The following is a 1070244-nucleotide window of genomic DNA, read 5'->3' on the forward strand; positions in this document are numbered from 1 at the left end:
AGGAATTTGAGAGGCAGGGCCGGGGGTTGTGGGGTGTGGGGTGTAGAAAGGGAAAAAAATGAAACCAGATGGGACTAGAGAGGGAGACAAACCCTAAGAGACTCTTAATCTCAGAAAACAAACTGAGGGTTGCTGAGGGGGTTGGTGGGGAGGGATCAGTTGGCTGGGTTATGGACATTGGGAAGGGTATGTCCTATAGTGAGTGCTGTGAATCATGTAAGACTGATGATTCACAGACCTATACCCCTGGGGCAAATAATACATTATATGTTAATTTTAAAAGAAAATTTGAGCTCCTTATTACCTTGGAATGATCTGTATGTTGACAGTACTAACTGGGACACCCAAAGTATACCAAAAGATATTTTTCATTTCACATTCCAAGAAGGACATGGTAGTGGTAGGAAAAGAGTGCCAACATCATAAGGGCAGCCTTCCACAGGAATGGAAAGTTCTGTAAGGGCACAAGCTACCTCTTTACAATCTGTCCTCCACTACATGTTTTATATTGAGAGAGTTCATCTAGAACTGCTCTATTTGCCCCATTGATGCTAGTTTCTTAACCAACTATTTGGGTCCCATCAGGTTTTTTGGGTTTTCTTGTTTGTTTGTTTGTTTTTTGCTTTGTTTTGGGGTTTTTTGGTTTGTTCTTGGGTTTTGGGTTTTGGTTTACCTCTACATCAGGGAATAGACATGGACATTCACTTCAACCTCAACTATAATATATCTCATTCTTTGTGTGTTTCAGCCTCTAAGCTAATTCTGCCAGTAATTTGTATTAGAGTAAATCTAAGTGAGAATTTCATGAGTTATGCTTCCCAGATAGTACATTCATCTTAACTCAGATTTGGGCCTTTAAAAAACATGAGAAATGGACTTTTCCATACGCACATAGTTTTGTGACTCCCTGCACTATGCCAAAATGGTTGGTCCCACCTTCTTATATCAGTTCTGGAAATGAGTTCTGACTTTTTCTTTGCTGATGAAAGCAGTGCTCAAGAAAGCCTTGTGACCTTAGGATTACAGACTTATAAGAAATGAACTGTAAACCTATGCACCGAAGAGGCCAACATCTTGTAAGCATACAGGAAAGATTTTGGTTGCAATTTTTACTACAGCACACTTTGTCGAATAAAACTAGCTCAACATTCCATATCAAATACTCATGCAGATTTCAGCTCTTTTAAAAATTGGTAACCAAGAAACATAACTTAAGAAATAAACCTCATATACAAAAATAACCTGGGAGGAAAAGAAAAATAGTCACATGTGGTAGATACACTTTGGTAGTCAGTACTGTAAATTGTGAAACAGATTAGCTAAATATCCAGAAGCATACAAAATTGTCTTCTAAATTGTTCTTCTAATGTACCAGCTCCGCCATTGACTCATTCCTAAGTTATTTGCTGGTAAATGAATTTTCTTTTCGTCAAATGCTTTTGGAGCTAGAGGGGCCGGCCCTGATGAAATGCTTTCTGAAAGGAGAAAGGTTATATCCACATGACCCTGAATTGACTGGCTATAAAGCCAAAAAATTCTGTTGAACCATAATGAAGTTTTCTTTTTGTGAAAACCAGTGGTTATCAGCCATTTATTTTGCAACATGCTCTTGACTATTTTGAAAAAGAATTCACAGATAATATAATGCACCAACATATCACTAAAAATAAATAAATAAATAACTTTGCCCTAACTATACTATAAAGGGGAAAAGTCACTTGTCATAATATATTATGTATTTCAATATCTGCATGTTTGGGTACTAAACTACAGCTCATGATAAAGGAGTCAGATGATTTCATCTGTGCAAAGGAGCACAGAAGCTACAGATACTTCTCAACCCCTAGGACAACGAAAATTGCACATATGTGTTTCTCACACAAACCTAGTGGAAGGTACTTTTACTTAGAACCCCTGTTATTCCAACATTAAATGGCTGGTTTGATAGTCCCTTTTTGATATTATTGCTTTCTGATTTGATTCACCATTGGATGAACCATTGATGAGATTTTAGAACCAAGAACATTTAAGTTTTTTTAATCTATGTTACTTTTTTCAATTTTATTTTATTTATTATATTCATTTATTTTTGTTATAATTTTTATTTTAATCTTTATTTTTATTTAGTTATTATTTTATAATTTTGATTAATTTTTATTTTAATTTTAGTAAATAATATTTATTTTATTTGTTATTTAATCTTGTTATTTTTATTATACTAAGTATAATGGTCTAAAAGCACAATTCAAATGAACAGAGCTTAAAAACCTGCCCAGTGTCCATGGCTTGCCACATGAACATTCCTATAGCAGAAAACAACAAAAACCTAAGGATAAAAGATGAATAGAACAGTCCCTATTGCCCTTCAGTTGGATCTCTGAAACTCCAAAAGATAGCTTTCTTGTGCTGAGTTTAGAGAACAGCTTGCTAGTATCCAGAAACGGACAGTATCATTCTTGAGTTTCCATAATGAATTCCATTTCTCACTAGGAACTAAAATATTTCAACTCTTCTGTATTTCATCTGTAAAGTGGGGATACAGGGGTATAAATGCTCTCACTCTAAAAGGGAAAAAGGTTTTGAATAATTTGCTCTTTTTCACTACTCATTTACAAGAAGATAACCTCCTGTCTCTTGGACAATTTGCCTCCTGAAGAGAACAAATAATTTCCAGGTTTCTATGATTGGCCCTCAAGCAGTTAGTAGCTCTCCTCATAATCACAAGATAGATGCCACACATTTCCAAGTTTCATATGTCGACAAAATAAGATAGAGAAAAAAAAAAAAAAAGAAGAAGGAAAGAAAGAAAGAAAGAAAGACTGCCTCTTTATTAAAAAGTGAAATAGAATCTTCTGGAAAACTTCTGAGAAGTACTCTAGTCAACCTATCCTCATTTTTAATTGACCAGTTCTAGATTTCAAGCCTATTCTGAAAATAATTTCTTGGAAAGAGGAATTCTTAATGGGATCAAACAAATGAGGATCCACCCTTTGTCTGGAGAAAAGTTTCTTTTTCCTGAAGGAATATTAGTGAAGAGGGATAAAAGGAATAAGAAAGAATGAGAGAATTTTTATCTTTTGTTTTCTTATCTTTCTTTTTTGTCTGTTGTTGTGTGGTAAGGCTGGGAAAGAAGGCAAACAATACTGTTATATGAGGCTTTCAGAAGCTATCAGGAATTCTCCATTTTCTACGTTTTCTTGTTTTGAGGATTTCCCAACCACTTCATACTCCACACCTTTCGAATAGAACCATTTTTGCTTCTAGCCCACACCACGCCTGTCATAGCTTTGTTACTCATACAGAACTCTCGCTAATTTTCTCTTCACTGAGCCATCCACGTCAAGTTATTCAGGGTATTTAAAAGTGTCACTCAGTTGTTAATTATTATTATTTATTAATAATGTAAATGAATTTACAAACTGCTTTTTACTATTTACCAGGTACCAGGAATTATGCTAAATATTCCCTATGGGTGGATGTACTTAATCATCACTATATCTTAGAGGAAGGTGCTCTTTTATCATTCATCTTTAGTAGATAAAGAAACTGAGCCTTAAAGAGGTTACAAAGCTTGCTCAAGCTCAGGCGGTTAAAAGTGCCAGGACAGGTCTTTGGACTTGTGCTTATCAGATTCCACAGCTCAGGATTAACCATTGTTTGATATCTCCTTTTAGATTAGAAGCTATAGTAAAAAATTTATATAATCATTGTTCCACCCTCATATTCATAATTATTCATAGTTCTATCCTTTTTCTCTGTTCCAGCTCTGTGAGTATAGACATTATGATAGCCTATCCTCTGGCGTCATTACCAGCATGACTAAAGGTCCCTGGATGAGTGGATCAGGAAAAGAGCTTAAAACCAAAACAATAGTCTCCCAGGCCAGAGCTCTCCCTATAGATAAACAAATTCCTTATGCAGGACACTAACCATTCTTCTATGAAGTTCATCCAAGTGATCTCCTCATGGCTCCCTAGTAAATAATAGGTGATGATATTAACCTTGATAAAAAGAAGCAAATCTGATAAAGGATAAGTGTGGTGTGGTTTTTCCATGACAATGAGACAAGTCAGAAGTTATGGACAGAAACCACAGTCAAATAAGGGGGCTTTTAGATTCCAAGTCCTAGTTACAGAAGTTCTTATAATCCCTGCTGTCTTAGAGAAGAAAGGAGTAAAGTGTTCCCTTATACTTTGTCCATGGGACAAGATTCCTTATGCCCCATCCATTGCCTAGTCAATCAAAAAAACATCTTAGTCTGTTAATTTCATGGGATAAGAGAGAGGGATGCTGTCATGCTGGGAAAAGGAGAAAAACAAGTTAGGAAAAGTGAATCCTACCTATCAACGGCTCTAAGTGTGGCCTGTAGTCCAATAACAAAAGTCTTAATTTCAGAGTGTTGAGATAAGAGTATCCTTGCTGGCAGATAAAGTACAATTCTCTATGTAAAGGGGGGGCCCACAAATCATTGTTTTCTCTTCCCAAGTATCTATTTGACCCTTTCCAAAAGGTTAATCCGCTCCAACATGGAGTAATGTCACTGTGTGAGTCTAAAATCTATGATTTGCAGATGGAGATTGGCAGGGTGAACTGAACCACAAGGTCTGTCATTAAACAAAACACAAATGCATTTACCTCTAGCCACCAGTTCAGATTCAGGACACCCTGCTCCTGTGGCTGGAAGGTTAAGGAAACAGTTTAATAACTTAAATGATGAGCTGATGACCCTCTGGACGTTCATTTGAGGTATTTGTATGTTACATTATTTGCACTATTCAAAGATGGAACTTGTATATTAGATGTTTTGTGCCGTTACATCAAAGTATGCAGGGACTGAGCTTAGAAAATCATTGGAAGTCAGATCTTTACCTTCTATCCTTTTTCTCTGTTCAAACAGAGGGAGAATACCTCCCTCTTATAACCCCTTTGCAATACTTCTGCAAGCAATCTTTCACAAAGTCTGCCATACTGCAGCTTAGCTGTCACATCTCCAAAGTGATCTTCTTGAACCATTCATCTAACATAGCCATCCAACACTTTTTTCCAAAGTGCTTGTCTCCAAATGACTTTCCTTTCCATTTATGTCCTATTTCTCCACAACAGAGTATAAACTCTGTGAGAGCACAGATCTAGTTAGGATGAGCTTCCTGTGCTGGTCGTAGAAAACCCAAACTAACAATAGTTTAAACTAGATAAAAATGCATTTCTCTCTCACATATAGAAAGTCCAGAAGTAAGCAGTCCAGGCTGGTCAAATGGCAACAAGATCTTCAAGGTGCTCGGACCCTTTCCATCTTTTAAATCTACCTTTAAAGGTTTTTGCTTCAGTTTCATTCATGTCTTCTGTGCTTCAACCAGCAGCAAGGATGACAAGGTGAGGAGAGGCAATGCCATCCTTCCTTTAAATATACATTGGCTTACATCTCATTGGCCTATACTGAATTACATAGACATACCTTCTGCAAGGGAGGCTGGGAAATGTAGTCTTTATTTCTGAACAGGCCCAGTGAGAAACCAGGAATTTTATTATTAAAGAAGGAGCGGGAAATTAATACCAGAGTGCAATTAGCAGTCTCAAACATAGCTGTCTTATTTGTTGCTCTTTACCTAGGATTTCACTAGTGCATGACTATTAAAAACGTTCAAAAAGTCATATGTTCAATGAAAATGAATGAATGAATGGCATTCCTTGGCTTTTAGACCTTGGCAAAGACCTCCCATTGCTTGTAGGATGAAGACCCCAAACCTTAAGATGGTCTGCATAGACGTGTATGATCAGAAATCCTACACAACACTCCAAACTTCCATTCTTCCATTGTTTCTGTTTCTTTTAGCTCCAGCCATACTGACTTTTCTCACTTTGTGGACCATTCCAGGTCTCTCCAGGTCACTATACATTCCATTTCCTTTGGCTAGTATGTTCCTCCCCACTCTACTCATCTAAGTATTTCCTACTCTTATCTTGCTCTTTTCCACCCCAACTCCTAGAAATGTACTCAGGATATAGGGTACTCACCATTTCCTGGATGACCTAACTTAAACATGCAATTCCTCAATTCCTTGGGGAAAGCTCTCTAATTCTCTAGACTGAGTTGGAGTCCTTAATATATATCCCATGGCAATCTGAACGTTTCCTTTATGATACTATGTACTCTTAAAATTAGGTACCTCTAGAGGTACAGCCTAATCTCACCAAGATAATAACAACTAAAGATGAAATTCCTGCATCATCTAAATTACCTCTAGATCACCCAGAATGGACCATAATAGTCCATGTTTCTCATGGCCTTTAAACAATTCAATTTAATTCCTCTAGAGTGCAAGGAAATATTAATTACCTCTTAAACAGGTTGTTAGATGTCACTGTCCACATTGACAAAACCCCTGAAATAATTTACCCATCTTCATCTATATTTTGCCTTTACACATGGACTAATTTCATCCACTGCCTGCTTATGAGCAAAGCAGTTAGGGCCTTACCTGTTTTGTGTGCTTAAAGTCATGTACGTCAGGTGGGCATAGACTGGTCATCCATGGAGGTGGCTTCAAGAACTTAGTGCTGAGCTCTGTCTATCAAGTGGTGCATAGAATGCTTTAGAGAAGAGCTTTACAGGAGTCCACACAAAAGGAAAAAATGAATCTGTTCATACCTATAATAAGATATGAGATTCAGGATATTTAGTTTGTTGAATTTGTGAGGCTCCTCTGATTCTACCTTGTATGACTTTATATATCCCATCACTCATGGGTTTCTCTCCAGAAGTTTTGATACATCTCAGCAATCATCATCATGAGTGCACCTGCACTGACTGGGTCCTTGTATTTATGACATATGTAACACACCGTGACACAGGCTTTGTCAAAGCAGTAGACAGAAAATATTTCATGTCGTCTACAATAAGCTACTTACAAGAAGAACCTGTAAACCCCTGATTTATTAGGCAATTCAGCTTTATTTCAAACTCATTCCTATAATAATAATCTTTTTAAACCTTCATGGAAATCAAAATATAATTTATATGGCTATGGGGCAATGAGCTATCTGGAAAAGCTTAGCATGCACGAGCCTCTGAAGGAAACAAAATGTCACCTAGATGGTATTTGTTTTAATTTTTTTTCCTTTAGCATATCCAGTTGTCTTATAATGAAGGTTTACTGCCAGTAAATTCATGTTCTGTCGGCGCTGATGTGCATTTTCTCTCAAAACAGAATCTCACAATCTATATCATGTTATACTTTTCTCCTGATGATTCATGAAGTTGTGGTCAGGATAATATGAAATACCTACCTCGACAACCCAAAGATCTCCCTGTGGTAGATTATCTGCAAAATAGTTTACTACAACTCCACCAGCTCTGACACATGTGCCATTCCTACCACCAGGGTTGGGGGAATGGGAGTCTATCCCCCTTTTCTTGAAACTGGACTGGCCTCATGACACTCTCTGACTGAAACAATGCAGCCAAAATGACATTATGTGATTTCTGGGCCTGCACCTAAAGAGATTCAGTTGATTTTCCTTTTGCCTTCTTGGGAGCCAGCTGCCACGTGAAGAAGCTACATCACTGAATGATGCCAGACCATGAAGAGACAGAGACAGTCAACCAGCCCCCTGCTGTTCCATCCACCCCACCTGAAGTGGGAATGAGGCCATCTTGGCTCTTCTATCTCCAGTTAAGAGGACCACAGGCAACAGTGACTAGTCAAGCTTGTAGAGCTGTGAACAACTAAGTGGTTGTGCTTACGTTAAGCCACTGACTTGTGGGCTGGTTTGTTATATAGCCATGACAATAAAACAGATGGAGGAACTGAAGCATAAAAGTCTACCACAGCCAGTCAAGCAACAAAGCTGGGGATTGGAACCCAAGCAACCCAGCATCAGAAGCCACACCTTTAATCACCATTCTGTGATGACTGCTTGGCTATAAAGGAAAAGCAAAGCAGAATGAGACGGTAGATCAAAACCACAGTCTAAGAGGCAGGTATGGATAAAGGAAGGGAAAACAAAACAAAACAAAACAAGATCATGCCAGGGATCTGAGGTGGAGTCATGAAAAATACATAGGAAACAGCATGGTTTTCAACATGTATTTCTTAACCCCTGGGTGAGACAGGATATGTTTACCTTAATCTTCAAACATGTATGCTACTTCTTAGGAATCCCATAAAACCGGCAGCCTTAAGAGCTTGAGCTCTGAGTTCCATATCTCCAATCTCAAGCCCCTTCATCTGAGTTGTGTACTCTCGTCACACCACTTAAATCTCTGAGACTTCCTCGAGCCATCAGTAAAAGAGTCACAAAGATTTGGTCTAACTCCAAACTTGTCAAAAGGATTCAGTCAAATAACACAGCTTTGGTTAAATCTCAGCAAATTCAGAGTTATTATTTGATGAGCATCCACTTCACACTGTGGCCCGGAGACATCCCACTGTACACCTTTGGCAGTGTACCTTGTTCGGTTTGGTCTCAGATCTTCCACATTCTATTTTCAAATCCATGTGCAGTGTCAGCCACCAGATGTCTGTCCTCCCACACGGCCGTAGGCTAATCTCTCCTCATGCACACACAGCTAAATTGCTACACCTGCTTGGCCTACAGGTCCAGAAAACTCCACTATACGCCCCCCCAACTAACTGCCAAATCTGAAATTCCCCTATCCGACCCAGGAATCCTATTTTGCATCTCTTGCCATGTTAAACAGTAAATAAATTACCCTGGGATCAAGGCAAAAGCTCTTTCAAAAGGGCCTTTCCTTTACTTTCTTCTTTTATCATCAATCTTTGTTGCTAGTCAGGTCATTTTTTTATAATGACATCTAAGCTCTCTACTCTCATGGGCTTCTCAAACAGTCTGCTCTCTCTTAGCTGTAATGTCCCAGTCCTCCCTTTCTTTTCCCATTATCTCAAATTCCCCAACCACTAGAGTGATACCAACAAGCCGACAACTCACTTGGCTGCCAGACCTCTTCTAAGTGCTCATTAATTTGGCAGGTTCCAGAACAACATGCCTCATCACCAGATGCAATTCTTTTTCTCTGCTTTTCGTTTTCCAAGCAAGGTGGCTGCGCCTCGAGTGGGTGTGATGGATTGATTTTTATTTTAATTTATTCCAGCATGTACGAAGAAAACATAAAAATCCCAGTTCCCTTGATTGATATACCAATCTACCCCGAGAGCCTTCATCTTTGTTCCTAATCACATTTAGAAGGATTTGCCCATCACGTGCAATATTGGTGATCACCACATTCTGCTTGGGGTGAACTTCTTTCCCTGAGTTTCCTCAGACTCAGAGTGGAGCTTCATCTTCTGAGCTTGGCTGTCTTGAAAATCATCTCCTCACTTTACATTTCACCATGGGTTTTCCATGTTCTCCTTCTTGGGGTATCATAAGAAACTTAACTTTTAAAAGAACTATTCTCTCTAAGAATGTTTAGAAGAAATGTTTTCTCTGAAAAAGTTTAGAAGAAACATTCTCTCTAAGAGAATCTAGCCCAATCAAATAATAATGCCTCACATTTCCAGGAGGAAGAAATAATTCCTACAGCACAAAACATCAGTCACTTCCAGCAACAATACTGGTAGCACTTCCAGAGGGTTTCCATAGAGACAGAAAGGACATGTTACTCAGGAAAGGAAAGGGGAATGAAGTCCAGTGACATCTGCCCACTCTATGAAACTTGAGAAACAGCAGATGAAAAGACAAATCAAATATCTCTTACAAACCTATTTTCCTCAAAGAGATGAGAGAGATGGAGGCCCAGAGAGAGATAACCAACCCTGCCAACTATGAGGTAATAACAGGGAGATTCAATGAAAGTATCAGAAAAACAACAGGAAGATATTTTTGTTTCAATGCCATTTTCCATATTTTTATTACAAAGTGTACAGAAATTACAGGATAGGTTGTGGGGGGGATAAAGTTAAAAGACTTTCTTTGTTCACATAATATCAGATGAACAGATCACAAAAATGTGAGGGTCCTCCTTTCTCTGGGATCTGGTGTATGGAAAGCTGGAGCAGAGAAGGGAAGCCAGGTAGAGATTAGGAATCTGGTGACAGAAATGCTGCAGCCTCTTCCTAGTTGAAGATGACTAGCAGCAACTCAACACTCCAGAATGCCCTTCATGGGGATTCTCATGTCCACCTCACTCCTTGTCTACTGGCCATGGCCAAGTGCAATGCCCCTCCAGCACAGGTCGCATTGTGATGCCTCAGAAGCATTGTTCCTATTAGTCCTTTCTTTTGAATCCCCGACATTCTCCCTTCTGACAACTCCCTCTACTCTTTGAAATCCTGTTTGACCTATGTAGCTAGTTCAAATGTATTCAGGATCTCTGTGGAGGCTTCTCTGTATATCTAGCTGCAATTTCTTGCTCCTTCATTAGAATCCCATCATCAAGAATACAGCTATCACTGGGACTCTTTTTTTGTGTGTTTCTTATTAAGCAAATGTATTATTTAGAGTATTTATGGCGCTAATTACTCCCTGCTTGAAAGAGGCGGGGAGTGTGAGAGATAAAGGGATATGAAACTTGACTTTCAAGGAAACGTCTATCAGAATGTTATTGTCATTGTCATCATCACCATCATCAGCAGTTATTAATTGGTGCAGTTGCCCCATGGCTGATACATTCACTGCCCATTGAAATTCATGTCCCTGTCCTCTGCGAAAGTGTGGGCTGCATGACTAGCTCTGACAAGTGGGCTATGAACAGATGTGGCACATGTCCCTTCCAACCTGAAGCATTTAAGAGCTGAGGAATGATGCTCCCCTTCTTCCAGGTCTCTTTCCTTTTCCTGGAAGGTGTGCATTGAAGTGGCAATGTCATAAGATTGAGGTGACTTGGATCACTGCTGAGCCAGTGAATGGAGAGCAGTTGCCCTGGGGAGCCCCCTAAGTCACAGCAGATTTTGTGTGGATGACAAATCAGCCCTTGTTGGACTGAGTACCTGAGTTTTAGGAGTATCTGTTAGTGTGGCACCCCCTGTCCAAATCAACACATACCTAAGAGATAGGTGCTCTTATCATCCCCATTTCTAAATGAGAAAGCTGGCATACAGAGAATAAAGCTATATGTACAAGGTAGGAAGAAAACCACATTCCCTCATTTGCATCATCAGACCAAAAAAGACCAACACAGCCAGATGGAAAAATGTAAAGCTTATGACAGAATGATTACTAAGAGAAAGCCACTTCAGTAATGTAAAGACAAGATTTACGATTACACTCAATCACAGTAGAAGGGAAAAAGGAACCTTTCATAGAGATACACTGATTCACTAGATTGTTTCACTCGCAATTTTTTTTCTTTAATGATTTTAGTCATTTGCATGTATTTCCTACATATACCAAGTAAACTCTGTATATTGTGTCACTCTAGTGAAACTAAATTTTTTGTATCAGAGCATTTATTGATACATTCATTCATTCAACGTGTATTTATTTAACGTCCATCATATCCTGACCACTCTGATAGCCAGACGGTTTGGCAATGAAAACTAGAGGCATAATCTCTACTCTCAAGGAGTACTTACAGTCTAGTAGAGATGAGAGGTCATAGGTCATCAGACAGACATGAATGGGTGCATAACGGAAGAGAATGATCAATGCTCTAAGGAAAAGGAACACAGTTCTTGATGGATGGAACCATAGTAGTATTACTTGAAAATACGTAACTTGAACAAAGATCTGGATGACGAGTCAGAGTATACAGAGTATGACAGTCCAGATGAGAAAAGAAGAGAGCATTGTCGACCCAAGAAACAGTACAACCCAATAAAGGTTGACTGCCAGTAAAGGGCTGTCCAAAGAACAGAGAGGTCAATGTATAGGGCATTAGAACATTCATGAAAAATTACTGAAAGATAATACTTAAAAGGTAAGCATAGGTCAGACAGTGGAGAAATTGTAGGCCAGGCTGCGGTCATCCTCTGCTTATTTACCACCCATGTGGCTTGAGGCACAGTGCTTGAGGAGAGGCAACAAACTGTGTTCTCTTAAGATCCTTACTACTCTTCTCTCAGTAAAAGAGCACTTGTTTCTTCCGTTGTGCACAAGGCAATCTGAAATAAAATCCACATTTGCTCGCATTCTTTTACAACTTCTTACAAACTTGGCCTTAAGTGGATAATGGGATATAAGCAGAAATGGTATAGCAACTTTTGGGAAGTTTCCTTAAAAGGGAGAGTGCCCTTTGCAACTTCTCTCTCTTTACTGTTGGCTGAAATACTGATGTAATGGCTGAAAAGTAAACAGCCATTTTGGACCATGAGATGTAGGTGGAAAAAGAAAATACATGTCATAGGACAATAGTATAGAGGAAACCTTGTTCTATGATGCTTATATACCATCCCTGGATGGACTTCCTCTAGTTTCATAAATACGAGAAAGAAATTTACTTCAACCTTCTTTAAGCCACGACATCTGGGGATTTTTTTTCTGTTATTTCCACCTAATGCAACCTAATCCTCTTGCAAGAGCAAATGCTCTTGCACTATTTAGGAAATTGACATAATCATAATTAGAAGATAAATTTTCCCTCAAGAATTCTAAGTGAAGAGGAGCAAGGTTAGTATACATTTTGAGCAAAATCTTTGAAAGGAAAAGTCATATTTTTAGAAGAAATGTTGCATACCAAATTAAGAGATGTCAATTAAGAGAGAATCATTAAAAAAATTCTTCAAAGCACTGGATACTACTCAGCAAGTTAGCTTCTTTACTAGATCATAGATATATAATATATAGATATTAGATATATATTAGATATCTATATCTATATATACAGAGATATATATTTTTTAGATATTAGATATATAGATATTACTATATATGGCTAGATTATAGAGGATAAAAAACAGAAATATCTTAACAATCTGAGCAGGTCTGCTCAGACTGTGACAGCTGATGACTGGAGCAATGGACACCTTTTGTTGCTATTTTTCCAATACCATAGAAATATTGTGAAAATCAAGGTTTTGTATCCGTTTATAATTTGGGGCATGGCTAATCCTGAGACAAGAATGGGTACAGTCCCCAACTCTTCTTTGTTTGTCTGCTGATGTCCTGTGTTTTCCTAGCTGATAAGCCATACATGGGAAAGAAACAAAACAAAACAACAACAACAACAATAAACAGTATAGGACTTTAGTCACTGAACTCTGGAATCCCACCAGAAGATTGAGACATGGAAGGCAGAAAGCAGAGCACAACACCACTTACTGCAAAAACGCTGAGTAAGAGGTCTATGGAAGAATCACCACCAGAATTTGTGGACAGCAGCAGCGCAGGGCATTTGAGGTTTTAGCTTCTAGACATGAGGAAGAGAAGCAGCATGCATACAACAAACATGGCATTCCTTTACTTCTGAGGAGGTACCAACAGTAAGTTGCTGACTTAGGTCAACAAAGGTCAAACTTATCTCCATTCTTCCAAGGAAATACCAAGGCTGAAAAAGGTGAGAATTACTGTGGGCTAGAAAACAAACTTTTCTGAAAGCCTCACTGGTCTTTGACTTAACTCCACACCAACCAATAAAAGGAAGGGCAGAAGAGGGCTCCATGAATGTGGACTCTACCTGTGTCCCGAAAGAGAGATGACTCGCTCACAGAGAGAGGGAGTCCATCTCCTGTCATCACACAGCTGGACCCTGCAGTTAGATACACCGCAGGGCTTTCTGTGGCTTAGCCTTCTCGTCACAGCATCGTGCCCCATCATGTTGCCTCCAACCCCCATTGCTTCCTTCTCTTCCACCAGGGACCACTTATTGAACAACACCGCAGCATCGTTTGGGAGTCCTGAAAACCTACCTGGGTGCCAAGTCATGCTGCCTTCTGCCACCACCTTTCCCTGCCCTCCCCCAACCTCCCGGGAAGGGCTGTGTCCTCCCATTTGCATGGGGATGACAGCTGTGAGAGAAAGAGCCATTACCGCTAGCTGCAATGTGCAGCCTGTAGAAGGAATGGCTGTGTGCTGATTGCAGCCTCTATGCTTCCTTCACTTGGCAAGATCTGTCAGGAAAAAATGGAGAGGAATGGGGAACCAGACTGCTGCTTTTATAATCCCTGTCTTATAGATGAAAAAAAAACAAGAAATGGTGAGACTAAAGCTCTCCCAGGATTCAAATCCAGGTCTTCTGATTCCCAATATAGTGTTCTTCCCATTGCAATACTGTGCTTCTAGAAAAATGCAGCAAAAAATTACATAAGACTGGGTGCCTGGGTGGTTCAGTGGGTTAAGCCTCTGCCTTCGGCTCAGATCATGATCGAGGGGTTCTGGGATCAAGCCCCACATCAGACTCTCCACTGGGTCGGAAGACTGTTTATCCCCTTTTCTCTGCCTGCCTCTCTGCCTACTTGTGATCTCTCTCTGTCAAATAAATAAATAAAATCTTTTTTAAAAAATTACATAAGAATGCATAAAAATTACATAAGAATGCATAAAAGAGGTTCCTATTTTGTGTTGAATTTGTCCGCCTCCAAAAAGATATGTTAAGGTCCTAACCCCTAATCCCTCAGAATATGAACTTATTTATAGTAATGTTATTGCAGATATAATTAGTTAAGATGAGGTCATACGGGAGGAAGATGGGCTCCTAATCCCATGTGACTGCTGTCCTCATCAGGAGGAAGCCTGATGAACAGAGACATACCAGGAGGACGCCATGTCATGACAAGGATTGGAGTGATGCATCTCTAAGCTGAGGATGCCAAAGATGCAAACCACCAGAAGTTAGGAAGAGGGCAGAAGGAGCTCTTACCCACAGGTTTCAGAGGGAGAAGGGCCCTGTGGCCACTAGCCTCCAAAACTGTGAGAAAAACTATCTGCCATTCTAACCATCCAATTGTGGTAGTTTATTATGGCCACCCTAGGGAATTAATATAGCTCCCATTTAGACAAATCATAAACAAGGAAGGAGGATAAACAGGTTAGTGTCTGGTAGAAACAGAAAAGCACCCATGTGGAATTATCTGGCCTCAAGCTGTAACACCAATTCCCTGTGTGACCATGGGCAAGTTAATTCTCCTCTGTTTGTCTCCATTTTAGCAACAAAAAACTGGAGACCGAAATCGTAGCTCCCTTACAGTTTCACATAAAGGTTAAATGACATAATGCAAGTTAAAACACACAGCACAAACAGCATGTAGAGCATAAGAAGGATTCAAAAATGTTATTATCACCATTATTATGAATTTTTCAAGGCAGACTTAAATACAAGATGAGAAAGAACAGGAAAATAATTCTTAAACTTAATAGAAGTCTCAAGAATCAACCTAGTGATCATGAATATTATGACTGGCCCATTAAGGTAGCTTTTAGACTAAATGTTACTATTTAAATTTAGGTTAATAAAAGGAAACCAAAACTTCAGTTTCTAAGGCCCACTAGCCACATTTCAAATGTTTTACAGTCTCATATGGCTAGTTGGGCACCATATTGGCCAGAACAGGATAAAACATTTCTAGTATTGCAAGAAGTTCTGTTGGACCATAATGTCATCACTCTTGCTGCATTAAGGCCTAAGGTAGAGACTTTGAAGAGACAGAGGCCAAGATGTCAAGACGTCAGCTTATAATTTCCAATGCTGTATCAGGAAAGGGGCATTTCAGAAAATCCCTTCATTAGTACAAACATAAAATTCAGTTCTTATCACAACTTCAAATAGAATTCATAGCCACCTAAAATTTTTCATCTACAGTTGGATATGTTAGATGCCATGAAGTGGAGTATGTATTAATCATATGATTACCAGGATATGAATAACTTCCTTAACAGTATCCATAAAAATGGAAAGGCCTTTGAATTTTAGAAACAAGAATTGGTACAAACACATGTAAAATGAGCCCCAAACTCACTCCAGATTAAGAGAGGCCATTCTGGTATAACATGTTGACCACACAAATACATTTAAAAGTTCAGCACCTGGGATGGATTAAAAACCACATGGAGGACTGTAGCCAAAGCAAAGAAAATACAATAGTAAGTGATAGAACAGAAATCAAAGTGACAATATAGCTTACAAGTCTCTGGTGAGAGGTCCCCTAAAATGCTTTGTTCATTGTAATTGATCTATCAAGAAGACATTATACAATGAATGCCCAAGAGACAACCCACAATGTCTCTAATCTTGATAACATTTCCGGAAGGGGAAAGAATATAATAAGCAAAACATTCCTGTTTTAATCAAGAGGGAAATCACATTTCAAGAAAAAGCAAATCAAACTAGAAAAATAAAGTTTGGTATCCTACAAATCAGGGAAGACATTGAAAAGAAAAATCAAACTCTTGGACAAAAGCCCAAAACTTTTAAAGAAATCACTTAATCCCAAGAATAATATGGTTATGGTGCAGCTGAGAAGAGGTGTAGATCATATGAACTTGGGTCCCATTGAGCCTTTTCTAGTGAGAGAAGGGCCTGACCAACGGAAGTGATAAAGCATAGACATGTGTTGGAAATAAACCCAAAGAGGTCATTGTGGAAGCTCAGTGGCCTCTTATTTTCCAGCCATGCCTTATCCCATAGACACAGCCCACCAACAAGTGAGTTCCTAGGGCAGACTGAGGAGACCAGGGGTGCCTGCCACAGTTGCTTTATCAAGATGCCCCCTGCATCAGGAAAAGATCCCATCCTTCAGTCTTCTACAGGCTTCTACATCAAGTTTTATGGATTCTCCAAGTTCTCTTTTTCTGTCTCATAACTGTGAGTTTGGGAGGAGCACATAAAGCCCTCTCTCTGAAAAGAGGAAAAGAGAGAGAAAAAAAGAAAAAAAGGTTAATGAAAGAGAAGATGATCCATACACAGGAAAGGGTCAGGGAAATAACAACTAAAGAAAGAGGCTTTCTTAAAAAGAAGAACCCATCGCAATATAAAAATCACCATTGCCTCTCTGAAAACTCAAAGAGAAACTGCAGCAATTTCAACATCATGACAACAACCCACCTATGCTCCACATTCCTTTCCTATTACGCTAACCTCCCATCTGGATAGATGTGCTCATCTTCTTTCCTGTGAAGGTGTGTTTCTGCACATATCAAGGTAACCTCAAGTTGAAAACATACTATAGGTAGAGAGAGACACCCAGTCCAACTCTTGAGGATATCTGAGGTCAGATCCTGAACCTGTCCTACCACCGTTCAATACACAGCAGCTAGCACACCTCTGATATGTACACTGTTAAGAAACACAAGCAATATATTACATGATTTGTTTCCAGACACTCCCTTGTGACATAAAATGCATTTGCTCCACTATCTGAATAGGAGGTTCTAAGCTGTTCAACCAGTTAGAAAGTACATGCTTTAAGATGGTGTATTCATGTTGCAAGATAGTGACTAAATTCATGACAAAGGATGAGGTTAGTAAAAGATAGTAGTATCACCACAGGGGAAGGGAGAGAAAACTGCATGGGAAGAAATCAGAGAGGGAGACAAACCATTAGAGACTCTGGACTCTGAGAAACAAACTGAGGGTTACAGAAGGTAGGTAGGGTGAGGGATGGGGTACAGGTAAGAAGAACACATGTTACAATGAGCACTGGGTGTTATAAGCAATGATGAATCATTGAACACTACATCAAAAACTAATGATGTACTATATGTTGATTAACTGAACATAATAGGAATTTTAAAAAGATAATAGTATCAGAAAATGACTTCAAAGACTAAAACTCCTTAGCAGAAATTCTAAGAACAATGAATAGCTCTGCAACCCATCAGAGCAACAAAGGTTGCTCTTTTTAGTGGTATATTGGTGATAACATCAGAAGAAGTGACAGTCTAGTATAAAAGATATCTCAGTTTTAAATCACCTGGACCCTATCTCAGAACTTCAGAAGCTATCTCTGGAAGGTCTCAACTCCCAGTTCTATCCCTTCTTTTTTTGCCAATGTCTACCTGTCCTGAGGGCTTCCTGATCCCCACAATAGGACATCCAAATAAGAACACCTGGGGATTTCATTTTGCTACACTAGGCTCTTATCTGCCAATATGTTATGAAGAGCAATCTATAGAACCAAACTTCGTTCAGCTGTGATCCACCTGAGAGACAAAATCAATAGGTAGATCAAAGGATAAACACAATTCAATAACAATACTAACAAGATAATCCTAAAAATAGCAAAATAACTGTGTCCTTTAGACGTACCTGGCTCTATTCTGAAAAATGTACATATAACTCCATTAATCTGTACAACTCTATGAAGTATGGAGTACTTTTATCTTCGCTTATATATATATATATATATATGTATATATATATGTATATATACATATATATATTCAAATATATATATATATTAATATATATATTAAGCATGGCAAGATTAAGCAACTTGCCCAAGGTCACATATCCAGGCACAAACTTTCCAGAGACAGTGCTTTTGACCACTAACAATCTTATTTGCAACACAGGAGAGTGAAAGGTAGCATTAGAATGAGAACTTTGAAATCACATGAAGATATTTTTAGAAACAAAGTCATCTTCAGATATAAGCACAGAGAGGCACAGATTGATACCAAATGACCTGAAGCCTCTGTACAGCAAAGGAAACAATCAACAAAACTAAAAGGTGACTTAAAGAATGGGAGAAGATATTTCCAAATGACATATCTGATAAATGATTAGTATCCAAAATACATAAAGAATTACAAAGTTCACACCCAAATAATGAATAATCTAATTAAAAATAGACAGAAGACATACATAGACATTTTCCCAAAGAAGACATCCAGATGGCCAACAGACACATGAAAAGGTGCTCAACATCACTCTGGAATCAGGGAAATACAATTAAAACTACAAAAGAGATCACCTCACAACTGTCTGAATGGCCAAAATTAACAACACAAGAAACAACAATTTTTGGTAAAGATATGGAGAAAGGGGAAGCTTCCGCTCTGTGGTAGAAATGCAAACTGGTGTAGACACTCTGGAAGACAGTGTGGAGAACCACCCTGTAATGCAGCAACTGCACTACTAGATATTTGCCCAAAGAATACAAAAATATTAACTCAAGGGGATACATGCCCTGCAATATTTATGGTGGCACTACCTACAACAGCCACATTGCGGAAACATCTCAAGGGTCCAACAACGGTTGAATGAATAAAGAGGTGATATCTTGCCATTTGCAATAACATGGATGGAACTAGAGAGTATTATGCCAAGCAAAATAAGTCAGAGAAAGAAAAATACTATATGATTTCACTCATATGTGGAATTTGAGAAATAAAACAAACAAGAAAAGGGGGGGCAGAGGAGAGAGAGAGAGAGAGGCAAACCAAGAAATAGTATTAACTACCGAGAACAAATGGATGGTTACCAGAAGGGAGGTGGGTGAGGGGATGGGTGAAGTAAGTGATGGGGATTAATCACTTCTTGTGATGAGCACCAAGGAACGTATGGAAGTGTTGAACCACTCTAATGTACAACTGAAACTAATATAACACTGTATGCTAACTGGAATTTAAATAAAAACTTTTTAAAATATCAATGACTGGAGATACCACTGATACATGTGTATCCCATGTTTGCAGTCAAGTTCAGTGGAAGGAATAAAGCAGAATTTTTCCAGTGAAAGACTGTAGGCAGTCCTTGAATACAGGCGCTATTTAGTTCACATAATATTTTCAAGTTTTTCAAAGAGTTGCTGCCAAAAATGCAAAACCTGAACATTTTTACATTTTCATAGGCTTAGGAGACACATCTGTTCTACACTGAGTCCCAAATTTCAGGCTTTTCTAAGGGACGCGGGTTTGTCAACACCCCCTCATGCAACACTTAGAGCTAAACTACAGGTTGTGCTTTGGATGAAGCATGAGCTTGAGTTTACCATTCTTGCTACCACTCCCTGTTGTCTAATACCCAGCATCTTCTCTCATTTTCATTTCCCACTACAACTTCATAAACCATCTGAGCATCTGAGTCCTGATGTAAAGGAGAAGTAAAGGAGAAAAAGATTCTGAACTGAAAGGCGAAATCAAAGTGTTCTGCCCCTAGCTGTGGGAATGCTAACACTACCTCATTGCCCATATACCCACTCGCTAAATGTGAGGCCAGTCTAGATACCAAAGTTGCATAGGCTATAAAACTTAGATAGGAGATAGAGGCAATCCATATGATGTCCCTTCAGTGAGAAATTAATTTGTCACTGTGACAAAGGCTGCTTGGTACAGTCCCTTGCTGTGCACAGCAGGACAGAGAGATCTAGCCTGGTCTGGTTAGATGGGGCGTTCCCATGAAGGGCAGTTGCCAATGCTGCCAATGTTGCTTATCATTGATGTATTTAGTGTACTCTTCAAATAATACAAAATAACTTTTCCTTTCCCTGTACAAATTTCCAAACTTTCCAATTTCACTTTGATATTCATAGATGCATGGTTTTTGGCTTTTTATTTACTCATGTACAGACACAGAAATTCATTAATTCGTTCAGTAAATGAGGATAGCATGATGCCAGGCACTATGATGTAAATCTACAAGGTGAAACTGTGGGTAAATGGGAACTAAAGCAAGCTTTCACAGATGGCCGCCATGGCAAGGAAGGTTACTTGCAGTATCTGAAGGTCACAGTAATTAGCTGTGGATTAACTGATACAACATTTCCCTGGTATACATCCCAGTTCTTCAGGGAAATTACTGGTGCTTCACAAAATGCTGAGGATGATGGGCTTTTTATGGGAAAACAGAGTCAGAGCTTCATGTTAAGATCAAACCTAAGACAAAATCTGGAAGGGTGAGTAGATTGAGGAAGCAGAAAGATAAAAGCAAAAATAACTAATGACCTCATCAGAAGGTACAAGTGGGCTTAAGAGACAAGTCTGCTCCATGCTCAGTCCCATTTCACAAACAGGAGGGCACTCCTCTCAGTTCTGCTTCAAGAGGTCCCCTTGAATCTATAGTAGCTCTGGAGGAAGTAAGGGAAGGTGCACTCGTGAATTCTTAGATGGAGGCAGAGAAAGACCTTGTGGCTTGGATCAGGTGTGGTTCCTGCCAGATAGTCCCTGCTAAGAGTACTTCAAATACTCTTTTATGAAGATTAGACTGTCAGTCAGTTGGAGCTCTTGGTGTGTGCCATGTGAAGTTGGTAATTTTGTGGGAGTGGGCAGTGTGTTAATAAATGTTCTGACCCAGTGCTTCTTGAGAGGGCCAATTCACCAAGCACCTCTTCAACAGCTCCTAGATCTTGCCAAATCCCTTCTTCCCAGAGCCACGGGTTTTAGTGTCCTGTGATTTTTCTTCCTATAAACTATCACTCGACTACCCACCACCCTCAAATCCTAATTTCTTTGGTTTTGGCCTACCAGGAAACCATTGAAACCATATCTCTATCTCTATCTATCTATCTATCTATCTATGTATTTTTTAATATGTATATTTTATATATATAGCAGGATCTAAATTAAGCATGCCAAAATTTGGTTGCCATTCCCTTCAGGATAGGGAGGGCTTGATTTTTAAAATAACGTTATCTTTCTGTCCTCCTTCAGGAAGACATCTCATTCTCAGATCAGGTAAATAACCTCTTCCAAAGTAACAGCAATAAAGACAACAAAAGACTTTTCATATTACAACAAGATGAACATTTCCCTACAACTGACGTGTACTGTGTATGCAACCTCACCCTATAGATAAGCTAATGGAATTAGGAGACACTTTTACCATTTTTTTAAATGGTAAAATTTAATTTTACCATAAAACTTGAATGCGAACCAACAAAGACTTCTCTACAGCCTGGCCTGTTCCATGGCTGGGAATAATCATAGGAGTAAAAGCAATACATTGAATTCATACAACTGAATCCCAGTTCAAACCTCAATTTAGATACTTAACTACTGTGTGTCCTTGGGCAAATAACTTAATTTCTAGAAGCTTTCATTTTCTAATCTAGAGAATGAGAGTGATAAAGCCTCACTATACTACACAGTCCTAGGCAATACACAAGATACGATGTCTGGACAAGCACCCAGCACAATGCCTGGCACAGAGCAGAGGCAGGGTGCATAAATAACAGTAATGCCCTAGCATAGAAGAGACAGCAATTAGATCCAGGAGAGATGCTTCTTACTCACTGCAACAATGTTTAACAGTATTCCTAAAGAAAGACAGAAGCTTTAACTGTTGGCACAAACTATACTTAAAAAATAATTTGGTGGGGTGGGGGGAGAATAAAACCAAAGACATAAATCAAAAAGTTCACAAAAGGGGTGCCTGGGTGGCTCAGTGGGTTAAAACCTCTGCCTTCGGCCCAGGTCATGGTCACAGCGTCCTGGGATCCAGCCCTGCATTGGGCTCTCTGCTCAGAGGGGAGCCTGCTTCCCTTTCTCTCTCTCTGCCTGCCTCTCTGCCTACTTGTGATCTCTGTCTGTCAAATAAATAAATAAAATCTTTTCAAAAAAAGTTTACAAAAACTAAATAAATGGAGAGATAGTCCATGTTGATGGATAGAAAGGCTCATTACTGTCATGTCAGTTCTTCCCAACTTGATCTACAGGTTCAGTGCAATCCCAATCAAAATCCTAGCAAGCTGTTTTATGGATATTAACAAAGAGATTCTAAAGTTTATATAGAGAGGCAAAAGATGAAAAATGATGAAAACAATATTGAAGGAGAACAAAGTTGAAGGACTGACCCTACCTGACTTTAAGACTTACTATAAAGCTACAATAATCAAAACAGTGTGGTATTGGCAAAAGAGTAAATAAATAGGTCAATGAGACAGAACAGAAAGCTCTGAAGTAGACCCACATAAATATAGTCAACTGACCTTGGACAAAAAAGTGACGACAAATATAATCGAGTAAAGGTAGCCTTTTAAACAAATGGTCCTGGAATAACTGGATGCCCATATGCAAAGAAATAAATCTAGACAGAACTTACACCCTTCACAAAAGTTAACTCAAAAATGGATCACAAACCTAAATGTAAAATGCAAATTATGAAAGTCCTAGAAGACAACATAGGAGAAAATCTAGCTGATTGGGCACAGTGGTAACGTTTTAGATCCAACACCAAAGGCACAATCCATGAAAGAATTAAAAGTTAAAAAAAAAAAATCTGCTCTGCAAAAGAAAAGGCCAAGGGAATTAGAAGACAAGCCACAGATAGGGAGAAAGTATTTGCAAAAAACACATCTGATGAGGAACTGCTATCCAAAATATACAAAGTACTTTTAAAACCTAAGAATAAAAAAACAAACAACCCAATTAAAGAATGGGCCAAAGATTTTAACAAACACCTTACCAAAGAAATATGCAGATTGTAAATAAGCAAACGAAAAGATGCTCCATATCATATGTCATCACGCAAACATAAACTAAAACAACAATGAAATACTACTCTACACCCGTTAGAATGGCCCAAATCCAGAACAATGATAACATTGAATGCTGGGGAGAATATAGAGCAGTAAGAAATCTCATTACTGCTGGTGGAAAAGCAAAGTAATACAAACATTTTGGAAGACAGTTTGGTAGTTTCTTACAAAGCTAAACATAGTCTTAGCATACAATCCAGCAATCACATTTCTTGGTATTTAGCCAAAAGAGTTAAAAACTTCTGTGTGCACAAAAACCTGCATGTTGAGCTTCACAGCAGCTTTACTCCTGGTTGCTGAAACTTGGAAGCAACCAAGATGTCCTTCAGTTCATGCATGGATAACCTGGTACAACCAGATGATAGAGTATTATTCACTAAAAGGAAATGAGCTATGAAGCCATGAAAACACATGGGGGAAACTTCAATGCATATTACTAAGTGAAAGAAACCAACCAACCTGGAAGGTTATAGCCTGTATGATTCCAGCTATAGGATGTTCTGGAAAAAGTAAAACTATTGAGACAGTAAAAAGACCAGTGATTTCCTGGAAGGAGGAAAGAAGGCTGGATAGGCAGAGTACGGAGGATTTTTAGAGCAGCGGAAATATTCTGTATGATACCATAGTGACGGATACATATCATTATACATTTGTCCAAATACCAAGAAGGAACTATAATATTAATTATGGACTTGGGAATTATGATGCACCCATGTAGATTCACCACTTGTAACAAATGCACCACTGTACATTTGTTAGGTTGTGCAAATATGAAGGCAGGGTACATGAAATATTTTGTATCTTCCTTTTAACTTTACTTGGAACCTAAAAGCTTTTCTTAAAAAAAGTATTAATTTAAAACTAATTCAATTCAGCCAGTCTATACTAAGCAATAACTTTGTACCAAATGATAACTAAGCACTGGAGGTATAATGGTGAAAAAGATTTGGTTAGTTTCTGTTAGCATGGAGCTATGGGGAAATAAAGGTAAGTAAACAAGTAGCAATATTAAATCGGGGTAGCACTCAGGAAAGTAGAGGATGTTCTGGAAGTGTATGCCTAACAAAAACCCCTTTGGGAAAAGCAACATTCCCAGAGGCCATCTAAAGGAGAGACTAACGAAATGAAGAAGGTGGGTAACAACAGGTACAAAGGTTTGGAAGTGAAAGCAAATATGCCTTTTCAAAGAACGTAGAGAAGTCAAGGAAGTCATAGAATGCAAGGGACACAGCAGGAGTGCTCAGGGGCACAGGGGGAGGTGGTGGACCAGGCTCAGCAGAGGGGATTTGATTCCAAATGCAATAGAAAGCTTTCTATTCAGTTACATTGTTCTATGTGTCTGTTTTTGTACCAGTACCATAGTATCTTGATGACTACAACTTTGTAATAAAGCTTGAAATCCAGAATCATGGTGTCTCCAGTTTTGTTTTCCTTTTTCACAATTGCTTTGGCTTTTTCAGATCTTTTGTGGTTCCATACAAATTTTAGGATTGTTTGTTAGAGCTCTGTGAAAAATTCTGATAGGGCTTACATTAAATATGTACATTGCTTAGGGTTGTATAGACATTTTAACAGTGTATGTTCTTCCCATCCATGAGCATGGAATGCTTTTCCATTTCTTTGTGTCCTCTTCAATTTCTTTCATCAGTATTCTATAGTTTTCAGAGAACAGATCTTTTATTTCTTTAGTTCTGCTTATTCTAGGTATCTTACTGATTTGGGTGCAATTGCAAATGGGATCAATTCTTTGATTTCTTTTTCTGCTGCTTTGTTATTGGTGTATAGAAATGAAACAAATTTCTGCACATTGATGTTATTTCCTGCAACTTTGCTGAATTCATGTATGAGTTCTAGGAGCTCTTTGTTGGAGTCTTCCAGGTTTTCTAGACAGAATATCATGTCATCTGCGAATAGTCAAAGTTTGGCTTTTTCCTTGCCAATCTGGATGCTTTTAAATTTTTTTTTGTTGTTGTCTGACTGATGAGGCTAAGACTTCCAGTACTAAGTTAAAAAGTAATGATGAGAGTGGACTTTCTTGTCTTATTCCAGAAATGGACCCACAACTATATGGTCAACTAATCTTAGACAAAGCGGGAAAGAATTTCCAATGGAAAAAAAGACAGTCTCTTCAATAAATGGTGTTGGGGAAAATGGTCAAAAGTACACAGAAGAATTAAACTGGACCACTTTCTTACACCACACACAAAAATAAATTCAAAATGAATGAAAGACCTAAATGTGGGACAGGAGCCATCAATCCAGAGTAGAACACAGGCAGAAACCTCTTTGACCTTGGCTGTAGCAACTTCTTATTAGACACATCACCAGAGGCAAGGGAAACAAAAGCAAAAATGAACTATTGGGGCTTCAAGATAAAAAGCTTTCACACAGTGAATGAAACAATCAACAAAACTGAAAGGCAGCCTACAGAATGGGGGAAGATATCTGTAAACAACGTGTCTGACAAAGGGTTAGTATCCAAAATCTACAAAGAACTCAATAAAGAAAAAAAAAAAAAAAAACAGTCCAGTTAAGAAATGGGCAGAAGTCAGGGTGCCTGGGTGGCTCAGTCAGTTAAGCATCTGACTCTTGATTTTGGCTCAGATCATGATCCCAGGGTTCTGGAATCCAGCCCTGTGTAGGAATCTGCATTCAGCAGAGAGTCTGCTTGAGGATTCTCTCCCTCTGCCTCTCCCTGCACTCACTCTCTTTTTTTTTTTTTTCTCTCTCTCTGAAATAAATTAATCTTGAAAAAAAAAAAAGAGAGAGAAAGAAATGGGCAGAAGACGTGAATAGGTACTTGTGCAAAGAAGGCATCCAGATGGCTAACAGACACATGAAAAGATGCTCAACATCACTCAGCATCAGGGAAATACAAATCAAAACCCCTATGAGATACCACCTCACACCTGTCAGAATGGCTAAAATTAACAACACAATAAACAACACGTGTTGGAAAGGATGTGGAGAAAGGAGAACCCTCTGGTAATGTCAGCGGGAATGCAAACTAATACTGCCACTCTGAAGAACAGTTTGGAGGTTCCTCAAAAAATTAAAAATAGAACTACTCCGTGATCCAGCAATAGTACTACTAGGTATTTACCCAAAGGATACAAAAATACAGATTCGGAAGGGTACATGCACCCCAACATTTATAGCAGCATTATCAGCAATTGCCAAACTATGGAAAGAGAACAAATCTCCATCGACTGATGAATGGACAAAGATGTGGTACATATATACAATGGAATATTATTCAACCATAAAAAGAATGGAATCTTGCCATTTTTCAACAAGGTCGAGGGAGATAGAGTGTATTATGCTAGGTGAAATAAGTCAGACAGAGAAAGACACCACCATATAATCTCACTCATGTGTGATTTAAGAAAGAACACAGATGAACATATGGGAAGGGGGAAAAGTAAAGAAGAAGAGAGGAAAACGAGCCATAAGTGCCATTTATCAATAGGGAACAAACTGAAGGCTGATGGAAGGAGGTGGGTGGGAGATGGGCTAGATGGGTGATGGGATTAAAAGTGGGCGCTTGTTGCAAAGAGCCCGGGTTACTGTAAGTGATGAATCACTGAATTCTACTCCAAACACCAGTATCGCCTGTATGTTAACTAAAATTTACATTTAAAAAAAAATGCAATAAAAAGCTATTGGGGAGATTTCAGGAGAAAATTTGCTTATTTTAGGGTAGTGGGACTATGGAAGATAGTCTCCCTCTTGGTATTTTGATTCTTTAAAAATCTCTAATAATGAGCAAGTATTACTTATGTGAATAAAAAATTAACAGTTTCCTTTAAAAAGAAAGACATATACTAAGCCATATATCAAACAGGTCCTTTACAGAGAGGAGGTCAGTGATCCAAACATCACTAACATCACCCAGAAGGCGAACCAACAATGTAGAAATGGGAGAGGGTTAAGCACAGCATCTTTGGCTCAACACACCAGTCATGCGATTTAGCTCAACTGACATGCAGACTAGGCTCTAGACACTTCAACATGAAGTTCTTAGGGATTCATATCTTAAAGATGTCAGAGACACAAGCAGGAAGGAAACATAGACACCTAAGTGGTTTTTAACCACTGTGAAGAAAAACGCTTTTTTCCCTTCCTCATCTACAATATGAACATAAAATAATTGAAAGATGACTTGCAGTTTGAACAGAATGGGAAACAGGAGGGAAACCCCAACTGTGATGCCTTAATCTCCTAATTTCCTAAGGTTAATTTCTCGCCAGGGCTCCTAGGAACAGCTCAAAACGTACCCACCTCGATTCAACAGAAACTGCAGCCCACAGGGGGGAAGCTGAGGTTTAGCTTTTAGTGCTAGAAAAAAAAAAAAATACTTAGCATCTGCTTTTATTTGCATGAGGTTGTGGGTTAGTATAGAGCACGAGTGAGACCCAGGCACAAGTTCTGCATTCATTTTGGCTTCCTTTACCCCAAAAAATGGATTAAAAATGTAATTGAGGTGCTCAAGGCAAAGAACCTGAGTGATAAGCAGAGTAAGGTGTCTCTTTATGGACCAGTTTACCTCACTTCCCAGGAGCCAGTCAAGTCTGCAGGAAGTCTCACTCAACCCTCCAAAGAATATTCCATTTCTTACCATCTCTTGGCTGTTTTCCTCTGACCTACTACCCAGAGAGGACAGATTCTCTCTACCACCATGGCTACTGACATTTAAGTTTCTTGACAGCCAAGATCCTGAAGACAAATATAACTCGTACCTGATATTTCCAGCAAAAGTTCTCAGGGAGGCTTTATTTAGGACAGGTGCCCATACATCCCTGAAATGATCGTAATCTGGAGAAACTGAGTCTTTGGATTGACCTAGCCTGAGTCTTGAACCCAGGAGGCACTCCAGGAGCCTCTAAGTAGAATCATCCCCATTTAGCGGATAGGAGTTAGAGGTTGGGATTGGAAATTAGAGGTTGGTCATTCCTACATGGATGCTTGGGCTGCTTTTCTCTAAGAAAAGGAGCAGAAATGCTTGGCCAGCAAATACAAGATATAACTTTGACATTTTGTGTCTCTACCAAGTCTTTTCTTACTTGCTGAAAGTGAGGCTATTTATGTCAAAGGGTGCTCTCAGGGATACACAGATACGACTTTTCTGTTCACGGTTGTAAAAAGTTAAATATCGCATGCAGTCCTAATGGAATCAGGCACCAACAAAACTTGGTTTTGTTGACCACAACTGAAGTGAAATGAAATCACCTGAATTAAGAGATTTCTGTGTTTTAGTTGCACTCAGACTGGTCCCAAACCATTTATGGAAATGCAAATTATAAAGTTATACTGACATTTATTCCTTGTCTCTATGACAGGTAACTATAGAAAGAAAGAGTATTCAAACGTATATTATTAGATTTATGATATCCACCTTTAAGATAAATAAAACCACTCAAAGCTTCTAAGCATGACATGAATTTTTAACACCAAATTTTAAGAATTTTTTTTACAAGGATGACAGTGGAAAATTGTGTGCATATATGTAATTATAATAAAATTTATGGTTAATTTTTTAAAGAAAGATCATCTTTCAGAGCACAGGAAAATACTTAGCATCTGTCTTTGCCTTCCCAGGACCATTGGCACAAGGAATAAGGTCAAATGCATATTTCAGAGCTTAGACATTTCAAGTGTTCTACTCCTTGGGTTTCCAAAATAGCTCTCAGATTTCTTCAAAGGTTTATTCACAAAACAGAACTAAAATGTAATGAGAAAAGGCTGAAAGAAAAGCTCTAACCCAGAGACATCAGGTGGCTTTTGAGAAGCACTTTAATGAATAAGCTGAAATTGACATCTGTTAGCACCTTTCATAATGCCCCCTGGAAAATGCACTGAATCCATTTAACTCTTGGCATCCAACAAGAAGGGATCCCCCAGGTCCAGCAGCTATAAGATGCTCTCAGCATAAGCCATGGAGTGGCTGTGATGAGAGAAAAACAAAACAAAATGAGGTAAAATGAAACTCACTTCTCTCCTCTTTGCTCGTCCTGCCCTGGAGGGAAAGATGACAAAATCCACACGGGCTAAATCGCTGCACAAGCGAACCATGGCAAAGGGCCTTAGGTCAATCCAGGACAGGAGAATGACATCTGTTAATGTTTGGGGATGGTAACATTCCCCCGGGGGACCTTTAAAAACAATGCCAGCTTTGAAATAGTGCTGGACACTTCCCTTCCCCTTCTTCTCCATATAAACAATATCCTTTAAATTTTAATAATAGAAACCAAACCTCATGCCACACTTAACATGGCAATATAGCCATTCAATGACTTTGTTGAGGAGAGACCATTTTTTTTAAAGTAAAAAAGTTTCTCTACCAAGCCAGGGGAATACAATTTAAGAAAATATATATGGTAAGTAAATTCAAGTATTGGTTGGCTTGAGGATTAAAATTTTATCTTCCTAAACCTAGTTTAGCAGAATCTTTATTCTCACTTCGATTATTCCAATAGAGAGCAATCCAAGCACATCCAAAAAGTGTGTAAATACTGTTTTTTTTTTTTTTAATCCATAGTAAAACACATGTCTGTGAGCACCTCTGTGGGAGATAAGCTCTGCGGGAATATTGAGGAACACCGAGGTTGGAGCCTTCACCTCAGGCCTCTAGACTTGCTCTTTTAGCTCATATTTTTTTTGAGGTCCTAATATATGCCAGACACTGGGAGCATAAAGATGAGCAAAAGTTTACCAGCAGGGAAGTCCAAGATAGACACATAAGAGAAGTGATTATCATCCATGTGACGATTTAAAGCAATGACCAGCAAAGAAAGGGAGGCTAACTTAGCCAGGCAAACAAGGCATTATTAGGGAAGTTTCACTGGGTAGCTAACCTTTGATCTTGGAGTGTTAAGTAAGAACTCACTAGGTGGAAAGTGGTGTTGAGGGGAAGGGGCAGAACTAAGAGCAGGGAGTACATTCTAGACTAGAGGAATATAGAAGACCAGTGGGATCTCATCTCAAATCCTAACTCGCGTTGATTGGGCGTGGCTGCTCCTCCATGCGTGGCAGGGAAGAAGACTAAAGCTGTATGGCAGGCATTATTAAAGTCCCCCTTCACAATCCACTCAATCTGCCTCTACCTTAAGTTCACCTGTGGCCATGGTGGATGGTTCTTTTACAAGCTGACAGGCTCCCACTTCAACCACCAGTAGCTTTCTACTTCTCTGAGGATGTTCTGATTCTCTCTCTCTCTCTCTCTCTCTTTTTTTAAATTTATTATTTTTTTAAAGATTTTATTTATTTATTTGACAGAGATCACAAGTAGGCAGAGAGGCTGGCAGAGAGAGAGGAAGGGAAGCAGACTCCCTGCTGAGCAGAAAGTCCAATGCGGGGCTCAATCCCAGGACCCTGGGATAATGACCTGAGCTGAAGGCAGAGGCTTTAACCCACTGAGTCACCCAGGTGCTCCAAGGATGTTCTGATTCTTCAGAATGCCAGAGTCAAGGCAGCCAGGAAGTACTGAGGATTTATTGTCCACCTGGGCAATCCTCGTCCAATGAGGAATGGAAATTGGTATAAAGACATGCATGCTTCCACCATCCCTGGATGACACAATTCTCAGGTATAAACTAAACCACCTGCAAAGTCTCTCTGATGGGACTGAGCACAGTTGGCCACATGTACATACCCTTTAAGTACTGACCTATCTTCCTTCACTCATTTCCCTCATTCCCTCATTGAAGCTTGCTAGGATCACCAATCAAACATAATGCATTAGTTATCTATCGCTTTGTAACAAATTATCCCCAAATTCAGCAGCCCAAAACAACAGTGAACACTGATCATCTCTTGTAGCTCCTATAGGTCAGGAAATCTGAAGCTTAGCTGTGTCGTTAGAGCTCCAGGCCTCTCATGAGGTCTCAGTCAACTAAAGACATGACTAGAGCTAGAGGATCTACTTCTAAGAGGGTTTCCTCAGATGGCTCCCAAGTTGGTGCTAAGTGCTTGGAGGAGGCCTCACCATATAGAACTGTCCATAGGGTTGCTTGAAGCTTCTTATGACATGGCAGCTGGCTGCCCCCAGAGGAAGGAATCCAAGAAAGAGCAAGGCAGTCATTACAATGTCTTTTATGACTTAGCCTTGGAAGTCACACACTTTTTCTATGCTTCATTTCTGCAGTATTCTACTGGTCAAACAGGCCAGTCTTACGTAATATGGGATGGAACAACAGAAGGGCATTTTGATACACAAGAGAAGCTAGGATTATTGGGGGACATCTTGGAGGCTGACTCTCATACTTTCTTTATGTTGGGGTTTAACAGTAAAGTTTATCCTGACCCATTCGTGATGTCTGCATCAATTGGGACATGGAAATGTTTTCATGCAGTCATGCATGCATGGGCATATGTCACCCTAGAATTCCTGGATTTAATCCCCAAAACTTTCAGAGATTTATTTGATTAATTCGATTAATTCAGAGATCTGTTCAATTCTGACCAAGGTCTGAAAAAAGCACTCCCATTTTGGATGTATTTGTTCCAAAATTAGGCCAACCCCAATTTCCTACCAATCTAATTCTTCCTTCCGGGATTCATGATGCTGAGCAGATCTGGGACAATATCATTCTACCTCATTGAGAAATATTTTCAAATCTTTCCATTGTTTATGACAATGCTGGACTACTTTCGTCACCAACACAGGTTCAAAATTCTAAAGACATTGTTCCTTCTAATTTGTAATTTATATGCATTCCTTAGCAAAAACCAGTCACTAGAAAAAAGCAACAGCAAATCTAAATTACCTTCAATATTACCATATTCATATCCACATGGGAATTCCACAGTATAAATCAGATATAAGCAACTTTTGCCCTTAGATTCCTTAAAATGTAAAAAATGATATAGATTATTCAGTTTACAGATGACAGTTCAAAGCCTTCCTCTTTTTTTTTTTTTTTTTTTTTTTTTTTTTTTTAAAGATTTTATTTATTTATTTGACAGAGAGAGATCACAAGTAGGTAGAAAGGCAGGCAGAGAGAGAGAGGAGGAGGAAACAGGCTCCCTGCCGAGCAGAGAGCCCGATGTGGGACTCGATCCCAGGACCCTGAGATCATGACCTGAGCCGAAGGCAGCGGCTTAACCCACTGAGCCACCCAGGCGCCCCAAAGCCTTCCTCTTTGTCCTCTTGTGACAAACCTAATATAAATACGTCCAAAGTAGAATAATTGTCAAACAGCAAAAGAGGTTCACTGGGAAGAAGAGTTATACTTGATTTATGTTTCAACCTCTCCTGAAATAACTTCTCAACCCACAGCATAAACAATATCTTTAGTATGCTCCCATGGAATATTTAAATAGCAATCCTATTTCACAATTACATTTCCTCAGGTGTATATCCTTGGTTATAACAAGATCATATAAGCATGTAAGACTTAAGTTAGCAGAGGGCAAAATATAAATATTTATGCATACGAACACCTAAAAAATAAAGTCGCAAAACTCAAACTGTTAAAATTTCTACATGCAACCTCTTTTTCACGATGCAGCTGGTTATTTCTAACAGCCTTTAAAAGCATCCCAGCAGGATATTATCTATTTGTAACATATTCCTGTGCAACACAGGGGTTGGGAACAAAATGTTAACTTTGGAATGTTAGAATAAAATATGAACACTTTATTCATATTTAATAAACAAAGATATTTACCTGGAGAGAAATGAACCAACCCAATGAAAAATACGAAGGAATGGTTCAGGTCTAAAGTCATCCTCATTGCCAAAAGCTCAACTGCTTTGTTGATTATCATTTTTTATTATGATATGACGTAGAGGAGTCTGGGTTTTTCTTTTTCAAGGAGACGCCAATCTCTTTTTAATCATTCTCTAATTTAAGGGGGGAAAAAACCTACTTAAACTCTGAGAGGTACAGGCTTTATTTAGGATGCCAGGAAGACAGATTTTAATTAATTTAATCACAGTGAAATCTCAACATCTAAAATAATTACCAGTATCTGGCCAAGAAACTATTATCTGTTGAAGATAATCAGTAAAAAGGAGCCAGGCTAGTCAGTTAAGAATCTAACAAAAGCCTTTTTATTGTTGCTGATCGACAACAAAATCATCAGGCATGGATTATTCTGCCTCAACTTCCCTTTCTCTTTCTCTCTGCCAACCCAAGCTCATTGTAAAATAACCAAAGAAACTTGGATGTATTTATGGGTGAATCCCATCTCCATATGGTGACTTATGAAGAAGTCTGTTTATCTAGTTTATAACAGTGAAATGTGATGATTACATTTTGTTTAATATATGTTTGCTATGTTGCAAAATAGTTTGGCTCTCTTAAAAATATAAGTTAGAAACAACTGAGTTCTGCTGAGTCATCCATACACATAAGCCCTCAGAGCATGAATTGAAAACAGCTGGGGAGTGACGTTTTTGAATAACAGCTTTACTGAGATATAATTCACATACCATAAAATTTGTCCTTTTAAAATGTTACAACTCAATGTCTTTTGTATATTCACTAAGTTGTGCAACCATCACTGCTATCTACTTCCAAAACATTTTCATCACCCCCGAAAGAATCCCCACATATTAAACACTAACAGTCACTCCCATCTCCTCCTCTACCTTGCCCCTACAATAATCTACACTTTATCTCTATAAATCCGTCTGCGGACAATTCATATAAATGGAATGCTACAACATGGGGTCTTTTGGATGGACTTCTTTCACTTAATATAATGTTTTGAGGCTCATCCATGTTGTAACATATAGCTGTATGCATTCTTTTTCATAGCTGAATAATATTCCATAGTATACATATACCAAAAAGCTACTAGAATAAATGAATTCAATAAAGCCACAAGATACAAAAGTAACATAAAGAAACAATTTGTGTTCCTATATACTAATAGTGAGCTATCAGAAAGAGAAATTTTTTAAAAATCTTATTTACAATTGCATCAAAAGGAATAAAATTCACAGTAATAAATTTAACTAGAGAAGTGAAATACTTATAATCTGAAATATAAGACACTGATGAAAGAAATTAAAAACAATACAAATTAATAGAAAGATAATACCAAGCTCAAAGTCTAGAAGAACTATTATTATTATTAAAATGTCCAGACTACTCAAAGAAATCTGCAGATTTAATGCTATCCCCATCAAAACACCTATGGTATGGGCACCTTCATGGCTCAGATGGGTAAGCATCTGACTCTTGATTTCAGCTCAGGTTATGATCTCAGGATTGTGAGATCAAGCCCTGCATTGGGCTGTGCACTTAGTGGGAAGCCTGCTTTTCTCTCTGTTTCTCCTCTGTCCCTCCCCCTACTTGTGCCCTTTCTAAATAAATAAATACATACATAAAATCTTAACAACAACAGCAACAACAACAACAAAATGACATTTTTTGTATAACAAACAATCCTAAAATTTGTATGGAATCACAAAAAAAAAACACAAGTAGCCAAAGTAATCTTGAGAAAGAAGAAGAAAGGGGTAGGTATTGTGCTCCCTGGTTTCAAACTATTCTACAAACCTATAATAACCAAAACAGTATGATTCTGACACACAAAAAAATAGACACAAAGATCCATAGAACAAAGAACCCAGAGATAAATCCAGGCTTATGTAGTCAATTAATCCACAACAAAGGGGGCAAGAATATACTATGGGGAAAAGAGAGTCTCTTCAATAAACAGTATTAGAAAAACTGGACCACTGCATGCAAAAGAATGCAAATGTACCACTATTTTACATCATACATGCAAACAAATTCAAAGTAGATTAAAGACTTGAATGTAAGACCTGAAACCACAAAACTCTTAGAAAAAAACATAGTAAGCTCTTTAACATTGATCTTAGCAATATATTTTGGACCACTCTCCCCTAGCAAGGGCAACAAACGTTAAAGTAAACAAATGAGATTACCACAAACTGAAAAGCTTCTGCACAGTGAAGAGACCCATCAACAAAATGAAAAGACAACCTATTGAATGGAAGAAGATATTTGCTAATAATATATTTAATAAGAGGTTAATATCCAAAATCTATAAAGAACTTACACAATTTAATATCAAAAATACCAACCAGACTAAAGAATGGGCAGAGGATTTGAAGAGACATTTTTCCAAAGAAGATACACACATGGACAACAAGCACATGAAAAGGTGCTCAATATCACTAATCACTGGGGGAAATGCAAATCAAACTACAATGAGATCTTATTTCACACCTGTCAGAATGGCCATGACCAGAAAGTGGAGAAATAACAAGTATTAGTGAGAATGTGGAGAAAAGAAAACCCTCATATACAATTGGCAGGTGCAACCACTGTGGAAAACAGTAATGGAGGTTCCTCAAAAAAATAAAAATAGAACTATCAGATGATCTAGCAATTCTACTTGTATTTTTTTTTAATCCAAAGAAAATATAAACATCAATTCGAAGAGATATATATACCCCCTATGTTCATTACAGCATTATTTATAACCAAGATATGGAAACAACCCAAGTGTACACTGATAAATGAATGAACAAAGAAGTGGTATCTATAGATAATAGAATATTACTCAGCAGTAAAAAGAGTGAAATCTTGCTGTTTGCAACATAGATCGACCTAGAGGATATTATACAAAGAGAAATAAGTCAGAAAAAGACAAATACTGTATGATTTCACTTATATGTGGAATCCAAAAAATAAAACCAATGAACAAGTGAAACAAAACAGTAACAGATTCATAGACACAGGAAACAAACTCTTGGTTACCACAGGGAAGAGGGTTTCACGAGGGGACATGGGAGGGGGTGAAATAGGTGATAAGAGGTACAAACTCCTAGACTCCTAGAGATGGAATGTACAGCTTAGAGAATATAGTAAAAAAAATAATGTCAATAATTTTGTATGGTGACAAATGGTAATTAGATTTATTGAAGGGATCATTTCCTAACATATAAAAATATCAAATCACCATGATATATACCTGAAAATAATAGGATATTATATGTTAATTACACTTCAATTTTTTTAAAAAAATGAATCAGGGACAATCCTGGCTGTTGGTTTCCTTCTGACCCAAAGTCTTCCCAGATTAGAAGAAAGAAAGGAAGAGAGAAAGACAGGAAGGAAGGGAGGAAGGAAGAAAGAAAGAATGAATGAACAAACAAACAAATCTTTTGTTTTCAGGCTTTACTGCGCCAAACTCCTAGAGATAAGTCATAGTTTTTCTGACTAAATCATAATTCTTATCCCCTTTGCCAAATATTCTCTTTTCCAACCTCCCTTGCAGCTAGGAGTAGCTATATGGCCCAGTTCTGTTAAATAAGACATAAGAGAACATTACTTGAGCTTCTGAAATTTTCTCCACTAAGGAAAAGAGACTGTTCTCCCACAGACTCCTCTCCTTCCTTCGTAGGATGCCGGAGGGGCACCTGGGTGGCTCAGTGTGTAAAGCCTCTGCCTTCAGCTCGTTTCATGATGCCAGGGTCTTTCGTAGGATGCTAGAGACTCTGTGCCTGAAACTGTGGCAGCCATCTTGGGACCATAAGGTTACCAACACAAGGAAGATGAATCAGTTTCACTCAGAATGATGAAATTATCTTGGGTCTTATATACATCACTGAGCCACAGAATATGCTTTCAGAACTTTTTACTATATAAATAATATACATTGTTATGATTTAAAACAAACAAACAAGCCAACTTACAGACAGACCAAATAGCGGAAATTCTCTAGCGATTAAGCTTTAGGGGAGCTCCACAGCTATTTCCCCCCGCTAATGACCAGCAAGGCTGGTCACAACCATCATAGTGCAAGCCTGTTGCTTTTCAAGGCTACTGAGTTCAGGCAGAGGGTAGAATTATGACAAGTTATAAATGCCATAAATCTTGCCGTTCTTGCCAAGATTCAGCCATTATTTAAAATAAACTCTTCCTAGATTGTTGCAAGTTTTCCATTAATTTTCAGAGATCCCCAAAAGTTGATTTTGACCGGGCTTTTTTTTTTTTTGGCCAGAGTTCTATTTTCTTTTATGCAACAGTGAATTTTCAGAGGTCTTTATTCCGCCATTCCAGAAGCTGGACCAGTCTTTTGGGGGTTGGGAAGGATTCCTTATTCAGAATTTTGAAAAGAATGATCAAAAGTAAGATTTGAGCCAGTTTCTTTGGGGGAAAAAATATATTTAATAGGAAGTAAGCAAGTGGAGTAGTTGTCAAGAAAAAATAAGAAAAATTAATGTGTCCATTAATCTAATTATGAAAATTTTTTCAAGTGGCACAGCAGACTCTTTGTACTGAGCTTCTTTTTCCTCCACTTATTATTAATTCAGAACTAAAAAGAATTGGAAATAATATTTTCATTATACTAAGCATGCAAGTCCTTATTTATATTTCTTCATGGCACTCACTGCTAAGAGTGAAGAGGGGAGATTCCAGATTTTTGTTACTTGTTCCATGCCCAAAGGATGTGTCAACTGTATGCTACCAAAATGAGGCATGTTGTGGCAGCTACCAGAGATGAGGCAATGTGCTAAGAAAATTAAACACTTTCAGACTTGTCCTAGAATACTTAACCCTTTATATGACAGCAACATCTCAGAGAATGTGTCCAAACTGGAGGAGGGAAAAAAAAATCCCACTGCTCATTGTGATATATGTATTATTGCAGTCTGGATGTTATGGGGGTAAAGTATCTCTCTCTCTCTCTCCCTCTCTTCTCTTTCTTTCTTTCTTTTAGGATAATATTTGATATCCAACTTTCAAGGTTATGTGAAAACTAAACACTTGAAGACTATTTGAATATAGTTATTATATTTAATAATATATTACATAACAGCTGATGGCCTTAGGGAACCGATTGCTATCACTTCCAAAATTAGTTGGTGATTTTTAGTAGAGAGAGGGTAGCAGAAGCTACTCCCTTTCAGATATGTCCAAAGAGCAACACTTGCTCCTTATAAATTTAGAGCCCAGGCACCCAACCAACAGTTGCTTCCATGCGCTGGAAGCAAAGTGAGATTCTCAACTTAGATTTCTATAAGCTTCGAGGCAGAATAAAGGTGTACTATGTTCCTTTCTTGATTCAGCTAATTGCTGAATGACATTTTAATAAGCACCTGAGATAGGACAAACCCGCTATTTATATTAAAATCAGCCCCAAGCTGCAGACAAGAATTTTGACTACAGAATTCAACAGGAATGCCCCGATACCAAAGCTGGGCAAAATGAAAATGCTCTAATCACTGATTATCTTTGAAGTCCATAAGCAAGAAATAAGAACATTTTTGCCACTTCCTATGAGAAGAATCCATTCCAAAGGCTGCGGCAAGGATAATTTCCTTCCATGCTGTTAAAATCCTAATTAGGAATTTCAACTTGAAGATTCTAGTAGTCCTTTGCTTTCGTTTTATCTGCACTAACATTTTAGACAGTTGGTTTGTGATCTTCCAGAAAACCTTGTTTCAAGATAAGCCCTTTCATCTTTCAAATGGCTTTGGGGCATCCTTCTCAGTGCCAGGAACACAGCCATCCATTTCACAAATGAGGCCAAATGATGACATTACTTGGCCTTCTTTCACAAACATCCTTCATATCCACAGCAAAGCAGTGAATGTTGCAATGGCATCTGAGGCCTACAAATTGTCCCTGTAAATCTCTACACACAAGGAAATCAATAGATGTTTTTAGAAACTCAGGGGTCCCTTATATACTAATAAGCACACTGGGGAAAAGAATGTATTGGAGGAATCCACTTCTTTGATGAGTCTTATTATGGTCCCTTGGTCTTTTTTAATTCAAAGACTGAATCCTGAGAGAAGACAATTTTCCTCCAAAACGGACAAGGTAGTCCTTAGCCAGTATGACCTTGAACAAATCACCTAAGCCTTATTTGCTTCCGTTCCTTATACACAAATGGAATAATAATAGTACCCAACCCAAAGGATTGTACTGAGGCATAGGTTATATAAAGTGCCTACTCCTGTGCCTGGCTCCCCACTGACACCCAATACTTGGTAGTTCTGATGACAACAAGAATTGGATTGTTGACTGATAACAAAAAGGATACTGATGTGGCTGACGTTGAAATTTAGCTCAGAAACTGCCTCATCTCCTTTCACTCTCCCTTATCATGTTTCCTTCCTCAGCACTCCAAGAGTTCAGATACCCCAGAAAGAAAGAGAATCCACAGCTTAATAAGTCTAAAAGTCAGTAATTGAAAGAAGTCTGGAAGAAAACAATGAATAAATTACTCAACAGGGAGAATCCAGATGCTGAAGCATCTACATGGAGCCATTTTTTTTAGGGTAACCAGAGAGGAAGGAATGAAGGAGACCAAGTTAAAAGCAGAAGAAACAGCCCAATGGGAAGCCCACCTGGCTAGTTAGTCTTTGTGAAGTTGATTCATAGGTTATCACTACCATGAGCACGTCTGCCAGAAGACCAACCATAGAGACTTTCCCTAGTGTTATGTGATTACACTATGACACAAAGCAACATAAATGCAGTCTTCTTTTCTAAGCTGTCAGCCCTCCTCCTCTTAATTTTGCAGACTGAATGCTCAGTTTTAGTTTTCAGTTGATTAAGACATTTCTTCCCTATGCTAGGGTTAACCTATCTATTAGATGATAATACAACTCATCTGAAAAACTACAGACAGGCATTTAATTCTAACTCATAGAAGAAAGGGCATTTATGGATACTGTGAGGAAAAGTAAGGTCTAAGCTTCTAAAATTTAAATTCCAAGGTTTTTCTGGTGGGGGTGAAGGGTTTTTGTTTCTGTTTGATTTGAAAGATATGCATATCGATGATTAAAACTATTTTTTTCTGATTAATGTAAGGAAGAGGAATAATATACAGGAGTAAGTTGCAGCCCAAAAACTTGGCATCCAAGTCCATCTCTGCCTCAAATGAGCTGTGCTATGGTAAGAAAGTCATTTAATTTCTCCATGCTCAGTTTTCTCACTTGCAAAATTAGAGTGCCTAATACCTTATTTTATTTTCCATATTCATTTTAAAATATTTATACACATTTATCATTAAAAAAACATAGGGGTATGTTAAGGTAACAGCCAAAGCCCTTGCCAACTCATTACTGACAAATCTTACTACTCAGAGGTAACTACAATGGACAGTTCACATGCATTCATAGATACAAGATAAAGACATATCTTTCATCAAAAAAATGATTCTACTATATGGACTGATATGCAATTGCTTTTTTGTTCCTAGTAATATTTAATGAGTTCCATTTCAAGTGAGTCCAGGTAAATGTACTTTATCTTTTTTAAATCAAATATAACATTACATTGTGCCATGGCTTATTTAACTTTTCATTTATTCAGAAACTTAGGTTGTTTCTTTTTTTTTAGCAGATATAATTATGGCAGCAATGAACATTCTTAGACAAATATTTGTGTGCGTTCAGGCTCACATGCCTGTTGATGATGGATATTTTAAAATGTTTCCACAAAAATGATTTTTTTCTTCCCTCCTAAACCATTTTTTTTGGTCTAAAAACATGTTGTAGAGAGCTTTAACAAGTGGATCTGAATGACCTCCCTTTTCTCTCTCTCTCTCTCTCTCTCTCATAAAGAAATAAAGATGCAAATATAATGACATTTTACTGAAAATCTGACAGAAAGCCTAAAGACAAGTTTTTAGACTGTGTTCTTTAATATTATCAATAATGGAATACAGTTTAACCTGTCAAGCCCCTCAGAATTTTAAAGAAATATTTGGGACTTGATGAATGAGAATAATAACAAAGTAATGGCATAGTGGGGAGGGGAGTGGATATTAATTACCTAAAGAAAACCATGCAGAGCTCAGCTGAGAAGACAAATCTCTTTTCTGACTGACATACTAAGTGAAGAGAATAATTCAACTTCAAAGCCAGAACAAAAAATTCACTACTCGCCATAATTTAGGAGTAAAGATTGACAGTTTGCCACAATAGTTAACCTCCTGGTTCGTGTTCAAGACGTTGACTCAATAGAATGCCATCACTTATAGTATTGCCTGAAACTAATGAAATTTGCTATTGGAGATTTACAACTTCCTCTGCTGAAGAATAAAGGTCCTTAAAAAAAAACCTGAGATGTCGCTTTAGCTGTTCATGCCTCTTTCCACTCAAATCCTGTGTATTACATCAAGTCAACACAATACCGTGATTTAAACCAGTAAAATTTGCTACCAAGGAAATATGTAACATGATGGACGGCATGTTTACCTGTTTCTGAAGGTGGAGTATTAAGCTGAAGAAGGGAAAGTTGGATAAGAATGGCATGACCACCATCTTGTTTTCTTCTAACACTGCATTTATCGAACGTCTACTCACCTTTCACATGCTTTATTTTTGCTAGGAACATCCATCTTCTTAGCGTGAAAAGCACTTCCTACATGTGAAGGAAGATTTTGAAATAAATAAGTTATTGATGCATCAGAATTTTTGGAGAGTCATAAAAAAGTACAAAGAGAAAATTACCAAACCCAGATCTTTGAATAGACACAATATAGACTTCTTGTTTTCTATGGAACCTTCTTGAAAGGTGGTGAAGTGAGTTCAAGAACCATTCTCATTGAGCCAATTAGTCACCCAAACTAGCATTTTCTTCTCTGTAGCTGCATCACTGAGAAAGTTCTTAATATGATCTATTCAAAGAGCCTAGGGTTGATAGGTTCACAAATTTACAATCTTATGGCTCCAAAATTGTTTGTATTAATGCACTTGGAAGAAAAGCCTGGGTCAATAATAAGGCCATATGACAAGTATTTGAAATGGAAGTCTTTTAATTTCATAGTATTGAACTCATGCTTTCTTAGTAGTATTATACTTGTGCAACAAATGTATTTAACAAGTTTCTAACATCTTAATTGTTTCAAAATTACTCCTGTTAGTCTGAAATTTCCAACACAGAGAAACAGATTTGTTTCCTATAAGTCTCACAGAAATGCTTATCTTTGACACTAATGTTCCACTTAGAAATATATCTTTGGGGTGTCTAGTTGGCTCAATTGGTTACACGTCCAACTCTTGGTTTCACTCAGGTCATGATCTCAGGGTCATGAGATTGAACCCCAAGTAGGGCTCTATGCTCAGCATACAGTCTGCTTGAGATTCTCTCCAGCTCCCCTGCCCTCCACTTGTACATGCTCTCTCTCTCTAAAATAAATAAATTGGGGTGCATGGGTGGTCAGTTAAGCATCTGACTCTTGCTTTCAGCTCAGGCCGTCATCTCAGTGTCATGGGATGGTGCCTTGCATTGGACCACAGGGATTTGTCTCTCCCTTTCCTTCCTCCTCAGCACCCTCATGCTCGCTCATGCTTACATGCTTGCTCTCTCTCTCTCTCTCCAAAATAAATAAATAAATATAAATAAATAAATAAATAAATAAAATCTTTTAAAAATATGTCTTTAAAGGATCTTGGATTCTATACAGTGCCCGCTTTCCAGACAATTCTCATTTGATGTTTTCTGTTATCTTCCTGACTTCCATTCACTCATCTTTTGCATCCTGACTTTTCCTGTACCATTTTTTCCATAATCTCAGCAGGATGGCAGCCATCATCTCCATAGCTCTAGGAGTGGACAGGTGACTTAAGTCTGACCAACCACGGCATCATTTCCCTGGAACCACAGTGCTTCATTCAAGGATGAACAAAGGAGTTCAATCCAATAGGTAATAACCAGGAGAATCAATGCTAAGACTCCATTTTGGAAGGAAGACTTTCTGTTTCCAGGGGGGTTGCTTGTAATTGATGCATACCTTTCCAAGCAAGCCTTTCCATATTGTGCTTTTGGCTGCCTTCTCAATTTGCCAGGAGCTTTTAGAAAATCAAAGTATCTTCAAACTAGTCTATTTCACTCTTTTTTTTTTTGTTTTTCTTTGCTTTAATCTTTCTACTCCTTGCAGGTTCTTCTTTTTTTTTTTTTTTCCCCCCCAGTTTTATTCTGGCCAGACCACTTCATGTCTTTGTCTTTAGAACTACAGTATCCAGAGGAGAGGAGTCAAGATGGCGGAGAAGTAGCAGGCCGAGACTACTTCAGCTAGCCGGAGATCAGCTAGATAGCTTATCTAAAGATTGCAAACACCTGAAAATCCATCGGCAGATCGAAGAGAAGAAGAACAGCAATTCTGGAAACAGAAAAACAACCACTTTCTGAAAGGTAGGACCAGCGGAGAAGTGAATCCACAGCGACGGGAAGATAGACCCCGGGGGGAGGGGCCGGCTCCCGGCAAGCGGCGGAGCAACCCCGCACAAAATCAGGACTTTTAAAAGTCTGTTCTGCTGAGGGACATCGCTCCAGAGGCTACCCGGGGCAAAGCCCACACGGGGTCAGCGTGGCCTCAGGTCCCGCAGGGTCAGAGAAGGATCGGGGGTGTCTGAGTGTCGCAGAGCTTGCGGGTATTGGAACGGGAAAGCCGGCTACAGAGACAGAGCCAACAGTAAGCTCGCAGCTCGGGGTGACCTTGAACCGTTCGCAGGCTCGGTGAGCTCGGAGCGCAGCCGGAGGTCAGGCAGACGGGAGTAACTGGGCACGGTTCTCTGAGCGCGCACTGAGGAGTGCGGCCCTGGGCTCTCGGCTCCTCCGGGCTGGAGACCAGGAGGCCGCCATTTGTATTCCCGTCCTCCGGAACTCTACGGAAAGCGCTCAGGGAACAAAAGCTCCTGAAAGCAAACCCAAGCGGATTACTCACCTCGGCCCCGGGTAAGGGCGGTGCAATTCTGCCTGGGGCAAAGACACTTGAGAATCACTACACCAGGCCCCTCCCCCAGAAGATCAACAAGAAATCCAGCCGAGACCAAGTTCACCTACCAAAGAGTGCGGTTTCAATACCAAGGAGAGCAGCAGAATTCTAGAGGAGGAGAAAGCAAAGCACGGAACTCATGGCTTTTTCCCTGTGATTTTTTTTAGTCTTGCGGTTAATTTAATTTTTTTCTTTTTCATTTTTTGTTTTTTTTTCTCGCCTTCGGGTAAAATTTTTTTTTAATTGTTACCTTTTTCTTTTTTAACGATTTTTTACTAGTTTATCTAATACATATATTTTTTCTTTTTTATATTTTTCTTAGGTGATTTCTTTTTTTTTTTTAATTCTTTTCTGTTTTCTTTTTTTTTTTCTTCCTTTTTGAACCTCTTTTTATCCACTTTCTCCCCCCTCACGATTTGGGATCTCTACTAACTTGGATAAAGCATATTTTCCTGGGGTTGTTGCCACCCTTTTAGTATTTTACTTGCCCCTTCATATACTCTTCTCTGGACAAAATGACAAGACGGAAAAATTCAACACAAAAAAAAAGAACAAGAGGCAGTACCGAAGGCTAGGGACCTAATCAATATAGACATTGGTAATATGTCAGATCTAGAGTTCAGAATGACAATTCTCAAGGTTCTAGCCAGGCTCGAAAAAGGCATGGAAGATATTAGAGAAACCCTCTCGAGAGATATAAAAGCCCTTTCTGGAGAAATAAAAGAACTAAAATCTAACCAAGTTGAAATAAAAAAAGCTATTAATGAGGTGCAATCAAAAATGGAGGCTCTCACTGCTAGGATAAATGAGGCAGAAGAAAGAATTAGTGATATAGAAGACCAAATGACAGAGAATAAAGAAGCTGAGCAAAAGAGGGACAAACAGATACGGGACCACGAGGGGAGAATTCGAGAGATAAGTGACACCATAAGACGAAACAACATTAGAATAATTGGGATCCCAGAAGAAGAAGAAAGAGAGAGGGGAGCAGAAGGTATACTAGAGATAATTATTGGGGAGAATTTCCCCAATATGGCAAAGGGAACGAGCATCAAAATTCAGGAGGTTCAGAGAACGCCCCTCAAAATCAATAAGAATAGGCCCACATCCCGTCACCTAATAGTAAAATTTACAAGTCTCAGTGACAAAGAGAAAATCCTGAAAGCAGCCCGGGAAAAGAAGTCTGTAACATACAATGGTAAAAATATTAGATTGGCAGCTGACTTATCCACAGAGACCTGGCAGGCCAGAAAGAGCTGGCATGATATTTTCAGAGCAATAAATGAGAAAAACATGCAGCCCAGAATACTATATCCAGCTAGGCTATCATTTAAAATAGAAGGAGAGATTAAAAGCTTTCAGGACAAACAACAACTGAAAGAATTTGCAAACACCAAACCAGCTCTACAGGAAATCTTGAAAGGGGTCCTCTAAGCAAAGAGAGAGCCTACAAGTGGTAGATCAGAAAGGAACAGAGACCATATACAGTAACAGTCACCTTACAGGCAATACAATGGCACTAAATTCATATCTCTCAATAGTTACCCTGAATGTTAATGGGTAAATGCCCCTGTCAAAAGACACAGGGTATCAGAATGGATAAAAAAACAAAACCCATCTATATGTTGCCTCCAAGAAACTCATTTTAAGCCCGAAGACACCTCCAGATTTAAAGTGAGGGGGTGGAAAAGAATTTACCATGCTAATGGACATCAGAAGAAAGCAGGAGTGGCAATCCTTATATCAGATCAATTAGATTTTAAGCCAAAGACTATAATAAGAGATGAGGAAGGACACTATATCATACTCAAAGGGTCTGTCCAAAAAGAAGATTTAACAATTTTAAATATCTATGCCCCCAACGTGGGAGCAGCCAACTATATAAACCAATTAATAACAAAATCAAAGAAACACATCAACAATAATACAATAATAGTAGGGGACTTTAACACTCCCCTCACTGAAATGGACAGGTCATCCAAGCAAAAGATCAGCAAGGAAATAAAGGCCTTAAACGACACACTGGACCAGATGGACATCACAGATATATTCAGAACATTTCATCCCAAAGCAACAGAATACACATTCTTCTCTAGTGCACATGGAACATTCTCCAGAATAGATCACATAGTCGGTCCTAAATCAGGACTCAACCAGTATCAAAAGATTGGGATCATTCCCTGCATATTTTCAGACCACAATGCTCTAAAGCTAGAACTCAACCACAAAAGGAAGTTTGAAAAGAACCAAAATACATGGAGACTAAACAGCATCCTTCTAAAGAATGAATGGGTCAACCGGGAAATTAAAGAAGAATTGAAAAAAATCATGGAAACAAATGATAATGAAAATACAACGGTTCAAAATCTGTGGGACACAACAAAGGCAGTCCTGAGAGGAAAATATATAGCGGTACAAGCCTTTCTCAAGAAACAAGAAAGGTCTCAGGTATACAATCTAACCCTACACCTAAAGGAGCTGGAGAAAGAACAAGAAAGAAACCCTAAGCCTAGCAGGAGAAGAGAAATCATAAAGATCAGAGCAGAAATCAATGAAATAGAAACTAAAAAAACAATAGAACAAATCAACGAAAGTAGGAGCTGGTTCTTTGAAAGAATTAATAAAATTGATAAACCCCTGGCCAGACTTATCAAAAAGAAAAGAGAAAGAACCCAAATAAATAAAATCATGAATGAAAGAGGAGAGATCACAACTAACACCAAAGAAATACAAACTATTATAAGAACATACTATGAGCAACTCTACGGCAATAAATTTGACAATCTGGAAGAAATGGATGCATTCCTAGAAACAAATAAACTACCACAACTGAACCAGGAAGAAATAGAAAGCCTGAACAGACCCATAACCAGTAAGGAGATTGAAACAGTCATTAAAAATCTCCAAACAAACAAAAGCCCAGGGCCAGACGGCTTCCCGGGGGAATTCTACCAAACATTTAAAGAAGAACTAATTCCTATTCTCCTAAAACTGTTCCAAAAAATAGAAATGGAAGGAAAACTTCCAAACTCATTTTATGAGGCCAGCATCACCTTGATCCCAAAACCAGACAAGGATCCCACCAAAAAAGAGAGCTATAGACCGATATCCTTGATGAACACAGATGCGAAAATACTCAACAAAATACTAGCCAATAGGATTCAACAGTACATTAAAAAGATTATTCACCACGACCAAGTGGGATTTATTCCAGGGCTGCAAGGTTGGTTCAACATCCGCAAATCAGTCAATGTGATACAACACATCAATAAAAGTAAGAACAAGAACCATATGATACTCTCAATAGATGCTGAAAAAGCATTTGACAAAGTACAGCATCCCTTCCTGATCAAAACTCTTCAAAGTGTAGGGATAGAGGGCACATACCTCAATATCATCAAAGCCATCTATGAAAAACAGACCACAAATATCATTCTCAATGGAGAAAAACTGAAAGCTTTTCTGCTAAGGTCAGGAACACGGCAGGGATGTCCATTATCACCACTGCTATTCAACATAGTACTAGGGGTCCTAGCCTCAGCAATCAGATAACAAAAGGAAATTAAAGGCATCCAAATCGGCAAAGAAGAAGTCAAATTATCACTCTTTGCAGATGATATGATACTATATGTGGAAAACCCAAAAGACTCCACTCCAAAACTGCTAGAACTTATACAGGAATTCAGTAAAGTGTCAGGATATAAAATCAATGCACAGAAATCAGTTGCATTTCTCTACACCAACAGCAAGACAGAAGAAAGGGAAATTAAGGAGTCAATCCCATTTACAATTGCACCCAAAACCATAAGATACCTAGGAATAAACCTAACCAAAGAGACACAGAATCTATACTCAGAAAACTATAAAGTACTCATGAAAGAAATTGAGGAAGACACAAAGAAATGGAAAAATGTTCCATGCTCCTGGATTGGAAGAATAAATATTGTGAAAATGTCTATGCTACCTAAAGCAATCTACACATTTAATGCAATTCCTATCAAAGTACCATCCATCTTTTTCAAAGAAATGGAACAAATAATGCTAAAATTTATATGGAACCAGAAAAGATCTCGAATAGCTAAAGGGATATTGAAAAAGAAAGCCAACGTTGGTGGCATCACAATTCCGGACTTCAAGCTCTATTACAAAGCTGTCATCATCAAGACAGCATGGTACTGGCACAAAAACAGACCCATAGATCAATGGAACAGAATAGAGAGCCCAGAAATAGACTCTCAACTCTATGGTCAACTAATCTTCGACAAAGCAGGAAAGAATGTCCAATGGAAAAAAGACAGCCTCTTCAATAAATGGTGCTGGGAAAATTGGACAGCCACATGCAGAAAAATGAAATTGGACCATTTCCTTACACCACACACAAAAATAGACTCAAAATGGATGAAGGACCTCAATGTGCGAAAGGAATCCATTAAAATCCTTGAGGAGAACACAGGCAGCAACCTCTTTGACCTCAGCCGCAGCAACATCTTCCTAGGAACAACGCAAAAGGCAAGGGAAGCAAGGGCAAAAATGAACTATTGGGATTTCATCAAGATCAAAAGCTTTTGCACAGCAAAGGAAACAGTTAACAAAATCAAAAGACAACTGACAGAATGGGAGAAGATATTTGCAAACGACATATCAGATAAAGGACTAGTGTCCAGAATCTATAAAGAACTTAGCAAACTCAACACCCAAAGAACAAATAATCCAATCAAGAAATGGGCAGAGGACATGAACAGACATTTCTGCAAAGAAGACATCCAGATGGCCAACAGACACATGAAAAAGTGCTCCATATCACTCGGCATCAGGGAAATACAAATCAAAACCACAATGCGATATCACCTCACACCAGTCAGAATGGCTAAAATCAACAAGTCAGGAAATGACAGATGCTGGCGAGGATGTGGAGAAAGGGGAACCCTCCTACACTGCTGGTGGGAATGCAAGCTGGTGCAACCTCTCTGGAAAACAGCATGGAGATTCCTCAAAATGTTGAAAATAGAACTGCCCTATGACCCAGCAATTGCACTATTGGGCATTTACCCTAAAGATACAAACGTAGTGATCCAAAGGGGCACATGTATTCGAATGTTTATAGCAGCAATGTCCACAATAGCCAAACTATGGAAAGAACCTAGATGTCCATCAACAGATGAATGGATCAAGAAGATGTGGTATATATACACAATGGAATACTATGCACCCATCAAAAGAAATGAAATCTTGCCATTTGCGACAACATGGATGGAACTAGAGCGTATCATGCTTAGCGAAATAAGTCAAGCGGAGAAAGACAACTATCATATGATCTCCCTGATATGAGGAAGTGGTGATGTAACATGGGGGCTTAAGTGGGTACGAGAAGAATAAATGAAAGAAGATGGGATTGGGAGGGAGACAAACCATAATGTGACTTTTAATCTCACAAAACAAACTGAGGGTTGCTGGGGGGAGGGAGTTTGGGAGAAAGGGGTGGTATTATGGACATTGGGGAGGGTATGTGTTTTGGTGAGTGCTGTGAAGTGTGTAAACCTGGTGATTCACAGACCTGTACCCCTGGGGATAAAAATATATGTTTATAAAAAATAAAAAATTATATTAAAAAAAAAAGAACTACAGTATCCAGGAACCATCCAGAGAACAGAACCATTTTTTTGCTTCAGAGGATCAGGATCTAGGCACCAGGTGGCATTCCGTTGGAGAGTTTCTTACATGTTCTTTACCAAAACAACAAATAAATAAAACAACTATAATCAAAAAGCAGCCAACCCAGCACTTCTTTTCTTTCTTCTTGAAGCTTGACTTCACATTCTGCACACAAAAGCAATTTACTGGCAAAGTGAAGCTCCTTTGTCAGTTACAACTCTTTTTCTTGCGTGGGGATTAGAACTCAACTTTAACTGACATAAATTTAAACAAAGAAAAAGAGAGAGAGAGACTATTAGCCTCTTTTTTTTAGAAAAACCCAGGATAGAGGTTGGCTTCGGGCACAACTAGATTCTAGGCCCAAATAATGTTCTTAAGACCCACTGTCATTTACACCATGTTTGGTATATGGTCAGAATACTCATGGTGACACTGAAAAATCAGGGTTCAAGTCCCCCTTGTAGATAGAAGAGAAAGCATATGCCATCCACTCTACCCCTCTTTCTCTCCATACAGTTGTTCCCCGGTCACAAACACATGTCAGATCATGACATTGCCGTGATGAAAGCTTCAGATCACAAGTCTATGTAACTTTCCAACTCATCTCTCCAAAGTTAACTAATTCAATTGCTCTGCCTAATTGCAAAAACCCTAAAAAGAGACTCTCAAAGGGGCCTTTTGTATCTACCCCTCATTCACTCAAAGGAACTATGACAGCCACCTTTTCTAGGCTGTAAGGCAGAGGGTCTCAGAAAGCTGAAGGGCAAAAGAGAAACCCATAGACCTCAGAAGCGTAACACAGCCGCCATCACAATACATACACACACCTCACAGCCGCTGAGGATCTTGCTCTTATGCCAAGTTATTCTCCTATGTGGTTAGGGGTGGAAATGAAGTTGGACGAATTTCTCCTTTCTGGCTAGTCAGAATTCCCACTTCCAGCCTCTCCCATGTGTTCTCAAAGTGCAAGCTTCCTCACAGCCCACTGAAGCAGGATCAGCAAATCTCTCAGAATACTCTAAACAGAGATGAGACCAGTAAAACCCCTGCTGAACTCCAGCTGATACTCTTAGTAGTACCAGATATGCCAGACACAGTGAGTTCACATCTGGGCTCCAACATTATTAGCTGCGTTGTCCTGGGAAAGGCACTCAACTTTTCTTTGACACATTTTCTTTGACTGTACAATGTAACCTTCATGGTCTTTGCAGTCCCTCCTCTATAATATCCTGCAACGATTTCCACAGTGGGCCTGTTTGGTGGCATTCTCTTACCTGCAAACTCCTGCTAATGCTCTAAATTTTCTACTACCAAGAACAACCCAAATGATTACATGCCCAAAAAAGCCAAAAGATCATCAGCTGGAAATACAAATCAGAGTTCTCAACCCAGCCCTGACCCTAGTCATTGTGTCACCTCGAGAAGGCACTAGACTTGGGCCCCTGAGTTGTCCCTATAAAATGAGGGAATTAGAGTAATTGTCTCCATGTTTCCTTCCAGCATTATTCTAATAATACTCCTTAAGTGTAACAACTATTTTAAGACTGGATGTGAAGCAACTTAAATGTTACCATCATGGAAAAATTAAGATGTCTTTGTTAAATAAAGGAAGTACCAGGATGCTGTCAAATATGGAATTCTCTTGTGTGCATGTGGCTGGAGAAAAAAAATGTAAGACAGTGACTTTTTAGCAGAGCTTCCGATAAGCTCTCTGAGGTACTATCCTGAGAGAACATTGTTCCTCATTAAGATGTCCAGGCCCAGCATAATGGAAGAGAATAAGCAAAACATTTTCTTTTGTAACATGTTGATATCTTTTGTGGGTTGTTGTTTTTTTTTTCTTCTTCTTGATTCCGCTTACTGGTTAACTACTAATTGTTTCTTTGGCCTAGCAGGAAACCCCATTGGTGATTTATAAGATGGATTTCAAAGTAATCTTTGTTTTGTTGGAGGCAGAGAAATTGGCTTGCTGTATCTTACAGCCTTTTAGGTTCTGGAGGAGGCTTAACCTGAGCAGAATATTATGTCTGAGTAAGAAACTGGGCAGTCCCTGAGCTGCCACAGCCATATATTTGTGGTATACCAGGAAATATGCTTTTGTTCAAGAATCATTTTCAAGTCACTGCCCAGGCCTTTCCAGAGAAGCAAATGCCATTCTGTCATTATTTTCTCTCTGACCTGTGCTGGAGCACAAATACATTTCCCCACAGCATCAAACACTCCTCTGCGGAGACACCATCCTCAAACCATCCCCAAACCATCCCATCAAAATAATGAACAGAAGATATCTAACTTCAAAGCAGAACTAATTTTGAGTATGTGCTTTGTTTTGTGAGCCTAGTCACATCTTCCATATAAAAGGCAAAAAAAACCCAACAATTAGAAACGCAAAATTCCTAGATAGGTATGAATGAGCATCATATCTGACACTCTAGAGAAATAAGGAGGGTAGGACAACCATTTGTTAAGCACAGAATACTGGTTGAGCTTTACACGCATCCTCATATTAAATCTAAATAAGAACTTTGGGATGGGTGAGCTTATTGTTAGGTATTAAGCAGGGCACAAGGAGCACTGGGTGTTATAGGTAAACAATGAATCTTGGAAAACTACATCAAAAACTAATGATGTACTGTATGGTGACTAACATAACATAATTTTAAAAAGAACTTTGGGCTGGGCGGTCACGCAGGCATCTCTTTCCTTTTTACCTTTTTACAGGGCTACAAAGCGACTTGCCCATGGCTGCTTAGAAAGTAAGAAGCTGAGTTGTGATCTGAATCCAGGTCCGTCTGACTTCACAGCCTGTGCTTTTTTCCTTAGCCCCCAACATGCCCAATAACCATTTGATACAATTGGGAGAACATGAGCCATGTTTCCTGATTTAGATTCCCACTGATACAGATCACATATAGGATGACCCGTGCTTCTTTCTACAGCATTTCCAGAATGCCCCAGAAAGGGAAATTGTTCTGCAAAAGAAAACTCAGAGAGGCAATTTTAATATCTTGCTTACTTGAAAAGGCAGATTACACCCCGCATTCAAAACAAAATAGCTCCCCCTACAGTTTTCGCTCCATCGCCATCCGCTGCTTCAGCAGAGGAGGAGGGAAACCATACGTGGGATACCAGGCTGAGCGCAGCGTTTGCTGCTTATTGGTGGGAATAATCATCACTCCATCTGCTTACAGAGGATCAGCGGGTATTACTCAGGATGAGAAGACGTTCCTTTCGCATTTTTCCCCGTTTCAGCAAAATAAATCCATTACTGCTAAGAATCTTGTGCTGATTCTGCCTGGCTCCAGGCTGGAGTGAAAGTATGCTTTCTGGAGGCCCAGTTCCCTCCCAACTTGCAGTGCGGAACTGGCAGAGGCATTCTGTCAGCCTTCCAAGTCCTGAGATTCCCCTGTGACATCACGAGTCCCAGCTTTGCCTGGAGGCGCCCGCTGCCTCCCTGGAACTGTTTGGACCAGCGCACAGCTGTGCGTCAGCATCACCCCTGGACGCAGGGCCCGCGTGTGTTCCCAGGGGGCTGCGACGCCGGGAACACCGCTGATGATGCAAGCCTGATGGGAACTTCTCCGGAGTGTCCTGGGTGCTCAGGGGGCCTGGGAATGCCACAAATGTGGAGGGGCCTAATGTCGCTTGTTCTCATCATTATGCCTTCCAACAACAGCTGGCTCCACGTCTCTCCCATCTGAGTCCCTTCCCTAGAACATCTCCTAGGAATATGGATGGGAAAGTTGGGGATGGGGGGACCCTTCTTGTGTCCACGCAGAATCTACCTGAATGGATAAATGGGATATGATGGGCAATAGACCCCCGCCCCATTGATAATATTAACGGTAATTAAATGAGAAAATACAGCTAAAATGTACCCTGTAAAATTTTTTAAACATAGAAATACTACATAATGAGTTCTTTTCACAGACTAACCACTGGGTTAAGAACTTTACATGTAACATTTCATCTAATCTACCAACGAGGCTAATGAGGTCAGTTCTACTAGACCCCTTCTGCAGACGAGGAAACTTAGATTCAGAGAAATTAAATAATATCACCAAGGTCATGCAGGTATCAAAGAGCAGAGCACAGAACTGAACCTATATCTGTCTTGCTCCAAAGTTCATGCTCTTAGAACTCGGCAGTCCTGCTTCCCCAAAACGGAAATCCTAGTTTTTGAGCACTTACAATAGAAGTACAATCAGATCCTAGAAATGACCATTCAATACTCAGATGCTTAAAAGAACTGAAATTTTGAAACAAGCGTGCTTTCCTCAAAAGGTTGTCCTTTTCGTTCGAAAATTGTCTTTCACGTCCATGAGTGGACATGACAGTTCATGTGTACATGTGTACAAAATGACTTGTGACTTTTCAAGCATTTCCAGGCATGCCATTGGATTGGATACTGCCAAAAAACTGTGAGAAACAGAGGGTTGGCATTCTTATTATTCCCACTACCTAGAAAAAGCAAGAGGTTTACAGCAATTAAGTGACATGGCCAAGGTCCCAGAGTTTAAAACAATGCCTCCCAATTCAGTTCACAGCTTTTTCTAGTCCCTGGAGATGCCTGACTCGGGAACAGAGGGTAACTTCAATCCATCCACCTCACACGTAGCACAAACCCGGTCCCTCAGACCTGTTTTCCTCCATCTCAGTTAAAGATGTAGCTGTCTTTTCACCCAGACACCTCCATCCAGAGCCAAGATTAAGTCACTTATTTGTACTAGTCCCCCCTGCCTACCCACATCTGACAAGTGGCTTCTTCAGAAAATTCCCCAAGTGTTCGGACCAGCTGAAAGTGATGGGCAATGGAGAAAATCACAAGGCAGGAGGGGCGGATGGGAGTGTGGCAGACTAAACGTCTGGGGAAGATACTGCCTAAATTGGTGAATTTATTTTAAGCAAGGAACTCAGTTCAAGCCATGATTACCTCTCCCACGTCAATGGTATCAAAGGAACAACCTCCTAAAATCTCCTGCGGTACCCAGTCTGGCCACTCAGGTCCATTTTTCACAATGAAGCAGCATAATCTTGCAAAAATGCAAGTCCCTCTCCAGCTTTAAGCTCTCCAAATGCTTCCTCCAACTTTCAGGCTTGAGACACCAAATCCTTATAATAATATCCGACCTAATATCTTAGGTCGCTCCCCCTCATGATACCTTTCCCCTCTAGTCTCCATGCTATTCTCTTTGCCCGGTATCTGAAAATTCTCTTTGCAACTCCTCTGACAGTAGCCCCTAACCAAGGCTTGAGCACAAGCCTCCAGGAACAGCTGGGAGAGATAGCCATTCCCTAAATAAGCCCACTGAAGGCACTTGTGCCATTCCTTCCCGGAAGCAGGAAGGATTCACTAGTTGAATCTTGGTCAGCTCCTGGAGTTTCAGAAATCTGGGTCCATATCCCATTCTACAGCACACTTAGCTATGTGAGCTCTGTCCCAGAGCCTCAGTTTACTTATCTGAGATGTGGGCAACCTCATAAAGTCACTGTAGCAGGTAAATAAGAACACATGTAGAGTGATTCAAAGTGCCTTCTTCTACAGAGTAAGAATAAGCGTTGAACCAATATTAGTGGTCATTAGCACTGTCATCGTCATCACTTTCCGCACATTTCTCCCATTCACCTGGCTACACACTCCGAGTGTCTGTAACCAACGTCCTCCTGCCAAGTTTGTGAGGAGCTCACTGACCAGGACAACCAGCCATGCCCAACCTCCTTCCGCTAAGCCATGCCCACTCCTCATACCCATGCCCACAGACCAAAGAGTAAGTTAATTTCCCGGTTCAGTGGCTTTTAGAAATGGATTTCTAACTCAACTTGAGTTCCTACAACATCAACCCTATAAATGTATAAGGAATGGAAGACACAGAGATGACAGACTAAGACCAGGAGCAGCTACGTAAGAGCTCTCTTTTTAACAGGAGGTTGGAGAGATAAAATAAATAACAAAAAACCTGATGTGGTGCTCTCATTTGTGTCTTAGATTCATAGCAAAAAATCAATATGGTCTCTTGTCTTTTCTTTCAAGATCTCAGAGCTTCCTGCTTCAAAGCGTATCATCTGCTCCGTTACCGCCTTTCACAAAGACTCAAAGCGAGACAATAATTTGTGCAGCACAAACTGAATTTCCAAAAAGAATATATGGGGAGTGAACACGAGGAGAATCTGCCGCTGCCAGTGCAGTAATGCATACCGCCCTGCCTGGGCGATGTGAGTAATCACGATCAGCGGATGCAGGTAGATTGTGGCACCATTTCATCACACTCGAGTCGACAGCACAAATACCAGGCCGGATGCATCATGAAGGACCACCATATTTGCTCTGCCCCTACAGCTGCTTCTAACCATAACAAAGTGGTTTAAGAAAATAATAATACCTGATAAAAACTGTGGACCTCTCTATTTTTTTACCCAAATACAGCATAGCAACCACAGTGATGGAACAGAGAAGAGAGGGGGAGAAAATCACTCTGTAGGGCATAAATTTAGGTAACCCCAAATCAAGTCACCATCCAAAGAGCCCAGTTCTCTTGCCTTACCACCTCAGGAGGGCAGCCAACTCAGAGCAAGGAGAAGAAATTCATTTCTCAGTTCCTACTCACTCTACCGTTGCCTCTCCTTCCTCATCCCATCCGGCTCCTCATCAGGTTCTGCTCTAAGCAAATGACGCTCAGGGAACACTCTTGATGTCCATTTTCCTGGCCTTTCAACACAACCATTTACACCTCTCTGTCCTCAAGCACTCAGCACAGTGCTGGATAAATTGCTCGTGCTCCTTGACAACAAACGACAGAAACTGAACTGAAATTGGTTAAGCTACGGTGGAATGTTTGGTTCCGATAATGGGAAAGTCCAGGGCTAAGCCTGCCTCAGGGAGACCAGCAACTTAGATAATGTCATTACATTTTACCATCCCCTTCCACCTCCCAGCTCTGAGTCTACTTGAAGTCCTCCTTTTCTCTAGGATTGGCTGCTTCCTAGTGGGAAATCCAGGACTATTCACACACTCTGACCCTCCTGCACCTTAAGGGATGACCTTTGCTTCCCATTAAGGATTCCCAGTTATGACCATTAAAAAGACACACCTTTTGGAGCTCATCTTAAAGACCCGCTTTATCGCATTTTCATATTTAAAGAAGTCACCCTAGCAACCACGAGTAAATAAAAAGCAAATTAAATGTTTACTACATTTCAATCAGGAAAAATGCCAACTTGAGCATTTCTCTTCTACGTCCCAGAAAAACATTCTGCTTCTGAGCATTTCCTCTTGCTCACATTCCAAGACTAATGAAGGTAGAGCTCAAGGTCGGTCACCTGCCCCGCTCTAACACCGACAATTGCTCTTCAAACCTCTCCCATTTTCATTTCCCCCTTAACATATCTATTATTTTCCTCCTACCATTTACTCTTTGGCCTTTCTAGAGTAATTAGCTAATACCCCCAAACCTCACCATTGGCAGTGATGTATATGAAAGAACAAGAAGCCAGTGATCAAGACAGAAATCTCTTTGGTGAAGTGTGGACTTTGGACTGCATCATCTGTCTCTCTGCCTATCACATTCCATTCAGTGTTCTGTCTCAGAGGTCTAGCTCCAACTCTGAAACTACCCTCTCAACCTAAAACTATAGGTCAACCTCACCCTCTTAAACTCAGATTCCAGAACCCCAGCTCAAGGATGACCTTCTAACCTACCACCTGTCTGCAATGGAAATATAAAAGTTCTTCTTTAAAACAGCCTATACATTTTACCTCGTTCGTCTGTCAGACTTAGTGCTCTATATAAACATATATATATATATATATATATATATATATATATATATATATACACATACATATACACTAAATCTCTATGCCACCGCCTCTGAGATCTTAAGTTTTTTAAGGACAAACTTCTCTTTATTTTTTCACATTTTTCATGATGCCTAGGTAAAAATGACTGCGAATAGTAATGAATGATCTTTTATATAACATGGAATTTTGCTTTTGAGGACCAAGAGAAAAGATAACGGATTTATAAATGCAATGGATAAAAGTAAGATAACTACATCTTGTTAATTTAGGATTCCCTAATTCAAAAGATGTGTTCATTCCCATAGGGTGGTGAATTTGCTTGCCTCTCTGCACCCCCAGATCCATCTGGCAATGTCTGGAAATAGACCTTATTGTCACAGCTGGGGTGAGGGGAACAGAATTATTGGCATCTAGTGAGTAGAAGCCCAGAATGCTGCTAAATGTCTTACAATGCACAGGACAGCTCCGCTACCAAGAATCCTGTGACCCAAAATATTAAGTACCAGTACTAAGAAATCCTGCCCTAGAGATCAGACAAAAAGCCCTCCTTTTCACTGCCTAAAAGCAAAGGCTTTCTAAAGAAATTAATAGTCTAAAAAGATTTGCAGATAGAATTTAAGCTTTTTCAAGTGCAACAAAGAGTGATCTTTGTTATTTTTATTTTTGTTATTATCATTCCACTCTGTAATCACCCAGAATGCTTTGCTCATGCTATGTGTTTGACCAACTGATGAATTGGATTGCTTAAATGCTTTCTCTTCTTAGTGTTGCTTTTGTCTATATTACAGGGTAGGAACCAAATTTAATTCCCCAGTCACAGGACAAATATTTACCACAAACAATAGCATTCCAACGATTTGAATCTCTACTGCCAGAATGGCTTCTATAAAGGAAAGCGTAAGCACAAATGCTCGGTTAGTATTTAAAGACCCAACTGCTCATAAGCCAGACAGCACATGCACAAATTACTGCTTTCTTCACTTGACAACTGCTGTTTTTATCTTGACACATCCACTTAAAAATTATTTCTGACAAGAATCTTAACAGCTTTAAATCAGTCTAATTAAAAGTAATACATTTTTGCTAGGAAAGTGCTTGAAATTACACAGTATTGCCCAGCTGACTTTTCAAATCAAGTTACTGAGTGTATTAGTAAATGGCAAAAACATGTCCACTGACATATGGCCCCCAGCAAAGGAAAACATTTCTAATACGCTTATGGAAGTTCCTAAGTGTGAAGTTATAGGTGCTAAAAAGTGCTTAGGGATTTTCTGTGGTGTGTCAGCACCATGTCCTCAAACATGACTTGATATAGAGGTGGTAGGCAGCTTCTGACAATGATCACGGCAGTTACCGATGATCTCCACCTCCTGGTACTCACACCTCTGTGTAACACCTTTCATGTCAATGTATATGGGCCCTAGTGACTCACTCCTAAGAAAAAATATATATATAACACAGGTGATGGGATGTCATTTCCATGATGAAGTTATAAGAGAATCTAACTTGCATCTTACTAGCTTTCTCTCTGCTGGTGACATTCTCTCTTATCCTCTCATGTCCTGGCTACTATGTTGTCAGTCATCCATGGAGAAGCCCACATGGCAAGGAACCGAGGGTGGTCCATAGCACAGAAGAAGCCAAAATTCAGTCCAACAACCCACAAGGAACTGAATCCTCCCAAAAAACATGTGAATGAGCTTGGAAGTGAATCCTTCCTAGACAAGCCCTGAGATGACCCAAAGACAAAGCGCCTCACTGAGTTGTCCCTGGATTCGGTCCCACAGAAACTGTGAAATAAATATATTGTCCGAGGCATCTGAGTGGCTCAGTGGGTAAAACCTCTGCTCAGGTCATGATCTCAGGGTCCTGGGATCGAGCCCCACATCAGGCTCCCTGCTCAACGGGGAGCCTGCTTCCCCCTGCCCTCTGCCTGCCTTTCTGCCTACTTGTAATCTGTCAAATAAATAAATAAAATCTTAGGGGCGCCTGAGTGGCTCAGTGGGTTGAAGCCTCTGCCTTCTGCTCGGGTCATGATCTCAGGGTCCTGGGATCAAGCCTCGCATCGGGCTCTCTGCTCGGCGAGGAGCCTGCTTCCTCTTCTCTGTCTGCCTGCCTCTCTGACTACTTGTGATCTCCGTCTGTCAAATAAATGAATAAAATCTTTAAAAAAAAAAAAAAAACCCTTTAAAAAATAAACAAATAAATAAAATCGTAAAAAATAAATAAATAAATTGTCATGGTCAGCTGCTAAGTTTCTGGCAATTTGTTGTAGAGCAACAGGTAATTAACATATAACAGACCTCCAAATCTTTCTCATATTTTTAAAATCTTTTCATACATGAAAGGCCCGCATCTCCTGTTCCTTGACAGGTATTTTTTATGGTTCCATCATGAAAAAAAAAAACTCTTTATGCTCTTGAACTAAACTTTGCTCATCCCTACCCCCACACTATGTCTATGTTTTTCAAAACCATGCTCTTTCACACTCTGTTTTCTCTACTCCAAAGCCCAAATGAATGGAACAAGAAAGGCAATCTTGACCATCTGGGTTGAGAGCACTGGTGTCATCATTAACTTCTCCATTTTCTTCAGCGACAACCCTACACACAGCCGTGACGCCCTCAAACTGAGTCTCCTTTCCCCATCAAGGCTCTTACATCCCACCTTCCTTTATTATTTCCTTACATGAGAACTACTATAATTGTCCAAAATTTACCTCTTTTACAATTCACTTTATACATACAAAACAAGATTACACCCTCTAAAACACAACTTTTCTCATTTTACTGAAGCTTTTGCCGAAAAATCTTAAGAAGACACATTCATGGGGCACCTGGGTGGCTCAGTGGGCTAAAGCCTCTGCCTTCGGTTCAGGTCATGATCCTGGCGTCCTGGGATCGAGCCCCACATCGGGCTCTCTGCTCAGCAGGGAGCCTGCTTCCCCCTCTCTCTCTGCCTGCCTTTCTGCCTACTGTGATCTCTGTCAAATAAATAAATAAAATCTTTAAAAAAAAAAAGGAAGACACATTCATGTTTGGAAAATTACCTTCGACCATGACATTCAATCTCAAAGTGCACCTGGCATGCCAGTTTCTCTCTCCCTTTTGTGACCAGGACCTCATGAAAACTGGACTTTCTTTTTTTTTTTTTTTCTTTTTTTTTTTTAAGATTTTATTTATTTATTCGACAGAGAGAGAACACAAGTCGGCAGAGAGGCAGGCAGAGAGAGAGAGGAGGAAGCAGGCTCCCTGCTGAGCAGAGAGCCCGATGCAGGACTCGATCCCAGGACCCTGAGATCATGACCTGAGCCGAAGGCAGCGGCTTAACCCACTGAGCAACCCAGGCACCCGAAAACTGGACTTTCAAGGTTCAGTTTTATCCAAGTCTTAGAGCCAAATAAAACAGCACAGCCATTTTGATATAACATATCCATCAAGACTGCTGTTATAGGTCAGAAGTGGACTGAAATGTGGAGGTAATTAACAGGAGAGAAGATTATTAGCAAGTTCTTCAAGATTGATGACAGTAGGGAGGGTGGGGAGCAGGACTGTGCAGAGGGAGATGCTGGGTGACAGTAGAATGGAATCACTGCAAAAGCCTCAGCCTTATTCAGATCATCATCTCTATTTACAGAAGTGTAAAGGCTGGGAACAATCCAAAATTTTTCCTCAATAAAACCAATTGTTGTGTATTCAGATGAAGAATGCTATGCAGCTAAATAATAAGTAAATAAACTACTGTTTATCCAACCACATGGATCATTTTCACAGACACGACATTTATCAAAAGAAATCAGACATCAAAGGGTAATTACTATATGATTCCAATTATATGAAGTTCAAGAAGTTACGAAACTAACCTACAGTGATAGAGATCAGAATAGTGGTTTCCTCTTAAAGGCGAGGGGGTTATAGACTGAGAAGAGCCAAGAGTAAATTTTGGAGGTTGGGGGGTGCTAAAAACATTGTCTCAATCTTTGTAGTTGTTATAGATATATAGATAGATAGATATAGGTATATATATATGTGTGTGTGTGTGCATGTATGTAAAAATTTATCAAACTATACACTAAGTATTTGTATACTAAAGTGTATTCAAGTTTTGGTGGGGTTTTTTAATTTTTTATTTATTTATTTGAGAAATATAAATTGAGAGGGAGGGGCAGAGAGACAAGCAAATTCCCCGCTGAGCACAAAGTCTGACAGAGGACTTGATCCCAGGACTCTGAGATCATGACCTGAGCCAAAAGCAGATACTTAATGGACTGAGCCACCCAGGTGCCCCGTACTCATGTTTTAAAGGAGAAAAATAAATATCAGGCAAAACAAAATAACAATTATCTCAAGCGAATATGTCCAGCTTCCTTGGCCATCTAGCTACAGTTGCAGTCAACTTTTAAAATAAAATTTCAGAACTGTATGCCTAGATGTATACCGCTACCCATAAAGTATAGGCTACATGTGTCAATAGAAAGGGGAGACACTTGTATAATGACAACAGTAATCTCTGGCCCCCTCAATTGCATATAATTTTCATTTCCTCTTTTTTTTTTAACCTCTTCTACTTTAAAAAAAAAGAATATCAATTGTTTTTTATGTTAAGGGAATGAGTGATGATTCTTTTAAGTTACATTATAATTCATTGAAGGATGAGCTAAAAGAGAAAAGCAAAGCTGAAAGTGAGGTTATAAACACCGTAAGCACTTAGAGTGGGTGTTAAACAGCAAAGTGAAAGAGAGTGAGTTTCTTTTTCAGCACAGGGGAGTGGAGGTCGGTATAGAATGCCAATGGGGAAAAGGTGCCGTGTTAAAAACCAGCTGAAAATGACCCAAGCCAAAATGACCATGCATTCAACAGGAATACCCAGTTTGAAGGACCACAGCCTAAGTGCTGACAAGCAGTTAGGGATTTCTGGCAAGCGGCAGGCAGAGACAGAGGGGCTGTCCCCACAACAGGGCTCTGATCTCCCAGAAGCCCAAGAGAGAGGCCAGTCCTCTGACAGTGACAGGCTCTTTCCAGGCCAGTGGCCTCCAATGCTGCCCAGAGGACAGGCTAGACAGATGCAAACAAGAAACCCTTTCAGTCATTTTCAGATGCTAGAGTAATGGGGACATCAGCACTGTTGTCTGGGAACACCGCAAGTCACCCACAGTGACAGGTAAGTAAAAATGGGTGTGAATTTGTCCGATTCCAGTCACTCTCACTCAGTGCCTACTGAAATCATTTCACAAGGATCGGACTACTCCCAGATCCCCAGACGTGGAAGCCTCACGTTCTCTGCCAGCACAACTCAGGATCACACATCCCCAGGGGCGGCCAAAGGAACACAAATACTTCAGCCCAGAGTTCTTACAACAGGAGGGAAAGGATTCTTTCTCGAACAAACACTGAAGTTCACAAAAAGAAGACCTGACTTTCTTTATCACCTTTATCTTTAGTAGAACTAAAATACTAATAAAAATAATCACTTGTGGATTGATATTTGAAAAAGGAACAGGAGGATAGGGTAGAGACTGTGGAAAAAAACTTTTGCCTTTGTGGAGACAAAAACAGCCTTGTAGTTAAAAGGACTAGCACTGGCTGCATGGCCTTGGACAGTTTGCTCTCCGTGTACTAGCTTCTTCCTGCATAAGGTGGGGAGAATGAGAGCACCCATCTCATAGCGTACTGTGAAGAATGATGGAATAACCTACGGTATGGACCCTTAGTACAATGCCCTGCACTTAGCCCTTGTCAACAACATATGTTAGGCGGCACACACTATTGTCACGGATATGGGCAGTTCTCACTATGGTCTCTCTCAACGTTTCATTCTTGCTTCATTCCTACTATAAAGTCTTCTCCAGTGCTTCTTATTGTGTGCTCTTCTTTCTAAAATAAGACTCCAGCCTTATGAAAAGAAGACATGACAAGAGCCAGCCCAAGCCAGCTGGCACAAGGTGACTATAAATACAAGTGATGTATCAGACAGAAGCTTGGTTAGGACGATACTAAGTCAGTTTACCTGTTTTTTCCCATTGGAAAATCATCAGAGTCCTGTCTCATAAAGTCTATTATGATCTATTTGTCCAAGTAGCTACATATTCGAGAATACACGTGTGTTTTTTAGTCTCAAATCACAGAAGCTTGTAGACAATGACAGACTCCTTATTCTATAAGGAAATCGGCATTCTATAACATTGGTAATAAAAGAAAGTCTCTAGCCACTCCTCACTAAGGAATTAGTGATAACCTCTAAAAATGAAGTTGAAGAAACAGTTTCCATTTTGCGTCCAACAGAGAAACTTTCTACTCCGTTTAGGTATTTGCTAGGACCATAGTGTCACAGTTAAAAGGGAGGACTTGGGGGTGCCTGGGTGGCTCAATTGGTTGAGCCACTGCCTTTGGCTCAGGTCATGATCCCGGAGTCCTGGGATCAAGTCCCACACTAGGGTCCCAGCTCTGTAAGGAGTCTGCTTCTCCCTCTGACCTTCTCCGCTTTCATCCTCTCTCTCTCTCTCTCTCTCTCTCTCTCAAATAAATACATAAAATTTTATAAATAAATAAAAGGGAGGACTTGGCATTGCACTGCCTGGGATCCTAAGCCCAGGGCCATACTTGTCAGCAGTGTGACTTGGGCATGTCGTTAACAGTGTCTGTGCCTCAGTTTTGTCAGGAGCAAATGAAGTCAAGAATAGCTCCAGTCTCAGAAGAGGATTTTAAGCAACAAATAAACTTATTTACAAAAAGGGAAAGTGATTAGTGCCTGTCACATAGCAGGTAATCTTCAGCTATTTTTTATTACTTCATTTCAATGGATTTCTCCTACTACTTTTTATTTACATCCAGTTTAGAACTATCAGATAATAAACTTAAAGAGAGAAAATTAATAATCATCTGTTATCCAGCCTCTCCAAGAACACCATTGTTTACCATTTTGGAAAGGTTTCCTTCCAATTTGCTTTTTAAACAGACAATTTTGAACGAAGGCTAAAGTGTACAGGGTATTTTGTGACCTAATTTGTTTTCACTTAAGTACTGATTATTGGGAGGAAATGTCATGTTTTTCAATTAACTATACTTTATGGAAAAAATTCTCATCATTAAATATTCTTCTACAACATTATTGTGCCTAATACAAAATATTACATTGCCTCAGAGTATTTATTTAACCATGCTGCTATTACTGGATATTTAGAAGGTTTCCAAATTTTTGCTATTTAAAAAAAAAAAATGTTTGAACATCCTTGGAGCTAACTAATTGTGCAGATCTATGATGTTTTCCTTAAGGTAAATTCTTAGGAATGGAATTTTCAGTATCCAGGGGGAATAACTGCTATTGAAGCTTTTGATATATTCAATGGATATCTATTGGAATATATTATATTTTCCAAAATACTCCTCAAAATTCAGTCTGGAAATTGTGCTGGGAAACAAAGTTCTTTGTTTCCCTAAGCATCAGCATCTTTTTTCAGTTCCATTGTAAGATCCACATTCTCTTCTGTGTGACAATAGAAAGGATTTTTTTTTTTTTTAAGGCCATCTTGGTTTACATTTTTAATAGGAAGCCTTTTTAAAACTCTAATAAAAAAGAATTCTTTCCTGCAGCACCTGGGTGCCTCAGTCGTTAAGCCTCTGATCCCAGGGTCCTGGGAACAAGCCTATTTGGCTCCCTACTCAGCGGGAAGCCTGCTTCTCCTTCTCCTACTCCCCCTGATTGTGTTCCCTCTCTCGCTGTCTCTCTTTCTCTGTCAAATAAATAAATAAAAATCTTTAAAAAACAAAAAATCCTTTCCGGTTGCCCTTAAGCTGGAAATGAATTACACAGAAATGCAGCACCCACGATACCTACCGGGCAGCCTCTGGCAGGAACATTGCTAGGCCTACTTTTTTCACCACTTGAAGCTCAGGATTTTGTACAGTTCTCTGGTTTCCAATTTGATGCTTGGCTATAGTGAAGAGCTTCAACTCCTCTTGATATCTGTCCACTTTCTTTTTTCACTTTCTGAACTAGAATGTTACTTTTTTATAAGCCAAAAAACATTTTAAATGTAAAATCCCAAATTTCAACATATTTCCATCCTTGCCTGATTTCCTCTAGTGGTTTCTCTTTAGAATTAGAATAAATCTCAACCCCTCACATGGACATACAAAACCCACAGAAGATCTAACCTCTTATTTCTCCAACTGACCTGCTGCCAGTCTCTCACCTACCGAACTTGGGTCACACCAAGCCTTCATCGAGTCCTTTAACATTCCAAGGACCATTGGGGGCACCTGGTTGGCTCAGTCTGTGAAGTGTCTGCCTTCGGCTGTGGTCATGATCCCAGAGTCCCAGGATCCAGCCCCATGTTGGGCTCCCTGCTCCGTGGAGAGCCAGCTTCCCCCTCTGCCCCTCTCCCTGCTCACCATTCTCTCTCTCTCTCTCTCTCAAATAAATAAATAAAATTTTTAAAAAGAAAACAAAACCCTCCAATTGCCTTCTGGCACTACAGCCAGTGTAAGAGTCGTTCCCTCTGCTTGGAATGCTTTTTTGTTCCTTCTTCTCATTCAGATAGCTCAAATGACATCTCTCCACAGACCTTCCCTGGTCGTTCAACATTAAGATGCCTCTCATTCACTCTTTCTCACATCACCCTGTTTAAATCTCTGCAGTCCTCTGCAGTCATTTTCTGATCTTAAATAATAGCAAGGACCCTAACTGTTCCAAGTACTGCTCTATCACTAGGAACTAGTGCCTGGCACATAGTAGCTGCTCAACAAGTATTTGTTGTAAAGTTTTGTTGAATGGATCAAGAAAAATTTTGCTTCTCATATCCTTTTTGAAACTTCCAGCAAAAGTTGAGGAGAATGTTGTAATGAGTGTAAGGTGAATGTCTGTAAGGAGAGCATCTATTAGGGGCTCCTGGGTGGCTCAGTGGGTTAAGCCGCTGCCTTCGGATCAGGTCATGATCTCAGGGTCCTGGGATCGAGTCCCGCATCGGGCTCTCTGCTCAGCCGGGAGCCTGCTTCCCTCTCTCTCTCTCTCTCTGTCTGCCTCTCCATCTACTTGTGATCTCTGTCTGTCAAATAAATAAATAAAATTTTAAAAAAAAGAAGAAGAAGAAGAAGAAGAGCATCTATGATACAACTAGCCTTGGGAAACCAATCACAAGCCGATCTGTAGACACTGGATAGTTTAAGAGCTTTAAAGGCCAGAGAAAACTCCTCCTGATTGTCAAAAAAGGGATGGAAGGCGAGAGAGGACAGGAGCTGGAGCAGAAGAGAGGAAGGAAGGAAAGAGAAGAGAAGGGGAACGAGAAAGGAGGAGGGAGGAAAAAGAAAAAGGGAACTCAAAGTGGCTCTCTGGAATAAACATAGGGATGCATCTATCTTTTTGAATCCGTGTTTTCGTATTCTTTGGATAAATACCGGAGAGTAGAATGGCTGCATCACACGGTAATTCTATTTTTAATTTTTTGAGGAACCTCCATCCTGGTTTCCACAGTAGCTGTACCAGTTCGCATTCCCCCCACCCGTGCACGAGGGTTCCCTTTTCTCCACATCCTGGCCAACACGTACTGTCTCTTGTGTTGTTGATTTTACCCATTCAGACAGATGTAAGGGGATATCTCATTGTGGTTTTGATCTGTATTTCCCTGATAATTAGTGATATTGAACATCTTTCCATAGATCTATATATGTCATCTGTAGGTCTTCGGAAAACGTCTATGGACTCAGTCAGCCATAAAAAAAGAAGAAGATCTTGTCATTTGTGAAACACGGATGGACCTAGAGGATATAACACTACGTGAAATAAATCAGTCAGATAAAGACAAATGCTGTATGACTTCACTCATAAGTGGAATTTAAGAACCAAAACAAATGAACAAGGGAAAAAAGAGATAAAAAGAAAAAACACAAAAAAACCAAACTCTCAAATACAGAGAACAAACTGGCGGCTGTCAGGGGGGAGGTGAGTGGGAGGGTAGGTGAAATAAAGAGCAGTAAGAGTACACTTATGATGAGCACTGAGAAATATACAGAGTGGCGGAATCATTACACTATATATCTGAAATTAATACAACATTGTATGTTAACTGTACTTGAAAAAAAAAAAAGAAAAAATAAATAAATAAATAAAACAAGTAGGTCTTTGAAATGCTCTGGGGTTGAGCTCTTCCAGAGGCACGAACCACATGTAATAGGCCCCGAGAAAACAAGAATGATGTATTATAGGGCCAGGCAACCAAGAAGAGTCTCAAAGAGGAATTTGAACTGAGCTTGTAGAGTTAGTACATTTTTTTTTTTTCCTAATAGAGAAAGAAAATGAAGGAAAAGAAAAGCATAGCAGACTGAGCAAAGGCAAGTCAAAATAAAAGTGCATGCCGGGTCCTAAGAAACAGAGGTCATTTGGGGAAGCTGGTGTATGACATACAAGGGAACCCTGCCTCCTGGTTCGTATGGAGTAGACACCTTCATTTCCCAAGAGCATTTGCAAGGCCTGGCCAGTTCTGACATGTAGCAAGAAGAGAGGCCGGTCATGGAGTCTGTGTTCTTACTGGCTTCCTATCTCATTTTTTTTTTCTTTTTCTTGACATCTTTTTTGAGATAAAATGCACATACCATCCAACTCATCCATTGTATAAGTCAGTGGCTTTTAGTATATTCACTGAGTTATACAACCTCACCTTGTCTAATTCCAGAACATTTTCATCGTCCCAGAAATAAATCCCATAGCCATCAGAGGCAATCCTCACCCCCACCTTCCACTCCTGGGCAAACATGAATCCCTCTCTATCTCTATGGATTTGCCTATGCTGAGCACTTCAAAATAAAAGGAATCCTATGAGGGATGCCTGAGTGGCTCAGTCGGTTAGGCAGTCAGTTAAGCAGCTGCCTTCAGCTCCAGTCCCGCATCTGGCTCCCTGCTCAGTGGGGAACCTGCTTCTCCCTCTGTCTGATGCTCCCCCTGCTTGTTCTCTTTTTCTCTCTTTCTGACATAAATACATAATACATAAAATACATAAAATCTTTTATAAAAAGGAATCTTAGGATATATAGTCTTTTCTGACTAGGTTATTGAACTTAGCATAACGTTTTCAAGATTCATCCCTATTAATTTGTACTTCATTCTTTTTCATGGCTGAATAATACTGTATTGTATGGATATACCACATTTTCTAAATCCATTCATCAGTTGATGGTCATTTGGTTATTTCTACTTTTTGGTTATTATGAGTAACGCTGTTATTAACATTTATGTAAAAGTATTTCTGTGAACCTATATTCTCATTTGCCTTGTATATACCTCAGAGCAGAATTGCTGGGTCACTTGGTTAATTCCACATTTGACATCCTGAAGAACTCCTTGTTTTCCAAAATGGCCACTCTACATTCTCACCGGCAGTATATGAAGTACCAATTCCTTTACCTCCTTGCCAACATTTAATACATCTTTCATTTTGACGACAGTCTTCCTAATGAATGTAAAGTCCTATCTCCTTGTGGTATCTCATTATAGTTTGGATTTGCATTTCCCTAAAGACCATGCTACTGAGTATCTTTTATTGTGGTTACTGGCTGTTTTATTCTCCACAAAGAATCAAAATGATAGCTTTCACCTATACTAGGTCTCAACATTCCTTTGCCTAAAACTTCAAAAAGCTACCTCATGACCCTTAAACTAAAATTCAGATCCCTCCCACAATATACAAGGTCCTGTATGACATGACAGCTTGAAATATTTTCTTAATTTGCATGTTCCTTTTTGGGGTATGTGCCAGTCTTTCCCATTCAGAAGGGCAGAAATAATGTCTGTCTGTCCTCCATGAATCCCCACGTGTAGAACAAGGACTAGCATATGGTAGAACAAATGCTCACCAAATGCATGAATAATTAGGAAATTTTAAAAAAATAAATGACTCCCAAAAAATATAGCTAGATAATGTACAATACTATGCGAATGAAAAGTGACATCAATGCGTGTCCTTCATTTATTTAGGTGGAATAATAATGGTATATTAACATCTCTCATTAAAAAAAAAAAGTACTAGCCCATCCAGAAGTAGAGAATATAATGAAAGTAGACATACATTTTGTAGTTAATCCAATTCCATCACAGTCCCTAAAGAGTGCTGTCTGCTGTTGTGATATTTTCAAACACCGTAACTCATATCCACGTGCTGTACATTTATCACTCAGCGATATTAAAAAAAGAGAGAGAGAGAATAAATTAGTCAGGCAACAGGCCTATTACCATTATGCAGATTTGTAATGCGGGCTTTATCGCAGTTTGGTACGGATGTATTTATTCTGATTCTGTTAACAATGAATGTGTAACAGCCAAATGAAAGTGTCAGCAGCTCCATTGTGAGTATGTGTCTTAACATACTCCATGGGTGTTGTGATTCTCCCAAAAGTCGGCCTTTGTTCAATAAAACATAAAAGTCATTTTGAACTACACTACAAGGTTCAGGTTACTTTGGGGTTTTGAGGTTGCTATTGCCACACCCTGAGACATTAGTTTTAAGGTAATCAGAAGTTAATAGAGAAAGAAAGTATTCATGCCATATGTTACATCAAATGAAAAACCATCAGCTCACACCAGTCAGAATGGCTAAAATCAACAAGTCAGGAAATGACAGATGCTGGCGAGGATGCGGAGAAAGGGGAACCCTCCTACACTGTTGGTGGGAATGCAAGCTGGTGCAACCTCTCTGGAAAACAGCATGGAGGTTCCTCAAAAATGTTGAAAATAGAACTGCCCTATGACCCAGCAATTGCACTATTGGGCATTTACCCTAAAGATACAAACGTAGTGATCCAAAGGGGCACGTGTACTCGAATGTTTATAGCAGCAATGTCCACAATAGCCAAACTATGGAAAGAACCTAGATGTCCATCAACAGATGAATGGATCAAGAAGATGTGGTATATATACACAATGGAATACTATGCAGCCATCAAAAGAAATGAAATCTTGCCATTTGCGACAACATGGATGGAACTAGAGCGTATCATGCTTAGCGAAATAAGTCAAGCGGAGAAAGACAATTATCATATGATCTCCCTCATATGAGGAAATGGTGATGCAACATGGGGGCTTAAGTGGGTACGAGAAGAATAAATGAAAGAAGATGGGATTGGGAGGGAGACAAACCACAAGTGACTCTTAATCTCACAAAACAAACTGAGGGTTGTTGGGGGGAGGGGGTTTGGGAGAAGGGGGTGGTATTATGGACATTGGGGAGGGTATGTGTTTTGGTGAGTGCTGTGAAGTGTGTAAACCTGGTCACAGACCTGTACCCCTGGGGATAAAAATATATGTTTATAAAAAATAAAAAATTATATTAAAAAAAAAAAGAAAAACCATCAGTTTGATGGCTTGTGAACTTTTATGTGGAAAGCAGCTTTTTATCCTTTGCCTTTTTAAATATATGATTTTCAGGATGAAAAAAGACAAAAAAGTAGTTCCCATGTAAGCCTCACTTACCTATTCCTCCTCGGAGCGTACCTTTCTACAATTTGTCCCCAAGAACTCATCTTGCTCTTTAGCTCTATCTCCCCCATAAAGATTCTGATCAGTCCGTGCATCTCATCCTGAATCCTCCATTTCCTGCTACCTTCTCAGTCACCATCTGGCTCTAAGCTACTCTCACTTCTTTCCTGGTCTGGTCTGTCTCCTCCACTCACGATCCCTCCAAGTCACCCTCCAGCCACCAAGTCAGGCCACATCATTCCCCAACGTTACTGCATGAATGAACCAATGAATGAATGATCAGCCCATAGGGGGAGAAGGAACAGTTCTGTAATAATCTTCTCATGTGCATAAAGCATTTGTCCCTACCCTCAAATCATCATATTGATGAGGATGGGTAGGAATTATGATCCTCTTTTCACAGATGAAGAAACTGAGATCAGGGCAGCAGGATGACGTGCTCAGGATTACACACCTAGTTTGGGGTCAGACAGAGCCAAGACTCAACGAGGAATTCTGAATTCCCTGTTCTGTAATTTTTCTAAGGCCCTGTGTTTGCTGTGCCTTTGTCAACTCCTCCCCACCCCACACATCATTTCAAGTGAGATCTAGGGTGCCTAATCTGTTTCAAAACAAATCTGAAAGCTGTTTATGTTTTTCTGTCTTCAGACAGAGAAAAGCTATTGCTGGAACATCTGTGATAACAGAAATATACAAACGGGAGATTATTTCATTTCCCAGATAGAACTGATCATGTTGTCCCCAGAAGTGCCTAAGAAGAAACTCCCAATCTCACAACATGCACACAACTGAAATTATCAGGAAAGCCACTGAGATAAGATAGCCATGATCTCCTTTCTAAAGAGGAGCCTCAAATTAATGTTCGGCTGAGTGTATCTAGAAAAAGGAAAAGATTAAAATGCTCCTTGACACTTTTCTTCCTTTCAAGCAAGTTATTAAAGGAGACAGAGCTCTTTAGGAGGGCTATTTTTCTTGTAGTTCGCAGAAGAGACTTACGAGGAAAGGATTCTGATTATGCAGGGCAAAGGACACTCAAGCTGAGAAAGGAGAATGTGGAAATTTTAACAAAAAAACTGAGAAGGAGAGAATCACAGGGTATCTCCTACCAAAATACATGTCAGAACAGAAAACAGGCAGGGTACACAGTGCCACAAGACTATGCCACTGTGGCATCTTCTTTTTCATAAACTTCTTAACCTCCTCTCTCATCCAGGCCAGCATGGCACCCACATCTCCAGGATAAGGTGGTGCAGTAAGTGCAAGGGAGAAAACTTGTACGGCTGGCTTGAAGCAGCTGGTTACCGGATGGTACCTCTTCTACAACCCTAGTCCAAAAGTAACCTCAAGAACTGGTGGAAACTAAAGGAGGAGCAAATAAAATGAACCCAGTCCAAGGAGTCAAGTGCCAAAAACAAAAGGGATGAATCAGAGCTTGAGTCAGAAATACAGATGAAATCCAAATTTCTTCCTCTGGACCACACTCCTTGCTTCCACTGTTGTGTAGTTACAATTTCTGCCTTGTAAACACCATGCCCCTCCCATTCAGTTCTTCATTTCGCTCTTGGGTTCTAAGATTGGGAAGCTGTAAAAAGCAACTTTCAGAGACCTAGGTAAATGACAGCAGTGAAGCCCCTGACTGCCAGAACCATGTCTCTACCCCATTTCTGTCAAACCTCACTGTCCCACCACACCCCTCTGCTTTCACCAGGTGGAAGGACAACTCTCTCTCGGTTCTTTAAAGACTTCATATATTTGATGCCTTCCCCTCCCGCCACCAAAAAAATTTTTAATTCCTCCTCCTGGAATGTTTCTTAAAATTCTTATCCCTCAGGGTGTGTGCTACGGTGAGTGCTGTGAAGTGTGTAAACCTGGCGATTCACATACCTGTACCCCGGGGGATAAAAATATATGTTTATAAAAAATAAAAAATTTTATTAATAAAATAAAAATTTTTTTAAAAATTCGTATCCCTCTTTGGGTGCCTGCTTTGACCCTTCCCCCTTCTCCCTCCCCACCAGACCTGGTTAGTCTACTTTGTCTCATCCTCACAGTATTTATCACAGAAACAAAAATAATGAGTGAAGCAATTTTAATTATTTATTGTTTGCCTCCTCTTTTAGACCAGGCATTCTAAAGGAGCAGGAACATGATCCAATTTTCCTTCCTACCTAAACTCCAGTGCCTAACTCATTGCTTGGCACATTGTAAGTGCTCAATAAAACATGTGTTAATATCTTTTGCTGCCTATCACCTTTCAAAATCCCATCTTTTTCAAGTTGTAGCTAGTGTACACTGACTGGGAGATGAAACACAGAAGACCAGACTCTGGTCTTAGAAGCTAATGACCAAGAGGCAGCAGGGTGGCTCCCCTTCCAAAATCATCTGTCTTACTAATATCTACCATTACCTCTCCTGGGGCATAGCCAGAAATCTAGGAATCATTCCTGATACCTCTCTCTCCCTCACCTTTCCTTCGAACCCGTTACCTTGGACTGTCATTTTCACCTCCTTTCTACTGTTCTACCAACCACTCTCCAAGCCCCCTGCAGCCCACAAGTCCAAGCCACCAATTTCTCCCAGTGGCAGCTTTCTCCTAGCTGGTCTCACTGCTTCACTTCTGCTCCTCTACCTCAGCGTAGCAGCCAAAGTGTCCCTTAGGAACCATCTACCATGCTACAGCCCTGTCTTCAGTGACAGCCGGTGTTCTTAGGATAAAGAACAAAAGCCTTAATTGGCCTATGCCTTTGTAGAGACGGCTGCTGTGCACTGCACCCAGCCCACCTAGAGCTACCTTCCCATGTGCTCAGCCAACACAAGATCACCTTCCTGTCCTATGGCCATGCCAACCCCTTTTGTCACAGAGCCTTGCACAGATGCTCCCTCAGGCCACAGTGGTCTCTCAACCCCTTCCTCCCCATTAACTCCAGCTCATTCTTCAGATTCTAGCTCAACTGTTCTGCTAGAGACAGCCTTTTCTGACCACATCCCCTTCCTGTATCTAGAGGCAGCTTCTTTCCTCTACAGGGTTTAAACACGTTTCTCAATGTTTCTAATTACGCACTGACTCAATAGGGTTGCTTGAGTGATGCCCGTCTTTTGTACAGACTCAAGTTCCTGGACAGCAGAGACTTGACATTGTAACGTTCCCCATTACATCCTTAACACAAACCACAGTGCCTAGCAAACAGAAGGCACTAGTAATGTTTTGTGGATGGATGGAGAGAGGAGTGGCTGGATGTATATATGAATAAATGGTAGGAGGTGCCGTTTGTCTATTGTCTAAGCCAAGCATTATAAAATCCCCACAGAGGCCAAGCAGGTAGCATAAATGTGTGAATTAAGCTAGGGGTTTTTAAAATAGAGTGGTGGAGGGTGCACCAAAATTTGAAATTTTCTTGAAACCCGAGGTTGGCCAAAAACAACATTTGCCCACTTTGGGGCAACTTTTAATTAAGGCCTTTTAGGAGACCATTCCAGGAAACTCCTCCTTCAAGTCCCACCTACTTAGCCATCAGTGAGGGAAAAGGCTTTGTTGCTGACAGGTTACAAGCATAGTCTCTCCCCGCCAGGACTTCTGCTTTCGGAAGGCAATTTCTATTCACAGGGAGCAAAGGCACTCCAAACAAGTCCAACTCCAGTAAAGAAGGCTCTCTCTCTCCCATACTCTAAGAGCCAGACACTGGGGTTTCCACGTCCACTTTTTTTTTTATTCATTTCATGAAGTTTAAATGACTAAAAGAGGTTTAATACTTAAACATGTGGTATAAACCCAGCAATTCACTTTAAAAAGAAAAAAGAAAGAAAGAAAGAAAGAAAGAAAGCTAAACTTTATAACAATAGCATGAACACAAAAACATTTCCTGGGAGCAAAAGAACTGTGGCTTTGAAATTCTGCCTTTTATCTTCATGGGAAAAGCAAGTGCTTACAAACTGGAAAAAGTAAGTTTCCTTTTGGTGAACTCATAGGGCTTTGGCTCTCGCTTCCTCACAACCTCAACTATTTACCAGTCTATGTCTTGACCACGTAGAAATGTTCAACTGAAAAATCAAGGTCATTTTCCCTTATCTTTTTTATTCTCTTCTGTGAAGAAGATCCAATCTATTCTATGTTTACATATGATTTTGCAAAATTTTTGCCATTACAAGTCTGTTTCCCTTTAACTGCAAACCACCTGATTCTGATTTGCCCTTGCCATAAATCTGAATTTTACTACATTTTATCTGAGATTCACAACAGATGGGCTATGAACCAAGAAAAATACAATGGGAGGAAAGAAAAAATACAATGTTGGGGCAAAAGTTGCACAGAAGATTGAACAACTCTCAGGTAGGAGATAATGGGGATGGAAAAGATCATCCCAACACAACAACAACAACAAAAATGATTTGACAAGTAACTCTAAATGATGAAATACATTTTCTTAATAAAGCTATAGGAACTTCTGCATTACCTTTAGTGTTATTGTAACCCAGAAAGAGAGAAGAGAGATACCTCCGCATTATTTCAACCATATTTTGTGGATACTGTTGTCCTCAATTAATCGCTTTTGTGTCAATAGCTCATTTTGGTCATAAGTAGCAATAATTCTTCAAATGTTGCTATGGGTTGAGGGGACAAGAATATATTGTGGAACTCAAAGGCAGGAAATAGTTAAAGGAGAAGGGGACCCAAGAACTAGCCAGCCGTTTGCTGGATCTCCTCCTCTTGCAGCGTGATGTCCCGTATCTCTGTATAGTCAGCTTTGGTCTGCCTCTCTAAAAGAGCTTTCTCTACCACTCGAAGCATGGTGCTAGAAACTGGCCATTCCCACATCTCACAAGATTGCAGGTTCCAATCCAAGTAATGAAAAAGACTACTTTCCTGACTCGCTTTTCAAATGGAATCCAACCATCAATCAACTTTCAGCAGAGGGGCAAATTTTCATTGTAGAGCAATCTGGAAGTACTCAGCTAAATTACATATATGCATTTCCTGTGACCCAGAAATTCTATTCCAAGGAAAATTTCACCCAGGTTCATAACAAGACATGAATAAGAAAGTTCTTTGTACACTGTTTGTGGTGGGAGGTGTTGGGTGTCCACTACTGGGAGAGGAGATTAGGTCACATTAAATGGAAGCACGTCGCCGAGTACTGTGCAGCGGTTACTGCACACAGGCGTTGGGAAATCTTTGTTGAGTGCAGGCATTATCACATACTCTGGAACCCTCACACAGACACAGTAGAACTCCCACGGGGAAGGGCTGCAGCAGGTTATTGAACACACAGTTTCCCTTTCTCACAGCATCCCGTATAGGAATGTTCTTGGGCCAGAATACAGCCAGATATATCATAGGTTGTGCTCCAGGAGGGAGATTGCCTCCATTTTTACAGGGCTTTGAGAGCCACCTTGCATGCAGGCAAAAGAAGGGCCAAACAGACCAGGCATAGGTGCTGGCTTTTCAGGGCAGTCGCTTGCCAGTATGGATAGCACATGGTGAACATTTTGGGAAAATGAGTGTGGCTGCTGTTCATCCCATTAGGGACAGGGGAGGAGCCCCCAATCCCAGCCAGCTCTTTTCCAGTTAACAGGAAGAAAACACTGGATCCCAAAGTTGACCCCAAATCTTAAATGCATAATGCTTAGTGATAAAGGTACAGAATTTTTTAAAAAATGATTTATAAAATCACAAAAAGTACGATTTGCACAAATGGGAGGGGGCATATATAAATGAAATGGAGTGAATGATGAACAAAAAGAACCAAAGCAGATCTTTCACAGAACAACGATGATAATGGGGCACCCACTGCTGAGTCCAGTTAACTGGAGCCTTTCTTCCAGAGGTCCAAAAACAACAAATTTTTAAAAATATATAAATAAATAAAAGACTTACGCAGGTACAGTTTTAGAAGGGCTGTGGGTCTTAGGCTGAGAAGAAAACCTCGAAGCTGTATATGAAGACCTGTCACTATCATTTGCAGAGACATTAGATACCGATTCTGAACCAGAAATGAAGGTTGTTCCACAGTGGAGCCAGAATGACCTTTCAAAAACAGCCTATCTTGGCCACCAGGGTATTTTTCACTTACCAGTGGACTGCTAGGAAATAAAATTGACTTTACTTTTCTTTGAAGGTGATAGTGATGGTGAGATCAAATATCCTCTTGACCTCAAAAATCATATAAATAACAGCTCAGCCATGCAATGCTTCATTGTTGTCAAGGAAAATCTTGTCCGTGAGCCGTTAAGCATTTGTAGAGAAAGAGAAACAAGAAAATATCTGGCAAATGTTTAATAAATCACTATAGCTTGGAAATGTGTCTGAAGGCACATGGCATAAATTGATTTTTTAGATTTCTGATCATAAACTCTTGAGCATGCCAGAACATATCTCTTTCAATGCTCATCATTTTTCCCAATCAACTTGAAATGAGTCAAAGGTAGACTAATGTCAAAGAGCGTCCTTGATTAATATGGGACAAGTCAAACTTCTCATGTCAGAGGACAATTATACACTGGACTTTTAAGTCTGAATTTGAAATTAGACAACAACTTGCATTTCCAACTTTTGCCTTAGAGCAACAGACCAGGATTGCCAGAGAGTAGGGGGTAGGGGAAAATGCTGATTAGAGCCATCCTAGGGTTAGAGGAGCACTTGAAAACAGGACTGCTTTTTTCCCTGGAACCTCTGAGGTTCACAGAGAAAACAGATGACTGGATCTTCAAGAGCAAGGCCCCAAGCCACCAGCAGGCAAGCAGAAGGTCACTAGTTTAAAGATGTACACAATGTCATGGTGACCCTTCTCTTGGGTCTCAGGCTCTACAATTTATAGTTTGCTTGTTATGTGACCTGTAGGAGTTTATTGAGAGCCATTAGATCTCATTAAAAGACTTTTTTTTTTTTTGGCTCCAAGTTTTTAATAGTTCATCTCTAGAATTTTTATAAAGGGCACTATATTTATAAAACATCTCAACAACCAGGAACTTGGCTGAACCGAAGCAACTCTGGGAGTGGGTAACATCTGTTTTTTCTATCCCAAATCTATCAATCTAGTGCTGCTCTATTATTAAACCCTTCCCTCCCCGTGTAGATAGCCAGTTCCACACCCTGCATCCTTGGTCCCCAAATACTCTTAACTGCCTCTTCCTATTCCCTGACTTTGGTTTTTGCTAGGAGACCACTGATAATAGGATGACTTCAGTGTGAAAGAGTCAACAGGTGCCAGTTTCCTAATACCCAGATTCTCAAAGGTAGGGGTTTGCCAATGAGTGGACCTGGTATTAAGTAGCATCTGCTCTGACAGTTCAGTGCCCATGCCATAATGTCTGTTGAATGCTTTACTATCACCCTTTATGGGGAGCACATCAAAGCTACATGTGCCATTTCTTCTCCAGTGTCTCCATTCAGTGACCCCAACCCAAGATTCTACCTCATGAATCAATTCCCAAGTGAGTCTCTGTGACGGATGAAAATGGGTGTCAATCTGCAGGTGTTTTGATTCAGAAAAGAATATCCAAGGACCAAAGCCTAAGTTGGTACTGCAATGGTTCTCAAGCCTGGTGGCAGATTAGAAAATTGTGTGGAAGAGATTTTCACAAATACTGATGCCCAGTTCTACCGTATGGCAATTAAGTTACATTTCTTATAGATAGTGAATGGCATAAATACTTTTTAAAGACTCTCCAAGTGATTCTACTATGGAGCCAACGTTGACAGATGATAACACTGGGTTGTTGTTTCCAAATAGAACAGCATCTCTGTGCTTTAGAGTCTACAATGGTTCAGCTCAAAGGAAATTTTTACAGAGGAATTGAGGGACTCTAGCTGAGTGGAAGAAATATCTTGGATGGGTTGGGTATCACATGATGGAATCAGTTTCTTCTTTTATCTAGGCATGAGACGCTAGCATTGTCTCTTAAATTTCTTAAATTTAACCAACAGGGAAATCAGACTGGCCGAAGGTGCTGGTGTGAGGTAGTCTAGTACTTGCTGGGGTGTGTCTGATGAAAGCCTTCTCCAGGCAGGCAGCTGTGTTCATGCATGGAAAAGCAAACTCTATGGTACTGTGGTATTGAGCATTGAAATTTAAAAAAAAAAAAAAAGACAAAATCTATACCCTTAAGACACTACTTCTTCATGCTTGATTTACTCTACTTAAGTTTAGTCCATGCTGGCATTTCTATATTAAATTGTTTTTCCTGCTGTCTTACATTTTAAAGCCCTTTGAAAAGTCCGACATTAAATTGGCCACACAATAGTAAAATTGGGAAAGGCAGACTCCCTCCCACCCTCTTTTGTTAGCATGATTGTTTTTGATTTAAGTCAAGTCCAAAATGAAAACCACAGGGGCCTTCCATCACAGACATCTATCATAAGCCATATTGAAGGCATTCTCAGATTCCTATTAGAAGCCCTACTCCTGGATGCAGAGAAACCTGCTTGGAAATTCTGATACCTCCGAAAAATTTCTAGGGAGTCAGGTTGGGGATGGGGATACAGGCCAGAATCATTAAGCTAAATGGTTCAAGATAAAAGAAATGCTTCCTTAAAATAGCATTTCTTTTTCAATTAGAGTTTTTCCAAAATATCACCACAGAATCCATGTGATTGTTTAATTTTTTATGGGTTCACTGTTTGTTCTCTCAGTTGCTTTTATTTATAATTGTATTTCTATCTCAATTTCAATGCCTCCATGCCAAAGATCATACACCATACATAAAGCAAAGTTTTCCCAGCCCCAGAGGGCAGAGTGGTCAGGGGATCTTTATTTGACACAGAAACTGCCATATATTTTTCTAATCACCAACAATAAAAATAATGATTGCAGCAATCACTGGTTCTGCTCAGCACAGATGCTTACAGTCCGCCTGTTACCAGACTCAGCTTATGAGGTCGAGTTCAAGTTTCTTTATAGAAACACCACTCATGGGGGCGCCTGGGTGGCTCAGTGGGTTAAGCCTCTGCCTTCAGCTCAGGTCATGATTTCAGGGTCCTGGGATCGAGCCCCACATAAGGTTCTCTGCTCAGCAGGGAGCCGCTTCCTCCTCTCTCTCTGCCTGCCTCTCTGCCTACTTGTGATCTCTGTCTGTCAAATAAATAAATAAAATCTTTAAAAAAAAAAAAAAAAAAGAAAGAAAGAAAGAGAAAAAAATCCCACTCATGGAGTCTTACTAGGTGGTAGGCATGGTTCTGTGTTTTCTGTTTTCTTTTTTAATCATCATCAGAGATATCATTCTCTTCATTTTACAAATGAAGAAACTGAGTTCCTGGTAGTTAAGTGGACTTGCTCAAGGCCACATAGAGAGTATGCTGCCAGCTCCACTCCAAAGCCTATTCACTTTCAGGATCAACTCAGTATTCCCTGCAGGGTAGATATTAAAGCAAATCTATTCAATAGAATCTTAAAACAAAACATCTTTGGTCCTAAACCCTCCCAGGGCCACCCTGGAAGATGCTAGGGTGAAGGAGGCTGGAGTGGGTGGAGATTCGATCACCCTGTCAAGTAGGGTTTCTCCACATCTTACTATATAGATGTTTGGGGCTAGATAATTCTTTGTTGTGGGGGATAGCCATGTGCTTTGAGGGTGTTAGCTTCCCTGTCCTTTACACACTAGATACCAGGAGCACTTGCCACCCAGTTGTGACCATCTAAAAGGACTCCAGACGTTGTAAAAATGTCTTCTGGGACAAAATCAGCCCTGGCTGAGAACCACTGACATGGACTAAATTGAGAATGAGGGGCTTTGGAGTTACACCAGGACAGCAGCCCTGCTCCATCCCAACTACTAACGAGAGACTCCAAATGAGAGGTGGCACCAGATAGACTGGAGTCAGATCAAAAGTGAGAAGCTCCTGGGAACTGAGAGGTTTGAGACTCCTCTGAACCATTTATGTGTCCAGCAGACCAACCGGTTAAGAGTTTGCATGGCTCCCCAAGTCAGTGAATCATCACTTTACAGATAGCCCCCGTTCGCGTTCTTCTAGGAGCTGTCTGGTGGATGTCACCTTGCTGTGTCTGGTTTATGTTGCTCCCTGATAGATCGGTTGTCTTCTCTCTACTGTGGTCTACAGTTCCCATCTCTCAAAAGGAGAACAGAAGAGAGAGACAGTAAAAGACTCCACAAAGGTAAAGTCTTGAGGTCATTGTATAAAATCTTCCTACTAGTCTGGTTTCCCTCCCAGCATAGATTAGTCTTGTTCTACAAAATGCCCATGTATCATAGATTCCTAGGATTTTAATCCAGCATGATGTAAATCGCTGAGCACCCCACACAAGGAAAGCTAGGCAAAAGAAGCCACAAAAGGCAGTTCTTTAAATCTTGGGATATTAAGACTTACGTTAGAATAAAGACCCTGAGAGGCTCCATGTGATGAATTTTAACCTGAGCACCAGGCCGAGTTAGCAAAACAGAGTAACCATGACATGCATTTAATTTATTTGTTGGTCTTGGCACCCTGATCGTCTTTATCTCCCCAAGCATTCGTCCTGGTGGAACTGCAGATACTTTTCAACTCCAGTTCAATGCAATATCCAGGATGAATGCAAGTCATTGCATGAACAGCTGATAACAAGTAAAGGAGGGTGGATAGGAATGTTCTAAGATTCCAAAGGCATTTTCTCCAGAGCGGCTCGCTCAAATCCGTCTGCAATTTATTTTCTGTTTCAAATAGGCTCAAAGACATCAGGCTGTACAGCATTACACACATTGGACAGCTTTACAGCTTGGTCCTTAAAGATTCCTTTTTCCTCTTGCCATCCCTGGATGTCACAGGAGGTGTGGTCGCTCCATTGTCATGCAACAGGATGCTACTAGGTTGGCTGCCAGCCACTGGGGCCTGGAAATGATATTCACGCCACATGGACACTTCTCCCTTGGCACTCTGGGGTCCCAAACTGAACCAACGAAATTGTGTGCCTGCTAGAAAGAACTCCGGAGGTTTCTCTCAAGTGAACTGAAGCCCAGACCCGAGCTTGGACTCGAAAACTCTTCCCGGCGTTGAACTGAGTGAGTTATTTCAGGCAGAAGAACCTCCTTTGAGCTCAGGACCTCTCTGCCCTTGCCAGATGATTCAAAGGATGAATCTGATTTTTCCTCCTTTCTGCTAATCTTCCTTCTGGTGATCAGGCCGTATGCGTGTCCTCCAAACATTTTTACAAGTTGGAGAGCAGGGAAAGAAGCAAAGCATCTTATTTTCCCACCCCACCCCCCTGAGACATCTTCTGTGAAATAAGCCTCAGGGAGCTAAGAAATCATTGGCTGGAAGAGCCACATCTGAAGACTTGCGACTTTTCCCCATCCTTTGGTTTTATCAATAATTGTGGGTCACCAAGTTCTTACCCCACTGCCTAGTACAGAGGCTGATGTATTGGGAGTGCTTGAGGCACATGTAAACCAGGAAGTCCTGTCATTTGCTGTGACCCACCAGAGTTTAGAGAATGGCAGACAACGAAACACAGCCCAGAAATCAGAAGGGCATTCAAGTACATGAATCTTTTACCCAGTCACCCAAAGAAATGGCAAGTAGGAGCCCCCTAACTCCCTAACTGGTCTGTCTGCTTCCTCCTTTACTCTCCTGCAGTCTAATCTCCATAAAGCAACCAGAATCAACAAATGGAAATCAGGCCATGTTACCCTTCAGCTGAACCACACAATCCAAAATTTTATCCTGGCCACCTCCCACATCTTACCTCCTCCCTTCACACTCTCGCTGACTCTAATCCAGGATTCTGGCAGTCTTTCTTTTCTTTTTCTTTTTTTTTTTTTTTTTTTTTTTTTTTTTTTTTTTTTTGTAATTGGGGAGTGTGGTTTTCTTTTTAATTATGTTCAGTTAGCCAGCATGTAGTACATCATAAGTTTTTGATGTACTCAAAACTTATTCAATGATTCATTAGTTGCGTATAACACCCAGTGCTCATCACAACACAGACCCTCCTTTCTCTTCTTTAAATGCAAAGAGCAAGCTCCCATCCTTACCTGGTTCAAATATCCACTGATTAGGGAGGCCTTTGCTGACTGACCAGTAAGGTCCTCTTCTAGCCTCTCATCCAGATTTTTCTGTCTTCTTTATCCTTGCTTTGTTTCTTGTTATATTAAACATTACATGTCCATTGGTTATTTGTCGTCCTCCGTCCTCCCGAAACGGTCAGCTCTAGGAAAGCAAAGACTCTGTCAATAGGGTCGTCAAGGAAGTCTTTTCTGAGGAGCTGACATTTGAACTGAGACCTCAGTGACCCCCAAATGACACAAGGGATCGAGCTAGCAGGAAAGAGCTTCCCATCAGGACATAAACAAAAGATTCTGAGATAGGACTGGGTTTGGCAATTCTGAGAAAAAACGGGCAAAAAAATTTTCCATAATTTTATAATAATTTCTTAATGTTGGCTTCTTCATTTTCTTGAAACAAACAGACCTCTCTTTCTAATGATGTTCATTATATTTGACATAATTAGATGAATTTGTGTTCTTACAGATTTACAAATTGACTCTTTTATTTATTTATTTATTTATTTATTTATTGACAGACAAGAGAGATCACAAGTAGGCAGAGAGGCAGGCAGAGGGAGAGGGGGAAGCAGGCTCCCTGCTGAGCAGAGAGCCCAATGTGAGGCTCAATCCCAGGACCCCGAGATTATGACCTGAGCTGAAGGCAGAGGCTTAATCCACTGAGCCACCCAGGCGCCCCTACAAATTGGCTCTTATGAGCACAAACATTCGCTGTAGTAGGAAATGTGGGGCCAATTGGTATTTTATGAAATACAGTGTGTCTGGGGAAAGGAACACCCCGCTGCTAATCCATCCCTCTTCTAGCCCCCAGGAAGATTTTTATCTGGACCTTTTAAATGTTTTCTCCCAGTCTAAATTCATCTCTAACTCTTTGAGAAAATAGGGATTAAGCAAATGAAGTGTCATATTGACCAACACAGAAAAGCCTGCTTTACAGAGGAAAGAGGTGAAGGCCTAATTCTCTAGAAGAATTTAAAAAAAACAGTCCAGAGGCCTTTCCTCAGATACTAAATGCTAATTCATGGTTACTCTAAGTCTCAGGATTACTGGATGCATTTCCTTTTATTTGGAAGAGATGGTATTTAAAAAGTGTCCAGAATCCTTTAAATGTATATGAGATACACATACCAAAGCTTACTTTAGAGCAAGGAATTACCTGCCAGGTATTATACCTTTGGGATGGGTAGAAGAATTTAAGGCATACATTTGTAATTCGATTATGCCAAAAGATCCTAAGGTGATCTGACCTCTTTATGTACCTCTGAATAAGGATCCATAGGGGGAAACCAGGCCCATCTATCACCTAGCATACAGAAATGATCTTATAAACTATTTCACCCCAAAATGGTAGCAACTTTTCTACTACCTCTCCCACACATATTTGCATTACAATTTCATTTTGCTAAAAATATTAAGAATCTGCTATGAACAAGGCTTATCAATCAATCACTGATTAAAATCAACTTATTTCAGTGATTCTTAATAGCATGAAGCTACTAGAAGCAGGTTGGATGGGGCAGGAAGCATAAATAGTTGGAAAATAATATGGGTAAGCACTCTGTTATTTCCATGATAGCTCCACCAAAATCTTCTTGTTTAGTGGCATTTTGGCAACTGACCCTAAACTGAAGCTCAGTAATTCTCTCTCCTCTCTTTGTCCCTCACCCCTGGAGGAGGTATAAGCTTCCTATAGCTGCAGTCTGGTTGCCACCTCCTATGGGCTTCTCAGTCTCTCACTCATATAACAAATTCTCTACCTTATAGCCCCTTGATTTTAAATTCATAGAGTGTTCTGTTTTCCTGATTGGATCCCAATTGATACAGAGACCATATATAACACATCCATGGTCATAATTAAAAGAGGTAAGACTGGGAATGAAATTCAAGTTGGTGCACCTCCAATAATCACACTCTTTCCATTACTTATTTCTGCCTAGATAAATTAATTCATTTGGTGAATATTTATTGAGTTCTTACTCTCTGCTGGGCACTGTACTAGGAAGTAGATAAATAAGATTCTGAAAGCAAAGGCTTATGGCTGGCAAAGACTTCAGAGGTTGGACTCTTGAGTTTAGAGACTAAAGGCATTAAGAAGATTCCCTTTCCAAGGGTCAGCCTGGTTCATTGCTCTCCCTGCACTGAAGGCCACATACTCCAAAGGAAAACTCCAAGACTAAGGGGACAGTTCACAGACTTCAATATCTAAGAACAAATCACAATAATATTCTAACTTTAGGAAATTACAGTGTTTATTTACTAGAACTTCAGGAGAGACTCCTGTCCTTAGAGATAATTGGAGAGTATCTGAACCCAACTGTCACCACCCTGATTCACAGATACATCCTGCCCAAGCCCACTGGTGTGTTCTCCTGTTTGGTTGGGTCCCCATCCCACCTACCCTATGGAGATATATGGGCAGCCTAGCCTCAGCATTGCAATATTGTTCATGTTTTGACTGTTCTCATAGAAGGCAACCCCCAAATGATATCATGAAATCCAGCTTGCTTTATTTTCTCTCCCTATAGCTTACCAGTAGATGAATGGGATGGTCATAAAATCCATCAGACATGCTCCATCTCCTTCTGTATCTTATCAGCAGGGGAAGGGAGGGAGCATAGGGCAGCGACACAGAGGCAGTGGGGAATTACTGAGAAGTTGAGCATGTCCATTTTAATATTTATGGGGTTCAGGCACATCTAGAAGGAATTTGGTAAGATACATATATAGGAGGGCTTGTGTTTTATATATGTGAAGCTGAGTGACTGATATTAAGTTTTATGGATTTTAGAGATGAGCTCCTGAACGTATTACACTCCATGGCCAATGTAGCCCAAAAGTAGCTGAGGCAAAGAAAGATGATGTAACTTGCCCAAAGTCACAATCTAAACTATTGCAAAAAGAATTGGTAAGACCAGCCATCAAAGTTTTTTTCAGACAGAAGGATATCTGCTTCATATGGTTTTCTGAATAAAACATTTTAAGCCATTTATTTACACATAAACACACATACATAAGTTTAGAAACCCTCTGGAAATATACTATAAATAATGACATGAAAGAAAATTAGGCAAACTTAGAGAGCAAAAGCAGTTACACAATTCAGAAGATCTTCCCTCAATAAAAATGCTGATTTACACACACACACACAAACAAACAAGCCCTTAAAGATATCTAGGAGCCTCTGTATGCACAAGAAATATAATGGTCTATAACTTACCAAGTACACTGCCCTCCCTTCAGCAGGGTCACTGAAGTCAATAAATTAAAAAAAAACAAAAAGAAAGAAAGAAAAACACCTACCCAGGTGTTTATGAATTTTCAATATTAAATCATATTCTCTGTTGGGATTTGCAGTACTGATTCAAAAAATAAATGTATATTTTTCTACTCTAGAAATTAAAAACCCCAGTCCTTGGATTGAGTGCCTTTATCACCTTCTTCTGTCAAACACACTTAGGTCTCAGCCAACTCTTGACCTCAACTGGCAATAAGTCACAATAAGTATTGATTCAGACAAACAAAAATGATGTTTTAAAATGTGCAGGTGATGGTAAAAACGTGTCCATAAGTTCCTTGATGCACCTCTCAGTAAGAGGGCAAATTCATTCCACTCCCCTTGAACATGGCTCCCTTCTAAGGAAGAGAAGGCAGTGGACTTCTGTATGGGTTCTGGAGCTGGATTCATAAAATACACTTGGTTCTCTCGCCTCTTGCAGAGACATGGACTCCTCTCTCTTCTTTTGGACACAGACCTCTACAACTCTGAGCCACCATGTAAGAGCCTGGCCACCTTATAACCGCCATACTGGAGACACCACAGGGAGAGAGATGAGCAAGAAATTCCAACTGTTTGAGTCTCCCAAGCCCAGACACCAAACAGGAGTGACGATTCCTTTAAGATAACCCCAGGTTAGCTTCCATCTGATTTTAACTGCTCTAATGACCCCAACTGGAAAACATCAGTTCAGCCCTACCAGCCTTCAGGACTGTGAGAGAGATAATATAAATAACTACTATTATTCTATAATATAATATATTATAATAATAATATAGAAACAAATAATTATAATATAATATAATATAATATAATAATAATATAATGTTATTGTTTCATCCCATCAAATTGGAATGGGATGAATAACCACAACAATGAATAACCACAACATCCCAAGAAATAAATCATTATTTTTCTACTTGGTGGATCTGTAGTACTTTTTAGCTGCCCAATATTTTATTCCCCTTTGAGGAACTCTTCCCCTCCCCAATTCCACATGATTTTTCTGGAGTTGTCTTATCAGGTAACATGGACTTTTCTGTCTCAGGGACAGATAACAGCCCAACATGACGAATCAGAGTAGCCCATCCTACAGATAGCAATTGATATCAGCTGGGGGTATGTGAGCCTGCTGAACCAATCAGAGATCTTTGGAGGAATCACTGAAGACTCTAGAAAAAAAGACATGTTTCCCTTTTCTCTGGATTCTCTAACTGAGGGATGACATTTTTGCAGACAGGAAGAAGAGAGTTGACCTAGAAATAAAGATAGGGAGAACAATGAGTACAGATATATAGGTGTGGAAAGCAGAGACTTTGAGGTAATGGAGAGACAAAGAGAGCAACTGAGTCATAATGCCTGAAACCCTTGCATCTTGTTATAATGAAGCCAGGATCCACTTCCTTAGACTTTTCACACATGTGAATTAATAAAGCCTAATTTATGCTTAAGCTAGTTTGAGTTTGGTTTCTGACACTTGGAAAAAGAGTTCTGTTTAATTAAGTATGGTTTTAGAAAAAAGGGGTCAGGGAAGAGCAAAAGAGACAGATACTATTTTAGCAGGAATGAATTACAATTATAATTATTCATACAAATGCTACATGCCAATGTTGGAAAACAAAATATGCAATCAATTTTTAATACACATTAACATACTAAATCCAACTGAAAACAAAGGAATAAAAGTACAAAACTGAGGAGTTGGGATAAAGATTGGAATTTGACTTAATAATTATTTTACTTTAGGATGCAAATTTTACTTTAAGACCCAAAACTTTGTGGTTTAAAACATTTGTTATCTCACAGTTTCTATGAGTCAGGCATCCAGGAGCAGTTCGGCTGGGTCTTTTTTCTGAGAATCTCTTAGACTATAGTCAAAGTGTCAGCCAGAGTTGGAGTCTCATGTGAAGGTTCAAGTGTAGAAAGATTCACTTTCAACTTCACCTATCTAATCACTAGCAGAACTTATATCTTCACGGGCTATGGCCTGAGAACCTCAGTTCCTCACTGGATATTGGCAAGAAGATACCCTCAGTTCTTTGCCACATGAACTTCTCTGAAAGGCAGCTTACAACATGGCAGCAGGCTACAATCAGGATAAGCAAATAAGAGAGTAAAAGCAAGACAGAAGTTACAGTCTTTTAAAAGCTAATGGGGGGGGCGCCTGGGTGGCTCAGTGGGTTAGGCCGCTGCCTTCGGCTCAGGTCATGATCTCAGGGTCCTGGGGTCGAGTCCCGCGTCGGGCTCTCTGCTCAGCAGGGAGCCTGCTTCCCCTCTCTCTCTCTGTCTGCCTCTCCGTCTACTTGTGATTTCTCTCTATCAAATAAATAAAAAAAAATCTAAAAAAAAAAAAAAAAAAAAAAATAAAAGCTAATGGGGGGGAGGAAGGGGAGAATCAAGATGGCGGAGAAGTAGCAGGCTGAGACGACATCAGGAAGCAGGAGATCAGCTAGATAGTTTATCTAACCATTGGGAACACCTACAAATCCAATGGGAAATCGAAGAAAAGAAGAGCAACAATTCTAGAAACAGAAAATCAATCACTTTCTGAAAGGTAGGACCTGTGGAGAAGTGAATCCAAAGTGACAGGAAGATAGAACTGTGGAGGGAGGGGACGGTTCCCGGCAAGCAGCGGAGCAATGGAGCACAAAATCAGGACTTTTAAAAGTCTGCTCCATGGAGGGACACTGCTCCAGAGGCTAACTGGGGGGAAGCCCACGCGGGGTCAGGATAACCCCACATCCCACGAGGTCACAGAAGGACCACGGGTATCTGAGTGTCACAGAGCTTGCAGATATTAGAGCGGGGAACCCGGCTACAGCAACAAAGCTGAGGAATGAGCTCTCAGCTCAGGGTTACCTTGAACCGGTTGCAGGCTGGATGAGGTTGGAGCATGGCCTGAGGCAATGGAGATGGAAGCGACCAGGCGCTTTTCTCCAAAGACAACCAATTGAGTGCTTTCTACCAGCATGACCAGAGGCCAGGGTGTGGTTGGGTGCTTTTCTCTGAGGGCGCACTGAGGAGTGGGACTCCAGCTCTCAACTCCTCCGGGCTGGAGATTAGGAGGCCGCCATCTTCATTCCCATCCTCTGGAACTCTACTGAAAGCACTCAGGGAACAAAAGCTCCCAAAAGCAAACCCGAGCGGATTACTTGGCCCAGCCCCTGGTAAGGGCAGTGCAATTCCGCCTGGGGCAAAGACAATTGAGAATCACTACAACAGGTCCCTCCCCCAGAAGATCAACAAGAAACCCAGCTAAGACCAACTTCACTCACCAAGGAGAACAGTGGAATTCCAGAGGAGGAGAAAGCAAATCTTATCTGGAGAAAATGACAAGGCAGAAAACCTCACCACAGAAAAAAGAACAAGAGCCAGTATGGAAGGCTGGGGATCTAATCAATACAGACATTGCTAATATGACAGATCTAGAGTTCAGAATGACAATTCCCAAGGTTCTAGCCGGGCTTAAAAAAGGCAAAGAAGATATTAGAGAAACCCTCTCCGGAGAAATAAAAGCCCTTTCTGGAGAAATAAAAGAATTTAAATCTAACCAAATTGAAATAATAAAAAGCTATTAATGAGGTGCAATCAAAATGGAGGCTCTTACTGGTAGGATAAATGAGGCAGAAGAAAAAGTTAGTGACATAAAAAGACCAAATGACAGAGAATAAAGAAGCTGAGCAAAAGAGAGACAAACAAATACTGGACCACAAAGAGAGAATTCGAGAGACAAGTGACACCATAAGACGACACATTAGAATAACTGGGATTCCAGAAGAAGAAGAAAGAGAGACGGGAGCAGAAGGTATATTGGAGAGAATTATTGTAGAGAATTTCCCTAATACGGCAAAAGGAACAAATATCAAAATCCAGGAGATGCTAAGAACGTCCCTCAAAATCAATTAAAATAGGTCCACACCTCGTCACCTGATAGTAAAATTTACAAGTCTTAGCGACAAAGAGAAAAGCAGCCCAGGAAAAGAAGTCTGTAACATACAAGGGTAAAAACATTAGATTGGCAGTGGACCTATCCATAGAGACCTGGCAGGCCAGAAAGAAATGGCATGATATATTCAGAGCACTAAATGAGAAAAACATGCAGCCAAGAATACTATATCCAGCTAGGCTATCATTGAAAATAGAAGCAGAGATAAAAAGCTTCCAGGACAAACAAAAACTGAAAGAATTTGCAAATACCAAACCAGCTCTACAGGAAATATTGAAAGGGGTCCTCTAAGCAAAGAGATAGCCTAAGAGTATTCGATCAGAAAGAAACAGAGACAATATACAGTAACAGCCACCTTATAGGCAATACAATGGCACTAAATTCATATCTCTCAATAGTTATCCTGAATGTTAATGGGCTAAATGCCCCAATCAAAAGACACAGGGTATCAAAATGGATAAAAAAACAAAACCCATCAATATGCTGCCTACAAGAAACTCATTTTAGACCCAAAGACACCTCTAGATTTAAAGTGAGGGGGTGGAAAAACAATGTACCATGCTAATGGACATCAGAAGAAAGCTGAGGTAGCAATCCTTATATCAGATCAATTAGATTTTAAGCCAAAGACTATAATAAGAGATGAGGAAGGATACTATATCATACTCAAAGGGTCTGTCCAACAAGAAGACCTAACAATTTTAAATATCTATGCCCCTAATGGGGGAGCAGCCAACTATATAAACCAATTAATAACAAAATCAAAGAACTACATCGACAATAATACAATAATAGTAAGGGACTTTAATACTCCCCTCACTGAAATGGACAAATCATCTAAGCAAAATATCAACAAGGAAATAAAGGCCTTAAAAGACACACTGGACCAGATGGACATCACAGATATATTCAGAACATTCCATCCCAAAGCAACCGAATATACATTCTTCTCTAGTGCACATGGAACATTCTCCAGAATAGATCACATCCTGGGACATAAATCAGGTCTCAACTGGTATCAAAAGATTGGGATCATTCCCTGCATACTTTTAGACCACAATGCTCTGAAGCTAGCACTCGATCACAAGAGGAAATTTAGAAAGAACCCAAATACATGGAGACTAAACAGCATCCTTCTAAAAAATGAATGGGTCAACCAGGAAATTAAAGAAGAATTGAAAAAAATTCATGGAAACAAATGATAATGAAAACACAATGGTTCAAAATCTGTGGGAGACAGCAAAGGCAGTCCTGAGAGGAAAATTTATAGTGGTACAAGCCTTTCCCAAGAAACAAGAAAGGTCTCAAATACACAACCTAACCCTACACTTAAAGAATGTGGAGAATGAACAACAAAGAAAGCCTAAACCCAGCAGAAGAGAAATCATAAAGATCAGAGCAGAAATCAATGAAATAGAAACTAAAAAAACAATAGAACAAATCAACGAAACTAGGAGCTGGTTCTTTGAAAGAATTAATAATATTGATAAACCCCTGGCCAGACTTATCAAAAAGAAAAGAGAAAGGACCCAAATAAATAAAATCATGAATGAAAGAGGAGAAATCACAACCAACACCAAAGAAATACAAACAATTATAAAAACATACTATGAGCAACTCTATGCCAACAAATTTGACAATCTGGAAGACATTGATACATTTCTAGAGATATATAAAACTACCACAACTGAACCAGGAAGAAACAGAAAACCTGAACAGACCCATAACCAGTAAGGAGATTGAAACAGTCATCAAAAAATCTCCAAACAAACAAAAGTCCAGGGCCAGACAGCTTCCCAGGGGAATTCTACCAAACATTTAAAGAAGAACTAATTCCTATTCTCCTGAAACTGTTCCAAAAAATAGAAATGGAAGGAAAACTTCCAAACTCATTTTATGTGGCCAGAATCACCTTGATCCCCAAACCAGACAAGGATCCCGTTCAAAAAAGAGAATTACACACCAATATCCTTGACGAGCACAGATGCAAAAATTCTCACCAAAATACTGGCCAATAGGATCCAACAGTACATTAAAAGGCTTATTCACCACGACCAAGTAGGATTTATTCCAGGGCTGCAAGGTTGGTTCACCATCCACAAACCAATCAATGTGATACAACACATTAATAAAAGAAAGAATAAGAACCGTATGATACTCTCAATAGATGCTGAAAAAGCATTAGACAAAGTGCAGCATCCCTTCCTGATTAAAACTCTTTAAAGTGTAGGGATAGAGTGCACATACCTCAATATTATCAAAGCCATCTATGAAAAAACCACTGCAAATATCATTTTCAATGGAGAAAAACTGAAAGCTTTTCCGCTAAGGTCAGGAACACGTCAAGGATGTCCGTTATCACCACTGCTGTTCAACATGGTACTAGAAGTCCTAGCCTCAGCAATCAGACAACAAAAGGAAATTAAAGACATCCAAATTGGCAAAGAAGAAGTCAAATTATCACTCTTTGCAGATGATATGATACTATATGTGGAAAACCCAAAAGGCTCCATTCCCAAACTGCTAGAACTTGTACAGGAATTCAGTAAAGTGTCAGGATATAAAGTCAATGGACAGAAATCAGTTGCATTTCTTTACACTAACAACAAGACAGAAGAAAGAGAAATTAAGGAGTCAGTCCCATTTACAATTGCACCCAAAACCATAAGATACCTAGGAATAAACCTAACCAAAGAGGCAAAGAATCTACACTCCGAAAACTATCAAGTACTCATGAAAGAAATTGAGGAAGGCACAAAGAAATGGAAAAATGTTCCATGCTCATGGATTGGAAGAACAAATATTGTGAAAGTGTCTATTCTACCTAAAGCAATCTACACATTTAATGCAATCCCTATCAAAATCCCATCCATTTTTTTTCAAAGAAATAGAACAAACAATCCTGAAATTTATATGGAACCAGAAAAGACCTCAAATAGCCAAAGGAATATTGAAAAAGAAAGCCAAAGTTGGTGGCATCACAATTCCAGACTTCAAGCTCTATTACAAAGCTGTCATCATCAAGACAGCATGGTACTGGCACAAAAACAGACACACAGATCAATGGAACAGAATAGAGAGCCCAGAAATAGACCCTCAACTCTATGGTCAACTAATTTTTGACAAAGCAGGAAGGAATGTCCAATGGAAAAAAGAGCCTCTTCAACGAATGGTGCTGGGAAAATTGGACAGCCACATGCAGAAAAATGAAATTGGACTATTTCCTTACACCATACATGAAAATAGACTCAAAATGGATGAAGAACCTCAATGTGAGAAAGGGATCTATCAAAATCCTTGAGGAGAACACAGGCAGCAACCTCTTCGACCTCAACCGCAGCAACTTCTTCCTAGGAACATCACCAAAGAAAACAGAAGCAAGGGCAAAAAATGAACTATTGGGATATCATCAAGCTTTTGATGCAAAAGATCAAAAGCTTTTGCACAGCAAAGGAAACAGTTAACAAAAGCAGAAGACAACTGACAGAATGGGAGAAGATATTTGCAAACGACATATCAAAGGGCTAGTATCCAAAATCTATAAAGAGCTTAGCAAACTCAACACCCAGAGAACAAATAATCCAATCAAGAAATGGGCAGAGGACATGAACAGACATTTCTGCAAAGAAGATATCCAGATGGCCAACAGACACATGAAAAAATGCTCCATATCACTCGGCATCAAGAAAATACAAATCAAAACCACAATGAGATACCACCTCACACCAGTCAGAATGGCTAAAATTAACAAGTCAAGAAATGACAAATGCTGGCAAGGATGTGGAGAGAGGGGAACCCTCCTACACTATTGGTGGGAATGCAAGCTGGTGGTTGCACCACCAACAGTGTAGGAGGGAAAAACATGTGGAGGTTCCTCAAAAAACTGAAAATAGAGCTACCCTATGACCCAGCAATTGCACTACTGGGTATATATCCTAAAGATACAAACGTGGTGCTCCGAAGGGGCACATGCACCCGAATGTTTATAGCAGCAATGTCCACAATAGCCAAATTATGAAAAGAACCTAAATGTCCATCAACAGATGAATGGATAAAGATGTGGTATATATACACAATGGAATACTATGCAGCCATTAAAAGAAATAAAATCTTGCTATTTGTGACAATGTGGATGGAACTAGAGGGTATTATGCTAAGCAAAATAAGCCAATCAGAGAAAGACAACTATCATATGATCTCCCTGATATGAAGAAGTGGAGATGCAATGTGGGGGGTTTGGGGGGTAGGAAAAGAAAAAAAATGAAAGAAGGTGGGATTGGGAGGGAGACAAACCATAAAAGACTCAATCTCAAAAAACAGACTGAGGGTTGCTGGGCAGCGGGGGGGGCAGGAGAGGGTGGTGGGGATATGGATATTGGGGAGGGTATGTGCTATGATGAGTGCTGTGAAATGTGTAAACCTGGTGATTCAGAGACCTGTACCCCTGGGGATAAAAACACATTATATGTTTATTTTAAAAAATAAATAAATTTAATTTTTAAAAAAAAAAGCTAATCCCAGAAGTGACACCCCATCACTCTGCCCTACTATACTCTAAAAAGCATGTCACTAGGTTCAGCATAGTCTTAAACAAGGGCATGAATACCAGGAGCCTGGGAACACTGAGAGCCATTTTAGGAGCTAAGTATCCCAGAAGGGATTTTCTCACTTCATGATGAAAAGCCAAACCCAAAGCCAGAAGTGTCTTATGTTAGAGTTCTTGGTACTGAAATTGATCCTTTTAGGAAATGGGAGGGGATTTCTAAAACCAAGACTATTCCAGAATATCTGTATATTATAGGATTATGATCAATAGTAGCTTTAGAAAGTGAAAATGAGATTGGTCTCATTTCCTTATAGCTTGTTAGTAAATGGTTGAAGAGTAGGAATGGTGGATGGTATTTATGATGGTACTAGACATTCCCCAAGCCTCGGTATGACAGTATCAAAACTTTCTTGGTCTAAAGGAGGACTGGATTTGGACCAATACCTTCCCGTCCAAGACAAAAAAGTCACTCTTATCTGGCCCCACTACTTAGGAACACAAGTATGCTTTGTATCTGAAGGAATAGTAGCTATATAGTTCAGAGTAGATGAATCTGATGAAATTAGAAGAACATGACAAGCTATCTGCTTATCAGAAGCAATTCATTCCCCCATCAAAAAAAAAAAAAAAAAAAAAAAAAAGTTTGTTCCTCCTTCTTTCTAGCCACTAATTACTCCATAAAATCCTGTTTGGCTATTATAAATATGTTCTTCCAGCTACATGAATCTGTAAAACCAAAATGATATCATTAGAACAGTTCTTTGCTAAGCTGTTAAAAAGGACTATCATTATTCGTATTTGGCAAAAAAAAACAATGAAAAAATGTACATAAAAATTATTGAATATAGAATTTTAAAAGAAGTTTTAAACACCAGGGTACTTTATTCTAAAAAATGGTTACACTTTTCTTAGGGGAGCATCTATAAAAGGAATTATTATTCATCATTTAGTTACTTTTTTCCCCTACATAGAGAGGTACATTCTAGATTTTGCATGTTTGCTACTTATTCTTGAATAAGTGCCTCCATTTTCCCTCCTATGTAAAGACAATATTAGATTGTCACTAAACAACTACAGGCACTAGCTGGTAGCCTGAAGATCTCTCTTGCAAGCATGTCCTTTGCGGAAGGCCAAAGTTGAGGTAAAGAGTAAACCAACAACAGAGAATTTTCTCAGCTTGATTCAAGTTGTGTACCTGTCAAATTCACTCAAGAACACACACATACACACACACAAACTTGCCATCTACCTATTAAACCAAGATATGTGATCTACAGAAATACTGTATGTCAGCAGAAAGCTCTGCTACAAAAGTGCTTCCCATCACCAAAATACCAATATAAAAGTTGATACTTTATAGTTGGTTCTGACCTTCAAAATGATAATCAGCCTTCCTGATGCTCCTTCCCAAGCTGGGTATGAACAATCTAAGCCTTGGAGTTTTTTTTTATGAGAGGTAGCTTGGATATTCCTCTCTTTTCCTACAACCTTCAACCCAAATAACATAAGCAAGGTCAGAAAGGACAATTGTCTCCATTCTGTGGTCTCACTCAGTGTTGTCCATGAAAGGCATTTCACATAGGCAGGAAGCTACACTGGTTAGAATAGCTGTCTCGTCTTATGGGTAGATGAATAACACCATGGGCACACATCTGCAGGAACTCCAAGGTGGAAATGGTCCTTGAAGCCATTTTGAAGTGAACTATTTAAATATACAGTTGCACTGGATACAACTATAGCAGGGAACATGATAAACAAACAATTGGCTTATTGGTCTTCATTCTTAGATCTTCCAACTTGGAGAGCAGAGTCCTATTCTTTCCGCCTACCCATTAGAACGCCACAGTTGACATTTCTGTATTCTAGCTCCCTACTTTGAAAGGTAGTTCTTAGTTATGAACTACTGAGAACTTCTCATCTGGTCTTAAATTATTTTTAGCAATTTGATCCAAAGACCAGTTTGCACATTATAGTTATCTCCAAATACCCATTCTATTCCTCTCCCACTGGGAAGCAGACATACAGTATGTTTGGGAAGATTTACCACATTCTCAGAACCCCCATTCAGGTTAGTTGTGCTCAGGTTTTTCACTTCCCATAGGAGACAGGCTTGTGGTGAAAATATAGAGCCTGAGTTCTAATCCTAGTTCTGCCTCTTTCTCTCTCTTTGGTCTTCATTTTCTTCATCTTACCACATTGGGAATAATCATGGTATCTACTTTACAGGCATGTTGCAATGGTTAATGAGATAATCTGTGTAAAGTGCTTTTAACAGTTCCAATAGGAAGTATTGAAAACTGAAGACTGGAATATAGTAAGGCTCAATACAAGGCAGCAAGTACCATCATTATATTGTCAGTACCAAGGTTGTAGGAAGTGAGTCTCTACATTCAGTAGCCAAAAAACCTCAGAAGGTAACAAGGCATGAGATTTCAAATGAAACGATACAAGTTGAGTGGGAAAGACCTGAATGGATCAGTAGCTGGGCAACTGCCTTTTGTGTCCTGTGGCAAGGACAAAAGGGACAATGAAAATACCAGCTTCTGGGCCTTTGAAGTTATTCTTCTTCCAATTTCTAGGAGTTTATGAGGCAATAGCAAAGTCCTAGTCCAAAGGCCAAAGAAACTTAGGAGTAACAAATACAGTACCCTAATTTTACAGATGTAGAAATAGAAGTCCAGCAAGGCAAAATAACTTGCTCATAGTCAGGCACCTTGTTTGCAGTAAATGTAGTGATACAATAAGATCTCCTAATAGCCAGCCAGTATTTTTTACCCACCAGCCAGGAATCTAATTAGCTTTGATTACAATAGTCTCATGAAAGCACTCAAGGTGTCACAACCTGCAAGTCAACTTGATGCATCAACAAACCCCGGTCTAACTTTTTATTATTGAGAAGTAAAAAGAGAAATGTGGACCACAAGTTTATTCCCATCAGTGAGAAGGACAGAAAACATTGCATTAAAATTTCCAAACAACTGAATCGTTAAATAGAATGCACACTTAAACTAGGGCATCAGTCTATAGATAAAATAGGGTAAAGCACAGAACACAGACTGGGCACTGGCAGAATGGGGAAGGATGGGAGGTTAACAAAATTGTCCAAGCTAGAGACACCAATCAGTTAGTGGCTCAGTCGGTTAAGCATCTAATTGTTGATTTCAACTCAGGTCATGATCTCAGGGTTGTGAGACTAAGCCCATGTCATTTCCATGCTGGGCAAGGAGCCTGCTTGGGATTTTCTCTCTCCCTCTAGCCCACCCCATTCTCATGCACACTCTCTAAAGAAAGAAAGAGAGAGAGAGAGAGAGAAAGAGAGAGAGAGAAAGACAGGCATCCAAGCTAAAGCACAAGATCTAAAATGTGCTCTCACCCCTCCCCCAGATTTACCACTTTGACCCTTGTAACTGCCATGTGACTTGGGATACAAAGGCCTGAATTTCAACTCTCTTCCACGTACCAGCTATGTGACTGGAGTTAGTTACTTAAACTCTCAGAGCTCCAGATTCTGCTTCTATAAACAGGAGATAGTAACATCTGACTCACAAAATTGTTTGCATGAAGTATTAGAGAGTAACTGTTGATAATGACAAGCACGGTGCCTAGCCCATGGTGTCTGGCACTGCTTCTCCCAAACCAGGTATATCCACAGACACTCATGGAAGAGACTCTGGAAGAGAAGTAATTATCTGTTATGGAGCAGGTCTTTCCTAACTGGGATCTTGTTTTGTTTTGTTTTAATGATTTTTCCAAATTAAATAGAGAGCAAGGAACTGGTTTAGATTACAGGGTCACCACAAAATAACTGTAACTGTAGATATGACCTACTTTCAAGATGCCACGGCATAACTGAGAATATATTCTTTGTTTTGGAAAGAAGCCAGAGCTAGAAACCTCCTCTCCTTTGTTTTGCGGGTCATACCAACCAAGGCAGCCACTTTTGACCACTATGATCTTTTGACCACTTTGATCCCAAGCCCCAGCCCATGCTTGGGATCCCTCACCAGACATCTTGTTTAGCACACTGGCCAGCATTACTGAAGCTTCCTCTAGCTACAATTAAAGTTCCCACAAATGTGATCACAAATGCATTTGTGATGCTATTGATGCAAACTCTAATGCCATCTGTTGGTGATAGGTAGAGTTGATATGCTTCTGGTCCAGTACATGGCTCTGTTGAATTCTACAATAATTTGTGGTAGATCATTTCCAAAAATGGTCGCTAATTCACCCTATCAGAAATACTAAAGAAAATTCGTCAGGCTGAAAGAAAGTATTCCCAGATGGTTATTGGAATCCTTGCAGAAAAAAGCAGAATATGTACCAGCAAAGGTAATTACATAGTTATAAAGACATGAATGATAATTTCTTTTACTTTCTTCTTTTAGCTAATTATAAAAGCATCTGTACAAAAAGTGTGCATATACTTGTACAGTTAGGTCTTTAACACACAGAAGTGTAGAATATTGGACAATAATATCACACAGGTGGAGGGTCAGAATAAAGCTGTACAGGAATAAGGAAATCACACCAGATGGTAACTTGAATTCACAGAAATGAAAAGAACTACAAAATGGCAAATAGGAAGGATAATAGAACAAATTCTATAAATATATATTTGTCTCTTTTTTTCTCTCAAGTTTGTTTACAGACATAAAATCATATAATGATTATAACAATGTATTATTGGGCTTATAACATGCATAGATGTTATATGTATAATGACAACAGCACAAACAGGGGAAGAGGGAATAGAGATACATAGGAACAATGTCTAGATCTCACTAGAATTACAGTTGCACAAAATATAAAATAGATTCTAGTTTCAGATGTATGTGGTAAGTCCTAAAGCAACCACCAAGAAAGATACCCAAAAATACATAGCGAAAAGATCACTAAAGGAATTAAAATGTTTCACTACAAAATATTCACTTAATGTGAAAGAAAGAAGTAAAGGAAGAAGAGAGGAACAAAGAAAACATGCATTATGCAGAAACAAAGAAAAATGACACACATGAATTCTGTTATACAGTAATAACATTAAATATGAATGGATTATGCAATCCAGTTAAAAGGTAGAGATTGTCAAACTCATACAAGACCAAGAACCAACTATATATTGCCTATAGAAGACACCTTAAATTAAAAGACATAAAAATACAGAAAGTAAAAAGATGGGAAAAAGATATGCCATGTAAATAGCAACCATAAAAAAGCTGAAGTAGTTATACTAATATTAGACAAAATATATTTTAAAGCTAGTCAAAATATATTTTAAAGCAAAAAATAATGTTGCTAGAGATAAATAAGGACACTTAATAGTGACAAAGGGTCAATCAGGACGATACAACAGTTATAAACATCTACGCATCGAACAAACAAGCCCTGAAAAATGGGAAGCAAAACTGACAGAATTGCAGGAGAACTAAACAATTCAACAATAATAGCTGGGGACTTCAATACTTTACCTTCAATAATGGATATTACTATGATGTCAACAAGGAAAGAGCAGACTTGAACAATATGATAAACCAGGTAGACCAACAAAGAACAGAAAAGACATATTGTTCTCAAGCACACAGAACATTCTCCAGAATAGACCACATGCTAGCCCACATAACAAGCCTCAATAAATTCAAAAGAATTGAAATAATACACCACATGCTATCTAACTACAATTGAATAAAATTATAAATTCAATCAATGAAAGAAATTTTAGAAATTCACAAATATGAAGGAATTAAACAACCCACTCCTTAATAACCAATGTATCAAAGAAGTCATAAGTGAAAGAAAATACCTTGTGTTGAGTGAAACTGAAGACATACCATGCCAATACTCACGGTATACAGCTAAAGCAGTGCTTAAAGAGAAATTTGTGGCTGTGAATGACTCTATTTAGAAATAAGAAAGATCTTAAATTGATAGCATAACCTCCTATCTTAAGACACAGGATGGGATGCGGGGGGAGAGTAAACTAATCCAAAAACAAGCAGAAAATCAGTAATGATAAAGATTAGACCAAAATTAATGATATAGAGAATAGAAAACCATTAAAAATTCAATGAAACCAGTAAAACAAGCCAATGATTTCTCCCTCCCTGAATGTACACATAGCTCCTCCCATCAAGGGGTATAAGTCTACTTCTCTTCCCTTTAAGCCTGGACTACCATTCCAACTTGTACTGACAAATCAAATATGGCATAAATGACAGAGGCGACCATGCTACATAAGTCCAGGCTAGCCTGCTGTGAGAGAGGTGCCATGTAGAAGCCATGGAGGATGAGAAGATACAAGGTAAAGAATCAAGGCTTCCTAACCTGCCAGCACTAAGACAAGAAACATGTGAGACAGGACTTCTGAAGCTTTACAGCTTATCCCAGTTCATTATTTGAGTGAAACTTCATGAGAGCCAATACCTTGTGGAACAAAAGGACTACTTGGGCAACCAAAAAAAATTGCAAGAAATAATATATGGTTGTGTTAAGCTACTAAGCAATGTATAATTGAAAATAATTTTTTAGGTTTAAAGCTCATAAGTAGAACGACTAGTATACTAAATGTTGACTAAATCTCAGTTCCATTCCTCTGTAATATTGAAGATAGAAGATACTGATATTCTGTTCCAGTGCCATTCATATTCCCACAGATGAAACCAGTTGGAAGCTGAGATTCTCTGGTTGACATAAAGATGGCGATGAGAAGCCACCCAGAAACCACCCATTTGCCCTCCCTAATGACCCCTCAGAATTTCTCACTACTAAAACCTTGGAATAGCTAAACATCATTAACATGATTTCAAGACTCGTGATTTAAGCTCACTATCATTTTACAGATGAGTCAAAGAAGGATAAAGGGAACTACTTGATTCATATAAAAAGTTACTGGCTGACTTGCAATCCAAGTCAGGTCTTGGGAGTTTAATTTAGCACTTCATCCTCAACACCAGGGTTTTTCTGAAAACTATTTTATTTGTGTTCACTTTGGGGACATTTCTCATTGCTACAGGCCAGAGAGAAAGTAGCAGTTAAGACAAAGACTTTGGAGCTGCATTCCCGTATTAGCTGTGTGACCTTAACCTCTCGTAACCTCTCCCAGCAGCAGAGACCAACACTGAGAAGTCCATTTCCCCGGGTGACCAGCCAGTTACCTGGTGGCAGATTGATTACATTGGACCGCTTCCATCATAAAAGGGGCAACATTTTGTTTTCACTGGAATAGACATTTACTCTGGATATGGATTTGTCTTCCTTGCCCTCAATACTTGTGCCAAAACTACCATCCATGGGCTTACAGAATACCTTAACCACATTCATACTATTCCACACAGCAGCTCTTCTGATCAAGGAACTCACTTGACAGCAAATGAAGTGTAGTAAAGAGATTATGCTTAAGGAATTTACTGGTCTTACCACGTTCCCCACTTCTCTGAAGTGGTAAGTTTGTCAGACTATTAGAATGACATTTCAAAAACTCAGTAATAGTGCCAACTAGGTGGGAAAGCCTTGCAAAGCTGGAACAAGGTTCACCAGGAAGCTATATATGCTCTGAATTAGCAACTAATATGTGTTAATTTCTTCCACAGCCAAGACAGATGGGCCCAGGAATCCAGGGGAGATCTACTGGCACATATCCTTAGTGATTCCTAGGAAATTTTGGGCTTCCTGTCCCTGCAACCTTATCCTCCGTGGCACTAGAGGTCTTAGCTTCAGAGGGAGGGATACTTACACCAGAAAACACTCTAATAATTCCATTAATTGGAAATTAAGACTGTTCCCCAGCCACTTTAGGTTCCTCATGACTCCAAATTAACAAGGAAAGAATGGAGTTAGAACGGTGGCTGGGGTGACTAATCCTGATCACCAAAAACTGAACCTCGACTCTACATGGAGGTAAGGGAGGGTATGTCTGAATATAGGAGATCCCCTAGGGTGTCCCATAGTACTCGCTTGTTTTGTGACAAAGGTCAATGAAAACTATATCAAGTAAAGTCAAGCAAGACTACTAGTGGCCCAGTCCATTCAAGAATGAAGGCTTGGTTCACCATACCAGGTAAAGAACCACAACCAGCTGAGATGCTTGTTGAGGACCCAAGGGAATATAGAATGGGTAGTGGTGGAAGATGGTTATAAATACCAGTTATGACCATGAGACCAGGTAAATAAATAGAAAACATAATTGTCATCAGTATTTCCTCACTCTGTTACAAACTTATGTGTACATAGTAAACAAATACATTTTTATTCCTTCTCTCATTCACTTATACTAAGCCATTTTAACTTTACATCATAGTACTTAAGTATTGTTAATTTGAGATCATAGTATTTAAGTTACATCTTAAGGAGAAGAATGAACATCACCCGAGGGTTAGTGCCTTTTTGGGTATAAGAAAGTAAGTTATACCACATTAGACAGGAGTATGTCCTTGTTATTTCCTTTATTTGAAAATTAACTATGGTTTAAGGAAATGTGTATAGGTACCAAGTTGACAAGGGGTGGATTGTAATGGTTTGTTTTTTTGTCAAATTAGCTATATTATGGTGCCCAGTTCTTGGTCAAACACTAGTCTAGATGTTGTTGTGAAGGGATTTTTATTTTTAACATGTGATTATCATTTAAATGAGTAGACTCTGAGTAAAGCAGATTACTGCCCATAATATGGGCCTCATCCAATCAGCTGAAGTCCTTAGGAGAATAAGACTGGAGTCCTCAGAGGAAGAAGAAATTCTGCCATCAGACTGCCTTTGGACTTGAGCTTCAACATCAACTCTTCCCTGAGTCTCTAACCTGCCGGCCTGCCCTGCAGATTTAGGGCTTGCCAGCCTCTAAAATCTTGTGAGCCATTTCCTTAAAATAAATCTATATTTCTCTTTCTCTATTTCCCTTTTTCTTTCTTTCTTTCTCTTTCTCTTTCCCTCCCCTGCTCATTCCATCTCTCTTCTAATAGAAGATGATAGATAGATAGTCATATATTGGTTTTGCTCCTCTGAAAAAACCTGACTAACTGATATAAACACTACATAAGTATGTACCATTATATTATTTTTATGTACTTCATTATCTTAGTATCTTTATATGCCATCTTGAATTTCCTTTAAACTATAATATCAATTCTTGTTCATGGAACTCTTCAAATCACACTATAGGTATCAATTTCTCTCTGCTAAAATGTTAAGACCTTGGGGACATAAACTGTAGTATTCATCTTTGTATTCCTATAGCAAACTGTAGATGATCGATAAATATTTTTGAATGAATAAATGAAAGAATGGGTGAAGAAACTCTGTCTTATAACAGACACAGAACACACACTTATTCTTAGCTCATGTCACATAGGTTCAATCAATTCTGTCAATGTAACTGATGGCTACATGTTGGTTATGCTGAAGGACAAAAAGATTGAAAGCAGCTATTTCAGTGATGAATCACTTACTATAGGATCCATAACTGTCTTGACATTCTTTAGCTAACATCTATTAGCTAAAATTTCCCAAAAGATCTTAATCATAACACCAGAGAAATATATTCAAGTTTCCAAAGTCAGTTACTACAGTATAAGCTGTCTTCGGGCTGAGGGTGCTTAAGAACTCTGAGGGCATGCTCTGAAGAAATGTGAGCAGCTCTCAAGACTTCATGACTTCTCAAAACCAAAGAACCAGAGCCTGATAATCCTCAGTCTATCATCCCTCTTTGACTTAATGCTGTGGAATCAACATTACAAGTGCTTAACTTACTGCAACCGGACTACCTTTCTTAGTCGCTTGCTCATCTTCCAATTTTAGCATTTGCTGAATTAGTGCAAACCAGAAGACAACCAGTATATCCAGAACAATGAGCATATACTTCCATGGGTTACTGAGAGTCAACTGCTGGAATTTCAACAAAAACAGTCTCATACTTATCACTATAAAAATTGATGATGATGATGATAACAACAACAACAACAGCAAGTAATTTTCTAACCAGCAAGGGTAAAATCACTCAACACTCAAAATTGACACATATTCTCAGACAGGATTAGAGGCTCAACTTTTTAGCTATTTGGGAATCTAACAGTTCTCCTACCACTTTGAAGAAATGAGCTTGAGGACTGACAAAATTTGGCTCATAATGAGTCATAGAATCCCAGACTCTCAGAAGGTCAGAGCTACGAAAATGATCTACATTTCAATCTCTGTAGAAAAGGTTGATATGAATAGATGTAGAAATATGCTCAAGATATACTGTCAAGCTGAAAACAATAAGTTGTAAGACAGTACATAGAGTATCCATTTTTCATAAGCGACCACAAAAATAAAAACAAATAAAAAAATTTTTTTTCTGGAAAAACCTGTATTCTCCAAAGTAAAAATAAATAGGAGATATGTGTTTCTGAGTAAATCTAGAAGAAAGTACATCAAAACATTATCAGTAATTATTTCTGAGAGACTACAGTTACATAGTGATTATGAAAGCAGCACCTATTATTCCTCATTCCTATATGTATGCTGCTTGCAATGTGATCTTGCAACTCCTCCTACCAAAATGTGGTATCATTTTCTCCTCCCCTTGAATCCTGCTGGTCTTGTGACTTGCTTTGACCTACAGAAGCAACTGGAGTAAAGTTGAGACAGTTACAGACCTCAGCCTCAAAAGGCCTCCACTGGGTATTATATAAGATTGAGGAATCACATACCTGCACCCCTGAAACAAATAATACATTATATGTCTAAAAATATATATAAACATAAATAAATAAAGGCTTCCACTTGGCCTCTTAAGGGCCTGCTCAACCAATAGGAGGATAAGCCTCAAACCAGCCTACTTTGTGATAAAAGAGATAAAGCCCAAACATCCCACTTCTCTACCTGACAGCCAGCCCTCCAGATTTGCAGATGAAGCTACCCCATACCCATCAGTTCCCAGATGATATAGACCATAGACATTAGAGAGGTAAGCAGCCTCTAGTGTGATCACCTAAGCTTGGACCAGATCAGCAAAATTAATAGAACATTTAGAGTCATGAACAATAAAAACACTTATTATTTCAAGCCACTGGATTTGAATGCAATTAGTTACATAGCAATAGTTAATGGATAAATGTGGACACAACCGAAAAACTCTCTTCTGTAATGTAAAAATTTTCAAAGACCATATATTGCTTTTTTCATATATTTTTTCATATATTGTTTTCATATATTTTTTAAACCAAATGACAAAATAAAGTTTGTGTTTTCTTTTACATTTCTAGCCCTTTCAAGAGAAGAAAACTGAAGTCCTAAAGGGGAATTGACCAGTAAGTTAGGAACTCTGGCTGCAAGGGAGAAAAACCTAATTCAGACCTGAAGCAAATTAACTAATATACTGATTCACAGGACCCTGAGGCCCTGAGTTGAGTATTTCTGGTTTCAGGAATGATTGAGTCTAGGTGATCAAATCCTGTTTGTCCCTTGTCTTTAGGGATGGTTCTTGAGAGAAGTTGCTGTGGCCAATGTCAAAGAGGTTATTCCCTATATTCTCCTCTAGGATTTTGATGGGTTCCTGACTTACATTGAGGAAACAAAATCAAAAATGAATCTTGGGGGGACTTCGCCAAGTTAAAAAGCCTTTGCACAGCAAAGGAAACAGTCAACAAAACTAAGAGGCAATCCACAGAATTGGAAAAGATATTTGCAAATGACACTTTGGGTAAAGGGCTGATAACCAAGATCTATAAAGAAATTAACCAAACTCAACACCCCAAAACAAATAATCCAGTCAAGAAATGGGCAGAAAACATGAACAGACACTTCTCCAAAGAAGACCCAAAAATAGCTAAGAGACACATGAAAAAATGTTCAACATCACTAGCCATCAGGGAAATACAAATCAAAACCACAATGAGATACTACGTTATACCAGTTAGAATGGCCAAAATTAACAAGACAGGAAACGACAAGTGTTGTCAAGGTTGTGGAGAAAGGGGAACCCTCTTACACTGTTAGTAGGCATGCAAACTGGGCAACCACTTTGGAAAACAGTATGGAGGTTCCTCAAGATGTTAAAAATAGAGCTACCCTATGATCCAGAAATTGTACTACTAGGTATTTACCCCAAAGATACAGATGTACTAAAAAAAAAAAAAAAAAAATTGTTCATAGCAGCAATGTCCACAATACCCAAACTGTGAAAGGAACTGAGATGCCTTCAACTGATGAATGGATAAAGAAGATGTGGTCCATATATACAATGGAATATTATTCCACCATCAGAAAGGAGGAATACCCACCGTTTACATTTACATTGATATGGATGGAACCGGAGGGGATTATGCTATGTGAAATAAGCCAAGCAGAGAAAGACAATTATCATATGGTTTCACACATATGTGGAACATAAGGAATAGAGCAGAGGACCACAGGGGAAGGGAGGGAAAATTGAATGGTAAGAAATCAGAGAGGGAGATGAACCATGAGACCCTGGAGTCCAGGAAACAAACTAAGGGTTACAGAAGGGAGGGAGCTGGAGGAATGGGATAACTCAGTAATGGGTATTAAGGGAGTTATGTGTTGGGGTGAACACTGAGTGTTATATGCAACTAATGAATCATTGAACACTACAACAAAAACTTATGATGTACTACTATCTGCCTAGGTCCTATGTCTCTTATCAGCATATAAATGAAAAGCAATACAGACACCCTAATGGGGGGTTAAATTTAATTATTATCCCACAACCTATCTGTTTGGCAACCTTCCCAAGCAGAGTGCCTTATCACAGCAGACCCATGGTGGAAGGGGCAGTATTATTTGAAATGTGGGATAAACCGAGTTCCTGAAAATAAAAGTTACTGAAAATAAGAGTTCTAAAACCTCTACTTATTTATAAATAAAATAAGATACAGTAACTCTCATGCCTTTCTCCTACAGTTTCAAAATATTTACATGTCATCACATTTGCCACACCCTATCAGAGCAAGGCTTTGCTCACTTTAAAGTAAAAGAAAACTAAGACCCAGAGAAAGAAACCAACATATTCAGGGTCACTGCTTAAGGAGAGGTATGTCAGCTCTGACCATCCAGGATTAGAAAGGAATCTGACCTACAAAGGAGGAGGTAGAGACATTTTTCTTCTACATATTTTGACATCACATAGACAAAGTTGGTACATACTGGAAAATATTTGATGTTCTTCCCATCCCAAAATAAAATGCCCTCCTCCTCTGATTCATCTGATAATTAATCACGGACTGACTTCTGGCATTTCTTCTTTGGTTATTTTGAACTGGGAATTAATCTTTATACTTTGCTTTTCTCGTGTTTGCCGTGTCTCCCAATTAGATACAGTGCCTTAGGGGTAAGGACTCTATATTAAGCCAGCAAAGATGAGTAGATTCCTCCCTGTCTGCCATCTCCAATCAACTGCTCATAACTAGTGGGATGTTGGGACGTTTGATGCCAGAGTTCTGTGAGAAAGAGGCCTGAAGTTGTTGGTAATGTCCGCAACAGGTTTCATGTGGTGGCATGGGGGTGACTCTAAGGTGGCCAGATAGTTGCTACCTTGCAACCCCAGACCCAGCTCCCTTCTCATTGGACCCCAAAGCTGCATATCTTTCATGAAACATTGATCTGTATTCTTTATCTATGATTTAAGCCTTTGTATGGGTATAGATAAATAAATGTTAGGTGTATATCCCATGTAAACACAGGTAGTTTTCAAAAAATCTGTTTTCTTATCAAAAAGTTATTATGAAGTTTGTGCTGTACATTTAGAAAATAAAGAGTAAATTACAACAAATATAATAAGATCAACAAAAATGACTGTCATTATGCCATCCAGAGATAACCACTGCTAATAACTTGGAGTGTTCTTTGCCAGCTAATTTATTTTTCAATTTGGATTCTTCCCTGTGATATTGTGATTTATAATAAAGAAATACAGTAGTCCCCCTTACATGCAGGAAACATATTACAAGACTCCCAGTGGATGCCTGAAACTGTAGATGGTTACTAAAACCTATATATACCATGTTTTTTCCTTTACACACATAACTATGATAAAGTTCAATTTCTAAATTAGGCACAATAAGAGATTCACAGCAAGGACTAAAAATAGGGGTACCTTTGTGGCTCTGTCGTTTGAGCATCTGCCTTCAGCTCAAGTCATGATTCTGGGGTCCTAGACTCAAGCCCGGTGGGGGGCTCCCTGCTCAGCAGGGAGTCTGCTTCTCCCTGCTCGTGCTCGCTCACTCTCTGAAATAAATAAATAAATAAAATCTATTTCTAAAAAGGACTAAAAGTAGAACAATTATAACAATACACTGTCATAAAAATTATGTGGTATCTCTCTCTCAAAATATCCTATTGCACTATACTCACCCTTCTTCTCCTGACCACATGAGAAGAAAAATCCCCTATCATGAGATGAAGTGAAGTGAATGCCATAGACATGGCAACATGCATAGGTAACAGTAGGCTTTTACTGACCTGATGATTCGTCGAAGGAGAATCACATTAGGTTTCTATTGACCTTCGGACATGACAATTCATCAGAAAGAGAACTGTCTGCTTCCAGACCGCTGTTGCCCACAGGCAACTAAAACTGTGGAAAGCAAAACCAAAGATAAGGTTTGGGGAGGACTGCTCATGTATAGCTGGTCTCTGTTCTATTTCTGGCACCACACCTGAAACCGTTGAAATCTCCTATGATAAGTGCCATAGATGTGTTTTTGTTATGTTAATGAAGTAACCATGGGAAAGGCCCTAGGTAAAACCAGGCCAGGGTTGGTTGCCAATCAACCTTGTGAGTAGAGGGTTGGAACTTTTCTATCTCACCCCCTGACCTTTGGGGAGGAGAGACCAACCAGAGATTTGATCAATAACCAATAGCCAACAATTCAATCAATCATGCCTATGTAATGAAGCCTCCATAAAAGGCCCAAAAGATAGGGTTTGGAGAGCTTCCAGACTGCCAAACACATAGAGGTAGTGGGAGAGTGGTATGCCTGGAAAGGGCACCGAAGTTTCCCATTTTCCCCCATTTTTCCCCTATGCCTTTGCCCTATGCATCTCTTTGATCTGGCCATTCCTGAGTTACATCTTTGTATAAGAAACTGGTGATCTAGTAAATAAAATTTCTCTTTGAGTTCTGTGATCCCTTCTAGAAAATTAATCAAACCTGTGGAGGATTATGGACGGCACGTATTGCATGGAGCACTGGGTGTGGTGCATAAACAATGAATGCTGGAACACGGAAAAAAATTAAATTAAATTAAATTTTAAAAAAAAACACCCTGTGGAGGAGATCATGGGAACCTCTAATTTGTAGCAGCTCTGTCAGAAGCACAGGTGATAACCTAGGCTTGCAACTGGCATCTGAAGGGAGAGGGGGAGGTCTTGTAGGACTGAACTCTTAAACTGTGGAATCTGATGCTATCTCTAGGTAGACAGTGTCAAAATGGAATTGAATTATAAGACGCCCTCTTAATGTCAATAGCAGTGTGTGCTGTTGGTTTAAGGAAGGCCCCTGCATCCAGCCCCAACACACACACACACACACACACACACACACACACACATACACAGGAATTGGATTTAGGAACCCAAAAGACCCCCAAATGTGGTTTAGGCCAGTATATATTTTTAAGTTGATTTCATCACTCAGCATTGAATTTTGAACATTTTATTCATTTTTTTTAAGAGACTCTTTTTTTGACAGACAGAGATCACAAGTAGGCAGAGAGGCAGGCAGAGAGAAGAAGGGAAGCAGGCTCCCCGCTGGATAGAGAGCCCGATCTGGGGCTCGATCCCAGGACCCTGATATCAAGACACAAGCCGAAGGCAGAGGCCCAACCCACTGAGCCACACAGGCGCCCCTGAATCTTGAACATTTTAAATGTAATCATTCTTCCAAAAGAATTATGTTTACTCCAAATACTCCATCACGTGGATTTCCATGTGTTTATCGCCAATTTATTTGAGGCTCTATTTCTATTAAAGTATATTGGTTTTGATGGTTTAGGTAACTATTTGTAACTTTCTCCAGAGCATTAGGACTTCCCCCAGCACTATTACAATTAAATGAAACATTTCAGGGGTTCATTTTCCAAACTGGAAAACATCCTGAATTCAAATTCAGCAAAGATAAAAGTCTTGCTTGCCTATATTGTTGGAAAAACAAATGATCTTATAAGGAAAGGAGAATGATAGCAAGGTTAATGTGTATCTGTTCACATAAAGTCTGGAAGCACATTATATTTTTTAACTGAATTATGAATGTACACTAAAGCCATCTGGCTAATCTTTCTCCCCCCACTCTTAAATGTCTTTAGAATCTTCACATCCTTTTTTAAAAAAAATGTTTTCAATTCAAGTATACTTGACATATATTCATTTCAGACGAATAATTTACTGATTCAATATTTTAGAGAAGAAAATATTTATACATATTATGAAATGCTCACCACAATAATTGTAGTGACCATCTCTCACTACACAAAGTTATGGCAGTATTATTGACTATGTTCCCTATGCTGTACTTTTCATCCCCTTGACCTATTTATTTTATTTTTTATATATTTTTTTAAGATTTTATTTATTTATTTATTTGACAGACAGAGATCACAAGTAGGCAGAGAGGCAGGAAGGGGGGTGGGGAAGCAGGCTCCCTGCTGAGCAGAGAGCCCGATGCGGGGTTTGATCCCAGGACCCTGAGATCATGACCTGAGCCGAAGGCAGAGGCTTAATCCACTTAGCCACCAGGTGCCCCTGACCTATTTATTTTAAAACTGGAAGTTTGTACCTTTTAATCTCCTTTACCTATTTCATTTATTCCCCCAATCCTCTCCCTTCTCACAACCATCAGTTTGTTCTCTGTATTTATGAGTATTTTTCTTTTTACTTATTATTGCTGTGTGTTTGTGCGCTGGTTTTGTTTTTTCAGATTCCACATGTAAGTGAAATCATATGCTGTTTGTCTTTCTCTGATACTTACTTCACTTAGCACAGTGCCCTTTATATTCATTCATGCTTTCACAAATGGCAAGAAATTTATGGAGATATATATGTGTATATATATATATATTCCATTGTGTGTGTGTGTGTGTATATATACACACACACACGTTGTGTGATATATTTATCTATCTCTCTATATATACATATATATCCCATCTTCTTTATCCATTCAATTATCAATAGGTACTAAAGTGGTTTCCATATCTTAGCTATTATAAATAACATTGCAATAAATATAAGAGAATCCTTACATCTTTCTGAATTAATGTTTTTGATTTTTTTTTTTTCAGGTAAACACCCAGAAGTGGAATTACTGGATCGTATGCTATTTCTATTTTTAGTTTTTTGAGGAACTTCATACTGTTTTCCAGAGTGGCTACACCCATTCACATTCCTACTGACAGCGCACCGGGCTTCCCTTGTCTCCACATCTTCTCTAACCCTTGTTGTCTCTTGTCACTTTGATACTAGCCATTTTTTAGACACTCCACGTCCTTGAAGCCAGGAGGAAAAGAGTCATGTTGTCAGTAGAGAACGTCATTAATCTCATGGCAGGTAATACAGTTTTCACATTTCATTTAGGGAGCATTCCACAGAAGTTGCCTTTGAGGCAAAGATAAGGGAGAAAGAAGAGCCACCACGGGCTGGAATATCCTAGCAATTATCCAAGGTAGCTCCCTTATAGGGATCTTAATTCTTTTGTAGACCTGAATATAAACTTTAGACCTAACTACTCTTTGTAAGTTACTCCATTTTGATCTACATTAGCAGTTCCTAAATTTAGCTGTGCATAATAATGACCTGCAGGCTTATTAAAATTCACATTCCCAGGCTTTACCCCAGATCTTCTAAATCAGAATCTTGGGGTAAAGAAGAGGAAAGCTGAAGAACCTGTAATACAGAAGTTCCCCTAGGTGATTCTGACACAACTCATAGGAAACCACGGTCTCAAAACAAACAAGTGGAATTGAAAATCTCTGCCAAAAACTTGCTATTCCGTCTGCTTGATTGAGTGTCAAACAAAGTGATTACCTTATCTTGATGAAATAGGCTTCCCCAACCCCCAAGCCAAATAATATATATTAAACATTAACATTGTGTTCATCTATGTCCTTGGCCAGTGGCTTGCAATTCTTTCACTATCAAACTACAGGGCTCTGATAATTGGTCCTTCACACACATCTCAGAAATTTCTATAATGTCCTCAGCAGCCAACTGGCACACCTAGGAAACAGGAAATAACCAAGATTACCATTCAGTTTATGTAGTTCCAGGCAAGGGCAAAGAACACTGACATTTTAGTGGTCCTCACTGGTTCTGGGAAGGGAAAATATACCATGTCTGGTTGATATTTTGAAACACTAAAAAGAGGTCAAGGATCCTCATCTACTACTCTCTACTTATGAATCCCTCCTGGGGTTTTGTTTGTTTGTTTGTTTGTTTGTTGTTTTTTTGGCTAGGAAAGAAACATGTAAGGCTTATCCTTACTTGAGAACTTTACAACATGATGAGGAAAAGTGAATGGATTCCAAACAACAAGAAGGGAAGAATATAAGACATCCCATAATCAAAGCCTAGAGCGTCAGTACCAGAGGAATTTGGTGAAGAGAGAAACTATGTGAGATTTGGCCTATATAATTACATTAGCCTTGCAGATGGCACCTTGCCTACGATTGTAGTTTCCTACGATCTCTATTTTTAAATGTCTCCTTATTATTCCATCTCTGGAACCTGGATCCGTTAACCATTTTTATCTGTGGATATATTGGGGGAACTTTTTTGAAAGCCTGATTTTAACTGTAAATCAATCAGTGAGAACTCTCAACATAACATCCATTTAAAGAAGTAATTATAATCCACCCTCTCCTTCTGGCCATCCTAAGATAATTTTTCACCCCAGTGATCCAATTCTGAATTGTCCAAAAGATATCATTTTCAGAAGAGCTGGGCACAAATGATAGAGAGCAGACTTTGATCAGTTGTAGCCAATTCACTGTCATTTCAGAAGAGAATTTTTGTCTTACTGTAATGGAAATGTGAGCATTTAGAAAACAGACCCTACTGAATAGTGCTATAGATACAAATATATTTTAATATTAAATATAACCTCAGAATATTTTTATTACAGAAAGATTTTATGACTATAGTCCCACCCACCAGAGAGAAGCACTGTTAATACCTTGATACATCCAAATCTTTTCCTAATATATCTCATACACACACACACACACACAGCTGTATATATAACAAATATGAAAAAAATTTAAAATATCATAAAATTACATATATTTTTGTAAACTTTTATAATTTTATAAAATTACATATATTTTGTAAATATTTATATGTATATTTTTGTAAATAAATATATTTTTGTGAATTTTGTAAAATTACATATATTTTTGTAAATATATTTTGTAATTACAGATATTTTTGTTAAAATATAAAATTACATAAACTTTTATAAATTATACATACATTTTATAATTTGCTTTTCTTACTCTACATACAAACATATTTTTCCTATATAAAAAATGTTCATCATGGGGCGCCTGGGTGGCTTAGTGGGTTAAGCCGCTGCCTTCGGCTCAGGTCATGATCTCAGGGTCCTGGGATCGAGCCCCACATCGGGCTCTCTGCTCAGCAAGGAGCCTGCTTCCTCCTCTCTCTCTGCCTGCCTCTCTGCGTGCTTGTCATCTCTCTCTGTCAAATAAATAAATAAAAATTTTAAAAAAAAAATGTTTATCTAACAATATTTTTAAAGGATAAACTGAACTCTATTATATAGATCTGTGATCATTTATTCAACCAATTCTTCACTGTGATGCATTTGGATGTTTTTCATAAATTGTTTGCTGGTATAAAAAACACAATAATGAACATCAAAAAGGAAATATTTTCACCAGCATTGATTACATTCTCAGGATAAATTTCTTGTGTGGAACTTGAGGGCCAGTTGTGTGCTTGTGATACATAAAATGCCAAGTGTTCCCTAATCCCAGCCCAGGTCAGACCCACCTGTCTGAGTTCCATACAGGAGAAGGGAGTAATTATACCACAAGCCAATCTTTTCTAAATAATATAGATGTCCTATCCTAGCATATATTACACTGTAAACAGGTGAAAGAACTCTTCTCTATCACAAGTGAGGTTGAAAAGGTCAGTGAGGTGGAAAGGGGCGGGGGGGATCCCCACCAGTCACATTCCATTCATTCATTCCATAAGTATGTATTAATCATCTACTTTGTGCCAGGCATGGTATATAGTTCCGGGAATTTAAAGTTTACTAACCAGTGTTTTGAACAGAGATAATCACAGACTCTCACAGATAATCCCGGAACAATGTGATCTGTGTGCACCCAGGAAACAAAAAGGGCAAGGTGACAGACTCTACCTGAGAGGTCAGAGTCACAGGTTATAAGGAAGTTCACTTGTTCTGACCCTAAGGAAATAAAAGGAGTTTTTCCCAGGAGAGGAACATTACGGTCAGTGGGAACAGGAACTCAAAGGCTCAGAGGCGTGTGAGAATGACATGTTCTAGGAAATGGCAAGAAATGATGGCTACTTAAAAAAAGAAAGAAAGAAATGATGGCTAGTGTAAGAGAACACAGATCATAGCTATAAATAGAACATGAGGATGGAAATGTAGCTGGGGTCAGACCTCAAAGTTTCCTAAATGTTATACTGGGGACCCAAGGCACCAAAAGACTTTTGAGAAATCTTTTCCTGAGAAAAATGTTTTTGAGAAAGAGAATTTTTATCTGTACAGACATGATCCCCTTTGATCAGACCATGAGTGGCTAAACAAAAGGCTTTGGAGCCACATTTAGCTGGAGATAGTATCTATCTCACAGAATTGTTGAGATGATTAAATATGTTGGCATTTGTAAAAGACTTCAGCACAATGCCTAAGCTATACCCTGCACTCAGTAGATAGTAGATTCTGAAATAACAGACAAAATACGTTGTTATTAATCCCTGCCAGCAACCATCTAAAGGACGCATGAGGGGAAAGGGAGTTCAAAAGGACTAAGTGACTTGCCTAAATTCCAACAGGTAGTTGGTGGAGAAACCCGAGCTCCACATCAAATTCTCTGACTCTGAAACCAGTGCTCCTTTTTAAACATCATCGTAGATATCCTCCACAATGTCTGAACTGACCAGTACATTTTCCCCTGACATTCAGCCCAGATGGAGCAGGGGGTAAGTGAGCTGGGGGGGGAAGGGGGGTGAACCCACATCTCTTTCACTCCAACTTCTCCAGGATAGCCAAGCTAAAAGAAAAATCAAAGTTGGGCTAACCGTTAGCCTCATATAATGTCAATCATAAGATTAGCACAGCCATAACAGCAGCAGCATTAACAACCACTACCTTTTCTTGAGCATTTACTAGGTGTCGGGTCCCACATGTTGCATACATTATACCATGTAACAACCCCCCCAAATTAAGTTCTATTCTACGATGAACAAACTGTAGACCAGACAGGTTAACTAACTTGCCCAAAGCTACAAAAACAGAAAGCAATAGAGTCAAACGTGAGCCCCATCATTCCTAGGCCAGTATTTTTATCCCATGTAAATATTTTGCCCGAACAAGGCAGAGAGGCCACACCTTTAACAAAAAAGAATATTCTACATTTTGACAGGAACTATCAACAGCTTTGAGACGGGCTCTTTTCCAGAGCTGATGCTTATGGACTGGGTTAAGGGATCGCTAAGCTCTTAGGCCACAGAGGGAGCCTGGCGCACAGCACGACCCTTGCAGAAGGACAAACTTCCCTTAGAAAGGCCGCTTCAGAAAAAGGCTCTTTGCTACTGTAGTGGGCTGACAGGAACATCTGCAACTGAGTTTCACCGCCTGGCAGTGTGTCTAAGGCTGGTGATGAATGGAAGGCAAGAGTGACATTTACTAAATCAGGTTGTATCCTCCATGCAGAGGAGTAAAGAACTCCAGTAAGCAGGAGTGATTCACTGAACCTGCTTTGGCAATCTGTGAAGACTTTATTCCAGACTCACAGCAGGGAAAAGCATACTTAAATCTTGCCCATGGAGCTCTCCCAGAATGAAATCTATCATATCACCGGAGGGGGGGAGAGAGAGAGAGAGAGAGAGAGGGAGAATTGGCTCTGCAATTGTGTGCTGTACCCAGCGACCAGTCCCTGCTGTCGGTATTCAAAGCTCCCCCAGATGCGTGATGAGATCTTACGCACAAGGTCTGGGCATGCAACACAGGACTGGCTATCAGGCAGGCAAGCCTCCACTGGGCAGTGAACAGCTTTGAGGCAGTGGGAAATGGTCTCAGTGCCCAGAGGATGAGAGAAGGGCTTGGTTTAAAGGCTATAAACTGTCAGGACAAATAAAAGCAGGATTCTACAGGAGAGAACTCACTGCCTCCATTTTACCGCATGCTTGGCCACAGCCTCCCGAAATGGAGTGTGTGCTTGACACGAGGTCAAGGCTCCTGTGAAGGAGAACCAGGCCCAATGCATAAAGGTACTCATGGGGAGGAGGAGGCAGGAGAGCTTTAACAACTCCTTAGCACCCCCCATCCCCTTCTCTATCTTTATTCCTACATAATAGTGAGTCCTAGTGGTTGCTAAGCCCTCACTAGGCACCAGACACCATCCAATTCTGTAAGTCTGTTAACTAATTTGTAAGACAACCCTCTCAAGTGGGAGTATTATTATCCCTATCGGGGCAGGTGAGCTCTTCAGTAACCCACCTGGTGTCACCCAAGTCATGAGTGCCTTCACCAGGGTTTAAACAGACCCTTATAATCTAACCATGAGGCTTTCTCACTTCAAGTGCCTATCCTTGGTTCTGTTTTCAAAGGTCATTTCTAAATTACTCTTTGTCCAGAAGGAGTGATTCTGAACCATTTCTGATCTCCCGGTCCATTTCCTTCATGATATTTATCCCAATGTCAACATATGTTATTCCCTTTTTGTCAACTGATTATTATCCTGTTATGTCCAATAAACTGTAAGTTCCAGGAAAGCAGAGATCTTATGTGTCATATTTGCCAACCACTCACCAGCACTTAAGACCATAACCTAACAGGTGCAAGGCTTTGACTACACATTTGTTGAGGGAATGGTGTGCCATCAATACTCTTGGTTTAAGAAGGTATCTATGTCCCATGAGCTTCTCAGAGGCAGGGTCCTTAGAATTCATTCACCTTTGAGCTTTCCAGTCTATTTCAGGGTTCACTGTAAGTGTACAATTAATGCTCACTGCCATATGGGATATTCTTAAAAGCAGACGTTTGATTTTTTTCTTTTTAGCATCTAGACCTGAGCTCAATTACTCGTTAATTCTGTGACTTTGAGAAAGTCACGTAAACAATCTTCTACCACCACTGCAACATGTATAAAATGACAGGATTATGGAGAGACTTAAATGATTAAAATCCTGGCACCCAGTCAGGTTCAGTCATGTCATGTCTGAACATGACTTATTTAGTTCTCTCTCTTCTGTGTCTTGGCTAACATCAAGCATATAGTAGACACTCCAAAATGGAGAATGACTGGAGGGGAAAAAAAAATCAGTGTTCCAGGAGATGGGGCCCCAGGGGAGCTTCCAGTTCACGTGGCCAAGAGAATTCAATGCAGGGCTGGGGTCAACTCGGACTGCTATGGTTGGTTGAATGATGGGTCTCCTCTCTCCCAAATTCATTTCCACCCAAAACTTCAGAATATGACCTATCTGGAGATAGGATCTTTGCAGATGTAATTAGTTAAGGCCTCCAAGAAATTTGGAATTTAGGGTAAAACGATTTAGGGTAGGCCTCCCTCCTTTTTAGAAAAGGAAAGAACACAGAGTGACAGAGGGCAGAACACGAAGCGAAGAAGAGGTAAAGAATGCAATTTTACTGCCATGAGCCGTGGGATACCAGGAGCCACTGGAAGCTGGAAGAGGCAACGATTCTCCTCTAGAGCCTTTGTAGGGAGTATAGCCCTGCTGACACCTTGACTTTAGGGGGCTGGCCTCCCAGAACTGTGATAGAATACATCCTAACCTAGCTACTTCATAGTGATTTGTTAGAGCAGCCCCAGAAAACCAATACAGTGGTGTACACAGATGCTATGTGAGACTATAGCTTCATTCAAAATAAGTAAATAGGAAGATAGATAAATAAATAACAACAGGGCAACAGCAAATGACCCATATTTGAAGCCATTCAGGTGCTCTTCCCTGGGAGCAAGCTTAATGGATGAAAGTCTTAATTCATAGACAAGATAAATTAGAGAGCAAGGACCTTCTCAAATTGATTCATCACAGAGTCTCCTTAAAAAACAAGATTCAATTTAGCAAAATGTGTTTACCCACAAATTTTCATCTCATGTTTAGTGAGCAAAATAAGATATAATTATAAAACCCACTGTCCTGGAATCAATCACAGTCTTTTCCTCACCTAATAAAGTAAGATGACCTGTGTATTTATCAGGCATCTCTCTTTGTGACCTTTTTTGTATCAGCAAATAATTTCAGTGAAGTGTAACATACATGCAGAAAGGTGCCCCACATATATGTATATGGCTCAATGGATTTTTAAAAATTACTCATATTCATGTAATTGGGCAAGAAGTAGGATGTAAGCAGCATTCTAGAAGCTTCTTTCCTGCTCTCTCCCAGTCACTATGTCTCCCCCATGAGAGATAGCCACTACCTTGATAACTAATACTTTTGATCAGTGTGGGATGTTTCCACGGTATATAACGGAATTAGGCAATATTTACTCCATGTCTGCTTACTTGCCCCACATGGTGTCTCTGAGACTCATCCGTGTTGTATGCCTAATGGTTTGGATTTTTGGATTTCCATGTAAATGTAATGCAACATTTTCATCCATTTTAGTGTTGAACAAATTTGTGTTGATTCTAATTTTGCAGCTATTGAAAAGAGTGCTTCTATGAACATACTTATATCTGCCTTTCAAAGTACATGTAAACACATTTCTTTGGAATATTCAACACATTTAGTGTGTAGAATTAATGGGCCATCAGACATCCATACATGTGTTCAGCTTCCTGACATGTAGCCACTTTTAGCCATTTTGGTGGATTTGTAGCAGTATTTCTTTTGCATTTCTATGGTAATTAGCGATATTGGGCACCTTTCAAGTACTTTCAAAAAGCAATCCTCCATTTGGTCATGCTGTTTTATGAAGTGCGTCACACGTCTGTCTATCTAACAAAAAAAAATTAGGTTGCCATCTCTAACACATTTTTAATTTGAGGTTTTCTACATAAGTCTTCTACATAAGACTCTATAAGCAAGAGTCTGACAACAGGGATTTTCTTCTGCTATGTGATTGGATGACTTGTCTTTGCTGCTGGACAAAACAGAGCCTTAAAGAAAACACAAGTCAGCTGAGTGTTGAGGCTAGAGGTCTGCTTTGGGCCACAAAACTGGAAACACTACTACAAAAACATTACAGAATTCCCCACCCCCTCCCCGCCGCCAAGGATCATTGGAGAAGATTTTAAATTCTTAATTATCAAGTCAGCAGACAAGTCTCTCTCCTTTCTCATAAGTAATTCGAATGCAGCACAAATGACTTGAGGTCCTTATAACCATATCTGTTGAGGGCTTCCACAATCCTCATCTTTTTCCTCAACTTGTGGGGAACTCATCCATCAGCCATCATGTTATCTTAGTAGACAGAGGTGAGGTTTTTCCAATGGTAAGCCCCACAATGTTCTTCTATGTCCTTTCTTTTCTGAATAAAGAGAATTGATTTCCTCTCTCATTTTCACTTTGCTTTTAGAGAAAATAATTTGTTGCAAGTGTGATTGGTTGGCTTAGATCTGGCTTCTATCCATACTGATGCTCTATTAATGACTGGAATGACCAATTTGAACTAGTTTGTCTTTGTTGTTGGCAAAATAATACTATTTTCCAAAATTCAGACTGTGTAAAATGTACCTAAAATAGTAGTCTGAGTTCTCTTGAAAGGTGAAGAAAGTTTTATACTCAACAAAGAGATCATGGTTCCTATTGGCATTTCAGACCTTGAACCTAAAGGCAGTTATGCAGAAAACCCTGGGGGAAAAAATCTGCAGAACTGAAAACACAGTCCTTGGGTATTTTTATTAGGTAAGCTTCCCAAATACCATTTTGAAATGTTACCTCTGAGACACCCCAGAACAGAATGAGTCTCAGGGAAAACTACCTATAAATCAGAAAGGGCACATTCTCACCACTTAGCAAGTCATTTCCTGCAATGACAGAAGTGAGTTTCTACCTGGGGTTTCTACACTGAATCTAGTGCGAGAAGTCACAACCAAAAAGGGTGACAAATGGCTTTGTTAATTCTGCTTGCAAAATATATCCTAGTGAAGTAATAAAAGATATGCACAAGGATTTGCAGATGAGGATGGTCATATCAGCACTATTTAGCATCATAACATTGCCCATTACCTAAATACTAAACAATCAAAGATTGGAGCTATAAGTTTTCATTATATTTGTTTGTACATGTGTTTCTATTCTTCCACAAAAGTGTGTATTTCTTGTTTAATTAAAATATATGTTTAAAATCAGTAATATTACAAATTCAGTGAGATAAAGAAAAGAATAGAGGAGAGCAATGGCAAAGAAGTATTTCATAATCTTTGATATAAAGTTTTGGTTGGTACTGGTTGGGGCTGAGTTTCCGGTTTGAAGTGATGATCTTTAGAAAAGGAGGATATGGGCGGGGGGGGGGTACCGGGGTGGCTCAGTCAGTTGGGCATCCAACTCTTGATTTCATCTCAGGCCATGATATCTTGAGTGGTGAGATATCCCTCTCCCTCTGTTCCTCCCCACCCCAGCTCGTGCACTCTTTCTCCCTCTCTCAAACATATATAAATGTATGTATATACATACATATCTATACACACATATATACATATATATACATACATATATGTTTTTTTAAAAAGAACAAGAAAAAGTGGGGCACCTGGTTGGCTCAGTCGGTTAAGCAACTGCCTTCAGCTCAGGTCTTGATCCCAGAGTCCGAGGATCCAACCCCCCCCATCAGGCTCCCTGCTCAGCGGGCAGTCTGCTTCTTCCTCTCCCCTTCCCCCTGCTCATGCTCTCTCTCTCCCTCTCAAATAAATAAATTAAAGTCTTAAAAATAAATAAATAAAAGGAGGATAATGGGATAGCAACAGATAAGACAACTGGTTTCTACAGAGGCTCTTATTTGATCGAAAACAGTAACAATGTCCTTCTGTTCTTTGATAGAAGGACAAAAACTTGTCCTTAGGTCTAGTGATGGTTACCATTCAAGTGCTATTAGATGTCAGTCTGTGTGCCAGACATGGTAGTTACATGCATTGCTTAGGCAAAGATGAAAAGCAGGCATGTTTTGTGATCAATACCGCCATCTTTCTTGTAACTTCATCCGTCCTACCTACACTATTTCCCGCCACTCCCAGCCTTTTAGTTGGGGGTTGAATGCCAGCCACCATGCTGCCATCTAGTTACAAAAACTATTACTTCATCTCTTCTAGTCAGCTGGAGTGTTATGGACCTTTTTCCTGTCTCATGGTCATGTTATATACAAGTCTTCCTTCCTTCCTTTTCTTCTACCCCTCCCTTCCTCCCTCCTTCCTGCCTGCCTGCCTTTCAATGTTGAGTCAAGACACAACCCAGGCAGCCTAACTCCGAAATCATGCTCTTCATTTATCTGCTTTATTAGCCTTGGCACACATAAAAGCTTTGATCTACACAGACATGGGTTCAAATCCCCAGGCTGCCAATCTCTAGCTGGATGGGACCTTGGGCAAATCACTGACCTCCCTTTTCCATGCTTCCCTTCTATGTAAAAATGAATTTGCTGATGGTAACTCTTCCATAGGCTTCACGCAGGGATTAAATAAGATAGCATAGTAAGGTCTCTTGCACAAACCTAGCTTTCAGACAATTTAGTTGGATTGGCTATAATCAAACTAAAATATTGGCCCATCAAATCAGGTTTCTGAAAGAAAAATGTATTAAGTGTTAATTGCAGTGTTTGGAAAGTATCTGAAAATGAACCACATAAATGGAGCCATTTTGGTAAGTATAGAAACACAGACTTTCTGTTAAGGTCCATTTGTCCCAATTGTCCCAAATTATCATTTTATAAAGGCCTAATTGAGGGCCTTCTGTTCTGGGAAGTAAGCAATTCCTCCAGCAATTTTGTCTCTGAACTCCCTCTCTCTCTGAGGTATAATCTTCTGGTCTCCTTGATTCCTCCCAATAAGATTTAAAACAGCATATTATCACATCATACTAAAAATATTGGCACAGAATTTGATAGAAAGACCCTCTGAGACCATCCCTTCTGGTGCTTCTCAATCTTTAATGTACACACAAATCACCTGGGGTTTTTGTTAAAAAATGAAGTTTTTCATTCAGCAGATCTGGGCCTAAGAGGCTGCATTTCTAAGAAACTCCCACCTACTATGCTGCTGGTTTAGGGATCAGACCTTGAGTAGCACAGCAACAGAGTTCTCACATGTCCCCACATGGCTGAGTCACCTTGGAGCTTTTCAAAAACTGACACCTGTTTCTCACTCCCAGAAACTCTGATCACCCTAATATATAGCATGCAGCCTGGGCAGTGGGTGTTTTTATTGTTAGTGTCTGGACATACAAGATTCTTTTTTTTTTTTTTTAAAGATTTTATTTATTTATTTGACTGACAGAAATCACAAGTAGGCAGAGAGGCAGGCAGAGAGAGATGGAGAAGCAGGCTCCCTGCTGAGCAGAGAGCCTGATGCAGGGCTTGATCCCAGGACCCTGGGATCATGACCTGAGCTGAGCCGAAGGCAAATGCTTTAACCCACTGAGCCACCCAGGCACCCTGGACATACAAGATTCTGAAGGGGAATGGCAGCACATTGATATGGAAGCATTCACATAGCACGGAATGTACTATGATTCCCAGAAACAAGGAGTAGATGTTTACATAAATGATGCAGGCTGCCTTCTGCCACGTAAAATCCCCACTCCAGGACAATTGCCCCTTACTGGCTATTTACACATACCAACTACTCTGCTAAAAGTCCCATATATTTCATTTGACTGTCAGATAGCCTTCTGGGGTAGGTATCATATCCATTTCACATTGGACACTCAAAAAATTAAGCAATTTCCCAGGTTAACATTAACAGTGAGAGGCAAAGCTGAGATTAAAAACCAAGTTGCCTGGTGGCAAGTTTTGTCACTGTGCGTGATTTTTAATATTTTTTAACAGCTTTATTGAACAATAATAGGCATATAATAAACTGTGCTTATTTAAAGGCTATGACTTGATGAATTTTGAGATATGCTCACAGCTGTGAAATCATAGCTATGATCAAGAATATGATTTTATCTTCTCCTTAAAACCTTTCCTATGCTTTTTGTCATTCCTCTCTCTCTGAGCCCAGCCCACCCATGGGCAACCACTGATCTTTCTGTTCCTACACCCTAATTTGCATTTTCTAGAGTTTTATATAAATGCAATCATAAACTGTGTACCTTTCTTGGTGGCTTTCTTTTCCTCAGCAAATTGCTGGTGAGCTTCTTTCATGTCGTTGGGTTTATCAATGGTTCACTCCTTTTTACTGCTGAGTAATCATCCATCGTATGGTTATACCACAATATTTTTATCCGTTCACCTGTTGATGAACATAGGAGTTATTTCCAGTTTGAGATGATTACCAATAATACTGCTATGAGCATTTGTGTAGCATCCCTGTGTGAATATATGCTTCCACTTCTTGGGATAAATATCTGGGAGCAGACCGGCTGGGTGGTGCATTCGCTGTATTGAACTTTTTGAAGACCTGCCAGATTGCTTATCCAGAGTGGCTACGCCATTTTCCAGTCTCACCAACAGGGCATGAGAGTTCCAGTTGCTCCACATTCTCACCAACACTTGGTACTGGTTAGCCTTTTTAATTTTAACAGTTCTAATGGACATGTTAGATACCCTGTTGTAGTTTTAATTTGCCTTTTCCCAATAATTAATGATACTAAGCCTCTTTCCATATGGTTACTTGAAGTGCAAACTTTTACATTCAACATCACTGTTTCTCAAACAAATACAATATGGGTCATTTTAAATGAAAAAATACAATCATACCAATCCCCAAACTTTACTTAAATAACTTTCATGGTAGTAATTATTTTATTAGAATATTAACAAAATACCAATATAAAACCTGGCAAACATTTCTTTTACTTATAAATTTCACATGACTATAAAAATTAAATCCAAAAAAACTAAAAATTCTCACTAGTATAAATAATAATATGAGAGAGGAAGATTTTGTTGACCCTAAATCCCCACTTGTAAATCTACTTGAGTTGTCCATACAGTATTCCATCATAGTCTTAGCCTTTTCTTGGCAGGAATTTATAACTTATGGGTAAAGTCTGCCTTCATTCTTTAGCCTGGGACAATCAAAGTAGTTCTTCTTGGCTCCAACATGGTCATAAACACCAATGCAAATGTGGGCACTGGCAGTGCATGGCAATACTTGTTTATAAGGAGAACCAGATGACTTAGAACATGCTTATATTGTTCTGTTAGATTTTCATCAAAATGAAAAACACAATATTGAAATACCCTCATAGGAAACAAGCCATCCCCTCAAGACAGGGCTATGTATTGCAGGCTTTGGTACACACCCTGTGGTTAGAAAAGCCCCACACTGTGATATGGTGTCCTGTGTTATCTTGACTTCACCACACGGTCCTTTACCCTGTGCCCAGTCCTCCTTGCATTGTCCCGCAGTGCTAATGACTCTTCCAACAATGTATATTCCATTGGGTCACTTGGTTTCCACACTCCCACCACTGAGACCCTGCAAAGAAGGCAGAGTATCTCCCAGATTGCCCGTGAAGAAACTGAGGCAGACAACTCTAGGCGAGTCCTCCCATACCCACAAAGCAGAACCTGGTGGAGTCATGACTAAAGCCAGTTCTTCCAAGTCCGAATTGCATCTTTTTTCCTACATCACATGACTTCTCTGGCACTATTACTAGGAAGAAACATTCTGGAGAACATACAAACCTGGGACTTTTTAAATAGCTCTTCTTATGATCAAACAACCAAATGTTTTCCACCCATTTCATCCCCACTAATCTAAAACAGACTCAGTGCCCTTTTCCCTGTAATTCATGTATTTTACTTCAGTTGTCTCTTTGTCCTCTCCAATAGGAAACACAAAGTCTCGGGCACACAACTGGGTATGACACAATCCAGCTGCCACCCACCATGCAGCTACTGCCCATCATGTAAAAACAGGGACCCCTTCACTCCCCCTTTCCTTCTCTTGGTGTTTGTATAATCATGCCAGATTTCAGTATCATCAGGACATTCACAAATGTCATTAAGGATGCCACATTTCTTGTCCAGGTACAACTCTTCCAATAAAATTCTCAAAACAATTGCAACAAAACCATGATATCTGCCATTCATTGTTTCATGCCAGGTGTTATGCTAAAAGCTCACATATGCCTCTTCTCCTCACCAGGTCCCTATGAGGCAGAGACTGTCTTATTCCCATTTTAGAGATAGTGAAATGAGTTTAAAGAGTGCCAACGCTGCACAGCTAGTAACAAGTGGAGCCAAAATCAAACCCTGGTTTTTAAGTGCCAGTAACACATGCATTTCATCATTATGTTAAGAGTATCTCCAAGAAGTCATACCCATGTTCCTAGCTGCATGGAATAGTTCCTTTAGCCGAACATTCCATAGGCTTTCAACTATCTTTCTTACCCCACTTACCACTTCTGACCTTGCACTATCTTGATTTGTGAGTTGTGCCTCACTGTCCCTGGGAGTCTCAGACATGACTAAGCACACTGCCATAGCTATAATACACTTTCAGTAAATGTCTGTCCACTTGTTTGGCTAGCTGGGTAGATGGAGGGGACCCAGGTGCTTCCATCTGCCTAGTACCCTTATTTCTGGAAGTGACACTCACCACCATCACCACTTATTTCACATGTGATCAGTCATGTTGTCCACTCCTTCCCTGTTCACAAGAACAAAATTATTCCAGAATTTCTCTTCAGTGAACCCAGAAGGGGCAAGTGACCCAAGCAGATGACTTCCCTGTGCTCATATGTGGACACAGGTAGAGAGAGGTACCTCTTTCTTCTGGGATAGCTTAACTGAGACAGTGTGACAACGACATGGTCAAAGTTCATTTTTTTCCTTGCCTTGAGGGGAGAGCCTACTTGTGGGATGAGGGAAACATCATTTGAACCCCTGGGTTTAACTAGTCATGCCTGAAACACGAACCTCCACCACACTTTACAATTAAGTGAGCAAAATCTGACTTGTACTCATTTTAAGTATTAGCCACTTCCAATTACAAGTATCCTAAAAAATACAAAAAAATCAAAGGCCTAGATAAAGACAGTTTTATTTATGGAAATTATAACTGTATTATGAAATTGGTGATGATAGATGAGAAAGAGAGACATGACACATGAGTATTATGTAGTCTGTCATCATCCACAAGTCAAATATCATTTAACGCACCTTAGGTATCATGGTACTCACAAGGGTTTTCTCCTCTAGTCTCTTATTTATATTCCTATACATTTAAAAAAGCTATTTATTTTCTCATCTACATGAAAAGTCCAGAGGTAAAGCTGATTTCAGAGTAGACCCCAACAATACCATCAAAGACCTGGTTCTTCCCTGTCTCTTCAGGCTGATTCCTCCCTTTACACTCAGGCTTTACCCTGAGGCCTCACCTGGTGAGTTCCCAGGTCTTGGTGGTTCCCAGCTCTGTCTTCATGGATGCAAAATGGCTGCAGCAGTTCCAGCATCACCTCCTCATTCTGTACAATCCAGAGAAGAAAGAAGAGACTCTTCCTGCAGCTCTTACAAGGGAGCTTGAGAGAAGTCATGTTGTCAGCCTCCTATAATCACATAATCAAAAATCGGAAATTAGGGGGACTTGGGTGACTCAGCTGGTTAAGCAACTGCCTTCAGCTCCAGTCATGATCCCAGGGTCCTGGGATCGAGCCCTACATCAGGCTTCCTGCTCAGTGGGGAGCCTACTTCTCCTTCTCCCTCTGCTGCACTACCTGCTTGTGCTCTTTCGCTCTCTGTCAAATAAATAATTTTTTTAAAATCATATTTAAAAATGAGAAATTAATTTTTCCCAAAACAAAACTCATGTATTTTACTATGATGAGCAGAGAGGATGTACACATACACACACACACACGCGCGCGCGCGCGCAAAGACAGACAGACCAACAGACAAAGACACAAAGAGAAAAACACAAGTATGTCAAAAATTAACCATTGTTGAATCTAGGAGTAGGAGGGAAACAGATGTCCACTCCAGGATATAATTTTTCAACAATTCCATGCATCTGCAATTTTCATGGTAAAAAGTTGGTGGAAAAAAAAGAGGATGGAGGCCATTCGTGCTGTGCACCAAGTATTTTAGCTCTCTGCCTTCAAAGCACCTGGTGAGGTTATACTTCCTGGTTTCTTTGAATTTAGATATGGACAAGTGACTTGCTTTGGCCGATGAAAAGTGAGCTAGTGTCACTTCTGGAAGAAGCTTTGTAGGGTGACTTCTGATTCTCCTTGTTTCATTTCCACCCCTGCAGGGACCAAGGAAGCATGTAGTATTGAGATGAAATCTCCACTAACCTGGGTCTCTAAGAGAAGGTCTGGGGGAAAACCCCAGACAAACCACAGGAGACATGCATCTAGGCAAGAAATAAGCCTTTTTTTGTTTTGCATTCCTAAAATAGTGAGTTGTGTGCCACAGCAGCCATACTTAGATATTCCTGAAGGATGCAGAAGAGAGGCTGTGCAAGAAAAAATACTCCATCCTCTAAATAACAGGGAGCTCTAACCATAACATTTTAACTCCTAGACCATTCTTAAATAGGAGCTCTCAAGCACACAATCAGAGCCCCTAAAAATATTGATTTTGTTATTTCAAATGATCAATTAAATTGGTGGCCCAACACCAAACACAATGTGCTCACCCTTTTAAGATATCTGTGCTGTCAAATAATATTGGGAAAACAATTCCAACTGCCGCATTTCCTTCTTTCCTATCCCCCAGGAACATATCCTGGTGTCGAAACAGCTGGCACGAACCTTTGTGAAATGCTAGAATGTGTCCTATTAGCAGATTAGTTGTGACTCAGCAGGCGGGATGCAAGCAGCCAGCACATTGTAAGGCAGATCACTGCCTGTTAATCTAACTGTGAGACACAGGAAAGGGACAAAAGTACCCGGCTTTCAGGAAGTTTCCAAGGAGAAGTTCTAATTGGCAAGTAGAATTAGAGTGAATTCACCAGAAATAACAACCAGGGAAGTAAATGACTTCCCTTCACTACTTAGAGGAAATCTTTCTTAACTACTCAAAACTCTTTGCGCCAGCCCCGCAAGCATTACCTGCTGTGGCAAGTGGCACTTGGTAAGTCAGTATTGGATTTTATTTTAAGAAGCTCAAGTGATCTCTCCAAAGAGAAATCATTTAAAAGTGGAGAAGTCACCTAGAGTCCAAACTATGTGGAAAAAAAGATTCTCTGAGAACAGAGGAAGAATAAGTAAATAGCTTGATGGATAGGTCTGTATTTTTTAGAAGGAAATGATTAAGGAATTTTTGGTTAATGACAGCTCCAGGTTAGCTACAGTAAAGGAGTGACCCTCACCAACCTTTGAGAGCCCATACCTTGTGTTATCTCTCGGCAACTCCTTCAGCAGCTGTGTCTGAAATCTTCACATTGTCTAATTCTTCTGACAGCCATATGATTTGGGGCAAGTTGTCCAAAATCTCTGAGATTCCATCTCCTTGTCTATAAAACAGCAATAAGACTGTTGTAAAGATAAATGAAATCACAAGGTAAAGTGCTTACCAAAGCCTGGCACACAGTAAGAGCTCAATACATGTTAAGTTGTTATAATTTTTATGTCTTTCTTGAAAGGATCTTATGTGTCCTTTATGTGTGTTGGCTAGCTTTTCCTTTCTAACTCTTTAAGGATTCACATCATTATTTTCTTTCCTCTTTAAGTCAAGGACACTAAACTCTGTAGCAGGCGGTATCCTCATAAGTTGGTGACAATGATGAATGAGACAGATTTCCTTTTCCCCAATTGTCAATACACAGAATGTAATGTGACTGGAATCTAATGCAAAACGTGGCACCCTGGATGTGGGGCACTGAGTTGGCCTAAATTCCCATAGTCCTACCCTGGTAGTCATATGTGAGCAGTATCCTCTCCCTAAGCCCAGGTCCATCCCCAACAGGACCTGCAAACACCATTCAACCGATGCTAGGAAACAAGGAAAACTCCCCATCCAGTTTTCAGGGCTATGAAAGCCAGCATGAAGTAAAGAAGGAGAAGAAGCACAGACCCTAGACTCTAAGAAGCACTGGGACTTGATACTTGAGGTAGGCATGGTTTTCCTGTTTGTACTGGACATAGTCCATACCAAACATCAAAGTGATGGAGCTTCTATTCCAATGACATTGGGAAAAGGATTCCAGTTGCTGTGTTTCCTTCTCTCTGCAATTTCTATATTAGACTTTCTCATGGTATGTTCAAGTTTCAAGCTTCATTGGACAGTTTTCCCGCATTTTGAATCTGAATGTATTGCTTCAGCAAAATTTGTACTTTACATCAACATGACCATACATCTTGATTTGGCTAGGATAGTCCTGCTTTATGCCTGTTATTCTAGTGTGATTATTAATAGTATTACCTCCCCCTTTCAAAGGTGTCCCAGCTTAAATAATAAATTAGCAATTACACAATCAGCCTAACTTTAGTAAATCTCTAATTAAGGGTGTTTTAGGGAGTAGGAGACCTAAATTTCATCTGGTTCCAAGAATTCAGCTAGGTAGTTACCAAACCATTCTGAGCACCTACAAACCAACAGGAGATCGAAGAAAAGAATGGAACACAAAAGAAAAAGAATTCTAGGAACACAAAAGCAACCACTTTCTGGAATGTAGGATGTGCAGAGAAGTGAAACCAAGGCGATATATAGGAAGAAAGATCACAGATCGAGGGGCCGGCATTTGGCAAGCGGTAGAGCAGCAGACCACAAAATTGGAACTTTTAGAAGTCTGTTCCACTGAGGGACATCACACCAGAGGCTAAGCGAGGGGTGGAGCTTTCATGGGGATGGTGTGGTCTCAGGACCCGCGGGCACACAAAAAGACCAGGGGTGTCTGAGTGTGGCAGAACTCCCAGGTATCAGAGTGGGGAAGCCGGCTACAGAAACAGAGCCAAGCAGTGGACTCTCAGCTTAGGGTTGCCTAAAACCATGATCCTAGGCACAGTCGGACCATTGCTCTTTGGGCAGGGACCCCACAAAGAGCAGATCCAGGGAGAAACCCTCTCCCCCCACCAACCACCGGCTATACCAGGAGGAATGGTGCAGGAGCACACTATAGGAATCTGCTGGGTTTGGAGACTCCAAATGGGGCCATGCACCAAAGATGGCCCCATTGGTCACAGGCCAGGTAAGCATGGAGTGCAACCAGAGACCAGGGAGACAGGAAGGACTGACTGGTTTTTTTTCCTATTTTAACCTATTTTAACTATTTTATCTTATCGTCACCTTTTTTTTTATTTTTTTAAGAATTTATTTACTTGGCAGAGAGAGAGAGATCACAAGTAGGTGGAGAGGCAGGCAGAAAGAGAGAGGAGGAAGCAGGCTCCCCGCTGAGCAGAGAACCTGATCCAGGGCTTGATCCCAGGATCCTGGGATCATGACCTGAAGCTGAAGGCAGAGGCTTTAACCCACTGAGCCACCCAGGTGTCCCTTATCAATAACCTTCTTTAAAAACTTTTTTTAATTTTCACTCTTACAGTCATATTCTGTCCCTTCATTGTATTTAACCTTATTTTTTGTATACATAAAAGTTTTTCATTCTTTAAAATTTTGGGATACAGTTTCTTCCAACAGCCCGAAATATGCCCTAAATCTAGTGTATGGCTTTGTTCTAGACTCCAGCCTGATCACATTCTTTTTTTCTTTTTCTTTTTTCAACCAACTTATCAATTCCTTTTTTTAAGGATTTTATTTATTTATTTGACAGACAGAGAATACAAGTGGGCAAAGAGAGAGAGGAAGAAGCAGGCTCCCCACTGATAAGAGAGCCTGATGCAGGGCTTGAACCCAGGACCCTGGAATCAGCCAAAGACAGATGCTTTAACCCACTGAACCACCCAGGCACCCCTTGTCAATTCCTTTTTAAAAATCTTTTTAAATTTTCCTCTTTACAGTCATATTCCATTCCTTCATCGTGTTTACCCATAGTTTTTTTTCTTTCTTTAAAATTTTGGGAGGCAGTTTCTTCTAACAAAGCAAAATATACCCCAAATCAAGTGTGTGGCTCTGTTCTATTCATTCATCATCCTAATCATATTTTTTTTCTTTCTTCTTCCCTTGGTTTTGGGTCTCTTTTGATTTGGTTAGTGTAGATTTTTCTGGGGTCGTTGCTACCCTTTTGCCATTTTGTTCTCTCATTCATCTTATCTTCTCTGAACAAAATGACAAGGGAGAAATACTCACCACAAAAAAAGAAAGAAAGAAAGAAAAAAAGAACAAGAGGCAGTACTAACTGACTGACCTAATCAATATGAACATTAGATAGATGTCAGAACTAGAGTTCAGAATGACAAATACCAAGATGCTAGCTGGGCTTGAAAAAAGCATAGCAGATATAGAGAATCTCTTCCTGGAAAAATAAAATCCCTTTCTGGAGAAATAAAAGAACTAAAATCTAACCAAGTTAAAATCATAAAAAGCTATTAATGAGGTGCAATGAAAAATGGAGGCTCTCACTGCTAGGATAAATGAGGCAGAAGAGAGAATTAGTGATATAAAAGACCAAATAAGGGAGAATAAAGAAGCTGAGAAAAAGAGAGATAAACAACTACTAGACCATGAGGGAAGAACTCAAGGGTAAGTGATACCATTAGATGATACAATATTAGAATAATTGGGATCTGAGAAGAAGAAAAAAGAGAGAAGAAAAAAGAGAGAGGAGGGCAGAAGTTATATTGAAACAAATTATACAGAGAATTCTCCTAATTTGGTGAAGGGAAAGAGCATCAAAATCCAGGAGTCACAGGGAACTCCCATCAAAATAAATAAAAATAGGTCAACACCTCATCATCTAATAGTAAAACTTACAAGTCTCAGTGACAAAGAAACAATCCTGAAAGCAGCTTGGGACAAGAGGTCTGTAACATACAATGGTAGATATATTAGATTGCAGGCAGACCTATCCACAGAGACCTGACAGGACAGAAAGGACTGGCATGATATATTCAGAGAACTAAAAGAGAAAAATATGCAGCCAAAAATACTATATCCGGCTAGGCTGTCACTGAAAACAGAAGAGAGAGAAAAAGCTTCCAGGACAAACAAAAACTAAAAGAATTTGCAAACACCAAACCAGCCCTCCAGGAAATATTGAAAGGGGTCCTTTAAGCAAAGAGAAAGCCTAAAAATAGTGGACCAGAAAGGAACAGAGAAAATACACAGTAATAGTCACCTTACATGCAATACGATGGCACTAAATTTCTATCTTTCAATAGTCATGTTGAATGTAAATGGGCTAAATGCCCAAAAGACACAGGGCAAAAATGTATTAAAAAAACAACACCAATCGATACACTATCTGCAAGAAACTGATTTTAGACCCGAAGATGCCTCCAGATTTAAAGTGAGGGGGTAGAAAACAATTTACCATGCTAATGAACATCAAAAAAAAGCTGGGGTGGCAATCTTTATATCAGACAAATTTGATTTTAAGCCAAAGACTATACGAAGAGATCAGGAAGGACACTGTGTCATACTTAAAGGGTCTGTCCAATAAGAAGATCTAACAATTTTAAATATCTATGCCCCTAACATGGGAGCAGCCAACTATATAAACCAATTAATAACAGAATCAAAGAAATATATTGACAATAATACAATAATAGTAGGGGACTTTAACATCCCCCCTCACTGAAATGGACAGATCATCTAAGCAAAAGATCGACAAGGAAATAAATGCTTTAAATGACACATTGGACATCACAGATACATTCAGAACATTCCATCCCAAAGCAACAGAATACAATTCTTCTCTGTGCACGTGAAACATTCTCCAGAATAGATCATATTTTGGGTCACAAATCAGGTCTCAACCAGTCCTAAAAGATTGGGATCGTTCCCTGCATACTTTCAGACTACAATGCTTTGAAACTAGAACTCAACCACAAGAGAAAAGTTGGAAAGAACTCAAATACATGGAGGCTAAAGAGCATCCTACTAAAGAATGAATAGGTCAACCAGGAAATTAAAGAAGAGCTTTAAAAATTCAAGGAAACAAATGAAAATGAAAACATAACCGTTCAAAACAAAATCTTTGGGATGCAGCAAAGGCGGTCCCTAGAGGAAAGTACGAAGCAATACGACCTTTTCTTAAGAACCAAGAAAGTTCTGGGGCACCTGGGTGGCTCGGTGGGTTAAAGCCTCTGCCTTCGGGCTCAGGTCATGATCCTAGGGTCCTGGGATCGAGCCCCGCATCGGGCTCTCTGCTCAGCAGGAAGCCTGCTTCCCTTTCTCTCTCTGCCTGCCTCTCTGCCTACCTATGATCTCTGTCTGTCAAATAAATAAATAAAATCTTAAAAAAAAAAAAAAAAGAACCAAGAAAGTTCTGAAATACACAATCTAACCCTATACTTACAGGATCTGGAGAAAGAACAGCAAAGAAAGCCTAAAGCCAGCAGAAGAAGATAAATAATAAGGATCAGAGCAGAAATCAATGAAATAGAAACAAAAAGAACAGTAGAACAGATTGGCAAAACTAGAAGCTGGTTCTTTGAAAGAATTAATAAGATGAATAAAACCCTGGCCAGACTTATTTTTAAAAAAAGAAAAAGGACCCAAGTTAATAAAATCATGAATGAAAGAGGAAAGATCTCAACCAGACAAGAACTAGAAACAATTATAAGAACATATTATACATAACTATACACCAGCAAATTTGACAATCTGGAAGAAATGGATGCATTCCTAGAAACATATTAACTACCAAGAAGTAGTTGAACCAAGAAGAAATAGAATAAGACGTAGTTTGAATCAAGAAGAAATAGAGACATATAAACTACCAAGAAGTAGTTTAAACCAACTGAACCAACAAGAAATAGAAAACCTGAACAGACCCATAACCAGTAAGGAGAATGAAGCCATTATCAGAAATCTCCCAAGAAACAAGAACTCAGGGCCAGATGGCTTTCAGAGGAATTATAACAAATATTTAAAGAAGAGCTAATATCTAGTCTCCTGAAACTGTTCCAAAAACAGAAATGGAAGGAAAACTTCCAAACTCATTTTTTGAGGCCAGCATTATTTTGATCCCAAAACCAGCCAAAGACCTCATCAAAAAGGAGAATTCTGATGAACACAGATGCAAAAATTTTTAACAAAATACTAGTCCGTAGATTCTGACAGTACATGAAAAGGTGTATTCACTACAACCAAGTGGAATTTATTCCAGGGCAGCAAGGTTGGTTTGACACCTGCAAATCAATCAATGTGATATGATACATTAATAAAAGAAAGAACAAGAACCATATGATACTCTAATAGATGCTTAAAAAGCATTTGACAAAATACAGCATACTTTCTTGATCAAAACTCTTCACAGTGTAGGAATAGAGGTTAATACCTTAATATCATCAAAGCCATCAATGGAAAACTTGCAGTAAATAACATTCTCAATGGGGAAAAACTGAAAGCTTCTCCCCTAAAGTCAGGAACATGGCAGGGCTGTCCATTATCACCACTGCTATTCAACATAGTACTAGAAGTTCTAGCCTCAGTATTCAGACAACAAAAAGAAATAAAAGACATCTGAATCCACAAAGAAGTCAAACTTGCACTTTCTGCAGATGATGTGATATTTTATGTAGGAAAACCCAAAAGACTCCATTCCAGAACTGCTAGAACTCATACAGGAATTCAGTAAAGTGTCAGAGTATAAAATCAATGCACAGAAATCAGTTGCATTTCTATATACCAAAAGCAAGACAGAAGAAGGAGAAATTAAGTAGTTGATCCCATTTACAATTGCACCCAAAACCGTAAGATATCTAGGAATAAATCTAATCAAAGAGGCAAAGAATCTGCACTCAGAAAACTATAAAGTACTCATGAAAGAAATTGAGGAAGACACAAAGAAATGGAAAAACATTCCATGCTCATGAATTGGAAGAACAAATATTGTGCAAATGTCGGCTACATAAAGCAATCTACACATTAATGCAAAATACCATCAATTTTTTTCAAAGAAATGGAACAAATAATCCTAATATTTATATAGAACCAGTAAAGACCCTGAATAGACAGAAGAATGTTGAAAAACAAAACCAAAGTTGGTAACATCACAATTCCAGACTTCAAGCTCTATTACAAAGCTATAATCATCAAGATAGTATGGTAGTGGCACAAAGACACAGAGATCAATGGAACAGAATAGGGAACCCAGAAATGAACCCTCAACCAATCTTCGACAAAGCAAGAAAGAATGTCCAGTGAAAAAAAGAAAATGTCTTCAACAAATGATGTTGTGAAAATTGGACAGCCACAGGCAGAAGAGTGACACTGGACCATTTCACTACATCACACACAAAAATAGACTAAAATGTATGAAAGACCTCAATGTGAGACAGGAATCTAACAAAATCCTTTAGGAGAACACAAGCAGCAACCTCTTTGACCTCAGCCGCAGCAACTTTTTCCTAGAACCATCACCAAAGGCAAAGGAAATAGGTCAAAATGAACTATTAGGACTTCAACAAGATAAAAAGCTTTTGCACAGCTAAGGAAACAGTCAACAAAACCAAAAGGCAACCAACAGAATGGGAAAAGATATTTGCAAATGACATATCAGATAAAGGTCTAGTATTCAAAATCTATGAAGAACTTATCAAACTCAACACCAAAAGAACAAAGAATCCAATCAAGAAATGGGCAGAAGACATGAACAGACATTTCTGCAAAGAAGACATTCAAGTGACCAACAGGCACATGAAAAAGTGCTCAACATGACTCGGCATCAGGGAAATACAAATCAAAACACAATGAGATACCACCTCACACCAGTCAGAATGGCTAAAATTAACCAGGCAGGATACGACAGATGTTGGCAAGGATGCGGACAAAGGGGAACCCTCCTACACTATTGGTGGGCATGTAAGCTACTGCAGCCACTCTGGAAAACAGTATGGAAGTTCCTCAGAAAGTTAAAAATAGAACTACCCTATGACCCAGCAAACGCACTACTGGGTATTTACCCTAAAGATACAAATGTAAGGATCTGAAGGGGCAAGTACACCTGAATGTTTATAGTAGCAACGTCCACAATAGACAAACTATGGAAAGAGTCTAGATGTCCACTGACAGACAAATGGATAAAGAAGATGTGGTATATACATATAATGGAATACTATGCAGCCATCAAAAAACCCTCAACATCTTGCCATTTGCAATGACATGTATGGAACTAGAGGGTATTATGGTAAGTGAAATAAGTCAATCAGAAAAAGAGAATTATCATATTATGGGAATTTGAGAAACAAGGCAGAGAATCATAGGGGAAGGGAGGGAAAAATAGAACAAGATGAAAGCAGAGAGGTAGATAAACCATGAGAGGCTCTTAATCTTAGGAAACAAACTGAGGGTTGCTGGAGGGGAGGGATATGGGACAGATGGGATGGCTGGGAGAGGGACATTGGAGAGGGTACGTGCTATGGTGAGAAAAAATAAATTTTTTTTAAAAGGATATTTTAATGCTGAAAATACCTTAAAATTATGAAAGAAGTCATTTTTAATATCATACCTATCACAGATTGAAAGAATCACAGTTATAATAAAATTATTTACCCTTTGTTAAAAAGTAAATGTGCTAGTCGTTATGCTAAGTCACTTTATTTCATATGTCAGCCTTATAGTTTCATTATGACCAGTTTCTACAGGTGTGGAAATGAAGCACAAAACAAGAAAAAGACCTTCTGAGGAATCATCAAGGGGTAGGTGGAAATATCCTGTGGAGGAAGGCAAAGTCAAGGTAACCAGAGGGAAGAGGGAAGATGCTAGAAGATGAGGCAGGCAAATAGGGACGAAGCCCAGACAATCAAGACAGTTGGCTCAAGGCCAATCATAGCCCTTGGCAAGCACCCTGCAGAATTTGAAACACTGAGGCAGGTTGGCTTTGGAGCCTGAGTCAGCTGTTCAGCTGCCCAGATGCATAAGGAAAGCCCTGGAGTCCACTCACCCTTAAACACTGAGATACAAACCTTTGCAATCATGGTGTTTCTTCTTAACTATTTCCCCTGCCTCACCCTCAACTTTTTCTTGGCCTGGCACCATCTCTCTAGAGCTCTCTAGAGCGTGATCAAATTAGAAGTATAAGCATGACTTTTAAAATCCAAAGACCCTTAAGTATGGATTCAGGAATGTCATGGCCTGCCAAGTACCTGATAGGGTTCGGTTGCTGAGGACTAATTTCCCACCTCTTCTCAAATTTGTCTATTGGCTAATGGGAAGCACGGTCCATGGATCTGAGTCCTAGAAGGTGGGTTCTGATCTTCCCTCTTGCATTATTCATGTTCTTACGGACACTAGCTCAGGATTCCCTTTCCAACATCGTAATGAATCTAATCCCTCCAGACTCCCACAACGAATCACATCTTCATAAAGTTTAATTTAATGTAATTTAACGTAACACTGCCCCCTTGTGCCTCACTCTATGAGGGGCCTTTTTGGGGGAAAGATTTATATTTACTTAAAAATAAAATGTGTAATTTCAGCATCTTATTGAACGTTATGCTGAGGAGGACAGGGTGTATTACTTGTTTATCTCCCTTCATCATTTATCCAAGGCTCTTGTTACATTGGTTTCCATCATTGCCAACTGCTGGCCAAGGAAATCAGCTCTAAGGGGCAGACTTCAACATAAATCCACATGTGATTATTTTTAAAGTAGCATATGGACGGAAATAGCAAACAATAATCCAGCCTGCCCAGGAATGAGGAGTGCAGGAGAAACTGAGAAAGAAATCAGGAAATGAAAAGAAAGTTATTAAATAGACTTGCCACAGCTGGCTTAGTGATTTCAATAGACTTGGTTAATGGGAAAAACAATCAGAGAGAGCTCTTTAATTGCTTTTCTGCTGAATTCCTTTCCACATCTCCATGTTTGCAGAGATTAATTAGGAGTTCCAATCACAATCTAAAACTAAACTCAATAAGACAGATCAGAGAATTTAAAAAAAAAAAAAAATGGTGGCATGCTCTGCTCTGGAGATTTCTGAGCAGTGTGTCTCATAAAATTGATGGCCAGTTCTCCTGATTTGCAAAAGATTACTTGAGAAGAATAAGTAATGTAAGGATAGAACTTAATATAAAATAATGCACACATCACCACTTTGTATTATTCCTAGTCCAAAGACTGGGACTTGGTATTTTTTCTTGATTAGCCACTACTCAGCTCTCTGGGCAAGATAGTGATCCAGAAAACTTTGGATGTTCCATAAAAGAAACTTAAAGCAGAGAGGAGGCTGCCAGGCTGACCTCTGAGCTAAGGTGATACGGTTGGAGACTGCATAAAGTGGCCTCTGGGGGTGCCTGGGTGGCTCAGTGGGTTAAAGCCTCTGCCTTTGGTTCAGGTCATGATCCCAGGGTCCTGGGATCGAGCCCCATATCGGGTTCTCTGCTCAGCAGGGAGCCTGCTTCCTCCTTCCTCTCTCTTCCTGCCTCTCTGCTTACTTGGGATCTCTGTCAAATAAATAAATAAATTCTTTAAAAAACTAAATAAATAAAAATAAAAATAAATAAATAAAGTGGCCTCTGAAGGCACACTCTTCACCCTTCAAGGGACATGGCTTCTGATATTTGTTCCATCTCCATTTGGTTTTCAAACTCTAGCACCATGTCTGTGATTATCTCAGAAGTTGGACACATGGCTAGTGATAGATGTCTGCGGATGGAGTACATAAAAGGGATGCCTAAAAAACTAGTCCATGTGTTCCTCTTCCCCACCCTTAACTCATCCCCTCTGAGGCCAGACTTTGCTTTCTGAAAGCTCTTTTCACCAAGTCCAGAAGTTTCTGCATTGCCAAAGGTTGTGGACTTTCCCCATGTCTTGAACTCCAGGAGCCCCCTTTCCATTTATCTTTGATTCCTGGGTTTTGTTTTTGTTTTCAGTATTTGTTTTTGCTTTAAGTGTGCCCCCTGCTGGTCCACTGTTTCACACAGAACCCCATCAGAGTTCCATGACAGGCAAGGGAAAGGGCTCTGAGAGATTGAGATAGGTTCATCTTCTCTAGCTGAGCAGGTAGGGACAGGTTTCCCTGATGAAATTTCACTCCCTGAGGAAGGGGACTTTGATGGCGGTAGGGGAGGAGAAACTGGGAAGGAGAAGAGAACTGTTTCCAATGGGAGGCACAGCAAAGGTAAAAATCAGAATAAAAGGAGTTCAATGTGTTGGGCAGATTTTAAAACATAGTTAAAGTCAAATAAGCAGGGAGCAGACTGTCACAAGAGGAGCCTGGAAAGATCCATTTTGTGATCTTTTTCAAGAGAGACTAAGAACTTTTCCCACGTATCTATTATCATGCTCCCCTTTCTTGATCCTTGGCATCTCCTTTCCGGAGGCACACAGAGTGTGGCACCCAGCCACGCCCTCCACCCATCAAATTATATCACACCCATGCAGCTGATAAAACGTGGTCACACGGAGAAATTACTATGCTAATGAGTCGCTTCAGCTGATGAGTTGTGGAAGTCTTCGCAGACTACAGAGCCCATAAACTCTATAGACAGACTGAGTTCAAATTTGATGTTTCTCCCTGATTTGTAAAGCTTTCCTCACCAGGCTTTTGGGAAAACTTAGCAAGACCATGAAAGTGCCTGATCAGAGGGCCTAGAGTGTCAGAGCAGGATAGCCTTAGCTAGCGTTTGCATTTTGATGAGGGCACAAAGCTCTAGGAAGAAGGAAGAGATCCTGGTGGCATTTTGGGTGAAAGTTAGCTGGAAAAGGGATTATGTATTTTGTTCATCTTGGATTCCCGTGCAGATCTCCAGCTTGGCACACTGAAAGGCCAGGTTTACTATCTCATGAAGTGAACCAAGACACCATCATAAATCAAGTTGCCTGCCTTGGACAGAAATGACAGTATTTATCCCTTGGAGGGGGCATTAAATGTGTGGCGTTCTTCTGTCTTTCTTAAGTGGCTTACGTTTACTTTTGTTAATGAACATGAAAGGCTTTTGCAATTTTTTTTAAAGCATTTTTTAAATTTAAACTTAAAAATTCACTGAAGGATTTTTCAATGAATTTTTCAAGGCTTGGATATTTGAAATGCTTTCCTTTACTTGCAAATTTTGGATGTTAAAGTTATTTCACTCCCTTTATTACATACTATGGACATTTTTCTTTTGCAGCAGCATGTATTACTATTAAACAAAGGATAACAATCACAGTCAAAATAAATTGTGACCTGTTGCATATATAGTTCTGATAGAGACTATATGCCTGTGTTGGGGAAAGGGAGCCCAAAATAATGAGAGGAGATCCACAGTTTTAAATCCAGAAGGAGAGAAGAGTCACATCCACTATTAACAGCTTCACAAAGGGGGGGTGCCTGGGTGGCTCAGTGGGTTAAAGCCTCTGCTTTCAGCTCAGGTCATGATCCGGGTCCTGGGATCGAGCCCCGCATCGCATCGGGCTCTCTGCTCAGCAGGGAGCCTGCTTCCTCTTCTCTTCCTGCCTGTCTCTCTGCCTACTTGTGATCTCTGTCTGTCAAATAAATAAATAAAATCTTTAAAAAAAAAAGCTTCACAAAGGAAGAAAGAAGAAGTACCATTTAAAAGGTAGGGACCAGTGGCTCTCAGCCATCAATGTGCCTCAGAATCACTTGGAGACCATCTAAAAACATGCAGACACCCCTGTTCTCTGCTAGAGATCCTGAGTCCATGTGCTGGGGGCAAATACCTGCATATTTGTGATTTTGTAAAGGACCCCCAGGTGATTCTGATGTGTAGTCAAGGTTAAGAATGACTACTATAGCTAGATAGGTATGGAGATTTGGGATATAGGAGGTTATTCGCTCTTGGGGAGACTCATGGAAGAGATGACACTTTACATGTATATAATTGTAAGATGAAAGTGGGCATAATCTAAGTGATGTCACCCTTATAGCCAGCCCCAGATAAGCACATAAGTATTGGTCACCCTTAACTGAAGAACCAGACATGATAACCACCCCATATAAGATATTAGAGATGCTCAAAGACAATAACCAAACACAAAAGTGCAAGGAGGCACCAGACAGTCTACCAAATGAGAGTAAGGCACTGTTTGATGGAAAACAGAAAGGGAAAGGGCTTAAGACTATTGCAAGTTTAGCAGGTGTAGGATCCTGTAGCTCTAGAACTAAAAAATGGCAAAATGGAAAAGCACATCCCATTGTTACTGGAAATGCTAATTTCAGTTGAGAAAAGGGGGTGGGTGGATGACGTGAATATGGCAGCGGTACTGATGATACCATGCATTGTCTGCCTTGAGTATCCCAAAGTGAAAGAGGGAGGGAGCTCTGATTGCTGCTCTAGGCTTCTGCTTAGCTGAGAAGGTGAAGCAACCCTCCAAACTCGACCATTCAACACTCTGCGTTTCCGTCTCTTTCCATTTGGCTTCTGTCACACATCTGCTTTCATCGGAAGTACCGGAGTGGCAATGAGCATCTTTGGAATGGCACTAAAGTTGGAGATATATTTAATGTTGATTTACTGAATTGTATTTATGTGGTTCATAGTCATTTCCATGAAGTGATGTGAAGGTACTGAGTCAGAAGTCCTATCTCAATAAATACCTGTCCTGTAGTAACGTAAGGGTCTTAATAAATTGTGTATTTCAATTCAGAAGGTCTAGAGCATTTTTATTCTAGAGCATTTCCTCTAAGCATCCTGAACATAAGACTTGCCCACCACATCACATGATGCCATTGTTTCTTAGTGGATTATAATAAACTACCTGCCTTAGAATTACCTGGGGCCTTTTCTTTAAAGTGCTGGCTTCCTGGCTCTCACCCCAGATTTATTCATTCAGAATCTCTCTGATAGGTTCTATTAAGTGCATTTTAACAAGCCCTTTGTCATGCTTCATAGCATCCAGCAGCCATTGCTCTGACTTCACTCATGATAAACCACTCAAAGTATTGTTATGGTACCTTTCTCTTCCCTGCCCCCAGGCCTTTGCCTACACTGGAGCCACCAACGTCTTTATCCAGTATCATTCTTCACCTGCAGTGTGTACATTCCATCTGCATTATTTCTACTAAGCCTTTAGAAGCCCTCTGGGTCCCCTGCCAATAGACAATGAATACACTTCTGTGCTGCCTTCAAGCCTTCTGTGAATACTTTGATCCCAATATTATGGCTACTTGCATGTCTCCCTCACAGCCTGTGAGCTACTTGAGGCCAGGTAGTCTCAAGTAGCTCACAGGCTGTGAGGGAGACATGCAAATAGCCATAATATTGGCTACATAATATTATCATTTATATATCATGGACATTACACAGTACCAGGGATGGATAAATGGATGAATGGATAGGATGAAGAGAGAGACAGAGAGAAACAGAGAATGAATAATCACAGGTAGATCAGTCTTACACCAATGATTATGATGCCTTCTCAATGAATGCTTTCTGCCATTTTCCCTATTTCTTCTTGATCCCAGCTCCCACATATTTTCTGTTTCCTTCTTTGTCAAGTCAGATGAAAAAGTTAGCCCTATTTCTTTTTCTACCTAAGTATCCTGAAAGCAAGTTAGAATTTTCTGGAAGACAAGGAACCAGGAAAGCAGCCACATCAGAACGCGTGCCTCATCATCAATCCACCTCCTTACTACCCTCTATAGTCACTGCCCAGAGAGGCCAACTTAGTTCCTCCCAAGTATGCAGAACAAGTACACCAAATACTGAGACATGGGTAATCAACAACATTTCCCTCTATTGCATCCTAATCGAACCCTCAACATTTTAGGGATTTACCCATCCAAGCAACTGTGTGCTTCAGAGGACCTCCTCTACCCCAACTCTGGGGACAAGCTTGACTTATCAAAGGGCAAGTGATTGACACATAGCACCAAGTGACCCAATGCAGGCCAATAAAGTGGTAAGAGAAGGTTTCATGAGGGACTTCTAAGAAAAGTGTCCTCATTCACAGGAAATAACCCAAAGAACGATTGTTTCTTTTCTTCCCTCAGCCATGGTGGTTTGATAGGACACGTAGAAGTGACAAAAAATTGAGTCCTGACCAATGGATTATAAAAGAAATGATGTTGATGGCTTCTAGGCGTGGCCTCTAAAATGTCCTGCTTGATCCTTCATATTCCTTCTCTTTCTCCATCTGCAGGCAGGATCAAGCTAGGGTGCTTTCAAAACCATGTTCAAGATGGCAAAACTACAGCATAGAGGAAGCCAAGGTCCTGGATGTAACAAACATCCATTTCCATAGAATGTTTACATGAATGAATAGTAATATTGCACTGTGTTAACCCGCCAAGGTCTCAAGACTAGTTTGTTATGACATATTATAGACGGACTGTGGCTTCCCCAAGTCATACGTTGAAAACTAATACTCAAAGTGATGGTATTTGCAGGTGTGCTTTTGGGAGGTGATTAGATCATGCGGATGAAGCCCTCATGAATGGGATTAGTGCCCTATTAGAAGAGACCAGAGAGCTAGCCCTCTCTCTCTCTTTCCACCACATAAGTATACAAGTTCAATAGTCTGCAACCCAGAAGAGAGTCCTCAACAGAACTATATTGGCATCCTGATCTAGCACTTCCAATATCCAGAGCTATAAAAAGTAAATTTCTGTGGTTTTCAAGCCACCTGGGCTATGGTATTTTGTTAGAGCAGTGCGTGCAGACTAAGACCTAGGACATGGCTTCACTTCAACAGACAGTACAACTAAATTCCTTGAGTGTTGAATCAACCAAACCTGAAGTCCATCTTTCTCTAGGCTTCCTTTCATGAGCAAACTTTTTTCATCTTTAAGTTCATTTGGGGCAGGTTCATTTCTTACCTTTAACCCAAGACACTGGAAAAGAGACGTTTGTATCTCTATAGCTCCTACTTTTATATTTGTGCAAACAAACTCATCAAGATATTTACAGAACCAAGGCCAGGACCTACTCTGTTAAAGAAGTGTAGGAGTATAGGAGAAATCATTTTTTTCACTCCCCAGAAATGGTCTGCTTTCTAAACCTCACTTGTGATCTTCTGCCCGCTATTAGCAAAACTTACTTCTGTGCTTATTTTTGCTTGATGAGTTCAGTAAATTCTCCTAACCAGCATCCTGTTCTAGTTAGCCAATGACCTAAAGCAATGTGGGATTTAACAGTAGGCATTCTGGAATACCTCTCCAGATAAATTGATTGATCAGAACTCCTTGAGCAGTCCCCTCAAATCAAACAAAAAAATAGATTTTCTCCTGAGTCTTTTCTTCTATGTTCTTTGTTCAGTGGCCTCCCTTAGGAGAAAAGCCTTTGTGATACTACCCCCACTCTTTTGTGGCACATTTTTATCTGCCCCAGACAAAGGACCACAAACTTGGCCTTTCTCCCACTACAAGGGTTCCATCCTTCTCAGCCTGGTGGTTCCCATGTCCCAGTGAGGACATGGTGCTTGGTGTCCAAGCACCACTCCAAGGTCTACCAGACTACCTCAGTCAGTCTTTCTGCAGATACAGCGCATGTAGAGAGGAAACAAAATATTCTAAACAAGCAGGATGCTTGGATTTGCTTGTATTTATTACAATGCTGTGGATATGCTTAGCATTCATCTATATATTCTCCCTTCTTGTGGTATTTTCCTTTATGAAATTAAATGATTTTTTGGAGCTCCAATGCATTTTCTAAAACATTGCCTCCCTACTCCCTTCCCACATTAGAGCTCATTGCTTCCTCCTGTATGAATCCTATTATGGTATCTACTGTCCTTTGACATGTTCATCAGTGCAGCAGGGTCTGGGGTTAGGAGCTTGGACCTTAGAGCCAGAAGACTTTGGCTTGTTTCTGGTTCTATCCCTCACCATCTTTGTAACATTGGACAAAGTAACCTCTTGGGGCCTCAGTCTCCTTTCCTGTAGAAAAGGATAATAAAACTGACTTCATCAGGTAGTGGTGAACATTAACTGCAGAAAAAAGAGTGTCCAGAACAGGGGCACCTGAGTATCTCAGTTGGTTAAGCATCCAACTCATGATTTTAGCTCCGGTCATGATCTCATGATTGTAAAATCAAGCCCTGTGTCTGGCTCTGCAGTAGGCATAAAACCTGCTTAAGATTCTCTCTCTTTCCTTCTCCCCATTCCTCCCCCTGCCCCAGGTCTGTCTCTCCCTCTCCAAAAAGAGAGTGCCCAGAAGAGTGTAGCAATGTAAGTGCTCAATAAATACCCATGTAGCTATTTATATATATCTCTCAACCCTTTTAGGATAGTAAGGCCCTTGAGGTGAAGAACAAAATCTTAGCCATCTTGTATTCCCAGTGGGAGGCCCTACATAATGCTTTGTGTGTGTTGGTTGAATGAATGAATGTCCTGAATGAATGGAAAATAAGTAACTGAATGAGTCTCTGGGAAGGTCTATGGCCAAGAAGCAATTACTTAGAGATTTTCCCACTAAAAATCATAGCTTTATAGCCAGAGAATCGCCTTTGTGTCATCTGTTATAACCCAAGACAAACTTGGTTTAGTTTTCTCTGCACCCGTGAGCTTTCTGAAGCCTTTTCTGCTTCCACCGTCACCTCCAACCCCTGTACACTGCTCCTTGGCAGGGGTGAAAACATTTCCCCTCACCCCCATCCAACCACAAGAAAATGGTTTAGTTGGGCACCTGGGTGGCTCAGTGGGTTAAGCCGCTGCCTTCGGCTCAGGTCATGATCTCGGGGTCCTGGGATCGAGTCCCGCATCAGGTTCTCTGCTCAGCGGGGAGCCTGCTTCCCTCTCTCTCTCTCTCTGCCTGCCTCTCTGCCTACTTGTGATCTCTACCTGTCAAACAAACAAATAAATAAATAAATAAAATCTTAAAAAAAGAAAATGTTTAAGTGAGTCAACTCATACTATGAGGTCACTAAAAAGATGGGTTAGATATCTTATCCTTCTATGGAAAGATGTTTGTAATTGACTATTCAACGATAAAATCAAGTTATCAAACTGCATTATGGAGTCCCATTTAGGTAAAATACACATCTTATATACTACATGACCAGACCCATGGTTTTCAACTACACCCCAGAACTTTAAAAATGATCCCTGCCCATGCCTACTCTAGAACCCTCGAATCAGAATCTCCAGGGATGATTCTAGAATCTCCAGGGGTGAGGTACAGCCATTAGTATTCTTTAAAAGCTCCCCAAGTGATTTTACTGATATATACTGATATGTTATCAGTGGTTGTCTCTGCCTGGCAGGATTGTTGGTGTTTTTACTTTCTTCCCTTATCTCTTTTTTTTTTTTTCCACCTATAAACATGTATTGCTTCTCTGATAAGGGGGGAAAAAAACATACACAATCAAAGCGAAGCGGGGAGGAGGACGGAGAGGCCATTTTTAATACAGGCTAACCCCTGACTGGCAGGGAGGGAGCTGTAACACTTGTATGCTGCGCTGTTTAAATTGCCATTCCACAGAAACTCATAGGAGGGGCCCGGGGCAAAAACACACCAACGTACTGCAAATCAATGCCAACCGGTGGAGAGAGAATTAAACGATAAGCTGGCAGGTCTAAAACACTGGACTCATTTTTGAAGTTTATTAACCTTCTTGTTGGGTAAAGCCCAGCTTTCACTGTCAGACGCCATCAGATCTTGACCCAAAGAAGACACTTGGGGTGCACAGGAGTCCCCTGACAGTCCCTAAGACTGTCTGACAATAGAGCGGATGCCAATGGCTACCATATGGACAGACAAATCCGATCCTTCCTGATGCCCGGAATTCAAAATTAATCTCTGAGTTTCTCTAGGTGGTCATAAATTCTAGTAGTGGGATGGGTAGGGAGATCTGAGAAAGCCCATCAAAAATATTGGCAGGGCCTGTGGCAAGAGCAAACTGTAGGTCTATTTTATATGGCAATCTAACAAACCATCAAATAAAAGGAGACTGAAGAGACGTGGCAATCAAAGGTAATAGGTGGCCCAGGACTAGATACTCTGGCTATAAAGGACATTAATGGAACAACGGACAAAATTTGGCCTGGGCCTATTGATTAAATGTAGTCATTTATTAATGTTAATTTCCTGGTGTTGAAGGTTGTATTGTAGCTATGTAGTGAGAACCCCCTTGTTGAGGTCAAATATACTCCGGTTATTGGGGGATGATTGGACACTATGTTTACAACTGAATGTGAAGTGCTTCAGGGTGGGGGGAAGTTCATTGTATTGTGTCTTCAACTTCCTAATAAGATAGACATTTAAATATTGTTTTAAAATCACTCCTAACCCTGAAATTCCCCTGTTATTGACATGACTAGTTCATTCCACTAGAAGAAAGCATTATCTTCTCTTGACTCCTCTTTTTAAACTTCTAAGATTCCTGATGGGGATTAACACATTCTATTACCTATGATTCATTCATTCATTCGTTCATTCATTCAACAAAATTTCACCCATCTATTCAAGCAGTATTTTTAGCACCCATTATGCGTCAAGGACTCTGCTAAGCAACACGGATATATTGGTGAACAAAATTTGTCTTGATCCCTGCCTTTTTAGGCTGTTGATCTAGTAAATAAAAGACACACAAGTCAATCCAAGAGCCACAAAAATAACTATAGAATTCCAATCATAATCAGTATGGCAAAGCAACAAGGGTGCCTGGGTGGCTCAGTTGGTTAAGCATCTTACACTAGCTCTGGTCCATGATTCCAGGGTCCTGGGATGGAGCCCCACGGTGGGCTCCCTGCTCAGTGGGGGGTCAGCTTCTCCCTCGACCTCTGCCCCTCTCTCCACTCACGTTGGCTCACTCTCTCTTTCTTTCTCTCTCTCACTCTTTCTCTACCTTTCATATAAATAAATAATATTGCAAAAAAAAGTACAATTTCATGACAGAATATAATAGAGGAACTGACTTTAACTGCGGGCAGTGCAGATAAAAGGGTGAATGGAATATACACTTAGAGCGTGAAAAAGGAAAGACATATAAAATAGCTTCATTATGATGTGCTAAGTCTAATAAGAGTAATGTGAAAAAAAATACATTGAGAGATCACAGGAGGACTTGATCTTAATATAAAGATCAGGATATAGAGTAAGTGCCACCTGATCCAAATTTTTTTAAATGGGTAAAAAAAAATTTTTTTTAATGAGTAGATAAGGAAGTGCATGCAAGAGACTCATATAAGCAAAGGCAGTGGAGGTATTAGGGTTAGGTGGGAGACAAGGTCTTGTTAAGAAAGAGGTAAATGTCACAGTGTACCTGCTATACAGGCTCTTTGAGAAAGGATGGCAGGAGCTATGGCTTCAGGGACAGATTAGGAGTGGATTGAGAGGGACCAAAACTGTGGAGCCATTGAAAGCCTGTGAACAGTGGAATTAAAAAGCTACTTCTTTGTTTGAAAGTAACCACAGTCATCCAGAGAACCGAGATTCCAAAATGTTGAGTGAATAAATGACTAAAGAATCAAGTCCTACACCTATGAGAGTGACTGTTAGATTCCTGAGAAAAGTGCAAGAGAGAATGAAACGTTTATTGCTGATGTGGTCACCACAATATTAGATGACACAACCTCATTTACCAATACTCACCCCACTATCAGAAAGGGCAGAATTGTCCCAACTCCCACCCACAAGGAGCTCCAATTAATGCCTGAAGTGAACCTCTCAGAATCCCTCCCACAGACCTGTTCCAATGAACTATATATAGATTGCTGTGAGATGCTGCGGTCTCTAGGGTCATTTTTATACAGATGGTTTCTACCTATAAATACAGGAGGGGGCACATCAAAATATGTTAATTCACATGATCAAGAGTCAGAACTCTATATCACAAATGACAGAAATTCAACCATAACTCTTCTAAGCAAAAGGGAATTTATAGGGTCATAGAAACGAGGAATCTAAAGGTTCAGAGACTCAGGCATAGTTTGATCCAGGGGTTCAAGCAAAATCAAAGAAATCTCTATCACCTTCCCATTCTTAGATCATCCTGAATCTGTTTGGCTTCATTTTCAGATACGTTCTATTCTCTCTTTGTGGAAGTACTAGTGGCTTCACACTCCTACCTGCATGTTTAGAATTTTCAGTAGTGATGGATCAAGTACACATCTATAAACCGATCATAGTGTCTAGAGAGATGGGTTTGTCTAATTGGCAGATTTGAGTCAGTGGCTACCATGGAGTAAATGGCTCCTCACAGGAAAAAATAAAGTCAGAAAGTTCTGCTTCCAGAGGAAACAGGATGATGAGGTCCCAAGCAAACCAAAACAACAAATATGAGAGATTTGGCAAAGTGGCTCCTGCTTTTCTGCTCCACGCTCCTTATAATATGCCCTACTGGATGCCAGAGGCAGGCAAGCTAGAAACCACCCACCCCAGATTCCCTTATAGCTCAGATGTGCACATGGCAGCATCTGCCAGCAGACACACTCATGCAAAATTTAGCAGCTTATGCTGTTTATCCCGCAAGTGCATTCATGGAGGCATTTTGGTGAGATAATTATAGACAGTTCCCAGCTTCATAGGTAGCAAGGAGAGGAGTTCAGGGCGAATAATTTGCTAGTAAGGGTCACAGCCAACAGCTGTGGTACGGTTGTCTAATCATGGCCAAGGTTGCAGCTCCCTCGGTAAACCACTTCCGCAATATAGTTCTGGAGACCTGCCATGAAAGGCCAGCCCACGGCCCGATCCTTCAGTCTGTCCAAGCATTTTGCAAGCCACTACTCTTAGTTTATTTAATCCTTTTCTACTCAATTTGGTTATCTTCTGTCATCTGCAGCTGGACCCTGACCAATACATACAGTAATGCACTATAATTTCTGAACAGTGTTCTACAAAAACATTCTTCTGAATTCTTCACATGAATGATGGAATCATGGAATCCAATTCAGTAGTTATTCTGTACCTCTCGTCAGCTCTTTCCATTACTGATGGACCCCAACAGTTTGAGATCTACATTTTTATTCCGACAATTTACAGCTCACTAATGCTCTCTTGAACCATACCTAATTTTTTGTTAAACTCATCTCTTACGATGTTAATATTAGGGATGCTGGGGTGGTTTAGTCAGATGAGGATCCCAGGTTCTGGGATCAAAACCCACATCAGCCTCCCTGCTCAGCAGGGAGTCTGCTTCTCCCTCTGTATGCTGCTCCCCCAGCTTGTGCTCTCTCTCTCTCTGTCAAACAAATAAATATTTTTTTAAAAGATGTTGATTTCAATTACCATGGTTTTCAATTCCCGTATTTGTGTTTGGTTCTTTGTAAAATCCATTGTGTCGTTTTTCCAGTTTCCTGACAAGATGTTTAACTTTTCAAGCATAGCTATTTTAAAATGTGTAGGATCTTCCCGACATTTGGTAGGGCCTATCTCCATTATCTGTTGTTCTGTCTGTAATTAGTCATTGTAGCCTCCTTATAGGCGTGATTATCTGTGGATATAAATATAACTGCCTATAAGTTTAAAAGGTGTCCACAGAAATAATTTGAGAACTCAAATCATGTTCCCTTCTTGCAAAGAGGATCTTTCATTTTCTTTTGTCAGGCAACTAGAGGCAGTAGGAATCTAGAATCACCTCCATCCAATCTAAAGAACCACCCAGGTAAAGCAAAAATGAGCTGTAGACTCTCTCTTTTTTTTTTCTAATTAACATATAATGTATTATTTGTTTCAGAGGTACAGGCCGTGATGCATCAGTCTGACACAATTCACAGGACTCATCATAGACCCTTAAAAGGCCAGATTTACTCCTGGTTCACATGTTTCTGAAGAGGAGCTCTTTATGTTTCCAAACTAGTTCTCTACTCTCAGAGGGTCCTGCACTCTTACTTTCATCCTCGGGGCCCCCTGAGACTACCAGAGTGCAAGCCCTTGGGTAAGCCTTTTAGGACCAGTGAGGGCACCTAGAGTTAAAGCAACCAAAAACGTGAGTTTCACCTCTCTAGAGTGGTACTATTTCCTACATGTTGGCCCCAAAATTTCTCATAACCTAGTTAGCTCTCCTAAACCTTCAAACAGAGTCATATATATACATTCAAACATATAAATATATATATTTTTTTCTCCAGATATCTGGCTCTCATTAGCAGAAGGACTGTTCCAAACTACAAAATCTGCCATAATCCAGGGGCCTATGACTTTTCTGGAATCTAGAGGTAGCTTCTCAATCTCAGTATAACTCAGATTATACAGAAACTCAACAGAGAACGAGAAACTTGTATAGAATGTTCCAACTCTTTTACTGTAAGTGGTAGAAATCAGCCCAGGTGCATGTGAGGAATGAACCAACCATTCTGAGGAAGTTAATAGCTAAGAAATTTTGCCTTTCCTCAGACAAACTCTCCTGTCAGGGAGCATTCTTTTTATGGTACAACAGGCAGCTTTCACACGTGAGGCAGCTGCTAGAAATGACTTCATTACAACAACTGCTCTGCTTTCTCCTCACTCCTAACAAGCTAAGAGGTTCTGGAATGGTGCTCCCAGGAAGCTTGTTTTTTGTTTTTGTTTTTTCTCTTGTCATATTTCATTTTTAGTCAAGACAGAAAAGATGTGTTTGGGGTGAAAACAATTTTCTCCCAATGAATAAAAAAAGGAAGGAAGGGGCTCAACTCAAACATGTTTTATGGAGAAATTAAATTTTAAAGACAAAAGAAACTTGATCATCTTTTGTATGTCTTGCTTGGCATTTTGCAAAGAAACAAACAATCAAAAACATTCCTCCAGAGGGGGTTTACGCCTACTTTTAGTACCAAAATTCTGACCTGGTCCAACCCCTGGTCTCTTCACAATCACTTGAGAAATTACTTGCTTCTGTCATAACACTGAGGGGTGACAATCACAGAGCTTAAAGCCATTTGAGCAGTGGAAAATCATGAAATAGCAACAAGGGAAGCCCCAGATTTTCTGGTTTGGTGTTAAGAGAAAAAAAAATTTTTATTCCGTTCTACAAGAAATAGGGTCCCTCCAGGCTTTTCCTCTGGCCAACAGATTCATCACGGCTGAAAAGTCAAAGAGGGGCTCCCACAAAAACCCTCAGTGCTGTGGTGTTGATTATATTTGTTAACAACCAAGGATAAAATACTGGTTGCCATGTTGCAGAGATCACACAAAATGATCCATGGAAGGTAATAATTTTTAACAGGCTTGTGGGGAGGGCAAGAGACACTGGTCATCAGAGTTGCCCAGAAAAAAGAGAGTTATTATTTGTTGTTAACGAGAGGCCCTACAAATTCCTGACATAAAAGTGATATACAGAGCAATGTAACAGTCCAAGGATTAAGAAATTAAAAGTCAAATAAAATGAAAATACATAAATGTCTAGGACTTTGAAAGTTAGCTTTTCCATACGAGTGTATGTAATTTAAAAAAAATTTTTTTTTCCTCCTACAAAGGTGGAATAAAAGTGAGCTCGATACCCAGCTTTGTCACTCACTAGTGGTATGAGTTTCACAGCCGTTCTGCACCTCAGTTTGCTCATCTCTAAAGTGGGGCTAATGGTGGTTGCCATCCTCCCAGGCACGTAATGAGCTTCCAACAGTCTTTGGCATGGACTAAGCCACCAGTATCATTATTGTTGATACCACCGCGTTATTATTAAGTCAGCTTGCCATAAAATCCAAAGTACAAATGACAAAATGAAGTGGCCCCCATCAGACTGCTATTAGCCAAGGAGGAAGAAAAGTACAGCATTCTCAAGCATTCTGATAAAACTTTTTTTTTTTTAAGATTTTATTTATTCATTTGACAGAGACGGAGATCATAAGCAGACAGAGAAGCTGGCAAAGAGAGTGGGAGAAACAGGCCCCCCGCTGAGCAGAGAGCCCAATGTGGGGCTCGATCCCAGGACCCTGAGATCATGACCTGAGCCAAAAGCGGGGGCTTAATCCACTGAGCCACCCAGGCACCCCTGATCAAACATTTTTAAGTCAAGATCCACTACTTCAGATCCAATAGTGTTAAGGAAAAATGTCTCGCTAACATTTTCTACTGAAAAGCTTAATTTAAAAAAAAAGTGCTTTTAAACAGATAAAACAATGGAAAGCAGATTATATAGGCTGAATATGACTAATTCCCAGAGAAACTTAAGTCTGTGTGCCCAGTTCAGTTATGCAAAGGTGACTCTGCACTCCAACTATTAAGAGAATAAAGAATATGTTGCCTTGGCAGAGAGTTCTTTGCAAAAACAACTGTGTGGGTTCTCCACCCATTTCTCTGACATTTCCATCTTCACATTCTTGGCAAAGTCAACATCCACATGCCCTTTCATCTGTATTGTTCCCAAGGATCTTAGTGGCTTACTCTGCTGGATAAGATGCAGAGTTTGGGGGTGCCTGGGTGGCTCAGTGGGTTAAAGCCTCTGCCTTTGGCTCAGGTCATGATCCCGGGGTCTTGGGATTGAGCCCCGCATCCAGCTGTGTGCTCAGCAGGGAGCCTGCTTCCTCCCCTCTCTTTGCCTGCCTCTCTGCCTTCTTCTGATCTCTGTCAGATAAATAAATAAAATCTTTTTTTTTTTTTTTTAATAAATAAAATCTTTAAAAAAAAAAAAAAAGATAGATGCAGAGTTTGGGTCTTTTCACATGTACATGGCAAGACCTCTCCTTGATTGGAATGAAACTGGAAAGGGATATTATTGTCTGTGTAACTCAAAAAGCCAAGGGGTCTATGGGCATCAGCACTGTGGAATTCAGGTGCTCAAATGACATCCATTAAGAATCAGTTTTTGTCATGTTTAAATTCTTTTTTTCCAAGATTGTGGCTGGCTCCACTCACATTAGCAACCTGACCACCAGATGCTGATCTACTTGGCAAAAGCAGCCAAAAAAGAGAAAACTCATTTTGCTAATACGCCCATTATACATCTTGGAGCTAACTCTTACTGGATTGACTTGGGTCTCAAGCCCATGACTGAACCAGTCACTGTGCCAAGGGAAAAAAAATACTTAGCCACACCTCAATTACATGCCCATTCCAGATAACGGGAAGTGAGTGTCAATTATCTTCAGACTACCCATCTAACTGTGGGTACAGCAACCCAAAAGGAAGAGATGTGTTCCACTGGCAGAAGGGATACTGTGCAACAGAATAATAATTGTTGCATGTACCATGTTTCCCTGATTCGGACCCATTCTCTTCTCTGACTCCTCCAGACACTCCCTGCCAATGAAGCCCAGTGGATACCCTTTCTCATCTCCATCCTTCATAAAGGCAATCTTCACTCATCCTGTAAGACTGCTCAGTGATTACTTCCTTTAAGAAGTCTTCCCTGACTATTCACATCACCATAATTCCAGGCTGGAGTAGGAGCTCCCAGTGATCATGTAATTCCCTTTGCTTCCATCATGGTACTTACACACTTACTTGCCAATCTCTACTCCTTAACTTCTTTAGCACAGAGACTATCTAACTTATTTTCCTATGCCCCAAACTTAGCACAGTATTTCACATACAGTGGGCACTCAGCCTATGCTGAGCAAATAAATCAATGATAAAAATTTCAACATAAGTTCAGATGCTGAAAAATTTTACACACATAAACACGAATGCAAAACACACAGATGGTACTCAAAATAGCTAACGACATACAAATTTACAAACCAATTAGAAAGGATGCTGGCTATGGGGCTGGGGCAGAGGAAAGGATGCACTCTCCAGGAGGCAAGTATTAACACTTCAGTTGCTGGATCGTGGGAAGACCAAAGGGTTCCAGGGGTGGCAAGAGGAGCACTGAAAGGCATCAGCCATGTACTGTTTTACAGAAATATTTCAATATTTCATCAGCTGGTAGAGTTGTGTATATTGGTAATTACCACCTGTCTAGGTATTCGTGTGTATCTGTATGTACAATAGCTAATATACATGTGTGCATGAAATATAAGATCTCCCTCAGTTTGCATTTCATACATTCTCATATCCTAAAACTTCCAGAGGTATTAAGGCACGTATCCAGATTTCTGAGAACTGCATCTTCACCTGGAAAGACACTAGAACTCTCTTTCCCATGATCCTTTCCACCAAAGAAGCACCAGTTCTGACTTCGGCTCCCAAAGCAACAGGCCCCAAAAGTTCCCTTGGAGATGGCTCAGGGATGATGCCAGTCTTCGCGGCACCGGCTCCTCTCATAAGCAATCCAGTCATACTCCTAGCCTTCCTCCAAACTTACATTCATTTCCCAAGAGTTTAAAACCCTCCTCTAAAAAGATGGAACAAACATTAGGAGTCAAGTGATCCAAAGGTGACCGGGTATGGGAAAACCTTCAGGAAAGCTAATTTTGCATTCACAAAGGAGGCAGCAGTGGTCAGGTTCTGCCGGTGGGTGAATTTACAACATATAATTCTTTCAGAATGAGATATGCAAATTAAATCAATTAAATCCTGGCTGTGCTTGGCCATTCTAATGCGCACACTCATCGCCACATTAATTGAAACGGCGCTGAAGGAGCCTTAAATTCAGGGTAATAAGTTGTGTCTGAGATAATCAACAGGCAATGCATTCATATTAGGGCTGAGTAGGAAGAGCGGATTCTAAATCATTCAGGAATCCAGCATCGCATGTGAGAGAGGCTAGTCATGGGGTGCTGATAACCAAAAAGGAGCTCCGTTTTTCAATTCTATTAGCAAGAGGCACAATTCGCTCGAGAGAGAAGCTATTTTTCTCTCCTCTGGACACTGAGCAGTCATGAGGGTGAGGAAGAACAGTGACTGAGACCTTAACTAAGCAAGAACTCAAGGGAATGAAATTTCAGAATAAAACCAGACCAGTAGCTAGAAGTCAAGCCAGAAAATGACTCTATACTCTATACAGGCACATACACTACCCATAGCTCAAGACACAAAGCTGGGTGTTACTCTGGACTCCTCCCATTCTAACTATTCCTTCCCAAGAGCCAATACATCACTAGGTTCTCTTTTTCCTGCCTTCTCATTATACCCTTTAACCATCAGCCTCTCCTGACCTGCATCAGCCCTACCACCCCAGACCAAGCCATTACCATGCCTCCCCTAGACTTTCATTATTGCTCTCTCATTGGTTTGCCTGACTCTTGTAGTAGAAGCCATATAGGCTTTTATAAATAGAAATCTAATTCTGTTACCCTCTTGCTTTAAAACCCTTCAATGGTTTCCTGTTCTACATTGAGTAAAATCCAAATTCTGCATCATGATCAAGTTGGCCAAGCACAACAGGCCTCTTCCCGCCTCTAACTGGGACTGGAGGCACACTGGCCACCTTCCATTGCTCAAACCTACCAAATTCTTTCCTCTCAATGCTGTTTCCTCTGCCTGGAACATGGTCTCCTACTCCCATCAAGATTCATCCCCGACCTCTTTGTATGGCTGGCTCCTCTGATCTTACTGGTCTCACCCTGAACATGACCTCCTCTGTGAGCCCTTCTCTGACCACCTTACCCAAAGAACATTCCTTTTCTACTTGAAGCCCGATGCCATGCATTATCACCCTCCCAAAAAGAAAGTTTGACATCTTCTTCTAGGGATTGCACATTATCCCCTTAGCTTGTTTCAAGAGACTGAGAAACAGAAACCCCAAATTTTTACCCTGTCTGTCTTAAGGCTGTGGATGCTCCTGCAGTAGCAGTGAGAGATTAAATACTTGGAGATCTGCTCCTGCTGGGATCCATTTCCTCTATCAACAGGCACACTCCAAAAGGAATAACATTTGGATGGTGGGGGACCCACTTGAGCTGATTTGCCTTCAATCCAGTCAACAAGACAAGGCAATTTAGTCTCACATTTAATACCACTTACTTTGCTAAGTACATTCTAACAGTTTTAATGACCTAACCCAGGGAGCACTCTGTCTACATATAAGTTGATTGGTTGAGAACTTCGATTTCCCCACCAGAGGCTTCACTATTAATCCATGATTTATTAAGCCATTAGTCAAAGATTTCAACACCCCAAACATGCTGTTATTAATACTCAAGCTACCTTCCAATGTCTTGCCCTTCTGTTCCATGTCTTGGAATGACTACTGGGAGCTGTTGCCTCTGGATATCTGCCCCAAGAGCCAGGGCATCCCCATCTCACCTCATGTTCTGAACATACTCTTCAGCCTTGAACTATGAATCATCTATCTTCAGAACACTTGGCAGAAGTACCAACACAGCCTTAACCAACTTCTAGGCTTCTTCATTTGACACTACCCATCCTGGCCCTGAAAAGACTTTTAATATGCCCATTTTTCTCAACTAATTATGAGACTTGATCAAATTCATTTTCTGCAAACTCACTCATTTTTGCAAAAATGCCTGAGCATGTGATACAGGAGGTGTGCATACAATGGATACCAACTCTTTGCCAAATGTGACCCATTGGATTGTTCATTTCTATAGTTGCTTCTAAGTATATTTTTTTAAACAGGATTTTACCTCTTTTTTTTTTTTAATCTTTCTCTGGAGTTAAAAAAGTGAACTGTTGGGGGGAATTAAAACCAATTCATTGCCACTGCCATATCCTGTTAAAAAGATATTTTTTCATACCAAGACTAGTATAGGTAATAAGCAGTATTCTATAATTCAGCTTTCCTTCTTTCCTCTTTCTCTTTCAGCATTTATCCCCAAGTCAATCAGAATTCCTAGTTCCAAGAAATCAAAACCAACTTGCGATGTCTATAGGTAAAATGGAATTTAATGGACAGAAATTGAAAACTGACAGAATCAACCAGAGATGTGAAGAGCAAGGACTGGTAAATGTTAAGGAGGCATGAGAAACTGGGAACTTGGGTTTGGGAAATATCTGAGCAGTTACTACCACCACAAACCTCAAAAGACAGCCGTGCTTACTGCTGAGGCTGCTACCTAAGTGAATGCTAAGGGAGCCTTCTTCTTTATATCCTCTGCTCAAGATATAAAGTCCTTGGTGAGAGAATATGATGGGTTGAGCTGTGCACATTCCTGGAATGGAAAACTGGCCCCAAGAATGAATGCTATGGTGCATTGCAAGCTCCTCCTTTCAAGACCCAGGCCCTCAACCCCCAGCTGTTGGGGATGTCGCCTACAGATGGCTCCCTCCTAAATAGCCATCCTCCACTGGGAGGAGCTACCTCACCCAAGATACCTCCTCAAAAGGAGGCATCCTGTATTCAATGCCTGGTGGATACAGGAACACAAGGGTGTTCCTGGCCCCTATGCCTCAATTTGGGATATTTCTGAAAGGCCATCCCAGACCCAGAGCTCTGCATAGAGCTGGCTGCCATTTCAATGCAAACTATATCATTGCTCAACTTCATCCTCTCCCGGCCCTGTTTTCTTCATTCCCTTACAGGTGTTGTTCCTAAGAATGCTCCTATGGGCAAGTAACTGTCTCAGGGTCTGTCTTCAACCTATGACAGCCCCCCTCAGTTTCCCAAAAAGAACTATACTTAATAGGAAAGTCTGTCATAAATATGGCAGAACGTGAATACTGGGTGACCAAAGTTAATGACATATGTTCACTACATGTCCAAGTACTTTTCTGTGTCCAGAGCAGACACTGCCATGAGCAGGTAATTTGCCTCTATGGCCCCACTTTTAAAATCCTAGAAAATTCCTATGAAATCAGGTAAGTTTCCTTATTCTCACTCATCCTTCCCCCCCCCCATGCTCTCTTGTACATCTCACTCTTTCCTGTATCTCTAGCTGTAAATTTTTAAATCTCTCAGGGAAGTAGGGGTGAGGGAGGGAGGGGAGAGGAGAGGAGAGATCTAAGATGTGATCTTACTTCTGCTTATCTTCATGTCCTTCTCCCTCCCTGGAATTCCTGCTCCCTTCCTATCTCTATCTGTATAAAGTCTATCGATTCTTGTTAATAAAACCATTCCCTTATATATGAAAAGCACTTCAATAGTTCAAAATGCTTTAACTGATATGATCTCACAAAACTACTACAAAGAAAGCAAAAAACATATTGTTACTCCCATTTTCCCAATGGAGGGACCTGCCTTGGAGATGAGCATTAATCCAGATTTATTCCTCCATCATGTCCTTTGAGAATCTTCCAAACCAACATTGACCCTTCTCTAAACTATGGCAGTGATTAGTCTGTTCAACTTGATTCACAGGATCAAGTATCCTTCTCCTGGTACTCCTTGCATGAACATGTTTGGTTCCTGCCTAGCATTCTCATTCTCCAACCCACCCTACTCTGTCCCAGGCTCGAGATCAGCTTCCAGAGGCTCAGGGCTCCATCTTGAGTCCTATCAGTACCCAGCATAAGGGTTAGAGACCCAGGACCCAGTCCTGGCTTTGGCACTTCCTTGATGGTTGACCTTGAACAAGTTGTTTAATTCTTATGAACCTTAGATTCTCCATCTATGAAAGGATGAGTGCCTACTTTGTAACATTATTGTGCGACTAAATGAAGCATTTGAAAAAATTCCTATCATCGGTCACACAATAGCCACGTTTTCAATAAGGGATCATTTTTCCTTCATTTTCACTTGCACAGTGCTAGACACACCAGGGTCATTTTTGTGGATACTTATTAATATAGTATTAAAAGAAATGATGAGGGGCACCTGGCTGGTGCAGTTGGTAGAGCATGCAACTCTTTATTTCAGGGTTGTGAGCTCAAGCCCCATGTTGGGACACAGAGGTCACTTAAAAAAAAAAAATATATATATATATATATATATAAAACAAAAGAAAATATGGACATAAGGTATGTAAGGAAATTTTTGGTGGTCATAAAAACATTGAAAAAAATGTTGTTAGTATTTACCACATGCAAGCCCAAGTATGTATTTCAGTTCCATCAACTATTATGAAGTACCAACTAATGTCTTTGCCTTCCCACCAACAATGTAACCAAAAAATGACAGTCTGTATGTCTGTTACTGTACAGACCATCACAGCCCGTTAATACATACTGAAAAGTACATTTTACTGAAACACGAGGTTTTATAAACCAGGAGCAAGTCTCATCGTGAGGCTGTTAACTTCAGCCCAGAGAATAAATGATTGTTCAAAGTCACACAGTCAAAAAGTAGCAGAATGGGAGCTTAAATTCAGATTTGCCGAGTCCAGGTTCACTATCCTTTCCTCTAGCCCACAAATGGACAGTGTTATTTCATATTGAGCTTACCTTTCCCTCAGACCCATGGTGAGCACTCTGGGTTATGCACCAAAAACATATGAGATAGATTGCTCCTTTAACTTGAGCAAACATTCAATGTCATTTGGTTGCCAAATATGGGAACCTACTCAGCCTACTGTAAATAAAAAGAATTGGGTTTTTTTAATGTTTTGTCTGCTTGTTTGTTTAAGAACCAAGAGTATCTTATGGAATCTCAAGGCTGCTGAGAAACTGAGGGTTAGAAAAGCTAGCTCAAATCTAGGAAGCTATGTTCTCTGTTTGCTCCATTCTTCCCCACCACATTGTCTCCTGGGCTCTCACATTTGCTTCTCTACCTAGTGTGCACATTCCCCTGAAAGCCACTGTTCTCTCCTTCATCATAACTGCAGACTGAAACATGAGTACCTAGACTTCTTGATTGCTGCCCACTTCCAAAGCTACCAACTAGCTCACTATCATCCCTGTGTCCCAATTCCAAATTCCCAGGTGAGAATATCTGGTTGGCTGAGCCCAGCCAAGGGGAGGACTCACTTTACCCAGATGACTATCCTCATCCAATCTGCTAGAGCCATGGAGTATAGTTGTGTAACATAATCAGGAACTGCAAGATGTCATTTCTTTGTGTTTGGAGAGGGACAATTTACCAGGGAAGAAGTAGCCCAGACATAGCTACTAGAATAACCTTTGATTTAAATGACTGCCTTATATTAATCATCTGGCTTCTCCTAAACATCTCAATGATGGACATCTCCATGTAAGCAATATGACCATCATCCAAAGAGACATGTGAACTCAAGCAGTGCTGCAGTTATGGGGCTGCCCCATTCATATCTCCTTTCAAGAGAGACATCTCCAAGAGAATTGCACACTTGTGTTCATCACAACATTATTCACAATAATCAACAGGTGGAATCAACCTAAATATCCATCAACAGACGAATGAATAAAAAATGTGGTATATACATAAAATGAAATATTTTTCAGCCTGAAAAAAAATCATGAAATTCTCATACAGGCTAAGCTGGATGAACCCTGAGGACATTATGCTAAATAAAATAAGTCAGTCATAACAAGACAAATATTGTATGATTCCACTTATATGAGACATCTCTAGCAGTCAAACTCTTAGAAACAAAACAAACAAACAAACAAAAAACAGAACAGAGGTTGCCAAGGGGGTATGGAGAAGGGAGAAAAGGGAATTTGTTCAATGGATATCGAGTTCCTGTTTTGCAAGATGAAAAAAGTGCTATGCTGTACAACGATGTGCACATAGACAACATTACTGTACACTTAAAAATGGTGAAGGTATTGGCGCACCTGTGGCCCAGTCAGTTCAGCATCCAATCTTGATTTCAGCTCAGGTCATTATCTCAGAATTGTGAGATCGAGCCCTTCGACAGACTGCATGGTGCCTGCTTAAGATTTTCTCTCTCCCTCTGCCCCTCCCCACTAACTCATGCTCATGCTCGCTCTTTCTCTCTCTTACTCTCTCTCACAAAAAGTAAGGTGAAGATGGTAATTTTATGTTATGTGTTTCTAACCATGAGAGAGAGAGAGAGGCACAGGGAGTGTGGTTAACTATGAGGCTCCACCTGTGGGTGTCTTCAGAATCTGCTCAGTTTTCAGCTTCCCAGACAGACCCCAGTCAATGACAGGGCACAAGAAGGGCCCAGGACTCACCAACACTGGGCGCCTCTACAGAGAAGCCTTGTCCCAGTGCTCCCTTTGGGCTGGCCACGATTCTCTGAGCTGTCCTACATTCTGATGCCCCTCCGCGTTCCTTCTCTCTCACCTTTCATAGATGTCAGCCCTCCTTCATGGTCTGAAAGCTTTCCCTGACTATGCTTCCTTCCTTTTTCTCATCTTTCATTGGTATTCTATCCAATAGATCTCTCATTTCTACCTCTCCCTTAGCATCTACCTCCCAAGGAAGCTGCCTGTGCTAGATGACTACAATGTCACACCAAGCTCTGTCACACACCCACGAGAGCAAAGGCTGTGCGTGTGCAGGCGTACCCACTGTTAAGGGCTCTACATGAGAAAGGCCCTCTGAAAGCTAACCTGACACCCCAGACAGCTTTAGCTCATCTCTATTTCCACTGTGTCTTTCATACTCCCATCACAATTACCCTCACAGTCCTTCACAAGTCCAGGCTATCCTTCCCAACATATCCCCTCAGGATATGCTCCTCATATCCTTCATATCCCCATTCATTTCAGTATACCCAGCCTCTGTCAGGGTGCCTTGCAGATAGGACATGTTCAAGAAGTATTTGAGGAAGGAAAGGAGAAAAAACAGGAGGGTCAGACGTTACCAGAGGAAGAGTTAAAGGACAGGAACCATTCTTGATGTACCTCAGCCCAGAGCTGATGCTCAAAAATGCTCATCCACAGGCTGAACACGGTAGCCGGCCACTTCCTGTCATTCACCAATGATTACTAGATACATATTGAGTGCTTCCTGTGTGCTAGAAAGAGAGAGAATGTCTCCACATGATTTAAGCATGTAATCTCTGTCCTGAGCATCATTTGATTCTCCTGTTGCCAGCTGGTATCCATGTTTTCCCCAACTCTGTTTGGTCAGCCAGACATCCTGGGCACACTGGATTCTGGCAGATGTGAGGATGGGTGAGGTCACCTCTCAGGAATATGGACATCGATGTCATGGAAAGTTCTCCCAGGTGATAAAGAGTGACCCATTATTTATTTTCACATGCTGCCTGAGCTTTCTCATTGCTAGTTATGTTGACCTTTCTTGAAAGAAGATTTACACTGTGAATGTATTACCTGTTTCAAAAAATCATCTGTTTGTAAATGAAATGGTACCTTGGTGTGTGGGGAGGTTTGCAGACATGGTGTCCCAAGTTTATCTTCCATTTGAGGATTTTACCACATTTAAGGCTTTTAAAACCATCACCTCAAACATTACAAAATCTTAGGACTTTCTTCAAGAACAAATAATATTTGTGCAACTACAAATACTCTTAAATAGCTAATAAGTATTGAGATTTCAGCTCAATCTTTAAAAAGGTGTTTTGCTGGGCGCCTGGGTGGCTCAGTGGGTTAAGCCGCTGCCTTCGGCTCAGGTCATGATCTCAGGGTCCTGGGATTGAGGCCCGCATCGGGCTCTCTGCTCAGCAGGGAGCCTGCTTCCCTCTCTCTCTCTCTCTGCCTGCCTCTCCATCTACTTGTGATTTCTCTCTGTCAAGTAAATAAATAAAATCTTTAAAAAAAAAAAAAAAAAAAAAAAAAAAAAGGTGTTTTGCTGACTCATCCTTGCTCTGGGTGAATTTCTGAGCTCCGGAGTGGAGTGACCAGTAAGTGATGGAGATTGCTTCAGTTCAGTGTCCCTTAGCAACCATAATTTCACTTTCCTGTTGCCATAACAACTATAGCATGAACATCAAGGTCATCGAGCCCACTGAGCCTCTCTCAGGAAGCTGACTTTCTCACACTCTCCAGGCTTCTCTTCTCTGTTCTCACAGGAGGTGTTTTATGGAAGGTGACATTTGCTTGTCCCTTCCTCCACTCCACATTACTTTAAAAAGTAATCTATTTAAATAAGCCAGATACTTCATAATAAAGGAGATATAAAGACTGTGCCTCAAAGATTGATAGAGCCACTGTAACCTGGTATGGAAACTGCTCTATCTCCAAAGGGTTCTGTTAGTTTTTGTTTTTTTTTTTGTTTTGTTTTGTTTTTTGTTTTTAATGGAGAGACAATATAACCAAGGACGGGGGAAGGATTTTAAATTCTGAAAGTCTTGAGGTCCAACATGACACTTGTCATGATCTCTGTACTCGGGTCCCCTAGCTTGTAGTTTCTGAGGGAAAAAAAAAAAAAAGGTGGAGAATGGACTGAACTTGTTGATTTCCAAGGTCGCTTTCAGTTCTTAAATTTGTGAATTCAAATTTTAGTGCATCATGTTTTGCAAAATCTTGCTTTTAAGTGGTAAACTGAAACTAGTCGAGCGGAGGGAGCCTTGTCCACCTCTCACAGAACAATCAGCTTTTGGAACAAAGGCAAAAGGCCCCTCTTGATATGAGCTTTTGTCTTCATTCCTGTGCGCACATGGAAGAGTTGGCACTCCAGAAGTGTTGAATCACCATGAATAATTATGCGGCAAGGAAACTTTCCCTTTTTTGTGTTCTCTTAAGAATTATAAATAGTTGACATTAAAAATGGCTCTTCGCCTCAGCTCTCACCCCAAAATCAGAGGAATTAGCTGGATATCAGCACTTGGAGATAGCACAATTTCATAGCTCTATTGAGGCAGACAAATACATTTCCCAGCAGAATTGATTTTACTTCGGGGGAAAGAAAGGTCTACTCGGGCTCCTACAAGAGTCAGTGATTCTTAGCACATTCCAGATAAACCCTACTTGCCAAGCTTTCCTAGTCATTGCTGTTAATTGCAATCATCTTTTGAAATTCTGCACTGCTCATGACACAATGTTTTAATGTTCAAAATAAATTTGATTTCAGGACATATGCATTGTGTTCATTTACTGAACCGAAGACCTCACCTTTTTGCCTTACTTTTTGTTGATGGTAAAAAAATATTTCTTTAGTTGAGGATAGTTCTTATCGTATTGTACCTTTTCCTATCTGCCAAAATATTTACAGTACCATTATGTTTTTTTCTTTTTTTCTTTTCTTTTCCCGAAAAGCAGTGCTAGCAGGGGCTGATGTTTGAAATGATCATCTGCCCCGTTGCTGGTTCTGCCAGTTCTTACTGATAAGTCATAATGCTTGCTAATCATGGCTTTCCCCTTCCCCACCAGTGCCAACAACTTGAGAAACTGCTGGGGATAATACAGCACTAAGAAAGCCACTTACATCGTTGAAATTTCCTCCCTGGGGAAAAGGAAGGGCACTGAAAGAGAGAGGGCTGCTTCCTTTTGCCATTGTTTCATCAGTTCTTTCTCTCAGGAGAAAAGAAAAATGATTCTTGGCAAAGGAGGCAAGACACCTGGAAACTAGTCAATGATTTCCTCCTGAAGGCACAGAAATCTGAGTAGAGTGTTCAGTAGAATTGGAAGAAGATGATAGACACACCACAAATGATAAATTTCTTATAGATACTGATTAGAGCCTGCATGGCTCAGATGGTTAAGCATCTGCCTTTGGCTCAGGTCATGATCCTGGGGTCCTGGGATCAAGTCCTACATTGGGCTCCCTTCTCCTTGGGGGGCCCGCCTCTCCCTCTGCCTGTCTTTGCCTGCCTCTCTCTCTCTCTCTCCCTCTCTCTCTTTCTCTCATGAATAAATAAATAAAATCTTTTTTAAAAAATACTGATTAGAAACTAGTGCCTGCAACCTCTTCAACATCAGCCATAGCAAATTCTTTCAAGGAATGTCTCCAAAGGCAAAGGAAACAAAAGCAAAAATGAACTTTTGGGACTTCATCAAGATCAAAGGCTTCAGCACAGCAAAGGAAACAGTCAACAAAACAAAGAGGCAACCCACAGAATGGGAGAAGATATCCACAAATGACAGTACAGACAAAGGGCTGATATCCAAGATCTATAAAGAACTCCTCAAACTCAAAACACACAAAAGAGATAATCACATCAAAAAATGGGCAGAAGACATGAACAGGCACTTCTCCAAAGAAGACATACAAATGGCTAACAGGCACATGAAAAAAAATGTTCATCATCAGTAGCCACCAAGGAGATTCAAATCAAAACCACATTGAGATACCACCTTATACCAGTTAGAATGGCCAAAATTACCATGACAAGAAACAAGTATTGGAGAGGATGTGGAGAAAGGGAAACCCTCTTATGCTGTTGGTGGGAATGCAAGTTGGTGCAGCCACTTTGGAAAACAGTGTGGAAATTCCTTAAGAAATTAAAAGTAGAGTTACCCTATGACCCTGAAATTGCACAACTGGGTATTTACCCCAAAGATACAGATGTAGTGAAAAGAAGGACCACCTGTACCCCAATGTTCATAACAGCCATGGCCACAGTCACCAAACTGTGGAAAGAACCAAGATGCCCTTCAATGGACAAATGGGTAAAGAAGATATGGTCCATATATACAATGTACTATGTCTCCATCAGAAAGGATGAATACTTAGCCTTTGTATCAAATTGGCCCGGACTGGAAGAGATTATGCTGAGTGAAATAAGTCAAGCAGAGAGAGTCAATTATTATATGGTTTCGCTTATTTGTGGAGCATAAGGAGCAACACAGAGGACATGGGGAGATGGAGAGAAGTAAGTTGGGGGAAATCGGAAGGGGAGACAAGACATGAGAGACTGTGGACTCTGAGAAACAAACTGAGGGTTTTGGAGGGGAAGGGGGTGAGGGGTTGGGTGAGCCTGGTGGTGGGTATTAAGGAGGTCATGCATTGCAGGGAGGACTGAGTGTGGTGCATAAACAATGAATTCTGGAACACTAAAAAGAAATAAAAAAAAAAAAAAGTGACCTTTAAAAAAAAAAAGAAAGAAAGTAAGAAAGTAAGAAAACAGTGCCTGGCATACAGGGGACACTTAACAAATATCTCCAGAATGCACACATGAATCCCAGTGTCAGGAATGTGCATGTGCTAAGGGGAGGCAGAATAAAGGTACAGCACTGAGGAATTCAATCCAAGTCATCCACTCACGGACAAACCACATAACTATACTGCAAGTGTATCATCTAGGTGGCAGTTTTGCATTTCGGAGCTCCACCACGCACTCCCACTGGCCCTTAAGACATCCCAACGAGCAGAAGATTTTCCCCTTCCCATTTTACAGGGGAAGAAACTGAAATGGAAATCAAACAACTTGGTGGAAATCTCACAGCTCAATGGCTATGGAACTGAGGTTTCAGTTTTGTTCTTCTGATTCCCAGCCCTGTGGCTTTACCAAAGGGTGGAAGCTCTTCCACAAAGTGGATGAATTTGGAATTAGAATTCCTCACCTGTAAAATACAGTCAAAGCAAAAATAATAATAATTTTTTAAAAATAAATAAATAAAATAAACAAAAGCATCCTTTAGAATTTCTGCCTGCAGGCAAGATAAACCAACTGTGACTACCTTCAATGAGAAGGGTTCATTGGAAGGATGTAAATGACTCAGGGCCAATGGGTGGCTGGAAGGGGAGGTTTGGGAATGGTAAGGGTTCTGAGAGCAGATGTGCTGGAAACATGAAGCACAACAACCCTCTTCAGAAAGAGTCTGGTCAGAGAATTGCCAGTGACTCCACTCTCAATGCTGGCCCTGACAGCAACAGCCATGAAAATCCTTTCAAACCCTTTCTTTATGCTATAACAGTACTTGAAGAATAACATCCCAGGAGAGAGTGTCTGATTGGCTGATCTCAAGCCAATGGCTCCAACCCCTGGCTCTTCTGGAAAGCAGATAGAGGTAGGGGATTCTTTCCTTCCCAAAACCCATCCAGCCCCAATTTCTATAGTGGGACAGTGGTACATGGAAGCCCCAGCCATCAAAGGAGGGGTAATTCTCCAGGAAAACAACAACAACAACAACAACAAAAAGCTGCTGTTATTAGGAACATGAATGAATACTGCACCAGAATGAAAGCCAAGTGCTTGCAATTCCGTGTTATAGATACAATCCAGAAGAATTTGACTAAGAAGTTAAATCCTAAATGTATAAGGCTGGGCCACCTCCCATCACTTGAACCCTTCTTGGAGTTCCTGGGATAACATAGCAAAAACACAGCCATTAGGACACATGGAGTCCTGCTGTGAAATGTGCTGGCATCGGGGAAGGAGCCTAATTAACTCATCCTTAAGGAAGCAAGCTGCTACGAAGTCTTGCATTGGTCAAGCCCTGCTCCCTGCTGTCTTTCCTAATACCCTCCCAATTCAGGGTACTCTCTTTCACTATTATAAACCACAGTTCAACACTATCAGACTTAGAGGTCTGTTGGCAGCCCAGTGAAAAAAATATTACTTTTGCCTGGCCAGCACCCTTTCATCTTCTTTCCAGAAGCATCTGCATTCTGGCAGGAGACACAACACCTCCTCCACTCTTAGATCACGTGGTGCCCGTGGGGCTGCCCACTGCCTCCCCTGATCCTGGAATGGGCATGACCAAAGTCTGGACAGCTCCAACAATCCTCCCTCCTGGCGGCAGTGATTGGTTCAGGACGTGGGCATTTTAACCAAGTTGGACCAATAATACTCAAGTCGGGGGCTTCTGATGGAAGAATCAAGAAAAAGTAGCTTTCCTACATGGAGAGGACTTGATGGTGAGGATTCCCCCCACAACCAGTGGCAGTCTGTTCCCATAATGTAACAGATGGCCTATAGGTGAAGAGGACAGAAGCAGAGCTGAGAGAGGGAGGAAAGGGGATGTTGATCCACACTGCTCAAGAGGTGGATACGGTCCTTCTTGCCTCCATTCCCAAAGATCCACCTGGATTTTCAATTTCATGAGTCACTGATTCCCTCTTCGGGACTGAGTCCATTTGAGTGGCCTTTCTCCCCAGGCTTGTCCCTCACTAATATTAGAACAATAAATCCACCCCTTCCTTTGGCAAATATGAACTGAGTGCCAGGCACTCTGCTAGGTATGGGGTTACTGTGATGTGCAAAACAGACGTGGGCGCCCCCGTCTGGGGGTGGAGAGGCACGGTAGTCCAGTAAACACACGGAGAGATAGGCTTTGGAAACCTGTGATGAGTGCTAAGAAGGAAAACATAGAGCCCTCTGAATCTGTAAGGAAGGCCGATCTGCCTGCTTCCTGGACACAAAAGGGATGAGAAATGTCGACCTGTAAGAAAGAAGGGTGATGTCAGGGCAAGAGAGGGTCCTCTTTGGGAGAGGCTAAGGGAAGTGAGAGGAAGATCAAACAAGTCAGGTTAAGTAGTTTTCACCCAATTGTATTTGAGCATCCCTCCTCCTTTTTTTTAAATTGTGGTAAGAGCACTTAATATGAGCTCTACTCTCTTAAATTTGTAAGTGCACAACACAATATGATTAACTGCACACACACAGTGCTGCACGGCATCTCTCTAGAGCTTACTCATTTGCCTGACTGAATGCTTGTACCTACCGGCCAGCAATCCCCGCTCTACTCTGCTTCTACGGGTTTGACTACTTTTGACTCCTCCCTGAAGAGGAATGACACGGTGTTTGTCCTTCTGTGACTGATGTATTTAACCTAGTAAAATGTCCTCCAATTCACCTGTCATAAATGGCAGGATTTCCTTTTTTTAAAAGCTGAGTAACGTTCTATTGTATGAATATACCACAGTTTCTTTATCCCTTCATCCATGATGAGCCCTCAGCTTATTTCCACTTTTGACTACTGTGAATAATGTAGTAAATTCGAGAGTGCAAATATCTCTTCAAGATCTTGATTTCAACTCTTTTGGGTCTTTTTTAAAGGCTTTCCAACATAGGGGCTCCTGGGTGACTCAGTGGGTTAAAGCCTCTGCCTTCGGCTCAGGTCATGATCCCAGGGTCCTGGGATCAAGCCCCACATCGGGCTCTCTGCTCAGCAGGGAGCCTGCTTCCTCCTCTCTCTCTGCCTGCCTCTCTGCCTACTTGTGATCTCTGTCTGTCAAATTAAAAAAAAAAAAATTTTTTAAGTTCAAGAAATTCTTCTAAAGGAGAGATTCAGGGCAGGTACAGAAGCGATAGAAGGTTGTACTTGTTAGCTATGAAAGCTAGCAGGTCAGATAATCCAGGGTTCAAATTTCACCACTGCCTCTTGCCAGCTGTAAGAAATGGGATTTTGGCCATAGAACTTCACTTTTCTGGTAATTAGACACCTCTTTTAAACAAGAGAGAGAAAAGTCCTGCCACTTTAGGGAGTAGTTGTAACCACGAGATAGGGTAATTATTGGAAAGAACTTCTGTGTTTTTTGGTATAGACTAAATATTCAATGACTTTGAGCTATTATCATAACTATCGTTGTTCTGGGCTTTGATGGATGGGGAAGGCGTGAAAAGATTTGGTTCTTAAAGACCAACATTACACTAATTGATAATAAGAATAATAGTTAATTTATATAGAGTCTTAATTGCATGCCAGATATGCTGAGCCCTTTCCAAGTTAATCCTCACTCACAGCACCATGGGGAGGCATTATTACTACCACCATCTAACACAGGACAGCACTGAAGTACTACAGAAGTTACTAGTCTAGGCTCATACAACTGAGAAGCAGCAAAGCAGGGTTTAAACGTCTACAGGCTGACTCAAAGTCCCAGGCTTTACCACTATGCAGTACGGCTCAAGGTAGGTTCTTAAGCCTGTCTTATCCTCAAAACATCCTGCAGGGACTTCTTTCAAAAACTTTATCTCAGAAGTCTCAACCAAGTCTCCCATTCAGCAACTTGTGATGGGCCTACAAATCACTATACTGGAGGCTCTCGGGTTGCGTGGGGGTGGGGGGTGGGGGGACTGAAGATCAAAGGAATGTAGAAACCCTAGATTTAGAGGACCATGACCCTGATGACCCTACCCTGGCAGAGGGAGCTGTGCCCCACCACCACCAGCAAAGTCTTCAGAACAGACAGTGCGGTGTCTTCCACCAGTTTCAGAGAATTTTTTCCTGCTGTACTAACTCATCTGGGAGATATAATTCAGCAAGCAGTGACTATCCTAGGTGCCAATTCCCTGCATCAAAGTCAAGACCTTCTTTTGCCCAGACTGAAGGGCCACTCAAATATTAATTTCAGTTCCATTATAAATCACAGGCGGTAGCTCATGCCCACCGTCTTTTAAAATATTATTTTAAAATATTTAAAAATATTTTAAAATATTTTGAGCTTACTAGACTGATGAAGTCTGTGACCCAGCTCTCCCTCAGTCTGCCCCACTCCCTACTGAAATGTTAGGCTATCCACTAAGGACCACCCCTAGTCCACCAGCTTCTCAATCATTGCCAGGGAGATAGCGAACACTCTTCATGTGATTCAGAGCCAAGAATTGCCACCGTGGTGCTCTGGGCAGGCTCAGAGCAGAGGAGTTAACTGCTTAAGTGGTCTTGTTATGTGCTTGGCACAGACTCACTCCAACAAGGAAAAGCTCTATTGGATTCTCTGGGAACTTGGAGAGTGAACTCTGTTCCCAGTGGGCCATCTAACCAAAACTAGAAGTTGTTCCCTCTATCCTGTAAAAAAAAACCACCGGAGCTGAAGGTTATATACACGTAGCTGTCAGCTCAGTCCAAAGAAAGCTATCACTTTCACCATGTGACATCAACAAGCCATCACAGATGGGTGGAACCCACACTCACAAATTAATAACTCAGGCAAATATACCCGACAGCACTCCACACCCATGCAAACCCAGCAAATGTCATATCCAGGCCAGGCATTTATATGCAGTGGGACCATTCGGCAGCTAAACTCTTTCCCTTGTGCTGGTAGGATATCCCGGCAGTCATCACTGCTGCCCACAGCAGAAATAAACCTTGTTTAGACAAGTGTTTGAAGCACATTGTTCACACAACAATGGAAAGAGAGACACTGAGCAAAAGCTCCAAGCTTTGACTGACGTGTGTTACAGCCTAAGGTGACATATTATAAAATATTTAGTTGAAACAATGCACATAGCTGAAGCTCTTATGCAAATATAAACAGAGCACCTTCCTAGCGATTTCCTCATTATCCGCTGGTGGTTTTTCTGTGATACTGCTTTTGCTGCATCCTTCTTGATAGCGAGCTTTTGGGGACCTTCTCCACTGTCATTCAATGTATTTTTAGTACAGATTTTGAACTCTCTTAAAGACCGACCTTAAACTGTAAGACTCTAGAAGCAATGTCCTTTGAAATATAAGAACACCTCATTTTCTGCCCAAGGGAATGCAGAAGGGTAAGCAATGTTATTTGGTGGCAACTGACTTTACTCTGTGAAATGGGTCTCTTCGGGATGTAGGTGGACAAGCAGAAAAGGGAGTTGCCTTCTAGCTCACCATACTCAGACACTCTGCCCTGGAATATGTGTTTTGTTTTGTTTTTTAAGATTTTATTTATTTATTTGACAGAGAGAGATCACAAGTAGGTAGAGAGGCAGGCAGAGAGAGAAGGGGAAGCAGGCTCCCTGCCGAGCAGAAAGCCCGTACGGGGCTTGATCCCAGGACCCTGAGATCATGACCTGAGCTGAAGGCAGAGGCTTAACCCACTGAGCCACCCAGGTGCCCTTATGTGTTTATTTTTTGTTGAAGATTTTACTTACTCTATTATTTAAAGATTTTATGAATTTATTTCAGAGAGTGAGAGCATGAGCACAAGCAGGGGCAGGGGAAGAAGGTGGGAACAGAGGCAGACTCCCCGCTGAGCAGGGAGCACTGACAAGGGGTTAATCCCAGGATCCTGACCTGGACGAAAGAAGATGCCTAACCGACTAAGACACCCAGGCACCCCAAGATTTTTTATATTTCTTAAATAATCTCTACACCCAACGTGGGGCTCAAACTCACAACCCCAAGATCAAGTCACACACTCTACCAGCTGAACCAGCCAGGTGCCCCTGAAATATGTATTTAAAACAAATTCTCAGCATATTAAATACCCCCTCCCTGAACTAGAGATGAAGAGGCAAACCATGAAAGTGAATGGAAGCGGAGGTAAAGTTGGAGAATATCTCCGATTGCTCTATCCTTATTTCTGATCTCTCTCCGTAATTGTGTTAAATACAACCACATATTGTTATTCCTGTGTCCTGAAACTTACACTTTTGTGTCCCTGGGGAAATGTGCTCTCTTCCAGTAAGAGTTATTTCCCTATTTTTACAACCCATGCCTTGTCCCTATGTTTTGGTATGTTTTTTTGTTTTTGTGTTCTGTTGTTGTTTATGGCACCTGCAGGATTCACTGCAGAGTCTGTTTAATTCTCAGTACTGCCGTGATTAAACACATTCACTGACAAACATGTGTTGAGCGTATCCTCCGTGATGAGGACACAGCCTCTGCTGACAAAAAACGAACGTCGAAAAATGGCATGCAGCCCGCCTCGCTCTCATCCTTCCACAGAGGCAGCTCGCCCCTCACGGAGCTCTCCAAATCATTATCTGAGGACCACTACTTTCTAAGAGGTTGTGGCAACCTCCTAGTTGTTTCTTATCTCTCTGGGCTACCTAAAACCAACAACAATCCTTGAGTTGGAGGCAAGGTGGGCATAGGATCGAAAACCAGAATAAGCAAGACAGAAAAAGGAAAACAAAGCTTAAAAAACCATGGATGGAAGCTTCCCCTGCTTCCTCCCTCTTGTTTCTCAGCAGCCGTCCACTTGCATTCAGAGACCCACATGGTGCTGAGAAGCTGAGTGCACCCCACATCCTAGCACGGGAGCCTGTGACCTCGGCGGGGCCAGCCCACACATTCCATCCTCCAAGTCAGTGATTGGTTCAAGAGTAAGTAGGTATTGATTTTTTTTTTTTAATTCATTTAATCGAGAGAGCAAAGCGCAGCAGAGGGAGAGGGAGAAGCAGACTCCCCGCTGAGCAAGGAGCCTGAGGCGAGGCTCATTCCCAGGGTCCTGGGATCATGACCTGAGCGGAAGGCAGATGATTAACTGACTGAGCTACCCAGGAGCCCCCTGGAGTAAGTGAGTGTTTAAAAAAGCACGTGACTATGTATGAGACCGAGACCCAACATTAACAGTGACTTAAATAAGATCAAAGGTTATTTCTCTCTCACATAAACTTCAAGCTGATGTAAGGACTCTGCTCTGTGAAGCCTTCAGGGACCCGAGTTCCTTCTGTCTTGTTGTTCTTCCATTTCTAGAGTTCTGCTCTTGTCTACATGGTCCCAAGACTGCTTACAACAAGAAAAACACCCATGTTACCTCTATTTTTACTTTAAAACAAAATGCCAAAATTGCACACAATGCTTTCACTTACATTTCATTGGCTAGAACACTAGCAGCACAGGGAGATGGAAAGTATGGTGGTATTTTTAGGCATATGGCCTCGCTAAAATTCCATTACTAGGAAAGAAGGGGAGAATGGACAATAGTGGTCAACCAGTAGTATGTGACCTAAACTATTCCTCGTGTTTTGGCTCAGAATCCAGGAAAACAGGTGCATATCCTCCCTCTGGATGCATGAATGACAGTAGCAATTTTTGCAACCGTAAGGAAACCAATATTAGAACAAAGCTGACACACAGAAGGGAGTAGAATCAAATGAATCCCAGGGAAGAATATCTAGGTAGCTGGTAACATCAGAAAATTCTGGATCAAACCACATCTGAAGCTCTATTTTCAGATTTCCACTTATGTCAGCAAGTAAATTCTTCATATTTTCTGAAAAAGCTTGAACTGAGATGTTTTGTTTGCAATCAAAATATCCTAAGGTTCAGAGTGAGAAGGAGACACAGAAAGAGAATGGGGAGACAGACTGTGAGGTAAATGGTGAAAGATGCCAGATGGCCCTGAACATCATCTGGACAAAAGTTACTTTCAGAGACATGACGGGTATAACTATAAAACAGAAGCCCTGAGTATTAGCAAAAGCAGGGAATGAGCCAAATGTTATGGAAACTCGTTAGAATGAAGAATGGATGACAAAGCATAGCTAGTATTGAGAAACCAAGAAGTATGTTTTAAATAATTCTCTCTCCAATATTTAAGAGAATGCAGTTCATCTCTTGTGGCTGGAACGCCACCATCACACCACAATCTACTGCACTCCCTTGCCCAGAAAAGACTGCTGGTCTTGAACATAAATTCCTCACTAGGTTAGCAGTTATTCCAGGTCAAAGCCTTGGGTAGATGCTCCTGGCCCTGATTCTTCCACAGATTCTATTGTAGTGGCTAATGTGAGGCTTTGGAGATGAACTTGGTCAACTTCCAAGTACCTACTTTCAGGCTCCTTTAACTCATGGCCCTGGCAACAGGAGCAAGCGATTATGACCTTTCTGGCCTCTATTTTCCTCTAAGATCATCATTACTATTAAGCAAAACTTAACAACATAAATGAAGATGAAATAAACATAATTAGCAGAAACTCTGCACAGAGTTTGTTTTTTCTAGACGTAACTCCAAGTGGAATAAGACAACATGTTTTAAATAAAAAGGAAATTTAAATTTTGAGAAAAAATAAAAAGGGAGAGATTCTGTTCTTCACAGTCAGCAGTAAACAGAGGCAGAGCTGGAACTGGAGTTCTGATCTACATTCCACTCAAGATGCTTTCCATTGTATTGATTTCTAGACCGAGAGGGCTTATATACTAAGGGTAAGCACTGACAGAAATATGCCTTAACATTGGTATTCTCCTCCTGCAAAAGGTCATTTGGATTCAAAAACAAAAGCCAGACACGCCAGTAAATATTTTTGTATAGTGTTTTGCATGTGAGACAGGGGGGATGAGGCAAGACTGTTAAGAGTGGAGATTCTGGAGTGGGACACTCCCTTCATTCACTGATTTCTCCTACTACATGTCATGACCTTCTCCGGGTGCTGAGGATGTAGCATTAAATCAAACGGATGACAAAGCCCTGTCCTCTAAGCCCTTAACTGAAGATGACGGCTAAGAAGAAAGCCGTATCAGGGGCCTGGGGAGTTCTACGATGGCAGGGGAAGAGAGTCTGGTTTAAGTAGGGTCATCAGGAAAAGACTTTCTGAGAAGGTGACTGTTTAGGTTGTCTCTTGCTCCATCAAAAAGTACTCCCACACTTTGCATCTTAAAAAATCTTATTTTCTGTGCCTTAGGCATCCGAGAGCAGCTTAGTTGGGTGGTTTTGACTCAGGGTCTGTGGTGAGGTTGCCATTGAGCTGTTCACTGGGGCGTCAGGCCTGCGAGCCTCACCCTGACCGGAGAACCCACCACCTCCACCCTTATTGGCTGGACTCAGTTCCTTGCTACAGTGACTTCTCTGTGTGCTCCTGAGAGCCCTTCACAACATGGCAGTTAGTGTCCCCCAGAGCAAAGGATGAAAGAGAGAGAAAGAGCCCAAAATGAAAGCCAAAGTTTTTAGATCTAATCAAGGAGTCACATACCCCTCCTTCTCCTACATGCTCCTAGTCTCATGGATTCAACCTGAAACATTGTGGGAAATAAATATGAGAAACAAAGGAGTGACAATCCAGAGGCCAGCTCACGGGAGACCTCTTTGGAGGCTGGCAAACCTTGACTTTGAGTAAATATCTGAAAGAGGGGATTCCAAAACCACATAACTGGAGGCAAGTCACTTAACTTTTATACATTCAGCTTTCTTATCTATACACTAGAAATTTTTAAAATATCTGTATTGTAGTCGTGTTGACAAAACTAAGATGACGCAAGTAGATTTCTTTAACTCAGTGCCTGGCATTCCGTAAATGGGCAATACCTGTTAGCTATCATTACCATTATCGTGATTATTAATAATTGTCATTATCACCCTCATCTTAGAGATAAATCGAGCCTTTAAGATTTAAATACTCACTGAGGCTCATGCCCTGGAAACAGATGATAATCACATTCAAGCTTCCCAAATCCAGTAGCTTCTTTTCTTCAAGGAGATGCTTCAGCAATACCCTGGAAGGAAGCATAAGAGCTTTGAAGATGACTCTGAAGCAGGAATTAGAAAATTAGAACGATGCGAGGAAAGAAACACAAAAGAGGACTCAAAACACACTCCCTGGGCAAAAACCGAATGAGACCTCAAGAGTGCTTTTACCTTGAACAGGAAACCCAATTCTCTATGGCTTAAACAAGAAGTCTGACAGTAGAGAACTGCTAGCTTTGCTTATGACAGTTTGCCTTTTGGCTTTTTGTCTTTATGGCCCCATCGTTACAAGACGAGTGTTGTAGCTTCCGGCCTCACGGCCATAGCTCAGGAAGGGAGAAGGAGGCACCACCAGCTCGGCTTCCCAACATGCCCCTGCTGACTTGCATTTATACCTACTTGTCTCCAGCTGTGTCAGCGGCTATGAATGCAAGGGTATGTGGCAAAGGCATAGCGCAAACCAGTTGGGATTCACACCCAGCTCTAGGCACATTACTGCCCAGATAAAATCTGGGAGAAGGGAAAAGAAATGTCTAATGTCTTTCTTAGGCAAACTGAAGGTTCTGCCACAGTTCATGGATTCCCCCAAGGAGAAGTACCCATAACACATGTTTGTTTGTTCCTCACTAATCAGGTTAAATCCTTCCAGAGCAAAATCCTTCCATGATAACTGAGAAGAGTTAATACAGTTTTCCTGCGTCTTTGTCAGAGACCTGAAAATTGCAGATGAGCCCCTGGGTGAAAGCTCACCTGAACACTGGAAGCACTTAACCTTGTTTATGTGATTCCCTCAGGGGCAGAGAAAAGAAACCTGACTTCATCTTAATGAAAGGGCACCAGGCAATGAAACACCCTTGTAACTCAACGGAGTATCCTCTTCCTGCCCTGTACACTCTGACCTGACTTCCCTCCCCGCACGACTGCACTGCCCGCTGTGTCCGTCCCAGCGAATTCACGATGGCACTTACCACCGTCAGCAGGTGGCAACAAACGTTCTCACAATTCCAAACCATACGCATCAACGTTTAGCATCAAATGGATCATTTCTTAAATTACTTTTCAAGTTTGATTTTTTTGGTGACTGTTTTCCATTTTTTTGTGGGGCCAGAAAGACCCCAGACTGGGTCTAGGGTGGAAAAGTTCTCAAAAAGTAACAGAAGTACAGACTTTACAAAAAGTAGAACCTTCTTAGATGGTGAAATGAAAGCACAATCAGAAGGCTTTTTAAATTAATTAGGAGAAAGCAAACAATTTAAAAAAAACAAAACAAACAAAAAAAAAAACCCTCCTTATGGTTGAAATCATGAAATGATGTGGCGTGGTAGAAAGAAAAAAAAAAATCAGAATTCCTGAACATTAAGCCATGCTTCTCTAGCTACAAGCCCGGGGCATGAAGAAATGCATTTCTGCTAAAGCTGAGATATATTCTACCAATACCATAAATTTGGGTGGTGGGGCCTGGGGCTGATTGAAAAAATAGGGTTATTTCGTGTGGAAGTTCTTTCTAAATAGCTACATTGTATTGTGTGGCAAGTTTGTGAAAGATGCTCCAGTGTGCTCTTTACCCTCATCTCTCTTAAATGCAATCTACTTAGTAGATTTCACAGTTGGGGAATTTGGGGATTAGAAGAGCTCAAATCACCTAGTGTTGATTATACACATAGAAAACCATCAAGCTAAGACTGAGGTTTGGGTCTGTATGGCTCTTTCCACCATAAGACTATTGTTTTCGGTCCAGAATCACTCACTCACACACACACACACACACACACACACACACACACACACACAATTGCAGTGTCTGTATTTATATTCTCTAGCTTGTCCACTTTTCAAAATACCTCATTGTCTATCAGATTTGCCCAGAGTAATATTTTAGCATCTTTATTTTAAGATTTTACTTTTTATGTAATCTCTACACCCAATGTGGGACTTGAACTTAAACCCCTGAGATAAGGAGTCACATGCTGTACCCACTGAGCCAGCCAGGTGTCCCAGTATTTTAGTATCCTGAAACAAAACTCAACAACTTACTCCAGTATCTCTGTTTCCTCCAACAAATTCATTATTTTAGAAAGACACATTCAAGTATCATATGATTTCACCTATTTGTGGAGCATAAGAAATAACACGGAAGACATTGGGAGATGGAGAGGAGAAGTGAGTGGGGGGAAATCGGAGGGGGAGACAAACTATGGGAGACTGTGGACTCTGAGAAACAAACTGAGGGTTTTGGAGGGGCGGAGTGGGGTTGGGAGGGCCTGGTGGTGGGTATTATGGAGGGAACGTATTGCATGGAGCCCTGGGTGTGGTGCAGAAACAATGAATGCTGGAACACTGAAAAGAAATAAAATTAAATAAAATGGAAAAAAAAGACACACATGCACACGCATATACACAAACAGTCCATTTTGGATCTTATTGTTTGGGATGAACTATCAAAAGATGAATAAAGTGGCTCAAACAGAATACACTGAAAAAAAGTGTAAAGAGCAAAGTTGCTAAAGCTACAAAACTTTTAGAAGCAAATAGTCTTGAGACAGAGAAGCTTCCTGACATTTTTGGGTAGATATGGAAAATCAAAGAGGTAGGAATTATGATGAGAAAGTGATTCTGCCTTTTAAAAATGAGAAGAAGGCAGGAAAAGAGCAGCATAAGTGAGGGAAGTAATTATACTAGGATACATCTAGTCACAGGAAAAGTTCTTTGATAACCAGAAAACACCACATTATAAAGTGAGAGATTTAATACCCCAAGTCCATTTCAGATAGACTCTTTCCCATGCTGGAAATAATTGAAAAACAGAGTCATGCCATTGACCACTTTATAGTTTCTTTGATTTCTCCAGGCTGTTTGAAGAGCTGAATTCTGCAAAGGATTTGAAAACTGTGCATACCAACCCTGACCAGCTAATTGCCAATGAAGAAGAATGAATAACTCTGCAATTATATTAAAGGTGAAAGAGGTTCCAGGGAACAATTCTAACCAAAAAAATAAAAATGGACTGACATAGGATAAAAGCTTGATTGGTGACAGCCATGACTATTAAGATGTTGAGCCTGAGTTCAAAGAGCGGCCAAGAGCAACTTTATGTCTGACAGTCGTTAGACAAGGTCATCACCTTCCACCAAGTATATACCGACTTATTCAGAGACGATATTCCATTTCATATATCCTTCCTTCAACCACCAGTTTTATAAATGCTATCAGATTTGTTTACCATGATAGGTACCTGGATTTGTCCTTACACTTTTACACCCAAGTCATTAGCTGAGCCATCGACAAGGCACACATAGATTTATGACAGAGCAGCACAGACAGACTTATCCTTCTGGAGGGAGATGTAGGTGGTTAGTCACCTTATGGAACTCATTAATCCCCAAGGCTGATAGAGCTTGAAAAAAGAGATAGATTGCAAGCAGGTTTTGATAATTCTTTGATGACAGATCATAATGGGTTATTAAAAAAAGAAAGAGGTCTAACAGTTATCTACCGAGCCTCTATTAGATTTGCCACATGAAATATGGAACACACAACTAAATGTCAGTTTCAGATAAAGAATGAACAACATTTTGATATAAGTATGTCCCATGAAGTATTTGAGACATAGAGAAAAAAAAAAAAGGTATTATCTGAAATTTAAATGTAACTGGTTATCCAAATTTGTTTGTTTGTTGCTTGCTTGCTTGTTGTTGCTAAATTTAGTAGCCCTAGTCTCTACTGCTGTGTCAAATCCTGTCCTATGTGGGATTACTTTCTTAACTGTTAGTAACAGTAAGAAAAAAAAAAAATGCATGTCCTAAAAATCATTATGGAGAATCTCTTAAGTCACCCAAAATCAAAAATACTGGATTTTTTATCATGGTACTCGCTCTCAGTGATTCCAAAACGTTTTGGAATCACTCAGTGATTCCAAAAAAATTTCCCCCAGTGTTGAAAAGCTCTCTAAGTATAAGCTGTTAATATTTCCCAAAGGCTTCAACATCCCTGCTACATTCCAATGAATAATGTTTTCCATTTACTCAAGTGCATCAGTTTCAATTTTTTTCTCCCCGCAACAACTCTCTCCTAGAACTTTCCACCCATTCTGCTCCATTCTGGACCTCCTGCTCTTCGGCAGATAGGCTGGGTCTTTTCCTTTGTATTTCTGCTGTTTGGGTGTGCCTACTCCCGAGTTCCATATTCGTATTTGTTGTTGTTGTTTACTCAATTGTTTCTAAGAGCACACCCTCCAGAATCTTCCTGGAGAGGTTTGCCCTAGAAGTAAATATTTTGAGTGCTTGCAAATATGAGAATGTCACCTGTCTTTCTTCTTTGAGGAACTGAGTAGTTTTAGGTAGAAAATCATTTTCAGGGGCACCTGGGTGGTGCAGTCAGTTAAGCACCCTCCTCTTGGTTTCGGCTCAGGTCATGATCTTGGGGTTGTGGGATTGAGCCCTGCATCGGGCTCTGTACTCAGTGCAGAGTCTGCTTGAGATTTTCTCTCCTTCTTCCTGCCCCTCCCACTTGTGTTTTCTCTCGCTCCAATAATTAAATAATCTTTTAAAAAAGAAAAAGGAAATCATTTTCACTCAGAATTGTGTTGCTCCATTGCCTCTAGTTTCCAATGTTACTAAACGATGAGAAATCTGAAGCCTGACTCCTGATTACACTACACATGACTTTTTTTTTTCCCCTCTTGAACCTTTCTGTACTCACTCCTCAATTTTTGGGTTCTGAAACATAGAGATAATGTGCTTTTATCAGGTCCCATCTCAGCCCCAGGGCTGAGGACTTGTATTAGTTTCCCAGGGCTGCCATGATGAAATACTGCAAGTGGGTGGCTTAAAGCAACAGAAATTTCACTCTCCTTGTTCTGGACATTAGAAGTTTGAAATGAATGTGTCAACAAGCTTGGTCCCTTCTGGAGACTCTGAGGGAGAATCTGTTCCATGCCCCTCTTCTAGCTTCTAGTGACTTCTAGAAATCTTTGTTATCCCTTGCTTATGACTTGGCTTACCACTCCAGTTTATGTCTGTAGTCACATGGCCTTCTCCTCTGTGTCTCCTCTGTGTCTCCGTGTGGCCTTCCTAGACATAGGACCCACTGTAAACCAGTTTGACTGCATTTTAGCTTAACTAATTACATCTTTTTATTTTTTTTAAGATTTATTCATTTATTGGAGGAGGGGGGCAGAGGGAGGAGAAGAGAGGATCTCAAGCAGACTCCCACCGAGCCAGGAGTATGATGCAGGGCTCAATCTCACAGCACTGAGATCACAACCTGAGCCAAAATCAAGAGTTGGATGTTCAACCAGCTGTGCCACCCAGGAGCTCCTTAATTAGTTACATCTTTAATGACTATATTTCCAAATGAGGGCACATCCTTGGGTTCCAGATGAATGTAAATTTGGGCCATACATCATTCAACCCAAACAGGGGTTCTTGGGTCCCTTTTACTCTGGAACACACCTCCTTCACTTCCGGATCTTTCTTAAATTAATTGATGTTTCCCTTGCCTCTCTTTTCTCTAGTTTTGCCGTCTGAAACTTTTGTGAGTCGTACCCTGGGCCTCCTGCAATCATGCTCAGCTGTGCTCATCTTTTCTCTGCTGGCCCTTTCCTTTCTTTTTTGTTATATCTTTCTATGAAATTTCAATTTCAGCTTCTGTTTCCATCTCATTTCAGCATTGAATCTCTGAACATCCTATCTCTTCCTGAGATTTTCCTTTTTTTTTTTTTTAAAGATTTTATTAATTTATTTGAGAGAGAGAGACAGTGAGAGAGAGCATGAGCGAGGAGAAGGTCAGAGGGAGAAGCAGACTCCCCATGGAGCTGGGAGCTCGATGCGGGGCTCAATCTCGGGACTCCGGGATCATGACCTGAGCCGAAGGCAGTCATCCAACCAACTGAGCCACCCAGGCATCCCAAGATTTTCCTTTTTTTAACAGACTCTTGTTCTCATGCCGAGGATGCAATGTCTTATAAAATCTCTGAGGATATTAACTAGGGCTGTTGTTGCTGCTGCTGATGTTATGGTTTTTAAACTCTCCTTGGTTCTTGCTTTGTCTCTTTGTCTTCCAGGAAGATGAAAACATCTCGGGGCACCTGGGTGGCTCAGTGGTTTAAAGCCTTTGCCTTCGGCTCAGGTCATGATCCCAGGGTCCTGGGATCGAGCCCCACATCGGGCTCTCTGCTCAGCGGGAACCTGCTTCCCCCCAGCTCTGCCTGCCTCTCTGCCTACTTGTGATCTCTGTCAAATAAATAAATAAATAAAATCTTTAAAAAAAAAATCTCTTTGGCAAGTTGAAGACTTTCTGCAAAGATGTAGCAATTCTCTGGTGTCCTTCCTAAAAAGTGAGATATTACAAAAGCAGATTGGAATCTCTACGTATAGGCACAGGGCGGTTTGAGGGGAGCTGCCCTGCAGGGTGATGACACAGTAAACCACCTCTCACACTCAGTCTCTGCAGAAAATAAGCACCCAGGCTCTCGTCAGTGGTGGGTAGCCAGCAGAGCAGGTGGAACAGGGAATCTGACCTCTCGTAACACCATATAATTTTTTTTCAACCAATCTCTCCTTTTATTCACCCCTGCCCTTGGTAATAGTTTGTTGGATGAATACAGAGTGAAAAAGTAGTTACTATTTTTTAGGCCTTAGTGTGGATCCAGCACGTTAGCCAACATAACCTCCATTTCTACCATTTGAGGCTACCACCAACCAAATGTTCCCCACAAATACTGCTTTTGGAATGATGATAAGGATGCCTCAAGGGGCACCTGGGTGGCTCAGTCAGTTAGGCGTCTGCCTTCGGCTCAGGTCATGATCCCAGAATCCTGGGATGGAGCCCCGCATTCCACTCCCTGCTCAGCAGGGAGCCTGCTTCTCCCACTCCCTTTGCCCTTCCCCCAACTTCCCTCTTTTTCTCAAATAAATAAATATATATTTTTTAATTACTCAAAATGTCTTACCTTATATGATGTGACAAGGAAGAAACAGCAATTGCCAATAGTCTGTCAAAGCTGCTATGAAGAATTCTAGAACAGGTATGGGGTGGAGATGCAGTAATAAATGGAATTGAGAAATCCCTAAGTGGCCAGCGATGGAATTCTGGCTGCGAAATAATACTGGTGCCAGACTAGATGTGGAAGGTAGAGTAGGGCAGCAGGATGATGCGCGGGAAGGAGAGAGGCTGCCATGCTCAGGACTCCAGCAGTTAAAATGGAGATTTGAGTTTGAGTCCCAGCTCAGATGTCTTCCCATCAATTCTGGCTCCATTTCTGTCTCACATGGCTGCCCTGAATCTTTCCCTTGCTTGTGACTTTCTGGAGAATGTCATGTCACATTAGATACAACCCCAGTGCCTTTCCACCACAAAGTGCCTCAGACCAAAGACCTATGAGCTCCTCTCCAGGTGGTTTAGAAAAGAGTGAGGAGGCTAGGGTAGGGAAGTGGGTTCTCACAGCTACTTCAGAGATTGGACCCGGGCCATCACAGTTTGGGGAGGAGGAGGTTGTTTGTTTGTTTGTTTGTTTTAAACCCTCTGTCATTGCCCATGGTCTTTAGTTTGTCTGCAAGTAATTCGCTGGCTAGATTTCTCTCCTCCAGGGCCCTCTCTGCCTCTTTCCACGGTTGCTCCTGAAAGCTCTCAGATTCATCCTGTGTCATAAGTAGAATTTAGTTCTCTTTGATCCAGTTTCCTACCTATGGAAGACCACCATTTTATTGATAAATGGTCAATTCATGTGTTCTGGGGCACATGGGTGGCTCAGTCAGTTGAGTGGCTAATTCTTTTTTTTTTTTTTTTTAAAGATTTTATTTATTTATTTGACAGACAGAGATCACAAGTAGGCAGAGAGGCAGGCAGAGAGAGAGAGGAGGAAGCAGGCTCTCCACAGAGCAGACAGCCTGATGCAGGGCTCGATCCCAGGACCATGGGATCATGACCTGAGCCGAAGGCAGAGGCTTTAACCTACTGAGCCACCCAGGCGCCCCGAGTGGCTGATTCTTGATTTCAGCTCAGGTCATGATCTCAAGGTCGTGTGATCAAGCCCCTCACTCTGGGATTCTCCCTCCTCTCACTCTGCCCCTCCTTACCCTCTTGCTCTAAAAAAAAAAAAAAAAAAAAAAAGTTTTATTTTTCTCATACCTTTATAGAGTCATATAGTGTGGTTTATGGAGATGTGTGTGTGCATACATATAAACACATTTCGCATGTATATGCATGTGTATGTTATAAATACATACATGACATACACTAACTATACGCACATGCATAGAGAGAGTCAGGGAAGTTTGGAATGGTATCTATCCAAACTCCTAATGTGGGAGAGTAGACATTCTCTCTGAAAAGTGTCATTAAAGAAGGGCTTTGGTTTTCCACATTTCTATAGGGATGTATTCCTCAAATAATGAGAAAATAAAAGCAAAAATATCTCCATTTAGGGGAAAAAAAAGTAAAATGAGTATGTGTCAGATGAGTAATAAACATAAAAAGTCTAAGTGGGGCCACAGAGAATTTTTTAAAAAGAACAAAAAAGACATGTATAATAGAAAGTCATAGTTTTAAAAACTTACTACAGAGAGGCTAACACTTCTAATGTAAAATTCCAATACTAACAAAACAGGGTTCCTAAGTACATTTTATGCAGCATGAAAAAAATACAGCTGAAGGTTAACAAAAAGCCAGGCTGAAGGAAGTCAGTTGTAAGACCTGCAGAATCGATACAATCTGGAATTGCATTCATCTTAAGGAAGTGGGTGGTTCGTACTTCCCCTCCTCATTTACTACTTCATGATATCTTGTTTCTCCACTAGACTACTCCAGCTCAGATCAGTTTCTTTATGGAAACATGTTAAATAAGTTAAGTAAATTAGCAATTTGGTCGATTTTATGGAGACACGGTGATTACGTATGAAGTCCCACATCTGGCATAGACAAAAGTCCAAATTTCACCGCAAGTAGTTGCCATATGCTCCCCTCATTTCCCCTTAGCACTCCCAGGTTGAGTGCTAACTCCCGTTAGAAAAAAATGCAAACCCCAAGAAGTTAGAAATAATCTTAAATTTTTTTAAAAAGAAAGAAAAATTACAAGGCATAAGTCAAAAAAGAGAAACTCCTGAATGTCTTTGTTTTTTAATTTCTGATTATAAAAGAAAAAAGTAAAGATGATGGTTTCAAATGGTGATGAGGTCACAGTGGCAGCCCCAAGTTATCTGGACGAGTTCTCCCACTGAAAACAGCTAAAATGGCAGCATTAAACATTTTAAATTATTTTAACAGCATCCAGGAACTAACAATAGAAAAGAAACACCAAATAAGCGCTAGTAAGAAAAGTAAATGGAAGAGTTCAGAGTTGTGTTTGCTCTAAAGGCACTTGCCAGTCTGTGTTTCTGATGGCCTTGTGGGATAAGGGAAACGAGAGATAAAATAGGGGGCCCATTCCAAGTTGTGTGTCTGGTGAACTGCCTTGAATGCACATTAAGCTGAGGGCTTCATTAAGCTCAAAGGGCCAGGCTTCAGGGAAGGTTAACCCAGCAGTCTATCCCCCCACGCCTCCCACCCCAGCAGTTTCCAGGGAGAGATGTGTTGGCATTGAGCAGAGCAGGAGAAAAGAAATGAAGGAGAAAACAGAAATAACTGTCCGTGAGAGCATGTAAATCATGTCTAGGCATTCTCACGGATTTATAGCTACAATTTTGTAGCATCTAGTATCCAACAATATATAAACGATGATTTTTTTTAAAGATTTTATTTATTTATTTGACAGACAGAGATCACAAGTAGGCAGAGAGGCAGGCAGAGAGAGAGGAGGAAGCAGGGTCCCTGCGGAGCAGAGAGCCCGATGCAGGACTCGATCCCAGGACTCTGAGATCATGACCTGAGCTGAAGGCAGTGGCTTAACCCACTGAGCCACCCAGGTGCCCCTATAAATGATGATTTTAACTTAAAATAGCTTTTCAGGGACCCTTGATTTTGGCTCAGGTTATGATTTCCAGGCTGTGAGATCCAGCTCTGGGTCAGGCTCCACGCTCAGTGTGGGGTCTGTTTGAAATTCTCTCACCTTCCTCCTCTGACCCTCCCGCTGCTCACACTCCCTCTCTAAAATAATGAATAAATAAATAAATAAATAAAATCTTTAAAAAAATAGTTTTTCAGTCATCAAGACACCCTCCATGTGTGTGCACGCACGCACGCGCACACACACACACACACAGAATTGTTTAAGGATACACAAGGTGATGATAAGCACATAAAATATAAGACACTATGAGTGAAAATCAACAGAAATAACAAGGACCTACATCTTTCAGCAATTATCAGGCACAAATTATAAAAACTGTTCTTTGTCTAGTGAAATAAGAGATAAATCTGAAAATAAATGAAGAGCACAGGAAAATATAAAAAGTGTTATCATAGATTGGAAAAAGGGCCAAATTGAACGTGCATAAGTAAAAAATACAATAACCAACATTTAAAACTTAACATACAGAGTGGGCAGTGGATCACATAAAAAGAGAGTATCGGGACACCTGGGTGGCTCAGTTGGTTAAGCAGCTGCCTTCGGCTCAGGTCATGATCCCAGCGTCCTGGGATCGAGTCCCATATCGGGCTCCTTGCTCCGCAGGGAGCCTGCTTCTCCCTCTGACTCTGCCTTCCACTCTGTCTGCCTGTGCTCGCTCTCACTCTCTCTCTCTCACAAATAAATAAATAAAATCTTTAAAAAAAAAAAAAAAGAGAGAGAGAGTATGAACTGGAAGACAAAGTAGGAGACATTCGTCCAGAAAGCAGCACACAGAACAAATAATGGACAAGAAAGAGAGGCTTAGTGGGGAAGCCAATTTTGGAATAGGTGTTCAACAAATATTTGTTGGATATCTTTAAAACTGAAGGCACACCGATTTTACTTGTATGAGTATTTTCTGGCTTCAGCTTGTGAGCTGGCTCTTCTAGGTCGGGACTTGAAGAGGATCCTGTAAAAAGAGTATCAATTTCTATAGCTGCAACTGGAACATTTGATACCCTCAACCAACGCTGACAGAGAGCTAACTGCAAAACACTGTGAGCACCGATTTAAGAATGCAAATGTGATCACACAGAAATCACATGGTCTTTTTTTTTTCTTGCCTTTTTTTTTAATATAAAGATTTATTTATTTATTTTGGAGAGAGAGAGAAAATGAGTGAGAGTGGGGGGGGGTGATGGGAGAGGTGGGGAGAAGGGTAGCAGCAGAGAGAGAGAAAATCTCCAGCAAACTCCCCACTGAGTGAGGAGCTAGACATGGGGCTTGATTTATCGATTTGCAAGAGAGTGTGTGCATATGGTATGAGGAGGGGTGGAGGCAGAGGGAGAAAGAAAATCCTCAATCAGACTCCCTGCTGAGTGCAGAGCCTAATGCAGGGCTCCATCCCAGGACCCTAAGATATTGACCAGAGCCAAAATCAAGAGTCAGATGCTTAACCGACTGAGCCACCCAGGTGCACCCTACACGTACTTTCTTACCTTATAAGAACAAGTTTCCTAAGGGTTTTGTTGGGGCAAGAGGGACCTGAGCTCTAATCCGATTCTTCTGCAGCACACTGTGCCATTTTAAACACCTTACGCATAGTATCTCTGAGGCCCATTTTCTCTATTTGCAAAATGGAGACAACACAGTCAAAAAAAAAGGTAACATGCAGAAAGCAGTGATGGTGTGCCAGACATAGACTAGAAGCTCAGTAAATCTGACTATGCTTGCCTCATTCACTGAAATCATTTTAGATCCACTGGCTTTGGAGAAACTTATATCAAATATTTAACAATATTGATTGTGAATCCACATAATCTCCAAAGCCAGTGAAGTATGGACATCTACCTTTGGTTTTGACATGGTTACCTAATAATTTGTAGATAATACAGCTAGTGTCCTGCTCAATATCCATCCCCTCTTCTTCATCACAGAACCCAAAATTTATTTGTGGCGGTGATATGCTAAGATAATGTTATATCTCCAGGAATCTCAGAAGCCACTGGCATAAATCTGGCCAGTGAGGTATTAGCTGTGCTGTCACATGAAGTTCCCCACAAGCCCCTTCGGCCTTTCGCCTCTCCCTCTCCCTCCTGCCTGGAATGCAGATCAACTCCTAGACACACAACAGCCCCCTTCTGAGCATGAAAACAAAGCCACACAAAAAGGCAGAGAAGGAGCATAGAGGGAGCCTGTGTCTTGGTTCAATGGGCTGCTATGTTAACCTAGTACTACCTACTCTTCGAACAGTTCCCCTGTGAGATAGACAGACCTCTCGCTAATTTAAGTTCTATAGGTTTTTTTTTTTTTTATTACAAGCTATATTAGTCAGGGTTCTCCAGAGAAAAAGAACCAAGAGGATATACAAAGAGAGACAGAGAGAAATGTATTCTAATGAATTGGCTTGCGTGATTATGGAGGCTGAGAAGGTGCAAGACCAGCAGGTGGCCAGCTGGAAACTGAGAGGGAACGTCTAGTCCAACTCCAAATGCATGAGAGCCAGCAGAGCTGATGGTCTACACCCCCGTGCAAAAGCCGGCAGTCTTGAGACCCAAGAAGAGCCAATATTTTAATTCAAACTTTGAAGCAGGAAGAGACCTGTTCCAGCTTAACCAGACAGGCAGGAGGAGCCCCCACCTTAATCATGGGAAGGTCAACCCTTTTTGTTCTTTTCAGATCTTCAGTTGATTAGTTGAGGGTCACCCACATCAGGAAAGGCCATCTGTTTTACTTATTTTACTGATTCAGATAATCATTCTTCCCAAAACACACTCAAAGACACACCCACAATAATGTTTGACCAAGTATCTGGGCACCCTGTAGCCCAGTGCAGTTGACTCATAAAATTAACCATTACATTAAGCCATCAGAGACAATCCTAATACCCTGGTCAGTGCCACCTCATGGGCACCCATAAATAACATCCAAGGTTTCACTTAAGATTAAGCTTTTTTGTGGGGTGTCCCTACAACTTAGCATTTTACATTGCAAAAAGTGAATAGTGAGGAAAATTGGCTACTGTGGCTTAAAATGTTGGCCAACCCTCAAAGAATAGCTATAGTAAAGCTCTTGGAATAGGTAGAGAAAACACTGCCAGTCCATTCCCAAAGAATTTCACATAATTGTTCCCCAAAGAACTTTGAAATCTCTGGTGTTTGACCTGGAAAATGAGACGTGAGCCACAGAGCCCAACACTGGCCCCAAAAGAGGGAGCCAAAACGTGTCCCTTATCGGCACTACAAAGCTTTTATGATGTGAAATTAAGTTCTTTTTGATCATTTTCTCTGATAACTTTTGATTTTGTGTATAATGAGCATGTAAAACACAAGCTTATTTGTATATTAAAAATGGTTTCATGTGCCCAAAAGAAAGGTCCTAATTTACATATGGTACTTGCTCACTCATTTATTTTCTTGTTGGATAAATTGAGTGCCTTCTAAGCATTAGGCTTTGGGGACAGAGAATCAGACACTTTGTGAAGATGTTTAAAGAGCGAGGTCTGTCCTCTAAGAGTTAATAGTCCCATATGAATGAGGATATACATGCGAATACCTCATGGCATAGGATAAAAGAATTAATCCAGGACATTCTCTGACAGTATTTATGTCACAGACGAATTAGCCTAGCATTGAAGTTAACACTTGCAAATAAGAGTAATTGGAAATGTAATGAAATGAATTTCTACATAAACTTCCAAGCCTGCTATAGCTAAGTGACCCTGGGCAAGTTGCAGAGCCTCTGTGAACCTTTGTCCTGAAGAAAAACAAAGACAATATCTAACACGGAAAATTCTTTAATGATTAAATAAAGCTCTTAAAATCTATAGCACAGTGCCCAGCCTGGAGTCAGTGGAAAATGCTGTTTGCAGCTGCTTCTACAATTATGACAATTGCCTGAACAATATAAATCTCAATAGAAAATTCAAGAGTATGCATTCTACATGTGTATTTGAATTTCAGAGACTTGTCTTTTTCCTAACAGAGTCAGGGTCCCTAAATTGTCCCTAATGACTCAGTTCTCATCAAGGCAAAATGTTTTATTTAAAAATGCAAATAGGGGACGCCTGGGTGGCTCAGTTGGTTAAGCAGCTGCCTTCGGCTCAGGTCATGATCCTGGCGTCCTGGGATCGAGTCCCACATCGGGCTCCTTGCTCGGCAGGGAGCCTGCCTCTCCCTCTGTCTCTGCCTGCCATTCTGTCTGCCTGTGCTTGCTCTCTCTCCCTCTCTCTCTGACAAATAAATAAATAAAATCTTTAAAAAAATAAAAAAAATAAAAAATAATAAAAATGCAAATAGTATGGGGACTGAAAGTATTTTTAAAAAATTAAGCAATTTTTCAAATGCCTTTGCCAGTCACTAAATAAGTTATATCTGTTTTCTATTTTGAACTGCTGGTCTTGTAAAATACCTTATTCCCTTCACCTTCTCTTTAAAATAAACAATTCTAGAGAAAAAGTTACTAAGAAAACCAGAAGGAAGAGAAAATACATTTATAGTACCATATGATATTTATAAAAAAAAAAAACACATAAATGGATCTACAGTTCATACCCTTATTCAAGAGTCCGTGGTATCTGCATGTACTTCCTCAAATATGAATACAAACAACACCCCACTCCCTAACTTTTCCGTACCAAAAGCTGACAGTGATCTTTTGAAATAGGATTGTCACTCCTCTATTTAGAGTCCTTCAAAAAAATGATAAAATTCTTTTTTTTTTTTTTAAGATTTTATTTATTTATTTATTTGAGAGAGAGAGAGCAAGCATGAGAGGAGAGAGATTAGCGGGAGAAGCAGACTCCCTGCTAAGCAGGGAGTCCAATGTGGGACTTGATCCCAGGACTCCAGGATCATGACCTGAGCAGAAGGCAGTCGCTTAACCAACTGAGCCACCCAAATGATAAAATTCTTTAGCACAAATGAAAATTCCCTTTAAGTCTTAATGCTAAAAAGTAAATAAAATAAAATAATAAAATAAAAAACAATCCCAGTCAGTAGAGTTGATGGTATTGCAAGAGCATTGTATGGTGACAGATGGTAGCCACACTTGTGGGGAGCATAGTGTAAATATAGACTTGTCTATTCACTACATAGCATTGTGTACTAACTATACTTCAATTTTTAAAAACATAAAAAATACTTCTATAGTGCTAAGCATTATTTTCTAGGTCCTTCTTTTAAGGCATTCATATTTCTATTTAACATACAACTGATCTTGCCCATTTGTCTACTCACTCAAAAATATACGGTTTGAGCCCCTACTAAGAGCCAGGCAGTGGTCTGAATTAAGCACATTTAATAATATCACCAACATACACATGGTTCCTAAGCCACAGGGCTTTGGTCAAGGCTGTTACTGCACCCAAGTTCCACAATGTCTTCCAGACCCTCTCATGTCATGCACTTTCCTGACCAATGCTGAAGTTTCATCCCTTAAAAACAGACCATAAGGTGAGTATCCAGTAACCCCCCATCCTTATTTGTAGGTGATAACTCATCAAGATTTTTTTGTTTTCCACTTCCATTCTTTAACCCATAGTCTCTCGAGTTAGTGGGTCCCAGGAGAGATAGAAGTACTGATGTTCAATTTTGGTGGCTGGAAAACTGTTCTTGTCAAAGTGTGACTGGGCGATAAGTCATTCCTCTGACACAAATGAGGTCCTAATGCAATGTGCTGATGACACATGAAAAGGAGGCTTCCCAGTAAATTCTTCACAATTTTCATCAACTCAGCAGGTAGGAGAGCTTAGAATATCTGCTCAATGCATATGTTTATCAGGGACATATGCGCTAAGATGTGAGCTATCATTTTTCCAAGCAAGATTTTAAACTCCAAGTACTTTCATGTTACAAGACATTAAAGGCTCTGAGCATTCACTGTGTGAATTACAGCCGTCCGCCGCATGGGGAACCAGTGGGTAATTCTCTGTACATCAAAGATGTTACCACCAAGTTTTCCATCTCTTTCTTGACATTAATACCAGCCCTGGCTGATCCCCCATGAAAGACTAGTATAACGTCTTTTTAAGTGACTTGTTTTTTTCCTTGCCTTCAGGAACACTCACAGACCAGGTATTCAGAAAAACCTTCGCAAATTTCTGGGAAGAGTTGAAAGCATGTTTTGTTTTAGACGTTCATCCTCTCGTTCACGGAGAGAGGAGATAAACACACTTCCAAAAACTGAGCTAAACTCATTCAGAAGCTGCACAAAACTCTCGGAATCCTGAGAAGTATTGATTTCTCGCGGGCCGGCAGCAGCGTCCCAGACAACTGTTTAACGAATAGTGGCACAAGGTCTATATTGATGTCCTCTCTGGATCGTCTAATTTATACCCAGGAAGTAACTCACCCAACGGGGACGTGCCTCTTTGTTTAATCATCCACCAGCCCCTTCACAGCCCAGGTGTGATGATAAACCTCATCGTTGGGGCCCCAGTGCTGGTCAGCAGGTAGGGGTGTCCCCTGGGTCTCCCAGACTTGGGGCTTCTCTGCTTCTCACTCTGCCTATCTCCTGCTCATCCATCCATCTCCACGACAACCTGCCTGACTCTGTCTCTGTGTCTCTGTGTCTGTCTATCTCTCACTCTTCCTTCTTCCAACTCTCTCTCTTTATCACTATGTGTCTCTGTCTCTTCCTGTTTGCACATCTCTTTCTCTCTCTCTCTCTACATTTATCTTTCCGTCTCTCTGTCTTTCTCTGTCCCTCTCTCTTTCTCTGTCTGTCTCCTTCTCGCTCATCTGTGTGCATGCATACATCAACAGCCAATGGCATCATCGTCCTACCTTCATTATTAACCTCAGTAGAGTGTTACATGTCTCCCACACTATTACAATGAAAAACAAGTTTCTGTGCAGAGAACTGTCACACATTAGAAAACAAAACTCCAATATAAGCCAAGGGACAGTACTTCCTTAGCCTCTGTATCCTGGGTTTGACATGAGGACCCAAAGATGTAACAAAGCCTCCTTCTTGTCATTTAATAATCCAAAATATCCCTAGAGAGACCCTCAAATCCACAGAATGTCTATCAATGGGTATGACAACTTATATCATCTGTAAGTTATATAATTTATGACTGAATTTATTATTTTTTAAATATATGTAATACTCAAATATATGTCATGAACCTCATGAAACTGTAGGTAATTTACTGCCTATAAGCATTTTTCAGTATACAAGTCCATTGATTTCCAAAAGAGTCCTCATCACAAGCAGAAGGGGAAAAATTTAATCACCAGTGTGTTTGTTTGTCATTTTCAAAAAAAATTATAAATTTTTTGTAAAGATTTTGCTTTGGTCAAATACACCTTATTAACCAAGAGGTGTTAATAGGCACACGCCCACCATCTTATGGAAGTTCAGAAACATTTTCACAATTAAAACAGGGCAAATAGCTGTTTTAGAGGTTCATAAATTCCACCTACAAGGAACTCTCACTTAGTACTTATCTGTAATCCTCAAGAACTATTTATGACATAGTCCAAAGGAGCTCCATCTCTACAAATTTTTACCTTCCTGAATATTTCCATAAGCCTCTTTTCTTTTCTAGCATAGCTTAAAGGAGCGGTTAAAGACATGATGCATTTAGCAAGTAGTACATTCTATTCTCTACAATTAGTCCCACCGAGGAGTTGTATTAGAGAAAAGGTTGAAAAGGTTATCTATTGTCTTGCTTTTCAATGCAGGATGAGTTTGTGTGCTTGGTTTCAACTCCCAATATAACGAAACCATAGAAAAATGGTCAAGGTTAATCCAATGTAGATATTTCACTTTAAATGCAATTGTCATTTCATTTCTAAACACTTCTATAAAGAAAGCCTTGCTTGGGAAATCAGTATCTGAGCAAAGAATTGAAACCAAAAATAGGATTCTTAGCAAGGATGCTGGCTTCAGAAAGCAACAGGAGACCATGGAAAGAAATAAGTTTGAGTAAGTTTTGCAGTGCCCAAAGGGCAAATCTCTCATACTGGCCTGCAAGGCTCCCTAGAATGTGGTGCTAAACTTCAGATCCATCCTTATCTCCAACATTCTTAAACAGCCAGTTTAAGCTCTTCCTCTCTCTTGAACCATGAGAGTTTTAATAACTCTCCATGTCTTTGCTACTGTGACAAAGAGACAACAAGTCCCAAGTCCCAACAAGTCCCCTCCCGATCCCAGTATGCTTGGTATTCACATCTTTGTATCATTCTATCCCTTTGAGTGTGTGCTTCCAACCAACAGAAAATGACAAAGGGATGAGATGTTACTCTCATGACTTGTTACGTAAGACTCCATATTGCTAGCAGATTCATTCAGGAATACTTCTTTCTCTGTCTCTCTCTCTCTCTCTCTGTTCATTGTTGACTAAAAAGAAGCAAGCTGCCATGAATCCTACAATGCCAAGGAAGTTAATTCTGCCAACCTCTTAATAAAACCTGGAAGCGGATTGTTCCCCAGTTGATCCTCTGATGGGAACCCTGCTCCGGTCAAACCCTGACTGCAGCCTTATGTGATCCTGAGCAGAGAACTGGCCAAGCTATGCTCAAATTCCTGACCCGCAGAAACTGTGAGATAGTAAATGTGTCTTGTTTAAAGCTGCTGAGTTTTTTACACAGCAGAGAAAACTAGTGCAGGTAGTCTGTACTCTTTTTCTGGAATGTTCTCCCTCCTTCTTTGAATCCTGTCCCTTTGTCAAGAATCAGATTTAAAATATCTCCTTCTGGGGCACCTGGGTGGCTCAGTTGGTTAAGCAACTGCCTTCGGCTCAGGTCATGATCCTGGAGTCATAGGATCCAGTCCCACATCAGCCTCCCTGCTTGGCAGGGAGTCTGCTTCTCCCGCTGACCTCTCTCCTGTCATGCTCTCTCTCTCTCAAATAAATAAATAAAATCTTTAAAAAAAAAATAGTCTATTTCTTTTAAAAATTTTTTTTATTTTTTTTTATTTTTTTTATTTTTTTTTAAAGATTTTATTTATTTATTTGACAGAGAGAGATCACAAGTAGGCAGAGAGGCAGGCAGAGAGAGAGGAGGAAGCAGGCTCCCCGCTGAGCAGAGAGCCTGATGTGGGACTTGGTCCCAGGATCCCTGAGATCACGACCTGAGCCGAAGGCAGCGGCTTAACCCACTGAGCCACCCAGGTGCCCAAAAATAGTCTATTTCTTAAAAAAAAAAAAAAAAGTCCCCTTCCATTTCTCACATAAAGCTGATGGTTCATCCCAGGGTCTCCTTAGAAGTTTGATTTTTAGCTTCTTCCTAATATCCCTTTCCTACATGGATGACTCTGGCCTCATTGTCTTGCAGGCACTTCTCTGTAGGTTTCTGTGTATATCACCATGACTTCACATGAGTATCTATATAACCCACTCCCTCTACCTAATAAGATCTTTATGGCTTTTGTGGTCCCACTTCCCTTTACCCATTACTCCTCCTACCACTCAACTCCCTTCCTCTTTCCACAAGAAAGGCAATTTCTAGCATCTCTCTGAACTTAAATGAGATGCCAGCTTTAGACTTGTGGCTTGGTTTCTCCTCAGCTCTGAACCCAAGCTGATTTCCCCAGCTAACCAAACACTCCCTCACAAGATTGGGAGGAAGTAGTGCAGACTTGATTATGGATCTTCCCATCAGCAGGTGCAGCTCTGTAATCAACTCAACAAGGCCCTCACCACTGGTACAATGGAGCAAACAGCTCTTAGGCCCACCTCTCATCAGGAACCTGTCCCACCTTTTTGCACACACGATACTCAAATGCAGGAAAAGATGAGCCATGTTTGAGTCCACATCTAGGTCACAATAAACCTACCTCACTTTACTCTACCTGCACTTGCTAAACGTAAGTTGAGTGTATAGCTGGCCTCCAATGGCCAGAAGGTATTATCCAGGGCATATTAGGATGGATGGGAATATAAACTGGGACAGCCTTTTTTTTTTTTTTCAGGGTAATTTGGAATACCTATCAAAATATAAGAGTTTATACCCTTTGACCAAGCAATTCTACTCTAAGTAATATCATAGAAAAAATACCCTCATAGGTACAAAGATAGATAGATAGATAGATAGACAGATAGACAGATAAAGACCGCTCAATGGAGCATGGCCTTTAGAGCAAAAATTTGGGAAAATGTTGAAGATGGATGAAATACAGCATGATTATTCCACACATTCACGCCATGGGGTTAAAAGGAGAGCTGGGACTTCTCTATTCATCCTGTTAAGTAAAACAAAGAATCCTGGACATTACATATAAAACAAACATAAGCAAACACTCAAAGGAATGAAGAGGGCAAACCAGCTAGAAATCTGTAATCAAAGGAATGACATGGTGGTCATTGCCCTGAGTTTGCCTCTTACCTTATATATCCCCAAATCGGAGCTGAAGAAGTCAACTCCCAACTTGCACATGAATGTTTATAACATTCCTAGTGGCCAAAAACTGGGGACAATGAGGACACCCTTAGATGGGTGAAAAAGCTAAACTATGATACATCCATACCGTGGAGCATTACTCAGCAATGAAAGGGAACTATCACTACACACAACTGAACAAACATCCAGAGACTTCCACTGAGGAAAATAAGTCAATCCAGAAAGGTTACATACTGTAATATCCCATTTATGTAACATTCTTAAAGTCATAAAATTACAGAAATAGAGAGCAGATAAGTAGTGCAGGTTTTAAGGAGAAGGTGGGATCAAGTAGGAAGTAGGTACGGCTACAAAAGGGTCCTTGTGGGAATGGATAGGCCTGTATCTTAACTGCCTCCGCAACAGCATTTCTGTTTTTATCACACTTCCTTGTTACAAGACGTCACCATCAAAGGACACTGATGAAGGGCACTCAAGATCTCTACATGTGAATTTTTCTGCAGGTGAATCTATAACATCTTGAAATTAGAAGTTTCATTTTTAAAAAGGGAAATAGTGTCTCTAAGCTCTCCAAAATGTTTTGTTCAAAAATATAAGTTGTAGAGCATTCCTTCCAATATGACCCCATTTTTTTTTTTTTAAAGATTTCATTTATTTGACAGAGACACACAGCAAGAGAGGGAACATAAGCAGGAGGAGTGAGAGAGAGAGAACCAGGCTTCCTGCTAAGCAGGGAGCCTGATGTGGGGCTCGATCCCAGGACCCTGGGATCATGCCCTGAACCAAAGGCAGACTCAATGACTGAGCCACCCAGGTGCCCCAATATGACCCCATTTATACGAACAATATTAACTAACCTGAATAGAGATAGCCTGGGTGGCAGACACTGTTCCAGGTGCTTCACCGAGGTTTCCTCACTCACACCTCACACTAAGTTCATGGGGTAGGCACATTCTACACAGAAAGAAGCAGAGACTCGAAGAAGTTAGATAGCCAACCCATAGCCATTTAAGGTAGGATAGTCAAGACTGGAACTCAAGCTACCTGACTGCAGGGTTCATGATCTATGCCACTTACTGCATATTTCTAGCTCTCAGCCTGAAATGGATTTCTACATGTAAATAAAAAGAAAAGGGTCTTAACAGATACACCTGACCTGTGGTGTCCTTCTCAGCAAGCTTTCTGGGGCAGGGTGGATTGGAAGAGGAGAGGTGCTGGCTCTGATTTGTAGCCTTTGCCAATATCCATAGCACAAATATGCCCCATTTAGTGTATTTTTTTAAAGATTTTTATTTATTTGACAAACAGAGATCACAAATAGGCAGAGAGGCAGGCAGAGAGAGAAGGAGGGGAAGCAGGCTCCCTGCCGAGCAGAGATCCCAATGCGGGACTCGATCCCAGGACCCTGGGATCATGACCTGAGCCGAAGGCAGAGGCCTTAACCCACTGAGCCACCCAGGTGCCCCAAATATGCCCCATTTAAAGCAACTAATGTGATATCTCTAAAGACAAGGTTTTTAGGAGCCACCTGAGCACAATCACTGTTGGGTCCCTATGTGTGATAGAGCAAATCAAAATCATCATGCCCTTAGGAAGCAGGAAATGAGGGTTAAAAATTTTTAAAAAGTGATTTTTTCTTCATATTAATTGTTTACAATGAGAATATACACACTGCTCATGCATTTTAAAAACACAAAATATAAATAATGTAAGGATATATCCTATTGTTTCAGAACTTAAAATCCGTTATGGATTCCAAAAGAAGTCCAAAGCCTGGTCAGATGAAAACCAAGCTGAGCCATCGGAGTACCTGTGTAAGCAAACACTCCCCCACCATCAGACACACACAGGGAGCCCTCGTGGTTTCAGGAGGCTTTGTGTCATATATGCCTTTCTCAAGCTTGCTTCTTGCTTCATCCTTTTCTTCGGACTTGGGGTAAGAAGAGCAGCAAGTCTGTTGATCTACAGTGTACATGTAAGCGGGGGTTTCTCAGCTGTGGCTCTGTCTGCATTTTGGCCTAGACAAGTCTTTGCTGTAAGGGCTGACATGTGACCTGATGTTTAATAGCATCACCGGCCTCTACTCATCAGCTGCCAGTAGCATCTCCCAGTGTGACTGCCAAAAATGTCTCTAGACATTGCCAAACGTTCCTTGAAGGGTAAAATGGTCCCGGGGGTGAACGCTTTCTACCAAGGCTCAGGTATGTGCCATGGGGGGAGCTCTTAAGACTCTCTGACCCTCAGCCATTTACCTGGAAAGCGGGGCATCAGCCTGCATGCCTCAGGAGAGAAGTCAGACGATAAGATTCTCGGAGATCTCTGCCCAAGGTTCATGCTTATGGGAATCTGTGATGCTTCATGAAGCCATTAGATTAGATTGAGAGCATCTCTGTGAAACCCTGAGCTACTTGAGGACCAGAATGGAATCTTACACAACTCTTTGTACCCACATCTAGCCTAGTATGTGACCGGAGTGGGTTCTCAAGAAATATTGGCTTAGTGATGATTGCATATTACCCATATTGTTCTTCCCATGTTTGACATTACTAGACCTCTTGTATTCAGCTCACAGTGGGTACTTCATAAATGCTTAATGGTGTTAGGAATATGGTGAGTTCACTTTAAAATTAGGTCATTTGTTAACTCAAAAATTTTCAAATTAACCAAATTTACTGACCACTTACAACGATCCAAGCACTAGACAGGTGGATATGCATGAAACAGGAGTCCTGCCCTTAAATGAATCAAGTTACAGTGTCCCCATATCATACGAGATTCCACTCTATGATGAAATACACTACAGTCACAAGCAGAGGGTTCCCAGGATAATTCTGCATGGTTCTGCCAATCTTTTCCTCGCATGAGTTCCCCAAGGAAGGAATTGCAGAGAAGTGAAGTTTATTAGTATATTAAGACTAATTTATAAAAATTAGTCATTTCTTCATGAGATGGGTCATACATTTTCCTACCTTCCTAACTGAATCACATGAGTAACTGAATCGGTGATGGTTTCATCTTGATTGCCAAGTTGGGCATGTGGAGGCTTCCAGGAGAATATATTAGGAATGATTCTAAGGCCACATTCAAGCCCATGCTCAGTGTCTTACCTGGACCCAGCCTGAAGAAATGGTGGCTATGTCTGATTCAACCTCTTCTTGTAGGTCAAGATTACGTTATAAATATGATCAACCATCTCAGTAAACAATAACTCCACCATTTCATTTGCTTGGGCCAAATCCTTGGAAGCATCCTGCACTTCTTTTTGGCTCTCACAGGTCACCTCCAAATTGTGAACAAATGCTAAAGGCCCTTCTAGTGATACACATCCACCTTCATGGCTTATACCCTCATGTAAGTCATCACCTGTTTCCATCTCTTAGAATGGATACTCATCCAACTGCTGTTCTTCAACCCTGCCAGAAACCCTTGAAACTCAGGACTTTTGAGCCTAGTGCCCCTAGCTGGCATACTCTTTTACCAGGTGATCTTGGCTTTACCCCATTACCTCTTTCACCTTCTCAATGAGACCTCCCTCTGCCTTCCTATTTACAATTGCAGCTCTCAAGTCTTTTCCTTCTTCTGATCCCTTTTCTCTGATTTGTACATACTGTTCATCATCAATTAACACCCTATATAAAATGTTTTACTTATTTATTGAGTGGCTACATCCCCCCTCTGAATATACTTCATGAAGACAAAGATTTCTCTGCATTCTGTTCATGGTTATACCCCAGCACTGAGAACAGTGCCAGCACATAGTAACTGCTTATAAATATTTATCAGACGAAGAGTAGATAATCAAATGGATGATCAGGGCTATAATTCAATGATATCCTGCGATTGTTGGTACTTTAAATGCTACTTTGTCTCTACACGAAATAACCCTATACTATAATGTTGTGGTTTACTTCACTGTAAGCAATTAGTCTGTTCCAAGCTGCACTGCTAATATGGTAGCTTCTCAGCCACACATAGCTTTTTATGTTCAAATTTACACTAATGAAAGTTAAATGAAAAATTTAGTTCCTCGGTCACATTAGCCATATTTCATGGTTCAATAGTGATATGTGGCTGGCAGCTGCCATATTGAATAGCACAGATACAGAACGTTCCCATCATTGCAGAAAGTTCTGTTGACAGGCACTAGTCTAGAACATCCACTCTGACTACCCAAAAGTAGCTAGTGTAATTAATCTGCTGATTTGAGAGCCCAAAGAAATCAGCTTGCTAAAACTATACACAACAAGAGCTATGTCAGTCAAGGTCTGAAGAATTCTCCTAGGAGATGGAGTATTTGGGCTTTCTGACCCCCAAGGATCTTTTCTTCCTTCATCTTGGCTTTTCATTGTTATTTCAAAGCAATGAGTTTGCCAGGTAAATGGACTATAGGTAAGTGAGTCGCCACAGTACACTTCTACCACACAAAAATTGCTTTTTTAACTCAGAATTCTATTTTGCCAGTCTATGAAGATAAGCGATTCAGGACACAACTATCAGAAATAAAGATATGAGTGGGATAAGAGTCTCTTTGAGGCTAAGATTTGAAGAGAGTAAGTGAATAGAAAGAAAGGAAGTAGATCAATTAGGAAGGTAGGTCGACAGTACCTTACAACATCAGTGGTAGATGACATCCATAGTGTGGGATAGACAGGTTAAGAGAAATCTGGTACACACTTATTATATACAGTCTGAGATTCTTGGAAACTCAGGGAGAAGAGGCATGTGAGTGTGAATGTCTGTCATCAGCTGTTATCTCACTGGGTCATGAAACCCATGAACAGTTTCATCATTGCTGCCTCTTATGTTCTTGAAATAATCCAGCAAAGCCACCTGCAGATACCAGAGTGGGTAAACCTCCCTGGAAAGGAAGTATTGTCCCCCTGCCTGCCTTCAGCTGTCTCCTTTCCAGAGGACAAATGGATCTGTCACTGCTGAGGGAAGCCTGTACTCCAACACTTATAATGTCTCCTTAAGCAACAACCTCAGTCTCTCTCCCTCTTCTTGCTTAATTACAAATGGCTTTCAGATCCCTCTTAGGAACTGTATCTATTCCTGATTGACAATAAGCCTTGAGATCCCTCAAGGCTAAGATCAGAGGTTGAGTTCAGATGAACCACCAGTGCAACCTGACCTATTTTTAACCTTGCTAAATAACCATAGGGAAAAAAATCAAGCCAACTCATAAAAAAAATACTCAAGATGTCTTTTAATTTGCAATTAAAAGTTATATATTTTGAAAACATGCCATGTTTATTCCTCTTCTTTTTCTAAAGAATAACTTTGTTATTTCACAGCCAAAATGTTCCTCTTGTTGTCTGAAGACCAAATGTTGAACATGATGACTTTTCACCACTTAATATTTGTTTCATGAATAATACAACTGTGTCTTAATCTTATTTGTGATTAATTGGTTCTTCCCTTATCTATGCCTCAGTTCCATATCTTAGGAAGCTGGCCAGTGGATCTTTGTGGATTCTGCATAAGTCTTGTTTTCCTTTTTTTTAAGATTTATTTATTTATTTATTTGACAGAGAAATCACAAGTAGGCAGAGAGGCAGGCAGAGAGAGATGGGGAAGCAGGCTCCCTGCTGAGCAGAGAGCTTGATGTGGGCCTCAATTCCAGGACCCTGAGACCATGACCTGAGCCAAAGGCAGAGGCTTAACCCACTGAGTCACCTAGGCTCCCTTGTTCTTCTTCTTTAAAAAAAAAAATTTAAAAAAAAAGATTTTCTTTATTTATTTGAAAGAGAGAGATTGAGAGAAGCAGTGGTTGGAGGAACAGAGGGAGAAACAGGCTCCCCACTGAGCAGGGATCCCATGAGGGCTCTGTCTCAGGACACTGGGATCATGACCTGAGCCGAAGGCAGATGTTTAACTGAATGAGTCCCCCAGGAGCCCCTCTTATTCACTTTGTGTATTCCCCATGGTGTCTCTTAAAGAATCCTGTTGTGAGTCAGCATGCAATTTTTTAACATATGTATGAATGGGAATAAATGAATGATGACACAGTACCTAAGTGAAGGGTCATCACAGATGTCTGTGGAATGGCCAGTCTTGGCCTGTGTGTCTTCTCTTCGAGAATGCTCTCCAGTCCTGCAGCTGGAAACACATTTACCAGTGGGACTTGCTCAGTGTGTAGGGTAATGTGGCTTGCCCCAGCTCAGGGGTAACTGGGAGCAGATGAAGGAAAGATACTCTGAGAACACCAGAGGGACAACACAGCTTACAGACAATGATAAGGACCCAGAAAAATGCCATTCTTAAAGTGCCATTCTAAAAAAGAATCCTAACATTAAAAAAGTGTGGACTTTTGGACTTTACCCACTTTTTTCAGGCAAAAAGCATTTGCAATTACTCAAATGTACCAGGAAACAAAGACAACCTGGGATCGCACCCTTTTAAACCCCATGTTAGCATCCAGATAACCTTGACTCAAATGGCTCTCATTTCTCTTGGGATTTCTCAGTAACACAGAGAAATGCAGTCTGAGCTCTAACTTAACAGGCCACCAAGCCAGTACAAATGCCGAAGTGGCTAAGTCCTGGGGACTCTGCAATGGTAGAGCAGTGGCACAGGAACAAGGATGGTTTCTGAAGCCAGACTCCTTGCTCTGCCATGTACCAGGCCAGATATGGCCACAAAACCCAGCCAAGACACCCAACACATTCTGTGCTTCCATTTTCTCATCTGCAAATGGGAATAATAATGGGACATATCCCATGGGGTTGCTGTTCAGATGGAACAAGTTGACCAATGGAAAGCACCAAGAATTGTGCCAGGCACATAGTAAGTCATCAAAAAGGGACTGATAGCACGATGAGATGACAACGATGGTGATGTTACTGGACTTATACATTCCCACCCTGGGACAGAGCTGGTAATATGGATGGATCTAGATTGTGTTCTTAGGTCCTACTGCACACCACAGATCAAGGGGTTCCACCGTATTCCCACACAGGCCTCCACATGGGAGATGATTCCACAGCACAGATGTTCTGGGCTTTCGCTGCAAAGGTGGGAGGCAGCAGAATATAGTGCTTGTGAGTCAGACTGGCATGAGCTCTATCAGTTATTATCCTAGTCAACTTCACACTGTTTCCTCTTCTACAAAACAGAAATAAAAACAGTGCCTGTTTTCCTGTACTGTGGAGAAGATGAAATAAAATACCACATGTCCACATTTGAGTCTTTGGCACAGAAAAAGTGTTCAGTAGAAGGTAGCGCGCGTAATTCACCCTTCTGGTAAGATGCTGGTGGGGACCATCATTCTGATACTGTGACTCTACCACAGGACTTTGAGTCAAAGAATCATGCACTCTCTGCGCTGGAAGAGGCCTCCGGGACCGTTTACCCATGTGCTTTCCTCTGTAGATGAGAAAATTTGAAGCCCAGAGAGAGCAAGTCGCTTGCCCAAGTTTACCCATCTAGTAGAGGCAGAACGGAATTACAAAGTGGTTCTCCTGGCGTGCCTGGGTGGCTCTGACAGTTGAGGGGCTGACTCCTGGTTGTTTTGGCTCACGTCATGATCTCCTATTTTGGGATGGACCACCCCTCCCCTCTGTGGGCTCCCTGCTCAGCAGGGAGTCTGCTTCCCTTCCTCTCTTTCTGCCCCTCCCCCCACAAACTCACTCTCTCACGTGCTTTTTCATGTGCCCACTGTGCCTCGAAAATTTAAAAAAAAAATCTTCTTAAAAAAAAAATGAGGGGGAAAATGAAGAAATTAAACAACAAGAAAAAAGTGCAAAATAAACACGTTGCTTGGAGTGTATACAGATACAATGCACCCATCACAAAGACCAGAATCAGAAAGTACAAACTGGTCACAGGAGCTACAGAGACTAGAGAAACTCAAGTTCAAGTTCAAGTGCTCTGGCCCGTTTGTGGGCCAGTGCTTCAGTCCATGTCAAAGCGCTGTATCCCGCGCATGGACAGGTCCGCAGCAACAACACAGCACCCCTCTCCTTCAACGAGTACTTCCAGCTCTGCCAGCTCAAAATATCCTGTTTTCCTTCTCCCCAAACATTTCCCCTCCTCCCTCTGTGTATTCTTCTAATACAAATCCTTTTTTTTTTTTTAAGACTTTATTTATTTATTTATTAAAGAGAGAGAGCATGAGAGGAGAGAGTGTCAAAGGGTGAAGCAGTCTTCCCGCCAAGCAGGGAGCCCGATGTGGGACTCCATCCTGAGACGCCAGGATCATGACCTGAGCCGAAGGCAGTCGCTCAACCAACTGAGCCACCCAGGTGCCTCAAATACAAATTCCCAATGTCAGGAAACACAGTTCCCTATTTTGCCTTTCCAAGCACGGGTGGAAAGGGAGATCATTCAGACCATTTCTGAGCTGAAGCTTTTGAGCCAGGGTTCAGTACTGCCATGAGACAAGATAAGCTACTTCACCATCCTGACCTTAGGTTTTCTCACCTGTAAAATGGGGGAGGGAGGTTAATACTAGCCTCAGAGAAAGTCGTGGTGAGCAAACAATACAGTGTCTGTAGAAGACACATTCTGGCCCACAGAAAACGCTCCACAAGCAGCAGCCACAAGAAGGAAGCTATGCTGCTCCTGTTGTTGTTGTTGTTGTTGTTGTTGTTGTTGTGGGGGGCAGGGTGATGCTGGGGGCAGTGGTCCTGTGCTGTAACGGGTGGGGGAAGGGGTGCTGTTTGTGTCACTGCTGTTGCTGTTATGTAATGATCTCCCTCATTCCCGGGCCGTGCCCTTCCAAGACTCTTGGCTGAGTGGCAGACTCTTCAGCAAAGCATTACCGAAGCGAGACTTCCTCCCCTTTCATCATGAAAGACTCATTTAGGGTCTTTCTTTGAGCAACTGAGGGAGGAGGGAAACAGAGAGTCCTCTAAAAATAGGAACAGCATGCTAACAACCTGAAGGGAGGAGGCCTTGGAAACAAAGCCCAGGGCCATGGAAAATCCGAGACAAAAAAAAAAACAAAAAAAAAAACAAAAAAAAACAAAAAAAAAAAAACAAAACAAGCTATTGTGACAAAGTTTGAAGCTTCCTGCAAAAATGATGCATGGTTCTCTGCTTCTAATTTAAGTTTGAGCAAGCCTTGCTGAAGATCTTGAAGAAATGATGTCATTTCTCCTTAGGGGTCTTTGTAGTCAGGACAAGTCAAACTCACACAGGAAATTCAACAGCATGATACCTGCTTCAAAATACAACTACCATGGGGTCAGAATTTCTCTGTTGTGCTCTGAGAGAAAGAAGCATTATTTGTAACCCTGCAAAAGCCCATCACATAGAATGAGCATGACAGAGCGAAACTAACAAATAAGTAACTTCTGGTTGGGGATAAGCTAATGCTGGAACAAACGGACCTAAAATGTATAGTAGCACAACACGAGAGGCTTCATTCAGGGTTGCATAACAGTTCTGGGTAGGGAAATAGAGTGGCAGAAGGTTCTTCCCATTCAGTCATTTGGGGCCCCGGCTTGTAGAGGCTCTACAGCCTTCAATACATGATTTCCATGGAAAGCTGGGAATTGTCTCCAACTGCTCCAGCTGGCAGGAAAAAGTGCCTTGAGGAGTAGTTTATGGGCCAGGGCTGAAGTAACAGCATGGCTTCTACCTACAGCCCATTGACTAGAACTAGATTTCATGGTCTCATGGTACTTGAAAGAAGAAGATATGAACCTTTTTCAAGAGTTTTTCCCGGGGTGCCTGGGTGGTTCACGGGGTTAAGCCTCTGCCATTGAGTCTTCAAATGCCTCAGAGGAAAAATCTCATTGGCCTTACTTGGGTATAAACAAGCATTTCTCACCTCAACAATACTGAAATTTCATCTGGATATTTCTTTGCTGCATGGACCCGTCCTACACATTGTAGGATGTATAGAAGCATCTCGGTCTCTACCCACTAAATGCCAGTTGCTTCCCCAATATCCCCCTGTACAGGGTCCTGGGATCGAGCCCCGCATCAGGCTCTCTGCTCAGCGGGGAGCCTGCTTCCCCCTTTCTCTCTGACTGCCTCTCTACCTACTCGTGATCTCTCTCTCTCTCTCTGTCAAATAAATAAATAAATATATTTTAAAAAACTAAATTAAATTAAGTTTAAGAAAGAGTTTTTTCCCATAGAACTCCAGATATTGATTCAAAGGCCATGACTTCAAACCCTAGCAACTAGAGGTGAAAAAGTAATCCAATCTTCTGAGTCAAAATGAGAGACTTGGGCTGTTTTTACAACATGAATAGAGAGTTTCTGAAAGTCTCTTGAGTGAATATCTTAAGCTACACAGCGAGAATCCAGTATGGCTTCTCTGGCCCTCCCCCACCAAGTGAGATTCCAACACGGCTACACGGGAGTGAGTCCCTGGTTGAGAATCACTGGATTTGGACTCTGGGCACTGATGGCAGTGTGTGACCTCTGAGGCTACTGAGAGCAGGTCCCTAGGGTTGTTTCAGCTCTTCCAACAATTAATATTCAATGCATATAAAAACAATGTGACAGTTATGTTCACTAACAATATATTAGTTGCTAAGGAAGAGAGTAGAAACTATAGTCTATGCTTGCCCAGCCCATTCTTCTCTCTCTCTCATGTTCACAGAAAACAGATCTCTGAAAACAATACTGAACACAAACAGAACCCAGGAAAGGAGAAAGGGGAGAGATGTCTGATGACATACTTGAAATCCTGGATTCATATAATCCTGGGAGCAGCAAATATCCAGATTTCCCAGGATCATAAGCCATTAAGGTTGTTATTTTGTTTAACTTGTACTATCTAGAATTGGATTTCTGTCTTCAGCAACCAAGAGCACCAATGAATACAAGTTCTTCAATTATAAATAAACTAGGCCTAACAAAAGCTTAGCTTGAACATAAAATAAATTTTTTTGAAAGGTTCTTAGGGTAAAACACAAAAGCAAAGGAAAAACAAAACAACTGGAGACGCTTCAAGACAGCATTACCAGGTGCTTATTCACCATCTCTCTGGGCTAATGCCAAAATATGGTTGGGTCCAGCTGCCCTCCATCTCTAAGTACTACCATTGAGTCTTCAAATGCCTCAGAGGAAAAAATCTCATTGGCCTTACTTGGGTATAAACAAGCATTTCTCACCTCAGCAATACTGATATTTCATCTGGATATTTCTTTGCTGCATGGGCCCGTCCTACACATTGTAGGATGTATAGCAGCATCTCAGTCTCTACCCACTAAATGCCAGTTGCTTCCCCAATGTCCCCCTGTACAGCAAAATCATTTCTGCCTGAGAATTACTGCCTTAGGATGATTAGCTAGGACCGGGAACAGGTAACCAACAGGGTCACCGGGAAATCTGAGGTAAACTCTACAGCCATCCTGATTTGTATCTATTAACAAGACTTATCCCTTGAACTTCAAATTCTTACTCTCAGGGGCACCTGTCTGGCTCAGTCTGTAGAGCATGTGACTCTTGATCTTGGGGTTATGAGTTCAAGTGCCATGTCTGGCACAGAGCTTACTTAAAAACAAAAACAAAGTCTTCCTCTCTGAGGCCCTCTGGACCTCCCCATCTAGATATCATAAAACCAAAACCAAATGCAGTATTTCCCTTAGAGCCTGCTTCTTCTCTTGTTTTGGCTATCTGGATGAAGAGTAAAACCATCTCCCTATTCTCCCCAAGCCAGAGTATGTGTCTCACCTCAGCTTCTTCATCTCCCCTACCTAATTTCCATATCAACAAACTCTGTCCAGTGTGTCTCAATGTTTTCTTCTGTTTGCATGCTAGTTCCCAGAGTCTTAGATCTGGCCCACGTCATTGCTGGACTTTGATAATCACTTGCTTACTGGACTCTCTCCCATTGTTCCTCTTTGCTGCCTTTGAGCCCACAGAATGTTCTCCCAAAATTGGGTCTCATCCTGGCACTTCTCCACTCAAAACATTGTGTGCATTCTGTTTTTAAGTAGTCAGTCCAACTTTCTAGATTGGTATATAATCTGTCTCCCTTCAGATTCTTTTTCTCTATTTTATCTTCCTTCTTTTCTCTTCCCTATTCTTTGTGTTTCAACCATAGAAAAAATGATATTTAAAAAGATATGCTATGCTTTTCACTCTCTCTCTTAAAAAAAAAAAAAGAAGGAAAAGAAAAGAAAAGAAAGGCTATGCTCTCGCCAGGCCTTTGTAACTACTATTTTTCTTCCTTGAAACATACTTCAATTCTCCTCCAAATAAATTTCTCTTCCTCCAATGTTTCTGGAACAGTCCCTGATACTCTCAGAAAGTTTCTTGTTCCCTTCTCTGCATTCTTGCATGCCCTGTGATCCATCACTATAATGCCTCATTTGCAGAGTTGGACTGAACCTGATTGTCCGTCTGTTTTCCCCACAGATTCATGGCTCCTCCAGGCAGAGGTGACATCTGCCCAACATCTAATAGAATACTGGGCACCTAGCACACACAGAAAAGTGAATGGGTTTGTGCATTGAAAGTCTAGGCCATTATTGAAAGGGCAGCATAGAATCGGCAATCATACGGGGCTCTGGAATCAAAAAGGGCTGAGTTCTTTAGCCAAAACTCTTCCACACACCTGCTGTGTGATGCTGGACAAATGCCCTGTCTGTCTTTGTCAGTTTCTTCATTTGTTACATGGGGTTAGACACACCAAGTTCTGCACCGTGCTGTTGTAAAGCTCATGAGATGAGGATTCAGTTGGGTCACCTCTGTTAAGCACTTACCCCAGTGCCTTTGCAAGCTCTGAATAAATATTAGGTGCTATTATTCTCACCATTGTCATCGTTATTATGCATTCATACTCTGCCAAAAGGCATTAAGGCCTTCTGTTGAAAAGCCATTACTAACTATAATTGGATGAGAGCCAGAAAAAAATGACACCAATTTGAAGGGATGTGGCCTGGTGACATTATCCAATATAAGCTGGGCAGGCAGGGGTTTAATGAGGCTGACAGTCAAGGGAACGTCAGGAGGCTCTGAGGCTCTGGATGATAGAGCACCCAGCATACCGTAGGGGGGCAGCCCACGGGGGGATGGGAAATCTGGTTTTAATCCTCTACCCAGCCACTCTCAGATGAACTGCCTCTAGGCCTCGGTTTCCTTGGGTATAATTTGGGCTCAAAATTATCATATACACCTCTCAAGGCCATGGGGAATTATAAATGAGACATATTATTGTGGTATTACTTCACGAATCTTTAAACTCCTCCCAAAGGTGGGGACTGTTGTTTTTCAAAGTCCATTGTAATTGCCCGGCACCAGCACCGGGTTTCTACAGAACGGGATGGCCTGAGGCAGTTAGTCATGTGAGGACCGAAGGCCTCCATGAGTTAGGTTAGAGACTTAGACTACCATGCAAGTAATTGAGGCCACACAAGGCCACAAGACGGCGGGGATCTAAATTAGTGCACACACTAAACAGGCACCCTTGGATTCCTCAAAGAGTGGCATTTCAGAGCCCAGGGAGGGGACACTGAGGACCCAAGGTCACAAGGTAGGTATTGGAAGAAACCTAATAGAACCAATCATGGACTGTCTCTACATGCAAACAGACACTGGAGTTTTCACAGAAAGCAAATACTCCAAAATTGAGATTTTAAGTAAAAATACAAAGCCCTACTAGGTGTCAGTTGCCTTATTAGGCATCACAAACACGTTATTCTTAATCTTTTCCCAAACTTTAAAATGGCAGACATTATAAATCCTATTCTGTGGGGGACATTAAAGCCCAGAGAGGTTCCATGATTTATTCTGAGTCCCGTTAGCTCGTACGTAGTAGAATAAAATCTGAACCAATGCCTTCCTCCAAAGCTTGAATCCTTTCCACTCCATGACATCCTGCCTCATGTTCAATATACACTACCTCCTTGAAACATTAATTGCCTTAGTCACTTTCTCCTGGGCTTGGCTAATTTAAATTTTGCAGCCACACAACAGCTGCTGGAATGTGATTCAAAGAGCTTCAGGGCTTCTCTCAAGTTGAAGACCTCAGAAGGATTATGGAAGGGGAACAAATGCAGCTTGTCTCCCAAGACAGAGGTAATTCAGACTAAGCAAGGAATCAGGCTAGTCTGCAGGCTACTCCCCCAGCCAGAGCCACGGGAGGTCAAGGTTGACAGGAAATCCCCAAAGAGAAACTGAGGTGTTCAGCTATACACTAGGAAGGTTGCCAGGAAATTAATTTTTTAAGGAACAGGCTTAAGTGCCATGAGAAGCACAGGGCTCTTGATAAGGGCAGAAAGGCAAGCCCACTGCCCAAAGTCTGGCATCCTCCTTCCAGAAAGGAAGTGGCACCTTCCATTTCACAAGCTTGGTAGTGTCCAGCTGGGGGCTCCCTTTCATAACCAGCATTCTCCAGTCAAGATCCTTTCCATGGTAACAACGGCCATTTACTCGGCATCAGAAATGAGTAGGCTTTGCATGTTCACACACGTGTGCATATGCATGCATGTGCGTACACACATGCCCCCATGTGGACTCAGAAGCTGAGATGGAATCAAGAAAAATCCAGAGAAATGGGCAAAGGCCACATGAAAATGTCCAATGCTAAAATACAGAAATGCCAAGTCTTTTTTTTTTTTTTAAGGTTTTATTTATTTATCTGACAGAGAGAGATCACAAGTAGGCAGAGAGGCAGGCAGAGAGAGGGGGAAGCAGGCTCCCCACTGAGCAGAGAGCCCGTTGCAGGGCTCGATTCCAGGACCCTGAGATCATGACCCGAGCCGAAGGCAGCGGCTTAACCCACTGAGCCACCCAGGCGCCCCAAGAAATGCCAAGTCTTCAAAAAATAAAATTTGAAGTTATTTTAAGGTACAGAAAAGCCCAGAAGGTAAAACAAATGTCTTTTTTTTTTTTTTTAAAGCTCAATTGCTTTTATATTCATAAAAAAGAGCCAGGAATTCATGCTGTCTTTAAATTAGGATAATCATTTCAAGTCTTTCTCTGTTATTGCCAAGTTGGTGTCAAAGGAGACTGGTAATTTTGTCTGGGACGGAAAAGCTATGGAGCGTTGGAGGTTAAGCAAGCAATTAATCCAATATTGACAATGGGGTTTGCTGATAGACTGACAGGCCATGTGTGATCTGGCTCCTAACTACCTTGCACTTCTACCTTGTATTAGCCATTTTCACATTAGAAAGCCAAGTCGGAAAGATTTGTCAAGGGGTCAGAGGATCTGGGTTTTAAGGGCTCTAGAATTTCTATATATGAGGGGATTACAATAGAGCATGGAGAGAGTGTGGAAATTGGAAGAGGAAAGCTGAGAAAATTGTCGTAAAGTATAAAAATCATGAAGCTATCCTTGGATTGTATGCATGTGTGCCATGGCTTTAAGGGGCTGATAGGCCCATGGGCACACTTGCTCCTTACTCGCCCAATGTGACATTGGACAAGTTAGCTAACCTCTCCAAACCTCAGAGATCTATCAACATTTATCGAAGACCTACTCTGCATTGGGCGTTATCTTAGACAGTGAAGAACCAACCAGTGGTGAACCAGAAAAAGCTCCCACTCTCGGAGACCTTACATACAGGTGGGGATGGAAGACAAAAACATAAATACATACTATAATTCTTCATAGTGTTAAGCTGGATAAGGAGTGACGGGGGGAGAAGGAAAAGGCTATGTTCGAAAGCGTTCATCAAAAAGGTTTTCTGTGGGAATACGGGTGGCTCATTTGGTTAAGCAGCTGACTCTTGATTTCAGCTCAGGTCATGATCTCAAGGTTGTGGGATTGAGCCCTGAGTCAGACACTGCACTGAGGTTGACACCTGCTTACTATTCTCTCCCTCCCTCTCTCTCTTCCCCTCCACCCCCTCACATTTGCTCTCTCTCTCTCCCTAAAAAAAGAAAAAAAGGAAAAAAATAGTTTTCACTAAGGAGGAAACAATTGAGCAAAGAATTGAGTGAGGCAGGGGTTCTAATCTTTCGTACTTCTGACACTGGGGGCCAGGTAACCACGTGTCCTAGGGCTGTCCTGTGTATGTAGGATGTTTAGCAGCACACGTGGCTTCTACCCACTGGATGCCAGTAGCAATCTCCTCCATTGCAACAATCAGATATGGCTCTGGACATCTGCCAAATGTCCTTGTGAGGCAAAACTGCCCCCATGTGAGAACTACCAGAGCAGAGTAAGGGAGAGAGCAATGGAGTTGTTCGTGGGCAAGTCCTCCAGGCCAAAGGAAGAGCAAGTGCAAAGGCACTGAGGAGGTGGGATAAGCTGGTGGTGTGAAAGAACGGGAAGAAGTCCAGATGGCTAGATGGCTGAGGGTTGAAGGTAGAGTCGAAGAAATGATGAGGGACTCCATCATGCAGGCTCTTAGAGACAGCACTGAAAGGTTTGGAATTTGAGGAGCAAGAGAAGCCATTGGTTAGAGCAGGGAAAGGATCTGAACTGACTGAAATCTTGAAAAGATCACTCTGGCCCTTGTGAGGAAGACGGATCCTAGAGGGTAGAATGGAAGCAATGGAACCACTCATAGATGCTCAGGCAACTAGGGGAGATGCCGGGGCCAGAGACTGTGGTGATGGTGATGGCAACAGGGATGCACAGAGGTCGCCAGATAGAGGTTAGAGTTCAACGGAAGAACACCAGAATTCAAGGATGTATTGGATGGGAGAAGTAAGGGGAACAGAAACCAAAGTAGTGAGGGGCAGACTTAGTGGGGATGCTGCCATTATACTGCACTGGGGAGGACTGGGCAGAACAGGTTTGGGTAGAGGAATCAATAGTGTCAACTTGGATATGTTGACCTTGACACGCTTCTTCAGCATTCAAGTCTGGGGAGTGGGCATTGCACAGTGCTTGACACATAGCAGGAGTTGAACACATGGGGCGAGAAGAAGTTGGTGGGGGGCAGACACACCTGGGTAATCACAGTATAGAATTATTCACCTTACAAAGTCTTATAAAGTGTTCCTTTAGATTATGCCCTTCCCTTACACATTTCAATGAAGACAAATTTGGAAAGAAAATTTTGTCCATGTCATTCACCCACATCTTTTTGTTCCCAGCATTTTTGTGATAAAATGGGATCGTTGAGAGAAGGAATTACTTGTGTATCTGGGATCTATCACCTGTGAGAAGCTGGCTTAATCTTCGTAATTGTCCCTGTATTTATCTGTTAGACAGTAAATCAGTAGCCGAGTTAATTGGAGTCAATCTCTTGATGATATTTTTCTCTATCGTTTTCTTATATTCCAAAAAAAGTTGCACCCCAGAGAGAAGGATCACAGACTCTGAGATGTTGAGTATAGAGAAGAGTGGTTTTTCAAGGAGTTTAAGGATGATGCTTATATTTAGAACAAGCTGGGCTCCCTGTTGTTGAAAAGAGAAATTGCTATTGGTCATTAATTAAATACACCCCTGCTGCTTCCCTCCATGGCACAGGCTGCGTGCAAGGGTCCATGTGCAAAACACCTCCACTCAAGGGGGTGGCTGCTATTTGGGGCACATACCTCTGCAACTGCAGGGTTTTGCCTCTCATTTGCAATTTTTTTTTCTCTGCCCTTGTCCATACAGCACATCTCTTTCCCATTACTAGCACATGGAACTTTAGTTTTAGATTCTATGGACCAGGGGTTGGCAAACTTTCTATGAAGGGCCACGTGGTATATATTTTATACTTTATATATATATACCATAGAGACTTTTCAGGCTCTACGGTCTCTATTGAAATGATAGGACCCCACAACTGTGGCACAAAAGCAACCATAGATAACATGCAAACAAATGAGTGGGATACATTCCCCCCAAAATTTTACGTACAAAAACTGCCCATGGGTGGGATTTGGACCCATAGGCTGCAGTCGGTCAAGCTCAGCTCTGCAGAATTAATCTTTTTCAGGTGACACCGAGTCATCTGTAGAGTGACTTTCATGTATACATGAGAGCTCATATTAAGGCATTCATTAGAATACAGCCTCCAGATCTGTTGAAAATTTATAGTAACATGTAGTTTGAACTACAGTATTTTTTCCTTTTGGGTTTAATGTTAGAGACTTAAGCATTGGTAATTCCAGTAGCACACTGGAAATACACCAGCTCTATCTATTACTACAGTGAGACAATATAACAAATCTCCCCCCAAACTTAGTAGCTTCAAACAACAACAACAGTGTATCAGCTCTCCAAAATCTATGGATCACCTGGATGGTTCTGCAAAGTGGGCCTGGTTTGCTGATCTTGACAGGGATGCTCACCTGTCTGCAGTCAGCTGGTAGGTTGTCTGGGGCTGGCTGGTCTCCCCTAGCCTCCATGAGGATGACTTGGTTCTTCCCCATGTCGATTCTCATTCTTCAGAACATGAGCTGGGGCTGGTTCTCTTGGCATGGCTGAAGTCTGAAAGTAAGCAAGACCAGTTATTTCAGAAAACAAGTGATGAATGCAAAACCTCTTAAAACTGAGACTTGAAACTCTTGGGCCATCTTGTCCACTATATTCTTTTGACTGAGGCAAACCACAGGTCCAGAATCATATTGAAATGGGACTATAGGGTTTCAGAGCAGAAGGGATGAATATAAAGAGACCAGGGCAGCCTGTCTACCATGATGGCCACTCCAATACCATGTTTCTAGTAGCATACCTTCTCAGGACTGGAGCCCTTCATGGTATCATGCAAGCAGGGGAAGAGTAGGAAAAATCAATTGGTTGATTCAGATTCTTTGAAAACCAGTATGCTGTTATATCAATTTTTCATTTTTTTTTAAAGATTTAAAAATTTTTTGAAGTAATCTCAACACCCAACATGGAGCTCGAACTCACAACCCCAAAATCAAAAGTCACGGCCTCCACCAACTGAGCTAACCAAGCATTCCCCAATGTTTCAAGTATTTGGAACAGCTGAAAGATGACATTGCTTCTGTCCTCTGTTTAACCAGGCATGGGAAAAGTAATTTCTAATTACAAGGGTAATCACCACAGGATACACTTTTTTCCCCAAATTTAGTACTTACCAGAGACAGGATGCCTTAAGAAATAAAATGCCATTAAAAATACTCTATGGGGGTAGGCAAATAAAGGAGGAAATTTTCAAAAAACAAAAAGGTTATCATCAGGAAACAAAAACACAAAGCATTGTGTTCCTTGCTGTCATCTAGACAGTCCTCCTGTGGGCACAAAGGGTTTTGTGTTTGGCCACCTGGGTGATCTGGACAAAAAAAAAAACTTCCACCTGGAAAGTAAATCAAAGCCGTTTAACTTCTTTTGTAGCAAGCTCCATGGAAACTGTTTTCATTCTAACCCTTTGGTTGCAAATACCAGACACAACCATGAGCTGTATAAGGCGTTAAAAACAACACGGTATTATAAGGATGCAGGGTGCATCTCAGAACCCAGGGACAGAGATGCCGTCAGGCTTCTGGAGGAGGCTGGAGAAGAACCAGGAAGCAAGATCGTCTTCTCTCTTTTTCATCTCTGCCTACTTGTGAGTCTCTCTCCTCAGACGAGGGATTTCTGTTACCTACCTCACGTGGTTAGGAAAGACGGAGTGGAAAATGGCTGTCCCATTACAGCAATGTTTTTTGTTTTCCTTAATTCAGACTGAACTAGAATGTCTGAGTCCTAAGTCCACATTCCTGACAGAGTGGATTTTATTGGTCCAGCTTGAGTCAGAGCCCCTCCCCCCAATCATCTGTGACCAGGGTTAGAAACAATAAACATGGAGCCCGAAGGCACCAATTCTGTGACTAAAAGGGGACTTAAGAGGTAGCAGGGAGTTACACAGGCAGGGAGTTAGCTCCAATATGCTTAGAATAGAAATTCTTCCCAGCAGTGCCTGGCTGGCTCAATCAGTAGAACATGTAACTCTTGATCTCGGGGTGGTGAGTTCAAACCCCACATTGGACATAGAGATTACTTAAAAAAATAAAAAAGAAAAAAGGAGTTCTCCCCAGGTTTCAATGAGTTTCAGTGAGAACGAGGAAATAGGTTGATCTGGAGGTATCATAAAAAGGCATTCTGAAAAACCCTCTTGATTCTGCACAGTCCCTCGATTTTTATGTTCTCTTACTCATCATGCACTAACAGCTGTTAATGACCTAACACACTGAGAAAAGATTATTAAGAGTTCACTGCTCTCTTTGGCAATCCCCAGCAGCAGACCCTGAGTCAAGAATTCCAAGGCAAATAGTTCTTTTGGGAGGTGATCCCAGGCAGAGCAATGCATGAGTAGGAAAATGAGACAGACACCAGAAAGAACCAAAGAATGGTGGCTTAAGCAAATGACCAATATCATCCACTGATGCTTAATCCTGCTGGGAACACTAAGAAACAGTGTTGGTCATATACCAAAAGCCTGAGAAGTATTGGTTGAAGATCACTAGGTTTGGGACATTTAATTCCCTGGCACTGCCAGCCTGTTGCTCACCATAAGAACTGGCTCCACTGGCCAAAGAAAGTTCACAGGCACCGAAGGTCAGGCTCTGGCCATGGGAAGTCCAGCTACTGTGCACGGCCATAAGCAGCGAGGGGACTGGGTATGATGAAGTACGGAGGGGCCACCAGGTAGATGAGGCACAAGATCTGACCTACTTCTAATAAAGGCCCACACAAGAAGCGAGGGTAGAAACAGTGAGGCTAATCAGAAATCTATTACATTAGTCCGGGCTCAAGATGCTGGTATGTGGAAAGAACATTAGTGGTAAGGATGAAGAGAAGAGGTTAACAGGTGGTGAGGGTTATAAGAAAGCCTACAGGAATTACTAATGGCTTAGAAAGTGACAAGGAGGGTGCCTGGGTGGCTCAGTGGGTTAAGCCGCTGCCTTCGGCTCAGGTCATGATCTCGGGGTCCTGGGATCGAGTCCCGCTTCAGGCTCTCTGCTCGGCAGGGAGCCTGCTTCCTCCTCTCTCTCTCTCTCTGCCTGCCTCTCTGCCTACTTGTGATCTCTCTCTCTGTCAAATAAATAAATAAATAAGTCTTTAAAAAAAAAAAAAGAAAGTGACAAGGATGGCTCTGTTGGTTTTTGTTGTTAGGAAGGGGAAGATATTGTAGGCCAAGCATCAGCCAAGACATCGGCAAGTGCCAGGACATGATGTCCTTTGGTCTGGGTGCATGGGAGCTCTGGGGGTTTGGGGGTAGCTGCTGGAAAGTGAGGTGGAGGTCTGGCTCTGAGAGGTGCACCCCACCCTGCCTTTGGCCCTGAGTGGCCACTGGATGCTTGCACAGGGCAGAGTGACAAGAGCAGATCTGTGTTTGACAAGGTCATTTTGGACATTATGGAAAGGAGATGATCAGAGGAAAGAGTAAAGGGGCCAGGTTACAAAGAGAACATGATCTCAAAGGCAAGAGAGGATGAGGGCAGAAGCATCGACAGAGAAGTGACAAGGAAAGATCTGAGAAGCATTTCAGGACAGCAGAGCAAGAGTCAAAGGAGCCACGATGTGGGGCTGTGGGGCGGGGCGGAAAGAGAAAGAACCGGTCAAAGGCTCTGGGGCCACAGCCAGAGAGGCAGTTCAAAGACAGGTCATTTGCTCTTCCATAGAGTTGCCAGATAAAATGCAGGAGATCCAGTTATGTTGGCATTTCAGATAAACAAAAAATGATTTAGGGGCATGAGTGTGTACCATGCAATGCTTAGAACCTGTTTCTGCTAGAAAGTTATCCATTGTTTGATGAGGGAGCATGAGGCTGGCTGAAGACAAAGCAAAAGCTGGCGCCTTGCACCCCCCTCTCCATCCACTCCCCCTCAGTCATATGTGTAGCATCCCTCAGGCAGCCCTGACTACCATGAACAATAAGCAAATAGTTAACTTGCAGAGCTCACAATCCTGCGAGACAGGAGTCTCCCTTGGCTTACAAATGTCCTAAATCTCACTAACAAAGATGATTGATAGCAGGATTGTGACAGCCCACCAAAAAGTCTCCCAACTATCTTAATGTTAATGGCTGGTCTAAAGATAACATTGATGAAGCCACAAGGGCAAGGTCTCCGGCAGGCCTGGGACATCCTGGCACCTTGTAGGCCCTCTTTAGCATATGAAACTCCACTGACACCTCCCTTCCCCTCACCTTCCCCCAACAGCAGGGTACAGAACCTGCCATCCCTCACAACCCGGGGCAGCAGCTCTTCCTGCCCACGGGTCCCATCCCTCACAACCCGGGGCAGCAGCTCTTCCTGCCCACGGGTCCTGTCCCCGTGCTTTAATAAACCACCGTTTTGCACCAAAGATGTCTCAAGAATTCTTTCTTGGTCATCAGCTCCGGACCTCAGCCCACCGAACCTCACCTAGGTTCTAGAACTTCATCAGTTTATCTGAAATACAAATGTGATGCAGTCTCCTGTATTTTTACTTGCTACATTTGACGACCGTACTCTATTAGACGTCCTGAGATGGAGGTGTCCATGGGACAGAGGGCCCAGGTGGACACAGACATCCCATCTTGAGGGGAGAGGTGGTGGCTAGAAGTGCATGCCTGAGAATCACATCGAGAGGATGGTTCATACCTTTGGTTCTCACACTTGGCTGCATTTTGAAATCACCTAGGGAGCTTTAAAAAACAAAACAAAACAAAAGAAAACCCAAAACACTGATGATCCGAGTTTCCTATCTAATCAGTCTATGGTACAATCTGGGTGCCAGGAGGTTTTCAAGCCCTCCCCCCTCCCAGGTGATTCTGATACGCAGCAAAGTTTAGGAACCACTGATCTAAGCCATGAAAATGAATGAAATCACCAAAGTGGAAAAGAATGTGCAAGACGGTCCCCCAGGGAGCCCTCGGTGTCTGAAAGGCCCATGGGGACAAAGAGACAACAAGGGCCGGTGAGGCACAGGTCAGAGGGGAGGTAGCAAACACCAAAGAGAAAGGTGGAGAACAAAGAGGGAGTGGTCAGCTGTGCTCAGTGCCCCAGAAAGGGAGGAGGCGTCCAGCAGCATATTGGCACTCGACTCATCTATTAGGACAGATGGCTTTGTGGGCTCAGGGTCACAGGGGGTCCATGGGAAAGCCAAATTGAAGGGGCTGAGGAGGGAGTGTGTGAGAGATCAGCAAGGTGAATTCACCCACAGACTGGTTTGTATGCTGAGGCAAATCCATTACCTCTTATCTCTTTATCTGAAGAACAGATGATGGCGCCTTTCCTGCTAGACTCCGAGGACAAAAGCCAATAAAAAGAGAGTGCGGGGAAATTTCTTTAAGCTTGAGGTTCTAGAAAGAATACAACAAGGCGCCTGGGTGGCTTAGTGGGTTAAGCCGCTGCCTTAGGCTCAGGTCATGATCTCAGGGTCCTGGGATAGAGTCCCGCATCGGGCTCTCTGCTCAGCAGGGAGCCTGCTTCCCTCTCTCTCTGCCTGCCTCTCTGCCTACTTGTGATCTCTCTCTGTCAAATAAATAAATAAAATCTTTAAAAAAAAAAAAAAAAAAAAGAATACAACAATGACTTTGAAACAATTAGTCCTGGCATCATTGCTTCCCAGCTCTGGGTCCATGGTGGAGTGGGCAGCCTGTGTGAGCCTCAGTTACTGCATCTGTAAATTGGGGCTAATCATACCTATCTCAAGGGCTGTTGTGAGGTATCCATGGGGCATGAAGCCCCTAGGAGAGTGCCTGGCCTGTTTGGGCTTCAACTTTTTCCAAAGGACAAAGGTGATGCAAATACAGGAGGAAGGTGACAGTGACAGTTGTTACAAGGGAAGAAGGAAGCCAACTCCAAAGGGGTTAAAAGATAGCGTCTACACAGAACACAAAGATTTCCTAACACAGGTTGTGGTTTACTTGGGAGATTTGTAGCAGAGTCTGACAAGCATGCTTTTCTTCTTGGGGTGGGGGGTGGGGGCGTCAGGGGGAGGGGAGAAGTGCGGGTGGCTTAGAAAGGAACACAGAATGGATGAATATAAATGAGGAAACACAGCATCTCCCTAATTTACTTATTGGTGTTTCAGAGGTAATACCCTAAAGTCTTCCATCACTCCTAAAGAAATTTTAATTACCCTTGGGGATGTTTTCTCCTCCTCTTACCACTGAAAGAGAATCTGAGAACAGCCATCACAAATGAGCTTTGCATCTTTCCACCGTGGACCACCAGTGCTTGTTCCAATTTTCTTCCAGTGAACTAACTGCTTGGGCAAGTGAGAAGGCAGGCAGGATCAAAGCCACCAGTAATGGCTAAAAAGTGCCTAATTTGCCTACTTGTAGTAGTTAGCACTCCAAGTGGGTTTTTTTTTTTTTTAATCTCTAAACCACCTTACACAAATTAACTAATTAGTCCTCATAATGCCTTTCAAAGCACGTATTATTATTTAACTCAAGGTTGAGGCTTCAGTGTCGGTGGACGGGGTGGGGTGGGGACTGAAATTTAAATCAAGGCCACCTGATAATGAGAAGTAATCCAGCTGAATATGTAACAAACTCAGGTTGGCTATAGGAGTCATGAACCATTCTCCAAGAATCCTGGGTGTTACGCCTCTGAAATTGAGCAAACTGCTTTGGTAGTCATCTGAAAACAATAAAACGAAATTGTTTACGAATACATCCACCATTTCAAAGAAACGTTCAAATCGGCAATTTGGGAGACAAGCAGGCTTACCCATGAATTATATCATAGGCAAAACAAAGATGGCAATATTCTTTGAAATTATTTTCACAGTGGCAAGACCCCAGCAAATTTTATCATTTGGCTTAGAGCAGCTTTTCTCAAGGTTGGCACTACTAATGCTTTGGGCCGAATACTTTTTTTTTTTTTTTTAATTAGTTAATTTTTTTAAAAGGTAAACTGTTGGGTCGCCTGGGTGACTTAGTCAGTTGCGCGGCTGGCTTTGGCTCCGGTCATGATCCAAGGGTCCTGGGATGGAGCCCTGCCTCAGGCTCCCTGCTCAGCAGAGAGCCTGCTTCTCCCTCTCCCTCTGCCTGTAGTTCTGCCTACCTGTGGTCTCTCTCCATCTCTCTAATAAATAAATAAAATCTTAAAAAAAAAAAAAAAAAGAAAGAAAAGGTAAACTGTCTACCCCACACAAGGCTTAAACTCCCAACCCCAAGATCAAGTGTCAAATGCTCTACCAGATGAGCTAGCCAGGAGGCCCTGGGCTAGATACTTCTTTGTTGTAGGCTCTGTCTTGTGCCAGGTAAAATGTTTAGTGGCATCCCTGGCCACCACTCACCAGGTGCAGGTAGCACTCTACCTCTTCCGCCTCCCCTAGCTGTGACCATCAGAATGTCTCCGGACATTGCCAGCTATGCCCTGGGGTGCAGAACTCCTGCTGGGTGAGAACCAGTGGCTTAGAAAAGAGGGTGAAGTATATCTTTCCAGTACAGCACACATCCAGAGGGCCCTTGTAGATTTACCAGGAAAAATAAATTGCCCTCGATGGACATGGACAAAGAACTCCAGATTTTCACATAACGTAAGGGGCCTCGGGTCTACCTGCACCCTCAGGGCTCCTAAATGGTGTGCAAACGGTGAATGTTGCATTTTGACAACTGGAGGCCACAATCGCCAACATCACTCCCTCCCACCCTGAGAGCTCTGTTTGGTAGTGGCTGGAGCCTGAGCTGGGGGTGTCTGCCTGTGGCCTAGAGCATTTTTAGTTTCCCAGGCCTCTACTGGCAATGCTAATTTCCAGGGAAGACTTGCAGCCCACACAGGACATTTCTGGCCTTGGCTGCCTCCTCCAACTTTGCACCCTCAAATGCCAGATTCTCCCACTTTCTTAGCGGGCAGAGAAGCAGCTGAAAACTCTGTGGGCTAGTGAGAATGAGTAATTGGATATCAGCCGTTTAGAAATCAATTTCTCACTCTCCTATCCTTCCCCCATCCTTGCTCTCTCCCCAGCCTTCCCACACACCCCAGAGGCGAAGGAAATCTTGGTCTGTTTTACATCAAGAGGACAAAATCATGCACTTAAAAGGAAATGTAAAGGAATTTACCCGATGGCCGATAAAGTCATTGAATAAAGTATAGCACATCCCTATTATTCGTTATGGAGTGAACTGTGTACCTCCACAGTTCCATATGTTGAAGCCCAACCCCATATGACTATATTTGAAAATAGGGCCACTGGAGAGGTAAAGTTGAGTGAGGTCATAAAAATGGAGCCCTAATCCAATAGGACTGCCGTCCTCCTAAGAAGAGGGAGACACACCAGGAGTGCACCTGCACAAGGGGAAGACCGTGTGAGGACACCATGAGAAGGCAGTCCTCTGCAAGGCCGGAGGAGACCTCTCACCAGACACCCATCCTGGCACCTTGATCCTGGACATCTAGCCTCCACAACAATGAAAAAATAGATTGCTGCTGGTTAAGCCACCAAGTCTGTGCTATTCCGAGCAGACTAAGACACTCTAGAATAATTTTCGTTAATTTAAGAAAAAAAGAAAGTCAGGGGAATTCTCACTAACCTGGTGAGATCTACAAAATGTATGATGTATTGAGTGGGAGAAAACAACACTGCCACACAATATGTACCTTATTGTGCACTTGTTACATAGACAAAAACAATCTATGTCTACATGCTTCCAGGAGTTTGCACACATACAGGGGAGATGAACCATGAGAGACTGTGGACTCTGAAAAACAACCTGAGGGTTTTGAAGGGGCTGGGGGGTGGGTGGTTGGGGGAGCCAGGAGGTGGGTATTATGGAGGACACGTATTGATTGCATGGAGCAATGGGTGTGATGCATAAACAATGAATTCTGTTACACTGAAAAAAAATTAAAAAAAAAAAAAAAAAAAAAAGCCCCTAACAGTGCCTAGCTCCAAGAGAACACTATGATTGGAGATGGGTGTGGTCAACAGGAACTTTCATCTGATACTGTTTGGATCTTTTAAACAAAGCTAATGTAGTGTGTATTACTTGTATCATGAAACAAATTTTTAAAAAGGGTTTTTGTCTCTTCTACTTTTCCAGTCTTTTCAAAGTCTGAGTCATGTCCTTAGTGATGCCCACTTCCAGCCCCTCCTAAAAGTAGCATAAAATGGTAGAACATATGGAATTGTTTTGGGTCTAACTTCTATAAATGGACCAGACCACTTCCCAACATTTGAGTATAACCTTCCATGTGTTGTGGGGGAGGAGCACAAAGGAATACCATCTTCCTCAAAATTCAAAATAAAGTTCATTAATAAGAAGGACAATAAAGACATTTTCATTCTCTAGGCATGTGCCTGTGGGATTTCTCATTCAATTCACTTCAGTGGCGTTCAGAAAGAGAAAGCAAATCCTTAATAAAAATGAAGAATGAAACAGAAACAATCCAGATGAAACACACCAAAGAAATAAAAAATAACCCCCCATGAAATAGATTGCTAAAATAAAACTGAAATAGGTTGAGGGAAAGACATTAGAAGCCAGACTGGTGATTTCATGGAGTGCGTGACACTGCTCACTAATTTTGTTCATCTGTCTACAGGAAATGTTTCCCTGGGTTACAAGTTTCCAATAACACCTGCCTGTTAACAGAAAGTGACTGGCAAAAGAAGTATTCCCAGCCCAATCCTACTTTCTAAAACCCAAATGCTGGCTTTTGAAGGAAGAATAAATAAAATATCTGCTCCTTGGCGAAAAGGAGACCAGTATGTGATTTCCCCGCCTCCTTCCCATACTTGCAGTTATCCTAGTGGGTTTTAGGATTGTAGAAATGTTGAATGTGGGCCTTTTTCACTGTTTTTCATTGTGGGAAATAATTTTGCAATGGAGGAGATGTGACTTGGTCCCCCGTAAATTATTCCTTCGGTCTCTCTTTTCTCTCCCATTGGGAATAGGCAGTGGGTCTTTGCTTTGTCCTCAGCCAGCTTCCTGCTCCTTCAGGTCTCTGTCTCTAAGGCTCATAGGCACTGACCAGGTCTGGCTTCCAGCTCTTCCTCCCTTGCTTTCCTAGATCGTTAGTCCCATAGGTCTCATCCCCACTCCTGGAATAAACTACACCCCTTTGCCCAGTCTGGGAGAGCCTTTCACCCCCTTCCTTTCTTTGCACCATTCAGACCAAGTTCCCTTCTTCACAGACCTTCATGGGCACCACATACACCTCCACAGCTTTTACAACAATTTAATGCAATGATTTAATGTCTGTCTGGCTAGATGCTAGACTTCAGGAAGTCTGGGCTTTTGTGACATTTGCTTGATACTGAGTGCCCAGTACCATGTCTAGAAAAATAGTCCTCGGTACATATTTGCTAACAGACTGCTTTGAACTAACCTATATTCTCAGGAAATAATGGAAGGAATTAAAGTCAACTAAGACATAATCTCCAAGGATAAGTTGAGCATCTGCCTCATAAAATTCTTTCTAGAAGAAATGGTTATAGGGAGGGCTGTCAAATTGATGGGTTGGAGAGACGATATTTCTACTGGTCTTGCCGTATTCCACAGCCAATGAAGAAGGATATTACCTAGTTCTATGTTTTGGGACTATTTTGCATACGTCTTTGAGTTTACCCCTGGTCCTGAGTTGGGGATTGGCGTGTCAGTGCTGGGTCCTGCAGCCTCTTACGCTGATACCAGAGCTTCTGGGTAAGTTGCAATAAGGCCTAGCAATACTGTCCCAAGAAGGTTGTTCCCCTTAAATTTTAAGGCATGTATGTTGTTTTGGTCATAGAAATGTCCCATTCCACTTATTCAGTCCTGACATAATTACTTTTCAGCCCCAAAGTTGCCTGCTAAATGTAGTTACGTGTGTGTTGGGGGGTGGGAGGGTGCATCAAAAATACTTTAAAAGAAAGGCACCTGGGTGGCTCAGTGGGTTAAAGCCTCTGTCTTCGGCTCAGGTCATGATCCCAGGGTCCTGAGATCGAGCCCCACATCGAGCTCTCTGCTCTGCGGGGAGCCTGCTTCCTCCTCTCTGCCTGCCTCTCTGCCTACTTGTGATCTCTCTCTCTGTCAAATAAATAAATAAAATCTTTTTAAAAAATACCTTAAAAGAATTTGTGAGAAAACAATCTTTCTGGGAACCTGGGTGTCTCAGTTGGTTGGGCTACTGCCTTCAGCTCAAGTCACAACCCTGGGGTCCTGGGATTGGTCCTGCTTTGGGGGGGGGGGTCCCCTGCTCAGTGGGGAGTCTGCTTCCCCCTCTGCTCCTCCCCCTTCTTGTGCTGTCTCTCTCTCTCTCTCTCAAATGAATAAATAAAAAATCTTTTAAGAAAGAAAACAATCTTCATCCTTATGAAAGCTAATCCCTAATTATTCATTATTATCTGCCTTTCTGGTTAGATTTTCACATACCACATGCCCCACTTAATAAAAGCATTAAACTATTTCTCAGACAAATTTACATGAAAGTGCTCTGGCTAATAACTTTTGCAATTTGAAAAGCTTCTTTGTTTACTTTGGGAAAACATTCTCTAGCCAGCCTTCCTTTGAGCTGCTGTTATATTACACCGCAGACTAAAGAAGGCAACCTGTGGACACTGTGAAGAAGAGGACCAAAGCAGACCCCTTCTATCCCACACTGTCTGTAGGGTAAAAGCAGATGGAGGTCATGACTGCCTTTTGGGAACACCTGGGAAGTTTAAAAACGCCAGGCCAGTTATGTGAACGTCTCTGGGGGTGGGCCTGGACATCCGCATCTCTAAAGCTCCCAGGTGATTCTGCTGTATAGTCAAGGCTATCCACTCTTGGCTTGGTGGCTACGTTGGGCATAGTCACTCTCATCTGATGAGACAGAGGTCTGTAGCCTGCAAGCACTTTGCTAAAAACAACTGTTCCCAATGAAAGCATGCAGAGTCTCAATAATATAATGTCACCAGAAATAAAACAAGCACTACCAGTCTCAGTGGATTCTTTCAAAAGTATTTAAGCCAAACGACTCGAGGTAACCAAGTTTTATATATAAGGTTGCTCACTGCCACATGCTTTTTAATACACAGGGACTAGGAAGATAGATGGAGGTTAACTTCAGAATGTGAAACTACTAAGAAAGAGCAGAATACTTCTATTTCCTGAGCACCTACTATGTGCACCTACAATAAATAGGATCCTGTACCAGGTGGTTGGACTTCATCAGACTTCAGGACAAACATCCTTGTCCTCGACACTTACATTCAAGACAAAGTCCAGCTATATAATTTTTGAGACCCAGTGCAAATTGAAAATGTGGCTCTTCCTTGTCCAAAAATTACTAAAGGTTAAGATGGTGATGGTGGGACATTAAACCAAGGACTGGGCCCTCCTGAGTGCATGGGTCCCATGTGATCTAAGCACGGGTTCTACATCCACAAAGCCAGTCGGATTCTAGAGGAGGGAAACAGGTGATAAACCATAAAGATAATAAGTAAGTATATAAATTAACCAATCTGTTAGAAGTAGAAGTGCTATAGAGGGGAAAAGAGTAGAAGTGAAATCCAGCTGCAGTTTTAAATAGGGTGGTCAGCAATTCATCCTTGGAGAAAGAGCTTTCCAGGCACAGGCAGGGGGATTAGCTAGAACAAAGGTCCTAAGAAGGCTAGAAGTGTCCCTGCAGTGTGGCTAGAAGGAAGAAGGGCCACCCAGAAAGGACAGGCTGGACCACACAGCCCTTGTATGTAGCCCGGTGTCAGACTTTGACCTTTCGCCTGATGTTTTAAAGGAATCACCCTAGCTGCTGTACGGATGTGTGTAGGTGGACAAGGGTAAAGGGAGGGAGAAAAGTCAGAATGCTATGGCAATAATTCAGGAGGGAAAGGAAAGAGGATTGATAGGGAAATAGAATAAATGAGATATTTGAGATATATATATATATATATATATATATACTATATTCTACATGTATATACATATCCATATATATATTCTAACGTGGAAAACTGTCCACAATATATAAGATAAAGGCATAGTGCCTTAAAGCCTAAAATTGTATGTACTTATTGGTCCATTTTTTAAATTAATATATATTATTTGCCCCAGGGGTACAGGCCTGTGAATCACATCTTACACAATTCACAGCACTCACCATAGCACATACCCTCCCTAATGTCCATAACCCAGACACCCTATCCCTCCCCACCGACTCCCCCAGCAACCCTCAGTTTGTTTTGTGAGATTAAGAGTCTCTTATGGTTTGTCTCCCTCCCGATCTCATCTTGTTTCATTTTTTTCCCTACCACCTATGACCTCTGGCTCTGCCTCTCAAATTCCTCATATCAGAGAGATATGATACTTGTCTTTCTCTGATTCACTTATTTTGCTCAGCATAATACCCTCTAGTTCCATCCACATCATTGCAAATGGCAAGATTTCATGTTTTTCTGATGGCTGCACAAAATTCCATTGTATGTATGTATACAGATAGATAATATACATGGATAAAGAAGATGTGGGATATATACCTTCATCCATTCATCTGTTGATGGACATCTAGGTTATTTCCATAGTTTGGCTATTGTGGACATTGGTGCTATAAACATTTGGGTGCATGAGCCCCTTCGGATCACTACATTTGCATCTTTAGTGTGAATACCCAGTAGTGCGATTGCTGGGTCATAAGGTAGTCTATTTTCAACTTTTTGAGGAACCTCCATACTTTCTTCCAGAGTGATTGCACCAGCTTGCATTCCCACCAACAGTGTAGAAGGGTTCCCTTTTCTCTATATCCTTGCCAACACCTGTCGTTTCCCGACTTGTTAATTTTAGCCATTCTGACTGGTGTGAGGTGGTATCTAATTGTGGTTTTGATTTGTATTCTCTGATGGTGAGTGCTGTTGAGCACTTTTTCTTGTGTCTGTTGGCCATTTGGATGCCTTCTTTGCAGAAATGTTTGTTCATGTCTTCTGCCCATTTCTTGATTGGATTATTTATTCTTTAGGTGTTGAGTTTGAGAAGTTCTTTATAGATTTTGGATATTAGCCTTTTATCTGATATGTCATTTGCAAATATCTTCTCCCATTCTGTTGGTTGTCTTTTGGTTTTGTTGACTGTTTCCTTTGCTTTGCAAAAGCTTTTTATCTTGATGAATTCCCAATAGTTTACTTATGCTCTTGCTTCCTTTGTTTTTGGTAATGTTTCTAGGAAGAAGTTGCTGCCTGTGTTCTCCTCAAGGGTTTTGATGGATTCCTGTCTTGTATCAAGGTCTTTCACTCTATTTTTGTGTGAGGTGTAAGGAAATTGTCCAGTTTCACTCTTCTCCATGAAGCTTTCCAATTTACCCAACACCATTTGTTGAAGAGACTTTTTTCTGCTGGAGAGTCTTTCCTGCTTTGTCAAAGATCAGTTGACTATAGAGTTGAGGGTCCATTTCTGGGATCTCTATTCTGTTCCATTGATCCGTGTGTCTGTTTTTGTGCCAGTACCATACTGTCTTGATGATTACAGCTTTGTAATAAAGTTTGAAATCTGGAATTGTCATGCCGTCAACTTTTTCTTTTTCAACTTTCTCTGATTATTTGGGGTCTTTTCTTGTTCCATATAAATGTTAGGATTATTTGTTCAATTTCTTTGAAAAAAAAATTGATGGTATTTTGATAGGAACTGCATTAAAAGTGTAGATTGCTTTAGGTAGCATAGACATTTTCACAGTTATTTGTTCTTCCTAATCCATGAGCATGGAATTTTGTTTTTTGTTTTTTAAGATTTTATTTATTTATCTGAGAGGCAGAGATCACAAGTAGGCAGAGAGGCAGGCAGAGAGAGAGAGAGAGGGAAACAGGCTCCCTGCTGAGCAGAGAGCCCAATGCGGGGCTTGAACCCAGGACCCCAAGATCATGACCTGAGCCATAGGCAGAGGCTTTAACCCACTGAGACACCCAGGCACCCCGAGCATGGAATGTTTTTTCATTTCTTTGTGTCTGCCTGAATTTCTTTCGTGAGTACTCTATAGTTTTCTGAGTACAGATTCTTTGCCTCTTTGGGTAGGTCTCTTCCTAGGTAACTTAAAGTTTTCAGTGCAATTGTAAATGGGATCAACTCCTTAATTTCTCCTTCTTCTGTCTTGCTATTGATGTATAGAAATGAAACTGATTTTCGTCATTGATTTTATATCCTACACTTAACTGAATTCCTGCATGAGTTCTAACAGTTTCTGAGTCTTTTGGGTTTTCCACATAAAATATCATATCACTTGCAAAGAATGAGAATTTGACTTCTTCTTTTTGGATTTGGATGCCTTTTATTTCTTTTTGTTGTATGATCGCTGAGGATAGAACTTCTAGTACTATGTTGAATAACAGTGGTTATAGTGGACAGCCCTGCCATGTTCCTGACCTTTGGGGAAAAGCTCTCAGTGTGTTTTTCACAGATGGCTTTTATGACAATGAAGTATGTACCCTTTATCCCTACACTGTGAAGAGTTTTGATCAAGAAAGGATGCCATTACTTTGTCAAATACTTTTTCAGCATCTATTGAGAGTATCATATGGTTCTTGTTCTTTCTTTTATTAATGTATTGTATCACATTGATTGATTTGCGGATGTCAAACCAACCTTGCAGCCCAAGGATAAATCCCACTTGGTTGTGATGAATACACCTTTTAATGTACTGTTGGATCCTACTGACTAGTATTTTGTTGAGAATTTTTGCATCTGTGTTCATTAGGGATATTGGTCTATAATTCTCCTTTTTGATGGGGTCTTTGTCTGGTTTTGGGATCAAGGTGATGCTGGCCTCATAAAATGAGTTTGGAAGTTTTCCTTCCATTTCTATTTTTTGGACAAGTTTCATAAGAATAGATATTAATTCTTTAAATGTTTGGTAGGATCCCCTTGGGAAGACATCTGGCCCTGGGGTCTTTTTTTTTGGGAGATTTTTGATGACTGCTTCAATATCCTTATTGGTTATGGGTCTGTTCAGGTTTTCTATACCTTCCAGGCTCAGTTTTAGTAGTTTATTTGTCTCTAGGATTGCATCCATTTCTTCTAGATTGTCAAATTTGCTGGTGTATAGTTGCATATATGTTCTTATTATTGTTTGTATTTCTTTGGTGTTAGTTGTGAACTCTCCTCTTTCATTTATGATTAATTTAGGTCCTTTCTCTCTTTTTTTAAAATTAAGTCTGGCCAGGGGTTTATCAATCTTATTAATTTTTTCAAGGAACCAGCTCCTGTTTTGTTGATTTTTCCTACTGTTCTTTTGGTTTCTATTTCACTGATTTCTGCTCTGATATTTATTATTTCTCTTCTCCTCCTGGGTTTAGGCTTTCTTTGTTGTTCTTTCTCCAGCTCCTTTAGGGGTAGGGTTAGGTTGTATATTTGAGACCTTTCTTGTTTCTTGAGAAAGGCTTGTATTGCTATATAATTTCCTCTCAGGATCACCTTTGCTGTATCCCAAAGATTTTGAACAGTTGTGTTTTCATTTTCATTTGTTTCCATGAATTTTTAAATTTTTTCTTTAATTTCCTGGTTGACCCATTCATTCTTTAGTAGGATGCTCTTTGAGTTCTTTCCAACTTTATTCTTGTGGTTGAATTCTAGTTTCAAAGTATTGTGGTCTGAAAATATGCAGGGAATGATCTCAATCTTTTGGTACCAGTTGAGACCTGATTTTTTACCTAGGATGTGATGTATTCTGGAGAATGTTCCATGTGCACTAGAGAAGAATGTGTATTCTGTTGCTTTGGGATGGAATGTTCTGAATATATGTGTGATGTCCATCTGGTCCAGTGTATCTTTTAAAGCCTTTATTTCCTTGTTGATCTTTTGCTTGGATGATCTGTCCACTTCTGTGAGGGGGGTGTTAAAGTCACCTACTATTACTGTATTATTGTCAATGTATTTCTTTGATTTTGTTATTAATTGGTTTATATAATTGGCTGCTCCTATGTTAGGGGCATAGATATTTCAAATTATTAGATCTTCTTGTGGGACACACTCTTTAAGTATGATGTAGTGTCCTTCCTCATCTCTTAGTATAGTCTGGCTTAAAAATAGAATTTGTCTGATAGAAGGATTGCCAGCCCAGTTTTCTTTTGATGTCCATTAGCATGGTAAATTGTTTTCCACCCCCACTTTAAATCTGGAGGTGTCTTTGGGTCTAAAATGAGTTTCTTGCAGACAGCATATGGATGGGTCTTTTTTTTTTTTTTTTTTTTAATCCATTCTGATACCTGTGTCTTTTGATTGGGGAATTTAGCCCATTTACATTCAGGTTAACTATTGAAAGATATGATATTAATGCCATTGTATTGCCTGTAAGGTAACTATTATTGTGTATTGTCTCTGTTCCTTTCTGGTCTGTTACTTTTAGGCTCTCTCTTTGCTTTGAGGACCCCTTTCAATATATCTTGGAAGGCTGATTTGGTGTTTGCAAATTCTTTTAATTTTTGTTTGTTCTGGAAGCTTTTTATTTCTCCTTCTATTTTCAATGACTGCCTAGATGGATATAATATTTTTGGCTGCATATTTTTCTTGTTTGGTGCTCTGAATAGATCATGCCAGGCCTTTCTGGCCTGCCAGGTCTTTGTGGATAGGTCTGCCTGCAATCTCATTTCTACCATTGTATGTTACAGACCACATGTCCCAAGCTGCTTTCAGGACTGTCTCTTTGTCACTGAGACTTGTAAGTTTTACTATTAGATGATGGGATGTTGACTTATTTTTATTGATTTTGAAGGGGGTTCCCTGTGACTCCTGGATCATGTTGCTTGTTCCCTTCTCTGTATTAGGTAAATTCTCTTTTATATTTTGCTCCAATATATCTTCTTCCCGTTCTCTCTGTCTTCTTCTTTTGGGATCCCAGTTATTCTAATATTGTTTCATCTTATGGTATCACTTACACCTCCAATTCTCCCCTCATGGTCCGTAGTTGTTTATCTCTCTTTTTCTCAGCTTATTTATTCCCCATTATTTGGTCTTCTATATCACTATTTCTCTCTTCTGCCTCATTTATACTAGCAGTAAGAGCCTCCATTTTTTTTTAAAGATTTTTATTTATTTATTTGACAGAGATCACAAGTAGGCAGAGAGGCAGGCGCAGAGAGAGGAGGAAGCAGGCTCCCTGCTGAGCAGAGAGCCCGATGCGGGGCTAGATCCCAGGACCCTGGGATCATGACCCGAGCCGAAGGCAGAGGCTTAACCCACTGAGCCACCCAGGCGCCCCTACCTCCATTTTTTTTAAACCGCACCTCATTAATAGCCTTTTAAATTTCAACTTGGTTAGATTTTGGTTCTTTTATTTCTTCAAAAAGGGATTTTATTTCTCCAGAATGGTATTCTCTAGTATCCTCCATGCATTTTTTGAGCCCAGCTAGCACCTTGATAATCATCATTGTGAACTCTAGTTCTAACATCTTACTAATATCCATATTAATTAGGTCCCTAGCTGCCTCTTTTTCTTTTCTTTTCTTTTCTTTTTTTTTTTTTTTTTGAGGTGAGTCTTTTTGTCTTGTCATTTTATCCAGATAAGAATAAATGAATGAGACAACAAAATACTAAAAGAGTAGCAACAACCCCAGGAAAATATACACTAACTAAATCAGAAGAGACACAATACTGGGGGAGAGAAAGGAGAAATACACAGACACACACACACACACACACACACACATATACAAATTAGACTGGTGAATAGAACAGAGCCATGCACTTGATCTTGTGTGTATTTTGGTCTGTTAGAAGAAACTGCCTCCCAAAATTTTAAAGAAAGAAAAAGACATATATACAAAAATAAGCGTAAACATGATGAAGGAATGGAAGGAATAGGATTGTAAAGATGAAAATTAGAAAAGATTCTTAAAAAGGAATTGATAAGAAGTTGGTTGAAAAAGAAGAAAAAAAAACAGGAGGAAAGAATGTGATCAGGCTGGAGACTAGAACAAAGCCATGCACTAGATTTAGGGTATATTTTGATCTGTAAGAAAAACCTATATGTATACAAAAAATAAGGTTAAATACAATGAAGGGATAGAATATGACTATAACAACAAAAATTTAAAAAGATTTTTTTAAAAAGGTATTATGAGATACCTTTTAAAAGGTTAAAATAGGAAAGAGGAATCATTTTTTAAAAATACAGTAAGAAAAAAAGTAAAATTTAAAAAGTTTAAAAGACTAGAAAATCATGGGGGAAAATCCATTAATTTTATGTGTTGCATTCCCTTAACTCTGAATTCTTCAGTTCTCATTGATCAATGAAAAATCTTTTTAAAGATTTTATTTATTTATTTGAGAGAGAGAGAGACAGTGAGAAAGAGTATGAGAGAGCAGAAGGTTAGCGGAAGGAAGCTCCCCGTGGAGCTGGGAGCCCGATGAGGGACTTGATCCCAGGACTCTGGGATCATGACCTTAAGCCAAAGGCAACTGCTTAACCAACTGAGCCACCCAGGTGGTGTTCCAAGCCACCCAGCCGGTGAACTTGGTCTTGGCTGGATGTTCTTGCTAATCTCAGGGAGGGGCCTTGTTGCCATGGTCCTCAAATGTCTTTGCCCTAGGTGGAACTGCACCGCCCTTGCCAGGGGCCATGCTAAGTAATTTGCTTGGGTTCCCTTTTGGGAGCTTTTGTTCCCTGAAAGCTTTTCTGTAGAGCTCTGGAGGAGGGGAATGAAAATGGCGGCCTCCCAGTCTCTGGACCAGAAGAGCCTAGAGCTCGGGGCCCCATTCCTCAGTGCAGCCTCAGAGAAAAACGGTCAATTCCTCCCATCTCCCTGGGAGAGCTCACCTGGCCTGTGACCGAGCATTTCTATCTCTGACACACAGCTCCGTTTGGAGTCTCCAAACCCAGCAGATTTATGCAGCATGTTCCTGGGCTGTTCTTCCCACAGGAAGGTGAGTCTCCTTGGATGTGCCACTTGTGGGGTCCCTGTTTCAAAAGCAATAGCCCAACTGTGCCTTGGATCATGATTTAAGGTAACTCTGAGCCGAGAGCCCCCTCCTCCGTTCCATCTCTGTAGTCGGCTTCCCCGCTCTGATACCTGGGGGCCCTACCACACTCAGGCACTCCTGGTCTGTGTGCCCTACAGGTCCTGAGACCACACTGACCCTGAGAGGACCCCACCCCACACTTAGCCTCTGGAGTGACATCCCTCAGTGGAGCAGACTTCTAAAAGTTCTGGTTTTGTGCTCTGCTGCTCCGCCACTTGCCTGGGAGCCAGCCTCTCCCCAACGGTCTCTTTTCCCATCACCCCAAGACGTCCTACCTTCCAGAAAGTGGTTGCTTTTCTTTTCCTAGAATTGCTGCTTTTCTTCTCTTCAATCTCCTGTTGAGTTTGTAAGTGTTCAGAATGGTTTCATAACTATCTAGCTGAACTTCTGGAACCTGATGAAATTTAGGTCTCCACTCTTCCGTCATCTTGGCCATCTTGCTCCTTCTCCCTCCCTATTGGTTCATTTTTTGTTTGTTTGTTTGTTTGTTTGTTTTTTGCATAAAAACAAAACCCCAGGTGCGCCTGGGTGGCTCAGTTGATTGGGCATCTGCTTTCAGCTCTTCAGTTTCTTATGATCTTGGGATCAAGCACTAGTCGGAGTCCAGTAAGGCTCCCTGCTCAGTGGGGAGTCTGCTTCTCCCTCTCTCCCTGCTCCTCCCCCTGCTCATGCTCTCTCTCTAGCAAATAAATGAGTAAAACCTTTTAAAAAATTCAAACTACATAAACATATACATAATTACATATAAATAGAAAAAGATCATAAATGTCATGAACCAAGCTGTTAGTAATAGTTACTTTTCTGGACCGGGATTGACAGAGGCTAAGAAAGGAAGTTGCCTCTTATTTTATACTCTCCTGACATGCTTGAATATTTTATTAAGTATGAATTAGTTTTGTAAATTTTAAAAAGGCAAAAAACCCTGCTTTTCCAAGTAGGCTATTATAGGAATGGTTCCTTTCTCAACACTCAAACACAAGGGATGTATCATACTTAATAGGGCTCTGTAGCTTGAGAAAAATGTGGTTTGTCTAAAAAGAAAAAGAAAAAAGTAAAAATAAGATAAAGTTTGAAACTAGGGTCTGAAAAGAAAAAAATAAATGTTAGGGAGGTGGGAATTTGTAAACTCAGAGGGAACCAGGTGAACTAGTAACCAACTAACTCTAATAGAAGAAACTGGATACTGACTGTTCTGCAGGTATTTACAAAGGTATAGGGAAGAGAGGATATAGAAGGATTTGGGTTGGAAAGAAAAGGAATTCTTTTTTTTTTTTTTTTTTTAAAGATTTTATTTATTGGGGCGCCTGGGTGGCTCAGTGAGTTGAGCCTCTGCCTTCGGCCCGGGTCATGATCTCGAGGTCCTGGGATTGAGCCCTGCATCGGGCTCTCTGCTCAGTGGGGAGTCTGCTTCTCCCTCTCTCTCTCTCTCTCTGCCTGCCTCTCTGCTGGCTTGTGATCTCTGTCTGTCCAATAAATAAATAAAATCTCTAAAAAAAAAAAAACAAACAAAAACCAAAAAAACAAACCATTAAAAAAAAGATTTCATTTATTTATTGGACAGACAGAGATCACAAGTAGGCAGAGAGGCAGGCAGAGAGAGAGGAGGAAGTAGGCTCCCTGCTGAGCAGAGAGCCCGATGCGGGACTCGATCCCAGGACCCAGGGATCATGACCTGAGCCGAAGGCAGGGGCTTAACCCACTGAGCCACCCAGGTGCCCCAAGAAAATGAATTCTTGTAGTAGGATGATAAACATGGGCCTGGGGACTTTTCAGCAGAAAAATCCTACCATATCTAGAATGATTGCTGCCTGGCCCATGCTAGAGCCTCAGACTTTCCCCCACCCTCCTCAGACAACTGTCCCTCCTGCTCAACAAACCTACCTCACATCACCTGCCCTCCACCCTGGCCTGCAGCACTCATAGCTCACCAGGAGCTGTTACTCCTCAAAGGACCCTTGTTACTCTCTAGGCTAAAATTCTGAACAAAGCTGCCTGGCCCTTCCTCTTCCGGGTTGGACCACACTCCCTCTCTTGCCTCGGGCTATACTTCTCCCTCTTTCACCAGTTAACTCCTCTTCCTTCTAGAATCATAACCTTTCTCAATTTGGCTAATCCCCTATTAATTACTCTCATAGACCCTGAACTTCTGCTTGTGTAGGTAGTTTATTTGGTTTTGTTTGTTTGCCTTTCCCACCCAGCTATAAACTCTGGAGACAAGGAAGCAGGTAGTTCTAGCCCCACCATGCACTGAGCATAGAGATGACCCTCACTCTCAGAGGAATAAGTGAGTAAAAACCCTTGCCTATTATAGCTAAGAATTAGCAGCCTTTCTGAGCTACTTTCTCAGCAACCTTATGATCCTTTGAGATCAGACTTCATTTCCTAAGGGATGAATATACTTAAATAAGTGTTTATTGGTGTGTAGCCTTCCAGGCTGGAAAGAGCAACTTGTTATTTCTCCAAAGGATGTGACAATGAAGACTTTCCAGTTGGGAAGAACAGTGCTATACTAGAAGGTTAACAGTCACATGTAGCACCTGAGTATTCACTGTTGATGCCGCCTTGCTTCAAGGCGTGTGCGTCCAAAATTAGATCTTGTATTTTGGATCCAGCATTCCTCTAATACCTACATTAGAGAAGAAAAAAAAAACACACACACACACACGACCGGCTCCCGATGAAGAGCCCAATATGGAAACACACCGATGCATGGAACTAGTCAAAAACTTCTCACAGAAGGCCTGCTCTTGCCAAAAAGACACCCGCAATAATTGTGTTGGAAAGGGCCCAGTTTTGTCATTTCCTCTCTTAGAAGCGTGGAATGATGCATATTTCAAAAACACTGGAATCTTATCGTGCTGAACACCCACAATGCTGATGATGTGGCCTGATTATAAGAAAAATCCCCTTGAGGAACTTGAAAGGGCTCTTCCTTTCAAGATTCATGCAGACCATCAAAGGTGCTCTTGGGTTGCCCATCAGCAGGAAGAGTCCAGCTATATTATTCAATATAATTGAGTCACAGCATATTCTTTTTAGTGTGGCTATTTAGGGCAGGCAAAGAACGAAGGGGACATACGGGCTTTACAAATAGTTTCAATTATCGGGTAAGCCAGGGACCATTTTTGGTGCCATCTTTAACAAAAGAGATACTGGGGAAGTGAGCAGTGTCTGTAATTACCATGCTGGTGACAAAATAAAGGAAAATAACAGCAAAAGGGATGGACTGTAGGAAGGCCTATTATTAAACACAATACCTTTTTGAATGCCAAGGAACTCAGGTTGTATACGTAAGCCGTAACTACTAAATCATACTGCAGGAACAATCCAAAAACCGTGAAGGGAATTGGAAAGTCATTAGAAATGACATGATCAACCAGGACCTGTGTTAAGCCACTCACTAATTGGTTAACCTTTCTATCTACCAGGACTGGATAGATGTACTAAGTCCACATACATCTCTAAAAGTTCTGCTCTGAGACCATTTTCATCTTAACTTTCACAGCACAGCATCTTGGTTTTATATTTCACAACACTGGTAAGTTTAATTAGACTAAGTAGCAGGAGCCACACTGTTCATTAACTTTATAATTAAAACAGGAGGCCCTTTTCCCCATTTTAAAAGAGTGGGAATATATTTCTTCATTTTCATTGGAAAATATATTGGGCCAATTGTCAGGCAGAGTATCCTCCTCCTCCTCCTCCTCAAAAAAAAAAAAAAAAAAAGTTTAGAATCATCGACTAAGGATTGCTCTGATTGCCAGAGGTATGCTAAGTAAGCACTTTGCACTTTTTTCTTACCAACTCTGAGATATGTCTGTTTAAAAACAAGGAAAGTGAGGCTTACGCAGAGAGGTTAAGGAACTTGCTCAAAATCATATGGGAATTGATGAGGCACTTGGCTTAGCCATTCTTGCTTTTTACCAGGGTTCCCTGCTATCCTGGGCTGTTCAAACTTCAGATGCCTTTGAATTAGCTAGGAACCTTGTTAGAGGCACATTCTGACACAGTAGGTCTAGGGTGGGCCTGAGAGTCTGCATTTCTAATACCCTCTCTGGTGATGATGAAGCAGGGACCACACTCTGAGTAGCAGGGCACTGTACTATGGCTGCACAGGCATAATTCCTTCTCTTTCGACAGAATGGGATGCTGATGAATTGGGCTGGAGCCAGACACTCTCACTTGATTACGTGACCCTGATAGATGTGAGACAACGCAGAGACAAGAAAGATATCCATCGAGAAGCAATAGTGGTTATGGAATGCATACATTTCCATGTATTTTTACAGTAAAAATGCATTAAAAAATCTTTCACAAAAGAAACTTAAAAAATACAAGTAGGGTGTTGAGTTCTCCCCCCCACCCCCAACATTCTTTCAGGCATCAACTGTGTAATGGTTGGGAGGGGAATTCTTCAATGGTTTGATTTAATCATACAAAATACTCATCCATCATCTCTCATCAAGACATTTACATGAAGTGGGGGATTAGGGAAAGTAGGCTCACAAGAATCAGTCTGCAATTTAAGGTTACAGTAGTTGAGAGAAAACTAGATCTTTCTGCCTGGTGCATAGTCCCTGTAGCGTACAACATTTCCAAAGCCAAGCTGATGTGTGGAACTCAGAGGAAACTGCCACACCAAGTCTTCGCGGACTGAGCCAAGCCCCGGTGGGTACTACAAAGATTTTAAAATGTCAGATATCACCTCTGACAACAGGAAAGGCATTAAGAGGTTAACCTCACGACGTACTCCCCAAATCCACCTTGATTTCATTTATTTAAAACTCTGGACCACAGGTGAGAGCATTGATCATTTAACATCACCGATTCTGCTAGAAAGAGTGAGAACATTCCTAGCAGTGGAGCCTGAGGAATAAAATCCCCAAGTGGGCTTCTAAGGAAACTGATGAAGACCAATGTCCTTATTCTGTTGTGTTCTCCCTCAGCCTTACTACCACAGCTCAATGGAGGCTTTGTGTGGAAAACTCTAATAGAAGTATGAGTCACACACCCTCCTCCTCCTTTTCAGCTACAGAATGTACATTGTCTCTGTCCCAGGAAGGGAACGTGTTTTGTGCCTGTCCACACACCTGTAGAAACGTGTTTTGTGCCTGTCCACACACCTGTAGGAACTCAGTCTACATTATGTATCAATCCAGAAATCAAATAAAGCTATGAACAATGTAATATTTATATATGCATAGTGTTTTATAAAAAGATTGGCCCACATACTGCTTTTCATCAATACAGAAAGAGCATTAAGTCCATAGCACACGGCAAGAAATGAGTGAGGAACAGAGAATGCGAACAAGTGCTTAATAATTCACAAAGCAGGCTCACCATGGAGGAAATGATGATATTTAAACCAACTAAAGCTTTAGAGAATTACTTATAGAGTCTCCCATTTTAAAACAGCTTTACATACCTGATTTAGTTTACATTAAAATATATCCCAATGAATCAATTTGTTCCATATTCAGAAATATAAACACATATCACATTCCTCACAGCTAAATTTTTGTCATAAATTCTCTTTTATACAAGAAAAAAAGGCAACAGTTGTTTTTTTTTTTAATTTTTTTAAACAGGCTCTATTAATTACAATTTTTAACTCTGTACACACAATGATTGGCTGGTTTTCTCCATTTTTTTTTCCTTTTTCCTTTTTTTTTTTTTTTTTTTTTTTAACAGTACCATGAGAATAACAGTGATTGACTTGCAAAGTTGTGTGTCTGTATGGAAAATGCAAAACAGTACTACAGAAATACACAATGCATTGTAAGCAGCGGTTTGCTGTAGTGGTCCAACAGGTACAAGCAAACGTTTGGCTCAGCTAGGCAGTAATCCATTCCAACCACATCCTGGGGCTACAAGCCGACCCAACCACACCTCCTGCGGGACTGCAAAAGAATGGGTCGTTTATCAAAAGAAAAATGGTTATGCTTTGTTCTGCTGTCCAGACTCAAAGGACACTGTCATGAGGGCAGAGGTTTGCCAACTTGATCACTGGGATTGTGTCTTTATCCCTTCCAACCATCCTGGAGATTTTTACTATGGTTTCAAAGGGAAATCGGCATCTCTAGGAATTAAGCACCCCCAGACCTCACTTCTTGAAATATCAACAAAGAGGTAACTTCCACCAACACTCACTCCCTGGTCCCCAATTTGGCACAGGGCAACCTTGGGCTTATGCTACAAAGGGGGAACACATCTTCTGCATGGAGGAGTCTCACAGCTCCCTTGCATTGGGCACACTGTTCCCCATTCCAGCCACTATTCTGCCTGCGATCAGACAAGACAACACAGAAGGTGCTCACTGTCCGTCTGTTCCTTTTAGTAGCTGAGCAAAGCTGTGATGGCACTGCCTTAATGAGATCTTATTAGATGTGGGTGATGCTAATGAACTTGACCATCTGTGCTGGGGCTACTTTTGGGTAATGGCTGCCAACCTTCTCCTGTCCATGCCTTTCTATGGCCAGGGAGAGTACGGAACTGTCTTCTGGACCAACTACGACTTGAGAAGGGAACATTTCTTTGTGCTGTGTAGTTTAGCTATAAATATCCTTCATTTGCAATAGTAGTCTCTTCATACAGTTTAATTTTAGGATCATCGGCAATCCTAATCCATCCCAAAGAGTCCTCAGCTTTTACAAATATAACTTTTGCCTTTTTGCTTTTTTTTTTTTAAGAAAAACTCCTAACTACAGTATAGCACTACATCACTATGTAACAATCTACATCAAATTAATTAAACTTAATAATTTCCCTTAGAGAAAATGATCAACAGCCCTATTTAACCAGGAGAGAAAAAGATTGCCCCCCAAAAGGGAACAATTCTTGACAATTTTACAGTTTATGTAGAAACAAAATGTATATCCCTTCGGGGCAGCATTTGGCAAATAATTTCCAAAAAAGTATGCATTTAAAAATACTTTCTTTAATATTATACATCAGGCACAACACTTTTCATATATATATATTTTTTCTTATAAGATTTCAAATGCATAAAATGTTTGTTGCTCTTCATAGGATCATCGGGTATCAGACGCTTCACCAGGTAAGAAACTAAATTATTTCAGGTTTGTGACCTTCCTCTTAGAACCTTTGACACGGTAAAGGTTGGAATGTGCCTCAGCGTCTCAGATACTGAGGTCGGTGCTACATTCTTTGTAAGGTCGCCTTCTCTGCTCTGGGGCATGTCTGGAGCTTCGGCCGGCATCCTGTTTCACACTGGGCTCTTCCCTTTCTCGGTGGCTGACTCTGTCCTCCTTGTTCCTCTTCTCCAAGGACCGCTCGCGCCTGCGCTCAGGGGACCGCGCCCGACGGCGGTCGGTGGACTTGGCCCTCCGCTCTGGCGAGCTCCCCCTCCTGCGCTCTGGGGACCGTTTCTGATCCAAGAGTCTCTCCAGGGACCTCCTGCGATGGTTGGGCGAGCTGTCCCTTCTGCGGGTGGGCGAGCGCTCGCGTCTCCGCTCCGGAGAAAGCTCTCGTCTCTTTTCGTGCTTCTCCCTCCTCTCCAAAGTGGTGTCTGCGCTGCGGGTGCCTTCCCTGCGCTTTTCCGGGGGCCTCCTCTTGGGGCCGTTGGTCACCATCCGCTCTGGGGGCGCCTCTCTCCGTCCCTCTGGTGCCCGGTCCTTGGGTCGGCAAGCCCCACTGTCGGGTTTTCTAGAAGTTCCATTCCATGTGTGATGCTCATTGGGTTGTCTGCTATACTCTCTGCTGCCTTTTGGGTCTTTCCCGTGTGCCCGCTTTTCCCCATGCTGTGATGATTTGTGAAGATCGGGTGGGTAACTGGACTCCAATGATGGATGCTGTCGGCGGTCGGGGGGTGCGGCCCTCACTTCCGAAACACCTTGTGCACGGGCGGCGGCGGGGCAGTGCCGGTCGCTGCTGGGGTCTGCCAGGAAAAGAAAGGAGAGCCACGGTTTGGTATCGAGGGTCTTCGGCTCCTGTCCCCACTCCCACACCTGAGGTTTCATTAGTCACAAGCAAACAACTATTAAAGCAGTCAGAACCGAAGCCGACTGAATCTTGGTTAAGTTTAACTGCAACTAGCGAAGATTAAAAACTTAGTACTTGTGGCTTTCCGCATCTAGCTACTGATGGAACTTACATTAAGGAACTTACAGCGTAAGTCACGATTTTAGTCTTTAAAGGCATAACCCAAACAGTGCATCTAGAAGTATGGTGAAGTCCCCATCCTAACTCCCTCCTGCTCTTCTCTCCCACCCACCAAGCCCTCCCCCATCCACCCTTCCTCCCGCCCAGCACCCCCACCCAAGAAAACATTCTTTTCTTTAAAGAATACTTGTTTTAATTCTCTTAAAAAAGTAATCTAGGTTATTGACCTGGAGGGGGGTGCGGGAACTTTCTGGGGGATATAAAGAGGCTTTATTTTGATCTGGGTGATTAAAATGGGTGTTTACAGAGGTTTAAAAAAACAAAACAAAACAAAACAAAACCTGAGCTGTATGCTCAGGCTTTAAGCATTTTATGCTAAGTACGCTCCTTTTTAAAAACACTTTTCTTAAAAAAACAAAAATACTCCCTGGTGGTAGGCCAAGGGTGTTCTAGAGGCAACATGGCCAGATGTGCATGACTGCCAAATGTGACATGTATGTTAGGGTCCATTAAACATCCTCTCTACCGTTGTGGATTTTATTCAACAACTTTCTCTAATTTGGGGTGAGCTTAAGAAACTATTTGCAAAACATGGAGTTTACTGACAAAAGGGAGTGGAAGAGAGGTTGTCAGGGGCGTGTCTGTCGTTAGATGGGGTTCAGATAAAGTCTTTCCAAGATAGCTTTCCTTGTGCTACACAAGGTAGCTCCAGTTGCATCCAGGAGCCAAGGACTCCCTGCACTTCTTACAACATCAAGATATCTATAGACTTCAAAGCAGAGAAGCCCAAGGGGTGGGGGAGAGAGGGGTCCTACTTATTATTCAACTATTTGAAATGACACGGCCAATGTTTTAGATGGCATCCTGACATTATGAGAGGGCTTTTCAAGGCAGGGATGCTCTGTCACAGCTAAACCCGGTCAGCCAGACACATTATACGATTCCCGGCAAGACATCTGAAATGATGGGCTACTGACTGAAGGGCAAACCAGGGTGATGGTCATGGAGATGAAGGAATCACAGGAACTCTTTAAGGATCTTTCATGAGGCAACAAGGTCAACATTAAACAATCTGTTTCATGAATGATCTCCCAAAACCTAAGGTGGGTTTTAATAAAAACAGGAAGATAGCCTAGAGCAGGGTTTGTAAACTTTCTGCAAAGGGCCAAAGAGTAAATATTTCTGGCTTTGCCAGCTGTGTAGTTTGTGAGAACTACTTAACTGGACCAGAGCGTAAAAGCAGATGTAGACAATTCAGAAAAGAAATGGGTGTGGCCATGTGCCAATAAAACTTTACTTAAAAAAAAAAAACAGGCTGTGGACAAGATTTGGCCCTTTGGGCTGTAGTGTCCTGAGAGATAGCTGACTGAGCAGGACACGTTACCTTTCTGTCTATCTTACCCACCTGGGGGAGGACTCTCTGGGATAGGAGGTTTGCTCTTTCTGAATGGTGGGTCCTAGAATTAACACAAACCGGAGCTTGCGAAGTCGCTTTCAGCTTTGGGTAAGGATAGGTGCTTAGATCACTCTCACAAATCTAACCTTGGGGTTTCTTATGCCTACTTTTTAAGATAAGGGACAGTAAGACTTCAGTAGGGTTGGTGGTGTACTTACAATTCAAAGAATGCAGTGTGCTCAGAATGAATTGCCAAACATATCAAAATAGAGCTAAGCAGAAGCAATGAGGAAATTAGGCCACAGCACAGAAACACCTAGTATTGATTGAGCTACAAACCGTAGTTTGATTATGGCCCATAAGGTAGAAGCAAGCCTCCCCGAGCTTTTCATTTCTCATACATGCAGCGAGATTAGGAGGTATCATCGCTGTAGAAGGGAAGGGCCCAGCACCAAGAACAGTCAGAGAGAAAGAGAAAGAGAGAAAGAGAAAAAGTTGAACATTTAGATTCCCTATAACAAAGGGGAAAGAAAAAAAAATCTGCATTTGTTAACATAGGGCAAAGAGAGTTTATTTGTCCCGTTAGACAGTCTAAGGCAACACTCAAATAAGGCTGCAGAGACCGCAATCAGAACAGTGACATTTTCTTAGACAGCCATATAAGGTGACTCGAGAACCCAGACAATGGATGCATCCTTTTTTCTTTTTTTCTTTTTTTTCAAACAACTGCAACAATGACAAGCTGGCATAGGAGAGCATTAACAATAAACAACAAAAGACCAAAGGTCCCTCCCTCCCCCACCCCTGAAGACCGCGGCAGTTAAATTAAGTACAAAAAACTCATTACAAAAATAGCCTCACAGAGAAGCAGGTTCCAATCAAGTCAGAAAAATATTGGAACTTAACATATTATAACCCATTTGTGACTCTAATCGATAGAATTAGAGAGATTTAGTCCAAATGACACATGGAGACATTACAGCAGCACAACTCTGGCATGTTCAACCCTTCTTGGAAAAAATGAGTACTTTAAAGGATCTTTATTTTTAGCCCAAAGAACATTTGTTAGTGTTGGATTTTCATCCTCAGTGCAACAGACATAGGTTTTGAGAAGGTACACAGGTTACTGACGATGACTCTCAAATGAAATAGCACATCCAACAGAAGCATAGGGGAGACAGAAAAGGGAGACAATGTTACACAGTTTCAGTGGCATTGATACACCTATGGTCAGAGGTTTAGTACAGTGCACAGCTGTGGCATCTCAAAGTCAAAACACCTCCCCTGTGGTTGGCCATATCTACAGGGGCCTCATCTGATGACCTCCCCTTCCCCCACTTTGGGCCCCTCGTATTTTACACCTGTATATGAGGGTCCAACACCTGGGAAGGCTGTCCTTTAAAAGAGTTATCCTTCTCTTTGAGCTGCATCTGAATTAAGGACCTCACCAAGTCCAAAATGCAACCGGGAATTGTGCAGAATGACTTTCGGAAAAGAGGGTGATAACAGATCAATCCCTAATAAAGGGGACCAACGTATATGGGGACCATTCAATCACAGTTTCTATAGAAACTTCTGTAGACCTTTGGTTGGGAAGAAAAGCCCTACATCTAGGGCATAGCTTTTTTTTTCTTTTTTAATTTTAAATAAGACCTCAAATAAATAGGACATAATCATTATAATATACAATATTTTGCCATCAGAAGACTACACTATGTAAAGATCATTGCTGTTTACTCAAATCATGTCTACACATATGACAAAGGAACTCTATGTATAACCTGGCTTTCCCCATAGGAAAGGTATAGTAACATGTTTCCCTCATGATGAGCACTGGGAATCTATTTCATCCTTTTTCATCTAAAAACATATGGCTACTATATCAACAGTTTTGTTTGTCTTCTAGTAGTGGGCTCCGGTGGTCTGACTGGGGATAGGGCCCAGCAACGGGGATATGCAGAAGTGTCATACACAGCGCCCAGAGGAGGCCAGCAAGGCCCCCAAATCATCTCAAAAAATTTCACGCCTCTTAAGCAAAAACATCAAGTAATCAAAAGAGCAAAAAATAAAGGAGAATTGTGCCTCAACATATCACTCAGGAAACCTGCTTTCCTGCTTCTGAAAAGGAGTATAGTCAGTTGTGCTAACAATTGGGTCTGAGAAACAGTTTGGCACAGTTCCAACAAACATTCCTTCGCTCTTGGTTGGACTAGACAAAACGTTCTCTCTGCTTATCAGAAAGGGGGCTACAAAGATCTTGTCTGAGGCCACGCCCCGGTCCACGTAAGCAAGCAAAAGGATGAAATGTGTAGAGATTTCAGAATAAGCGAGGCGAATAATCACATGGTGCGAAAGGCTGGTGAGACACTGGTGAATAGGGGGAAAACAAAAAGACTTTCCTGCTGCAGTTCTGGAGACAAATTCATGGAGTCATGCCAGGGAAGGAAGGAAGGTTTTCATAGTTTGACCCACCATATTCTGGTACCGAGCCGTCTCCCCGCTTCAGAAACAGACGGACCCTGCGGCCGCCATTCTTAATCAGTTCTATAGCCCGAGAATGCTTCATGTTTTTGGTGGTCTCGCCATTGATCTCTAAAATTTCATCACCAATCTGCCAAAGCAAGAGACAACAGAGTGAGGATATCACAAAGGATCTGATCAGCTGTCAAGGTGCTTTATGCTTTAAAATTCTTTCAATGAGTGATTTACTAAATATTTATTGAGTATATTCCAGAAAATCTCCTGTTGCTTAGGATCCAGCAGTAAAAAAACAAAAATGCCTGTCCTCATGGAGATGACATGCTAACAGAAGAAAATTAACAAGAAAGTTAGAGACATATGTGTATGTTAGAAAGCACAAGTGCTACGGGGGAAAAAAAAATGAAGCAGTAAAAGGAATATTAATTGTCGCTAGGATGCCCCCCCCACCAATGTTCTCCTCCTTATATTCATATCCTGTGTCATCTCTTTCCCTTCGAATGTGGGTTGGAAGAAGTGACCTGCTTCTGGCAAATGTGTTGTGATGTCAGCTCAAAGATGAAGTTACAAAATAATCCTGGCTTCTGTTTTATATGCCCCTCTTTTATTTTCTCATTTGTTCACTCTGGCACATGTAGTGAGCTGCCCCGCAGAGGTCATAGTAAGGAGATGAGGGAGAGCTAGGGCCAACAGCCCAAGAGGCCCGGAATCCTGCCAACAACCCTGTGAGTGAGCTTAGAAGCAAACACTTCCCCAGGTAAGCTTTCTGATGAGACCACGACTGTGGTTGATGCATGGATGTGGCATTTACTATGTGTCAGCTACTGTTCTAGGCACTGGAGATAAAGGAGTAAACAAGACAGGCAAGATTGTTACTCTCATGGAGCTTATTTTCCAGAAAGCAGAAGAGGAAAAGTACTGGTTTTGAAGATGAAAGCCTTAAATTTGAGTCCTATCACTTACGAGCGAACTGATCTTGCTCTAATCCTTTAAAATCCTGGAACTCACTTTCTCATCCATAAAAGGGGGTGTTAACAACCCATCCCTGCCAAGGTGTGAGGACCAAATTGGGTAAGTCACATAAATGTATCTTGTGAACTATATAGCATAATACAAAATACCATGATAATGACAGTTCATTCCATCAGAAACTTTTTTCAGTAAGCAAAGACATGGAAAAGCATACCCGATTGTCTTTAAAATTTAAACAAAAGCAATATACAGTGTCTCTACTCATTTGTGCTCAAGTCTTGCATATAATTGCATAAAAAAATATGTAAGAAATTGGTAATCCGGTTTGACTTTGGAAACTATATTTTAAAATATGGATCATTTTCCACTAATTTTTTATAGCCATATTCATGGTCTACTTTCTCAATTAAAAAAAAAAACTCATTAAAAATTCAATCTGGAGGAGCCTGGGTGGCTCCGTCAATGAAGTGTCTGTCTCTCGACTTCAGCTCAGGTCGTGATCTCAGGTTCGAGCCCCGTGTCAAGCGGGGCACTTAGCCGGACGACTGCCTGAGATTCACTCCCTTTCCCTCCGCCCCTCCCCACCTCTTTCTCTCTCAATAAACAGACAGGTAGATAGATAAATACAGTCCTTCAAAAACAATCAATCTGAAAAAATTTAAAAAGCAATATTATGCCTAAGTACAAATATTAAGTTCCCTACCCTTGGTCACTTTTTTCCCTCTTCACTCTGGACTAATTCCATGCACTTTTTTTCCTTTCTGGACCTGGCTGTCTGCTTTCTTTTCATCTGTAGCAAACTGCTCCCTGTGCATATGCCTCAAGCTAAGTGACCCCTCTATAGTGATAACACTGATTTTTTTTTTTAACCACCTAATCCCTCCCCTTCCCCCACCCCCAGAAAGGGACATATGCTTACACAGTAACAGACAGTAGATACCTATACAGAACAGAGTGATATTTTGGCATTTGAAATTTGCTGCTTTGACTACCATAGAGACATTCATGCCATGGAGATGCTGTGCTGAACTGACCTGTTCCTGAGGCTTGGGTAATACCGCTCGTGACTATCTGGAGCCTGAACGGAGGTCACCACCCAGAATCTCAGCACTACAAGCCCTTCCTGCTCTGTAAGCATCCTGGTGTACCTTGGATTTCCTGTGAAGTGATGTCCCTGCCTTATGAGATTAAGTATAAGGACTATGGGACTGGAATTGGGAAAGTATTTACTTCAATTAACTTACAAGTAGTTTCAATCTTTCATTTCAGCTACCACCAACCATGCTTTAGAGCAACCTAGAGCAACCTGAGAACAGTAGAATATGCAGTTCTCAGGAACAAGAAGGTTCTAGCCACGTAAGGTCAAAAAGTCGCTGCAGATGACTTTTTTGTCCAGAATCCTCTTCCTACTTACCCTCATTTTTCCACACCTTTCTGCTGGACCGTCCTCTGCTAAGCGCAGGACATAGAGGTCCATGTTATATTCTCGGCCCCCTCGAAGACTGAAGCCAAATCCCTTGGCTCCTCTTTCCAGTTCCACAGTGTAAAAATCTTGCTCCTATTTAAAAAAAAAAAAAAAAAAAAAAGAAATGCAGTCATTTGAGGTGAACGTCTGTCTATCTGTCCATATTTCTTCCCATCTCTTCCCAAATATTCTCTGTCATGGTGATTTGACAAAAAGGCGTGGTCTCTACCCTTCTCCTGGTGATTCCCCATTGTTTAGTAACGGTTATCCATCTTAGAAGGTTGCAGATGCAAATTTGGAAACATTCATGATCATGCCTGCAGACTGCACACCAACATGCATATATTAAAATTTCATCAAGGAGGCCACAAATCATACTTGTGGCAGGAAAGGTCATTACATGATACCATCCTGCACAGTGCTGGACGTTCAGCCTCCATGCCCCACACCCGCAAAATGGCAGCAGTGTCTATCACTAGGACCCCAACAATGACCTCCTCACACTTGGGGAGGGGCCGCTACCCTGGCTGAGGAGAAACATGAATGGATTGTTGAAGGCTCTGAGAAGGCCACTCAAAATTAACCCGTTTAATCATCCCCCAATATTTCCCAAATTTGCTTCACCTGCATGTTTGTGTGCTCCCTATTACCACCCTGCGGGATGGGCAGTTAGCTCTGAGCGTCTCACCCGAAACTCACAAGGCTGAGAAAAGCCTTAACAGCAACAACAACAACAACAACAAGACATTTTCTAGGCATAAACACAGTTATGAATACCATGAGTAGTTATTCACGATTTTGTCTTTCTCTGCTGGCCAGTCCCTGAGGCAATTATGGGTTTTGATTTTGTTTTTTTCCCCACCTAGAAAAGGATATCTCGGAATATTTTTCAAAGGTAGTAAAATAAAATGTCATTTCCTAGACAATGTTTATTTTAATGGAGAGTATCTTCTAAAAGTTATCTCATAAACATAGCTTCAGAAAGTTGGAAGGAAATGTGCGAAGCAAACAGAGAAAAAAGAAGAATGGCCCTCACCTGTGTTGCCTGGGGTGCTTTGAACTCAAACTGAGATTCCGGCTTTGGTTTGGTGGTATTCCTACCAAAGGGAAAGAAATAAATGTAAAAGCAAACCAAGGGGGAAACAGGAAGGGGAAAAAAAATATATCAAGGATGAGTATCGTCAGGCCAGGAGTTAGTTTTTTCCCTTAAAGCTAACAAAAGCAACTAAAGTTATGTCTGACCTGGTCTCCTGGGCCCCTTGCTGAGAAGGGGTGTGTGTGGTGGTGATGGTGGCAATCTTCTCTGCATTGGTCAGCAAAGTGGCATTCGAAGACTCTGCAGGGAGAGACAGCATAACAGAATGAGGGCCCTGGAGAAGAGATCAAACCAGGAGGGAAGCAGAAGTCCCATATCTGAAAGACAAGTCTGGTTTCTCTGTCACTGTGTGAAGCAGTTCTGACTTGAACTTCTAGACAATGAAGACCTAAAAGAACCGTTCTAAGATCTGTGATCTGAGGCATGTAAATCTCCATTACCCTCCTCGCAAGTGATATCCCCACAGATGAACTGAAGTGTTTGCCCCAGAACAGGCTACTGTAGAACTGTGCCCAGGGGACGTGTCTCTCCCTCTCTCACACTTAAAAATAGCTGCACTACGCCCGCACTGTTTCTCCCCAGAATGGTACCGGTTAACGGTAAAAAAAAAATAGTAAAAATAGTAAATCTCTACTGATGTTTCCCGCAATTTGTTAGCCATGTTTCGTAAGTCGGCTTGGTTTCCTCAGGTGAATATTAAAATCAGAAGTGTGCTAACATCTTGTTAACTACACGCACACACAAAACGTCTACCTTCTTCCTCACTGCTTCTAATGAAGCACAACTGGAAACTGGGGTTCTTCGCAGATCTCATCTAGCATCACTGATGGAAGATGAATTCCAAAATGTGCATTAGTCAGAGCCAGAGTTTGTAAATATAAGTTGTATAAATCATGAAGCCACCCGAATGTAATGAATATGATTACATTCTTATGGAAATGGACTTTCTTCTCCACTAACCACATTCATAAGCAACTTCATTAATCTCTAGAAGTGTGGAGATCCAGAATTTGAAAACACTCACAAGCATGCCCTATAGACTGCACACCAACACGCATATATTAAAATGTAATCACTTACATAGTAATGGTTATATAGCCTTTTACTAATTATTTCTCCATTAAGATCAAGGCAGATAGCACGCAATTATGAGCAAGTTGCACTTTTTAGATAGACTATTTGGAACTTGGCATACATTTTCTTATCAAGAAAAATACTAAAGGGTGCCTGGGTGGCTCAGTGGGTTAAAGCCTCTGCCTTTGGCTCAGGTCATGATCCCCGGGTCCTGGAATCGAGACCTGCGTCGGGCTCTCTGCTCAGCAGGGAACCTGCTTCCTCCTCTCTCTCTGCCTGCCTCTCTGCCTACTTGGGATCTCTGATAAATAAAAAAATAAAAAAATAAATCTTTAAAAAAATAAAAAAAATACTAAATGTGGTCATTAGGTTCTCAGATTAGCCTATGAATGCCTATTTAAAGCACAGTGTGCAATGAATTCTGCAAGTTCCTAGGAGTCCACCAGTTCATAGTAGGCATTCCAATGCTTGCAGATTACATATACTCACCTTAATGCATAACAAAGTTTCTATGGGAAAATGTGTGAAGTAGTCCCACCTGGGATACCTGGACTGCATCTCTTCTCCCTTGTAATCCTGGGTGACAGAGCATCCCTGAAACCCCAATTCCTTATGGTCTATCTTCCATTTTAATTTTTTTAAAAGATTTTATTTATTTATTTGACAGAGAGAGATGACAAGCAGGCAGAGAGGCAGGCAGAGAGAGAGAGGAGGAAGCAGGCTCCCTGCTGAGCAGAGAGCCTGATGCGGGGCTCGATCCCAGGACCCTGAGATCATGACCTGAGCCGAGGCAGCGGCTTAACCCACTGAGCCACCCAGGCGCCCCTCCATTTTAATTTCCTAAGGATATTAACTCAGCTTGGGTCTTGCTTCCTGTTATTTTATTGCATTACACAGTTAAAATCATGGCCTTGAGATCCAATCCACCTTCCCATTCATTAGCTGTATGCCTTATTTTCTTCATCTGATGGAAGGGGATGATAACGTAGCTCTCCTCTTTGATAATAGTATATGGAAAGCTTCATAGAGTATGACATACCATAAGCACTCCATACACCTTTCTTGTACCTATGGCTCTTGTTGCCACTTCTACTTTTGATTTATTATCATGGAAACTTACATGTTCTGCAAAATGAGAGAGCTGAATTATGATTTTAACAGTCTATATTCCACACATAAAGTCCAGGATGCTGGGAGCTAAGGCACAAGTTTAATAAGAAAATGTAACTAGATCAAGTAAACTGTAAAGTGAATCCAATTCATCTTTTAGGACAGGTTTCCCGTGGTCTGTTTAAACCTACAGATTCTGCGGGAAAGGAACCTGTGGTCAATTAAGGATGAGAAATAATGGGTGAAATAGAGGGAAGTGTTTTTGTGTGTCTGTATTTTGTTTTCCCTATGAGCATAATCAGAGCCTATACTATGCCAATGTACCTTGCAACCCCCTCCTGAGCTGGGGAGGTGGTGTTCCTTAGGCTTCATGGGAGGCAGCTGTCCCATTAGGAGGTCAGCTTCCAGACTCAGAATGTCTGGCAGTGTGCACCCCCAGCTCGGTCATTTACAGGCTGGGACTTATGCAAAGTCACGTAAACCTCCTATGCCTCAGTTTTCTCGTCTGTCCCTGTAGGACAACAGAAGTAGCCAAGAAAATTCGTGTAAAGATCATCTGAGAGCAAAGTGTTGGGGATAGTGCCTGGCACTTAAAAACGATGCAGAAGACGATTAGCACATTTTTTATTGGGAGCATGTATTTATTACTGTTATTACAATATTAAAACCGTATTATTAGTACATTTTGATGAGTGCAGTTAACTGGCACAACCAAGTGATAAATCTATGTGATTTTCCATAAAGTACACCCACTGTGTCAGAACAACGGACTCAGAGGCTGCACTGCCTATCAATATGATTCACTAGAAGTTTCATCAACCCCTGTATTGGTCCTTTAAAAAAATTAATATTGCTCATTGTAATTAATTTTATGGAGACTCTCTGGGAAATCACAAGATTGTTCGGGCCGTGGGGAAATCATAATCAGGATACCAAAAAGAACGTTTCCTTGTAATTAAAGTGATTATAATTACTGAATTGTGCAGGAGTTCCCCTTTTGAGTTCTTGTGTGTTTTCGGTAGCTAGGGTTTTTCAAGGCAGATCAGGTCCCATTCTGAAACTTTTTTTTTTTTTTAAAATTTCTGTGCTTTCATGAGTTGATGAGTTATGACAGATAATCACTCAATACACATATAAATAGAATTCTTTTATTAATCTTCCTCCTATCTTTCGCTTGCTATTTTCTGCATATTTATATGCAAATCTGTTTTGAAGATTAACTTTAAGCATTTATAAAATTAACATTTATATGCAAATGATTATTGGAGCACACTGAATTTTCCTCCTATTGCTGTATTTCTTAATCTCTGAGCCACCACCATTTCTGGGTAGTTTACGAAGTGCCAAGCTCTGTGCTAAGTGCATTTCCACATGTCCTATTTCATTTCATTCTTATGACTCAATGAAATTGGGGCAGTTATTCCCCCACTTTACAGATGGAGACACTTAGGCTTAGGAAAGGTAGGTAACACGCCCAAAGTCATCCAGTCTTATTCCCACTGACAAGGGAATTATGTGTCAGTATCAAGGAAATCCTATCTAATTAGTTGGTGTGTTCCCCGTTTCAAATAAGCAGTGCCTTTATCTCACTGCATAAATACCACCAACTATCACAGCTTAATTAAGAAACAAAATACTCTGCTTTGACTCAAGATTTCATGAGCCATCTTCTAAGCACTTAAATAATTTTTAGCATACCCTGGATTTCCAGGATGCTTTTATTTCAATAAAGTTATACTTATTTTTATTAAACTTTCAAGTCTTCATTTAGAATTATACCAAGACTTTATGTGTTGAAATTCTCTCTAGCTTTTTAAAATACAGAGATAAAGGCCATTACCACAGATCTACAGCTCCATCCCCAAATAAAACTTGCCCCATATAACAAGAGCCAGATAAAAGAGCCTCCTCCAGCACAGTTATTATGAATGGATGTCAATGTATTTGACTTTTAAAACTCCAAGATAGATGGACAGATTAGCTATTTTTATGATAAATTCCAGAAAGTGTCCTCTATCATTTATTAAACAGTGTTTACACCTACTTTAGTTCTCTCAGAGGAATGAAAATAGATATTACTACACTTTCTATATCAATCAAGTCTCAAGCAAAGCATATGCTGGCTCTCAAGGCAGTATCACAGTGTTGTGCTAAATCAGGGCACTAACTTTTTTTTTTTTTTTTTTAAAGATTTTATTTATTTGACAGAGATCACAAGAAGGCAGAGAGGCTGGCAGAGGGAGAGAGGAAGGGAAGCAGGCTCCCTGCTAAGCAGAGAGCCCTATGCGGGGCTTAATCCCAGGACCCTGAGATCATGACCTGAGCCGAAGGCAGAGCCTTTAACCCATTGAGCCACCCAGGCGCCCCAGGGCACTAACTTCTGACAGGAGCTTCTACCTTGGGTTTTAGTATCTCCATGACAAGTGATTACAGTTCCAACCTAGACCCCATGTTAATACCTTTAGTGTGCGGTACGGAATCCACACTATAGAGCCAAACAAATCAACAAAGGACACAACCATTTCTTTCATAAATATTTGAATGCATAAATACACATGTAATAAATATCTAAAGGAAGTGTTTGAAAATTTGAATCCCATAAATATTAGAAGCTCTGGGAGACTTCCAACATGTGTTATGGTTGGAACCCTCTTCCTTTTACCCCTATCCCTTTGCAAGCTATTGGAACCAGAGAGCCTTCTATTGAGATATTTATACCATCCTATGCCTTTGCCAAGGAAATAGCCATGTTTGGGTTGCCATGCCCTTACCTTCGATATAACAAATACTTTGAATCAGAGTGGCCTGAATTTAAGACTTAATATAAGTAACTTATTTTATAAATATCTAGAACTTGATTCATATGGACGGTTCTGTGTTAGTTTGAATAAGTCAAGGGTTTGCCCTGTCTGATTAAAGTCTCATTCCCACCCAGATTTCACAGACTATTTCTACAGAAGGTGAGTGGTAGGAAACATGTGGGACTAGACTTGTCAGGTGTCAGATTCAGTATGTTTGGCTATTCCTCTGGGCCTTTCTGTGCTGCCTTTACATATTTATTATCCCCTGCCCACATTTCATAGGACAAAATGTTCTGCCTCTGTTGCACCTCCCACTCTGGTCCCAAAGATAGTTAAAAGCAGACAAAGTGAGGACCCTTGATCTAGCCCTGTCCAAGATGTGGGAAGACAGGCCTTCTAGGAACAGAGTAAGCCAAATAAAGGAAAAGTCATGTTTCCTAATCTTTGTTTGAAGGGGGCACAGAGAAATGGGAGAAGCAGAGTTAGGGGAAATACAGAAATAAGTCGAGAAAGTACAACAATGACAAGAAAAAAAAGAATTAGGTACCAGGAGCTAGGGAAAGAAGTGGATCCCGAGTGGGTTCTGTGCTCTACCCAAAAGACAGCATGTTTTCCCATCTTCTTAAAGTGCCTCCCAGGGTTTCTGATCAAAGTATTTGGGATAACATGGGTTTCTAAGAACTTCAGTCTCCTTGCAAAGACCACAACACAAACAGTCTTTGGGCTACTTGATGAATTAACCATTCATGTGAAAAGGAGGGCAGAGGTCCCTACAGAAACCCCCTTTTATTCTACAGTTCTCCGCTTCTAACACACCTTTGCAGAAAGGAAGTGATCTGCCATGTGTTTCCCTTCATCAGACTTTCATTCATGGTTACTCTGTCTTCTAAGTGTTTGCAAACTTCTCCTGGATTATTCCAACATTTCTCGAGAAATCCGACTCCCCTGCTTCAGTTTTAATTTCCAAAGCAGCCATTTTTGGCTCCATTAAGAAGATGAGCATCAGAAACCCACCCTCTGTCAAACTTGATTTCCTTTACCTGGCTTCTGAAATTTACAGAGTAATTGATGAAGAGTTTTATTATCAAGGCAATGAACTACTGCAGTATTTTGGGATGAAATCACATCCTGGGCAGCATGTGGGTCCTCAACTACATTGTATCAGCTGTCACATTTACTTCTAGCCAAGAGAGTATATGATGTGTCTAGTTGAATTTCATATTAAGTATTGAAGTTTTTAAAAAAAAATGCCTTTTTACTCACAACCGCTACTGGATAATTCACCTTGCACTATATTTTTTTTTGGTGTTCAGATTTTCCAAAACGTTTCCATTGCATTTTATTAAATTAAGTCAATACCTAGTATGTGCACAGTAGTATAAGTTGCTTTTGCATATTTGTATCTTTCCTGATTTCAAACTTCTTTTTCTAAGCCCTTCCCTCAAGGAGTTACTTTCTTTCCTTCCTTTCTTCCTTCTTTGGACATTATCCTTCCCATATTAAGACTGACCAATACAGACACAGCGATTCAATGCCTGTGTTGCATTCCTCTGGATTCGTTTTTTGAAATCTCTGTACGGCATGTAGATAGACGTATCTAAGTTTATATACTACATTTGGCTCTCTCAACCACTTCTCACTTAATTTTTCTGGCTTCCTTCATCCTTTCCATTAAGAACCTATGTTCTATCATCCTGTGATCACATTCCTAAATTGCAATTGCCTTCCAGAGTGGTGAGCTGGTGGAATGGACCCTCAAACCACATGGTAAATTACCATGCATCTGAGGCAGGGTGAAGGAGAACAGCAATCAAGGAGCTATTTTTTCCTCCACATTTGGTATGGGGTATTTTTGGCTCAGAGAAAATTCTCTGGTTTTAGAACTGACAATTTTCAAATATTTATTGTTTGGTTTAGGATTTATTTTTTTTCTGAAAGGCACAGTTTATACCACTTGAATTTGAAACTAATAGAGATTGCTTTCTACCAACTATACAAATATTCATTGGGTGAATTACTTTCAGATAAAATCTCTGATTTTCTTATTTTACAGATCAAGGACAGAATTTTTTTTTTTTTAAAGATCTTTTTTATTTATCTGAAGGAGAGAGAGAGAGCACAAGCAAGGGGGAGGAGCAGAGGGAGAGGGAAAAGCCTACTCCATGCTGAGCAGGGAGCCTGATTTGGGGCTCAATCCCAGGACCCCAGGATCATGACCTGAGCTGAAGGCAGATGTTTAACCGACTGAGCCACTCAGGTGGCTCAAGGACATAGAATTTTCATCACACTATCTCCTCAAACCACATTTCTTCTCAAAGAATACTGACTTTTAGAATATGTACTTTATTTTATAACACATATAGTAATTGCAAACAAAAAAGACATGGAAATATTTGAGACAAGTAGCACTTTCCTCCCAAAGGCAAAGTCTGCTTAGGCTGAAGTCCGTATTCAGGACTTAATTCTCTGAAGAATGTATATTTAGTGACATCAGTGTATCAACTTCATCTTTATTGAATATGAATAACGAGTGGGGCGCCTGGGTGGCTCACTCAGTGAAGCGTCAGCTCTCAGTTTTGGCTCAGGTCATGATCTCAGGATCGTGAGATTGAATCCTGTGTCAGCTCTGTGCCCAGCACAGTCTACTTGATATTCTCTCTCCCCCCCTCCTTCTGACCCCTGCTCCTCCCGTTCACTCTTATATCCTCTCCTCCTAAAATAAGTAAGTCAATCTTAAAAAAGAAATGAATAATGAGCATTGATACTTCCTGCTATATAACTTCACATTGTGTGGGGGCCATCCTATATGCTGTAGGAGGTTAGGAAGCATCTCTGGCCTTTAACCACTAAACCCACATTAGCACCCACTCCAGACAGTGCCAAATGTCCCCTCGGGGTCAGAATCGCCAATGGCATAAAAGAAACAAGATTTCAATTTAACCAAATAATCAAGCGAACTGACAAACAAAAACAGGCCTAGTTTAATGCAGATATAACCTATCAAAAAAGAGGTTTTACTCTTTTTTTCACCCACATGCAAAAATTAGACAAACCAAGTAGGCACAAACCCTAAGGATCTCTTATTCAACAAAAACCTTTCGCATATTCACTTATTCTGGAAAAAAAAAAAAAAAGGGATTTGCTCTGAATTGTCACCATGTAGGTTTTGTGGTGTCACCATATCATACAGTTAAATTTTAGTTTTTATTTAGGGGCACCTGGGTGGCTCAGTGGGTTAAGCCTCTCCCTTTGGCTCAGGTCATGGTCTCGGGATCCTGGGATCTAGCCCTGCATTGGGCTCTCTGCTCAGCGGGAAGCCTGCTCCCCCCCTCCCCCCACCCGCCACTGCCTCTCTGCCTACTTGTGATCTCTCTCTCTGTCAAATAAATAGAAAAGATCTTTAAAAAAATTATTTTATTTAATTTATTAATTTGTCTTTAAATAGGCTGAACTCAACGACTCTGAGATCAAGAGTCGCATCCTCTATTGACTGAGCCAGCCAGGCACCCTTCATACAGTTAAATTTTAGTGATTTAAAACAAACAAAACAAAACAAAACTTTAAATGATTTCCAGATAGACCATCAGAGGATCTTTACCACCTGTATTCAAACTACTCTATCATTGTAAGGACAAGGGTATCAAAACCAAAATAAGATAGGGAAAGTTAAGATTTTCTGCAATGTTTGTATCTGCAGCAACACAGGGTCACAGGCAGAGGATTACGTAAAAGGGGGGGCGGGGTTTAGCAATGGTGGCTTACATCTGTAGGATGGGTAGCTCCTTAGGGAGGGGTGCGCCTGCCTCTCAGTCAACCCTTTTCTATTACATGGATCCTGATGACAGGGAGACAGAGGGAGAGAGAGAAAGAGACCCAGAAAGAGCTCGAGAGGGAATGAGAGACACAAGACGTATACTTTACCATCCCCGGGAATGATGCGGAGGGTAACTGTGTTTCCTGCTTCCTTGATTAGGTTGACAATGTCTGAATGGGACTTGTTGGTGATGGAACATCCATTCACTGCCAGGATCCGGTCTCCCACTTTCAGCTTGCCACATCGGTCTGCAGGACTCCCCTCAATAATCCGACCTATTTTGTGAGGCATAGCCACACATGCATTGCCTGCTTTGGTATGGAGTGTTTATTTTATTTTTTTTAAGTTACGTGGGAATATAGCGAAGGGAGGAGAAAAAGGGTTGAAAAGGGAAAGAGAAGGTTAAGTGTTAATTAATTAAAGCATTAAGCAAATGTTATTAAAGGAGAGCTCTGTGCTGATGGTCAAAACATGGGCAACACTCAGGGCCTGCGTGGGAGGGGCTGCAGCCCTACGGAGGCCCCTCCCCACTGTGCTCCCTGCCCCGCTCCAAATGTGGGGAGAACCCCAGCTTCCCTCCTTCGATCACTGACAAAATCGGTGAGATTTAGGAACTTCAGAGATTCTCAAAAGCCCCAAAATAACTTGCTGTCAGCTTATTCTGGGTCTGCAAATGTGAAGCCCAGCGCTGGGATGGATGTTTTTACACATTCCGTGTTCGCGTCGCTTCATTTTTGCCAGCTGCTGTTTAAGCTTCTGCCAATGTTTGTTCTTTCTCCATTTAGAAAAAAAATAATCACTAGACGTCTGGGAAGGCATGAGCGTCTGCTACCACCAAAATTCCCCCCGAAAACACCTAATGGACAAACACTTAGTCTTGCTGCCTTCTATCCAGAATGATGAAAGCTTTAGGAAAAAGGCACAATTACAAGACATAAGCCAACAAAGCCATCCAAGCGTGACCCCTATTTCTCCTTTTATGACCTTTGTTCAATCAGCCCATCCTGTATGCTTTCAGGGTAGCGCCCCCCCCCCCCCCCCACGATGGCTCATTAGGTCTGAAATCCTCCTCCTTCCTCACAAAAATCCCCTCCCTGGACTCTGAAAACCTGGTATCTACTCAGGCTAAGGACAGTGATCCAAAGCTAGGTTCAAATCCTTCTTCAGCCCTCTCCTTTGATCATTTCCTTTCTCATGATCAGTGATTGCACATCTATGATGTGAAAACCAGGAAAAATACATGTGAAGAGGAAAGCTTTCCTTGCACTCTGAGGCACCCCATGTCACAACCACAAGTACCGCTAACTTCTAGAGAGGGAAGGGAGACTGGCTTTGAGTCCTGACATAGGGTCTGCCATCAAATGCACGTTGACCTATTTTGAGAATTCATCTTTCTGAGGACTGTGAAGCTAGTTATGCAGAGGAGTCACCTTTTGGAAAGGATGATAATATGAATGTGGGAGACACTGAAACTAACCAAGCAGGCACTTCTGTCATAATTTGGACCTTGAGGATAAAATACGGGGGGGGGGGGGGATTATAATTTCTTTGATTTTTCAGCATCTTTGCCTGAGTGTGTATCATTGCATGTAAGGTCAAGGCCACAGAATCTTTAAATAGGAAGCCAACGGTCTTTTGAAATCCAAAAGGCAGGTCTGGAAGGCTTCCATACTCAAATCCAAGGTCCAGATTAAGTGGAACCCCTCTCCATGGACAGACCCAGTGAGAACAGTATCAAACAGTAGGTGTGAGGAAAGCTCTGCGTAGTCTGAAACAGAAGTCTCATGCAAGGTATTAGGGAAAGCGGAATTTGTTTAAGAAGAGCCAGAGGAAAACGATCACAGACCAGATTGTGAGAAAACATTGATATTCATTAAATAACAGAGCCTCCCTCCTGACAGATCTATCTCATTGTAAAACTGAAACCGACCATTCAGAAATCCTGAAGACATAAGGGGTGCACGGGGACAATCAAATCGTAGATCTGAAGATAGCAATAGCAATTCTTCCCTCCTTGCCTTTCTTTAGATTTTTAAATTAAGCAGAAAAGTCCCCCAAATTAATTGACAAACAAAACCCCCCAAACCTCGCCTTGGTGTCCAGTCATCCATTCATGACATGCCGTGATAACTCGTTAATGGAGCTCCCAAAAGCACTGTTAGTAATGGTTTTTGTTACTGTAGCCACACGTGCATAGACTGGACTGACTCAGTCTGCAAGTGAACAGACCTCAGGGGAAATGCTTTAGTAGGAAGCAACATACAAAGACTACATGATGGTAAACGGAGTTCTACCGGATCAGAAAGCTGAAGGGAAGGAGCACTTTGCCTGTTCTTAGTCACCAGTGACCTGGGCCACTGGTTATCAGACTCTTGTGGACAAGTCATTTGGGAAGCAGCGGAGTAAATTTCAAAGCCTGCACAGCCCTTTCCCCATCTCCCACCCTATTCGGTATTAATGAACAAATGTGCTTGGGGGATTAACAGGTGACTTTTTATCTAATGAGGAAGATGGATTATTTTTAGAGTACATTTTTATAATCTGTTAATAGATTCACAGATTACGAGTTTCTTGGACTCATGTGGGTCCTGTTTGCCTTTGCTAGTATACCCATCTGTTAACCTTCTGAGAGGGTGACAACTGCATTTCTCCATATTCTGCTAGAACCCCCAACCTCTGGATAAGATGGGAAAAATCTGCCCTGCTGAGATTCCAGGGCAGTGAAGACAAACAGCTCTTAACTCAGATCTTAACTAGATTCTTAAGCAGATAATGGTAAAAATATTGTTTTTAACAATTAAAAATTTCAGATGTGGACAGAGTATCGAAACGACACAGTAAGGTCGACTGGGAACTTCATGTGATGATGCTGACTCTCTATTGGTACTATTCCCTAGGCATTTTTATAGCCATAGGCTTATTCCCAAAACTTCCACCTACTCAAGACCTCACAAAGGCATTCTTTGCCCATGATTTCTCACTCTACACTAGCAAGGGGTCGCTCTTCAAATTTCAAGCAAATTTCATTTATGAAGGTTGTGTTGCGCGTGAACAGGCATTCTGCATGGAAGTCGAAAGGTTAAAAGGAAAGAAATCCAACCTTCAGGAGGGGAAAAGCTATGGAACAGACTCCATCCCCAATTAAGACTTTAATTACCTGCAGCGAAAAGCATGAAGGCATTTCTGTTAATGAGATTTTGGCCCTCTTTCCTTCGCAACACAACGCCCTTGCGCTCGCCGCGGGCAGCCCGGGAAGCTTCCGGGGAAGCGGACGGGACACTCACCAAAAGTCGTGCCGGCCTCGGGCCTGCTCACCGAGGACACGATGACGAAGCCGAAGCCCTCGTTCTCTCCGCGCCGGATCTCCACGTCGTAGGGCTGCACGGCCGTGCTGACCACGCCGCTGCCGCCGCCGCCGCCGCTGCCGATGCCGCTGGTGCTCCCGCTGCCGGAGCTCACCGTGTTCAGGGAGTTCTGGCTGCCCTGCGGGGTGCGCTTCTCCTCGGTCAGCGAGGCGGGCTGGTTGCTGCTGTGATGGGAGGAGGCCGGCGAGGGCACCTCGTTCTCGGCTTTGGGGGCTGCAGGAGACAGAGAGAGAGGGTGGGGGGCCCGACTCAGCCACCCTCCTTCCTGCTCCGCCTGCCTGCAGTCCGCGCGCCACAGCATTGCAAGGAGGCCTCAGCCCCTTCTCCCTTAAGTAGCTCGTGTCCAGCAGCTGCTGCCGGGAGCCCACGGGAAGGCAGCCCAGGGGACCACAACCTACTGAATGTCAGCATCCGCTCTCAGGTTCCACGTGGCTGCCACTAGCCCCTCTGAACTGCTTCCCAGGGCACGAATCAGAGGAAGGGGAGCAGAAGCGCGGGTGTGGTCCGCACCTGTGAGGACCCCCACTTTTACAGCACAGAACTCAGCGCCCATTCACCTGTCATGACCCTCAAGAGTCACATGGCGGCTCAGCCTGCCACACAGCGCTGCTTTCCATTTTTCCATTGCATGGGACTGGGCTGGTTGACTGGACCATTAAAGTTACCTTACGGTGGGATTCTTGACAACACCCCTCAGAAGTACACTTAGGTTCTCTTCCTACTTTCCAAATGTCATCGCCTACTCTGATCACACTCCTGGGTCCGTCAGCCTTCCTCAGAGTCCCCGTTTTATTGTTCCCTCAGGTGACAGGATAAAGCACACCAAAACAGCCAAAACAATTTGATGCCACACACAAAATGTATGCTCAGGTTTTGTGTTACGACATTTATTCCCGAAGCTTCTTCCTTCATATATTTCTTTTTATTGTGGTAAAACATACAAAACATCAAATTTACCACCTTAACCATTTTTAAGTTTATAGTTCAGTGGCATTAAGTCCAGTCGCAGCAACATGCAACCATCCCCACCATCCATCTCCAGAACCTCATCTTCAAAAAGTGATGCTCTGTACCCATCAAACACTAACAAACCATTCCTCCCTCCCCCAACCCCTGGCAACCACCATTTGGCTTTCTGTCTCTATGAATCTGACTACTCTTGGTCTATCATATAAGGGGCTCACACCAGGTTTGCCCTTTTGTGACCGGCTTATTGCATGCAGTCTAATGTCTCTTGCAGATTTAACATGCCTTTGACTTAGTGCTAAAACCCCCAAATATTTAATATTTAAGAAATAAATCTGAAACAAACAAAAATCACATGGCTCTTTTTATTTGGATCAGTGAAATCGAACATTTTCATCCCATCTCAAAAGCTATTTCTAACTGACTGCTACTGAATGCACGGAATACCATTGTAAGAAATATTCTTAGGCCATCAGTGAGCTCTCTGGGCATAATCCATGACTGATTAACACTGTTTTCCACGGTTTCAGTAAGGTAGGACTCTCACACTGGAATCTGATATCTTAATTCTATAATTAATTACATGCCACGTAAGTGAGTTATACAATTTTTTTTTTCAACACCGGGCCAGTTAATTTCATTTGTAAGCCTGTGTTTCACAAATATTCTGAAGAAATGACAATATTTCCTGTCATATTTCTTCAGTAATTCAAGTAATACAACAGTCTGCTTTTTCTGCATTCTGTCTTGACTATTTTGAGCTGGGGGCTGCCGACAGTGAACATCCCATGTGGCGTGTGTTTTCAAGACGTCGGTGAGTGAATGGGAAGGAGACGGTTACACAACGCGCTGTCTCAAAATGGCAGATTCTGATACAAAAGGAAACCATGATTCACAAAAATGGCAAGGAAGGAATGCCAAAACGGGAAGGCACTTGGAAGGAGGAGGGAACTTCTGAGGGTTCCACAGGGAAGGTTTTATTTGAGTTGAGCTGGAAAGGGTGTGTATGTTTTGAGAACCCAAGTACTTTTAAGCTTGCAGGCAGGGAAAAGGGTCAAAGATGGCCAAGAACCAGCCATCGCTACAGCTTTCCTACAGAGGAAACTCACCCATGACAGGCAACAGCAGAGTAAGGCATCACTAACTTTTTTTAAGCTTATTTGGTGGCACAAAACTAATTTTTGTTCTTGTACCTTGAAGCTATAGCATTCCTGCCTTTTATAATGACCTTTTTGGTTGAGAATTAACATCAAATGGAGAGGTGACTAAGTTCTGGTTGGCAGGGAGAGGAGGACAGGGAGTATGTATTCAACCAGTCCTCTTCTAGAAGGTTTTGCTGAATGTGCATGAATGGCACTTCAAAGTACTTCTGAATGACAGGAGTTTTGCCGGATTTGAGAGAAGCAAACCATCTGGAAAGTCTGAGCTTAATCACATTTGCAAAGATTTGCTAAAATAGATGCTTGAGGAGGCAGACGCGGGAAGGGGACCTCTTCTGTGCATCCAGTGACAAAGCGCTGTCTAACGGGATAAATGAAAACATACCTGCAAACACCACTTTACGCCGCACTGTGAGGTTGACGTGGCCTTGCTTGGCAGCTTGTTGCATAAGCTGGACCACAAGCTGGTGTGATTTTCCAATTACCGGTGTCCCATCCACACAGATTAATTCATCCCCAGACCTCAGGCGGCCGTCTGTATCAGCAGCACCCAGCGGTACGATATGACCGATATAAATCTGTTGAGTAATTGGATGATGGATGAAACGTTGACCTTTTGGTTTACTATTATACTGATGGCCTTCACATTTCTGAGAACAATTCAATTCATTCATTCATGTCTGCTTCTGTGCCATAAATTTATTAAGCACCCATTGGGTCCCAGGCCATTGGAAAAGCAACTATTTCTTTTTTTTTTTTTTTTTTAAGTTTGTTATTATTCTTTTTAGTAATCTCTACACCCCATATGGGGCTCTAACCCACGACCTTGAGATAAAGACTTGCCTGCTCCACTGACTGAGTCACCCAGGCGTCCCGAAAGTAACTGTTTTCTTGGTTGATTCCTTGACTTTATCTGGGGTCTGGGGAGGACTCAATCTTTTTCCCTTTTGTAGAAATACATTGCTTTATTCCTGCATTTGCAAAAATCTCTTCTCCTTCTCTGTTTACCTTAGAACCCTCCTTCTGGAAAACTCTGGAAATTGTAATAGTAATACTTCTTTTCTTTACAGGTCCAGCTCTATGCCTAGCAATAGGGAATGTACCGTAAATACTCTGCTCCATGAGGCAATGAATCATGCAAAGTCTGGTTTGACATCCCATTTCTGTACTTTCAGCAGTGGCATGCAGAGCTGTCTGTATAGTTAGTGTCTTGTTACATTCACCCCTCATTAAACCTTAGTGAATATATTTGTGTTTTCCTTGCCTCCTCACTAGATAATAATGCTATAACCACCTTTAGATGGTATTTACAGTTTACAAAGAACTTTGACAAAGGAGTGGTTAAGAATGTGGACCCTGAAGTGAGACCCTCTCCTGCCCCCCCCCCTTTACTAAGGTTATGATCTTGAGTACATTGATTAACCCTTCTGTGTCTTTTTTTTTTTTTTTTTTTAAGATTTTATTTATTTATTTGACAGAGAGAAATCACAAGTAGATGGAGAGGCAGGCAGAGAGAGGAGGAAGCAGGCTCCCCGCCGAGCAGAGAGCCCGATGCGGGACTCGATCCCAGGACCCCGAGATCATGACCTGAGCCGAAGGCAGCGGCCCAACCCACTGAACCACCCAGGCGCCCCCCTTCTGTGTCTTTATTTGATAATTTGGAACCTGGGGCTACATTCTGGGACTTGATGGAGAAATGAGAAAATGCATGTTAAAAGCCATTAGCGTGGGGTCTGGCACCTAGTTTAAGTGCTCAAAAAAATAACAGCTGTTTTTATGATAAGGAAATTAACAGTGTTTATCTTTAGTTTTCTCCTTAAAAAAAAAAAAAGATTATATTTATTTATTTGACAGACAGAGATCACAAGTAGGCAGAGAGAGAGGAAGGGAAACAGGCTTCTTGCCGAGCAGAGAGCCCGATGCGGGGCTGGGACCAGGACGCTGGAACCAGGACCAGAGCCGAAGGCAGAGGCTTTAACCCACTGAGCCACCCAGGCGCCCCTCTCTTCTCCTTTTACAACATTCCTGGATTGTGACACAGATTTATTCTAAAGGTCAGGGAACTGAGGGTCAGGGAGGTAGGATGTCTCCTGATTCTTGTTCAGAGTTCTTTGTCCACCTTTGTGAAGACAGTGGTCCTATGGCCTCTGATCTTCAGGTCTCCTCAAGCACTCTCTATGTATGAGCTCCTCAATACTGAAAGCCCACTCCCTGCCGGCCAATTTAACAGATCTGGCCCAAGCCTGTTGTTTTATTAGTTGATGCCTATTATTTTGCTTTTTGTTTTCATTTTCTTGGGTGGGGAGCTCCAGGTGCTGGAGCTGCCACTTTTAATATTGCCACGCGTACAAACTTTAAAGAAGGGAACTAGTCTCTTCTTCCTCAAGACAAAAGGAGCTCCACAAAACCCGACAGCTCACTCACACTTCTTGAAACGCAACAACAGTCCGGACTGGACTCAAATCTTAGTGATTTGCCACTGCTGCCAATTTGCTTCGATATCTTAGAAAACAGAGGTATACAAGAGACTCACAGGTTCCCCTGGTTCATTTCCACCCAGAATCCTAAATCCAAATCCAGTCTCCTTTCTCCACAGGAAGATGTCCTGTTCTTGGTAGTCCGGAACTGCAGAGAAGAAAGAAGAAGAGGGAGGTGATTTCTCTGATGGCAGGAAGCATACCCTTAAGGTGAACACAGTTATAGAACAATCCTGATGATGCTTGAGCAGATGACAGCTTTCCAACAGAGAAGGAAGCAAAATAATCTGGGTGGATAAAATTACAAGAGGACACTAGGCGGAAACAAACAGTGGGAGCGGTCACCGAGCCCTACGTTTTTTCAAAGGACTAATCACTGTTTGATAATTCCTAATCAAGCCCAAGCCATTATCCCGGACTAAGCCAGAAGTCAGTGTTGTCCACTGTCCTTGGTATTGTTGCCAGAGAATTTAAGTAAATTAAAATCGCCCTGTGCTGATCCACAAAGTGGGTGCTCACATCTGAGTCACAGTGACCATGGAAACAGAAGCTTGCTCTGGGGACTCAGAAGCCCTGATAAGTCATCTGATGTTATACCGAGCAGCGGGTGAAAGAAAACAGCCAGAGCGAAAAAGAGTTTTCAGCCTTTGAAAGATGTCACTTTTTCTTGCTTTAGAATAATCAAGATAGGCAACCCAATAATTTGATTTTGTTAGATCATTTTTGCCAAAAGTTACTCTTGGGCATCCTAATATTTCCAGTTTTCAAAGTTTATTATGATTTCAGTCGTATTACCAAAAAGGAGCCAGGCTTCCATAGTCTCAACAAGAATGGTGACTACAAAAATGTTCAATCTCAAATTTCCGTATTTTCTCATTTTATCTCTGGAATGAGGGCTTTGCTCCAGAATTTGCCTGTGAGATTTTAAAATTGTAAGTTTCAACTTAATATCCAGTAGCTGGGTGTTTTACTCTGAAAACTCAGTAAGGACCTGAGCTATAAAATAAAAACCTAATTTATTAGAAGAATAATCATTTCTATAAGACGATGCTCACTCTACCTGAAATTTACCTGAATCTGTTCTATGTACCACGACTCTGTCACTTCACTAAGGTAATACAAAAGTTATTTCTCGTTAATTCTTCTTTCATATTTTAATGTACACAAGAGTGTGTTTTATGGTCTTTTAAATGATACATCTTTTACTTAAAGAAAAAATTGGTTCAGTGGCAGTGAACCCTAAAGGAGAATTTCAAATACTGTTCTACCTACTTTCTGGTTTACTTAATTAATGGGGTTCGGGATTGAAGGAGTGTGTAGGCCTGAAAGCTTAGTTCTCGTCTTCTTCAATTTTGTGCAGTGAGGTAGGGAAGAAGGGATTTCAAGTTGGCAAGAGTGACTCACCCACTGCCTTCAAATGTACGGTATATGAACACACAGAGAGAGAAGAAACTAAATGAACAGGTAAGTACAAGTCAGAGAAGTTGAATCCAGTATTTTTGCCTGAGCTATCTTAATGCCGCGGGCTTTACAGGGTGCTTTATGCCCATTTTTTTTTTTTATTGTAATTGCAGAGGCTAAGCTGTAAGACCCCACGGAACATGCAGTTAACTATGTCATAGGACTCCCCTCAACACAATTAGAGAAAGATATTTTCTTGAGCACGCTAAGATAATGATATTTTCTTTCTGTTCGATAGCTGGCTACAGGGTATTTGCTCTAATAGCCTTACTGAAACAACAAATTAAATCAGGTTGGGACTCTGTATTGGGTTCACTCAGGCAGGAGGATTATTTCCAAAATAGACCACGGGTGCTTTCCGGCCAGCACTAGGTTCCTGGCAGAGTCTGCCTTAAGTCTGCTGAGCCCTTTGCAAATAAGGGAAGGATCTCTGCAGAGACTTCTAGCCTCTATCCATTTTTCTCAGCATCATTTAACACAAGAACACTTGCTCATGCTACAGGGACACCAAAGGTAGTGAGTTTCTGCCTTCATTTGCTCGTTTAGGTGTCAGATGTCATGGTATGTAGGGGTGGTTGTGGCCAAAAGATGTAGGCTTATCATACAGTTTAGTCCATCGGAAAATAGCGCTGGCATCTGGGAATCAATGAGGGAAATGGTAAATTTATCTGAAGAGCTTCCTGTTGAAAAGGAAGATGTCCAAGGACACCAAAGATGTTGCAGATACCAATGATGAGCTAGGAAAACACAGACACAGACACAATACACCAACGCAGACATCTTACAAAGAAAGTCTTTTGGCACGTGGACTTTGGCATTTTAACCATTATATTCTTCCACCAAACAAATTCCATTTCCATGTACCCAAATCTATAAAGCAGTGGGGAACCGTGTTACAGAATTACAGGATTTCTCTCTTTTGTGTTCTCTGCTGCCACGTCTTCTCAGGGGCACTGAAGATTCCAGACCACCCCATCCCCAACAAATGTTTTAATCTTTTCTTTTTTTCGGGCAGATTTTACAAGAATGGAGTTTTCAGGAGGCAGCAGGGAAGAATTATCTTTCTGATATTAATATCACCCTTTTCTTTCCTTTTTTTTTTTGTGAGACTGAATCAAAAAGAACTAAGAAAACTTTGTCCAGTTTTCTTCCTTTGTAAGCCCCTGCAGAGGGGACAATGTCTGCAGTTACCTCCTTTAGTAATGCCAGGGACAACTCAACAAAGCAGTCAAAAGACTTCCTTTGATAATTACAAAGAATGGAATCACCAGGTTTGCAGAGAAACCTCCTGGTGTCTCCATTACTACAGACACAAAGTTCCAGACTTAGATCCCACGTGCCCATCACGTTTTATTTCATCCTGTCTTTGGTCCGTGCGTGGTCAACAAGAGTGCCCTAACACTTCTGTTGGGAGCAGTTCTCTTTCTTCCCTCCCGTTTCTCAGTTGTCCCCCAGCAACCCCACACCCAGTCCAGCCATGGTAACATCAGACAGTATGAATAATAATGGAGAAAGAAAAGTTTTCAGCGGATCCTTACTCTGACATTCTCCAAAACTCGTGGGATTGCTCTCTCTCTCTCTTTCCCCCTTGCTCACTCCCGATGCAGGCGAAGGTGACATAGCTGCAATATTAATTTCACAGTTTTGCAAAGCTTAATGTATGGGCTTTCTCTTAGTTCATTTTAATGTAGGTTGGATTGATAAGGAACGTGCACTTAAGCTTTCACAGTAAAGGTCACGGCTGCTGTGGATTTTAAAAGACTATAGCTTGATTCTGGCTCCCCCCCACTCCCTTTTTTTATAGCGCTTTTCTTGTCAAAAGCTGGTATTTAGCGTTGTTCCACTGAGAATTTCATACAACGACCGTTACCATCTCAGACTCTTCATATTTAATTATACCCTCAAGTATGCATTTTCGTCTGACCTTGTTTTAATCAAGTCATGAACTTCAAGTTTGTCTAAGACCTGATTTTCTTTTGGAAAAAAAAAAAAAAAGTACTTCTGTTACTGCCACAGCAAAGCATTTATTTAAAGATTCCGAATGGAATTCATTTTTGCACTAATACCTGTTCAGATGAATTCTTGGCAATTCAACCAAAGTAGTCTTTAAAAAAAAAAAAAAAAAATTTTAAGGTGGGGGGAAGGGGCAGAGGGAGAGGAAGAGAGAGAATCTCAGGCAGGCTGCGCACTCCCAAGCGCAGAGCCCAGCATAGATCGATCTCATGACCCAGTCTGAAATCAAGAGTCAGATGCTTAACCAGACGGAGCCACCCAGGCGCCCCCAGAGTCGCCTTTTATTTAGAGACACAAATCATCAGATCTGGCCAAGAACTGAACAAAACACAAGTAAGAACTGTCATCACAGCTCTTAAAATCTAGAAGTACGACTAACATCCTTAAACTCACTACAATAAAGCATCTCATTGACCCATTCCAAATGTGTAAGCATGTTTCTCCTGAATAGGACAGGTCTACAACGTTGGCACAATCGTGTCTGACTTTTTTCTTTCTAAACGATTTTGTGAACAGGTGCTGTTTCAATGGCAAGCTTTAGACTTTCTGTTGTAGTACACACTGGTGTATGCTAGCTGGTCTTCCTGAACAGGTACTAATAAGATTGCATCAGTGTCATTTTTCAAGACATGTGAGCAATTGATATGTTCCTAGAGAAAAGACAAAGCAGGCAACATGGCTTTAAAGGACTTCCACGCTTGCCTTTGTTTTTAATTAAACATGGAAGCCCTTCAAAGGGACTCATTAACACATCTGCAATTCAGACGGATTCATTTTGACACTGGTGTTGTGACAGATGGCCCTTCAAGAATATGGTGTTTTTGCACAGCCTTGAGACCACGGGAAGGAATCTCATCAAGGATGATGTTAATCTTCACACTGCCCTTCACCATAAAATGAAAGAGAAGACAAATATATTTTCAAAAAGAGGATAACCTAGGTCCAACTGAAGTGTTATTCCTAACTTCCACTTCCCTGTTTTTTTCCTGGAGTAGGATGTTGAGTATGTCTTGGGGGAGGGGCAGGGAATCCTATCTAACAAGGCTACATATTCTATTCCACAACCCCTCCCCCCCCTACCCCAAAGGACAAGATAAAAAACAATCTAAGGGGAATAGGAGAAACAGATCTGGGATAAAACAAAATACAAATAAAAAGACAAGACTGAGGTACATTCATCTGCAGGTACGGTGAAAAGAAGAAAATCTGTGCTAGAGACCAAACTACCATTGGGGGGGAGAAGTCTCATCATTACCCTCATTGAGTGGTGAGGGAGAAATCCATGTGACTCTTAACATCAATTAGGTTGCTACGATCACTCAATTATGGAACCTCTAATCACCAAAAAGAAATTGATTCTCATTTGGGTTGCTGGATCCTATTCCATAGATGATATAGAAAGTGAAGACAAAACTGGCCCCATTCCAAATATTTCCATCTGACAGCCACCTGAATAATTTCAATGCTTAAATAAGCATGTGGCTGTGGGGTAAGAGTACATATTTTACTATTTATTTAAAAAAAAATACTCTTTGGAAAATTTGATTAAACACCAAATTTTTGTTAAATACCCAATTTCTTAAGGAATTTTGCTTCCATCAAGGTGAAAATGGCATTTGAGCCAGAGTCTCCTAGTAAATGGATGCGTTAGGGGGATCTGTCAATCCTCGATGCCGACCAGGATTTCAGAACACGATTTATTTTATCCCAGAATTCACACATGAGAAAGTCATAAACATGTCCTGTATTGAGAAAAGCGAAAGCCTGGTCAATAAAGCAATATGTCAACATCAACTGAAGTTAGGCCACTGATTGGAGGAGCCCCATGGTTAGACAGAAATGCGAAAAGAATGTGAAAATATTCCTCTTTGGGAAACATTCGTTCAATGAAATCACTACAATTAGTGAGAAGACACGGTGAGAACAGACCCCAAGTTCATACTTCGCAACCATGCTTACGAGGGATGTTCCACATGGAACTTTATTTCCTCTGGACTGGCCTCAGGGAGACTCTGGGGGGTCTTTCTAGACTGAGGACTAAATAAATTCCTACTCAAATTATCTGGCTTTTGTCAGCATAGTGAACCCTTAGCCAAAACAGCTCATTTAATTCCCCACACTGTTATACTAAGAAGGCAATGCTATTTCTCCCTTGAGGAGGAAAAGGATGGAGGGACTCCTGAGTGACTTCCAAAATTTGGTAATCATCGTGACTCCACACTTGCCTTGGTGCCCCCTAACTGCTCAATTTCACCCCGCAATGTGGCCAACTTTCCTTCTCAGACGGGGATGCTGGCCTCACTCCCCTGTTTTGTTTGAGTCACAGAGGAACTGCTCCAGCCAGCAAAGGAAAGGCTTCAGAGCCAAGTCTGAGTGGGTGGCAAGAGGCTGGGGCCACGGGGGCTTTGCCTGAGAAACCACCGCAGCTATGGCTATAAAGAAAACTTGTTCCGGGACTGGGGAATGGGGGCGGGGGGGGGGGCGGTTAACAAAGAGGATGGGCAGAGTGATTCTCTTCTCTTCCACTTTTACTCAGACCCTTCGCCAGGCCTCATTAAACATTCTCTCCAATTCCCCGCCCCAAAGAGAAAATGAAGTGCCCGTCCTTCCTCCAGAGCTGCTTCATCCTGGCCAACCACGCCCACGAGAAACCGTCAGTAAAGCAACCGCCGAAATGGGTTAGTCTGCATCCCCTAAGATGAAAGCACCTTGGGAGCTTTTCATTGACGATGGTAGGATAAATGGTGATTAATTTATTGGGAATGGTCTTTGGGATCATTTCATAATAAAAAGTAAGAAATGAAACAAGAAGGCAATGTTAGGCTTATCAGGGCCAAAAAGTTAGGACGTATGCTCTCCCTAGTTCATATTTATTGAAAAGGTGAAGCCAAAGGAACACACTTAACCACAGTATGAATAATTAAAGTGCAAACCACTCGCTGCTTTCTTTTTTCCTTTCTAAGGGGAATGTTTACAAAGACTGATAATGATATAAAAAAAAAATTACCAGTATTCTTAAAAACTAGGAGACCACTAAGAAAGCATTTAATCTCCTTCTCATGATTCCTGCCATCCAAACCAACCATATTTGTGTTCTCTTGTACATCAGAGCTGTTTCACGAGATCATGCCATGATCTCTACACAGGGAAGAGTTAATGAGATAGCAGCTCTTATCTGCCACTTCTTTTAATGGAAGGGAAAAATAAATCCATTTTTATCCAGGCCCTTTATCTGACCACCACCCACATCTTGTCCACCCCAAACATAACACATAACGGACCTCCATGAACATCCCGCAGATTCTGTCACTGTTCTGAGAAGCTTTCACCTCTCACTGTGATTTACCTCTATCCTGTTTACACACTGAAAAATCAGTTTTCAAGAGGCACCAAGAGACCGCTGGAGCCCTGGGCAGGGGTCTTGGGAAGACAGGAGCCAGGGTGCTACTCACGTCGGTTTTCATACATGCTCCTGGACTGGGCCCAGATTTTAAAAGGATCTGGTTTCTTCTGCCCAGAGCTGTCGGTTTGATCTGGAGTGGGGGCCTCTGCAGGCGGGTACTCGGGGAGCACCTGTGTGCTGTGGCCTGGGGAGGCCGTGTGCAGACTCCGGTGGCAGGAGACGCTGTGCTGAGAACTGTTCTGGCTGTCTTTTCTTTCCAGTGGTTGCTGAAAGCAAGCGAGCGAGAGAAGCAAGAAGAGGAGACTGTTATTGGTTCTCTGAGTGGGTGTTTCCATCAGCTTGTTTTTGTTCAGCACGTCTATGCACACATACATAAATATATCAACAACATTTTGGCTTCCATCTTTCTCCAGCTAATGCTGCATGCAGATAAATCCCCAGGTGATTGGCAGACAGAGAGAGGGGTGGGCCAGATGGAAAGACATAATCACAAACCATATTGCTCTCTGGGCTGTGGCAGAAAACGAATCCAATTTTCATCATAGGTTCCCAGCGAAGACACTGGGCGCGTGCCTTACAAGATGTAACAATTTAGTATCCTTATTTTGTGGTCACCCGTGTTGTTTTAAAAGGTCCTAGAGCAAGGCTAGAGTTGGGGAGACCTTGGGAGACTGCTGTAATTCTTTAGGTGAGAGAAGATGATGGCTTGGCCCAGGGTAATGGGGCAGAGATGGAGACAAGCGGTCAGATCCCCGTTATATCCTGAAGGTTGAGCCAAGGGACTGGCTAATAGGTTGCATGGAAGGTGTGAGAGAAAGGAATCAAGAATGGCTTCAAAATGGAGGTGGGGGGTGGTTGTGCTGTTTTAACTTCTTGGAAGACTGCAGTAGCCTTTCATGGATACAGCGGAGATGAGGGGATGATCACTTGGGTCTCTGAAGTTGGAAGAGTTCATTTCTGGACTTACACATTTGAGCTATTAGACATCCATCTGGAGATGGCCTAGCAACTGGGTACATGAGTTTGAAGTTCAGGGGAGAGATAAAAACATGTATCAATTACTTCCACATCCTCGTGTTTTTGACAAAATATGTTAAGACAAAATACCAGGGGTGATTTATCTGTACCACAATAACATCCAGAAGAAATACAATCAGGGCTAAAAATGTTCCTGGGGACTTCTCATTTTGCATCTTTCAATAATAAAATGCCCAGTTTTTACCTGAAGCTTTGCCAGAAGTTCTTCTACTATAAGGGAAAGGGATGAAACCTTTCAAAAAATCATGCCTAGCATTCTGTATGCACTGGTACTGATAAGTATATAAGTAATTTTCATGTGAAGAGCTTCCATAATTCTTAGCTAATCAATTTTGCAGGCATCGCATTTCACCTCTTGATCTCCTGACTCTGTTGTTGCTTAAAAACCAAGACCAAACTTTATATACGAGTTGACCTCAGGAGGTAGCCTTGCCAGATTTGCAACCTGTCCGAAGTCCAAGAAGTTTTCAAAGGGAAAGAGTTTCATTAAACTTCAATAGAATAAGCAGGTTCCTATTCCTTAAAACCTGCTCAGCAAAAGACCCTTCTCATTTTATGAAATGCTCTTTCTTTGAATGTTGATTGAATGCGGAGCAAAACCTAGTGGGAGGAAAAATACCTGGTAGGATACGAATAACTTCAGTTCTTATTTTCTTGAATAAAAGAGGGTGGTAAGACCAGGTGTTTAGTTTCTCCCATTCAAAATAAAAACTCTGGAACCCTGCCTCTCACTCACTGGATGCTACATCCCTATACTTACCTGCTTAAGAGCATCGTCAAGGGATAAGGAGGGGTATCTCCATCCTCTCTTACAGAACCTGCATAGCATATGCTTTTTAAGTGGTTTAGAAGATCTTTGATCCAGAGCATTTCAGGTCTTTCAAGTTCAAGTATAGCATCAAAATCTTCCCCTTGGTCTTACAATCAATCCTATCAAAACCGTTCCTTGCTCTCTCCCCAGGTATCCTCCACTTTTCACTCCCCATCTCCTAGGAAATTTTCAAGGTCCCCTTGGTTTAAATCTCAACCCCTTGACTCCCTCCCGTTCCAGTCTTTGCTTTGAAATTAAGTATCTGAAGTAAAGCCCAAGGAGGACAAAAACTCCATTTACCCCTGACTATGATGATTACAGATTTGAATATAGATTTTGGTAAGGCTTCAAAGCTGAGGAAAACTAGGCACAGAGTTAATGAAGCAAGATAGACCACATACAATTGTATTTGGTGTGTCTGAAGGAGAAATTGGAGGCCCATATTCTAAACTAGCGAAGAAGTCTTGGAAGAACTAGAAGAGGCTTAATTCACTCAGCTCCAGTGGTACTGGGAAAACACACTGAGGTTTGGACGGGGACAACCACCACCAGCCCACATGTCACCACTGCTCCCTTTTGAGGACAAAATGCTCAGGTTGGACCTGGTTGGATCAGAACGTCAAAAACTTGGAGTAGAGCCTTGATTCCGCCAATAGCCAGCAGTCGTCCCCACCCCCCCCCCCCACTGCCCCCAGACAGCAAACTTGGCTCTTGGGGCCAGTTCTCTGATTTCTGCCCCCAAGAAGCTCTCTAGCTGCCTTCTTGCTTCCCCTGGAGGCAGGCTGAAGACTTTTGGAGCCAGGAAATTTTCATGACAGATACATCCCTGCACTCTCTTTCCCATGTGGGTGGAAATCTGTGTTTCTCTTCACTGCGGTTTTTACGAGGGTCTCGATTATAAAGAAGCACATGCAGCACCAGCCCATTTTTGGTGTGAATATACTAGCACAGAAGGAAAAAAATGGGATTCGGGATGTCTTTCTCCCCCCTTATACCTTCCTGTATTGTCTACTTTTTATAATGCATCATTAATGCTTGTCATAATCAAGACAAAATTTAATGCTATTTCTATTTTGAAAAAAACCTTGGTAAGGAGAATTAATGGAAACTGTTACGTTCTCTTTTTTTAATCTATATTTTCTTAAGATTTTATTTTTAAGTCGTCTCTACCCCCCAACGTGGGGCTTGAACTCACAACCCTGAGACCAAGAGTTGCACACTCCACCAACTGAGCCAGCCAGGCGTCCTTCCTTTATTCATTTTGGTCACGTTTTGGTTTTGTTCACCTCTCAGGAAAGGAGGAAAAGATAGTCTAAATACAGAAGCAAATAACTGAACAGATGAAGGAGCTCTGAGTTTACCTAGAGAACTGTATCCCTCCGTTCAAGTGCTCACCCTGGTTCCTCAAATGAGTAGCAAATACCAGATTGTGGGGATTGGCCCATTGACACTAAATTCATTTCCAGTTAGCCAGTCGCCATCCCTGCAGCTTCAAGCTCCCCCTTGTTAAGAACCCCCTCTTCCCAAAGCCTCCTCGGGACCCAGAAGGAGCCACACTGCAGGGTTATCTGAGAGAACATCATATTCTTCTTTCCCGAGGTCACTCTGTTGCCCCTGCAAACCTAACTATAATCTCGGCCACTCACTCCCTCCTCCTAAACTGGAGAAAAAATTTCTTGCCCCACTGCCAGAATCCGATGAAGGGCTGGACTCTACCCCCACCCCAGCCCCCGTAGAGAACGCACCTGTGCTTTTACCCACACGCCCACAAGATGCATGTGCTCGGATTCTGCCTGTCACCTCACAGCTTCCCAAGACCGTTTGACAACTGTCCCACTGTAACACATCTCTGACATGGAGGACAGGGAAATCTCAGGTTTAACCAAGAACCCGGCTTTGCCATTACCCGGATATGCAAATGAAGTCTGCCAGAAATGGCTTGGGCCACTTTTCAAATTTGAACACCCTTTCTCACCTCCCAATAAATGACTCACTTCGGTCCAATTTAACACAAAAATGACAGAATGTGGAATGAGTTTGTAGAACTGTCTCTGAAATTGCATTTCTGCATCCCCTTTAAATGCCATCTAAACTTTGTTCCAAATTTGGAGAAGAAAAGTCAAGCAGCATCCTGAGAATATGCTCGAAAAACGATGCCACCACTAAAAGCTGTCACTAAACGATACATTCAAACCCACACTAATGGGCTAATGCACAACAATCTGGGAGCTGTTTGGATTTTTCCCCTGATAAGATTTAACCTCACTCTGTGCTTCTTCCTAAGTTCAATTATGGAAATGACTTAATTTGAAGATGCATTTTATATTTAATATCTTGGTACTCTAAAATTTTTTGAAGCTATGCTCTGTTTGCATGAGAGTTCAAAATATGCCTTTTGACTTTCCGAGAGCATGCTAATTAGCTATGACGTTGTCTTCTATCCGATGAGAGCCTAGAACTTTCCAGGAGAAGTCAAGTTTATGTATCTTTCAAATTAAAGACAACTGGTCCCCTTTACAGCAGCCTGGATTATCTCCCAGGGAAGACCTGGAGCACGAAAACAAACTCACTTCTCAGCTAGTTACAGCCCAGGGTCGGAGCTGCTTCTGATGGGACTGTCTTTCTCTTCATTTCTCTAAGTGAGAAACAGGCCCAAAGAGAAATATCTGCAGTTAGAGATACATTTTCAAGTCTGTTATTCTACACATTACTAGCGCCGTGTAAGCATCTGGCACCCAAATGACAGAACATCCAGACAAGTCCTCCTTATTAGGAACTACCAACATTACATTATTCACTCATCCAATAAATACATACTCATCACTTCCTATGAGCCAGATTCTTGCGGATACAATGGATAAGAAAGAAAAAGATGGTACCTAAACTCTGAGAATTTATACTTGCGTATTTAGATGTGTGTATGTGTGTGTGTATGTATGTGATAGACAGTAATCAAATAATCTTAACAGTCTGAAGACAACATATTGCATTGTCCTTTAGACAGGTGGTAGGGAGAAGCTTCTGGAAGAACAGCCCATTAAGGGAAGCAGCATGTGCTCAGTCTTCAAAGCAAAAATGAGTTTGGACGGTCTGAAGAACAGAGAGAAGGCAGAGCGACACAGCAAGGGAGGAGGGTGACGTGAGATGAGCTGAGACCAGATACTGCAAGGGTTTGTGAGCTACTTTCGAGTTTGGGATTCATTCTTAGCTCAGGGGAGATGAAATTCACGAATGGACTTCAAACAGAGATTGCCAGGAGCCAAGAGACTTCTAGAAAGTTCGGTCTGATTACGGAGGGGTGACTAGGCTTGTGTGGACAGAAGTAAAAGCAGGGAGCCGGTCAGGAGGCTACTGTGTGGTCCATGGGAGGGGCCCGAGGTGATTTACACTAGGGAACAGCAGTGATGACAGGGAGGGACAAGTGACATCAAAGACTTTTTGGTGCAGATTCAATAGGCATTCCTGAATGACTGAGGGGAGGGTAAGCAAGAGGAAAAGTTGGGGGAGGACCTCTTAGAAACATGGATTTCTACCTCCCAGCTCTCCAGCTTGAACAACTAGTTGGAAAGATGTGCCACATACTGAGATGGATATTTCCAATGTTAGCTCTTGTCACTATTCAGATCTCTGTGAAGGGCAATTTTTACTTTTAAAGATCAGATCAGTTGACTAGGATGAAAGAAATGGGCTGAGTTTTCAAAACTCCATAAAAGTCCGTGGTCACATACTAGCCATAAACTTGGGTCATAAGACCTTTTAAAATGAAACTGTACCAATCTCCCAGCACGAATGATTTCTTAACTATTGACAGGCCAAGGAAATCGGGAAGATGCAGTGGTTTTTGTAAATGGAAATGGGGGGGAAATCAACTCATCAGTATTTCACAGAGTGATTTCAAAATGAAGGTACTTATAAAGTGAGCTGAAAATATTTGCTTGGAAGAGCAAATGAATACAGACAGCACTTAGGAGCTTAAATGATGAAAAGAATTCATGTGGCTTAAAAATGACAAATCGATCCATTTTAAAGCAAAATTATTTACAGTTCACTTATCTGCCAAGACTGAAGGCCACTGCAGTGATTTACATGGACAACAGGAAAAACTCCAAGTGCTGATAATATATCAGGCCAATGTCATTAAAGGTTGTGCAAAAATCAGGGACTCGATTCCAAGCCAAAGCAGAGGACGGTCCTTGTCTCTTCCTTTCCTCATTTACGGGTCTAAGTCAAATAATCTCTTCTAGAAGGGCGGAGAAGAGGAATTAATGGGAAGGAAAGAAGGTATCGATGGATACGAAAACAAATTGTGGTTCTCAGGGATGTTTTAAAGAAATCTGATAAAAAGGCAAAATGTATTTTCTAGACTCCAAGGGGTTGAGGGTATGAGTCGCTCTAAGAAGTTGAGGGGCAAGGAGACTACAGAAACGATCCTAATTCTTCTTCCCTCTACCACTCCCTGCTTCTCTTGGGAGCCTGCAGGAGCTTTAATGACTTGTACTCTTGCTCCTTTGTCGGACAAGTGGCTCTGAGGTGTTCATGACAACCAGGAGAGTCTGAGAAACAGGCAGGGTCCATAAAGTTGGGTGATCTGGCTGGGGTCACTTGCAAGGCGTATTCCCTAAAGATCTCTCCCTACACCTCTTAACAACTGGCTGTCAGCAGTGTTCTTAGGATCCCTTACAGGGGAAAGGAATGGAGGACAATAGAAAAGAAACCTGACACTACTGATCCCTTTCAGCTTGCTGCATTTGTTGCAGACAGTTCAGTGAAGAGGACAGGCTTCCTTGGTCTTTCTCATCTTTGGTGTCCCCTGTGTGAAAACTTTTGCGTGAGAAGTCTTTTAGTTAACTGGGAAAATTTTGTGTCTTTTATGGATATGGTATGCTTTCTTGGATCTGACAGTAACAGCTAAGTAGATATGGTTTCCTACATGGCTCAGGCTGCTGGGGACCTTGGAAAAATTCCACAGTTCAATCACAGTATCTCAACCTTGGGTCCTTTCTCTGGCTCTGTAGGACTGTTTAACTTATGCTGTTGTAATTAAGAGCTGAGTGATTTTCATTATGTTTGTCCCTGGTTCTACATGATCTTTCTGCTTTTTATTTTTATTATTTATCATTTTTATTTTAAGTAGGGGCCACACCCAGCATGGAGCCCAATGCGGGGCTTGAACTCAGAACCCTGAGATCAAGACCTGAGCTGAGATCAACAGTCGGATGTTTAACAGACTGAGGCACCCAGGCACCATGCTCTGCGTTTTGAACTTTTGAAAGTTTCAGACTTTATGCCCCATGAAGCAGATCTGTATAGATCTGGCTATTTATGTGGGTACTGCTTCTCTCTCCCCAGCTGCATGAGGGCAGGAATGTTTTCTGTCTTCGATCCTGTTGTATACGGACAAGAGGTCTGGCATATAGAAGATAATAAATACATGTTGCTGAAACAAGCGCATAAAAATTATGGTGATTTGAGACGATGAGTCCTTTTTTTGAAAGAAGCAATCAAAACATCTTTTGTTTGTAAGCTGCCAAAGAAAGGCACCTGACCAACTTACTTATCAGAGTATTCCCAGTGCCTCCCACCAAATCTGACACTTACTAGATTCCTGATACTAACTGCTAACTAAATGGATGGACAGATAGATAGATGGGACAGATGAAAGAAGGCAGAAAAGGAAGGAATACTTCAAAAATGACGTAGTGAGAAAACAAAAGTGAAAACTGCCTTAAAATTCAGGGCTTACTGCCTATTTAGAGTTTGAACACCCCCCCCCCCCCAGTTTCTTCTTCTTAATTTTTAGTAATCCCTTACACCCAACATGGGGCTCGAACTCACAACCCTGGGATCAGGAGTTGCATGCTCTACCGACTGAGACGGCCAGGCGCCCCTAGAGTTTTAAATTCTTACAAAACTCTCCTGTGTGATTTAGAACGAGAGTCTCAGGTAGGTAAGTTTCCAGTCAGGATGATTAAATTGGGCCTCAGGATCCGTTTCCTAGTGAGGTCTAAAAAACCTGACAGCAACTATTATTTTTACTTTTGTCTCATTTTTGTCTCTTCCATTTGGCGGGAAAATTCCTAATGTTATGGCTGTCCAGGTATTACATTAATAACATTTTATTAAGACACGGCCATTGTTCCCAGGGAGTATAGAATCCATAAACTCAACATGTAAGCTAAATCTAATAGAAGAAACTGCTTATGAAAAGTACGCTGTAGAGCTTGCCCAGAACGGGAAACAAGATCAAAAAGTCCCTTTGTTCTAATAAAAGCCCAACTACTTAATTATTGAAAACATTAAAAAAAAAAAAAGTATGAGGACAAGAAGGAGCTGTCAGTCACATGAGCAAGCCAACAATGTCAGGAAGAGGAGAGAAGAAACATGGTCCCGGGTCAAGACGGTATATTCACAGACTAACGGTAAATCTCAGCATATCACAACCTCAGGCACTGTCCACGTGCATTCATTACGGAGCCTGCACAACTAACCCTATGTGCCATTGTACGACTGGCTGTCTGGGACCACGACATCCAGCTTTCTCAGGGACTCCTCCCAAGCCCACCAGAGAAATCCCACCATCATCCGTCTCTCTGGCAGGACATCATCAAAATTCAAACTGGGGAAGGGAACCAGCTTTCAACCCACCTGTCCAGAGCTCCCACGGATCACAGATGTTAGCAACGCTTGACCGCCAACAGCGGACCTTGGCTCAGAGTTCCGAATTCTGTACGGCAGCTGCCCGGGTGTGCCAGCAATGCTGTGAAAACCATCATCCCCGTCCTGGCACAGAAATCAGGTAAGGACAAGCCCCAGGCTGGGGGCTTGTTCTTCTCGAACCCAGCAACACACCAGTCTCTTAGCTTGTGGTAATTAAGAGCCAGCAGACTGTGGGCAAAGCCGTTAAGAACGCTTTTTTTCCTAGGAATGCAGCCGGAGTAATTGGCTTGCTGCTTGCTAATGACACGGCTTCTACAAAAATAAACCGTCACAGGGAATTCTCTTAACTGACTTGGTGAATATAGGCTCTATACCTGTTTGATATTCCTTTGAGTTCAGCAGTGAATCCCCAAACACTTTGGGGAAGAAACGATGCAGAAGAAATCCTTCGGCCAAGGAAGTTTAAACAGGATGCAAACCCGAAAAGAACCCCTTGGTACCTGATGTGGTGCTCCCTGTGCAAAACTCGTACCCCCCCCCCAATGCTCCTTGTTAAGACTCCATTCCCATTGGGTGTGTAAAAGAAGTCCGTGCATCACACGGCATGCTTGAGGGTGTGGGAGAAAAAAGACTGGCTAACAGAAGCTTCTGTGACAGATCTTCCAGATCTGCTTCTTTTCTGAAGGCTGAATAGGCTTCTGACTATGACCGAGGCACAAGGACACACATATGCCATGTGTGTGCCTGTACACACACACACACACACACACCCCACACACAAGCACACATTGGCATCTCTGTGGTTCCGATGTCGACACCTACCAGCACTTTTCAGCTGAAACATTAACGCGAACTGACAAGGAAAGCAGCCCTAGAGTCACATGTTCCGGTCGCCACAGCCCTGTGCCACTGGAATCCCATCAATTATTGCAGGTTTTTCTCTTTGGACAACTTAGGAACGGAGTTTAAGAATGCAGGAAGCTCCCTCTCTCATCTCCCTAATAAACTTCTGCCTCTCGCCACCAGGCTTGCAGACAGGTGGAAAGAATCCCGCTGTAGCCCCAGTGAGCTGCAAAGTTTTAAAGGTTCTCCTTCCCCAGATGGCAGAAAGCTGCACATTTTCCCTCTCCCCAATAGCCCAAGCCCTGTGAAAGTACCCCCTCTCTGTCCTAATGTTAATGAATGGGGAAGCTTCTTTCTCCCGGATCAATTTCACAGGCATTGTAGTTCCAGATTTTGAGTTTTGAAGTAGCATTTTAATTTGTTGTCAGTGCCCTGGGAGCAGAAGCTCACACCACCAAGCAAAACACCACAGCCTCTAAGCTATTAGCTAACATGTCAACTAGGTAATGCATCTTCAGGGAAACCAGATTAGAAAGGACAGCAAAACATTGATTTTTTTTTTTAATCCTATACCTGCAGCATAATGCTGCTAAAGCTAGCAAAACAACAAAGGACATTTCGACAGCAAGGAAATGTCTTATTCTCAGTGCTGGGGCAGTGAACGTTGTTGCATGTGAGCATGGATATATATATATATATATACATATATATATATATATATATATATATACAGGGCAGGGCAATTCTTCTTTAAACCTGCAGCCTTTTTAATTTTGTAAATAATTCATCGTTCAAAGCATAAGAAAGCTCAGGGAGAGATCTGCCCATGTGAAGGGATGGAAACACCAGTTAAGAGCAACCCTACTCAGGAAGCAGGTGGAGCTTTCCCCCACCCCCCTCCCAGAGGAAACAACAGCATTTGTATCAAGTTAAAACTCATCCGTTTGCAAGAGAGTTGTAATGCATTTATACAGAGAGGATTCCAAACATGCATTCTTTAACCTGGCTTCTGCAGCATGCCCACAAATCACTAGACAGTTAAAAGATAAACCCAATACCGTCTCTATCAAAAGGACCCCCAGAACTTAATAAAATGAGTCCGGGCTACTGTCTCCCCCACCTATTCTAAAACACATTTCGTGAAGTCAAGCCAGACAGCGTCCCTTCCCAACACCAGCCCCACCGTCCCCCCCCCCCCCACCCCCCAACAAGAACCAAGTAACTGATAAGTCCTTACCGACTTTGGGCTCTTCTTGGCAACTGGCAACCCTGGAAAAAATGCAACAAGGAGGGAAGAGGGGAAGAAATCATTAGCATATAAATGTTACCTTTTCCTTAAAGAACAATCCCCAGGTGTTTCATGGCAACCTAGCCATCTGCAGAGTTATGTCAGATTTCTCCCCAGCATCGGAGTTACCGGGCTGTTCATATCGAATCAAAGCAGAGGGAGGAGGAGAGCGAGAGGCAGGAGATCTATCTGCATTAGCTATGCTGGCTTGTACTGCAGCAGCCTGGAGGCTGGGAAAAGAAATTCACAGACCTCAGCGGCCTGGGAAATTGAACACTTGGACAGAATCTCAAATGCTTTTCTGGATTAAGAGAGACTTAACTTACAATTAAGTCCAGGATATTTCCTTTCCACACGATCCACTTGTCAATCGAAGCGGACCAATCAGGACAGAGGAAGGGGTGTATATTTAGTTGCAGAGGAGTACATGGTTAAAATTAAATTTTTCTTTCCTTTTTTTTTTTTTTTGGATCGGTTCTTTCCCTCTCCCCCACCCCTGCTTTTCAGGAGAGGAAATGCCTTCTTTATTTGGATGAGCTGAACACCAAAAACAAAGAAGGATGCTCTTTTGCCAGCAGAGAACACAAATTCAACTTGGTGTAGGACCCCCTCCAGATCATGGGCACACCTCTCTGTGCATGTCAATCACCCAAGCACACTCCTATTTAGCTAGGAAAGGACGCTAGCTGGTGTCAGACCCTTAAGGGGAAAGGAGATTGCTGGGGAGTGAATGAGAAATTTCACGGAGCTGCGAGAAGATGAGAAAGGCAGAGGAGAATAAGGTATTCACTGATCTTTGCTGGCTCTTCCGGAACCCTATCCTTCGTGGGAGGGGGAGAGCTGGAAGGGGCTGGTGAATGCCTCACACTTCTAGAAAAGTCAGCAGCGATTAGGAGCAGACATATGGGAAATCTGCCAACTGGGGAGTACAGCAAAAGAGGGCTAGAAAGGAAAATAAAAGCATATAATGGTGTTTCAAAGGTAATCATTTCTGCAAGCTGCCCTCTCATTTTTTATTTATTTTTTATTTTGGGTTTGAGCGAGGGTTAGAATGCAAAATACGGATTCCATCTGGACTGGGCACCAAAGATATACTTGGGATCTGAGGATTTTGCACTGGCAACTTCAACCTTTTTTAGAAAACGATCCCTCTGTAGTGTGATGATTTCAATGCTTTGGGAAGTGACTTGTCAAACCGTGAGCTGTGCTAAGTTCAGCACAAGTAACACGAGGCAAGGGAAGTGGGTGAGTAGGAGGAAGCCATCAGGGGAGCACTGCTAATGTGCCCACTGCAAGTGAGGCATGACTGGCCATGGATTACTCGTCCCCAAAGGCACTGCGGACACTCTTCTGGCAAGGCTTCTCATATCACCAAAACGAGGTCACCATGGTCTGGCCAAGTGGTTCTCAGACTTCTGAAGACATACAGAGAACTTGAAGAATTGTTATAAATGCAGAATCCCGGACCCCACCCTGAGGAGGGCCCAGGAGTCTGCAGTATACACGTATCTTCTAGGACATTCTGACAGGTCTGAGGACCACATCTAAGGAGACTGTATTACATTTTCAAGTTGGGCGAACTCAGACAGGCAGCCTGCAGTGGGTTCCCTCAGTGCCTCAGTTTATGACATGAGTCAGGCTCACGTCACAGGATTAGGACAATCTGGACAAGGAGGACAACACATGTGAAAGCCTCATACCTGGCACAGAGTAGGCCCCTCAAATGTCAACCATGACACCTTACCTTGCAAATTTACACTGTTTAGAAAGGAAGGGGTTACAGTCACCTTCCTCTAACTAGAGAAAGTCATTTGCCTAACATGCTAACATACGGAAACCACAGGAGGGGGAAATGCTTTACCTATGGAGGAGAAGAAGTGTTGAGCAATTTGGTTGTGTCATTATTCTTCAAAAATTATTAGGTGCTTTTATGTGTTCATTAATGTGATTCCCTTAGGAATTATTATTATTTTTTATTATTTTATTATTTAGTGTTGGTCACTGGACAGACTTCAAAATTGTATACTATTACGTCTTTGAATGCAGATGTTTTTCTAATTCAGACTGACCTCCTAGCTGACTGGAAGAAGCATCATTTCACTGTGGTTAGCTTTTACCAGACTTGCCTTCACCCAGGATCCCAGGGACCCTCTATAAAAATATGTCCAGAATATCCAACTAGGTAGGAGTCGGGGAAAATGGCTTTGATCTATATTCTGCTTATCATGAATAAAACTGACCATCTTAGGGGTGCCTAGATGGCATAGTCAGTTAAGGGTCGGACTCTTGGCTTCAGCTCAGGGAGTGATTTCAGGGTCGTGAGATCGAGCCCCGCATCAGGCTCCTGTTCAGGTGTCCTTGGGACTCTCTTCCTCGCCCTCTGTCCTTCCCCCCTTCTCTTTCTCTTGCTCAATGAATAAATAAATCTTTGTCCCTGTCTCTTAAGATTTCATTTATAAAATAAAGGTCCTTGTCTTTGTCCATCAGAGAGAAGCACTCGCCCGCTGAAAGGTGCAGACACAAGGATGCTCACTGCACACTTTTGGTATAAAGGAAAGCAGGAAAGCACTAGAGGCTCCAAACAAACTGGGCAACATGGAACCTGTAAGGCAGTCTGCAGAGGTTAAAAGGCATAGGTTATCTCTACAGGTAACACGGACAGTCTCCAAAACACAATGCTGAGCGCAGGCAGCATGCTGCAAGTGGAGACAGGTGTTAAATACACGCAAACACCTGCACAGGCTCCACTCCCCATGACCGTCCACACCAAACTGATGAGCCGCCAAGGAGGGGCAGCGATGGGAGGGGCCGGTTTAAGCAGATGTAGCCTTTATCTAGAATACCATATTTGTGGGTGCCTGGGTAGCTCAGTGTGTTAAAGCCTCTACTTTCGGCTCAGGTCATGATCTCAGGGTCCTGGGATCGAGCCCCACAACGGGCTCTCTGCTTAGCGGGGAGCCTGCTTCCCTTCCTCTCTCTCTGCCTGCCTCTCTGCCTACTTGTGATCTCTCTCTGTCAAATAGATAAATAATATCTTAAAAAAAAAAAAAAGAATACCAGATTTTATCTTGCTGAGGCAAGAAAAAAACAGCTAGCTAAAAGTAAACATTAACTCAAGAATGGCTCCTCCATTAACAACACAAAACCAAACAGTCCATAGCACGCTGGATGACAGCTACAGTGGGCTTCCTCGGAGGAAGCAGTTCATACAACATTCCAAAAGATCCCGAATCAACAGACACCACAAGCTGTATTTTAGAACAAACAAGAAAAACTTCTTTTAATTTAAAGAGCAATTTGTTCCACTTTGCTACCTTCTTTTTAAAAAGCCAGCCTTTTATGGGAGCCAAAACTGGCCACAAATTAGTATTCAGAATGTCAAAACTCGAGAGCCTCTACTTGAGTGCTTTTTAAAAGAGAAATCAAGGATCTGCTTTAAGTCCACACAGTCATTAAATCTTAAAATCTAATGAATATGAATGCTGGAACAAAGCCCCTGATTACGTATTTTAGCCAAACCACTCAGATGGTTTGAAAACAGCTGGGAGACCTAATGGAAAATATTCAGAAAAGGTCACCATGCAGCAGAATTTTCCAAGATCCGGCATTGGATGGGTGACACAAAGCAGCAAGATCCCACACTTGCCAGCAAGACAGTGCTTTTCCCAGGACAAATTGCACTTCGTGCCTCCAGGGGGGGCAGGAAGCTTGTATTATATACATTGTGTTACATACTACAGACAAGGCTCAGATGAAGAGAGGGCGCCTGTCTTCATGGACTCTCCTGTTTCCTTCAGAGAAAGGAAGGGCAATTTCGAGAAGAGACAGAAGAAAAAGTCTAGGGATGGTACCGTCTGCTCTTTGAGTCTAGAAGGTAGCAAATGCTATTTCAAAGGGGTCCCAGAAAGCTTTACAGTTCAAAGGTGAGTCTAAGTGTGATTTATAGAAGCGAGAAATGTTGGTACCTGAATTTCCCAAGATCCTGTGAAGAAGATGTCCTTTTGGAGAAAACAAATGGCAAAGACTGTGCTAGGGACTAGAATCTGACCAAGTAACAGGAAGAGAACTCTTTCCTTCTAAATATCAAAACCATAAACTATGCTACTGAACATGTTCTCCTAGAACTAAATGGTGAATGTTATTCTTGGTGAAATTTTATAATGGTTGTCTGCAATAATTTAAGTGAAAAAAGTAAAAATAGAATATATATGCATTCAGAAACAAAGACTGGAAGGTTACATGTCAAAACAGTGCGTTCTTTGGTTCATGGGATCATGGATGGTTTTATTACCTATTTTAGTAACTTCTACAACAAGAAAAGCTTTATTTATTTATGAACACACACACAGACACCGATAGATACCACAATAAAGAAAAGCATATACTGCCTTTTTATGTAGGATGGATATAGTAAAATGCAGAACATTTTACCGTACTTTAAAATCTCAAGAGCCATCACTTACCTCTACATCCTCCGAGAAGTGATAACCTCCCCCCCCCAAATGAATGTATACGGATGGCTTCTTTAAGTACCACTGTTGAGATTAAAACTTGTGTTTATAGGCTGACTCAAGGGACACAGGGAAGACATCGACAGCTCAGCTGTGTTACCAGGAGAAGCCAAACAAAAGGCAGGCACTACCCTTCCACAACTGACATGAACAAGCCTGAGTTGTAGGAAAGAGATCAGGCTTCTTTGGACCTAACTTCCTCCAGGTTAAAGCAAGTGAAAATGTCAATCAACCAGCCTTACCAACTGAAGGAATGAAGAGAAATCACGCAAAAGGCTTTCCAGGGGTGAAGTCTAATGTCACCGCCATAAGCAAAGTGGAACTACAAGTTATAAAGATGTACTATGCCATCAATTCACATTTTTTCTTTGTGATATTCATTCCGCTTTGTACTTGATCTCTAGATTTAAGCATTTGAATAGAATCATGTTAGCTTCTTCTTTAGCATTCCAACACACACTATGTCACTAATCCACATGTCATTGAACACATGAAGTTCTTTAGAAGTTTGCATTGCAAAATGTTTGATTGAAAGCAACACTGGTGTTGAATTAGGTAATGCAACGATCAAGGAGCTGGGAACTGTTACCTATATTGAGAGAGAGAGACTGACAGATTCACGGATTTAAGCAATCAGGTAGTTAATTCATGGAGACCACTGAAAGCCATGGAAAGAAGACTAAGAACTTGGTCTGGGGCTACTCATAGATTCCAAACAGAATAAAACTACTCCTGAGCACATTTGCATCTCAGACCCCACTAACTTTCTTTCTTATTCTAAAACACATCAATACATAATCCTAAATGCTGGACTTGAAAACTACAGCTGATTTTAACCCAATAAACTCATCATCAAGAGTTTGTATTCAGGAAATAGAGAGAAAAAGATTTATCTAAAAAGATGTTCAACACAGTATTCTTTAAAGAAGATAAAAATTGGAAACAATTTTTTGGAACAGTTTTGGAAACAAAAATCTGAACTAAGAACAGAGGACCAAGCAAACATATTGCTATAGCAACAAGATGAAAAATTCTGAATCCATTAAAACAGGCAGTGATGGACATAAGATGTGCAAAGCAGGATAGAACTTTATATATAGGATATAAGGTCATGGGGTGCCTGGGTGGCTCAGTCCTTGGACATCTGCCTTCAGTTCGGGTCATGATCCCAGGGGTCCTGGGATCAAGTCCTGTATCAGGCTCCCTGCTTGGTGGGGAGGACTGCTTCTCCCTCTCCCATTCCCCCTGCTTGTGTTCCCTCTCTCAAAGTCTCTCTCTGTTGAATAGATAAAATGAAATCTTTAAAAAAAATAGAAAAAAAAAGAATATACGCTCATTGTTTAAAAATAGGTATATGTGGAACACCTGGGTCCCTCAGTGGGTTAAGCCACTGCCTTTGGCCCTTTGGCTCAGGTCATGATTCCAGGGTCTTGGGATTGAGTCCTGCTTGGGGCTCCTTGCTCAGCAGGGAGCCTGCTTCTCTCTCTGCCTCTGCCTACCTCTCTTGCCTGCTTGTGTGCTCTCTCTCTTTCTCTCTGACAACTAACTAACTAACTAACTAAAATCTTAAAAAAAAAAAAAAAGGTATACGTATATATTGCACACATACATCACACACCCAAAGACTTAAAGAACATGTATTAAAATAGTCTTTCTGAATGCTAGGATTAATATGTGATTCATATTCTTATTCTCAGTCTTTGCCAAGTTTTTCAGATTTTACATACAAGTACAATTATAAACAGAGAAGCATTACACAGTGTGCTTGGACAATGGTAAGTATTTATTAGTTTTAGTGCAGTGCTAGATTAAAAAATAACAGGAATTTGTTCTAGCTCCCTTTTGGCTCAATGACTACCATTTCTACTAGAGTGTCTGTGCTATAAATCCTGGGCCATGGCCTTGATTGAAAATAGAATAAGAAAAAGCTGTTAGAGCCTCTCTCAAGCAAAGAGGAACAGAAGTAAACAATTTCAAGCAGTCTCTGAAACCTTAACCAGTAACCCTACAAAGCCAATTCTACTGAGTTCTATGACCATCAGATTAAATCAGCTTGTCTAAGCATATGGGTATGGTGTTAGATGTAACTCCTGGGGTGAGGCTGACTTCCACTGTTTGGGTCTCTAATAAGGACAGAGAGTATAAAATACCTTATCAGCAAACAGAGAGGGTAATGAGAAAGATCAAGAAGAAAAAGTTTCATTGCTTGCTTCTCCTTCCTTCTTGGGAAGATTTAAAGGGCACGTCTAAAAATTTTTTGAAGTGGGACACTGCATTAATATCTACCGACAAAATGTTGCCACATAAAGGAATCACATACCCAGCAGGGTAATGCTTTTATGGGTGGGGAGAGGGAAGGGGACAGTACGAGGATGGATCACAATACTAAGGGATACATGAGGTACAGATGGAGGGGTACAGGAAGGTGTAAGGTTCCCTTGGCCATGCAGAAGTGATTATTACTTCACCGCAAACTAGTGATCAACGCAACTAACATTAATGGCGAGTATCCCTTCTTTTTTTTTTTTTTAAAGATTTTACTTATTTATTTGACAGAGAGAGATCACAAGCAGGCAGAGAGGCAGGCAGAGAGAGAGGAGGAAGCAGGCTCCCTGCTGAGCAGAGAGCCCGACGTGGGACTCGATCCCAGCACCCTGAGATCATGACCTGAGCCGAAGGCAGCGGCTTAACCCACTGAGCCACCCAGGCGCCCGCGAGTATCCCTTCTTACAAAAGCCACCCACGGGGTGCCTGGGTGGCTCAGTCTGTTAAGCATCTGCCTGTGGCTCAGGTCATGATTCCGGGGTCCTGGGATTGAGCCCCGCATAGGGCTCCCTGCTAAGTGAGGAGCCTGCTTCTCCCTCTCTCTCTTCCCCTCCCACTTGTGCATATAGGCGTTCTCTCTCTCTCAAATAAATAAAATCTTAAAAAAAAAAAAAAAGCCACCCACATCATCTCTACCAATTTTTTGTTTGTTTGGTTTGTTTAATACAAAACATGTAAACCGTGATTAAATTTAAACTGCACTTCCCGACTGATAAAATGCTAAAGACGGACCAGAAAACTGAAAAGGGGTAGAAGACTCAGCCCTAACTTTTTCCATTGGGGACTGGAAGGAAATTAGGGAAAATTCACTCCCTCATTTCACCATACTGCACTAAAGTCCTGCTATGTGCCAAGAGCTGGCATGAATTAAAGCAATGAGTAAGATCTACAAGGTCCTATTTTCACAGGGCTCACATTCTGTGGGAAAACAGAGCATATACAACTTAGCAAATACTTTCAGAGGAATAGCTTCAGTGAAGAAAACCGAAGCAGGAATGTGGAATAGGCTGTGCCTGGGATGCACGGCTAGTTTACCCTTGGGCGGGATGGGGGGTGTGGGGGATGTCAAGCTCCTCTTTCTTGAAGAGCCAGTATCTGAGCTAAGACCTGAATCATGAGAAGGAACCATCTGTGTGACTACTCACCCATACAAGATTTATTGAGCTCTGCCATACGCTTCCCGAAGCACGGCTGAAGAGATAAAGGTAAATCAGACTTGGCCCTGACCTGGACGAGTTCATAGACGGTCTTACCAAAAAAAAAAAAAAAAAAAAAAAATGCTCAACAGTGATAATTGAGCGTGGTCAGTGCTAAGCGCCGTGCCGGAAAGAAGTATGATGGCTCTGGGGAGCACGAGCAAAGAAAGCTAATCCGATGTGAAGAAGTAGGTGGTGGGGATGAGCCCTGAAGGAGAGCTGGCATTTAATCACAGGGTCAGGAGGGTGGCAGTGATATGTGATGATGGATGCTTGATTGAAAAATGATGATGAGCTTTTTCAAAGTTCTTTTTTTTTTTTTTTTAAACCTAAATCAGTGCGCCAGTTTCACCCCAAGGCCAAGTTTCAACTAGAGTACCTTCTTACTGAAGGACCTTGCAAATGCCGTGTATCATAAAATTGAATCCATGAAGCAAAAATTTTAAAAATGGTTCTAGTTTAGAGATGCTTGCTTTGTATCTTCTTCTTCCTCGGGTCCAATCCCATGCTCGACCCTGCGGTATCATATCTCAAGGCAAATGTGATAGCTGCTGCCAAGAACAAGAGCATCAGACCCAACGTCTCCAAGAAGATGAAGACGTTCTCTCCTTTGGTGACCTAAGAATGGCCATCATGAAATATTGGCCATCATATTTTTAAAAAATATTTTATTTATTTATTTAATGGAGAGAGAGAAAGATCACAAGTAGGCAGAGAGGCAGGCAGAGAGAGAGAGAGGAAAGCAGGCTCCCTGCTGAGCAGAGAGCCCAATGTGGGGCTCAATCCCAGGACCCTGAGCCGAAGGCAGAGGTTTAACCCATTGAACCACCCAGGCTCCCCCGGCCATCATAATTTAGAGAGATGGTTGGACCCCAGATGCATGGAGTAAGTAGCTCTGAGGTGTGTCACGTGTAGCATCTGTTGAGAAGAACAGAGTTCCACAGCTTTATGGGGACAGAGAGGTCGGCTTCAATTACACAGTACGTACAGCCTGATAAATATGTCCCAAAGAGAAAATAAATGGTTTGCAAGTCTGCTGGCTGCTAATAGTTTACAGGGCCTTTCGCCTCAAAGTCGTAAGCCTTGAACTGGCACAGGTGAGGAGAGACCCAAAGTCATTAATACTTTGGAGCCACTCACAAGTACAATTGTGAGAGATAAATGGTCACGTCACAAACGGTGTCCACGAAACGGCACAGATAGAGCTGTTGTTGTTTCTCCCCCAAAACATCACAAAGGGCCAAAAACTTGGTTTCTCTTCTCATTTGTGTATTTTTAAAAAGGGTGGGGGGGGCAGAGTCTGCAGAAGCTAGAGCTGAGAGTAGAGTGAACTAACAAGAACGGAGAGCTTGCCTTGGCTGACGTACACTCATTCTTCTCAACTGCTGTCTGCGTTAAGTACTAAGATCATCCCTGGTTTAGAGATGAGAAAACTGGAGCACTGACAATTCAGTAACATGGCCAAGGTCACACAGGGGAGCCGCGGAGAGCAGACCTGGTGTAATGCCAAGACTGGGCTTTTTAACGTTGAACTACATAGCCTCATTCAGAGGTGCTTAATCCATTTGGGATTGCGTCCCGTTAGGAAAGGGTATATACACATAAAAGTACATTCATAAAAATTTTGCCTACAGCTTCAGGGATATATGGATAACATCCTGCAGGTCAACAGGTCAAAGTATCTTGAGCCTGTAACTGTGATGTGGGTTTAGGAACAGAATTCCCTTTCTAGAGATAGCATCGGAGTCTAGGCATAGCCAATCAGATTCTTAACATGGTCGCTGACTTTTTTTTAAAGGTTTTATTTATTCATTTGACAGAGAGGGAACACAGGCAGGGGGAGTGGTAGAGGGAGAAGCAGCTTGCCGCCGAGCAGGGAGTCTAATGTAGGGCTCAATCCCAGGACCCTGGGATCATGACCGGAGCTGAAGGTAGACACTTAATGACTGACCCACCCCAGCGCCCCTGGTTTCTGATATTTTACCCCAAGTCATAGTACTTGAATCATTAATCATTCAGGGCTATGCATACTAAAAATATAACAAGATGGGTCTCCGAATTGGGGGCAATGAAGCAAGTCTTCAGAGCTACACAACTAGCAGGCTGGCTGATCGCCAAGCTCGATGAAGTACGGTTTTCAAAGCAGGCAGGAGCTTTTTCTACCTTGCATATGTATTCCAACACTACGTAATAACACGACGTTTTTTAAAAAATGGGGTGCGGGAAAAAGATGGAGTGAGTAGAGTGAGTTATGGCGTCTTCTTTCCAGAAGGGGAAAGAAAAAGAACTTGTCAACTGAAAAAGACCATTAATTTGTTATGATGTACCATGAGGCCAATCTTTCTTCTCCAGAGAATATTCCTATCCAGGTCTACTTTGTTAGGGGTGGAATTAAGTCAGTTTCTCAGGTGGCTCCAGGGAAGCTCTCTCACTCCATGTAGGTTGGAAATATTTGTCCTTTGAGTGTTTAGGTGTATGGTCTTATCTTAGTTTAGAAATGCCTCTACTTCTGAGGCAGACTCTCTGCCTGCCAGACTGAGAGCTTGACTTTCCTACCACCTGGATTTCAAATCTGAATGGCTCTTTGCGTTCGTGCTTAAGGGTTGGCCTTGTTACCCATCCCCCTTATGCCCCTTGATCACTGAGGTCTCCCTGGGATAGGAGACGCTACTTGTAACTCTGAAGTTCCAAGGCAGTTCCTGTAAGGCTCCAAGTTTCACTTTTAGCTGCTTAGGATGTGTAGGGAGGATTATGAAAGAATAGTTCAAAATAGCTCATTGAAAGAAAAAACCAATAAGGATTCCTTTTCTAGGTTGGACAAACAGAATGCTGGGTAGGCCCTTATTTTAAGGCCACTGGCCCCAAAGGGAAACCTATCACTGTAATTGGTGCTGAGAAGTTTCTAGGTTTAAAAAAAAAAAAAAAAAAAAAAAAAGCCAGGATCCTTTTCTACAGGGTTACTGACTTTTAGGATGGTTTTTATCCTGGATGCTTTATTTTTAGCCATGTAAGTTAGGCACAGGACCAACAAAGAGATCCAGGAGAGTTTCCTGAATTGTTTTAACCTAATAGGACAGTAAACCCCTGAAATTTAAGGCTCTTTTGGAGGTTTCTCTTTCCTACCATATAGGTTTCCAAAATGCATCCTGAACCCATTCATGTCTGTCCATCTCCGCTGCAACCCCTTTTCTTGCTAGATGACCATTAAGAACCTAAGAATTGGGGCGCCTGGGTGGCTCAGTGGGTTAAGCTGCTGCCTTCGGCTCAGGTCATGATCTCAGGGTCCTGGGATAGAGTCCCGCATCGGGCTCTCTGCTCAGCAGGGAGCCTGCTTCCTCCTCTCTCTCTCTGCCTGCCTCTCTGCCTACTTGTGATCTCTCTCTGTCAAATAAATAAATAAAATCTTAAACAAAAAAAACCCTAAGAATTGGTATCTGCTTTATTCTTCATCCCCTTTAATCTATTATCCACACAGAGGCCAGAAACATCTTTCCGAAGCATAAATCAGACTATATGGACTGCAGGATACACGTTTCTGTGGCTTCCCAACACAGTTTCAATGAAGTATAAGCTCTTTTCCGTGTCCCACGAGGCGTTCCTCGCTCCCCACCTGCCTGCCCCTGTGATTTCATTCCCTACTACTCTTCCCCTTGCCCACCCTCCAGCCTGGCACTCTCCACTTCTGGACTAATTCCTTCCATTCCTCTGAACGTCTTCACTGGCTGTGCCCTCTGCCTGGAACACTGTCCCTGCAGACCTCCACGGGTGGCTTCTTGTCACTTAGGGCTCTCGTCGAATGGCACTATTCCTGAGAAGACATTCAGGGAACCATGCCATCAGCAGATCCAAAGTGAGCCTTCTTCTTCTTTTTTTTAAGAGTTTATTTTTAAGCAATCTCTACACCTGCCCCGGGGGCTCAAACTCACAACCCTGAGATCAAGGGTTGCATGCTCTATGGATAGAGCCAGCCAGGCACCCCTTGAGGTGAGCCTTCTTCTTCTCTTTTCTTTCCTTCTTTTTTTTTTTTTTTATTTTTTAAGACTTTATTTATTTATTTGACAGAGAGATCACAAGTAGGCAGAGCAGAAAGGCCTTCAACTCAGGTCATGATCTCAGAGAGGGGGAAGCAGGCTCCCCGCTGAGCAGAGAACCTGATGTGGGGCTCGATCTCAGGACCCTGAGATCATGACCTGAGCTGATGGCAGAGGCTTAACCCATGGAGCTACTCAGGCGCCCTCGAGGTGAGTCCTCTTATCATACTTTATTCACACAGACCAGTTTCTTGGTTTTCACAGACCCTGAGGTTCTCTCAGATTATTCTGTTTACTTGTCTATTGTCCATATTGCTCATCATTGTAATTTACTTACTTATTGTCTCCATTTCATGGACCAGGTCTATCTGACTGTAGGACTGGAGTCCAGCCCTAAAACAGTACCTGGTCCCCAGGTGGGCAAATACCTCCTGGATGAACATGTGACTGTGCACAGCTCACGAAATGCATTTGTATATTGCAGGCAGCAGGAAGGGCTGATGAGGCAAAGGGAGGGACAGCTCGGTCTTCCCTTGGATCGTGTCATTGCTGCTGTGACTGCTTAACAGCTCTTGCTCCTTGGGCAGCTCCTTGATTGACTGCTGAGCTGCCAGGCTCTGCTCAACGCACGGCTGCCTCCCTGCACGGGGGAGAGCGAGGTCCCGCTTGTGCCACCTTGTGTTCTAAATTCCCATCACAACGGATGGCTCTGGTCTCAGAATTAACTGCAGACTCGCAAAGAAACCTCAGACCCCACAGCTCTCAGCTCCAGCAAATGATCTGTTCTCAGGGACTCTTCCAATCTCAGTAATTTTTCAGTTAAGGGTACCTTTACATCCTTCCTTAGAAAAGCAACTTCTATGCCAACACTGGGTTAAAAGATGCCAGATGCCTTCCCCTTCCCCACAAAAAGGAATATTTCAGGTCCTTTCCTTCAGCTAAATGCATGAATCTTTTGAGCAGTTTTAACAGACTTAGTGATGTGATAATCATTCTTCTGTCACCACGTACTTTCTGCAAAATGGGAGGGAGATTTTCCCATTTGCTCTGGAAGGGTATCTATAATTTGGTCATCTCAATTAACTTTATTACCACACTGCTTAATTGTGACTGAAGGCAGCCGGCACCATATCAAAGTTTACCTCAATCTCTTAAATTTAGGAAACTGTATTAGCTTCGGAAAACACAGGTCACAGTTAATAACAGCAAGGCGATCCGACTTGGGAGTCCTGCAGCACTACATTATTCAAACTGTCTGGAAGTCAGACCTACAGAGCCATTTACTGAAGGGTCAGGTTTTTCCAAAGAGCAAAGGACATGTGATGAACAGCTCCATTCATCTCCCATGGCGATATTAGATGTCTTTAAAATCTTCTTGCTGAAACAATATCTGAACCCGTCTAAGCGATTATGTGAATTACGAAGAAAAAAAGCTGTTTGCTTGACTTTGTCAATTTCTAATGAATTGCTGCCCCATATAGCTTTGGGAAGTAGCGGAAATTTAGGCCTTGTTCAACTATTAGATTTCAGGTTTCCGTGACTCAATACTCATTTTGCCGATTGCATTTCCTTAAAGGCAGAATATGGGAATCTGTTTCACCTCCCCACCTCCCCCAAAACACACACCCCAACATACACACATACTGTCCCACTCAGGATGAATCTCAATTAGAAATAATTTACAGGTCAAGTACATTTAAGACGTAGGGAAAAATTCAAGAATTGCAAGGTTATTTAATGAAATATTTTATCTGGGAACAGGATATATCACAGGGTCCTACCTTGAAGGAATACTTTGCATTTATGGCAAGGAAGGGTAAGTAACAGAAATTCACACTGGAAATGAAATAGTTCCTCACCCAGGAAGTATTTTCAGGGAGGAAGATACTCAAAAAATTTCTCACAGTGGGGACTGACTACCAGGATCCTTTGCTTCCTCTTGTATCTGACTCTGGCTGGTTCCTACTGCTCTAATCAGGCTTAGAGTCAACTCAGATAGAGAACTTCAGGCAAGAAGACACATTGGAAAAGAATTTTTTAAAGCTATCGTGAAGTTTCTGAGACTGCTTTTCACATACAAGAAATCCGCCATGGGTATTTTGGGGTGCCCCATGCTGGCTCACCCAACTTTTCCCTTGCTAGTGGAGTTAACATTCTCAAGACCAAAGAATTCATGGAAGAATCTGACTGATAGGGGCGTCTGGGTGGCTCATAGGAAGGAACATATCCCCAGCTACTTTTTCCCTTGGCATTCCTCCTTTTCGCCTTCCTTTATCTTTTCTCTATCGCAGAAAATTATGCCAGAAGTATTGAGACGCAGAACCAGCTGAGTAAGTCCTCCACCTCCTTTCTCTAAAATTCTATCTAATGTGCAGGACCAAGAGCAGCGTCCATCAGGACAGAGCAGCACTGCAGCTACCACAAGCCCTCCTCTTGCTCCGTCCTCCTGACAATGCTGGGGAAGGTACAGTTGGATGGCAATGCAGAGGCCCACAGCTGGACGGGGATGCACTAGCTAGTGATAGAGAAGAGGACAGAAGCACGATTCTGACAACGGACCATACCGCTACTTCCGTTCCTGAGCAGAAGCAATGACTGAGAAGAAATGGGGACTTCTCATAGGAAATTTCTTCCAACCAAGTTCAACCAAAAGTAATCTACAAACTGATTTCATTAGCACTCCAAAAAAGGACGAAAGCAGTGCTTCCCAAACAAAGTTGATGTTGCTCTTCAGGGGACACTGGCCAGGTCTGAAGACACTGTTGGAGACTCCCATGAAAGAGGAGAGGCTGCTACGGTCATTGAGTGGGTACAGATCAGGGAAGCTGCCAGGAAGCCTGTGATGCCCAGGAAAATAATTACCCAGTCCATGACCTCAACACTGCATAGTTTGAGAAATTCTGAGATTAAAAAAAAACAATCATTTCTGGAGCACCCTGGATGGCTCTGTCGGTTAAGCTTCTGACTCTTGGTTTCAGCTCAGGCCATGATCTCAGAGTCATGAGATCAAGTCCCCCGAGTTGGGCTCTGTGCTCAGTATGAGTGTGCTGGAGATTCTCCCTCTCCTCCTCCCCACCAGCTTGTGTGTGCTCTCTGTAAAAACAACTGTTTCTTCCTTCTTCAATAGCCACGTCTAAGTGAAAGTTGCTCTGCAGGGGGGCAGACTACAAAGAATCCTGTTAATCAATGGACAATTTTGTGATTTTTTAATGCAATCATTTTCCACTTTGGCACATGGTATCTATGGCACAAGCAATCACAGAGAACATTTTTAAAATTAGAACCAACATACATCTCTTATCTAAGGGAGCACTGACCTAATTCCAGCTATCTTCAAATGATTTTAAAGAACTGATTAGTGTTTATGCAACTATACAAAAGCTTTTTAAAACACAGCTTTTTAGATAATACAGCGTGCCAGAGCCCTCGAACCTACCAACTGCCGAAATACAAGTCTAACACAAGTGCAGGTTGCTGCATTAGGCGAGTTGATAGCCTACACAAGGGACAGAAAGGGAGTCCCTCTATTTCAGAGTCTTATAACCAGTCCATGTTGCAGCTCTCTGACGATCATCACTGCTGCTCTATGATACGGGCAAAAGATCTTTCAAACAATTTTGCCGCAAATATGAAAATCACGATAAAAAGATACATTAGCATTTTTCACGGCAAAGGTAATTTATCCAATGAGATTACTAGAAAAAGAATTAACCATGAGAAAATGGGGAGGGTGTGATTAACCACAGTGTATCTTAAATATTCACTTGCCTGTCATTTATTGATAATGAGAGATTAGCACAGGGCTGAGATTCACCGGATGAAAGAAAGAATGAACTGCATTGATTGCATAAGGCGAGAAACAAAAAACATTGAGAATATTCGAAACACAGTAAGAACAGGAGTATGAAATAAACCCAGGTAACAAGGTGGCACGAAAAGAGGCATGTTCCAGGTTGCCAGTGGAAACTCAAGACTCCTAAGGGCCCAGGGCTATTCTCAAAGACATTAAGATTCTACCAAGATTTCTGAACCCAACTGGGTTATGTTCACATACAGGGGACGTGACTAATATCTGAGCAGGAACATAAACCGGAGAAATACCAGGTAAGGGTATTTAAAACTTCAGGTACAGGCTCAGTTAGAACCGTGTCAACGACTCCAGTCCAGATGGTCGTAAAGAAAGTGTGATTTAATTTGAGGGAAATGAAGGAAGGTGAAAAAAGTATTACCTAGAGTAAATACTCGGCCCTACATAGCAATTTGGGAAGACGCTAGGAAGATGCCTCTTGCGGTAAAGAGAAACTCATTGCAGTAAGGTCCCAGAACTATTATCAGAGAAGGGAGAAGCTACCACGATCACGTCCGTCACACGGGAGGCAGTAACTAATACATTAATTTTCACATGGAACCCAAGTAAGATAGTAAGAAAATTAACTCCAAAGTTAAGAAAAAGTGGTCTGAAGATACTTTGTTTCTTTGGTTGGGGAAAAAAAGAAAAGGATAAATTCAACCTAAAAGAAAGGAAAGCTAACCAGTTTCTAGAATTTTTGAGACGATGACGGCAAAAGGCGATTCCTAGAAAATGCGTCCACGGCAAGTCTGTGCACCCTGTGGGCGTCTTCGCGCTCACTGCGTTTGGGTCTCAAACTCGGCGGCCGGTGGGCTGTGCGCAGGCGCGGGCCCGAGTGTGCCAGGCCGGATGGAAGACCAAGGGAAACGGAGGACTGTGCAAGCTGGAGTTGTTGGTGCCGAGTAAGTGCACTCACATTTTTAAGAAATTTAAAGCGAGACTACTGAAAAACACATGAGTGGGTCAGATGGAATACTGCCCACAGACCGCCGGTTTGCAATCCCAAACGCTTTTTATATTTCTGAGCTCTAATCCAATCATATTGGTACAGGGCAAATTTGCCCCCAAAGGGTCATTTGCAGTATCTAGAGGCATTTTTTTGTTGTCACAATTTGGAGTGTGGTGGGGTGTGGTGGGTATAATATTGGCATCTACTAGGTAGAGACCAGAGAAGTTGTTACACATTCTACAATGCACCCAGTGGATCCTGGCAACGAAGAATGATCTGGCCCCAAAAGCCAGTCTTGCTGAGGTTGAGACACTGCTCTAGCCTCATGTCAGACAAAAAAGGCTCTGCTGTCACCCTCCCTGCCGAGTCACCTGTTACCCACATCTGTGCCACAAATTCCGACTGTGGTGTGTTACTGCTGGTAAAATTCATGTGTTAATCTTGTCTCCCTAATTACAGTGCGAGTACCCTTGTTTTCTCTCTCCTTATCTTAGAGCTTGCACAAAGGATGTGCTCCATTCTTGACTGAGAAGACCAGGAATGATTCAGCTGAGAAGCACCTTGTCACAAATACTATTTGAACTACGAAATTCAACAGAGAAGAAAAACAGCTATGCACAGTTCACACTCTGAAATGCACTCACTGATGGAACAAACAGCTCCCAAGTGGTGCTCTCCTGCCCTAATCTCGCCATGACAGAACCTCAGACCCCAGATAACTGCCCATATTTCTGTTCGCTTGGATGTCCCATGAGTATCCCACAATTCACGTGCATGAGAAGAACCCTGGATTCCTGAACTCAAGGTCTGCCCACTCTTGCTTCAGTAGCCAAATCCTAGCAAATGGCCCTTGTGTTCATCCAAGTGTCCAGGCTAAAACCTGGCCGTCATTTTGGGCTCCTCCCCTTTCCTTTCCTTCCTCAGGAGAGGTCAGCAAATTACAGCCTGTGGACCAAACATTAGTTTTCCTGGGACACAAGCAATCCATTTGCTTATGTGTCATCCTCTACAAGGACAGAGTAGAGTGGCGGGGACAGACCATCAAGCCCATGAAGCTATAGTATTTACCATCTGGCCCTTTACAGAAGTCTGTGGCTCTCTCTTTGGCAGCCCCCTAAGTCCTGTTGACTCTCCTAAAGCCATCCTAAATCCCTCACTCCCTCTGTCACCACTGCTGTCACTCTGGTCCAAGTTGCCAACACCCTTCTCAGACCACTGCCGTGGCCCTGAGAGGCCTCCCTCCTCCACACATGTTCTACAAAATACACTCCATTCATATATGCAGAGGGACTGTCAAAAACTGTCAACAAGAGCTTGTCCCTTCCCTGCTTCACTGACACTGGTCCTCACAATAAAAATGGAATTTGAACTCCTGGTCCTGGGCTACAGTCTCTGAGGACCACCCCGATGCCCTTTGTTCCTCTTCCATCAGCCACCCTGGCCCTCCGTTCTATTTCTTCCTTAGGGCACCTGCACTCACTGTCCCTTCTTCCTGGAACAGCGGCTCCCTTTGTACTGTGGCTTCCTTCACTGGGGTCCCTCAGATTTTCTCGCCCAATCACAAGGAGCCCTCTCACTCTGACCCCACCACTTCCTCTCACTTTACCTGATTTTGTTTTCTTTATTATCTCTGGCTGATCGCTTCCTGTTCTTCTGCTCATTTCTGCCCTATCTCTCCTTCCTCTAGAATAAAAGCTTCATGAAATCAGGAGCTTGTTTGTGTTACTCTATTCCCAGGGCCTATACCCGGGTCCCCTCAGAAGAGAAAACAAAGCAACCGTTCCACATTCAAATTCACCCATCAGTAGAAGTACAGAATGATAATTCTACATTCTGCTTACCATGCCAAGAATTCTAACCTGAACTTCTTAGACTCTTCCAGAAAGGGGAGAGGATGTCACCACTCCTTAATGAGAATTAGAAATCATACACACATTGGTGATAAATAATGCACAAAAGCAAGTAACTCAGGGCACTGACTTTACCTTCAAGGAGGCTGAGACACTCCTTTATCAAAAAAAAAAGGGGGGGGCATTATGCATCACGACTATAACAGGAATAAAACTGAAACCATCCAATCAAGTCTAATACTGTGTAAGTGTGAGAACAAGTAAGCGAAGCCTGCTTAGGTTTAAAAATTCTAAGACCAAAAGTCAGGTTCAAAAGTGTTAAGAGTGGGGCACCTGGGTGGCTCAGGGGGTTAAGCCTCTGCTTTCGGCTCAGGTCATGATCTCAGGGTCCTGGGATCGAGCCCCTCGGGCTCTCTGCTCAGCAGGGAGCCTGCTTCCTCCTCTCTCTCTGCCTGCCTCTTTGCCTACTTGTGATTTCTGTCAAATAAACAAATAAAATCTTTAAAAAAAAAAACTGTTAAGACCAAAACCCTGAGTTCCTGAAGACGCTGAAAGTGGGGGGTCATTTTTAGGAGTTGTATAATGAAAGACCGAACCAAAACAGAGATACTTTTATATTTATCTGATCTCTTGCTATGTCACTGTGAATATAAATGTGACCTAACATTCTATAAAGAATTCTCAAATAAAATTCTTGATGATTTTAAACCATGGTAATAAACCAAAATAGCTACTTAAAACTGTAAAAAAGTAATAAAGACCAGAAGGCTCCTTACTAGCGAATGCAAATATTCCCCGTTCAGCTCTGTGGAAGGGCTAGGGAGTTTGCTAATTTTAACATGAACAACTTTTTTTTTTTTTTTAAAGATTTTATTTATTTATTTGATAGATCACAAGTAGGCAGAGAAGCAGGCAGAGAGAGAAGGGGGGAAGCAGGCTTCCTGCTGAGCAAAAAGCCCGATGAGGGGCTTGATCCCAGGACCCTGGGATCACGACCTGAGCCAAAGGCAGAGGCTTAACCCACTGAGCCACCCAGGCGCCCCTTAAGAGCTAGGAAGGTATGAGGTGGGATGCTGGATCCGTCAAGATGACTCGACTTCCAAAACTGTGAGGGACGCTAAGCATCAGAGAGGTAAGCAGGGAGGTCTATTACTTTGAGATACCAAACCCGATACACCAAGGAGACGTCAACATCTTCCCTTTGAAACAGTTTTGCCAAACTGTAAGTTGCTGATAGCTACTGGCACATTATACATTTATACAAATAAAAATAGACATAAATTTATATACATAAGAGTTTAAGGCAAATATTCTCATGTTTAAAGTGTCTTTCCCTTTTTGGATTAAGGATACTTTACATTATTAAACAATTGAAATTAAGCTCCGTAGACAATGTCAGTCCAGCATTCAAAGATGAGATACTTCTGTGCTAGCTGGAGGCCCTGTAATTCCCCTCAGAACCTGATGAGGCTGTCTCGATGGGGCAGAGCAGACAGCCCCGAGTGCTAATGCTTGCAAGCCTTCTCGGAGTCTCAGTTCCCGCTGACCACCTGCCATCTAATTAACACATACAAAGAGCTTAGACCGGTGCCTACACATGGAAGGACTTAATAAATTAGACTCATTATTATTATCTATATAAAACATATCCATTTCCATGGTGCCTGGGTGGCTCAGTCGGTGGAGTTTGGTTGAGGCTGGCTCTAGGTTTTCTGCTCAGGTTGTGATCTCAGGGACATGAGATCAAGCCCAGCGTCAGGCTCTGTGCTCAGCATGGAGTCTGCTTGGGACTCTCTCTCCCTCTTTATCTGCCCCTCCCCCTGTTCTCTCTCTCTCTCTCACACACACACTCATTCTCTCTGTCTCTCCCCCTCCCTAAAATAAACAAAATCTTTTTTTTTTAAAAGATAACTATTCCCGAGGGAGGAGTCAAGATGGCGGAGAAGTAGCAAGCTGAGACTGCTTCAGCTAGCCGGAGATCAGCTAGATAGCTTATCTAAAGATTGCAAACACCTGAAAATCCATCGGCAGATCAAAGAGAAGAAGAACAGCAATTCTGGAAACAGAAAAACAACCACTTTCTGAAAGGTAGGACCGGCGGAGAAGTGAATCCAAAGCGACGGGAAGATAGACCCCGGGGGGAGGGGCCGGCTCCCGGCAAGCAGCGGAGCAACCGTGCACAAAATCAGGACTTTTAAAAGTCTGTTCCGCTGAGGGACATCGCTCCAGAGGCTAAACCGGGGCGAAACCCACGCGGGGTCAGCGTGGCCTCAGGTCCCGCAGGGTCACAGAAGGATCGGGGGTGTCTGAGTGTCGCAGAGCTTGCGGGTATTGGAACGGGAAAGCCGGCTACAGAGACAGAGCCGACAGTAAGCTCGCAGCTCGGTGTTACCTTGAACCGGTCGCAGGCTCGGTGAGCTCGGAGCGCGGCCGGAGGTCAGGCAGACGGGAGTAACTGGGCGCTGTTCTCTGGGGGCGCACTGAGGAGTGGGGCCCTGGGCTCTCGGCTCCTCCAGGCCGGAGACCAGGAGGCCGCCATTTGTATTCCCGTCCTCCGGAACTCTACGGAAAGCGCTCAGGTAACAAAAGCTCCTGAAAGCAAACCCGAGCGGATTACTCACCCCGGCCCCGGGTAAGGGCGGTGTAATTCCGCCTGGGGCAAAGACACTTGAGAATCACTACACCAGGCCCCTCCCCCAGAAGATCAACAAGAAATCCAGCCGAGACCAAGTTCACCTACCAAGGAGTGCGGTTTCAATACCAAGGAGAGCAGCAGAATTCCAGAGGAGGAGAAAGCCAAACACGGAACTCATGCCTTTTTTCCTGTGATTTTTTTTAGTCTTGCAGTTAATTTAATTTTTTCTTTTTCATTTTTTTTTTCTCGCCTTCGGGTAAAATTTTTTTTTTTAACTGTTACCTTTTTCTTTTTTAACGATTTTTTACTAGTTTATCTAATATATATATTTTTTCTTTTTTACATTTTTCTTAGGTGTTTTCTTTTTTAAAAAATTCTTTTCTTTTCTTTTCTTTTTTTTTTCTTTTCTTTTTGTTTTTTTTTTTTTCTTTCTTCCTTTTTGAACCTCTTTTTATCCCCTTTCTCCCCACTCACGATTTTGGATATCTTCTAATTTGGTTAAAGCATATTTTCCTGGGGTTGTTGCCACCCTTTTAGTATTTTACTTGCCCCTTCATTTACTCTTATCTGGACAAAATGACAAGACATAAAAATTCAACACAAAAAAAAGAACAAGAGGCAGTACCGAAGGCTAGGGACCTAATCAATACAGACATCGGTAATATGTCAGATCTAGAGTTCAGAATGACAATTCTCAAGGTTCTAGCCGGGCTCGAAAAAGGCATGGAAGATATTAGAGAAACCCTCTCGAGAGATATAAAAGCCCTTTCTGGAGAAATAAAAGAACTAAAATCTAACCAAGGTGAAATCAAAAAAGCTATTAATGAGGTGCAATCAAAAATGGAGGCTCTCACTGCTAGGATAAATGAGGCAGAAGAAAGAATTAGTGATATAGAAGACCAAATGACAGAGAATAAAGAAGCTGAGCAAAAGAGGGACAAACAGCTACTGGACCACGAGGGGAGAATTCGAGAGATAAGTGACACCATAAGACGAAACAACATTAGAATAATTGGGATTCCAGAAGAAGAAGAAAGTGAGAGGGGAGCAGAAGGTATACTGGAGAGAATTATTGGGGAGAATTTCCCCAATATGGCAAAGGGAACGAGCATCAAAATTCAGGAGGTTCAGAGAACGCCCCTCAAAATCAATAAGAATAGGCCCACACCCCGTCACCTAATAGTAAAATTTACAAGTCTCAATGACAAAGAGAAAATCCTGAAAGCAGCCCGGGAAAAGAAGTCTGTAACATACAATGGTAAAAATATTAGATTGGCAGCTGACTTATCCACAGAGACCTGGCAGGCCAGAAAGAGCTGGCATGATATTTTCAGAGCACTAAACGAGAAAAACATGCAGCCAAGAATACTATATCCAGCTAGGCTATCATTGAAAATAGAAGGAGAGATTAAAAGCTTCCAGGACAAACAACAACTGAAAGAATTTGCAAATACCAAACCAGCTCTACAGGAAATCTTGAAAGGGGTCCTCTAAGCAAAGAGAGAGCCTACAAGTGGTAGATCAGAAAGGAACAGAGACCATATACAGTAACAGTCACCTTACAGGCAATACAATGGCACTAAATTCATATCTCTCAGTAGTTACCCTGAATGTGAATGGGCTAAATGCCCCTGTCAAAAGACACAGGGTATCAGAATGGATAAAAAAACAAAACCCATCTATATGTTGCCTCCAAGAAACACATTTTAAGCCCGAAGACACCTCCAGATTTAAAGTGAGGGGGTGGAAAAGAATTTACCATGCTAATGGACATCAGAAGAAAGCAGGAGTGGCAATCCTTATATCAGATCAATTAGATTTTAAGCCAAAGACTATAATAAGAGATGAGGAAGGACACTATATCATACTCAAAGGGTCTGTCCAACAAGAAGATTTAACAATTTTAAATATCTATGCCCCCAATGTGGGAGCAGCCAACTATATAAACCAATTAATAACAAAATCAAAGAAACACATCAACAATAATACAATAATAGTAGGGGACTTTAACACTCCCTTGACTGAAATGGACAGGTCATCCAAGCAAAAGATCAGCAAGGAAATAAAGGCCTTAAACGACACACTGGACCAGATGGACATCACAGATATATTCAGAACATTTCATCCCAAAGCAACAGAATACACATTCTTCTCTAGTGCACATGGAACATTCTCCAGAATAGATCACATCCTCGGTCCTAAATCAGGACTCAACCGGTATCAAAAGATTGGGATCATTCCCTGCATATTTTCAGACCACAATGCTCTAAAGCTAGAACTCAACCACAAAAGGAAGTTTGGAAAGAACCCAAATACATGGAGACTAAACAGTATCCTTCTAAAGAATGAATGGGTCAACCGGGAAATTAAAGAAGAATTGAAAAAAATCATGGAAACAAATGATAATGAAAATACAACGGTTCAAAATCTCTGGGACACAACAAAGGCAGTCCTGAGAGGAAAATATATAGCGGTACAAGCCTTTCTCAAGAAACAAGAAAGGTCTCAGGTACACAACCTAACCCTACACCTAAAGGAGCTGGAGAAAGAACAAGAAAGAAACCCTAAGCCCAGCAGGAGAAGAGAAATCATAAAGATCAGAGCAGAAATCAATGAAATAGAAACCAAAAAAACAATAGAACAAATCAACGAAACTAGGAGCTGGTTCTTTGAAAGAATTAATAAAATTGATAAACCCCTGGCCCGACTTATCAAAAAGAAAAGAGAAAGGACCCAAATAAATAAAATCATGAATGAAAGAGGAGAGATCACAACTAACACCAAAGAAATACAAACTATTATAAGAACATACTATGAGCAACTCTACGGCAATAAATTTGACAATCTGGAAGAAATGGATGCATTCCTAGAAACATATAAACTACCACAACTGAACCAGGAAGAAATAGAAAGCCTGAACAGACCCATAACCAGTAAAGAGATTGAAACAGTCATTAAAAATCTCCAAACAAACAAAAGCCCAGGGCCAGACGGCTTCCCGGGGGAATTCTACCAAACATTTAAAGAAGAACTAATTCCTATTCTCCTGAAACTGTTCCAAAAAATAGAAATGGAAGGAAAACTTCCAAACTCATTTTATGAAGCCAGCATCACCTTGATCCCAAAACCAGACAAGGATCCCACCAAAAAAGAGAGCTATAGACCGATATCCTTGATGAACACAGATGCGAAAATACTCAACAAAATACTAGCCAATAGGATTCAACAGTACATTAAAAAGATTATTCACCACGACCAAGTGGGATTTATTTCAGGGCTGCAAGGTTGGTTCAACATCCGCAAATCAGTCAATGTGATACAACACATCAATAAAAGAAAGAACAAGAACCATATGATACTCTCAATAGATGCTGAAAAAGCATTTGACAAAGTACAACATCCCTTCCTGATCAAAACTCTTCAAAGTGTAGGGATAGAGGGCACATACCTCAATATCATCAAAGCCATCTATGAAAAACCCACCGCAAATATCATTCTCAATGGAGAAAAACTGAAAGCTTTTCCTCTAAGGTCAGGAACACGGCAGGGATGTCCATTATCACCACTGCTATTCAACATCGTACTAGAGGTCCTAGCCTCAGCAATCAGACAACAAAAGGAAATTAAAGGCATCCAAATCGGCAAAGAAGAAGTCAAATTATCACTCTTCGCAGATGATATGATACTATATGTGCAAAACCCAAAAGACTCCACTCCAAAACTGCTAGAACTTATACAGGAATTCAGTAAAGTGTCAGGATATAAAATCAATGCACAGAAATCAGTTGCATTTCTCTACACCAACAGCAAGACAGAAGAAAGAGATATTAAGGAGTCAATCCCATTTACAATTGCATCCAAAACCATAAGATACCTAGGAATAAACCTAACCAAAGAGACACAGAATCTATACTCAGAAAACTATAAAGTACTCATGAAAGAAATTGAGGAAGACACAAAGAAATGGAAAAATGTTCCATGCTCCTGGATTGGAAAAATAAATATTGTGAAAATGTCTATGCTACCTAAAGCAATCTACACATTTAATGCAATTCCTATCAAAGTACCATCCATCTTTTTCAAAGAAACGGAACAAATAATGCTAAAATTTATATGGAACCAGAAAAGACCTCGAATAGCCAAAGGGATATTGAAAAAGAAAGCCAACGTTGGTGGCATCACAATTCCGGACTTCAAGCTCTATTACAAAGCTGTCATCATCAAGACAGCATGGTACTGGCACAAAAACAGACACATAGATCAATGGAACAGAATAGAGAGCCCAGAAACAGACCCTCAAATCTATGGTCAACTAATCTTCGACAAAGCAGGAAAGAATGTCCAATGGAAAAAAGACAGCCTTTTCAATAAATGGTGCTGGGAAAATTGGACAGCCACATGCAGAAAAATGAAATTGGACCATTTCCTTACACCACACACAAAAATAGACTCAAAATGGATGAAGGACCTCAATGTACGAAAGAAATCCATCAAAATCCTTGAGGAGAACACGGGCAGCAACCTCTTCGACCTCTGCCGCAGCAACATCTTCCTAGGAACAACGCAAAAGGCAAGGGAAGCAAGGGAAAAAATGAACTACTGGGATTTCATCAAGATCAAAAGCTTTTGCACAGCAAAGGAAACAGTTAACAAAATCAAAAGACAACTGACAGAATGGGAGAAGATATTTGCAAACGACATATCAGATAAAGGACTAGTGTCCAGAATCTATAAAGAACTTAGCAAACTCAACACCCAAAGAACAAATAATCCAATCAAGAAATGGGCAGAGGACATGAACAGACATTTCTGCAAAGAAGACATCCAGATGGCGAACAGACACATGAAAAAGTGCTCCATATCACTCGGCATCAGGGAAATACAAATCAAAACCACAATGAGATATCACCTCACACCAGTTAGAATGGCTAAAATCAACAAGTCAGGAAATGACAGATGCTGGCGAGGATGCGGAGAAAGGGGAACCCTCCTACACTGTTGGTGGGAATGCAAGCTGGTGCAGCCACTCTGGAAAACAGCATGGAGGTTCCTCAAAATGTTGAAAATAGAACTGCCCTATGACCCAGCAATTGCACTATTGGGTATTTACCCTAAAGATACAAATGTAGTGATCCAAAGGGGCACATGCACCCGAATGTTTATAGCAGCAATGTCCACAATAGCCAAACTATGGAAAGAACCTAAATGTCCATCAACAGATGAATGGATCAAGAAGATGTGGTATATATACACAATGGAATACTATGCAGCCATCAAAAGAAATGAAATCTTGCCATTTGCAACAACATGGATGGAACTAGAGCGTATCATGCTTAGCGAAGTAAGTCAAGCAGAGAAAGACAACTATCATATGATCTCCCTGATATGAGGAAGTGGTGATGCAACATGGAGGCTTAAGTGGGTAGAAGAAGAATAAATGAAACAAGATGGGATTGGGAGGGAGACAAACCATAAGTGACTCTTAATCTCACAAAACAAACTGAGGGTTGCCGAGGGGAGGGGGTTTGGGAGAAGGGGTTGGGATTATGGACATTGGGGAGGGCATGTGATTTGGTGAGTGCTGTGAAGTGTGTAAACCTGGTGATTCACAGACCTGTACCCCTGGGGATAAAAATATATGTTTATTAAAAAAAAAAAAAATGAAAAAAAAAAAAATGAAAAAGAAAAAAAAAAAAAAAAAAGATAACTATTCCCCATGAACTTGCCTTCAATTCTATATTTTTCTTCCATTCAAAGGTATAAGAGTAAGAGAAAGGGTAAAATAAAGCATATTGAACAAACCCTTTGGAGGGTAACATAATCAAAGCCCCTAGACCAGAGCTGACGAACAGCACCTTCTATGAGGATAGAAATGTTCCATAGCAGCATGTGTAGCTACAGTGCTCTTGAAATGTGGCCAACTGGACTGAAGAACTGAATTGGACTTTGTATTTAATTTTAATTAAATAGTAACGACTAGTAACGACTGAGCTAGATGCTGAGGAACAGGTTTACCTGGACCAATACAACTCACTGAATTGATTTTCCAGTATCCTGGCCTACAGGCAGGCCAATCAATACATTTCCTTGTCATTTAGAGCCGCCTATGACAGACAGCTTTGTAGGCAAACAGACCTGGATGGGATTCAGGCTCTGTCATCTTTTTGCTCTGTGTTTTTGAAGTGGTCAAACTTGCACTGCCTGTGTCCTTAGCTATCATAATACAGAGGCACCCGGGTGGCTTAGTCATTTAAGCGTCTGCTTTCAGCTCAGGTCATGATCCCAGATCCTGGGATGGAGTCCCGCACTAGAATCCCTGCTCAGCGCGGGGCCTGCTTCTCCCTCTCTGCTCCCCCTGCATGTGCTCAAGCACTCTCTCTCTCAAATAAATAAAATATTTATAAATAAATAAACAAATAGATATAATAATATGATATTCAAGACAATAACAACAAAAAAGGCATCCGAATTGGTAAGGAAGAAGTAAACCTTTCACTATTTGCAGATGATACCATACTATATACAGAAAATCCAAGACTCCACCAAAAAATGGCAGGAACTGATAAAGTAATTCCGTGAAGGCACAGGATACAAAATCAATCAACAGAAATCTGTTTCATTTGTCTACACTAATAATGAAGTGGCAGAAAGAAATTAAGAAAACGATTCCATTTAGAATTGTACCAAAAACAATTAGATACCTAGGGATAAGCCTAACCAAAGAGATAACAGATCTATATTCTGAAAACTATAAAACACTGATGAAAGACACTGAAGACAACATAAAATAATGAAAAGAGATATTCCTTTCTCATGGATTGGAAAGACAAATATTATTAAAATGTCTATATTACCCAAAGCAATCTACACATTTATTATAATCCCTATGAAAATACCAGCAGCATTTTTCACAGAAATAGAACAAAAATTCTAAAACTTACATGGAACCACAGAAGACCCTGAATAGCCCAAGCAATCTTGAAAAAGAAAAGGGAAGCTGGAGACATCACAATTCAGTACTTCAAGCTACATTACCAAACCTATAATGAACAAGACAGTATGGTATTGGTACAACAACAGACACATAGATCAACGGAACAGAAGAGAAAACCCAGAAATGGACCCAAAACTACATGGTCAGCTCATCTTTGATAAAGCAGGGAAGAATATTTAATGGAAAAAAGACAGTCTCTCCAACAAACGGTATTGGGAAAACTGGACAGCCATATGCAAAAGAATGAAACTGGACCACTTTCTTACACCGCACACAAAAATAAATTCAAAATGGATGAAAGACCTAAATGTGAGAACCATAAAAATCCTAGAAGACAGCACAGGCAGTAACCTCTGTGACACTGGCTGCCACAAGTTTTTTCTAGTTTGTCTCCTGAGGCAAGGGAAACAAAAGCAAAAATAAACTATTGGGACTTCATCAAAATAAAAAGCTCTTGCCTAGCAAGGGAAACAGTCAATAAAACTAAAAGGCAAGCTACAAAATGGGAGAAGATATTTGCAAATGGCATATCTAACAAAGGGTTAGTATCCAAAATATATAAAGAACTTACAAACCTCAACACCCAAACAATAGATAATCCAATTAAAAAATGGGCAGAAAATATCAATGGACGTTTCACCAAAGATGACATACAAATGGCTAACAGACCCATGAAATGATGCTCAACATCACTCATCATCAGGGAAATGCAAATCAAAATTACAATGAGATATCACCTCACACCCGTCAGAATGGCTAAAATCAACACCACAAGAAACAACACGTGCTGGTGAAGATATAGAGAAAAAAGAACCCCTTTACACCATTGGTGGGAATGCTAACTGGTGAAGCCACAGTGGAAAGCAATATGGCGGGTCCTCAAAAAGTTAAAAAATAGACCTACCCTATGACCCAGCCATCACACTGCTGGGTATTTAACCAAAGAATACAAAAACACTAATTCAATGCGATCCAATCACCCTTATGTTTATAGCAGCATTATCGACAATAGCCAAGATAGGAAATAGCCCAAGCATGCATTAGCTGATGAACAGATAAAGAAAATGTGGTTTCTGTATACAATGGAATATTATTCAGCCATAAGAAATGATGAAATCTTGTCATCCACTGATTTGGATGGCGCTAGAATGAATAGTGCGAAGTGAAATAAGTTAAGAGAAAGACAAATGCCATATGCCTTCACTCACAGGTGGAATCTAAGATGAGCAAAGGGAAAAAGAGAGAAAGACAAATTAAGAAATAGACTCTTAACTGTAGAGAACAAACTGATGGTTACCCCGGGGGAGGTGGGTGGGGGATGGGGATTAAGGGGTGCATCTATGATGAGTACCAGGTGCTGTATGGAAGTACCGAAGCCCTATATCGTACACCTGAAACTAATATAACACTGCATGTTAACTAGAATTAAAATAAAAAATTGAAAAAAATTATTATAAGATTGAAAAACCACAGGGCTCACCTTAGTAGGGTTCCCTTAAGGATCAGCGCTTATAAAAACAAAGGGCCTGATGTTAATTCACATTTTCATTGAACATATATGGCCTTCTGAAGAGCCACCATGTTCCAGGCATGATCTCAGGTGGCGGGGATGAAGGAGGGACTGAGACCAAGCCCCTGCTCTCAGGGAGGTCACAAGTACGTCTGAGTGCCACGAGGGAGAAGCACGGAGCGGAACAGGATGCTGGGGTTCTCTGGTATTTTCTATGGACAGGTCAGAGCAACTTCTTGGGGGAAAGAACCCGTGAGCCGAAGCCTGAAGAACGTGAGTGAGAGAGCCCTGTGGCTCCCGGAAGAAGAAACACTCCAAGGGAGAGCAGGGCAGGTGCCAGGGCCTTGGCACAGACCTCGGAGCTGACCCTGGATGATGAGAAGTCATTTTGACATGAGGACCGACGTGATGCAATTGACTTTCAATCACTCTCGTCGGAGAGCAGACCATGGGAAGCTCTCAGATGGGCCGCAAGGCCACTGTGAGGCCAGGTGCCGTATGATGGATGGCAGAGGCCAGGGAAGAAGTGGGAGGTAGGGGCCGGGGCATACAGAGAGGGAGAGCCGGCAGAATTTGCTGATGTGAAGGCGCAGAACTCTATCACAATTCAGACATCCCTCCGCAACTAACCTGAATTCCCCTTTTGGAGGCCGTGCACCTCAATCTGAGAGGTTCTGCCAGTCATATGCTTAAGCGGGGCAATTTGCAATTCATTCTCCAGCCCAAGACCAGAGGGCAGAGAGAAGAGGGGCATCCGATCACCCGGGTTTAACTCGAGCACAGAGCTCACTGCAGTTCTAAGTACGATGGTTTTGCATCACTTCAGATGGAAAAACACACACACAAGGATTTAATGCTAATGATGTGCTTAGATGAGGAGATCAGATACTGCTTTTCCTATAGGGATCAATGAGGAGTTAATGAACTAAATATAAATATCATCAGTACATTTTGATGAAAAATTAAGTGGCATCAATTTGCCCACAGACTTCGGACCTTATTCATGACTTTACACGTAAGATATACTCTGTGATAGTTACAGTATTGAAGTCTCTCATCTATAAGCCAAGATGCTGTTTAGCATAGTGGTTAAGAGCCCAGTCTCTATGAACCAGAACTTCTGAGTTCAAATCCAGGCTATGCCATTAACCAGTGGTGTGATTCTGGGAAAATCACTGTCTTCTCTGGGCCTCTGCATCCTTGGTTCCTAAATGGAGCTAAGATTTTATTTACCTCATGCTCTTTCAAATCATGATCTATAAGACGTTCAGAGCCAACTATGTATGGTGGAAGTATTTACTGTTTTATTTTAAGTGGTTTAAGCAAGTAAGAGTCCTTTTTTTTTTTTTTTTTTTTTTAAGATTTCGTTTATTTATTAGAGGGAGAGAAAGCACAAGCAGGGTGAAAGGCAGAGGGAGAAGCAGGCACCTCGCTGAGCAGGGAGCCTAACATGGGGCTCGATTCAACACCCTGCACATATGACCTGAGCCAAAGGCAGATGCTTAACGACTGAGCCACCCAGGCATCCCGTAAGGAAGAGTCTTATACATAACTTCTGCAACCAAACCAGAAATTTCCCCTTTGCTTTCTATGAAGCCAATTTAGCTGTGGCATTGCAACACTGAAAGCAAAAATAATTTCTTCATTTGTTTTCCTAGTGTAGGTAGGGGGTAGCAATCACTGTCTTCATTTCCCAGAGGACGCTACTCAGAATCACAATGCAAACCAATGGCTGTGCAAGGCAGTCACAATGACGGGGTGCAGTGAGGTCTTATTGAAGTGTGTGTCTACACCATGGTAACACGGACAGCTGGCGCAGGCACGTGCTCGATCAGTGAGAGCAGGAATGCGATCCTTACCGTCACCGCCGTCGCTTCCATACCCAATTTTTGGCTTTTAACGTCTCTTTATCATGTTTCTAAAGGTATGAGGTGTGACTATGAAGCTGAGTGAGAGGGACCTTAGGAAAGATGGAGCAACCCACAGCTTCTAAAGTAAACTTTCAAAGAAGAGGATTATTCAGAAGTGAAAGTAGCTGTTTAACTTTATAACCCGATTATCCTCCAAGGTGGACGTTATAGTATCTAAATGGGAAAGGGCCATGAGGGCAGGAGCCTAAGAATGGTTGCAACACTTGTACATCAGAATCACCCTGTAGCGTCTACAAAAATACAAGATGTCTGGAGGTCACGCATCATCATTAATACACTGTACATCTGGGTAGAGCTCTTTTTTAAAAGATTTTATTTTATTTATTTGAGAGCGAGAGGTAAAGAGAGAGGGAGCATGAGCCGGGGGAGGGCCAGAGGGCGAGGGAGAGAGAGAGATGGCAAGTAGACTCCCCACTGAGCATAGAGCCTGATGTGGGGCTCAGTCTCACAACCCTGAGATCCTGACCTGAGCTGAAATGAAGAGCAGAATGCTTACCTGACTGAGCCACTCACCTGGCCACACCCGACCTCACCCCTTTTTTTTTTTTAAATAAAAAGCCAGCCCTACCCAGTTGCTTCTGATACTAGGTAGTACCAGTAAAACTCGACTGATTTATTGTGATTACTTCTAGGCCCACAGTTAGCACAAATGCGTTCTTATTTTACCACGGTCATGCACATGCAATTAAGTAGTATTATTCCCTTTTTTTGGGGGGGGGTGTCAGATGACTTGCCTAAGGTCACAAAGCAAATAAAAGTAGGACCTGGGATTTAAACTTGCATCATCTGGCTCTAGAATCTCGTGCTCTTTTCTCTATAGATCTGTTAAAAACAGTTAAAAGGGAGGAAACAGGAACCACTACTTAGACACTCAAGATTGAAGATCAGCTTCCTTTGGAAGATCACTGCTCCTGACCAGAAGGAAATGCCCTGAGGCTAGGATCATGACCCTTTCCTTAACTCTTTTTTTTTTTTTTAAAGATTTTATTTATTTATTGGACAGACAGAGATCACAAGTAGGCAGAGAGGCAGGCAGAGTGAGAGGGGGTAAGCAGGCTGGCCACTGAGCAGAGAGCCTGATGCGGGGCTTGATCCCAGGACCCTGGGATCATGACCTGAGCTGAAGGCAGAGGCTTTAATCCACTGAGCCACTCAGGCACCCCAACCCTCTCCTTAACTCTTGACAGTCTTACAGAACCCACTGCTAAAGCAACAGCTGCCCAACCAAAATTCCTAGACTCTCTAGCCAGAGCTGTGCTTGGTAATAGAATAGCCCTTGACGAGCATTTAGCCGAGCAAGGAGGTGTCTGTCCTATGGCCAATACTACTTGCTGCACTTGGATTCACACTTCTGGGTTATCGCCAAATAAGCCAGTTGGCCTGGAAAAGCAACCCCTCTTCTTCAATGGGATCTTTGACTTACTTGATTCTGACTGGTCTGGGTCTTGGGTTCCATGACTCCGAAGTACATTCCAGACATGGCTGATTATCCTCTTTATAATAATCCTAATAGACTCCCCGGTGCATTATGTTCTCTCAAACGCTTTATATGCACATTTGCAGCTGCTAACCAGAAAGCAAATGATCTTCCAAGATCAGAATGTCAGAAAAGGAATGAAGAGAATGACTGACTTAAAAAAAGTGCACCTCAAGGTGTGACCTGTGAATACCACAGAGAGATTTAGCAAAAACTATGAGAACCCCAGAGCAGTCGCTGGGAGTGGGGCTAATGCCTTAAAATTTTGGTTCCATCTCTCAGGCTGAGAGTCTGATTAAAAGGGGGGGATTGTTAAAAATGAGACAACAGGCCCAACATGGAGTCACATATGCTACGCACCATATCACCAAACTGAGACCTAATACTCAGCTACCATTTGGGCCTCTCCCAGGAATGAAATCTTCAACCATTCCATATGGAATTACCTGGTCACCTGAGGTCACCTGCCTGACACATACCTGCCTTCCCCTAAAGGAAGGTGACCTTACCACAACCAACCTGTTTTTTGCCTGTATAACTACTTTTCTACATGCAAAAGTACAGCTCCTCAGAGCTCCTTTCTCTCTGCTAGGTGGGATGCTGCGTGATTCATGAATCACTAGAAAGAGCCAGTACAATCTTTAAAATTTACTCAGTTGAATTTTTAAAATTTTATTTATTTATTTATTTACTTATTTGACACAGAGAGAAAGAGATCACAGGTAGGCAGACAGACAGGCGGGGGGATGCGGGGAGAAACAGGCTCCCCACTGAGCAGAGAGTTCGATGCGGGGCTCAATCCCAGGACCCTGAGACCATAACCTGAACTGCAAAGGCAGAGGCTTTACCCACTGAGTCACCCAGGTGCCCCCTTTTAAAATTTTTATTTATTTATTTATTTATTTGACAGACAGAGATCATATATATATATATATAGTTTTTTAAAAATAGTAATCACCTTCTACCATTAATTTCCAACATCTCAAAAAAAGTCTCTAGATTCACACTGGTGTCAGACGACAGGCTCTCTGTATGCAAATACTATGTAAAGATAAAATAAATAAAAAGCATTCTCCTGGTTGCATGGCAGAGGGAGCAGGAGGAAAGGGAAGTGCCATGGAAAGATGGGGAGCCAGGCTTCGGAAGAAGGCACTGTCCCACAAATGATCTCACTGACAGACCAGTAGACAAGGGGATGTTTACAGAGAAGAGACTTGTAAATAAATCAGTAATGGTCCCAGCTGCTGGGTCGTGTGGATGGACACTTCCCACCAACTCCATGCCTGGTCCAGGAAAACTTTCCAGAAATTGACAAATGATATTCCAACTTCTGCTTGATTTCCAGCTTGGCGAAAAAAAAACCACCAAAGTTCAAAATGTCCCCAATATTAACAAGAAGAGATCTCAAAAATGAGGGGACTGAGAATGAATATAAAATATAAATGTAGCTCATTCTGTCCCAAAGTAGATAAGGCCAGTTCTTTAAAGCACGGAAAGCCTCATCCTCAAGATCTGAATTCCCAAGACTCACAAGAATCACGAGTTTATCAACCTGTTTACTAGGAGCTTTGACAGAAATGAGATTCATTAGAAAGAATTGGCAAAGGGGCCAATTCTCATTCAACCTAGACGCTGTCTTTGTTGCTTCACCGAACCTCCTCATTTACAGCCCCACCATACAGGGGTGATGATTAAAATGTCAGCCCGAGTTCCAATAACTAATATATGGCAGAAACAAATATCTTTATATGCTTCCTAGAAAGATTAATAGTCGCTGGTGCTAGCCTGCCACATGTAGATGTGCAAACTTTCTATCCAACACATAAATCAAACACAAGGCATATGGTGTATTTTAAAGACTGCTGATGTTATAGTGATTTTAAATTACTCAGGTTCTGGAATAAACTATGTAGATGTTGACTAATGTGGCAATATATTCTGGTTCTTTCCATGTTAATTTCAGCTTATAAAATGTAATGGCATTAACAAAAACGTCTTAGAAATTAAGAGGAGAGAATGAAAACACATTTGAAACCAAGGGGTATGTTTCTATAATCAGTTGTTTGGTAGTCTGGACATGTTTATTACGAAATGGTTCCACTAACTGTGGTAAGTTAGTAGGCTGTAAAGAAACTATTTTATTTTATTTTTTTGGTCTCCTTACAGTGACTCTAATAAAAAAGAATGAAATGACAGATGAAATGAAGGAGCAAATAAATCAGGTAGGAGAGCAGTATGGTTTGTGACCATTAGATGAGCAGTGGCTAAATCAGATTTGGCCCTGATGGACCAAGAACCATTTACGTTTTCAAGTTGCTGGCCACAGAAATCAGCAATAATGCAAAAACTAACGTGATGCAGAGTTAAGTCGGACAGAGCACAGAACTGAAAACCACAGATTTCAGCTGAACTTCTCAGTCATGTAATGGGCTGGCAGCTTCCTACCTTTCAAGGACATGATAAGAGTGAGAAGAAAGGCGTATGCTGGTATGAAAAGTACTTTGTAAATTGCCGGATTATCCTTAAGTATCAGGTATTGTCATTGTCATCATCATTATCATCATCATCATCACCATCATCACCCACCACCATCATTACCATCACCACCACCACCACAATTACCATCAACCACTACAATCATTACCATCACAACCAGCACCACCACCACCATCATCATCATCATCACCATTACTTCATCATTCTGAAGCTCAAGTCACTTTCTACTACATTTCAATCAATGCTGAAAAAACAAGGATCTGTGCAGTCATGTGATCTAGGTACAAGCAGAGAGTTAAGAATGGCGTTGCTAAAGAGAACAGGTTAAAAAATTAAATCTGCTCAGTGGCTTTTGTAACTGTTGAAGAAGGGTTGGATGAGCATCTCAGTTCACAGAGACAGTTGCTCTGAATTTTGGATTTTCTTCCAACAACCCCAGTCATTCTGACCACAGAACTTCATGAGAGCATGAGAACACAGCTGCCGTGACACATGTGAGCTCCTCTGTTGTAATGGAACCAAGAAGAAATAAAAGTCTAGTTCCTGATCTCTTCTCAGGAAGGCCAGAGTATGCTGTGCATGAAGCAAATCGTGTTGGCAAAGACTGAGGGAACAACCAATCTCAGGCCCATGGTGTGAGGTGATCAATCAGCACGAGTCACAAGTACATATCCAGGAGTAAGACATTTCAATAGTAAAACTATTCCTCAGTGCGAGGTCCTGGGAGTTCTTGGTGGGGCAGAGGTAAGGGATATAGGCAGCAGAAAGAAGAAAGTCTAATGTCTCAAGATTTAGAACAGATTTCTCTGAGATCCTTCACTACTTCATTAAAATGTGGGTATGCTGAGATATGTTTTTCAAATGATTGGTGGAGAGCTGTCATTCCTACCAAGTATAATTGCACACCCATTCACTTATTCATTCATTCACTCAATCTCTTTTCATTCATGAATGTCTAGCACGAGTCAAGTATTGTGTTAAATGCTGGGATACAACTGTCAACATGTAGACATGAGCCTATGATATAAGCCCTGCTTTATGGATCTTATATTCTAGTTAAAAAGAGCAACAACGAAAAATAACTAAATACACAAAACAATGAATTGTGATGATAATAAAAATGAGGTGATAAAGGCTAGGAAAACACGGAGTGCTGCAGTAAAGATTACAAGGAGCTGGGGGACTACTTTTTATTTATTTATTTATTTATGACTTTTATTTGTTATATTATTTATTATATATTTTATTTATTATTACTATTTATTTTAAAAAATTTATAAAAATAATAAAGGTTTTATTTATTTCTCTGAGAGACAGAGAGAGCACTAGCAGGGAGTGGGGCAGAGCAAGAGGAAGAGAAACAAGCAGATTCCCTGCCAAGAAGGGAGCCTGATGTGGGGCTCAATCCCAGAACTCTGAGATCATGACCTGAGCTAAAGTCAGAAGCTTAACCAACTGAGCCATCTAGGCACCCTGGGGGACTACTTTATTCTTCTTTTTCTTTAAGATTTTATGTATTTATTTGACAGAGGGGGGAAGGGGACTACTTTAAATAAGTAATCAAAGAAGCCCTCTTGCAAGAGGAGACTTGAGTGAGATTGAGCCAGCCAAGTGAATAGCTGGGGAAAGAGCATACCAAGGAGAGGGAACAGGACGTGCAAAGGCCCTGAGACACCCAGGGCTTGGAACTCTAAAGACACTCTGGAAAAGAAGCCAGGTGGCTAGAGCACAGTGACGAGGGGAGAGGACTGTGAGATGAGGTTGGAAGAGTTACCAAGAGCTACATTTTGCATGCACACTGTGCAGGCCAGGTTCAGAAGAATAAGTACTGAGATAAAAATATTAATGATTTTTTAAAAGCACAATGTGATTTACATTTAAAAGTTTCACTCTAACTGCATGCATATAGCATAATATACAAACACAACCTTTATTCTATAGAGGTTATTATTTGGCAGAATTAGGAGGTATTTTGAATACATTTCCAATACTTAAATAAAAATGATCTGAAAGAGTAGACATTTATAAAGCCCCCCAAAGTCACCTGAGGATTGGTAAATTAAACAACCGATCCTGGGTTAAAAAAAACAGACAAATCATAGAACAAAAGAAACATACATACCTCCTCGTTGCACCAACAACGTGACCTCACTTCCCTTTGGACATTCGATCAGCATATCCACGACTTGGTTGTGGGTTAGAGCCTGCACATTCTTCTTATTAACTTCCACTATAAGATCCCCTTCTTTCAGGCCACGGCACCGTGGACTGTCCACAATCTGTTTCACTCTTTGGCCCCCGCCACCAGGGCTGTCTGCGATAGTAAAGCCAAAGCCCATTGGCCCTTTGACTATATGAACAGTTATGAGTTCCGGCTGAGTGGCTATGGAGGAAGCCAAAGAGACAGTGTCATTGGGGTAACCATGGGAACCGTTTGAAGCCACGTCAGCAGGGCTGCTGGGCCTGGCGTCCTTCATGCCATTGACTTTGCCTGTTTTACTGCTGTGACTGGCTGGCGAATCATAGGTCTCCTGCCCATTCACAATAATTGGTTCTTTATCCAAAATGGCCACCGAGGTCACTAAACTCGTATTGGGGTCATCTGGGTCAAAAGGCAACGGGTAACCTCGGCAGAGTTCAAGGTCCACGCTGGCACCGATGGGAATGGACTGGAAGATTTTCACAACTTGTGCATGTGTGTGTCCCAAAACACAGGTGTCATTCACGCTGACAATGACATCTCCTGCAAAAGAGAAGAGTTTCCGGGTTAAAAAAAAAAAAAAAAAAAAAAAGATAGCCAAAAAAAGTTCTATCAACATTATAACATAAGATCCTACCAATAGGAAGCTGAACTAAAAGGAATTTGGGGGTGGCATCACAGGGCACAAAGAGACTGCTTCTATTATTTCTTTTGACTGCTAATAAGACATTCTTGTAGCATCTAGTGTCTTCCGTGCTAATGAGAATATAATGATCATTGAAACAACACTGTGATTTCTTCTTTAAAAAAATTCTTGCTGCAGAAATCCAAGATTAGAATTCTTCTATTCAGACAGATCTAATTTTTTAGTAAATAACCGTTTTACTATATTCAATAGCACCCTAACAGTGCCCCAAATTTCAAATGGCTTCAAAGTTCTGCATCTCTACCAGGGACCGCATTTCTCTAGTGGAGAGATCTTGCGGACTCACAGTGTCTTAAAAAAGCATTTATAAAGCCATGCAATCGTGATGCTGTTTTCTCTCGTTCGGGGGCTGGGTGGCAATCTCATCGCACAGGAAATGCGAGGGCCACGTGGTTTCTCTACCTGTTTCCATCTTGCCGTCCAGTGCGGCAGGACCATCCAGGACCAAGCTCTTGATCTGCAGAAACTCATCAGGTTCATCCCCTCCCACGACCGTGAAGCCAAACCCACGACTGCTTTTCCGCAGCTTCGTGTGAATGAACTTGCCTTTCAACTCAGAAGGGTTTCGTGTAAAAAAGGGTTTGCCTGGATGAAAACAAGAAGAGTATAAGGAATGTCACTACGAGTGAAAAGATGACTTCGGTAAGCATTGACACAACTTAAGGATCACGGTCTGAGCTCCTGTGCTTCAGGTGTCTTAGGAAAGTCCTCTCTTGATTGCAGTAATAAGGGGGGTCCCAGACCCCTTTGTTTAAGAAGGGGGATATGGTCCCTATAGGGTTTCAGCATAGAGACCCAAAGGAAAACAGAAAAGAATGGAACTGATGTCCATCCTCTGAAACACTTCTTGGTTTCAGTTCATGTAGTTTGACAGCAATCGCACTGCCACAAGTTATTAACACAAGATGAAATAGATCTTTGCATCTTCTGTTCTGCTATAGTTTCTATTTTGAAGTACAACCTCCAATGTATTGCCTTGGGCTTGGCTTCTACTTGTCAAACCAATACAGCAAAAACTCTTGTTATCTAATCAAACAGAAAACACATTCTGAAAATACATAGAAAATACTAAGAAACATATGGTCACAAAGAATGATTGATAAAAACATAGAATCACTGCTTTCAAATGAGAAGAGTCATTACTTTGAATTGAATTCTAAGTTTAAGTCATTTTTCCTATTAATTTTCATCTTTTAACAATTCATAAATGAGCCCAGATGTGTCCACTACTAAAATTTATTGTTTGAAGAAGTTTAGGACGCGTGGCTTAAAATATTTCTTTAAAAATCCAAAACATCTAAACTGAATAAATTAGTTACTAACAGCAGCTATACATGTCCGAATTCAGTTGTCTCATCTAAAATAAATTAATAGCTATACAGCTAAATAACTTCCAAACACACTACATATGGTTTTAGTGAGTTTCCCTGATGATACGCACAGTAACATTTTGTACACAAAACAAATTTTATTTTTGGTTTTGTTAGGCATTTCTCATTGAGGAACTTACTGGAATTTCTCTGGATATCCCAAACAGTGGACATAATTTCATGTTTAGACTTTTTAAACTCTCCTAATTAGACTTCCCATCTCCTGCCCTCTGCCTGCCGTAGCCTCCCCATCTGTCCTATTTCTTTTCTATCCAAAAGTGTTATCCAAACAAAAACAAAACACCCAGGAGAAAAAGTCTCCATATACTCCTGCACCAGAGCCTGGCACCCAGGAAAGAAAGTTATTTTTGGTTAGCTATAGCGAAAAGGCCTTTTTCAAAAGGTCTCTGGGCACACATACAAGTTTTAATTGCATATTTCAAAAGTTTCCGGCTTTTAAAAAGGCTCTTTTAAATTGCCCAGAGTCACAGCTCTCCTCACGAACCTCCCCGTCACTACAGCAGTCCCAAGGCTGATTGGGAGGTGACAAAGCACAGCCCTGTCCCTGTGGCTAACGAAAGGCAAGGCTGAAGCCTTCTCCATGCAAGGTTGTCCGCGGAGGCACCAGAAAGGTGGTATCAAGTGCACTGGAGGCTTGTGGGGAGGCCGCTGCTGCTGCTACGGCGATTGTCATGGAAAATTGAGGACTGGGTGTGTGGGAACAGCTACATCCTTAGGGAGTTTGGAGAGCATGAAGGGAAACGCATTTCAGTTACGCAGAGACACCTTCTCAGTGAGGCTTACGTCCTCTGACCACCTTATTAAAAACTGCGATACCGGGGCGCCTGGGTGGCTCAGTGGGTTAAGCCGCTGCCTTCGGCTCAGGTCATGATCTCAGGGTCCTGGGATCGAGTCCCGCATCGGGCTCTCTGCTCCGCAGGGAGCCTGCTTCCCTCTCTCTCTGCCTGCCTCTCCATCTACTTGTGATTTCTCTCTGTCAAATAAATAAATAAAATCTTTAAAAAACAAAAACAAAAACAAAAAACTGCGATACCTCCTCCGACATTCCCCACCCCCCTTTCCTGCTTTATCTCTGTTTATCTCTGTCCTTCCCTTTTACCACCATCCCACACGGTAGACATTGTATCTATCGGTTTGGTGATCTCATTCTCGCCCATCCCCCATGCACAAAGGGCCCTGCAGGTGAGTACACACACACCCCAGCCCTGTAAGCTCCAGAGGATTTCTGCTTGCACACCCCGCAGGTAGAATACTGCCCGATTCACTTCCCGTGCTCCAAACATCTGCGCTGAATCAATGAATGAATGCACAACAGCACAAGGAAAGCCGATGGAACATGTCTTTGAGAAGGCGGGAAGAGGTGGTGGGGTGTTTAAGCTTCTCACCCTTATTATAGGCAAAGTTAGCAAATGTGAAGAAAATGTGCCTGGCAGTTTAACTGAATGAATTTTTTTTTTAAAGCCATTAGCATATTTTGAACTTAGAAGGTTTCCAGCTTAATAGAGACACGAGCAGCGCTTGGAGATGACACCGCTGACTTCCTTTCTCAATGCTTCCCTAGGGAGGGACGATCACAGGGTTTCACATTCACACACGGTTTATTACGTCTCACATGTGGGTGGGTCATCCAATAACGGAGCTTCGGGAGAGAAGCAGTCTTCTCCCACCAGCAGTGGCATTTGGAGCTCTCTGCTGCAGCCCTGTGGTACATGTCATTTTCTCAGACTTGTCTGCGGACAAGTCACCGGTTGTACCATCTTGTTATGTACGAAAATCACCTGAACAGCAGCTCATGTTTTAAAAGTACTCGTGTGGGGGCACCTGGGTGGTTCAGTGGGTTAAAGCCTCTGCTTTCAGCTCAGGTCATGATCCCAGGGTCCTGGGATCGAGCCCCGCATCGAGCTCTCTGCTCAGCAGGGAGCCTGCTTCCTCCTCTCTCTCTGCCTGCCTCTCTGCCTACTTGTGATCTCTGTCTGTCAAATAAATAAATAAAATCTTAAACAAAAAAACTCTAAAAAAAATAAATAAATAAGAATAAAAGTACTCGTGTGTAGGGACTATTCTAGACTCGATCAGGATCTTTGGGATCTTGACCTAATATTCTGCTCTTGGACGACCCCAAGGAGCTTGCTTCCTTGCCAGGTTGGTACTGTTCTGGGCACCCATGTTTGTACACCCTGGGCGTGTGACGTCCGGCAGCACGTTCTGTGACACGGACAACACTCCATAGCTGCCCTGTCCGAAACAGCAGTCGCTAGTCACACAGAGATCTTGAGCCCTCGAAATGTGGCTAGTGGAACTGAGGAACTGAATCTGTCATTTTTATTTTTCTAACATTTGATTTTTAAAATTTATTTATTTGACACAGAGAGTGAGTACATAAGCAGGGGGAGCAGGAAACAGAGAGGGAGAAGCAGGCTCCCCACTGAGCAGGAACCCCCCCCCCCATGTGGGGCTCGATCCTAGGACCCTGGAGTCATGACCTGAGCGGAAGGCAGTCGCTTAACCAACAGACCTACCCAGGTACCCCTGACTTTGTCACTTTTTTATTGTAATGGATTTAAATGGCAACATGTAGCCAGTGACATCTGTACCTGGATGGCACAGATTTCGAGTGTGTAGGGAGGTGTCCCCCCCATACACAAAAGGACAAAAATGTAACAAACAAACAAAAAAGGTTTTAGCCAGCAGTTTAACTGCTCCTACCTAATAGCAATGAGGATTCAGATCAGGTGCTCTACCATTCACTGTCTGTGTGGCCTTGGGCAAGTCGCTAGAGCTCTCTCTGCATGTGGAGATAATGGTGGTACCAACCTCACTTTTTAGGAGAGTTATAAGGAATACCTGTGGCAGATAACACAGGTGAGGTGTTTGGAGGGGAGGGTGCCCGGTAAATAAGGATAGCCGGATGGATAAATGGGTGTTGTTATTTTGGAAGATGGTGTTGGTGGAATGCATGCTGTAGAAATCTCCAGAAATCTCTAAGCACCAGCCAGAATTCGAGAGGTTTCTGCAGAGCAACTCTCTTGAACATGATCACTTGCGAGAATGGCAGGTGCACTGCCGACCCAAGGAAAAGTTCCGCTAAGTGGTGAACTTAGCAAAATTCATTATCAAGCAGTCTAGCCAAGTTCACCACATAGCTTCTTCCCGAGAGTACCACAGGCTGTGAGATGAGGACACCGAGGCAAGGAAGGGAGACAGCGGGAGGTGGCAGAAGAAGTTTTATATTTAAGAAGTACCAAGGAGGCCAGAACCTTGCTGTCATGAATGTTATTAGCTGCTGTGTTCTATCTTTATTAAAACCATTAGCACCGTAAAAATGTGTACCCAAGCCAGGAGACGTTATCTTACATAAACTGGTATTATTACCCATCTCTTCACAGGACCAGTGAGCAAGGAAACAACTCCTTTCTCATGAAAATTATAATGGAGGGATGGAAATTAGAGAAGAGTTTTTCTACGTATCTTTTCAAATCTAACACAAAGATACCTCCTTAACAATGCACGGGGAATGAACATTAGTCTTTTTAGGTCTGTACCACAAACATTCCCCAAGTCTATTGAATATAATGGTCGTTCTGTTTTTCTTATTTAAAAGAGAAAAAATAAACAACAACAACAACAACAAAAACCTTCTTGAATCTTCTCTATCATGTAAAAGTAATGAGGCCAAAAGCGGCAAGATTTTGGAGCTATCAGTTTTCAAAAATGAACCGGGGCGGCTGGGTGGCTCAGTTTTTCGTTAAGCATCTGCCTTCGGCTCAGGTCATGATCCCCGGGTCCTGGGATAGAGCCCCGCATCAGGCTCCCTGCTCGGTGGGAAGCCTGTTCTTCCCTCTCCCACTCCCCCTGCTGTGTTCCCTCTCTCGCTGTGTCTCTGTCAAATAAATAAATAAAAACTTAAAAAAAAAAATGAACCTCTCTAGGGGCTCCTACGATTTGTGAATGTAAATGAGTGGGACCCAATGAAACATTATACAAGACGCATAAATACCAAATTACACCAAGAATAGGGGATGAGCATTTAGAACCAGAATGACACCAACTCATTTCAACCGTGCCGAAGCTCAGAAACCCTAATGGCAATTTGTCATCATTTTCAGAGCATTATAATTAGCTGCAAAAATTTACACGAAAAAAGTTCCTCATCTTCTCGACAAGTCTGATTAACAATACATGCAGAATTTCTAACCTTACGGTTTTCACTATCAAAGAAATGATGTGGGAGTTACAAGTTCCTTTATTTTATTTTATTTTTTCAATTTTTAAGCTCAACATCTAGCCGTTATAAAAACAACTTTACCCTGAAGTGGAGCTTCTCTGGCAGGCTCCGGATTGCTTGGAGGGTGGTTTGGAATGACAGGAGGCACAAGCGATGAATGATCTTCTGTCCATTCTATAAGAAAAAGAAACAATGTTCTGTTTTTCCTTCAAGCTGCTAATCAACTCACTCGGGACTCACCTTCTGAATTATACAACTACCCAAACCGATAAAACCAGGCACAGAGAGCTCCAATTCAAAAGAAATGCACATCTGTCCCCACTTTTTGTTAAGGACATCAAGATTCTCTGTGTGTGTATCTCTGTGTGTGTAACTGTCTGTCTCTCTCTCTTAAGGCCGTTGATTGTCTGTCTCTCTGGTAAGAACTTTGTCTCTCTCTCCTAAGACCTTTGAGAAAAGAGGTATTGTGATATGAACAATAAAACTTCAGTTCTCTCTGGCTGGAGAGTCCAAAGTGAGACCAAATAAAAAGTATCGGGAAAGATACACAGTCAACTGACGCCAGCCCAATAATGGAAAAACTTCTCTAATGGTATTGAGACACCAGCTGAGCGTCTGCTCATCTGAGGTGGTAAAGGTGATTTCAGCAGCTGCCCGAGGTGCTGTCCTCCATCGTCTCTCAAACCCTAGTGGGACCCCTCGCCAACACTCCTGTGTCTTAACTGTGCTCCTAGTCCCCTTGGAGGCCCAGAGATACCTCACTGTGAGTGACTCCTGAGAGGTACACAGTCACTTTCCAGCCAAGCTAATACATTCAACGGTACGCTCCCATTCTCTAAGCAGCACTTTCTAACACCACAAAGTTTTACCAGCTCGGAAAAATATATATATATTTTAAGACTTTTTTTCTTAATAGAAAAGAAATGCAGGTAGAAAGGAGAACTTTTCCATAGGTGCATACACACACACACTCACACACAGATACACATACACACTCTATCCAAACGCACTCTAGAGGGGGCCTGGCTGGCTCAGTTGGCATATCATGGAACTCCTGATCTCAGAATCATGAGTCCTATGTTGGATGGAGAACTTACTTAAAAAAACAAAAAGAACAAAAAACAGAACAATAACATACAACCTATGGCAGTGGTTGCCCACCTAGGGCTCAGAGGCCGAACTGGCCTTAACGTCTATTTGTATACAAATTTCGAGCCAAGGATGGTTTTTCCTATTTTTAAATGGTTGAAAAAAATTAAAATGGGAAATACTTTGTAACCCATGAAAATTACATGAAATGCAGATTTCAGTGTTCATATATAACGTTTCACTGGAACACAGCTGCAACAATTCATTTGCATATTGGGTATAGAAACTCTTTCACACCGTAAGGGCAGAGATGAACAGCTATAATAAAGACTGCATGAACAGCATATCCACTAAAATAACCACTAGCTGGCCACTGAAAGAAAAGGTTTACCAACTTCTACTCTATGGTCTATATTTATTATATTCAATATTATAATAAGAAAAGTACTATATTTGATTTTCATGTGTTTGCTATTTACACATTATATGTTGAGGGGTTATTAAGCCTATCATTTTAAAAGGTTGCAATGAAAAACTAAAAAACCCTATTAATAAACAGATGACTGTTAATCAGATCTATTAATAAAAGATGGTTAAATGAAGTGGAGAGATTCATAAAATGGAAAATTATCCAACCCCTAAAAATTAGAGGGTAAGTCTATATTAACCAGCTTTGAAATATGTATAAGAAATAAGTTTAAATGAGAGCATGAGGTCACAAAGCTAATATATATGTGTGTATATATACATATATGCATGCGCACCCGTACATATAAGTTATGATCTGATCTTTGCTAAAATATGCATCTATGTACAATCCTAGAAAGATTCTGCACTATGTTTATCACTGAGAGTGGGATGCGAGCCAGCAGGGGAGAGCTCAATATTCTCCGTTCTTGAACTGTTCAGACTTTTGTAAAGAACATGAACTCACTTACAGTTTTCAAAAAGCATTTCAAATTACCAGCTTTTTCTGACTCCTACATGTCACGTTCCTATGATTAGAAGCTTGTTTCAGACACAGGAACTCCTTCTAAAGTGCTCAGAGCAGTCTGGCTTTACAGACCAGTTGGTATTATAAACATGCTGGGGTAACAGGAAGTTCTCCAGTTTGCCGACAGCCTATTTCTAAATTAAAGTGGAGAGCTGGGGCGGGGGAGGGGCTTGGGATTGCACAACCCCCCCACTCCCCTCACCCCACCCCCAGCTGGTCTGGGTTCTGGGCCAGCAGAGTTCCAGCAGAAGCTCTATTGTTCCACCCCTGCAGGACAGCAGGTCTGCCGCCAGGCAGGAGGATGTGAACACAGAAGCCGGTTCTGACCACACGGGGGTGTCAGCGTCCAGGCTTTGCCCCAAGCTCCTCTGCCCACACAATCAGGGGAAAGCCAACCTTCTGGCTGCGGCTGCGGTGGCTGCTGGGTCTGCTGGGGCTGCTGGGGCTGCTGGGGCGGCTGCGGTGGTTGCTGCTGCTCCAGCTGCTTCTTCCGTTTGGCTTCTAGAACCGGGTTCTCATACTGTGTCTTCCTGTTAATGTGGCTGCAGCGGGAGGCAGACAGTATTCGGTTAGGAAACATTTCGTCCCCCAAGCAAAATGCCTGTCTGGCCAAGGCCCTTGATTAGAACCGAGCAAAGCAGGTGGTCTGAGATGCTGAGCATCCCGTGTCCAGGTGTAGTTAGGACGAGAAAGAAGACATGAATACTTACCACATCCTGACTGCTTTGATGTTACCTGTTTTTCATGCAAAAATTTTAAAATCTTCAGTAAAGTCCAGAAGATAGGTCCCATTGTTACTCCCTTTTTCCGGTAAGGAAAGTAAATTCCCGAGCAGTTAATAACTCACCGAACGTAACATAGCTAGTAAACATGGATGAGGCATGTACGCTCAGGTCTGCCTGCTTTCAAATCCCAAGATTTTAACCACTGACTCTTCCAAACAGCCAAGAAAGCACCTTACTGAGAGAGGTGCTTTAATTCAACAGAGAGTAAGTAGATTGTTAGAACGGTTTTAAAAAATGAGATTAAAGGGAGATACGATGTTGTGTGTAACATGCAAAGCCAGAGGACTGCGTGACTTCCTACCGCAGTTCACAGGAGCAGAAGCACTCATCCCAAGTTCAAAGAAGGGCTCTACCAACATCTGTCAACTATTTTGATCAACAGACATAGAGTCAGGATTAAAAGTCTAAGCCCTAGGCAAAAAAACTCCAAATGCCGCAAACCTGAGCAAATGTGATGTGCTCAAAGTGACAAAGACCCAGATATGACAGAAGGCTCCAAAACTCATAAGGCCACGGCAAAACAAAAAGGCACACACACACACGTGTGCATACATACATATACATGTATATACATGGTTTTCTTGATATGGCCTTAATGTATATACTCATATAATTACACAAACATATACACACAAGCATACATACATTCTTTATTTTTTCCACCAAAATCATACTTCATTAGAGGTTCGGGAACATACCTATTATGTGATTACAGTATTCAGAAATCAAAATATTTCTTAAAGGCAGGCTTGTCAAATAGGGTAATTACCTTTCACTTCTAGGACTAGTTACTTCCTTGCTAACTCTTGTAGGCAGTTTCATGCTAAGAAATGGCTTAACATAGCAGGCAGGTAGAGCTGCTAAGACACAGGGCACAGGGACAAGGACCAGATGGGAAAGTACTAACATTCCCCTCAAATCAGGTCTATTGGGGCACCTGCGTGGCTCAACGGGTTAAGCCTCTGCCTTCAGCTCAGGTCAGGATCTCAGGGTCCTGGGATCAAGCCCTGCATCGGGCTCTCAGCTCAGCTGGGAGCCTGCTTCCCCCTCTCTCTGCCTGCTGCTATGCCTACTTGTGATTTCTCTCTCTGTCAAATAAATAAATAAAATATTTTTCTAAAATAAATAATAAATAAATAAAATCTTTTTTTTTTTTTTTTTTTTTACGATTTTACTTATTTATTTGACAGACAGAGATCATAAGTAAGCAGAGAGAGAGGGGATGAAACAGATTCCCCGCAGAGCAGAGAGCCCGATGTGGGGCTCAATCCCAGGATCCTGGGATCATGACCTGAGCTGAAGGCAGAGGCTTTAACCCACTGAGCCACCCAGGTGCCCCATAAATAAATAAAATCTTAAAAAAATACATATCAGGTCTCTTTTTCCTATAAAGTTGTTACCGCCTCTTCCCCTTCTCTCTTAATGCACAAATAAGTTGAGGGATAACTCCAAATGAACCCCAGATAGACAGAAAGCCCACTAAACATCTGAAAGAAAGATGATCTGCAGGGTACACGATGGAACTTTATTTTCTGAGTATCAAAGAAGAAATGGAACTTGCTTTTCTAATGTCCCAAATCACCAAATCCTTTCTGTTAGGTACAGAGGTACCAATGTGAGTACTGGCCAATGACACTTGCTATATTGAGCTCATAATTTTTTATAATAATAAGATACTGAGCATTTTACAATTTCCATCATATGCTCTTATTGCCAGGGCATAATCAGATGACTTTTCATTGCAAACAGAATAAGGGCTAGAAAGCTGGCTAGTTATCTTCATTGCACCAGGTAGGATTATGATGGTAGAATATTTATATAGCATTTGTTTCTTTCAAAGGATCTTTTATTAGTTATTTCTCATCTCTCTCAGAGCAAGTGACATAGAGTTTATCTGCTTCAATGTCCAATCTCTTGGGTTTCCCTTCTTTTAGTACCTCCTAATAAGAGATGGTTCTAATGAATGGACAAAGTGTGTGGACAGTGCTAGAATAAGGTACATACTATGGAGGTCTTGAGGGTTTAAGAGACTAAAAATGGAAAAATGGAGCTATATGGATGGTCCTCTGGCAAGGGAGAGGCAAAGAAGCATACAAGGGGAGGCGCCTGGGTGGCCCAGTGGGTTAAGCCTCTGCCTTTGGCTCAGGTCATGATCTCAGGGTCCTGGGATGGAGCCTCACATTGGGATCTCTGCTCAGCAGGGAGTCTGCACCCCCTTGCCCCTCTCTGCCTGCCTCTCTGCCTACCTGTGATCTCTCTGTCAAATAAAAAAATTTAAAAAAAAAAAAAAAAAAGAAGAAGCATATAAAGTCTTGCAACTTGGGCCAGTTCTGAATTACCTTCTTCATTCTGGTGACATTTCGTATATTAGTAAGATGTGTCTGGCCCTTTTAGAAAGTCTGAATGAGGGGGGGAGGAGTCAAGATGGCGGAGAAGTAGCAAGCTGAGACTGCTTCAGCTAGCCGGAGATCAACTAGATAGCTTATCTAAAGATTGCAAACACCTGAAAATCCATCGGCAGATCGAAGAGAAGAAGAACAGCAATTCTGGAAACAGAAAAACAACCACTTTCTGAAAGGTAGGACCGGCGGAGAAGTGAATCCAAAGCGACGGGAAGATAGACCCCGGGGGGAGGGGCCGGCTCCCGGCAAGCGGCGGAGCAACCGCGCACAAAATCAGGACTTTTAAAAGTCTGTTCCGCGGAGGGACATCGCTCCAGAGGCTAAACCGGAGCGAAGCCCACGCGGGGTCAGCGTGGCCTCAGGTCCCGCAGGGTCACAGAAGGATCGGGGGTGTCTGAGTGTCGCAGAGCTTGCGGGTATTGGAACGGGAAAGCCGGCTACAGAGACAGAGCCGACAGTAAGCTCGCAGCTCCGTGTTACCTTGAACCGGTCGCAGGCTCGGTGAGCTCGGAGCGCGGCCGGAGGTCAGGCAGACGGGAGTAACTGGGCGCTGTTCTCTGAGGGCGCACTGAGGAGTGGGGCCCTGGGCTCTCGGCTCCTCCGGGCCGGAGACCAGGAGGCCGCCATTTGTATTCCCGTCCTCTGGAACTCTACGGAAAGCGCTCAGGGAACAAAAGCTCCTGAAAGCAAACCCGAGCGGATTACTCACCCCGGCCCCGGGTAAGGGCGGTGTAATTCCGCCTGGGGCAAAGACACTTGAAAATCACTACAACAGGCCCCTCCCCCAGAAGATCAACAAGAAATCCAGCCGAGACCAAGCTCACCTACCAAGGAGTGCGGTTTCAATACCAAGGAGAGCAGCAGAATTCCAGAGGAGGAGAAAGCCAAGCACGGAACTCATGGCTTTTTTCCTGTGATTTTTTTTAGTCTTGCAGTTAATTTAATTTTTTCTTTTTCATTTTTTTTTTTTTTTTCTCGCCTTCGGGTAAAATTTTTTTTTTTTTTTTTTTAACTGTTACCTTTTTCTTTTTTAACGATTTTTTACTAGTTTATCTAATATATATATATATTTTTTTACATTTTTCTTAGGTGTTTTCTTTTTTAAAAAAAAAAATTCTTTTCTTTTTTTTTTTTTTTTTTTTTTTTTTTTTTTTTTTTCTTTTTTCTTTTTTCTTTCTTCCTTTTTGAACCTCTTTTTATCCCCTTTCTCCCCACTCACGATTTTGGATCTCTTCTAATTTGGCTAAAGCATATTTTCCTGGGGTTGTTGCCACCCTTTTAGTATTTTACTTGCCCCTTCATTTACTCTTATCTGGACAAAATGACAAGACGTAAAAATTCACCACAAAAAAAAGAACAAGAGGCAGTACCGAAGGCTAGGGACCTAATCAATACAGACATCGGTAATATGTCAGATCTAGAGTTCAGAATGACAATTCTCAAGGTTCTAGCCGGGCTCGAAAAAGGCATGGAAGATATTAGAGAAACCCTCTCGAGAGATATAAAAGCCCTTTCTGGAGAAATAAAAGAACTAAAATCTAACCAAGTTGAAATCAAAAAAGCTATTAATGAGGTGCAATCAAAAATGGAGGCTCTCACTGCTAGGATAAATGAGGCAGAAGAAAGAATTAGTGATATAGAAGACCAAATGACAGAGAATAAAGAAGCTGATCAAAAGAGGGACAAACAGCTACTGGACCACGAGGGGAGAATTCGAGAAATAAGTGACACCATAAGACGAAACAACATTAGAATAATTGGGATTCCAGAAGAAGAAGAAAGTGAGAGGGGAGCAGAAGGTATACTGGAGAGAATTATTGGGGAGAATTTCCCCAATATGGCAAAGGGAACAAGAATCAAAATTCAGGAGGTTCAGAGAATGCCCCTCAAAATAAATAAGAATAGGCCCACACCCCGTCACCTAATAGTAAAATTTACAAGTCTCAATGACAAAGAGAAAATCCTGAAAGCAGCCCGGGAAAAGAAGTCTGTAACATACAATGGTAAAAATATTAGATTGGCAGCTGACTTATCCACAGAGACCTGGCAGGCCAGAAAGAGCTGGCATGATATTTTCAGAGCACTAAACGAGAAAAACATGCAGCCAAGAATACTATATCCAGCTAGGCTATCATTGAAAATAGAAGGAGAGATTAAAAGCTTCCAGGACAAACAACAACTGAAAGAATTTGCAAATACCAAACCAGCTCTACAGGAAATATTGAAAGGGGTCCTCTAAGCAAAGAGAGAGCCTACAAGTGGTAGATCAGAAAGGAACAGAGACCATATACAGTAACAGTCACCTTACAGGCAATACAATGGCACTAAATTCATATCTCTCAATAGTTACCCTGAATGTGAATGGGCTAAATGCCCCTGTCAAAAGACACAGGGTATCAGAATGGATAAAAAAACAAAACCCATCTATATGTTGCCTCCAAGAAACACATTTTAAGCCCGAAGATACCTCCAGATTTAAAGTGAGGGGGTGGAAAAGAATTTACCATGCTAATGGACATCAGAAGAAAGCAGGAGTGGCAATCCTTATATCAGATCAATTAGATTTTAAGCCAAAGACTGTAATAAGAGATGAGGAAGGACACTATATCATACTCAAAGGGTCTGTCCAACAAGAAGATTTAACAATTTTAAATATCTATGCCCCCAACGTGGGAGCAGCCAACTATATAAACCAATTAATAACAAAATCAAAGAAACACATAAACAACAATACAATAATAGTAGGGGACTTTAATATTCCCCTCACTGAAATGGACAGGTCATCCAAGCAAAAGATCAGCAAGGAAATAAAGGCCTTAAATGACACACTGGACCAGATGGACATCACAGATATATTCAGAATATTTCATCCCAAAGCAACAGAATACACATTCTTCTCTAGTGCACATGGTACATTCTCCAGAATAGATCACATCCTCGGTCCTAAATCAGGACTCAACCGGTATCAAAAGATTGGGATCATTCCCTGCATATTTTCAGACCACAATGCTCTAAAGCTAGAACTCAACCACAAAAGGAAGTTTGGAAAGAACCCAAATACATGGAGACTAAAGAGTATCCTTCTAAAGAATGAATGGGTCAACCGGGAAATTAAAGAAGAATTGAAAAAAATCATGGAAACAAATGATAATGAAAATACAACGGTTCAAAATCTGTGGGACACAACAAAGGCAGTCCTGAGAGGAAAATATATAGCGGTACAAGCCTTTCTCAAGAAACAAGAAAGGTCTCAGGTACACAACCTAACCCTACACCTAAAGGAGCTGGAGAAGGAACAAGAAAGAAACCCTAAGCCCAGCAGGAGAAGAGAAATCATAAAGATCAGAGCAGAAATCAATGAAATAGAAACCAAAAAAACAATAGAACAAATCAACGAAACTAGGAGCTGGTTCTTTGAAAGAATTAATAAAATTGATAAACCCCTGGCCCGACTTATCAAAAAGAAAAGAGAAAGGACCCAAATAAATAAAATCATGAATGAAAGAGGAGAGATCACAACTAACACCAAGGAAATACAAACTATTATAAGAACATACTATGAGCAACTCTACGGCAATAAATTTGACAATCTGGAAGAAATGGATGCATTCCTAGAAACATATAAACTACCACAACTGAACCATGAAGAAATAGAAAGCCTGAACAGACCCATAACCAGTAAGGAGATTGAAACAGTCATTAAAAATCTCCAAACAAACAAAAGCCCAGGGCCAGACGGCTTCCCGGGGGAATTCTACCAAACATTTAAAGAAGAACTAATTCCTATTCTCCTGAAACTGTTCCAAAAAATAGAAATGGAAGGAAAACTTCCAAACTCATTTTATGAGGCCAGCATCACCTTGATCCCAAAACCAGACAAGGATCCCACCAAAAAAGAGAGCTATAGACCGATATCCTTGATGAACACAGATGCGAAAATACTCCACAAAATACTAGCCAATCGGATTCAACAGTACATTAAAAAGATTATTCACCACGACCAAGTGGGATTTATTCCAGGGCTGCAAGGTTGGTTCAACATCCGCAAATCAGTCAATGTGATACAACACATCAATAAAAGTAAGAACAAGAACCATATGATACTCTCAATAGATGCTGAAAAAGCATTTGACAAAGTACAACATCCCTTCCTGATCAAAACTCTTCAAAGTGTAGGGATAGAGGGCACATACCTCAATATCATCAAAGCCATCTATGAAAAACCCACCGCAAATATCATTCTCAATGGAGAAAAACTGAAAGCTTTTCCGCTAAGGTCAGGAACACGGCAGGGATGTCCATTATCACCACTGCTATTCAACATCGTACTAGAGGTCCTAGCCTCAGCAATCAGACAACAAAAGGAAATTAAAGGCATCCAAATCGGCAAAGAAGAAGTCAAATTATCACTCTTCGCAGATGATATGATACTATATGTGGAAAACCCAAAAGACTCCACTCCAAAACTGCTAGAACTTATACAGGAATTCAGTAAAGTGTCAGGATATAAAATCAATGCACAGAAATCAGTTGCATTTCTCTACACCAACAGCAAGACAGAAGAAAGAGATATTAAGGAGTCAATCCCATTTACAATTGCATCCAAAACCATAAGATACCTAGGAATAAACCTAACCAAAGAGACACAGAATCTATACTCAGAAAACTATAAAGTACTCATGAAAGAAATTGAGGAAGACACAAAGAAATGGAAAAATGTTCCATGCTCCTGGATTGGAAGAATAAATATTGTGAAAATGTCTATGCTACCTAAAGCAATCTACACATTTAATGCAATTCCTATCAAAGTACCATCCATCTTTTTCAAAGAAATGGAACAAATAATTCTAAAATTTATATGGAACCAGAAAAGACCTCGAATAGCCAAAGGGATATTGAAAAAGAAAGCCAACGTTGGTGGCATCACAATTCCGGACTTCAAGCTCTATTACAAAGCTGTCATCATCAAGACAGCATGGTACTGGCACAAAAACAGACACATAGATCAATGGAACAGAATAGAGAGCCCAGAAATAGACCCTCAACTCTATGGTCAACTAATCTTCGACAAAGCAGGAAAGAATGTCCAATGGAAAAAAGACAGCCTTTTCAATAAATGGTGCTGGGAAAATTGGACAGCCACATGCAGAAAAATGAAATTGGACCATTTCCTTACACCACACACAAAAATAGACTCAAAATGGATGAAGGACCTCAATGTACGAAAGGAATCCATCAAAATCCTTGAGGAGAACACGGGCAACAACCTCTTCGACCTCTGCCGCAGCAACATCTTCCTAGGAACAACGCAAAAGGCAAGGGAAGCAAGGGAAAAAATGAACTACTGGGATTTCATCAAGATCAAAAGCTTTTGCACAGCAAAGGAAACAGTTAACAAAATCAAAAGACAACTGACAGAATGGGAGAAGATATTTGCAAACGACATATCAGATAAAGGACTAGTGTCCAGAATCTATAAAGAACTTAGCAAACTCAACACCCAAAGAACAAATAATCCAATCAAGAAATGGGCAGAAGACATGAACAGACATTTCTGCAAAGAAGACATCCAGATGGCCAACAGACACATGAAAAAGTGCTCCATATCACTTGGCATCAGGGAAATACAAATCAAAACCACAATGAGATATCACCTCACACCAGTCAGAATGGCTAAAATCAACAAGTCAGGAAATGACAGATGCTGGCGAGGATGCGGAGAAAGGGGAACCCTCCTACACTGTTGGTGGGAATGCAAGCTGGTGCAGCCACTCTGGAAAACAGCATGGAGGTTCCTCAAAATGTTGAAAATAGAACTGCCCTATGACCCAGCAATTGCACTATTGGGTATTTACCCTAAAGATTCAAATGTAGTGATCCAAAGGGACACATGCACCCGAATGTTTATAGCAGCAATGTCCACAATAGCCAAACTATGGAAAGAACCTAGATGTCCATCAACAGATGAATGGATCAAGAAGATGTGGTATATATACACAATGGAATACTATGCAGCCATCAAAAGAAATGAAATCTTGCCATTTGCAACAACATGGATGGAACTAGAGCGTATCATGCTTAGCGAAATAAGTCAAGCAGAGAAAGACAACTATCATATGATCTCCCTGATATGAGGAAGTGGTGATGCAACATGGAGGCTTAAGTGGGTAGAAGAATAAATGAAACAAGATGGGATTGGGAGGGAGACAAACCATAAGTGACTCTTAATCTCACAAAACAAACTGAGGGTTGCCGGGGGGAGGGGGTTGGGGAGAAGGGGGTGGGATTATGGACATTGGGGAGGGTATGTGATTTGGTGAGTGCTGTGAAGTGTGTAAACCTGGTGATTCACAGACCTGGGGATAAAAATATATGTATATAAAAAATATATGTTTATAAAAAATAAAAAATAAAAAATAAAAAAAAAAAATAATGAATACTGTTATGTTGAAAATAAATAAACAATAAATTTTTAAAAAATGAAAAAAAAAAAAAAAAAAAAAAAAAAAAAAAAAAAAAAGAAAGTCTGAATGAATAAATAAGTAGTTACTAAAAAGTTCAGACCTCGGTAGGGCAAAAGGTAGGCAAATAGGTACTTCAGAAGAGAACACCTATCCATTTGGTTTGCTTTTCTTATTCATTCATTCATTCATTCATTCATTCAACTAATACTTAGTGAGTCACTGCCAGGACAAGTGCTGGGCCCTGGTAAGATAGTGGTAAACAAAAGACACAGCTATCTTGCCCTCATCAATTTTAGAATATAATTTACTCTCTTCAGATTTGTGGAATATTTTCTCATTCACTATAATGTGCATGTATATTTTCATTATAAAACTGTTATGTTGTTGTTATTAGTATCAGTTTGTACCTTATAAAGATGACAGACTCTGTTCAGCATAAATATACATAATTATAGAGGAGTACAAACTAAAATATAGATTAATAGCCACTTACTCTACATAGTAGATACCATAGACAGGGTCTTCAATCTTTTCCCAACCAGCAGGCAGTTCTGAAAAATAAAGGAACATTTAGAGCAGGAAGGGCATATTCTTCAAGAGCCTAAGGATTTTTAACAACTGAGTGAGGCAACAAGAGAAAGACTCAAAAAAAAAAAAAAAAAATGCCTTAAATCCAATGAAAACCGTGTATCCTAACAACAACAATCTAGAAGGCAGTCTTATATTTATTTAACAGTGTATTTGTCTACATGAGGAACAATTCCTTACTGGTATTTTGAACGAGCTAATAAAACTTAATCAAATGTAGTCTCAGATGCCTTTGTGCTGAATCAGCTACTAAAGAGATTTTAATAGAAATATAGTTAAAATTTGCCTTCAGTGGCTGACTTATACCTTAAATATTTACAATTTTCTCATTGTATTTCTAGACTGCCCTACCATATAAACAAAAATGGCTGAAAAATTAATGTTTCTTTTCATTTTCAATACAACAGTGCTGCTTTTGCTCTCTCTGGAATAAAATGAAATTTGCATCTTATTAACTCCTTGTTTCTAATTAAAATACTGCCAATTAAGTAAAAGATGGAGTTGAGCTTTCATATAGCAGGCATCCGTCACTCAAGTGCTGTATTCAAACAGGCCCACCTTCAGGAGCACTATGCTTGGGAAAGCTGAAACACAGGTCCCGCCCTCTAGTTGAGGTGGAAGCTTGACATTCCTTTCTCCTGCTTCTGTAAAACGCCACTGTGGGATGTGTGTGCCTTTCGGAAAACTCGCCCATGCTCTACCGGACTTAATTCCATAAGGTTTCCTACAAAGGCTGGAACTTTATTAACTAGCTAATAGTGAGTTTTGCCATAACAAAAACCTACTATGAAAAAGCCCATTGCCCCAGATAATCTGACTTGCTGAAAGAAGCCACCAGGTTGTGTTTTGTGTCACTAAGCAATTCTTTCAAGCAGAGCAGCAATTACTTAAGTTGATTTCAAAGCCACTCGGATATATACACGGTTTCGGCAAGCCTGTGTAATGCCAAACTCCGAAGTGAATCATTATTCCTAGTAGTCAGCTATGAAGACCAACATGAACGGAATGGTACAGACACCTAAAATATCACTTATTTTGAAATACTAGATTCTTTTTTTTTAAACTCAAAAAATCCAGTGGTCACTGTTTCCAAAGAATGACTCTGTCCTCAAGGCACGGGGCTTATATGAGCCACAAACAGTCCCATACTGAAAACAGAGTCACGCGCATGCACCCAAACACACACACGCTAATTACTCAAAGTTTATGTTTTGCTCAGATTTGGCTGCATATCAAGAGACATTAATTTCATGGTTTTTGCTCCACATGTTATCTATTTGCAAACAAAGAGACAGGTTTTCCCCCTTCTCTTCTATTTTTTTTTTTTCTTCTTCTTAAACACTTAGCAGGTTTTAAAGAAGTCTTTGAGTTCCAGGAGACATAGCTACTAAAATGCAAGACAGGTCCAACGTGCAGATGTTGATGCTACTTGGCATTTTTATCCACCGAGCCTTCCGAACTGATGCAAATCAAAAGCCTGGGAAATGGTTTCCCCTTACAAAGCTGGAAATTACCATTTAAATGAAAATGAACCAGGAAAATCTTTCCAAGGAGTTGAGAAATCGAAGATTAAAAAAATGCAAATTGGGGCTCGTCCACATGTTTGTTCAAGCATGGGGCAGAAGAGTGCGCAAGTGTGAGGGGACCACTCTGTGTTTCACTGGACCAACTCTTCCAAAATTTGCAACCTTGAATGTTTGGCCTATCTTTAGATAAGATGGGTAATATTAAGAATTTAATTCATTTGTACCCTTACAGTGAGCACTAATATACAGAATTGCTGAATCACTATATTGTACACCTGAAACTCATTCAGTACTGTACATTAACTCACTCAATTATTAATTTGTCAACATTTAGAGAGTATCTACTGCCTCCTTGAGGGTGTGGTGGGCGCTGGAACACAAAGATAATGATTAAGTGCGCAACTAAGCAGACAATTCAAATACCATATGGTTAGTGCTTTGACAGAGGACTGAAGAGGGTGCAAAAAAATAGAAGCCACCTCTGACCTTCGTCCTGCTGTCTAGTCAACAACTTTATACTCTAGAGGTAAAAAATGTGGCAGATCAACTGATATTCCTGGACGCTTGTGAATTTAAACACATCTTCTGGAACAGATTAGCAAACTCCAGAAATTTTCCAGTTTTCCAAGCTAAAACTCATTTTCTGTTGAAAAGATAGACTTCTCACTTCCACTGTGGTGATTAACTTAATAATAGGAATTAGTCTTCTAATGCTTAAAATAGAAATGGGTCATTGATTTAAAAAAGGAAGATGTTTTTTGTCTCGAAATTTGTCTTTTGGTTCTAAGAAACTGAGAATGACAGAAAATGCCAAAGCCTAGAAAATTATGACATTATAATTTATTATTATTATTATTATTATTTATTTATTTTTTAACTAAACACTTGGATGTCACCTGAAGGGTCAGCCCTTATGTCTAACAACTGCTGGACATCAGATCAGAACATAACTACCTGTCACAGCTGTTTTAGGCAGCTAAGACCTTTACGGGGTTGCCCAGACTAGGGACTGAACCTTTGCTCTACCACTTCATCGGGTCTAGTATTAGACGTGACTGAGTATCTTGCAACGACATCTTTCACCTGGATTTACTTAAAGGGTCAACTATGGATTAAATGAGGATGCCTCTAAGACATTTTGCACAGCACCTGGAATGTAGCTCAACAAATAGCAATGTTCTAAGAAAACAGGAAAGGAACAGAACAGATGTATATAGCCTGCTTGCAAGCTAGCCCTGCCCTTAAGAATCCCATTCTGTACAAATTGTCCCCATAGAAGCAAATATGAAGCAGCCCCATGTTCTACGTTTTCAGAAGAGATACATCAGCACATAGACTGAAAGTCATGTTCATGATCACAGATAGATTTCAAAACTGTGACTTAGCCTTGGTGGGGAGGGAACCTCATTTTCCTTGTCTCTACCTCTCTCAGTTGGTGCCAGCACCTAAATACCCTATAATTTCAAAAGGGAGCACACTTTTCAATTCTGGGGAAATGTCTGCAGAGCATGTGATAAATTCTGCAAACCAGAAGTGCATAATGCAGCAACAGACCCAGCTCCAACCACCGAGTTCAGAAATGACAACTCTATAATCAAATGATCTGTGTCCAACACCTACACCAACCGCCCCCACCTCTCAGAGGCAGATAACAGACAGGGTTTTCTTGTCACATCTGGAATCTCATTGTTCTCTGAACACCTGACAGGTGCTATTGTTTGAAATTAGGACCCTCTTATTAAGAAAATGGGCAGTGAGCTTGTCAACAGAATCTGGAATGAATACAAAAGAAAACTCTGTGTGTGTGTGTGTGTGTGTGTGTGTGTGTACACACTACTCTTTACACAGTGTGTATGGCACACAAAAGTTGAGAGTCCTATCTCTACCCACAAGGACACATCTGGGTCATTTCTGCATACACAGTCTTCTCCTGACCCCTATTAAGGGCAGAGAGTACCATAAGGAGTATTAAAAAGTCCAACAAGATGGAATTAGTCAATAAATATTAAAACAGGGGCACCTAGGTGGCTCCGTGGGTTAAGCCTCTGCCTTCGGCTCAGGTCATAGTCTCGGTGTCCTGGGATCGAGCCCCGCATCGGGCTCTCTGCTCAGGAGGGAGCCTGCTTCCTCCTTTCTCTCTGCCTGCCTCTCTGACTACTCATGCTCTCTCTCTGTGTGTCAAATAAATAAATAAAATCTTTAAAAAATAAAAAAATAAATAATAAAACTACTAGGAAAAAACACTATGCGCTGATCACAGGGACAAATTTTAAGACACACTTTCATGAAGTTTCCTCACAAATACAGGAAGAGGTGCTCTTTCAGCCTTTCTTGACAGATCAGGAAAGGGAAGCTAAGAGAAGGGGAGTGACTTGCCCAGGTCAACAGGGGAGCCCAGATAAGGAGGCAGGCAGCCTGATTTGCCCCCGGAGACAGTTCTGCCATGTCACCAAACCATCTCCCAGGATTCCCATTATGACCATAAGAAACAATATACGTAGTCAGTAATGTTTATTTTTCCAAACTTCAACTACAGGAAAGTTCCCACAATATTACAGTTATAAGGGAAAAAAAATTGAGAAACTACTTTCCTAAAAATGTCAACATTCAAACTTCCATAGAAGCACATAAGCCTCTATGCACAGCTATATTATCTCTACCAGCCATCCTCTGAAAGCACTGGTCAGACACATCAATGACCTAGGAAGAGTGATTTAAATCAGTTCAGCAAAGGGTTAAGGCGCTCATCCTGCATCTCAATGGTCTTTTTCGATTACTTTCATATTACTGGTAATTCGTAAACTTGATGCAACAAGTTTCAAATTGTTCTCCACCAAAGGACAGATCTCAAGTCCTTCTTACCACAATGACAAGGACAACTTATTAAATACTTTTACAAAAATAAGCTCCATTCAATTGTTATCGACCGATGCCGGCATATCTATCACTTACAACGGGATATGTTTGCAACATTAAGAAAAACAGAGCTAAATTCCATTATATCATAACTCCAGTCAACCACGATTATTATATTATGAACACAAACAAAACCACATGAAAACAGTAATCTGTATTATTAAGTATTTATGTTTTCAGTTCTTAAGGCAATCGCAAAAATGTTAGGCTGATTCAATCATCTCAGGACAGTTCTTTTCATATTGATGTTAAACAATCTTCTATCTCAAAAACACACGATGGTCAATGGTCAATAAGTTAAGGCTTTTACGTGCAATTTAGCTTGAAAACCTTGGGCTTTCCAATCTATCCTTCAGTAAATGCATCAGACGGAATGCAAACTAATTTTAATATTGTTCAAAGCTGAACATAAAACTTAGCATAGAACATAATTCAACATATTCCAACAGCAAAGATAAAAGTATTTGGCATTATCTGCAAATATAAATTATTTCTAACTGCAGTGGCTAGACTAGTCAAGACTTGATTTACATGGATATACACACTCTAAGACAATGTCACACAGAAGCTCAGTATTTAGTGTTCAAGCCATTCACCTACATCTACAAAGTCATCACATGGCTGGTGACTTTCTGTCCAAGACTAAGACTTATTAATTATTCAGTTGATCAGGAGAATTCCTATATTGCTACCACTCCTACAAAGATCCCTAATGAGTTTGGTGGGTCTTTAGTTTTGTTTTGCTCTGCTTTTCTGTATGGCCCCTAGACATAACCACTCACACCCAATAAAGAAATGACGTGGAGGTAGGTCATACTGGAGATGAAGGCACACAGCAAGTGTCGACCCTCTCCTGGCTCCTTTTCATCCACAGTTCACAAGACTACCTAGCACCAACTTGCTAACTCTCGTTCTAGTCTCGATGCACTCAGGCATTTTCTTTGTAGACACAATTTATGACAATTTATTACAACTCTGAATGATGCCTGCAAGTCAAACACTAGGGTTGTAAGATGGACCTTTCATGGATAAACCCAAGTGAAAGTCATCATTGAAGAAGTGCAAACTAAAGAAACAGAAAGATTAAGCAATTTGCTGGAGACAAAAAGCATTCAGGGCAAGTTAGGCAGTGGCAGCGGGCTGGGAGGGTTTACCTAGTTCACTGTCCAGCTCCTCGGTGTGGACCCCTTCTTCTCCAAAGGAATAGCAGGAATGAGACAGAAAAGAGAGAAAGAAAAATTGAGACACCAACACCAAGAAAGAAAACTCCCCTCAGAAAAACAGCAGCAAACACATCATTCTGTTTTGTCCTTACCTGCATTGTGGCCTATCTCAGTGGCTTGGCTAGTAAACCGGAGACCTCAGTGTAAATTACCAAATGGTAAGAGCTGATATTGGCAACATAATTATATGGCTCATTTCCTCGTGTGTCAGAATAGGGTTTGATTGGTGGTAGAAGATAACAAATACCTTTGAGGTTTCAATTTCAATGTTCTTAAGTGGGAAGTCACTTATTACAGACCTTATTTCGGGCAAACAAAGCTGTCACACCTTTCAATATTAGACCTTTTAATCCCACAATAATCCTCTAATCAGTGAGGCAATTATACTCACAATTAAAGCATTACTTAACTTAGAAGGAATACTGCTGCGTGAAAAATGGAAGGTGAGGTCAAATTGAGAATGCGGATTGTAAAATGAGCTACACTTAACAGCGTCTTACAGCGGGAGTTAGAAATCATGTCAGGATGTTGTATGTTACAGAAGCAGACGCGAAGGCTGTGCTGAAATGACTATGGGGAGGCATCATGTAGTTTGTAGGGGATTTCTAAGTCAAACAGCTCAGAAATGTTAGAAAGAAAATGTTCTCAATAAGTCAGGGGTCAAAACCAGTCAAGATCCTTTCCATGCTTGACCTCCTCCTGCTGTAAGTAAAACGCCGTGTGATAACTGAGAACGCAGAAGGGCACACAACAGATCATCTTCATGTATAAAGTCGCCCCAGCTACAGAGCAAGTGGCCATTCCCTCTAATGTATGCTCCACTAACACATGGAATAAAAACTGTTCTCACCATTGCAAAATGCTCAGTGCCCAGGAGGTTTTGGTACATGGTAACTAACTAAATATTTCAAAATGAATGCATGGATGGATGGATGGATGTCTCCATTACTGACTTAAGTAATCAACATGGCGCTATCCGCCTTGTAAAGTCTTGATGTAAAAGTGATTCAGTTGCCAAAAATAAGTTTTGGTGCTGGCATTGTCTCTGAAAAATGGAATCTTATTTACATAAAGTCATTCGAGAAAATGTCCACTTAATTATTATCTAAAAATGTCTTTGGGGGTGCATTCATTTATTTCTCCATTAAGCATTTAATGATTGAGACCTACTATGGGCCAGTCACTATGAAAAGTGACAGTTCAAATATCCATTCCAAGGAGGAGACAAATCCCAGACTCCCATAAATCAAAGTAAAGTTAAAACTGTGATTTGTTCTCTAAAGTAACACACATCACAGAGTGACTTAATCATATCTGGGGAAAGGTCACAGAAAAAGTCCCTGAGCTATAACCTAAAGGATATGAACAATTTAACAAAAAGACTTCAAGTGATGAATGACTGAAACTTGAGCTTTCTGACAACAGGGCATTCTGACTGTTGCGTTCATTGGTACATCTGAAGTTCTCAGGACACAGTTGCTATATAGAAGGCAACCAATAACTATTTGTGAAATATAAGAATATTCTAAGAGAGAACTAGTAGGGATGAAGGGCAGAGTATAGAGGAACAAGAGTGAAAAAAGCCAGAGGTCAAACCACTTAGGGCTTGGGGACCCGTGATGGGGAGGGCTGGGTATTTACGGTACAGAGAACCAGTGAATAGGGGATGAGGGGGTGGTCCGTGATAACACAATCACACAGTCATTTTAAAAAATTTCTCTGGGTACAGCATAAGGAGAATGGGAAAAAGTCTGGGTGAGAGATGAGTGGTGTGGCCTGCATGAGGATGCTACAGGTGGTGACGAAAACAGTGAATGGGTTGCAGAGATATCTGGGAAGCAAAGTAAATTCAGAGGGTAGATGGGTTGAAATGAAAAGTCAAGAGAAGGTAAGTCAAGGGGGACTCTTAGGTACGCATGAATTTTACCCTCGACTGAGAGAGGGAACACTTACAGAGGACCAGGTTTTGAGTGGAGAGATCATTAGTTGGGTTTTAAGCAGACTAAGTCTGAAGTCTCAAATCTTTCAGACAAAGAGCATTATCGATCAGGCATATACAAATATTGGCCTGGAGCTCAAAGGCAAGGTGAAAGGCCTCTAATTCAACTAGATACACAGAAACAACAAAAGGATCCAAATCCCAAAAGATCAAAGATCAAAATCCCAAACAGGCTCATCACTTTTTTGAGTTAGGAGACAATATATAAAATTTTTACAATAAGTATGATGCTCTATTGTTACATTCCATGTGTGTATGACTTCCACAAAACAAAGAAATAGAGGAGGAATACTGTGACCAAAAGTGTTATTCTTCTTTGTGTTACAACATAAACAACAACACAAGGCAGATTTGTGTTAACAGGTAACAGAAAATGCAGGTGTGGGGACTGATAAATGAAGAGTGGTAACATCTGATTATATATTTATACTGTTTGTGTATACAGGCACACAGACATGTATGTCATTTCTTCTAGAAAAGGGTTATGTGAATCCTAGTGTTGAAGGGATAATTCATCAACTAATGGTATTTGGTATGAATACATACTTGTTCCAGAGATAATATCATTAACACCAATGTTAAGAATTTTAAGGATTAAATATGAGTTGACCTTTAAAGAACACAGGGTTTTTTGTTTTGTTTTGTTTTTTTAAAGATTTTATTTATTTATATTATTTATTTGACAGACAGAGTTCAAAAGTAAGCAGAGAAGTGGGGCGGGGCAGTGGGGGGAGCAGGCTCCCTGCTGAGCAGAGAGCTAGATGCAGGGCTCGATCCCAGGACCCCAAATCATGACCTGAGCTGAAGGCAGAGGCTTTAACACACTGAGCCACCCAGGTGCCCCAACACAGGGGTTTAAAAAAAAGAAAAAAAAACACAGGGGTTGAGGGTATTGAATGTCTGCAGTCAAAAATCTGTGTGTAACTTGACTTCACCAAAACTTAAGTACAAATAATCTAGTGTTGAAAACCTTAGCAATAATATAGTGGAGTAACACTTCTTTTGTACATTATAAGTACTATATATTATATACTTTCAATAATGCTTAATCTTTTCTTAATGGTTTTGGTACTTTAAAGCTGTAAGATTCATTTGCAGGTTTTTCAAATTATCAGAAGTCTCCAAAAAATTTTTCCAATATATTTATGGAAAAAAATCTACATAAAAGTGGACCAGTACTGTTCAAATCTGTGTTGTTCAAGGGTCAACTGTACTAGATGTGGTCACAAAATAATTTAGCAATTCTACTCAACACTTCATTAAGTTTCTCTTGGTAAAAGCTACTGGAGTCGTCTATCATCTATAAAATATATTAACAGGCATTTTTGTATGTTCCCAGTGTAATTATAATGGAGACCGACAGTGAAGCTCTCTTATGGTAATAAGAAGTCGAAAATGCATTTGCAATCATCAAGCATTAAATAAAGATTAAATTTCATTCTCTGAAATTTTAAGGTTGAATGTATTTTATATTCTGATCTTTGAAAATTGGTCACTTTTATATTATATATGAAATCTAATATTTGAATAATCAGACAGTTCCTTATCCCTGAAGCATGCAAATAATGAAGCTGACCGCACATGTTCCATTTCTTCTTCAGGAATGGGACTAAGCAACCAAAATGAAATGAGCATCTCAGGCATGCCTCCTTAGTCAGAAGGATTTGTAGTTCCATTTGGAGTCACTCAGATAATATGAACACGCAATTTTATGCTCATTTCATGGTATCTGCAATCCATGTAGAGCAGAAGGATCTGGGAGTACAAGGTTTTGGCAGTATTGTGCTTTACTGGCTTACATTTTCAGACAAACCTCAAGTTTATATATACAACAATTCTGTGCCAAAGGATAAATTAATAAAGCTTCATTATCTTAAAGTAAAATATGTACTCCATAATTATACCACCAATTCAAATGCCAGAGATGAATAATGAGTAGCAAAACAAACCATTTCCCTTTTAATTCATCCATGTCAAAAAAGTAGCTCTGGTAGAACTTGAGATAGACTCCAGTGTACAGTAAAGGCACACATTTGCTCTAATTTTTTTTTTTTTTTTCAGTTTGGAAGAGTAATTAGAAATCCCAAAACCTTGAAATAAACTTTAGTCAATAAACAAGTCAGTTGTTAGGGTTTTTTTTGTTTGTTTGTTTGGTTGGTTGGTTGTTTTTTTTGAGATTAATAGGCAAAGTCATGCTAAGGGAAACACCTCAGGCTCTTTCTTAGAATGTACTTTTCAGATAACAAGGGTATATCCCAAGTTACACAGAAATTCCCAAAGAAGAAATTTCCCTATGTCAAATAATGAAACATGCAGAATTGAAGAAAAGCTCTTGATTTTTTCCTTTAAGACTTCTGCCATAAAGGATTAGGACCCAATGGGTAAGGAACTAGAGCATCTCTAGTTTCTATTTCAAGAGATTTTCTTGAGTTTTCTCCAAGGTCCTGAAGGCAGAGGTTGTATCTTCATTGAAACAATCTGACGGCCTTAAAGTTCTGTTTCTAACAGATACTAGCACTCATCTGCCTTTATGTGTAAACACACTGTTCTTTTAAAACAATTCTGATTCTACTGCTGCTCTTGGAAACTATGGGTTACTTATTTGAAATTGGGTGACCTTTTAAAAACTCACTTGTTAAAGCCCGGTTGACCTTGCTACAGAACTTAAACCTTGCCCATGTGAATAAGTTCCAGGCTCACTGGAACCAAGACCTTCCCAGCCCTTACCATCATCTTCACACTCTTCCAGAGGCTTCTGCTGCTTGTTGAGGCACCGAGGGTCTAACCAGGATGTTGTCTTTGTGTTATGGCTGAAATCAAGACACAATAACGAGAAATACATTTGAAAAGGAAAAGAAAAAAGACACAAAGCTCAGCGGCAAAGCTACTTTGTCAAGAGCAAACCCAAACCAGAAGAGAGACCAAGGTTGGAATCTGAAAAGGCGTGGGAAGGGCCTTAGGTAGACTTTTTACTTATCGAAGGTATAATCGTTCCATTATGGAATGCTTAACACATGATGCCAGTTTGGTTTGTGAAAAATGAGTTCCAAACGATACTCCTTGTCCCCATGTCTAGGCTTCTTTCAGTCTTCACTTTCACAGAAGAGCAAACCAGTTTGCTTTAAATTTGCCTCTGACTTAAACCTTGAATGCTGGAATTCACAAAGAAGGCTGCTATTTCACTCATTATATTACATAAGATTTCTCCTGACGCTGAAACTACCTCGGTTCACGCAACTGGCTCCCAGAGCCTAATACCTATCATTAATCACATCCTGAATTATGTTGCATGCAAAGTGATGGCAACCTGGAATTACCTATCCTAAACAGAATGTAGGCCAAAAAAACCCCACAAAGCTTGAAGAAACTAAACATGTCTGCCTTCTAGGGCCCAGCCCGACTCCAGGTGAAGTGTTTCAACAGACACTGAGTTAGACCTTAAAGGTCTGAGAGGGCACCGGACTCTTTCTGATTAGCGCCCTGAAGCCATGCAGCAAGACGAGAATGTCTGGAGGAACTACCTGTAGCAGCTCGAGACCGTGGGGACAAAGTTCTGCCTGAGCTCCCAGGCCACTTATGCAAGCTCAATCAAGGGGGCAACAAACTATAACGTCACTAAGTTCAAGCTGCAAATCAGAAATGAAAAAAAAAATTTTTTTTTGAAACTGAGGTAGTAATTGTAATCATTTTTGGAAGTCTGCCATTTAGGTTATAAATGCTGAAAAACATGGTCACAGTTATTTTGAGTTTCAAGTCTTATGAATTGTTGAAAAACGTTAAGGCTTAAGTGAAAAACAGAATGTGCAAATATATATACAAATCACCTCAACTGTATGTAAAGGAAAAAAAAAAAGAAAGGTAAGATAGTAACAACTGTCATCAAATTACTACTTCTGTGTCCACTTAGAATTACCAAAATCTGTTCTTTTTCACGTATAATTTACTAATCCTTACGATAAACTTATGAGGGAAGTATTAATACATTTTACAGATGAGAAAGATGAGGACAGAGGCGAGAAAATTTGTAGAAGGCTATGTTGTTGATACCTAGCAACACTGGCAAAAAACCCAGGGAGTCCAACACTAGAACCCACGGTCTGTGCTATTTCTACATGAGCAAGAGAGTAAAAATGGCCGTTGCTGGGCAGGAAGATTATTTATGATTTTTTAAGATTTTTTTTTAAAGATCTTATCTATTTGACAGGCAGAGATCATAGGCAGGCAGAGGTAGGCAGAGAGAGAGGAAGGGAAGCAGGCTCCCTACTGAGCAGAGAGCCTGCCGCGGGGCTCGATCCCAGGACCCTAGGATCATGACAAGCTGGAGGCAGAGGCTTTAACCCACTGAGCCACCCAGGCGCCCCATTTATGATTTTTTAAAAAACACTTTTGTATTTTGAGATAATTGTTGATTCAAGTGTAGTTATAAGAAAGAATAGCGAACCATCCCACATGCCCTATACCTAGAGTCCCCCAATGGTAACATCTTACAAAACTGAAGTACAATGTCACAACTGGGATATTGCTCTCCATACAGCCAAGATAGAAAACATTTCAGTCATAACAAGGATTCCTCCTTATGTTACCCTTTTATAGCCACACCTGGTTTTCTTCGAGTCCCTGCCCCCTCAAACGCCTTTTAAATCCTTAGCAACCACTGATCTCTCCATTTCCATGGTTTTGTCATTGTAAAAATATTCTATGGAATCATACATATGTAATCTTTGGGGACTGCTATTTTTTCGTCCAGCATAATCCTCATCAAGGTAGTCACATGTCTTGATACTTAATTCTTTTCATTGCTGAGTTGCATTTCATGGCATGAATGTACCAGAGTTTAACCACTGAAGGACATGTTGGTTGTTTTCAATTTTTGGCTCTTTGGAATTAATCTACTATAAACATTCATGTCCAGGTTTTTGTGTGAATGTTAAGTGTTCACCTCTCTGGCCAAATGTGCAATTGCTGGGTCATATGATAGTTGCATGTTTAGTTTTATAGGAAACTCCCCAACTGTTTTCTAGAATGTCATACAATTTTACATACCCACCAGCCTTGTATGAGCAATCTAGTTTCTCTGTATCTCTGCCATCATTTACTGTTATTAACTATATTTTTATTTGAGCCATCCTAATAGGCATGTAATGGTATCTTTGTGATTTTAATTTGCATTTCCCTAATGGCTAATGACGATTAACATTTTTTTTTCATGTGCTTATTTGCCATCTGTATATCCTCTTCAGTGAAATGTCTGTGGCTCACTTTTTAATTGAATTTTTTTAATGCTACTGTTGAGTTTTGAGAGCTCTTTATATACTCTTGGTATCAATCCATTTTCAGATATGGGGTTTGCAAATACATTCTATCTGTCCATAGTTTGCCTTTTCATCCTCTTGTTAGGGTCTTTTCTGAAGCAAATGTTTTTCATTTTGATGACATCGTATTTATCAAAGATTCTTTTTTTAGGGTTCATGTTTTTGATGTCAAGTCTAAGAACTCCTCATCTAGTCCTAGAGCACCCCTCCAATTTTTTCCCCAAAAAGTTTAATTGCCTTGTGCTTTACACTTAAGTCTGTGATGGTCTACTGTGAGTTAATATTTTTACTAAGATGTGAGGTGGAGATGGAGGTTAATTTATTTACTTCTGGCTAAACACTTAATCTAATGCCATGTTCATGAAAAGGCATTCCCTGCATTGAACTGCTTTGGCATCTTTGTTGAAAATCACTTGGATATATTTGTGCATCTGTTTCTGGGTTTCAGTGATACGCACCAATACAATACAGCCTATGTTACTGTAGCTCTATAATAAGTCTTGTTACCTGGTAGACTGATTAAATTTATTCTTCTCTTTCAAAACTGTTCTGGGGCAGCTAGGTGGCCCAGTTGGTTAAGTGTCTGACTCTTGATCTCAGCTCAGGTCTTGATCTCAGAGTTGTGAGTTAAAAAACAAAAACAAACAAACAAAAAGCCCAAGAACAAAAAAACCAAACTTTTCTGGCTATTCTAGTTCCATCGCCTTTCTATATAAATTTTTAAATGAACTTGTCTATATTAACAAAAAACCTCACTGAGATTTTGACAGGATTTGCCCTGTATATCCATTTTGGAATATTTTATTATATGATTGTGTCTTTCAATCTACATCTTTCAGTGCATGAATAGGAGACATCTCTCCATTTGTTTAGACTTTCTTTGATTTCTTTCATCAATATTTTGTAGTTTATAGCATTTAATATCTTGTATACGTTAATTTACATGTAAGTGGTATTTTTCTGGAAGTAAATATGAATTATATTGTATTTGGAATTTTGCTGTATGCATGTTCATAGAGATATACATATACGCTTATCTTTACCTTGTGATCTTGCTGAACTCACTAATTCTAGAAAATTTTTTTTAGATTTTATGTGATTTTGTACATTTCTTGTATACACTCATGTAATCTGCATTGAGGGATAGTTTTATTCTTTCTTTTTCAATCTGTAGGTCTTTTATTCTCTTTCTTGATTTATTATCCTGGCTAGAAATTTCAGAATCCTGTTAATAAGAGTGGTGGGAACTGAGGTGCCTAGTGGGCTCAGTTCATTAAGTGACCGACTCTAGTTTCAGCGCAGGTCATGATCTTAGGGTTGTGAGATCAAGCCCTGTGCCGGGTTCCAAGCTCATTTCTAGAAATGAGCCTGCTTGTCTCTCTCCCTCTGGGGAGGCCCACACACACTCTCTAATAAATAAATAAAATCTTAAAAGAAAAAAAAGACTGGTGAGAGCTAATATCTTTAACTTGTCCCTAATCTTTCAGGGGAAAGTTTTGTTTTGGGTTTTTTGGTCTTTTATCACTTAGTATAATGTTTGCTGTATATTTTTGGTAGATATCATCAAGTCAAGAAAATTCCCCTCTCTTCTTATTTTTCTGAGAATTTTTACCCTCAATGAATGCTGAATTGTGTCAAATACTGCATTGATGATTATGATCATGTGTTTTTTTTTTCTTTAGAATCTTAACATGTTAGATTATATTTAGGAATTTTTCACATACTAAACCAATCTTGCATCCCTAGGATAATTCCCACTTGGTTATGGTGTATACTTCTTCCCCCCCCCCCAAGATTTTTATTTATTTATTTATGTTAAGAGAGAGAGAGAGAGAGAGGAAGAGAGCGTGCGTGCCAGCAGGGGAAGGCAGAGGGAAAGAATCTCCAGCTGTCCAGCAGGCTCTGAGGGGAGCATGAAGTCCAATGCACGGCTCAATCCTAGGACCCCGAGATCATGACCTGAGCCAAAACCAACAGTCAGACGCTCAACTTTTTGAGCCAGCCAGGTGCTCCAAGTCTGCAGTTTTCTAAAATAGACTGGACTATCCTAGTCCTTGTTTGCTTTTGGTAACAAGGTAACAACAGCTTCATAAACATAATTTGCTAAGTGTTCCTCTACTTCTGAAGGAGACTGCTTAGAAAGGTAATTCTTTGAGCCTTTCTCCAGTGAAAACATCTGGTCCTGGAGATCTCTTTTTCATGAGTTTTTAAATGACAAATTCATTTTCCTTAATAGTTATAGAGCTTAGTTAAGTTATCTATTCCATATTGGATGAGTTGTGGTCGTTCGTACTTCTCACGAAATTGTTCCATTTTATCTAAGTTGTCAAATTTATGTGTGTAGATTTGTCGGCAACACTCTCTGATTACCTTTTAATGTCTTCAGGGTCTGCAGTAATTCCCTGTTTAATTCCTAATGCTGGTAATTTGTGTCTTCTCTAATTTTTTTTCTTTGTCAGTTTCGCCTTGTTTTTATTCACTGAACAGCAGACCTTCAACTTCTATCTAGTTGCATATAATAGATTTACTTATATTTTTATCTATAGTTTAATTGGCCATTTCTTTTTCTTTTGTAGTAGTACATAAAACTGAGGTAAATCTTGAGAGGATCCTGATAATAGAGCCAAAGTGCAGTATTTTAAAAATTAACTATTACTCGTTAAAAAATTATATTATCTTAGATTTTTTAGAACGGTTACGACTATTTTTCCATTTTTAGTAAAGGTTCTTTTTAAATGTTTAACTTTAATAATATGTATTATATATGTATATGTATATATGTGTGTGTATATACATATACACACATGAGTATGTATAAGTTTTATAATTTTGAGAGACTTTTCATATCCATATACAGCAATCCCCCCGCTTATCCACAGGGGCTAAGTTTCAAGACCTCCAGGAGATGCCCAAAACTGTAGATAGTACCGAATCCTACAAATACCATATCTTTTCCTACTTATACATACCTATGATGAAGTTTAATTTATAAATTAGGTACAATAAGAGATTAACAATAATAGTAAAAGAGAACAATTATAATAAATGATTAAAAATTATATGAATGTGGCCTCTCTCTCTCAAAATATATCTACTCACCCTTCTTGAAATGACGTGAGATGACAAAATGTCTACGTGGTGAGATGAAGCATTGTGAATGACATAAGCATTGTGATGTAGCATTAGGCTACTACTGATCTTACAGTATGTCAGGAGGATCATCTGTTTCCAAAACACAGTGACCATAAGTAACTAAAACCATGGAAAGAGAGACTGTAGATAAGGGTGGGGGTGAGGGGGGTTTCCATATTCTCAAATTTTAATCCATGTACTTGTCCCATGTTTAAGAACAAAACCAACTTAAAATGGATCAGAGACCTAAAAGTAAAAAGTAAACTATAAAATTTTAAAACAAAGAGAGCAGAAAATGACAGCTGTATCACTTTGATTTAAGCAAAAATTTCTCAGCCAGCACACTAAAAAAACAAAGCCCACAGAGGAAAAACACTGATAAATCAGACTTCCTCAAAATTAAGAACTTTGGGCTCTTCAAAAGACACAGTCAAGACAATGAAAAGAAAACTTAGGCATGGGGAGAATGTTCACAAACCACCAAGATGATACAGGAATTGTATCCAGAATGTATGAAGAACTCCTAAAACATAACCAAAAGGAAAACAAAACAAAACGAAACAAGACAACCCTAGAACCCAAACAAGAAAAAATAAGCAGAGGATTTACCTCTTCTTCATGGCTCAATATATTCCTTTTTTTTTTTTTTTCTCTTTTAAGGTTTTATATGCTATGCCATTATATATATATATATACCAAATGTGGCATCCCACTCTTTAGGGAAATTATGAACCTTATTCTGCTTCAAGGTCCTCAGACTCAAGGATTAGGATGCTCTGCTAATTGTTTTTCTCGACAAAGCTGGCTAAATTGTGTAAAAGCCTACCATGAGCCTGTGACCAGTCTTTTTAGATGTCATTGACCAGCACAGCCACTAGAGATGGGAAGGAAGGGGAATGAGAGAAAGGAAGAGAACTTCAGGGGGGAGGAACGGTATACTTTACTCTATAAAATAGACTTCTCCATTTTCGGTGTAGGCCATCTCCCAGTTCTCAGGTAGAGGACCTAAATTATCCTCTGCACAAAGAGGTAGGTATTGAGGGAACTTCTGAGAAGCGTCCGTGATGGGAGCAGCAACGATGCCACTATTCACAGGCGGTAGTGCTGTTTCTTGGAGAGTGTGCTCTTCTTGGTCACCAGAATCGGCTGTGAAATCACAGAGAGATGGAGAGAAGGAAAAAAAAAATTCATCAATCATATCCCAAACCGGGGAGTTCACTACTGTCCACATCTATATCCTTAAAAGCCCTCACTCTTTCCTAATTGCTGGCCATCAACTCTACTCCATTTTATGTAGTTGGAAGTTCTTTCCAGAGAAAATATCAAAATGACATACCACATTTATTATACCTGAAGAGAAAGATATGCTCAAATAATGCATTGCTCAAAATCTTAGACATGCCAAAAAAGAAACAAATTCATGACTCAAAACCTTGAGTCTCTTATACTAATAAGGCCATTGAAACACAGACGGAGCCATACTCCTGCTCTTAGGTTCCATGTGGTTTCATGACCCAGCGGGCGTTGGAGGGCAAGAACAAAGTCCATGCTGAAAACACAGCGTCGATGGCATCCTAACCATTTTTGTATCGATTATTTATTTATTTATTTATTTTTTAAAAGATTTTATTTATTTATTTGACAGAGAGAAATTACAAGTACATTGAGAGGCAGGCAGAGAGAGAGAGAAGGAAGCAGGCTCCCTGCTGAGCAGAGAGCCCGATGCGGGACTCGATCCCAGGACCCTGAGATCATGACCTGAGCCGAAGGCAGCGGCTTAACCCACTGAGCCACCCAGGCGCCCCTGTATCGATTATTTAAAATATTCCTGGTAGACAGTGGCAAAGATCAAAGACTGACACATCAAACTGGAAAGTATATAAAACTTTAGACTACAGACACAGCTATACCAGTGAGTCAGATTTGAGCCTCTTTTGGAAAAGTGACGGGAATGTTCCTGTGAAAACCACGACAGTTCCCCCCAGAACAGGATCATGTGGGTGGACTAATCTGACTTGGGTCTTAAAAGAAGACTCTAAGTACATGAATCTCCTTGCCTTCTTATTAACTGGAAACATCACGAGGCGATGTCATCCAAGTATCCACAAACGGCACTGTTGACATTCTGGCTGAATTTTTATAGAGGCCAAGAATATTAAACATCATTCTCCATGGGGCTTTAAAACATAATAATCAGGGGTTGTAGTTATTTTCTATCTCCCACAGTAATTCTCCAGTAGACATTTCTGAATCCTGAAAGCAGACCGAGGAATAATAAAAGGCTGCTTTCCAATCTTTCTCTGATGAGTAGCGCCCAATGATGCACATGAGAATGAAGGTAATTCAGCATTTGGATGGAGAACATGTCGAGCTTCTTAAACAAGCATCTCCACCAAAGATACACACCATCGAAGAGGCTGCCCTGCATCTCTCCCATCTCTTCTTAGAAACCCTTCTCAGACCTCCCTTTGGAAATCTGTCCATTCAAGGTCATGGTGGTCTAGGTGTGGACTGACTTAAACCAACTCCTAGGTCATGTGCTGGTTCTAAGTCACATTATCACTCTTGCCTTTGTGACAGTATTGGGCACATGATCCAAAGCAAACCTGTGAATGCCAGGCGTAGAAGTGTTTGCTGGGATTATTCTTAAGGTGATTCTCACGCTGTAGGTGCTGGTGGCTATCTGGACACAGCTTGGCAAGACCTGACTTAGAATTAAGCCTACATAGAGGAAAGGCAGAAAGGAAAGATAGAGAAAGTCACCAAATGGCCCTAACTGAGCCACCGATTCCATGTACTCCTGGCCTCTTCAACTGCTTGATCCCCTAAATTCTTGCTTAAACCAATGTGTTTGCTTGCTTAAAACAATTTGTAGCCATGACTGCAGATTAAGAAAGCAATTAGAATTCTGAAGCAGAAAAAGGAAATTAGGCCAACATGGAAGAAATATTTTGAAATTTCTGATCAATTAAAAAAAAATAAATTCCAAACTTGGCAAGATCCAGAAGAGTCACCTGTAGTTCTCTAGGAGCCAACGTATATTCATTTCTGATGTTTTTAGAATGTACACTCCTCACCAGTCAGTGGCTGTAACGATCACCTGGAGAGATGCTAACATGCAGATTCAGACTCCCTACGACAGAGAACAGGTTTGGGAGAAGGTTCCAAAACGTGCATGTTGAAAGCACCCAGGTATGAGAATATACTTGGAGGATGGAGGTAACGAATTCTCAAAAGAATCACTAGAACCTTCAGCTTCTAGGAGGGATTTTGTCCTCCTGCCAGAGTATGGAGCAAATGCCTGCATCCACAGTGCCAGGACAGAGGCACAAATGGTAGGTCTGGAGGAAGCACTAGAGAGAGTGCAACCTGTCTGAGCAGAGCAGGGAACTCAGTGCCAGGTAATCAGCATCCTGAGGAAAAGTGGATTCAGTGTCTCTGGATCTCTGATTTTTTCTTTTTCTTTTTTAAGATTTTTATTTATTTATTTGACAGAGAGAGAGAGAGAGATAGAGAACACAAGCAAAGGGACCATCAGGCAGAGGGAGAGGGGAAGCAGGCTCGCCACTGGGCAGGGAGCCTGATGCAGGACTCAAACCCAGGACCCTGGGATCATGACCTGAGCTGAAGGCAGCTGCTTAATTGACTGAGCCACCCAGCTCCCCAGATCTCTAATTGTTCAGGAGAAAGTAGGAATGTCTATTTTTATGCAAAAACTCCTAATATTTCTATCACAATTCCTTAAAAACAAACAAACAAAAGGCAATATGGCATGTCCAAAAAAATAAAATAAAATAAAAAAGAGAGAGAGGGAGAGAGAGAGAGAGAGAGAAATTAGTTATAAGCATTAACTTAAGAGCCAGACTATCTGACTTTGAATCCTGGCCTCACCTGTTATTAATGTGGGCAACACACTTAATTAACCTCTATATGCCTTGGTTTCCTCATCTATAAAATGGGGATAACCACAGCAAGTCCACAGGATTGTGGGGAGACTGCATGAGTAAAGCACTCAGGACATCTCGTACACAGTTAACAGGATTTGTTAGCTGTCCCCATCATCAGTTTCTTCATCAACATTATTAATCCTAATAATCCTAATCCTAATCCTAACCTTTGTCTCCAGGTCAGATCTGGCCCTCAGGAAACTGGCAGGAAAAAAACAGATGTGACATCAGACAATAGACCAAATCAGAGATCTGCCTGTTTTAGCTGTGTGACCTCGGAACAAATTACCTTTCTGAGCATCTGTTTCCTCATCTGTAAAATGGAAATGACGCATAAGCCATGAGAACTAAAGGACTGAGGACACACAAAATGCTTGCCAATGTGCCTGGCACTCGGTGTGGGCATCTTGGGTGCTCGGGACTGGGACCTGCTTCCGGAAATGCAAATGTACCAGAGCCAGTGATCATCTTTTCACCCAATCTTTAAGAGCTAGAGAAGTACCAGGACAATGAATGACATTCAATAATTTTACCTAAGAATTTTAATTAACCCATTTTATTTTTAAGAAAGATTTTATTTATTTATTTGACACAGAGAGAGAACAAAAGTAGGGGGAGCAGCAGAGGAAGAAAGAGAGATAAGTAGGCTCTCCACTGTACAGGGAGCCTGATGTGGGGCTTGATCCCAGAGATCAAGACCCGAGCCGAAGGCAGAGGCTTAGCCGACTGAGCCACCCAGAGGCCCCAATTAACCCATTTTAATAGAAACTGGATATAAGAGGGAAAGAGTTGTGGCAATAGGTGGGACCTAAATAGGAGATGGTTCAGCTTAACAATAAGTATATATAATTTATGTTAAAAAGAAAGAAAGAAAGAAAGAAACCCCTGCTAGTGTTCCAAAACCTCAACTATGGGAAAGGAATATTAGCATAATGGTAAAATATCTAAGTAACTGTAATTTCCTAAGGAAAAATGAAAATTATCCAATTTTTTTTTATTTTATATATTTTTCATGTCTTAAAAAATGCTTGAGGTATGATTGATGTAAATATATTTTAAAAGATTTTATTTATTTATTTGACAATGAGAGAGAGAGAGATCACAAGTAGGTGGAGAGGCAGGCACAGAGAGAGGGAAACAGGCTCCCTTCTGAGTAGAGAGCCTGATGCAGGGTTCGATCCCAGGACTGTGAGATCATGACCTGAACCGTGAACTGAAGGCAGAGGTTTAACCCACTGAGCCACCCAGATGCCCCTTAAATATAGATTTTTTTATTGAAAGATTTTTTTTTTTTAGCTTCACTGAGGTACAACTGACAGAACTGTACGATATTTAAAGGATACATTGTAACGATTTGCTATGTGTATACACTGCCCAAGGATTCTTCCTATCTAACTGATTAACCAAAATAAAGCTATAGATATTTAATGTAAACAGTTTGACATGTTTGGCTTTCTGTGCCTTCTTTCCAGTTCAACAGAGCCTTAAACAACCTCATTCTCTCAAAGAAAATGAAAAGTCCAACAATGGGAGAACCGGCGACAAAGTGCAGACTTACGAATTCATCGTCCTACTCATGGCTTGGACTTTGACATGTGCTTTGATTTTAAGAAAATCTTTCATTTGATCTACCAAACATGGAGGAGTGCTGCTATCACTCTCTGACAAAAGGTTGCCAGTGGATCCAAACAGGATAGGGAAAAGGGACGACTGGAACACAGGCTGGATGGGGAATCAGGAAGCCTGGTTCTCCTGCTGTCTAGTGGGGGGCGTGCCCTGTTCCTCAGTGTTCCCGTCTACAAAATGTGGAAGGTAATGCCTAGGTTGCTAAGCTCTCAACATTTCCAGGTGGTTTGGGGGAATACGTGTGAAAATGACTTATAAACCATAGAAGAACATAAATAACTTTTTCATGTATAATAAGTAAGAAGTTTCCAAATATTAAATACACATATGCATACTTGGGGCCTTGTGAAGGTGACTCATGTCAGACATACATTTCTGGAGCGTGTATCACATGTCCCCAACTTTTAGCAGTAGGTGCCATCTCTGACGGTGTACAGAGCTAATAAACTTGATTTAAAACACACAGAGCACACCGGATGAGCATGCGGGCTCTTAAGTCAGATTTTGGGGTTGAAATGACAGCTTTGACAGTCACTGGCTTTGTGATCTTGGACAAGCTATTAGACCTCCCTCATATATGTGTAAAAAGCTTATTAGCAAAGTGCCTGCCACATAGCCCTGAGAAACATTAGCTCCTAAAATAATATCATCTCTTGACTTTCCAAAGGAATGTTTTATCATCGCCTACTAATGGAAGAGAAGCGTCAGCAACCTCATGTTCAATAATAGGGGGGCTGCTGGGAGGAAAATAAAGCCTCGGAACACAATTAAATAACCTTTGATGTCTCCTGGAGGGGGTTAATGGACGAACCATCTACTTTTTAGCTGTGGTGGTTTGGTACAGATTTTCTAAGCTGTCTAAACAAGGTCCTTATACAAATGCTTTTATTTAGCATTAAGCAACTGTGTGCTTTGGTCAGCAATATAACTCTACCTTCAGGAAGCACACATAAAGAGTGTTCATTCTCAAGGACTCATGTAGGTCCATAATTGAGGCACACTGTGTAGAAGACTGGCCTATTGCTTCATGCTCAACAGTCAGTTCTGGAAGTATCTGGGGGTAGTATCTGGAATGGGTTCCTCGTTGTTCAGCTCTTGCCTCAGTCACTGACAAGAGGAAGGGATTGCGGCCATCTCCCCAGGAGGCTTTTGGCCACAAGTCTCCTCCTCTTTTGCCTACAGACATGCCCCATATTATTTAGACATTTCATGCCTCCTTCCAAAGACCCAAAGCAGAAGTCAGTTAAGAGAGCAGCAATAGCATGTTAATTAAAAATATCCCAGTAAATATTTTTAATACCTCCACTGTGTTTCTCTATTTGTATATGAAACTCATTTCTTTATCATAACTCTCCCAACCAGGAGCCAAGACCTCATTATATTACTGTCACTCTATGCTCCAAGAGGCTCGTGAATTGCTACTTCAAGCGGTTCAGAGAGCAAAAATGCTTTGACACAGCTAGTTTGATACACATATCATAGACTGGGTAGTGTCAATTATCTGAAAGAATTTATATGAGTTAGGGTATGACAGGTTGTCAGCTGTCAGAGTTGTAGCATGGTAAATGAGAAGGCATTTACTCAACATACTGAGGATGCCCATCACACGTATATCTGAAGATCATTTCTCTCTGCATCCTACTGACTTTCTTGGTGTTAAGGACAGGAGGCTGAGGAAGACAATAAGGTGCCACCTGGCTTTTGTGTGGGGGTGTGCGGAAGGAATGATCAGACTGGCTTCGGCAATTGACAAATTGAGCCCCAAAGTTTTTCTTCGATGCCAGAATTTCTAGGGAGTATTCAGTGGGGTCAGAATACCTGAGGTGTAGCCTTTAGAAACCAAGATTTATAGTAGCTAGTACCAAGAAGAGCATTAAAACCTATAGTCAACAACTCCTACTTAATTCCTGCTTCATAGCCAGAAACCTACCTAATAAATAGAGAAGAAATAAGGGCACACACATTTCCTGGGGACCATCCAGTCCACATGGCAGAACGATTCCCGTGCACATCACTCTGAAAATCTTATTTCTGTGCCCACAACTATGTTTTGGGTTATATTATGATTTGCTATCCTTATTTGGTGAAAGATCAAGACATTATAATGTTAGCTACTTTTTTAAAGAAATATTAACTTTTTTTTCATAATCTGTTTTCCTATCAGCAAGGACTATTATACACGAATCAAGTATTTCTAAGTAATTGAAATGAGCTGATTTCAATAAATGCATATGCAAAAGATTGTAAATTTCTCCTAGCTATTACAACTATAGGTTAGCCCCTGGCCTAACCATTCTAGTTGGAAAATGGAAATTTTTTTTGAATCCAGTTCTTGGGAGCTGTAAGGGGGAAGTTAGTTATGATTTAACCTTAACCATTTCACATGTGATAGAAGTCAGATAGTACATTTATAATAAGAGAACTACCAAGAACCAACAAGCTAGAATAACAAAGTAGGTCTCCGCTTCTTTATTCAATGCCTCTTGCAGAAGGAGTGGTTACTGTTAGGACAACAAAACCATCAGAAATTATCTTAATTGTCATCTTGAAAAATTTTAGGCTTCTGACTTAATGACTTAGAAAACTTCAGAAGAGGTCTATACAGGCTCTAGAAACCATTTGGCTAATACAAGCATTTTCCTAAATATCCTATTAGCTTTGCTAACGCAATACAGACTTTAATTAATTTCCCCTTTATTGGAATTGAGTCTAATCAAGTAATTACTGAAGTGTGGTGATGTCAGGAAAGGTTACTAGGAGAGGGTTAGATCTCATATGCTGCAAATAGATAACTTCTCCATAGCGATACTCTAAAATATTGAAGAAATTAGTTAAGCAGAAGAAAAACAGGAGAAACAAGCTTTCGTCAAAGTCACCATATTACAAACTGGATTGACAAATGTCTGGTACAGTTGCGACACCTTTAGTTACGACCTAAGGTCAGACCCCCATAAAGCGAAAAATATTTTTGAACAGTTCTGGGTCACTACACTAACTCAGGAAATACACATCGTAACCTCTGTGAACGGTGCCCCTAAGAACTGTGCAAGACACAGTCTGCAACTGTCTTACCCAGAGGCATTGTCCTTGAAGATCCCCTCATAAAACACAGCATACCTAAGCTTGGGGGCAGATGGTCCTGAATGTATATTTAAATGTATAATGCAATGAGCAATATATGCTCTGTAACATAGAATACATATGTCAGATATAATCAAGTATTTATTATTTTTCCATCTTTCTCCATTTGGAGGCAAAAAACTGCACCAGGTAACTGAACACAGTATATCGTTCAATTACAATCTCTATTTACAAAGGTAGGAGACAAAAGGATGCTGCTAGCCTTCCATATGACATCAACGGATACTGAACTGTTAAACAAATTCTCATATTTCCCTTTATAGGTCATCAGGCATAATTATGGAGCAGTGTCAAGGCCAAGAAATAAATGAACAAAATACAAATATCCTTAAAATATCGTTTTGAAGAGAAGGAAACAATGCTGATAATTCTTGATTCCCTTCTACAGACATTTCCCTCTAGCCCCTTTAAGATATGTGGGTGAAGTTAAAATAATCCTGCAAAGAAGCATGAAAAATAGATCAGGGAAAATAGCACCTCTTCCCCAAGCCTTGCATGGTCAGTTCGAATTTCGTCAACCCTTCCAAGTGGTTCTTGAGAACAGACCCCTTCTCTTCGCTCTCCACCAAAGCCTCGCACCACCCCTTCCCCCAAATCCATTGAAGGGGAAGGTAGTCTGGTCTTTACCTGTAAAGCTACTGTTCATTTCAGGAACATCATCCTCCTCCTCGTTCTCCGCATGGACTATGCCAGCATTTTGCATATCATTGTAGGACTTGGTTCGCTTTGGGGTTGACTGCTTGGAGCCAGACTGAAGGCTTTGCAAGGCATCCGTCGTGATCACTTTCCCACTGACTGGCTGGCTAGGAGGTTTGGGTGTCCCATAATAGTTTCCTAGGTGATGGAGAGACACATTTGCATGTTTTAGAAAGAATACTTTGTGTTTTTTTTTTAAGACTTCACATCTGAATCTCTCAGTACATTAAAAAAAATTTTTTTTTTAAACTAGAAAACCAGAACACACTGTATTTCATTTCTGGAATAGGTCACAAGAGATGTTGTTCCTACCCTGCTAGACATGATGATTTCCAAAGTCAGGAGGAAAACTGCATTATTTCATTGCAAAGAACCTACTACTAGGGCTAAAAACAAAGCCAGCTGTACTGAATACCAAAACTTCATCCTCATTACATTTGAAATTCAATTGGTCACCTTTTAATATATATGCACCAGCATAATGCTGAATCCAATTTAGAGTTCGCTTCAGAGAAAATAAAAAATTCATTATGGCCAGCACCCTTACACGCCTACAAAGTCAAGGTCACTTTCCCTTAATAAGGGGACTCCTTAAGAGGGAACCAGAGCACTATATAAAAAGGAGGATGGTGAACACCACGTGGCACATCTTTAGCTGAATGGCAGGCTTGACTCTCAGGGTCATGTGGGGTGGGAGTAAACCCTTGCCAAGTTTTAACAGAAAACTGTCAATGGTGGCATGGTGGCCACTGTTTTAGGAAATGTCCATTTCACTTTTAGGCACTTTTCCCAACATTTGACTCAGTGCGTTAAGTGATTCTGAGCAGTACCTGGAGGGATTTTTACATTTTATTATTTTAATAAGTGTTTATATTTTTAATGTGGACCAAAAGAAAAAATCTAGCTCTACTAAGTTATAGTAGTTACAATAAAGTTTACTTTTAAAATTAAAGAGAAAAAGCAATATTTTTAAAGTGATTTTTTTATTTTAAAAGGCAACTATATATAAGAAAAGGTAATTAATTGAATAAGAATAGTAATGGCAGTGATTAGAGTTTCTTTTTGAAAACTTAAGATAAAAATGTTATTTTAAAGAATATTTCAAGTAAGTAATAGATAGTATGTTCAGATATGGACAAAGCCATAAAGGTGATTCATGAACAGCCAAAGTTTGAAAAATAAGCTTATAATCAATAATATGAAGTGACTATATGACAAAAAAATCAGCACTAGAATGCCACTAATCCACTCACCAGCACACATCTTCTAAAGGAAGGTCAGAAAGATAAATGACACAGAGTCCTTCAATAAATCCTAAGCAATGTTTGTAATTCTTTGCTTACTAAAGTAGAATTTATACATAATATCAAATCTTGCACACTGCTTCTTCCCAAGGACTCCCCCCACTGTCTAACCTCAGTACATGATTACATAAAATACACTATATAACACAAGCACAAAAGCAAAAGGAGACAGTAACATGTTGCTCTGAATGAAACACACGGGTATTCAAGAGCTGGCTTCTACTGAGCCTTTGTTTTATAATTAAAATTTATTTTTATTACTATTATTTCTTTAAAATATTGTGAACCATCACTTATGAATATGCACACCCACTTTATTTGACAGTGGTGTGACCGTGTGTGTCAGCAGGAAAAACTAACCACACCTGTTAAAACATGCAGTAGACTAATGGGTACCATGTTTGATTTGAAGGACACCAGAATGAAACCTATAAAACACAATGTGGAGGCTTATGCTCAACTCAATTATCAGTTCTTTTCACAAAAGATGATGGTATCAATTTCTTCAAAACATCTGTCAGGTTTCTAACTTAAAGGTACAGGTGATGAATACAACCAACTTGGAGAAAGGCATCCCATGTATGTTTTTAGAGGCTAACATGTGTTGCAAGGAAGAATTAAGGAGCACACATATGAACCAAGACTCTTCTTGCATTTCTTTCTTTCTTTTTTTTTTTTTTTTTAAAGATTTTATTTATTTATTTGACAGAGATCACAAGTAGGCAGAGAGACAGGGGGAGGCAGGCTCTCCGCTGAGCAGAGAGCTCGATGCAGGGCTCAATTCCAGGATCCTGGGATCACGACCTGAGCCTAAGGCAGAGACCCAACCCACTGAGCCACCCAGGCGCCCCAACTTCTTTCTTTCTTTCTTTTTTAACTTCTTGCATTTCTATAGAGTTTACATCTAAGGACATCCCATATCTTTGCTGAAGTTGAAAGGAGGCCACAGTGCTGACCTTTTCGTGAACTGAAGACTATTAATGTGGTTAAGTAAGTAAAACAGCTAACTATTTAAAAAATATCTTTACATGGGAGGGAAAAAAAGGAAAGACAAACTCCAATGAATTTAATTCTAACTCCTTCTGATCACTAATCTACCAAAGTATCATGTGTATTTTTGAGTTGGAAGTAAACAAGTCCCAGTGTCTATGTGAAGACTCCTCCACTGAAATATGGGACCAAAGGATGGGCCCCTTTATTCATAATTTTATAATTACAATTTTACAAACATAGTCACTCACTTTCAGTGCCATGAAACCAAAGCAACAATCAGGAAACTATTCTCACTTGAAAAATCAATGAAAACTTAGATACCCTCAGTTTTTGACAAAAATAAATGTTTGGAAAACAAAAGTTCTACCCAAATTTGACAAATATGTATGGATTTTCCTCAGTTTTCAAGTTCAGAATCTTTCTTAATAAATGATTAGCAGATTTCTCAATGAAGTTATAAACTCCTCCAAGCAGCCCACTTATTCATAGTTATTTCCTATTCCTGAAAATTAGTTTAAGATGGCAGACCCCCCAAAAAAGTACCTATTCTTTGGCTGACCATTCGCAATGGCTATTGTCAAAGACAAACTATTGCGTGAGGAATGTCATTCAGGTTAACCTAAGGTGTGGACATGAGCGGTATCTAGCACACCAAAGCGGAAAAGACACAGTTTAGGCTTCCGAATCCTAACTGGCTCCGTGATTCTAGGCATTTAACCATTAAAGAGACAAACAAAAAGCCCTCTTTGTTCTCTTCTGTAAAACTGGCATTCTAAGAATAATTCATTTTTTTAAAATTCAGCATTTTTTTTATTATGTTACATTAGTCACCATACAGCACTTCATTAGTTTTTGATGTAGTGTTCCATGCTTCATTGCTTGCGTACAACACCCCGTGCTCCATGCAATACGTGCCCTCTCTAATACCCGTCACCAAGCTAACCCATTCCCCCCACCCCATGTTCTCTGAAACCCTCGGTTTCCCAGAGTCCAGAGTTTCTCATGGTTTGTCTCCCGCTTTTATTCCCCACCTGTCCTTCATTTTCCCCCTCCTTCTCCTGAATACCTCCTTTCTATCTAGAGCACCTGTTTGGAGGATAAAAGGAGATGGTCCACTGAAAGCCTCTAACCTACACCAAAGTCTGCTACTACACCGAGCCTTGAGGACTGCTCCTTAATGTTCACAGCTTGTTTCAAATCTCTCAAAGGAGCTCATTCCACCGTGTTGGAAGGATTAACAAGGCATTGTGTCTCAGGTGCCTGCCACAAGATAACTCAATACTCTTCCTTTACTCTTGTAAAGGAACAAGCAAAAGAACCTGCCAATGATGAAAGAGCCTTGGGCAAGGTTTTAACCCTCAGTCTAATACACCCTCTGTGAGACAGAAATGACAGCCTAAGTGACCCCAGGATTATTACGAATATCAAATTATTTAACTTTCTCAAAGGTACCGTGTAAACTATAAGGGGTTATAAATGAGAAACGGTGCAATTACTTAAATCCCTCCAGCATTTCTTATTACCCATATTGCCTACAAATGTTACAGAAAAGCTTATTTCCAGGAGTTCTCTAACTACAGGGAGTTCAACTTTCCTTCACAGATACATTTTTCCCCCATGTATTCTAAAAAATCATTTGAATTACTCCCTAACATAAAAATGGAGGTTTTTTTTTTTTTTTTTTAATTTAAAAGACTTTATTTATTTGACAGAGAGAGCACAAGCAGGTAGAGCAAGAGGCAGAGGGAGAGGGAGAAGCAGACTCCCCGCTGAGCAGAGAGCCCAATATAGGGCTGGATCCCAGGACCCTGGGATCATGACCTGAGCCGAAGGCAGATGCTTAACCCACTAAGCCACCAAGGCACCCCCAAAATGGATTGTTTCTGATTAAAATCTGGATATACTGAGAAGTGCTACACAACAAAGCATAAGCTCTGGTTCCTTGGATTCTGTCCATTCCAGGCAATGTTGATGACAAGTGTGTGATCACGGCCAATTCACCTGGAACACACTTGTTGCATTAAGGATTTCTGCAGAGAAGCTGTTCTCTTACCCTGGGTGCGTCCCTGTCCTTGCCAGGCCAACATCTTGGCCCCAGTCAAGAACAGCCTCCTGAAGGCTGATGCAATGTGAAACCATGGGCGTACAAAGGGACTGGGGCACAGCAGGGAGGGGAGAAAACCTAAAACTTCAAAACAGCTTTGGTAAGTTACGGATTGGTCTTAGTGATGTGATTCTGGGTGAATGTGGTTTTGGTCTCCGGACTTGTGGTGGGTGGGGTTATGCCGAAATCCCATGTTGCCTTCACCATGGGATGGGCAAGATGGGTGGTACACTTGCCATCGGCCAGTCACCACGGGTTCCACGGCCTCGACCCGCCTTCTTCATTTTCCAAGTCTAGCTGCCTGGCCCTGGGCAGGTCCCACACGACTCATCAAGTCTCCACGCTGGTCAGCACTGGGCCACACCTAGTCACGGTAGACCGCAAACTTACAGATGGTACAGGCAAGAGACTCCCTGTGAGGAATACGCGCGGCACGTAATGCTATTAAAGAAAAATCATATGAAGAATTATAAGTGATTAAAAAATTAATTTGGGTTACCACCTAGCAGGCTTCACAGCTTCTGGGAGACATGAGCCCGACTGTCCTAGAGTCTCCACGTTAGCCAACACACACTTCCTGAGGTGGCCGGGCTCGCTCCCAAGTGGGAATGCATGTGTCTCTACAGCTATTTTCAAAACCAGCTCTACAATAAAACTTAACACGGATGGTGTCTGGGGAGGGAGGAGAGGGCAAGGGAAGACAGAGGAGGAAGCTGCTGCTGGCCTTAATTAACAGGCACAATCTTTGGCCATGACCAAGCCTAAGAAAATATTTTCTGACATGCATTTAAAAGTTAATGGGGACAGCAAATCAATTTTTAGAGCTTGATAAAATATTTAAGGAGGACCGTAACCCTGAGTTTTAAGCCAGAATGAATCAAATCTATATGACCTCTCACTTTGTACAAGTTTAGTGTTCATTCATTTCCCTAAAGAGAACTTTTTTTTTTTGGGGGGGGGGGGCAAGCACCATGCTAGACAGTAGAAATAAGATGTAAAGAGGGGACTAAAACGTGATCTTCACAAATGCTCTGTGTGGCCTACGTCAGTTTTCTTAAATGTCATGCAAACCATAAAGTTTAATTGCAATGGAGACTCTGGTTGAGTGGGTCGCAAAAGGGCCCACGATTCTGAATTTCTAGCTAGGACTCACCAGCGAGGAGCACTGGACCACCCCTTGCATAGACAGCAGAGGGAACCAGGTCACAGAAAACCATTCCTCTTTAGTAGATGAGGAACGCGGAGGCCAACAGCGGCAGAAATGCCTGCCTGAAGAGTCAGGTCTGGACCTGGCTGGTCCAGGGTAAACAGGGCTCGGGTTCTTTGGACGCCGGTCTGTAATTCCACATGGGAGGTGGGTGGAGCAAGAGACACTTGTCTGTCTTCTTCCTACGGAACATGGTTTTGAAAATAAGCAGAACAGCACGGTAGTGAGTGCTGACATGCTGGAATCCATAGTATGCGTCTTCTATGGGGCAATATCGCCTCCAAGGACGCAAAAATGGGTTTGATTCTTCGGGGTGTGGAAGGATAAAAAACGCCTTCCTCTTTCTATGTGTAAAACGCAGAGGTACACAGAGTCCAGAAGGCCATAGACATCCCGCTTACCTGTTTTTGCCTAGCCTCAGGGTCATGGCACCAACCACCTGCTTGTCCTCAGAGACTGTACCTCTGACCCCCCCAACTAGATCAAAGCTGCCCTGAAGTGTCCTCGGGAAACCATGTGCCTCTCCTTCCCGATGCCCTTTGCTGTAATTATCACACAGCTGAGTTTGCCAATATCTGTCTTTACCTCCAGACCACAAGCACCAGGAGAGCAGCGACCACATCTGCTTGTGGACCACATTTCCAGGCCTGAGGCAGTGCCGGCACAGGCTGGCATGAGGAATTCTTTGGGAATGAGTCAATACACAGGTAGGGACAGCACACAGGAACGCCAGCCCGGATGCGCCTCCACACCTCTCTTGCGGATCTGGTTTTTTTTTTTTAAGAGCATGACTCACCGCAGCCTCTTCCCAGTCCATCAAAATCACATCTCGCTGACTTCGGATCCGCGCTATTTCACTTTCCGCTTGCTTGCTCAGCACATGATGGTATCATTCCTACAAACGCCCATCACTTTCTTTTTACTCTTCCCTGGCTTACCTGCTCCACCCCACGGAACCATGATTTGCACACAAAGGAGGACAGTAAGCCACTGTCCTCTAATGAGAAGTTTGTTCTTAACACTGCCGTCTGGCTTTACACAGAAGACTGAAGAGGGTAATATAATTCAATAGCTTTGTGACCCTAATCTCTTCACAGTCTCAGTTCTTATGGTATAAAGACAAGAACAGCACTCATCTAGCAGGGTTTTTTTGAGTGATGGACTCAGATACTACATACAAAGTACTTCACCATTGTGCTGGGAACAATGTTCGCATGTAATGAACCCTAGCAGTCTTAAGTGCCACCTACTGTTGGAGGCCAGTATAAGCTCTAAAAGCACGACCCATACCTTTACTTACTCTCATCTTTATTAATAATCCTATGGGGAAAAAAAAAAGACATTAGTAGTCCCATTTTCAGATGAAGAGGAGATTCACACAACATGTAAACGATGACTGGCACTTGCACACCCACTTGTCTGTCCCCAACATCGATGATGTCAACTCAGAGGAATCTCTAAGGATCTCAAAGCAGGGACTGGAGCAAAACTACCCTGATCGCAGCCTCTCCAGCTTCATATGCCGAGGAACAGCCAATCGCAGCACAGATTCCCTTTGGTTACTTTCATTATCAATAGAGAACATTCCACAGTGGAGTTTGCCAACAGAGCTTATCACCACAGACGGCTTCCAAGGCCTGCCAAAGAACAGGACCAAGACCGTCTCATTTTCCTCAATGACAAACAAGAACTCTCTTCACCCCTGCTTTATCTCTGTGTCCCCAAAAAGTATACTCTTGGCAGCTGCTTTTTGGTAGACCTTCTAGGAAGCAAAACAATAACATTATTGAAGGCTGACATCCCTCTCCCTCATTGACATGCAGAAATATGCAACCCATAACTCCAATTTGAAATGTCACACTGGCGCCTTACTTCCATGCTGGGGGAAAACCTTTGCGATGCCTAAAGTGTATACTCAGCCTCTTCTACCCAGAGGCATTTGTAAAACAGGCATGTTTGGAACCACGCCCACTGAATAGTTCATCCCTTGTAAACCCTCTCCTAGAGAAGTCCCAAGGGCTGGCTGAAGCAGCAACCTGTCTCTTTGAGTGAAAATGTCAACAAGAAGGGAAAAAAGAAAGAAAAAGAAAGCAAAGCAAAAGCAAAGCAAGGCAAAGAGAGATGGTGCAGCTGATTTATTTTAAGCACCATATCCAATAAATTTGTTCATTGCCACAATTAGGAAGTCGGGCCAAGGAGGAAAGACACATTTATTTCTCTTTTCTTGGCCTTGATGTCAAATCTATCTAATGACAGAATGAGGCGTTGGTTCAAATTACAAAGCCGAGATCAGTTATGAGCTCCACTAATAACTTCTGTGCTTTGTGAGGGACAATAGTTAGACTGCTTATAGAGACAGGTGGGACCTCGATTCTGTTGGAGTAAATCCAACTCTTGGTATTAGAACTGGCGGTGCGTGGAAAGTTCCATCATGCTTTCCCAAGCCCCACCACCGAACCTGCCCTTTTCCAGTTTCTTATCTCAGCAAATGGTACCAGCATCTATCCAGTTATGTAAGACAGAAACTAGGAGTCATCCTAGGATGACTACCGTCATGTGCATCTTCTACTCCTTCTTATGATAACTGATCCATTGCCAAGTCCAGCTTTTTAATCACATAAATATCTTAAGATTCAGTCCACTCATCATTACCACCGCCATCACCATCACAGCCAAAAGCTAACTCCATCTAGGGTTGCCAGAGAAAATGCAGAACTAGATGTTCTATTGTTTTATGTGTTAAATCTAGCTATCGAACTCCAGCTCAACCATTAGAGCTCACTCCAATTATTACTTCTACAGGAAAAGCTTTTCCCCACTCCACAGAGATCAAATCTTCCCAACCTATAGTCTCTGCTACAGACCCTAGCGCACTCACAACTGTACACATATGTCTGTGATTATTTGAATATTGAGTCTTGTGCTCTACAAGACCTAGGAGGGCAATGATCATATCCAGTTTTGTTCAGCATTTTTAATGAATAAACAACTGGTGAAACAAACCAGGCATAGAGTCTACAAAAGAGGTGTCCATTTCCAAGAGGCAGAATGGGAAATACTGGCATCCCAGTCCTGCCTGGGACATGTCTTGGGTGATGGGCTTTTGGCCAGGCTTTGTCCCAATTCCCTTTAGTGCTTTAGACCAGTCTCTCCCAGGACCTCAGTTCTGTCTTCACAGGAAATGACCCCACCTCACTCCCACCTTTAAAATCCTAGAACCCTGCAACTCTAAACCCTGAACACATATGGACAGTTACCCAGCCCTGAGGTTTTGTTGCCTTATTCTACTTGTCTGCCATTTTACACGTCACTGAATGCATCCACAAAAGAAGATCCACCACTGCTCTGCAGTAACATGCTCTTTGGGAGGATTTGAAATTATCCTTTTTAAAGGAGCTTAACTCTTAAACATGCACTTAGCTCCCTAAAGTCAGCTGAGTGAGAGGGGAGGCTCCTTTTCGAGTAGGTGCTCACCCTTCGCTGCAGAAGCTTTTGTTCTAGAGCAGTGCTGTAAAACGCAGCACCCACCAGACACCTGTAACTATTTAAAGTTAAATTAGTTTAAATTAAACTAAATCTAAAATTCAGTTTCTCAGTCACAATAGCCACCTGCGGCTAGCGACCGCCATATCAGGTGGCTCAGAACCCCGAACATTTCCATTACTGAAGAAAGTTCTGTTGCATTGTCCTGGTTCTAAAGAAAGCAGGGCATGGCTCTTTGTCCCTCCTTCTCTAGGACCAACGTTCTGACCTTCTCTCGGGTTCATCCCACTTGCTCTCTCTGGATTCAAGCCTCGAGGCCAGGGCAGACTTTCAAACTCAAACAATGTCCCTGAGTCTCTCACTTGAAACCATGAGGTCCTCTGACAAGCTTCAGTAACTGTCCCTTCCACAAGGGGGTCTCCTCTGATGGGAGATGAGAAGTTGTGCCCTTGCCGTATGTTTCTGAAGCACCCTATTTCCCTTCTCAGAACACACATTGCTTCTCTTGAAATTGTTCCATTTGCTTCATAACACTGAGGGGCTGCAGAGGACAGATCCTGGGGCTAGGCAGCCCGGGTTTGGACCCGGCTCCCCATGTGAACTTAGAAAAGATAATTGGCCTCTCTGGGCCTCAGGCTCTTCTTCTGTAAAATGAGGAATCAACTGTACCTACCTCCCAGGACTGCTGGGTAATTAAGTGAGCTGGGGCATATCACACACTTTGAAGAGCACCCAACACATAGTTTATGCCAGACAAGTGCTGGCAAAAATAAATAACTAAAAAGCACAGCATCTTCAAAGGCAGGGCTGCTTTGGTCTTCTGTCCCATATATCACACCTCAGGCCACGAAATGACACCTGAGGCAAAGCGAATGCTCCATTGCTACTTGTTGAATTGAACAGTGTACGCATAGACGGGCTTGCTTGAACCCCGTACTGCCAGGAACGTACTGTCTAGTCCTATTCAGAGCAGTGCTAGTGAGCTATCTGTGCAGGGACGCTCACTGCCGCCATGTTCACAAAGTACCCAAAATGGCGGGGCGGGGGTAACATCCTACACGTCCACCTGCAGGGGGCGGGTCGGCATACACTGGGCTACCCCACAGCATTTTGAAAGAGCAAGATAGAACTGCATGGGGCGACGTGGAAAGATTTCCAAGACACGTGAAGTAGGAAGGACAAGAATAGAGGGAAATGATCGGGAGTCCATAGGTGCATGCCCAGTGTGTGTATGGTTTCTGAACCCCTGCACTAGACCCCTTCACCGTGGCCCCCAATGGGGAGGAAGGGAAGCAACTTGGACTTAAGTATGTTGACATTCTTTACTATAGTGAGGATTCCATCACGTACATTTATTACTTTTACTTGCATTAAAGCGTGTTGTGGGGGTGCCTGGCTGGCTCAGTCAGCTCAGTTGGAGCCATCCAGGCAGCCCCAGTGGCATGAATAGCACACAACTCTTCACCTCAGGGTCATAAGTTTGAAACCCACATTGGGTGGAGGGACCACTAAAATAAATAAATAAGAAAAAAGTCTTTTCCTCTCTGGAACCAGGACAGGGCAAGAGAGAAAAATCCAAACAGGAAAAAAAGACAGTGAATACCTGGGAAGTAAATAAAGATGTTTTACTGGCAAATGCCCTAGTTTACTGTCGAGTGGGAGGGGGAGGAGATGCATCACGGTGGCACTTTCGGACCATGGTGTTTGTAAATCTAAGAGCTGACGCTGATGGAGAGCTTACATGGGTCAGACACTGTGCTCAGCTCTTTACAATTATTGTCTCATTTAATCCTACCTGTGAGGAAGCGCTATTATTATCCTCATTTCCGCAAAGGGAAAAGGGAGACACAGAGCATTAAGCGACTTGCTGGAGGGCACACAGCTCCACCGCAAAGGGGCTGAAATTCCATCTCAGGCAGGGCGTCAGGCCAGCTTGCACGTTTGTTAGTGTCCGACAGACAGAGCCGTCGGGGCCCGTCCAAGGGAGGCAAGGGCAGAGGAAGTTCTCTAAAGGTCTAGCCAGCCCTATTCCTTGAACGGTATCTGGCATTTCATAAAAATTCCATTTTGCTTCAAACTTATAAAAGTCAACATAATACACTTCAGTGGGTTCCAAAAATGTATGAGCTCTTTCATATGGTGGGGAAATTATACAGCTAAAAGGTCAAAGGCTGACAAACACAGAACAATCAAATGGCTGAAAAACGGACTGGGTTATTAATGCTGGGCATGAGAAGATCTCAACTCCAAAACAACGCAGCAACGCTCACAGGAAGACGGTTCTATACGAGACGACTGGACACTCTCTGAAAAACGTTTCCCTGTTGCTATCTACCATGAAGTTAGGTCAAAGTACAGATGAGTAATTTCTACAACTTTGTAGGTACATTCGGGATATTCTCCTTGGGGTTTGCCGGTAAGAGTATGAGGATGTGAAAGTCAGACTGAGCTGGGTTTGGTTCCAGGCTCCAGCATTCCAGAAGCAGTGGTACAACCTTGAACATGTCCCTCAATGCTACTTGGTCTCAGCTAATCCATCTGAAAACTCTGTGATAACAGTTACCTCTGCCCAAGTGATACAATTAATTGGGAAACAAAGTAACTCCGCCTCCATGTCATTTGTAATAGAAACAACTGGAGAGAATGACTTTCTCTTCCTTGTTTCCCAGACAAGTTGTCCACACCATGTGCTTCACTTTTCCAATTCAACACATACTCTTTGGCATTGCACAACCACTCTCACCCTCAACCTTTCCAAAAACGCAATTTTTTTTTTTTTTTAAACATTAAGGGATTCAAGCTCCCCAGATGGGCATAATAACAGATTCCAAATAAGAACAATTCACTTTCTGCTAATGAAAGAGGATTCACATTTGCCCTATTCTGGGCCACGTGAATTTTTAACTAGATTTGCATTTGCAAGACAACCTTGAAGAAGCTCCTGGAGAGTCCACTTAGCCTCCTTCCCTCCCCTCACTGTAGGCTTTAGTGAATTTTCCTTGCGCTGGGTTTTCTCAGACCCCCTCCCAGTTTCCCAGCCACCAGTCAAATCGCAACACTTTAAGGAAACAGACAATTGATAATTAGCAATGCACTCAAGGGATATACTCCTGAATTCACAATCAGAAATTTGATTAACATCTAAACACAGCCCAGAGTATATTCACAATTTGGAAATGAGCAGTAGGTACAAAGATAATGCTCTTCCTCCCGCCCCCTTCCAAAAAATATCAAACCATAATCAGTATAACTAAAATCCATGACCATTACTTAACCTTTAGCCACTGCCTGGAGAAAGGACTATTATCATATCAAAGCTATAATATCCCTAATAAAATAATAGTCCACTTTTTATGGACATTGGGGAGGGTATGGGCTTTGGTGAGTGCTGTGAAGTGTGTAAACCTGGTGATTCACAGACCTGTACCCCTGGGGATAAAAATATATATTTATAAAAAATAAAAAATTTAAAAAAATAATAGTCCACTTTGTATGTACATTTTGTTTTTAACAAAAAGAAAACAAATTACTACTTGAAAATGTCCTTATGATCACCAAGTAAATCTAAATCACCTCTTGAAAATGTCCCTGTGATCACCAAATAAATCCAAATGTTAAAAGACTGTAAAGAAGTACACACAATAATTTGACCAAGTTAATAATCTGACCTACTAAATTGTATATTATGCTCTTCTGTCTCAAATTATAACACTCAAAAGAGCAATCAAGCTACAATATTGTTTTCAGAAAACGTACGTTGACTTTCTTCCCTACATTTGGCTTTGACCCTGCTATCCCATCTGGGGGATCTCATCCTATAGACTTATTTGCACTTGTGTGAAATGATTTATGCCTGTGATTCAACACAGTAGTGTTGTGAAATATTAAAAATCTTTATCCAATGGGATAAATAGTTAAATAAATCATGGCCATGCTGATACAAAGAGATTACACAGCCATTTAAAAAACAGAACAATTCAAGTGCTCTATTACTGAAACTGTAAAGAACTATAGGACACTGTTAAAAGACCAAGGTGCCAAACATCATATATTGTATACTACCTTTTTTACAAAATAGGGAAGAAATAAGAGCACATGCAGAGAACACACGTTTATGTACACACATGGCACAGGTGTCCTTGTATTTACATAAAGAAATTTCAGAAGGGTGAGCAAAAACTCATGGCACTGGATGTAATATGGAGAGAAAGGAGAATCTGAAATTAGGCAGATAAAGATAGATATACAAAAGAGATTACTTATTTCATACTTTTGAGATATTGTGCTTCAAGAACCATATATATATGTATTATCTATTCAAAAAATACATTAAAAATCAATTAGTGCTTTAAAAAAATGACATTCTATTCCTTCAAGATTAAAAGTGATACAATTAATTGGGAAACAAAGTAACTCCACCTCTATGTCATTTGTAATAGAAACAACTGGAAAGAATGACTTTCTCTTCCTTGTTTCCCAGACAAGTTGTTGTCAAAAAAAAAAAAAAAAGAAAAAGAAAAACAACTACCTGTAAGGTCGTATTTTGAAATTGACCATTATTTTTTTCCCACTTTTTTTTCTTTTTTCTTTTTTTTAAAGATTTTATTTATTTATTTGACAGACCGAGATCACAAGCAGGCAGAGAGACAGGCACAGAGAGAGAAAAGGAAGCAAGCTCCCCGCTCAGCAGAGAGCCCAATGCGGGGCTTGATCCCAGGACCCTGGGATCATGACCTGAGCCATAAGCAGAGGCTTTAACCCACTGAGCCACCCAGGCACCCCTCTCTTTTTTCTAATACCATGCAAGCCCATACCTCACAACAACAACAACAACAACACACACACACACACACACACGTTCAGTCTTCAATTAATAAAGAAGAAACCTCTTGGAGAAAAAAAAGAACCTCCAAACTATTTTTAAACTATTTTTAAAGAGTGCCACAAAGCCTTACACCACATATTTTTTCCATCTTAGTAAGGTGAACTGCAGTCTCCTACCGTTGATCAGACTCCGCTAGTTCACAAAACATTCCTGCCTGCAGAGCTCTGGTGCCTCACCAGTGCCCAGGACAGAGGCAGCCTCACGGCCCTCACACAGATACACTCACCTTCATAGGTGCCGACTTCCAGAAGGGTCCCGCTCTGCTCGAGGTCCAAGAACTCCTTCACAGTCAGAAAGTTATAGTCCACGCCAGGCACTTCTCCTTCTCTGGGAGATCGGGTTGTGCCTGCAGCCGACAAGACAGATACACAAGACACCATCAGTCCATGAAAACAGGAAGCTCCCCATTCGGTTGTAATTGGAATAACCTGTTCTGTAAGCTGGACAGCCTAAGCCTACCCACCCATCTGCCCAGACAGGGACCTGGTAAGGACAACTTTTTTTCTAACAGCACAGCAGCCTCACTTCCACCCTCTCATGCTTGTGACCTTTGGATGGAAGCAAGAGCCATCCAATCACCGCTGGGTAGCCTGGGGTGAGTTTTTATCATTTCTTAAAATGCACTGAATGAAAAAGGCAAGTGGGATTTTAGACAGACAACATTCACCATCAGCAGCTTTTACGACTCCAGTAGATACTAAAAAGTTATCCACCTTAAGCTCACAGCCTAAGGGGTTTATATTTTTAACAAAGGCCTCAAAATTCCTGTGTTTTGAAGGATATCCGGCAAGTTCCACTGTAATAAGCCCTTTGAAGAAAATGACACCCACTGCATAAACACATCACCAGAGAAATGCAATTGCCCAAGATCAGTGGTTGGCTATCTCCCAGGGATTAAAATGCTGCTGCTCTCGGTGTAATTAATAGGTTTGATGAAAAGAGGCCACCCGTAAGTTCTGATGGGAGAGAGGGGGCACTGAATTTGCTAGAAAATTCTCCCCTTGAGCATGATCATTCTCTCAATGACTAATAAATACAACAATTCTTCTTATGAATAATGTAGGGTCTCTAGAGGATTTGAGTCACCCAGCTCAGGTGCTAGGCTCTGTGCCTCTCTTTTAGCCTAATCTCAACCAAAAGTGTAGAAGTAGTGTGGAAGGAATATGATTTACACACAAACCGAGAACAGAAAACAAATCAAGAAGCAATTATGTGGTGTATGCAAGGAACCTCTGTTAAATACTATAAAGCCTCAAAAAAGAGCAAAACACATGATTTCTGCTCTCACATTCAAGTTAGGTAATATGATCCACATAACTTGCTTTGCAAAGCACCATACCTATGCTGCTCTAAGATCGATGTTTTCCTACATAATAAGCAGGGATTTTTCAATATTCCTAAGGACTTAATAACCAAGGATTTCCCCCTAAAACTTTAAAGCAATTCAGTAACCAGCTATATGTGCCTTGTGGCTCTAATGTTCTCTCAATACTTGTCTATGAGAATGATCATGTCTGCACACCTAACGGTACCATCCAGCATTTCTCTTAAGTCAAAAAAACAAAACAAAACCAACCACCAAAAAAACAAAAAAATCCCCCAAACCAAAAACAAGCCCCTCAACACTTGTTGCACACTTAACTCAAGATAAATACATTTTAAATGAGCCTGGTTTTTCTAATATCTGAAAGCAGAGCTTTATAAATAGCCTCAAACTCCCCATGGTATGGTTGTATTGCATACGTTTGCTTTTCTGGAGCTTTCCGCTAAAGAAGCTGCTTGTATCTGAAGTCCACTCTGGTACGATTTCCTGATTTGTTCCTATTTCGGGCTCCCCCGACAGTTGATGACAAGCCCTTTCAGGTAGCTTACAATTTTTAAATTGACATCTTCGATGTCAGACACATAACAGGTACTGCATTAACACAGAGAATACCAGAAACTGTAGCTGAGCAGGTGTCTGAAGTGGGAATGGTAAGTTCAAGGCTTGCCACTCCTCCCCACTTGTGGTCTTAGCAACTTAGGTCCTTGGCTTCTGTTATTACTCGGTTTCCTCATCTGTGACACAGGGATGATAATGGTACATGCACTGTAGATTTGCTGTGTGTACTGAATGAAATCAATCTATTAGAAGACATAGCGCAATAATCATCAGCACATACGATAGTTTATGTCATAGTTAAAATGAAATGAGTTGACAGGATGCTACAGTTCAAAGGCTATATATATATATATTTATATATGTATTATATATATATATATATATATATATATATATATACACACACACATATATAGGAAAGGGGCAAGGCAGGGGCAATATATATATAATATATATTATATATATATTTATATCTCATTACATCTCTCACTAGGTTTTGTTTTTTTTTTTTTTTTCCAGTAACTATTTATTGAGATCCCAATTCATGCTGGACACCAGTGCAGGCACTGGGGAAACACTGAAAAACAAGACCAAGCCCCTACCCTAGTGAAATTTACATTTTACTATGAAAGACAGAAAACACATGTGTGTGAGTATAACAAAATTTCAGGTGGAAATCACCATAGGAAACATAGGTTAAAGTGTCTCAGAGCAATATAGGTTAAAGGGCTTAAAAATATCTTAGAAGAAGGAAGTCTGCAGGGGAGGAGGGAAGGTCTTTCAGGATGGGGATTAGGGAAAGCCTGGCTAAGGAGGTACCGCCCAAATGGAGAGCCCTGCCAAGGTGTGGGGAAAGCATTCCGGGCAGGCGGAAGGGCCAAGAACTCTAATGCAGGAAGAGGCAAAAAGGCCAGAGGAATAGTGACAGAGTAATGGAAAAGGGTTAAGGAAAGCCATAGCAAACACTTCATATTTTATCCCAAGGAAGATGAGAAGCCACTGGAGGGTTTTCAGCCGAGGGGTGGGGGGAGGTGTTTGTGCTAGGATTCATTTTAAAAAGATCATTGAGGGGCGCCTGGGTGGCTCCGTGGGTTAAAGCCTCTGCCTTCAGCTCGGGTCATGATCCCAGGGTCCTGGGATGAGCCCTGCATCAGGTTCTCTGCTCAGCAGGGAGCCTGCTTCCCCCTCTCTCTGCCTGCCTCTCTGCCTACTTGTGATCTCTGGTCTGTCAAATAAATAAATAAAATTTAAAAAAAAAAATCATTGAGCTTGACAGAGAACAGGCTTTGGGCAGAGCAGGGGGAGGTGGGCACAAGCAGAAGCAATGAGATCAGCGAGGTGGTGATTACAGGGTCCATGGGAGAGAAAATCAGGTCGTGGTCAAGAAGAATAGGGCAGAGCTAGTAAGAAACCATCAGATTTCTATCATACATTGTGACTATTTCAAACAGCTGTGACACAGTCCACAAGATGGACGTATTACACCAATCTAGCCACAAGGGGTCTATATTCTGAAGACAGAGCTTGTTGATGGGAGTGGATGGAGTGTGTAAGAAAAACACAGTGATAAAGACTGACATCCTGTTCTTTGACCTGGGCAAACGGCCTTGTGCCCTTCATAGAAATCAAGGAGACAAGGGAGGAAGTGGTTCTTAGGGGAAAAAACATTCATTTAAACATTCATTAAAGTTTCTCAGAGCAATACAGGTTGAAGGGTTTAAAAGAATCTTGGAGGAACGAAGTGTTCGCTTCGAGACATGTGAAGTCTGAGATGCCTATTAGACACCTAGATGCAGAGGGTTGTGTACAGCTGACCAGGTAAGTCTGAAGGTCGGCGTGCAGGTTGGGACATAAAATTGAGAGTGATCAGTAAACCACTGGCATCTGAAGGTAAAGAGAACAGAAATAATCTTAGAGGGAGAGATAGTATACAAAATGAAAGCAAAAAGTTGGGATTGAACACTTAAAACCCTGTAATTTTCAGAAACAAGGAACGGAAGCACCCCAAAGGAGACTAGGAGGTAGCAGTCAGCAAGGCAGGGGCAAAAGAAAAGGGTGTGATGTCCTGGAGTCAAGTGAAAAAAGCCATTTAGCCTGCTACTGGGAAAGTGCAGTCTATAGCATATTGGGAAATCCCAGTGTGGGGCAAGAAGAGAAACTCTTTGAAACTTGCTTTGAGGGGATCTGTCCTAAATGTATTCTACCCGGCAACTCAGCCCCCACACCAAAATTCCATTACCTTCCTCTATCTCCTATCCCCAGCCCCACCCCCTAAAAGATAAAGATAAATAAAACCAACAAAAGATTTGTTAGGTTTTTAAAGTCTTCTGAAACCAGACAATGGTTTTTTGGTGGTTTCCCCCCACCCCCTCCTTGTTGAGCCAACTTCTCTTTCCTGTGTCTTTCAACCATGTTTTTAGAACCCATCTGTCATACCTACTTTAAAGACAAGAGTCACCCCTGGGTCTTAATTTCCTGAAAGGATTCAAAATTATGAAGACCTTCAAAAATGCTACATTTTAGAAGAAAACATGAAACTCGCAGATACCATTTTCCCATGTAAATAAATATGCTTAGTGGCCTGTGAGCTGCAGGGGAAGGAGATGGGGGCGGGTGAGTCTCCACCCACTAAACCTTCAGGGTTTATTACCCAGACAAAACCTTTCTACTCCACAGGCTAGCAGGAGGTTTACTCCCAGTCATCCTCTGAGCAACCCGCCCTGGGTCTGGGCCAACAGGACCAGGCTCCATTCAGTGACGCGAGGGAGAAAAGGGCAGGGGAGGGGGCCCCGCCTCCTCTTTTCTTCTAGCAGAATGACAGGCTGCCGGCTGGACACACGCCTGGCAGATGGCATTTCAAAGGGTTTTCAGGAGCCATCTGGGGTGGGTACAATTATTACAAACCACCCTTCTAACAAAGCCAGAAGGGTTACTTCCTGGCAGAAGAGAAGTAAAACAAATTCTATCATGTTCCTCAGAGACAGCATATTAAAAAAAAATAATAATCACCAGGCTGACAAACTGGGGTTTTCTACAGCCCACAACACTGCCTTCTGCTTGTCTAGCCAGAAATCGGGCCAACAAGATCTTACAGTTATTAGCTTTAAGCAAATATGTGCAGTGCTCACCTCCTAGCCTCCAAAAAAAACCAACAAACACACAAACAAAAACAGGAGTGAGAGATAAACAGTAGGAAAGGACGAACAGCATCCATTTATTGGATCCTTACTTATGTCCCAGGCGAGGTGTTAAATACTAAATCCATGTTACTATATTTAATTGTTACAAGAAATATAAAAGTAAGGACTATCACTACACTCATTTTATTGATGAGGAAGCTAAGAGTCAGAGAAGGAAAATAACTTCCGAAGGTCATGCGCACAATTAAGGAAATTAACTGCCCAAGGTCATGTAACAAGTAAGCTGAGCAGAGCTATGGTCTCTTAGGGAGGAAAAAAAAATCTCTTTAGATATTTGTAGCAGCAGGGTTTGTAGCAAAAACAAAAGAAAAAGACCAAAACAAAAGCAGTCCTCCAATATGAAAAACTAAGCACCCATACATAGGGGAATGATTGAATGAAATATGGTAGATTCACCCTCAGGAAATTTTTAACTATGTGTAGAACAGGGAGATGTACACGTAATTACCAGAAAGAATGTCCATGATGTTCAGTTGAGTGATACAAACAAGTTACTGTGTAAACTTGAATAATATGTAAAATATTGCTGCATATTATTGGAAAATAGAGAAGGAAGCCCTATGGGTGCTGTATGTTTTTTAAACTAATAAACAGTTACGTCGGTGGAATAATACTAACTCTTTAGCTGAGGTAACCTCAGGAGTGTGGGTTCAGAAATGGGAAGAGACAAAATGATTGTTTCTTTAAAGAACTCTCCTACTCTGAATTGTACCAATGGGTATATAGTTGTTCTGGTGTTTTATAAACTGAATAAAATGATTATTTCTGGGGAATCTTTATGTATTTATTTATTTATTTTGACAGACAGAGATCACAAGCAGGCAGAGAGACAGGCAGAGAGAGAGGGGGAAGAAGGTTCCCCGCCAAGCAGAGAGCCTGATACGGGACTCGATCCCAGGACCCTGAGATCATGACGCGGGGCTCAATCCCAGAACCCCGAGATCATGACCTGAGCCAAAGACAGAGACTTTAACCCACTGAACCACCCAGGCGCCCCTATTTCTGGGGAATCTTGAACAATCTGATTCCTGGGTATCCTATTCCAGTATCTTCCATATTAACGTAGTCCTTGCAAAAACATGCAAAAGAATTCAGGCTCCATGTGAATCAAGCAAACAACACGTTCCTGACATTGACACTAGCCTTTATATAGTGGATGGAAATATACTACATATAGGGGCATGTGGGTGGCAGATAGTTAAGCATCTGACTCCTGATTTTAGCTCAGGTCATGCTCTCAGGGTCCTGGTATTAAGACCTTAATACTAGGTTCCAAGCTGAGAAGACAGCCTGAGGATTCTCTCTCTCTCTCCCTCCCCCTCTGCCCCATCCCCCAGGCTGGCTTGCATACTCTCTTTCTCAATCTCTCAAAAAAATTAATTTTTACTTAAAAAAAAAAAAAAACAGACCTCAGTCTGTTCAAGATTTACACAGAGTCCTTTTTCAGTGTTAAAATGCCTACCAGATTTCACCAAGGTGGTCAACACTATCAACCCTTACCACCACCAGATCATAACTTAACACATTAATTTGAGCTACGCCCTAGTGAATGTCTCAGTATGAATTAGCAGTGCCTCCAAAAGTTTGCCTTTTAAAGCTTGAGAGGCTGCTTGCTTCTTATGCACCTTTTATGGCTCATAAACTTTTAGTGTACCTGGCTTGAGAGACCCTTGCTGAGGAAATCAGAAAGTGACCTTCCTTATCAACGCTACAAATCATGGCTCTATACAGAAAGGGAATTAGATTTGGAGCTCATCAGCTCTCTCTTCTTTTTTTTTTTTTTTTTTTTTTAAAGATTTTATTTATTATTTATTTGACAGAGAGAGAGAAATCACAAGTAGGCAGAGAGCTCTCTCTTCTTAATCTGAAAATTCCCTTGAAATATCCAATTGAGGCAGCAAACAAAATCTTAGAGATGGGACACAACACGCTGGTTCCTCCTGCTATGTATTCCCAGCACCATCAGGCTTTTGGGCACCTGTCCAAAAGGTCTCAAGGCCAGATTGCTAATAGAAGAATCATTACCCTACTAAGATTAAATTGTTAATAGTCAATGGTTTCACCTGCTGTGAAATTAGTCTGGGTCCTGCTTATCAAAATCTAATAATGAGACTTCAAAAAATTAGAGTTCCTTCAGCTACCTCCAATGTTAAGGAAGGATCATTCTATATAATAAGGCCATTATGTGCATTGCTTGAAATTCATTAGATATTTGGGACAGGCGGATGCTGTTCATTTTTCCAGCTGATGGAGAGGGAGCACCGTTGAATGTATTGTTCCCACAAATTCACTCAGTCACTACTCACACAAGCTTGGCCATATCTCAGGACGCGCAATCCTGTTTACTAAACATTTGACCTTCAAATCAAACTTTAAAAAACAAATGTTAACTACATTCATGTAAAAAAGAAATGCTTAACTGCCACCCAATGACTAGAATAGTTTTTAAAAATCATACAATACCAGAAGCTGCCATTAGTACAGAGTTGCTAGAACTCTCACACACTGCTGGTAAGGTTGCAACATGGTACCCCCACTGGGAAGAGAGTTTTGGCATTTTGCTACAAAACGAGACATAAATTCACAGTATGACCCAACAATCATGAAGGGAGAAAGACCAATCCCAAGGATGTAAATCTCTTCATGCCCCAAACAGATTTAGAAACAACAGATCCATGAACATATACATAGTCTTACGTGTTTGATAGACTTGAAAAACAAGCAATTTTTCTATCACACCTTGTATGCGGAAACAGGCCTCCAAACGTGTCACTAGAATGTGGACTCCATGTGATCTTCCTGGATGTTTAAATAGAAACCAGTCACTTTTACCAAAACTTTTGTATCACCACACGAAGTATCCAAAAAGATTTGGGGACGGAAATCAAACGGACCTTTTCTCATGACAGAACAGGCATTTGTTTAAAACAATTCCACTCTGATTCTTCCTCGTGTCCTTTCAAATCTACATTCCTTGGGAAAGAGACTGAGGAAGCATAGCAAGTCTAGGCCATAGTACAGGACTCCTGAAAGTGTCTCTGGACTAAGGGAAAAAGAACAAAAATATCAACGGCTGCTATTTATTGAGCATTTACTATGTGCCAGGGAATGGCCAAGTATGTACATCACAGAGGACAGTATCCTGATGCTGGGGTGAGAGCAAAGCTTGTTAGAATTGCCTCTCCCCACCCTCCCTCTTCCCCCTCCCCTGACCCAGGCCAGCTCGCTCGCTCTTTCTTTCTTTCTTTTTTTTTTTTAATGGAAGAGAGAGAGCCAAAGGAGCAGTACTGAGACAGGAAATAGGGAATCAAGGGAGAATTTTTTTAAAGATTTGATTTATTTACTTGAGAGAGAGAAAGAGAGAGCATGAGGCGGGAGAGGGTTTGAGGGAGAAGCATACTTACTCCCTGCTGAGCAGGGAGCCCAATCTGGGACTCCAGGATCATGACCTGAGCTGAAGGCAGACGCTTAACCAACTGAGCCACCCAGGCGCCCAGGCCAGCATTTTCTAATGCATGCCTGCACGCCTTTCATTCTTTTGACAATTATTTCTAAGGTGCTGGCTGGGGTCAGGGGATGGGGGTGAGCAAGATCCTTAGAAAGCTTAAAATTTGTGGGGGAAGAACAATAAACAATATGAAGGGGAAACTAGAGGACGCTCTGGGTGCTCCTATCAAAGGGAACTATTAAAAAGAAGACAACAAAGACGACAAAGAAGACCTAAAAGTGAGAAAACCCAGGAACGAGAGATGGAGGAATATGTTAAAGAGTAGGAAAAAATTCCAATGTGACAGGAGGAGACCCTTGAATGAGGCAGTCACAGCGCCCCGGGAAGGGCTGCAAGTATCTGGTCAGACTCTTACTTGGTGTGCGAGTGTGGAGGGCAGGGGGAGATGAGAAAATAGACAGTGGAAGGAGGAGATAAAGACCAAAAAGGCTGGTGGTCTCAGATGCGACAGCTCAGGGGACTCAGAAATGGCATGGTCACAGGAATGGAACTGTCAGTGAGTGTCAGTGAGCAGCACATGTGCGCGCGTGCGCGCACACACACACACACACACACACACACAAAAGCTGTGCTGTGTCTTCAACAGAAAAAGGTTGTCTTCAAAGAGCCCAGTGTCTGATTGGGTTTGTGTCCAATCCAACTCAATGCCTCCTTACAAACAACGGAAACCATCCCTGTAGGGCATTGTAAAATAAAATAAAGAAGGGCAACCCAGGGGTGCCTGGGTGGCTCAGTGGGTTAAAGCCTCTGCCTTTAATTCAGGTCATGATCCCGGGGTCCCAGGATCGAGCCCCACCTCAGGCTTCCTGCTCAGCAGGGAGTCCCCTTCTCCCTCTCTCTGCCTGCTGCTCCGCCTGCTTGTGCTCTGATGGATAAAAAAATAAAATATTTTAAAAAAGAAAATAAATTTAAAAGGGCAACCTAATAATCCTAGGGGGACAGGAACCCAAATGTTGATGCTGTTGACACATTATTGAATGCTCTACAAATTGCTGCTCCTTCCTTGAAGGACTTCCTTGATGTCCTGAAGACTTCAAAGGATGTCTTCCTTCGTGAGCAAGGAAAGTCACCCATGGTGTGATGGTTGTTCATATGTCTCAACCTGACTGGGTTAAAAAATGCTTGGGTTACCTGGTAAAGCATGATTTCTGGCTGTGTCTGTGAGAGTGATTCCTGAAGAGATTAGCATGAAGACCACCCTCACCAGGTGCAGGTGGGCACCACCAATCTCCTGGGGGTCCAAATAGAACAAGGCAGAGGATGAACAAATTCACTCTGCTGGAGATGAGACACCATCTTCTCCTGCCTTCAGACACTGGCGGGTAGGGGTTCTGGTTTCTGGGCTCTCAGAGTCAGACCTGGACTTACAGCTTTGGCTCGATCTCAGGACTTGGCATTTGATCCACTGTGCTGATGATTTGAAAAAGTGGCCTAGATACCAGAGAGACGGAAAGCATCTGATCTGGTTTTCATGACCTTACTTCTAGCTTTACTCTCTACAACTGTGATTTAGGATGAAGAGAAACCGGTTCTGAGTGTCCGATCCAGGTGAATCACCAAGATGAAGACAGTTCAGTAGCAACTGTCCAAATTATCGGTGCATGCTTCTCCTGGAGGCCAGGTGTCCTCTGTCATCAGAAGTCTGAACAGGTCACCTTTCAAGGAGATCCACGCAATGCCAAGGATGAATGGGGAGGCTGCAGAGTGCTGAGTACACCACATGATGATACAGAAAAAAGATATGTATTTGCCTAAGGAAGCCTCTGGCAAGCAACTGACTCCTGATAATAAACAAAGGCAGCAATTTTTCAAGAGAAAGGAGCTCCATATAAGCAGAATCAGGTTCTAGTTCCAGTTTAGTGTCACTAAATTAAATTTTGTCACTGACCTTAGAAAAATCCCTTTAAGTGCAGTCCATGTCCTTGCCTGTAAAACAGGGAGGGTAACTACTGTACGACTATGGGTTTGAAACATTTTGTCCCTTGAGTGCCTGGGGTTCTTGGTCATGCCGCTTTGAAGAATGAAGAGGTAGATCAGAAGAAGGGTGGAGGGCAGCAGAGCAAACTTGATGGAGCAAGAGTACAAAGCTCCAGGAGAGGGTAAGGGCCTGAGTGGGTTGCCCTCAGAGTTTCTGAGTTTGGGGGGTTTTATGAACTCTTTTGCAGAACTATCTTAAGCAATCAAGGCTTAAGATATTTGAAAGTCCCATATTTGAAGTGATTATCTCTGTGCTTATGGTCTTTCATTTGCTGACATCTGGGGGCTTATGTCATAACTGCCCCTTGCCCATGATAATCGACAAATGCTTTGTGGTTAACGGTCTTATTTTAGGACGTTTTGCAGAAGTCATTTCTGCAAGGGCTGCAAAGCAGTATGTCAGTGCGGTTCCAGCCAAGCCGCGAAATGGGATGTTAGTGCTGTTTATTGGAGCTGTCCTGACTCCATATTTTCTTGTTGGGGACCCTGGCCCAGACTACCTAACTGTCCAACCAACTCCTAACATATGTATCACAGAATCCTTATGAGATAACAAATCAATTGTATTCATAGTAGTGCCTGGGTGGCTCAGTGGGTTAAGCGTCCACTTCTTGGATTTCAGCTCTTGTCATGACCTCAGGGCCCCAGGATAAAGCCCCACATAGTGCACCACGCTCAGCAGTGAGTCTGCTTAAGACTCTCTCTCTCGGGACGCCTGGGTGGCTCAGTTGGTTAAGCAGCTGCCTTCGGCTCAGGTCATGATCCCAGCGTCCTGGGATCGAGTCCCGCATCAGGCTCCTTGCTCGGCAGGGAGCCTGCTTCTCCCTCTGCCTCTGCCTGCCATTCTGTCTGCCTGTGCTCGCTCTCTCCGCCCCCCTCTGATAAATAAATAAAATCTTTAAAAAAAAAAAAAAAAGACTCTCTCTCTCCTCTGCCCCTTTCCCTGCTCAAACTCACTTTCTCCAATAAATAAATCTTTAAAAATATTTTTGTTCATTACAAAAGTCTGAACTTAGGCTAATATTTATACTTTATATGCATTGACTCACTTAATCCTTCTACCATCCTTATCTACTAAGTACCATTATCATCCCCACCACACAGATAAGAAAACGTACACAGAGAAATTTGGTGACTTGCCAAAAATTACACAGCTGGTAAATGGTAGAGGCAAGATTTGAACCCGGGATCTTGTGGCCACCGAGCAATGAAATCTCCTGTGTGCAAGAAAGACACTGGGGTGGGGAAACAAACTGGTAGGGGGAGGGAACAGGTGACTCTCCAGAGTTCTCCACCTGGGGGGGGAATGAATCATTACATGACCTCGTCAAAGAAAGCTAAGGGGGCTGATGAAATTGGGTGTGGGGGTGAAAACGCTTCTCCCTCATGACTTCTTTGATCCCAAACCCAACACTCAGGAGCCATGTCTTACTACTCTTTTTTTTTTTTTTTTTTAAAGATTTTATTTATTTATTTGATAGATCACAAGTAGGCAGAAAGGCAGGCAGAGAGGGGGAAGCAGGCTCCCCGCTGAGCAGAGAGCCCGACATGGGGCTGGATCCCAGGACCCTGGGATCATGATCTGAGCCGAAGGCAAAGGCTTTAACCCACCGAGCCACTCAGGTGCCGTCCATGTCTTGCTACTCTAACAGAGAATGAGGTAAACTGAACCAGAATCCAGTGAAGAGGGAGGTTAGGCAATAACTTGAAACTGCTCTTTTTCTTTTACGCGGGGGAGGGATCCCTGGCACTATAAATTCACGGAAATCCTGCGCTCATTAAAAACAGGAATGTGAAAATTCTCAAGTTGTCATTGATTCATTTTAAACATCCAGCATTCAGGAAACAAAGGATAAGAGTCTCCAACACTAGATGCATGCTTATCAAAAATCAACTTTTGAGAATTATCTTGAGGCATTTTTGTTCAGAAAGGAATTCCGGCCATCAGTAATGCTATATCTTAGTACTCAAGGCTGTCTATGATAAAGGGGATTACGTCGGATAGGCTTCCTCCATTATGACAGGTAATACTTTTTACTTTCTCCCAATTAATGACAGCAACTGTCTGTATAAGATGGAATGAATGAATTCCAACAATCTATACCAGATAATTTCAAAAGCAAATGTGAAAGAAAATGATTATTTTGGTGAAAAGCTTTAATTAATTAAGAATATCAAGTTTCCAGAAATTAGGCAACTTTGTAAGTCCAATGCTGAATGTTTCTAATATGTGGCAGCTTCCTTTCTTTAGCTAAAATAAAATAAAATAAAATAAAAGAGTGACTCCTAACAGGCATGTAGTTTCTTCTGGAGGTAAATGAGAATGTTCTAAAGTCAGCTACAATGGTAGCATGGTTTTAGGAATACAATAGAAATGCTGAATTGTGCACTTTCAAGGGATGAATTTTATAGAAACAGTACTGTGTATCAATAAAGCTGTGAATATTATCCCACAGAGATACAGAGGTAAATACACAGTAGTCTCTGTCCTCAAGGATATTACAATTTAGTACAGGAGTTGTTATATTTCCATGAACACAATATGTACATTATGTAACAATTTAACAGCTGCTTCCCTGAGTCCTCCCAATACACAAACCAAGTGCAAGTGTGAGCTCAGGAATTACTGACCACGTTATGTCACTTCCCTAAAAACTGCAGGCGCCTAGAGTTCTCCCAGAATGACAAGATAAATTGTTATAAAAACTAAAATCAGACTTGGTGAATTCAAATTCCAGCTCTTAACATTGACAAACTGTGCAACCATAGCAAAGTGAAATATCTTGGGCCTTGCTGTCCTCATCTCTAAAATGGGAGGAATAATAGCATCTCCCTCCGAAGGACACATATAAAATGTGGAGCCTGCTCGGAATATGAATTCAACAAACACTGGCCATCAGGAGAGAAGCGTCAACACTACAGCCCACTCTGCTTCTAAGGGAAACAGCTGTGAAAGAAAGAAAAGAAATAAGATATTGATCATTCATTACACTGCAAACAGGGAACTCAGGTTTCCTACACATAATGCCCAATTCAGTTCTCCCTAGTGGGCATTCTCCCCCGATCTACACAAAATCTTCTGTCTTTAATCACCACCTTTGAAAACCTCTCACATGAATGTCTAGAACTTCTAATCACAAGTCGTTGCACTGTCTTTTGATAGGAATCACAAAGTCGGGGTGCATGGGTGGCTCAGTCGGTTAAGCAGCTGCCTTCAGCTCAGGTCATGATCCCGGGGTTCTGGGATTGAGTCCTGCGCTAGCTCCCTTTGTGGCAGGAAGTCTGCTTTCCTCTCTTCCCCTGCCCCTCCCCCCTGTTCATGGGCACCGTTTCTTTTTCAAATAAATAAAATATTTTTTAAAAATAAAGAAATCAAAGTTAACAAAACTAAACATCATAATTTTTTTTAAAAGATTTTATTTATTTGACAGAGAGAGATCACAAGTAGATGGAGAGGCAGGCAGAGAGAGAGAGAGGGAAGCAGGCTCCCTGCTGAGCAGAGAGCCCGATGCGGGACTCGATCCCAGGACCCTGAGATCATGACCTGAGCCGAAGGCAGCGGCTTAAGCCACTGAGCCACCCAGGCACCCCTAAACATCATAATTTTTGTTAATCATTTATCATGAAGCACCAGCATCCACCTATAAGAAAATGCCTATTGCTGAAAGACAGTGTTGGAATTGGAGGACCTCAAGTCCCCTAATTCCGAGGTATCACGTTATTATTCAGATGCTTAACTCTTTCTAATTGAAAGGATGAAACAGCTGGATGGGACAAATACTTTATGGCTGAATATGAAGAGAGAAATCAATTTATGCTTAGTATCAAAACAGAGCAATACTAAGAGCAATTCAAGATGGATTTTTTTTTAAAAAAGGGGGGTGTTGCATTGATTTCATAAATACATTGGTTCTCAGTTGACATAGGCATGATAGTTCTTGAAGCCTTCGCGAATTGACAGCCAATCAGTCCTCACCATGTACCTTTTACTTTGGCTCCCATCAAGTATACATTCTCCTATGTCAAAGCAAACCAGGGCAATATTGTGTACCATGGGCTATGACATGCTACAAGAAGAAACAGAAGTTAGCTATCCCAAGAAGCCTGTACAAAAGAGAATCTACAGCCCTACTTACGTTTCTCCTTACCATAAACACACAGAAGTATAGCCTTTACAGTATAAAGGACAACAAAGTGGGAACAGTAACATTTCTAGGATATCTCAACATCGTATGGAAGGGTCAATTTCTTTCTCAACAGGGGCTTCCCACCCACTCCCTTTTTTCAAACCAGCATTCATCTTGCAAAGGCTTTACTGACACCCAAAACTCTTTTCATATTCAAAGATTGTCTTCAGAAAGACAAAGAACTGTGAGTAATGTGAACATCACTGAAGGGTAGGTTCCCAGGGAATTGACTTCACTCAGGACTCTGCTACTGTTCCTCGGCCACTTATGCTGTTCCCTCATTAACCATGACATCAGCAGATTCCCAGAAAGCTGAATTACTCCTCTGACTTCTTCCCACCCTGGGACTCTCCATTACTTTATCTAATGCTTGCCAATTATCTCCATAACTGTAAGTCATGAGCAAAAAAAAAAAAAAAAAAAAAAAAAAATGAAGTTGGTACAACTACAAAATGATCTAGAGCCAGCTGATTAACTATTATTGCCCTCATTTCGATTAGTTCACTTCTCAATGAGCAATTACAGTCACATTTATGTAGGACCTCTCTCACCACAACTCTTGTTCATTTAATGTTACAGACTACAATTCCTAGACAGCTGAGTCATAGAAATTATTTTTCATTCTTAAGCTAAATTAGGTAGCTTTTGGAGGTGAAATTAAAACCAATTATTAATGCTTCTAAACATTTGCTTGGAAAATGGAGACGGTGATGTACGTACACCTGTGCTGATAGGATAAATTGAAAATCCTGTGTGGGGGCACCTGGGCAGCTCAGTGGGTTGAGCCTCTGCCTCCGGCTCAGGTCATGATCTCAGGGTCCTGCGATCGAGCCCCACATTGGGCTCTCTGCTCAGCAGGGAGTCTGCTTTCCCTCTATCTCTCTGTCTGCCTCTCTGCCTACTTGTGATCTCTGTCTGTCAAATAAATAAATAAAATCTTTAAAAAAAAAAAAAAAAGAAAAAGAAAATCCTGTGTGTATTCAGATGGACTTTTACAAGAATTATTTCATTACACCACTTTGGGAGGTCTCAAAGGCCTTAGAAAATGGCCAGTTTTTAAAAAGGAAAATCAGGTAGAAATGTTCATTCTTACAAGTTACTTAAAATAATTATTACATTAAACAATATATTATGCTATGCTTCCTAACAGAAACTGGCTCTTCTCAAGCATCCTTATCTCAGAGACGTCAGGTGGGTGAGTGGGCTGCCTTCTAAGATGGCTACAGCATGTTAAGCCTACAGGATTCTCCTTAACCCAAGAATGCAAATTATGCCCTTGTCAGCTATACAACTGATTCCACTATGAGTCCAGATCAAATCAAATCAAGGGTGAAATCAATGACTGTTATGGGAGACAGAAATGTTAAAAATCAACTCATGAAACGTGAATGGCATCTTAGTTGAGACAGAGCAACAATCTCTTAGAAAACATGGCATCGTTTTATCTGTTTGTGTTTTATTTTACACATATTAATTCAATGCCGAATCACACGAATATTATTGGTCCTCACCTTTGGGTTTCATCTAATTCGTCATCCCTGTCAAGACAGCCTGCTGATCAAGGGCAAAGGGAGGGTAGAGCCAATCTTTATTTCCTTCATTTGGCAGGAGGCTAGGACTGCCATTAGCTTCCTGTCAGCAGGTGAAGACCTGCTGATGTGATATATGATTCTGGAGTTCTTACAAGCAGTTTTCACCACATACCTGCCTCTTAACCTATTTACCCAGAAGTTACACTCTCATCTTGTGGGAAAACCACATTTTTTCCCAGAGGGAACAAAGAGTCGAAGTCTTTAATAAATCCAGAATCTACTGCCATAGCCTTCCACATTCGTGGCTTCTTGAAACAAAACAAAACAAAACCAAAAACAAAAAAAAATTTTTTTTAAGGGTATTTAATTGAGCCACCTGGGAAATCCAGAAAGCGGTTTCTACCCTCAACATGTAATACATGTTCTATCTGAGAAGAGTAATAAGAGATTAAAGCTATTCATTTTAAAAGAGACATTACAACATTTTGTACAAGAAAAGTGTTATTTTATGTAGGTAAAACAGGAAATGAGGCACTTAAGAGGAAAGAGTGGTTCTCTAAACCATTCAATGAATACCAACTAATGTCAATTAATGGCATTTACACCAAAATACATGGAAATGGAAAAGAGAAGATTCACAGAATAGGGCTTGATCAAATTTTGAGGAGAAGTGGCTAACTTTAAAATTAATAACATCAATGCCTTCATCATCTCTTCAGATATAAAAAGTACCTGCTGCAAAAAAATTCTAGAATGCATCAAGGAGCACAAAAAAGACAAACATCCCCACCATCCAGATAGGAACACACTCCTCAGGAGGGAAGTACCTGAAGTCCAGAGTCACCACAGCAGGCTCAGGGACGTAGGCCTGGAATCCTGAGGGAAATTCTCAGCCATCAGAGCTGGACTGAGCCACTGCAGGCATCCCTGTCAATCTACAATCTACACTCAACAACCGTGGGCCCGTAGTTCACAAGGAGAATACAATGCTAGTTTTCCACAATAGTGTTCACACACCTGCCACATGATTCTGGTCACACAAATTCTGAAAACGAGGGTGATGACACATCATCAAAGTTAATTGGAGAAGGGAGTACTGATGGATCCCAAATTCAGAAATCTTTACATGGGGTCAAGGAATTGGGACAATAAAAATTCCAAAACTCATCAAAAGCAGGAGAAGGAAAAGAAGGAAAAGCAGCAGCAACAGGAATGGGGGTTGAATTACTAATATAAGTCTACTATTATCACAACCAAAACCATTTATTCAGCACTTACTATAAATCTCAATAGAATTGCGAACATTGTATTAATATCCCAACTTCTCAAATGCACAAACAGGATCAGAAAGGGGTATATTACTTGCCTCAAACCATCACCCAGTTAAAGAGGGGGCCTTAACCCTTTAATTCTGGAAATAACCCCCCAGATTTCGTGACTCTGGGGCCTAATCTCTAAAATTCAATACCACATGCTTCATGTCACACTCTGTATCTGCTTGTTCTTAGAAAACTCCAGGCAGGATCCTGCCTCAGGGCCTTTGCACTTGCTGTAACTCATCTCCATCCCTACCACACTTTTGCCCCAAGTGGCCACTCTTTCACCAGACTGCCTCATGACTGCTCCCAAATCTCTTTCAAGCATTTGCTCAAATGTCACTGCTATGGACTGAACTGTAACCCCCCAAAATTCATACTTTGAGGCTCTCATTCCCAATGTGAAGCTATCTGCAGGTAGGGACTCTAGGAGGTAATTAAGTTCAGTCGAGGTCATGAGTATGGGGCCCTCAAAACAGTATATTGCCACTATTTACAGTATATTTCTCCCTCTCCCTCTCTTTGATTCTCCCTCCCACGCCCTGCCTCAGATTTTCGCAGTCTCTCACATCCCCCTGCCACAGATTTCAGCCTAAAAGCCACTTTGCAACTGAACCCTTCCCTGTCTCTAATTCTCCTTCCTAGACCACTGCATATTTCCTTCATGGCACTCTCCACACTCTGTATCAGCTTATGTAATCTGCACACCGATTTGCTTTCTCTTTGACCAGAATATTAACACCCTCAGGACTAGGGTTATGTCTGTGCCACCCCATCCGCAGTGCCCAGGACGGCCTGGGTGTGCAGAGGTTGGCACTAATTTGCTGAAAGAAAGGTACACGGGGTCTTAATTGAACATCCTAAGACAGTAAGTCCTTTGAATGTTTCCGAAAAAGGAAAAGGAGAGGAGATGGGAATTTGTGATCTCAGGGAAATCCTGCACCCTGGAATCCCAAACAGATTTAATCCCACAGCATTATGAAATAGTAAGCTATAGTAAAAAATTAAGATACTTCAAAATCATCAACACCATGAGAATTTAAACCTGGGTTGAAATCAAGTTCCTCCTTGTATTCAACAAATCCTTACTAGACATCTGCTAATGTGCCAGGTATTGTTCCAGGTACTGGGACACGGCAAAAACAAATAAATAAAATAAAATAAAATAATAAAAAATAAATAAATAAACCAGTCTCTGTCCTCATGGGGTTTATACTCTAATGAGTGGAGATACACAATAAATGAGCTGATATGTATGAAGTGTGCCACTCAGCGTAAGGGAGAAAAAGAATAAGAATGGTAGGAAATCATGGGTAGTGGAAGTGGAGTTTCAACGTCCTAGGTTTGGAAATGCCTCACTGAGAAGGTCTAAAGGAAAGGAGGGTAGGGGAACAGAAAACCAGGAACAGAACACTAAATGCAAATGCCCTGAGGCAGAAACGTACTTGGTTCCTGAATTACGGTAGGAAGAGAGACCGTAAAACCTTAGATCAGAGAGATGATGAAGACTCAGCAGCACAAGCAGATGGAGGCCACCATAAGGACTTCTGCTGTTACTCTGAGTGAGATGAGTTACCCCTCAAGGTTCTTCACCAGAGGAGTATCATAAGACTTTACAGACTTCCGGGGCGCCTGGGTGGCTCAGTGGGTTAAAGCCTCTGCCTTCAGGGTACTGGAATCAAGCCCTACATCGGGCTCTCTGCTCAGCAGGAAGCCTACTTCTCCCTCTCTCTCTCTGCCTGCCCCTCTGTCTACTTGTGATCTCTGTCAAATAAATAGATAAAATCTTAAAAAAAAAAAAAAAAAAGACTTTACAGACTTCCATTATAAAGAGATCACTCTGTCTACAGAGTGTCTATGGACCAGGAGGGAAAGAGGAACAATAGTTAAGAGGCTGTAATAGTAAGTGAAGTAATAGACTGCAATAGGCTCAAAGAACCTGATCCTTCCCATTCAAACATGGAATCCAATTCTCCCCTGGAATGTGAATCAGCTCAATGACGTGCTTGACCAAGAGAATATGGAAGATGTGATGCTGTGTTATGCCCAAAGCTCCCCAGAAGAATTCCTGTAGCTTCTGATTTGGTTTCTTCGACTATGTGCTCTAGAAATCCTACAGCCATGCTAACAGGAAGCTGCAGAGACCCATGTGGAGAGGAACTGGAGTCCCCAGCCAACCACCCCAGCTGCTCAAAATCACTTTCTAGCATTCCAAGACTTTGACAACCCCTGAGAACAGTTAACAAGTAGGATTCTACCAAGTCCTCGTGACAAGACCAAACATTCCCACAAGACACAACTCCTGACAGATCTCTTCTATTAAAACATTTTTTGTGCCTTGGAATACAGATGGACCCACTTGGTTATGATGGTGCCTTGATCGACTCTAAGGGGAACATACACAAGTTCCCCCAGTGAATGGGAGCCTAACTGCAGATTCATGATCAAAATAACTGCTTTTCACTGTTTTTTAAGTCACTAGGTTTTGGCAATGTTTGTGACATAGCAAACAGGTAACCAGAACAGAATCCGTGACAGCTTGGGCTAGTCGTAAGGCCATAAAGAAGTTCCTAAGCATGTACTTGGGAGACATTACATTAATAGAGTTAAGAACCTGAGCTTTGGGGCACCTGGGTGACTCAGTGGGTGAAAGCCTCTGCCTACAGCTCAGGTCATGATCCCAGGGTCCTGGGATCGAGCCCCGCATTGGGCTTTCTGCTCAGCAGGGAGCCTGCTCCCTACCCCTGCCTGCCTCTCTGCCTACTTGTGATCTCTGTCAAATAAATAAATAAAATCTTAAAAAAAAAAAAATACCCTGAGCTTTGGAGTCAGATTTGTATCTGAACTCAGCTATGCCACTTCCCAGGTAACCCTGGGCAAATAATTTGATTTTTCTGAATCCCACTTCTCTCATCTGTAAACGGAATTAATGACAGGGCCTAGTTCCTGAAGCTATTGCCAGGTTATGCTGAGACAATGTACATAAGATACTCAGCCGGTGCTTGTCACATAATGAGCACTCCTAAAAAAAGGAAAAAAAAAGGTAGCAAAAGGACTGATCTGTCACTCTTGTTAAAGCGGCAATGTAGCACAGAACATTCTGGAAACAGAAACTTTTGTGGGATGACTCCCTGATTTCCATTACATCACAAAAAAGAATTCATCCCAGGGGAATAATCAACCACAGTCGACTACCCGTCTTGTAAGAATGAAGAGTGTTTATGAAGACGTCCTAGGATTATCTGCCAGTTTGCTTCTCAAGAGCCTCTCGTGACCAGTGAAACACGGCAGTAATGGAACGACCTTACTAAATAATGCCAACTCTCAGCCTAAGACCTTCCCCCAATTTTAAGACCATCACATCTATTTGGGCAAAGAGTTCCACCAACTCAGTGGATGGCTATTACCACGCCCATTTACGAGACTCTGTCAATTTATAAAAGAAAAGATCATGATTTTATCATTGTGTCCCAACTCGTGCTGCTGCACATGGGGGCAAACTCTTGATAAAACCCTGGGCACGAGACGTAAGCTCCATCACAGAGCAGAAGGGACTCCAAACCCACGGATCGCTTTACCACTTTATTAACCTGGGCTTGATAACAGATCGCTGCTTGAGATACTCTCCTCCTATTTCCATTTTATTACAGAGATTACGCTGAATAGAGAGCTGATTCCAACAGGAAACCTCTCTCTGTGGCATTGAGCCAGAAGCAGTAAAATTCTGACCCAACAGCTATAACAAAACAGAGAAGCCTGCTGCCCTATATCTCTGCATTAAACAAGCAGCCTGTAAGATACATGGCTGGACAGACACTGGAAGGAATGTTGCTTAGAAAAATATCAATAGCCCACGATTCAGGAGCAAGTACAACCGATGTTTAGAATTGGTTTAATAAATATTTAAATATGTGAACCGACATGCCATTAGTTTGTGAAATATAGGTTTCAGAAAATATTGACTTGAGGCCTGTATTACTTACTGAGTAAATACAAAGTATAATGAATATTCATGAACAAAGAACATTCACTGTTTTAATGTAAATAGGCATACCTGAGTTCCTGAGTGGTTAGCTTCCTATCTGCCGGTTCCTAGATTATGATAAATGTTATACCCCTTACCATATGTTAATGAGTAATTTAAGGCACAAGAGCTTTTATGAAGAGTCAAGTTCTCATTTCAAACTGCAAAATGTTGAAATGCATTAGAAAGTCATTATAGCTTAAGAGTCATAAACATCATTTTTACCAAGAAGCCACCATTTATCTGTAGAAGCATAAACCAAAGTTTTTTAAAAATTTTTATTTCTAAAAACTGGTAATGGCTATTGATCTTATTGCTTATTTCAATAGGACCGAATGTCTCTGGGATGTTACTCTATCATTTCCACTGTTCTTCTTTACAGTGACATAAGCTTAAGGTAGCAATGGGTACAGATAGGTAGCAATTAGGAGACACAGGATGCAAAGACCCAGAGCCTGACCCTCCTTTCACTGTCAAATGGTCTTCTTCAAAAACCATGATTTCTTCCCCAGTGTAGCCTCCAAATGTCAACATAGAAGTTACGTCAAATAAGTTTGGAAGGCACTAGGTGTAAACCAAGAATTCTTTCTGCAAGACTCCTTTAAAGTCCTTCATGTGCTCATACTCATTGCTGAGTTTCTAGAAAGGACAAAGTAGGCTGTGTTTACCCAACTCTCTCCTCATTGGGCATTCCACAGGACTCGTGCTGCTTGGTGCACACTTTGAGAAACATCAACACAGGCTGGTGAAATTTGAGTGCCATTTCCTTTAATCTCATAGGCAGCTGACTCATGGTTTTGAGGAACTCAGTATCAAGAAGATTTATCTTCTGTGTTTTGGAGTTGTTGGTTTTTAGGTTTTTGGTTTTTTTTCCATTCCCACAATGAAGCCTAGTTTAGGATGAAATCTCACAATGACTTATAAGACAGGACACAGCTTCTGGACCCAGGAAACAACAGCAGCACATCTGAAATCTAATCATGTCAGCCAACTGTTTGTAGCCTTCCAATGGGCTCAGAAAATCTACAAGTTAAAATTCCATTTTTGAAGAGTTCCTGGTAGTTTTTCCATGATCTACTCCTGCTGTCCGCCCTGGTCATACCTGCACCACTCAGGACCTCATTTTGGTATTCCTGGTTTCCCACAACTCCCTAAGTAAATGCATGAGAGGCAGAGAGATCTTAGCTAATTCAGCTGAATGCAGCGCCTACCACGATTGTCTACACTTGGAAACCTTACACCTGTTATTCCTCCATCAGAAAACGCATATGCCACCAGCTCCTGCTAGACTCCCTTATGTTCTCTTGGCTTTAGGCTCATGTTAGACACCATTTCTTCTGGGAAACCTTGCCTGATACACAAAGGCCCGGCTGGGAATCAAGACTATGGGCTCTCATAGTGTCCACTCCATCCCCACAACACAGGACTTACTATTCTCTTTTGAAATGACCTATTGAGGGGCACCTGGGTGGCTCAGTGGGTTAAGCCTCTGCCTTCTGCTTGGGTCATGATCCCAGGATCCTGGGATTGAGCCCCGAATCAGGCTCTCTGCACAGCAGGGAGCCTGCTTCCTCCTCTCTCTCTGCCTGCCTCTCTGCCTACTTGTGATCTCTGTCAAATAAATAAATAAAATCTTAAAAAAAAAAAGAAATGACCTGTTGACTTCTTCCCTCAACCAGCCCATCTATTCCCTGGGGATTGACGAGAGGGTCTGGGCATGCATATTATGTCTAGTAATGAATCTTTTAGAATATAATCAATCAATAAAGTATATGTAGTCACTCAGAACGTAGTCACCCACAACAGTCACAAGCAAATTGATGAACCAATGCACACCAACTGCTTAAGAGTGAGGAGTTCTACTTCTGCTCGGGATGTCTAATAAGACAAAGCTCTAGTTCACACCACTGTGAATGTCCAAGAGAGAATTACAATATAATCCCGATAAACACCACTGAATAGGCGCAAACACAATGAGTTTTTAAAAAAAAAGTGAAGGAGGGAAAACTAATGAAAGAACACAGAAGAGCAAAAAAAAAAAATAAATAAATAAAAAGAGTGCTGCTGTTTCTCCATTTAAATGAACTTCTGTCCTGAGATACCAGGAGATGGGGAGCTGCTTCCCAACTGGTCTCAGCTACATGTGGACCCCAAAGTGAGCAACCTACCCCAAGGGAAACCTTGGCCTGAAACAATTTTGTTTTTCCTGATGGGCTTGAAAAGTTAGGACTCAACTGCAGGAGGATGCTGAGAAAGAATTCTTTCCATGCTGGCAAGAACTGGAAAGAGCGGCTAACACTAACATGCAAACACAAATTAGCCACGGGGGCTAAAATGTCCCTTTGTAACGATACATCACTCAGGATAACAAGCGTATGTATTTCCAGGATGTGTGTCTGAGGACAGCCCGCCACCCAAGAGATGATGATAGAAGATTCTTACTCCCAATACCAACAGAAGTTCAAATTGAAAGATCCCATAAAACACAGCCCTCAGGGGCACCTGGGTGGCTTAGTCAGTTAAGCACTGCCTTCAGCTCAGGTTATGATCCCGGGGTTATGGGATTAAGCCCCACATCAGGCTCCCTGTTTGTGGCAGAGAACCTGCTTCTCCCCGTTCCACTGCTGCTCCCCCTGCTTGTGCACACAAACTCTCTCAGTCAAATAAATAAATAAAACCTTAAACAAACAAACAAACAAACAAAACAAACCCTTGGGGGAGCACCTGGGTGGCTCAGTGGGTTAAAGCTTTTGCCTTCAGCTCAGGTCATGATCCCAGGGTCGTGGGATGGAGCCCCGCATCAGGCTCTCTGCTCAGTAGGGAGCCTGCTTCCTCCTCTCTCTGCCTGCTTCTCTGCCTACTTGTGATCTCTGTCTGTCCAATGAATAAATAAAATATATATATATATAAAAAAAAAAACAAACCCTTGGGGCGTCTGGGTGGCTCAATCGTTAAGTGTCTGCCTTCAGCTCAGGTCATGATCCTGGGGTCCTGGGATCGAGCCCCCCATCAGGCTCCCTGCTCAGTGGGAAGCCTGCTGCTCCCTCTCCCACACTTCTGCTGTGTTCCCTCTCTTGCTGTATCTCTCTCTGTCAAATCAATAAAATCTAAAACAAACAAACAAACAAAAAACAACCCTCACGTTCTTACAGTGGCCGTGAAAAAGCAAAGAGTCAGTGAAACTCTGAGAAAGGAAGGAAGGAAAGGAATGCCAAGGAGGGAGAAAAACGGGGAAAAGGGAAGAAAGAGGAAATAAGAAGAAAGCCAGTTGACTTTGTTCTTTGGGATAGTTCTATTATTCCACAGCAACCTTTGCAACTAAAATTGTCACCTATACTCTCAAACCACAAAGCCTGGGATATGATGGAAACCAGTAAAATTGCCCTGTGGAAATATCTGACATAGCTTATGTGGAGACAATGGGGTACAGACCCCATAAGAAGGAAAACGAGGTGCCCCACGTCAGGCAGATGGGCTCAGTTTCTAATCGGCGCCGTACAGAATTGTTCTGAGACTTCGAAGAGCTAAGAAATAGCCAAGTTTCTTGTGCAAAGGGCCTGGCACCTCATAGGATTTCATGCGCGTGATCCTTTGGTCCTACTGCTTTGTTTTTGCTTAGAGAAAAGTGACAGGCCCATAACTGGATTTGCTCGAATTTCCAGAGCAGACGCGGAGGCATTTCTGAGCATCATTCCTTCCGTAGCTGGCCCTGCTGGAATGGAATGGGGTCAGGTAAAACAGGGTCACTGAACAAGTGAGCCAAAGCAGTGTGCTCCACAAAGCGTCAACACATTCTGCTCTCCAGGCCTGCCGTGTGAGTGTGAGAGCGTGGGAGTGGGGCCAAAGTGTGGAGTCCTTCCTGGAGAGCCGATGCGAGCCCAGCAACAGATCAAGGCAAGTGGCTATTTCGCAAGTCAGACCATGCAGAATTCCTTGTGGTCACCCACATTCTAACTCTTCCAGCAACGTGGGGCTCTCTCTGGAGGTCGGAGCTCATCGATAAGGTTTTGGCTGTGATCCAGAAAAATGTAATAGGAAAACGGGCAAAGTGCCCAGCCCAGCCCATTAATAATCTGCAAACAGTGCCCTTCAGATCAAGAACGCAAGACCACAGGTCAGAGAGGTACAGCCTCACACATGTCTTCCAGAAACCATTACTTTAAAATAGAGGTTAATTTGTGCTGTTCACAAGAAGTGGTCCTCCTTTCCCCCGGCCCCATCTCTCTCAGACATAATTATAAACATCTATTTGGAGCTGCATCTCAAGACTGAAATTCTCATCTCCATCCAAGGAGTTTGTGGTCCCCTTTCCAGCTCACGCCCATCAATCAAAGCTGCCTCATTTGTGAGTACCTTCCTGGGAAAATTCCAACACAGGCTGAACAGAATACCTTCCTTACATTGGCAGCTCCCATTACTAACCTCACAAACTTCATCAATTCTTAGCAGGGTTCCCTGCAACCCGTTCCCTTACAGTATTTAGGACCAAGCATAGTATCTGCTGTAGCTAAACTTCAGAAAGCTTTTATAATCTGTAGAACTAAGCTAAATTCATGAGATCCAGAGATTTCATTTCTACTAAAGGATCAACAGTAATCTGATAAACATAAACTCTGAGTTTAGAATCCCGAGTTTTCAAGTCCGTAAAAGTAGCTAGTATGGAGATAAATAAAACATCTTACACCCTTCACTACTGTCTAAGATAAGCCTACTTGTTCCACTATATTACCTTTTGAGATTAGTATCATGGAGTACTCCAATCACAGATACAAAGAACCTCTGATGTGTAAAATGTATGAAAACACATAGGAGAAAAAAACAATGATCTTGTTACTAATAGAGCAGAATGTTGTTACTCTGTAACATCCTCAAGGTTCAATGATGTGAATCCAATTAGTCATTATACAAACATTCACTGAGCAGCACCTACTATGGTCAATTTCCACACCCCATGTAAGGGATGCAAACATAGTCTCCTATCCTCCCCATGTTCACTTTCCTGGGGACCTCAGTGACTTTATTGAATCACAGTGCAGGGGTTGCTGGGGGGCGGGGGGTACAGGAGGGGAGGAGAGGACAGTTTTTTTTTTTTTTTTTTTTTTAATGTTCACAGAAAAAAGGCTTCCTGATCTCTGCAAAAGCAACAAAGACTCTTTTGTTACATATAATTAGTTTTCCAAAAAACTAATCTTACATTCTCCATTTTCATCATAATTTATATTATCCTAATTAATTATACTTGCAAGTTAGTGATATCTATTGTGCTTTTCCACTCCAATGACAGAATGAGAGATTTGACTGTGTTTCTTCCGCCCCCTCTCTGACCCCCCCCCCCTTCTTGATGTTCAGTTCACTGTGAAGGTGTTGTTGACATCGTCGCCGTATTTTGCCAAAATAGCTTCCCAAATTAAGGTAACTTGGGAAGTTATTGCCTGTAAAACAAATGGGGCATCGCTGAAATGGCTACTTCTTGCTTATCTATCATTTGTAACTTAACAGAGCCAGGGAGATGGGTCCCCTGGGGAAAACCTCCAGTGAAAGCCCCAGCTCTCACCAGCGACGGACGTCAGGCAGTAATTACGCTACCAAGCTGTCCAGAATTCCTTATCTGCATGCAAATTAGTTCATATGTGGTACAGCTGTTATGATGACAGTATTAAAACAAGAATCTGATAATGAAACTATCCTCTTCATGGAAACACGGTTCAATTGCTCTAATAACACACTTCATATACTTACAATCGCTCACCAACCGAAGAGCCTAATTGAGACCTAATCCGGCACCCTGCACTGACCCAATCCACATGGCTTTAGGTAAACACAAGAGTAGCCAAGAGGGGACTTTCAGGCTACCTTTTACAGACCCGACACTTTGAGTGCAGAGACTGGAGTGCTCACTCGAGGGACAATATGGGTAATTGGGTGATTAAATATTCACACAATCCTCTAAAGGTTAAAAAATTAAACGGCCAGCAAACCCACAGCTCTTGGCTCCTGGCTTTGCCATCAATCATGAACAAAGTCCTGGGACTTTCAAAGGCTACCGGCAGGCAGGAGTGTGAAAGGAAAGAAGAATAGCAAGCCCTTAATTCCAGGCCTAAAACACACGCAGAAAGCCAAGAATGTAGGCTTTAAAACATTTAGGATGGTCCTTAACCTTCAGGGAGGCTAATATTCATGCATATTCTCTTCTTCTTCGGGTGAATTTCTAGATTTCGTGTACAGTCATCCTAAATCACCACTCTGGGGTTGAAGCTGCAGAGGAAAAGTCACCACTCCCTGGTCACCCCAGCAGCTCCCTTCCAGGGAAACCTCGAGGCCGGCCAGAGGTCCTCATACCTGCGCAGCTGGCTGAGCTCTGGCTGCTACCATGAAGGCACTGAGTTGTATCTCACTGATATTATTTTCAAAGTGAATTATATTTTGAAGAGATTATAAATGCCAACTGGAAATTTTATAAACAGTGGCGATGAATGTTTACACATAAAATAAACTGATTGGGTGGCTCGGCCAGTTAAGCCTCTGACTCTTGATTTTGGGTCAGGTCATGGTCTCAGGGTATGAGATCCAGCCTGGCATCATGCTCCGCACTTAGTACAGAGTCTGCTTAAGATTTTCTCTCTCTTCCTTTCCCTCTGCCCCTCTCCTTGCTTGTACGCTCGTGCTCTCTCTCCCATCAGATAGATAGATAAAAATCTTTAAAAAAAATTTTTTTAGGGGGCACCTGGGTGGCTCAGTGGGTTAGGCCTCTGCCTTCGGCTCAGGTCATGATCTCAGGGTCCTGGGATCAAGCCCCGCATCGGGCTCCCTGCTCAGTGGAGAGCCTGCTTTCCCCCCTCTCTCGCCTGCCTCTCTGCCTACTTGTGATCTCTCTCTCTGTCAAATAAATAAATAAATAAATAAATAAATAATTTTTTTTAGGGGGCACCTGGGTGGCTCAGTGGATTGAAGCCTCTGCCTTTGGCTCAGGTCCTGACCCAGGGTCCTGGGATTGAGCCCCAAATAGGACTCCTTGCTCTACAGGGAGCCTTCTTCCTCCTCTCTCTCTGCCTATATGTCATCTCTCTCTCTCTCTCTCTGTCAAATAAATAAAATCATAAAAAAAATATTTTTTAAAGAAAAAAGTAACCCTTTTTATAGGCTGCCTTTTCTAGTTGGCTAAAAGGATACAAAGACTTTAAGAGGACTATAAGATAACACAAAGCCACTTATTCATTTCTCTTTGCCCCTCTCCTACCATTTCCATCAATGAAAAACCCCAAAATACCTTGAGAATGGGAATTTTCCAAGACTTAGATTGTTTTAAACTAACAATGCCATAATTTCCCCTCACGTTCACTCCATGTCAACAGAGACAGACTCACCAAATAGCACAAAATTTACCTGTTTCTTTACAACTGATGTATGTCTTCCAAGTAGTGCCCTCGCTTTTACACACTGTTGACTTTACCCAGCGCAAGCCATTCATCCATGCATCAACCAGGTGCAAGACACACATCATGGCAGGGCCAGGGCCTCGAGGTCAGAGAAGGGGTGCTGGGCACTCTCTGTGCACCTTCCTGTGAGGCACTGGACAGGTGACACAGCCGCCTCCCCTCAATTTCTGAGTCTCCAACATGGAGAAGACGCTCCTCATGACAGAGGGCTGTTGTCATTATTTAGACCCGGTAAGGAGTTAAGGACTTCACACGGGGCCAAGAAGAGAGCAAATGCTCAGCAAATAATCAGCTCCCATTTCCTTTCCCACTTCCCAAGGTAAAAATGGTCCACTGTGCTGACATATTACTTTTGGCTATTCAAAAACTGCCATTACTTACTGTCTAGTTAGAATGCATTATGTTCAAAAAAAAAAAAAAATCCTGGAATTTCTGTTCCTATTTTAAAAATAAAAGGTTTTATTTTGGGTTGTTTTTATTTTAGATTATTTATTTATTTATTTGACAGAGATCACAAACAGGCAGCGAGGCAGGCAGAGAGAGAGAGAGGGAAGAGGAAGCAGGCTTCCCGCAGAGCAGAGAGCCCAATGTGGGGCTCGATCCCAGGACCCTGAGATCATGACCCGAGCCGAAGGCAGAGGCTTTAACCCACTGAGCCACGCAGGCGTTTTAAGTATGTGTGTTTGTGTGTGCGTGTACACATATTTTATAGTGGCAAAACAGATGTAACCCAGAATTGACCATTTGAGCCATTTTAAACTGTACAAGTCAGCGTTATTTAGTCCATTTACAATGGTATAACCATCACTACCATGTAGTTCTAAAACATTTCCATCACCCCAAACAAACTCCATACCCTTTAAGCATTCACTCCCCTGCTCCTGGTAACCCATGGATTTGCCTGTTCTTGGTATTTCATATAATTGGAACCATTTGATATGGGGCCCCTGTGTTTGGGTTCTTCCACTTAGGGTAGTGTTTCCAAGGCTCATTTGTGTAACATGTATCAATCCTTTACTTCTTTTCATAGTAAGTAATACTTCAATTATATGGATCTACTACTTTGCTTATCCATTCTTCAGCTGATGGACATCTATGGGTTGTTTCCACCTTTGGGCTATTATCAATAGTGGGCTGCCATAAACATTCATGTATGAATTTTTGTTTGAACATCTGTTTTTAATTATTTTGACTATATCTTCTTTTTTAGAAGATTTTATTTATTTGAGAGAGAGTGCACAAGCACAGGAAACTGCAGGCAGAGGTAGAGAGAGAAGCAGGCTCCCCACTGAGCAGGAAGCCCAATGAGGGGCTCAGTCCTAGGACCCTGGGATCATGACCTGAACAGAGGGCAGATTCTTAATTAACTGAGCCACCCAGGTGCCCCTTGACTATATCTAAGAGTGGAATAGATTGAGTATTTTGAAAACACACACACACGTATTACAGATACATAAAACACATACACACATACAATATACACCGAGATAATACATATGGAGTACCTAGATATAATCAACAGGCAACAGCACTAAACACACAAACACACATCAGGTAACTTCTACAGTAAGCCTTTGCTATACAGTTTTGGGTGAGGCCTTTCCCGTTTCTTTCTCTGTCATTAGCTGATCTTGACTCCTCCTACCTTCACATTTGTAATCTCTTCAACAACTTTACATCCTCTCCAGACCCTACCCCCTTATATACTACCTATATATCCATGAGAGTGACAAGCCTTAGGTGTTGACTCAACGAGGGAATGAAGCCACACTTGGCAGACAGCACAGATACAGGGAGCACCTGAGGGCATATGTGCTCCAGGATCCCTTCCAAGGCTAGAACAAAGAAGGGCAAGCTTCATGCTCAGAGAGCAACCTTAAAGGTTCAGGGTGCTATCTGTTCAGATGAATGCCGGATACCAATGTCATTCACCTTGTCGAATCATCTCTTCATCATCAAACTCCTCCACAATGGTACAGCACAGTAGTTAAAGACAGAGGTTTAGAGACAGACCAGAGTTGGAATCTCCACTGCCGTGTTCCTGTTTGCTGTGCCCACCAGCTGCTAGTTGCCCCTCTGATAAAAGGAGGAAAAAATCCCCACGGCTTCAAGTTGCTAAGAGAATTGAATGACATAATCCATGTAAAGTACTTAACGGTGCCTGGCACTTCAAAGGGATTGCAACTTAAGACAGTACTATCCAGGGGACCTCTTACCATTAATTAAGTAGGTTCCCAACAGGAACTAAATCTCTCCTTACACTAAACTCTCTTAGGGCATACCAAAATTCCCCAGAAAACCAGTTCCAGGTGCTCTAATCCAGACCTCTGGCTTTACATGTACATACTGATGAATCTCCAATTTATAGCTAGAGGGACAGTGTGAACTATAGCCTTGCCTATGACCCAACTGCCTGTGTGAAATCTCTCCTTAGATCTCTCAGAGACAGCTTAGAATGAACAGAGCACGTGCTTAAGTTATTATTATGGGACAAGTGTCTAAACAGGAATACTCCATACTATGTTTGCTACTTTATATGAGCTTAAACTGCGGTACAGATTCGTCCTCCAGCCCTGATCTCCCTCATCATCTCTATAAATGAACCACTGCAAACCCAAGGGCTCAGGTGAAGCACGCAGACACCACCCTCCAGTGAAGAGAGCAGAATTAGGAGCTAGAGTGCCAATTTTGGATCATGGCTCCTCCAGTTTCCACCCCAGTGACCTTGAGCAAGGTACTTGACCTTGCCGTATTTCAGTTTCCTGATCCCCAAAGTGAGAATAAGTAGCACCCGTGGCATAGAGTTACCACGAAGGTCAAACGAGTAAGTCAGGACCCAGAAGGGCATCCAATGCTGCACTGCACAAGTTCCCAGTAAGTCATTAGCGATTATTGATACTACGCTCCCTTTACCTTACACCCGCACCCAACAGGGACTCTAAACCTGACCTCCCCTTACTCTCTCCTCTGCCTACAACTCTGGTAAAACCACCACCATCAATCCCCATAAATCTGCACATTCCCCCGTAACTTGTGTGTTTACACCCTTGCTCTCAGTTCATTTTCCATAGTGGTCATAGTAAAACCCTCTAAAACCTACATCATCAGATCGCCTTCTCTTCTACTGCAGTGGTGTCCATTCACAGCTGCAGTGACGTCCCACAGAGAGCAAAACACCAAAAAAAGAAAAGAAAGAAAGAAAGAAAGAAAAATTCCTAGCAATGACCTAAAACGTACTATGTGATCTCACTCTAGCTTTCCTCCCTGCCCTCATCTGCCTCCACTCTCTATTAGCTGCCAGCCACGGCAGCTTTGAACACATTAGAGCTCTTGCACTTGCTGACTGTGTCAGGGATTGCTACGTGACCCCCAGTATCCGTTCTCCGCATCTTCCTTAGCGACAGAACTCCCAATTTCTCACGGCTACATTTCCAGCCTGCCTTGGGGTGGGGAGGGGGTAGATGTAGTGAGGGGACTACATTCTAGCCAAGAAAATCAAAGCAGAAATATTACGTACAAAATTCAGGAAACTGGCTGCCAAGCAAATATGGCGGCTCAGGCTTGGCTAGTCATTCTGAAGCCTGAGGCTAGAGAAGTGACAAGGTAGAGGGTGGCAAAAGCTATAGAACGCAAAGGGGAAAAAAAAAAAAAAGAAGCAGCAGCAGCAATCTGGGTCCAGGTGATCATCAAGCTGCATTGGTAATGTGAGAGAGAAATGATAATATACTCCTACTTGGTTAAAGCTACTTTTGAATGAGTTCGCTCCCCATGTCTTTGCAGACTGATTTTCCCCATAGATCCCTACATGGCTGTCATTTGCTCATCAGCCCACTGTCCCCTCAAATGGCACCACCTTAGGACGCCTTCCCTAACCACCCTGGTTCAGCAGGACCCTTCCCTCTCTCCTAGTGTCTCCCACCATAAAGCTCTGTGCTTTGTTCCTTGCAGCACCTGATAGCACAAGGATTTATTTACTTCTTTATTGTCTATCACCTTCCACCACTGTTAAGCTTTTGGGAGCTCCTCTCTACCCCGCCCCCAGCATTTAGAACAGCTCCTGGCTCCAAAAGGAACGAAATACATATTTTTTGAGTGACTGATTTAGGAACGTGTGAATGACCTGGTTGTGTGATTCTTCCAAATACTGTGGCTTTCTTTCTCATCTCAAATTAGTGAATTCAGTTGCACACTGACTGAGCACCTACTGGATGGAGACACAACGGTAGACACGGGAGAGACAAAAATAAATGAGGGAGTGTCCCTGCCCCCAGGGGCTCCACAGTGTGACAATAATGCATTCTACATTTCTGAGCATACCATTAAATATTCAAGGAATAAATAGGAAGTTGGTGGCAACTTCTGCTCTGTGTATATTTAGAAGCTTAGAATTTACCCATTATTTTCATTTTTGGAACGAGTTTTGAAACACACTGCAATCATTACTTTAGTGTTGAGACTCTCACAAAATATGGACATTTTCCAAAAGAGCTTCAAAATGTCACTAAAGACCCAGTTATTGACAATTCTGTCACTGTACCATCCTTCCTTCAAAACCACTTTCTAGCATTCAGAGACTTTGATGACCCCCTGAAGAACAGTCACAAGTAGGATTCTACCAAGTCCTTTGTAGCAAGACCAAACACTCCCATGAGGGGCAACTCCTGACAGGTCTCCTTCATCAAAATGTTCTCTGGGCCCTTGAGTACGGACTTTCCCATGTGGTTATGATGGTTTCTCAGTCTAATTCTATTTAAGGCGGAGGCCTTGAAAATGAAACCTGCGCGGTGCTGTGAAGCCACCCCAAATCTTACATCCCTCCAATCCAAAATTCTCCATTACTATCCAAGACCTCATTTGAAAGTATGTTACCATTTGAGTGAATTCCAGATGTGGAACATTCCCATAAAAGCAGGATCACCTATTTCCAGATTACATGACGATATGGAATACAGTTTAAAAGCACGATTTAATATCAGATAATATTTTAGAGTACAAAGGCATTACTGTCAGGAGCATGGGATTGGGAAAGAGAAAGTCCGGAGTAGGAGACTGGCCAGAGGCATGTGACTTGGGCAGGTGTCTTCATAACCGACCGTCCTCAAGCCGCCATTCCCCGAGAGCCAATGTGACAAATAAATGACATCAGAGAAAAGATCACAGCGCCTGGCAGAAATGCTCACCGTGATGCCAGCAAGAACAACGGCGAAGATGGCACAAGTGTGTCGGGATTTGAACCCAGGTCTGATCGCCTCCCAAACTCAGTCTCATTTCACTACTTCTTGTTCCATTTTCTCCTTCCTGGTCACCAACTGAGAGCATCTACAGGAAGTTTCAGCTGTGATTTTTAAGGCACAGAAGCTGCACAGCCTCAAGGGGCGGGGGTGAGTTTGTTCAACCCCAACACCATGGCGAATAATTTGTACAGCAGAAAGAACAGAGACTGAATGGCGGGAAAGTGCCAACTCTCCATGTGGGGGACAAGGCACCATATGGCCCAGCAATTAGGGAGGAAGAAGACTGCCAAGGGCAAAAATAACCCTGGCAACCCCCAGTGCGGCTGGTAGGAAATGTCAGCCCAGGTCAGTTCCTTCTCGGTGTTCTTCTGGTCGCCCAAGAGATTTCACTGCCATTCCTTACTATGAATTTGAAAAGGATGTCAAAGATGAGAAGGAAGTCTGAGGATAGTGGACATTGCTAAGACCAGGTCATTACAACAAGTTCCCCTTCCCTAAAAGCCTGGCGTGAGAGCAACTCTTCAAAGGGAAGATCTGCTTCTAGAGATCGTTGTTGACTTTGCGGAAGCTTAACAACCCCGTCTCCCCTCCTGCAGAAGAAGGCAGGTGAATTCAATGAGTTGTGTTGTCTCCTTGCAGCTCCAAGAGAAGACTCTGAGTGCAGCCCTTGTGCCACAGACAGCAACAGGGAGGCGCCGAAGGAAGCTATATGGTCTCCTCTGACCCGTACCTATGCTGAAGTGAACGTTCAAAGGTAAAAGGCAGACAACAATGACACAGCATGAGGGTGTATTAATACCCCAGCTGTATTTCCATCTGACACGGGTCTGTTTCACACCAAGACAACAATGAACCCGGTCCTCTTTTCCATCCAGAAAGTAATCCAAATGTTCCGTTTCTTTCTCCTTTCACGGAGTGAAACAATCGGTGACGTTCAAGTACCATCATTCATTCAAATGAAAGCTATTTTATACACTTGCCTGCGAGAGAGGATTCAAAGAAAAACGGCTGAGGCCTGTATTTGGCAAAGTGAAAATTAATATTTCTTAAAATAGAGATTCAGTTAGGTAATCTCGATCTTCATTATGACACCTCAGTATTTTTTTCCTGACAGCTTGTAGTCAAAATCACCCTTGATTGCGGCTTCTCTGGTTAAACAGCAGCTGAGAAAGCTGGCTTGGATTCAAGGACCATGTGGAATTTTTAAAAAATACATAACAAGCACTAGAATCACACCCACGTGGTGAGATGCTCACAGCAAGAGGGGCACATGGAAACTGGCAACAGATGAAAAAGGCCCATGCATGTTTCAGCTTCTCCTCACTCGGATCTCACTCACACTGCGATGATCAGCATGGACTGTATTCTTTAGAGGATTCTCATATATTTCACATATATATATATGTGAAGATATACGAAATATATTTTCATATATATGTGTGTCTACGTATACACATACATACATATGTATATATACATATTTACACCCACCTATTTAGTTTTCCTATTAGACATTATTTTATGTTTGAAATATATTCATTTGTGTTTGATACATACTCATTTCTTTGCTATATATCATTATTTTTGTTCTCATCTTATCTCCCCTACCAAGCTCTAAGTCCTGTGAAGCCAGGATTCATCATCTTTGTATAGTAACTGTGGGCACGCTGTAGGTTTTTAGCTTCTGGTACTTTCTACACAGAAAATTCTCAGGAATCTTGTGCTGGAGAACATAAGTGGGGGGGGGGGGGGTTATATGCTACTGAAATATTTTCTTAACTAACAACCCTGAAAATATTGCTAGAACTTACCCTTCCTAGGAAGATCTATAAAAAGGAGGATGAGTTTTCTGGCTGGCCCTTATGAAGGCAAAACGAATCAAAAAGGAATCTAGGGTCTTCTCAAAGGAGTTATTTATTTTAACAGCCTAGAGTGAAATTTACGCTGGAACATGTCCTGTTTCGGTTGATCTCGTGTTCATGTCTCATTTTGCAGCAACCAGCTCCCAGCTCCAGGGGTCAGCATGTCTGGTTCTTCTCTAGCCAAAGTGTTCAGGGATGGTCATGTGATCCAAGTTCATCCAAACAGGACTCAATCTCAGGACTCTGGTTGTTACTACTAAGAAAAAGAAGATCCCTTTTCATGGAGGTTGCTAAACTGCAAAGACAGGGGTGTATTGCTGCTAGGACTAGTCCCATGCCCACAACAGTTGAGCCTGTTAAAATACCAACAAAGCAGGGTGCCTGGGAGTCTCAGTTGATGAAGCAACTGTCTTTGGCTCCGATCATGATCCTAGAGTCCTGGGATCGAGTCCCGTATCAGGCTCCCTGCTTGGTAGGGAGTCTGCTTCTCCCTCTGACCCTCCCCCTTCTCATGCTCTCTCTCTCTCTCTCTCTCTCTCTCGCTCACTCTCAAATAAATAAATAAAATCTTAACTAAAAGGAAAAAAAAAAAGACCAACAAAGCAGAGGGCAGAACTGACATCCAAGGACAGCTTCACAACAACCTTTGGGTACCTGGGTCCATCCATGCCAGTCTATCTTTGGGCTTTTTCATATGATAAAAACTGCCCTGTGAGGCAGTTTGGAGTTCAGATTCTCACTACAGTAATGGGAAAGAGTTCTAAGGGAAATAGAGTGTTACAGAGGATCAGCACAGTTTGTCACACCAACCAGAGCCTCCACAGTGTATCCGTGAAACTTTCTCTAGCCTCATCTGCTATCGTCTCCCCTTCATTCTATGAAATTCTAGATGCACTCCACTATATACTGTCTATGAAGAGACCATGCACATTTATGCCAATACGCCTTTGCTCACTGAACCCCTCCCTAGCAGATCCTTCTTCCTTGTCTGCCTGGCAAACTCCTATTGGTACTACAAGACCCATTCCCCTATGGTAGTCACTCCTAAGCAGAAACAACCTCAACCTTCACTGTGTTCCCCTCACATTTCCCCCATGATTTATGGCATTTGCCACACTGGATTACTGTTACTGCTTCATTTGTTTCCCCTAGTCAAGAACTAGAACTTATCTGCTTTTTTCTCCCCATAGATGAACATTCAGTAAACAATGATAGGAAGAAAGTTAGGATTAAAAGGGGTACAGAGAAGACGGGTGTTTTCTGAAAGTTTTCCAGGACCTGATTATATCTCGTAACAAAAACAAAAATCAAGAGGACACTATTGGATTTAAGTATTTCTGAAATAACTTTCCAGCCTCTCCCCTTACATTGAAACATCACTGTTATTATTACGTGAATGTCAAAGAAACAATCCCTATGACACTCATAGCTCAATTAGGATTCCATGTTCTCCCTGAATCCCTTGAAAAGCAAACACTGAAAGACAGAATGAAGTTACAAATTTTTCAAATGTGATCACAACTGTTCTCTCCCTCTGCCATGTCCCCTAATCTACTGGTTGGAAAATAAGGCTGAAATCAGAAGTCAGAATTACGGGAATCAAGAAATCAATGGCCTCAGACCTCCACATTCTCAATCTAGTTAACAAAAAAATGCCTCAGCTGAGAATACAGCTTTAACTGGGACAGACTCAATGGGTAACCTCTTGGCCAGACTCAAAGTACACACCACACTTTTAGTGGAGCAGTAAAACACCTGTATCACTCCCTCTCTCTCTCATCCAAAAATATTCATCCTGTGTGTTATACTTTCTGAAAGAAATACCCATATCCAGAAATCTACAGGCAGATTCATACCAAGTTAGGCTGAGCTTGACGGCAGGATTACCAGAGCTCAATGAAGTATTAGGGCTATCAAAAGACACATGTAATTGAGCTGAAAAGTTAATTACAGCCTCAATGTCATTCCCTTCCATTGGTAAGATCTGCTAGATGCTGCACTGTCATCTACCGCTTGGAAAGCCAGATTCACGTCAGAACCACAGGGATGTATGAAAGGCAGCAGCTTGGCCCAGAGCAGCCACTTTGTCCCCACTTGGTCCTCAATATTTTTTATTTTATGAAACAAGACACACATAGTAACCATCCAAGAGAAAACTTTCTTCCCCATAATACTGCCGGGGGGACCGCTGAAATGGATATCTCCATTTTTCTAGGGAACAAGAATAACCACCAAAAAAGATGCCTGTGTCCTTTTAACCTGTGTTCACACTTGTGATCGTGGGCCAAACGTATGCGCTCAATAACGGGGGTGTAAGGGAACATATGTTAAATAACTCACTACAGCACCACTCGGGATCAAAAGCAGAGCAAGTCTTTCCAGGCTATTCCTAGACACAAAGGGAGCTGGCTTCCTTTGCACATTCGCAGACTGTGTACAACTAGTTAGCATATGAAGAGAGGCCCGTGCCTGTACCCACTTTCTGGAAACAAAAGCCGCCCGTCATCCATATGAATAGTTTACATACCAATGGTTTCTAATTAACCTTTCTGCCAGGAGTTTTGACCACAAGTGCCTTTTCCTTCTTAACCTCAGGAACCTAAGGAAGGACTAACTCTAGACTTCTCAGTCTTGGCCAATGGCGGGTGACAAGGGGCTTTCAACAAAGTTTGGACGTGGGGATCGGCTCTGCTATGGAAGAGCCCTGTGAACTTAGCACAGGAACTGACTTCACCTCTCTGGCTCCTCACACACTGACTTCCACAGCAAAGGCGTAACAGCTCTCCCGTAGGAGCAGTGGGAATATTCGATGAAATAACATATGGAGAGTGCTTGTCACTGAGATGGCCTCAAAGGGAGCATCACAAACCACATACAGTGACAACCCGTAGTTAGACGTTCAGTAACATCTCAACTGTGAAGAATATTCTGGATCAACAATCACAGCCCACAAATAGGAGAGAAACTACTCCTTAATTTATATTTGCCTCCCTGGGCCATTCTATCCAAAGTAACTACAAATCCCTTTACTTTCTGTCTCTTCACACTGCTTTATTATTTTACATCAAAGTATGGGTTACTCCCTGGCATGTTTCCCCCCTCTCTGTATCCACACTGCACAATGCAAGCTTGGTTGAGCTCATTGCTAGCTTGCTGCTAGACCCCCAGGGCCCATAATAGAGCCTGGCAAAAAGAGGCCCTGGGTAAACATTTGTAGGATGAGAGGAGAAAAATTGGGGGGGGGGGAGGGTTCTACATTTTTATATTTGTTTTGGGGAGAAAACTGTATTTGATTTAAAGGATTTTTAAAACTGCAAGCTGCTTTACGTCTGAAACAGGATTATCGTCGACTTGGGCAACACATATTTACTGGACAGCATGTTTTACAAAGCTGCCTGTTAGGTGCTGAGGAGGTGAGGATTCTGCCCAGAGAGAGGTTTTAGGAGAATGGGGTGCAGCAATGCACAATAACTCCTGCTTCCCTAGGAACAGCCCCCTCCCTGTTCCCACATGGTGACCGCACACGCAGCCATGTTAGTAAAATGTGACAACCAGGCTGCCACGAAAGAGAAGGAGAAAACAGATGTGCAGGGCACCGCACAGCTGAGCAGACTTCAGGGCTCCCCACAGTGCAGCAAGCGCTGGTTCCCAACTGCTACCAAGTCTCTGGATGGTTAGTAATGCCAACAATGTTTTTCTGAGACATAATTAGGCAACACATAGAAAGAACTTTTTCGAAGTATATACTCTAGGGAAAACTAAAACAGAAATCTGAATTTATATTAAAGCATATTTATCACAGCCCCTGAAAATGGAAAAACTGATCATTTCACATAGGATAATTAATGAGCAACTTTCTACTCCCCTATGGCAAGATATTATTTAAAAATAAAAATATGTATTTGAGGAAAATCAGATGAATGTAATTATGGACATAATAATGATAGGGTAAATGAGAAAAAAGCAGGAAACAAAACTACATAAACAAGATAATCCTGGGGTGCTTGGGTGGTTCAGTTGGTTAAAAGTCCAACTCTGGATTTCAGCTCAGGTCATTATCTCAGGGTCAGGAGATCAAGCCCCATGTCAGGCATGTGCTAGGCATGGAGCCTGCTTAAGATTCTCTCTCTCCCTCTCCCTCTGCACCCATGCCCCCCCTTCTCTCTTAAAAAAAAAAAAAAAAGGCGGGGGGGTGGGGAAGGTAATCCCAATTACCTATGGGGTGTGTGTGTGTCTATAGGAGAGAATGTATATACACACAGAGAAAGAAGACAACAGAAGAAGAAGTATATATAGATATATAGAGAAAATACAGCAGAATGTTACAATGATTCTTTCTGGGTTATGGAATTAGTAAGAATTTTCCTTTTATTCTTAATACCTTTTTGTGCTTTTCAGATTGACTATAATGAGTAATCAGCAATTTAAAGTAACATGCTGTATGTTATTTTAAAATATTACTCAAAGATGGGACACGCCTCGGCGCCTCAGTGGGTTAAAGCCTCTGCCTTCGGCTCAGGTCATGATCTCAAGGTCCTGGGATTGAGCCCCGCGCATCAGGCTCTCTGCTTGTCAGGGAGCCTGCTTGCCTCTCTCTCTCTCTGTCTGCCTCTCTGACTACTTGTGATCTCTGTCAAATAAATAAATAAAATCTTAGAAAAAATATATTACTCAAAGACTGATGAAAATTTCTTCTGTTTATAAGCAACCAAATGAAAATGCTTCAAAAACCACCAGGAACATACTTGTCTTTGAATGAGTGGTGTATTAATCATTCCAACAGGAGAATCACACCCCGGGGAACTTGGGAGTGGCTCAGTAAGACGGTATAGCAAGGGGCTCCTTATAGGAGTTGGGCCTGTGTCAGGTAACTTCAGGAGACTTGAGGGAGGGTCTGAGAAAGCAGAGCTTCCTTCTGGACTGGATGCTATTAGCAAAGGGTGGTAGTTCTATGCTTACAAAGAACTAATAAATCTTACCTTGAATGCAGGAGGAACAAAACAACACTCCACTGTAATGGGAGAAATAACACAGCACCAGTCAGTCACATTAGGAGGGGAGAATATTGGGCCATTTTTGTGGCCTGGACAATGTTTATGTTTTTGTCTGTGCTGAGCCATGATTACAAGTGGTCTCGTCCAGATCCATCACCAAGGCCAGACTGAGAGTAGCAGGCCAGCTCCAGAACGTCAAGGAATATGAAGGGACAAAACAAAAATGTGTGATTAGTGTTATCTCTGATAACAACCATAACACAAACCTGCTACGGTTATTCTGTGAGTTAAGTAATACACGTTAAGTGTTATGTCTAAGTTACAAACGTCCACAGGACGTAGAGTTGGTATCTTGGGCCACTTGGCTGGCTCAGTTGGAAATGCATGCGATGTTTGATCTGAGGGTTGTGAGTTCAAGCCCCCTGTCGGGTGTGGAGATTTCTTAAATAAATAAAACTTAAAAAAAAAAAAAAAAAAAGAGTTGGTATCTTTTTGGAAGGCTGCAATAGAAACTAGTGTGTTAAGTTTTAATTTTCCAAGATGGTCAAGGATGACCAAGTGACACCAAATTCTTAGAGATGGACACATACGAAAAATTCTAGACACAAATTTTAATTACATAGTTCTTACAAACTCTAACTTTGTCACTCTTTAAAAATCCGTTTAAAAAAGTGTGACATCTATCGCAGCATATAGGAACTTCAAAAGAAACTTAGAAACTGAAGGAAAAAGACAAAGGGGAAGCGGCGTTAAGATGGGCAACTAACTGTCAGTGGTGTGGCCAGTACAAAACAAAAGGCGATGCAAATTCCAGGTCCTATTAACATCTGGGATATACAGGATATTAAAAAGATAACATTTTCAAAATGCATCAACAGAGAATTCCTAATAGCATCTTCCTGTACTTTCATGAACCATCTTGCACTTTGAGACCACTTGCCTCAGGAACCTCTCTACAAGAGGTCAGAATTCTGGAAGGGCATGGAATCTGCTTCTCAAAGACCAGGAAGTACCCATCACAAAGCAAGAACTGCTTACTTTGAGACATGCCCTTATTGCTACAGAATTATAAATTCTTAGATGAGTCATACTCTACCCATCCATTCATCTAAAAATAGCCAGGAGCTCCTGAGAGGGACCATACTCTGTTGATGGTGTGGGAGGTCCACGAAGACTGCTCCAAGGGATGACAATAGGGTCTTCCTAAGGAACAATCTCACAGGCAGGACAACGCACCACTTACCAGACAGGAATTCCATCTAACCGACACTCTCCTCTCCAGAACAAATGTATGCTCCTCATTCTATCAGAGGGTTGCAGGTATGTAGTAAAGGGTAGTGGGGAGGCTGAATTACATATAATAAAAAGTAAATCCAAATTCAGGGAAATAGGATCCTCTAAATTTTTTGGTTTTTAATTAGCACATGCACATAGTGGGGGCATGGTACAAAATAATCAATCAACCAACCAACCCACCCCAAACCCCCTTACCCTAGTCCTCCAATTTCTCTCCAGAGACAATCATTGCTTTCTATACACATACACACATTCACTCATTTAAAAACTTAGAAGGCGCCGAACTAGAGGTACTATTCAATGCTTTTGTCTCACTCAACAGTACTCAGTCATTCATGTAATTATTTATTGAGCAACTATTAAGTAGCAAGCACTGTTCTAGGAGGTGCTGAAAAGACGATTAAAACAAAATTCTGCATATCAGGATAAACATCACCTCATTATTTCAAGAACTATACTTTCACCCTAATGTAAATATATGCTGTAATTTCTTTTACTTTTATTGATGGACATTTAGGTAGTTGTCCAGTTAACACATCTTTTTTTTTTTTTTAATAAACATTGGGCTTACAGCATCCTTTTCATTTATAAACAAATATTTTGGCCAAACTCTAAGCAGCTGTCTATAACATGTTAATCCATGTCAACACTGTATTTTGAAAATGTTTCATTCAATGACTTCTTTCCACTTACTTACATCTATAAACCACACTGGAGAACTTACTCATTTTATAATTGTTTAACTAAATTAAGATTCCAGTCAATTGTTCATAACAGTTTAACAAAAGATGTTACAGTTTTTTAGAGCCTATGAAGAAAGTAAACGTCATAGTCAATCCATTTTATTCCTGTTGCAGCTGTTAGGTGCAGTGCTAATTCTTCCAGCTGGTTTTCAGACAGTTTTAAAATTAAATGTGAAGTTTCCCTAACCCTTAAAAGAGTGATTGCTTTGCAAAGAGAAACAGGACTCTTATTAAAATAAATAAGAATTCACTAAGTTCCTATCATTGCAAATGTACATGGTATGAGCTGTGTATGCATGGGTGGGTACACACAGGTAAGCCTAAGCACCCATGAACCTGAGTGTGGATACGTAAGTATACAAGCAAATTCTTTAAGCTGAGATTAGCAGAAGATTTATGATGCACTGCAGCCCAAGGAACAATGCTGAACCATACTAATTCAGATATTACAAAATAAAATCAGGAGCCTATACTGATTTACAAAAAATTAAGCCCAGCAGCAAAATTTCCTGAATACCATGTGTACCAGCCCATGTGCTATTTTAAATACATTTCTCTTTTGGCTGCAGAACAACCCACTTCACAGATGTGAAAACTGAGGCTTATAGAGGTTCAGGCATTTTGTCAACTTCATTCAGACCCTAAGGACTAGTTGACCATGAATGCAGACAGCCTCTGTTTTAAAATCTGTAAGGGAGGACACCTGGGTGGCTCAGTCGTTAAGTGTCTGCCTTCAGCTGAGGTCATGATCTCAGGGTCCTGGGATGGAGCCCCACTCAGGCTCCCTGCTTCTCCCTCTACCACTCCCCCTGCTTGTGTTCCCTCTTTAAGAAAAAAATAAAATACAATCTGTAACTGGTTGGGACACTGCTCTTGCAACTCCAAAATACATCTACTAAGAGCTATTTACAAATTATATGCTAGGCATTTTAGATGCATTACTAGATAGGTAGCATACCATATAGGATTTACACAGGTTAACTCAAAAATTCTGTAAAAGCTGGTTCCAAGAACCCAAACCTGTCCAACTCCACAGTCAGTGTTCTTCTAGGGACCTCATGGTGCCCCAGAATGATGTCATGGAGAAGTTTTACAGCCCACCTTCCACCAAAGGGCAGGGGTAAGAGCAGCTCTGAAGGGATACTGCCTAAGTCACATCCCACCACAGCCTTGTGGTTGCTGTGGACACAGCAATTAACCTCTCCATGCTTCTCTTCATGTTACATGGGGATTCTTGGTGGCTGTGTGTCCTGAAGAGCACAATGTATGAAAAGAGCTGAGAATAGGCATCTGGTCGGCGCTTGGGCGCTCCTTACAGCTCACTGCTATAGGTATGCTGCCCATTACTCATTTGGTAACAGAGCCACCTTCACATATGTTCTATTCCATCCATAAACCACGAGACCAACTCAGGGCACAGCCTCAGGTGGAAACACACCACATAGTGTAGAAAAGGCCAACTATGAAGCTTCGTTATTAGGAGAAAATTAAGGACAACGCTCCGCTACAGAGGAAGTGAAATAAATGAAGAACTCCCGAACTCTTACTCAAGAGCATCTCAAGCAAAGTCTCAAATAAACCCCCAACCCAGACTACCATCCCTACAGCCCACGGATGCCTAGCCGCTATGGTCTGTTGTAAGAAGCTGCCCAAAGCAGACAGGCATGATTGCCAAGAGTTGCATTTCCTGTGAGCGGGCCGGGAAGCCATGGAAACTACAGGCATGGGGTATTTGGGGACATCCCAGGTGAAATGGAGCCCTCCCCCCTTCAGAACAACCTTTTGGTCACAGATGAGGAATCCCAGTAAGGGAGGGGAGGAAGCAAGCCCAGGAGATCTGGGATGCTCTACCCTCCCTCTTTGGGTGCCGGGGACCTCCATAGGCTAGGGGGTGGGGGGAGAAAGATGGCTCTACAATGGGGCGCTACACAAAAGGGCCTCCTCCTTTTCAGCCCTCCACGCTCTCCAGTTGAGCCTAGTTTCATGCAAACAACACTCCTAAAGAAGCTCGAAATCCAGGCTACCAGAGAGATGGTGGGGGTGGGGGTGGGTGGGCAACAGTTCATTAAGTGGCAGCAGGCCAGTGAAGTGGGGACGACGGTAATGGAAGCAGAGAAGGGGGAAGGGACCTTGGCTCTGAAGCCAGTGGAGGCCAAGTACAGCATCCTCCCGCGGACCCCAGCCCCCCAGCAGGCGAGCCAGGTGGAGCCTGGCCGCCGGGTCTCCCTCCACCTGCCCCCGCGCGCCGGCCTCGAAGCTCAGCGGTGCAGCCCGAGATGCTGGCCCGGAAAACATGGCTGGCTGGAGCATCCGCGGGCGCGCGGCGCGGGAGCCTTTCCGGGGGGGTTTGCGGCCGGCGCCCGCTGCGAGAGAGGTCGGAGGTGGGGAACTTGAACGCCAGGGCTGGAAGCAAATGCGGCGCGTTCCAGCCGTTCCCCGGCGCGGCTCCCTCCTTCCGCCCTCCCTGGCCTTTCCCCCTCTTCGCCGTCTTCCCCGCTTCCCCCATCCCCCTCGCCGCCCAACCTCCTTCCAGCCTCCCTGACCCCCGCCCCTCCCCTGCTGCCGCGGCTGCTGTCACTTCCAAGCCCAAGGACAAAACCCGCCCGCCGGCCGGCGCGCGGTTACCTGCGGGCCCCGAGCGGCCCCCGAGGTCCGCCTCGGTCACTGGCGGCGCCCAAGCGCGCGCTCGGCCGCCGCCCGCCTCATCCCCGCGCGTCTGAGCCGCCCGGCGGCAGCTGCTCCTTTTATGGGGCCGGCAGCGGAGGCGCTGCTCCGCGTCCCCAGCCGCCCGCTCGCTCGGGCAGCGGCCGCGTCAATGCTCTCTATTCACTCTCGGGGGCCGCGGCTGGGTCCTCCGGGAGTGCGCGGCCTCCCGCGCGCCCGCCCAGGTCCACCGGGCCTTGGCTGGGGACAGGGCGCGGGGAGGGGGGCTGCTAAACTCGGCTTTCAGGGCACCCCGCGGGGGAGGGGTCACGTGGTCCCGACCCAGGGTAGCCAGGGCAATATGGGTCGACCAGGAGTTGTGGGGATGCGGGTTCAACAGGAGAGTCGGGTTTACTTTAAAAAACAGCAAGGAGTAAAGCTGAGCTTTCCATCACCATTACCGTCACCATCATCACTATTTTACTTATAATAACAATTATTAAAGAGCTCCTGCCATTTTACTAAGTGATTCGTAGGAGCCAAAATACGCTCTACTGGTGTACACCATTTGGAAAGCACTGTGCTGGTATTTCAGTTAACTCTGGGTACCACAAACCCGATTATATCTTTAGTCCCTTGGAAATCGATATTGGTGCTAATCCATAGAATACAAGCTAACCACCTTCACTTAAACTTCAAGATGCCTTAAAAATCTCTCCTGGCCCTACCCTCCAGTCTGAAGCTGACTGTCACCCTCCTGCAATCCTAGAAAAGGGGAATTCTGTGTATTCCCTTTGAAAGATAAGAAGGACCTGGCTCAGAGAAGTTAAGCAACTGCCAAAGTTCTCTCAGCTTAAGATGTGCTTGGGGCAACGTCCCAAGTTAGTCCAAGTTCAAAGTCCTGGATCTTGGTCTCCTCATGTTATTGCCTTTTGTAAACTTTTAAGGCCAAGAGGGCATGCTTTTTTAACTTTGGAAGATATTTCACCTCTTCCTTGGCAAGGATAAAATCTGAAAAACAAACAAACAAACAAAACTGGACCCCCTCCCCCCCAAAAAAAAGAAAAGAAAAAATCCTTTAGAGCCCCCCTTTGAATCTGTCACCTCAGGCCAGCTCTTCCTTTTCATAGAATTTTAGTTCTAATTTCAGGTGGACCATGCAACAGTGAGTGGGGCATTCATGAAAAATAATCAATTTGACTACCTTGGGATTGGCCCCCACCATGCTTGCATCACTGCCTGGGACAGCAAACTATCCCCCTCAGAAGAAGTCAAAATGCAATTATATGCTGTACTTTACATAATACCAAAGTGATTTTTCCATATGAATTATAGAAGCAGAAGACAATAAAATCCACAATGTAGGTCTGAAGCAGACCTCAAGGGTGTGGAAATGCATTAGGCAAATGAGCAAGTAACATTTGCTACATTTGCTAGTGTCTTCTTCTTCTTTTTTTTTTTTTCTTTTTCTTTTTAAAGCAGCCAAGGGGTGGTGGGTGGAATTTGACATGGGGGGTTCTCCAAAGCTAAGCTGGTGCAGAGCTCATCAGAGCACTACTAGATAAGCCTGATTCTGATAAGATGCTACAAAGAAAGGTCTAAGTTAGTAACTACAAGAAGGTGGGAGTGGCGGGGTGGTTGAAATACTCCTGTTGAAGTGAAAGTGATTTTCAATTCTGAATAATTATATTAGGTCATTCAGTGTGTGGAATGGAGTGTCTGTAGTACACGGTGTTCCTGCTGAGAGGGTTCTCAAAGGCTCAGTGTTAAGAGGCAGAAAGCCTGTAATTAGAAGCCATGAAGCACCCACCTCTCCATGAAGAGGGCTGGAGGACGCTTGCCCAGGTAAGAGGGGTCTGAGTGTGCGCACAGCAGCGAGCCTGCCTGTGTGTGTGTCCCTGCTTCCCAACGCTGCCATTTAACTATACCAAGTTTTATAAGCTTCAAAGGGGATGGGGAAGAGCAGAATTAAAAGCAAAGGAAAACAAAAAAAGCCACTTTATAGGACTCTAAAAAATGTGATTTACAGAAAGAAATATTTGAACCTACATCCAAAGGAAGCTTTTGTCTAACATGGGGGTGGAAAATGGCTTATCCTTTGAAGCAAAATTCCTAACCATGCTCAGATTCTGAGCTACACAACTTTTCATTTCCTTTGCACTCATGGTAGATTTTCTTAGAAGCCCTCTCAAGGCTGCTGGTAAATGCCACTGGGAACTAGAAAATGAGGGCACGGTGGTGACGTCACCATCCTTTTGTGTATCTCCACTTGTATATATGAAAATGGGCTTCTTCGGAGGCAATCGAGGCTTTCCTGAATTCTGATCCTCTGAATCGCTTACTCTGGGAAGGATCTGAGAAGACTGAAATTTGAATTTGCCCATAGAGGTAGTCTGGCAAATCAAAATCAATCCTGCGGCCATGCTTAAATCTCAACCAGATGCACAGGTTAGGCCTTGGTAAGGATTATGAGATGAATTAACAGATTTTTCTGTAATATGATGTGCAATTGAGGATTCCTGTTTACAGGGGTGCCTGGACGGCTCAGTCAGTTAAGCATCTGCCTTTGACTCAGGTCAAGATCCCAGGGTCCTGGGATTGAGCCCTGCCTCAGGTTCCCTGCTCTAGCTGGGAATCTGCTTCTCCTTCTGCCTCTGCCCCTCCCTCCCCTCCTATGTACACACTCTTGCTCTCTATCTCTGTCAAATAAACAAAATCTTTTTTAAAAAAAGATAACTGTTGAGGTTGGGTTAAAGCCTCTGCCTTCGGCTCAGGTCATGATCCCAGGGTCCTGGGATCAAACCCACATCGGGCTCTCTGCTCAGCAGGGAGCCTGCTTCCTCCTCTCTCTCTGCCTGCCTCTTTGCCTACTTGTGATCTCTCTCTGTCAAATAAATAAATAAAATCTTTAAAAAAGAAAAAAATAAAATAAAAAAGATACCTGTCGTTCCTCTTTACAGATAGTAAATGCAAAATTTCTTAGGGACAGGAAAGTACATCCTCATACATCTTGGGGTTTTTCATCAACAATCCAGTGCAACAATACCTCTCAGGTAGATTTAGTCCCTACCTCAGACATAAACAGCTGTTCTTGAAACTCAGTCGGAAGAGAAAAGAAAAGAGAAAAGAGACACCTTCATTATATATCACCATTCTATCTCAAACAATAATACTTGGTGGTATGTTTTTCCTTTCCTGAGCCCCTCAAAATGGATGGAAAAATTAAGTCTGATTTAATCTCTCTATCCGCTATGCCTGCTATAACTATATGAAGTCATACATTTAAGCTCTGAGTAGCGAGAAGCTGTTTCTACATTAAAGTCAACTGGCCACCCAGAACTCATTTTCTCTGTGATAGGGATGAGGCTTCTCCTACATTTTGTGTGGTTGGTGTTTATTTTTTTAAGGGCAAACATCATGGCTCTAACATCAAACAAAATTAAATCATTTTGGCTTTGAAATCTTTTTTTTTTCTTGAAATACAACATCCTTTCCCTTTTACTCGTTCAACACATATTTTTAGAGCACTTCCTAGGTGTTGCGTTCATTATTCTGGGCATTGGAAATGTAAGAGTGAATAGACAAAAGACCCCGTCTTCATGTGGTTATAGGCCTGCCCCTGACTAGAATCCTAACATTCTGTATTACAAATGTTTTCAGAGCTGACTCACAATTATTAATAAGCCGAATAATAAGATACTGTATCAGGAAATTCCACTGAATGAATGAACCTAGAAGAGTTTTCCCTGGCTTTAGAATAGGCTATGTGTTTGTCTCTGTTGACTCTCTAAGTGGTTTTTAATACGCGGCTACACACAGATAGGGACATTCACTGTTTAGATCTTGGACTTTGGAGTTTATGCATCCTCGGTGGATACCCCCAGTCCTCAGGGTGACTATGGGCAACTCAATCCCAGTAATTCTTAGTTAACTCATTTTCCTTTTTCAGTGGGGACAAGAAAATAGGGATAATAAAATTAAATGAGCTAATATAGGGAAATCATTTGGTCTAGATCAATGTTTCTCAAATATTTTTCCATGACTATTCCCACCAATGAGTGATTTTAAGATTCTTCTCCCCCAATCAATTCTCCTTCCTTGAAATTTAAATACCACAGGTATCTTGTATGTCTGAACAGATATAAAGTACCGATAGGCCTATGATACCTAAAAAGAGTAAGACCCATCCCCTGCCAAGAGCCAGTGTTCGCCCTTTAGGGATGATGTTGCTCCTCATTGAGAAAGCAAGGTCTAGAGTCTGACACATAGTGCTCGTTAAACATTAGACAATATAAAAGCCACAGTAAGAAAAATAAAATAAATATAAGACCCTATGTCTCCAAACTAGAGAAGGACATAAAGTCCAGTAAAATGATGGCCTGGGGCATATCAACTCTGACACCCAGGACACTAAAGCCTGAGCCTCTGGAGCTTGGGGCTGGATCCGAATCCTGAAGACCATCTTGCTATTGGGAGAAAGGAAAGACCCAGAGCAGCAGGACAGCTGGACAGAGAGTGATGACAACTCCTAACTGTCGGCTAAGGGTACCCATCACTTGCACATGCAAAGAAGAACCAAGATAACACCCAAATGCTCCAGGATTGACATGTTTGTAACACAGGTATCCTAGACAGAAAAATCCTCTCCTTCCAAGTCCCACTGCTCCACCAAACCCACCAAAAGGTGCTATTCCTTCTCAAAGTCTTTTTTATTTTATTTTTTAAGGCTGTATTTACTTATTTGTCAAAGAGAGAGAGAGAGAGAGAAAGCCTAAGCAGGGCAAGTGGCGAGCAGAGAGAGAAGCAGGCTCCCGGCTGCTCAGGGAGCCAGATGTAGGACTGGATCCCAGGATCCTGGGATCATGACCTGAGCAGAAGGCAGACGCTTAACCCACTGAGCCACCCAGGTATCCTCCTTCCTGAAGTCTTTAGCAGCTTTCAGTCACCAGACAGACCTAAAGTGAAGGGCATTCTACGCAATAATTGTCCACAGTTCTTCAAAAGTGTCTCGTTCACAAAAGACAAGGAAAGACAGAGGAACCATTCTAAATTGGAGGAGACACGACAATTAAATATGAGAATCCTAGATTGGATCCTGAAACAAAAAAACACATTAGTGGGGGAAATATGGTGCAATTCAAATAGTCCTGAGTTCATTAATACTTTTGTTAATACATGTTAATTTCATGCCTTTGATCATTGTACCATGGATATGGAAGATGTTAACATTAGTGGAAACCAGATGGATGATAAACGGGAATACTCCCCATACTATATTTTGCAACTTTTCTCCAAGTCTAAATTATTTCAAAACAAACAGTTAAAAAAACAAGTGGTGACTGACCCATTCATTTTTGCAATAAGTGTGTCCTAAAGGCCTACCCCATGTTAGTTCCTTCCAATGGCTTAGATACTCACAATGAACCAAATGAGACAAAATCCCTAACATCATTATTTTCTCATTATTTCTCTCCTCCTCAGAATACCTATGGGCTTTATCTTATCTACTACTGCCTTGCCACATTGTGGCAGTGCAAATACACATGTCCCATGGTGGGAGTGTAAATTATTCACGGGTGGGGTATAGCTCCTGCCCTCTACCTTTCCCCCAGGGGAATGGATGGGAGAAGAGAGCTCCTAAGTCTGTTGTCTGGCTTGTAACACATGCCTGTAGGGCTGGGTACCAGATCTTTGACAGGTGAAAGTAGGTGCCATTTTTAAAAAATATGGAAGCCATGATACAGAGCCTAGAACAAATTCGGTGTTCAATCAACATATTTATTGTCTACAATACAAAAGTGATCAGCTGTTGGTCTCTCTAGACACTTAAATCCTTTAACTTTATAAAACGTCATACTTAATTCTTTGGCAAATACAAGTATATGTGTTTGTGTGTACGTTGAAGAAAGAGATGGTGTGTTTGTTAATGAATTAGTTTTGGAGGTAGTGGGAAGGAGGAATAGAGACGTGAACCAGTACATCCTCATACTTCAAAAACTAACTAAGTTGGGATTTAAAAGATTTCAACAACTTGCTCTAGAAGACAAGAATGATAATCAAAAGAGAAACACCAAGAATTCCCTGTCATACTTTGCCAGACTTTAGCTATTCACACATAAATTAAAACAAAAAACAAAACCTGTCATCTGGTTCTAAAAATGCAGCATGCTTTTGGGAATCAGAGTGGAACTACATTTTTCTTGGCAAAGACCTCCCTGCTCCTCCCCACACTTGAACCACCTGACCTGCTTCCTCACTGCATGCCATATCATCTCTGAGTTCAAGGTCATTTCTGTCATGTATTCCTTGTACCTGATCCTCTTTCAGGGATCACGGTCAGTGAATGTCACCTCCATGTGTCCCATTCTAGAAGTCAGAACCTCAGCACTCATCTTGAATCACCACTTCACCGCATCTTGAAGTTCTGATAAATATCCTGCCTAAATACCTTGCATGGCCATCCACGATTACCCCTGCTGGCAGCGTTCGCATCCACCATGACCTTTAGCCTGGACATCTATAATAGCTTCCAAACTGGTTTCCCTACCTGTAATCCATTCTGCTCACAGCAGGCAGAGAGACCTTCAAAGGAGGGCCGGGGGGGGGGGGGGGGTGCAGGAAGGAAATCTGATTATGCCTTTCATCAGCTTATGTCTCTGAAGAACAAAATCCTTAATTTGACCTAAAAGGACATGTACGGTCTGGTCCCTGCCAACCTCTGCAGCACCATCTTCTAGCATATGATTTCCAGCTCTTTCTGCTCTATCCACACTGGCCATCATTCACGGTTATAAAACATACCATGCTCTGACTGCCTGAGAAAAGCTTACTACCAAATCACCTTCACTCCACCCACCTACCCTTTGTATCTTTGAGCAGCACCTTTGCAGAAAACCCTGCCAACCATTCTTCAAACCCAGTGAGTTGGGTGACCTCCAAGATAGCCCTTAATGGTGCCTATTTCGGGTATTCAGACTCTTGTGTATTCACCCACAGTGCACAGGGTTGATCTGTGTGGCCATCAGAAAGTAGCAGAAGTGATGGAATGTGTCACCTCCAAGGTTGGGTTATAAGGCACTACCACTTCCATCTTGGTTGTCTTCCTCTTGCACTATTTGCTCCGGGGGAAGCCAGCTCTTCCATTGCGAAGAGCTCAGAACTGAGGACTCCTGCCCAGAGCCATGTAAGGGATCTTCAAAGTACATCCTTCAGCCCCAGTCAAGTTTTCAGATGGCCGTAGCCCCACCCAATAGCTTGGCTGCATCCTCATGAGAATCCTTGAGCCAGGACCCTTCAGTTACACCACTCCTGGATTCCTGACTCTTGAAAACTGTGTGAGATTCCATGTTTGTTGTTTTAAATTGCTAAATTTGGGGGAAGTGATTTTGAGGGTAATTTTTCACATAGTAGGTAATGAAAACACCTGGTTAGATGTCACTGTCATACCCTCTCACAGAGCCATAATGCTCACCTTCCTCATGCATATCCTATTTGGTAAGTATATATTTAATGAAATAAATTGACTAATGTTGGTCTCTTCCTAGGTTTTGTCTCTCCATCTCACCACAGTATTTCCAGAACTCTACACCAGGCACAAAATGGACCCTGAAAAACACTAGGTAACTGCGTTGTCATAGTCTGACACATAGAAGACTTTCCTTCAATAACTTAATCACATTGCTAAGTTACCTTTGGTAGGGAGTCACCATACAAAATCAGTCAATGATTAACGTGAGCTATCCATATAGATAAGTCCCCCAACCACAACCTCATCTGCCATTAATGTCACCAGGCAGCATATCTTCACTTGGCACCAAACTGCCTTCTACCCGAGAGACTGTTGAACAATAAAATAGCATCTGAGCCAGGTCTGGCTGCATAGCAGTCTCTCTCCTCTCACTGTCTTGCAGACCTATGGAAGTCCAGGGCACTAAGAGGCTTTTTCAACCTTAAAGGATAATTATCAAGCATTTTCCACATTAAATACGAAGTCTTCCTAAAAACTAGAGGTAGATGCTATCAATGCCCAACCAGGGGACTAAGGGCTCCTGTGTCTGAAAGTTTTTATTTTTACTTGGTTGATTTTCATTCCACACAAATGAAAACCATTTTGCTGGCTTCCCCTCTGCAACACTCAGACTGCTGGTCGCAAACGGAATTGTTTTCTCAGTAAAATACAGCCAGTAGCACCACAAAGATATATGACAGACCAGTAACATGCAATGTTTAACCAAAGTTGGTGATAGATTTTACTTTTCCCTTTCCCTATTCCCTCTCAGATGGTTGTCCAAATTCAGGTCTTGCAGTTAAAGAAAGCCCACATTTCACTTCAAGGAACACAAGGGTTTAGCCATCACTTCCAGTGGGCTGACTGTAAAGGCTACAATTGTACAGACTTGCTACAATACGCATTTTCAACTGGGGCACTTGCTTTAAAAAAAAAAAAAAATCAAATTTAGAATCCGATCCTGATATGCTCAGTCAGGATTTCCAGGCGAGGAGCTAGGAGTATGCATTTTAACCAGTAACTCCTGAAGTGGACCATATTACCAGGCTCACATGTGACCTAAAATCACTTCCACTGTAATGAACTAGGATCTTCCAAATGCACACACTTGCTCTAATACAAGTGACAGAAAAAGTGGAGAACAATGAACCTTCTCAAGCAAAAAACAGTGGGAACTTCATTTTCCAGTACTACCGGATTATGCTCCTCAAAGAACCAAAAGGAACAAATTGTACACATATTCCACACTAGATAGCTCAAATCCTTTTCATAATCAATGAGGGTTTAAAAAAAAAAGTGATGTAACAATAAAAATAACAATACTCTTCCCTAGTGAACTCACAAATAAGGAACTGGCTTTAAAATCACCTCAAAAATATCTCCTTCAGGGGTGCCTGGGTGGCTCAGATAGTTAGGTGTCTGCTCTCAGCTCAGGTCATGATCCCAAGGTCCTGGCATGGAGCTCCACGTCTGGCTCCCTGCTCAGTGGGGAGCCTGCTTCTCCCTCTCCCTCTACTATTCCCCCTGCTTGTGTTGTCTCCCTCTGTCAAATAAATAAATAAAATCTTAAAATAAATAAATAAATAAATATATATATATAAATATATATAAATAAATATATATATATATATATATATATATATCTTCTTCAGGAGGTAAGCATTGAGGAAATGGCCAGGAAGGTGGTTTTTTTTTTTTTTAATTATTTTTTTAAATGTTACTTAGATTTATAAAACAGTGTTCCAAAGTAGAGGACTCATCTTCTTTTTATATTTTTACATTTCTTTGCCCCAATGTCTTGTGTTATCAGGGGTCATGATGAAGCAGCTATTTTTGACCCCTTACTTCCAGCCTATTTTAAATAAACCTACCTGAAATTTTGAGGGATGTTTCTATGTGAGTGGCTGATTCTGTATTATTTTCTGTTTTCAAAATATGAATGATCTACATGAATATATTTACATACACACAACCTTAAACTGACTTTAATTTCTTCTCCCTTTTGTCTCTGTTGAAATGTATTTATCTCTACAATTCCTACAGTGCTTGCTTGGTGTCTGTCGGGTGCTGTGATTTCATCCAGTACTTCTTTTAATCTGCCCCAAAGCCCCACAAAAGAGGGATTTTTTTTTTCCTTTTTATAGATCAGAAAAGGCTCAGAGAGTTTACACCACTTGTCTAAGTTCACATGGCTCATGGGCAATGAACCAAGATTTAAATCAACTCTGAATGTTCCAGCAATCCCATTCCTGGGTATATATCCAAAGGAAATGAAATCAGTATCTCAAAAAAGATATCTGCACACCCATGTTCACTGTAGCATTATTCCCAATAGCCAAGATATGCAAAAAACTTAAGTACCCACTGCAGATGAATCGATAAAGAAAATGTGGCCTGTGTGTATGTAGTTACATAGCAGGGTTTCCTTCTTTTTCAATGGCTGAATAATATTCCCTAATAAGATATTCCAGTACTCTATATATTACAACATGGACGAACCTGGATATTTCACATTATGCTATGTGAAATACGCCAGAGAGCAAAAGACAAATATTATATGATCTCCTCTGTATGTAGAATCGAAAACAGTCATACACATAGAACCAGCGAGCAGAACAGGGTTGCGGGGAGAGGTAAAGAACAAGAGGAGAGAGAAAACCTTAAGGAAGTCCCATGCCCAACACAGAGCCCAGCATGGGGCTCCATCTCACAACCCTGAGATCATGACCTGAGCTGAAATCAAAAGTTGACCCTTACCTGCCTGAGCCACCCAGGTGCTCCAACTGCTAGACCAAGTTCTAAAGACAGTTTTGGATTCTGAAGGAGCCAGCCACCTGAAATTAATTTAATGAGATCAAAGGAAATGTGAACTGTGTCCTGTCCCTACATTACCAGACACAGAAAGATGGACCCCTGCAAGAAAGAGTACTACGAAGGCAAAATTAAATCCGCCAAATGAAACCTATCTCATACAAAGCCAGAATGATGGGGTTTGCCTATGTGGGACAGTTTATGGTACCCCCCTAAAGACCAAAAGAGACATGTAGTAAATCTCCAAACACTCAAGAAGTCTGAGATGAAGACTGCTTGGTAATTAATCCAGATATAAACTATTTAAGTCACTGATTTGAACATCAAATTAGGTGGCCCATAGAGATAAATTTTTGCATCAGGACAAATGAGGCCCATGTTTTAAAAATATTCAAGCCCGCACATCCTTTTTTTTTTTTTTTTAAAGAATTTATTTATTTGATAGAGAGTGACAGAAGGAGAGAGAGCACAAGCAGGGGGAGCAGCAGAGGGTGAGAGGGGAAGCAGGCTCCCAGGGAGCCTGATGCGGGACTCAATCGCAGGACCCTGAGATCATGACCTGAGCTGAAGGCGGAGGCTCAACCCACTGAGCCACCCAGGCACCCCAAGCTTGTACATCTCTCCTATAGTAATGCTTATGGATACCAGAGAAGTATGGCAGATATGTAGAGAAAAGATAAATACAGGCTGTTCAGGGCACTTCAGTGTTAAACTTGGTACTTTCCCTATTTCTTGAATGGACTCTATATCTGAGGGTTTTATCAAGACTTTAAACCTCCAGGTAGAAAAAGCTTTTCTAAATCTTCAAACACTACTAAGAAAACTGGGAAAGTATAACAATGACTTTTTTTCTATCAACGACTCTCCCCTATTTGGCAGAGCTCTGAGTTATAGAGAAGAGATCATTTCATTAAGTATTTTGAGAGTTTTTTCCACTCCTTATTTGTATTTGATTCTCTTATCTTCAGTACCAGGGCACACAGATTTTCTATGGCTGGGACAAGTAAAAAGAAGGGACTCCAGACAGACTAAGGTGGAGGGTACCAGCAAAGGTTTGAGCCTTAAGGAAAAATCTATAAACTCAGAAAAATCCAAAAAGTTCTACTTTACATATTTTTACAAAGGAAAAAACCACCATGCAGAAAAATCCAAACTCGAAAAGCAAAATTCAAGGATGTGCTTAGCATAGCTTGAGGCCTTAGGACTGTCAAGTGTTTAGGAACTGGTTTTAGAGAATCGATTAACCCCATAAAATCATAGGCAAACTTTGGAATTATGGCCTCCTGGGTACTCTTTGTTGGAAAGGGCATCTGACATCCCCCAATCAAAAAAGAATTAAGTTCTGGTTTCCTCTAGAAAAGACTCAGACTCTGGATGCTCAGGGCACCTGGATGGTTTAGTTGGTTGAGCATCAACTCTTGATTTCGGTTTAGGTCCTGATCTCAGGGTTGTGACATGGAATTCTGTGTTGGGCTCAGTGCCGATTCTGCTGGAAATTCTTTCCTCTCCCACTCCTTCCCACCGTTCTCTCTCTCAAATAAAAAATAAAATAAATCTTAAAAAAAAAAAAAGAATCAGGGGCACCTGGGTGGCTTGGTGGGTTAAAGCCTCTGCCTTCGGCCAGGGTCATAGTCTCAGGGTCCTGGTATCGAGGCCCGCATCAGGCTCTCTGCTCAGCAGGGAGCCTGCTTCCCCCTCCCTCTCTGCCTGCCTCTCTGCCTACTTGTGATCTCTCTCTCTGTGTCAAATAAATAAATAAAATCTTAAAAAAAGAAAAAAAAAGAATCTTGGGGTATTCAAACTGACAGGGCCTTTAGACATAGCGTATGTCAAGCTTCTCATTTTACACACGTGAACACTGAGACACACAGATGTGATGTTTACTACCTTCACGTAGAGAAGCTAACATGAGTTTTTCACTTTCTAAATCAAGCCACTGCTTTATCAAATGCGATTAATACATTTAGACAGACTCCAGTGGCCAGACCACAGCTGAACAGATCCACCCACCTCGGCTCTAACAAGTGATCGTGTGGATCGAACATATTTCTTAGAAAATAAAATCATAAAACATACCATGTTTAATCAAATTTAAGGTAACAATTACAACTGATGAAGCAAGAAGGCAGAAAAAAACCTGCCAATTAAATCACAATAGGCCAGTGATGGTAGAATGCATTTCAATTTCTGAAATGTGAAAATGTGAAAAACTATGCACTTTAGAACTGATGAAAAACAATACTGCCAAAAAGTAACGCATTGATTTATAGGGCTCTTAAAAGAACAGAATGTAGTAAACTTCCTTTTGTCATAATTAACAGGTAAGAAAGAGCCCGTGGAAAGATTTCTACATGAAAAGTCTTCTTTCTGACACGTTTGAAACCAGAATATGAGGAGTTAATCAGGAATTTCACAAAAGAAAAATCATGCAAAATTATTCATACATACTTAAAGTATCTTATTTTAACATACACAGTGTTCATTTTTTCATCTATCTTTTAAAGTACATTGAAAAAAAAATTTTTAAACCTATGTTCCTGGTGTAGGATCCTATAGGATCTTCCTTGCTATAAACTATACTTAAAATTTAACAACTATGATTTTCAATTTAGGTTCATTTGAAATGGAGTGATAATGTAAAGATACCTGCAAAGCAATTTGAATGCTTTAGGTTTTTTTTTTTATGATTTCTCTTTAAATTTTATAGTCCTTATCTACACCTAATTTAACAGCAGTTTTTAAGCAACCAAACTTCATCGCATCTTTCTAAAGGATTCACCCAAGTTCTCAAGGAAAATGTTCTTTGGAACACTTCTATGTCATTGGTTCAAGTAATATTTAGTTAAATTATATTATCAAGAGTAACAATAGAACAGGCATAGGCAAGTTTGGGAATAAACAACAGACAGCTGACACATCATACGTGGCACGTGATGTGTGCAAATACACACCAACTTCCAAGATGGCACCCACTGATGCCTTCCTCCAGGTATTTAAGCTTCTGTGTAGTTCCCTCCCACGTCGAATAATGCTGACATCATATACTATAGCAACGGAGGGTGATTTCTGAGATTAGGTGGTAAAAGACATTCTAACTTCCCACTTGTTTTTCCCTTGATTTCTTATTCATAAGAAGCTGGCCACCATGTCATGAGGTCTCAAGCAACCCAATGGAGAAGTCCACATGGCCTAGGGCCAATAACCAGCATGAAATAACCAGCATGTGAGTGAGACACGGGGGAAGTGGATCATCCAGTCCCACGCAAGCCTTCAGAAGGCTACAGCAACCTAGGCTGATTTCCCTACTACAATGACGCAAGGGACCCCAGCCCACCACCACCCAGCTAAGCCCCTCCCAAATTCCTGATCTACAGACACTGTAGGACAACCTCCTAGCCAATGTGGGCAGTGAGCCGGCTGAGGGTACCATTCAGAATGAACAAGTTAGTTAAGTAGAGGTTCCACCATAGGTTATCTGGATTTCTATACTACTGGAGGCTACCAAATACCCCTTTGTCTGTGAGGCTATGTCGCCATTCTTAATTCCCCAGTTAGGTATTACACCAAAGATGAGTAATGAATTAAGAGAGGGAGCTAATGGCACCAACAAAGCAACGGGGTTGGGTTAAAGATGAGTAAGTTTCATCCACAAACGGAAGTTGGGAAGAAAAAGGGACATAGTAAGACCCAACACACTTTGGTATGTGCAGCCTTCCTGAGAGCAAACCTCCAGCCAGATATCCCACTTCAACACCTGCTGTGGATTCCAGCCAGAAACCTCAGTCCCACCTGCTTTCCCATCTTCTACTGCATGGGGCCTTCAAAGGTCTACATCAAGGAGTGGTCAGCCTTTGGAATTGTCAGGCTCCAAGCAGTGGGTCTCAGAAACCCACATGAAATCTGTTTCTGCACCAAACCAAATGCGGGGCAGAAGAAGCATGGAAAAAAGGATCCAGAAAACACTGCACTGCAAAATATTTAATCCAATCTATCTTTGTATGTTAAAAAAAAAAAATCAATTAGCAGAAACTATTAACATTCTATTTAAATCCCATGATCAAGACTTAGCTAAATAAATCCATTCTGTGAAATATAACAGCATGCTAATGTATTTTATGAGCATGTATTAGGTGAAGCAGGCTTTTAAGACCTCAAAATTCACAGAAGGGCAAGGCTGGGTATTTGATGGACAATACCAAAAACAGAAGCCATGGTTCTTTTTTTTCTTTTTTTTTTTTAAAGATTTTATTTATTATTTATTTGACAGAGAGAGAGAAATCACAAGTAGGCGGAGAGTCAGGCAGAGAGAGAGAGAGAAGCAGGTTCCCGCTGAGCAAAGAGCCCGATGCGGGGCTCAATCCCAGGACACTGAGATCATGACCTGAGCCGAAGGCAGCGGCTTAATCCACTGAGCCACCCAGGCACCCCAGAAGCCATGGTTCTCATGTGTGGTGAATATACTGTATTTCTTAGCTAAATAAGCAACGTCTTACTCTATGAAGGCAATATTTCATCCCAATTTCACAAATCAGGAAATAGGTCATGAAGATTAAGACTTCAAGCAAAATTTCATAGCCACCCTACCTTTGGAGCACCCATTTTTTTCTCTAATACACTAAGAAGGGGCAGCTGATGCATGGATGCTTCTCTCTTTATCCTTTCTCTCTGTCCTTTTCTCTCTATCCTTTCTCTCTGCACTGGTCAGAGCAGGGGATTTCGAGCAATTCACTCTCTGGGATGGTTAGAATCCCTCTGTCTGCCAACTTCCCCGGGTATAAGGAAGATACAGAGGTTGCAGGGAGAAGGGAATGGGGAAATCAGAGCTAAAAAACTCGAGCTCAAAATTAGAAGCCCAGTTTTCGTAAAAACACAGTTAATTCACTCTTCAGCCTCTCACCCTCCAGGACTGAAATCATGAGGACAGCAGAGAAGATAGTATCAGGAGCTCAAAACTCAACCCCACTTCTTATAAGCTACATGATCTGGGGTAAGTCAGATAATACCAACATCACCAGGTTGTCACAAAGATTAAATGAGATGACCTATAAACTAGTTGCAAATAGCAAGCAACTATTACACAAACGGTTACTGACCACTAAAATTATCAGTGTTTATGTGCAAAAGTTTCACAATCTTCACAACTTGGCGTTGAACCCAGAGTCAGTCACTTACTAGCCTGGTGACCTGGGGTGAGGTATGCCACACTTCCCTAGGACTCAATGGTTTCATCAGTAAAATGGGGTTGACAATTGTGCCAACTTACTGAGCTATCATGAGGAGATGTTATGAATGCAATACAAGTATTGCTAACTGAAGATACAGAATTCTTAATTGTATTGGACCACCATGCCGAGCCTTTATATTCATATTATCATAGTGATAAGCCTTCATAGCTCTTATCTTCTCAACTACTAAGGTAGGTACTCCTGCACGGTACTCAGAAAGTACTTAAGAAATGCCCTTTCTAAGAAGAGCACATATAAAAAAGCGCCCCTACAATGACAGCCTGTGCTCCTGGGGAACAGGAGCCTGGCCCCACTGGCCAAGGGGACCACCCAACAACCTGCATTTACCCTTTGCCATTCACTCCCTCCAATCAAAGCCACTCTCCTGACTAGATCATTAAAAACCAACTGAAATGGAATGCAGGGCTGGCAAGTGACCTCAAGAATCCTGGGCCAGCTCCCTCGCCTATAGGCAAGGCTACAAAAATAGATAACAAATCTTTTAAGGGAACCAAAAAAAAAAAAAAGGCAGAACAAATCTATTTTAAAGATTCTTTCCTTCCTTTTACAATCACAATGTGCTTCGTAAGTGCCCTGATTTTGATATTTCCACTGCCACAGTCTGCCCCTGCATCTGGCTGCCTTCCATATCTAATTCTGATTTTTCTTATTCGCTGAATAGATCTAGCCAAGGCGAAGAGACAATTAGATGGCATAAGAATGAATGAGATTTAAAAAAAAATAAAAAGAAGAAGAAGATTCCTTATAAATAACTCCCTGCAAAATCTTGAAATAACCAGAGAATTGTCATCCTATCTATAAAAGCAACAACATGAAGACCACCCCCACTCGGGAAAAAAAAAAAATGGGTCATGTAATGTCTAAGCTGGAATCCCCTAAGAAATTCAAAAACAGGCACAATCTCAGTCTCATGTTCAACAATAACCTAAAGATTTGTTTCATATTTTGATGACTTAACAGTATTCTAACCTGCAGGAAGGGTCTCTAACAGAGGAACAACCCGCCAAAAATGCTCTTAATGTGTGCCTGGGTGGCTCAGTCGGTTAAGCAGCTGCCTTTGGCTCAGGTCAGGACCCCAGGTTCCTGGGATTGAGCCCCAAGTGTGAGGCTCCCTGCTCAGTGGGGAGCTTGCTTCTCCCTCTCCCTCTGCCTCTCCCTCTATTTGTGCTCACTCTCTCTCCCTCTCCCAAATAAACAAAGAAAATCTTTTTAAAAATTCTCTTAAGTGCCTCACTAATGTTTTATTGTTATTAAATGCCTACGAGGGAATAAGTTTACCAGTCCCTCACTGCCATCCACCTCATCAATGGCAGAAGCAACACGTGTTTCCAAAGTTTCCAGACCAAGCAAGACCACACCTCAAAGATAGAGATGAGCAGTGTAGGCTACATACCACAGTACTGGTTCCCTAGAGAACATAAAAACAATAGACTGTCAGTTAAGGCCAGCTCAACTGCCAAAATATTTGTGGAGATTATCTCTTCCTCCCAAACCTGGATACTTACCAACAGGCACCAACACAAACCCACATGCACATGTACAAATACGGATGTACATACACACACCTGTGTGCACAAGCAATTCACTAAAGACTCAAGCAAATCTCCAGTGACAGATGAGCAAAAAAAAAAAAGGTGCATTATTTAAGACACTTTCCCCTTTTTTCTCCTTAACAGATGCTGTGCCCTATATTAGATGCAACCTAACTCTAACAGAAAATAAATATTTTTATCAGTAGCCTATCATATTCCTTGCTGTTAATCCATAATATGTAGTCTAATGTCACAAGCAATACCAATTAGAAATTATGTAGGAATATTTTACAATAGGAGTAATAGGAATATTTCATAAGGCTTGAGGAATAGTTTAAAACAGAAAATCATGCACTGGTCATTTGTATTCACGGTTTAGGTCAAGATGTTTGGGTTGATTTAACATCCTGGATCCTCACCTTGTTCATCTTGACAATGTGGTTCAGTCTGGGCAAAAGTATTCTCATTAAGAAACATTTATGGAACATTCTACATGCCCCTAAGTGGGGCATGCAGAAGTTAAGTGAAAACCTATCACAAAACAGACTCAGAGGGAGCCCTGAGCAATTATGTGGCCATTACAGGAACTGGGAGAGAAAAATGTCACGACATTTTAAGTAGAATAAAAGGATAAAAAGCAATTGTGGTTAATGTAGGTATGCATGTTACACATCTACATGGATCCTCTACATACTCACAGAAAAAAGACAGGAAGGATATCAACATCAGATCATTACCAGTGACTAAGGAGTGGGTTTCAAGGTGATTTCCCCCCTCTATTTTGCCTATCTGTATTTCCCCCGACAATGAACACGAATGATCTCTGTGATACTTAAATTAACTCCAAATGGTAACAAAGGCAGAAAGTATACACTTTATATACTAATAACCTGGGGAAAGTGGTTTTCAAAGTTACTGAAGGCTTTGGCTCACCTGGCATGTTAACTCACAGTTCAGTTTTCCCAAGTCAGTTGCTGGGTATATCTCTGCTTGTTTATTAGGGTTGCGGATCATGGGTTATGCTCAGGAGTTTAGGTATTTGTCAAATAGCAACCCAAAGGGGCACCTGGGTGGCTCAGTGGGTTAAGCCGCTGCCTTCGGCTCAGGTCATGATCTCAGGGTCCTGGGATCGAGTCCCGCATCGGGCTCTCTGCTCAGCAGGGAGCCTGCTTCCCTCTCTCTCTCTCTGCCTGCCTGTCCATCTACTTGTGATTTCTCTCTGTCAAATAAATACATAAAATCTTAAAAAAAAAAAAAAAGGCAACCCAAAGTATGGTACAGAGAGTTTTAATGAGCAGTGCTTCTCTACAAGTATGCAAAACTGACAGGGCTTCTGAGATGTCAAAAGAAGCCCAGGACGCTTATGATTTTTGAGGCTTCTAGTATAAAATGTCCAGGGATGGTTATAAAACATTGTGGCTTGTCTTCAGATATAGTAATTAAAATCTTAGGAAGATACCTATACGGTTCTATGTCATCCTTCATTTGTAGATAATGTCAGAGGCCTAACTTTGAGGTCATTTTTTGGTTCCATAACCACCCTGATGCAATGGAAACGTGTAATAGATTGCCTGGCCCCTCTTGAGAAGAAAATGCCTCTCTACAGGACAGTGATTAAAATTAAAAAAAAAAAAATTAAATTAAACTTTTGAAATGTTCGACTTCAAAAAGCATTTGGTGGAAATCTCCATAGTTGTGTCCTTTACCATTTCATCAAATCTGATAATTCAAGAAGAAAAGAAGGACGAAAAGGAGGGGATTGGTAAGTACTCTTCACAGACTGCTGTGATACATCCCACTGGCGTGGGATATTTACCTGTAATTTACACTGAATAGGACTCTAGCAAATCTTTTAGGAACTGAATGTTTCCTTCGAAGGGATGCCAGGATAAAAACCCAGACATCAACACCCGTGTCAATACCAATGGAGAGACATTTCAAAGCACTGTCCTGGGGGAACCTATTTACCAGGGAAAGGAGACACTTGAGGGGCAGTTAACGTGAATGAGAGTGGAAGGACCCAACACCCACCATAAGACCAACTTGAGAACTTCTTCACACATCTGAGTAAAGCAGGCAGGACGCTTGGGGGAAGGGAAGCCAGAACAGTTCCCCCACCTACGGCCCGTCTCTCCCCCTACTCACATCCTAAGCTTTGTGGCAATAAAAATAATTAAATTTTGACTGGGAAAACATGCATTCCTCCCCTTTGTGGCTGTTCACAGGAGCTTCAAGAGCTCTTGTTATATCCATTCGAGCAATCCGAGTGATGCCCTGTTATGATTTGTCAGGGAAGCCCTTTATGGTAATCAAATCAGGGCACAGGATGGAGTCATCTGTGCCCAGCAGCAGGGAGCTCCGACTCGATTACAACCATGCTCCGCTCACGTGGACTGGCTTGCCATTCCATCTAATGTCTACAGCAGCGAACTGGAGAAAAAGGAACGCACGACTCAGCACCGAAATATATGCGTTCATTCTACACCTGTTTGGCTCCTTCTCTGGGCAAAGCTCTGGGCTCTACGTTGGATCCCAAGCGAGGAGGACCGCTGCCAACTTTGCTTTAAGAACTGAACCGTGCTGAGTATGAAATATAAGTGCAGGGTGTCTTGAAAAGTCTCTGATAATGCTCCATAAATTTCACTTATGGAATTAGCCAAGCCTTTAAGGAGAAAGAGGCCTGTCTCATTAGTGTGATTTCCAGGATTGCTTTATCCTCTGCATGTCAAGGTTTCTATGACCTGGAGCAATGAGTTAATAATAACGTCATGTGCAATGTTATTATCCATAGAGTGCCACTGACACAATATGGCAGCCCATGTGCTAAATACAGCCAGCGGAGGTTTTTTATCTGCTCGCACACTACTCCCAATGCTTTTAAAAAATTAGTTGCCAAGCAACATGAGCATCCTTCAGTGGATGAATAGATAAACAAAATGCTGAACGCACATATAATGGAATATTATTGAGCCTTAAAGAAGAGGGAAATTCTGACATGTGCTACAGCATATTCAAACCCTGAGGACTTTGTGCCGGGTAAAAGAAACCAGTTATAAAAAAATCAATATTGCAGAATTCCATTTATCTGAGGGAACTAGAGGACTCCAATTCACAGAGACACAAAGTAGAATTGTGGTTTCCAGTGGCTGGGGTGGGGGCAGGGAATGGGGAGAGAGTTTAATGTTTGATAGAGGGTTTCAGGTTTCCAAGACGAAGAGTTCTGGAGATGGGCTGCACAACTGTATAAATGTACTTTCCAATATCTTACATTTGGCATCAATGGGATGTCACTGAATTGGACGCTTCAAAACGATTAAGATGACAAATGTTAAGTCCTATGTGCTTAAGCACACCTAAAAACAAGTAATTACCATGATGTATAAATTGGGACAATTCACAGAAAACAAACTCCGATTTCCAGTTTTTCTTTAACAAGGGAGAAGACCTGGGAACACAGGGCCTGCCCCCATTGCCAGGCATGGGCAGCAAGAATAGAGCAACAATGTTTCCTCTGTGTGCTCCAGCTCTCCCAAGTCCCCACCACCCCTGTCGGCAATCTGCACGGCCCATTTCATGTATTCACATCCAGACTTCCCAACATGGGTATGAAGAATGCTTGGGGTATGAATTTTGGCTCTTAGTCCCATTCCTAGCCAGAGTACCTTATCAGTAGCCAATAGAGCTGGGTGTGGCATGAGAAGGACACCACATCTTATCCCAACCAGTCTATTTTATTTTTTAAGATTTTATTTATTTATTTGACAGAGAGAGATCACAGGTAGATAGAGAGGCAGGCAGAGAGAGAGAGGGAAGCAGGCTCCCTGCTGAGCACAGAGCCTGATGTGGGACTCGATCCCAAGACCCCGAGATCATGACCTGAGCCGAAGGCAGCGGCTTAACCCACTGAGCCACCCAGGCGCCCCCCAACGAGTCTATTAAGGTTGCCTGATTTCACTAAAAGTAGATGGATGGGAGTAAGGCAGGTACTACCTACAAGAGCTGGAACTAAGACCAATATGCTGGGACTCACTAGTGATGAGAAGCCATCAGCTTGCCCAGCTCGATGACATTCAGTCTCACTGCAGGGGTGAATGCAACTCTTCACTCTCTCAACACGGGAGTGGCCAGTCTCTGAATAGAGGTTCCAGGCCTTGCACTGTCCAGAGTCCTTATATCAGAGTCAGCTCACAGAGATGGTCTTGGTAGCCACAGGCAATATGAAGATCCTTCTGCTTCTCCATTGTGACAAATAGAGCACTCCAGACAAAGATCGAGAGAGAACGTCCTGTGCCTGCTATCCCTCCCACAGGAAGATTTGGTGTAGAAAGAGCCATTGCATGCTCTAGCATCTTTTGCTGTACTGAATAATTCTATAATACCAGAAGTATATGAAAAGGTTGCTTCTGGAAGTTTCCATATTATGTCTAATCATGGAGCGTGAACCTAGCGCTTTGCAGATCTTGGACATTACAGTTTGACAGAAGGGTAATTCCTGCCTCCACCCCAACCAGGAAGCTCGGGCAAAATGGGTGGGTATGATTTTAGCTGTCACATGATGAAAGCTGGGTGTTATCAGCATTTAATGAGCAAAAGCAAGAATGTCAAACGGTCTCTGATACTTGAGATGATGTCCGTAATGGAACCATCCTACTCGAATGGTCAATAAGGTCCTCAGTTTAAAGAAAAAACACACTAGGGGGCGCCTGGGTGGTTCAGTTGGTTAAGCATCTGACTTCATCTCTGGTCATGAGCTCAGGGTCCTGGGATGGAACCCCGTGTTGATTTCCCTGCTCAGCAGGGAGCCTGCTTCTCCGGCTCCCTCTACCTCTCACCCAGCTCATGGGCTTGCACACTCCCTATCTCTCTCTCTTAAATAAATTAACAAAACAAAACATACTGATTTATATTAGCTACCTGGCACCTTCAGGCCATCAGCATGTGACTGAGGATACAGAACGTGTGCACCAATGTCACAATACCAGAGTTGGAGCCCCAAGGGCTGGCTGCAAATATGAGCACTTTATGTTCACGTCCAAGCCTATAACTTCTCTGAATCTGTTTCCACATCTGTTAGGTGAGGTCAGTGACCCTTGTCCACTATTAAAGTTTTCTGCAGATTCACATAAAACATGGCTGTCAGAGTTTTTCTTAACTGGAAAGCAAGGCACACATGTAAAGGGTTAATTTTAAAAGAACCTGTGAAAATAACCCAAATGCTCATCAACAGATGAATGGATTAAGAAAATATGAGATTTTATATAGAATGAGGATATTATTCAGCCTTTATAAAGAAGAAAATTCTGACACATGTACAAAAAATGAAACTTGAAGGCATTTTGCAAAGTGAAATAAACCAAATAGAAAAGACAAATATACAATTCCACTTCCATGAGGTACCCTGCAGAGTCAAAACCACAGAGACAGAGAGAAGATATGTGGTGACCTGAACCTGAGGGTGAAGGACACGGGGAATCATTGTTGAATGAACTTAACGGTTTCAGTTTGGGAAGATGAGAAAGTTCTGGAGACAGTGGTTACACCAAGTGTGTGAATGCATTTAAGGAAAATAAATCGTATATTTAAAAACGGTTAAAATGGAAATTTTGTCATGTATTATTTTACCAAAATAAAAAAAGTTTTAAAAAAGCCTTCCTCATTTATAAAAATGAATATATGTGTTTTGTGGAAATCGGAAAATGCAGATAAGTAAAGAAAAATATAAATCCGTGCATACCAGAAATAACCACACTCGTTATTATGGTGTACATCCCCCGGGTTATTTTTTTTCAAGGATCCTTTAAGGTTAAACAAGTTCCAGAAAACATTACCTGGTGAATGTTGACTCCTACATTATTTTTTTTTAAAGATTTATTTATTTCTTTATTTATTTGACAGACAGAGATCACAAGTAGGTGGAGAGGCAGGCAGAGAGAGAGGGGGAAGCAGGCTCCCCACTGAGCAGAAAGCCTGATACGGGGCTCGATCCCAGGACCTGGGGATCATGACCTGATCCAAAGGCAGAGGCTTTAACCCACGGAGCCACCCAGGTGCCCCAACTCCTACATTATTTTTATAAAATACTCAAGTTGCGGCGGCCTAGGGGGTTCACTCAGTTAACTGTCAGATTCTGGTTCCAGCTCCAGTCATGATCTCAGTGTCATAGGCTCAATCCTGCATCAATCCTGCAATCCTACTGTCGTAGGCTCTGCGCTCAGTGGCAAGTTGCTTGAGATTTTCTCCTCCTTCTCCCTCTGCCCTTCCCCATCACTCGCACTCACCCTCTCACAGGCTCTCTCTCTAAAAATAAATAAAAAGAGACGCCTGGGTGGCTCAGCTGGTTGGGTGGCTGCCTTTGGTTTCTGATCCTAGGATCCTGGGATTGAGTTCCACATTGGGCTCCTTGCTCACACCAGAGCCTGCTTCTCCCTCTGCCTGCCACTCTCCCTGCTTGTGCTCACTCTCTCATTCTCTCTGGTTTAATAAATAAATAAATAACATTGAATAAATAAATTTTTTAAAGAAATATTCAGTTGGGATAAGACGAAGAGGAACTGACAATAGCAGAAGGAAGGTGAGAAGCAGTACGCCCTCTCAACACGTCAGGGAGCACTTTTCATTTCTAGGGTTCTTAAGGAATACCTGTTTTATCAATCAGATTAAAAATATAATAAAGAAAACTATAAATTCATTAACATTTTAAATTGTACTGAAAATAAAGACTACCAAACATTCAGGCAATGTACTTTATCCGTAAGGCCCATAAACCAATCAAACACAGTGGAATGTTTATAATCAAATTATCTGATGCCTGGGACTGGCTTCAAAACAATCCAGTGGGAAGAAGTAAACTGGAATGGATGTACAGATGAGAGAAGACTGGTTAACAGGGGACACTGTTAAAACTAGGTGATGGTTATGTCAAGATTTATTACACCATTCTTTCTACTTCTATAGGGGGAACAAACAGATCAACTTAAAAACAGAAAACACAGGGGTGCCTGGCTGGTTCTGTTGGTAAAACAGGCAACTCTTGATACTGGGGGTTTGTTTGTAAGTTTGTAGTTTGGGCCTCACATTGGGTAGAGAGGTTACTTAAAAGTAAAACGTTTGCGGGAAAGAAAAAAAAAACAAACAGAAAACGCAATAAGCAATGAAAAGGGGCTAAACAATGATTTCTCCCATTCCCCACTCTATTTCTAGCTGTCTAGTTGTTTTAAATTTCTTTTAAACTCCATGGTTCAAAAGAACTACTTAAAAAAAGGAAGCAAACCAAACTGCCAGCTACTGGATAACAAGTTCGATTTTGCTAACGATGTCCATAGAAAAGAGGATTTCAGTGTTTTTAAAACTTGGGTGCATTTACTACTTTTGTTACCTCAAAGAGAACAGAAAGAAAGGTCATCTCTTTTTCCAGAAACCTATGAACCAGTTTGCTTTTTATCGTTTTTCATTAAAATTTTAAACATGAAATATGTTCTGGCAAATGAAAAACCCAAATGCACCTGCCCACATTAGGGATTAATTGCTTGGAACATTCCATTTTAAAATTTGCTGTGGTTGAAACTAAGGAGCATTCTCCCCTCTTTACTCAAGTGTATGCAAATTACTTCATATAACTTTCTACCAAGGCAATACAAATATGCAGTAGGAATTTTCCCTCAAATTTTTATTTAAGGAAATATAGAAGAAAAAAAGAGCTCTTTAATGGCTTTGAAAACCATGAATGCATATACACAGGTCTATCACTCAAAGAAAGGTACATGAACCTCTAGCTAAAACTTCAGAACACATGGCTGGCTCAGTCAGTGGAATCATGTGACTCCTGTTCACAGGTTTGTAAGTTCAAGTCCCATGTGGGATACAGAGATTACTTAAAAATAAAATATATTTTTTAAAATTTCAGGAAACTTGATTAAACAGGCCTTTCTACTCGACAAATTTATTAAATGTACCCTTCAAAAGCACCTAATATTACTAGGATATACCATGGGTTTATAAAAAAAAACAACAAACAAACAAACAAACAAAAACATAGCCAACCAACTTCTATTTACATTATTCTTGGGGCTCTTTTATTTCACATCATAAGTCAAAAACTATAGCAGAGGATACCTGGATTTCAAAAGGCATTTGGTAGGATTTTCCCAAAATGTCCTTGCAAAAAAGAGGACCCATGGGTGACTGGACAACCATACCCAAAAGGTAACGACTGATGAATCAATTGTAAGAAATGTCACCAATCTCTGTATTTGACTGTTCCATCACTGTTCCATTCAGTGATGTCTGCATGTCTTAAATGAAAATACAAACGGCACACTGATCAAAAACAGCCCTAAGACAGTGCTGACAATTTGACACATGAAAGAAAGTTTTAAAATCATTTTGTCTGGGGGCGCCTGGGTGGCTCAGTCCATTAAGCATCTGTTTTCGGCTCAGGTCCTGATCCGAAGTTCCTGGGATTAAGCCCCGCATTGGGCTCTCTGCTCAGCAGGGAATCTGCTTCTCCCTCTGCCCCTCCCACTCACTCTCTCTCTCTCAAATAAATTAGAAAGAAAGAAAGAAAGAGAGAAAGAAAGAAAGAAATAAAATCATTTTGTCTGCCTGCCTCTCTGCCTACTTGTAATCTCTCTCTCTGTGTCAAATAAATAAATAAAATCTTTAAAATAAAAAAAAATTTAAAAAATCATTTTTTTAAATGATTGAGGTATACCCAACCTCACAAGAAAAGATTAAAAAACACAAGTCCTATTATTTGGGTAGGTAAAAAGAAAAAACCCACAGTACATATGAACAAATGGAGGAAAACATTTAGAAGAGACAGGAAGGAATTATTTTTTAACAGAGAAATGATGTGAGAAACATGGAACAAATGAGTCTTATTTAGTTTTGATTAATAAGACTGAGGCAGATCCCACAGGTTTAGAGTACTGAGCAGTATTATATGCCAGGCACCATTCTTAATACTTCACAAGTAATAGCTTATCAGTGTCCACCTATGAGGGCACCATTATTAAATTATCCATTTTTACGAATAAGTAAATTAAGACTCAACGCGGTTAAAGAATGGTCCAGGTCACATGACTTTGAGTGAGGAGAGCTAGATTTGCATCCCAGGCTAAGAGAACAGGTCAAACAAACATAACAAGCTAAGAACAAGCTAACAGGTTAGAGGGACAGTTGCACAGCCAATGTTGCTAGTGCGTGGTGTGTGGCATAAAACAAAGGGAAACTAGACAAGGAGCTGGGGAGTGTTTCCTGACCATTCCAGCAGAAGAGTAGAAGACTACAAGGTCATGAACACCTGTCCTTCAATGTGGCTGAGCAGAAGCAAGAAATGACCTGCCAAAGACGAAGACAGGACCTAGCATTGAATATAAAAGTAAACTAGATACCTCAAGTTTCTTTGATCCTGTGAACGGTACCAGCAGAAGTAGTGGTAGGAGAGATGACTATTTATTGAAAATGCTCTATATGCTATAAACAAAAAAAACTTAAAAAAAAAAAAGTTCTGTGTGCTAGTTTTCTTACATTAGCCTTTATTCTTATAACAATATGGTGCAGTAGGTCTTATCACATCCATTTTAGTATATGCGCCGCCGAAGCGAGCACTTATGTCCATTTTAAACACAGAAAACGTAAAGACCCACAGTAAGTCACCAACAGGACCAGGATTCAAAGTCAGATGTGTCTGGTTACAAAACTCATGCCCACTACCTTATTTTCCTTTCTAAGCTTCAGCAACCTGACCATTTTTATCTGTTCAACAGGCTTCAGTAAAGATTAAACTCTTGCCAGAAAACCAGACAGTTTCTCTCCAACTTACACAGTTCCCAGAAGTATAGCCTACCCATGAAATTAAATGTAGGATTACATGGGTTTTTTCCACAGTTAAAAAAATTACAAAAGTAAATGTTGCAGATACATGAAGACAAAGTTAATTGTCCTGGCCCTAGCCCCCCAGCCATGTCTAAAATAACCAATGTAAATACCCCAGTATTTATATTCACTCCTTTCATACAAAACTATATAAACATATGTAAGTACTCATATATTAAAGTTATGTTTCTTTTCATCAATATATCATCAAACTGTATATATGGTAGAGTAGCTCACATGAATATTATATAAAAATTCTAAATAAAATATTAATAAATCAAATCCAACAATAAAAAGGATAATAAATCATGACTAAGTGGGGTTTATTCTAGGAATGCAAGATTAGTCTAACAAAAAATCAAAATAATTTGCCATAGTTAATAAACTTAAAAAGAAAAACTATATGATCATCTCCATAGACACAGAGAAAGCATTTGACAAACTCCAACATCAAGTCCTGATAGAAACCCTTGGCTAACTATAAATAAGAAGGAGCTTCTTTAACCTGGTAAAGGGAATCTGTAAGAAATCTACAATCTACATCATATTTAATGGTGAACAATTTTGATGAGAACAAGTTCTCTATCCGTTTCTATCCAATATTTTAACTAGACATCCTAGCCAATGCAATAAGCAAGGAAAGGAAATAAAAGCCATCCAGATTGGAAAAGGACAATGTAAAACTATTTTTTTTTTCAGATTGATTATTCAAATCAGAGAATGGCAAACTACAACTGTTTTTGTAAATTAAATTTTATTGGAAAACAGTCACAACCATTCACTTATGTATTGTCTATGGCTGCTTTCACCTACAATGAGGAAAAGCTGAGAAACTGCCAAACCATATGACTCAGAGGCCTATAATATATACTATATGGCTTTTTAAGAAAAAGTCTTCTGATACCTGATCTATGTAGGAAGTCTCATAAAATCTATGATAAAATTATGAGACCTTGAGGCATTGCAGAATACAAAAATAATATGCAAAATCAATTATATCAATTATATTTCTATATACTTGCAATTTATAACCGAAGTAAAATTCTAAAATACCATTTTTAATAGCACCAAACACAATAAGAAATACTTGGGGATGCATCTAACTAGAAGATCTGAAGGACCTATATGAAAACTATAAAAATTTATAGTGAGAAATTTAAAAAGATTCATGGTCAATACCTGTTCATGGTCAATTCATTTTAAATATCAATTCTTCCCAAATGGATCTCTCTCTATATATATTCAACGCAATCACAATCAAAATCCTATCATACATTTTGTGGAAATGAACAACCCCCCCATCAAAAAAATGTAACAATTACTAAGAACCCATTAAACACAACTTTTTAAGCATCCAAATACTTAAGCATCAATTTATCTGGAACTTGAGCTCCTGGGCACTAGGATAATCAACACATCAATACCAATACCATGATTGATGTGACACACTACAAAGAAATCACTGAGGATCTATGGAATTTCCATATAGACATTGTTAATCAATCATTGTATCCTTCCCTTCTGAGTCTGGAGAAAGGACTTCCAGTTCCAGCAGCTTTGGCTAGTAAAAAAGTCAACACTGTTTGCCATTCTGGAAGTCTATTTGGTGCTGCTAACTGAGACAAATAAATACTTTTCTATCTTCATCTTTCTGCTCAGCTTTCTCTGTGTCATTTTACTGCTTTGCCAAAATCGTGGAAAATGTGTTTTGTATTGTTCCCTACCCTTAGTCTGGCCCTTAAATATGTTCATCTGATGTTCTCCTTTAAGAACCAGTATGGTGGGTGGCTCAGTCGGTTAAGTACGTGTCTTCAACTCAGGGTCCGGGGATAGAACCCATCAGGTTCCCTGCTCAGCGGGGAGCCTGCTTCTCCCTATCCCGTGGCCCTCCCCCCCACCCCAGCTCCTGCTCTCTCTCTCTCAAATACATAAAATCTTGGCGGGGGGTGGGGTGCAAGAAAACCGGTTTAGGGCCAATGTATTCCGGGAAGCTTCCTAATGACTAAGCTCATGTCATGATCAGTTTGACTTTCTCCGAGTCCTTTCGACACCAAATTCTGTGCTGGACAATGTTGTATTTAGTTATCTGCTGGTAGGGTTATTCTCTGAGCCCCACTTTGCTGACTGGCAAAATGGTAAAACAGAGCTATATTGCAGAGCTGTTGTGAGAGCTAGAAATGATACACGGTCACCACTGGGAAGGAAGCTCTGCAAACACGGGGATTTTTTTTTTTTAAGATTTCTTATTTATTTATTGGACAGAGATCACTAGTAGGCAGAGAGGCAGGCAGAGAGAGAGGGGGAAGCAGGCTCCCTGCTGAGCGAGCCTGATGCGGGGCTCCATCCCAGGACCCTGAGATCATGACCTGAGCCCCCCAGGTGCCCCAAATACAGGGATTTTGTCTAATTTGTGCATCACCATAACCCTGGCACTTAGAATCCTGCCAAGCGCATAGTAGGTGTTCCATAAGTAGCTATTAAGTAAATACATACGCAGTCTTTCATATAACATGGTGCATAGAAGGGGTTCCGTTCGTTCACACAGTTAACAATCTCTGAGAATTGAGCCTCTTGAAGACAGTGCCCGGAGTGCTCTTTAGTCTCCTGGAATCCTATTTCACTCGGGACTTCTGAAGTTAGAAATTAAAGGAACTATCAGAACCAGAGCTGAACTATGGATGAAGAAAATGAGGCACTATTCTGAGGTGTGAATTTTAAGAAGTGCCAAAAAACCTCAGTAATTAAGCAAAATAATATTTTCACACAATATTTTCAAAAGTCAAATTAATGCAAAAAAAAAAAAAGATGAACAAAACATCAGTATTATTTTAGTTTTTTTGAAGTTTCAAGTTTTTATTTAAATTTCAGTGAGTTTATATCCAGTGCGATATTAGCTTCGGGAATAGAATTTAGGAATTCATCACTTACATATGACACCCAGTGCTCACCCAAAGTGCCCTCTTTAATCCCTATTCCCCATTTAACCCATCGCTGCACCCACTTCTCTCCAGCAACCCTCAGTCTGTTCTATATAGTTAAGAGTCTCTTTTCCGGTGTGCCTCCGATTTTTTCCCTCCTCTTCCCCTAGGCTCATCTGTTTTGATTCTTAAATTCTACGGTGAGTGAAATCATATGGTATTTGTCTTTCTCTGACTAACTTCTTTCACTTAGCATTACACTCTCTAGTTCCATCCATGTCAATGCAAATGGCAGGACATCATTCTTTTTTATGGCTGAGTAATATTCCAGTGTGTTTGTGTGCGCACGCGTGTGTGTCATGCATGCTTAATCTCACAACTTCTTTATCCAAAAACATCAGTTTTAAATAAAGACAAGATCAGTTAACAGTGCCTACTAAACAATATTAAAGCTTGAGGCATAAATAAATAAATAAATATATGAATGAATGAATGAATTCGATTTTCTTTTCTTTTTTTTTTTTTAATGAGTTTGATTTTTAAAAGATATGGCAGGGATGCCTGGGTGGCTCAGATGTTAAGCCTCTGCCTTCAGCTCAGGTCGTGATCCCAGGGTCCTGGGATCAAGTCCCACATCGTGCTCCCTGTTCAGGGAAGGAGACTGCTTCTCTCTCTGCCTGACGCTCCCCTGCTTGTGTGTGCCTGTACTCTCTCTCTTGCTCTTAAAAATAAATAAAATATTTTAAAAAATTTTTTTTTAAAAGATACGGCTAAAATATTATTTCTCCTGATTATTAAATTTTTTAGTACCCCCTTGAACTTTGTTCCCCAGGTGAGTGCCTCCCTCGCTTCACCTAATCCCAGCCCTGCAGAACAATTAAAATTGCCCTTGAAAAGTCCCAAAGACTGTCTACAAAATATAATATTCTCCTCTCAAAAAATTCAACTCTATCCGTTTGTCTTCCATGTTGGAACAGCTGCCTGTTTCTCCATCTGATGAGCCCTGGACGAAGAAGTCATGGGACCCATTCTATACACAATACATGCCTGTGCGTAGCAGACTCCCACTCAGCTCAGGGAGGTGCTGAGGCTGTAGGACGCTCCGAGGGACTGAGAATCGCAGAATCACATGTCCCATGTCACCCTGACTCCAGGCACAGCCAGTGGACCTAACCACTCTATACTGTATGTGCTGGTTCTTATCTGTGTTCTTTCTCTCCCTCTCCCTGTCTCTCTTATACACACATTTGACTTGTATAATTGGTACGCATAAATAATGGGATTCTTCTGGAAATACACTACTGCCTGCCCCGGTAGCTCTAGCCAGTGGGCCTGCCTACTGACCAGCTGACTATCCTCAGGAGCTTGTGCTCCCACAAGTCACTAGTGATTTCCTCCAGCCGCCAAGACAAAGGCGACTCTGGCAGCCGGGCTCTGTATTCCTTTTGCTTTCCCTAAGTACCCATACCATGTTGCTTTCCACAAATTCACAGTTTTATCCTGAGATGAAATCGCACAACTTCTGCCAGGAATCGCACGCAGAAACATGGTTCTGTTTTGTTTCTGGACATACTGTATTTGATAAAATTAGAAGGAAGTCACCATATCAACATTTTCACACAAGAAGAAAGGGAAAAAAAAGAGAGAGAGAGAGAGAGGCAGAAAAGTAAAACTCAACCAGCTACAAGATCCAGTACCAGAGATGATACAAAAGGATGTTTCCGGAAGGTTCCAAACCTTGAGGTGTGAAATCGTCTCTCTGATTCTGCTTTGTTCCCACTTGTGGCATCTAGCCAGTCACCAACTAATATGAGAGCTGGATGCCAATTCCATTAAACGTATTTAAGCCTAAATGGAGAAACAGTCATGGGGGAAAACGAAATCTCCCCGGGCCAAGTCTCTCAGTGAGAACAGACATTTCCTGCAAGCTCTCTGAAATCAGCTCTATTTTTTGGGTCACTGATACAAACTATGAATTTGGCACTAGGCCTCTTCTGGCAGAAGGGAGGCTAGATCATTATGTTCATGTAACTACCCATGAGATGAACATTCCTAAAATCCAAAGCAGGCATTGCTGACCACCACCTAAACCTGTGAAAATTCTGGAGTCATAAGTTTTAGGTTCCACTGGTTCATCCCAGGTATTTTCCAGATGAAGTAACAGAGGCTTAGCAAAACCTGGTGACTTGTCTTAGATCATACTGATAGCAGGTGTGACCTTCCACCAAAGTTTCTGCCAAGGAACCATGACGACCACGATGTTTTCTGCAGCCCTGTGGGAGGACCGTTTAAGCCCAAGGCTGACACATGTTCCAGCCTTACATAGTCCCTCCCCATGGTGAGGCTATATGACAAGATACAGCATATTACCCAAGTGGCTTCGGAAATACAGCAAGAAGTCACAAGGTCACAAATACCCATCCCTCTGAGCCTATAATAGGGAGAAACGTGGACAGAAAGGGATTCATAAAAACTCACTTAGTACCAGTGTATGAAATAAAGCCAACGAGGCTAGACAAGCCCGCTTGCATTCTTTCTTCTTTAATTAATGTATCTTTTTTCTAATTATAACTTGATAATGATCTCATAAGGCTATTAGCTCAAAGCTGCAAAGCCTTTTTCTGTCTTGTTCATTAGTCTATCCCCTGCCCAGGTCTCAATCTAACATTGAATAAACATCTCCTGAATAAATGAAAAAAAAAAAAAAAGAAGAAGAAGAAGAAGAAGAAAACTGTATTTGATCATTGCAAAAAATCCCCAAAACATGGTAAAAGGATGTAAATAAACCAAACCTGTCCCATCATCTCACAACACAGAGAAAGTGGCTGTTACGTTTTGCGATATTCTGTTCAGAATGTATTCCATACGTGTACATACAAGTTTTCAATCTAATTTGAGATTAGACCATATATGGAATTTTGTATCCTAGCCTTTGCCAACTAACATCATATCTCGTTAATTTTAGCCTTCCCTTCCGTTCTCTCTTCTCCAACTCAAGTGCGCTGGCAGCTAAAGACTCCAGAAATGAGTAAAATGATACACAGGGACCCAAAGTCAAACATCCAAATGTTCTTCCTGGAATTTAAAAATGTGGGGGGAATAAAAAGAATCCGTTCATCCTTACTCTTAACATAAGTCATTTTTTTAGATTAACAAATCAAGCAGACACCAGGACCATGATAGTAGGATTAAACATTGCGGTGTTCCCTGCACAGAACGGAACACTTCTCTTTCTACAAAAGAACGGATGAAGAAAAGAGCTGAAGGGCAAGAAGAAAGGTGTGACAGGCAACAATCATCAGGCACCCCTGAATTCTAAAGACTGACAAGAGGTTTCCTTTAAGAATCATAGATTTTTTTTTCCCCCAACTGTTTTGAGATGTGCTCACTGATTTTTCTTTGCTTTTAAGATTTTATTTATTTATTTGACATTGAGAAAGAGATGATGAGAGAGGAAACACAAGCCTGGAGAGTGGGATAGGGAGAAGCAGACTCCCCACTGAGCAGGACGCCCTATGTGGGACTGGATCCCAGGACCCCAGGATCATGACCTGAGCCAAAGGCAGACGCTTAATGACTGAGCCACGCAGGCGCCCCATGCATATTGGTTTCTAAACATTCATTGTGCATCCCAATTCAGCAGACTTCCCCATCTATATCTCTGCTTGGAGAGCTAGCTAGTAGACAGTGAGACCCAAAATGTCTGAAGCTGAATTATAATCTTCCCTTTCAAACCTGCAACCTGCCTCATCTCAGTAAATGATGACTCCTGCTTTCTTTGTGGCTCAGGGCAAAAATCATGATGTCATCTTTCTCTCTTCTGTTTCTCGCATACCTCCTATCAAACCTCCTTCAGAATACACCCAGAATCCAACCATTTCCTGCACACCCCGGGCAAGCTTCCATCACTGCTCACCTCGATAGCTGCATGAGCCTGCCAACTAGTCTTCCTGCATCCAAGCCTGCCTCCCTGGAGTCTAATATCCGCAGAGCATCCAGAATTGTCCTTCGAAAAGTTAAGTCAACATAAGGGCAGGAAGGGGGTTGGTTTTTGGAATGACTGACTCTGTACCTAGACTGTGATGGGTACGAGACCTTGTGGCTTTGTTAAAAGCTCAGAGAACTGTCTGCCATTAAGGGAGATTTTTACTGTGTGTTAAGAAAGTTCAGTGAAAGATATTAGACCACAGAAGTTCACCGCTCCAAACCCTGTATTATGAAAGTGAGGTGTCCCTGGGGCGCCTTGGTGGCTCAGTCCATTAAGCATCTGACTCTTGATTTCAGCTCAGGTCATGCCCATACCAGGCTTCTCACTCAGTGGGGAGTCTGCTTGAGGATTCCTTTCCTCTCCCTCTGCCCCTCCCCCGCTCACATGTGCACGCAAGCTCACTCTCGCTCTCTCTCAAAATAAATCTTAGAAAATAAATAAATAAAATAAAAGGGAAGTTCCCACACAATCTGACTCCCTATTACCTCTCTGACTTAATCTTCTGATAGTTTTTCTTTTCCTTCGTACAGTTTGGTCCAACCACTCTGGACCCCCCCAAGCTGCTGTTGACACAAGTTGGGCATGTTCTTGCCTTAGTGAATTTGCATTGGCTGTTCCCTTTACCTGGAGTGTGTTCCCCCGACCCCATCCCAGGACAGATACTTGCCATATTTCCAACACCTCTAACCTGGCTTTAATTTTTCCGTTCTTAGTTCTTATCAATTTCAGATATACCATATCACCACCTTATATTTCACGGCCGTTGTCGGACTCCCCCTCATTCACCCCCAGATGGAATCTAAGCTCCTTGAGAATAGCAATCTTCCTTCTGTTCAACAATATATCCCCAACCCTTAAAAAAGTGCCTAAAACACAGTAGGTAGTTAACAAATATCTACTGAAGAAATGATACACAATTGATGCCTACCATATATATATATAAGGCATTGCACTAAGCCCCTACGATAGACTCAACATGTAATAGGACAGTTATTCCGTTAAATAAATAGGTTAAGCCACAAAAATCTCAAGTCTCCCTGTGGCTCACAGATTCATTCCAGATAAGTGCTTTAAATTATATTATAGGTTCTAAGAGAACATAAATTCCTTAAAGGCAGGGATTTTAGACTGCTTTCTTTCTTGCTGCCACATCCTTGGCCATTAAACGGTATGCGGTAGATAGTAAGCACTCACTGTCTGGTGAATGAGTAAGCTCTCTGTGGATAAGAGATACAGGTCTTGTCTACTCTGAATTTCTGACTGTACCCAGCACATTGAAGGAACACCAGGCAGAAGAGAGGTATAGCCTGCTCTCCTAATGGTCAGATTAAAAAAAAAAAAAAAAAAAAGGTAGTTGGCAGCATTATACAGAAACCTAACCTCAATATTCTTGGGAATCTTAGCAAAAGGGATGATTTTAAACATGCCACAGAAGCACTTAACTTCAGGAGGCAGCCTTTTGGAATTCCTATTAGATGCCTCACATCAGAGAGAGGCTCAGCCAATGTTGACATACATGAGGATTCTGAACATGAAAATGAGGTCAAATGAAACTCCTGTGGAAAGCAAGCTTCTCCAGAAAAATTGCTGGGATTTTCCCTCTCTTGCTTTCTGACCTCATTACCTCATTTCTCTATCCTGAACTTCCCACCAAGGCCACCAGGAGCCCAATTATCCAGACAAGAAACCTTAACCATCATTTATCCTGAGCCCCTCTGATCTGCCATACTCTCCCCCAGGCTTCGCTACACAAATGAGAATTTTCCAAGCATGGATAAGCCTCTTTAGCGAGTATCCACTGCCATGAGATAGGATTTCAGCTTCCAGAACCTTTGGAATCATGGGTTCCCTTGTCACACTCTGTCTTTTGTCACTGTCTAATAAGAACATAATGTGAACCACATATGTAATTTTAAATCACATATGTTGACATTGAAACAAGTAGAGAGAAACGAGAAACCAACTGAATAAAGTATTTACTCTAACCAAACATATCAAAATACTATAATTTCAATATGTAATAAAAAGTTACTGGGGCACCTGGGTGGCTCAGTGGGTTAAAGCCTCTGCCTTCGACTCAGGTCATGATCTCAGGGTCCTGGGATCGAGCCCCGCGTCCGGCTCTCTGCTCACCAGGGAGCCTGCTTCTCCCTCTCTCTCTCTGCCTGCCTCTCTGCCTGCCTCTCTGCCTGCTTGTGATCTCTGTCTGTCAAGTAAATAAATAAAATCTTTAAAAAAAAAAGTTACTAATAAGACACCTTAACTTCTTTTTTTTTCATACTAAGCCTTCAAAATGCACTGCATACTTTACATGGATAGCAATATCCCCAGTCAGACTGGCCATATTAGAAATGCTCTAGTAGGACACCTGGGTCGCTCAGTCACTTAAGCAAACATCTGCCTTCAGCTCAGGTCATGATTTCAGGGTCCTGGGATCAAGTTCCATGTCAGGCTCCCTGCTCAGCAGAGAGCCTGCTTTTCCCTCTCCCTCTGCCTGCTGCTCCCCTGCCTGTGCTCTCTTTCACTCTCTCTCTCAAAATGAATAAACAAAATCTTAAAAAAAAAAAAAAAAAAAAAAAAGAAAGAAAGAAAAGAAAGAAAGAAATGCTCTAGTAAGCATAGTAAGCAAACATGTCTAGGGGCGCCTGGGTGGCTCAGTGGGTTAAAGCCTCTGCTTTCAGCTCAGGTCATGATCTCAGGGTTCTGGGATCAAGGGATCAAGCTCCGCATCGGGCTCTCTGCTGCCAGGGAGACTGCTTCCTCCCCCCTCTTTCTCTGCCTGCCTCTCTGCCTACTTGTAATCTCTCTCTCTCTCTGTCAAATAAATAAATAAAATCTTAAAAAAAAAAAAAAAAAAAGTCTGGTGGCTACCATCCTGAAGAGCACAAATCTCCATTTTCTGTCACCTCTCCTTCAGGATGCTATTTTTGTTCTCTGACCAATATCATTTGAAGACTTTGTAACTGACTTTAAAATGTCTTCTCACCTATTGCGATAACATTTTCTCTATTCTCAGTTTCAAAACATGATTCTTGCAAAGCAGTTCAATGAGGCAGGCAGCGTCACAGGGCAGAGGAGCTGCTGAGTACGACAGAACTAGCCTGGCTCTGTTACTCTGAAATAACAGGTGCCTGTCTCTGATGGCTCGCTAGAGCTCATTTTGTTGACTTCCTCAGGTTTGTTACAGTGGTGTTTCTTATTGATGACAAGGCAAGTGTGTGCTGACTGCCATTTTTTTTTTTTTTTTTTGAAACAGCTATGCCAACTACAACTCTTTTTTTTTTTTTTAAGATTTTATTTATTTATTTGACAGGCAGAGATCACAAGTAGGCAGAGAGGCAGGCAGAGAGAGAAGAGGAAACAGGCTCCCTGCTGAGCAGAGAGCCCGATTCGGGGCTCGATCCCAGGACCCTGGGATCATGACCTGAACTGAAGGCAGAGGCTTAACCCACTGAGCCGCCCAGGTGCCCCTGCCAACAACAACTTTTATTAAAAAAGAACAAACCAAACAGCAACAGAAAGGAGGCTGGAAGTAGGAGAAAATTCAAGTGCATTTACCTTCTCATTACAAGTGTGCCCTATAGGCCAGCTCTTATAACCAAGATGAGGGTTAAGAAGAAGACTCTGTAAGGACTCAAAGGAATGTTCGAACTGAGTTTCTAATGAAGAGGAACTAAGAACACATTCAGGCTAGGAAGTAGTTCACTGGCTGAAAGAGTTGCCTTGAAAGTTTATACCAAGAAGAGCTTTGTCATTTTCTCCCTGAAGATGAAATTATCGCTTCTACTAACCTCTCAAAGGTGAAATGGATTACCAGAATATGAGAAAGGCAGTTCAATTTGGAGAACTTTCCACAGTGACCAGGGTGTAAAGTTCCCAGCTAGATGGAACCTGACATAATCAACACATCATAGGACCCAGACTGTGGCATCCTCAACTCCTACTTCTGCTTCACATGGCCTCAAAAAGCCACTTTTGAAAAAGCAAGCAAACTGGTCAAAAAAGTTAACTTTCTCCCTTTCCGGGGAAGGGTGGTTTCTAGTATAGCTCAGCCTACAGAAAGAGATGTTCTGACCCAGTTCTGAGAGCTGACTCAGCAGAGAGCCGCTGGAGCAGTGCTTCCAGGAGACCGATCCTGGAACTTCTGAGGTTCTGAAAGCACCCTGCCAAAGTCAGCGATTTCTGCAAATTGGGGTCAGGTCACGGGAACCCAGATGCTGCATCTACAGGCTCTCCTTTTTGCAGAAAGGCAAGACCAGCCTGTAACACACCCACCGTCCTATGAACAGCCAAGAAAGAATTGGCAGCAAACTCCCCCAAAAGGGGTTTGTTTGGCAGAGCTAAGACGTCAATGATTTACTCTGCAGTTACTTACAGATATCACATTCAAGGGGAAGAGAAACCTAAAAATGAATCATGGTTCACAGCCCTTTGGACCTTTAAAAAAGAATATATAAATGGAGGGGGAAAAAAAATAAAAAAGGAAAAGAGACGTTTTTCCAAATCCTTATGCCCTCAGGCCTCCCTAAAAATAATTTTGAAGTGTGTAGATAAAAAACTATCAGTAACTACAGTACTAAAATAAATGGGAACTATAAGAAAGGTGTAACGCAACAAATACTCCTAGATTCAGGACAGTACATCACAAAACTCTGTGTGTAATACTCTTGGCAGGTCAACCGTAAATGCTATGTGTGCTTTCCTTCATTCATGTATCCATCCAACCAGTTCATTCAAGCCTTTCGTGCCCTGGGTACTACACTAGACACTAGGGCTAAAACAGTAAATTAATGTGACAAGGACCTGCCTACATAAATTTACCCAAATCAGTAATACTGACAATATTTGTAGTAAGGATTATCATTTAGCAAATGCTCACCGTGTGTTAGATTCTCTGCACGGTGCTCATTTAATCCTAACAACCATCAACAATTAGGCATGATGCCCATTTTACGGATAAAGTGACTGAGTCTTACAGAGGTCAAAACCGTCCACACAGTCAATGACAAGAGCCAAGTTGTCCTGCATATATCTGCCTCCTGACATAAGCTTGATGTTTCAAACAAGATGTTTATAAATAATGTTGGAAAATATCATCTTGGGGTGTTTTCTTTTTTATCTTGATTTTTTTTTTTTTTTTCAATCAGGCAAACCAAGGGTGAGCAGCACTGAGTGACAGTTTGTACATCTCATTAAGATTCGTGATCGGAGGGCACCTGGGTGGCTCAGATGGTTAGGCAACAGCTTTTGGCTAACTCAGGTCATGATCCTAGAGTCCCAGGATCAAGTCCCACATTGGGCTCCCTGTTCAGTGGGGAGTCTGTTTCTCCTTCTGACCTGTCCCCTCTCATGCTCTCTCTTTCTCTCTCTCTCTCTTTTATCCTTTCTTTCTCTCTTTCAAATAAATAAATAAAAATAATCTTTACAAAAATTAAAAAAAATAAATTTGTGATTAGAAAAAATCCCCCATTTGAAAAACACATGGAGGACAGTTCACCAGAGAGGACACACGAATGTCAAAAAAGCACATGAAAATGTGGTTCAGGGGCACCTGCATGACTCAGTCGGTACAGCGTCTGCCTTTGGCTCAGGTCAGGATCCCCAGGTCCTGGGATCCAGCCCCACACTGGGCTCTCTGCTCAGTGGGGAGCCTGCTTCCTCCTCTCCCTCTGCCTGCCACATCCCCTGCTTGTGTTATCTTTCTCCCTCTGTCAAATCAAATATTTAAAAGAAAGAAAGAAAGAAAGAAAAAGTGCCTCACCATCTTAATCATTTGGAAAGTCCAAGCTAAAATCGTAATGATAGACCCCACCCTGTAAGAATGCCTAAAGTCTAAAACATTCTTTTTTCAATTGACAATACTAAGAACTGGTAAAGATGCAGAGGAAGCAGAAGGCATCCATACTGCCAAGGGAGAACACGACATGGCATAGCTTTCTGGGAAGGAGTCTGACAGTTTCTTAAAGAGTCAAACATACTCCCCACATAACCCAGAAATCTCATTCTTACCTACTCAAGCAAAATGAGAATCTATGTTTACTCAAAACCTCTCTGCTACACATTCAATTCTTTCTCTGGGATGCTGAGCCTTTTGTCTTCCTCTCTTTGAAAGTTCCTTTAGTGACTTTATTCATAATCCACGCCTCCCCCACCACCAAACTGTAAACAGTCCTGCTGCCCTACAATGAATGAATGAATGGACTAAGGTGCATTTATACAATGGAATACTATGCAGCCATACAAAGGAACAAACTGACGATAAAAGCTAGATCAATGGGAACGAACTAGATCAATGGGAACTCCACTTTGATAAGTGAAAGGAGCTAAATCCAAAAAGTTCACTACAAGACTCCATTTAGATGACATTCGGAAAACACTAAAATTATTAGGAACAGAAGATATCTGTGATTGCCTGAGGGGTAGGGAAAACAAAACAGCTATCAGAAAGAATGTAGAGGGAGTATGTGACAAAACTATTCTGTATTTTGAATAAAGTGGAGGGTTGCATGATGGTATATATTTGTTAAAACTCTGAGAAAGGCATAGCAAAAAGAGTGAATTTTATTTAAGTTCAAAATGTGAATAAAATTCACTTCAAAAAAATGGTGATTTGAACATGCGAAATCAGACACCTCTCATAGACACACTAAAATACATGAAATTCATCTAGATTAAAGCCACCTCAATCTACAGAAAGTTTTCTTAATGACAAAATGTTAGAACATACATATTTTCAAACTGGCAAGTAACAGACTTTCTTTTTTTTTTTTTTTTTTAACACCTTCTCTCTGGTTGGCAAGCAGAACATTTCACTCCAACACCTTCACTCCACGCGCTGGAAAATGCAAACATGGTGCAGGGGAGCTCTGGGGAAGGGAGATGCAGGTTTCTCCTCAGCCTGCAACAAGTCACAAAATCTGCTGTAGCTAATGTGTCTTTACAAAGGAGAGACTGCTGAGAAGGTGTAATTTTCCAAAAGTTTGCTGGTTTCCCATTAAGGAAGACACCGTAAGAATAACGTGGTCAGGGGCTCCTGGGTGGCTCAGTCGGGTAAGCGTCTGCCTTCAGCTCAGGGCATGATCTCAGGGTCCTGGGGTCGAGCCCTGCACCATGCTCTTTGCTCAGCAGGAAGTCTGTTTCTCCCTCTCCCTCTGCTGCTCCCCCTGCTTGTGCTCTCATACTGCCAAACAAATTTTAAAAAATAAAATAAAATAAAGAATAACCTGGTTGATTGCCCTCGGAGTTTCCAGCCTCATCTACAGCTGGGTAAGTGCTTTGCTATCAAAATCATGGTTTACGTCCTCTGACATACGTTGTCATTTCCCAATGACATATCCTAGAGCCCAAAATCTCTCTTTACCTTGCTTCCTTTTACTATCAATGGAATATTAACCATGCTCTCGATTCCACCACCTTGCATGACATTTATAACACAAAGAAACCAAACAGAAGCACTCCGTCAATGAGTAATTTTACAAAGTGTGTGGCAAGCCAGAGGGAGAGCTCCCCTTGGCAGCATTGGGGGAGCAAATCTTCTGGATCCTAATTCTCCCGCACACAGTCGATTCTCTCCCTAGGGCTCAATCTCTTGCTTGCCTTAGACCCTCCTCTCGTGAACAGCCCCCAGACACTCGCTCATCTGCCTACCAAAGACTAGCTAAAAACCCCTATTACAAGCAATTCAATGCATGAAATGAAAATTGATGCTTTCAACTCCTCTAACGTGGAAAACGGAGAGCTGCCAAAGACTCTGTGGCCCTTCATTTTCCCTGTCAGTTTTCACGAATACAGATAGCAGTTATGAGAAAAGAACGTGGATGGTGGCAAAGCATTCCTCCCTAAATCTGACCCCATTAAAGCATAGCTTCTGCAGTAAAAGCCAAGTCTGGTAAGGTCACAATAAGAGCAAAAAGAAAAATTTCAGAATCAACGTTCACCAAAGTAAAGATGACAAGCTACACCCTGCATTTAGAAGTGCGTTAGAACAATGAATTACTGTGCTCTTGAATAGAAATCAGATCACATTGTTAGACCTGGACAACACAGAGGAAAGCCTCCCCCCTCCACTGGAGAGAGGGGCAGTCCAAGTTCTAGCTCCATGCGGTTTAGGCATCTATAAAACAAGACAACGGAGGACTACAGCCTCAGAGTTCTCTTGCCATATTATGTTCCCCAGTTGCAGGAATTAAAAAGGCACAAGGCCAGCATATTGTCTCTGCTCCTCTATTAAAATGGAAGTTCCATGAGGGCCGTCATTGCACCTTTGGTACCTAGCCGAGTGTCTGGCACATACAAAGAGCTCAATAAACGTTAGTTGAATGACTGAATGAGTGACATTAGGGGCAGGCTAAGTTTGCTTTGCTCTATCATTCAACTTTCAGGTTCCATAACTAAGGAAAAAAAAAATTGTGCACACCTAAATTTGTGATTTCACAGTAGACCCAGCAGATAGACCAAAAATGTATGAGACACTGGACTTATCTGTGGACTTAGGTCCTACATAAAGAGACAAATGTTTACTTGAGCAAAGAACCACGTAGGCAGTACCGGGCTAGGTGCGAGCACACAGCTTGTCGTCGGCAGGAAAGGCTTCCTGACATGCTTGCACATGAAGTCCAGCCTTGTCCGGTGAAGAAAGATGAGAAAATGTGCTGATGGGCACTCGTTTCCAGAACAGGATAGTAGATGGGGCAGAGGGACGAGGGGCTTCCGGACTTTTATGGATTAACAAGATACGATGAAAACCAGTCTGAACTTACCACGTTGAACACACATTTATGCCCCTCCCAGGGGCATTTAACCTGTCCTGGACATCTCCACACAGATATTCCTTGTGACCTTCCAGTCTACCTGGTCACTCTGCGCAGGACCCCACGGGCCACCTCAGACCACACCTCTCCCTCCCGTCTCCCCTAATCCATCACTCATTAAATATTCTGTCCTGAATACCCCTCGGGTCTCTCCCCTCCTCTTTGGATTTAACTTAGTCTTTTCCTTTGACCATAAGCTTCCCTCTTGGCCCTTCTGTATTAACTTCATCTCCTCAATCAGGGGCCGACAAACTTTTTCAGTAAAGGGACAAGGAATAAATAGTTTAGGCTTTGGAGACCGTAGAGTCTAGGTCTCAAAGACTCAATACCACCACTGTGGCAGAGAAGCAGCCACAAACAATACATAAACAAATGTCTGTGTTCCAATAAAACTTTTTTTTTTTTTAAGATTTTATTCATTTATTTGACAGAGAGAGATCACAGTAGACAGAGAGGCAGGCAGAGAGAGAGAGAGGGAAGCAGGCTCCCTGCTGAGCAGAGAGCCCGATGTGGGACTCAATCCCAGGACCCTGAGATCATGACCCGAGCCGAAGGCAGCGGCCCAACCCACTGAGCCACCCAGGTGCCCACCAATAAAACTTTTAAAACAGAAATAGGCAGTGGCCTGGGGACCACAGCTGTAACGACCCTTGCCTTTGATGGTTGCCAGAGTGGTTTTCAAAAAAATACAAAAAGAGCCATGTTATTATCCTGCCTAAACTCTTCCAAGATTCCCACTGCCCTCAGGAGAAATTGCAGCCTCACTGGCAGGATGGGCAAGGGCCTCTGTGTGTCTCTCACTGCCTATCCCTCCCAATTCTTCCCTGACCTAAATCGTGGACAAAGTAGGCCTATGTCTCTGCCGGTCCCCAACCTTTACCTATTTCTCTAGTTCCTGTGACAATGGACAGTCCCTGGCCATCTGCATGTCTCCCACCACCACCAACAGCAATGGACCCTCTGTGAGGGTTAAGGCTGTGTGTTTGTCCATCCTGGCATCCTCTGGACCTGGCGGGATACAGAGCACACAGCTGGGTCATGGCAATGATTTGTTTGATGTTCAGTAAAAAAAGAAAAAGGCAAACCAAAAATCCCAACGTGGTGCTCATTTGACTTTGTATAACTTTAAAGACACTGCAGGGACGCCTGGGCGGCTCAGTTGGTTAAGCAGCTGCCTTCGGCTCAGGTCATGATCCCAGCGTCCTGGGATCGAGTCCCACATTGGGCTCCTTGCTCCGCAGCGAGCCTGCTTCTCCCTCTGCCTCTGCCTGCCATTCTGTCTGCCTGTGCTCTCTCTCTCTCTCTCTGACAAATAAATAAAATCTTAAAAAAAAATAAATAAAGACACTGCAAATCACTGTGTTCGAACCACCTTGGTTATGCCAATGACTTGAAGTCAACACATGCTATTAAAAGTTGTCCGAATGTCAGAAGGAAGTGTTCTTTCTCCAGATGATAGAATTCAAAATTTCCCCTTTTAAGGAGGTATACGTTAAAACTGCTACTTAGCTATCTCCCTATTAGTCTTGAATTAGCTGCATGAACAATGCTGAATATGTTACCTCCTCCTGCAGGGACCTAAGTCCTCGAGCGATTAGTTTGTCTTACCAAATATGACCGGCAGCACCATTATACCCACAATGGGCAAGACTTCACAGAATAGAAAACTCCTTACGTCTTCTAGAAGCTAGATGGACTCCGAGGCCAGAGGACATAGGAGCTTGAAGGAAGAGTGGTGAAAAAGACTATCATCTATGAAACAGGCAACACTTGGAAAGACCATTTTCAGGTTTGGGAAAGATGAGGGGAAACGGATACTCTTGTACACACTGGTGGGAATGTAAATGATACGATTTTCGGGGGGGTAGAGTAATGCGTAAGTATTTTTGAATGCTAAAATGTACACATTTGTAAACGTGGTGATGCCACCATCAGGAGTTTAACTCATGGACAGATTCACAACTGGACACTCGGTGATGTGCATTGATGCGGCTGTTAGCATTGTCCCCGGCATTGCCAAACTGGGGAAGAATGACTGAATTCATGGTATGGCCATGTTTTCCATGAACTCCACCATCTATGCCCATGGCCTTCCTGACAGCCCACTTCCGTGTGTAAGAGACAACTCAAACTAAACCAAGAGTGAAATACTCAATCTTAAACCAGAAGAGGTCATAGCCCCCACTTTCCCCATCCAGCAAATACAGCTTCATCCTTTCACCTGTTTGGGTTTTAAAAAACCCGGGAGTCATTCTCAACATGTCTCTTTCTTTTGCATAAACTTCCAGAATATATACAGCCACACCCGATCTAGCCACCATCAACTTGCACCAGGATTTCCAGTAACGGCTTCCTCACTGTGCTCTCTGCTTCCACCCCTCTATTTGTCTAAACACATTACCTAAAGTGAGATTTTTCAAATGTTGAAGCAATGTCATTATTCCAATCAAGACCCTGCAGTGACTCCCATTTCACTGAGTCAAGTAGTTAAAATGGCCTAAAATGTTTGGCATGATCTATCTGCATTCCTTTATACTCTTACACTTTTCCTTACTCTCTTTACAGAATTCTAGCCATTGTTCTCTTGATTCCTCCCAGCCACTCTGGACTCCTTGCTATTCCTTAGACAAAGCAGGTACCACTTCTGCCACAGGGCCTTTGAACAGGTCCTTTAAAACTCGGCCACAGGGCCCTTCTACTTAACTCAGATATACACTCATTCAAGTTTCTGCTTAAATACTACCTTCCCAGTGAAACCTACTCTGACAAGCTTATTTAAAATTGCAACGTCTCTCCTACTCCATTTCTCAGATCACATTTCTCTGCTTGGCTCCCCTCCATTATCGCTTACTATCTTTCAATACACAAAATAATACACTTACTTAGTACATCTACTATTTACTGTCTCCCTGACTAGAACATAAACCCCACAAGGGATCTATACCTGTTTTGGTCAGTAATATCCCAAGCATCTGGAACAGCTCCTAGCACATAAAGTTTGCTAAATAAATATTTGCTGAATGAATAAATAGGCCTTGGAGTTTGGGGAGAAAAAAATGAGCGAGACTTAGCAAATAGCCACCTAATCAATAGGTTCTGGTTATTACAAAAAATGAAGTAGGGATACATATACCGATGTGGAAAGTTGCCAATTGGGATACCAGTAAGAGCCAAGCTAGACTACTTCCTATATAAAGAGAGCTGGGCTGTGTGCGGATATATTAATGTAGGAAAGTTTGGAGGAAATCAAATGGAATCTACTACAATACTTTTTTTTTTTTTTTAAAGATTTTATTTATTTATTTGACAGAGAGAAATCACAAGTAGATGGAGAGGCAGGCAGAGAGAGAGGGAAGCAGGCTCCCTGCTGAGCAGAGAGCCCGATGCGGGACTCGATCCCAGGACCCTGAGATCATAACCTGAGCCGAAGGCAGCGGCTTAACCCACTGAGCCACCCAGGTGCCCCGGAATCTACTACAATACTTGAGAGGTGGGATTGAGGGCTGAACGAAGGCTGGTGTGTAATTCTCCATGGTTTTGTTCTACTGTGCTGGACTTCGATGCAAGCAATCAAGCAGACTCCAATTTTGCCAACCACAGTGGTTTTCAGGAACAAACTTCTCGCAGAGGAAAGGATTTATTTTAACTAATCATTTCAACCTTATTCCTTAATTGCTGATCTTATTAGGACCCTATTGAGATGGATTTGAATACAAGCTCCAGGAGGGTAACGTGCGTTCGCTCTGCTCACTGAGCTGTCCCTGATACACAGAAAGTGCCTGGCACACAGCAGGCACTCAAATATTTATAAAGTAAATAATACTAATACGAGATCACCTCCAGGAAAAAATATAAGTGGTCAATCAGAGCATCCCAAAAGCTACAAAAAGAAATAGCAAAGGCCTCCATGAGCTGGAGTATTAAGCCTCATTAAAAGGAGTTAAACATTGTAGACTTTCTTGCTTCCGCTTTCAGTCTCTGTTTATGATCATTATGTATTTCTAAAGCAACTGCCTTTGGCGCTGCTCCACAATTAATTAGAAAATTATGGCACTTACTGTCTTATAGGCAAGTTATTTCATATCGCTGTTGTCAAATTTGTAGATTCCCACTGATCTAATCTTCACTGCAGCAAAAAAAATAAAATATATGTGTGTGTGTGTGTGTATACACATTTATATATATAAATATACCCAGTACAATAATTCACACCCACGGCCCACCAGAGGTGGAGAGAGAGCACAAATAGAGTGGCAGGCAGAGGCAGAGGGGGAAGCAGGCTCCCCACTGAGTAAGGAGCCCGATGTGGGATTTGATCCCAGGACCCTGGGATCATGACCCGAGCTGAAGGCAGCCCTTTAATGACTGAGCCACCCAGGCATCCCATCATCAACTTTTAAGAGCAATTGAACTGTGAGAAAAGGGGTGCCTGGGTGGCCCAGTAGGTTAAGCAAGGAATTCTTGATTTCAGCTCAGGTCCTGATCTCAGAGTCCTGAGATCAAGCCCCACATTGGGCTTTTACACTGGGCATGGAGTCTAAACTTAAGATTCTCTCTCTTCCTCCCTCCGCCCCTCACTGCCCCCTCTCTAAAACAAACCAACCAACCACCAAAACCCAAAAAACACAGTGAGTAAAAATCTAAATGCTTTTTTATGTCCATGAGAATTACAGGATCCACTAACTGGTTTATGGAAAAGAATATGCATTATTAAATACAAGGGAAAACTGTGTTTCCTTTTTCCATTTTTAAAAATGATTTGTCTAAGGGGTGCCTGGGTGGCTCAATCATTTAAGCATCTAATTCTTGATTTTTGTCTCAGGTCATCATCTCAGGATCCTGAGGTCCAGCCCAGTGCTGGGCTCCAAGCTTGAAGGGGAATCTACTTCTCTCCCTCCCGCTCCACCACTCCCACCCTCCTGCACGCATTCTCTCTCTCTCTCTCTCAATAAATAAATACATCTTTTAAAAGCAAAAAAAAAAAAAAAAAAAAAAAAAGATTATTCATGGAGCTATACTTTTTTCTCTATTTGGTAATGGCAACTTCACCATAGCGAAAGAGCTCCAATTTTTTAATGGTATCAATCCAAATTCTTTTTTTTTTTTTTAAGATTTTATTTATTTATTTGACAGACAGAGATCACAAGTAGGCAGAGAGGCGGGCAGAGAGAGAAGGGGAAGCAGGGTCCCTGCCGAGCAGAGAGAGCCCAATGCGGGGCTCAATCCCAGGACCCTGACATCATGACCCGAGCCAAACACAGAGGCTTTAACTCACTGAGCCACCCAGGCACCCCAACAGTCCACATTCTTGATGCATCCACACATTCAGGTATCTACTGAGCATGTATCATGGGCTCATAAGCACTGTACTTAGAACTGGCATATAGGACAAATAGCAAAACCTCCACAAACAAGTGTGAGGCTTCACAACACAGAGTTAAATGCACTATACTTTTTAGGCTGACCTTTTAGGTCAGGAAACATCAAATGTTAAAACTTTAAAAACCTTTTATTTAAGCGCTTTCAGCCTAGTGATTCATTTTCAACTCCAAGACCTCCCCTTTGCTCTAATGCTATTAAGATGTTCTTAAACATCTTAGTAAAAGTTAGATAGTCTTTTCCCTAATTCTCTTTTTTCACTTGAATCAGACCACCTGTTGAAACTTTAAGAGATGTCATCTCATTGGAAGAAGGAGTAAAAATTGGCAAAGACAGGCGCTCCTGGGTGGCTCAGGTCAGTTGAGTATAGGACTCTTGATTTTGGCTCAGGTCATATCTCTGGGTCCTGGGATCATGAAGCCTGGGTTGGGTTTTGGGCTCACTGGGGGTATGGGGCTCAGTGGGGAGTCTGCTGGTATCCCTCTCCCTCTGCTTCTCCTCCCACTCGCTCTCTTTCTCAAATAAATAAATAAATCTTAAAAAAAAAATCAGCAAAGATAGCTCAAGGATTATATCAGGAAAAAAAAATCAACACCTATCTAGATAACATTCATTCATCAACTCCCTATACTACTCGGCAGTGAGTGGATTTAAAGCCGTTGTTTTTGTTGTTATTATTGTTTTTTGTTTTTTTAAGTAAGATCTGTGTCCAGGGCAGGACTTGAACTCAGGACCCTGAGATCAAGAGCCCAGGCACCACGGACTGAGCCTGCCAGGCATCCCAAACTAGTGCCATCGTTATCAACACGGAACCGTATGTCAGATAGGTTTACCCATGCAAGAGGCACATCACACTATTCGAAGGCACTATTTGAACATAATTTTCCTAGCTGCAGGCACCCTAAATTAATCACGGAGATGTGCCAGAGGCCAACAAGGGCAGAAACTTGTCAAGACCTGGTAAGCCAGGAGAGGCCAGAAAGATTTTTGTACTTAGTGCCTGCAAGACTTGAAAAGCCCAAGAGTCATCCAGATCAGGCCTGCTGACAGACCCAACCATGAACAGAGTTACGAATTAGTGGCTGGCATTGCTGCCTTTTCTTCCCACTAGATTTCTCAAAAATTGCTGTGACAGTTTTCCTGGTGCCAGAGGGTGTCAGTGTGACTGCAAGGGATGTGCTTACATTCAAATATTCGGGGTCTGATTATCAACATAAGACTTCTTCTTAAAAAAAAAAAGAAGAAGAAGAAGAAGAATGAAAGAAAAGAAAAAACAAACATGATGAGAAAATGGTGCTTATCGAACTATCTGGATTGTACGTGAGAATACAGTGGCAAAAACAAAAACAAAAACCCACCACCAACAACAAACCAACCTGGAGAGGAGCCCCTGGCCGGTCCTAGAGTCTGGAACTCTTTGGATCTTGGGGTCCTGAGCTCAAGTCCCACATCAGGTATACAGGTTCCTTAAACACTTTTTAAAATATCTTTGGAGTGTTTCACCTGGGGGAGTGGGGGAATCTTTTCAGTTCACTTTTTCTAGTACTATTGTTCTTATTTTTACTTTTAACTTTAGAGATCCTTTTCCCTTTAGTTACAGGTATGTTCCAAATCCTTTGTCCTGCAGCAACTTTATTAAGTCAACATCAGCAAAACACATGGGTCTGCTTACTTACTGGGATCATTAAATCAGCAGTCTCAGCTGGTGTCACAGTACCTGCTTTATATGCAGGGCATAGGGTCAAACAGAAATTACAAGGCAGTTTTCAATAATTGGTGTCAGTCCTGTGGTTGGGTCCTTCGTGAACATGCAAATCTCTCCTCTACCCACATCCATATGCCGAGAGTAAACGGAAAACAAGGGGGAGAGAAGGAGTGTACCAGAAGCCTCCGATAGATGTGTCTTCTATCAGCTGGTGACAATACCAGCTATTGTCATTGCTTCTGTGGTACCTTTAGAGCATGAGTAGTTTCTGTTCTTATCCTAACATCAAACACCTGTAGCTGTTTGTCTCAAAACGCCCCTGGTACCAGGAAAAAAGAGTGGTTCCAAGAGGTCCTTTCTGTTAATGAAACTGTTACCTGCAAGTTTTTCAAGAACCCGGGTTTGATGGATGGAGAGTTCCAACAGACACACTATGGGCCACATTACATACTGCCTCCTCTGGCCAGTTAAGAGGTAGTGAGGCTCTGGTCACCCCTGGGGTAAGTCCTCTAAGAAACACAAATGGCCATGCTTTTGCTCATGGAGGACCAGCGGGTAAGCCTCAAGTCTAAAATGTCATAGCAGACCCATTCAAGAGCCATAATTAAGTAAAAAGAACAACAGCTTGAGCCCACAGCTCTTTATTACAAACACAGCAAAATGCAAATAGCAAAATCCAAACATTGTTTCAAATGCTGCCACCCAAGTACAAATGGAAATAGGCAGCCTTAAAAAGAAACTACATAGGAATGCCAATGAGTAACCTAGTGTCCTCAGCAGGGACCTTTCTTCTCCGCCCAGCCCCTTTTCCTAAAACCAGATGAGGAAAGGCATTGGGAGCCAGGAGCAGGCGGCTTCTGTTTGCTCAATTGAGAAATGGAAGAATCAAGTCCCTGTTGATACCATTAATCTGCTAAAGCTTTCAACACCACTAACATTCATTGGCAAGAGATGAGCCCCGTCTTGTTGATGAGATACAGCGCAAGTTAAATCACAAGAAGAACCTAAGAGTATATCCAATCAATACTTGAGGGCTTCCAAAGTTATCATAAAACACGAATTTCAGAAGGAAATAGCCTTAGAGACGACAAAAGACAAGCTCTTCTCAACTAACAGATGCATTTATTTTCCCAGAACCAGAAAGACAATATGTTATTCTGTGGCTTACCCACTGTATACACATGCGTTTATATACATTGTCTATATACACACACTTAAATACTCGTCATATAAAAAAGTCATAATGACCTCATGCAACAGCTTCCAGTTTTATCCGAACCCCGCAGCAAATACGCCGGAACCTTCTGAAAGCACTTAATACTTCTTCAAGAGAAGTAGTAAAACAAGCAAACAGACAACAACAAAACCCAGCAAGGGTTATAGTAGTCTCCTGAATGATTCTCAGTGGACAGAGCCCTGAGCAGGATAAACTCTAGGAAAGAGAAAAGGACACTGCACGCCTGATCTTTATAAAGATGTTACAAATACCCTGGAATAATTTGGCTCAGGCACAGGTCCACTCCCTTTGTGTGTGAGACAAAGTCTATGTACCAACACCATGGACAGGCAGCTTCCTTGCGTCTAGGTACCCAGGTCAGTTAGAGTCAGCACTTGGGGAGGTGGGGGGTGGGGGTGGGATAGGCTTCATGCCTCTTTAAAAATACCCCAGCCTTCTTGGCTTGGCCCATTCACTGATAAGAACCTGAGAGTGAGACGAGCACTTCCACTCCCCAGAACTCCACATGCCAGACTCTAGAATCTGCTATTTTCTGGATACCCACAGAAATGCATATCTTACCTAGATATGGTAGTGCTCTGATACACACATGTTAATTTCCAGGAAGCAAACTTAAAAAGCCTTTTGCAGGTACATTCGTTCTTTAAAAAAAAAAAAAAAAAAAATGGGGGAAGGAGTTAGGGAGAGGGGACGCAGCTCCTTCGTTCTTTATTTTCCCGGGAGCTTGCAAAACCCTCCAAAGTGCAAAGGCATTTGCCCACCGCGCTGGGAGAAGCAGCTCGCTCTCTCCCCCGCCTTCCTCCGCCAGGGCGCCGGAACAATGCAGCAACATACATTTACCAACACCTGCTGGATCCTATTAATATGCACGGGGACGTATTGATTTTCCCCCTCCCTCCCTTCCCCAGCCCTGCACACTGAGCAGGCTTTCATCTCCTCCTTTACCATCCATCAGGAACTCATTTCGCCGGCCCCCTCCCCCTTCCACCCCCTGTCCCCATTCAGCCAAGCCCCTCGCTCTGGAAGCCCAGGCTGACGAGCACACTTTGGAATGCACTTCATTAAAATTTAGCTGCCCGATTCCAACCTGCAATGCGGAGGAGGCAATACAAAGCGCGCGCCACACTTCCTCCAGCATCCCCTTCAAAAGCCCCATTGTTCGCCAGGCATCTGCTCCAGAGCCCTGCCTCTCCCAATCCACTGACCCCTGATTTTTTTTTTTTTCCCTCTCCCCTCCCCCTCCCCCTCCCACCCGGCCCGGCCAAACCGGCCTGCCGGGTGAATTAAAACGCAGCCGCAGCCATCTGGCCCTCCCAAGCTGTCCCGGTTTCTCCCCGCCCCTCCTCCCTGGTCCACACACCACACAGGGCATCTTCACCTCCATGGACGTTCCCACAACCCAAGCGCAAACCTCGGGCGGCGTGGCGCCTCTGCCGCCGCCTGCCTGTGCCCAGGCTTCCTCCAGCGACCGGGCGTTCGAATCCAGAGTTGGGCAGGGGGCGGCGTGGGGGGGGAGGAGGCGGCGAGGGGGCGATCATGGACCACTTGTACTTGCCTGCAAACCCCAGCCCAATCGTCAAGATTAATCCTTCCCTTTGTGAGCCTGAAAGAGCCTCCCACCACGCTGGTCCTCAGCTCTGCAGCGGCTGTAAAGAGAGGCGGGGGTGGGGGGTGTGGGATCCGAACCCCTTCCTAGGCGAGCTGGGGGCGCCTCGGCCACCTGACCACAGAGCGATTTTGCGAAGGAAGAAGGCGCTGGCGGCAGGAGCAGCTGACGGTGCGAGAAGCGAGAGAAGATGCCCAAGCTTGCGCCTTTTATATTACTGGCGACATTTCTAACACATGACAACAATTTCCATCTGTATTTAAGCCGGGAGTGTGAAAAAAGAGCATTACATCACAGAGCCCTGGTTCCTAGAGGCTGCCGGATAACTAGGCCAGGAGGATTAGGGCCGCACCTGCGGAGCGGGCGGGAGCCAAGCGAGGAGGGCACTGCCTCTCCCACCGGCACGTCAGGTCCCCATCGCCCATGCGGTCCTGGGGGGAGCCCCTGGCCAAGAGAAGGCGGGAAATGGGGCTGACCGACTTGTAAGTCACGGGAGGCTGAGTGGATGGGTGGGTGAAGGCGGGGAAGGTGGTGACTCTGTTTCTTGGGTAGGGATGCAACCCTGAGTTTCCAAGAGCAAAGGGCAAAAGGCTTCCAAGCACCTTGGGGAGGGGGGGCGGCTTTCTGTCCTTCTGCCTCTTCCCCAACTGTGGAGGGCATTTCAAAGTAATAACTCATGTTTAAAACAATAGTTTTCCTTGGATGGAGAGGCTTAGAATATTAATTTGAAGAATCCACTTTCAAGGAACAGACACTTGAAGAATTAAGGGTAGAATCTAGTTCAGAGTCAAGCTGTTTCCTTACTGCTTATCTCTGTGTCATTCAAACTCACTCTTTAAAAGAATCTGTAAGAGCCCAGTGGTATCATCTCCACTCTGTTTCCGATAAGGCATCCCTCCCCTGCTCCCCCACCCTCCTTGTGAGAAAACTTTTGAGGGACCATCAGCTTTGCAGTGATGAGCTCCGTTCATTGTGGAATGGTCAGTCCTTAGCAACTGCTGAACCCACTCCTTGTCCTACACCATTCTGCCCACAGACCATCAAGGGAGAGAGACAGTCCCCTGCCTGCCTGTCCCTAACCCAGGTGTTACTTAGCCACATGCAATCATCCTCCAAGAAACCATTGCCACTATTTGGGCAGCAGGAAACAGAGGGGCTGGAGAATGCACTGAGGTGAAGAATGACAAGGAAATGGGAAAGTGGGGTGCAGAACCGAGACTGAAGACGGGTGGGGAACAGGATCTCAAGCGATGGCAAGGCGGTGCTAAGGAGAGAGAGGAAAAGGTGAAAAGGCAGCAGAGCTATCCAAAGAACAAGGCAAAAGAGATCTTTCTCTCAAATGCATTACACAGCAGATGAGAAAACAAAATTCGTTCCTTCACATTTGCTCCTTAGTAAACGGTCATTGTGTGTAAGCATGCCTGCCTGTCGGTTCTCTGAACAATCCATGGTAGAGAAGGACTGAATTTCTAATGCTCCTTGTCCTTCTTTCTGGTCACTCACCGCAGTCCAAAGACTCAACTCTCAGGTCAGATTCATGGAGTTCTAACGCTATCTTTCTACCTTCCTGCTGTGTGACTATGGGTAAGATACTTGTCTACTCTGTGCCTGTTTCTCCATGTACAAAAACTGCCCACTTGTGGCAACACTAATACATGCTAAGTGCCAGGCAAGAAAAGGTGCTCATCAAAATTAAAGCCCCCATCCTCTACCGCAGCGAGGACCCACACACTGGCACAGCTCCCAGGGCTTCAATTAGCCGAACCCAGACACCGGTGCCCCAGGATCTCACTTGACCTGTCAGAAAAAGCAAATGAGATGCCTTGGAAGAAAAACAGATTTGTTTGCTTCATTCTTGTCTCATATCTACTTTAAGGAATGTTTAAAACAAAACAACCCCCCCCACCAAAAAAAAAAAAAAAAAAAAGCCTTGAGAAGGGACTGTGAAATATTAGCTTCCATTTTTGGTTTGAGAGAAACAATGAACTTGAGGGAATAGCTTCTTTATCAACCATGTCCATAATACTTGTGAACATTACTTCATTTCCCCTCTCAATCATCTTCAAAAAAAGAAATGGGCAAAGGAAAGCAGATTCTACATAAAACTTTCAAAAGCCTTGAGCCACAACCTAATGTGAAAAAATGGAATTTGTATTTTATTAGTTTTCCACAAGAAAATGATGGTGCAGTACAAATTCAACTGCTCTTTCACAAGGAAGCTGCCCAGAGACTGCATCGAAGGGAACAAAAATATAAAAGGCATTCTCTTTATGAAAGAAAGAAGAGAACTTTTATTCACTAAGTATTCAAGGATATAGCTTTCCAATCTTCAATAGGGGAGAAAAATAGCCCTCATTTGGTTTGGAAATATCCTTTAACAATAACAAATTATTTTCAATTGGAGTTCCAAAGAGCAGGTTTCTCTCCATATAGATGAAGCACAAGGAGATTCCATGAAAATCTACTTGGTTTTTATCTGAGTACATACTTGATCTAAAAAAACGGAAGCCCTCTGAGCTTGTGTGGTCTCTAACAAAAGCCAGGAAAAGATGTTAAGATGTTTCATTGCATTTCTTCTGAATTCTCTTTTGACACCCACGAAAAAATTAAAACCAATAGGTCCTGGGGCACGTGGGTGGCTCAGTGGGTTAAAGCCTCTGCCTTTGGCTCAGATCATGATCTCAGGGTCTTGGGATCAAGCCTTGTATAGGGCTCTCTGCTCATCAGGGAGCCTGCTTCCTCCTCCTCTCTCTCTCTCTCTCTCTGCCTCTCTGCCTACTTGTGATCTCTATCTGTCAAATAAATAAATAAAATCTTGAAAAAACAAAACAAAACTAAACAATAGGTCCTGGCTAGCTAGTCTTCCTCCATGGGCATGTGACTTCTAAAGTTTCAGGTAGCGCTATTCAATGTCTTGGGAGTATGGAGGCACAAACACATCAATACTTGCTACTTTTAACAAACAACTGAGAAAAGGGCCAAGAATTTCCTTCACGGAACATGTTCAAAGCAATCAGAGAAATGATTAGGAGCGGGATCAATGAAATGTCATGGAAAAGTGACTATGGGGAAGACCGGAGAAGGCTGTTTAAGAGAGCAGGATCTGGGGGCACCTGGGTGGCTCAGTGGGTCAAAGCCTCTGCCTTTGGCTCAGGTCCAGATCCCAGGGTCCTGGGATCAAGTCCCGCATCAGGCTCTCTGCTCAGCAGGGAGCCTGCTTCCCTCTGCCCCTCTGCCTGCTTGTGATCTCTGTCAAATAAATAAATAAAATCTTTTTTTTTTTTTTTTTTAATAAATAAAATCTTTTAAAAAAAAGAGAGAGAGAGAGAGAGAGGGATCTGGGGCTAGACAAAATGGGTTCAAAAACCAGCTCTGGCTTTTTCTTGGTGTGAATCATTGGGTAACAGACTTTAGCTTGCAACACTGTAACATGGGAATGGAGAGTTCCTGCCTTATAGGACTGTTATGAAGACTATAAGTCAGTACACACTGGGCTAGGCAAAGAGGAAAGTGCTCAGGAAATGTTGGCTGTTACTGCCACATGAACCACTGCTAACACTTAGGTGTGGATTTCTTCTAAAAGCCTGCTCTGCCTCGGTCTCTCTACAAGTATCTATTGAGCACACACCAAGTACAGAGCACTGCTGGATGTCATAAAGAGGTATAATAATATATCTACAGGGTTGGGGAAAAAAAGGCTTTATAATCATTTTTTTAATAGAAATGTCCTTTGGATAAAATTTTTTTGAACTGACATCACACAGGCCACATTCATTGAGCAAAATGCAATAAAAATTGAAATTAATAGAGAAAAGAAGGCAAAAATTGGCAATAATAATAATAAAATAAAATCTGTGGGATGTACCCAAATTCCTATACAGAAGAAAATTATAGTCTTCAATGCATTTGTTAGGGAATAAGAGAAACAGAAAATAAGTGAATTATGCTTCCTATTCATAAAGCTGTAGAAGAAAAAATGAAATAAGCTAAAACTAGGAGAAAGGTAAAAAAATTCAACCAATGGTACTGGGACAACTATCCATATAAAAAAGAACTAGGTTGGAAACCTCCCTAATATCACACACAAAAAATTAACTCAAAATCAATCATAGACCTAAATTTAAAATCTAAAACTATAAAACTCATAGAAACATAGAAATAAAACCTTGGGTTAGAAAATGACTCTGAAAGCACAAGCAACAGAAAAATAGGTAAGTTACACTATATCAAAGTCAAAAAAAGTTTTGTGCTAAAAATACTAACCAATAAAGTGAAACAATCCACAAAAATGGGGGAGAATATTTGTGAATCACATAACTGATCATAAGGCTTATATCTAGTATATAAAAAGAACCCCTACAACTCACAATAAAAAACACAAGTAACCTAATTAAAAATGGCCAAAAGACTTGAAGAGACATTTCACCAAAGACAAGTGGACAATAAGCCTTTGAGGAGACTCACACCATCATTACGCATTTGTGAAATCCCAATCAAAACCAAAATAATATTCATTAGGACAGTTATCATTAAAAGCCAAGGACTAGTGAGGACTTGGCAACTCTACTCCTAGGTGTATAGCCAAGAGAATTGAAAAGGTACATCTACACAAAAACTTGTACCTGAACGTTCCTCAAAGCATAATTCATAATAGGCAAAAGGTTAGAAATAACCCAAATGTCCATCAACTAAAAAATGAATCAACATGTGGTATATTCATACAGTGGAATACTATTTGGCAATAAAAAGGAATGAAGGATTGAAACCCCTACAACATGAATGCACCTTGAAAGCATTATGCTAAGTTGAAGAAGCCAGACACAAAATGCTACTGACGTGAAATGACAAAAAAAAAGCAAATTTATAGACAGAGAATATACTACTACACACCTAGAGCTATGGAAGTTTACACAAAATGATGCATGACTGTTCAAGGGCACAGGATTCCTTTTGGAGAGATATAAAGACAGTCTAAAATTAGGTTGTGGTGACAGTTGTACAACCTTGTGAATATATTAAAAAACAGTGAACTGTTAAAAAGTGTGAATTATATAGCAGTAATGTCCATAATAGCCAAACTATAGAAAGAACCTAGACGTCCATCAACAGATGAATGGATAAAGAAGATGTGGTATATATACACAATGGAATACTATGCAGCCATCAAAAGAAATGAAATCTTGCCATTTGCAATGACGTGGATGGAACTAGAGCGTATTATTCTGAGTGAAATAAGTCAATCAGAGAAAGAAAATTATCATATGCCCTCCCTGATATGAAAAATTTGAGAGGCAATGTGGGATGTTTGGGGTGTAGGGAAGGAAAAAAAAATGAAACAAGATGGGATCAGGAGGAAGACAAACAGTGAGAGACTCTTAATCTCACAAAACAAACTGAGAGCTGTTGGGGGGAAGGGGGTAGGGAGAGGGTGGTTGGGTTATGGACATTGGGCAAGGTATGTTCTAGGGTGAGTGCTGTGAAGTGTATAAAACTGGCGATTCACAGACCTGTACCCCTGGGGTTAATAATACATTTTATGTTAAAAAAAATTTTTAAATTTTAAAAAGTGTGAATTATATTATCATAAAGCTGTTTTAAAAATGCAGAAAAGGGGAATAATGAAACTAAGGTAAAAATATAGATCGTTTCCTGCAGGCAATAAAGAAAAAAAAATAGGGGTGCCTGGGCGGCTCAGTGGGTTAAAGCCTCTGCCTTCAGCTTGGGTCATGATCCCAGGGTCCTGGGATTGAGCCCCGTGTCAGGCTCTCTGCTCAGCAGAGAGCCTACTTCCTCCTCTCTCTGTGCCTGCTTCTCTGCCTACTTGTGATCTCTTTCTCTGTCAAATAAATAAATAAAATCTTTAAAAATAAATAAATAAATAATCTTTTAAATGAAAAAAAAATCAAGAGAAGAGACTGTTTCAGTGAAAGGACTAATAAAATAGGAGAACTTAGGGGCACCTGGGCAGCTCAGTTGGTTAAATGTCTAACTCTTGGACACCTGGGTGCCTCAGTCATTAAGCATCTGTCTTTGGCTGTGGCCATGATCCCAGGGTCCTGGGATTGAGCCCTGCATCAGGCTCCCTGCTCAGCAGAAAGCCTGCTTCTTCCTCCCCGACTCCCCTTCTTTGTGTTCCCTCTCTTGCTGTGTCTCTGTCATAAAAAATAAATAAATAAGTAAAATTAACATAAAAAAATAAATGTCCAACTCTTGGTTTTCGCTCAGCACATGATTTCAGGGTGGTGAGATCAATCCCCAAGTCGGACTCCAAGTTGCGCATGAAACCTGCTTAGGATTTCTCTCTCCCTCTCTCTCTCTCTCTGCACCCCTGTCCCCTGCTCGTGCTCTCTCTTAAAAGGAAGGAAGGAAGAAAGGAAGGAAAGAGAGAGAAAAATGAAAAACCCCTGGCAATTATGACCCATGTAGAGAAGAAATCACAGATATTCAACTGTAGAACAAAAAAGGAGGCATTACAAATATACAAGAGATTTATTTTCATGCACAAGAGGAATACCATGTACAGCTTTATACCAGTTAATTTAAAAATCTAGAAAGGAAGGGTCATTTTCTAGCGTAATAAATTAACGAAACCACCTATGAAACTACCTGAAGAAGTAGTAGGAATCTTGAATAGAGCAATGATTGTAATTAAAGGAATTGTAACTAAAATGAATCTCCTCCTGCCTTTTCCTAGCTCCTAGAAAAAAATAGGTCCCAGCCCAGAACATCTTAGGCGCAGATTTTACCAAGTCCTCATGAAGAGTGTGGCACCCTTTCTTCTCTCTCTACTACATACTATGGATTTTCTATGGGTACATACATATTCATGAATGATTAGCAAAAGAGCTCAGTGCGATACTTTAAAATAGCGATCTATGCTTGCCTTTGGACAAGACAAAAGCGAAGAGCACGAGGGTGGGGTGGTCCAAGAGGACAGTGAAATTCATTGTAATGCTTTACTTATATAAGAGAAGAACTATTTGACGATTATTTGACATGAAAAAATTCAGGTATTCCCTGGAGACTTGTATGAAATCTTCTGTCTGGTTCACTGAAGCATGGAGTGTGGGTAAGAGGGAGGCAGACTACCACCTGATAGCACCTGATCCTAACTGAAGGCTAAACCCTTAAGAATCTATAGTCCTGGGATGCCTGGGTGGCTCAGCTAGCTGAGCATCTGCCTTCAGTTCAGGTCATGATCAAGTCCCGCATGGGGCTCCCTGTCAGCAGGGAGCCTGCTTCTCCCTCTTGCCTGCTGCGCTCCACCTACTTACGCTCTCTCCTTTTCACACAAATAAATAAAATCTTGAAATATAATAAAAATTAAAAACCAAATAAAATTTATTTTAAAAGAGAAACCATAGTTCCCCCCCCCTTTTTTTTCCTTTTTAAGAGCGAAAGAGTGGTGGGGGAGAAAGGGCAGACGGAGAGGGAAACAGAGAATCTCAAGCGGGCTCTGCATCCAGACACAGGGCTGGGTCTTAGGACCCTGAGATCATGACCTGAGCTGAATCAAGATTTGGGACACTTAACTCTTAACTGAATGAGCCACCTAGGCACCCTGCAGCTAGAGTCTCCTAAATGCTGGACTTAAAGGACTAAATATAAAATTAAAGCAGAAGGAACAAATAGAAATAGCCTTATAATTCTTATAATGCCAACATGTTCTTAGTTCTACGTTATCATCAATTATAAGGTATATCTTTGAATTAACAACTTGTCAGGAAAAGAAAACCTATCATATTAAACATGTACCTCTATGTTCAACAACACTCAAATGTGGACACATATTTAGATTCATGTTTATACTTTTCTAAGAATCAAGAAATAATAGTGTTATATGACTATGGGAGATAATGATAAAAATGCAAAACACTCTTCAAATGATAACATTTTAAGGGGCATTGTTTAGATTCTACAGCAAATCTGCCCAGAAAATGATGTTTAGTGACACTGACATTAGTTTATAAAGATTATTTAAGGGATGCCTGGGTGGCTCAGTGGGTTAAAGCCTCTGCTTTTGGCTCAGGTCATGATCCCAGGGTCTTAGGATCAAGCCCCACATTGGGTTCTCTGCTCAGCAGGGAGCCTGCTTCCTCCTCTCTCTCTCTCTCTCTTTGCCTGCCTCTCTGGGATCTCTGTCTGTCAAATAAATAAATAAAATCTTTAAAAAATTATTTAAGAAATAACAAAAGGTTTTTGGTTATTACAGAAAATATTGGTGAGGAAGGAAAACAAAAGTGCCTCCATGTAGTTGATGCTTTTGAAATTAACCAAGGGTCGTGAATATAAGAACAACATATACCAGGAGAGTGATACTGTAGTTCCTACTATTGATGTTTCTTTGTGGCTTATGGAATATGATGTCTTCCATATGTCACAGACAAATGTCAAATCATTTCTCTTCAGGTATATAAATCTCTTTGGGTAGTTCCCTTATAATAACCTTTGACCTTCTACCAGTAAAAAAACAAAGAACCAAGAAACAGACTAGCATGAGATAGATGCTAATTCCCAACTGAATTTCAATTTGACTTGCCTGTGACAGTGTGAGGAAGTCTCTCCTTTATGAAGAAACGATTCCACTGACAATTTTCTGGCTTTTCTTAGTCAATTGGGGAACCAAAAAGGAAATGGGGAAGAAACAATTTGTTTGACTGTAAATTTCCACAAGAAATGGAAATACAGCACACATGGAACATTCTTACAGGGTCACTATTCTAGCACTACTTCTCTTCAAGGTGTGAAAGATGACCATCTTCTTGGCTAGGACCCAAATGAGCTTTTTTACAGGTTTTCTGAGAAAATGGGAAAAAAAAAAAGCAAGTTTCCAGTAGTTATGCCTGAAAAATGGCTCATGCAATGCAAATATGCAATTTAGGAGTGCTAACGAGAGAAAAATGGTCTGCCTTGGTACCACCAAAGATGAAAGTTCCAGGAACTTCAAACTTTTATTGCACAAGGGGTGTTGTCAAAATTGACTCTTATTGTATGATTCAATCTCTCTACAAATGGTCTGCTTCTCAAGATCACAGCTCTCTGTCCTGAAAACTCTGCAGCCTACACTGAACCTCCCGGATCATCTTCTTGTCTATGACTTTCACTGGCTGCGGGACATGAATGAGGACCCCCGACAGTGCATTCACCAATATACCGTATGCATGATAGAACTTTCCACTCTGCCCCAAATAGGCTACTGAGTAAATCCGACACAATGAATAAACAAAAGAGGCATAAAATACAGATTTGAGGGGCGCCTGGGTGGCTCTGTGGGTTAAAGCCTCTGCCTTCAGCTCAGGTCATGGTCCCAGGGACCTGGGATCGAGCCCCACATCGGGCTCTCTGCTCAGAAGGGAGCCTGCTTCCTCCTCTCTCTCTCTCTGCCTGCCTCTCTGCCTACTTGGGATCTGTCTGTCAAATAAATAAATAAATCTTAAAAAAAAAAAAATACAGATTTGATACTTGCCAGGGAATGTGATGTGAAAGGCATTGCTGCTTTCTGGGGGCCAAGTACTACCATACGGAGTGCTTACCTTCGTACAGGTACTCAGATACAGTGATGCACAGCCCCAAAACTCGCAATAAAGAAAAACTTGAGGGCCAACTAAACCCTTTCCCACTAGAGCATGCTGCCTGTCGTCCTACCTTTAGAGGAAGGCTTTCAGAAGATCCCAGTTTAAGAGGAGGAAAGAATAAATAAGTCTACTCTATGCACTTACCATTTGAATGTGACCATCCCATGCCTTGTTAGTAAATTATAAATTGTCCAACTTGGCCTAGATGGTGGGTTAGTTATACGGCAGACGTAGCTGAATTGTAATGGCTGTAATAAATAGCAAGTATTTTGGTGGCAGAATTAGAGACCAAACTGCAGCAAAGCCCATTTTTGCCCACAATGCAGAGATGAGGGCTAGCAAGCCCTATTGTGTAGCAGGGTGCTTACGTGGAACAGAACCCTTTTTCCTCCTCTGCATCACACATTCTGCTCCCTAAATAGTTGTCCTGGGAAAGGACACAGTGTGCAGCTCTACTCATCAGACACACGGGTCTACTTCTGCAGCTGGAGCACCTACTAGGTGCACGGCTTCCCTCGGTGCTGTTTACGTATCGCGTCACTTACCTCGTACAGCAAATCTATGGGGATGATATTAATGTTCCAATTTTACAAATCAGGAAACCTCAGGAAACTGACTCATCCAGGATCACAAAGCCACAGAATGCAGGGGCGAGGAGTCAAACCCAGGGCTGTTCATACCCCAAGCCTGTGTTTACACATGGTGCCTCCTCTGAAGGAGTCTGCCTCTCTGGGCAGTTCCCTGGAAACCTAGGCTCTGGACAAGGCCATTAGAGCAAGTTTCAGGAACTGCTTGTGACACTATGATTTACTCTCCATCCCCATTTCCATGTATTTCAGAGATATATTCAATCACGGTAATAGGAAACACTGTAATATGGCTTGGGATGTCCGGTTCTCCCCCACCGTACAGGAGTCCAGGGTACAAATGGACATTCTACACTGGTTGTCCCAGAGCAGAACATTCTTTGCTCCTTTCTGACTTCCCCTTTCCTGCTGCAGGCCACACTACTCCCTGAAACTGCTCCCACCTCTGTCCCCAAAGCAAGCTTTTCAGGGAGACGGGCAACATATCTGTAAACAGAAGGGCTATGTTCAGCGTCTTCAAGGTTCTCACCAGCATTGCCATCACCACCAGCACTAACACTATAAGGAAGATCCATGCTAGCACCCTCCATATGTGGGATGCTTCCACAAGACTGAGACTGTGCTAGGCTTCACAGCAACCTTGGGAGGGAGGTTTGAGTCCCCTACTTTGCCAATGGAGAAACTTGGTCTCCAAGAAGCTAACTGACAAGAGAGGAAGAAGAAAAATGAAAGACACGGCCTCACCCCTACCCAGGGCAGGTAGATTTCTTTCACTGGGTCCCATGTCTATCTACATTTTATCGTACTCTCACCTTTTCAGAAACTCTCTTTTGGTTCTCATTGTCTTAGATGCAAGGATGGACCAAATTCTCAGGAGAGTAGATATGACCTCTAGTGTTCCGTTGTAAGAGATGAGTCACTTTGGCCTACAGTGTATTACACACATGGCCACTGTTTTTCCTTTGGTACCACAAGGGTAAAAACAAGAAAAGGATATTGGGAAAGTAAAGGAAGAAAAAATATTAGAATTTTATAACATCTTAACATAGACTATCTTAATGGGCCATTCATATGATAATGAGACTCGATGCCCCTCCCTCCCCCCATTTTAGGTACTAGTTACTCAAGCCTTCTTTGTGCTTGGAACTTGGCTTAGTAATTAACATACACTTCCTCTTGTCATGCTCACCACAACCTTATATAAAGAGGTATTACTGGCTCCATCCCGTAGACAAAGCTCAGAAAGGTCAGGCTACCCATCCAAGCACAGCTAATAAGCAGCAGAGTCGGCTTTTAAAACTCAGCTCTTACTACGAATCAGCAAGAAAAAGACAAACAGCCCTATTAAAAAGAAAAATGGGAAAAGACTTGAGTAGGGACTTCACAACAGCGGATATCCAAATAGAAAAGGTGCATTTGAGAAGGTGCTGGGTGTCATTCTACATCAGGAAATTGCAACGAGATACTGATGCACATCCACCAGGACGACGGAAACATCAAGAAGACTAACAACAGCAAATGTTGGCAAGGATGAGGAGCGATTGGAACCCTCACACATGTGGAACGCAAATGGATACAAACACTTTGGAAACTATTTGGCAATATCTGTTGCAGCTCAACATATGCCTACCTCCTGATCCAGCAATCCTGTTCCTAGGTGGGAATTGAGTACATATGTCCACTTGTATGAGAACGTTCCCAGCAGTAGCTAAAAACTGGAGACAATTCAGATCGGCAGAAGAATGGATAAATAGATCATGGTATATTCACACAATGCAAGACTACATAGCGAGAAAAAGAAAAAAAGTCTGCTACATGCAAACAATATGGATGAATCTCACAAAAAGAATAAGAACAGAAGAATTCATATTGTATGATTCCATTTACATGATGTTTAAGAACAGGTAAATTAATCTAGGATGATAAGTCTGAATCACAGTTACCTCTGGGAGGGAGAACAAGTATTCAATGGGAGGCATCAGGAGGGAACCTGGTAGAATGTTTAATGTGTTCAATGTATTGTTCTGGGTAATGATTACATGGATGTGCATGCGTGTGTGTGTGTGTGTGTGTGTGTGTGTACACATATGGATGCACATGTGTTTCTGTAAAAAATCATTGTTATGCACTTAAAATTTACATCACATTTTATGTATTTTTTTAAAGATTTTATTTATTTATTTATTTATTTGACAGAGAGAGAGAGAGAGAGAGATCACAAGTAGGCAGAGAGGCAGGCAGAGAGAGAGGGGGAAGCAGGCTCCGCACTGAGCAGAGAGCCTGATGCGGAGGCTTGATCCCAGGGCCCTGAGATCATGACCTGAGCCAAAGGCAGAGGCTTAACCACTGAGCCACCCAAGAGCCCCACATTTTATGTATTTTATTTTATGTTATTTTATTTTTTAGAGTGGGGGGAGGAGCAGAAGGAGAGGGAGAGAGAAAACCCCAAGCAGACGCCATGCCCAGCACGGACCTGGCGCAGGGCTTAATCTCATGACCCTGAGATCATGACCTGAGATGAAATCAAGAGTTGGACCCTTAACTTTCTGAGCCAGCCAGGTGCCCCTAATGTTTTTCTAACAGGTCTCTCATAACTCAATATGCCTGTCAAAATTGTCATCCCGAACTACCAGAGTCTGGAACAAGGGGAAGAAATGAATCTGTTTGTGGTAGAAGAAAAGAAAGGAGTGGGGGAGGAAATGGAAGGAAGGAAGGAAAGAACAGAGAGAGGGAGAGAGGTTTATGTGCTCTGCCAGATCAGGCCCTTACAGCACGTCATACGAATTTAGAACAAAACAGCGAGCATGAAATCAACAAGTAATTTTTTTTTCAAATACACAATGTTCCTTGGAGACACTGTACTTTTTAGTTATATCGGACAGTTTGTTTCTCAATGTGTAAATGATCCACATCTCCAGTGACCTGAGAAAGTACAAAATCCCTCCAAAGGGCGCCAAACTGCAGTGCGTTTGCATGGAGTGTCTAACTCCCGCATGACGAAGGAGGCTGATGTCCACCTTTCCACAGGTGGCCTACAGGGTGGGGGAGTGGGGCTAGACTGGGCAGCAAACACGAAACTCAAACACAGACTTCTCTCCATGGGGAGGAAAACATATAAGATTCCCAGTACTTGCAACATTTCCCCAGGCAATACTCCCATACCTTAGGCTTGAATTTCCAGTGGATTTATATGATGTCTCATTTTCAAGTCATAGTACACATTTAAAGAATATTTCATCTAAAGCTTAGGCAACATTTTTTTCAAAATTCCACTGACAAAGATGCGGCGTTCCCCACTCCCAAATCACTAATTAAGTGAAGTTCAGACTACAAAACCATTCAGCAATGGAAAGAAGAAACACCAGCATCCCTCAAATCAATTAATGGAGTAAACAAACTTCTAACAATCCCATAAGATCTGCTTGTAATGATCTTATCTTATGAGATGGGAAATGAGCAAAATGTCAAACTCATTTAAGTATAACTACACTTGCTTTATTTCTAGTATAACCAAATGTTGTCTCACTTTCCAATGCAAAACACATAAGGCGGTAATAAGCCTCCAGTTCTAATAGGCAGGTCATGAGGGGAGAAAAGCCCCAACCAGAAATAGGGTAACCTCAGAAGAAATGGTCCAAAGACCGAAGAGTTTTCCTTCGAATGACTGAAATTGAAGACAAATACAATGAGAAGGCTGTGCCCTGGTACACTGGGGTTCCGGTAGGACCCATCTTGCTTGCTTGGGATAATCTTGCTTGCCCCCTTCCCTTGTGACAAGCAATGGAAGCTGAGTCCAAAATAGGCAAGCCCTCATCTGAAGGTGTCATCCCATAGCATTCCATACTATCAAAGTTGCCAAGGAATGGAAGAGGCTAAATCATTTGACCTAAGTCAAAATCCTGATTTCTGTTCTCTTCAGATAAAGTTATGTCTATAGCTAAAAAGATACACTAAAAGGAATGAGAGACCTTTCAACTTGGGGTCTACTGCCAGACTATACTGTTCTTACTGTACCTTGAGTTAATGTTGTATACCTCTTGAAATTAGTGAGCAGCACAATTATACCACATTGTTATGTGGATGTTAAAAGCATTGATTAAACACAAACATTAAAACCACGTCCTAACTTTTCCTGGAGTGCTGGTTTGTGTCGTTGCTGTTCTTACATATTTCAAGAAACTCAACAATAGAAGTGGTCTCTCAATCCTTAAGAGGTTCTAAGGAGCAAGCACTGTCAAAAAACTGCATTACCCTGAGACTGGGCCTGCGAGATTAGATTAGCTGATGTATCTCTTCTGTCCCTAATAAACAGATTCCTTTTTTTATTTTTAATTTTTTTATTAAATTTATTTATTTTCAGCATAACAGTATTCATTATTTTTTCACCACACCCAGTGCTCCATGCAATCCATGCCCTCTATAATACCCACAGATTCCTTTTTTAAATGAGGATTAAGCTGAGAGATGTTAAGTAGAGGTCACTTGCCCACAGTGACAAAGGTAGATGTTTCCCGACTCTCCCTGGGAAACAGGATGCTCTGTTTTCTCTTCTTCTTCTTTGGTATTTATTTCACTTCCTCTTCACACCGATTCATTGGTCTTGAGTCTGAACCTGGTGCCCATTCTTGTATGTCAGATCATCCTAGGCTTACCCCAGATCAAGGGACTTAACTTAGTCTATTACCAATGCCTCTTGTTTGTCTTCCTCACTACCCCTATAAACCTGGAAATACACCCAGTGTGCCCCTCCATGCTGACCACACTGTCGTGACCTGCTCATCATGGCATTCGATATGTGTCGGTTGAATGGACCGAGAAGTGGAATAAGTGGAGGTTGGTTGGTTGAGGAGATGGATCAACTCATGGATGGAAGAGAAAATAAATGGAATAATCGCAACTACCCAATAAGATGCAATTCTAATACTGTCTCCATCCTTTAATCAGCTGAATTAAGAATGAAGAGATAGTGTAACTGGATTAGATTAGGCTTCTGGCATCAAAGTATCCAAAGGATATCTTCCTCCCTGGAGTAAGGCACTGCTTCATTGTATTTGGAAAGCATGCTTGAGACGTGTACCTCCCAGACGAATGGCAACTTCATCTATCTTTTGGGCTCTATGTCTAGCTGAGTATCTGCTATGGGCACGCAGTCAGTGCATAAGACATGCAGTCAGGGTACTGTCCTCCATTAAGGGCCCCACTGACATAGATTTGAAACCGAATAGTGCCCCCGGAGTTGTATAATATGGCAGCTTTGATGGGATCTAAAACTAAGTAATAATCTTACAAGGAATAACGAAAGACATTCCTTCCCACCCCACCAAGAAAAGGGAATATGCTTAATTACCGATTCTTTTTCCTCTTATTTTTTTAAACGTTCTGTAGTGCTATAAATAATAGGCAATATAAGCCACTGGTTAAGAGAGAAACTTTGAGAAAAAGACAGCACAGCTTTACCACGTATTAGCTGTGACATCTTGAGCAAGTTATTTCACTTTGAAGAAAGAGTAACCCCTAGCACATGGCAAGAGCTCAATATATGTTCATAATCATCACAATTTTATTATACTTTTGTATTGCTCTACAATCCTATTAGTAGATATTTAGAATCTATTTAAAATAATTTTGCTAGCTTATTTTCTAAATATGCTTGGTATGTGTATATGGATCTATACACGTAGATGTACCCACACATAGTCTGAACAAAGAAAATGTAGTGGCTACTGGTGGGAGCTCTAGTACACATCTTCACAGCCGGGATTCCAATCTCTTTTCAGAAATGGAAGGCAAGACACCTAACCTTACTAAGCCCAGCTCTCTTATCTGTAAAGGAGAATTGGGTTGCCTGGGTGGTTCACTTGGGTAAATATCAGCCTCTAGATTTTGGCTCAGCTCATGATCTCAGGGCTGTAGGATCGAGCCCCATGAAGGGCTCCGTGCTGGAGCTCTCCGTAGGCATGGAGCCTACTTCAGATTCTCTCTCTCCCTCTGCACACCAGACCCCCAACATCCCCATGAATACGTACACACACTAGCTCGCTCTCTCTTAAAAAAAAAAAAAAACTATAAAGGAGAATAATAATAGTACTTCTTTTATAGGATTTCCATAAAGATTAAATGAGAAAGTATAATGAAAGCACATCACATGTACTTGGTATTCCAGAAGTGTTAAATTTTTGTTTTAATATATGCACAATGTCTTCCAGGTTAGTCTCTGTATACTTTAATACACGAGGTCCAACAAAGTAGTAACAGAATCTCAATTCAAAGCTAAAAACACTGACATTTACAAGGGGGGAAAAAACAAGAACATAACACTCATACATAATCAGTCCCATTTTCCCAAAACTATATTGGTTGGTTTTTAACTTTTTTTTTTTTTTTTTGGCATGAGTCTATTTTTAAGATGCTTTATTTGGAAATTATTTCAATTGTTTTTTAATTGCAAGAATAAGAATAGAACAAAGAACACTGTATATCCTTCACCCAGACTCATCTATTATTAATATTTTAACCTACTGTCTTGTCCTCTGTTCTCTCTCCCTCTCTCCCCACACACAATATATATATATATATTTTGAAGATTTTATTTATTTATTTGACAGAGAGAGATCACAAGTAGGCAGAGAGGCAGGCAGAGAGAGAGGAGGAAGCAGGCTCCCTGCTGAGCAGAGAGCCCGATGTGGAACTCGATCCCAGGACCCTGAGATCATGACCTGAGCCGAAGGCAGTGGCTTAACCCATTGAGCCACCCAGGCGCCCCACACACAATATGTTTTTAACAGTTCTAAATACTTTGTAGCCATTCAAGATTACGGTGCACTCACCATGGTCCTTTACCCCTAAATACATCAGAGTGTACCACCTAAAAATAGGGATGTGTAATTAATTAATTTTAAATGCAAGAGGAAAATAACATCATTGAGCAGTTAGTAAGTCTAGTTTATTCATATTATGATTAAAATAATACAAGTGATGTTTTCTTGTTTAAATCCAAGGTCATCATTTTGGGTAGCTCATTTCATATGGGACTCTAGGTAAGCCCAACAGAACATAAGTGGTTAAGTATCCCTACTCGGACTTTGGCATAAATGCATATAACCCATTACAGAAGCTGGAAAATTTATTTGCATATATTTCTATGAACACATTTGATATAAGGAGGTTTCTTTAAAAATATATTGTACTTCATTCTCTTGACTCGGGATTCTTGGGAAGCTAAAATTTGACAAAACCTTCTCTTAAAATAATAAATGGTAAAAATAATGTGAAAACTTCTGTGTCCCTACATAAATGGCTGTGGAAATTGCTTTATAATTGCAACTCATCTTGATGAAAAATCTCAGCCAGAATTATAAAGCAATTAAATAAATTAACATGTCTGCCAAATAGATATATTAGTATCCTACACCCAGCCAAGGACTAATCCATATGGTATTAAGAGAAGACTCTTTTTCAAATTCAATAGGTTAATTGAAAACATAGTTTTTAAGGTGATGCATCCAGAGAAATAAACCAAGAGCTTGGACTCTTGGGAGCTGTTGGAGCTGGGATGAATCTGGGTTCCATCACGGTCAAACAGTGCGTCCTCCAACACTCAAGTCACTAAGCTCGCCACACCTCAACGGCCACACTCATAATACAAAGATGAAACTCATCAGGGTTTAGAGAGGGTTAATAGAGACAATACTTGAAAATCATGGAGCATAGTGGCTGGAACGTATAGTAAGGCTGGATTAATGACAGAGGTTATTATTAAGCAGTGAGGCTGGGCTAACACATTTTCATAAGAAGATTATCAGTTATACCCACTCAGATTAAACTTAAATCTAAACTCTTGTCTTTAGAGTACAATCTTCTCTTGTAAGAACCTCACAGTAGAGAACACTGATCAAGCCATGTTTATATGAGGCTAATAACCAACACATGTAAATCAAGTCTAGTATGAGGAGTTTTTCCGTGTGTAGCTTCTCTTTTCTTTTCTTCCTCCAATATGACTCCATCCACTCAGCAAATACACAATGGCAATTAGGGTTAGCAACATATAATAAGACATACAAAGGAAAAGAACACGGGGGAATTAGCTGATGCTGGGATTATGCAGAGAATGTGCTGTTTCAAGCCTGCCCGTTACTGGCTAAATCAACCAATTATTAATCTTCACTAGGTTTCGCCTAGCATCCAGTGCTGGGATGTTACTCAACAAATGTTGGAAAAATCTTCTTTTTCTTTTAAGATTTTATTTTTAGGTAATCTCTGTGCCCAACATGGAGCTCGAATTTACAACGCCAAGATCAAGAGTTGCACGCTCTACTGACTGAGCCAGCCAGGTGCCCCCGGAATATCATTTTTGAAAACTCAGCTTGTTTCCCACAGAAAAGAACTGCATAAATTATCACAATTGTTTAAAATGATCATCAAAGAAGTAAGGCTCAAAGCCTAATGAGGGGGGACGCCTGGGTGGCTCAGTTGGTTGGACGACTGCCTTCGGCTCAGGTCATGATCCTGGAGTCCCGGGATCGAGTCCCGCATCGGGCTCCCAGCTCCATGGGGAGTCTGCTTCTCTCTCTGACCTTCTCCTCGTTCATGCTCTCTCTCACTGTCTCTCTCTCAAGTAAATAAATAAAAAAAAAAAAAAAAAAAAAAAAAAAAAAAAAAAAAAAAAAGCCTAATGAGGGCCTGTGGAGGAAAAAAGGGAGACTCCCAGACCGGACAAGTCCTGTTAGAAACGAGAAGGAAAGGGGTATGGAGGGAGGAAGATCGTGTGGGACAGAGGACCACTGTACGGCCTATGAAGTACCATACTTACTGTGGGGTGCTTAGGTACTTGTCATAAACAGCAAGAAAGGTAGTGAGGAAATGGAGCTCCAGAAAGCCTGGGTAACCTGCCCAAGTTACCAGAAGTGGTTAGTGATAGAGCCTGCCAGCTTCTCCAGGGCACCATTTCTGAAAGCCCATCCCCACTGAACGTTCTAGCCCCGAGGAGAAGAGAACTAATTGTCTGCATCCGGAATGACCAGGTCCTTCTCATGAACTTGCTTTTGGAAGGGCTCCTTCCTCGTGTGGCAAGGAGAAGTGTGTCAGATGCTACACTAGTGACTTCAGTGCTCCTTGTGGGGTCCTTCTCCAGGAAGGAGAAGTGGTGTTTTGTTTTGGGTCCTCCCAGACCTGTGCTGTACACCTGGCTTTTATCAGGCAGGTGTTCTCAGAGTAGCAAAGAACTCATCCACCTCCTTCACAACCCTTCAACACCCCACCAGAGATGTTCGTGTCAGTGAAAATTTGCTTATAGTTATCTGAGCCCAGATTCTAACTCAAAATTACATCTAAACAAAAGTATCTTTTCTCATCCCATTTTTTTTTTAATTTGGCACAGCACTCTGTCTAGACTGTAGCATTGCTTTATGAAACACAAATCCTACCCCAGCTTATCCTTGGTGGGATAGGACTGTATATGAGCAGTGACACAGCAAGCAGAGGGGAACTTTCCCTTGATACAATCTTGTGTTTAAAGTGTTTTCTGCTCATGGAACACTGTGTTAACCACTATAAAAAGCACAAAAACACATCAAAAGCATAAGAATCCATCCTTACCCATGAACCTGCTTTGTTGCCAGACATCCCATTACACAGGCTATTTCTAGCAACACCTCTGTAAAAGTCGCCTGTTAAAAGATACACGTAATGGAGGATGGAGAGCCCTGTGCCACAACATGAACCATTTACTTCTTCTTGGCTTCTTCAAGGACAGCCCAATAGTTATTCAATGTAGCACAAATAAGTCTTTTTTATTTTAAGTTTTATTACACACGGTTGATTTCTTTCTTTCTTTCTTTCTTTCTTTTTTAAGTAAGCTCTATACCTGGTACGGGGCTTGAACTCTTGATACCTCATGAGCTCTCATGACTCATGAGATCAAGAGTCACACACTCCACTGACTGAACCAGCCAGGTACAAATAAGTTGTCTTTTGTTTTTGTTTTTTTAATATTTATTTTTTATTTAAGAAAGGGAGACTGCATGTGAGCAGAGGAGAGAGGCAGAGAGAAAGAGAGAGAGAGAGACTCTCAAGCGGACTCCAGAATGAGTGCAGACCAAGGCGTGGGGCTCAGTCTCAGGACCCCGAGATCATGAGGCGAAACCAAGAGCCAGTCGCTCAACTGACTTAGCCAACCAGACACCCCCAGAACAAATAAGCTTTGATGGAGAAGAAAGGAAAGGTCAGGGGTAGGCAGTAAGGGGGTAGTCAGTGAGTGGGAGGAGTCCCCAGACTGCAGACCAGCTGGGGACACACGGGAAAATATGGTACCAACGAGTAGAGGGCACTGGCAGGGAAAGAGTTGACAACTGATGGAGAAGGGATGAAGGCAGATACTGATTGTAGTTTAGACAGCAAAGGTTTGCAAATGAATAGAAAAGAGGCAGGGTTCACCAGCCCAATGGGTTCAAGGTCAAGTCCAGAACATTCTGTCTGTCCTCCATGAGGCCAGCATGAGAGACGACACACTGGCAAGCATCATGCAAGGAACCTCGTACACATCAGGAGTACACACACACACACACACACACACACACAAGCTACTATGGGTGTTACTAGCCATGTTCCTGCAAGAGACCAGGCTTTGTAAAGGACGAAACAATCCTTTTTTCTTTCTTTCTTTCTTTCTTTTTTTTAAAATTTGAGACAGCACTTACTTGAGTGATAGGACAAGGGCAATAACCACAGTGAGAGAGTTTCCTGTGATTCTTATCTGATCAGTCCTGGGGAGGCTTCCAGAACTGTCCACTTCATGAATTATGATCTGAAGCGTGCCACTTGTGTCAAACACAACATGAACAAGAGATGCACATCCCAGGAGAGAAGGAATTTTCCAATATTCAGATCTTTGTTCTGGCCCCTTGCTGATAATCTGGTCTAGTTTCTATCATCAGCTTCAATTGCAGAATGGTTCGATTTCAGGCATGCAGTCCTGGAGACACCTGTGCTTAAAGCGACACTCACAGGTTCAAACAATTCCAAAGTTAATTTGTGTCCATGATGTCGCAGTCACATTCAAGATAACAATAGTGCCAACGGTTAGCAGATGCTAAGGTGCCTGTTGGAATATGGCACTTCTACAAAGGAAGACCAGGGTCACCAAGGTATGTCACATCACATTAAAGTGTCTTATACATCAAACAGTTTTAATCCCTTTGTAAACTCCTTTAAGTCACTGATCAATGCCTCTTACACAAGATACAGTGGTCTCAGTATCAAGGAGAGCCTTGATCAAGAAAGCCTTAAGGTACAGGCGTGCCTTCGTGGTTTAGTTGGTCAAGCATTCAGCTCTTGGTTCTGGCTCAGGTTATCACCTCAGAGTCCTAGGATTGAGCCCGGCTTTAGGCTCTGTGCTCGGCAGGGGATCTGCTTGAGATTCTTTCTCCCTGTCCCTTTTCCCCTCCCCCTGAAATCACTCACTCTATCTGCAAAAAATAAATAAATAAATAAAAATAAAAAAATAAAATCTTTAAAACATACACAAACACACAAATTATTAAGCTACAGAACAAAAATGACTTATCCTTTCCTCTTTCAGATGACCTTTGCTTGAAAAGAAAGACAAGCTCCTTACTGTTGCCCCCAGAAAAGGGAGCCAGACTGGGAGGGGTGGTGTTCAGCTTTCCAGAGGACCAGCACTACTGGAGGAGGAGTATCTGGTTCTCACAGCGGCAGTACAGTCAACGACAAGCCCCGTCAGGCAACACATTTCTCTTCATAGGAAAAGCAGTCATTTCAAAGCAAGAATCTCAGATGTTGTCACATCAGCCAGGACAAGAAGTCATAAAGCAGAAGGCTATCAATGCAGGAGGTACCCTGTTATCTAGACTAATTGAGAGGCGCTGAGAACGGGCACTCCAGCTCAGAGCACACAAGAACCTTGACTCTTTCCTCTGGGTCCGGATTACCAGCCAAGTAATCAGTGCAGTCCTTACCAGCCATCTCGGGGCTCAAGCCTCTGAGCTGCCTTTTATTCTGAAAGCTTTATGGCAAAGGCAGCTCTGCTGTTTCTCCAAACCATTAAGGAACAGAGAGAAAAAAATAAAACAAGAAAAACAAAGGAGCAACTTCATCCATTTCTTCATTTGTTCATTCAGTCAACAAATATTCATTCTACAGCCCAGGCACGCAGCTAAGTGTGGGCTGGTTACTGAGGAAGACTGGGTCCCTGACATCAGAGCAGTTAGATTCTAATAGGACAGACAGACACCCAGCAGGCACCGCAAGCAAGAATGGGTGTTGGAAAGGGGTCAATGTTGGAAGCTCCGGCCGCAGTGAAAAGGGTAATGGGCCCAATCTGTGAAAGAAGTGGCATCCAAGTTTAAAAGAAGGCTGTGTGGGGCGCCTGGGTTGTTCAGTCTGTTAAGTGCCTGCTTTCAGCTCAAGTCATGATCCCAGGATCCTGGGATTGAGCCCTGTGTTGGGTTCTCTGCTCCGCAGGGAGCCTGCTTCTCTCTCTCTCTCTCTCTCTGTGTGTGTCAAATAAGTAAAATCTTGTTTTTATATATTTTATTTATTTATTTGACAGACAGAGATCACAAGTAGGCAGAGAAGCAGGCAGAGAGAGAGGAAGGGAAGCAGGATCCCCACTGAGCAGAGAGCCAGATGTGGGACTCGATCCCAGGACCCTGAGATCATGACCTGAGCCGAAGGCAGCGGTTTAACCCACTAAGCCACCCAGGCACACAAATAAATAAAATCTTTAAAAAAAATAAATAAATAAAAGAAGGCTGCATGCTGGTCAGATGGCAAGGTGGGGAAAAAGAAGGAGACAGTAGGCACCCACTCACTAGAAGGCACCAGGTGTGTGCGGTGTGACGGATAACATTTGCAGGACTGAAATGTCAAGGTCAGGGGGCTGTCCGTGGAGGAAAATTTGAGGTGTGGGAGACAAGACTATCTTCCAGAAGGCTCTAAGGAATGAGAGAACTGAGCAACGCAGATGACATTTACCTGAATTTCAAATCCATTTATTTTAAAAAGGTGTATTAAGAAGAGATTCAGTGAACAATAAGATAAACCGAGCCATCCCCAGAGAATCCTACAGTGATGTATTAAAGGCTGAATCACCACTTAAAGAACTATGAAAATTCTATTGCACCTATCAGTGAATTACTCGAACCTCAGAGAGAAGATACTTATGTTTAAGGTAAGGTGCCATAAGACCCAATGATTTTACATAGTTAAAACTATAAAATTCAGCAATGAGAAACTTTTTTCCTGCGTCTTCCCCTCTCAATGGTCCATGTTATATGGCCCTACTTGCACTACTTTCACTGACGCCGGCCTGGGAGTCAGAACTGTTGAAACCCTGACCAAGCTACTTGTTAACCTAAGTGACCCACGGCACGTTATTAACCTCTCTGGGCCTCTGTTTCCTCTGATAGACCCATCTCTTAGGGATGCTGTTGACATCTGGTGAGACAATGCTTGAAGTGGATGTTTCCATTTCCATTTTATTAAAGAGTAAATGAGACTCAGAGAGGTCACAGGACGTGTGGCAGACCACACAGCAAGAGAAAAGCCCTCAGACTTCACCCCAGGGCCTCTGACTCACCCCGCAATTCAGTTCTCTTTTCTGTTATAATTCTGGTTTGGGTTTTTTAATTTTGGGGCAAGGGGTGGTGGTGGTGGTGGTGATTTTCAATGGTAAATATAATTAAATTTCAACTATGATGACCTTTTCCTGACTGTGGAAAATAATAAAAGTTTTTGAATAAAGACAAAATAAAGGGGGTGTGCAGCAAAATAAGAACCAGAGCAAAAATAGCACTGGATGAATGCTTTAAATGGGTGGGTTGTATGGTGTGTGAATCGTATCTCAATAAAGCTGTTAAAAATAAGGAAAATTAAAATAGCCCTGGGTGAGACATGAGTAATGTGGCATTTAGGAATGGAAGGATTTTGAGGAAGTCACATTTGCGGCTCCATTTCCTTACCTGTAAAATAGGGACGCTATTACCTCTACTGTCTTTACACCAAGGAATTAGGATAAAATGGGATCTTAAATGGTAAAAAATCCATTGTGGTGCTATGATGACATTACAAAGAACTTGAGAACAAAGGGGCTTTATTTATTAATTTCTATTGACAAGTGAATCTCCTAAAATGTATAAGAAAAGAAGTCTACCCAGGGGCATCTGAGTGGCTCAGCCGAATAAGGGTCTGCCTTAGACTCGGGTCATGATCCCAGGGTTCTGGGATGGAGCCATGAGTCTGGCTCCTGGCTCAGCAGGGAGCCCGCTTCTCCCTCTGCCTCTGCCTGCCTCTCTCTCTCTCCCTCTCTGTCAAATAAATAAATAAAATATTTAAAAGAAAAGAAAAGATGTCTACCCCAACTTCGCAAGCACCTGTTCATGAGGTCATCCCTTCTCAAAATACCGAAAGTCACTAAAATATCAGCAGCAGGAAGTTCTGGAAAACGGAGATCACAGGAGTTTGTTTCCCTGGAGCACCGTTACAATGTAATCAGGAGGTATATATTCTCCCAGTGAACGGCTTCCAAATACGTTGGCACAACAGGTTGGCAGAGAGCTCTGCAGTTACCAATCACGTGGACCAAAGAATCAAAAAACACACAAATGTGGCTTGAGTTCTCCAGGCCTATAACAGAATCCCAAGTCACCCCTGATCTACTCATGTTCAAAGGTACCCAGGCTGCGCCAGACCCAGAAACAGCCCTCTTTTGAATTTCCTTCCCATTTTATGAAGGAAATGTATAATGAAATGTTACTTGTTTTCTCCTTCAGCAGAAAGATCATTTTTACCTTCCCAATTCCTAACGTGTGGGTTTCACAGAAATGAAACATTAATACCAGGGGCTTTATACACGCAAAGACGAAACACGATTTTCCACTGTGTTTAAAAGGCTGAGGTCATTTTTGCCCCAATTCCCATATAGCGGTAAGCTTAAAATCAAGCCATTTAGCTCACAGTCAGGTCCTATAAATCGGTGGAAAAAAATAAATGGGAAAGCATGCCAAAACGTAACCATAGTAACACCACAGATGCGTCAAGAAATGGTGTGCTCATTTGCTTCATTCCCCATTTCTTAAATTGGAATCTAAGTGGGGGAAAAATTACACAGAGAACACTCATGATTCTGCAAGTACCAAATTCTGCAAAACTATATTCAACCTGTCGTCCCAGAACAACAGAGCAGCTCTGGTACAGCCACAGAAGCAGCCCTAGGTGGTAAGAATCCAGAAGACCTAAATCCGACACTTCTCAGTGATTTGATCTCCCCATGACTTTGTTTCCTCATCTGTACACTGGGTGTTAAAAATCCCAACCTCAAAGAGTCATTCCAAGGGTAAAACTGATCAGTAGATCAGAGTCAGGACAATGGTGGACTCGGGAGACCACCAGTCTTAGTCACCTTCAGCCTTGTTTTGTATTGGCTTACCTTGGTGCCTTGGTTTCTTGACCCATAAAAAGAATCGTAATCCCTTTACAACCCATGCAATTAACATTAGGAATTACTATTAATCCAAATGTAAAGGATTATGAGTAGGATGTAAGTTTACAGCACTCAATTCCCATGCTGAAAGACCAAAAGAAAACAGAGGCCCAGAGATTCACATTAATGTTTATCGCCACATTTTCTCTTTCAAAGGTAGTTCTGCCACTCAGCAGAAAGAGACAACCCTGGGGCACAGACCCAAGTTCCTTACACTCAACCTCTTTTCCTACTGGAGCCTTGGTTTTATTAATAAGTAAAATGAAGAGCAGGGGGCTGTTCTAGGACCAGATCTTTAAAGGCCTAAGTCCCGGCAGATCTATGACAGCTTACATTAAGTTCTGATTATCGTTTTGCAGTAGGATCTGTAAACATTAGGACTCCAGCATACCCTTGCAAATACTATTTTAAAAAAAGAAGAAGAAAGAAAGAAAACCACTATAGCAAACAAATCACAGCAATAAGCTGGATACTTTCAACTTCAAACGATTCCTACTGCTTTTGCTAAAAAACATTGTTAAAAAAATGTTATTGTTAAAAAAATTAAATTTCAAGCTTTGAAGGACTGGGTAATAAAGAAAAGAAAAATTCTAAGTACTAAAATCAAAATCATTCCTTCTTCTTAATTTTAAATAAAATGAAATCATTTTAAGTCTCCCCGGGACTCCTACCTTTTAATTAGGTATGTATGGTAATACTTTACTACAACTTCTGCCCCCTAGACTGACTTCCCTTCTGTCCTTTCTTTCCTTCCTTCCCTCAACACAAAAACCTTGCTTTCATAGTCCCTATGTTCCAAGTCCTGCCTTCTCAGATTTAGCCAGATCTAACGGGTTCATGGGATTTTAATTGGTGGAAACCATTTCTTCAAAAAAGATTGTGCATGAAATCCAGGTCTATGAATCAGGTCATGTTGGAGAAGAAGAAAGAGTCTGCTGAGGCCATGAGGAAGTAACTCACTGATCTCTGCAGAGGTCAGTGTGAAAGCCTCTGGCCTGGTCCACCCCCGTGAGTAACAGTGACGGTTAACATTTATGGAGGCTCACGCCACACCCGTACTGTGCAAAATGTGCTTACATGCCTCATCCCGTGGGCGCCTCCAAAGAGTCCTATTGAATAAGTCGGATGTCCTTTCCACCGATGTAAAAACTGGCCCTGGCAAAGGACAACTAATTTATCTGCCATCATAAGCAAGTACGTGGCAGAGCCAGAAACTGAAAGCCAAGTAATTTCACCTTGCGCTATGCAACATGTCCCACAGTCACTTACAATTCCCTGGACTTAGGAAGTTGCTACGTGAACAAACCGACCAACCAGTGCTCCAGAACCAGCTGGAGAGTTCTTCTGGCTCCAATAACTTTCCACACACCCATCCAGCAGTCAGTTGCCTTAAACCGGCTACTTACAAGGCACAGCATGGCGGTAAAGGTTATCCCTTATGGTCTGCTGGAGCTCATGATCAGGAGACCCTTTCTGGAACCGCTGATTGAGGAAATGTCGCAGGTCCTTGTTCAGCTTTCCTCCTGTAGGCAATATATAAAATAGACAGAACACATCAACAATTGGGCTTCCTAGGGACTGAGCAGCTGGAGAGCTTTGTGTGGGAATGCCACCCTCAAGACATTCTAGCCCGCCAACCTCAGTCATTAGGAAGACTGACTTCAGATTTTCTTCTGCAGGCGAAAAAGCACGCAGAAATGTAATAAAGATAAAACAGCATTGAAATAGCATTAATTTGGGGGTCCCACTTCACATCATACTAGAAGGCTCCAATAACAAAGAATTTAAACAAGGCGATTACATTTAAAATATGTGCCATAGACGCTTGCAAATGTTACTGAAGAGAGCGTAAATGGCTGAAACCTTAAAGAAAACAATGCAGTAAGAAATGACAAATTATACCGTGTTCTTTGACCAGGGATCCAATCGGTAGAAATGTACCCTATGAATATACTTGTAAAAGTCTGCAATATCTCCAGAATTGTTTGTTGCAGCATTTTTAAAACAGCAAATAAATAAAGAGAAAAACAAAAAACCTGGAAAAATTCACGAGGGAGCAACTAAGTAAAGCATAGTTCATTCATACAGTAACTACTCGAAGAGAGTTAGATCTGCATGAGTTGGTGTCAAAGGAAAATATGCAGAGTAGTGCATACGGGCTGATTTCTTTTTTTGTAAAAGGGAATAAAGAAAAGGAGAGGTCCTGTTTGCTATAAGAAATCATCACTAAGTTTTAGCAACAGTTTCCTTTGGTCAGAAGGACATGAACTTGGAAATAAGGGAGAAGATGTCACTCTTCATCCTATAGACAGATACAGATATACCTTATAGAGTTTACAATCCTGTGTTGATTTCCAGACACTAGATACATACTGCCTCTTTATTACTATTGTATAAGTAATAGTTACTAGGTGGGTCTGTGCATTTCTTTGTAATTCTCTACATTAACAAAACAAAACAATAGCTAAAAATACTATGGTTACCATACTGCCTCTTTATTACTGTTATAAAGTAATGGTTACCTAGGTGGGTCTGTACATTTCTTTGTAATTCTCTACATTAATAACACAAAACAATAGCTAAAAATATTATTGTTACAAAAATATGTCATAGAAAGGAGACGGTAACCAAAGGTTCTTTTTAAATTACAGACACAAATTATAGTCTATAGGATCAACACAGAGCTTATAAATCAACTTAGCTAACATTTATTCTTAATGGAGAAAGAAGGTTCAGTGACAGCTAAAAATAACAAGGCTAAAACGGTCCTTCCACTTTTGGACAAGATAAAAATTAGGTAAGAGCATTTCTAGCCTTAGAGAAACAATGTAGCAATGCAGTATTTATGTGAGCCACAAAATCCATGTCTTCAGATGAAAACTTCCCCACGGTCAGAAAGAGTAAATCATGAGGATGGCAGTGATGGTTAAGATGGTGATATGTCCCATGCAGGGCAGGAAACTACTGATATTTATCTTAGTATCATGTTTAAAACAAGATTCCCTATTACAGATGATCATTTTAGAATAGACTAACAAAACCCAATTTGAACTATTTTATTTCAGATGTATTATGCCTAAGGTTTCAAGTGGTCAAAAGGAAAACAGATATATTTGAGTCAATCTTAGTTCATTTAATAAAGGTTCATTATAAACCAAATAATTGTTGAATAAAAAAGACAAACATTCACCTATCCACTCACCACCCCCCCACAAAGGGGCACAGGATGTGAATAATTTACAAAAGAATATTTATGATTGACCTTTAACTACATGAAAAGATAATCAATATCATTAATTATCAGAGAAAGGCAAATGAAAGCCACAGTGAGATCCCACTCCATATCTACTAGAATGGCAAAAATTTCAAAGACTGACAGTATCAAGTGTTAGCAAGATCGTAGAACAAAATGAACTCGTACACAATGTCATTGGGCTATTAAATGGTTCATTCTCTGGGGAAATAATTGGGCAGTATCTTATAAAGCTAAGTCTTCGCTAACCAAATGACCCAGCATTTCCACTTATTTATGCAAGAGAAATGAAAATATGCACACATGCACACACAACCTGTAGATGAATCTTCACATCAACTTTACTCACTATATAATAGTTCGAAGTTGGGAATAACCCAAACGTCTATCGACAGATAAATGGGTAAGCAAACTACTATATTCAAATAGGATGCTACCTAACAATTAACGGAACAAACTGCTAACACATACAGTATTATTCGTGCATCTAAAACGCATAATGCTAAGCGAAAGAAGCTAGACACAAAAGGCAACATTCTGTATGATTCCGTTTATTAAAGTTTTTTTTTTTTTTTTAAAGATTTTATTTATTTATTTGACAGGCAGAGATCACAAGTAGGCAGAGAGGCAGGCAGAGAGAGAGGAGGAAGCAGGCTCCCCGCTGAGCAGAGAGCCCGATGCGGGGCTCGATCCCAGGACTCTGGGACCATGACCTGAGCCGAAGGCAGAGGCTTTAACCCACTGAGCCACCCAGGCGCCCCCCGTTTATTAAAGTTTTATAATAATCTAAACTATAGTGACAAAAAGCAGTTCCGCAGTTACCTGGGGCAGAAGATAAGCAGAGACTGACGGCAAAGGTGCAGAAAGGAGTAAGACCTATGGAGCGACCAATGTCAATGTTCTGGCTTTGCAATTGTACTATACTCATGTAATGGGTTATCCCTGAGGGGAAAGTGGAGGAAGGATACAGCGGATCTCTGTACTACTTTTTACACCTTCCTGAGAGTCTAGAATGATTTCAAGATAAAATGTTTCTTAAAAAGGGGAACACAAGGGAAGTTTTTAAAGGGGATGCCATTATAGAAAAACTTAATTGTGACAGGATAATAGGGGTTTATACATTTATCAAAACGTATGCAACTGTGTGTGTATGCAATATATAGTGTGTATGTTACACTTATAAAAATTATTTCAAAGGTTTAAGAATAGATACATAATTACTGAATGACTGTGTGTAGGCGCTGTTCTAAATGCTTAATTCTCAATTTCCCATTGGAGAGATGAACAGAAAGAAAAACAGAGTAAATCTTGGGAGTTAAGACTAAGGCTTGGGTGTAAAGCCTGGATCCACTATTTGTTAGCTGGTGAACCCAAGCACATTGCTTAATCCCTGAACCTTATCTGCAAAAATAGAGCACTGTAAAACCTGTAGCTGTGCTACAAAATTGTCAAGAGGATTAAATGAGGTTCCAACCATGCCTGGCAAAGAGAAAGCACTCAGTGAAAGATGAAAATTGTCATGACAATGTAGAGGGGACAACTGTTGAGGTGAGGGGGAAAAGAGCTGAGGTTAGTTCAAAGATGGGCTGTTTCTCTTTTTTGAAATGCACATAAACGTAAAACCCATTCTATTACTGAGAAATAGCTATAAATAAAATACGGGCATAGGGAAATTTGGATTAAAGGATATTTCTAGAATTTCTAGAAGGGAGTAAAATTCTACTTGTGGGGGACCTGGCTGGCACAATCTGTTAAGTGTCTGCCTTCGGCTCAGGACATGACCCTGGGGTAACTGGGATGGAGCCCCGACTCTGGCTCCCTGCTGAGAGGGAGCCTGCTTCTCCCTCTCCCTCTACTTCTCCCCCTGCTTGTGCTCTCTTGCTCACTCACTCTCCCAAATAAATAAATAAATAAATAAATAAATAGATGAAATCTTAAAAAAAAACCACAAACCCTCTATGTGTACTAAAATTGTCTGGACATATATAAATTGGTTAGCATTTAGTGCATACTTAATATATTTTTGGCACTGTGCTGGAGTTGAAATGAAACCGACTGGTAAATCACTAACATTTAATAGTCACACCTGTCAACTCTATCTCTAGGTATAAGGCACCCTAGAATTCAACCAAAAGGATAACAATGTTTACCAGCAAAATCTTCATTGTTTAGGACCTAGAATGTGTACTCCCCTTAGGAGACCACAGTTGTAGACATTAGAAAGACACTGAGTCACGAGTAGAAAAGATGGTAGAGAATCCAAATGTACTGTTTGAGTCAGAAGAAAATGCCAAATAAGATTCAGGATACAGTATCTCTTTTTTCTGTATAGAACTAGGTTTATATATTCTTTTATTTTTTTTTTTAGATTTTATTTATTCATTTGACAGAGAGAGACAGCACGTGAGCAAACACAAGCAGGGGGAGCAGCAGGCAGAGGGAGAGGGAGAAGCAGGCTTCCTGCTGAGCAAGGAGCCAGACTCAGAGCTCAATCCCAGGACCCTGGCATCATGACCTGAGCCGAATGCAGATTGCTTAACCACCCGAGCCACCCAGGCATCCCAGGTTTACACATTCTTGTGGATCACAAGCAGGTACCCAACAACAGAAACCAAGGGCTTAATGATTGGAAGGCATTCTTAAGATACAGACACTCTTCGTTTACACTGGAGCTTTACGGTGAAACTAGCCAAGCTAGCTAAAGTTTATGATCACCAAACTAAAACTCCTTTCTATTGCAGACGTGCAAAAGGGCAGGGTTAACGATGCTAGTGGTTAACATTTACTCTGTGTTCCGTGACATTTGTAAGTAAAAAGCCTCAACCTTCCTATTACATTAAGAATACTGTACTTTTTGGCATCTAATCTCAAATTAATTGCCAATTATTTAAGGGATATGTCTATAAATCTTCTCCTAATTGTCAAGGCAGTGAGCCAATGAAATAATAAATTGCTAGAGAGAGAGAGTGTTTGTCATAGCGTCTTCGCTTTCTTTGCAATTCAAGATTTGTTTTGCAAATGGAAAAGAAAACATAGGTCAGAAATACACGGAACTTTTTCTAAGAAAAGGATTCAGAGCTTATTTTAAGATAATTTTATAATTTCAGTGACAAATATGGGGCTGACTCTCTACCCTGGACTTGGTATTCTATTTTCATATCAATATATCTAAAATTCTGTATCTTTTAAATTTACAATATATCATCAGTTTATAGAAATTTAACCATGTCAACCGATACAAACTTTCTTTTAATTCTTAAAGATTTTTTAAAATATTATTTGACAGAGAGCGACACACTGAGAGAGGGAACACAAGCTGATGGAGTGGGAGATGGAGCAGACTCCCCGTGGAGCAGGGAGCCCAATAAGGGGCTCCAGCCCAGGACCCCGGGATGATGACCTGAGCCAAAGGCAGACACTTAACAACTGAGTCACCCAGGAGCCCTCTGATGTAACCTTTATTAATTATTTTAAATGTTGTATAATATTCCATTTTAAAAAAACATAAAGCTTAGGTAACCCTTGGAGAAAATTAGGCTATTTCCAGAGTTGTTGTCAATATAATAATGCTATCATAAATGGCATTGTAGTTTTTTTTCTTTTTTAATGTGAATATATACAGGAAAAAATACAGTATATATATATATATGGCTCAGTACTACCCATAGTTCCAGACATCATTCCAGGTATTACTAGAGCTAGTCTTGGACTGTATCCCCCACAGATAAGGGGGGATTACAGTACTAGTGACAGTGAGCATTCTATCATATATATATATTTCTATGATATATATAATACACACACCTCTCATATATATATTTCACATATGTCTCATATACATATTTTTTTCTTTAACATTTCTTCTCCTGTAACTTGCCTGTTCATACTCACACATTCATTGTGCATTTCCCTGATGGGCCACCTTGCTATTTTTGATAAAATAGTCTTTATGTATTCTGGATAGGATTCCTTGATCAGTTACTTAAATTGCAAATTTTGTTTGTTATTACTGAAATATGAAATGATCCCTTAGCCACAATTGTGTTGTTTTTCCAAACTTTCCCACTCACATGCTAGATAGTTTTTGCTAAATCAACTAGAGACATCTTTTTCAAAGTGATGGGTTATGAGGGACTCTGCTTGGTCCGAACTCTACCTCCTAGCATACAGATCCTAAGGGAGAACACTAGTCAACAGAAATCATCTTCATGGTCAAGAAACTAGGTTTCCAGAGACACTACTTTTGAAACTCTTGATTCATCCACTTCTAAACAAGGAGGCATAATGGAACTTTCTCCATGTCGCATAAGCTCCAGAACCTCTACCTCTAGAAGGTCAGAGAACAGGGTTTCTTTACAATGAGAATTTACACTTTAATGGGTTTCAAATGTTCGATGCTGAGGAAAACCTGCATTAGGATATTACACTAATCATACTTCCAGGTGATAATGCTTTCACACACAATTTCTTCCCGGAATGATTAAAGTTGTAGGAAAGATATATTTGTTAAGGTAACACAAGCGGTTTGTACTGCAGTGAGCTATTATACCAGAAAGATCTGTGTCTGCGCAGCAGTTTGCATTTATAAAGGATAGGGCTTTCTATTTAAAAAAAAAAAACAAAAAACAAAACACACACACACACACACACAAAAAAAAAAAACCTCTACAAAACTATCCATTGGAATACAGATTAGCTAGTTTTATTGTTACTTAAAGTAACAATCTGGAATACATTTAATGAGTTTTGTCTGTAAAAGATTTGCTATTTGTTTTCTAATACATTTTTTTTTCTAGCGTTGTTCTTACTGTACAAGTAATCTAAATTATGGGGGAGATAGTATTTAATGGGTCCAGAATTTACTCTGGAGGCAATGAAAAGGTTCTGGAGGTGGATGGTGGTGATGTTTGCACAGCAGTGTGAATGTACTTAACGCCACTGAACCACACGCTTAACATGCTTAAAATGATAAATTCTTTGTTATATATATTTTACCATAATAACATGTCATCTAGATTAATGACGAGATTTGAAAAAAAAGTACGACAAAGTACGACAAAGAAAATTACAAATCAACTGAAACTTCATTAAGTTAAAAATGAACTGGAACTTTCATTCACGTGCTGATGCTATATGCCTTATGTAAACACACACATGTATACACACAGATACACTATGACACACTCACACATTTGAGGAGATGCCTTCACTCATCCAATAAATATTTATTAAGCACCTACAGCCAGAAAGTCGGTGGGCCCTGGAGATACAGCCCAGTAACACAGAGTGCCTGAGCAGGAACTGACACGTGTGTTTTAGGAAAAATGAACAGGGCTGGCCTCTAGGCAGAGGTCACTGTTAAGATGAGCAGTGAAGAAAGACAAGACGCAGGTTGGCTCTGCAAAGTGTAGGGTAACTAGCATTCTGGGCAGAGGACCCGCAGGTGTCAATGTCCAGAAATAGAAAAGAGGCTGGTGTGTTAGAGAAAGAGCACGGTGCATGGACAGGGGAGGCACACAGTGAGGTTAGAAAGAGAAGCTGGGGCAGATCATGCCTCGCTGACCCTAGTAAGGAGCTGGCCTTCTCTTCTAAGCTCAGTAGGCAAGCACTGAAGGGATGTCAGCTGGAGAGGTAAGGAAGGCCTGCTGTCCATTCTGAGATTCCTCCTGCCCCTGTCGTCGTGGGTCAGGCACAGAGGGTGGTGACTGGGGGCAGCCAACATTGCTGATCACACAAGACCAGAAGTGGCCTGGACCAAGGAAATGGATGAGAAGACGAAGGGCAGAGGAGCAGAGAGGAGAGGTCATTTTTTTTTTTTTTAAGATTTTATTTATTTATTTGACAGACAGAGATCACAAGTAGGCAGAGAGGCAGGCAGAGAGAGGGGTGGGGGGAAGCAGGCTCTTGGCTCAGCAGAGAGCCCAATGCGGGACTCGATCCCAGGACCCTGGGATCATGACCCGAGCCGAAGGCAGAGGCCCAACCCACTGAGCCACCAGGCGCCCCTCAAAAAACAGTTTTAATAATACATGGTACTTCAATGTCTCATTCCATCACAACCTATTAACTATTACCAATTAGTAAGCATATCAATTGTTTCTACTATGATTACCCTCCTTGGATAAGATCTATCTGTATTTGATTATTTTCTCACAATCCTTGCAGTGGAAATGCTAGGACATACACTATAGAAAAGATAGAAATTCTCCCCCCAAAGACTCTATCAGCTTCCCTTTGTCCAGCTTGATTTTAAATGGCTCCAAAGTAGCAATGTAGATTCATCAGTATATTATCAGTTTCAAGTTATCAGACATTTTAATGTCTTTCTTTAAAAAAAAAAATGATTATAGGGGCGCATGGGTGGCTCAGTCATTAAGCAGCTGCCATTGGCTCAGGTTGTGATCCCGGGGTCCTGGGATCAGGCCCTGCATTGGGCTCCTTGCGCGGCAGGAAGCCTGCTTCTCCCTCTCCCACTCCCCCTGCTTATGTTCCCTCTCTCGCTGTGTCTCTGTCAAATAAATAAATAAAATCTTTTAAATAATGATTATAAACAATGCTGTAATAGAAAACCTTGAATATGTATGTTTGCTGAAATCTACTAGAATAATGAGCATAAACATTATTTTAAAGACTCTTCATACATATTGACAAACCACTTTCCATAAAGGCTTTTACTTAAGTCTAGAAGAAGCACCATATCACTCATCTGACAATTACAGTGTCAAAATGAAGATTATTTTTCCCATTTTAAGAATGCATTTTTTTTTAATGATCTCCATGCCCTCCATGGGGCTCGAACTCAAAACCCTGAGATTGAGAGTAGCATCCAGACATCCTTAAGTATGCATTTTTAAAAATTTTCCACCAATAATTCAAACAGATGCCAACACTATATGATACAAGCAACATGGATGGCAAAAATATGTTTCTTTTCATTTTAAGAAACCAATGGTCACAGTGAGAAAATTTATGTGGAGAATGGCCTGTGGCCAAATAATGGATGAATTTCATTATCATATGCATTTAAGTAAAATAAAGAAAGAAACAAAAGCCTTTGCTTCTAAACACACACAGATTGAGAACACCCCATGTGCCAGGTCCTACAGAATTACTTCCCAGCCTGCTTCTGCCAAATGACATACAAGCCTTGGTCACCACCGAGGATCAGCCAAATTTTTCTACGGCATGTCAAGGGTCAGAGAGTACATATTTTCCACCTTGGGACCATCTCTGGCCTCTGCCCAACTACTGAAGTTTGCCCTTATAGTATAAAAGCAGCCGCAGATTATATGTAAAGAAGGTTTTTTCCAGTAAAACTTTATTTACAAAAAAAGCGCAGCAGATGTGGCCACTGACCGGTGTCTGCTAACTTCTCCCCCAGCTGCTGGCCCCAAGTGTCCAGGTGACCAATTCTCCTCATATAATTCTTAGAGTCCAGGGTACTCATTGTGTCTGAACAGCCTTACCCAGAAACCTGTGCTTCCGGGCTCTACCCAAAGCTTACCGAATTAGAAACTCTAAGGGTCCATTTCAGCAATCTACGTTTCTAAGACACGCTGACACTTGTGACCAACGGTCACTAAACCAAAGAAATGCTCCCCCTAACAAAGCGTGGGGAACTGGGCTCTGAAAATGAGCCTATTTCCCTATTGGTCACCAGTGGTCCCCATCTCTCTGCCAACCACCAAGTGCTGCTGACCCTCCTGACTAATAACAGTAACACTTAAAATAACAAGTGCAGCACAAAGGACTCCAGGAAGGTGGGACATCATCAGACGAGCAGAGATGGAATCTACTCCCCTCATGGCACAAAGACAGGTGTTCTTTCACTCGTGTTGCTGTAGAACATAAAGAAAAAAAAAAAAAAAAGAAAGGAAAGAAAAAAGAGGCTGCCAGGTAGATTCATGTATGCTGATGAAGCCTTATAAATCACTATTTACATTGAACTCCCCACATGGAGGAGCACAAAACATTTTGCGCCCACTTCTGGGCATCTACTTTATTATTCTTTCCTGCCTGTCTTCTCTCTTCTTTTTCTCCTGGTGAATCTTTTTATAACAAATTTCATCCCACAGAGAGAAGAGACTTGAATTAAGCATGGGAAGAAAAGCACGGTTTAAATTCCATCATCTCTATTTTTTCTTTATTTCCAGCCTTTTGTGCCTCTTGTATTTTTTTCAGTTCAACTCGTGTCATAGAATAACATCTGTTCAGGAAAAAATAAAAGGTTGACACGGGGAAAGGCAAAAAGACAAGCCGACAGGGGCTTATGGCCAGCTCTCCTCAACAAGGCTAACGTCAGATGTCTCGACACTCAGAACCTTGCATGCAATCTGAAGACATGTGCGTGTCCTTCAAAAAGACACTGAATTCTTTTTTTTTTTTTTTTTAAGATTTTATTTATAAGTAATCTCTACACCCAACGTGGGGCTCAAACTCATGACCCCGGGTCAAGAGTCGCATACTTTTCCAACTGAGCCAGCCAAGTGCACCCAAGAAGACACTTAATTCTTAAAAAGACATCCCACTGAGATCTAACAACTCTGCTCCAGTGGCCGCCTGGACTCCAGCAATGCCAGCGAGCATTTACTGATCACTTTCAACAGGCCAGATACAGTGCTAAGTCATAACTTTACAGTCATTGCCCTAACCCAGTGAGGTTGGTTCTTTTCCCAATCCCATTTTACAGAAGAATAAACTGAGGTGTACAGGCTGCCCCATCACTCAGGTAATTAGGGATAAAGGAAATATATTTAAATATAGAAAGATGAAATGGGAAAGAAAGATGTTAACAGCTGGTCAGGTATAATCAATCATGGCATCCATTATGCTCTTTTTTTTCTTTTTTTAAGATTTTATTTATTTATTTGACAGAGATCACAAGTAGGCAGAGAGTCAGGCAGAGAGAGAGGAGGAAGCAGGCTTGCCACTGAGCAGAGAGCCCAAAACAGGGCTTGGTTCCAGGACCCTGAGATCATGACCTGAGACAAAGGCAGAGGCTTAACCCACTGAGCCACCCAGGTGCCCCTATGCTCTTTTTTCAATGGCAGTATGGGTTTGATATTCTCCAAAACAAAAGAGTACAATAAAATGACTAGGTTTCTAAAGCAGTTAAGAACCACCATGCCACTAGAAGACATTCATGTGAATCTCGGTATTAAAACCAAAGACTGACTTCCCATAAGTACAGTCACATAGTGCAGTTGTCCTGACACCCTCTCGAGGTTCAACGTGTGTAGAAACCCAAGAAACTGACTTCCAAAGAACATTCGGCCAGGGGGTCTGAGCAAAGTTCCTTCCCAGGAACCAGCACCTGTCCTCTGGGCTCTTAGGGCACTGTTGACAAGTAAGGTATTTTAAATGCTTTTATGCAAATGCAGACTGAGAGCCCACCGGCATCCCGCAGTCCAGGACATCCATAGTAATTAACACAGCTGTGCCCCTTCCCTGCAAGACTTAGCCCAATTTAGTCTCAGACAGAAGTGGATAATCTGGGTCACAAACTATATTCTAATACAGTCTGACCTCATTCATGCAATAGTAGGCTGGGGCCAGAGTTCCAGGGGCTCTGCCCTAGATACCAAGAAATCTCATACAAACGGGGTGACAGTTGAGCACGCCACTCGGTTTTCTCTTGGATCCTGAGAACAGACACCAGCAACATCCCATCATTTGATGTGTCTGAAAAAGGTGAGACCATTTCCCATAACCAAAGCATCCCTAGGACTACACTTTGCACAGCTCCTCTCTTCAAAGCTGGAGACAAAAGAGGGAATCACAAGGTCCGAGACAGGGGAGAATGGACAGGAAAACATGTCAGGCTTCAGCAGGATTCTAGCCTAGAGGCAGGCAAAATTTTTCTATAAGGTCAGATGGTGAATACTTTAGGCTTTGCAGGTTGTAAGGCCTATGCTCCAACTTCTCTGCCTTTTTAGCAGGAAATCAGGGCTAGATAATAAGCAAATGATTGCATAGCTATGTTCCAATAAAGCTTTGTTACAAAAACAAGCAGGAGGCTAGATTTGTCCCATAAGCCGTAGTTCGCTGGTCTCTCTTCTATGTCTCTCATAAAACATGTTACACCTTCTAAGATTTCCAGAGGTGTACAGGTAGCTCTGGGTGTGTGAACCGTTCCCAAGGAAAAGGAGCAGGAAACTAAGCCACGGGTCTGCGCTGATGGGGCTTTCACAAAAATACTCAACAGGTGAAAAATATCCATCCCCACATCCTCTATAAAGTGGATTCATTTCACATGTTTAAAGACCTGGATAGCCTTCAGAGAAATTTATCAAATGACTCGTGGGATAAAATCTGTTACTGGCATTAATCTCCAGTTTATACAAATATACAGGATAGAAAAATGCATGTATTATAAACACAGATTTCCCTTTGATGGTTGTAAATTTCATGCGTTATCATAAATTACTTTTCTGAACATTATCCCATTCAATCCTTACACAACCCAGTGGGAAAGGTGGCATCATTCCCACTTTAAAACACACAAGGAAAGACTTTCCCTGTGCAAGATTAGAACCAGATGTTCTCACGCCAAAGTTCTACACTTTCTTTCCCCTCTCTATCTGTGTGACTCCAAACAAGGTGCTCATCCAGCAGTAAAGAAGGAAACTTTGTTTGATTACAACTGTATACTGAGAGGCGCCTGGGGGCCTCGATAGATTAAGCATGCCTCCAATCTGGCTCTCCGGCTCAGCAGGGAGCCTGCTTCCCTCCCACCCGCCCCCACCCTGCCTGCCCCTCTGCCTACTTGTGATGTCTCTCTGTCAAATAAGTAAATAAATAAAATCTAAAAAAACAGAACAAAACAAACAAAAAAAAAAAACCATGCGACTCTTTTTTTTTTTTTTTTTAAGATTTTATTTATTTATTTGACAGAGAGAGATCACAAGCAGGCAGAGAGGCAGGCAGAGAGGAGGAAGCAGGCTCCCTGCTAGGCAGGGAGCCCGATGCGGGACTCGATCCCAGGTCTCTGAGATCATGACCTGAGCTGAAGGCAGCAGCTCAACCCACTGAGCCACCTAGGCGCCCCAAACCATGCGACTCTTAATTTTGGCTCAGATCACGATCCCAGGGTCCTGAGAGGGAGCCCCATGTTGGGGGCTCTGTGCTCACCAGGGAGTCTGCTCATTCTTCTCCCTCTGCTCCTCCCTCACCCCCTGACAAAGAAATAAAATATTAAAAAAAAAAAAAAGAACTGTATACTGGTATTCTTCACAACTGTCAAGGTCATGGAAAACCAAGGGAAGATGAAGAAATTGGTACAGACTAGAAGAGTCTAAGATATGGCAACTAAAGGTAACAGAGTGTCCTGCATGGGACTCAGGGACATAAAGGTCACTAGTCGGGGCGTGGGTGACTGGTGAAATCTGAGTCAAGACTGGAGTTAATGGTAATGTACCAGTGTTAACCTATTTTTGACAAATGGACCATGGTCATACAAGGTACAGCATGAGGGAAAATTTCCATGAGATTCAGGAACTCTCTGCACTGTCTTTGCAAAATTTTTACATCGCAAATATTCTAAAATAGGGTTTATTTATTAAAAATATATACAATAGGGGCACCTGGGTGGCTCAGTGGGTTAAGCCTCTGCCTTCAGCTCGGGTCATGATCCCGGGGTCCTGGGATCGAGCCCCCCATCGGGCTCTCTGCTCAGCGGGGAGCCTGCTTCCTCCTCTCTCTCTGCCTGCCTCTCTGCCTACTTGGGATCTCTGTCTGTCAAATAAATAAGTAATAAATATTTTAAAAAATATACCTATATACAATAGCTATTATGAATGTGGCTGTATGGTTGGCTCTGAACTACTGCATGTTGCAATCCCACCAAGGTCAGAATTCTTACAGAGACTGTTGTCTCTGGGTTGACCACAGCTCCCGTTTTCAGAACATGGTACATAGCAGATCTGGTTCAAAAGTATTTGGAAACGTTCTTACTTCACGGGTGGGTCATGGGAGATTTTTAATCTCCATAATTCCGTAAACAATGAGTACTTTCACACTCGACTATTTCACTCCATCTCACTGTAGTCTTCCAGCTGTTATTCAAAAGTGATTATAAATAATGGGGCTATAAGAGCCATTCACTAATTAGGACACTCACTGGCCATATGCCCCCCTCAACAATGGAAGGTGATTTATGTAAGGCAAGCCCCTCACATCTGCCGGCCTCTCTGGTCCCCTATCAGCGTTGCTCTTAATGGCCATCTTTTTCTTGACTAGGAAACAGACTGACGAGCCGATGTTTTCAAGCTTTTTAGGTTTTATATACAAGGAAAGAAAAACAAACTCAATAAACCACTTCCTGCCTTGCCATTTCACATATCCAGAGAAAAGGGGGGAAAGCACAGAACACAAACTAGATCGGGTCAAAGTCCCAGCCATTGGCATAGAATAAGAAAGACCTAATGAAATCCAGGGACAAAAGACAGAGCCAACCAAATCTCATTCACTCAACTCATAAGACACAACTCATACAATATACACACTGCAGCCTATTTAGCATTCATCAAATGTTTCCGATCAGGAAGGAGTACCACTAGCATCATGGGCAAAATAATTTTATGTTGCTGGGATTTACCCTCTGGACCTCAGCATTCCTGTTCTTGGCAGTTCAAAGATAAATACTAGAAGTTTTCCCCAGTCACTGTACCAACCCAGGGAGGACAGGCCCACCCCAGGGGGAATGGGTAAATGAATAGCAATCAGGGACAGCTCATGCTTAAGTCTTGAATTTTTTTCTATTTCAATCCAAGAGCAGATTCGAAAAGAATATTGCAAAAGGACCCATGTTGGGGATGGTAGCAAACCACTAAAATTATACGTGTTACATACACCTGCTTCCAAAAACATACATGTCTTCTAGGATAGGGCCGCTCACCAAGTGGCCACTGAGCTCAGTGTGGAAATCAGAGATTTGAGCTCATCTTCACAGGGACTCAGCAGAGGTCCCCTCTGACAACTGTCACTCTAGGAGGCCCTCCATCAGTGTCCCTCCCATTGTTTTGCTTGATTGCATTCATATACATATCATCCTTTGAAATGATTTATTTTCCTTTCTCTTTATTATCTGTTGCCTCTCCCACCACGAGTTTCCTCGGAGAACTAAGCCTATCTCAGCTTACAGGAAGAGTTGTCATAGACTTAGCACCTTTGGAGACGTAGTGACAAACTAAATTAAGAGATGAAGGATGATATTCATTAAAATGACACAAGTGGTAGCTAAACCAGACCCAGGCAGACAGGCGCTCCCATTTTGACTTTGACATTAGTTACGTCTGTGGTCTTGGGCAATTTCCTAAATCACTCAGTCTCAGTTTCCTCATCATCAAGAAAGTGGGGATAATGACAGCACCTACCCAAACAGGGCTGTCCTGAGGAATACATGAGAACACGCAACATAATGGTCACAAAATATTAGCTACCCTTCCTGTCATCAACTGACTTGAAAGAAACGTATTTCAAAAACACCTTTCATGTAATTCTGTTTGTTCTCAGAGAGGGAAATGTTTTTTTTAAAGATTCATGACTACAACAAAATGCATAAAACACACTAGTCAAACAAGCCAGCCTTCCCATCTTGCTAGACTGCAATTCAAACCTATGTGTTCAAACCTATGTGTTACCTCCAGATTGCTTGCACACTCCCCCTTCTGCACGTAGCACACTGTGCAGGTGAAGGTGTGTGATTTCCAGGTTGGTATGAATGAAAACAGTGCAGATTATCAAACAACTACCCTCCGCCACACGTCGAGGCTTCTGGAGTTCATTTTTCATCTAGCCATTTATTTATATGCTTTTCATATGTACAGCATACTGCTTATTCGTTATTTTAATGTGGATCACCCTGATGGCTACTGACGTTCATCACCATACGTTAATGGCACGTCTCTTCATTTCAAAATTTCTCTTCACGTTGTTTGCCACTTTATTTTTTATTAGATTTGTCTTCTTGACATTGACATAGATAAGACTTCCCAAAACATCCTGCATGTTTGGAATGCACACTGCGAATATCTTCTCCCAGTCTATGGTGCATCTATTCACTTTCTCGATAATGTCTTCTGACGAATGGAAGTTCTGATGGTTGATAAAGTCAAATGTATCCATTTTTACGTGTTTTTTTTTTCTCTATTATTTATTTGTCACAAATGATTCAGAAATAACTTGATGAAGTAGAGAGAACTCTGGGCAAGGGTCAGGAGACCCAGATTTAAGATAAATCTGTGTTTTGTTTGTGTTTGGCAAAGTCATTTGTGAGAGTTCATTTTATCTGTCAACTCAACTGGGCCCCAGGGTGCCCAAATATTTGGTCAAAAAGTATTCTGCAGGGGCACCTGGGTAGCTCAGTCATTAAGTGTCTGCCTTTGACTCAGGTCATGATCCCAGGGTCCTGGGATAGAGTTCTGTATCAGGCTCTCTACTCTGCGGAAAGCCTGCTTCTCCCTCTCCCACTCTCTCTGCTTGTGTTTCTTCTCTTGCTGTCTTTCTCTGTGTGTAAGAGAAATAAATAATTTTTTTTTTAAAGAGTGTTTTGCATGCTTCTTTGGGGATGCTTTTGGATGAGTTTAACATTTAAATCGATATACTGAGTAAAACAGATTGCTCTCCCCTGTGTGGGTGGGCCTCACCCAATCAGGAGAAGGCATGGGTGTTTTGTTGTTGTTGTTGTTTTGATTTTTTTTTTTTTTTTTTAACAAGCTGATCCTTCATCGAGTAAGAGGGAATTCCTTCCACCTGAGCCCTGGAGCTCAACATCAGTTTTTTCTTGCCTTTGGACTTTAATGGAAACATTGACACTTCCTGGGTCTGAAGTCAGCTCACCTCTGGAATGGAACTAACACCATCAATTCTCCTGGTTGTCAAGCCTTTGGATTCTGACTAGAATTCTATCATCAACCCTCTTGCATCTCCAGCTTGCTAAATGCAGGTCTTGGAACTTGTTAGCCACCATAACTGCACAGGCCAATGTCTTAACCATAAATCAATCTCTCTCTTTCTCTCTCTTCACATATATACACCCTATTGGCTCTGTTGCTTTGAAGGACCCTGACTACACACCATCTCTAGCTCTTCTAGCTCCAAAAAGTACTAGCATTTTGGTAGATTTTTAACAAGTGTTGCTAAAGTTTCTAACAAATTGGCATTGTTCACAAATCTGTAAATGCAGAGGCTAGATTCAACAATCCCGGAGATCTCTTCCCATTCTAAAAATCTGATGCTTCTCTTAGTCCCATCTTTGTAATCCAGCAGCACCTTCTCTCTTGAGTGCCCTCCTCCAAAATTAGTTTGGCTGAGCCTCTCAGAAACAGTGACCAAATATCCTCCTCAATAATCAACTCAGCAGTCCTTCTAACAGGCCCCCAGATACAGACAAACCTGTTCTGGCTTGTTTGCCTCCACTGCACAGAACCAAGGCCAACAGAGCTGAAACAGTTCAAAGCCGACTATTTACTCACAACAGGACTTTCAGCAGCTGAATTCTCTCGGTTTCTCCTATAAACACATTACTTATGGACACGCTCATCCCACTTTGAAGACAAACATTCTAAAAACTGCAACGGAGATGCCAAATGAGCCAATAAACCCAATTACCGACTGCCACCATCGGTCAAGCAAATTCCTGACACGCCACAGTTACCAAAACATTGACAAGGATCCAACATTTGTCAGATGAACAAACGGAACCGTCCCAACACCTCGGCCTTTGGGAACCTGTGACACCCTCTTTCTCATTGCTTGATTTCAGAGCCATCCTCAGGAGAGGGAAATTTATCTTTAGAAATTAAAGTGACTTTAAGTAAATTTTGCCGTGCCTTTTGAATCGAACCTACACCCTAGAGAGATGCCAAACCACCTCTGAGAATTCTTGCTTTACAGTAAGCCTTTATTAAAATTAAGTAATGGGGATCGGGAGTTACAGTGAAAACCTGAAGGTATTTAGTTTGAGGGGGTTCCCTCGCCAGGCTCTAAAAGCAAAAGCAGAGAGCTACACTCTCCTTGGGTCGCCGAATGTTCCTTACCAACAGGCAACCAGCTAGGCTTATTCAGAATTTAAGTGGTCGCTGGATATTCCCTCAAAAGGAGAAACCTGGACCTTGTTGAATGTCAGAATCATTTGGGGACATATCTAAAAATAATACCAGGGCTCGGCCCCCATATCAGACAAATTAAGGAAGCGTCTATCAGGAGGGACTAGGTGTTGCTGCTTACTTTTCATTCCCCTTAGTGATCCCAGTGTGTAGCCAGGGTTCGAAGCCTAACCCCCTTCACTGATCCTGAGTTCTCAGGGGACTCAGTGATTGTGAGAGTTCTCTATGCAGAACCTTCTGTTTATAGAGCATGCTCTCAGATCTCTTAAGACGAAGCGCCTTGAGCTTCAAAGTAGAAATGTAAGAGTCTGAGCCAGTAGCAGGGCGGGAAGGAAGGAAGAACATCAAGGGAAAGGGAGGTTAAAAAAAAAAAAATACAACCCTCTAACACCCTCTTAAAGTCACAGCCCTGGGAATTTAAATTGGGTTTCTACCTGGCCTGACTGGGGAAGCAAACTCAAATTAGCTGGGTAGAAAATTCATCTCAAAGGATCGGGGGCTCCTGGTGACCTAACTTTGATGTCCCTCACTGCAGCTCAGCACACTTTTCGTTTTCACACCGATTGTTGAGAGAAATCATGAGTTACTTACACTGAGTTTGAAGAACACACAGCAAATGGAAAGGGGGGGACAGGGCTAGAGGCACCGGTTTCCGGTGGCTGTAATGAGTGACAAAGGGCAAGGTGAGAAAGGGAGTGCTCACAGCACAAAGGCAGGACTTTCCCACACCAAAATAAAAACACCAACGTCTTCAAAGTGCCACAGGCTGACTCCTGACGTGGAATAAAGCACCAGCACATTTAGAAAAAGCTAGAGAAGATCCAAGAACAACTGGAAGGCTCCCCCAAATTAAACACAACTCAAATGTGACGGCTGTGAATGGAGGAATTATTGTGTTGATGGATTCCACACTCCTACTAACATGGAACCATGTGCTCCCTTAAAAGGCTTCTTGAAGAACCAGCACCAGCTGATAACTTTGAGCCACTCCCCTATCCTGATCAAGCCCTTCAGTGCTCATAGGAACAGTCGATTTCATTTAATGAGATATTATTCCACCACTGGTCAGAAATATAGGAGCTACAACGATCATGTCCTCTCTCCAAAAGACTCCCAGGGGATGAGTGAAAAGGCTTCAGAAATGTTCCGTCACCAAACTGAAAATAATTAAGGCCAGCAGAAAACCCCATCTTCATGAAGAAGCCAGAATATTCCATAAGGTGTTTCTCAAGTGGCTTATACTGGACATCTACCCTATTTATAACCTTGATATGCAGGCTTTATTTATATATACTGAAATCACACTGTAATCTTAAAAGTTCAAGCAAAGTCAAATTACAAAAGTAAAGCAATAACACTTTCCTTCCTTTTTCTTGTTAGAAGATGACCAGCTTAACATTTGCTTTTCTCCCCGTAATTAGAAAGATTCTGGAAAGAGGAAGTGTAGTCAAACAGGTTTGAGCATAAAGGAGCTTAAAAAGACGACCTATATATAAAAGAATAACAATGAATAAAAGCTCCATTTCTCACTTGATAGGCATTACCTGCTTGAAAATTAAAACGCACTTTGTGGTATCTCTAGAGAAGGGCTCCTGTTCCAAAATGAGGGTCTAATGTTTGAATTGTGCAAGCCAAATCAGCCTGAGAAAACAGAAGGCTCTGCTAAGCTTTAGCAGAACCAGCCCTAACATAATATGCCAAGGAATACGTTTGACAAAACAGAAGTAGAAAAATATTTTCAAAATCAGTTCTTGGCTTAAATATAGCTTTTGGCACCTCAAGTAAACACAAAGCAGCACTAACTTGGTAGTGCCGTGTGACACTGAACTACAGCAGGACAGATGGTGGGGGGGGGGCGGGTAATTCATTTCTCAGCCCCTCACCCTCTTTGCCCGTCCATTAGTGACTTCACAATTGAGGGTCCCTCAGAAGGGCCGGAATGAGAAGAAGTGGCTAAATGTGTATAATCCCTTTTGTTAGTAATTATTATCTTCTTTAAAACCATGCTGGTGGCAAATACCTTCTGCCAACTCAACAGCGCTCATTATTAAATGTTCTGGATCATAGAGCCAAGTTAATGTCTCACCTGCTGTCTATAAAACGTAAAGGGGTAACACTTCTTCTTCTGGGAAGATGTGGCAGATGTACATTTCCCTATTCCTCCCACTCAGTACAACAACAGACCTTGCATGTTATCTACAAAACGAACAAGAAGACTCTGAAATGTAAACAGAGGAAGGCAGACCAGTTAGGAACTTCAGGACAGACCTCAGCATGGAAATGAGTTCCACAGGTTTTCTTTACATATCATATAGCCCAGAAGCCAGTAAGTGATAATAGGTACAAACTAAAAAAGTCTAACAAAAGCCTGCTCCTTCTAGCTGAAGAACCAGGAAAGAGGTAGACAAGCAAGACAGAAAACTTTTAGACAATAACTGCTCTACTCATACAGCCAAACATCATAGGAAAACAAAACAAAACAAAAAAACTATTGGTCAACATCCAATCCAGAAATGACTAAGGTAAAAGCCTAGACTTCTACCTTCTCTACTCTGTGATGGTAGACCCCAGTCTACCCAGTCTATGCCAGGATGATGACAGAGAACACTGAGAACAGAGCTGGAACTTTCAACTCTTTACTCCTGCTAACTCCCTCCCTCCCCCATATGTGGAGACCCCATGGGAAGCCACAACTGCCACACCACACAGCAGTAATAAAAAGCCACTCCCCAAACCAAGTGTTAGTGGAAGAAGAATGAAGACCTTTGACTTCTACTCAGCCCCAGCCATAACAAGGTGTTACCCCCACTTCCCCTGCCAAGACAGTATCAAACCAAACTAAGTGAAATAGAAAGTTTAAATAAAGATACTGAGTCTGATAATGAAATATTCAAAATGTCTCCAGATTTTAACGGAAAATCCCTCATCATAACAAGCATGCAAAAAAATCTCAAGAAGAATGAAAAAGATAATAGAGGCCCCTGGGTGGCTCAGTCCGTGAAGCATCTGTCTTCCGCTCAGGTCATGGTCCCAGGGTCTCAGGATCAAGATCCCTGCTGGGCAAGGAGCCTGCTTCTCCCTCTCCCTCTACCATTCTCCTTCCTTGTGCTCTCTTTCTTTGTCAAATAAATATATAAAAACTTAAAAAAAAAAAAGAATGAAAGCAATAATATAGAGACACCAACACTGAGATGACAGAGATGTCAGAATCATTCATTATAAATTCATTCAAGAGCCAATTACAAACACATTTTAGTCAAATGAAAAACTATAAAGTCTCAATAAAATGGTAAAAGATAGAAAGGTAAGACAAATAAAAATTTTAATCAATTAACAGGCTCAACAGCATAATGGAGGAGGGGTATAGGAAAGAATCAATCAACTTGAAGGTGAAACGTTAGAAACTATCTAATCTGAAAAAGAGACAAAATGACTGGGAAAAAAAATAAACAGGGCCTCGGGAACCTGTGGGACTCTAACAAGAAATCTGACACTTGCCTCTCTGGAGTCCTGACAGAAAGGGGAAGGCGGGCAGGGATAAAAACTTACTTATGAAATAACGACTGAAAATCTCACCAAGTTAGCAAAACACATAAATATACAGGTTCAAGAAGGTGAGCAAACCCAAAAACAGAATAAAGTTTGAAAAATCCACACCAAAACACATCATTATTAAATTTCTGAATACTAAAGAAAAAACAAAATAGTAAAACAGGTTAATGAAATAATACCTTACCTAAAGGAGAAAAATAATTAGAATGATGTGGATTTTTCATTAGAAACTATGGAAACCAGAAAGAGCTACAACATTCTTCAAGAACCCAAAGTTCTGGGGCACCTGGGTAGCTCAGTGGTTAAAGCCTCTGCCTTCGGCTCAGGTCATGGTCCCAGGGTCCTGGGATCGAGCCTCACATCAGGCTCTCTGCTCAGCAGGGAGCCTCCTCCTCCTCTCTCTCTGCCTGCCTCTCTGCCTACTTCTGATCTGTCTGTCAAATAAATAAAAATCTTGAAAAAAAAAAAAAAAAAAAAAAAAGAACCCAAAGTTCTTTATCAGGTAAACTATGCTTCAGAAATGAAGTAGAAATGAAGACACTCTCAGATAAAGAGAAAGTAATGACTGTTGACAGCAGACCCATCCTAAAAGAATGGCTAGACAAGTTTTCTAAACAGAAAAGAAGTTATAAAGGGACACATGTTAGAATGAGAGTAAAGAAGAAAAGACAATGGAAAGAGCAAAAATACAGGTAAATATAATATATTTTCCTAGTCCCCTTGAATTTTCTAAAAAAAAGTATGACACCATCTGATGTGGGTCTAAGTGTACACACAGGAAATGTTTAAGTGATTTTATTGCAAACACTGTAAATGGAGGCAAAGTTTCAACAATTCACTCACTTGAATGGTGATGACCAAAATGACAACAGTAGACTGAGATGAGGTATTTGATTTTTACATATATATAACACATATGAAAATACATATATATATGTATATGTTTGTGTGTGTGTGTGTGTGTGTGTGTGTGTGTGTGATATAACCAAAGCCTATAAAGTGAGCCTAGCTCACATTGTTTTGCTGGAGAATCATACCAAATGTTCAAAGAATTCTACATAGTCTCAATTCTACATAGTCTCTTCCAGGAAACTGAAAAGAGACAGAGTTCGCAATTTATTTTATGAAGCTAGTATTACTCTCATATTGAAACAAAACAAAGGCAACGCACCAACAACGAAAGATTCTCTCTCACAGACAAGGCAAAACAGTGGTTCAGAGGATCTCATCTGAAGAGGACCCAAAACAGCTCAGCTGCTCCGTGGAAGTAAGGTCAAGGAGCCAAGGTCAAGGAGCCCCTCGAGTTTGTCTCCTTTCATGTCCTGACCTGTGGGTCCTCATTTGCTCCAGGATACAGATCTGGCGGTTCAGGCCCAGTGTCCACTGGAAATGCCCAGGGCTCTGCTTGTGATAGTGGCTAGCTGTGTTCCCCAGACACTGGAGCCTAGGTACTCGCACAGTAAGCCCACTTTTTTAGCCACAAAAAATAAGCAATACCCGACAATGAAATCATTCGACTGCTCATCGGTGTCTCAACTTTTAAATTCTTTGCTTCTTTCTTTTTCTCTCTGCAGGCAGACATCCCAGGCATACCATCTTTGTAAATGGCACCAAGAAAACACTACCAGATTTTCAATGAATCAAAGAGACAATCTTTTTCACATATTTGAAAGCAACAATATGCTTCACTCAACCCCAAAGTTAATTTTCCAAATGAATCGTGCTAAAAGCCAACTTCCCCTCCCCCCATCTTAAAATGACGACATTTTAGGTTAAGCTTTCAGCTTATCTTTAGAGAATGTAGTGTTCCAGTTCAAATGTGTTCTGGGAATATTCATATGTAAACATCTAAAAACCTATGTTCTTTAACTATTACAGTGATGGTGAGGGAAAACAAACACTTTAATTAAAGAGATAATGCCAAGTTGACGGAACAATATCTACTTCCAAACTCCAACAACTATTTATACACATGCCATCCAAAGCGAAAACTAAATGAGTCTTACTACTGCTTCTATACCAGTCAGACTCACGCTATGCGGTCATCATTTAAATATTCTTAAAAATTCGAATTATCAAAGGGTAGGTATATATTTAAACTCTTCTAAGAAAACTTGTTTTTACTTCTAATATGAACCCACCTGCCATTATTTAAAAGTTTCAAGAGGAAAGTCATTCAAAGATTGAATGCAGAGGAAAGATTCAGTCATTCAAAGGGATTAACCGAGGAGAGACATAACACCATAACAACTGGAAAAAGGAAAATATTACTTTAATTCAGGGCTCTCAGCCTGATCACGATTGACGTGTGGAGCCAGATTTTTTTCGTTGCTGGGAGCACAGTCTGTGCTGTGTATTATAGGATGGGTAGCGGCATCCCTGGTCTCTATCCACTAGAAGCCAGATGCCAATACTCATTTCCCACCAGTTGTGAAAACAAAAACCATCTCCAGACATTGCCAAACGTCACCTGGGGAACAAAGTGTCCTCAGTTGAGAACCATGGCTTTCACTAAAACAATCTGCAGCCTCTCTGAATCCCCAGACTAGCTGAACTCTCTCTTCACGTCTGTGGGTTTAGCGGCTCGCCAACCCATCGGAATGACGGTCACCATGCCACTTCTTGTGACCCCATTTTAGGAATCATCTAAGTTTTACTATATCCCATACACTACAAGGGTATGCATGAAGAGCCCTCAGCTTTAGAGGGACTGAAATAGTAGTGGCAACTGGTTACCGGTTTTCTAGAGACTGAAGGTATACTTTTGAAGCCTGAAGCCAATGACCAGAATTACTATGAAGCGTAACTAAGAAAGTCACTATGCCTACAAATGTGGCGAGGAGCTTGTAGTCCCGGCCTGTTAACATAAGAAAATATGAGCCCCTGTTAATCTAATTTGCTGGAATCCAGCAAATGTGAGTAGAAATCTAGCAGGCGAGCTCATGTACCCAACAAAGCATCCCAAAGTCCCCAGTGTTTTCAAAATAATCTCAATGGGGGTAAATAACCTGGACATCATTATTTCATTTCATGTCATTTTAATTTTTTATTTCATTCCCAGTGGAAATTTGCACAGAACTCACAAGCTACGGAGGGAGACAGTGCAATCTTGTACCTCCAAGCCATCTTGGTCTCCCTTCTTCTTTATAACCCCACCCCACCCAATCAATTCCACCTCCTGTGTGTCTCTGGAATAGGCCCGCGACTTCCCACCACACCTCTCCTTGCTGGACTAGTACAGATGCTTCTAGCAGGTCACCTACCTTCCAGTTCTGTCCTCTTCCATAGGACATGGAGCAATCTTTCTTTCTTTCTTTCTTTTTAAGATTTTATTTATTTATTTGACAGAGAGAGATCACAAGTAGGCAGAGAGGCAGGCAGAGAGAGAGGAAGGGAAGCAGGCTCCCTGCTAAGCAAAGAGTCCAATGCAGGGCTCAATCCTAGGACCCTGGGATCATGACCTGAGCTGAAGGCAGAGGCGTTAACCCACTGAGCCACTCAGGGGCCCCTGAAGCAATCTTTCAAAACCACAGGCCTAACTACCTTTCTCTATCTTGTATTCCTTCCTCGACATCCTTATGTGCTTAGATGAGATCCAAACACGCTCAAGTCTCAGTGTTGTCTGGACAAGGATTTAAGGTTAGATGAGGGGGAGGCAAGGGACCCATAAAACAATGTCATGTGCAATGACATCACACCTTATTCTGTGTTTAGTACTCAAAGAGTTTAAGGAGTCACAACAACTGATACTCCAAATTATATCTAAAAATCCCAGGTGCCTGGTGGCTCAATCGTTAAGCCTCAGCCTTTGGTTCAGGTCATGCTCTCAGGGTCCTAAGAAGCCTGTTTCTCCCTCTCCCACAGCCCCCACCCCCTTGTGTTGCCTCTCTCGCTATCTCTCTGCCTGTCAAATAAAAATATAAAACCTTAAATAGTAAATAAATAAATAAATAAAATCCCCCCAAACTGACAGGGCCTGCATTTTTAGAAGTTCAAGGACCAAGCATCAACCTCTCCAGTTGCTCTTTGAATTTCTACATGCCTTTCCTTTCCCTGAAACAGTGAGAGGGAGTCCCTAGGCCAAGGCTAGAACAAACCCGGCAGGAGTAGAGATTGGAGAAGTTACTTTATTTACATTGGGACTCCCATTATATAAAATATAACTCCAACTGTATTCAAAATATACATACACATGCCCATTATATCTCCATGGGGTGGCAGGAGAGGGAGGGGCTTTTACACACAGAGTCATACACAAGACGAATGAACTAGAAAGAAAGAGTCATAGGGTAACAGGAGTATCTCTGGATGGTGAGATTAGAAATGATTAATTTGGTTCTCAGTACTTCCATGTGGTTTCCACTGTCAATTATGGAATAAAAAAAATAAATCAAAACTCTAAAAGGTTACTTCTTTGAAAAACTCTTTACATATAGATATATGTATATATACAAATATGTGTGTGTATATACATGTATATATATATACATATGTTTGTGTATACACACACATACACACACATATATATATGGCGGCCATACTTCAAAATTATACTTCTCGCTTTGTCGACACTGAGGCTGGGTCAGCAGTCCCCCGAGCTCTCCATACCTTCAACACAGCATATACGCTAACATTCTCCTGCAACAGTGACGTATATGCTAGTAGTGTACGTAGTGTACATTTCTGCGCCCTCAGTTTTGTGTGTATCTTTCCTTGCATGTGTTGAAAACCTTAGAGGTGACTGACTTGGGGGGATAACTTATAAAAGCATCAGATGAAAATAGTTTCCATTCTGTGCCCCATTATCTGGGCACAAAGATCTGTAGCTTTAGAAGAGTTAAGGCAAGCGATGCATCTTCCCATTCTGAAACAATTTGATGCTACCTTTGCCATCTGTTCTCCATAATATTCAGTGCAAAGGTTTCCCCACCACTTTCAAATCAAACATTCCATGAATATTTAAAGTTGCAAATTCACAGGTTCATTCAACACACACTACTGAATTCCTTTCTGTGTGTGAGTAAAACATGAGTAGTGACTGCCTGTTTCAGGCACTGAAGGATATATCTTTTTCCTTAGAGGCACGGTTACATACTAAGCTGGTAATTTTGCCCACTCTTACCTTTCCTTACCCAAAAGCCACAGCTCGAATCTTGTTTAGGGCCTGAGATGAACATCACTGTAGGGACCACAGGTCAGTCTGTATCCTACCCACCGCATTTCTCTTCCTAAATTTCTGAGTGTTGGATCTCAAGTACAAGAGTATAAGCTAGATTGACTTTATGGCCCAATTGTCTTAGAAATGCGAAATCTTGGGGCACCTGGGTGGCTCAGTGGGTTAAAGCCTCTGCCTTCGGCTCAGGTCATGGTCCCAGGGTCCTGGGATGGAGTCCTGCATCGGGCTCTCTGCTCAGCAGGGAGCCTGCTTCCTTCTCTCTCTCTCTGCCTGTCTCTCTGCCTGCTTGTGATCTCTGTCAAACAAATAAATAAAATTAAAAAAAAAAAAAAAAAGAAATGCGAAATCTTAAGATCAGATGGCACACAGAGTGATTACACGCATTTTGCAATTGTCAAATAACTTAAAATTAAACATGAAAATGCCTCTTTCTATCACTCCATTTCTTTCATATCAATTTCAAAAGATGAAAATTGTCTGCCTTGCCATAAAACCCAGTTACAATAGTCACAGCCCCTTTAAAAGGGCCTCCTATTACCCACAATGTGCTTCTGACCAGTATGAAGGCCAGTCAGGGGTGTGTTGGGGGAAGGAGCGGTGTCTCATTCAGCACCCTGGCACTCCGGCAGTGTGCCCGGGAACACAAACACAGGGAGGAAAGAAGGAAAGACAGCATCTCACCGCCTACCGTCCCAGACAGCACTGGAAGACACTTTACTCAGAACCCACAAAGGCTTAAAAAACACAGAAAGCAATGCCCTGGTTAAAAGGAAACAAAATCTACATTCAGCCGCACGAAGTACGGTACAGATTACTCCAAACACAATCAACTGTGACTTCTCAAACAGAACCAGGTCACACTCCAGCAAAACACAGATAAGAAAACAGAGCTTTTCTGAAAGCATAACAGAATTCACGCAGATCTATTAATTCAAAGAGTTTTTCCACTTTGCTCCTTAGGACAAGCGGAGGGGAATTTTGACTTGTCGTCCATTGCACGATGACCACAATTTATTATGAGACTGTGCTAGGTGCTGGCACCTGTTATTTAATCCAAGCCTCACCACTCTTTTTTTTTTTTTTAAGTTTGTTTGTTTGTTTGTTTGTTTATGAGAGAGAGAAACCATGAGCACGGGCAGGAGCAGAGGGAGATGAGACTTCCCGCTGAGCAGGGAGCCCAATGTGGGGCTCGATCTCAGGACCCTGGGACCACTACCTGAGACAAAGGCAGACACTTAACCGGCTGAGCCCCCCAGGCGCCTTCCTCACCACTCTGTGAAATTATATGGTCTAGAAATGAGAAAATGATGCAAGATAAGTTGAGAAATTTGTCCAAGTTCACACAGTGTAGCAAGAGGCAGGAACTGGCCGGGAACGTGGGCTGCTGAATTCCAGTGTCTGACCCTTCCACATTCTCTGAGAAAAGTCCTCTTATTTAACAAAGAAGTAATTTTCCTAGGGGTCCTGGGTGGCTCAGTGGGTTAAGCCTCTGCCTTCGGCTCAGGTCATGATCTCAGGGTCCTGGGATTGAGCCCTGCATTGGGCTCTCTGCTCAGCCAGAAGCCTGCTTGCCTCCTCTCTCTCTGCCTGCCTCTCTGCCTCCTTGTGATCTCTCTCTCTCCATGGAAAGGTCCCCCTTTAATGGGTCCGTGATTAAAGGAGCGAGACTGATACAAAGCGAAGGTCAAGCAAAGCTTTATTCTGTGCCAAGCATCAAGAATCAAACCGACCAGCCCGGGCTGCATCTCTTACAGAGAGCACAACCCCTCTCTGCTTTACAGACTTTGCTTTTAAGGGCAAAGGCCATGTGGTTGGGCCTGGCCATGCACAGGTGACCAATGAGAAAGCTGCACAGTCATGTTAGGTCATACATAAGTGAGCAATTGAATTACAATTTACCCTAGTAGATATCTGAACTAGCCTATCACCTTGGTCAGAATTGGCGCCCCAAAAGCGCCCAAAGAGCGGAGCCCATACTCCTTGGTAGCTAGGGAGACAGTATGCACGCCCCACCAACTGGATGCCTCCACCTGGCCTGACCCACTCTTGTATTCGGCTTTGTTACCTGGGACTGGTTTCCAGGACTTGTTTTTAAGTAAGTCCCCTGGGGGAAGGGGGCACAGGGACAGTTTAAGTTTTAAATGACAAAGTTATTGTTTAACTGGATGGAAGCAGTCTGGCTAAATAGGTCTTTACAATATATGTCAAATAAATAAATAAAATCTTTAAAAAAATTATTTTCCTAGGTATTTTGTGTTTTTGTTTTGTTTTGTTTTTTTGAGTCTCTTCTCGAAGTGCGGTTCTACCTTGAGTTCAACCTGGAAAGCTCAGGGTCAAAGACATTAGAGCTGTCTGGGCGTAAAGGTGTGGGTCTCTTCTCAAACCACTGCATATTGTTCCGTACATTACTTTGTGCTCAAAACAGTAAGTGCCATCCTTTGTTTTCTTTCCAGATTTCAGATCTATAAGAAAAATACAATCCTCTAATGTCATCCAGTCTGCATCAGGGAAAGAGAAATGAAGTTTCAGGAGCACTAAATTAAAAAAAAAAAAAAAAAAATCCCTCAATATCAGCAGGAAAATTCCAGCCCATATATTAACAAAATTCCTTCTTCCTAATCATTAGTTAGAAAAACGTGGCATCCATCTCAAGGCCCGTTTGCCTGGATGCATTTTACGGTCCCATAAGCCTACATATGAGACTGACATGACAAGGGTCCATTCGGCTTGTGTCTTCCAGTTGGCCTCCCAGAAGGCTTCATACTGGAAATTGGGTGATACCTGGGTGTCAGTATTCAAGGTGCATCTCCGATCCAAAGGGAGTTAATCCTATATGCCAAACCACCATTAAATACAGAACACATGTCTCTGCAGAATGCAGCTATGTAGAGATTTTCACAGAAACCAAAGTTCAACCAGGCTGTTGAAGTAGGAAGGGTAGACTTCACTGCACAGTCATTCCCCCATCGCTAGGCGTCCTACTTCACGTTCCCTTGAATAAAGGTGTTCATTCAGAAGTACAGTTTAGTCTAAATATTTAGTTGCATGTGGCTTTCCACACTGCTTGCTCCTGTATATCCAAGACGGTGGGTGCTTTCCCTTACTCTTCTTACTCCAAAGGCATATTTTCTATTTGTTCCATCCAGGAGGCGGAATGAGCCCAGGCTCTCAAGAGTTTGAATCCCAGATACACCTTGGGCCTGCCTTGGTTTCCTTCTCTTTAAATTGGTGATAACAGCAGTATTTACCTCCTAGGAATGTTGTGGGGTTTGACGGTACAGACATATAAAGTTCTTAGTCCAGGACTTGGCAGGGGGTAGGTATGCCAAAAAGACAATCTATTGATATCATCATCATATTTGTTGCTGTGCCTCTTGTTTGGTATGCCCAGCCGTATCCCGTGTTTGGAGTAGAACATAGTAGATATTTTTTTGTGTGTATTCCCATCTTTTGTTAGATAGCCCCTCTTCACTTTTTCCCCCCTGGAACAAAAAAGTTTGTACTAGAAGATTCCAGTGTCCTTTTGCCTTTGGTGGTGACCTTAATTCTATAAGCCTCTTTTACACCTCATAACATTTTACATGCCTAAGATTTGGAATTGAATGTTGCTTAAAAATATTGTCCTGGGGGTGCCTGGGTGGCTCAGTGGGTTAAAGCCTCTGCCTTCGGCTTAGGTCATGATTCCAGGCTCCTGGGATTGAGCCCTGCATCGGGCTCCCTGCTCAGCAGGAAGCCTGCTTCCCTTCCTCTCTCTGTACCTGCCTCTGCCTACTTGTGATCTCAGTCTGTCAAATAAAGAAATCTTCAAAAAAGAAAATTGTCCTGTATTTAATGGTAGTTTGGCCTCAAGCTGAATTTTCAAAGATTTTTGCCTTCTCTGTCCTCTACTACTATCTGGAAGTACCAAGATCCAACTTGCTAGCAACCAAATCAAAGTACAAATTAAACAAATGAATTCTCTGGCACAACTCTTCTCAAAAGCTACTGTATCTCTCAGTTATCCAGGGATTTGGTGACAAGGCTGAGTCTGGTTCCCTAAGGCTGGGGTGAGTCCTGAAATTCTGCATTTCTAACAGGCTCCTGAGTGAGGTCAGTCTGGTCTGTGGACCACACTTTGAGTAGCAACGCTACAGGACACAGCCAACCAACATTCTCTCTCTCTTTTTAAAAATCCAACTTTGATTTTCTTTTTCTTTCTTTCTTTCTTTCTTTTTCTTTTTTTTTTTTTTTTAAGTCAGCTGACAGGCCACACTTTCTGCCTGCCTACTTCAGAGGAAATTTCTTGCCAAAGCCAAAACCAAATAAAATACCTACAAAGCACAAAAACATGCTGGGTCTAAATCTAAGGGCTTTCTTGCCCTGTTCTTGGATATGATTCCACTGGGCTGAAAACACAATAATACTAGAAATCAACCAGAACTTATGACCACACACCTCCTTTCTGTAAGGATTAATGATCATTGCTTCCTTTTTATGTGTTTCCTGCCAGCCCTTTACATTCACCTGATCCCAACCTCCACCAGGTAGGTCCTATTTTTAACCCTAGTTTGTAGAAAAGGACAGTGAGGCTCAGCCCGATTATGTAACTTGCCCAACATCCCCTAGATCGGAATTACAGAGTCTGCCTGACTCCCAAGCCCATGCTTCTAACCACTATGCTGTGATGTACAATTATTCCAGAACCTTCAGTCCTGCTTGTGGAGACAGACGGCACCAAACCACTCCCTGTGTCAGAGATGCCAGCCCCAGGTTCCACATTTCTAAGTCCCGAATCCACAAACGAGTAGATGGTGAAGAAAGCAGGTGCCCAGAGCTCGCTGTAGTCTCTCCACGTGTGAGATCCCGCCTGCGGTGTGCAGCCTGCCCACAACAATGTTGAAAAGACACAAATTATAAGTTGGCCACACTGAAATCACTCAGCACTCCAGTTTAAATGGTACTAATAAAAGGACTCCTCTGTGCTGTGCCGTGGGGTAAACATAGGCAAGAGAAGGCATAGTTTCCACCTCTAGTGGAACTTAGTATTTTTGGTGATGCAAGACTTCATTGATTTTATTCATTCCTTTCGCATATATTCACTCAGTGGCTGCCCCATGTTGCCCATGTAGAACATGAGGGCTATGAAGGGGAAGATGTGGAACCAGGACTTCACCTGCTCCGAGTTCACAGTCAAGCAGTGGAGACAGACATTAAACGTGCGAAGACGCATATACTCACAACAGTAATGAATGCAACAAGGATCAAGTACAAGCTGCTGGGGGAGACTTGGCTTAGTCTAGGAGCATAGGAATACTTCCTGGAAAACTCAGGCAAGGTTAGGACAAATACTCAAATACCCATGTGTATTAACCTTTGGGGGAGGGATGGGCTATACGAAGCGAATGTCCCCTGACAGCTCTGATATCAACAAATTCACTGGGAACAAAGAACATTATTGTCGTCTGAAAAAAGCTTCCAGATCTCATTAGGAGAAAATGGGCCAGACTTGTACTCTTATCATATGATTACTTCAAGCCATGCTTAAAATCACAGAAAGCTGGAGTGTCAGAAAGTTTCCTGACATCTGTCTTCTAACGATTCTTTCCACTTTCAGATTAAACAAATTTTGCTATAATGAAACAAGATGAACAGGGAACATCATCTCCATGGGAGGCCACAATGTCTCGTCTTCCATAATAAGCGACTACAACACGTTGGAATCATCTGTACGATGCCAAAGGACCAATTATTACTAGAATTTAATTCTGGGAATAAGATTGGTAGGGAGAAAAGCATCAAGTTCAAACAAAAATACACTCATCAAACTGGCACCTCGTAGGCCCTTCAAACAGAACACTGAACGACACCCCAGGATTCCAGCATGAATACTCATTTTCTGAAGTAAATTAGGCACCCTTCAGGACACAGAGTCATCTTTCCTGACATTATTTTAGAGCTCTAGAAAGTGAAAAACAAATTGAAAAGCCCAAATGCATACCCTTATGCACATTTGCTCACAGGATGGTTTGCAACTAGATTAATTGTGGGTCTATATCCCCCTAGGGGGTAAAACCAGCCTTTCCCATCCCCAGGATGGAATCTCAAATGAGTGGAAAGCAAAGCAAATGTCAAACAACACCTCCATTATCATATGTAAATTGCAGAATAAATGATTTCCTGTCAACAAAATGAATTCTGTATGTTGTTTTGGAAGTGGCCTCTTATTAAACACACAAGTCATTTTCATATTTAAACAAGGACAAATTCAGTGGAAAACAGCCATGTAAAATAAGATCATGACTTTTCAGGAAAAAAAAAAAAAAGCTTGAAAATTAACATTCGAAAATGTATACAGCAACACAAACCACAACAACACATCAATAACCAGTAGACCCTGTTGTGTGAGGATCAAAACTTGGCTCAGGTCAAAACATTTAAGCTGCAGTCCCCACCCTGCTCCTTCTAAGCTGGGAGATCGTGGGCAGTGGAACAGTGGATGTGACGTGAAGCATGGAAAGTTCATGGACTGGCACTTGGCACCGGTAATTGTTACCTGCTATCATTGTTCTTACAATCATCTCTGTGTATTTCTCTATTGCTGCCATCAAGAAAGCAGGCCACTGACAACCTACAGAAAATAAGAATTACCAAGAACACTACTATCAAATTCAGGCTCAATCAGTACAAACCAAACTGTGAATTCAAGGGAAAAAAAAGTACAAATAATCAGAAGACTGGATACACTCGCTCTCCATCAGTCCATGAAGAAGTCAAATCGTTTACATCTGACATGCAAATGACCAGCCCAGCCTGGATTTACATGAAAAAGTACTCTTCTAAATGAGGGATCAACAAACATTTTCTGTAAAAGGCCAGGCTGTAATTATTTTAGGCTTCACAGACCATTTGGACTGGGTAGCAACTACTCCATTCAGCCGCTCAGCTTGCAAGCAGCCACGGACCACGTGGAGAAGAATGTGCCTGGGTGTGTTTCAATAAAACTTTACTGAAACAGGTACTGTCCCTGTTTCTGATCTACATAATAGTTTCAAAAGACAGTATGGTAGGGTTTCTTGTCTTGTTTTTTGTTTGTTTGTTTTTAAGTAAACTCGACGCCCGACGTGAGTCTCAAACTCGTGACCCCAAGATCAAGAGTCACCCCGAGATCATTCCAATAAATGAGCCAGCCAGGTGCCCAAAAGGTAGGTATGTTTTTGCTTGTTTTTCTAGCAGATGGTTTTCTGTCCAGTCCCTAAAATCCCTGTCAACTGAGGGCAAGGAATGGACGGCAGAGCAGAGAGGTGCGGTAGCTGGACGGAGTACGAAGAACCTGTTCTGAAGGGCATCTACCTGTGCTGAGCATGTAGTGGGAACCACATACATATGCCAGGCTGAGGCGCCTGGGTGGCTCAGTCATTAAGTGTCTGCCTCCAGCTCAGGTCATGATCTCAGGGATGGAGCCCCACATCGGGGTCCCTACTGGGCAGGAAGCCTGGTTTTTCCTCTCCTACTCCCCCTGCTTGTGCTCCCTCTCTGGCTTTGTCTCTCTCTGTCAAATAAATACACAAAATCTTAAAAAAAAAAGGGGGGGGGACCCGGAACCCGGGTGGTAGAGTTGGTTAAGTGTTTTTGGCTCAGATCATGATCTCAGGATTGTGAGATCGAGCCCCACGTAGGGCTCCATACTAGGCATGGAGCCTGCTTAAGATTCTTTCTCTCCCTCTCCCTCTGCTCTCCACTCTTCTCCCCTCTACTGGGTGGGGTGGGGGCGGGGAAGAGCTCAGGCCAGAGAATGAGATTGAAACAGAGGTACAAATATGAATAACTTTAAGATAGCAAAATGTCAACCTCTGCAAAATCTGGGAAGTGGGAGTCGTGAGTTGGTTATCTGTACTTCTCAAAGTACTCGAGCTGAAGGACCAGATCTTCTGTGTCCATATTGCTGCAGACTTTGTTTGCATATATAACAAAGACCACCGCATTGGGCAATTGCCATAAAAATGTCTCAACTCTCATTCCCACTTTCTCTACTGGCCTCCTTCTGGACCAATGACAGTTTGCACACTGGCACCAGTCCTCAGACCATACTTTGAGCACTGCGTATATTATTTTCTGGCTTGTACTTTCCCCCTTATGTTTGAAATACAGCACAAATGAAATTTTTAAGTAATAAAATCAGGAAGGAAGAGACCAACCTAAGACATAATCTGAACACTTGGAGGCCGCAGAGCCAATCTGCGGACATGTCAACCAAAGGGTGGGGAACATCTGAAGATTCTGTCATTCAGGAGGGATCTACTGTGGGCCCAGGAGGTACCCACTCTTGTGTCGGGGGTCAGGAGAGTAAGTCATAGTGCCCCTTGCCCTCAGGGAGCTTTCAGTTTGGTCCAGGATTTTTCACCCTGGCCCAGTGGACATTTTGAGCTGGATAGCTCTTGGCTATGGGCAGCTGTCCCATTCTATATTGTGTAGTATGCTTAGCAGCTTTCCTGGCTTCTATCTACCACATGCTAGTGGTACTTTCCCCAGTTGTGAAAACCAAAAAAGCCCTCCAGACATTGCCCGATGCCCCTAAGGACTTGACTTCCACTGTGAACAAGAACTATAATATACCAAGTAGTGTGGAAGGGTCCTCACACCAAAAATGGTAGAGCCTCATGGAAAAACAAGGTCCATAATAAACCATCAGTTCCAACTGAGCGATGGTGATGGCTGTAGGAAAATGGGAGACTGCCTTCCCTCTGCTCCATGACATTCCCACAGTTCCCCGTTGTGCTGGGCTCTAGCACCGACCAGATCCCATCACCTGTGGCATGTCATGGAAGGTTGACAAGAGCCCTGCCGAGGAATTATTGCATTGTGCACTGCATTGAAGAGAAAAGAGAGATAATATCATTATCACCACCAATAACACAAAAGGCAACATGTATTGAGGATGTATTTACATTAACTATTATTCTAAGACCATTATCGCATTTAATGCCCATTACAGTCCAATTAGGTAACATCTAACGGTGCCACATTTTATAGACGGAGAACTGAGGTTAAGAGATATTAAGTAACTCATCTGAGGTCACAGCACTCTTAAGCAGAAGAGGGATTTAAATTTTACCAGAGCACAGTGGTTCCCTAGTCTAGCTTCACATGTAGAAACACAGCTGGTCTTCATTACCCGTGGAGTGCATTTGTGAACTCACCTCCCCAGAACAATGTATTTGTGACCCCAAAAGCAACCCTTGCCACACTTCTGCCGTCATTTGCACATACACATAGTTTGGTGAGTTATTTTGGTCACCCAACTTGACCAGCAGGGATCAAATAAGGTGATGCTCTCCTCTGCCTCTTGTTTCCCTCTCCAGGTAGAAACAAGTGTCCTTTTGATGGGTCTACTAGTGCCCTGTTTTCACATCTTTGCGTTTTGGGGGGATTTCTATTTTAAATGACCATCGAGTGCTAAAGTGCTACCTAGTGCTTCTAAGTGTGAGAAGGCTGTATCTCCCTTACACAGAAAACACACAAAAGGTAAGCTTCCTTCAGGCATGTGGTCAAGTACCGCTGGCCAAGAGGTCAGTGTGAATAAACCAAGAGGAGGGTCCACCCAGATAAAGGAAGGGAAAGTTCATCCACCTGACACGTGACCAATCCATAAATCACTAAAGGTCACATGTGGGATGCATGATGAAGCTATGGGGAAAAAAAAAGAAAGAAAGAAAAGTGGCTGAATTTGCGGATTTCTGAGATGACTACCAATAAAAAATGGCACACAGTGGTTACTGTTCTTGGGGGACTAAAAGCTAAAGACATTTATAGTCCCATTACCCAGGGTCAGGAAAATGTTAAATCTTTCTCATCTACTGTTTTATTTTAAAGAAATACCATATATGTGATTTGTAAGGAATATATATTAAATAAAGTGTCTGAAAAAGAACCACACATAAAACAAGATGATGTATTGAGTGAGTGATGAAAATGTTGGGACCAGAAGCTCAAGGAACCTCACCGGTATCTCCCCCTTGGAACAGTGGCTCAGAATCTGCTAATTCAGCATGCACAGCAGCTCTATGAATAAAAATTCTGTACCTAGATCACGCTTAGAAATTCCCTATTTGTGGGTGAAACTACTACTTCATAGCTCCCGAATCAGACTTTTTAGCAGTGGAACCCAGAAAACTGAATATTTTAAAGCTGTTCATCCACAGACCTGTGTTTATGAATCGCTGTGATTGACACGGGATGTTCTCTCACAAAACTTAACTGTGCATCCTCACCTCCAGCATTAACTCCAAATGTGATGTGTATGGCATGCAGGGGGACCCACAGTCCTACGGGGCTCATGCTGTGAAATGATTTGGTTTATATTCTTGCTTACAGGCAACAATTTCCCTACATCATTAGGCAAAAAAATAAAAATAAAAATAAAAAAATTAAAAATCCAGTCACCCTTCCTATAGTCATTCAAAAAGTAATCTCACACAAATTCTAGCCAGAAGTCTATCTGTGGAGGCAGAAACCTTTAGATAGTATAGACTTGCAGTGATCAGTACACTAGCAAGAATTTTTCACCGACCCCCTGTCACCGTACGCAAATTTTAACTTCCCACCTCTTTAAAACGTTCCCTTTCTGTGTGTGTTTACCACAAACTAGTACACGGGTAACCAGTGCGATGTGTTAGCATTGAGTAACTGGAACAATGCTTAGCACAGAAAGATAATCAGAGACACTCACATGACTATGAATGGTGAGTTGGAAATGTAATTTCTTAAGAGAACAAGGACTGGTTCCAGGTGGGATTTTAGGGTCATCCCCAAATGTCCAATAATGTGTATCTCTAATACAGAAATCCCAGAGGCTGCTCTGCTAAACATGGGTCACATAAAGTGCTTTATGTGACCTTAAAAAAAAAAAGGAATTCTATGGCTGGTGAGTCTGGAAAATGCTGGATAAAACCTTGTAGACACTCAATCACATATTACTCTAATAAAAGTTCTGAGAAACCCAGAAAGGAAGAGAGGAATGAAACATGTCTAAATTACGTTTCCATGAGCAGTTCCCCGACTAAGTCGACGACAGATTTCTTTTAAACAGCTATAAATTTCAGGGAACAATGTTGAGAAATATTTGAATATCTCAATGGCAGAGACCGCAGAGAAAGACATAACAATGCAGCACTGACGGTCCCTTCAGGGCACTGAGAGATCCTGACTCTCGTTTTCTTCAGTATGAGGGTACATTCCAGATCAAACACCACACAGCTTGTGTCCCCCCAGAAATTCAAAAACTGCCCCATTCGCCACAGAACTACCAATAAGGGCCACCATCAGGAGGAGATGTACACCAGGCTTCACTAGGTGTTTCTGCGAGACAATATCCATCCCAACCGAGACAAGAGTGAAGCCGTCTAAAAACACCTACAATTATGCCATTGAGAGAGACAAGCATGAGAAAAGAATGTTCTCATACAGTAAACGTAGTGGTGTCCTGTGTGTTCCGCGAGTGAAAGGGGCTTCCTTCTCCATACAAGGAGAACAGAGGAGAAACGTCAAACTGTGACATTTTCACGTTCAAAAGGCCTGTATCTCAATTCTTTGGTGACACTGGGAGGGCTTCCAGGAAGAAAAGAGTGTGGGGCATGGCTCTCAGTAACAATTCAAAAATGGACACGCGAGACCAGGGTGTGCACGTACGTGTGCTGGGTGGGCTGACAGGAAGGGCAGCTTTGGATGAAGTTTGACTAGAATGAACACATGTAACCCAGGGAAGAGTTTGATTCATCACAATTCCATAGTGGCCGATTCCTGTGAGAAAAACAGCCAGAAGATAAAACTTAATTATACTTTCTGGGGCCATGGGAGACATTCTTGCGTGAGGAGTCTGATGTGTGCTTGGCGCCGGCCGAGGAAGGAAAGACTGTGTGTGTGGGAGAAGAGAGAGAGCCAGGAGGAAGGAGTGTCCTCTCAGAAGTAATTTTGGACTCTTAGGGAAAACTTAAATTAATAACAGAACTTTTGAAGTAATCATGATAAAGTGTTGAAGGGCGCAACATGAACTCTGAGCCCAGGCTGCCTGGATTCCCCATCCCAACTCTGCCACTTACCCGGCTGTGTGACCTGGGGCTGGTTGCTTAACTTCTCTGTGCCTCAGTTTTCTCACGTGCAAAATGGGGATGTTAATAGTACACCCCCCCTAAAAAGACTGATGTGAAGTTCAAACGAGCATTTAAAGCACTTAGCACAGTACTTGGCATATGCAAGTGCTCTTAAACAGTGTGCTAGAGCTGGTTCATTCGGCCTCACGAGAGCCAAATCTTTCTCAATTCTATATTCATTGATATGAATATATCATGAATATATCATGGCTTGCCAAGCCAGAGTCAGGTGTTAAACATTTATCAACACATCACTCACACACATGTACAGGTATATACATATATATGCATATATGGGCATGCATCTCTATGAATGTGTTTGCCATTATTATTATCATTATTATGATTTTATAAACTGTGACTCAAGCAGAGACTGATTCTTTTTTTTTTTTCTTTTTTTGTAGTAAACTTTACACCCAACCTGGGGCTCAAACTCATGGCCCCCGATCAAGAGTTGGATGTTTTACTCAGTGAGCCAGCCAGGCGCTCCCAAAACAGACTGAATTCCTGGCTCGGATCCAGATTATATGAAAATTCTGAGGTTGATCCAAATTGCAACCCACCGCAAATATTTATGGAGTGCCAGCAACAAGGGTGGCACAGGTGTAGTCATGAGGGGCTACAGAAAAAGCACAGCAAAGGGTCCCCACATCATGAGTGTACAACCTAGCTAGGACTTTTTGCAAAGATGATAGCAGACGTAAGACCCAAACACACCCCATCTCATCTGCCTCCTTACCTCCTCTTCACCTGCCCCAGGGTTAAAGGAAGAGCAAGTAGGAATCTGGAACCTGGCACCAAGTAGCTGGTGAGCTCAGCTTTCCTCAGCATCACTGGGAACACCACTGGAGCCTGTCTGATTTATTCCTTGCCCCCCCAAAACCTCGGCTCTCTCCATAGTTAATGTGCACAAATACAGCCATTGCCAGAAGCTGTGCGTATTTGCTCCTCATCTCTCCTACCAGATAAATACAAAAGCCCCAGCCACACCCACAGGGACATTTTTCATATTAGAAAAAATCAACACGCCTGTATCAGCCCCTAAAATATGTCGAAGTGCTTTTTGTAACTTTCTACCTTTGGAGACTATTCACTCACTCCTTCTAGCCATGTCTTATGATGTAGCAAAACTGAAAGCCAGGAACTGTAATGATAGTTACACCCAATAACACCCAATAACACCTAATGTTTACTGGGAATTAACCATCAGCCATGCACATTCCTCTTGGTACTTTCCATCACTCCTCACAACCCTGTGACATAGCCTGTTAATGTCCCCATTTTATAGATGGGAAGATTAAGCTTTAAGAGATGACATAACCTGCCTGGGGTCCCAGAGCTGGAGAGAACTGAAATGGGATCTAGAGTTTGAAAAACTCTAGAGCTGTCAATCATGTGCTTCATCCCTGCACTCCTGGCATTTGGAGCTAGGTGATTCCTTGCTCTGCAGTGCTGTGCTTTACGTATGTTTAACAACATCTCTGGGCTCTCCCCACTAGATATCAGGAGCAATTCCTTTTTCTTTTCTTTTCTTTTTCTTTTTTTTTTTTTTTTAAATCTATTTATTTGAGAGCAAGAAGCGGGGGTGCACCATTGGGGGTCAGAGAGAATGAGAGAGAATCTCGAGCAGACTGAAGCAGACTGTACTGAGCCAGCAGTCTGATGCCGGGCTCCCTCCCAGGACCCTGAGATCACAACCTGAGCCAAAACCAAGAATCAGATGCTTAACTGACGGAGGCACGCAGGCGCCCCAGCAATTCCCATTTGTAACAATTAAGTGTCTCCAATAAGAAACAAACTCATGTGAGTGAATTTGCTAAATGTCCCCTCTAGACCAAAATCATCCTGGCTGAGGACTACCTCTATAAAAATAAAGAGAAATAGAGTGGAGAAATTCCAAAATCCAGCTATGTATTAGAAATGGGGATACAGGGGCGCCTGGGTGGCTCAGTGGGTTAAGCCGTTGCCTTCAGCTCAGGTCATGATCTCGGGGTCCTGGGATTGAGTCCCGCATCGGGCTCTCTGCTCCGCGGGGAGCCTGCTTCCTCCTCTCTCTCTCTGTCTACTTGTGATCTCTCTCTGTCAAATAAATAAATAAATTCTTAAAAAAAAAAAAGAAATGGGGATACATTTAAAAATAAGATTAGAAATGCAGATGCCAGGCTCTATCACTGATTCAGAAAATCTGAATTTGTGGGGGTCCAGCAAAACAGTCCTGGAAAATCTATTAGGGGAGACATCTGACACCAATTAGTCACGTCATTTTAGGAAATTGGCTGCCATTTCTGTGCCTCAAATTGCTTATCTATAAATTGAATGGACAAGGCTAGACTATATTTAAGACCTCCCCAGAGCTAATAATCCATTCTGTGAAATCACCTGACACCCATCACTTTGTTCCTTGACAGGCTTGCATCCCACACTGCACACAGTGGGTCAAATCCCCAAAGGAAAAGTGTGTACAACTCCAGTCTTTTTATAACTATGAAACACTATGGCCAATGATAGATTCCTTAACACAAATATAATCTATTCAATGTGGACACAAAACCAGCGCAGAATCATTGCTAGAAAAAGGCTGATTTCTACTTCACGTCTGAGGGTAAAAATTTAATTCCAAATGAGAAATGCATCTCCCCATTATGCAAAATGTTTGCTGCATCCATGAGGGAAAAAAGTCCCCCAAACCAGGATCACCATAACACTAGAAATATATGGCTTGAAGTGACACCAGGAAATGTGTTCATGCTTTCCGATTCATGAACTGCATTTATGTTATTTGTATAATAAAATACAAAAGAAAAAAGTGGGAATTTTCTACACCCTTGATGGGAAGGCCTTAGAATGAAAATCCTAGATCCAATTCCCAACAGGACAGAATTCATTCCATGACAAGTAAGTACTTTAGAGAATCAAACCATCATTGCAATTATCTGTATATACTAGTTAAGCACAAAGTGAGAAAATTGCTGATGGCGCAAACCAATAGCTTCAAAGAAGACATATTCCTTTGCTTTGACCGATTTGTGAATAATCTGCAGGTTACCTCAGCTCAGGTCACTTCTACTTTGTATGCCTGTTTGTAAAAATGAAATGAAAATGGTTACATTGGAAAGTGTCTGGAGTTGTTAAAGCAAAAATGAGAATAACTATTTTTTAAGAAGGAAAGGGACAAAAAAAAAAAAATCCCTGCAAGAATGATGAATAGAAGGGTATGGTCAGGGATAGAGAGGAAAGGGAAAATTTTCCTGGATTAGGAGACTATGATACAGCCTTCTGCCCAGAAATTGCAAGCTATTAATTAATTAGGAGAGGATCTGATAACACTAAATAAATGTAGTGAAAACTGGCTGCACAGGAAACAGATCTACAGCTTTAATTTCAAATCCATTCCTTTAAATATGCACTACCAGTAGACTCTAGGATGGGTAGAGCTACTCAACATTAAAGTGTTAAAGAAATTATTTCACCTTTCTGGGTGAATATGGAATTATAGAAGAAGAGAATCTATTGATCTTAAGTGAGATGCCACTAGGCCACGATCAAGAATGAAAAATTGCTTTCTTCTCTTGCAGCTTCTCATTTGATGTGTTAAATCAGTTCTGAGAAGGGTAGTGCTACAGAACACTTGTTCCCCAGCCCAACAGGGTGTCACCTAAATGATGCCTACCGCCATCTGTTGGTCGCAGACAGAATTGCATGTGTACTTAGGCTTGCAGGCTTCTTGGTTTACACTGGATCAAAGTTCCTTAATTGAGTGTCTACCTTTTCGTGTGTCTGTTAGCCATCTGGATGTTTTCTTTGGAAAAGTGTCTATTCATGTCTTCTACCCATTTCTTAACTGGGTTATTTGGTTTGGGCTGTTGAGTTTGGTAAACTCTTTATAGACTTCGGACACTACTACTTTATCAGATAGTCATTTACAGATAACTTCTCCCATTCTTTAAGAGTCTTGTTGACTGCTTCCTTTGCTGTGCAGAAACATTTTACCTTGACAAAGTCCCAGTAGTTCATTTTTGCTATTGTTTCTCTTGCCTTTAGAGATGTGTCTTGTAAGAAGTTGCTACAGCTGAAGTCAAAGAGGTTTCTGCCTTTGTTCTCTTCTAGGATTGTGATGGTTTCCTGTCTCACATTTAGGTCTTTCATCCATCAGGGAAATACAAATCAAAACCACGATGAGATAGCACCTCGCACTTGTCAGAACGGTGAAAGCTAACAACGCAAAAAAACAACAGGTGTTGGCAAGGATGTGGAGAAAGGGGAAGCCTCCTGCCCTGTTGGTGGGAGTGCAAGCTGGGGCAGCCACTTGGAGAACAGTTTGGAGGCTCCTCAAAAAGTTAAAAATAGAATTATTCTATGATGCCCTACTAGGTGTTTAATCCAAAGGATATAAAAATACAGATTTGAAGGGGTGCACGCTCCCCTAATGGTTACAGCAGCATTATCAACAATAGCCAAACTATGGGTTGAGCCCAAATGTCCACTGACTGAAGAACGGATAAAGATGTGTCATGTATACACAATGGAATATCAGTCAGCCATCCAAAAAATGAAATCTTCCTATTTGCAACAACATAGATGGAACTAGAGGGTATTATGCTAAGCTAAATAAGTCAGTCTGAGAAAGACAAATACCATGATTTCACTCATATGTTAAATTTAAGAAACAAAACAGATGAACATATGGGAAGGGGGAAAAGAAAAAAAAAAGGAGAGAGGGAAACAAGCCATAAGAGACTCTTAAGGATAGAGAACAAACTGAGGGTTGATGGAAAGAGGTGGGTGGGGGATGGGCGGGGGGGTGATGGGTACTAATGGGCACTTGTTGGGTGTTGCATGTAAGTGACAAATCACTGAATTCCACTCCAGAAATCAATATTCCACTGTGTGTTAACTAAAATTTAAAGTAAAAACAAAACAAAACAAAACTGAAAACCCCACAAAGTTCCCTAATTGAAGTTTTACAAGTGGAAGAACATCTTTATACTATTTTTTAAAGATTTTATTCATTTATTCATGAGAACTAGAGAGAGAGAGAAGCAGAGGGAGAAGCAGGCTCCCCGCAGAGCAGGGAGCCCAACGCAACACTGGATCCCAGGATCCCGTATCACAACCTGAGCCGAAGGCAGATGCTTAACCAACTGAGTCAGCCAGGTGCCCTCTTTATACTATTCTTAAGGTATACTGCAGAAATTCTGAAATATTTCTCCTCATGTTTTTACCCCTTCTATGGCCAGACAATGAATGAATTCTCTGAAGTGATCTGGAAGTAAAGTTTAAAATAATTGCCTCAAATTTCCTGATTCTTCATATTTTATTTTGAATGAATTTTGCACTGTACACTAGAGTAATCGATGTCTGGTACTCTAAAAATATTTAAGAGTATTTACTGTTTGACTGCTCATGTTTTACCATCAAATATTTGGGTTACATTGATGATTCTTTTGAGGGTACCACATCTTGCCCCTGGTTTCAGGGAAGCCCGGATACTTACAACCTCCAGAAATGCGCTTGCCCCATTCTGAGAAAAACAATCATGAAGTCAACCTCTGCTCTGCTGCAGTGGCTCTGTGCCTACACTAAGCCTCATTATCCTTCTGTGTACTTGCACGAGGCCTCTTAGGCTGCTTCTAGCTCAGGCAGCTTCTGCAACAATGGCTATCACACACACAAGAGGCAAGCTTGACTCTTCTTGCTACTAGCAAGCCGCAGGTGCACACCGTTACAAAATGGTGTGCAGAAAAATGTAATAATTCTACTATTTTATGTAATAGAAAATTAGGCTAATGAAATATTGTAAATAGCCATTCTCTGTTTCCTATATATTCCTTAAAAGCTGTTATATTCAAGCTGGCAACATAAAAGCTCCACCCCCCCCATTCTCCTCATTAGCAAAATGGGGAAATGCCTTACATGTGGGGTAATATTTAAGCATACACTGTAACTTAATAAGGACCAACTTAGAGGGGCATCTGGCTTGCTCAGTCAGAAGAGTGTGCAACTTTTGGTCTCAGGGTCATGAGTTCGAGCCCCATGTGGGGTACAGACGTTACTTAAAAAAATAAAATCTTACGGGGCACTTGGGTGGCTCAGTGGGTTAAAGCCTCTGCCTTCAGCTCAGGTCATGATCTCAGGGTCCTGGGATCGAGCCCCACATGGGGCTCTCAGCTCAGCAGGGAGCCTGCTTCCCCCTCTCTCTCTGCCTACTTATGCTCTCTCTCTCTCTGTCAAATAAATAAACAAACTCTTTAAATAAATAAATAAATAAATAAAATCTTAAAAGACTTTTTTTAAAAGATAGACTTAGAGCTCAAGGGTGGGGCAAAAGTGGATGCTAAAGCCTCAAGCAGGGACCACATCAAAAGAGGTCTCAAAGAAAGAACTCTTAAAAACTCAACAATAAGAAAACAACCCAATTAAAAATGGGCCCAGGATCTTAACAACACAACAGCAAAACAGATATACAGGTGGCAAATAAGCAGAAGAAAAGGTGCTCCAGGGCATCTGCTGTCATGGAAATGCAAATTAAAACAAGGAGACACCACTATACACCTGTTAGAATGGTCACAATCTAGAACGCAGACAACATCAACTGCTGGCAAGGATGTGGAGCCACAGGAACTCTTACTCGTTGCTGATCGGAAGGAAAAGCTGTATGGCCACCTTGGAAGACAGCTTGGAGGTCTCTTGCAAAACTAAACACACTGCTCTTGCAAAACTAAACACATTGTTACTATAGTTTGAAGCAATCAAACTCCTTGGTATTTACCTAAAGGAGCTGAAAAATTATGCCCACCCAAAACTCTGCACACAGACATTTATGGCAGCTTTATTCATAACCAGCATAGCACAGAAGCAACCAGCAGGTAAATGCATAAAGAATCTGCGACACATGCCGACAATGGAATATTATTCAGTGTAGGAAGGAATGAGCTATCAAGCCATGAAAAACCACTGAGGAACCTTAAATGTGCAGGACTAAGTAAAAGAAATCAATCTGAGAAGAAACATCCTGTATGATTCCAACTATATGACATTCTGGAAAAGGCAAAATGACGGAGACAGTGAAAGGATTAGCGGTTGGCAGGGATCAGGGAAGAGGGAAAGACTGCAGAGCCAGAGCACACAGGATTGTTAGGGCAGTGAAAACATCCTAACTACCACTGCTGACTACTCCCTGCTAACTACCGCTGCATGCACGACATTACACATGAGTCCAGACCCAAAGAATGTGTCTATAACGCCAAGAGTGAGCCTTCATGTAAACTATGGCCTCTGGGTCGTAACGACAGCATCAGCGTAGGTTCATCAGTTATAACAACTGACCCACTCTGGGTAAGGGGGTGGTTAAAGGGGGGAGGCGTTGCACACGAGGGGACGAGGAAACAGGAACTCTATATCTTCCTCTTAATTTTGCTGTATACCTAAAACAGGTCAAAAAAAGAAACTCTTCCAAATGCGTGCACGTGTGTGTGTGTGTGTGTGTGTGTGTCTGTGGCTGTGTGTAAAGAAAAAAGATGTTAAGGAGCTTAGATTTCCCCACTTGGTGGCCTGTGGAGTTTTCACACTCTGACAAGTCCAAGGAGGTAATGCACCACGGCGGAGAAGTCAATCAAGGCGTGATAGCATGAGGCCTTCCGTTAACATTCTCGCAAACACTGAAGAGCACAAGCCTTCCAATGTATTTTCAAGAACAAGTGCATCTTCCCTATGATCACAGACACTCCCAGGCCCAAAAGGTGCCAATGAAACCCTACACACAGGAACTCTAGTCTCAGGACAAGGGGCAAAGGGTAAGAGACTGAGCATCCAGACTAATCCCTTCTTTCTCTTTCACAGACACAATTCAGCCTCCCCAGGTTCTAAAGCAGCTTCTTCCAGACAAGCTTTCACAGGACCTTTCCCCTAAAGCGACCCCCTCGCCCACCAAACCCAGAAAACAAAAAAGAGCATTCCAATGCGCCTTTCACCTGTTCCGTATCCCCACTCCGGCCCGGCGCCGGGTGTCCTCCAGTCTGAAGGCTGCCCACCACGCACCCTGCTGTATAATTCAGAATCTGGTACGCTTCCCAGTCTAGATCAGTAGTCTAAATTTGTACTACCACAAAAGCTTCAAGCGATTAATCAGTTGCAAATCAAATATTAAAAATGAGGATTAATCTCATCACTGCCTGACAGATGCATTTAGTGTTAATAAATAAACTTCAAACTTCCTGCAGACACTGCAAAGTGCATTCCCAATTTGCTTTTGCTCCTGGTGCCTACTAAGGAGGAGGGGGAGAGCTCCATTGATATTCTAAGGCTGCACTACAAGTATTCAAGCAGTTGAGGCTCTGCTCTATCTCATAAGAAAAAAGCATCAGAAATTAGAGGGGCCGAAACATTATGACCGATGCTCTCTGATCTCCCTAACGAAACTTCAAATATACTGTCAGACCCAATCCCATCGTGTGGGCAGTGAGATTCATGAGGCCAAATAAAAATACCGTTATGATATTCAGGGACATGTGCAATCGAAGGATAGATGAAAAACTCCATATGTTTGGGGTTTTCAGTATAATTTAAAACAGTAACATACTGGCCTGAAAAATGGAACCCCCATGGCCTCCAAACTTCAAGGATAATGGAAGATGCTTGGTAAGAAGAAACCAGTTCAGAAAAGTAAATTCATCAGTTTTGAAGTAATTTCTGCCAAAGCACAAATGGCAATTTAAAAATGGGCTAAACTGCCAGAAAAATACTACTTGAAAGTTTAGTAATAGCACATTAGAGCACACATATAAAAGTTACATCTTGTACACCTGAAAGGAATCATAGGCTATTATGTACCAATTATACTTCTATTTTTAAAAGTCAGGTATCATGGAGTGTGTAAAACTATGCAGAGGGACAAGAGGAGGCATATAACACTGTAGCACTGTGAATTCAACAGCATATTAAAAACAAAACAAACAAAACTCAAACCAACCATGAGCCAAATAGTACTTAAACCAGAAAACTGAAGGTTAAGTATAATAAAAAGACCCACTGGGGTCTGCAAAACACATATTTTGGCATACTTTTAGTATAGCATGACGACATTTATAGTATTATATTTAATAGTGAATTTTGGAAACAGAGAGGAGTTACACAATGATGACAGACCTATACAAAGAAATTCTACTTAACTGTTAGAAAGGACAAGACTTACTCGCAATGAGAGGAAAATGGACCCTAAAGGAAATGGATGGAAACTACAGTCACATTTTTATAAAAGCCACAACCATGTACACATATACATGTCTATATTTAAAGTAAGAAGCATGGAAAGGCATACAGTGAACAATTACACGTGGTTAGCTCTGGGGAAAGAAATTGGAGCAGAGGCTTGTTTTTACTCCAGAAATTTCTGAAATCTAAGATTTTTTTAATGAACATATTTCTTTCATATTTAATTTGTAATTTGTAATTAAATAAATACATACATAAATAAATGTGTGTGTGTGTGTGTGTGTGTGTGTGTGTGTATACATACATACAAACTCTGGAAGCTAAGGGGGAAAAAAAAACACCCCTGAATTAGAAACACAGAATGAGAACCAGCCAAGACAGGTCATCTAAGGAAGGATGTCCATCACCTCCATCAAAGACAACGCTCCTTTTTATGAAGGCTCTGGGGAACAAGATGGTAGAGTTTCTGGATAACCTAGTCGATTGTTACACAATCTCATTGGGGAACAGGCCTTTTATCTATGCCCTTCTCCTCACTCTCCGCTCAGGGCCAATCCTTTACTACTTTCCTCAGGAGCTATAGAAAACAGATGGCCACACCATCTTTTGAATTTGTCAATGAGTCACACAAAACCAACAGCATTTTTCTGGAGGGACAATATTGCGTCTGACAATACAGAGTGACATATCCCAGTGTGCTCTTCACACGGGAATTTACTAGACTTCATTACTAATGAGCTACTCAAAGGGGTTCTGCCAGATGTATTTAATTTAATAAAAACAAGTATTAATTCAGGGTCTCCCGTGCACTTAGTATTTTATTATGAGCTGTGGAGGGTCCTTTAGAAATGTAAAATATCATGGTTGGGAGGGAGAACATGATAACAGGGGGATAAACAATGCAGATTACTTCAGGATTAATTAGGAGAATGCACTCATTTTTTACTATTATTATTGAAGCATGAACAACATGTTTGGAGTTGAGCCTCAGACAAATAGGGTGAGGAGAGAGATCTTTTTGAAAGACTTTTAAAAATTGTACTATTTTGTTTTGCCTTCCTTTTTAAAAGCTTTTGATATTGACTATTCACCAGCAAGATCTAACAACCTTTGAAAAGGAAAGCCAGAAAGGGGGGCGAGAGCCAACAGCAAGGCAGAGGCAGGAAGACTAAGAAGTGACTGAGACACCCTGTGGGGACAGATAGGTTGGGGGCAGGGGCCCAGCCATATCAGTGAAGACCTGATCCAGTCTTCTGACAGACCAGCAAGGTTTGGGCATCCTCAACAAAAGGGGATGTTTCTGTCCGTTACAGGAACAGTAAAAAAAAAAAATGTGAGATCCAGAACGTTGCTTAAGATAATGGAGAAGAAACCGTGTCAGGACGAGGAGAGAGGAAGGCAGTTTAAAAATGCAAAATGGGGGAACTTTCCAGAACGCTCGGTGAGACGCGGAGGAGCGGCGGCTACCCGAGCTGCGCCCAGCAACGCGCTCCTTCCCGCTCCTCCACATCGGCCTCGGCCCTCTCACCGGCTGTAGAAAATGGTGAAAGAAACCACTTATTATGATGTTTTGGGGGTCAAACCCAATGCCACCCAAGAAGAACTGAAAAAGGCCTACAGGAAACTGGCTTTGAAGTACCACCCTGATAAGAATCCAAATGAAGGAGAGAAGTTTAAACAGATTTCTCAAGCTTATGAAGTACTCTCTGATGCAAAGAAAAGGGAATTATATGACAAAGGAGGTGAACAGGCAATTAAAGAAGGTGGAGCTGGTGGTGGTTTTGGCTCCCCCATGGACATCTTTGATATGTTTTTTGGAGGAGGAGGAAGAATGCAGAGAGAAAGGAGAGGTAAAAATGTTGTGCATCAGCTCTCAGTAACCTTAGAAGATTTATATAACGGTGCAACAAGAAAACTAGCTCTGCAAAAGAATGTGATTTGCGATAAATGTGAAGGCCGAGGTGGTAAGAAAGGAGTTGAGTGTTGTCCCAATTGCCGAGGTACTGGAATGCAAATAAGAATTCATCAGATAGGACCTGGAATGGTTCAGCAAATTCAGTCTGTGTGCATGGAGTGCCAGGGCCATGGGGAACGGATCAGTCCTAAAGATAGATGTAAAAGCTGCAATGGAAGGAAGATAGTTCGAGAGAAGAAGATTCTAGAAGTTCATATTGACAAAGGCATGAAAGATGGCCAGAAGATAACATTCCATGGTGAGGGAGACCAAGAACCAGGACTGGAACCAGGAGATATTATCATTGTTTTAGATCAGAAGGATCATGCTGTTTTTACTCGGCGAGGAGAAGACCTTTTCATGTGTATGGACATACAGCTGGTTGAAGCACTGTGCGGTTTTCAAAAGCCAATATCTACTCTTGACAACCGAACCATTGTCATCACCTCTCATCCAGGTCAAATTGTCAAGCATGGAGATATCAAGTGTGTGCTAAATGAAGGCATGCCAATTTATCGTAGGCCATATGAAAAGGGTCGCCTCATCATCGAATTTAAGGTAAATTTTCCTGAGAATGGCTTTCTGTCTCCTGATAAACTCTCTTTGCTGGAAAAACTCCTCCCTGAGAGGAAGGAAGTTGAAGAGACTGATGAAATGGACCAGGTAGAACTGGTGGACTTTGATCCAAATCAGGAAAGACGGCGCCACTACAATGGGGAAGCATATGAGGATGATGAACATCATCCCAGGGGTGGTGTTCAGTGTCAGACCTCTTAATGGGGCCAGTGAATAACACTGCTGGCATCTTATGTGCAGTAGTGAATGAGTGAAGGACTATAATCATAGCTCACTACTTGCTATTGTTTTTGTTTTAATATTCAACTATAGTAGTGTTTTAAAAGTTAAATGAAGAATAAACTCAAATATAAAAGCTCTGACTTTGCCCCGTATGTATGATGACTTCAGTGTGGAAGATAAGTTTAATATTTGTAAAAACTGCTTTCAAAAAAAATCTCCCCTAGCATTTGTTAGGCCATACCTTGTAATTAATTTCAGTTCTATGTATATGAAACAGCTCAGACTGAAATGCTGGGTGTATGTATATTGACTTCAGTGTATGACCCTTAATTGTTAAGCTATGAAGTTAAAACTTGTATTTAATTGGCAATCAGACAAAGAATTTGTAGAGAATTTGTAGAGAAGTGTTGGTCTATAGTTATGTTAAGTGGGATTCATTGTGATGCCTCTGCATTTATTGCCTCAACTGTTACTTGAAGATGGCATGCTATGTAATTTGGCCTGTGGTATCAGTGATAGAAAGGATACCTCTTTAAAGAAGGGGTTTGTCATATGCTGCTGCTTGAGGGCTTGCACTTGTAGAATTGCATTCCCTTCTGTGCCATCTTTTTCTTCCCCTTTTTTTAAATATATATATACATATATATATATCAGTCCTGGTTATACTTTTTTGCCTTCTTTTTGGACCATGATAAGCTTCAGAGTAGTGGCTTCGGGAGCAGGGTAACTTACAGTGAAGAGACATTTACGTGGAGAAGTTTGCATGTATGCGATAGGAAGGTTTTTTTTTATTTAAGGTATGTTACAGGCTTACTTTAAATAACGCTCCGAAGTAACTGTAATTTAATGTTGGTAGTATAGCAAATTATGATGAATAGCTTTAATTGTATGTTTAAAAAGTCATGTTCACAAGCTTAAATCTGGTTATCAGAATTAAGCAATTGGAATGTATGAATGTCTCCTTAATATACTGATTACAAAGCATTTCCAGTGTGTCACTACAGGCTTTTTTTTCCCCTAGATTGAAAGCATTGTCTTTTCATTAAGTAAGATAGGAGATTATTTAATTAGTTAAATGGGTAATACAAAATGTTACTTAAACCATAGTTAAATGTTAAACAAGAGTGTATGTGGGTGAGGGGTGAGTAATGAGCCAAAAGGGATTTTAAAAACTTAAGCAAACACTAGAGTGAGAATGTCCAGAGTGTTTGCCTGTTTGTTCTGGTTCTGCTGCATCTCCCATAATCAGGAAGCTTAAACATTTCTAACCAAGAAGTGGCCCAGGTCTTAAGTTTCCTTGTAGGAAACTAAAACGTAGCGTATAAGAGTAGTTCCTTAAAAAAAGTATTTGAAATAATGGCTGTGACAAATCTTGAATTTCTAAAGAGAATGTATGTTGACAATACATTTAATATTTTTTAAAAATAAAAAAAAAAATGCAAAATGGGGTTGGGGTACGTGGTTGGCTGAGTCAGTTAAGTGGACAACTCTTGTTTTCGGATCAGGTCACGATCTCAGGGTTGTGGGATCGAGCCCTGAGTGGGGCTCTATGCTCCGCAGGGAGTCTGCTTCAGATTCTCTCTCTCTCCCTCTGCCTGTCCCCCTGCTGGCTCTTTCTCTCTCTCTCTCTCAAATAAATAATCTTAAAAAAAAATTCAACATGGGGGGGGGTGCACCTGGCTCGCTCAGTCAGTAGCGCATATGACTCGATTTCAGCATCATGAGTTCAAGCCCCATGCTGGGTATTAAGCTTATTAAAAAAAAAAAAAAAAAAAAAGTCAAAATGAGACCCAAATTTATCACTTAGTAGAGAGAATCACCAGTGTTACCGCTTCCCCCCTCCTTTTTTTTTTTTTTTTTTTAATTTTATTCGTATGCCCCTTCCCTTTCTACACCTATCAGCTTTCTGCAGTTAGAGTCAAAATATGGGGGTCACTTCTCCTTTTGACCTTATCCTTTTATATCTCTCACTCTTTGTACCCACGTCAAAAGGTACAACCTTTCAAACGCCAAACGACCCAGCTCTGCCCTAATTCAAATCTGTGAAGACACGAACTACAGAACAAAACATCAGAGGACATGTGGTATATAAGGACACTCAAAACTCAACTAATCGTTGGTAGGCTGTGTGTGCTTCTTTCCTATTAAAAACATTAGCTACTCTGGGGCGCCTGGGTGGCTCAGTGGGTTAAGCCGCTGCCTTCGGCTCAGGTCATGATCTCAGGGTCCTGGGATCGAGTCCCGCATCGGGCTCTCTGCTCAGCAGGGAGCCTGCTTCCTCCTCTCTCTCTCTGCCTGCCTCTCTGCCTACTTGTAATCTCTCTCTGTCAAATAAATAAATAAATCTTTAAAAAAAAAAAAAAAAAACATTAGCTACTCATACTGCAAAGTGAGAGGATTTTTGTGTTTTAAGTAGCCACTGTGTGGACCAAGAAATTAAATCAAAGTCTTCTTTGCTAACCAAATAAAAGTGAGTGTTGAGATGCCTGGGTAGTTCCGTGGGTTAAGCACCTGCCTTTGGATCAAGGCCATGATCCCAGGGTCCTGGGATTGAGTCCCACACTGGACTCCGAGCTTGGAGAGGAGCCTGCCTCTCTCTCTGCCTGTCACTCCCCTTGCTTGTGCTCTCTCTGATAAATAAATTAAATCTTTAAAAAAAATAAAAGAAAGTGTGTTAAAACCTCTGCCTTCAGCTCAGGTCATGATCCCAGGGTCCTGGAATTGAGCCCTGCATCAGGCTCTCTGCTCAGCAAGGAGCCTGCTTCCTCCCTCTCTCTCTGCCTACCTCTCTGCCTCTCTCCCTCCTTGTGATCTCTGTCTGTCAAATAAATAAATAAAATCTTTTAAAAAATAATAAAATAAAATAAAAGTAAGTGTTACACAAGATCGAGTAACGACATAGTGGGGTTAAGGGAAACACACAGAAGTCTCTTGGTCCTATAAAGGGAGTATATGGTCCACAGGTCCTCATGTCCACTCTATGATCTCGGCCTTCGTAAAGACTCTGGGAAGCCACAGGCATATTTGGAAACACTGTCGCTGACCCATGGCTTGCCTTGCTGATGGACGAAGCTCGGGACCAGCTCAGTTTTCTTCCTGCTTTCGCTCATCAGCGCTTCTTTGCTTTCCAGATTTTCATTAGCCTCTTGTGCTAACACTGAGCAAGAAAACTGTCAATTGCTCTCGTATCTCTTTCCCACCCAGAAACTCTTAAAAGGCTTCTGAAAAAGCTGCAAAATTCCACACATACTTACCCTGTGAATTTTGAGAACATCTCTTCAACTTGTCCCTTTTACTTCTAAGATAGTTATTTTCTATCCTTCTTGACACCCAAATGAATAACTAGGAGCCCTCCAATCTTCCACAGTGAATAACGGCCTTATGTCCGTGTTTCACTTGCTCAGGATTTCCTCCTCAATCATGTTGTTTAATTTCTCATCAGCTAAGCAGATCTGTGGACAAACAAAATGGTTTTTTTCCCTAGACGGTGGCATTTTAGCACTGAAAGGTTTCCATTCACCTGCCCACATCCTCTAGCTCAAAAACATGAATGCGGTATTCTCAACTGTCTCTATAGTTTACACTTGCACGGAGTTTGACACGTAAATTACACAGAATGAGCCAGGTCTTACAATCTAACTTACAGGGATGACTTCATCGTAGGACCGTCCCTGCACAGGCACCCATGGTGATAAGAACTGCAATTTAGGTTTCCCTAGAGATTCATTGATAAATCTTATTATTTCTTTACGAGTACTCCCACAGCGTCATGAAAGGCTCCTCCGGGTGAATCAGATAACTCATTACAAGGAAAAGAAAACAGGGGCACCTGGGTGGCTCAGTCAGTGAAGCGTCTGACTCTAGATTTCAGCTCAGGTCGTGATGTCAGGGTCGTGGGATCAAGTCCCACATCTGGCCGAGAGCAAAATCAGTTTAAGATTCTCTCCCTCCCTCTCTTTCTCTCTCTCAGCCCCTCCCCTTGCTCACTGTCTCTCACTCTTGCTCTAAAATACGTACATACATACATACACAAAAAGAAAAAGAAAAGAAAAGAGGACAATTCCAAACCACAGGATGAGACAGAGAGAGCTGCCTGCAGATGGCTGTACATTACCTACCCATATAGGTGACTCAAGGCCACAGCTGAGTAATGTCTCTATTTTTGGTCAGCAGTTCTCAAACCCCACTGACTATCCATAAGAGAAGGAAAAATGTCACAGGAAACTTAATAGTCAAGGGTTCAAAAATTATTTTCTATTTTTCCTACAAAGTAGAATGAATTGGAGCATTTTTATTCAAAAGGTATGCTCAGATCTACCTTCTAATAGGTCTTGAGTTAAATGAGAAATGCGTGAATTTATGACTAAAATGTCAAACATTCCACAGAGTGCTTATTTATGCTGGAATGCATAGTAACAAACACACGCTAATGAAATATTTTAAGATCTCAATTTAATTGCCTTCTAAAATGAAATTTTTGGAGATATATAAATTGCTGGTATCATTACTTATGTGATTAAAAACTACTGCTAAAATTTTATAGCTTAAAGTGGTGATGCTACCCTAATCTTTTGCCATGGGACTGTATCATCATGGCACACATTCTCTAGAGGCAGAAGAATGACCCGGCACCAGGACTATTGATCAGGAGTAGGAGATAGGTGTGTACGAAAACCCTCCATTGCTCCCACCTTCCCTCTACCCTCCAGAAAGAAGAGTACCTTCATGGTTGGAGAGAGTAAAGGGCATGTTAGTGGTCTCCAAACCTGGTGGTATTTTATTCCGCTTGTCTTTGTCCACAAGGCTATGGAATCTTTCCTATCTCCCTAGTTGTGACAGGTTCTTGGGACACAGCAGGGTTATGGCTGTTATAGGACAAGGGTAGGCCCAGACAACAGAAACATTCTGCCCTTCTTTCTTCTCCTGATGAAATGGTTGGAAGGCAGACAAAGCCTAGTTCCCATCCTAGTCCCAAAGCTTTCTCACCTCTAAATATGGGTTAGAAAGCTAGAATGACATCCTATAGATAGTGGCCTTACACCTCAATGTTTTTCTTTGTACACTTCTCTTCTTTCATGAAATTAGATAGGATAACACTGGAACATCTCCCTTGGATACTCTAAACTCCCTTTGGCCAAGACAGACCAGTGGACAGCAGCCTACGGTAGCTCTCCATCGACCACTAAGCAAGGCCTTGTGCTGTCACCCATTCCTTCCTTTTGGATTTGTCTCTGAGTGTGCAAAGACTACAGTTACCATATAATTTATCATCCAAACAGGGAAACTTGAGGGTCCAAGAGAGTATTTTAATAATTATACTGAGACAACCAGGGATATATCTAGAATTGTCCCAGGCAAACCAGGAAATTATGGTATGAGTTTTCTCATAATAGAGTGGAAAAATGGGATAGTCAAGTTTGAACTTTGGGAAGGAAAAAGGATTGGTTTTGGCCTGCACTGGTTTCTAAGCAATTTTGGCTCACTGACAGGGCTCGGAAAAGGAGTTCTCCACAAGTCTGTAGGTCCAGCTGTGCTTAATCAAAATCAGTGGTGGGGCTTGGGGACAAAAGCATCTATGTTCTTATACTTTGATTCATCACTCTGCATAAGTGTCCCAGGAACTTTGAGAACACAATTAAGGCACTCCTAACTTATAAGTTAAAATACTATTAGATACACTTAAGAACATCCGTTGCATTATTTATGACACAAGAATAATTCTAAATCACTGACTCTGAATTTATTCCTTCTCTTTTCCAAAGCCTTTGGTCTTACTCCTAGCCCACAATCTAGAAACAGCTGTCCCAAACACGCTATTCCCACAGAATCCCTGAAAAGTAACAAAGGACCTATATGACTTTGAAAGATAAAAATCATTACTCTACCCTGCCCTTATTTTTGAATGTGAGTTATAGAGTTTTCACTGTAAATGAACAACCCAAACATTTTTAAGAAAAAGACTCTTCGTATGTTTATATACCCAACTGGGACAGACATTACAATTTACACTATCATTTTGCTGTCACATTGTTTGGACACATTTTCCAAAGAAGATAACTTCAAAAAACTTTCTGTTTAAATCAACACTGGCAGACCCTCTGAACTTATATTTATGCTGCGGTTCATGGAAACGCCAATGCAAAGCCATCTTGCTCTTGAACAGAACACCGGTAGACAGCCAGTGAGTAATTCCATCCCTTACCCCATTCTCCATCATGCAGATTAACCAGAACAAAATGAAAAGAATTTAAAAATTAGATGACCACATGAGTACATGAGAACAAATCCATGGCAAGGTGTTAAGAGTTTGCAAGGTTAGGTGGGCATAAGTACAATCATTCACATCCACAATTTTAATTTTTAGGGAATTTAGAGAGGGGGGAAAAAAGATAAAATCCCTTGGGAAAGGGAAAATGTCCCCTTAGTAATTGTGAAAAAGAAAACCATACGCCCCATCAGAATGGCGTCCTCTAGGCGAAGTCCACAAATAGGGGCTTGATACTTAATCTAACCACAGTTTCAACTTCCCCCCAAAACGGAGTCTTAATAGCTCAGTCAGGAATTTTCAGATCCAATGAATCTGCCCCAATGCCTTCTCCATCCCAAAAGAAGATGAAGTCATCTCTATGATAAGACCTCTTGCTCTTTCCCCTAAGGGAAAGCCATGAGGTGGAAGGTGGGAAGTGGGGAGTTGGGGGGTAGACAATCCTTTTCTTTTGTTAAAAACTTTCTTGTCCCACTCTCTTTCCTATAAAAACCTTCCATTTTGTACACCTTCTCAGAGCTCCCCTCTACTTGCGAGATGGGATGCTGCCCAATCCGTGAATCCGTTAATAAAGCCAATTAGACCTTCACAGTTTTGTTTTTTTTTTAACAAAATCTTCCAATTTTGTTTTTTCACAGTGACACAAAATATTCTCTTGGAGAGATACTTGAAAAATGAGTCCAGGGTTGAAAATAAGTATCATGGACAGGCGTGCAAAACCAGAAAAGAAGACCCAGACATAGGAAGCAGTCTGGCCCTTGCCTGGCAAAACCAATCCTGACAAAGAAGAACAGAGAGGGAGGAATCACTCTACCCGATATTAGAGTTCATTACATACCTCTAATAATCAAGACAGTGTGGCAGGGGCAGAGAGACAGATAAAAAAAATCAATGGAACAAAATACAGAATGGACCTTTTTGACAAAGGTGCAAAAGCATCCAATAGAGGAAGGACAGGCTTCTCCATAAATGGGACTGCAACAAGTGGGCATCCATAGGCAAGAGAAGAAAAAACTGAATATTCACCTAAACATCATACCTCTTGCAATAACTTATTCAAAATGGACCATGAACTTAAATGTAAAATGTAAAACTATAAAACTTTAAAGAAAAAAAAAAAAACAAGAAAGAATCTCCGGGAGCGAGCTAGGGCTAGTGTTATTAGAGTTATCATGCCTGACATCAAGGGCATGAAATACAGAAGAAAAATTTGATCCTTTGAACCTTGTCAAAATTAAAAACTTCTGCTCAAAGAAAGCCTATGTGGAGAGAATGAGAAAGAAGACGTACAGCCTGGGAGAAAATATTTGCTCATCACGTATGTGACAAAGGACTACTACCCAGAACATATAAAGAATTTTCAAACCTCAAGATTTTAAAAAATGCAATTAGAAAATAGGCAAAGAGGGTGCCTGGGTGGCTCAGTGGATTAAGCCTCTGCCTTCAGCTCAGGTCATGATCTCAAGGTCCTGGGATCGAACCCTACATCTGGCTCTCTGGCTCCCCCCCCCCCCCGCCTGCCTCTCTGCCTACTTATGATCTCTGTCAAATAAATAAATAAAATCTTTTCAAAAACAAATAAATAAATCTTAAAAAAGAAATGGGCAAAAAACCTGAACAGACACCTGACTGAAGAGGATGTACAGATGGCAAGCATCCAAGAAGATACTCCATGTTGTTACTATGTATGCAGGTATTATTAAGTATCAATATTACTGCATGCAGAAAAAGCAAATTTAAATGGCAGTGAGATCACTTCACACCTATCAGAATAGAGAAAATGAAAATAGTGACAATACCATATGCTGGCGAGGATATGACCAAACTGGATTATACTCGCAAATTGCTGATGAGAATAGAAAATGGTACAGCCACTCTGGAAAACAGTTTGTCAGTTTCTTAGAAAACTAAACATTTGAACAGCAATTAAATTCTTGTGAATTTACACCCCCCCCAAAGGGAAAATCTTTATTCAGAAAGTGGCGGCAGGGGATGGGGAGAACCACTAAAAACCCATTTGCAAATGTTCATAGCAGCTTTATCTGTAATAGCCAAAAACTGAATTCAGGCGAGATGCCCTTCAACAGGTGAGTGATTAAGAACACTGGTGTGTGTGTGTGTGTGTGTGTGTGTGTGTGTGTGTGTGTGTGTGTGTATGTGTGATAACATACCCGATACAGCAATGAAAAAAGGACAGGCCTATGATACTGACAACAACTTGGATAAATCTCCAGAGTCAGTCCCAACCCCAAAAGGTTAACAGGTCTTATTACTCTATTAACATAAAAGTTTGAAATGATAAAATTTTAGAAATGGAGAACAGATTGCCAGGGAGGCAAGTGGGAAGTGGGTGTGGCCATAAAAAGGCAGCCATAGGGCGCCTGGGTGGCTCAGTGGGTTAAAGCCTCTGCCTTCGGCTCAGGTCATGATCCCAGAGTCTTGGGATTGAGCCCCGCATCGGGCTCTCTGCTCAGCGGGGAGCCTGCTTCTCCCTCTCTCAGTCTCTGCCTGCCTCTCTGCCTACTTGTGATCTCTGCCAAATAAATTTTTAAAATCTTTAAAAAAAATAAAAGGAGGGGCAGCCACAGGGATACCTTGTGATTCTGGAACTGCTCCGGATCTTGACTGTGGAGGTGGACATGCTGACTTAGACAGGTGATAAAGCTCCACAGAAGTCAATGCAATGAGTTCTGAGTCCAAGCAAATGAGTCCACACAAATGGGTCCAAAAAAAAAACAGAGCAATCTGAGTAGGACCGGTAGGCGGTATCAACGTCAAAATGCGGATGCAATACTTGCTGTAGTTTTGCAAAATGTTACTATGAGTGGAAACCAGGGATCTTCTTATACTATTCTGTGAAACTGCATGTGAATATACAGTTACCTAGAAATTTTCTATTAATAAAAAAGTGTTAAAAAAGGAAACATCATTACAATGTATACGTTATAATATGAAGTAAAAACACTAGGACTAGCATATGAAAGTAGTGGAACTATTCTAGTTTTGTTAAGATGTAAGCATGTGCTTGTGTATTTCTACATTAAATAAAAGATTAGGGGGCGCTTGATTGAGCCTCCTCAATTAGGGGGCTAACCGATTGGTCAGCTGACCCTTGGTTTCTACTCAGGTCATAATCTTTAAAAAGAAAAAGAATTGAAGGAAATACTTGTTAGTGGCTGTCATTTCCAGGTGCTGGTTTTATGCATATTTAGTTTTTTTTTTTCTCAAATTTTTATTTAATTTTTCAAATATTCTATAACAAGTACATTGTTTCTATGCTCCAGTAGTATTAAAAATACTTGATATCAAAAGGGGAAAAATCATCTGTAATATATATATTTCTCACCAAGCACAATATCAAAGAATACAGCTTCTCTGTGGGGTTAAAATATTTTAAGTTAAGAAATCAGGTTAGGTGGGAATGTTGAATTTAGAAAGGATAGTCCCTTGAGCAGAAATGCCTCTTGTGATGCAATGAATGAAACAGTCTACAGATTCATATTTTCACTCAGCCAGTCCCATCTTTTCTGTTTTAGAAAGAAGGCTTACAGTAGAAGTGTGAGACACAAATGCAGAACATCAGAGGATGACACGGTCCTGCGTAACAGCTCTCTTACTTTCTGGTGTCAGGAGAAGGCTAACGGGACTGACACGCGAAATACAGGGCCACTGGGAGAGGTCCAAACAGCTGCAAAAACAATTCAGCCTCTGGTTCCTAGTGTTAAAAGAAGCAAGAGACCCAATGGAGTCACGCTTGCAAAGCCTCGAGTCAGCAAACCCGGACTTCATACCTAACACAACAGCAGTCTCAACCTCTCCCAGGAACGGAACCCTGAACCAGCCAACCTGGACTTTCCTGATCAGCACAGTGAGGTCATCCTTGATGGGATGACCTCTATCCCCCAGAGGGAGGTTACCTAAGCCCAAAACAATCCACTCTTTGCTAATAAACTTCTTCTTCCCCCCATCCCCCTGCCCCCCCCTCCACCTCCTCTCTGTCTTTAAAAATCTTTCCTTTCTGTAGCTCTTGGGAGCTCCTTTCTCTGAGCTAGACGGGATGCTGCCTGATTCATGAATCACTGAATAAAGTCAATTCGATCTTGAAATTTACTCAGCTGAATTTTTGTGGTATTTTTTTTTAACAGTAGGAAGTTAGACTCACTTATATATATTTTTTTCCCCCCAAAATTCTCTCCATTTGCTTCAGATTCTTCCCCGGCCTGCATTTAACACCCTCTTGCAACACAGTACAAAACAAATCTGTCAGCTGCAAATATGGCCCTAGCAACTTTTTCCCCAATTACTAGGGTAACAAAGTGAACAGCAGAGAAAACACCCCCAAAAAGAATGTGCCATGCTGCTGTCACGTGCTCTGCAATCTGCAATGTGACTATTTCCTTTGAGCCCCAAAAGAAACTATAGTCACATCACACCCAAGAACCTCCCTGTGACCTATTCCCATTTGTTGGTCTTTGGGTTCAGAAGTTCTCAACAGATGGTACCTCCTTGCAAGCGGGCGTCTCGGCTATCGGTGGGGGTGTTTTCTGAATACAGAGACAAAAGGAACTGTCACAGCCAACTGAAAGGCAAAACTGGGATAGGGCAGGCAAGGTGTCTCAAAGTTCTGTGTTAGGGCACACGTAACTTAGGACTGCCCAGTGGTCAGTAAATGGAACGCCAAGCATCTGAGCCTAGAACCTTCCTTTGGTTCAAATAAATGCAAAGCATTTTTTTTTTTACAGTTTTAATATAGACCTTATGCAAAATTGTACAGAATGAGAAAAAAATGCTACTTTGCTTTGGAAGGATCGTTTCCCATTTCAGAAAACTGCACCAGCAACAGCAATGACACTTCTAGATTTCAAGAGCCCATTCGTTCCATCTGTAGCCATGGGTTTTAGAGCTGATGCATTCACAGGGATTCTATGTGTAAGGACAAGCACCTAGTACCTCCTTTGCCCTTTGGAGCCCTGCTAGTCAAAGTGGAGTCTAAGATCAGTGCTACTGGCCTCACTGGGGAGTTTGCTAGAAATGTAGAATCTCGGGTCTCTCTCCAGAGCTGTCAATCAGAATCTGCATTTTAACAAGACTCCCAAGAAAAGCACAGCCCTAGGGAACTTGCACCAATGCGTACATTACATGTACTGCAATAAAGCACCATTTATTATAAATTCCTCCCTTTGATTTTTATTTTCTAGAGTTAGGTCACTAGAGGACTTAAAGAATTGGATATATTAAAGGATGTATCATCCATTAACTTCATTTTAGGAAAATAAAGGGAACCCCAAAAATATTTATTATAAAACAGGGAGTCACTGAGTTGAGAAATCCTGAGTACAAAATCAGTTACTCACTGTTTGTAGCTGGGTGTTTCTACATTAACCCTAGCCCTAGAAAAAATAGGGGAATTGAAGCTGACTACAAAGGAAACGAATGTGATTTTCCTTGGCTGATTTCTGTGCCCCAAATTGCCCTTGTTGAGGCAATGTGATATTACGTCACTAAAACGTGACAACAAGTACAATTTGTCACTCACACATGTAAACATCTGGAAACATATTCTCTCGGAAATCCAGACACCAATGCCTTTAAGAGAAGAACAAATAATCCATAAACCCTTCTCTTGAACAGTCTTATTACTTGATAAAGGAGTCCACACTTAAGGCTCTACTGGGGAGGTATGTCCATGCTTTTATCAGAGAAGCTTTTGTTTGAACTGAAGGAAAAACAAGATTGAATGGTCCCAGGATACTGTCAAAGGGACGCAGGTTCCATGTTCCCAACAGCCAAACTGTCCAGCCAGCAGCTCAAATGAGCATTTTACTTTCAAAACCAGACCAAGTGTCTTCTCCTCAACCTGCCTTTTCCCTTTTGCTCTGTTATTTCAGTTAAGGACAAACCCCCCCAACATACACACAAGGAAACCAACCCAATCTCCTAGTTCTACAACAATGAAAAAACTCACTGAGAATCAACTATGTGCTATTTAAAACATCAGCACCTAATTATTTAACAAATGTAATCAGTTGCAGCTTCACAAACTAGAAGCTCAGTTAACTGAAATCTTTTACACTGGCAAAGAGGTTTTCATAAGCCAACAAGCTAAAGGCAGGCGAATGGCATACCCATTATTTCTATATGCCAGGCATATACTTCTTCTTTGGGCCAGAGCACTTCCATTTTCTTCTAGGATGCATATCCCACGTCTCTTCCTTGGGTCGGTTCATGTGGCTTCCATTGGGCTGACCCTACCCCTTGGTATAAGTGAAGCAGGCTATCCAACCTTGCCTACCTCAGGACTAAGAGGGGGTGCGAGGAAGGGAGTCCCAGGACCCAACCCAAGCCAATGAGATTAAAATCTGGAACTTTGTTGGAAGAATGGCAAAGAGAAGTTCAATTTCCACTGCTAATGCTAAGTGAGTAGACCTACTGGAGTCCATTTGCTCACACAGGCAGATCTTCCGCAAGAATCAAATGACTGGTGAGAAAAAGAAAATCCAGCTGACAAAGCAGCAGACTCTTTCACACTTTTTTTTTCCCTTTTTGGTCAAAGGCAGTTAGAGTTGGTTTTCTGACACTTGCAAGAAAGAAAATACAAATGCTCCAAGTTTTATTTTCTTTTGATTGCTGAGTTTAAAAAAACAAAAAAAGCAAAACAACAAGACTTCTAGCCAGATCTATATGCTTCAACCACAATAACAGTCTATGTTAAAAACTGATCTCTGTGAGGATGCCTATGAGACGCCACAATACAATACTAAGAATTCCTGTACGGGAAGGGATGAAATTCGGATAAGTACACCCCCTCACCAAAGCAGCAAAACGTGTGAGCTGACTTTAGACTGTCTGGAGAGACCATTCTCAAAGAGTCTTTCTCAGGGGGCGCCCGGGTGGCTCAGTGGGTTAAGCCTCTGCTTTCAGCTCAGGTCATGACCCCAGGGTCCTGGGGTTGAGCCCCGCATCGGGCTCTCTGCTCAACTGGGAGCCTGCTTCCCCCTCTCTCTCTGCCTGCCTCTCAGCCTACTTGTGATCTCTGTCAAATAAATGAATAAAATCTTACAAAAAAAAAAAAAAAGAGTTTTTCTCAGGACATCAGTCCCTTAAAAAAAAAAAAAAGGGTTTGGGGCAAACATGTGTGGAGGTCTGCGTATTATCTTCCCTACTTGTAAAGTCAGGGTGTCTATTAGCGTATGAAGGGCACTGTGAAGTTATGCATTTCAGAAATCTGCTTCTCAGTGTTCTCTGACCTCCTAACTTTCCTTTATTCTTGGAACTTTTATTTATTTCATTTTAGGAATGGCCAGCAACATTTCACAAGGAAATCGCTGCACTCAAGGACCTACCAGCTCCAGCACTAGTCCTGCTCTTGCCAGTTTGCTGCTGGATGGGCAAAAGGTAAGAACCGTGATTTTCAAGCCCTAACAGAATGTGAAAGCCCCTCTCTCAGCACATCACACAATAATACACTTCCAGAAATTATACTGCCGGCACTGTGGTACAGTTATTAATTTTGTTTTTGGGAGCGTTGTGGCCATTGGTGGCCCTTGGTGCATGTGTGAGCAAAAAGAAAAAGGTGTGTGTAACTGAAATTACCCCAGAAAATAGGTGCTTAAACCAATTCCAACTTAATTACTTTCCAGTAGAAGCTAAAACTCCGCTTTATACGACCAAAGAGTATTTGATTTAATCATCAGAGTCAACGTGCTGCATTTCTGAGCAGAATAAAATTCAAGTTGGAGCTAATGACTCCAGAGTTGAAATGTAAAATTCTGTATTTATGAGTTAATCACATGACCCTAATATTAGTTGAGCTGAATCAAGTAGACAAGTATAAGCAAAGAATTTTTTTTTAATGTGATCCTAGATCAGCTATGCCAACTTAGACACAGCAAAAAAGAGAACTCAAAGAAAAAAAAGCTCAATGTCAGAACAGGTGATACAAATGAATGTTTTAAATGTGTTGATGGGGATGCCTGGGCGGCTCAGTTAAATGGCTGCCCTTGGTTCAGGTCATGAACCCGGAGTCCTGGGATCGAGCCTCGCATCAGGCTCCCTGCTCAGCGAGAAGCCTGCTTCTCCCTCTCCCACTCTCCCTGCTTCTGTTCCCTCTCTCACTGTGTCTCTCTCTGTCAAATAAATAAATAAAATCTTTATAAAAAATAATAAATAAATGTGTTGATGGTCAACAAAGTACAGTATCTTAAATTCATACTTGTATGCACATTCATTTCCTTAATAGATATTTATTGATGGTCTACTCTGGGCTGGGTGCCATGTTAGGTGATGGGGAGAGAGTGGTGAGCAAAATCAGACTCTCTCTTTCTCTCAGGTCATTGATTGAATTTTGCTCCCACCTCTACCCCTGCAAATGCATATGCTTAAGTCCTAACCCGCTGTACCTCAGAATGTGACTGTATTTGGAATTAGGGTCTTCAAAGAAGTAATAAGTTAAAATGAGGTCATCATAGTGAGACCTACTCCAATATGCCTAGTGTCCTTCCTTATGAGAAGAGAAAATCAGAACACTAAGAGGCAAGACCATGCAGAGACACAGACAGAAGATAGCCATCTACAAGTCAAAGAATGAAGCCTCAGAAGAAACAAACCCTACTGATCCTTGATCTTGGATTTCTAGGTTCCAGAATTGTGAGAAAACAAATTTCTGTTGGTTAAGCCACCTGATCTGTGATACTTTGTTATGACAACCCTAACAAACCAATAATACATTTATAAAGCTTAAATTTCAGGGGCATCTGGGTAGCTCAGTAGGTTGGATGTCTGACTCTTGGTTTTGGTTTTGGCTTAGGTCATGATGTCAGGGTCATGGGATTGAGGCCCAAGTGGGATTCTGCACTCAGCAGAGAATCTACCTGGGATTCTCTCTCTCCCTAGTCCTCTGCCCACACCCCCCCGCCCTGCTTCCACACTCCCTGTCCCTCTCTAAAATAAATAAATAAATAAATAAGTCTTTTTAAAAAATGGATAAATAAAGCTTGAACTCTGTTTGGAGGGCCAGACCTTGATCAAGTAATCACACAAAAACAACAAAAGCTGTTCCTGTAACTGACTTGGTGCAGTGCGAGCCTACAAAAGGAGCTGTAACAGAAGAGAGTGACCTGATAGAGAAGACCAAGAAGGTCTTCCTTCCCCTGGAAAGGGTAGGAGAGGAGGTAACAAAGCGAGAGGGGATGGGACATACATTCTAGGCAGAAAAACCAGATGTGCAAAGGCCCTGTGGAGAATATGAAGGACCAATCACAAACCATATGGCTTGTGGACATAGGGGGATGGCAGGTAATAAGAGGCCAAGCCACATTGTTCAAGATAAGGAAGGAATTACTACTACCATCATATTCCCAGGGTCGGAGAACCTGGGTGGAAGAAATTACATTCTGATTTTCATTAACCTTTAACTAAAACTCAGCAGTTCCATCTATTATGAATCTTGGCGAAAAATCTTGATAGTATTATAGTAATATCTGCAACTTTTTCATGAGTAGAAATTTTAAGTATTTTCATAACATGTTGGGTTTTTTCCAGACATCTTGAAATTTGTGTCATTGCTACTTTGACATTATAAAGTTACTGTGCCTTGTTACATAACACATTTAAAGAAGCTCATATATTACTTCTATGATCCAGGTAGCACATATGAAAAGTATTTCGCTAACTGTATTTAAATATAACGCTTTCCTTTGTTGTGTTATTTTATGCAGTTAAAAATAGTATTCTGAGGGGCTCCTGGGTGGTTCAGTCAGTTAAGCCTCTGCCTTCAGCTCAGGTCATGATCCCAGGGTCCTGGGATCAAGCCCCACATCGGGCTCCCTGCTCAGCAGAGTCTGCTTCTCCCTCTTTCTCTGCAGCTCCCCCTACCTATGCTCGTGCTCTCTCTCTCCCTCTCTATCTCTGCCAAATAAATAATATTCTGAGAAGGTTCCATAGGTTTTGCCAAACTGTATGAAGGGTCCAGGCACAAAAGTTTAGGACCTCTTAAGATCCCTGTTTTGTTTTTATTCGAAGATGAATTACTAGTGCCTCACTTGGGTTAAGTTTTTTTACTTCCTTTAAGCCTTGGTTCTCTCATCAGGGAAATGGGGATTAATAATATTCTCTCTATCCAATACAGTGGATCAAAGGAGTTAATACAAGCAAAATGCTTAAATGGTGCTCAGATTTAGTAATGCTTAATAAAGATACTGTTTTATTATTGATGAGAATGCACTGTGGTGTTTTAGTAGAGGGAATGACATGATGTTCAAGCTTACACTTTGAAGATCATTCTGGCTCTAATACAGAATGTCTGAAAGGGGTCAGAGCAGCGACCAAAATAGAGGACAGTCATGGCAGTGTTGCATTTAAAGAATCTCCTAATCTAATATGAAACTTTTTAGTAGAGGAAACTGTTTTTCAAGGCAAATCAGACAGACGGAGAGCCGTTCCAGCCGAAGCTGGGTGTGGGGCCGAGTCACACCAGCACAGCATTTCTCTCTCCTCCCAATCCATTTGGACACCCTTATAAGAAACCCCTACACCTACAGAGACCATAATTTGGAAACTGTTCATGGTTATTTTCTCCTAGGACAATCCTGTGATTCTGTGTTGCCAAAACCACTAAATAACACCAGGTTCTCACAAACTGTAGATCATCCATTTCTCGGTTTGCTTGCAAGTTAAGTCTCAGTTCATTTATTTGAAAGTATGTGTCCAGGCTCCCTGTGTGCCAGGCACTGTTCTAGACACTGGGTACACAGCTGCACTTAGAACAGTAAGCAGGAAAATTGGGGGCTGGAGAGAGGAGACAGAAAACAGATAAAACAAAATAAATGTATTTAGAAAGATCATGATGCAGATTAACATCTGTATGGCCATGATAGTGTAACTAGTGACAAGCATATCTTATTTCTTGGCACCCCAGCCTAAGTTTAGTAATATTCTAAACCAGCTCCCTGAGTTTCTTGTACCTAATGATCTTCATTTTTGTTGTAATATTTACTGCTTTTTATTTCATAAAAGTATACCACTATTTTCCTATCCTACCTTTATTTTAAATTATTTTCTAAAAAGATTTATTTATTTGAGAGAGAGAAAGAGTGCACACATGGTGGGAAGGGGCAGAGAGTCTGAGAGAGAATCCTGAGCAGACTCCCCATTGAGCGCAGAGCTTCGAAAGGGCCATCCCAGGACCCTGAGATCACAACCTGAGCCAAAGTTAAGAGTTGGATGTTTAACCAACTGAGCCACCCAGGCTCCCCTCCTATCTTTACTTTAAATGCCCTCTGTCAATAGGAAAGTTTGTGGTCTCTATTTTTTCTCTCTTCCCTTTTCTCCTAGTATTTTTTTGTGTTTGTTATTCTTTGAACAACATCCCTATCTCTCTTCAACCTGCTAACCAAGCAATCAGCTCGCCCCTGTCAGTTGGAACCATGGCAAATATCTCCATCTTCAATCCAGCTGCTTGGAAAAGCATCAAACAGGCCAGCATCCCCATATTCTGATCCCTGAACCTACAGGATGAAAATTCTATTTAAATTCTCGGTGTAAGGGGCGCCTGGGTGGCTCAGTGGGTTGAGCCGCTGCCTTCGGCTCAGGTCGTGATCCCGGGGTACTGGGATCGAGTCCCGCATCGGGCTCTCTGCTCGGCAGGGAGCCTGCTTCCTCCTCTCTCTCTCTTTCTGCCTGTCTCTCTGCCTACTTGTGATCTCTCTGTCAAATAAATAAATAAATAATCTTAAAAAAAAAAATTCTAGGTGTAAGATGGTCAAGTGGGGGGGGGGGGGGAAGTAAGCTCTATAAAGGCAAAGACTGCATCTGTTTTGTTCACTGTTTTAGGACCAGACTTCCAAAGGGCATTTGGTTAAAGGAAGGGAGGGAGGAAAGGGTGGACGGACAGGTGGAGAGATACGTAGATGGATGGAAGGGAAAACAGGTAGATGGAAAGAAGGATGAGTACATGGATGGCTGGACGGAAGGAAGGGAGGAGGGAGGTACGGGGGAGAAGGAAGGAAGGAAAATTCGGTAGATGCGTGGACGGACGGACTGTTGGAACAGATGGCAGGATGGAAAGAATGGAGACTGAGGCAATGGTAGGAAAACTGTGAAGAAAACTAAATATTGAGGGAAAAGGAGAACACATAGAAAACGAGGTATATTATTGGAGAGAAAAAATAAAAGTCTACAGTGGTCTTGACTTCAGCAACATAGTTTTATATAACCCATATAACCCTGTGAGATGAGTATCATCATTCATCATCATCATCCCCATTTTGTGGATATGGAGGTTAAGAATCGAAAACCATAGTTTTGTATGACCCATATAACCCTGTGAGAGGAGTATCATCATCTTCATCATCATCATCCCCATTTTGTGGATATGGAGGCTAAGAATCGAAAACCTTGAGACTTGCCTAAGATCAGGCAGTCTTTAGACACAGAGCTAAGACATGCACCGTAGGTCCCTGGAACATAAAACATAGCCCACGGATTGGCCATGTTTTCAAGAAAGCCAAGTAAGATTCTGAAGACACTGAAAATTAGAAGGGCGTTGGAATGCCCAGAATCCTAATTTCTAGAGGATTTGTTGAGTTACTTGAAATGCTGACTCCCCATCATCAAAGGCAAATCAAGATGAATCTTCCTGGAGAGCTCAAGGAAGACCGGATCCAAGAAGACCAACAGATACTGTGCTTTCACAGGAGGTCCCTATTCAGAGCATTTACAAGAGGGAAAAATTGGTTAAAAATTTTTAACACACACACACACACACACACACAAAATTAACACAACTTTTTTATCATCAGAAAAACAACAAAGACATAAATCAGTGCTGTGAAATGGAGTCAGATAACTAAGCAAGCAGAAAAACAAGAGATATTAAGAATCTGGTTTCCTTGACAGGAAGAAGAGGCCATCAGTGTCTACATCACCAGCTCTGGTGAGGATTAACTGAAAGAGTGTGTTATACGGCGCTTCCAGAAGATGCCCGGCAGGCAGTAAGTGCTCAAAGTGGGAACAGCTCTCATCACCACTACCCTGGGTTCATCTTCAAAGCGAAAGATGGGTTCGATCAACTCATTTTACAGACACGTAAACCATCCTCAGGGGCTGGAGGGCAGAAAGGACTGATTGTCAAGTCCCTTGATCAGCCCGGATGCTGACGGCATGGACCGTTGATGCCAGCTGAGCCTTCCGCTCTTGCCTACCCCCATCTGGTAACTCTGCTGCGGCAAATACAGCTGCCCTGCCATGGGGCCCTAATGCCAGCTCCTGGGACTAACCCTCAGCTGCGCTTCTCAAAGCAAGGCCCTCTAATGGGCAATAAAACAAGTGTAGGCAAAAGCAGAAATCTATTATTTACAACTGAAGACTTCCATGATAAAATACTGCAATTACGACTCACTCCTGTGGCCGGATAACTCTCTGAACAGATAAAATAATTGGTTTCCTTTATGTTTTATTTTTCCTATTGAGCGATTTTGTGTGTGTGTGTGTGTGTGTGTGTGTTTTCTAGCAACCACGGTATCAGGGTTCCAAAGGAGAAATTTCTGTTGTATAGAAGATTGCCTGTGCTCAAAGAGAAATCCAGCAGATAAGATGGACATTACAAATAATAATAATAATAATAATAATAACACTATAATAATAATGTTATTATTACTATTATTATTATGGAGGGAAAGAGGGAAGGAAGAGTGTCCCCAAAATAGTAGTAGTAGTAATAATAGTAACTATTAATACATAAATGCCATGTAAAATCCATGCTTATATATTCCCCTAGATCATCCTCTTCAAAAAGGTAACAGGTGAAATGGAAATAGGTGGGTAAGAGACAAGTGCCTTAGAGAAAGGAAGACAGGAGGGCATGAGTTCAGGAAGAGAGAGGTATGCAGGGTGGGAGTGTGTTAAGAGAAAGCTCAGAACTAATTCTGGCATCACCGGCATCAAGCAATGCAGAGACTTGCCAGTGGCGTCCCAGAGAGAGCACCACAGAGCTCACACGCCACATGGACTTATAAAGATTGTGCGGACTAAGACAAGCCAGGAAACGGGCCCTGGACACAGTGCCCGCAGTCTGTCTTCCAGCAGGGACCTCATACTGGCCATCCTTCCGCTTAGAATGCCCCGCCCTTATTACTGCGCCGGCCAACCCCTCGTTTCCCAGATCTCAGTCCCGTCATTTTTCTTCGCAGCCCTGATGACCTGAAACTATCAAGATCGTTTACTTATGGACTTTTCACTGTTTGCCTCACAAGGCACAATAGCTATTGGTGATGACGGAATGAATCTGGAGCAGAGACCCAGACCACCTGTAAAGACAGGTAAAGCCCTGGAAAGCCAGGCAACACACGAACGGCTGGATAGAAAAAGATCTCCTTTCCCCCCAGGCGGCGCCCACCAGCTCATTTCTGGCTGCATTCTGGGTTGGGAAGTCATCCCCGCCAACATTCAGACCACAGGGAAGGGACTCTGTAATCCGTTTATGAGGTCTTCTATGAGTAGGGCCACACGTAGGTGCAGGTTTGACTCACCCTCTGCTCATTCTTCATGACCTAGGATGCTTTCCCTGTTTCTACTCTATTTGAGCAACCAGAACATTCCTCCTTCTGAAGGTGAGGCAAGTCCCATCACTGCACCTCTCAAAACCCGACTATGACACCCCTTCTCACCTGGAATAAAATCAAGTAGCCATTCACCACCCACCTCCTCTTTTACCTGGGGGATTCCAACTGTACCAGCCCCCTGGCTGTCCTGCAGACACAGCAGGGACCCTCCTGCCTCCCTGTCGCAGAAGCATTTTCCTCTCCTGTCCCCATTATCCTGGAGCACAGATCCCTTACTTCCTACAGGTTCAAATTGAACTTTCTCTAGGCACCCTCCCCCTCTCGCCCTACGTAGAATAGCCCAACCTCACACATCCTAAAATCTCACCCAGCTTTATTCTTCTTTATAACCTTTCCACTTGACATGTACAATGAACCCTTGAACATTGGGGTTACAAGCACCGACCCAAATGTGCAGTCAAAAATCCATGGATTAAGGACACCTGTGTGACTCAATGAGGTAACATCAGCCTTCAGCTCGGGTCATAATCCCAGGATCCTAGGATCGAGTCCTGAATTGGGCTCCTTGCTCAGGGGGGAGCCTGTTTCTTCCTCTGCCTGTGGCTCCCCCTTCTTGTCTGCACATATGCCCTCCCTCTCTCTCTCTCTCTTTCTCTCAGATAAATGAATAAAATCTTTTTTTAAAATCCACAGATTAATTTTGACTCCCCTAAAACTTTATTAACTACTCACCGTTGACTGAAAGCCTTATGGATAACATAAACAGTTGATTAACATATATTTGGTATGTTATACGTATTATATACTGTATTCTTACAATAAGATGAGCTAGAGAAAATATTATGGAGAAAATCATAAAGAAGAGAAAATATATTTACAATACTGTATCGGATTTACTGAAAACAATCCAGCTATAAGTGGACCCACACAGGTCAAACCTGTATTGTTCAAGGGCCAACGTTCCTCATTTATCGTCCATTTCCTCCCTCCACCCCTTACCATGTCTCAACCTTTACCTAAACCCTGTTGGAGAGGGGAGGAAGGAATATCCTGTCCCTTCAAGGTCCCTCTAGCTGGACTAAGAATCAAATTGAAATTAAACAGATTAACAGGAGAAAAATCAAATTTAATAGTGTACCTTCAAGGAATCCACACAGACAATACAGACATGGAAAATTCCAGACTGTCGGGCAATATGAGGTAGACCTATAATTCTGAACTAAGGACAGGGGCAGTAGGCTCTGGGACATTAGATGAAAGGAATTTATAAGAAGATGTAAAAAAGAATAAATGTTTCATACACAAATGTTTGCTGGGCTACTCAGAAACAATGGCCCAAAGAAAGGACTTTTTTTTTTAAAAAAAAAAAAGATTTTATTTATTCATTTGACAGAGAGAGAGGAAACACAAGCAGGGGGACTGGAAGAGGGAGAAGCAGGCTTCCCGCCCAAGCAGGGATCCTGAAGTTGCGTTCAATCCCAGGATCCCAAGATCATGAACCGAGTCAAAGACAGACACTTAGCGACTGAGTCACCCTGGCACCCCCAAAGATAGGACTTTGATTAATCAGGCCTTGCTAGATGCCTCCCTGTCTACCATAACTAATTGATACCATCATGTCATTATTTCTTCCAAAGCAGCTTCTCTAATCAAAAATTTTTTAGGCACTTGAAGGGGAAGTAAAAAATTTTCTTTAATCTGCTGGGTCAATTGCTTTTTTGTTTTTTTAAGTGTTTTAAGATTTTACTTATTTGAGATAGATAGAGGAAGAGTAGGGGAGCAGAGAGAGAGGGGGAAGCAGGCTCTTTGCTGAGCAGGGAGCCTGATGCCAGGGCTCGATCCCAGGACCCTGGGATCATGATCTGAGTCAAAGGCAAGACGCTTCATCAACTGAGTCACCCAGATGCCCCAGCTGATTGCTTTTTAACTCAAAAATCATCTTCAGGCCAAAGTGGCGCATCTTGGGGCAGCCTGTTTTTGGCCCCTCCATTCCTGTCAGGGAAAGAGTTTTATCCTCTTCATGGAATATCCACTTAGAACAACACTTGGTACATACGGAGTCCCCAGTAAAGTGTGTTGCATGAATGAGTGAATGAATCTCCAGGGATCATGTGAATGACTAAGACACATTTTCGTCTAAGGTACAACTTATCCACCCACTAAAACATGCCTATATGAGCCTCCTGTCTTGCTATCTTCCTGTCCAGTAACATAAACCCAACCTCCCAATTTGAAACAACTGGGGTAACGAGCCAAATGGAAACACACATTTGGATTCTCCGCAGACAGCTGAGATGTATCTCACCATGAAACATGTGTGATAAAGAAACAAGACAGGAGAAAAACTCTCCTGCACAGCCCTTTTCAAGTTTTCCCTAAAGCAGTGGTTCTCATGATGGGATCCATGGACACAGCCCCAGAAACCCATGCACGGGCACTTGCTAGAAATGTACATTCTTGTGTGCTAGACCCCTAGAATCAAAAACTCTGAAGATGGGGACCCACATATCTGAGTGTTCACAAGCCCTTCAAAGGACTGATGCTCTCCTGAGTTTGAGAACTACTACCCTGAATGAAGACATGAAATTATAGAAATTAAACTAGGCATGATTTTACTCTTTTGCCTTGTACATTAAAAACATGATTCTTTTTGGTTCATGAGAAAGCCCTTAAACAATAAGCAGCAAATTTGGGGGTTCCTGGGTGACTCAGTCAGCTGAGCCTCTGACTCTTAATTTCGGCTAAAGTCATGATCTCAGGGTTGTGAAATTGGGCCCCACATCCAGCTCCTGAATAAAATTCTCCCTCTCCCTCTGCTCCTTCCCACTCCTTGTGCTCATTCTTTCTCTTAAAAAAAAAAAAAAGCAAATATTATCCTATCATCCTAATGAAATTATCATTTAGGCTAACAGTTGTAAAGCAATGAATCTAACATCTTAATATTAGGTTAAATTAGATTAGAATCGAATATTTAAGGAGGCTCCATGTCCAGCATGGATGGAACCCCATGTGGGTCTTGAACTCACAATCCTGAGATCCAGATCTGAGCTGAGATTGGGGAGTCAGACACTTAAACGACTGAGCCACACAGGTGCCCCTAAATAACATTTTAAAAAATCAAGCTTTGTATTTCAGGGTTGCCCTGGACTACTTCGACATAAAACTGAACAACCACATCTAAGCTCATCCTCATGTTGTGATGGTTTCAGGGAGCAGTTCTGATAATCAGCAGGAATCTGCAAATTAAAAAACGACAGTAAAATGTCCTATAAGCAACCCTTGAAGGATAGAAAACAGCAATGTGTAACAGCCGTGCCTCTAGAAACTTCACAAAATGTCTTTACCTGAAGCTGTTTCTTTAATGCCTTCTAATGAAGTCGATGCATGTGTTAATTAACTATTAAGTGCAAATGTGAGTACTTAAAAGATGCATCAGAGCTCTTCAGATCACCAAGTCTAGAGAACTTGGAGGGCTGGGCTCCCCAAATCACTAAGTCAACCGTCCCTTCTTAATGCACCCAAACTCTCATTACCAAATTGTGGAGACAAAAACTATGCCCACAGTATGGCTCCAGGACAGTTTATATAAACAAGTTAGAGATATTATTAATTGCTGGTTTGGGGCTAAGTGTTACATACATATTGTTTCACTTTAACAATAGCACTAGGAAGTTTAGATCTATCCCATTACAAGAAACAGGTCCCAACAGACAAAGTAACTTATCTAAAATTGCACAATTCATAAGAATAAAGCCTGAACGGAATCCAAGTAGCTTCCAATGCAAGCCTTACTTTTTTTTCCCCCCCTATCACACATATGGCTCCCTTGAGCTTCCAAGACAGGCCCCCAATAAAGGCACTTTTACTATAAGACTGAGAAAGATATGCCTAGGAAGGCCTCGAACACAAACTTCATTTACCAAGAAATGGTCTCTGGTGGACCCAGATTTTCCCCTTTCTCCTTCCTCGGTGCTCTGAATCACAGCTGTAACTTTCTAACAAAAAGATACGTGAATCATAGACAGTATGAACAAAAGAATTCCAAAAACGGGGAAGAAATATTAAGAAATGTCTGCACTGGTAGCCATGATAGAATTTTAATTTGAACATTTTTCTAAGACCAGATTTCAGCTTATCAAGCACTAGGCAAATCACAGGCAGAGCCCACACAATGCCTGCCTATGTTCCCCAGGCTTGTCACTCCCCCCATCGCCTTCTCCCTAGTATGTGGCCCTGGGGAAATTCGAGCAGAAGCAACAGAGCTCTGATAGCCCTCCTGGCTCAGCTCTGGATGGAACATTTACTGTAGTGGAGATGACAAATCTGAAGGAAGTTTCTTGATCAGTATTCGGTACATATGTTCACCACCGGTCTCTTCCAATGGCAGCATTAAATGCAAACAGCAAGAATTTGTACACAAATACTTTTTAAGTGTCAGTTTAAAAGCCCTCGGCCCAGTTAGAGGCAGACTCTTGCCACCCTACCTCTTTAAAAAATACACACACACACACACACACCCCAAACCATCTCCTGGACGCACTCATTAAGCAGAAAGCGTTCTCACAGTTGAACCCAGTGCCTTTGAAATGAGGATATCCATCTCTTCCAGAATCTCAGTTCCTTCAAAGCAGGGACCTTGTTTGTGCTGGCACAGAGGAGATCTCTAAAGCCTTGGTCTTGAATGCATGCTTGCTGAAGAAATGAATAAATAAGTGGCCTCCTTTTGTACTTCCATTCCTCAAAGCCTGGGCTCTGCACATGGTGGAGAAACCTTCTTCCTCAGATCCCTGAACGGCAAGGGATTCCCCACTTGGAACAATGATGGAAGGCACTTGCCTTCCTAGAATACTTCCCAGCAGAATCTGGAGCAGAGACACTGAGAGGAGGCACCTAGGAGAGGCAGACCAGGCTCCAAGTTCAGGAGCTCCACACCACACCCGCCAACCTGCCTCACGCCTTAAGACAAGATGGGCTTCTCCCTACAGCTGGGGCAGAGTGGGGCTGGCTTTCAGTCTTTGCTGAAGTGCATGCTGTATGACTAGGAAACCAGAAGATGAGTAAATTTGACAGCTGCTATGGTGCTAAGTGACCTTTGCTAGAGCAACAAACACCAAGAGGCCATTCACTGAACCCAGGAGTGGGTGTTAAGTGAGGACCTATGATTGGGGAGTCAATTTTCAATCCAAAGGCTAGCAAGATGGCCCGGGACAACTTCTCTCACTGATGAGAATAAAGGCCCAATAAAAACTTGTCTAAGAAAATTTAAATACACTCCAGGTGCCCTTTCTCATTTCATTAGATGCAATGCCCTCAGGTGATTCTATCCAAACCCAGGTCTTCAATTAGTATGTCGATGTCCAGCTGGGTTTTTCTCCAGAGCACCCCCGCTCCCATATAGCCAACCACCCCCTGGACACTGTTACTTGGGTATCTTGCAGGCATCTCATACTCAAAACATACAAAACTTGCCTAAGGTCATACAGATGGGAAGTGACAGGTTGATTTCAGGTTTCCATGACCCCAAAGAATATAGGCGGTCTTTCCCCTTCATCGATGGGAATGCCTGTAGAAGGGAGGAGGGGAGGGTGCGACTGTACTGATTTTCTTGGGTAAAGGGACCTGAGTTTGAGAGCAGACACGGCAGTGAAGACTGTCAATAAAATGCTTCCCAACCTCCCATTAACCTGGGGATTGTTAATGTCAGTGTTAGCTGTGGATTTCATACACAATGACGGGCTGAGCGTTGTTTCACGACATTCACCTGACTACAATTCGAAGAGATTTGGGGGAAGTCGGTGCCATCTAAACAGTTCTTAATCGCTCACTCTGCTTTGTCAGGGTCTCAGTGAATGAGGGGGTCTTTCAGCACGGAGGATGAGGAAAGGTAGAAAAAAGGAAGGGGGTCACCCATCCACCGTTTTCTTGTAATCGTCCTCAAAGGAAAATACTTTTCGGTTCTCAAGCAACATTGTCCAAGTCCGGCTGGCTCTGTGTTCTGCCTCATTTCTTTTATGTTTTAGTTCACCCACACAAAGAGTCTTAGTTAGCTCCGTCTGTGAGCAGAGAGAGCTGTGCTGTCCTTAGGAGACACAGTTAATCTGCAATTATTTGCAAGCTTCAACTCTTTCCCATTTTCTTAGACACAGTTGTTCCCGAACAAGCACCAGTGCCAGGTATCCACTGAGCCCCACTTGCCCAGGGACACCCATCCATCCTTCTCTGTGGGAGGCTCTCACCAGACAGGCTGGCTGTCCTACATTGCTTCCTTTCCACACGCTTCCTCAGTATGTTTTGGACATCAACACTTTTCAAGTTTCTCCGGTCCTTGATCTTCTCTGGTTCTAATTATCTTTGTCCAGACAGATTATTTTGAATTGGACTTTTCTTTTCCTTATCTAACCTGGCACCAAGAATTTGCATGTTTGACAAAAGAGTCAACGGGGCTTATGTGGTTTTTAAATGTAGGGGTTCTATTCTAGGTCAGTTTCCTTTTTTCAACAGTCACCTTAATCTGTTCCTGGGGATTCTTGTGCACTGCAATGCATTACTATGGAGAGATCCATAGATCCACTTTTTTTTTTTTTTTAAGATTTTATTTATTTGGGGCACCTGGGTGGCTCATTGGGTTAAGCCTCTGCCTTTGGCTCAGGTCATGATCTCAGGGTCCTGGGATTGAGTCCCGCATCAGGCTCTCTTCTCAGCAGGGAGCCTGCTTCTTCACTTCTCTGCCTGCTTCTCTGCCTACTTGTGATCTCTCCGTCAAACAAATAAATAAAATCTTTTTTAAAAAAAATTTTATTTATTTGTTTGATAGATAGAGAGAGAAAGGGAATACAAGCAGGGGTAGTGGGAGAGGGAGACGCAGGCTTCCCGCTGAGCAGGGAATCTGATGCAGAGCTCCATCCCAGGACCCTGGGATCATGATCCAAGGTGAAGGCAGGCGCTTAACGACTGAGCCACCTAGGTGCCCCGAGAGATCCGCTTTTTCATGGTACAAGGATCATCGATCACTGTTAACACTTTGTAGCAAGGTGGCTATATGGTGAGCTGAATAGGTATCCTCCATGGGAGTGGTACACTAGAACCCGTCTCATTCCATCCTGCAATGTGCACTGGGGGCTCTTTCTTATCTTCACCTGCTTTCCCCAATCCTCCCTCTTTCCCTCTTAGACTCAAAACATGGCTTTCTAATGCCGCACAAAATTCCGCTGTGGTTTTCCCAAATCCCCAATCAATTAAAAATGGCTCTGCCTGGCTGAATTTTTGGAGACCTCTGCTGAGGTTAAGGATCAGCTGCAATTCATCTCATATTACTTTCACACAAATACTGGGTAGGACATGGATGCAGAGAATTCCAGGAGATTTTATAAAAGCTCTCATTCTTATGACGTTAAGTCAGGCTGTGCTGTTATCAAGGCCTAGCCAAAGAGATGATTTCTAAGCTCACATTTAGATAATAAAGTGTTATTTTAAGTAATTAAATTCTTTTAGAGTGTTTGAACTGAATATTTTTTTCTGCCCCACAAAATGTCACGCCAAGTGGCACACCAAGCCCAGCGAGGAGGTGTTTCTGGAATTTACGAAAATTCTAACTTAAGGGAGAGGGGTCTTGGTCAACCCCTAAGATGAGCAATACTAATGACACCAAATCCCTCAAGGTGCATTGTGGGTATACACTGAATTGGGCAAAAATGATTAATTTTATGTTATGTGAACTTTAGCTCACTTTTTAAAAAAAATTGCAGTCGTGCAATGTACTAAATCAGTCTACACTGGTGATGATGCTTTTTTATTCATGTGGGGATCAGCCTATGACTATCACAGAGCCTCAATCACAGAGCCTCCAGGGTATGGCTTTGGATCATGCTCCCCAGCTCAATCCTAATAGGTCTGAAACACCTTCACACTCCCTCCATGATTAGATCTTAACTCGACCCATTCCAAGTACTACCTGCACGGGAAAAGGGGATTTCCAAATCAAATGACTATTGAACTTGGAGCTCATTAATGGGGAATGAAGCTTCACGCTTCTTGTTCCGACAGAGCTAACACAGATTTGGGAAATTCTGTCCTCTCAATACAGGATCGACTAGGAGGTTAGCATTGATGTTCTTATTGATTAACAAAGGAAAATTCTTGTCATGGAGAGATGATTTCCTTCCCTGTGCTACATTTCTGTGGATGAATTGTTGTTTTAGCGGAAAACCCTATCCTGAGCCCATGAGTTAACAAATTCATCTCTAAAAATACAACTCTGACTGTGTTTGTAGCAATATGCCTTTCGGTGTTTTCTATTTAACAATTCAAGACATCCAAACAGAGTTCATCCAATAGATGTAACAAAAATATGAGCACTTTTGCTACTTTTTGCCAAGGAAACCATTAGTAGATGGTACAGAGGCAAGATTACAATCCACCTGGCTTTGCAGATGGGATTTAAAACAATATAATCTTTATCAAATTGATGGCTCTGTCTGAAAGGACCAAAATTCATGTTGTTGTTGTTGTTGTTGTTGTTGTTTTAATGCTCCGAAATAGCAACCATGGCAACTGTTGACATGAACGAGCAACATCTAAGCAGCACTTTTTAAAGCCTCACTGGACTATTTAGCGACTGTTCCAGAAAGAATAAGGAGCCATAGCAAAGCCTCTGTCTTCCGTGTAATTATCCAGGCTCCTTTGCTGATTAAAAAATTGTGTCCTGAGCACCTCGTCAGTGCCAAGCACAGTGCTACAAATGGAGACGCTGTCGAATATGAGCCAAAGTCCCCAGTTTCCATGAGCTGGGAAACAAACAGCATTCCAGTAGAACCTGCCAAGTGATGAGGGCCAAGGAAAGCTTGGGGTATTAGAAAGAAAGCTGATATCGCTTTGCGAAAGATGGGGAGGATTAAGGCATGGGGGGAGAAGGGGGAGATTCTAGAAGGAGGAAATGGAAATGCAAAAATCCTAAGACAAAGTAGGCCAGACAGACAGCTCCCCTGTCTTTCTGTTGATTTCGGTTATAATGGATGGGTGGGTGGAGAGAGCAGCTGATGGAATGGAGAGCCAGGAAGGGGCCAAGCATCACAGGGCCCTAGTGACCATGCTAATGAGTTTCTGCATTTTCATTTCAACAGGAAGACACTGAAGGCCCTGCTTCAGGATGTTCAGTTTGCCTTAAGCCCAGCCCTCTAATTCCAGCTTCAGTAGGCAGAAACAAAAATTTCCAAAAGGCTGCATCCCACCCCTGACCAAAAAAAAAAAACAAACAAAAAAAAAACCAAAAAAAAAAACACCACAAAAAACAAACACACAAAACCCTTCCATCCCAAAACCATCTGGGGGTTCCATTCATCATTCCAAGTGAACCACGGTCTCAGCATGGTAGCAGGATAAGCTGAAGCCTTGGCACAGGATTTGAGGAGTTGACAGCTCATGGATTAAACATGAAATGTGTCTGTCGTAGTTACTATAGATGGTGAAGGGACGTCTATCCCGAGAGGACAACCAAACCTTAGATGTAGGCAACTTTTCTTCACTGCTGATTGGCAGGGCTCCTAAGGCACAACTTTTAAATGGAAACTTCTATCTCACACTTCCAAATTACATATTTCATTACTCATATGCTTCGGGGTTGATGCTGTGCTACATGGAAGCGCTTTGTAAATAATCAAAATAAGCAATCAAGATGGCAAAAGCACCCTGGAGAACAGAGTTATTCAAGCCACAAGATAAAAGATATATCACTAGCCATGGATTTCAAATTTCTCTCTCAAGTTCCTTCCTCACGAAAGCCTTGAAAACTACATCAATAACTGAACCAGAGGAAATCAAGGCAGTAAGATATTGACAATCAGAAGGCCTGGAAAAACCCAAAGTTGTGGTTACACCAATCCAACCCAGGGCTTAAAACATTGGAGAAACCAACAGGTACAGAAAAGGAACCACTATTTCACAAAAGCATCAATGGACACACATAAAAAAGTATTTCATCGTCAAAGAGTATGGAATTGGGACACGTTTTGCAGAGGGCCTACTTATCAAAATGTCAACCCTATAAACGTAACCCCCTTTCTGTAAGTTGAACAATAATCTTTAGAAATAGGTTGACAAAACCAGTGCTGCTCCCACAACCAAATTTCTCCAACCCGAGGTTCAAGATCACGCCAACCATTGACCGATGAGACTCATCCTGGTTTTCCCTCGCTTACCAAAAAAAAAAAAAAAAAAAAAAAAAAATCCCATTTAAATATGGAATTTTTTTTAAAAAGCAGATGATGATAGTGAGGTCAGAAGAGGTAAAAAGTGAGCTTCTTCTGGCCACTTGCAAGTCAGAGTGAGGAATCTGGGCAGAGCTCTTCTGTCCCCAGGGAAAAAGAGATGATGCGGTCAGAGGAATAGCCGTGGGTGTTCACAGACAGAGGAACGCGTCGCCTCATGCAGGGAGTGAAAGGAGAGGCTGGCTAAGAGACGCCAGCTTCCATTAATTCCGAAAAACTCTATCTTCTTAAAAATAAATTTATGAAGAAGTGTTCAATCAACTACTTCCTCTACTTAGGGCTTAAGTAAAGAGTGAGGTTGGCAAATGGGCTATTGGTAATGCAGAGAAGAGGAAAAAATGGAAGATCAATTTAAAGAAGAGGAAGAGGAAGGGAGAAGGGTTGAAGAATGGGAGTAGAGAAGAAGGAAAAGAAGAAGTAAGAGAAAGGAGACAAAGAAGAGAACGCAAACAGAAATAGCCAGAAAATAGCATTCCATTCCTTTTGGCACCTTCCAAAAAGACCTTGCCATTCATTTTAATTAGCTCTTCCTTTCCAGTCTCTTCTTCCCCCACCAAACGCTCAGGTGTGGAGTAAGGAAGGAGGGTAAACGCAGCACAAGATGGGAGAGAAATTTCCAACGCACTTGCCCTGTCTGTCAAGACTCCATGGGAGCTGGGGCCTTAGAGAGGAAAATCTTCGGTTTCACAAGAGTTAACAAGTTATTTTGATTTAACTAGACCCCAGAAGATGAAAGACGCACAGACATACCTCACCCCCGGCAAGACAGAAATTAAGTTTAAAGCTAGTCATTCATTTTCAAATAAAGATAGATGGAGATACATACATGGGTTATATACATGATACATAATAGATCTCTGTCCTTTCTGTGCGAGAGAAATGTGCTCTGCATTCACATCACTATCTCTCCATTTTTTTGCCAAGTACGAAAAGGGATGAGTAAAAGACGATGCTGCCTGACACGTTTCTGAAACCAATCTCTGAAGCAGAGGCAGTTACTGACATGCCAAACATGAGAACCTTCTATCTCTTTGTTTCCAGTCCAATGCTTAGCACACTGGATTACAAAGTCCTCAAAAGTTTAAAAAACAAAACAAAACAAAAAAACCTCATCCTTGAAGCTATGTCTTTTGCCAAGTCTCTGTCTTTAAAAGTAAGTTGATTCATCCACCTCTATTCCTACTTCTGAGGTCTCTTTCCATCCTTAAGAGCTACAGGGGGGTAAAAAATGGATTGGAGAACAAAATATTTAACCCTCTTTCAGAAACACCATAGGTGAGTTTGGGGAAAACAGCAGTCTTCCCATATTTCTCTGCCAATATCCGCTATTAACAAGACCGGATGCAGTTAATAGCTTCCTTTCAATGCTGTATCCAACGGCTACGTGTTTGAGTACACTGGTGCCCAATTTTGCTGCTTTAATCAGCAAGGAAGAATGGAGCTCATTTCAGATGTTGCATGTTAACAGGTTAAAAATTCACCATACGCTTTTGACAAGCAAAACGAAAAGAATATGAAAAATTCAATTTACTTATGGCATGATAGTTTCTGTATTAATTGAAACAAAATTGTAAATGGTATAAATCAGGGCATACTTGATATGCTCTTGCCTAGAACTATCTGGTATGCTTTAAGCTATGAGGAATAACTGTGGCCAAAATCAGTGACCTTAGGATCAAAGCTACTCCAAAAAGCCTCCTACTGAGAAAATAGTAAACTGTGGCACAAGAAAGCCTAAGTTTTGCCTTTTCAAAGTTCTCTTTTGTAAATCACTTTGTTATTACAGAAAGTATGCTAAGAAGTCATTCCCCCAAGATTTCATAAGCCTTAGAGGCTTGCTTTAGAAAAGCAAAATGCTTCAGGAAGGAGACATGTAAGGCATAACCCAAAAGATGAAGGCTTACAGCAGGTAAGTTTAGAAGATCCTTTTTCTTTTTCTTTTCTTTTTTTTAAGATTTTTATTTTTAAGTAATCTCTACAGCCAACATGGGGCTTGAACTTACAACCTTGAGATCAAGAATTGCATGTTTTGAGCCCAGCCAGATGCCCCCAGAAGATCCTTTATTTTGAGTATCTTCTCCCCCTTACATTTTTACAGCATCTGGTAGTTTCTAGATTGTTTCAACACTATTATCCTCTTTTGAAGCCTCCACACTCTACGAGGCACACAATGCACATAGATACAATTGCTCTCATTCACTTAAGAAACAACTGAGTTTTAGAGAGACTAAGTTAGCCAAGGTCACATAATAAATCAAGCGTAGCAGCAAAACTTGAACCAATATCTTCTAATTGCCAATCAGACACTTCTTTCAACTACACACGTCCTGACTAATGGCTCCATCATGATTATGTTCTTCCTGGACATCCACAGACACAGACCTTCTTAGAATCCTACTTCCCTGCCATCCCTCTAACTGCTGCTTTTTTTTCTGTGCTCACTCTCTTTGCTCTATCCCCTAAATACAGTGTGATGATTAATTTGATGTGTCAACTTCACTGGGCTAAGGGATGCTCAGATAGCTGGGAAAACATTATTTCTGGGTGTGTCAACAAAGGTGTTTGTACAAAAAATTAGTATTTGATTCAGTAGACCAAGCAAAAAAGATGTACCCTTGCCAATGGGGCTGGGCAGTGTCCAATCCACTGAGAGCCTGAATAGAACAAAAAAAGGCAAAAGAAGGGCAAATGCCTTTTCTCTCCTCCTGGGCTAGGCTGTCCATCTTGTCTTCCCCTTGGACACTCTTCTGGTTCTTGGGCTTTGGGACTCCGGGACTTGGACCAAGGGCTGCCCGAGTTCTCAGATCTTTGGACTCAGGCTGTATTACAACATCCAGTTCTTGGTGCTTCAACTTGCAGACGACAGATCATGCAAGTTCTCAGCCTCTATAACCATCTGAGACAACCGCTGTAAAGCATGTCCATGTTCATGACCTCTACTAGATGATTTTCAAATGACTGATTCCAATCTATACCCTGAACTCCAGCACCACAGTCATTCAACAGATACTCACCGAATGCCAACTATATTCTTGTCACAGTGTTAGGTTTCAGGGATGATGTTAGAAATTGGAGAAGACAAGTCCTTCTCTTCATGGAACCTGCCCTCTTGCAGAGGAGAAGTAATTACTATAAACTCCATCATGTCATGGTCATGGGCCAGAACAGATTCCTCATGTGTGTGTTGCCTAGGATCAATCTGAAAATGACTTCCGGAGGAAATGAAGTTGGGAGCTAGACTTCTTCAAATATACTTGACTTTGGAGGTTTTACTTGGAGACCATGAAAACACCTTCTGTAAATGTTAAAAACTGAATTCAAAGGCAACCCCTAAAAACAGAAACGATCCCAAATAAGCAAAAACTTGGCAATGTGAGTCTATATGCATACCAAGGTATTTCTACAGACAAAAAGCCCTATAAAAGATACTTTAAATATTCATATCCCTAGTAAGAGCTTGTGTCCCTCCAAAATTCCTGTGTGGAAGTCCTAATCTCCAGTACCTCAGAATGTGACTGGATTAGGAGACAGGGTCTTGAAGGAAGCAACCAAGGTAGAATGAAGTCATATGGGGGGCCCATAATCCAATATGACTGGTGTCCTTATAAAAAGAAAGGATTAGAATACTGAAGTGCTTGCAGAGAGAACAGATCCTGCGAAGACATACAGCGAGAAAGCAGTCACCTACCAGCCAAGGAGGGGTCTCTGAAGAAACCGCATCTGATACTTTGATCACCTACCGCTAGCCTCCAAAACTATGAGAAAATACATTTGTGTTTAAACTGCCCCGCCCAGCCTGGCACACTGCAATTCACCTTTAATGACGTGATTTTTAGATCTTCCAGGTCATACACGCCAAGAGGACAGAAAGAGGGCAGAGTTGGAACTTGCCAACTCAGAGTGAAAATTCATTCACACTCCTTCCACTGAAAGGTAGGGTCTATGCCCTCCCCCACTTTATTGGGGGCTTTCGGACAACACGACCTCCACAATATGGCAGAAGTGAGGCTGTGCCAGTTTGCAGGCTGAGGGCCTAGGAGAGTTCTAGTTCCTGTCTCCTGGATACCCAGCCCTGGACCCAGATCACCACGCAGTGAGAAAAGCAGGCCATGTGGAGAGACCATGCGCATGCGTGCTGGCTGAGAGACCCCGCTGGGGACCCTGCTCGCCAGCAGCATCCGGTGCCAGCCACGTGAGTTAAGAATCCTGCGGGTGGATCCAGGGGCAGCCACGTTCTGAAATGCAGCCAAATCACAGACCACTGGCCAGCACAGCCTCCAAATGTGAGAGGTAATAATAAAATTGTCATTTTAAAAACACTACGTTTGGGGCTGGTTTGTTCTGTAGTAATAGATTACCTGAACAGGACTCTAGAAATAGGCGCTCGATGAAATTCTTTCTGACCTCTTTCTACAAATGTCCATAAAATGCTGTGGAATGTCTTGAGGACCCTTAGCAGGGGAGCCCCGTGCACCTAATGGTAAGCTCTCTAACCAAATGTACGTTCAGGAAAGTCAGAATTAGACAAATAGCTCTACTGACGCTTGAGCCCAAACAGAGGCAAATCACTCAAAAATGCAAGAATGAGAGAAGTTTTACAGACAAAAAATAGCTCTTCAGGACCCACCCCTCCGGCTTCTGAGCGAGTTTCTGTCCACGGTCATTGGCTGAGGGCTCTCTTGTATGTGGCCACAAGGATTTCGCTAATGTTGTGATGCAGCATTACCCTGTCTTCTGCTTCCTCTCCCAATCCCCCCGCTGCTATCAAAGCTGCAACCATCACCATGGAAACGAGCCTGGGAAGAAACTCAACATTCTTGGTCAAACCCTCTATGCTGTCACCCACAGGGGATGCTGGAAGGAGAGGCTTGTATTTATGTTAAAAAAAAAAAAATCTGATTCTGAGAGATACTCATCACTTTCTCTTTTTGTTTTCTTCCTATCAGGATGCAAGAGAGATTCAAAAAAAAAAAAGAAAGAAAAGAAAAAAAATGAAATGAAAATTTCATTTCTGACTTCCAAAATAATATTGAGGACCTACCTCATGGGAACTAATGAAACAAGGTATAGAGAATCCTAACCCCCAAGGATTTTTATGCATTGGGTTGATTCCACCACCAATGATGAAGGATAGCCCTGTTAAATATAAGGCTTCAGAGCCAGATAGACCTGGCTGGGTTCAAGTCCTGATGCCATTACTCAGCAGTTAAGCAAATCCATTCACTTATTTATATATTCACTCACAAACAGATTTTGTGTTACCTATTAGCTCTCATGGATGCTTTGCTAGACACTGAGAAAACCTTTGGGTGCAAAACGACCTCATGCCCACCACATACCACCAGGCGCTACTTGAGCTGCCGGGAAAACAAAATCAACGCCTTGTCTTAAAGAGCTTTCATTCTAGTGGTCAAGACATAGGAAAAAAAATTTTAAATAAAGTGACTTTGTTATAAGAGCCCTGAAAGAGACACACGTGGGGCTAAAACAGAAAGAAAATAGAGTCGAGAGAGAGAAGGGGGGCAAACCCAAGAAACTGACTGTTAATGATAGAGAACTGAGGGTTAGCGGAGGGGAGGTGGGCGGGGGAATGGGTGACAGAGGTGATGGGGAGGAAGGAATGCACTTGCCATGAAGAATACCAGATGACGTAAGGAAGTGCTGAACCACTATATCATACCCTGAAACTAATATGACATTGTATGTTAACTAACTGGAATTCAAATAAAAACTAAGAAAATAAAAAAGCAGAAAAAAGTAGTCTTTCTTTAGGGCAGTGGTCAGAGCAAGCAATTTTGTTTAAATTCTTTAAGTCTTCTTAGGTTCCCTATCTGGAAACAAGCGTGCTACTTCACTGGCCTGTTGCAAATTAAGTATCCTGCTTGGTATGCGGGGACGTTCAGTTATTGGCAGCTAGTGTAATTATCAGTATCATCTAGGAAAGTATACTGGGTAATTCTTGGGAGTGCAAGCCACCATGGGCCCTAAGCCCTGCTTGGCCCTAGAAAGTGGGTTAGCCCCTGCCTTCTCTTTTCCCGAGCCGTCATCACTCAGGGTTGAGTTTGCAGTGGAGGGGTCAAATCATGTCTCCCTCCACCGCCAAGAGGTATGCCATAAAACAGGCAGGTTCCCCAAGCTCAGGGTTCCTCAACTTCAATGGAACTCTAGTATGCAGAGTATCCACACGGGCCCCTTGAAATTGATCACTTGGGATTTGGAGACCTTGGAGCACTGACACAAACACAATGCTCATGCTGATTGCTGTGCTGTAAGTGATTAAGTCCTCTACCTCCGACCCAAGAGTCATGTGATTTTTGCCAGCATGAGCAAAATGGTAATAGGCAAATGTATTCACTTGTAAGAAGGGTAAGATCCCAGATCCTGCCAGCGTCCCTCGAGAATCATCCGGAACCTTCGACTTTGTTTAGCACAGGTGAGTCAAGCTGTCAGTCACTTCACCCTTGACACAGTAGTTTCTTTTGTTGACAGTTCTTAGTGAACATCACAAAACACACTCACGTAGACACACAACGCACAACAGAACATACCACCAATCGTGTAGACCACCACCACGGAGCCTAGCAGTTTCCTTTGCTCCTAATCACCAGAGAACTATTACACGTATCTGTTCTCCCAAAAGGTCCAAAAGAGGAGGGATAACAAACCAACCTTTAATATCAGCACACAAGACAAAGGATGGTGACAAGAGTGTAAGATAAAAAAAGAGAGAGAATGAAAGAGATGCCAAACAATCATAAAGACAAAGAAGGTGGCCAGTTTGAAAATATTGTAAGAGTATACAGATTTGGTCTCAAAATGGAGACCTATCTAGGAAGAAAGAGCATCTCATATAAGCAAGTTTTAATCAGAAATGCTTTGCAACAAAAGACATTCTGTCAAGGGCATACCACTTTTATCAGATGGCAAAAATGGTATATAACATTCTTCTATATCTCAAGTAAAAGTAAAAAAATGCACGAGCAGCAATTATAATTTTTGCAGGGTCATAAAGGTTTTCTTCGTCTCCTTAAATCTTTTTCTTCTTCTCTCTAGGCCATTTTTTTTTTTTTTTAAAGAGCCAGGATATAAGTTGAATTTGCTAACTCTTATTATATACAGCAAATGCTCAAATTTGAAATGCATTTTTAATTAAGTACACTGCTGGGAGTTTGGAAATTCTGACTGAATGAGCATTTGTCTATCTCCTATGAAATGCAAAAAAAAAAAAAAAAGGCGACATGGCCTTCCTTCCTCATTATCACATACTCCTAGGAGTCACGTGCACATTCCAGGGTCGGAAACAGCAGGTACAGAGACATGCGTGAGCATACCAACCACAGTTTCAGACACACATCTTGTTTGTTTAAAACAAGAAACCACTTGCGGGGGGAAGGAAGCAGATTTATCAATTCGCCCAGGCACTAGCCATACTGTGGAATTATTTCATGTCAAGGATAATCACATCAATGAAATATTTATGTACAGTCATTATAGGGAAACGCTCTGTTTTATCACCAAGATTTGGTGTGGCTTAAATAAAAAGGCAGGAAGAGTTCAGGTTGTGGAATTCACTGTGGTCTGGGTTTCTAAATTTAGTAAACTAAAGCCAGGACAAGTTCCCATATCGGGGGGAGATGTCCTTTGAGCAAACGTCCTTAGGATGTTCAAAAGTTCTGTGTTACAATTAAAGGTATGTGAGACTGAGCTCTCGCTCTCTCTTCTCTAAGGCCTCTGAAAACAAAAAATAAAAAATGGATTCCAAGAGAGCATTTGCTAAACGAAACCATTCACACTCCCTGGGATTGTTTTAAATGAAAGGCACGCTCTGGTCCTCATCTCTGGGGCTGATGTATCAGGCACCGTCTTCCCAGGGGTGACGCACTCCATCAGATACTGGACCAGCCTGCAACACTGGAAAAGTCTCTTTGGACACAGAAGGCATCAAAGGGACCGCCAGATATGCTATGGGCCAGTGAATTGTAATCCCAAAGAGATTTGTGTAATCTCCCAGTCAGAAAACCCTCGGACTCCAGGATACACAAGGCTAAGAACATAATATATTGTATCTGGAGAAACTGCTCTGAGAGGGAAAATAAAAAATAATAAATTCTTCTCTACCCAGGATTGATTTATCAGTCACTTACCTCAATGTGCAAAGGACAAAAAAACAAAGGGAAAGGAGCGCACAGCAATTAGGCAACACAAAGACAGACTATCTTATTTCACAGAGTGGTAGGAACAGTGGGGAGCTACAACTCCTTCCTGGCTACCTGACTCTGAGATCCCCCGCTCTTCAAAATCACTTAATTGCTTCTCTTTGCAGGGAATGTTTACTTCTTTTCTCCGCATTCTCTTTCCCAGAGCCCTGCTTAACAATTCATGTGGTAGAGTTTCTAATAACTCTTCTTCATGGGACCCAAGAAAAATGAAAAGCATAAACCTACGTACCTTGAGTCCACATGGGGGGCCCCAATGTATCATATCAGGCTTTGTGTTAAGGGATGGGAGTTTAATTTAAAAAAAAAATTAATTTAAATTTTTAAAAAGGATCCTATTCACTCTAGCATGAATTATTTTTTTTTAAATTTTTAAAGATTTTATTTATTTATTTGACACAGAGAGAGAGGGAGCACAAGCAGGGGGAGCGGGAGAGGGAGAAGCAGGGCTCAATCCCAGGACCCTGGGATCATGACCTAAGCAGAAGGCAGATGTTTAACGACTGAGCAACCCAGGCACCCCTATAGCATGGCTTAGAAAGAGGTCTTGCATACCAAGTCTCAAACATTTTACTATAACTTTTGGTTGCCATAACTGGAAATCAAGTCACACTAGTTGGGGCAAGACAGAAATTAATCAGCAAACGTGGTTAAGCAGACGAGTAATGGGCTCCTTAAAGATGTCCATATCCTACACCCCATAATGGCGCCTATGTCGCCTTAGATGGTGAAAAGAATTTTATAGATGTGCTTACGTGAAGGATCTTGAGATGGAGAGTTTATTCCGGATTACTTTGAGGGGCCAATCTAATCACACTGATTTTTTTTTTTAAGTATACAGTTATACTCCAACAACACACAATATTATGTTAGTTTCAGGTGTACAACACAGTGACTCAACTTCTCTAGATCCTCTGCCACACTCACCACAAGTGCAGCTATCCCCCATCCCCATAAACAGTATATATATTTTAAATTAATTTATTTGACAGACAGAGATCACAAGTAGGCAGAGAGACAGGCAGAGAGAGAGGAGGAAGCAGGCTCCCCGCTGAGTAGAGAGCCCGACGTGGGGCTCGATCCCAGGACCCTGGGATCATGACCCGAGCCGAAGGCAGAGGCTTTAACCCACTGAGCCACCCCGGCGCCCCCCATAAACAGTATTATAATATCACTGCCCATCTTCCCTATGCTGTGCCCTTTATTCCCATGACGTATTCATTCCATAACTTGAAGTCTGTATATCCCTGTCCATTTTGCCCAGCCCTCCCCCACCACCTCCCCTCTGGCAACCCTCAGTTTGTACTATTTATAGATCTGATTCAGCTTTCTGTTTCTTCATTTGTTTCAGTTTTTAGATTCTACATAGAAGTGAAGTTATACGAATTTGTCTTTCTCTGTCCGACTTATTTCACTTAACATAATACCTTGTACGTTCTACCCATGTTGTTGCAGATGGCAAGATCTCACCTTTTAGTGGCTGCATAATATTTTATCACACACACACACACACTCTCTCTCTCTCTCTCTCTCTCTCACTATATCTTCCAGATCCATCCAACTACTGATGGACACTTCTATTTGTTGGCTACTGTAAACTAGCTCCAATGAATATAGGGGTGCATATATCATTCTGAACTAGTGTTTTCACTTTGAGTAAATACACTGCAGTGGAATTACTGAATCCTGTGGCATTACTATTTTTAATTTTTTGACAAACCTCCACATCATTTCCCACAATGGCTGTACCAGTTTATTTTCCCATCAACAGTGCACATGGATTCCTTTTTCTTCACCTCCCTGCCAAAACTTGTTACTTCTTTTTTATTTTAACCATTCTGACAGCTGTAAGGTGGAACCTCACTGTGGTTTTGATTTGTAATTCCCCAATGATTAGTGATGTTGAGCATTTTTCATGTGTCTCTGGGTCCTCGTATGTCTTCTTTGAGAAAATGTCTAGATTGGGTCATCTACCCATATTTTAATCGAATTGTTTGGTTTTGGGGCTGTTAAATTATATTAGTTCTTCATGTATTTTGGATATTAGCACCTTATTGGATATATCACTTGCAAATATATTCTTCCATTCAGCAGGTTGCCTTTTTTATTTTGTTGATACTTTCCTTTGCCGTGCAAAAACTTTTCATTTTGACATAGCCCAACACTTTAATTTTGCTTTTATTTTCCTTGACCTGGGATCTATAACTAGAAATACGTTTCTACAATTGAGGTCAGAGTCATTATAGCCTATGTTCCCTTCTAGATGGTTTCAGGTCTCACATTTAGGACGTTAATCCATTTTGGGTTTATTTTTATGTATGCTGTTGAATAGTGGTCCACTTTCATTCTTTTGCATGTAATTCTCTAGTTCTCCCTAAACCATTTGTTGAAGAGACTGTCTTTTCCCCCATTGCATTTCTGGCCTCTTTTGTCATAGACTAATTGACCATAAAAGCATGGGTTTATTTCTGGGCCCTCTATTCCATTCCATTGATCTATGTGTCTATTTTAAAATTTATTTATTTTAAGGAAAGGGAGAAGACCACAGCAGGGGAGGAGCAGAGGGAGAGGGAGACCAGTAGACCCCCTCTGAGCAGAGAGATCAATACTTCCCTTGATCTCAGGACCCTGAGATCATGACTTGCTCTGAAATCATGAGACAGATGCTTAACTGACTAAGCCACACTAGCCCCCCACCTATTTGCCTGTTTTTGTGCCAGTACCAAACTGTTCTGATTACTACAGCTCTGTAGTATACCTGGAAATCTGGAATCATGTTGTGATCCCTGCAGCTTTGTTCTTTTTCAAGACTGCTTCGGTTATTTGGGGTCTTTTGTGGTTCCATAAACATTTTAATACTATTTGTTCTACCTCTGTGAAAAATGCTGCTGTCATATTGATAGGGTTGTACTGAATCTGTAGATTACACTGGGTCCTCTGGACATTTTAACAATGATAATTCTTCCAGTTGATGATCAAGGAGTATCTCTTTTCATTTGTTTGAGTGATCTTCAATTTCTTTCATTAATGTTTTACAGTTTTCAGAGTAAAGGTCTTTCACCTCCTTGGCTAAGTTTATTCCTAGGTATTTTAATCTTTTCAGTGCAATTGTAAATGAAATTGTATTCTTAATTTTTCCTTCTCTTGCTTCATTATTAGTATAGAATGCTATTGATTCTGGGTATTAATTCTGTATCCCACAACTTTACTGAATTTGTTACTTCTAGTAGTTTTTTGATGGAGTCTTCATGGCTTTCTTTATAGAGGATCATGTCATCTGCAAAAAGTGACTATTTAATTTCTTCCTTACCAATCTGGATGCCTCTTATTTTTTTTCCTTGTCTGATTGCTATGGCTAGGAATTTCAACACTATGTTGAATAAAAGTGATGAGAATAGACACCATTGTCTTGTTCCTGATGTTAGAGGAAAAGCTCTCAGTTTTTCATCACTGAGGATGATGTTAGCTGTGGGTTTTTCATATAGAGCCTTTATCAGGTAGAGTTATATTCCCTCTAAACTCACATCATTGGGAGTTTTTATCATTAACGATACTGAATTTTATCATGATAAAATGCTTTTTCTGCATCTATCGAGATGATTATAAGATTATCCTTCATTTTTTGATGTATTACAGCAACTGATTTGCAACTAGTGAACCATCCTTGTGTATAGGGAATAAATCCACTTGATCATGGTGAATGGTCCTTTTCATGTAGTTTTGAATGGGGTACTCCTGTGAATCCTTAAAAGAAGAAAACTTTTCCTTTCATCAAGACATGACAACAGAAGCAGGTTATACAGATAACAGCAATAGAAAACTAATACAGTACAAACATTTAAACAGTCAGAGTTGACCTCAAATCCAGCAAGATCTAGCTGCCTAACCATTCTCCACTGGAAACAATGTTGTCCTTCAGAGGACATTGGTAATACCTAGAAACTTGTCTGGTTATTGCAGCAGGGTGGCTGGGGATGTGGCTGCTGGCATGTAAGCAGAGACTGCTAAACATCCTACAGGACACAAGACAGTCTCCTACAACAAAGAATTATCCATAGAAAAATGTCAATATTTCTCTGTCTTGAACACCTTTTGTCTTTATATATCTTGGCCTGGCTTGGCTTTATTTCCAGATCTCCAAAGGGCAGCAGCATGGCTGCAAAGAGCTTCAAGCCTACAACTTTCAACCTCAGAAATCCCTTCTTGAATAGATCTGGCAAAAGTCCTTTGGATTAATTCCGATGGACTCAGCTAGGATCCCTCCCTGACTCCTAAACTAATCATAGTCCATTGGAGGATAGAGCATCAGCCTGACTGGCTGGGCTTGATCACACTCCCTCCCCTGAGGCCCAAAGGGGCCGAATCAGCTCCAGTTCCATAAGCCAAGCCATAATCTAAATGCAGAAGGTGGTTACCAAAAGGAAACAAAGTAAGAAAGATTTTTTTTTTAAGTGTCTGCTACTGCCGTGGGCTGTCTAACGAAAAGAACAATAAGCTATTATGGAGGGTATTATGAACACTTACAGTAACAACCATCTTCCATACATAGGCTTCCAAGCCTCCGATGCTATGATTCTAACTCTTTATCCAAGGTACTTTTCAAGAGGTCACAATGACATATAACTGATTAGCTTTGCTGTCTGAGGTTAAGATGACATGAGTCTGGTCTACACAGTCTTTCTAAGAATGCTAGGACCAGGCACTTATTTCTCTAACAGTAGAAGCAAGCTCTACAGAATTGCAGGAAGCATTGTGGCTGGATCCAAATGAAAGCTTCCTAAGATTTAAAACGAAATTAAAAAAGGATTACTGGGAGAAGCTGATGCAATTCTCTTCGTGGTACATGTTTCTAGACCAATCTTGGATCAGTCCTATCAATAGACAGAAGAAAGAGAAATGACCTCAGTGCCCCAATCCAAGCCCTGGACCGTTGAGTTTTGTTTGAACTTTTTACATCTAGTTCTTCCATTCCACTTTTTCTGCAAAGGGGAGCCAGTGCACTTTGGTTAAGCACTAGTCATGTGTCATGCCATCAGACTTGTTCACATTTTCAAAACTGTGGTATAAACTGTCAAAGTGACCTGTGATCAAGGATGATGTAAGTTTCTGAGCACATATCAAAGTCGAATTACTCCAGGCTTCACAAACAGACATAATAGATGATCCCAGAAACTGAAATAACACTAAGGAGGACACCATAAAAAGTGAGATGAATAGAACTCTCTTTTTTCATATCCATCTCCCAGAAACAATGTATTTGTCATGTACGTATTCAGTTTCCCAAGTAAGAGATCTCCAGGCATCCTTTACAAATGTGCATCTCTTCTTTCGAACCAGGACACAGTATTTTTCCTTCCTTTGTGTCTCCTTCCTTCCTTCTCCCAAAAACCCCTTTGAGATATTTTAATTCCTTCTCCCTGCCCTCTCTTTGCTCCTCACGCCACCCTACGTGCTGCCTTACAGAATATGCACCAAGTGGCACACAAGCCTACAAAGTCAAGGTCATAGAGCACATCACTAAATTGCTAGAAACTGAAAATGATTTTCTAAAAATCATTTGAAAAATAACTTCAAGCCAGAATATTATATATTCAGAGGAAAAACACCAGAAGACACAGATAAATACAAAGGTTTCCATAAGCGGAAGTCTATTTACATAAAGATAACCAGTATAAACATGTTGCTATAGATTAGTTCTAACTGAATATCCACAGATGTATGCATATATGTAAAATATATTCAATACCTACACACACATATATATGGACTTACTACATGCAATTCCCTTTGCATAAAACAGATGGCGAACTACATTTAATGTTCATATTAAATATTTTAACAATCAATGGAATATTAGATGCTATTTTGTAACTTGCTCCTTACAACTTACACTACCCATCATGAACGCTGTTCTATACCAATTAATATTCATCTGTGACACATTGTTAATACATAGTATTTTACTGGGGCGCCTGTGTGGTTCAGTGCATTGGGCCTCTGCCCTCAACTCCGGTCATGATCTCAGGGTCCTGGGTTCTAGCCCCATATCGGGCCCTCTGCTCAGCAGGGAGCCTGCTTCCTCCTCTCTCTGCCTGCCTCTCTCCTTACTACTTGTCATCTCTCTCTGTGTCAAATAAATAAATAAATAAATAAAGTAAAAATACATAGTATTTTATTAAAGATATACCATAAATTACCTACTCTGTCCCTTATTCTTAAATATACAGGCTTTTGCTAACTTTATAATTGAAGCATCAAATTTTAAAATGCTACCATTCAAACAGACAAAACTAAATGCAGCTTCCTATCTTTCTACGGTTTATTTAGCTGACCTAAAGAGTTCTCCCCACCTGTGGCTGAGTAGTAGGAATGTATCATGAACAGGAGTGGACTGTTTCCAGTCTTGATGCAGTCCTTGGGGAAATCCATCTGAATGTGAGCTCCGTGAAGGCGGGGATTTTTGTATGCAGAGCAGGACCCCCAGGAGGGCACAGGGGGAGGGCACAACAAATACATCTTCAGGGAAAGACTCCATCTCCCTCATGAGAACGCAAACTCCACCCCTCCCTTTTCCTCCCCATGTGGACGGGCAGGTGTACACAAGGCTTACCCAGTCCCGTGGCACTGGGGAGTAGAGACCTGTGCTGGTCCCTGGGTCCTCTGCCCCATGCTGGGAAGCACCTTGTCTACCAGATGACTCAGCATGCCACAGGCACTGGACACTGACTGGAGTTGGCCCTGGGTGACTATCCTCTGTTCTCTAAGCTCAGCCCGCGCCCTGTATCCTCCTTTCTCAAGTCCTCCCTGCCTAAACACTTTCAAATTTTGTGAACCCCATCTGGGGCCTTGGTCCTAGCCTCCAACCAACCCCTGTCTTGGTCTATCTGGCCCGGAACCCCTCCCCCAGCCCAGGATGGCACCTCATGCTCACTAAGGCATCCCCCAGAGCAAGCTGGCTGGTCCTCTACTCAGAACCTTAACATGTCAAACTTTCCTTTCTTCGTAGGTGGGAGCCCAAGAAGCTCAGAATTGATAGGCTCTCTCAGCCTCTCCCAAGGTACGGCTACTCTTGTTACGATACTGCCAACCTATCTTGTATGGGGCAACTCTGTACTGTAGGCTTCCCAGGGCTCCAGGGCTCTTGAGGCCAAAAAGCACTGCTGCTGTTAGCCAAGATGTCCGTTAGCACCCCAAATACACAAACCCTGGAATTCACTGACCGCCCCACACCCCCGCACCCCTGCAGCTCCCCCCCACCCCCATCTTCTTCTCCTTTCCCACTCCACTAGGCCTGAAGGGCTGGGCTCATCTTACTCCACTCCTCTGTGGCAGGAATCGATCTTCCCTGTAATTGATCATCCAAACCAGAAGGCATTTGAGAGAAAAGAATGAGGCCAGGACAACGGACATGAACTGGAACTGTCCCAGGCAAGCTGGTAAGTGTGGTCACCCTAGCCATATTAAACGGGACATTTAGGCCCAACAGACCTAATTCTTGAGATGCTAATGGAGGCTTAAGGGATTTTGAAAATCTTATTTGGTAGACAAAAAGTTGAACACTGATTTTTCCTGCCTTCCTGCTTCAAGAACCTGAATCTCCTGAGACAAATGGTTGCTTCTGGGTGACAGGGAATGTGAGGACACACACACACACACACAAATATGAAAGAGAAAAGCATATTAATGAACCCCAAATGATTCACCGTCTTACTTATGTTATACGAAACAATGTAGCAAGGAACACCCATGTACACTTGCTCAGAGAATTTCTTACTGTTGTTTGTTTGTCGTTGCTCTCTTTAAAGGAAGTGGATTTATAAAAGACATGGAAATGACGGAAGAGGCTTGAAGGAAAATAAAGCTCATACTGAAAGCCTACTGAACAACTTGTAATTTCCTATAGGCTCAACTCTGAGCTTTGGCTCAAGCTGTTTCTTCTTCTTGAAACGCCCTTAGTGAAACCAACTCACTTTGCCCTTAGTAAAAAATAAAAAGGAAATGAAATTTAGCAAGTTGTAGTACATGAATTCTCACCCAGGTGTACTCAGCAGTGTCCAGCCTAGCCTACCTAATCTCTTCTATGGCTCTTGTTTTGTTTATTTTCTAAGGGTTAAATGACCTATTGAATATGAGAGCTCTTGCGAACAATTGTGGAGCTGGATGAACGCAACAAACTTTCCTTGGACCCATCTTCGTTCTACCTGAATGCTAAACTTTTGATGATAAAGACTAGATTCTATCTAAATTCCAAAATGTTAGCATGACATGCAAAGCCTCAAGAAATTCTTACTAAATTTTAGCAGAAGTGTCACAGGAGCAAACATGCTTCACCCCTCCAGATGGTCACATTTCTGGAAAGGAACAGGAACATCACTATGTAAGTTTCCAAGCCACTTCTGTTTCTAGAATTGGATACTTGTTGGGTGGGTGGGTGGGCGAGTGGGGGGGTTGACACTTGAATAGTACCATTGACTTTACAGATGCTAGAAGTAGATACCCACTGTTGTAAAAAGGGGGAAGAGGCGCTTTCAGTAAAAGAGAGTTTAGGAGTTTAGAGGAGGATTTCAGGTGTAAAAGAGTTTAGAACTTGAAAATCTCTGAGCAGGCACAATGACAAGAGGACATCCCTGATGGGATGATGTTGTCTGGAATGTGGTCACTGGTCAGATGGGGAGGTCAGAGAAGACACCAAGGGAAAAACTACCTTAGACTCTAGACTAGTGACCAGTGCTCTGCAATACCTAGATGGACTGAGAGGAGGGAAAATTCAGGACAGAGTCTGGTTAGTAGTGAACTCCCTGATAGCACCACAGATACCACAAAGAGAGAAACTGTGTGAGTGTCGGTGAGTGCGTATGAGGGGAAAAGAAAGCTACATCACCAAAAGGCTCTAATACTGGACCTTTCACACAGAATGCCCAGCACCTGGTTCTCTCCCCCGCCCCAAGGTGGCTTCAAAGGGAAGCTCAGAATCTCCAGATGGCAGAAACAACAGGGGTCATATCTCAGCGTGTCTGACTGTTCTCCAAGTTTCTGGACCCTTTAAATTCTTCTTCTTCTTCTTTTTTTTTTTTTAAAGATTTTTTTATTTATTCATTTAACAGAGAGAAATCACAAGTAGATGGAGAGGCAGGCAGAGAGAGAGAGAGAGAGGGAAGCAGGCTCCCTGCTGAGCAGAGAGCCCGATGCGGGACTCGATCCCAGGACCCTGAGATCATGACCTGAGCCGAAGGCAGCGGCTTAACCCACTGAGCCACCCAGGCGCCCCCTTCTTCTTCTTTTTACTTTGTTTTTTTGTTTATTTATTTGACAGAGAGATCACAAGTAGGCAGAGAGGCAGGCAAAGAGAGAGGAGGAAGCAGACTCCCTGCTGAGCAGAGAGCCCGATGCGGAACTCGATCCCAGGACCCTGAGATCATGACCTGAGCCAAAGGCAGAGGCTTAACCCACTGAGCCACCCAGGCGCCCCTGGACCCTTTTACATTCTTCAGAATTATTCTCCCAAAATTATTGTCCCTTTTCCCTTCTCACAGTGTTTCTCATGAAGGAGACTGAATTCTGTAGATGTCACATTTATTTGTAACATTTCAGCAACTTCAACCATCGTAGGTAACAAATATTGGGATCCCCTAGCTCTGTAACACATACCTCCTCTCCAAGCAGAGCTTTCTCATTAATGTTGGGAAGCTAACAGTAACAACAACAAAAGAATGACAAAATTAGTAATTTTGACATGTGAACTGCACATCATAATCACAGTTTTGGTGAAGAACTTATGCTACAGCAAGAGCAATGAAATCCTAATCACAGAGGAGGGCCTCATTAGAACTGGGAGGATTTCATGTTCACTGAGATGCACTGTGAATGTCAGCGAACTTTGCGTGGAAAATTAGCATATTTTCACATTAGAAAAAGTGAGAATTTGCTAGATGTATCCGTGAACGTATGTATTATAAAAAATCCTATCTTTTGCAGACACACCATCATTTCAAACACAGCAATTTGCTACTCCAAGAGAAGCCTCAACAATTAGAAGCCTGCATGGACAGGTTTAATTAGCCTGAATTTTGTGTATCTTTTAAAAAGACAATACATGTAGTAGAGCTTTCTTTTGCCCCAACCAGGCTTCATAAAAGCACATGTGTTTGTACATAAACTCATTCACATTGTCCTGTCAAAATTATGATGTAGTGCGGAGAGGGATCCTAAGATAAGTGGTTACCATAGCAACAAAAATCGCCACCACACTGGAGATGTCGGAGTGATTCTGTCTCATCTCTCAGGTTCTGGCCAGAATGGCTTGCTCAAGTCATCCATCAGCCATCCAGAACAAAGTCCTTCAGGCACAGGACTCCGGTTGTTCTGACTCACCTGAGAATGGCCGTAACTGCCAAGTCTTGGGTAACAAATTTTGCTGCATACCTAACTCAGAAGATCCATCAGTACTGCCCAGTAGAATGTATGCAAACTGAGAGGAGGATTTTTTCCCCCCTGTCTTCTTCTTTGCTGAATCTCTATTACCTAGGAGATCTAATGCCTGGCATATACTAGGTGCTCAGTAAATATCTGTTAAATAAATGAAGCAATGATCACTATGAAACACACAGCACTTATGAAAAACACAGCTCAAATCTTCATACTTTTTTTTTTAAGGATTCACTCTATTTCATTCTAATTAATACATTTTTTTAGGTAAGCTCCATAACCAATGTGGGGCTTGAACTCAAGAACCCAAGATCAAGAGCCGCATGTTTTACTGACTGAGCCAGCCAGGTGCCCCTCCATACTTTAAGGTTAAAAGACTGAGGACACGGGTTGGGGCACCTGGGTGGCTCAGTGGGTTAAGCGTCTGCCTTCAGCTTAGGTCACGGTCCCAAGGTCCTGGGATTGAGCCCCACATTGGGCTCTCTGCTCAGCAGGGAGCCTGATTCACCCTCTCTCTCTGCCTGCCTTTCTGCCTACTTGTGGGGTGTGTGTGTGTGTGTGTGTGTGTGTGTGAAACAAACAAATAAATAAATAAATAAAATCTTAAAAAAAAAAAAAATGAGGACCTGGGTCAAAAACATTCAACTTTTCAGTTGGTTTTGAAGAACTCCAAATAAGATTCCAATGCAACACGGTTTGATTCTTTATGCCTTTTTGTTATTATTAGATCACTCAACTGAGACAAGATAGTGCAATAATTAAACAAACATCTGAAAACAAAATACCTGGCTTTCAATCCCGATTCTATCCTGGCGTGAATTTAAGGGGACCACTTCATCTCTCCGTCCCCAGCACCTCCATCTGAAAAGTTGAGTAATAGCACCTACCTCCAATGTTAGCTGTTATAACTGAGGGCACCCTATAGTGCATGAGTGTACCATGACTCTTGTTACATCTAGCTCTTCCCAAAAGAAGGTGGAATGACAATCATTAGATGCACTCCCACTGTCAAACTATGCAAAAGCTGGTACACATTTTCCTACACTTAGGAAGTGGGTTTAGAAACTCTACCAAATCTTTGCAGATCGAACCACAATATGTAGATTTACAGTTCCATGAGCTATTCAAAAACCCAGGCTGGAAAGCAAACACGTGGGCTAACTTTCTGATCCTCCCCAGAAAAGAAGAAATACTAGGGACTTCTGTGAGACCAAGCTGAGGGGGCTGAAAACTAAGTTAGTCAATCTCCTTCTTCATGTTCTGCCCAGATCCTGAAATGAGTGGCAGCATACTTCGTTCCCGCCAACTAAAAAAATGGAAGCAGTACAGTCTTAGCCAATGATTACAGACAAAAGATCTGGAGGATTCCGAGATTCTCTAAAATGACACTAGAAAAGGCTGTGCATCACTAGAAAAATGTGGAAACTCAAACTCTCAGAAAACTTGACTCCAGGCAATTTAATTAGCAATAAAAATAAAGGAAAGAAAAGGAAAAGAGAAACTTATTCAAAGGGTTAATAGTCCAGTTGCTTTTCAAATACTTTCCAAAGCCAGTTTTGCAGGGGGAAAATGATTTATATGAATATATTCTTGGCAAAGAGAGCATAGGAGAGGAATATAAAGTTATGCAAAAACTTGTTGAGATTAAATGAATTACTGCTGCATATGAATCAGTCTTTTTTAAAGAAGCTCCACAGTATAAAATAGACATAGTCTCATAGTTGATTAGATTTACAGTTCCATCTTATTTAAACTGTGCCACCTGGAGAATAAAATAATTCAATGCTTTTTATATAAAACACCCTGGCTTAATATTTCACAATGAGAAACCTTACTTTTGAACTAAATTATGCTGAAATGGGAGTCTAGGAGAATAGAAGATTCGGTGTCTGGGATGCTAGCCATTCAATCTGGAAAAAACACTGCGTCTCCAACATTGGTTAACTATTGCAATGGACATTTTCCTATTGTTGGGAAGTGGATTTAGAGACTCTACCAATCTTTGATCATCATGCCACAAAGCAGTCATACACTGCCACGTTTTGTTGTCAGAGCACCAAGTTTCTGCCCCATTCAAAAAGCCCAGAAATCCCTGAATAACGCCATTCTCTGTTCACAGATGATATCTTGAAAAGAGCCAGAGAGAATTATAGTCTTCTGTACACACTGATCTGAAAGAAAGCCGTAATTCTCTAGGCCACCATCCATATATGGGCTATAAAGCACAGCTTCCCAATCAGGGTTCCTAGAGAGATGGGTGCCCTTGGCCCACAGGACCGGGGTGGAAACTTGGGCAGCTGTTACCCAGGATAGTCTCATCCTACGTGCATCTTGTCAGGGCTCTAAATTCCCTTCGAAGGGCCATGCAAATATCACCATTGTCTATTTCAGCCACGACATGGAAAAGATGGGAGGGGAATGAAGAGGACACGATGTTCACAGGAGTTTGGGGGAAAACAGAACATGTGAGGATGAGGAGAGTCCATGGCCTGTAAGTACAGTAATAGTGAGACGAACAAGAGATTTCTCCACCTCAAAAAGTTCTTTAATATGTTCATGGACTATGCTAAAGGATTGTGATACTGCTGTATTTGTACATACTTGACAGAACACTCATTTTCACAGAGTTTCATCAGGATTAAGAATGCATAGAACAGGGGTGCACCTGGGTGGCTCAGTGGATTAAAGCCTCTGCTTTCAGCTTGGGTCATGATCCCGGGGTCCTGGGATCGAGCCCAGCATCGGGCTCTCTGATCAGCGAGGGAGCCTGCTTTCCTTCCTCTCTCTCTGCCTGTCTCTCTGCCTACTTGTGATCTCTGCCTGTCAAATAAATTAAAAAAAAAAAAAAGAAAGAAAAATTTTAAAAAAATTAAAAAAAAAAAAAAGAATGCATAGAACACAGTTAGGAAAGGCTGCCTACGCACTTGACTTCTGTCACCTGATGAAGGGGGCTTCACTAGGCATTTGAGTTGCAACTGAATCATTTTTATTTTTTAATTTTATTTATTTATTTAAAGAAAGAGAGAGAAAGAGTGAGCTTGCAGGCAGGAGGAGGGGCAGAGGAAGAAGAGAGAGAGAATCCCAAATAGACTTTGTGCTGAGCTTGGAGCCCGACACAGGGCTTTATCTCACAACACTGAGATCATGATCTGACCCAAAATCAAGAGTCAGAGGCTTAACCAACTGAGCCACCCAGGTGCCCCATGTCTGAATTAATTAAAAAAAATAAGATTAGAGAAAGAGAGAATTATTGCAGATGGAGCCCCTAAGAAGATAGTGCTTTAGGATAAAAAGGACTGAATGTGACCTAAGAGAAAGGTATAATAATATACTTGATGGCCTAATTTAACTCTGCCATTTGACTCCTAAAATGTTCTAGGTATATTTGTACACTGTGTATTTCCTTTCACTTAGTTTCATTCAAGGAGTACTTATGAGTGCCTACCATGTGCTCTAGGCACAGAGACAGACAAGACAGATGAACAAGGTAGGCAACATCAAACTTCCATCTCCTCAAAGAGAGATAAAAGTAATACTGCTATAAAAAAAAACAAATTCAGGAGTGAAATTATGTTATGCTTTTAAGTGTTGTATGTCAACTGTGTCAATGTCCATGTAACCAAGACTCAATGGGGGGCGCCGAGGGGGGGCAGCTGGTGACCAAGGAGCTGAGTCCGGGACTATGAGAAGAAGTCAGACAAGCAAAGACCTGGGAAAAGAGATTTCCTCACCAGGCAAATGATAGGAGGGACAAATGCTCTGAGACAGCACTGAGTTGGGGAGGTGTGGTGTTGGCACATGATACAGAACCAGCTAGAGGGGCTTTTGAGAGAGAAATAGTACCGGAAGGATGAGACTGCAGTCCCAGGAGGGAATGGATCACGTGGACCATAGAGCCCATGGTAAGGAATGTTGGGTGTTCACTGAAGGGAAACTCCTCTGTGGTTTTAGCAGAAAAATGGCAAGACATGGTTCCTATTGTAAAAAGGGATGCTTCTTTGTGGAAAATGCTGAAGACTAAAGAAAAGACCAAAGAAGCAGAGCAGAGAAGTTTATATCTAAACATGGCAGTTACCTCCTCAAACCTCGGCCCAAAATTCCAAATGCTAAAGGAATGAGTCAGACCTGATGTTCACCAAGCTAAGGAACCAACAGATGTTCTGTCACACAGTAACACTTTTACCTTTCAAACAGAACTGTCAAAAGAATTACAGTCATCCCAAAAAAATGATGCAAAGAAAAAACACATTTGCTTCAATATTATTTAGTGTAGGGCACCATTATTCTTAATGACCTCCTTTGAAACTTAAAGAAAAAAAACTTGAGGATAAAACTTTTTAACTACATAAGCATATTCCTCTGGTAGAACTCAAGTGTGTATTGGAGCCAATTATTTTTTAAAATAGTAAGGCTTTACCTTGATTCTTAATCAATATCCACATGACATCTCCACACAAAATGACAACTTACCATGTTTAATAACTCTTGAGATTACAAAGAAATGACATACAATAAAACCTGATTAATTCTGACCCTATTAAATCAGATTTTGTAAAAATTTGTACCTGCTTTACCTACTTAAAAAAAAAATCGCTTGTACCAGTCATCAATTAACGAACAAGGGGGGAGGGGCAGTATTCAATCTGAAAGGAACAAACTAAATAGAAATATATTTATACAGAACCAGCACACTAATTACAAGTTGCTTATCTACTCATTACAGCAGGCCAGCTAGAGACCTCCACTCTATCTTTGGGCTACTTTGAGGTTAAATGCATGTGTATATTAGTAAATAATTGTAGTCATTGAAAAATACTTCCTAGTTGAAAGTTTTCAGCAATTTCTGCTAATCTTATAATATGATCAGTACAAAAGTTTGAGGTGGACTAGACTCACAAGAAATCAGTGTGCCTTAACATTCTGGGTATAACACTATACACAACAGATAATATTAAATGGACATATTTTATTCAGTCACTTATAGATTTGATTTTATCTGAATTTACAAGTAGATTTACCTCTAGTCATTCAGGTTTAGAGATGATGCTGAATCTAACTCAGAGAGGAGCTATTGCCAATTCTTCTTTATTGGAACAAAGCCACTGTCCAGCAAGGCCAAATTCCTTGAGCAAACCTGTGAGTGTCCTCCCTGGAACTCCTCTTCGAGGCTCCCTGTCACTAATGAAAGTGAACTCTACCTCCTGACCTTTCCATCTGCTCCGGGAATCCAGCCATAACCAGAGGCTCCTGGGAGAGGATCTGAAGCACTCTACTGTAAATACAGCACCGCAGTCTCAGCAGCAGACTGGACTAAATTTGAAAACAAGCGGGTAGCAACAAAAAGACAGCAACACTAAAATCACCATGTAATGCAATCCTGCTAGCTCTGATCTTTGGCCATACAGTAGTACAGGAGGACTTAATTAAATAAGAAATGCTGGATTATTTTCTTTCTGTTGCCAAACACTCTGGGGCCTCGTGTTCAATTAAAAATTAAAACTTGGCCACATATACCAAGAATCTAATTACATTTCTCAACATCTGTCTTTCATTCTAGGCCAAAAGGAAATAATATTTACAGAAGAGCAGATTGAGACAAAATAGACTGCTGCTGCCTTTTCATCTGGTTGAATTGATGAACATCTCCATTACATAATTTGCTTTTTGGGTGGTTTATCAGTTAGGAATGCTTTTGGCTGCAAATAAGAGAATCCTGGAGCAGCAGTGGCTTAAATAATTACTGGTTTGATTTTCTCCCGGAAATCTGGATGGAGGTGGCCCCCGAGGTTCATTCGGCCATTCAACAACGCTGTCAGAGACATAGCTTTCCTCCTTCTGTGCCACCATCCTCAGCGTGTTTTCAAGACTGTCACCTCATTGTTATAAGGTGGCGGCTGTACTTCCAAGCAACATATCCTCACTCAGAGCAGGAAGCAAGATAGAGGCAAAAGGATTTATCTTCAGGGGTGTCTTGTCATTTACTCAGGAAGGGAATCACTCCACTTCTAATAATTCCTCATTGGCCAGAGTTGGCTCACATGCACAACTCTAGACCAATCACTGTGGAGGCAGAATGGGCTGACCAGACGAGCTGAGACCAATCACAATTCATCAGGCATCACTCTGGATAGGCCTGCTTTGTCCAAGGTCAAGTAACTGTATTGATTAAACCCCAAATCAGGGTTCTGTTAATAAGAACGGGGAAGATAGCTGCTGGTAGGAAATGCTTCACAGAATGGAAGTTACTTATGAAGAAACGGAGCCATTTAAAAAAAAAAAAAAAAAAAAAAAAAGCAATTAGCATGTCTTCCATTTCTTCCAAAGCCTGAATGTTGTGGGAAGCTGAAGTGTTGTCAAGTGTTGGAGAACGAAATGGGTGATTGTCCATTCTCCTTGGATTGTTTGGTCTTCGTTTTTAGTAAGAATGGTGGTCATCTCCATACCAAGTTTTAGCATATCCACTAAAAGGAAGCAAGATGAATCAAGTCACCTCTGGAAATATCTTCCAGGCCCCAAATTCAGTGATTGGATAACTCAAAGGGCAAGCAGGGTGTAACCAGGTATTTCACCCAGTTTCCCTGGAAGGTGATTTAAATGTCCATTTTAAATGTATAACACAGGGGCGCCTGGGTGGCTCAGTGGGTTAAAAAGCCTCTGCCTTCGGCTCAGGTCATGATCCCAGGGTTCTGGGATCGAGCCCCGTATCAGGCTCTCTGCTCAGTGGGGAGCCTGCTTCCCTTCCTCTCCCTCTCTGCCTGCCTGTCTGCTTACTTGTGATCTCTGTCTATCAAATAAATTTAAAATAAATAAATAAATGTATAACAGACACCCCAGTGATATAATGAATGGTATATAAAGAAAAGGTAAAACTTACAAATATCCTCATAAAAGAAATTCGTCCTCAGAGTGTGAGTGCTCCGAAGAAAATATGGGGATATTTGTTTGCCACATCAGCACACATACAAGTCACTTCCATGTTATAGCTGCAAACAGCATCACACAGCCAACCTGAACACTTGCCTGCAGTCCGGCTAAAATTGAATTCTAGCAGCATACAAAGAGATTTACATTATCATGCATAAATTAGCAGTTTTTAGTGCTTTAAATAGTAAATGGCACTTCTTAACACTCAGCCAATAAGCAAGCTGTGTATATTTATGCCCAGGAACCAAGGACTGACAAGTTAAATGTTGACAATAGGCAAAATTGTTCCATAAGGTGTAATCTCCACTCTTGCTAAGTTTACAAGCACAGGGCAGAACGAGTCTCCAAATTTTAGAAATCACCAAATGCAATATTGTTGACAGTGATTATCTGGGATTCAAACAGAATGTGAAGGTGATAATAAAATGTCACAGTTAGGGGCAGCTGGGTGGTTCAATCGGTTGAGCATCTAAGCCTTGGTTTCAGCTCAGGTCATGACCTCAGGATGGTGAGATGGGGCTAGGCCTCACACTCTGAGCAGAATCTGTTCATCCCTCTCCCTCTGGTCCTCCCCACCACTACATCCCCACCCTGAATTCCCTGCCAGCTCGCTCTCTCTCCTTCTTCTCTCGCTCATAAGGAAATAAACAAATAAATAAATAATATATTTAATAAAAAAAAGTCACAATTAACCAATTCTATTACAAGTCTTGCGAAAATCTTTCCCCTTTAAATTACATTGCTTCCCAGTAGGAAATAACCATGTAAATCAATGAAACAAATTCGATCTTGCTAACCTGTTGAGGAATTAAATGAATTCCTGGCGAAAAGAAGAAGCCACAAACCTAAGAGAGACAACAGAATCGAAAGAGGAAAAGCTACTACCTCTTTTTTCATTATCTCCAGGTTAGGATTACGGACCAGTGCTTTTGGCAGCCAAATGCGGCACATAAGCAGCCCATATTTGGCTACTCTGTTTTAAAAGACACCAAGTCTTTGGAAATACTTTGTATACGTGCACTTCTAATTTGATGGACTCCTAGGGAGACTAAGAAACAATGCCCAGCAGAGGATACAACTTCCACCCCTAAAGATCCCCCATGTGAAAACTCAGGGTTTTTAAATTTTTCCAAACCAGCATCCTTGTCTCAGACTAGAAGATCAAGCTGCTCTCTGTTGCCCTCTGGAGGATCTCAATCTTAGAGCAGAAAAAGAAAAAAATGAGGAGGCTAAACTTCGACATCATCACACACTTCTTCACATATTTCTGATGACTTAGAAAACAAGGATATGAAATTGGTTTAAAATGAGGATTTCTCACATATAACATTCAAAACTCTTTTTTTGAAAGTTTTTTTATTTATGAGAGAGAGTAAGAGAGAACAAGCAGGGGGAGGGGTATGGGAGAGGGAGAAAAAGACTCCCCACTGAGCAGGGAGCCCAATGTGGGGCTTGATCCCAGGACTCTGGGATCATGACCTGAACTGAAGGCAGATGGTTAACCAACTGAGCCAGCCAACTAACCCCATAACATTTAGAACTCTTTAGGTTTCTACATTTTGACTATCATTAAGAAAAATAAAAAATAAAAGACGATACGAAAATCTTGCCACAGACTACACATGACAATTAAGTATAATTACTCCATCTTCCCAGCTCTGGTCTACTTTCTGGAGCTTCCATGTCCAATAACTGAAGGTGTTAGACGATATGCTCTCTAAAAAAGTGTCTCTTAAGTTTAAAAGACAATGACTTGGTGATTTTCAAATTCATTGATTAGAAACTCAAATGAGAGAAATACACGAGGTTAGCATAATGCATTAGGGAATGGTGAGGACTGTGGCATACTGGAGATCTCATGCCCATTAAAGGGGTGAAAATATACTTAGTTCTTGGTGATTATGTGGGACCAAGTTTGCAAAATCAACTGATTTTTTTTTAAGATTTTATTTATTTATTTGACAGATAAGTAGGCAGAGAGGCATGCAGAGAGAGAGGGAGAAGCAGGTTCCTTGCTGAGCAGAGAGTCCGATGCGGGGCTTGATCCCAGGATCCTGGGATCATGACCTGAGCCGAAGGCAGAGGCTTTAACCCACTGAGCCACCCAGGTGCCCCAACTGATTTTTTTTTTTTTAAAGAAAAGCCCAGATTTATGAAAAATCTCCATATTACTTCAAAACACTTCACTGAGAAAAGGAAATCATGACAATAGATTGGATTTAGCCCACCAGAGCAGACATCTCTGCTATGAGATCATCTGCTGATGGCACATAAAAACCAAGGGAGAAAACAAAACAAAACAAAAAAGAAGGAAAATCCATCCATCTCTCCTACAATGAGATTCATCCTATCGAAAAACCATCTGCTTAATAGGGACAGATGTAGCAGATGTGGTAATTTGAAGACTGCTTAAATGTTCAGCCAGTCCCTTCTTTGGGTGTTTCATCTTAATTTTGAAACAAAGTGGCTTTATATGGCATATTAAAGTATAAATAAATCACTCCAATAGTTTGGGCTAGTTCTTCTCTTGCTGGCTCAGTCCAAAAACTCAGAAGACAGATTATCAGATGGACACTCCTAAGGAGAAAACCGAGATAATGGAACAGCCTTCATTTTTTGCAGAAGACCTATCACTAGGAATCCTCTCCTAGGAAATAGCACAGCTATTCTGGCTGAACACAGAACCTCCAGCCTTAATTCCCACTGTCAGGTTTTCCCCAACTTGGGTCTAATTTAAAATCTTTTACTCTTCCTATCGGCATCGCGGCCCTTCTTCCTTATACCCATTTATCTTTTTCAAACCTAAGAACATACTCAGTCCATTTTCTCCATGGTAGACAGACCAAAAGATGTCGAATAGATCCAGGAAGCAAGGACAAGTTGGCAAGACGCCAACGCATTCTCATTCATAGGCTAAACACATTGTCTTATCTATATAACCTTTGCTATCATTACTCAAATCTCTATTTTAGCAGCATTAAAAACTCCTTAGTGACTATTCCCAACTCAAATATCAGACCTTTGAAAATTCCCGAAGGAAGAAGAGTTCGTAAAATCTAATAAAAGGACTCAATCCTTTTGAATATTTTTATGTATTTACTAGAGATTCCCAGGGACTAAGCTGAATATCATATCTGGATTTACAGCTCCAGAAAAGAGAGAGACCGAGAGAGAAAAAGAGCAAGAGAGCAACAGTGAATGAGCAAAGAGAGAGTCCAAGAGAGCAAGAGAGAGAGAACAAATCCTAAAATTATTCTACTGGTGGCTGCAACCATGAGAGTTCTTCTCTCTATATTAAAGAATGTGTGTCCCTGTGCTTATAATTTACTTGAAATCCTGGCCAAATCTTTATTGATTATTCAATAAATAAATTACCCCTGAAGGAGATACAAAGTTAAATTCAAAGACACATGGATGTCATTTAACCTCCAAAGAGTTCCTCAGATCCCCATGGAATTGTGCTATATTCCTCACATTTAATTTTTACCTTGAAAATGAATGAATGACAGCCATGCAGACTGCTTTGTTTAAAATTTCCTATTAGCTGCCGTCTGCAAGTGTTCTAATAATAGGCAAACGGAAGCAGAATTTATTTATTGTTTTAGCCTCCCACTTTAAAAGTAGATAAAACCCATTAAAAAAATTGTTAAGGACAGGAGGTCCATTGAAAATATAAATATTTGAAGTGATGCCTAAGGTTATATAAGACAGTAAGAAGCAGCGTGGGAGCCAATAAGAAGTATAGGGTCAGTGGGGTTCCATGGGCTAGCTATATTGTGTGGACATTATGAATGACAGTCCTCAGTAATGCTGCCAAAGGGTCAAGGGCAATTTCAAGACTCAACTGAGGCTCAGATAGCACACAATGTGGTTATCCAAGCTCTTGTTAAAGATTATTCCAACCCAGGTAAACCTCTTGAGCCAGTGTGAAAACATAGTCCCCAGTCCCCAGAACAGCAAATCAATGGTAATTATTACCAACAGCCTCCTAAAGTCAAATAAATAAATAAATAAAACTTAAAAGCCAGCACATGGCGAACACAGAAGCTCCCCAATTAAAGATCTCTCCTCTACTAATTCTCACTTTAACAAAAGAAATTAGACATTTTAATATAAACAGTTTAATTCCAAGAACTGCCAACATCGATTCAGTATTTAGAAAGTGCCAAGCACTTTTATGGGCATGATGACCTCAGGATGTCTTTGTGAGGCTGCTGCTCTTACTCGCCCTCCCCCCGCCAGGCAGATTTCATAAAGTCTACAGAGATAAGATGATCCAATCAAGGTCACATCCCTCAAGCTGCAATCAAACACTGTGTCTTTTCCTCAAAAATCATTCCTCTTACCTAAAATTCTCCATCAGTGAAAACTCCCAGATAACGAATTTTCAGGAATTACACTGGTATTTTTTAAAGTGAATTCAAAAAGGAAATGGTTGGCCATCCACCCCGCATTCTCTGTTTCTCGCATTCGACTCTCCTTAAGGATACACATGGGTTTCAGCACAAGAGGACTTCCGTTTCTATTGTTCTATCTCAAACCCAAAAGAAAAGTTCCTAGAAACAGCAGCAGCCTCACTTCTCTGGGATTTGCTGTGGGTGATTTTTAATCAACAGGGCTCCAGGTGAAAAGAACAGAGCTTCAATGTAATAGAATACTGTCAGTTTCAAAGACAACCTGATTCACCAAACACCTGTGTTCCCACCTAACTAGAATAGTTAATACTGTTTACTTCAAGTCGTTTAAGATGGATGGATGGATGGATGGATGGATGGACGGACGGAGAAGTCAGTCCCAAAATAATAATAAAACCAACTTCTTCAGGTAAAAGACAGGTCAGTTCTTGGAACTACTTCATTTACTCACCAAATAGCCTTGAATTAAAACAAAGCAACATGCTAGTCACTGGGGATCCAACAGGCCATAAGACAAGTGTGTAATATTGCTCCAATTGTATTAATGGCTCCAGTAGAGTTAAGCCAAGTGTTGTGGGAGCACAGCAAGGGGGAGCTATAGCCCTGTCCTAAAGACACCAAGGACACCTTCCTTTCCAGGTGGCTAGTGTCTACAGGGCCAGGTAAATAACATCAATGAACCATGGGACTCCAATGCCTGTCTAAGGGCTCAGTCACTTCTCAGAAACAATCAACTGCTCTTACATGTTGTTAGCCCTTCCAACACGTCTGAAAGGCAGCAAAGGAAGATTTTAGATGACTAGGCAACCAGATCACAAAGGTCTGATAGGTCATGTCAAATGAGAACCAATGAAACAAGGAAGTGAGGCCATCAGACCCCACTTTATTAATAGCACCTAGCTCCATGAGACAAGTGGGTTACCAGGGCGTGATAGTGGAAGTCAGAAGTTTCACTTAACCGATAACTGAAAAAAAACACACCCCCAGACCCGTACCATTAGCCCATGAAACCAACCTTGCTGGGCCTCCTAAAATCAGATTCCTCATTCCCTTACTGTGGGGAGCCATCCAGCAGATGCAAGGAGTCACGTAGACGGGAGTGCCTGAAGATTGAGGAACTGAGAATGATTGGTTTAGGAGGATGTGGGTGCGCTCATGGCTGACGCACACAGCACCAGGAGCCAAGAGATAAACGCATGATCACCGCTAGAGAACAATAGAGTCCTGTATGGTTACATAAGGGTCCACAAGGACATTGCGTGCACGGCGTTATGATTGGCCAAATAGGGGGGCGAGAACGGGTGAACTTCGTGGATAAATACTGCTGTAAGTGCTTGGTGCGGCGCGGCCGCCATTAGCATTAGTACATTAGCATTAGTAATAAAAGAAGTTTGCCACTCACCTCGTCTGCGGGTCGTTCTTGCGGGCCGAGAGCGACACCTTACAGTTTTCCAACTCAAAGAGAAAAGCTCGGTGTAAGCAATAATGCTTTCAAAAGCGCTCCAGTCTGCTCTCCTCTTTGTGGCTTTCGGGCCACATCTACTCACTACAGTACTCAAGGTTTACCCCAGAACCAGCACTCACCCTACTGATATCCTCCAGAAGATGTGAAGTGGTTTTGGTGCATCTATCCAAAAGCTCTGATCGGGGAACTTGCACTCAGTACACAGAAGGATACCGATCAGCAAACGCACACAACCACATACACACACACACAACACCAGCAGCCCAAGTTTCTGTTTCTGCTAGGAAACAACACGGATCAGCTTCCACAGGGGTGCCTTTGAAGCTTTCATAGTGATGAACTGATAAGGACTGTAATGACTGATAAGGATGCCAATAATACTTTCTGAGTGCCACTGTGCAAACTATATAACACATACTCAACCCTCATTGAGTATGTGCCTCATACTCAACCTGATCCTTGCATGAATCCTAGGGGGTTAGTGCGATACAATCCGCATTGTGCAGTACAGAGAGTGTGCTTGGAGAGGTTAATGTGCTTGCCAGAGGTCACATGCCCAGTAAATGAAGATGCCGAGATCTGAACTTGGAGAGGCTGGCTCCAACCCCTACGTTTCTAAATGCCACACCCACTACATCAAGTTCAAAGACTTTAACAAAGGCTGTCCTTCTGAAGTGTCTCTAAGTATGTGTCAATAATAAAAACAATAACACAGAAGACATGACCTGGGGACCACTTAACCATGCATTAGATAACCTGCCAAATATTTTACATCATCCCATGTAATCTTGAGATGATTCTCGGAATCCCTGTGCCCATGCTTCATGGGCATTTTTTCCCTTTCATAAAAATCCAGTAGACGCCAGAATACGCTTCTCTTTCAATAAATCCTTTGTTTACATACAGCAAGTAAGGGTTCTGGAGACTGGCACACCAAGGTGCAGTTTATAGCTGCCCTCGAATTTGTCAAACAGATTGTCAAGTCCTATGGTCTCTGTGTGCCCCTCTGTCCTCATCCACGAAATGAACATTCCCGGAACTTCTTTCCCAGAACTCATTAAGAGGATTCCTTAAGAAGCCATGGGTGCGTGAACGTGTGTATGAAGGCTCAGGACCCCCTAGGCTTGCACAGGTACAACAATTAACCACAGTCCTACGCAAGCTGAGCCCCCCACAAAACCGTATCATGCGTTCTCACCCTTTTCATGACTCCATTCTATACGGACCGTCCTAAGATTCATTACCTGATGTCCCCGGGGTTCCGCGGAGCTGATCAACAACTCTCTCTCTGCATCTACAAAAACCTAGAGCACAGGCCCTCCAATCAGAGTGCAGAAAACAGAGTGCAGAAGCTTCTGTTAATTGAAGAAACGTGCTGATTGACACGATGTGTGGATAATGCTTGCAAACAAACTCTGGAATATATCTGCCTACATAAAATCTGAAAACAGACATGAAAATTAGCTTTTAAAGAAAAGGTGTAATATGGGAGCTAGGGCAAAATAGGCCCTATTTTATCCATCACTGGAAAAAAATATATATATCCTATATCCTTTCTAGAGACAAAGGCATCCACACAAATTCCTGGCTGCTCCCTCCACACATACAGGCATACGAGCGTGAGGCACACCATCCCATTCTTAATGCTCCAATGTTCTTCAGAAGATGCGTTAGAACAAAAACTACATCTTTATTCCTGTGGCAAAAATATTCAGATCCCAGCATCAAAGTTCTATACTTTCAAAGCCATTCATTTATTCACCTGCATGTCAGGATTCTACTATGTGGATGGATACAAGGAAGAGACAGTCCGGAAGATTCCTAGACTTTGTCCATGCATGGCTTCATTTTCCATCATCCCCTTTTTAAGCCGAACAAGAAAAATGTTTCTGAAGCAATCACCGTCTCTGCCAGTCTTTATGAAGTCTGAAACACACATCCACTCGTCTCATTTGTTAAAATGAGGGGTTTTTTTTTGTAACTAGGCTATGCTTAGTATATGTTCATTTTCTTGTGTTTTGTTCTCAAATCTTGAGTGGGATACATTTTAATACAAGAAAAGGAAGTCTGGGGAGAATTAATTTACACATAAAAAAGACACACACTCACTAAGACACCGTTACTGTACGTGGGCTTTGTCCTTCTACTTCTTAAAAAAGGAGACTTCACACTCCTTCATCAGAATGCTGGTAAGTGGATGCACTTGGATATTTTTTTTTAACAACTCTTTCAAATTGTTCATTATAGAGTTGATCTTTGAAACAACACAAGTCTGAGCTGAGCAAGTTCACTTACACACTTTTTTTTCCCCCTAGAGTATAATACTGGAAATGTAGTTCTCTTCCTTAGGATTTTCTAATAACATTTTCTTTTCTCTGACTTATATTAAGAATATAGCATATAATACATGTCATTTACCAAAAAAGTGTTACTCAACCATTTATGGCATCTGTAAGTGTCCAGTCAACAGCAGGCTATTAGTAGTAAGTTTTGGAGAAGTCAAACGTTAGACACACCATTTGGACAGGAGGGGGATGGGTGGGTGTACACCCCTAACCCCCATTGTTCAAGAGTCACCTAGAATACAAATCACTTTTAAGGAGAGGTCAAAAACGTCTTGAGTACCCACTGACTGAGAAATGAGAGAGGAGTTGACCTTGGAAAAAGCTCTTGTTGATGGCCAGGTTATGTTCAGCTTGCTTTCAGGTATCAGACTTGTATGTCCTATATCAGAGAATGCCAAGACTCAACGAGTCCTATAGAATCATAGAACATGCAGCTCAGTGTTTCCCTAAATACACCCTCCAGACCAAGCTTGCACAGGTCAGGTGACATGACTTCACTGTGCACAGTCCCCATGACCGGCTTCCCTTTCTTCAGGGGACCCAGAGACTGGTACATAGCAAGTGCTCAAGAACTTTAGAGGTCAGTGTAAAAAGGAACAGTGGGAGAGAGATCCACAATGGCTCTTGGCCTTTAATAAGTGTATCTGATTAAAATGAAATCTTACGTAGCTGATGGTATTGATGTAAAGGTCCCACGGTATGGGAAAAGTACACATGGAAGAAGGTTGATCAAAACCTGTAAGATGTAGAATTTATTATACTCTACCATCTTAACTTCATAATGAGAAAGACTATCAAGAAATACATTAAAACAAAAAAGTAAGGAAACTGTACCCATGTATTAAGAGTGAAATCTCTGAGGAGTGGGATTAGGGCTGATTTCTTTTTTTTTTTAACTTTTTAAAAAATTGTGGTTCCATATACAGAGTAACCATTGTCACCATTTTCCAGTCTGTAATTGGGTGGCATTCCCAATGTTGTACAACCATCACCACTATCTATTTCCAAAACTCTTTCAACTGTATCTCAATAAAACTGAAAGGGGGAAAATTTTTTTTCATCACCTCAAACAGAAATTCTGTAATTATTAAGAAACAGTTATGCATTCCTCCTTCCTCCAAACCTTGGTAACCTCTAGTCTACTTTCTCTTTCTATGCATCTGTACATTCCAGAGATTTCATATCAATGGAATCCTATAAAACTGGTCTCTGGCTTATTTCAATTAGCATGATATATTCAAGGATCATTTACAGCAGGTTTTTAAAATATATTTTTTTACATCTGATTCTCTTTTTGATAATGGAAATGTTATATATAGGGCTTTGTGTTTTAAATAATGAGGGAGATAAGGTGAAGCCCATGAGAAAAGGGAAGTCATCCCAAGTGGGAAGAACAGGGCAGGCAAAGGTGCAGAGTCTCCCCAGCGCTGGGTGAAGTGGTGCTAATGCCCAGAGGTCGGTAAGTCCCACTGCTCCTGTGAAATCTGCCTAACACAGAAGAGATCTAAAACCCAGAGTACCTTGCAAAGCTCTTACCGCAAGATCCGCTCCACCGACGAGAGCACAGAGCGTATTACTCACAATTGAAGCCCTAATACTGCAGACAAGCATATTTTGCATGATTTGTCAGGTTACAAATGAACGCAAGAAGACAGCATCTGTCAAGTTCCATAGGAAACCAGGCAGAACCAAATGTAATTCCTTACCTGAAAAACATAAACACGTAACACATATTAAAATTCAATTGACATAATTTTATATCTTTCTTAGTAGTTTAAGCCACATGTTTAATCAATTATTCATTCTTCTCATGGCAGCCTGGCAAGAGCAACTGGATATTGAATTCTTAATTCAATGCACATTTTTTTCCCCACTGATTCAAGACTGTTTTGATGTAAACACTCCCATTTCAGATGTATGTTTGGTAATGCTCCGAATGCAAGGATATGAAATCACTGTATCAAACATAACCTAGAGTTGACAGCAATTATTAACAGTGCAATTAGTCATTTCCAGGACACAATAATCCCATAATCAAATGGACTCTCAACTCCTACTTGAAATCCTATCCAGCCCCGAGCATCTATTTGCTGGTTGAATATCCATCCAATCACTCAGCACGACATCTAATGAACACAAACTATGTCTGCTGATGATATACATAGAGAAAAGCATGATTCCAGCCACCACACACCATCCTGTCTAATGTAGAAATAAATTATGTCCAAGCTTCTTCTCTCCTTACTAGTGAACTCCTGGAAAATAATTACATTAGCTTCTACTTCCTCTGCTGAGTCAATCATCGATTCCGTAAGTGTATTCAGAACATCTGTGCTAGGAACATGCAGTACAATGCAGAGCACAGCTGGATGCCCTGTCCTCCCTCAGGGAGCTGACAGTCTAGCAGCAAACACACCTGTTATAAGTTTGTGTGGTGCAAGGGCAAACACGCAGATGGAGTCTGGGGTGAGAGGAAGTCTCCATCATGGCACACATCTCAACAAAAACCAGAAGAACGAGCGGCTGTTAAAGGAAGCCACTTAGGTCCATGGAAGTGGTCTTCAAAGTGCCACCAGGGAACCCCTGAGGATTCCGATCCTTTCAGGAGATCTGCAAGTTCAAACGATTTCCTGATAACACCAGCATCTACGTGTCTCTTCACCCTCATTTCCTTCCAAGTATACAGTGATATTTTCCAGAGGTGATGTGACAAGTGGCACCACAACAGGTTGAAGGCATAAGCAATTATGAGACTCCAGCTGTCTTCTAATAAGTCAGATCATGAAGAGATAGGTGAAAAGGTAAAGATAAGTCCCGAATCCTTTTTTTTTAAGTTTCTCAGTTTTAATTTCTAGAAAAGGAAATATACAAGAAGCAAAAGCCCTTTTGTGTTCTCAAATATATTTACAAGTGTAAAGGAGCAAACTCTGAACTTTTAGTTAAATAATACACTGAGAGTGGTTCGACAATCATAACAAATGTACACAGTGACACAAGACCACTGTGGAATGAGACGAGAAAGGGCTATATGGGACCTCTATGTGCTTTCTGTGCTTTTTTTTTTTTTTTGTGGTAAACTTAACACTTCTCTGGGGTACCTGGCCAACTCAGTCAGTAGATCATGCAACTCTTAATCTTGGGGTCATGAGTTTGAGCCCCATATTAGGCATGGAGCCTACTTAAAATTTAAAAACCAAAAAGTTAAAACTGCTCTAAAAACTGAAGTCTATTAAAAAGAAAAGTGTATGAAAGAGTCCTGGGGTCAAAAAGTTTGAGAACCACTGACCTACATAAAGGTAAAATTGAAGCTCTTGAGAGAGGTGAGCCAAGAAACCAGTGAAGCAGAGCACCACGTAAGAAGGCGAGAGGTTGGGGCGCCTGGGTGGCTCAGTCTGTTAAGTATCTGCCTTTGGTTCAGGTCATGATCCCAGGGTCCTGGGATTGAGCCCCACAACGGGCTCCCTGGTCAGCAGGGAGTCTGCTTCTCTTTCTCTCCCTCTCCCTCTCCCTCTGCTGCTGCCCCCCTACTGCTCATTCTTTCCCTCTCTTCTCTCTCAAATAAATAAATAAAATATTAAAAAAAAAAAAAAAAGGCGGTGAGAGGTGACAGTAAAGAAAGCTGTCACCAGGATAAACCTCACAGCACTGTTGCCAGAACAGGACACTATTCTCTCCTAATAATGGCAGACGAGAGGGACAGAGAGAACAAAAACATCAAAGACAAGAAAGCTGCAACCAAGGGCTGCACGCACCTTAATAGCAGAATTTAGACATAAGGGCTTTTCAGGTTTGCTCTTAACGAGATTAGGATGAAGATTCTTATGTTAAATTAACATGCTCCAGGTAACTCAAGAGTGTCCTCCCGGACTCACTGAAAGCTGCAGGACTAAGACAGTCCGTGGTCACCATAGTTACTTTCCTGCAGCAAAGAGAGGGCACTAATGCTATGGGTGCAGACACGTCCATTCTCAAATTCAAGTGTTCCACAGATGACGAAGGCAAGACCCCAGATCAAGGCAGGAGCCTTTGGAACTCCTGCTTCTCTTCTGGGTTAGAGTTTTTAAAAACTGAGCTGTAACCACCAGGGAGTGCAGGATGCAAAGGAAATGCAAGTATGTATCATTTCAGACACAGGAAGACACATAGTCACAGTTGCCGCTGTGTACAGGTTCATAGTAAAGGCGCTACCAGGCTCAGCTGTGCATTCATTCTTACAACTGACATTTATTAAATAGCTACTGCCTCCCAGACCTGATGTCAAGGGCCTGGTGACCAAGGTAGAGGAGCCAAGGAAAAACAGAGCCCAGTTCTAGAGTCTGATGTATGTTATGAGACAAATAAAGGAGCAGGATGCCCACAGGAAGGACATGAGGGTGGAAGCCTGGCTGACAAGCATGATCTGGGCAAACGAGGAGTAGAGGATAGAGTGCATAACATTGTTGAGACCAAGGGGACCCCTGTGGCCAGGGACAGAAGCAACACGGGATCTCAAAGCAGCTATGGGAGGGGGACTAATTCAGAGGCAGAAGAGTGGACAGGATGGACGATGGCATCCCCAATGAGGCCAGCAGTGTATCCCCGAGGTCACCATATCCACTCACGGACACGGTGGAACCGCGCTGCTGGGGCTCTGGGGACAACCGGCTGCAGGCGATGAAAGAGAGAACCACGGCACAAACAACCGGCAGCCCACGTGGAAGAGCTGACCGGCTTTGAAGTCTTGGTTGCGTCAGGGGGAAGCTCCCGGGGTCAGCCAACAAACTCGAGCGGTGACGATTAAATGAAAGAGTACTCAGTGGCTCTAAGTGCCTGGGACGTGCAATTCGGAAGAGCAGTTGTCCCTCCCAGTTACCAAAGCTGGCCTCACAACCGAGCATCGGGCCAAATCAGTACGATGAATCGCATTCCATTCTGTGTAAAACACGACCCAAATCAGCTGTGAAACTGTGCGGTGGGCCAATCACCGATTAACCGATTATGTGAGTGAGAGCGAAGGTTAGATCCAGGAAGAGTTATTACAACGCCAAATGTTGGCCAAACAAAGGAGAGGCCTCCAGGTATATTCTGTAATCTTGATTTCAAAATATAAGCTTTGTTTCACCATCCTCGGGCAAAGTTGGGGTGATACAAACAGAGCATACTTTTTCCACCTGCCCCAGAACCTTGGGGGGGTGAATTTAATGTCAAGACATTGTGGCAGTGGGAGGTAGGAAGACTGTAGCACAAAGGCGGAAAATCCAGCCTCCTGGAGGCCAAGGCTCTGTGAAGGGCAGTCAGAACAAGGGGTCCAGTGCTTGCTGACATCGTGGGATACATGCCACAGACCCAAGTCAAAAGGCTGATGCCTGCAGACAGATACCAGACAAGATGAGTAGGCTATCTGTGAGGTGCCTTGGTGGCTCAGTGGGTTAAAGCCTTTGCCTTCAGCTTGGGTCATGATCCCAGGGTCATGGGATGAGCCCTGCATCAGGCTCTCTGCTCAGCGGGGAGCCTGCTTCCTCCTCTCTCTCTGCCTGACTCTCTGCCTACTTGTGATCTCTGTCAAATAAATAAGTAAAATCTTAAAAAAAAAAAAAATTAGGCTACCTGCAAAACAGTGATTGGGGGCAGTAAATCCACAGCCTGGAATTCTGTAAAATGTGTTCGTGGAGGCAGGGACAGATGTCTTAAGAACTGAGAGGGGTTCAGAAGGGAGATACATATGGAACAAAGAAGCTGAGGGGGAGCACCTGGGTGGCTCAGTCGGTTAAGCCTCTGTCTTTGGCTCAAGTCAGGATCCTGGAGTCCTAGGATCGAGCCCTGGTCTGGCTCCCTCCTCAGTGGGGAGCCTGTTTCTCCCTCTCCCTCTCCCTTTGCCCCTCCCCCCTGATCATTCCCTCTCTCTCTACCTCCCTCCCTTACTCTCAAATAAATAATACAAATCTTTTTTAAAAAAGAGGCTGGGGGAGCGCCTAGGTGGCTCAGTTGGTTAAGCCTCTGCCTTTGGCTCAGGTCATGATCCCAGAGTCCTGGGATGGAGTCCCACATCAGGCTCTCTGCTCAGCAGGGAGCCTGTTTCCCTTCTTCTCTCTCTGCCTGCCTCTCTGCCTACTTGTGATCTCTGTCTGTCAAATAAATAAATAAAATATTTTTTAAAAAGAGGCTGGGAAAATAGGTTTTTCTTTAAAAAAAATTTTTTTTAAGATTTTATTTATTTATCTGACAGAGAGATACAGCGAGAGAGGGAACACAAGCAGGAGGAATAGGAGAAGGAGCAGCAGGCTTCCGACCAAGCAGGAAGCCCCATGCGGGGCTCCATCCCAGGACCCTGGGATCATAACCTGAGCCAAAGGCAGACACTTAACTGACTGAACCACTCAGCCACCACTTCTTCTTTTTTTTTAAAATCAGATTTTATTTTTAATTAATCTCTATACCCAAAGTGGGGCTCAAACTTACAAGCCTGAGATCAAGAGTCGTATGCTCTACCAAGTGAGCCAGCCAGGCTCCCCCAAAATAGGCTTTTCCAAAAAGGGGTTGAGAAACTGCATTTACATCTTAGAGAGGTGAGGGACCTTTACTGTTGCTTCCCAGGGAGAGCTGCATCTCCCTCCAACACAAAATGGGGCATTAACAATCAATTAACAAACTAGAGGGATGACAGAATGAGTCATAAAGTTTGTAAAAGACCTCAGAGCATAGGTCCTCTAAATTGTGATTTATTTAACAACTGTGGTTTATACACATCATAGAAACCTACGCAACACAGTCAGCGATTTTGAGAATCAGAACTGGTTCAAAATTTACTGTGTAGATCAGAATTTCACCAGGTGGGGTCAGTGGACGGCCTATACCTCTCTCACTTGACATGCTGGATAGGAATGCATATTTTAAGGCCCAAATTCAGATCCATCCTGTTAAAATCTTTGGGTCACAGAAATAGGCGTTTTTCACAAGCTTCCCGAACAGTATTTTACATACAATGAAATTTGAAAACCACCAAGGGAAAGCAAGGAGACCTTGACAGAAGGACTCTTACATACTCAACTGTCTGCCATCCGTCCAAAAAATATAATGCAGGACAACTTGGAATTTTTGTAAGCCAAAGAATTTTACAGTAGGACATATCATTAGACACTGAAATGAGTTTCCAAGTAGCTTATAAAAAGTCTTTGGAAAACTTCCTTTACATAAGATGCGTCACACACATTATTTCACCTCTCTGTGTCTCAATTTCCACATCCTTAAAATGGGGATTACAAATAACGCCATAAATTTACCTGGAGGAGTGACCTTACTCATACATTTGCTGTGCACCCAGGGCCAGGCACAGAGCAAGTGCTGTATAAGCTGTAATTACTTGCTCACAACATCCGACTAAAATGGTACAAATAGTCCTGCACTCAAACGAGAAGAGCGTCCATTACCTTTCAGCCCTCTAGTTTGCCCTGACATGCGCAGAAACTCTCCTAAACCAAAGCAAGGATCCTTCCATTGGCAGCATCTCAAGAAGAAGCAAACTGTCCTGCCCCCTGCTGGCTAATGAGGGATTCACAGAGAGAAGAAGAAGAGCATGGGCATTGCATGGGACAGGGTCAGCTCTGCAGAGCAAATAGTGTCTCTGTCTGTCTAGTTTGATGTCTCTTTTCAATCTAGGATGATGATGTCGAGCTGATCTCCAGAAAAAAGGGCACTGTTCTACACAGCTCTGATAAGCTGCCTTCCAGAAAAACACTTCCGAGAGGCCATGAGTACTTCTTGCGAAGAGGACAAGACAATGACCGTGTCATTGAATAGTGGCCGTGGAAGGAGACGGAGGTGACAAAGGCAGCTTCCAAATGTCACTGCAAATGGTCTTTGCAGGTATCACCGAGTCACATGTGGACAGCACGTGTGTAAGGATGTATGTGTGTGTGCATCTGTGTATGCGTGCACATATCGGACTTTTTCTCCCTAATGGAAATACATACAAGCTCTATTAAGTTCAGGCAACCCTTTTATAGTGTAGAAGAAGATATGTACTATTTAGAGTCAAAAGACTTGATGACAAACCAGGTTTTTGGTTTTTGTTTTGTTTTGTTTTTTTCTTTTTAATTTCTTTCTTTGTTCTGTTCAGTCTTTTACAAATACAGAATTCCTTCCAGGAAGCACTGTTTTCAAGGGTTCATCTTTGAAGATACTTAAAAGGAATCTTAACCTGTAAGACCTGGATTCAAAACCCAGGTTCTGCCATTTACTTTCATACAGTGTCGGGTCAGTCGCTTAAACTCTTAATTCAATTTTCTCCCCTAAGATAGGAAATGCCTGCTCAGGTTTCTTGTGAGGAGTAAATGACTAATGAACGGAAAAGTGCTTCACAAATGGCAACCAATCACATAAATGTAATTTAAGGTCTAAATTAATCATGTAATTATTCCAAAAATGGTGTATTCCGCAAAAATTTAGAAAAGATCTTGCAAAGTTACAATTACAACCCCAGAGGTAGGATTCTGAAGCACACACAAACCACACTACTGAGGGAATCGTGTCTTGCAAGCATCCATTTTTGGTTGGGAACAAAGCTTGGAGGGATCCCTGTGTGTTGGCAAAGCCTCTCTCCTTCACTCAACATCAGTTAGGCTCTTCAGAGGCCCCTTTTGGACTAGACCTCCATCTTGGTCTTGTCTTTGGCTGCCTAGCACAGTTTCAGCAAAGAATCTCTAAGTCATCTACCACCCTTGTTATATCTGATTACCTTGACCTGCCTTCAGCCAGAATCCTATTACGTTGGTTCAGCAAGAATCCCCCTACCTGTGGTGTTCCCTCTTGGTAATTTTCAATCCACTGGCCCCTCACTCTACTCATGGGTTATATAAATCCCCACGTGATCTTCCTGTATTTGGGGTTGAGCCCAATCTTCTGGCCCTACTGAAAATTCTTAGCATAACGGTCCTGAACAAAGTCTTCCTAGAGGTTTTAACAAGTATCAGCATCATTTTTTTTCTTTAAGTGTGTCAGAGGGAAATAAGGAGAGAAAGCATGGGCTTCTGCCATAAGGCAGTGACAAAGATGGCAGAAACAGACATCAAAAGAACATCAGGAATGTTCTAAACTGAACCATATCCTAAACTGAAATGAGTGCCTGAGAACTACATAGGAACATCTTCAAACACACACACACACACACACACACACACACACACACACACTCTTTCTCTCTCTCTCTCTCTCCCTCTCCCTCTCTCTCTCTCAGTGGAATCAAGAGACCTAAATTGTCCAGCCTCACTGGAATTTCTGGCAGCCCAGACGCACGGCCATCACCAGCCAAAGTGAAAAACCAAGCGGAAACACTAACATAAAGCATTCTTAACACAAATGATCTCACTGAGTCATCACAGAAAGCCTAACATAACATCAGTGTTATATTAAACCAGGAGGCCATCAGGTCAAGGTACCTGTAAAGCCTTCACTAAAATCTAGGTCTACAATGCCTCAAGATTCAGACATTGAGACCAAGGGACCACCAACCACAAACAGCCCACCAGGCTTTCCTGAATAAGACAAGGGCTTAGGTTACAGCCGCTGGAACCATCTCCTGGCTTTGCTCCTGCCTCTTCTGCAGGCACGTCCCTCCCGCAGCTCCTGTTGGTCGAGCGCTCCTAATCGCCTTCCATATTGGCCAGGACCCAATCACATCGTGTCTTGCTCAAATAAACCCTCAAAAATTGTAATGTGCTTCAGTTCATCCTTTCACACAGGTACGACTACTATCCCCATTTTATTTGTGGACTAACTTACAATTACAAAAGTAAAGTAATTTGTACCACGATGCAGAGCTAGAAAGCGGCAGAGCCCGGCATCAAACAAAGGCGGGTTGGTTCCCAAGCCCGCTCAAATCACCACCCCACAACGGTGCCTTCCTGGGAGCCATATCCAGGAGAAAGGAGGAAAAGGAAATCTGCAATTCCAGGGAAAGCAGGGAGGGCCCTGCAATGAAGAAAGCCCTCCCACTCAACAGCCAGGGCGTGAGAATCAGCCACATGAATACGAGCAATTTTTGAACAGACGTCTAACAGCAGAATTAGTTGGTTCGCCCCTCACACTGCTTATAATCACGCATCCTTCTCATCTTCTCTTTTGAATATTTGAATATTTTCCTGAGAGAATCTCCTCCCCCTCCCTACCCCCATTCACGGTTCACTTGAACTCTATCCCATAATGGCTATTGCTGTAATACTGTAACTTTTTAACCAATTATTTTAAAGCCCAAAAGCAAGACTCAAATCCCCTATGTATCACGGAGAGACAGAATCTTGGTCGCCACCCCAAAGACTGAGCCAAGCAAATATGCCAGGATCTAATGTAAAAACAATGACACATGAAAAATTAATTCCTATTCCCATTCCAGTGACAGTTGCAGGAGGGGGCAAAAAAAAATAAAGAGCTAATTAGTGACAAAATGAAAAAATTAAGTATTTAAAACATCTGTCAAAGACTTATTAATATTCAGGATAGATGAAAACATATTCACCCCATTTTATGCTCAACTCACTTGATCTGGCCCTCAGATTTTTAGCCTCTTCATCACTTTTTTTTTTAAAGATTTTATTTATCTCTTTGACAGCGAGAGAGAGAGAGAGAGAGAGAGACAGCAAGAGAGAGAACACAAGCAGGGGGAGTGGCAGTGGGAGAAGCAGACTTCCTGCTGAGCAGGGAGCCCAAGGCGGGACTCGATCCCACGACCCTGAGATCATAACCTGAGCCGAAGGCAAAGGCTTAACCAACCGAGCCACACAGGTGTCCCCTTCCTCATTTTTCAAGAACAAGAAAGTAATTTCACGAGCTCCCAAAACAACACATCTTGTCGCATGTGTTTCACGATGTACTTGTTGATCTCAGTGAGTCTAGCTTTATATCAGGGCCCTGGTGAAAGGCAGTGCTTTAAGAAAACAGTTTTGGGTAAAGTACTTGTTCCCCCTCAAAGGCGGTGTTAATTCCAGGCAGGTGAAGAAAGCAAAACATTGATGAAGCCTCACAGGGCTTCAAATTCTTTACCCTCATTATTTGAAACCAACTTTGCCTAGTTGCAGATAAACACACGTCAAATGACTCGTCAACCAATTTGGATGGTACCTTGGAAGCTCCACTTGGAGTACAGAGCCGTTCACTGCTGTTTTCCAAGACAGTATCTTGTGTTTAAGAGAGGGGGGAAAGGGACCACTTAAACACCTGGTACACCCCAAGTGTACCTTTTTTTCATCCATTTCCCCCTCCCTTCCCGCTCTAGCAGCTACCAATTTGTACTGTTTCTAGGAGTTCAGCTTGCTTTAAATTCTACATATACGTATGATCATACAGTATTTGTCTTTCTCCGTCTGATTTATTTCACGTAGCATCATGCCCTCAAAGTCCACCTGTGTGGTCACGAAGGGCAGGACTTCCTTGTTTTTATGGCTGAATAGTATTCCATGGTGTATCTGCACCACTGTCCTTGATACGCTCATCCATCCTTGAACCCTTAGGTCGCTTCTATGCCGTGGCTTCTATGCCGTGGCTCTTGTAAACGCTGCTGAAATGAATGCGGGGGTGCACACGTCTTTTTGAGACAGAGGCTTCATTCTCTTTGGACAAATCCCCAGGCCCAGAAGTGAGATTGCTGCATCCTACAGTACTTCTGTTTTTAGGTTTAAGAACCTCCACGCTATTTCCCATAGTGACCTCACCAAGTCACCCATTAACTCAATGTTCTAACAATGTACCCAAGGAGGTTGCTATCCCCCTTCAACAATGAAAGAGAAAGAGCTGTGAAAAGTTAAGTAATTTTTTTTTTTTAAGTTAAGTAATTTCATTGGGTTCATGGTCCTTTCTGCCCAGGTCCAGCCCTACTCTTTGCCCTATCCCGGTGGTCTCCGATATTGGTATATATTGCACAAACGTGGGAGATTATTCTGAATAAAAATCACCATTTTGGAAAAAAAATCACCATTTTGTGTTGTCATACAGGAGGCAGGGGAAGAGTGTGAGCGATTCCAGAATTAATTTCTTTCAGATAGTCTGTGATGGAATCCAACATGAGGTGGTAGAAATTTACATACAGGCATATAAAATAAATGTCTTCTAAGAAAATGTAAATGAGACCCAAGGATACAACTATATATATTTATGGCCTACAGGAAGGTTAATGTAATGCTTTAATATTTTCTCATGTGAATAATGAAATTAACTTACCACAATCAAGTAAGTCTAAAAAAATTAAGGCAACAGCTATTCTGCGAAGTTACCATAATTATTAAAATAAAATCTCATTAACCCTCTGCCAACTTATTTCAGATAGCACCAATTGGAGAAAACCGTTACCCCTAGAGGCAACTTCATGCATTATTATGCTGTAATACAAGTAATGAATAATCTGAACCTGGATAATTCAAAATCTGTCATTTCTCATCTCTTACTTGTTAAATGCATATAGCATACTTGTGAAGAAGTTCTGCCCTTAACTCTTTCAACTACTTTCAACTTTCACAATGAAAGACTCCAAAGATATTCTAAGTCTGGGAACATCCACACAGTATTCATATGCTAAGGACATTAAGGGGGGGGGGGGAAGAGGGGAGTTCATGGACTTCTTCCTTGGTCTGTTCCAACTGGTACCCCACCTCTACCTCTACCTCTACCTCTACCGGGTGAAAAGGAATTTTATTTTCCACTATTGGATCCTGGAGGGAAAGGAGGAGCTAGAGGGGAGGCTGCATTCCACAGGGCAACAGGAGGCTCAAGGAAGAAATCATGCACATTTCCAGGTAGCACAGCTCAGGAACCGGAAGGGTGGCGTGAGGGGCAGCAAAGCTGTCAAGTGTTGTGGAGTAAACAAAGCCAGAAGACTTCAGTAAGAGTAGTCATGGACTTGGCAATTTTGGACCACCTGCAATATCTCATGAAACCACAGGCAGAGGTCAAAATTCTTGTGGGGGGTGAGGGGTGGGGGGCAGGGGCGGGCACCTGGCTAGCTCAATTGGTAGAGCAGGCGCTCTTCATCTCAGGGTTGGGTCGTGAGTTTGAGCCCCATGTTGGGTATAGAGATTTCTTAAAAATCAATCTTAAAAGAAAAAAAAAATTCTTGTTGGGACCATGCTTCTTTAAATGCAATGCTACTTGAGGACTGGACAGCAAAAGCATGGCCTTATAAACATGACATGTCTGTCCTAGCCTCCGGCACCTGCTGTCAAGCCTTTCCTAAGTATCTGTGTTCACCATGAGATATGTCCTTTGCCCACTCTACACGCTCTGAGGTGAATTATGGTGGCACAGTCTCTCTCTGTAAACCACATTTATGAAAAATTATGTTCATATTCCCAAATGACACATTTTGAGGTCACTGGTAGATATTCTTATCTTCCACACAGAGCACTCAGACAACAGCACTAAAATGAAAGCTACGCAGAGTGTCTACACTTCACTCTTACCTAAAAATAATACACACAAACATACCATCATACAAATCAAATACATGACTCTATTATCTACCGTTGATGGAAAATAGTGTATTTGATAACAAGGAATTTAACATCTGAATCTGTACAGAGAAGGCCAAATTTGAAGGCATTTCAGTTCAAAAAAAAAACCCACCAAACCTCTAAAACCATAATGAATAATGAAATAAATCTATTTCAAGTGCTTAAGAAGACATACTTCAGAATTTCATAATGTATCATAGCTTTGGGTGGTTACCTTTTCAAATGCAGAGTTTAATAAAAATCATTTAAAGCCCCTTCTCAAATTATGTAGCTTTCCATTTGCTATATTTTAAGAGTAACGTGGAGAGAAAAACATATTTGGGTGCCTGGGTGGCTCAGTAGGTGGAGCCTCTACCTTTGGCTCAGGTCATGATCTCAAGTGTCCTGGGATGGAGCCCCATATCAGTGTCCTTGCTCAGCGGGGAGCCTGCTTCCCTCCCCACTGTCCCTGCCTGCCTCTCCGCCTCCTTGTGATCTCTTGTCAAATAAATAAATAAAATCTTAAAAAAAAAATTTGATTTTCTGTGTCTTTTTTAATCTCCATTGAGTTTGAGCTCACAAGAAACACTGATTTATAACCACTCTGAAGGACGGAAGCTGGAGGTGAGGGAGAAAGATTAGATTACAGAAAAGAGATTTTCTGAAACATAAAAACATAAAAACTATCTACGATAGCAACATAAATCAGTTGAATTTCTTTAATATAGTGTAAATTAAATTTCCATAAATAAAACTTCCTAGTGACTTGGAACATCTTCTCATTATACAGGGACAACTCCCTATCTCAGTTTTAGGTTTCTCTGCATGATCCTTAAAAAGGAACTCTAGAATGAACTATTTCAGAGATTATAAGGTGGGGGGAATACTCATTTCTAGTTCCTCCAGTTTAGAAACCATGATTTTCACCTTTGAAACAGAAAGCAAAACACACTTGATTTTTAACGACATGAAACACCTAATTTCCTTTGAACAAAAGAAGTAGGCATTCTTTTCCAGGGAAATACTTCAGAGCAGTTCTTCTCTTGCCAGAAACTTCTCTCAGGAAGAGCCGACAGGAGAGGCCTGTCCTGTGACGTCTCAGCACCTTTCACACACTTTGCTGGAAGGCACCTGAGCTCCTAGGACCTGCATAAGTGGGCTCTAACCAAAAAAAAGAGACACTTGCTGACTTCGAGGGTGCATGGACTGGACTCTTAAGGAGCACAGTCTCCCCTTCCTAGCTGAGTCTCTCTGAAAGACAGATAGAAAGGACCATCTAAAATGGGATTGCTGACCCAATCATCTTCCATGTTAAGAAAACAATGGGGGGGCAGGGCGGGGGGTACCTGGGTGGCTCAGGTGGTTAAGTGTCTGCCTTCTGGGCAGGTCCTGGAATCAAGCCTGGTGTCTAGCTCCCTGCTCAGCGAGGAGTCTGCTTGTTCCCCCTCCCCTTCCCCTGCCCCTTCCCCACCATTATAGCAAGTGCATACACACTCCCTCTCTTTCTCTCTCTAATAAATAAAATTTTCTAAAAAAGAAACCATTGCAGAGCATGAGGGGTTGGGAACAGAATAAGATGTAAACAAAACTAAGGGATGGGGGAGAAAGAAAGGTTATTCATCCTTTTCAGCAATGCTTCCTGCTAATGGTTTTCTTATATTCCAAACTTTCCAAACCCGAGACAGCCAGTCTGTCTCACTTCATTTTTCTTCCAACCACATGAAGCTCATTCCCAAGAAAGGCACTCTTAAAATTGGTGGTGGTGGTGGTGGGGGGGGATCCCCTTATGTCTGCAGTGAGCCAGATTTTGCAAACTGTCTACATGGGTCCATGACCACATTTTATCCAGACTGTGGTATATTTATTTTTCAATGAATTAGCTGCCAACATAGAATCCAGGAGTGATGCTTCTCAATTGGTTGGTATTGCTCCCCAGGGGGCATGTGGCAATGTCTGGAGATTTTTTTGCAGTCACAAGTTGGGGGGATGCTGTTGGCCTCTAATGGGTAGAGGTCAAGGACCTTGCTAAATATCCTGTAATGCACAGACCCACCATGACGAGGGGTCCCTGGCTGAAAATGCCTACAGGGTCAAGGCTGACAAACAGCACTAGAGAAATCACTGACTGAGTTTGTGCTGCCTTTACTCACTAAGAGCAACGTTTCCCAAAAGGGCAAACTTTCTGACTCAAAATTCTTCCATGACTCCAACATATCCCAACAAGAAGTCCGAAAAATAGGCAAATATTTACTTATTAACTGCATTTTAAAAATAAAACACTCATTGAACATAGATGCACGTGAATGTTAGCAGAATTCACTATTTTAAATCTAACATTGGCAAGAAGAGTTCTTAGACCTTACCTCAGACCTTACATACAGAAACCCTACCTCGGTCCCACAGAGGAGAAGTGTCACACCCTCTATGGAGAAAAGGAAGCTGAGCAGGATGGAAGTAAAGCCATTTACCTGGATTCTCCCACAGCATGTGCAGGAGAGCATGGTTCAATCTCCTCTCTAACCTTGGTGTCCTTCCTCCGATTTCAATGGTGCTCCCTTCCAGGATAGTTTTATAAATACCAAACTGAGCTGCTAGAACTGTAACCATCAATGACAAACACTCATGGATGTTCCTCAACCTGTGCAAGCCTTAGTTTCCTTACCTGGAAAATGGGGATATGTTGAGAGGAGAAGATGAGATAAGGCTCCTTAGGTCCATACCTAGCACCCGAGGAGCTCTCGAGGGCAAACAGCTGCTGTGGTGATTCTTGTGAGTGAGACCCCAGGCCAATGTACTAATAGCAGAATCCCATGTGAACAAGCAACCAAAATGTCGAAAGAGCTCACTCAACACAAGAAATATATTTTTTTAAGATTGTACTTATTTATTTACTTGAGAGAAAGAGAAAGAGAGAGAGAACTAGCAGTGGAGGGGCCGGGGGAGGGGGAGAATCTCCGGCAGACTCCCTCCTGAGCTTGGAGCCTTGATTCCATGAACCTGAGATCATGACCTGAGCTGAAATCAAGAGTTGGACACTTAACCGACTGAGCCACCCAGATGTTCCAAACATAAGAAATATTTATAGCAAAATACTATCCAAGCAAGCAGGAGGGCAGGGGGAATGGGAAAGAGGCTGCTTTCAGGTGATAGTGGGCACCAGGTGAAGCAGAAGTCTTTGGTATTCATCAGTATTTCCTTCTCTGCTGTTAAAGATATAAAGTCATGGGGCAAAGTCAAGGCTGACATATGTGTGGAGATCTCTGTTCCAGCACAACTGAATCCAAATCTCCTTATTTAAAGGGCTCAAAATGGAGCTCATTTTTAATGTGAGTGACATGCACTGAAATAAAAACTCAGGTCCTAGAAACAGACAGCCTGGATTTGAATCTTGCCTCTACTAGCCCTGACCAGCAGAACATCACTCCATTTGCTAGCCCTGACCAGCAGAACATCACACAACACTGCTAGCCTTCCACCTTCTTGGTAAAATTGGAGATTACAAGAGTACCTCCTTTCTTTTTTTTTTCTTTTCTTTTTTTAAACTTTATTCATTTGAGAGAGAGAGAGAGAGAGAACACAGAGGAAAGGTAAGAATGAGAAGCAGACTCCCCACTGAGTGGAGAGCCCAAAATGAGGCTTGATCCCAGGACCTTGAGATCACGACCTGATCAAGGGCAGATGTTCAGCTGGCTGAGCCACTCAGGTGCCCCAAGAACCTCCTTTCATAGCATTGTTTTGAAATTCAAGTGATAAGAACACATGTCAAACTCTTAACAGAGGGTCCGGCATACCGAGTGCATAGAAGAATGTTCATCATCACTACTATTGTTGCTGTTGTTACCAATGTCAGTCGCAGCATCCGAAATGCCCAGCTCTAGACCTCACTCACAGAAGGCTCACAATAAGTGTCTGATTAATAATTGCTAACGGCTAGTAACTGCTTACTGTCGCTAGGCAATGTCCTATCAGGTAGTTACTATGATTAACCCCTCTAAAGGAAAAAAGAAAAAACAAAAACTAGACACCAGAGAGGTTAATAAACTTGTCCAAGGTCACATAGCTGGCAAGTAGCAGAGTTCTGATCTGAGCCCAGGATGTGAACCTCAGAGCTTACATCCTTAGCTACTACACAATACAGCTTTCTGAGAGCAAAAAAATCAGGGAATCTCAGTCACTGAAAAAGACAGATATTTAAGAATGAAAGGATAGAGCATTTCCACATGAGAGATGTAGCAAAATAGCATGGCAGACTCGAAACCCTCAACTCATCTGGATTCTCTCCAGGCAAGTCCAATTTCCAGAGTGTCCCTGAGATGCGGAAGGGGAAAATGGCATGTTTGAGGGGGAACAGAGCTTTCAGACATCACAACTTCATAGCCATGCAACGTGACCACCTGTCTGATCAAAAACCAAATTCAGAGAAATCATTATTAGATGCAAAATTGTAACCGGAGACTCATATATAGCTAGAGAAGGCAAATGGAGCCAAATAAAGAGCTACTGTTTGACATTTTTATGATGATTAAGTCCTATTTCCAATAGACCTAGGAGGGGTCGGATTGAAAGGACCCTACAGAACTACAGCGAAATATCCAATCCCAAACTTGTTAAGCCATTTCCTATAGTAATTACACGAGGTTTCATTTCTAACCACTCAAAAACGCTTTTATGTTTGTCTCTTTTCTAGTGGCAAAGGCAGAGAGGTTAAGAGGAGAGAGCCATTTTGTTTCAAACAGGCCACAAAGCGAACACACATTGCCACAAAAGAAGTCTTTATTCTGTCAGCCAGCCTTCTCCTCATTAACCAGCTGAGAATGAGCTCGGAATGCACAATTTCGTGGTAATCACGGAAAACAGATGCCCATGATGGCTGCAGGTAAAACTGATTGTTTTTGCCTCTCTGTACCACTTGGTAGGAACGTGATCTGTTTCAACACCGCCCGTTCCTTCAAGGGCTGCTGGTCTTCCAAGTGTTGGTGAAAATACATCAGGTGTGGGGGGACAGGACTACGAGAAATGAAAAATGGTCTTGACATGATAAAGAGCTGCATTTTCCATCTTGTTCCTAAATGGGCCTAGACAGACAAAATGAAGACTGTTTAACCCTTCAGGGTCCACACCTCAATAGAGCACACTGGGATATGAGCCCAGAAGGTTTCAGGGGGTCACTAGGGCAGTGTGGGAAATGTCCCGTTTTTCTTTGCAGAAAGGGTCCTTTATCCAGTGCTCATAACACTCCCAGAATGCTTGCATTTCAAAAGGTAAAAACCACTTCAAATATCCAGGTCCTTTCGGGCAGACAGTCCATGAACAATCCCAGCTCAAATGGTTCCCTTTTTTCCCTCTCCAGCAAGCACCACAACTGTGTCCTGGGAGGGGGTTTCCATTAGCAGCTTCTTGACCTTCCGTGTCTCTCTTGTCCAAATCAGAAATTCTGTACAGTGGCTGCAGACCTCTGCTGATGGGAAAGAGACACATGCAGCAGAGCTGACTCTGGGGCACCTATTCATTCTCTAAAAACTAGCCTCTCTGAGGAATCTCATTATGGCACAGCAGATGGACAAGCGACGTACAGAGAAAGGAGTGGGGAGAAAACACAGGAAGCAAAAATGCACAGCTCTCAGAAGGATGCCCTTAGTTTATTTTATAATAATCCCAAGAAAAGAGTGCACCATTCATTGCTCATTTATTCTTCCCCAGGAGAAACAGGAGCAGGACTCTGGGGACGCAAGAATGTCATCAGTCCCTCTGTCCTACATTTAAAAAAAGAGATAGAGCAGCATTCTCTGTATGGTATGAATGTGTATCACTCTACCACCTCCATAATGTGGTCTCAGTGCAGGTATAAATGTACATAGAAAGAGATTCATTGCCATACAATTTGCAACTGGAAAATGGAAACAACGTCTATTTGCCAAAGTAGGTGAGAGCCATAGCATGGAACACATGCAGCCCTCATGAAGGAGAATGCAGAGCTAAACCAGGTGGTGGTGATAATATGTATACAGTAATCTGTACTCATGAGGCACCTGTCATGCATGAGCTCATGTGATCTTCACAACAACCCCAGAAAACTGAGGCATGGAGAAACAAAGTTACTTGCCCAATCACTCTGTTACTAAGAGCAAGAGCTAGGATTCCAATCCAGGCATGCCTGGCTTCCAAATCTATGCTCCTAATCATGACTCTATACTAATGGTAACAAAAACAGCCTACTCTCCTTGTTGGGAATGTATACATATTCCCTGTTATGTTTTAAAATAGATATTTTTAAAGAAAAAAAAAAAAAAAAACCTCCTGATTGTTAACAATGGTTACAGTTGGGTATTAAGAAGGTCTTTCTTTTCCTTTTTATAATGATCATGAAATACTAACACATACTTAGCAGAATTTCTAGCTCCCTCCTCCTAAAAAAGGATGTAGATGCCCAAATGATACTGATTTTTCAAGAGAATCTCAGGTAAACATTGAATGCAAGCCAGAGAACATTACTGATCGTTGTGATTCACTAGCTCTCTGTTTCTTTGCCTCCCCCCTGCTCCTTCCCCCTCATTAATCAAAAAGGAAAGGAAAATCTGAATGTCTAGCTTTGACATTGCAATCGTTGCTGATGTGCTCTTTTACTACATTTGCTGTATTTCCAAAACAATAAACATTTTAAAAGAAGAAAGGAAATGTCAGTTTTATTTAATTTGATTTTCACTTTTTACTCTGAATCCAAGTTCAATCTGCCCTAAAGTTTTGAAGAAGGCCTGACAACCGAGGTTTTTGGGAATGATCACTTAACTCACAGAGCGCTTAGAGGAAAAATTCATCAAAAGCCCTACATTTCGCAGACAGCAGACATCTACCATAAATCAGCAAAAAGAAAAAAAAAAAATCCTCTTCAGGATATGGTGAGAAAAAAGCAGTGTCATTGAACATGACTTTTGAAAGGAATTTTAGAAATTAATTTGTTGGCGCGCCTGGGTGGCTCAGTCATTAAGCATCTTGCTTTGGCTCAGGTCATGATCCCAGGGTCCTGGGGTTGAACCCCACGTCGGGCTCCCTGATCAGCGGGAAGCCTGTTTCTCCCTCTCCCACTCCCCTTGCTTGTGTTCCCTCTTTGTCTGTGTGTCTCTGTCAAATTAATAAATAAAATCTTTAAAAAAAATTAGTTTCAGGGATAAGCATACGTGTGCACACACAGATTTGGTATATGCCTGGGCCTGCTGATTTCTTCCCGACAATTAAAAACAGCACCTCTTGCTTTGTCCATTTTCACATCCTTTTTTATCTGGCTCACAAAGCGACACGGCAACAGACTACCATTTCCTTAGAGTTTCACCACTGAGCCAAGAATATGGCAGACAGATATTTATTCTTCAAAGTCATTATGGGAACTAACAACTGACTTATCTGTTCCCTCTTACACGTATAATACATGAGATCAGTTCCCGTAGAACGAGAATCTTTGGCAAATCCACTGAATCCCATTTATAGCTCTGGCGTTAGGGAATGGACTGATACCAACAGGAAAGGTTAACTCAACCTCTAACAGGTTTGCAAATTAGGGGGCTTGGTTTTTATTTGACGTGGTGCCAAGTATTTGGCTCTATCTCAGTAATTGGTGGTGGTGGCAAAACCGTAAGCGTCGCAGGATTTGAGTGATTATTAAGCACACAAGTCTCATTCATGCTCTTCACCTTAGAAAGTGTTTATTACTAACTCTACTGTCTATAATAAAGAAAATTGAATTTTAAAATTTTTGGGTAATCTACCCAAAGTCACTCCGCTGGGAAGCTGGAAGAGTCAGGATCCAAGGCCAAAATAGCCTAGCACCAAACTCCATAAAGCTATCATACCTTTCCTTCATCTTGGAGTTGCCCTGAGAAGTTGTCTGGGAAAGTTTTGAGATGGTCTTTAGAAACTGATCTAGAGGCTATATAGCCTTTAGCATTCATTTGTAGAGAATTTATTCACTGGCAGGGGAAGGCCACGGATTTCTTCCCTGTGAAATCAATTCATGGTTTCCATATGCAAGTCAATAGACAATCCCAAGCATGGGTTTAGATATTCAGGTTTTCTGTCCTTCTCTGCTGCACTTCTAAGCAAGGCAATGATTCTTCCTATATAACATTCACATTTCTGTAAAACCTGCCCAAATGGTTAATAGATACATGACCCTGATCATATAACCAAAATATTTGCCGCCCTTAACTAAATAATCTAATTTGGCCATCTCAACCTTCAGTCCCATCTGTGGCTTTATTCTTGCTACTTATTAAATTGAGATGAATAGGCAGGGCTGAACTACGCCTAACATTTTCCTGCTTGTTTAATTAAGAGCTACAGATATGTGCATTTGCCTTCCTAATATATTTAGTACTAATTAAACCTCACAGATTTAGCACAAGCTTTTTCTACAGGCATAGCACAAGTTAACAAATTAATCCTTGGAACACTTCCTTTGGGTAATGGGGGATACCTGTTCCAACTCAGAAGTAGAGACTTTAATAAACTTTGGTTGCATTCAATGAAGTATATCCTCTAGAAGAAGGGAGGAGAAGTCCTGCTCTACTGGGCAATACACCCAAACTACTGCAATCCATTTTGGGTGTCCCCTTGTAAAAGGGACACAAACTGAACTGTGTCCAAAGGAGATTGGGATGAAAGAGATTTGAAACCACATTGGAAGGAATCTATGGTTGCCTCAAGCAGTACACACACACACACACACACACACACAATGTTCCTTAAATTAGTTCAAAATATGAGTTTCATGAAATACACCAAAAGAAAAAGGCATGAGAAGAGGGGAGTCTCATAGTTGGAAATATTACACTTATCTTCCTCTGTCATGTTCTTATGAAAATATTGAGGGAACAGGTGGTAACATTGCTTCACATGGCCTAGATATCTAGGATCTAATCACAGTTATACCATGATTGGCAGCTACCACTTGTAGCAAGAGGGCTACGAGCCAGAAGAAAATAACGAACCGGAAATCTCTAGGTAAAGTGGGAAGTATGGGGAATGTGGTCTGCCGATGTAAAAAAAAAAAAAAAAAAAAAAAGAGAAATCTTCACTACAGCCATTATGCCCATGGAGTGACGGAAAACACACTCGCCTGTAGGCATGGATGCCGGGTTCTAGTCCGGCCCCGGCTGGTAAGAGACCACCATCTTGGGTAAGTCATATCCTCCTCTTTGAGTTTTAGTTCCTCTCTTTTCTATGAGTGTTTGGTCCAGATTATACAGCCAGGATGGCACAATCGTGGTGTACAGAATGACCAGAACACATATCTTGTTTGGCCAACATGAACACCAGATTCCCCACAGCTCACCACCTCCCCGTCTTCCCAAATAATCACCTAGTCACACACTTAACCTTCCTGCCTGACCCCTGTGTGATCCCTAAGTCATAGAATATATTTCTTCCAGATCCAAAAGTAATCAGTCATACTTTCTCTTTCCGAGTCACCTATAGTTTGGGTTGATATTTAATACTTTCCTGAAACCATTTTCAAAATTCTGGTTGTCCTAAATTGGAGAATATTTATATAGCATTGGAAAGCACAAGCCATCTATTTCCTCCACCAAGGAAAGTACCGCCCAGAATGATGCTCTGATAACAGTGTTGGAGGCAAGCATCTTCTTCCTATTGGAAATCCTTTAAACAAACCACAGAAAAATTACTTAAGGACACTGGTTGCACGGCATCAAATTCAAGAACTGGTAAAACAAAGGTTACCAGCCTCCATCAAGTTTTTTAATCTTCTTTTTTTCCCCCTGTATTAAAGAACACACACACATACTGCTACTTAAAAAAAAAAAAAATCTATTGAAATCAAACAGCATAAAGTTAGAATACTTCCTGAAAAACTAATCACTCCTGCAGGGTTCACATAATAAAGCCAGCTGTGGGGTAGAATGACTTTACTCATACCTATTAAATAAATGACAAAGACGAAATGCAGCAAAAAAATGGAGGCCCTTTTTTTCCAGTTAAGATAGAGCACACAGGAGTGTGGGTTTGAACCTTCCTAGAGTTTAATTTTTAACATCTCTGCTTTAGACAACTCTACAGTGGCATTACTTTAAAGAAATCATTATCTTTTGGAAAAATGTGAGAAACATGTTTTAAAAAGATAAAAACTGCGCCACACAGAGAATAATACTTTCCCCTTTCAACTCCAGGGACAAGGCGAATTTTCCAGCACCATCTTACTGTAGCCTACTGGGATGGTAAAAAAGCAGATCTATCCAAAATCAGTGCTAAAAACTCCTTGAAACTTAAAGGCAGCACAAATCTCTTGGTGACTTAAATTGATGTATTTCAGTTTTAAAGCCAATGATTCCTGAACAAGAAGCAGGGCCCTGAAGCCTTGAAAATAAATTTGCAAATCGCGAACTCAATATTTGCTTTATCGGTGAAGAAGAGAAAGAGGAAAACATTCTTTAAAAGTTGTCAATCTGGGACGCCTGGCCAAGCCAGTAGAACACACCACTCTTGATCTTCACATTGTGAGTTCGAGCCACATGCTGGGTGTGGAGTTCACTTAAAAATAAAATTTGCAGGGGTGTTTGGGTGGCTCACTTGTTAAGTGTCTGCGTTCAGCTCGGGTCATGATCCTGGGGTCCTGGGATCCAGTCCAGTCCCACACAGAGCTCTCTGCTCAGTGGGAGCCTGCTTCTCCCTTTCCCACTCCCCCTGCTTGTGTTCTCTCTCTCACTGTGTCTCTCTCTGTCAAATACATAAATAAAATCTTTAAAAAAAAAAAAAAAAAAACCATCTTTCTTTAAAAAACAAAATCTTAATCTTTACCTTTTTAAAATAAGATCTTTAAAACACAAAGTTGTACATCTGTTTTTCTGATGCCAGAAGGTCAAATAATTACTTACAGATACCTAATCCTAAATATGGGTGTATATAGATGACTTTGTTTCCTTTCAATCTTTTTACAAAACTGGATTCACACTGGCGATGCCCTTGGTTTAGCGGCTCAGAGTGCATCAGCATCACAGGGAGCGTATTAAAAAGCTCAGGCCTCATCCTAGGAGTGAGCTGCACTTTTAAGGATATTGGCGGGGGGGGGGGGGTGCAGAAAGCGAGTTGTAGTTGTAAACAAATGAAAGTCCAAAGCCCTAGGCTGTACATGGTTATAAAGCACCCTTCTCTATTTAGCAGTCAGGAGATCCAGATCCGGATATGGGTAACACACATCGCTAGACCCCCCAAAATATATAGGTGCCTTGTTTTAAATGTGTTGTTAAAATCTCTAACAATCTTTTTTTTTCTCCATCTAATGATATCTTAAAAAAAAAAAACAGCATGCTCTGCTTTTTTGAGAGAACATTCACAGATGATAACATGTCTTATTTACCACTGAACTGCCGTGAAAACAGAAGCACAGTTATTTAAAATAAATAAATAAGTAAATTAATTAATTAAGTAAATAAAATAAAAACTGGATGCCAAACCATAGTAAGCAATGATTTAGTTTTGCTATCCATCTCATTTAATCTTGGTGCAATACATTTCATACCCCTGTTTGACCTGTGGGGAAACAGAAGCACAGCAAGGCGAAAAGCCCCCTTTCGGTGAGGCTGAAAGCGTCCCCCTCAGGGAGGGCAGGACAGTGAGGAACGCCTTCGCCATGTTGCATTACTTCCCTGATAAAGTAGCTCGAACATCTCCAGTGAGAGAGCCTCTCCTGTCACAAACTCTAATGAAAGTTGCAGTATCCAACAGGGACCTTGGGCAAAGATGTTCATGGCCAAAATTCACCATCAAAGTCTCAACTTGCAGATTTATATGCCACCTGGGAGACAGCTACCCTGGGCCATTGACACGATTATAGCTTTCCTGCACCCTATTATTGAGAATGCGGGAAGATGAGGGAAGCCAAAAAAATACATCACTGGGCAAACTGCTCCGTCTCCCTTCCACAGGTCTGTTCTCATCTCCTGCCTGCAGACATGCATCCCCCAGGACAAGACCTCTGTAACCATTTACCATTTTCCAGAGATTCTATACCGGCTGCCAGTTCCCACAAAGGGTGCCTCCAAGGAAACTAGAATTGGGATCCCCGATCCTTATAAGGAAGTGCTCGAGCACCATTAGGGTAGGAAAAGGCTACCAGGCATGCATTCCTGCCCTTTTCATTACCCAGGGACACAACCTGGTAAATTCTATCTCCAATCCATCTTGCTAGGTGTAAAAAAGAAACAAGAGCTAAGAGGAAGCCTGTTGGTCAGTCCCTGTTCTGATCACGTCCAGTAGCCCTGGACAGAGGCAAGTCAGCCTGTGTGCCTTGGGTCAGTCTTATGGAAAAGACATGGACTCCTCAACTGTTTCTCAAAGCATGGGACACTCTGCACAGAGGGTTGGGGGAAGGGGTATGAGAGATGCTTTTGGTAGGTAATGAGCATCAGAAGAACACTGGTGGTTTGTACACAGGTTTGTTTTCTTTTTTTTATAAACTGCTTACTTTTTAAGGAAGTCAGTTTCAAGAATATTATTAGGCAAATATCAGCTTGTGATAGGTGAGTAGGGAAAAAGAAATCCTAAAGGTGGTTCTCAAACATTAAAGTGGCAGAGGACCTGGCAATGAGCATTTATTCAAAGAACATGGAGAAATATTGAGATCTTCTGTTTCATCAGAAATATGAAGAAAACATTTTAACTCTGTAATATAAAATCAGAACTATCAGATTCCACATCTGCAATGAGAAAAAAAAAAATACTGGCTAACAGAAGAAGGGAGAAGCAGCCTTCTTCAAATGTGGTAAGAGTTTTTTGCTCTTAGATCCTCACGTTTCATTTTCTGCTAGCATTCAAAAGTAAATAAGCTAGAGTCGGCCCCAAAATCTTAAGGCACATTGATAAAAGGGAAAGCTTAATGGATGTAATTTTTTACTCAGTAAGATTGTCATTGTTTTACTCTACTTCGGCTGAAGTCATGAATCTCCAGGGCTGCCTGGAACTCTCCATGAAAACCAAGAAGCAGATGGCGTCTGAAGTCCATCGGATGATTCCATACCATGTAAGATCTTAATTTACGGTGGTAAATATTTTAGAAAGCATTTAACTCACTAGGCCTGACTCCTTCCCTAAAGGGGTCAACTTCCTCTTTCCTAATCAAAATAGACTCTATGATTCTAGACTCAAAGGTCTACGCATTAGTATGGACAGACTATGGGGGAAGCTCGTTCCCTCTTCGTCTCTTCCATCTAGACTCTAAGAGGTCCCCGCAGGGCTGTCCACCTCGGGATCCTGCCATAGAGGTGGGCGTGGAATTCAGGGTGCCTAATCAATCATGATAGAAGCCTCGTATCCAACTGAGCCAACTGAGGTTCAGTCAGAGAAGATACAGATGCTGGCAGGGAGGGAAACCTCCCCTTCCTTGTGATCTTCAGGGGTGGGAATTAAGCCAGGAGCTGTCACGTGGAGAACACTTTGCTGGAATTAAAACAAACAGGGAACCACACAGAGGCAGGGAAAAGATTACTGGTTAGTCCTGAGTAAAACCTTACAGACTGGGAAGCTAGCAAACCTCAGAGAAACTAGGGGTGGTGGTATTTGGAAATCAGTATGTTTGGGTGGAGACATGTTTTCTAAGACCAGATTTTATGACCCACTTCCTGATTAACAAATAGGATGGTGAGGACTCCTGACCTTCCAGGATGACAGGAAAGATGCAAAGGAAGCGGTAAGCAACATGAGAATTTAGGAAGGGGAAACGGGGTGGGACTGGGGAACTGGAAGGTCATGAGATCGGCAGAACCAGGTTAAGATCCAAACTGCCTCATACCAGCCACTGCTTCCTTACTTAAAAAAAAAAAAAAAAGTTATTGGATCTTTTCAGACCTAGTTTCCTCTTATGTTAAAAGGGAAAAGTCTACCTGCCTGGCAGGGCTGTTGGAAGAAATAAATGAAATCATATATATGAGGTTTTCAGAAATGTATCTGGCAGAGAGTTCTCCATAAATGTTAGCTTTTATTACTTGACCCCCATAAAATTGAAAAAAAAAAATAGAAACTCCCAAGTTCTCATCAACTCCAAGTCACTAGGACCAAGGAACAATATATTAAAACAACCAGCAACACCTCCACGAGATTAATTCCCCCAGGGGGTGGAGGGCGGATCAGTGGCAGACAACCTCCGAATATTCCAGCAGCACCACTGGCAACCTCATTCTGACTGTTTCCAAGTCAGCTACCAGCTTGGCAAGTTCCATGAGTTGTGCCGCTGGTAGACCAGCCTTGAGATTCTGAGTGGCGATCATCTTTGAATTTGCTCTATGATCTAGACGTTCACGAGACTGCCTTCCGGAGCATATGGAGAACTCGGAAGGAAAATTTAACTCTATTCCAATTTGCCATTCTCGGGTCTCAGATTGCCTTGTCTAGGCTAGGTATGCCTTAATTACATGTAAGTCATTAATTTTAATGACATTTTTTATAATTAGATGCAAAGATTAGAATTTTTATATCCCTTTGTACTTTTCCTTTTAATACAAATTACTTGTGGTTGCCGAACGAGTTACAAATTAGAATTATTTCTTCCAAAGAACAAAGAGGAGGAAGAATTCACAGGAAGAGAGAAAAATCCAAAGGACAAATAGCTCGGTTGCAGAAATTACATGCTACCGAATCTGCTAATGTAACCAACCCAGTAATTAAGTGGCACATGGACATTTGTTTTCATAGCCCCAGATTTTCTAGCTAATAAACAAAAGTAAAAAAATCAGTATATAATAACACTTTTTTCTAATGTTGGATGAAACTCATCATTGTTATGAATTTCTATTTATAACATAAAATTCCGGGTGAACCAAAATTCTGTTTTTGACAACAGGAGTTCTAAGCAGGGTGAAATAGTGGTAATCATCTTTGATGTGGCTTTCAAAGGCACAGAAGAGATTCACCACAATAGGAATGCTGCCCTTCTCACCTCTGACTTTTTTCACCCATGAATTTATTGGAAATGTGTTTAAAATGAGCACAATCTTTATGCCGCAATGCTTCTGGGATAATTAGTTTTTGAAGTCCAAATTTGTCCTACATTTAAAATCTTCCTGGGGCAAAGTGCTCCTTCTTATTTGGAATACCCAGGTTTTGATGGAAGAGGATTCATCATCGGTACTGATATACTTGCCACAGAACACCACTGGCACACGTTCCCAACAAATTCAGTCCGCGGAACTATTCCTTACCTTGACATTCATCTGCTCCACGCTAAGGGAAAGAGCACGCTCAAAATATTTTCCCCATTTGGTAATGAACAACTCCATGGAATTTAAAGATCACCAGTGACATTATGTAAGAGACAAGTTGAGAAATTCAACCAAAGGGGCGCCTGGGTGGCTCAGTGGGTTAAGCCGCTGCCTTCGGCTCGGGTCGTGATCCCAGGGTCCTGGGATCGAGTCCCGCATCGGGCTCTCTGCTCAGCAGGGAGCCTGCTTCCCTCTCTCTCTCTCTCTCTCTGCCTGCCTCTCTGTCTACTTGTAATCTCTGTCTGTCAAATAAACAAATAAAAATCTTTAAAAAAAAAAAAAGAAATTCAACCAAAAAGCCAACTGGTACCGAGCATATGTTCTGCATCTAACAAGGGTCCCAAGACACTCCAGTCAACTTGGGCAAGCAGAGAGACCGTATGGAGAAGTCAGCCTTTGGAACCCTAGAGGCCAGAGCTGGATTTCTGCCTCTGATATTGATTAGCCACAGGAATCAATTACTTAGCCTTTCCAAGGTTCAGATTCCTCATCTATAAAGTTGGGATGATAATATCACCATGATCACAAGTGAAAATGTAAGGAAACAATTCTGTGAAGTTCATGGTGCTGGGCTTATAGGAAGAGCTTAATAAGAGTAACCATAATTTCATTACCATTATCGTTCCCATTATCCAAAAGACGCACATGAACGTGACATACAGATTTATCTATCTTTTCTTAAAATATTTTATTTATCTATTTATTTGGGAGAGAGCGCACACAGATGGAGGAGCAGGGGGAGAGGGACAAGCACACTAGCACACTCCAGGCTGAGCGCAGGGCCCAACACGGGGCCTGAGATCGTGACTGGAGCCAATTTCAAGAGTCGGATGCTTAACCGACTGAGCCACCCAGGAACCCCAGACTGCTTCACCTTAAAATGCATTTTTTTCATTTCCTGGAATCTTGTGATATAATGCAATTGTTCCTTTTCCCTTCTACCTGCGAAAATACTTTTGCTTACTTTGGGGAAGAGTGATAAACATTACAATAGACAGCAACTTATGGTAGAGAAAACACATCTGTATGAGAGTGGATATATGTACAAAAATCTCTGCAATAATCCACAAAAAAGTGTTCACTGTGGTTATAACACCTGGTCAGACTATGAATCTTTTTAATCACATGTCGTAATTGTTGTTTGATGAACGTATATTACCTCTGAAAAACACTTTGTTTCCATAAAAGAAATAAAACATAAACCACCAACTTACAACATGTCCAAAATCTAGTGGATTACAATACTTGAATGTGTTTTGGTTTGGTTAACCTTACCATCCATCCACACTTCCAATTTTTACCAGTTTCTTGAAGTACAGTCATTTGCCTGCCTTCTCCACAGGTGGTACAGAAGGAATAAAAGAAATCGATGCGGCATTCTCTACTACGTGCCACATGAAACAAGACTGGCGGCAGACAGCTGTGTTTTCCATGGCTTCTGAATGTCTTACCTTCCATTAATTAAATCCTACTTTCAATTCTTTTTTTTTTCAAAGCCACACAAACATTAATGTCAACAAAAGTGATGCAACGAAAGAAGGCAAGATGTATTTCCAAAATTTTTCTCAAGGTCCCTTAGTCCAAGAAAACACAAATTTTTTTTTAAAAGATTTTATTTATTTATTTGACACAGAGAGATCACAAGTAGGTAGAGAGGCAGGCAGAGAGAGAGGAGGAAGCAGGCTCCCCGCTGAGCAGAGAGCCCGATGCGGGACTCGATCCCAGGACCCTGAGATCATGACCTGAGCCGAAGGCAGCGGCTTAACCCACTGAGCCACCCAGGCGCCCCGAAAACACAATTTTTAAAATGAGAATGCTTGAGGTGCCTGGGTGGCTCAATCCATTAAGCGTCTGCCTTCCACTTGGGTCATGATCCCGGTGTCCTGGGATTGAGCCCTATGTCAGGCTTCCTGCTCGGTTGGGCATCTGCTTCTCCCTCTCCCTGCTTGTACTCTCTGTCAAATAAATTAAAAAATCTTTTTTAAAAAAATGGGAATGTTTATTCACACACACACACACACACAAACACAATCTCCTTGTCAAACATATTAAATTATAAATTGGACATCAGTTTTGTAAAGACTGACTTCTAAATTATAATGGAACACATCTGGGGTGATTTTTGACTCTCCTCAAATATTTGGTTTTCTTGGCAGCTGCAGGAAATCTCTGGGCAGACACACCACTACAATAATTAATGCCAGCTTTTAGGCATCATAATGAAAAAAAATTCATGACAGCAACAAAAAGTGGTACCCCTCCCCCTGAAAATAACCACGGATTTAATGTAAAACATGAATCCATGGGGCCTCTAGCCTAGAGCAGCTGAAAGACATTTGTGTGATTCATGAACAAAGAATCATTCAAACTCTTCCATTAGACCTCATCTGCATTTCAGCTACATTTATGCCCATCATTGGCTGTTTCATTCATATCCTGGTTCTATCTGTGCCCAACAGTGCTCCTGACTTCTACCACTGGTTCCAACAAGACCTTTACCTTCTCCTTGCTTTTCATTTTCCTACAGTCCCTGAAGGACGTCGCAAGCCCAGCACAGTACCTGGAACACAGCGGGTGTTCAACAAAAGGCTGTGGATAGACAGAGTGGGCAACGAATGAGCATGAATGGACCAAGCATGTGGAAATAAAAATCAAACATCAGAAACTAAAAGACTTCTCTGATTCTTACATGACTTCATATGTGAAAGCAAATATGCTACTTTTTTCTTCCATGTTTTTCCCAGTTCTTCTGAACTGCAACTGACACACAGCACTGTGAAAGTTTAAGGTGGTTAGCGTCATGGTCTGTGTCACATATATTGTAAAGTGATGATTGTGAACTTAGTTAGCAACCATCATCTCATATAAATGTAGTAAAAAGAAAAAAAATCTTTTTTCCTTGTGATGAGAACTCTGAGGATGTACTCTCTTAACTTTTACAAATACCCTACAGCAGGGTTAACTATAGTCAGCATGTTTACATTCTATCCCTAGTAGCTGTTCGTCTTATAACTGGAAGCTTGTACCTTTTGACCACCCAACTCACCCTCCAACTCTGGTAACCACGAATCTAATCTCTTTTTCTACAAATTGCTTTTTAGCTTTAAAATTCTACATATAAGTAAGATCATACAGTATTTCTTTTCCTCTGTCTGACTTACTTCACTTAGCATAACATATTCTAAGTCCATCTACGTTGTTGCAGATGGCACAATTTCATCATTTTTATGGCTCAGTAATATTCCATTCATTTGCTGATGGCCACTTGAGTGGTTTCCATTACTATAGACAGTGCTGAAATGAACATGGGGGTGTGGCTATCTTTCCAAGTTCGTGTTTCCATTTCCTTTGAATATATCCCCAGAAGTGGAATTACTAGATCACAGGGTAGTTCGATTCTCAAGGCTTTGAGGATCCGTGTATTCTATCATTTAGAAGCAACCAAATAGATAATATGCTTCATGGTTGTATGACCTTAGGGAAATTCCCCAGCCTCTGGGCTTCATGTCCTCATCTGTAAACTAGAGAGAATTACAGCACCTGCCTCAGGAAGGTGTTGTGAGGGTTAATCTCATACGGTTTATAATGTACTTAGCAGAGTAAAGGAAACAGAATCAACACTCCAAGTCAAGGAAAGGAAAGAAGTAAAAGCAAATAAGCATTATCACTATTTTATTAAAACATGGGTCACGTGTCCATTAAACACCAAGTGGACTTGAAAAATGTGTTTAATCTTGGGGCCTTAGTGCTGCAGTCATTTGGGCGGCCAACTCTTGGTTTCTACTCAGGTCATGATCTCAGGGTTTGTGGGATCAAGCCCCCCCTGCATTTAGTGGGGAGTCTGCTGGACCCTCTCCTCCCTTTCTGCACCCCCCCCCGCCCACACACACGCACACTCTCTCACTCTCTCTCTCAAATAAATAAATCAGCTGAAACCAAGAATCCGACATTCAACTGACTGCACCACCCAGACACCCCCTTTAAATTAATTTTTTTAGATGAACTTCCACAGACTATGTTTCACATGGCTATTGTGGGTCTTTGCAGAATATGTCACTTAAATTCCCTAATAGGATGGAAGCATTCAGTTCAGTATTAGATGCATGAATAAATGATATGCAACTTACAAATTATTATACAGACCTATTGTCATGATGTTACCGACCCTCAAACAGCACGATGGTAGCGTTAGCTAAAATGTATGAATAGTTAGCTAAGTGCCAGCCATCTTGCTAAGTTCCTTACACATGTAACCAATCTTTACAAAAACTTTATAAGCTGGGAATTATTATTATCATCTGCATTGAAAAACTGTTTACACCAAGGCCCAGAGATTATATAACACACCCATCAAACACGCAGCGTTGGAAGCCAGGTGTATACATCTATACCTCATGCATTATGAGACTGAACATACCTCTCTTTTTAAAAAAGATTTTCTTTTTAAAAAATTAATGAAAAAGAAAAAGCTCTTCAGAAGTGTAGGAGGGAATAAAAGAAAGGTAACATTTGTTGAACACCCAGCATATTTCATGTCTCATATACAGCCTTTTACATATGTGTTCTAATTTCATCCTCCCTATACACCAAAAAGATTAACACTATGAGTTCACCTGCACAGGTGAGAAAACACAGCAGTTAAACTGTTTGCCAAAACCACACAAGTACAGAACCACAATTCAAACTCTGATCTACCTGACTGAATGCCTATTTCTCTAAAATTTGCTGAACAGGGAAAGACAAGAATGAATAAAGCCAGTGCAAATTTATCTTTATTTTTAGCCATTTTAAAAAGAAAACTCTCAGCCCAGCTCAGGCAGCTATTAACAAATACCACAAGATTCCAGGGTATTCCAAAGGTTCTCTATTGGTGGTATTTATGCCCCTAGGGAACATTGTCAATGTCCAGAGACATTAATGCTTGTCACGACTAGGGAGCTACCACTGGTGTCTATGGGGGAGATCTGGGGAAGAAGCCAGACATCCTACAGAGCAAAGAACAGCCCTCCAGGACAATGGATGATCTAGTCAAATAAATCTTTAAATCAACAGGGCCGAGACTAAGAAAAATCCTGTATGAACCGATGAAACGAAAATCTTCTGAATTTCGGAAACATTGCACTGTACTTGGTCATGGTCTAGAACTCCACAGGAACAGCCACTGAGCATGCTCATTGTTTTCCCTCCAGTGTGAAGGTCAAGGTCCAGCACTCATCGCTGCTTGGATGACCTCGCCATCACAGCCTGGGCTCAGCCAATGTTCAAGTCAGCGGCCCTCTTCTTCATGGAGAAGTGAACAAATGGACCAGTGCTGGTCTCCCGTTGACACAGAAGGTCCCTATTAGCTTCTGGAAGGGCTCAGCCCAAGGTAAGGAAGGTCAAGAGTGGCCCTTACAGACGTCATAAAGCGTCACACTCGACATTTCTCCTGATGAAATACCTCTTCAACCCAGCAAGGTGCTCTCCTTTTGCCCGTGTTTTCTGACAGAAGGAACTGTGAAACCATTTAAAATTAAGCTTTGGAAAGGTGACGCTGAATCCGCTTTCTAAGAGCAGAGACTATAGAGTGAGTGACTTGATAGATTTACCCCCTAACTGGACACCCTCGGACTCTTCCCAAAAATATGTAATTTAAATTTACGGGTCTACTTGGATAAATGGCTCTCCTGTGGGAACACAAGGCTTTTTTAAAATCACGGTCTGATGAATTTTACCCACGCCATTGAGGAAAAGATCTTAAGACCTCCAAAAAAGATCTATCTTCTGAAATGACAAATATGTTGTTTAGCCAAAGCAGTGGCAAGTCTTAACGTTTTTCCTTCCTGGGTAGATCTGTCACTGATTACCTGTAAAGGGGTCTTGAACTGTCAAGCAAAACACAGTGGGGAAGGAGGGGGAAAATCTGACACATTCAACAGATCTGAAAAGGGGGAGGTGCCGTTTGAGACCATGCTGTCATCTTAATGTGTTACAAGAAGAAGCAGGAAGAAGGAAAGGCAGTTTACTCAAAGGTATTACCAAATACACAAGCAGGAAGGCAAAGTTCCCCCTCTAAACGTATTGATATATTTAAGTTAAACCAGTACTTAATTCTAAAATTACAAACGTGTCCTAAAAACATGCAAAACCAAAGATTTGAATATGTTTTTTCATTTTATTTATTTATTTGAAAGAGAGAGAGAGCACAAGCGGGGGGCGGGGGAAGGGGGGAGCAGACTGACTGCCAAGCAAGGAGCCCGACACAAGGCTCGATCTCAGGACCCTGAGATCATGACTTGAACCAAAGGCAAACGCTTAAGCAACTGAGCCACCCAGGCACCCCCAAAAGCGAAGATTTCAAGTGAATATTCTATAACCCTAACCCTAAGGAGATTGAAAGGGTGAGCAACCAGATCTGAACCTATTGATAAGAAGAGTCTTGGAAGGCTCATTTGTGCCTTTATTCACAGAAAGTTTTAATACTCAGACTCAGGAGGACACAGGGCCAGAAATCGTTAACGGCGGACTTACGGCGGACTTACGGTTTCCTCTTTGAGGGAAGAATCCAATTTTTTAAAAAGATGCTGCCATTTCAAATAAATCTTTAAGTGGATCAATTGGATGAATACATCCCATGCATATTTTTAGAGCATGTATGGATTTGTTTATAAGAAGTTAGAAAAATTCAGGAAGGAGAGAAACCAACTTATTACCAGTGGCTCACAGAAGGGGGCTGATGACAGAGGAAAAGAATGTAGCCCACCCAGGCAGAAGGAGGTATTAGGACGGCTTGTACTTTTTTTTTTTTTTAAGATTTTCTTTATTTATTTGACAGACAGAGGTCACAAGTAGGCAGAGAGGCAGGCAGAGAGAGAGGAAGGGAAGCAGACTCCCCGCTGATCAGAGAGCCAGATGCGGGGCTCAATCCCAGGACCCTGGGATCATGACCTGGGCCGAAGGCAGAGGCTTTAACCCACTGAGCCACCCAGGTGCCCCAGGACTGCTTGTACTTTTTAAGGGCTGTGACTATGACTGATTTTTACATTTTTTACTTTTTTGAGCATTTTTTTCCAGTTTTGATGTTTCAGTGCTTCCGTACTTTATTTTCCTAAGTTTGGAAGAAAATCAGAACAGTACCTGCTAATGGTACAATATTGTACCATAGCAAAAACAAATACTGGAACAATGTATTTCATAGCACTCATTCTACATGCTAGGCACCAGGCTAAGGCTCTCACTTCATCATTTGGGCATCTGATGGTTTCATCTTCCCAAGGGCCTTATCTCCCCTGGTCAGGGAATGGACTAGTGTGTGGGTTCTCATTTTGTTTTTGTTTTTGTTTTTTGTTTTTAATTGAATAGTTTGTTTCGCAGAAAGAGGTTCATTTAAAGAATTATTATACAAATTATAGAGCAATTGCAGCTTTTCAAAGACCAAGGATATAATGAAACTGACTTGACATTAAACTCCTATTATAGATAATTCAGTGGCGTCTCATGACCGAGAGGCTGTTACAGAATCGTAACTGCTCTGGGGCCGATATTGGCAATATTCGTAATAACAACAGTGAGCACGAAAAGGACTTGCTAACAGTGCTAGCTCAATTCTGATTAATCTCCATCCCCCGTCTGGATGCTCCCTCTGAGGCTACAGAAAGGTGGCTTTCCTGAAGTCCCAAGGCCAATAGGAGGCAAACCATCAACCACACACACAAGACTGTTGTGTAAAAAACACCCATGGGGCAAGGGCATTCTCCTGGGCAGACAGGCAGATTTCACTCCCCCATAGAGTTTGGAATGGGAAGCATTTCACATCAGTTCACCACATGTCCCAAACCCAGAACCCAAGGCTATCCAAGGGACATAGTCTACAGTCACAGTTGGCAGAAATTATACTTAGGGGGACGCCTGGGTGGCTCAGTGGGTTAAGCCTCTACCTTCGGCTCAGGTCATGATCCCAGGGTCCTGGGATCGAGCCCCACATCGGGCTCTCGGCTCAGCAGGGAGCCTGCTTCCTTCTCTCTCTCTGCCTGCCTCTCTGCCTACTTATGATCTGTCTGTTAAATAAATAAATAAAATCTTAAAAAAAAATAAGAAAAGAAAAGAAATTATACTTAGGACACATGGTAGGAAGTATAATGGCCCCCAAAGATATCAACATCCTATTCCCCAGAAACTACACATACGTTACACGGTAGTGGAGAATTAATGATGCTAATTATGGGTACTTTATTTATTTATTTTTATATTTTATTTATTTATTTGACAGACAGAGATCACAAGTAGGCAGAGAGACAGAGAAGGAAGCAGGCTCCCTGCTGAACAGAGAGCCTGATGCGGGGCTCAATCCCAGGACCCTGGGATCATGACCTGAGCCGAAGGCAGAGACTTTAACCCACTGCCCAGGCACCCCACGGGTATTTTAAAATAGTGAGATTATCCTGGACCATCCACAGGGGCCAAATCTGCACCACAAGGGCCCTTAGAAATGGAAGAGAAAACACACAAGAACCAAAGGGCAGTGTGACTATGGAAGGAAGGCACACAAAGATACAATGTTGCTGGCTTCAACCACAGAAGAAAGGAACCTCTAGAAGTTGGAAACATCATGGGAGCAAATTTTCCCACAGAGCCTCCAGCGAAGAACATGAAGAACACAGCACAGCCAACAACCTGATTTGAGCCCAGTGAGATCCATCAGACTTCTAACCCAGAGAACCGTCATAAATACCACATTTGTATGTTTTAGGACAGTTTGTGATAATTATCTATAGCAGTAAAAAGAAGACTAATAAAGGGAGTAACTACTGAGTTTTTTTCTAAACTGAAAGAATAGAAATTGATTAAAAATAATTACATGGATTTTTTTAAATCACAAAGTTAGATGACAGGTTCACTTTCAAGATGTGACAGAAATAATGACTACATCAAAATGTAACACGTTTCTGTTATAAAGGATACTATCAATGAAAATGAAAAGACAGACCACAGAATGGGGGAAATATCTGCAAATCACATATCTGAAAAGGACCTATTATCTGGAATACATATTTTAAAAAGCGCTCACAACTCAACAATAAAAAGACAGCCCCATTAAAAACAGGTCAAGAATTTTAATAGATACTTCTTCAAAGACACTATACAAGAGCCCAATAAGCACATAAGAAGTTCAACATCGTTACCCATTAGAGAATTGTGAATCAAAACCACAATGAGATACCACCTCACACCCACGAGGGCAGCTTAAATAAAACAGCATAATAACATGTTTGGATGGGGATGGGGAAGAATTGAAATTTTCATGGATCGGCCATTTTGAAGAATAGTCTGGTAATTCTTCTAAGAGTTAATCATAAAATTACCACATGACACAGCAATTCCACTCCTAGATACATACACAAAGGAAATGAAAACATATGTACAAACAGAAACTTACACATAAATGTGTAATTTATAGCAGCCTAATTCCTCAGAGTCCAAAAGGATAAGCAACTCAAATGTCCATCTACAGATAAATGGATAAATGAAATGTGGTATATCCATAAAATGAAATATTTATTTGGCAAAAGAGAGGACTAAAGCATGGATAATGTTAAAACTTGGATGAACCTGAAAACAAGAAAAGTGACAGTAGCCAGTCACAAAAGACCGCAGGTTGTAACCGTCTGTTTGTATGAAATGTCCTAAATAGCAAATTGATACAGACAGAACGTAGATGAGTCATTTCCTAGGACTCTGGGGTACGCGGAAGGATAGAGCAGGGAGTGACTACTATTGGGTACAGAATTTCTTCTGGAAGGGACAGAAATTTCTAAAATCAGATGATGGTAATCGATTGTACTGTGAATCTATTAAGAACACTGAATTCCACATGTTATATGGAGGAACTGTATGATATATTCACTATATCTCACTAAAGCCATTTCCAATGCGATTTAACTTCAATATTCCATATGTATTCATTAATTACTACATTTTTAAAATGTAGTATTTTGTACTTAAAATGTAGTATTATTTGGCCCAGGGGTGCAGGTCTGTGAATCATCAGGCTTACACACTTTACAGGACTCACCATAGCACATACCCTCCCCACTGTCCATCACCCAGCCACCCCATTCCCCCGACCCCACCCCCCAGCAACCCTCAGTTTGTTTCCTGAGATTAAGAGTCTCTCTCTCTCTCTTTTTAAGATTTTATTTATTTATTTGCAAGAGAATGAGTGAGAGAAAGCATGAGAGAGGAGAAGGTCAGAGGGAGAAGAAGACTCCCCAAGGAGCTGGGAAGCCTGATGTGGGGCCTGGATCCTGGAAGTCCGGGATCATGACCTGAGCCGAAGGCAGTTGCTCAACCAACTGAGCCACCCAGGCGCCCCAAATTAAGAGTCTCTTATGGTTTGTCTCCCTCCCCAGTCTGTCCTGTTTCATTTAAGAGGCAGATACTTGAGAAATAATTGTAAAACCATGGTCAACCACAAGAGGGCGTGCTGCTCATAGCTACAGAACCAGGAGACTAATTGACCAGGGTGGTATTTACCAGTTGTATTCCCTTCTCTCTTTTTGTTGGGGCAAGGAGTGGAATATTAGTATGTTCTACCTCACTGAAGCCCACAGTGTGAACAAAACTGATGACAGGTTGAGAAAATCATGACAAACACAGATAAAAAGTAAATATTTAAACTTCAATAATACAGAAACCACAGAGGACATGGCATTGCTCTCATTTCTTTCCACTCCTGTCACACAACGGATTATACAGTTATTTATTTAGCATAAAATTCCTCCAGATAAGAGAAATCATTACAGGAAACGAAATGTGTTATAAATGCTTGGTCTCCGGTTCTCTGCTCTTCGTGTCCAGCCCCCAGAGCCAAGCCTCATACAAATGGCACTCAATAAACAATTATTAAATGAATCAGATACATGAATAGAAGAGTGAAATCTCCATTTTTTTTTAATTTCAGGGGAAAAAATGTTTATCTACTATGCTTTGGAAACCAGATCAAAATATTTCCCTTGATCCATCCCACAAATGAATAAAACATTACAGTCATGTCACTGAACAACTATCTCCCAAATGAGTTCACAGAGACATTCTGTGGTGTCAAATAGAATTCCTCTGGCCAAGCGATCCTTTAATATTGACAGAGACACCTCTCTCAATGCATTATCGTTGGTCTTCTTATTTAAAGTTCCTTAATCAATCCACCTCTTAATAAACCACAAGCACAAAACACTTCATTAGAAGAAACCACATTCTTCTCTACCTATCTCATATTTCAAATGATCTGACATCAGAATGGTGTCTGTAACACTAATAATACTAGCCTCATTTCCTCCCCAGAAGCCATACTCCATTGCAAAAATTCTACTGCACTCTTAGCTCAGTCACAATAAAAAGTATGCATGATTTTTAGGCATGTTTTTCATGTGAGATCAACAAATGGCTAAAGGGTGCACTGCTGCACACACAGGCCATAATCATCTTGAAGGCACCCTGGGTTGATCAGGCACTGGAGCATTTTCAGAGCAACACACTCCACAAGAAACCGGATCACCAAACGGTAAACTCAACTTGAAAAGTCCTCCTCTGCCATTTTTTAGTGAACAGCCTCCTGTCAAAACAAAGATGTCATGCTTAGCCAGTTCTAGGCAGCCCAGAAACTTTAAATAGAATGCCAAACACATTGTACTTGAGTGACAAGGAAACTAACTCTCACACATCATTCATTTATATACCTAAAACATGTTCCACGTAACTAACTGGGGACTGTATGAGGTGCCTGGAGATAGGACAGCAAACGGGGTACATTTCCTGTCCTCTAAGAGCGCGTGGCCTGGTAGACCAGATGGATGGATACAAATGGGCACTAACAAAAAGAGGAGATTATCAGGGGTAAGCACATGGTGTTATGGGAACACAGAGGCTGAACACCAAATTTAACCTTGTGTGGTTAATAATAACTATACATGGATGTGACAATACAGGTGAAACTTATAAGCAGCAACGAGCCAATGAAATAACTCAAAAACAGTACCCCAGGCAGAAGGATAAGCCCGGAGGTCTGGTAAGTTCGAGGAATAAGCGAGAGTTCCATATGGTAGAAACAGAGTATAGAACAGAGATAGAGAGGGGTTAAGGAGGTAAAGGCAGGCCAATCATGAAAGATGTTCATTTAGGCTAGATCCTTAGGTAGCCATCCCTGCAATGGTCCAGAAGTCTGGAGGCTGCATTCCCCCCGCCCCCCCTACATTTTCTAGCCTCTCTTACATTTCCTAGAGGTCAAACCAGAAATCTTAAAATGTAATTAACACACATTATCACTCAACTGTGCCCAAGCAAGTTCACAAGAAACAAATGGAAAAAATTCTCCAAATGTCCATCTGAGCGTGACTCACAAATCACATGTATGTCAAAAGCACATTGAAGTTTTACAAAGAGTTTCAGAGGGAGGTGTTCTCATCCCAAACTTACAAAGAGTATGACTGAGGTTCAAAAAAGGGAGAACGGACTAGCTAAGACTATGAACTCAGCAGCAAGACTTGGACTCCAACCCTGGTTTCTCTCATTGGTTGTTTGTTTGCTACTGTAACAGCGGCTCCCCTCAGGAAACAAGCTGCTAGTATGTCTGTAAGTGATGACCACTCTCCTCCTTTCCCCCATGCATTGTGGATGATACATTACAAGCTATTTTGGGGAGCTGCTTTTTCAGTTTGCTCTACCGGAACTCACTCCCAGTAGGCCTTACTATCAGCTATGTGTAGAGTGTTGTGGACCACAGAGTTCCAAAGCCGGCGTGCACTCAAAACCCTCTGTTGCAATAAATAAACTCTACAGGATCTCTCTCTAAATGAGTTCTGGGGCACCTGGCTGGCTCAGTTGGTGGAGCATGTGACTCTTGATCTTGGGGTTGTAGGTTCGAGCCCCACAGTGGCTGTAGAGATTACTTTTTAAAAATAAAAGTCTGGGGCAGCTGGGTGGCTCAGCCAGTTAAAATTCTGCCTTCGGCTCAGGTCATGACCGTGGGATCCTGGGATCAAGCCCCACATCAGGCTCCCCGCTCAGCAGGGAGTCTGCTTCTCCCTCTCCCTGTGCCTCTTCCCCTGCCGTGGGCTCTTCCTCTCTCAAATAAATAAATGAAATATTTTTTTTTAAAAAATAAAACTTTTTTTTTAAATGAGCTCTACTTTGCATTTATCTTTGTATCGCTACTCTCAGCAAACTAAAGCATATCAGAAAGTAAATCAATATTCAGAGAAATGGGGTACTCTCAGAGGACCAGCGCATTAGCCTCAGATGTCTTCTACAATGATGTGTGGGGGTTGCTCAGTGAGATTAAAAGGAAAATTTTTAAAGGTTATTTTATTCCCCAAGCACCAAGCTGATCAAAAATTAGCAAAACAAACAACCACAATAAAACAGTCACCAAAAATCTCCTGTCAGAGGGCAAAGAAGAAAAGCAAGGAGGGCAGCAGAGAGGCTACACCAGTCCTGTGGTGATCTTCCCTCGCCCCGTTCTGGAAGGATGCTTCATCTTGCTCAGTCTTGAGCTACTGCAGGCTAACCAAAGCCCTCAGAAGTCAGACTGCCACCAAGCAATTGGCACAGAGGCTAAAATTCCCTCCCATAATCTATAGTCACAAGTCACAGAATATTTTGTTTAGCTGTAAGACCCCTCAATTCCATAAATATTGAGTATCATTTAATCCTCCGTCTTAATCTGAAGAGGTTTCATCAAGTCATTCCCACTTTACCCTTGAGGCAAGTTCAAATCAGAAAAGTCGGGTAGGGGCACCTGGTTGGCTCAGTGGGTTAAAGCCTCTGCCTTCAGCTCAGGTCATGATCAGGGTCCTGGGATCGAGCCCCGCATTGGGCTCTCTGCTCAGCAGGGAGCCTGCTTCCTCCTCTCTCTCTCTGCCTACTTGTGATCTCTCTCTGTCAAATAAATAAATAAAAGGAGGGAAGGAAGGAAAGTCGGGTACCTTAAAGTCAACTAGCCAGTCTGAGGAAAGTTCAGAAATCAAACCCAAACCTGAGTCCTAACTTACGTCTTTTATCATTCTGCACAGAAGATACCTCCACACTTCAATCTCTCAGGCTACTATGGAGAGGATCACAAAGCTTAGTTTTAAAAAGTCCTTGGGGGTGCCTAGGTGGCTCAGTTGGTTAAGTGACTGCCTTCAGCTCAGATTATGATCCTGGAGTCTGGGGATCAAGTACCTCATAGGGCTCCCTGCTCAGTGGGGAGTCTGCTTCTCTCTCTGACTCTATCCCCCTCTCATGCTCTCTCTCTCAAGTAAATAAATAAAATCTTTTTTTTTTTTTTTTTTTTTTTTAAAAAAAAGGTCCTTGAAGGGCGCCTGGGTGGCTCAGTGGCTTAAGCCTCTGCCTTCAGCTCAGGTCATGATCTCAGGGTCCTAGGATCGAGCCCCACATCGGACTCTCTGCTCAGCAGGGAGCCCGCTTCTCCCCTCTCTATGCCTGCCTCTCTGCCTACTTGTGATCCGCCCCCCCCTATCAAATAAATAAATAAAATCTTTTTTTTTAAAGGCCTTGAATAACATATAGCCTCAATAATTAATTTTCCTATCTTTATTCTATTTTCCACAGAAAGGAAGCAGAGTGCACGCAAAGGAAAATCTTCAAGTACTCAAGATGATGTTCTTTCCAGAACACTCTGAACAAGAAATATTATTAGAAGCATAATCATATGTAGTCGTTGTTAATGTAATAAATATGCCACATGCCTTTCATTTCAGAACTTGCAGGGTCAAGATGAACTAACAGAAAGATCGTTCTTTTTAAAAAGCGAATAAGAGGGGTGCCTGGGTGGCTCAGTGGGTTAAGCCACTGCCTTCGGCTTGGGTCATGATCTAGGGTCCTGGGATCGAGTCCCGTGTCGGGCTCTCTGCTCAGCAGGGAGCCTGCTTCCCTCTCTCTCTCTGCCTGCCTCTCCGACTACTTGTGATTTCTCTCTGTCAAATAAATAAATAAAATATTAAAAAAAAAAAAAAGCGAATAAGAATCTGGGAAGCAAACTAGTTCTAATGTTCTTAAAAGCCGAAGTAAACTTACGCTTACCTTAATTTCACTAAACAAACCCAACATTTAAAAATCAAGATGCTTTATCACGAGCACTGAGTCATTTACAGACTTGTTGAATCACTGTATTGTAAGCGTAAAGTTAAGACAACACTGTATCTTAACTATAGTGCAATTAAAATAAAAATCTTTAAAAAATTAAAATGCAATATTCAAAATTAAAAGCAATGGCAAGGCAACAGGACCATAGTAAGGAAAAAGAAAAACAAAAGAGGTTTTGTTTGACCATTTGATCTTACTGCCTTCTTAATTACAACAGTTCACCTAATTGGGGAGGAATGAGAGGAAAGCCCATTGAGGCCTCCTGGCAAAATATTTCCCCAGCACAGCTCTGCCTAAATCAGTCTTTTATTAACACAGGCTCAGCAAGTTTCTAATCCAACCCCTCTGAAGTCTAATAATGGTCCTCCTTTGGACTAAAAGCCCAAACGGGTAGCCATTCTAATGGTTAAGCAGGAGATATGAAAGTCAGATAAAGGGGCACCTGGGTGGCTCAGTCCTTAAGTGTCTGCCTTTGGTTAGGGTCCTGATCCCAGGGTCCTAGGATCAAGTCCCGCATCGGGCTCCCTGGTGGGTGGAAAGCCTGCCTTTCCCTCTCCCACTCCCCCTGCTTGTGTTCCCTCTCCAGCTGTGTGTCTCTCTGTCAAACAAATAAATAAAATCTTAAAAAAATTTTTTTAAAAAAGCCAGACCAAAACGCAGCCTATTTTTCCCAAAACATGCAGAGTTAGATATCAACAGAGGAGTAACATCTGACCTCTCCTGTTAAATGGACCACAGGATAAAAATTATTAAGCTTAAGCCAATACAGGAGGAAAATGGTAACCTGGACTCAAACCGTCCAGACACTTCAACCTAAAAATCTCAGCCTCCTTGGGGAACACTGAAGAACCTTTCAATTCCACAGTGGGAAGAGGTGTAATAAAATAGTGTTCCAATCCACGTGCTAACACGCAATCCTCTTGGAACAGACCTCCCTCACCAAGCTGGCCATTCATTGCTCCGTTACTGTCAACTTCTCTCCCCACCAAGCCCCTCATGAATGTTCCGCCTCCACGTGAAGAACACAGGATCTCCCCGCATCCAGGCTCAAGGACCCAAGCTGGGCCCATCAGACTCTCTCCCCCACTATTCAGAATGGAGACACAAATCCTATTTGGTATGACCCTGTTGGGGAGATATCCCATAAAGCTAGTCTGCAATGGCCATTCTTCTATGTACATGTGATAATAGAGAAGGCTGGTTTGCAGGGAAAGAAAAATAAAGTGGATAAAAAAAGAAAACCTTGGCTATGCCTCATGAGTTTGATTATTCACTACACGCAGAAACCAAAGTGATTATTTGCTGGCAATTTTTGAACTTCAGGGAAAAAAATTTAAATCCTCTGTCTCTGAGATACAAAGCAAGCCTAATTAGGGCAGACAATATAGCCATTGCCCAGCTTCAATGGTCTCTCAAATTTTCAAAAGAAAGAATGGAGATAGATAAACACTGTAGCAAGACAATACTTAAAAAAAAAAAAAAATCCCCTAGGAAAGCTTTAATAGGGACAAGGTGCCTTGAGAGAATCTAGGATTTAAAGCATTATTCTAGAAAAGCTTTTTAATTACTCTGATAAATGTCTGGCAATTGCTGCTTCTGATTAAACAGATTTAAAATAAAAACAAAGAAAAACAGAAACCCGCATTCTGTAAATATTAATATTTTAACTGGTATTTTTTTTTACATTTTCAACATTGAAACATCTGGTTTCACATTTTAACCAGAACACAGAGACAGGCAAAATAGCAAGTGCCTCCTGGAATTTATTCAGTATGTCGGAAAATTAGGCAGTGCTATGGCCGAGTGCATCCTTGGACTAGAAGAATCTATCCTGCTTTGCGGACAATAATATACCTCTTGAGCTACAGCTCTTGAAAAGGATGGAACATGGCTGAATTTCTCAAACACATCTTCAATTCCTCGCCTTATAAACAGAGCCCCAGAAGCTTTGAACAATGACCTCACCTTCTATCTCATAGGAAGCACAAGTCACAAGAAGCCATGGGGCAGACATCATTTTGAAACACACATCAAAGATGCCACCCTGAAGTCCCAAAGAAAGACTTCAGTGGGAGAACTCACATCAAGATGGGTGTAGAGCTCTGCAGTTCCTGCCTATCTTGGCTTTGGAAGAATGCCTTGGGTTTCTTTTAACTCTACAGACTCATGCCGACAGCAGTCAAAGTAGATACTCCCAAGATCGAAGGCAGCCCTCATTGCGAGCTGAGGTCTCCCTCCATTAAAACAACTTTCAGTAATGCTACAGTTACATTAAAAGGGCACTTCACACATCAGTGGACTATAGTTTTAAATGGATATGAACACCCACACTTACATATTTTTTAAAAGCATATTCTTTTGGCCAGAATTTCAAGAATCTTTGGGAACCCTGTAAAGTATTATATATTTTCCCCTACATTAATAGTACTCAATGTTTTACATTTAAATGTTCTGGTTGTTAAAAAAAAAAATAAGTAATTGTATTATCTGGATACACAATTAACATATTGTTCAAAAATAATTTTATGAGGCACCTGGGTGGCTCAGTAGATTAAGCCGCTGCCGTCGGCTCAGGTCATGATCTCAGGGTCCTGGGATTGAGCCCCGCATGGGGCTCTCTGCTCAGCGGGGAGCCTGCTTCCCCGGCTCTCTTTGCCTGCCTCCCTGTCTACTTGTGATCTCTCTCTCTGTCAAATAAATAAATAAAATCTTTAAAAAATAATAAGAAGAATTTTATAATCATTTCCCCATTTTTTGACACTCTGAACGAAGATGCAGGCTTCTTAATGCCAAGCCTACCATTACTTAACTGAGTGTTAAGGCATGTTACTTGACCTTCCGATGCTTTCGTTTCCTTGTCTGTAAATATGACACTAATAATACCTGTCAAAGATAGGGTTCTAGGGAAGAACACATGACTTCATGCATGGAAACCAGAGAGAACAGTAAGCCCTTAGTGTTAATCATCATCATCTTTTTTTTCTTTTTCCCATCATTGATTTTCACTCTTCACATTGAAAGGTAGCACAGTAGTTCAATGTAGGAGTAAGTAAAATCGAGGGCCGGTGGGGGGAGGGGGGCAGGTGTTAAATAATATGTAATACAATCAACCCTTCATTACCGCAGAGTGTTATTTAAAACAGAAGAGCATTCTTTGGTGATTTTGTATTTCTTTCTTATCCCCAGAAAGAGATAGAGTGAAATTTTACCAAAAAAACATTCCTGGGAGGTCAACCAGTCTGAATCACTACTATCAATCACAGTCTTCTTATCATTCAACCCCGCAGCCCAGTGAGCAGCAGCTCAACGGGGCAAAGCAAAACAGCCTCAAAAGATTCGAAATGTTTCCACTGCGATAGGTACTCTCAACATGGGAAATGTTTTTTTAATTCGGGAGAAAAAAATTGTCATACAAGAAACTGGCCTATCGGCAATATAGCCCATATTGTCTCTGGAAAAGAGCAATATTAATAAAAACCTTAAAATAAAAATGTACCAATTCCTATGGTTTCCAAGTATTTTGATGTTCTTGGATTCTCCCAGGAACTCCTTGGCATTTTACTCTTGTATTTGTTTCCTTTGCCTTAGAATAGATTTATTTGTTACAAAGTTCTTTGTCTTTTGTTGGATGCCAGGGGGTCGGGTAGATTAGGCAACCAGAGGTACATCTCTCTGGAAGTTCAGTTCTTCCTGGTCTCCTTTTATTTGCAAACGGCCAAGGAATACTGGTTTCTGTTTCAGATGTTTGTGAAAAAAAGAGCTCAAGAGCAACTCTGGGTAAACCTCTCCTAGGCTAACGCGGTGAAATCTAGTTTCCAGTGGAATATTCTGTTTCTGAAATGGCAAGGAACAATCATAAAACGTTGGGGGAAACGGGATTTCAAAAACAGTGTGAATTTAGAATGAAGTAATCAAAAGCACTGATGCAGTCAGTACCAACGGCCTGAATACTTCTCCATTACATTCAAAGCACTGGTCAAAAGCAATAACACACCCCTGCAGCTCTGAACTGGTCAAAGTAGCAAGGTCTTGAGATTAGATACAAAGTCATAAGGTTCTAGAAAAATGCCAGATCTTGGATCTTGGAGTCCCCCAAGGGGACTACCAAATTGGGGTGGGGTGGGGGGGTGCTTCTCACTTCCATCATTAAGCTGACATAGTATTTTAGGCAAAACTGGGTGGAGAAAGCCGCACATGACCAAGGTCTGAGGGGCATCTGCCCCCCCGGCGGTCCGCCTCACTCTCCAACAACTCCCCCCACCCACCACTTAACCCTACACTCCAGCCTAATGGCTCCCAACTTCTCCAAATACACATATAGGTGTTAAAGGGTAGTAGAACAACTGTCATAGTGATGACATTTTAAAAAAGCAAGCAAGAAAGAAAATACATATAAACCAAACTGTCAAGAAATTCAAGAAATGAGTTCCTATTTTATTAACCCCCAAAGCATCTGTAATCATTTAACAATAGAGTCATTTCCCTAAAATCTATCTGAGCTCTTACTCTGTGTTTGCAGAACGGGAGATACAATTTGGGCCCTCGAACACTTTCTCTTCTCCTTCTCCCTTACGTCCTCTCTCAGAGGAGGTCTGACCAAAATGGTTACTCCTGAGAGGGGAATTCTTAATTCTGTTTGGTTGAGGGAGAGACGGAAGAGAAGATGGAGGCAATTCTTCCTTTGTCGTTGGGGTTTTAATTGTTGACCTTATGAATGTGTTCATGAATTACTCATGTAACCAAAAATAACAGGAAGAGAGTGAAGCATGTGTGTTAAGAGATGTCAAGAAAAATCTAAAAAGTCCTTTGCAATGACATTAAGACCCCCTAGGAATAGGAGATATTGCCCAACCCCACACTGCACACTGGCATCAGACACCAGTGGCTCTACCCAGTTGTTCATAACCAGGAGAATTAGTAAAGTGATGCCATTGCTCAGGCAGGGGCCGTTCCTCTCTTGTCCATCCCTGTCATCTCCGCCAAGCACAAGACACCTGGCCCTTAACCAACACTCAAATGAGTAATTATTCAAAGGCTGACTGAAAACATGGGGGCCCAAAGAAAGCTGAGTCTCCTGTCTGAAGTACAATGCCTGGCCATTTTTTCTTCTGTGGTAACGCCAGCGTATTCTCCAAGGCTCCCCTAAAAGGATCTCCTTGTGTGTGTATGCACACATGCATGTGTGTTTGTGTGTATGTGTGTGTGTGTTTCACTGACATCTAATTACCCATAAGGAAGAACACAGGTTTCAGCTCTACACCTGGAAGCTGTCTGCTGAAGGACACACGCAACCCATGAAACCATCAAGCAGATGAAGGTAAAGAAGCTTCCAGTACCCCAGGAGACTCTCTCAATACCACTTCCTTTCATTTTTTTACCAACAGCTTCACCAACTTTTTGTATTGTCTCTTTGTTTTTCTGCTACTTGCAAAATGAAAGAGGTTCTGAATAAGACAAAGGCTAAGAAGCTCATTCTTTTTACTTAGAGAAACCAAAAATCTCTAGTCTAATAAAGTGAAGTAGATGAAAAATAATATTAGGGATCTAGCAGTATTCCATAAGGAGATGAAAATTTAACAATGGACCAAAACAACGTAAATGACATTTATTGTAAGGGGCATTAAGGATATGAAAATATATTAAAGGTTTCTAACTGAACTATCTTTATTCTCAACACTCAATACTTCAATAATTTTAATTTGCATGTTTGCTGACTATAAATAAAAGATTTGCTCAAGAAATTGTCAGATGTGACACAATGTGCCCCTCAAAATTCTCATCTTATAATTGTTCCCTTTGTGAAACCTTGTTCCAGCCATTATTTGAGAATGTCAGAAGGCAAAATAATTTGTTAAAGCAATTTTACAAAGGACAAAATACCTCAGACCTTCTCTTGCACAGGAAACATAGGAGCCCCCCCTCCCCAAAATTAACTAAAGTCCATAGAGACTACTTAAACCTTTAAGGTAATAATGATAAATTAACAAGAATCTAGTACAAACTATTTGGGGCATCTCTAGAATCTGCTCTCGATCTCTCCCTGGGACAACTCCAGGAACATTCAAATCCCATTTATAACATTCAAGAACTATGAAAAACAAACATTTGTCTTATCAGTGTAGAAACCCAGAGAAGTATCACACCATTAGCTCTTCAACACAGCCTGGTAGAGACTCTGCTTGGCACAGAACCCAACTAAGACAGAAATTTCCAGAGAATTCATAATTTTGCGAAACAGAGAATTTTTCAGATGGCTTAGTAGAAAGGGACACAGGAATGTCAGTACCTCAAAACAGAGGAAAGATCTCCAGATGACATCAATGACTGGTGTGGACAATTTATTTATGTCAGGGTTTCTCAACCTTGACACCATTACTACTTGGGACCAGCGATTTCTTTTTTTTTTTTAAAGGGGCTGTTTTGGACATTGCAGGATATGTAGCAGCACCCCTGATCTCTGCCCCCTAGATGCCAGGCACATACTCCCCCACCATGTAGTCACAACCAAAAAAAAAGCTCCAAACAGTGCCAACGGCCCCTGTCCCCTGGAGATAAGATAATCCCTGGTAAGAACCACTGATTTAGAATGACACTGACGTTGATGATGGTGGTTGTACTGGTAGCAATAATGATAGCAGTAATGATAATAAAACAAAACCAACTCTATGTAGTCAGCATTGTGCATCAGCTGTCCCACTGAGAACTTTATAGGCGCTTCATTCTATAAAGCAACCCTGAGATAAGTACTATGATTTTTTACATTTTACAGATAACAGAACTAAGGTTCGGAAAGGCTAACTGTCCTCTTGAAGGTCACACAGGAAGAGGCTGACCTGAGGTTCACAGCTAAGCCTAACTTCAATCATTTTTAACCAGCATCCTATATATTGCCATTTCCATGTAGAGAATCATCAGAGAGCTCTTTGAACAGAGCACTAGGCTATTCCAAACAAGCATATGTAAAACATGGTAGCCAAAGGCTACAACAGACCATCTCTAGTGGTGGTGAAAGCAGGCTGCCAGTGGACATGAACTCTCATGTGGCTTCTTTTAATAACATGTTTTATATAGGATCTCAGAAATCCTCAGAGCAACGTCTCAAGACAGATACCCGTATTCCCACGTTACAGGTAAGAAAAGTGAGTACCAAGAGATTGAATAAATGATTCAAGGTCACATAGTTGGCTTTCTGGATGGAGCCAAGATTTAAAATAAGACTGGTCTGACAGCCAAGCCTCAATTGCTTGGAACACAAAGATTTTATGGGTTGAGCAACAATCATAAAGACCCAACATGCCAACACACTCTTAGCAGTAACTGACCCGGGTTAAATGCTCATGGGTCCCCCGGCATGGTGAGACTTTCATAAGACCAACTGAACCCTAGCCTCATGTTCCAATCACCTCACAAAGTGGCAACTCTTCCGGTCTCCTGTCACTCTAGACCTACTTACATCCTATATGGGTTCTGGCTCTTGGCTTTTTATATTTCATTTTAAGTAGATCCAGATTTTTTTAGGGGGATAGTTGGAGTGAATTCTCCCTTCACAAAAATATTAAGTTCACAACTGAAGCTCAGCTGGGAATGTGAGGTACACGAACGATGTGTCTCATGGAAAATCCAAAGGGGAAAGGAAAGAAACAAAAGGAGATTTATGGTGGGAAAATGAGAGCAATACCCAGCATGGAAATAATCTAAAGTACAGATATTTAATCTGAGAGAAATATTTGGATACTGGGAATTCCAAAGGAGAGCTGAGCCCATGATTATGGTCCAGAAGGACCCATGGGCTATTATTAAGAAATGCATTTCCATTGAAATACAATTCTACACACACACACACACACACACCCCAGAGCTATGTAAAAATACTATTTGAGGTTTCACAGAGCACTCCCATCACAGACAGTGATGATATGCTCTAATAGCTGGGATAATTGACCACGCTGGGACCCTAAGCTTGTTTCCGGACACTTCGGCAGCTCGAACATAGAAGATTAATTTAAATTTCAGGCCATTAGGACACAGGAACAATTGTCACCGTTTCCAAGGGGAGGTTAAATAAGTAGGTGAGAGAATTTTGTACAAACGATTACAAGGATCACAGAAATACAGTTCTCAGAGGTCATCCATTTTAGGCTCCCTTGCAATATGGGAATAATAGGGCTCAGGCAAGTCAGACAATTGGAGACAATAAAGGTGGCAGACAGAGACATCAGCGGACATTGAAGAGACATCATTAAATTAAAGAACAACTTAAATCAGGGGTCTTTCAGAAACACTTTGCACCAGGCTGTTCACTTTGTTCTGCTCGGTCCCGTCATCCTGCGGAAATCCTGAACCATCCAAACACCTTTTTAGTTATGGCAGAAAACCCAACTCCAGCTCACAATGCAATGCTCTTATTTTCTGACCTACTCACACACCCAGCCCTGGAGCTGGGCAGCCAAGGAAGAGGTCAGCACAGAAGAGGGTAGGTTGTCTGGAAGACCATGGAGGAAAAATGGTACCCAGTAGCCACAGTCATGGAGAATAGATGCCATACAGACAAGAAAAGATAGGATGCACATTCAGGTTGGTCTCATCGTGCACATATAATGGCAAATGCTGCACACCTTCCTCCTTCTAGAAAAGCTCAGTTAAGCTTCAAAACTTATCTGGGTCCCTTTCTTCTCTCCTGCCCTACCAAACACTCTTTTTGAAGTTGCCCTTCCCCCCATACACATCCCTCCCTATCCTCTCATTTCTCCATCATTTCAGGATCTCCTCTTTTCCCAAGTGCTTATGATTTCATCTGTAGCAAGAAACACAAGCCACGCTGTGATTTCATTCATCAAAAGGTGCTAGACCAGCATCATCCTTGCCTGTGATGTCACATGTTAGGGAAAATGATTATAACTTGAGGGAACATATGCTACTAAAATTCCAGATACTGTGACACTTTCGGGGAGGCAAAGAGAAACTTTCTTCCTAATGCCCTTGAAATCATGCCACAGAGATCCAGAAGGCCTGTGACGTCTGGCCAGCAGGAGCCTCTTTTATTTAATCTCTTCGCCATACACCTAAAAGGCCAATTAGTGTGCCCGTTATGCCTCTACTTGGAAAAGTAATGCCTCCAAAAGGTTATTTCAAGACAGACTGTTAAATGAAACATGAGTAATTCCATTAGAGTGTTGATTAGGAACACAAGTCAGAAACTGCTCCAGACAAGAAACTAGTAACTACAACAACAAATGGGAAATGAACTCTAACTTGGCTCCCCAGGGAGAATCAAATGAACTGATGGGTATGTGCCTTCTCTTATTTCCGAGGATCCAGCTAAGGTTCCATCTCAGTCAGTGATATTAAAGAGCTGGTCTCCAGGGAAGATGAAGGCAGCCCTCTGTTGGAGTTAATGCATTCCTCCATCAGCCAAAGGGGGATAGCCCAACCTCCCCATATGGAAAGGAGTAGATTTCTCCATGTTGATGAACTACAGACAACACAAGTTCAAATCCCGCTACTCAGCTACTTACACAACACAGACACATACACCCACAAGTTCAGTAACATACTACAATGTGTTTATTCAAACTGCGGAATACCTCCCAAATACTCTTACCAATGGAGGGACACATTGGCCATCTTAGTAAATATTTGTTCAAGTTATTTTCTTATGGCACACAGGTTTATTTTAAGGTCAACCATGACACCTGTTCTCCAGTTTCAATGGTATCCCTCAGGCAGTGACTTAATCCACCCACACCTCTGAATAGGGTGACAAGACACCCTATTAGTCCAGATGCCTCAGATGAAACTCAAACCTCTGGCCTGGAGACTTTCTACTAACACACCTCAGCCAATTAGGATGGTCGCTAACTTCCCCTGTGTGGCTTTCTCCCTCCAGAGAAATACAGATGCTACCCATGCTGTGACCCCACAGACTGCCGTATCTCTCATTCCCAGAGGCACCTGCTTATTGCCACATCCCTTATTGCTGTATTGGTCTTATATTCCAAAATGGACTATGATGCATTTGGGGAAGAAAATAAAAACTCACCATCTACCAGGCCCTCATGACACAGGCTCACTTGCAATACCATCTGCCTTGCTCATCGTAAGCTAGCCATGCAACACTGCCTTTCCCTCTACCTGGGATAAGTCTTTGTCCAGTTCTTTCCATTCTTCAAGACTTGGTTCCAAAAGAGAAGTCTTTTTCATGACCGGCAAAGACTGCTGTAGGAAATAGCCCTATTCCCTCCCCAGTTCCACTGACTATAGACTTCAACAGCCCATTTATGTCCTTTGTGGCACCTACATACCTGGCAATTGTGTTTGCTTTGCTATTTGCATACATATGTAGTCCCTCTCCCCTTTCTATTCCACAAGGTTCTCTACCACAATACCAGGCGATACCCTCAATGTATCCCAAGTACCCGGCACAGAGTAGGCAATGGTTTGGGAGATTAATCTACTGGTTTAAAACAAAGGTCTGATGATTCATATAATGAACAGCCACATATTATCTGAGTCAGCTGTAGCTATCATAACAAAATATCATAGACTGGATTGACTTGACCAAAGCAATTTCTCATGGTTCTAGAGGCTGGGAAGTCCAAGGAATTCCAAGGTCAACTAATTCAGTTCCTGGTAAGAGTTCTCCTCCTAACTTTCCAATGGCTGCCTTTTCACGGTGTCCTTACACAGTGAAGAGAGAGAGAGGGCTGGGGTTTCTCCTTCCCTTCTTTTGAGGACACTAATCCCATTAAGGGGACTCCATGCTCATGACCTCATCTAAGCCAAATTACCTCCTAAAGGCTCCACCTTAAAACACCATCACATCAGGAGTTTGGAGAGGACAGAAACATTCAGCCCATAACACATAAGGACAAAGGAAAGAAAGGTTTTTCTTCCCAATGGATAACTGATGTTTGGCTACTGGAAACTAACTGCAGAAAATATGTATCTATGTGGGAAAGCCAAGCACTGGCACACATACTTCATTATTTATCTCCATGTAATTTCACAAAATAATCACAGCCTCATACTGTTTGTTGAGCATTTATTGTTATGGGAACTTTTTCATCTCATTCAGTCCTGACAGACATGACCAAATGATTAAATCTACATTTGCTAACATTTTCCGGTTAGAGTCTAGGAGATTAATGTCTAAATCCTGGGTTGCTTTTTTCTTATTACATTGGACATCTTTTGGAGTGTCTGCCAAGCCCAGAAGCCAACCCTCTTCTTGGGGAGCTTCCTGCCAGATCTCCATGGGGGGCCCTGGGCAGCCATAATGGGGCTGGGAGTCCAGGCTCCATTCATTGGCCAAGAGCAGTCATGTGACTCAAGCTTGGCAAAGCAGAATCTCTTTCCAGGGAATGTGGAATTGTGACTGAGAGCCAGCTAGCCAGTCTCCGTGGGTGGCTGTAGAAGGAACGAGGGGTTATTCATGTTTTCTTCCACATAAAAGCTGCTCTGCAAAAAAGAGAGAATGTAGCAAAAACAAAAAAGCAGAAACAAGAGGGAAAAATAAAGAGCTGATGTCTTTCCAGGTCCAGATTCCAGCCCATTTCCAAGAACCAGCTCATTCCTGACCCTGAGAGCAATGGGAGGTCCCTGTATCACAGACACCCTGTTTTTTCTTCTTTTCCTTAAGTCACTTCCCTGCTAGTTAGCTCAGGCATTGTAATCTCATATGTATGTACTAATTTCTTGGGACTATGAAAAGCTTTTGTGTATTTGCATACACCCATGGGAACACAGGCACATACGCAACTATGAACACCAGCCTATTTCTTTCACAGAAACTCTGGGAGAGGAGAGGTAATCTCATAATCTCTGAATTCATCCAGCCTGAAACTGATCTGTGTATCTTTACAACTCAAAGCCAAGCTATCTAAAGAGCTTTCAAGAGACATATTTTCCTAGACAAAGGACAATTTTTTTTTCTGAGTGGAGACGGAAAGATAACAATGTGCCCCAAAGAGGCTATTCTTACTACATTTCTGACTCAGTGTAAGTGCAATGAAAGAGCTGGCACAGGGGTGCCTGGGTGGCTCAAGCAGTTAAGCCCCTGTTTCTTGATTTCAGCTTGGGTCATGATTTAAGGGCTGTAAGATCGAGCCTCACATGGGGCTCTGTGCTCAGTCTGGGCTCCACTTACTATTCTCTCTCTCCTTCTCCCTTTCCCCCCTCTCCCTGCTCTCTTTCTCTCTCTCTCTCTCAAGTAAATAAAAGAAATCTTTTTTAAAAGTTGGCACAAAGTAGTTGTTCATTGCTAACTATTGCTATGATTATCATTTACCTGCTCCTGACCCAGTGCTCCCCAGTGGGGTTGGCAAGGGGGAGGTGCACATTGCTGTGACCCTAAAAACATCTTCTCTGAGCAAGGAGAAAAGAAATTACAGGATAAAATTACAGGATCTCTGTAACAGTTAGCAATAAAATGTGGTACTCTCTGTCCCAGAGGGATTCTAGATGATGAAAAATTAATGACACAAAGTCACTGGCTGATACTGGTTTATATTTTTTAAAAGAAAACTTTGTAAATTCATATTTATTAAAGAAAAACAATACAAAAAATATAGAGTCCCACTGGCATTTGAGAAAATTAGAGCATCTGCATTCTTGGCAAAAATCCAGAAGGACCAAGATGTCGGCGCGGCAATCGTGCACATGTTGGAACCACTTCCCGAGCTGCCTTCTCTGAATCTCACCTTAGTCTCGCAGCCAGATCCCTTCAAGCTCCTTCTTGGATCTAGCATGGGCTGGGGGAGACCTGTATCAGCTGAGAGTCCTTTTATTGTTCACTACTGACCTGCTCCAAGAAATCCTACAGCAAAGCAAGACTGCCTTCAAACAAAAGCAGACGGAGGGCAACATGGGGGAACAATGGGAAACAGGAAAGTGTTTCTTCACGAAATATTTCATGATCACCTTCATTAACAGTTCAATGAATCAAATGGACACAATGAAATTCTATCTAAGACCCATAAGATTGGCAGTTATTCAGAAAAAATAATATACTACACAGTGATCGTGGAGATGTAGAAAAAGATTCAACTTAGACTTGACTTATGGGAGGGTACCCTGTTTCAACCTTTCTAGAGGGAGTCTTGGCAATTTGCATGTCTTTCAAATACACATGGTCTTTGACCTATTGCTAGAAATTTATCCTACAGAAATAACCAGAAAAATGCAGAGTGCATAGGAAACAGGGGTGTTCTGAGTAATGAGGACAAAAAAATGGGCTTATACTAGATAAAAAATGTCATTAGTCTGAAGCTTCCATAATAATGGAGTGGTTCCCTGAAACCCAGTACTCATATTTAAGTCTGGGGTTCTTCAAACCTTGTTCTGAAAAGCTCCAGGAGTACTCACATATCTAAAGGTCCCCTTCAGAAGTAACCAGGGAATTTCACTGGGTGGGTTTCTTCCCAGTTCATCCCAAAGCTAACCTGCATTACACATTACACATTCTCCTACAATGATGTGTCATGAAATGGTTCTACTGCTTAACAAACAAACAAACAAACAAACAAAAAATGGCTGGATAATAAGGACTACTATGCAACTGTTATAAATCAGTTTATACAGAAATACATACAAACTAAAAAGGGTAATTAGGTCTTCAGCATCTAGTACGTTCCAGTGGAGGAACACCTGCTCCCTATAGGCACAGACCGTCCTGTCATACACCAGGGTTCTCATCCCTAATAAATTCTTAATAATGGTGCAACCTTCTTTTAATTATATCATTCTTAGTGATGAAATTTAATTGAGAGGATGCATGCAAAAGTGTTCTCCCTCATGTCGGTACAAGATGTTCCATAACAGAAGTTCTTTTAATGTACATCAGCCTAAAGTTTAAAGGTTCACAAGGAGCCAGTATTTAGCCCTAGTTCTCATTCATGCAGTACTTGAAACCATCACGAGGTCAGACCTCCTAGAAGGCATCCATAAAACCAACTCTTTTCGATGGTCAAAAATTATTGCTCTCACCCCAAAAGACTCCAGTCTTTGAACTGTAGTTCTGAGGGAAGCGGGGGGATTGCAGCTAAGGAAATAAGCACTTTGTGTCTTAAGCAATTGCAAAACCTTGCTAACAACCCCAACAGGACACTTCCCCTCTCTCACAACCACAAGGCTACTCAAAAAACACTCCAAGCCTCACAGAATGTTATGGAAGAGGCACAGCTTTATGAGAAGAGGATGGCTTTGGTGTTTTTATGCCTTTGAGAAATGGTGCTAATTCAGGTCTCCTTTCTGTAGTGATCTGATTTGATCATTTTAAAACACAGACATAAAATGGCTCATTTATATAACCAGTTGCTAAGAGCCTTGGCACTTTAATAGGTGGCTTATGAAAACATACCTTTTGGAAGAAAAACTAATGTCTACAGAGAGGACAAGGATGGATGAAGCTCATAAAATTTAACTGCATTTTAGTTTTGATTTGGGAAAACTGCAAGATTATCCACTTGGGAAACTCAACCCACAGATCCACGGACCGATTGCTAAGTCCTCGGCCAGCTGCTGCCCTAAGACCCGCTTATCTCAAGGGTTCCAGGAGCCACCAGCAAAGATCTGACTTGGTGTCTGCCCCTCGCTCACAACCTCCTTGCCATTCCAATCTTGCAGTGATCTCAAGGACTCAAGGAACTGGACAGAGTCTCTCTCCTCAAAGTCTGATAAGACCTGGCATGGAGGTCTCAGGATGAAAGGACCTGGTCTCCGACAGGGCTAACCACCAGTTGTTAACTGCTTGAAAGAATGGAGTTGCCACCAGCCCTGCTTCTTCTCAAGACAAAACACCTACAAAGAGTGTTCACATTCAATCCTGCTTAGCAATTTGAGTACATTTCCACAAATTTTGCCATAAAGTGATACGCTTTTATAAAAGCCTCATATTATTTGAGTTTTGCATATCAGATGCTGACATATTTTATATCTGAATTTAATTTAATTTAGAAATGCTTTGCAGTAAACTATACGTAGCTAATTGCAAGTGTGAATGCTTCCATAGTTTGAAATGATTTATTCTGTTCCGAACGGCACATGCGAAAAGGAAACATCACCTGTGTCTCTGCATTCACCTTTTTAATGTCATAATGGTAAAGCCTGGGCATGGTACCAGTTAAAAGAAAATGAAATCTTTGGTAAATTAAATTGTCTGTGATAAAAACCCAAACACCAGTTGATATCCTTCTCATTAACTCAGTAGCATGCTTGAACGTCTCCTATTTTCCAGAAAGAAGCCAGGTTAACAACTAAGGAGCTCTTTGAAAAGAGAGAATAGTGATCAATGACACTGAAAATGTCTCAGCTGTGTTCAGTCCATCAGCTGCTTGGGGGAACCCAACACTTTTGGACCATTCCTATTCTACTCTCTACCAAATAACCACTACTGCTCCGGCCTTACTAAATACTATTTTTATGACAGTAATGAAAAGGAGGAGTGTGCCCATGTGTTTAAGCTAATGACACAGCAAATGTAGTAAGACAAGACACAATAGTCTAATAAAAAAGAAAAACAAATCCTAAAAAAAATTTGGACTATGATAATGGCCTAAAATAGTCATTTCCAATGCAAGAGACCATGCTATCTCTTAATTGTTCTTTCCAGTTACATAATGAAAGGCAAAAGATGTAACACATTAACACAGTCAAAGAATAACTGAGATTAGCAGTCTCGTCTCTCTCGCTTTCCTTTCTCAAATAGAATTTAAAAGACCTGTAGTGTTTTTTTTTTTTAACACAATATTCCATATTATTCAAACACTGCCCCAGTCTAGAAAATGTTGCTGAATTAACCCTCCGTGAGTTATATATATCTTTTCTATCGAAGCATTCATTGCGCCATTTTTGGACTCAGTTTGTACATCTATCTCCACATGTCATTCAAGATGTCTTTACTGAAGGTCCATTGCTGAGTGCCATACCAGATGCTGGAGATCTGACAATGAGCATGGTTAAGTTCAGTGGCCTGATGGAACAATATACAGATTGACAGCTGAACTAAGTGCTGATAGGTGCTTTAAAGGATGGTCAGTACACAGGGCTAACCAGAACATGCAGAAGTGGGATCCAGCCCAGACGTGGGAGTAAGGAAAGGCTTTCCAGAAGACAGGACCCAAAGAATGAATCCACGTTGGCCAACAAAGGCAGCAGAGAAGCAGAGGGTAAGGAACGTTAAGTGCATTGCTGGTCCAAGAAAGGACATGAACAAGAGCTCAGTGGGAGGCACAGCACGGCAGTGAAGGAGAAGCCAGTGTTCAATAAACTCAAGGGGAAGTGAAATGGGCTCAAGGCAGGACCAGAGATGGGTGCCTGGCTGGTGCAGCTGGTTGAGCATCTGACGCTTGGTTTGTCTCTGGTCATGATCTCAGGGTCCTGGGATCCAACCCCAGCTCCGGGTCTGTGTGAGTCTGCTTAAGATTCTCTCTCCCTAATCCTCTGCCCCTCCCTCCATCCCTCTCTTTCTCCCTAATAAATAAACAAATCTTAAAAAAAGAAAAAGGATGAGACCAGAGAATCAGTCTGAGATATCCACTGAAAGGTTTGTACATCTTATTAAGGAGTTTCAACTTTTATCCCGACAGCACTGTAGAGCCAGAGCTCAGTTTTCTTTCTTTTTTTTTTTTTTTTTTAAAGGATTTATTTATTTATTTGATAGACAGAAAATACAAGTAGGCAGAGAGGCAGGCAGAGAGAGAGGAGGAAGCAGGCTCCCCGCTGAGCAGAGAGCCCGATGCTGGGCTCGATCCCAGGACTATGAGATCGTGACCTGAGGTAAAGGCAGAGGCTTTAACCCACTGAGCCACCCAGGTGCCCCCAGATCTCAGTTTTCTACGACAACTGTTCTGGCAGCGTGGAGAGAGGAGCCTGGAATTTGAAGGAAGTCAGAATACAGACGTCTCCCCTAGCAGACGGTCTCCCAGGATGCAGTTTAATAGGGCCCAATGCAAGATCAACAACACTGATTCAACTTAATTCACGCTGGAAAACATATCCAATTTGCCCATTCACTCAGAAGGAAAAAAAAAAAAAACAAACAAAAAAAAAACAACCTTTCTATCATTCTTTAGCAACCGTGTATATATTCCACAACAGGAGAATATGGGATTTGAGCTCTTTTGTAACTGAACTAGCTAGCCCTGATTTGTATGCATTCTCCCTTCCACCCCCCTAGCACTGGGCATCTGAGTGATCATTGGACACAACTGCACAGTGGATGGTCAGAGTTTGAGATCCAGAGATCTTCCCCTGAGCTGAGTCAACTCATTTTTTAAGTGTTGATTCCATCAGTGTGAAAGGGCTCCGCCCAAGCATTAAGACAATAAAAAGCATACTTGAAGAATAAAGACTGCTTGGGTAGACAGAGCACTGAGAAACTACTGAGCAGAATGATGTATCTGTGCATTAATAAAATATAGCACTTTCCCCAGGTATGTATCTCAAGAAACTTCCCACTAGAGCACAGTGGGCATCAGCGCGACAATTTATTTATCACTTGACTGACCTTTAAACAGACTTATTAGAATATCCAACAATTGGGGCGCCTGGGTGGCTCAGTGGGTTAGGCCTCTGCCTTTGGCTCAGGTCATAATCTCAGGGTCCTGGGATCAAGCCCCGCATCGGGCTCTCTGCTCATCAGGGAGCCTGCTTCCTCCTCTCTCTCTGCCTGCCTCTCTACCTACTTGTGATCTCTCACTCTCTCTCTCCCTCTTTTCTTTGTCAAATAAATAAGCAAAATCTAAAAAAAAAAAAAAAAAAAAAATCCAACTATCAACATCCAAACAGAAACAAATCTTCACTGCTGAACAAGCAAGTATTTCAAAGTGGGGGTCGGGGAGGAGACAAACCACCATACTTGAACACAGTGTTATTCACCACAGCAATTTTGTTTTCTGCCTTTCAGCTTGCACTATATAAAATTACCCTCTCCTGGGAGGTCCTCCGAAATGAGTCTTAATGCTTTTGCCATAAAAGAAAACAGCATTAGAAGCTCACTCATTATCACTGAGACTTCTCCAGCATTTTCTTGCTGTGATCACTTCCTGTCCCAGTTACACCTGTGGTGTCACCCATCCTACATGTAAAGGGGCCTATATACAGAGGGAAAGTGATGGGATAGTGATCTCTTCTGTTGATGTCAAGGAGCACAACTTCCACTCTAATTTAGAGACACGTTCATTGGGGCTCCTTAAACTTTGGGGTTTGGGAGCCTATGGGATCATGACTCCCTCAAATCACAAAATCGTGACTGTAACTTCTGAAGTTCATTCACAAACCCCCAGATACTTCTAGACTGTAAGGACTCTTTGGGTTCCAAGAAACGGGAAATCTAAGTCACACTAACTTGAGGTGCCCCACCCTCCAGGGTCTATTGTCTTGCAGAAATAACATGCTTAACATGTTACTGAATAACACGGCACACCTTGAATCAGAAGGTAAAGTCTGTATCATCATGACTGTCTCTCTTTCATCTCTGGGGGTTTCATTCTTAGGATCCACATGGTAGTAACATCAGGGGCCAGCAGGGACAGGCCAACCGCATCGCCAGTTCAAGTGTGAAAAACAAAAGGCGATGGGACCCTTTTTCCCACTGCATCAATACTCCCAGTATCAGCTCTAATAATTTCTGATCAGGTTACATGCCCATCTGTGAATCAACCACCACTGCCAAGGAGATGGGATTCTGTTTGCTCAGTCTTGCGCTACACATCCACCCCAGGACAAACAGCCAGAGGAAAGGGCAGCGGTGGTGGTCTGAAGAAAATCGAGGAGGCTTTTGCAGAAAGACAGGGAAGTGGGTGCTGGTTACAAAATCCTGATCTACGCACTAAATTCAAGGAGATTGATCTTTTGCACTGGAATCAGAGAATCACAGAATCTCAGAACCCAGGGAAACAAACATAGTGATCTAGACCAGTAGTTCTCAACATTTGGACCTGGACCCCTGGGGGGTTCTGAGACCTACCCTGCACATGCCAGGACTGGGTCCCTTCCCTACACAGTTCAGGTACTGAGGGTTCCTGTACTTCAGCCACAGGGTATAAATTTATATGACTAGTACCCTGCCCAAGACTGTAAGTTCCATGTAGGCAACACCTACACTGGTGTTGATCATTGGACACAACTGCACAGTGGAAGGTCAGAGTTTGCCACACATCTGGCAGGCTTCCTGGAAGTCAGAAAGTGTTTCCTGAATGAGAAATGGAATATATAGCAGCACAACTATAACATCTGCATACTACTGTGCATCTTTACCTGCAAATGCTCTTTCTTACCAACTGAACCACTAAAGAAATTCTCAATCCAACCTTCTCAGCAAATATATTACACCCTTAGGGACGTGACTGTTACCCACCCACATGGAGCACAAACAGCTATCACAACAATGAATCAACATCATTCACAACCTATGGTTAATGCCAAACCAAAAAGAAACAACATAATTTACAATACAATCTGTCATCATTTGCTTGGGAAAGAGCTTTCTCAGTGCTCCTGTGACTTAACATATTCACACTGCCCCACAGCTTAAGACAAGCACCTAAGACCCACCAGAGGACAAAGTTAGAAGATGGTTAATGGTGAGGAAACTGAGCCCCTATTAAGACAAGCTCCAGGGGAATAAAGTTTACATAAATTAATAAACCTTGAGACAAATATTCTTTTGTAGGATTTCTTTTCTCATTTCAAGGTGACCATCTCTACCGGACCAAATCACTATTTTTTCATTCACACAAAGGAAGAAGATATCAAGTGTCTATAGGTACCTACCAACTTAAAGGAAATATAGAAAGCAGAGGAACAAGTAAACAGGTAAAATGACACCCTAAGAATGGGACCAGCTAATCCACACTATGGGAAACTATGGGACAATCCAGTTTCCTCAAAAATAAATTACAGGGATGCCTGGGTGGCTCAGTGGGCTAAAGCCTCTGCCTTCGGCTCAGGTCATGGTCCCAGGGTCCTGGGATCGAGCCCCACGTCGGGCTCTCTGTTCAGTGGGGAGCCTGCTTCCTCCTCTCTCTGCCTGCCTCTCTGCCTCCTTATGATCTCTGTCTGTCAAATAAATCTTTTAATAAATAAATAAATAAATAAATTACAGAGAGGGGCACCTGGGTGGCTCGGTGGGTTAAAGCCTCTGCCTTTGGCTCAGGTCATGATCTCAGGGTCCTGGGATCAAGCTTTGAGTCTCTCTTTGCCTGCCTCTCCGCCTACTTGTGATCTCTGTCAAGTAAATAAATAAAATCTTTTGAAAAAAATAAATAAATAAAGTAAAGAGAGAGGAAGAAGGAGCATGGGCATGGGGGGTGGGGGGGATGGGAAAGCAGGAGAAGACCGAGGGGATAGAGGAGAAACTAAACAGATAAAAAGAAATGTAAAAGATGGGTTGCCTGGCTGGCTCAGTCAGTAGAGCATGCAACTTTTGATCTCAGGGTTGTGAATTCAAGCCCCATGTTAGACATGGAGCCTACTTTAAAAAAAAAAAAAAAAAAAAAAAAAAGATGATCAACCAGTCAAAATACCTCAATACATTGACCTTATTTTTTTTTTCCATTTTTTTATTTTTAAATTAAGAGAGTGCACATGAGTCGGGGAGAGGGACAGAGGGAAAGAGAGAGAGAGAGAGAGAATCTTAAGCAGGCACCGCACAGGATGCAGTCCCTTGGGGGCCTCGATCTTACAACCCTGAGATCATGACCTGAGCTGAAATCAAGAATCAGAGGCTTAACTGACTGATCCATCCAGGTGCCCCGTGTGGACCTTATCTAGATACTTATTCAATCAAAGAGAATAAGTATTTTATGACATTTGATCATTAGTAATGTGAACATTGACTGGATATTGGATGACTACGGTATTATAGTTAATTTTGGGGGGGCAACTGGGTGGCTCAGAGGGTTAAGCCTCTGCCTTCAGCTCAGGTCATGATCTCAGAGTCTTGGGATTGAGCCCCACATCGGGCTCTCTGCTCGGCAGGGAGCCTGCTTCCTCCTCTCTCTCTGCCTGCCTCTCTGCCTATTTGTGAACTCTCTATGTCAAATAAATAAATAAAATCTTTTAAAAAAATTTAAGAAATTATAGTTAATTGTTTTAACTTAAAAATTTTTAGATCACTTTTTAAAAATCCCTCTTACAACATATATTGAAATATATGTGAATTGACATAACATCCATGAACTGCTTCAAAATAAAATAGGAAGGAAGAGAGGACTGAGGGTGGATGGCAGCACACTGTGGTTCATTGTATTATTCCGTCTGTTCTTTCCATGTTCCATTAGTTTCTGGAGACAAGAGGGAAAACAAGGTCCAGAAAAGCAGGTCTTCACCATCTTGTTCCCTATTCCCAGTCCCCAGCCACCTCTAGGTGGCTTCTGAAGTGGTACTGACAGCCCAGTATGCACATAATGGCCATTTTTTATGGAAATGCAATAAAAGTGAGAAAAAACCCTACCCAAAGCAAACTGCTTCCTTATTTTTAAAACAACAGATACTTACTGAGCCTCTATAATGAGCAGGAACTGAACGACGGACTGAGCATGCTTCATGCACTCACATTATTAGTGATGGACAATGCCTAGCACACCCTTCTCCAATGTCCCCATAGAAGAGAGAGCAGGGCACCTGGGTGGCTCAGTGCTTTCGGCTCAGGTCATGATCCTGGAGTTCCAGGATCGAGTCCCGCATCAGGCTCCCTGCTCGGTGGGGAGTCTGTTTCTCCCTCTGAACTTCCCCCTTCTCATTCTCTCTTTCTCTCTTGCAAATAAATAAATAAAATACTTTTAAAAAAGAAGAGAGAGCAGAGAACACTAAGGTCTACAATTTAGGAGACTGGGTATGAATCCTGGTATCACCACTTACCAGATTCAGGGACATCACATGGATTATTTAAACTCTCTTCTCCTCAGTATCATGACTGATAAACCAGAGAACAGCGAAAAATTGACTTCCCAGAGTTGCTGTTAGTATTAAACCACGTGCTTATCACCAACGCCTAGTACAAAACAATCATTAAAAGTACTGAATAAAAAAAAAAAGTACTGAATACAGCACCAATTTTTTTTTTCCCTAGTAAAATTTGAAAAACTAATTTGTTTTAATTAAAAGAGGATTAGAGAGGCGCCTGGGTGGCTCAGTGGGTTAAGCCGCTGCCTTCGGCTCAGGTCATGATCTCAGGGTCCTGGGATCGAGTCCCGCATCGGGCTCTCTGCTCAGCGGGGAGCCTGCTTCCCTCTCTCTCTCTCTGCCTGCCTCTCCGACTACTTGTGATTTCCCTCTGTCAAATAAATAAATAAAATCTTAAAAAATAAAAATAAAAATAAAAGAGGATTAGAAGTTATCTGGGCCAAACCACCATGTCTACCTACTACCTTTGCAAATGCAGAAGCTGATATGATTTAGGAAATACCCGTTTTGACTTTTCCCTAAGCCCTACTGGGATCTTGGAGGAAAGAAGTCACTGACTGTCAGAGCTGCAGATGTGCAAACAGTGGCACCTATTTGCACATCACATCTGGAAACCTTTCCAACTCCTTGGTGGCCAAGAACTCTTCATGAATTCCAACGCAATAGGTCTTGCTGCACAAAGGAAAAGACCACATCCCAGTACAGGGATGGAAGAAAGTGAGGGGCCCAGTAGGTCTAGAGGACCAGGGTAAGTTCCCAAACTTCCAGGTGTTAAAAAAAATATATGACCAGTGATGGAAACCTTGAGAAAGCTGCACAGAAAAGCCAAATGGGATGTTGAAAGGGTTTTGCATAAGGTTCATGACTTCAACTATAAATCAGCCCTTTGATTTCAGCTGACCCATCCTTGGTCCACCATTAATGGATCCGTGAACAAAGAAATGGACACAACAGCCTTCCATTTCCTCCTGAAAGTGGCCACCTAAATATCTTTCACATCTAATGCAGCATGTAGGGTGTGGGCTTTTATTCAGGAAGGCAATAATCCTAGAAGTCATGGTTTTTCTCTTGCCTATCAATAATTTAAACTCTTTGTAAGTTATGGGCAATATCTACTTGCTAGAAAATGCCAAGTTTCTCTCCATCCAGACATCTTCTGCTCTTAGACACCAACAAATCTGTGGGAATATTCAAAAATATTTAAATCTTTTTAAAATTATTATTATTTTAATATTTATTTATTTTTTCATTTGAGAGAGAGTGAGAGAGAGCATGAGAAGGGAGAAGCAGACTCCCCAGAAAGCTGGGAGCCCGATGTGGGACTCGATCCCGTGACTCCAGGATCATGACCTGAGTCAAAGGCAGTGGCTTAACCAACTGAGGCACCCAGGCACCCTCAAAAATATTTTAAAATTAAATGGGCACTAACTACTTACAGATGCTTCCAGATGGAAGCAAGAGCTGTACTCCCTAAACCCACACGGCCAGACACACACACACACACAAATGGCCTAAGATGAAGAGGAAACAGTTCCATCTTCAAAAAGGACCAAGATGCAGGGCACCTGGGTGGCTCAGTGGGTTAAAGCCTCTGCCTTCTCAGGTCAGGATCTCAGAGTCCTGGGATCGAGGCCAGTGTCAGGAGCTCTGCTTGGCAGGGAGCCTACTTCTCCTTCTCCCTCTGCCTGCCCCTCTGCCTACTTGTGATCTCTCTGTGTGTCAAATAAATAAATAAAATCTTAAAAAAAAAAAAAAGAAAGAAAGTAGTAAAGGGGAGTATTATTTTTAAAATGTGCTGAAATGAATTAGTTATCAGAGTTCCATGTAAATTCTCAAAAGTTGTTCTTGTCTAAATGAGGCTTCTGTTTCTGGGCTAATTAAGTATGGCCACCCAGAGTGATGAAACTTTGAAAAATAAATTAATATATAATTGAGAAAACTTGACCTTTCCTATCATTACACACACTGGTCTATATCATTCAACACTTGGTACATTTTTTGCCCAATACAGAAGGCCAGACCAACCCGATATCTATCAGCATGGAATTTTTTTTTTTTTTTAATTCTTTCTCTAGTTATACTCAGGGCATTGTACTGAGATGTCAACACTTTTGCCATTAGGAAGCTCTAACAATCTCAGATCCTCCAGAATTCTTTTGCAGTAGGTATTTTAGATGGAAAACATGACCAACTTCTATTTCGAATTCTGAGATTTTTCCCAACGTCTTTTATCAATGATATCACTAGACAGAGGAATAGTAAAGTCTTTAAAAAGGAGTAAGAGGAAATTAATCCATTCTATTAGCACCACCCTTAGTGTTACAGGATTTTTGTCCCCTTAGTCCCCCCGGTTCTTGCTCACATCGCTTTGAAGAATGAAGAGGTAGACCAGACGAAGGGTGATGGGCAGTAAAGCAAAGTTTTCTGAGCAAGAGTATAAAGCTCCCGGAGAGAGAGGGGGCCCAGGAGGGGTGCCCGCCCCAGTCTCTAAGTTTAGGAGGGTTTTACTAGAGCTCATTTGTGGAACTATCACAAGCAATCAGGGTGTGCTGAGGGCTTTCGTCACATACCTGTCTACCTATTAGGTTAAAGTCTCTGTGTTGATGGGTTTGGTGTTTTTGGATGACATCTGGGGGCTTATGTCTTAACTGCCCTTTGCCCATGATATTGACAAATGGTTTGTGATTGTCTTTTTTTTTTTACTTTATATGACAGAGAGAGACAGTGAGCAAGGGAACACAAGCAGGGGGAGTGGGGGATGGGAGAAGCAGGCCTCCCGCTGAGCAGGGAGTCCGATGCAGGACTTGATCCCAGGACCCCGTGATCATGACCTGAGCTGAAGGCAGATGCTTAATCCACTGAGCCTCCCAGGCACCCCTAACTGTCTTATTTTAGGATGTTCTGCAGAAGTAATTTCTGCAAGGGCTGCAAAGCAGATTATTAGTGCAGTCCTGTCTAACCGATGAAATGGGATGTTAGTGCTGTTTTATTTGAATTGTCCTAACTCCATATTTTCATGCTGGGGATCCTGGCCCTGACTACCTAACTGTCCAACTAACTCCAAACAGTAGCACCATCTCCCATGGATGTTCACTTGCCACATTCCTGGGGAACAACCTGTCTAAAGACTTCAAAATTGGGTTTTGCTTATTCTTATTCAAGTTTCTCAGAGTTGCTTAGTTTTTCACGACTTTGATAGTTCTAAAGAGGACAAGCCAGGTATTTTGTAAAAAAAACAACAACAACAAAAGATAACCTTCAGTCTGGGTTTGCTTGATATTTTCTCAAGAATACCAAAGGCAAGATACCCTCTGATCACTTCATATTAGGGGTACATGAGGTCAACATGGAGTTTTACTGGTGATGTTGGCTATCAATCAATTAGTTAAGGTTGTGCCTGCCAGGTCTCCTTTGCTACAAAGTCATTATTTTCCATGCCCCGTTCCTTGGAAGGGAGTCACTAAGTCCATGTTGCACTGAAGAGAAAGCAAATTAAGCTCCCCTTTCCGGAGGTGAAAGTATCAGTATATAGTATTTAGAATTGGGTAAAGAAGATTTGAGTCTTCTTCCTACTTCTCTGTCTATCGCATCATTGACTGTTACCGTTGTGGACTGATAGATAATCATTTTCTACTTTGGGCTATAATCCAATACTATTATTTATTTTGTTGCTATTTCTATTTTCAGCCTACACCGAAATATGAGAAATTGAGATCTAGGATTTTCTCATGCATTCAAAGTACATGCTCAGCGATGTTAGACAGAAATATTTCATTTATCTTAAATTTATATGTTTCCAGATTCAATGGCTGCCCATAGTTCTAGGACTCTTAAATTTCCTATACAAATGTCTGTATTTCCAGGGTCACCACACTGCAGAACCCCAGGGGGGGGACTAATCACAAAACCATTTTTAAAAAATTAAGGATTTCCTTCATCCAGCCCCAAGGAACCAGCTACTGATTCTAAACCTCAGACTTGACCACTATTGGGTAGCTCGTCTTTTTTTCTTTTCCATGTTCCATCCCTTTCCCTAATACAGGCAAAACAGCAGTATTCATGACCAAGAGCCTAAGAGACTTGTCCGATTTTATTTTTTTATTTTTTTAAAGATTTTATTTATCTGACAGAGAGAAAGATCACAGGTAGGCAGAGAGGCAGGCAGAGAGAGAGGAGGAAGCGGCTCCCCTGCTAAGCAGAGAGCCTGATGCAGGGCTCGATCCCAGGACCTTGAGATCATGACCTGAGCTGAAGACAGAGCTTTAACCCACTGAGCCACCCAGGCGCCCCGAGACTTACCCGATTTTAGAACGTTAGTGCTGAATTGGGAGATAAGAGAGCAAGTGGGGAAGACATGAAGAAGACAAGTACCTCCATCTACCCATTGATTTACCATATGTCAGGCACAGTGCAAAGAATATTCCCCCCCCCTTTTTTTTAAGGCTCTCAAAGCTCAAAAATCCTTTCAGGAGACAATATTATCATACAGAATTTACTTAGCAAAATGAGATAATGCCAAAGTCACACATGACTAGTTAGTCAGTCCTTTCTCTCAGGAACTAGAATCTTCTGCCTCCAAGAGGGCCTGGGTCTCAACTTTAAAAGGCCTCTGACCTAGGATGGCTAGATCCAGGGAGTCACACTCAGATGTGCTAGGTGCAGCTTTACCTCAAGCCCGACTCATCAGGGCTCCCTCCACCTCGCGCCACAGATTTTAATTCCCAAGCTCTGTGCTCTTGGCATGGAGGAAGTTATATAAGATCGCTGACACAAATATTACAGAGAGGGATAAGCTTTCCCCTATCTTCTTTCCATACTCAGAAGTATAGTTCTACTCTCTTTACACTGATGCCAACATAGAAGTTATTTTATCACCAAATCCTTTCGACTGCCTGCAGTACAATTAAAAAAAAAAAAAAAGAGTCATGTATAAAAATAAACAGCATCTTTTCATCTATCCTGACAATGGTGATCCAAAAATTTCCCTCAGCATTTCCTTCCAGATAAACCAGTAACCAAGCACTCACAGAGAACGCACGTACAACTAGAGTTGGCTTCATAATATATTAATTAACATAACTTCATTCTGCAGTGACAAGAGCCCATCTGCTTTCTTGGCACCAAAAAAGAGATGGATTGCAAGTCAGCTATAGGGAGACCTGAGCCGAGGATGTTTCTATGTGCACATCAATCTGGAAAGTTCTTATCTAGCTATATTTCTCACTGTTAACCAAAACATCCTAACAGATCTCTTCAACAGGACAGAAGAAGACTGTTTATTCATCAAGTTCTGTCCCAAATGGGGTGAACAGAAAGCACTCCAGTCCAACTCTGGAGTTCAAGCTTTACGAGAGAGAAAGCCAAACCTACAACAAAATTTCCCACTATCAAATCTTTTTTTAAAAACATTCATTCATTCATTCATTCATTCACTCACTGGGCAAAGAGGGGCAGAGGGAGAGGGAAAATGTCAAGCAGACTCCCCGCCAAGTGTGGAGCCTGCCGCAGGGCTCAATCTCGCAACCCTGAGATCACAACTGGAGAGGAAACCAAGAGTCAGATGGGCAATGGGCTAAGCCACCCAGGCGCCCCCACCATCAAATTTTAATATAAACACTTCTCTATAGCTAAACCCAGTTTATGTGTTGCCATGTCTTTGAGGTAGTATAATCTATAATCTATGGCGCCATCTTTTTAGATGGCCCTTCTTGAGAGCATGAGCACTAAGATGAAGCACTAGAAGAAACAGGGTAAGCACCAGTGCATGTGGCTGCCTGGTTAATGATTATTGGTGTGCTCTCCAAAGGCCAAGGGCAGAAATGTCAGGTGATTAACATGGTTTCAAACGTAAACTCCAAGAGTGGATAGGTTGTGGTAAGCAGAATCACGGCTGCCTAAAGATGTCCACATCTGGACTCACAGTGAATACCCAATGAAAGGACTTTGCAGATACAACCAAGGAGAGGGACCTTGATGTGATGATCCTGGATGATTGGGTAATCCCGATCCAGTCGCCTGAGTCCTTAAAAATTGAGAAACTTTTCTGGTCAAAGAGAGGAGATAGAAGGAGGAGAGACTCCAACAGTGGAAAAAACTCAATCCGTTGCCACTGGCTTTAAAGATGGAAGGTGATGGCCACCAGCTGAGGAATACAGGTGACCTCTAAAAGCGGAGAACAAGGAAATGGGCATCTCCCTATGACAATCACAACAAAATGGACTTGCCAACAACCCAAATAAGCAAGGAAACCAATTTTCCCCCTGAGCCTCCAGAAAGGAAAGCAGCCCTGCCAACACCTTGATTTTAGCCCCTAAAACCTGTGTCAGGCTCCTGACCTGCAGAAACAAAATAAACTTGTGTTGTCTTAAGACACAAGTTTATGGTCATTTGTTACGGCAGCAATAGAAAATTAATATATAGGCTCAGGCAAAATGAATCCCACTTTCGAACATCTTCTTAGGCTCTCGGTCTTTAAAATCAAAAGGAACCAGTTCCAGAGTTTACAAATATTTACAGGCGTTCTTTAGGGAGACCTGATGCAGAATCACATTTGCAACACCAAAGCCAGCTGTTGATGTTGGGCAAAATCTCCAAGAGATTATTACCAAAGACATTAAATCATGCCAGTTGATTCTAAAAGGCAGAGATAATTAACTTTGATCGGTAATTCCAAGTTTTTTTTTTTCAACTATTAGGAGCTTATAAAATGGAAAAAAAAAAAAAAAAAAAAAGCCATGGACCCCTGCATAAGCAGCTGCACTTTTAGTAAGTGTGGATTGATGTGTAACCCCCAAGTCTACTCTGGATTCACCAATGCTCATAAACAAATTGGTGCCATATTAATCACAACAACATCTACATACAGGTAAAAACCATATTCCAGATACAAGTGAGACAATTATACATGCAGAAAAAACCAGATACACATATGGATGCAAAAATACTTCTGGACCCTAACCACCAGCATTGCCCAGACCCATAATATGGAAACTATTAGGGTCTTGGCACACACTGTGTCAGACAGTACCTTTGTCTGGGACATCACAGTTTTCCTACTTTCTATCTTAAGGATGAGTGTGAACATATTTTGACTATTTTAAGGATTTTTAATCCTTTTACTTATTAAAGATTTTTTAAATTATCACAAAGCTACCAGGGGCTACTTCCATACTGCCAAAGACATGCTTGGAAACAAAACTGTCATAGAATGACTATCAGAAAAAAGTTGTTTCCCAAAAAACACTTAGGGTAGCTATCGTTGCTGTGATTCGGATGACCACCAACCCACGATGGCTGAACCATGACTCCTATGGAAGTTTACTAGGAAAATATAAATTTTAAAACTAAAATGGATTCAATTGTTTTTCTAAATGTTAAATCACAGGGGCGCCTGGGTGGTTCAGTTAGTTGAGCATCCGAATCTTGACCTCAGCTTAGGTCTTGATCACGGGGTTGTTAGTTTAAGCCCCGCGCTGGGCTCCTAAAAAAACAATCTAAAAAATTTAAAAATTTAAATTAGATGAAATTAAATACTAAACCATAAAAAATTTTTAAAACAAAAAGTACTTGGAGAACATGTGACCATTTCCATTTCCTCTCAGTAGACATGACGTCTCCCAGACTCCCGCCCTAGGCTTTGCATCAGACTCCTTACCAATTCAGGGTTCTGGAGGCTACAGCTAAATGAATGATTCAAGGCTGACCTACGCTGGTGATCAATTGCCAGTAAGGTTTATAATTAAAAGAATTATATTGTGCAATACTTTGAAAATAATCACATGTCCATGTGACTAAACACTGGTACATTTACCCAAAGCTTATCAAGGTTGCAATAATCTTACTTCAATATTAGGGGGAAGTAAAATGCAGAGATGACAGTACCTCCATTGTCTATCATGAATCCTTGTGACATATGATGATGATAAATGAAAAGGTTTCTATTATTACATCGAAGCAAAAAAGCATGTAAAACTGGAGACAGGGGTGGCATTTGATGGTTTTTAGAAAGCTATGCAGTATCTTCAAAAACTAAACACTAGCCTGGCATCTAGACTCTAGGAATAATTTGTTATGTGTCTCTAGGCAAGTAATTGGACCTCTCTTGAGCTCACGTGATTTTCCCCCCTCATTTGTGATATGAGGGAGCTGGTCTGCATTTAACTCTCTATTCTAAATTCACGAATGCTATGTGGAAGAGAATTGTCCTTAGCTTGACCTTTGGTTCCTTACTTCTAACACTGAGTTAGAAGTCAGCCCACTGCCTTGAACTCTGTCCTTGACGTAGTGAACAGCTTCAAGCAAGTGTGGTCCCAAGCAAGCCTCAGCTTCTCCTCAGCTAAAAGCTTCCTATTCGAATGGTGAGGAAAAATAAAGCCACTTGGGAAGAAATTTCTACATAATGTAAGTAGCCTGTTTACAAAAACTAAAACAAGCACGAAGGGAAACTCAAAGCTGGTGAGTTTGTTTTTCTTTATATTTTTAAGAATGGGGTATGTGGAGAGGAGAAGTATAAAGATAAAACATCTCATTGTAACCAAGTACACTGTTGAACTTGACATTCTCCTTCCAAAGTACACAAAATGGAACACTTAATCCATAAAATAAATTTGAAGAATGGCTTCTGACCCTTGACAGTTGGCACGGAACCACAAAAAAGAATGCCAAGCTTTTGAACAAAAAAAGCAAAGGACTAAATGACTCCTGGTCTTTAGGTTCAAGCAAGAAAGCCAAAACAAAACAAAACAAAATTCCACTAAGATTTTTGGCAAGTGAGAATTTGAAAAGCACCTCCCGGAGAAAACCTACTTACATGAATGGGAGTAGCTAATATGCCACACTGAACTACAGGCGCTTAAAAAAAAGAAAGAAAGGAAAGGCGGCAGGCGTTCAAAGTCTTTACTGCAGACGTGAAGTTGGAAAAGGTGCATCTGAAATTTGGTCCCATGGATGTGAGACACAGGGCTGCAGTGAGGAGCCCACCACCAGAATTCTAAGGCAATGCTATATCCACTCCTGGTCTTACTGAAGAGTGAGGAGTAAGCGTGGAGGCCTTGCTTTTAATATTGTGCCAATACTCCCGTGAAAGACTTCATCCTGTCTTTCATCAAGAGATCAAGAGGTCTTTAGCATTTTGCTGTCATCGTTCCCAAGTGCCTTTTGGTCTCTGTGGTTCCCAACCGTCCCTCCTCTTGAGGGCACCTCTCGCTCTTGTCTGTCCATAGGCAAATGTTTAAGTGTGGCCAGAAAGAGACCAACGGCACAGTTCTGGGCACACATCACACGGCAGATCCACTCACCACCACATTTAACTGACAGAATTTATGTCTCTCTAATCAGTGTGCTGCAAAGCCGCTGGTTCTGGATCGTTCTTGTGCCTTAAAAGTTGTTTAAGCCCTTTAAAAAGTACGCCAAGGGCGGGGCTAAGAAAGACTCTTCAAAAACGATAGTGAAAGACTTTCAGTATGCTTTTAGCACATATGACAAAACTAAACACATTGAAAATAAAACTTTCGTGAACTGGGAAATCACAAAAATAAAAAGCTCAGGGCGCCTGGGTGGCTCAGTGGGTTAAAGCCTCTGCCTTCGGCTCAGGTCATGATCCCAGGGTCATGGGATCAAGCCCTGCATCAGGCTTTCTGCTCAGCAGGGAGCCTGCTTCCTCCTCTCTCTCTGCAGGCGTCTCTACCTGCTTGTGATCTCTGTCTGTCAAATACATAAATAAAATCTTTAAATAAATTTTTTAATTAATTAATTAATTAATTAAAAGCTCACAGGCAATTCTTCACAACCCAAATGCAATCAAATGTCTGAATGCGGGTCCCAAGCTCCCCTGTCTTGCAGGTGCCCTCTGTCAGATTCCTCCCCCTAAAGCAAGTGAAGAGTCACTTACCCTCAAGACTCCTGGATAAAGCTGGAGCTCCTTTCCCTCTGCCACAAAAGTGGCCAGCCCACAGCTCTTTTCTAGCAATTTCCATGCACTTTGTAGTTGTCCCTTTTCTCTTCTTTTCTGACCATCTCTCTCAGAAGACCTGAGCTTCTTGCCCATTTCTCTACATCCACAGCCTGGTGCCACCTCAGCCACATAAGGGGTACCTAATACTCACTTCCGTGATTGTCAGTCAAGCAAGGCATCTGCCTTACCTGTAGCCATCAGGGGGCTCCGTCCACTTTGGTGCAAACGGCAGACCATTACAGATACTGTTGAGTACGTCAGTCTGATTACTTCTATGTAAGGTGGGGGAGGCTACCCCTACTCACTGTTTTCACTCAGTATACAACTGTGTCAAGAGAACAGCATGCACATACATTATTATTGTTGTTGTTGTCCTTCAAATCCTCCCAAGAAGGCTACAGCCGGGCCATTCTCATCCCCATTCTTACGGAGGAGGTCACTAGGGCCTGGGAGGGTGCATGGTTTTCCAACATCTCCAAACAAGAAAGTCAGTGCCACAGCAAGGACTGGAGCCCAGATCTACCCAACTTCCAACACCCATGCTTTATGCTTTATGACCTCTCCAAGCTACTCAACAGCGTATGCATATCTCCGACCGAAAACAGAGACCCCAAAATTTGATTGAGGATGACCTCCCACTTCATGTGCCTGTCTATGTTCAAATGTCCGATTAAGAACAAAACCAGTACCGGTAATCAATTACCTATTTGCACGTTTTGGCTATGCTGGATCAATAAATACGCTTCATTCTTAAATTCCAGACTGAAGCGAGATTTTTTTCCTTCATTATTATAATGAGCTTTAGGGAAATATGAGCCCTTTTCCACAAGTTAAGTCTGCAGGCTTCTGAAAGCCTTTGAAAACGTTCATCCTATTTTAGTCCAAGCTCCCACAAGAGTTCCCATACTTGGGTAAACAAATATATGAAACCAAAGGTTAGCTAAACAGAGAAAGGCTAGTTCTCTTTGTGTCATTGGCATGCAGGAAAGAGCTTGCTTACTGACTTTCACAAGCTCCCTGGTGGCTTTCTGCAGCAGTGAGAACAGCCTTAGATAGCTAGCACATGTGGCTAGGTAGGTGATAGAAATCTACAACCCATTCAACAAATTCTTACTCAGCACCTACTATCCTAGGGGCTGGGGATACTGTGGTGAACTCAACACACATCATTCCTGCCTTTCTGGAGCTCATTGCTGTGTTTTTGGCTTGTTTTTGTTTTTTAAGTTTTTATTTATTATTTTGACAGAGAAAAAGAGGGAAGAGAGCACAAGCAGGGGGAATGGCAGGCAGAGGGAGAGGGAAAAGGAGACACCCTACTGAGCAGGGAGCCCGACGTTGGGGTGGGATCCATGACCTGAGCAGAAAGGCAGCTGTTTAACTGACTGAGCCACCCAGAAGTCCCAAGGAACTCATTATTCTTTTGTCTAACAGTGATTGGTGAATAAACAATCAAAAGCAAATTCAAATATTAAGGGCTCAGAAGAAATTAACGGGGTGATACAAAATTTGGGGAGTACCGAAGACAGGAAGATGGTACCAAGAGGCGGATGAGCAGAGGTGACTTTCGACAAGTAATTACAGAAGTTTCTGAGACGCTGTTGAATTTAGAGTTCAGAAGGAATAGCCAGGAAAAATCCGATGGAAGACCATTCTAGACAGAAACCACAGTCTGAATGGGCTTAATATGCTCAAGACACAATATAGGAAGCCCAAGGATATGGAGCTTTTTCTTAATGATCTCTTGTTTTGATTCCACTGTGGTTGAAGATCATACCTGGCATGATTTCAAATCTTTCAAAATTTAGTGAGACTAGTTTTGTGGTTCAGGATGTGGGTGTCCGTGATATATAATCTACTGATGCTTGAAAAGAAGGTATAATCTGCTTTTGTTGGGGAGAGCATTCTATAAATGTCAATTAGATCATGATGATTGATGGTGTTGCTGAGTTCTTTTATATCTTTGCCGGTCTGCTCTCTAGGTTTTCTCTTAACTGCTGGGAGAGGGGAGTCAAACTATAACTGTGGATTTGTCTACTTCTCCTTTCCTCTCTACCAGTTTTTGTTTCACACAGTAGGTAGTCCGGGGCACAGACATTTAGAATTGCCAACTTGGTGGAAAGACCCTTTCCTCATTATAGAATGTATTCCCCTCCCTGGTTTATTTGCTCTGAAGTCGGACTTCATCTGATATTAATATACCCACTATCGCTTTCTTTGGGTTAATCTTTCCATGATATACTTGTTCCTTTTACATTGAACCTGCCTACATCATTTTATTTAAAGTGAGTTTCTTGGAGGCAGCAAATAGTTGGGTCATGTTTTCAACCCCCTCCGCCAGTCTTTAAGCTGGTGAGCTTAGACCGTCAGCATTTAATGAAATCATTGATGTGTGATGGCTCAAGTCTACCATTTTATTTTTGGGTGTTCTGTTTGCTTTTTGCTTTTTTGCCTCTTGTTTCTTTTTCCAGCCTTCCTGTGGTTTACTTGAGAACTTTTTAACATTCCATTTCATTTTGTCTATAGTATTTTGGGTGGGGTGTATCACACTTTAGTATGATATTTATTTTAGTTTTGTCCAGGGACTTATGTGCTCAATACAATGTAACTCCTCACATCAAGGAAACAAGAGCCTACAGTTATAGCATGAAGATATTTAAAAATTCATTGGTTCTGATGTGTCTAGCAGGAAGAGAAAAGTGTCAGAAGGGACTCTTAATAGCAGTGACAAATGTACCAGCAAGTTAATTTTATATCATTATATCAAGCAATTGGAGAAAAGATTCACTTTCAGCCCAAAGCCAACGCATTATCTAATTCCATGAATCTGCACTTCCTGAATGTCTGATTCTTACCACTTTCACAAATAGAACTCATAAGTATGATATAGGCCATTCACTGTAAGCCAATATTTGAAAACAGATGACTGTGTACAAGAAATTAATAACTCTGTCTGGTGTATTTACTTCCATTGCCAAACAATACTTGCATTAATATTGCATTTTTATAGTGAAATCTAAGAAATCCAAACTATTTAAATGTAAATAAGAACGTTCTTTTTTTAGACTAAGTATTTATAGGCCATTATCTAGCAGAGCTAATGACTTATATTTATGATTTTAGCACCCACTGCGCCATAGTTCGACTCGTGCCCTGTGTTTACAACCAGAACGCAGCCCTTCTGTTCAGCCACCCTATTTCTCCCTTGAAGATTATATTAGCCTTCTCACTCTCCTGCTCTAATGAGAAGACTGGGGTCTCATCTAGAGGAGAGGTCCACATCACTGCAAACAATCTGGGTGCTGCTTGCTCAGGCTGAGGACCCAGGATCAGGACAGGCCCGTTGGCTAGCTTCCGCCGTGTCGCCCACACGACCTCAGACACACAGCGCTGTGGTTCACCAGCCCGACGTTGTGCCAACCAGAAAAAAAGCGTGAGGCATACCTGGACCCGAGGAAGAGGTAAAAAGGTACCACACATAATGTGACCAAGTCAAGGAAAGACAGTCTTTTCCCTGGAAAAATCCAAGGACACTTCCCATAAATACATGTGAGATGATTAAGGATCTTCGCGGCAGCCGGCTGCACAGCCCCTCGGGTCAGCACCAGCTGGAGCCACCGAGCCGGCTAAGGGAAGACCAGACACCACCATGAAACAGGAAGGCGGGGGGCATACAACCACCTCCCAGAGGTGGGACACACAGGGCTCCCGGATGTCTCCCAGCCACAGGCTCCGATGCCCGCACGCCTGCAAAGCTAGATCACTCTCCTATCTGCCTCTCCAGCTTGCCACCAGGGACCGCCACAACTAGTATTTGCCTTCGTGCTTGGCTCATATCCAATAGGCAGCCAGCACCAGCAGCTGCTCGCCCAAGCTCCAGCCAAGCTCCTGCGGCTCAGAAATAGCGAGCGTCTTACCTACGATCTAAAACCTCACGTGCATGTAAAGCACCAAGCAGCTCTGATTTATTTTTTTTCTTACTCTCATGCTATACTTTTTTCTCCTCGAGGACCACAGGAATGGTTCTTTTCTTGTCAACATTCTACTACTCCATGTTGATCTTCTATGCTTCCCCTTTAGGTCCAGGCTGATATTATCATCTGGTTCTGAAAAGGCAGAACCCCCAATCTCGCACTTTCTTAGGGTTTCTCAAACCCAGGCCGCCGACCTTTGGGGCTGGGTAACTCTTTATTGTGGTGGGCTGTGCTGGGCACGAGAGTATATTTAACAGCCTCTCTGGGCTCCATCACCACCAATGGTGACAATCAAGACTTTCTCCAGATTTAATAAAATATGCCGCCCCAGGGCGCGGGGGTGTGGGAGTCTTCACATTTGGGGAACAAATGACCCTTATTAATACTGCCCTGAAATGAATGGACTCAAAACGCCTGAGGGACATCGGAGGACCATTTCAAAACACGAGCTCATTATCTAGTTTGAGAATACAGACACACAAAAAAGGCAATCCCAGTAATGAAATATTTAGACAGTTAAATATTTACATATCAGTGGGAGCAATTTTATCATTCTACCTTTCTATTTCCTTCCTGTTCCAGACCTCCCCCCATAGCAGGGTTTCGCCTCAATCAAATTTTTATTGCCATTTCTCTAACATCAAAACAGATGTCACAGCCCTGAGTTATAGAGCTGTTTCCTTTAGAGCAGGAAGCAGCTGATTTTCCCTCCTGGGTGTCTTAATAGATCGCAAATAAACAATACCACCTCTTGTAACACCACAATTTACACTCCGGTGAGGGAGGAGATTTAAAAGGGTATTTAATCAAATAAACAAATTCACACCTGTTTTTTCTCTCTCTCTCTTTGGTTCTCTCTAGAATTTTATAAATGTGCAGTTTGAACCTAATATTGTTTCCTGCCGAAAGAAATATTTGGACCACAGCAAAATGTTTCTCTGTGATTCCTTCCTTCCTCCTAGCAAGCTTCAGAGCCCACGGGGATCCCGGGGGCAGAATCATGGAGACCAACTGTTGTTCCTGATTTACTTCCTTATGTACCTTACTTTTCTCTGCTTACTCTTGGACCATGAAATACGATGTTCACAGGGGGAGGTGGCAGCTTTTTTGTGAAACTGTCCTCTGTCGCCTCACCACAAATGAAAAACTGAAATATGTTTTCTCTATCAAGAAAACTCTATCCAACTCTACAGTTCTGTGGTAAGTACCCCTACAATGGCCCTCACTAATCACTTCCTCCTGATGCTCATGTCCTTAAATAATCCTCATCCTGTGAGTGTGGGACAAACGTATTGTCTCATGTCTCAGTAAAGGAAATAGGCAAAAGTGATGAGATATCATTTCCAAGATAAGGTTTAAAGCGACTATGTTTTGTGTCTTGGGTTCTCTCTCTTACCTTCTCCGGGATCCTTCACTCTGGGAGAGACCAGGTGCCATACTGTGTAGCCGCTGTGAGGAGAGGTCTCTGCGGTGAGGGTCCATGGCTTGCCAACCATGAGGGTGATCTTGGAAGAGCACCCCCCACCACCCCAGTCAAACCTCGGATGAGAATGTAGTCCCAACTGACGCTATGACTACAACTAACTTAGAAATCTTGACCCAAAGTTCCCAAGGTGAGTGGTACTCAAATTACTGACCCACAAAAACGGAAATACAAATATTTACTACTGCAAGCTGAAAACAGTGGAGGTAATTTGTTACAGAGCAGTAGATACCTAACATACCTCCTCAGCCAAGCTCAGACATCTACAGCCAGGACAACATGTAGTCAGTGGTCATTTAACTCATTCATGTCCAAAGAGCCTGTGATTCCAGAGGCTCCCTCTACTCCAGCAATCTTCCTTAGGTAAAAGGAAATAAGTCATCATCCTGACTTCGACTATGTGGAATGTTTTTCACGTATGCCTTCAAAGCAATCAAAATGCAGCAGAAGAAAGAGATAGTAAGGTTGAGATTTTTGGTCAGTTCCTTCTCTTTTCTTTTTTAAGCATTTATTTATTTATTAGCTTGCTTGTTTGCTTGCTTGCCTACTTATTCATTTAGAGCCCATGATGGGGGGATGGGCATAGGGAGAGGGAGAATTTCAAGTTGTCTTTGCACTGAGCATAGAACCTAACATGGGGCTCGATCCCACGACCCGGAGATCATAACCCAAGCCAAAATCAAGAGTAGGACCCTTAACCAACTAAGTTACGCAGATACTCTTTTGGTAATTCCAATGCTAGCCTAAGAACATGTTCTGAGAAAAGAGATTTTCAGAGTAAAATAATGTTTAAGGGGGCGCGTGGGTGGCTCAGTGGATTAAGCTTCTGCCGTCGGCTCAGGTATGATCCCAGGGTCCTGGGATCAAGCCCCGAATCGGGCTTTCTGCTCAGGGGGGAGCCCGCTTCCCCACCCCCACCCCCTGCCTGCTTGTGATTTCTGCCTACTTTTGATTTCTCTCTCTCTCTCTGTCAAATAAATAAATAAAAATCTTTTTAAAATAAAATAAAATAGGTGGCATCTGGGTGGCTCAATGGGTTAAGCCGCTGCCTTCGGCTCAGGTCATGGTCTCGGAGTCCTGGGATCGAGCCCCACATCGGGCTCTCTGCTCAGCAGGGAGCCTGCTTCCTTCTCTCTCTCTGCCTGCCTCTCTGCCTGCTTGTGATCTCTCTTTGTCAAATAAATAAATAAAATCTTAAAAAAAAATAAATTAATAAATAAATTAATTAATTAAATTAAATAATGTTTAGGAACACAAGCTATCACCCTCTTCTTAGACAACCCTAAGGCTTCTTAGCCAATTAAAAGTTGTGAGAGGGGCGCCTGGATGTCTCAGTTGTTAAGCAGCTGCATTTGGCTCGGGTCATGATCCCAGGGCCCTGGGATTGAGCCCCACATCAGGCTCCCTGCTCAGCGAGAAGCCTGCTTCTCCCTCTTCCACTCCTCCTGCTTGTGTTCCCTCTCATGGTGGTATCTCTCTGTCCAATAAATAAATAAAATCTTAGAAAGAAAGAAAAAAAAAAAAAAAAAGCTCTGAGAAACACTGCAACAAAACTCTGCTTAAATTCAATCTTGTATTAAGATCCTACTGAAGTGAGATGCCTGAGTGGCTTAGTTGGTTAAACGTCTGCCTTCAATTCTGTACATGATCCCAGGGTCCTGCTGAGCCCCATGTCAGGCTTCCTGTTCAGTGGGGGAGTCTGCTTCTCCCCATTGCCCTGTTCATTCTCTCTCTCTCTCATTCACTCTTTCAAATAAATATATAAAATCTTTAAAAAAAAAAAAAAAAAACATCCTACTGACCTAACATTCTGAATGCCATACTGTAGAGAACAACAGTCCAGAGCATTGGCTCTCCAAGCACAACTTGAAAAAAAATCTCATCTCAACATGCTCACTAGTGTCTCCAACGCTGACTTGAAGCTGCTAGAAAACTAGTGTCCTTCTGGCATACAAGCCCCAGTGTGATGTGATCTCAAGGGAGTAATAGTTGAAAAGGGAAACATCACCTCACACTCTCACAGTGCAACTCCAGAGCCATGTTTAGACACTGGACGCCCACGGGCCTTTGAGCAACCTTAACAAGGTACTTAACCTCCCCAAGCAACATTTCCTCATTTGCAAAATGGGATCATGGTCTGGATCTTCTACCCCGTTAAGAGTTTAAGGATGCTTTGCCACCAAGGGCATAGTAGAGGGCAGGGAATCGGGGATAGGTCCTCCGGCTCCAGGAGAGGCCTTCTATTAATCCTAAGAAGCTACTGGCTCAAAGTACTGGGATTCGTGGTGACCAATATGTTTCGAGCATTTAGTCTATAAAAAATGTGTTTTTTGTTTCTAGCCTCATAACAACCCCAAAGTAGGTTCTGTGATTATCCCCACGACAGATGGGATAACTGTAAGGCTGAGAGACGAAGCAAGACAGCCAGGAAACGCTGGTGCTCGGATTCAAATCCAGGCCGTCTGACTGCAAGGCCTCAGGCCCTAGCCATTATACCACATTGCCTCCCCAAGAAAGCAACTTATACATATTTGTGAAAGGATGGATGGGTTGACAAATGTAATTATCTTGCGTGTTCACCCTCCGGGTTTGTTTTTGTTTTTTTTTTTTCCTTCCTAACGAAAAAAAAAAAACAAAACACTGATTTGTTCTCCCTGCGGATCTCCAGAGAAGAGAAGCAGCATCTTACTAAAAACCAAGCTTATTTGTTTATACTGATTTGAAGACAATTATTTCCTGAACCAATTTTTACTACCCGGAGGGTGCGTACTCATTTAAACACGACCACGTAATAAAAGAACTGTGCAAAAAACAGCAGCTCTTCACGACAGGGAATTTTTTTTTTTCTCTTCATAAATACAGAAATCCTATAGGCCAAATAAGTGTAGCATAACAAATCACAAATCAGAGACAGAGGTTTCCACTGGAGGATTTTGAGCTCAAGAATTTCAGTGTACTTAATAACATGACATCTGAGGCAGATGGCTAGCTGACTGGCTTCAGAAATCCTAATTGCTCAGGGTATCCCGGATAGAGAGCTTCCTCAGCCTGGTTTGTGACTTCCTTTCTCTAGATCAGAAAATGGCTGGCACCACCTGGTGGTTCTTTATTCCTCTCAAGTCCCCACAAACCATAAAACTAAGATCTGAATGGTGCTCTTCTCAAAGTTATCTATGCAAGAAAGCAATCTTTAATTTACACCTTATTCATATAATCCTAACTAAAATGTTGAACGAATTTAGTTTTTTCTCCATATGGAGATATTTTCCTTTCTAGAGCATTCTCTCAAATATAGAAGTTATAAGGAAATAGAGGAGTTCAAAATCCCCAAGATTCACACGGAGCCCAATTTGAGCATCCCTGACCTTACACAACACAGAAAACTAGCTACATCATTTATTCATTCATGCCTGCGTGCTGGGAATGGACAGATGACTGTGTCTACGCCAAATGTGCCTTGATGATACAACTCCAGCAGACACTGGGCTCTTCACCATTTTACAGGTGAGGACACTGAGGCTCAGCCTCAATTAGGAACTTGACTCAGAAGTACCAGACGTTCTAGACCTGGGATTTTTTAAAGATTTTATTTATTTATTGGAAAGAGAGAGAGTGCGAGAGAGACCACAGTAGGGGGAGCAGCAGAGAGAGGGGAGAAGCAGAGGGAGGGGGAGCAGCAGGGTACAGGGGACTCCATCCCAGGACTCTACCCCAGGACCCCAGGAACAGGACCAAAGTGGAAGGCAGATGCTTAACTGACTGAGCCACCCAGGTGCTCCCAGACGTGGGATTTCTAAACGCAGTTTGACCAGTTCTCCTAGTCCTCCTTATGCTACCATTTGTTTTCCTATGACTAGCTGATGCTGATTAATCCTAACATACTTGCATGAAAATGGAAAAGTTCCACTTCGAAACCTCATTAACTAATGGCAGTTCTGCTGCAATTTTCCTTTGCTGGAAATCCTACTCCGCCAAGATGCGGCTGTACACATAGAGGAGTGCTCAAACGTCTGCTAATTAGTTTTCAAGTTCAGTTGACCCCGGGTAGCTTGGAAGCACTAAAGGCCCTTCCCCAACAGAAACACAAAGGAGATAACCAGAGGGTAAGAATTCCCCGAAGGATAGGAGGGCATTTGTCAAATGTTCAGCCAGCATCAAGGAGAAGAAACAAGTCAGAAAAAACTCATTTACCCAACTGTGTGTCTCTGGATTCCTGGAAGGGCACATGGGGACTGTGGGAACTCTGTGCTACCTTGAATGAAATTTCAGGTGGGGAAAACCAAATGGGAAGCACATGGGGCAGGTAAAAAGGTGAGCAAAATGAAGCCAAGTGACCTAGAATGGTTCGTGCCCCAAGTTGATTCTAGACAATTTCAATCAGATCCTCAGATTGATGTTCTATAGACTGGGAATGCACAACAGCCCCAAGGTACAATGACTCCCAGCCCCGTGGACCCATTACTACTCAGCTTTCAATAATTCAACCCATACAAAGAGCAGACAGGCAATCTTGAATTAAAATGAACTGAAAATAACTTGAGGCTCAGTTTGGACATAGAAAATAACTATTTTTTTTTGGTAGAGTTACCCAACTTACATTGTGTCCAATTTTCTTTGTGTGTATGTGTTTTCCTTCTAAGTCGAGTTTTCACTAAAGGGGAAAAAAATGACTTTATAATTTATTAAGAGATGAAGATTTGTAGTGAGGAGGGGAGGAATGGCAGCAGTGGAACTTAGTATTTTTTTTTTTTTAAGATTTCATTTATTTATTTGACAGACAGGGACCACAAGTAGGCAGAGAGGCAGGCAGAGAGAGTGAGGGGAAAGCAAGCTCCCCGCTGAGCAGAGAGCAGGATGTGGGGCTTGATCCCAGGACCCTGGGATCATGACCTGAGCCGAAGGCAGAGGCTTTAATCCACTAAACCACCCAGGCGCCCCGTAACTTAGGATTTAAAAGCCTGGGTGCTGGACCCAGATAGTCCAGAGCCTGAGCCCTGCCACCTACAGGTCGTATGCATTTGGTCAAGGTACTCAAAGGCGCTCTCCTAACGTCACATGCCTCATCTTCAACCGCAACAGACTTCCTGGTTTGGTAGTCATCAGAGCAGCTCGCCCAAGTACTTCTGGCCCTCTGTAACTGGAAATATGGAAAGGTCACCCTTCCTGGCCGACTCTGTCATGGGTGGATGGGAGCATGTGATTCGTTCTGGCCCAAGAGTCTTGTGGAGGTGAGGTATATCATATCCAGTCCAAACACCAAACTGCAGGATTAACACCATCCAGAACCTTCTTTTCCCTTTTGGACATCCAGAACCAGCAATGTTGGGAGGTTGGCTTCTCTGCTGATCTGAACAACCATGACAGACAGACCACATCCCCACACCCTGACCCATTTAACGTGCATTCATTCTGAGCTAAAAACCAAATCTCTTTTCTTTTTTTAACAGTGCTGGTAAATGGAGATTGATTACGACTACAACTTCATCAATAACAACTGATAGGCTGATAGGCTACTTCATAAACAGGTTGCAAGGAGTAAATGAAATAATGCTGCTAAGATGCCCGTAAGTATTCAGCGAATGACTTTTTTTTTTTGTAAGAAACAAGCATTTCTCCTAAACAGGTACAAAATGATTAAATGGTACTCCAGGGGTTCTCTGTAGATACATTTTTTTTTTTTCTTCACACCTAATAAGGAAGGAACTTAAGAGAACAAAAATATATATCAATAAAAAATCTTCCTCTTTCTTCCAAGGTTCCACGAAAGATTTGAAGTTGGTGCTTGGGAACCTAAAGAAATTTAACTCCCCCCAAACCAGCTCTCCTTTTCAAGGTTCAGCTTCAAACTAGAAAATTTCTCTGCAAGGCAGATATGTTACTTTATAGCATAGCACAAAGCATGAATATAAATTAATTTATCAATTATGCACTACTGTGGTTCAGAATCAGGTCATATTTTTCTTCTAAATAACTGACATTAGAAGTGAAATAAAATATCATCAGCCAATACCATTTGGACACCCTGTTTCTTCATAATACTCACATTAACTGGAAGGTAACTACTTGGGGAATATTCTAAGAATTTGAACCAGTATGCTTGTGTCATGCTCTACATTTTGGTGAATTTCCACTATACAACCTAGGATGACCAACTAGACCCATTTTACCTGGGACTTTCCCAGTTTCAGCACCTACATTCTTGCAAACCTATTAAAGTACACAGTCCAAGGCCAACCATAAGAGTCCACAAGTGTCTCAGTTCTAAGAACATTCCACACCCCCAGGAATACTCTCAATCCAGGACAAACCAGGATGGCTGGTCACCCTAATACAGAGACATCCATGAAGTGTCAAATAAGCAAGATACATCTTCCTGGACTTTAAAGATACAGGAAGGGACTTTACATTATCTGAAAGAGTTACGTTGTTGCCTTATTTGGATTTTGATGGGTAGTGGTCATACACTTGTAAGCCTAAGTTAGGGAAGATCTGTCAGGCTAAGTTTTATGTATCAATGTATATGGGAAGACACATACACACATAGATGGTCACATAGGATTGGGATATTTTCTAAAATATACTGACAGAGGGGTGCCTGCATGGCTCAGCAGGTTAAGCCTCTACCTTCAACTCAGGTCATGATCTCAGGGTCCTGGGATCAAGCCCCACATCAGGCTCTCTGCTCTGGGTCCCCCCTCTCTGCCTGCTGCTCTGCCTACTTGTGATCTTCTGTCAAATAAATGACTAAAAAAAAAATCTTTAAAAAAATAAAATATATTGACAGATATAAAATATTTATACTCACTAATGTAAAACCAAGTTTAATCAAAAATGTTTGAAGACATAAGCAACATAAGGAAGAAAAGACTGCACAGTTTTGATCTACAAGAGGAAGAGAAACAGGGGAAGAATTTGAGAGGAATGTGGGCGACAGCGAAAAACTGAAAATAGATGGGGAAAGTTTTTAAGTGGGGATACCAGAGAATAAATGCAGTGAGGGCATGTGGGGGGAGGGCTCCAGAGCATTTGCACCCAAGGCAATACTGGCATTCTTCCACGTGCTGGAGATATAAGCAAGACTGGCCTATACACCAAGTGTTTGTGGATCAACACTACCTCTATCTGCCTCCTTCTGGCCATATCCTTAGGAAGAAATCCCAGCCATGGTTATTCTGGTGGCTTCCAGAAGGTGAAAGCAACTAGTAATGTTAAAAGCCTGCTGTCTGAGAGAAGCTCTCTGCCTCTGGCCACCGACAGATGTGCACCCACCCAGAAAAGGATGAGAATGACAGCAAACAAACTTTTTTTTTTTTTTTTAACTTTTTACCACTGCCCAACTTTGTGTTTAGGATGATGGATCAAAATGAAAACTCTACCTAATAGGTAAAAAAAAATAAAATAAAATAAAAACACTAGACATGTGTTTATACACACATCTATTACCATAAAGAAATGTTAGAAGACATGTCTGACACCTGTTATTTTATGGAACTAGCAAAGTATTAGAAAATATTTGTGGTTACAGCTCTGACACCCACCACCAGCATCCTTTGTTGGTTCATAACTCAAGATTTAAAAGGAATTCTTGTGAGATTTATGACAATCTCTGGAGAGCCCAGCACAACACAGATGTAGTAAACACATCAATGGAAACTGTAAACACCGCCTTGCTTGTGTGACATGAATAGTTGTATAAGTGCATGTTTATTACACTGATCAGTGAGTTCCTGGCAGGGTTAAAGATCTTCCCTCACTCTTCAGTGACAAAATTTTAAACACAAGTTCCCACTTTCAAATGCCGCAGTATCAAAAGTCAAACAAACACACCACACTCTGCTGCTGGGAAGCTGTGATAGATCAAACCCTTACTTGTGACTCTGTTCAACCCACACGGTTTCCCCCATCAACATAATATTACACAAACAAACAGCGAACGTTAGGGTCAATAATAAACCTAAAGATGTTTCCAAAAAGGGCAGCCAGATGATAAGAAATCAAAGCAGTCTCTCTCTACACAAGACCATATTTTATGAAATTATTTTAAAATGCTTTACTTGATGTATTTGTTGCAAACTCTACAAATGGCAACCTTCCTGGGAGAAAATGGTCTCCTGGACCAAGAGCCCTCAGAAATTGACAGCAAGGGGCACCTGGGTGGCTCAGTGGGTTCAAAGCCTCTGCTTTCAGCTTGGGTCATAGTCCCAGGGTCCCGGGATCCAGCCCCTCGTCCCGGGATCCTGCTTCCTCCTCTCTCTCTGCCAGCTCCCTCTGCTTGTGCTTTCTCTCTGTCAAATAAATAAATAAAATCTTTTAAAAAAAGAATGAATGAATGAAAAAGAAATTGACAGCAAAATAGGTTGGCTGGGTGAAAATTCTAACCTTTTTCTTTTTTATTTAAAGATTTTATTTATTTATGACAGACAGAGATAGAGAGAGAGGGAACACAAGCACAGGGAAGCTGGAAAGGGAGAAGCAGGCTCCCCACTGAGCAGGGAGGCCAATGCAGGGCTTGATCCCAGGATGCTGGGATCATGACCTGAGCCAAAGGCAGATGCTTAATGATTGAGCCACCCAGGTGGTCTCAAAACTCTAACATTTTATTAAAAATAATTATTTGAGCAGACAGAAACAAAGAAACATAAATAAATGCAACATACTGCCTCTTTTTTACTTCAGGACTTTGCCATCCCAGTAACTTGGACAGTACTTTGTGTATACAAAAATCTGATCTTGGAGGAAATGAACGGTTAGTGAATGACTGAATGTTGAATGTCCATCTGTCCACTCTCAAAAAGCTCTGGAATTCCTATGGCCGCAGTTTCACCAACACTATCTCCAAGTTTTATACAAAGGGCATACCAGGTAAACAAAAGCGGTTTCCAATTCCAGAGTTAGAAGAACCATCTTTTCTGCAAAATGGGTCACTTTCAAACATATTCATGGAAACTCAGAGCTGGTCTTACATACCCTACTCCAGGAGGTGCTGTTTGGAGGGATGTGCACAAAATGTCCTACTAGCAGAGCTCAACCATGGGGGTTTCACTTAGGAGACACAACTGGGCTATAGCATCTGTCGCCTAAATGGACTGCTAGGTCTCCAGGCTCTGCAGGTCCCGCTGTAACCTACAGTTAGCACACAACAACCAGGTGACATGCCATGACTGATAATCACGCCACTGAAAAAGTAAATACCTACTCAGAGCCCACAACTGAGAGAGCAGAATGGCACCTTGGAGATATGAACAGCATCCTCTGACCAGGGGCTGGAGATACAAATGTGCGCCAGGACCAGGAAGGTACCAGAAAGAAGCAGATCTGCCAGGCATGATCCAAGATAGGAGAGTGCTGACCACAGCTAGAGAGGGTGTGCCAGACCTCAAGGACCAAAAATAATAGTTAAGTTCTGGGTTAATAAAACAAAACCTGCCCAAGTTTGTGGGAGCTGAGTTCAGAACCTCTAAAACAGACATATAAACACATACAGTTGACCACGTTGCTTCTACGCTTTGCTTGAGGGGAAGACAAGAGCCGGACCTGGGGATGGCAGAAGGGAGAACAAAAGTTGTATTGCTGCCATAGGCTTTAGATACACTGGATTATCTTCTCCCAAACTTTTCATCTCCTGGGAGAAAACCAATGTTGTTAGGCTACAATCTGAGGGTGTCTGAATTCTCTTCTCTATGTAATTCTAAAATGATACAGAGCTGTGTGTGCTTCTAAGACCAATCAGAATAGGGATATTAATGAAAGTCATGAGGGCATAGTGAAAGGCAAGGTAGACCAGTCAGGGGGTTTTGGAATCTTAGGAAGAGATAATGACCAATGGCTCTTGCCATGTTCTAGGGAGCTGGCTGGCCCTGGGCAAGCTCCTTTAACGTGGTCAGCCTCGGGTGTGCCATAGAGATTTTCAGAATATACACCTCCCAAGAGAAACAAAAGTATCACATTGAATTGTTCTCCTGGAATGCTTAGCACCCTAGCCAGCATACAGGCGGCGCTCAGTAAAAGATGGCATCAGGAGGAGAAGGCCGTGTCATGGAAAATGGCTTATGAAATGTTTGCTCTGAGACCTGCAGGCAGGAGACCAACAGCACTAAAGAACTGGGAAGAAACATAGTTACACACACGTAGCCAGAAAGGGGCAGATGGATACATAAACTTGTAAGAACCAAGCCTGGAGAGCAGTTGCCCGCAGAGGGTTCATCAGCTTAGGTGAAGGAAAGGAGGACATGCTGAATGTCGCACATGTGGAATGACACCCCTTCCCTCATTCACACACGTATACCCACTCCTCGATCTTGTACTCGTACACAGGCCCAACACTCATTGAGAGCTTCTCAAGGGTGAGGCACCCTCAGTTCAGCACTGAACACCTGATAGTGAGCACGGGCATGCCCTGGAAATGGCTGTTGTGACAGAAAGATTGGGGTATTTTTTAATTGATTTTTTTTTTTTTTTTTTTTTTTTTTTTGAGAGAGAGCAGAGGAGGGGCAGAGCGTGAGGGAGAGACAGAATCCCAAGCAGGCTCCACACCCAGTGAATAAAGAAACATAGAGCTTAATTCCACAACCCTGAGATCATGACCGGAGCCAAAATCCCGAGTGAGATGCTTAACCAACTTAGGCACCCAGGCGCCCCTCTTGTAGTTCATTTTAATTAGTGGATACATCACTTTAAATACCCATATGTGGCTAGTGGCTACCACTGGATACTGCAGATCTAGGCACACCTGAAATGCAGTCCTCAGGTCGGGAATAAGGCAAAGCAAGGAAAACGGAAGAACACAGAGGAATGGACAGCCAGATTTAGCTCAGTACTCCCCTGTGTACTTCCTAACTCCCTGTGCCAATTAAACATAGCTCGTGTATTCAGCTTGTCCATTCCTATCTCCCGCCAACGTTGTAACCCACTCTCCCAGGGGGCAGAAGTGAAAAATGAATGGTGGATGGTGATGAACACTTGAGATCCTATTCATTAAAGTGTCTGCCACATGGGGTGCCTGGGTGGCTCAGTGGGTTAATGCCTCCGCCTTCGGTTCTGGTCACGATCCCAGGGTCCTGGGATCGAGCCCCCTGTAGGGCTCTCTACTCAGCGGGGAGCCTATTTCCTCCTCTCTCTCTGCCTGCCACTCTGCCTACTTGTGATCTCTGTCTGTCAAAAAAATAAATAAGACCTTTTTAAAAAAAAAATAAATAAAGTGTCTGCCACAGCACTGAGTCAATGAACTCCATTATCCAAACCCATCTGGTCCAAAAGACATGCTCCCTGGTACTATACCCTTCCCACACAACCCGGCACAAAGAATGCCATGGTCACCTTCATATCAGGGGACAGAACACTGCAGTACTACCAAAAACAAGGAGTCTAAGGGAACACACCAGCCTTTGCTCCTCTCTGTTCTGACATATTTCAGATGAGTATGGATGTCATTTGCTAAACGTTCTTGTCCACTGTACTTTTCAAGAGGTCATACAGTTCCCAGTATGTCACACCTGAGCCACAGAAGTTGGAAGCTGAGAGCCTCCCTCCCCTCTTGCAAAGCTGGAGTCTGCGGCATGAAGGAACAGTACCTTCTTTTTCCATGGGAGTTTCGGTACAACCTCAAGCCTGCAAGACATCTAATGGAGGAGAACCCCAATGGCCCCTGGGGCCTCACTTCTTCCTCTCTCAACTGAGTGACATATTAGAAAATGTCAACCAGCTCCCAGAAACTCAGCAATCACATGGAAACCAGTGTAACCCGACTTCCCTGTTCACTAGGCGGGAATCAGCCAGCCCAAAAAGAGGTAATGGGGCTTAGCAGGGGAATGGGGGGGGGGGGGGGTTGTGGCCACTGCATACACACAGAGCACACCTGGCAGACAGGCAGCCTTATTTCTCATTGGGAGTTGGCCTTTGTTCATAGGGTCAGTTGCTAAAGTCATGGTCAGGAGCATTCAGAATAGAAAACAGAACTAGTCTTTTTGAGAACTGGCAAGCACTTTCCTAGGAGGAGGAAACACAAGAGCACTCACAAAATCTAAGGCTGTTTGATTTGGGGCACCTGACCTACTCAGTTGGAAGGCATGCAACTCTTGATCTCCCAGTTGTGAGTTCAAGCCTCATGTTGGGCAGAGCTTACATGAACAATAATAATTGTTGTTGTTGTTGTTGTTTTATAATCAGGCTATTGAGACATGTGGGTGCTTCTGACTCTTGGTTTCATCTCAGGTCAGGATCTCAGGGTCTTGGGTCGAAGACCAAACAGTGCTCCAGGCTCAGCAGGGCGTCTCCTAGAGAATCTCTCCTTCTCCTTCTCCGCTTGCCGCTCCAACCAATGTGCACACAATCCTTCCTTCCTTCTCTCCCCCTCTTTTTCTCTAAAATAAATCCTTTTAAAAAATAAGTCTGTTTTAGATTTTACAAACCATCAAAACACAAAACAATGCCACATAATTTATGATTATTGGATCTTGGATATGTCCTATTTTTTACATTTTAACAACTTAAAAATGAACGCAATTGTGTAATTATCACCCTACGGCTGTTGCGAATCAGTACCCTTTCCCAGTTATCTCTAATTTACACCTGTTAATCCTCAAGCTGCTCTGAACACAGCAGATATTACCATCCCCAATTCATATGGGATAAAACAAGAACCAAGGGTCATGGCCAGTCGTACAGTTCAGAGCCCAGAGGTTCCGGAACTTCCCAAGCAGGATATTTGCTACATCACACTGGAGGGAGGTGGTCAGAGAGACTGTGGGTTCTGGCTCTTTTGCTCAGTCTCTCTCCAAGAAAAGAACCTAAAAGGGAGAAGAATGTAAAACCCTCAAATACTTCTTTGACATAGAATTATCCTGAGCAGATTATTTTTAAGAAACAGATACAGGGGAAGTTCTGAAAATGGAGAGGAAATAACCTTTTTGTAATTTACATTTTTAAGAGAAATCTCTATTGTCTCAGTATGGAGAAGAGGGGAATGACAGTATCTCTGGAAATTCTTATCAATGAAGAAGGGGTTAAATCTGCATAACAGTCTTACCCTTGTTTACTGAGTTCCTCTCCAGTAGCCCCCATAACTGGATTCCCCTTCCCCAACATCTTTCTGGCGTCTTTAGCTGGAGGGGCTATTTAAGGTGGTGGCTTGCATTTCAGGGAGTTACTTAGTTTTCCTGGGTCTCTCCCTTGTAAGCAAAATACATAAGTGTTATTGTTTTTCTCCTGTTAACCTTTTATTATAGGAGATTTTGGCCAAGAACCTAAAAGGGTAGTGGGAAAGTTATTCTTCCTCCCCAACAAAACTAAACAGGAATGAATCTGAGACAGACCCTTTCAGGAAATCCTGGAAACTGCTTTGCCATTGGAAGCTAGTTAGGTGGTGCTACAGTCCGCCACCCACAGAGATGGGACCAGTAAGACACTTCCTGCTTCACCTGTATTCCATTCTTTTTTTTTTTTTTTTTTGAGGGGGGAGGGGTACATGCTGCAACATCCCTTGGACGTTTAAAAAGAGATTGGAAGGAAAGGCTGGAGGGAACTGGCCACAGGACATGACCTTTTAGTGATTAATAAAGATCAGGTGGGGGGGCACCTGGGTGGCTCAGTGGGTTGAGCCGCTGCCTTCGGCTCAGGTCGTGGTCGCGGGGTCCTGAGATCGAGTCCCGCATCGGGCTCTCTGCTCAGCAGGGAGCCTGCTTCCTCCTCTCTCTCTGCCTGCCTCTCTGCCTACTTGTGGTCTCTCTCTGTCAAATAAATAAATAAATAATCTAAAAAAAAAAAAAAAAATCAGGTGGGATGCCTGCCTGGCTCAGTCTGTACAGCATGTGACTCTAGCTCTTGGGGTCTTAAGTTCAGGCCCCACATTGGGCATTTAAAAAAAAAAAATTCATCAAGCCCAAGTGCTTTCAACAGTACTAATCCTAAAATGGTGACAACAAATACAATATTTTAATAACGGCTTAAGCATAATTCTGATTCTTACCACAGAACAAAAATTCATAACCAATAGAATCTTCCAGGTGACTTCCATGGACATCACTGCTCTGTGATGACATTATATGAAGTGACAATTTACAGAGCTCAACAATGTGATTAGGGAAAAGTGTCATGCCTCAGGTCGACAACACACAACAACTATTACAGAGACAATGCATCCATGCCTCTCTTTTGCATTCAACTAATTTTTAATCATAGATTTGTGAGAATGCTTGGCTGGGTAATGCTATTAAAAATTTTGAAAAGATGAGAACCAGGATTTATAGAGGTCTAGTAAGAGAAAACGACATCACTGCTCCTTCCCAGCAGGAACCGAAAACTCCTTTACCTTGTACTCTTTATCTTCAGTTGTACTCTTTATCTCTTCCTGGGATGTAATTGTAACTACCTCTGTCCTCTGGGAAGAAGAAAGGAGGTGGAGGACTGCCCTGTGGCCCTCAACCTCTGCTTTTTAAAACCACCAAGGGCGGGCTCTTCTTATCTCTGCAAGAAACGCCTCATCTGTGATAACAGGGCAGGAGACAACACTGCAATTTTCAATAATGATTTTATGCAAATATACCATCTCCAACTGCATACAAATTAAAAAGAGTAATAAATCAAATCCTATTTTCTCATTGACTTATATTATTATTTCAGAGTTAATTCAGCTTCACTTCTGAATCGGCTAACATCAAATTTCTCTGCATCCCCCGTGAATACACCTGGAGCCTTCTGACATACAGAGCAAGAAATTCTCAGCACAGATACGGAGGGATGGATGGTATCTTGGATGCTGGCTAAGTGCCAGGTGTTTTACTATGTGGCTTAAAAATGGCACTTTATTTAGTTCTTATACCAGAATTGTAGGCAGGATATTGACAGAGCGTCTTTACAGATGGAGATAAACAGGGGACTTGGCAGGTGGGGGCCTGCAGAGCAGGGCAGTGTGAATTCTGGCTTATTTGGCTCTGTCGGCCCACACGCTTTCCCTCCCGCCCACACTAACTCAAATGAGGGAGAAATTCTCAGGGGAGGCGACAGGGATCTCTGGGTACATTTTTAACAGGAGCCAAGAGTATTTGCCATGGTAATGGCATCTTCAGCCAGGTGCCACGGGGAAGATCCCTCTAGGATTGTGTCACCAGCTTGCCCTCCCTAAAGGCAGCTAGATTCACGGAAGGGAAATCCTCTGGGGCTAAAAGTAGGATATGTGTGTGTGTGTGTGTGTGTGTGTGTGTGTGTGGTAGGCTTCCAGTGAAAATTGTTCCTCCTTCTTGCATTTGGTTCAACTCCTTTAAGAAGTGAAACTGTCCCTTCTAGGTTTACAAATGTCACGTTGACATGATAAATATATTCTTTGCGCCATTTCAAAGTAGCGAACAGTCATTGTTCCTTTCCCTTCATTTCTCGTTTCTTCTGAAGTAACACAGAGTTCAAGTCAGTGTGACACAGGTTGTCCTTTTAATGAAGGGCAGCATTTCAGAGGATGTGAGATGGTCACATCATGCCCTGTGACCATGGGGCCAAGGTCACCCTCATCTGAAGAGTGACAGAAAGCAAGCTCCTCTCACTGTAGTGGGAGATACGGAGACCTGGTAGGTCCTCCCTACATGGCTCCTTGTTTTCAAAGCTTTCTCCAATGAGCTACAGTCCTTATCACAGGTCACAAAGTAGAAACCTGGAGAAGGAACACAACCCCTATAAATATATCACCTGCCAAACCATGTTTTTCAGGGGTTTTTAAAAACTTTATTTATTTAGCTTAGAGGGAGAGAGAGAGAGAGCACGCAGGGGGACAGGGAGAGGGAGAGAGACACTCCAAGCAGACTCTGCACTAAGTGGGGAGTCCCATACAGAGCTCGATCTCAAGACTCTGAGATCACAAATAATATAGGAAAGATGTTAGGGCTTGAAGCCCATGGCCAACGAAGAATTCTTTTTTTTTTTTTCCTTAAAGATTTATTTATTTATTTGACAGGCAGAGATCACAAGTAGGCATAGAGGCAGCCGGGGGGGAAGGGGGGTCGGGGAGCAGGCTCCCACTGAGCAGAGAGCCAGATGCGGGGCTCGATCCCAGGACCCTAGGATCATGACCTGAGCCGAAGGCAGAGGTTTTAACCCACTGAGCCACCCAGATGCCCCACCAATGAAGAATTCTTGAGACATCTTTAATACAAAAAATGTGGCTTTACTGAAGTATGGGGACAGTACCCATGGGCAGAAAGAGCTGTACTGGGGTCACGAGGAGTGGCCCATTATATACTTTCAAGTTGGGAGGGGGTTGGGGATAGCATAAGCCTCCCAGGCATTTTCCAGGATCCTGAAGGGGATAGCTATTGTTTGGGAAGGTAAGTATTATTACTTAGTAAACCCTCAGTCATAAGACCCTTCAGATATATATTGGTGGGTCCTATGCTTAGAGGATGACTACCAACCTGTATCTTGGGGACTAGAGATAAAGGAAGTTTCCAAAGGAATTTTTGTATATGTTAAAGTAGACTTACAAGATTGCCTTTTGCCCTTAGCAAAGTATCAACATCAAGATAGCTGAGTCCCTAGAAGAATGTCACTCTGTCAAGGACTGGTCAATGGTCTGTAGCTAGTAAGGAAAATTAATCATTTTTCTTCTGCCTTTGTTTCCCACATCAAGGACCTGAGCTGAAACCAAGAGTTGGTTGTCCAACCAACTACACCACCCAGGTGCCCCAGGTCTTTTTTGTTGTTGCTTTTATCTTGAGGGAGCATTTCATAGACCAGGTGTGCACTCTCCTGTCCAGCCAGCACCCCACCAGCTCTGACTGTCTCACTCAGGTCAGTGTCACTCCTAGGTCACCTCCCTGGCCCTGAAACCCTCTGTGTTTGCAACCGCATTTCTGTATATTCAAGGATAAAAATAACAAACCAATTCAACGCAAAAAATTATGTCACCCCCATCCTAACCCATCTGGGATATAACCTCCAGAAATGGGATGATAATACCCGAATAGTGGAAACAGACTCCAGGACAGATGATCATAAACACATCACGTTAACAGCACAGCATGAACAAAGAGGGAAAAACCACTTGTGCCCCCAAGAATTTATGGAAAGTTTCCAAGTGAGGGGCCATTTGATATCAGCCTGGAAGGTGAATGGAAGCCTGTAGAGGGGAGGGGCACCCTGAGACAAAGACATCTGCACAGCAACAAAGCTAAACGAACCAATGGCTGGGTCACAGGGACTATGCCCACCTAAACCGTGCATCTAACTCTCTTTTAGCAAACAGTACAGAACAACCAATAAAAACCCTTTTAAGACATTGAGCAAGATGTTAATAGGCACGTGAAGTGTGTGTGCTAAATCAGCGCCAGGCCATGGGAGATGGCATAGACGTCACACAGGAGGAGCCCTGTCTCTCTAACTGACATCACCAGCCTCCCAAGTCTTGATTATTCTCCTTTCCTCATATGTAATGAGATGCCAGTCACCTCATTTCAGACATGGTTCCTTTGTTCACCTTTTCTTCCCTCCTGCATTTCCAGAAAGAACACATCTCCCCGAGAGGCAGCCCCCAGCAGTTCAGAGCTCAGGTGCTGGCTATACCAGCCTGAGTCTGAGTCCTGGTCCTTCCCGTCCATAGCAAGTTCCACCTTGGCTTGGGTTGTTCTGGAAAATGGGGAGACAGCTGCACTTCTCTCCCAGGGCTGTTGCTTATAAAGTACTTAACAGCTCTTGCCACGGAGGGAGCGCCCAGGAAACGTGAGCCTGCATGACTCGCATCTTTACTTTGCACCTCTTTCCCTCCCCGTCTCTGGGTTTCCCTTCCCCAGCATCATCGCCACAACTAACTTGCCCAAAATAGCAACACAGCAGGGTCAGCTAGTCCATTCCTCTTCATCCCAGACAACATACCTAGACTTCATTCCCCGGGTGCCCGTGCAGCTGGGCGGGGCCAGGAAACTGAATTCTCGCTAATGAGCATGTGCGTAGAGTGACGCGAAGCAATATCTAAAATTGACACGTAAAAAACGTCATGATACTTCAGGCTCTCTCCTCTTCCACCAGCTCAGTACAGATACACAGGGGCATGGAAGCTACGTGTTGAAAACGGCCGAGCAAAAAAACAAAAAACAAAAAACTGGAGGGTCCTGGGGCCCTGAATCCTCACATGGAGGAAAGTCACCTGCCAATCTGAAATGACCCTTCTAGACTCCTGTGAAGAAGAAACTACCTTTGGTTACGTGAAGTCACAGAGGTTCTAGAGTTCATCTGTTGAGCAGCTAACATTACTCTGACATAATCAAATCTGGTGGGATTACTCTCTTCCCCATTACCCACAGAATGAAATCTGACATTCCCAGCACAGCCTCAGGGTCTCCTCAGCCCAACCCCAGAATACTATCCCAGCCCATTTCCCACCAAAAAGCCAATAATGTGCCCAGTACTTTCCATTAGTACCAGGTATGACCAGACCTGCTCAATCCCTGAAATCTTTATTCTTAGAATTCCTTCTATCAGAAAGTCCCAAATTCCTTAATATTTGACCAAATTCTGACTAGCCTTCAAGGATCAGTCCATTCACCACCGCTCTGAGAAGCCCATGTGTAACTGGTCACCATGTCCTGTGGCTCCCAGGATAAACAGAACAGACTAGGTTCACTCCTTTAGTATAGCAGTCCTACTTAAATAGTAAATTGCCTCTGTATTTCCACACCCACTGTGTGCTTCTGGAGGGTATACACTAAGAGCTCTTCAACTTAACATTCTCAACACTTAACATACTAGCCGGCATAAATAGGGGCTCCGTTAGTGTTATATGAGTAAATTCATAAATGCAAAAGGAACAAGATCATATCCAGGTACTATTAGGTAGTATGGCCCCAGTGAACCTATTTGACCTCAAGTGGGAGGCCACTTCCTTAGTGCAATTCCTTGGCAGGTCACTTACCTTTATGTATAGCCCAGTCTATGATTTGCAAATTTGGAACACTAAATACACAGGGAGCCACATGAGAATGCTGGTAAATTCAGGCAAATCCACTCCACTGCTAGACCCAGAGCTCAAATGCTATAATCCAGCCATCAAAATAGTTGAAATGAATGAAAAATCAGCAATAATCTAAGTGTCCCCCTTTACCTCAATAAAACTGGAAAATTAAATAACCACTAAGATAATTTGTTACATAATATATGACATATCGATAAATGGAAATATTATGCAACTATAAACACTGATATGGACACACTTTTCATATCCCAATTCAACCTCTCCATCTTAGTCCTCAGAATATCACTATAGGGACAGTTTCTTGGGGATCAGGACCCCTCTGCTGCACCACCACCAAGGAACTTCCCTTGGCAATCCTTCACGTTCACTGGTATGATTATTGGATTATGATCGGTCCCTTCCACAAATACTAAGTGAATGAGAGTGGAAAGAATGCCCCCCCCTTTTTAAAAATTTTTAAACAGGTTAGCAAATGAATGGATGAATGAACCAAGGAATGAACATTCAACAAATATCGACATGAAAAAAAAATGTACTTGTAGCTGAAATACAATGGTAATATAATTGCATTTCATCATAATCTTATTTTGTGAAGGAAAAAATGTTATACCTAGTTGCCAACACACACACACACACACACACACACACACACACACACACACACACACACAGGAACCTCTGGAAGATTCTTCACCAAAACGTTAACCACGGATTTTTCTAGCAAAGTTTTAAAGACCTGTGTGGAGGGGCACTTGGGTGGCTCAGTCAGTTAAGCATCTGCCTTTGGCTCTGGTCATGATCCCGGGGTCCTGGCATTAGGCCCCACATCAAGCTCCCTGCTCAGTGGGGAGCTTGCTTCTCCCTCTCCCTCTTCCTGCTTGTGATGTCTCTCTGTCAAATAAATAAATAAAATCTTTAAAAAAAAAAAAAAAAAGGACCTTTTATGGGGTGAAGCTGAGCCCATTCTGAAGACTCCAGGGTCTTCTTTCTCCTTGGTGCAGTTCAGGGTTGTTTGCCCCTCACTGATGCATGGACGAATGGAACCAGCTGTCACCAGGCAGCTTGGGTGAGCAGGTGGAGGAGGAGGCCTGCTTCTCAGCTTTGCTCGCCAACTACAAAAGCAGCAGCTGTGATGGATGGGCAAAAGTGGACAGACAATTCCAGCTGCCCATCAGCCACATCCAGCACTGCATAGCGAGCTGCAGATCAGAACTGACAAAAACAGGGCTTCCCTTCTCGGTTCCCAGCTTGAGCAGGTTCCCATGGAGAGGAGAAGATGAAGAATGAATGGAGCAAAAATACTCTGTCCGGACCCCACCATGTCCCTCCAGGCTGTTTGGGGGAGAATCAGGTGGCTTTTCATTGTGATTTACTAGAAATATTGGACTAATGTGAAGGTCCCACCTACTTAGTCACTACTTAAATTCAAACTACAGGCTCAAAATACAGATATTTTACCGAAGCTGCAAAAATTAGGGGAGGGTGCCTGGGTGGCTCAGCGGGTTAAGCCTCTGCCTTCAGCTCAGGTCAAGATCTCAGGGTCCTGGGATCGAGCACCGAATCAGGCTCTCTGCTCAGCAGGGAGCCTGTGCCCCCCGCCGCACCTCTGCCTACTTGTGAACCCTCTGTCTCTCTCAAATAAATAAATAATATCTTTTTTAAAAATTAGGGGAAAAAATCAAGAATTTTTTATTCAGAAGGCTGTCATGGATAAAGGAATATATACAAATATTGATCCTTATAATGGTGGACACAAGCAGCCCTTCCCTTCAATACTTTGGATAAGAACACCTATAATTCTGTCACACACACATGTATACAAACACATACATAGAGGGGATATATATGGTAATGTTTATAAAAAATCAAAAATAGGAGAAATTGAGTCAGTATAGGCTTACAGTCTTTGCCCTTTAGTGGAACCATTTTCTCCTAAAAATATCTATCGAATACATCACTTAGGATGTGTACCAATATGAAAATCCGGAAACATCCTACACTGTAACTAAAGAAATAATGCTACACCAAAAAGGGGAGCACTCTGAAAAATTTTTAAAACCACAAATGCAGCTTCTAATGTAGAAAGATGTTCATGATACAATATTAAGAGAAAAATAAGTTTTGAAACACTGTATATTATTTGCTTCCATTTTGGAACACAAACATTTTCTTCATATGTATAAAAGAAACACGGATATATAAAAATGTAGCATATAGAGAAATACATGAAACACAAAAGGAAAGTATAATACAAATGGAAAGAGTGGTTGTGGTTGGGAGGGATTATTGATGTGGCTATCTTCCCTTTTTTTCTGTTTTTTTCCTTTAAAAATGAGATAAACTAAATAAAATCTTTAAAAAGAAAAAATAAAAATGAGATAAACGTTTTTTGAGTGTGTGTGTGTGTGTGTGTGTGTGTGTGTGTGTGTGTGTGTGTGTTTTTAATTTAAAAAAGGCAGACACCAGGGCACCTGCCTGGCTTTATTGGTAGAGCACATGATTCCTGATCTCAGGGCTGTAGAAGTTTGAGCTCCATGCTCACTGTAGAGATTACTTAAAAATAAAATCTTTTAAGCGGGGGCGGGGGGGGCAGTTGGGAATCAAGAAAGGAAACTCTAGGGGCGCCTGAGTGGCTCAGTCGTTAAGCATCTGCCTTCAGCTCAGGTCATGATCCCAGGGTCCTGGGATTGAGCCCTGCATCGGGCTCCCTGCTCAGTGGGAAGCCTGCTTCTCCCTCTCCCACTCCCCCTGCTTGTGTTCCCTCTCTCGCTGTGTCTCTGTCTGTCAAATAATAAATAAAATCTTTTTTTAAAAAAGAAGAAAGGAAATTCTAAAGGAAAATGGAAGAGGGAGGTCTAGGCTGGGCTTTAGAAGAACTGGTTGAGAAACCAGGTCCCATCAGAATAACCTGTGTAGTTGAGCTCAGGATCCAGGGGACTTGAAGAGATGCTGGAAATCATTTATATGCAGACAGAGCCAACACAGTATTTGCACCCTGAGCATCACCTACTAAGCCTTTCCCACAGTGCCCCTCTCTACCCTCCAGGTGTCTAAACGTCACTGCTTTCGAAGCTTGGCTGTTTCCTAAGGCTGGAGTACTGCCATGTTCATCAAGGAAACTAGAAAAATGACTTAACCCAGGGTTGCCTTAGAGGCCAGATAGTCAGCACAACAGACAAGAGGGTGAGACGCTATGGAGCAGTCCGTGGTGGGGACTGTGTCCAATAGCAGGATAGGCACCGAGCCACTCAACTGCCCCGGCCGTCTGTCACCAGGCAGGATCTTAGGACCAACTATGTCTACCCAAATTCAGACCTTTTTAAGGAAAAAACTGAAAACTCACATGTCTGGGAAATCTCCTGACATTGGAAGTGGCCATTACTAAATGGGAGCACCCTTGGGTGACTTGCTCAACCCCTGGGCTCAGTTTCCCCATCTGCACATTAAGATCGTAACAATATCTGTTTCTTAGGGTCGTTGGGGGAGTTAAATGACTTAACCTGTACAAAGTGCTTAGAAAGATACCCAGCCCAAGGTGAGCCCTGAGTGTTAATCATCAATCAGTCAACCCCTCCCTCAGGCTACCCCGAAGGACCACTACCTGACCTCAAGAAGATTCCTGAGGACAGGGCTTAGAGCTCCACTTAGCTTTGTTCGCCTGACCACAGGCATGACAGTGGACAGGAGCACTGTTTTCTGAACACATGGACCAATCATACAATAATTCCTGAATAGTTAGGATCCACGAAGCCCCCTTTGCATCACAAGCCCAGACCCACCCAATCTGAAAGAGCCTGAGTGGACCACACAGTAAGCCCCCCCCCTCCTCAGGCTGCCCCTCGGGCTTGGTCCCCAGAGCCTCTGCCTTTTTACTTCAGCTTTTGGAATTCCACTCTGGTTGGAGACTCGGGATATGGCAAGTGTGGGGAAGATGGAACAGATGGCAGTCCCAGGAGTGACTCCTTGGAACTGCTGATCCGTCAGGAGTCCAGAAGCCACTCCTCCCTGCCCTGTCATTTGTTTACGAGTCTCCCTGCTGAGAAAAATCTCCAGGAGTTCTTTTGGTCCATATGCTCTTCTGGAAAGTTGGCCACGTGTCAGAAGGAAGAAGTGAGAAATGCCAGTGGCTCCCTACCCTGGGCATCTCACCTGGCTCCGGCTTGGGAACCTTTGTGAGACCAATTGTTACCTCAGCCATCCTGCCTGGGAGCCTTACGTTGAGGCAAAACCTCAAATCACCCTGCCGATGAGGACATACAACAGCAGTTGCTGTTGGGACAACACGTAGCAGACTCCGTGCTCTACAGTGTCCGCAATCCTTACAGCCACCAGACAACAATCCTTTCAGGTGTGTATTAATATTCCCGTCGCACCAAAGAGGAAAGCACCTCTCACAGAAGTGAGGGAACATGCCAAACACCGAACGGTGGAACTCAAGATTCAAAACGTAGTTTCACCCCAAAGACAAGGCCCTTAATCACATCATCATTTAACTTGTCAAAGAGATTCTCGGTGCTGTGGGAAAACGTGTCCGTATTTACACGCATCAGTCACACGGCCTCCCACAGACGGTGCTTTTAGCATCTAACTCTTACAGAGTGCTTGCCAACACGCAGGCTTTCCTCCTCTGAACGCCATTGGAAATCTGTCTACACTAGTCCCTTGAGCAGTTAATCATCTCCTGGGGGCTAACTGAGCTCCCTCAAAAACAAAAAAAAACTACAAGCCATCAGGGGCCTGGGTGACAGGATGGACCGTTCTGCCGTCACCCAGCCTGACAAAGACGTGTTAAATGAGTTCTTAAACCCTTTCAGCTAGATGACAGGACAAAATGGCCTTTTAAAAAAACTTTATGTTTTACTGAATTCTTGACTTCTCCACGAGCCCTAGCCCCCCCCCCCCCCCCCACACCCTGACTACTCCATGTAATGCTCTAATCTGCCAGGCCCTGGGCATTTTCAGTGCCCTGACCCTACTCTTTTTCCAGAACCCTTATCAACTCCCAATATACTTCATAATTGACTAATTGATAATTTATCATCTATCTTACCCTCCTTGCGTACCCTTGCTAGACGGCGCAACTCAAAGGCAAGGCTATTTGTTGGTTTTTTTAACCAGTATATTCCCAGTGCCTACAATGGAGGCTGGCATGGGGAGGCACTCAGTAAATATTTCTACTACACTAAGTTGAAACGAAGTTTCTCCCAGTTTGATACATCAAATTACTCCTCTTCAACTCACCAGCTCTAGGGCCATCTACCCCACACGTTGTCGTGAGAGAGCAAGGGCGAGAGATGTGTGTAGGGCACACGGCATAAGGCCTACCACAGGCTGAGCACTCAATGCCTCCTGCCTTTAACCCAGAAACCCTTTCCTTTAACCCGGAAAATGCAATCTGCGCTCTATTCTGTCCCCGGCTTCCCAAACGGAGCCACTGACTGCTACTCTTACCACGGGTCGAGCGGTTTCTGAGGTTGGGAAAGGCATTCTTCAATACGTGAAATTCTTCTTAGAAAGAGCCATTTATCCTACCAAGGATGCCCAGCATTTCTTTCGACTGTAGACAGAAGCCTATAATGTTGACAAATGTCTGTAATCATCGCTAAACAAATACAGGAAGGGAGGGACTGGATGGAATCTCACGGGCTGCCTGAATGTGGGATGTATCTATTTTTTAAATTCTCAGGCCCCAAGGTCAATTCAGTCGTGGAGAAGCAGCCCTGGGCCTCCACTGATCCTTCTATCTCAGTCCAAGTGAACAAGGAGGACCATCCAAGGGATAGAGAACATCTCTGTTGCAATCAAGAGCAGGCATATTCCTCCCATTGGGCTTTGCCAACACGGTGTTTTTACAAATGGTAGGTTTGCAGCATCGCTGCACGCGGCAAGTCGATGGGCACCATTTTTCCAACAGTCATTTGCGCCCTTCCTGTCACTTGTGTCACATTTTGGTAATTTTTACAATACTTCAGGCTTTTTCATTATTATTATAGTTGCTGTGATGATCTGTGATCAGTGATTATGACTCCTTGAAAATTCAAGTGGTTCATATTTTTTAGCGATAGTGTTTTTTAATTAGGGTCTGTACATTGTTTTTAGACACAATGCTATTGCACACTTAATAGATTGTGGTTCAGTATCAACATTACATTTATATGCCCTGAGGAACCTTAAAAAAAAATTCATTCAACCTGTTCTATGGCAATATTTACTTTATTGCAGCGATCTGGAACTGAACCTACCATATGACTAGTGTATGACTGTATTCACATTCTGATCTTCCCACACGACCTTGATCTCCCAGAGGGTAAGGGCAGTGTCTTGATGCATCTTTAAATCCCCTGGCCCCAGCATGATGACTGGCCCAAAGCAGCCCTCACTGGGATGAGGGAGGGAGTGCAGAGGGAGACGGAAGCAGGGAGGGAGCCAGAATGGGAGAGAGTAAGGACATCTAGGGAGGACAGGTGGGGAAGAGACTGGGAGGAGACGGGAAGCAGGAGAAGTGGAAGGGACAGGGAAGGGGGCTGTGTGCATAGGGAAACTGCCATTTCAATAAAACAAACAAACAAAAACTTTGAAAAAGAAATAGAAACAGACTATGGTCTTTATGCTTTTTTATACTTTCCTACAGAGGTAAAGAGATAATCAACCCGGTCACACTGGATGCCTAAAGTGGGACTCACAGGGACTGGAGGGAGAGAGGAGAATGCCAGAACCTTCCTTCACCCACTTCTGCCAGGCCTGACTGGCTCTGCTATGGAGACTGCATGACCCAGCAGAGCCCTCCCACTGGCGCCACAGCACTGAGAAAAAAGAACATGGCAACTGTAGAGGGGCAAAGGGGCAAAGTAATTAGGGGATCCTGGGTAGTTCCAGTGGGCGAGGACTAGATCTCAAGGGTCAAGGGAACAGCAGCCAAACCAAGTAGCCTGAAAGAAATATGGTGTGGTGCCGAGAATGGAACAAGAGAGGCACTTTCTCCTGGGACCAGACTCAGGGATCAGCCATCAAATAGAGCAGGACAAAGGACTTCAGACAATCTGGGCTATTGAGCACCATCTTGATGCAAAATTTCCTAGTGAATGTTAGGAAAGAAACTCAAAGCCTTGTCCTGGATATGAGGCTAAATATATGGAAAGGGATTACCACCCTTCCTTTTTCCTTCATCCCATAGAGTCAGTGACCCTTCTGGACTATTCCAGAAAAATTCAGATGAGTCACTCTTGCAGATGTGATCCTGCCAATATCCACAGTAGTTTCCACATGTTCGTGTCTATAAGCAAGGACGTTCTCTTTCCCGTGAGGTCTACTGCCCAGAGGCTATGCAATCAGCAATCTGAAATCAGAGTTCTCGTTCTACTACCTTGCCAGCTGGGAGGCTAGGAACAGTAAAGTGGTCTTCTCAGACCTCCAGCTTCCCAACTGGGAAAATTGGGAAAGTTACAATACAGAGCTCATAGAGTTCTGTTGACATTAAATTAGTTAATTCCACTGACACAGCGATTAGTACATAGGAAGCTCTTGCTAAAAGTTGTTCTTATTTTTTATTAAGGGAATGCTTGATATCCTGCTCACAATCACCCTGTGATCCAAGTGCTAACATTACTAGTTCCATTTTACAGATGAGAAAAATGTGCCTCAGGAGTAAAGTAAATTTCCCAAAGCTAAATAACTAGTAAAGAAAGGGCAGAGCCAGAGTTTGAATCCAGATTAAAAGCTCATGTTCCCAGCTCATAATTACACACAGGTCATCCCACTTCCTTCAGGACCTTGCTTTAATCTACTTTACCCCACACCTCTATTCCTATAGGCCTTTCTCCATGTCTTTTCCTCTCTCCAGATTCTGACCTACACACATACCTGAGGACATGAAGACATACTCTGAGCCAAAGAGCTCAGAAATGAGAAGTCAAAAGGAGAAGAGGATCAAAAACCAGAACCCACTTGGGTTCTGTGCCTTCTAAAGCCAAATGCATACCTACCATCCAACCCCGTTCTTCCACACCTATGTAAACACACAAAAGAAATGCATGTTTGTTTACCAGAATGCCCCCAGGAATAAATACAGAATTTCTACTAAAAATAACCCCAAACTACAAACTACCCAGATGCTCCAGAGTAGAAGAATGAATAAATCTATGATGGTATATTCATACACTGGAATATTACACAAGTAATAATAAATGACTACAGAGACATACAACAAAATGGATAGATCTCACAAGTATTACATTGAACAAGTTAAACCAGTCATGGAAGAGTATATGCTATGGGTTTTGTTTCTTTGAAATTCAAGAGCAGGACAAAAATAAAGGTGTGGTGCTTCTAGATCTTGACCTGGGTGACAGCTACTCAAGAATATGGAAGTTAAAAGGTCACAGTGCTGTATTTAATATTAGTGCATTTTATGTATTTTATGTATTACTAGTGTTCAAAAATAAAATAAAAGGTAATAAAAATTTCTAAATTCATTTCACAGCAGAGGTCTTCAGCATTCTGGGGCAGTAGCCAAAATGGCGGATGTCGGTGCTATTCAAGGCAAAGTGCTGACTTGTCTCTTAGCTGAGACCTGAGACAACCTTGTTTGTGGAAATGGGAATGGTGTAGATCAGGACACATCCAATGGGGTCACAGCCAAATTCATCTGCTGCTCTCTGCATCTCTTGGCCCCAAAGCAAGCTCTCAGGCCTGCAGCGATCTGCAGCAAACACTGAACCAGCTCATCTGCAGCTGGCTTGTTTGTGCTTATGCTACATTGTGTTCTTTTCGAAGCCCTCAAAATGAATTCCTATTTCACATTTCCTGGCACATCTGGTAGGTTTCCGTTGGTATATTATGATACTCCGGTTCTCTGTCTTGCCCTGATCTGACCTGGAATGCATTCTTCCAAGATGTTGATTCCCTCTGATAACAAGGTTTCAGACAAAGGGGGCTGTTGGATTTTATTATTCATTTTATTATCAGGCACAGTCTTACATCAAGCACTTACATCTTGTAGAAGATAAGGAAAGCATGACAGTATGTCAAAACCCCTCTAGATTTCATTTTCGACAAGAGTGCCAAGACGATTAAATGAAGAAAGAACAATGTTTTCAACAAATGGTGCTGGGACAGTTTTGTATCTACATGCAGAAAGGATGACATTGGAACCCTTCCTGACATTAGACACAAAAGTTAACTCAAAATGTATCATAGATGTAAATAGAAGATTTGAAACTATAAAACTCTTGGGGCACCTGGCTGGCTCATTGAGAAGAGGATGCCCCTCTTGATCTCGGGGTTGTAAGTTTGAGACCCACACTGTGGGGTAGAGATTACTTAAATAAAAATGACTTTTTAAAAAACTATAAAACTCGGGGAGCCTGCTGGCTCAGTCAAGCATCTGCATTCAGCTCAGGTCATGACCCAGGGTCCTGGGATCAAGCCCTGCATCTGGCTCACTGCTCAGCAGGGAGCCTGCTTCCCCCTCTCTCTCTGCCTGCCTCTCTGCCTACTTGTGATCTTTGTCAAATAAATAAATAAAATATTTTAAATAAATAAATAAATAAAACCTTTAAAAAAAAAAAAAACCTGAAAACTCTTAGATAGAGGAGTAAATCCTCATGGCTGTGTGTTGCGCAGAGTCTTCTTAAGCATGATCCTGAAGCACAAACACAAAAGTAAGGTTACAGAAAGCTTTTGTAGTATGGATGAGACCATCATGAAAGTTAAAATATGCTTCCAAAGAATGGGAGAAGATATTTGCAAGTTAAAAATCATTAAGGGACCTGTCCATAACACATAAAGAACCGTTACAACTCAATTATAGAAATAACACAATTTAAAAATGGGGAGAGCATCTGAATAGATATTTCTCCAAAGAAGATACACAAATAGTCAATAAGCCCAAGAGAGGATGCTCGAGATCATTAACTACCAGGGAAAACACAGACCAAAACCACAGTGAGACACCACTTCATACACTTGACATAATAATACATGTTGATGGTGATGTGAAAAAAATGGGATCTTTCATGCATTGTTGGTGAGAATGTAAAATAACAGTGCAGCTGCTTTGGAAAGCAGCCTGGCAATTCCTCAAAAAGTTAAACATAGAGTTCCCCTGTGAACCAGCAATTCCGCTCCCAAGTACATTCCCCCCACCAAAAAAAATGAAAACCTATGTCCACACAATAACTTATACATAAATAATCACAGCCCCAAAGTGGAAAACAACCAAAATGTCTACCAACTGAATGGATAAACAAAATATCTATCTATATTACAGACTACTGCTTGGCCATCAAAAGGAAGGAAGTACTGATACATGCTATGACATGGAAGAATGTCATCAATCTCACGCTAAGTGAAAGAAGCTCTCCATAAAGGACCGCATGTTGTAGATTCCATTTATATGAAATATCCAGAATAAGCAAATCTATACAGACAGACTTGACCTGTATTGCCTAGGGCTGAGGTTTAAGGGAGTCCTCAGGAACAGGTACAGGCTTTGTCTGTGGGATGATGAAAATGTCACGTGAGATTTGGCTGATGGTTACACAGTTCCATGCATATATGGAAACTAATGAACTATAAACTTTAAGTGGGTAAAGCGTATGATATTTGAATTATATCTCCACAGAGCTGTTATATATATTTTTTTAAAAAAGAAATTAAGAAAAGGGAGAAGAAATGATTACGACATTAAATAATAAAAAGAAAAATAAAAAACCCTGTAGGCTACTGGGATGCATAAGCAGAGGATGATGACTTCAGTGTGTGAGGCAAGGACCTAGTGCTGCTTCTACCTCTCTGATCTGACTAGTTCAGTGATCTTGGGAAAGGCACCTCTCCTCTGGGTCTGATTGTGAAATGAACAAGCGAGTCTCATTTCTCCTCTATCTCTATTCTTTCCTGGTTCTTAAAAATGCATTACAGATTAGTGATCCTAGTGGGTAATATGAGGAGGAGGAAGAAAAAGATAAAGACTAACTAAAAACTGATTGAGCTCATTACTTCGTGCCACTGTCTGACAGTATTAGTCCATTCAATTAACCTCCTGAGATACATAATAATATTCCCACTCCACAGATGAAGTACATTGGGGAGGGGATAAGGCACCTTACCCTTCAAGGATATTATGAAGGGAAATTCGAGGAAGTCAACTGTGGAATGGGCCTAGAAAGGACCCACATCTGACTTAGAGCAGAATGGAAAATAACAAGAGAGGACTCCAAGAATTGCTTTTTAAAAAGGAACTGATGGGTTCTCTGATTGTATGGCTATGTGGGGAATTTTTTTTTTTTTAATTTTGCTGCAAAGTTTGGGGTCTTTGGCAATGGGCACAAAAAAAAATTAAGCAACAGAAATACAAAACCTAGTAGCATTGGTGTCAAAGAAAGCAATATGATTACAGTATACTATGTGACTCAGCTATGAATGTTTATCCAGAAATGCTGATGTGCTGACACTGATAATGTAGAAATTAAGAAGACAGAGGAAAGAAAATGAGCTTTAAGTGGAGTGAGAAAATTAAATCCTCAAATTCCTTACTAGGGACAAGAACAGGTAATGATAAATAATGCCCATATTTGAAATAACAAGAAATAGAAATACAAACATGATTTCTAAATCTGGAGGGAAGTATGAGAAGAAATAGCTTATAGAGTTAAATATGGTCCCTCTAAGGGGCCCTATCAAAGGGTTGGGAAGGTGATGGTGGGAACTCATATGTTTTTTATAAATCAAAAAGCTTTTTGAGCTTCTTAAAATTATCTACATGTATTACTTTTGACTCTAATAAAAATTAAAACCAAACAAAAAATTTTAACCAAGTTTGAGCTGGGATTCAAATGCTGGTCGAAGTCCAAAATTTAAGCCATGATCAACATATTCTGTGATCTCACCTATGGGACCTTGACCCCCATGGAATTTATATAAAATGCTCTTGGAGAAGTCTTAGAAAACAGCTTTACATGTCAAGGCATTTTTGACATAGTCACTAATAGGAAGTCATTCATTCCAAAAGAGATAGAACCCCCTCAGCTCAACTCCTACCAACACTTAACTGGGATGAGTAACACTAGTAATTAAGGCAGAGCCAGAAACACTGGCAGTGTCTCTATAAGTATCAGTAGCTTTCAAAATCCTGCAGATATTTTAATGTGTTTTTCTCTACTTCCACCCATGGGGACAGGTTCCCCTGGGACCACCTCAGGTGGTATCTACCTGGAGAGCACAATACATGCTTGGACAAAGTGCCTTAGCCATCAGGCATGGAATGAGTAAGGTGGAGAAATACTCTCGCAGCAAAACAGTCATCTGGATTGTTCAGTTAACTAATTTTCAGAAGCTTTCTGGTCATCAGAAAAAAACCTGAAAACTTGCAAGAATAGCACAGCCCATACCAAAGCAGAACCATGGTACATCACAAAGCCACTCCGGTTCTGGATGAAATCTTTAACCTAGTAGAACCTTCTGACTTCATGTCAACAGTTTGGATGCGAGACTGTAGATCCATCCTTCAGCTGCCCAAAATAAAGAAAAAATAATAATTCTCTCTAGTCCTCAAATAAGTGTTTATTATACCCCAAGATTAAAAGGAAGAAATACAAGTAAAGGACAAATCAGACCAGAGACAAAATGGATAGGTTTCCTCTCATGATTGCATATTATGTTTGTGACAGTTTAAATATCGCACTTTGCTTCAAGGTTGTCAGCCTGTTTACAAATAGCTCAGGGTCCTGCTCCTCATCACAGCCCAAAGGAAGGCTGCCTGGATTGATTTAATGACCAGCTCTGACCAGAACCTGCCTCCAACTCATCTACGTAACGGATGGGCGGCGGAGGGAGGAACAAGAAGTGGGAATGTTTGTTGTCCCCCCCCCCCCATTGGCTCAGTTCCTCCTCCAAGCTTCTTCATTCCCCCTATCTGAGCAGCTTTCACCTGCTGCTGTTGCCAAAGCTCCTCCAGTTGGATGCTGGAGTGTTCAAGATCTATACAGATCTGGATTTGGAATGGCTTCCATGCCATCAATCCACCTTAAAAAAAAAAAGGAAAAAAAAAAAAACACCTCCTCAGTAAACAAGAGTATCCCCACCAGGCAGTCCCACAGCCTAATTGGGGGTGAGTCAGCTCGTCAATGCACTGGAGATTTTGGCAGAAACCTCACTGAACATTTCTCAACTTGTTGATGTTAAGCCAGAAATTAAGATGGAAACACAGAAAGAATAGAAGAGGTTTAAGTTCAGTGGGAGTTCCGGACTCAGCAGCTAAATGTCCCCAAAGCAATCACTCTGCATTTGCTTTGAGGACTGTGGAACAGCAAACCCACCTCCAACTATAGCAGGCAGAATTTCAAGATAGGAGTCAAGGTTCTCTGCAGAGAGAAGTCACATCCACTTCCATTAGGGAAGAGGTAGGTCTCCTTAGTGAGTAAACCCCAGCTTGTGTTCATGCTATTACAGCCTGAATGATTATTGCAATGTACTAAGGGCCATCAGGCTCCAAGCTGCACATGTTCTAATAACGCTGGGCAACGAGACTTCCCATGTCCCCATCCCAGTTCCCCTCCATGCAGGCTATGCGCCTGCAGGCAAAGTTCCTACACAGTGCTCAGAGTTATCTGTGAATTGGAAACGATCATGATTCCTACAACATAGAGGGGAGTTAGAATGTTGGAAGGAGATAATCGGGGTAAGACCTAGTATATATAAAAACCAACATCATTTTATGGTTGTTATTATCACCTTTTTCCCATTTTCCAGGTAATGAAACTAGCCTTACATAAGACGAAGTGGTCCAGGGGTGCCTGGGTAGCTCAGTGGGTTAAAGCCTCTGCCTTCGGCTCAGGTCATGATCCCAGGGTCCTGGGATCGAGCCCCGCATTGAGATCTCTGTTCAACGGGGAGCCTGCTTCCCCCTCTCTCTCTGCTTACTTATAAGCTCCATTTGTCAAATAAATAAATAAAATCTTTAAAAAAAAACCAAAAACACAGAGTAGTCTGAAGTTACACAATTAGTAAGAACTGGGTCTAACAGACTCCAGAGCTCTTATTACAGCCTCTCCTCTCCCCTAAATTCTCCCCCCTTATCTTCCTAAGGATGACTCCTATGTGAGATCAGCCACTGGCTTGTCAATGCAATAAAAAAGTCTTGGAAGAGCGATTAAAATTCCCTTAAAAACCCAGGTTGTAATCATAACAGTAGTAGTAGAAATTATTGTTTTTCTTGTGGTTGCCATCACTGTAGTAATGTCGTCAGTGACCGATGGCGTGCCACTATGGGCTACGGTGTGTATCTTCGACACCTCTCACCTTCCCTGTTGGGAGAGACTGCCCGTGTCACAATGAAGCAAAACATCAGGAATTTGGAAGCGGTAGCACAGAAAGCACTATGCGTTGGCAGGACAGTTATTACCAAGGAATACTACGGAACAGTCCCAAAACAAAGGTCTTTAAGACAGATGGGTGGAAGGACCAACATACCAAATGCCCCTGTCATCTCGTGTCACCTAGGTAAGCATCACTCTTCTCACTTTTGAGGAGCTGCTGAATGGCTGCCACCAGCACCGCGTATCACAGGGAGACGGTCATTGCTGACACATTGCAGCGTTAAAGGCAGGGAAGAAATGGCCTTGAGAAAAATCACAGCAATGTCACTGCGCTTGAGGGTAAAATTCAAGGAGTGGTAATCTCCCAGAGGAAGAAAAAATAAAGGGTTTGAGACAGTACTCTTGGCCATGGACACATCTGAACAAAGCCACATCACTTTCAACTGCTACATTTTTATGGGAAAGGAAATAACTTTGGGTCTGATTTTTGCTCTTGTTCTGCACCTTACCTATGTAACAGCAAGGATTGAATCTGGACTGAGTCTTATTAGCGGCTCTACACTCAGTATGTAGAACAATGCCTGGCACATAATAAGTAGATAATAAATATTGGCTGAACGCATAAATCATTTATCTAAATCTCTTAACAGGCAAACACTAAGGACTCAGTAAATAAATGGTGCCTAATTATCATTACTTTCTCTTTTTCTTTACAGAAAGATCAATCTACCTCTTTGGATCCCCACAATTTGCAAGTCTTAAATGCAAAGTTCATACTCAATAAGTACTTCATGAATAAACAAAGGGGGAAAATATATTTGCCACTATTTCACAAACAGATGCCTGTCATCATAAATGAGGACTTAAATCAAACTAAAATCATACACACAGATACAGAATCACACACAAACTGTGCAATTTACTGTCTATATATTGAACATTTCCTTCCTAGAGAAGACAAAAGAATCTACCATAGAAAAGGTAATGAACCAGTGACTTCTTTTTTTTTAAACAACCTTGGAAGCTCATCACTTTGATTCCTCTTTTCCACCCAGAAAGCACACATCTTGAGGGCAAAAACTGAAGAAGAAAGAAATCCAAGATTGCTACTTCTAGTTGGCCAGAAAAAAAAGGTGAATGATAAGGATGCAATTTTAATTTTAAAGCTTATTACAGACTTGTTTTGAGAGGATGGCTAATAACATTTCAACTAAAAGGAGATGCTTCTCCCTTGCCAATTTTTCTGTTATTTACTCACCTGTGCTCTTATTTCATTAAAAAAAAAAAAAATCCATAGCATTTTGTAACTCTAAACAATATCAAAGATTATCTAATGACCAAACTGCACATTTTACCAATGGAAAAGAAGCAGAGATGTGACAATTTCATGAGAAAACAAAATTATGCTTGGCATAGTCACTGTTCTTAAAACATAGTAAAATAAACACAAACTGACTTTAGCTCTGGACAAGCCATTAACAATGTAAATATGTAAAGTGTTGCCTCAGTTTCTATGTTACTATGTTTTCATACTCCAGCTTCCACTGTTCCTGTAACTTGATATCTCTCCTGGGAATTCACATGTAAGAATGTCCTTCAGGAGCACCTGAGTGGCTCAGTCGGTTAAGAGTCTGCCTTTGGCTCAAGTCATGATCTCAGGATCCTGGGATGGAGCGCCACGTTGGGCTCCGTGCTCAGTGGGGAGTCTGCCTCTCCCTCTGTCTCTACCCCTGGCTCATGCTCTCCCCTCCCACACCTCTTTGTCAAATAAATAAATAAAATCTTAAAAAAAAAAGTCTTTCAGCAGGTGAAAGTCAGCCAGGGTTCCCAATCCCACATGTAGAAAGTGGTAAAGACCAAAGCCTTACATCTACAGCAGTAGGTAAAAAACATGAATGCTCACCATCAGTATTCCCCCAAATCAAGTAGGCCTGACCCAACCTGATGACCCCTGGTTTCTATGCCTGGAGTAACTCAACCAGAGCTTAAGGGTCTGTGGTCACAGCACACACTCTATGATATAAACACATATCTCATTTATTTTATTTTTTTAGTAGGCTCTGTGCCCAATGTGGGTCTTTAACTCCTGACTCTGAATCAAGAGTTGCATGATCTACTGATGGAGCCAACCAGGCACCCCTCATCTATGAAATTAAAGCCAGAGAGACCCTAAAACTTGTCCCCAGGCAACAGGCCACAGAGAGGAAAATGACATCTCCCCAATTCCTCACTGGCATTTTCTCTGGTTCCCAGAAAGAAAGGAAGCAACACAAAATTCACATTTCCCTTACGAATGAGCAATCAAGGACAAAGGGGCATCCATAGGATTTTAGAGTCTTGGGGAAGAAAGAGTCGTTCAAGGTCATGTGCAATACTTTCTGTGAGGTCCAGAGCAGTGAGCTCCTACTACTTAGCTCCTACTTCGTGCACTGAGGCTGTAACAATGACAAAGACAGAAACTGAACTTACACCGATGCAGTCTTTACTCTTTTTTTAAAAGATTTTGTTTATTTATTTATTTGACAGAGAGCACAAGTAGGCAGAGAGGCAGGCAGAGAGAGAAGGGGAAGCAGGCTCCCTGCTGAGCAGAGAGCCCAATGCAGGGCTTGATCTCAGGACCCTGAGATCATGACGGGAGCCAAAGGCAGAGGCTTAACGGACTGAGCCACCCAAGCAACCCCAGTCTTAATGGGAAAAGTCACATTAAAGAATTATTCAAATATTGATGGCTGGTATGGAATCTTGAGGTGAAAAATGTACTGTATTTAAGTGGGTAGGAATGCTTTCAGTAAGCAAGAAGTAAGGGTAACACCCCTCATAAGAGGTTCTCCGTATGGATATGCACATTTGGGAACATTTCAAATGCTGTGTGTGCAGTAGAATATATTCAACCCAAAGAGTTTGATGACCATGACTCCACCAACAATAAAAAAAGGATGTTTGGGGCAGTAGAGTCAACAGCAAAGCTTAAAAGTTAAGCTTTGACCTTTTGGTGACCAAAAGAAGGGAGAAACCGGAGTGAGATTTTAGAGGAAATTTTTAAAGAACAAGACGGAAGTAAATGAGGAAGGATTAGAGTAGAGAATATGCAAAGTGTTCCCCCACAGGATATGTTTTACGCTGAGATCTAAACTATGACTAGGACTCGGGTAGGTGGGTTGAGGAGGATGTGAGCCAGAAAAGCTGTGGATCCTCCCAGGAGTAAGGAACAGCAGGCTTATGTCAAACTGAAGTCGAGATTACGAATAACGAGCACACTGTAGGCGTCTAATAGTTGTGAAAGAAACCAATTTTTAGTTTCCTTCAACCCTTCTTCTTTCACCACTCTGTTCCACATATAGCAGCCTGATGCTGCCTGGCAGATGTGTCAATTCCTCCCAAATACCATTCCAAACAGTCTCCCAGGAAGCAACACACAGAAATTTTAAATCACTCTCTTGTCTTAAAGGACACAAGATGATCTCAGGGTAGAAACTGTACAGAAGGATTTAGGGAACATGGGTTTTAATGCCAGTTTTGTTGTTAATTTACCAGGTGGCCTTTGGCAAGTTGATAAACAACCTTCTGCCTTCACTTCTCTGTCTATAAAATGATTATCCAGAATGACCCTGTTTTGTAAAGATGCTGGCATTTTATGAGATCTGCCAGGATGTACCAATGAATCTGCTTGAAATTGATTCAGCAATACACTTAATTTAAAAAACTGTTTAAAACTACTTAAAAGTTGCTTGATCTGTTGATGTAGTAGAATTTTATTCCAAGAGGTCATGTCTTTTTTTTTTTCTAAGTGTTCGAAATCTCTGCTAGATCATTTACATTAATTGGAAAACTACTATATGACCCAATTTTCAAGTAGTGCAACAACTGAAAACTTGAAAGTAACATACTACTGGCCCAGTGACCATGACCCCATGGGGGTCATGAACTCCAGACTACAATGGTAATAAGAGTAACAAAGAGATATTTTTTGGAAATGGAAGATTGCACTTAGAAACTGTCCTCCACCACCTTACCATCTAAGTTGTATAACTGTGGGCCTTAACCATTCCAAGACACACCCTCCACATGTAGAAAATGGAGATCGAGACTGCCTTAAATGACAGTTGTTGGAGTCAATTTCCTGATATATTAACAAAACTTAGCCCAGTACATGGCTCATCCCAGATGCTCAACAAGTGGTAACTGACTTAACCTTAGAAATGAAAACAAGGTATCCTACCTTAAGAACCTATGACCATTGATTCAGTACCCACCATATGCATAGATCTTACTGTGCCAGGAACCATAGTCAAGACAAAGAATAATAGTCAAAACCCCCAACATGTATTAACTCATTTAAGTCTTCCAATATCCATATGAGTATTATTATTTTCTCCCATTTTATAAATAGAGAAATTATTGAGAGGGTCATTTACCTGAAGGAACAGCTAGTAAACCCAGACAGTCAAGGCCCAGAGCCTGAGCTCTTGACCATTATGTTATAATGGGCCTCCATAGAAAAAAGGAGTCCCTCTGTATTGTTGAGCATGAGAACACTATAATCAAAGTAATTTCTTGGGAAAATTATTTTGATCCCATTAACAAAACTACTTAAAAGGAGGAGACTAAAATCAGAAACCAGGTAAACCCAATAGAGAAATCCAAAAGAAAGGGAAAATAAGAGCAAAGAAAAAAACATGAGTAGTACCAATCTTTCCTAGAGCTCACCAGATTCAGACACATAATGTAAAACATCTGGGGAAATCAAGTCTAGCTGTTTTCTGGGAAAGCTGGGTCCTTTGACCATGCTATAATCAAGAGTGTTCTATTATCAAGCTTCCTCCAAAAACCCGGAAGAAGTGGAGGAAGGAATAAAGCTGTTCTTCTTGGCCAATGGCTGTGAAAAGCCCTTTAACAGTATGAATGTGAGCTTGTCTCTAATGTGTACTGAAAGATTCAGAAGCACCCAAAATCTAACCCAGGGGGTCTGGTTGCGATTCTAGGAAGTTAGGATCAGCATGTAAGAAGCTCATTTCACATCTGTAGAACAGCTCATTAAATGATTATACTGAGCTTTAACAAAGTCTAAGTATACAGGAGAAGGTGTTTTCAAATTTATGGTGGAGGGCCTCAGCTTCCGACATCTGAATTCACACAGGTACTTTTTATATCAAGTGAGGTAGATGACAGAGGAAGCTCAAAATTCTTTTCTCACCTAAATAGACAGTGGTCAAAAGTCATAAGGGTCTCTGGAAACTAAGCAAAGGAAAGTGCCAGAGGTTAGCAGTACCCATCCAGGCAATGGCAAGAGGAGGTCATGTTTCAATAGTGGATCATACAACCGACCCATCCCATTCACCAAGTAAACTTCTGCTTGAGAAAATCGGACTTCCTCCACTGGCTTGCCAACAAAAAATCAACGCAACAAAACGCTGCAATAAGCATTCTATCCTGATGGTTGACATTTATTGTTGTTGTTGTTTAAATAAAACCATAGATGATCTAATTTGTGTGTCGTTCTCTGTGAGATGAATTAATGTGAGTTTGCTCCTGGCACTTAGGTAAATACCCTTGGGAGGCCCTATGGCTGCTGTAGAAGCTTCCCTTAAACCATCATGAGGTCTACATTTCAGACAGGTTTTGTTAGCAACAGAAACCAACTCTAGCTAACTTAACAGAAAAAGAAGTTTATTATGTGGCCACAAAATAAAAAGAAAAACCTGAAGAAACAGCCTTAGAAAGGACAGGAGCCAAAATCACTCTAAAGGTGAAGGCACCAGGAGCTACCAGTCCTTTCTTACCTCTTCGGGAACAGTTTTTACATCTCTGGGTTCCATGTTCAGCTTCAGGAAGGGCATGCCTGATGGGCTTAAATTACATGTTCTCCTATTGCTAGACACAGGAACTTGGCTGACCAGCCCATTAAGAATGAAAGATATTAAGCTGTGTAAGTTATTTATATTTTTGGATATTAACCCCTTATTAGATGTAGGATTTGCAGATATCTTCCCCTGCTAAATATATTAAATATAAATGGAGAAATTATTGAGAGGGTCATTTACCTGAAGGAACATCTAGTGAACCCAGACAGTCAAGGCTCAGAGCCTGTGCTCTTGACCATTATGCTATAATGGCCCTCCATAGAAAAAAAGGAGTCCCTCTGTATTGTTGAGAATGAGAACACTATAATCAAAGTAATTTCTTGGGAAAATTATTTTGATCCCATTAACAAAACTACTTAAAAGGAGGAGACTAAAAAAAAAAAGTTAAAAAAAAGTTAAAAAGTTGCCTTCTCGTTCTGTTGATCGTTTCCTTCACCATGCAAAAGCTTCCTATTTTGACGTAATCCCATTTGTTTAGCCAAGTGCAATATTATTTACCATAGCCAAGATATGGAAGCAACCTAAGTCCAACAACAGAGGAATGGATCAGGAAAATGTGAGATACACAATCGCGTATGATTCAGCCATAAAAAGGAATGAAAATCTTGCCATTTGTGACAATAAAGAGGGACCCAGAGTATATTATGCGAGGGGAAATACATCAGACAGAGAAAAGCAAATGCCGCATGATTTTACTTACATGTGGAATCTGAAAACAAAACAAAACTCATAAATAACACAGGACAGAGGGGGAGGAGTTTGGGTGGGCAAAAAATGGTAAAGAAGATTAAGAGACACAAATAGTTATAAAATAAATAAGTTATGGCGATATAATGTAGAGCATAGGGAATATAGCCAATAATATTGTAATAACTTCATACAGTGACAGATGGTGACCAGACTTCTATAGGGATCATTTTGTAAGGTAGAAAGATATCAAATCTCTATGATATATACCTGAAACTAATAGAATACTGTAAGACAACTGTCCTTGTTGTCTTTTAAAAAAGGGGGGGGGGGACTGAGAGATTTTCCTCAATTAGGATATCAAGGGGTAGGAGAAGGAGGGGAGGAAAAGGAAAAAAAAAAAAAAAGGAAGGGAAAGAAAGAAAGGGAACATGAGAAGAGACAATATGTGCTGAGCCCCTCCAGGCAGAAAACATACCAGTGCATCTCAGAAGCAATCTCGTAGCCCACAACAGCAAATTACAGAACTCTTCCCAATTTCTTTAACATCCCAGTCATTTAGTGGGTGGAGCTCCAAGAAAAAGGCTGAAGTCCAGGTCTAGAAATGAACTCTCATGAGAAGAGCACAGTTAAAACACATATATTAGGGGCTCCTGAGTGGCTCAGTTGGTAAAGCCATCTGCCTTCAGGCTCATGTTATAATCTCAGGGTCCTGGGGTGGAGCCCCTTATTGGGCTCCCTGCTCAGTGGGGAGCCTGCTTCTCCCTCTCCCTCTGCTGCTTCCCCTGCTTGTGCTCTCTCTCTGTCAAATGAATAAATAAAATCTTCTTAAAAATTAAAAAAAATGTATATATTAAAAATGAGCCAAAAGATCTCCAAAAACCATTTACAAGAAAAGATGTCAAGTACTTCACTACAAAATCTTCATTGTACTTGCATTTTATGTTACCTAAAGAAGTTGCAGACAGTGTTCCAAAAAACACACTCATGCAGAAGCTGCACTAGCAACCTCTTGCCTAAAAGAAGTAAAATCAAGTGATTGTGAAATGTGGACCTCAGGAATGGAGAGTATCTCTTTTACAAGTGGGTTGAGTCATAGCAAGGAAGAACTTAATACGTGTTAGACAAATAATTCTTTGCAACAATTATAACAAAGACTCCATGTTGGAATTCCACTGAAACTGGCAATTTGCTCTAAGACTCTATTTCTGAAAGACCACCCAGTTTAAGTGGAATGTGTCAACTCCCAAATTACTAATATTCACAGTTTACAAAGGATATTCCTTGAGAGTTGTTCCTTTCAACACTAGCATGAGAATATCCAGTTGATACACTCATACAGAATATCCAAATGATACACTCCAGGATATCCAAATGATACACTCGAGGACTGTCACTGTTTAACCCTCTCCATGTCTCCCACCATCAGGCAGAACAAGAAAGGATACCTGTGCTACACACAATAACATGGGTTTGTGTTGGGTTTGGGGTACACATGATGGGCATTTGAGGAAAAGTGACCTCCCAAAATAAACTGGTGGGGCCTACATTTTCTTTTCTTTTCTTTTTTTTTTTAAGATTTTATTTATTTATTTGACAGACAGAGATCACAAGTAGGCAGAGAGGCAGGCAGAGATGGGGGGAAGGGGAAGGCTCCATTGAGCAGAGAGCCCAATGCGGGGCTCTATCCCAGGACCCTGAGATCATGACCTGAGCTGAAGTCAGAAGCTTCATCCACTAAGAAACCCAGGTACCCCCATTTTCTGTTCATCATGAAGAAGTAAGCTTTTCAGTCTGAATTCCCCACTCTACCAAAAAGGAAGAAAAAAAGAATTCTTACAACATTGTGCCCTAAAAAGGCAAAGAAAGACAGAGAGTCAGAGAGAAAGAGAGATTCCAAGAGAAAAGATAGAAGAACGAGAATGAAAAGAGGACAGAGAAAAGACACGAACCAAACATTATATTAAAGAGCTCTAAAGTTGATGGTCAACTAATGTGATCCTGACTTCACAATGTAACAGAAAATAATACATGCCCAAGTAAAGCCTACTGATACCTCTCCTCACCGCCCTGCCATCTGCTGCCTATCCTTAGCTACAACAGGGAGCTAATAACAGCATAGAGAATATGAGTTATTTGACTAAGCACAAACTCATTACCAGTATGAACAAATAAATTATACCACATAGAGCTGGAAAATAGAGAATTTGCCTACACTACCACGCAGGAACACACAAAATGGGTAAACAATAAAGTACTTTTCCTCAAATACAAAAGGGCACAGCTCCAAAGTCTGGAATAAATTTTTTTACAAAGATTTATTTCTTTGAGAAAAAGATAGAGAGAGAGAGAGAGCCCGGGGGTAGGGGCAAAAGGAGAGGGAGAAAGAAACTCAAGCACGCTCCATGCTGAGCAGAGTACCCAACAAAGGGCTCGATCCCATGACCTTGAGATCACAACTTGAGCCAAAAACCAAGAGCTTGGTACTTAGTCAACTATGCCACCTAGGCGCCCCGGGGATAAAATTTAAAATGAGAAAACTTAAGACAACTTAAATCAATTCCCTAACTATTAAAATACTGAACTATCAAACAACGAATCTTGCTACCCAATTAAAAAATATTTAGGTAAAAGATAAAACTTCCGAAGTGGGCAGAATATAAGGAAATTTGTCCTAACAAGATATGTAACAAAAACTTTAAAATAGTATAAATCCCATCACCAAGCAATTCTGCATCCAACAGTATGTGTCTCAAGAAATATTCAGACAAATAGATAACAGTGTATACACACACACACACAGTTATTCATCACAGTGTTTTTTATAAAAGCAGAAGTTCAGACATGACCTATATATCCCAGGAGAACTCAACTACAAAACATCCATAAATCAAATGGATAGTGGTACAAAATGCTATTTCACGTGTATGGTGAACATCATTCCCTATCAAATCTAGATCATGTGGGGAAAAAAATTCAGGCTCTGAGTTAAAATCCATGGGACAAATGTTCATACAACCATAGGTGGCACAGGTAGGGGCATGTAAGCATTTACACATAGACATTCATCTCTATAATGTTATTTAAAAATCAAGTGTATGGTATCATAGTTTTGTGTAGATTTTCTAACTATAGCAAACAAGTTAGATAAGTTAAAACAAAAATAACTTAACAAGGATGATATGCTAGACCTTCAAAAAAGGTTAGAACTGTAATGGGCCAAACTTCCATTACATAGAGAAATGAACTATTATATTCCCATCTCCCTATTTTACTTAGTTTCATTACCAAATAAAATCTTACTTCACACCTTTTCTGCAGAGAATATCCATAGGTAAAGGACCCATTATTAGCAAAAACCACAGGACATGATGACCTTTTTGCCAATCAAACTGCATTAATCAACAAAAACAAGGAAAATACTTAAATAGAAAGCGACTCTTTTCAACTTGAATTTGTTACCTCCATGGGACTTTCACTTCATCTCAAAGAAACATTTATGTCTCAAGCTTCCTTTTACGGGAAATGATGGTCATACTCTTCAGCAAAGACTGAATTGCGTCCTAAAACACATCCTCCCCTTCCTCCAAATTCTCGTACTGAGCATTTGGTTCCCCCTGATTACAGCACTGCATCTGGTCATGGCCACAGGAATGAGGTCTGGCTAATGAGATGTGAGCAGAAGTGAAGATGTCATTTCCAGGACATGTCTGTGCAGACAGCAGACCTGCCCACCCCTCGTCCCTTTCCCACTAACACAAATGCCAAGGAAAACGGCATCATTGCGGAGCAGTCATCAAGATGGAATGTGAGTTCCCATTCCCTGGGAGCCACATTAGTCCCAGACTATTCTAGGGCTGGATTGTTATAAAAGATGGAAATGAACTCGTTTGATAGGGAAGCCACTGTGACTTGGTGGCATCTATTAATATGTTTTGATGATACACAGAGAAACCGGATATAGTTGAACTAGTCAGCTACTTAATTTCTCCAGCCTGATCTTCCGCACCTCTTAATCCAAAACTATTTCAGAATGGGAATAGGCTGCTTGTCACTTTAGGAAAACAGAATACCTGGTTAACATCAAGGGCTTCTGGGTCAGCACATTAAGTACCAGGTGTGGTTCTAGGAAAATGGTGATAAAGGATAGTCTAATGTGAAGGCAAGATTTTCAGACAGAAGTAAAATAAACACATCTGCCATCTAGGTTAAAAAAAGTTCAAAGATCATAGGCATATTTTATATAGAGAGAAAAATTGAAAAAAAATATGTCCCAAAGTAGCTGCCTCTGGAGGATTGGAATTTGGGGTTAAGGACAGAGGAAGATCACAAAGAAAATGCAGTTTTCTTCCCAACTCTTGACTTCAGCTCAGGTCATCTCAGGGTCGTGGGATGGAGCCCCAGTAGCCTCCATGCTCAGTGGGGAGTCTGCTTGTCCCTCTCCCTCTGCCCCAATCCCCCCTCCCCACCCCTCCCTTCCTTGCATAAGCCCACATGTGCACAAACACACACACACTCACACACACACACACACACACACACTCACACACTCTCTCTCTCACTCAAATAAAAAAGTAAATAAAATCCAAAAAGAAAAAAGGAAAAAAACCTACAAAAATAAAGTGTATTACAACACTATAAGTTACATTGGACCAAAAAAGGCAAGGGCAGGGAGAAGGCAATGGAATCAGCATTCACGAATCAAACTGCAGCCTTCTGAATTCAACGATGCAAACTCATAAAACTGTAACCTCTACCACATCTAAAAAATGACAGCACATCACAAACCTGAAATCTATTTCTTCAACTTCCTTGCCTTTGAAAGGATAAAACAGTTGCTCTTAGAAATAGTAAACAGAGGGGCGCCTGGGTGGCTCAGTGGTTTAAGCCTCTGCTTTCGGCTCGGGTCATGATCTCAGGGTCCTGGGATCGAGCCCCACATTGGGCTCTCTGCTCAGCAGGGAGCCTGCTTCCCCACCACCACCACCACCACTGCCTGCTGCTCTGCCTACTTGTGACTCTCTCTGTGTCAAATAAATAAACAAAATCTTTTTAAAAAAATGAAATAATAAACCGAGAAAGAGAAAATTAATGAAACATTAAAGAGACAGAAAAATAAACCTCCTATGTCTCGCTAAGACATTAATAAACTCATCATCCCAGGCCACCACCGTCATCTGAGGCCCAGCATCTTCCAACGGGATGTTTGGGCAGTTCATCTTTGAGCCTCAGTCAATGTCTGAAGGCTACCGAGACCTCCTGAGGAAGTGGTAAGGAGCCTGTTAGCAGACTTAGGCAGTGAAACATCATTCATGCCAAGTACTTATTCCTGCCTAAGAAGAGCACAGCTATACTACATGAAAGATAATGCACCTCCCACATTAACGTCATATATACTGAAAGTCAGCACATATTAAAGCCTGTATAATACAACGCTAATAACTAACTCTATCACTTAGGTCACGAATAATTCTGTAGAGCATCTTGTATTTTATGAAGAACATGCATCAACCAAGCACATCTTTAGATCAGCAACATGCGATTTTTATAAAAGGTACCCAGTTAATTAGTTGAATGACATTCTATTACTGTAAAACCAATTCCCACTACCCGGTCTCATGGGAAAAGAAAAGCCACATAACTGTGTGTGAAGGGTCCACTTTAAGCTTCCTTGGGAAAAAGTACTCCTCATCTTTATGGGACTTGTCATCAAAAGAGTCATGGAAGCCTCTAGAAGCCATCTCAATGATTTTACAAAAGCCCCAGGTATCTGAACAGAGGTGGAGAAATGAAAAACTCTATCTTTCATCTCTACAGCCAGAACCAAGGGAAGCGTTAAGCATATATAGCAGAAACTGAGTAAATGTCTAATGCAAGCAATGAAAGTATTCAGGAGACTCATTATAACCCTCAAGGTCCAAATGAACTTTTATGAGGCTATGCTGAGAAGAAGAAAAAAAAAATGGATGTACATTGTGAGTTACTATGGGCAGAAGTTAAGAAAATAAAATTATTCAAGTAGTAAATGGGAAAATGAAGTTTATGAGATCAGTTTTAGAAACCACAAACCAGACCACTGATTCACAACAGTCTTAAAAGCATACACACACATGCAGGTAATAAATTTTAAAACGCTAAAACGATATTCTTGATGATTAAAAAAAAAAACTCAAAAATTAAATACCCCATCTAAAAGAAACAAGAAGGCATAAAGATTGTCCAAGATTCTCAAGATATTTCAATCTAAAGCTCCCATAAACTGTGGGTCACAAAATCTGATAGAACACAGTTATTCCAAAGGGTGTGAGATTCTATTTGTATACCAAAAATTATTTGTACATTAAAAAATAATGCAATTAAGTATTAGACACACATATAGATACATACACACACACACATAACATAGACAAAGCAATACCAGATTCACAGTTGTTTTCCCAAACTAACAGATCCTGAGAGTACAGGTAATATTAACTATAACTGGGTGTCTGAAATATTGTGAAATATGGACTCTGAAAGACTGTGAACCACCACCCTTATCCGGAGTGGTCTTTCAGCTGACCTAGATAATACAATGGCTGATAGATGGAGACAGTGATTAAATTATCCCTAGGTTAGAGTAAAATGGCTGAATTAACTTACCATGGCCACCACCATCTAATATGTACAGGAAAATGTGTGAGAGCAGAAGAGAAAGGTTCAGCAATTTAAAAAGGCAAGAACTCTGTTTGGTTGCTAGTGATCTTAGAAGTCCTGTGGGTGCTACAGCTTTGGGATCTGCACAGACCTTCCTCTTCTGGGCTTAGCAATACACTCATTATTTGCAGTCCAGGGTCATAATTCTCTGACCTCTTAGCTATTCAGCTACCCAATGGGCCATAGTGATGACTACTCTTGCATACCATTAGTGACTTCCTGCACATTCTAAACTTATGCCAAACAACTTTTAAACATATATGACGCAGAGGAGTAACACCACGGGCCAAGAAAAACCACAGGTGGACTCACCATTTTTGTGTATATTGGCCTGGAATTCACATGATAGGTGACATTCTATTTCCCATGTGACGAAGGAGCATATTATTTAAAAGTCACTCCACAGCAAATATTGGAATACCACCTTTCTGAATTTCATCCTGTTTAAGCGAGTACATAAAACGCTGTTGTGAATAACAAGTCAGTGAGCCAGATACCTATCACAAAAGCTACCCATGAGCTAAGACTTCAGATACGAAGTTGGGAAAGGTATCTTTAGGGATGAAACAGCAACATGCTGTCAATGCCAGCACACACGTAAAACAAGGGGACAATTACAGTTGCCTGAACTAAGAAAGTAATTAAGATTTGCGCTACAAAGTTGTTCACCGACATTTTTTTAAAACTTGATGTTCAACAATATAGGATTGTTCAAATAATATATGAAATAATCCACAGAATAAAGTCCTACATAACTATAAAAACTATGATGTAGAGTATTAAATATTGGCAGGAAAGATGGTCATGAATTATAAAATAAAAAAGCGGGTGCCTGGGTGGCTCAGTGGGTTAAGCCACTGCCTTCAGCTCAGGTCATGATCTCAGGGTCCTGGGATCGAGTCCCGCATCGGGCTCTCTGCTCAGCGGAGAGCCTGCTTTCCTCTCTCTCTCTCTCTCCCTCTCTCTGCCTGCCTCTCTGCCTACTTGTGATCTCTCTCTGTCAAATAAATAAATAAAATCTTTAAAAAAATAAAAAAATAAAAAAAAAATTTAAAAAAGCAATCTGGAACACAGTACCTCAGGAATGAATCCATTTTTGTTTCAAAGCAAATGAACCTATGTTAATGGACGCTCATTACACCTAGATTTAAAAACACTGAAAAGAAATGTTTTGCCATACTAGCATTTCTCAACGTCAACCCCAGGGAATCCTAGCTTGCTGGCACCTTCATAAAGGCTAAAATGGGGAAGAGAGACAGGGCTAGAAGCTCCCTTGGTCAGATGCTAGCTAATGCGTATTTAGGCTTTCTAGAACATATGCAGCATTTGTCAAAAACTGTTCTCCAACAGAATTCTTCCGAGGAACATCCTGATAGGATAATAATAAAGAGCATGCTTTCTTAAATGCTGAAGGAAAAGGTTCACACTGATCTTTACTGAGTGTTAACATACGAGATAATTGTAGTTTTGTCAATCAACTTCTATCACTTTTGTAATAAGAAAATATAAGGCACGGTATTTTTTAAAATGACTGCAAAAACAAACTGTAAGACTGGTTAATTGCTAACTTGCAATAAAATCTTACTAGAAGAATGAACACATTGCCATTAAAGAATCTTTCATTACCCATTTCTTAGCAATACACTGTCAATACAACAATACAATTTTGAATAATTTAAACTATCCCATTCACATTTTTTTTTTAAGATTTATTTATTTATTTATTTCAGAGAGACAGGGAAAGAGTATGGAGGTGGGAGGCATGGAGCAGAGGAAAAGGGGAAGCGGACTCCCCACCAAACAGGGAGCCAGATGTGGGGATCTGATCCCAAGACATTTGGCTGAATGAGGCACCCAGGCCCACCCCTCTGTTTATAGTTCTTAATAACTTAGTAGAAGAGCATAAGAAATACCTCCCAGAATTTCAAATAATACGTTAAGGAAAAGAAAATCAGAAAAATAGTGACTTCAAGATGAAATATCTGTATTCTGAATAGATTTTGTAATACATCAGAGAAGGAACAGAAGACGAAGTCAGACACAAAGATTAGCTTTTAGTTAAACAAAGCTTAAATCCATCCAACTATGATGTGTTGTGTGGACATATAAATATGAAGGAAGCCATATCTACTTTCAAAGAACTCCTAGTCTTTGGGCAGGGGTGTAGAGGAAGGAGACATACTTTTAAAAAGATAGGTGTGGTGCATAATGGAGGCATAGAAAGGGTGCCTAATCTAGGGGAAAGGGGATGCAGGAGGATTTGGAACAAGTTGTCAGGTAAGGCTTCCTAGAGGAGATGCCGTTGAAAACCTGAGCAGAATGTCAGTCTACCGGCATCTGTCCACAGGGGTTCAGCAGGAGGATGTCTGCACACGTACAAGGACGTTTACTGCAGTGCTCCTTAGAAAAGACAAATGTGGAAGCCGCTTTACAGCCTTGATCAGGTTGTAATCCTAGTGCCCAACTCCTGTTGTTCACAGAAGAAATTAGTAACAAAAGTCGGCAACATGAGGTCAGTCCCCAGCCCCCACTGACATTGGAAACACATTATCTGTCCTCTGAAACACAAACACAAACACACACGTAAGCGCACACATGCATACATTCACCAGAAGTACAGCCTGTGCCTCAACATCACCAAATTTACATCTGAAAGAGACCCAGCAGAGAGCCAGAGACCCATATCTGAGACCTGGCTTCCCAAAGGACCAAAGGACTTTCAAGAACCTTGCAACCTTAACACTAGATACAACCCAAACAGCAGTTTAAAGGACAAGCAGAATCACCTAGCCAAGAACTGAGAGTTGAAGTAAGTACAAGACAATGGCCTACACACTTACAGATGTTCACATTGAGGGCCACTGTGGTTCAAGAATGGGCCCAAGGTCATTCATAGAGCTGGAACTGCACCCAGATCTGAGTTTTAGAACTACACCAGCAAGAAACACCACCCGAACGCCCACCGTATCTGTTGGTGGGTAGCTGAAGCACTACAAATAAACCTGGAACAAAAACAGAATGACATTTCGTCTGTTAAGATGACAAACCTAACGCATTTGTAATTTTTAAACATTGATTGGTTCTTTTAAAAAATTAGACAAATAATTATCATGACAAAAAATAATGTATTGAGCTCATCCTGTAACTCTGGCAATATAAGCCTAGCATCCTCCATCAGCCAACCATTGAACCCAGGCCGTAGGGACATACAATCAATAACACCATTAAAGCTCAAATTTTAAAACTTATAGAAAGATGAAGTAAAATAAATATCAGGCAAACCTAGGCCACTAGGGCATTATGAAGCAATAAATTAAAATGTAAAGAGGCAAGTATTTGTATTATATATATTATACAAATAATATATATAATTATATACATAATATATATAATAATATATAGATAATATATATAATACAAATATAACATTAGAGTTACTTTTCCTCATTAGGTAGCAGAAGACAACATGAGATACAATGTACCCAACGATCACAAAAGCAACCATGCTTCAAAGTATTCAACAACACATACACAGTCCTAGGAGGCTGAAAGACTGTGACACAAAACCATGTGGTTCCGGTTCAAATTTGTGACAAGTAACCAACCAATTATGACAAGATTATGGGAAACAAAGAGATACACACACACACACACACACACAGCATTCTAAATAGATTCTTTATATAGAAAACTCATTATAGTTACTCATTACATAGAAAACACGCTCTTTAATTAGAGTCACCAACACAGTTAGTCTCAGTCTAATTATCATATAACATACAACATGAAGACTGCCAGTCACAGCCAGATGGGCAGCCGGTAGGTACACTCCCTCCGGATTCAGTGACCCTAACTACAAAGCTATTTTTCTTTAATTATCTTACTGGGAAAAAATCTCTATCCATGGTGCTTTCTAAGCCTCAAAAGGCTTGGGTAGTCGAGAGGAAACTCATTAATGTGGTTATGACAGTCCATACTGCAGAAAAGAAAGGAAAAAGCATAACTTTTTCATGACAAATAATGAGATTAAAATTAAAAGCAGAAAAAAATTTTATTTAACTGGCTTATCAATATTTGTACACATTCCCTGGTTTCTTTTTCAGGAATTGTTCAAGAACTACATAAATAAATTTACAGACCATAATGTAAAAAAAACATACCTAAAACCATACAGTAAATATAAGGACTAAACCAGATAAGTTTTGTGGGGTTTTTTCTTGAGTCTTAACTAATGGGCTTTACATGCCTCTTCTTAGTATCTCCCAGAGAAGTCTAATCATAAGACATACCGGGGTACTTAAAAATCAGGGAATCCCCGGAAATTTGGATTCCGTCAGTCTGGGATGGGGCCCAGTATTTTAAAAAAAGCTTTAGGGTGATTCTTACAATCAGGCAAGTTGGAGAAATAGAGGGTTAGGGGACACCTGCGTGGTTCAGTTGGTTAAGCATCATGCTTCCCCATGTAACCCATCAGCACATTTGGGGGACAGCAAAGATTTAGAATACACCATTAGTTTCTTAATGTCTGCCTCAGAGTATCTAAGTCAAAGACAGTGGTAGAAGCCTGTAGCTCAGCTCTTAGTATGTAATATGAATTAAATAAGAATTCCCTCCTACCTCTCACTCTTCCACAACAATGCTTCTTCTACTGATGTCTTATACTAGAATTTTTATGCCTCTTTCTATCAACTGAAGCCAGAGCTTCCTGGATGTATACAATCTCAGTAAAATTTATAAAATAGGGGTACCTGGATGGTTCAGTTGGTTAAGTGTTCGCCTTCGGCTCAGATCATGATGCCAGGGTTCTGAGATCAAGTCCTATATTGGGCTCCTTGCTCAGCGGGGTATCTGCTTCTACCTTTCCCTTTGTACCTTCTCCTTGTTCCTTCTCTCTCTCCCTCTCTCTCAAATAAATAAATAAACAAAATCTTTTATATATATATGTACACACACACATATATATATAAAATAAGTATCTGGCAGATACTAGATAACAGATTCGTTTTTAATTATTCTTTCATTATTATTTTTTTTTAGATTTATTTATTTATTTATTTGACAGAGAAAGATCACAAGCAGGCAGGGAGGCAGGCAGAGAGGAGGAAGCAGGCTCCCTGCGGAGCAGAGAGCCCAATGTGTGGCTCGATCCCAGGACCCTGAGATCATGACCCGAGCCGAAGGCAGCGGCCCAACCCACTGAGCCACTTAGGAGCCCCTCTTTCATTATTTTCAATTCATGAACATTACATTCAAACTTTGATATCCAAAAGCCCCACTAGTTTCTTGCCTAGAGAAAGGCACTTAAAATTTATTTCATTTATTCATTAAAAAATCATAATTACAATGAACATAAGTCTCCATATATTCTCGGTTTCCAACAATACAGGTTAAAGGAAAATGATGACAACTAACATTTACTGAGTATCTAAGGAGTATTAAATCACTATTTCACATAATAAGTTTAAGAGGGAGATACTATTGGTCCCATTTAAAGTTAAGTGGGGGAAAAACCCCACAGAAAAGCTAAATATCTTGCCCAAGGTCAGACAGCCATCAAACCTAGAAAGATAATTACTGTTTCATTTGAATCTCACAATAAACTTGTTCTGTTTATCTACTGCTACATAACAAACATCCCAAAACATCACAGCTTAAGATAATAATACTAGATGTTCAAAGTCCTCACCACAAGAAAAAAAAATTTCATCTATAGTAATGGATACTAATGAGACTTTATGTGGTAATGGTCTCATAATATACACAAATAGGAAATCATTACACTGTACACCTGAAACTAATAACATGTTCTATGTCAATTACTTACCACCGGAAAAAAGAGAACAAGGTAGGGCACCTGGCTGACTTGGGCCTAGGGCATGCAACTTTTGATCTTGGGGTTGTGAGTTTAAGCCCCACATTGGGCGTAGTTCACTTTAAAAAAAAAAAGGGGGGGGGAGGGCAACAATAATTGTATCTTTCAAAATTTCTGTGAGTCAAGATTTTATATAGAACCTGATGGAAATGTCTTGTTCCTGCTCCTTGACACCTGGAGCCTCCTCTGGGAAAATGGAGGTAACTCCACAGCTAGGGGCTAGGAAGGTCTGGAACCTCAGCAAGGGTTGTCCACTGTAACACTCATGAACAGCTGGCGTTCAAGGTGGCGGCTTGAATTTCTCACAGCCTAGTAGATGGATACCAGAATCAATGTCTCAAGACAAGCAAGTGGAAACTCTATCATGTTTGATGACTCTATCCCATCTTGGCATTTCCAACATCAGCACAAACTCCTATGACACAAAGAAAAGGTACACAGACACCACAATCCCCTACCCTCCCATAGAAGGAGGGTCCAAGTCATACTCTAAGAGGAATATGGGAGATAACACTGCAATTTCTGCCATAATCCCAAATACACATGAACATTAAGATTTCTAACAGTGAAAAAAAAAAAATGGAGTTTTGGAAAGGTTATTTGAGCTGCTCAAAGTCACACAATTAGTAAACAACAGTACAAGAGGTTAAAACAGGCCCATGTGACTACCAATCAGCTGTGATTTCCATTACACCATACTAGTAAAACATACCACTGATACTTGGCTGTTCTTTGGTGAAAGCTGGGACCCATATTGTCTTTTAAGGTTTTGTTTTGTTTGTTTGTTTGTTTTTTGAGTAATCTCTACACCAGACTGAAGCTTGAACTTATGACCCTATGATCAAGAATCGCATACTCTGCAGACTGAACCAGCCGATCACTGCCATGTTTGTTTGTTTGTTTGTTTGTTTTTGAAAGGAAGGAAGGAAAGAAGGAAAGTAAATCACCCCATGAAAATTTTGCCAAAATAGTATAGATTTTGGAAAGGCAGCAATCTTGACTGGAAATCCTATTATAAAGTATTCTTAGCCTTAGCAATGATGTTGAATTCTAGGATTTGTTTTTTGGGGTTTTTTGGGCTGTTTTTTATTTGAGAGTTAGTATAAGAAAAAAAAAAAAAAAACAAGCGTATTCTGCAAAGAGATTCCTTGAGAAGAAAAGGAACCACCTGCATTAATGGTGCAAACCATCAAATGAAGCCAAAATAAGACATACCTAGACAATAAAGAACCCAATGAGCCACAAACTCCATCTGATGTCAAGTCCAAAAGGAGAATTCTGTCATCACTGTCAGTGGCCTTGAACACGCCAATCCCAACTATGAGTGTCTCTTCTGGCATGAGAAATTTCACAACACATCTTTAGTGCAGGCTGAGGCCCCTTGCATCACCCAGATTTATTGCCTAATGAAAACCTGCAAACTGAATGTTTACTGTTGTCATGGAACCTTCACAAGAGGCCAAAATAACACACACCCATCATTGTGACACATCCAAATAGGACTGAACAATAACAAGGATTGGAAATGGTGACTTTTAATAATGTTATTAATTAAAAAAAAAAACACATCCCTTTTTTAGCTATTTGTGTAATCATGGAAGACTTAGCAATATGTAAATGATCTTGCAAAAGTTGACAATTAATCCATGAGCCCTTAATTTCATGATGGGGTGGAGTAAACTGCCGGGGGGTAAAAGACACCATACCTCTTCCACAAATGTGCCTTGTAAGTGGGCAGTGCCAGCACTTGCTCCCTAGATGGATACAGCCAGTACATTAGACAGAACGTCTAACTTAAAACTTCCGGACCTCAGTGCACCTAGATGGCTCAGCTGATTAAGCATCAGGCTCTTGGTTTCAGCTCAGGTCATGATCTAGTGGGTCAAGGATAGAGCCCCGCAGAGAACTCCACGCTCAGCAGGGAGTCTGCTTGAAGGTTCTCTCCCTCTGCACCACACACATACATTCTTAACTGATTGATTGATTGATTGATTGATTAAAACTAGGGGTACCTGGCTGGCACAATCAGTTAAGCTCCAACTCTTAGTTTTGGCTCAGGTTGTGATCTCGAGGTTGTGATCTTGGGGTTAGGGGATGGAGCCCCAGCATCAGGTTCTGCACTCAGCTCAGAGACTCCTTGGGATTCTCCTCTCTCTCCCTCTGCCCGTCCCACATTGTGCTCGTGCACTCTCTGTCTCCCTCACAAATAAATAGCTTTTTTTTTTTTAAGATTTTATTTATTTATTTGACGGACAGAAATCACAAGTAGGCAGAGAGGCAGGCAGAGAGAGAGGAGGAATCAGGCTGCCCGCTGAGCAGAGAGCCCGAGGTGGGGCTCGATCCCAGGACCCTGGGACCATGATCTGAGCCCAAGGCAGAGGCTTTAACTCACTGAGCCACCCAGGTGCCCCAAATAAATAGCTTTAAAAAAAAATCCTTTAAATAAAAATAAATTAAAAACGCAATACCTCTGTGTCAATCCCTTTTCTTTCCACCCAATGCCTTGACCCAGACATTAAAGAACAAAACATGCCGGGGTGCCTGGCTAGCTCAGTCACTGGAGCACACAACTCTTGAGCTCAGGGTCATAAGTTTGAGCCCCAGGTTAGGGGCAGAGTTCAGTTTATAAAGGGAAAGGGCGCATGGCTAGCAAAGTCAGGGGAGCATGTGACTCTTGATCTCGAAGGCATGAGTTTAAGCTCTGCACTGGGTGTTAAGCCTCCTTTTAAAAAAAAGTGATAGATGCATAGCATTTGCTGGTGTGGGTTTGTGTAAGTGGCACCTTGAGGTTCAGAATCAAACTGTCACCTCAGAGTCAGAGGCCAGAATTCTCAAAATTACTATCATTCATTCTGGAAGGCAAGACCCAACCGTCACTACTTTGCACACAGTAATCAAATTTTTTCTCTGCAAACCCCTACAAAGAATCCTGATATGATTAATAACTGTCTATCTTGCAGCTTTTTTTTTTTTATCAAAGGGAATAACTTAAGCTAAATTAATTACAATCTGAAGTGTCAATGTATGGTTAACAGCTAAAATCAAAATCATCTAAATGGTGAAGCCACATCCAAAATTAAGTCAAATTACCCTCCATATTAATATGGAAAAACAATGCCTATCTGTGCCATCAACACACTTCGAAATATCTTTATCATCTAGAAGGATTTCTCAATAATCAAACTATACTTGGAAGAAAACCCAAAGGAATATCCAACTGTAGCAAGTAATATCACCTGGAAACCAATTAATTATTCAGCATTGCCTAGCCGCCTTAGAAACTCAGAGATACCTGGTGCCTTTGCAATGGAAACACTTGGCGCTCCTCCAGTGTGGAGAGGAACACTGACTCACTACCAGGGCACGCCTGTCACACTCAGAAGGGATACTCAAAGAGGATCAGATCAGCAACACCCAGGAGCCCAGCTGAGGAAGCCCCGACCAGATCACATTTCTACCAGCTGTGAATTTTTCTCCGTAAAGGCCATGGCCAAAGGCCAACGTTGCAACAGACCTCAACACGAGGCACAAGTAGAAGACAGGGGAAGGAAGGAAGAGAACGGAGTCCCAGTCAAAACTGAAACCACTGGGGCACCTGAGTGGCTCAGTGGGTTAAGCCTCTGCCTTCGGCCCAGGTCATGATCCCAGGGTCCTGGGATCGAGCCCTGCATCGGGCTCTCTGCTCAGCAGGGAGCCTGCTTCCCTTCCTCTCTCTTCCTCTCTCTCTCTACCTGCCTCTCTGCCTACTTGTGATCTCTGCCTGTCAAATAAATAAATAAAATATTTAAAAAAAAAAAACCAAAGAAAACAAAAAACTGAAACCACCAGAATGTTAAACAGTAATCATCGTGACATGCGGCAGCAGCTGTAGTCCCAATAAAAGGGCAAATGTGCCCAGAGCTGATGGCAAGTTCTCAACAGAGGATACTTTGGTTAAATGTGATTTCGAAAAACAAAACCTCAGGAAAACATTGCATTCAGGAATTCTGCATCTGGGAAGCACTTCCAGTAAAGTCATTAATCATGTGGGCAAAGATACAGCTGTGAGGATGTTCATCATGGAGTTGTTTAACAACGTGAAAACCTGGAAATAATCAAGACAACTGGAAATAAGGAAAAAGCTATATTAATAATGTCATACAATGTGGGACGCCTGGGTGGCTCAGTTGGTTAAGCAGCTGCCTTCGGCTCAGGTCATGATCCCAGCGTCCTGGGATCGAGTCCCACATCTGGCTCCTTGTTTGGCAGGGAGTCTGCTTCTCCCTCTGCCTCTGCCTGCCACTCTGTCTGCCTGTGCTCACTCTCACTCCTCTCTCTCTGACAAATAAATAAATAAAATCTTTAAAAAAAAAATAATGTCATACAATGAGATACTAAGCAAACCTTTAAAATGACGGTGTGAAATCATGTGCATTTGTTTTATGGTTTTTGGCTTTTTTGGGACAAGGCAACACGTTCATGATTTATTAGGAACTAGAAATTCAAGTAGCAAAGTGTATATACCTCAATATAAATTTTAGCTTTAGCCATACATATACAATATATCTGGAATAACATACCCCAAAAGAATAATATTGGGTACATTTGATGGATGAGGTTACAAGCAATTGTAGGGGGAGGGGTCTGTCCATTCAAGTATTTCTGTAATAAACATGTATCACTCTTGCTTTAGAAAATTAACAAAAAGCATTTAAGCACTTCCCCAACATTCTACTCCATGAACCACTCTTAAAGGCATATTGTCTTCAGGAAAGACAAATATTTGCTCCCCATGTCTAAATATTTAATTCAAGATATAGCCATAAATAGCTCTTTCTCTCTGTAGAATACCTAAGAATAAATGCTCGGGATAAGATGACCGTCTTTCAGAAACAGAAATTGCATTCACACTGTGAAATCCACAGCAAGAGACTCCAGCTCCATGAAATCAGCCATCAGAAGTAGGAAGTCCACAGTTATGGAGCTCCATTTCCTCTCCATAATTCTTACTTATAACATGCAACTTTATGGTCATTCGTCTGAAGAAATGGGCATACCATGAAATATAAACAGATCCCATGGAATCTGAACAGGAACACAGAAGAATGTCAACCTCAGGTGAAAAGAAGATGTGTTCAGCAGTGCTGATGGACAGCGGAAATAAGACCCATGCCCAAAACTACCATCCCTTTTGACATGTCTGGGTTAAAATCTCTTACAGACAATAGCAGAGGAATAAAATGAAGAAGGCTGGAAACAGAAGGAACAATTACGAGCTCTCCTCACTTTCTCTGCTGGAAAATTAATTTATAATAAGGACCTTGGCATCAATGTTAATTCTGCATACATACACCAAAGACCCCACAGAGATTTTTAATATAATTTCTAATATACTTCAGCTAACTTGCTTACATTTTGAATTAGACTTGCAAAAGGGGGATTAAAGTGAAAACGGATTAAGGAATGCAAATTAAAACAAACTCTCCATGATGCATTAATTTTTCCAGATACCATAGAAGTCTTCGTCAAGTCCAAAATGAGTGTGCTAAAATGGCCTTATATCCATGGAAATCCACATCTTGTTTCCAAAGAAAACAGGAAAGGAATGTTTATCACATATCTTGGAGTTAATCACTTGTACACTTAGATCAAAGAGAATAATTAAAGTTCAAAGAAGAATTTCAGATCAGTTTTCACATTATTATGCGCCCCATGATTACAATCACCTGAACCAAGAATAAAATGAGCTTTCCATCTGACTGGGAAATTTTGCTTTGCATGTCTTTGGGACAAGTGATAGGCAGTACATACCCATTCGTTATACCTTGGATATTACTGCAAAGACACATGCATTTCTTACTTTAATCTTTCATATGTCAGGCTTCTTTGAATTCATTAACTCTTTAAATTACACCAAATAGAATGTGAAAGGTGTAACTCAAACATCACTAACCAACCTTCAAAATAACTTCTCACTCACCATGATGAGCATAATGGGTAAGAGCTTGACAGAGAACACAGGGTTGTAACTGGGAAGAAGTAATGAAGGTGTAGATGAAAATAAAATGAGGCATGTATCAGTTCTCTAGTATCAGACTAGACATAGGGCTCAGCATACAATAGGCACTCAATAAATACTTACTAAAGTATCCTGCACACAATTCCTTGCCTGTACCTGGCTGTCCAACACCATGCATGTAAATGCTCACCACAATATGACTAGGTTCCAATGAAGCTGGATTGGAGATGGGGGGCAGTAAATAGGAGGTCCAACAAACGAGCATAAAATCCAACTGTGGAGAACCCCCCTGGGTTCCCTGGCAAATACCCTGCCCCCCACATACACACACACTTACCTAGCCATTGTCTCACCCCAATCTACTAGTCAAAACAGACACACTCCCAACGGCCATAGTTGCATGGAACTCCACGGCACTGGTCACAGTTCATTGATCCGGGCCCTTATGAACCAATCATAGTTCTTTCTCCCTGAAACTTACAACAAGAACTAAGAGATTCCAACCTCAGCCTGCCGGAGCCTGGAAGAAATGTATGCTGAGAGATGTGGGTAGCCGGTCTCTGTTCCGGAAGGCAGAACAGTCTATTTTAAGAGAAGAACATAGGAAGAGCACATTCAGGAGGGGAAGGAAAGACACCTACAGGAAAAACTGACAACAAGTTCCGAGTCTTGAGTCCCAGGGTGTTTCTACGGCTTGACAATATCCCTTACCTGGGGTACTCTCAGGTACCCTTCAAATATACCCCTTCCTACTTTTGCTCATGAGCTTTGTACTACTCACAACTGAGAATCTTACACAAAAGATCTGTAACCAAAATAATCAACAGACAAGAAAGGAAAAGGTGAGGCCACAGCGGGCAAAGGGCAAGTAAGGCAGGGCGGGCCTTGCAGAGATGAAGAGTGGCATTCGGGAGGGCCAGCTCGGGGAGACGGGGGCGCGGAGAACCGGCGCATGAATCACAGTTCTGTTCAGCCTCTGTGGAGTGGAGAGAGAAGCCCAGTGACTAAATTAGCTCGAGATATCAGCGTTGTTTTCACAGTGTTTTAGTATCTGTGAATACCGCATTCTTTTCCTTTCTTGTACAGGCTTGTTTGAAACTCTGGCAAAATGCGGCACAGGGGAAGCAATTGAAAGTTGGCGGAGATGAAGTTCTGTGATTTCAATTAAAAACATTCTCTCCCTCGCTGCTTGCCACCGCTGTGGAAAAGAAAGAACGGCTACAGCAAGAGGTTTTTTTTCCTATTGAAAAATATTTCTGTTGAGCTCCAGAATGGTGCAAATCGTTTATCTACACACACAAATAACTTCTGTTCAAGCTATACCAGGGCTCTGGTCCAATCCCCAGTTTCTGGGAAAACAGCAAATTTTGTATAGACTAATTCTACTGCTCTCATTTCCTAACCGACCTCCGCGAATTTGCATTTATGTATCCAAGAATGCCTAAAAATTCCCACAAATGCCTGCTCTCCCACAGAGTTCCAATAATTATCGCTTTTACCAGTACATGCTCTTTCTGCTTCAGAAGATACCCACCAGGTCTCCAAATTCATTATTATTAAAAAGCACCATTTTCACCATACAGAAAGAATTACCAAGACTATTCTTCCCAAAAGGACAACACCCTTTGTCATTTTTCCCCATGATACTAAACACTAAAGAACACAATGACAAAACCTCTTTGTGAGAGCTCTCTAATGTGGATTAATGATAACTTTTAATACACCATCACGGAGCGGAAGGATCTAGATTTGCTTCTGCTTCCTGAACAATCCTACAGGTTGGTATGTGAGTCCTGTGCCAACAGAAGAAAAAAGTGAAGGAGAGAGAATTCTCTCACATCTCTGAGCCTTCCCTGTCTTTGCAGAGAACTTGGTCTCTGGACACCACTCCTACCTCCAGAGTCTCTACTAACTAGAGAAGCCACAGGCTGCCACCCGTCTAACTGGAAGTCTAGCTTCAAGGAGTAGAGTAAAAGCAAAAGAGCCAAGATGGTTCCTTCACGATGAAATTCCAAGGCATACAAGAAGACAGAGCCCACAGAGGCTCTTGAATATGTACCGGTTAACCCCCAAAGGGAGACATTCACTCCTACAGGAAGCTCCCATGGTCCTGCTGGAGGCTGAAGCAGTAGGGCTGAGTGTTGTTAGCTGTGAAGAAACACAGCTTGGGCTCTCTTACCTGTACCAGCCTGCGGCTCCCTCCCCCTTATCCCAATTTGGGAGAGAGACTACCAGGGCTCTCCCAGCGCCTCTGCAAATGGGGCGGGGCTGCTTGAGTTTGCTGCTAGCACCTGAGTGCTGAAAGGAAAACTGCGCATGCTCCCCACCAGGGAGAAGCTTTGGGCAGGAATGCAAGCCTTCATCTCAAGCAAGAGAGTTAGGACCAGACCAGCAGCACTGACCTTCCAACATTGCTATTAACCACAGGAAACATAAGAGAAAATTAAAATTGCCCTAAGGAGCTTTAAGAGAATCAGAAATTAAAGATCAGAGGAAGAGAACAAAAGGGACCGTGGGTATCTGGAGATGGCTGGAAGAAGGCCACAGCGTCAATTGGGTTAAAAAAAAAATTATGTTTATCCACATTTAGCAAATGATCCTTGCCTTGAAGTCTTAAGGTGATGCAGGAACAGTGAACAAGAGCACAGGGAAGAGATCCAGGTTTGCATGCCCACGATGCCATTGCCTAGTTGGGCGTGACCTTGGGCAAGTCATTTCTTCTCTCCAGAGTGCAGTTTCCACATCTCCAAAACAGGGATAATAGTAGTTCCTCACCTCACAGGTCAGAGTGAGCATTAAATCCCTAGCCCCCAGAAAGGACTCAAGGAATGTCATTATCAAGTGTCCTACAACCAAGAGAGTCCGCACACACAATTATACACCCTTTCCCCAGAGATCAGTTCCCCTAAACAAGAAGAAAGAAGGTATTTCCTGGAAGGCTTTTGTTTTTATTCCTTTGTCAGCTGCTTTGCTTTAATCAAAGTTCCTAAGTGCTTTTTATAAATGGCCCAATTTTCAATTTGCCTAAAACCGAGCACAGAATATAATTTTAAATTCCTTGAGACCATGGAGATCTCGTAAACCAGACAGGAACACACTTCATCTTCGGGGAAGTCATTGGGATTATACAACTTTTTGATTTGGCTCTTACCTTCCCAACTAATACCAGACAGAGCAGCAACATTGCACGTCGGTGCCTGCTGGCACCACAAAATACAAAAGATGGGCCCACGTGGCTGGCACTACCTTATTTTCTATTTTGCCTGCTTGACCCACAATCACAGTCTCAGGACTAAGAGGGAGTGGAGTGATTAGGCCACCTAATCTCAAGGCCCTTCTCACCTACAACATCTCCAAAGGATTATTCAACCTGTGAAATGTCAACAAGGGTGACAGGAAGCTCACTGCCTATTCAAAACCCCAAAACAGCTTGCCCTTGGAATAAAATCCAAACCCCTTACCATGGCCTTCAGGGCTTTGTGGTCTGGCCCTGAATGCCCCTCCCAGTCCAACTCCCACCACTGTCCATGAGCACACCCCCATCCAACTAGGACTGCGTTTCTACGATCCCTCAGCCCAGAATGTCCTGGCTCTTTTATCGCCATCTCTACCTCCCTCTCATTCTCCTGGTCTTTGTCCCCTGCCCATTCAGTCCATAACCTGATTTACAGGCACTCACCCCACCCCTACCAGACCAGAAGCTCAGCGAGGACAGAGCCAGGAGCTGATCCCCACGTACAGAAAGCACCTGGCACATGCGAAGGGGGAACAAGCAGAAAGGCAGTGACCGCCTCCCCCTTCGGACAACATCTTGACCCAAAGTTTGAGCAGGTAAAAGGAGACAGAAGGGCCTCATCATGGACACTTCCCCAAATTCTGTGGAAACCGAGTATTCACAAACAGCTCAACAAAATGTCAGGGGCTCCGCACAGGGGACCTCAACCTTAACCCAACATTACTATAAGCATAGGGGTTTTAAAAAACACGTCAGGGGCGCCTGGGTGGCTCAGTGGGTTAAGCCGTTGCCTTCGGCTCAGGTCATGATCTCGGGGTCCTGGGATCGAGTCCCGCATCGGGCTCTCTGCTCAGCGGGGAGCCTGCTTCCTCCTCTCTCTCTCTCTCTGCCTGCCTCTCTGCCTATTTGTGATCTCTCTCTGTCAAATAAATAAATGAAATCTTTAAAAAAAAAAAAAAACACACATCAAAAAGAGGAAAAATTCCTGATGTGTGGTATGATCCCCAGCATGGACGTTTCTTTAAAAACTCTTCCAATGGGGCACCTGGGTGGCTCAGTGGGTTAAGCCGCTGCCTTCGGCTCAGGTCATGATCTCAGGGTCCTGGGATCGAGTCCCGCATCGGGCTCTCTGCTCAGCGGGGAGCCTGCTTCCTCCTCTCTCTCTGCCTGCCTCTCTGCCTACTTGTGATCTCTCTCTGTCAAATAAATAAATAAAATCTTAAAAAAAAAAAAAAAAAAAAAAAAAAAAAAAAAAAAAAAAAAAAATAAAAACTCTTCCAGGTCAGTGTCTTCTGCAACCAGGGCTGGAAAGTACGGCTTTAGAGCAGCACTCCTCAGACCATTTGTGGGGAAGCATTCGGGGTTTATTGCCAAAAGTATCAAAATACAAATAAAAAATAAATTACTAGAAAAATAAAGAGAAAACGTATGCAAAATACAAGCCTCAAATTTTGTTTTATTATGAAACATGACAGAGGTACAACTGCTCTGTGAAATTATTCCATTTCTAAAGGCTTACCCTCAATTTCTGTATTTATACCCATCATGCATGGGGAACCAAAACAGTTTGCACTCCAGCATGGGTCTATGTTGGACATTCAGGGTATCCGTGCCCAGAGGGTACAGAAAAAGGACAAAAGGTAGTCTAATAACTTAGTTGGAGGACCTCACACCATTCAAATTATACTATACAGTAGTCAACAGTTACAAATCCAAACAAGGGAGCATGTCACAAAGATCAGGACAGACTTGTCATCTAACAGATTATGTGCAGCTTCTGGGCACAAGGAAAGCGTTCTCTCAGTGTTTAAAGAATGCTGAAATAATTCAACTTCTGGGATGTTTTATGCACAATTAAAATATCCCCTTTTCAAAACTAAAACCCTGCTTTTGTCCACTTGGCTTTTTTTTTTTTAATCATGTCTATATCTGACGTGTTTTTTATTACTTAATAATGTTGGCATGTGTCGTTATTCTTCCTAAAAATACACTGTTATCGTGACGGCACATGTTGAAAATAACAGCATCTAACAGTAAAGAGAATGCATTATTTGCAGTAGGTCTAAACTAGGAAGGGGAGACACTTTGCATACAAGTAATTCAAGGAGGGAAGAGAACCAGATGGGTCAGAAGAGCAGGTAAACGCTTCAGGTAGAAAGAATCACTAGGGCTGGACTTAAGGGACGTTAGGGTTAGACAGGGAGATTAGGACAAGGAAGGATTTCAGCACAAAAATGGCCAATTGTAGTAAAGGGTCCATTCATTCCTGCCTTTTTTTTTTTTTTTTAAAGATTTTATTTATTTATTTCTTTGAGAGAGAGAGAGAGAAGCTGACTTCCCACTGAGCAGGGAGCCCCACAGGGGGCTCGATTCCAGGATTCCAAGATCATGATCCAAGTCGAAGGCAGACGCTTAACTGACTGAACCACCCAGATGCCCCGATTTCTGCCTTTCGTGTCCGCCAAAGTCAATGCTTCCACTACCCTCTCAAGGGAAATACCAAGCACAAAGAAAAGAAAATATGATCCTAAGCCAAAGTCCACGGTCTTCCAAGTAAGCTTTTATAAAGAACTTGATGATATTCTTCTGCACCTGAAGCATGGTGAAAAAAATGAGATTCCCCTATTGTCTCCAGCATGGACGCACAAATTCAGTGAGAATACTCTTGCCTCAAAGAAAAAAGAAGGAAAAGAAAGAAACCACTGGAAGAAGCTCTTCTCCGTGAAAGTTTAGGATTTTAAAAAAGAAATAGCTTGATTACAAAAATAAAATTAGTTCTGCTCTACTGCCTAAAGAGAACCCTTAATTAGATTTTTCAAGTTGCTAAGAATATTACTTCTTAGCTCCCTTTGGTTGCAAATATGGCACGATATGTGACATTATACAAAATAAACATTTTATACATGTCAATCCCATCAGATATATCCCATATCCCCTTCAGATAACACTAGCGGTTGGGTATCACCATCTTTTTATAGACTGGGTTCTAATGAGGTGACATTACTGATCCCAAGTCCTATAGGTTGTCAGTGACAAAACTCAGGCTCAAACTCAAGTCTCCAGTGCCAAGTCCTTTGAAGGTTACCACTTACACAACGTGCTTTCACTCCTGCTTCCTCTCCAGCCTGTAATGGCTCAGCCAGTCAAGCTTTGGCTATTGAAATAGAAGCATATTTGAAAAAAAGAGGACCCATTAAAAGCAAAAGCATCTATTATTTTTAAATCTAGACTATTCTGCTCTTTGGAAATGGCCCTTAAAAAGGCTTGACATCTTTCAGGCTAAAGACTTGAGAGTTCCTGTGACATCACGTCCCACAGCCCTGAATCTTCATATGGAATCACCATTAATCATCCTTCGAGTAACTTCACTCCGATGGCCTTTGAGCCGGTTTCAAGCTCTTCCTTTTCCACCCCAATTACCTTCTTCAAACCTCCGGGACTTTTGGAGCCTTATTCCCACTTCGAGGCCTTGACGCTTGCCAATCCTCTGCAGGAAACACTGGCTCCCTGATAACCACATGCCTGGCTTGACCCTGTATTTGTGTCTAAACTCAAACCTCACCTCCTCCAGGGAGCCTGCCGCATGTTCCTCCACCCTCTCCCCCGCTCTGGGCTTCCCCTGTTTTACTTTCTTGCCAGCACTCATCACTCTCTGATACTCTTACTCATCCAACAGCAAACCCCACACGAGCAGAGCTCAAAAAGACAAAAAGAATCCAAGTTAACCCAGAAAGAATGAGCCAGATGCCACACATATCATCAACACACACACCCTGAGGGAAAGTTCCTGGTAAATAAATTCAAACTAATGAGACTAAATATTGACTGTTTGGCTAGCTCACACATAGCACATAGTATGAAACCCTCAGACGTGGAATACAGGAGAATGTCCACCAAACAGAACACCAACGTCTTCCTCCTGCTATTTAACGCTCTTCCCTCTGCCAATCTCGTCCACGATGATCCTTAATGTTTATACAATGAACAAATTTTTTTAAAGATTACTTATTTATTTATTTGACAGAGAGAGAGAGAGATCACAAGTAGGCAGAGAGGCAGGCAGAGGCAGAAGGAGAAGCAGGTTCCCTGCTGAGCAGAGAGCCCAACATGGGATTCAATCCCAGGACCCTGGGATCATGACCTGAGCTAAAGGCAGCGGCCCAACCCACTGAGCCACCCAGGTGCCCCCAATGAACAAATTTTTAACTGTAGCTACAAATTATCTCCTGTACCGCTCACTCATTCCCTCTTGGAATCAGTTAGTTTCTAAAAATCAGCTAAGGAAAAGCTGATAACGAAGCTGTCCAACAGAAAATAGATTACGACTCCGTAGCCAGCAAAGCTGGGATCCGTCTTTCCAACAGACCCGTCCGGGCCACGTTCCAATGGCCTTATCATGGCAAGATTCTCTCGGTCATGAACCGTAAAAACCATCATGGGTCCCTCATTTCCCTGCAGCCCAGTGGGGCTAGAGCTCAGAAGTCGGCTCATTCCAAGCATGTTCTGCTGATGCAGAACACTTTTTTAATAAAAGTGGTAAGTTTATGGTTTAAAAATATAGAGGATGACTTCCAGCTATGATAAAAGAGCCCATTTTCTAAGGCTTTTATAATGCCAACCTCATGTACGACTGGGAATCAAGTTAAAGTGTGACTATTTCCAAGGAGAGTATATGAATTCTTATTACGGGATCCTTTCTTCTCACAATGTCTCCCCTCCTGAGAATCCCTTCAAACTGCATTCCCAAGTATAAAATCTCTCTTCCTGCACAGACACCATCAATGAAGGGCCTGTGTCAAAATTACTTCCTAAGACCCACCGCTTCTCAAAGTGAATGCTATCAGCTTTATTTCAGGGATTTGGGGACCCCTAGCAAGATAAGCAAACCCAGATTATATCTACACAATTCTGGCTCATAACTTTATGTCTGTGTTTGGCTACAATTACTCGGAATAACTCAATATAGAAAGCATTATTATTAAGTAGTTTTTAAACTAAAGACTTAACAGAGTAGATTTGCTAAGAGATAGATGTAATTGGGAACAGCCAATTTGGAGAGACTTTTTACCCCCATGAAAAGAATATGCCAGTTATTTCAAAGCAGTACGTAGAAAATGACAATACTGTATATTGACAATACACAATTTCCCAAATGCATATTCCAAGGAAAAGCAAACATCCTTGAAAATAAATCAGTGAAAAAACAATCAAGGATGTCACCTTGATTGTGTCTTTTTTAATACACTAGTGTCTTTTTAAATATACTAGTCAAAGGGGTTGCTTGGCAGTCCAATGCCAAAAACTAATACAATCAGGGACATGGAGGTGTGAGGTGGCTCAAAAATGATAAAAACTAATCTAAGAGTCACTAGTCCTTTTTAAAGTTACTTATTTAGAATATCTTGCTATAAAAACCGGAAGTAACCCTCAACCTCCACCAAAATCCTACAGTGGCTTCCCAGAACCCTTAAGACATCATCTCAAACTATTCTCCCAACTTACTTCCCAGCATCTTCCTGACACAAAGGTCTTGATCTAGTCAACTCTCTGTTTATCATCCAACCCACACTAGTAGTGGACTTTTACCTCCAGGCTTCTCATACATAGTGGACTTTGGCCATCCGCATCTATTTCCCCTGCTCTCAGAAGAAGCACTCCGGTTTTGTTTAAGGAAAGCGCTCCTTCTCCACTGGCTAAAATTGATTGGTTCCACCAGTCAACATGCTCCGTGTGGGCATTTTCTCCAAACTGAGCCATCTATCTGTGGGATTTGGGGTGTTTTGTTGTTGTTGTTCTGTTCTGTTTTGTCTTGCTTTGTTTTTTAAATAATCTCTCTGTCCAGCATAGAGCTCAAGCTCACAACCCTGAGATCAAGAGCTGCATGCTGCTCTGATAGAATCAGCCAGGCACCCCAACACTGGACCATTGGGCCTGTGTTCACAGACTGTGAATCTTGAGAAGAAAAAGACTGAACATGGGTGATTCATCCTCCAAGAGGCATTCAACAAAGGTAGTTCATCAGTTACCCTACAGCCAGCAGCCCTGGAGCTGCCCAGTATCTGCCCTTCTGATCCCTTTTTTCAGGTGTCCCTCAGATTCTGTAAGTGACTCCATGTCCCTATGCTTTGTTTTTAATAAATTTACTTCCAACGTAAGTAGATTCAGGGTAGATTTTCTGCTACTTGCAACCTAAATATCACATGCTCACTGAGGTCATTCTTGTACGCTGGTACCAGACCCTCATAATCACCACCCCAACACCATGACCCTCTCTCCTCAAAGCTTTCATAAGTCCTATCATAGACTCTTATTTTTCATTGGCCATGTTTCTCCAATTGAAATATAAAATCATAATGTTATAGCCCAGACTTGTGATTTTCCAGCATCAAATCTTCCACCTGAAAGGTGATAAAATTTGTGATCTACCCTTACTAAATGCTTATTATGGCACTGGGCTAAGTGGCTTCCCATTCATTATAGAATTGACTCCCCACAAAACACAGCAGTCCTCCTATCTTTGGTTTCACTTTCCACGGTTCCAGTTGCCTGAGGTCAGCCAAGGTCTGGAGCTGATGATCCTTCTTCTGATGAATCATGACAAGTTCAACAGTTGCTTAACACTACGTCAAAATGCCGATGTCACTAACCCCACCTTATCGCATCACACAGGCGTTTTACTATCTTACGTCATCATAAGTAGGGTGAGTAGAGGAAGATATGGGAGAGAGACCACATTCACATGACTACTTATAATTGCTCTATTTTAGTATTAGTTCTTATTTTTAACCTCTTACTGTGCCTAAATTATAAATTATACTTTCTCATAGGTGTGTATGTATAGCAAAAAAACATAGGGTTTGATACAATCCACAGTTTCAGATCTCCCCTGGAGGTACACAAAGTAAGTTTAGTTTTGGGACTGAAAGCGTGAAGCTAAAAAATTTAATCCACTAAATTAACTCTCCAAGAGACCCTGAACAAGGGGCTGATGCTCTCAGAAAGTTTCCTTAATAAAATGGGGAAATGTATTATTTTTTTTTTTTACTTATCTCACGAGATCATTATGAGAGCCAAAAGAAAGCTTGTATGTGGGAAAGATTTACCACCGTGACAAGATATCAACAAATACGCCCAGAAGAGGCAGAGCAGGCCCATCTGAGTCTATAGTTAGACACATTTGTCCAACAAGCTATAAACTGCAGCATCATCTACAAGTCACCAAAATAGAAACACGGTCCCTGTATTTTCAAGCAACCCACCAGACATCATGAAGAATGAATCAACTTTCATTTATTCTGATCATTTTAAATAATATCAACCCCTGAAATTCAATTTTTCATTGTTTCCTATTTCATAACCTGCATTTCACAAAATAAAGCCATTTCGTCGAATCGGCATTACGTCCCACCCCTTCACAAATAATTCCATGTTTTTATATAATTTCTACAGAGTGGCAACCTCAGAGTATATTCTGTAGATAGCTAAAGGATTTTGGAAGATACAAAAAAACGACAGGTTCTAGAGGGGTTCCTGTGGTCAACTAAGTTTGGGAGATGCTGTGTTAGGTAAAACAAAACAGGTTCCTTAAATGCCGTATTGCTCAGACCCTTTAACAAGTTGTGTAGTAGTTCAGATGCCTACACAGGACTTAGGATACAAGGCATTTCCCAAGCTTATTTGTAAGAACATCCTATAGGCAAGTGTTCCATGGGAAACACACTGAAAATATGACATAAGACACTTAATGACAGAAATAGAGAGGCACCTGGATGGTTCAGTCAGTTAAGCAGCCGACTCTTGGTTTCAGTTCAAGGCATGATCTCATGGGTTGTGGGCTGAGCCCCAAAAGGGGCTGTGCACTTAACAGGAAGTCTGCTTGAAATTCTATCTGGCCCTCCCCCTATTCTCTCTCTCTCAAATAAACAAATAAATCTAAAAAAGAGAGAGAGAGAGAGAGACATACATGTCATAGGAATTCCTTCAGAGCATACTGCATTTTGAGAAAGCAATGTACACAAATAATTGTGTGCAGAAATTCTACCATTGACCCAAGTGCCCCAGGTTTCTCTGGTTCTCGTCAAGGAGTCCTAAATCTCTTGAATATTATCTCTCTTTTTTTTTTTTAAGTATTCTGGATAATCTAGAAGATACTCACCTGGGCCCAGAAGGTCATTTGTCTAAAGCTGGAGAGTCACGTAGGAAAAACAGTAGGATGGAGGGGAGAAAGAGAAAAAACCAATCACTGGAGTCTCTTTTTTCTACTAACGCTGATGAACAACTAACTCGCTTTCATTTTTTTTCTTCAATAGATTTCACCTAACTATTGTTTTTTTTTTTTTAAGATTTTATTTATTTATTTATTTATATGAAAGCTAGCAAGAGCCAGTGGTACGGGGTGGGGACAGAGGGAGAGGGACAGAGTCCCCACTGAACCCAGAGTTCAACACAGGGCGGCATCTCAGGACCCGGAGATCACAACCTGAATCTCACGCTCTATCAACTGAGCCGGCCGGGTGCCCCAGATTTCGACTTATGATTAAAAATCACCTCAGGGTATAGTATTAAACTCAATCAAAGAAAAGTCTTCAGAAGATACATCATATGACTCTATCCACCAGTCAGCAGACATGTATTCAGCAAACATAAATGAGGTAGGGAATTCTACCAACAAAAGCCCTTCTGTGAAAAATGTTAAAAATGAATTGGTAATAAAGTCAACTCCCTGTTTTATACGGAGCAGCGTAAACACCAGCAATGTTTATTTCAGGGCAAAAAAATCGATGTGAATGTTAATTAACCTGAATGCCCCCAAAGAACATAGCCTAACTGGAATACTTTCTGATTTAATGGTTTCTGGAAGCATAAATTCAAATGCCATCACGGACCATGCAGAAAACTTGAATGAGTAAAGCAGGCCTCAGAAATTAGGGAGTTATGGAGACTAAGGGACGGTCTGCGAGTAACAGACCAAACATCAAGACACTCCTCCTCTGTTCAATTAAACCACCGTGCTGACTTCCCCCCTCCCCTCCCCCTCCTAAACAAAACAGGTGCAGTCCAAATTCAGCTCACAGGGTGCCAGTTCAAGACCTCTGGGAAAGCCGCCATCCTTAAGAGAATCCAAACCCAGTCTACTACATGTGCCTGATGAGCACATAAAAACGTACACATCACCAAGTGGAGAATGGCACCCCAGCTGCTTCAAATAAATTTGCTTACAGTGGATGAATATTCACAGGTGTATGGATAAATGTGAATATGCTTTCAATACTTTATAACTGAGCCGAATGACTTGCAGTAAAGGAACCTGCTGAGTGACCTTGGACAAGGTATGCTACCTCTCTGGTCCTCCGTTTCCCCCACCTATAAAATGAAGATGATAATACCAACCCCTTTGGGTAGTGGGGGTTGTACAGGAATACATTTGTAACATTCTCAGCATATGGTGGGCACTCAGTAACATGGTAATTTTTATTACCACATATATTTTGGTAACTATCGTAAGTGGTGTTTGAACAACATAAGTGAGGAGAGAGTGAATCTCACAGGCAAACTGTTGGGTAAATGATACTGATAAGGCCTTGGAAGATGTTCCTAATTGTGTGACCTATCTCAGCCACCTTCCAGAAGCCATGTAAAGATCCTGGTGCCATCTCATGGAAATGCTCAGAGCCCAGAGGAGACCGAAAATAAACAAACAAACAAACAAACCGGTATCATTCACATTTGAACAACAGCTTGTACACATTCAGCATTAGTTCTGTTAAATATTTTTAAACCCTCAAAAGAGCAAATCCAAACATCTTGCAATGCACCTAGTCATTGGCCCTCCATAATCCACTCTTAATGTTCCTATTATGTTACTGTTAATGTTACCATTAAGGTTACTATTAATGTTAATGTTACTATTCTTGCCTCCTCTTCCCGCAGATGATCTTTGTACTTGCCCTTTTTTAGGCAATGAATGCTCTCCCTACAAAAAAATCTAAATTCCAACTTGTTGGGTCGTTTTTCTTTTTTCTTTTTTTTAATCCCTGAACAAAGTGGACTGGGAAGAGGAAAAAATGATGAAGTAATAACACACAGGTGCTTCCTACCTAATTAAATGAGAAGTTTACAGCTGCTCTGGTGGTGAATCATCCCTGTGGGTTATCCACGTGTATCCTTCAAGTGGCACGTAGCTCCATCAAGAGCCATATTCCATATGCTTTCCTGAAAACTGCCTTCTCTGAGCTTGGTAAAATGATGACTATCAGGTAACTAATGGTATTTTCTGCTTCCTGGCTTTCCTCCCTATGGACGTCCCAGTCCATTTGTGTTTCCTTAATTCTAAAAATAATTAAGTAACCTTGAAGCAAGAGGCTCAAAGCTTAGTAAATCATGCTTTGATTTATATTGAATCCAAGTATACTGTCAGTAGAAAAAAAAAAAAAGCTAGATGCAAAATTGTGTCTAATGTTACCATTCGTGTCATTCATATATATATATATATATATATATATGAATATATATGCCATATATATATATATATATACACACACATATATATACACGTATTTTGCACATTCACCCTCTGTCCCTGCATCTAGGAAAGCCCACGGTGGAGATGGGGGAAACCAGCCCAAATATTATTCATTGTAGACCTTCGGAAAATTGTACACCTGATGAATATATTAATGGTAGTAAGAATTTACCTTTGGCTTTTTAAATTTATCTGGACTGCCAGGTGTTTCCTTACACTTCAAATTACTAACGTCAAAAGTGTTTAATCTGTTTTTATTTCTTTTTTCAAGAAAGAGAGCATGCATGTGCAGGGGAGAGGGAGAGAGAGAATGCTAAGCCGGCTTCACACCCAGCACAGAACTCAACGTGGGGCTCAATCTCATGACATCAGGACCTGAACCAAAATCAAGGGTCAGACGCTTAACTGACTGAGCCACTCAGGTGCCCCCCCCCTTTTTTTTTTACCTCTTAAACTTCTTTCTTTCTTTCTTTCTTTTGGTGGGGGGAAGATATAAACTGAAATATATCTACATCAGATCCTTAACTCTAAGGATGAGTTACCTGGAGCTGGAGGTCTTGCTTTTTTTCCCCTCTACATTTCTGCAATAATATCTCTTTTTAAAATTAATTTAAAATAAATTTTTTAAAAAGCAACAAATACAGACAACATTGAGATATCCCTGTCGCTATAAGAATTGTCAAAATCCAGAACACTGGCAGCACTAAATACTGGCATGGAGATAGAGTAGGAGCTTATTCTGGTGGGAAAAGAAGACAGCACAATCTCTTTTGAAGACAGTTTGGCAGTTTCTTACAAAATCAAACATTAGTCTTACCATAAAATCACACTCCCTGGTATTTACCTAAAGAAGCCAAAAAATAATATCCACACAAAACCTATACACAGTTTCTTCATAATCGCAAAAACTTAGCACCAACCAAGATGGCTAACTGAATTTAAATTTAAAAGATGTGGGGGGGTGGGGTGGGGGGGGGGGCGGGGCACGGGTACCCCTGGGTGGTTAGGTCAGTTAAGAGTGTCTTTCTTTGGCTCAGGTCATGATCCTGGACTCTCTGTTCAGCCAGGAGTCCACTTCTCCCTCTCCTTCTGTCTCCTCCCCGCTGCTTGTCCTCTGTTTGTCTGTCTCTCTCTCAAATAAATAAACTAAATCAAGAAAGAAAGAAAGAGGGCGCCTGGGTGGCTCAGTGGGTTAAACTGCTGCCTTTGGCTTGGGTCAAGATCCCATGGTCCTAGGATGGAGTCCCGCATCGGGCTCTCTGCTCAGCAGGGAGACTGCTTCCCTCTCTCTCTCTCTGCCTGCCTCTCTGCCTGCTTGTGATCTCTCTCTCTGTGTCAAATAAATAAATAAAATCTTAAAAAAAAAAAAAAAGAAAGAAAGAAATAGAAAGATCTAGCTCCACAACATTCTTCAACTGATCTCTTTTAGTAACAAATTAGTTGTTTCATCCCATTGCTTAGTGGCTAAACACATCAGTTAAAAACTAATGTTAGCTTAAAATCAGAATATTTAAAATATTCTTCTCCTTTTGCAAGTGTCCTACTAACAAACAAATGCAAGATCAGGAGAATGCTTATAAAAAGTCTTTAAGAGTTCAAATGCATCCTAGAGAGACCTATTTTTATTTAAAAAGGCTAGGAATCTTCATTCCCCACCCCACCCCCCAAAATAAATAAATAAATAAATAAATAAATAAAGCAAGCAACCAAGACAAAATGAAAACTAGCTGAAAGCCTCTAAGATATGAGTCCCTTATCATTCTGGCAGACAACAATAGCATGTCTACTGGGGAACACTGCACTGGAAATCAGGTAATACAGTAAACATTGATTTGAGAAGACTATCAGTTTTCATGACCGTTGTTCAACAGAATTTTGTCAGCTTTTCCTTTAGAGAAGAATGAATTTCTTCTTTCCATTGAATTTGGGATTTTTTTTCCTTCCCATCCAGGAGATGAAATGCTGATTTCTCATTCTGAAATTATATATGTAAAAACAACTTGATTTTCCATTTCTTAAGCCCCAGAATGTTTACACAAGAGAAGACATGGGGGGGGGGGGGTTGGATAAATTCTCATTCATATTCTCTCTCTTTCCCCACATCTCAATCTCCCTCTCTCTGTCTTCATTCCCCCAACCCTCTCTCATTATATCAAACTAGAAAAAGGTGATTTTCTTCCATCTGAAGATTTGTTAATGATGACGACTGAGTACTGCCCATTTTCCTCATATACACTCTTGGCCTCCCCCTAATACCCAGCTACTCCTTTGTACATAAAAACATTGTTTTTAACCAAATATCTCAGACCTTCAATCACTTGGCCCCTTTAACTTCACTCAGGCATAACCCATTGGTCATCAACTTAGGGTTCCTGGAAACTCAAGAATAAGAAAGATCAAAGATCCAACCTTTCATACACCACCATGAGTCAACCCACAACTTCTGCTTAGACATGATCAACCCTAAGCTTGGAGACAGCACAACTGTCAATGAATGAAACACCTTTCTAGGTGGTCATATCTTATTTTAGGAGTTTCACATGTCACCAGTTGCTCTTATAGCCCTGTGCACATCTCTCTGGGCCACAGAAAACAAAGGGAACTTCATTTCCATCTATTAGCCCTTCACCCATTTAAAGAGTTGGTCTCTACATGTATTCTGCTTTTTTAAATTTATTTCAACTAAATACCCCAGGCTGTGTCTTCACCTTCACTAAGATTTCTGTGACTGGCATTAAAGACACAATGATATTCAAGAACAAGTGGCTTTACAATTACCTTCCTTTTAGTTTTAAGCAGTGTGGAACAAAACATATGGGATCGTCAATCAAATTCTGTCACATACAAATACCATATGAATTTCTAATACTGAGCCATGTCTTTTTAAGGCTCCAATACATGGTAAAGATCAGGTAAAACCTCAACTCTCCTCTCTTGGAATCAATCATCTCAAGGCATTCCATATTTATAAACGTCATTCTCTCCCAGGGCTTAAAAAATATTTTTTAAAACAATTACAGTATAATTAAATTTAGCCTATTTTGTCCTATCTCAAAGAGATTCTTAACATTTATTCAATTTCACATTTCAGAAGAAAATGAAAATTACCTAAATTGAATTATCCCTCATGATTATTTATACATGGGTTTTAATTTATATTACAACATTTACATTTGCTAAGTACAAAATGGAACTAGGTTGCAATTTTACACTTATAATCTACTCCACTGCCAAACTAAGTTCAGCTCAAATTATAATTGCATAGAAAATGCAAACATGTGATTTTGACTTTTATTACCATTTCAACCCACTACGGAAATTATTTAACATAGTTTTGCCAAGTTGGAAGAACCCTACCATGTAATATTTAAGCTAATGTGTAATCAAAAAAAAAAAAAAATCTGATTTGAAAAGAATTTTCCTAATTCAATCTGCTTCAATACTGACTTACGTTGTTTCTTAAGAACTTTACCACTATATTGGAGCAATCATCAATACTGACGCTCTTACTTCTCTTGCAATCCATTTCTCCTCAAGGAGTGATCATTCCACCCAAAGAAGTCATCAATCAAAATGACTGATCATTGGCTGCAGACTAGTAATAAAAATAAGAGAAGCACCATACGTATATACATATATACATATTTACATACATACATACTAAAGAAAATCAGAAATGATTTGAAATATCAGTAAAAATAAATTCAGAAATATTTTAGGTTCTGGTTAGGTATGAAGGAGAGAAATAACAATGAGTACATTAAATGCTTTTACCATGTGCAGGCTATGTTTTATATGGTTTATCTGCATTATATCATTTAATCCTGAAAAACTCCTAAAGTACAGGTACTATAACTAGATCCCTTTTACAGAAAATGAGACTCGAAGAGATGACATGACATGCACAAGGCCACACAAAGTACAGTGGAGCACAGACCCAACTCATAGACTAGCAGTCTAAGAGTTGAACCCTCATGTTTCATGATGGGTTAAAGAGTGCCCCCATGCCCCCCAAAATTCACGTCCAGCTGAACCTCAGGTGACCTTATTTAGAGACAGAATCTTTGCAAATATTGTTATTTTTTATTAATATGTATTATTTGCCCCAGGGGTACAGGTCTGTGATTGATCAGCCTTACACAATTCACAGCACATACCCTCCCCAATGCCCATTCCCCAGCCACCCCATTCTTCCCCTCCCTCCCCTCCAGCAACAGTCAGTTTGTTATTAAGATGAGGTCATGGGGTGCCTGGGTGGCTCAGTGGCTTAAAGCCTCTGCCTTTAGCTCTGGTCATGATCCCAGGGTCCTGGTATCAAGCCCCACATCGCACTGGGAATCTCTGCTCCGCAGGGATCCTGTTTCCCCCTTTCCCTCTGCCTACCTCTCTGCTTACTTGTGATCTCTCTCTCTCTCTGTGTCAAATAAATAGATAAAATCTTTAAAAAAAAAGACTTTATTTAAAAAAAAAAAAAAAAAAGATGAGGTCACACTGGAATAGGGTGGGCCGTAAATCCAATATAACTGGTGCCCTTGAACAAGAGAGAGGACACTCAGATACACAGAGCAAAGAGAGCCACATGAAGAGGTAAGCAGAATGTGAAGGGGGTGCTACAAACCAGGGAATGCCAGGAAATGCCAGCAACCACGAAAGAGACAAGAAAGAGTTCTTCCCCGGAGCCTTCAAAGGAAGCAGAGCTCTGCAGACAGATCTTAGACTTCTAGCTTTTGGAACTAGGAGAGAATACATTTCTCTTGTTTAAGGCCTCCCACTTCATGGTACTTTTGTTGTGGTAGCCCTTGGAAACCAGTACACCTGGGAAGAGAATTTGCAATGATTCCATGCAGTATCCCATCCCAAAGAAAATCTGTGAACAGAGAGACAATAATAGGAACCAGCATGTCGGAAGACCACCAGGTTAATATCGTATAACAACCACTGGTGTGTTCCTGGCCCCTCCCAAAAGTCATTGGAAGTCCCAGCTTGCAGCTATGTCTACGATGAGCTCTGATAGCATTGCACATAATGGGAAAACATTTTTTCTTGATAGCAGGAACATCTGGTTATCCGAACACAAGAGATTCACAACAGAAGAGATTTACAAAATACAGCTTCCCTAAAGTCTGAGAAGTGCTTAGATAAAACTTGATTTTTCCATACCAACCTGTAAGTTTGATTCTGAGATCCCAGATTCATGGGCCTTAGGCAAAAGATTTCTAATTCTTCCACGTGAGCTCTAAGCTTGCTTTATCCTTCCATTTGTAGTCATCCACCCACCTATGTGTGCCAATTGCCAACCCTGCATTCAATAATCATAAACAACAAACATCATAGTCTACTAGGTACCTGGCATTTTGCTCATCCTTAGAGATACTACATAAATATGATAAATACAGGCCCATCCCTTAGGGAGTTTCTCCCTTAGCAAGAATGGGAGACACTCAACAAATCATTTTAAGTGTGATGAGAATTATTACCAAGAAGACATGAAGGATGTTACAGGTTGGTCAGTCATGTGCAGCTCTACAGACTGTGCACTGCACAAGGACACGTGGCCAAGGAACATGTAGGGGCTAAAATACAGTCCTCTCCATATGTATAGCCTACCCAGAAGAGTGTAATTATCTTACTAGCACAAAAAAGTAATTTGAACTAGCACTGGCCCTGAAGCTGTAAAGGACAAGGGCCAGATCTTACAAGCAGTATTAATGAATTTGTATTTTATATTAAGAGTAATGGGAATAATTGTAGAGTTTTTAAAGTATTAGAATCAGCTGTTCCAGGGAGCAGAGGCAGTAATTTACCCAACAGGATTTCATCACTTGTGTAATACTGAAATAATTCAAAGAAATATATAAATAATTGAAGCTAAGACCATCTGTAAAAATGCCATTTTGGCTCTTTCCCAATTGATGTGCATTTAAAACCTTGATGAAAAATGTAGCTTTTTACATTCTTTTAACTTCGAGAGGATTTCACTGATTTATTAATCAGCTGCTCTTGGCTAACGTGGGATCCCAAGCCTTATTTAAACTCATCTTCCCTAAATAAATAAATAAATAAATAAATAAATAAATAAACTCTTCTTCCCTTTCCACATACCAAGTTCTTGCCTTCACGAGACCTAGTAAAATGCTCAAATGAAGAAGGGTCTGTTTAAAAGGGGATCTGTCCTCCCCATCCACGAGGCTGTGACGCTGGAAAACTAACCCTCCCACTTCAACCTCTATGAGTCCCACTTCCAGAATCTCTAGTATCAAACCAAGTAAGAAGAGCATGGGAGACAAATCTATATACCATGGGGATGCTCAGAGAAGCCATCGCTACCAGAGCACCAACCAGAGCGAGGCCATCCTACCTCCACGATTATCTACCTGTGAGTCAGTTTGCTCAGTGTGCCTGGACAGGTTCCCACTGCTCCAAACATGCAAAGGCACATCTCCAAACCTGCCTCCAGTCAGATGAGCTTATGAAACTCCACAAATGACACATCAAGCTTCAATTTCCCCATCTATCAAATAAGAATGAATAGACACGGGGACCTTCCTGAGGATTTACAAGCTAATATATGTAAAGCGCTCAGACCCATGCCAGGCACATAGTAAGTGCTACATAAACGCTAACTGCTACTATTATTTTCATTTCTGAAGCATCATAATAGATTTCCATACATAAAACCCACTGAGAAGACACACAGATAGATTATAATCTGTCGAGTTTTATGTATTCCAGTCTTTCCCAAATTTATCTGGCCACTGGATCCTTTTATCTCCCAGTAAAACATTTCCTATCACTAGGGGAGCTCCAGTCCTACAGAGCTCGCCACGGGATATGGTGCTCTGAGCCGTGTGTCTCTGTCTTGTTGATTTCCATGGCTCATCCAGGAATCCAGAAGGAGACTTTATTTATATTTTAATGATGAGACAGCAGAAGAAGAAAAGGCAGACCTATATGAAAGCCACCTTTACATTTCCGGTTCCTTAACTGGTGAATTGTCCTTGATACTTCCTTTGGAATTTGATTCCAAAGTAATAAAAGGCCTCAGTCCAGGTGGTGTTTTTATGTGTTATTTATACATAAGAAATGGGCTGAAAGGTCAAGTGAAATGACAATAAAGGGCACCTTGCCCGGACTCTGTGTAAAGAAGCCCACCTTGACCCCACAAGGATAATTATAGACAACCCAGGCCAGTGAAAACATAATGCCCCAATGCAGAGCTGGAAGAAGAACAGTGGGAAATTTCTTCATAACATTACAACACAGCTTCTTTCTTTTTCTAGGGACCTAACCTAGAACATTAAGTAACACTTCTTTAATAACCAGAAGATATTGGTTAGACTAATAGTGGCGAAGAGCCTGATGTCTTAAAGAAACAAGCATAGCTCACACATAAATAGTTGTAACTACCCTTCATGTATTAACACAATTATCTTTTGGGGGAAATACTATTTTTAAAAAGAGATTATATATTTAAGTATCACTATACCCAACATGGGGCTCAAACTCACAACCTGGGTATGAAGAGTCACATTTTCTTCAGGCACCCAGTACATTTCTTTTTTTTAAGTAAGTTATGCCCAAGATGGGGCTTGAACTCACAACCCCAAGATCAAGAGTCTTAGATCTTAGATCAAGCCAGCTGTCATGAGCAAAGGGGTCCAAGATTTAAGTTCTCTCTCCCTTTTCTGAAAAGGTAGATCAGCAATGATAAAAGGCAGTGAAGACTCACTGGCACAAAACAGAATCACACCCATGGAGAATGAATTGTAAGGGGGGAGTGACCACCTTCCCTTCATATCCATGGCCGGTTAGCACCGATCTCCTCATGCAGCAAGGGTGGTCCCACACTTTGGGGGGGGGGGGGGGAACACTTCAAAGAGCATTTAGAACTAGAGATGTCAAAAATACAGATTTATATGCTAATAAATCAAGTAGCCTCTGCAATTTTTCTACATAATGAGAAACCACGAAGATAAATGTAAAGTACTGCTTCTAGATTCAATCAATCAATGGTAAAACGATATGCTGAGGGAAACCCGGCCTAGCCAGCAGGTGTTCCTGCAGAAAGGACTTGTGGTTTAGGCATGACCACAGAAACAACCCCAGCCAAGAATGACATGGGTCCAGGAAGAGGGAAGGGCCGTAGGCTGCCACTGTGACTTGTTAGGGACCAGATCAAGGGAAGAAAGGGAGCCGTATCTGCACTGTGAACCAGCGAGACCATACCCGGTGCTCAGGAAACACTACAGAACCCAGCATGTCCTTTCCCCAACAGGCCATCGGCAGTGGTGAAAGGTCCGAAAATTAAGCCACTGGTGGAATATTAACATCCTATTTAAAACCGCCACCAAGTCCCTCCAGTGTACATAACACCCCCTGCTCTGTTCTTTTTTCCCATACCGTTTGCACCTCCTTACATACAACGATCATTGCTTTTACATGAATTTTCATTGTCTCTCTCTCTCTCTCCACAGGAACAAAGATATTTTACTGTTTTGATCACTGACTGCACAGAACGGTGCTGGACCCCACAGAGATGCTCAGTAACCTGAATGAATTACTGAATACTTTTTTAAGAATTGTGGATGCTTACAGCCGGGACAGAGAATGCTTCGATGAAATGCAATGCACTTTTTTAAACATTCGAATGATTATGCAGAACTCACGGCGATTAAAAGTGCAGATTCTGGAAAGAAAGACACAGGTTTGAATCTCAGACCTGCCACAGATAAGCAGCTACACCGTGAGCATTTGGATGACCTCAGTTTTCAAAGGGACTGAGAACCCAATCATCGGAGACTAGAGATGATATTACAATGGGGCGGTAACAGCACTTATTTCCCAGGATTACTGTAGCACTGAAGGAAGATAATGTGCAAAAAAGAGCCTTTAAAATTGCTGATCTCAGGGCGCCTGGGTGGCTCAGTGGGTTAAGCCTCTGCCTTCAGCTCAGATCATGATCCGAGGGCTCTGGGATCGAGCCCCCCATCAGGCTCTCTGCTCAGCAGGGAGCCTGCTTCCCCCCCCCCTCTCTCTGCCTGCCTCTCTGCCTACTTGTGATCTCTCTCTGTCAAATAAATAAACAAAATCTTTTAAAAATAAATAAATAAATGAATGAAAAGAAAATAAAAACTAAAAAAAAAAAAAACTGCTGATCTCAATGCCCCATTATCCATCCTCATTTATGGTAGTTAGACGCCCAGTCACGAGTATGGAACTCAGGGATGGCAGGAGCCCCTGGTGCGAACACCAAAGGGACAGCTGCGTACAGCTTCCCCCAAATCTGTGTTCAGTGCCTGGACATTAGTCACTTCTTAGCAGCCTTGGTGGGAATATTTACACAATGGAAATTGGCAAACTACAAATTAACGTTCCCTGCCCAGAGCAGGTTAACCATTACCCAGCACAACATGGCTTACACTTCAGAACAGAATTAAGAGCAACAGCATGTGAGGACAAACTTGGAGGTGAGAGGGTTCTTCACTTTGGAACCACAGCATGTGTAAACAGAAACTGGACAACATCAACAGTTAGGAGTCTGTGACACGTAACCAATGCACTTTTTTCCCACTGGACTCTGAGAGCAGGAATCCCACATCTCCCCTCTCCCAGATGGCCACTGTAGCACGCCTGTTGCATATGGTGGCTCTTCCACAGCTTCCCTCAACCCTCGTGACTCTTGAATTCTAGAACACATGTTAAAGTACATGAGACCTAATTTCCATGGTTCTGATCACTAGGGAAAATGGGTCAAAGCCTTCTTTTAAGTATGACAGGGGTAGATACTCCTTCTAAAACCTACCTTCCAAATAAAAATGCAACAATGGGAGCTATCCCATAAGAAAAACCACACTTTGCCACATGTTCTTATCATTTTACCTCCAGGCAAAACAGTGAAATCAGTCTGTTCAAAAGGATCTTGAAAATGACTGAAACAGCTTTAATTAATGATGGAATTAGCATGAGTTTGTGAAGATACCAAGATAATGGGTGAGCGGGACATGGGTTTATCATGGATGCCTTTCAATGTAGCCAGTGGAAAAAAAGGCTCTGATAGTGAACCTGTCAGTGGGGCATCACCCTCCAACCTCTCTCTATTTCATTCATCTTTCTCCTCAATGTAACCAACAACCCATTTCATACACAATCCTCTCCCAAACTAACAAAAACTCAGCCACCATACAGAGAACATGGATGGAAATATAATATGTATATCAATAATTCAATGTAATCCACATAGGATACTGGATCATTCTACCTCAATAATGGATACCTTTTCATGCTACAAATACAAAGGTAAAAAACTAAGACAAATCATCACAAACAAGATACCACAAACCACAAACCAGGAAGCCTCAGAGCAAATCGTCCCAAAGGTAGAAGCTCAGGGTGAGAAGCTAGATGCACCAAAAGGCTATAAAATAGGAGGAGGGCTGGGTCAGAAATCCTAAGGTTCTAGACCATTCTTATTCTTATCTATAACAGATATTGGGTTTTCCCAACTGTATTTTGGTCTTCTCTGTTACCATCTCTGAATCACATGGACTCAGAGTATTTATCAAAAAGACCACTCATTCTTGTGTTCTCTTTGACTTCAAGTTATATTACAGGGTAAAAAACAGGTGATGCATTTTTTCCCCAGGACATATAAAAATCTGCTATTACATGTAGATTTGAACCCAATTCCCCACTTACATTTTCTTACAATTGATTTTTCATTGTACTATATATACTCTCATAGGAAAATCTTAGGAAAGTAATTAAGTTGTATTTTAAAACACATTTTCAGGCACCTGGGTGGTTCAGTTGGTTAAGAAAATGCCTTCAGTTCAGGTTATGATCCTGGAGTCCCAGGACTGAGTCCACGCTGGGCTCTATGCTCAGTGGGGTGTCTGCTTATCCCTCTGACCCTCCCCTGCTCTCATGCTCTCTATCAAATAAATAATAAATCGTTAAAGTATTTAAAAAAATAAAACACATTTTCATTGGAATACCACCACATATAAAAATATTTCATTAAAACTTGAAGAGGCCAAATATTCCAGAAAATAAACGAGAGATAAATCAAGAGATTGAGAAGCCAAGCATTTGGGAATAGAAGAAAACCTCATTAAATTATCTTTTTGTTGACACAAACCATTATAAATATTTCAAAAGATCTCTCTAACTACTTTTTTCAGCTAAGAATGCCTCCAACTTTTAATCTGATTGGTACTTTTTTTTTTTTTTTTGCTAATTTTCTCTTCCCTTTTTTTTTTTTTTTTTGGTTTTTAATTTTTATTAACATATAATGTATTATTTGTTTCAGTCTTACACAATTCACAGCACTCACCATAGCACATACCTACCCCAATGTTCATAACCCAGCCAACCTCAGGCACCACCCCCTCCCCAGGCACCACCCCCCCAACCCAGAGCAACCCTCAGTTTGTTTCCTGAGATGAAGAGAGTCTCTTATGGCTTGTCTCCCTCCCTGGTCCCATCTTGTTTTATTTTTCCCTCCCTTCCCCCACGACCCTCCCCTCGGCCCTGCCTCTCAAATTCCTCACATCAGAAAGATACTTGTCTTTCTCTCACTGACTTATTCACTTAGCATAATACCCTCTAGTTCCATCCACATCATTGCAAATGGTGAGATTTCGGGGTTTTGGTGGCTGCATAGTATTCCATTGTGTATATATACCACAACTTCTTTATCCATTCATCTGTTGATGGACATCTAGGCTCTTTCCGTAGTTTGGCTACTGTGGACATTGCTGTGGTAAACACTCAAGTGCACGTGCCCCGTTCAGATCACTACATTTATATCTGTAGGGTAAAAGAAACTCAAACCCCTTGTTAGATACCTGTGGATTACACTCTATTCCTATTCATTATATTGTTCAAGGAGGAAGTATTTCAGACTTCCTGACCCTAAGTTGTATGTGGCAAGCAAAGACATCAGAATTGCCACTTATATTCAGCCCAAATTCCAAGACAATGCTTTAGTTTACACTGACCAGAAGATGGACATTTCTTCTTACTTTCTCTAGCCTTTCAAATGCATATTTACAGGTGATTTACAGGTGATTTGGGATAGCCATGAACAACGACTTTCTTTATAGATGTCATAAAAGTACTCTAGGCGCCAAGGACAGACTGCCCCAAGATGGGTCACCTTGGCATAAAGATTGAATTAAAAAAATTGAACCCCAGCTGACTCAGGAAAAACTCTTTACCTCCTCCCTCAACTGCCTAAAAAGAATTTAGATAATGTGCTCCAGGAAGAGAGCTATCACCATAGATAATTGCATCTTACTAAGAACTAGGGACAGTAGACAAAGAGGAAGCAAGCAAGGCCAGTTTGATCAAAGTCCTCCATGTCCCAGTGTTTCTGAGTGGCCCACAAACATCTGTTTACCAAACACTGACTCTTTTTCATTTCCTGTGAATTGCATTCCTTCCCTTTGAAGTCCCCTACTAGACCCCTACCCCCTTCCCCTTAGGTCAGAATGACATTTATACCTCATTATGCCTGACTGTCTTTAGAGTTTCTGTGTCTGGGTGGATTCCCCGTATGGACACACACTATTAAATTTGATTTTCTCCTGTTAATCTGTCTCCTGTCAATCTGATTCTCAGTCCAGCTAGCAAGACCTCGAGGGGCAGGATATTCTTGCTGTCTGACAGTCCATTACCAATATAATGTCTGAGCTTGCCATTTAGGGTGTAGAATAAGGTACTACTTTACTCTAAAATACTAAAGCTCTTGATACTAAAATTTATAAACCAGGATCTAAGTGGGAATAAGGGAGAGGAGGAAAATCACATTCATAGTTTTATTATCAACGGCTGCTTTGTAGAATAAGAGGTTCAGGATTTGCTGCCTCATAAAGCTAAGATAATACATTATGTTCTCTAAAATGGCTTCTCTCCTATGATAGCACAGGCCTTGAAAGTATCTGTTGCACAGGCTCCTTTTTCAGAACCTAATCTTTCCTTTTCCGCATAGTACCCTCCGCAGACATGCACCATCTAGAGAGGAGTGTGCTTCTGGCATCCCTGTAGTCCCTCCCTGCCAGCGACAGCTGATTGGCTCAGGGATGGACATCTGAGTGAGGCTCTACCAATCAAATTCTGTCTTTGGGGGGAGCGCCAACAAAGAGGCTGTGTGACTGAAACTGCCCACTGGTCACTTGGAGAGCTCTAGGGCTCCCGAGTACTGCCATGTCAATGGAGAAATCAGAAAAGGTCTATCTGCATTTAACAAGATAGGATCGGGAGGGAGACAAACCATAAGAGACTCTTAATCTCACAAAACAAACTGAGGGTGGCCAGGGGGAGGGGTGTAGGGAAAGGGGGGTGGGGTTATGGACATTGGGGAGGGTATGTGCTATGGTGAGTGCTGTGAAGTGTGTAAACCTGGCGATTCACAGACCTGTACCCCTGGGGCTAATAATACATTACATGTTAATTTTTAAAATTTAAAAATTAAAAAAAAAAAAAGAAAAAGAAAAAAGACTTATCTGCAGAGAAAGCCATTCAAGGCAAAGAAGAGATACAGTACCAGTCCTCGAAACTTTCTACCCCAGTTCCAGACCCTTCCGGAGGCCCTATTCCGATCCTGCCCTGGGGTTTCGGGAGACATTCGTTTTTCCATAGAATAAATTCCCCTTCCTGCTGTGCTACCTGTTACTTGCAACCAAGTAACCTGATCCATGATTAAGTTTAGGTAAAACACGGAGCCATATGATTCTATGTACTGGTCATCCTTTCGCTAACATTTCTATCTTTCAGCATTTTAATATTCTGAAGTATGGATGCTATGAAAGATGATAAAATCACACGTGCCTCTAAGTAGCACCTAACCAAATATTCCACTGAACACTGGGCACCCCAAAAAGGCTGAATGTACGTGTCACTCAGTACTAGTTATACTGTGTAAGTAAGAATGGCTGTAAGTGTGTCATCCACAGCTAAACTCAGTGCAGTTACAAACACCACACTCAGTTTCCTGGAGTCCAGAGAGAATGCAAAAATGGTTGATATGTAACTTCTCTACTTCTGTGTAACAAGTAACTCCCAAGTGTCAAAGCCTCGAACAACAATAAGCATTTATCATCTCACAGGGTTTCTGTGGGTCAGGAATTTGGAAGCAGTCTAATGGGGTGGTTCTGGCTGAGGGTCTCTCAAGTGGTTGCCGTCAAGACGCTGGCTGGGGCTACAGGCTTGATCAAGTCTGGAGGCTCTGCTTCTAAGATGCTTCCTCATATGGCTGTTGGCAAGAGACCTAAGTTCCCCACCATGGGGCCCATTCCAGAAGGCTGCCTGCATATCCTAATACAGCAGCCCGCTTCCCCCAGAGAAAGTAATCAAAAAAGGCAAAGTGGGGGCACCTGGGTGGCTCAGTCCATTAAGCGGCCAGCTCTTGATTTCAGCCTAGGTCTTGACTTGAGGGTTGTGAGTTCAAGCCCCACCAAAAATAAATAAATAAAGGGCAAAGCGGAAGCCCGTCTGTCATTTAAGACCTACCTTTGGGGGCGCCTGGGTGGCTCAGTGGGTTCAAGCCTCTGCCTTCTGCTGAGGTCATGATCTCTGGGTCCTGGGATCGAGCCCCGTATCAGGCTCTCTGCTCAGCGGGGAGCCTGCCTCCTCTTTCTCTGCCTGCCTCACTGCCTGCTTGTGATCTCTGTCTGTCAAATAAATAAAATTAAAAACAAAAAACAACAAAGACCTACCTTTGGAAGTGACACACTGTCACTTCTACAAAATCCTACTGGCTCAAATGTCAGTCCTACTTGGTGTGAGAGAGCACTATTACGAGGGCATAAATAAAAGGAGGTAAGAATTGTTGAGGTAGGGAGGGCATCTTGAGGGGGAGCTACCATAATAGGTTATATCAGAATATATATGCATTGAAACTCTTAATATCAAATATAGTGCTTGGAAAAAAGGAAGAAAGGAGAAAGATGTCTTGGAAGAGTCGTGTTTATTAGCTATTTATGATAGTGAAGAAAATCAGTGGGGTATAAAACATGCCACTGTTCCTTCGGAGAGTTGAGTCTAGGCAAGAAGCTTGGACTTGCACGTGGAATAATTAGAAAGCAATGAGGGTGACCACCTGATTCTAAATGCAATACAGCTTCGGAAAAGGAAGAAGCAATGGTGTGGATGGATTAAGGAAAGGTCTCTCTCCACTTTTTACAAATAATGGCTTAGCTTAAGTTAGTTTTGGTTTTTTTGTTTTGTTGTTTTGTTCGTTTTGTTTTGTTCTGAGAGAGAGAGACAGCAAGAGCACACATGTGCTCAGAAGCAAGGGATGAGGGAGCCGAGGGGGAGAGAGAATCTTAAGTAGGTGCTATAACCAGCATGGAGCCCAAATCGGGGTTTGATCTCACAGCCCTGAGTTCATGACCTGAGCCAAAATCAAAAGTCAGCCACTTAACCAACTGTGCCTCCCAGGCACCCTTAAGTTGGCATCTTTAACCATTTATTTTTATAGAGTACAGGTAGGACTTCTTCCAAATGTTCAGGTGATGTAAAGCAAGTGATTTATCGGGTCTAAAGGATCAGTAAGTATATGAACCTCTTGCAACCTCTTTCAGGGTTGAGCCTCTGATTCTTAATTTCGGCTTGGGTGGTGATCTCAGTGTCAGGTTATGATCTCAGTGTCATGGGATTGAGCCCCCCAGCCCTCCCCCACCCCAGTCCCCCAGCACCACCCCTTGCACTCAAAGCAGAGTCTACCTGTCCCGTTTCCTCTGCTTCTCCCCCTGTTCCTGTGCTACAGCTCTCCTTTCTCTCTCTCAAATAAAGAAAATCTTTAAAAAAAAAAAAAAAAAGGATTGCAACCTAATTATATAAAATCAGGTCCATCTTCTTGTGGGCTAAATTTTTTTTTCAAGATTTTATTTATTTATTTGACAGGGGGAGGACAGAGAGAGAGGGAGAAGCAGGCTTCCTGCAGAGCAGGGAGCCCATTGCAGGGTTCCATCCCAGGACCCCGAGATCATGACCTGAGCCCATGCAGACACATAACCCACTGAGCCACACAGACACCCCCTAGGCTCCTTTCTTGTTGCTAGATTGCTAGGCTGAGAGAAAATATTTTTTTTAAAAAAGGAAGTCAGGGGTATCCCAAAGGGGAACATCAAAATTATCATATAAGCAAATACCAATAAGGAATCTGCACCAATTTGATCTGCATTCTACAAGTATTTATGTAACACCAGCTATTATAAGCTAGTCACTGTGCTGGGTACTAGACACATGGTGAGAACAAGACAGCTACCAGTCCTGCCGCCTACAGTGTTTCAGTTTATCAGGAAAAGGGAAAAAAATGTTTTTTAAATTCTCCTAAAGAAATGATAAGTGCTACTATAACAAGGAAAGCAAAGGGAACTATTAGAATCACAGAGGAGAAATGATATTTCCCTAAATCTAGGATATGGGCAAAGAAAGACACCCTGATTAAATGACAATGAAGCTAAAATCTGGAGAATGTGTAGGAGTTAGCTGGAAAAAAAAATAGGCAAGAACGAATATTCTAGGTAGAGACATATACATGTATTCAGGCCTAACGCTGGAAGACAAGATGGGTTTAAGGAACTGAAAGAAGTGTAGGGACTAGAATGTGGAAATGGGAGAGAGGAAGGTTTTGGCTGAGTGAATTCCCTGCAGCAAATCCCAGCGAGGGGTGGAGTCTGTTTCCTCACCCCTTGAACTCTGGTTGGCTGGAACTTGATTTCAGACCAATTAAAGATGATGACAATGACCTCTAAATCTTGGGCATCAAGTGACCTTGCCGCCCACCTTTGCTCTTTCGAAATGCCATCCTAAAACCGCCAGATATGGAAGGCAATCTAGGCTAATGGAGGACAAGAGCCCCTGTGGAAGAAAACTAACATGCCCCAGAGGGCAGCCAGAGCCAAAGACCAGACGCATAAGGGAGACCACCTTGGACCTTCTAACCCCATCACCCTCCCTGCTGGACACAACAGATGAGGGAGCCCATGTGAAACCAGCCCAAGAATTATCTGGCTAACCCAAAACATCATGAGAAATGACAGAGTAGGTGTGCGTTGGTGGCTCAGTCCATTAAGTGTCTGCCTTCAGCTCAGGTCATGATTCCAGGGTCCTGGGATTGAGCCCCACGCAGGCTTCCTGCTGAGCAGGGGAACCTGTTTCTCCCTCCTTGGGCTCTCTCTGTCAAGTAAATAAATAAAATATTTTTTTTAAAAAGAGGAAAGGACAGATTATTGGTGGTTTTTTGGTTTTTTGTTAGTTTGTTTGTTTTGTTTTGTTGGTTTTTTTAAGCCACTACACTGTGGCATCTTTGTTAGGCAGCAAACAGAAAGAGGCCAGGTCGTGGGGTTCCAGGTTAAGAACACTGAAGTTCATCCTGAGATCAATGGAGAGCCACGGAAGGGTTTTATAATGAAATAACCTAATCCTAATCCATGAGTACCACAGAAATAGTACCAAGGCCAGCAAGATCTCCAAAAGCCTAAAAAAATCTTATAAACATGGTGGCAAGAAGGGGATGGATTAAGAAATACAAAATGATGGGGCACCTGGGTGGCTCAGTGGGTTAAGCCGCTGCCTTCGGCTCAGGTCACGATCTCAGGGTCTTGGGATCGAGTCCCGAATCAGGCTCTCTGCTCAGTGGGGAGCCTGCTTCCCCTCTCTCTCTCTGCCTGCCTCTCTGCCTACTTGTGATCTCTGTCTGCCAAATAAATAAATAAAATCTTTAAAAAGAAAAAAAAAAAAAAAAAGGAAGAAGAAAGAAATACAAAATGAGGGGTGCCTGAGTGGCTCAGTTGGTTAAGTGTCTGACTTCTGCTCAGGTCATGATCTCAGGGTTCTGCAATGAGTCCCACATCAGTCTCCCTGCGCAGTGGGGAGTCCGCTTCTCCCTCTCCCTCTACTCTACCCCCCGCTTGTGCTCTGCTCTCTCTTGCTCACTCTGTCTCTCAAATAAATAAATATATAAAATCTTCTAAAAAAAAAAAAAGAAAGAAAAAAAATACAAAATGAAAATGGCAGAATCAGAATGCACTCACATTTCATTAGATGTTTGCAATTCAATTTCATGTAGTTACATATATTATTTTTCATCTGGAAATATTTAATTCAAATGCTTGAATTAAAAAATCAGACATTTTTATTTGTCTGATTAGTCATGGAGGAGGGACTCTCCAACATACCTCACTCCCTCACTGTTTTTAAAAAAGGCAAAGATGGAAACAGAAGGGCTCACAAGAGAGTAGCAAGAAACAGATAAAAAGGCTCACACAACGACGGGCCGATTGGTCAGTACAGCAAAGAAGAAATCATATTTGCCTTGTAAGCCAAAGATAAAATAAAGAAAATTCAGTAAAATTTCAGTTAAACTTGGGGTGCCTGGGTGGCTCAGTGGGTTAAACCGCTGCCTTCGGCTCAGGTCATGATCTCGGGGTCCTGGGCTCAAGCCCGGCATTGGGCTCTCTGCTCAGCAGGGAGCCTGCTTCCTCCTCTCTCTCTGCCTGCCTCTCTGCCTGCTTGTGATCTCTCTCTGTCAAATAAATAAAATATTTAAAAAAAATTTTTTTCAGTTAAACTATTTATTTAAAAAAAAAAAAGGTCTCTACCTAATTTTCTCTAGGTGGTATCTTCCATCCTGATGATAGGCAAGTTTCTACAACTTCGCAGAAATCAAAGCCTAGACCAGTGTGGCCAGAACAGCAAGAGAATCTCATCAGGAAACTCCATAGCAAAAGGGAGGAAGAAGACCTGTGTTCTGGAGTCTAAATTCCAACAGCCAGTTATTACCACTGTTTGAGATTTCCAAGAGCCATCAAAAGAACGACAAGCCAGACAAGTACCTCGAAAATACTTTCGACCAATTTGCAGACCCCAGCCGGGCCGCCTCGCCACCTCTCCCTTGCCCTTTTCCCTCAAATTTTGAAGACTCGCTGGCTTCGTCTGTTTTGAATGGAAGTGCGCAGTGTCCAACGAAGGAAATCCCCTCCTTCCCCAGCTGGCTCACCAGGAAATTGTTTGGAAGTCAGCTTTTTCCTGGAGGTAGCCAAATGCCCAGGGTGGGGGGTGGGGGCGGGGTGTGGGGGGCTGGGGGATGTCTCTGCAGCTGAGAGCACTCCCCTGGCTAGCCAATTGGTGGACAGTTCACGGGGTCTGACCACATGGCCACAGGCAGGCTTTGTAGCACGAGGCACCTGCGTACATTCTGTGTGCTTTGCTTTAGCTAAGTACAAACCACAGAGCACTCTCCCTTACTTACTAAACAGAATTTTTAGGCCATACGTGTTTGTTGCTGTTGTTGTTATTGTTGTTTAAATATTTTATTCATCTACTTGACAGAGAGAGACAGTGAGAGAGGGAACACAAGCAGGGGGAGTGGGAGAGGGAGAAGCAGCACGCCCCCACCCCCACCCCCACCCCTGAGCAAGGAGCCGGATGGGAGCCTGGAGCCCAGGACCCTGGGATCATGACTTGAGCCAAAAGCAGATGCCCAATGACTGAGCCACCCAGGCACCCCAAAGCCACACATTTAATTTATTTTATTATTTACTTGTAAACTTTTGACAAATGGGGGAGCTATGGCAAAGGGTGATGTTTTATTCAAAGGACGGAGAGGAGACAGATAATTAAACTACCTCAGAATTAAATAAAGACTTTTACCTAAAGGACACTCTTCTGATTACTTTAGCTCAAGGATTTACAAATAGGTTGAGTCAGGCCATCAGTCAATGCAGTAAAACACACACACACACACACACACACACACACACAAATGGCAATTTTTTCTAAGTTTTATTTAATTTTATTTAATGTGTTCAGTGCTTTGGTTTCTTCCTTTTGTTTTCCTTTTTACAAAAAGAGCCATTGTCAGAAACAAAAGAATACAGACTGAAATAATATTCTCCCAAGGACGAAATATTTAACCAAATTACCTGACCTCAAGAAGTATAATCCATATTTTTTTTAAAAGTGTATTTCATATTAAATGTCAGTACCATCATCCTTCCTCTCGAGTTCAAATACATACATGGCAAACAAACTTCTAGCTACTGAGAATTTTTTTTTCAATTACCCAAGTTACAAACAAAAATAGAGCTGCCATGAGAAAAAAAAACCAAAAAAACCACGTTTTTCATTACTCAAAAAAAATTTTCTTTCAGTCTAGCTTAGTTAACTTAAGTATGACTCAGGGGAAATTCTAAAGCATGCCTCTTTAACAAAGGCTCTGTTCTCACTGCTTCAGGTCCTAACTACACAGAGGCTGGGAGTGGACAAGACGACCAACCTCTGGATGTCCCCCTTTCAGTCTTGCGATGACACTGTTCACAAGACAATCTCCCCACAAGTCACATTCACTGAGACTTTTTCCTCTTCTGCATTCAGACAGGACAGTCTGAAACCCAGAAAGAAAGAAATTCAAGTCACCAGCCTGCACCCCTTTGAATGCAGATGGCTTCTAATGAACGGAGGTGGACATCCTAATTACCTAGGGCCTGCAGATGTACTTGTTCCTGGAGGTAACAGTGACATGAGATTTATTTATAGTTTTCCTAAGACTCTTGAAACATTTCCTGACATGAGACCATGTCACTGAAATCATTTTACTGATAGGCAGGGAGGGCAGGGGAGTGGGGGAAACCAGTCCTCAAAGGCAAGAACAAGGTTCTGCCTGCTGTCTTTGTAGGGGAGGGCTGGGCATGTTTTTTACTAAGGATGCAATCATGTAGGTAAACAGCAAGAATGCTCTTCTGATGTTATATCCTGTCCTGTTTAACTCATTAATTTAAAGAGACCCTAAGCCGCGAGAGTAAACACTAGCATTAGTAATTCTTTTGCGACCGCCCCTCAAATCGTTTCATTATGGCTATGTAGCTAAAGAGAAAAATATAAACCAGTCTGCTAATACTTTAACACACATCACACATGTTGTGGTATACTCAGATCATCAATGAAATACACTCTTTTGAACTTGTGGCCCCACAGCTGGACATGAAGTCTTTTTATTTATTTCCCTTTTTTTAATTGCCTTTTCCAAGTCCTGCGGATTTCCACATGTCTGTTATTATGGGCAAGAAAACCAATGTAATAGCAAACTGTATAATCTTTATTTTTAAAAAAAGCATACAAACTATGTTTTACCACCAAGATCATTATTTCCTACTCTTTGATGTTGACAAGGGAGGTAGATGGGGTGGATATCAATAACCAAAGAGATTACCAATGCTAATTCTGGACAAATTATAAAGAGTTAAATGTAGACAGCTATAAATGATCTTCAATTTCTCACAGATAGACCTGATAACAAAAAAAGTATCCCAAAGAAACACTGTCAAATGTTCGTGAAGACAATTCATTTTCTAACTTCTGAGAAAAAATATTTCAGGGATGAATGTTAAATTATGAGCTCATCTTAATTATTCAGTAGGAGTGACACAGGCAACATAAAATACCATCTCCTACTTCCCCACCACTCAAGCCGTGTCTGATCTTCTCTGGAATGTGTCCTCTGCACCTAAGACCCTACGAGCAATAAAAGGGTGATTGATCTGGGGAGTAAAAAGACTTAAGCAGGCACAGTATCAAGTCGTTTGGGGATAATGAGGATTTGGAAACAAAACTGACATTTCTCATATTCTTTGAATATTAGTAAGCAGATTGTGGCCACTTGATAAATGGTCATTCATAATATTACTAAGTTTCTGGATCATTTTGAAATCTCTGGAGGTAAAGGAAGAATAAAATGAGAAAGAGCAATCTTAAGAGATGAAAATGAAAAGATCAGGGGAGACACTTGAAGCATCAGGGTGGGAGAGGCTGCAATTTGTCTAAATGTTGTCTATCCTACCTCTATGTCCCTTGGTAAGAGATCTTCTTCATCAATGGCAACCAGATGCAAGGACCTGGGCCAGGCAACCAGCTGGGAGAGAAGGTCTTGAAACACCACAGTATATTCAAGAAGTTCTCCAAACCTCATTTCTATTTACCCCAGGCAAAGCAGGGCTCACAAAGAAAGTGATCCAAGGAATGGCCGTTCTGTAAAGAATGTACTATTTCCACCATGCTTCAACAATGAATAAGAGAAGTCCACAGTTACTCTACTTCTGACATTGTTTCCTCATCTTTAAAAAGGTGACATTTTTATGTTACTGGAAATTATGAATAAGCAAAACAATACATGCAGACTATTTATGACACTGTCCAACCCAGAGACAACCTGACACATATTGACCATGACATAGTCTATTCATAGCACATTTCAGCAGGTCTTCCGACACCCCACAAACTCCAAAATGAAACAGCCCCCTCTTACTCCAAGACTCAATGATTAGAGAAAAATCTAAGTACCACAATTCTTCTGGCAACTGACACCATCTTTTGCCTCTCCTCTCCACTACAGCTCCCCCAACAAAACATTTGTAATTGGTCATGAGAACAGATCCAAGAGAAATAATTTTAATGGAAGCAAGTCACAAAGAATTGGGATTCTACTGCCCTTAGTCTAAACCAAGATGTTTCGCTGACAGAGAATTGCATCAAATTGCTCCAAAGCAGGCTTTCTCAACCTTGGCATGGTTTGCATTTGTGGGTGAGTAATTCTTTGTTGGGGGCAGCTGTGCTGTCCATTGTAGGGTGTTTAAGCAGTATCCCTGGCCTCGCCCCTCTAGATGTCAACATTACCCTCCCAGTTGTGACGACCAAAAAATGTCCAGACATTGCCAGATGTCCCCTGGGGACAACACTAACCCCACAGAGAACCACTGCTATGCTAATACCACTGAAATGAGAGCCATGGCTCAGAAGTCCTTGGGTGTGTCTTCTCTCCTAAGTGAATAAAATAACCTCTTCAGAAATAAAAAGTGTTTCCCAATGGCTTTGGGCAATTAAAGGAAGACTGTTAGCTTTCTTAGAAAATGCCTCTTTATAGGGGAGAGAAAACAATTTTCCTTCTACCTTTCTTGGTTCTTGGCTAGGGCTCTGTAACAAAACATAAACATGAAAAACACATTCAGACTTACTTCATGTAACTTCTGAACTACCACCAGGAGTCTTCCCAGGGAAGTAAGTTAAGTGGTTAAATCTGAGTATTTCTTACTCTAGGTTTGATGAAGAGTGGAAAGTTGTGGGCAAACATGGCAGGATACAAGCTAAGTGTGGTAAACTGGGGGAAACTTAGCAAGGCTTGTTAATATGAATTCCTCCTAGCCTCCGCCCTCCTTTCTTCCAGCTACAGGAAGGGCATCTGTCACATGAATGTTGTATCAACTGTCAAGGGGGAAATCAGCAAGTCCCTCTTGTACCTGCCATTTCTCAAACTCTTTAATTCAAAATATGCACTGTGCCAAGGTGTCCTCTTATGGGATAGTGTGCCCTGAAACCCAGCACTCTCCTCACCTGTGGCGGGAGCTTCACCACTCAGCAGTCTGTGACAAGTGCTACTTTCACAAATGGTTGACCCCAACTGCAGGAGAGACAAGAAGAAAACCAGCAAAAGGAATAATCCTGACAGCAGAGAAATGCTCACTTAGAGAACAAAAACATTCCTTACAGTGGATGATTGCCATTCATTCCATGCAGTGGCCAGACGGCCATAAATGAGCAAATAATAACTGAAGACATTTTATCCATGTTCCAGAGAACTCTGTCATCGTTTAAAAGCCCTCAAACAGACAGATGATGATTCTAGGGTCCAAACATAATGTGCGTTGTCCCCAAGCCCCACGGGGCCAGAAAGAACATTTGGCATGATTCTAACACCAATATAATATGGTTGGCTTCTCTTCCCCTTTTGGTCTTTAATTGCCATTATTAAATGTGAGGTCAAAGTTATTATTAAATGTGAGGTCAGTTATAATTATTACTGTCACTTTCTGATTTTACAGTTAATTATATCATAGAGAATGCTAGCAAGTACTTCACTTTCCCATCCATAAAATGGGGGTGATTACAGCATATAATACCCTGCAGCGTTGTTATAAGGATCAAATTACTTCACATTTGTAAAATGATCATGATAGTGTTGGCACATATTCAGTACTAATATGTGCTTGTTAAATAAAATTTAAATTGCTTTATTATTTCAACAAGAAATCATGTTTATGCTTGCATTCTTCATACCAAATTGGCTATATTTTTGTGCTGTTTTGGTTTTCTTCTAGTGGGAGGAGATGCAGAAAGAATCTTGTGAAATGTACCCTTCTGAGCACCTGGGTTGAGCGTCTAACTCTTGATTTCGGCTTAGGTCATGGACTTGGTGTCTAGGGATAGGACCCTGAGTTTGGCTCCTTGCTCGGCAGGGGTTCTCTTAAGATGTCTCCTTCTCTTTGTTCCTCCTCCTCACTCCCCACCCCTCAGCCCATCCACACACCCACCTACCTTCCCCCCAACACCCCCCAAGCGCCCCCCACCCCTGGCACATACTTGTGTCCTCTCTCTCTCTGGAATAAATAAATAAATCTTAGGAAGGAAGGGATGGAGGACAAGAAATGTAGCTTTCTGTCTCTGAGTTCTCAGGACACAAAACACTTCTAAAAAACGTTCTACAGGAAACGCAAATTGTGTTTCTATGTATATGTACATGTATATGTAAATTCTGATTATACATGAATTCCATGACCCACAATCATGAATCTTGTCCTATAGTTCGAAAAGCACCCCTTTAGGTGAGTATCCCCCACAGACTGTTCTGAACAGGAGTAATTTTAAGAGCTATTAAAGCAAGGATTCCAAGGTCAAATAAATTTGGCAGTTTATTGTATATACTCGAATAAGAAGTCTTAAATAATATATTAATTCTGTAGAACCCAGAAGGCCCCAAACTTACATGGGAACTGGGATCTTCTTTATTTCTGCTGTAAAAGAGGAGACTCCTGTAGCTTGAGGAATCATAGCTCATTTTTATATTTCTCAAAGGAAGAAGGAAAAGAGTTCCCAGGGAGAAACGTTCTTCCTGCTTACATCTCAAGGCGCCCAGCCCTCCTGCCTAACTCAAGGGAAGTAATTAGGAATCCTCGGTCATCACCAGTAAGTAGTTTCGCAATTTCTGAGTAATATTTAACTTCCAAAAGTCCTTTTATTTTTTGACTCCTTCACCCATTTATCCAGTCATCTACTAAATATTTATTGACCATCTACTATGCGCCAGACCCTGCACTAAGGTGCCAGAAATACTTAGGGGTGGCATCTGCCCCTATTTTATTGAAATATCATTGACCTATAAGAAGATAGTAGTTTAAGATACACAACATAATGATTGGATATATGTATATATATCACAAAATGATCACCACAATACGTGAACATCCATCCCCATACATAATTAACGGATTTTTTAAATAAATAAATAAAGTTGGGGCACCTGGGTGGCTCAGTCATTGGACTCTTGGTTTCAGCTCAGGTCATGGTCTTTGGGTTCTGGGATTGAGACCACATCAGGCTACAAGCTAAGTGTGGAATCTGCTTGTCCTTCTCTCTCCCCCAAGTTTGCGTACATGCTCTCTCTCAAATAAATAAATAAAACATTTTAATAAATAAATAAGTACAGTCTTATAAATAAATAACAATTTTAAAGACATGAAGAGAGCCCTTTAGCTCTTATCTTTGCTCCTCAAGAAACTTCTAGAAAGAGCCCCCAGCTCACAGAAAGAATAGCTATACATGCCTAAATTACTTGGTAGCTTTAAAGAATAGGGGGGTCGGGGGGGCGGTGGCGGCGTGGGGGCAGGGATCTGACCAGAGGTAAATGGTTAGATATATTAAGAATTCCAATTTTGTTGGATAACATTAAAACATATAACTAGTTAGGGGGTTCCTTGCTGACTCAGTCAGTGAACCTTGCAACTCTTGATACCAGGGTTGTGAGTTCAAGCCCCATGTTGGGCGAGGAGCCTACATAAAAAAAATAATAATTAATGAATTAATTCCTTAAAAGTTCTTTTACATGTATAACTGGGTAAATATTTGTTATATGATACTGTTGTGGGGGGGCAGGGGGAGTATGGATGGATAGAGAATAGAACCTAAACTCTCCCTGTTACAATATATAGAAAAAGCAACAAGGAAACTAGAAACGCTTGCTGTGTTAGCACAGCAGTTGTCAAGTTGGAGGACACATACAAATCTGCTGGAGGAGCCTATTTTAAAATGCAGATTATCCTGCCAGTCTCCTAGCCACTCTGATTCCGAAGGCCTAGGGCGTGCCTGAGAGCCTGCCTTTATAATGACCGCCCAGGAGCTTTGGAGGCTGTGCTCTGGTGCCCCAAACATGCATCCAGTGAAAATTTACTGACTACCTAGGACGTGCCAAGCCCTGCTCTAGGCGCTAAATCAGAGCAGTAAATAAAGCCACACTTGGGAAACAACCATTAGGAGGGTAGTAGTGTGGTGTTTTGTTTTTTTGTTTTTTTTTTTATTCTTTAAATTTAAAATAGGACTTCTCAAATGAATTTGAAAAAAAAAATAATTCAACAGCAAAAGTTCCCCATCTAATTTATTTTTTACATAAGAGGAAAAACACATGAGACCGCTATGACCTTCAGGTCAACCTATGGCATGGACACTGGAAGGGAGTATTCGCTGGCCACAGGGGCTAGACGCCACCTGGGCCCTAGCATTTCCTGCCTCTACTGCGTGCCCTTCCCAGGGAATTTAGGGAGACTACTGGAAACCAGAAATGGTGGTGATAGAGAATTGGGGGGAAACATGTGTTAATTACCTCATGTCATAAGATACACAAATTAAGAAACTTTTAGAAATTGTAAGTCTTTCTCTGCCTCCTGGATTTTGATGACCTCTGAACTCTGTGCCAGGTAGAATGTACTCCCTGCCACTTTTGCATGTTATCATTTTGTCTGGCATATTTAAACTTCACTACATCCTGTTTTGGTCTTTTATTTTTCCCCCTTTGGGTACAAATTTCAGCAAGTTTCTCCAGGTTACAGGAAGGCAGAGCCAAGGGTGGGATGAAATTCAGCACGGGCGGGGGCAGCCACCAATGGGGACAACTCAATCCTATTTGTCTTGGCAAGGCATTCGGTAAGCTATGGTTATGTCATTTGCCCACAAGTGGGCAGGCCTCACTGTTTTGCAGTCATCCATTTCCTAAAAATGGTATCCTGAACACACATACACACATACACACACACACGCACACACACTGCACCCCCATCCAGCTCTGGCTCCAGAATAAGAAAGAATAAATAGAACCATGTACAAAGGAATGAAAAACAGAAAAGATACAATCCATACAGGAAAAAAAAAAAGTAAAAAATTTAAATACTAAAATATTTGTTCACCCACAGAGTACAAAAGTACAATAAAAAGTGGACAGCAGGAAAATTTTATCTAGCAAATGAGGTTATACAACACAGTGTTGAAGTTAAATCTGAAACGACAAAACCATGAAAGCTAAGCAGTACCCAAAACTCCACTGCTAAAGTGTTTCATCTCAGGTATTTTATATGAATTAATTTCAATTTACAGCTAAATGTCAAGGAAAATTGGTTTGTTTTCTATATTGTGTTAGGTTTGGTGCCCTAAGGCTTTGGGGCCCTGAGCAACTTATAAATAAATAACATTTTTATCCTGATTGTTATGTAAAATAATTCCCCAGTTTATGCTTCCTGCATTCCCTAAAGAAAACCCAAATCCTCACCTTGCAAGAGAATTAGATCCATAAGCCCTAGCAAACAGTTCCTGAAAACAAGATGCTAAGATAACAGGCCTCAGTCCTTTTGTATTTCTTGTTTTATTTATACCAACTTTGGAATTCAAATTTGTAAAACTCTAAACAGAACATGCAATGGCATAAATATCCCCTAGATATAATTATGGACTCAGAAAAAAATCATATAATCGACCTAAGGGGGTTTGGGGAGAATAACCAACAGCATTTCTCTTAGCTTCTGGCATAAAATAACTTGTGGGGGTTAAAAGCCTCATGTTTATATCTTAAAATCATCCAATGACTGCACTGAGATACTTACCATGAAATCCTTATGCTCAAATTACACTAATTATAAATTGCACATTTCTGATTAACAGCTGAAGCTTTTAAGTGAAAGCTTTAATCAGCAATACCCTTTTAAAAATATTTCCCAGGGGCGACTGGGTGGCTCAGCGGGTTAAAGCCTCTGCCTTCGGCTCAGGTCATGTTCCCAGGGTCCTGGGATCGAGCCCCGAATCGGGCTCTCTGCTCAGCAGGGAGCCTGCTTCCTCCTCTCTCTGCCAGCCCCTCTGCCTACTTGTGATCTCTGTCAAATAAATAAATAAAATCTTTAAAATAATAATAATAATAATACTTCCCAATGCGTACACTGACAATGTTGAATGTTATCTGAGCCAAGGCTCAAGGGAAAGGGTCCTGTTCAAGACATGCTACCTCCCTTTTGTGAACCTTCTGTGTTCAGAGCGAGGACTCCATGTATAGGACCATTCTGTCCTGGAATATGCTTGGAGAAGACCCGCCTCCCATTTTCCTCAATGATTCCCTTGTTTATATAACCCTCAGTGTTCTCTTTCTACTTTGGGATTTTCCTCATTTATGCAGGTTCTCTCTATTGCAAGGGTCTCAATAAAATGCCAGGTACATTGTTTCTTATATTATAATAGAGTACCACCTGCCTGAGTGGCATTCATGGTAACTGTTGTGGGAAACAAAGGCAGAAAGAAAATTGCATTTCCTTACTATGCGCAGCCCATTCACAAATCCTTGAAACAGGCAGAGTGACATTCCTTTAGGAACTCTGCCACCAGGATGTTAACGCTTTGCTAAGAGCAAAAGCCAATCTTAACCTGACCCCCAGGATCCTGTGAGTCTACATTAACATATGAAAATTCCTTTGGAAATTTCCTTTATCTCTAAACCCAAGATACATGTTAGCAGTCATCTCCTAAGCATATGATCCACCAACATATACATGAAGGGTCTCATGACTAGGATTTTTGTTGTTGTGGGTTTTTTTTTAAAGATTTTATTTATTTATTTGATGGACAGAGATCACAAGTGGGCAGAGAAAGAGGAAGGGAAGCAGGCTCCCTGCTGAGGAGAGAGCCCGATGCGGGGCTCAATCCCAGGACCCTGGGAGCATGACCTGAGCGGAAGGCAAAGGCTTTAACCCAGGCGCCCCATGACTAGGGTTTTATTAGACAGTCCTAAATGACCCTTTCCTAACAACAGCTAGGCCCCTCAAGGTCCTGAAAGCCTTGTTTCCCAAATACCTGGGCAGCTGCCTATCCCTAACCCCCTTGCAACTTTAAAGTATATAATGGGCCACTCCTCAATGACCCCAGTGCAGCTCTTTCTGCCCACAGGTCCTGTCCCGGTGCTTTAAGAAAACGACCTTTTTGCACCAAAGACTTCTCATGAATTCCTTCTCAGCCATCAGCTACAGACACCAACATCTCTCCCACATCAGTTAACTGAGATGAAATGAAAATCATTCGATCAGTCTCACTAAACTCCAGCTTGTCTGAGAGCCGAGAGTTTGAAACCTCTTGCTAAGTTTATTAACGCAGACTCAGAAACATCAAAATCCATGTTTACATTTTAGAAATCTTTCCTTTTAAAGATAAGAGCACAATTCAAAGTAGCTCATTTTATTCAACGTATTTGTACATATTACATGTATTTGTCACGTAGTCAGTATATTTATAAAACTAACCACTGAATCACAGTGAAGCCATCCATCTTCAATTCACGCATGTAAAAAGCCATATATGCCTAGAAATAATATTAAGGCAACGGCTTCATTAAAATTTAACCTGCTGGAAATGGTCTTTTTGTAACAATTTGGTATCGGATTTGAGTGGAACACCAGAGACCCTCTTAGCAATCACTGAAAAAACAAACCCGACTCGGTACGTTCACACCGCTGAGAGCACACTGGTGGCGCTGACTCATTCACAGTTCTCCAACTGCACACTCCCCACAGAAGAAGACAAGAGCTGACTGAATGAAGCCCAGAGAGAAAGCTACTGTCACTCCCTCCGGTTTGTCCTGGCCAGACCTATCATCTGGTATTCTTCAAAGCACCTTGTCACTTCCTGCGCACACGTCCACACTGTCCTAATGACATTAGGCTATAAACTGTTATTCACTCAACTCATTAAAATGCAAGTGTGTGTGTGTCCTATCAGATACAGTCCCAACACCTGCATAATAAACCCCAGTGGACTCTGTGCCCATTGTGTTGGCTGCTCCATTCTAGAAGAGTGCTTGACACATAGTGAGCCCCCACTAAACCTTTGCTGAATTAATCAATAAATGCCAACTTGCTATTTCTGTTGCTATTACTACTACTTGGCAGGAAACTGCTATGTTTCCGTTTAGTATAGAATTTTTCTCTCTCTCTCTCAAATAAATAAAACCTTTAAAAAAAAAAAAAAAGTAGGGGGAGGGGGCGCCTGAGTGGCTCAGTCAGAGGAGCATCTGCCTTTGGCTCAGGTCATGATCCCTGGGGTCCTAGGATAAAGCCCTGGCATTGGCTTTGGGCTCCCCACTCAGCAGGGTGTCTGTGTCCCTCTGCCCCTCCACCATGCTCTCTCTCACTCACTCACCCACTCTCTCTCTCTCTGAAATAAATAAATGAAATCTTTTAAAATTTAAAAAAAAAAGAATTTTAAAAACCAAAACAGACTCCACTGACAAATGAACCTTCCATCTCAATCACCCATTAGACCAGTGCAGGTATAAGGCTTCATTTTACTAAGACGATGTCTCTCTTCAAGAGCAAGCAATGTGCCTTGTCTGCTCCTTCAGAAGCATAAGCACAGTATAATATTCAACACACAGGCCCAGGGATCCGCTGAGGTCTGAGACAGGCTTCCAGGCTTCTAAGACCCAGAAGAATTCAGCATTCTATCCAAAGGGCTGCACACACCAGGAAATCACTCATTTGCATAATTCACTTACTGTCAGTCTCTCGTGGCCCTTCTGGGTCTACCTGAACCCAAAAGTAATCCAACTTCTCTCTAGAAAACAGTAAACTGGATTCGGCCCGGTCGCTGTGTTGGTTCGCAATTTTTTCAGAACTTACCAATTTCAAGCAAAAGAAATGCAAAAGCCACAACCAGTGTCAAAAATTAGACACACAAGTTAGGATATGAGAATACCGTGAAACCGCCCATGTACACAGCTTTGAGTTGGCTGGAACTACCTAGTTTAACTGCAGAGATCACTCTTGGAAGAGAAAAGGTCTTCCTAGCCACTGTGGTCAGCAGTGGGAAACATACAGCCTGGCCGAACTCGCTGGTAAAGGTCCTCTACATAGATATGCACCTTCTCTCAAGGATCCAAAAAACTAAAAACCACCAGGGCTGCACCTGTCCTAGCAGGGGAATGACAGAGCCTGAGAATGTCAACTGAATCCAGGAAGCAGGGACTAAGACTAAAGATTAAACTGAGTCTTTGCAAGACACCACAGGAGGAGGGAAAAAAATACAAACAGCTACTAAAAATTCAAATGTCAATTAAATCCCATTGTTATGCCAAAGAAATGCTCAAGGGGAAAAAAAATGAGAACCTTTCCTCTCCAAGAATGTGTAAATGCCTCTTCAACAGGCTGGAATAGAAATTACAAAATTCCACTCCCTAGGGATCTGCAGAAGTCACCACTGAAACAGAAACGCCTCCTTTAAGTCACACAAAGCCCCAGCCAGAGAGAGTTCTGCCTTCTGCGTCATCCCCAGGGCAGTGAGGGTCCACTTGGGGACAGGTAGAGAGTTGAGGAGAACCTCAAGGAGGGAGGGTCTCCAGCAGGATTTGATTCATTAAGCAAAGTAACAGAAGAGCGAGCACGAACTTCATGAAATCTCCCCCAGTGCCCTGTTCATGTTTCTCCCTCTCCAGGGTTCCGAGCCCAACCAGACTGGAGGGGGGGCACTCACTGTTGACTGAGCAACTGAATTTGACGTGTTCTCTCTCCTTCACTGATTTCAATTTAAATGACAATGTCATTAGAGGAAACATTTTCCTCGTATTTGGACCTGAATCTGCTTTTCCAACAAAATCCTGTTAAATGTATACAGAGATCAAGTATTTCCAATGAAACTGTAGCATCCAAAGGGAATTGCTACTCTGAGGCAATAGACACACCTTATTTCCAAGATGAGATGAAGACAAAAGGTAAAATATCTCATCAGTAACTTGATATTGACTGCCTGTTGAAATAACATTTTGAACAGATTTCTTTTTTTCTTTTTTAATTTGTCAGAGAGAGAGAGAAGGAGAGCACAACCAGGGGGAGGGGCAGAGGCAGAGGGAGAAGCAGGCTCCCTACTGAGCAGGGAGCTCAATGCAGGGCTGTATCCCAGGACCCAGGGATCATGACCTGACCTGAAGGTAGATGCTTAATCAACTAAGCCACCTAGGCGCGCCAGAACAGATTTCATTAAATAGATCAAAATTTAATTATAACTGAGTTAACAAAAAAATTATTTATTAAAATAAGATTATATTATTAACATGCAGTAAGCCTTTCTATTTTATTCCTTTTATAGTAGCTACTAGAAAAATTTAAATTACATGCAATCCACATTATATTTAGACTGGATAGCTCTGGAGATTAAAATCCATTTATATGTTCAGCTTTAAAACTCCCTCTTCGTCTTTTCTGTGCCTGGCCTCCTCTGGCAGTCAGTTGAAGTATACAGGCCCTTCTCAGAATGATGGAATAATGTTCATAAATGAGTCAAAGAAAATGCACAAGAGTACGGAGGAAACCAATTATACTGAAACACACTTAAAAGTACTGTAAAAATACATTTATAATTATGTTTCTTAATGAAGGCACGGAGTAGCAAATAAATAGTGGCGAGTCTAATAACGACTGTAATTTCTCAGTAATGATGGACATAAATAAAACCGGAATGCTGTATCAAAATCTCTGAGATTTCTACTGATGACGAAGTCATAGGTACTGTTATGCTCCTGTGTGCTGTTGCCCACGTTGGTAACTGAAAGAAATGCTCACGTTCAGCTAGCTGTCAGGAGGGAAAATGCAGATGTAGGTATGTCTGGGTGGCTCAGTCTGTTAAGCGCCTGCCTTTCAGGGCATGAGCCCTGTGTGGGGCTCCCTGCTCAGCGGGGTCAGAGGGCTCTACCTTCTCCTTCTGCCGCTCCCCCGGCTTGTGCTCTCTTGTCCTCTCTGTCAAATAAATAAATAGAATCTTAAAAAAAAAAAAAAAAGGAAAATGTAAGTGTAATTTTTAGTCCACCCAAAGGTATGGGTCCCCTGATTTCTATCCAGAGATTCCAGGTTAAGAACACTATTTTAATACCTGATGAATTCCTGAGTCTGTTTGCCAAAGATGACCCCATCCTTAGGATGTCATTTCACCTTGGCTCATTCCTGTTAATTTGGAGTTCATGACTCACAATTCCTGTTTTGACTACAACCAAACCAATATTATAAGGAAGCAGTCGCACTTGTTTTTTTCCGATACTTCTGCTCTCAAAAGGGAACAGGAAAAGCAGAAAAGGAATATATACTTAAAAGGGGAAAAAAATCTTAACTATGTACCCAAAAACCAGTTCTTTTGAGTTAATGATTCATTCCTGTGTGTCAGAATATTCAGCAACCAGAAAGACCACATAAATTTCAGAAGCACTACATATACATGTAACTTCTTTTTTTTTTTTTAAGATTTTTTATTTATTTATTTGATAGCCATAGATTACAAGTAGTCAGAGAGGTAGGCAGAAAGAGAGGAGGAAGCAGGCTCCCCACTGAGCAGAGAGCCCGATGTGGGGCTCGATCCCAGGACCCTGAGACCATGACCTGGGCCAAAGGCAGAGGCACTGAGCCACTCAGGTGCCACTACATGTGAATTCTTATCTCCCAATCTATTGTTATTTACAACACCTCTACAACACTTACTGTGTCCTATGTACTATTTTAAGGGCTACAAATCTCAAGTCCTTAATCCTTAATACAACCCTATGAGTTGAGTGCTATTAGTATTATACCCTTTCAACATGTGAGAAAACTGAGAGCCTCAGAGAGGTTAAGTAACTTGCCAAAGGTCACACAGCTGGGCTTCCGACAGAGACCAAGTGTCTGTGATGTCTGTGACAACACAATGGAACCTCAAGACCCTAGTCACTACAAGTGAGCAAAGGTTACCACCTTACCACCTTCATTCCCTATTTGTAAAAGGACTCACTGAAAACTTAAAGCTAGGTGAGGTAGTAAGGAAGACCATTTTATATCTCTCGGCCTACTCACAAGCAGTTTTCAAAACTAAACCAAACAGCTTTCTCATTTGTGAGAAGATACAAAGCTCCTCAGTGTCTGAGGGTAGTGAATTCTACAAGGCCTGGCATTTTTCCCCACTCTTATCTAAACTATGTTCCAGGAGAATCTAGCCCTCCTGATAAGCCAAGTTTCGACTTCACCCCACCAGCTGAAGCGCGATAACACACACACCAGAGACTTCACGAGCAACCGGAACACACAGAAACCTAGGCTCCTCAGGATCCTGTCACTGTTGACATTCCGCTGCCAGAACAAGGCAAACTCTGCCTGTATCAGGAGCTCAGTGGTGAAACCAGCCCTACAGGTGTATCCAGGGAGGCAGGTTTACAGTGAGTGGCACATTCTTTCCTTCTGTGAACAAATGAAGGATTGTCTCCTTGAGGTACAGGGCCCGCAGGGCCAGAGAAGCCTCTCTCACACAACCACCTCAGCCATGGAAACACCTCAGCCAGCCACCACTCTGTAACACCTAAAGTAAAATGGCTTTGAATGTCAACCAGGAAAAGGAAGAGGCAGACAGTGTCACAGTAACATTGATCTAGAAATACCATGTTCATTTGGTAAAACTTAACTACGGCAAGAATATTTAGGGGAGATACAATGAATGAATACTTATGGCTACCAAATCCTTCTGCTACCTTTTAAAAGGACTTTTGGACCAATTTTAAAGCTTCATCTTGGCTGTGTGAACTGCCATCCCCTTTCTGAAATAATAGAGTCCCAGTGGTCGCTATAATATTAAATAAAATGACTTCATTTCCTCCAGAGAAATATTTTTACCTCAACCCCCACACTCTGGCAGTCAACTACACAGGACTCCAATATCAGGGGGCAAAAAGTCAGGCCTAATAGGCCTGGATCGTTCTCAGATTAACAACCTTGGGGGAATAATCCTGTAAGAAAATATTTTCAAGATTTGGGGTAATAACATTTTTGGACCAGATGAAATTTGTTAGAGTTTGCACTTTTGTTTCTAAAAACTTCTGAAGTCATTTGTTTCCCACAGTTTTTCTCAGAAGCTACTTTGTGGGAAAGAAAGCCAGTTCCTAGGCAGCAAGCCAGCTCAAACCGGGTTGCCCTGAAAGAAAGTCAGCCCCCATGGAGGCTGGGCTAAAAGGCCAGCTCTCACCAACGTGGTTAATTTTTTGCCAAGGTAGAGCCAGAGGTATGGACATGGAAAATGTTTATGACCCAGCACATCATGCAACAAGCAAGACACAAAGAAAGTGTGGATGGCAGGATCCCACTTCCATGGCTTCAAGTTACATAGGAAGAGCTAGGCTGAGCTGTGAAATGGTTGTCTAGAGAGAGAAGAATGAGGGGTGAGGTGCCTGGTTTGGAGCACTGGTGGGAACAGGGCAATACTGGGATTAAGGACACAGATTCTGGAACTGAACTACCTCCCATCTGAACCCCAGCCTTGCCACTTACTACCTTAGGAATCTGCATTAGTGACGTCACTTAAGACACTCTCTGCCTCAGTGTCTTCATCTGTACCTTGGAGCTACAGCCCACAGGACCCACAAAGGGTTACAGGCCACACACTCAAAGGAAGCACAATTCTCACGTTTCATTTCATAACATTTTTTTTTAAGATTTTATTTATTTATTTGACAGATCACAAGTAGGCCGAGAGGCAGGCAGAGAGAGAGAGAGAGGGAAGCAGGCTCCCTGCTGAGCAGAGAGCCCGATGCGGGGCTCGATCCCAGGACCCTGAGATCATGGCCCGAGATGAAGGTAGAGGCTTTAACCCACGGAGCCACCCAGGCGCCCCACATTGTTATTTTTAACATAACCCTTGTAATGAATGCTAGCACTGTTGCCTCCATGGAGAGATGAAAGAACGGAGTCCTGGAGAAACAATGGACCTTGCCCCACACTGGACAACTAAAATGAAATGACAGGGTTGCCCTGGCTGGCTCGGTGGGAGGAGCGCACAATTCTTGACCTTGGGGGGGGGGGTGCGAGTTTTAACCCCACGTTGGGCGAAAAAACATAAAAAAATTTTAAAACCTGTAACTGAAAAGAAATTACACCAATGGACACACACCTGGCTGTGAACACCGGAGTCCAGCTGTGGGACCCTCCCTCTCTTGTCTGGCCCTTCTTTCTTTTGTTCTCTTTCAAAAGACAAGAGGTGGGAAAGGTCAAGAAAACATATTCTGGATACACTTTATTAAGCGAATGAAAGAGACGTTACTGACAAAGTTCAAGTCAAACTCTGGGAAGCTGCGGGCTGGGGGCTCCCCCACCCCAACCCTCCTGGCCTGGCAGGTTCCCCTGGAGGTTGGTGAGGAGTCTGGCCGGTCAAGGTGTGGGAAGCAGGGTGAGGCCACGCTCACAGCCAGGGGAGCAACCAACACAGCCGGGGAGCGGGGTGGGGAGCAGGGAGGGGAAGAGGCAGCTCTGGGGTCTTTCCGGGGGTCTCCTAAGGCTCAGGAGGGCTGATATGAGGAATCTGGGTGTTCCAGGGGAGGAAATGCCAACAGCCCCCACCACTGCCCTCCAAGGACAGGCTCAGGATGTCCCTGAAAAGAAACCCTGATTTTGCGGGTCTTCGCTTCCTGCGCATTGCTTTTCTCATTTCTGGGACTGCGCCGGTGCTCTTGCAAAAATCAGAATGACAACCACGGGTCTTTTAAAACGCCACCCTCGGTCACCCTGCGTGGCGGAAAAGGAAACATCGCTGGCTGCCGTCACAATATTTACCCCTTGCTGAAGTGTTCTGTTTGTTTTCCGTGGAGGATGCAGCGGGCTGACAAAGGAAAAACAAAACTCCTCCGTGTCAAAACACGAGCCACGGATGATTTCCTTCTCCGCTGCCCCCGTGTCAAGGGCTCACAACTCCAGAGTAGCCCTGGGCGGGGAGGAGTGTTTATGGCCCCGCTGAGCCATAAATATTCCATCCTTCACAACAACACACAGAGCGGCCCACACATCAAACCAAAGAGGTAGCTCCAGAAAGGATAGAGTGGGTTTGGACGCTCTGAGCGAAATAACTTTGTTTTCCCTTAAAAAAAAAAAGATAAACGAAAATATAGGAGTGTTCCAAAGCCATGTAGCCAGCCACTTCTCCCTATGACTCAGGGCGACCTCATAGCTTCTTTTGTTATGGGAGCTATGGGCCGGGAACTATGGTGGATTGATGCCTATACTCTTCAGACAGCTCTGTAAGGAATTTCAAATTATTCCCATTTGGCAGAGGAGGAGACTGAGACCCACAGAAGTTGAAGAGTAAATTCACACAGTTTGCCCCTGGGTTTGGGGACCTTGGTCTGTCAGATTCTGGAAGTTGAGATCTAAGATGACAGATCCACATTCAGCTAAGGCCTCAGAAGGTCATCCCATAGCCCTTCACTCAGGGTTGAAGCTAAAGGCTCTTGAAGCATTCCAACAAAACACCCAGATGCCATAATGATCCATGTAAAATAGTAAAGTAGACATATTCTAAATGGCTGAAATTAAAAGACTGCCAGTACCAAGGGCCACTGAAGATGTTAAGCAAGGGAAATGCACACACTGCCAGAGGAAATGGTTGGAGCTCACACCTTGCAATGCCACTTGGAATGATCTAGTGGAACTAGGCAGAGGTGGGGTCTATAACCCAATCCTGCACGTCCACTCAAGCTACACCCCAGAGAAAGGCAAGTGCATGCCACGTGGACCAAAAGACAGGAGTGGCCGTAATGACCGTAGACATTATTCATAACAATCCCAAATGACAAGCAACGCAAATGTCACAAAAGTGGCACACACAGATACATGTTGCCATCTCCAAGCCGTACACAATGTGATACAAAAATGCAAATGAATGAACTAGCGCTATCCAGAACAGGGGCAAAGCTGAAGCATAACGTGGAGGAAGGGATGAGGCCAGGTGCGAAGAATAAATGCTGAACGAACCCATTACACGAAGTTGCCAAAAAAGCAAAACTCATCAGTGGGCACAGAGTTCATGATAGTGGGGTTCCCTTTGGGGAGGATCCCAAAAGGGGGCTTCTTGGTTGCCCACGTCTTTTGGATCCAGACTGGGCTGCCGTTACTTAGGTGCGTTGACTTTTTGATGTCTCATCTATTGTACACTTAGGATTTATGGGATTCTCTTTCAAATTACCTCCCTCTCCTTCCCTTTCAAAACACACACACACACACAGAATCCTGACATCTAAACCCAGTTTTTAAGACATGCACAGGAAAAACCACATCCAACAGAAGACATTCTAAAGCTAACTCAGTATTCTTAACATTCAGGAATACCAGCATGGTGAAATCACCTCGGCAGAATCGTAAATGGTGTTTATATTCCATAAAGACCTGCTCATTGTAGCATCAGATACATGTACAACCCATCTAGGGAAGAGGCGTTGACGTACCATGCCTAGGATTTACACGTAGAATTCTTGTGTTGCAGTGATAGGTCATTTGGTATTTTGGCACAAAATAATCTGAGGCAGGGTTAAAAACTGAACATTCTCTGCAGCGGCTACTCAGAGAAGCAGAGGCTACTCTGGCCTTAAATGTCCTCCATGGCAGGTGTAAAGGGACATCCAACAGCCCTACGGAAGACAACAGGACTCTATGTAATATGGCCCAGATATGTGAGGTAAAAAGCCAACGCCCATGGCCCTAGTGAGCAAGAATACACATTTTGTCCCCTGGTCAGAGCGCAAGGAATTCTAGTGCTTCTTATATCTGCCAAAGCACAAATAAGGTTTCAAACTCTCCAGAAGCCTCTCAGGGCATGAGAGCCATTAAGACATACAACCAGGAACTCTCCAGCCCCTTCGTTTGGGTACCTCTTAAAAAATATGTCAGACTTCGAGTGCCTGGGTAACTCAGTCAGTTAAGTGTCTGACTCTTGGTTTTGGCTCAGGTCCTGATCTCAAGGTCATGGGGATCAAGCCCCATGTCAGGTTCCACACTCAGCTAGGAGTGTCCTCAAGATTCTTTCTCCCTTCCTCTCCATCCCCCTCTTGTGCCTACCCCGCCATCTCTCCCTCTCTCTCTCAAGTAAATGAACAAAATATTTTTTTAAAAATATATTTCAGGCTCACTTCAAGCACTGGGCTTCTACGCTTCCCCTGACCGCCACTGCCCCAGTGATGGTACCCTTCATCTTCTCCCTTAGAACACTCTATCTTTCCTAGTAGTGCTTTACTCCAATTGTCATTATTCTCTTTATCTGCATAATTCTTTGATTCACCACAAAGAACACCCTTGTTCTGCCCATCTGCAATTCCCCAGGGCAAACCACAACATCTGCACATAGTAGCTGCTTAATAAAGTCTTAACACACAGACACACACCTTCTCAAATCCAACAATAACACATAAACAAATATGTTTGTGTTCTTCTCCCCAGCAACCCCAGCCTGGTGCATTTCAGGAGCGATCTAAATTCACCCCAGATGGGTTTTTAGACAGTCAAGCTGGTTTTTCTTCGAGCCTGGATTCCCCATGTGGGAAAGCTCCCAGAAAGGCTTGCCTAGATACAGAGAAAGTGATGTCTACACAATTCTGCTTTAGCCTTCTGCTGGGAAAACCTCCAGCTCTCTCACTGAACTTCGTATAACCAAGTCATAGTTCACATTTCACAGATTCCTCATGAGGGATCTGACATCTCTGGAGAAGAGAGCTAGCTGGGGGAAGGGCAGGCAGACATCTGTCTTTAGAGTGGTTTCCAACAAACCGATAAGTACAAACAATTCTAAGAAGATTAGGATGTCCCTGGTCCCTGTGGTCACCAAACAAGAAGGAGGTCTGTCCCATGGAATGACTCCAAAGGAGCAAAAAAGGACCTAATCATGATTTAATTACAATATTTTACCCTGAAATCAGAGAAGAGAAAATCACCCAGGTTTGAAGCCGGAATTACAGGTCCCGCTGTCCACACAAATATACACGAGATTGCCCTTGGGTAGAACGGGGCAGACATAGTTCACCCATTTCACTTCTCGGTATCATTTCCCCACCTTGGTTGCCATTTCATTTTCCATCCTTCCTCCTATGCGGCTGCAAGGGAAAATATTCTGAGAAAAAAGTTGAAATCTGCCAGTTACATGCATTCCTTCCTTGTCTATTAATAACCCACCACCCTTATGGACGTGCCCTACCTCATCTCTAAGCTATAAGCTCTTGGCAGCACAGAGCACAGGCCATCATGACACGGCAGACATACAAATAACGGGGGACGAAATGGGTGAATAAGTGAGTCAGGTTCCCCTTCCGCTTTGAAATAACATGAAATCCCAGAATAACCTTTTGAAATTCCATGACACCATGCTTCCAGAGGAGGAGGGGGTGGGGATATTTCTGTTTCCCTCTGGTATATCCCTAGAGCAGGCTATTTCCACTTGCTGAGATGAATCAGAAGTAGGACAAACAGACAGGAAATGAACTGGTGTCTGTACAGTCAAAAAAAAAAATACTCAACACGAACCTTTAGACATCAAAGTCACCTTGAGCTTGGTACTACTTAGCAGCATGCACTTACCCTTTCCTCTTTGAATTCATTCAGGTAGTCAACCCATTCCCTCTACCTCTTACTATTATCATTTGTAACTCAAGTTCCTTTTCTTTTTCTTTTTCTTTTTTTTTTTTTTTAAGATTTTATTTATTTGACAGAGACAAAGCACGAAAGGAAACACAAGCAGGGAAAGTAGGAGAGGGAGAAGTAGGCTCCCCGCAGAGCAGGGAGCCAGATGCTGGGCTCAATCCCAGGACCCTGGGATCATGACCTGAGCCGAAGGCAGATGCTTAACTGACTGAACCACCAGGAGCCTCAATAACTCAAGTTCCTTAAGCAACACTGAGTGTGCATAATCGAATGTTCACTGTCAAGACTCAATAAGTGACATGGATCTTTTTTTTAGGATTTTGTTTATTCATTTGATAGACAGAGATAGCAAGTAGACAGAGAGGCAGGCAGAGAGAGAGGAGGAGGCAGGCTCCTTGCTGAGCAGAGAGCCCCATGCAGGGCTCGATCCCAGAACACTGCGATCAAGTGACATGGACCTTGAAGATTCCTTATGCAAATTGACAAGAAAAAATAATCCCCCCCACAAAGCCCTGTGAGCCATTATTTTGTGCATTCTACATGGCTCGCTGACACAGCAGAAATATCTTTGTAAACCAGTGATCGTCAGTATCTTGGGAAATAATACTAAAATAGAGTTCTTTTGTAAATACCAATGAGATAAGGAAGGTCTAGTGTGACAGTCCCTCAAAGGCACTCTATGGAAAACAGGTATCCTCATTTCCAATATAATCAGGAGCCAAACCAATAGTCCAGAACTATATCCGTTCATGTCATTTTACGTGTTTCAAAAAACAAGCCTTCCTAAAAAGACAGACTCCATTCCTCTTGCCCCCAACCTTCCTTTAATAAAGTTTCTGCCTGATAAACATCAGGGATGTACTATCGTGCTAAGGAGAAAGGAGCTTACATCAAATTGTCCAGTTGGAGCTAAAAGCTTGGGAACCACCTGAGCAATCAGCTAAATTATTTGGAAAAGATTATTTCTCCAAGTGGGACAGTTTCCATGATTTGAGTTGGCATAATACTCCTCAAGAGGTGGTTTTTCTTCTACTAATTCTCTCATATCAGTAGTTTCAGGATAAGAAGCAAGCATGTTTAGCTTGTTTGTTCTCACGGACGTTGAACTGTATCAGTCAAGTGTGTTCAAGTTTTCCCAGGAGTTTTACAAACATACACATGCACACGTGCGCACACACACACACACACACACACACAACCCAAATGTAATTTCCAACTCAGTTGTTGAGGGCGATGACCTTTGTTACATCAAAACATTAATTAAAAAGTCATGACATGGGGCGTCTGGGTGGCTCAGTTGGTTACACACCTGCCTTCCGCTCAGGTCATGATCCCAGGGTCCAGGGATGGAGCCCCGCATCGGGCTCCCTGCTCAGCGGGGAGCCTGCTTCTCTCTCCTCCTTCCCCCACTTATCCTTGTTCTTTCTCGCTCTTTCTCTCTCAAATGAATAAATAAAAATCTTTTTTTTTTAAAGCCACGACATAAGGGCAGAGAAATTCGGTTTCATCTCATGAGCAGAATAAAAAAAGAACATCATGGTTATTTTTTTTAACCGTGTGTAAAATAATGAAGTATTTCGTTTCCAGAGTTAAATAATGACAACCTAATGAATGCCCAATGAATGGGAATTTCATAACTTTTCCCTAATAATTACTTTATAATTTTAAGAGCCTATGCCAAGCTTTCTTTCATACACTATTTTATTTAAACCTCACAACAATCCTAAATGGGGGAGGGCGGAATTCCATAAGGGCAGAGCGCTTTGCCTATATCTTTTCCATCTATTTATCTCAAGATTGGGCATAAGGCCAGGTATAATGTAGGTATTTAAGAAAGTCTCTTGATGGAAGGTCAACATTTCTTCATGAATTAGACAAAGATAGCTCAGAAAACTTAACTTGTCTGAGACCACATGCTGGTAAGTGGCTAAGCCAGGCTTCTAGTGAAAGGCAGCAGGATTCCTGAATCCTGACATGAGTCTGGTCCTTCTAAAAGGATTAACACATTAACCCTTACCACATCACATCCCTGCCAGGCAGGTATGAGACACCATCTTGCAGACCAGGAAAGATACCATTTTCCCCCATTCACCCAGTAACCACCCTGCCCTTGTCTTCCACTATCCTCTGGTCTTCTGTGCCTTTCCCAGTGTACCTCTGCCCACGGTCATTACCTTAGGGCCACAGATCCATGGGGAAACCTAGAAAACATCAGGACTCGAGAGAAGCTAAATGATGACCTACTGATACCTCAGGCGCTAAGTGCTGGCGGAAGTCACTTCCATCCTGTTACCAAATCGGACGTTGGCCGCAGGAACAAGGGAAAGGAAAAAGGAAGACGGGCTCATCTTGACATTCCAAAAGGGCCTCATTTCCCTGTGTCAGTCAGGGAATGAACCAAAGAGAAGTCTTCATAGAGCAGAAGCATGCATCCCTGACTCCTCTCTTACCAAAAGATACAAAGAAAGGAGTTGCCCTTTAGACTCTAATAAATCCCCCACCCCTACCCCCCACCCCACACAGACACCGGATCATCTGCTCCCATTCTCAGGGCTCCATGAATTGCCAACAAGTTTGTACCAGTGAGTATCGACCTGGTTCTCTTTCCAAGGTAAGAATTTGGTCCTTACCTTCCCACCTTTCCAAACTTAAGGCTATTTAGTGCTAACTCGGCTCAGAAAGATTTTTTGAGCAGATGCACACCTCTGTTTCCTTAAACTGAATCCCTTAGGATCATACAGATCCTTGGGCTTAACCTGGATTTACTTTTAGGCACTCCCTAAGGATGCCCCTTTTGGATGTTCCTGACTTCTGAAGTCACCTTGTCTAAAAGATATATAGTACTTATTTCTTGGATATCCAACCACATTTTTAAAAAAATTTTTTTTTTCCAGTGAGAAGTTGGAAACATCTGCATTTGACTCACCTATTCATGTGCTGATGATACCAAGGACAGTTTCATGAAAACAAACATGCTTGGCCAAAGCCCCAAGGCATAATTAGCCTTGCTCTAAAACCTTCCAAAGGAGGCCAACCTGCTGCGTCTATTTTTCTTAGCCAAGAAACAGATGCGGGGGTGTACGTGAATTTCCAAGCACCTTCCACACAGATGCAATGACCTGATAAGTGTTCCCTCTGCCCAGATCATCAGTGGAGACTAAACAGCGAGCCTTTGAGGATTTTTTGGTATTTAAAAAAGACTGGAGGGGCGGTGTGGGGTAGGAGAGATGTGCACCTGAGTGGCTCAGTTGGTTGAGCATTTGACTCTTGGTTTCAGCCTAGGTCATGATCTCAGGTCCCTGCATCAGGCTCTGTGCTCAGCAGGGAGTCTGCTTGAGGATCCTTTCTCCCTCTCTGACTCTACCCCTCCCCACACCCCACGCACGCACACACACACTCTCTCAAATGGTTAAATCTTAAAAAAAAAAAAAAAAAAAAAGTCTCTATTATTTCTATCCCATCACTGAGATTTTGCCAGATCTGAGAACCTTTCGTTGTACGATTCCATCCTGCTTTAAAAAAAAAAAAAAAAAAAAGGCAGTTTTTCTGTATGTAATTAAATGTATTTTAAATGGAAACTTTATATCACCTCTGTAGTAGACATCTAGCATCAGCTGCCAGAAGAATAAGGTAACTCGAAAGGCAAATACAATGAAAGTAAAATTATGTCATTAAACACTATGGCCTCTCTATTAGAAACGGAGGTTAGCAAATGTGCAAGGCAGTTAAAGACACGTCAGCACCTGGAATTCATGGAAAGGGGGAAAGGACTGACTTGGAATTGAGGCAGGAGCGCCCAAGCTAAGGGATTTATTTCCACCTCTCCTTTGCTGCCTGAGGCACGTGCAGAACATAGCTTCCTGAGGGCTGTTTCTCAGACACAAAATGCTATCAGGGTCAGTTTTCAACCTCAAGGGACCAAGTGGGCAAAGGCTTCTCCTCAAATCACCCTGGTCTGCTCAAGAGTCGGGAGTCATGGGGCGCCTGGGTGGCTCAGTGGGTTAAAGCCTCTGCCTTCAGCTCAGGTCATGATCTCAGGGTCCTGGGATCCAGCCCTGAATAGGGCTCTCGGCTCAGCAGGGGGTCTGCTTCTCCCCCCACCCCACCTGCCCCGCCTGCCTCTCTGACTGCTTGTGATATCTCTCTCTCTCTCTGTCAAATAAATAAATAAATAATCTTAAAAAAAAAAAAAAAAGAGAATCGGGAGTCATATTGATTTCCATTCTCTGCCCTGCTCTTCACAAATGATTTTGAATAGCAGACCAGGGGTAACTTCTAGCATCCCAGATGTTTAAGTTGACAAATGACAGCAGTGCCAGAAAACCCCAAGGTAATTCCTACACAGTGAGGTCACCCAGAACTCCAGACAGTGAGAGGACCCAGAACTAGAAATGCTAATGGCAAGGAGAGTATTTTAACAAGATTTTAAAAAAAAAAAAAAAAAAAAGCAGGTATTCTTTCTTCTGCCAAGACTGACCTTCAACAGCTCAAGGTCACACCGAAGTGATAAAAGCTTAGGTGCTGGCCCCTGTTCCCAGAGTTCAAATGAAGGATTTTTCCTGACCGTGGAAATCTCTGCCACCTTATACCATCCTGGAATTTCTATATCTTGTGATTAAAAGAAAGGGTAGGGGCATCTGGGTGGTTCAGTTTGTTGACCATTGGACTCTTGATTTCAGCTCAGGTCATGATCTCAGGGATTCTCTCTCTCCCTCTCCCTCTGTCCCTCCCAACATCCCCACTCTCTCTCTTTTCCTCTCTCTCTCTAAAATAAATAAATGTATCTTTTTTAAAAAAGAGAGGGAAAAAAAGAGCAAAGCCAGGAATTTATGACCATCGAGGTATAATAGATGTGTGCTTAAATCCCATTGTGGCCACATATGAAGCCTCAGTATTCTCATCTGCAAATGGGAATAATCTCCTTAGGTTGTTTTGAGAACCAAATGAGGCAATACACATAAACTGTCTGGCATATAGTTGCTAGTTGCTTCTCCCTAAAATCCATGATATCTGTTACTTTTAAAAACAAAAATATTTTGGGGCACCTGACTGGCTCAGTCAGTGGGGCATCAACCTTCGGATCTGGCTGTGGTTTGGGATCCTGGGATCAAGCCTCACATAGGACTTCCCTCTCCACGGGGAGTCTGTTTCTTCCTCTCTCTTTGCCCCCAATCATGCACTCTCTCTCTCTTTCTCTCTCAAATAAAATCTTTTTAAAAAATAAAAACAAACCAAAATGAAAGTCTTTTTAAAAATCCATGAAATCAAAATGGATTAAAAGTTCATGAAACTGAGCACTTTATGGCATATACCAAATGCTTAACATGTTGTGGCCTCTGTTCTAAAGGCTGTCCATGTACTAATTCATTTCATCTCTTGAAGGCAGCACAACTATTATTTCCTTCTTACAGATGAGTACACTGAAGCACAGAGTTTAGTAGCTTGCTCAAAGTCACAGGGTTAGTAAAAACCAATGCCAGGATTGCAACCCAGGCAGTCTGACTCCACAGCTCACACTGCTAACAAGCCATGCTGGGATGCCTCTGAAATGCCACTGAGGTATCACGAAACGTGCCCCAAATTATGACTACCAGGACAGCCATGCAATAAATCAAGTACAGTAAAACGTTGACGGCAGAATCTATTAGCGGGCATCCAGGTGTTCACGATAAAATTCTTGCAACTGCGCTGTCTGTTTAAAATGTGTATAATAAAATGCTCAAAGGAGAGCAAGGAAGAGCCCAGAATGTCATTTCCTGCTCAAAAATAGAAGAGCAGTAGAGAGCATTTGCCAACAATGCCATGGTGAAAGGATTTTTTTTTTTAAAGTGTCCCAGTTAAACTCCACAGCACACAGAATCAAGTTACAGGTGACCCCAGTGGCGGGGGGGGGGGGGGGGGGGGGGGGTCAAAGGCTGGGAAAGATACAGGAAAGCAAGTGTGATGAAAACCTGGGTCCCTTGCCAGTTGAGCTAAAGAAACCATCTCCCGATTGAAAGCATTAATGGAAATGCCAGACTCAAGCAGTCATCTGGAAACCGTTGCTTGACACTGTTCATGCAAACAGATACCACTTCTTCTGAAATGGCAAGAATGCAGGGGTCCAGCCATGCCTATCTCTAAGTACTGGCAAGCACCCAAGACAAGTGAACAGATATCGACTTCTCGGGCGCTAGAGATGAGCACCAGCTCTTAAAAGCCTCCCAGGGAATCAACAAGGAAGAGAAATTCACCCAGATGAGGCTAAGCCATCACCTGGAGGGGGGAAGGGGGAACCCGTGCCGGGCACAGCAAACCCCTACGAGGCGGGGGAGATTGTTCTCAGTGCTCACAAAGGGGGCAGGCTTGTGTTTTTCAAGAAGGCTCCTGCAATTTGTAATCTACAAATTTGGATGTAAGCCCTTTCACTGAAGGCGTCTCAACTTCTAGAATGGGTCTAAGTGTAGGAAGGGAAGTTGGAGAGAAAAATAGGAAGGAAAGGATGGTGAATAAAGAAGGGGAGGAAATTTTAGGCATGTCCACACGCAGCTGGTAAAAGTAGAAAATGGTCCATGGTTTTGGAAGGGCAATTTGGCAATCTATGATAAAAACATAAAGTGCATCTACCTTTTGAACCAGAAAACCATGAGGACTTTATTTTATAAATACAATTATATGTCCATAAAGATCAAAGTACAAGGAAGGATATCTTACATACTGTAGCATGATTTGTAAGAACAAAAGGCTGGAAAGAACCTTAATATTCACCAGCAGGGGACCAGTTGAATGAATTATGTATGGAACACCGACAAGAAGGCAAATTCGAAGTTGCCGAAAAGCATGAAGCCAATCTCAGCACGAACAAAGAAAGAACTCCAAAAGAGAGTTGCAAATATTAGTTGTAAATAACAAGGAGCAGAAACTGATATATACTTATGATCAAAAGATACATCCCGTTATGGTCATGTGTATATGTACACATATATGCCATATATTATAAATACATTATATAAACATACACACATCTGTTTTCTATATACATTTTCTTGTACATATTTTTTTAAGAGGAGGGAGGACAATAGAAGAGGAAAAGGAATATGCTTATATAGTAAAAACAACACACCCCTGGGACGCCTGGATGGCTCAGTCAGCTCAGCATCTGACTCTGGATTTCTACTCGGGTCATGATCTCAGGGTTGTGAGATCGAGCCCCACACTGGGTTCCACACTCAGCACAGAGTCTGCTTGGTGAGTCTCTCCTTCTCTCTCTACCTCTCCCACCATTTGCTCTCATCTCTCTCTCCTGCTCTTCAATAAATAAAATCTTTTTTGGGTTTTTTTGTTTTGTTTTTTTTCCTTAAATAAAATCTTAAAAAGAAAAAAAAAACTATTAAAGGTGGTTGCATCTTAGCTGGAGGAGTCAGGAGATCAGAGACTTCACCTTTCTACTATTTGAATTTTTTATTCACCTCTATTCATTTTCACTTTATTTTTCTTTTTTTAAGATTTTATTTATTTATTTGACAGACAGAGATGACAAGTAGGTAGAGAAGCAGGCACAGAGAGAGGAGGAAGCAGGCTCCCTGCTGAGCAGGAGCTCGATGCTGGACTCCATTCAGGACCCTGATACTGGACTCCATCCCAGGACCCTGGGATCATGACCTGAGCTGAAGGCAGAGGCTTCAACCAACTGAGCCACCCAGGTGCCCCTCCTTTTTCACTTTAAATGAAAGTAAATAATATAAATTTTTTTTTAAGAAAAACATCTTATTTCTTTATAGACATTTTATTTTCATAGCCATCATGGATATTCTTTTTTCTTTTTAAGATTTTATTTACTTATTTGACAGAGATCATAAGTAGGCAGAGGCAGGCGGAGGTTGTGGGGGCAGGATCCCCGCTGAACAGAAAGCCTGATTCGGGGCTCGATCCTAGGACCCCAGGATAATAACCTGAGCCGAAGGCAGAGGCTTTAACCCACTAAGCCACCCAGGCACCCGGCCACCAAGGATATTCTAAATCAGACCACTGAAATGACATTTTTTGGTTTGGTTTCACAGTATATTTATTGTATTGTTGGTAAATTTGTACTGAATTATTTCCTGGGGGGATGTGACAATTAGTAACACATACAGAATAGCTTTACATTTATGTCAGACTTTATAAAGTTCATACTGGTATGCATCGACTCCTCTTAAAATCCCCAGGACAAGGATGCGTCACTCCCACTGACACTCTTCAAGGATTTCTTGAGTAATAAAATCAAAGTCTCAAGCTATCTTGATTTTTGGAAATCATGTAATTCATGCAGTTTCCAAGTGATTGAAACTCACTCTCCTTTAAAATCAGAGGCCCCTAGAAAGTACATTGACGGCTTTCAGTCCCTACATGTGATGCAGTGCAGAAAACTCTCAGACGCTGCCTCTTCCTACTGAAAAAAGATTTTTTTAAAAAGATTTTATTTATTTATTCAACAGAGAAAGAGAAAGATCACAAGTAGGCAGAGAAGCAGGCAGAGAGAGAGGGGGAAGCAGGCTCCCTGCTGTGCAAAGAGCCCGATGTGGGGCTCGATCCCAGGACCTGAGATCACAACCTGAGCCGAAGGCAGAGGCTCAACCCACTGAGCCACCCAGGCACTCCTGAAAAAAGATTTTTGAAAAGGTACGGGCACCTGGGTGGCAAAGTCAGTTGGAGCGGCCGACTCTCAGATTCAGCTCAGGTGATCATCTCCAGGTCCTGAGATCAAGCCCCATGTCGAGATCCACAGTCAGTGCAAGGTTTGCTTAAGACTCTTCTCTCCCTCTCCCTCTGCTCCTCCCCCAACGCCCACACATGTGTTTTCTCTCTCAAATAAATAAATAAAATCTTTCAAAAAGAAAAAAAAATATTTGAAAGGGCATTCTACTGAAGCCCTTTGGTTTCCGCTAAAAACATGTAGGACTAAGATCATCATCAGCCAAGAGGCCACCAGGAAAATTGGAGGCTCCACGGCTTGTTTGAAACAATACTGGGTCACAGAGAATTTCCCATTTATTTGGAGTTGAGTCCTAACATCTCTTTGAACTTGCTGTCAGGACGGGACACATGTGATTTAGACATTTTCTAGTACTGCTTTGTCCATAATACCCAATTGACATGGGATATAACTAGAAGAACTAAAAGAAGGAATTGCTAAATAATTTGCTGCATTAGGAACATTTAGCAAAAAAGGCTAATCCCATGTCAAAATAAGTCAAGGAGAAGAGTAAAGTTTATAAAACGGAAGTCCTTCACCAAACCCAAGCAAAGGGAAGAGGCTGGTCTTGGGGACCAGGGAAAGGAAGACTAGAACCGTGTCGGGAATCTCCCCATCACTGTACTTCATTTTTTCTGACTGCACACCAGCTTCTTCTGAATATTGGAGGCCAGAGCTCTCAGTTCCCTTACCTGTAACCATTTTACCAGGAGCAGGAACACATCTTAAGTTTCCCAATCTAGGGGCGCCTGGGTGGCTCAGTGGGTTAAAGCCTCTGCCTTCGGCTCGGGTCATGATCTCAGGGTCCTGGGATTGAGCCCCGCATCGGGCTCTCCATTTGGCGGGGAGCCTGCTTCCCCCTCTCTCTCTGCCCGCCTCTCTGCCTACTTGTGATCTATCTCTCTCATTCTCTCTCTCTCTCAGTTAAAAAAAAAAAAAAAGTTTCCCAATCTAGCACTTGGGACCATACAGTTCTTCAGGGTGGGGAGAGGGACGGTCCTGTGCATTACAGAATATTAATAGCATCCCCACTGGAAGAGATGCCGGTAAAACGTCCATCTCCCCCGGGCTGTGACCATCGAAACTACCTCTAGACATTGGCAAATGCCTCCCGGAGGTACAAGTGCCACTGACTTAGGAAAATTCAATCACTTGTTTGATTTGCCCTCACTATGTAGTGAGAAACAGCACCGACTAGCTGGCTTGTTGTACAAACATGGGCCAGTAAACTACGGCAATCTTGCTCCCACAGGACAACCCGTTCCTAGTCTTGTGGTTTAAGAGGGGTTTCAGGAAAGACAAAGTTGTCACTCGATCACTGCTACACAGCTTTCCCTATACTCTCCAAGTCAGCGCTGTCCAATTCAATAACTACCAGCCATATATCACTATTGGTTACCTGAAATGCAGCTACTGCACTGGAGGAACTGAATTTTTAATGTTTAGTTCACTTAATTAAGTTCAATTTAAATAACCACATGTTACTATTGGCTACCTAATAGGACAGCACAGCACTAAGTATTGAGAGATTTCAGGGTCCTTTACAACAGCTCCCAGCTCATAATAGGTGCTTAAATAAGTATTTGTTGAATTAATGAATAAATGAATGGGCAAGGCTAGACCCAGGGTCTGAGGTGAAAAGATTATTTGATAAAGTCAGATGGCTCCAGCCATAGGGAAAATGAAAACTCAGCAACAAAGAATCAGGGAAGTATAAATAACACAAGTATTCATCAATGGATGAACTGATAAGTACAGTATATACACATAATGGAATATATTACTCGATCCTAAAAAGCTAAGAAATTTTGACACGCGCTATAGCAGGGATCAATCTTGAAGACATTACTCTAAGTGAAATGAACTGGTTCCAAGAGGATAACTGTTGTACAGTTCTACTGAAAGGGTAAGGTCGTCAAGTTCATAGACACACAGGGTAGAATGGCAGTTACCAAGGGCTGGGGGAGGAGCAAGAGGGAGGAAGCGTTCGTGAGTACGGAGTTTCCGTTTAGAAAGCGGTAAAAGTTATGGGGATGGAGAATGGTGACGGCTGAATCACAATGTGCGTGGAGTTCAGGTCACAGAAAGAGCTATACATTGAGAAATGGTAGAAATTGCTTATTTTTTACATTATGTACATTTTATCACAGTAGAAAAGGGAAGGGGAGGGGAGGGGAAGGGAGGGGAGGGGAGGGGAGAGGAGAGGAGATAAGGAGAGAGGGAGCAAGGGAAGGAGGGAGGGAGAGAGGGAAGAACCAGGAAAGCTTAATCCAGTATGGTTGACTGACCATTGTTTATACTGTCCCTGTATTAAAATTATATGTCCACACTCTTTGCCTTGTACCTTTGCAGTCTTTTCCAATCTGGATAGACCATGCTTGCCTGCACCATTAATGTCAGGTTTGGCTATGCAATCTGCCTTGGCCCACAGAATGTTCCCAGGCATGACCGGAGACCAGCAGAGACTTCAAGTGTGCTTTTGCAGTGTGGCTTGGCCTCTTACACTCTGGTGATTCACCGTGAGCAGATTGCGTCAGAGTAGCTGCCAGTCAGAGCAGAAAGAGGAAATAAACAGGACAAAGCCAACCCCAAGCCCAACTCCAATCCCATACTCTAGCAACAAAACCAACCAACCCAGAGCCTGACATAAAGCCACCCTACGAACGGTGACTGAGAGAAGGCTGCGGGTCTGGGGGGCAGTTTGTCACACAGCCTGCGGACGGCAAGAGCTCCCTGACATGATGAGCTTCCATGGTCATGGCTTTGCCACCAAGAGAATCGTCAAAGCATAAATGAGTATTTGCCACCAAAGTGCTTCAGGATCAGCTGCACTCTAGAATGACAGACACGCCAGGTCTGTTAAATATTATGCCCTGAACTAGGAACCGTCATGAATCGTTACTGAGAAGACCCACCGGGCGTCAGAGCCATGAAGAAGAAGGTTGAGTCCAAGGTGGAATCGGCCTCCATTCCTTTAGGGCCAGTGGCATATGGTCTTAATGGTGTAGAATCTGAGGAAAACAAATCTTGTGTTTCATAACACATCATCTTCCCAGAAGACCCTCTCATTTCAAAAGGATCCAACTTGAAATGTCCCCTGAAGCACATGAGGCCTCTCTGAGCATTCGCCTTCTTAAAACTTCTACTCCCGGCAGTCCCTGGAAGTCTTTCTGAGCTGGCAACCAACATACTCTACTATCTGAGACCCTTCACCAGGGAGGGAATAAAATCTGCATCCAAGCAAGCACATGTTTTTATGCAATTCCAAGGAATGCAACCAGCAATAATTGGATGACTCACTAAAGCTCTGTCATCATCCACAAAGATTCAAGAAGGACACTCGGGCCTCCTGTCTCTTCTGTAGGACACGAAGGCCTTCCTGCATCCTGCTGGAGGGAAGCCATCCCAGCTTCTTACCTGATGTCCTTCCTTGGGCTTTAACCAGCTCCATGCCCTACTGCAGCTTCCCTTCACCCCCACACCAAATGACCCAAGAGGGTTTGGACTTCTTTTTCCTAAAGAGCAAACGTCTTACCCTACTATGCCCCAAACTCAATACAGTTTCCTGTAGGGACACTCCATCATGCTACACCCAGCAAGAAGGAGCAGAAGGAAATCCAAGGGCACATGGGAAAAGGCTCTATCCAGGGGATGAGCAGGATAGCAGCTGGGAAAAGGCTGATTCTAGGGGAAGAGAGGGAAAGTCATTTGAGGCTTTCCGAGGCTCCTGCGTTCTATCCGTGCAGCCTAAGCAGTCCCTAATTCTGCCACATCACACGGCATAGCAGTTCCCATCCCTCATTTGGAAAACGGACAGGGACATAAGGCAGCAGACAGGAGAAGCACGCACGTGGGCAGCTAAGAAGTGTAAGAGAGAAGAAACCAGTGCCATAATGCCACTGTTTTAGGTACAAATGATGAACTGTGGTAAAAAGGAACAGGGAATATAAATATTTTAGAAAGAAATTCACCAAAAGATGACATTTTGCGGGCACCTGGGTGGCTCAGTGGGTTAAAGCTGCTGCCTTCGGCTCAGGTCATGATCTCAGGGTCCTGGGATCGAGGCCCGCATCGGGCTCTCTGCTCAGCAGGGAGCCTGCTTCCTCCTCTCTCTCTCCGCCTGCCTCTCTGCCTACTTGTAATCTCTGTCTGTCAAATAAAAATAAATAAAATCTTTAAAAAAAAAAAAAAGATGACATTTTGCTGGCAATTATCAACAATTTCAGGGGCAGTAACATTCCATTACCCTATGTGTATGTTGGATGCGTTCGATGTACACATTCGCAGCTGCTTTCACTTAACTTGTAAATTAATTCATTAAGTGAGTCTTCCTTTGAACTGTTCCTATTACATAACTTCATGGGCAGTCAGCACCATCTGACCTCCACTTGGCTAGAACCATTCCGTTCTCTAATTTTTATTTAAAGTTTCTGTTCAACCTGAAATCTCACGTTTTCTTGCTAAAATAATGATGAAACCTCTGAGAAGTTCAGATTGAGTGATACAAGGCTGCCAATGACAACAGCAATGATGAAGAGGAAGGGGGAAAAAAATCAAGAGAAGTGACCCTCTACTCAACTATTAACGGTCAACATTGAGATATTAAGTACGTGAAAATAGCTTTCTAGAGAAAAAAGGTAAGGGGACTTGTCCTTTTCCCAGAAGACATTAGCCCATCCATCTCTGCTTCTCATTGTAGCGGGGATGGATATTTAATGAGAAGTAAATCTTCAGGAGACCTCTAATCTGGTATTTTCTCCCTCTCTCTCGTTTTCTCTTTCTTTCCTCTCAACTTCTATACCTTTATAAAGAAAGAACCAGAAAGTTCCTTTGGGTTACACAGGATGTGTTAAGATACCCCATTTAAAGTTCTGACTGTAAGTAAGTTAAGTAAGTAAATAAGAAGGTTAGATAGAGAAATAGACAGACAGTTTGGACTGTGGTGGGGCCCATGATACTTTGATACAAATTCGGCCAAACCACCCTTTAAAGGGCTCTGCTGACACATAGCAAACATTACAACTGAGTGTATACTGGGAAACCTACAATCTCCTGAAACATGTAGCATGGTATTAGCCATCAGTACACAAACACATATACATTTATGCACAGCACAGTCAGATCTTAAGAACTGGGTTTGAAACTCACCTTCAACTCTTACCAACTTTTGGATTTTGTACTAATTAATTGTTCTAAACCTTAGTTTCATTGCCCACGAAATAGGGATAATAATTATAACTTCTTGTGAGGATCAATGAAAGAAATGTCCATAAATTGCTTACTACAGAAGTTGCAGAGAGAAGGTGCTCTATCAATATTAGTATTTACTATTATGTATTGATTTGGCTCAAACCAGATTTTCTTTCTCAAACTGCTTAGAACATTTTTATTTATGGAACAGTTCATATAATCAGGGAAAAATTATACAAAATGAAGGTGAAAAATCCACTTAAAGCATTTTACAACTTATAAATACTGATGCCACAAAATACATTTTGCATTAATTTCACCTAAAATCCATTTTTATGGTATAAACCAAATGCGATTTAAATTAATATTTATTGTTCCCTGTTCTGAATGAGCATAAAAAACACTTCAAAAGGAAAGATACAGAAAAATAAGAACTCTTTTTTAAATGTTTACTTTTAAAAATCAAATTTAAAAAAAATAAATAAAGGGGAGCCTGGTGGCTCAGCAGGTTAAGCCTCTGCCTTTGGCTCAGGTCATGGTTTCAGGGTCCTGGGTTCAAGCCCCGCATCGGGTTCTCTGCTCAGCAGGGAGCCTGCTTCCCCCTCTCTCTCGGCCTGCCTCTCTGCCTACTTGTGATCTCTCTCCCTGTGTGTGTCAAATTTAAAAAAAAATTTTTTTTAAGGTAAAATAAAATAAAAATAAAACTCAAATTTCATCTTAGGAAAGTGGTAAGGTAGCATTCAACTATGGTTTTGCTAGAGAAAACTAGGTATTTCGTTCCTTGAAAACATCAGTTGTGGCATTCATCTTAGCATCCTCATCACCGGCAAAGTGCCAAGGACAGAACAGGTCCTCAAACATTTGCTGAAAGCATAAAGAGTAGGATGGATGGATGCATGGATGGATGGATGGATGGATGGATGAAGTGGGTGCATATATGCATTGGTGGGTAGGTAAATGGGTGGGTGGGTGGACGGATGGGTGGATGAAGGGTGCATAAGTTAACCAATTTAATGTTATATCTGTATTAGTTACCTATTGCTGTGTAACAAACTGCCCCCAAAGTTACTGACTTCAAACAACAAACATTTATGATCTCACAGTTAGCAGGTTAATTAGATGACTACAGTCATCTACAACATGACTAGGTCTGGAGGATACTTGTCCAAGCTTGCTCACGTGGCTATTGGCAGGGGGTGTCAGAGCTTTGCCACATAGGCCTCTCTGCAGGTCTGCTCACAGTGGATTTCTCCAGAATGAGGGATCCAAGAGAGAGGGAAAGAGAAAAAATGCCCAGGATGTTAGGCAAACTTTTCTAATGTAATCTTGAAAGTGACCTACTATCATAGACCAACCCTGACAGTGTGGAAGAAAACAGAACAAGAGTAGAGGTACCAGGAATCACTACATCATGGAGACCGTAGACTCCAAAATCATCAGATCTTGCAAATCCTGCCTCCAAGCTCAGGCAGTGACAGATTAACACAACATCACAGGCAGGTATTTTTTCACAGTTGCAAAGACTTATACAAACCATTCGTGTTATGTTGCTAAGGTAGAAAAAGATGTATCTACAAACAAGAAAAGGTAACTAACTATGAGAAATGTCAGTGCTGATTTTCTTCTTGATCCAAAAATGATTGAAATGTTCCTGCTGCCTCACTCTTAACTCAAAACTATGGTGATTTTCATTCTAAAAATTCAGGGCTTGACTCAGCAAACACATCAGTGCCCAAAGGCAAATTTCCAAAATCACATCTCTCTCTTTCTGGAGCAAAGGCTGGTCCTAAATGAAAAAGCAGTTCAGACCACAAAATGGCCTCTCATCTCCAACCCTCACATAAACACATCACATTTTACGTACAGCATAAAATAGAATCAAACACTTCTAGAATGCCTTATTACCCGAGTCTGAATTGGAAGATGGTTTTTATGGCACCAAAAGCTTTGCACTGATTTCTCTCTGTCTCTGCATCTGTTTTCAAATGTCACTCAAACTTGGACTAAAATTAAGTCATAACTGACAGATGTTGACTCTCCTGCATCTGAGCTCTTCCGTGACTGAACCAAGCCCTTGGATATCCTTACTTGGCACATTCTTCCTTGTTTTAAATGTTTCCAGAGGATGGTGGCAGTGGCCAGCGTGTATTAATACAGAGAACTTCAAATTATATTTTTAGGCTAGAATTAAGGAGAAACAAGGGCCAGGCTGAACTCAGGAGCTTCTGAATGATGGAGAGGGTCTCTGTCCCAAAGAGTGGTCTTTATTTATGGCTGCTTCCCATCCCGCTGCCTTCATACTTGCCCTTTGCAAGTGCTTCATTATCAGTCTACTCTGAGTGCTATGAAGCCAGAAGTACTTGGGAAACTCAACATTATCTCTGTATGAGTTGTCACCCCATGCTGTCCCTCCCTTCAGCCTGTGTGTGACACCAGAGAATATTTCAAGAGTCACAAGATATTTGCAATTAAAGTAAACCATCACCAACACCTTCAAATGATGGAATTTATTGTACCTGACTACCTTTCAAACAGTCAAGGCAGGGGGGGTGAGTCATGTAAAATTGATGTAAAAGACCCTTCTCATCAGTGATTTATTGCTGGGAAAAAATTTTGACCGTGTTCTAGAGTTAATTACTTTCGCATTTGACTTTGTTACTCTTTTCAACCGAACTCAATTACATGTGAAAATCAATCAAACATGCTTAGCTTAGAGGACAGGTAAACCATGAAGATGCATTACAAGTCCTGCAGGGAGATCCTCAATTAGTAAAAGCTTTATTTCCTGCCCTAATTCAAATCACACACGTTTACACTTGCTTTGTTCGGAAGAAACAAAGGCAGGAGGCATCCTCAAACACCACCTTCACTCTCAGTGGTAGCCCTCATAGGTATTTTGAAGCAGAAATTTGTTGACTATTTCAAGTTAACAAGTAATGGAAACCACTCCAGGAGGCAATCTTTCAAATTCTAATTCCAGGAAACCAAAATGTCAATTAAAGCACTTAACCTTGGGCCCCACAATGATGCTCAATACCTATTTATCAGTGAAGGTGGCATTAGAGGGTTTTCTACCATTTAATTTGTGCATCTCAGCATGGGAAAGGAGTTCAGAGGTTCTTCATAAACTTGGGCCCCCCCCCAAAACCTCGTCTCCACAAATGGCATATGTGAAAGGCTGTCAACATTACTTCCAGGGTCACTGTCACCCTCAATTTGCAGGGACGCCACGTGACTTCATCCTGAGACCACAAGCAGGTAGAGAGGTTCCAGAGTAGCTTTTTCAAAACCAGACTGTATCACTGCTCACTTGAGGAACCACTATCCTTAACAGTAAAATCCAAGTCCACCTGCAAAGTCTATAAAACCCTACCTGATCTGGCCACTGCCTGGTCTTCAAGGCATCGTCCATCAGTATGCTACTGAAGCCATGGTCTCTTAGCTCTTCCTCAAACTCACTAGAGGACTTTTCCACCTCAGGGTCTTTTTTTTTTTTTAAGATTTTTATTTATTTATCAGAGAGGGCGGGGGAGAGCGAGCACAGGCAGACAGAATGGCAGGCAGAGGCAGAGGGAGAAGCAGGCTCCCTGCCGAGCAAGGAGCCCGATGTGGGACTCGATCCCAGGACGCTGGGATCATGACCTGAGCCAAAGGCAGCTGCTTAACCAACTGAGCCACCCAGGCGTCCCTCTACCTCAGGGTTTTTGTGGGTTCCCTCTGCTCCCCAGATCACCATGAGGCAGACTCCTTGGGATCCAAGTCCCATCTCAAAGATCAAGTTCTCCACGAGCCCTTCCTGACCAGCCTATCTAGTATTGCATCCCACAATCCCCGGTGGCACTTTGGTATTTTTGTCAGCATTCATTAACATGCCTAACACCTGTATATGTATGCACATAAACTAGGCACTTAGTAGGTACCAGGCATATTTCTAAAATACCTTGGTTCTCACAACAATCCAATTTGGTGAATACTAAAGCACAGAGAGGTTGAATAATTCACCCAAGACACACAGCTACTCAGTGGCAAAGCTGGGGTTCAAATCCAGAAGTGTGTGGCTCTAGAATCCATGCTCCTCATCATATGCTTCTGCCTTCCCATAAGAGGGCAGACCCTCTCTGTTCTACTTAGCGCCAAATCTCCCAGAGCCTAGAAGGCTTAAAAGAAAGAGCTAGAGGAGGGAAGCCCACTCACCCCCTACCCCAGGTCATCTGACTTCTCTCCTATCACCCCCAAATCCTTATAACTCAGGGATCCTACCCTCCACCCCACCAGTGTGTTCAGTTTCTCCATCTGAAGTGTAACATGAAATCATACAACACGGGTGACTCTGGCTCTACACTTTTTCTTTCACACGGCAGTGATTTTAAGGACCTAGGAAGCATCTCTTTCTTCATTCAGAGCCCAAATATCCATTTGACTCATTCAATTTTTTTTTTTAATTCCAGAAAAGGAGTCAAGTTGGAGAGAACAGCCAGTTTTTTGGCACAGTGATATACAGAGATCTCAAGATCTCTGCAACAATAAATAAGAATTGAACATTGAGCCCAATCCAATCTGTTCACAGCGATTTATCCAACAAGGCAAACCTCAGCCTTCAAGCCCTTGGTGCCACTCCAGCTTCCGTTAGCGCCATAGTATTTCTATCTTCAAGAGATCACATTCCTAGGTCTGGGAAGTAGCCTGTTGCTTAATCAAAACACCATCCAACAAAAACCTTTCTAGCGGTTAGCTTCAGTTTCCTTCAGGAGCAGTTGGCTGAAAGCTCACCGGGACATGTGGTTTCAGCTATCCTTACTCTTCGGGGGAATGATATTTTTCCTCACAGCAAGGTAGCCCAGCATCCCAAAGGAAACCCGATTCACTTCTGTGGATCTATCCCTACACAACGCACAGCTCTCCTCACCTCGGGGAATTGTAATGGCACACCTTTATTTTACCACAACCTTAAAATACGCAGAGAAATCTGAGCAAAACCTGATGTCACTTCTGGAATGTTCTTTCTCTTTCCCTAGTCATCATTTTGGTTCCAGAGCGCAAGTCCACATCAGGAACTGGGAACTGCACCTCACCTGTCTAAAGAAGGGCTTTCCTGATAAATCTGATACGGGGTCCAAAGGGGTTCATAAGTGAAGGGCTTACAGGTTACTAGGGCACGTCAATTACTCCGGCATCTGGCACTGCATAGCTCAGACGGCCCGAGCATCAGGCCATGAGACCAAGGGTATACAATCAGTCCCCTTACAAACTCTAAGCTCAGCATTATTCCAGGATTCAGCTGCACCCTTGGCCCCAGAGAGTCATCCTGAAAGTATGTGCTGGTGACTCAAGAGGAACTGGTCAGCACAAACCGATAGCCATTCCTGGAAAAGCTGCCAAGCCTGCGGCCCTGGGTGACCAGAGTGACAGCCAGGGCTGGGAGGAGACTGGCAGCACCAAGGAGGGGTCAGGCAGGTGCAGGCTTGGCTCTGGAGTTCATTACATAGTGGATACTTTGAAAAAATAAAAATTGAATTAAAAAATAAAGTTAAGGGGCACCTGGGTGGCTCAGTTGGTGAAGCGTCTACCTTTAGCTCAGGGCCTGATCCCAGGGTCGCTTGTGCACTCCCATTCTCTCTCCCTCTCTGTGTATTTGTCTCAAATAAATAAAATCTTTTAAAAAATAAAAATAATAAAGTTGATAGTTTCTCTATCGTGAATTCTTTTCATGAATTTTCACTTTCTAAAATAGTGCATTAAACTGTTTTTTTAACCTTGATTACTGAGGCTGTTAGTGTCGCTTAAATTTTGTGCCCAGGGCAAGAGCCTCACCCGCCTCACCCTCATCCCTGCCCAGCCCTCCTGGCTCGATGGAGTAATAACGGCTTACATCTTAAGCGTCATGGGCCAACTGATTTACTCACCTCTGCTGTGTCATTCGATTTAATCCTCATAACAACTTTAGGAGAGAGGTACTGCTATTGTCTCCATTTTACTCAGGGTACGAAAGCACAAGACATTTTGCAAAACCGGCCCAAGGTGCACACCAGGAAGAGCAGAGTCCGAGGACCCCACCCGCAAAGTCGCCACAGTGGAATTTGCAGCCGTGCTAGTATCTGTGGACAGGGACACTTAAAAACCCTTCCTTGACTATATTGTCTACCCTCACTTAAAAACAAGGGCAGCTGACGGATACAATCTAATTCTCAAAGTATCAGCCCAAGAACAGCTTGAGAAAAGCAGCAGCTTGTTGGATTATCATAACTTAACATAAATAACATGACACCTAGCCTTAGAAGAATATTTCAACAAGCTTCTAAGGTCCCAAATGATGTTTCAAATGCGATTAATGAACCACAGGAGAAAACAACCTCAGTTTCCCAATCTGAACCAGAATCAAACTTGCTGCAATCCTGGTAAGGCAAGCACAAGCCTTGGAGAAAAGAAATCAAGTGCATTAAAGGTGAAAAGACATGGGGTGGGTGCCCTTGCACCTGGGGAACATCAGAGCAAGTGCTAATTTTAGGACCGGCTGGCCGGTTCGAATCCCTTTACCTTAATTACATACTTCTGCTAATAGAACTTAGAAATTGGCCCTGATTCAGATGCAAGAGACAGATTCAGGTGCACACCCCCAACTCATTTATGGATAAAATTAGGTGAGGTTGTAAATGTATTTATAGAATCCATTTTTTCACCTGAACCTACGGATCTCTGCAAATATTAACTCTTCTACTAAGATAAGGCAATCATTTGTTTCTAAATTAACTAAATATGGGTAAAATCTAAACCACATCAGTAGAAAAAAACAATGTCCTGTGTAATGAATATTATAAAGGTTTGATTTCATGTGCCAATTCCAATATATTATGAATAATTTGCAAACAATGCCTTTGGTGGGAAAATGCGTCATGATTGCTCAGCTGTCATTGCCATAGACATGGGGAGGCAATGACCAGTGATATGTATGTATCTACCTTTCTCCATGTATCTTAAACGCTTCTCCTTGAATTGATTATCTAAAAGCCAAAGGGGGCACTTGGGCGGCTCAGTGTGTTGAGCCTCATCTGTTAATTTCAGCTCAGGTCATGATCTCTGGCCTGTGGGATGGAATCGGGCTCCATGCTCAACAGAGAGTCTGCTTCTCTCCTTCTCCCACTCCCTTGGTCGCTCCCACACCTCAAATAAGTGAATAAATCTTAAAAAAAAAAAAAAAAAAAAAAAAAAAACACTGAAATTAAAAGCCAATGAAAGATAAGGAATCTATGAACTAGGGTAGACGTCTTTGCATTTAATACATTCTTGACAAACGGCTCTAGATCAACTCATAGAACATGTTCAAAATGGGCTCTATTTTAGTTATTTACTTTCACTGTTTCAATTTTCCATTTCCATTTCTCCTGAATTTCCTGCAATGCAGCTTTCCTTCTCCCCTGCATTAGGAGATACAAAAACTTTGAGCCAAACTGCATCAATTCCCAGCTCACTGTGTTAACTCACAGCCCTCTTGTGACCACAGCCCCCACTGCTCTGAGACAAAATGTTATTTCATTCAGATAGGTAATAAACAATCGAATACTGGAAATGAAGTCGATTTTAGTCTCCCAAAGTACCAGGGGTAAAAAAAAGCAAAGGATATTAGTCTTATAGTCCAAAAGTCTTTGATTCCTTTGAACCCACTGTAATGTGATAACTGCAGAAACTTTCGGGGAGATGTGGGACCGATACACGTTTCCAGCCTTTCATGATTGGTTATCATGTACATTTCCAACAAAAAGGAGCCTGACACCACTTAGCTCCACCCAGTCACTGAGACTATCCCTGCCTATGACCAAAACGGTCAAGCTACCAAACTGACCTCTGTGGTCATTTTGGCCATTCATGAACAAGATCTCAGCGTAAATGCTATCTCCTACAGGAAACCTTCCTTGACCTGCCACCTCCTATTAGATGATATTAACAACAACCCGACATACATTTCTGAAACACTCAAAATTCCATCTGATAGCATGATTCTAGTTACATGCTCAAGATGAGCACATAGCCATCCAATTCATCATGGAACTCGACAGGCTAACAGAGCCTTTTGAAAGTCACACATGCTCAACAAATGAGAACACGATGGGATGGCCATCAGTACTAAAAGTGGGGTTAAAAGGACTACTGCAGAGAACCAGCCCCACAGTTTAAATACTTTGGTCCTCAGCCCCACTAGAAACTTACCCATGAGCGAGAATTTATACTCTCTGGCCTCAGGTCACCATGTCTGCAAACGAACCTAAGTTCTCCCCCCTACTCTAGGACACCACATTAATCTGAGAATAATACGGAATTATACTTTGAAAACAGAATGTGTTTTAAAACATTTTTTAAGGAAGGGATGGGCACACAGGCCTACACAATTTCATTAAGCACTTCCCCACCTTCCCCATACAAAAGAATATTTTAAAAGTCCATAAATGGGGGTGCCTGGGTGGCTCAGTGGGTTAAAGTCTCTGCCTTCGGCTCAGGTCATGATCCCAGGGTCCTGGGACCAAGCCCCACATCAGGCTCTCTGCTCAGCAGGGAGCCTGCTTCCCCCTCTCTCTCTGCCTGCCTCTCTGCCTATGTGTGATCTATGCCCGTCAAATAAATAAATAAAATCTTTAAAAATAATAAACAAATAAAAGTCAGTAAATGCTAGGAGTGCCTGGCTGGCTCAGTTGGATGAATATGCAGCTCTTGATCTAGGGGTCATAAATTTGAGCCCCATGTCTGGTGTAGAGATTACTAAAAAAAAAAAAGAAACAAACTTCAAAAAGAAAGGAAGGAAGGAAGGAAGACAAAAAAGAAAGAGAGAGAAAGAAGAGAGAAAGAAAGAAAAAGAAAAAAGAAAAAAGAAGAGCAAATGCTGGGTTCAAGGGTCCATGAATGTAAAACTACATCTTTCTGTTAACCTCTAGGTCCTTAGTAGCTGGCACACTCTGTTTTAAGAAGGCATTCAATATTTGATTAATCAGGGAGCAAGTGAACGAAAGGATGATAAATAACAATGTAATTAATAACAACAAAATAGATAACGACAACGTACGGAGTACACCCTGGGTGCCGGGTACTACGACGAATTATGGTATTTAACCCTCTCACCAACCTACATACTGCACCTTCAGTATTTGCCTTCTGGGACTTGTGTCATCACTACTCCCCTTTTACCAACCCAGAAAACTAAGACAGAGAAAGGTTACATGATCTGGCAAAGTTACCTCTGCAGGAAATGCACCCAACGAATATTCGGTCCATTCTAAGAGGGCTGAGTGAGCTTGTGAGTGCAGGCGTGAATGAAGAGGACAGCTGTGGGCAAAGAGGAGAATAAGGAGGGACAAAGGAAGGGCCACCAAACCCTACGTGATGTACCAGACACAATATTTACCTTTTTTCTTAAAAGGTATTTCCAGAAAAGCATACAAAATATCCAAGGTCCTTGCTATTAAGATTTTCTTTAAAGCTTTTATGAGGCAGAAGTTGAACTCTCAGGGTCCATCAAGAGGGCTCCTGAGAGCTTTCAGTCCCCAAGCATCTGAGACGCAAAAGGCTTCAGTTTCAGATTCCCAGCGTTGTCTTACACCGAGCTTCGAAATACAGGGACTATAATCTGTTGACTGGATTGAAATTACCCTGCAGTCATTACAACATTACACATGAGCCCCATGACCGACCACAGGTCCTCCAAGACAAGGGTAGCATTTTTTACACAACCATGATTATGTAATAATTGTGGTCACTCCACATGGCTTATTACGTATGCATTAAAAGCACTCATTTACTAGGCATAAATATTTAAAACAGACCCCATCATTTTAATAGCTGCATTTTGGCCTTTCTTCCCTTTATGAATGGACCATGGAAGCTGCCCAGTGTCCCTTGACTTCTGCACATGACTACAGATGGAGCAGCTCATTGGTGGGGAGGAGAAAGGTCACCGAAGAGAGATATTTTCTTTGAAGATGCACATTGCGAATGAAGATCTAGCACAAGACAAGGAGCATTCAGCTTGCCTGACTTTAGCCCTAAACAAGACGAGAGGGTGAAAATCAAACTCCAAGCTGGCGCACGGCTGAAGTGGTCATGGAAACCCTCTCCCTTAGTCAAGACCTCTTCCCAAAGCCTCTAGGGAAAGGACCAGATCCCGAAGGGACTGGGCCAAGAGATGCATGCACTTGTCTTCAGATTAAATCTCCCTCCAGCCAAAAACAGTACTGCAGGGGAAAAAAAGAAATCCCTTTATTTGCTTATATTTTAAAGTATATAATTTAAGGCCTCCACTCCTGCAAGGACAGGGCAGGGCTGCAAGGCTGGCTGGGGTGCTTGAAGAGCAGGTGGGATCTGAAGACAGCCAGGGACAAGGGCTAAGTGATTCCTAAAACACACATATACCACCTCCGGAGTAACTCAGGACATTCCATATCTCACGTAGCACTTACAAGTATGTTAGGGGGCTTTCATGATCCCCATTTTACAGATGATGAAACTGAAGCCCAAAGAGGCTAAGGAATTTGTCAAATGTCCGTTGGATAATCAGAGAAGCCAAGATGATAAAAGAAGTTAGCATAATTTTAAAATCATCCTCTTAAAAGGCCATTTTACCAACCCCAAAAAAAGGCAAACTGCAGGCTATAAGGTTCACGCACCTGCTAGAGCAATGCTTCCAACAGCAAGTCTCATGGCCGTGCTATCCATTATGGCAGCCACCAGCCATGGGTGGCTATTGAGCTCTTGAAATGTGGTTAATGTCACTATGGAAGTAAATTTGTATTTTTATTTTATTTTAATTCATCTAATTGTAATTACTTACATTTAAATAGCATAAACATAGGGGTGCCTGGGTGGCTTAGTTGGTTAAGCATCTGCCTTGGGCTCAGGTCATGATCCCAGGGTCCTGGGGTCAAGCCCTGTATCAGGCTCTGTGCTTCTCCTTCTTCTTCTGCCCTCCACTTGTGCTTGCGCGCGCTCTCTCTCTCAAATAAATAAAACCTTTAAAAAAAAATTTTTTTAAATAGCATAAACATAGGACAGGGTAAACTCTAGAGACCAGGGATGTTCCATAGCAGGGCTGGTATTAATAACTGAACAATGAATGGCTCTCAGGCCTGAGCTCTTTCCACATTATCAAACATCAGGAGTCCTGTGTACTAACTCATTCTCTGACCCACACCCCTCATTTAACCAGCCTCAGCCTCAGCTACTAGGTAAGAACTCTGTGCTAACTCAGGACGTTTCCACATGTTACCCTATTATTCTTCATATACCCATATCTTCTATTACTACAACCCATGAAAATGTGGCTCAGAGAGGTTAAGCAATTTGCCCATGTGGCACAGCTAATAAGTGGCAGGAGGCAGGATTCAAACACTTACCTTCTGACGCCCTTCTCTAAAGCTGGCCCTTCACTTGCCAGCACCACTTACTTGTGGCACATCAAAAAAAATTCCTTTCCCAATTACCTCATAGTGTTATGAAGATAAAATGAGATCACAGAACTGAAAATGCACTGAAGATACAAGACAGGTGTAAGTTATTATCCCCATATTTTTTTAAGTTCGTAAAACAAAACCAAAAACCTCTCAACATCTCAGCTTATTAGTGGAAACTTAGGACATTCCAATCAAATAAGAAACCTAAGTCAGTAAGTAACGGAAATATTCAGGAAACTCTCCAAATCACTCAAATCTACACCTGTCCTGAAATTCAAGGTATTCATTTATGTCTATGAGATCCCTTTTTCTTTAATTTTTTTTTTTCTGGCCTAGAGTTCCCAGAAGACAGAGTAGCCAGCTATTTTCGAGATGAAGGTGAAATCAGGCATGTTTGTGTTCTTGACCATGTCAGCAGCTAACTGAAGTAAAGGAGAAATCCAGTGGGAGACGGGGAGGGTGAATGTCTTTCGTCACCCACATAATTCCATCTGAACCACCATCACTGCTGAAAAGCAAAATCTCTACCAATTAGGCAGAAATGCACAACTTCCAAGGACACCACCCATAAGCGAGGGCAAATCTAGAGCAAACCCACTTGGGCAAAAATGAAAAAATACAATGAGATACAGTGAAATGGAGTCTAACCTCTGGACACCATAATCAGACCAGCTTGTGTTTTTTTGTTTTAGTTGTAATTAGCAATCACTGTTCAGTTCAAGCATTAAGACAAGCCCAGATGTCCCATTCTGAGCAGTCCAAGAGTGAAAATATGGGGTAGATTCTATAATTATAATTACCAAGAAGTCATTTTTTAAAAATCATCACCAGTAGGGGCTCCTGGGTGGCTCAGTCAATTGGGCGTTGGACTCTTGATTTAATGTTAACAGTTATATGTTCATTTTAATGAGTATTTAGAAAAAGTTAGCTGTCACATAAATCTAATGGGGTTTTTTTTGTATTATTTATTTTTTTGAGAGAGAGAGACACAGCGAGAAAGGGAACACAAGCAGAGGGGGTGTAAGAGGAGAAGTAGCCTCCACATGGAGCAGGGAGCCCGATGCGGGGCTCCATCTCAGGACCCTGGGATCATGACCTGAGCCGAAGGCAGAGGCTTAATGACTGAGCCCCCCAGGAGGCCCTAAACCTGATGATTTTATCTACTTTACAAACTAAAGTTTTTTTTAGCATTATCATTTAAGACAGTAGTTCTTTTTTTTTTTTTTTTTTTTTTTAGAGAATGAGAGAGAGAGAGCATGAGAGGGGCGAAGGTCAGAGGGAGAAGCAGACTCAAACTAAAGTTTTTAAAAAAGCTTTTGATTGAAAGTAAAACACAGTACAGGTGGTAGACAGGGAAAAATTATAAAAGTAGTTCCAGAATGACCCAAGTCTAGACATTTGATGATGAACACCACAGGGGGGTCTTGGGAGGGGTGTGAGGAGGAAGGGGAAGACACAGGAGGAGGAACTGGCAGGACTTGTGGAGTGATCTGAGAAGGCAAAGAGGGAGAAAGTTAGTAAGAGTCAACCAGGACAAAGTGCAGGAGAATGAAGTCAATTTCTCTATCTTGCTTCAGATACTATGAATACCTGATAGGTGTTCAGTAAACATTCCACCATGGGCAGAAAAGATTAAGGAGGTTGTTAACGCAAGACCAACATTTAACCCAAGAGCTCCTGCTTCTTCCCTTAGATCTGCAAGTCCCTTGAGGACAATACCACCTAACATGGCTGCCAGCCAAAGACCCGCTCCATGGTAAGGGAGACTCTTCTTTTTTTTTTTTTAATTTTTATTTTTTTATAAACATATAATGTATTTTTATCCCCAGGGGTACAGGTCTGTGAATCGCCAGGTTTATACACTTCACAGCACTCACCAAAGCACATACCCTCCCCAACGTCCATAACCCTACCCCCCTCTCCCTCCCCCCTCCCCCCAGGAACCCTCAGTTTGTTTTCTGAGATTAAGAGTCACTTATGGTTTGAAGGGAGACTCTTCTTAGCCAAAGCTTCTTTAAAAAACAAAAACAAAAACAAAAACAAAACAAAACAACCTTTTTTAAGATTCTATTTATTTATTTGAGAGAAAGAGAGAGCATGAGAGATGGAGAAGGGGAGAGGGAGAGGGAGAAGCAGATTCTCCGCTGAGCAGGGAGCCCAACGCAGGGCTCGATCCCAGGTCAGGATCATGACCTGAGACAAAGGCAGATGCTTACCCAACGAAGCCACCCAGGCGCCCCTTACTAACGCTTCTAAAACCACGTAAGCATAGCTGTCCGGCCATTCTCCAGCACGTGCTTCAAGTTTCATTCTTTAAATTCAGTTCCTGCCACGGCCCTACGTTCCTGGAGCCACCCTGCCTCCTAACTGGTGAGCATGAACTCAAATACAACGTATTCCTGAAGCCCAAGTGATGTAAACCAGACCACATGATCTAAAAAGAGAATTCTATCCCAACTATAAAGACTTAGGTATCTTCACTCACATTTGCCAAGGTGCAGAAGAATTCAGATAGTATACAGGAACAGAAACAAATAACAATGAATCATGTTTTGAGAAAATTATTTCTTTTCTTATTCTCTTTCAGCCTGGCCAACTCTGGATTTCTGAAGGTCACAGTTTGGAACTGTTGGCGGGTTTTTCCACCTCCGGGTAGTTAATTACACTTTTTTTTTTTTTAAGACTTTATTTATTTAATTGACACAGAGAGAGGGGTCACAGTAGGCAGAGCAGCAGGCAGAGATAGAGGAGGAAGCAGGCTCCTCACTGAGCAGGAAGCCCCATGTGGGGCTCGATCCCAGGACCCTGAGATCATGACCCGAACCAAAGGCAGAGGCTTAACCCACTAAGCCACCAGGCACCCCGTTAATTGCCCTCTTAATGAAGGGACAAGAAGACTCAGGTGCAGAAGCCTGTGTTTATGAAAAGAGCACTATTCAAGGCATATACTGCAAGCTGCCGCTTATTGAGATGCAAAGTTTGCTCTTAAGATACATCTAATTTTTTAAATGTGAAATACCTATCAGAGGAAATGTCAACGGCACAGTCATAATCGGAGAATATGGCAAAAATCGTGATTTTGCCACATTTGAGGACTTCTGCTGCAGATCCCTTGTTTTAGTCGTCATCTTCAATTGCATTATAAACGTGTTTCTCTACAGCTTCAGCGTGGTTATCGAATGTAGGTGTTGGAAATGCAGAACTAGACCTCACTTTTTCTCATTCCCAGGAAACCGCAGAAATAACTTGGATGAGCTAATCCTAGCAGACTGTCTACTAGCCTGCTTCTGGTGCAGTGAAATTCAAATATTTACCAACCATAACTGTATTTAAGACTTTGCTCTGGGCGACCAAATAGAAGTCTTGGTGTCAATTCTTTTTTGCTTTGATTCTTCCCTAAGTGATATGTTGACATCAGTTTAAAAAAAAAAAAAAAAAGTATCCCAGGGATGCCTGGGTTGCTCGGGCAGTTAAGGGTCTGCCTTTGGCTTGGGTCGTGATCCGAGGATCCTGGGATCGAGTCCCACATCGGGCTCCCTGCTCAGCGGGGAGCCGGCTTCTCCCTCTGCCTGCTGCTCTCCCTGCTTGTGCTCTGACACATAAATAAAACCTTAAAAAAAAAAAAAATCCCAATGCCATGAGAAAGAACAGTGCAGGAAGATGGCATAGGAGGACTTAGAAGCCGGAGAAATGAGGAGTTTGATCATGGGCAAGTTACTGAACCTCACAAAACCTGCCTGACCTCAGACAGTTCTAAGGGGAGTAAATGAAATAACACAAAGAAGAGGCCTTGCACTCTGACGTAAAACAGCCGCTGCATGCATGTCAGCCCTCGTTCCCTCTCTTGTAGAGCACAGCCAGGTACACAGTTAAGGAAACAGCACCTCGCCAACGTCCTGACAAAGCTATTCATTCCATTAATAATTTGGGACAAGTATTTGCGCTCCTTCCCAGGTCCTGAAGACCACTCTTCAATCTCTGTAATGAAATAACATGGATTGAGAGCAGTGTGTCCTGCAGAAAACCTGAGCAAAAACGGTAAGCAGCTTCGTGATCAGAGCTCATTGCATGGTAGCTGTGTCTTGACTGTCCCCAAGTGGGGCTTGCCCTTTCTGACTCCAGCTTTGCCTTCCCGGCAAGACCAGTACTGCCGAACCACCACTTTCCAATGACCGCCCTCCAACCACAGGTTTAAGGCGCCAAGGCACCACCTGGGGATGCTATTAAATAAAATGCAGATTCTCATCTAATAGGTCTGGGAAGAGAACGGAGATTCTGTACTTAATAAGCTCTCAGGAGATGCTCCAGCTGCCGTTGGGTCCACGGACCACATCTTAAGTAGCAACACCCTAACGAACAACAACACCTTTCCAGATCCAAGGAGGAGAACGAGGGAAGGAAGGGCATAGACTTCAGCAGGGTTTCACACATTCCCTCCTCATTCCGAGACTCTGGCCAACATTCCAGCTTTATTTCCAGATGGTCCAGGCAGGGAATGAAGTGTCTAACAGGACGTCCTGTTTAACAGAGACCCACTGGGACAGGACTCATATGAGGTTGGTTGTAATGACATGTTACTAATTTGCTTACTTCCCACGATTTAACCAGCAAGCCATCTGATGTCAGTTTCCCCACGGATGCTTCAGACTGACAGCTCTGCCATTACCCAGGGTGTGGCCTGACGTCAGCAGCCAGCCTAAGAACCCATGCAGCCAGAGGCTGGTGAGCAGCTGCAGGAATCCACAGTTAAGAAAACCAGCAAACCCTTGCTGAACACCTAATGGCCAAGAGTAACTTACATCCAAATAGATTTCACAGCTATTCATTCAACAAATGCTTGCAAGACACTAACTGGGTGCCAAGCACTGTTTTCGGTTCCACACACTGAACCTAAAAACTTGATCACCCTGGTAGCCTTTTACACTTTTGATAGACACTGCTTTTTTTTTTTTTTTTTTTTTTTCATTAAATTGAATGAAATTTGATCCCAACAAGACTGTGTTAGGCACTTGAAATATTATGTCATCAGACCCTGTGCTACATACATCATCTTAATTTTCAGACTCCAAGGTAAACATCTGTAGTTAAGAGATCATACACACACACACCCCACTACTGCGGTAGTTAAGTAAACTTCTCCCAAGTAGCACAGCTAGTAAACGCCAACACCTGGAAATGGAACAAAATCTCACCTGATTGCAAGATCCATGCTCTTAATCTGTAGCCTGTGCTCCCTCCTCTTAGGAGAAAAAGGAATATGCTCCCTGCCCTCAAGTTTATCATCTCATAAAAAACAGAGAACAACCCACGGCGGGAACAAAGTTCAACAAACATAAAAGGGCCACTGGAAAGCCTAAGTGAACACTCCCAACCCCAAATTCTCTAGAACTCAGCACCCAGGGAGAAGCCAACTGCATTTTCCAAAGATATTTAACTTGGGAACATTTATCAAATATCTTTATTTGGGGTGTCTGGGTGGCTCAGGCAGTTAAGCGGCCTATTCTTGGTTTTGGCTCAGGTCATAGTCTCAGGGTTCTAGGATTGAGCCCTGTGTGGGGTTCCACATTCAGCGGGGAGTCTCTCTCCCTCTACCTCTGCCCCTCCCCTGGCTCGTGCTCTCTCTCTCTCTCTCTCTCTCTCTCAAGTTAATAAATAAATCTTAGAAAAAATGTATCTTTCCTCCAACCCATACACTAAGCTCCTTGAAATAGAACATCCCAGGGATGGACTCACAGTTGGTGCTACATATCTCTTGAATGCATTTGTTTCAATTACCCCTTTTGTACCAAAGTACCCAAAGCTTAGTGGCTTAGAAGAAACACCATTTCATTATTTCTCACCATTCTGTCCACCGAGAATCAGAACAGCAAACAGCAGGATCCTGGCTCCCGGTGTTATCTGCTGGGGCTGGAGCACACAAGATACTTTCTACACTCACCAATCTGGGGTTCCTGCTGGAATGCCTTGGAGCAGCCCAGGCTGGGCAGACATGCCTACAACAGGGTAACTAGTCAGGGACTAAATGTAAGGGCCAAGAGTCCTTTAGACAAGAAGCTCCGAACCAACTAACCCCCATGTTCCCCAATGACCCCCCCCACTGACCCCCTACAGTTCTCAAACACATATGGAACTGACCCTCTGGTGAGTCACTTACCTTCGATGTCTCTCTGGTGCAGACAGACAATGAGAAACATATCCATAAAGGCGCTGAGATAAGCAGCCATACAATATAATCTCGGGTTGGATTTGCTACCAGGCAGACGGTGCCAATCCAGAGGGGTTCCAACATAGCCAATCATTACAGTAAATCATTAGTAGGTAAGTGGCTCATGTTGTCCCAACACAGGGAGCCGAGAAATATAATAAAAAGAGAGACCTGGTCCCACTGCAAGCTCAGGTTAATTTCAAATTGAAAATATTTTTTTAAACACTACAGCTGATACAAACAAGAGGACACACGCTTCACATCCATTTTTCATTTTGTAATTGTACATTTGCAACTTCACTTTGTAAATTCATTTTTCATTTCCATTTGGTAAATGTAGAGATTTACAGCTCTCTTAAAGCTTCATTCCAGCGGTGCCTGGGTGGCTCAGTTGGTTAAGTGTCTGCCTTCGGCTCAGATCAGGATCCAGGCGTCCTGGGATTGAGCCCTGAGTCAGGCTCCCTGCTCAGTGGGGAATCTGCTTCTCCCTCTCCCTCTGCTGCTCCTCCCCTACCCCAGCTCACGAGCACACTCTTCACTCTCTCACTCTCTCTCTCAAATAAATAAATAAAACCTTTAGACAAACAAACAAACAAAAAGGTTTATTCCAGATAGGAGTCAAGTCCAAAGTGAGTCACCAGGCTCCAAAGAATGAACTCAAATCCTATTCCAGCTATAGTCAGGGAAGGAGGGAAATGAAGGAAACAGCAAGCACATTCCTAAAACGGCCAACTTGACGACCTCCCATAATCTCTTCCAGCTGGGAGTGCAGGGCTCTGCGGACCCTTTTCCCCATTTGTAATTATTCAGGTGCATGCGTTTCCACAGTACTCAATGCCTATCGAAATCCATGCCTTGGGAATCCTGCGAATAGATTCTTACTGATAAAAGTTTGTGCACCGGGGACACCGGGGTGGTTCAGTGGGTTAAAGCCTCTGCCTTCGGCTCGGGTCGTGATCTCAGGGTGCCGGAATCGAGCCCTGCATGGGGCTCTCTGCTCAGCAGGGAGCCTGCTTCCCTTCCTCTCTTTCTCTCTCTCTCTCTCTCTCTGCCTGCCTCTCTGCCTGCCTCTCTGCCTACTTGTGATCTCTGCCAAATAAATAAATAAAATCTTTTAAAAAAAAAAGTTTGTGCACCAACTCAAAAAGCTCTTTTTCCCCTTTCTAGAAAAAAAAAAAAAAAAAAAAAACTTAACCAGTTCTAAGAACTTGGGACCAGACCCTACAAGTGTGGACTGGAACCTAGGACCTGCCACTTCATTGGGCCACTATCAGACTTCTCTGAGCCCTGCTTCCTCACCTGTACCATGGGAATAATAATAGCACCCGCCTCACAGGGTGGTGAGAATTAAAAAAAAAAAAAAAATTACATCACATCAGTCAAGCATTATGCCCAGGACATGGCACCCCATAAGCTCTCAATAATTGATAGCTACTATTATAGCTTGTCTTTTTATACCGCACTTAACCCTAAATTAACAGTGAGACACTTCATTTTTTTTAAGTCTCATAATTCCACCCCATTCAAGTCTAACTGAATTTAAAATACACACCAAAACCTAAAAAAGAGATACAGACACAGCTGCCAAATGGCAAGTAAAAAGCCGTAATTTTCCATCATTGGAATATATTTAGTGATAACTATAAATGAAAAACTAAGGAAAAAAAAATCCCAACTTAACATCGCCCTCCCAGTCTGACAGTCTGAAAAACAAAAACTGAAGTTCAGCTTCCTATAAACCTTGCTCCTTTGCACTCCCGCCTGGCAGGCCCAGGTGAAGTCCCCACACTTCCTGTTCTGAGCAGGGAACCCTCGGCCAGGGAAGGCAAGAAACACTCAGGCTTCTGCTGGACAGCTGGGTACCGTTGCAGGGCTAAGATCTCTGAAAGCCTGATAACCATTCCTTCTCCTTATTTCTGATCATGATCGGCGCCCTGCACTGGGAAAGGGCCCCAACATGCCTGGGAAGGTTCAACTGCAGAAAGATTAGCAGGGCTGCCTCTTGAGGAATTCCTGTTTTGCTGTACGTGGTATCAAATGACATCATCCCCAAAACACACCTTGTTAGGTGTTCTGCTCCCGATTTCTCACACCTAAAAAGGAACTACCCTGCTGACTCAGTGTGCTTAGTGGAAGCAGAAATTTAATTGGGCTATACATGGTTCTTTAGGTTTTCTTCCCCAGGTTCTATTGCTACCAGCACATTAAAGTCCCTAGAATAGCTCCTGATCTAAGGAGGACTTAGAAATGTCTATCTGTACGCACCTCTGCTTTGATGGACATGGTCTGCCAACCCACTTCCTCACTCACACTCCCCAGCATATGTGAAACTTCACACAAGAGCCAAACCACTAAAACCTCCACCAACCTATCCACAGACCAAAGTTCAGATGTGCCAAGATGTATAAAACTCTGGCAATGTCATAAAAGCAAGGAAAGAGTATCAGCCCTAAAGAACTCAATAAAAATGACAAAATATATATCCTACATTGCAAGCAGTTGTATCACCCTGCCCACTATCTCAAATTATCTTGTTGAACTCTGTGTTTATGATGTTTTCCATCCACCCCCACCCCCACACCCCAGAACAAGAATGTAAGACCCACAGAGCCAGGGCTTCAGCAGTCTTGTTCGCTCTAGTCTCACAAAGCAAAGCAAAGAGTAGTTGTGGTGGATTCCATCGTTTCTTGGCAAATATGCCCTCCCTCCTCCTCCTCCAACCTACACGGGAGTAATATACATCATTAATGTGCGTTAGTTATGTGTGGAAATGACAGCATCATGTCAGCTCAAAAACCAGTCTTGTCTATGCTTGTTCCTGCTTGCCCCTCTAGGAATTTCGATTTCTCTCATAAAAAGAACCTGCCCCCAAGGGCACCTGGATGGCTCAGTCCGTTAAGCATCTGACTCTTGATTTCAGCTCAGGTCATGATCTCAGGGTCATGAGATGGAACCCTATGTCGGGCTCTGCACTCAACACGGAGTTGCTTGAGATTTTTTCCCTCTCCCCATGTTCATGCCATCTCTCTCTCAAATGAATGAATGAATTAATTAATGAATGAATGAATTAGCCTGCCCCCAGAATGAGACATATAGAACAGAGCTCCCCTGCCAAATTGCAGACCTGAGAGTATGAGAATAAATACTTTACGCTGAAAGACACAGACTCTCGGGTGATTTGTTACACAGCATTCTTGTGCCAACAGATGACTGATACAGCATGTCTATTGACATGTATTTGTTAAATTATACAAGGAAAAACTTTCACTATACTTAGTACTTTCAAAAAATTCATTAGTTGGGACAGTCCTACAAGATATCAAGTTTTAAGTGTGGTTTTTGCTTTCAAATGTACTCCTTTGTGTAATAAAGGATACACATTCAGATATTGGGACTTAGGAGACCAAGACTAATGTCTTAGGCCTTCCTTATTTAACCAGAGCCAAAAGATAATGAATACTCCTTGCATTGGTAGAAGGTACTCTGAAACTGCTGATGGGAATTTTTTTACCCTCTCCTGTCCTGATATGGTGGTGAAAGCTTCAAGCTCATAAGATACCAATTTTTATGGAGTAGTATTCCTTTCATCTAGTGCAGAAAGCCTTGAGGCTCATAAAATTGAGGCTGTAAACTTTTAAGGCATATAGCTTCATAGGGTTACTGTTGATGTAGTTCCATTACTTTAAACATTTAATGTAAGTAGTTTTACAATTCACTTAAATATTGTATTTACAATTACTTCACTTCTTAACAGAGAAAAGAATCACATCTAAATGGGGGTAAAACCGTGTTACATTTTACAAGTACCTTTTCATTCTGACCCTTTATCACTCAAGCCAATGGCTATAAAAGAATCCCTTTTTAACAAAATTACAATTTCAAGGGGGTTAGAGAACAGAGAAGAGACAGGACCAATAAAATATGAAACCAATATGTTTCCCATCTATGGTATTGATATGCTTAATTTGAATGTGCCAAGCATATGAAATGACAAAATTTTATATGTGCAGATGGTTATAATCTATCAATGCCTTTCTCCACCCCCCCCCCAAGTGTGAAAAAAGATGGGAGAAGCACCTAACAGAGTATCCAGGCCTTATGGTGAATATATGGTGAAATATTCAGTGGGAAAAAAAAAGTCTATTTTTAACATATATTTTAATGACCTAAAATTCAGATAAATTCAAAATGCATTCCAGGCCCCTTTGGGAATTCCACCATTCTTCCTATGTCAGAAAGCTCAAATCACTTTTCGATGCATGGTAGTAACGTTGGTAGAACTCCTTTCCTAATTATCAAGTTTCTAATTTCCTTTTTAAGCACTGACAGGATATACCCATTGTCCACAATCCTTCGGCCGTCAAGACCTAGGTGCACTGTGTTTCATAAATACAGCCCAATCATGATAAGTCTGTGCTCCCCCACAGCAGATATGAACTAAGGAGTCATTTATCTGCCCCTGAGACAACTAATGTAACCAACAGACTTGAGATAGTTCTAACTAAATGAAAAAAACTTGACATTTTAGCTAATCTAAGTAACCATATCTTTAGAAAATGTCCTCTTCTTGTCCAGTAGGTTTTATTCTCTTTTAATACCAAAAACAACAACAACAACAACAAAGAAAAAAAAAACCAAAAAAAAAAAAAAACACTTGAGATTCCCTCCCCCAAAGGCCTTTTAAGGACTTCAGAGAGACTTAAGAAATGAGGTTGGGGGGGGGCGCCTGGGTGGCTCAGTGGGTTAAAGCCTCTGCCATCCGCTCAGGTCACGGATCAATTCGGGCTCTCTGCTCAGCAGGGAGCCTGCTTCCCTTCCTCCCTCTGCCTGCCTCTCTGCCTACTTGCGATCTCTGTCTGTCAAATAAATAAATAAAATTTAAAAAAAAAACAAAGAAAGAAAGAAATGGGGTTGGGATCTAATGTTGAGTTTTCAGCCTTATTTCCCCTTCTCTTTCTTTCAACCCCAATTCAATTTTCTTACTGAAATAAAAGTAGGTTTAAAAAAAAAAAAAGACTGAGGCAAAAATATTCTCAGTACACACACTATGATGTTTCTACCCTAGTTATTTACCAAGAGTCAATAATGGCCCATCGTGGCCCTTGTGGGGAGTAAAACCTAAGACCATCTAAAAGCACCGGACAAGATGAAAGGTGTTCCAAACCCGAGCGTTTCAATAATGATGCAGGTGGGCTGAGAACCTGTTTTAACGCTCATATGTCCTCTGGAGAGGCAGCACTTTACACAAAGGGCTGGGCCCAAAGTAGGTCCTTTGTGAAGGTTTACTCCCTGGCAGCAACAGGGCAATACCCTGTATCATAGGCTAAATCCTCTATATCAGGCTTTCATAAAAAGACAGCAACTATTTATTCTCCCAGTCCACCCCCGTGAAGGAAAATCCACAAGGCAGTCAAAGTCCTCTCTGAAGTGCCTCATACCCCATTATTTCTGAATCATCCCAAGGATCCCCTGAGCAAGAAGGAAATTAAGGGTCCAAGAGTTATACTCTGTATGTAGGAAGACAGGGGAAGGGTCCCGCTATCACACAGAGGACACAGAAAGGTTTTCAGACAGCAAACGAAAGTAGTACAAGAACTGAGACTCAAGTACAAGAACATAGAGACAATCTCCTCTAGAGGAGGTCTCTGGGCTGGTCCTGGGGGTAGAGGTTCCCAAGCCCTTGGTATTTGAAGGACAATGAAGGGTTGGTTTGATTGGCATCAGGCAGATGGGCAGGGACAAGGAAGGATGAAGACCTTCCAGGAAGAAAGAAATCACCTCAATGGTGCTTTCACAAAGGAAATTTTGAAACCAACTTTGAATATTCAAAAAAGGTGTGGAACAGCTAAAGACTGTCCTGATTGTCATGTGCCGGGGATTATCACAAATGCTTGACAGGCAGGGTCACTCTTAACCCTCACAACTGAAGGACGTAGGTCCTCTCGCTATTCCTGCTTTACTGAGAGGAACACGGAAGCTCAGAGAGCTTCAATAACATGGCCAGGAAGCGACCAGACTTCGTTTTTCTAGCCTGCAGAGACTTAAATCATCAGGGCCCTTAAGGATAGATAGCTCTTCCCTGCCCTTCAGATTTTGTCTCCTGTCCAGTTCATAAAAACACATCTGCCCCATCAAAAACAAGTAATCTTGGGGCACCTGGGTGGCTCAGCGGGTTAAGCCGCTGCCTTCGGCTCAGGTCATGATCTCAGGATCCTGGGATCGAGTCCCGCATTGGGCTCTCTGCTCAGCAGGGAACCTGCTTCCCTATATCTCTCTGCCTGCCTCTCCGTCTACTTGTGATCTCTCTCTAGCAAATAAATAAATAAAATCTTTAATAAAAAAACAAACAAAACAAAACAAAACAAAAAAACAAGTAATCTTAAGAAAAACAGAAACAAGCAGCAGGGAGAAGTACGATGCGGGGCTCAATCCCTGGACTCCCTGGATCATGACCCGAGCTGAAGGCAGACGCCCAACCGACTGAGCCACCCAGGTGTCCCCAGAATCAATTTTCCTCACTTGACATTTTGTTTCCTCTTAACGGGAGCAGACAGGAGACAGTACTACCACTTCCGTTTTTTGGTAAGGATACAGGTCGGAGGCAAGAATAGAGCCGATGTCAAAGTCATTGCAGAGGAGGGCAGAGGGCAGAAGACCTGTGTCTTCTCCTACATAGGTGAGTGCTACTTTAGATTCACCTGTCCCTTGTGCAGTCTTTCAGAAGCAGTGTTTCTCACGCTCTGCACTTCAAAGTTACCCTCTCCTGTTTTCAGGTACAGCAGGCATGGGAAGGTCCACTTGCCCAGGTTGGTAAATCACAGCCAATGACCGACAGGACCACAAGAATCAGTACAGGGCTGGAATGAACAGGAAACACACACACCCAGAGCGTGTTGGATCTGTATTCATATCTTGGGCAAAATGTCCCCTTGAGTTCCTTTGACCTTGCTCCTTTGACTTTGCTCCGTTGCCACAAACATAAAGAAGAAGAAATGATAACTTTGATGTCTGCAAAAACGGTAAAGACCAACAAGATGGTCACCAGCAAACTGTAAAGCCCTTTTGCCCTTGAACAGCAGGGATGACAGGAGGGCCATAAAGTCTAATCCAAACTCTTCTTCTCTCTTTTTCTCGTTCTCACCAACCATTCTCCCTATGCATGGACCGACTGCAACAATGGCGATCCAGACACAGGGTCATGGAAAGAGCAGATGTGCCTGCCCATTCCTAAGGCTAAGAGGGGACAGACAAGAAAGAAAACTACTATGTGGGAGAAAAGGGGGATATCGACTGTCTTATTATTTGTTGCTGTTGCTTACAGACAAATAAAATTTTCTGTCTTTCTTTTTATTTATTTATGTATTTATTCGAGAAGGACGGAGAAAGAGAACATAGAGACAATCTCAAGCAGACTCCGTGCTGAGGGTTGGGTCTGACATGGGGCTTGATCTTATGACCCTGAGATCACGACTTGAGCAGAAACCAAGAGTCAGATGCTTAACCCACTGAGGCAGCCTGACAGATACTATTTTCTAAATGTGTTCATTCGGTTCTGTGCTAGGAAAGAAAGGAACGCAGCTGTTCCATACATCTCCCATGAATGCAAAGAGCCTTCATGGACACAAAGTCCAGCTTGAGATCACGTCCCCCTGAAGGAGAGCACGGTGTTCCAGGAAGAGGCCCTGAGGCCAGATCGCCAGTCCCAGCTCCCCCACACCCTCACTGCGTGGCCACAGGTAAGTCACTTCTCTCCACACATGGGTTTCTTTCTGTCACAGAAGGGTAACACACGAGGTAAGTGCTGAGGTCCCTTGTAGCCCCGAGACTCTTTACCAGAAAATGTTCTTCTACCAGATATTTGTCAAATCTGGTTTAGAAAAATGATCTTCATAGGAAAAGAGGAACACAAACCTATGAACGTAACAGGTCCTGTAGGGATGTCAGGAAACCAAATGCTTTCAAGGTCCAAGTTAGGGAGCAGCCCCAACTGTGTTAAAGGCTAACCTGGTCACTGCCTAGTGCAGATTCTCACTTTTTCATTTATTTCTAAGAATAGAACAGAATCAAGAGAAGGCGAGTACCTCACATGAGTCCACCTCTATCTTCTAGAAAATCTGACCATGATTTATACTTGGCAGGGGCAAGCTAACACAATTAATAAGGTGATGCCTTATGCTTGAAAAAAAGAAACGTGAGGGGAACAGAGAATGCCTTTTTCCAGTCTCCTCTCCCTGGTTACTTATACTCCAGAACAAACTGAACCCCAAAATTTTGAGGTATAAAATAACCATTTTATTATCCCCACAGATTCTGGGGTTCAGGTACTCAGGTAGGGCTCCGTGGGACAGGCTGGATGCTACAAGTTCTCAGGCCTCGGCTGGGGGTGACCTGACAGCTGGGGTCTGGAGTATCTTGAGATGTCTTTGCTCACATGTCTGGAAGCTGAGGCCGGCCATCAGCGGCAACAGTCATGCGAGGCCCCTCCTGTGGCCTCCCTCCAGAGGCCAGCTTAGGCTTTCTCACAGCGTGGTGACTGCGTTCCAGGAGCAAGCGTCCCAAGAGAGGAAGGCAGAAGCACAGGGCATTTTTATGGTCTCACCTCAAAGATCACATAGGGTGACTTCTGTCCTGCTCTGTTGGTTGAGACAGTCACAAAGGTCGGCCCAGGTTCAAGAGGAGGGGATACAGATGCCACCTCCCCACTGTGTGGGGGAAGTGAAGGTCTTGTAAGATGAATACTTGGGATGGGAGATAGCCGCGCAACCCTCTGCAGACGGCAATGTGCCACGCTGACAGAAAAAAAATCCCACCAACGTGGTAAATACAAAAATCTGGGTCCCAGGCCCCTTTGACCATTGGGAGGTTTAGAGCAAACACTTTGACAGGCAAAGGATCATCGCCAAAAGCTGGAGGAGGGGGATTTTAGCCACAGAAGTCCCCTAAGCTGCCTTTAAACCTCTACAAACACCAGTGCTGCCAATAACCAGAAGGGTCCATGAAATGTATTCTATACCTTGGCTGTTTCATTGCAGTTCAGTTCCTTGTGTCCTGTTGACATTGGATTTCAATGTTCAAAAGTATTAAAACATCTACTGAATTGTAATTCCATGAAATCTATAAAATTATGAAGTCACCATGTTAAACGGGGTTGTTGTTGTTTTAAAGATTTTACTTATTACTTGATAGAGAGAGACACAGAGAGAAAGGGTACCCAAGCAGGGGGAGTGGGAGAGGGAGAAGCAGGTTTCCCACCAAGCAGGGAGCCCAATGCGGGGCTCGATCCCAGGATCCTGGGACCATGACCTGCACCAAAGGCAGATGCTGAATGACTGAGCCACCCAGACGCCCCCAGGTTTTTTATTTTTAATGGAATACAGACAGCCGCTGTTTATAAAGCAACCCCATATGCAAAGCCGTGGGTTGGGTTTAATTTGGAGCTGATGTGACCTATGGATCTTTGGACATGTTGCAAGGGAGACCTCAGCCTTCAGTAATGCAGCATCTCCTCGCAGTCCCGTTCTCTGGAACGGCAGGGGAGCAGAGGCAGAGGAGATGACTGGCAGCAAATAGCATATACCTCTATTTTCAGTATCTTTTACTTCCCCTTCTAGAACCTAAAAACCAGTCTTTAGCCTCTTCTTCTATTTTTTTTTTTAAGATTTTATTTATTTGACAGATAGAGGTCACAAGTAGGCAGAGAGGCAGGCAGAGAGAGAGGGGGAAGCAGGCTCCCCGCCGAGCAGAGAGCCCGATGTGGGGCTCAATCCCAGGACCCCGGGATCATGACCTCAGCTGAAGGCAGAGACTTTAACCCACTGAGCCACCCAGGCACCCCCTCTTCTTCTGTTTTAAGGATGTAACAGGCCCATCTTCTACGTTTCTGGTTCTATCACTAACCAGGACCACCATCACAATCAGGTACTGAGCTGATAATACCCTTATTTTTTAAGAGTCCCACCTCAGTTGTTCAGTCATCAATATTCACAGCCTCTCAGCCTCCCTTCAGCTCCTAAGAGAATCTTTGGCATCGCCCCTCAGTGCTAACCCCGTTCCTAAACCTTCTACCCCGTCCCCTTGTCTTACGAGGCATAGTGAGACAGTGTATAAGAGTGGAGGGCAGGTACGCAATGGGAGAAACGAAGCAGCAGCTAGAAGATAAATGAGAAGGAAGAAGAGACAAGAGGAAGGGTGGTGTGATGTCATGGAGAGATAATGGTAAAGAACAAGGGACGTGTGATGAGGACACCTTCAAGGGATCTACCGAGAGCTCGATTACTGAGAATAAAGCAAGACACCACGGGTTACAGAAGAGAATCATGGGAGTTCCTCTAAATGTTCCTCTAGAGGTAAGACTGGAATCGATTCTACGGTTGGCTCCCGGACTCCATTTCCTTGAATGCTCCCTAAGACTCAGTCACTTAGGATCTCTGGATTTCCTGGAGCTCCATAAGGCTGGGAAAAATGAGGAGCACAGAGGTCAGGCTCAGGTAAAGAGACAAGTCAATGCTGCTTGTCACTAAAGTCTGTGATTGGCCGCTACATCCCACCTCCAGGTAAACAGAAATCGATGGATTCCTGGAGCCCCTTACCACCGATGGCTCCTGAGGCCTGACCAGGGCTGGAGAACTCAGCGGCTGACAGAGCATGGCACCCACACAGCCCAACAGCGACAGAGAGGACGAAAGGAAGGAGCAACTCGAATGCGGAAATGCGCAGGGCTAAGAACGACTGTGGAGGTTCTCAGGAGAAATTCGTCACTGCCTCCAAAGAAGCTGCTGTCAGGAAGGTCCATGGTTGCTGGGCTTCACACGAAACATTTCAGGGCCACTTAGCAAGGGTGCTGGGATGGTGATATGGATGAGCTTCAGACAAAAGACAAACGGCAGGGGGTGGAAGAGAAGGACTGAATGTGACAAGCCACAGTGGTGGTATCCGTTGCACCTACTGCCCCTTCCTCAGGAGCAGAAGAGAATAACAGGTACAAAACAGTGGGGCTCATAAAGCTCTGAGCCATCCCTGTTCTCTGGATCTCTGCTGGCTCTGCAGACTCTTCCAATTTAGAGTGTGGTCCCAGGGCCAGCAACAGCACCCCCCAGGGGCTCATTCTAGATACCCGGCCAGGGCCTCCCGATGCAGAATCCTCATCCCCAGCCAACTGACCTGCACGTGCAAGCCGTGGGTTCACCATGCTAAGCCCGCCACCCCCCCCCCCCCCAGTTAACCCAGATGGCTCTGTCTTGCCTTCATCTCTTCCTTCAGTTCATCTCCAAAATGTGAGCACCTACTACGTGCAGGCACCTTTCCCAGTGAGCCCTATGGATACAGCAGTGACATAGAGAACGGCGACCTTCTGGGCCCTCATGCAGCTTACACTGGACCACTGAACAGACAGACAGGAATCCTACAACCATAAAGACACATGAAAGTACCACGATCTGATAAATGCTACTTCCAAAGCGGAAGCTTGTGGTTTTATGAGAGCAAAAACTAGGGGGTCAGATCCTGTCAGAGAAGGCTCCCTAAATTAAGTGATGATAAAATTGAGATCTGCACGATGAGTAGACACTAGATGCTAGATATTAATCCAAGCAGAGAGGAAAGGCATATGCAAAGGTCCTGTGGCAAGAAAGAGTACCACACATTCAAGGACTCTAGGGAACAGCACGTGCAAATTTGGGACTGGAAAGAGAGGCCATGGCCAGACCATGCAGGCTCTTGATTTGAAGGATTTGATTCTAAAAACAGAGGGAAGCACCTTGACAAGCTATATAAGGTTATATAAGGTTAGGGAAAAAAACGAAGCAAGACTCAGACCCCAGACAACCCAGTTTGTACAATTTAACTTCCCTCGCTTGTAACCCTAGGCTATATCTTTCCTCCTACCAAACCCACAAGACAAACTGAGCCCCTTTCATACCAAGAAAATAGGCAAGCAGTACTCTAGCTTCTGCAGAAGGAATGTATTCAAATAGCTAAAGAATAAGCCTGGATGGCTTTCCAAGGCTGCTGGCAGGGTTGCATAGTACTAAGACTCTCGGAAGTAAGCAATATGGGAATTCAGATCTGGTTCTATAACCACCAGGACAAGGTAACTTCTCTAACTTTGATTCAAAGGGCATAGTAATGCCTACCTATCACAGGATACTGATGGAATTAAACACAATAAGTGTGGCACTTAACACATAGTGGGTGTTCAACGAAAGATACATTCTTTTCCTATATCGCTGTGGTTTTCAACCTGCCCTTATGGGCACATTTACTCTTGATGCTAAATTCAGTGGTTTCTTTGACAAAAACTGGCATGTGGCAAATATTTAAGATCCAGTGCAAAGTCCTCACCTCACCTTTACTGTTTCTTTCAATCATCACAAAAACTCTGTGGACTAAAATCAACCCCATTTTACAGTGAAGTACAGAGAGGAAACACAGCTTTTCAGGCATAAGTGCGAGTCAGGGTTCTAAGCAGGGGCTCTCAACTGGGAATAACCCTATATGTGCAGTAAGTAAGCAATTCACAGAGGGTTCTCCTACTCGCCGGGAAGCTCCTTTGAAGCATGGGACTCTTGGCACGGCAGTCACTGATCCCCAGCAAGGCCGTTGCACTCAAATCCTTGCCAAGGAAAAGCCTGAATGAAGCCATCCCCTCAAAGAATCCGGCCGTCGGAGTCAAGTGGACGGTAAAAAAGGCTGAAACAGGTGTGCTTCCCAGGAGTGACACCTGTCTAGTGAAGAGAGGCCTCCCTTGGGCTCAGCTGGAGTCCAGTACTAGGAGACCAGCTACCTGAAAATCCCTAAGGGCTAAGTTTTGATATAAAACATAACTTCCTGCCCAAAATTTCCCACTTGGGGTATTCGGAGCAACTGCACGATCCCTGCTTTATGTCAACCATGAACTGCTTTATTTTCCAATTTCTTTGCACACCACAGTCACTACCAGCTTGGTATTTACAAAGCACCTTTGCCCTCCGGATTTCCAGGCAATGATAAAAGCACGGAGGAAATATTTTACGGCCGGTCCTATTCTAGCGCTGTAGGGGGTGTGCAGAATGCCAGCCAGCTGTAAGCCAAGGTCCAGGGCCTGAAAGCTTTCTCACGGGAAGCCAAGTGTTACCTGTGGTATTTAAATGGTAAGGGGCCTGTGGAGTCAAATGCTTCCCCGGGGAATTGGAGAGACACCAATTTCCTCAAATTCACCCTTGGCTGCGAACATAATAGAGGGATAGATTTCGGGCTTCTGTTCTGGCTGATGATTCATTTAGGACAAATGATTTTACCTTTCCTTTCAACCCCCTGGGACAAAAGGTATGTTGGAGAAAGCCAATTCAGCAGACTTCAAGGGTGTCCCCACACTGCAGCAGACGTAAAGCCACACGGAAAATGAAAGGGACTGCCAAAGGTATTCTTTTATGGGGCAACTAACATGGTAACAGTCCTACAGCAGCACAAGGAATGGTTTGGGAACGAGTCACGTGTGAGTTCACATCCAAATGCATCACTGCGTGATGTCAGTCAAGTTACTGAATAAAGTGGCACTTATTAAATTAAGATACATACATACATACACACTGACCTGCACTCCACACTCCTAGGCAGTGCACCCTGGGCCAGGCCTCCCTCCAGAATCCCCCTGCACTTCTTGTCTTGACTACAAGAGAGCCACCAAGTTCTCCAATGTCACATTCCCTTTCCAGAACAGTGACTTCCAACAGCCACTTGACATGGGGGTAGGGGCTGGGGGGCACAAGTCTACCATCTTCTTCTAACTCAGGATAACACTGCAAAACCTTCTCAACTTCGGAGCTTCCTGTGGGTCAGCTGGAGCATTCACGGAGAATGACTCACAACTCGCCTCTCCTTTGGCCAACCCGCCATAGGAGGGGACCCCCTAGAGCATTCTCTCACAAGAGTCCTGTGTGGTCATCTGGGTCCATATAGGAAGACAGACAGTCAGCTATAACCAGTTCGCAGTACTATACTATTTGGTTTGTCATTTTTCTAAGGTTAAGTGGAATGTACATCTGGGGGGGAAAAAAAGAGAACTTTTCTAAAGGTAACTTTTCTAAAGAGCTGATATGATGCCCAACAGACATTCAATATTCTCTTTTGCCTTAGTCTGGACTCGCCTTATGTCCCACAAGCTGGTCTACCTCAGGTTTGCTTTTGTTTTAATTAGGATGAAGAATAAGGTGGGAATTTGAAAGCTATAGCCTTTCAATCAAAGAAGAATGAAAAGGGGTGCCTGGGTGGCTCAGTGGGTTAAGCCTCTGCCTTTGGCTCAGGTCATGATCTCAAGGTCCCAGGATCGAGCCCCGCATCGGGGAGTCTGCTCAGCAGGGAGCCTGTTTCCCACCCCCAGTCTGCCTCTCTGCCTACTTGTGATCTCTGTCTATCAAATAAATAAATAAAATCTTAAAAAAAGAAAAAAAAGAATGACAAGTACTGACACAATCTATAGTCTGCTAACCTGAAACAGTGAACTTTAAAATGTATACAGGCTTTAATCTGTCAAAACTTAGACAAAACTTCTCATGGATGAATAATCAACTAATAGCTTAGAAATCTTTTTTTTCTTTTTTTTTAGCAAAGAGCAACACAGAAGAAATCACACCATGATCCATTACAGTTAAATAGTATAAACTATATCTAGCAAACATTCATTCCAAGTTTTTCTTATGAATATAAATATGAGAAGAGATAATATTCAAAGTTCCTTATCACCAGCCTTGCCTGGAAACACAGAGCAAAAACCGTGAGTTTCAATCATAACCACAGAATTACACACAGCAGAGGTGGAAATGGATGAGAGAGAGGTAAGAGAAGATGGTGAGACCTTGTTAACTCACTTTAAAAGGGGGCTGAGGGGCACCTGGGTGGCTCAGTGGGTTAAGCCGCTGCCTTCGGCTCAGGTCGTGATCTCAGGGTCCTGGGATCGAGTCCCGCATCAGGCTCTCTGCTCAGTGGGGAGTCTGCTTCCCTCTCTCTCTCTGTCTGCCTTTATGCCTACTTGTGATCTCTCTCTCAAATAAATAAATAAAATCTTTAAAAGGGGGCTGAGTCATTGACTAGCCAAGAATGAGCCGTTAACTAGCTAAGCAAGACTGTACAGTCTTCAAAGAGAAATGCACGCACGGCACAGGGGCACCTCGGTGGCTCAGTCGGTTGAGTACCTGACTCTTGATTTCGGGTCATGAGATCAAAACCCACGTCAGGCTCCACAGTGGGTGCAGAATCTGCTTAAGATTCTCCCTCTCTCTTTCCCTCTGTCTCTCCCCCACCAAAAAAAAAAAAAAAAAAAAAAGGAGAAAAAGAAATGTATGGCATAATGGCCAGCCATCACCAAATAATTTCACGGCACGCTCTAAGTAACGTTATTTACTTTTTTAAAAAATATTTTATTTATTTATATGACAGACAGAGATCACAAGAAGGCAAAGAGGCAGGCAGAGAGAGAGGGGGAAGCAGGCTCTCCACTGAGCAGACACTTCAATGCGGGGCTCAATCCCAGGACCCTGAGACCGTGACCTGAGCCAAAGGCAGAGGCTTAACCCACTGAGCCACCCAGGCACCCCTAAGTAACGTTCTTTAAAAACCTCCTATGAGAACTGCGAGTGGAGTCATACGGAAATGGTTCATAAGAGCCTTCATGATCCAAGCACACCCCTGATCGAGCAGGCAAAGAGGAACAGAGGATGAGTAAGATTAATAAGCTCAGAAATGTCCTAGTTCAATATTCTCAACATTCTCGGCATTTCCGCTAGAGGCATCATTAACTAGTACAATTCTCAGGTACTTTTCCCTGGTTCCCCAGGTAATAAACAAAAATGGCATGGAAAGAAAATGGCACGTGGAGGAAAACGCAAGCTGCCAAGTTTAGGAGCCTCTATCTTGGCTTACCGCTTCTTAAGTTTTGATGTCTGGATTCTATGATGTTCTCCCCATTGGGGCACAGTATATTCATTCTCAACCTGGATCTATTCTGCCCCCTCCCAGGGGACTTTCAGCAATGTCTAAGAGACATTCTTTGGTTATTACCAGTGTGGGGGGGGGGGGGTGGGGAGGGTGCTTACTATCATCTAGTGAGTAGAGAGGCCAAGGATGCAGCTAAACCTCTTACAACGCCCACCGCAGGCCCAACAGCAAAGAATTATCCAGCACAAAATGCCAACAGCGCCGAGGTTAAGAAACTCCAGGGGAGTGGAGTGCATGCTAATGCTGCAAACCAAAAGTCGAAGTCCCAGTCTGAGTCCCGAGGACCTCGGTCGGGTGTGCACTAGCGTTTCTCAGCCTCTGTTTCCATGTGTATAAAATGGGGGGGGGGGGGGGGTAATACTCCTGAAGATTTGGGGTAAAGAATGAATGAGAGGACAGATGAGGAATGACCTAGCACGGTGCTTGGCACATCAAAGGTGCCTGTGACGTCTGGTAAATGTGAATCACGGCTCTGTTTCAACTCCAGCCATTTCCCACCCACCCCGTTTCCTCTAGGATCTCACTGGGAAGCAAAGAAAAGGGGAGCCCAGCCAACTCCAAAGCCCGCGCTAGGCCAATCATTTACATGCAGCTCCTTCAATAATTTTGACTTCTATTGTGCCTAAATTTATGTTGGAGGAACCTGGGGGTGGGGAAGGTCACAACTTTTACCTTTTTTTTTTTTTTAAAGGTGTGTTGTTTTCCCAAAAGAGAATTTCAATTCAATGGCCTAGGAACCAAAGGAAAGAAGGAAATGCAACAATCCCCACTGGGTCTCTGAAAAGCTCCTTGGCAGCAAATGCTAACACATGCTAATACGCCCTTTGCTCAGACAAGGAGTTATCTTCAGTGACTTCACTGAAGACATGGTGAAGTGAAGGCGCCTGGATGGCTCAGTCAGTTAAGCATTTGCCTTTGGCTCGGGTCCTGGGATTAAGGCCCAAGGCTGTCTCTCTGCTCAGCGGGGAGCCTGCTTCTCCTTCTCCCTCATGCCTGCCACTCCCCTTGCTTATGCTCTCTCTCTCTGTCAATGAATAAATAAAATCTTCTTTAAAAAAAGATACACTTGGAGCGCCTGGATGGTGGGCCTGGCTCAGTGGGCTAAGCCTCTGCCTTCGGCTCAGGTCATGAAACCAGGGTGCTGGAATCAAGCCCCACATGGAGCAGGGAGCCTGCTTCCCTTCCTCTCTCTCTCTCTGTGCCTCTCTTCCAACTTGTGATCTGTCTATCAAATAAATAAAATCTTAAAAAAAAAAAAAAAAGATATACTTATGGGGCGCTGGGGTGCCACAGTCCGTTGAGCAGCTGCCTTCATCTCAGGCCATGATCACAGAGTCCTAGGATGGAGCCCCGCATCTGGCTCCCTGCTGAGCTTCTCCCTCTGCCTGCTGCTCTCCCTGTTTGTGCTCTCTCTCCCTCTCTCTCTTATTCTGTCTCAAACAAATAAATAAAAATCTTAAAAAGAAAAAAAAAAGATATATTTAAGTAAATGCTCAGATACCCAGTGAAATGAAAAAAGAGAACGTCTTCCTTATGTAATGTATTGTATGTACTTACGTATGTAAGTCCTTATGTAATGTAAGGTATGTATTATATTGTAAGTAATGACCATGCTTGCTGGCTGAGCTGTAAACCAGTGCCTGAAGCATGAGGGACACAGTCCTCAAACACAACACCTGCCTGCTGCAAGCTATGCCAAGTCACCTATGTAACAGGCAGCGTCTCGTTGCTCCTACCACACGTCGAATCCTCAGAGGAAGGTTAGGGTAACCCTATAATTCACAGTCGAAGCCAGGACACCGAAGACTGAAAGACGGTACTCTTACTAATGACAACAGGTGCAAACCAGGTGCTCCTCAAGTGCCCGGGGACCTATGACCACAGCCCAGGTTGCCTTAGTTCTCTGTGGTTCCACACATATTTACTTGGAAGGAACTCATAAACACATCCGCCTAGGCTGGCTATCAACAAGTTATTCAAGCAGGGTGATCCCAAAGATACCGCTCTATCTCTTGCATTTTTTTACCGAGTTGATGATGGTATGCTTATGTGTCAGAACACAGAATCGCTTCATTTTTTTTTTTTTCAATTGACTCCATACAGATTATGCCACTTTGGGTGGGCGCCACAATTGGTTCAATCACCCACCCACAACACTTAAAACATCAATGGCAGATTTTTGTCATTACGAGCAAGGTGATAGAGAACGCTTAACTTGTATGCGTTTGAGTATTTCCAGAGAATGCGCTCCCAGCAGTGGAGATGCTGGGTCAACGTGTTGCCGTGTTTGATGGGTTCTTCCTCAAGGCGCTCTGCAAAAGTCTATCTCAAGTCGTATCAAGACCAAGAGCTTAATGAACACTTTTGAATTTCTGCCAGGCCTGATAAAGGCAGCATGCTGGCTCATCACATTCTTGCTTTGCATGTTCTCTTAACTCCAGACAGTCTGGGCCGTGGGCGTACTTGGAATTCTCCTGCTCTAGGCCTTTGCTCCTGCTGTTCCCTCCACTTACAATAACATTCCACGCCGTCGCTATAAATATCCTACTCATGACAAACACAACCCCCCCACAGGCCTGTCCCAAGCCTGACTGACTACAAAGTGTCTTCACATCATCTCTTCATCCTGGGGATGTCCCTAACGCTGTTTACTCCCCCTCGCTGCACCCTTACCCCATAATCTGAGTCAGAGTCCACGGTCACCCCTAGATCACAGAGACAAATCGTGGGGACTCAGACACAAGTCGTTACGGGCACGCACAGACACAAAGTCACACAGACATAACCTGGCCCCATTTCCAGGCCTCAGCTTCCTTATCTGTAAGACGGGGATTTAAATTAACACCTCCTCCAAGTACCTACATTTTTATATGATGTTGAAAAACTAGATGAGAAAAAATGTATAGAAAGCCCTTAACGCAGAGGGGATGATAAAGGAATGCTAACAATTTATGACTGTTTAATAGGACGGATCCTTTGAAGGCATGTTTCCTTCAACTAAGTGTGAGGTAAATCCAGCACAGTAATTTGCACACAGAAATCATAACACCATGTTTAATCACAGTTGCTCACTGGACCAAATAATAATAATAATAATGAAAGTTAATATGTAGTAAGTGCTTACTATGTACTAAGCATTCTTTAGAATATATGTCTCATGCATAATCTCACTCGGTCCTCACAGGCAACTCTGGGAAATAGGAATTATACAAATAAGAAAACTGAATTGTGAAGAGGTTACAAATCTTACCCCAGGCCAGACCAGATAGGGGATTCAGATCCTCACTCCAGAGTCCTACCCTTGGCACATACACAGTCTGTGCTCTTAAGCTGTCCCCCCACGCTGATCAAGTATCACGTTAATAAGAGAAGTAGTAACAGGGTCCTAAAATCTCCCAGTCTTCCTGGCACACAAAAATCTTTCATAGAATATAAATGTCCTTAGAGGGATGCCTGGGTGGCTCAGTGGGTTAAAGCCTCTGCCTTCTGCTCAGGTCATGATCCCAGAGTCCTGGGATCGAGCCCCGCATCAGGCTCTCTGCTCTGCAGGGAACCTGCTTCCCCCTCTTTCTCTGCCTGCCTCTCTGCCTACTTGTGATCTCTGTCTGTCAAATAAATAAATAAAATCTTAAAAAATAAAAAATAAAAAATAAATGCCCTTAGAGCAGGAGGCCTAGATTTTCAAAAGGGGGACAACCCTGCTGTTTAGTGCCATCACTCCTGGGGGATTCCTAACCCTGACTCATCCAGCCCCCCACCAGAGCTCTCCTCTAATGAAACCAAATCTTTACTTTAAAAATAAAATGAGCCCAGAGGGCAGAGACAATAAGACTATCTCATAGAGGAGGAATGGCAGGTCTCCAAGCTCTTGGCCTCAAGGCAAGGCCCACTGAGGGCTTCTTCTTGTTCAATGGATCCTAGACCTGATCCACGCATAGATCCACACATAGATCCACACATAGATCCATAGAGCCCCATTGCAATGTGCTGCCCCAAACAGGAGATGTGACCAGGCCTCATGGCAGTTTGGGCCTTGCAGTGAGCCTTGCACAAAATCTCGAGATCAGGAAATTTCTGGCCCACGGTGGCTCACTGCAGAGTCTCAGCCCACAGGGCCACTATTGACACAGACGGAGCAGAGAGACTGTGTCCTCATGAGAGCCTGCCTGGCTTACAATCAGTAAACTTTCATCGAGCGGTGCCTGGCTAGCTCAGTAGGAGGAACGTCCAATTCTCAGTCTCAAGAGTTTGAGCCCCATGTGGGGTGTAGAAATTAATAAATAAATCTTTCTTAAAAATCTTAAACAAACAAATAAATAAATACTCACTGAATTCTGGGAGTTGGCCTTCAGGTGTATAAGTATAGCACTCTACTCTTTCTACAGATTAAGAGACTGAGGCACAAGTGTTATAAAGCAGGATAGTCCTGAATCACTTGAAGGAAGAAATAAAGTGAGAAATCCAGGAAGTACGATGTTTTCTCCATGATGCCACACTGATTTGTTGTCCCATTTCCAGGGCTTCTAACTGCCCTGTCATCGTCCATGGTCTTTCCTCTTAGGGAAAAATAAAAGTGGAAAGACATCATGTATGCATACCAACTGACAAATGGGGATGGCTGAGGTCAATCAAAACCAGCTCAGGATGTAGCATCAAAGACCTAGACAGAAAGCACTGGCTCAGCCCACCTTACACCCTGCAAGTTTCCTTTTCCTCATTAATAACCGAAGATACAGCCAGCCACCCCTCCAGGCCCATAAGAGCATCCATCATTCCCGGACCTGAGAACCGGGCTTGTATCCAGGCTCTGCTATTAACAGCAGGGCAGAGGCGTCTGGGTGGCTCAGTGAGTTAAAGCCTCTGCCTTCGGCTCAGGTCATGATCCCAGGGTCCTGGGATCGAGCCCCACCATCAGGCTCTCTGCTCAGCAGGGAGCCTGCCCCCCCCCACCTCTCTGCCTGCCTCTCTGCCTACTTGTGATCTCTATCAAATAAATAAATAAAATCTTAAAAAAAAAAAAAAAACAGCAGGGCAGAGTACATCTCAAGTTCTCAGAACATCAGTTTCTTCTTCTGCAAAATGGGAATGATTACGGTATCTCCACTTCATAGGGTTGTTTGAGGGGTAAATGAGTTAATACCCAGCCCTTACAGCACAGCATAGCACACAATGAGGGCTTTTAAGGATGAAAGGAGGTAAAAGTATATAAAAATCTCTATAAGCAATAAATGTCTGGTGGCTCCATTTTGATAGTATTCACAGCTAGAACAATCAACAGAAAGGAAAACTGACCAAACCAGACAATTACCCTGGCATAAAGTTTATTGGAAAATGCCTACATGCATTTGCTATCCTTCTATCTTTATACCAATCATTCTCGAATTCTAAAGATCCAGGAAATCATTGACTTGCTCTGTAATAATTTGTTAGCTTCCTACAGAGTGGTGACTAAATTCTACTTTCGGCAAGAAATCTAAGGGAGAAAACACGAAGACATAAAGAGAGTATAGAATGTGTCTCCATCAAAGCTGCTCCATATAATTTGGTCCAACAAATTCAGCTGCATAAAATCTAAGAGGAATGGTGCCAAGAAAGAAGATTAAAACCCAGAGTGTTAAACAGAAGTGTTTTGAGTCAATTACGCAGTCAATTCGGCACCTCCGCAAACTTAAAATCAAAAGTTATCCGATTCAAAAGAGGAAAACTGACAAACCTAATGTAATAATAACTATCGTCTATCTAGAGCTGCCTCTGCTCTGTGTTTCCCACAGAAAGCCTCCCTGCCACATCGCCTGGCTTCCTTGCAACATCCACACAAGGTGTGCGATCTGAAGATCACTAAGTCACAGAGGTCAGATCCCATACCCAGGCCACAGGCGAGGGAGCAGGCGGACTGCATTTGAACCTGCCCGTTTGCGATGCAAAGCCTGGAGCATATGGCCTCCAACCCAGGAAGGTGGGAAGTTGGCCACAGCAGGACCAGTTGTGGGACCAAAGCCCCTAAGACCAGATGACCAGCATGCATACCCTTAGCCACCTGCTCTCCGTGCAGCAGAGATGATGAGGACACACGCTGGCGACGCTCCCCCAGGCTATCAAGTCCCCATCCTCAGAGCTGGAAGAGACAGGCAAGGGAGAGTCCTGACAGCGCCAGGAAGGGTCAGGCTACGAGGACCGGAACGGAAGAACTCAGAAGGGAGGAGGCCCAAGACATCAAGAAAACCTAACTGCACCCGCTTCTGAAGGCAGCAGGAAGACGAAACCAAATAAAACAAGGGGGAAACAACCTCCAAGCATTCCCTCATGGATGAAAGGATAAAACAAACTGTGATCTATCCACGCGGTGGAATATTACTCAGCCCTTGGAGTGCCTGGGTGGCTCAGTCCGGTAAGCATCTGCCTTCAGATAAGCATTTGCCTTTGGCTCAGGTCATGATTCTGGGGTCCTGGGTTTGAGCCCTGCACTGGGCTCCCTGATCGGCGGGGAGTCTGCTCCTCCTCTTCCTCTGCCTGCTGCTCTGCCTACTTGTATGCTTTCTGTCAGATGAATAAATAAAATCTTTATTTAAAAAAAAAAAAAGGAGTACTACTCAGCCTTTACGAGGAAGAAGGTTCTAATGTGCCACAACACAGACGAAGCCTGCAGGCACCGTGTGGGGTGACACAAGCCTCTCACGACAGGGCAAATACCGTAGGGTTCCACATACATGAGCACCTCGAAGTCGTCAGATTTATCAAGACAGAAGGACCAGTGGTGGTTGTACAGAAGCTCCCTGAGCCATACATTTAGATAATGGCAAAAATGGTATGTTTTGTGTTACATCTACTTTAACCACAACTTTTGAAAAGTTGACTACGACTTTGCTGGGTCCCTAAGCGCACCCAGGACTGTGTCTGAGGAGAAAGTTGTGTGGGTCAGGGCCGAAAGATACAGGCACTTATGTCTAGTCCTGCTCATGGTGAAGCCACAGATGGACAAACAGAGAAGTTCACAGTCGCAATGGGCCAGGCTTGCTGCACACACACACACACACACACACACACCCCAGGGCACAGAGACTGCGGCCTGCCCAAGTGCCGGGAAGGGCACCCAACTTCCAGCTTTCCTCAGAACACGTTCCAGAAAGTTCTGTACTCCAAATTCACACAACAGAGCAGTACTGTCTGAAGGGGATCCCATCACAAGCTACAAAGGCACTAATACAGCATCCCAGTGGGAACCTGGAGCATCTCCAAGCTGGAGGAAGTTCCTTGCTGTCCATCCGCTGGGTAACCTGGTACGAGGAACCACGTCTCAAGTGTCAGGGTCCTCACCCGTAGAACAGGAAGATTGGACATGCACTTCACAGCTCGCACTGAGGACTAAAGATCATGCACATATGGCCTTCAGAGCGTAGTATGACCTGACAAGTGCTAATCTGCTATTGTTGGCATGGTGGGATTTTGTCTTCTTTCCCCGGTTTTTGCTCCCAGACTTGAAGCCCAACAGGCAGAGCATATGACAAGTGGGGAGGTGAGGGCTCAGGCCTCAGGGATTGGAACGGGGACTGCATACCTAAGCGACTCAGCACCCAGGATGGGGCATACCTCAGGGCCTCTTTCTAGAAGGAAGAATAAGCAGGAACGTCCCCCCATCTCTTTGGTAATGGTCACCCATCTGCAAACACTAAAGTCATTGTGAGGCTGTCCCTTACAATATCTAGGTCCTGTCTTCACCTATAGCCTCTCCAGGCTGAGCTGGGATGATGTCTGCCCAGAAGAGAGCTACTTTCTAGTGCGAACAAAGTCACCAGATGGGCGATTGGCAGCTCTGAAGCAAAGGAGAGAAATATGACCCATGCCCTGTTCAAGCTGTACCTGAAGCTCCCACCTTCTTCTGAAATCCTTAAGTTCCATACATCAGCTAATCCCCTTTGTTGTTTAAGCCACTGAGTTGTTTTTTTTATGACTTGTAATCAAAGGCACCAAGGTGATAAAATGGTTTCTACCATCCCAGGATAACTCTGTCTCCCCCTCTGGATAAAATATGCAAACTGAAAGAATCTGTTCAATCATCCCAATATATAAGATGCTGGAGACAGGCCAGTCTACAGAAAAAACATCCTCCCCAGCCTCACAGAACATAGCTGTTCCACATAAAGCACTTTGGGAAAATCAGCACAGTGCCATACAATGAGGTTCTTTAAGAAAAATGTCATCAGTAAACACAGTGACCCAAATCATCAAGGGACACTTCAAAACTACTTATTCCAAGCTTCCACATTTAACAAGCGTCAACCCAAAGTGTCACTCTGGCCTGTTCCTCTTGGAGCAGCTAGATGTGACAACAAAGCCCCATGACTGTCCTCCCCACTTGTAACAGGATCGTCTCCCGCACCATTCCATCTGGTAGACACCAGCCACAACTGAGGGTTAGATTTAAATCAATTACACGTAAAGAAAATTTACATTTTTCATTTTCATTGTGTGGCTAATGAAATGGAACCACATTTACCATGCTACAACTACGCAATCTCCACCAGCGGCTAGTGGATTCAACATTGGGCATTGTGGGGGAAGAACATCTCCATCACGGCGCACATTTCCGCTGGAGAGCGCCATGTTTCTTCCAGAGCTCCTTTTCTATCTCAACATGGCGGCTGTGTTGCTGGGGAAGAGGTCTCTGTCAATGATCCAACTGCTGCTGGGATCCTGAAGCAAGAAAATGACCTTCCACAACACATATCCACACACCCAGTATTTGCCACTGTAGAAGAACTTTTAGCTCAAATAACTCAATTAGTCTTTCTTTTTTTTTTTTTTAAAGATTTTTTTTTTTAAAATTTATTATTTGACAGAGAGAGACACAGCGAGAGAGGGAACACAAGCAGGGGGAGTGGGAGAGGGGGAAGCAGGCCTCCTGCTGAGCGGGGAGCCCTATGTGGGACTCTATCCCAGGACCCTGGGACAATGACCTGAGCCAAAGGCAGACGCTTAACAACTGAGCCACCCAGACGCCCCTTTCTTTTATTTTTCTTTTAAGATTTTATTTTTTTTGACAGCGAGAGACACAATGAGAGAGAAAACACAAGCAGGGGGAGTGGGAGAGGGAGAAGCAGGCTTCCCACCAAGCAGTGAGCCCGATGTGGGGCTCGACCCCCACACCCTGGGATCATGACCTGAGCCAAAGGCAGATGCTTAACGAATGAGCCACCCATGTGCCCCTAATCTTTCTATTCTTGACTCCCTTCCCCAATCAGTGTTCATTCAAGCGTAGAATGGGGTCTATCACCATCATTTATTAAGTAACTAGAATGGAAAAGGCCAATGTTGTAGAGCCAGGAGCCTGAACTTCCCTGAACAGTCAGAACTTGTTTAAACACTGTGGATTCACATGGCCCACCCCTGTCCCCCAAACCTCCTCCCCCCACACTGCCCAGGATTCTGACTGCATAGGTCTGGGCTAGAGCCTAGCAATCCCCACATTTAGTAAACACCCTAGATGATATAAACCAGTGGCCATCCTGTGGACCGTACATCAGAGCTGGGGCATCCAGACTCCACTGGGCAGGAAGACGTGAGTCAGAATCACTAATGAAGTCAACCCCAGATGCCCAGAGCTTGAAAACTCTCCCAGGTAATTCTGATGCATTTTCCATTCACCCAAACTCAATTTGTGGGCCACTGTTGCCAAAGCTGATCATTTTCTCCAAGCAGCTCTGCCTGCAATCTGTTAGCAACCATCAGGTGAATAAAAGTGCCTGGTAACAGGTGCACAGGGCTGTAAATTCCACCTCTTACCTCCCCATCCCCCACAGACTTTTCTTGATGTCTCTTTTCCCTCAGGAATTCGGGCAAAAGGGTGACTCACCAGGTTTTATTAAACCCCCAGGGAGAGGCTCCTTCTACCAAAAAAAGACTCCAATAGTAAAAAACAAATATCATTCCCATTAATGCCTTCTTTCCACAAATGTCTTCCTTAGGGATAATTATTTCACGTAGAAGAGCTGAAGCTTCCATTACTTTTAAAGTAACCTCCTACCTTCAATATGGAGCTCGAACTCACAACCCAGAGACCAAGAGTTGCATGTACTACTGACCAAGCCAGCCAGGCGTGCCTCAAGCTTACATTTTTAGCTAAACTGTATCAGAGACAGATTCACGTTGCTTAAGAAAGCCAGGGCCTTTCTTCCTTCTGGCAGTATTTTCCCACAGACTTAGACAGAAATAGGCAACAGCTACATGAATTTTTCCTTTACTGGGCATCCCCTCTGTCTGACTTCTCTTATAAATCATGATCTATATATACATAGATAATACATCAATATTGAGATAACACTCTTGTACTTCTCATCTACACTGTGGAGGTGCCCACCTGAGGCTGGGCACTAAGGTACCATACAGTATGGCTAGAGACCCTTCTTCCCTTTATCAAAGACCAAAGCTCAGGAATCTTGTCAAGGATCACCCAGCCTAAAACACCATGGACTATAAGCTTTTCCAGGTACATCCTAATCTTGAGCATTTTAAAGTAGAAAAGAACCCAAATTTCATGCCAACTCGGGGGAATTCTGGGTGCCCCACAAGTTGTTATCATAACAAAGGAAGTAGATCAGGACACAGAGTCTCAAGATGGAAAACTCTTTAATTCTGTCTCACATCCCAAGTCCTGGATTATGTACATAGAGAATATACTATCTATGATTTAAATTCCTAGATGGTCTATTAGAATGTTCTTATTCTGGGGGCCCCTGGGTGGCTCAGTCAGTTAGGCATCTGCCTTCGGCTCAGGTCATGATCTCCGGGTCCAGGATTGAGCCCGAGTCAGGCTTCCTGCTCAGTGGGGAAGTCTACTTCTCTCTCTCTCTCTCTCTCTCAAATAAATTAATTTAATTTAATTTAATTTTTTAAAAAAGCATGTTCTTACTTTGAATCAGGTATGGAGATATGGAGAGAAGGACAGGGACAAGGAAAGGAAAGAAAAGAAACACGGTCCAAATTCAAACCTAGCAAAATCCAAACTCCATCTTGGGCTTTTGCTGCCAACTCTGTAGTTTTTATTTTACAGAGGTCTCCCTTGCTTGGCTCCTTGACAGAAAAACTGCACTGACTGAACCTGTAATCTGAATTAGCTAAGTCCCCTTCCCCATCCTCGCACAGCAGCCCTGGTGCCTGACGTGAATTATGCAAAACAGAAGAAGCCAAGAAAGCCCGCTTTCATTTTCCAAAAACAAAATTCTACCATATAATCCTGGTGCAGAAGAACAGATACCCACCGGTCATAGAGGTTAATCATGTTCTGAAAGCATCTACGCTTGGAGTAAAGGTCAGAGTCCTGATTTATCCATACAATATCCAAGAAAGTTGTGTTACTGGAGATTTTCCTGCTATATTTAAAACCTAAGAGGTATACCTAAAACTCATTCATTTTTTTTTTTTTTTTAATTTGGAAGGCCACACATTTCACAGTAAAATTATCTCAGAGCAGAAAACATATACCATTCCCAGGACGCATTCATAAAAATGTCGTCATCAAGATGCCATTTTGCACCCAGTTCAAAGACTCAGCAGACCAGGATCCTGAGACAAAATACTCCAAGAATTATGATCAGCTGTCAAAATATATCATCTCCCCGGCTCCTCACAACTAGAATGGGGGAGCTGTCACCAGCTGGACCTCCAGCAGACTACAGGGACAAACTGGACCGCTTCTGGAACTTATTATTCACTTCAACACATATTTATTGACCATCGCTGTGAATTGGTCACTATCCTGGGCTCTGAAAATACAGACAGGAGTAAGAAATGAGATTATGGCTCTTGAACAGATGAAGTGTGAGAGATATCAAGTGAGAGAGACAAACACATAAACAAGGGGCCACAAGCTCATCGCCCAGACCAAATATGGCTCCCAGATGTGTTCTGTTGGGTTCATCCATGCTTTTGGAAGAAGCCTGAACCTACATTTTTAAATTGCCAAAGTGCGTTTTTTAACAATTCAGCCTTCTGGATTCTCTTGAAAATTTGAAAAATCTGGCAACACTGGCCAATGTTCCCCCATGTCAGCAATAGGGGGTAGCAAAGTAGCAACTACTCCCTCTGAACAAAATGTGTCCTTCCAGTTTACCCCAGACCCCACCAGTCCTTAATGCCCTTTGGAATACTTACTCAGCATTTGCGTTTGTAAGTCCTATTATTAAAAAAAAAAAACAACAGGGCTAGGTAGTATGTGTTATAAGTAAGGTAAATAAAGAAATACAGGGGCGCCTGTGTGGCTCAGTGGGTTAAAGCCTCTGCACACAGCAACTACAAATGGTGACTGACGTTCTTTGAGGTCACAGTAATATTTGAGTTTTTAAAAAGATTAGAAACCAAAATCTAGATGCCGATGCCTGGTTTTAAAAAAAAAAATCTACATGCTCTAACACCAAGGAAAGTTCTTTTTTAACAACTTGATCTAGAGTTCTGAATTCTTAACCAAGTCACACAGACTTAAACAGGCTGATAGTTGGAGGAGGAAATGAGCATGCTCTCCCCATCAGATGTAAATTCCAATGCTTGGCCAAGGATCCAGGTGGTAAAATACTGACTCTATTTAAATCAAGGCGAAGCGATGCCTTCCATGGCCACATGATGTAAGCAACAGGCTCAATCCCTGCACACATCTGGTCAGAATACAGGCCCTCTAAGACCTTCAGCACAATTAATTCAATATTTTCCCCACAGTTCAAAATGCTACAACAACTGGCAGAGAACCATCTTAAATCATCACAGAAAAGTCAGACATATGGCTAAGTATATTTAATATGCCTTAAAAATAAGCCACGGAGTTTCTAGCCAACAAGATCTTAGGCAAGAATTTTTTTTTTTTAATTTAGTTAAAAGTTATGCCTACTCGTTACCCTCAAAGAATTCTACTGAGCAGATATTTCTCGAGCACCTACCTACACAGGGCAGAGATGGCAAACAGAGAACAGGGATGTTGCCTTCAAGATTTCAAGAAACATAAGCCAGTAGGGGAGACAGACAGGCAAATCAGCAATGACAAGACACTATTGTCTTGAAATCATGATGTGCATGGGAAGAAAAAAGAGGGCACAGAGGAGGAAGGAAATGACCGTGTTGGTGACGAAGAATAGAGCAAACAGAGGAAGGCAAGAAGTAGAGCCTGACAATACGGAGCGGCTCGTTCTGGGTTCCGGCCCTTTAACACTCTGGGAATTTATTTCTAGGCTTTATCCTCAGTGGGGTCACCAAGCATGCTGCACCCTCTCAGGCAGCATCCACAGTGACCTCCACAGTAGGAGGACCGAGGGGCTCCCGGCTACAAAGTCAACACACTCCTAGGACACAAATTTTGGAAAACAGGCAGATCTGAACTTGACTCTCACTGGGGTCAGGTGCCTGGGGGTGAGGATAAATGATGTGACCACTCCTAGCTCATTTTTCTCATGGCTAAAATGAGAATGACATCATCTACCCGGGCAAAACCCTAACCTGGGTCTCGGCAACCTATCAGAAGATCCATAAATAACAATTACGGGGGCGCCTGGGTGGCTCAGTGGGTTAAGCCGCTGCCTTCGGCTCGGGTCATGATCTCAGGGTCCTGGGATCGAGTCCCGCGTCGGGCTCTCTGCTCAGCAGGGAGCCTGCTTCCCTCTCTCTCTCTCTGCCTGCCTCTCCATCTACTTGTGATTTCTCTCTGTCAAATAAATAAGTAAAATCTTTAAAAAAAAAAAAAAAGTAATAACAATTACGATTAGTTTACTGCTCCTAATTCAGATTCCCGGTCTCAACCCTGAAGTTATACATTGGACCAGGATTTCTCAACCTCAGCCTTTGGCTGTTTGGGGATGGATAACTCTCTCCTGGGGAGAGGGGGGGCGGCACTGTACACTGTAGGATGTTCTGCGACCTCCCTGGCCTCCACTCCCGATGTGCCAGCAGCACTCCTGCATCCTGAGTTGTAACAACCAAATAGGATTACAGGCAAGGCCAAATGTCCCCGAATGGGCAAAACCACCCTCCATTTTAAACCACTGCTTTAGAGGAACTCACTGATGGTGTCCATTTCTCAAAAGAAAATCATCACAGCTGCTATTATGTAGGTATTTTGGTAAGCCCTGCCTATATGCCAAACAGAGGATTAAGTGTTCTGGGTACATTTTCCCATTTAATCCTCCCAAGCAGCCAATGAGGTAGGCATTACTCTCATTTTCTACTGGGAAAATGGAGTTCTGGCAGGTTAACGTGCCCAGGGTTGCTCATCTGGAAGTGGCAGAGCCTGGATTTGAACCCACCCAGTCCGACTCCAAAACCTTATAACCCCAAGCCCCATGGCTTCCCTTGCCACCCATGAGGTGGGAGCCCAAATACAGTGCCAGGTAGGTCAGAGGATCTCTGTGTCACGTTCTCCAGGATCATTCTCCTTGGGACTTCCAGGAAGGAGAGAGAGGACTTCTCTGTCCCCTACATCTTTGTACAACCTGGGACCCAAAGACAATAATTAGAATCAATACGTCACCACTGGGGACAACATGAGAGAAGTTCCACCTACACATGGTGAGGTCCAGAGTTTCCTTCTCACTTGTCCGAACTCATCCAACCACCGCCGTTTCAAAAAAAAGTGGCATCTGAATCACGCAGAAAAATGAAGCTTTTTTCTAGACTTTAAAAAGCTCTCCAGGAAACTTATACCACAATTTCTATCTCTCAGGAGATTCTTTCTTCTCTTTGGAGTGCTTTCAAATGAGGAACATTCAGACAATAACCGAAGCCAACATATACTGAGCTACGGGCCAGGCCCCGTGCCACGTGGTTTACTTAAGCCTCCTTTTATTCTTCCATCAACTCTAGAAAGTAGGTATCGCTCGTACCCCATTTTCAGATGGGAAAACCCTGGCCCAAAGAAGTCAAGTGTCTTGGCCTGAGTTACCTGGCTAGCAAATTTAAAAATCTGGCTTCTAATCCACAGCAGCTTACATCCAAAACCTACACGTGTATAACACATCAATACATAGATATTAGTGGGTTATCTTACAAGCAGTTCTGCCGTCCTGTTAATACCGTATAGAACAGTAATTCTGAAACGTCGCTTATCACCGGGGCACAATCCCCTTTTAATTGCACCATCAGGCCACTCACTGCCCATAAGAGAGCTTCCAGTCTTGTCTCATGACAGGCTGAAAGATTAGTCTTATTGTGGAAAACAGAACTGTGTCCCATTAAAGGTGCACACGAATGCCTCCAATGGCAATCACAGTGGGGTGGACGCCTGAGCGGGGAGAATGTCGTTCTCTTATGCAATTCTTTTTCATGGCAACGGAGGTAGGAACAGAAAAAGTCTCTACACACAGCGGGCAGTGCCCAGAAGAACTTCTCACAGCCCGTTTGAGGGTGAGAGAGTTTGCAAAGTTCCCTGACACACTCAGGGGCTGCCTGAAACCCGTCCCATGAAGACCAGCTGAAACTGGCTGCCAACGCTGCCTTCTAGAAGATTCCTTCATTGACTGGCTAAGCTCTACTCAGCCACACGCACAATGACAAACCCACATCGACGTTAATGTGAGCCGTCATGAATTACCCATTTTTCAGAGACTTTCAAATACGGGAATTTTCAGAGGCAACCGGACTCAGGGGAGAGTTATTCGAGTTCTCCGTTTGACAGCAGACGTTCAACAGATGCTCGTACCAGGAGGACACACCAGGCCCTGCTCTCGGTCCTGAGGACGCAGCACCAAACACACCCACAATGTCCCTGCCCTCCCAGAACTTCTCTTCCAGGAGAGACAAAATAAGGATTTTACTTATTTCGAAGCAAGCTCCCTGAAATGGAGTGAAATAAAGCAGAGAAAGGCTACAGAGGGTAACGAACAGCAGTGGAGGTACAGCTTCCAACAATGTTGTCGAAGAAGGTGTGATGGAGAAGGTGTCATTTGGGAAAGACTTGGAAGTTCAGGAGGCAGCAAGCCTTCAAGATGGGAACTAGCAGATCATGGACCAGAGTCAGGGCAGGGGGCGGTGAAATGTCATGCGCCAGATCAGGGGAAGGAGCCTCATGAGTCACTGTGAGGACGTCGGTTTTCAGTCTGAGATGAAGACTGAAGAAATGATTATAAGTAATGGATTCTCCACTCTTTAATTACTTAGCCATAAAAAGAGAAGAGTATTATTTAATCTTCAAATTCCATCTTCTAATTTTGTGACATGCCTTCAGAAAGGTTAGCATCCAGAACATTCCGGGCTCTGCATAGGATACTTTACTACAAAGTAGACATCCATATGATAGGCACGTCCTTGACATCCGTGGGGGTACAGCCATGGAAACACCAAAACAAATTCACAAGAAATACCATATCGACGCAGACATCCATAGGGGTGCCGCACAGCAAAGCTCTAGTGTTTATGAGGGATTTTTCAAGGTTATAGATCTCTCATAGAAGCTGCATAAAGACAGGCAAGAATGCAGTAACCTACTTTTTTAGGATGTGAATGTCAGCCCTTAACAAATTTGACAGCCTTTATTCTCAGCGTACACAAAATCAGTATATCCTGTTACACATATATACAGACTCAAGGAAGGGACCACTAACATCAGAGACCGGTGTTTTGCATTAAATAACCATCGTTTATAAAGCAACATCCTTCATGTAAACCCTTGTGGTAAGGAGATGTCAGAATGTTTTCTCTTATAAACCACTTAATTCCCCTTGGTGGATATCATCAATTCTGCCCTCCTAGACTAGCTGGGTAATGAATGCCAACATATGCAGTGAGCCAACTGTATGCCATTGCATCATAAGGTCAAGTGAATCTATTTTTAAAGAACAAGGCCATTGGCCAAGGGTGGCCACTGGAAACAATGGATAAGTTGGGTTGCCTGTCCTTGCATTATTTTTTCTAAAAGCTGTGGAATGTTCCACAGGGTAACCTAAAAATACCCCCTTGGAGAGTGGTCTTTCAGCACAAAGAATACAAAGATTGATTTTGAAAGTTTAAGTTAAAAAAAAAAAAAGACCTATAAACACAAAGCTCAATTTAAGAGCAAGAGAGGACAAAAATCAGACTGTTTTCTGCAGCAAAGATCTGATTTGCTCTTGGCTAGAAAAATTGTATTCAGGGACAATGGTACAAAAAAACAGAGGTAAGGTGTCATTCTTACAGGTGCTGACATAGAGCAGACCCCGTATCAACAAAAAATGGAGAAGCCCCTCACCATCCTGCCTGCTCAGCATCTGAAATTTCCTTTCTTAAACTCCAGCAAGAGTCAACAAGCAGAAATACTTCAATATAATTCATTAAGCCTTGTCGGTCATTTACTTATTTATAGCTCCGTAGAAATTATTAGACACAGGGAATCAGCTGATTGGAAGATCTGGTCAAGGGAAAAATGAACGTATTAGGATCCTACGTCCGAAGAAATAAAAGATGAATGGGCAGTAAAGGGGGAAGGATGTAGACAGCCTCGTCTGCACATATCATACGAATGCGAAGCCACAAAGGAAAATCCATTCACGTGTCCAGCAAACGTGAATGAGCACCTAGGACTTGCCAGCTACTGTTTCAGGCCCTGGGAAATAAGAGGGGTAAGCAAGTGAGAAAAGCTCCTTGTTTTCACAGACCTTACATTCTAGGGGGAGGAGAGACAGACAAAAAAGAAGAAACAAGGGGCGCACGGTTGGCTCAGCAGGTAGAACATGTGACACTGGATCTGGGGTTGTGAGTTCAAACCCCATGTTGGGTGTAGAGATTATTAAAAAAAATTAACTTTAAAAAAAGAAGAAACAGAAGATAATTTTAAATTGAGACAAGGCTATGCAATCACAAAGCAGGATGAGGGGATGGCTTGTAACTCAAGAGCTGTCTTACAGGGAGGTCAGGGGTATGCTGGGAGGAGCTCAGACTGGCTCTGTAGAATGAATCAAACGTATCTCTTCCCCACTCCAGATATGCTACAGATCTGAGGCTCCCCTCTACCAGAGCAGGTTGTTAGCCATCTAGCAGCACACTACCATGGGGAACTCAATGATCTTCTCTCTGAAGGGACACTAAGGAAAAGAATCCGTCTTGTGACCATCTCAGGGGATGAATAAGCAAACCCAGAGACCCTGAAGCAGAATTCACAGGACACCAAGAAAGACAGGCTTCTGTGTTGTAAAATGAGTATGACTGGGGCCCCTGGGTGGCTCAGTCAGTAAAGCATCTCCCTTCCACTCAGGTCATGATCCCAGTGTCCTGGGATCAAGCCCTACATCAGGTCCACAGGGAGTCTGCTTCTCCCTCTCTCTCCCCCATCCCTGGCCCCAAATACATTAAAAAATCTTTAAAAAATAAAATAAAATAAAATGAGAATGACTTTGTTACAGAGCTATTATAGTATAGTCCAATGGGTCAAAAATAAACACACATCAGAACAAAACACAAAAAGGCACAAAGAACTCTATTCAATTGTGTGTGGTCATAACACCCTCATTTCAGTGAGGAAAAGGGTCTGGTGGTGGTGGTGTGGTTTCTAAGCTGTGTCTTATTTATTGTCCCTGCTCTGTCTAAAATGTGGGCGGTTTCAGCTTCCGGGCAATTTACAAAACCACAGACTTCACCTACGAAAATATGTAAGCATGACCTAGGATACCACCACTTTGGGAAATTACAATCACACCATCTTAAGCTTTTGCAGTCGGGGTTACTCATGGAGGTGCAGCATTTTAGGAATGCAAAGGACCTACAGGCCACGGCCATTTTATTTCTGGCATGAAACAATGAAGAAAGGTTGGCCCAGAGCCGGAGACGACAGCACTAGCTGGCAAAGCCTGTTCTGGAACCCAGGTCCGCTGTCAAGGGTCCTTTTCTAACTGTCAGTCTGTACCTTCAGGCAGTGATTCTCAAAGCTGGGCATGCCTTGGAATCACCCCAGGGCCTCTTTAATACTGCCCCAGAGGCTCCGCATCCAGGAGTTTCAGAGTTTGGGAGTCAGCACCACCTGGGTGGGGTCCAGGAATTCCAGTGTCTAACCAGTCCCAGGTGACTCTGGCCACTGGTCTGGGGACCCTACTCTGAGACATGCCGACCCAGGAATGAGGAGCAGGGGTTTTTGGCATCCAACACAGCAGCCTGTCAGCTTGACTTCTGCCACTTATATGACTCTTGGAAAGGCTACCCAAACTCTGCGGACCTCAGTTCAGGACACCTGTGTCCAGGGGCGAGGAATAAAAAACAGAATGTCCATAAAGCACTACTTTCACCTCAGGCCTCCAAATTCTAAAACAAGTGCTTAGCTTATATCCCACAGCAAAGTCTCCTTAATCACCTTTTTTTCTGTTTCCACAAATACTAGGATGGCTACAATTCAAATGACAGACGAGACTGAAGACTGGCAAAAATGCGGAGCAATTGGAATATTTTGGCACCTATATTCACAATAGTGAAAAATGGCAAACGGTCCAAAGCCCAATGACAAGCAAAAATATTTTAAAAACTGGTGTGTGTGTGTGTGTGTGTGTATACACACGTATAAACACACATACCTACAATGGCATAGTACTCAACAATAAAGAACAATAAAGGGTGCCTGGCTGACTCGGTCGGCAGAGCATGTGACTCTTGATCATGAGGTTGTAAATTTGAGCCTCATGATGGGTAAAGAGTTGACTTAAAAAAAAAAATATATATATATATATATATAAACTTTAAAAAAAAAGAACAATGACACAATATGAAATCTGCAAAATATTTTGAGTGTAAAAAGTCAGGCACAAAAGAGTACATATGGCATTATTTCATTCATATGAACATCAATAATAGACAAAATTAATCCATGATAAAGGAAATCAGATAGCCTTTGCCTCTGGAGGAGGTGTCTGGAACTGACCAGAAAGGGATAGGAGGAAAATTTCTAGAGTAATGGAAATGTTCTGTATCTTGATTTGGGTAAAGATAAAATGAACATACACATTTGTCAAAACTCATAAACTATATACTAAAGATCTGTGCATTTCACTACCAGTAAATATATATTTACAAAGTATAAAGTATATGCTATATTATATATGTAATATACAAAATAGCATTTTTTTTCAAAATAACATATTTAATGTAACATATATGTGTATCTGTAAATTTTTTTAGGCACTTTGTGACAAAAGACTGTCTTCCCCATCTAAAACGAACCAAGTTCTAGTGATCCCAGGGTCCTGGGATCAAGCTGAGTTGGGCTCCTGGCTCTGCAGGGAGCCTGCTTCTCCCTCTCCCTCTGCCTGCTGCTCCCCATCCCCTCGACCCCCGCTCATGCTCTCCCTTTCTCTCTCTGTCAAATAAATAAATAAAATCTTAAAATAAATAAATAAAATAAAATGAACCAAGTCTAACCTGGTAGATCCATTTAGCTTGGTTCCTTCACGATCCAGTCCTGCTTCATATAATACCATTTGCTACAGACTATTTTAGTCTGTGCATCTTTCCAGAGAGCTGCCATGAAATAGAAACAGCAGAATTTTCTCCCACAAGAAGACCGTGACATTTCCATACCGATAGTACCCAAAGTGCCCTGTGTCCCTGGGAGTGGCTAGCTCAGGGGGCAGGAGACACAAAAGTAATGTTTTTCTTTGCCACACACCCAGGATGAGTTTATCTAATATGATTACAACATAGCAATGAAGACATAGTACGAACAATCCTGTCATACAATTTAACTCATATTCTTGCTATAGGGGGCACGGAAGACTGGTGAAATACTTCCTAGTGCCATGTTTCTGTAATGAAGATGTTGGAAGAACTGTGCCCGTGTAATTATCCCATAAAATAGTAGCTTTCACACCGCAGTGGATTCCATCCCCATCTTTATGCTCTCCTGAGTAGAAGAAGTAGATTTATACGCACGCACACACCTGCTAAGAACAGTCCTGTGCAGCACACAGAATGGCTCCGGGTGAAGGGAAATAACATTTGGAGACACTACAGTTTTCTTTCCATTCAGAGGTGTCTGATTCCGAACACACTTGATTATCTGACCCACCATGATGAGATATAGTAGCTCTTGGATCTTTGAGGACTGGTGGACAGAAGAGGTTCAGGCACACCTGGCATACTGCACATTAAAAACAAGCCCCCATACAGGACCCACTAGACAGATAATAGATGGATAGCTACCCCTTGTCTGTCTTTCCGCCAACCGTTTCTCTAAAATACCCCTGTACCGAGACCTGTGGCTGCTCCCATCAAATGCTTTGACACGGTGTTTCCTCTACAGTTCTAGCAAATCCTAACAATTCACGTACTGGCATTGAATTCATAATCCAGGTTCCTAACACCAAAAGCTAGGCTTAGAAATAAATAAATTCAATTTTACACAATAATAGCTCATCTTTATTGGGCACTTACTATGTGGCAGGCCCTGTTTTGCACACTTTCCACTTATTAGCTTATATAATACCTAAAAGGCAAGCCAGGTTACTAATGAGGACATACTCTCAGGAAAAGAAGGTATTAGACCTCAAGCAAAGCCTGAGGAAATGTACAATGAATAAGGCACAGTCTCTGGTACAGAAATGAGAAGAGGGGCCTAACTCATAGTTCAGAGGAAGTAAAAGAACTACAACATACACACTTAGGGGAGCCCAAAGGAAGAAGGGTTTGTTCAGCGTGGCAGCATGCTGGAGGGCTTCCCGGAAGAGGTGTGCAAGTAGAAGATGAGGACATAAATGGTAGGAACTTTTCTTAAGTGTCAGTGCATAGCTCCTCAAACTACCAAAAGGCCTGACAAAGCTTTCTGCCCCCTCCTCTGTTTCATCTGGAACAGGCCTGTTTCCAAGGATCTGCTCAGCCCAAGCCAGCCCTCCATTCCTTTAACACATTCCTCCAGCTGCTGCTTGCCCTTCCAGGCCCGCAGGCACATATGGGAACTTTTCACCATGCTCAACATTGCCACTTCCTCTGGTGCTTTCATGGAGCGGAACCTGTGTCATGGTACTTGCTCGTGCGAGTGATCCTTTAGGGGAATCAACTCTTTCTCTGTTGGACTGATAAAAGAGACAGCCCCTTACCTGCACCACACTGAGAGGCAAGGGACTCCCCACCAGCAGCAGTCATCAAAGACGTGGGCACTCCTCTACAGGCTTCTAAGAGAGGAATCTGACTTTATTCCCTCCCCTAGAAATCAAGCCCTCAAGCCCAGGAGAGTCATCCTCCCACCTCTTCCTCCTCCACTTGCATTAAGGAGTCAAACCCTCACTTCTGATATTTGTGTGACCTTGGGCAAGTAACTTATCCAATGTCAATGCCGATTTCCCTACCTGCAACCTGGGGTTTATAAAAACAACTCGCTCTCAGAATTGGCAATCAGAACAATACAGCCAAGGAAAGCATTCAACACAGAGCCTGGCACGTAGTAAGCTATCAGTGCAGAGTAGCTACCATTATCATTATCAAGGATAACGATGGTGGTGGTGGTGGAGGCAGCATAAACTTGGGCTCGATTCGCGCTGACAGAAATACTCCTTTCCCTCCCCCCCACGCCTGGGGCTGGGCCACACGACCGAGACACATGCGTCATCCAGCTCTGGGGTGAATGCAGGATCTTCAGGCGGCGGGCACAGGAACCGCAGGGCGGTCGTACCCCAACCCACCTGGAGGGATACCAGGTGAAGCCGATTTCCTGAGGGAGGACGTCAGTAACCACAGACCCCTCTTCTCCTTCATACCCATTCCCCGGGTCTGTGAACGGATAAGTGGCAAAGGAATGCAGCGGCTGCGCTTGCTGCATCACTCCCCAGCAGGGCCCGGAGACCGTCCACTTTGCCACTTGCCTCAGTTTCCCAACTCTCCCTCCGGCGCAGGCGAAGCGGCACTGCACTTGGTGGCTGAGAAAACAGGTTGGCAAACCAGGCCAGGGAAAAGTCTCCCCGCTTCCCGACGCAAATCCAGCCTCCCCTTTCCAACGCAGGTGGGCAAACAACCCACCATCTCTCAACAAGTTTGTTTATTTCACCACAACAGGGCGCACGGCCCCAACTTCCCCTCTAAGCTGCGCTCGCAGAAGGAACGCGGGAAACCGAGATGCGGCGGGGGGCGCTCCGCAGGCCTCTCCCCGTTTTGCGGGCGCCTCCCGGAGGCGCGTCCCGTCTTACCTTGTCTGACGGCTTTGAAGGTGACGGCCTCCTTGCAGCTGTCGATGACTCCCAGCACGTCATAGCGGGGCAAGCCGGACACCCGGATCCCCTGCACCTCCAGAAGCAGCTCCCCTTCGCCCAGCCGAGGGCCCTCGCCGCCGCCGGGAAGCCCCGCCGCTTCGGCCGCGGCCACCGCTCCAACATACGGAAACTCCCCATTCTCCGCACCCCCCAGCACCGTCACCCCCAGCTCACCCTGGGGTCCCCGCTTCACGGTGCATTCGTGAACCTTGCTAGTCCAGTGGTTCTTCTTCTGGATCACTCTCGACATGATGGGTTACACCCCTCCTCCCCCCCAACACAAAAAATAATAATGCAATGAGAGACAGGTGCCCCCCACAGCACAAGTCCCCAAGCCCCCGCTGGTTCATGGGAGAGACATCTCCCCCAAAATAACGCAACGGGAGAGAGAAACTTGGCAGCCTCGCTCCCCTGCACACACTCGCGCACTCAAGCCATCATAAAACAAACTTTCTGGGCTTCCCCGCGAGCCCTGCACAGGCGCCCGCGAGCTTTGTTTGCATTCCGGTGCTTCTCGGTCCACGTTCCGGCGCCCGATCGTTCTCTCCCGGACCAGAGTCCACTCTGCGCCGCTTGGGTTATTTTTTTTTTTTTTTTCCTCCCTTCCTTCCTTTCTTGCCTCTTAGAAATGCGGTGTCTCCTCTTTGCCTCCCGCCTGGCTCGTCTTTCCTCGCTGGCGGGCTGTTCCTGAGGGTGAGGGAAGCCCTTCCAGCCAGTTGCTGGGAGCCCTGGAGACGCGGTTGCCGAGCGGGGGTTGGGGGGGACAGGAGGGAAGTGCCTGCGGCCCCTTTAAGCAGATACAAAGGCTCAGCTTGTTTTGTTACAGTTCATTCTATTCCGCGCCGCCGAGCGCAGCGGCCGGCAAGAGGAGACGCGCGCGCATGCGCCCCACGGCCGCCTGCCGGCCGGCCCGCCCCACCGCTCCTTCCCTAAGGGAGAGATTCCAGTGTGCTTCCCGTTGGGTCCTAAAACCGATCCTCCAAAAGGAGATTTAGTCCCCTCTACGCCCCCCTTTTATTCCTCCTTTTCTTTCCTTGCCCTCGAGTCAGCTAATCACTTCAGGGTAGGGGCATGTCCACGTGTTTTACCCCGACTGTTTGCAACTTTTGAAATACGGTCAGTCTGGCTTTGGCATTTTTAAAATCATTTCAAACAGGTGGGGGTTGGGGAGGCTCACACACTCACCCTCGCGCTCACACTCACGCACACACGCACGCACTCACGCCGGCCTAAGCCTCCTCACCGCCCTCGGCCAGTGGCTGGCCACGCTGTCGGTCACCCTCCCGGGCTGTCCACCCCCGCCCCCACACCCCGCGGTACTTCCCTCTAGTACCCCAGAGGTGGACCCGACCTGGAGGCGCGCTCCTGACCCTTGCCTGCCTGCGCCCACGGATTTGGGTCCTGGAGCTGGGACTGCCAGTGTCTCTGTGACGCTGGGTCCCCTGGCCCTCTACCTGGGATCCTTGTGAACTTTGGGGACACCCCTAAACTTTGGAGCCAACTTTTTAGGACACAGGGAAGACTATAGGCAAGGGAAAGTAGCCAAATGGCTGGGGGCGGTTCAAGCCTTCAACCTAAAAGGAACCTAGCTTTTTAACTTTCTTTCAGCAAAGACTTTTGGAGCCAGTCATCTGTCCCAGGCTCAAGTTCCTGACTGAGCCGAGAATCCTTCGGACCCGCCCCGGGACCACGAGATTAAGATCACCCACTGGTCTGCGATCTGCACCCAAGTCCAGGCGCCCGTGGGGGCGGGGGAGTAGGCACCCACTGGTCTGGGATCTGCATCCGAGTCCAGGCGCCCGCGGGGGCGGGGCCTAGGCAGCCGCCTCTCGGAATTCATAGCCTGGGGATCAGTGCCGCCCTGGGGTGCCAGCCTAGCAAGTGTCTATCCCCGCTAGGTTTGGGAATGAGCTCGGGGGCTACCTATAGAAATATTACCCTGCATTGGGAAGGCTGCCCTCCCCCAAATAGCCTCCAAATCGAGAGTCTCCTAAGCAATCTTTTTTCCTCAGTGACTTATAACATGTATTTTCTTCTTTGGTCACAGAAAAGATTCCAAGTGCTAAACAAGGGAGGGAGGGGACTCAGAAAGGGTGGGATGCTGCGGTGGTCCTTGTCGTCTGGGTTGAGAGCCGGCCTATGGTGTACGTTCCCACGGGTCCAATCTCTGTGTGACCTTGAGCAAGCTCCTTGACCCCTCAGAGCCCTCCTTTCTCCCCTGCTAAGTAAGCATAACAATACCTTACAAGGTTTTGGGGAGTATTACATAGAACACTTGTAAAGTGCCCAGCTTGTAAAGTGAATACTTGTAAAGTGGCATATAATAAAAACTTACATTAGTAGTAGTAGGATTTGGAAAAACAATTAGGAAATCATTTGGGGTCTCATATTAGATGATGATGATAAGTCCTCCTCTTTCTCCTAAAGCTTAAAATATATAGGCACACATTAAATGTTTTGGAAGTACTGTTTGTAGGGCGCTATTCTAAGCTAATAAAAATAAAGGAAGAATGTTGATGCTTCTCTCCTGGGATATTTGTGAAAGAAGGAAGTGGCCAATTTTTCCTGGCTCTTTTTAGTGAGAGAAACTTCATCTCCACTCTCTTTTCAAAGAAGCAATCAGTTTGTCTCAAACTTAACTGAATCAAAATGAGTGGGAGTTTTAAAGCTTTATTCCCAAGCCCAATTACAGATCCATCCAATCAGAATCTCAGGAACAGGCTCTCTCCTCTGGACTTTTAAGATCCCCCTGCCCTGGTGTTGGTATACAACACTGAGGACCACAGGTCTAGCCTCTTGATTGCTGAGCATTTTTAAAACACAGAATCTTTTGGAGAACAAACCTATGGTCCATATCATCCTCTAGAGTATAAGCCCCAGCAGGGCCAGGAACTTCAGCAGTTTGGTTTACAGACATGTCGGTTTCTAGAACAATGTTTTGTATGGAGTTAATGCTCAAATATACGTTGAATGAATCTCCCCATAAAAATGCACATTTTGGCATACCGTCTTAAAGTGCAGTCACAGATGCCCCTACAGATCACTAGGAAGCTTGACCTTGTGTGTTTTTCCCCTCTTCCCCACTCCATATTTTAGTAGTCTGATTGCTTGCCAAGAATCCCCCACCTACCTGGAATCAGTGACTCCCTACCTCCCCGTTCCACTTTCACTCCCTCCTGGATCAGTCTAAGGGGAGAGAGGCCAAGTGTTTTGTATGAATTCCTATGGCAGCACTACCATCTTCCCTCTCCAGGTGTCCCTGCCTTCGAGGAGGGGAAAGGACCAGGAATTTAGCATCCTTCAGGTTCCAAATGTGGAATAACCCTCAGAAAAGGAGGGATACGTGAGGATACAGAGGGTGGAATGGAGAGAGGTGTAGAGAGACACATTATTAATCCAGGAACATAAAAGAAATACCTCAAACCTCCAAAGCAGCTAAAACCACCAATTTCCAGGTACTAAGTTTATGATGTTCTGGAACTTTCTTCTCCTCCTACCCTTTCTATCTCTGCTGTTACGACGAGTCCAGTTCTTGTTGTCCCAGTCTGGAAGCAGAGCAGAAATCATATCTATCCTATCCAATCATATCTATCCTATCTCAGCACCTAAACCCATGCCTTGCTTGGGGTGTGCCCCATACACATTGCTGAATGAGTACGTGTATGCACAGGTAAAGTATGACATGAAAGTGGAGCACCTGGCTGGCTCAGTCAGTAGAGCATAAGACTCTTGATCTCAGAACTGTGGGTTTGAGCCCGACATTGGGTGTAGAGATTTAAAAAAAAAAATTGTAATATTAAACTCTGTGACCTTTGACATAAAATCTATTTAGATTTGGTGACTAGAATTGACTGCTTTCTTGAAAGGGCTTATAGTTATCTTAAAGTAGATTTTTCTTGACTAGAGATAAAACAGGATCCGAGGGTTTGGGCTTATTTCACTTATGCTAGGACTTCGGCAATGTATTCCAATGGCGAAAATAATATCACAGAATATCTAACTTTGAGGCTTACCATATGTGCCAGAATCATTCTGTGTATTATTTTATTTAGTTGTCACAACAACTGTAAGAGGTAGGTTTGATTTGGATTTTACATGAATGACCTCGATTTTACAATTGAGAAATACGAAACAAGTCAAGAAACTTGCTTCCAAGCATGGAAGTGATGAAGCTAGGATATGAATGTAGAGGCATGATTCAAAGTCCACACGCAAAACCACTGTAGGATGTAGCTATCTGCCATTTAGCATACTCAGGTAATAGCACTTTTTTTTTTTTTTTTTTGGCCCCTGTATCTGCCACATAGTGTGTGTATCCTAATTAAGTCACCCTCTTATCTCTTCCCTATAATGTGATAGAATATGCTGATCCACTCTGAAATCCAATCTCTCGTTCCCCATTCGTGGACTCAACATGAATAAATGTACTGGGATGTAAAGAGGATTAATTTGCAAACATTCCTACATTGTTTGGAGTTTTGTGGGCTGTGGTACAGGTGATATTCCAAACGTCCTTATACTGTTACTGTGCAAGCATTTGAACAATGAAATCTTAATAAACGCAATAGATTCAGATGAGAACTAAACTGTAACACAATACACTCTACACAAATTAAGGCCTTATTTTCACCTAATGAATTTCATGAAAGGAAAAGGAAAAAAAAAACATGACTATAACATGTGCGTCTCTTTTCTCTCTTCCGAATATGTTTCTTCCTAAAGTTTTCCACTTGTGATTAGAGAAATTTGTCATGGCCATCTAAAGTGGCATTTTACTTCATTTTTCTGGTAACATGAGGATGGTAAATGAGTTGGTTGGCTCTGGGGCAAAGGAGGTCTTATAAATTGGTTATCTTTTAATTTCTGCAGAATGCCATCAAGAAGCATCAATTATAGATATCAAAATAAATACTCTGTATTCAGTTAGGTAACTGAGTTCGTCCTGGTGATTTAGAGCAGAAGATCAACGGAGAAGGTTGAAGCCATTAGTTGAGAAGGAAGGAAAATGGTAAGGAGAGCCATTTTCCTCGTCATCAGTGAGAGGCACTTTTATGATTTACTTGATAACTTGTTCTTTTCTGCACAGGGAGGCAGCTGGGTGGTTTTCTCTGACCATAGTATTCCTCCCTTCAGTACTTCCAGATAGGAAAGAAGAAATAAAATGTTAATTCTTAAGCTCTTCCAAGATATCACGCATGAACTATTCTTTTTTTTTTTTTTTTAAGATTTTATTTATTTATTTGACAGAGAGAGATCACAAGTAGGCAGAGAGAGAGAGAGGAGAAAGCAGGCTTCCTGCTGAGCAGAGAGCCCGATGTGGGACTCGATCCCAGGACCCTGAGATCATGACCCGAGCCGAAGGCAGCGGCTTAACCCACTGAGCCACCCAGGCGCCCCTGAACTATTCTTTTAATACCCCAGAAGAGATGGGATGCCTGGGTGGCTCAGTTGGTTGGACAACTGCCTTCGGCTCAGGTCATGATCCCGGAGTCCTGGGATCGAGTCCCGCATCAGGCTCCCAGCTCTGCGGGGAGTCTGCTTCTCTCTCTGACCTTCTCCTCGCTCATGTTCTCTCTCACTGTCTCTCTCTCAAATAAATAAATAAAATCTTAAAAAAAAAAAAAATACCCCAGAAGAGTAACTCCAGGAAGAGGGTCTAACCCTGGCCACTGATGTGGTTTGCTTCCATGTGAAAAATAAACACTGATAACTACAAGATTTGAAATTTGATGTTGGGGGATGTTTGATGTTTGAGGAGCCAAGAGAAAGCCAAGAATTTATCATGGGAATCTCCCCTAAAATTTCACCAAAGGTTCAACTGTATAAAACACGAAATATCATCCTGCATAATTCCCCTGAGAATACACCTGATGATAGTGTTAATTTCCTTGGGAACAGGATATTTGCATTCTTTGATAACAGATGTGTGTATCTCCTTTCTATTTCCAAATCTGAAAATACAGACATTTGAGTACAGAAGATCCTTAAATAATTCAGGATTTTATTATTGAAGTTGTTCATGCTCTATATTTCTTCTTTATTTTAGATGCTCAACCTACTGAGCCACCCAGGCAACCCCTATTTATTTATTTAGAGAGAGGGAGTGTGCATGTGCATGAGTATGAGGCAGGGGAGAGGGGCAGAAGGAGAGAATCTTCAAGCAGCCTCTCCACTGAGCACAGAGCCCAACACAGGGCTTCACCTCGTGACCCATGAGATCATGACCTGAGCTGAAAACAAGAGTCAGATGCTCAACCAGCTGAGCCACCCAAGCACCCACCCCATGAGATGTCCATATTTTCTAAAATATGAGTAATACTCATTTTTGCAGAACATTTTTTTAAATAGATAATAAAAAGGCAGCCTTAAGTTAAGTCATTTGAAATTATAGTCCCAAGAGATAAGTTTTTACATATGAGTGTATCTTCTTCTTGACTTTGGCCAACACAAACACACATACATGCGTGCACACACAGAAGCTACCCTCTTAAGTTCTTCCTCTTTTCACTTGGGATTTAGAGTTAATTCATGGAATTAAATAATCCTTTTTATGCCGTTCCACTCACTAATATACCATCAATTTCCCATTTGTAAACATAAACCTATATTTATCCCACTTTGAGTAGCTTCTATATTTTTCAAAAATATTGTATTCTTGGGACACCTGGGTGGCTCAGTCAGTTAAGCCGATGCCTTTGGCTCAAGTCATGATCCCAGGATCCTGGGATCAAGTCCCACATTGGGATCCTTGCTCAGTGGGGAGCCTATGTCTCTCTCTGCCTTTGCCTACCACTCTGCCTGCTTGTGTGCTGCCTCTCTCTCTCTCTCTCTGACAAATAAATAAATAAATAAATCCTCAGAAAAAATATATATTGTATTCTTTCAATGTTCCCAAGGTAAATATTTAACCATTGCCTGTTAATGATCATTTAAGATTCTGAGTGGGCCTTAAAGTAATCATTTGTATTGGGATGTTTTGGTTGCCAGTGACAGAAACCCAGTTGAACTAGTTTAAACAAAAAAAGTCAGTGAATTAGCCCATGGAACTTGACAAACCAGAAGTGAAACCAGTTTTCAGCACTGCTCCATAAAGAGACTGGAGGCTCTGCTCTTGGCTTTCTCCCCCCAAGTCTCTGGGCTCTCCTTCCCTCTCTTGCCCTCAGCCCTTCCTACCACAGACTGGCCTTCTCCAGACAGCCAGGAAGCAGCTCTCACTGCGCAAGCTTCACAATCCCAGAAGAAAGGAGATTTTCACTCACAGATGGAAAAAGCAATCAGAGAAATTTCAGTCTCTATGAAAGCTTCCAGTTTCAGTTGTTCAGATGCAAGTAGAGTCTGCCTATCTTTCAGTGGCTTTGACAATAAACACCGTGAGTCACAAACTTCATTAGCTGCCTGATCAAGCCTGGCCAGGGTGTGTGTAAACTTGGGACTAAAGAAATCTCATCAAGGTGGGTTCCTCTGGGGGCTCTTAAAGAGATCCCCTTTTCTACAGTGAGCTAGGAGTTCCAAGAATTCAGATAGTGGTAGGAATTTGATTCCAACCAAAGCTGCAGGGGTTGTCCCACATTTGAGTAGTTCAAAGACATCCTAAGGCTGGAAACAGCATAGGATTGAGCCCTTTACAAAGGAAGCCAGTCAGGGGTGAGACTTGTTTAATACAGATGTGTTGTTAAACTACCTAACATCGACTTCAGATGTTCTGAAGTGAGTTTTTCTGGGGCAAAACTGAAAAAAAGAATTAAATATTCCAAGATGGGGGGCAACAGGGTGGCTCAGTGGGTTAGGCCACTGCCTTTGGCTCAGGTCATGATCTCAAGAGTCCTGGGATCAAGTCACGCATCGGGCTCTCTGCTCACCAGGGAGCCTGCTTCCTCCTCTCTCTCTGCCTGCCTCTCTACCTACTTGTGATCTCTGTCAAATAAATAAATAAAATCTTTTGAAAAAATTAATTAAAAATAAATAAATAAATAAATATTCCAAGATGACCATGACAGTTGGTAGATTGTTTCCATTCAGTCATTCATTCAACAAATGTTGATTAAATACTTATTTTGTCAATCCTTCTAGGCACTGGTTCCACAGAACTAAGTGACACACTTTTTTTCCTTCCTGGAGGGAGCTTGCCTCCTAACTGGATTCTGGAATAAGAAAACAGACCAGGGCCTAGCCAGGCTGACTCAGTAAGTAGAGCCTACACCTCTTAATCTTAGGGGTTGTAATTCAAGCCCTATGCTGGGTATAGAATTTACTTTAAAATTTAAAAAAAGAGGGGTGCCTGGGTGGCTCAGTGGGTTAAAGTCTCTGCCTTCAGCTCAGGTCATGATCCCAGAGTCCTGGGATCAAGCCCCACATCAGGCTCTCTGCTCAGCAGGGATCCTGCTTTCCCCCTCTCTCTGCCTGCCTCTCTGACTACTTGTGATCTCTGTCTGTCGAATAAATAAATAAAATCTTTTTTTAAAAAATTTAAAAAAGAAAAGAAAATTCAAAAGGAAAAGAAAAAAAAAACAGACCAGTTCAATACTGTTTGGTAAGTTCGGTGACCGGCTGCCCAGGATGATCCTAAAGGACATCCTATTTTTTTTTTTGGCCAAGAGAAGGAGCAGTGGGAGGGGCAGAGGGAGAGGGGGGAGAGAGAATTTTATGCAGACTTCCTGCTGAGCGTGGAGCCCACTAAGGGGCTTGATCCCACAACCCTGACCTCATGATCTGAGCAAAAACCAAGATTTGGAGGCTTAACTGACTGAGCCCCCTAGGTGCCCCTGAAGGACGTTTTATAAGGGAGGATTGTAATTTATAAACATGGCTTCAGAAATTAAAGGTGCCATTGTTAGAACTTCTTGACTCCTCCCCCTCTAATTTATTTTAATGGTATTTTAAGAGCTGAAAGACAAAGTCCGGCTTTATGATCACATTATGGTACTTGAATGTGTGTTTTATGGAGCCATTCATACGGTTCTCAGATGATTTCAGTCGCCCACAGTGCAAATATATATTTCCGTAAAGCACAACTCTGTCTTGCTACAGAGCTGATCCAGCAAACGCTAGGTGGGGTTTGAGAAGATGACTCAGGATAATGAAGCAATCTGGAGTCTGACCAACCTTGCTCTTTGAACTGTGCCATCTTTGGAAAATTGTTCCCCAGAAAATCCTGTCCGTAGATGAATGAGGACCCAAAAAATGTATTATTCACTTTCCAAATTAAGCATGTTTCTAGAATTTTAAACTTCTTTTTATGGACTGTTGCCCAGGTGAGGGGAGCCTTAGCCAAACCCAGAGTTTGGCTCTCCCCAGGGAGTCAGTGCCCAAATTTGGAGTCCTTATATCTAGAACATTCCTGGCACTAACTTGCTGAGAAATACAGCATGCCTGAGTTTGGGTACCCCAAGGACTTTACATGCTGTTGGGAACTGCTGAATTAAGCTAAGTGTTGGAAGACACTGCAGTTTTAATTATTAAGTTAGCCCTCTGCTTTAGCAAAAGCGCAAGCTGGCATACACTTGGGAATGTTTCCCCTCCCAAACTCACAGCATCTGCATTTTTCAGATATTTGACCTTGATCTTGTGACCTTTCCTCTAGAATCCTGAGAGTTCTGGGAACACTCACGGCTGAGTGATGGGAGCCGAAACTGGACAGATAGCAAATCTTTTTTTTGTTTTCTTTTTTTTTTTTGTTCCACTGAAATCCTCCTTTACCCTGTTTCACAGTAGACTTAACTTCCCCTTCAGTTATTAGTTTGATTTTAACATACCATCTCAGTCTGACTGTACTTTTTTAATTGACACCACTAAAGCCCAAAACTATTAAAGCTATACGATCCACTTGCTAAGGCAAGCTGACATTTCCTGATGCTATTCTATAGATAGCTGACAGCCTTCTCCAGGCTAGTGTTTTCCAACTTTTCTGAATGCTTTTCAGAGTAATAAATGCATTTTGCTTCACTTCCCAGCACACATACACAAAATACATGTGACTGAAACAAAAGTTTCATGAAACCGTATTTCTCCTTTCTGTGTAGGTTACACTATGGAAGGGTAATATGGCCCATAGCCAGATCCATTCCTTAACCTTTCCCTGTATCATCAGTGAGTTAAGGATGGTCTTACATGTTTAAATGACTGAAAAACAAATTAAAAAAAAATAACATTTATGTTGAGGCATATTTATAAAATGCCTTGAAGTCCTCTAAATCTTTGTGTTTATTATCTCATTAAATCTTTAGACTAATTTGTGCTCATCAAAATCATGACCAAAATAGAAATGGTTAATGAAAATAGAAATTGGTTAACAGGTTTTGAATGTGCTGGGTAAATGCTTTAGATGTTGTATTTATTTAAACCTCTCTACTCTATGAGGCAGGGGGCATTAGCATTCCCATTTTACATATGAAGAAACAGAGGCTTAACCGGACTAGATGACTTGCACAGGATCACAGAACTAGGAAGTTTCAGTTGGAATTTTTTTTTTTTTAAGATTTTGTTTATTTATTTGACAGAGAGAAATCACAAGTAGACGGAGAGGCAGGCAGAGAGAGACAGAGAGCCCGATGCGGGACTCGATCCCAGGACCCTGAGATCATGACCTGAGCCGAAGGCAGCGGCTTAACCCACTGAGCTACCCAGGCGCCCTCAGTTGGAATTTGATCTTTGGTTTCTCTGCTTCTGGATCTGTGATTTTTACTGCTCCGGTGTTGGTAGCTTCTCCTTCTTCTTCTTCTTTTTTTATTTTATTAAGATTCCAATCACCTATTTGACAGAAAGAGAGAGATAGGGAGAGAGGGAACATAAGCAGGGGGAGTGAGAGAGGTAGAGGCAGGCTTCCCAATGATCAGGAGCCTGACGCAGGGCCCTATCCTAGGATCGCTAGACCATGACTCAGGCCAAAGGCAGACACATAAAGACTGAGCCCCCCAGGCACTCCAGTGTTGGTAGCTTCTTGACCACAACTTGACACATAACTTGCGTCCAGTGCATATTTGAAGAACGAATGAATACGTGCGTGAATGGATGAAGGATCCAGGGATAGAAGGAGGGTCTCTTGTGATTCTGACCAACTATGGGAATACAGATAAATCGGGTGATTGCTCCGTGCTTTTAAAAGCAAGCAAACAGGACACCTGGGTGGCTCAGTTGGTTCAGCACCCGACTTCCTCTCAGGTCATGATATCAGGGTCCTGGGATCAAGCCCCAAGTCAAGCCCTGCATCAGGCTCTGTACTCAGTCGAGTGTCTGCTGGAGGATTCTCTCTCTCTCTCTCTCTGTGTCCCCCACCCCGCCCCACTTGCACACACACTCTCTCTAAAAATAAAATAAATACATCTTGTTTTTAAAAAGCAAGCAAGCAAACAAAGTAAATGTCTCACTTGTCGAATGCCAAAAAGTATATGTAAATACTTTCAATACCTTTTCTCCTTTGAACCTTATAATGACACTAGGAGGCAGAGATTATCCCTATTTTGCAGAAGAGACTAAAGTTCAGAGAGGTTAAGTACTCTACCTAAGTACTCTACCAGGATCCGAGCCGAAGGCAGAGGCTCAACCTACTGAGCCACACAGGTGCCCCTAACATCATATTTTTAATCACTGTGCCGTGTACCTCCATTTATTAATTTAGTTTCAAGTTTATTTATTTATTTATTTATTTGCGTAGTCTCTACACCCAACATGGGGCTCAAGCTCATAACCCTGAGCTCGAGACACATGCTCCTCCTCCTGAGCCCACCCCCATTTATTAATTACTAATGCCACTATAATACTAACCAGCCCATAGTTTCTTAGGCAAAATAAACAATGCATCACAGCCTTTATTCATAACTATAATGGGGGCAGCTGGGTGGCTCAGTTGGTTAAACATCTGCCTTTGGCTCAGGTCATGATCCCAGGATCCTAGGGCCAAGCCCCATATTGGGCTCTTTGCCCTGTGGGGAGCCTGCTTCTCCCTGTCCTGCTGCCACTCCCCCTGCTTGTTCTCTCTCTCTCTGTCAAATAAATAAAATATTTTTTAAAATTACTATAATTTTTATACTAATGTATTTCTCTATCAAAAAATTCAAAACCCAAGGTAGAAGAAGTAGAGGAGGTATAGAGATGTCTTTCAGTACATTTGATATGAACACTGTGTTATTAAAATGTTGCATAATCTTAACAAATTTTCTGTAATTCTGCAAAGATTCTAAAATTAGCAGTTTGAGATGCCTGGGGGGCTCAGTCAATTAAGCATCTGACTTCAGCTCAGTTCATGATCTCAGGGTCCTGGGATGGAGCCCTGCATTGGGCTCCCTGCTCAGAGGGGAGTCTGTTTCCCCACCCCACTTCCCCACCCCCACCTCTCTGCCTGCCCCTCTGCCTACTTGTGATCTCTGTCTGTCAAATAAATAAATAAAATCTTAAAAAAAAAAAAGTGGTGAAGTTTAAAAAAATAGATAAATAAAATGAACAGCTTATTTATAAGACACTGAAGCACATGAAAAATGTTTAATTTGTCATTAGGGAAATGCAAACCAAAACCACAATGAGATACACTCACCAGGATGGGTAGAATTTTTTTTTCAATAGAAAATAACAAATGAAGATGTGTAGAAATTAGAACACTCATGCGTTGCTTGTAGAACTATAAATGATAAAGACACTGTGCAATACACTTTAATCGTCCCCCAATAAGTTAAACACAGAGTTACCATATGACCCAACAATTCCACTCCTCGGTATGTATGGCCCAGAAGAATTAAAAACAAGTGCAGAAACAAAAAGTTGTACATGGATATTCATAGCAGCATTCACAATAGTCAAAGGTGGAAACCACCCAAATGTCCATCAACAGCTAAGTGGATAAAGATAATGTGGTTATCCAGACAATGCAGTAGTATTCAGCTATAAAAAGAAACAAAGTACTGATACATGTTATAACGTGAAGAACCTTGAAAACATGATGTCAAGTGAGAGAAGCTGAATAGAAAAGGCAGCATATTCCATAATTCCATTTATACAAAATGTCCAAAATAGACAAATCCATAGAAAAAGGAAGTGAATTAGTGGTTATCAGGAGATAAGGAGCTGAGGGGAGCAGGAAGAGAAGAGCTAAGAATGATTATGGCATTTCCTTTTGGAGAGATGTAAATGTTCTAGACCCAAATTGTGCTGATGGTTGCACAACCCTGTGAATGTACTAAACGCCACTGAATTATATGCTTTAAAAGGGTGAATTTTGTGTTATGCAAATTTTACCTAAATTAAAAAAACATACTCTGACAGCATTTTAAAATCCTGATATACTAAAATTGTATAGAATGTGCTGGAGTATACAATGTAATGTTCGAAGCAAAAAAAATTAAATGTTCCATGAAAACCAGTGTTCAGCACGCATCTTGCTGCAGAGCATGAACTTTCAGAGCTGACAACTCCAGAACCAAGGCCTTGTGCTGTCACGTACGGTGACGTATCCTTAGGCAAGTTTTTTTTTTTTTTCTTTCAAAGATTCCATTTATTCACTTGACAGAGAGAGAGAGATCACAAGCAGGCAGAGAGGCAGACAGAGGGAGAGGGGGAAGCAGGCTCCCCACTGAGCAGAGAGCCCAACTCGGGGCTCGATCCCAGGACCCCAAGACCATGACCTGAGGTGAAGGCAGAAGCTTAACTCATTTTGCCACCCATGTGCCCCCTTAGGCAAGTTTTGTACCCTTTCTAAGATTCACTGTCCTCATTCATAACCTGTGTATGATTGCTGTTAGCTATGGCGAAATGCTTCTTCAGTAAGTTGCCACTGAGCCTAAGAATCATGATTATTGATGATAAATATATACTTCCTTCTCTTTTTCCTTTTTATCTGTACTGAGTGTTGCTGACCTACCCAGAGATCGTTACATTAAAAGCAAATGATCTGGTTTGGGGGAGATAGCAATCACATTTTTACATCCATATGTGGCTTTCTACATCCTAGGATACATATCCTGTGACAGGCCTTAAAAGTAGTTTCCAGGGACGCCTGGGTGGCTCAGTTGGTTAAGCAGCTGCCTTCGGCTCAGGTCATGATCCCAGCGTCCTGGGATCGAGTCCCACATCGGACTCCTTGCTCGGCGGGGAGCCTGCCTCTCCCTCTGCCTCTGCCTGCCAATCTGTCTGCCTGTGCTCACGCTCTCTCTCTCTCCCTCTCTCTAACAAATAAATAAATAAAATCTTTTAAAAAAATTTATAAAAGTAGTTTCCAAAGGAGAATAGCAATCCACTAGAACTATTACGCAGGGTTATGCTGAAATTCAGGCTAAATTGCTGTTACTAAAATTTCTAGGATGTTATTAAGCAAGAATAATCATGTAATCTAGGAGTTGATAGAACAGACTTTATTAAGAAAAAAGAGATGTCCTTCTCCTTCCCTGCCCCTTGAGGATAACTAAGCTGTCACTGTGAATATCAAGACCGCTGTTTCTTCTTCTATTTGCATATGGCATCCTCCCAGGTAATTTATGGAGCAAATCCTGACGCAGCTCCTGAAGAAAGCCTATGGCTTCTTAGTGTCATCAGTAACAGAAAGGCCAAAACATTGAAAGGGGGAGAGGGAATTCATCTCCCAAAAGGTTCCAACACAGGACTCTCTGCCCTACACCATACATCATTCTTCCACCCACTCAGCCTTGTAAGGAAGGCAAGGACTCTTCTAGAACCCTGCCCCCTAGCCTCTGCTTCTTTTCCTCTCCAGCTCTCCGGGGAGTTGAGGAATGCTGGAAAGAGCTGCAGGGTTTGGCTTTCAGTTGGTCAACCCCGACGCTGATTTCTCTATGGGACATTTTCGATCTCCGTTCTTGGCGTGGAACTGTAGCACGAGGGAAGCTGCCAGCTGAGTGAGTATTCGTCCAAGGTTTCGAGGAGGGGAGTGTGGGGGGGGGAGTCACACAGATATCTGAGGCGGGAAGAATTGAACAGAGTTCCCATCCCTGCTCATACATTCTGGCCTTACTGACAACTGAAATGAAGTTTGACTTATTGCCCTCCTGGATTAAAGCCATCACAATAGCAGAGACCCTCTTCCTAGTCTGTGTTCCTTATTTGACTTTTCCAGCTAGATGAAATGTCCTGTATTTGTGTCAATGGCATCTGTACTTCTTGACTCCAGCATTCATTCCTTCCCAAGTATTGACCGCGTGCCTACTGTGTACCAACAATTTGCTAAGCCCTGGGGACTGACTTAGCCTTTCATTCAAGAAATACCGATTGAGCCCCTAATACATGTCAGGCATTTGAGCTACTGGGGGAAACATAGGCAAGTAAATGGACAAAGACTCCACATTCTCACGGACCTTACATTGCAGTAGAGTGATGCAAAAATGAGAATGTTGTCTCTGGATCGCAGAGGTGCTATGCAATGTGGGGAAAGGCAAACTGTGAGGCCCCCATTGGGCTCTTACGTGTGAGGGTATCGGGAAGACTCTTGGTTACATTCCTATTTGAGCAGAAACTTGACGGAAGTGAGAGAGTGGACTGAAAGGATGTCCCAGAGACAGTGTTCTGGGCACAGGGAACAACAGGGGCAAAGCCCCAAGGTGGGCATGTATTTGGGTTGGCAGGAAAATACAGAGGTGAAAACAGCAGACAGTGCTTTTACCTTCTTGGAATGTAGAGCTTCATGGTTTGGGGAGACAGTTAGGAGCAAATCTCCCCAATAGATGTGTAAATCAGAAGGGACTTTTGTTCCAAGAGAAATACACAGATGGGGCCTGAAGATCCTGTGAAGACACCTGGTCAAATCCGAGGGAAGGATTCCTTCAGGGAATGGGGTTTAAACCGAAATCCAAAGAACAAGGGAACTTTAACTGGGTGGAGGGTCCGAGACTCCGCCATATTAAGGAGGGTGTTTCCTGAACGAGGAACAGGGTGTGTTCAAAGGGGACAGGGCTAGTTCAAAGAAATCTAAGATCCAGGGGTCTGCCTTGCAGAGCGTGGAGAGGAAAGCATCCTGAGTAAGCTGAAAGAAACGAGCAGGGGTCTCTATAGTTTGTAATTGTAAATTGTTAAGTTTGCGATTAAATTGTAAATGTAAATTGTAAATGTAAAAAACAAAAACAAGGGACGCCTGGGTGGCTCAGTTGGTTAAGCAGCTGCCTTCGGCTCAGGTCATGATCCCAGCGTCCTGGGATCGAGTCCCACATGGGGCTCCTTGCTCAGCGGGGAGCCTGCTTCTCCCTCTGCCTCTGCCTGCCATTCTGTCTGCCTGTGCTCGCTCTCTCCCCCCCCCCTGATAAATAAAAAAAAACAAAACAAAACAACAAAAAAAGCAAAAACCAAAAAAACAAAAAAAAACAAAAAACCGAGCCTCTACAGTTTGTAATTATTTGACTTTTGTAGTAACTACACTTACTGTCTTCCCTGCTGGAGCAAGTTCCAGGGGGGCTGGGACCCCATTGTACACTACTGGGTTCCCAGTTCAGGCCCAAGATGCGGCCCACGGCAAGGACACAGTTTGTACTTACCGACTGGCCGGCTGGCTTGCTGACCTCTCCGGCCATCTAACCACAAAGCAGCCTCAAGACCGAAACTGCAACCCACATTTTGGGCATAGCTGGCTCTGCCAGATTCAGGGTTTAGAAAAGGCCAGGCAGACTCGACGGTATTCAGACCTTAGATAAAACTGGACCGTAACATTGGACAACTCCTCCCACTGAGAAGCAGAATCCAAATGGCACTTTTCTACGTTAACCACACTGAGACGGGTTTCTCATCTCTACCTGGCCATCATGCTCATTTGGGATGGGTGCTCATATGCACCGTATTAAAGAGTATGATTGTCAGATATGAAAACAATCTTGTTCTTTTATTTCAAGGACACGCGTGCTATTTATTACTTAAGATACCTGAAGCCCACGCAGTGGCCCGATGGCCAAGACCTCTCCACTGGGAGGGAATAAAACGTGTAACCACCCTGGGACAAAGTGCAGAGAGCCAAGTCCTCGTTGTGTAAGCCTGAAGATTCACCTTCTGGAGACCGTACCTCATACTTGTCTCCTCCGCCTCCACTCCCCCCTCCTCCTTCCCAGCAGCCCTCAACCTCCACTGGAAGATAGCTATATGGTTGTGGGGCAGTGAACGCCATCCTCCCCAGCACAGGTGCAGGGAACGCAGGTGCAGCCAATAGGCCACTCAGTTCACCGGCCACGGTCACTGGTACAGGGCTGCACACGTGACCCCAGGCCTTGCACGTGGAACGCTGGGACGGACACTCCCTGCGTCCTGCGCTGTGTGGTGGCATTGCAGATACGGGGCCTGGAGCGACAGCGACCATTTCTACCATCCATCTGTCATGCCCCCTGGGGCCGATGCTAATTCAGAGGAGGCCGGAGTTGAGAGAATTGAAAGGAAAGAGCAGTGGAGCCCCAAAACAGTGTGGACCTCACACTCAGATCGTACCTGAATTCCGCCCTGTTTTTGGACTCTTCCGGTAAGTCAGTTCATACATCCTGTTTATTGTTTAAACGGAGGCTTCGGTAACCGGTGGCTATTATTATCGTCATAGGTAATAAGGGTGATGAAAATCTGGAAACAATGTTCTGTCCTCATGTAGGAAATCAGAATATGGTGGAACTTCTGCAAGCTCCATCTTCTCTGAATCTTTTTAAGTGAAATCTGCCAAGAGTTAATGCCTTAACTATGTTTATGAAATTTTGAACAGGTCAAAATGTGTGTGTTTTCTTTAAAAATACCAACAGTAGGGTGTCCCGGTGGCTCAGTCAGTTAAGCATCTGCCTTTGTCTCAGGTCATTGTCTCGGGGTTCTGGGATCGAGCCCCATGTCAGGCTCCCAGCTCAGTGGGGACTCTGCTTCTCCCTCTCCCTCAACTCCCTCCTGCTCCCGCCCCCAAACCTCCAGGTTCTCCCTTTCTCCCTCCCACAAATAAATAAATAAAATCTTCACCAAAAATGCCAACAGTATGAAGGGTATACAGTGAAAGAGGTGTCTCGGCCCCCTCTCTTCAGCTCCCCTCCTCAAAGGAAACATTTTAACTACACATTTCAACTTACTTGTGTATACTTCCTAAGAGATTCTTTACATAGAGCCCTCTTTTTGTTTAAAAAATGGTGTTATGTGCTGTCATCCTTTTGCTTAGAAATATGTGGCAGAGTTTATGCCATATCAGAAACTGTTTCAGCTGCTTAAGGATGGCAACATGGCAAAGACTTCTTTGTTCTTCATTGTTATCTGCAAACAGGGGGAGTAATTAAGCTTGTTGAATCAGTGGCGTGAAGCAACAGTAGCAAACACCTTCACAGGCTTCTGAGGAAATTCATTTAAAATTACTGAACAGCTCCAGACTATCCCATTTTTGGTCTTGTAATTTTTTAAAAGAAGATTTTATTTATTTATTTGACAGAGAGAGGGAGAGATCACAAGCAGTCAGAGAGGCAGGCAGAGGGGGAGGGGGAAGCAGGCTCCCTGCTGAGCAAAGAGCCCGATTTGGGGCTCGATCTCAGGACCCTGAGATCATGACCTGACCCGCAGGCAGAAGCTTTAACCCACTGAGCCACTCAGGCGCCCTGGTCTTGTAATTTGTTAAAGCAAACTTTTTTTTTTTTTTTTAAGATTTTATTTATTTAGAAGAGAGAGAGAGGGAACATGAGCAGGGGGAGTAGCACAGGGAGAAGCAGACTTCCCGCTGAGCAAGTTGCCCAAATCGAGGCTCCATCCCAGCACTTCAGGATCGTGACTTGACCTGAGCCTAAATCTCAACCAACTGAGCCACCGGTCATCCTAATCTAAGTTCCTATAGAGACTTATTTATGTTGTTGTAACCTTTAACTCTCTTACACAAAGCGGCAACAAGTGTTGTTACGTATGCTACTTTGTTTGCAAGCTGTAAAGAATGTCTTAAACAACAATCTATATAAATAGAGTCTGTTGAACCATAAGTTTTAAATTTGGGACCCTGAGCAAAAGAATTCAAAATCTGGTTTTTGTTGGCTTCTTCTTCTTCTTTTTCCTCTTTTTTTTTTTTAAACATTTAACCCTTTTTGTTCCCTACAAATAGATAAACTCATTTTTCTCATTCATAGGCCCACCCACTCATTTATTCAACAAATATTTATTAAGCACGTACTATTAACCAGAGAATGTTTTGGGTTCTTGCCTCAAAGCCCTCACAGCTAACATGCTATGTTTATTTGAGAAGCAGGTGGAAAGTCCAATGAATATACAGTCCTCTGTGGTTATTCAGGCATAATAATATATAAGGGATTTTGGTTGTAATAGCTTCACACTTACTTCAGTAAAAACCAACTCAGGCTTAGATCTGTATCAGAAGGGGTCTTTTCTGTGATAGCTAATTCAATATTTCTAAGTGAAAAAAGCAAGGAATCAACAGGGCCTTTTTTTTCTTTCTTTTTTTATAATTTAAATTCAATTAATTAACATATAATGTATTATTTGTTTCAGGGGTACAGATCTGTGATTCATCAGTGTTATACTATACCCAGTGCTCATTATAACACATACCCTCCCCAATGTCTGTCACCCAGTTACTCCATACCCCCACCCCATCCCAGCAACCCTCAGTTTGTTTCTTATGATTAAGAAGTCTCTTATGGTTTGTCTCCCTCCCTGGTGCCTTTCTAAAGAGAGCCTTCCACATAATCCCTTAATTGCAAGAGACAGCTCCTGGCCATTCATTCAATATGAATGCCCTTTCAGTTTCCCCAGCCCTAGCTTTCCCACCAAGGCTGATTGGATCAGGAGGAGGCATAGGACTAAAAGGCAGTTGGCTGCTGGCCTAGGAGTTGGCCTGACTCTAGAGCTTTGTCTAATAGGAATGCTGGTAACCACATTACACCAATCAGATTCTCTCTTTGGGTTGAGCTACGGAGAAAACAGAATAAATGTTTAACTATGAAAGCAAAATCCAGAAGACACTAGAGCTGAGTCATGTAACTGCTGGGGTCCTGTACTCAAGGTTTTCGAACTCAGTGAGCTAACAAGACCAAGTATCTACCTTAGTTGTAGGGCAGGAGTTCTCAGACTTGTGCAGGCAGTCCTTGCTTCTGGACTCTTCCATTAAGTAAGCCTGTATGTTCTGTTTATTGCTTTAACTGAAACTTCTGTTATTGGTGGCCAAATCATCCTACGTGGTGAGGTTGATGGAAATTCAGAAACAGTTTTCTGTCCTTCCCTGGAGGCTGTTAAAACACAGATGATTGTTCCACCACCAGAATCTATCATTGACTGGATCTAGGGGTTGGTACCAATAATTTACATTTCTGACAAATTGCTAGTTGGTTCTAATGCTGGTGATCTGAGGACCCCACTTTGAGAATCGCTGCTCTAGAGAAATCTCCCATCTATTCAAGTCTCTGTGAAGTATAAGGGTTCTGTTCTTACCGTTAGACCAGAACATTCCATTTTCTGGATCCCTGTGATATCACTGTACAACAAGGCTGACATTCCTGATTGCCTTATTTTTCTGCAGGTCCTTATGACATTGCCAAGTTATTTGAGCTGATATGAGTGAATCTTTACTACAATATGAGCCTAACAACTAGAATATAGTCACAGTTATCATTTATTGAGCCCTTTCTCAGTTCAGGTAGAAATCATTCAATAAATGATAACAAGATGTTCTCTCAGGAATTGCAATGAGTCTTATAAATACTTTTTCCCTAAATTCATTACAGCAATATTATTTATTTTGTATTTTTCTTTTTAAAAATGTTTAATTTCCTCTTGATTCTTACCATCAAGCATAAAAGAAGCAATTTTGTCTCAGCATTTGCAATTTTCTCTACAAGTGGAATGTTCTGTTCCATCCTATCCTCAAAAATATTAAAATTCTGAGAAAATAAGAAGCATTGTTAACAAAATGAGACTGAATTCTTCATGTGACCTAGATACACTGTTTCTGACCAACTAGTATGTTATTAAGATATCTTACCTAGGAGGAAATCTGAGATCACATTTGTTACAAACAGAAGTAAGAAAATCTACTAGGGGTTAGTTTATATCAGACCTCATCCTTAGAATCTCAGGTCTCATTCTTCACTTTCTTTTTACGTCTTTTGTCATCTTTAAAAGGGACTATTTACTTTAGGATTAGTGCTTGTGTTTGCCCTCCACTGGACTCTGAGCTTGGTGAGATCAGCAAGCGGGTCCATTTGTCTATCAGTTTTTTCTTGGTGCCTAAAACACATGACAGGTGTGCAGTAAATACTGGCGGAAGTTATGGACTCGGTGTTTGTGTTCCCTCAGAATTCTAACCCCAACGTGATGGAATTCAGAGGTGGAAACTTTGGGAGGTAAATAGGTCATGGGGTAGAGTCCCCATGAATGGAATTAGTGCCCGTGTATAAAGAGGCCAGATTGCTGCCTTGACAACTTTCTACCCTGTGAAGATACAATGGGAAGAAGGCAGTCTATAGCCCAGAAGGGGGCGCTCTTCAGAACCTGACCATGCTGGCATGGGTGCCAGCTTGCAAGATTGTGAGAAATAAATTTCAGTTATTTATAAGGCATGCGATTTATGGTACATTGTTTCAGCAGCCCAAGCAAGACTAAGACTGGAGTTGAATTCGTCAAGCCATGTATCTATCATTAAAACGTACTAAGGCAAGAGTAGTTTATATAATAAAATTAAACTAAAATAAAAACACGAGCATAATTAAAGTAAAACAATAAATTGAAAATACAAAAGCTCATTTAGTAATCCAGTGGGAAGGAAGGAGAAGCGACATGGCTAGGAATTTCTTTATTCATTCTGCTGATGGGAGGAGTACTGCCTGTGGCCAAGGGCAAATCATTTCGTTTGTTTCCATCGGTGAAGTAAAGCAACCACCTTCACAGACTTCTCAGGAAACAATTCATTTGAAATGATTGTGTTCTACATACTGTAAAATAAATGTAGGGAGCCCATGATAAAAATGACAGTCTGATATACCAAAATGGCTCCTTTCATCTCAAGACCTTGAGGCATTTTGCAAATGATAATTATCTCTTACATCATCCCCTCTGAGGTAAGAATTATTTTCCTCATTTATAACTGAGCCTACATAAAATTATTCCTCCCAGAGCCCCAGGTTAAGACAGCTTTTGAATCCCTCACCTCCTGAGATACGTGTAAGCTAGCACATAAATCACATTGTTAGAGAAAACTTTAAATCAGGGCAAAGTTAATGTTTGAGCTATCAAGAAACTAAGCTCATTAGGGATTTCAGATTTCAAGTAAGAATTCCCCAATGATGAGTGAAAATGGGAATGGACTGGCAGAATTTCAAGACAAAAGTCATTTCAGTTCTACTTCATATTTTAATGACATTTTCAATATTTGGATGGCCTAAGAGATGAATTGACTTCCGAACACATTCTGAAACTTAGGTGACCTGGAGCCAAAATAAAGAATATCTGACCAAGTGCATATTCTCAAAGGAATGATAATAAAATCTTAGACTGGGAGAATGTTCCATTTTATTGCCCAAATCCATAGAAATTCGCCATGGCAGATCAAACTTTTAATATCTGGTCACAACAGGACATCATCCTTAATGATACCCAGCTGCTGAGGGCATGTGTTTGGAATTTTCATCCTTACCTTTGTGCTGTGACAGATCCTGCATTTAGAGTTACAAAATTTTAAACTTAATTTACAAAGAATTACAAGTATCAAGAAGAAGTCATAAGGATATACAAAATACCCCATATATCCCTTACCTAGATTCACCAATCACTAATGTTTTGCCCATTTACTTGTCATTTCATATATAAAGTTTTCTCCCTAACCATTTATAATTAAGCTGCATTCATCATGTTTGTTTATTCTCAAACTCTTCAGTGTGTATTTCCTAGGAACTAGGACATTCTTGTGCAAAGCCACACTACCATTACCAACTTCAGGTAATTACACATTGATCAATATTTTTATTTAATCCACTGTCCATATTCCAATTTTGTTGACCCATCCGATATAAGGACCTTTTTGCATTTTTTCCCCCATGACAGCTTTCAGACAAAAATGGCATATTGCATTTTGTTATTATGTCTCCTTTAATTTCAATCAGTTCTTCAGCCTTTCTTATCTTGCATGACATTGACATTCTTGAAGAACACAAGTCCATTTTAAAATAGATTGCACAGAAAAAAGTTTTGAGAAATGTAGCTTTTGTGGTTCCCCTATCTTCTTTTTTCACTCCTCTCCACACGTTAGGATACCAAAAACTCATTAATTTAAATTCTGCTAAGTTGAAATTTATGAAGTTTTTTGGCATATTCTCTGTCTGCTGAATGTGCTAAGCAAATTTTTAAAACGCTAAACTGTCTTAAGGGTGCCCATTTATCCTGCTTAAGGAAATCAGTAGTATCTTGCTTAGGCACTATTTACAAACAAGAGCTGTGTTCATTGTAAGTAGAGTATACTATTATTTAGTTACCAAATTTAGGGGTCAAATGTAGGGGACTGTGTTTCTGTTTACTGGTTGCTGTCCCCACACAACCATGATTCAACCACAGACAAGATGACTGATGCTGATAGAGAAGGAATTAGCCCACAGTCACACAGCTAGTGAGTTTTCCTCTCTCTGTAAGTTCCACCTTGGCTAGGCTACTGTGTGCCAGACTGGTTTGCGTGGTGTGAATCCTTACAGTGCTGGATTTCTGGTAGGCAGATTAAATGTGCTCAGACACAGGCGAAGCAACTTCACTAAAAAAATTTTTTTAAGAATTAAAAAATGCTGGGGCGCCTGGGTGGTTCGATGGGTTAAAGCCTCTGCCTTCGGCTCAGGTCATGGTCCCGGGGTCCTGGGATCGAGCCCTGAATCAGGCTCTCTGCTCGGCAGGGAGGCTGCTTCCCCCTCTCTCTCTGCCTGCCTCTCTGCCTACTTGTGATCTATCTGTCAAATAAATAAATAAAATCTTTAAAAATAAATAAATTAAAAAAATAAAATAAAAAATGCTATTTTGAGGAAATCAACAATGTAATATTTGTGGGAAAGGTAGAGCTGTGGTCTTCTTTCACTCATCTTAAAGTTGTTTTTATTTTGCAATACTAGGTGGGTTTTGGAAGTAGCCATCATAATCTTGCCAATCCTCAGAGTCTCTTAAAGTTCTAAATCCAGCCCTGCATCCTTTAAAAGTAATAACACATCATTTTACTTAAAAAGATTCTTTTTATTATTTTAGAGAAAGCTTCCCTCACACTGAGTTAATAAACTTTTCCCTCAAAATACAGTTGGGAGAGACTTTGCTTTAGAATTACCTAAGTCAGAGCGCATACTGAACAATTTGAACAGCTCCAATGTTGGGCTTAAACTTATGACCCTGAGATCAAGAGTCACATGCTCTACCAACTAAGCCAACCAGGTTCTCCTGTTGATAGTCTCCTCTGTTGAGCAGAAGTTTTTCTGTATGGGGCACCTGGGTGGTTCAGTGGGTTAAGCCTCTGCCTTCGGCTCAGGTCATGATTTCAGGGTCCTGGGATTGAGCCCGTATCACACTCTCTACTCAATAGGGGCCCTGCTTCTCTCTTTCCACCTACTTGTGATCTCTATCTCTGACAAATAAATAAATAAAATCGTTAAAAATATTGGGTTTTTTTGTACGATGTAGTACACTTACTTATTTTTGCTTTTGTTGCCAGATTGAAAAAATTCATTTCCAAGGCCTATGTCAAGGAGATTACTATGTTTTCTTTTAGGAGTTTTATCGTTTCAGGTCTTACATTCAAGTCTTCAACCCATTTTGAGTTAATTTTGTGTATAGTATAAGATAGGGGTCCAGTTTCACTCTTTGGCAAAGGCTACCCAGTTTTCCCAATATCATTCATTGAAAAGACTGCCCTTTCCCCATATATGATCTTGGATCCATTATAAATTACTTGAGCATATATGCATGGGTTTATTTCTTTATTGTGATCCATTAATCTATGTGTCTGTTTTTATGCCAAAAAAATATTCTTCTAATTACTGTAGCTTTATAATATTGTTTGAAATCAGGAAGAATGATGTTTTCAGTTTTGTTCTTCTTTCTTAAGATTCCTTTGGCTATTTGTGGTCTTTTGTGGTTCCATAGAAATTTTAGGATTATTTACTCTATTTCTTTGACAAATGTCATTGGAATTTTGATAGGGATTGCATTGTATCTATCAACTACTTTGGGTCGTATGGAGTTTTAACAACATTCTTTCAATCCATGAACACAGAATATATTTCCATTAATTTGTGTCTTCTTTAATTTCTTTCATGAATGTCTTATACTTTTTAATATATACATCTTTCACCTCCTTGGTTAAATTTATTCCTATTCCTATTTCTGATGCAATTTTATTTATTATTTATGTATTTATTTATTTTTAAAAATTTTTCTCTATTTGAGAGAGCACATGCACGAGCAGGGTAGGGGCAGAAGGAGAGGGAGAAGCGGACTCTCCCCTGAGCAGGGAGCTCAATGCAGGGCTTGATCCCAGGACCCTGAGATCATAACATCCAGTTAGACACCCAACAACTCAGCCACCAGGTGCCCTTTGATGCAATTTTAAATGGGATTATTTTCTTAATTTCTCTTTCATTATTAAAGTATAGAAATGCAACTGATGTTGTGTATTGGTTTTGTAGCCTGCAACTTTACTGAATTCATATATTAGTTCAAACTTTTTTTTGATGGTGTCTTTAGGGTTTTCTATACATAATGTCATGTCATCGGCAAATAGTGAGTTTTACTTCTTTCTTTTGAATTGGATGATTTTTATTTCTTTTTCTTGCCTAATTGCTCTGGCTAGGACTTCCAACATCATGTTGAATAAAAGTAATTAGAGTAGGCACTGTTGTCTTGTTCCTGATCTTAGAGGAAAAGCTTTTAGCTTTTCACCATTGGGTATGATAATAGCTATGGGCTTATCAAATGTAGCCTTTATTATGTTGAAGTATGTTCCCTCTATATGCACTTTGTTGAAAGTTTTTACACAAATGGATGTTAGGGACTAGAATTTAGAGGATGAAGATAGAGGAAAGTGAATGGAGATGGTTAGGTCTTAGTGATGGATTTGATAGGTACCTGCAGGAGAGGGTAGTATTGAAGATAAACCCTGAATTTTTTCCTGTCATGGTGTGAAATACAATTTGGTCTTTGGTACAGAGCTTCCAAAACCTTTGTAATTTCCTAAGTGATGAGAGCGAATAAAGGTGTTTTTTTGTTATATTAAAGTGATGATTTGGGGACCCACCTAAGGATCAGGACTGATTGCCAGGGGAGCCAAGCATGCAATTAGAGGGTTGGAACTTTCAGTCCTATCCCCCTGACCTCTAGGGAGGGAGGAGGTTGAATCAATCACCAATGGCCAATGATGTTAGTCATGCCTGTATAATTGAGCCACCATGAAACCCCCAAAGGATGGGGTTCAGAGAGCTTCTGGATTAAGGAACACACGGAGGTGTTGAGAGACTGGCTGACCTGGAGAGAGCATGGAAGCTCCTCTTGCTTTCTCCATGCCTTGCCCTATGCATCTCTCCCTGCCCTATATAGACTCTTCCTAAGTTCTACCCATTTATAATAAGCCTGCAGTCTAGTAAATAAAATGTTTCTCTGAGTTCTGTGGCCATCTCAAGCAAATTCATCTAACCCCAGGAGGGGATTATGGGAAACTGATTTAGAGCCAGTTGGTAACAACCTGGACTTTGGTTGGCATCCTGGGCTGGAGGGTGTCATCAGGAACTCCTTTACATAGCCAGTCAGTAGTTCCTGGCAGATATCATCAGAACTGAGTTGAATTTTAAGGCACCTAGTTGGTATCCAAGAATTGCTTGGTAGTGTGGGGGAGCTCTCCCCTCTACAGACACACCCATACATTGGAATTGGGTCCAGGAGCCCAAAAATACATGGTAAGAATAGACGGGGTAGGGGCACCTGGGTGGCTCAGTGAGTTAAAGCCTCTGCTTTCGGCTCAGGTCATAATCCCAGGGTTCTGGGTTCGAGCCCCACATCGGGCTCTCTGCTCAGCTGGAGGCCTGCTTCCCTTTCTCTCTCTCTCTCTGCCTGCCTCTCTGCCTACTTGTGATCTCTGTCTGTCAAATAAGTAAATAAAATCTTTAAAAATTTAAAAAAAAAGTGGGGGGGTAGTAGGCCGGCTCTGAAGGAGATTTGTCAAACCCTTATCATCTGATTCCTTGTCAAAAGAAAGCCAGTCAGGATTACTGGAAGGTCAGAATGATGAAATATTTTAAAGACAACAGTTTCATTATTTTTAGGACGTAGAATCAGGCTAAAGCATTTTTCTCTTTTCTGCCCCAAGCACTTGTTTAATAAAGAATTAGAAATAGTTTGTAATTCAAAAATTGAGTGGACTACAAATGGTGCTTCTCAAGTGTTTGAAGGTGATTAAAAGCAGTTTGTTTTTCTAAGCAGTTTAAATACTCCCTCTGGAAATCTTGTTAAACTCTTCCTTTGCTTCCCAAACTCTTTCCCTTTCAAAAGAGGAAAATATAAACTTCTGTTGAGCCTCTGTCCCAATTAATGATGCTTTCCTCAATTAGGAGATATTGACCTGCTGCATTAGCCTGTGTCTTCCTCTGTGGTCAACAGAGGCACTTTACACCAAGCCTTTAAACCTTAGCCGGTTGCTATTAGTGATTATTTTAACAACTTTTCCAGTTAGTATTTTGCATTCTGCCAAATGGACTGATGCGAGTGCGGTGGGGTAAAGATGCAGAGTCTCCTAGCATGCCTTGCCTGGGAGCAGAACCCCTGATAACAGAACTAGGTAGCAGTGGAACTATTTTCTCTCATCTCTGTGCAATACCCACACATGCCAGGCTTCTGCACGCACTGTCTTCTTTGGTCCTTACAACTACCGGGCATGGAATATTTTATTCTGTCCATTTTGCAAACGACAGAACCAAAACTTTACATCCAAAAGCTTGTGACCATCTCTATCCATACATCCCACAAGCAACTGTCCAGACATTCTGTTCTTGATCTCTTCCTTTTAAATATTGATGGCATCCAACTAGGATTAGAAATCTGGACTCTTCTGGATTCCTCCTCCCCTCTCTCTTTTTTATTTTACCTTCTATATCTTATCACTTGCCAAATCCTAATGGTTTTACTTATACATATTTCTATATTCATTTTTTAATTTTTATTTTTAAGTAATCTCTACACCCCACATGAGGCTCAAACTTACAACCCTGAGACCAATTGAGCCTGCCAGGTGCACCTGTCTAGTTGTTTATTGGGTGTGTGTGTGTTTGTTTTTTAATCCTCTGTATTAGTTTCTTATGGCTGCTGTAACAAATCATACAGACACATAAAAGTCGTGGCTTAAAACCACACAAATGTATCCTCTTACAATTCTGGAGACCAGAAATCTGAAATGACTCTTCTAGATCTAAAAATGAAGGTGCCAGGAGCTCCTGTCTGGCTCAGTCAGTAGAACATGTGACTCTTGATCTCAGGATGGTAAATTTGAGTCCCAAGTTGGGTATAGAGATGATTTACAAATAAAATCTTTTTAAAAATATGAAAAAATCAAGGTGCCAGTAGGGCTGGTTGCTTCCGGAGGCTCTAGGGCAGAATCCATTTCCTTGTCTTTTCTAGTTTCAGGAAGATAGCAGGATTAATTTGTTTATGGCTGATTTCTCCGATCACATCACCTTTTCTCTCCTGCATCCACAGTCACACGGTCTTCTTTCTTTTTCCCCTTGTCTAGGAGTAGCCCCCCCACTCCACCCCAGATTACCTGGGTAATCTCCCACTGTCCAGGTCCTTAATCACATCGGCAGATTCCTTTCCACTATGTCATGTAACACTCACAGGTTCGAGGGTTGAGGATGTAGAAATCTTAGGAGGCTGGCTTTCAGTTCACCACACCTTCCTTGCCTGGCTCCCTCGGTCCTCATCTCTCACCCCCTAACTGACCTCTCCACCTTTAGGAGAACCCATTCTCCTTCCTGCCACCTATGACTTAGGGCACTGGTTCTCAAAAGCAGGTACACTGAACCTCAGGAAGGTTGTGAAAAAAACAGATGCCTGGGGTGTCTGGAACCAATCAGGCTCTTGATTTCAGCTCAGGTCATGATCTTGGGTTGTGGGATCGAGGCCTGTATTGGGCCCCACTCTCACCAGAGGATCTGCTTGAGATTCTCTCCTTCCATTTCCAACCACTCTCTCTCTCTTTCAAATAAATAAACAAATCTTTAAAAAATTATATATAGATACTTGGGCATTACCCCTGGAGATTTGGATTCAGAATAGCTAGTGGATGTATATTTTATAAATGCACTACTATATTGATTTAAATAAATAGATGAACAAAGTTTTATATTTTGATAATAGCTCCAAAATTTCTAAATCGGGGAACCTCAGGAGTTGGTTTGGGAGAGTGACCCCTTGGGGGATTTCCCTGAGCATGTGTTTGCCCAGCAAATGTAATGCTTTTGCATTGATTGTACATTACAGATCAATGAAAATAGCAAAATTTTCTAAAGATTTTTTTAATGCAGATATTACATTGGTTTTTTAAAAAATCTTTTTTTTTTTTTAATCATTTTTACATCAGGCATGCTTTTGTGGGAGGCTTTATGATGGAGGTTATAGCATAGGGGAGCGACACTGAAATCTTTCTTCTTTATGCCATACCCTACAGTTTCTCCAGGTCATTCTGAAACCCAGTGAGTTTAGGGACCTCTGATTCTGACCATAAATGTCATAAGAACAAGGACTGTATCTTGTTCTGTATTTAATCCCTGTCTCCTGGCATACAGTTGCATGCACTAATGTATACTGAATAAATGATTCTGTGAATTAATCATGGAATGAATGCTAGGACAAAAGAGTTTGTTGAGGGGTCCCTGGGTAGCTCAGTCAGTTAAGCATCTAGCTCTTGATTTCGGCCCAGGTCATGATCTCAGGATTGTGAGATCAAGCCCTGCATCTGGAGGAAGCCTGCAGAGCATTCTCTCTCTCCCTCTCTCCCTGCCCCTACACCCTTACCCCGTTCTCACATGCATGTGCACATGCACTCTCTCTCTCTCTAAAAAAGAAGGAAGGCAGGCAGGAAGGAGAGTCTGATGAGTCATGATTACAAGATAACCTACTTCCATGAGAAACTGAGGCAAGGGACTCAAGAAGAAGCACAAACAAGGTTGTTCAGAGGTCAAGGTGAGCACCACTTGCTCTTGAAGAGTGCTGCCAGTGCTGGTTGGTGTTGGTGCGTATTTGGAGCGCACACACGCACTCCTGAGACGTGAAAAGGCCAGTGGAGTGTGTTATTTGTATCGGTCTGGATATGGGGGACTAGAGCTGCCATCCTCGGAGCACTTAGTATGGTCCCGGTCCAGGTGTGCATCACCTCATTTAATTTTCACAAGCACCTATTTGTGAGCTAATAGCTCTTTTTCCAATGATGAAACAGCGTGGTTAAATAAGTTGTCTGGGGTCACAGGGCGAAGGACTGGAATCAAACCCCAGCACACCAGCTCCATTGTTCTCAAGCACCGAGCAGTGCTGTCCCAAGGTCTGGACTGCCACGGATCAAGGTCCAAGAAAGAGGAAAGAATAGGCCTTGAATTCACACTCTAGTTGAGTAGAAGAACGTAAACAGACAACCTTTGGAGACTATGACAAAGAATTCAATACAAATGTACTTGTTCCCTGAAGCCTTAAGAACTTACCGAAGGCAAGTGACTTGTCCGAGATCATGCTCATAAGTGGCAGCTTAGACTAGAATCCATGTGTGTCCGAGATTAAATCCAAATTCTTGAAGTGTAATGAGGCTTTCTAAAGTAGATACCAAGGGAAGGTATTGCAAAGGCATTTTTTTTTAATCTCTAAGAAATACCTATTATTATTATTTGAATTTTACATAATTTAGTGATTCTTTTTTTTAAATTTTTAAAAAGATTTTATTTATTTATTTGACAGAGAGAAAGAGAGATCACAAGTAGGCAGAGAGGCAGGCAGAGATAGAAGGGGAAGCAGGCTCCCTGCTGGCAGAGAGCCCGATGCGGGGCTCGATCCCAGCATCCTGGGATCATGACCTGAGCCGAAGGCAGAGGCCTTAACTACTGAGCCACCCAGGTGCCCCCAATTTAGTGATTCTTATTTAATTTACTAAGTTGTGGAGTGCCTGGGTGGCTCAGTGGGTTAAGGCTTTGCCTTTAGCTCAGGTCATGATCTTAGGATCCTGGGATTGAACCCTGCATTGGGCTCTCTGCTCAGCGGGAAGCCTGGTCCCCTCTCCCCCTCGCCCCCGCCCCCGTCTGCCTCTCTGCCTACTTGTGATCTCTCTCTGTCAAATAAATAAATGTTTAAAAAAATCTTTAATTTACTAAGTTGTATAATCATCACTAAAATCTAATTTTAGAACATTCTCATCATCCCAATAAGATCTCCTGTTCCGATTTATAGGTTTTTAAAAATTTATTTATTTGTCAGAGAGCAGAAGCATGGAGAGTTGCAAGCAGAACAGGCAGAGGGAGAGGAACAAACAGGCTCCCCGCTGAGCAAGGAGGCCGATATAGGACTGGATCCCAGGACCCTGGGATCATGACCTGAGCCGAAGGCTGATGCTTAACCAACTCAGCCACCCAGGTGTCCCCCCACTTATAGTTAATTTCTATTTTTACCCTCAGCCATGGGCAACTGCTAGTCTGCCTCTTGTCTTTGTAGATTTATTTCTTTTTTTTTTTTTTTTCAAAGATTTTATTTATTTATCAGAGAGAGAGAGGAGGAGAGAGCGAGCACAGACAGACAGAATGGCAGGCAGAGGCAGAGGGAGAAGCAGGCTCCCCGCTGAGCAAGGAGCCCGATGTGGGACTTGATCCCAGGACGCCGGGATCATGACCTGAGCCGAAGGCAGCTGCCCAACCAACTGAGCCACCCAGGCGTCCCTGTAGATTTATTTCTTTCTGGAAATTTCATACAGGTGGAATCACTCAGTAGATGATCTTTGGCGTTGGCTCTCTTTAAGCGTAATGTTTTTTAGCTTCACCCATGACGTAACATCTATCAGTACTTCTTTCCTTTTTTTTTTTTTTTAAAGATTTTATTTATTTATTTGACAGACAGAGATCACAGGTAGGCAGAGAGGCAGGTAGAGAGAGAGGAGGAAGCAGGCTCCCTGCGGAGCAGAGAGCCCGAAATGGGGCTCGATCCCAGGACCCTGGGATCACGACCTGAGCCGAAGGCAGAGGCTATTTAACCCACTGAGCCACCCAGGCACCCCAGTACTTCTTTCCTTTTTATGGCCAAATAATATTCCATTATAGGGCTGTACTAAATTTTGTTTATCTGCTTACCAGTTGGTCAACCTTTGGATGTTTTCCAGTTTTTTGCTTGTATGAATAATGTCACTATGAGTATTCATGGACAGGGTTTTGTGTGGACATATGTTTTCATTTCTCTTGGGTATGTGCCTAGAAATATAATTGCTCCATTGTATGGTAACTTTATTTAATTTTGCCTATGTTTAATTTTTAAGAAACCATGGGCTAACATTGAAGCCAAGATTAGACTGCTGAAGAAGGAAAGCCAACGGAGAGGGAAGGGACAGTGTCCCAGGCAGCAGGAAAGGCACCAGTTTCTTTGTTCCATATGTGATACCTACAAAGGAACAATTACTGTATTTTGTATCTTAAACCCAAGGCAAAATAGTGTTATCAAAAGGAAACTGTCAATGTCTTAAAGGCGCTCAGTGTGCCTGCATCATAGCATAGGTTCTTTTTTCAGATTTTTAATTTTATTTTAAAATAAATTTTATTTTATTTTATTTATTTTATTTTATTTTATTTTTCAGATTTTTTATGCCTGCATCATAGCATAGGTTCTTTTTTCAGATTTTTTATTTTATTTTAAGTACAATCTACCCCCCACATGGGGCTTGAACTCACGACCCAAAGATCAAGAATTGCATGTTCGGAACGCCTGGGTGGCTCAGTTGGTTAAGCAGCTGCCTTTGGCTCAGGTCATGATCCCAGCGTCCTGGGATCGAATCCCACATCGGGCTCCTTGCTCAGCAGGGAGCCTGCTTCTCCCTCTGCCTCTGCCTGCCATTCTGTCTGCCTGTGCTCACTTTCTTCCTCTCTCTCTGATAAATAAATAAAAATCGTTAAAAAAAAAAAAAAAGAATTGCATGCTCTACCAACCCTCAGTTTGAATTCAGCTGTTCTATAAGAAATCACACACACACGTACACACATAAGGAAAACACCGTAACTAAAAACAGAACAAAGCAAGCAAAGAAACAAAAAGCCACACTCTGGCTCTGATAACCTGATATAAGAAGGCCATACGCCAAAAGAAGGCATCTATGCCATTCCTTATATTTTGCCTTTTTCTCTGTTTCAGCAAGTTAATTTCTTCACATGCACAGCAATAATATTTGCAGAGTCTGAAAGTCACAGCTCTTGTTTGCTCTGCTTCCCAGAAGACAAATGGTGTTCAGCAAAATGCAGGAAAATAATCATCCCCGAGCCATATTTCTCCAACGTGCTTTTTTTCCTTTTTGTCAGATCTAGTCAAAGTTGTTTTGAGTGAGTGCGTGTTTTCCCTGCCTGTGTGCTTTTCAGTGCAAGACAGAGCGAGTATTCATGACTCCAGTCTGGCCAATCAGAAGAACGTACCAAGCCTCGGTTAATCCAAGGTGACCTGCTGGTTTCAACTTTGTTTGCAAAGGCAGGTGCCGTCCAACCATGGAGGCAATTACAACATTACAAACCGTAGACATAAAGTTGGGGAGATGATTTCTAAAAGGCCCAAAGAGAGTTTTTACTTCTTAAGCTTACGACCAGAAGTTCACGGCACATTAAGTTTTCCATTCGAAAGCTGAGAGAATCCCTTGCTGCAGCTTCTAACTTCTAAAAGCAACTGGAGAGAGAAAATGTCAGGATTTCTCCTGATGAAAAGTATTCTCCAAGGCTAGTGACAGAATACCAGCTTTCTCTCTGTCCTTTAAGTGGAGTAGGAAGTAGGGGTTGGTGCTCTCTCTGGACAGAGGTCATTAGTGGTCATTTTCCCCATCGCCTACCTCACATTCTTACTCCTAACTTTTGGAAATGACCCCTTGATTTTCCTTTATGAAACAATGCCATTCTCAGGTTCATGCACTTTGGTCCATCTGACACCACCTGTCTTGCCCAGGGGTAGTAGGCACGTGAGCCAGACTTGGCCAGTGGAGCAATACTCGCCGCTGGTCACAGTGATTGGTTCAGGAATAGCCATGTGACCTGAGTGGGGATAATGAGGAGCCTGGAGTTTTTGCTGGAACGGTCAGGACAGAGGTGCCCTCTTCCTCTGGGTTGTTAGGCTGGGAGAATTTGAGCCTAAGAGCTGTTGCAGAATCTCTTCTCTGGTTGCAAGGATGGCTCCTATCTACAACAGGAGAGAATGAAGTCAGTAGGGAAGAAAAAAGAATGTAGAAATGGAGGAAGATGAGTTACCATAACATCATCCCTCCACCGGGAGCTAGCGATGCTAAAGCCACTACAGAACCCAGCTAGTCCACGATTACGACCATTCCTTTCTTTTTTCTTTTTTTAGATTTTATCTATTTATTTGGCAGAGAGAGAGCACACGCACAAGTCGGGGGAGCAGCAGGCAGAGGGAAAGAGAGAGAAGCAGGCTCCCTGCTGAGCAGGGAACCTGCTGCGGGACTCAATCCCAGGACCCCAGGATCATGACCTGAGCAGAAGGCAGCCCCTTAACCGACTAAGCCACCCAGGTGCCCCTGAACCGTTCATTTCTTTTGTGTGTCTTTGGGTGGAAGGAGAGTTTTGTTGCATGAAATCAAAACAAATTGTTTTGACCAACATAGGGGCCACCTCAAATGGTATTTGTACTGGAAGAAAATAATTTTTTCTCCCTTTAACCCAACTCCGAATCTGTGTAGGAATTTGAAAATGCTCCCAGCACATCAAGATGGTCTTAGCCTCTATTGCTTTACCTGTACACAGGTGCCATACTGGAAAAATCTCAGCAAGTTAAAACTGGAAGAAACCCAAAACGTTTGTGACCTAAAAAGGTGAAGTGACGGTCCCGGGACCCTATGGTGTGGTACAAACAAAGTGCCATGGTGTCAGAGTCATCTACTCTTTTTCATTATCTTTTAGTGAAATGAAATTTCAAAATTTAAGATCCTGCACCTAAGTGGATTGTAGTATCAACTTACTGGGTAGAGGTCAACTTTTTAAAATAAATGAAATACAATAAATAACCTCAGAATATATCACACATAAGAGGGACAAGTAATATTTTGTGAGGCTTTATTTCTGTTGTATATAAAAATAAATATATACCCACATACACATGAAATCAACATAATGAGTCTGACATGAAATCAACATAATGAGTCTGACATAAACTATGTACTTTTACTGGGGTTCTTGGTCAGAGTTTGAAAGCCTCTTTGCTGCATGTTTAGATTCCTTCTGAGCATGTTTACATGTGAAAATAGGGGAGAGGGGTGCCTGGGTGGCTCGGTCCTTAAGCAGCTGCCTTCGGCTCAGGTCAAGATCCCAGCTTCCTGGGATGAAGCCCCACATCAGGTTCCCTGCCTCTCCCACCCTCCCTGCTTATGTTCCCTCTCTCACTGTGTCTCTCTCTGTCAAATAAATAAATAAAATCTTAAAAAAATATATAGAGGAGAAAGTATATTTTTCATAACAGGAAAGGGTCACTGAGCATCTCAGTCAAGCTAGCCCCTTCCGGATGGCATAGATTCTAATGAAGTTTCTGAGTCTGGGTTGCAAACACATTTTCCCTGTTTGTCTTCCACATCACTGAGCTACCAGTAACAAGAGCATTCTTTTGGAAGGCTTTTGGAATTCTTTGGGGGATGAAAGTGCTGCATAAAATCAAGTCTGGTCTGTTTATGGATGTAATTCCCTGTGCCCAGAGATCAGGACGAGCACTGCAGTCTGAATTACACTGCATCTGATTCTCATTAACTGCCCGTGATTTCCCCCCTGGATCTGGCTTCTCTGCCCTCTCTGAATTACTGCGCACATGGCTGGCTCCCGTAGATTGCTCAGCCCCGGTCATCTGCAGTCGAGTCCGCTGCTCTGTTATAACCCACACTGCAATTTGAGTGGACCCATATCAGGAATCTTCGAGACATAAAAATTCTGTCTAATGATTAAAGCAACTCCCTGAGCTCAGTGCTGCTGACTTTACAGAGTTTATTACCAAAGACTGCAGAGAGGGGCTCGATTTGATTTCTTAGACTTTGAGAAAGAAAACCGGACAATAAATGTTTATTACCAAAACTTGGCCAGCCAGCAAGGCCTATATCAATCCTTTTTTAATACTAGAAGAGTGTTGCACACACTTTCTCAACCAAATAAATGTTGATGTAGTGCCTACTATATTTGAGGCATGTCCTTGATGCTTAACAATGATCAGCTCATGAAAACTTTGTAACAGCTGTCAGGCAGGGTGAGCTAAGTTCTGCTGCTGTAATAAACAGCTCTCAGATCATAGCAATTACAACAACAGATGTTTATTTCTTCCTCACACTGGCATCTTCCTTGGGTTGGTGCATGTATAGGTGGAGGGCTCTGCTCCATATTGTCCACTCTTGGGTATCTTGACTGCACCCAACAAATTGCAGGCCACTGCAGCAGGGGAACAGAAGGTGAGCAAGAGTTGTTCATGTTGTTGTTGCTGTTAAATTTTAAAAATTTCCCTGATTGTCTCAATTCTATTATTGTGTATCAATTCTTAAAGACTTCTACATGGGATGATACATTCTTTCTGCTCACTTTTCATTTGCTAAACCAAATGGGAGGCCTCACCTTTGGACAAGGATTTCCTTGTTCTCCAAATGGCAGGACAAGGAAGTACTACCCTATCATATTTCTGGAAGAAAGAGAAGCTGACTTATTCATTGAACAATAAAAATGAAAGTTGTGGGTTGCATGCCTGGCCCAGTCAATAGAGCATGAGACTCTTGATCTCCAGGCTGTGAGTTCCCCATGATGGGCATAGAGCTTACTTTAAAAGTTAATTAACTAATTAATTAATTTTTTAAAATGACTGTTGCAACTATTCTCTGAAGAATGTGTTTACAATTCCTATTTTATGGATAGAAAACTGAAGCACAGAGTTTCCATAACCAGCCCTAAATCACAGAACTAGTAAATGGAGTAAGGTTACCAGATTTAGCAAAGTAAAATACAGGGTGCTCAGTCAAATTTGAATTTCAGACACACAAATACTTTGTAGTGTAAAGAGATCTGATATGCAGATTTGGAATTTATTTTTTTGCTGAAAATGTATTTGTTTTGCACCTGAATTTTAATTTTAACTGGGTGTCCTGTATTTTATCTGGCTACCCTAAAATGGGGCCATTAGGATTTGAACCCAAGTACTCTGGCTCCAGAGATGAATATTCTATTCATGCCCATCTTCTTCGTCTGTGACTTTCTACTGTTCCTCTGCCAGTGTTAATTTTTTCTCCTTACCCATATGAATAAGGCTGAAAGCTAATTTGAAGACTTCTCTATCAAAGAAAAAAGTGTCCTAGAAACAGTATTTCTCTGGTAGTTTCGTCTAGAGTCCTAGGAGTAATGGTGTGTGTGAGGGGGTGAGTCAGAGACAGAAGGCGGGGGTGAAGGAGAATAGGAGGGAATGAGAATCTACTCTAAAAATGAATCTGGCCACTTTCGGACACATCTAGTGATCTGCCGCCTGATGTTCTTAGCTAACGGAAGGGGAAATGTGGGGCAGATAATCAAAATGAAAGCTAATCCCCCCAATTTTTCCTGGGTGCCTTTGAAATGTGGCATTTTTTAAAAATTTTTTATTTTTTATAAACATATATTTTTATCCCCAGGGATACAGGTCTGTGAATCACCAGGTTTAAACACTTCACAGCACTCACCAAAGCACATACTCTCCCCAATGTCCATAATCCCACCCCCTTCTCTCAAACCCCCTCCCCCCAGCAACCCTCAGTTTGTTTTGTGAGATTAAGAGTCACTTGTGGTTTGTCTCCCTCCCAATCCCATCTTGTTTTATTGATTCTTCTCCTACCCACTTAAGCCCCCATGTTGCATCACCACTTCCTCATATCAGGGAGATCATATGATAGTTGTCTTTCTCTGCTTGACTTATTTCACTAAGCATGATACGCTCTAGTTCCATCCATGTTGTCGCAAATGGCAAGATTTCATTTCTTTTGATGGCTGCATAGTATTCCATTGTGTATATATACCACATCTTCTTGATCCATTCATCTGTTGATGGACATCTAGGTTCTTTCCATAGTTTGACTATTGTGGACATTGCTGCTATAAACATTCGGGTGCACGTGCCCCTTTGGATCACTACGTTTGTATCTTTAGGGTAAATACCCAATAGTGCAATTGCTGGGTCATAGGGCAGTTCTATTTTCAACATTTTGAGGAACCTCCATGCTGTTTTCCAGAGTGGCTGCACCAGCTTGCATTCCCACCAACAGTGTAGGAGGGTTCCCCTTTCTCCACATCCTCGCTAGCATCTGCATTTTGCTTTTTTAATTACAAAGCACTTCAGCTGCTCACAAAATTAATTTGCATTCTCCAGCCACAATAATTGAAGATACAGACTTGAGGATTCAGACGGAAGCTGGAGAGCAAGGTTCTCTCACGGGGTCAAAAAATGAATCTCATGGACAAAGTGTAAGGGCCTATTTAGCCAGAGCAATTCCATCTTGGTTAAACAGTGATTTTGTTGTTTATGCAGTAAAACTTAAACTGACCCTGCTCCCCCCACCCTCCGAGGAGGAACTTACTTAAAAGCAAGTTCGGAAAACCAGTTAAATGTGGTCGACCAGTTCCTGATAACAGAGCCCAAATACAAGAAATACAAGGACAGGTCAGGTCAGGTGGAGATAACAGAGCCTGAATGCAAGGATGAATCAGGCCAGGTGAGACATCCAATCACTATCTCCCTAAAGAATGTGGGCTCTGCCTTTTGGGCGCCAATTCTGACCAAGGTGATAGGCTAGTTCAAATAACTACTATGGGGTGAATTGTAATTCAATTGGCTACCCGTGTGTGACCTAGCATGACTGGGCAACTTTCTCTGTGTGTTACAATCTCATTGGCTACCTGTGTGTGGCCAGGCCCAACCACATGGTCTTTGCTCTATAAAAGTCTGTGAGGCTGGGAGAGATTGCTTTCTCTGTAAGAGGTGGCCCCGACTGGTCGGTTTGATTCTCGATGCTTGGCTCGAAATAAAGCTTCGCTTCAACCTTCGCTTTATATCAGTCTCGCTCCTTTGATCACGGACCCTAACAAAAGGAGTGTGAGTAAAGCAATAGAGTTTTATTAAGCAAGGATATAATTAAAGTTCTCAGGAGTGAGAATGATGTAGCTTTGAATGGAGGTGAAGTTTGGTGGGGTTGAGGTCTGGAGCCGACCGCCAAGAAAAAATTCTTGAAATGTCTTTGGTGCAAATGGTGTTTTTATTAAAGCACAGGTATGGGACCTAAGGGCAGAAAGAGTGGCTAGACTGGGGTTGTGATTATATAGTGGGAGTTGGGGGAGGTAAGGAAAAGGGGCTCTGGTTTTCAAAAGAACTTTCATATGCTAAAGAGGACCTAGAAGATTCTGGAGTCCTTGCTATTGTCAAGGTTGTTTTTCCCTCTAGCAAGGCATTAGCATGAAGACTGTTGGGAGCTTCCGGCAGAAAGGTCACACAAATCCCACCCTAAGTGGGGGAGGTTGCAGGTGTCAGCTTGTGCTTTGATCTTGGCTAGCCTTTTGCACCAGTGGTAGACAGTGGGTTTAGGACTGAGCATGTGGGTGGCTGTGAGTTTGAGAGGGAAAGTAGAAGCCAGCCCAAGACTCCAATGTTTTCAGACACATTCCTAGGAGGTGAATAGTTGGTACGCAAATAATTAAGTGTGGATCAAAATAATAGCTGATACATGGTTGGCTTTTCATAAAGGCTTATTAATTGCTTGGCATATAATGAAAATTAGATGTCTGTTGAATCAATAAATGATTGCTATCCTATAAAAGAGATGCCTTTATTTGCCCTATTTTACAAAGGAGGAACTGGAAGTTTAGAAAGGCTAAAATGACCATCTATAAAAGTCGGGCCAACTTGTGAAGAGTTTTTGGTCTAGGGGAGAACTCTGATTTTCAGAAAGGATAGTTTTGGAAAGCTCTGCATTACTACTCCCTTTGATTTCTTTTGGCTTTCTGACACCTTGCCACAAGCAGCTGAACCTGGTGACTCATCCTCCATATTAGCAGTAATGACAAACAAATAATTAGGAAGTGTTGATCATTTAAAAAAAACAAAACAAAACAAAACAAAAACGGGAGCCAAGTACAGAAGATTAGCATTTCCTTTCTGGTAAATGGTCTGAGATTCCCTCTGTTAATCCCTTGCTAGAGGAGAACAAATCTTTCTCTAGGAAGTTTTAAAGCAAAGGATTTCTGCTGGTTTGATGATCCCACCAACTGAAATGCCTTTCTTCAAATCATGTCTTGGGAAGACACAACCTGAGTGTCCCTTGCTCTAAAAATAACGGCGGTATGCAAGAGCTCCATGGTGCATGGTCTTAATCTTGCTACCTGGCTTCCAGTTCAAAGACACTACCCTCTCCATGAGGCCCATACAGACTAATTGCAGTTCTGAGCAATTCATCTCTGACCCCCTTGGGAGCTCTCACTCAGTGCCTTGGTTCAGGAGCCCGGGGGAAGGAGGGTAAATGCAAGTCTCAAGGAGCTGTTCTTGATCAGGAAACCATTCCACACTGATGTGTATCCTGGGCTCTTTAATACATTTGGGCCAAGCACTAGGGACACTCGTAGCTGGACACACACATACCTGTAAGGTTTTTCCGACGAGATAAACACAACACCAGGCAAAGTGAGTGTAAGGCAAGGTTTATTAAAGGTTCTCTCCGGTGAAGTTTCAGGGCCCAGGTGAAGGGGAGCCGAGAAAGTTGCACCGGGAGGAGGTGGGCACCCTCGGGCGAGGTTCCGCAACTCTGGAAAGCAGAGTGGGGGAAGTCGCGCCCAAGGCAGGGAGGAGGGGGCTTTTAAGGGGTCTTGGGGAAAGCTCAGGCGTCTTTTGGCAAGTTTCCCTTATTTGGATATCCCTCCTGCTCATCGGGATCCCATTGGTCCACAGGAGCCCAGGGCGGGGGTCTCAGGTTCCTGCTTGGGCCTTTGTTCTCCTGTCCGAGCTCAGGTGGTGTGGCGGGAACTTTCGCCATCTTGGTCCTTTGTTCTCCTGTCCGAGCTCAGGTGGTGTGGCGGGAACTTTCGCCATCTTGGTCCTTTGTTCTCCTGTCCGAGCTCAGGTGGTGTGGCGGGAACTTTCGCCATCTTGGTCCTTTGTTCTCCTGTCCGAGTTCAGGTCTTGTGGCGGGAATTTTCGCCATCTTTGGTAGCCCTTCCTGCCAGCCCAACATTCCGACCTTTTGCTTAATATAATGGTGTCAGGGGCGTCGACTCGGTTCTGGCTACTTCCTGCTGACAGGGGGCGTCGTCATAAGGGTAGTCGGAAGTGGGCAGGCGAGAGTAGGGCTGGAGGAGGAGTTGATTGACGGATACTCGGGCAAGTTCTTGTAGGCGACCCTGCAAGTACCGGAAAAGACAGGGAGCAACTGAGATTAGAAGGAGGATTATGCATACAGGTCCCGCCAGAGGGAGCAGCCAGGTTACCCAGTTGTAGGGGTCCAGGCCCCAAGAGGACGTGTCTCGCCGCCGTGCTTGGATCCGATCCCTGAGTTCTTTGATCTTGGAAGTAACTATACCTGATTGGTTAACAAAGTAACAACATTCTTCATTTAAGAATAGGCAGGTCCCCCCTTTTTCGGCGGTCAGAAGGTCTAAGGCCCGTCGGTTCTGTAGAGCTAAGGCTGCCAGGCTGGTGACCTGGGTCTGTAGGGCTGTGAGGGAGTCAGCAACCCGTTCCATATCATCATTCAGAGCTTGGGAGAGTTTGTAATAAAAGTCTATGGAGGTTCCTATCCCTGCTGTCCCAGTTGCCACCCCTATGGCTACCCCTGCCCCTATTATGAATGGGAGGAAGACGGCCCTTTCTTCACGGTGTTGGGGGAATAGGATGGATAGCAGCTGGGATTCAGAGTAAATGGTGGTAGAAGGAGATAATAGGATGAATATACAGCCCAGGGAGTCGTTAGTGGTCAGACAGCGATAGATTCCCTGAGGGCACGAGAGAAATATTCCCGAGGGAGTACAATACGGGAGGGAGGAGTTAGTGATGTTGGCAGCTGCCGTGGTGAGGGGGGAGGACACATTAATAATAGGTATGTTTTCCCCAATGGGGCCAATATGAACCGTGCTATTTGTGGTCGTGGAGTTGGGGAGTGGCCAATCCATAGGGAGGGGTATCCCTACAATGTTAGAACGTGTTGAAAAAGGGAAACAGATCCAGCAGTCACTGTCACCGTTTTTCGACACATTACGCCATAGGCTGTAACTAGAGTTCAGGAGGGCCACTGTCAGTTGTTCAGTGGTAGGGGATTTTTGGATGCTACCGAGATTAATGCCCTTATAGACCAGGTCGTTGGGGGGTTGGAGTCGTTTAGTCATGTCCCTGACTGCTGTTTTAATGTGCTCACGGCTAGCCTGGTCCTGGACCCCGCCCCCATCGGAGAGGCCGACCTGACCCAGATAGGTCCAGCACACTTTTCCAGACCTGGGGTAGATGTTGCAGGGGGCAATACCTCGTTTGGCTGTCACAAGGTCGGAGACCCAATAGGTTTTCTGGTCATACGTACAGGTTGTCGGTTCCTTTCCCCGGTAGCAGGTTGCAGGCATATAAGTAAAGGCTGAAAAATGGCGAGAAGTACCTGAACCCCTCATGCAGCTAGACTCACATGATTCCGCCTGGCTTGTCTGGATTAGAAGGAATATGAGAAGGGGCCCTAACCAAGCGGAGTTTGGTGGGGCCTGCCATCTGGGAGGTCCAATTAGTCTCTGTGGGTGCCCGCTTGAGATTGTTGATATGTACCCATGCAGAGTGCCCCAACAGTTTTGCAGCAGTTGGGGTGGTAAGGACAACTGTATAAGGCCCAGTCCACGGAGTTTGTAAGGAGTCTGGCCGCAAGCTTTTGAGGAGGACCTGGTCCCCAGGGGATAGATCTCGTATACCCCCTTCAGAAGCATGGTCGTTAGGGGCTGGAATGACAGTGTCAGCGTGAGCCCTTAAGAGAGCTCGGAGGAGAGTAAGATAAGGTAAATAGGATAAAAGAGGTGGGGAGATGGCCGGAAGGCTATGATTTATAAGAAAGGGCCGGCCGTATAGTAATTCGAATGGGCTTAAGCCCGAAGGCCCGCGGGGCGTAGCTCGGAGTCTGGTGAGAGCCAGGGGCAGAAGTGTGGGCCAGGAAAGACGGGTCTCTAGGGTAAGTTTGGTGAGTTGGGCTTTCAGCAGCCCGTTGGCCCTTTCTACCTTACCCGATGACTGTGGGTGGTATGGGATGTGAAGTTTCCAGGTTATGTTGAGGCTCTCCGCTACCTGCTGGGTTACACTGGAGATGAAGGCAGGTCCGTTGTCTGACTGGAGGGTCCGGGGCAATCCAAACCTCGGGATGATGTGCTCGATGAGTATTGTAGCCACTACATCTGCTGTTTCTCGAGCCGTAGGGTATGCCTCGATCCAACCTGTGAACGTATCAACCAAGGTTAATAGGTAGCGAAAGGTTTTATGGCGAGGCATATGAGTGAAGTCCAGTTGCCAGTCTTCCCCGGGCTGATGCCCTCGGAGCTGATGGTTAGGCCCGGGTCTGCGGATTCCTCCTTGTGAATTCACAGCGGAACAGGTTTTGCAAGCCCTGTGGACAACTTCAATTACTTTAGATAAGGAAGGATGATAGAACAATGGCTGAAGAAATTGGTGGAGAGCCTTTGGGCCAATATGGAGGGATCGGTGGATGTCAGTAATTAGGGTGTGCGCCAGATTGCCTGGCAGGGCAATCCTGTCCTGAATGTAGATCCACCCTTTATCTCCAATTTTTCCTCCCCGTGCCTGGAGGGCTTGTGTTTCCTCTGTAGAGTAGGAAGGCTGGTGAGGGGTGTTAAGAAAGAGGATAGGAGACACAGGGGTACTTAGGGCCGTTTGTCTGGCCACTGAGTCTGCCCTGTTGTTGCCCAGGGAGACCAGATCCCTGGTTGTTTGGTGGCCTCGGCAGTGGACAATTGCTACCTCAGTGGGCAGACTAAGGGCCTCAAGCAACTTGGCAATGAGGGGTCCATTAGCTATAGGGGTGCCCTTGGTAGTTAGGAACCCCCGTTCTTGCCAAAGAGCAGAGTGTGTGTGAGTTATGAGGTAGGCATATTTAGAGTCAGTGTAAATGGTGACTCGTTGTCCCTTCGACAGGTGTAATGCCCTGGTGAGAGCTACGAGTTCAGCCTTCTGGGAAGTGGTTCCGATTGGGAGGGGAGCTGTCTCTAATACCGCATCCATAGTGACTACAGCATAAGCAGCGTGCCTCTGGCCATCTGAGGCCAGGAGGGAGCTGCCATCTACGAAGAGCACGCGGTCAGGGTTGGATAGTGGTTGATCAGAGAGACCGGGATGGGGAGGAGTGAGGTCTTCTATAAGTTGTAGGCAGGAGTGAACAGGTTCCGGGGTGGGTGAGGGTATAGGTAGTAAAGTCGCGGGGTTTAAGCGGGGGGAGGTAGAGAGAGAGATATAAGAGTTTTCTAGAAATAGCAGATGGAATAGTTGAAGACGGGAAGGAGTCAGATGGGCCAGAGATCGGTGGCTAAGGAGGTCTGTGAGTCGGTGGGGAGAGTAGACCGTGATAGGCTGCCCTAAGGTAAGTTTAAGGGCCTCCTTTGTAAGAGAAGCGGCTGCCGCTAGGGCTCTGAGGCAAGGTTGCCATCCCCGGGCGGTGGCATCCAGTTGCTTGGATAGGTAGGCTATAGCCCTATGCGTAGGTCCCACCTGTTGTGTTAGGAGGCCGGTGGCAGAGCCGGAGCGCTCATCGGTGTAGAGATGGAACGGTTTAGAGATATCAGGTAGGGCTAAAACTGGCCTGGTGGTAAGGCGGTCTCTCAGCTTAAGGAATGACTGACGGATTGAAGTGGGATCAGTCAGGGGACCCTGGGGGGTCTCTTTAGCTGCCTGGTACAGAGGACGGGCCAGGATAGAGAAATTTGGAATCCAATGTCTAAAGAACCCGACCAACCCAAGAAAAGATAGTATCTCATCCGCCGTTTGGGGAGGTTGGAGTTCTTGGAGGAGTCTTATGCGGTCCCCAGTAAGGGACTTAGAAGTGGGAGTCAGGAGTATGCCCAGATAGGTAACCGAAGGGGCACACAATTGGGCTTTAGAGGGGGTGACTCGATATCCCTTGGCCCCCAGGAAATTAAGTAGGGTGGAAGTGTCGTCTTGGGAGACCGAGAGGGAGGGGCTACAGAGGAGGAGGTCATCCACATACTGTAGTAGAGTGCTGGCCTTAAGGGCGCACTGCTGTAAATCTGTAGTCAAGGCCTGGCCGAAAATGTGGGGGCTATCCCTGAACCCCTGGGGTAGGACAGTCCAAGTTAGTTGTCCAGAAACGTGTGTGTCGGGATCCTCCCAGGTGAAGGCAAAGAGAAAGTAAGAATCAGGGTGCAGGGGGATAGTGAAAAAGGCATCTTTTAGGTCCAGTACAGTGAAGTGAGAGGTGTTTGGAGGAACGCGAGACAATAGGGTGTAGGGGTTAGGAACAACTGGGTGGAGGGGGACCACGGCCTCATTAATAAGCCTAAGGTCTTGCACCAGTCGATAAGCCCCTGAGGGCCTGCGTACTGGGAGGATGGGGTGTTACAGGGGGAACTGATGGGGATCAGGAGTCCCTGACGTTTAAGCCGTTCTATGATAGGTTTCAGGCCCCGGCGGTGGGCTAAGGAAATAGGAAACTGAGCTCGAGAGGGAAACTTAGAGTTATCCTTAAGCTGTACTTTAACCGGGGTAAGGTGGGAAGCGATGATGGGCTCAGAGATGTCCCACACCTGAGGGTCTACAGTAGGTAGGTCATCTGGAGCGGGGGTCGAGGGAGTGGAGAGGTGTAAGATGAGACGGGTTGAGGTGGAGGGAGGAGAAGAAGGTGAGAGACAGATAGTTGCCCTCAGTTTCCGGAGAATGTCCCTACCCAGTAGAGGGACCGGGCAGGAAGGAATGACTAGGAACGAGTGGGAGAAAGGGAACCCATCCAGGCTACAGGTAAGGGGAAGGGTCACCCTAGGGTTGGAGGAGGTCCCATCGATCCCCATAACAGTAATTGGTGAGGTTCGAGTAAGTCCCGAGTAGGAAGGCAGAACAGAGTAGGTAGCCCCCGTGTCCAGCAAAAAAGAGATGGACTTACCCGCTACCTGGAGCGTAACCCTGGGCTCGGCCTGGGTGAGAGGGGTGGCCGAGTCTGGGCTTCGTCAGTCGTCCTCCAATCCAAGCAGTTGAAAGGCCGGACTTACTGTCTCGGGGGGTCCCCCACGTTGAGGCGCCGAAGATACCCCGAGGTTAGGGCAGTCGGATTTCCAGTGGCCCATCAAATGGCATTGAGGGCAAGGCCGAGTTGGCGGCTTTGGATTGGGGCACTGGCGAGCCCAGTGTCCCTCGGCCCCGCATTTGAAACAGGTCCCCGGGGGGGTGCGGTTGGTTGCCCCTCTCTGCTGGCTCCCAGAGCCGGCCGGCCGCAGGGCTGCTACCAAGGCTTGGGTCTGCAACTGAACCTTTTGCTGGAGTCTGGCTTGTCGTTTAAGCTCAGCCGCCTCCTCACGGGAATTAAAAACCTTAAATGCCATTTTCACCAAGTCAGAAATGGGGGTCTGAGGGCCCTCCTCAGCCTTCTTTAACTTTTTCCGTATATCCGGCGCCGATTGAGAAATAAAATGAGTAGCCAGTACCGTGGCCCCCGCAGGGGAGGCAGGATCCAAGCGAGTGTACTGGGTTAAGGCCTCAGTCAATCGGTTAAGAAACATAGCGGGATTTTCGTCAGGGGCCTGGACAATCTCCCTGATCTTGTCATAATTCACGGCCTTATTAGAAGCTGCCCGCATGCCAGCTATGAGACATTGGACCATGCGGTCGCGGCGCCGGCGGCCATCTTGGCCATCCTGATAATCCCAACCTGGTTCTACGGCTGGGACTGCCTGGGCCCCAACTGGCATGGCAGCATCAGTGAGATGGACCTGGTCTGCGTGCTCCCGGGCAGCAGCCTGGATGCGTTCCCTCTCCTCTGTGGTGAGGGTGGTGGTCTGGACCACATGTAAATCATGCCAGGTGAGGTCATAGGCTTGGACCAGATATTGGAATTCTTTAATATAGTTATCAGGACTGGCCGAAAAGGAGCCCAAACGCTTCTCAATTTGGGAAAGGTCCTGTAGAGAGAAGGGCGCATGAACTCGAACAACTCCCTCAGCTCCAGCAACCTCCCTTAGGGGGCAGACTAACTCAGGGGAGGGTTTTCGAGCCCTAGTGCGGGTGGAGATGGGAGGGGAGGCTGGAGGGGATGTAGGGGAAGGTTCCGGGGGGGCCGCATCAGGAGCAGACTCAGGTTTTGGGGGTTGAGGGGATGAGACGGGAGTCGAGGTGGAAGGGGTGGAAAGGGTGGAGGGGGTGGAAGGGACCGAAAGGGGGGTGATTGGAGCGGCGGGAGGATTAGGGGGCGTAGGGAGAGAGGGGCCTTGGGGTGGGGGATCGCGATAAGGAGGAGGAGGCAGAGGAGCCGGGGCCCCTCTCGTCGGCGGGTGGGTAAAGCTCTCCGGAGGTTCAGAGAGGGGAGAATCAGAGAGGAGAGACGGGGAGGAGAGGTCCAGGTCTTTAGGAGCAGTGGGTGGCAGGGTAGGGGGAGGGGAGCGGGCCAGGAGGACCTGAGAGGTGGAGCAGTGAGAGCAGAGGGAGGGGCGAGAGCGCAGGGTCCAGAAAGCCTGGACATAAGGGACCTCGACCCATTTGCACTGGCGTTTGCAGAAGTTGCCTAGGTCCATGAGAATCTGATAGTCAAATGTGCCTTCCGGAGGCCACTGGGACCGATTGTCTAATTGGTATTGCGGCCAAGCGACGGTACAATAATGTATGAGACGTCGCCTACGCAAGTCCTGGTCCAGTTCCAGGGTCTTAAGATTGTCCAGCAGGCACCCTAGGGGTGTTTTAGAATCGAATTTGGATTGGGAGGTCCCCATGATTCGTTGCCAGGCAACCCGAGGGCTGGAGGAAGGCGTCCCCTCGTCCACCACTGGGTTGAGGAAAAACTGTATCGACTGCCGTAGAGGTAGGGACGTCTCCCAGCCTCTCGGAGTCACGGAGGTCACCTGGTGACCGGCGGGGTCCGCCCTGACGCGGCCGCGATTAAGGCAGGGCTTTCCGGAAGGGGGCGCAGAATCGGGGAAACTCACCACGGCTTCAGAAGTGGCGTTCGGAAAGGCAGGTCCAGTCCGGCTAGGGAAAGGAGAGAGCCTCCCCACTGGGGTGGGGGCTCAATCTCCTCCCGGGTTTCGGCACCAAATGTAAGGTTTTTCCGACGAGATAAACACAACACCAGGCAAAGTGAGTGTAAGGCAAGGTTTATTAAAGGTTCTCTCCGGTGAAGTTTCAGGGCCCAGGTGAAGGGGAGCCGAGAAAGTTGCACCGGGAGGAGGTGGGCACCCTCGGGCGAGGTTCCGCAACTCTGGAAAGCAGAGTGGGGGAAGTCGCGCCCAAGGCAGGGAGGAGGGGGCTTTTAAGGGGTCTTGGGGAAAGCTCAGGGGTCTTTTGGCAAGTTTCCCTTATTTGGATATCCCTCCTGCTCATCGGGATCCCATTGGTCCACAGGAGCCCAGGGCGGGGGTCTCAGGTTCCTGCTTGGGCCTTTGTTCTCCTGTCCGAGCTCAGGTGGTGTGGCGGGAACTTTCGCCATCTTGGTCCTTTGTTCTCCTGTCCGAGCTCAGGTGGTGTGGCGGGAACTTTCGCCATCTTGGTCCTTTGTTCTCCTGTCCGAGTTCAGGTCTTGTGGCGGGAATTTTCGCCATCTTTGGTAGCCCTTCCTGCCAGCCCAACAATACCTTAAAGACTTCACCAGTGTAACAGAAAAATCACACTCAAGGTTAATTTCTCTCGAGAAGACTGACTTTTATTTTGTCATCTCTGTTCCCCAGGTCCTGTCCTATGTTCCTTTTTTTCTTTTCTTTTTTTTTTAAGATTTTATTTATTTATTTGACAGACAGAGATCACAAGTAGACAGAGAGGCAGCCAGAGAGAGAGAGGGGGAAGCAGGCTCCCTGCTGAGGAGAGAGCCCCATCCGGGGCTCAATCCCAGGACCCTGAGATCATGACCTGAGCTGAAGGCAGAGGCTTAACCCCCTGAGCCACCCAGGTGCCCCATGTCCTGTGTTCTCTATCATGACCGTATTTTCTCACCCTCAAGACAGTCATAAGGAATATTCTAACACTGCTGGTGGGGTATACAGCTTGGTAAAGCCACTTCAGAAAATGATCAGTTTCTCCCAAGGTGAACACATGCAAACTATGACCCAGCAACTGTACTCCTCGGTATGTACCCAACAGAGAAGTGACCAGGTGTTCACCCAAAGACATGTCCTGGAATATTCATAGCAGCACCATTAATAACAGCCCCCAAATAGGAACTACCCAGATGCCCATCAGTTCTCAGTGGTAAATGAATTGTGGCATATTCGCTCGGGCAGCTGTGCAAATGAACCGTCTGTAGCCACATACAGAAGAAGGAGTGGATTCCAGAAACAGAATGTTGAGCAGAGGAAGCCAGACACAGGAGGTCTACTGCATGATCCTATTTTTATAAAGTTCAAAAATAGGTAAAACCCCTCAGACATCAGATAGCGGTTACCTATAGAGGATGGTGATGTGGGAATCAAAGGCAGAAGGAAAAATTATTTCATTTCCTTACTACCTACAGCCCTTTGACAAGTCCTTGAAACAGGCAGAGTGACATTCCTCTGGGGACTCAGCTGCCAGGATGTTGACACTTTGCTAAGGCAAAAGGCAATCTTAACCCTGACCTCAGGACCCTGTAAGACTACTTTAACATTTAAAAACTCCTTTGGAAACTTTCTTTATCTCTACCCCCGCAAGATACATGTTGGCAATCATCCCCCAAGTATACATACACATCTGAAGGGTCTCATGACTCAGGCTTTATTAGACAGTCATAAATGTAAATAAAATAAATAAAACAACACCAACCCCTCAAGGTCCTGGAAAACTTGCTTCCAAAATTCCCTGGAGACTTTCACTATTCCCTAACTCCCTCTCAACTTGAAAGTATATAATGGGCCCCTGTTCAGGACCCCAGTATAGTTCTTTCTGCCTACAGGTCCCGTCCTCAAACTCTCATAAAACCACACTTTTGCACTGAAGATGTCTCAAGAAATTTTTTTTTTTGGCAGTCAGCTCTGGACCTCACCAACATTCCAGAACGACATCATTTGGCGACCATGAAAGTATTCCTCTCACTCCAGAAAGATTTCTTTCTGTTCTCACCTTCCCTGAATAAACTATCACTTCACCTTTTTGGGTCCACGAGCTGCTCGGACTCAGCAACACAAGAACCCTGCAACAACCACGTGGGGGACAGAATCCTAAGGTAGCCATGTAATCTCTGCCGGTGGTGTTACTCCCTTGCGTAACCCTGCCCCCTAAATACCAGGGGAACCTGTGATTTGATGGACTAGTACTCCTGTAATCCAGATCTCTAACCACATGCATTGTCCTGGATGGGCTGACCCAATCAGAGGAGTTCTTTAAAGAGCCCTTAGAGGTCAGAGCCAGAAGTCTGAGAGCCAAGCAGTGGTTGGCCTGGAAGGAAGCGACAGTCTGAACTGCTCCTGGAGGCCACGTGGCGAGAACTACCGGCAACCTGTAGGAACTGAGAGTGGTATCTGGCCAATAAGAAAGCAAAAAACGACGACCTGGGTTATACAGCGGTGGGGCACTGCTTCAGCCAACAACCCAAATGAGCTCACGCCTCAGATGAGACGCAAGCCCTGGCAGACACCTTGATGACCAACCACCTTGTGAGGTGGGAGCAGAAGATCTTGTGAAGCCGTGCTCAGACCCTGACCCCTGGAAACTGAGTCGATACATCTGTGTTGTTTTAATCCACTAAATGTGTTGGTGGCATAGCAATTAAAAAGTCATAGGGACTGGAAGGAAACTACTGAGGCACTGAGGGAGCTCTGTGTCCTGATCTAGGTGATGTCATTATTTCTAATTTGTGAAGATTCGTTTTCCTTGACACTTAGAATATGTGCGTTTTTGCTCTATCTATAGGATACTTGATACAAATTAACAATACAATATTATCAAGAATTCAAATGATGATACAATCTTTTGAAGTAAGTTGTATATGTGTGTATATATATATATATGTGTATATATATATATATATATATATATATATATATAATTTTTTAAAAGATTTTTTTTGAAGATTTTATCTATTTATTTGAGAGAAAGGGAGAGGGAGAAGCTGACTCCCCGCTTAGCATAAACCTGATGGATTTGATCTCAGGACCCTGTGATCAGGACCCAAGCCGAAGGCAGATGCTTAACTGACCGAACCATCCAGGTGCCCTAAAGTTTTATTTATTTAGGGATGCCTGGGTGGCTCAGTAAGTTAAGCATCTGCCTTCAACTCAGGTCATGATCTCAGGGTCCTGGGATTGAGCCCTATCTTGGGGTCTCTGTTCAGTGGGGAACCTGTTTCTCCTTCTCCCTCTGCTATTCCCCTTGCATGTGCTCTCTGGCTCTATCTCTCTGTCAAATAAATAAATAAATAAATTTTTAAAAAGATTTTATTTATTTATTTGACAGACAGAGATCACAAGTAGGCAGAGAGGCAGGTGGGGCGAGTTGGGGGGCAGAAAGCTGGCTCCCTGCTGAGTAGAGGGCCTGATGTGGGGCTCGATCCCCCGACCCTGGGATCATGACTGGAGCTAAAGGCAGAGGCTTTAACCCACTGAGCCACTGAGGCACCCCTAAATAAATAAAATCTTAAAGAAAAAAAAAAAAAAAGATTTGTTTATTTAGAGTGGAAAAGCAAGGGAAGGACAGAGGAAGAGAGGGAATCTCTAGCAGATACCCTCCTGAGCATGGAGCCCAACATGGGGATTGATCCCAGGACCCTGAGATCACAACCTGAGAGGAAATCAAGAGTAAGATGCTTAAGCAGCTGAGCCACCCAGGCACCCCTGAAGGAAGCTGTATATTATGATTTCCATTTTACAGGTGAAAAAATGGAAGCCCAGACACACACATACCTAGGCCCCCTGCTTACTCTGTGCAATGATGTCTACACTGCAGCCCGTCCTTCTCATTGATGGGCAGGGAATAAAAATATTTCGTTGGCAGTACTGCTGCAAAAATGGGGTTGGGGGGAACTTGGGTGCCTCAGCTGGTTAAGCGTTGGACTTGTGATTTTCACTGAGGTCATGATCTCAGGGTCACGAGATGGAGCCCTGTGTCAGGTTCCATGCTCCTTGGGGAGTCTGCTTGAGATTCTCTCTCTCTCTCCTTCATCCCCCCCAATAAATACATCAGTAAAAGAATGGGAGTGGGGGTGGGGAGAGGAGAAGTAACTCTTCAGAATTAGTCATACCTTTCAGGTATGTCATTTTATTATTCAGAGAAGCTTGATAATAATTTTAGTCATTGATCTCTGATAAGTGTGGGCTTTTACTGCCAGCTCTCTGCCACTCCTTCCAGGGGAAAGGGAAAGTTGTAGCTACTGGAGATGCTGACTTTTGACCTCTCCTGTCAGCAGTAGAGAATGAATGAGATAAGGATGAGAGGTGAGGGTTCACTCAAGGTGTATTTGATGAGAAAAAGGACTCCCTTTTTTATAGCATTTAATTTAATTTAATTTTATTTTATTTTTTGAGTAGGCTCCTGTCTGATTTGGGGTTTGAAATTATGACCCTGAGATCAAGAGTCCTATGCTCTACCAACTGAGCCAGCCAGGTGCCCCAAAAAGACATCCCTTAAAGCAGTGGTTTCTTGAAGCAAACAAAACTCCAGCAATGGTAGTTTTTTAAAGATTACTGACATAATACACATTCAGTGTAACAGAATCAGACAACTTTAAAAATTAAAAACCTGTAAATTAAAGATCCTCGCCCCAAAATAATCACTCTTAACTTCTGGGCATGTTTTCCTTTGTTTCTTTTTTTGTTAGTTTTTTGGGGGCTTTTTTTTGGTCATTGTTGTTGCTGTTGTTGTTTACTGATTTAAGGAACTGTCTGAACTAAAAAAAGCAAGTGGGAAATTACCCCGAAACAGAATTGCCTTTCCTATTATTATGTAAGAGGATGGCAAACAGATACCTAAAACCACACTGTCTAGAACATTTAACCACAAACCTTATTGAGATATACTGTATAAAGTATACAGAAGATTTCGAAGCTTTAGGGGAAAAAAGTTTGAATATATCTCAGTGATATTATATTGATTATATACTAAAATTATAATCTGTTAGATAAATATTGGGTTAAATAAAATGTATAATTACTAGAATATTTTTTCCTTTTTTTTTGGTTTGAATATAGTTGAACCCTAGAATCAGATGTTATCTGTGGCTTACATTCTATTTTCATTGGATAGGCTAATCTAGCGTAGTATAGGGTCTTACAAAAGATGCCTACAAAGGAAAAAAACAGAGATTTAACCCCATGGCACCATTATTTGTTTTTGTTTTTTGTTTTTGTTTTTTTTTTTTCAGATTTATTTATTTTTAAGTAATCTTGTCATCCAGTGTGGGGCCTGAACTCGTGACCCCGAGATCAAGAGTCGAATGCTTTCCCATCTGAGTCAGCCAGGCACTCCTGTGTTTCTTAATAATCTTTTTTTTTTTTTTCTGAATATAAAGGCAGTATAATAGAGTTTTTTAAAAAGTCAGAAATACAGAAAAGAATAGATTAGAAAGCAAAAGCTCTCATAATCTGAATCATCATTTTTGTTAATATTATAAACTATATATACACATACATACTGTACATACTGCTGATAGTCTGTTCTAGAAACATTTTTTCACTAAATCTATCATGGATTTCTTTCTATAATAACATATAGATAGATATTTCCCTATATGAATATACCAAAAGATTAACATTTGATATAATACACATAATGCATTTTTATGGGGAAAAATTACAGTATCACCTACTAGAATTCCAATAGTACTTTTATCATTAATTCATAACAATTTTAAGGTGTTAACTCTAACGAGAGCTTACAAATTAGTAGGTTCTCAACTGCTGTTATTAACTAAATTGGAAGAAGCATTCAGTACCATCTAAACAACTTTAGTAAGATTAGCATGGTTTTATTAGAAATACAAAGCCATTCTGTATTCAGGAATCAAGCTTCAATGTACACTTCTAGGGTCTTAAGACACAGAGATTAACATTCTATGGTATACAGTTCTTTATGAGATTGGGAAAATAGGGCAGAATATCCCCTACTGGCACACAGTGAAAATGTTCTGAGAAAGGCTTGACCAGTTTCTCCTGGAGTTTGTGGAGCCTAGAACCTGACTTACATGGAAAAGCCTAAACATTGAGAGGCTAAGAGACCATTCCTTCTGGCAAAACATATAGAGTGAGATTTGAGCCAAGAGTGTGGATGCCTCACTGGCCTTGTTAAAATTTTTTTTTTAACATTTTATTTGTTTATTTGGCAGAGAGTTCACAAGTAGGCAGAGAGGCAGGCAGAGAGAGAGAGGGGGAAACAGGCTCCCTTCTGAGCAGAGAGCCTAATGTAGGGCTTGATCCCAGGACCCTGAGATCATGACCTGAGCTGGAGGCCGAGGCTTTAACCCACTGAGCCACCCAGGCGCCCCGGCCTTAATAAATTTAATTGAATCTCCTTAAAGAATTCCACTCTGAAGAAGACAGGGGCTGAAGTGGCACCATGGTCTGTGTACCACCAGAACATACTGGGGGATACATCAGCTGTGAGTGACTAAGGAAATAGGACACTGTCATAGGTCCCTTGTTTTGGAGTGGGGAGAAAGTGAATTTCTTTCTTTCTTTCTTTTTTTTTTTTTTTTTTTTTTTTTTTTTTAAGATTTTACCTATTCATTTAAAAGAGAAAGAGAACAAGAGGAGAGGCAGACTCCCTGAAGAGCAAGGAGCCCGATGTGGAACCTGATCCCAGGACCCAGAGATCATGACCTGGGCTGAAGGCAGACACCTAACTGACTGAGCCACCCAGGTGCCCCAGGAGGAAGTGAGTTTCTGCCCCCATAAAGGAAGGAGCCAGTGTTTGGGATTTTATGTCCCCAGCTCCATAAGACCATATTGTTTCCTTCTATCAACTCCTCTCGGTTCCTGCTCCGGCTCTGTGGAGTTCAGAAGTAGCCGAAAGTGGTGACAATTAGAGGCAACACAAAGAGAAACAACAACTCATTCTGATTTCCCTATCTGGAGTTAGGTCTGAGCCGGTGGGGAGAAACATTTGAATTGGATGAAAAACTAAAGTTTTGATATTAAAACTACATTGGACATTTTAACACCCCAAATTGAGATTTTTCATACTTGAATGTTCCTAAACAAGCCATAGAATCTGCCCTAGAGAATGATCTGAGGTAGGGTAGGGAAAACAAAACAAAACATAGAGAAGATGGGAAAAGAGCAGTGCGAGAAATGAATTTGCCTCCTTCTTTACCTTACCAAATCCAATTCATTTGATTAGTCAGTCTTCCCCCAAGCTTCATTCCTGTATTAACTGTATGTCAGTTTCCAACAACCTGAGATAACCTGATTGACACGATGGTCTTATGTGGCTTGTTAGACTGAGGCTCCAGTGAAGATTCTCCACTAGAACCCGAGGATTGTCTTTTGACTAAACCAAGGACTGTTGGAGTATCAGGCATCATCGGTGTCAGCTGGGAGCTGTTAGAAATGCAGAATTGGAGGCTCATCTCAGCCCTAGGTAACATGAATCTTGTCTTTTAATAAGATCCCCAGGTGGTTCGTATGCACATTACAGTTTGAGAAGCGTTGATTAGAGAACTCAGTATGTTTTGGATTACCTGCTAGACAGGGAATTGCTCATTCGGATCTCAAGGTTGTGGGATAAGGAGTTAGAAGGAGCTTAGAATTAGGTGACCTGGCCCTCGTTCTGTTACCGTGGGCAAATCTTTTCTGGGACTCTGCTGCTTTCCTACAGTTGTTTGATCAGATGTATTGTGAAGTCCCATCTGGCTCTGACATTCCGTCATTCTAAGAGATTTCGGTTGAAGACAAAATAAAAAACGAAACCCCGTTGAAATTTAATAAACAATGTAACAAATTGATGAAAGAGCCACTGTTGCTTTACCATGTCGTTGTGTAACAGTGATGGAGGGTAGTGTCTACGCATCCAGGCTCATCACACAGTTCTTTGTGCGAGCCCACATGAAAAGTAATTTCCTGTTTAATAACAATTATCCCTTCTTCACTGAGGAGGAAGCATATTTGATGGGAAAAGAAGATTATTGCTTAAACAAAATGATATTTAGAGTGGCAGGCTGCCAGGAGCTTCTGAATCATTTGTATTGGAGTGATTAGTAAATTCTTTATTTGAAAAACAGAGCTAATGAGAATCATTTTGGTGTCTAAGGGTTTCTTTCGAAAAAGAAGAGTTCTGCTGGAAAACAAAACTGTGCATGCACATGCACACGCACAAAACCAGCTCATATCTGACCTTCCAAGTACAAGTCGTGTTCGTGCAGATGAAGGACAATACTAGGACTCAGGACTGAGGAATGTGGTGGAGGTCCACCGTCCACTCCCCGTGGGACTGTGGCAATCTCCTTCCCCTTCTGTGGTTCAGTCCTGTTACTTGAAATGTGATGGGATTGGATGGTTCCATTGCTGCGCCTTCATAGAGGTCACCTGGGACCTGGGGCTGAGAGGACCTGCAGGACGGATGTCAAGCAAGTGTGGTGGGTGAGAACTGGTCCCTTAGTAACATCTGCTGTGGGCAAGGGCACAGGGAGGGACACAGTGTAGGTGCCCTATATTTGCAAATCCCTCGGCTAGCGGCTCTCAGAGAATACAGACAATTTTAAATATTTCCTCCTGGAAACATTTCTAAAAGGGTCTTATTACAGTTTAAACAAAAGAGAAATAGACTGACTAGAGGTGCTCTGGCTACTTTGTAGCCTTTTAAAAGCTTGAAGTGTGTGTGTGTTCTGCTGCTGCTGATAGCAGCATGCGGGACAAGCTCTGAGGAAAAGAAAAATAGGCCTGGATTTAAAAGAAATTCAGTGTGAGATATCTGATAGGTTGAAAGTGATTTATGAAATGAGTGCTCTGTTTTGTTAGAACACGGATTGTTGTTCCATTCGGGGTCCTTTATATGAAACAGATGCCCAATCTATAAATCAGGCACCCCAGAGTAGGGAGATGGCATTTTTGTATAAATTATTGTGGATCCAGGAAGTATAAGCATGGATGAACAAATTTTTATTGGTTTCTTGGCATAGAAGTCATTTTATCAGTCATCTGTCTGGAGTGATCGCCCGCCCGCGCACCCCCACTGCCCCTGCTCTTCCTAGGGGGCTAATGACAAGGAAGCAGTTGAAAGTTCTGGGGAGAAACATGGTCTTTGACCTAACAGGTTTGACATGATGGGGCAGCTAAGGGCCTGTGGGGAGAACTGTGCTGTTGTATTTGGCTTTCAGTTTCAAGTGTAAATCCCCGAAAGGAAGGTGGATCAAAGTATTCTATAGAATTCAGAGAAGGAATACATTTAGAGTTCCTTCTTTTTCTTTCCCCCTTTTAGGTCACTGAGCTCTTACTTCAGTGGTCTGCTTTCTACTTCCCATTCCTACAATGAAAATTTCATTGTTCATTGTTTCCTGTCATCCCTTGGTTCTTTGTTGTTGATAGACTCAGCTAGGGATCATTTTTCCATACTCGAAAGCAGCAAGCTCATTCATTTATTAATGGCTTTGGTTAAAAAACTAGGCATTTAACTCCCTGTCCAAAGCGCGCCCTGTCCTCAGGCTCAGCACACAGCGTGGGGCCATAAATATATTCAGGATGACAGAGAATTTAAATATGAGTTCTCACTGATTTTGGAAGCACTTATTAATTTTGGAAGCTATTTGGCATTTTCTTTCTTTCTTTATATTTGTTTATTTGACTGCGAGATCACAAGTAGGCAGAGAGGCAGGCAGAGATAGAGGAGGAAGCAGGCTCCCTGCTGAGCAGAAAGCCTGATGCGGGACTCGATCCCAGGACTCTGGGATCATGACCTGAGCCGAAGGCAGAGGCTTCACCCACTGAGCCACCCAGGCGCCCGGTATTTTCTTTATTTTGATTGTATTCTTCAAGTCGGTGATAGGTTCCCATGGCTCAAAAATAAATATAAAATAAAATGCAGTCTTGTTTTAACTCCTGACCCTACCCAGCCAGTTCCCCACCTTGACACTTGTGTCCGAGACCGCTCTTTCTAGTTTCTAATTTAACCTGCTGGAATTTATTTTTTGGAAAATATAAACAACTACAGCTATAATCTTATTTCTCTCCTTCTTACAAAGAAATTAGGGGACTGTATGGATTACTTTGCCTTCTGCCTTTTTTCACTTAACAGCTTCCCTGGGGTGTTTCCACAGGGCATGGAGAGCAGCATTCTCCTTTTCACAGCTGTGTAACCCTGTGTGGACGTACCATGCCTTGTTTCTCTGCTCCTCTCTAAACGGACGCTCGGGTATCCCCAGCCTCCCGCTCACGTGCACACAGCTCTGCAATCAATAATGGGGTTTAACCGTCACTTTACTTCATGCTGGCTTAAGTGTAGCTGTAAAAATAATTCTCAGGAGTGAATTGCTGAGTAAAAAAAGTAAATGCATTTATAATTTTGATAGGGATTGCCAACGAGCTCCCCAAAGGGTTGTACCATTTGGCGCCCCTGCCAGCATTGTAGGAGAGTACCTAATTCCACTATTTATTACGGAACACGTCGTGAAATTTTTGAACTGGATCTTTGCCAACTTGATAGGTGAAAAATGATATCCTTGTACAGTTCTGACTTGCGTTTTTCTTATTACAAGTGAGGCCAAACATCTTTTAGTACGAGTAAGAGCCATTTTTATTTATTTTTCTGTGACTTATCTGGGGATGTTTCTTGCTCTATTTCTCTTGCCTCATTGATATTTTTCTTTCATGGCTTCTAGGTGGCAACTTTATTCTTTTTTTTTTTTAATTTTTAAAAAATTTTTAAAGATTTTTATTTATTTGACAGAGATCACAAGTAGGCAGAGAGGCAAGCGGAGAGAGGAGGAAGCAGGCTCCCTGCTGAGCAGAGAGCCCAATGCCGGGCTTGATCCCAGGACCCTGGGATCATGACCTGAGCCGAAGGCAGAGGCTTTATTTAATCCACTGAGCCACCCAGGTGCCCCGGCAACTTTATTCTTATTCACCAACATCTCTCCTAATGGTCTGAGCTAAGTCCTCTTTGTAAGTTTCCTCATCTAATCCTTTGGGCAAGACTGGGAGGTGGGTATTGTCACCCCAATTTCACAATTGCTAAGTAACTGACTGCTGGTCATGCGGCCAGTAAGGCGCAGAACCGATGTTCAGACCCAAGCCTGTCTTACTCCAAAAGCCTCTCCTCTTCCTCACCCTGTGTTCCTCATTTCCTTAGGCAGAGACCAGGGTTAACGAATTGAAAATGACTTTCAATTTCCAAGCGCACGAGATGACAGAGGAGGGTTTTGCTGAGATCATGCTAGGTGACATGGGATAGCCCAGCTGGGCTTAGAAACAGGCCCGGCATCGTCCATCCAGTGAGTAATCCACAGGGATCCCCGCCCTCCCACAAAGCCTGGGCTGATGCCTCTGAAGTCAAGAGGAACCAGAAAGGACAAGTGGCTTAAATTCCCCGGGAAAAGCATCACATCGCGTCAGGCATCAAAAAATGTGTGGCCACTGTGACCCAAGCCCGGAAACCACACTTTCTTTTAAACTTTCTCTCATTACTATTTTTTTTTTAACTAAAAAAAATTTTTTTTAGGGGCTCCTGGGTGGCTCAGTCGGTTAAGCAGCTGCCTTCAGCTCAGCTCATGATTCAGGGTCCTGAGATGGAACCCTGCATCGGGCTCCTGAGTCGTTGGGGAGCCTACTTCGCCCTCTCCCACTTCCCCTGCTTGTGTTCCCTCTCTCACTGTCTCTATTTCTTTATCAAATAAATAAATAAATAAAATCTTTAAAAAAAATTCTTTTAGGGGAGCCTGGGTGGCTCAGTGGGTTAAGCCTCTGCCTTCGGCTCAGGTCATAATCTCAGGGTCCTGGGATCAAGCCCCACATTGGGCTCTCTGCTCAGCAAGGAGCCTGCTTCCTCCTCTCTCTCTGCCTGCCTCTCTGCCTACTTGGGTTCTCTCTCTGTCGAATAATTAAATAAAATATTTAAAAAAAATCTTTTAAAGATTTTCTTTATCCATTTGAAAGAGAGAGCACAAGGGGGAAGGGGTAGAGGAAGAGGGAAAGGCAGGCTCTTGTCAGGCTCCCTGTTCAGTGGGGAGCCTGCTTCTCCTTCTTCCTCTGCCCCTTCCCCCTTGGCCCATGACCTGAGCTGAAGGCAGTCGCTCAACCAACCCAGACACCCCAGAAAGCACAATTTATCAAGAATGGTTTCCTATCAGGAACCCAGGAAAATGTGAAACATTCCAGCTTCTTCACCCTTGCTGTTCAACAGGCAGCTTCAGGGAACCTAGGGTTATAGGCTGTGTCTGAAATCCTTCACCTAGTTCTTTCCCAAACACCTGGGCCAGCACCTGGTTCTCAGGACTTCTCTAGAAGGACAACTTCCCTTCCTTCCTGTCCTCTCTGTTTAAAGTTGCTAGTGCTGTGGAGGACCAATAGAGCTGGCCCCCAAAGACACTAAGAGATAGAACCATGGTTCACTTAGAGCTTTTGACAAACCTACATGATTCACTGAAAGCACATTACCAGATGATTAAAACCCCGGGTTCTCCCCTCTGAGAATACGTGTGTGAAGACATTACATTTACCCGCTGAGTAATGCAATTGCCGCATTTTCCTGCCAGTTCAAGAACGGAGCCAAGATTCTCTTTTTCACTCTATTTACCAATTGCGGTCTAAAACCATCCTCCTCACGGCAAGTTTCCCCATTTTCCCTCACTTAGTTTATTGTGACTTGATAAAACAAGAATCCGGTAGATTTAAATTTAATTAAAGCTACAGTCATATTTTTAAGCAAAGTAGCAGGCATGCACGAAGTCATGCACTAAAAATGTTCAGGAGGGGCCTCCTGGAATACAGACCGGTCGCTCACACACAGGAGGAGAGTGCAATGGGGTTCGAATGTGCTGAGCATTTTTTTCCTTCTTTTTAAAATTTGGGTATAGTTGACACACAATGTTACATTAGTTTCGGTTATACAATGTAGGGATTCCTCAAGTTTCTACATTATGTGGTTTTGCTGAGCATTTAATTCAAGTTTTCATTAGAATACAGAGGTCTTGGGGCGCCTGGGTGACTCAGTCAACTAAACATCTGTCGGGCTCAGGTTATGATCTCAGGGTCCTGGGATCGAGCCCTACATTGGGCCCCCTGCTCAATGGGGAATCTGCTTCACCCTCTTTCTCTCCCTGTCTCCACTCCCCCCCACCCCGCGCTCTTTGGGTGCGTGTGCACTCTCTCTCATAAATAAATAAATAAATAAAATCTAAAAAAAAATTTTTTAAAGGGTATACAAGTCCAGCACTCCTCCTGAATCTGTATGTTCAGAAGTAGAAAAAAAAATCCTGGAAATGGGTATTTTTGAACATCTTCCTGAGGTTTTAGCTTTACTGTCAGAGGAGAGCTGGTGTTATGCAACTAGGAAGATCTTTGAATAGTAGCCACACCATAGAGCAGAGTTTTGCAAACTTCTCCGTAAAGGGCCAGATGGTAAATACTTCAGGCTTTTAATGTCTCTGTCACAACTACCCGTCTTTGCCATTGAAATGCAGAATCAGCCATAGCTAATCCATAAATGAAAGAAGTGGTTTTGTACCAATAAAACTTTATTTTGGGGGCGCCTGGGTGGCTCAGTGGGTTAAGCCGCTGCCTTCGGCTCAGGTCATGATCCCAGAGTCCTGGGATCGAGTCCCGCATCGGGCTCTCTGCTCAGCGGGGAGCCTGCTTCCTCCTCTCTCTCTCTGCCTGCCTCTCAGCCTACTTGTAATCTCTCTCTGTCAAATAAATAAATAAAATCTTTAAAAAAAAAAAACTTTATTTTGAAAAAAAGAAAAAGCAGACAGTGGGCAGGTCTTGGTCTTAGAACCATACCTGAGCGTGCTATACAGCAAAGCATGAGAGCTTTCTTCCCTAACTGGGGAATCCCAGTCGGGGTGGTGCTTTCAAGTTACAAGAATTTACAAATCTGATTGCCTCTAGGCACAAAACTAGAACTAGACACCACCAAGACCATGGAGGTGGATCTTCGACCAATTCTTTATTTTCACCGTTCTTCTTTCTCTTGTCCCCTTTTATTGGTAGACCATATTTATCAGAACTTCCTGTCATATGTGCCTCTGTTTTTCCTGTTTGTTTTCTCTATTTTCCTGTGGACCCTAGAGACAGTTTGAGGGAAGGGTTGGGAGTTTGGGCTCAAGGCTTGCACACGCCTGGGTTTAAATCTTGGTTTTCATGTTTTTGAGAAGGTGCTTGGCCACTGGGTTTGTCTTTAGAGTGAGGCTTCAGGTAGATAATCCATAAAGTTACTGGAATGTTTATAAATAATATGAATGAAGCCTTGCAACTTAATACTTTTAAAATATACATAGAAAGTAAGTCCAAATTTTTACTAGTTCTTTGTCTCTGCCATTTTCTCTATAGTCTCTGTTCATTCTCTCTTTTATGAATCAAATCCTGAATTTCTTCCAGACTTCCATATCTGATCAGGATGAAAGCAGAAATGTCCTCAGAAGAGAGTAAGTAATTGTGTTGGTTACTATTAAGCTTGGCTCTCAGTGCCACAAAAACACAAAATAGCAGTGGCTCATGCGGGACGAGCTGGGGCAGAAGGACACCTCAGATCGGGGGCCCTTCCAGCTCACGCGCCCAGGTTCCGTGTTATCACCCAACATGGCTGCTGTGGCTCTGTGGGCCATTCATCAGTCCGAAAGGTCCGGACAGAAAGGACGAGGAGCAGGAGGTTTTGCAAAATCCATCATGGGTTCCTCAGATACTCTGTGTCACGTACACCTGCCTTACCTTCTCCACGAACTCTGACCGTCTTGTGCCTTTGTGCCATCATTTGTCATTTATTGTCTCTTTCCTCCAGTGAGGGTATAAGCTTCAGGAGTCTGCGGACTTGCTTTATTTGCCCCTGCTTCCCCATACCTGATACAGCGGCTGGCGTTTTTAGATGCACACTAAATAGCTTTAGAATGAATTCCAGAATAAAGTTATTTCATTTTGACATGCTGGAAGGATTGGTCCCTGTGTCCCTCAGAGCGTTCTGCACGTAACAGGCCCTCCATGCAAATACCTGGAGTGAACACTTGAGTAAGAAACAGTACCAGGCAGCGTGGATTTGTGCCAGGTATTAGTAAGAGTTAACTGTGTTATATGCTGAAGTATATACAGTGTTTTACATGATTTACTTCATTCCTACCTCTTCTAAACCCAAGGGTAATAGGTGGTGGTGGTCTCATTTTAATGATAAGGAAATCAGATTTCAGGGATGCTGGGTGGCTCTGTCAGTTAGCTATCTGCCTTTGGCCTAGGTCGGGATCCCAGGGTCCTGGGTTCTAGCCCCACATTGGGGGGTCCCTGCTCAGCAGGAAGCCTGCTTCTCTCTCTCCCTCTGCCTGCCGCCCCCCCTGCTTATGCGCCTTCTCTCTCTCTGTCAAATAAATAAATAAAAATCTTACAAAGGGGGGGTGGATTCCAGGGAAGTTAAATAACTTGCGCAAAGTCATATCACTGAAAATGATAAAGCCAGAATTTGATCCTGGTGTTTCAGATTTGAAGGTCTAAAACCTTAAGCACCAGATTTCACAGGCCCCAGAGGAGATAGCTAACCATTTTCAGGTTTCCTGGGTTAACTGGTGTAGGAGATGTTTGAGGTACTGTCGACCCATCTCTGATAAGTATGGCAAAGAGATACAAAGAAAGTACTTCATGAAGGAATTACTTAGTCATTGTCTACTGACTTAATAGTGAGCCTGTCTGAACTTGTTCTATTATTTTATTAGGATTAGTGAAAGGTGTTAAACTTAAATTCAAGGGAAAGTTAATGAAGTGAAGTCCAAAATTAGCAAAAGGAGAAAAATGAATCAAGCTGATAAAAAGCTCAACTTGAAGGACTTCTTCCAAACCTTTGAAAGTCACATTTCTTCATAAAGGGTTAAGTGGTCAAGCTTTTCTTCAATTATGCCTTTTCTTTTCTTTCTTTTTTTTTTTTTTTGGTGCAGCTAAAAATCATGACTACCTACAGGCTTCAACAACTTTAACTATAAAATGAGTTGGAATTCACCTTTTAAAAATATAAGTCCGAATTGTCCTGTTTGAGGCAGTCCAGGACTTAGAAGCAAACACATCTGGCTTCGAAATGCTGGCTTTGCCAGTTTCTACCTGGTTTTCCAGTTTGGGCTGGTTGTGAGGGAAGCGGCTAGGGTCATTCTCCTGCATGTTCTTGCCCATCTTTCTCTGGGAATTCCTGGGAGTGAAATTGCAAAGTCATAGCACAAGTTTTGCTTTAATAGATACTATCCAAAAGGGTCTCAGAATATTTATACCCATTTATACTTCTACCTGTTTAATGTGTGAGATTTCCAGTTGCTCCAGAGCTTTACAACACTAGGGACTGTGAGTCTTTTAAGTTGCCTTAAAAATAAATAAAGATCCATCCATGTTGTCGCAAATGGCAAGATTTCATTTCTTTTGATGGCTGCATAGTATTCCATTGTGTATATATACCACATCTTCTTGACCCATTCATCTGTTGATGGACATCTAGGTTCTTTCCATAGTTTGGCTATTGTGGACATTGCTGCTATAAACATTCGGGTACACGTGCCCCTTTGGATCACTACATTTGTATCTTTAGGGTAAATACCCAATAGTGCAATTGCTGGGTCATAGGACAGTTCTATTTTCAACATTTTGAGGAACCTCCATGCTGTTTTCCAGAGTGGCTGTACCATCTTGCATTCCCACCAACAGTGTAGGAGGGTTCCCCTTTCTCCACATCCTCGCCAGCATCTGTCATTTCCTGACTTCATATCATGCTTAGCGAAATAAGTCAAGCAGAGAAAGACAACTATCATATGATCTCCCTGATATGAGGAAGTGGTGATGCAACATGGGGGCTTAAGTGGGTAGAAGAAGAATCAATGAAACAAGATGGGATTGGAAGGGAGACAAACCATAAGTGACTCTTAATCTCACAAAACAAACTGAGGGTTGCTGGGGGGAGGGGGGTTGGGAGAAGGGGGGGTGGGATTATGAACGTTGGGGAGGGTATGTGCTTTGGTGAGTGCTGTGAAGTGTGTAAACCTGGTGATTCACAGACCTGTACCCCTGGGGATAAAAATATATGTTTATTTTAAAAAATTAAAAATTAAAAAAAAAATAAAGAAAGAAAAAAGAAAAACCTGGCATGACACAAATTATTCTTTTTCAGTCTCAGGAGTAATTTCCAAAGCATGGGAAAGAAAGAAGGAAAGGAAGGAAGGAAGGAAGGAAAACAAAGAGAGAAAGAAAGAAAGAAAAAAAGAACGAGAAAGAAAGAAAAGAGAAAGAAAGAAAGAAAGAAAGAAAGAAAGAAAGAAAGGGGGAGAGAGAGGAAAGGAGGGAAGGGGGGAAGAAGGAAGGAAGGCAGGAAGGAAAGAAGGAAGAAAAAGAGAGAGAGGGAGCGAGGGAGGGAGAGAGAAAGAAAGAAAGGGAGAGGGAGAGGAAGGGAGGAAGAGGAAGGAAGGAATCTGAGCGGTTCCATTTGCCAACACACCTCTCAAGTAATTCATAGCAATGGTGAAGAATTCAGTTCGATGGAACAGTATAAAAAAAACAATGCCTAGTCTAGAGTCAGTCTAGTTTGTTGCCTACGCAAAAGCCATGTCTTCCCCACACTAATAGGGCTGTGGTGTTGCTCAGGACCCATCCTTCAGGGAAGGTGAACCTACCTTCCCTGAAGCTCAAGCTCAGCTCAAGAGGGACTCCAGACTGATCAGTCTGGGCTGATCCTAGTTTTCCTAGTCCTCTCAGGAGTAATTAGCTGAGGAATGAGCATGTGACTCAGGAGTAATTAGCTGAGGAATGGGAGAAAGGTGTGGGGGCAAGAGGACAGCTCCTGAGAAAGGTTTTCTTACTGTTAAGAAGGAGATTCCAAAAGAAATGGCCCCTTTTTGCTTCTGGACGTGGTGTATCTGGATGGATATGGAACTACAACAGCCACATGATGGCAAGGTTTAGGATGACGCATACACATCAAAGAATGACAGGAAATGGAGGCGGAGCGTGTGTTCTGGAAACTGCTCTAAGTTGATGTGAAGTAATGAATTCATTTGTTGTTTGAGACCATTTGGGCTGGGTTTTTCTGTTGCTGGCCACTGTCACTAAAAACCCTGACACTGGTCTACGTTCAAATTATAAAGGGGAAACTGAGCTCTTACTCAGACCTTAGAAATATGTATAACAACCCCCTCTTTGTTCTAGACCATTGGCTCTCAATCCTTAGAGTACCGTAGAGTCACCTGGAAGACTTATTAAAATGGAGTACAGGGTGCAATAGAGAAGTTTCTGATTCAGGAAGTAGGGTCAGGAACTTGCATTTTCTTTCCCAAGTGATGCTGATGCTGCTGGTCCAGGGACCACACTTTGAGAACCACTGTTCCAGACTCTAGATACCATCTTCATGTATTTAGAAACATGCTTTGTAAAAGCTCCCATCTTTTCATGGACTTTTTTTTCATGGTAAGGATTACAAATCTTGTTTCATCGTTTTGAGTGATTATCTAGTATTATATTATATATATAATGATACTTAAAATTATGAAGCCTGGCACATCCACAAAATATAATATAATATATATAAATTTGTATTTATAAATGTAATATTATATATGTTATATATAATATATGATACAATATTAATAATATAACATAATATAATATATTATAATATATATAATATTATATTCTGTAGATGTACCAGGCTTTGTAAAACCACATTACTAATCATGTTATTTGGAGGCTTTGTAATATCACATTAACACAAACAATCCTGCCATAAACATCACTTTATAGTAATCCCGACTAACCATTTAGTAATGTCCTTAAGGTAAATTCCTAGTACAGTTTGCTGATCAAAGGGAGATGTCTGAATTTTGTTTCCCTTCTCTTAATATGTTCACCATCCTTCTAATCTCTACTTCCAGACACACTGTCCTTAGGTTTAGGTATTTGCTGGAGGATTTTTGGTTGATCCTGCCTCAGCAGGCCGAGACCTTAGCCATTCACCTTGCACTGGTCTTTCTTTTATGTTAAAGGAGTGCCATGGGCACTGTCAGCCACAGACTATTACATTCATAAGGGTTAATTTACTAATTTTTCCTAGGGGATGTGAATGGACTTCTAAGAGCTTCTTAAGTCTTTCTGTCTTTCTCTGGATCATGCTTTTTATCTTTGTCATATCTTTATTTGAGAATAAAGGAAACCAGCTGCTCAGTGCTCCAAAGATCGATGCCTCCATTTGGATGTCATCTGTCAATCATCCTGGACATAAAAGAAGGTCACTCTGTGAGGGGAAAACCTGAGCCCAAGTTTTGGCTGTGATGCCTGGCCATGGAAGCGCTTATTTCCAGATGCAAATGCCTTCCTAAGTCAGAGTAGCACCTTTATAGTTCAGCCAGAACATTAAGTATAATTCAGGGGAAGAGAGCTCACCAGAAATTAGCTGGGAAATAAAATGCAGGTAAGAGTTGATCAGTATTGGTCTTGGCTTAAGTTCTTTAGAAAGTAGAGCCAAAGGCAAAGATTGAAGTATGCAACAAATTTTCATTTTAAGTATAGAAGTTTATTTCTCTCTCACTTAAAAACTCAGTGATGAGGGTGCCTGGGTGGCTCAAGTTGGTTAAGCGTCTGATTTCAGCTGGGGTGGTGATCTCAAGGTCCTGGGATCCAGTCCTGCAGCAGGCTCCCCACTCAGCGGGGAGTCTGTCTGTCCCAGTCCCTCTTCCTCTGCCCTTCCCCAACTTGTTCTCTCTCTCAAGTAAGTAGATGAAATCTTAAAACAAACAAACAAACAAAAAACCCCACCAGAGTGATATAAATGGTTCTGTCCTGGGATGGTAGCTCAGCAATCATTGATTTGTCGCCTCCAAATCTGCTCCAATTATTGCTACTTCCAGGAAGTGGAGGGAAGGATAATGGAGAAAGAGCGGGAGGAAGGGGAGGAAGGGAAGTGTGTACTCAGTTGTTTTAGGGGCCAGACCTGGAATTTGCATATACCTCTTCTGCTCACATCCCATTGGCAGGACGAGACCTGGAATTTGCATATGCCACTTCTGCTCACATCCCATTGGCAGGAAGTTAGCCACACCCAGCTCCAAGGATTCCATCTCTAGCCCTGCAGCTGTGCCTAAGGCCCTGAAACTGATTTGGGAGGTTCAAGCCCAGGGAAGTGCGGGAGGGAAAAGAGAAGCCAAGCAAAGAAAGATGTGAAACCAGGTGATGCTTTTTCTTGTGAGCATCATGACTGCATGAGGACACACGCCAACTGCGCATCAGGCCTGTCTGCTTTGTGCCCAGGAGTTTTCTGCTAGGATTGTGAGGAGGAAGTGCGCCTGGAAGTAGTTCATGGAGGAGGGTAAGAAGGGAGAATTTATCATGCTCTTTCCCTCTAGGCTCCCATTTCCTGTTGGTCATGGCTTACCCTTCTGGGGAGCTAATTCTCTTCTCTGTTGTATAATCCAACCCCTTGACAACTGCTCAGGAGGAAGATCCCCTGTTCCAGAAGTAGAAGGCTGACCCTGCATGGATGAGGCACTGCCCAGAGAGAGGAAAGTTCCGTTAGGAGAATCTGACAGTGTGTCGAAGATGTGTGTTCTAACACATTACTTCATGTCATTTGGAGTACAAAGTAAAAGGGACTTTGTGGGAAACTTTCTAACTGAAGTCTGTAGAAGTTCTGAGCCCGTTGGTCAGTACCTTATAAAATGAAGGGAGAAGAGAGTCTGTCTTCATCTTTTTATTTATTTGTTTATTTGAGAGTAAGTGAGTGAGAGAGAGAGCACAAGACAGCAGGAGGGAAGAGGGAGAGAAAGAAGCAGGCACCCCACCCAGCAGGGAGCCCAACATGGGGCTTGATCCCAGGACCCTGGGATCAGGGCCTGAGCAGAAGATAGATGCTTAACCACTGAACCACCCAGGCACCCCCTCTTCATCTTTGACCAAGAATCCTAATATGGGAATGTTTTTCTCAGGAATCTCAGAAACCTAAAGGAGGATTTCCTCTTTTTTCTTTTCTTCCATGGATGTTGATTAAGATGCTATGATGGATTTCCTTCCTTCCTTCCTTCTTTCTTTCCTTCCTTTCTTCCTTCCTTCCAAATGGGAGATTTGTTTGTGATTATCTGTGTTTTGTTAAGAAGTTTAAATTCCATCCTGGCTTTTTTTCTTGAAAGTCCAGCAATGTTAAAATGGCATAAAAGTAATTTGGCCAGCCAAATTAGTACGTACTTTAGGTTGTCTCTGAGCTTGGCATGTCTGTTTACTGTGAATCTGTGAATTTAGAAATGCAGCCTAAACAAAACATAATCAAAAGACCCCGTTCTCCAGTAATAAACAGGCTCAGTGGATTTTGAAATACTTAACTCCATTTTCAGAGGATCTTTAAAAACAGAAATCTGATTCTATTGGCACAAATGCTGTTTAAGTGATATAGTGCATAAGCTTGCTTGTTCCAGAATCAGGAGGTTTCGAATTAAGTATCTTGGTGATCTTGGACATACTTTTTTTTTTTTTTTTGAAGATTTATTGATTTATTTGAGAGAGAAAGAGTGTGGGAACGGAGGGAGGGGCAGAGAGAGAGGAAGTATCTCAAGCAGACTCCCCACTGAATGGGCAGCCTGATGTAAGGTTCAGTTTCTCAACCCTGAAATCATGATGTGAGCCGAAGTCAGGAGTAGGACACCCAACCAACTGAGCCACCCAGGCGCCCCTATCTTGGGCATACTTAGACTCTTCGTTTTGTTTTCTGTGCATGGGGGATTATAACAGCATCTAGTATTCTAACATATCTGTTATTATGCTACTACCTATCTCACAGGGCTCTCATGAGAGCTAAATGAGATAACACACATTTCTTGCTCCTGGCACATACTGTGCTCTCAACAAATGACAGAAGCTGTCACAGTCATTGGCATCATCCTTTTATCGTATGGTTCACTATTGCTCCACTTGTCGACCAATTGTTCTATATTGTTGACATTTGAGGGTTCTCAGTGATCCTTCGTCTCTGTAAAGGGATAATGGCAGCTGTCGTAAGACAAGGCGTCATGCAAGGGTGGTGCTTGAGTGTCGATCCTTTATTGTTGGTTTGTTGCCAGTTATCCCACCATCACGCTAAACTTCCTTTTAAAGATATTTTAACTCTTGCAGTAAATAGCACGTGGGTTTACCTCAAGTTTCTCTCCCATTGTCTTGCTAGGAAGCCTTATAAATAGTGCTTGGGATTGTTGAAAACCCCATGCCCATATCCTATCTCACCTGCCCATGGAGAGATTGTCCTTGTCCATGGAAGCTTTCTGATGCTCCAGTTCTAAAGGATCACATGTAACATTCAAATTCCACACTTATCTTACTTAAAAAACAAAACAAACAAACAAACAAAAAACCCTTCTACCTCATGTTAACAGAGTTTGTTAGGGTAATAATCCTGTGGACCTGCTAATTGCTAGCGGGTGTCATTAATCAGTTTGTTAACACTTGGCTTACTGTGATTTGGCACTTACAAAGTCTATTCATTGGTTTCTAAGAGAAACCAAAGGCTTATCCCAAATATTCGGCAGCCCTGGAGCTAAGAACATTAGGGCTTTCCCTTCGTCCTTTGGAGCCCATATTAGCACTGTGACTCCACACTCCCTCCACCTCAGGATAGATGTATTACTGATGGAGTGTATGTCCCATAAAGTAAAGTGTCATATTTTCTTGACGCAGCAATTCTTAGCTGCAAAGAAAACATTTCATCTGGTCAATACCAGCCTTCAAGTAAGAAGGAAGAAGAAAAAGAGAATTAGGAAGATTCATCCATAGACTCTCTCTTGCCATCTCTCCAGTAAGACTTTGGATCTGACCTTTCTAGCTCTTGGCCCTCAAAGAGGACAAAAGTGAAACCAAAGTAAGTCCTGGGAGAAGGATCCTAGGGAAGATGAGGTTTGAGAAGAAGGCAGCTGTGGGCAAATGAACAAGCTTCTACTTAACTTGGCTCAGTTCTTCCCCTCCCTCCAGTGCCTCCATGCTGATCTCCTTATGATTCCTCAAATACGCAAGTTCTCCCATGATTCTGGAGTGTCAGAGCAGGAAGGCACGTCAAGAAATGGTCAAGCGATATTTTTTTTCTTAGATTTGGCTTTCTGGAGTCTTGGGGCTTTCCGGAAGGCCCCTTTGGAGCCTCCTGGTGATAGAGGATAATAGCGAGGAAAGGGAGGCTGAATTGACAGGAATCAAGACCCTTTTGCTCTAATTCAGTCAGATCAACTCCGCTTTGTGCTTTCTATAGTTTCAGAAGCCAGTTCCCTATTGCTCAATATTCACACCCACGTCTTCCTTCCTACACCCTGATTTTGTGTTCAGTGACAATCAGCCCAACTCCAAGGTGTGGAGAAGGATGAAAGCTATTCATGACAATCCTGCCCTTCAATTTCTCAGTCTTGTTGGCAGCTGTGACTTGACACATGACCCAGTGTTGGCTCTTGACATACGAGAAGGCCCTGATGCTTAAAGTTTTGTGAAACTTTGACTTCCTTATTAAAAATGGACCTCTGTGGCTGGTACTGATCTTCCCCTCTTCCTTCTTCCTCTTTTCAATGCCATTATCCTGTCTGCCATTACATTAGTAACGTTGTGACCGTGAGTATGATAGGAATGCCTGAAATCACAGAAACATTGAACCTGACCTTAGTGTTCCACTGACCTTAGTGTTCAGTGAGCCACTGAACCAATTCCAGCAACCACCTACCTCAGAATTCTTGCCACATGAGGAAAGAGACCCATTATGCCCTAAGCTACTTCAATTGGTTTTTGTCACTTGCATCCAAAGGAAAGAAAGAAAGAAAGAGAGGGAGAAAGAAAAAGTATTCCTGGCAGATATGTATATATTATTCTTCTGGATAAGATTTTGTTTCAATGAAGGATTTTGAGGCTAAAAATAACTTATAACATCATCATCTTGCCTCACCATTTTATTTTCAAGAAAATAGAAACAGTTTTAATTATGTATTGCTGTATAAATAACTACCTCAAAGCATAGTAGCTTAAAACTAGAGGCTTTTTAACTTCTCAAACTCAACACCCAATAAACAAATAATCAAGTCAAAAAATGGGCAGAAGACATGAACAGACACTTCTATAAAGAAGACATACAAATGGCTAATAGACACATGAAAAATTGTTCATCATCATTAACCACCAGGGAAATTCAAATCAAAACCACATTGAGATACCACCTTACACCAGTTAGAATGGCAAAAAATGACAAGGCAAGAAACAACAAATGTTGGAGAGGATGTGGAGAAAGGGGAACCCTCTTACACTGTTGGTGGGAATGCAAGTTGGTGTAGCCACTTTGGAAAACAGTGTGGAGGTCCCTCAAAATTTAAAAATAGAGATACCCTCGCACTGCATGGTATCTGCCCTCAGCAGCTCATTCCTGCTGGGTGTTCAAAGGACAGTGCAATAGAAACTCAGTATCTGGCATCGTTGGTTTTCTTGGCTTTGTGCATGTTAAACCTGGTATTTTTATTGAAACAGTATTCTTAATGGTTTTTCATATTGCTCAGCTTGAGATAATTTTCAAGAGGAAGTAATGCTTCTCCTTTTCTAGGGTGTTTGAAATTGAGAACCAGGCAGATCCACACTCAGACCCTAAACAGGGCCCTGAAGTAAAGACATTGGATCCCAAAGATTACAGGTGGGGAGTTCTTAAAGTATTCCGTATTCAAATGGAGATGCAAGAAACCCAGCTGAAAGAACTCTGAGGGAGGCTGGCTTCAGTTTACATGATCATCTCTGGAAATGGAACCTTACTTTATGTTCCTGTTATATAGGAGTGACAGTGACAACTGTGGATTGATCAAGTTCTTTTTAAAAGAACTGTTTTGAAGATTATGATTCTAACTTTGGAGGAACTATGGTGATGAGCAGTGGAAGGAATCACATGTAATAACTCCTTAAATAAAAATTATTGGCTTTAAATAAAAAAAAAATAGAGATACCCTATGACCCGACAACTGAACTCCTGGGTATTTACCCCAAAGATACAGATGTAGTGATTCAAAGGAGCACATGCACGCCAGTGTTTATAGCAGCAATGTCCACAATAGCCAAACTGTGGAAAGAGCCAAGATGTCCTTTAGCAGACGAATGGATAAAGAAGATATGGTCCATATGGTCCATATACACAATAGAATATTATTCAGCCATTAGAAAGGATGAATACCCACCATTTGTATTAACATGGATGGAACTAGAGGAGATAATACTATGTGAAATAAGTCAAACAGAGAAAGACAATTATTATATGGTTTCACTTACTTGTGGAACATAAGGAATAGCATGGAGGACACTAGGAGAAGGAAGGGAAAAATGAAGGTGGGGAAATCAGAGCAGGGAGATGAAGCATGAGAGACTCTGGACTCCAGGAAACAAACTGAGGATTTAGGAGGGGAGGGAGGTGGGGGATGGTGAGCCTGGTGATGGGTATTAAGGTGGGCAAGGATAGCATGGAGCACTGAGTGTTAGATGCAAACAATGAATCATGGAACACTACATTAAAAACTAATGATACACTGTATGGTGACTAACATAGCATAATAAAAATAAATATTTATTTTTTTAAAAACCTACAGGCTTTTTGTTATCCTTCCAGTTCTGTGAGTGGCCTAGAACTTGTGCTAACCCTTTGTGTGGGAATTATCTGGCAGCTCAACAGCTTGTTTGCCTAATGCCTGACAGGAATAGCTCTAAGGCTGGGCTCCACTGGGTCACGTGCCTCTCTTTCTCTTTCTCAGAGACCATTGGTCTGTCTGTCTGTCTCTCTGTGATTTCAGAGCCCCTACTTTTCCATATGTCCTTTCCATGTAGCCTGTCCATTTGGTCTCCTTACCAGGCAGCTGACTTCTTTTCTTACATGGCACCTCAGAGCTGCCCAAAATACAGCAACAGAAGCCACCAGGCACCAGGAGCCCGGTGGCTCAGTGGGTTAAGTATGACCTGACCTTCGGCTCAGGTCACAATCCCAGGATCCTGAGATCGAGCCCTGCATGGGGCTCCCTGCTCGATGGGGATCCTGCTTCTCCTCTGCCTCTACCTCTCCCCCTGCTTGAGCTCTGTCAAATAAATAAATAAAATCTGAAAGAAGAAGAAGAAGAAGCCTAAGTCATAGTGTCACATACATGACTTTCTACTGGTTAAAGTGAGTCACAGGGCCTTTTAGATTCAAGAGGGGAGGGTGTGAATACCAGGGGGCATGCTTTATTGGGGGTGATCTTTGCAGATTCACTCCTCTAAAATGGAGTCCCAGACTATGAAAGCTTGTTGTCTAAGCTGATAGAGCCAAAGACTATTTAATTTAGAAGATCACTGAAGGGATGAGAGATTCACATGGGATGGGGTCGGGTGAGGGTGCGGAGGGGGAGAGAAGGTACTTGCTGTTAGTCCAGGACTTTTCACTCTCAGCACCCTTGACATTTGGGGCCAGAGAATAATTTGTTGTGGGGCCGGGAGCTGTCCTGTGTATTGTTTCGTGTTTAGTAGCACCCCTTCCGAGTTGTGACAATCAAAAATGTGTCCGGACGTTGCCCAACGTCCCCTGGAGACAAAGAGCCATAACTGAAAACAATGGCCCTACCCTTATTTAGAGGTTCTCTTACTTCACAGATATCCTGCTGGCCTGGAGAGTCTGATCTTACCTGTGGGCCAATGTGGCACATTTATAATCTTAAATTCTTTCAGTGGGAGGTGTCTCTATGTAATAGGAAAAGCTAGGAGAATCAATCCCACACTCTGGGCCACTTGTTCTATGTAGTGCCTTTACTTTGGATGAAGGCTTTTTAATTTCTGCTCTAAGTTCACCCAAGAGTACTCTAAAGATTGTGCCCCCAAGTGAAATCAGAACTAGTGCCCTCCATCACTGTCAGTACACAGAACTAAGCAATTCCCTTGCTACTTTTTCTCTTGCTTTTACCAAGAGCTGTCGCCCACAAATAGGTTCATTTTAAAGCCACAGGACATGGGGAGCCTGGCTGGCTTAGTCAGTCGAGCATCTAACTTTGGCTCAGGTCTTGATCTCCAGGTCCTGGGATGAGCTCCGTGTAGGACTCTGCACTCAGCAGGGAGCCTGCTTCTCCCTCTTCCTCTGCACCTCCCCAGACTCGTGCTTCTGTGGGTGTATGCATGCTCTCTCTCTCAAATAAATAAACAACATCTTAAAAAAAAAAAAACCAAAACCCACAGGACAGGATGAGGTCAGCTAGGGAAGTAGGTGATTGAAGAAGGAAAAAAAGGTAGTGATCTAGGCCAGGATCCACCCTGAGTCCCCTTAACATTTAGAGGTAGAGAGAAAAGGAAGAAAGCCAGAAAAATGTTACACACACCCACACATCTACAAATATACAGCTGTCGGGGCTCCTGGCAGGCTCAGTCAGTACAACACATAACCCTTCATCTCGGGGTCGTGAGTTCAAGCCCCATGTTGGGTATAGAGCTTTCTTCAAATAAATAAATACATTAAAATTTTACAAAAACACAAATAGACAACTGGGGACCACCCTTATAGCTCAAACTCTAAGAAATTATTCAAACTTGTCAATCCTACACTATCTACCCTGCCCTGGCCAGCCTTCCCTGCAGAAACTGCAGTAAAAGCACCGACCTAGATTTTTTTCCTTCTTCCTGTCTCTTTCCCCTGACCAAAACCTGGCACTCCTCACATGGCCCCGTACAGCCTGCCATGCTTCCTGCTTCTGGGATCTATGAGTCCTTTAAACCTTGTTTTTCTGAAGCTTTCCTGTGTCTCTTCTTACAGCCACCCCCGGCCGACCATCACATAAAAGAACGCAGATCATGGGTACATTCTGATGGTACAGCCAACAGGATTTCCTGGTGGACAGGGTATGGAAACTGAGACAAAGAGAGGACGCAAGGATGAATCCAAGGTCTTTGGCCAGAGCAACTGGACGGAGGAAGCTGAAACTTGCTGAGATAGGAGACTGTGTATAGAACAAACCACTGTGGTGTGGAGGAACACAAGTCAAATTTAGCCGTATTTGTTTGTTTGTTTGTTTGTTTTTTAAAGATTTGGGTTTTTTTAGAAAGAGAGAGAAAGTGCACTGGAGGTAGGGGCAGAGAGAGAGAGAGTCTGAAGCAGACTCTGTGATGAGCACAGAGCACCACGCACAACTCAGTATCACAACCCTGAGATCACGACCTGAGCCAAAACCAAGAGTCGAACACTTAACCAACCGTGCCACCCAAGCACCCCTGCAGATTAGCCATGTTAATGTCAACATTTTCCCTAGACATCCAAGAGGGAGATTGAGTAGGTGGTTGAATAAGTGGTCTGGAGTTCAGGAGAAAAGTCTGGGTTAGAGCTAGGATTTGGGAGTTGTTGGTATAGAGATGTTTAAAGCCACAGGACCAAACAAAATTACCATGGTGGGTGCCTGGATGGCTCATCAGTGAAGCATGCAACTCTTTACCTCAGGGTTGTGAATTCAAGCACCATATTGGGTGCAGAGTTTACTTAAAAAAAAAAAAGAAAAGAAAAGAAAAAAAAAATTACCAGGGTAGGGAACATTTAGGGAAAAACAGAGGACAAAGTTACCCTAAGACCCTTAAACTTGAAAGTGAAAAGTTGGTCCCAATGTTTTGTTTCATTTTGAAATATTTATTTATTTATTTTAGAGAGAATGAGAGAGAGAGCACGCTAGCAGGGGGAGGGGCAGAGGGAGAGAGAGAATCTCAAGCAGACTGTCCACTGAGCGAGGAGCCAACACAAGACTCCTTCTCACAACCCCAAGATCTTAACCTGAGCCAAAACCAAGCTGGGTTCAGTCAACTAAGCCACTCTGGTGACCCAGTACAAATGGTTTTCTAAGGTTCATCTGCATTGTCATAATCTGTGATCCTCATGGGGCTAATAAGCTTCTCAGTCGTTCCCCAAATCTACAAATTCAATGTAATTATTCATCAATTAATCATTCATCATTTGAACCAAATTGTGACTGTTCCAGTAATTGCTGCGTAACCAACTTCACTGAAGCATGGTGCCATAAAAACCAGCCTTTTATTATGGTCCATGATTTGTGGGTACAGAGTATGGGGTGGGGGGCACTGTGTGATTCTTCCAGTCCATCCGGAGTAGCTGGAGGTCTATGGGGGGGATAGGGGCGGTAGGTATTCAGCTGCTGGATGTACTAATACAGTTACCCTTTGAACAACTTAGGGGCAAAAATCCATGTATTAATTTCAACTCCTCCAAACTGCTGTTGACCAGAATCCTTACTGATGACATAAACCACTAATTAACACATATTTTGTTTGTCATATGTATCATACACTGTATCCTTACAATAAAGTAAGGCAGAGAAAAGAACATGTTAAGGAAACCATAAGGGAAACACACGTACACGGACTACAGTGTAGTCCGCATGTAAGCGGACCCGTGCAGTTCCTCCCTGGGTTGTTCGAGGGTGTGTATTCAGTGCGGAGAGATGTGAACTGAGCCGTGCAGCCAAGCATATAAGAGCAGATGGGAGAAGTTACGCTGCATTGTGCAGGAAGAGAGGGTCAGGTATTCCTGGACAGCAGCCGCCAGCCTTCTCAGCCCCCCCGGGCTGTTCCAGAAGTTGGAGGGAAATGACCAGAAGTTTGGTAAATTGCAGCATAAATAAGAAGAGACAACGGTTACTAGTGTACAGAGGAAACAGAATCCCATCGGAGTGTGGGCTTTCCTCTAGCTCATGGCTCTCATTTCATCTCAGACTTGAGCCTTGACCTGGTGAGCTACAGATCCTTGTGCTGGAAGCTGCTGTTCTACATACTTCTCCTGGAATGCTTTCCAGACTTTTCCAGGCGAGAGTGCTTGCTTCGTCTGCCGTGTTCCTGCCGGGTTTTGCACCCACAGGAGGTCCTCATCATCTGAGGAAAACTGACACCGAGATAAAGACTGAACAAGGAGCACCTTGGGTGCATAGTGCAGATGTGTGTTTGGGGAGAGGACAGGTTTCACAAGAAATGACCTTGGAAGAAAAAAGAAAAAATTAGAAAAATGGAAAAAAATGCTTTCTTAAGAGAATGTTACTATTATAACTACATTCGAGAGACAAAGAATGAATCAAGTGCTTATTGTTTGGTTTGGCAGAAAGCTTGATAAATAAAACTTTGTGTTAAACAGGACAAGGAGTCCTCTTTTATTCAGGCATCATTTTTCTGACCTAATTTAAAAAAGAATCCATTTTTCATTCATATGGACACACCTGTTGTGTACCCGTGTGTGTACAACGTTCTAAAGCGTCAGTATTCAACAATTTTTGATCTACAATATCCTTACAGAAAAGTGTACAACTCATGAATATGTTGTTCAATGAATCTTCATTTTCTTTTTTTTTTTTTAACGATTTTATTTATTTATTTGACAGAGAGAGAGATCACAAGCAGGCAGAGGGGGAGGGGGAAGCAGGCTCCCTACTGAGCAGAGAGCCCAATGTTGGTCTCCATCCTAGGACCCTGAGATCATAACTTGGGCCAAAGGCAGACGCTTAACCCACTGAGCCACCCAGGCGACTCTGAATCTTCATTTTCATAAATCATTCGCACCCAGTGGTCGGCACCTAGCTCCACAGACAACGTTACTGACACCCTGATGTTCCTCTCATCCAAATCCTGTTATTATTCACTCTTGTCCCAAGTAATCACTCTCCTGACTTCTTCTTCTTCATTTTTTTTTTTTTTTTTTTTTTTAGGATCTTTTTATTTGTCAGAGAGCACAAGAGTGGAGAGCGGCAGGCAGAAGGAGAAGCAGGCTCCCGGCTGAGCAAGGAGCCCGGTGCGGGACTTGATCCCAGGACACCGGGATCATGACCTGAGCCGAAGGCAGATGCTTAACGGACTGAGCCACCCTCATTTTCCTGACTATTAACAGCATGGGTGAGTTTTGCTTGCTTTTGAACTTTGTAAATGGAATTATATTTTGAATCTGGCTTCTTTTTCTCCACTGTGTGTCGGTGAGATTCACATATGTCGTTGCTTGTGTTGGCTTACTCACCCTCATTGCTGTGGATTCCATGGTATGCTCATGGACAACTGGTGATTTATCCGTTCCACTATTGATGGATATGGGGGAAGTTTCCAGTTTGCAGCTCTTAGGAATAGCATTGCTACGAACATTCTAGTATAAGTTTTGGTATCCACGTGTGTGCATTTCTGTTGGGTTTTGACGAAGTCGTCCTTGCCTGTGAATCTGTTGACTTGGTCATATAGGTTCAAAATTGGTGCTGCAGAAACATTTTGCACATTGTCAGAGTTAAACATGTTGGATCTCACTGACATTTGATACATTTGATAGAAGAATGAACACAATGGTTCAGCCTTAAAATGAAAAGTCATTCTATCCACAGTTCTTGTGGCTACAGAAACAGAGTAGCAGGGGTAGGAATGATGTTATTGAAACAGATACACATCCAGGGAGGAACACATCAATTCTTCTAAGTGTTTGTGGCAGGAACCTAAGAGAAGAGACACCCTCAAGGAGATGAAGCTGCCAATTATTCTTGACTACATGCTGTTTCTCAGATATGCACAAAAGCATTTCCTATCACAACATCAAGCCATGCAGCTTGAAGGTGGGAGAAATGGCCAAATTCCTTAAAGCAGATGAAAGAAATTTCAGAGCTGCGAGAAGCTGGGATGCCTTATTCATGTGTCACCTAGGACTGTCATTAAGGCCAAGTGTCATCGTTAAATTGGCAGCAGTTTTTATTTTTCCTTGGAGGTAGATAAATAACAATGCATTACGAACAGTCGTGTCTTCTATTTGATGAAATATGGTAATTAGGGCTCTATACTATTAAAGCTGTAATTTATTGGTCCAAGCATGGCACTCAGCAATTTACAAACATTCTCTCATTTAATTTGGTCTTCACAGCAGCCTACACGGTAGGTAATATTTTTAGCCCTGGAGAAATTAGGCCCCTTGTGTGCAGCTGTATTAGCCTTGAGCAGTGCAGCCGGGACTCAGACCCAGGTGTGTGCAACTTCTGAACGCTGAGTCTGCCTGGTGCCTGGAAGCGTGAGGGTTTCCAGCTCTCTACTTGGTTGGTAAATTCATCCGAGGTGAAGAGGAACAGGAAGATGATTTTGGCACCATGTCTAGGCAGTGTTCTCTGTGCCAGCTTTAACAAAAGCTACTGCTCCCATCCAAGCTCTCATCATCTATTACCTGTAGCCGGGAATGATTTCCCAAGTGTTCCTGCTTCAACATCATCCCCCCTGCAATCCGTTCTCAACATAGCAGCTGGAGTGAACATTTAAGATGTTCAATCAGAACATGCCACTCCTCCCCCCAAAACCATCCATCGGAGGCTCAGCTCACACGGGTGAGAGATGCAATCTCCAGTATCCCACAGGCTGTGGACGGAGGGACCGTTACTGTCTGACTCCCTCTCTTCCTGCTCCCGCCCCCCTCTCTCTGGCACTCAGAGACCTCCTGACATGCCTTTCCCCGTTTATGACCCCCCAGGAGTAGACTTGGAGAGGAGGATTTGAGTGTCAATCATTTATTTGGAAAGTGAAGGAAATACCTCTAGCTCATTGAGAAGGGAAGAGGGAGACTTTTTTTTGAAAGATATGTTTAAGGGATTTTATTTATTTATTAGAGAGAGAGCGCACATGCGTGAGAGAGAGAGAGCACACAACCGTGGGGGGGGTCGGGAAGAGGGGCAAAGGGAGAGGCAGAAGCAGACTCCCCACCTAGAGCAGGGAGCCTGACTTGGGGCTCAGTCCTGGGACCTCAAGATTATGACCTGAGGGGCGCCTGGGTGGCTCAGTGGGTTAAAGCCTCTGCCTTCGGCTCGGGTCATGATCCCAGGGTCCTGGGATTGAGCCCCACATCGGGCTCTCTGCTTAGCAGGGAGCCTGCTTCTCCCTTTCTCTGTCTGCCTGCCTCTCTGCCTACTTGTGATCTCTGTCAGATAAATAAATAAAATCTTAAAAAAAAAAAAAAAGATTATGACCTGAGCTGAAGGCAGATGCTTAACCGACTGAGCCACCCAGGTGCCTCGTTTTTAAAGATTTTATTTATTTATGGAGAAGGTGAGAAAGAGGGTGCACAGGCAGAGAAGAGGGGCAGAGGGAGAAACAGCCTCTCTTGCTGAACAGGGAGCCCCCACACGGGATGGATCCCAGGACCCCAAGATCATGACCCGAGCTGAAGGCAAATGCTTAACCAACTGAGCCACCCAGGCGCCCCAAGAGGGAGGCTCTTAATAAAGGTGTGCTACCGCTACCGCTACCCAGCTACCGCTCTGGACCCCTGATATCAATTCTCCTGGCAAACTCTAGGAGCCAGTGTAGAACACACAGCTCAGTGTTAGCCCTCCAGACAGATCCGGGACCCCGGGGTGTGTATACTCCAGCTCTCTCCTGTCCCCAGTTCCCATACCACTGCCAGCCAGCTGCCTGTGTGGGCAGAGCAGCCTTCGGCAGCCCAGAGAAAGCCCTCAGGCAAAAATGATGCGCCCCTGGTAATTTGACACTTGATGTCAAGTTGGCGCAGGGATGGTAAAGCCTCAGGCACAGGAGTGTTCCCTACAGACCCCCGCATTTGCTGTTTCCACTTCCCAGTACATTAGTCCCTCTGCTACTAGCATGTGACCCTTTCAGATCTGTGCTCCGATAACCCCTCTGGGAGGCCTCTTCTGATCACCTTCTTTAAATTGCCCTCTAACTTCTAACACACATACATGTCTTGTTCATGGCCTTGGTTTCCCCCCCACCAAACAGAGGCACCAGGAGGGCGGGGGATTCAGGTTTGTCTGTTGCTTTACCCCCTATACCCAGTGTGGTGTCTGGGACATGGTAGGAGTTCAAGAAATATTACATGAACAAATGGTCATTAAAAAAATATCTCGGGACAGATGCCTGGGTGGCTCAGTGAGTTAAGCCTCTGCCTTCGGCTAAGATCATAATCTCAGGGTCCTGGGATCAAGCGGGGCATCGAGCTCTCTGCCGCCTCTGCCTGTCTCTGCCTGTCTCTGCCTGCTTGCGATCTCTGTCTGTCAAGTAAATAAATAAAATCTTAAAAAAAAAAAAAAATCTTGGGACACCTGGATTGCTCAGTCAGTTGAGCGTCTGACTCTTGGTTTCAGCTCAGGTTGTGATCTCTGGGCTGAGAGATGGAGCCAGAGTGGGGCTCCATGTTCAACAGGGACTCTGCTTGAGATTCTCTCTCTCCCTCTCTCTTGGACCCTCCCCCACTCTCATTTACACACATACTCTCTCTCTCTCTCTCTCTCTCAAAATAAATAAATAAATCTTCAAAAGAGTATCTCTATTTGTCTCCTGTGTCTCTTTGTCAATTGACTTGTAGTCCTCAGGGATGAAAAATACTGTAAACTGGCATCTGCAAGGGCCAGCACACACCTCTAAGGACCTGATATGAATGGCTTGAAATGGCTCAACTCCTCCCTCTTTCATAGACTTTGAACATCTACCACAAGCCCGGCACCATTCAAAGTACTGGGAGCACTGCTCTGTGTCAATAGGAATGACTTCTGGCAGGAAGTGACCAAAACATCAAAAGCAACGGCTTACAGCAAGTAAGGGTTTTATTTTTCTCACATAATTAGAAGTCTAGACATCGGCAGTGCCATGCTTGTACAGTGGCTCCAAGAGTCGGTCGGGGACCCTGTCTGCTTCTACCTTCTTGTGGTCCCAAACTTGCTGCTCCCACTGCAGTGACGTCTGCATTCCAGGCAGGAAATGGGGAATGGCGGAAGGGAAAATGTGTGTTCCCGAGGACTCCTCACCCCCGGACCATGGTTTGCTGGAAAGCTCCACTCGGCAATTCCTGTGTCTATCTCCCTACCCACATCTTGGCTGCCTGATCTGCAAGGGAGCTGAGGAACGTAGCAATTTTTATTGGTTTGCTTTGTTTTCTTTTGTGGGCCCCCTTCCTTCCGCAAAACAAAATTAGGAAGAAGAGCACAATTAAATGCATCCTTGAGTAAGCAATGGGCAGTATCTCCTGCCTTGGCAGTAGTAAGGACCATGCTCTCGGAGGGTCATGGTAGGGTGTGCAAACAGAACACCAGAAAGTAAACGCACACCCATAGCATACACATCGCCACTTGCAAAAAATGAGAAAAAGCCAAGAGGGCTGTGCTAAGTGGTAAAATGAGGGGAGAAGTTAGTGACTCTTGATTCTACGTTACACCTGGAAGTCAGGGAAGCAGCTCTCCAGAGAAGTAACGTTGCCGCTGAACTTGGAACGACGAAACGGAGGCAATCTGGCCAAGATCAATTGCAATTTTACTGATCCTTTGTGGGTTATAATTTCATCTGGGACAAGAAAGAAATAGAATCATGTCTGCCCAGTTCCATAAAATCCAGTTTTCAATATGTGGGAGAAATCTTAATCTTCCTAAATCTTCTCTCAAAACTGTGCTGGGAGACTTTTCTCCTTCTGATGCTGCTCTTTTTGTCCTTCTGTCCTCTCCTCTCCCTCACACATGGCAAAAGTTGACATTGTCCCTTGGTTGTAAGGATAAGAGATCATGGGATGGAGAGGTGGGAGGGAGTGTTTGGCTTTTTAAAAGACTGGCAAAGCCTTATGGCTGAAAAAAAATTTTTTCAGCAAAATAAGCCAGATGTGGGCAATTTATAAAAGGGGGAATAATTCTAGAGAAATTGTCTTCAACCCATAAGCCAGTCTGGTAAATACAGGTGTTATTAAACAGATGCATTTTGAGAGCACCCTATTTTGGCTTCAAGAGGCTATCTGAGGGGTTGGGCAAAACTCTGTGCATTACATTCTAACTCACACCCAGCCTTTGAAGGGCTCCCTTGTGCATGTATTGTGAGTCCGTTGTTATGTACAAATGTGATTTTACATCCAGAAGTTTTCCTGGCCCCAATAAGGGATTCAGATGTTCTTGGATTTATTTTTTCCTTGTGACTCTGCTGATGTCTGGACTCTAGCTGCCAGTTCTTTCCCCCAGTACCTTTCCACTATAATTAATTATCCTTTATCTGGTATATGCTTCAGACAGAAAGACCTTTGTGCAAGTCAGCCACTATGGCTCCTAAAAATCTGGCTAGACATACATCAGCAGGTGACCACAAGCCCACTTTCAAGGAAATCAGCAGGGAGAAGAATAGGGAAGCATCAGTGGACACTGCGGATACAACGCAGTTGGGATGTACTCGCTGACATGACATTTACAAGTCACTTTGCCTGCTCCGTGTAGAAGTGGTTAAAACATCGATCACAGGTCATTTTTAGGTGGTGGTGTTCTATTGTTTTCCCCCTTTTCCTTTAAAGCTAAAGTACTCTTTCACCCCAGATAGTACCAAGGCTACACCGATGATTCAGCGTTTCCACAACACTGCCACATCCAGGCGTGACTTCGTTCTCTGTATGGATGTTTCGGTCCTGGATAAATGCTGCCAAAGTGGAAATTTTTTCTTTGTCATTGTGAGAAATCTGTATTACAAGGGAATCAGACGTCTGAATATCTTTATTACATATTTTTTGGGAAACCCTCTCCTCTCTGTAGGAAGTCCCTGTGGCTTATGCTGTTGCCCTTGTAAGAGTTGGTAATGAACCCCAGTGTTCTTTATTTCTGAATTCTAGAACTTGCTCAGTCAAGGTGTTAGAATCATGATGAGGTGGTGTTGGGGGGAGTCTCTGGGAAAGCAGATCGTGAGATGTGAGGCATAGGGAAGATGGTCCATGGTCCCCAAACAGCCATCAGCACAGGCTGGCCAGCCCTGTTTCCAACAGCTTCTAGAACTTCCTTCCGTTAAGTCAGGAGTGGAAATGCATACTATATACAGATCAGGAGAAGATGCCAGTAAAATGTTACACATCTCGGGCACTCAAATAGAATAGCTGACTTCTGTCACTCAGCATTGGAAGGAAAGAAGGAATAGAACATCGCATTCACTGTTTGTGCCGAGATTGGTTTTCGGATGTTTAGAAGCCTATTCCAGCGGACTTCCCTCCACTTGGAAAACAAAACAGGGATCCCTGGCTTGACTTTGTCTCTTTATCTCTTTCCATTTAAACACAGATATCCTGTTGTGATAACCTTTGACACTTTATTACAGGGCTATGGTAACTAACAACTGCCTGATTTTGTACTTTAGTTCTGGTTAAATGCTGCCATTAATTACTGAACATAAAAGTTGAAGTTTTTGTGAATAGAAGGAAATGTCATTTGGATTCCTTTGCTTTGTTCACTAAATTTATTTGAGAGCTTGGGTGGTTTAAATAGCTGAGAGATGCTGAGAACTCCCCCTACCCTGACAATAAGAACCAGCTAATTTGGGGGCTTTGGGGGGGATGTTAAAAGACTTACAGAGCTTCATTGGAAATCCGAGTTCACAATGGATTTAAGAAATTGAATGTAATTAAGAAATCAACTTCCGAATGCTCAGAAGCTATGTTAATTGTTTAGAAACTGCACCTTGAATTTCCTTTATTACTTATAAGATGACACTCTGTTACTGAACCAGTGTTTAAGATTGCAAACAAATGAGTTAAAAATCATGCGGGTCCCTTTGAAGAGTCTTAGAAATTGTTTCACCATAGATTTCTGTATCGATCAGGACAATGAGTTAGAGACTTGTCCTCTTTCAAGTTTGGTAGTGTCCTTCTCTGTTACTATTTCTTCAGTAGGGAAAAGCCTGGGAATATATAATTCAAATTTTACTGAAAATTGTTTTAATTTTCTTTTTCTATTATCAACTTTTTTTTAACTTACATTCTCATTTCAGAAATTATTTTTGTTTCAGGTTGATTTCCAATTTCTACCTAGCCTTTTTGAAACTTTGCTTTAGTAAATTATGAATAAACACTGTAATCTGCTAGATAAAAGAATCCTAAAATTTTAGAATTGGAAGGGACCTTCTCTGTTCTATCTTTGCCATGAGTGAGATGATTACTACAGAATCATTAACACGGATTTCATTTTATTTATTTATTTTTTAAGTGACTTTTTTTTTTTAAAAGGTTTTATTTATTTAACAGAGAGACAGATCACAAGTAGGCAGAGAGAGGGGTTGAAGTAGGCTCCCTGCCGAGCAGAGAGCCCGATGTGGGGCTCTATCCCAAGACCCCGGGATCATGACCTGAGCCAAAGGCAGAGACTTCAACCCACTGAGTCACGCAGGTGCCCCCATTTTATTTATTTTAAGGGTTTATTTATTTATTAGAGAGAGTGTGTATCAGAAGAGGGAGGGGGAGGGAGAGAGGGAGAAAGAATCTCAAGCCGTAAGAGTCAAGCAGACTCTGATAATTGCGGAACCCAGTGAGGGGCTTGATCTCATGACCTTGAGATCATGACTTGAGCTGAAACCAGGAATTGGATGCTTTACTAACTGAGCTATGCAGGTGCCCAACACTGGTGATATTTTAAATGTGAACAATTTTTTTTTCTACTTGGTCTATTTTGTATTATAAATATATTATTTTCAGAAATGGTGTTAACTTCTGTGGATTAGGTCTTGACTTAGTGTAAGAAAAAATTTAAGACTTTGAAATAAACAAAGGGGATGAACGGATATTCTTTTAGTAGAATACTGAAGTCACTGGAGGTCATGTAATCCTACAGAAATATACATCTTCGTCTTTGACTAAACTATTTATGTCTGTTGACATAAAAGTTAAATTGAAAACTGTTTTAGTATAAATTTCTGTATTGAACAGAAAAATTTAGAAGTTGATGATAAACCTGTAATAATGCAAATAATTCTTGTCCATAGACACAAAGAAATTCTGTCCTGTGGATAGCCAGTTGATTTCCCTCTTACACAGTGGAAGAAGACTTTTTTTTTTTTATCTATTTGTAAATTTACTTCAGCATTCCCATCTATGTATCTCTGATTTTTTACTTCTCCTTTAAAAAGAATTTTATTTTTAACTCGTCTTTACACCCAACATGGGGCTTGAACTCATAGCCCTGTAATCAAGAGTCACATGCTCTACTGACAGAGCCAATGACGCATCCCTGAGTTTTCCTTTGAAAGAAGTGTGACATCTCATTGATTCCCACTGGTAATGAGTTCAATAAAATATTTGCCAGGTATTCATTTGTGGGAAAATTGTCCTTTAACCTAAGGTATTATGCAGATGACCATGCGTAATAGAAAACCACTCATCCTTCTCCGGAGGCTGATAGATGAAGGCATTGAAGCTCAGGGAAACTCAGAGTATATTATGTAATAAATTGCTGAGCTGGATTTGAATCCATGTCCATTTGTTTCCTAAACTGATAATTAAAACAAACAAACAAACAAAAAAACCAGAACAACTCATTGCATTGCCTTCTCATTGAGAAATACATTTTTCTTCTTCTTCTTCTTCTTCTTTTTTTAAGATTTACTTCTTTGAGAGAAAGAAAGAGCAGAGAGGGAGAAAATCCCAAGCAGACTCCCCACTCAGTGCAGAACTGGACACAGGGGTCGATCCCACAACCCTGACATCATGACCTGAGCCAACACCAAGAGTTGGACAACATACTGAGCCACCCAAGTGCCTCTACATTTTCATTGCTTAAAAATGTCTTTTTGTGTTTCAGCTGATGCTGATGTTTCAAAGTAATTACTTGTTATAAAACAAACAAAGCAGCCTATTCCCCAAATCTTGAGATTCGTGGTTGTAAAATTGGATTTATATCATCTTTTATCTCAGCCTTGTGTTTCTAAGTGCTAGGTTTCCCTGTTTTGCTTTGGCTTGGATGTTTTTCTTGGTTTTGCATCCAAAAAATCATATTTCTCAAAACCCTGAGGGGTGTCATTTAAGGTATACATTAAATTGCATACAAAGCTCCTTCCTGCCTTTAAGTCTCCCTTCAGACCTTCTGATTATGTGAAGAAGACCTCAGGGAGAAGATAGTGTGTCTTGAACATCTCTTTCATACCTGCTACTCAGCCTTTTTTCCCCACAGATTTTATTTATTTATTTGAGAGAGGGTGAATGAGTGAGAGAGTACAAGTTGGGGGAGGGGCAAAGGGACAAGTAGATTGCTAAGCACAGAGCCCAACTTGGGGCCTGATCCCAAGACCCTGAGATCATGACCTGAGCTGAAATCAGATTCTTTTTTTTTTTTTTTAAAGATTTTTATTTATTTATTTGACAGAGATCATAAGCAGGCAGAGAGGCAGGCAGAGAGAGAGAGAGGGAAGCAGGCTCCCCGCTGAGCAGACACCCTGATGCGGGGCTCCATCCCAGGACCCCGAGATCATGACCTGAGCCAAAGGCATTAACCCACTGAGCCACCCAGGCGCCCCACCCTGAAATCAGATTCTTAATGGACTGAGCCACCCAGGTGTCCCGCTGCTCTGCTTTTTAGAACAAAGAGAGAGCTTCAGAGCCTTCCCAGCAAAGTCAGCATATATATATTTTTTGTTTTGACTGTGCTTATTTAATGCTTAACTTTGATTTATGCAAAATAATTCTGCTTTGCATTTACACTAGTAGTATAAAGCTGCTTTTAAGATAAATTTCAGGGGCAACTAGTTAGCTCAGTCAATTAAGCATCTGCCTTTGGCTCAGGTCCTGATCCCAAGGTCCTGGGCTCCCTGCGTAGCAGGGGGCCTGCTTCTCCCCTCCCCCTACCTGCTATTCCCCTGCCTGTGTACTCTCTCTCTCTCTCTCTGTCAGATAAATAAATAAAATCTTTTGTTTTAATTGTTTCTTTTTAAAGATTCTATTTATTTATTTGACAGCAAGGGGAAGAAACAGCAAGAGCAGAGGGAATGGGAGAGGGAAAGCAGTCTTCCTGCTGAGCAGGGAGCCCAGTGCAAGGCTTGATTCCAGAACCCTGGGATCATGACTGAGCCTAAGGCAGACGCTTAGCGACTGAGCCACCCAGGTGCCCCATAAATAAAACCTTAAACAAACAAAAGCAAAAACAAAAACAAAAAACAAACTTTACGTTGGATTTCCTAGCTGGCTCATGCTATTCTTGAACTCTGGGTTATGAGTTCGAGTCCCACATGGGGTGTAGAGATTACTAAAAATAATAAATGAATAAACTTAAACAAAAGATAAATTTCAGTTAAAAATAGGTTGATATAAAAAAAGATTAAATAACTCATGTAATAGTTATGAGCTAACCGATGGCAAAAATTATGACTCTTACGATGACTCCAATTTGGGAAGGAGGAGACTCTTTGGAAAATCCAGGGCTGTCCCGGTCACCTGTGTAATCCTTAAGTGGCCCTGGGTCACCTGTCTCCCGGAACTTACATATCAAGCTGAGGATCATACTTTCTATCTCAGAGTCCTCCAACAATACAAGTCGCTGGACAGACAGTAAGGAGAGAAGGTGATAGAAGTGAATATAAGCCCCCAGAGGTCACGGAGTATATGAAGCTCATGTTTTTATCCTCAACTTCTCACATAGTCCTTCCACGTGGGATGCAGTGAGTTCACTTTCTGGCGTGCTACTTAGCGTGGTCACCGGCATCCTTCCTATGGTATTGGAGAGCAGAGAGTATTCTATACAAACATATAAAGTATACAGAAGCATTTACAACCTTTTATTTCCCCCCATGATTATCAAACCTGTGTACATTCAGTTTGTACATTGCATATGGCATATACATTCGAAATACAGAAATACATGATAAAGCATGAACCCAGGTTGCTTGTCTGGCTCAGTTGGTAGTGCTTGTGACTCTTGAACTCTGGGGTCCTGAGTTTGAGCTCCACTTTGCGGATAGCATTTACTTAAAAAAAAAAAAAAAAAGAAAAAAAAAAGTCTGGACCAAGAAGTAAAATGTAAACAACAACAACAACAAAAAGGTCCGGAAACAAAAGCTTTATATACTTGAGATGCTCCTATATTTGCAATTAAGCAACCTTTCTCCTGCATCATTGGAATCTGCCAACAAGAACCTTAACCCCTTAACTCTTTAGTAAAATGTTCCCCAAGGAGCACTCAGGCAATTTGGGTACGGGGAACAGGGATGTTTGGGGAAGCAGAGGAAGGGAGTTGGCTAGGAAAAGGGGCCCTGGAGTCCCCTTCCCAAACTGGATGGGGAGGTCCAGAAGAGGGAGGCTGGTTTTTGCCGGCAGAACTTGGGGCTTACCCATTGATCTCGCGCTCCCTCTGCTGGCTCCGCGGAACCCGTCCGCGGCGTGGTTAACGGGAGCGGGGGCCACAGAGGGGCGGAGACCATTAAAACCTTCCGCGATGGACAGAACAGAGAAACAGCACCCTTTCTACAGATCAAAGTTTACATCAGCGTTGATGGACTGGTGGATTGATCGTGCTTATTCGGTCGAAACAAGTTGGGATCCGAGGCCCACCGTCCCCTCCTCGCACCCCTTGTTTTTCTCTGCCCCACGAGAAGGAGATTTCTGAAAGGTCTCAGCTTTCCTTTTCAAGATTCCTCTTAGTCTCCTGCCTGGGCTCTGGTGATCCCTGTGTTTCTCTTCATTGTATCTCGCCGTGGCTTTCTCTCCTTTTTCCCAGTTCCTGCCACGCCCCGCCTCCTGGCTGGTGCCATTTATGAATGAAAAAGTAATGGCAAAACCCCGCCCTCACCTTGCCAAGCTGCGCTCTGTTAACTCCTCTGATTATGCAGCCTCTTATTTCTTCTTTGGTGCTTAATTCAAAACTGTAAAAAGCTTTTCAAAATAGGTGCATGCCCTACTTGACAGTTGTGATAAAACAATGCCTCAATAAAGAGAAAGCGAGACACATTTGCAATTTCCTCTTCTATAAATTTATAGTCATTTAGCTTTACCCCCTCTCCTCCCCACCAGGAGATGAGAATTTCTTTGGGAACAGAAATCTTTTAATAGCAACAGCTGAAGCACTAAGCATTTTTTGCGCAATCATTAGAGCTCCTCGCCTGCAAAACAGTGACTGGAGATTGAATTAGGATTTAGAGCGAGGCGGCCTGTCTCACATAAATAAACAATGAGGGCCCCCGCCATTTTATTACAGAACTTAAAAAAGCAGTCCAGATGGTCACTGCAGCGTCGCATACGCATAACCTGTTTATTTAGAAGAGCACATTACAGGGTCAGAGGCATTAATGTACTCACAGTGCCATTCACTTACCTACTTGAGCTACTTCTTTCGCACTAAGCACCATGCCGTGGGTCCAGCACATTACTACAGGCAGTTATACAGACTCATGAGAAGGTAAGCAAATTGCAGAATGATGAGAGGACCAACGAATAATAAAGTTTAAGGATTTACGGCCCCAACTGTAACCTAATATTCGGGATTTGCCACTGGTCCTTACCACTGAGGTCCAAGGGACAAAAAAAAAAAAAAAGCAAGCAAGCAAGCCAGCCACCAAAACCATCATATTTATTTTGGTGCACACAAAAAGTAATTTATTATCTTATTGCTTCTTGAATTAAGACGTTCAGCGCTTCCACTCTAGCTGGTTCAAGATGCTCATGTGGGATTGTCAGGTGGGCTCCCTTTCTTTGTTGCCTTCATTTACAGCATGTTGACGCTGTTGTTGCTCGCGGATTCTCTGTGATGCGTATTAATACCTTCAATTCCAGTGGAAAACTACTCTGTCCCAATCATTCCGGCAAAAGATCAGGGATTACATCTCTTCGGCCAGTTTCGAGTCTGTCCATTTTCTGTACTGGTCCTTGTGTCCACAAGGATGGACAACGTTGACTAAGTCATGGGCTCATCTGCGAGCCATGGGGATATGTAGGGGTTGGGGGTAGGTGAGTGGGTTTGTGGATGGCGCCAGCAAAACAACTAGACCAGGGGGGGGAGATGAATGGCCCCCTCCGAAGGAAAATCTATATGCCCATAGTAGAAGATGGAGGGATCAATGCCAGGTAGGCAAAAACGAGATGTGCAATCCTTCAAACCACACCATTTAGAAAAGAGCATTCAAACGAACTTCAGAATCTTCAAATGAACTCAACTAACATGCAAAATAGACCTCCCAGTGAAGCCTGAAAGTGTCTTTATGTCTGTTCATTCACCTGAGGGTCCAACTCCCACTACCTGTTAGCAGGCTGGGCTAAAAGTGTTCTTCCTAAGGACTATCTCACTGGCACCTTCTTCATGCTACCGCTCAGCATTTGCCAACTTCTAGGTTCCCCTTTTCCTCAAGTCGCAGAAGAAATTCTTACTGTATCGCATCCCTCAGACTGTTGAACTGAGCAAAATGCATGGTGGCCCTTCTCAGAATCCTGGCGTTGAAAGGGTCAAGTGCATAGAAAAGGCATAGCTGAACTAACAGGTTCCAGACTGCTAAGCCCCTGCCACTACTTTGGAAATGCTGCTTTCTTTTAACTTGTACTTGGAATCATTTACTTGTGGTTACTCTGGTGTTGCCACAATCTCTTTGGAATTTCTTACTAGGTAACAGACAACAATCCTAAAAGGAACTATTGTTCTACTTCAGTATGAAAACAGGGCACACACACACACACACACACACACACACACACACAAGTGCATATAAACCCACCGAAATCTGAATGAGCTAGATGAACTATTACCAATGTCCAGTGCAAGATGTTTGCATGGGGGGGAAACTGGGTGAAAGAAATATAGGATCTCTCTTTAATTTTATAGAACTGCACATGCATCTACAACTATCTCCAAAAATTTTGTATAAAAGTAGCATTAAGACAAGGGCACCTGAGCAGGATGGTGGCCATGGAAGTCGGAATCCGCTAAAGAGTGTGTAACTCACTCACTTGCCAAATCACTAGCCCTGAAATTGGATGGCGCTGGAGTGTTGTGTCCACACCTGGCTGTCGCTGGCAGTTGGTGACTCGTGTGAGAGGGACACGGGAGAGGGGGGCAGTGGTTTCCCTTCTCGGGGGGCTGCTCCAGTTACCTCCAACCCCCACCCCGCAGATGCTATGCCTCGATGAGTAGGAGGGCCAGTGCGAGGAGCCTTGCAGCCTAGGATGCAGGCCTGGGTAGAGCCACTACCACAGGTGCAGATCTTGGTGGTAGTAGCAAAAAAAGACCAGGGCACTTGGGTGGCACAGCTGGTTCAGCATCTTCTTCTTGATTCAGGCTCAGGCCATGATCTCAAGGTCTTGAGACTGAGCCTCATGGCCAACTCTGTGGTCAGTGCTGGGTCTGCTTAAGACTTTCTCTCCCTCCCCCTCTGCCCTTCCCCTCCTCCCTGCTCACATAGGCTCTCGTGCTCTCTCTCACTCTCATAAATAAATAAATCTTTTTTTAAAATAGTATAAGCCCAACAAACAAAAACAACACCCAAAAAAGTAGTAACAAGTTTAGCGTTATGATAACAGTGTCCTGTCATACCTTGTCGGAGGCAAATATTTGAAATGTTTTTCCAAATAATGGTATAAATATGTCCTTATCTTCATGCAGACTCAAAAGTTGAAACTATTGAAGCCCTGGACTAGGTCAAGAATACTCCAGACTTCGTTGTGGGAAGAGTTCTGAACCAACTTTTTTAAGTAGGAAGTCATTCAGTAACTACTTAGTTTTTCAGTTTTCTTCTTTTAAGTGGAGATAAAATTCATATAACATGAAATTTAAAAACCTATAATTATCCATTTCATTTTACTTTTTTAAAGTTTCATTTAAGTACTCTCTACACCCGACATGGGCTTGAATTCATGATCCCAATATCAAGAGTCTCATGCTTTACCACTGAGCCAGCCAGCTGCCCCCTAATTAACCCTTTTACAGTGAACAATTTAGCAGCTTTTAATACATTTCTTATGTTGTGCAACCGCCATCTCTATGCAGTTCCAAACAATAGCACCACCCCAAAATAAAATCTGATATGCATTAAGCAGCCTCTTCTTCCTCCCTTGTCCCTTCCAATCTGGCAGCTACTAGCATGCTTCCTATCTCTAGGATTGTTGCCTTTTCTGGATATTTCGTATAAATGGCATAACATGTGAACTTTCTTGTCTGGCTCGTTTAACTTAAAATTTTGCTAAAGAAAATGTTCATTGATATTGTAGCACGTTTCTGTACTTCATTCCTTTTCATGAGTGAGTACTATTCCACTGTATGGATATACCACTTTTCGCTTGTCCATTCATCAGCTGTTGGACATTCGGGTTGTTTCCACCTTTGGGCTATGATAAATAGTGCTACTCTAACATCTGCGTACAAGTAGTTGTTTACACATCTTTTTGGTTATATACAAGGGAATAAAATAGCACTGGGTCATATGGTAACCCTATGGTTAACTTTAATACATGTTTATTGGGTACCTACAATATTCCCTGTAGTGCTGGTAAAACAATATCAAACAAAGAGATAAGATCCCCGCTCTTCTAGGGCATATACTCTAATAGCAAAGGGCCAGTAAAAAATGAGCAGTTGTGGTACATAACCTAAGGGGCAAAATGAAAATTCAGGTCTTCTTGGTAAACAACAACAAGCAAACAAAAACTATTAAAAATTTCTCAGTGGCAACAGGAGAGCATTAAACCCCATGGAGGGCGCTTCCAAGTGTGGAGCTCTGAGCTCTGAGACCCTACACAGGTCACTCATTCCGAAACCAACTCTGAGAGTAAGAATAGAATATGATCATTTGCCGAGTACCCACAAATACACCAAACGGGGCACCATGCCAGAGATCAACTGGAAACGCGTGAGGTGATTTGGATAGGAGGTTGGGAGGGTCATATTCAAACTCAGACCTGGATGATACCAAAGAACCAGCTGTATCAAGATCTATGGGCAGAGTATCCAAGGAGAGCAGACAGTTGGACCAAAGCCCCTGAGATGCGAATGCACGTGGCCTGGTTGAGAAAACAAAACAACAAAACAAGGACAGTGCGGCTGGAGCTTGGTTATCCTTAGCCTCTAAGTGTGCTTTCCAACATTATGTTTCTTGAAGACGGCCCCCAAGCCTTTACATTCCTTTTTTTTTTTTTTTTTAAAGATTTTATTTATTTATTTGACAGACAGAGATCACAAGTAGGCAGAGAGCCAGGCAGAGAGAGAGGGGGGAAGCAGGCTGCTTGCTGAGCAGAGAGCCTGATGCAGGGCTCGATCCCAGGACCCTGAGATCATGACCTGAGCTAAAGGCAGAGGCTTAACCCACTGAGCCACCCAGGCACCCCACATTTCTGATTAATATGAATGTGGGTGTGTTCTTTGGAATGAAGCTAGTGAAACTGTCTTGGTAACTTCAGGCTCAGGACCCATGGTTCCCAATGAGCCATGGGGCTCCCCAGGTACTTCCCAGGTAGGCCCCAGGTTTTGCCTAATGTGTAAAATTTATTCTGCCTCAATGGAGAACACATCTGTAGGAGTAGCATGGAAGAAAGAGGGCGAGTATCTGTAGGACTGTGGAGCTGAAGGATGGCTGGATGTGATGGGTGTGGAGGACAGTTTGATGCTAGTAACTGAAAAGAAGCATACCATCATGTCAACATTGTGCCCAAGGCTATCTTCTGGGATCTCTGGATAATGTGGGTTTCTGGGAGCAAAGTCCTGGAAGTCGAGGAGGCCGATGCAAGGCCAGGAGAACAGAAGAATTTTTGTGCACACTCTCGTCGGCACTACCAGATAGCATTTAACTAGAATCGACACCATGCTGCCCTCACTGCTGACTGTTTCAACACCTTCTCATCTCTCTAAGCATGCCTTCAAAAGCTCTCCTCTTCCTCCAGTTCTGGGAACGGGAAGAAATGTGGACCCTGCTCTAGACAGTGTGCAAAGACTGTAGGGGTTCAAGAGTCAGACGTCCGGCTGATCTAGCAGTTCGCTTTTTCACGGGGGAAGACCAACCCCAAGAAGTAGGGCTTACAACACACCAAACTTATCTGGAGTTGCATGGTGAGTCACAGAGATGCAGTCCAGAAGGAATCCCTTAGGAATTACCAAAAAATCAATGATTCAGAAAACTGAATTAATGAGGCTGGATACTGTCTCTTAGCACGGGGAAAAAAATCTATATTTGCCATGTCTTCCCTAAGCAGTATTAGAAACTATGAGAGAGGAGCCATAAATTTCATCCTAAAGGAGAAGGTAAAGATGCCAGATCATGGAAGTGGTTGGGTAGGAACTTGTAAGAGTAAACATTTCCCACACATCTGGTCATGCTCTTTTCAAAGGACATTGTCTTAGTCTGTTGGGGCTGCTGAGACAAACCATCAGAGACTGGGCAGCTTAAGTGACAAGTATTTATTTCTCACAGTTCCGGAGGCTCAAGAGTGAGATCAGGGTGCCAGTGCTGTTGGGTTCTGGTGAAGACCCTTGTCCAGGATGCAGGCTGTCGGCTTTTCACTGGACCCTCACATGGCAGAGAGCCAGCGAGAGAGATCTCTGGGGTCCCTTTTCTGAAGGCACAAATCCCATTCCTCAGGGCTCTACTCTTGTGAACTAATTAATTCTCAAAGCCCCCCACCTAATATCATCACGTTGAAAGTTAAGATTTCAAAATATGAATTTGGGAGGTTGCAAACCTTCATTGCACTGCAGACCATGTCAGGTTCTGACCTTCATGTGACCTTCATGTTCATTGCATTTGTGGGACAACCAATTGGTGAGAATATTTGTGAGTGGTGGGAGCCATGCCTGGGGTCCAGCTCTAGGACCATGTTGGGCAGGATACAGAACCCCAAATCCTTCCTGTTTAACAGGAACTGCTGAATCAGCATTGCATTCAACTGGTACAATATGTAACTTTTGTGTTTTTAAGAAGCACTCATCATCACTGGGCAATTTTTTTTTATTCTTTCAAAGTGAAGTACCTAGGGAAAATGTTATATTCTAATTTAAGAGCTAAATATAACACCTCCAGATGGAAATAGGAATTAGAAAATGTTCCATCTCATTTCAATTCTTTTTTTTCCCCTCTCTACTATGATAGCATAAGAAATTCACAGAAAACCAGTCAAGTAAAAAAATATTCCCCACATTGATTTCTTCTGACCTGAGTAAAATTTGAAAGTTCAGTCACCTTTATGAGAGCAAACTCGGAAAATAATTACTTTGTAATTGTTTTGGAAAAGGAGAAGTTATCCTAGTCATAATAATATTCTACCACCATAAAGTTAATTTTTATATGATTGAAGTTGAATCTGAAAACATGACTCCCTAATTACCTGTCTTAATAAGAAAGGTAAACTATTTTTACACATTTTTTTTTGCTTTTGAGAATTTTTCATTTAAACATCTAATGATAATTCCATTTTTGTTAAAAAAAAAAAAAAAAAAAAAAAAAAAAAAAAAAAAAGTCTGGGGGCGCCTGGGTGGCTCAGTGGGTTAAGCCGCTGCCTTCGGCTCAGGTCATGATCTCAGGGTCCTGGGATCGAGTCCCGCATCGGGCTCTCTGCTCAGCAGGGAGCCTGCTTCCTTCTCTCTCTCTCTGCCTGCCTCTCAGTGTACTTGTGATTTCTCTCTGTCAAATAAATAAATATTAAAAAAAAAAAAAAAAAAAAAAAAGTCTGTACATATATTTACATGTGAAGAATAACGTATGGGGACGCCGGGCTGGGTTAGTCAGTTGGGTGTCTGCCTTTGGCTTAGGTCATAATTCCTGGGTTCTAGGAACAAGCCCTATGTTGGACGGTCTGCCCAACAGGGAGCCCACTTGTTCTGTCTGCCTCTCTGTCTGCTTATGCTCTCTCTCTCTCTGTCCCCATCAAATAAATAAATTAAATCTTTAAAATAAAAAAAGAATAACATATGTAAGGGTATATCCCCAAATGTGAGTAATCATCACATCTAGGGGTAAGGTTAGGTATACTTTTTCTTTTTTGTATTTTCATATTCTACAATGATATATATATTTGTATCATGAAATGGGAGGAGAGGGAAAACAAATGTAGGCAAACTATGGGTCAGAGTCTTGGCCGTACGTACATGGAATGCTCAGGGGTCCAATTGAGTCTAATTACTTCGTGGAGAGGAGTGGGCAGGGGAATTAACAGGGCTTTTGATGCACCCAAGGACTAGCACAATGGGAAGCTGTTACCAGCCTTACAAAAGCCCAAGGGGCTAGCAACCTGACTCTAGAGCCTAGAGAGAGCTTGCAACTGATAGGACCTCAGCCAGTCAGAGACAGAGTAGGGGGAGAGAGTTACCTAGCCTCACTTTCTTCCCCCGATCTGAGCCCAGTGGAGCCCAAGGTAGGCATTCCTAAGAGGCAGATCTCAAGACAAGAGCAGAGCAGAGGGCAGAGGATAATGGATGTGCTGGAGCATATGGAGAAGTAGCTGTGCAGGGAACCATGTCCTAATGACACATCATCTACCATGATCTGACACTTCTCCAAAGAAGACATCCAGATGGCAAACAGACACATGAAAAAATGCTCAACAGCACTTATCATTAGGGAAATACAAATAAAAACCACAATGAGATACCCACTGACACCAGTAAGAATGGCTAAAATTAACAAGACAGGAAATAGCAAATGTTGGCGAGGATGCAGAGAACAGGGAACCCTCCTACACCGTTGGTGGGAATGCAAGCTGGTGCAGCCACTCTGGGAAACAGTATGGAGGTTCCTCAAGACTTAAGAATAAAGCTACCCTACAACCCAGCAATTGCACTACTGGGTATTTACCCCAAAGATACAGATGCAGTGAAACAAAAGGGCATGTGCACCCCAGTGTTCACAGGGACAATATCCACAATAGCCGAACTGTGGGGGAAGCTGAGATGTCCTCCAACCATTGAATGGGTAAATAAGATGTGGTATATGTACACATGGACTACTACTCAACCATCAGAAAGGATGAATACGTACATTTACATCAATGTGGATGGAACCGGAGGGTATGATGCTGAGCAAAATAAGTCGGAGAAAGACAAATACCATCTGCTTCACTCATATGTGGAATTTAAGAAACAAAACAGATGAACATAGGGCAAGGGAAGGAAAAATAAAATATGATAAAAATAGAGAGGGAGGCAAACTGTAAGAGACTCATAACTATAGGAAACAGAGTTGCTGGAGGGGAGGTGGTTGGGGAGATGGGGTAACTGGATGATGGGCACGTGATGCCATGAGTACTGGGTGTTATACACAACTGATGAGTTATTGGTCACGATATCTGAAACTAATGATGTACTATATGTTGGCTAATTGAATTTCAATAAAAAATAAAGATACATCATCTGCTGTAGGCTATTGGTTTGTTTGTTTCCACCATTTTGGGAAAAAATTTATTTTGCTTCTTTATCCATAATTTTCTTCTTCTTGGCTCTTATGGAATTGAAATAAACTTCGTGTGTCAGACCATGATGGAGCCATTCCTCAAGGGTACCTGCTTCCCTTGCCTTGTGGGGGGCTTGTGACTGGTGCAGGCTGCTAGGCGTCCTTCCTCTCCCCAGACATGGGGATGAGGGGTTACCTGTTGGAGCCATTCACAGGCCTTTTTCAAAGACTGGTGTGAACACTGGGAGAAAGAGGAGCTTTCTCCTTCTGAAATCAAGAACTCAAAAGATGAAATCTGGAGCTCTCCGTGGCAGCCTTTTCCACCATCTAGAGAGCCTATGGCGAATGCTGCCAACATGGAGAAAGAGAAGGAAGAGATGGAGAAAGAACAAAATCCCCGCTGACATCTTTTATGTGCATGAACCTGGCAGCACCTGAAGTCAGCAAACCCCTGGATGTCTCCGTTTTACATTTAACTGTTCTTTTCTATTTGCATTACTCAGAGCTGTATTTCCACACATGAATCTGGAAGAGTCCTGAGAAATAGAGTCTCCAATGAGGAAGATGAGGGTGTGTTCTTACCTGTTTTTTCCTTTATTCCTATAATAACCCTTTGAGGGAAATATTATGATGCCATTTTCCAGCAAAACAAACTGAGGTACAAAGAGGTTAAGCAACTTGCTAATGACCCTAAGGGCCTAAACTGTCAGTCAAATCCTGGGACCCAGACCCAAACCGGGACTGTCCCAGGCAAGCTGGGTCACCAACTTCTCCTCCATTCTACTGAGGCTCTTCTGATCGCTGCTTCACTGCTGAGGAAACTGAGATGTTGACAGGTCACAGGCAAGCGCATGTCAGAGCTCTGTGGTTGGAAGGACAAAGATTAGGGAAGGTGACCCTCGGGCACACCTGGGTCTAGCCTGGGACCCAACATGAAGCTTTTCAAGGTCCCACACCCTCCTCATTCACAGATCAGTACAAAAGCACAGGAGAGCAAAGTGCAGCCTTGCACAAAAAGCCTGCCTCCATGTCCCTAAAGCAGAGGAACTTGAAGCACAAAGGTGAAATGGTTAAAAGGTGGTTATTGAGTTGCTTGAACAACAAAAGTAGGAACTTTAAAACCAGGTGGCACCTGGAAGAAGTACAGCTAACAGGATGAATTTGACAATGTCTTGGAAACTTTGAGGCAGTAGTCAGGGAGGACATCTAAAAGCTCCATCCACTCCCAGAACCGTCTGGATTGTCCAGTATTTAGTATCTTCTAGACCCTTTGTTTTAGATTGCAGCAGCTCATGGTGGAAACCAGAAGTCCATAGTGTCTTCTCTTTGGGATCCCTTGTGGTGTGTATATGTTGTATGTGTGTGGACAGGGTGGGGGAAGCATGGCGTGGGCCTTGCTCTGTGCTGTGTGTTTACAGGGTCACCTCTCTCACACAACCCTAAGAATCTGGTATTACTATCCTGTATTTATTGAACTGGGCCATTCATCCAAAGGGTATTTATGACTTTCTTCGGGCCAGGGTAGCTGGTAGAGTGATGAGTGTGGAGTCATGACGGTGCCGTCACTGCCCATGGTGGCAAAGAAGATCTAGAAACTGGTTTAATCCAAGTCAGCTGGACCCATTGCTCCATTCTGCCTGTCACGTAATAAGTATGGCATGAACATGGTAAGCCAAGCCAGTCTACTCTGCTGGGTTATGAGGAACGAGAAAAAAGATGAGCAAAATATGTTGGGAGAAATGTGTATGTCATTCTGAACCCACAAGCTGTGCCATGCTGGAAAGCACTATATTTAAAATGTATCAGTGACTGTCTACAGAGCTGGGAAACCACCAATGATTGAAAAGGTATCCTATGGTGGGGCGCCGGGGTGATTCGGTGTGTTAAAGCCTCTGCCTTCAGCTCAGGTCATGATCCCAAGGTCCTGGGATCGCCCCCCACATCGGGCTCTCTGCTCATCGGGGAGCCTGCTTCCCCCGACCCCCCGCCTCTTTGCCTACTTGTTATCTCTCTGTCAAATAAATAAATAAAATCTTAAAAAAAAAAAAAGGTATCCTATGGAATGGGCAAAGTACTGCAAACCATATATCCACTGAGAGATTAATCTCTAAAATATATTAGAAGCTCCTACAACTCAATAGCAAAAAAAAACAAAACCAAAATCAAAACAAAACAAAAACTAATAACCTGATTAAATGGGCTAAGATCTTGAAAAGACACTTCTCCAAAGAAGACATACAAAGGGCCCAGAAATACATGAAAAACGATCAGTATTACTAATTATTAGGAAAGCGCTAATCAAAACCATGACAAGATATCACCGCACACTTGTCAGGATGGCTTTCATCAAAAAAGACAAGGGGTAGTGAAGATGTGGAGAAACTGGAACACTTGCAGGCTGTTCATGGAATTGAAAAATGGTGCCACCACTATGGAAAACAGTATGGCAGCTGCTCATAGGATTAAAGATAGAGCTACCTTATGATCAGGGCGCCTGGGTGGCTCAGTTGGTTGGGTGGCTGCCTTTGGCTCATGATCCTGGAGTCCCAGGATCGAGACCTGCATTGAGCTCCCAGCTCCATGGGGAGTCTGCTCCTGTCTTTGACCTTCTCCTCTCTCATGCTCTCTCTCACTCTCTGTCTCTCTCTCAAATAAAAAAATAAAATATTAAAAAAAAAAAAGAACTACCTTATGATCCAGCAGCCCCACCTCTGGGTATTTATCAAAGAACTGCAGTCCGGATCTGGAAGAGATATTAGCATTCCCACGTTCACTGCAGCAGTATTCACAATAACCAAGTTGTCCACTGACAGATGAATGGATAAAAAAGACATGGATGTACATAAAAAGAATGAAATTCTGCAACATGCAACAATATGGATGAAGCTTGAGGACATTATCATAGGGGAAATAAGCCAGTCACAGAAGGATAAATACATGATTCGGCTTATTTGAGGTATCTAAGATCATCAGATTCATAGAATCCAAGAGTGGAATCGGGGTTGCCAGGAGCTAGAAGGAGAGGGAAAGGTGCTGTGCTGCGGCCCCGTAGGCACTGCAGGACCCCCGCACTCCCGCGCTCCAGCCCAGCCCCTGAGGCCGCACTGTCCCGCTCCCGCGGCCCGCTGCCCCGTCCTGCCCCATGGCTTCTCTGGACGACGCTCTGCAAGCAGAGGTAAACAACAACAACAACAACATAATGACTTTGCCCTGAGTTTTTACGTTGAGCACTTTCTAATGCTCCTGTTGGTCATTTATATAACTTTTTTGAAAAAAAAAAAGCCTTTGAGGGGTGAGGAGTCAAGATGGCGGAGAAGTAGCAAGCTGAGACTGCTTCAGCTAGCCGGAGATCAGCTAGATAGCTTATCTAAAGATTGCAAACACCTGAAAATCCATCGGCAGATTGAAGAGAAGAAGAACAGCAATTCTGGAAACAGAAAAACAACCACTTTCTGAAAGGTAGGACCGGCGGAGAAGTGAATCCAAAGCGACGGGAAGATAGACCCCGGGGGGAGGGGCCGGCTCCCGGCAAGCGGCGGAGCAACCGCGCACAAAATCAGGACTTTTAAAAGTCTGTTCCGCTGAGGGACATCGCTCCAGAGGCTAAACCGGGGCGAAGCCCACGCGGGGTCAGCGTGGCCTCAGGTCCCGCAGGGTCACAGAAGGATCGGGGGTGTCTGAGTGTCGCAGAGCTTGCGGGTATTGGAACGGGAAAGCCGGCTACAGAGACAGAGCCGACAGTAAGCTCGCAGCTCCGTGTTACCTTGAACCGGTCGCAGGCTCGGTGAGCTCGGAGCGCGGCCGGAGGTCAGGCAGACGGGAGTAACTGGGCGCTGTTCTCTGAGGGCGCACTGAGGAGTGGGGCCCTGGGCTCTCGGCTCCTCCGGGCCAGAGACCAGGAGGCCGCCATTTGTATTCCCGTCCTCTGGAACTCTACGGAAAGCGCTCAGGGAACAAAAGCTCCTGAAAGCAAACCCGAGCGGATTACTCACCCCGGCCCCGGGTAAGGGCGGTGTAATTCCGCCTGGGGCAAAGACACTTGAGAATCACTACAACAGGCCCCTCCCCCAGAAGATCAACAAGAAATCCAGCCGAGACCAAGTTCACCTACCAAGGAGTGCGGTTTCAATACCAAGGAGAGCAGCAGAATTCCAGAGGAGGAGAAAGCCAAGCACGGAACTCATGGCTTTTTTCCTGTGATTTTTTTTAGTCTTGCAGTTAATTTAATTTTTTCTTTTTCCTTTTTCCTTTTTTTTTTTTTTTTTTTCCTCGCCTTCGGGTAAAATTTTTTTTTTTTAACTGTTACCTTTTTCTTTTTTAACGATTTTTTACTAGTTTATCTAATATATATATATATTTTTTTTTACATTTTTCTTAGGTGTTTTCTTTTTTTAAAAAAATTCTTTTCTTTTCTTTTCTTTTTTTTTTTTTTCTTTTTTCTTTCTTCCTTTTTGAACCTCTTTTTATCCCCTTTCTCCCCACTCACGATTTTGGATCTCTTCTAATTTGGCTAAAGCATATTTTCCTGGGGTTGTTGCCACCCTTTTAGTATTTTACTTGCCCTTCATTTACTCTTATCTGGACAAAATGACAAGACGTAAAAATTCACCACAAAAAAAAGAACAAGAGGCAGTACCGAAGGCTAGGGACCTAATCAATACAGACATCGGTAATATGTCAGATCTAGAGTTCAGAATGACAATTCTCAAGGTTCTAGCCGGGCTCGAAAAAGGCATGGAAGATATTAGAGAAACCCTCTCGAGAGATATAAAAGCCCTTTCTGGAGAAATAAAAGAACTAAAATCTAACCAAGTTGAAATAAAAAAAGCTATTAATGAGGTGCAATCAAAAATGGAGGCTCTCACTGCTAGGATAAATGAGGCAGAAGAAAGAATTAGTGATATAGAAGACCAAATGACAGAGAATAAAGAAGCTGATCAAAAGAGGGACAAACAGCTACTGGACCACGAGGGGAGAATTCGAGAAATAAGTGACACCATAAGACGAAACAACATTAGAATAATTGGGATTCCAGAAGAAGAAGAAAGTGAGAGGGGAGCAGAAGGTATACTGGAGAGAATTATTGGGGAGAATTTCCCCAATATGGCAAAGGGAACGAGCATCAAAATTCAGGAGGTTCAGAGAATGCCCCTCAAAATCAATAAGAATAGGCCCACACCCCGTCACCTAATAGTAAAATTTACAAGTCTCAATGACAAAGAGAAAATCCTGAAAGCAGCCCGGGAAAAGAAGTCTGTAACATACAATCGTAAAAATATTAGATTGGCAGCTGACTTATCCACAGAGACCTGGCAGGCCAGAAAGAGCTGGCATGATATTTTCAGAGCACTAAACGAGAAAAACATGCAGCCAAGAATACTATATCCAGCTAGGCTATCATTGAAAATAGAAGGAGAGATTAAAAGCTTCCAGGACAAACAACAACTGAAAGAATTTGCAAATACCAAACCAGCTCTACAGGAAATCTTGAAAGGGGTCCTCTAAGCAAAGAGAGAGCCTACAAGTGGTAGATCAGAAAGGAACAGAGACCATATACAGTAACAGTCACCTTACAGGCAATACAATGGCACTAAATTCATATCTCTCAATAGTTACCCTGAATGTGAATGGGCTAAATGCCCCTGTCAAAAGACACAGGGTATCAGAATGGATAAAAAAACAAAACCCATCTATATGTTGCCTCCAAGAAACACATTTTAAGCCCGAAGACACCTCCAGATTTAAAGTGAGGGGGTGGAAAAGAATTTACCATGCTAATGGACATCAGAAGAAAGCAGGAGTGGCAATCCTTATATCAGATCAATTAGATTTTAAGCCAAAGACTATAATAAGAGATGAGGAAGGACACTATATCATACTCAAAGGGTCTGTCCAACAAGAAGATCTAACAATTTTAAATATCTATGCCCCCAACGTGGGAGCAGCCAACTATATAAACCAATTAATAACAAAATCAAAGAAACACATCAACAATAATACAATAATAGTAGGGGACTTTAACACTCCCCTCACTGAAATGGACAGGTCATCCAAGCAAAAGATCAGCAAGGAAATAAAGGCCTTAAACGACACACTGGACCAGATGGACATCACAGATATATTCAGAATATTTCATCCCAAAGCAACAGAATACACATTCTTCTCTAGTGCACATGGAACATTCTCCAGAATAGATCACATCCTCGGTCCTAAATCAGGACTCAACCGGTATCAAAAGATTGGGATCATTCCCTGCATATTTTCAGACCACAATGCTCTAAAGCTAGAACTCAACCACAAAAGGAAGTTTGGAAAGAACCCAAATACATGGAGACTAAACAGTATCCTTCTAAAGAATGAATGGGTCAACCGGGAAATTAAAGAAGAATTGAAAAAAATCATGGAAACAAATGATAATGAAAATACAACGGTTCAAAATCTGTGGGACACAACAAAGGCAGTCCTGAGAGGAAAATATATAGCGGTACAAGCCTTTCTCAAGAAACAAGAAAGGTCTCAGGTACACAACCTAACCCTACACCTAAAGGAGCTGGAGAAAGAACAAGAAAGAAACCCTAAGCCCAGCAGGAGAAGAGAAATCATCAAGATCAGAGCAGAAATCAATGAAATAGAAACCAAAAAAACAATAGAACAAATCAACGAAACTAGGAGCTGGTTCTTTGAAAGAATTAATAAAATTGATAAACCCCTGGCCCAACTTATCAAAAAGAAAAGAGAAAGGACCCAAATAAATAAAATCATGAATGAAAGAGGAGAGATCACAACTAACACCAAAGAAATACAAACTATTATAAGAACATACTATGAGCAACTCTACGGCAATAAATTTGACAATCTGGAAGAAATGGATGCATTCCTAGAAACATATAAACTACCACAACTGAACCAGGAAGAAATAGAAAGCCTGAACAGACCCATAACCAGTAAGGAGATTGAAACAGTCATTAAAAATCTCCAAACAAACAAAAGCCCAGGGCCAGACGGCTTCCCGGGGGAATTCTACCAAACATTTAAAGAAGAACTAATTCCTATTCTCCTGAAACTGTTCCAAAAAATAGAAATGGAAGGAAAACTTCCAAACTCATTTTATGAGGCCAGCATCACCTTGATCCCAAAACCAGACAAGGATCCCACCAAAAAAGAGAGCTATAGACCGATATCCTTGATGAACACAGATGCGAAAATACTCAACAAAATACTAGCCAATAGGATTCAACAGTACATTAAAAGGATTATTCACCACGACCAAGTGGGATTTATTCCAGGGCTACAAGGTTGGTTCAACATCCGCAAATCAGTCAATGTGATACAACACATCAATAAAAGTAAGAACAAGAACCATATGATACTCTCAATAGATGCTGAAAAAGCATTTGACAAAGTACAACATCCCTTCCTGATCAAAACTCTTCAAAGTGTAGGGATAGAGGGCACATACCTCAATATCATCAAAGCCATCTATGAAAAACCCACCGCAAATATCATTCTCAATGGAGAAAAACTGAAAGCTTTTCCGCTAAGGTCAGGAACACGGCAGGGATGTCCATTATCACCACTGCTATTCAACATCGTACTAGAGGTCCTAGCCTCAGCAATCAGACAACAAAAGGAAATTAAAGGCATCCAAATCGGCAAAGAAGAAGTCAAATTATCACTCTTCGCAGATGATATGATACTATATGTGGAAAACCCAAAAGACTCCACTCCAAAACTGCTAGAACTTATACAGGAATTCAGTAAAGTGTCAGGATATAAAATCAATGCACAGAAATCAGTTGCATTTCTCTACACCAACAGCAAGACAGAAGAAAGAGATATTAAGGAGTCAATCCCATTTACAATTGCATCCACAACCATAAGATACCTAGGAATAAACCTAACCAAAGAGACACAGAATCTATACTCAGAAAACTATAAAGTACTCATGAAAGAAATTGAGGAAGACACAAAGAAATGGAAAAATGTTCCATGCTCCTGGATTGGAAGAATAAATATTGTGAAAATGTCTATGCTACCTAAAGCAATCTACACATTTAATGCAATTCCTATCAAAGTACCATCCATCTTTTTCAAAGAAATGGAACAAATAATTCTAAAATTTATATGGAACCAGAAAAGACCTCGAATAGCCAAAGGGATATTGAAAAAGAAAGCCAACGTTGGTGGCATCACAATTCCGGACTTCAAGCTCTATTACAAAGCTGTCATCATCAAGACAGCATGGTACTGGCACAAAAACAGACACATAGATCAATGGAACAGAATAGAGAGCCCAGAAATAGACCCTCAACTCTATGGTCAACTAATCTTCGACAAAGCAGGAAAGAATGTCCAATGGAAAAAAGACAGCCTTTTCAATAAATGGTGCTGGGAAAATTGGACAGCCACATGCAGAAAAATGAAATTGGACCATTTCCTTACACCACACACAAAAATAGACTCAAAATGGATGAAGGACCTCAATGTACGAAAGGAATCCATCAAAATCCTTGAGGAGAACACGGGCAGCAACCTCTTCGACCTCTGCCGCAGCAACATCTTCCTAGGAACAACGCAAAAGGCAAGGGAAGCAAGGGAAAAAATGAACTACTGGGATTTCATCAAGATCAAAAGCTTTTGCACAGCAAAGGAAACAGTTAACAAAATCAAAAAACAACTGACAGAATGGGAGAAGATATTTGCAAACGACATATCAGATAAAGGACTAGTGTCCAGAATCTATAAAGAACTTAGCAAACTCAACACCCAAAGAACAAATAATCCAATCAAGAAATGGGCAGAAGACATGAACAGACATTTCTGCAAAGAAGACATCCAGATGGCGAACAGACACATGAAAAAGTGCTCCATATCACTCGGCATCAGGGAAATACAAATCAAAACCACAATGAGATATCACCTCACACCAGTCAGAATGGCTAAAATCAACAAGTCAGGAAATGACAGATGCTGGCGAGGATGCGGAGAAAGGGGAACCCTCCTACACTGTTGGTGGGAATGCAAGCTGGTGCAGCCACTCTGGAAAACAGCATGGAGGTTCCTCAAAATGTTGAAAATAGAACTGCCCTATGACCCAGCAATTGCACTATTGGGTATTTACCCTAAAGATACAAATGTAGTGATCCAAAGGGACACATGCACCCGAATGTTTATAGCAGCAATGTCCACAATAGCCAAACTATGGAAAGAACCTAGATGTCCATCAACAGATGAATGGATCAAGAAGATGTGGTATATATACACAATGGAATACTATGCAGCCATCAAAAGAAATGAAATCTTGCCATTTGCAACAACGTGGATGGAACTAGAGCGTATCATGCTTAGCGAAATAAGTCAAGCAGAGAAAGACAACTATCATATGATCTCCCTGATATGAGGAAGTGGTGATGCAACATGGAGGCTTAAATGGGTAGAAGAATAAATGAAACAAGATGGGATTGGGAGGGAGACAAACCATAAGTGACTCTTAATCTCACAAAACAAACTGAGGGTTGCCGGGGGGAGGGGGTTGGGGAGAAGGGGGTGGGATTATGGACATTGGGGAGGGTATGTGATTTGGTGAGTGCTGTGAAGTGTGTAAACCTGGTGATTCACAGACCTGGGGATAAAGATATATGTTTATAAAAAATATATGTTTATAAAAAATAAAAAATTAAAAAAAAAAAAAAAAAAGAAGGAGAGGGAAATAGAGAGGTATGAATCAATGAGCATAAGGTTTCAGTTAACGAAGATGAATGCACTCTAGAGGTCTGCTCTATAATATTGTCAACATTCAGTCAACAATAGTGTACACTAAAAAAATTATTCACCAAAATAGAAATTAAAACAAAAGACAGTGCATCAGTGGCTTTTCGTTAGTTTGAGGATCAAGGGGGAAAACTCCCCAACATGGATTTTAAATTGTTGTATGATCTGGCTGTTGGCCCCCTCTCCAAGCTCACTGTGCATCTCCCTGCTCCCAGCAGCTCTCTGCATGCTAGGGTTGAGTTCATCCTTCTATCCTCTGTAGTTCCTTGAGTTCATCCTTCTTCTCACTTGGATACGCTTATGCCGTGTCCTTCCCTTCTGCTTTGTCCTCACCCATCTCCCCTTCTCAACTCACCCTCAGGTAGCCTAGACTACCCATCCTGATGAGATGAGATCTCCCTCGTGTACCTCTCCAGGGCAGCACTTCTAGAATCGACACCTTATCATTCTTCTGTATGATTAGGTAATAGCTGTGTTCTCAAACACGCAGTGAGCTGCTTAAGAGCAGAGACGGCCTCCTCTCTCTTCTTTGCTCGCTTTTAAATATTTTTGCTAAATTTATAAACATGGTGCTAAAAATATGTGTTGATTGAATAAAAGGATGCATGAATCAATAATGTTGAGGTGTTGACTCATAATAAAAGCATCTAACCTAGTTGAAGAAGTTGAGTAACCAATTTAGGTTATATGCAGAGTAGAGTGAAGAATTTCTAATGCATCGGGTTGAAGTTGTCCATTTGTTAACATCAGAAGAGGGGACTCATGTCCTGTTTGGGTGCGTTGTCCTGATGACCCATGGCTACTCAAACAATTCCGCCCCACCCTCCTCCGCCTTGGGGTTTGAGTTTTTGTACTTCCTGTGAAGTCACAAACATATACTGCATATTTGCCTCCAAATGTCTACCCAGAGCAGGGTTCTCATCTCTGGTACATTACCATTACTTGGGAAACTTAAAAAACTGTGGTTGCCTAGGTTCCATTCTAGATTAAACACATAAGAATTTCTTGGTGTAAGGTCCAAGAAGTCAATTTTTACAAAGATCCTTGAGGGATTCTGATGTGTAACAGGGTTGGAAACCACTTACGTAGAGTAGTGCTTCTCAGTGGGGGTAAGAGGGAGGAGTTTATCCCCAGGAGACACTTGTCAATGTTAACAGCCAATGACTAGAGGGTAGTTACTTCTGGTATCTAATGGGATGGTGCTAAACATCTTATAACACACAAGGCAACTCCCCTCAACCCCCATCCAACACACCCAAAATCACTTGGCCTAAATGTAATAGTATCAACATAGAGAGCCATTCACCTAGAAGAACAGGATGTTAGAATGGATGATTTATCAGCAGTATATTCTGGCATACTGGTAGGAAAATACGGAGTAGAAAATAGCGATTTTCAAACTTGAGTCTACTTAAGAATTAGCAGGAGGGCTTGTTTAAAATGAAAGTTCCAGGGAGCGCCTGGGTGGCTCTGTTAGTTAAGCATCCAACTTTGGTTTCGGATCAGGTCCTGATCTCAGGGTTACTAGACTGAGCCCTGTGCTGGGCTCTGAATTCAGTGTGGATTCTCTCCCTGTGCCTCTGTCTGATTCTCTCTTTCTTTCAAAATAAATAAATAAATAAATAAATATATACATACATAAAATCTTTTAAAAAAGTAAAATAAAATGAAAGTTTCAGGGCTTTATGCTCTGAAATGACTTTTTTTTTTTTTTTGTCATGAAAAGTGTACTCTTCAATCGCATCACCTATTTGACCTTTGCCCCGCCCCTCACCTTGTCCTCTAGGAGTTTGTTCTCTAGAGTTAAGATTCTGTTTCTCGGGTTATCTCTCTCTCTCTCTCTTTTTTTTACTTTGCTTATTTGTTTTGTTTCTTAAATTGCACATACGAATGAGATCAAATGATATTTGTCTTTCTCTGACTGACTTATTTTGCGTAGCATAATATTCTCTAGCTCCATCCATGTTGTTGCAAATGGCAGGATTTCATTCTTTTTCATGACCAAATAATATTATTTTTATATATATATATATATATATATATATATATATATATATATATATATATATATCACATCTTCTCTATCCACTCATCTTTCAAAGGACACTTGGGCTGCTTCCATATCTTGGCTGTTGTAAATAATGCTGTAATAAACATAGGGGTGCTCCTATCCCTTCCAATTAGTGTCTTGGTATTCTTTGAGTAAACACCCATTAGCCCCCACCCTGAAGTTCTGATTCATCCGTTTTAAGTGGGGCCTGGTCATCTTAACTCCATTCTGCTAAAGTTGCATTGAATACAGGAGCTCCAGAGACCGTGCTCTGAGAACACGGTGACAGACCGCATACTTCATGCTGTGGTCTCCGCGATGAGCCCAGCCTGAGCGCAGACTAGTCTCATGAAAGGTGACATCTGCAACCTGGGAGTGATGTGAAGTAAACAGGGAGGAAAATGAGCGCCCGCAAGCCCCCCCGCCGCCGCCCAGGGATGTACAGTTTAGTTGGGTCTTTGAAGGTAATTGTGAGGAGCCTTGTTCCAGCTCCCATGTGAACGGCCTCCCTGTGGTGCCTAATTTTGCAGCCGGGGTCCCAGCCCCAGGAGGTTTGGTGAAGGGACTTCTTCATAGACTTTAGCCTATGGGGGTGGCCAGGCACTCGGTTGGGTCCAGCACTGCAAAGAATCCCGCTGAGAACCACACTGTAGCGGCTTCAGCAGAGAGAGCAGATTTTCTCTTTGCCTCTTCCTTTTTGCTGCTTGCATTGTTTTGGCAGAGTTTATCCTAAAAATAGCCCTTCCGAGCCCCACCTGGAGGCCTTCTGCCTTGAGCTTCTGCAGGCCTGTACAGTGTGTTTGGTTCTTGCACGCTTGCCGTTACATGGAAAAGACAACATTTTATAGAGGGAGGAACAGGGAAAACAGGGCAGCTGGGTTCTGACTCTGCCTCTGACTAGCCTCCCTGACTTTGGATAAGTCCCTTAACCCTTTTGGGGCTCAGTTTTCCAGACTTGTCCATAAAACAGGCATCTTCTGAGACCTGGCTGTCGGAATCAGCCTAAGGGGCAAATCTATGTATCAGATTTTGCTAAAGGACCATATGAGCGTTCCTCACTCTGAGCAGACCATGGTCCCCAATATTCATGATGACTTAGGCATCTGTGCAACCCAGCACCATTCCCGATACGTACCCGGCAGTGTCCGATGCAAAGTTAAACCCACTCTTTCTTTTCTTGTCTTTTTTACTTTTTAAAAAGATTTTATTTATCTATTTGACAGAGAGACACACAGCAAGGGAGGGAACACAAGCAGGGGGAGTGGAAGAGGTAGAAGCAGGCTTCCTGCTGAGCCGGGAACCCGATGTAGGACTCGATCCCAGGACCCCAGAATCATGACCCAGGCCAAAGGCAGACGCCCAGTGACTGAGCCACCCAGGGGCCCTCTCTTCTTGTCTTAACTCAATCACTGTCTCCCTGCCAGAGTTCCAGAAGCGCAGGACAAGGTCAATTTTTTGTGTACCTGTTCGCCTCTGTCTTCTAGTCCAGTATGGGACTCAATGAGTATTTATTGAGGAAGTGAATATAAACGAATATATGAGAAAAGAATTCAAGTCCACAGAGGCTTTGAGGATGCCTCCTGTACGCTAGGGCTTTGTCATCAGGAATTATTTGTGCGCAAGAAATAGAAACCCAGGCAAGCTAATATGACCTGAGAGAAATAACCAACGCTCTAACCAAGGAAGTTCAGCTGGGTCTTCAGGGACGCAGTGAGCACTGAGACATCAGCACACTCAGATCAGCCAGTCCACCTGCCCGGACTCCGGTGCATTCTGTCTCTCTCTCTCTCTCTCTCTCTCTGGTGCATTCTCTCTCTCTCTCTCTCTCTCTCTCGGGCGCGTGCGCGTTACTGCCATCCCCTTTCATCACCTTGCTTACTCTCTGCAGGTAATTTTATGATCTTTACTGCCTACGGGCTCCTTCTGCTTTGACCATACTTGAGATCAGAACACTCCAGCCTCTCGTTTGAAGCACCAACTCTTATTAGCAAGAGTCTCTGAGTGCCAAGCCCAAATTGCCAAGAAAGAAATGATGACCGTCTTAGTTAGAGAGGGAATCCATTCCAGATCCAAGCAGCTGTGATGCCATGTGGCAGTGTCAGAAAGGTCCTCCAGCCTCCCGCCCACCCCGACCACTTGCCCCACTGGGCAGGGGGAGCAGGTGCAGACAGGGTCCTCCAGGAAGGAAGCGTGGAGTCTGAGAGATCATCATGGGTAGAGAGGGCTATCTAGAACAGAGGCACATGCTGTTTATTCATTTATTCCAGAACTATTCACTCGAGGCCTGCTTTGGGCCGGGCACCACTCCCGGTGCTGAGGATAAAGCAGTGGAAAGAGAGACAAGAGCCATCCCTTCCCGAGAGCCTCATTCTACCCTACACGCAATTCTCCGTTACAGCAAACAAAAACATGAGCAAGATAACTGCGGATCGTGGTAAATACACGGAGAAAGTGGCAATTCGATTTAAGGCGACATGTCAAGTGGTGGGAAAGCTATTTTCAAATTGCCATGTAGAGCGTCCTAGTCAACTGGCTAAAAATACCAAAGAGAGTACCCAGATCTGGTTGTTCTGTTTATAAAGGAGGAAGTGACATAGAGTTCAGAATGTTCTTTGCTGTTCTCCCTCTGCTTGTCATGTTGTGGGGGACGAAGCTTTAGTTTGAGCTGGTTTTGGAACAGCAAGGCCCTGCAGTCACCCTCTCGAACACTCTTGTGGAATTTATTAATGCGGCCCTGCATGGCTCAGGACATTCAGGACATCCAAGAGCCACCTGCCTCTGCTTGATTTGGGGGCCTGCCTAAAACAGGCTTCAGGGGAAATAGAGAGAATGTGACAGGAGAGCAGACCCACCTAGTTACCTCTGTGTCAGGCCTCTTGGACTTTCCCCTGGTAGTCTTCCATAGAAAGGCTGCAGCAAAGGGCAGGGCTGTTCTCTACCCCTGTTGTTCAGAAATAACAACAAGCTAAGGTTTACTGAATGCTTAGCATATGCTAGGCAGTGTTCTAAAAGCTCCATGTGTACTAACTTATTTATTTTCTACACTTCTACTATGAGGTAGGTACTACTAGTATCCCCATACTACAGGTGAGGAAACCAAGGCCAGAAAGTTTATAAAACTTGCTCAAAGTTGGGGCACCTGAGTGGCTCAGTGGGTTAAGCCTCTGCCTTCGGCTCAGGTCATGATCCCAGGGTCCTGGGATCAAGCCCCGCATCAGGCTCTCTGCTCATCGGGGAGCCTCCTTCCCCCCTCTCTCTCTGTCTGCCTCTCTGCCTACTTGTGATCTCTCTCTGTGTGTCAAATAAATAAATAAAAATAATTTAAAAAAAACTTGCTCAAAGTCATATGATAGAACTAGATTGCAAATTGTGGCATTCTGGCTCAAAAATAAATACCATGGTTTTGTTTTGTTTTGTTTTGTTTTTTTAAAGATTTTATTTATTTATTCGACAGACAGAGATCACAAGTAGGCAGAGAAGCAGGCAGAAAGAGAGGAAGGGAAGCAGGCTTCCTGCTGAGCAGAGAGCCCGATGCGGAGCTTGATCCCAGGACCCTGGGATCATGACCTGGGCCGAAGGCAGAGGCTTAACCCACTGAGCCACCCACGCGCCCCAATACCATGGTTTTTAATGAATAATGCCCACTTCTAGCTGATTCAGATCCCTGTCTCTAGCTTCTCTCAAAGTAAGTATTAATTCAACTAAATGACTACATGATGCTTATTATTTTCATTGAATATTCTTCGAATAAGTGCCATATGCATAACCAATACCTTTCAAAGCTCCTATTCAAATGTAGAAAAGGAGAGGGAAATATATTGGATTTTAAGTCCAATTTAGAATGGTGTGTCTATGTGAGTGCTGGTGGTGGTGTTTTGTCTGCCTTGTTTTTTTTCTGTAATCCTGCTATCAAACCATTTTAGTCTGATACTCAGTGAGGGAAGAAGGTGTTGTTTTATGCTTGTCTTCGTTGAAGGACAATATTGGTCCCAGAGATCGCCCCACGAACGTGGAGAGTGGGGAAGTTATCAAGATACTCAGATGGAAAGAAGCTCTACAGAAGAGGTTCAGGCATCAGTAAGCAGGTGGGGAAGGATGTGGGGGCAGGGCGGTTTCTTGAAGCTTCTCAGCACAATCCTTAGTAAGTGCAGTGGAATGTAACAGCTGAGCCCAAGTCTGATTTTGCTAGAAGGAATTGGAGAGCTGGTGAGTCTTTTTCCCTATTTCTCAGGTTAAAAAAAAATTTAGGGGCGCCTGGGTGCCTCAGTTATTTAAGCGTTTGCCTTTAGCTTGGGTCATGATCTTGATTGAGCCCAAATTTGGGGATGGGGGTGGGGGGGGTTCACTGCTCAGCGGGAGTCTCCTTCTCCCTCTCTCTCTGCTCCTCCCCCCACTCATACTCTCTCTCCCCACCCCCCATTCTCTCAAATAAACAACAACAAAAAAATTGAATTGAGATGTAACTCACATATTATAAAACTAACCTTTCAAAGTCTAGTATATTCACAGTGTTGTACAATTATCACCACTATTTAATTCCAGAACATTCTCTTCACTCCAAAAAATACCTATACCTATTAGCAGTCACTCCCCATTTCCCCTTCCCTTAATCCCCGGCAACTACCAGTCTACTTTCTCTCTCTATGGATTTACCTATTTTGGACATTTCATAGGAATGGAATCAGACCGTGTGTGTCTTTGTGTTTGACTTCTTTCACTAACCACAGTATGTTTAAGTTTTATCCATGTTGTAACATGTTCCTATATGTACTTCATTCCTTTTTATAGGTTAATAAAATTCTATTATATAGATATACCCCATTTTATGTATCCATTCATCCATCCATGGACATTTGGATTGCTTTCATTCTTGACTACTATGAATAATATTGCTATCAACATGTAGGTACTAGTTTTTGTGTGGATTTTTAATTTTAAAAAAATTATATAATTTATTTGTCTGAGAGAGAGAATGAGAGCACAAGCAGGGGAAGTAGCAGAGGGAGAGGGAGAAGCAGGCTCCCCCTGAGCAGGGAGCCCAAGGCGGGACCTGATCCCAGGACCCCAAGATCATGATCTGAGCCCAAGGAAAATGCTCAACCACCCAGGGTCCCAATTCTTAAAATGTTTTTATTATTATTTTACTGTAATTATTTTTAATTCTCTCAGACACATACTTAGAGTGGAGTTGCTGGGTCATTTGGTCATCAAGGAACCGCCAAACTCTTTCCCAAAGCGTCTCTGTCATTTGACATACACAGTAGTGTGTGAGGACTCCCGTTGCCCCACAACCTCGCCAACACTTGCTGTCATCCCTCTTTTTGGTTACAGGCTGGAGATTCTGGTAGCTATTTGGTTCACAAATGCTTGTATTAGGTGGCTTTGGGTTTATTGGCTGAAGGGAAGTGAGGATTTATTGATGCATTTGTACATGGAGAGGCAGGGGAGAAGGGAGGGAGGACAAGGGAGAGTCTTGTCTAATGAATTTATCTTGAGACTCAGGGAAGAGAGGAGGTAGCTCAGAGCCCAAGAAGTTCCTGAAAGAGCTTGAAGACTCTGTGCCCCAGCAGGATGCTTTGGGACCCAAGGCTCAGGTTCCTCAGCATGGGGACTTCTCCCCATTGATTGACGCTGGGGAGTGGGTCTGCAGGGAGGGGGCTGAGGGACACAAGCCCAGTGGGGGCGCACTTGCCAGTGTTCATCAAGGGCATGGGGGAGGAAGCAGAGTCTAGAAGCCATCCTGAACTAGCTGGTAGCAGTGCTTTCCACAAGGAGGCCAGGGTTCCAGAATATACTGTGACAGGACGAGGCTCAAGTCCCGCTGTAGGAGGTCAGAGTCGGGGACTGAAACTGACCCGCAGGTGGGCAAAGGTGGGTGCCATTTGCACATGGCCCTGCACATGTGCTCTGTGCAAACCCACAACTTTGCCCTTTTTGCCTTCTAGGGAACTCTAAGCTAGACAGGGTATCAGTAGCCTTGACCCTAGTGAAGATGGGTGGAAACATCCGTGACCTTTTAAATCCTCATTTTTCTACCCAGCTTGATGTTTCTCATTACTGTTTTACAGACTGGAAGGAAATAGATTTTGTGCCATGTAAATTATTTTGAGTTTATGGTCTCTGGCTGGAAAGCCAGGGCTGTTCCTCAGAGGATATTTTATGCTAGTCCATTAGCATGAGCTCCTTATTGATGAACCGATAAAGCACGACCTGCCTGAGCCCGGTAATGGAATCTCCCAACTCATAATGAATATTCAGGTAAAACGCCACCACATTAATCTATTAATCTGCTTTCCCTCCCATGGTAATTGGTATTTAATTTCAATTTTATTAGCCAGCATTGGTAAATCTTGGGAGATTCTGGTTCTGGGCATTTACTCTAAGAGGATTCTATGTACTTTGTTGATGCTTTTCAGGACGCAAGGAAGGCTGTCATGCCTTAACTTGCTGTGTACTTTAAACTTTAAGAAGCCCTTCTACGACCTCCCTTGGACCCAACACCAACTCCGAAAGGCAGAGTAAGGTAGATATCACAAAGCCGCCTTTTAACCCGTGATGAAACCTAAGGCTCGAATAGAGTCACTGGTGGCAAAACATGAATCTTGTCCTGATTCTCTCAACTCTACACAAGTTTGGGGTTGCATTTATAAAATATTCATAATGAAATTGATGAGGTGTTTTTATTGACTTGATTTATCAAATTCGTTCTGTCTTGAATTTCTCCGTCATCCCACAGAGCCGATGAGTAAATGCACCGCTTCAGAAGCTAGTGCTTGAAGCTGAAACGTTGTCAGAATGACTGATCTACTCAGTTAAAAAAAAAATAAAGTTCTGCCCAAGCAAAACAATTTTAAAAACCAGATACAAATGTGTAAGGGAGTGCATTTGTTCCCCAAACACTTGGCCTCTCCTCCCCTCCAGTACTGTAAAATGAATTCTCCTCTGCACACAATCATCTATGACAAACTTGAATTGGCATATTGGGTTAATAAACGATTATGAAAATCAATAGTAATTAAAGGGAACAGTTAGCAGACAAAGTTGATAAAACTGAATGTATTTGTGAACTCTTAATTTTCTTTTCCCCTTTAATTGTTCCTTCTGGCTATCAGGGCTTTCAACTGTTTGCTATCCAAATATCAAAAAAGCTGAGCCAGCCCGGGTGTTACTGGGTAATTTCGGTTACTAAAAACACGAATTGGCATTCCACTTTTTTTTTTTAATGTTATTTATTTATTTGACAGAGAGAGATCACAAGTAGGCAGAGAGGCAGGCAGAGAGAGAGGGGGAAGCAGGCTCCCTGATGAGCAGAGAGCCCGATGCGGGACTCGATCCCAGGACCCTGAGATCATGACCCGAGCCGAAGGCAGCGGCTTAACCCACTGAGCTACCCAGGTGCCCCGGCATTCCACTTTTTAAAAGAACTTCTCTAAGCTTAGACTTACTCCTTCAAACTCTGTCCATGTGCACCATGATCGATGGTCGCGTGGAAAATGGTGACCCGTTGCTTTTTGACGGAAGTGATAAAAGTGGATTTGAGTTACAGCAGGACAAACCATGTTTAGATGTTTGACAATTTCCAGACTGTTGATTCCTCATTACTCCAAGTATCTTTCTTTTCTCGTCTATCTTCCCCTTCCTGATTCTTGTGGGGAAGACAATGTAGAAATGGTGAGTCACAAAACTGAGATATATAATGGAAAACCCACCAGAAATTTTTCTTTCATTGCTAATGATTCCAGGACCAAATTTGGGGGACATCTGCAATCTGTGACTTCATAGGTCTAGTGAGGTACAGATGTTTCATTAGAAGTTTTATTAGAAGTTAGGGAATTTAGGTAAACCACCCAGGAAAATGCTGCTCCAAATCCATGCCCATGATGCAATGAGAATTTTCATTTGCCTAAATATCTGGATGACTGACATATTTTTTTCATTCATATCCATCCACCTATGAAAAACATACTCCATGCCATCTACATGCCTATAGGCAATCCCGTCGGTCTTGATCATGCAGAGACACACAATCCCTGACCTCAAGACCTTCAGTCATCTACTCCTGGAGACATTTCATCAACCAACAAAAAACCCACATTAAAAAGGAAACAGAGTGTAGAGGCCACAGCGGCTGACCTCTGCCTGCTGGCAAGAATGGCTAATAGGAAGGAGCTCCTTGTGGTGGCTGGATACAAGGACAGGGTGAGTGAGTCATGCTGAGTGACATGGGGAGTTTAACAAGAACCACCACCCTCTCATTTCCTGGTGATGGAGAAGGATACAACCATCGATGACATCGAAGACACTTTCTAGCAGTTTCTAAACTGGGATGATGATGGCATTGTGCCCGCCAACCAGTACATTGCAGAGATGGTGTAGCACGTGCTGACATCCACCAGGGCTCTATTCATGCTGTTCTGGAGATCCTGTCCCTGGAGCCTTCCTAGGATGCCACCAAAGACTCCATCCTGTGCTGGGCCAGGGACATGTTCACTGCTGAGGACCTGTTCCAGGGGCCTCCTCATAGCCATGCAGCCTCTCCTCAGGCTTGCCATCAGCCCTTCTCTATGTGGTGAGAGCCTCAGATTTCCAATTTCCTGCCCCTTCGCACTCCACTGAGAGGCTGTGTGAGGTGCTTCCGGGTTGCTGGGGCTCTGCCTTTACAGTTAAGTCTGGTCAGGAGACAAGAAGCCTGAGTGTCTCCTCTTCACTCCCTCTTCCCTGTGTTGTTACACAGCGTCATTGTTGATGTTAAAGTAACACCTTGTTTTTCTCTCCTCAACAAAAAAAAAAAAAAAAAAGAGAGAGAGAGAGAGAGAGAGACACACACACACACAATACCATATGATAAGTATTTTTTTTGTAACACCTTGTTTCTCTCTCCTCAACCAAAAAAAAAAAGAGAGAGAGAGAGAGACAGAGAGACAATACCATATGATAAGTATATTTTTTAAAAGATTTTATTTATTTATTTGACAGACAGAGATCACGACTAGGCAGAGAGGCAGGTGGGGGTCGGTGGGAGTGGGAAGTAGGCTCCCCACTGAGCAGAGAGCCTGATTCAGGACTCGATCCCAGGACCCTGAGATCATGACCTGAGCCAAAGGCAGAGGCTTTTTTTTTTTTTTTAAGATTTTATTTATTTATTTGACAGACAGAGATCACAAGTAGGCAGAGAGGTAGGCAGAGAGAGAGGGGGAAGCAGGCTCCCCGCTGAACAGAGAGCCTGATGCAGGCCTCGATCCCAGGATCCTGAGATCATGACCTGAGCTGAAGGCAGAGGCTTTAACCTACTGAGTCACCCAGGCGCCCCATATGATAAGTATTTTGAAAAAAAAAAATGAAAGGGGGTGTGAGAAGGAGGTGATGGCTGGTTTCTGGAAGTTCATGGCAGACTTCCTTCAGTGCATTAGTTCATTCCGGCTGCCATAACGTTATAACAAAGTACCGAAGTCCGGTGGGTTTATACAATAGAAATTTACTTCCTTACAGTTCTGGAGGCTGGAAGTCTAAGATCAAGGTGCCTACAAGTTGATATCCCCCAAGGCCTCTCTTTTTGGCTTGCAGACAGCTGTCTTCACACCGTCTTCCCTCTGTATACTATGTCCTAAACTCTTCTTATAAGGACACCCATCCTATTAGATTATGATCTCAAGTCACCCAAATTACCACTTTAAAGTCCCTGTCTCCAAATACGTTGTGAGGTACTAGGGGTCAGAGCTTCAACATATGGATTTGAAAGGGGAACACGATTTAGCCCATAATAAAGGGAAGCGACATTCGAGCTGGGACTTGAAGCAAAAGCAGAATTGACCCAAGTCAGGAGCTGGGGAAGAGGGAGAGCATTCTGTGCCCACACACCAAGGCCTGGAAGTGAGAGGAAGTGGCACAGTCACCACCCGGCAAGCATTCTGGGGTGGCTAGAGCCTCGGTGGGACATGCAAAGCAACAAGATCGGAGGCCGAGCACGAGAAGGGATGGCTTGTGGTGGTCCTTGCCATCCAAGTTATGGTTGGGACAAGGGGGCACTTGGAAGAATTTTAGGCAAGAGACTGAGCATTGGATTTGCAGTCATCTGATACCTCAAGACTGCTGATGGGAGCCTGGACACCTAGCACGAGCCCTCCCCTCCACAAGCTGGCAGTAGGGCTGTTCACTGGTTCCAGAGAGACGTGAATTGTGGAGGTGCCAAGGATGGCCATCCTCCTCACAAGTACAGGTGCCATCCAGGAAGCTCTTTCCTGTAGGTTTTTGTTTTGTTTTGTTTTGTTTTTTAATCCTGCCACCTCAGTGCTAGGGAAACCAGGCTCAGAGAGGTCAAGGATGTTGCCTGAGGAACCAGCCAGCAGGTGGTGAGGCTGGATAGGAGCGCTAGCCTTTTCGTCTCTTGGCTGCTGCAGTTCCTTTTGAGAAGCTCATCTTCCTTTCTCCAGCCTCTCTCCCAAGAAGCCCTGCAGCACGTCGCTCTCTGCGGTCTACTCAACATCCTTGTTAAAATGTTCCCTCTTTTAAGGAGGAAAAAAAGCTGTCATCTGAGAGGCATTTACTGCCGTAATTACAGCCACCATTTGGCGAAGTTGAGTGAGAAAACCCCAGTGACTTAAAAGACAAACCACCATATGCCACAATCTGTCAGGGGCCAGCATTTGACAGAAAACAGTTTGATGGAACGTTTTCTGTTGTATTTTCAAAAGAGACGGGCACGTTACGGGGAACCACACTGATGCAGTGATAGAGTTTGCTCATTACTGGCTTGTGGTTTTTTTTGACCACTTTTATGTGCTATCTTCTCATCGCCCCTGTGTCCACCCTGTCCTTTATCAAAATCTTTGCCCTAAAGCCTCCTTGAGCTTTCTGGGTGCCATTAGCAAGATCATATTTCTTTTCTTTTCGTCTTTATCATCTGACCCTCTGTGGTCCCCAGGACTATTTTGTCTAAGGTCCAGACTAAGAAACGTTTCTCATGCTCTACTAGCGTCTCCATGCCCAAAGGGACCAGAAGAGGAGGCTGGTGGTGGTCATCTCTGAGTCCTGCCCACTTGAGACCCAGCTGAGATTTCTTTCTTTTTTTTTTTAAGATTTTATGTATTTATTTGACAGACAAAGATCACAAGTAGGCAGAGAGGCAGGCAGAGAGAGAGAGGGGGGAAGCAGGCTCCCCGCCGAGCAGAGAGCCTGATGTGGGACTCGATCCCAGGACCCTGAGATCATGACCTGAGCCAAATGTAGAGGCTTAACCCACTGAGCCACCCAGGCGCCCTCCCAACTGAGATTTCTACGGTACCCATCTCTCTCCCCTTCCTTTTCCTTTTGGGTCCCATCTAGCCTTCTCAGAGCCTCGCTATCTCCAAGGCCACTTGGCCTTGACTGGAGTCTGACTGAGTCCTATGTTTAACCTGACGTGTTGCCTAATAAGTAATCCACACTAGAAATTCATACCCTAAGAATCATTCATTTAGACTAGTGGTCTCAACTGATTTTTGTTCCCCAAGGAGCACTTGAAAATGTTTGGGAACATTTTTGTTTATCACACCCTGAGGAAAGGGTGTCGGTAACATCTAGTGGGCGGAGGCCTGGGATGCTGCTGAACACATACCAGGGGGAGGAGAGGCCCCCACCCCCAACCAAAAATCTCTCCGACCCCAAATGTCAGTGGTGCTGAAGTTGAGAAACTATGATCGCGACGAACACTAATACTTCAGACTTTATTCTATGCCAGACCTTAGAGTAGAAATCAGGGATTCTGTGAGAAACATATATTTTGTATCCTAAAAACTCAGTCTAGAGGGGATTATATATAATTCAGAATGTTTTCAGTTAAAAGTAACAAAATGCCCAAAAGAAGGGCTTAAAGACAGTTGCAATTTTCTCCTGTAACAATAATCTGGAAGTAGACTGGGGCTCCTTTAACCAAACAGTTCAGCAATGCCAGGTGTCTGAGTCAGCCTCTCCAGAATATTTTTGGCTTTACCCTCATCGTTACAAAATGGCTGTCACCCCGCTGTTCTCACCAGACAACCCTCAAGGCAGGATGGATGAGAGGCATAAGGGATCTCTTCTCATGTGTCCATTCTTATGAGGGAGAAGGAATTCTTTGCAGAAGCTCCCCGAAACCCAGTAGCTTTTTGCTTGCTTATATCCTTTGTGCCAAAACTGGACACCTGCCTGTCTTTAAATCCTGCAGGGAATAGGAATGGGATTAGTATGGGGGACTGAGAGCAGGACTCAGCCTACTATTTTTGATACAATGCCATTGTAGCACATATTTTAGGCTCTGTGTATAATATATGATCTGTGTTGCACATTCTTCTTTGAATTTTTATAATCTTTAAATATGTTAAAATTTTTCTTAGCTCAGGGGTTGCAGAGAAAGAGGCTAGGGACCAGAGTTTGCTGATCCCTGCAATACCTGTACAAAATCAGGATTCTGCTAGCAGGGAGAATGGATAAGAGCTGTTGGTAGGCAGAGAACTGTGTCTGCCATGGAAAGGTGCAAGTAAATGTAATTATAAGACAGTGGTGCCAGTGCTATAGAAATGCAGACAAGAAGCTGTAGCAGCCAGCCTCAAGATGACCTTCAATGCTTTATGCGTCTTAGTGTTCATACTCTTGTATCAAGTGGGTTTGCTGGGCTAACGGAAGGGATAGTGCATGCCTTTGGAGGCCAGGTCATAAAAGACTTTGTCACTTCTGCCTCACTCTCTTGGAGAGCCCATGCTGGGGGAAGCCAGCTGCTGTGTTTGAAGATACTCAACTGTTGAGAGGCCCACGTAATGAGGAGCTGAGGCTTTCCACCCACAGCCGGCACCGGCTTACCTGCCATGTGAATGAACCGCCGCCAGCAGCTTCTCCAGCCCCAGACAAGCCTTCAGCTGACTGAAGCTCAGACTGCTACGTTCACCCCAACCACTGGCTGAGCCAGAACTTCTCAGCTCAGCTGGTTCCGAATTCCTGACCCACGGGAACTGCAATATAATACTCCTTTGTTTTAGGTCCCTTAGTTTGGGGTTGATTTATTATGCAGCCACAGACAACACATACAGAGGCATCTGGGAGGGATGGCAATGCCTTGGCCTTAAGACTCTCAGGATGGAATTTTCAAATATCAGTGAGAGAGTAAGGTGCAGCACGGGGGGGTGGGGGGGTGGGTTGCAACAGATTGGGACTTGGGAAACCTGGGACTCCCAGTGCATTTGTGAACTTGGGGCACATTGGTTCACTTCTTTAGACAGTATAAGCAAATCCTGGGGAGGAGTGGTGAATGTCAGAAAAATGAGAAAACTATCAGAAGTTTGTGAAATAACCTATATTTTGAGATGCAAGGCTCAGTTCTATTTTCTCTGAGGTAGTAAGTCATGTATCTTTCTTCCCCATCCATCTTGAAAACAAAAATGCAGAAAAACCCACGGCAGCAGGAGAGGGTATGCAGGGTTACAAGTGTCCAACATCAGGAAAAGAGACTATGCGGGGAGCAGTGGTTCAGAACCAAGGACAGTAGCCTACGTACCTCTACCATTTCCCCCTACAGAACACTTGCGGCTTGATATGCATTTTATGGCATCCATTCTTTGATACATAAAATTAGAAGAGTTGAATCATGTGCTATTTAAAACTCAGCTCTGATCTGTAAATTCATGATTCCAGGTTATGTGCACGGCTCTCAAATCCCTGTCAAATCCCCTGTTCAGTTTCTGCCAATGCAGAAGGTCAGCCTTGTCTCTCAGATGGACATAGCATTCAAGGTGATATATTGAACTCACATCAATTTACCGAGGAAATGAAGACAAGCAAAGAGTGCTAATTTATTTCTCTTTATTCAGCTCACATTTACTGCTGTTTGCTATCATTTGCCAAGTTCTGCAGGGGATAAAGGAGGGAAGTCACAGATTCTTTCTTCAAAAAGCCTGCAATCTAGAGGGGAAATGACAGGGACTCAAATAACTCTTCTTTCTGTACTTCTCCTTCCCCCTTTATAGGTACACTGTACTCATCTCCTTAAATAAGACTGACTCTCAGAGAACGGGCTTATAACACATTTTAACCTTGATGTGGGTTTAAATTACTGTGTTCCTGTGCACTTTAAATCTCATCTGTCTTATGGGCTGGAAGATTTGATGGCCTGTTAAAGAAATCTGAGGCCATCATTACCAGACTTTTATTTTTTTAATTTGGTCAAGCTACCGTTAAAATTTCTTCATCTGCAAAATGGGGCTAACAGTATTGACACTGCTTATTTGTTTTTTTTTTGTTGTTGTTGTTGTTTTATTTTGTTTTAGAGAGAGAGAGTATGTGAGCATGTATGCAAGCAGAGTAGGAGGGACAGAGGGAGAGGGAGAACTTTTTTTTTATTTTAATTTTTAAAATTTCTTTTCCGTGTACCAGAATTCATTGTTTATGCACCACACCCAGTGTTCCATGCAATACGTGCCCTCCATTAATACCCACCACCGGGCTCACCAAACCTCCCACCCCCTGCCCCTTCAAAACCCTGATTGTTTCTCAGAGTCCATAGTCTCTCATGGTTTGTCTCCCCCTCCAATTTCCCCCAACTCCCTTCTCCTCTCCATCTCTCCATGTCCTCTGTGTTATTCTTTATGCTCCACAAATAAGTGAAACCATATGATAATTGATTCTCTCTGCTTGTTATTTCACTCAGCATAATCTCTTCCAGTCCCGTCCATGTTGCTACAAAAGTTGGGTATTCATCCTTTCTGATGGAGGCATAATACTCCATAGTATATAGGGACCACATCTTTCTTATCCATTTGTCCACTGAAGGGCATCTTGGTTCTTTCCACAGTTTGGCGACCGTGGCCATTGCTGCTATAAACATTGGGGTACAGATGGCCCTTCTTTCCACTACATCTGTATCTTTGGGGTAAATACCCAGTAGTGCAATTGCAGGGTATAGGGAAGTTCTATTTTTAATTTCTTAAGGAATCTCCACACTGTTTTCCAAAGGGGAGAGAGAGAATCTCAAGCAGGCTCCATGCCCAGTATGGCTCCCGATGGGGGGCTCAATCTCACGACCCTGCCATCATGACCTGAGCTGAAATCAAGAGTCCGACACTTAACCAACTGAGCCACCCAAGTGCCCAACACTGCCTATTTGTAGCTTTTGCTAGCTTAGTACTCCTCATTCCAGGGCTGCGATAGTAACCCCAGCCATGATTCCATGTGGCTGTGGTTGGACTGTCAATAAAATCCACGGCCTGGGCACTGGAGTGGCCATAGCTCCACTGTTCCTAGAGATTGGTTCAAGGAATGGGTACATGGCCACAGCAGGACCACTTAGAATCTCTACACATGACTTGATTTCTGCTTCATCTAGAACTACAGTCGGCGAGGATGGTGTAAGCTTTAGCTGCTTGTAGGAGACCATCTACAATAGGAGATGGTAATAACATGTTGAAAAAAGTGAAGCTAAGATACAGAGAGGGAAGGAGCAATAAAGAATAAGAGAATAATGAGAGAGGTAGAGAGAGGTAGTTTGGCCTCTGGATCTAGCCAGATCTGAACGTAGCCCATTTTGTATAAGCCGATATATTCTCATTTATGCTCATGCATGTTTGAGGTATGTTTCTTTCATTTCACATTAAGAATCCTAACATGCTAATTGAAAGAATTATTAGGGGTGCCTGGGTGGTTCAGTCGGTCGAGCATCTGCCTCTGGCTCAGGTCATGATCCCAGGGGTCTGGGATCTATTCCCGCATTGGGCTCCTGCTTGGCAGGGAGCTTGCTTCTCCCTTTGCCTGCCACTCCCCCTGCTTGTGCTCTCTTTCTCTGACAAATAAATAAAATATTGTTTTAAAAGTTATCATGAGGACCAAGTAAAATCATTGAAAGCCCTTCATCAAACACAAAATATAAAAACTGTAGGGCGCCTGGGTGGCTCAGTCATTTAAGAGTGAGACTCTTGATTTTTGCTCAGGTCATGATCTCAGGGTTGTGAGATAGAGCCCCGAGTCAGGCTCTGCACTGGCCATGGAGCCTGCTTAAGATTCTCTCTCAGCCTCTCTCTCTCTGCAGTGCCCTCTGCCCCTCTCTCTAAAGAAAGAAACAAAGAAAGAAAAGAAAAAAATATAAAAACCTAGGTAACGTTCTCCAGAACTAACCTTTTAATCTCTTCATACATTTCCAAGTGCGTAAACAGATTCTATTCTGTGCAATTCTGTCCTGCAGCCTGACGTCCCGCTGATGGGGCAAATTTTCAATTTCCCTTCTTTTGACATTAAGCTAATGTTTTTCATTTATTAGATTTCTCCATGAACCAAATAACAACCTTGGAAGTTCTCTATGTTCTTCCAACACAGGTTAAAAATGCAGAGCTCCTCAAAGTTAAGTGCAACCAGCTTTTGGCATTTCTTGATAACAAGAACCTTAAGGAAATCCCTGCTCCCTTGAAGTTTTGCTTTAATCACCATAGAATGGCTACCGCTCTGGATGCTAGAATTCTCCACCATTCATTGCCCTTGACTTCATCTGTGCTAAGATGAATCCATCCCAGTGACATTCCTGAAATTCTGAGAGAGGGCAAAAACTTCACCAGATGTTTTCTGCTATTAATTTCTCTCTTTCTCTCTCTTTCTCTATGGGTGGCCCAGGCAATTAAGGAAAAAAAAAAAAAAAAAAAAAAACCCTTAACCTTTCCAAAGCGTTTATAGGAAGTCCTTTTGGAGTTCTGACCTATGGTTAGAACTGTAATTAGTTTTATTTTTGCCCCCAAACTTGAAATACCTCTGCTGGAAACATGGGACTTCGCCTATTCTCCAAAAGTAAGTACATATTTGGAGTGTAAATTAGACATGTTGAAGATTGGAAAGATGAAGTGACAGTAGGCGCTGGAGTGGGATTTCAAAGCTTGGTGGATCTGAGCTTCTGGCTGATACAGGCAGTTCTGAGTCCTCTAGAAGCCATCAAACCCAGTCATTCCTAAAAATTAATCTAGGGGTGCTTGGGTGGCTCAGTTGGTTAAGCATCTGGCTCTTAGTTTGGCTTAGGTCATGATGCCATGGGTCAGAAGAGTGAGCCCTGTGTCAGGCACCACTCTCAGCATGGAGTCTGCTTGAGAGTCTCTCTCTCTCTCCTTCTGCCCCTCCCCCCACCCACGCTCTAAATAAACAAACAAACAAATAAATAAATAAAATAATTTTTAAAAATTGATCTTTAGCCCATAGGTCTTCCTGACAAGGTACTTAATAACTGGGGGAAAAAAATGCTGGTTTCCTAGATTTTTATTATTACTCATGGAGTCTCTTCCTAAAATCCTATTAGTTACTAAGTAGTTACTGATGTTTATTCAAATCTGACATCCAGAAACTAAAGTGGGGGATTGTTCAGGGATGGAGCATTTGACTGTAGGAACTAGATGTAGCGCACTGAGACCTCAGACTGAGCTTTACTTGACCAGGTGCTAGCTACACTAGCCCTGTCTCTATTCCTCTTTATTCCAGGAAGACCAAGTTCATGACCTACTTTGGGCCTTTGCACTTGCTATGTCCTCTGCCTTGGAATGCAGCATTCTTAATTTTTCACACATTTGGCTCCCTCTTTCACTCAGGTTTGAGCCCAAATGACTCCTCGGGAATGCCTTCTCTGCTCACCTCATTAAAATAGCCACCCACCAGTCTTTCTTGGTCACCTTCTCCTATTTTGTTTCATACATTGCTTTTCGTGCTTAATTGTCAGTCTCATCCCTGGAATCTCCCTGAGAACAAGGGCCTTGTTCATCTCTCTCATGTCTATAACACCAGTTTCTAGAAACTGCACCCAATGTGTGGGGGAACACTCAGTAAGCATTTGCTAGATGAAAAAGATCTGGCTTCCCAGCAACCTTACATAGTTGATAGCAGATACTGGATGCTGCCCGGACAGTGGGTGAAGGCAACATAGTGGGACTATGGTGTTTTCGCTCCACAAAAAAAAAAAAAAAAAAAAAAAAAAGATTGCAGGCTTTTATTTCTTTTTTAAGATTTTATCTTTAAGTAATCTCTATATCCAGCATGGGGCTCAAGCTCACAGCCCTGAGATCAAAAGTCAAAAGCTCTACTGACCGAGCCTGCCAGGCAACCTGACTGCAGGCTTTTCAAAAGGCTTAGAGTCTGGGGCACCTGGGTGGCTCAGTGGGTTAAGCCTCTCCCTTCGGCTCAGGTCACGATCGCAGGGTCCTGGGATCCAGCCCTGCATCGGGCTCTCTGCTCAGCAGGGAGCATGCTTTCTCCTCTCTCTCTGCCTCTCTGCCTACTTGTGATCTCTATCTGTCAAATAAATAAATAAAATCTTAAAAAAAGAAAAAGGCTTAGAGTCAGTAATCAAGGGATGTTCTTCATCGAAGCAGCACCTGGCTGGCTCAGTCAGAAGGGCATGTGACTCTTGACCTTGAGGCTGTGAATTTGAGTCCCACCTTGGGTATATAGATTACTTAAACAAAAGTAAAACCTAAAAAAAGTAAAAAGGTTCTTCATTGCAATTCATAGACGGGTTTTAGAGGCCTGTGAATGCTCTGAAATTGTATACATATTTTTTCTGGGAAGAAATGTTCTTGTTTCCAGTGGGATGGGTAGCACTGGCTAAAGCTGACTTGCCACTAATCTGGACAGTCTAACCCAATTCTCCTGCACCAAAGCACACACCCAGGCAAGCAGCATTTCAGCCTTTCCAACTCAGGCGTTCTGCACTCACAGTCTCAGCAGCTTGCAAACTGAGTACTCTTACCTTCCTTTATGGGCTTTTTTTTTTTTTTTTTAAGATTTTATTTATTCATTTGACAGAGATCACAAATAGGCAGAGAGGAAGGCAGAGAGAGACGGGGAAGCAGGCTCCCCGCTGAGCACAGAGCCCGATGTGGGACCCTGGGATCATGACCTGAGCCAAAGGCAGAGGCTTTTAACTCACTGAGCCACCCAGGTGCCCCCCTTTATGGGCTTTTAAAAAACTCATTGTATATGAAAAAAATACTTTAAACTACTGAAGTTCCTAAGAATGTTGTGGACAGAGGCGCAAAAATAAAGCAGAAAATATGTATTGAAAGCTCTGATAACTTCTTGGTTGCGCCAGACTCTCTCTCTGCTCTGATGGGGCACTTCAGTGTCGTTTGCTTCTGCTGGCGATTGTGGATGGCTCAGATTTCAGGCTCTGGAGTCAGATGCCTTCTGTTCAAATCCAAGCGCAGCCACTCTGAGCGATCATGCACGGGCTGCTCCTTGGTTTCAGCATCTCAAGCCATGGAGGACTGGGATGGGGTATTATATGCCAAGTACTCTTCTAGCTACTTTGTATATATTAGCTCAGCATTAAGTATAATAATGTAATATAATATAATGTAGTATAATAATATGTACTCCTCATAAGAATATATAAGCACATTTAAAAATACAATATTAAATGCTAAATATGTATAATATATATTGCATATATTGTATTGTGTAAATATTACATATATTACAATAGTCAATATAATATATAAATATATATTTATATAGAAACACACATATATAAAACATAAATATATGTTTATATATAAACATATAAATAATATATATTATATATAACATATATATAACATATATAAACATAAAAATATAATAGTATGTACTCATAAGACTATATAAGGACATTTAAATATATATTATACATATTTTATATATTATATACATTGTAAATATAATATATAAATATATATATTTATATATATATACATATATATGCCATTTAAAAATCATTGCCATTTTATAAACTGGGAGACTGAGGCACAGAGGACCAAAGATACACAGCTATTACATGTCCCATACATACACAATTACACACTACTTGATGAAGAGTGGGCATATTGTATGGTCTCCAGGGTTGCTGGAATGACTGCATGGGAAGATGACTATGGAACGTGGAGCCCAGCACAAAGCAAGCACTGGATAGAGGTTTCTGTTTCCTTGAGAGCAGCTCTCCTTGTTGGAATCCTTAGCAGCAGAGCTACCCACCCCCCATGTAGCCCTATCCCAGAGGACATTATGAATATTCTATTTTGGAGAACCAAATTGTAATATGGGTATGGGTAAACCCAGCTTGGACCGCAAGGTGTTTCTAAAACATGGCTCTGTCCTTGGTGACACTGACAAATGCAGCCCAAAATGTGATGTGTGGTGTTCAGGGCAGAGGCTGTGGACCGCCGGCATCTGGTCATGTGGCATGATTTTGATTATGGTCTGGCTATGTGTTCTAGTCCAGTTCTCTAGTCATCCCTGCAATTACTTGGCTTATTCAACATTCCTTTTAAAAATATATTTTATTTCTTTATTTGGGAGAGAGAGAGAGCACGAGAAAGAGAGAGAGCAGAGAAGCACGGGGTGCGGCAGAGGGAGAAGGAGATGCACGCTCCCCGCTGAGCAGAGAGCCTGATGCGGGGCTCGATCCCAGGACTGAGGCACCCAGGCACCCCTCAATATTCTGTTAGTAAACTTCCCCCTCCTTATTTTTGTTAGCTGTGTTCTATTACCTTCAACTAAGGACTCTCGAGGTTTCATTGCATTTGAAAATTCATCAAACATTTACAGAGTAGCTACTATGTGACAGGCACTGGATACAGCGAGAGCCACATTGAAATGTTCCGCTCTCAAGGAACTTATCCAAAAATAGCCTTATCCTTCCTTTCCTTCTTTCCTGCAAGGGGTCATTCTGCTGGTAAAACAGCTCCAGCTCCTTCAACCTTTTCTAGGTGACAAGTTTCAGTTCTGTCACCATTCTGGTCCCTGTCCCTGATGTGGTGTAGGTTGACAGAGTGTTTGTGAGGAGTCTTACCCAGCAAATACCAGAGACTCAATCAAGTTGGATTAAGTTAAAAAAAAAAAAAAAAAAGGTATTGGTTCAGGAAATAGAACATTTTAGGACCAGTCATTTTCAGGCTGGTCAGTGGTTCTGAACTGAGCGTGCTCAGATTGCCATGACGAATATTCCACACTGGGGGCTTATACAACAGACCTTTACTGTCTCTGTTTTGGAGGCTAGAAGTTCCATATGAAGGTGTGGGCAGGGCTCGTTCCCTCTGAGGCTGTGAGGGAGCATCTGTTCCATGCCTCTCTCCTACGTTCGGGTGGTTGGCCGACAATCTTTGTTATTCCTTGAAATGAGCCTGCGTAAAATATTAAGTAGCAGAGAACAGACAGAATGCCCCCATTCGGTATTCCACAAAATGAGCCTTATTTAATTCTTCCATGATAGAAGGTTCCCAACTGAGGAACAGCTCTCCTCAGAAAACTTGGGGTCTTCCTAGACTCCTCATCAGAAATAAGCAGTCGTTCCAAAAGTTGCCCTTAAATTACGGAGCCCAGAGGACTCACATCTCCCCACAAAAGCATTTATAACCCAATTTCCATTTTGAACCAAACTTTTTGGAAGCTCACTCACTCATGTGACAAGGTTCTCACAAGAAAAGACACTGTGCCTTGAGCACTTATTAATATTCATCATTATTTCTAAATGAAGACCAAAATGAGATGATGTTGTCAGGCTTATAAAAATGCATTATGAAAAGTCACCAAATATTGCTCTGCAGAGGATATGCCTCAAGCTTTAAAGATATAGTCAGAATAGGGACGCCTGGGTGGCTCAGTTGGTTAAGCAGCTGCCTTCGGCTCAGGTCATGATCCCAGCGTCCTGGGATCGAGTCCCGCATCGGGCTCCTTGCTCAGCAGGGAGCCTGCTTCTCCCTCTGCCTACCATTCTGTCCGCCTGTACTCGCTCTCTCTCCCTCTCTCTCTCTGACAAATAAATAAATAAAATCTTTAAAAAAAAAAAAAAAAGATATAGTCAGAATATTCTGGTATACCAGAATATTCTGGTATATATCACACTTGAGTTAATCCACAAAGTGAGTAGAATTGCAGGTGAGTATGTGTGTTAAATGAGGCACCATGGATACACTGAGCATAAAGCTTATTTGCAAATCTGGTTTTAATCCCAGTTCCAGCCTTTGTACTCTCTGGGTGAGTTACTGAACTGTTGCAAGCATCAGTTTCCTCAATATCCCTCGTAAGGCTATTTTGAGGATCAAATAGGTTAACCTATGAAATCATACGGCAGAGCACTTGTCTATAAAAAACACTCAGCAAAATGGCAGCCATTGTGAAGTTAAACAAACAAATAAACCAACAACTTTTTCCTTTAATAATTAGAACACCAGGGGCGCCTGGGTGGCTCAGTCTTTGGGTGTCTACCTTTGGCTCAGGTCATGATCCCAGAGTCCTGGGATTGAGCCCGAGTTGGGCTCCCTGCTCGGCAGGAAGACTGCTTCTCCCTCTCCCACTCCCCCTGCTTGTGTTCCCTCTCTTGCTGTCTCTCTCTCTGTCAAATAAATCAAATTTTAAGAAAGAAGAAGAAGAAGGAGGAGGAAGAGGCGGTGGGGGAAGGAGAGGGGGGAGGGGGAGAAGAATTAGAAAACCATAAGTGCACTGGATCCCTTGGCTTGAACATGTCTAAGTGAATGGAATCTGGGAAAAGCTACCCTATCACATTGCGAAAGGAGTGTTTCATCGTGCATATAGTCTGCAGTAGACGAGTAAGTTATACCTCTAAGGAACTGTTTTGAAAAGCCATCCATGCATACAGACAGTACAGAGTTCTTTAAGAAAAAAAACTGGAGCAAATATTCTCGCATCTTCCATCGAAACTGAGCGAAGTGTGGAGACGTTATATAAGCATAAAGGAGTAGGGATGATGGATGCTCTTCCAGCCAGAAGGGGGAAAACACAGAGGGATGTTGTGGATGGTGACATCCTTTCCAAATGACAGTCCCGGTTTCCTATAGTATGCTGCTGTAATATAAATGCAGAGGACATCTTGGAGCCTAGTAAATCAAAAATACATTTGAACCTTATTGATTAAATAAAAAAATCAAATCAGTCTTCTGCTGAAACCTATTTGCAGTTACAGGATATTACCTGAATTTTGACACCATGGGGGGGAAAAATGTTAGCTAAAGACAGGAGGCTAGAGTTTAGAAGGTCCTAGACTTTCAGATTTACTTGACTCAACCTTCTCGAAGTTTAACATCACATCCTACCTAACCAATAAAGTGGACTGGGACCAAAGGACATCTTATATTGTCCTTTTTCTCAAGGGCCCCTCATAATTTTGTAGGCTCTGATAAGGATTTCATTTTTGGTTGCCTTCATTGGGGAGGGAGTACAAGGTGATCAGATGGGGTAAAGGGGAAGACGCCAAGAAATCTACTCCCCCGGGACGCCTGGGTGGCTCAGTTGGTTAAGCGGCTGCCTTCGGCTCAGGTCATGATCCCAGCATCCTGGGATTGAGTCCCACATCAGGCTCCTTGCTTGGCAGGGAGGCTGCTTCTTCCTCTGTCTCTGCCTGCCACTCTGTCTGCTTGTGCTTGCTCTTGCTTCTCTCTCTGTGACAAATACATAAATAAAATCTAAAAAAAAAAAAAAGAAAGACATCTACTCCCCCTTATCCACAAAGCATGAAGGGGAAGAGGCGTCTGGTCTCTTTTTTGTTCCAGATAATTGACCTTACCCTTCTGATGATTAATGACCTGAGATCTCCTTCGAGCCCTATAATTTTGTAATTCCAAGAATAAAGTCTCTCTCTAGCTATCAAGGCAATTAAGGTAAGGATCACACCCGGGCCAAAGTGAGATTACGGCCAGAGTCATCTAGATAATTACCGTCATCCTCTCCTTCCCTTTGGCATTGGAGGCCTGGCATGTTTCATCGAAAGAAAGGCCCCCTTGAGTGAGTGAACGGATAGTCGGTTGGGTTCACTGAGAACTGCAGATGCTCCAGGCATCACAGTCAACGCTGGCGGACATGGTGTCTGTCCTGCAGCACGGGGGAAGTGCGGACATAGCTGGGCCACACACAGTAGAGAGTCTTACTGGTTTGGGCAATCTCAGTGATAATGACAAGTAACAGGAAGGCTCTGAACAAAGAAGTTATTCCCAAAACCAGTGGAATAAGTTGCCCTGGCACATAAGGAGAAGCACAGTAGGCACCTAGGAAAATCATGAAGCTACAGACGCTTTTGTTCAGCAACAGCTTACAACACTTCTTAGTTTTCCCCTCTCTCCTTGTGAGCTCTTCCCCTTCCTTATAAGCATCTCTTCTCCCCACCAGCTCACCCTGAATCCCAGCTCTTGTCTTTTGCCCTACGAGGAACTTGGGCCGTGGACCCTCGTTTCTCAGATGGGCCCCTACTCTGTCCTGTGATTGCCCAGGGTATAGGAAATGAGCAGCATCCTTGGGTGACCTGGGTGGTGTATAAAAACCCCTCCTTGAAAAGTGACATTAAATAAAGATGCTATTTTAGGCACAAGGTGGGACCCACAGTTGTGAGTGCATTTACTGAGCATCTACGATGTGCTGAAGTTTTAGAAATAACTGTGGCCCATTCCCTTTAACTGCAGTCTGGTAGAGGCCAGTGAGGAAAACTGTTGACTTTCTCACACCTCGGGGTGGCTGCTTTTTTGTTCTAAGCATGAGGAAGAAAGTGGTAAAGACAGGAAGTCTAAATAATTGATTTTTGGGGTTGCTTTCTGGGCTACAAGAGATGGGTGACTTCAAAGACAGTGGACCCTTGTTTGAAATTTTCTGAGACAACTCTTGAGAATTGGAAAACCTGCTTTTCCTGTCATTTGTTGAATTTGAGGAAGCGGGACCAGCCCATTCTGTGTAGCCAGACTGGGTTCGTTTAGAAGGAAGAAAGGTGGGGCACCTGGGTGGCTCAGTGGGTTGAGCCTCTGTCTTCGGCTCAGGTCATGATCCCAGGGTCCTGGGATCTAGCCCCGCATCAGGCTCTCTGCTCAGCAGGGAGCCTGCTTCCCCCTCTCTCTCTGCCTGCCTCTCTGCCTACTTGTGATCTCTGTCTGTCAAATAAATAATAAATAAAATCTTAAAAGAAAAAGAAGGAAGAAAAACCTCCCCATAGCTGTTGTGTATCAAATGTGGCCCCAACTAGAGGCCAACCATTCCACGGGAGCTCAGACCCACCCTGGCTGGCCACACCCCACTGAAGTGTGCACTGTGTACCCTACTTGTGCTGCATCACAGTCTTTTCTGATGCCCTCATGGCCCATGGAAGGTGTAGACCAAAAGTGTGCATAAGGCTAATGCCCTGGGGGTCATTTTTCAACCAATGGGGTAGTGGAGCCTGTGGCTGATTCTTCTAGCCTGCCTTCCTTTAGACCGACAACTCTGGGCAGCATTTCATGTGCTTTTCCAGAGGGCCTGGTGGAATGGAGCTTCTGACACTTCACCCCAGCAATGGTAGTTTCAGTAATGCACAGTTATCCTGGCTTTCTAACGCCTACTTCCTTACTCTTTGCTCTCTGGAATTCTCCCAATAGATTAATTTACACTCAAGTCCCTGCCTTAGGGGTTCCCAAAGAAAGAAATGAAGGGAGCAGCATTTTCTGATGATACTCTGTCTAGTGTTTGGACTGTAAGTGTCCTTCAATTACTTTGACTCATTAAAGTTATGCTATACCTTGTTTTATTAAAGTAAGAAATGTAAATATTTTTTAAAGATTTTATTTTTTATTTGACACACAGAGATCACAAATAGGCAAAGAGGCAGGCAGAGAGAGAGGGGGAGGGAAGCAGGTTCCCTGCTTAGCAGAGAGCCCAATGTGGGGCTCGATCCCAGGACCCTGACATCATGACCTGGGCCAAAGGCAGAGGCTCAACCCACTGAGCCACCCAGGTGCCCCAAGAAATGTGAATTTTTAAACAACTAATAAATAAGTTTAAAATGCCAGCAAGTAACATAGGAGAAAAGCCTTCAAGAAGGCATAATGAAAATGAAAATTTAAGTTGGAGAAGGATTCATTAAGATGCTTATATAATTGTTTAAAGTCATACATCTCATGTCATTGATGGCTACATATATTTGTGGCTGAAGGGCAAATTCTGGATTTGTGTTGGTAGGTACCTGGGGAGATAAACTAGAAAATGGGGTCTCTGAGGGTTTAACAGAAGATTTCAACTGTATCTATAACTTCTGTCCTATATTTTATTTTTTTATCTTTATTTATTTTAAAAAATTTTGTTGTTAAGTAATCTCTATACCCAACGTGGGGCTTGAACTCACAACCCCAAGATTTAGAGTCACAGGCTTACTGGCTGAGCCAGACAGGCGCCCCTGACATATATTTTAAAGAAAATATTCAAAGAAAACCTTACAAAACGTTAATTTATTCATTTGGGTTAGAAAGTATGAAGGCATTTGTCATATGTTTCTGTACCACACATTTAAAATGTTTCCCAATTTCAAAAGTAAAAGCCATTTTAAATGTTCTAATAAAATCCAGCGAATTCAAAGCCTTGAAAAAGAACAGATGACCTACAGAAACTCAGTCCCAAACCATAATAGTTATCGCCAATTTGAAATATCTTCTTCCAGATGTTTTTTTTCTAACTTAATATCATTGACTTGAAATGCAACTTTGAGTCTTGCTGTCCTCAGGACCTCAGGACTTCTATTGTTGACTATGGTAATCAGGGAGGAAGTACTGACAGAGAAATTTTAAAAATACATTAATTTTTTCCCCAGAAAATGTGAGATTAGCACTATGAGTTTAAATATGGGGTGTGACATTTCATGGTCATACAGACTCTAGATGGCTACATACCCAATCCAGAATTTTTATCGGGATTAAATCAAGTTCAACCATATTTCTATCTTTCCTCTCTCATCCATCTATAAAAACTATCACATTCAAGCTTTGTTCTAGCTGCTATAAGAACTTCCAGTTACTGGGGTTTTTTTTTTTCTTTTTCTTTTTATGATCACAAATAGCCTTCACCGGGGCACCTGGGTGGCTCAGTGGGTTAAAGCCTCTGCCTTCGGCTCAGGTCATCATCCCAGGGTCCTGGGATCGAGCCCTGCATCGGGCTCTCTGCTCGGCAGGGAGCCTGCTTCCTCCTCTCTCTCTCTGCCTGCCTCTCTGCCTACTTGTGATCTCTGTATGTCAAATAAATAAATAAAAAGAAAAAAAAAACAAATAGCCTTCATCAAATTTGCAAACTAAACCTACAGTTTGGAATCTCGTGCATGGCTGCAACTTGGTATTATTTAGTATTATTTTTATTAATACACATGTTGGGAGACAAGAGAACATTTTGATAAATACTCATGAAATGTGCCAGATCGATGCGTATTTTGAGTATCTATTTGCACAAAGCAATAACGTGAACATATGGGCTCACAAGTTCTGAAGCCTGATACTGTTAGATAGATGGATGCTGGTAATTTATCATGTGCCGCTAGAAGCAGAGAGATGAATTGTAAAACCCTATAATGGCTCTGGCGTCCAGGCAACAGACCTTTCTGGCCTTTCTCTCTTTGCCCTCAGACTCATCAGCATCTCAAAGTAGAATTCAAGGATGAAGTCAATGTGAAACTTTCTAAGTTTTCAGAAAGAGCCCAAGGGCTTGGTTATAAACAGAAATAAATACAAATTGCGGTAGGGATAAAACCACAGTTCGTTTTCCTCTGAGGCTTTTTAAAGGGACCTACAGCTTTGCATCCTGCAACACTTTCTCTTTCTTCCTCTCCTCCCCATGCCCTGACCAGGGAGCCAGGAAGACTAGCTTCTAATGGCCGAGGGGATCTGGCAGGGAGCGCGTGTTAAAGCTGTGGGAGTGATTTGAAAACTCTTGACTCCTTCAGACCCGCCAGCGCCAGAAGCTATAAATAGGAATCCTTGGCAAGAGGGGAAGAAGGGACAGACCTCTGAATGCTCTTGAGCAAGAGGGAGAGAGCAGGAATATCTTAAATATTTTGGTGCAAAAGCCGCTTCATTCCTTTACAGCAGAGCTGCTTGGACTTATGGGAGAACATTGATCTGAGCAGGACTCAGAGCTGAGAAATTCTGCTGCAGTGGCTGCTGGGGACCTGATGGGATTTCAAAAAATCCCTCTTTGGGGGGAAAAGTAGACAACCCTTTTTATTTTGGGGATGTCTATTAGGGACTGAATTATGCCCCTACCCCAATGTGTATAGTGGATACTTCCACCCCCAATGGGAGATGGGGCCTTTCAAGAGGTCATTAGTGTTAGATGAGCTCCTAAGGGCGAGACCTTTATAAGAAGAGGAAAAGACACCAGAGAACCTGGAGCACCAGGAAAAGGCCATGGGAAGACACAAGAAGGCAGTGGTCTGCAAGGTGGAAGGCCAGGCCTCATCAGAATCCAAGCCCCTCTACGACTTGATCTTGGACTTCTAGCCTCCAGAACTGGGAGGAAACAATCTCTGCTAGGCAAGCCACCCAGTATCTGGTGTTCAGTCATGGCAGCCCGAGGGGATGTAGACAATGTGGCTTAACACTGGGAGACAGATTTCATTTTGCTTGGGTCTATGAAAGGCACCAGATACATACCAAAGTCTGAGCAGTAGCAGACTGGTTAAGAGAATTGGCCACCGGACTCCCACGGGCCTTGTTCAAATCCCAGTTGATCACTTACTAGGTGTGTGACCTCCAGCAAATGACTGTCACTCAGTAGGGGACCAATAATAGTTTATAGTGCAAAATGACATATCAGATAAAACAATCTCTAGTATGCAAAATCTATAAAGAACTTATCAAACTCAACACCCAAAGAACAAATAATCCAATAAAGAAATGCACAGAAGACAGGAACAGACATTTCTCCAAAGAAGACATCCAAATGGCCAACAGACACATGAAAAAGTGCTTCACATCATTCAGCATCAGGGAAACACAAATCAAAACCACAGGGGAACCTATGATTGATATATATATATATATCTCACATCTTCTGTACCCATCCATCTTTGATGGACATCTAGGTTCTTTCCATAGTTAAGGCTTTTGTGGACATTGCTGCTATAAACATTGGGGTGCATGTGCCCCTTTGGATCTCTACATTTGTATCTTTAGGGCAAATACCCAGTAGTGCAATTGCTGGGTCATAGGATAGTTCTATTTTCAACTTTTTGAGGAACCTCCATGCTGTTTTCCAAAGTGGCTGCACCAGTTTGCATTCTCACCAACAGTGTAGGAGGGTTCCCCTTTCTCCACATTCTCTCCAGCATCTGTCATTTCCTGACCTGTTAATTTTAGCCATTCTGACTGGTGTGAGGTGGTGTCTCACTGTGGTTTTGATTTGTATTTCCCTGATATATATATATATATATCACATCTTCTGTATCCATCCATATATCACATCTTCTGTATCTTTTGATGGCTGCATATATATATATATAATGGAATACTATGCAGCCATTAAAAGAAATGAGATCTAGCCATTGCAACAACATGGATGGAACTAGGGGGTATTATGCTTAGAGAAATAAGTCAATCAGAGAAAGACAATTATCATATGAGCTCTCTGATATGAGGAATTTGAGAGGCAGGGTAGGGGGTCGCTGGGGGAAGGAAGGGAAAAGTGAAACAAGATGGGATCGGGAAGGAGACAAACTGTAAGAGACTCTTAATCTCACAAAACAAACTGAGGGTTGCTGGAGGGAGAGGGGTGGGAGAAGGGGGGGTGGGGGTTATGGACATTGGGGAGGGTATGTGCTATGGTGAGTGCTGTGAAGTGTGTAAACCTGGCGATTCACAGACCTGTACCCCTGGGGCTAATAATACATTATGTGTTAATAAAAAAGTAGTTTATAGTGCAAGATTGTTGTGAGGCTAAGTCCTCTAAGGCATGTGGGGTGCTCTGCTAGCTCTCACCCCCAGGCCAGGGCCTCATGTGTGCAGAGTAGGTTCCGCTCACCGGGGACTTGCATAATCATCATTCCACTGGATTTTTAGAGCAATCTTATGAGATTCGTTGGGAAGGCAATACGACACCTATTTGAGAGAAGACAAAACCTAAATTCAGAGAGGCCAAGAAACCTGACCAAGCCCAAATTTCTAAGAAATCTGATAAATCAAGGAGAGCTAGGCTTCAAATGAAGGTCTCCGGACTCCCAGTTCAGTGCTCTCCTCGCTAAATTTGCCGCCTGAATTCCTCTTTTGCTCCCTCATTTCCTCCCCTCTTATCTTCTTTTCTCCTCACCAAATACGAATTAAGTTTCTCTCATGTTCCGGGCACTTCCCTGTCTTCTCCCGGACTCCTTTGTCTCTTTATTCATTTTGGCCTGGATGTGTATGTGTGCGGGCGAGCCTGGGAGTGCGCCTGCGTGCCCACGCTCCAGCGTCCCGGGCTGTCCATCTCACTGGAGATGACCCTCTGCCCTGTGTCTCTTCTCCTTCCTTACCTGCCAGTTTTTTTAGCTCAAAGAAGTCAGCACTCGGCTTTCAAGGGCATATTATAAATAGAGCCTTAACAGCCAGCTCTCTTTCCTTATCTGAAAACTGACACCAAGCACCGGCAACCGGGACAAAAAGAAAGAGAACAGGGTCAGTGGCGAAGCAGATAATCAATATCTTTAAGTGACACGAGAGCGAAGAATCCCAAAGGGGAGGTGGGAAGAGACCGGAAAATGACAGCCTGAGAAAGCCTGCTGGGCTTCTCCGGGGCGTGAGGGGTGGGGCACTGCTTCAAACAGCAGGTTCCATATTACATTGATGTTTTAATTAAAAAATATAGTTGGTTTTATTCAGTGATTTATGAATTGGGTGGCATGGGCCTCCCGTCTAACAGATAGAAGGGTGCTCCCCATTTTGTAATTTTTGTATTTGGAATAAAACAAAAACAAAACAAAACAAAAATCTCTTTTCCTGCCAGTACAAATGACCAAAATGAAAACTCTGCAGAGTCTTGACCCCTAAAGCTGGGTAGGACTTGTATCAGGTCCCAACAGGACAGGAAGAGAGTTCTGAATTGTGAGGTGAGATCATGAAGTTCTGGCTATTTGGGATGTGAATTCTGAAAGCAGAGAAACGCTTTAATGCAGAGTCTTAAGAAGAGAAGCAGGGCCGGGCAGTTAGAAGGAGTCAGAGTTGGAAAGGTTTGCATAGAGTATAAAAAGACCATCAAATTCAACCCCTCTCTTTTACAGATGAGGTGGCTAAGGCGTAAAGAGAAGTCCCTGGCACAAGGGCTAATAATCTTAACCAAACAAGCTCCACCCAGCACAATGCCCCGAACGTGGGAGGATGGAATGAAAGACCAGGGACTCTCCAAGAGGTCATCTTTTATGTCTAATATAGAGGATTGAAATGTGCCTTTAGGGGCGCCTGGGTGGCTCGGTGGGTTAAGCCGCTGCCTTCGGATTAGGTCATGATCTCAGGGTCCTGGGATCGAGCCCTGCATCGGGCTCTCTGCTCAGCAGGGAGCCTGCTTGCCTCTCTCTCTCTCTCTCTCTGCCTGCCTCTCTGCCTACTTGTGATCTCTCTCTGTCAAATAAATAAATAAAATCTTAAAAAATAATAATAAAAATGAAATGTGCCTTTAGGAGGCTGGGACTGACCCCAGGGCACTGGCTCAACGATCCTGAAGGAAGAGACTAGAAAGGCTGCAGGAACACGAAAGCAGACTCCTCTTGCTGTTCCAGGTGGCTTCTGTGAATTCAAGGTTCTTCGGGTAGGTCCTTCTGAAGACCTGAAGTAGTGGGTTGGACAGGAAGGGATGTGGATGATCTTGAAGTAGCTGTTGGCTTCTGTACAAATAAAAAAATGCCTCTCTAGGGAATAGAGGTGTTTTTGTTTTTTTTTTTTAAGATTTATTTATTTATTTATTTGAGAGAGAGAAGAGAGAGTATGTGTGAGCTTGGGGAGTGGCAGAGGGAGAGGGAGAGAGGAAACAGGCCCCCTGCTGAGCCCGGAGCCTGACATGGGGTTCAATCTCCTGACCAGGAGATCATGACCTGAGTCAAAGCCAAGAGTCGGACACAGCCAGCTGAGCCACACAGGCGCCCCTGGGGAATAAAGCTTTTATCCAACCTACACAAAAAACTACCCAAAAGGGATGGTGATCCTCATCCAAAGAACTAATCTTGACTCTGATCCACACACCCTGATCATTAGCCTGATCAACCTAATCCTTTCTTTGACCCTTACCCTAAACTTGTCTCTGATCTTCACCATGTCTCTGAGCCCTCATCAAGACCCTTACCCTGATTTTGAGCCTCACATGGAATGAGACCCTCAACCTGACTTTGACTCTGGTTTTCACTCTGATAGAACATGACCTAGTCCTTGCCCCTGTCCTAACACTACCTTGACTTTTAGTCTGATGCTTGCCAACATTTTGGTCCTGACTCTGACATTGACATGGACTGACTCTCACCTTTACCCTTACATTGAACTTGTCCTCTATGTAGATTCTGACTCGGAAACTGATCCTAATCTTGATCCTGAACACTACCTTATCCTGACTTTCACCCTGACCTTCACCCTCACCATGGATCCCTGTTCCTGACTAGAGTCCTCACACTGACACTGACCCTTATTCTGGTGATGATTCTAAACCTTTTCCTCACACCCCCTCTGAATCTGATCATAATCCTCACCCTGATACTCACAAAGACTCAGATCCTGAACTTGACCCTCACCAAGATCCTAACCCTGACCTTGACTCAGACACTCAACAAAACTCTCTTCCTGAATGAACTCTGACCCTTAACTTGAATGTCACACTGACTCCTACCATAACTCCAAGTCTAATTCTGAATTTGATGCTGAATAAACTCCTGACCTTGCACTTGGCTCTCACTCTTACCCTACCTTCATCCTGGACTTCACCTCATTTTGTCTTTGAAACTTGCTTTGAATACACTTATCTAACCTGGACACTGACCTTCATTTTGAGCCTGACTCTTACCTTCATCCTACCAAGACTCTTACCTTAATTCAAATCCTTAAACTCACCCTAACTCTGACACTGACTTTCATTCTCACTTTGACCCTGATTTTGACCCATACCCTTACCATGACCCTCATTCTGCCTTTCACAGTGATTGTGAACCTGACCCTGAATCTTACCCTCACTTTACCCTGACTCTGACTGTCCATCAACCTAATCTTTACTTTGAAATACTAACCCCGACTCTGACCGTCAACTTAATCTTTCTTTGAAAACCTCACTCTGAATCTCTCCCTACTCTTAACTCTAATTGAAACAATGGCATTGTCACTGACCCTTATCTTTTCATATAACTTGACTCTGACCATAACCCTCACACACATTCTGACCCTGACCTTTACCTTGGTCCTTACATCCTATTACTGGTATCCTAATCCCCCTTTTCTGAATTTATACTAAACCTTATAATATACTAAACCTTATCCTTACCCTTCTCCTAATCCTAAGTCTCACACTGCCCTTATCCCAAAAGTTGACCTGATGCTGACCTTCAACCTGACCTTCACTATCACCCTCATCTTCCTATTCTCCATGATCATCTCCCCAAACTGACTCTGATGTCACTCTAACCCTGGCTCTGACCTTCCCACCCCTGAGCCTTACACAAACTTGATTCTCAACTTGCCCCCACCTTTCACCTCACCCTAATTATCACCCTACTTCAAAAACCTTGAACCAATGATCCTGAAGCAGACCCTGACCTAGACACTACTCTTAAACTGACTCAGATCCTGAACCTGATCCCAAGCCTTACCTGATCCTCACCTTTACTCTGATTTGCACCATGTTCTCAAGCTGACAGTGTCTATGAATACCATCAGACCAGCGCTTACTCTGACCCATTACTTCTCTCTGTGACTTGCCCTTGACCCTTACTCTGACTTAATGCTTAACCCTGATCCTCTCCCTGAATTCTTATTCTCACAGTGTCTATAGCCTTGACCCTTATCCACATTGTACACAGAACCTTCCCTTCCTTAAACAGACATAGTAAATCTGTATTTGACCCTGACCTTCAGTCTCATTCTGATCTTACCCTGACTTTGACCCTAACATTGATATTTACCCTGATCCAGACCCTCACTGTGACTATGCACTTGACTTTTACCCTCACTTTAGTCTGAATCTCATCCTTACATTCACCTGACTCTGATGCCTTGTCTGAACTTGGTTCCAACTTCACTTTTGTCCTTAACTTAACTTAAACCTCACCCTAACTCCGAAGAGTAACCTGATCATGATTTTCACCCTGACACTCACATTATCCTGACCCTCACATGATGCTAATCCTGACCTCCTGTGACCCTGAAATTGATTTTACCTTGACTGTCACCTGGATTATGAACTACATGTTAACCTTTCCTGCAATTTATTCTGACCATATTCCTTAATTTGACCCTCGCCCTAAATGTGACCCTCATCTTGAGACTGACTGGACTCTAGCTAAACCTGACCCTGGACATCACCATGAGCCAACTCTCACCTTCACCCTAAACCTATCCTTCACCCTATGCCTGAGGCTGGCCCTCACAATGATGCAGACCCTTATGCTGTCTCTGACCCTCACTATTACCATGACTTTGACCTTGACCTAGAAGCTTACTTTCAGGACTGAATTTGAACCTGAAACTCAACTGACCCCAAATTGCACCATTAGCCTGATCCTATCCCTCACCATAATCTTCTCATTGACTCTAACCTGCATCCTTAACCTTGTTCTGACCCTCACCATCTCTATGACTTTTCACATGACCCTGACCCTCACTGTAACTCTAACCCTTACCATGATCCTGATATTGGCCCTTATTCAACATCAACCTTATTCAGATTTAGATCCTCACCCTCACCTTGTCTCTGACCCTGCACTTGACCTTAGAAACTGGAATTTCAATTCAACTTTAACTTCAATTCAATATGATCATCACCCTGTTGTGGTCCTGATGCTCACCCTCATACCAAATCTGACTCTCATTTCTACCTTGACACTCACCCAGATAGTGACCTTCACCTCTGCCCCGTCTTGAGACTGACCCTGACCCTTAATACTATCATACCTTCTGATTATGTATCCTACTTTGAGTCTTACCTTGACCCACATTATTATCCTGCTCTTAACCTTGACTGTGAAGCTGACATTACACTGACCCTTACCACAGTTGTCCTTAACTGTGACTATCCCTGAATCAAACTTCATATCTGATTCTCACTCTGATCCTAATGCTCATCTTTACCTTTTTCATGACCCTTATCCTCAATGTGACATTGACTTTGACGTCACCCTGACACTATCTCTGACTTCCTTACACCTCAAACATTACACTGTCTCTGATGATCAGCCTGACCCTAACCCTGTTCATTATTCTGAAACTGACCAACACCCTGACTTTGACATTTATGCTACTCTCACCCTGACCTTGACCCTCATCCTATGTGACCCTAATTCTCAACATGACCCTAATCCTGATCATACCTTGATTCTTACCTCACACTTACACTGAATCTGATTAGAATTCTCATCCTGACCCAAATCCTCAGGCCATCCTTTCCTTGAACAATGACTATTACCCTGAGCCTCATCTTTACTTCACCTTGACCCTAATGCTGACTTTAACCCTGACCCTGACCTTCATTCATGTTTACCCTCACTCTTAACCTAACCCTCACATGGACCCTCACCTGACTCTGATAATGAATTTGATCCTCAACCTGACCCTCACTATGACCATCACCTTGACACTGATCTTTAAATCTATACCCCCTCACTTGACCCTGCAGCAGACCTTCTTTTCTGCTTCATCCTGACACTAATCCCCTCACAGACCCAGACCCTCAACTTAATCCTAACATACACTCTGACCCATATGTTTAAAAAAAAAAAAATTTAGTTTTAGGTAATCTGTACACCCAATGTGGGCCTCAAACCCACACCCTGAGATGAAGAGTCATACACTCCAACTAAGCCAGCCAAGCACTCCTCACTCTGCCTCCCATCTTGATCCCATCACTGATTCAGACATCCACCATGATCCTAAAGTACACTGTCATCATGACCCTCACCTTTAGTTTCACCCTATGACTCTTGCTCTGACCTTCAACATGATTCTGACCCTCATAATGGTTCTTATAATGGTTTTGACCTTAAAAATGACCTAAGTATTCCAAGTTGAGTTTAAACATGAACTCTTGTATATTTACATGCAGTTTCAACTAGATTTCTTATAACTAGCAAAAAGAACATACTTTAAAAATCTATACATAATTCCAAACTTGCCTTATACTTATATGCACATCTTTAAACATGCTTCTTTGACTGGTATTAATATGGTCTACATCAAAGTAAGAAAGGCATTTGAGGAGAACATGTTCTCACTGATTTGCCTCAGATAAAGCATGGGTTAATTCTAGCAGTCAGTACAAAATTTCTGTAGATATTGATGTCTGATTTTTTCTTTACTGCTAGTTGGTCCAAGCAAATATGATTTCTAAGGATATTTGTTTTAACTCACAATAAGAAGTTACTGTGTACAGAACAATGTGTAAATCTGTACTCATTTTCACATATATGGCTTGGATTCCTCTTCTTCTAACTCACAGGAAGAAAATGCCGTGAATGTGCACATGAATGCTAATAAGTGGTTCTGAAGTGTTCTTGGTCATACCTTACATACATCTCTACGTAGGCAAACAGAAGTAGAATTGAAAAAAAATCTGTATTAGTGCAAAGATGCTCAGTCTCAGACATTTCTCTTAACAGAAATTCCTTAGCACTTCCTGAAGTAAATGAAGGTGAACCCAGGCATGAATCAATGTGTGCCATTCATCTCCAAGGTACATCCTTACTGTGCCATAGAGCAAATGGGAAAGAATCTAAAAGCAGTGGTGAGAAGAGTTTGTACTAATATAAACAAGCTCAGTCTCAGACATTCCGGACAAAAATAACCCCTTATTGGGGCGCCTGCGTGGCTCAGTGGATTAAAGCCTCTGCCTGCGGCTCAGGGCATAATCCCAGGGTCCTGGAATCGAACCCCACATTGGGCTCTCTGCTTAGCAGGGAGCCTGCTTCCCCCTCTCTCTCTGCCTGCCTCTCTGTCTGCTTATGATCTCTGTTTGTCAAATAAGTAAATAAAATCTTTAAAGAAAAATAACCCTTATTGCTTCTCAGCGTAAAGCAAGATAAACACAAGGACAAAAAATACATTTCCAAACATGCTGTTGTTAAAAGGAGAAAACAGATAAAAATGCACTGCTTATTAAACATAGTTTTAATTGACTCTTTGTTCTTAAAATGTCTGTGGATTAGGAAAATATGCAAATGACTTTGGATAGCAATACATGTACGTTTGTATTTGCCTTCTCAAAGCTTTGATGAAGGTGAAAGAAATGCTCATAAAAAAATTACCTGGTGGTTTTTAACTTTCTGCCCTCTGGGTATGCCTTACATCTACAGAAAAAAAAAAAGAAAAGAATGATTTAAAAAACTATTTGGTGGAAGTAGTTGATTATATTCAGTACAAGTATTGCAGAGAGATACAGGTGTGTGTATAGGTTGGGATTTTATGTTTATTTTCTAACAGTTATGCAGTGTACTCATAATAAATCTAAGATGATATATCATTTAATTTATTATATTGACAATTATATTTTAAAGCTATAGTTTAAGTTATCTCTATGTTTTACATCTGTCTATATATATATATCTTTTTTTAAAAGAAAGGTCTATGCCCAATGTAGGTCTTGAACTCACAATCTTAAGATCAAGGGTCACATACTCTACCAACTGAGTCAGCCAGTTACCCCACATATCCCTATAGATGTTAATGCAGACAATTTGTTACATAAGTAATGTACAAAAGAGTAAAATTAGAATTTGAGCCTTTCGTGTAAAACAACTTATTTTATGCCCAGATCAGTAGAAGTTCCTTTTTGTCACCAACTATTCACTGTTGGTTAATATTAATGCTCAGGCTTGTTGCATATTCTTCAACCATTTTCTTAGCTATTCTCTGGGACACCCTTGCTCTAATTTCATTTACTTAGAGTTAAAAATGCTTTCACAGAGTTAAATTTATCCTTTAGACATAGACAACTTCCAGAAATTAAATCACTTCAGATGACTACCGTGATTGTCCTTACTGGGGATTGTCAGCTCACAAAAAACAGAAGTGCCAAGATTTGTGCTGAGAGTAAATGAGGTTTGAGCTAGTCTACAAATTCGGAACCATTCAGAAACAAAGATGTTTCTAACATTGAAAACCTTATATAAATTGGACATTAAAGAATGTTTAGATGCTATTACCTACAAAAATAGCTTAAATAAAAATAAAAGGTTGGGGTGCCTGGGTGGCTCAGTTGTTAAGTGTCTGCCTTCCACTCGGGTCAGGATCCCAGGGCTCTGGGATGGAGTCCTGCGTCAGGCTCCCTTCTCCAGGGAGAGCCTGCTTCTCCCTCTTCCGCTCTCCCTGCTTGTACTCTCTCTTTCTCTCTGTCAAATAAATAAAATCTTTAAAAATAAATAAATAAAAGGTCAAAGACAAAGTTATAATATGACAGCAATGTTTTAACAGACCACTATGTTAAATAATGTTAATTGAGATAAATACCTTATAATCACACAGGCAAGAACAGTCTTGGAGGAATTCAAAGAGGATGTTACTGTCGGAAAGAAGTCTCTAATTCAGTTTGAGATGCTCACAGCACCTCAGGATGCCTGATTAATCCAGAACATTTGAAAATGGAATTTAACAAAAAATCTTCATGATATTGTCTATTTTAAAAAAGGTAAGTCAGCAACAATATTCAACTAATACTGGTGGTTTTTTCAAACCAAGTCTTACCTGCCAATCACACAATCTTGATAAAATGGTCAAGGTGGGTCATAGAGGGAACCAGGGGCCCCGTGGACAGCTCCAAATGGACAGCATACAGATACTTTCTGCAATGAATTAGAAATATATTCTGCTTATTGCGTATTTATTCTCAGGGTGCATTGAAGTGTTTTACATTGCCATATCAAGCTAGTCCCATACTTGGGGAGGGGTAAATGGCTTGGTTTTGCTTTCTCACCTGGGAAATTCTCACATCTCTAATGACAGAGACATTCATCTTACTAGTACTTTAAGTACTTTTACATAGAAACTTCAATGTCCTTGTCAACCCCAAGTCTTCAAGAAATATCGAAAGACCAGAATTTTGTTTTATTTTTTAAAAGATTTTTATTTATTTGACAGAGAAATAGAGAGCACAAGTAGGGAGAGTGGCAGGCAGAGGGAGAGGGAGAAGCAGGCTCCCTGCTGATCAGGGAGCCCCATGCAGACCTTGATCCCGGCACCCTGGAATCATGACCTGAGCTGAAGGCAGCCGCTTAACCAACTGAGCCACCCAGGTCACCAGAGAGAACAGAATTTTAAAGTAAAATTAACAAAGCTCCCAAAAATCCTTGAACTCCCACCACTCAAAACTACCATCAGCTTCCCAATCTATAAAGTCAACCTTTTCTGCGACTCCCACGTTCCCACTTCCTTTACCCAGGACCCAGTGACGGACTGCAGGTTTTACCCCATCCAGCATCCTTCTGTGATTTAAAATTTTTGGCCTAAGTTCCCCTCCCCCCTGCTCCTCAAAGCGCATGCTCGCTGGCAGGCAGTACGGTAGTTGGCAAAGTTTGCAGAGAGAGGGGTCGCTGCCCCTGCACACTGCTCAGAACCTGGGGCAGTCAGTACTCACTGTTGCTAGGGAAGGCCCGCTGCAGGCTGCCCTGCAGACTGGACTTTGCCCTTTACTGACCTTCGCGGGGGAAAGCCGCCTGGCCATCCATCCAGGACATTCCGATAACTCCAGGTGCCTTGGCTGCCAAACTGCTCTTCAGGAAGGGCGAGTGCAAGGGAGCCATCAGCAACCCTGGGGACACCTGCTGCGGTGGCCGGCGAGCGCAAGGGTGTGCGGGGAGATCTTTAGCACCCCCCTCTTTCCTCAAGAGGAAGAACAACACAGGAAGCAGTGCCGGGGCTGGGATAAACAGCGGATCCCAACTTGGTCCTTCAAGAAAATGCGCTTGCGCTGGGCAGCCCGCGGGCGCGCGCTGAAACCACGGTGCTGAGGACCCGGAGCGCCGGCTCGGCGTCTCCACCTGCTGGTGACGTGGTCGGGATTTTCAGGGTGAACTGAAGTCTGTAGAGCGTTTTTAGAATGGGAACAAATAAAATTGGGTCAGGGCTATCCAAGGGAGTCATAAAGAATAGTTGAGGGATATGCAGAAAGCATTGAGAATTAACAATGATTTGGCGACAGAAGGAACGCCTATGGGTCTGTGCATAAAATAATTCAGTAATTTTTATATGAAAAACATAAATCCTCATTTATTCCTTGGACACATTATTTATGTAACAAACTTTAAAATGATCTGTTGTTATGCATTTATTTGTATGAAGTTGGAGGTTCATTCATTCATACATATTCATAAATAGGTGATAATGTAGTTTCTATGACTTTAAAATACAATATCCTGTGGCGCCTGGGTAGCTCAGTCCTTAAGCATCTGCCTTCTGCTCAGGTCATGATTCCTGGGATCCTGGGATCAAGCCCCACGTGGGGCTCTCTGCTTGGAAGGGATCCTGCTTCTTCCTCTCCATTCCCCCTGTTATGTTCCCTCTCTAGCTGTCTCTCTCTCTGTGTCAAATAAATAAATAAAATCTTTAAAAATTAAAAAAAATACAATATCTTATACATAGACCTGTATATCTCTACAATCCTTATATCCGTATAAAGAACATTTATATTCATTATTATCTTTATTGAATCATCCATACTTTTCCTTTCTATAGAGGTAAAATTCACCCATAAAACAGAAATTTTAAAACCACTCAGCTTTCTTAAAGATAAGCACTTATCTCCCATAACTTTAACTTTTTGAAAAAGCAAAAACAAGGTGTTCTAACTCTGGCCAAGCTGACTCCACAGGGTCTGTGCTCACGTGTGTGTTTGACTTGTCAGTGCCTGTGAGCCAGACTGGGAACATACCTGTGATTGAATAAATTGGGCTTGTTGCTGGTTGCACTGGGAAAGAATGCGGCCATTGGGAACCACAGGGAGTCTCAGTAAGAGAATGTTAGAAAGTACCTATTATAGAACTTGGTCTTTAATCAGGTGATTTTAGGAAGGCCTAAGGAAATGAGGGTTTGCTCTAGATTGAGTGTTGTTAGAAAGTGGGGCCAATTCTATGATTGGGTACTTTGTGGATACACAAACACACACTTAAGTAATTAAAATTTTTTTAAAAAGATTTCATTTATTTGTTTGACAGAGAGAGACACAGCGAGAGAGGAAAGACAAGCAGGGGGAGTGGGAGAGGGAGAAGCAGGCTTCCCACCGAGTGGGAAGCCCCATGCAGGGCTTGATCCCAGGACTCTGGGATCATGACCCAAGCAGAAGGCAGATGATTAATAACTGAGCCACCCAAAAGCCCCTAAAGTTTTTAAAGTATAAAGATTAAAAAAAAATTTTTTTTTTAAAGATTTATTGATTTGTTTGAGAGAGAGAGAGAGCAGGAGCAGAAGGGTCAGTGGGAGAGGGAGAGAGAATCTGAAGCGGACTCCATGCTGAGAGGGCAGAGCCTGACACAGGGCTGGATCCCACGACCCCAAGATCATGACCGAACAGAAACTAAGAGTCGGATGCTCAACTGACTGCACGACCCAGGCACCCCTGAAGTTCTTAACTATAAAGCATAAAATATAGTTTGTCAGTATATTAAGTAAGGCAATATAAATTGCTTTAAATTTACTATGTTGACACACCACCACAACTTTCTAAAATAAAATAGTAGAAAATCAAGTAGAAGCTCTCGGTAATTTTTGTACCCACTATAATCAACTATGTATATTAATCATCTTTAATTGAAAAAAATCATTCTTTTCTTTCTTTTTCTATAGACATAAGTGACACCTAGAGGACAGAAAATTAAAAACCATCCAGGTAATTTCTTGAGCATGAACTCCTATTAACTAAAAATTTTGAGGAGTTAAGTACAAATATACATGTATTATCATCCAGAGGCATTTGCATATGTTAATTCACTGGTATTTTAAGAAACAAGGGGGTCAATTAAAATTATGGTTTGTAAACAGTGTTTTATGTCTTCTTTTTTCCTGCAAGTAAGAATGTGCCTTTGAAAGGAATGCGCTTTGCTGTCCTGATGTTTATTTCAGTTTAAGGAGCAATAAGGACTTATAGAAGGAATGTCAAAGGCTGAGGCAGTTTGCACAAACGTGAATTGTTGGCAATACTACTTCTTGTTCATCTAAATTGAGATGTATATAAGAGTTCTGTGAGGAAAAAACCCAAAACTCAGAAGCATACTTCATCTCAAGCTCTCTGCCTTCCTAAGAGTTACTATAAGGTAAGGGTAATCTATCCTGTAGCTGTGAAAACAAGCCCATATTTATACATTGTTTCACACTAACTTCTCGTTGCAAACTAAGCCAATACAGTTAAAAATTGTATGTATGTGTACAGACAAGCAATGAAGAAGAAACCAAGTTCAGAACCAAACATTCATCTCTAAAGAGAGGTTTTTGGTTTTTTGTTGGTTTGTTTCCTAGATTTATTTATTTATTTATTTGAGAGAAAGAGAGAGAGAGAACAGGGGCAGGGCTAGAGGGAGGGGGAGAGAATCTCAAGCAGACTTCCTACTGAACAGGGAGCCAGACTCAGGGCTCCATCCCATGATCTCGAAATAACAACCCCAAGATCACAACCTGAGCCGAAATAAAGAGTCGGATGCTCAACCATCTGAGCCACCCAGGTGCCCCTCTAAAGAGAATTGTTAATGTTGGTTAGGCTTAACTGTTAGTGTTGAACCCATGTGCTACCTGAGGTAAATCAATAAGAACCACCTGTTCATTTCAACTGTTCTTTCTTATTTTGAGCTGGATCATATTAATACAAATCAGAACAGCATATTTGAAAACATGGGGTACAAGTCTAGGTAAATTCAGAAGTATACACAGTTCTCAAAAACATATTCTTCTCATGAGTTACCAAGGAATCTAGATGGAACTAATCTTACTCAGACTCATCTTGATCGTGGCAAGGCTCACATCAGAACCAGAGGTCATAACAGAGGTCAAGGTCAGTAGTGGGGTCAGTGTCAGGCTCTAGCTAGCATCAGGATCTTGTTCAGTATTTCATAACAGTAGGGATTGTCAAGCTCAGGATGAGGGTAGGGTTCAGGTCAGGGTCAGGATATTGATGAGGGTAACAGTCAGGCTTTATGTCAGAAAGAAGGTAATGGACAAGTGGAGGATGACTTTTAAGGATCAGTTTTGTGTTGAATATGAGCTTCAGGTCACAGTAAGGTCCAGGATCAGTGTCAGGATCAGAGTCAAAGTATGTGTCAGGGTCAAAATAGGATCATAGTCAATGAAGGGTTTATTGTCAGGGTGAGGTTCAAAGGACAGGCAGGTAGAGTGTCCGGGTTGGTGTCAGAGTGAAGATAAAGTCAGAGTCAGGATAAGGGTGAGTACACTATTATGGTGGATGTCCAGGTGATAGTCAGCATCAGGTTAAGAATCCAGGTTATTCTTATTAATTAATTTATTTATTTGAGAGAGAGAGATGTAGAGAGAGCATGGATGCATGCACACACAAGTGGAGGGAGGGGCAGAGGAAGAGAGGGAGAGGGAAAGAAAGAGAATCTTAAGCAGATTCCAAACCCAGTGTGGAGGATGATATGGGGCTTGATCTCATGACCCTGAGATCATGACCTGGGCTGAAACAAAGAGTCAGATACTTAAACAACTGAGACACCCAGGCACCCCAAGAATCAAGTTTACTTTTAGTGTCACTATAAGAGTCAGGGTCAGAGGGATGGCCAAGTAAGGGTCAAATTATGGGTGAGAATTAGTGTCAGTTTCAGGAACAAGGTGAGTTTTAAGATCAAGGACAAGACAAAATGTGGAGTCAATGTTTAGAAGAGAGTCAAGGTGAGGGTCAGGGTCATTCAGAATCAATGTGAGATAAGAGTCAAGGTATAGTCAGAGTCATGGTGAGACAGAGTCATGATCAGAGTCCAAGTTGGGTAAAGGTCATGTCCAGGGTGAGGATCAGCATTGGTGTCAAGATCTGTGTATTAGTAAGGGTCAGGATCAGGTTGAATGTCAGTCAAGGTAGATGTTAGCTAAGGTAGAAGGAGTGAATAGGTCAGAGACTATGTCAAGGCAATGCTAGGATCAGAGTCAGACTGAGCATGAGGGTCATGGAGAAGGTGAAGGTGAGGTTCAGTGTGAGGGTCTGATGCAAGGTCTTGGTCAGGGTGAAGGTCAGATCATAGTAAGGGTAAGGGTCATGTTGAGAGTCTGTCAAGACAGCTCAGGGTGAAGGTCAAGATCAGGGTGATGATCAAGTTCAGATGATGGTCAAAGTAAGAATCACAGGGAGAAGTTGAGGGTCAAGATAAGAATGAGGGTCAGAGTGAAGGGAGAGTCAAGGTAAGGGTCAGTGTCAAAATGTGCCATTGTAAAATCAAGAGTGTTAGTGTCAGGGTTTCAGCTTCAGGATTGGCAGCTGGGCAAAAGTGTGGGTCAAGATGAAGATGAAGGTCAAGAAAAAGGAGTGCGATAAGTAAAAGATCAAACTGAAATTGAAGGTCAGGGTCAAATGCAGAGTCAGGTACACAATAAGGGTAAACATGAAGTTACGGGTGTATGTGGTGGTCATTATCAGGAAAATGGTGAGGAATAGGATTGAGGTGAGGGTGAGGGTCAGGTGAGTTTTAGGGCCAAATATAAGGTCAAGATGAATGTGATAGTAAAGTTCTAGGATAGGGTCAAGGTCATATAAGGTAATTGAGGTATTTGTGAGGATCACTGGGAAGGTCAGGTGCACAGTGAGTATCAGAGTCAGATTCAGAGCAAAGGTCAGTGTAAGGATAGGCATCAGGTAAGGAATAAGGTCAGGATGAAGGTAAGGATGTTAGGGTTAGGCCATGGTGAAGTTCAGGGTCAGATTTAATATAACGGTCACCATCAAATTGAGTGTTATAATAGAAGTCAGTGTCGTTGTGAGTGTAAGGGGCAGTATAAAGGGTTAGGGTTAGGATAAGTCTGAGGGTTAGTTTCAAGGTCAGATCAAGATCAGGTTGAGGGTCAGCTGCAGTATCAGGGAGGATCAGGGTTAGGTTAGCTTCAGGGTAAGGTAACAATGGGTTGGAATCATCAGCTGAGTGAGCAACAGAGTCAAGGTCAATGTGAGGGTCAGTTTCAGACTTGGATGAAGGTCAAATTAAGATATAGGGTGAAGATGAGTGTCTGAGTTAGGGGAAGTAGGGGCCAGAGTCAGCATGAGTGTCAGTGTCAGTTTCATAGAGATAAGGTCAGTGTGAGGTTGAAGATTGGGGTCAGGGTTGAGTACAGGTTGAGGGGGAGATTCTGCATTAGTGTTTGTGTGAGAGTAGGGTTAAAGTTACAGAAATGGTGAATTCGAGAGTGAAATTCAGGGAGAAGATGAGAGTCAGATTCATGGTGAAGGTCAGGTCTGAGTCAGCATGACGTCAGAATAAGGGTCAAGGACAGGAGATGGACACAGATGGGGTGGGGTGAGTTAAAGGGTGGTTATCAGTGTCAAGATAAGTATGAGTATATTTCAGGGAAAGTGTTAGCTTGATAGTCGGTGTCAGGATCTGGTTGAGAGTCAAGATCAGAGCTAGTATCATGGTGAAAGTCAACACGAAGATTAGGATTGGGTAAGGTTCAGAGTCAAGTTTAGGATCGGGGTCAACATCAGGGTATTTTCAGTGATAACCAAGGTCTACTTCTGGGCATTGTCAGGGTTCAAGTTGATCTTCAGACTGAACATGACACTCAATATGCCTTTGAGTTTGAATCTTACCATGTCTATGAATATGACTCTTACCCAATTGTGATTCTCATTCTTATCAAGGCACTATAGATTCACATGGCCCCTCACAATGATCTTGACATGAATTTTAGACTCGCCTTTTTTTTTTTTTTTTAAAAGATTTTATTTATTTGAGACAGATAGAGAAAGTCCAAGAGGGAGGTGTGGAGGGAAGAGAGAGAGGGAGAAGGAGAAGCAGATGACCTTACTGAGCAGGGAGCCTGATCCTTACCCCACTTTGGATATTCAACCTCAACTTGACCCTTAACCTGACTCTGACCTTCACCAGAGGCCATCACCCTCAACTAGACTCTCACATTTATGTTGACCCTGACCTTGATTCTGTCCTCACTCTTACACTTTTTCTGTTTTTTTAATTTAAATTCACTTTTTCAGTGTTCCAAGATTCATTGTTTATGCACCACACCCACTTTTTCTGACTTACTGCTCTACACCTCACCCTCTCTCTAACCCTCACCTTTGCTCTCTGATGACCATCATGCTGACTCTCCCTATGACCCTGACGCTTCCCTGATCCCAAACTGACATATGCATTCACATTGACTGTAAACCTGACTCCAACATTCAGCTGACCCTGACACTAAGAGTTAGATCCTTATCCCCACACTCACATAATATGGAGTGTGAATATTATCCTACCCCTCCCTTGACCCCGACTCCGACCCTGACACTCTGACTGTCTCTAATACTTATCCGGATTCTGATCCTTGTCCTTACACTGACCCTGCTCATGAAAAATAGACCTAGAACATCACCTGACCTAACTTCCGCCCTGACAATGACCTTGACGTTCAAATTTATCCTTACCCTGACTCCGATCTTCACCCCAGCTATGACATCAACTACGAATCTCACTAGGTCCTAAACCTGACCCCTAATGTCTATGATTTTTACCCTGACCCTGGCATTCGTGCCGACCCTTGTGCAGACTCTGACCTTGAACCTGACACTGAACCTGACTCTGCTCTCAAATTGACTCTGACACTGACTATCATTCTGATCCTGAGCCTGAATCAGATTCTGAAATTGACCCTACCTTGTTCCCGGCCCTCTTATTCACCCTTTAGAAGACCCCGCTCTTCAAATCGACTCTTATCTGTCATCCTAACGCTCTCTGACCTCCCCACCCATGAGAAGTTACCCTGAAATTGATCTTTAACCTGATTAATCCCTGGTTGACATCCTAAAATTGGCTTCTTAACCTTTATACTTCTTCCCGTTTGGCCCTGTCCTGAAACTTACCCTGTGCAGAACTTTATCCGAACTTTCACCAAATCTTTACCCTCAACCAATGACGACCCACACCAGGATCCTCACCGTTTCCCTTAACCTGATCTGACTCTCACCTTGACCCTCATCTGAATGTGGCCCTGATCTCCTCCAACTTTACAATCACCCTCTAACCCTTTAACCCTAATTCTTATCCTTACCCTGAACCTAGCCTGTACCCAACTGCCACCCTACTCTGAATGTGATTTACCCTATATACTATCCTTATACTGATCCTAATCCTGAATTTGACTCTAAAACATACCGGACTCTAACCTTCCCCCTAACCTTTAGCATGACCCTGACTCTTTCTTTGTTAGGCAACCTGACCAACAACATGACCCTTTCCCGAAAATGTACACCCACTCTTACTCTGGTATTGACCATCATTTCTCTCTGATTCTGACTGTCCATTACATTTATTGGGACACTCATGCTGAATCTGACCTTGACCTTCTCCTGAACTTCACCTCCATCCTTACCCTCACTACGTTTACGACATTGATCTTTCTTTTTTTACAGCCTTGGTCTTTACCCACATATATACACTGACCCAGAACCACCCCCCACCTCAAAATGACTGTGAACTGGACACTTGGCCCTGAGATTCAACCTTATACTTACATTCTCTGTCACCATGAACCTGATACTGACCCTTGCCATCACCACGACTCTTAGACTTACCCTCATCCAGATCATTGCCTTTACTTTGCACTTAATTCTGACCCTCATTGTGGTCTGAATCTCCTTGTCATGTGGGCCTGACTCTGACCCTGATGTTCATCTCAAGACTTATTCTAACCTTTCCCTTTTCCTTAAGTGGACTTGAATCTGAGGTTTACCTGACCTTGTTGGTCACCTGACACTCACTCTGTTCCTACCCCATATTCTTCCTGACTCTGACATTGAAGTTTGCCCTGATCCTGACATTGGTGTGGGTCTACTACTGACACTCACGTAGATCCTGATTCTTCTTTTGACCCTCAGCTTGATTTCCACCCTCCCCGCACTGAAGTTGAGCTTGACTCTAAATCTGAATCTGAATTTAAACTTCACCATGACTAAACACTGACACTCACCCTCATGCTCACCCAGATGCTAACTTATTCCTTACTATGTCCCTGATATTTGCCTTCACACTGACCTTGATACTGAACTTCACCCTGAATCTGACTCTGATGTGTACCTAACTCTCAGACCCTCACCATTACCATGACTTTGATCCTAACCTAGAACTTTACCCTCATTCTCATCCTGCCCCTGCCCCTGAACCATAAAACTCACCAGACACTAATGCTAACCCTCTTCCTGACCCTATTCCTTACCATGATCCTGATACTGACACTTAGCTGCACTCTCAACCTCATTCTTAATATTTTTTTTTAAGATTTATTTATCTGAGAGAGAAAGAAAGGAGAGGAACAGAGGGAGAGAGAGAGAATCTCAAACAGACTCCCTGGACGTGGGGCTCGATCTCATGACCTTGAGATCACAACCTGAGCTGAAACCAAGAATCGGAAACTTAACTGACTGTGCCACCTAGGCACCCTCTCAATTTTATTCTGACCAGACCCTCACCTTCTTCGTGTCTCTGATATTTTGCTTGACCCTGACCCATATTCTATTCTGATTCTGGTATTCACTGTGACCTTTAATCTGTCCTTAACCCTCATCCTTACTATGAATCTGACTTTGATCCTGAATCTGACATTAACACTTTAACTTTCACAGTGTCACACTTGGACAGTGACCCTTACCTTGATTCTTCCTCACTCTGACACTTATACTCATTTGGGTCCTGACCCTCTCCCTGACTATGGTCTAGTCTACCTCTACTTGAACCTGATCGTTATTCTGAACTTGATGCTGATGCTGGAGCTGACTTGACATTGACTCTCAAAGTGATCCTTACCCTTACCACAATTCTGACCTTTTAGCTTGACTATGGCCCTGAATCAGACCCTGTATCTGATCTTAACCTGATTTTGTTGTTGCTGTTGTTGTTTAAAGATTTTTATTTATTTATTTGAGAAAGAGAGACAGAGAGAGAGAACAAGAGCAAGGGGGAGAAAGAGAGGGCAAGAGACAAGCAGACTTCATGCTGAGCATAGATCCTAATGCAGGGATCCATCTCACCGCTCTGAGATCATGACCTGAGTGAAATCAAGGGTTGGGCACTCAACCAAATGAGCCATGCAGGTGCCCCTCTTACCTTGATCTTTATATTCATCCACATTCTTCTCATGACCCTTACTCTCAGATTTGACTCTGGCCCTGATGTAACCCTGACACTGCCTCTGAGACCCCTACCCCTCCTGCCATACCCTGTACTTGACACTGAACTTGGCTTTGCCCCTGATCATCACCCTGAACCTGGCCAACACCCTGACTTTAACTGTGATGTTCACTCTGACCTTGACCCTACTCTTATCCTGAACCTGACTCTTCCTTTATCTTTGCCTTGATTCTTACCATGACCCTGACCATGAACTAAATTATACATTAACTTTTCACAGGGGCACTGAACGTTACCATGACCCTCACTTGATGCAAATTCTCGTTGCTACCTGCCCTGAACTCTTATCCAGAGCCTGATTCTCATTCTCAATTTGACTCTGATCCTAACCCTTATTCTGATGCTCAAACTGACCTTGAACATTATCCACACCTTAACTGTTGCATGACCATACTCTGACCCTGACCCTTACCATAACCCTGATAGTGACCTTGATCCTCAACCTTTCCCTCTCATGGACCATTACACCAACACTGAACCTGAAATGTGCAGTCACCCTAACCCTGACTGTGACCTTCACCTTCATTTTGATGCGGATCTGGACCCTTCTTCACCTTCATCCTGACACTAAAACCTTCACTGACCCACATCTTAACCCTTATCCTGATCCTCACCCTGACTCTGAATCTCAATGTTGCCATGACATTGACTCTTACCCCCAACTTTACCCTTTCACGAGCCTGACATTAACCTTACCCTCACCCTAAATCTGGCCTTCACTATCATCCTGAAGTAGGTCTTGATCCTGATGGAGCCTCACAGTGATCCCGATTCTGACCTTCCTGCAACCACTTCCTGAGCCTGACACAGATCATCACCATATTGAGTTTGGGGATGAAATTTGGTATATGCATGAACTCTGGTTCCATCTAGGTTTCTTGTAACTTGTAATAAGGACATATATTTGGGGCGCCTGGGTGGCTCAGTCAGTTAAATATCTGCTTTCGGCTCAGGTCATGATCCTTGAGTCCTGGGATCAAAATTTGCATCGGGCTCTCTGCTCAGCGGGGAGTCTGCTTCTCCCTCTCTCTCTGCCTGCCACTTCCCCTTCTCTCTCTCTCTCTCTCTGTAAGATAAATAAAATCTTTAAAAATAAATAAATAAAATGTAGATGAGAAAGTCCTTTCAAACCAAGCAGATGAGGGTGGTGTCTGGTTCATAAACAAGAGGCTGTATCTCTGATAATTTTTTTTAAAGATTTTATTTATTTATTTGACAGAGATTACAAGTAGGCAGAGAGGCAAGTAGAGAGAGAGGGAGGGAAACTGGCTCCCTGCTGAGCAGAGAGCCTGATGCCAGGCTTGATCCCAGGACTCCGAGATCATGACCAGAGCCGAAGGCAGAGGCTTTAACCCACTGAGCCACCCAGACGCCCCTGATAATTTCTTAAAATAATAATAATAATAATAATGACATGCATTTGAAGACAATGTATAATTATCAACTTGCTTATATGTGTACTGTTTATTTTCAAATAGACTGCTCTGTTTATGTTAAAATGATCTAATACAATGAGGTTAAAAATAAAACAAATATAGGGGACTATTATTGTTCTTGTTACTGTGGTAAATTAGCCCTACTTAAGGGTTAAGGCATAGAGGACTAAAAAATGCGAACTTCCCTAGGGTTCCAAAGCAATTCCAGCCCTCTGGGAGGGCCACCTGGCTGGCTAGGGGGACTTTTGTCAAGCTTGGCTCCACCTACGGCTCCCTTTTCCTTAGCAAGTGGGGGGTCGGCAGATGAGCTGGCAGCACGACCCAGGCATCAAGGAAGGGAGGGTGGCACAAGACACAGGCACTTAGTTTCTGGCTCATGGCTTGCAGCTACGAACCCAAATGCTATGCCCATTACCATGGGTCCTTTAGGATCCTTCTATTACTATAAAGATGATATGCTACAGGTATACTTCCATAAAAAGTGATACAAACACAGCAGTCATTCCTAACAAGAATGAAAGAGATCAATGCTTTTTCCCAAGAGAAAAAATCAACAAACCAGTGCTTGTGTTTTTAGGAGTTCTTTTTTAAAAATTAAAAAATTGGCTTTATAGGCCACAGAGCTATGTATCCTATAAAATGAAATCAGAGATTACTTTTAGAGGTGACATTAACCTTTGAGAGTTCATACTGGGTAAGGTTTCTAGTGAGAACTTTCCTATATGAAAATGTCTCTGAAATAGCTTAGAGGCCTTGACATAGTGGGGGAAAATATCTTAAGACTACAGAATACTTCCTATGTGCCAGAAACAGCCCAGGGTGCTATGACCACAAAGAGATTAGTCTAGTATAATCATTCAGACAAAAGTCTCTGATCTTGTTACTTTGTAGACAATAACCACACCTTTCATTGGAGCAGCCAATTGTCCAGGAAGAAGAAAAATAGCTGATTATACATTGTTACAGTCATATTTTCCTGACTATGCACTTCTTTCTTTCTTACCAGAGGAAAATCAGAGCAGTAAGTAAAGCAAAACTCTGGATATTAGGGGGAAAAAAGGAAGAAATGGCCATGACTTATTTTTAAAAACAGAGCATTTTCTTGATCAAATACAATTGCTTTCAGCTTGTGAAGCAGTGAATAGCTTTTAGTCCTTCGTTATGAATTCCACATTGCATATAAGGAACTGATCTTGTCATGTCATTTCTGACTTGGTTGTAAGCCCCATCATCAACATCATGAATGATTATTTCTTATGGAGCCACAGGCACTAAATTCCTGGACAGACAAGGCAGATGACTCTATTATTAAAGTATCAAAACTGAAGAAACACAGCCCACATTGTCCACTATGCAGGAAAGTAAAAGCGGAAGCAAATAATAACTGCTATAAAGCTTTGAGATTCCTATAAAAGCTTATTTAAGGAAGGAAAAGGGGCACCTCACTGGCTCAGTAGGAAGAGCAGGTGACTCTTGATCATAGGGTTGTAAGTTCAAGCCCCACGTTGTGTGCAGAAATTACTTAAAAATAAAATCTTGAAAGAAAGAAAGAAAGAGAGAGAGAGAGAGGAAGGAAGGAAGAAACAAAGAAAGAAAAAGAGAGAGAGAGAGATGGAAGGGAGGGAGGAAGAAAAGAAGGAAAGGAAGAAAGAACTGGCCAAGTTTGCTTCAATAAAAGTATTCAAGTGTCCCAAACTTGCCACACTCTGAGAATCACCCCAGAACCTTCTTCACCAGTCAGGAGTCCCACAGTCCTTCCTCTCAAAGTTCTAATTTCACCCCATGTGGTTGTACATGTCATCAAGCTTCAGAAAAACCATTAAGACATCATATTTTGAGAAGAGGAAAGATACAAACAAAAGGTAGACCATTGCTGAGTTAGCTGGTTTTTTCATTTAAACCTTTAAATTATTTATTTATTTATTTATTTGAGAAAGAGAGCACAGGGGAGGGGCAGAAGGAGAGAGGGAGAGAATCCCAAGCAGGCTCCACACCAAGAGCAGAGCCCCACTTGGGGCTTGATCTCTTGACCCTGAAATCATGATCTGAACTGAAATCAAGAGTCCATAGCTTAACTGACTGAGCTACACAGGAACCTCAGCTGACTTTTTCATTTAAATAATTTTAGTGTTAAGTTCTTGAGTGGCAATCCTGAAACTTTTATATCATTGCGTTTCTAATAGTTTACCATAAAAAAAGTTAGTGTAATATTTTGTTTTATTCAAGACCAAGGTTAAACTTACAATTAAAAATTATATATTAAATTGTATTTAACAATAGCATAATAGTGAATGTCTCCTTAGATGGCTTAATTCTACAAAAGACTTACAATACAATTTATAATGATTTAGTATGTTAACTAAGTTGTGATTTTCAGATTCTTAACTAACTTTAAAAGCTTTAGTAAATAATTAATTTAGTAATATTTAATGTTTAATTAATAATCTTTAAATGCATGAATTTTGGGGGAAGATTTTATTTATTTGGCAAAGGGAGACACAGCAAGAGAGGGAACACAAGCAGAGGAAGTGGGAGAGGGAGAAGCCGGCTTCCCACTGAGCAGGGAGCCTGATATGAGGCTCAATTCAATTCCATGACCGTAGGATCATGACCTGAGCCAAAGGCAGATGCTTAACAACTGAGCCACCCAGGCGCCGCTGCATGAATTTTTCTAAAAGAAAAAAATGCAAAGACTGCTGAAATATTATTTCATACATTAATTATAGTAATAATTAAATAGAATTTTAATTTCCCTTTATTTCTAACAATGTCCGTAGATTAATAAAATATGAAAATGCCTTTCGATGCTAATATATATAATTGGTTTTGCCTTTTTAAAATTGTAAAATAGTAGGAGATAAGTGCTCATAAAATGTTACCAGGATAGATTTTTTTAAAAAATTTGATTTATTTAAGCTAAAGAAACCGAACACCACCCATCTATTTCTCTCATCACCCCAACCCCCTACCTCTGGCAACTATTGACTTGTTCTCTGTATCTATGAGTTAGCTGTATGTTTATGTGTGTGTGTGTGTGTGTGTATACATATATATACACATAGATATATATTTACCTATTTATATCATTTATTTATTTATGTTAAGATTCCATATATAAGAAAGATCATACAGTATTTGTCTTTCTTTGTCTGACTTATTTCACTTAGCATAATGCCCTCAAGGCCCATCCTTGACGCAAATGGCAAGATTTTATTTTATTTTTTTATGGCTGAATAGCATTCCATAGTATAAATTACACCACAATTTCTTTTTTTTTAAGATTAAAAAAAATTTTTTTTTATTTGAAGAGATCACAAGTAGGCAGTGAGGCAGGCGGAGAGAGAGAAAAGAGGAAGCAGGCTCGCCCCTTAGCAGAGAGCCCGATGCGGGGCTCAATCCCAAGACCCTGGGATCATGACCTGAACCGAAGACAGAGGCTTAACCCACTGAGCCACCCAGTCGCCCTACACCATGATTTCTTTATCCATTTATCCGCTAATGAACATTTGTTTATTTTTAAAATATTCTATTTTTTTATTTATTTGAGGGAGAGAGTGAGACTGAGAGAGCATGAGCAGTGGGGAGGGGCAGAGGGAGAGGGGATGTTTTCCCTAGGATGTTTGTTTCCTAGAGTTCATTGTGTCTTATGTTTGCCTCCCTCTGTTATCTTATTTTATTTTTCCTTCCCTTTTCCTATGTTCATTTGTTTTGTCTAATTCCACACATGTGTGAAATCACATGGATTTGTCTTTCTCTGACTGACTTACTTTGCTTACAAAATATCCTCTAGTTCTATCCACATTGTTGCAAATGGCACAATTTCATTATTTTCTATGGCTGAGAAAGATTCCATTGTCGACATATACCACATCTTGTACATCCATCTGTCAATGGACATCTGGGCTCTTTCCGTATTTTGGCTATTGTGGACATTGCTGCTATAAACGCTGGGGCACACGTGCCCTTTCTAATCTATTTTCGTATCCCTTGAATAAACACTTAGTGCAATTGCTGGGTCATGGGGTAGCTCTATTTTTAACTTTTTAAGCAACCTCCATACTGTTTTCCAGAGTAGTTGCACCAGCTTGCATTCCCACCAGCAGTGTAAGAGGGTTCCTTATCAGGTATTTGATTTGAAAATATTTTCTCCCATTCAGTAAGTTACCTTCCATTTTTTTGATGGTTTTCTTTGCTGTGAAGAAGACATTTAGTTTGAGGTAGTTCTACCCATTTATTTTTTGCTTTTGGTGTCAGATTAAAAAAAAAATCCTTGCTAAGATCTGTGTCAAGGAGGTTACTGCCTGTTTTCTTCTAGGGCTTTCATGGTTTTAGGTCTTATGTTCAAATTTTTAATCCATTTTGAGTTGATTTTGGGGTGTGGTGTAAGGTAGGGGTCCAGTTTCATTCTTTTGCATGCGGCTGTCCAGTTTCCTTAATACCATCTGTTGAAGGAACTGCCTTTCTTTCCTCCTTGTATATTCTTGCCTCCCTTCTTGTAAATTAATTGACTGGGTGTGCATGGGTTTATTTCTGGGCCTTCCTCTTTTTTTCTTTTTTAAAGATTTTATTTATTTATTTGACATGTAGAGAGAGATCACAAGTAGGCAGAGAGGCAGGCAGAAGAGAGAAGGGGAAGCATGTTCCCCGCTGAGTAGAGAGACGGACTTGGGGCTCCATCCCAGGACTCTGAGATCCTGACTTGAGCCGAAGGCAGAGGCTTAACCCACCCAGGTGCCCCTGGGCTTCCTCTTCTGTTCCATTGATCCATGTGTCTGTTTTTATGACAATATTACACTGTTTTTATTACTATAACTTTGTAATTTAGCTCAAAATCAGGGACCAGGACAGGTTTTAACTTTCTGTCTTTTGGGTGTCTCTTAGGTCTAGAGAAAAGAAAGAAATGTTTATTACTTTAAAGACAGCAGTTACTCACAGTTATGTTCACACAAGTAGTTGATGACTTTGAGACCGGTTGGCTCAGCAGTTGCACAGTGGATCGCTTATGCTCAAAGGTTGGCGTGGTCAGCTGCCACAGTGAGCTCAGGCCCTAGTGAGCCATACTATTACTCTAGTTCACCTGTTTATGATTCCACATCCCTCATTATATTGGAACATGACAGTGACAGAGGATGAAAGCCAGTCATGACTGATCCCCACATCTAATTTAGAACCTGGCACATAACAGTCATGTAGCATGTTGGAAAGAAGAGGGAATAGGAACACTCCACCTAGTTTATTTCCCTTGTTCCCCTCTATCTGAATTTTGGTTAAAAAAAAAAAAAAAAGAAGGAGATCATTCACCCAATGATGTAGTGCTAGATTTCCTGGCCTTACAGTGGGAAGTTTCCATGAAAATATCAAGAAGAGTTATTTGATGGAGTTTGTGGCCAAAAATACCCATAATCTTCTTTACTCCAGGAGGTTTATCCTTTTGGGTTTTCAGAGTTTCCTGTTGTCACAAGCACTTATCAAAATGCTGATAACCTAGGACAGGCTACAATATTGTCTGTTTTCACCTTTCTGTCATGCCGTCAAGACTGTTGTGTTTCAGTACCATGTTTCTCGTTAGGCCAGTGACTAGAACACAGTAGGAGTTCAGTAGAGATCACTTGAGGCAATGATTTTCTTGTACCAACTCTGCTGCTGGCTGCTGGCTGCTGGCTGCTGGCTGCAGCTTGTTAAGGAGCATATGGTCTTTCAGCATTCGATTAGTAATGTCTGCCGTGTGCACAGTAGTACAAAGTAAGGGCTTTTGTAATGTTTACCATGAATATGTTAAACCACTCTTCTTACCTTAGCTGTCAGCTGGCACTTTTTTCCCCCCAGCCAATGCTTTATTAGATGGTTGATTGCAAAGGGGAAAACTATGGTACTCGAAGGTGGAAAAGGGTATTGACCAGGAGGACTAAAAGGGCTTGAGTTGGAAATGAGAATTCTGGAAAACAGATTCTGCAGTGTCTTATTTAGCTGAGTACCTTGGTGGAAAATGAACAATTTTCAAGTTGTTGGGTTTTCTGTTGTTGTTGTTTTGTTTTGTTTTTGCTAGTTTTTTGGCTGTTTGTTTTAGTTTTCCCACAGATTAAAAGGCTAGGTTGTGCAATGCAATAATGTTTTAACATTTTACTAATTGAATGGAGCTAGTGATGGGCAACGAGAATGTTTTCCTGTTTATTTATGGAGGCTGTGCCTGTACTGTGTTAATTTCACACTCTTTGCACATGTATTTCTCCTGGAATTAGAGAGGGGGAGAGAGAGAGAGAGAGAAAACATTGTTGAGGTTCAGAGATAGAGGAATGATTTTAAGGAACAAAGACATGGATTTATAATTTCCAGTCCCCAGAGTCTTATATCTTTCTCTGGTTGGGAAGCAGATGTACTCATAATTTTTCTAAATCTAGATTATCTCTAGGTTTTGGTCTAAAATCAGAATGGGGGTATTTGCAGGTTTTTCATTAAGAGCTTAAAGTGAATTTGAGGGGTGGAGGAGACATTTTATTGCATAAACACAAAGGTCTTATACTTCACCCCTCTCAAAATTACAATGTGAATGATGTCACTGCTATATAAAGCTGCACTCATTTGCATTTGGAATGGAGCACGCTTTGATGAGTTTGTGAGGATAGTTGAGCTTTCTGTCATGTTGTCACACGTGCAATTTGAAGTATTAGAACCCTCTGCTTAGGTGCCTGGGTGGTTCAGTGGGTTAAAGCTTCTGCTTTGGCTCAGGTCATGATCCCAGGGTCCTAAGATCTAGACCGGATCTGCTCAGCAGGGAGCCTGCTCCCCCGCCACTGCCGCCACCACCCCTGCCTACTTGTGATCTCTGTCTGTCAACAAAACAAAACAAAACCCCACTGCTTAACCCGTTCTTCTTGCTTCCCATCTTCCTGATCAGTGGAGGCAGCCTGTATCCCTGTGCAAGAATTTTTCATTCATTCACTCAACAAATATGTAGCGCTGGGTCAAGCACTCAAGTTACAAAATCAACCTAACATCATTTGTTTCTAAGATCACCTGTCTTAAGTTGGATTTCTTCTAAAGGAGAACTTGAATCAGAGGCTTGGGTTCAGGTAGTTTTTTGGGAGAACCAGTTTCTGGAAGCCCAAAAAAGAGAAAAAAGCAAGACAGGAAAGGACAAAATGTTACAAGGTATACATAAAATAGCAAGTTGGTGCCACAAGCAAGTAGGGCTTAATTGTCCTGGGGAACCTCTGAGAGAGTGTGGAACATGCAAAACATTTCCCTGTCTGAACAAAGACTGGGGCATTCCTTTAGCCGCGTATCTTGGTCATGTCTGCAAAGCTCCAACGGTGCTGAAGGGAGGACTCAGGTAGATGATGAAAGACCGTGGGTGATTCCTGAGTTGGTATATTTTCAGAGACTGCTGACCATAGCTGCAGGTGAACTCAGATGAGCCAAGGACAGATGGGACAGTGTGTCAGTAGCATTGACTATAAAATCCTTGCTCTTTGTACCCCAAGTGAAGGTCCATTTTGGAGCTAACAAACTTAGGACTGAGGTAGCCCAGTGCCAGCATGTAGGTTGTGTAGGTTGTGCTCTGTGCAACTCCAAGGGTTGGTGCTTATATAGGATGCAGTGTAATTTTTGTCCCCCAGAGCTGGCAATGAAAAAAATCTGTAAGATACTCACGTGAATTGCATCATAATTGACATTCCTTGAAACCATGTAATGCACAATCTGCAAAGCTAAATATGCATGTGGTTTCTCTTGTAAGAAAATGTTCCTAGGAAGGGTAGATAATTATTTTTGAAAGAGTGAACAAATTATTATAAAGCATCGAAAGGGGACATTTCTGAATAAAATAGACTTCACTTAATATATTTGCAGCAGCCCAGCAGTAGTTACAGTTTCCAAATGGCAATTAGACTCTGGAGACCGAGTAGGCTTTAAGTTAATGCCATCTTTACTTAGCTGTTGAGGTGGTTGGATACAGCACTGCACGCACAGCAACCAAGCCTCTTTGGGAAGCCCAACTCCTTCTCAGATTCCCAGCTTTGTGGCCTTTCTCACCCACATGGAACACATACAGCTGCCACACACACGAAATATGAGTGTGTCACCTTAGCTTAGAGGGCGGGCAGCCTCAGTTTCTCACCAATCCTTGAGACCAGTCTAGTTCAAGTCTCTTTCATGCTCAGCGTGGTGCCAACAGTCCGAGCCTTTATTGCAAATGAAGCAGATAGAACCTTCCCCATGTATCTTAATTTGTCATTTGTAATGAGACAGTACTAGGAGAAGACACGTTCTGAGTTTGTTTTAAAAGTACATCTGGGTTCAGCCCCAGGCATGATGTTAACATTGTACTCAAAATACTCTGCATGATTCTTTGTTGAGTAAAAACAGTGCACAGAAAACAATTGCCCTCATCTCCAAATTTCTGCCCGAAGCAACTGACATATGCTGTGAACTTTCATGTAAACAAATGCATAGTTAAAACCAAATTGCCATTTTTTTTTTAATTACAGGATGACTCTCATTATTAATTGTAGAGTATTTGGGAAAGAAGATAGGCACACAATAAGGATTTTAGAAATATTTCTCAAATTAATTTTCAGCCTTGATTGTAAGTCCTGTCCCACTTTTCTTTTCTAAACGATCTTTTAGAGGATCAATGAAGTGATTAATTAATTAATTTATAAGATAGAGACAGAGAGATTGAATGGGATGGAGGAACAGAGGAGGAGGGAGAGGAACAAGCAGGTTCTGCGCTGAGCACGGAGCCCGACATGGGATTCAATCTCATGATCCTGAGATCATGACCTGAGCCGAAACCAAGAGTTGGATGCCTAACCTACTGAGCCACCCAGCACCTCAGGTGTTGAGGAGAAACAGAGGCAGAAAAGGAAAGCACAATTGATTAACTATTATTTTTTTAAAGATTTTATTTATTTATTTGAGAGAAAGAGTGAGAGAGAGCACAAGAGGGGGAAGGTCTGAGAGAGAAGCAGCCCCAACATTGGGCTCCATCCCAGGACTCTGGTATCATGGCCTGAGCCGATGCTTAACCAACCGAGTCCCCCAGGAACCCCTGATCATGTATTATTGCTATTGACCCATTGTTAAAACAGATGGTGTATCAACATGACAGAAATAATTTGGCTGGCTTCCATGAGCCAAAAATTCATTCTATGTAAGCGTGAAGTAAGCATAGTATGGGTAGGTTTTCTGAGGGCTTACTGGGGGTAACTTACATATTGCACAGGATAAGTATAATAGAAATGCTATGGAAAAATTACTTATAAGGGATTAGTTAATGATATTCTTTCATTTTTGAGAATTAATTTTAATCATCCTTTCCCCCAGATTTATTAAGACAAAAATCTAGTTTTTCTTTGATCTTCTCATTTCTTCAAGCAACATAGAGAGTTACCAGCTGTTATGAAATAGCCAATCTGTCGTCCACAAGGTCACAACAAAACTGATTTCCCATTGCCCTGGTTGGATTCATCTGTGTTTCTGAGAAAGCTCTTTTTTTTTTTTTTTAAGATTTTATTTATTTATTTGACAGACAGAGATCACAAGTAGGCAGAGAGGCAGGTAGAGAGAGAGAGGAGGAAGCAGGCTCCCTGCCGAGCAGAGAGCCCGATGCGGGGCTTGATCCCAGGACCCTGGGATCATGACCCGAGCCGAAGGCAGAGGCTCAACCCACTGAGCCACCCAGGTGCCCCGAAAGCTCATTTCTTGAAAGGAAATCCTGGCAGGCCAATGACAGTGAACTCCGGGAGAGGTGGGGATCAGGGAAATCAGGCTGGAGATTTCTCCATGGGTTTCACATGTTCTCTCACCAAGAACACATACTCCAAATTGACATCCTTTGTTTTCCAAATGGCTGAAACACAGGAGGAATAGTTTTCCAGGGAAGAGGGCAGCCTGAATTTCCAAAACATTACTAATTCTCTAGTATTGGTCTCCAGGAATGGTGGATGCCTACCGCCCCTTTCCCCTTCTCCTTCTCCTTCTTGTTCTTCTTGTTCTTCTTCTCCTTCTTCTTCTTCTTAAGATTTTGTTTATTTGAGAGAGAGAGAAAGTGAGAGAGAGTGTGAGCACGAGCAGGAGAAACAGAGAGAAAGGGAGAAGCAGGCTCCCTACTGAGCAGGCAGCCTGATGTGGGGGCTCGATCCTAGAACCCTGAGATCATGACCTGAGCCAAAGGCAGATGCTTAACTGACTGAGCCACCCGTACCCTTCTTAATGTATGTCTGCTCTGTTACAGAGCCAAAGATAGACTTGTGTCAGACAATTTCCTTCATTCCCTTCCTCCCTTCCTCTTTATCTTCCGTTCATTCCAATATTTGAGCTCAACTATATGTCTGGCACTGAGTACACAGCTGTGAACCTGATAGACATCACCCCCATGTTAGTGGATCTTAGAGACTAGTGTGGGAGAAAGAGGTTACATGGGCACACAAATACAGAATTACAAGTTGGGACAAGTGCTATGGAAAAAGTATGATGGTATGGGAGAAAACTGATGGAAGCTGGGTGGAGAGAAGAAGACAATCTCTAAGGAAACCATACTACCTGAACCCTCAGGGAAGGCCATGTAAGGAGAAATCTAGGTGTGGGGAGGTTAGGCATGTGCGAAGGCCCTGAGACTGAAGGTATGGACGAGCTCAACTCATCTGAGGCACTCAAAGCTCCCAATGTTGCTAAAGTTTCATTAGCAGAGAAGGGTGGCTGGCAGGCCATGAAGTTGAAGCACTAATTCAGGGACCGATCACTCAGGCTTAAGGGAAAAATGCAGAATGTCTGTTGCGAAATAAATCTTGCAAGAGGAACAAAAGTAAGAATTAACCACCGATGTGGGGCAGCACCTGACTGCCACATTGCTCTGCAGGAGGTAACGTGTTCTCTTGTGATGATTTAGGGGAACTTCGGCCATTTGGGAAGGTTAGCAGCATTGCACCTGAGAAATGACAAAAGTATAAGCTCAATTTTTTTCATGAGTCTTTGAACTCTAAACAGGTTCACCTAGGAAAGATCAAAAAGATTAATATTTGGCCTGTATTATTAAGCCCAAAGTGTTCAGTTAGGACACGTGCTGCTAGCTCAGAACAATAAAAGGTTGTGCCCTTTTGAATGTGGAACTGCTGTTTGTTTGGGATAGGGTTAGAAGTAAAAAGACCACAGAGCTCTTTGGAAGGCTTGCAGTGAGGAAGGTAGAAGGTATAAAATGGCAAACTGAGTTGGGAGAGGCATGAGATGACGGAACTGGTGAATGGAAACTTGAAATGATAAATACCGTTCTTTAAAAATTTTCCATGTCGGTGATTGATCAGGGGCTCTGTGTCGTGTGAGAGAGTCACCCCTCATTGCTGTTCCCCCTCTCCTTCCCTTCAGCAACTCTGACTCTTGAGGCAAAATGGCATTGGTGGGGGGGAGGGGGAGAACTTCAGGTATTGGTTGATTAAGCCACTGCTGTGCATCAGCTTTTTCGGTGAGACAGTGTTGCCTTTCATCTTTGAAATGGAATCTATGAAATGTATCCCACCTCCTACGAAGAAGTGTCTTGCTTATGGTGGTAAAATGTACATAACTTGAAAATTTTATGTATACTCTTTTAACCGTTTTAACCATGTAGTTTGGTGGCACTAAGTACATTCACACTGTTGGGCAACCATTACCACCATCCACCTCTAGAAATTTTTCATCTTCCCCCACTGAAATTAGGTATCCATTCAACACAGAACTAACCATCTCTCTCTGCTCCTTCTAGCTCCTGGCAACCACTATTCTACTTTATGTCCTTATCAATTTGACGCCTCTAGGCACCTCTTGTAAACAAAAGAATACAGTATTTGGGGGTGCCTGGGTGGCTCAGTGGGTTCAGCCTCTGCCTTCAGCTCGTGTCATGATCTCAGGTTCACAGGGTCGAGTCCTGCATCGGGCTCTCTGCTCAGCAGGGAGCCTGCTCCCCACCCCCCACCCCTGCCCTGCCTGGCTCTCTGCCCGCTTGTGATCTCTCTGTCACATAAATAAATAAAATCTAAAAAAAAAAAAAAAAAAAAAAAAAAAAGAATACAGTATTTGTCCTTTTGTGACTGGCTTAGTTCAGTTAACATAATGTCTCCAAGGTTCATCTGGGCTGTACCATCTGTGAGAATTTCCTTTCTTTTTAAGACTGAATAATACTCCATTGCATGTTTATTCCACATTTTATTTATCTGTTCATCTGTCAACAGACATTTGGGTTGGAGAAAATGTGTCTTAATATCAACATGATCTTTATTTCCCTTACCTTACCTCCCTTTGCCTCTTTGCCATTCTCTGCCCCTTCCTTTCCTTTTTCCTTTCCTTCTCTCCCTGTCTCTTTCCTGGCTATAAGGAAGATAGAATTTGACTAAAGTTTGTTATCATTGGGAATCTCAGGGAATAGTACAATGACTTACAATGACTAAAAAAATTATAGTAGACTGGGCGCCTAAGTGGCTCAGTGGGTTAAAGCCTCTGCCTTTGGCTCAGGTCATGATCCCAGGGTCCTGGGATCGAGTCCTGCATCAGCTTTTCTGCTCAGCCAGGGAGCCTGTTTCCTCCTCTCTCTCTGCCTGCCTCTCTGCCTACTTGTGATCTCTGTCTGTCAAGTAAATAAATAAAATCTTAATGGGGTGCCTGGGTGGCTCAGTGGGTTAAGCCTCTGTCTTTGGCTCGGGTCATGATCCCGGGGTCCTGGGATCAAGCCCTACACAGGGCTCTCTGCTCAGCGGGGTGCCTGCTTCTCCCTCTCTATCTGCCTGCCTCTCTGCCTACTTCTGCCTACTTGTGATTTCTCTCTCTGTCAAATAAATAAATAAATAAAATATTAAAAAATTATAGTAGACTTTTTTAAAGAGCCATTTTACATTCATAGCAAAATTGAGCAAAAAGTACAGAGTTCTCATATACTTCCTGCCTCCTTCTGCAGCTTATCCAACATCCCCACCAGAGTGGTGTAATTGTTCAAATTGACGTACCTTCACTGAAACATCATGATCATCACAAATCCGTCGTTGATACTGGACACATCCCTCTTGGCATTGTGCTTTCCATGGGTTTGAACAAATGTATTACAACATGTACCCATCATTAACATACTAATTTATTTCACTGACCTAAAAATCCTCTGTGCTCAGCCTACTCACTCCTCCCTCCCTCCATCCTCTGGCAACCACTGACTGATCTTTTTTATTGTCTTCATAGTTTCGCCATTTGCAGAATGTCATGGGGTTGGAATCATACAGTATGTAGACTTTTCAGATTGGTTTTGTTCACTTAGTAATAGGCATTCAAGCTTCTGCCATGTCTTCTCATGGCTTGAGAGATCATTTCTTTTTAGTGCTGAATAATAGTTCATTGTCTGGATATACCACAGTTCCTTTATCCATTCACCTACTGAAGGACATCTTGGTTGCTTCCAAGTTTTGGATACTTGTGAATAAAACTGCTATAAACATACATGTGCAGTTTTTCGTGTGGACACATGTTTTCAATAATTTAGTAAATACCAAGGAGTGCAATGAGCAGATCTTACGTTAAGATTGTGTTTACCGGGCACCTGGGTGGCTCAGTGGGTTAAGCCTCTGCCTTCGGCTCAGGTCATGATCCCAGGGTCCTGGGATGGAGCCCCACATCAGGCTCCCTGCTCAGCAAAGAACCTGCTTCCTCCTCCTCCTCTCTCTCTCTCTCTCTCTGCCTGCTTCTCTGCCTACTTGTGATTTCTGTCTGTCAAATAAATTTTTAAAAATTAAAAAAAAAAAAAAAAGAAACCAGGAGTCCAGGCTCAATTATGATGCCTAAGTCCCAGGGGTCAGTTTGGATTAAGTGGGAAAGTAAATAAGGAAACATTCAGTCATCTCATAGGGCTTGATACAAAGTGACTGCCATTCATTTCACTCATGTAGAGTTGTCCAGGGAAACTGAAAAGGAAGGTGTGGAGTCAGGAGAAGGTTTTTATGACTGGTTCATCCTAATGAGCCCAGATATCATTTTTGAAGGTGTTTTGCTGAGAGAAGGGAGAGGAGAGGAGGGCTGTCTCCGAAGGATTAGGTAATGGTTTGCATCGGATGTGAGGGCGATCTGGCTGCGACATCTGTCACCCCATTGATCGCCAGGGTTGATTCGGCTGATCTGGCTGGCTAGGCGGGTGTCCCCTTCCTCCCTCACCGCTCCATGTGCGTCCCTCCCGAAGCTGCGCGCTCGGTCGAAGAGGACGACCTTCCCCGATAGAGGAGAGGAGGACCGTTCTTCGGTCAAGGGTATACGAGTAGCTGCGCTCCCCTGCTAGAACCTCCAAACAAGCTCTCAAGGTAATGGTTTGTATCAAAGATAAATAAGAAATTGAGTAAGGGGCAGCCTTCTTAACCTAACAGATTGTAAGGATCACGGAGCCATGAAAAAAAAGGAAGTTGGTAGGGTAAGATATTTCTATGGAAAAAAAGGACAACATGGACACACAAGAAGTGCTTATTTAGTACTTGCTGATGGAATTAATTTGAGGAATAATAGAAGTTGTTGTGGTGCTTAGTTGGAACTGTGGTTTAATGGTGAACATTTTTCTTTAATTTTCCTATAATGGGAAGATCATGAACCCCATTAATGTTTTCCCATTAATTCCTATATTGCAAAGAAAAAAAATCAGCTCCATTTGCCCTTGAATACAACAATAGTGAGTGACTGAGAAAAATCATCTGCTGTCCTCATCTGTGTCCCAAGGGTGACCTGTAATTATTTGTTGCCACTTCAACAGAGGGGAGCAATTACAGCAAGGGCACTTCTGTGTTCTGTTTCAGTGTGACAGGCTTACCAAACCGATGGGGAGAAAATGTACAAGGCACACGGTTTTAAGATAATTTCCATGTCCAATAGAGTGGAGATCTTTGTCAGAGAATGCGAAAATTAGATGAACAAATTTCATCCTGATTATTTTTATACATGTCTTGATAACTTAGACAAAGCTTCATATTGGGTCAAATATTGAGCAGAACCCAATTATGACAGATGACTGATTCATTCTTCTTAAAGTCTAGACAGGTTTATATCAATGTGTTCATGGAAAAAGGTAAAAAATTAAGCAATGTCATGTGAGTGGCTGTCAACTAGATATAGGTTAGCAACAAAAGATTGCAATGATGATAGTAGTCACAGCAGTAGTAATTATTCATTAGAAATTGCCAGTAATGCAAAGAGAAAGCAGATCATCGTTAATGTACTCAAAGATAGCCAGTCTTCATATAGAATTTGTGTGTGTGTGTGTGCCTTTGCAAATTCTATTTTGCCTTTAAGATTGCCCCCAATGATTCCTACTGCCTATATCCATTTCCATGTGTAATCCCCACTCCCTGAGTGTGGCCTGGCAAATTTGATGGGATGTCATCTCAGAGATTAAATTACCAAATTAGTGGCTTCTATCCTGGATGTTCTCTTTCACTCTTTCTTGCTTGCTCCCTCTGATGAAAGCCAGGGGCCATGTTGCAAGCTCCCATATGGAAAGGTTCCCATGTGGCAAGGAACTGAGAAAGGCCTCCAGGGAATAGAAAGGGAAGACTGGAGTCCTTCAGTCCAACATGCTGTAAGGAAATGAGTCCTGCCAACACCCATGTGAGTGAGCTTGGAAGTGGATCCTTCCCTACTTGAGCCATTAGATGGGACGGCACCCCATCTGATGGCTCAAGTAGGGCAGCCATGGCTGGCAGCATTAATGCAGTCTCCTGGGAGACTTTGAAGTAGCCTATATGTAGCTAGGCAATATCCAGAGCGTGGACCCAAAGAAACTCTGAGACAGTAAATGTTTGTTCTTTTAAGCTGCCATGTGGGGTAGTTTGTTATGCAGCAATAGATAATTAATATGTATATGTTTACAAAATTGGATAATATATTATCTTTTGTCAGTCAGAGTTTTATCAGAAAATAGAGGGCACTCAACTGGGATTTTTGAGGAGAGCTACGGGCACTGTTAAGAAAATCAGTTAGGTATGAAAGGCGTCTGGGGCTTACAACAATGAAAAGACATTATCACCTGTAGCCCAGAAGAAGGAAGGGAAGGAAAAGAGATCACAAAAACAGGGGAGCCACAGAGGGAAACTGTCTTATAGGAGCAGATATGTCAAGGGGCACACCAGCAGTCAGAATTGGGTGAAGATAGGGAGCAAGGAAGAAATACTCTGGTCTCTTTCTTCTGCCATTTTCAGATTTGCCCATGACTGTCATTGGCCAAGACCAGCCGGAAACCAGAGAAGTTTCTAGGGGTCAGCTCCCTAAGACAGAGAACAAGGCAGAGAAAGCAGAGAATAGATCTGCTAAGGCATGAAGAGAAAAACCAGCATATGCATATGCTCTTGTGCAATTATTTTTATGTTTATCATCTTTCTGTATCATTAAAGATTCTTCGACATCGTGGTTTTAAATAGCTACATATGGGCACTGCTACAAATTATCTCAGTCACATACTGATGAACATTTTGGATGTATAAAAAAGTTCTCCTTTTCCTATGATAAACAGTAAGATGAATATCCTTATAGTCCTATTTGTATGGATTAAAAAAAATAGTTCCTTCGAGCATAATGCAAGAAGTAGAGATAATTAAGGACAAAGAACATTTTTCAGGGTATTGATATAACTTGCCATATTGCTTACTAGAAAAATAACTACCCTCTCTCTTTAGACAAAAATTTGCTTTACTTATTTGGTAAGATTAAAAAATATACTTTATGGTGCACCTGGGTGGCTCAGTCAAGTGAGCATCAGACTCTTGGTTTCTGGTCAGATCCTGATCTCAGGGTCCAGAGATCAAGCCCCATGGCAGGCTCTGCTCTCAGCAGGGAATCCGCTTGAAATTCTCTCTCTCCCTATGCTCCCCCGCCCCCATGCTCTCTTTCTCTAAAAAAATAAAAAATAAATACTTTATTGGAGTGCCTGGCTGGCTCTGTAGAGCATGTGATTCTTAATCTTGGGTTCATAACTTTGAGCCCCATATTGGGTATAAAGATTACTTAAAAAAAATCTTTTCAAAAATATGCTTTAATGTTGTTGTAATTTTTACTTTGGTGTCACTAATGAATTTAAAATATATTTTACATGTTCATTAACTACTCGTATTTCTTCCTTTGTGAACTTTGCCCATTTTTTATTGGTATTTATCTTTCTCATTGATTTATAGGGGGTATTTAATGGTAAAATTCATTGTCATCTACACTGTAAATATTCTTCTTAGTTTAAAAAAAGTCTTGCATAGAATCTATTTCTTTAACTAAAGAATATGAAAATGTTTACCTTTTAATTTTATTTTAATAGCTTAATTATGTCAAATAAAATTTTTAATCCATTTGAAACAGTGTTTGGTGGTTAAGTATGAGATAGAGATAAAACATTATATCCTTCTAACTGACTACCTGATTGTCCCAAAACCATTTATTGAAAGGACCATCTTTGTTTTCTTCATTTATTTGAAATAGAAAGACAGAGCCTGGAGCTTTGTCCTGAAGATTTTGTCCCTTTACTTCCCCTAAGCTAGACCTAATCTGGTTTTTGATGTATGTTTTTGACTTACTGCAAATTTTTCTAAGTACTAAGATTTTAGAACTTGATAAAAAATTAACTTGGCTTACAGTGATAGATTTAATTGAAGAAGACAGTGTTATCATACAATTTCTAACATTTAATGTAAATCAGTGCTTACTTAATTTTATTGATTGATTGATTGATTTACTTACCTATTTATATTTCTTTGGTAGTCTCCACACCCAGTGTGGAGCCCAATGCAGAGCTTGAACTTAAGACTCTGAGATCAAGACTTGAGCTGAGATCAAGAATCAGATGTTTAACATACTTAGCCACCCAGGAACCCATCCTGTATCTTCTAAAGTTAAAGATTAGAAGACATTTTATGCTGCAATGTGGTAAAAATGTTGATACACTGAAATGGTCCATTTAAAAGACAGGCAAAAGTGGTAAGAGATTTTTCTGCTAGCATTTCTTTTATTTTCTCTTTTCTTTCTTTCTTTTCTTTTTTTTTTTTTTTTGGACACAGAGGGAGTGCATACACACATATGAGTGGGAGAGGGGCAGAGGGAAAGGGAGAGAAAGAATCTTAAGCAGGCAAGCAGTCTTTACACTCAGCATGGAGCCTGGGGTGGGGCTGTGGCCCCTCTGGCTGGGATTAATAACCCTACACCTTGGCCAGGGCCTGCACTGCCACTCTGGGCAACGTTGCCAAGGCCACCTTTGATGCCATTTTCTAAGATCTACAGGTATCTCATCCCTGACCTCTGGAGTCTGTTCACCAAGTCCCCCTATCAGGAATTCACTGACCATCTTACAAAGACCCACGACAGACTCTCTGCGCAGAGGATCCTGGCTCCCGCAATGGCCACCACATAGTTTTATACAAGAAAAATAGAGTGAAGGGGCGCCTGGGTAGCTCAGTGGGTTAAAGCCTCTGCCTTCGGCTCAGGTCATGATCTCAGGGTCCCGGGATCGAGCCCCGCATCTGGCTCTCTGCTCTGCAGGGAGCCTGCTTCCTCCTCTCTCTCTGCCTGCCTCTCTGCTGACTTGTGATCTCTGTCTGTCAAAAAAAATAAATAAAATCTTAAAAAAAAAAAAAGAAAAACAGAGTGAATTAAAGCCTAATTAAAAACATACATAAAAAAATAAGAGGGGCACTGGTTTCTGCAGTGGTCATACCAGTTCCAGGTGCTCTTCAACCTTGCTAGTAACACTTGTCCTCTTGGGTCTTTTTTTAATTGTAGCTGTTCTAGGGTGTTTCTCGTATCTCATCACAGCTTTCACTTGCATATCTCTGATGTGGTATCCAGTTTCCATGGTGACACCCAGTGACATCTCCTGGTATTTACGCATTGGTTAGTTCAATCCCATCAAAAGTACGGATGACCTGTGTGGCAGATGGGCTATTGCAGGAATGACAACTGAATGACTTCTGAGGCTCTGACACTGAAAACTGTAATAGTTTCTGTTTTATTTTCCCTGAGACCATTCACTCTGGGGAAAACCAGGGGCTATATCATCAGGACACTCAAGCAACCCTATGGAGAAGTCTGTTTCGCAAGAACTGAGGCCGTGTGCAAGTGATACTAATTTGCCAGTGATGGGAGCGAGCCATTTTGTGAGCGGATCTTCCAGTCCCAGTCAAGTCTTCAGATACAGCCCTCGCTGATAACCCGACGGCGGACTTGTGAGAGACACTCTGGGACTGAGCCATTCCTGGATTCCTTTACTACAGAAACTGTGTGAGGTAATACAAGTTTATTGTTCTAAGTTTTGGGGTAGTTTGTTACCCAACAAGAGGTAACCAGTACAGATTTTGAGCCTTGAAAATGAGGTGCTACTGTAACAAACATTTAAGCCATAAGGGTGACTCTGTCACCAGACAGTAGAGAAATGGGATGTTAAGGAAAGCATTAATGCAAGCCTACTGACAGAACCTTGATGGCCTTTGTGGAACCTGCCGGCAAGGGCTTATGGGTGAATATGTTTGGCATAATTCTAAGATGGCACTGAAGATTCTTGCCCTGTAATTCATATGTTTTGTACAATTACTTCCCTTGAGTGTGAGCAGAACTTGTTAGCATGATGAAACACAACTTCTATGATCATGTTGCATTATATGGCAAAAAACGATTTTGCAGATGTAATTACAGTCCCTAATCATTGAATTAATCAAAAGGGAGATTATCCTGGGGGCCTGACGTAGCCATATAAACCCTTGAAAGAGACAAACAACATTGTAAGAAGTTCTCCTGCTGGCCTGGGGGAAGTGAACCAATATATTTTGAGATGGCCTATTGATTGTGACATGTGGTAAACAGGAGAGGGCCAGTGTTCTGCAGGCAGCATCAGGAAAGGTGTTGTTGGTAGAGGGAACAACATGGGTAAAATGTGGAGGCTTGAAATTGTATAGTCTGTCTGTGAGTAGCCTAGCCAGTGGGAAGTGTGACAGAAGACACCATCTGGGAAGTATGTATCATGTTAAGGAGCTGGAATATCTCCTGTGTGCAGCAGGAGAGTAATTTAAAGCAGGAAGGTGACATTACCATTATCTTTAGACAGTGCTTCCTGTGAACCAGGAATGAAGTTGAGAACGTCTATGCACTACCCCCATGGAATCTGTAATAGTACCAAATGAAGAAGTTACTATCATTATCCCCAATTCACAAGGGAGGAAACTCAATCCTGGAGAAGTTATGCCCAAACCTAGTAGGTGAAGCTCAGAACCCAAAACCCTTAAAGATATGCTTGCTGATCATTTCTAGATCACACACATCTAGATAAGAATAAAGGAAACACAGGACTTTATTTAATAAATATAAAGGCAGGTCCACTCCAAGAGACTTTCACTAAGTACTTAATAAAGAGGGTTTCTAGATCTGCACACTAGTACCGCAGTGAATAAGATAAGCAAATAAGTAATTTTAAAAGTAAATAATATTAAGCACAATTTAACTGCCAGTAAGAATAGAGGATGCTAATTTTTAGTTGGAGTAAAGAAACTTTTAAAGTCTTTTACTGTATCTTTATCTGATAATTAAAAAATTCTTTTTACGTATTTATTTGTTTCACAGATTAAGCCCAAGCAGGGGGAGCTACAGAAGAGGGGAGAAGCAGGCTGCCCGCTGAGCAGGGAGCCCCGGCACCCCTGATCATGACCTGTGTAGAAGGCAGAGGCTTCACCTGCTGATCCAGCCAGGAGCCCCTATTTAATAATCTTCTGATGTTGAGTTTGTTTTATAGAGATTCAGACAAAACCCACACACAGTGAAATAAATCAAACAGAGAGAGTCAATTATCATATGGTTTCACTTATTTGCGGAGCATAACAAAAAGCATGGGGGTTGGGGGAAATTGGAAGGGGAGGTGAATCATGAGAGACTATGGACTCTGAAAAACAATCTGAGGGGTTTGAAGTGGGGGGGGGTGGGTGGGAGGTCGGGGTACCTGGTGGTGGGTATTATAGAGGGCACGGATTGCATGGAGCACTGGGTGTGGTGAGAAAATAATGATACTGTTATGCTAAAAATAAATAAATAAAAACAAAACAAAACAAAAACAAAGAAACCCCACACACCTAAAACCAAGAGGGAAACTCTAAACCACAAGCC

The 1070244-nt window shown here is 42.1% G+C and overlaps 3 protein-coding genes, 1 long non-coding RNA gene and 1 other non-coding gene across 22 annotated transcripts; 2 read left to right on the plus strand and 3 right to left on the minus strand.

Moving 5' to 3' along the window:
- Positions 1-239601: 239601 nt before the first annotated feature.
- MAGI1 (membrane associated guanylate kinase, WW and PDZ domain containing 1) lies at positions 239602-888045 on the minus strand. 18 transcript variants are annotated; one of them, XM_059161440.1, is made up of 25 exons: positions 887089-888042; positions 506767-506883; positions 381480-381599; positions 367209-367415; positions 358812-359013; positions 352151-352233; positions 347356-347391; positions 341665-341722; positions 331917-332062; positions 329519-329611; positions 324224-324406; positions 323038-323658; positions 285110-285141; positions 274573-274789; positions 270646-270729; positions 267703-267794; positions 265555-265747; positions 262963-263256; positions 259786-259953; positions 251026-251119; positions 250820-250880; positions 249733-249876; positions 247341-247479; positions 240475-243248; positions 239602-240441 (listed from the first exon to the last, which is right to left on the minus strand). In XM_059161440.1, exons 1-24 carry the CDS (start codon positions 887399-887401, stop codon positions 242491-242493), a joined length of 4455 nt encoding a protein of 1484 aa, XP_059017423.1. In that variant the 5' UTR covers positions 887402-888042; the 3' UTR covers positions 239602-240441; positions 240475-242490. The 18 variants fall into 18 exon arrangements, with proteins under 18 accessions (XP_059017423.1, XP_059017420.1, XP_059017422.1 ...); XM_059161437.1 differs by having other exon boundaries at positions 259786-259989; XM_059161439.1 differs by having other exon boundaries at positions 347356-347394.
- LOC131824104 (dnaJ homolog subfamily A member 1-like) lies at positions 556223-557674 on the plus strand. The gene has a single exon (XM_059161456.1). It carries the CDS (start codon positions 556323-556325, stop codon positions 557511-557513), a length of 1191 nt encoding a protein of 396 aa, XP_059017439.1. The 5' UTR covers positions 556223-556322; the 3' UTR covers positions 557514-557674.
- A 39913-nt stretch (positions 888046-927958) lies between the features above and the next one.
- LOC131825511 (uncharacterized) lies at positions 927959-951704 on the minus strand. Its single transcript, XM_059165015.1, has 6 exons — positions 951636-951704; positions 945720-945793; positions 937789-937921; positions 935445-935764; positions 930519-930725; positions 927959-928670 (listed from the first exon to the last, which is right to left on the minus strand). The coding sequence occupies exons 1-6, from the start codon at positions 951702-951704 to the stop codon at positions 928556-928558; spliced, it is 918 nt and encodes a 305-aa protein (XP_059020998.1). The 3' UTR covers positions 927959-928555.
- Positions 951705-959896: 8192 nt separating this feature from the next.
- On the plus strand, positions 959897-960034 carry LOC131826258 (small nucleolar RNA SNORA8). Its single transcript, XR_009351507.1, has one exon. It is a non-coding gene; the product is annotated as a small nucleolar RNA SNORA8 (small nucleolar RNA).
- Positions 960035-1021035: 61001 nt separating this feature from the next.
- Positions 1021036-1038247, minus strand: LOC131824105 (uncharacterized). The gene is made up of 5 exons (XR_009350753.1): positions 1038007-1038247; positions 1037058-1037155; positions 1029830-1029960; positions 1028188-1028264; positions 1021036-1021274 (listed from the first exon to the last, which is right to left on the minus strand). It is a non-coding gene; the product is annotated as an uncharacterized LOC131824105 (long non-coding RNA).
- Positions 1038248-1070244: the final 31997 nt, after the last annotated feature.

Source organism: Mustela lutreola, chromosome 2 (assembly GCF_030435805.1).
Source record: "Mustela lutreola isolate mMusLut2 chromosome 2, mMusLut2.pri, whole genome shotgun sequence".
Taxonomy (NCBI): domain Eukaryota; kingdom Metazoa; phylum Chordata; class Mammalia; order Carnivora; family Mustelidae; genus Mustela; species Mustela lutreola.

Bases quoted from the DNA above. Each gene is read 5' to 3' on its own strand.
- LOC131824104 (XM_059161456.1), top strand. From the start codon at position 556,323: ATGGTGAAAGAAACCACTTATTATGATGTTTTGGGGGTCAAACCCAAT.
- MAGI1 (XM_059161436.1), bottom strand. From the start codon at position 887,401: ATGTCGAGAGTGATCCAGAAGAAGAACCACTGGACTAGCAAGGTTCAC. The intron at 270,730-274,572 runs GTGAGTAGCACC...TTAATATTGCAG, and splicing joins GAGCATGTATGAAAACCGAC to CTATGTCACCTTCGCCTGCA. The intron at 267,795-270,645 runs GTAAGGATCCGC...TCTTCTCTGCAG, and splicing joins GAGTTTTGGAGAATGTCAGA to TTCCGGACTACCAAGAACAG.
- LOC131825511 (XM_059165015.1), bottom strand. From the start codon at position 951,704: ATGGGCAAGAACATGCAGGAGAATGACCCTAGCCGCTTCCCTCACAAC. The intron at 945,794-951,635 runs GTAGAAACTGGC...TATTGATTGCAG, and splicing joins AGCCCAAACTGGAAAACCAG to AGCTGTGTGCACGTGAGCGG. The intron at 930,726-935,444 runs GTGAGTTTCCCC...ATACGTTCACAG, and splicing joins ACGCCACTTCTGAAGCCGTG to GTTGGATCGAGGCATACCCT.